Below are 1,021,569 nucleotides of genomic sequence, written 5' to 3' on the forward strand. Positions count from 1 at the left end.
AACAAGGCAATACCTCCTAATAGTGCCACTCCCTTTGGGATGATGGGGGCCAATTGCATTCAAACTACCACAAAGGCTAAGACCAGAGGATTTCTAGGATAGCCTTGGCTATAGAATGAGACTGTCTCAAAATAACACATAACAAACAAAAAGGACACATAACTGGGCTATACTTGACTTAGGAAAGCAAGGATTTTCTGTGAGTGTCAGCACCTTCAGTGTGTCTGCGAAAGCCGAAATTTTCCATGTTTTTATTGCTTCCAACTTATACTAAAACAACTTCTCAATACTGCAACATTGCTCACAAAAATACCTTCAACTTAATAGCTGTCGTCCATTTAAAGTACTTTCTGCTTCCGCTCATTTTTCCTCTGTATATCATGTCAATTTTTGTGCTAAACCTAACTGTAATTATTTTTTCATGTCTTCTTCTTTTCTTCAGTCTGGTCTGTTACCTGCATGAAAATAGTAACTGCATTATTGAAGTTTCAATAAGCTTATTAACACTCCGCTTTCAGAAGGATTTCTATATAATCTGATCACCCATGAAAATTAAAGCACAGTATTTTCTTTGGGTGGAAGAGTTCTTCAAGACAGGGCTTTTCTGTGTAGACCAGGCTGTCCTGGAACTCTATGTAGACCAGGCTGGCCTTGAACTCAAGAGATCTGCCCACCTCTGCTGGCATTAAAGCCATCCCACTACACCCAGCAAATCACAGTAATTTAAACACTGTTGTATATTTTACTACTGAGAGTATCTTGTAGTAAGACATGCTTTTAATTCCAACATTAGGAAAGTATTTGGAAGGCAGAGGTAGGCAGATTTTTGTGAGGTCAAGAGCTAACCTGGTTTACATAGTGAGGGGTTGATGGCCAGCCAAGGCTACATACAATGAAAGCCTGTCTCAAAAAAAAAAAAAAAAATTGTAAGAAAAAAAAGAAACTAGATAGTGAGGCTACAGAGATGGGTCATCTGGTAACGTTCCTACTGCCAAGCCTGACGACTTGAGCTTGACTCCCAGAACGCACATGGCTGAACATAGTGAAAGGAGAGAAAAATTAACTCCCTTGAGTTTACCTCTCATCTTTACACATCTGCCATAACGTGTGCTTGAACAGATAGATAGATAAGATAGATGGAAGGCAAGAAGGAAGGAAGGAAAGAAGGAAGGAAGGATGATAGGTAGAGATAAATTTTTTTAATAATCAAGAGTAGGAATAAAACAAACTTCTGTGCCTTCTAGGTAAACAAATCAGAACCCGAAGCATCGTAGAACAATCTATCAATTTCAGTATTGAGCTGAGCGGAGAACTGGTACAAACAGTTCCAAAGTCATTGAATCCAAATTCCCGAATAAAGCTTAGTAAAATAATCCTGTTTCTTGAGTACAGTGGCGAAGAGTCTATCGAGGCCTCCAGAAAGCCCACCAGCTGGCAAGTCACAACATCCTACTGTTGAATTCACTTCCCACTCCCAAACAGGGGCAGCTTCACAGCAGTTGCCTGGACCTAGTGGTACAAACTAGCCACTTTTTATGACTGAGCGCAAAGTGCCTAGCACAATAAACAGCCAGTGGAAGATCTAGACAATGCCAACGAGGAACTGCCACATTGGCTACCAAAAAGAGAAAGTAACAGTCCCCAGCCCCCAAACCCATGAACACAGGCAGGTTTGGTAGCACATGCCATTTTTCCCAGTCCTTGTAAGGCTGAGGCAGAAGTGCTGCAAGTTCAAATCCAGCCTGAGCTACACAACAAGGCCCTGTCTTAAAGAAGATATGGAATAAACACTATTTTCCCAGCAAAGTAAAGTGACGCCATTAGTAATCTGGAATACAAACACAGAGCACTGCTTTAGAGTCCATGCAGATCAGATGCATCCAAGTCAGGACCTTCATCACACCACTACACACAAAATGATTTCAGATCAGTCACAAGCAGAAGTCATTTAATTCCTCACCCCACAAACATTTGCCAAGTAGCTACTTGGTGACAGTAAGTTAGGTACTGGGATATAAAGGTAAACAAAACTGGGTGTTGTGACACTCATCTGTAATCCCAGCACTAAGGAAACTAAGGTAAGAAAATCACAAATTCCCTACAAGTTGTCCACTGACCTCCACATGTCAACTGACCTACACACACACACACACACACACACACACACACACACACACACACACAGTAAGTAAGTAAGTAAGTAAACAAATAGATATTTTTAAAAGAGAAAAGGGGGGGGGGGCCGGTGGTGGCCCACACCTTTAATCCCAGCACTCGGGAGGCAGAGGCAGAAGGATCTCTATGAGTTCTAGGCCAGCCTGGTCTACAGAGTGAGTTCCAGGACAGGTACCAAAGCTACACAGAGAAACCCTGTCTTGAAAAACCAAAAAAAAAAAAAAAAGAAAGAAAGAAAAAGAAAAAGAAAAAAAAATCAAAAGAGAGAGAAAAGGGCGGTGGTGGCGCACGACTTTAGTCTCAGCACTCAGGAGGCAGGGCCAGGCAAATCTCTGTGAGTTCGAGGCCAGCCTGTAGTTCTCAGCTACAGAGTGAGATCCAGGACAGGTACCAAAGCTACACAGAGAAACCCTGTCTCGAAAAACAAAAACAAACAAACAAACAAAAAAAAAAAAGTATAATTAATTTTGGGTTGGAAAAATGGCTCAGAGGTTAAGAGCACTGGCTGCTCTTCCAGAGGTCCTGAGTTCAATTCCCAGCAACCACAGGGTTGCTCACAACCATCTGTAATGAGATCTGGTGCCCTCTTTTGGCCTTCAGGCAGAACACTACATAGATAAAAAGAAGAAGAAAAGAGAGAGAAAAGGGAAATAAAATTTAAAAATCTTGTCCTTGGGCTAAAGAGATGCTTCAGTGGTTAATATCACCTGCTACTCCTGAAGAGGACCCAAGTTTGGTTCCCAGCACTCACATCAGGTGGCTCACAACCACCTGTTAATTCCAGTTCCTGTTAATTCCATCTTCTGGCCTCTGAGGGCACCAGGCATATATGCAGTATGCACACACATACATAATTTTTTGTTGTTGTTTTTTGAGACAGAGTTTCACTGTGTAGCTCTGGCTATCCTGGAACTCGCTTTGTAGACCAGGCTCGCCTCGAACACTTAGAGGTCTATCTGCCTGCCTCTGCCTCGAGTGCTAGATTAAAGGTGTGTGCCACCACTGCCCAGCCATATACATAAATTTTAAAAACATATTAAATCTCTTTTTTAAGTCCTATCCTTGAGTAGTTTGAAATCTAGTAATGGAAAACATTCAAAAACACCAAAACTGAATAATTCAGTATGAAAGTTAGAGAAGTACCCCAAACTGCAATGCCTCTAAAGGACAGCCAGCCATCCAAGGGAAATTTGCATTAGGTGCAGGTGGTAGAAAAATAAGTAACATGTGAAAACAACGGGGCTGGGGATGAAGCTCAGTAAAACGTCCTAACATGCATAGAGCCTGAGCTCAATCTCTCAGGATGTTGAGGGAATATGGAGAAGAGATGTCTGAATTATTGGCTCAAGCCTTTAAGTTGGCCACACACTATTCAGCATTTGTACAATATTAGCCCAAGAAGAGAACAGGTATGAACAGCTTTATAATCACTGACTTCAAATTCCCCAATAAAGTTTGGTCAAATAGTCTTCTCTCCTGAATATGGTGACAATGAGTTCAGTCAGGTCTCTAAAAAGTCAGAATCAAATCCTTTTACAACATGATAACTTGGCCTCAAGTATCATTATGTTAGATGAGAAACTAAAAGATAAGAAGGGGCAGGTTGAAAAATCTTTATAAAAGGTTCAATCAGAGACATGTGAGATGCTCATATTTCCAAGCTAGTAAAACATTATTTAATCTTAACTGGAATTTGAAGACTTCTCTAAAATGAACAGTAGATTTCACTAATGTAAGACTGCAGAGGTAATGGTTGCTTATTTCAGATCATTCTGGTCACACCTTAATTTTCCCCTTGATTATTAGTGGAATTTTGTTTTTCACTAGGGAAGCAGAGATATGCAGATCTGTGAGTTTTGAGGCCAGTCTACAGAGTGAGTTCCAGGACAGCTAGGGCTACATAGAAAAACCTTATCAAAAACCAAAGATAAATAAGTAAATTGACTGAATAATTCTCTAACAAAGCTGCAACCTTTGGTCCATCAAAAACATATCTGAGGGCTGGGAAGAGACTAGGTGGATAAGAGCACATACTAAGCACCCACATAAGGCCGCTTACAGTTGCCTGTAACTCCTGTGCCAAGTGATCTGATTTGATACCCCTCTGTCCTTCTACACACACACACACACACACACACACACACACACACACACACTGACTAAAATTAACAAACACAATGTCTGAACAGAGTGCTAGATTCTATCAAAGTAGCCCCAATTAGATGACAGATCTCTCCAACATCTGGAGCCCTCCACACAGAAAGACCAAAGACAGGTTCCCAGAAGCCAACAGAAGAAAGCCAGAGATGTGTTCTGTCACTGGGACTATTCACTGTTCCCGAACAAGGACATGCCCCAGAAACTGCCAGAGAAAAGCTACAGGTGCTGGTCTTTATATGTGCACTCCTACTTACCATACTAGAAAAGGACGTCTCAACAGTTCCTCCCACCTGAGCACCAGCAGGTGCACACTGGATAGCTCTCATCTTCCACATCAGACCAGGTAACAGTCCCTCACTTCTACAAAGCACCAGCTACATTTTACTACTGTTACTTAGACTAGCAGCTCCTGAGTCCAGGTGCAGTGGCTGACACCTGCAACTGAACATTCAAGAAGATGAAGCAAGTGAACTGCTCCAAGTTCAAAGCCAGTCTAGGTTGTCGTAGGAACCTGCCGCAAAAAGGAAAAAGCCAAGGAAGCAGAAAAGGAAGAAGAGGTGGAGGTGGTATGGCAGCAGCCCTGATACAGTAATACTACCTTTTATTAACAGCCAACGCTGATCATCTGATATGCCCATATCTCCATTCCTCCTACAATCTATAAAGGTTAGAGAGGTTAAGAGTAAAGTGATTGATGTGCAAACATGAAAGCATGAGTTTTATCACCAGAACCCACATATAAAGCCTAGGTATGGTATCATGTGATTGTAATCCCAGAATTGAGAGGCAGAAAGAAGAGGATCCCCAGGACTTGCTAGCCATCAACTTACCCTACTTAAGGAAGTTCAAGACCAGTGAGAGACCCTAAAAACAAGGTGGACAGAACCTAAAAAAAATACCCAAGGTTGACCTCTGACCTCCACACCCATATATACACACATGAACATGTACATATGCATATGTACACACAACTTGCCCAGGGTCAAAGGCAAGAAACAGTTTGGTGGTGCATACAAGTAATGCCAGCATTTAAAAAGCTAAAGCAGGAGAATGGCAAGTTTGAGGCCAGTCAGGGTTATACAGTAAGACCTGTTTCAAGAACAAATGAGCAAAAAAGCAAGCAAGAAGCAAAAGTAAAGGCTGGAATGCAACCTGGTTGGTAAAGTGCTATATACAATGCTCTGGGTTTGATCCCCAGCACAATATAAACCAGCATATGGTGCACACTTGAAATACTAGCACTCAGGAGGTGAAGGGAGGAGGATCAGAAGTTTAAGGTCATCCTAACTACATAAGGTCAGTGTGGGTTACATGAGACCCCGGCCAGCCTGGGCTATAAGATACCCTATCTCAAAATAACAAAAGCAGCAAAGGAGAATGACTCCAAAGACCGTTCTTCCCATTGTACTAGGTCCTCTAAAGAAACTGAAAAGTCTAGCCAGATGTGGCACAGGCCTGATATCCCAGCACTGGTGGGTGGAGACAGAAGCATCCAGAGTTACAGGCAGTCTTGGGTTACATCTGGACCCTGTCTCGAAAGCAACAAAAAAGAAGGAAATCTCTCTAAAACTGAAGTGAAGCTGAGTCACTCAAGGAGTCAAATATACTTATTAAGTAATCAGCTTGTCTTCAAAGCAATGTATGAACCACTTTTACTTTCTTTGACCAAGAATTCCCAGATGAAATAAAAATCTCAGTGCTATTTAAAATAATTTATGATCTAAGTATATTGATTTTAAATTTATTTTTCATCAGGACACATAAAAAGAAGAGAGCAGAGGAAGAATTTTTACTAGAATGAAGGTTAACTAAGGAAAAACTTGGGTTAGTCTATATTTTATGCATGAAAAGTTAAGAAATGGGGCCTTAGTTGGGCATGGTGGTGCACGCCTTTAATCCCAACACTCAAGGCAGAGGCAGGTGGATCTCTGTGAGTTTGAGGCCAGCCTGGTCTACAGAGCAAGATCTAGGACAGGTTCCAAAGCTACAGAGAAACCCTGTCTCAAAAATCCAAAAACCAAAAACCAAAAAAACTTAAGCTGGGCGGTGGTGGTGCGCATCTTCAATCCCAGCACTTGGGGAGGCAGAGGCAGGTGGATTTCTGAGTTTGAGGCCAGTCTGGTTTACAGAGTGAGTTCAGGACAGCCAGGGATACACAGAGAAACCCTGTCTTTAAAAAAGAAAAAAAAAGAAAAATTTCTGTTAAAAAGCACTCCTGCGCTCGCTCGCGCTCTCTCTTTTTTTAAAGATTTATTTATTTATTATGTATACAATGTTCTGCCTGCATATATGGCTGCATGCCAGAAGAGGGCACCAGATCTCATTACAGAGGGTTGTAAGCCAACATGTGGTTGCTGGGAATTGAACTCAGGACCTTTGGAAGGGTAGTCAGTACTCTTAACCACTGAGCCATCTCTTCTCTCTTTTCTTCTTCTTCTTCTTCTTCTTCTTCTTCTTCTTCTTCTTCTTCTTCTTCTTCTCCTCTCTCTCTCTCTCTCTCTTGAGAGACAGGGTTTCTCTGTCTTCCTGGTTGTTCTGTAACTCACTCTATAGATCAGGCTGGCCTTGAACTCAGAGATCTGCCTGCCTCTAAAAGTTTTCTCTTTTAAAAAAAAAAAAAAAAAAAAAAAAAAAAAGATTTGAGGCTGGAGAGATGGCTCAGCGGTTAAGAGCACTGGCTGTTCTTCCAGAAGTCCTGAGTTCAATTCCCAGCAACCACATGGTGGCTCACAACCACCTGTAATGAGATCTGGTGCCCTCTTCTGGCCTGCAAGCATGCATGTAGGCAGAACACTGTGTACATAATAAATTAAAATAAAAAAAAAAAAAAGATTTGTTACTATTATTATATTTTTGTGTATATGTGGGTATGTGAGGGTGTCTGTGGAGGCTAAGAGGTGTTACTCTTCTAGGAGCTAGAGTTACAGGCAATGTGAGTTTTGATGTGGGTGCCAATAATCAAACTGCTGAGCCATCTATCCAGCCAGGAGTTCTTTTTTGTTGTTTTTGCTTTGTTTTTTGGGGGACAAGGATTCTCTGTGTAGCCCTGGCTGTCCTGTACTCACTCTGTAGACCAGACTAGCCTCTGCCTTCCCAAGTGCTGGGGTGCCACCACCCGACAACAGAAATTATTCTTAAATTTAAAGAAAGAAAAAAAAAATCCCTAGAATCAGAGAACTATCAGTGTAGGCACACAAGTACTTCACTTCTCCCTTCACAATACTAGCCTGCAAATAGGCAACACATCCTATACACCCTAGATAAATCAGATGGTGCATTGATCCTGATACGGCTTTGTTCATATAGCTTTCCCTTTAATACATATAGACAACACACCAACTTTTGCCTGAATAGTGTATCCAAAGCTCTGATGCCCAGCTGTAAGACTCACAGCTGGAGTTTACACACTGCCTCTCAATGCCATAGGCTGTAATATGGAAACCCAACATACAGATCAAAAGCACTAAAGACAGATAGCACTAAAAGTTAGGAGAGCGTCCTGTGAGAGTTAGCAAGGATGCTGAAATGACGACAAAGATTTAACAGAGTGGATGGAATTACTTCACAGCAGTAAAAGATAATGAAATTTCATGGATTTAGGGATCTAAAGAGCTTTGAACAGCAGAAACGGTACGTTTTCCTCCACATTCTCTATAGTTATATATATTAGAATAACAGAAGACAAATTAATGAAGTCTTTTAAATTAGCTTGGATTTGTAAGAATTTTACTGAGAGCTCCAAGGATTGCATTATTATTGGGTCTAAGTTTGTCTGTCGTTCCAAACAATAGCCACCATACTAAAAACAAAGTATGAGTCACAGTTCAATGAAGAGGGGAAAAGGGATAAAAGGAACAGAGAAAAGCTTCGGAGTCAAATACCACTAAGAAATTCCTTACTTAAATGACTGCAGGCGACAGCCACCACTTTGACTTTGGAGTAGGAAGGAAAGGTCCACACTGTCCTCTCCTCTGGAACAAATTCATTAACCGCTCCCCGCCCCCCAAATACCCACTCCAGCCTCAAAGTCCAGGCACCAACACAGTCAGCCACATCCGCCTGCGAGAGCAGCAATCTCACAGATCTGAGTCACCCACTCCCCCGCAGTAAGAGGTCATTCTCTATCAGGAAGCCCACTCTGCAAAGTACTCTTGTTCTACTACCGGACCGCCACTATGACCCACATAAAGCCAATTCTTCGACCCCAGCAGCTGCCGGCCATCTTCTTCCCTTCCAGCTCACAACTCACATCGGCCTCATCCTAACCCAAGGCAGCCAACACTACTCCTGCGACAAGTTTCCTACCTGAGAACCACTCTTAACTCGAATACATCTGAGTCTCGAAGGATCCATCTAGCTCTTTGCTCAACTCTTTTGTGCCCAACTAAGCTCCTGCCTTTCCAGGAACTAGTCACCAATTACCTAAGAGAAGCTAAACTCTCCATGCCTCTTCCCAAGCCTGAGCCCAGTCTAATAAATTCCCAGACCTCCCGAGGGGGTACGGAGGAGACGCGCCCCTGTGTGCTTTAGGGACCAAGCCACAGAGGCCCCTAAAATTCGAATTACAACCACTCTCGCTCAAACCACGCCACGATATGGTCAGCTTCTAGGGCGCCGGTATCAAGCATCAAGAGCGCACAGCCACTGTAGTTAAGTCTCGGTAATTACGACTCCCTTCCTTGACTACGAAATCCCCAAATATCAAGCCACTGAATCCCCGGGTGGATGCCAAGACCCCCGCTAAGCCTCCAGCCACTGGAGTTTCCCAGGTCGGACTCGGCTCCCCCAAGGCCCAAGCCGTCAGGAGTAGCTGGCTACCCCAGGCTGCTGCACGCCGGGGACCCTGGCCGCGTCCCCATTGTTGCCGGTCCCAGCGGCCCCGGCAGGGAGTAAGGGGACCACAGGGGCTCTCACCTCCCGTGCCACGGATCCGGGCCGCACCGGACCGGGCTGGGCCGAAGGACCTCGCGTTCCGCCGCACCCGCCTGGACGGTGTCTGCGGCGGCGGGAGCCGGAGCAGCGGCTGAGGCGGGGAGCAGCCAGCCAGGCCCGGGCGCCGCGGGCTGGCTCTGGCCGAGGGTCGGTCTTCTCCGGCGGCGGCGCTCTCAGCCTCCGCTCGTGGTCCGCACCAGAAAGCTTCCCTCTCCCGTCCCGCTCACCCGGCCACCCGGACGGGAACACGAGCCACCCGCAGCAAAGTTCCGCTGTTAGCCCTGTTGTTCTTTCCCTGCGACGGATACTAAACAGTGATTCTTGCCTATTGAATAAGGTGCATTTGCTACAGAGGACCTGTTCAGGAATAAGTGGGATTTAAAAAAAAAAAAAAAAAAAAAAAAAAAATTCCCAGGCCAGAACCTACCTGGAAGTGGTGGGTCCATGTGAATGGATTTGCATTCATTAGCCACCAAATACACACACTAATCTGTACAATAGAGTCTGAGCTATTTTCAGTTTGGGGATAACATCAAAACTTACCGGGAATGTTATGGTGCGGATATAAAAGACTACATTGGCGTAAGCTCGTTGCTGCCGATAGTCAATGCTACCACGGCTGTCGCCTCCAAAAGAAGTTATTCTCTCTTGAATTGATTCTGGCCATGTAATTCTTGTTCTTTCGCCCGTCATCCCTACCCGCCTAACGCTTTCTGTTGTTCGAAGCTGTCTTCAGAATTATCTACAAGAGTAGCAGAGTCTCGGGGGAGTGGAGCTGAGGATGAGGGCTTTCTTTTCTTTTTTTAATTTCTGACACTCTGGTGCAGGTTAAGGTTACAGGATTTTCTCCCTGGAGTTGGAGGTTGTTGTTAGCAAGTACTCTCTCCACTTTCTATGAGCTGTATTGTTGTTATTCTTCACTACATTCCCTTGGCTCTTTCATCTCCCCCCAAGAAGTGAATATGGGTGAAAGATGAAAATATTAAGTAAATAAGTCTATTTTTTAAAAAGTTTTATTTTGCCGGGCGGTGGTGGCGCACGCCTTTAGTCCCAGCACTCGGGAGGCAGAGCCAGGCAGATCTCTGTGAGTTCGAGGCCAGCCTGGTCTACAGAGCTAGTCCAGGACAGCCTCCAAAGCTACAGAGAAACCCTGTCTCGAAAAACTAATAATAATAATAATAATAATAATAATAATAATAATGTTTTATTTTATTTTCCTCGTGAAATTAATAGTTTAAAAATTCTCTTCTGAACTCGATCTCTCTTCTGGGCTTTCACACCTCCATATATCAGATATAGCTACTTTCAGAACAAATTAGGTTATCAACATTCAGGTGTGCTTTCCCAAACTATCTATTTGGGAATTGATATGACGCAGAAAATCCCAAAAAAGATAACACAAATTTGACATATTCTCAATTTTCCATTCTTACTCACCAGCTTGACTTCTGAGACTCTTCCATACTATTCACCTTGTTCCAATCAACTCTTCTGAAGAGCTCTGAGTACCAGTCACTTGCATCTGAAGTTTTTATCACTGTGTAACAATTCCATTTGGATTATCTTTCTGGGATTTACAAATGTGTTCTGATGTCTAAAGGCAGTCTAGCACCATCTTGAAAAGAAGGACTGGGAGATAGAAAGCATCATGCTCACCATTTCTGGAAATTCTTTGCTGCTGTAAGAACAAGTTAATCCTAGGCTGTAAATAGACAAAGCATGCCTCAAACCTGGTTTTACTTCCCTTTGCTTAGATTTAGAAATGGAAACGTGAAGGTTTTGCTACCTACAGCCAGGCGGTGGTGGCACATGCCTGTAATCCCAGCACTCGAGAGGCAGAGGCAGGTGAATCTCTGGTCTACAAAGTGAGTTCCAGGACAGCCTCCAAAGCTACAAAGAAACCCTATCTTGAAAAAAAGAAAGAAAGAAAACCTACCCCACATTCTAATAAACTGTCTTCAATAACTCTCAAAAAAAGAAAGAAAGAAAGAAAAGGAAAGGAAAGGCCTAAAAACCGAGCATAATGCATGCCTGAATGAGCTAGGAAGATTGTCACAAGTTTGAGGCCAACCTAGGCTACATAGTAAATACCAGGCCAGCCAGGTAACATAGTAGGACCATCTCTCTTTTCGTTTTCTTTTTTATGGGGTATGGGTGGGGATTTCAAGTCAGGGTTTCTCTGTGTAGCCCTGACTGTCTGGGAATTCACTCTGTAGATAGTCCAGGCTGGCCTCAAATTCAGAGATCCCTCCCTCTGCCTCTGCCTCCTAGGTGCTGGGATTAAAGGTGTGGGCCACCAGTCCAACTATTAGGACCATCTCTCAAAATTATAAAGCAAGTTTAAATATATTCAGATAATAGTCCTAAAGATGACCAGAGGGACCTAAAGAGCCAAGGAAGGCTGACCGGAGACTTAAGAATGGAGCTTTATTTACATCTCCCCAAAAATGAAGATGCAAAGCCCAATTATCAAAACAGCTGTATTTACCCATCTCTCCCACAACTGAGTTTGGAGTAACAGGGGCCAAAATTGGCTCCTCTGGTGATGAAAGTTCCTTCTATTCCTTCCTCTTAGGAAGCCATTGTTCTGCGACATCACTGCTGCTTTGCCCTTCAGGAACTTCCTGACTTGTTTTGTTTTGTTTTGTTTTGTTTTGTTTTTCAAGACAGGGTTTCTCTGTGTAGTTTGGTGCCTTTCCTGGAACTTACTCTATAGACCAGGCTGGCCTCAAACTCACAGAGATCCACCTGGCTCTGCCTCCCGAGTGCTGGGATTAAAGGCTTGTGTCACCACTGCCTGACTCTTTCCTGACTACTTAATGATGTTATATCCTCAGCACAATTTTTGGGGTTCATAATATCCTCAAGTTCATCATTACGAAATTAATTAGAGCCTGGCAGTTGTGGTGAACGCCTTTAGTCCCAGCACTTGGGAGGTAGAGGCAAGCGGATCTCTGTGAATTCGATACTACACAGAGAAACCCTGTCTCAAAAAAAAAAAAAAAAAAAAAAAAAAAAAAAAAGACAACCCCCATAAGACTATATACTTCCAGTCAGGGGCAAGCAGACATCCTGATGTTCCTGCCTATGTTGCTACCCTATGTGTGCTCAAACATATCCTGTGCAGTTGGGGCAAAAAACCTTGTGTGTAGAGGTGAAATCATGTAGCTTGTTAATTTTTTGTTTTGTTTTGTTTTGTTTGTTTTTCAAGACAGGGTTTCTCTGTAACAGCTCTGACTGTCCTGAAACTGGCTTTGTAGCCCAGGCTGGCCTCAAACTCACAGAGATCTGCCTGCCTCTGCCTGTAGAGTGCTGGGATCAAAGGAGTGTGTCACCACCATCAGGCCATGCTTATCATCTTACATGAACAGTCCCCAGCATTCCCAGGAAGTTATCTGTCCTTGGACAAGTGAGATTAGAGGCATTTTTGTTTTTATAGTTATCTTATGCACAATAATTTAAACTTAAAAGATAACTTTAGCCCTCACAGCAGGAGAATCCTAAATTCAATGTCATCTTAAGATACATCACAAGTTGGAGGCCAGCCAGAGGTACTGTAATACCCTGTTTCAAACAAACAAACAAACAAAGAAACAAAACATCAACAAAATGAGGCATGGTGGCGTACACCTGATACCTGTAGTCTCAGCATTTATGAGGCTCAGGCAGAAGGATGCTAAGATTTTGAGGCCAGCCTGGTCCACATAATTAATGAGTTCAAGAGTTAGACTAGACTAGAATATAGAGACCCATTGTCAAAAAAACAATAAATTAAATCAAAAGAAAGCCTTCCTTGAGCTCAAAGCTGGAATTTGAACTAATGTATTGTTATAAGCAAAATTAACCTTTTGAATACTTTTTTGTTAGTACTTTCAAGTATCTCATTCCATATATAAAAGGACATGAAATCTATCAATTGTAGGTTTATGGAATCTAATATTAAATTAAAAGAGCACTAAATGTGAAGTTTGGATTGCTAAATGTACATAGAGGTCTATTTAGTTCACATGAAATGTAGCCAACCTCTACACTCTTAAGGCAATTGCACAATCTGTGTAAGGCTGGCTGGACTTCCCCAGACTCAGCTGCACATTTGCAATTATCTTGGTTTCAACATCTCATTCTTAGTAGAATTTTCTCTGCTCCAGGTGGGCTCAGCTGGGTCAGACTCCATACCCTGAAAGTCTGGTACAATATTGGGTCCAATCAGCATGTATTGCAGGGAATCTTTAGGCTTCCCAACCTACCCATATGCCTAAGGGGATTCCATTTCAGTCAACAGACTCTGGGGATTTGTTATACAAAGACAAAGCCCCACAGCCCATGAGACTCCTGGGTGAGACAAGCACATGAGTGTAATTATAACAAAACTGTAACTACTGTGAGCACAGAACTATCAGGAGGAACTCAAGGGAGGAAACACTTCACTCATATTAAGTCTGGGTATGGAGGCAGACACCTAGAATCCTAGCACTCAGGATGCTGAGGCAGGGGGATTGAAATTTCAAGGAAGGCCCTAGCTACATATTGTAAGAAATATCAAACAGATGTCTTTTCTATTTTTTCAAACAGATGTCTTTTCTATCAAATACTATAAAACTCTGTTTAGGACAAGGAAGTATGATCTTTTTTATCTCCCCCCACCTTGTAAAACTTTTATGCAAATGTTTTAATCTTCTTCGCCTTTGTTTATACAAAGGCCCACTGTTCCATTCCAGATATTTGATGGTCTGGAGCAGTGACCTTTTCTCCTGGAAACAGTAATCCCCATCCTCCATTTGGTATAGTGGGCCAACTCTTTTCAGACAATCATATAGGATTGTGAAGTTGGGTTCTAGCCAATGGGGAAAAGACACAGCCACCACCTGAGTTAGAATAAAAACAATGCACTTCCTGTGTTGGTGTGTTTGCTCTTCTCTTTTTTTGTCTGTTTGATACAGGGTCTTATTATATAGTCCAGGCTAGCCTAGAATGCCTCATGATAACCCTGCCTAAGGCTCCAGACTTCTGAAATTACAGTTTTAGAAGTTTTAGACCACTGTGTCTGGCTCCATCCTCCTCTGTATAAAACAACTCACCCATTCAGGAGTAAGGCAGCGAGAGCATGATAGAACAATGTCTTTAGTTCAATCACTGATTAACTAAGGACAAGTTCAGGAGACTATGGGGTTATCTCATATTCAAGCCATAACACTGTTTATAGGATGGCATCAATAGGGTAGGTACCCAATGCCTTTCAGATGTCTGAGCTGAGTATAGAACCCTGATCCTGACAGAGATCAGTGGTTGTTCCCAGAAGCCAGGCTTCCAACATCACCAGTTAAGCCCTGTAGCTGAGCTAGTGACAAAGCCTCTGATGCTTCAGCATACTGAGATAAAGGCCTGATTCTCTGAACTTCCCTCCCATGGGTAGCAGTTGAGAGGAAACATGGGTCAGAGAGGGCAATGAAACAAAAGCCAGCAAGGCACAATGGTGCGTACCAGTAATCCTAGCTACTTGGCAGGCTGAGACAGGTTTGCTTGAGCCTAAGGTTCTAGGCCAGCCTGGGCAGCAAAATGACTGTGTGTCTGTCTGTCTGTCTGTCTGTCTATCTTTGTCTCTCTCCTTTGAAAAGGCCTTATTATTTAGTCCCAGCTGGCATCAAGCTCACCATCCTCCTGGGTGTCTCAGCTTCCTGAGGGTTGAAATTACAGATGTGTACCACAGTGTCTGGTGCTAGCCTATTTCATGTTTTTGTTTGTTTGTTTGAGACACTGTCCTGGAACTCACTCTGTGGACCAGGCCCACCTCAGACTCACAGAGCTCCACTCACCTCTGCCTCTCCAGTGTTGAGATTAAAGGTGCTCACCACCACTCCCTCTTGTTTTTGTTTTTTTGAGACAAGGTCTCGGGTATCTCAGCCTGACATCAAATTGACAAATAGTTGAGGGTGACCTTGAGTTTCTGATCCTCCTGGTTTCTACCTTCTAGATGCAAGGACTACAAACATATACCACCACACACAGTTTATGCAGTGCTGGGGATCAGACCCAGGACCTTGTACATAATACCAACACCTGCATCCAAGCTCAGGTATCCTTCCTCTTAAAAGAAAACTCATCTGGGCTAAATTAAGCCCTTTTATCTGTTATTTCATATGACCTGTGAAAATCCATGGGTTGAGGTTTTGTCTTTGTATTCATATAAATAGCTGTTTTAAGTTCACAGCAGAATTTATCAGAGTGTATAATTCCTTGCTCCCACACATGTGATGCCTCTGTGGAGGGCCCCAAAACAGCTTGACCACACAGCAGCCATGACAGACTTAGGGGCCTAGACATAGCTTCTGTGACAGCCTTACTGGCAGGCAACACCCAGATCCAGGAAAAGCCTTAAACTGATACCACCCAGGGGTGAGGAAGTACCTGACATCCCAAACATTCCAACCATTAGATAAGGTGGCCAGATGTCCTTGAGTCTAACACACACCTAGTTTTATTTTATAGATCCCTAGACAATTATCAGCCAATCAGGGTCCTGGACCCTGGAAATCCCCTCACCCTAGCCTCTGCTATGATAAAAACTCTACCCCACCTAAGCTCAGGGCTCTCTGCTCTCACCAGTGTGTCAGACAGACAGAGGGACCAAGCTCTGGAGCTTGAAATAAAGGCTCTTTGCTTTTACATGCGGGGATTGAGTCTCCGTGGTGGTCTTTTGGGGGTCCTTGTGATCTGGGCATAACAGCTTCTCCCATTTTTAGCATCCTGTATCATAGTAGCACATTTGTATCAATTTATTTTGATTTACAAAGTACTAGGATCAAATCTAGGAAATCAAGCATGCTAAACAAGCATATTCTACCACTGAACTCCTAGCCTTTGTATTATTCGGAATAATTTAATTATATTACTCATGTTTTTAAATTTTGTATGTGTGCTTCTACACACATGCATGAGAGCCGAAGTTACATTTTAAGTTTTAATTACTATGCCATAGAGACCCATAAAACAACTAAAAACAACAACAACAACAACAACGCCTCTGATAGTTCCTGAAATGCTGGAGGCTATTGTGTTTGTGAGATAATAAGCCACACATTTTTCATTCCCCTAAACAAGTTATTTTTTTGTTTTGTTTTATTTTGTTTTTCGAGACAGGGTTTCTCTGTGTAGTTTTGAAGCCTGTCCTGGATCTCGCTCTATAGCCCAGGCTGGCCTTGAACTCACAGAGATCCGCCTGGCTCTGCCTCCTGAGTGCTGGCCCTAAACAAGTTTGTTTGACCCATCTGCACCAGATGTACTTGATCACATGTGGGTGGGAGGTTCACAGACAGGAAATATGTCAGGATGTATGGTTGTTCCTGATTGAACCTGATGGGAAATGCAATGAATTTATGGACTTTCTTTTTTTGTTGTTTGTTTTTTCAAGACAGAGTTTCTCTGTGTAGCTTTGGAGCCTGTCCTGGGACACACTCTGTAGACCAGGCTGGCCTCGAGCTCACAGAGATCCACCTGCCTCTGCCTCCCGAATGCTGGGATTAAAGGTGTGTGCTGGCTGGGTTTTCCTCCTTAAGCTGCTGCAAACTGTGACTTGGGGCCACTTCCTGGGAACCTGTGTATGGACCTAGCCAGAGGCCATCCACCTGGCCAGTCTTTAATTAAAGCTTGCTTCAAATTTAGCTTTAAACTGTATTAGTGATCTTATTCTCGATTGGTGGGATTAACATTTTCTGGACGCCCTAGCAAGATTCAGACCACCCATCCAAATTCTAAAGCTGGATCTTCTCTCAGGAACTCCTGGCCGGAGGGGCCACTTCAGGAGGCACGAACCTCAAGACATTCCATGGCTCTGAGGCTGTCTTCAGTTCTCAGACTATGGGAGTGAACTTCCAAGACGAGAAATGTAGCAAGACTCTACAGAGGCTTCCTGGTGAGTCATAGTCTGGTTCTGTTTTGGGGTTCCCTATCTGGGATATAGAGGGGGTTGGAAAGGACCCCAATATTCTCCTGTCTAAGGCATATGGCGAGGCATTCTCCCACCCATCCGATTCTGGTACTGGTTCTGGTTAGAAAGTTTTGTTTCCCAGGGAATGTTTTGTTTGTCTTGTTGGAAAGTTTCTTCTATTTCTCAAGAAAGTTGTGTATGCTTGTTTTGTTGAAAAGTTTTGTCTGTCTGTTTCTCAAGAGGGTTGTAGGGTTGTGTCTCCCTGTTTTTGTCTTGATTTTGGTTTTGTTTTTTTTTGAGACAGGGTTTCTCTGTGTAGCTTTGGAGCCTGTCCTGGACTCACTCTGTAGACCAGGCTGGTCTTGAACTCAGAGATCCGCCTGGCTCTGCCTCCCTAGTGCTGGGATTAAAGGTGTGCGCCACCACTGCCTGGCTCGTGTCTCCTGATTTTGTTGGAAATTTTTGTCTGTGTTTTCTGTTGTGCCCATAAATTTTATTGCAAGCATGGAGCTGAGACAAAAATGGGTTGGATATTTTTGCTGTCTCTGCTGCCGACAGCAGCCAGTCACCACCATTGCCATGGCTGCATTTATGGCCAGGGCTCAGAATTTTTCTCTGAGCAATTTGGTCATTGGATTTGGCTTAGTAGGTAGGCTTTCAGATGTCTTTGGGTGTGGATAGCACTAAAGTTGTTTTATGCTGTTCTTTATTGGAAAGCTGGCTCTAGAGGTGGGTTATGGCTCTTCCTCCAATAGACCCATGCATGTTTAAACGTTTCTTCTGTCACTGTGTCATTTGAACTGCTTGGCACAGTGACAGGCAAAAAAAGCATAGCAGAGCAGCCAAAAAAATGAGACTTCCTTTATGCGAACATTCTGCACCTTGAGATTTATTAGTTTATTTTGTTGGATATGGATAAAATCTATAAAATATAAAAAAGTTAAAACTAGTAATACCAGGAGTTGATAATTAAAAATTTATGCATAAGTACATTTTTGATTGCCACAATCTTTAGGCAGCCCCATGGCTGGTTGCTATCTTTGCTAGAGTTGGAAAAGGTGGATGTCATGTGACTTTGCCGTTTTTGTTTACCTATGTGTTTGGCATCCATCTTTGCTAGGATTGGAGAGGATGCATGTCATATGGCTTCACCATCTTTGGGTAGCTACATAGCTGGCAGCCATCTTTGCTAGGATTAGAGAAGACAAATGTCTTGTAATTTCACAACCATCTTTTTTTTTTTTTTTTTTTTCCTGGAGACAGGGTTTCTCTGTGTAGCTTTGCGCCTTTTCTGGAACTCACTTGGTAGCCTAGCCTAGGCTGGCCTCGAACTCACAGAGATCCACCTGGCTCTGCTGGAATTAAAGGCATGCGCCACCGCCCCGCCTCACCACCGCCCCGCCTCACCACCGCCCCGCCTCACCACCGCCCCGCCTCACCACCGCCCCGCCTCACCACCGCCCCGCCTCACCACCGCCCCGCCTCACCACCGCCCCGCCTCACCACCGCCCCGCCTCACCACCGCCCCGCCTCACCACCGCCCCGCCTCACCACCGCCCCGCCTCACCAACATCTTTTTTTGTTTGTTTGTTTGTTTTTGTCGGAACTGAGGACCGAACCCAGGGCCTTGTGCTTGCTAGGCAAGCGCTCTACCCCTGAGCTAAATCCCCAACCCCTCACCACCATCTCGATTAAAAGTGACCATGTGGAGTGGGCCTACCAAGGACGCAACAGAAGGGCTCCAAGATATTTTGAATTACGATGGATTTTTTGTATGACAATTCCTATTCTGTCTTAAAAACAAGATTTATGAAAGATAGGATTCAAAAATAATGTTTGTTTAATAAGGTATTTAAGGTGAACCTCCATGCATTTATATGCAAGAATGTACCTTGCTCTGGCAGCTAAACCTGAAATGTAAGAGTCCACCAGGTGGAATTGGTTTTAAGGGGTAATGGGGAACAGCTGAGCCTTGCCAATGTGTCACAGGGCTAGAGCTTCTAAAGACAACCCAGTTGCAATGGTGGACCTTAGCAGTTTTGGAAATGCCATGTGATAGTCACCAGAAGCACCAGCCACAAAGAAATGGAGCAGGCTGAGATCCAGAAGGCAGGCTGTATGTAATACTGCCGAGGGTGGGGCCTAAGAGGGGATCCAAGCCTCTTGAGAAAACCCAAAGGATTGCAAATGAATCCCATTCTTGGCACTGTTGGAGCTTGGCTTGACCTTAGGCAGATTGCAGTTATGCCCTGTTTTCTCCCTCTTGAAGTAAAAAAAAGGGTACTTTATTTTTGATAGGGCAGGAACACATAATTGAGAGATTTTAAACTTTTTTAAGTGGAAATTTTAGAGTTTTACAGAAAATTTTAAAAAACTCGATATTTTTGAGGAACAGCTTCATTTTAAGTTTATAAAATGTTTTATATTAATATGTGAACTTAAAGATAAATAAAAAGCTAAAAATTAAGGCCAGAGCTATGAGCACCAAATGCTAAACACCAGAAATTGGGATGTTCCTATCTTAGGATGCAGGAAGACAAAGACCAAAGCAGTCTGGCAAAGGTTTGGAGCAGCTTCTCAACTTATGGGTCATGAATATTTGGGAGCTGGAAGACCTTTCTGCAGGGGTAGGACCACTTGCCTGTTGGATGCTGGCATTGAGATTCATAACAGTGGTAAAGCTGTAGTTGTGAAATAGCAGTGAGAATGATTTTTGTGGTTGAGGGGTCACCACAACATGGGAACTGTATTGAAGGGATTGGGAAAGTTAAGAACCACTGACTTAGAGAATGTCTCTCCTTACCTAAGATGTATTCATGCTTGAGAATGTATGTCTAGCCTACTTGTCTTTGCTAACTTTGTTAAGCTTAAGCTATATTGATAAACTAAGTCATTTAAGAAACTGTTATATTCTATAATGGTGTACTATAAAAAGATCAGGAAACTTCCCAGTCTCTGTGGACTGTGTTTATAACTTAAAAGTTTTATTTTGATACTAAAGAAGCTTCAATTCATAAAGTGTTGGTTTTTTGCTGGGCGGTGGTGGCGCACACCTTTAATCCCAGCACTCAGGAAGCAGAGCCAGGCAGATCTCTGTGAGTTCGAGGCCAGCCTGGTCCAGCCAAAGTGAGTTCCAGGACAGGCTCCAAAGTTACACAGAGAAATCCTGTCCTGAAAAACCGAAAAAAGAAAGTGTTGGTTTTTTTAAGACTGAAACTTAACCGATAAAGCTATAAAGTCATTTTCCCAAGGTCAGGTATTAGACAAAAGCCTTCAATTCTACAGGAGCTTGAAGAAACTTGATTAAAAATAGAATCATTCTTATGTCTGGCAGAAGGAACTTGTGGCCCTTCCATTGACATACGGCTGTGGTGCCTATTAACTTGTGGAGGGCAATGCTAGTCTCTAGGCTCCCCCAGTCCCTGCTCCAAAGCCCTACCCCAGCAAGTCCTTAGTCTCATGAAAGCTAATAAGTTATTGTAAACTGTTAAGGATAATTAATACAAATCAAACTGTATTTGGCATCCAATGCATGGCATGACTACATATGAGACAGAGAAGTCACACCAGTCAGCAGCACCACAGTCGCCACCTGGGCCTCTCCAAAAGTACTCACAACAGTCGGCTGCTGCTCATTGGGACTCCATAAAGTGGACTCAACAATTTCCCAGAGCTGGGGCAGTAAATGTGACTCCTGCCTATACCAGCCAGCATGAGGCTAGCCTAGAACCTAGTCGGGCAGAGCCAGCCACCAATGCTGCATGGCAGAGGGCCCAGCTGCTGCCTAACGGTTTAGGTTTTGGCTCACATGGTCAGACTTAGGGGAAAAAGCCAGATTCAGGCCGAGAAAACCTCTGAACATGTTATAATGTGCTTGAAAATGTAAAAAAAAAGAAAGAAAAAAAGAGAAAAAAAGGATGAAAAAAAAAGGGGTTGGGGATTTAGCTCAGTGGTAGAGCACTTGCCTAGCAAGGACAAGGCCCTGGGTTTGATCCTCAGCTCTTTAAAAAAAAAAGGATGAAAATGTGCTTAGGTGCTAAAGAAAGAAAAAAATCAATATAAATAGTCATAAAAATAAATAAATAAACAAATAGCTTAAAATAATAAAGTCTTTAAAGAAAGAGTAAAATAATATTTTTTAAAAAAGCCATGTAAGGATGTGAAATACACTGGGCATCTGGATTCTGTATGTTGCTTTGTTGATTTTGAATTTTTTAAGTGCTGATGAGTGAACGGCAACTGCTGAGAGACATTGGATTGTGGAAGGAACTGCTGAATTAAACCAGCCTAAATGCTTTTAGAGATGTCTTGGCTTCAGAATGGAAGTCAGGAAATGTGTTGCCTTTGGAGAGAGGTTGTGCTTTTGTTTCCACAAAACAAAATACTATGGATTTCTTAAATTAATAAAGACCAGATTTTTTTTTAGATTTTATTTATTTATCATGTATACAGTGCTCTGTCTGCATGCCAGAAGAAGGTGCCAGTTCTTGTTATAGATGGTTGTGAGCCACCATGTAAGTGCTCTTAACTTCTGAGCCATCTCTCCAGCACTAAAGACCAGATTTGAAGGGGGGAGACGTCCTGAGAATCTTGCAGATGTGAGGAAAGGCTACAGGACATGGGACATATATGCTGATCCCTTTACATGGGAACAGCTCTGAGACTGGATGAGACATGACAAATATTGTTGACAGAGTCCTCATAACAGTTTGGTTATGTAGTCCAAATAGACTTACAAAGTTGAAAGATGTCTTTTGTTTGTTTGTTTGTTTGTTTGTTTCAAGACAGGGTTTCTCTGCAGTTTTGGTGCCTGTCCTGGATCTCGTTCTGTAGACCAGGCAGGCTGGCCTTGAACTCACAGAGATCTACCTGCCTCTGCCTCCCAAGTGCTGGGATTACAGGCATGTGCCACCACTGCCCGGCGACAGATGTCTTTTTTAAAAGACTTATTTATTTATTATGTATACAGTGTTCTGTCATAATGTATGCTTGCAGGCCAGAAGAGGGCACCAGATCTCATTACAGATAGTTGTGAGCCACCATGTGGTTGCTGGGAATTGAACTCAGGACCTCTGGAAGAACAGCCAGTGCTCTTAACCACTGAGCCATCTCTCCAGCCCAAATTTTTGTTTTTGTTTTTGTTTTTGAGACAGGGTTTCTCTGTGTAGCTTTGTGCCTTTCCTGGAACTCACTTGGTAGCCCAGGCTGGCCTCAAAATCCCAGAGATCCACCTGCCTCTGCCTCCCAAGTGCTGGGATTACAGGCATGCGCCACCACCACCCAACAGATGTCTTTTTTTTTTTAAAGGTTTATTTATTTATTATGTATACAGTATTCTGTCTGCACGTATCTCTGCAGGCCAGAAGATGGCACCAGATCTCATTACAGATGGTTGTGAGCCACCATGTGTTTTCGGGGAATTGAACTCAGGACCTTTGGAAGAGCAAACAGTGCACTTAACCTCTGAGCCACCTCTCCAGTCCAGCTGACAAATGTCTTTTACCTGCTCAAACATAAAACAAATCGGGGTTGGGAATTTAGCTCAGTGGTAGAGCACTTGCCTAGCAAACGCAAGGCCCTGGGTTCAGTCCTCAGCCCTGGAAAAAAAACAAAACAAAAACAGCTAGGTGGTGGCACACACCTGTAATCCCAACACTCAGGAGGCAGAGGCAGGTGGATCTCTGTGAGTTTGAGGCCAGCTTGGTCTACAGAGCTAGTCCAGGACAGGCTCCAAAGCTACAAAGAAACCCTGTCTCACCCCCCCCCCCAAAACAAAACAAAACAAAACAAAAACAAAAACAAATCATCTTTAGCTGGATTTGTGCACACTGTACATTCCATTCTTGTGTTAATATGGATAGATATGTATATTACATTTAAAAGTTTGTATGTTTTCACAACAAAAGGACCAGGCATGAATAAAGATAAGACAAATAGCCTGAATAATCCATCCTCTCAGAATGCTTCAGTAAGAGTTTCTTCAAAAATCTACATCTAGAACAACTTCAAAGCTGCTATCTGAGATCGCTCTGCTTTACGGACTACTCCAGCCAAGACTTCAGATAAGCTCTATACTTTCCCATCACACAGAGAGTAAACAAAAAAATAATGCAGCTAGTTCTCCAGGGCTTGAGCATTTTCCCCATTTTCTAAGGATCCCTTAGAGATGCCACCCCCACTCCACCCTCACCCCTGACAATAGGAAGCAGTCTAGAGAACCTGATGCCCACATTTCCAAGAGATGAGGTGGTTGGTTTCTGGTCATTCAGTGGGTGTTTGTTATTGTTGAGGGGGATTGGTCATGGTCAGAGAGGAAAGTAAACAAAGGGGATTTGGTTCAGTGATTTTTTTTAAAGGGGGGGTGGGATATAGAAAAGGGTAGATTATTGAATCTACTTTTAAAATAGGAATGATATGATAAAAGGGTAGATTACTGAATCTACTTTGAAACTAAAAACTACTAGTCTCAAATATTTCACATTGGTATGGATTTTTGTATAATGATGAAAATTTAAGGTTATTTTTGTTATACTGTATATATGTCTCTTCTCTTGTTTAAGGTATTATACCTATTCAGCTCATTTAAAAATATAATGTATAATTAAGAAATAACAGATCAGTAATTAGTCATCTATAATAATCATACTTATAGTCATGTTAGGTATGTTTTCAAGGCTAAGCCTAGGTTTAGCTCAGTTATACTTAATAAATAATAGTGATGAATATGGCATTTAAAATGTTTAATGGAAAAACCTGACTATGATAGACAGAGACTCCCAGCTCCTAGCAGTTACCCTAAGGTCTTCAAAGATCACAGGGCTTCACACTGCCTCCACCTGGATTGTGGTAATGCTGACTACTGGGCAAGACTGCCCCAATGCAACACTTGTCTGCAGGACCTGGACCAAACTGTGTACAAGCAGGACACTGAAGATTTGATTGCCCCACTTTGCCTAGACAAAGTAAAGTCAGTCTCTCCCACATTCCTCCTCCACAGGAAAGCCTCTTACCTTCTGGACCTGGCAGCCGAAGACAGGTGCTGACCTGGTAACTCTGCCCCATGGAGAGCATATGTACCTAGGATGACTGTTTAGGTAATGGACTAGTCTCTGTCATTTTAGTTGATACATTGGCCATATACTTCATGCTATAATTTATCCTTCTCAGATCTCTGATGGTATTGATAGCTAGGCTAACTATAGCTTTGCCAGCTTAGCAGCAGCCAGCAACCAAATCTCCCCCAAGGCTGCAGCCAACTTGTTAGCTCATTTCATATGTAAAAATTAGGCCTTGCTTTTTCTAGAGCTACTAGGTATCCTGTTGAGAAGGTAGACAGATTTGCCTTGCTCTAGAAAAAGCAAAGCCTAAATTTTATATGTGAAATGAGCTAACAAGTTGGCTGCAGCTGTTCTCAGTAATAACTGGTTATGTTTCTGTTAAATGATTAAATGGAAATAAAAAATGTTAATGTCTATGTAAATTCTGAGGGTCTAAGTTATATGAAGTTTTGTGAATGTGAAAGCTTAAGTAAGTTTTGAGGGTCTCAGAAAATAATTTAAGATGTAAATGCAAGTTGGAAATGTATAAATAAGTGATTTAAGGTATGTGAAAATGAAAACTGTTTCTAATTCTTTCCCCTTCTATGCTATTGTTACACTAAGATTTCAAAAGTTCAGACTTTTGGGGTTGGGGATTTAGTTCAGTGGTAGAGTGCTTGCCTAGCAAGCACAAGGTCCTGGGTTCGATCCTCTGCTCAAAAAAAAAAAGTTCAGACTTTTAACATTGATCTATAGAGTTCTGATGAGCTGCTAGACCACTGACTACTTACTGTTCAGTCACCAGCTCAATATTTTAGATTTCTTTTGGTTGTCTTCTAAATATAAACTTAAAGGTGCTTCTCACTGGGCTAAAGACATTTCATTCTAGTCCATATCTGGCTCTCTGAACAGAGAAAACATGTTCATGCTTTTAAAACCAAATCTATAGCTTTTGCTAGAACTCAAAGGTCTGAGTCTACTCCAGCTGTTTTACAGACACTTGTTTTCTACAATGTGGATTTCAGTACAGACTGGTAATGCTAATATATCTAAAAACTTTTATGTCTTTCTGTAAAAAATTATGTAAGCTTCAGAGAATCAAAAGAGTCATAAGACTTGGATCCACTTCTCATAGATCAAAAGGACTCCAAATGAGTACAGCCTATGCTTCCCCACCTGTCTATTCCTGAGGATGGTATTGGAGTTCCTTCTCTCCCCCAACTACTAGGATTAATGGGCCTGAAAGTTCCAAATGTAAGATCTTCCTTTAAGTTCCTAATATTAACTCCTGTCCCTCTCTAGTCTATATCTGTCTCAGCAGATTTCCCGTTGACTGACAGACACAACTAGGCATCAGCTTCTGACTACAACCTACTGTAAACAAGGATGAGCCCTGGATTTGCTGAAAGCAGATGTGGACCAGTCCAGCCATTGTGAATGCCCCTTGGCTCTTCAGCTGGGTCAGTGAACCAGATGCTTCTGATGAATGTCCCATTGCCTGAACTCCCTCCTTGCCTTTGACTACCATTCTAGCCTTCCTGGATCCTGACTACAATGTCCTAGTTTTAGCAGGAAGTATTTACAGAAGAGAGTAAGTTGCCCCCTGTCCCCCAATAGGCTGAAATGTTAGAACAAAAGGAAACTCTCTGGCATAGGGGACAAAATAGCTACTTATAGTACCTATTGGCATACCAGGAATTTACCTGTTAAAACCAAATAGATTTATATCTATCAACAGGTAGATTCATTAGCTGAAATAGTTCTATAGTATGATAGGGCATACAATCTGCTCTATTAAAATAGAGATGTTGCCAGGTGGTGGTGGTGCACACCTGTAATCCCAGAACTCGGGAGGCAGAGGCAGGCGGATCTGTGAGTTCGAGGCCAGCCTGGTCTACAAAGCGAGTTCCAGGACAGCCTCCAAAGCTATAGAGAAACCCTGCCTCAAAAAACCAAAAAACAAAACAAAACAAAACAAAAAACAAAAAACAAAAAAAACCCCAAAAAACCCCAAACACCAAAAAATCCAGAGATGTTATTGTTTAGCTTTGAGAGAAAATCGTTTCTATACAAACTACTCAGGAATCATTCGAAATAACCTGGATGTATTAAAAAAAAAACTCATAGCAAAAAAGGGGACCTGAGATGAAGTAAGTAACTAGTCCCCATTCTCATTTCCAGGTCCCTTCTAGATTGTAACTCTGTCAGCCATCATAGGACCTTTGGCCATTCTGCTCTTGCTGACTGCTGTTGGCTCTTGCATCACTGATTCCTTAACAAAATGATAATTCCTGTCTTGGTACCATTAAGCTGATGTTTATTAGAGCCCAATATAAATAAGTACCCATCATAGAGTCATGGATTTGACTCAGGATGCAACTCAAAGGGGAAATGTGGTGGTATTGTGTTCCCCACAATATTGTGCACCCTAATACATTTATCTAGGTTCAGAGAACTAGAACAAAGCCAAAAATGGTGGCTAAAAAATGGGTCAGAGCAAGCCATAGCAGAAGTTGGGCAGTGGTGGTGCATGCCTTTAATCCCAGCACTTGGGAGGCAGAGCTAGGTGGATCTCTGTGTGTTCAAGGCCACATTGGATACAGCCAAGCATGGTGACACACACCTTTAATCCCTGAAAGTGAGCCTTTAATCCCAGGAAGTGGGGGCAGAAAGAGAAAGATTATATAAGGTGTGAAGACCAGAAACTAGAAGCATTTTGGCTGGTTAAGCTTTTAGGCTTTGGAGCAGCACAGTTCAGCTGAGAGCCACTGGGATGAGGACACAGAAGCTTCCAGTCTGAGGAAATAAGACCAGCTGAGGAACTGGCAAGGTGAGGTAGCTGTGGCTTGTTCTGTGTCTCTGATTTTCCAGCATTCACCCCAATAAGTGGCCTCAGGTTTGATTTTATTAATAAGACCTGTAAGATTCAAGCTACAGGGAAATATGAGACCAAAGTTACATTTTAAGTTTTAATTACTATGCCATAGAGACCAATGAAACAAAAATGCCTCTGATCTGCAAGCTCCTTGTCTAAGGACAGATAGTTCCTGAAATGCTGGAGGCTATTGTTTATGGGAGATAACAAGCCACATGTTTTTCACTCCCCTAAACAAGTTTGTTTGACCCATCTGCATATTTTCACAGGATGTTAGGATATAAGATTGCCCATGATGGGATATAGGCTGGAGGTACGTCAGGATGTATGCTTGCTCCTGATTGGACCTGATGGGAAATGCAATGAATTATGGGTTTTCCTTTTTTAAAACATTTTATGTGTATTGGTATTTTGCCTGCATGTATGTTTGTGTGAGGTTGTCAGATCTTGGAGTTACAGGCAATTGTGAACTGCCATGTGGGTGCTGTGAAATGAACCCAGGTCCTCTGGAAGAGCAGCCAGTGCTCTTAACCACTAAGCCATTTCTCCAGCCTCCAAGGGTTTTCTTCTTAAGCTGCTGCAAACTGTGACTAGGGCCCATTTCCTGAGAACCTGGGTATAGACCTGGCCAGAGCCTATTCACCTAGCCAGTAATTAAAGCTTGCTTCAAATTTGTTCTTAAACCTTGGTAGTGGTCTTATTCTCCATAGGTGGGATTAACATATGCCACAGCAAACTGGTGAAGATTAAGAGGACAGATTATAGGCTGGGCAGTGGTGGTGGCACATGCCTTTAATCTCAATCCTCTGGAGGCAGAGGCAGGCAGATCGCTGAGTTTGAGACCAGCACAGTCTACAAAGTGCGAGAGCTGTTACACAGAGAAAACCTATCTAAAAATACAAACAATTCCCCCCAAACAAAGAAACAAAGGACAAATTGTGGAAATTGTTTCTGTCCTACAAACATTTGGGTGCCAGGGATCAAATTAAGGTCACTGGGCTTAGCCAAAGATACTGTTTGGTCGGATCCTCTGGCTTGCCCCTGTATGATCCTGTTCCTCCTCCTCCTTCTCCTCCTCCTCCCCACTCTCTCTGTCTCTGTCTCTGTCTGTCTTTCCCTCTCTCCCCAAACCCCACCTACCCAGAGAGTCTCTAAATGAAGAAAAGGCACCAGAAGCCCCTTCTGCTCTCCTGGCGGCTACTGCAACTTCCTCCCCTGAAGTTGTCCGCAGCCCAAGTCCCCACCCAAGTGCTAAGCTTGTGACTGTACCTGGGGCACAAACTCAGCTTGTGGCAGACACATCGTCACCCCTCACATGCAGTCTATACAACTTTCCTTCCCTGGCTTGGGTATGCAGCTTCTCCAGCCCTGATCTCTGGACCAGAGAACTTTCGGGAGTTGCTTTGCTCAAGATATGTTATACTTTTCCACTTCTGCTTGATGTGGCTTACTGAGTCAATAGGAAAACTTCTTAGGTACCTTTACCTGCTGAGCTATTTTACTTGCCTTCAATGAATTTATTGGACCATGCTGTGGATCAAATTCTCAATTCTAGAAAAATACGACTAAGTACTCCGTCATGATATAATTATTAAAATTGATGAAACAGGAATGTAGCTCAGTTGGTGAAGTGCTTGCTAAACTGTACCAAATCCTGGGATTAAACCCCAAGATCACACAGCCAGACATGGTGGCATCTCCTATAATCCCAGCACTAGGGAGGCAGAAGTAGGAGGATCAAGTTCAAGGTCTTCCTTAATTATGCTAAGTCTCAAACCCTGGGACAAATGGCAGCATCCCTTAGTCCCTACCTGTTAGAGGATATGGGTAGTGTACCCTGCCCCCAGAGGCCCTTCTTTTGTTACCTGTCCTTTTTCACCTTTTGCCCTTCTGGCTGCTGCCCCTGGTTCCCTCTCTTACATCTCCCTTCCCCTCCCCCTCTCCTCGCATGGCCCAGTGTCATGTCCACTCTGGACTCTCCCAGATGTCTCTGCCTCTGATATGCTGTCCTTTTTATCTACAATAAACCTTCTCCTCCACCATACCCAGGATTGGTCATGGCCTTTCCCCTTTGATTTCCTTTTCTCATCCAGGTCGCATAATATGTTTTAAGTCAGCTTGGATACATGAGACCTTATCTCAGATTTTTTCTTTAAAAATTGAAGTTACATAAAGTAGTACTATTATCTAAAATTGTAGTTCACTCTTCCTATTATACTCAGTAAGAGTTTTGATCATGTTATGGACATTTTGTTGTTTGCTGAAGCAGTGTATTATGTAGTTCAAGCTACCCTCAGACTATATGTAGCCTAGGCTGGTCTTGAACTCCTGATCTTCTTGGCTCCACCTTCTAAGTATCTGGATTATAGGCATGCATCTATTCGATTGGCCTGTGGGCATATCTGTGGTTTATTTTCTTGATTAATAATTGATTCAAGGGAGGAGCTTTGGGAAGTACCTCCCCCGGACAGGAGGCCTTGGGTTGTATAATAAAGCAAGTTATATAAGCTATTGATAGCAACCAGTAAGCAACAATCTTCTACAAGCATGAGGCAGAGAGAGACTGACTGAAAATAGTGTGGGGATTTGAAACTCCCCACCTGCAGTGGCTCACCTCCTCCAGTAAGACCACACCTCCTAATCATTTCCAAACAGTTCTACCAACTGGGGACCCAATATTCAAATATATGAGCCTATGGGACCATTCTCATTCAAAGATTCAAAGAACCACACAGTCCTATTCTGGTCCTTGTCTGGCCCTGGGGAATTTCTGTACTTCTTTCTCCTACCTTTGCAGCCAAAAGGGCAAACTAGTAATTGCCCTCTGCTACCATGCAGCTCTCATTCCCGTAATAAGTAAGGTCCATTCCACTGTGGGTCTGCTCTCCTGACTTGTTGCTCTCTTAGAATGAACTAAGGCTATTGGCTTCTCATTTATTCTTTGGAACAAAAGCTTCTGGAATCTAGACCTGTGTAACTTGTGGAGTAGGGAGCCCCCCTTGACTGCTTCCCTTCTGATTTGTAACTAGGGGTAATGAAAACAAATAGGGTTTGTTCTTAATGCAGGCCTCTTAAGACACCCTTTGAAATCAAGTATGTTCCCTACATCTAAAAAAGGACAAGCACTGCTGGGGGTATAGCTCAGTTGGTTAAGCATCTGCCTGACATGTAAGGCCCTGGGTTCATCTCTAGCAGAATGTGTGTGTGTGTGTGTGTGTGTGTGTGTGTGTGTGTGTGTGTGTGGTGGGGCACAACAATGACAATTCAAGTGTTTATAGGGATCACAGTGCAGAGTCAGGTATCTAGAAAAAGACTGACTGCTATCCTTTGTCTGCTGGACAGAGAGGTAGCTTATGCCCATGAATGTGCCTACCATATGAGGCTGCAGATACAGCCCAGTTTGCCTAACATGTGTAAGGTCCTGGGTTTTATCCTAACTATTGTGAGCTTTGGGCCACAATAAATCAGATGCTGATTTCAGAACCCATGAGAGGTAAAGCTGGGAGTGAAAAGGCAGGTGAAGGCGGCTTGACAATATGTGCCAGTTGGAAATTAACTGATCTGAAACTACTAATAGTAGCAGTGAAGGAGATATTCTGAGCAGGACTGAAGTGGCCTCTGAATGTGGTGGCACTTTTTTGCCTTGTTCCCATCCTTCATAAAAGACATGCTTTGTTGTCACAGATGCAAGAGGATAAGCCTGGAAGGTCCTGGAAGGTACATGGTACATATTTTTCAGACTGAGTTCCTGGGAACCCTAGGGATTTCTCAGAACTGGAAGGACTCTGTCCTGTCATGTCTCTCAAACCACAACATATCTCTTTTTAATCTACTTATGCACAAAATTTTACTGGAAAAAATTCTGTGCAAAAGTAGTATCAATACAATTTAAAGGTCATAGATGAAGCAAAAACATAATTATGGAAAATAGATGAGGGAACTTCCCAGGGTCAGAGTATTCTATTCCTTGAAGCCAGATCCAGAAGCCCTCCATGAAGACATGGCTTAAAGGCCAAGAGGACTCTTTGGTCATATAGGAGACTAATAGGTTTTTCTGCCTCTGATAATTTTCTCTGCCTACACAGTGAACCAGATCAAGCTGAGTTGAAAAAGTGTAACAGCAGTTATAGGGAGCAAAGCAACTCCTGGGCAGGATTACTGGTCTCAGAGAACGAAGCCAAAGAAGTCATGCACCTGAGCTAAGGCAGGGAGATTTAATAGGTTGTAGATGAGGGGTCATGACGTGTCCACCATGAGCTGCGTTTGTGTCCAAGTATGGTCAAAAGCTGATTTGTTATGCAGAACTTGGGTGGCTGGTGGCAGGGGTGGGGGGGGGCATTTCAATAGTTGCCAAGAACGTGTAACTGGGCCTTTTGGTGCCTTCCTTTGTTCAGAGACTCTCTGAGTGGGTAGTATTTGGAGAGAGAGAGAGAGAGAGAGAGAGAGAGAGAGACAGGAAAGGGGTTTCCCAGACTTTGCAGGGGCAAGCTGGGGGATCCAACCAACCAGAGGCACACAATGTGAACCTACTCTTAGTAAAACGAATGACTGACTCCTAGTCCAAGCCTGCAGACGCAGAGAGGAGGAGGAAGCTTGCTCCTCTGCTGCAGTCCTCAGTCTTCTGAGTTCCCCTCTCATTTGGGAAGGGGTCAGGGTACAGTCTCCTCTTCGTTTTTTTCTTTTGCTTTTGTTTTTTGAGGCAGGGTTCCTCTGTGTAGCTTTGGAGCCTTTCTTGGAACTCTGTCACCCAGGCTGGTCTTGAACTTACGGAGATCCACCTGCCTCTGTCTCCCGAGTGCTGGGATTAAAGACATGTGCCTCCACTGCCCTGATCTCCTCTTCTTTTTTTCCTTCACTGATGCTGGGGGTGGAACACATTGACATCCTGGTCCAGTGATCTAACACTGAGCTACACTCCAGTATAACGTTTACCTAAATTGTTCTAATACTAAATATCAGGAGTCAGAAATTGAGATAAAAACCTGATAAATCCAAGGAACAGTGCTGGAGCAATCGGCTGACCCTATTCTCCATGTTTTTCCCATCCAAAAGTCCCAGAAAATCTCCTCCCAGTCCCTTCTCTTTTCCTGTTCCTCTCTCCAATTTCCCCAGTCTTCCAACAACTCTATGGCTAATCCCAGTCAGCCTTGCTGACTAAGTCCTTGAGTCAAGGTGGCTTTATTGGCACAGTGGGGTTGCAGTGCAAATAATTCTCTCACAGCACTCCAGCCCTAGTAGTCATTTTTTGGGGGAAGTGGGGTTTGAGACCAGGGTTTCTCTGTGTAGTTTTGCACCTTTTCTGGAACTCACTCTGTAGCCCAGGCTGGCCTTGAACTCACAGAGATCCACCCGGCTCTGCCTCCCGAGTGCTGGGATTAAAGGCGTGTGCCACCACCACCCGGCTTGTTTTGTTTTTAAACTATATTGAATGCGTTACAAATTTGTGTGTCATCCTTGGGCAGGTACTATGCTAATCTCTGCACCATTCCAATTCTAGTATATGTGCTGCCAAAGTAAGCACCAATAGCCCTCTTCCCCCCTCCCCTTTATTTTGAGAGAGGGTCTCATCATGTAGCTCTGGCTGACCTGGAACTCACTATGTAGACCTGGCTGGCTTTGAACTCACAAGAGATCCACCTGCCTCTGCCTCTGCCTCACAAGTACTGGGATTAAAGACGTGCAGCACTATACCTGGCTAGCCCTCTTTTTAAAAGATAGGATGACTTCTCAGTTCCTGGACTGTGGGCCCTTGAAACGAGGCCAGTAGACTACACAATGTGCTACATCCTTCCTACCTCAAGGTATGCAGGGTGTGTACTGAGCCTAAGAATCATAAGAGAAAGACCTAGTTTCACAGTTTTTGAGCCAAATTTGAAACAAGCTTTAATTAAATACTGGCCAGGGTGATGGACTCTGGCCAGGACCATTCCAGGGTTCCCAGGAAAGGTGATTAGTTACATTTTGTTGAGGCTTATGAAGGCATAGTATAATTTATATTTCCCATCTGGTCCAATCACGGGGCAAGCTTACATCCTAACATACTTCCTACCATGTACCTCCTACCCACATGGCATTAAGCACACCCAAGACAGATGGTCCCAGTTGGATGGGTCAAACAAACATAAATAGAAACTTGTTCTTTTTTTTTTTTTTTTTTTGAGACAGGATTTCTCTGTGTAGTGTTGGTGCCTGTCCTGGATCTCAATCTGTAGACCTGGAACTCACAGAGATCTGCCTGGCTCTGCCTCCCGGGTGCTGGGATTAAAGGCGTGTACCAGGCGTTGGAAATTTAGCTCAGTGGTAGAGTGCTTGACTAGCAAGTGCAAGGCCCTAGGTTTGGTCCTCAGCTCCGAAAATAAATAAACAAATAATAAAGGCATGCACCACCACAGTCCAGCAGGAACTTGCTAACTGTCTTAATTGCAAACAGATCCCTTAACCTGCAAGGTAAATTTTTCCTATTTTGGTCTCCCGTTAACTTGTAAGGTTTATTGTTTTTGTTTCTGTTTTGTTCTGACATATAGAGCTAGGTACAGAGCAGTGGCTCATGAATCCTACGTTGAAACATGATTTTATTTATCTTTATGTATGTGCATCAGTCACATGTCTATAAGTACTGATGGATGCCAGAAGACGGCACTGGGTCCCCTGGAGTTGTTGTTGCAGGTTGTGAACTGCCTTATGGGGGTGCCAGAAACTGAACTCAGGTCCTCTGGAAGAGCAGCAAGCACTCCACTACTTGAGCTATCTCTGCAGCCTTTATAAAAAAATTTTTTTTTCAAGACTTGGTTTCTGATGCTGGGCGGTGGTGGCGCACGCCTTTAATCCCAGCACTCGGGAGGCAGAGCCAGGTGGATCTCTGTGAGTTCGAGGCCAGCCTGGGCTACCAAGTGAGTTCCAGGAAAGGCACAAAGCCACACAGAGAAACCCTGTCTCGAAAAAACCAAAAAAAAAAAAAAAAAAAAAAAGAGGACTTGGTTTCTGTGTAGCCCTGGCTGTCTTGGAACTCACTCTGTAGATCAGGCTGACCTTGAACTCAGAGATCTGCCTGCCTCTGCCTCCCAAGTGCTAGCATTAAAGGTGTGTGCCATTATCACCAGGCTTGTTGCTTTTTAAAACATGGTTTCTATCAGTGGCTCTTATTGTAAAAACTGTGGCCTCCACAGCAGCGACTGCCTTTCCACACTTTATAAATTGAGTGTTCTCTTTCATCCTATGTTCTCCTCTGGTTGGCTCTTCAGGAGTTGAGTCTCTACATTTAGGAAATGAGACCATGGGCACTGGGCACTCATTTCTTCTGCTGCCTTTGTTTTTCCTTTGAGTAGTCTAATTTCTTTATTTTTTCCTTCTTTCATCCCCACCCCATCTTCTTTGACAGGATCTCCTTTAGTTCAGACAAGCCTGAGGCTTTAGGAGTAGTCCAGTCCTCCCTTTTATTTTTATTTTTTTCACTCTAGGTTGACCTTGAACTCCTAATTCTCCTGCCTCCATCTTCCAAGTGCTGGGATTTTAGGCATATGCTATCATCTCCAGCAGGGCTGCTTTTCAATGTAGCAAAATATGGTTGCCCATTCTTGCTCAGGAAGCAAACAAAACAAACTGATGGTCCTAGATGGATTTCATTAAAGGGATAAAGTGGTTCTGGGTCCAAGGTTTAAACTTCCCTTCCCCATGGAATAAATGCCAGCAATCAGGATTCTTATATGTATTCAGTTTAGGGAAGGTCCCCCAAAGGAGTCTCAAGAGTCAGGCACACAGCTAAGGACCAAAATCCCAAGCTCCCATCAGGTAGTGATGAAACCTGAGAAACTGTCCTCAGCCCCAGGTCTCTGACAGATCCCCTCACCCACTTCAAACTGAGGCTGGTCTAGTGAGCTCTTTCAGGCTCCACATTCCTCTCTTTGGTCCAAAGGCTGTTTTCTGAACTCCCTTTCATTAAGTCATATCCAATTAGTCCCTGGTTGTCCTGGTCCTTGGCCCTGTATAGAGAGAGTCAGCTTTGTGACTTCACAAAAATCTCTTGTGACAAGTCTGAACCCAGTGATCAGGAGTTGGGCAGAAGGGGCTCCCTTCAGGAACATCATGTGACTTTTCACAGAGCTACACTCCCACCTATTAGGGAATGAAGAAGAGCTGTCCCTTCGGTAAGAGCCCAGGATGACCTCTGCACCTAGCAATGTCTCTCCTCGATGGCTTTGGCTTCCAGGCCCAAGTGGGTACTCCAGGCTGTGTTTGGCAATGTCTTAGGCCCAGGTTCATCATCCAGACTTGTGGAGAGATAGGGTGACAGCAGTGATGGGGCAGGGGAAGAAGGGGAGATCAGGTCAGACCAGGCTCGTCTCATTAGACATGGCTGTTCTTTTGAAATGAAAGAACTGATGGTGTGAATTTTCCATAGGCTCTGCCCAACCACTCCCTAGAGCATTTCCAGTGAGTCAGACCAGAGAGTCTCTGCATTCTGTAGAAATCTTATAGCTATAAACTAATAGGTTTCTCCCCCCCCCCCCCATAATGTTTATCTGCCAACACAGTAAGCCAGATCAAGGTGAATTGAAAAAGTATAACAAGAGGTATATTTGAGCAGAGCAACTCCTCAACTGGTTCTCTGGTCCCAGAGACTGAGGACAGACAAATCACACCCTCAAACTAAAGCAGGGAGACTTTATAGGTTATATATAGGTGAGGAGTGATGACGTATCTGCCACAAGTTGAGTTTGTGCCCATGTATGTATGGTCAAAAACTGATCGGTTAGGCAAAAAAGAACAACAACAACAACAACAACAACAAAAAGAACAACAAAAAACCAAAAACCTGCACCCCATCTTCCAAGCCTGCTGGAGCATGACATCTGGGATGGGCAAAATTCCAGCAGTCAAAAGTGTTAAATTCACTGGGCAGGGGGGTGGATCAAATGAGATGGAATGGGGTGGGGGGAGGACCTGGAGGACATTTGGCCCCCTTCATGTTTAAGTTCCTGCCTTGTGTGGAGCAAGTACACTGTGAGGAATAGTGCATGGTATATTATCTCTGGCCATCCTCTTTGCCCTCTACTGATTATAACATCTGTTCTGCCAGCAAAGCCCAGGGAAAGAGGTAAGTGTGCTTTGAACAAGGATTTGAAACATAGACAGCAGCTCAACAGAAAGTCAGTTTGAATGGATTGGTTTGTGGAAAGAGTGAACATGTCTTGTTTTACATCCAAGAGACTCCTTGTCCTTTACTGTCCTTCAACATTGATTAGATGTATGGCTTTCAATGGTGAGAAAGTTCTCTGCTAGGAGAAAGAATGGAGAAACAGATCATGAAGTGGCTATTCTACCTTGCTAGGTGTGGTCCTATAGTCCCAAAACTCTTCGGATAGAGGCAAGAAGATCAGGAGTTCAAGGTCATCCTTGGCTATCTAGAACAAGTTCGAGCCCAGTCTGGGTGGCTATGTGAAATCCTGTTTCAAACTCCTCTTTCTCTTCAAAAGAAAGAGGCTATTCTATTTTTTCAGGGCAGCTGAAAATATGCTCCAGGATTATTCTGATTTAAAGCTCATTTTTCATATGTGGAAAGCCTGCACTCCTCTGTCATCATCAAAGCTCAAGAAAAATGAAGTAGCCTAAAGCCCCAGAGCCAGTACAAAGGAGCAACAGTGTTTTAGCTTTTCTACTGTGAGAAAAAGTAACAGGGAGGAAAGGGTTTATTTCATTTCACCTTACAGCTTATAGGTCTAGCACTGAGGGATGCCAGGGTAAGAAATCGGGTAGGAACCTGGAAACAAGAACACTAGCAAAGGCCATGGAGAAACACTGCTGGCTTGCTCTCTCACGACTTGGTTATAGCAACCAGGACCACCAGCCCAGGGGCAGCACCACCCACAATGGGCTAGGCCCTCCAGTATCAATCAGTAATTAAGAAAATGCACCACAGATTTGTCTACAGGCCAATTGTGTGTGTGTGTGTGTGTGTGTGTGTGTGTGTGTGAGTGTTTTCGAGTGTTCTCTGTGTAGCTTTGGTGCTGTTTTGGATCTTGCTTTGTAGAGCAGGCTGGGCTTGAACTCACAGAGACCCACCTGGCTCTGCCTCCCAAGTGCTGGGATTAAAAGTGTGCGCCACCACTGCCTGGCCTTGACCAATCTTATTATAGTCATTTTCTCAGTTGAGAGTCCCTCTTTCCAAATGACCAGTTGTGTCAGGCTGACATAAAACTAGCCAGCACAAGCAGTATTAGGCTTAGTCTGTTTGCCTCCAAAGCTGAACTGAACCATCCACTTCTTCAAATTCTACTAGAATAAAATAAACTGTTTCCTTATCCCTAACCATCAGTGACACAGAAGGAGTCACAGACAGGGTTTGAGCCTGGTTATTAATCAAGTTTTAGATAAGAGAGCCCAGACTCCTTGGTTTGTATAATCTGTTTTGTGACTGATTCTTGCTATATAGTCTACCCAGGCTGCTGTTATGAAACTTCTCTATGCAGTCCACTGTAATCAGACGTTTCCTGTCCTGGCCACCTGGTCTCAAATAACAGGCTCAGAGGCTGAATATGAATTATAAATGCTTGGCCAATAGCTCAGACTTATTACTGACTAGCTCTTTCAACTTAACCCATTTCTATTAATCCATGTATTGCCCTGAGGCTCATGGCCTTTACTTTTATACCATTTTGTCTGTCCAACTCAATCTCCCTCTGGCTGATGACTCCTGACTCTGCCCTCCTTCTTCCAACCATTCTCAGTTTTGCTTTCCCACCTAACTTCCTGCCCATCAACCAGCCTGTCAGTTTTTTATTAATCAATGAAAGTAATACACATCTGTAGTATAGAAAAGGATTATTCCACAGCAGTCCAGGATGAATTTGAACATTTGATCCAAATTTTCTTGTTTTGTTTTGTTATTTGAGACAGGGTTTCTCTGTGTAGCCTGTTTGTCCTGGAAGTAGCTGTGTAGACCAGGCTGCCCTAGAAGCACAGAGATTAGCCTGCCTCTGCCTCCTGAGTGCTGGGATTAAAGAGAGCACCACCAAACCTGTCTTATCTTTACTAATAATATTGATTGGAAAACCATTGTTTTTATTTATTTATTGTTATTGTTTAAATTTATTTATATTTTATGTATGAGAGCTCTTCATATATACCTGCATGCCAGAAGAGGGCATCAGATCCTATCATAGATGGTTGTGAGCCACCATGTGGTTTCTGGGAATTGAACTCAGGATCTCTAAAAGAGAGCTGCCAATGCTCTTAATCTCTGAGTCATCTCTCTAGGCCCCTATTGTTTTTATTTTCTTCTTCTTCTTCTTCTTCTTCTTCTTCTTCTTCTTCTTCTTCTTCTTCTCCTTCTTCTTCTTCTTTTTGTCTTACTATAGAACCAATGCTTGCCTGTTTTTTTGCCCCAGTATTTTTTTTAAAGATTTATTTTCTTTCATGTGTATGTGTAGGCAGAGTTTCTCTGTGTCCCAGCAACTACTCCCAAATAACCCACTCAGAGACTTATTATTAATTATAAATACTTGGCCATTAGCTCTGGCTTGTTACCAACTAACTCTTACATTTTAAATTAATCCGTATCTATTAATCTATGTGCTACCCTGAGGCTCATTTACCTCATGTATGTACTTCCCATCCTGCTTGCTCTCTGTCTCCTCTGACTCTGCCCTTTTCCCCAGCATTCTCTCTGTCCTGAAAATCCTGTCTAGCTATTGGCCAATCAGCTTTTTATTAACAATGAGAGCAACACATCCTCACAGTGTACAAAAGGATTATTCCACAGCATGTATGAGTCTTTGCTTGCATGTTATGTGTGCCACATGTGTGTGTCTGATGCCCAGGGAAGTCATAAGAGGGTTCTGGTTACCCTAGAACTGGAGTTATGGATGGTTGTGAACCATCATGTGGGTACTGGGAATGGAATCTGGATCCTCTGCAAGAGGAAAAAGTGATCTTAACCTCTGAGCCATTTCTCCAGCCCAACCAAAGCTTGTCTTTGACTCTTTAAATATTTAATTACATTTTATAGGGGATAGGACAGCTTTGGCTCATTTCCTTCCATGTGGGTCCCAGGAATTGTGCTCAGCCATCAGGCTAATCATCCAGAGCCTTTACCCACTGAACCATTTCAACTCTGCTTTGAATTCTTGATCCTCTTGCCTTAACCCCAGTGCTCAGCTTGGCAAGTGCTACCATGCTAGCTCTAACTTGTTTCTCACCAGTTTTCAGAAAAAGTGAAGTTCCAAAAAAAAAAAAAAAAAAAAAAAAGCAGAAATGGGAGACCTGGGAAGTCTGTGTTTGAGTAGTGGTTCTGACACAGGGCTGTCAGATAAAATATTGGATGGTCAGCTCAACTTGAATTTCAGGAAAACTAATCATTTGCTATTATTATTGTGCTCAATAATTATGTAGGGCTCTTCTCTATGTCTGAGGCCTAGGGAGGTAGGAGCTCGGTAGAGATGCAGGTCACTGCTTTATTTTCTTCTGTCCTCTATGAAGTTTATTATTTTTTTTAAGCTGAAGATTGAACCCAGGGCCTTGCGCTTGCTACCCCTGAGCTAAATCCCCAACCCATGAAGTTGTTTTTAACTCATCAGATAAGGTAGAGGGTTAAACTATTATCTGTAGATCCTCAGGTTATTTCTCCGTAAAGTGCTGTACATGGATATAATTAGGCAGGGGTGGCCTCTGCATACATTTTTGGTGAACAGAGTAGTGTTCCTCCTCTTATTTTCTGGAGAACTGTTGGAGCTTGCTGGGTAGGTCAGTGAATGACTGAGTTTTCCTTTTTGCCTAGGTGGAGATCTCCAGAGCCTGATAGCACTAGTATTTTCAGTAACACTTTTGTGACACTGGTAGTTTAGTGTCGTCCAGTTAACAGGAGAGCATAAGGGGATGCTCATTTTCTCACCCAAGTGAGTTCTGGAAGAAATCAGGAGGTACTGGGTGGCACCAGGGGAGAAACACCTGGGTCGGGGGAACCTAGAGTGGAGGCACTTGGAGAAAAGTAATTATAGAAGGAGCTGGAGCTTGAGCCCCAGAGGACTTGCTACTGTGGATTTTCCTATAAATAATGAGTATGCTTGGGACAGGGAGAGGTAGATTATGTAACCCTTGATGCTGGGGACAGAACTGGGGCTCCTCTTGTCCTTTCTGATTCTGGGGAGCTCCATGATTCCTCCCTCTTTCACCTGGGGGTCATCTTTTTTGTTGTTGTTTTTTGAGACAGTGTTTCTCTAGAACTTTCTCTGTAGTCTACTAGGCTAGCCTCAAACTTACAGAGATGTGCCTGCCTTTGCTCCTGAGTGCTAGGATTAAAGGTTTGCACCACCACCACCAGGCTGGGGGTTTCTTTCTTAGCTGTACCACAAAGTAGGGAGAAATGTGTAGAGCAGGGTGGGACAAAGGTCTCAGATATTCTACCAAAGAGGCAAAACATAAACAGACAAATCAGAACAATCCTTTCCAAGGATTCAGAATAAATGTACCAGAACCAAGCTAGGTGTGCAGGCCTGGATTATCTGTGGTTTTATGTTTATATGTGCTTAGGTGTGAAAGTATTGGCTGTAAAGACTAGTGCCTAATACACATACATGCTTTTGCATCCAGGTAATGCCCCTCCTGTGAACTAGGCAATGATCACACTAGGGATACGTAGCTAAGGAAGCCTGGGTGCCGCCCCATTGCTCCTCCCAGAATGGGAGTCTGGAGTGTCTGTAGGCATGTGACTGTGAGTTTACGTGGTGTTCACAGTGTGGGAAGGAGGGTTGTAGAAGTACTGGGTTGATATTTAGTATTTTCTTGGAGGCAAGGTCTCATGTTTAGGTTTGCCTCAGACATGCTAGGTAGCCAAGGATGATCCTGAACTTCTGATCCCTATCTCTCCACACAAAGTACTGGGATTGTAAGCATGTACTGCCATCACCTGCTTACATGGGAGATTCTTGGGTGAGTTGCTCCTAGACAGGCCCTGTACTTCCTCTGCTTCTCCAAATGTCCCAGACCTCTCCTTGACACCCCTTAGAGCCACCACCAACTGGGCACCCCACCCCCACTGGGTTCCTAAGTGGAGTAGTGCCATCTGGTGACAGAGTGACTCCCGCTTTGATAAATGGGACTTTCCCCAAGAGCTCTTGTAGAGCTAACCACAGGCAGAGGTAAGGTATCCAAGGAATTAGGGAGGATACCTAGAGGATCCATCCCGCTACATGTTGGGTTCACAGCCCAGGGGGTTATATGGCAGGAAAGCTGCCTGAAGTAGTATTGGAAGTATTATGCAGTCTATGTCGTAGCTGGGAATAGTGGCACAAGCCTTTAATCCCAGCACTTGGAAGGCAGAATTGGATCTCTGTGATTTTGAAGTTAGAGCTGGTTGCCTTTAATCCCAGCTGGACTACATAAGGAGGTATAATTCAGCCACAACTGCATAGTGAGAACCTGTTTTGAAAGATAAAAAAAAAATACAAAGGGAAAAAAAGGAATTTAAAGATTTATGTGTATGAGTGTTTTGTTTGCATGTATGTTGGGTGCACCACAAGCATGCATGATGTGTAGAGGCCTGAAAAGGGTATCTGATCCTCTGGAACTGTGAGCTGCCATGTGCTTTCAATCCAATCCTGGTCTTTTGGAAGAGGATGTAATGGTCTTAATTGCTGATCCATCTCTCCAGCCTCCAAATCCATACCTTTTTTTTTGTTTTGTTATTGAAGACAGAGTCTCTTTATTATGTAGCTCTGGCTGTCCTGGAACCTGCTCTGTGGACCAGGCTAGCCTTGAACTCACATGTGCCTTGAACTCACATATACCACCACTGCCGGTGGATATTGGCTTAACAGCCATAGAATCTGTGCATAATAATAGGCCCACAGTTTTTATAATCTCCATTTGAAAGTATCAACTATGGGAACTCTATGGAAACGCACAGAACACACTGAGAATTCCAAGAGCAATAATGATAATAATTCCAAGAGCATCAGGCCTGACGTCGGGGTATAGGTCTTGTCAAGATTCCGCTCAATTGTGGAATTTATCTTCCATGGTCTCACATAGGATCTGTGGGACAAAGTCAGATAGATCCTCCTGATGCTTCTTCACTTTGCCTGGTGATATTAGGCAAGTCATTTATTCCGAGTTACACTTTCCTCAGCTCTAAAATTAAGAAATCGAGTTAGATGACCTCTGGTCAGTCCAGTGTTCGCTGAAAGGCTTTTAAAAAAATTACCTCACATATAATACAATGCTTTTTTGATTCTTGCCGAATTTATTTTGAACAGAAATCCAAAGGAAAACTAGCGAGTTTCTTCTTAACGAGTACTGTAATTTCTGATACATTTGTGCGAAATGCATTCTTTCACTCTGGCATTTTCTAGGGTTTATGTGTCAAGCATAGTACTACCGAGCTTTTTCGATGACACAGGGTAGAATTAAGTATTAACAAAGTTATCAGGCAGCTGTAGCCAGTGGTGGTTTGGAAAGATCAATTCTTCCCTTCACTTTCCGCTCCAGATTTGGAAGCAGCCAATAAACACACAGGAATTCACGTTGATTACAGAAAACTACGGATCCCAGAAGTCAATGCGCTGGGGCGGGGCTTACTGGTATTTCTAGCCCCCACCCTCCCCGCCCTTAAACGCAGAACTTCATTTCCCAGGAGCGCTTTGATGTTCCTCCGCTCGCGCCGACGTTCTCCCCCCGCCCCTCTGCCTGCTCGGGAGCCTCGCGCCAAGTTTGCGCGCGCGCGCGTACAGTACGTAGCATGCGAGTGACGCATAATATGTGGGCCGCTCAGGAGTCGTGGTCGCGCTGTGTGTGTGAGTGAGGGAGAGTGAGTGCGGGACCAGAGGCGGTGTGTGTGAACTGTGGCTGCTGGAGGGGTCGGGGGGAGAAGCGGCCGAGCCGCTCGCGAAGGTAAGCGGGGAGAGGAAGGAGCCGGCTCTCCGGGAGGGGCACGAGGAGACCGAGCGCGCGGCCGGCAGGGCGGGAGAGTGGGCGCCTCGCTGGGGGAGGGGCGGCACCTGCTTCGGCTGCCGGCGGCGAGGGGGCGGGCAGGACCACCCGGGAGGCTGGGCCCGGGGCCTGACAGGACTTTCCTGTTTTTGAACCCTGGCTCGGGGGCGGGGCCTCCAGGTGGTTCCTTCAGTCTTCTAAAGAAGCTTCCTTAGAGTAACTCTTCCGCCCGGAGTGGGGGGGCAGGGATGTGCTGGCCTCAGCTGAAGGAGGTGCTCGTTCAGTCCCTCTGGCCACCTCCCCGTCTGTTCCTCCCTGCCGCACGATGGACCCCCTCGCGGACTGTGTCTCCGCCTCCAGGCTCAGTCACCTGGGCGGGCTTTCCCCTCCTTCGGCCTCGTGCCACCTCCCACCGCCCTGCTCCCGGCCCGGGCTAGGGGGCGGAGCTCTCCGGGAACCCCTCCCACTTGTACAATGCGGTGCAGCGTGGTCGCGGAGCGAGGTGTGCGGGTGCCTGCCAGGCTTTTCGAGAGCTTGTTCCGAGGGCTTGGAGTTGTTTTCTGTTGGGCTTTCAGGGGCGTTCGCCTCACCCCTGTTTCTAGAAGGTGTCGGTCTGTTTCCTCTTACTGCATTGATAGCTCGCTAGTTTTTCCATTTGTTGAGGAATTAACTCTTAAGAGTGTGTGGAGTAGTGAATGACTTTTATTTTTTGTTTGTTTGTTTTTTGAGAAAGGGTTTCTCTGTGTAGCTTTGCGCCTTTCCTGGAACTCGCTTTGGAGACCAGGCTGGCCTCGAACTCTCAGAGATCCGCCTGCCTCTGCCTCCCAAGTGCTGGGATTAAAGGCAGCGTGCGCCACCACTGCCCGGCGGTAAATTACTTTTGAGTAAATGACTACGACTCGTTTAGTCTACCTCGAGTTGCCTTTTTTTTTTCCTTCTTGGAACTCTCTCTGTAGATCAGGGTGGCCTCAAACTCAAGAGATCCGCCTGCCTCTGCATCCCAAGTGCTGGGATTAAGGGCGTGCTCCCTTAATGCCTGGCATTCTTGTTTTTCATAACTCTTTCCAGGGAAGCCTTTTAACTTGACTGCATGTTTTCATTATTAATTTATTATAGCACTATCTTCCTGTTGCAAGCCCTTTGTTAATGTGGAGCGTGAGAGGTTCATTGGTAGCGTCACCTGAAGGCTTTTTCCCCTTGGATTTCCTGGCATTTACCTTTAAGGCTTTTTTATAAGCGTGTGTATTTTGACTTCAGCAGTCGTAGTATATTTCTTCCAGATGTCAAGATTTGTGTTTGTATGTAGCAGTATTTCGTTAACCATTTTCTAGTGGGAATATATTTTTTGTGTGTTAAGGTAATTTGAGGAATTTTTCACATTTCTTGAGCATAATATTTTACTGTTACATTGTCGTTGTTCAGTTGTTAAATTTAATAAAATGTAATAAAACGAACTCCGTGTTAAATTGAAGTCATTGGAGTTGGTTTATTACCACTGTATTGTTTTTGTAAAGCAGATAGTCATGGACAGTAATAAAGTTATATATGATCACGTGGCAGAGTGTTGAGTTTTTGCTTAAAGTTGTAAATTAGAAATTTCCCCCTTTCCCCTTCTAGTGGGGATTGACCCAGGACCTCTCTTCCCCCTCCCTTAAGTCTTTTGAAATAGAATCTGTGTAACCCAGGCTGGCCTCCCACTATACCTCACTCAGCTTTTTAGGTGTTGTGATACAGATGTGTACCATAGGCTCCAGGTGGCAGGCCTGCCTCCCTGCTTTCCTTCCTTTTTCCCCCCTCTCTCTCCCTCCCTCCCTTCCTGCCTATCTTCCTCCCTCCCTCCTTCCCTTCCTCTCTCCCTTCCTTTCTTACTTCGTGCTAGGAATTGAATTTAGGGCCTCAGGGACAGGCTCTACCATTTAGCTACACCTCTCAGCTCCTTTTAAGTAAGGGTTGCAACTCTCCTAAAGGAATACTGTTTCCCACCTTTTCTCTTTGCCTCAGGATTTATTTTAACATGGACTTATCTTAGATATGGGGCAGTTTTTGCTGAAATAGCCATTAAGTATAGTGTAGGAAGAGGACCTATTTTGTGGTTCAATTTAAAAGTTGCAAAATGGTGGGGAAATGGTAGAATGGAGAAAGTGTAATAAAAACATCCTACACACAGTTACTTGCCATAATAACTCATCTATATCTTGGGCATTCTTTTCATTTTAGAGGTTTATGTATACACATTTAAATACACAGGTGGCAATTCTGCACTAAGTTTTCACTTTGATTTTTGTATCTAATTATTTGAGCTGGGTGGTGGTAGCACACACCTTTAAGTCCAACTCTCTGGGAGTCAGAGGCAGTCAGATCTCAGAGTTCAAGAGGTCAAGACCAGAAACTAACAGAGATCCTCCTGTCTCTGTATCCTGAATTTGTGTTTTGAAACAGAATCTTACAAAACAACAAATCAAAAACCCTTCTAGTAGAAAAGCTAAATTAAGTGAATACCTTTAATTTAAACAGTTAACTGCTTTCCTGTACATTTTTTTTCTCCCTGTGTTTATTTTGTGGAATTAGGTTTCTCTCTGTAGCCCTGGCTGTCCTGTAACTCACTCCATAGACCAGACTGGCCTCAAACTCAGATCTGCCTGTCTGATGGGATTAAAGACATGCACACCACCAGACTGGCTTGCTTGCTTATTTATTGATTGATTGAGGCAGAGTTTCTCTGTGTAACTTCGGAGCCTGTCCTGGATCTTGCTTTGTAAACTAGGCTGGCCTCGAACTCACAGAGCTCCACCTGGCTCTGCTTCCCGAGTGCTGGGATTAAAGGCCTGTGCCACCACAGCCCAGCCAGACTGGCTTTTTAAATATATGCTAAAGTTCAGACCCAGGGTTTTGTAATAACATGCAAATGTTCTACCACTGTCCTCGAATTGCAACCCTTGTGTGTTTCTAACTTGAATTATAAAATCTTACTATTTTAATGTCCTTGAGTTTCCCCTTCATTACAATTTTTTTTTTTGAGATAGAATTTCTCTTGTAGACCAGGCTGGCCTTGAACTCACAGATCCGTCTGCCTCTGCCTTTCAAGTGCTGGGATTAAAGGTATGTGCCTGCAAGTGCCCAGCTATTTTCTTGTTCTTTAAAAATTATTTTTCTTCAAAATATTTTTTCTTGCCGGGCGGTGGTGGCGAACGCCTTTAATCCCAGCACTCGGGAAGCAGAGGCAGGCAGATCTCTGTAAGTTCGAGGCCAGCCAGGGCTACAGAGTGAATTCCAGGAAAGGCTCCAAAGCTACAGAGAAACCCTGTCTCAAAAAATTTTCTGTAAATTGTGCTTATAGGTGGAGGAACCTTGAAAATGGTATGTTAATGCAGTAGGTATGGTGGTGCACACTTGTAATCCCAGCACTCAGGTGGCTGAAGCTGAACAATCATGAATTTGAGCTCAAGCCCAACTTACATAGTGACACACTGTCTCAAAGCAAAAATACAAAACAATAAAAACCAACAAACCACAGGCTACATGAGTGTCTTAGCGTTTCTATTGCTGTCAAGAGATCCCATGACCTTGACAACTCTGTATTATAAAGGAAAACATTTAATTGGGTAGCTTACAGTTTTGGAGGTTTAGTCCAGTATCATCATGGTGCAGGCAGGCATAGTGCTGGAGAAGGACCTGAGAGTTCTGTATCTTGATCTGCAGGCAGCAGGAGCCTGTGTCCACTTGAACATAGGAGATCTCTACAGTGATACATTTGCTTCAAAAAAGCCACACCTCTTAATAGTGCCACTCCCTATGTGGGCCAGTTACATTCAAACTACCACAATGGGCCTAGTGTGACAGGCCTAAAGGCCCAGGACTCAAAGCTGATCCAGGAATATCCAAGGCTCAGTCAAGGTCTACATTGGTGACAGAGTAAGTTTAAGGACAGCTTGGGAAACTAGACCCCTCAAAAAAACAAAACAAAACAACAACAAAAACAAGCCAGGTGATAGTGGTAGCAAAAGTCTTTAATCCTAGCACTGGGAGGCAGAGGCAGGAAGATCTCTGTGAGTTTGAGGCCAGCCTGGTCTACGGAGCTAGTTCCAGGATAGCTAAGGCTATTGAAAAAGAAACTCTGTCAGAGAAACAAAAAGATCAAAACCCAAACCAAAATATTAACAACCAAAACTAAATAACCGTAAACAAACACTGGGGAGGTAGCTCAGTGTTAGAGTGATTTCTTAATATATTTGAGACTCTAGAATTCCCAGTACTAAACAATAAAATGAATAAACCGAGGGCTAGGGATGTAACTCAGTAGTAGAGTTCTTAACACGAGAAGGCCCTGTGTTAATCCCTGTCTCTGTCAAAGAACAAAACAAAAATGCCAAACAAAAGTAAGTGAAAGCAGCGTAAAACTGTACCGCTATGTTTATTCTAGAAGACTGATTGCTTAAGGGCATTCCTTAATAGCTTTTTTTTTTTGGTTTATCAAAGCCCTGGCTGTTTTTGAACTCATTTTGTAGACTAGGCTGAACTCAGATTTAGAGATCTACTTGCCTCTGCCTCCCAAGTGTTGGAACTAAAGATGTGCATTCCCATGCCTAGCTTTTTCTTTTTGAGACAGTCCTGACTATCCTGCAACTCACAGATATATTCTTGCCTTTTGCCTCCCAAGTGCTACGTTTAAAGGCATGATGAGTTTTTTTTTCCTTAATTTTAACCTCCATTAAAAATATGGCAAAAAAAATAAGAAGGGGCTAGACTGTTCTTATGTAGTACAGCGCTTGTCTAGCATGCATTAAGCTCAGTTCAATCCTCAGCACTACACAAACCTCTGTAATGGTTATATATCTCTAATCCTACTTCTTGGGAGGTAGAAGCAGGAGGATCAGAAAATAAAAGTCATTCTTGGGTATAAAATGAGTTCAAAACAAGCCTAGACATACATATTCTGCCTTTAAAAAAAAAATTGTAAGCCTGGTGTGGTGGCTACATAGTGAGTTTTAAGTCAGCTGGAGCTACTAGTGAGAGCCTGTCTTCCCCATCCCCAAAGATTGGAAATTTACAACCCAGTGGTATTTAGTAGATTCACAATTGATGGCAACTATCACCTCTTTAGTTTCAGGCTCTCCCTTGCTCCCCAATTTGAAGGCAGGGTCTCTGTGTGGCCCTAGCTGGAGTAAAATATATAAACCAGGCTGGCCTCAGAGTCTGACTTATCCTTTACCTGCTACCTTCACACTTTTCTTTTTGTAGGAACTATGTTGGATATGTTTGTTTTGTTCATGTCTTACTGTTTTGACTTCTTTAGGCCAAGCCATGACTACAGTAGTGGTACATGTGGACTCCAAAGCTGAGCTCACTACCCTGCTGGAGCAGTGGGAAAAGGACCATGGCAGTGGGCAGGATATGGTACCTATCCTTACCAGGTAAGAGTAGTTTTTTCCCACACAACCTTATTTTACTTTTTATAGACACAAAATAATAATAAAAAAATGGATGTATTGGTGATAGCAAGATGGCTGAGCAGTTAAGAACGTTTGTTTCTCAACACCCATGTTGAGCTTCTTATAACTGCCTGTAATTCTAGCTCTAAGGGACCTGACGCCTCTTCTCATCTCTGTGGTACCCTAATGCATGTGCTCACGTACACAAACACACACACACACACACACACACACACACACACACAATGGTGTTGGAAGGAAATACAAGAATATTTTGACAGAATCTCTCTCTCTCTCTCTCTCTCTCTTTTTTTTTGCTTATCCTCCCCCCCCCCCCCCACACACACACACACTTGCGCCTCCCCGGAAGAATTTCTTTGTGTAGTGTTAGAGCCTGTCCTGGAACTTGCTGGCCTTGAACTCTCACAGAGATCTACCTGCCTCTGCCTCCTCATGAGTGTGGGATTAAAGGAGTGTTCCGTCACCACCACCCTGGCTCTTTTTGCTTTTTAATTTTTCTTTCTTTCTTTCTTTCTTTCTTATTTATTTTCTTTTTCTTTTCCAAGACAAGGTTTGTCTGTTTAGCCCTATTTGCCTTGGAACTCACTCTGTAGACCAGGCTGGCCTTGAACGCCAAGATTTGCCTGCCTCTGCCTCCCGAGTGATGGGATTAAAGATGTGCACCACCACCGTCCAGCACATTTTATTTTCTTACGTTTTATTTTAGGCCATTTCTCCTAATCTTCATATTTTTTTTTTAAATTAAATTTATTGTGTGAGCATGTGCCAGCTATATGTGTGGAGGTCAGAGAACTTGGAGGAATCTTTACCTGCTCCCCATCCTCACTTCACAGGCCTATAGAATGCTCCAGGCTTGCCTGCCTATCACATAAAACACTGTCTTAGAAACAGGACCAAAAAAAATCCACATCCACCTTTCTACATAGTGAGCTCCAGGACAACCAGGGTTGGTACATAGTTTGTCTTTTAAAAAAACCCAAAAAGTTAAAAAGCAGGGCTGGCTAAATGGCTTAGTGGGCAAAAGTGAATTTGTCCTCTGACTTAATGCACATACTAATAATAAAGTCTGAAGAATAAATACTGAAACTATTTTAAAAAAGATATTTGGAATTTAGCCAAAATGAATTACGAGAATGTAAATATTGGGAGAAGAGAGGTAGTTGAGTTGCTAAAGGGCCTGCAGTGTAAACATGAGGACCTGAGTTCAGATCTTTAGTATCTATGCAAACAAACCAACCCACAAAATCAACAAGGTATGAGTCTGTTTATAATCCTAATGCAGGCTGATGGAGACAAGTGAATTTCTGGAGCTCATTGGCCAGCAAGTATAGCCAGTTGGCAAAGTTCTGAGTTCAGTAAGAGATGGACACTGTGTCAGAAGATGAGATAGAGAGTTATAAAGGAATAATTTTGGGATTTGGGCTGCAAAGCTTTAGATAATATTTAAGAAAGGAAAAGTTGCTGATGTGGTGGCGTGTGCCTTTTATCCTAACACTTAGGAAGCAGAGGCAGGAGGATCTTTGAGTTTGAGGGCAGCCTGGCCTACATAGTGAGTTTCAGGACAGCCAGGGCTATGTAGCAAAAAAAGTAAAATAAATTAAAAATAAAAAATAGGAAAAGGAAAATTCAGGACTGGAGAGATGGCTGAGTGGTTAAAAGTACTGACTAGACCTGGGGTTCAATCCCCAGCAACTACATGGCTGTTCACAACTCTCTGTAATTCTAGTTAAAGGGATCTGAATCCAGCCGGTTAGTGGTGGCGCACCCCTGTAATCCCAGCACTCGGGAGGCAGAGCCAGGCGGATCTCTGTGAATTCGATGCCAGCCTGGGCTACTGAGTGAGTTCTAGGAAAGGCGCAAAAAGTTTAAAACTAAAAGAAAGGGAAATTTATGGGGCTGGAGAAATGGCCCAGTGGTTACAAGTTCATATTGCTCTTTAAGAGGACCCAAATTTGGTTCCCAACACCCATATTGGGCGGCTCACAACCACCAATAATTCCAGCTCCTGGAGATTAAACTGCTTTTCTGGCCCCATGTGCACATACCCCTACACAGGCACATACTTTTTGAAAAGTGGGAAATTAAGCTGGACTTGTTGACACATGCCTTAGGTAGAGCTCTATGAATTGAGGTTAGCCTGCTGTAGATAGTTTCAGGACATCCAAGAGACGCACATGGTGGAAGGAGAGAATTAACTCTTGGAGGTTGTTCTTTGACCTACACATATGCTGTCATGATGGGCTTGCACATACATGCATGCATACATATACAAAAAGAAAAATATAATAAAAAGTGAGGAATTTAGTTTTGTATAGCTAAATCATGTAGGTAGGTTTGACTTGGGAGGTAGATAGCATCCAGTTAGAGAGTTGTTATTATAAAAGATTAAAGGATTAAACTAAGCTTACAATCTATATATAAAATGTCTCTTAAAAAAGACCAAAATATCAGACTTGTTTAGGCTACTCAAGTAATTTTCTTGTTTTCATCAAGTGTGTAGGAATAGAACTAGGCATAGTGACACACACTTTTAATGCCATTGTTTGGCAAGCAGAGATTAGTATCATGAGTGTGAGGTCATTCTCAACTTCATAAGGAGTTAAAGCCTATCCTGGACTACATCAGATTTTGCCACAAAAGAATAAAATGGGGGGGGGGGTTGCTGAGGGAGATAGCTTAAAGTACTTGTCTTTCAAGTGTTGAGTATGATTCCCAAAACCAAGTGTTTAAAACAAGCAAACAAACAAAAAGTCAGGCCTGGTGATGTATACTTGTAATCCCAGTGCTGGGAAGGATTATAAAGAGGATCTTGCTGATCTACTTACTGATCCTGTTGGTGAGTTCCAGTCCAGTGAGAGACCCTGCCTCAAAGAAAAACCATGTGGACTACATTCCTGAGGAATACTACTTGGGATTGTCTTTTAGCCTCCACACGTATGTACACATGTACACCCATATACACAAGAATCAAAAAAAGAAGTTCATGAATAAAAAGGAATTTGATATCACAGCATGGATGTTTTTCCAGAAGGAACTTGGCATGATAAGTTTATATGATTCTATTTATGTAAAATTCTAGAACAGGCAAAACCATATCTCTAGTAAGCAAAAGCAGAAGAATGGTTACTTGGGGCCATGGTGGAGGCCTAGATGGTGGAAGGAACATAGGCTAAGAGAGAAAACGGAATGGCCCTTAAAGTAGGAATGAACTTGGGTTCATTGAATAGCAGAGGGTTATGTGTTTGAAGTTTAATAAAAGAGAATAGAAGAAGCATTCACAAACTGGTAGAAGCTAGATAATTTCAGGCTGTATAATAATACTTGGACTTAATTCAAGGAATATCGTTAGTTTCTGGAAGCTGGAGACAGAAATGTGTTAAGTAAAGCAGAGAAGTAGAACGCAGGAACTGCAAAATGGGTATTAGAAGTAGTTCAGATAGTTAAATGGTAGTGGTCTGTTTAAGGATAGCAGTGGTCAAGATTTAGAGATGATTGGAATCAGGAGATGTCTGGTAGGTAGAATTACAGGAATTGCTGAGGTAGATGAGAATGAATTTTTTTTTTTTTTTAAAGCCCAGATGCCTTGAACTTGATGTGTAGATCACAGTGGCTTCAACCTTGAAATTTAGCTTTCTGATTGCTGTGATAACAGGCTTGTGCTACCATGCCTATTTGAAAATGAAGATTTTAATGAAGACTTGTTGACTTTAAGTTTCTGAGGTGGTAGTAGTAGTGTTTTGTGATGCAAGGAAGTTTAGAAAAGAATAAGATTGAGAGTGGAAATTACGTTATGAGGTGATTATTTAGATTTTGTTATTCAGGAAAATCATGTTTTTCTGTTTTACACCATGACTATTGGTTGATTGGTGTCTATAGTACATTTTTTTGAATTTTACTTTTTTTTTTTCTAACATGGTTTCATATGGCCCACTGTGTAGCCCAAGTTGCCCTTGAATTTAAAAGCAGGCCTCCTGCCTCAACCTCCTGAGTGTTGGGATTTTGGGTGTGCACTACAATGCCTGGCATTTTTGTATGCTTGTTTAGAGCTGACTCTTTTCTTTTTGTGCTAGGATGTCAGAATTAATTGAAAAAGAAACTGAAGAATATCGTAAAGGAGATCCAGACCCATTTGATGATCGACATCCTGGTAAGATGTTATACTCTTATGTCTGAGACTTTTTAATTTTCTATTTCTTTTGAAAGAGGGTCTGCTATATTGCTCAGACAGGCCTAAAACTCTTGATTTTCCACCATACAGGCATGGACTACTGTGCCCATGTATTCCTTTTTTCTTACAAAAGAAAATCGTTGGGCTTTGCCTCTACCTCCCCAGTGCTGGGATTAAAGGCGTGCACCACCACTGCCTGGCTTAATAATCTACTCTTTTATCCTTTCATTTCTGTACCCTATCCCCCTTTTTTCCTTTAGAAAGAGATCTTTGAATTTAACTCTGTTTAGCTTTTTTCTTGACTAGGACCAATAACAATTTGTAACCAACCCCCCTTTAATGATAATAAACATCCATTAACCCCCCCTCCCCTTTTTTTTTTTTTTTTTGTGAATGTGGGCATAGTTCTTTAGACTACTTCCTGTTTAGGGGTCCTGTTAATCTTTGGACTGTGAGAAAATTTAGGATAATGGTTAAGTCTCTGCTGCAGTATTCTGGGAGGCTGGATCATCCCAGTAAGTATCCTTGAAAGCTGTTCTAGGTGCTGGACTATTTGGACCATCTGTTTTTACTTGTGTCTGGTCCCCTTGCTGTGAAAATACATAAACTTTTAAAGGTAACATACATATCTGTATTTTTTGTTTGTTTGTTTTTTTTTTAAAGATTTTTTTTTTTTTTTAATTACGTATACATCATATGTTACTGCAGGCCAGAAGAGGGCACCAGATCTCATTACAGATGGTTGTGAGCCACCATGTGGTTGCTGGGAATTGAACTCAGGACCTCTGGAGGAGCAGTCATTGCTCTTAACCTCTGAGCCATCTCTTCAGCCCTGTTTTTGTTTTCTTTGAGACAGGGTTTCTCTGTGTAGTTTTGGTTCCTGTCCTGGATCTCACTCTGTAGACCAGGCCAGAGATCTGCCTGGCTCTGCCTTCCATTGCTGGGATTAAAGGCGTGTGCACCACCACTACCACCTGGCTGTATATCTGTATTAATACAAGTATAGGCTGTGTATTTTACACAAGTCAGCCAAAGATGATATTTTTGTTATATGTTTAAGCAAGTAAAATATACATCTTGTGTCTTGTAGTTCTTCTAGGTGCTCTCCCTTGGTTCCCTGAGAGCCTAGTCTCATGGCAGAGGTATGTTTACCACCAGATCTGGGAGCCATGTTTACTGCCCCAACTCAGGGAAGTTTTTGGGTCTGTGCTGGCTGTTACCCAGCAGTGTGTCGCCAGCTGCTTATAAACACCATTTAGTTTTTGGCAACAGGGCCTTAAAAAAAAAGCCACCCTTTATTGCTGCTAGCATTGAGCCAGGAAATCTGTCATGTCTCTGCTCATTGTCAGCAAACAGAGCTCATTGGAGAAAAGGCAATTACCAAGAAGCTGCGTTTGATTTCATCTGTCGGCAACTCTATCACTCTGCCTTTCTTCATTCCAGCATCCTCAGTTTGATTTTCCTGGCTAACTTTGTCCTGCCTTGCTATAGGCCAGTCAGCTTCTTTATTAACCTGTGAGAGTAATACATATTCACAGGGTACAGAAGGATTATTCCACAGCGTGTATTTTCATGTACATGTTAGTATGTGAGTGCACTTTTTTGTTGGTTTGTGTGCAGTAGAGGCCAGAGGTCACCTTAAGATATTGTCCCTTAGGAGCTATCCATCTAGTTCTTAGGGGTCTCTTGCTGGGACTTAGGGCTCTCAGTTTGGTCTAGTGGGATTTCAAGTGTGCACCACCATGCCTGGCTTTTTACGTGGGTTTCAGGGATCAACTCAGGTCCTCATGTTTGTGTGGTAAGTACTTTAGTGACTAATCAATCTATCCACCCAGCCCCTAGAGAATGATTTTTCTATTGTTGCTACTTTTTTTTTTTTGAGGCAAGATCTCACTATGTAACTCTAGATGGGTGTGTAAAGTTTGCCTCATAGAGCTATTCCTGCCTCTGCCTCCCAAGTGCTGGGATTAAAGATGTGTGCCTCTATGTCTAGTCCTAAAAATGTTTCTTACTAAATTTACTCAAAAGGATCTTGTCTTTGTTTCTGTTTATTTTTGCTGACACTTTATTAGTTATATTTATAAGAACCCAGATGTTAATTCTATAGGTCTGATTTGTTTGACAGGATTACCTATTCCTTTGTGCCTCCCTCTTCTTTTGGTAGGTCGAGCTGATCCAGAGTGTATGCTGGGCCACTTGCTGAGAATACTCTTCAAGAATGATGATTTCATGAATGCAGTAGGTTTGCTTTTTCTTTCGTGTAATTATCAGAAGATAATCATACATTTGATTATTTGTTTTCTGTCACCTAAAATTTTGATAAAGTTGAGAATAGAATGGTTAGATTTTTTTTTCAATTTGGTTATTGAAAAAGTAATCAAGCTGCTTTTTTGACAAAGTTCTGGGTGTGATGAAATTATTTTCTGTTTGGAGGTAGAAAATGATGGGAACCAGTGTGATAGTTTATGTATGTAAGCAATTTTAGCACTTGGCAGGCTGAGGGAGGAGATGTAGTGCAGATTCAGCTATGTAAGAATCTATTTCAAAATACACCTCCTCCCCCCAAGATGGCTCAGCGATTAAGAGCACTGGCTGCTTTCCCAGAGGACTCAGGTTCAATTCCCAGCACCCACATGGCAGCTCACAACTGTCTCTAACTCCAATTCCAGGGGATCTGGCCTTTGTACCAACGCACATAAAATAAAGTTAAATTATTAAAAAAAAAAAGCCATGGTGTCAGTGCAATCAATTTAAGGATGTTGTTAACTTATTTTAATAATAAAGTAAGTTTATAAAATAGGTTTAATAATTAATTTTGATTGGATTGAATTCCAGAACAAATAGTACTCCTTTATATATTTATTAAAAATTGCAAGTATTAACACTTATTTATACGAGTTGATTAGATTCCTTTTAACATTTCTCTCTCCCTATGTATATGTATGGTACATTGATCATGGCTAACCACTTTTCTTTAACCCCCCCCCTTTGTTTTCCTTTCCAGCTGGTGAATGCGTATGTGATGACAAGTAGAGAGCCCCCTTTAAATACTGCAGCTTGCAGACTGCTACTGGACATCATGCCAGGTCTAGAAACTGCAGTTGTCTTTCAAGAAAAGGTACTTGATAGAAGAAAAGTCATTGTGTTTTTAAATCGAGTGGATTGAATTTTTGGATTTGTTTGTTACTATAGTGAATATTATTTTTATCTTACTCAGTTAATAATGTGTGCTCTAGTTAGAAGACAAATTCAAAAACTAGTTATTTGAATTAGGTGGTATGCAGCTGTTATCTCAGCCTAGGGATGGTTGAAGTAGGATCAAGAGCTCAAAGTCATCTTTTGCTAATTTAGAGTTCAAGGCCACCCTGGTCTACATAAGATCCTATCTCCGCCAGGTGGTGGTGGCGCACACCTTTAATCCCAGTACTTGGGAGGCAGAGCCAGCTGGATCTCTGTGAGTTCGATGCCAGCCTGGTCTATAGAGCGAGATCTAGGACAGGCAGCAAAAACTACATGGAGAAATCCTGTCTCCAAAAAAAAAAAAAAAAAAGATCCTATCTCCAAATGCAACAAAAGTATGTTATTTGGATAGCTACCTGCTGTATGGGTGAAATAATATTTTTTGGAATCTTAAGATCAGGTTTTAAAAAGTGTATTATGATTTCATTTAAGTTTTTGCTCCTTTTCTTCCTTTGTGGTAATGGAGATTAAACTTAGTTACTCTTTTTTTTTTTAAAAGATTTATTTATTTATTATGTATACAGTGTTCTGCCTGCATGCCAGAAGAGGGCACCAGATCTCATTACAGATGGTTGTGAGCCACCATGTGGTTGCTGGGAATTGAACTCAGGACCTCTGAAAGAGTAGTCAGTGCTCTTAACCTCTGAGCCATCTCTCCAGCCCCAAACTTATTTACTCTTATGAACAACACTGGAATACAGTTTTTAAATGTGTGTGCGTATACATGTGCACATGTGTAGGCATGGGCTTGTACATGCACTTCAAGGCCGAAAGAGGCTATCAGTGGCCTGCAATTCACTGTCCACCTATTCTTTGAGGCAGTCTTCATTGAACCATTTTCTCTCCTGGGCTAGAAGCCCGGTGGCCAACAGTCCTCTTTTTCTTTACTCCCCTGAAGTTGTTAGGGTATGTGTGGGATCCTAGCTTGTTATGTGGGTGCTGGGATCTGAACTTTGGTCCTGTTGCTTTGCTTGTGCAGCAAGCTCTCTTTAACAACTGAACCATCGTTCACTTAAATAGACATTAACTTTTTTGTCATGAGATAGAAATGTTGGCTTATAATTTTAGTTATGAAAATGGCCTTTTCTGAATTGTGCTATTTCTTGTCCTTTACTATAGGAAGGAATTGTTGAAAATCTTTTCAAATGGGCCCGAGAGGCTGATCAGCCACTGAGGACATATTCTACTGGACTGTTAGGAGGTGCTATGGAAAATCAAGATATTGCTGCCAACTACAGAGATGAAAATTCACAGTTGGTAAGGACCATCTAAGCATGAATTGTTGCCCACTTGCTACCTGAATATCAAAAACTTGTACTATAACATAGTTATATCAGCACTTTAGGATTTATTTCCATAGTGAAGAGTTTTGATTTTACTTTTCTTTCTTTTTTTTTTTTAAGATTTATTTATTATATATTCAGTGTTCTGCCTGTATGTATGCCTGCAGACCAGAAGAGGGCATCAGATCTTATTACAGATGGTTGTGAGCCACCATGTGGTTGCTGGGAATTGAACTCTCAGAACCTTTGGAAGAGCAGTCAGTGCTCTTAACCTCTGAGCCATCTCTCCAGCCCTGATTGTACTTTTCTTTTTTTACATTAAAACTTTTTTTATCTTGTCAGGATCATGACCTATAAACCTATGTCCTGTTCTCATTTCTCTCCATAATCTTTGTGTTTTGAAGATTTTGAAATATGTAGCAAAGGTGAAAGAATTTTAGTTAATATTTGAATCTGTACCAGTTGAATGAATTATTAGCCTTTTTTTTTTTTTTTTTTTGGTTTTTCGAGACAGAGTTTCTCTAGAACTCACAGAGATCCGCCTGGCTTTGCCTCCTGAGTGCTGGGATTAAAGGCGTGTGCCACCAACACCCAGCCAGTTGTTAACATTTTATCAGACTCAGTTTACTCATCTCCCTTTCATTTATCCACTTTAACTTTTAAAAGAAATGCAATTCATACTGAAATCCAGATACAAACCCTTTCTTTAACGTAGTATCACTTTTATTTCTTTGCTATTCTTTTTTTTTAATTTTTAAAAATTTTTTTCTTTTAGTTTGTGTGTTTTCTTTTTTTTAAGAAAGACACCTTTTTTTTTTGTTGTTGTTGTTGTTGTTTGTTTTTTGTATGCCTAGGTTGGTCTTGAACTCACTCTGTAGCTCTGGCTGGCTTCAGACTTGCAACAGTCCTTCTGCTTCAGTTTCCCAAGTGCTGAAGTTATAGGCATGCACCATCGCACTCAAGTAAACACAGAACCAGTTTTTAATATTGGCCCCAGAAATAAGTTCTAAAAACTGTAAAAGACAAACCTGGAAATTAGGTTATATAGTTGCTAGTGACACAATGTATAGTCAGTAAGTTTTTGAAATCTTTAAGTTTGACTTTTTTTTTTTGAGCTGAGGATCGAACCCAGGGCCTTGCACTTGCTAGGCAAGCGCTCTACCACTGAGCTAAATCCCCAACCTTAGTTTTGATTTTTAAAGCCAATTAAAAAAATCTAGTTTTTGGTTTTTTTTTTAGGTGTGATGCATAGCCCAGTCTATCTTGGCCCAAACTGACCACTTTGTAAATGGTGTGTTTTATGTGCAAATCTTCTGGTTTTGTGTTTCTAGGGAAAAACACACATTATATATATTTAAACTTAGACTTGTTTTTGGGTTTTTTTGACACAGGGTTTCTCTGTAACAGCTCTGGCTGTCCTGTAACTTGCTCTGTAGATCAGGCTGGCCTTGAACCTTGAACTCACAGAGATGCATCTGCCTCCTGAGTGCTGGGATTAAAGGTGTGAGCTATCATGCCTGGCTTAAAATACACTTTTAGCCTTAGCTTATTTCATCAAAATATAGGAATTGAATCAACTAATTTATCAGATCTTTACTATTCCCAGACATTGAGCTAACTGTGTGAGTATTGAGTTCTCTTTAATAGGGAAGTAATATATAATGAGCTGTTTGTGGTGGCATGTGCCTACAGATCTTAGCATTTGAGAGGTAAAGGAAGAGTGAGACTCTGCCTCATAAAACAAACCAAAAGAAAAGAATTATTTAGTTAGAATCATGTAAATAAAAATTTCAGAATAAGTAGCTCCTTTACTCAAATATCTGTTGCTAGGTGGCAATAGTGCTTCGCAGACTGAGAGAGCTACAACTTCAGGAAGTGGCTTTGCGCCAGGAAAATAAGCGGCCTAGTCCTCGGAAGCTTTCATCGGAGCCGCTTTTGCCTCTGGATGAGGAAGCTGTGGATATGGACTATGGTGACATGGCAGTAGATGTTGTGGATGGAGAGCAAGAAGCTTCTAGAGATATGGACATCTCCTTTCGTCTGGACTCAAGTCACAAGACCAGTAGTAGAGTGAACTCAGCAACTAAGCCCGAGGAAGCTTCAGGATTCAAGAAGAACAAGTCTACAAAGCATGGTGACAGAGAGAACTTTAGGAAGGCCAAGCAGAAGTTGGGTTTCTCATCTTCTGACCCAGATCGCGTGTTTGTTGAGCTATCTAATAGCAGCTGGTCAGAAATGTCCCCCTGGGTGATTGGCACCAATTATACCCTCTATCCTATGACTCCCGCTATTGAACAGCGACTTATTCTCCAGTATCTGACCCCTCTAGGAGAGTATCAGGAGGTAAGTTTTTGCGATAAGGTACTGTGTACATTTTGGGTCTATTATGTTTATCTCTAGGGCATTTTATGGTTATATCTTAGCCACTGACATACTCTTAACTCCATTCCAGAAAGGTCTATATTTCAAATAAATAAGGTTTTATGCAGGACACTCCTGATAAAGGTTAGTTTGATCAAAATGTATTCATATAAACATGGTATATGAACATAGGTCTTAGGGTTTCTAATGCTGTGAAGAGAAACCATGACCACGGCGACTCCTATAAAGGAAAACATTTAATTGGGGCAGGTTTATAGTTTCAGAGGTTTAGTTCATTATCATCATGACAAGAAACATGGTGGCATGTAGGCAGACATGGTGCTGGAGAAGGAGCCCAGAGTTCTGCATCTGGATTGACAGGCGGCATGAAGTGAACTGGTTTGAGCTTCTGAGACCTCACAGCCCACTCCCTTCTAGTCCACTTCCTATGAACCAAGTAGTCAAACACATGAGTCTGTGGAAGAACATTCCTATTCAAACTACCATAACATATGAACATATTCTTCAGGTGGGGCTGGGGGGGGTGGTTCAATTTTTTAAAATATTCTTTTAACTTTCTTTTTATTCTTTGTGGTTTCATTTCTTTAATATTTTCCTTCATAAAATACACATAAAATAAATTTCACAGGGAATGTGAAAAAGCCACAATTTAAGACTTTTTTTCTGGTTCTCATTTCAGTTACTTCCAATATTCATGCAACTTGGATCACGAGAATTGATGATGTTTTATATTGATCTGAAACAGACTAATGATGTCCTGCTTACTTTTGAGGCACTCAAGGTAAAGTTTTGGTTTTTTTTTTTTTTTTTTTTTTTTTTGGAGACAGGGTTTCTCCATGAGTTTTGGTGCCTGTCCTGGATCTTTCTCTGTAGACCAGACTGGCCTCGAACTCATAGACATCCACATGGCTCTGCCTCTCGAGTGCTGGGATTAAAGGCGTGTGTCATCTGCCGCCTGGGAAGGTAAAGTTCTTAAAAAAAATATTAGGTCACTGAGCATTTTGTTACTACTTGATGTTTATGAAACTTATGTTAAATGCAGTTAGTACAGCCGTACTGGCCAACCATACATGATTTTTCAGTACTTCAAAATATAGTGTCTCTGAAGAACTGAAGTTCATTTATTTACTTGTGAGACAGGGTCTCAGTCTGTGGCACAGGTTAACCTGGAGCTCATTAGACCAGGTTGGCCTCAAGCTTGCAGCAGTCCTCTTGCCTCAGCCTCTTTCATTTTGAGATTACATTTGTGAATTACTACAGGCCTGGCTTTAAATTTTAGTTAATTTTGATTAAGTTAATCTCATGACACCAGTGTCTACTGCATCAAACAGTAGTACAGTTATAAAGTATGTTGAAGTGGAATTCAAAATGGGTAAGTTTGTCTTTCAGTCCCTAGACATTTTAAGTTTAAGTGAGATCAGACAGAATTGGAGTAATCTGTGGGTGTGGGCTGTATCTTTCTGTCTGTGTCTGTTTAAAGAGTACCCTAGGGTTGGGGATTTAGCTCAGTGGTAGAGCGCTTGCTAGGCCCTGGGTTTGATCCTCAGCTCAAAAAAAAAAGTGTACTCTAGTTATGTCTTGAATAGTGAAATGGCACTGGAGGTTGGAGCTGTGTCCAGTGGCCCAGAAATACTGCATTCAGTTACAACATTGATTTTTGAACAAGGTGCAATTTGATAGTGGCTTTGGGTGTTTGCTCACTCTCCTTGGAATTGCAATTGCTATTATCATTCTTCTGTTCCTTTAGAAAGTTATGAAAGGGACAAAAGATAATGAAATTTGTATGAACAAGGAAAAAAATCCTTAGGGGAAAATGGAGCTGATCAGCTGTTAAAATACCTAGTTTTGTTTCCAGAACCTGTATTTGGCAGCTCATAACTGCTTATAACTCCAGCTCCAGGTTATCTGATGTTCTCCTTGGGCACCCACATGCTATCTTGTGTACATATTCATTTCTCTCTCTCTCTCTTGGTATATCATTTTGTTCAAAAGGAATTTTCAAGCTGTGTAAGAGAAGGGAACAGAAAGGAATGGTCAAATAGAAACAAAATAGTTTTAAAAGAAAATTGAGGCTTGGTATGGTGCTGTACCATACCAGTACTCAGGAGGCAGAGGCAGGCAGATTTCTGAGTTTGAGGCTAGCCTGGTCTACAGAGCAAGTTCCAGGCCCAGATTGTCAGAAAAGAAAGAAAACAGACAGGATCTGCTCACAGTGTGAGGTCAAGTGGGTTTGTACGTGATAAGGACCCGAAGAAAACTAGGTTTCTTGCTTATTCTATTTCTCCACCTTTTGTGATGGTGAATTGTCATGGTGGTATGGTAGTGACATTATGAAAAAACCATTCATGTGGCACAACTTACTTAGGATACAGGAGGGGGAGCTGTGGTTCTCCTGAGGCCCTGTCTGGAGGCTCTTGGGTTCAGAAATATGAAGAACACCCCACTTTTCTTGGACTCCCTGACCTTAAAATGAAATTAACAAAACTTAAACGTTAAAAATTTGACTGGGTGTTGTGGTGCATGTTTGTAATCCTGGCTATGGGGAGGCAGTGGGTTCAAGGCCAGTTGATACCGTACCTAGGGCCAGTGAGATGGTTCTGTGGGTTAGGTCACTTGTTGCCACACCTGATGACTGGAGTTTGATCTCTGGAAACCCCATGGTGGAAGGAGAAAACCTTGCTAGTTGTCCTGTGACCTGCACATGTAACACCATAGCCACCCATATAAATAAATACAATAAAGTATCTAAATTTTTTGCTTGTTTTTTGTCTTTTTGAGACAGGGTTTCTCTGTGTAGCCCCAGCTGTTCTAGAACTTACTCTGTTAGGAGATCTGCCTGCCTCTGCCTCCTGAGTGCTAGATTAAAGGCATTTGCCACCACTGCTTGGCCGAAGATTTACTTTCTTAAAAATGCATTCTTGTACCACTTTTGATTCTTTGCTTAAGGTTCTTCTTTGGGAGTCTGTAATTCCAGCATTTGAGAGGTGGAGTCCAGCTTGGGACACATAGTAAAACTTTGTCTCAAAAAGTTTTTTTTATTGTTTGGGGCTATACTGAAAATAAATGTAAAAGAAAATTTTCTGGACTTCATAAAGTCAGTGACTAAATTTGGATTAGAACACTGAGCTGATTATGGAGGAAGAATTAAATTGGCAAGGTTAGCAAAAGCCTGCTCAGGAAACAAAATAAAGATTGTAAAATTGTGCCATTGCTTATAGCAGGTTTATCATTATCACCCTTTCTGTGGGTACTAGGGATTAACCTAGGGCCTTGAGGATGCTATGCAAGCATTCTACTAGGAATCGGCATCTTTAACTAATCGGCTCTTTAACTTTTCAATTTTGAGACATAGTCATATTAGTTTTCTTAGGTTAGACTTCAAGTTGTTCTCCTGTCTTAGCCTACTAAGGTGCTAAGATTATAGGCATGTCTTGCTGCACAGAGATTACTTTTGTTTGTTTGACTTTTATTTTTTAATTTTTTAAATGGAAGGCGGGTTTACAGTTTAAAGGGATAAAATATAGTCCATCATGTAGGGAAGGCAAGGCAGCTCCATGGTAAAAGGAATATATAGCTGGGACTTTTTATCTCCTCACATCTTGGCAAAAGAAAAGGTAGAGTTTTTTGTTTCTTTGTTTTGTTTTGTTTTTTAAAAGAAAAAAACAGGTTTTATTGGTTTATTTCATACCCTTACAAGGAATGACAGTAACAGAATATTGCAGACAACCCTGTCTTGTTTGTAACCTACAACAAAATATTTGGTGTGTTGAAGGTGTAGCTCACTGGTTTATCTCATGTTAGCAGGTCCCTGGGTTCTATTCCTACTCTGCCTCTCTACCCCATAGGTCCTTGGAAGATGAACACCATTTGTGTTCGGAAGGAAAGGAGGGACTTTTTAAGACTTTGTTTTTCTTTTCCTTCTGTTTCTCTCTCTGTCTCTGTCTCTCTTTTTGGGTTTCTGAGACAGTGTTTCTCTGTGTAGCTTTGGTTGTCCTAGAACTTGCTCTGTAGACCAGGCTGGCCTCGAACTCAAAGAGATCAGCCTTTCTCTGCCTATAGAGTGCTGGAATTAAAGGCGTGCACTACCACTGCCTGGCTCGGCCCTTTTTCTTTTTTCTTTCTCCCGTCTTTCTTTTTCCCCTTTTCCTTTCCCTCTACTCTAGCTTTTCTTTTGTGAGAGGGTGGTTCTATACATAGATGACTCTATAGAAGCTGATGTTACGTTAAGAGATTTGTGATGTTTTTGATTATTCCACTGTAACTTGTGTCCTTACATTTTAGCACCTAGCATCTCTCCTGCTCCATAACAAATTTGCTACAGAATTTGTTGCTCATGGTGGAGTTCAGAAATTACTGGAAATTCCTCGTCCTTCTATGGCTGCAACTGGTGTATCCATGTGCTTGTATTACCTGTCCTACAACCAGGATGCTATGGAGAGAGTAAGTCTAGTCCATTCTTGTGATGAGAATGGGATTTGATGGGGACTATCTTTAAAATAGCACATTCCCAGATCAGCTTTTGGATAAGAAGAAATGAACAATTGAAAGATGAAATTCTTAGGAAAGATATGAGGGAATGTGAATGTTTATCTTCATAAAGCATCCTAAAATGTAAAATTGTTTAGAAAAATTTGACCCTGCTGAGAAAGTGTAGGATAGATGTTCCATAAACTTTATTTGCTTTCTTTGATTTCTGTAGCATTATTAGTAGAGCTGTATTTTCATATATGTATACACACACACACACACACACACACACACACACACACACGCACACGCACATATATTTTGCTGTATTATATTTTAAAGTCAGCTTATTGTAAAAACAGGTGATGCTTTATATATGTTAAATAATTTGTGATGGAGATAGTAAACTAATTTCAGATGTTCTCATTCTTAGTTTGAGTCTTTTGTTTTTCCATTAAGTCTTTTATGTTAGTGATCATTTTTTAAAAAAAGTGAGTGGGTTTTACATTTGAAAAGTGATGGTTCGGGCTGGAGAGATGGCTCAGAGGTTAAGAGCACTGACTGCTCTTCCAGAGGTCCTGAGTTCAATTCCCAGCAACCACATGGTGGCTCACAACCATCTACAATGAGATTTGGTGCCCTCTTCTGACCTGCTGTCATACAGGCTGTATACATAATAAATAAATAAATAAATCAATCTTAAATGAAAAGAAAAGTGATATTTCCCTTGGGTATCTCTAGGAGCTCGAGTGTTTACTTTGTCTTTGCTCATTTATTAAGATAACTGTAATAATTAAAATTTTACTTTTTGTGAATATTAAACTATTTATATGCACAAAGTTAATTATGGCTAAGATGTAGATGTAGCAAAACTAGGAAATGTTTTACAGTTTAATTTATAGGTGGCATACACATGTAGGAATCAGTGGAGCAGCAGATAGTACAGTTGTAGACTTAGTGTTACAGTAGACTCTGCCACTTTTAAGAGTGTCCTTGCTGGGCATGGTGGCACATGCTTTTAATCCTTGTTCTTGGGAGACAGAGGCAGGTGGATCTCTGTGAATTTGAGACCAGCCTGGTGTATATAGTGAATTCCAGGCCAGATAGGGCCATAAAGTGAGACTGTCTCAAAAAACAAAACAAAAAAGTCCTCAACTTCTCTGAGCCTCTTATAATTATTAAGCAAGATGTTAATACTTAATGCACTGAGCATTTTAGAAGCATTAAATGATGTGTTTTGTGGCTCTCAGTAAGTATAGGCTGTACTTAATTAAATTTAGGTAGTTTTCATGTTTGAAATTGATTATGTTCTAGACCTGACTTAGAATGATCACTGTATTCTATAAAATTTTCTATCTACACTGGTGAATTTTTCATCCCTTTTAAAGAAACCTTTGCCCCAACTGTTAAGATACATCTATATTTATTTATTTATTTATTTACTTTTTTGCAGGTTTGCATGCATCCTCACAATGTTCTCTCTGATGTGGTGCACTATACCCTGTGGTTAATGGAATGTTCTCATGCTTCAGGATGCTGCCATGCTACAATGTTTTTCTCAATCTGCTTCTCATTCCGGGCTGTCTTGGAGCTCTTTGACCGTTACGATGGTCTTCGTCGCCTAGTGAACTTGGTGAGGTTCTCCACTGGCTCTTCAGTTAGCGGTAGCCTTCCTGTTTGTTTTGGTTATCCTGAAAGACATGTAGAAGAGAAGAAATTTCTTTTTTGGCTGTTTGAGTCAAGGTTTCATGTAGCCCAGTCTGGCCCTAACTTGTTATATAACCAAGAATGACCTTGAACTACTTGCTACCTCTCCTGTCTCTACTTGCCAGTGCAGGGATCATAGATACATATCACTGCACCCAGCTGGGTACATTTCTGATTGGCATTTTGGGCTTTGGTTGTATATGTATTTTTTCTTCTTTTATTTATGAGTTTTTTCTTACTTTCTTATGTTTAGTTTTTTGTTGCTAAGGATTGAACCCAGGGTGTCCGCATATTTACTATACTGCTGAAGGCTGCACCTAGCCCTGTTCTCTGTGCCATTGTAGACATGCATATCTGTCTGTCTGTCTATTTTTGACATAGTAATTGTGTAGGAGGGTTGTTGTGATAACCATAATTTTTTTTAATTTTTTTTTTTTTTTTTTTCCTTTTGTGAGAAAAGATCTCACTACATAGCTTTGTTTGGAACTCCCTTTGTAGACCAGGATAACATTGAACTTGTATCAATTTTTCTGTCTCTGCTTCCCAAGTGCTGGGAGCTAGATTACAACTGTGGGCTACCACACACTGCAACTGGTTAATTGTGATCTTTTCAAATGGCAACAACTTTAGGCTGTTGTATCTTTGTTTTCCTTTTCTTGTTGATATTTTAAATATTTTATTTTACGTGCATTCATGTTTTGTCTACATATATGTCTGTGTGAGGGTGTTGGATCCCCTGGAATTGGAGGTACAGACAGTTGTGAGCTGCCATATGGTACTCGGAATTGAACCTGGGTCCTCTAGAAGATCATCCAGTGCTCTTAACCGCTGAGCCATCACTCCAACCCCTCTTTTTTGATTTTTAAGACAATTTCTCTGTAGTTCAAGTTAGCCTTGAATTTGCTATGTAGATTGGCTGGCCTGGAACTTAGTATTTTCATGTCTCAGCCTCTCAAATGTTGGAGTACAAGAATACACCACTATACTTCACCTTCTGTATATATTTTAATATGATTAGAAGCTGTCATTTTTTGTTTCATATGACTGACTGTCAGCATGTTGTATATATGGTATACTTGTCAGTACTGTTGAACATAAACATTTACCAAAATCTTTTTTGTTACCTTTTTACTTCTCTCTTCTGTGTGTTCTTTCCCTGTCTCCTTTTCAATCTCATACCTGTCACTAATAGATCAGTACTTTGGAGATTTTAAATTTGGAAGACCAGGGTGCACTTTTGAGTGATGATGAAATATTTGCTAGCCGCCAAACTGGCAAACATACCTGCATGGCTCTGCGAAAGTATTTTGAGGCTCACTTGGCCATTAAATTGGAACAAGTCAAGCAATCACTTCAGAGGACTGAGGGTGGTATTCTTGTGCACCCTCAACCTCCATACAAGGTAAGAGAATAGTCATTTATTTATTTGTTTAATTTTATTTTTGAGACAGGGTGTCTTAGCGTTATCCCTGCTATGATGAAACACTTTGACCAAAGCAACTTGGGGAGGAAAGGGTTTATTTGGCTTATGTTTCCATATCATTGTTCATCATCAAAAACAAGTCAGGGCAGGAACTCAAATGTCAGGAACCTAAAGGCAGGAGCTGATGCAAAGGCCATGGAAGAATGCTGCTTACTGGCTTACATCTGGAAATTGGTTCATAGGTGAAGATCTCTTGCTACAATCCAATTGTATTCTTTCTCTGTTTGAGAAACTTTCTGCTTCTGTAAATCAAACGTTGTAAGCTTCTTTTCTGTTTTATTCCTGAAAACACCATGACTGATTAGCCAGTACCACAGGTCCATATGAATCATTCAACCATAAAAATCTATTTGCCTTTGCTGCCCATTATAGGTCAGGCCATTATGGACATTATTTTTTATTTGCTGCCCATTACGATAACTACATTCACCTTGCTTTTGGCAATTCAGTGCTGCCACCTGGCCCCTGCTACTTTGAGGCTCAGTTTAACCCATTGCGTTTAATTCCTCCAGTTGAGCAGCAGCATCTCCAATCCTAAGGTCTGAACAAGGAAAAAGGTGACAACAGAGCTCTACAAGTGTGCTGGTGCCCCATCGCCATTTTGCATCGTATAGGATTAGTGAAGGGCATGTCTTCTGGACCTTCCCATTGTGAGGGATTAGGTTTTGCTTACCCACTCTAGCATTGCAATTTCCTTGAGCCTTAAAATGCCGTCATCAACACTAAGCCAAGGGATATCAGGCATTGCCAGCTCCTTTTCAATAGGCCATTTTTTGACAGACGCTTCAACCAACCATTGAAACAAACTTTTGATGTCCTTTGTTTGTTTGTTTTGTTTTTGTTATTTTGTCTTTTTTTTTTTTTTTTTCCCTTCAGAGCTGAGGACCAAACAAACCCAGGGCTTTGTGCTTGCTAGGCAAGCGTTCTACCACTGAGCTAAATCCCCAACTCCTTGTTTTTGTTTTTGGAGACAGGATTTCTTTGTGTGGCTGTGGCTGTCCTGGAACTAGCTCTGTAGATCAGGCTGGCTTCGAACTCACAGAGATCCACCTGCCTCTGCCTCCCTGATGCTGAGGATCAAAGGCAAGTGCCACTGCCACCTGGCATTTTGACACTTTTTTAACTGCACATTCTCCATATTAAACCTAGAATAGCCACCCAGTGGACCCATACAAATAAATTCAGCCCAATCTAGTTTAATGTTTCTTCCACCATTATCCCACAACCTTAAAATCCATTCCCACATATGTTCCCCAGACTTCTGTTTGAATGAATTAGCAAACTCACTAAGCTCTTCAGTAGTATAGTGTGCTTCCTCTTGGACTACATTTTCTGTCTTCCCTCCAAGGAGCCTGCTTAACTTGCCTGGCATCTTCAGGGAAAGTCATTGCTGGTTTAGCAGACAATGAGGGGTTATTTCCTCAGATAAAGGAGGAAAAGGTAATTATTTCAGGGTATGGGGGAATACATCTGTTGAAGATGGAGAGACTACTCCTTCAGGTGAGATAAACTTGAGAATCATGAGGGTTCAAAGTTTTCAGCTTTAATAGGGTCTTCTACACATCTCCATCCCAAGTTACAGGACCCCATTCTTTACCTATCAGTGCCCTTACTTTAACCCTCAGAGGCTGGGAATTAATTTTCTTTGTAATTCAGCCAGTTTAATAATGAGTGCTTTTGTTTGATTTTGTTTTTTTCTTTTCTTTTTTTTAAAAGATTTATTTATTATGTATACAGTGTTCTGCCTGCATGCCAGAAGAGGGCACCAGATCTCATTACAGATGGTTGTGAGCCACCATGTGGTTGCTGGGAATTGAACTCAGGACCTCTGGAAAAGCAGCCAATGCTCTTAACCTCTGAGCCATCTCTCCAGCCCTTGTTTGATTTTCTAAACTTAAGGATTCTTCATCTTTGTGTGCGTGTGCGCGTGCGCGTGCGCGCGCGCGCGCGCGCGTGTGTGTGTGTGTGTGTGTGTGTGTGTGTGTGTGTGTGTGTCTTTTTTTTTTCTTTTTCTGGAGCTGAGGACCGAACCCAGGGCCTTGTGCTTGCTAGGCAAGCGCTTCACCACTGAGCTAAATCCCCAACCCCTCACCTTCTGTATATATTTTAATATGATTAGAAGCTGTCATTTTTTGTTTCATATGACTGACTGTCAGCATGTTGTATGTATGGTATACTTGTCAGTACTGTTGAACATAAACATTTACCAAAATCTTTTTTGTTACCTTTTTACTTCTCTCTTCTGTGTGTTCTTTCCCTGTCTCCTTTTCAATCTCATACCTGTCACTAATAGATCAGTACTTTGGAGATTTTAAATTTGGAAGACCAGGGTGCACTTTTGAGTGATGATGAAATATTTGCTAGCCGCCAAACTGGCAAACATACCTGCATGGCTCTGCGAAAGTATTTGAGACTCACTTGGCAGCTCTGTGGCACATTAGAAACTTTTAGACTGTTTGCATCTGTAGCTGGTCAGTTTATCACATTGTTGTCCTTCACTATATTCTCTCATGGTAGAAGTGAGTTACTTTTATCACAGAGCTTATTCCTATCCTTTATCAGTTTATCCAGAGATGCTAGGAACAACCAACTAGCATCATCATTTTCCTTATTTTTCCGCAAACTGTCAAGGTTTTTTTTTTTTTGGTCTCTGTGTAGCCCTGGCTGTCCTGGAACTTGCTGTATGGAACAGGCTGCCCCGAACTCACAGAGATCCACCTGCTTCTGCTTCCTTTAGTGTTGGGACTAAAGGCATTTGCTACCACTGCCCAATATCAAAAGATTTATATAGAGTCACCAAAGCCATTGCCTCTCAGAATTGGTGAATAAGCAAATGCATTTGCTTCCTTAAGTTTGTAAAATGGTTCACACTATGGCCTTTCATGCTCTCCAAGCTTCTAGGATAGGCTTCAGTAACTGGAGGGACTACAATAATATTGGCAAATTAGAAAGCCTGTTCCAAAACTACACAGAGAAACCCTGTCTCCAAAAACAAAAACAAACAAACAAAAATAATAATAATACAGCAGCAGCTCCAGGTCTGAAATCACATCTGAGACCAATGTCTTGTTTGTAGGACACACACTCACATATTTTTACCTGCCCTATTTGAAAGCAGAAGAATTAAAAAGTGGAGGTAATAGATGAACTTCAAGGACCTTTTTTGTACCCACTTGTGAGTCACTACTAATGTGGTAGACTAGAACTAAGGGGACTGACGGGTGAGTCAAACTGCTTGCAGAAGTTCTCTTTGGAAAGGATGTGTCCATTACTCTAGCTCTCTATCATTTTGGAACTTATTTGATAGGTTTGGGATCAAGATTAATGTCTGCATGTTTCAAAAATCTCAAGTTGATACCTGTTTGTATGGTGCTATTTTTTCAACCTTTATAAATATTCCTGAATCAACTTTTTGTTATTATTTTTTAAATTATGTGTGCCATTACAATTAAAGGACTAAGCATTATGGGGCATTGTTTTACATATAGACCGATGACTGAAGAACTATGGAAATTGAAAGCTATTATTAAAATCTTTTGGCAAGCATTGATAAGTAGCAGATGATGCAATTATGTATTATAATAATACATACCTCTCCTTATAGGCATGCTCATACACTCATGAGCAGATTGTGGAAATGATGGAGTTTTTGATAGAATATGGCCCAGCTCAGCTGTATTGGGAACCTGCTGAAGTCTTCCTCAAGCTTTCCTGTGTACAGCTCTTACTGCAGCTTATTTCCATCGCCTGCAATTGGAAGACCTATTATGCAAGGTGGGACTAGAAGTTTCACATAAAGTTCAGTTTCACATAATATATGCTTAACAAGCTTTTGTTGAGTTGAAGTTTTATACTTGATTCTGTGAAGGAAGTAGATTAAGTATGAAAGTGTGATTTTTGTTGTTGTTGTTGTTGTTGGGTAGTGGTGGCACATGCCTTTGGTTCCATCACTTGGGAGGCAAAGGCAGGTAGATCGCTGAGTTCCAGATAAGCCTAGAGTACAGAATGAGTTCCAGGACAACTAGGGCTACACAGAGTATCCCAGTCTCAAAACAACAACAACAAAAGGGAACAAACAAAAAAAAAGAAAGCAAAAGAAAGTGATTCTTACTTTATTATTTAATTTTTATCCTCCCCTTTATGTGTCTGTGTCTGGCTGTGAGCTTATGTGTCCTTATGTGAGCTCAGGATCTTGAGCAGAAGAGGACATCGACTCTGGAGCCAGACAGTTGAGAGATGCATGTGGGTGCCAAAACGGAACCCATGTTCTCTGGAAGAAACAACCAGTGCTCTTATCCTATTTACCTTCTATCTTCTGGCCTCCTTATTTTATTATTTTATACTTTGAGTCAGCATCTCACTATGTAGCCCTGATTGGCCTGGCACTCAATGAGATCTACCTGCCTCTGCTTCCTGAGTGTTGGGAATAAAGGTGTGCTATAATGACCACCTATAATGTGATTTTTCAAAAAATATTTTTTACTTATTTATGGAGAGAGCGAGCGAGAGTGTGTGTGTGTGTGTGTGTGTGTGTGTGTGTGTGTGTGTGTGTCAGTCAGAGACAGCATACAGGTGTTGCTGGTTCTCTCCTTTCACCATGTGAGTCCCAGGGATCATAACTGAGTCAGGCTTGGTAGCAAGTGACTATCTGCTAGTCTGTCTCTATGGCCTCAAAGGTGTGATTTTGGCTTTTAAAGTATTTATTTACTTCCTTACTTGTGTGGGGGTACATATTTGGAAGTTAGAGAGCAACTTGTGGGAGTTTGTTCTCTCCTTCTTTCCTCTAATTCCCTCCACCCCTTCTTCATTTTCTTTTCTTTCTCTCTTTTAAAAGAATTAGGTCCAGGCTCTTTTTTCTTTTTCTTTTCTTTCTTTCTTTTTTTTTTTTTAAAGACTTATTTATTTACTATGTATACAGTGTTCTGCTTACATGTATGCCTGCAGGCCAGAAGAGGGCACCAGATCTCATTACATATGGTTGTGAGCCACCATGTGGTTGCTGGGAATTGAACTCAGGACCTTTGGAAGAGCAGTGATCTTAACCTCTGAGCCATCTCTCCAGCCCCTAGGCTCTTTTTCAACTAACTGCTTCAGCCTTACTTACCTGCTCCCAATTCTGGGAATCATAGGCATGTGTCTCCCAACTGGTTCTGACACTTGTTTTTTCCTTTTTACATTTAAGTCTTTTGGTGTCTCTTGAGGCTGTGGTGTGTAGAACCCAGGATACATTGTATCTTCATCATTTTTACCTTTAGTAGATGTTGCCAGATTATTTGGAAAGTGATCTTGATAGTTTCCCACCTTCTTATAAATATTTGGTACTTTCAGATTTTAGATTTTGTATCCTACATTTTCTCTTTCACATAATTGTATTTTGAGCCCTTTCCTATAGAATAATTTTGTTTTAAGTGGTTGTCACTGGTTATAGGGTAGTTGGCTATAGTTGATTTGTGGGCATTTTAGATTTAAAATTTTTAGATTAGTAATTCTCAAGTGATAGATTCTGTCTAAGTACTCTAAAATTGCACAAGCACTGTCATTCTGAAGTGGTTTTGGTCCAGAGTATTTTGGATAATGAATTCTTGGCCTATATAAACACTTGTTTGTTCCTCTTCTGTTCTGAGATAGGGTCTCTACATAGCCCTGGCTGTCCTGGAACTCATCATATAGACCAGGCTGCCCTTGAACTAACAAATGCTTCTGCTTCTCTTCCTACCTCCGCCTCCTCGGTGCACCACCATTCCTGGCTTGCTTTGCATTCCTTTGCTCCTGTCAGAATCTACTTCTTGGGTTTTTTTTTTTTTTTTTCTTCGAGACAGGGTTTCTCTGTAGCTTTGCGCCTTTCCTAGAGCTTGCTTTGTATACCAGGCTGGCCTTGAACTCACAGAGATCCTCCTGCCTCTGCCTCCCAAGTGCTGGGATTAAAGGCTTGTGTCAACACTGCCCGGCCCAGAATCTACTTCTTGGTGGGTTTTTTTTTTTTTTTTTTTTGGTTTGTTTTTTTTTCTGGTATGAGTGCTCTATTTGCATGTATGACTGCACACCAGAAGAGGGCATTCAGATCCCATTATAGATGGCTGTGAGCCACCATCCATGTATATGGGTGCTGGGAATTGAACTCAGGACCTCTGGAAGAGCTATCAGTGTTCCTAAACCTTGAGCCATCTCTCCGGCCCCAGAATCTACTTCTTAAGGATTCTTAAGGACATAGACTGATACCAGCAGGTCTCTGGAGATTCCCCAGGGCTCCAACACCAGATTGGGAATGCAGAGACATCCAGTCTTTTTTTTTTTTTTTTGTGGAGCTGAGGAGCGAACCCAGGGCCTTGTGCTTGCTAGGCAAGCACTCTACCACTGAGCTAAATCCCCAGCCCCCAGTCTTTTATTTTTTTATCTCTCTCTCTCTCTCTTTCTTTCAAGACGGGTTTCTTTGTGTAGCCCTAGCTGTCCTGGAACTCACTCTGTAGACCAGGCTGGCCTTGAATTCAGAGATCTGCCTGCATCTGCCTCCTGAGTGCTAGGATTAAAGGCGTGCGCCACCACTGCCTGCTATAAATAAATCTTTAAAAAAACCAACCAACCAACCAACCAACCAACCAACCAACCTGTTTTGGGCAAGTGAGATGGCTCAGTGGGAAAAGAAATTGCCTCCAAGCCTTGTGACCTGTGTTGGATCTCTGGGACCAACATGATGGAAGGAGACAACCAATTCCTACAAGTTGTCTTCTGACTGCACACTGTGACACACCTGTGCATAAGTAAATGTAATTAAAATTGTATCTCATATTTTCAGATTATTTTTTAGAGTGTCCAGTATATTCTCAGTGTTAAATATTTTAAAAAATAAGTATTTTAGAACCTTTCAAATAGTGGTCCCAATCTGTTATATCTCTTCATTTTTTTAAAATTGTGTTTTGTAGTTGTATTGTAGTCCCCTTTGACTAATTCTTCTTCCTGTCTAGGAATGACACTGTGCGCTTTGCTTTGGATGTCCTGGCTATTCTCACTGTGGTGCCAAAAATCCAGCTCCAATTGGCAGAGTCAGTGGATGTCCTGGACGAGGCTGGCTCTACTATATCCACTGTAGGTAGGTTGCACCTTGTTTCTGTGCTAGTTTTTGTGAATGTATTCAAGTGCATGTGTGTGCGTGAAGGCCAGAGGACAGCATCAAGTGTCATTCTTCAGGGATTAACCGTATTTCTTTTTGATGTCTGGAAGTCATCAAATAGGCTAGGCTAGTTAGCCATTGAGCCTTGGGAATGGATTTTCTTCTTTTTTCCCAGTACTAGGATACAAGCATATGCTACTCTTCCTGACTCTTACAGACGAAGCTCTCTCTCAAGCCTGCACGTTGCCATTTTTGTTGTTGTGTGATAATTTGCCTTTGCTTTTCTGGTCATGTTTGTAACCTTATTTCAGGATGTTAGAATATAACTAATTTTCAGTGTGTGGGTCTCGATCCCTTTGGGGTTAAATGACTTTCATATGGGTCACATATCAGATATCCTGCATATCAGATATTACAGTTTTTTTTATTTTTTTGTTTTTTCGAGACAGGGTTTCTCTGTGTAGCTTTGTGCCTTTCCTGGAACTCACTTGGTAGAACAGGCTGGCCTCAGACTCACAAAGATCCGCCTGCCTCTGCCTCCTGAGTGCTGGGATTAAAGGCGTGCGCCACCACTGCCTGGCATTATTACATCTTAAATTAACCCATTTCTATAAATCTGTGTATCACCACGTGTCTCATGGCTTTACCTGTATTCTGTTATATCTTGCTCCCCCAGCAGCTTGCAGCATCTCTCTTGACTTTGCCTCTCTTGACTCCCCCTTTGTTTTCCCTGTATCTTTGCTTAGATTTCCCACCTGGCTATATCCTGTCTTAGCACAGGCCAGAGCAACACATTAATTAACCAATGGTAGCAACACATATTCACAGCATACGGAAAGACCATCCCACAGCAAGTTATGGAGTAGCAACAAAAATAATTTTATGGTTGGGGGTCATCACAACATGAAGAACTGTATTTAATTAAGGGTAGTAGCATTAGGAAGGTTGAGAACCACTGGAATAGAAGAAGGTTGTGGAGGAGGGTTCCTTGTCTATTCCTTGTATTTGACACCATGCAGTTCATACAGAGAGTCATGCTAAGAAACTTAGGATTTCCAAATGGGTCAGATATTTGTCTAGGATGTGTGCACTTCCCAGAACTTTACCTTTATGATAATTAATCAGTTGGGATATACACGAGTTTGGTAACTTGAGTACTAAGAAACATAGGAAAGGAGAAAGCTTGTGTTTGAAAAAAACAATGTTGCTGGGTGGTGGTGGTGGTGGTGACGGTTGTCGAGCACGCCTTTGATCCCTGCCGTAGAGGCAGAGACAGTCGGATCTCTGAGTTTGAGTCCAGCCTGGTCTACATAATGAGTTCCAGGACCAGAAGGGCTACATAGAGCAACTGTGTCTCAAAAAACAACAGAAAACAAACAATATTAAGAGCAGGCTGCTGAGGTGAATGATGATAGACTGTGAGTCCTCAGGTGTAAGACTCAGGGAAAGGAAAGTGCCTAAGGCTCAGACAGACAGACAGACAGACAGACACACACACACACACACACACACACACACACACACACCCATATGCTGTTTTTGCTTTTTTGAGACAGGGTTTCTCTGTGTAGGCTGTCCTGGAACTCACTCTGTAGACCAGGCTTGCCTAGATCTCAGAGATCTGCCTGCCCCAGCCTCCCGAGGACTGGGATTAAAGGCATGTGTTACTATAACCCAATTTAATAGATAGTGAATAAGTTTTCTACCGTCGGGTATCTGCTAAGCTGAGGGCCTTTTGCTTTCCTGCAGAAGGTTTTAATTTCCACTATTTTTGTCCCTTTTATCTAGGAAATAATGTACACAAACTTTGATAGCTTTCATATTTTGTATAACCGCTCTAATAACTATACATGACATATTATACCATTGAGGTATAGAACATGTAGCAGAACAATTATTTGTACTTTTTTGTTGTTTTGGAGGGTGTGTGTCTCAACAGGGTTTCATGTATCCCAGGCTCATCTCTTAATAAGTAGCTGAGGATGACCCTGAATCCTAATCTTCCTACCTCCACCTGACGAGTGCTTTCAAAGAAGTGGGGAGGCTCTTTTCCCTCCCTCATTCCTTCCATCCTTCCTTCTTCCCTTTCTTACGTGGAAAAAAATGAATAGAACTTCAAATTATGAAGCTGTGGCAACACTGAAGGTAGCCATTAGCTTTCAATTAAAAACATTTGAAAATGTGTGTGTGTACACCTGTAGATGAAGCACATGTAGAGACCAGAAGGCAGCTATTGGGTGTTAACTCTCTCCTTTCATCCTGTTGAGACATGACCTATCTTGTTGCTTGGGGCTTAGCTTCCAACCAGTCTTTTCTCCTATCTCTGTCTTGTAGAAGTGCTGGGGTTACAGAATAATACAGCATTCAGCTTTTTTTAATTTGGGTTCTGGGGATCAAACTCAGGTCATCAGGCTTATACAGTAAGCTTTCTTACCCTCTTAGCTGTCTCCTTGGCCCTTAAAGCCCCTATAGAATGGGTTTCTTTCTTTCTTTCTTTCTTTTTTTTTTTTTTTTTTTGGTTTTGTTTTTCAAGACAGGGTTTCTCTGTGTATTTTTGGAGCCTGTCCTAGATCTTATTCTGTAGACCAAACTGGCCTCGAACTCAGATATCTGCCTGGCTCTGCCTCCCGAGTGCTGGAATCAAAGGCATGCGCCACCACTGCCCAGCTAGAATGGGTTTCTTTATGGTATTTTATACCTTATTTTATAGTCCCTTGCTCATATATGCCTTCCACTTTCCTCCTTCCGATATTCCTGTTCCCTTTCTACTTTCATGTCATAATTACACATAGTTTAGATTTTCCATATGGGACAAAACATTTGTTTGATTTTCTTCCCCCCATCACCCTCATCTGTTGCCTTTTTCAAGACCTCTTCCTTTTCTGGGCATGGTGTTGTACACCTTCAGTGCTAACACTTGGGAGTTAGAAACAGGTATACATAGTGAATTCCAGAACAGCTTGGGCTAAGAAGAGAGAGTCTGTCTAAAAAAACAAACAAACTAAAAAGTTAACCAGTAAAACAAACAAAAAGCCAGTCACTTTTTCCTCTTTCTTAGGCCCCATTCTAGTCCCATGCCTTTTTTTGGTGGTGGTTTGTTTTTTGAGACAGATTCTCACTCTGTAGCTCAGCCTGGCCTGGGATTTACTATGTAGCCAAGGCTTACCCTGAATTTGTTGGTATCTTCCTGCCTCAGCCTTCTGAATACTGGCATCCTTGTAGGTGGAAATTTCTGTCCGGCCAGCAACTCACAAATACCCAGGCAGCTGCTTCCCAAATATTTGACTCAGAGGCTTAATATTATTTCTAAGTGCTTGGCCAGTCAGTACCTCATGCTTATTACTAACTAGTTTTTACACTTAATTTAACCCATAATTCTTATCTATGTTTAGCCGCGTCACTTGGTACCTTTTCTCAATACGCATTCTTATCTTCTTCTTCTTCTCTATCTGGCTGGTGACTCCTGATTCTGCCTTTCTCCTTCCCAGATTTCTCCTAGTCTGCCCTCTTCCTATACTTCCTGCCTGGCTACTGGCCAATTAGCCTTTTATTAAACCAATTTTAGTGACAAATGTTTACAGTGTACAAAAAGCATTATCCCACAGCATGTCATGTCCTAGCATGTGTGGGTTTTTCCGTTTCATTTTAATTCTAGATCCTGCATATGAGCTAGTTTATTTAAAATGATTTTAAGATCCATCAATTTTTTTTCTATTTACATTTTATTGTTTGTTTTGTGTATGTTCTTGCACACCATGGTGCACATGTGGAGGTTAGAGGGCAACTTGCTGGAATAAATTCTCTCCTACAAATGTGGGTTCTGAGGGTCAAACTCAGGTCAACAGGCTTGATGCCAAGAGCTATTACCCAATAAACCATCTTGCCATGCCCATCTGTTTGACTGATCCCATAACTTGGCTGCTGTTAATAGTGCACAATAATGATGGACGTGTAAAGTGTCCCTGTGATGTGTCATCTTAGGTCCTCCTAGCTTTCAGTTTTATGAAGAATAATACATATATATATATATATTTTTTAATGTTGCAGGTATCAGCATTATTTTGGGAGTGGCTGAGGGTGAGTTCTTTATCCATGATGCTGAAATTCAGAAGTCAGCACTTCAAATTATCATCAATTGTGTATGTGGTCCAGATAACCGAATATCCAGTATTGGTAAATTTATTTCTGGAACGCCTCGGAGAAAGCTGTCTCAGACCCCCAAGAGCAGTGAGCATACCCTGGCCAAGATGTGGAATGTGGTCCAGTCCAACAATGGCATCAAGGTGCTTCTGTCCCTATTGTCCATCAAGATGCCCATCACAGATGCAGACCAGATCCGGGCCCTGGCCTGCAAGGCCCTAGTGGGCTTGTCTCGAAGTAGCACTGTTCGACAGATTATCAGCAAATTGCCACTTTTTAGTAGCTGCCAGATTCAACAGCTGATGAAGGAGCCAGTGCTGCAGGACAAGCGTAGCGACCATGTCAAGTTCTGTAAATACGCCGCAGAGCTCATTGAGCGAGTATCAGGAAAGCCTCTTCTCATTGGCACTGATGTGTCGCTGGCACGGCTACAGAAAGCAGATGTTGTTGCCCAGTCAAGGATCTCCTTCCCTGAGAAAGAACTGCTCCTGTTGATACGAAACCATCTCATTTCTAAAGGGCTTGGAGAGACAGCGACTGTGCTGACCAGAGAGGCTGACTTGCCCATGACTGCTGCCTCACATTCTTCTGCCTTCACCCCAGTCACTGCTGCTGCTTCTCCTGTCTCTCTTCCCCGGACCCCTCGGATTGCCAACGGCATTGCAAGTCGACTGGGCAGCCATGCTGCTGTGGGTGCTTCTGCCCCTTCTGCCCCCCCTGCCCATCCTCCACCACGCCCCCCCCAGGGTTCATTGGCTTTGCCTGGCCCATCATATGCAGGCAACTCCCCTTTGATTGGTAGGATCAGTTTTATCAGGGAGAGGCCATCACCGTGCAATGGCAGGAAAATTCGAGTGTTACGGCAGAAGTCGGACCACGGCGCATACAGCCAGAGCCCTGCCATAAAAAAACAATTGGATAGACATCTTCCTTCCCCACCTACGCTGGACAGTATCATCACAGAGTATCTTAGAGAGCAACATGCTCGCTGCAAGAACCCTGTTGCCACCTGTCCACCTTTTTCTCTCTTTACTCCTCACCAGTGTCCTGAGCCAAAACAGAGGCGGCAAGCGCCAATAAACTTTACCTCAAGGCTAAACCGCAGGGCATCATTTCCAAAATATGGAGGGGTAGATGGCGGATGCTTTGATAGGCACCTTATTTTTAGCAGGTAAGGAGAGGTTTCCCATGCTTCTTGGAATGATTGTTTTTTTAAATCAGTATTTGGTCAGTATCATCACAGAGTGATGTTAAAGTCATTTGTTGGCCTGAAGTATCACTGAACATCATTTTTGTGTGTTTTGTGAATTAATTTAAGTCAATTATTGATGTGTTTTAGGTTCTTGGCAGTATTTTGATCCCTTTGCTATCATCATAACCTATATGTTTGTTAGAACTTAAACAACTCACGGTTTCTAGCCAGTTCTCAAATTTGCCTTTTGTGTTGTCCATTTTGTGTTCTGTCTGGTTCTTTACAAATCTTACACATAGATCATGGGACCACACACTTTTTCATTGAAAATTTAAACTACTGAAGGTCACTGTAATGTTTTAGAATTCAATGACTTCACATTTTGAAATATAATACTCTTCTCTCATACTCTCCAGCAAAGTTGGTGTTTTCCCGAGTTCCTGGATATTCTTTGTTCTGATCCATGCACTTTTTGTTCTCGCTTAGATTCCGTCCTATTTCAGTGTTCCGGGAAGCTAATGAGGATGAGAGTGGCTTTACGTGCTGTGCATTCTCAGCCCGGGAGCGGTTCCTGATGCTTGGGACTTGTACAGGGCAGCTGAAGCTCTACAATGTATTCAGTGGACAGGAAGAGGCCAGTTATAACTGTCACAACTCAGCCATCACACACCTTGAACCTTCCAGGGTGAGGGTTCCTTCCCCATTTTGCTCCCAATTTGGTATGGATTGGGGAGCCAGAGTTAAAGGAGTCTTACCTTTTATTGGATTGTAGGTGAGCCATTAGCTAGAAAGTCTAGTTGATATTGACTCCCATGTAAAAGTAGAAGGAGAAAGCAACTCTACAAAGTTGTCTTCTGACTTCTACATGCATGACACATGTGCTACCATACCTACGTATCATACATACATGCACAGTAAGTAAACTATACAAAAAGAACCATCTTTAGGCCCCTGGGGATATATTTTTTTTCTAGTCCATTGTAGGCACAGGTAACTAAGATTCTAGTGTTTTCTAACTCCTTCCTCTTTTAGGATGGGTCCTTACTTCTGACATCTGCCACTTGGAGCCAGCCTTTGTCTGCACTTTGGGGGATGAAGTCAGTATTTGATATGAAGTATGTATTTATTTGCTTTTACAGCATAGTATTTTGTGGCTTATTTACCCACTTTGTTTCCCTTTATCCGATTTTAAATTACAAGCCTTTGGGGAAAGAGGAATAATGTCAACTGTTGATGATTTCTTCCTTTCTCATTTGAGATTCACATCTAAGAAGAATTTGTCTTAGTTTATAAATAATGTTATGATGTCTTTATATTCCTATTATACAATGGTCTGTTCACTAACCCCAAATGGACATTTATGTATTATGTTCACATGACAGTTGTATTGATTTCTGGGATATTTCAAAAGCCCATGTCATGTATTAGCCATTTCTTTAGCCAACAAACTCCCATTATTCGGTATCTGTTCACTGGACTGATAGAGGGACTTTTCTTTTTAATCTATGTATACAATTGTTTTTTCTTTGGAAACTAAGGAAAATCAGGTAAGTTTGATTTGCAAGAGGTTGAAAATTACCTGTATTTTCAGGTGACCGAAGAGTATGTCCTGACAGTCTGTTACCTCGGTAATTTTGTTGTTTGTAGGCATTCCTTCACAGAAGATCATTATGTTGAGTTCAGTAAGCATTCTCAGGATCGGGTCATAGGCACAAAAGGAGACATTGCCCATGTAAGTATTTAAGAATCTACTTCTATCAAGCTGAGTTTACTCATTGGTTCACACTGAACTCCTCTGGAGGTAATGTTGGAATTTGTGTTCTGTTGGCAGTTGGAAATTACTCAGTGATGTGGGTATGGTAGTCCATGTCTGAAATCCCAGTTATTCTATAGACCAAGATGGAGATTGCAGATTCAGAGCGGGCCTAAGCAATTAGTGAGCCTCTTCAAAATGAAATTTAAAGGGCTGGGAGCTGAGTTGGAAATGTACTGAGAAATCCTGCCTAACATGATGCAAAATCAATCTATAATATGTCAAACAACAAAATACCAAAGAACCAAAGCACCAAAGCAAACTCTGTAGTTAGAATACAGAAGTAAGGAAAGTAGTTGTAAATTATATGAAGAGCCAGACGTGATCTGTGATTTCCCAGGTAAGAGGAGCAAGAGTTCAAGCCCAAGTACAAGCAGTGGTGTCACACACCTTTAATCCTAGCACTCGGGAGGCAGAGTCAGGGGGATCTCTGAATTCTCAGCTGGTCTGGTCTGTAGATAGACTGAGAAACCCTGTCTTGGGGGGAAGAAAGGAGTTCTAGGCCAATACCACTAGTGAGACTGTCATCAAGACAGACTGAGCTACATGGGGAAAATGTGAAAGGGTCAAGCATGAATCTGGCAGCTTGAAAAGGCTTTGAGTGCAGCAGTCTGTCCGTTTTTCCCAGTTTCTTCATTTTTCAATTCAGCATTTCTTTGTGTAGTCTCTCCTAGTCTTAAATTTAGGATCCTTTTGCCTCAGCCTACTAACTTGTAGGATTATAGGTGTGGGCCAACCACACCCAGCTAAGAACAGATGTTTATTGATTTCTTACCATATTTAAGATGAAATATAGCCTCTGCCTTTAGAGAGCCTTATTAGAGAAACAATAAAAAAAGAAATATATTAGGACGTAAGTGTTCCCGAGTGAGACAGGGTAGTGTTTAAGTAGAACCCTAAAGGGAGTATGACTATCATGCAGTGAACCAGAGAAGTAGGGTAAGAGATTGGGGAAGATGTAAGGCAGTAAATCAAGAGGACTTCCCCCTTTGGAAACATAAAAATATATAGAAAATTATAAAAAAAGAAAAAAAATTACATATGCTCATTACCTAGATTCGTCATTTTAATATTTTGCAGTATTTTTTTTTGTAAATTCCTTTTAAAAAATCATTTGAAAGGGGGTTATAAACATCATCATGGTATTTTTATCTTTATATTTATCTTCTAATGATAAAGATACTTTATAATAAATTCCCAGATAATTCCCCATATCTGCTATCCAGTCCACACTTAGTTTTCTTAATTGTTCTCTTGAACTTGGTTTCAAAGGGCTTTTGTTCTTTTCTTCTCTCCCCTCCCCTCCCCTCCCCTCCCCTCCCTCCCTCCTTCCTTCCTTTCTTTCTTTCTATAGCTACCTATTTATATTTTACTTTTGAAGTAAGCTTTTTTAAAATTAATTTTTTCACTTATTTGACATACCACCTACAGTTTTCCCTTCCTCCTCTCTTCCCATTCCTGCTCTTTACCTCATCCACTCTCCCATTCAGGAAGGGGCAGGCCACCCATGGGGGTCAAAGTATCTCACATCACAATGAGGCAGGAACCAAGGCCCGCCCCTCCCCCCATCAAGGCTGGGTGAGGCATTCCTACATGGGGAGCAGGTTCCAAAAAGCCAGCTCTTGTGCCAGGGACAGGTTCTGATCCGACTGCTTAGGGCCCCACAAACAGACCAAGCTACACAAAACTGTCATCCACATGCAGAGGGCCTAGGTTAGTCCCGTGCAGGCTCCACAATTGTCCGTCCAGAGTCCATGAGCCCCCTTGAGTTCAGGTCAGATGTCTTTGTGGGATTCCCCATCATGATATTGACCCCCCCTGGCTCTTAACAATCCTTCCTCCCTCTTGTCAACTGGACTCTCAGAGCTCGGCCCAGTGCTTGGCTGTGGATCTCTGTATCAGCTTCCATTAGATACTGGATGAAGGCTCTCTGTTGACAGAGTAGTCACCAATCTAATTACAGGAGAAGGCCAGTTCAGGCACCCTCTCCACGACGGCTAGGCTAGTCTTAGCTAGTCATCCTTGTGGATTCCTAGGAGTTTACCTGGCAACAGGTTTCTCCCTATCCTCAAGATGTCCCCCTCTATTAAGATAGCTTGTTCATTACTTCCCTACTCCCCCCAGTTTACTCAGGAGATCTCATCTATTTCCCCTTCCCAGGGAAATTCATGCGTCCCTCTTAGGGTCCTCTTTGTTGTTACCTGCTTCTCTGGCGCTATGGATTGTAGCCTGGTTATCCTTTGCTTTTCATGGGTTTTTGTTTTTAAAACCAGGATCTAGTTAGGATTCATGTAATGCATTTGGGTTATATGTTACAAATGTTTTAAAGTCAAGAATCTTTCCTCCAGTTTTCCTGATTTTAAAAATTGAAGAGACCAGAATGGTTGTCTTGTCCATGATCTGGGCTTTTTTGTTTCTTTATGGAGTTTCCTTATTTATATCAGAGGAGGATCTTTTTTTTTTTTTTTTTTTTTTTTTTTTTTTTTTTTTTTTTTTTTTTTGAGCTGAGGATCGAACCCAGGGCCTTGTGCTTGCTAGGCAATCACTCTACCACTGAACTAAATCCCAACCCAAGGAGGATCTTTTTTAAACTGGAAATACTACTATTTCATAGTTGATGGGAAAGATCTGGTCTATGCTCCAGTTGTAAATTGTAGACTTTAGAACTTTTTAGTATGATGGAGCTAAAATACACTCTCGAATTTTAAGGAAAAAACAAAACAAAACAAGTATTTCACCAATAGCTTTTATTTTATGGTTAATCATTGATCTTTGATGACAATTCCTTTGTTTTAAACTTGGAATCATTTTCTGTTTCTTCAAAAGAGAAGAAAAGGTTTGTTATCTTAAATCCTTAATTTGGTTGACTTCTCATTTTACTCTGGGATTTTTCAAAGCTCACATGGTACTGGTGCACTTTACCTGTGCTCAGAGGGTGTGCTTTTGGTGTTTCAGTTGAACAGTGTCAGGGCTTTTGTGATTGGGGTTTGGGAACATGAGAGGCATTTCACAGTCTCTCTTTAAACCTGTCACTGCGTAGATTGGTCTGATTTTTCTCTTCCCGCCCCTTCTTCTCTAAAGATTTATGATATTCAGACTGGCAACAAGCTGTTGACTCTGTTTAACCCAGATCTTGCCAACAACTACAAGAGGAACTGTGCCACCTTTAATCCTACAGATGATCTTGTCTTAAATGATGGCGTCCTCTGGGATGTCCGCTCTGCACAGGCCATCCACAAGTTTGACAAGTTCAACATGAATATCAGTGGTGTTTTCCATCCCAATGGGCTGGAGGTCATCATCAATACAGAGATTGTATCCTTACAAGAGATTGTATGTCTTACTTTCCATTTGTTGTTACCTATTTCGGATTACTTTGCTTTTGCTCTGTGGAAACCAGTTATTGCTAGACCCAAGAAGAGGAGAATGAACTGCTACTTTTATGTAGTGTTTATGTATATGGGATTATTTGCAGGAATATCAGTCAGTAATATGTGTTGTCATTTAAAGTATTGGTACTTTAAATTTAGTAGGAAGAAGAAGAAATGATGCTTCAGAGATGATACTTCAGAGAAAAGCCTTTGTGGATTAGGATGTAGCTTAGTTGGCAGAGTGCGTGTGAAGCATGATTCGGCCCTATCTTTGTAAAATCAGCTCTCTCAACTTTTGTATAAAATAGTTTCCCTTAATCACACCCTCCTAGTGGGACCTTCGAACTTTCCATCTTTTACACACAGTTCCTGCTCTGGATCAATGTCGTGTGGTGTTTAACCACACTGGGACAGTGATGTATGGAGGTAATAAGCCTTTTACTTTATCCTCTTTTTTCCTGTTCTACACACTCCAATAATTGGGTACTTCATGTTTAGAAATACTTTTCACTTGTGAAAAGCAATTGAAAATTAAAAGTTAAAAAAAAAAAAGGAACAAATGGTGACAAAAGAGAAGAAGAAAAATTTTGTTGATCAGGATAAAAGGCAACTAATTTTGAAGATAGTAAATTTGTGTAGAAAGAAATATGTGAGCAAGGTGTGGTGGCTCACACCTTTAATCTCGGGAGGCAGAGGCAGGCAGATCTCTCTGAATTCTAGGCCAGCCTGGTCTACAGAGTGAGTTCTAGGACACACAGGGCTGTTACACAGAGAAAACCTGTCTCAAAAAACAAAAACAAAAACAAAAAACAACAACACGAAAAAACAAACAAACAAACAAACAAAACCTTAAAACTGTTGTATTTGTTTTCTTGGGATATTATAAAACTTCAGCCTCACTACTTATTGAGAGATTGAGAATATTGTTTGCTACAATGGGTTGGATTTGTAATGAGGAACCTGGAGAAGAACTAACTAAATGCAGAATAAATGTATTTGCAAGGGTAATCACTAAAATCTTGATTGACCTTTTTAATTTTCCGCACTTGTGGTTCAGTAGTGTTTCTGATTCTTAATAATGTTTCATTACTCTCCCTCCTCTCAATCAGCAATGTTGCAGGCAGATGATGAAGATGACTTACTGGAAGAGAGGATGAAAAGCCCTTTTGGGTCATCCTTCCGAACATTTAATGCAACTGATTATAAACCTATAGGTAAGCAGGAAAGGGCAGGCACTTGGTCATTGTTTCCTTCATGTCTTGGTAGCCTTCCTTAAGATCTTCCATTTTCCAGGAAGACTTTCTACTAACAAGAAGTTATAGAAATACCTATGAATATTGACCTTTAAAAATTAATTTTTGGCTGGGAGTTTGTGGCACACGCCTTTAATCCCAGCACTTGGGAGGCAGAGACAGGTGGAGGCCAGCCTGGTCTCCACAGCGAGTTCCAGGAAAGGCGCAAAGCTACACAGAGAAACCCTGTCTCGTACAACAAAAACAAAAACAATTAATTTTTAATTATATGTGTGTGTCTATGTGTTGGTATGTGCATGTGAGTGCAGGTCCCCACAGTGGCCAGAGGCGTCAGATCCCCTGGAGTTAGTTATAGGTGGTTGTGAACCATCTTACATGTGTGCTGAGAACTGAACTTGTGGATGTACTGTTACCACTGAGCCATCTTTCTGGTTCTAAATATTGAACTTTAATTAATTTCTGTGAGCAAAATAATTTTTTTAGGCAAGAGCAGCAATTTAAGTTTCAGCCACATTCTATTTTTCAGCAACTATTGATGTGAAACGGAACATCTTTGACCTGTGTACAGACACCAAAGATTGCTATCTTGCTGTCATTGAGGTAAGGGAGGTTTACAGAGACTCATTTCTATTGTTCTGGTATTTAAAATAATTTCCAAGTTATATTTAGGCATTTTATGTGACATCAGATACATCCTTAAGTAAGTAATATTCTTGATGATAGATTACTGATAACCTACTCAATTGATAGGGCTTGGGAGATGAGAAACAGTGAGAAAAATCCCTTTATAAGTTCCTAGCTTCTGAACTGTTCTTTCTCAGAGGTGGTCTTTGTGTTTCATCAGAGTAAGATAAGCCTGTTCCAGCGGCAGTAGCTTCTCGTGTGCTTACAGTTACCACTGCCTAAACTTTCCCACTCTGTCTAGTGTATGTTTTCAGTCAGCCAAATAATTGTAGCAGTTGGAAGCTTTGATAGGTACATGATCAAGGAAAAGGGCACCTGTCAGAGCTGAGGTATGGATGTGGACACCCCCCCCCCACCCCGACTCACTGCTTATTTCTGAATGGTTTTTCCGTTCTAGAATCAAGGCAGTATGGATGCCCTGAACATGGACACAGTATGCAGGCTTTATGAAGTGGGCAGGCAGCGTCTGGCAGAGGATGAAGATGAAGAGGAGGACCAGGTCAGTGATCTTGGAAATTTCTGTTAAAGCTTTGAGGAGTACATGCTCTGTATTTTGTTGGAGGGAATTTTAACGTAAGTCTTCTACATGTTGCCATATTTGGAAGACCTTTTAATATGTCTGAAACTTACAGAAAGTGCAATTTTATTATAATAAAACATTTTTTTAAATTTAAATGATTGAATTAAAACACTCCTCTTTACTGAAGAGTTATGAAACGAAAAGGGGATAGGAAACTACTCTGTCATTAGTACAGAGTTTTAAAAAAAACGAAGGGTGGTATTGTCTACCTGCTATCTCAGTACTCAGGCAGAAAGATTTGAGTTTGAGGCCAGCCTGAGCTACTTGGTGAGATCATGTCTCCAAAGCACAAATTCCAAAGCAGAACAGCAGCATAACCTAGTACCTAGAGACCCTGTGTTCCATTTACATTGTGTACAGCCTAGAAATCTCTGATTTTACTTCCATGCTGTTATAGTGTCTGTTTTGGGCTTTAGGAAAAGCAGCTCCCATAGGGCCAGGGAGATGGCTTATTGGTTAAAATTGCCTGTTGCCAAGTCTGATGATCCAAAATCAATTCCCTGGATTCATGTGGTGGAAGAAGAAAACCAATTTTTCTAAGTTATCCTTTGACCTCCACATGTGCACTGAGGTGCACACCCTGTCCCCTTATGTAAATAAGGTAACACAAGAGATAAGCAGCTCTCATATCCTGGTGACAGCGTGATCAGGTAGCACTCCCGTAGTAAGAGTGGAATGAATAGGTAAAGATCATTTTGATGGTTTGGAGAATTTTAAACGTAAATACAGATAGGTCGTATTATATCCCACAGTCTTAGCTTTACCTTTCTCATGAGGTGGGGGATTTATGCTGTAGATGTTTGTGTTGGTTTCAGTTCTGAAGAGCATCTCAAACTTGAGAGCATCAGCAGATTTTCTTGATTTCTGGGCTCACGGCCTTCTTTTTATGAGTACCCTCTAGTCCACCTCCCTTGTCTGATCTTGTAGAGTGTTTACTGCCAAGTTGATGCTGAGCTGAAGTTGAAGTACTAGTATTTGACTTCCTCTCACTACAGATAATGAGGGCCAGTAAAATAACCTTTGTCCAGACCCTGAGTTAATTTCTTCACTTTTAGTCTTGGTCCTCTGTAAGGGACGTTCCGGTCCCCTGGATGAGATGTGCCCCAGGATGAGAAGAACTGCCCTGTCTGTATTGCTAGAGCTCTGGCCCTCTTCACTCTCCTGTGTGGATCATCAGGCTCTGTGGTCAGGGCTACTGAAGTTCCCTTCTTTAGTGTCCATCCCAAATAGCATGTACTCAACATTGTCATTTGCAAGAGTATTTTTTAAGTACAGTTTTTCTTTCTCCTTCACCCCTTTTTGTGCATGCTCTCTCTGTTTCTTTTGTGGTACTAGAGATTGATTCAACATAGGGCCTTTTACATGCTAAGCACATTCCAGACCCTCACCCTTTCTTAAACATTGACATAGGATCTAACAAATTGCCCATACCTTGTTAAGAGAGCAACAAGATCAAATCCCAAAGCAAATTTACAAAACAAATAAAAAAACAAAACCCAGTTGTTTTCTGAGTACAGTGGGCTAAGGACTCACATTTTTCTCTTAACAGACCTTAGTACTCACTAAACAAAGACTTTTCCTTGTGCTGCTTTCAAATTCAGGGATTTATTTCACTGTTGGGCTATATAGTTAGTGTGTCATCTGCTCTCTGAACACTTGGCAAGCACTTTACCTCACTGAGCTGTACCCTAACTTGGAGTATGTTTTTGAATACTGTGTTGTCTGAACTTGAAAGATGATTCAGGACACCTGAGTGAGATACACTGGTTTGAGAAATCGAAAATACACTTCTAGAACCCCATTTGTGCTTTCTTGGTTTCTGCTGGTTTGGGTGGTATATTCCAGCTGGCTGAGCATGCTTAGGTGTAGTCCTCAGATACGAGTTTTTGAATGGAGTAAGAAAAAGGGTGTGTTTGTGCTTCTGTTTCTGGGTAGGGCTGAAATCACTAGGAAAAGTCTTCATTAAGATCTAGCAGCTGCTTGATTAGAGCATTTTCCTTTGTAAGATATTCTCCTATGGTATGCCAAGTGTTCAGTTCTGCCTTCCTTTTCCTATGTCAAACAGGTGAATAATATGTTCTTGAGTGCTATACTCTGATTATATATGTTGCTACTCTTCGTAACATAGCTTGAAAATGATACTAAGTTTTCTGAACTTCATGTGGTTGTCTTGAATGAATTTTTTCTTACTGAAATCCCTCCCCCTTTTTTTCTTTTTGAGGTAGGGTCTTTCTCTGTAGCCTTGGCTAGCTTAGAACTCACTGTATTAACAAGGGTGGCCTTGAACTCAGAGATCCACCTGCCTCTGCCTTGACTGCTGTATTTGAAGGCGTGTACTATACCTGTTTTTGGATTTGTGCTTTCGTTTTTTCTCAATTTTGAGGTAGAGCCTCTGTAACTCGGGCCGGCCTTTAACTTGTGACAGTTTCCTGAATACTGAGGTTATAGGCATAAGCTATCATGTCTTGGTTTGAGTGGGTTTCATTTTGCTTTTTAGCTTTGGGGCAGGGTCTTATGTAGCTCAAGACTGTTGTCAAATTCCATTGTGTAGCCAGAGATGGTCTTTACCTGCTACTCTTGTCTACACCTTCCTTCAGAGTACTAGGATTACAAGCATTCACTACTATGCCCGATAAGTTGCTTTTTCTTTTCCTCCTTCCGTTCTTTCCTAGATGGTGGTCTCATGTAGTTGATGCTGGCCTTGAACTTGTCATATAGCTGGGAATGACAAACTGATCCTCCTGGCTCTACCTCCCTCATATAGGCATGAACTACTATGTCCAGTTCCCTGAGAAGTTCTTAACAGTTATAAAAATCATTATTATGTGTGTGTGTTGAGACAGGTGGGGTATATGTGAGTATATGTGTGCCACAGGGTGCATATGGAAGTCAGAAAACAACTTTGTGGAATGGTTCTTTCCTTAAGGCTTGTGTGGTGGCCAGTGTCTTCAATTACTGAGGTACAAACTTGTAATTTTGGCACTTGGGAGATTGTGGCAGGACAGTCTCGTTTGAGACTGGCTTGGTTGCATATTGAGACCCTGCCTCCAAAAGCAAATGAATCAGTAAATATTTTATTCTTGGTAAGTAAATAGAGAAGGTGCAGTTGTCAAGCCATTTATCTGTACATAGCAATGGTGTAGGTACTCATAGACTCTTATTTCCCCATGGGTTTAGTCATAAATACCATCTATTAGCTCTGTCTCAGGCTTCTTGGCTAGGATATATGTAACTAAATCTGAAGCAAACGTGAGGTATATTTTAAATTCTTTGACTAACATCATTATCCCTGCCCTTCATATTTGTGAAGTTTAAGGCTGTGGCTAGTAGTTTTCTCTGGGGATCATCACCTGGAACTAGTGAGGCCTGGTGTTTTGTCTTTTAAGGTAGAGCTTGAAAGGAAGCTAGGGTTGTCCAAGACACTTTGGGAGGAGGTAAAGGGCTTCATTCTTTAGTACATGGGGTAGTAAGAGAGGCAAAGGCACTAAGGACAGGTTGCTGGCTTTGGAAGCAAGGGACCATCATGAAGTATCAACTTCACCTAAGTATTTTATTCCTCTTCCCCTCTCCCGGGAGCTTGTGTTAGCAGAAAGACCAAGTCTCTTTCTGTGATTCTGCTTAACTTGTGAATATTAAGTGAGAAATATACTGGAATGAAGATAGGTTGTTGGTAAGGGCTTCTGAGTTTCTGATTCTGAAGGAAAAATAGAGGCTATCTCTGCAAGGATGCCAATGTCCAATAGTTAGGTGAACCGTAGCTAGTGCCTTTGGTATGCAGTGTCTAGAAGAGTGCAGAAGCTTTCTATCTTGGAGGGGCTTTTTTGTATGCGTAGGTTGGTGGCATGGGCAAGGTAGTAATAGTTTCAGATTTTTCAGGATTTAGGCGAATTTCAGTGTACACTAATACCCCACTGGTGGTCTACTACCTGCTGTATTGCAAGTTTGATAGACATCCATTTAATGATTACTTTTGATCTAGAGATGTTTGGGATGGGATAATATCAAGTAAGTCTCCTTTGTAATATTGTTGATCCACATTATTTGTAGACTCTTATAGTGATAGTGTGATATATTTACTGTTCCCATCGGATCTCTCCTCACTACCTTTCTTTATGCCACCTTGAATTTTGAAATGTACACTTGGGTATATATGCCTCACCTGATTTTTAGAACTAGACTTTTCATTTTCATATGAGTTATTTGCTATTCAAAATTTTGTCCTGGTCTTGCTACCTACTCTTTGGTCTTCTCAGATGGTTTGGGTGTGTCATGTGGCTTAGAGATGCAAGCACCTGTGACCAACACCTTTGAATTTGCCTTTTCACCTTAGCAAAACAAGCTCAGGATAATGAGTGGTTGGTTGCCATTTGCTAAAATGGTCCACTGTAAAGTATCTATATAAAATAGTAGTTACTGAGAGATGAATGATGACCCCAAAACCATGTGGTGAAAGAAGAGAACAGACAAGATGTCTTCTGTCTCTACTCATATATACACATAATATGTGAATGAAAAAGTTGCCCTTTATCCTTAGGCTTAAATAAGTATGGATATTTAACAGAAAGGGATGAGCTGTTCATCATGTTGATGAATGAAATGTATAGGAAGACTTAACCGTGCATAGTTGGTCCTGAGGCAGTTACTCCACATAGCATCAAGCAGTTCATAAAAGCACCAATGAGCCTGTCACCTGCTGGAGTTCATTATTATTCATTCAAAGTTTGGTGTCTGTGTTTTTAAAACATTTAGTCAAGTCAACTTTGCAGTTGGCTTTTAGGGAAAATTATGAAGCCAAAAATTAATAATTGATCATTGTTCCTAGGTTTTGAAAAGTCAGTAGTTGTCAGTTAATTACTGTTAACCTTAAATTTATGAAGAGCAATCTGAACAAGGGAGTAATGTTTTCTTTTTTCCACTCTTTGAATCTGGGACACACTGTGTGCTGTGCTTCCTGTGTGTGTTCTCCACTGCCCAGAAGCGGATGGTGAGTCCACACCAACTGCACCCCTGGCCAGAGGTGAATGTAGTGACTCCTGAAAGGTTCTTTCTATATTTTTTTCCTTAAAAAGAAAAAAAAATGTACTTGAGTTAAACTCTGCTAGTAAGGAGAGAAAGACCACATTTGACACTGAAAAAACCTGTAGACTTTAATGGTGGTCAGTCCAATAATAGGTGTGAAGTAGGAGTGTGAGATCGGCAAATATGACACATTAAGTATCAGACAATAGGATTGCACCTGAATTAATTACATTTTAAAAACTATCCTTGTTTTTGGATTAACTGTTCTTAGTATGGCCAGAATTTTGGTTTTTCTGACTGGTTATATTTTGGAAGGAAATATAGGCTAAAAGCCATTTCTCTTGTAAAACAGATATTCAAGAAGAATTTTCGAATTATCTGTGAACAAATGCTACACTAAATAAGTTAAGCACACAGGTGAAAATTTTGCGCAAATCCTGGAGAACCAGACAGTTTGGTGTAAAGTGCAGGCTTTGCCTGGATTCACTTCCATGATTCTGTCCTTGGGAAGGTGAGGTGGACAGAAAAGTGGAGCTTGAGAGTTTTGAGTACTTGAGCAGGCATTTTTACGTGGTTCTTAATTAGGGGTTCACATCACAATTCTATTTGTGTAAACTTCATCTAGAAAAATCTACTTCCTGGGTGTGATGATACATGCCTTTAATCCCAGCACTCCTGAGTTCCATCGAGGCCAGCTTTGTCTCCTGTAGTGACTTTCAGCTCAGCCAGGGCTACCTAGTGAGAGCCTGCCTCCAAAACAAAACAGAAGCTTGACTTAGCATTCTGCATCCTTTCTGGGGGTTAGGAAGTATATGTTTTGGGAAAGCATGTCTCAAGTGATTCTGATGGTCACACATGGGAGGTAGGTAGGTAGACCTGATTTAATCTGAACTTTTTTAATAAGAAACTGAGATTCAGAGAAGTTGCATTTGATAGATTTACAGTAAATGACCATTGCTTTTTTGCAGTTCTGTATTGTAGGGTGTGTCACAGATCCTTTGGGATGTCTAGCTTATGAAAGGGAATAGATCATACAGAGCTGGGAGACCAGTGGGCTGGTGGGTAGAAGTGCAGTGCTGCAGTTGAGGGCAGTAATGGGAGGGGGAGGTACTGGGGACCCTGGTTTTTGAGAAACAAGTTAACCATAAGTAGAGCCAAGGAAGCCGGACAATTGAAAGTAAGTTTCAGATTTTGACCTGGTAACTGAGAGAAGAGGGACGACTGCTGTTAGAAGTAGGCAGAGTTTTACATTTGTGTGTGAGATGATATGTGCAGACAGAAAAAATATATGCTTAGGGGAAAAACAAGGATCAGGGTAGCAATACAGTTTAGAAGCCGGGATAGGCTGGAGACATTCACTGCTGGTTCAAATGCTGGCGTTGACTGGTGACATTTACTACAGAGGAGCCTGAGGGTTGTTGCAGGAAGGGTTCTGTGCCTACAAAAAGAACAGCAAACTCACTAAACATTGTATGTATATCAAGCACTTCCCAAGCTTAGATAATACATTCATTATACATACATTAAGCAAAGAAAACAAATACAAGCACATGAAAAACTTCAATTAGACAGGTCTGGAGGTGCATAACTTTAATTCCAGCACTGGGCAGGGAGTGGCGGGCAGATCTTTGTGAGCTTAAGGCCAATGTAGTCTCCATAGTAAGTTCCAAGACAGCCAGCGTACATAGTGAGACCCTGTCTCAAAAAACCAAAACAACAAATAAAATACCACTTAAAAATGAGCCCGCAGTTGTACTTCATGCTAATAGTTAGAGCTTAGTGGAGTCAGCCTTATTCCCGAGCACGGTGTACGCTGTGGAGTGGTGGAGGCAGAAAACAGGGTAAGTAAGCAAGTGGAGTAGTGGGTTTGTTACCTTTTCAACGGTAGATAGGTGGAAAGCTGAGGACTAATGAGAGAGTGTTAGGTTTGGGGAGCTGAGTTTCTTGCCTAAGAAGTGAGCAGCAGTGGAGGAAATGTGAAGGTATTGAGGCAGGGATGTGAAAACCACATCTGTGGGAAAGGCTTTCAAGGTGGTTCAAGGTGGATTCAGGCCCAGAGCAGGAAGCTTGCCAAAGTCACATTTAGGGCCAGAGGAGGGCGTTTTTACCTTTGGTCTTGTAGGAGGCTTTGGGGCTTTAGATAATCATGAACTTGATAGGAGATGAATTCAGAGAGAAAAGAGTTTACCTCATTCTATTCTAAAACTTATTAGTAGCTTTAAAATGTCCTCGTTCTCAGGTTCTCTAAACTGTCTTAAATCCTCAGTGAAGACTTAGAGAATTAGAAGAACAGAAGCCAACACTTTGTTAGAACAGTGAGACCTTTAGATAGTTGAGAGGAGCCCTGCTGTCTCGGGCCTGTGACTCACAGTGACTGCTCTAAATGCTGCTTCCTAGAGCCTCTGGCTTCAGCACAGGCTTAGATTCTGCTGCAACATTTGGGTAGGTCTGAGAGCCTTTGCTCCATGATCCAGTTTCCAGATTAGAATGTTACTCAGCTGAGATGGGCATGCCCACCTGTGACAGACGCAGCATGCACACGCACGCACACACCAGCATTGGCTATTTGGAGTAGAGACCGTGAGGTTACATAATGTGCATAACTTCCTCCTCAGTCTGGGGAATTAATGAGTCTACACCCTAAGCCTGAAAGGTTTGGTTTGTAGATGCTGAAGTTCAGCCCCTGCTTTACCTACTTTCCAGCATCACTCTTGATTTGGAAACTACCAAGCTTTCATTTGCTGGTGAACCAGTGCCTAGTTCAGCAGCTATAACATAGCCACTCAACTGTGGACCTTTAAAAGTAATATTGAGAGCCGGGCGGTGGTGGTGCACGCCTGTAATCCCAGCACTCAGGAGGCAGAGGCAGGTGGATCTCTGTGAGTTTGAGGCCAGCCTGGTCTACAGAGCTAGTCCAGGACAGGCTCCAAAGCTACAGAGAAATCTTGTCTCGGAGAGAAAAAAAAAAAAAAAAAAAAGTAATATCGATGCTGGACAATGGTGGTGCACACCTTTAATCTCAGCACTCAGGAGGCGGAGGCAGACATATCTCTGTGAGTTCCAGGACAGCCAACACTGCAGAGAAATTCTGCCTCGAAAAACCAAACAAAAGTTGTTTTGTTTTTGGCTGGGGGTATACAATGGTAGAGTGCTTGCCTGGTACAAAGCAATCCTGATTTGTATTCCAGCCCCATACATTCTGTCTCCACCTCTCCTCCCCCCCCTTACCTGTCAAAAATTTTTAACATTTTTTTTCCATGACGACCAGAGAGACATATGGTCCTGTATTCTTTCCTCTTTGCTTATTTTTAACAGTGGTTCTTTGTTAATAGATGAGAATTAATTTTGGTCAAGACCATGGAAACGTGCCCGCAAAGGAACTGAAGTTACTATCTGATTAGCACTTTGAGTGTCTCCTGACTTTGACTCCCTCTTATTCACTCACTGCTTCTTCCACACATTTTTAGCTCCTTTCAGGCAGGTGAATGCTTAGTAACTATCAAGTTTGTGTTTCTGGAAGTGATACGTAGCCAAAGATGTAGAATAGTGGTCTCAAGCCATCACACAACAAACACACACAAGTCACATACTTGCACACATTAGGATTACTGGATACCATTAGTTTCTCCCCTGTAGCTGTAATAAATTATTCAGAAGTCTAAATTGCTGCATCAAACAGCTTGTCACGAGTCTCTCTGGGTTGGGGAGATGGCTGAGTGAGTAAAGTACTTGCCAAACAAGCATGAACCTGAGCTTGACTCCCCAGAACCACATAAAGCTGGTTAAATTGCAGTCCCATAACTCCTGTAGTGTTGTGGGAGATGGAGACAGGAGACTCCCCAGAAGCTTGCAGACCAGACTAGAACCTGTGGCTGAAGAACAAGAGTCTGTCTTAAACAAGATGGAAGCTGAGAATCAACGCCAGAGGTTATCCTCTGACCTCCATGTGTGTGCTGTTTTGCACATGGGTGCCCACCTGTAGTAACGTGTGTGCATTTACAAAGTCTTTAATGGTGTTCCAGGGTTCTCAGGCCTAGTAGCAGAGCTGCTTGTTGACAAGTCTGGCTTATACTGTAGCTGTGGTTTGGTTTTTCCTTCTTAGTGCTGCTGGAGTTTGAACCCAAGGCCTTGTCAATAAAGTGTACTTTAAGTGAGTGGCAAGATACTTGGAGTCCAGGATAACTAGAGAAAATGTTTCAGTGTTTTTCTGGCACATTATTTATTGCTTGATTGATTGGTTTGTAACAGGAAAGAGTAGGTATCTATTTGCTCTGGTTTGTTTGCCTGTTTTGTGGAAACATTTATACTGAGTGCTTAGTAGCTCTGCGAGGGATCTGTCCATTATGTAGGAGCTGGCAGCTCAGCCCCTGTGTTCTAGTTGATTTGCTACAACATGGGACTTTAGAATTCAGGGAAAAATTCCAGTGTCTGAGTTTAGTTCCTTCACTTTGGTTGATGGCAGAAGAGTCCCTCTAGTCTTTGAAGGTTATTTGGTGGCTTTAGACACATGAGGCAGGTTTTCTGTTTCTTTGCATAAGGGCTACATGACCAGTATGCCTTGTGGAGGGGCCTGTAATCCAGGGGCTTTTCAAATGTCTTGAACATGTGTGCCTGTCCCAATCATCATGCAAACAGTTTATTCCTCTGCACACACTGCCCACCCCAGGATAGGAATCACAAGATGGCCCATATGGGTTAAGCTTTTGTGTTTGTCCTAAATGACTTCATGCTCTCTCACCAGGAAGAGGAAGAACAGGAGGAAGAGGATGATGATGAAGATGATGACGACACTGATGATTTAGATGAACTTGACACTGACCAGTTGCTGGAGGCAGAACTGGAGGAGGATGACAACAATGAGAACGCAGGGGAGGATGGGGACAATGACTTCTCTCCCTCTGATGAGGAGCTAGCGAACCTTCTAGAGGAGGGAGAGGAGGGGGAAGAGGAAGACTCTGATGCAGATGAGGAAGTGGAGCTGATCCTGGGCGACAGTAAGTATAGGGCAGAGTTTGGGATGAGCCTTGGCACCTGGGCTTCTTGTACCAACCCAGTCCAGAAGACAGCTGTGCGTGGGTTCTGCTCACTCTCTACTCTGGTCCCTTGATGGATCAATCACCCCTGTTCTCCTATCAGACTTTATAAACCATTCTAACTGGCTCCCACCTCTTTCTTACCTTTTAACCAAAGGCTTGTAAACATTTTCTGTTTGAGACAAAGTCAATACTTTTTTGCTTCCTGGGTCATATGATGTCTATTGTAGACACTCAGCTCTGCTGTAATAATGAGAAAGCAGTCACAGGCCAAACATAAATTGATGTTTATGATTGTGTTCTAATAAAACTTACAAATTAGGTATGAGCTTATAGCTTTTTAATTCCTTTTTTAAAGGTTTGGTCTTAGGAAGACCAAAGTCTAGCTGTCACAGCTGTCAGTGAGAAGCAGTTCCTCACAGGCTGCTGAGCCTTTTCGACTGATGCATACAAAGTGAGGGTCTTTTGTGGGAGAGCCAGTCTCCCCAGAGGCTGAGGGACAAATGCATCTGTTTTGTTCATTCCTCCCCCACTTGCTCCAAAGTTTGAACAACAAACCCTAGTTTGTGTAGTAATTTCCCACTAGTGGTTCTGAAGCCATCTTCTGCCTTTGCTAATGAATCCTGAATAAACCAACCAGCAGCTGGGCGAACACCACCACTGCACTCCTCCATGTGTTAGCATTGCTCTGAGAGTGCCGTCGTGGGCAGACCTGCAGACCTGCAGACCTGTGTGCTCCTGGTTCTTTGTATTTCTTAGCTAACATACCCAGCATTCTCACAGGCATGGTAGGTGTGTCTAATAATGACAGCCACTAATCATAGGGGGATGTTCACATTTAATTAAATTAAAAATTAGCTTCTCATTTCCAAATGCTCTGTATCCATATGTTGCTGCTGTGCTGAGCAGCAAGAACATATACATTTATATCATTTAATATCATGACAGAAAGTTGTGTTGTGATGGCCTAGGCCCAGCAAATGCCACGCCTCTTCATCAGAGGGCCTTATGTTTATGATCATGTTTCCTGGTAGAAGAGGCAGGTGACTGATTTCAAAGCACACGGATATAGATTCTCCTGTAATATGTACTGTGCATATACAATACTTCTCTACCTGATGTAAGTCCATTTTCTTAAGGACAAATACCTCTTATGTGCTGGTAGTTCTGAAGACTGACAGTGGATTGCTTAGCAGAGATTTTTAGCAAGTCCTCTTAGGGTATTTGAGGAATCTCTTGGTGGGGGTGGGATTGCTTATATCCACCTATCTGCTGGTTTGTTTTTTTTTTTTAAATAAAGGTTGTGGTGATTCTGTGGGTTAGCTCCTGGCCATGACCTGAGAGCCAGGTAAGAAGGACCCAGAGACATTTTTAACAAAGCATCAATAGTGAGATGTTAGAGACAAATTATACCTCCCTTCAATTAATAACAATAGTTAATAATGCAGGAGGTGGGGTCAGTCAACAGCAGGAAGCTGGGGTCATCCCCACATATAAGAGTGTCACTTCATTTTTTGTTTGTTGTTTTTAAATAAAAAATACTTTAATCAAAACACAAGATTTAAAGAAGTTCCCAGATAAACTAGACAGACTAAATCAAAAGCGCGACTGTACAACAGAGTTACAGTCTTACCAACAAGAGTTGCAATACTATTATCAATACTACTATCGGGTGTCCCACTTTTGTTCAGTCAGGCCTGTTCCTCCAGGGCCTCCTTTATAGCAAGAGGTGGCTAGACTGTATATTCTGAAGAACTGGATCACCACTTTTTTTTTTTTTTTTTGAGCTGAGGATCAAACCCAGGGCCTTGCACTTGCTAGGCAAGCGCTCTACCACTGAGCTAAATCCCCAACCCCCAGGATCACCATTTTTTAACCAGTATATCTCCATATAAAAGGGGGAATATAACCCAAGCAGTGAGAATAAAGCTGCTTCCGATCAAAGATAAAAATAGAGAAACCTTCCCATCCTTGCTCTAACCCTGACAACTGCCTTCATTCACAGGGCTGTGTACTTAATCCATGATGGGGGCAGTGAATGAAAGCAGAGAGCTGCTACCAGTGACCGTGTCCCAACAATCCAGATGACAGTTCCAGCTTCTGCTCATGCTTTACAACAGTAAATGACACATAGATGTGCTAATGTGCATTTAATCCACAGAGGAGTGAAGATATCTGGGCTTTTTTATTCTGTAATGTTTCTAAACCTCTACCCATTAAATGCAAAGAAAAACTGGAAGGAGTCTTGGCAGAGCAGCAGGGATGCCCACACGGTGATAAGATGGGTTTAAGTGTTATTCTTGGCAAGGAGCCTGATGTGTGCTCCAGCTTTTTCTAGCGTGTGGACTTGGCTGTTTGGATAGAACTGTGCACATCCCCAGTGTTGGGGACCACTTGCCTTCCAGATCCCTGAGTACAGTCCTAGCTTGCCTCTATTGGGATGATCCATTTTGGTTATGAAACACACTTTAAGTTCTACATTGGGTCTTATTCTGGTGACATTTAAGTGTTTCTTTGAAAGGGGGGATCCCAGGCAGCAGTAACCACATGGTTAATGCACATTGCCCACACATATTGCACTATGACACCAGATACTGGTTCAGCCAAGGGTGCGTGGTTTTATATGGGGCAGCATGGTCATCTCCTCAGATCCTGATTTTTTATCCTAGTCACCTAACATGGTTTACTGTGTGGCCCAGATTGGCCTCAAGTTCCCCAGTCCTTCTACCTTTATCTGAGTACTGGGGTTATAAGCATGTGCCACCACACCCAGCTTCAGGTGTTCCATTCTTAATTTGAATATAAACCCTCTCAATTTGTGTTTGTGACAGTACACCCTCCTTTTGCTGTTCTGAACATTTCTTCTCTCAAAACCAAGGTAATCTGGAAAACTTGAATTCTGTTAAGTTATAAGAATATTCACTGTAACCTGGGTATAAATAGTGACATGTACTGAAGTGGGGGTATCTCTGCTTGGACTCTGAGGTGGAGACACAGAGGTGGCACCTGTAGGTTGTCCTTTAGATTGATTGCTCTTGCGTTTTATGGGCTGACCCTCATGGGTATCTCTCATGGCTATCTCTCATGGCTGTCTGTGGAGCAGACTGATTATACTGGCCTCCTCATTTATAAGTATTATCATTGCAAGCCTCATTCTGATTGTCTGGAGGACCTCTTACTGAACTTACGGGGCCTTTTTAGGGCATGGTGAAAGCCATAGAAACCGTAGAGACCCATACCTGATACAGCTCCAGATACAGAACCCTAGTCCTTGAGAGAAAGGCATGATTTGGTGTCAGGGTCTTTGTGTGTCTGCTTCTGGGGACCCCTTGCTCCCAAGCCTGGATGTTGTAAGGCAACTTTCCAGAACACTGGAAAGATTATAGTTCCTCTGTCTTTGCTGCATAGACCTTTCAGAATGGGAGGTCCTGACCAGAGGAGGGGGATTTGGTCTCTGCAATATTTGGGGCTGAGAAAAGGTTAGAGCAAGTAGATGAAGGGAGTCTTGTCATCCGATCACTGGCTGCTGTGATCCTACTGAGTAACTTAGATGTGACTTAAGATGGAGTTAAGTCTTGACCCCTTTTTTTTGCAGTAGGGTAGGGAGATTGAACCCCTCGGCTTCCTGGGAAGGTTCTCAGGCAGGTGGGCCTGGCATTTTTGGCCTGCCAATAGTGCAGTCACTAGAGGATTCTGTAGAGGTCTGCAGAGGTGTCCGGCAGGGACAGGCCGTGTGTGTGTGGCTCCGGGGAGTAGAAACTGCTGGGGTGTGGTCTGTTCAGGTTCAAGTATCAGCTTTTCATTCTGTGAAAAACGCCATTGTGTTTCCCTGTCCATGCCATGTTGGGGCCACATTTGTATCCATTTGGATTCTGGGAACAATGATATCCCCCCCCCCCCCAATCTTGCAGAAAATGAAGATTTGGGAACATGAATTTTTCCTTCCTTACCTTGCCCTAGAATTCTTTCAGATACCTTGGAGAGGCTGTTGAAGCCTTGTACTTTTGGGTACCCCTTTCCACATGGACATACAAGAGTCCAGGTGTTTCAGGACTCGGGCTATGTTGCTCATGTTCCTGGGAAACTCATGAAAATATTTACACAGCTTTGTTATTATTAAAAAATTTTAAGGGTCTGGAAGAGATGGTTGAGTGGTTAAGAGCACTTGCTCTTATAGGACCTGGGTTTGATTCCTAGCATATACATGATTGCTCACAACCACATCTGCAACTTCAATTCCAGGGGATCTGATGCCATTACCTACTTGGGCACCAGACACGTGTGTTGCACAGGCAAAAAACACCCATATATACATTTTTTAAAAGTTTAAATTAACATTTAAGGAGAGAGCTTGCTTTCCACAGTAGTGTGTAGAGGTCAGAGGAGGACAGTTTGTGGAGTTGGTTCTCTCCATCCAGAGATAGAACTTGAGTTGACCGGGTTGGTGGCAGGGCCTTTGCCTGCTCAGGCACTTTACTGGCCCCATTCCATAGCTTTTTTTGTTGTTGGTTTTTCGAGACAGGGTTTCTCTGTAGCTTTGGAGCCTGTCCTGGAACTCACTCTGTAGCCCAGGCTGGCCTCGAGCTCACAGAGATCCACCTGCCTCTGCTTCCCCAGTGCTGGGATTACAGGCGTGCACCACCACCGCCTGGCTTCCATAGCTTCTTAAACAAAAACTAGGCCTTAAGAGTTATTTACTAGTTTTGACTTCTGTTAGATAGGCATGATATATATTTGTTTTGAGGATCTCACTGTAGCCAGGCTGACCTCTTCCGAGTGTGGGATTATAAATAATGTCTTTCACGCCTGGCTTTGAGGGGCTCTTTTGCTATCATTTAGTCTCATTCTTCAGTGGATCATTTCAGAAATGTTAATGAATTCATTCCTTGTCTGCACATTAAGTTGGGTGCCCTTTGTCTCCACGCTCCTTCTGGCCTCCTTGTTAGTAGCTGCATTACAAGGATCATTTGCCCTTGTAGGCTTCTGAGAACTGGAGAAAGGGACTCAGCCAGCTTTTAAAAATCAGTTTTGAGTGCCAGGCTGTGGTGGCGCACGCCTTTAATCCCAGCACTTGGGAGGCAGAGACAGGCAGATCTGAGTTTGAGGACAGCCAGGGCTGCACAGAGAAATCCTGTCTTGAAAAAACCGAAACACCCCCCCTCCCCCAAATTAGCATGTACATTTAAGATATCCATCATGAAAGTATGGGATTTATGTAAAAAGGTTACTATAGTGAAAAATGGACATGCCTACCACCTAACCATCACCCACTTCCTATGGCAAGAGCAGTTAAAAAAACAAAAAAAACAAAATCTCATTAGTCTGATCTAGAATATATAGTTTCATTGATACTGTCTTCATGTTGTATGTTAGGACTCTGGACTTTATCCTTTGCATCTGCTACTCTGAACTGTTGACTTGGTTCTTCCTGTCCCCTTCTCCCAGTCCCCTGGTAATGTTTTAAAGACAGGCCTTTACTCTGTGACTCCAGCTGGCCCAGAACTCACTGTAGCCCATGAACCTCCTTTTTTTAGTGCTTCTTTGGGGTCAGGCTTATGATCCTGCCATAAGGACACAATAGGCCAAGGGCTAGGACCTCTGTGTTCCTCAGCCCTGCCCCTTTGCAGCCCAGTGCCCCAGGTGAAGGCTTGAGGACACTTGATCCCTCTGGAGCATCCCAGGCAGGAAGCAGGGCCTCCAGGTTCAGGTCTTTTGAAAGGCAAGAGAATCAGAGGTCCCAGGGGTGTCTATTGTTGCCAGCCACAGGCGTATTCTCTGGAGCCAAGCTCCAAGGAATTAATTGGTTTGTTTTCTACTTTCTGGAAAGTGGTAATTAACCCTGCTCAGGCGTAAGTGTGTTGAATGCAGGGCTTCTACAATCCTAGCACATAATTCTCTCTTCCTTCTCTTACCTTTCAGCAGACAGCTCGGACAACTCTGATTTGGAAGATGACATCATCTTATCTCTGAATGAGTGATGTGCCAGTCCCCACTTGGAAGAGAATCTTGGCAGGCGAGAGAAACTGAGTGAATGAATTCAGAAAACCTGCCTTTTGCTGTCTCCCAGGGCTGTCTGTTAAGGAACTGTATACCCTGCATTCAGAGGACTGTGATTTAGAGTCTCCCTGGAATCTGAGGGCCCTTCTAAAAAACAATAACAACCACAAAAAAAAAAAAAAAGAAAAGAAAAAAAGACTCCAGGGACTAGGCCCCAGTTTGTGTCCTCTCCTCCTAGGACGGACATAGCTTTCCTCACGGGAAAAACAAACATGTCTCTGGGTATTTCACAATATATTTTCTTTGTATAATGTTCTTTACTTAAAGAACAAGAAATAGTTTTTTATAAAACTTTAAAAAGAAAAAAAAAAAGCAACAGGCATTTATAACCGAGGGTCTGAACTTCTACCCACCAGTCTATTCCTGCACTTCATTTTCTTTGGAAGAAAATGACGTCTACAGAACAATATAGAGGCATTTTTACACACGTATTTAAATGAAGAGGAAAATCGTGGTTTCTTAAATTGATAAGGATTAAGAATATTTTATTATAAATATAATATATGATTTTTTAACTTGTTTTGTTGCCTCATACGCTGTCAAGTTAATTTGTTTTCCTTTGTGCCAGAGTGGGAATGGAAGGCATGGCCTGCTCCTGGGAAGATGCCTGACCCCTCCCTTGGTGGCCAGGCAGCAGTTGTGTGGACCTTGGTTTTGTGGAGTTGAGAACTTTAGGGTATAAATTCACTCCCTCTTTCTCTTTGTGATTCAGTTTTTCAGAAGTCTTTTTTTTTTTCCTTCCCTTTCTTTCCCAATGTGGAAATTACAAATCAAAGGTCTTTTTCTTTAATGTAAAGTGTATTTATTTAAAAAAAATACAAAATAAACTACAAGTCTGTCTTGGTTTATGGCCTTTCCTTGTTTTCTTTTACTGAAGTGGGGTGTCCCTCTCCACCTCCTCACAGTTCTGGCCAGGCCAGAGTCCTCCCACAGCACGCCCCCAGGACAGATAGTGGCTTAGCCACTTGAGCCTGGCCTGAAGTTGCTGGAGGCCTTGTGAGGATGACGTGGGGCACAGAGTAGGGCTGCATCTGTTACCATGTGTGGGACCTTTAAGGAGCATTCTGGTCTTTATCAGTCCTAGAAGTTGAGGGGTACTTGAGGCTTGGTAGGTTGGAGATGGAGAAAAACTTCATGGGTCTAAAACTAACAAAGTATCAGGGGCTCATGTTTTGTTCACCCTATCCCTTCCATTCGCACAATAAATATTAAAACATTAATTCCTCTCTCTGATTTTGCCCTAATGGTAGCTGTGGTTTCTGTTACATAGGCATTAATTACACAGCCACAGAGACACCTCTCCCTTTACTAAGAAGGGTGCACCGGGTATAAAGTAAACAAGCAACACATGATGGCGAACTCTCCAGGGGTAGGTAGAGCCTGCTCCACTCAGGAACACAACCTGTCACACTGAAATGGCCTGTACTGCAGAGGTACATCCTGCTCCTTTAAAAGCCGAGGCCTCAGCTCATTTGCTGCATGCCTTGGCATTAAGTGGTTAGCTGACAACAGCCAGTCTGACGGCTGGTACTGAATGCAGCTGAAGAGAAAGCAGGAAAAACTCTACATTGTCACTAATGCAGCTCATCTGCCAGGAGCTCCTGGGAGCAGCTACAGGCCTCCCAAGGTGGAGATGGGCAGTTAATGGGAAAGCACAATTCTGGTTGACTTGACAACACTCCCTTAGGAATGTGCTTCATGAGACTAAAAAAACATCTACCTTCCTTGTTCTACCAGGGTTCAAAACCTGAGTCACTCAGGAAGACACAGGAGATGAAAACATGACCAACTAGGGTTCTGCCTGCTCAGTTTTTTGCTTTCATGAGACATCTCAAGCACTGGGTACTTTTGTTAGCTTTCTCACTGGAGACAATGTCACAATCAAACAAGGCCTTGGCCACCTGACCCACCTTCCTTAGTCCTGACAGGGCTGGCTGAGAGGCCACAGAACCTGTTACTCTTAAGGACTAAAAGTGGTTAAGTGGTCCAAGGTGGAAGGTTACAGCGGGGTGTGGCTCTTCACCAAGAAACGGTAGTTATCAATGGAGCCAAAGGGTGCCCCTTTCTGAACGGTTGATGAAGCTGGGGCTGGGCTGCCTTAATTCGTTCTGCCTGAAAGGGAATACCTGGGTGATGAAACCTGCTTTGTTAAGGAAGATGGGGCACCACACATGCTGCAACATCTGTTCTGTGACACTGTTCAGCATGAGGCCTGCTCTCGTTTCTGTGGTACAACAGAATCCTGAAGTAGTTTGGGACACCAGGCCGACTGGCTTGCTCCAGTCCCTGAAGGCAGCGGCCACAGCTCAAGCAGACACGGGCAGATACATTAACACTCTACTAATGCTTTAGAGCAGTGCTTCTCAACCTTCCTCCGGTGAGAGACCTTTAATACAGCTCCTCATGGTGTGGTGATCCCCAACCATAACATTATTTTCATTGCTTCTTCATAACTGTAATTTTGCTACTGTTATGAATCGTAATGTATTTTCTGGCAATAGAAGTTTGTCAGGGGGTCACAACCCACAGGTTGAGAACCACGGCTTTGGAGACATGCTTGGTTTCTCATGAATACCAGCCAAGGCCTGGTGAGTGGAAAGTCCCTGTTTTGCCCAATCTCCAGAATTTGTAGACCGGCATGATTGCCATACAACCTCCAAGGTCCATCTCAGAGCCCAGGGGTCGCAGGTGTTACCTGAGGGAGTGGACCAGTGCCTCTGACCAGGATTCATTCCCATTCTAGGCCTGAATGGTTAGGACTCCTCAAGCTGTCACTCCGAGCCTGGCTGTGATCTGTGGTGACGACTGTTGCTTGATCTAGCTTCCTACTTGAGACAGCAAAGGCAGGGCCTGGAACTCCTTAGGCTACTTCCCCTCCCAGCCTGAGGATGCCTCAAATCTGTTTCCTCCTTACCACAGCTGATGTGGCGCTGGGCTCTAGCAACTGTTACTAAAAAGTCACAATTTAGCAACTGTGACTTCTTTCCCACCAAAAAATATCTATTTCCTTACCTCATTTCTGTGTGTCAAGAGCACGGAACACTATGCCGCTCATCAGGGACATCTTCCTGGCACTGTACTCCCTTGGGCACTGAGTACTGTAGTTGGGGTTTGTTGTTTGCCATAAAGCTCTAGGTTTGACTGTGGCACAGGCTCACTCCACTGACATAGCCCTGAAAGACCAGAGAAAGCCCCAAATCACAAGCACAATGAGGAGTTAACCAAGTTAGGCTGCTTCTCACCCTGAATGCCAACATTCTGCCTCCAGGAGCCCTGGGAATCAGGCAGCTGCCTCTGATACTGGAGACGCTAAACTACATTAAGACTAAAGACTGATCCAGAGGGGAGCCTGGACAGGCCATGCACAAAGCCCCTTAGCATCAATATTGCACTGTTCCTCTCCCAAATGCAAGACTACAAAACTGAAAGCTACCCTCTGTCCCACAGGCTTTATAACGGGAGGGGGGGGGGCTCTGTCTAACGGCCACAGCTCAAACTGAAGAACACACTTAGGACAAAGGAAAAAACAAAATTAACTACCTGTAGCCGTTGGCACAGGTCTGAGGCTCAGCCCAGGGTGGTGTAACAGCCCACGGCACACAAACCTGCTGCCCATTAGCTAAGACTGACAAGTGTGGTCAGCGTCCTGACAGATGAAGAGCTGCACCACAAATGTAGCACAACTTTTAGAAGCAGTGGTGCCAAAAACACGACATAGGGCATGCACTGAGGGAAGTCTTCCATTCTTTAAGAAAAAAAACCTGATTAAACCAGGACTATGGTCGGATTAAAAATTCATCCCGACAAAGGCTTTACTGACAACTTTCCATACAGTTAGTCAAAAAATAAAAATAAAAAATACAGAATACAGCAGACAGTATCTCATACACAGGAAACATAATAGGAGTTTCTTCTTGTAAAAAACAAAAAGCCCCAGACCCAAGAACTTAGTTTTAGCAGTGGACAGGATGCCACCAAATGAACCAGAACAAACCAGCAAGAATTCAAACCAAGGGAGTAAGGTAGGTTGAGGAGGGAGCAGATTTTTCAAAGAACCGTTTCTGTGACACAAACAGCTGGAGAGCACAGGTGTGGGCTAGGCAGTGTCTCGGACTATAACTACCACCATGTGTTCTTCCTCTAGCTTGCCCAATGTCCTCAGTGCTGACTGGAGGTACTGCTGTGAAAAGTCGCAGGGCGGGAAGGCATAGAGCATGCCCGTGCTGTCTCTGCCCTTAGACCCACCCACCGGCAGGCTAATCACCCCTGCAGCCTGCTTCTGTTTCAAGTAGGAGACCAGGTTCCTGAGAAGCCGCCTCTGTAGGCCTGGCTCCACTGTGGGCATCCCTTCAGTGCCAGGCCCACTGGGGGTCGACTGGATGGCTAGGAGCACTGCGTAGCCGTTGGGGCTGCCCTGCTTGATGCGACGGGTGACCTCATCCAGCTTGGGCTGGTCCAGTCGAAGGCGCTGGGCAATCTTAAGCTGGGTCAGCTTGCTGCCAGAAGTGTGGTCTTTGAGGAGACCGCTGATAACTCCCTGGTCCCCCTCTAGGATGTGCATAGATGTTGGAAAGCAGCTGTTTTTCAAAACTAGAAGCCCATTCCAACCCAGCTGCAGTGTCTGAGCATACTCTGAAAGAGTCTTTAGCTTTTTGGTCTCGTGTTTTGGCTCTTCAAGAGTCTTGGGCTCTGCCTCAGTGGTCCGATGATTGCGTTCACTCTCTCTAGTCTTTTTCCCATGGGAAGAGTCTGGAGCCTCGTGGTGGTGGTGATGGTGGCTCCTCTCCTCTGCGTGTCTGCTGTTGCTGAGGGAGTTGCTGCCTGACTCCTTGGCCCCTTCGCTGGAGTGGTTCTCCTTCCGGCCACGCTCAGGGGTGCGGTCCGGGCCTCGCTCAGACTGCTGCCCCCCACCCTTGGTCCTGCTCCGTTCCTCATAAGGGGAGTGAGTTGTCCTTCCGCGGTCACTGGAAAGGCTCCTCCTCTTGCGTCTCTCTTCCCAGGGCTTGGCTATACTCCGGTCCCCATCTCCTCCCCAGCGTTCACCACTCCGGCTGCGCACTGAGCGGCTATACCCCTCCAGGCTATTTCTGCGGTCCGAACTTTTACTGAGGCTGGTCCAGTCCCCTTCCAAAAAGGTCCGGTCTCGGTCTGAATACAGAAGGTGTGGAGGGGTCCTATCCCGCACCCTAAGGTCAGCGTCCAGGTTTCGATGCCGGGTATATCCATCAGTGAGCAGCTCATAATGCACAGGGAGAGGTGAGGGCTGGTACTGCTGGGGATAGCGAGTCTCTTCTGCTTTGGCAAAATCCACCCTGAGCCTGCGGTCTGGACCACCCAAGGGAAAGCCTCTCATTTTAGCACAGGCGGCCTGGGCTGCGTCCAGGCTCTCGTACTGGATGTAGGCAAAGCTGTCTCCTTTGACGTGATCGATGGTCCGGATGCTCCCAAAGCGATCAAATTCCCTGGCCAGGGCCGCCAGCGAGGTGTTAGGTCCCAGACCACCCACCCAGAGGCGGGTGGTGGGGTTAGCCTTGCCGTAGCCTATCTTTATAGGGTTTCTGCCAATCACCCGGCCGGACATAGCCACTTTGGCCCTGTGTGCCATGTCCAGGTTCTGAAACTTGAGGAAGGCATAGGCACCGCCCTGGCCCCGGGCAGGCCTCTTGATGACCACCTCCTCAATGATGCCGTACTTCTCGAAAGCCCGCCGAAGCTCCACCTCAGATACACTGTGGTCCAGGTTCCCGATGAAGAGGTTTCGAGTGGCTCTCTGGTCATCCTCTGGCATCAGGTCCTCCTCGCACACGGCCGGGTAGCTGTAGGGGCGCCCGCGGTCGTCGTACAGCCCGTAGTAGTCCAAGGCCCGCTCCCGAGACAGTCCCACGGCCGCCGCGGCCGCCGCATCCAGGGCAAAGGCTGCCGCGGCGTGGCGCGCGCGGGGTTCACGCAGGGGCGGGGCGGCCACCGGAGACAGCGAGCGCTGCTTGTACTGGTAGCCCCCGTGCAGCGGCAGGTAGCCCAGCGGATCGGCGGGCGTGGGAGGTCCCGGGGGCGGCGTGGAGGCAGCGGCGCTGCTGCTGCTACTGCGCCGGCTGCTCCCGCCGCCGCCGCCGCCGCCGCCGCGCAGGTAGACCGGCTCTACCTTGAGCGGGCGGTCGTAGAGCAGCAGCTGCCGGGCCAGCGCGTGCTGCCGGGCCTCGCGCGCGTCCTGTGGGTGCCGGAAGTTCACATAGGCCACGCGGCCCAGCTCCGGGGTGTGCGACAGGCGCAGGCTGATCTCACCGAAACGCTTGAACTGGTGGAAGAGCCGGTCCTCCAGGTGCTCGGCCGGCAGCGCGGGGCTCAGGCTGCTGATGAGGAGCGTCTTGTATTCCGGAGCCGCCGTGGAGCCGGGACCCGCAGGTTCCGCCCCGGGGGGCGGCGGAGGCGGTGGGAGTGGAGATGCGCGGGGCGACGCGCCGCCAGCACCGGGGTCCCCCGAGGCCTTGCCGGTGCGTCCTCCGCCTCCGGGCGCGCCCGAGGAGCGCCCGCTGCTCGCTCGGTGATTCGCATCCCCGGCAGCGCGACCGTCGCGATGGCCGCCACTGCCGCCGCCACTGCCGCGGGGCTTGTCACGAGCCCGCGCTGGAACTGGGTGCTTGGTGCCGCCGGAGGCCTTGTGCGCTGCTCGCCGCCCGCCCGCCTCTGCCTCCCGTTCGCGCTCCCGCGGCCGCTTGGCGGACGATGACGAGCCACGCCCGCTCGGGCTGGAGTCTCGCTCGTTCTGCCGCTTCATGGCGCCGGCGCGGCGGGCGGGCGGCCCGCAAGCCCCTCACAGCGGCAGCGGCGGCAGCCCAGGAGGCAGCGCCCCCGGCGCCGCCATCTTGGACAAAAGGACTCGGCGCGGCGGCGGCGGCGGGGCGGGGCGGGAGCGGCGGCCGGGAGCTGCGTTATCAAGGTGCGCCGGCGGCACCACGTGACTCGGGTGGGCGGGGCGAGTCTCGCTCGGCGCCTGTCATTGGGCTCCGTGGACCTGTACCACGTGACATCTCGGCAAGCGGAGGAGCCGGCCTGAGTAGGAGCTCTGGCGCCCCAGCGCGGCTGGCGGGGGCTTAGGCGCGGGGCTGCTGCGGTGTGCGCGGACTCCCTCAGGAGCAAGGCGGGCCCCTGCTGGACTTTGTGCTCTAGGGCTAGCTACACCGGGTCTGCCTACTTTTTCCGGGCTCGGGGCTGTGCCCTTTGCAACAGGAATGCCCACTCAAACCTGCCGCTAGGTTGAAATCTTATCCCCTCCATGGCGTTTTCTAACTGGGACATCCTTGAAGGATCCCTACACCCTGTCCAGGACCCACACCCCAAGCATCTTCTGTATTTAGATTCTTCAGGCACTGTCCTGACAAGACCCTGAAAACAAAGACTATAGATGCAGGTGAGACCTTCCTGGATCCAGGTCAGAAATTAGGAAGACTGCATTTGCAACCTATAGGCTGGCATCTTGGTGTCTCTGTGTTCAACTTTCTGCTGTAGGTTTCTGGGCAGTCAGGAGGCTGGAAAGAGGTCTGTAGAGCAAAGGGTAAAGAGCAGGTACCGCCAGAAGTTATCATTTCTTGCCATGCTGACATCTTGCTGGCTAGTGTTCTGTCTACATCCAGGAGGTGAAGTACAGGCAAGGGTACCCAGATGCCGCTGGGGGGTTATGTTCTCCACAGATGGTTGCTGGATCCATTGAAGTATCTGTAGGACGACGAAGAGTACACCCAGCTCTTCCCTCCTCCCACAGGCAGAAAGCTGTTGGCAGGAGACAGACAGGTGCAGAAGAGAACTTGGAATAAATAGCCGTGAGCTCCATGGCAGGATCTAAGGCCCCTGTGGATGCAAACTGAACTTAGGAACCACACAAGTGAGCTAAGACCAGCTCTTTGGAAATTTTTCCCCCCCCCTTTTCATTTTTCAAGACAGGTTTTCTCCAAGTAGTTTTGGTGCCCGTCCTGATCTCTGGAGACCAGGCTGGCCTCAAACTCTAGAGATCCTCCTGGCTCTGCCTCCAGAGTGCTGGGATTAAAGCTGTGTGCCACCACCACCTGATGGAAAACACAACTTAGCAGTCATTCCTTTCACATGATGTTTGGGGACAGCAGGATCGAAGTGTCCCCAGTGAGGCACTGCTAAGTACCAGTGACAGAGCAACTGAAAACCATACTGCACGTGGCTCCGAGGCCCTCTCCTCCTAGTCCTCACACACTGCTTCTGAGTAAACCGATTCTGGCCAAACTTGCAAAACTGGAAGCATGCAAGGGGACTTGTTCAGTTCACACCAGAACTAGACTTGGACCCCAACCAAAGGATAACTAAATACCGGGTGGAGCGAAGAAATGCCAATTCTGACCACCCGCACTCAGGAGAACATTCTCTGCTTGTTCTGCATATGCTGAACCAAAGTGTAAATATACTTTAGACTTAAGCCCAGTACTAGCCCCACCTTCAGCTCCTCCTACTGGACGTTGGATGGGGGTTTAAAGGCAGGGGATGTCAAGTCTAGCTCTTCACTGGGCTGAAGTACACAATACTCTGAAGCCCAGAACCCACACTTTGGCTGCTACATGCTCCTGAATCCTGTTATGCGAGTGTCTGGCACTGGCAGGCCAGAGGACTTTTACAGCCTGGAAAGGCAAACCAGTATATTATAGGACATAATCCTGTTTGAGTTCAACTCTCCAAAGACAGATTTTTTTTTTTCCCTTTAATAAAAAAATCCCAGACAAACTTTGAAGTCCTAGAGTAAACCAGCAAAAGAAGGAAGGAAATCCCTCCCTCTTAAAGGAGGGGGCACCGCAGGGCCAGCGTCATTAGGAAAGCTCCAGGCTTCACATGTCATTGTCAGGAGCCCACTTCAAAAATAAATTACAAAATAGTTGTTTGGGGAAGAGACAGGAGAAGTGTTTTTCCCCTCGGGTGCAGCAGGGATTAGGCAGACTATAAATCAGTCCGTGCGCTGGCTGCCTTGGGGGCATATTTAGGCATCAGTTCATTTATCTTCCGGATATAGTCAGACTTTTCTGCGCAGCCTTTGCACATCTCCCCCCAGTCATCCAGGATCTTCTTCAGCTCTTTTACCCGGAGCTTCTTCAGGTCCACTGTGCTCAGGTCAATCTGCTTGTCTGCAGGGAGAGCAGGATAGTGAATGGCTGGATAGCAGATGCTGCAGCCCCCAGCTGTGCTGCATGCCAAACCGTTCTTTAGGAGGACCAGCCCTACTTGCGGCAGGGGAGACATATGCACACTGCACCAAGAAGGAACTGGCATTCTTCACCAAGAGGGCCACCTCAGGCTGTCAGTATCCACTACAGGACATGCAGTGCAGAGAACCCACATGGTTCAAAGGAGAAACACAGCTCCAGTTCCCCAAGGACCTTCTACATGTCAGCCCAGAATGATAGTTCCAGTCTGGTGATGACAGAGCAGACACATTCCCATCAAGGAACCAGAGTCAAAGCTTACTCCCTAACCCATATGACCCAGACAGACCTGTATCAGAACCAACCAGGGTACCAAATTAACACAAGCACACACCACAAACACAAGGTTCTTGGACAACACTGGCATGGTCTAAACTGTATGGGAGAGGCCTGGCTCTTCTCAATGAGATGGGCCCTGCCATGGTGATGCCGTGACTCTGATCACTTGGGCTAAAGGTTTTAGGGCCATCAGAAATACAGCCATGACACGTCTGTTAAACTCATTACATCACCTCTCTGCTCAAAAGTTTCTGACGTTCCCAACTTCACTCAGACTAAAAGCCAAATTCCTCACCAAACCCCAAGGCCCTGTCCAACTTGTCCACCTTATGTACTATACTTCTCTCTATATTCTGTGTCTACACTGTGCTATTAGCTGGCCTTTTGGCTAATCCTCCCTCTTTTGAAGTAAGCTAACAACTCACCTTATGACCTCCACCTAGCTTGGATATGGAAGTCTCTGAACTGCAGCAGAGTATCATCCATCACGCTATAAAACCTCACGATGGCTTTTTTGGCTAGAAAGCAAGCCCAGAAGGGTACACAGACACCACAGGAGGTGCACAGCCCCTGGTCACACTCACCATATTTTAGCTCGCAGACCTGGCTGTCCTTCTTCTTCAGCTTCTCACAGATCTTCTCCACAGGGATGTGGTGGGCCAGGGGCTTTGACACCTCATTGATGATCTTGGTGGCTGCATCATCTGTGGCCCCGATGTAGTAGCACTGTAGCAAAAAAAAAAAAAAAAAAAAAAGGAACAAAAGCCTTAAAAGAGAATTTATGTGCACATCTAAGTGACGTGTGCAGGTGTGGAGGAGGCCAGAGGCACTGGATTCCCCGGAGCTGGAGTTAGCAGTGTTGTGGGTGCTGGAAACTCAACTCAGGTCCTCTGCAAGAGCAGCACACTTTCATAACCACCTCTCCAACTCCAGAGAACAACTGTTATTAGGTCACCTTGAAAACTTCTCTCTGCCAGGGCCTCATGTTTTAAGTAATTGCCCAGATCTAGCTGTTGTGAACTCTAGGCACTTGATATGTGCTCACTCCCAGAGTTTCCAGATGAGTTAAAGAACCATCAGAGTCCCAATGAGAGCCGAGGAATTAAAGCTATGGAGGCCAGTGCTTTCCTAGGGCGCTTGCCGTTGACTTGGCCCTGTCCACACTGGGCACCTAGCTAACTACTTCTGATCCCAAACACACCAAACTCTTTCTGGCCTTTGGGCACTCATACTGCCTGGATGCACTCACTCCCCTGATGGATCCCCTTCCTCAGAGATACCTCTGACTACTTTCTCTAATAGCCCTCCCAACCCCAAACTCTCTAGTCTGTTTTCTCCACAGACACACCCTTCCCTGCTGTGCATCTGCCTGTCATTGTTCTCTTCGGGCATTACCAATACTCAGCTCATAGTAGCTGCTTAATAAATACACGCTAAAAGCACTTCAGTCTCACATTAGTTTACAGACATGTCCCATCATGAAGTGGACAGTACCCACGAGCCAGGGAGAGCCTGGATGGGTCACCAGCTACTCACCAACCGATTCTCTTTGCCTCTTGCTTCACGGCAGAACTTTATAAGTTCTTCTTCAATAGCGGCTGGTGAAAATGTGACATCTCTGTCTTTGAGGTCCTGGTAAAATCTTCCCAGATAAGAAATACAAACTGGGAAAGAAGAAAGAGAAATGTTGAGCAACTACTAGTCTCTATTTCACCAGGAAGAAACTCGGTCAGCAGTTTCGTTGGAAGGGATGCGATGATCATTAAAACGTTTTCCATCATTGGTACACAGAATCCTTAGGTTGCTGGGGTCCTAGTACCCAGTGCATGCCGGGAATGAACATTACCCCAGTGACCCCCACACAATCCTCTCGGCTCTTTTCAAGTTTAAGCCGAGAGTGGACACGTGTCCTTGAAAGGGAACTCACTGTGACCTCACAAGGGGCAGATTGGAGGCTGAAGCAAACGATCAAAATGTTCCTTATTCCAAGTACAACACCGAACCTTTAAGTGCAGCTTGGCAACCCCAAGAGGCCGTTGCGGCCCACGGGGTCCCTTCCCGGAATCTTTAAACAGTGAAGAAAAAGGACAAAAACTCCCGCGTTGTGGGATTCCGCCAAGTTTTCAACGCGCTTGAGCCGACGCTTTCCCCTAAACGAGTCAGTTTCTGGGCCCGGGCAATGGTTCCGAGGCCCTTCCTCCAGCGGACCCCGCAGGACGAGCCCCCGCCCCCTCGGTGCCGTTGGGTTCAGCGCCGCCTGGCCGCCCCGTCCCGTACCTTCGCAGTCGCCTGGCCGCAGCGCCCGGCTGTTCGGCAGCACGCTGAGGGCCAGCGCTACCGCCAGCCCGCGCGTAGCCCACATCTCCTCTGCCGCCGCCGCCGCCGCCGCCGCCGCCGCCGCCGCGCGAATGAACCGCACCCGGCGCGGTGCGCCGCCTGCGGGGCTGGGACACAAACCGGAGCTTCCCATTGGCGGGCGGCCCCCGCGCCCACCCATATGCCGCATTCTCATTGGTCCACGTGCCCCGGGCCAGGCCAGCGGCTCCACGCTACCCTTCCTCATTGGCTGTGGCGTCTGGACCCTAGACAGTTGTCGGTTGCTGATTGAGCCTGGGCGGTCCATAGGAAGCTGCTGGGCGGAAGCTGCGCAGCCGCCATATTGGGTAGGGGCAGCTGCTTTGGCTGCTGCTGGGAACCCTCTGAATCTGGTGACTCGTCCCGAGTACCCCTTTCTGGCTCCACACCCAGTCCCCTCCTGGGCCCCGGACTCCTAGCGCAGGGTTTCTGGCGTCACCAGACACCCAGCAGGATAAGCGGCGCGAGTAAGGATCAGAAACGGTTGTTTTGAGCCACCACACGTATTGGCGAGCCCATCTTTTGAGCGTCCACCTTCATCCGCCGGCTGCCCACACCCCTCCTTATCCTGGGTCGGAATGCAGAACCTCCCAGACGAAAGGCTCCAGGCCTGTGAAAGTCGGCTGCTGTCCTGGACCTCTGAGGGCCCTGCCTGCGGCAAGGCGAGCCGAGGCGTTGGGACGGCCTCCCAGTGGAGGCCAGGGGATCCTGGGAGACGCGCAGATGGGAACTGGAGATGTTACCGCCTGGACTGCACTCAACTAAGTGCAAGGGCTTGGCCACTCGCCCTCGAGGGCAGAATACGGAGAAGGGCCGGCTAGGTACAGAAAAGTGTCTGGAGCTAAAAGGGCTTGGAGCCCGGCGACAAGGGTTTGAGAGGGGCGCTTATGCTCCCAGGCAGTGACATCAGTGGATCAATATCAGGTTTTCATCTTTAATTCACATCACAGCAGTCAAGGGAGTGGGGAGTCAATTGGCAGATATTTACATCTAAAATTCACATTACTTGTTGGATTTATAACATGCTACCACAATATATACAGTAAAATACCTCTTGGGACACCGGCACAATTTTCTTTAACTTTTCTGGTACAGGTAAGATCATTTTAAAAATTAGTTTTTCTTTAGACATGAATACACAAAGGAAATGGTTAGAAGTTTTCTTGTTTTAAATAAGCACAGAATGCCAGAGGTTAAAAACACATTTATAGGGCTTATTACCAATTAGACATCACATTCTATACATTTTTTGCTCAAATTCCTGTACAAATACACAGCATTCAAATAGGTATTTACAAATATGCTTGAAAGAATGAAAATCAGTATTCACAATCTTTTCAAAGGATTATGGTCTCTGGCCTCCCATTTCCCTCACACTGGCTGGTTTTTCAATAGAAAGTATTCAGAACAGGTACATTTCATCCAGTTAGGGAAGACAGAGAGGACAACACAAATAGATTTCATCTCAAATAAAGCAAGGCCAAGGAACCCTACACTCCCTTCCTACCTTCTGTGTCACCAAGTGGAGAAGGTAGATGTCTGCATGTGATAATTGGCTGCCTTCCTGGACTGAGGTTCTGTTGTGCCTGGAAACCTAACGCTGCCCTACCTAAGAATCACATTCAAAGCAAGACTTTGACCCTCATACCTGTGAACCCAGACAGTCCAGAGACAAGCTTACCAATAGATAGATCTAGGCTCAGGAGCAGGTGTGTGTGCCCTTGGAGCCAGGCCTACATCCTCAGCAGTCTCTGCTGTACTCTGAATGATCCTGAGGGTATCAGAAAGCCCTACATTATTGTACCTAGACCCCAGCGTACTCTGGAGGAAAATGGGCCTTCTATCTTTTTCCTTAGGTTATTTGCTGGCAGTTCTATTGAACTTATTTATAAGAGAAATACACCCTGGCCATGGAATCTTCTTTTTGGGGAAGAGTTGTGGAGAAAGGATGAGCAGCTAGGCCCAGAACTTGGCCATAGGAGGCCAGAAGGCCGACAAGTTAAAGGGGTAAGGAAGGGAGCAACATGCCTGCTCACCAAGGAGAAGGCAGTCTTATGGCCATCACTGATGTGAATGTAAGCAAATGAAAGAAAACAACTGTCTCAAGACAGGTTATTTTTTAAAGTAACTTAGAAGCACCCTGGTGAAATATTACCATACCCCCACCATAATACCAGAGAGAAACCAGTGCCCTGACATGAAAGAATCTCCTGTGGTCACCACTGTGCCCTGCTTAACAGACTGAGGAGGTTTGAAAAACTGCCCTTCTGCCCGTCCTGAACCCCGAGTGGCGGTCCCTATGGGTGTGGAGTGGAGGGTTCAGTACTTGGCTACTTGGAAGATAACAGTTTTACCTGTGTGGCTCTCTGCTTCCAAAATTAGTTTTCTCCCATTTTTTTTTAAATTAATTAATTTTTTAAAAAATGTTTTAAACCCAGGAGCTTGCTGAACCTGACCACACATCCTCAGGGCCTGGAAGCCAGGCTGGGCAGCCAACCCCAAGGCTCAGAGGTAGTGCTGAAATCCCTGATTCAGGCGCTAAATGGGCAGGTGTTTGGGGCCACTTGCGAAAGCTAAGAGGCTTTCTGGCTCCTGCCACACTCCAACCTCACTCTGACACCAGCTCTTTCTACAAGGGAAGGGGTCTAACTCCCTGCAGGAGCGATAGCCCTAGCTTCATTTAATTCAAGCCCCAGGGCATAAGAGATAACCCTTGCAAGTCCATTTGAGCCAGGGAGGCTTCTGCAGATCATGAGGTGTTTTGAGTGGAAAGGAGCAAAAGGTCCAAACTAAAAGTGATGACTAACGTCCAAAGTGGGATAAGAGACAAAGCTGGCCCATGGAAGCCTGGCAGTGTGCCCTGGGCATGCAGTTAGGCCAGCCATGTGCCTGACCAGCCCCTCAGTTGGACACTCCTAGGTAAGAGTGGGCAGGTGGGCAAGCATTTGTGCAAAAACGGCTTGTGGCCCCTTTGTCCACCTGTGACATGTGGTCCATGTGGTCCTTGCAATCCCTGAATGCAACCATGAGTTTTTCTGTCATACAGCAAAGGAAGAGGCCCCTGTGCAATTTCCATTCTTCGCCATCTCTACCCCGAAAGGAGGGCCTGGGCTCTGCAATGCTGCAAAGCTGCATTCTGTCTGTGCAATATCTCCATATAGCTCCATGTGGTCTGGAACTGCAGGAGGAAGAAAGCAGCTACTGCATAAAGGAAAACCCAGAAAAATGGAAACAAAAAATGAAATAAAAGAGAAGCCACAACCCTTCATGCTGCTGTGGCCTCTGGACATGGCAATACATGAGTTCACGGCAGTAGACCAGAGACTGGTGGTTTTCTCCTGAGTGCCAAGCCTCTAGCTCCCTGGGAGGGACTTGCTTTCCAGACCTGGAGTGCCTGGGCCAGCTGCTCATGGAAGGTGGTGGTGCAGCTGCCTCTGCTCCTCACTGTTCCCCTCGGCCGTGCTCCCAGGCCATGCGGGCCTGCTCCTCCTTGGCGCTCCCAGGAGGCAGTGAGGCCTTTCGGTGCAGGCCTCTTGGCCTCTCAGCCTCCTCCCGCAGTAGCATACCCTCATCGTGCTCTAGAGCTGGCAGGCGGGGGTGGTAGGGCTTGGGTGGCAGCGCAGGTGGGTCCATGGGGTCCTGAGGGATGACACACCCTGGAGCTGAGTGGCTTCTGCATGGCTGGGACTTGATGGAGTCAAGGACGGCAGACTCAGAGAGGCTGTAGTGGACAGGGAGGTAGGGTGGCTCAAGGTCTTCATCGCCATTCCAGGCCTGGCTTGGCATGGAGTCCATGGTGTCTGTTCGAGGTGGGGCCTCTGAGGAGTGCCCAAAGTTACTCTCACTCAGGGAGGACACACCGCTGCTGGCACTGCCAGACAGCGTAGAGTTGCTGCCATCCAGGCCCGATTGGGGGCTTGTAGGGGAGGCTGGGATGGGGTGGAGAGGAGACTGTGCGAAGGAAAGGGTGGGTAAGTTAGAACCCCTCTAGATAGGTGGGCTGGCCTGCCATGTGGAGACCAAGAGTCTGCTTATCAACCAACTTTAAAACCTTAGCAGCTTCACATCTGTTTCTAAGTATCTCCCTGCCCCAAGCACACTAGCGGAGCCCAGAATCACTATTATTTCTGAGGGCCAGTAAATGCCCCTGCCTTGGCTGCCAGGCATGGATGCACCTGGGGCCAAGTCCCAGGTTGGGTATGGTCTGAGTTACTGACGGACAGGAGGGCTGGGTCATCAGGCAGAAGGAACCTGGTGGGCCACAGATCAAATGAATGTTAATCTGTTGCTAAAATCTGTCACCGACTTAGTCTTTTTCCATTTGCAGAAAAATCAAGCTAACAACAGGATTCAAATTTTACCTCTTGAATTTTTCATAAAACTTTAGTGCCTGTTATTTTTCATTTTCAGTTGGCAGTAGTTTTAAAAACTCTATAACCCACCACAGGGACATTTAATTAGCTACTGGACTACAGTGTGTTGAGACCCCCAAGTTTCTCAACACTCCCTACACACATTCTCTTGTTGTCAAGTATTGTCCACAAGACCCTCTGATCTCCCTGTCCTCATTACATTTGTTGCAGGATGCATGGATCGCCTGCTGCTCTAGTGTGGCTCTGGCCACCCCCAGCTTCTGCCAGCTTAGGCTCTCAGGGCAGAGTAGCAGGGGAGGCAGGTTCCTCTTGTAGGCCCCAGGGGTGATCCTACAGCAGATGAGGCGGTGGGACAGTTGCTTCAGTACATTACCTTACGCAGGGTCCGGGCAGGGAGGGCTGGGGGGGCATCACCCAGAGGGTGGTGGAAGGCGTCAAAGTGTAGGGAGTAATGACCTGTAAAGGGAACAGAACCACAGCCTCAGCTGGGGACCCTTGCACAAGATGCACAGCAGCATGACCTTGCTGGGCACTGGGCAGGTGTGGAAAAGTGCCCCAAGAACACATCAGCATTGAAGGCCATGGAAAACCTTCTTTATACTGACAGTCTGTAAAACACAGGTCGCTGGGGTAAAATAATCCCATTTTACATAGAAGGCCAGGAAGGTTGAAACAGGCTTCAGGCAGAAGATGGTCTAGTCCGCTGGCAGGTGGATGACAGACTGGTGAGTGGTGTATCTGGCATGGTTGATTTTTGTCTTCAGCCTCCCTGGCTGGGATGGCTTTACTGAGCTAGCTTGCAGGACTCAAAAACTTTATTGGCCCTAATGTTCGCAGGCTCCTTTCTGTGATGTGGATGTTTTTTCCTTGGCTGAGATGGCTTAGACAGCTGCTGAGCTAGCCCTTGGTCAAAGTCTGAGACCAGAAACTATTTGGGGGACCCGCTTACCATGCAGCAGGCTTCGGGGAGGCACTGGGGGGGCCAGGATGGGCCCCATGAGGGCAGACAGGAAGGGCTGGGCCTCTTGGGCTCCGCTATCCAGGCTCCAGCTGCTGGGGGCTGCTGGCACCGCTGAAGGGTGGAAAGAGATGAAGTGAACGGAGGTGACTTCTTGAGCCTCCCATGTGGAGAAGCCACCCTACAGCCCGAGGCTTCTCTGGGTGAGCTCTGTGTAGCCAGCATACAAGTAACATGTCACCCTACGGCTGAAAACATTGGCCAAGCAAGGCACTGTGGCCTAGAGAGACAGCTGGCCGGTGATTGAAGCTGTCTACCATGACAGGAGCAAGCTGATTTCTGAAGAGTGTTGAGGATAAGGCAAACTGAGAGAAAGTACAAAAGGAATAAACACCTGCAGACTCTTGTATCTGTCAGGAGAAAAACCAGAAGACCACAGGAGAGAACAGGGCAGGCTGAAGAGGTCAAGAACACAGAGGGCACAGGACACAGAGCTCTTCCCAAGTCAAGAATTAGCCAGGGCCCTTGCAGTGCCCATGCCCTGTAAGGAGACAGAGGCAGTGTCCTTTGAGAAGCAGCTCTGCTAGTTCCACAAAGGGCCTGTGGTGGCACTTTGCACAGTGGCCCATCCCTGTTTTTCTCAGGTCCACTGGCTGGTTTAAGAGCAAGACATTTTTCTAGCAAGGAGAGGTATTTAAGGTACCCACTGGAGTAAAGTTACAAAGCCCAGGAGTTTCAGCCTAGACCCAGGGGAACGCACTGCTTCCTGAGAAAGGAGGAGGCAATAAAGTCCATGGATGCAGAACAGAGCAGGCCCCAGACAGAGCAGTCAGGTGCTTCAGTACTGGTTCTTTGGCTACAGCTGGGGTCAAAGTTCTTTGTAAAGGAGAGAAGAGCAATGGCAACACTTCACAATCTGGAGTTTGGCTACTCTGAAGATGCAGAAAAGGAAATGTGAAACATGTTTAATTGATTCTTTTCAAAGAACAAACATGCTAGCAAGAAGAAACATGCCTTTCCTCTGATGGGGGCTTTTGGAAAGGCAGCCTATGCAGAGTATGAATGTCTAGTATGGGCTCTGTTTTAAGGCAGTGGTAGCTAAAGGGAGCTCAATGTATCCAAGGTTTGGGCTATAATGGCCCAGACACTCAATGGAAAATTCCAAGGCCTGATAGGAGCTGGGAGTCTCTAGAAAGAGTTGGAATCTGGCCTTTGAGTAGGATATGGTCCAAAGCGCTGGGCCCAAGGCATTCCATGGATGGAGGGATGACATCATTTTTCATCTCTTTGCTCAGGGACTAGCATGGGCTTACAGGTAAAACTTCAATTACAAGGACTAGTTAATCTCATAATATATTGATGGCTAATAACAGGAAGAAGGGGCATCTGAATCTGATGAGGAGCCACTAAGCTGTTACCTGCAGGAAAGAATTCTGAATCTGGTAACAATCAGATGGCTTCCCCAGAAAGCCTGAGCTCAAGAATAGGTGTATCCTCTCCCAGGTTCTCCAAGATCTAGCAGGGGCTTCTTGTTTCTAAGCACCCAAGCTCTCTTCCCCCAAAGATGACATTTTCAATGAAAGCCACAGGTCTTGGAAGCGGCAGCTTAGAGACGACCCTAAGAAGCTTCTCCAAAAGGACCTGACAACCCAAGACCTCAGACATGTCCTCAACTCCTGAAAGAACCAAATGGGCTGCAAAAGTTTACCTCAAGGGTGGGTCCACTTGAGGTTGGGGACACTCTAGGGAAGAATGCTAGGAAGGCTGTAATGGTGTGCTTAGGATGGTGTCTGGGTGAGTCATTCCATGTCAATCAGAAACCACAAATCTGCAGTGAGGCCAGTGGACCTTTGACATGTGGAGTGGCCAAGAGAATGATTTATTCTAGGAGAAGAGCAATAACCACTGTGTCCTGTCATCTTTCAACATTAAAAGCTCTTTAGCATTGGCCTGAGGTTCCCAGTGCACAGTCCCTGACCTAATGGCAGGCTTGTCTTGTCTGGGAGGGACTGGCAAAGAAAAGAACCTACAGGTGAGAGGTAGGTTTCTAGGGGGACCTGGGAGTTATTCTGGCCTGTGTATTACCAATGGGAAGTTGTCTAATTTGTTGCCATTAAGTGCTGACCTTGTAGTTTGGATATGGTAGCTCTGGGCTCAGCTTTTGTTCTGAGACACCCAAGGAAAGCCTCAGACACCTAGGGTGGGCGTGTCCAGCTCCTTGCTGTAGTGTAGCTTGAAGCCTGAGGCTCTTCTGTGTCCAGCTGATGTAACATCCTGGTCTGACCACCGATACTCATTTGGGCTCTGAGCTGTGTGGACTCTTGGCTAGTTTTGAACCCACTGTGGATTCTGGCCTTCCAGGCAAAAAGGCCCATTGTTTTGGGGTCATAGGTGCAGGAATCCAAGAAGCTACTTTTTCAGGGTGTGCAGCCTTGAGGTTAGGAAGGCATCTTCAGTAGGGCCTTTGTGGCTGAGCATCTGGCATTAATTCCTACTAGGAACCAAGGTTTTGGACCCAGTGTTTGGACTCCTTCAAAACAATCCTCTACAACAATCAAGAGGGGTAACAATGACAGTGGGGACAGCAGACAGCACTTGGTAAGCAGGTGCAATGACAACATGATGAAAGCTTTGAAGGGACATGGTCTGATGGACTAAGGGACGATAGACTATATTGGTGGGAAGTGAATATGCACTAAGCACAACAGATGGAGGAGAGGCGAGGACTATGGGACCAGGTTCTGGTTGACAGACAAGCTCAGCATGGTCCCTATGTAGGTATTGCTGTGCTAAAATTAACTTAGGTGTCTGGGGCTTCAGTCAAGGTTATAGAGGTTGGATGCTGGTCCTTACATCAGCCTATAGAATACAAGGTAACGAGTCACCATCTATATAGCTGCAGCTCTAGGGAGTTTCTCAATGGCAGGGTGTGGTATAGATGGACCCAGCAGTCGCTGGCCAGAGTGGCTAAACAATGACTGGGCTTCACTGAAGCACCCAGAGCTTTCCTGTAGAAACTTACTTTGGGGAAATTCACTGTAGTATATATTTTCTATTCCTTTGGGGCTTTCATTGGCCACAGTCCATTCTGAGCTCCATGGAGAAGTTTCTGAAGCTCCAGAGGGACCACTAGCTTTACCAAATTCTAGAAGTTGTTAGGAAGAACTTAGGAGAGTAGATACCCACAGCAGCCTGAATTATAACAAATTACTCAAGGCAGCTGGCAGCTGGGCCTCTCTGAGGGTGGGCCCTGGAGGGAGGGAGATACAGACGGACAAACAGGATCCAGGCCAGGTGTGGTCTAAAAGATGACCTGAGGATTGGCCAGCAGTATGTCTAGGTAGACAGACCTGGGCACTTGGTTGTGGCTCAGGCCTGGACAGTTGTTAACTCAAGAACAAGAGTCAGACACTCAAGATGGGACAAACATGAGGGAGCTCCTAGAGAAGGGAAAATACCTTTTTCAGCCACAGACAGATTGGGATCACTGCAGGGTTTACAGGCTCCAACTACTTGCTGGAACAGGGCCCGCTGGAAGTCTGGTGGCTGAAGGAAGGAGAAAAATATCAAAGAGTGTAAAAGCAGCCAGATAACATCTGGGAGGCAGTGTTATGGACTACAGGAGCCAGGATGTTCTAAGCTCAGATGAGGGTATCAAAGCAGTAAGATGGCTCATGCTGGAGACGTGCTCTGGGAGGCTGTTACAACAGTCTAGGTGTATTTGGATCTGAGCACTCCCATGGATATTTGAGACACCACCCAGGTTGTCTTGTGCAGGACATAGGTACCTTCCATTATTTAACTTTCCCATCTTTCTATTTGCCAGGGAGACCACTGACAGAAAGGATTTATAGACCCTGTCTGCCCCATGAGCACTGACAGGTCTCAATTCTTGGAAGGCCCTACCCAGATCCAGGTTAGCACTGAGGGGAGAGAAGCAGCACCAAAATCTGGAGTCTGGCAGGCCCCAGTCTTCTGAGCTTCTCCTATCAGGTCTGCTCTCTGCCTGACAGAGGGGTGCCACTGAGAAGTTCCTGGCCCTTGGGCCTACAACAATTACTTGGAAGTGACTTTTATGGGCTTAGATAGAAAGGCAAGGGCCAACTACACAGGGGTAAGTGTTATTTGCTGGTCCAAGCAGGGTAGACACTAGACAGAGAACTAAGTGTGGAGGGCAGCCCTAGCAAGACACATAGACATCCTCCTACCTAGGTTTATTACAGTCTCCTCGGGATGTTGTAAAAATCGACATCTTATGCCAGAGGAATGGGGAGTGAGTAGTTCAGAAAGCTGGCCAGAGATTTAGGAAGCCTCCCAGGCAGGTGCAGCTCCCACCCTGTCGCCAGTCCACTCAGGCCTGCACTCTGTATTTCTGCCTCAGATTCACTGTCCTCCCCAACTAGGAGTCCAACAGCTTCCTTACAACAGAATGAAGGAGGCATGCAAGACTGTGCATGCAAAGATTTAGCAAATGCAATGAGGGAGCCTAAGCCAACACACTTGTAGCAGAGGACAGATAGTCAAGGCTGGGTCTGCTACCTGTCCATTCTCTAGGATGGCTGCTGGATACATGGCACTGCTTGGGCGGTCCCGATGTGTGGGCAACAGCAACATCATTTCCCGGGCATGTCGGTACTTATCTGGCAGAGAGGGAGAGCCTGTAACCAAGTGAGAGCAATCACGAACACATGACAAACCACAGATGGAGGGCTCAGTGGCCAACATCCTTAGGACTGGGAACCAGAGTAGGTGTCCCTTACAGTCAGGGCGAACTCAGCAAACCACAGGAGGAGTAAAGCAGATCTAGGGACTCAGTGGTGAAGACTGTGCCTGGTATCTTGGCTGAGGCACACCTACTGACAGAGGCTACCTCCATACCCAGAAGCAAAGGGTAAGGAGAGTTGAGGCCTGGTGCAGAGTGCTTGGGGTTTTTGAACCTTGTGTTCTCAGGGCAGAGGTGTAGCCTGAACTGGGCTATTCCATAGGACCCAGGTGTGGGCCAAGGCCAGGTTATGATAGAGCCATCACACACAGACAAGAGACACTTGGAAGAACAACCACACAGTTCTGATTTGACATACTAGGTCTACACACACTTACCTTCTCCAAACACCAGTGGTTCTATTTTCAGCTGGCTTCCAACTACCTTTTTGGCATATCCCTTCCAGATGGTAGGTTCCCATTGCCTTGATTCTGCCTACCTGTAGGGCCTATTACAGTTCTAAAGCTAGGCTAGTTGGAAGCCCAGGGCCCTATATACAGGTGGTCTGATACTTGCTGGCCCTTGAGTTCAGGGGTGTGGAACCAAGCCAGAAGGCAAGGGACTTAGACCCAGGCTTTTTTTCCCCCCCGCTTGAGACAGGGTTTCTCTGTGTAGCCCTGGAGATCCTGGAACTTACTCTGTAGACAAGGCTGGCTTTGAACTCAGAGATCTGCCTGCCTCTGCCTCCCAAGTGCTGAGATTTAAGGTATGCACCATTACTGTCCATCTAGACATAAGCTCTTGAGTTGACTCATTTCATGCTATTTTTCTTTTGTTCCTTTTCATGTCATTTTTAATGAAGCCACTGCATTGATTGCTGGCTGAGGTGCTATTAAAGCATTGAGGAACTTCCCATCTGTGGTTCTTAAGGAAACTTCCTATAGAAAAAGTAAGATAATGTCCTGGCTTTCCCGTGGTAGGGTAACATGAATAGTTCTACAAACACACACTATTCATTACATCCGACAACTGACTACCAGTCTCTCTATGGCAAAGTCATCTGGACCGTGATGCTTCTGGCTGACTCAGCTCTGAGGAGCTGGACAGTGGAGACTAGCCCATGGGCTCCAGCTGAGATGTGAGTCTGTACTTCCTAGAGGGCCTCTGAGTCCCTGAAACCCACTGTCTCTGGGGTTCTCCTCTGGGCCAGTGGTGATGGTACTGTTTAAAAAAAAAAATCCAACAAAGCAAAGCAAAGCCAGACCTTCAGTCAGCTCACTGCAGGAGTCCTTGAGAGTCCAGGTGTTCCTTTCAGTCCAAAAATCTGCATAAATACCAACAAGGTAGCTTTCCCACAGCTGTTCTGAGAAAACCTCTGGGCTGGCTTTAGGACTTTTTATCTTTTATAACATCTTCATTGATAAGGGAATGCATAGAGTGTGGCTGTTTTAAAATTTTGAATTGTTTTGTCTTGTGGCTTTACTCATATTTTTGTTCTCTTTTAAAATATGTGCTTTTAGGCAATCTCAAGAAGATGGCTATGTAAAGAAAAGAAATTTTATAAAAAGCTCCAAATCCACTGGTTTGTCTGTACCTTCCCAGTTGAGAGACTATGAATGTCCCTAAGCCCTGTGGGCAACCTCGAGACATGACTCTGCAAAGGACAAAAAGAAACATCACTTGGACATCAACAACTCAGAAAGTCTGGCTGTTTCTGTTCTCTACTAGGCATAGGTTAGAATTGCTTGCCTCAGGCTATGTCCTCTCACCTCAGGAAGCCTGGCTTATGAGACCAACTGTGCATCCATATGTGCTGCCTTGATCCATGCTGGGGCTGGGATGGAGGAACATCATCCTGAAGGCCTAAGGGCTCTGGTCAGGACTTACATGCAAGTCGTGGTGGCCCCTCGTGTGTTATAACAAAGGAGCACTGTGCACTAATTTTCTTCTATCCAGCTGCCCCACTTTCCTATGCCCTAGGTAGCCAATCCCTTGGTGGGACAGGGTGATGTTAACTTTAATACAGTTAAATACCGCAAGGGCTTTTCTGCTTATGGAGCTTTTTGGGTCCTAGTACCACTGGATTACACATCTATTTCCCAGGCCTAATCAGCCTTGTGACCAGCAGGGGGAGCCAGGGACTTTCAACTGTACTTTGCAGCACTAGTCTCTCAGAACCAGTTACAGGAACCATACAGCATAGGGTATCAATGAGTACGTCAAGGAAGGTCAATGGTCTTATGACCAAGGAAGAAGGGGATTCCATTCCAGACCTTATTCAAGGAAGCTTTTCCCTCACTAGTAACAAGGAACATTAATGAATAAACAGACCCCTCACTGCCTTGTTTATCAAGAATGCATCCATTATTACATTGCCACATTTACTTGAAAACATCAGTCTTACCCTATGATTTTGTATAGTTTTTTTTTTTTTAAAGATTTATTTATTATTTATAGTGTTCTGCCTGCATGTTTGCCTACAGGCCAGAAGAGGGCACCAGATCTCATTACGGATGGTTCAGAGCCACCATGTGGTTGCTGGGAATTGAACTCAGGACCTTTGGAAGAGCAGCCAGTGCTCTTAGATGCTGAGCCATCTCTCCAGCCCCTTGTATAGCTCTAAAAAAACTATTTATTTAAAAAAACTATTCCTACACTGTGTGTGAATGATAGCATACACATGCCCTACTGTGTGAGTGGAGGTCAGGGAACAACATCTGGGAGTCAATTCTTTCCTTCCACTATGGGTACTGGGGGTTGAACTCAGGTAATACAGGCCTGTGTGACAAGTGCTTTTACCCACTGAACCATCTCACTGGCCCCACACAGTTTGTCTTCCTCGACAGGTCCCAGCACTGTGCCTGACAGACATCTGGGCATGCAACTCTCTCCAGATGGCTGGTATGTAGACTCTATGAATGCTATAGTCCAAAGTGTAGTCCAAAGCTTCCTTTCTTTCTTACTGCTTCTGCCCTTGCTATTAGTCCCTGCTTTGGGCCAAGTTCTATTTAACAATTTTGTTTATTTATATAATGAATGCCTCAGAGGGTGAAGAGGCTTTTCTCAATTTTCCTCTGTGTAACAGTTTGGAATTCAGCCATTATGAGAGCTTATCTCTAAAAATGGCAATCATCAATGACTTCCTTTCTCAACTACAGGTTCCACTCTTCATGGAACATCCTGTTAATTCAGAATTCTAAGAAATAACTGTTTTTTTGTTTGTTTGTTTGTTTTGTTTTTTGGTTTTTCGAGATAGGGTTTCTCTGTAGCTTTGGGGTCTGTCCTGGACTAGCTCTGTAGACCAGGCTGGCCTTGAACTCACAGAGATCCTCCTGCCTCTGCCTCCCGAGTGCTGGGATTACAGGTGTGTGCCACCACCACCCAGTAGAAATAACTGTTTTAAGATATCTAAGTTTTGAGAACACTTTATATTATGCAGCATCGGATAACAAAGACATTAGAAAGAAAAAGATACTCTGTTTCACTCTGATGTGCTCATTAGAAAAGAGCCATGCAGATTCTCCACTGAGCACTCAATAAAAGCTTATGAGGGACGAAATCAGTTACTAGTTTGCCAGAAGGACAAATGATGGTGTAATATGGCTAATCTTATTGTTACTGGATTTAGGATACCTACAAGTCAGGCTTCTGGGTGCAGAGAGGTCTGAGGAGAGAAGACCCAGGCCATGGGCCAGAGACCTAAACTGAATAAACAGAAAAACAGGAGGAAGCCAGTGAGTGACCAGCTGCCTTAAACCCTCCCTCAAGTTGCTCGTCAGGCATTTAGCCATAGCAGTGAGAAAAGTAACCAATACAAGTGGTGACAGCTAGCCTGGAGTGCCTCCAAGAGTAGCCACAGCACAGAGGAGTACCAAACAGCATAAGGCTAGAAGAGATTGCTCAGTGGTTAAGAACACACTGTTGCTCTCCAGAAAACCTGAGTTTGGTTCCTAGCAACCCCATCAGGCAGCTCACAAAAGTCTATAACTCCAATTCCAGGGAATCTGACAGTATCAGAGTAATAGTGAGTTAAAATATCCATCATTTGATGCCTTGTTTATCAATAATCATGAATCTGCAAGAATAACCAGATAAGGCTGGGAGGTGGTGGAGCGTGTCTTTAATCCCAGCATTTGGGAAGCAGAGGCAGGCAGATCTTGTGAGTTCAAGGCTAGCCAGGACTAAACAGAGAAACCTTCTCTCAAAAAACAAAAACAAACTAACAAAAATCAGAAAAAAAAAGGAATAGCCAGATAAAGTCTTAGATATGGCTGAGCATATCTCAGAGACTTCACATTAAGGAATACAACAACTGCCGGGTGGCAGAGGCAGGCGGATCTCTGTGAGTTCGAGGCTAGCCTGGGATACAGAGTGAGTTCCAGGACAGGCTCCAAAATTACACAGAGAAACCCTGTCTGGAAAAACAAAACAAAACAAAACAAAACAAAAGGAATACAACAACAACTCCTAGACGGTATTATGGAATCTGTATCTGCAGGTCTAATCAGGGCACTTACACAAGACACAGGAAATACCAATGTCTAGACATTCCCAGCTGTTTTGTGGGCTTTTCTTCCTTTCTATTCCCAAAGCCATCTTTGAGTAGACCCTTTTCAGAATACCCAGTCCTGTTTCTGTTTGCAGCCTTCATAGACTGTGTTCCCTAAAGTTGGCTCTCCTGTCTGGGTCCCATAGTTCACATTAAGAAAGCAATATGGGTCGTAGAGTGAGCAGATTGAGGGCTGCTAACTGTAAAGACCTGTACTCCATATTGAGCATTCAACTCCTCATGGCACCTACGGACAGTCCACAGGTGCTTTAAACTGAAGCCTGTGGTTGCTCTACTGTAGCCGCACTCACCCTCCTCCACTTTGCCAATGGTTTCCCTGCCTGACCACTGCATCTTTCCACCAGACCACACTACACTGGTTCTTTCCATCTTGCCTATTGTGGGCCTCACAGACTTGTATACTTTGGAGAGAGTCCTTAATGTTATAAGCCTGGGCTTTGTTCTTTGTACACAAAATAATCAGAACAAAAGAACCTATTCTTCTGAAGCCTGAAATCAACAGCCAGTGAGTGGTTGACAGGCTCAGACCACTGTGTGCCTGGCAAATATTTCAGTGGGAAAGAATTGAGATTTTCCTGGGTCATGTCTTTTAGAGTAGAGATGCAATACTGTCTACCAAGTAGCAGCACAGCAGCAGATCTTGCCAGTGTAGGAGTTTAAGTCAGCTAGAAAGGTGACCCAAACCCTCAAGTATGGGTGCTGAAAAGCAAGCATTCTCTAACACAATGATAGGGGTTGCTAGGCAGGAAGAGAGAGAATGAACAGTCCCTCAGCAGCTATAAACTTTTCAGGCATCATTTAAGGCACATAAATATCAATGTCAGAGTCCTCTCTGACAAATACCATGATCAGTGGTAATTAATATCCTGGGTAGATACAGAATTAAAGACTACTAAAAGGAGACTGATTTTACACACTATATGGAGAATCTCCATGATGCTTATAACATTTCCAAGTGCTGGCCTTCCGTGGGTAAATTAAAAATAAACAATACTGGCCCTTCAGTAAGTGATGAAGATCCACAAACTGGTTGTAACTGAGGTTAGAGCTAAATCAGTGGCAAGGGCTCCAAACTGGCCTCAGCCAAACAGAGCAAAAAGGTAAACTGACAGCGAGGTATGCTGTTGTTTAGTCACTACTGGCCCAAAGCTAAGAAATCTAGAAGGTGAGACAGAAACAGTTAATTCAGGCAGTTATTACTTCTATCTGGGTGTGCCCTAAATCCTGGGCTACTCAGAACCATTTTTAGCTAACCACAAGGATAAGCCAAACTCAAATACCTCCTTTGTAGTGGGCCCAGAAGGTGGAACATGGCTTTCATACTCACCCCTTTAGGAAGGCAATTTTGTACCCATCAAGAAAACTACACAAGCAGGCAAAGCATGGTGGCACTCTTAATTCCAGCTTTTGGGAGGCAGAGGCAGATGGATCTCTGATTTTGAACCAACCTGGTTTACACATTGAGTTCCAGGCTAGTTAGGGCTACATAGTGAGAATCTATCTCAAAACAAAATCCAAAATAAAAAACACTCCCCACACACTCCAAAAAGGCTCTGGACACTCAGTTCTCTCTTGTCCTCACCTTGTTTTCCAATGTATCTTTGTTACTTTTCATTCTATTAAAGATATAACTTTTTTTCTTCTCTTCCCATCTCCCTTTTCTGGACAGCTACTCAATCCTAAACCTACTTCTCTGACATTCTGGGCATGTCCTCTCCCAGTAATCCTGCCCCGATGATCCCCACTCCTCACTACAGCTTCTTGTACATTTACACTGCCGAACCTACCTGCTTTCTTGACTTCTGAGAAAGAGTAACTTTCTCTTTCCCCCTTCCACCTCTCTCCTTCAGGCAGCTGATGGGAACTCCAGTTTGCTTGCCCTGTTATTTCTCTAACTCTAATAAAATTGTCTTTGATTTTTCTTCTAATCTGCTTTTAAGTTCTTTTATCAATCTACAAAAGGATTCAGTGTCCCTTGGTGACAAGGTCACTCTCAAAGACAAGTGGGGTTTATGGAACTTTCCATTCTCCTTCAGCAAGCAGCTTCCTGTCATCCTTACCTCGGGTGCTAGAAGGGGCAGAGGTAATCATCTGGGATGGTGCTGAATGAGTGGAGCTCAGGCTGGAGGAAGAAGGGCTTGCCTGGGATGAGGACAGAACAGAGACGTTGGTGACTGAGCCCTGGTACCTGGGGTTGTGATACGCAAGCTGCAAAGGAAAAACAATCAGCATTCTGAATGATCAGTATTGTAAAGCTGGCACAGAGAGAGCTGGCTTATGCATTCATGTCCTGAATTCCCCAGACCAAGTGACTGATGCTGTATTCTGGATCCTGCTGGAGGCTGGACTAATGGCAAGCACTAAGGACTATCCATAACACCTATAGGAGCGAGACAGTTGTCTTGGCTCGATTGTGCTGCACAAGGAAAAGAATGCAGGACTGAGCCATCAAGATTGCCAAGACCTCTGCATGGCGAGACAGCTGTGTAGCTTGATCTGCCTGGGGGCCCCCTGGCGGTAGGATCAGGATCCATCCGCGATGCAGGAGTGGACTTTTTGGAACCCACTACCTATGATGGGACACCTCGTGCAGCCTTGAGGCAGGGGAGAAGGGCTTGGACTTGCCTCTACTGGATGCGCCTCCCCATGGGAGGCCTTGCCTTCTTGTGGGAGGGAGTGGGGGGTTGGGAGGGGAAGGGTAGGGGGGTGGGAGGAGGGCAGGGGGGATCTTTGATTGGTGTGCAAAATGAATGAAAAAAATTTCTTAATTAAGAAAAAATGACTGCCAAGCAGGAGGCCAATTTGGCAGAAGACCTTTGCCATGTAATCTGCAATAGCAGCTAGGTCTGAAGCTAGGTTTCCTGCTTGTAAAATAAGGCATGGGAACTAAGACTTGGGGTGGTGTGTAGAAAGAAGGCTGCTTTGCTAGCTATTGAAAGGTATGTTCCTGAATCCAGGAACTAGAGAACTTGATAGAGTGTTTCCAGTCACCAGACCAGACTCCAGAAAGGTGAGTCTTTTAGCATGATACCCTGCTCATTCTTTTTTTTTTTTTTTTTTTTTTGAGACAGGGTTTCTCTGTGTAGCTTTGCGCCTTTCCTGGAACTCGCTTTGGAGACCAGGCTGGCCTCGAACTCACAGAGATCCACCTGCCTCTGCCTTCCAAGTGCTGGGATTAAAGGCTTGCACCATCACCTCCCCGGCTTCCCTGCTCATTCTTTTATTTATATGTGCATGCATCCCTGCAGGCCAGAAGAGGGCACCAGATCTCATTACAGATGGTTGTGAGCCACCATGTGGTTGTTGGGAATTGAACTCAGGACCTCTGGAAGAGCAGCCAGTGCTCTAAACCTCTGAGCCATCTCTCTAGCCCCCCCCCCCCCCCAATTCTTGCACAGCTTCAGTACCTGCATGTGGTGGTAGAGGTCTTCAGGAGCTTCACCCATAGAGCCGTCACCCATCATCACCATGTTTCCTGCTTCACTAGATGCATGTGAGGAGAGAGAGGATGATGAATGGCGGCCTGTGCCCATTAAGTTCATGGGGCTGTGAACAAGAGTAGGAAATAGGGAGGAGTCAGGCAACAGCTAAGAAAGCAGGCTAGTCAGTAGGAGCAATGGAGGGGTCTGTGAAACAGTGACACCCTACCTTAGCCAGCACTGGTTTGGATTCTATAGCCAATGTTCACATCTGTCTGAGGCCTAGAGAAATCCTGGGAAGGCTTATGCTAGTACAATCTCTCCTTAGAGTTAAATGGATTATAGCCATTCAGTGTGAAGGCACTGGCAGTATATCAGGAGGAATGAAAGAGATGATAAATTAAGTCAAGAATCCTATATCTTTGTTTCTATGGAATGTTAGTCTGAACAGTGCCTAATCTAGCACACACTGTGTGATCTGCTCTGAGATCAGGAGTCTTACTGGTGTGAAGACACTATCAAAAGAGACAGTTGTAGACTCTGTGGGTTTCTGCCCATATCTGTGGCTACAAGTTTCCCAACAACTTTCCTCTCTCAATATCAGAAGGCCCTTTCTTTGTTCATTTGTTCCTGTTCTCATTTGCTAAGTGGCCACTCTTCTGGGTTGCTGCTTATGCTGGGAAATAAATATAAGTGAGAGGCTCCTTGTACTGGCTTCCTTGTCCTAAAGGCTTTGAGTATTCCCACTTAAGCCTGCTCAGGCCAGAACTCTTGAGTCTTGAGCAGTCATTACTTAAATGCCCATACCACTAACATTAAAAACAATCAATGATCTTCATTCTCTTTGGGGTCATGTCCAAAGACACATTATGAACAAGGCCCATCCCAAGCTGCTCCTGCCCCTTTTCCATGCTAAGGAATCCTGCACCTCTGCCTTTTGCCTCTACTCACAGTACTGGCCAGCCTGCCTTGTTCACATCTACATGTGTAAGTTCTTTTGCCTGGATCTTGTCCCATCACTCTTCTAACCTGGACTCTTTACCGCCTAACAAACTTCTGTCTGTCCTTCAAAACTTATCCCAATGTCCCCTTGTCTGTGTACCCAGAATACCATGTGTATGCTTCTGTTATGTAGGACGGTGGCTGATTAGATGCAGGTCAGATGCCACTGACTGACTAGTGCAGGAGCTGCTTGAGGCAAGGCTTAGTTGGGGCTAGGGGATAAGAAGGGATGTGAGCACACATAAGTACTCTCTGTAGCTCTGTTCCTATCTGATGCTTATCCTCTAGACCTACCTTTCTGGAGGTCCCTAACGTCATACCTGTGCCTGTGGGTCATCTTGATGTTCTCAGGGCTCATGGGACTATGGGATGCCAGAACATTTCCCCGTGGGGTGCTGGTGCCCGAACATGCAGGACTTAGCTTATCCAAACCTGGAAACTCCTGTTGAGAAATGAGTACTTGTTCATAGAGAGCAATGAAGAGGTAAGGGGTAGGAGAGATGAGCTGACAGTTGGGGAAAATGTAAAACAAATGAACGAACAAAAATAGAACCATGATATACTTCTGCTTTCTTCTGGACAATCACATCTTCATTACTAAACACTCCAGCAAGTGTACTGGAGCCTAGACCAGATGCTATGGAGCCCCAGATAAAACTCCACTGAGAGACACATCCGGAATAGGCTAAATTGAATCTGAGTTCACAGGAGAGTGTTAGCAGGCTTCGTCACTTCACAGTAAGTAGAACAGTGACTGGGAAGGAGGAGAGGAAGAACTTGGCAGCTGTCAGTCAGTGCAAACTCTTACATAAGAACTGGTGCTGGGTTTTACTGGATTGCTAAATGGCTCAGTTCTTAGTGACCTGCGTTAAGCTGTCTGTGGCACAGTCTATAGGGAAACAGGAAACAAAGTCCTAATGTAAGTAATTGAAAACAGCACAGTTTTATTTTAGCATAATTCAATTCTTACTAAGTATGTAGACTTCTTGGTAGAAACTTCTAATTTAACTTCCCACTGGGTGACAGAAAGCATTTTGGTCTCTGTCTCCATGACAATGAGATTTTGTTGTTGTTGTTTTTGTGTTTTTGAGACAGGGTTTCTCTGTGTAACAGTCCTGGCTGTCCTAGAACTCACTCTGTAGCCCAGGCTGGCCTCAAACTCAGAGATCCACCTGCCTCGGCCTCCCAAGTGCTGGGATTAAAGGTGTGCGCCACCACCGCCTGGTGACAATGAGGAAATCTTAAAGCATAACTTTACCCAGGTTTCCTCAAGTCCTTCATAATATATGACCGTCAAAAGCTCTTGTCTGCTGGGTTTGTTTCTGAGCTTGATTTAAGGTGACAAAATCTCCAGTTTCTTCTTCCAAAGCAGGCACAGTGCTACAGTGTGCTTCTGCAGTGTGTACAATAGGGACTTTGATGCATGTGGACAAGCATTTTGTGCTTTTGTTGCAGTGATGTGACTACAGAGATGTGGCACGAAATCTCCCCTGGTGCCAGGCTGTACACTGCCTGGGCTGCCAGTTGGGATGGGAAGTCTGCATAGAGCAGAGAACAGCTATGTTGTCAGGAACCAGTGTAATAAGATGGAGAACCCATCAGATTCAGTAATGCTACTCAAGTTCTTTACTAGCCAGCCACCTCAGTTTTAAAGGGGCAACATTTATGTTCTGCATGTTTCACCTTGAAAGACCACCGGAGAACCTCACCAAGAAGAATTTTTGTGAGCTGTGGAAATTTCTCTGCAAAGTGGGCCAGTCTCTCAAACTATGATGAACTTTTTTTCCTATTTTGCTTTTTTTAAAAAAATTTTAAAATTTTTTTATTTTGATGTTCATTGGTGTTTTGCCATGGGAGTCAGGTCCCCTGAAACTAGAGCTACAGACAGTTGTGAGCTGCCATGTGGGTGCTGGGAATTGAACCCAGGTCCTCTGAAGAGCAGCCAGTGCTCTTAACCACTGAGCTATCTCTCCAGCCCTCCCCCCATTTTGCTTTTCATGCTGTCCCCTCTTGCAATTAACTGGCTGAGGCCTGCACTGAGTCTGGAGGACTAAGAGAACTACAACTCAAAGCGTCCAAGAACACAGTCGGCCAGTTCCAAGTGGGGCAGGCTTCGAGTCCTTGGATGAACCTCCAGGCCTTTATGTCATCTCTAAAAAGGGAATTTCTCTATGACAGCATGGTGCAGCATCTGACAGATATATTTCTTTGTTTCCGTAATACTTAAACCTGGTGGCCCTCAGTAAGATGAGAAGAAAGCTTGGCAGGCAGGTTGGCAGGTAATTTGGCTCGTGGCCACTAAGGCTTGGAGCCAGGATATTTAACAGAAAGTCTACTCTAGAAATCATTTAGAGTCAGCCTTGCAGTTAAAACTTGGATAAGGGTATGTGATGTGAACAGAGCCTGGGGATTCAGGGATACCTGAATTTCATCTCCAAGCAGCCATCATTCCATGTTAAGACCATGCCAAGGAAAGCTGATCCTGGAATACAGGTCCTGCCTGTGTGCATTAGTTCTTGGGCCAAACCTACTATGGAGGGTGAAGAGGCAGATCAGACTTAGGTAGACAATCTGGGGGCTGATGTCACCTTAGAACTGCCTAATGCCTTTAAGAGCAGCCAGAATATAAGTATTTGACACCAACAACTGTCTTAGACATGATCCTGGGTCATAAGACATTATGGAGGAAAGTGGGATGGGGAGAAAGGAAGTGAGAGGGAAAGAGAAGGAAGGAAGCAGGGAAGGTGAGTATACAGGGAGAAGGAAAGAGAGAAAGGGAGAAGAAAATGGGTAGGGAGAGAAAAGAACAGAGATGACAAGAGGGCCAGTTCAGGCCATGCCTTTATTCTTTAGGATCTTGGCAATAAAATATCTCCAAAGAAATTCTTGCATATGAGCCCTTTCTGCATGTGGAAAAACTCTACTAGCACAGCGCCCAGAAACGTGTTCTCTGCCCTGAGTCTGATCTCTTCTTTGGAGTGAGTGAACTGATAAGAGAGAGTTCTGTTGGACACAGCACCTTCACCTCCCACCCCGAGGCAGGTTCAGCTTCTCTCCCACTTCACCAGCCCAACTCCTACTTTTCTTTGACTGTGGTCTAGAGGACGTGAAAGTTGATTCTACTGGGCAAGTATGAAACCAGCTTACATGGTACAGACTGGCCCTCATCATCTGGAACTGATCAATCAGCTTCTTATGCAAAGGCCGCATTTCTGGATGCACAAACTTCTCATGGACTGCCAGCCCAACTCCAAGAACATGGACCTATGAGAATTGCCAAATAAGGCCTCTGTTAAGTAGGAAACAGCCTCTGAGTACTAGGCCATTTTGTAGTATGTAACTTTTCTCACTGGTTTTGGACCTTCCAAGTCTTACAAGCCATACCTGTTCCTGCATTAGCTCTTTGAGCTGGGCGATCTTCTCAGCATCTCCTGGGTGCTTGGAGATATAATCTTTATCAAAGAAGGCCTGCAAAGAGAAAGTTCAGGTATTGAAGACTCTTAGGCTTACATGTAGCCCTTAAAAGGTAGCCAGATTGCTTCCTCATAGGTGTCTTGGTATCACCTCTAGCTTGACCTGGCTGAACACCCAACAGTTAAGAATTGCGTGTTTTCTGTGCCTAGGAAAGACTATAGGTGGCCTAATGTCCTGAGGATGGATGCTAGCTCTAGTTTCTCACAAAGCTTGGCTGGTCTGGATATGCTAGGCAGAGCCGTATCCTGAGGAGGTGCACCAGTTTCTTAGGCAGCCGGTCTCATGAAGGACTAGGTTTCTTAAGGACCCCAGAAGGCTACTTAATTTCTATAATCAGATGAGTTATCCATCTGACAGAGACTGGGTGTGGGGAAAAGCCCCATCAGAGACCCATGCTACAGAAATAGAGAGTGACTAAGATCTTACAGCTTTTATCTCAGAACTACCACATCCAGAAGAGGGCTAGCTTGGAAGGTTTTCCAAGGAGGCCATAACTTGGGAAGAGGAGCCTATGAACTGTGTTCTTAGCCAGGCTGCCTGGCTAAGTTTGGTCAAGGTCTCATCTTACCTCCTGGTAGCGTGCAATGCCTCCATTGACAGCTGCATCAATGACACCATTCAGGCACATGCTGAGCAGATTGATGTTGCCATGCACTGGTTTGTGTTGGTACTGGCTGATCAGAGCTCGTAGTTCTTGATTCTTATTCTCAACTACCTGGATGGCATTTTCCAGAGGGCTCACCTCCACCTGTGGGCACACACAGAGTCCTCTCAGGGATGATAACCTCTCATCACATCCTGAGAACAGAGAGTGATAACCTATGATGCTAATCCTCCTTCCTCATTCCTGTGGATGTAAGACTTCCTAGGTGTTCTCTACTTTTCTGACTCAAGGCACTTGCAAGTGCAGAGAATAGTGAGGAGTATTAGTTCTGAAGTCAGGGATTTATGGCTTCTAAAATCTCAAGAGAATTTTTTTTATTTGTAAACTAAAAAATACCTGATGCTTAGGAGTGTCCTGTGGTCTAGATGAGAAGGTACCAAAGCTTCTGGCATAGGATTGGCCTTAGGGAACTGAGGCTAGGTTGTTAGTCCTTAGAGAAAGTTCCCTAGAGATGGGGCTGAGGAGTAGCAAGAAAGTTTAAACCTTCTGAGGCATAACTTACTAGTTCCCTCCTTTCCACTTCAAACCACCGAGAAATGCCAGGCAAGCTGTGGGTCAGTGTCAGTGTGGTGCGTTCAATCCACAGGCTCTGCAGGGAGGGCACAGGCAAGTGTAAGAAGTTAGACAAGTTTCCTATATTTGGCCTAACGGAAGGGTGCAAAAGCGATGAGTTTCCAAGAAGCAGGGCTTGCCCCTAGATTTGCTATGTGCACGGTATTCACTTTCCTGTATTATTTACCTTGAATTCATTCTCTTTGTCTTTGGGGCCTTTGTGGAAAGGTCTATCATACCGAAATTTCCTCACATTGTTGACACGATAAAAGCTCTTGACACGATCAGGTACTCTATCCATTTGTAGAACATCCACATAATCTGGAATAGGTGTCACTGCATAGATCTGTAAATCTGGACATGAAGTGAAGGAGAAATCTAGACTTGGCAAAGGAAATGACTGAAGTGATAGCCTCTTGTCTTCCCCTTGATGAAGTGCACTGTGGCCTTTGCTCCTTACTGGAAGTTGTGGTGGCAGCAGCATCATCCTAAGGTGTAGATCAGACCCCCTTACTGCCCCCTTCCCTCCTGCTACAACAGTGACTGTCAGGAGCACTCACCCAAGGTGAGGTGGAGTGTCCTGTGGTGCCCCTTTAAGAGAGGGATAAATAAGCAGGAGATGGAATATCCACACCATAGGAATAAGTATCTGGGCTTGCCCATAGTAGCTAAATGGATTTTATATAAAGCAGCCTTTTTGTTTCCTTTATTTTTGTTTCTTTTCTTTTCTTTTTTCCCTCCCTCCCTCCCTCCCTCCCTCCCTCCCTTCCTTCCTTTCTTTTTTTTTTTGTGACATTAGGGCTTGAAACCAAGGCTTTGGGATGGGAATGATAAGTAAGTGCTTATCCACTGGGCTATATCTCTAGTTCCTTTTGTATTTTGGCACAGGGTTTCAGGTTAGTGCTGAATTCACCCTGTAGCTTAGACAGGTCTTAAACTTAGTCTCTCCCTGATTTAGCCCCTCAGGTAACTGGGAATACAGGCCTATGCCACAGGCCCAGCCAGAACAACCCTTTAGTTAAAATACTGCCTGAGGTCTTTGTGAAGAGAACATGAATGGGTGTCTACTTGCAGTTTACTCTCTGGAACAAGTTTGCCCATATGGTGAGGAGCTTATAACTTCTAACAAATCTGTCTAAAGTGGGTAGTGAGGGGCAGGCCAGTATTTTCATGAAACTTCCAAATGCTAGCAAATCACAGTCATCCTCTCTCCTCCTCCTCCTCCTCCTCCTCCTCCTCCTCCTCCTCCTCCTCCTCCTCCTCCTCTCTCTCTGGTACTCTGCTACAGGCAATTTAACAAAGAAAAGGACAAAAACCATACAGGAAAGTAGGGCAGGCTGCAGCACAGGTGGTAAACCCATGCCAAGAGCCCTGCTGGAACCACAGTTACCTTATCCAATGCTTGTCCCGGACTGCCTGACCAGGCCCCGTAGAGTCCAGGGTGGAGACTAAACTCATGAGAGTAACTAGCCTGACTATCAGTCCCTGAAGCTCGGCTTATAAGTTATGAGGTCATCCATGGCTAATGGCATGCTACTGCCTCTTAGGAAGCTGAGTGTCTTGCTAAATGTGTGTCCAATGGTAAAGACAGACCCAGATTTGGGACAATAGGTAACCTAAATAAAGGTAGAAGGCCAGCCACATGGTAGAGGAATGGTTGGTGGGAGGGACTTACATCTCAGGACCCGGCCCTTCCCATTCTACCAAGTTTCAAAAGATACACTGAGCATCACATTGTAGGATGGCATCATCAGGATGGTTGGGGTGCTGCATAGCAACGGCCTGTGGGAACTCGCTGAGCATCCTCTGCTGGAAGGCTTCCAGCCTCTCGTAGTCATGACCACGGCACACATATTCTTTGTTCTGCCAAAAACATGAAAGTACATTCTAATGCCTTGCATGTACCCTGCCTCCTTCTCTACATAGAGGCAGTTTTCCATCCATAAACATACCCTAGGAGCCTCCTTTGTACTAGATCTAGGTCCAGGTATAGGGCACAGCACTCAGTTCCTATCCTAAGAGAAATGGCAGTTGAGAAGAGAGAGGGACAGAGGAAGAAATGACTGCTCTATGATGTGGCAGTCCTGGGGAGAATGGACAGGCATCCAGCAATGTGGGGGAAGGATGGACACTTTTCCTGGGGAAGGAAAGCACAGTAGAAGAGGGGCTTTAGAAGAGTCAATGTTTTTAAAAGCCCGAAAGGCCCATTTTGGTTAGCCTGCTATGGAAGAGTAGGAGCAAGCCAGCTGTACGTATGCTAACAACCAACTACGAGAAAGCACAGATGGAAATAATGTGTTTGGAGAACTGAAGAGGGTGGCTGGGGACTAGTAAGTGTGTGCTAGGGAGTGAGTGCCCTGAGTGTTGACAGTACACCTAAACACTGAACATCATCACACCTCATAAATCCTTTTGGTAGCAAACTTCTTTGCAAGCATGTCAGCAGAACAAATCGGTATAATTCTCTCTATAAGTAGAACAAATGTCAATCTTTTTATCTTTCTTTCCCTTCCTCAGGCTCATTATATAGTTCAGATTAGCCTTGAACTAGAGGTGATCCTCCTGCCCCAACTTCCTGAATTCTGGGGTTACAGACATGCACACATTGGTTTGGGTTAGGTCTTAGTTTTTCTCTTTGTGGACTGAAGTCTCTTTGTAAATAAGACACTCTTAATTCCTATTGCTCTGTCTACCTCACAGCTGGCCATGTATGAAAACTAGAAGCCCCACTGATACCTACTATTAGGAGGGCTGGAGAGATGGCTCAATGGCTTAAGAGCTCTTGCTACACAACCATGAGTAAAGAGTTCAGATCCTAGAACCCATGTAACATTTGGGTGTCCTGAGCACACCTGAACCCCAGCTCTGAGGTGAGCAGAGACAGGGAACTACTAGGGTTTTTTGTCTTCCAGCCTAGTGGAAAAAATGTGAGACCCAGGTCAGGAGAGATCCTGCCTCAAGGGACTAGGGAAAAGAGTGATTGAGGAGGACACCTGACACCCGCTTTCTGGCCTCCATGTGTGTACACACATGCCCATACACTTACATAGACACACACACTCACACAAATAAACAAAAATTTAAAAAGCCTACTAGTTATACTTGCCTACCCAGCTGGCTCACCAGGCCCATTTCAGAAAGTCACATCAGACGCTAGAATCTCTTTTTGATATGTCTTAGTGAAAGGGGGAGTTTTATGGGGAAAGAAAGAAGAAAAGAAAGAGAGGCAAAAGAAGGGGCATAGCATCATAAGGGCAGCTAGCTATATACTCTCTGGGGCAGAGATGATCATAGGTTAGGCTTTGGAGGACCTCAAACTATCTATGGGTAAACTCAAATAAGACTGAGCCACATATTTGGGTGAATCAGAATGGAAAACTATTACCAGCAAAGACTCCAAAGACTACAGAGCTCGAGCCTCTTATACAAAGGTATACCTTAATATATAAACATAGCATATTTTCCTGTATACTTCATCTTTAAGGTACTTAAAATACCAGGATGTAAGTTCTATAAAACTGTTGTAATACTGTATTATTTAGGGGATGATGACAAAGAAAAACAAGTCTGTATACATTTGGTACAGGTGACTTCCCCCAAGTATGTTCTGTCCTTGGTTGGTTGAATCTGTAGATGTGTAGCTTTACTTAAGCCATCTCAGACCAATCAGTGTCAGTGGGATGCAGCCTAGGACCAGGCTAACGAGTGGAGCATATGCTTTACACTTGAATAAATCATGGTAAATGTTCTGTAGCCTGACTTCTGTGCCACTTCCCATGGAAGCTTCAATCCCTTATGCAATTCCCTGCTTTGTCTCTTATTCCCAGATTTACCAATGTGAATGCTGATTCACCAGAAAATGACAGTATAAGAATGGGATGGCAGGACTGGAGAGATGGCTCAGTGGTTAAGAGCATTGACTGCTCTTCCAGAGGTCATGAGTTCAATTCCCAGTACTCACATGGCAGCTAACAACTGTCTGTAACTACAAGATCTGACACCCTCACATAGACATGCATACAGGCAGAACACCAATGCTCATAAAATGAAAATAAATAAGTTATATAAAAAGAGTGGGATGGCACTGGACAGATGTCACTATAGAGAAGAGAAAGCTAGGGAAGACAACAGGTGCTGCAAAGGAGACTCTAAGCTGTTTCCTGGTGATGGCATTTCCTCCCTGAAGGAAAACTATAGCAGCCAGGGCACTGAGAATTGCTCTGCTGAAGACATTATCAAAGATATAAACAGCAACAATTTGCAAAGTCTGCTCTAAGCTAAAGAAGTTGCTAGGAAATTGCTTTCTAGGGAAAAAAAAAATCCCCATAGCAACATAACCTAGGCAGGGTTGATTTCAAAATTTGTGTCCTTCTTGGGCAGAACTGATTACTCTGTTTGAATGTGTTTGGGTGCTAGCACTGCTTATGGGAAATCAGAAGAGATGAACACTGTGGTTATCTCTGTTGACATTTTTCCAGGCTCACATTTGTGAGCAGCTACATGGGCTGTAGGAATATTGCAGGTGATGGTTTAGTTCTCTTAGACACAGGTACCAAGTGTGGTTGGTCTACTATTAGTTTTCTGCAGCTCCTGATATAATATATTTCATATGTGGTATTGGTATACTCTTACCTGGACACCTTCAAATGTTTGTCACTTTAAGAATCCTTCACACCCATTAGATGTTGAACAATTTTTTCCCTACTTTTAGTTCATCTCCTGAATCATGAAGATCCAGAAGCAGAAGCATTAGCTTGGATGTTTTCTACATTAGTGATGATCCAAACACAATGAAATGACCATGCAAACAGGAGTTGTGCTTCAATGTGAAGCCTCTAGGATCTGTTGAATTTCCAACTTTAACTCCCATGCTAAAACTATAGAGAACATTGTCACTGGGACAGATGAGCAGACTCAAGTTATGATATATGCAGGAATATCTGCCATACTTCCCAGCTTGCTAACCCTAAACTAATAATCAGAAGGAAGTAACAGGGACAATGTCGAGCACCAGAGGTGGCTGTCAGGACCGGGACAAAACTTTTACCTTATGGATTAGTCTCATTTTTCATTGTTATTCTCCTTAGGGCAGAGTTTAAGATACAAAAGGAAACTGTATAGGCTGTGACCATATGAGTGGTGGAAGGGTTGCACAGATTGTACACTTCATTTACTGGGCACAACAGACACACTGAGGAATTTTTTAACTGTGAAAGAGTCTCAAAACATACTAGTTATTCTGAACCATTCCAATTATCTTTCAGCCTATAGAGACACTTGGTATAGTGATTAAAGAATATGCGGAGACTTTGACAAAATTGAGGGTCTACAAAGCCTTAAAAATAAGTTTATGAACAAAACATTATCAAGCTTAATTGAGAAATATTTCTTTAGTAGAATAAGATCAAGAGCTGGGGATATAGCTCAATTGATAGAGCACTTGCCTAGCCTGAACAAAGCCTTGGGTTTGATTTGCAACACTGCATAATAGCAGGCTTTCAGCACTCAGGAGGCAGAAGAAGAATGACTAGGAATTCAAAGTCAGTGTCAGCTACATAACTAGTTCAAGGCCAGCTTGGACAACATGAGACCCTGTCTCAAAAACCAAAACCAAACAATACGAGGATCAAAAATGTGTCAGAAACTACTTCTGAATGCTTTATTTCTAAATTCAGGATGGGACTATTGGGACCTTAATTTTAAATATTACAGCTGAGGCATTAAGTTTGTTGTATTATATACGATGTTTAGCATAAGTTTTTCTTACTGTTTCTTTAACACAATCTTTTTTAGACAAGGTCTGTGTGGTTCAGTCTGGCCTGAAACTCACAATCTTCCTGCCTCCAGCTCCAACATGCTGGGTTTACAGGTGTGTGTCATGGTGCCTGCTTTAGCAATTCTTTTATAATGTGGTCGTTACTATAGCATTATTACAAAAGTTAAAGTATACTATATGAAGCCTGTCTTCTGAATGGGTTTCTTGTTTCTATACATACTTTCCTATCTTACATTGACCTATAATGATGAAATTCCACCCTTTACTTCACAACTGTCATCAGATGTTTGCGCAAATTATCCCTCTGCACTGTGTGTGTAGATTCCAGATCAGTTGCTTGGACATTCTTTCTCCCATTGAGAGAGAGAAGTTGCTGTTGTTGTTATCTTGTGTCATGGAAATGGCTTTTTTAGTTTTTCACAGCTGAACTTAGATCTCACAGGGACCTGGGAACTAAGTGTACTGTCATCTAGGTTCTTTTAAGCCCACAACTCTCCATCCTGCCTATATGGGTTATAGAGCATTCAGAAGGAAAAAAAAAAAGCTGGGCGGTGGTGGCGCACGCCTGTAATCCCAGCACTCGGGAGGCAGAGGCAGGTGGATCTCTGTGAGTTTGAGGCCAGCCTGGTCTACAAAGTGAGCTCCAGGACAGCCTCCAAAGCTACAGAGATACCCTGTCTCGAAAAAAAACAAAAAAATAGAAGGAAAAAAAAACCCCACCATTTTTTGACAAACACCCAAGATATATGCCTACTGTTGAGGTCAGGGCTATACTAATGTGCTGTGGGATATTGTTCTGTATGCTGTGAATATGTGTTGCTCTGATTGGTTGATAAATAAAACACTGATTGGCCAGTAGTCTGGCAGGAAGTATAGGTGGGGCAAGTAGACAAAGAGAATTCTGAGAAGAGGAAGGGCTGAGTCAGGAGTCACCAGCCAGGCAGAGGAAGCAAGACATCAAGGCAGAACTGAGAAAAGGTACCAAGCCATGTGGCTAAACACAGGTAAGAATTATGGGTTAAATTAAGTGTAAGAGCTAGTCAGTAATAAGCCTGAGCTAATGGCCAAACAGTTATAATTAAAATAAGCTTCTGAGTGATTATTTCATCAGCGGGCTGGCAGGACTGGAGAAACCTGGCTACAATAAATTCTATTGGCTAAGATGAGCTACAATGAAGGTTCCAGGCACTAGAGGCAGACGTTGGAAGATACCTATATAAGAGATTTTTAGGCATTAGTCACTTCCCAACACATTCCTTGTAAACACAGAATAATATTGCAAATTAAAATAGAATTGAAGGTGACAGCTAGTATTGTTAAATAAAGCCAAATGTCTTTGGTTAACTGATAAGTCATTTGGAAAGTAGTCAGTAGAATACAGGAAATTGAAAGAGAGTGTGCAGGTGTTAAGTGAATTATGTGTATAATGTAAAATGTTCTTGTGGGCTGGGGAGATGGTTTAGTTGGAACCTGTGGTGCAAGAATGAGGACCTAAGCTTGGATCCCCAGAAACTATGTAAAAAGCTGGTCATGGAGGTGTGCACATCTAATCTTAGCACTGGTAATGTGAAGGTTGATAGATTCATGAAACTCACTGGCCACATGGCCTAATAGAATTGATGAGCCTCAGGTTCAGTGAGAGATTCTTTCTTAAAAATAAGGTAGAGAAGGTGAAGAAATGGCTTAGCAGTTAAGAGCACCGACTGCTCTTGCAGAGGATCTGAGTTAATTTTCTAGCATACTTATCAGGCAGCTCACTATCTGTAACTCCAGTCCTATGGGGATTTAATGCCTTCTTCTAGGCTCTACAGGTATGTGCACGCCTACATACTCTTCTCTCTCTCTCCCGCTTCTTAAAAATGATACATATAAAACTTGAAAAATAAAGTGGAAAGTGATCAAGGAAATACCTGACATCTATCTCTGACCTTTGCATGCATGTGTAAGCATGTGTATATACCTACATAGAATACACTACCTACCCACCACTACCACTACCCCCATCACACACACTTAAACAATTATTGTGACCACTTGAATGGACTTACCCGAAGGAAGAAAGGAAACTTCCTGCCGTAAAAGCCAACCCTGAAGAACTCAGGCTCCAGGCGTTGCTGCTCTATAATGTTGTCATAGTAGCTGGCCTCCATTTTCTGTTAACAATAAAGGTGTGGTTGTTATTCAAAGCATGTTCTCGTAGGCTCAACTTGACACTGTCTTCTAGAGAGGGATCATGGCAATTCAATCTAGGTAACAAGGAAGCAAACCCCTAGACACTACCCGCCGCTCTCTAGGGAATTGCATTAATGAAGAGGAAAGCCCTTGGTTCTTCTTCACTGCCATCTGATGACAGGATAAAGACAAGCCTGCTTACTATATCCCTGTGAGGTTGCTCTCAATATTCTCCCTGGGCATGGACCCAGATCCATGGAGATCTGAGGCCTGAATTTGAGAGGTAAATATTTAACATGGATTTGATTGATACTCACTATACCATCTGATCTACTCTTATTCATCTGTCACTTGACTTAAGACACTATTAACAACAGGGAGGAAGCCTCAGTTGCCAGTATCACTGATATTGGTTCCAATTTAGGAGATTTTAAATTTGAAAAGATAACTAATAATTATCATGTCTAACATTACAAAGTCAGCAGTTTTTCAGCATGGCTGTTCTGGCTTCACATTTAAGCATCTTTAGGCAGTAGCCCTCAAACATTAGCCAAAATACTACTTTAGAGAATCATACCCAAATCCCAATCTAGACCAGAGATTTCTGGTCTTTGCTCAAATGTTTTAGCCATAAACAAGGGTGTAGTGGATGATGCTCTGAAATCACTAGTCCTCCTCTGCTGATGAAATAAGAACATATTATTAAAGAGGCCTAACTTAACATTAGTACAGCCATGACAGGCTCCAGACTAACAATCCTGGGACTAGGCCTCACCATTACAATAACTAGGAAAAGTCACATGTAGTCAGAGTTTCTCCAGTCCCACCAGGCCCCCGCAGTCCTCTCCATGGCCCGCTGATGAAATAATCACTCAGAAGCTTATTTTAATTATAACTGCTTGGCCATTAGCTCAGGCTTATTACTGACTAGCTCTTACACTTAATTTAACCCATAATTCTTATCTATGTTTAGCCACATGGCTTGGTACTTTTTCTCAGTTCTGCCTTGACGTCTTGCTTCCTCTGCCTGGCTGGTGACTCCTGACTCAGCCTTCCTCTTCCCAGAATTCTCTTTGTCTACTTGCCCCACCTATACTTCCTGCCAGACTACTGGCCAATCAGTGTTTTATTTATCAACCAATCAGAGCAACACATTCACAGCATACAGAACAATATCTCACAGCAGCCACAAACTGTACCCTGTGGGGAACCAATCAGAACTGAAATAAACAAGTACTAAATGCTCTAAAATATAAAGGATATCTTACATAATCTATATATAGATTGCCAGTTTTCTTGCAGCAACATCTGTACCAATCACTGTTTGACAAAACTTCTGTTACCTCACTCCTGCCCAATCAGGAGTTCAACCTCCATCTAAATCTGGAATTCCCCTACAACCCCATCCTTTATTCTTTAAAAACTCTGCCATAACTGAGTTCAGTACTTTCCTGATCCAAATGCTATATGGGAGCAGACAGAGAGCCCAAGCTTGAGCTTGCAATAAAGGTTCTTTGCTTTTGCAAATGAACTCAGACTCTTGATGGTCTCTGGGAGCGGGGATGGGGGGGGGGGGGGGGGGGGAGGTCATGATGTGGGAATAGCATACAAACTTGAAATCCTGATGGTCTCTGGGAGCTCACAATGCAGGCATAGCATACAAACTTGGACTCCTGATGGTCTCTGGGGGGCTCATGATGTGGGTATAACATTTGGAGGCTCATCTGGGATCCCCCAGACCTACCAGTACCCCAACCCATGGAGTCTTTGATCAGCTGATGAATGTCATTCTGCTCGTCTCATTTGTCTTGTTTGGTTCCACTTTGTCTCTGTCTTGCATTGTACTTTGAGCCCATTTCCAAGCTGCGTGCAAAAGGTCTGGGCAGATGTTTGAAAGACTGTAGGTCGGGGGAACTGGGAGATGTCCCAAGACCTTTCTGTACGGGATTGGATCTTGGATCCCCCTAGTTCTTTAACTAGATGAGGTGGAGTTGTGCCCTGCCAATTGGCAACAAGACATCTCTTGGTTTAAGTTTTCATCTGGGTTTCAGTTTTCCTCTGGTTGACCAGGAGGAATCTGCAACTGGCCCATGTAGGAAATGGAGCAGGTCAATGCCTCATCTGCCTCCTAGGTCAGGTTGATAGAGCAGTAGGATGTCTGGGTCCCCCTGGTAGAACATCTGGTTCTCTTCCCATCTCCCTGTCACTCTACTGATTGTCCTTGGAGCAACGATCTGTTGATGTCTCAGTTTGTCTATAATTTTGTTTAATTGCTCTATGTTTCATATAAAAAAAACCAAAAAACAAAACAATGGCTCCTTGACAAAAACTGCTGTGGGAGCACTGCACCTGCAGCTCCTTTAAGCCGAGTGCTGCTGCTGCTGCCCAGAGCCATAACCTGAAATAATTCCATGATAGCGTATAGTTGTAGAATATAACACTTGGGCTTAAGGACAGCTTTCTCTGATGCCCATGAGAATTGAAGCCAACAGGTAACAAGGCACCCTTCCTTAAAATTATAGCTAACAAAATAAAAAAACATTATCTATTTTAAAATATTTGAATACATAAATATGGTCATGTTTATGTCTGACTGGTCTTAAATATATGAATTTACTAAATTCTATATTTCTTGGTTACAACTCAGCTGTTACTGTTGCAGCCAGCCACCCAGGCTCAGAATTTATCTCTGGGTGTTCTGGCCATTAGAACTATACCCTATATAAAAATTATTTTATACTGTTCTGTTTTATTAAAAAGTTGGCGCTGAAATTGTTTTATGGCCCACCATTTTTCAGACTCAGACTTACTTTTAAAGTTTCTAAGTCTGAGGTAAAAAATTGGCAGCCAGAATAAGAGCAGAGCAACCAAAAATTATTGGTTTATAAATTTATTGGACATAATTAAAAATCTATAATATTCATAACAAAAAGATTAACTCAAAACTTTAACACAGGGTTAATAATCAGAAGGCTACAAAGGCAGCCTTAAACCAAAGATCTAATCCATCAATGTCTCTAATTCAAATTTGCTAACCTTGCTTTTTAACCTTTAAGTTCTGCTTCTGTTTTTGTCAAGTGAAATATGTCAACCCCCAAACAAGTTTTTTTAAAAATATAATTTATTTTTATTTTATTTGCATTGGTGTTTTGTCTCCAGATATGTCTATGTGAGGGTGTCAGATCTTGGAGTTATAGACAGTTGTTAGCTGCTATGTGGATGCTAGGAATTGAACCCAGGTCCTCTGGAAGAGCAGTCAGTGCTCTTAACCACTGAGCCATCTCTCCAGCACAATTCTTTTATATTTAAAGGCTCACCCTGAGGAAGGCTCAATACTACACTAGAATCCCAAACACCCACTGTAACCACTGGCCAACTAAAGTTAGCACCACAACTGCTAAGCACCAAAAACTGGGATATTTCTATCTTATGATGCAATAAGACAATGAATGACCTTAAATAATCTGGCAAAGAACTTAGAACAGTTTTTTAACCTCAAGACTCTGGGGGTCAAAAGACCTTTTTACAGGAATAGCCTAGGGTCACCTGCATGTCAAACACTGGCATTACAATGACCCACAAAAAGTTAAAAAACAATGGCTTAAAGAATGTCTCTCTTAAGACTTATTCAAATTTACAAAAACTGGTTTAAAGATATGTCTAACCTCTTTGTTTTTGCTAGCATTGTTAAGCTATGGCTATTTTGGTAAACTGAATCATACAAGAAACTGTTGTTTCTATAATGATACACTATATAAGTAAGGATCAGAAAAATTCCCAGTCTGTTTATAAACTTTATTTATAAATTAAAAATCTTACCTTGATACTAAAGAGCTTCAATTCAAAAATTGTTTTATTATAAAACTATTCAAAATTATTATGCCTTAAGATGTTCAAAACTATACTTGTAAGTCATACTAAGTACTAATATAATCAAATACAGGAAATAGTTATCTAGCCTCTTATATATTTTCAAGATATAGCCTAAACCAAGTAACTAAAAACAAACAGGAGTTGTTTGGCTAAAGTCCTCAAACTGTCAGAGATTTGCTGTAAATGGCATTTAATATATGACAGACAGAGATTCTCAGACCTTAGCAATGACTCTCAAGGTCTCCAAGAAGACAATGGGCACAGCAATGGACAACTCTACCTGTACTATGTTAATACTAACCAGTTGACCATTGGATGAGACTGCCCTATTGCCTTGCCTTCTGCCAAGGCTCAGCCCAAATTATGGACAAGTAGGATACTGGAGAATTGATGTCCCACTTTGCCTAGACAAGGTGAGGCCAATCTCCCCATATTCCTCCTCCACAGAAAAGCCTCTCATCCTCTGGGCCTGGCAGCCAAGATTGTTGTCCTGATAACTATGCCCTCATCACCACAGAACCCATAGGAGCCTGGGATATCTGTCTAGATAAAGACTATACACTAGCCTCTGTCATTTTGATAATTCTTCTCATATCTTTGACACTGATGGCTAAGCTAACTGTAGCTTTGTCAGATAGATAACAGCAGGTAATCAGTTTCTTCCCTCAAGGCTGCAGCTATCTTGTTTGTTCATTAGTCAGTTCACTAATTAATTAAAGATAATAGGTCTCTTATTGAAAAAAGGCAAATAGGTTTGCCTTACAAACTTCATATTAAAAAAATACATAGGTTTCTCAGATTAGTGACTACCCTAACTGTCATCATAGAACTCTCATCCAGTAACTGATGAAAGCAGATGCAGAGATAGATCTACAGCTAAGCCCCAGGCTAAGCTCCAGGAGTCCAGTCAAAGAGAGAGAAGAGGGATTCTATGAGCAAGGGGCATCAAGATCACGATGGGGAAACATACAGAGACAACCAAACCAAACCAAACTAGTGGGAACTCAAGAACTGTGGACCAATAGCTGTGGAGCCTCCATGGGACTGGACTAGGTCCTCTGCATAGATGAGACAGTTACGTGGCTTGATTTGCTTAAGGGGCCCCCTGGCAGTGGGATCAGGATCCATCCCTAGGACATGAAAAAGCTTTTTGGATCCCACTGCCTATGGTGGGACAACTTACAAGGCCTTGGTGCAGGCAGAGAAGCTTGGACCTGCCTCAACTGAGTGTGTCAGGCTCTGCTGACTCCCCATGAGGAGGCCTTGCCTTGGAGGAGGTGGGAATAAGGGTTGGGATGGGGAGGAAGGCTGGAGGGTGGGAGGAGGGAGGGGATCTATGGTTGGTATGTAAAATGAATAGAAAATTTCTTAAAAAACAAATAAAAATTTAACACTTTCTCTTGAAAAACACACACACACACACACACACACACACACACACACACACACACACAGGTTTCAAATGTAACTTTTCAATAAAAGGACATCCCTTAAAAAAAAAAAAACATAAAATTGACTTGATCTAGCTACGTTGAGAGACATGTATTATAGGTTTTTCTGGTTATGTTTCTCTATATATTCCCTTAATAATAAACTGGAAGCAGAGAGTACATTGTCCCTGTCCCCTTTACAGGCTGAAAATGCTAAGTCAAAGGCAAAATTCCCTTTGGGAGAAACCTGTTGTTTACATGTCAATCATTTTGAGATAGTTCAACAAAAATAAAACCTTGACCACTGAATGAAACTCATTATGCTGTCCCATCTAGATGATGGGCCTGCGACACTAGCTTGACTGCATGATTTTATGATATGGTCCTAAATACAGGAAAGGAGTGCCATGATGGTCCAGCTCTTCCACATAAATTAAAAATTAAAGACAAAGAACAGGGGATCCAGGAACAGTCTGGATGATATGAGGGTCTTTTTTTTTTTTTTTTCCCTGAGACAGGGTTTCTCTGTAGCTTTGGAGCCTGTCCTGGACTAGCTCTGTAGCCCAGGCTGGCCTCGAACTCACAGAGATCCGCCTGCCTCTGCCTCCCAAGTGCTGGGATTACAGGTGTGCACCGCCGCCCGGCAATGAGGGTCTTTTTAATTGGTCCCCTTGGCTAACCACCCTACTCTCAACACTAGCCGGATTACTTTTTTTTTTTTCCAGAGCTGAGGACCGAACCCAGGGCCTTGGGCTTGCTGGGCAAGTGCTCTACCACTGAGCTAGATCCCCAACCTGCCAGATTACTTTTAATCCTTATCCTCTTACTGACCTTGTGACCCTGCTTGACTAACAGGTAACAGCTTTTGTGTGGGAAAGAGTCAATACAGTCCAGCTCATGGTCCTCTGGTCTCAATATTATCCCCTAAAACCCCAGACACACAGGACTCATGATTATGTCCTCTCTAGTTACTTGTAGAGAGGGGAATGAAGAGGCCTAACTTAATATTAGCGCAGCCATAATAGGCTGCAGACTAATAATCCTGGGACTAGGCCTCACCATTACAATAACCAGGAAAAGCCAGAAACTGTATCCTGTGGGAGTGGGAGACCAGTCAGAATTGAGACAAACAAGTACTAGATGTTCTTACATAATCTATATATAGATTGCCAGTTTTCTTGCAGCAACACCAGTACCAATCACTGACAAAATATCTGTTACCTCACTCCTGCCCAATCAGGAGTTCAATCCCCATCTAAATCTGGAATTTCCCTATCCCCACATCCTTTACTCTTTAAAAACTCTGCCATAACTGAGCTCAATGCACTCCCTCATCCAACCACTATAGAGGAGCAGACAGAGAGCCCAAGCTTGAGCTTGCAATAAAGGCTCTTTGCTTTTACATACAAATTCAGACTCCTGATGGTCTCTGGGGGGCTCATGACAGGGGGTATAACATTATGATTTAGAAGATAGCACTGGCAATAAGTAAAGACTTTACAAAGACCTTTGAAATTCATGGGACATTTGATATAATTTTTGAATATTTTGCTCCAAAGAAGGGAGCAAGGACAAAGTGATTTAGTAACTACAAGATTCAGTGGGGAAAGCTCTTATAATAAAAATTTTAGGTGCTGGTGAACTATAAAAACATTTACTGGCAGCATAAGTCTGGTGATTTGCGTTTACATGCAGAATCCATGGAAGGAAAGATGGAAGGAAAGGATGAACCTTACAAAGTAGTCTTCTCACTCTACACATGTACCTCATCATGCATGCCTACCTTATATCATGCACACCCACAAATAATAAATTTAAAAATTTATGTATCACTGAACAAAGCCATTTCATGAAAAACTTCTTCATGAAGCTAGGTTTTACGTGTGAGTACACACACACACACACACACACACACACACACACACACACATCACTATCCTATCATGCCTTCTTCTTCCCTTGAGTACAAGTGGCTTTTAGGGTTCAGATCATAAAGTCACTTGTCAGGTATGTGCTTTTGTTCTCTAGTAAGACTCTAAGTATCTCAAGGCTAGAAATCTAGCCTCTGTTCACGGCAATAAGCTAAGGGACTTAGGCATCACTTAGAAACCGATGCCAGGAAGTCCAGGAGTCTTTGGTCAGGGATATAGTGGAACAGACAAAGCTTACCCGAATCCAGCTGAGGCTCTGATAATCATAGAGGCTCTCATACTGACATGCCAGCTCTCTACATAGAGGGATTCCAAACTCCCAGCTCTGTATAAAAGACAGGAACAGGGTTTCAGCACCTCAAGCATCTTAATAATGGTTAAGTTCACACTGAACATATAAAAGACTAAAACAAAAGGTACCTCCAACTTATATATTAAAGGGAACATAGTCTTCAAAACAAGTTTATATAGAGGAACACACAGCATTGTTGTTTTCTAACTCACACAGAGCTTTCTGGTTTTTGCTCAAATGTGTTATGCCTCTCTTGACTATCTTTACAAGAAGAGGTTCTTCTTAGTATGTTTTGGTCTTTTATTTTTATGTTATCTCTTAAAAATATATTTATGCCAGGTGGTGGTGGTGCACGCCTTTAATCCCAGCACTTGGGAAGCAGAGGCAGGCCTGATCTCCAAAGCGAGTTCCAGGAAAGGCACAAAGCTACACAGAGAAACGCTGTCTTGAAAAACCAATGTATATAATATAAATATATAAATATAAATATATATATATATATATATATATATATATATATATATATATTTATGACAGGCATGGTGGTGCACACCTTTTATCCTAGCACTCAGGAGGCAGAGGAAGGTGGATTTCTATAAGTCTGAGGCCAGCCTGGCCTACAAAGTAAGTTCCAGGACACCCAGGGCTGTTACACAGAGAAACCCTGTCTCAAAAAACCAAATTACTCAAAATTACATATTATATATATTTACTTTTTTTGTTGAATTAGTCTATATTAGATTATAAACTGCATAAGGGAAAAAGTTATGCTTATGTACTTTATTTTCAGATCCTAAAACAATAGCATGCATGGCAGCTACTCCGTATTTCTTTAATAAGCTAATAAAGGGACCATGACTAAGGATGAATTACATTAGGGAAAATGATGGCGATCAAGCAGAAGGGCTGTCAAAGACCTGCTGTCAGCCCCGTAGTACTTCTCTAGTTGGAGAACAGACTGTTTCTGTGATACAGTTTCTGTTCCAGCAATAGGCCCATCTAACAGGTTCCTGAAGAAGGCTGCAGTGAACTTCATTCTAATGAACTGTTCATTTCCTTCATATTATTTTCTTTTTGTGGTATTGAGGACTGAACTCAGGGCCCTGTGAAAGCTAGCTATGTTCTTTACCACTGAACTACACTTTTATCTTCCTCTTATTATTATAGTATTTTCTTTCTCTTGGGTACTTAGAAACATTAGTTTATATGATACTTAATTCAATTTATTCTTCCCAACTTCCAAATACTAATTCAAACTTACACATGATGAACTTAGTTACCTATCATCAACCTCAACTATTCTTTGTTTCTAACAAAGATGTCATACACTAGAGCTGAAGTTGAAGGGCTGAAAGTCTTGTTTTCTGACACCTACCTTGCCTTTGTTGAAGTAGTGGATGATCTTCCTACACAGTCCCTCTTTCCGCTGCCACTCAGTCTGGGATGGGTAGTGTAGGAACTCCCGTAATGGCCGGTCTTCCCACTGCAGCAGCTCACAGTAAAGAAGCAGGGTGAATGCAGCCTCTGTAGGGACAGACAGCATAGAGGCTCAGGGCTTCCTCTGGGGGCCCAGGAGCAGCTAAGCAAGAATATCAGAGCAAGGCATGGGTAGCACAAATCGGGAATACTAGATACCAAAGACAGTAGGATTGTCTAAGATAATAATCCTTGTTCACAGAATGAAGGAGCCATAAATGCTCCTAGTATTTGGTCACCTGTTTTGAGTCTCAGATAAAGAATAAAGAAAGGTTCACATATGGAAACTTACTAATTTATAAGCTTCTTAAAGTATATACATATATGAAAGGAATTTAAATGGAGTCATTATATAATGGGGGAGATGATGCCCCCACTAGACATCTTATGCCACCAAGTAAACCCTCCAGTGCCAGGAATGAGCTATATCTTGTTGAGTATCTGGCCAAAGGGGTCCCATAGAACCTTTAAACAACACAGACTATTCTTAAGGCCATTGGTCATTCTTCACCATGGTCCTGATGGTAAGAATCTGTTGCTGACAAAACCACTTACTTATGTCATCAAACTCGGAGAAATGGAGCTGGAGCCCAGCTCGAAGTTTCACCTCCTACTGACTATTGTTCATGTTGCTGGAAGGTACTCCACATTACTGGAGGTGAAGGCAATCAACAATACCACCCAGCTACAAACCCTATGACCAACAACAGCAACCTGCCTGTAAGATATACTGGTACAATAGTGGCAAGAATGTTAGGGAAGTAACCAACTACTTTTTGATTGGATTTAAGGCCCATTCCATGAGATAGAATCCATACCCGATACTACTCAAGTAGCCAAGAATTTGAGACTAGATCTGGGAGAAAATCTACCATTATTTTTCTGCTAAAGAAACAGCAATCGAATGACTCTTAATGATATATTGCTACACCCACAAATCAGTACATTGCTCAACCCTCATTAGAGAAGCATTTTCTTTCCGTTGATGGTAATTAATAGAGAGATCCACAACTTAACAATATGCAGACAGTGAGAGACTTTGGAGCACTCAGTCATAAATGGGATGTCTTCATCAAGTCCCTCCCCTAAAGGCTCAGGGATCCATGTGGAAGGAGAGGTGGGAAGATTATAAAAACAGAAGTGATGAATGACTCCAAGGATGCAGCATCTTCTAGACACAACAGAAATGATGCACATATGAACTCAGAGACTGTGACAGCAGGCACAGGATCTCAATAGGTTCAAACCCTAGCTCTGAGAAGGGGAAGTAGACATCAAAGCCCCACACCTAACCAAGAAGCTATTTGTAATTGATACCTACTGGGAAAAGGGGAATGAATTTTCTAAAATGGTATCTCACTAGGTATATCAACTACACTCCAGCATAGGCCTCATGCCTAGAAGTAGTTGCCAATGCAAAATAGACTCCATGTTTGGTTTTTTTGAGCAGGGGATTTTTATTTCATTTTGTTTTGCTATTTTTTGTCTTATTAATTTTTTGTTTGTGTTTTCATTGTTTTTGAGAGAGGGAGATGGAGAGGGAGAAGGGAGGGGATGGAGAGGGAAGTGAGAGGGACAAGGGGGAGAGGGAGAGAGTGTGAGTGCATGAAGTTGGGTGGGTAAGAAGGTGGGAAGGATCTGAGAGGAATTGGGAGGGGAAAGAATATGATCAAAATATATCTATGGAAATTTTTTAAATAAAAAAAGAATGGTCCAGCTACTTTAAGGCTATGTATAAGTTGCCTTGCTTTGGGTGACACATATACTTGAGAGCTTTTAAGTTCATTTCTGTTCACTTTACTCCAGTCTTTCTAACCTTCTTACAATTGGTTCTATTTGGTGAGCACCAATTCATCAAGGCTTCTGCTAGCACTTAATCTGCTCTTGCCTACTGCTCCAGGAAGTGTTCTTTCCTCTAATTGTTACTGTTTGTAAAAGAATAAAAGCTAAGGAATGTGAGTGGTATTAACCATGTGATGAGTCTGGAGCCAGAGACTGTTTCTGGAGGAATCTGTTGATACTGGACTCAGACTGTAGGCTTAGTAATATTTTATATGCAGAACAGTTAGTGATAGTTACAGAAAAACACAGTATCCTTAGATGCTTAGTGTAAATTACAAGAGATAAATCACACTGAATTGCAACCATGGTCCAGAGCCCTATTAAAGAATTATTTTTCTTCTTCTGTTTGGTTTTTTTTTTTTTTTTGGTTTTGGTTTTGGTTTTGGTTTTTCGAGACAGGGTTTCTTTGTAGCTTTGGAGTCTGTCCTGGACTAGCTCTGTAGACCAGGATGACCTCGAACTCACAGAGCTCCACCTACCTCTGCCTCCCGAGTGCTGGGATTACAGGCATGCGACACCGCCTGGCCTGTTTGGTAATTTTTAATGGCCTTTCCCCACTAGCAAGGTAACAGTTCTAGCTTTTGCCAGGATTTCTAGGCCATACTAAAAAGTGTTCATATGATTATAAAGAATGTTATTCTAATCATTTTGTGATCCATTTCCAGTTTTCATTGGTCCACTCTCTGAGCTTCTCATTCTTCTCTATTTGTGCCCTGACACTGATATCTCTTACCAGACCCTCTTATGAAAGTTGGAGAACCATGTGACATCTTTGTTACCATTGTTGTGATGGCTAGTCTTATGTCAACTTGACATACAAACTAGAGTCATCTGAGGGGGTGGGACCTAAATTGAGAAAATGCCTCCATAAAATCTGGCTTTAAGGCATATTCTTAATTAGCGATTGATGGGGGAGGGCCCAGCCTATTGTGGGTGGTTCCATCCCTGGGCTGGTGGTGCTGGATTCTACAAGAGACCAGGCAAGAAAATAAGCAGCACCCATCCATGGCCTCCACATCAGTTCCTGCCTCCAGGTTCCTGCCCTTTTTTAGCTCCTTTCCTGACTTTCATCAATGATGAATAGAAATATGGAAGTGTAAGCCAAATAATCACTTTCCTCCCCAACTTGCATTCCTCCCCAATTTGGTCATGGTGTTTTGTGGCAGTGACAGAAATCCTAAGACACTTGTCTATATTATTTTTACATGTAACACTTAGAGCTACAAAATACAAAGTATAGCACTTCTCTGTTAACATCTATAACTCAACCAATAGCATAGTCCTTGAGTTTAGCAAAGGTCTATATAATACATGGAATTAATTTTTTATATTTTAATTCTTTATTTATTTTTATGTGTATAGATTTTTTAAACTTTCTTTTTTATTTATTCTTTGTGTTGTGTTTTTCACATCATGAATCTCCATCCCATTCATTTCTCTGTCCCTTTGTATCCATCCTCTGCTCTTGCAACTTCTCCCTCCAAAATAAAGTAAAATAAAATTTTTTTGGTTTTTCAAGACAGGGTTTCTCTGTGTAGTTTTGGTGCCTGTCCTGGATCTTGCTCTGTAGACCAGGCTGACCTTGAACTTACAGAGATATGCCTGGCTCTGCCTCCTGAGTGCTGATATTAAAGGCTTATGCCACCACTGCCCAGCTGTAAAATAAAATTTCAGAGGAAAAAAAAAAGAATAATCAATCTCATTACGGAAGCTGTAGTGTGACACGGTGAGTCACACAGTGAGTCCTTTTACCCATTTATCTTTACTTGCAAGTGTTCACTACAGAGCCATTGGTCTGGTTCGAGGCCTCTGGTTTCTCCTACACTATGGATGCTGGGCCCTCACTGAACTCCTCTTGGTTATCCTGCTGTTGCCTTGTGTTGTGGAGATCCTGCAGCTTTGGGTCTGTAGGACCAGTCCCTTCATGTGCTCCAGTAGATCACAGATGGGGTGATGTTGGGGTGGGCCAACTCATAACCCTGGGCCTGGGCCTGGGTAGTTGCAGGGTTGGTCAGCCCACCAGCTTTCCCTTGTTCCCACCACCAGGGGGAGCTCTCCTGCATTGCCCTGGCTAGTTTACCCCTCGCATCAATGAGTAAGGGGCGGGGCCAGTTCTCCTGCTTTCATGTCCTCAGGGTAGGTTCTCCTGAACCTACACCTTCAGGGCCAGCTCTATACTATGTTCTCCAGGAATGGTGGAGTGCTGAAGCTGATAAGTGGCAGGGCCAGCTCTCCCACTCTTATGACCCCAGGGCCAGCATGTATAGATGCTTAGTCTGCATGTATGTTTGTGGACCACATGTATGTAGTGCCTGCAGAAGCCAAAGAGGGTGTTAGAGCCCCTGGGGCTGGAGTTACAGATGGTGTAAGCTATCATGTGAGTGATGGGAATCAAACTTGGGTCTTCTGGAAGAGCAGGCAGTGCTCTTAACCACTGAGACATCTCTCCAGCTCAATACAGGGAATTTATAATATTCTTTCCCTTCACCATCCTTTCAGAGTTGTTGAGAGCATGATTAGTAGGTATAAAGAATGGTAAATTTAGTCATGTTATGCAGTGTCATATAATCTCTCTTAAAAATATTTATGTATTTATTTAATGTGTATGGTGTCTTGCCTGTATGTATGTATGTCTGTGCACCGTGTGCATCCCTAGTGCCCTCAGAGAGTAGAGAAGAATGTTGGATCCCCTTGCACTAGAGTTACAGTCAGTTGTGAGCTGCCACACTGGCGCGGCAAGTTGACCCCAGTGCTCTGGAAGAGGAGTGAGCTTGCTTAATCGCTGAGACGCCTCTCCAGGCCCTCTTTTCATTTTTTTTTTTAATTTTAAAACTAAAAATTAAATTTTTATTACTAAGAAAAAAAAAAAAAAGGCCGGGCATGGTGGCACACTCCTTTGAACCCACACTCAGTAAGTAGAGGCAGGTAGATCTCTGAGTTTGAGGCTAGCCTGGTTTGCAGATCTAGTTTCAGAACAGGCAGGGCCACACAGGGAAATCCTGTCTCAAGAAATCAAAATAATATTGATAATAATAACAACAACAACAACAACAACAACAACAACAACAACAAAGAATCTGCAGAGTATGATGTCTAAAAAGCCTCTAGCCACACATAAAAGAACAATAGCTCCAGAGTCCCTTACTACCTAGGCAAGTGCCTGCACAAATGTGATACACCTGACTAACCCACTGGTGCTCCCAGAAAAGGCTGAGAGAGAGCTCCTCTGCTGAGGGCAAAGTACCAGAGGAGGCCAGAGGGAGTATTCTGCTTCCAGAAGGTGGTTGGCTGGCACAGGTGAAGGCTCCACACACCTCCTATGTGGAAAGGCACACACATTAACTGTGTCCTTGCAGCATCTAGTCATGCTTGGTGGTTGTGAAACCACCGGTCGACTCTTCTGACCAAAGCATTCAGCACACGCAGGAGACAAAAGGGCAGCCATCTCGGCAACAGATGTAGAGAAAGGGACCAACTGTCAGGAACCCCTTTCTTCCTTCCTTCTGCTGATGCTAGCTAGCCAAGCACCTACCTATGCTACCTGCCAATCCTGGCGAAGATGTTCTGACTCCTGTTACGTCCAAGCAGTGTCCATGCCTCTATGGCTTACAAAGCTGAATCAACAGTGTAAGCAAAAAGCAAGCAGAAAATACCACAAACATTTCGGAAAGATGTGCTTTTCCCACCCAAGGAACCCTTTATGCATTCGCTGATAACTCAGCTACACTAAAACCGTTTTTAAAGATTTCTTTCTAATCAGACTATACGTACAAGTCAAAGTTACTCTTGTCCCACGGGACGAGTGATCAGTTCAGGGAATGCCTAGCAGCTCACACTAGAGCAGAAAGAATTTAGGCTAAAGGTAAAAGAACCTGGTATTTTAGACCGCACAGTTTCTAGGCCAGGAAGTACTTGCATCCTTGGAGTTGCTCAAAAATATGGGAGTCAGCTCATACTTTCCAGGTTGTAGAGTCAAGACCAGCAGTAAAGTGAGCGACCACCCGGCTTCTTGGAAGGAAAGGGCCTGATCCGTTTCTGGGTCACAATAATCTCACGGGCCTGCTGTCCAGGCAAGGGGCGATAATTCCCATTTCTCTTTGCATTTGTTCTCGCACAACCACACAGACTGGGGCTGAATTTCAACATCGTGTACAGCTATGATGGGTCATGAGCCGCGTTCGAGCCACAGGCACCTTCCACCGAGGCTCTGGAGGAACAGACTGGAGTTCCCACCGCACCGTGCCCGAGCCCAAGCGCCGAAGCTCACGTGGCTTTGAGTGGAGAAAACGCCATAGGGCAGGTTTTGGATGGGGAAGTCGGAGTCCTCGGCCACCCGAATAAAAGACATGCCGGGCACTAAGCAGGAAAGCCCTCCGCGGCAGGGGTTGGCTAGCGGGGCTGTGCTTAGGACGAGGATCAGTCTAGCGGAGCTGTGCTTAGGACGAGGATCAGTCTAGCGGAGCACTCTTAGACGCAGAGACCGCCCCGACGTGGGACTGCTCCTCCCCCGAGGCCAGTACCCCCATACCGCCTGGCAACACCCTACCCGCCCCCTCGGGACCGCCTCCCCACCACAGGCACCCTTTTAGCACCCGCCCGGGGACCATCCAACACCCTCCCCTCTTTTCATTTTTGAAGACAGTCTCACCACACAGCCTAGGCCTACCTCAGACTCATGATCCTCATGTATTAGCTTCCTGAGTATAGACAGACCAGTCATACCAAGAACAAGCCTGCCCCGTTCTTCTTGCCAAGTTGTGCTAACAGAAAAAGTAGCATATACACAATGTTCTAACATCTAGATACAAGGGTAAGGAAGCAGGGTTTTCTGTTTTTACTAATTCATAAACTCCTAGTTAAGGTCTGCAAATAAGAATAGCTCACATTTCCACATTTAGATGACAAATTTAAGTCCTTTAGTCTGAGGGATAAGAATAGGGTCTGGTCACAGTGGAAAAGATGGTTCTTCGGGGAACTATGGTACAAGGGAATCGAACAGAACATCCATGCATGCATTCTCCTTCATTCAGAGCTGCTCTCAGTAAACAGATCATGACGGGTGCTTTGCATAGACTGTAGACATAATGAAGAGGCTCTCATCTGGCCTGTACTGGAAGCTCAGTGTGGGAGCTGGTGTGCAGTTGCAGAGGAAGAGCGGGATCTACCAATGAGTTCTAGAAGTGTCAAGATTAAGGAGACACTCCTTTGCTATGGTCTAGTTACTTTCAGTGTTGCAAGACCTAAGAAAAGTTGTATTTCTGAGGAGTAACAGAACTTCAAATGTTCTAAACCGGGTGCACCAGAATTTGGAAGTCACTCTTGAGTCCTCAGAGACATGGATAGGAGCAAAGGTGAACGGAACAGCCCCAGATAGTAGAGGACATGCATGAAGAACAAAAATTTCACCTGGTTTTCCAACACTACAAAGGGGCAGAAGGACAGGAGTGAGGTGAAGGAATACCTTGGGATCCAACATTGCTGAGATCTGGAAGTATCCTCCTGGGGCCTTTCTCTGTATAGCCCCCTAAGTCTGTCCTAATGAAAATACAGCTCTTCTCTTTCCCTGACTCACCTGTGTAGTTTTCAGCCTGTAAGTGCATGTCACAAAGCTTATGGATGTATCGGATATACATTTCCTCTTTGTTAATCTCAGATTTGTAAAAGTTCTGTAAGAGAATGAAATCTATGTAAGCTGCAAGAGTCTGCCCCCTTTGAAGGTCATTTCTAAGCCCCAGCCAGCCAGCAAAAAGCCTGCTGTGCCATCAGGAGGAAAGGAGGAAGAGCCTGTGTCCTCTCACCATTAGGTTAACAGTGCAGCCAATCTTCTTGTTCTCTGCTTCTTCTCCTTTCATGCAGTCCCTGAAAGAGAGACATAGACATAGACCATGATGTGAAGTGATATCTCCTGGGACAATACATAAAACAGCAGTATTACTGGAATATCAGTATGGTCAATTCTAAAGGTAGTATGCCTTCTAACAGGAAGTACTTCAACAGAAGAGGACTGTATTGTGAAACCCCCTACCCAGCTTTGCAGCCAATCCTGGGTTCAAAGATCTCTGTTGAGCTCCTTGTTCTGGTATAGAGCCCAGATGCACCATCAGGGCAGTAAGTGGCACTTACCAATTTCCTTAGTACAGAAGGATATATTCTATAAGGCAGAAGGCCAAATTCCCAAGTTCCCCAGGGAGGTAGAGAGTTATTCTTAAAGGGCAAGTTTCATTTTATTAGAAAATGTGAAATATAAGCTATAAATCTATTCTAGAATTCACATAAAGTTATAGACATTACTGTCAAAGCTGAGGAGGTACTTCTTAGAAGACTTAGTTTGGCAAGTCTAAAAATAAGATTCACACCAAAGGTTCAAGTCATGTTGGACCACAACTTGTAGAAGAACATTAAGATTTTATATATAACTTATGTCTAAATGCCATGTATGTGTAGTTTTTATTATACACACATATACTGTCAATAACAGTTTAAGTTCTTGGGTAAAGGAAAAAATTCTCTTGATTTTGGCACAGACTTTCCTGCAAGCTCATTTGATTCATCATTATTTATTGTGTACCTGTCAGGATCCTGCCTTCAAGGAGTTGACTCTTTTCTGTCAAACTGAGTCAGAGAGATGGCAAATGAGGTATACTCAAGGCATGCACAGCAAGCCTGGTAAGCTCCTGGCTTGGGAAAGCCTCTCTGATGCTTTGGACTGGGGAGCTACTCTAAGAAAATGACACAGCAAAAAACCCAAAACAAGCAAAAAACAAAAAAACAAACCCTGAAGGGAAGAGATCATTGGAGAAGCAAATGGATGGGGATCTAGAGCACAGCCTTCGAATCAGCTAGAACTTGCATCAGCTTTGGCAACAGAACTTCTCACATGTACTTCATTGACAACTACAAGAGTAGCCTTCATGAATGCAAATGAGATTAGAGGCACTGCATGTACAATTAACATATTAGTTTTTTTTTTAAAGTAAATAGAACCACCACAAAAATCATGGTCTTTTTCTCCATGTTCACAAGGAACAATACTTGGGGGCTGGAATGTGGAATGTAAGCATTGGGAACTGTAAGGACACAGGGCACAGACCAGTTCATGGTTGAAGACAAGTGAAAGGCTGTGTACTTGTTTTATAGATACCACACTGACACAAGAAATGGAGAATGAAGTTGGTTCTGGCCATAAGTTTCATTTGTTTATAGAAGACTGAAAGAAAACCAGCTAATTAAAAGAAGGCCTTTAAGTCTAAGACACTGTATGGAGGTATTGTGTTCCCCAAAATATTGTGCACCCTAATAAACTTATCTGGGGTCAGAGACAGAACAGCCACAATATTAAACATGAGGATAGGCAGGGGTGGCACATGCCTTTAATCCTAGTATTCCAGAGACAGAGATCCATCTGTTCAAGGATACAGACAAGCATGGTGACACACTCCTTTAATCCCAGAAAGCGAGCCTTTAATCCCAGGGAGTGGTGGTAGAAAACAGAAAGGTATATAAGGTGTGAGGACCAGAAACTAAAAGCATTTGGCTGGTTAAGCTTTTAGGCTTTGGAGCAGCAATTCAGCTGAGATTCATTTGGATAAGAGTCAGAGGTTTCCAGTCTGAGGAAACAGGATCAGCTGAGGAACTGGCGAGTTGAGGTAGCTGTGACCTGTTCTGTCTCTCTGATCTTCCAACATTCACCCCAATACCTGGCTCAGGTTTGATTTTATTAATAAGACCATCTAACAATTCATGCTACAACAGTGATTTTGGGTCTTTCAGGTAGACGGTAGTGAATATGAATAACCTTCAGTAAATAATGCAGTAAGAGAAAGATGTAGAGCTTTAGTCCACTTTTCTGTCTGATGGCAGGTACAGGAGAGGCCTGGGACCTGACATGTAAAAAGGAAGCCTTTTGTTTTAAAAAGGGCTGACCAAGGCCAGCTTTGACCTTTTAAGGCCCAAGAAAAATGGGCAGAAGTCTGCACAAACACAACTGTGCTACAGAAAGAAGGGGTGTTTGGGGTGTGAACCCCACAGTCAGGTCAGTGCACTGACACCTGAGTCTTCTCAACAGCAGTGCTTTCTTCTTCAGAAGGAACTGCTGGAGGAAGTCTGAGCATCCTCATTTATTGATCCAGAGGTCTGTACATCTTGTAGCATTGTGGTTTGGGATTGGTTTTGTTCCTTTATCATCCTCTCTCCTCATTTTTTCTACTTCTGAAAACACGCTTAGCGACTATTTGAGGCCTACTGAGAGCATAATTAGGCTGCAGTGGCTCTTCTGCTATTATTCTTAGACCAATTTAGCAGTCCTGGCAGGACTGGAAGGCAGGCTTTCACAGGTCCACAGGAATTCTCAGGCTGGACATGACAGAGATCCCTGAATTCATAAAAAACAGCTCCTCTAATCTGTTCCCATGGCTAGGGTTAGAGTACAGGAACAGGTTTTAACAAGAGAATATAGGTTTAAGAAAAAGGGTGTCCCCAGTCCCTGGAGAAGCAAATAAAAATTGTTCTTGGTCATATTTTGGTACCAGGTGACATTTCCTCATTTACCTCCCATATGGCTGAGGAAGGTCTTCAATAAGGAACTACAGTTGTTCCTGAACTTGCTTTGGAGACAGTTTTTCTCTCCTTTTTGCTATGTCTATCTATACCTATGAGCTCTGACTTTTCTAGATGGAGGGCCATATGGCTGCATGTTTCTGGGATGCCTTTTGAGTACATTCAATCTTAGGGGGATCCCAAGAAGCTCTAACTTATACCTGAGGAAAGGTATTCTGTTACTGGTCAGATGATCCCTAACGACAGCCAACAGAACCAGAACAGTCCTTCCTATGTTAAGACACAGTGGTTTTTGGTTTTTTAAACATGATCTTGCTATACAGGCCAGGATGGCTTCAAATTCATGATCTTTCTGCCTTTGCCTCCCTAGTGATGTGATTACAGCTGTGCATCACCATGCATAGTTCTCACGTTTGTTTGTTTGTTTATTTATTTATTTATTTATTTTTGGCTTTTTGAGACAGGGTTTCTCTGTGTAGTTTTGGTGCCTGTCCTGGATCTCACTCTGTAGACCAGGCTGGCCTCAAACTCAGAGATCCGCCTGCCTCTGCCTCTCGAGTGCTGGGATTAAAGGCATGCACCACCACCACCTGGCCTGTTTATTTCTAAAGACAACATCTTACTATATAGGCCTGCCTAGACTGAAATTCCAATGTAGACCAGACTGGCCTGAAATTCACGGAGATTCGCCTGTTTCTGTGTTGGGGCTAAAGGTATGTGTGCCACCATGCCTGGCAGTTTTCTTTGCTTTTTGTTTTATTTATTTATTTATTTTTTTGAGACAGGGTTTCTCTGTATAACAGCCTTGGCTGTCCTGGAACTCACTCTGTAGAACAGGCTGGCCTCGAGCTCATAGAGATCCACCTACCTTTGTCCCTTGGGTGCTGGGATTAAAGGGGTGTACCAGTATCACCTGGCTGGCAGTTGTTGTTTTAATGTTCACTTATTTTTATTTTATGTGTTGGAGTGTTTTGCCTGCCTGCATGTACATGTATCAGGTGTGTGCCTGGTATTTACAGAAGACAGAAAGGGGCATTGGATATCCTGGACCTGGAGTTACAGCCAGTCATGAGTTGCCATGTAGGTGCTGAGAACTGAAAGCAGGTCTTCTGCAAGAGCAGTCAGTACTCTTAACTCCTGAGCCATCTCTCCAGTCCCCAGTATGGTCTTAAGTTTTAAAGTCAAGTGAATGCCCTTTCAGAAGAGAATATTCTACTAGGGAGAGGCTACAAAGGTTTCAAACTAAGAAAATACCTGTAGTCAAGAAGGCGTTCCATGAGGCGGGTGACTGAGGTAACAAAGGAAATGCCAGTCTCACGCCATGTTTCTTGTTCGACCTTCTCCAGAAGGCTGTTGGCAGAAGAAGCAAACATAATTCATGAGCCTTTCCTGGTGACAAGAGTGAGGTCCAAGAACCTGTGGAGGCTGTGATACATCTGGAGACAGGAGACTTGCCACACTGTAGTCTTACCTGGGGTAGGGCCCAAACAGCTGGGTTCTACTCCATGCAGCAGAAAACAAAGACAAGGATATTACTGAATGGGCAGCAACAAAAGAACCTATCTCCCACTTCAGAGTGCATGTTCCTAAGGATACCGTTGAGGTGGAGGTGAGAGAGGTATATAAGGTCTATCTAAGGAACAAATGAGTTAAGAGCCCATGGTGGAATAAGTCTGGCTTTGCCAATTGGTTAACTACTTCTATTGTCCAGAGCCATTTTCAGTAAATGTACAAAACTACCTCTTCTCATACATCAAAGATTCTCACAAGTCTCAGGAGCCCAGTATGAGGGACAGAGAACAAATTCAGGAGGTATACTCTGTCATCACCTTAGTCAAGGGAAACTTCCAAAACATATGTGACAAAGATAGAAGCTTAATGCACAGGTCATTAAAAAAATTTGATAGTCACTCTGAGGCAGCTTTTAGCTTGTCAAAAAAACCTGGCTTTAGGATATGCTGACATCCCATATGCTTCTTCCAGGAGGTGATGACATGCATTATTTCTTCTTGCTCTAGTAATGAGCTTAGGTCTAGATCTCATTCCATACAACTCTATTTATGATTCCTTATGAGCATGTTTCTTGCTTTCTAAGTTTCTAAGAGTCATCTTGAGTTGGCTGGCCCAGGACTGGGAACAAGCACTGGGGACTCACACTCACAGCTTGATTGCTATTATGCTTTTCGTTATGATCACTGCCTCCCTGAACAGAACATACACCTGGGCCAAAGGTTCAGGGAAAGTGAGGGTTTCTGTGATCATGCTGCTAAAGAGAGAGAAGACCATAGGTTCTAGCCTCTAACTTGTGTGGACTAGAACACTATACTATTTCCAACTGTTCTATGGAGCTTTACTGTCCTGGACATTGAGAAGAGGTGTTCTATGAGCACACAAGCATGGAAAATGCTGATTACTACCTCATTCCTTTAACTGAATCTTTTCTGAATTAATCTGTATACATTTACCCCCCAAAACCTACAAACATCACCCCCAAATTAAAACTATGAAATGTTGCTCCATGGTAGCAGCTCTCAGGTCTCAAACTGACTTTAAAGGGGTTTACAAACACAGTTTGGATAGGTAACTATTAAGAGCTATTTTTATACTTTTTCCTTTGTAATAAAGTCATTTGTTAGTAGCCAACAAAGAGAATTCAATGTCTTTCTTCCACAACTGGAAACATTTTTTGTTAAAAGAGATATATTGTAAGATGAATATATTTCATCATAAAATTCAAATAAAATTCTTATGACTCATGAAAGAACAAAGCAGCCATAGCATACTAGGAAGAAGGGTTCTCCCTTCAGAGGTGCCTTTTACTGGCCAGCTAACTGATGACATGCCAGCACTTCCTTGAGCCCAGTCTCAGCACTTCTAAGAAAGGGAGTATAATCCCCACGCTGTAGCCCTTACAAGTCTGTTGTCAGCATCAAGACTAGAAGTCAACTTGCACAATTTTTGGAGTTTAAAATTTTTTAAATTACTGGTAGACAACAGCTATAAATTTTGTTAAATTTGACATTTTGATATTAGATTAATAAAGTACACAGGAATTATGTTATGAAACCAATTATATTTCAATTAAAAGTACTATTTTCTATGATTAAGTCTATATTATAGGTCTGACACAGCCAATGGTACTTTTGTAATAAGTGCTAATGTAAATAGAATAACTCAGAATCTTAACAAATAAAAATATCAATACATTTTATACACTGCAATAATATCTAAGTAAGACAGACTAAGTAATGTCTCATGAGGCCTGAGGGCCTTTATCAACTTAAAAAAAGAAGCTATTAAAATAATAGGTCTGGGGAAACTTTGGCATCATTCAGTACAGCCAGATCATTTCATAAACAGGATAATGGCCTAGAGAGGCTGTGTGGTTTATTCAAGAACTTGGGCAGTGTTTATCAAGCTACAATATTTCCTAGAAAAGAGTTCATACTTTACCTCTCAGAAATGCCAGAACTGAACCCTAAATTGAATAAATCCCTATGGGCTATTTTTCCAACAGGATGTAGGGAGTATATATAATGACTTCTTATAGCAAACTTAGGAGCTGAATTATTATTTATGTATTCATTCATCTTCAGTTAACCATGATGATCCCTAAAAGTGCTTGCTTGCTTGCTTGCTTCCTCCCTCCCTCCCCCCTCCCTCCTTCCCTTCCCCCCTCCCTCCTTCCCTTCCCCCCTCCCTCCTTCCCTTCCTCCCTCCCTCCCCCCCTCTCCTTCCCTCCCTCCCTCTCTCCCTCTCACATGCGCGCGCACACACACACACACACACACACACATGCTTCAAAACAAGATTTCTGTGTGTAGCCCTGGCTGTCCTGGAACTTGGTCTGTAGATCAGGGTGGCCTCAAGCTCACAGGGATCTTTGCCTTTCAAGTGCTGGGATTAAAGCCACCACTACTAGACTAAGGAACCGCACCCCCTACCCTCCAGGAGCTGAGGACTGAACCCAGTACCACTAAGCTAAATCCCCAACCCCACTTGTTTTCATGTTGATAGAAAGTGACTACTGCTACCAGAATCAATGGGGTCTTTCCTGGTACCCAACCTCTACCCTTCACCACCCTTCACTGGCTCACGTCACGCCCTCTCCCAACACGGGCTTCTGAGGAGGAGCAGCTTACAGCAGGCCGAAGAGTTCCCTGTAGCCCTCATCACCTTTCCCCTCTGACACCATGCTGTCCAGCTTGTCAATCAGCTCAGCCTCCACCTACAAGGAAGCAGAGACTTCATAAGCTCAAATGAACTCAGAGAAAGAACTCCAGTCTCATGACTACTCAAGGATCATGGAAAACTATTTTTTATATATATTTTATCATAGTTGCAAGTAAATTTCACCAAAGACAGGATCTCATCTATTGCATTAAAAAAATCCTTGTCTTCTAAACCAGACTAGATAGCCCAGAGACCTAGAGACCTAGAGTAAAACCAAACCCTGATGTTCTAACAAACAAACAAAATAATGCAGTGATAAAATGACTCCTAATGTCACTCTGTTATACGCATAGCTCAGTGCTTTGCTAACTCATCAGAGAAGCTTCCTCCTGCAGTGTGGGAGCCCACAGAAGCTTCCTAGTGAGAAATTACTCAGGGTCAGAGAATCTTGAGCTTGCTTTACCCAGCAGGGCTGCATAAGGAGATGATTTGGTCCTGGGCGTGGTTACCAGGTGTTTGGAAGGGTCTACAATTGGCTGTACAGTGTGCTTTGGTCTTGCAAGGTGGGGCTCTTTTGCTCCTCCCCTTGGCATGTTAGAAAATGCCCTTTTCAATAAAGGGCGAGGCTGTCGGGTATTGATCCAGGGCCCTCCTGAAGCTATCCTGTGTTTCTGTCTTCTTGTAGGCTAAGTCTCTCTATCTGATATTTCCTCATTCCTCTCTCCTCCACCTAAGAACCTTTCAAAAGATGGGAGCTGGGCTCCCACACTGCAGCAGATAGGAATAAATACAGAGATCTACAGCCAGACATTATACAGAGAGTGAAGGATCTTTGAACACTCAACCATAAATGGGATGTCTATTAAATCCCTCCCTTCAGATATCAGGGAACTTTTCGAAGAGATGTAAAGAGTGTAAGAGTCTATCACTGCCTGGAGGGCCAGCCTCCAGAAGCTCAGGGCATGCAAAACAAAACAAAACAAAACAAAACAACAAAACCACGAAGGTGGCAAGAGCTAGACTTTTTCTATATGAGGGGAATAAAAATGAAAAATAGGCTTTCTGATGGTAACTTTCTCTTTAATTCATCTTGAAAAAAAATCTCTCCCCAACAGAAAACTCTAGACAATATATGAATTACATATTCAGGATCACATAGCATTTCTTGAGTAAACAATAAGAAACAGAGCCAGGGGGCTGGAGAGATGGCTCAGAGGTTAAGAGCACTGGTTGTTCTTCCAGAGGTTCTGAGTACAATTTCCAGCAACCACATGGTGGCTCACAACCATCTGTAATGAGATCTGGTGCCCTCTTCTGGCCATGCAGACACAGCACTGTATACATAATAAATAAATAAATCTTAAAAAAATAAATAAATAAAGAGCCAGCTCATGCACTAAGGACAGGTCCAGGTCCCACTGCCTGGGTGCCTCCCAAACAGTTCAAGCTATTCAATTGTCTCATTTATCCAGAGGGCCTGATCCAGCTGGGGGCTCCACAGCCTTTCATTCATAATTCATGTGCTTCCATTCATTTGGCTATTTGTCCCTGTGCTTTTCCAATCTTGGTCTCAACAATTCACACTCTTATAGTCCCTCCTCTTTCTCGACAATTGGACTCCTGGAGCTCCACCTGGGGCCTGGCCGAGGATCTCTGCATCCACTTCCATCAGTTATTGGATGAGAGTTCCAGCACCACCTTTAGGGTATTTGGTCATCTGATCACCAGATGAGCTGGCTGTTTGGAACCTTGTGCTTACACAGGGACACTTTGCTCAGCCTGGAAGTAGGGGACTGGACCTGCCTGTACTGAATCCACCAGGTTTAAATGAATCCCCAGGGGAGTCTTGGCCCTGGAGGAGATGGGAATGGAGGGGAGGAGCTGGGCGGAAGGTGGGGGCTGGGGTGGGAGGGGGTTTGACAGGGGAACCTATGGCTGATGTGTAAAATTAAAACATAAATATAATAAATAAAAAAAGGAAAAAAAAGAAAAAATAATAAAGAAAAAAGGAAAAGAAACAGCCAATCTGGCAACACACAGCCTCTCTCAGGCTAGAAATATCACTCTGACCAGGCATGGTGAACAACCATGGCAACACTTGGCTGTGGAGGCGGAAGGCACATAGCCTGAGAGACATCACAGAAAATGACATTGAAATTCAGGACCTAAGCAATAAACAGTTAGTTGGCTTAACCTTGAGCCTTGTATATTAAAAGGTGAGGTCAGGAGTATGTGCAGAAAGTCAGTTGCTGAGAGGATTTGTACAGGGAGTTGTATCTTTAATGTTATCAGCCAGGCTTTTGCAAGCAAAAAACTGGCACTAAAGTTGTTTCATGCCTGACCTTGGTTTCACCACAGACATCTGGGAAATTGTTCTTGACCAATTCATCTCCAGGAGCAACTAGTCTATTTTGGATTTGCTCTGAGGTCTGTACTTGTCTTGAAGCCATGGGATAAAAGCCTGGCTAAGAAACTGTATTTTATTCACCAAAATTACAGTGTTAAGAAGTCACCCTTCTGTCAATTCACAGATATAATTGTGCCCCAAAAGTGTAAAACACACTAACAAAGGCGTGTGGAAAGAACCCAACAGCTGTTATTTTTAGGGAAGAATTGTGGCGGCTCATGAGAAAATTACAGACAGAAACAACCAGTTTCCATAGCCAGTAACCCCACAGGTCTTTGCCTAGTGGAGCTTCTCATCAGAGAGCTATTCATCTGATGGGTCAACCTGTTGAATATTAGATGTCATCTGCTGTATATTCTCAGTGGCCCTCAGTAAGAGCCAGAGGGGGATGGAGGACATCAAGAAAACAAGGTCCTCTAAATCAACAGGATAAATGCATATATGAACTCATAGAGACTGAGGCAGCATGCACAGGGCCTGCACTACTGGTCTGTACCATGTTCTCTGCATATACATTATGGCTTCCAGTTTAGTGTTTTCATGGGATTTCTGAGTGTTTAAACAAGTGGGTCACTGATTCTTCTGCCTTCTCTTGGGCTTTTTCCTTCTGCTTGTTTGTCTTGTACAACCCTAATGTATTAGTTGTTGTTTTACCTTATTATATTTCATCATATTTTATTTGTATCCCTTAGAAGAATGTTATTTTCTGAGACAGAAATGGTGTGGATATGGATGGGAGGGGAAACTTTAATCAGGATATAGTATGTGAGAAAAAAAAAGTCTATTAGCAATAAAAGGAAAAACAAATAAACAAACCTGTCTCCCTTGCTTAGGAAGGCTTTTCATTCTGGTTTAAGTGTGCAAATTTCAGATAACCATTTCCGATCTAAGAGCTAAGGACTCCTTCAGGGAAATGTGTTTTGGATCTAAAAGAGAGGCCTTTGTCAAATGTTCTTTTTTTTTAAATATAGTATTTTTTATTAATTCTCATATTCACATACAATTTATTTTGATCATATTCACCACCCCACTCTGCCCTCTAAGAGCTTCTGGGTCCATCCCTTAGGTGCCCCCTTAGATAACCCATTGAATCCAATTTGTGGTAATCATACATGTATGGGTGTGGGATCCTCCTCTGGTGACCTACCAGACTACATTTATTATTTTTTTGGAGACAGGGCTTCTCTGTGTAGCCTTGACTGTCCTAGAAGTCACTCTGTAGATCAGGTGACCTTGAATTCACAGAGACCTGCCTGCTTCTGCCTCTGCGTGCTAGAATTAGAGGCATGTGGCCCCCAACCCCACCAGAGCCCCAGAGTACACTTTTAAAGTAAACAGACTCTCCCTCTCCTAGCAGGCATCAGCCATCAATAGTTCCTCAGCAGGGAGTGAGAGACTCATAAGGCCCTCCTGCTTCTATGCTGGAGAACTGACAGGTTTGATCCTGTGTAGGTCTTGTGCAGACAACCATTGATGCTGTGAGTTCATGAGTGTTATCAGTCCTGTCATGCCCAGAAGACACTGTTTCTCTTTTTTTTTCCTCCTGTACTAAGAAGGAAATGTATTTATTTTACATATCAACTACTTTCTCCTCCCTCCTCTCCTGTTCCCTCCCTCCACCTCCTTTCTACCCTCCCACCCACCCACTCCTCAGGAAGGCTAAGGCCTCCCATCAGAGTCAATAACTAATGGTATATCAAGTTGAGGACTAAGCTCCTCCCCACCCTATCAAGGCTGAGCGAGGCATCCCACCATAGGGAATAGGTTCCAAAAAGCCAGCTCATGCACCAGGGACTGATTCTGGTCCCTGCTAGGGGCCCCACAAACAGACACCAAGTTATACAACTGACTCTTGCTTGAAGAGGGCCTAGGTCGGTCCCATGTAGGTTACCTAGCTGTCTGTCTAGAGTCCATAAGCTCCCTTGAGCTCAGGTTGGCTGTCTCTGTGGGTTTCCCCATTATGATTTTTGACGCCCCTTGCTCCTACAATCCTTCCTCCCTCTCTTCAACAGGACTCCTGGAGCTCAGCTCAATGTTTGGCTGCAGATCTCTGCATCTGCTTTCATCAATTACTGAATGAAGGTTCTAGGATGACAATTATGGTAGTTATCAATCTGATTACAGGAGAAGGCCAGTTCTGGCACCCTCTCCATTATTGCTAGGAGTCTTATCTGGGGTCTTCCTTGTGGATTCCTGAGATTTTCCCTGGTACTAGGTTTCTCTCTAACCCCATAAGGCCACCCTCTATCAAGATATCTCTTTCGTTGCCCACCTCTTCACCCCTCCCCCAACTCTACCATCCCGATCCCTCATGTTTCCATTCCCCACCCACTCCTCTACTCTTCCCCCTCTGCCCCTAGTTTACCCAGGTGGTCTCATATTTCCCCTTCTCAGGGCAATCCATGGGTCCCTCTTAGAGTCCCCAGAGGACACTGTTCATCCCAGTGTCCATCTTACAATTTTTCCAACACCTCTTCTGCAATGCTCCTAAATATTTCTTTCTTTCCTTTTTTTAAAGACAGCATTTCTCTGTACAGCAGCCCTGGCTGTCCTAGATCTACTCTGTGGACCAGGCTGGTCTCAAACTCACAGAGATCCACCTGCCTCTGCCTCCCGAGTGCTGGGATTACAGGTGTGCACCATCAGCCTGGCACAGCTGTTTCTTTCTTTAAAAAAACAAACAAACAAACCTGTTTTTTGTAGTTATTATTTTGTACATGTGCTGGGAGGTTACATGTGGAGGTCAGAGAACCTGCAAAAAGCCAGTTCTCTCTTTCTACTGGAGATCAAACTCAAGTCACTGGGCTTGGTGAAGAGTGCCTTTACTCTGTGAGCCATTCTACTGGCCTCAAATATTTCTTTGTTTAAAATATCCATTCAAGAACACGTTTAGTCCTAGCACCTGGGAGGCAGAGGCAGGCAGATCTCTGTGAGAGTTCCAGTCCAGCCTGGTCTACACAGCAAGTTCTAGGACAGCCAGGGCTACATAGAGAAACCCTCTCATGAAAAGCAGACAAATAAACAAACAAACAAAAAATCCATTCAAAGGAATTTATGTACATAGACTATATCTCCAGACCTGTAGAATAGGAACAATGTAGTACTGTTCCTCACAGTTGAGGAATCCAGTCACAGGGCACTGACAAAGCAGCAGCTTCAAGAACTTTAGGTTTTATAGGTACAAAAAGTGAAGCCTGTTATACTGAAAGTTTCTGAGGGAAATATAGCTCATTCAAACTCAACTAATGTCAACCTCAGTAGAACAAGGACAAATCATGCAACAAAGCTTCTTTTCTTGACTGGAAGACTACAGGATTGAATTATAACTAAACATAGTCTGGTGGGTCTAGAAGCCAAAATATCTCAGTCCTAGTCCAGAGCATGATTAACGCTAACTCAATGAGGTGACTAAAACTCCCTAAGAAAATGGACTGGTACTAACAATGGATTTCTTTTCATAGACAGAGGTAGCTAGTGTGGGCTAGAGCAGAGCAAAGGTGAGCAGTGGGCCTGCAGGAGCAGAGAGTGCACACAGTGCACATACGCTTCAGTAGCCCATCGGCTCCAAATGTTTACAGATGGGTCCTTGGGTCAGGAGCCTTAGTTTCACCACAGATCTTGTTAAAAATCCAGTATTTAGGCCTTACTAAATCTGATGAACTAGAAACTTAGGGTGGTGGTGAAAGTCCACAGACTGTTATAAAAAGCCTTAGATGCATATTCAACTGTTAAAACTTCTGTATCAGGCAAAAAACTAATGATGGAAGGATGTGGGGACATTATTATCTCTTCAGAACTGATAAGGACGCCTTGCTATCCATTCGACATTTATCCTGTGATATAACTAGCTATAGAGTTCTGGATATACACCTTTCTAAATTTAAATCTCCTTATCTGTGAAACAGTTGTCATGGTAACATTCCTTTATAGTGTCACTATGCCCTGGCTTTTGGAAAATGCTCAATAATATTAGTTTTGATTGTTATCCTCACAACCCACTATGTGCCAAGTACTACAGTGAGCTCTGAGAAATAAAATGTACAATCATTCTGGTTCCTGGGGACCCCTCCTCATTTAGTAAGGGAGCCAGAGGCAACAGTGACCAGAGTTCAGCATGGTAAGTGTTCAAATGCAGCTCGCACAGAAAGAGTAATCTGAGATTTGAGATCTTAACACATAGCCAAGTTTTAAGAAATAGTGCTATAAAAACTTAATTGTTTTTACTTTGTGCTGGTTAGATTTCTGTCAATTTGACATGAGCTAGAATTATCTGGGAAGGGAACCTCAACTGAGAATAACTCTATCAGACCGGCCTATAGGCAAATCTTTGGGGGCATTTTCTTGATTAGGATTGATGTGGGAAAGCTCACTATAGGTAGTGCCATCTCTGAGTAGGCAGTCCTAGGCATGTAAGGAAGAAAACTGAGCAAGACCTGGAGAGAAAGTCAGTAAGCAGCACTCCTCCATGATCTCCGACTCTGTTCCTGACTCAGGTTCTCACCTTGCTTCACTGAGTTCCTACCATCCTCCAGTGGCGGACTATGATCAGAATGTGTAAACCAAAACCACTCTTTCCAGGACGGCCCTGGTCGACAATCTTTAGTGCAGCATAGGCTGGGAGCCCTACCTAAGAGATCAACGGAGGGGTGAGGTGGTAAAGCGCCTGCTGTGCAAGCAGGATGTCCTGAGACCACCCAGGACTACAGAAAGAAGCTGGTGTGGGGACAACCGCACTCACTGGGACTCGATCGCTGGCCAGCTTAGACTATGCAGGGAGCTCCTGACCAATGAGATTTCCTGCTCTAACCAACCAACCAACCAACCAACCAGCCAAGGCATATGGCTCCTGAGGTATCACATTTGAAGTTGACCTCTGGCTTCCACATGTATGTGCACCCACATGACATGCATTCACTGATACTCACACAAAGGAAAATAGGAATGGATGGTTTTTGACAATTTTAACAATAAAAATTAGTAATGAACCTAAGTTCTTAAGAACTTGACTAAATACACTATAGTGAAAGGACTCTAAAGGTATAGTGTAGAAGAACAGAGACAAGTCACCAAAATTTGAAATTACAAAACAATATAGTCAACCATTCCCTTTTTAAAAGTAGAAGTCTACATGTAGGGTGTAATCACATTAGATAAGGTTACAAATCTGAAAAATCTATAACACTGTGGTTGATATTTAAAAATCTGTACTTAGGTAATCTTGAAGGAACCATATGGTTTGATGTTCATTTTGAAATAAACCAACCAAAGAGGAAACAACTCCTGCAAGCTATGAAACCCAAACCAGATGATTCCTCCATTATTTCCTATCACACTATCAGACCTCCCCTTATCAGCCTCAACCAGCAGCAGTCCCTTCTCTTTCTTTCTAGCCTCTCTGGTTCCCCTTTCTTCTCAGTGACAGGCTGCCCACCCATTCAGGGCTGAGTATGTGGCATTAAAGCAGTATTCAACTATCATGTATAAGGCCTTGCTCTATGTTACCCAATTGAGTAACTAATACATTACCCAATTCTATCACTTTACTTTCCATGATGTTTTGGAGAATATTATTTTAAGGTGTGTTACTTTTGTTTATGTTGAATTGTTTAACTCTGTGAAGCTGTGTTATTGTGCCTGTCTAAAACATGTGATGGTCTAATAAAGAGCTGATGGCCAATAGCAAGGCAGGAGAAAGGATGAATAGGGCTGGCAGGCAGAGAGAATTAACAGAAAGAGAAATCTGGGAGGAGAGATCTAGGAGTGAGAGAAGGAGGAGGACATCAAGGGCCAGCCGCCCAGCTACACAACCAGCAATGGAGTAAAAAAGAAAGGTATACAGAAATAGAGAAAGGTAAAAGCCCAGAGGCAAAAGACCGATGGGTTAATTTACAGTTAAGAAAAGCTGGCTAGAAATGAGCCAAGCTAAGGCTGGGCATTCATAATTAAGAATAAGCCTCTGTGTATGATTTATTTGGGAGCTGGGTGGCAGGCCCCCCCAAAAGAGCAAAAACAAACAACAACAATGATGTTTATATGATTCTTGCTAACAATGTTCTCCCAGAGGAGTGTAGGCTAGTCTGGGATCAGGCTAGGTAGGGCCCATGCAGGTGAAATCCACCAAATTGATGACACCCACTCAGTTGGGGCTAGGGCAGTCCCCAATCAGGACCCTGAATGGATTTACAATACTCCAGGGGATATCTTAGCTAGGAATAGGTTTTTAACTTGCTTCATGACTGGTCTCCATAAGGCTACCCTTAAGGCAGCAAATTATAAAAAAATTCAAGAGATCATATAGGACAAACACAAAAACCCACTTCAATTTCTAGACTTCCTTACAAAGGCCCTCTTACAATACACCAGTCTGGATCCTGAGACTCCAGATGGGAAGCAACTCCTTATGACTTACTTTTCCCAAAGTTCCCCTGATATTAGGGACAAGCTTAAACATCTAGAGAGGTCCCTTGATTCCACAGGCCAAAGTCTTAACTGTGCCTTTTAAGGTGTACCATGGGAGAGATAAAAAACACCAAACCAAAATACTTGGAGCTAGTGAAGGCCTTTTGACCAGCCATAGCGACTGCTGAGGCTCTCTGGCCTTCCAAATCCTGAGAACCTCCACATCCCTGTTTCAAATGCAGTCAGGAGGGTCACTGAACCGAGGCCTGTCTGAACCTTTATACCACCTGAAACCATGTCTAAGATGTTATCAAGAAGAGCACTGGGGTGTTGACTGCCCCCATGGGCCTCATGGCATGAGGACATCAAGTTCAGATTGCCCTTCAACCTACCTCCTTGATCTGGCCATGAATGACTCTGGGGGTCCAGGCTCTCTTGGCCTGACCACCACCATCTCTGACAAGCAGCCTCGGGTAGTTATCACAGTATCAGGGTGATCCATCTCCTTCCTTCTGGACACCAGACCCACTTCTTTGGTCCTGACAAAGTTCTGGGGTCCTACCTCTCCTTGTTCCTCTCTTGTTGGATTAGGGAGGACAGCCTTACCAGGCTCTCCAAACCCCACCTCTTCTTAGCTGTATCTTGAAGGGTGTCCTCCTTAGCCATTCCTTCCTAATGGTGCCACCCTGTCCCATCCCCTTGATGGAAAGGACCTCCTGGCCAAAGTGGGAGCCTCTATTTCTTTTGCTCCCCTCATCTGCTTGACCCCATGCTCACCAGCCATTCCCCTCCCCCTTTTCCTCTAAACCACATGATCTGACATACCCTTCTCCTTACCAGCCTCTCAAGTAGATCCCCGGGTATGGGACACTAAACCCTTTATAGCCAAACATCACTCTCTTATCATTCAACTACAAAACCCCACCAAATTTAGAGCCCAGACTCAGTACCCACTCTCTCTCCAAAGCCTCAGAGGACTTAAGCCTCGCATCTCTGATCTCTGAATAAAGAATCTTCTGCTCCCCACTTCTCCCTTTAATACTTCTATACTTGCAGTTAAACAAACAACAAACAATGGAACCTACTGCTTGGTTCAGGATCTCTGACTTATCAACTCAGCAGTGATGCCCCTTCCCCCTGTAGTACCCATGAAATGTCTTAACATTTCAAAATGACTTAAGTTGCTGATTTGACCCTTTTTTTTTAAGATGAGTCTTTTTATAACCATTTTTTGTAAAGATTTATTTATTATGTATACAGTGTTCTGCCTGCATGTGTCCCTGCAGGCCAGAAGAGGGCACCAGATCTCATGATAGATAGCTGTGATGGGAATTGAACTCAGGACCTTTGGAAGAACATCCAGTGCTCTTAACCTCTGAGCCGTCTCTCCAGCCCTTTTAAAGTTATTTTCTTTTTAAGATTTATTTACTTATTATGTATACAGAAGAGGGCACCAGATCTTATTACAGATGGTTGTGAGCCACCATGTCTTTTAGAAGAAAGAAGGCTAAGGAATCTGAAGAACACTGGACAAATGAGACAACTGAAGAAAAAGGACAAATCATCTATCCCAAGAAAAAGAGTAAAATGGCCTATTGGTATACCATCTATAAAATTTCATAAGTCTTCCTAAATGTTTGTTTCGCTCTTCTCTAAAAACATTTAACACTATTGGTCTTCTTGTAGTCCCAGTTCAATTAAAATTTGAAGCTGACTCTGGAGTTGGAGAACGGCTCACTCCTTCTCTAAACCCAAGCACATTATTAAAAGAAAAGGTTAAGAGATTCTTGTGTCTCATATCAGAAGAGCCCTCTGATGTGGGACAGAGAAGTACCAATATTTGTATAAAAGCAATCTCTTTCTAAAAAAGGGATAGTTTAGATATGACAGGATGAAAGGATGGATTAATGAACCTACTTTTAAAGATTAACAACTTGTTTAAAATGTTTTACATTGCTATGGATTTTAGTTTATTGATACAAGTTTAAACTTTTGTTATACTGTATATATATTTCTATTCTTGTTTGAGGTATTATGTCTATGTAACTCATTTAAATTGTAATGGATAATTAGGAAATACAGATTAATAATTAGTCTTCTATGATAGTCAAACTTGTAGCCATGTTAGTTAAGTTTTCTAGGTATACATAGATATATTTCAGATAGATAGGTAATCTTCAAACACTTCAAAGACCTACAGGATATGGCATTTAAAATGTTTTAAAAATTTAGACTTTCTGGACAATGAGAGGAGGATGGGCACCGAAGACACTCCATATGGAGTTTGTCTTCACCTTGGCAAAAATAGCCATTTGGGCAAGAAACTGTTCTTGCCTGGACTCCTTGATCGGCTGGACATGCAGGATCCATAGGAAGATGACCACTGAACTTTGCTTGGCAAAATGGTCCTTTAGGTTCCTGCTTCACAGAGGAAACTGCCAGACATTCTACAAGACACTGAGAGAAGTGACCGAGAGACTCTAGACCTGTGGGCTAAAGACAGGTGCCCCAACTTTATAGAGGAACTTTGGATGACTGTCTAGGCTGTCAGCTGTCTCTGTCTATTCTTGCAAGACTCTTGAAAGTTGCTTGCATCCTTTTCCTGTTTTTTCAGGTAATATTATATCATTCTGAGGTCTTTGATGTAGTTGAAGACTCATTAGTTATAATTTCCTTAGTTATGATAAAAGATAAGTTAGATATGAAACCTTAGACTCACAAATATAAGATTAGATAGGATATCTTCTTTAATTCTGCCAAATACAAATAGACTAGTTATTATAATTAGACTAGATATTGTAACTGTAATTCTTGCTTGGAAATTGTTATTATATGTAATTTTACTATGTGAAATTTAAACCTTCCTTTTTGAAAAAAAAAAAAAAAGAAAAGGGGAAGTGCTGTGGATATCACTCTGTATAAATAAAATCCTGATTGGCCAGTAGCCAGGCAGGAAGTATAGGCGGGACAAGCAGAGAAGAGAATTCTGGGAAGTGGAAGGCTGAGGCAGAGAGATGCTGCCAGCCACCACCATAACAATCGAGATGTAAGGTACCCGTAAGCCATGAGCCATATGGCAACTTATAGACTAATAGATATGGGTTAATTTGAGATAGAAGAAGTAGATAACAAGAAACCTGCCCCAGCCATACAGTTTGTAAGCAATACAAGTCTCTGTGTGTTTACTTGGTTGGGTGTGAGCGGCTGTGGGACTGGCGGGTGAGAGAGATTTGTCCTGACAGTGGGCCAGGCAGGACCAGAAAAACTCTAGCTACAGACTCCATTTTATTAAAGCTTGCTCTGGCCTCAGCACAGTTCAAATGGCCAAAATTGGCACGCTCAATTTACAATGATAACTTCTGCTACTGCACAAATAAATGATCCAAAAATCTTTCATAAACTTGCTTTCTCCTCCATTTCTTCTTACCTACACCTGTCTGGGGTAACTTGTACATATATATGGGTGTTTATTGTTCAAGAGACCCCCACCTCTAACCAACAGCCCTCTCTAATAGGGTCAGGAAATTGGTCTCTATTAGGCTGTCAAAGGCTGATCCAGTTCCCTTTAACTCCTTTTCCATTTCTCCTTCTTTGGTGCTTACCACCTATGCCGGTTTTCTCTATTTTTGTATGATAATTCCTGTCCTGAAAGCAAAAATCATAAAAAAAGGGTTTATGACAGAATTTAAAAAACAGTATTTGTTTAATAAGGTCCTAAAGCTGTACTTCCATGTACTCATACAGAAACGTACCCTGTGCTGGTAGCTAAACTTTTAACACTTCAATCAAACCATTCTCTTGATGAGATAGCTCACCCACCAGCAGGTTGCCAAAAGGAGATACTTATCCATGTAATATCTAATCAAGTCCTAAAACAACTGTCCCATATGCTTGCTTTCTCTGTGATCAAACTAGAGATTACTGTCTATGCTGGCCAGAAACTTATGGAGGCTGTGAAGAGTTGTCTGGTCTGGCTCCAGCCTTAGAAATTTCTGGGCTATACTGTAGAGGACGGACAGCATGCTCCTAGGACCCTCTTCTTGCCAAAACTAGGAGTGTTCAGTCTCTGTTATTCTTTTCTTCATCAGAAAGCTCATCCCTTTCCTCTAATTCTTTTGTTTGCTTATTTATTTGTCTTTGAAACAAGGTATTGCTATGTGGTCCAGGCTTTATTTGCTCTGTAGCTTAGGCTGCCCTCAAACTCATGGCAATTCTCCTGCCTCAGTTTCCTGACTGCTAGGATCTGGTCTCTAACTTGATGAAGGAAATTTGCATATTAATTTTGCCTAGCAAGTCATACACAAACTCTAAAGCAGGATTTAAGATAGTTAACTTCTCTATTAGAACCATGCTAACCAATCTAGACTACCTGTCTGATGCAAATAGGTTCATTTTAGAGGAGAGCACACCAAACAGTAAAGTTATAATTTTACCTGCTTGAAGTTGCCATTTTTCCTCTGTTCCCAGTCCATCATGTCATGAAAGATAGGAATCATGATATTCCGCACTTCTGGCTGTGGGACCAGTGTCACACCCAGAAAAGGACCAATCATTCCCGGAATAAAGTGGATCTTATGTTCACCTGAACAATAAAACCCAACAAGTATTAGTTTATTCCTGATTTGTTCCTTACATGGAAGATTCACAAGTGAGGCCAGGAACATGTTACAATTTAGAGTGAGGCTGGGAATCTAGGTTCAGTGGTGGTACAGTGTTTGCCTAGCATGTATGAGGTCCTGTGATAGATCTGAATTTCTCAGCATTGAGAAAGACAAACCAACACACTCTACCTTCAACTGCTTATTTATACTAGAAACTTCCAAGGCTAAAAGATGATTTCTTCTATGGTTTTTGAGATACTCCCTATGCTTTTTATATTTATATTTTTATTATTAAAAAAATTCTTTAAAAATTTATCATTTTATTTTATGCATATGAGTGTTTTGCCTGAATGTATGTCTGTGCACCATGTGGGTGCATGGTACCAGATGGTACCACCTGGTATCAGGTGCCAGAAAAGGGCATCTGATCCCCTGGAAGTGGAGTTATAGATGATTGTGAACCACCATGTTGGTGCTTGGAGTCAAACTTGGGTCCTTTGGAAGAACATCAGTGCTGATCCATCCCTTCAGCTCACTCCCTCATCTTTTTAGAGTTTTCAACTGACTGGCTTAATCAATTTGAAACACATGTTCAAAGGGCACAAAATTTCTTTTAAAAAATTTCCTGTAAGTTCTAACTACCTGAAAACCCTCAGAGTAAGGAAATAGCTCACTTTCTACAGATGAGTAATGTGCTAAGAGTTTCAGACATCTATCTATAGCTTCTGTTATATAAGGAAAATCTGTATGTTTCTGCTTAGACACAATGGACCTCCCTGACAATTCTACTTCTAGAAGGCATTTCAATGATCAGAAAGTCCAGTCCAAGGCTTAAGCTACCAAATGCCTGAAGTCCATGGACCCTTTAAATGCCACACTCATGTATGCTAAACAAAACAAAACAAAAAACCCTCTACCTGAGTGAGCTAAGAGCTTACTGCATAGCTTCACTCCAACAGGCTTGCTTGAAGACCTATACTCTTTTTGTTTGTTTTTGTTTTTCAAGACAGGGTTTCTCTGTGTAGTTTTGCACCTTTCCTGGAACTCGCTTTGGAGACCAAGTTGGCCTCGAACTCACAGTGATCCTCTTGGCTCTGCCTCCCGAGTGCTGGGATTAAAGGCGTGCACCACCCGGCCTAGACTCTTTTTTGTACCCTCCCACCCCTGTTCTTCACATTGTATTCTTATGGTAGGAATACATCCACTCTGATCAGATCCACTCACTCTCCAACTTCCTTTATAAGGCCTTCCTATGGTAAGTGAAGTGAGTGATATAGCTTTTCCTCTGGTTGGTCTGTTCTCTAGGGAGTATTCCTAGAAATCAGGGCCAGTCCTGAGGACTTTTCTTTGCAATGGTGTAACAGGAAGAACCAACTTCAGATCTGTTTTCAGTACTCCAGACACTACAGAGAGGAACTCTTTGCTTGTGCAGTAACTGCTACAGTCAAGTAACTAGCCCCTCTGCTAGTTTGGGGAGCATCAGACAGAGAATGTTACTTCCTTCAAAAGCAATGGATGGCTTTACAAGACAAATCTATATCCCTCCAAATTTGGCAGTACTGGGGATTGAATCTCTTTTGTTTTTTTCATTTTGGAAACCTGTCTAAGAAGCAAATGTTAGCTCCAAGGCTCACTCTGCATATTCTGATCTTGGTGCCTGGTATAGTTGTCAGTCTCTTGTGTTCCTAGGAATTTTAAAGACAAAATCAATGTTGAAAAATATATGCAAATTCTGTTTTGGGAAGGTAGTAAGAGTGATAAAGCTAAAAGGCCTGTTTGGAAACACATGCCTACTGAGGGATGAAGAGTCCTATTGCTGTCTTAAATATATTATTTTATATGCATGAGTGCTTTGCCTACTGTATGTTAAGTGTACCTTGTACATGCTTAGAGCTGCAGAGACCAGAAGAGGGCATCAGATCCCCTGGAAATGAAGTTACAGATGATTGTGAGGGTGCTGGGAATTGAACCCAGGTCCTCTAGAAGAGTAGCCAGTACTTTTAACTGCTGAGTCATCTCACCAGTGCCCCCTGACACCTTACTTTTCATCTCTACATCAGGGTGAGGAAGGTTCATAGGTGACTTTAAGATTCTATGATCATTGTTCCTATGACTTAAGAGGCACAAGCTTAGCTTAAGTCACATTTCACTGGAAATATAACTAATTTTTAAAAATATTCATTTATTATATATATAGTATACAGTGTTCCACCTGCATGACAGAAGAGGGCACCATGTGGTTGCTAGGAATTGAACTCAGGACCTACTGGAAGAGCAGACAATGCTCTTAACCGCTGAGCCATCTCTCCAGCCCCCATATAACTAATGTTTTAAAATCTTCCTGACAGAAGATTCACATCCCTCCAGAGTTCTGGGTGGCCCAGCTACTCATCTAGGCAACTGCAAGATTCTACCAGAAACACTGATCTGACAATTTTAGATTCAAAATAGTATCTATTAGAGGTGTTCAAAGAAAAAGCCAAAGTCAATCTCATCCAAAGGCTCCAACTTTCATCTTTCATGATCTTTCATGGTATCAGATACATGATCTAGACACATAAGTACCCATGATCCAAAATTTATTTTGATCTTTATTAAAATCAATACCTATCCTTTTTTCATGCTGTCTCCATGATCTACACTTCTAAGCCTGTAACATGTAGAAAGGGACATGAGTAGTATAGAGGCTCTTACAGCATGGATTCCCAAACTGGAAAAAACGGAGTCTTCCTTTTATTCTTTTAACTTCTGTTCCCAAAATGGAATGCATATGTCACAGTAGGATCTCTTAGCCAAACTCTCCCTGCCAAGGAGGGCTTTATATACATATGCTACACTACATTATTCATCTGAGGTGCTATGTTAAAGATATGTAAGGATCTTTGGGGTCTGAACTGATATTCAGAAAGCTTTGGGGAGTTATTATTGTACTTTTTATTTACCTATGCAGTATATGAAAGGAAGAATCAGTAGAAAAGACTTACCCAGATTCTGCCACATGCTGAACAGTTCATATGCCATCATCACACGCATGTCCCCGTACCTGAAAACAGTAACACAGAAGCCAACTGTTAGTGGAGGGAGGCAGACCTGAAAACTGAATGAAGTCAGAACATCAGCACTGTTACTTCTAATGCTCCCAAAATTCTAAGCCATTTGGTTAATGACTGAACTTTCATACTTGGCTCCTTGAGAAACCACCCATGTGAGAAACTTCTGGACTTCTGAAAGAGTCTGTCATAGAAAAATAGTTCCATCTGGACAAGTAGCAGAGAGATGAACAGAAGACATCTGTCTTACTTATCTAGAATCTTCTTCCTCTTGGCTGAAGTAATGATTTCTAGCTGAAGGCTTGGCTGATTTATGAACAGAACTGCCAGGCTAAAATAAGAATTCCACACCTAGAGAGACAGGAAAAGAATCACTTGGTTGCCTAAGTCCTTAACCTTGCAGGGAAAGTAATTACATACATGTGTAGCACAGAGTCCATTTGACAATTTTAAATTATTTTCTTAAGAAAAATTTTCCTTTTAACTATCTTTAGAAATAGGTCTTTCCCCATTTTTGCTCCCTTGATTCTTTCTGAAGCCAACAACAGGCATCTTCATAGATGCCTGCTTCCCAATATTTCTACCAGGGAGGCTCTCACCTCATATACAATAACCATCAGCCTAGGAATCTATGGTACTATGAATATATTAATAAAGCAAAAAGGGGGGAGCATAGACTTTAGCTTTCTAGGGTTACTGTGACAGTGATGAGTTTTAGGAGCTCCTACCTTGAAGTCAAAGTCTGTGTCTGTGAAATTCTTGTGCAGTGCAGAGGACAGGTACTGGACAGTAGTAACTATAATACTGCAGTGAGGAAACAAGGCATTGCAGAATTAAAAGACTAACAGTGGCATAGCCTAGCATTGGCTGTCTGCCTGTAGGCAAACTTCTTGAAGACAACTTGCTCTTAGGTAAGATGGGGCTTTAAAGGAAAGAGAAAATGGAGCAAACTCCACAGAAAACCAGTTTCAGAGAAATGTCTCCTAGAAGGTGAGACAGCAAAGATGTGGGTCATTGATAATTCTTTCTTAAGACTTATTGTTCTTTAAGATTTGTTTTTCTAGCACAAAAAGTAATTTTAGTATTCTGGGCATCTTTGGATAACAACACAGATTATGATCACTTTGTAGGATTTAGATCATAATTTTATTATTTTACCAGATAATAGGAGTTTATAGTGTTAAATATTTCCTTCTGTCATGTACTATTTTCATCTGGCTTCAGCCTTTGAACTAGAATATCACTCTTAATCTTGGCCTGGAACATACAAGGGTAATAATAGGGCGATATTCCCATGAGAATCAAGAACATGAGTTGAAGTATAAAGGAAGGGAAATGTGATATTAAGGGAAGGGAAGTTAAAGGTTTTATTACAGAGGGCCTTGACTATGTGACAAATAAACTATGCTTAAGAGTGGCCATCTGACCTACCAGGTGAGTATAGGTGAAAAGAGTGTAAGAACAAGAGGGTACAGAGGACACCATGAAAACAAGGCCTCTAAATCCACATGATCAAAGCACATATATGAACTCACAGAGACTGAGCAGCATGCACAGGGCCTACATGGGTCTGTACCAGGTCCTGCGCATATATATTATGGCTCCCAGTTTAGTGTTTTTAATGGGATTCCTGAGTGTGTGCATGAGTGGGTCTTTGATTCCTGTGTCTTCTGGGCTCTTTTCCTTTAGTTGGTTTTCCTTTTGTTTATCCTATTTGTCCAGTTCTAATGTGGTAGTTTTGTTTATCTTATTATATTTTATTATTATCTCTTAGAAGCCTGTTCTTTTCTAACGAGAGACAGAAAGGGAGTGAATCTGGATGGGAGGGGAATTGGGGAGGAACTGTGAGGAGTAGAGGGAGGAGAAACCATAATCTTGATATATTATGTGAAAAAATTATCTATTTTCAATAAAAAGAAAAAGGAGTGGCCATATGGGTCTTTATACAGAAGAGGAAAAAAAATAGTATATAAAAGAGACTAGTCTTCCAGCAGAGCAGGTGGCAAGGGTAAGGGTGAAGATAATGAGGCTACTTCTGCAGGACAGGCTACAAAACCTAAAATTTTCTAAGTGTAACTAGGAGATAGAAATAAGAACGATCTAGATAGAAAACCATGATTTGAGGAAATATTTGTGCAACTTCCTATCATTCTTTTGTTTTGGACAAAACATTTGCAGGTTTTAAGGAAAAAAAGGGCCCTATAAAGAGCTCAACATGAAAAAAATTCACATTGCTTTGCTAATATACCTAATAAATAATTTGACTGCATTCTATACAATGCCAACATAAAAGGCAGACCAGTGAGAGGAAGCAGTAGGCTAAATAGTGAAGACCAAGTAATCGATAGTAGACAGACCAAATGAACAAACTTCTTACTACATGTATCACTTCTCTAGCTTGCAAGAGGAAGCACAGATTAGAAATATGAACTGGGCAGACATATGGAGACAGTCTTAGTATTTCATCTCTATAGTCAAAAGTGCTCAGAGCTTTGCAGCCAGGGCTTAGGTGGACAGTAAGCACTAGAAGGTAAGTACTGTCTGGCAGACAATACAACTCAATCAAGGGGGCAGCTTGGAACACTGCCTAAAGCTGCAGAGCAACAGAGGTTCTTTCCTAGTATTATAGTTCCCTCTTTAACGTAACTTTTTCTATCTTCACTACTGCAGATTCTGCTTTTTGAATTATCGTTGATTCTTCTCTTTCATGGTCTTTATGGCCAGTGGGCAAACCCTGTGGGTTGAATCTCCAAACAAATCTCATGTCTGTCAACCCCTCTCTCCCCAGTCTCGGTCTCACTCTTCCCCTCACCCCATATACAGTTGCCCCGCGAGGGCTCTACGGGTGCCGACACAGGGCCTTTGCTTACTTGCTTGTCAATAGTCTCATCACCATCCAGTCTCGAGGGAAGACACTCATCTTCATCAGGTTTCTGAATACACAGAAAATCTTCAGCAGAAATTCCTGACCACAGAAGAAAAGCAATGTGAGACAAGTTACTACTGCTGTCCCGTTTCCTCAGCTGGCCCTTTCTGAACTTTCTGCAAGGAGATGTGGTACAAGTGGGTTAGCTTTGGTTCCCTCTGAGTTGTTGCACGACAATGAGTTCAGGACATTCTTCTAGGCCAGATGCAGGCAGAGCCAAATTTGGCAGACTTGAGACAGCTTTACATCAACTCTAGATCCACACCTAAAACCTAATGCCCAGGGCACACTATCATTCTCTAAGCAAGAGTCCCAATAAAGCATCTGATAGTAAGAACATGCTTTTTTTGAATATTAGGAGCACTTTGATTGTTGAGAAAAGCACTTAGGAATGGGAATGTAAAAATCCAAAACTTCCTGGGGCTGAAGTCAATGGTAGAAGGTATTCTTAGTATACTCAATAGCCCAAGTTTAATTCCCAATACCACCCTCAAACAAAACCCCAAACAAAACAAAGCAAAAACCACAAACCCTCTAATAAATCTGTGTCCATGAAAATAATGAGGTAGCTAAGACTGATTAAAAGATTCAGTATTATATAATTTGAGGAGAATGTGCTGTTTAGTTTTGTCAACTTGACAGAGTCAGCCGGGAAGAAAGATCCTTAACTAAAGAATTGCTTCCATCAGGTTGGCCTGTGGGGCATTTTTTAAAATTAATATTTGATGTGGGAGGGGCTTATCCAATTGTGGGTTGTGCCACCTCTGGGCTGGTGGTCTTGGGTTGCTTAAGAAAGCAAACTGAGCAAGGCTTGCAAATAAGCCATTAAGCAGCACTTTTCCATGGTCTGTACTTTTAGTTCCTGCCTCCAGATTCCTGTCTCTAGTTCCTGCCTTGGTTTCCCAATGATGGGCTGTAACTTGTAAGCTAAATAAACTCTCTCCTCTCCCAAATTGGTTTTGGTCAGAATTTTATCACAGACAACAAAAACAAACAAGGACAAAAAGTTTAGTAAGGAAAAATAGATGAATCTCAAGAAACATTGAATTTTGTTACATTTCACTTTTCCCAATTCCTATCTTCTCTGTTGACTTTAACATTCAACTATAGAACTACAGCAGACACAAAAACCAAGAGTCTAGCAGCCAAACAATTGGAATAAAATAGTTTTAGAGCCCCTATGAAGTCCATTCTCTAGAGAACTGTTATTGTTTGACCTGTTTGGCAGCTCTTTGGATAAGCCTACTGTCAGGGCTTGTCTTTATATTTTATTTAACTCAGAGCTTATCTAGCTATCCCCAGGACATTTGTTAAAAAAAAAAAAAAAAAGGTCACATAATTTAACATTCTAAATTACATAACACATTCTCATTAGTTGGAACAAAAAGAGGTCTACCAAGAAGCTTCAAGGAAAACCTGATGAATGATATACGTATAGAGACCTGTGAAAAGATATGATATATTCCTTTGATTCTAGACAGTCACACATGTGCTGGGCCGCTCATATTGCCAGAAAGACTCAAGCTCAAATCTCTCATCTCTGACTTAACACGAGGTTCTGTACAAACAGAACTCTAAAAAGGTAGAGGTGTATCATGCTGGAGTACTAAAGGTGAGCCCCAGAATATACATAGAGCCCCTTAGCAGAGAGATTTATTGATTTTGAGCATCTAAGAACAAAGCTGTCTAATTGTTACATGATCACCAATTTAACTGATTGGAAACATCTATGGATATAAACAATCTAAAATACAGACATGAAAGAATTAGTTCAGGAAAGATCAGTCAATAAAGAAACATTTGGGTATGGTGGCACATGCCTATAATCCCAGCACTGGAGAGGCAGAGGCAGGAGAATCTGAGGGTGGCCTTGTCTACACAGAGAGTTCCAGGACAGCCAAGGCTACATGAGAAACCCTGTTTCAAAAAACAAACAAACGAACAACAACAACAAAAAACCCCCCCAAAACAAACAACCCCCAAACTCTACCAACCAATCAAGCAAAAACTCAACCCCCCAAATAATTAACAAACAAACAAAACAACAATAAACACCAAAAAATTTAAAAACATCGTTACAACAAAACAAAAATCCACAACAAACCCTGAGGTGGAATAATCTGATTTTTAGAGTTTCCACATTAGATAAATGTCTAGCTTTCTCTAAGATATGTGGGATAGTATGAAGAGGAATAAATCTAAGGTCACAAACATAGAAAAAGTGCAAGATTTCATTCCAAAGGCATAGAAAACATTTTCAACGTAATAGCAGAAAAAATTTGCAGATTTTAGTGAAAGAGATGCTAGTCCAGATATAGGAAAGACATTTAGAATACCGAACAGACAAGATCAGAAAAGAATGCTCCATTGTCATATCATAATTAAATTATGAAATATATAGAACAAAGAAAATACACTGAAAGCAGAAAAGAAAGAAACATTAAACCATGTATAAAGGAGCACAGTTTTGTTTTGTATGCAGATATCAAATCATTTCAGCATATTTGCTGAGGACCCTTCTTCCTTCATTAAATTGTCTTGGCATCACCATTAGAAATTAATAGTGTAAATACAAAGATTTATTCCTGAACTATTCAGCTCAGTTTTGTTGATTTATGTGTCTATATTTTTGCATGTATCAATTATTTTTAAAGACAGGGTCTTACAGTGTGGTCCTGACTGGATCAGCCTTGAACTCAGAGATCAGCCTGCCTCTGCCTCAAGTGCTGGGATTAAAGGCATGCTCCACCATGCCCCAGCTTGTCAGTGTCAATCTTGATTATTTGTTACTTTGTAGTAAGTTCTAAAGTGGGTAAGTTTTATTCTTCCAATATTATACTTTTTTAGCAATGCCCCTTTTCAATTCAATAAAAACCACATCAGTCTGTACAAAAGTGGAGGTGGAATTTTGATAGGTTTTGCATCAAAACTAAAGATCAATTTAGAAAAGTATCCCTATCTTAACAACATAACATTCTTCTAATCCAAGAAGACATAAATATCTTTCCATCTATTTGAGTTTTAATTTCTTTTCCTAATTATCTTATTAATCTTGATATAATACATGTGTATTTTTATTTAGTTATATTTATATGTGTGGTATGAATATATGCACACCTGGCCTACTTTTTAGGATGTGGTCTTTGATTGATTTAGTGAGATTGGCTGGGCAGTGGCTCTGGGGATCCTTCTGTCTCCACCTTCTTAGCACCTGGACTACTGGCATACACTTACACCTATGTGGGTGCTGGGAATCCAAATTTAGGTCTTCATACTGTACAACAAAGATTTTGACTGAGCCATCTTCTCAGCCCAGAATTATTTTTCCCTACTTCAATTTTATTTTACCACTCTTCCTAAAATAAAACTAATGAAATATATAACATGAACTCTTGTACTTGACACTCATGACAAGCTACCAATTGTTGTGGAATAAAATATTTGTTTAATTATGTAAAAATGTGTTGTTTTATCTTGTTTGCCTAAGGTAACTGATTTATCTAATAAAAAAGCTGAATGGCCAACAGCTAGGCAGAGGAGGGATAGGTGGGGCTGGCAGGCACAGAGGAAAGGGGGTGCCAGCCAGGGCCCAGCCAGCTGGGGGCCAGACAGACAGACAAGGAGGGAGCAGGAAAGCAGGATGGACAGTATGTAGATGAGGAAAATGAGCCTCAGGGCAGCACATAGATGAATAGAAATGGGTTAATTTAAGTTTAAAAAGGGATAGCTAGAAACAAGCCTAAACTAAGGCTGAGCATTCCTAATTAATTATTATTAACTAATATCTGTATCATGATTTAGGGGCTGGCAGTCCAAGAAAGCCTGCTACAACCATTTATCTGCACCTGATCTTTATACTGTCTTCCCTGGGCACTGTCAAAGCAAAACTGTTGGCTGTTTCAATGCTGTCCACATGAGGCACTAAATTGAAAAGGGCTTCTGACACATCGGGGCTGGTGTTAGTAAGAATCCCTGCTGAACTTATTCTATTTTATATGAAGCAGAGTTGGGGCTTATTTTATTTATTTATTTATTTATTAATTATTATTATTATTATTTTATTATTATTTTTGAGACAGGGTTTCTCTATGCAGCCCTGGCTGTCCTGGAACTTGTTTTGTAGACCATGCTGGCCTTGAACTCCGAGATCCCCATGCCTCTACCTGCCAAGTTCTAGGATTAAAGGTGTGTGCAGCTATACCTAGTTGGGGCTTATTGCAGGTATTTTAAGATAGATTTTAAGCATGAAGGTTAATAGACAGGTGCACTACAGAAGAAAGCACAATGAGGGTTTCTCTAAGGTCATTTGTTTACTTTTGTTAGGCTTTGTTGTCCCTGGATGACCTTAGAGTTCACAGTATGTCAAGTGGTGCTGTCTGTAGGTAAAGACAGTTTTAGTTCCTTTCTAATTCATATAGCTTTTACTGTTTTCCTCAAGCCTAGTTACTTCAGGCAAGTTCTTTTTTATTTTTATTTTTTAATTATTGTATTTGTGTTTTAATTTTACACATCAGCAATGGATTCCCCATCCTCCCCCCTCCCACCCCCACTCCCACCTTCCCCCCATCCCCTCCCCTCCATTTCCATCTCCTCCAGGGCCAAGACTCCCCTGGGGATTCATTTAAACCTGGTGGATTCAGCACAGGCAGGTCCAGTCCCCTCCTTCCAGGCTGAGCAAAGTGTCCCTGTGTAAGCCCAAGGTTCCAAACAGCCAGCTCATGCACCAAGGACAGGTTCCGGTCCCACTGCCTGGATGCCTCCCAAACAGTTCAAGCCATTCAATTGTCTCACTTATCCAGAGGGCCTGATCCAGCTGGGGGCTCCACAGCCGTTGGTCCATAATTCATGGGCTTCCATTCGTTTGGCTATTTGTCCTTGTGCTTGCATTAATAACGGTTATCAGTGAATAGAGCAGTCAACCTTTTGTTATTAATAACAGTTATCAGTGAATAGAGCAGTCAACCTTTTGTTATTAAGTGTGACACTGTCTATGGATTTTCACAGGTGCTCTTCACCAGGCCAAAGATGTCCCTTAGTTTCTTGATTGATTTTATTACAAAAGAAAATTGTGGGTTTATTTTACAATTTTTTTCTGCCATTAATGGGAAAATCATGTTTTGTTTTTGTTGTTCTTTATACATCCTTGGATAATAGGATGTTTTATTTTTTGACTTCTATGTGTTATGCCAATCTGGCATTTTGGGGGATAAATTCAATTTGATCAATGTATTTTATTCTTGTAGTATGTTGCTGGATTCTGTGTGTATGTGTGTGTGTGTGTGTGTGTGTGTGTGTGTGCCCGTGCGCACATATGCAGGTCTGGTGGTATATGGTTTATGGTATTGAAGACTGAAGCCAGGGCCTCTCTACCACTGAACTGGATCCCTACCTCTGCCAGCATTTAGGTGAAGAATTTTTTGCTTATATTCACAATGGGAAACTTCTGACTTTTAACAATAATTTCATAAAATGTGTCGTGTGGTGGTATTGTGTTCCCCAAAATATTGTGTGACCCTAATAAACTTATCTGGGGTCAGAGACAGAACAACCACAATATTAAACATAGAGGATAGGCAGTGGTAGCACACGCCTTTAATCCCAGCATTCCAAAGGCAGAAATCCAACTGTTCAAGGATACAGCCAAGCATGGTGACTCATGCCTTTAATCCCAGGGAGTGATGGTAGAAAACAGAAAGGTATATAAGGCGTGAAGACCAGAAACTAGAAGCATTTGGCTGGTTAAGCTTTTAGGCTTTGAGCAGCACAGTTCAGCTGAGACCCATTTGGATGAGGACTCAGAGGCTTCCAGCCTGAGGAAACAGGATCAGCTGAGGAACTGGCAAGGTGAAGTAGCTGTGGCCTGTTTTGCTTGATCTTCCAGCATTCACCCCAATAAGTGGCCTCAGGTTTGATTTTATTAATAAGACTCTTTAAGATTCATGCTACAGTGTTGCTGGTTGTTTTTACTTTTTTCTCTTTTGTGGAGCCAGTCACCCAGCCCCCAATAAGTCACATTTGGAGGTTTATTCTTTATTATATAAATGCCCAGCCTTAGCTTGGCTCATTTCTAGCCAGCTCTTCTTAACTGTAAATTAACCCATCGGTCTTTTGCCTCTGGGCTTTTACCTTTCTCTATTTCTGTATACCTTTCTTTTTCACTCCATTGCTGGTTGTGTAGCTGGGTGGCTGGGCCCTGATGTCCTCCTCCTTCTCTCACTCCTAGATCTCTCCTCCCAGATTTCTCTTTCTGTTAATTCTCTCTGCCTGCCAGCCCTATTCATCCTTTCTCCTGCCTTGCTATTGGCCATCAGCTCTTTATTAGACCATCACATGTTTTAGACAGGCACAATAACACAGCTTCACAGAGTTAAACAATTCAACATAAACAAAAGTAACACACCTTAAAATAATATTCCTCAACAAAAATGACCCAGAAAAATGTTTGCTTTTTGTGAAAGATTCTGGCAGTCATTCTTAAATTTTTTGATAAAATTATCAAATTATTTAACATTTTTTGAAATGAACACTTCTTTAATGTTTTCTTATGCATTTTCTTCATTTATTGACACCTGTCCAAAATATTACTTGTTCTTACTTCATTCAAATAGCATCACTTATTAATACTCATAAAATAATGCCTAGTATACAAAATCTATGCTTTGGGACCTTATGTAATCTTAGAAATCTTGACTACTAGCAAATAAACTATGATGGCTCTTATACTGTATCCAACTCTGCCATCAAAGTCAATGAAAGGATGTTTATGTAAAGATAAGGAAGTAACAATAGAATTCAAGTTATGAGCCAATCACTATACTAAATGTATACACATAAAACTCTATTGTATAGAGTCTTCATTTTACAGACACAGAAGGTAAAACCAAACAAACTCTAACAGATCTGCTTTTTAAAAATATTTCTTTGTCCAGTCCCCTCCTTCCAGGCTGAGCAAAGTGTCCCTGTGTAAGCCCAAGGTTCCAAATAGCCAGCTAATGCACTAAGGACAGGTCTGCCTGTACTGAATCCACCAGGTTTAAATGAATCCCCAGGGGAGTCTTGGCCCTGGAGGAGATGGGAATGGAGGGGAGGGGCTGGGAGAAAGGTGGGGGTGGGGGCAGGAGGGGGGGAGGACAGGGGAATCCATGGCTGAAGTATAAAATATTTAAAACACATAATAATAAAGAAAAAAAAAGATAGTATTAGACACAATAAAGTAATGTGATAAATTTTGATAAGAAAAAAAAAGGAGAAAAAACTATTTCTTTGTATATGGAGGAGTGTATGTGCACAGCATGCATGTGAGGGGCAGAGGACAACTGCCCATGACTCAGTTCTCTCTTACTCTGCACTGAGGCAGGGTCTCTCATTTTTGCTGCTTTGTTACGTATACAGATTTCTGACTGATTTTCCATCTCCATCTCACCATGGGAACGCTGAGAGTGCAGGCCAGTGTTGCTGTATCTGGCTTTTCATATGGGTTCTAGAGGTAGAGCTAAAGCCATCACATTTGTTCAGCAGTTGGGTTTTTTTCTCTCCTGAGACATTTCCATAGCCATACATACATAATGTCAAACGTGTGTGTGTGTGTGTGTGTGTGTGTGTGTGTGTGTGTGTGTGTTTCCAGCATTCTTATATTAAAATTAAGATGGCAAGACAGGAGGATCCCTGGAAGGTCATGGGTCAGATACCATAGTGCAAACAATGAAGATCACACATCAAGAAACACTGTTTCAAGGCAAGGACGACACTGAAGTCCTATGGTCCACAGGCATGCCATGATACATGCATGTTTCCTCCACACATGAATACATACACATGTACACATCTCTTACCCACTTACACGCAAAGATAAAAGGTATATAAATGATATCTAAATAATGCTGTCCTAAAGAGCACATGAACAGATTCCATATTTAATGTGGCAGACTGAACATGTTCTCTTACTTCTGCATCTCTTCAAATCTTTAAAAATGACAGTCAAGAAAGTGAAATATAGGGATTCACAGAGACAAAAGAGGAGAGAATACAATAATTAAATGGACTCAGCAAATATAGAAAGCTTCCAAGGGAGAAGTCAGGGCTGGAGAGACGGCTCTGTGATTAAGAGCGCTTACTACTCCTCCACACGATCCACGTAGAGCAGCGCACAGCAACCTTCATGCCAGCTCCAGGATCCAGTGCTCTAGTCTCTGAGGGCACCTGAAGACATATGCAAACACTCCCCCCAGCACATAATTTAAAAATAAAAAAAAATTTAAAAGAAGAAAGTGTAGAGACTAACTTAACAGACTTGAGAAACCCTATTCCCTGCAGCAATGGGGCTTTTGGGGTGAGAACACTAGGAAACAAGAGGACACAGGCAGGCAGACTCTCAGAAAGGCACACAACTGGAGGTACCCAGACACTTCTGTGGGCCTGGGGTGGAGGATAAACAACAGGAAAATTAGTTTCAATCTCTGGCTCCCTCTGCTATCTCACTCATGCCACCAGGAGTTAGCCTTTTCCTGTACCATCAGGAAACTGAGCAATGTTTTCTGGAGTTGGGTGATCACTCAGTATTTGTTTTCAATACAGTAAAAGCTGAAATCTGAGATGCCAAAATGAAAACAGGAATCAAAAGAAAGTTTATATGTGTTAAACTGGAACACTTGTGGATTCTATTTTTCCATATTAATGTTTTTTAGTTACCATACAAAATAATGGGTTTCATTATGACATTTTTAAAGATATAGATCACTGAACTTATCCTCTACCCCATTATCCCATTTTCCACCCTCCTCAATCATTTCCTTCAGACTTTGTCCCCATTCAGACTTTCATATACATATTCCCCCCACCTTTTTTGGGGGGGTTTTTCAAGACAGGGTTTCTCTGTGTAGTTTTGGTGCCTATCCTGGATCTCACTCTATAGACCAGGCTGGCCTTGAACTCACAGAGATCCACCTGGCTCTGCCTCCCAAGTGCTGGGATTAAAGGCGTGTGCCACCACCACCCAGCTCACATATCTATATCTGTATCTATCTATCTATCTATCTATCTATCTATCTATCTATCTATATCTTAACATTTATTTTATTATTTATTTGTGAGAAACACAAATTTTTCAAGTCCAAGAGAACTAATCTACATATTTACAACTAACACAAGCCCTGTTCACAACTAAGATTTCAAAACAGCAGCAACAGACTTTACTTTTAGATACACACTGACAGCAAGGAGTCTTCTCTATATAGGAAGAAAATCTTTAATACAAAAGACAGAGAGGGTTGGGGATTTAGCTCAGTGGTAGAGTGCTTGCTAGCAAGCACCAAGGCTCTGAGTTCGGTCCTCAGCTCGGGGGGGGGGGGGGGGGGGGAGACAGAGAATGGGCTGGGCATGGTGGTAGAATTCCTTTCAAGAAGTAGAGATATGAAGATTGTTAGTTTGAGACTAGCCTGGGATATATAGTGAGTTCAAGGCCAGCCTGAGCCACACATCAAGATCCCATTCTCTGCAAAAATGGGGCCAGAATATAACGCATTGGTAAGGGCATGCCAAGGCCTGAGGACCATGAAACAAAACAAGCCAGACTGAAACAAACAAATAAAGATAAGGATGTCTCTAAGGAGAAAGAATGACCTTACAGTATCCAACAGCTCAAACAATGAGTCAGGCAGAGAAGAGAGGTATACTAAGTGACAGCTAGAGTGCAGAAGCCAGATGTGAAAACAAAACAAAATATAAACACATTAGAAATGAGGCAATCAATTTCTGGACAAGCAACACACACAAGAAAGGAAACAGAATCATAGCGCAGCTCTTAGTTCACTACCAATTTAAATAAAAATGCATAAAGTCCACAGTGGAAGAATAGTAGGAAAGGTGGGCATGTGAGAGAGGAATAATTGAAGAGAACTCTCTTCATTTTCCTTGGGAAGAAGAAAATAGATAACTAACAATATCTAAACATTTTCAGTAGAAGCTTCATGAAGAACAGCAAATTAAAAAGAGCTGCTTTGGAGGAGTAGGGACCAGCTATTTGCCAAGCTAACCAAGGAACCACTGTTGAACATATTATAAATTTTGTGGACAGTTTTAGCTTTTATAATCATATAAATATTTCTGTAATAAAAATAAACAATTAAAAGCAAATGATATCAGCTTGGTTGAGACTCAATATCACACATAGGATGAAAACAACCTACAATAGGCAAGTCTGTACTTTCTAGCTCTATACCTCAGCTTGGGTGTTGCTTGACCTGTATTTAGGTTCTGGTTGTCTTTTGATTCACTTTACAGGTTATATACAATACCAACCTGGAGAGATCTGTCTGTGGAAAGGAGGCAGAATTAGATACCAAAGGTGATAATTGATATTAAGTGACACAATAGAGTTAATAAAAATAATATAAGTGAAAAAATAGTGGGATGTATTGCTGTATAGTACAAGTGACTTTGTTCTGAATAAAAGCAAATCACAGACCTAAAACCTACAATAGTCCTTAGCCCAGGGAGGAAGTAGCATGCTCTGATGTAGACACAAACCCCAGCAGTGTGTGAATAGCTGATGCTATGCTCAGCAAGGGCAATGATCTCCTGTTGTCTGGACTTCAGGCTCATTGCTTTGTACCATCTGCCCCTCAGTACTTCAAATTCAAAGTCTGGCAGCTCAAGGTAGGAAGGGTATGTCCTGGGTCTCTACAGGTATTTTCCAGAACTACATTCAAATAAAGAAATGTCAGCATCATCATTATATATCAGTATTATTTTTATCAAAGCAGTGAAGCCTGGTTTGTACATAATAAAACATAAGAAAGGGAGCATCCTGGCTTTTTGACCAGTGTGTTTTAGGTTATTCTCTAATAGAAGCATATGTTCACAAAGCTGCTATCAGCTAGATAAAAATTTTTAAGTGTCAACCTGGGGTTCAGGTAGACATGTAGAGGACACTGTCAGATTTCAGCTTCTGGAGGTCACGTACTCAGCTCTAAACTGGGGCTGCATGCCGGATGGTGGTGGCGCATGCCTTTAATCCCAGCACTTGGGAGGCAGAGCCAGGCGGATCTCTGTGAGTTAGAGGCCAGTCTGGGCTACAGAGTGAGTTCCAGGAAAAGTGCAAAGCTACACAGAGAAACCCTGTCTCAAAAAACAAAAACAAAAACAAAAACAAAAACAAAAAACCAATCAATCAATCAATCAAAATAAAAAATAAACTGGGGCTGCTGAATCCTTGCCCTAGGCAGTCATGGTTATTCAAACACAACCCCTGACAAAGGAGAATCCTATTGGCAGTTGTGGATGCCTACTGCCTTTCCTGGGTTAAAAGTCAGTGTTCTGTTGCCTACCTTGAGTTCATCTTTGCTCTGGAAGTTGTCTAAAAGGTGTTGGTAATGGGTGTCACACATCTGACGGAGCAATGAGAGGAGGCAGGACACATATTCGCCCTAGGAACCAATCCAAAACAAAAACAAAACCAGAAACACTTAGCACAGCCAGTCACAGGGGCTTCGTTCTTCAAATCACAGAGGGTAAGAAGAGAAGGGAGGGTTTGAGATGGCCCCAAATGTTCATGGAGAAAGGTGACAACCGTGTTCCTGAAAATGAACTTGTTTCTAGGAGTATTTTGGAGTTTTAATAAAGCTTCTGCAGCACAGGGATATTAAAAACTTTCACGTATAACATCGAGTATTGCAAAGTGAAGTATTACTGTTTTCTCTACAGCAAGGTTTTGGCTAAATAGTCTTCTATTGTAAGAGTACAATACTGAAGTCTACAGAGTCTACTTGGAAAGGGAGCCTCTCCTCTGGGCAAAGTTTGGATCATCTGCTGGGAGAGGGCAGCAGCCCTTCAACAAGGACATTCTGGGTAAGGGCAGCTCAGCTGGGGAATGGGACATAGGTGATCAAAAGAAAGGCAAAGCAATCAAATTCATCTTTGGGAGGGAACAAGCTATGAACTTCAAGGCGTATTTAAGTATAATTATGAGTCTTTTAAGCCAATGAGGGTACATTAAAAAAACAAAACAAAACAAAACAAAACCAATGCTTTAAGGATTCCAAAGACCATGCTATGGCAGTTATTGGCATGGTTCTTAAAGGCTGTCTCCTCAGAAAAGAAAAAGTATTTTACTTAGATGATTTTCAAGTGTTTCTAAATTCACAGGAATTTGACAGTAACCTTTAAACTTATCAAATCCTTTCTAGAGCCCTGAAACTACACAAAATCTACACATGTATATGAACTTCAGTTTTATCTGGAAATGGGAATAAGAAGTCATAATTAATTTGCTGTAAAGGTCAGATGTGTGTGTGTGTGTGTGTGTGTGTGTGTGTGTGTGTGTGTGTGTGTGTATGTGTGTGTCTGCCCCTAGCAAGGGCTGTGTAAGTGTTGATTAGAAGGCCAGGCTACCAGGACATGTCAGGGTACATAGTTACTTTACTACAATGAGCATGCTCTCAACAGGGGCTTTCTAACAAAAAACCTCATTCAACTTCCCTTATGGGATTTTACATGCTGTGATTTTTTTTTTTTAAGCTGACAATCGAATCCAGGGCCTTGAGCTAAATCCCCAAGCCTCATGCTGTGATTCTTTCACTGCTCATTAAGGCCATTTCTGTTCTAAGCTGAAGTTCTAGATCCATTTTAATAGAATTGCTTAATATAGTTAATTATCTTATCAGCCCAGAAGTCTCTTACTCAAGCTTTCTCATCTCTACTTGAATTATGGACATATTGATGAAAGATGAAAAGTTCTTCATCAGAAATCTTTGACATCTAATTTGTTGAAGTTTACTTTAGAATCTGTTCTAGAACAGATGGACTGTCTGATTTGCAATCTGGACATCCTACTTCTTTCAATACAAATGAGTTCCTGTTTATGTCTATTCCTAGGCTGTCACAGTGAGGAGGAACACCACAGACCTGTGCAATAGACAATGCCTATAGTAACAAAATTACTAAGTCTTGTTTTTCAACAGGGGCTCTTAATGAAGGAGACACTTTCTCCATGTCCAGAACACATGCTCACCCTAACATGCTAGAGTTTGGCTTGTTCCCAGAGATGACTTGTTCAGAGAGAGTTCTATCATCTCTCATCTTCCAACTGAAAGAGTTCACAGAAACCGTTTATCATGTTACCACACAAGGGCTGGAAAATTCACTCTGGATATGCCAAGGGTTCTGTCTCTACCCATTTAAGATGCTTTTTTAGTATGTTTCTCTCCTAATTATGTCATATAAATTCATTACTTAGCAACACCTCTGATATTCTACCACACTATATTTTTCTTGATGTTATAAATTTAGATACATATACTATGGACTAAACCAACTAATTTGTAGACCCAAGAAAATTATTCTGTCTTATATATCATTTAGGAGAGCTTTAAGTGAGGTTTCCTACAGGGGATGGCCTGCCTATCTTTTATCTTTAGCCTTTTCCTACAGCTTTATTATATCACTGCTTCAATCAACATTTATAGAAAGTGACTTGGCTTAAAGGCAAAGACCAACTGAAAGTATGGTAGGGAAACCACACAAGAAACATTCCTTGAATCCTCCTTAAACTAGGACCCTGGGAGTATGAAACTAGAGCTTTCAGAGAGGTGAAGGGGGTAAGACTCAAGAAAGAAGAGGGTGGCATGCTGACAACCATGCAGGGAGGAGGCAGAGATGAAAATGGTAGGGTGGTGAGATAGGAGTGATGTGAGGAGCCCCAGGTTAGAAAAGAAAGCAAGAACACCTCAGTGTTAGTTACTAACAGTGATCTCTGCTGTGCACTGCGGGCACCGCTGCCCTCTTACCGCCTCCTGAGCATGTGATTTACTCATGATGGTGAGTAGAGTCTGTAAGAGCACATCCAGGAGGCTTTCCACCATCATCTCTACCTCCTCCATGACATCTGCCTCCTGGAGTGAGCAGTGAAAGAGCACACCATTAGCATTAGGCCAAGCAGAGTTCAGCGAGTAGTCCTTACTAAGCCATATCAGGAGTGAGCTTTGTGACTAGATCCCTGATCTCTCAGACTCACCAAGATGAAGTGTGTAAGGAACCCAGGACAATGGTTTTGGGAGGAGGCAAAGCATGCCTGCCTCTGCTGTCTAGGCATGGTAGCTGAGGCCTTGCCTTTCCTAATGCCACACACAAATTTCAATCTCAGGCAGACACATTAATTTTGACATACAGGACAGAGATGAATGCCCTGAGTTAAATTTGATTTCCCTAGTACAGTGAAAAGAAAGCATTTCTTTACTGACACTGAGAAGTGGTGAAGTTGCACCCCAGTGTGTGGCAGGAGCTTTTTCACTAGTGCAGGCGTCTTTTTTTTTTTTCCACTACTCTCAATTTTTGCAAACCTCCTCTGTGGCCATTTCTAGTTCTTCAGTCTGTTGCTGTTCCCAGCTCATCTGAAAGATTCTATTCTCAATCCATCTTTCTCTTGACAGCTTTATGAAAACAGAACATGCCTTCTCATTATAGGCTACTTCCCAGTTATTAGAATTTTAGAAGAGTTTGTATTACCCTTTCATAGACATCACATATTCATTTCAGACTTTTTAGGGTGGCTTTAATTATCTCTCAAAGAGATTCCCATTGTCCCTTCTCCAAAATATATTTTAAACTTTTATTTTGGGTGCCTGTGTGGTTTATGTGTAGTACACATGTATGCAAGTGCACACAGCTGTGTGAGCACATACGGAGGTTGACACCAGATGGCTTCTATTTTCTTTTCACTACAACCATCATCATTGTCTGAGACCAAGTCTTCAACTGATTCTAGAGTTTGCCATGTCATACAGAATGGCTGGCCAGCAAGCCTCCTGGGTCTTCCTGTTCCTCCATTCATTCTCTCCCCACAGTGCTGGGGTTATAGACACATGTACCATCATACCAGTTTTTACATGGGTGCTAAGAGAACCAAATTCATGCCTTTGTGCCTGCAAAGCAAGCACTTTAAACACTGAGCCATCTCCCCAGACTTTCAAAATATTTGTACCACTACTGATCATAATGCTCATCCTCTATCCAACCATCATCATTAAACATTTACTATGTGCCATTCACTGTTTGAGAACCTGACTATACTGAGATTAGTGAACTAGACAGAGACTATCTCTGATCTCACAGAGCTTAAATTTATCCATTCACCAAATATAATTATTTTCTTTCTGCCCCATTTCACATAAGGAATTAGCTCTTGGGGCTAGAGTAATCTTTCCCATCTATCAAAGTGATTATAACACTCTTTTCTTGTGATACAGGTTTGAGCAGTTATAGTCAACTCAGATCTCTATTCTTCCAAATACAACAAAACTACATCTTTCAGGATTTTCACTGGTATCCATTTTTTTTCCTTTTAAAAAATTCTTCAATTTCTCCCTTCCCCCCCTTTTTTAGTAATAAGCTATCTCATATATGACCTGTACTTCTGTAGATATTATGTGTTTGGCATGGCTTCTATGAGGTCTGGTGGGAAGGAGAGTTGCCAGGTCTTGCCTGGAACAAAAAGCAAACAACAGGGTCACTACAACCACTATAGTCACCTTTTGATAGGCTGGGCCTCTGTCATTAATGGCACTTTTGTTCAGGATAGCAGAGCTCCCTTTTTGGGTTTCAGTCTTTTGCTCAAATGAGGCATGCCTTTGTTTTAGGTGCCTCTTTTGCTCCACCTATGTAGTCTAACTTTGTATGTTATCACCTGGACTATGCTCTTTATTTTAAATACACTTCAAATTTTATTCTAGGAGGATTAACTTTAAAAAATTATGTAATAAAACCTATGCTTATTCTCATTCTCTTTATAGCTTTCCTAAATCTCCCAATTTTTTTTGTAATACACATTTCTTCTATTATAAATATAAAAAACAGGGGTTGGGGATTTAGCTTAGCAGTAGAGCACTTGCCTAGCAAGCATAAGGCCCTGGGTTTGGTCCTCAGCTCTGGCTAAAAAATAAACAAACAAACAAACAAATAAATATAAAATAAATAGTATGAAAATAAATTCTTTTCTTTTTCTTTTTTTTTTTTTTTTCCGTTTTTTTGAGACAAGGTTTCTCTGTGTAGCTTTGCGCCTTTCCTGGAACTCGCTTTGTAGACCAGGCTGGCCTCGAACTCACAGAGATCTGCCTGCCCCTGCCTCTGGAGTGCTGGGATTAAAGGCGTGGGCCACCACCGCCTGGCCGAAAATAAATTCTAAAAAAAGAAAAAGAAAATCAATTCTATTCTCACTTTACTCTTCTCCTACCTCAATCTCCCTCCTATTACCACATACTTCCTCAAAATAAAATAAAATAAAATAAAATAAAGAAAAAAAAAGAAAAAAAGAGAAAAGAAGATAAAACATTTAGTAGAAACCTGACCTCTAAAGAATGAATTCTATACCCACAGAGCACTCTATGGGTAGCAAACAGCTATTGCATATCCTGACCTCATCTACCAAGATGTAAAGATGCCATAGGTAGAGTCAAGCTATCTGAAAGCTGAAAGAAAAGTCTGAATAAGCAAGCTTCTTCTGCCCCCTAGACTCGGTCTGCTTCCTGGTATTTGTATTTATAATCCTAAGAAAACTCCCAAGAATCTAGAATTAATACCTTTTGATAGCAACAGAAGATGGAACAAAACTGGGCTTTCTGATCCGAGGGAAATTATATATCTGCGTACATTTATAGTAGTGTAACAATTAAAGTAGTATAACAATTAATATACCAAGAATGTATTGTATTGAGAAACCCGTGGGCACACACAGATTTCCACTCATTTTGGCACTTTTTTTTCACCAATAAAAGCATCTCTGACTGAGAAGTGAACAAAGTGATCACTGTTGGTCTGCTCCTGAGTATAATAACATAAGATCAGGGCAGAGATTAAGTGGGGACAGGTGTGGGGTCACTACCAGAGAGCTGGTCTTGACGATGGAGAAGATACTGCCCAGAATCCCTGAGCAGATTAGCAGCTCTTTCTGCTGCCTCAGGTGAAGATGAATGTGATGAAGAACCACAGGAAGCAGGATGCGGCGGGATTCTAGGAAAGAAAACAGAGATGAGGTTGTCCATGAGGACAGCTAACTATTGCTAGAAGACAGTGGTACTGTGGGACTTAAAGGAGGTAAAGAATAGAGTCACAGTAGAAGTTACCCACTTTGAAAATTCTAAAAATCCTGAGCCTAGAAACTGTAAGCCATTTCATGGTTCTCTTTTTTTCTTCATTATTATTTTAGATCCCTATACTATAATGACATTTGATAGCTTTTGACTTTGCTTAATTGAAAAGTTATAATGCATGGGTGGGGCTGGGGGTGGAGAGAGAGGAAACTATGTGAAGAGATTTTATAAACCATTTTCTTTTCTAGGGTAAAAGCCTAGGACCAAAGCCTGTAGTTTTTGCTAGAGATTACAAAACAGTTTCAGATTCGAAAACATGGACAGTAGCTTGTGTATGTTCTGGAACTCTGTCCTCTGAGCATGACAGCTATCACCATTCCTTAATTAGAGCAGCTGTAATTAGCCACAAGAGAGCCTCAAGATTTGACCTGGTGGCATGCATTCCTTATGGCATGGGGGAGGGTCATCAGGGCATCACTGGAGGCTCCAGCCACTCCCTCCTGTGCCTCCTAGATGCATCTACTTCAGCTCTGGCTGTACGTGGCTCAGGGAAGAACCAGAGTATATAGGTGAAAGGTTCACTGAAGATTGCACCTATGTGGCTCTAGGGAAGTTGTTAATCCAAGTTGGGGTGAAACTTTTCAGTGATGAAGCTGTTCTGGAGTCACCCATGTGAGTAACCTCTCACCCACACTCCTGTATGCCCAGTAAATTTGTTGGTTCAAAAAAAAGATGTAAATAGAAGCCTGCTTCCAAAGGATATCTTTTCAACGATTAAGCTCCAAATTAAAAGTAGTTAGTTTTATCTGGGCTGTGGTAGTGCACACCTTTAATCCCAGTACTTGGGAGGCAGAGGCAGGATGATCTCTTTGATGTCAGCTTTGTTTAAAAAGCAAGTTCCAGGATAGCCAGAGCTGTTACACAGAGAAACCTTGTCTCAAACAACAACACAAAACAAAACAAACAAACAAAAAAGTAGTTGTTTACAGTGAAAAATCCATGTGAATGTCATACTTAAGAACTATGATTTGTACGCTTATTAGGGATTTCTAATTGCCCCTCATCATGCCATGGCTAAATAGTCTGTCACTCCTATTCTGGTATGCATTTACCTTGTCAAACCATCTGGCCTATCTCTTTTCTGTCACAGCTTGGTAGACTGCTACTGGTAATGTTCATAACAACAAACAGAACAGGAGTATAACCTTAGCCTGTCATAGCCTTTGCTAACTAGTGAGCTCTGACTCCAATCCTACTGCACACACTTAAATATCTTTCTTTTCTTCTTCATGTTGCCAGAATAGCATGTCATGAAAAAGAAACCATGTTTGGAAGCCCTAATTCAGACAGGCCGAATGATATTCAAGCTCCCTTACTAATAAGAGTTCTTTGACAGGGTTTCTCTGTGTAGCTTTGCGCCTTTCCTGGAACTCACTTTGGAGACCAGGCTGACCTCAAACTCACAGAGATCCGCCTGCCCCTGCCTCCCAAGTCCTGGAATTAAAGGCGTGCACCACCACTGCCTGGCTAATAGGACTTCTTAAGCAGACTGACTCCTCCTACAAGCTTGATTTTCTCCTGTGTAGAATGGGGTGTTAAAGGCCTTTTTCTACTAAATACAATGCAAGTGTGAACATGTTTCTGGCACCCTAAACTCTTGTGTGGTAGTGACTGTGCATCCTTGCAGATACTGTCCCCTACCTGTCCATAATGATTAAGTTGGATTATCAATAACACAAGTCATGGAAATTATAATTTACTGTTTACATTTGATCATAGTTAAGAGTTCCACATGAACTTTAGAAATAATTTCTTTCATTTTTATTTTATGCATATAGTTTTTTTTTTTTCTCATTCCAAATGTATACAAGTGCCCACAGAGGTCAGAAGAGGGGACTGGATTAATTGGAACTGGAATTGCAGATGGTTGATGCTGGAAATTGAACCTAGGTCATCTGGAAAAGCAGTCAGTGCTCTTAACCACAAAACCATCTCTCCAGTCCCCAGAAATAGAAAAAAAATTAAGTGAAAGGTAAATTATATGACATATAAGAGATTGACTGTTTTGTCAAATATTTATAATATGTTCAAAAAGAACAGATATTATTCTATATTTAAAAAGATGTCTGGATTTTAAAAACTATTATATTTTAGATCAAAACATAAACACAGTAGGATTAATAGCAAGCAATAGCTGCTTTCAGATAAAATAACAGTTTATGGTTAGAACATGCCAGAGAAGACACCAGATTGGTATGTTCAGAGAATTTAAGAACTAGTTATACGACATCACTGACAAAGAGCATCTATAACTTGAACAATGAATTAGAGTAAAATGCAAATGAAAATTTGGTGGTGGATTATCATAAAATCTAATTATATAGTCCAACATTACACGAGTTTTAAGAAAAAATTTTCTGAAGTGATCATGTAAAGCAGCTGAACACATACAAACATAACAGAAATAAAGGACGTGAGAGCAGTTAGCTGCTTCATTTTCTGTATTTTTTAAAAGTGACTTTTTTAAAACAGCAAATAAAGGAAGAGTTGTAAGCAGTGGGTTTAGTGACTGTGTCCAAATCAATGACAACAGTTTTCAACCTGAGGCAGAAGAAAGACAACAAGATGGGCTGACTTCTTCAATGGCAGTGTCACCTTTACTGCTCTGCACTGGTAGAGCTGAGTTAATGAAAAGATCTCCTTAGTATTCCAAGTGTATACAGCATTGAACTAGTAAGTTTTTTTTATTTATTTTTTTTCATTTTACATTAACAACCCCTGTTCCCCTCCCTTCCTTTCTCCCATTCCTCCCACCCCAACTCTATCCCCTCCTCATAGCGGGTAGGCCTCCCTTGGGCAGTCAACACAGGCTGACATATACCAAGTTGGGGCAGGACCAAGCCCCTCCCTACTGCATCACAGCTGAGTAAGGCATCAGCACCACAGGGAAAGGGTTCTAAAAAGCCAGTTTGTGTACCTGGTCCCATTGCCAGGGGATCCACAAACACATCAAGCCACACAATGGTCACCAACATTCAGAGGGCCTAGTACGTTCCCATGCAGGCTCCCCAGCTGTCAGTCCAGAGTCCATGAGCTCCCACCAGCTTGGGTCAGCTGTCTCTGTTTTTTCTCACCATGATCCTGCCCCCCCTTGCTCCTATAATCCCTCCTCCCTCTCTTCAGAGAGGAAGAGCAACGAAAGAAGTATCTTGACAGTGAACCATTAAGGGGTTAGGGAGAAATCTGGAGCTAGGGAAATTCTCAGGAACTCACAAGGAGGTCCCCAGCTAAGATTTATAGCAATGGTGGAGAGGGTGCTTGAACTAGCCTTCCCCTGTACTCAGATTGGTGTCTACCCTAATTGTCATCATAGAACCTATATCCAGTGACTGATGGAAGCAGATGCAGAGACCCACAACCAACCACTTGGCCAAGCTCCTGGAATAAGTTGTTCTTATACTTGGAAGTAAAACTTTAAAAATTAACACGTAAAATTCTAATTATGAAAGTTCAGATAGCTGTTTTGCTGATGCTTCAGATTTATTCTTGCACTTGGAGGCTTATTCTAGAACAGGATCCTACTTAAATAATCAGGCTCATATTTGATGCAGCTGAAAGGTTGAACTGGATCACAAGCAATATAGTTTCATGGATAAATCCAAAGGTTCTTTCTGAAGGTATCCTAGATTCTTGATTTATAGTTAGGCTGTGCTGACCTCCCAGGGAATATGAAAGGCTTTCTGTCCACTTCTATCGAGAGAGAGAGGAGGGGGGAAGGAATCTATCTGACTGGTGAGCAAAAAAAAAAAAAGCAAGCACAGGGTTTCCCAGGTCCCTTTTCAGGGCCTTTTAAAGCTCCTTGGCTTGTCCTCATCTTCTTGGACTGGACCCGCTTGCTTCTTTTGTTCTCTCTCCTTCCCCTTGGTACTTTCATCTGAATGCTGTTGTGACATGATCCCATAGCCAGGATATGGCTGTACCTGTGGCCTGGAGACAAAAGGCCTCCTACTACACACTGAGTGTTTATGTCCCTATCAAATCATACATCAAAACCTAATCTCCATGTGACAGTATTTAAAGTGGGAAACTTGTATTCCTGATTGCTCCAAGACATTATCATGAAGGGGTATTGGATTTTGTCAAATGCCTTTTCTGCATCTAGTGAGATGATCATGTGGTTTTTTTCTTTGAGCTTCTTTATATGGTGTATCACATTGACAGACTATTGTATGTTGAACCATCCTTGCATCCCTGGGATGAAGCCTACTTGATCATGGTGGATAATTGTTTTGATGTGTTCTTGGAGTCTGTTTGCCAGAATTTTATTGAGTATTTTTGCATCAATGTTCATGAGGGAGATTGGTCTGTAGTTCTCTTTCTTTGTTGCATCTTTGTTTGCTTTAGGAATCAGGGCAATTGTAGCCTCATAGAAGGAATTTGGTAATATTCCTTCTGCTTCTATTGTGTGGAACAATTTAAAGAGTATTGGTATTAAGTCTTCTTTGAAGATCTGGTAGAATTCTGCACTGAGACCATCTGGTCCTGGGCTTTTTTTTTTTTTTTTTTTTGGTTGGGAGACTTTTAATGACTGATTCTATTTCCTTAGGGGTTATTGGACTATTTAAATGGTTTATCTGGTCTTGATTTAACTTAGGTATGTGGTACCTATCCAGAAAATTATCCATTTCTTTTAGATTTTCCAGTTTTGTGGAGTAGAGGTTTTTGAAGTATGACCTAATGATTCTCTGGATTTCCTCATTGTCTGTTGTTATGTCCCCCTTTTCATTTCTGATTTTGTTAATTTGGATGCTCTCTCTCTGTCTTGGTTAGTTTGGATAAGGGCTTGTCTATCTTGTTGATCTTCTCAAAGAACCAACTCTTTGTTTCATTAATTTTTTTGTATTGTTCTCTTTCTTTCTATTTTATATTTTTATATTTTTATAAAATATTTTATATTTTTCCAACTTCTTTATGTGGACATTAAGTGCTATGAATTTCCCTCTTAGCACTGCTTTCATAGTGTCCCATAAGTTTGGGTATGTGGTGTATTCATTTTCATTGATCTCTAGGAAGTCTTTAATTTCTTTCTTTATTTCTTCCTTAACCCATTGGTGATTCAGTTGAACATTATTCCGTTTCCATGAGATTGTCAGCTTTCTGTAGTTTTGTTGTTGTTGAAATCTAACTTTAAACCATGGTGGTCTGATAGAACACAGGAGGTTATTCCAATTGTTTTGTATCTGTTGAGATTTGCTTTGTGGCCAAGTATGTGGTCGATTTTAGAGAAGGTTCCATGAGGTGCTGAGAAGAAGGTATATTCTTTTATGTTTGGATGGGATGTTCTGTAGATATCAATTAAGTCCATTTGAGTCATAACATCAGTTAAATCCTTTATTTATCTGTTAAGTTTCAATTTGGCAGATCTGTCCAATGGTGAAAGTGTGGTGTTGAAGTCTCCCACTATTAATGTGTGGGGTTTTATATGTGATTTAAGCTTTAGTAATGTTTCTTTACATATGTGGGTACCCTTGTGTTTGGGGCATAAATGTTCATAATCGAGACTTCATCTTGGTGGATCTTTCCTGTGATGAGTATGTAATGTCCTTCATGATCTCTTTTGATTGATTTTGGTTTGAAGTCTACTGTGTTTCCCAGGCATGGCGTAGGGGCCACTCTCAGCTGATGAGGGACAGGGCCAGCTCTCCCACTTGCTCCAGGAGTTGATGGGCAGTGTGTGTGTGTGTGTGTGTGTGTGTGTGTGTGTGTGTGTGTGTATGTGCATGTGCATGCATCTTCCTCTCCCCATGCTGCTACATGACAGATGAGTAATGGGACAGCTCTCCCATGCTCACAACTTCAGCCAGGAACTTTACTTTTCATGTGCTGAGTTACAGGCATGTGTCCTCATGTCCCCCTTTTTTACACACACACACACACACACACACACACACACACACACAGTCTTACTATTTAGCTCAGGCTGGTTTCAAACTCAAAGATCTACCTGTCATCATACCCAGCACTATTGTTTGTAAGCCACCCCGTTTACGCCCTATGAGTATGCCCTAAAGTACGGGTTCCTAAGAGTAAATTGTGAAAGAGGCAGCGGGTGTAGGTCTTAGCTGAATTTCTCATATAGTTTGCTAAAATCTCTACACTTTAAGGCTCACTAATTTCTTGCATCATGGCTGTTAAACTGATATTTTGATCAGTTTAAACTTAGCTACCATCCTGGAGGGGAAGAAATAAACTCTCTCAATTTAATTTACCTGAAAAAGAAAATAGGCGACTATCCACTGTCCTGGCGATGGACTGCAGCTTCACCACATCCATTGACTGTCCGATGTGCACAGTGCTAGGCATGCTTCCCAGTGTGCCTCTCACAAACTCTGCTACCTCTTGCACAGTAAACATCTGCAGGAGCTCGTCAAAGATGGTAGGGAAAGAATTAAGTAGGGCAGCCTGTGGGAGCAAGTAAAGCTGTGGTTAGCTCAAAGTTAGGTTTGTGCTTATCTTGTATGTTCAAAGATATGAGGTTGAAAGAGTTTCAGAAGGCATTATAGCACCCCTGCCTTGAGAGAGTTCTTCCCGGGCCCTGGCTGTACTTAGTCCTACAGCACTCTTGGAGCGCAGGGAAAGGGAGTCCAAAACTGAAACCCGGGTTTTTGCCAGGGCTCAGGCCATTTGGAGCTCTACCAACCTGCCAAGCATTTGCAGAGGAGAGAAGGGAGTATAAAGAGAAATCTGCACAATATAGCTTAAGACAAACAGCTATTTTTCCTCAAAAAAAGACTTAAACATTTTGTCTTTATGATTAAGCTCTTGACTTTTCAATTTTGGTTTCCAACACAAGCCAGAAACCTCTAAGAAAGGGAAAAGTAATCGAAAGCTGAGTGCCTTCAAGCAGTACTAGCTGGACTCCATTAATAGCAGTAACCCAGCTTTAAGAACTGGACCACTTTCCAGGGATAGTGATATTTGTATATGATCATGTAATCTGAAGAATACATACATTATTTTCTAATATGTGATCTCTGGCAGTCTCAAGTATAATTCAAAAGTATGGGAAACATGGATTCATTCAGTTATAAACTCTTGAGGACTACTGATAATGCTGACTTAGAATCAGTGACTCAGATGACCCAAACAAAAAGAGGAGTAGAGAGGGAGAGGGAGAGAGAAAACACACGTGCATGTGGGCTTCTAGGATCTGAGCTCTGTAAGCAAGATGGGGTCTCTTGAGAAAAATGTAACAATTTATTTTAACGAGGTGGGGAAAGCATGATGGCATTAGTAGTTTTATTTGTTCATTCATTTGAATCACATTTATTTATTTATTTAGTGGGGAGCACATGCTCATGTGGAAGTCAGAGGACAACTTATGTAGTTGGTTCTCTCACTTCATCACGTGGGACCTGGAGATCAAACTCAGGTCATCAGGGTTGGCATCATGAGCCTTTACCTGCTGAGCCATCTTGCTGCCCCAATCTGATAATACTGATCCATAATTTTTGAGAGGCAGAACACTATAGGAGAAAAATAATAGATTTTTAAATTAGACACATGAGTTCAAATTCCAGCTTTAAGCCAGGTGTAGTGTTTCATGTCTGTAATTTTAACTATTCAGGAAGTTGAGACAGGAGGTTACAAGTTTAAGACCAGCCTGGATAACACAACAAGACTCAATACAAGTAGACAAATGCCCAGTTTTATCATTTGCCTGCTGTATGTTTGACAAATTGCCCTAATCTTTGGTTTTCTCATCTATAAAATGGGGATAATGCTGTTACTGGCATACGGAAAATTTAGGTGCATTGTTTTCGGCAGAGTGCCTAGAACACAACAAGTCTTCAATAATGCTATATGCTATGTTAACTGTCAATTTTCAAAGTCTAGGATCACCTGGGAGAGGGGTCCCTGGGCATGCCCTTGAGAGGTTATCTTGATTATGTTAACTGGTGTGGGAAAAGCCATCTTTATTGTAGGCAGGACTGTTCCCTGGGCAGGGGATCCTGAACTGCATAAACAAAAAGGACTGAGCAGCAACATGCATTCACTGCTCTCTGTTTCCTGAGTGGGGATGTAAAGATGAACTGTTTCGAATTCCTGCTGTATGTTGAACTGTGAGCAGAACAAACGCCTTCCTCCTCAAGTTGTGTTTGTGACAGTGTTTTACCACAGCAACAAGAAAAGAAGCAAAGATGGATGAGCTGGCTCTTATTTTCTTCTTGGATTTGTTGAAAGCACCATGAAGGAAGCTTTTTGTACTTCTTAGTCTTCTTATACCACGAATCCCAACAAGATTTACAAAGGGAAACAGAAGTGGCACCTTAAGAACTAAAGGTAACAGCCCACTTTTAACAAGTGAGCTAGGTTAGGGAGGATGTTCTTCTTAAAGGATCCACCAGGCAGTCAATAATGGCATAGAGTGAAAATTTATGCCACAGGAAAACCTGTACTACTGTCCTTTATGTTAAGGCCAGACTAAAGCATGAAATTCATACAAATTCTGTCTTCAGATTAATAACTCTATGAAATATCAGGAATTTTATTTTACGGCAGTTAAAACTAGTATACAAGCATGTAAGCAATTCAGATACAAAAGACAAAAAGAGGGTTAAGTATGTCATACTCAGTATATGAAGAAATTTCCTACAATTATGCATCAGAACAGAAAGATATACTCTGACAACTTCTGATAGTCATGATCAATGATAGAAAGTCTAATTGAATTGTAAATTTTCTAAGAGTTCTGAAACTCGTGAAACATAAGCTTGGTAGCAAAGAATCAGATTTGAACCCTAAACATATCTAAACTGATACGAGGTCTACCAGGTCTAAGCTATCTATTCTGATGTGTCTCCCAATGACCCAAGGAGGCAGCAGATGAAATGCCCAGTGGTCAACCAGGAACAAAAGCTGGTTCTGCAAGAACATTTTGACAAGTGTATGTACTGAGCTAGAAGCACCACTGTTTATACAAAGCATTGACAAACACCCAGAAAGCTTGTCTACCCTGCTCTGTTAGCTACCTTCAATCTGTCTGTAACTCTTTTTGGGGAGAGAAGCAGCAGGTATCCTTGGCCCCTATTAGAAGGAACAGACAGACTGGGGAAAGTCAGGGAGAAGAAAATGAGTCTCTTGTACTTTTAAAGTGAGCTCATAGGCGTTTTCTTAGAGGGGCTCTCAAAACCCTGAGAATTCCTTTGTAGCACGGAGCTCCCAGATGACACTTGTTTTTTGGCCAAGGAACCTACAGATAATTCATGGGTATAAAGGGACAATAAAGAGGCAAGTGGAAGACAAAAAAATAATTGACTATTCTAAACTAAGTAATACAGGGCTTAAACATACAGTTTGACTAATCACTTGTGCAGTCATGGAATGGAGAGACACAAAGAAACTTTGTTGACAGCTTTTGGCATAATTGGCTTCAAGGAGCTGAAGAACTACAACTCACTAGATAAAAGGCTACTACTTTGATAAGAGAAAATAACCCCAACCCCTACATGGATGAAGTAATGTATATTTGATTTATTATAGCACAAGTCTGCTTGGTAAAGGTAATAGGCTAGCTGGTTAGGAAATTTTGGTATGAGGAAGAAAACTTCTAACACTGGTATTTCTAATAGAATCCAGCTCTAATGCTTCTTAGTCAGTCCATTCAGTTATTCCTATTAGGTTTCAATTTATCCCATTCTTAACAGTTGTAATGGGTAAGTTTTCATAAAAACTACCTAGGAAATAAAATCCCTACATATTTTAAATATCCCCTATAAATACAATGTTACTAACAACTATAGAATGGTAACTAGCAAATTTGGTCTAAGGAGAATTTATAATAATAAAGTTCTGCTGCTTTTCAAGTATAAAGCCAGTAAGCCTTTTCATACCTCACAGCTGAGGCAAAGTTGGTTTTCAAGTAAAGAGCAGCATTTTGTTCTACCAAATATGTATTTGTAAATCACTTCTTTCCCAACACACAGAACCTTACCACAATTTCTTCAATTCTAGAAATCAGACAAAGAAAGTGCCTGCTAAGACAGAGTCTTAGCAGTGACATCTCCCCACAAAGTAGCTATAGATGTCCATCCCAGAATGGGGCTGTCGACAGTAATGCATGGATAGAAGAGGGTCTTGGGGGTTTTCCCCTCACTACTAAACTACTTGTTACTAGTAGTGCAGAGAAGAGGGGGTCACCGACTTCAGTTGTGTATCCACTGGATACTCCACCAGGCTCTGATGGAGTTCCAATCCAATGGTTTACACAGATGGCCATAATTACACTAAATGGGCCACAGAACCATGCCAAGAGTCAGGTACCTCAGAAAGGGACTGGTAGGGAAGAACGAAGTTGTTAAGGAGGGAAAGGAGATAAAAAAAAAAAAAAAGGGTCGGGGAAAGAATACTCAGAAGTTATCATAAATGAAGTTGTCAAAGAAGTAACTTAATCTAGGAAATCCCCATACAACACAACAACAGCAGCATCGAGAAACCTCACACTGTCCCCCAGTTCACAGACCTGCGTGAAGAGGAGCGTTTCTGAGTTTCTACTGTCCAGACTCAGCACAAACCGGATGGACTGGAAAAGCTCCTGAATACTAGACCGGAACTGTTCCTCTTCCATCCCACATGTTGCTCTTGAATACAGGATTCGTGACTGCACAATGAACTTGAAAAGGTACTCCAGAGCCTAGAAATGTAGGAGGAAAAGTAACAGAGAGACACTGAAGACAGCTAGGAACTCACATAACAAGAATGTAAGGGCAAAGAAACAGAAAAAAAAAATTCAGGTGACATGTGATTGATTCCAACTATAGATGGGCACTTTATTTTTAACAATCTTTCCTCAAAGATCCAAACTGTCACTAAGCAGAAGCTGTCTGCTTACTGACAAAATGATCAAATGATTTTATAATCATTCTCTAGGTTCTGGAATTAAGAAGTCATAATTATTCAAAGGGTTAAATTAAAGAACATTCAGAATTCAAAGAAAATTCAGATTCTTTGTATTTTTTTTTTAAAAGGCAGAAAATGGAAAACCCCAAAGGCAAGGATATAGCTTAGCTACTTTTTTTTTAAGGCAGGGTCTTGCTGTGTGGCCAAGGTTGACCCACAAACTCACTATCTACCTGCACGTCCTGTGAAGTGCTGGAATTATAGCATATGGCACCACACCTGGTATAAGTACTTTTGAGTTTACTCTAAGAAAAAAAGGCTTTTAAGGAGTCTCCTGCAACTTTACATTACAGGTGGGGTCTGGACTAGGGACTTCTGCCTCCTTATAGAAGGTCAAAGAAGTCTGGAAAACTAGTCCTAGGTTGTATAGCAGCTTGTGTACCTGAATCCGCATTCCAGTTCCTTCCAGCCATGATATCTGCCGTTAACAGTATAGGAGCAACATAGAAGATAATGTCCTCAAAAAATGGCTTAAGAGCAGAATGTAATTCTGATGGATACTTGCAATTTGGCTGATACTTATCAACAGAGTAATTCTCCTTTAAGAGCCCCAAGACTGTTTACCAATTAAAGAAATGCTATATTATCTCAGATAGAAAGGCAAAAACACCAGACTAAAACAAGCAAAACCAAGTACTTGAAATACATAGAAAAAAACAATTATTAGCTTCTTTTTAGCATCTGCCTGTTAGGTTTGGCTTAGGAAATTCAGTTCATAGGGTGATGATTAGTTTAGGAAAATGTGTGTGGTAAGTTGTTCTGAGTTCCACATGCACATTCCATATCCACAGACAAACAGACAAGCAAACAAATGTCGTTTAGATTTTTAAAGGGCAGGAAAGGAGATAGCCAGATAAGGACTTGTATTCTCCTTTGTTTACTGCTCTGTGCCACAGACCAAGCCATTCCTGATGTCATGTCTTGCCTGCCATGATGAAGAGCATTCCTCTGAACTGTTAGTTGTTTTTTACTGGGTATTTGATCACAACAATGAAAAAAAGTAACGAATACAGTGGCCTCATACAGTGTTAGAGCCCTGTGCTTAGAAGCCTTTTAACATCTAGTGAATAGGAAACGTCTGTTACTTTATAAATCCAGACAGATACTTGCAAGCTATGTGCTGTGACTGTTCCACTGTCTGTATTTTAGTGATTCCTCATGCCTGTGCAGCAGAAAATATAAAATACCAAGGCCCAGTCTCATTTATAGGTTATGCCAGTCACTCAAGTAGGAGTTATTCCCTCTACATGACATGGATATTCTCAGTCACAGAGGAATTTCTCAAAAATTTCACAGGTTTAGGCTAAAATGTGAGCCTGTTAAAATGTCTTATTGTCAGAGGAGGCAAAGGATCAGTGATTATGTGGAATATGGGAAACAGAAATAGTTTTTTTAATATGAAAGCCTAGGATATCTATTATATCTAGTTATATACTACACACATCTTGAATTTTAAAAAGAAAATATTTTCTTCTCAGCATTGCCCAATTGTAGCTGTTTGCTTTTCAGTCAGAAATGACTACTACAAGAGATATTCTAAATAGCAATGTTGTTCACATTTTCCATACATGATGGCTTAGTTCTTTTACTAGGTTCTATGATATAAAATAGTGTGCAAAGGAGCACAGGATTGTTTTAAAGTCCTGTGCAACCTGGACAAAGGAGAAGAAAACAAGCCCACTTTAAATTTTCCATTACTACCCGATTTCCCCTTTCTCACTCCTGATAACTAGCTCGCAACCTTTGAGACCCCAAGACGAGTGGGGTAGAAGGTGAAGGGTACATCCTAGGGTATTTGTTCAAGATTCAAGGGGTTGCTCCCAACCCTGTTTGGAGAAAGTGAAGCATTAACTGAGGCTAAAGCAGCTACGCCATCCTTTTCTACTCAGTAAATCTGAAAGGAGAGGAGACTGTGAACATTTTTACAGCTTTCTCTCTTCTTTGTGTTATGGGAGGAGGTGTGTGTGTGTGTGTGTGTGTGTGTGTGTGTGTGTGTGTGTGTGTTGTATATATCTGTATGTATACACACTTGTAGAGGCTAGAGGGAGACTTCAGGTGTCTGAATTATTCTTTTGAGACAGACAAGGTCTCTCACAGAATCTGGAGCTGGACCGGCAGCAGCCAAGCCCCAATGCTCTTCATTTCTGCCTCCCGGAGAGTTGGGGTTACAGGCATGCTTGTGGCCATGCCAGACGCCTTGGGTGCCAGGATTCAAAGTCAGGTCCTCATACTTTCACAGAAGGTGCTTTTGTCCACTGAGTAATCTCTCCATCCCCTATTTAACTTTTATATCACCAAGAAGATCCATTATACCCCTTTGCTAGCTGCTAAGGGAGTGATGCAGCTCAGCAGTGAAAAGCATGCTCTGTTTGTGGAACACTTTGTCAGAAGCCATCATCACATCCTATTCTATAGATACTTGCTCAGCCAAGTTTACTGCCACTTCTATTCACAATAACTAGAGAATGAAAGCAAGTTAAAGGTCATTCAACTGCTGACTGGATAATGAAAATGTGGTACATATATACAATGGAATTCTATTCAGCTGTAAAAAAATGAAATAATGAAATTTGCAGGCACATGGATGGAACTAAAAAATATATTGAGTGAGGTAACCCACACTCAGAAAGACAAACACCATGTATTATCTCTCATCTGTGGTTCCTAATTCTGAATCGTTAGATGCTATTATATAACTTGGGAGTAACCACAGAAACCAGGACAATACAAAGGGACCATGAGTGGGATGCTCAAGAAAAGGAAAGGGTGGTAGGTCACTGATGCTATGAAGCAGGAAATGGGAAAAATGGGGGGGGGGACTTTTTCTGGGGAGGAGCAGGGAGGAAAGAGAAATACACTAAAGGTATTTGAGAAAGCCAAAATAAAACACATTATTTTGTATTGGCTTAAATATACACATACATATTCATGAGAGAGAGAGAGAGAGCGAGAGAGAGAGAGAGAGAGAGAGAGAGAGAGATAGTTAGTTAGTTAGTTAGTTTAATGGAGTTATGCCATGTGGTGATTTGAATAAGAATGGCATTCATATGCGCTCATAGATTTGAATGCTTAGTCACCAGAGAGGAGCACTATTTGAAAGGATTAGAAGGATTAGGAGGTCTGGCCTTGTTAGAGGAAGTGTGTCACTGGGAGTGGGCACTGAGGTTTCAAAACCCCATGCCAATCTCAGTGTCTGTCTGTCTGTCTGTCTGTCTGTCTTTCTGCTTGTAGATCAGGATGTAGCTCTCAACTGCTTCTCCAGCACCATGCCTGCCATGCCTGCTGCCACCCTTCTCCCCATGATGACAGCAGACTGTGAGCCAGCCCCCAGTTAAATGTTTTCTCTTCTAAGAGTTGCCTTGGTCATGGCATCTTTTCACAGCAATAGAAGAGTGACTCAGACATGCCACACAGGGTAATAATGCTCTTCCCAACAGCTATAGACTAGCTAATAAAACCCCTGGTGTCAAGCATGGGAAATTCCTTCAAGATGTTGATAAGGGAGACTCCCCAAATAATATAAGCTATTGCCACTGACTTTGGCTGCCTCCCAGAATTTGAAGGTAAAACTATTGCTGAAGACACCATGCACCTCAGACAACAGACTTGAAGGAACAAGCTGGAACTGGCCTGGAAGCCACCTCCCTGGGGAGTAACTTTCATATGTTCTACGCAAGCTATCAAAGGAGAAAAGCAATGAATATTCCCTCCCAGCTTTAACATCTATCAACCACAACAATTACCAGTCCAGCAAGATATTCTCATTGGTGCAATAGTAGCACTTCTATCTGGGATGTGATCAACAGCTGTCTAATTAGATTTAGGCCCACTCAATAGGAGGGAATTCATGATTGGTACTGTAAACCTAGCCAACTACTCACAGACCCTAGAGGAGAACCTACATCTGACACTTTCCTAAACTAGCATAATTTCTGTCTGTAGTGTAAATACTTACTCTTATTCTACAGGTAAGTGTAGCTCTCACCCTTCATAAAAGTAGCTTCTTTTTGCAACAGACAGGGACTATTACAGAAATCCTCAACTGATAAAAATGTAAACAACAACTGACTGGGGTGCCCAACCCCAACTGATATATCTGCAATAAGCCTAGAGAGCAGCACCTAGCCCTAATCCATCTTTTGTTTAGCAGATACCTTTTGTTTCTCTTGTTGCCCTCTATGTGTCTCTTGTCTGAGAGTCTATCAAGGATACAAAGGCCTATGCAAAACCTTGTTCAGGAAACCCAAAAACCTGTGGTACCTGATGAATTGAGGGATTTGCACTTGGCATTGCATTTTTGGGAGCTTCTTTCAGGTTGTTTTGAGCATATAGAAATCAGCTGGCTAAACTGTAAATATAGAGAAAAATAAAAAAAGTCCTGACAAAGGGAAAGTTTTCAGTACTGAGAGACTGGATCCCCATGCAGCCACAAAAGGCTAGATTCATTCTTATGGTGCTTCTGAGTCTTCTTTCCATGGATTCACATGAACCCTCACACCTGTGATGCAACACTTCATGACATGGCTTTATAAACAAGACCTGCACAATGACATGCTAATGTGGATGGGGAAATCTTCCAAATTTTCTATAGTACCCTTAATTATTAATTAATGGGCTCACACAGAATCTTTTGTATTTAATTTTTAGGAGATGGGCTGGTCTTAAGTATACTTCTTAGCACTCAGAACAGACAGTAACCATTTAGTGAACATCTGTATGAAGGAGGAAAAAAATCTTATAGCCTCAGGTATTTAAAGTATGTTCAGAAAGCCAAGGAAAAGTAAAAAGAGATCTGTGGCTTAATTCTACCCATGCTATCTGATACACTGTACTATGTAAGCAAGAAGAACAATACACAATACAAGGCTTACTATACTTAGTATAGATGATGTGATACTAAAAGAAGACAGAAAAAAGAACAACTTTGATACCATTCTCCTTTTAATTACTATATAGAATAATTAAAAAGCAACTTTAAGGGAAGATAACTCAAGTACAAGATAAAACAGGGACAGATACAAAAAGTATGAACTTGCTTTAAGGGGGTTTCTAGAAGACATGAAAGCTTGGGTCTGTGATTGGTATGTAAAATGAATAAAAAATTTCTTAATTAAAAAAGATGGAAAAAACATTTGGAAAAAGAGAGAATTTAATTGCTCTCTATTGTATAGAGGAACTATGAGAAGAAGTTAATAGGCTGAAGTTAACTCAGTGAGAGGAACCTCTTATCATCTGGAGCTACCCAGCAATGAAAAGCAAGCTCCATTGTCAGGGAACCTATTCAAGCCAACATGTTGACGACCAGCCCACAGAAGACTCCAGATTCTCCTTAAGGCCAAGATTTTAAGGTTATCTTCTTCAAACATCTTCATATGGTACATCTATCCACTTTTCTCTTTTTAATTAACAAAGTTTCAAAAAACAATATTTAGTATCTGTTATTTATTTGCAATGCTATTTACTGGGCAATAGAGAACATGAGGTACAACGAAACCCTCTACAAGAGTTTTTTACTAGAGGAGGAAAAGAGGGACGTGCAATAGGTCTACTGGAAACAAACAGTGCCAAAGAGAGTGGGGAACAGGTGGAATCTGCTTTTATAGGTCTCTTCCCCACTTCCCCCATGCATGTGCATATGGGTTTATGTAGTTACGCCATGCATGTGCATAGATTACATGATCACCATGCAGATTACCTAGGAGGTAAGGCCCTAAGGTGACTAAGCATTTTGACTGCTGGGACAGTGCATGAAGATTATAACAGTATCCACTAAAGAAGGAAATTGTATTCAGTCTTAATTCTAATCAATGTTCCTACCAGAATTAGTTTAGAAATAGTATCAATACTTGAGCCAGTGGGAGGGCAAACTGATATTATGGTAAAAATAAGGCAGAGGAGGATGGCCAGGATCCATGTTCTTCTTGCTTCAAGGTACAATGATGAGGTAAAGTTCTCATGGAGCACCACTGAGGGGAAGAAAGAAGATTGCATGGATCGGGGGCATTCTCTCCTGAAAGTAGGTCAGCATACCACAGTTGGTCTTGAGCACCATACCAATGATGACATTACACACACAAAAGCTGAAGGAGTGGCCCCCTTCCTTATGGCAAGCTTGGGACATTACCCGCATGGCTTCCTGAATGTGGTCCTGCCGAATCAGCTCTGCTGAGCAGTCCATGTACCACTTCAAACAGCGAATGAGCTCCCTGGAAAGAGAACATTTATAGAAATTCCATTTTCACCAAAAGGCAGTGAGTTTCAAATCTGTATTTAGTCAAATAGAAAAACAGCAATGAACTGTCAAATAGGAAATAATATTCTGCTGATGAGCTAGAGTGATGGATCTATCACAGCTGCAGAATTTTCACATTGTCTGAGAAAGACAGACATTCTCTGTCCATAAGGAGCTACAGAATTTATATCAGCAATCACAAGCACTCTTTCCTACTCTCGTTTCCTCCCAAACTTAGACTATATTATGTTATTGATTTTATTATATTATTATATATTATATTATTGATTTGTCTTAAGTTGCAGTATCTCCAGAACATATAACACTAACTAGTACACTGGAAAAAAGTATATAATTCTAAATGCCACTCCATTCCATACCTCATTTCCCAAGGACCAAGCCACCTAATAGCAGTGAGTCTACAGTGTTAGAAGTATTACAATTTAAAAGAGAAGAATCAGCAGGTTTGTGTGAAGGAACTGAAACAAACTACCCTTCAAAATAAGCTTTAGTAGGAGAGAGAATGCCACAACTAGCGGGGCCATGATCAAGCCGTAAAGTGGGAAAGCATTAGAAGAGACAAATGCCCTGTATAGTATGAGGAGGTCTCGAAGGAAAGAGCCTTCAAATTTAAGGAGCAAACAGGTCTTCTGAGTCTTTTTTCTTTCTTCCTCTTTCTTTCTTTTTTTTCCTCATTTTTCTTTATTAAGAAGTTTTCTACTCACTCTACATACCATCCACATATTCCCCCTCCTCCCTCCTCCCACTCCCCAGCCCTCCTTCCCAAGCCACCCCACATCTCCACATCTCCCAAACTGAGGTCTCTCATGGGGAGTCAGCAGAGCCCGGCACACTGAGCCTAGGCAGGTCCAAGCCCCTTCCCACTGCACCAAGGCTGTGCAAGGTGTCACACCACAGGCACTGGATTCCCAGAAGCCTGCCCAAGCACCAGGGACAGATCCCGATCCCCCTGCCTGGGTGCCCCCCAAACAGTTAGAGCCAAACAACCATCTTCCGTATCCAGAGGGCCTAGTCCAGTCCCACGGGGGCTCCCAGCCACCAGACCACAGTTCATGGGCTTCCACTAGTATGGCCGGTCATCTCTACACGTCTTCCCATCATGATCTCAACATTCCTCGCCTGCAATATCTCTCCTCTCTCTCATCAATTGGATTCCACGAGCTCAGCCTGGTGCCTGGCTGTGGATCTCTGCATTTGCCTCCATCAGTCACTGGACAAAGGCTCTATAATGATGGCTAGGTTATTTGCTAGGCTGGTCACCAGGGTAGACTGTTCCAGGCACTCTCTGGGCACTGCCTGCAGACAGCTTCTGAGTCTTATAGGTTTCCAGAGTAAGTGGAGAAGCTTCATACTTCTTGGCCTAGCCTATGCTACTTCTGACATGGAGGTAGGCACTAGGTGAGACCATAGTTTAAAGATGTCTTGTCCTCAGTAGCAGAGGGAAACTAGGCTTCCTCTAACAGTCACAGAAAGTGCCTGTTGGTTCTCCTTGTTTTTAGGGATAAGTTACAGAAGATATGTGGCTTGACTGCCCCTGGCATATCTAATATCTCTTAATCTCTCTCTCTCTTTTGGTTTTTGAGACAAAATTTCTCTGTGTATCCCTGACTGTCCTGGAACTTGCTCTGTAGATCAGGCTGGCCTCAAACTCAGATACTGGCTTGTCTCTGCCTCCTGGGAGTGTTGGAATTAAAGGCATGCACCACTACTGCCTGGCCACATCTAATCTCTTTCTTTTCTTTTTTTTCCGTTTTCTGAGACAGGGTTTCTCTGTGTAGCTTTGCGCCTTTCCTGGAACTCACTTGGTAGTGAAGGCTGGCCTCAAAACTCACAGAGATCTGCCTGACTCTGCCTCCCAAGTGCTGGGAATAAAGGCTTGCGCCACCACCGCCTGGCCCACATCTAATCTCTTAAGGTACCGTATTTTAAAGTGGCAGGCTGATGATCTAACAAGAAGGTATACACATTTACATGACAGGAGATTGACAGATGTAAAAGGTATAAGCTATGGGGCCTACTTGTATGCAGTTTTGTGTTCTTAGGTACATTATTTAATCCCATTGTGCCTCATACTAGTCATTGGACATATACAGGAAATAACAATATATCTCAAAGTTGCTGAAAACTAAGAAGATGACACATAAAGCACATAGTGTCTACTCTTCAAAGTTCCATCAAAGTCTAAGAATTCTGCAGTTTTGCCACTGTTAAGCTTTGTTTATGGCAGTAAAAATTATACTAATTTCATAAAAATGGCAACATCAGCCAGGCAGTGGTGGCCCATGACTTTCATCCCAGAACTCAGGAGGCAGAGGCAGGTGGATCTTTGTGAGTTGGAGGCCAGCCTGGTCTACAGAGCCAGATCCAGGAAAAGCGCAAAGCTACACAGGGAAACCCTGTCTAAAAAAAAAAAAAAAAAAACAAAAACCAAAAAAAACCAAAAAACAAAAAGAGATACTTCATGTGAAACAAATTAGCTAAGACCGTTGGATAAATAAGATATGGCCTTTTTCTTTTCTTCTTGAACTCTGCCTCCTGAGTGCTGGGATTAAACGCAAGCGCCACCACTGCCTGGCTTCTTTTTGTTTTATTTGATCTTTATTTGGGGTACTATGATGTTGGCTTCTCATGTTTCTCATGAAAACAAGCCTGAATTTCAGTAGCTTTACCACCAGTTCTTTCTTTTTCTTTCTTTCTTTTTTTTTTTTTTTTTGAGCTGAGGATCGAACCCAAGGCCTTGTGCTTGCTAGGCACTCCCTAAATCTGCCACTGAGCTAAATCCCCAACCCACCACCAGTTCTTAAAAGAAAAGGTACAGTAACTATGTAATAAACTATATCTTAAACTCCCAACAGAAAGCCTGCAGCTCACATCGTATTTGCTGTGACTGACAGCTATTCTAAGATGAGGAAAAAGGAAAGGACACTTGTTTTTAACCACTTATTATTTATATTAATGTATTTTATGAGAAGTTCTACCTAGAGCAATAAGGTAAGAAAAAGAATTTAAAGGCATCCAAATATGAATTGAAGAAGCAAAAGTACCTCTGTTTACATCTCATGTATATTCATTTCTTATTGTTCTACTATTTATCATGATTGAGAGAGTGTGTGTGGAGGGTCACTGAAGGTCTCAGAAGAAAACTCTTAGAATGAGGGGGGATAGCTGGAAAGAGGCCTGAAGGGGAGCAGATAGTAGAACACATGGGAAATGTGAGCAGGGAGGAGGAACACTGGGTTGGTGTGATTAATATATTGTGCACCCCAATAAACTCATTTGGGGGTCAGGGAACAGAACAGCCATTATATTAAACATAGAGGTTAGGCAGTGGTAGCACATGCCTTTAATCCTAGTATTCTGGAGGCAGAGATCCATCCGATCTCTGTGAGTTCAAGGCCACACTGGAAACAGAGCCAGGCATAGTGGCACACACCTTTAACCCTAAGACTTGAGATCTCATGTCTTGCTTGGGAAAGACACATGCCTTTAATACCAGGAAGTGATGGCAGGAAGCAGAAAGGTATATAAGGCATGAGGACCAGGAACTAGAGGCTTTTTAAGCTTGTAGGCTTTTAGCAGCAGTTCAACTGAGATCCATTTGGATGAGAACTCAGAGGCTTATGGTTTGAAGAAACAGGATTGGCTAAGGAGTTGGCAAGGTGAGGTTAGCTGTGGCTTGTTCTGCTTCTCTGATCTTCCAGCATTTACCCCAATATCTGGCTCCAGGTTTGTTTTTATTAATAAGACCTTTTAAGATTTGTGTTACAGACATGAGAGCAGGAGAACTGACCCCACTCCTTGCTGTTTATTTCACAGGGTGAGCTGGCTGGGGCAGTGCTGGAGAGCTCACCCTGGTATTGAGGATGAGGTAGAGCTTGGGGGCCAATCAACCCAGCAAATACCAGGGCTATAAGTTGGCCCACCCCAGCATCCACCCCACCCGCAATCTGCTGGAGCACCTGAAGGGGCTGGTCCTGCAGACCCAAAGTTTCAGGATCTTCATGGTACAAGGCAGCAACAGGATATTCAAGAGGAGTCCCAATGAGGACCTAGTGTCAATGGTGTAGCAAAAACCAGAGGCCTTGAACCAGACCAATGACTCACTGCAATGAACACTTGCAAGTAAAGACACATGGACTAAAGGTACACTGTGTGACTCACTGTGTCACACTGCAGCTTCCACATGAGATTTTTCTTTTCTTTCATTTTTTAAAATCTCTTCTCTTTTATATTTCATTTTGTTTTTTCCTGGAGGTTGGGAGGAGTTACAAGAGTAGAGGGTGGATGGGAAGGGATGGGGAGATGAGTGGGATCAAGATGAATGATGTGAAATGCACAAAGAATCAATAAAGAGTTAAATTGAAAAAAAATTATATAGAAACCTATTACTCTATAAGTAATTTAAAAATATATTTAAAAAAAATGAATTTGAGCCTGGCAGCAGTGGTGCATGTCTTTAATCCCAGCTCTCCGGGAGGCAGAGCCAGGTGAATCTCTGTGAGTTTGAAGCCAGCCTGGTCTACAGAGCTAGATCCAGGACAGGCTTCAAAGCTACACAGAGAAACCCTGTTGTGTGTGTGTGGGGGGGAGCTTTTGAATGGAAGTAACCTATACAAGTGGATGTCAATCCTAGAAGCCACAGGCAATCAAACAAATATCTCAGTGCCAGGTGTAACATACCTCCCTGTAAGAGTTGTTGGTTGGGAAGAGACCCCAAAACAACATAGGCTATGGCCATTGCTCTGTAGTTGGTAAGACCTTACTTCTGAAGACACCATACACCTCGGTTGCAGGACATAGAGAAAACAATCTGGAACTGAATTGGAAACTTCCTTGCTGCTGGCTGTCATACACAGTACCAGACAATGCTATGCAGATTGCGGGGTTGGGGGTTGGGAAGGAACTACACCCCATCAACTGTTTTACCCAGCAGTGGAACTTAAGTGTTATAATGCTAATGTGCCAAAGAAGATGTAGGCCCACCAGTGTAATAGTGTTTTGGGGTTAACCAACTACTCCCTAACTGGAGTTGAGGCCTGCTCCACAATAAGTAATTCAATGGTTACTACTGTAAACCTGATTAAAACAAAACGAAAACATGGGTGGAGGGGGTATTATTATGGTTGTTTTGCTAAATGGACATGGTATCAAATTGCCTTCTAAGTATTTATGTTTATACCCATACACAAGTGCTACTGTCAATCTTGACCATACAAGCTTCTTTTTGTAGTGAATTGGCACTGAATGCAAAAAGTCATGGCTACTCAAAGTATTGAGAATAATTGACTGTTGAGTGCTCAGCCCTAAACAAGACATCTATATCACACTCTCTAAGGATCAAGGAACATAAAGGAAGAAAGGGGAAAAAGAATATAAGAGCCAGATGGCAGCAAGAAGGGCTGTAAAACGTTATCCTGGGCAGGCCCTGACCATTGCAATAGTGAACTAACAGCACCTGCAGTTGCCAGCACTGGGCATGCACAAGACTGGGGCTGCCAACAGTCAGTCAGAGATAGGGAAGGGGCTCATGGGGCCCTAGCCCTCCTGGGAAATTACTAGCTATTGATGGATGCTGGGGAAAAGGAAGCCATGTGGGTGCTTCAAAGTTAGTCTTAGTCCTCTGGAAGAGCAGCCAGTGCTCTTAACCAATGAGTCACTGCTGTGGGATGTCTTTCTGTATGCTGTGAATATATATTGTTCCCATTGGCTAATAAATAAGCTGCTTTGGCCTATTGCAAGGCAGCTTAGAGGCAGGTGGGAAATCCAAGGAGAGAGACAGGAAAGAGAAAGGTGAAGTCTAGAGAGACACCAGCCATTGCTGAAAGAGCAGCAAGATGCCAGCAGACCAGTAAAGCCATGAAACACATAACAAAACATAGATTAATAGAAATGGGTTAAGTTCTAAGAGCTAACTAGTAAGAAGCCTGCCATAGGCCATGCAATTGGTAATTAATATTAAACCTCTGAATGATTATTTTATATGTGGCTGAGAGACAGCAGGGTTAGAAGGGACCAGAGAAAACTTCGGACTACATTCGGCACAAACTGTTGGCCATTGATCCACATAGACCTAAGAAAGCTTAAAGACTCTGAATGCACAGAAACGGAGCCACACTAGGCTTCCTAGTCTCACAGTCTCATGCCAGTAGCAGTGTAGAGACTCATCTTCTGACAGCTGCCTGTGAGATGGAGTTGGCCACCAGCTGCTATAACCTAAGCAGCATGGCGGACTCCTGTTGCAGTACACAGTGGCTTCTCCCAAGTAGCACAGTGCATTGCATGGTGGATTTAGCTTTTGCTAGTACCAAAAAAAAAAAAAAAAAAAAAAAGGTTTCTGGGCTACATGATGGAGACATGGACCCACTATCTCCCAGAGTCAGCAGAGAGCATGGCTCCCTGAGCTGGAGGTGAATTACTTCCGCCATGTTAGGAAGCTGAGGTGGGCGGAGTCAGCAGCCAAGGCTTAGGCTTTGGTCCTAGCCACACAGTTTAGCAATTTAAAATTTCTCCTTGTCAGAGAAGAATTATAGATTCACAATGAGACAGATTAAGAATGGAATAAAACTCTAAATGGTTCACAATTTATGTAGGCTTGGAAAAGAGAGGAAAAGGAGTATATATAGTTATATAAGAAATAGTTTTAAAAAATAAAGTCTTTAAAGAAACAGTAAAAGTAATATAAAAAATAAGCCACGTAAAGATGGAAATTACAGAGAATCTGGATTATATTGTCTATGGGATTTTTAAATGCAGAAAGACATGATTATAAAGGCTACTGAGTTAAACTAATATATATATTTTAAAGGTATCTTGACTCCAATATTTGTGTCTAAGGATATGTTGCTTTGGAAAGAGGTTCTGTTTTTGTTTCCACAGAAGATGAGAACCTATGGACTGTGTTCAAGCTAATATGGTTTGATCAAGGAAGACCCCGAGAGGTCTCCAGATGTTCCAACATCCAGAACAGCCTCAAGGCAACTGGCTCAGACAACTCACAGACTACTCCAGTCAGGACTTGACCATAATTCTTAATTTTCTCAGGATCCCGATAAGATTGCCAATGGCCCTAACCAGCAGGGTTGTATCAACTGGACACACAGGACCCATGGAAAAATGACCACTAAATTTTGCCAAAACAAGATAAGATGGTCCTTCAGGTTCCTGTTTCACAGAGGAGATTGCCAGACATTCTGCAGGATACAGGGAGAAGCAACTGAGATACTCTAGACCTATAGGCTGAAGATGGATGCCCCAACACTGCAGAGGAACTTTGGAAGACTGTCCAGGCAGCCTGCTGTCTCTGTCATTCTAGATTTTTAGAAGTTGCTTACAATGCTCTTCTTGTTTACTTAATATTATATCCTCCTGAGGTCTTTGATGTAGTTGAAGACTAAATAGTTATAATTATAATTTTCTTTGGTTATTATAAAAGATAAATTAGATATGAAACAGACTCACAAATATAGGACGGATAGAATATTTTCTTTAATTTTGCCAAACACAACTAGCTATTATAACTGTAATTCCTGCTTGATAACTGTTCTATTATATATAATTTTACTGTGCTAAAAAGTTAAAACCTTCCTTTTTGATTAGACAGAAAAGGGGAAGTGCTGTAGGATGTCTTTTTGTATGCTGTTAATATGTGTTGCTCTGATTGCTTGATAAATAAAGCTGCATTGGCCTATGGCAAGGCAGCTTAGAGGCAGATGGGATATCTAAGCAGATATATGGAGAGAAGAAAGTAGAGGAGGGAGGGATGCCAGCTGCCACCAAAGGAACAACAAAATGCCAGCAGACTGGTAAAGCCACGAAACACATGTTAAAATTTAGATTAATAGAAATGGGTTAGGTTCTAAGAGCTAGCTAGGAAGAAGCCTGCCATAGGCCATGCTATTGGTAATTAATATTAAGCCTCTGAATGATTATTTTATAAGCAGTTGAGGGACCGCGAGGCTGGGTGGGACCAGAGAAAACTTCTGACTGTAAGTCATTTCTCCAGCTTTCTATTGTTCATTCTTAAAAAGAAAATGCTGATATATGCTACAATATGGATGAACTTTGATGACATAGTAAGTGAACAAGCTACTCATAAAAGGACAAATACTTTGACTCTTATATGAGGTACTGAAGAGTGGTCAAAACTCAAAGACAAAAAGTACAATGTTGTTGAATGTTACTTAGAGTTTTGGCTCGTGGGATAAAATGAACTTTGGAGATGGATGGAGTTCTAGTGACGGCTCTATATCAATGAGTAAATTATTTAATTACATGGAACCATAAACTTGAAGATGGTTATGATAGTAAATTTTACATTACATTTTTTACCACAATTACAAAAGTAAAGTTTAAAAAGTCAGCTAAATGAATGCCAGCTACAACTGAACTTCTTAAATTTCTGATTTTCTATTCAAATATAAGTTTGTAATGATACCAAGTACAACTTACTTATATGCCAGGGCTCCAGCAAAGTGCTTTTGGATATATGTGTCCATCACAGGTCGGAAGTGGAAATATTTTATGTCTCGAAGCAAGTTGATGATGAAAACCTGAGAAGATAGAAAGAAGGCCACCATGGTTTAATTAGAGGCCTCAGAAAAGTCCCTAGGAGGGAACAGACTCTTCAAAGAGCAAACTGTTAGCGTCCCCTATGGAAACCAAACATAAGATTTCCATTGTTTGTATTTATGTCTTGCTTTTTTTTTCCCATTGACTTTCCAGTCCACAGCTATACCTTATCAATTTGTGCCTATATTACCTGGAGCCTCTTCATTCACAAAAACGATGAGTGGTACAATACGAATTAGGGACTGCTGTGGATATCACTCTGTGTAAATAAAATGCTGATTGGCTAGTAGCCAGACAGGAAATATAGGCGGGACAAGCAGAGAAGAGAATTGGGGAACAGGAAGGCGGAGGAAGAGAGCTGCCAGCCACCGCCATGACAAGTGAGATGTAAGGTACAGGTAAGCCACGAGCCACATGGCAACTTATAGATTAATAAAAATGGGTTAATTTAAGATAAAAGAAGTAGATAACAAAAAGCCTGCCACAGCCATACAGTTTATAAGTAATATAAGTGTCTGAGTGATTATTTTATACGTGGGTTGTGGGACCGTGGGGGCTTGGTGGCACCTGGAGAGAAGCTTTCCAGCTACAAGGGACAGATAATACAATATCTGTGTAAGTGGCATAAACACTCAGGAGTCCTCCAAAACTTGGAAAAGGGGGTAATTTAAGCCTGCGGAAGGCTGTGCTCTTCCAAAAAGGGTCTCATGACCAGGAAGCAAGTAAGAAAAAAAGCCAGAGGACCATTCTAGCTTTAGCTTCAGTTCTCTGTCCTTTAGATTGGAGTGCCAATTCATCTTGAATATACAACTCTCCTGTGGTACTTCATATATTAAACAAAGTATGCCAACACTGATATAGCTCTCAGCTGAGATCAAACTCAGTTGAACTTGGGTCCTTTGTAAGACTAGTATGTGCTCTCAACTGCTGAGCCTTTTCTCTAGTCCTCAAATCCAGTTATCCAAACTTGACCTTGGAGGAATCTGATGGGGAGGTTGGCTGGTTAGTCTTCCTTGAGTAACAATCATAAGACCCTTTTCTACTGAAAACAGATCTTCTCTTAACTCAGTAAGTTTTTTAGGTTGTTTTGAAGCATATGATGGTAATAATAGGAGCACATGCCTGACACTGCCTGGATGACCAGAAACCGGAGGAGGCTGGACAGCCCAGTGCCTCGGGTAGAACCAAACACGACTGGCAAAATAAATACATAAATCAATGAAACGATTCCTAATGATGCTCTGCTATATTCATAGATCAGGGTCTAGTCCAATCAGCATCAGAGCAGCTGCCACTGGCAGCTGATGGAAGTAGATGTAGAGACCCATAGCCAAACACAAGGTGGAGAGAGCACCCAAGTCAGAGGTCTCTAACATGTCCCTCCCCCAGTGCTCAGGGAACACCACAGCAGAAGGGGAACTGTTGGGGCTAGATGGATTGAGGACACTGGGAGAGCACACCTGCAGAATCAACTAAGCAGGGCTCATGGGGCTCACAGAGAATAAAGTGATAGTCATGGAGCCTGCATGGGTCTGCACTAGGTCCTCTGCCTATGTTATGGTTATTGGCCTGGTGTTTTGGGGGAATTCCTGACACCAGGAGTGGGGGTGTCTCTGACTCTTTTGTCTGACCTTGGGACTCTTTTCCTATTGGGTTGCCTTGCCCAGTCTTGAGAGGGTTTGTGCTTGGTCTTCTTGTATCTTATTGTGCCATATTTGGTGGATATCCCTGGGGGACCTGCTTGTTTCTGGGGGGAAAGTGGAGTAGGTCTGGGAGATGTTAGAGGTAGGGGGAACTGGGAGGAGTGGAGGGAGAAGAAGCTGCAGTTAGGATGTACTGTATGGGAAAAGAATAAAAATTTAAAAAAAAATCAAAATTCAGGAAAAGACTTACCAGAGACTGAAAAACCAAAAGGCCATATTTCTCTGTATTATCATCCAAAATCACAAAGAGTGTATCTAATATATCCTGCAGAAACTGAAACAACACAAGAAACAAAGGGTTCCCATCTTAGGACTGTGGATGCATGGCCAAATTTTCATATAACAATGATTTTTAGCTCTCAGTAAACAACAACAAAAATCTCCAAGAATCTTAAAAGCAAAACAAAAAATATCTAGTACCTGCCGCTACCTAGATAAAAGATAACTAGGTAGACTCTTGGGGCTATATATAGCTTAAGGATCGTGCAGAAGATCTATCTAAAGTGGCTCTTCCCATTGGGCAAATGCTAAACTTCTAAGGAAAGAGTAATTACCAAAGTATCTCAGGAGAAAGGAAAATGCAGCCAATGAGAACTCTCATCATGGAGCAAATCTGGCAGTGTTATTTGTTGCTAGTGTTTGTTTTGTTAAGTATATTTTTTTTTTTGTTTTTTGTTTTTTTTGTTTTTTTTGAGACAGGGTTTCTCTGTAGCTTTGGAGGCTGTCCTGGAACTTGCTTTGTAGACCAGGCTGGCCTCGAACTCACAGAGATCCGCCTGCCTCTGCCTCCCGAGTGCTGGGATTACAGGCGTGCGCTACCACAGCCTGGCTGCCTTTTTTTTTTTTTTTTTGAAGCTGCAAAACTAAGGAAGATAATAGTAAATAACAATGGGTGCTTGGAGTCTTGAAAACTAAAATCTATTATCTTGTCAATCAAAGCATGTAAATGGTACATTTATAATGTATTTCAAAATAATATGAGGTAACTTAGGGTTCTTCCTCCACTCTCTTCAGCAGAGATTGGTCTACTGTGTAGTATTTCCTTCTGGGCTTGGGCTTCCAGAAGTGCCGGATATAATCTCAAGCTAAAACCAACTAGGCAAAATGCTGCCCAGAGAATTCCTAAAAATACAACTAGGAAAGACAGTTTCATTAGATAGGAAACATCACAAAGATACATAGAGAAAATATCCACGCTAGATAGTAAGAAAGATTTAATGGACAGTATTCAGAGTATTTATAATCAAGAGCCCTATAAAGTAAGGAAAATGAGAAAGGCCTAAAGAAAGAAGAAAACAAAGCCATTCAGACAGCACAACCACTAGGATTGGCTCTGAGCAGGTTATTTTTTACCACTATCCTTTAATATTTTTTCCTGTGGGAAGTAAGACAACCCATTAAATAGACTTTAAAGTTTAAATGTAATTTCTAAGGGGTAATAAACATTTTCTTGAAGAAAAATAAAGTAGTTAGCAAAGAAACTGGAGAAAATAAAAACAAAACAAAACAAAAAAACCTTCCCAAACTATTCCCTTTCATCTGTTATGTATTTGGAGAAATGGTCTTAGAGTCTTACTGGCAGAAATCATAGGGAAGGTCTTCTGCCCATATTTTTCTTCAGACAAGTGTGCTTAGCCTGAGGGAGAGACATACCTTAACAATTTCTTCCCCACTGACATGCCGCAACCGCCCTAGGATGTCCATAATTCGGTCTGGGAAGGCTTTCCATTTCAGCAGAGCGAGGAGATCCACTGGAAAGCAAACCCAGAAGATAGCAAACCTTAGAAAGTTAAGCAAGGCTCAGGCTCTTTCAAGACAAATGGAATATAGGGTAATAGAACTACTTGTGACTATAACAGATTCTTTTAAATGCTGAAAAAAAGATAAAGATATATCTGTTGCACTGTGGATGTGAACCCTAGGAACTACAAGAGCCACAGACAACTTTGTGGGCTATATTGTTGAACAATTCCTTCAATTTCAAATGGAAAAGAAAAAGGTCTCTACTTTGTCATGAAGAAGGAGTATTGATCTCAACACACACAAGCAATGTGGAACAAACAATTGAAAACAAAGGAGAAAACCACCTTGCAGGCATCATTACCTACCATTCTGTGTGAGTTTGGTAGAAGAAAGTTGTGTAGAAATAAAGAAAGACTCTTTGGTGCTACGCTGGAAGATGAGGCTGGAGGGAATATTAGGGCAGCCATTGTAGTCTTCTTTGCAGCAGGGCAGGCCCAGGTACAGGGCATGGTTGTTGAATGTGCTGTTCTCATCACACTGTAGGCAAACACAGAGAACAGAGGATATTTCCTGAGCCACTTAACATGCAAAAAACCAGGTCCCAGGGAACTTCTGAGTTAATACTTATAACTATCTTTCTAAGGTTGGACCTTGGGTTGCAGATTCTCTTACAGGCATGCTTTCTGTTTGTGAATTTCCTAGAACATGATAGGATCTGTGGCCTCTACCTGATATGGAAGCAACCTTGGTTAGCAGCTCTGCTGTGGCAACTGGCAACACCATGATCTGAAATAGCAGGACTTGGGACATATTAGTCAATATGATAATGGCATAGAAGAGTTGGTAATGGATTTCTCTCTACTGAAGTGAGAGGTGGAAAACAAAGGGCCTGCTGGTATTAGTTGTGGGAGAAGGCCACTTAGAAATGCACTTAGAAAATTAAAGCCTGACCACAGTTCTCCTACTGTCATACACCAGTGTACTCCCTAGAATCCTATGGCCTGACCAATGAAAACCACTCAAGAGAACTGTACTTGAGAATGGCCATAGTGGGTAAGGAATGGAGATGAAAGAGAGCCAGGTCCGTACCTTATACACATAAAGCTCATGAACATCATCTGAGAGTGTGGTGCCATCATCACGCATCAGGGGAGAGAACGCAAAGCCAAAGAGTTTCTTTTCCCCTTTGTCCTTTGCTGCAAGCAGAGCCAATTATTAGAAACCCCCCTGTATTTGTCACCCACACGCTTTTGAACTTACTTCATTAACTAGGTAGCAACCTGACTGCAGGATGATGAGAAATATGCCGGTCAGAATTTCCTTTTAATATCCCAAGGTATGCAAGGCTACCATGACCATAGGAGGAACTAACTTTCTGGTCTTGATAAAACAGGGAAGGGGGTTCTTTAAAAGTAGTTCACTAAGTACAAAAGAAAACATTCCAAATAATATTGGGCATTTCAGATAGTAAGAAAAGCCAATATCAGATCTCAAGGATTTTTTAAAAATTATTTTCATTTGTGTGTATGTGTGTGTATATATGTACACGTGCATATGTGCACATGTGTACATGAGGCTAGAAGAGGGCGTCAGATCCCCTGGAGCTGGAGTTACAGATGGTTTGAGTCATCTGATATCAGTGCTGGGAAGCGAATTTAGGTCCTCTGGAAGAGCAGCCAGTACTCTTAATGGCTGAGCCATCTCTCCAGCCCCAAATTCCATGGTTTTGAACCACTTTTACAGTCCAAGATACAGCTCTGATGACATTCTATTTCTGTTTATTTCTAGTTCCTAATAACAAGAATCTTCATAATTTTACTTCAAGAGTAGAGTTATATTTTTATCCTCAAGGGAATATGAAGAGAAGTCTCACTCACTGGAACAATGTCTGAACTCAAAGCGTAGATGGGAACCCCGGAATCTGTCAATGGGAATAGGTAATTTGATAATTTCTCCCCAACGAGGACTATTACTGTGGTAGAGAACAAAGGAGTGATAGGAACTCCTATTTGGTTCTCCAGAACCCAAGCTGATACAGTCCTGGAAAAGAGAAGCAAAATAAGATGTTATTTTCATGGAAGAAGAACCTCAGTTTCTCTTTGTCATTAGAATGCTTTATTTTATTCTATGTGAAGATCTTAATTTTGCACCTGACCAGATGATAATGTATTTGACTTAAATTCACTATTTTTGGAGTAATTATACCGACAGTATAATTATTCCAGGAATGCCCAATCTCAGGTCAATGGACCGCATGCATCCTAGGATGGCTATGAGTGTTGCCCAAAACATTTGTAGATAACAACATGCCAAAATGTCAGAAGGCTGAGCATTCCTGGCAGTAGTCATAATGTTTTTTATCTTCCCCTGGTCAGAAGTAACTACACAAACTGTGACAAGCTGAAAGAAGCTAGTTGGTGCACCTGCACCACCAAGGTAAGGTTTTTCATTCTGAGAAAGGGAGATAAGAAGTTCCATAAGAGAAGCCAATTACACCTAATATTTTATCAGACCAAGAAGAAATTCTAAATTATAGGATAAACACTGTTTTCTAATTTTCCTTAATGCTATGTTGAGCTATTTTAGGTTACCTTTATTAACTTTTCATAAACAAGATATATCAGATTTAATCTGGCTTCAGCTTTAAAACATTACTGCAAAGACACAAACTTAGTGCTGTTCTGCCCCTCACCCTGGAAGATGGAATTTTGGGCAACAAAATTAAGGACAGTTTCCTTTCTACACACATATGAATGGCTGACAGCTCCGCTTCTCCGGTGCTTTCCTGTATAAGCAATGAACACGGCTATCTAGGGTCCTTGAGTTGAGTTTGTTGATTTCATATTTTACAGTGACACAAACCACTGTTTTATCCCTGTTTAAGCATTCTCCTCTATTTCTGTATGCTTTGGGAGACTATTTTAACTAACTTTGTCTTTTTTCTCTGTACAGATGAGCTAATAATTCCTGTTCTGACTTCCTCATGGGCTTGCAGTCAGTACACTAAAATGAGGCTTGTAAAGGCTGATCTGCCAAGTGCACTGGAAATGGAGCTTAACTGTTGTTCATCAGGGTCTTTACAATTACAGGACTGAGGAAAAAAGCAGACAAACTTTAGAAAAAAAAATCAGCTCTCTAGGTCTTCATTTTCAACGAAGAATGACAAAGAATCCTTGTACTACATTGCTGGAAATAATTTCCTAGGCTGGATCTGTTCTTCTGTGTTCCAAAACTTGGTGCCAGAAAGAGGGTGTCTAAATTCTATCCCATCTCAAAGAGCAAAAAGATGAAGGGACCTAGTAATCACTACAAAAAACAGGTAGCTCTGTGCTTGGTGGAATGGAAAACAGGTAACATGCAGGGCAGAACTAAAGGAATAGGTCTAAATTGGAGTAAAAGGCATGCAGGTCAGACACTAGGAGGAATTAATGCAAGGGCTATATGACATTAGGAATCCTTTTCAAACTGCACTGTAGAGTTTCCTGGGTGAAAAAAGAAGGCAGGAAAAACAAAAAACAAAAACAATGCATATGGGGCCTTTTGAATTGGATCCCACCTAAAGGGAATGAGCTTCTGGACAAAGACGGTTCATGGAAACACATTAGCTTTCATTCTAAATTATAACAAACCTTACCTTCAAGATCTCTCCATCTGCGTAAAGCACATACATGGTCACTTCAATATTCTTTTGTACACTCTTTCCCCCTCTTTCAAAATCCCCCTTCTCCAGAGTTAGGTACAAATCATTGCGAATATCACCTGTTGAGAGGGGAAAATGCAATGTGTTTGTGACCACAGACACCACAATGCTCTGTTTGCATGGAAGATAAGGCTAGCATTTGGATCCTCGGGGCATTCCAAGCTTGGTTAATAACAATGGACTTTCTGCCAACACCAGTGCCGCAGCATCAGAAGGTTAGTTACATATTCCCTAAGAGTATTCTAAAGGTGTTCACTATAGCTTACTTAGAGAATCTCATCTTGGGTTATTGGTGTTCAGACTGCTCAGTCTCTCGCCCCTCCAAGATGGCTGCAGTATAAGCCTCTCAAAGGAGGAAGATTTTAGAAATTATTTTAATCATGTCTGTCTTACCACTAGTCTCCTCTTTTTCCCCTAAGAGATTTTTCTTTTCTTTCAGTTTTCTTTTCACAACTCTCAACTTTGGAATCTGAATAGAGGACACTACTCTTTCTGGAGGCTTATCAAATGTGTTTATTACCTAAAGTCACAGCTAGAAAACAACATTTGGCTTTGTTTAGCAAGTAAGCTTCCTGGTTTGGTCAGCTATATGCAGCATTGCTATCTTTCTTGTACCAATGGTCTCTGCTCTCTAACTCAGAAAGTGTCTTAGGCATCAGCTCGGAATAGGTCTGGCCTATATGCAATGCTTTCTTTTGAGGTCTTCCTGACTCTTTTCTTTAGGTCACCACCGTCCTAATCTAGGAGTGTAACCTAACAATCACAATCATGGATACACAAAGTTTTTTAAAATGACCTGGTCAAGTAGAAAAAACAGTCCACAGCAGTATTTTTTTCAGGAGCCTGGAGAACTTTCTCTAATACTGAAAGCCATATTGTTTCCTTAAGCTCTCATGAAGGGAAAAAGAAAATGTGTTCTAAAGATCATACATGAATATTCCTATTGCATATGTGGGCAGGTTTGAAGGTGTCCATTTCTGTGGTCTTCTCAAACTTTTCTCTTTGGTTGGCTAATCCCTGCTTTAAAGTCGGTAAATTCAGAACCTTCATCTGCTTCCTTCGTTTTGGCCTTCCTCGCATACATTAACAGTACTGACATTTACAGGTGTGGTGGGGAAGGCCAACAGAAAAAGGAAACTCAAATTCACCAGTTTGTCACTGTCTGATAACAGGCTGAATAACATTAGTCCTGAATGTATTGAAAGCCCCTAAAGTCTAAAATTCAAACTTAACCAGGAAATTTACTATTGACTGTTTGTCATTATAATGGGATGAATCAGAACTGATGACATGTGGTACCTTTAACAACTGAAACTGCTTCTTCTAATAAAAGCCTTTTAGTTGCACATTGGCTTTCCTGTGAAATTTAAGTAATTATTCACTTTCTACAGTGATTTTTAGCATTAAATGAATAAATGAACTAAGGTAATTTTAATGCCCATTTATTTCATATGTATGGTATTTTGTCTGTATATCACATGTGTACCAGCCAAAAGAGGGTGTCAAAACCCGTGGAACTGGAGCTTCAGATGGTTGTGAACCATCATGTGAGTGCTGGGAATTTAAACTGGATCCTCTGCAAGAACAGTACGTGCTCTGAACCCCTGAGCTGTCTCTCCAGTCCAATTTTGATGTCTAATCTAAAGACTAGGCACTTGGTTTACCCTAGTTTTCAGTTTCTGGGAGTCATTTTAGAGATTTTCCATGTGGATTTTAAAAGTGAGTATCTGCTGGCTACTTGAGATATTAGTCTAACACATACAAACTTTTCATTTCTATGGCTTTATGTATAGGTCAACAATAAACATACCATTGAAATGAAATGTTTCCAAACTTTTCTTAGCAGTAACAATACAGAATATTAACACAAAACTGGGTCTTTATCTTGCAGACTGCTAATGACAAAATTTGATCTGTGTTGCTTTATTAATGAGCTCATAGTTTCTGAGCAGGCTATTTTAAGTGAAAATTCCAATTTTAAAATAAGCTAGATATTCCTTCAGTTTTTACTCTTTTTTGAAACATAGTGCCTTAGTGATACCCTCCAGAAGTTTTAATATGTACTCTGAGGTACAGCCTGAAGCAGCTTGATTTCACCATGTCCCTGGCTGCTCTTTATTTAGAGAATAGATCTGCCTAGACCAGAGATAATCTCAGAACACATATTAGACTGCTTATGGGTTGTAATTTTGAAAATCATGTTTCATTTAAAAATATAATACTTTTTGAAGGTTAATGGTACTTTAGTTGATGCCAGGCTTCTTGTCAAAAGGTCCTGGTGGTATCACTAAAATCACAATCTTCACTAATTGTCCTGGAATTAGGAGAAAACCTAAAAAGCAAGGATGAACAGCCCAAGTTCACCTTATAGGTAGTCTCCCAGGGTTCTCCCACTCTTCAGTTGTTCCCAATGTACATTATATGTTCCCCAAACCCATCAATGGAATCATGCCTCAAAGTTAAGGCATGAGTCTCCAGGGAAAAAATTAACACTCATTGCCATGAACTACTTTCTAATGAGGGCATATAACACACTTTGTAATGAAGATGGATAAGAGAGGACTTAAGTACTAGTTGTGAACGTTTGTATGTTAGTGCCTGGCTGATACATGACCCAGAAAGCATGTTACAAATGGATTTCTAGCATCCACCCATTCGGATTATTGTGTGTCTTGTATACATATATTCACAAAAATACCACTAGGTGATTCTGACCATCTTCCTAGTTTCTATCATGGGGTTTTCCCTTGAGTAAAAGCCTGGTCAGCCCTTAGGCAGTCAGTCTGGAGAAGAAGGTGAGGTTTTTATGCAGGGTGTGGCATTGCAGAGAGTTGTCCTGCTAATGGGCTGTCATCATTTTGGAAAGGAGTTGGGCATCCCTGCCTCTCTTTGTTGGGAACTCTCAGTTTTCTAATGATGGCAGAGGACTTTATATTTTATATCTCCAAGTGTTTAGTGCTTGGGAGACATGCAACAATGTCTCTTTCCTGGAGATGAATTAATTGGGTTCATTCTTGTAAAAATGCCTCAGAATAAATTGTCTTCTCCTCTTTCGCAGCTCTTATAATAACCAGTATCAGCTGTTGGTATTGCAGCAGGTCAGGGGACTAGATACTTAACAGAAGGCAGAGGTAGAAAAGCTTCCTATACAGATAGAACAGTATTTTAGGTTCTGTGGGTCAGTTGCATATTACATTTTCACAATCCTTTATTAGGTTAAAAATTCTGGGGTAGAAGGAACTACCCTAGAAGTTCAAGAAGTAGAAGTTCAAGACCTACCTATATTATACAGAGAGATACTGTCTCATAAGACAAAAACAATTTTGGCTGGCAACTAGTACAAAAACAGACTTCTGGCTGGATTTGGCTCAGATGAGAATGTTTATATACCTTCACACACATATAAACATATATATATATATATATATAAACTTCACATGCATATATGTGAATATATATATATGAATATTTTAAAAATATAAAACTTCTACTATGCATTAAAAAAAATCCAGATTCCTGTGAGCCTACAGAAACAACCACTGGAATCAAAGCTTTGAACCTCAGGCCACATTATCATGATAGGAATTGGCCTGAAATACTTCTTTAGGGTCCTCACAAAAGAAGAGCTCTGAGGTGACAGTGCTGTTCAGCAATCAGAAACCTTAGCAGGTTGGGGAGCACTCTGACAGTCCGGCTTTCCAAAGTGTGCATTCTAGTAACTGAAGAAACACTGCACATGACACAATGATTTCTTCTAAGAGTAGTCTCCCTATAGATATCTGAACCTCTGAGGTCTAACTCAGATACCAGAACATTCTGCTAGCAAGATTATCTCTTGTTAGATATTCTAGCCTTGCTTGGGAGTTTTGGGTTATACGTACCTGTGGTAGTATGAATGTGACTGACCCCCATAATCTCCTAGGGAGTGGCACTACTAAGAAGTGTAGCTTTGTTGGAGTGGGTGTGGCCTTTTTGAAGGAAGTGTGCAACTGTAGGGGGAGAAGGGCTTTGAGGTTTCCTATGCTCAGGATACTGCCCAGTGTGTTAGTTGACTTCCGGTTGCCTGCCTATCAAGATGTAAGAACTCTCAGCTCCAGCACCATGTTGCCATGCTCCTTGTCATGATGATAACTGACTGAACCTCTGAAACTGTAAGCCACCCTTAATTAAGTGTTTCCTTTATAAGAGTATCTGTGGTCATGGTGTCTCTTCACAGCAACAGAAACCCTAACTAAGACAGTATTATATCGTTCTGGCCTACATGGAATTCCATCCCGGTAGAAATGGTCCACACAGATTTGGGTATATAGTCTGGCTTTGTCTTATATTAACATCCATTCCAAATAGATTATTCATATCACAAAGTATGGGTCTTTGAGTTTAAGTAAAATGGTATTTAATACTGTGTCAGTTATACTTTGTTCTAGACAGGGCTAGCAAGGGCGTCTGTGGAAATACTTTCTTTCCCTTGAAACTGGAAAACACAAACTGACTTTCTCAGACGCCCTTGCTAGTAGTTCTTACTTTATTAAGGTAAAGAAGGAAGCCTCTTGGACAGGCTACACTAGATTACCCAAGATCTTTATTATCTTCACACTGTCTTCAGCCATACACTTCTGGCTTCTATCATTACAAAGTCATAAATACCCTCTGTTCTAAGGATGATAGTATGGGAGAAAAGTGATATGTCTGTATATATAATGAATCCTTTCTTGAGCCAGGAATGTGACAACTTTCCAACTAAAAAAAATTTATTATTCCTTTCAGAATTTTATACAATGTGTTTTGACCATATCCACCCCCTTCCCCACCCACCCAACTTTGTGTCTTCTTTTTTTCCCTAACACCTATCAAGTCCAATGTGTGCCACCCATAAATTCTTGGATGTGTGGCCTTCCACTGGAACATGACTGACAAAGCAGGGACTACATTCTTTAAAGAAAACTGACTTGTATCCCATACTTTAGAGATATGGCCAAAGCCTCATTTCCCTCCTTAAAGCCCATAAAGTCAAGCATGCCTTGGTCAAGGACTCATTTGATAAAGATTGACCATGGGAACACATTTGTAATAAATTATTCTGTCATTGGCCTTGAGGAGAGTTTTTCCCAAAAAAAGTCATGTTTCTATGTTTGTCCTTCTTATGGGCTATGTCCTAACATAACTAAAGAGAGCAATCTTTGCCTTTCTGATTCTGTGGTTTAGAATAATAACTACTCATTTTTGTTTGTTTGTTTGTTTTGTTTTCTGAGACAGGGTTTCTCTGTGTAGCAATGGCTGTTCTGGAACTCACTCTGTAGACCAGGTTACCCTCAAACTCATGGAGATCCACCTGCCTCTGCTTCGCAAGTGCTGGGATTAAAGGCATGCACCACTACCACCTGGCCATTTAAAAAAAATAAATAACTGGAGTAATACATAATGTCTTATTAAAGTCCTTTCCTCTATCTACACTTCAGATTTGTTAAGATATTTTTAAAACATTGCAGTATGTCTCAGATCTTAATGAACACCCAAAGAAATATGTGGTGTTTTAGATTAGGCTAGTAGCTTCTCTTTTAGTTCTTGTCAATTACCCAGGAAGGTGAGACTGATGAAGGATTAATAATGTACATGACACCCCACCCCAGGATTGAAACATTCCATGAAACAAATGGTGATGAGAACACAGCAGGCAATAAGCAGTCAGGACACACAAAATCAAGAACTTACACCCAACTATCTTCATCTCTGCATCAGAAAGAAAGGGGCGAGAATGGGGGACACAGCACAGAGAAAAACAAGAACAATTAAGACAAACAGGAAAAGAGAAAGAAACGTCACTTGTTGGTCAGTGATGAAACATGCACTTTTTTTAAAAAAAAGATTAAGGATCAAAGAAAATGACAAGAGTGTATTTATAAGTCCAAAGGCAAAAAATCAGAGGCTCCATAAGAGGGGTGGCATGTCTGCACAGCTATCTTTTAATGTGCAAATCCAGAGCAACCCAGGGACAAATGCGGTTTACCTTAGATCTGACTCAGCAGGGACAAACCACCCATACACAAAGCAGAGTACTTTCTAAGTCATGGCTTGCTCACTCTCTCTTTTTTAGTCTGAATTTAAATTTTACTTATTGTGAGTGTGTATGCATGTATGATGTGTGTACGTGAATGTGGGTTTATGGGAGGCCTGATGTTATGTGTAGAGGTCAGAGGACAACTTTCAGGAGCCAGCTCCATCGTGGGTTCTGGGGATCAAGTCCAGACTTATACAGCAAGTATTTTACTAAGCCATTTTACCAATCCTAAGATGTGGTTCTTTCATGTGTGTGTGTGTGTGTGTGTGTGTGTGTGTGCATATGCACTCATGTACTTGTGTCTACGAAGCCCAGGTGAGAGAGTCAGATCCCCTGAAGCTGGAGTTACAAGTAGTGAGCCATACAATATGGATGTTGGGAACTGAACCTGGGCTTTCTGCAAGAGCAGCACATTCTCTTAACCACTGAGCCATCTCTTGCCCTAAGACATGGTTCTTAAAGGGGTTCCCAAACTAGCACTGTCATCATCACCTGAGAGCTGGTGAGAAAGCCAAATTGTTGGGCCCCAACTCAACAAATCAGAAACTCTTGAAGTAGGCACAATAATCTGTTTTTCTAAGCCTTGCAAGTAATTCTGATTCCTATTCACATTAGAGAATCACTGCTTTAGGGGAAGACTTATTCTAGTTAGAACAATAGACTAAGTCATAGGTGGACTTCTAAGATAGAAGACCATTTAACTAATTTGAAACTTGGCCCAGATCCACTAGAGACAATAAATACCCTTAGAAATTCAAGATGTTGAAAACAGATTAAAACACTGTACTTGTCAGAGAACACAAAAGAACTATCTGTATTTCCGTTAACCCCAGAACACAGGCTTTCCAGGAAAGACAAGAAATAAAATAAGAAGATACAGGTTTGGCACATTGCTGCTGGCTTAAGTATAGTGTCTAGAAACACCAACAGATGTTTTAAGTAGGTTACAATCTACTGGCTGCCAGCATTCTTTGAGGTATTATTGTGGCTAATGCTGACCTATGAGTCACAGGGAATGATATTAACATCTACTTGCCTCCCTGGAACAGCTGTCCCAACCCAGTCTTTCCTACCCATCATCTTTTAAAAATATAGGAAAGAACTAAGGGTGTGCTATAGGTACAGAGTTATTAGCTTTTGTACTGAATAAAAATAATCTTGAAGGAGAAAGTAGAGAAATACTGTGATTAACCAATGAAAAGTTTTATGTGCTCAGTTTAAAAAACGAAGAGATGGCTTAATCGGTAAAGCGCTTGTTGCACAAGCGTGAGGACCTGAGTTCAGATCCCTAGCACCATGTGAAACCAAATACAGTACTGTAGGTCTGTAACTCCAGCATTTGGGAGCATGGAGATACACGTTGCCAGCTAATCTGGCCAATTGGTGAGTTCCAGGTTTAATGAAAAGCCTTGTCTCAAAAGAAGAAAGAAAAAAATACAGTGACAGAAGACAACTTTGGCTTCTACATATACACACATACACAAACATATGAATATAAACACACACACACATACACACATATAAACGCCACATACTTACACAAGACAAAGAACAACTATGAGCTAGGCGTGGTGGGGCCAACCTGTAATGGCAGCATTTGGGAGGTAGAGGCAAAAGGATCAAGAGTTCAAGGCCAGACTCACTTATACTCACTTATGTAAGGAGTTCAAAGCCATCCTGTCTCAATTAATCAAGGCTTAAATTCCTGTATGTATTTGCTCTTTTATAACATGGCATTTTCTGTTAGACATGTCTTTTTATGGGGCTTTAAGGGCAATGGCTTTCAGAATTCCTGCAGTATCACTGTTGACTTTGCTCATTACTAAGGGCCATGAGTAGAGCTGGATGGCTTAATTAGGGACTCAGCTATGGCACACAGGTGGTTGTCTTTTGCTTACAGCATCTACCTGGCAAATATATAAACTCTCACAGAAAACAATGAAAAGAAGCCAGAAAGACTTTTTTTTAGAAATGACATGTTAGATACCTGTGCCTAGAGTCTGGCTTAACTCTTCTATGCAGCTCTAGCAACATGTTTGGACAGGAATCTATCTGGGCCAGCCTGACAAAAATAGACCTCTCCATATGAGTATCTGGTAGTTTCTGCCAAATACTGGATACTTTTAAAATAAGGATCACAGCTTACAAGTAATTCTAATTTTCCATTTACTATAATTTCTCAGACTTTAGCGTGATATGCTCACAGTTACTGACACAGTTTCTTTTCTTGTTCTTGCTCCATGTGTCCATGTGTCGAGAAGATGAAATTGCAGCTTTTTGTAAGTTGGCCAGCACTTTGAAGCTGAGGAATGTTATAACCCAGGTGCAATATTCCCTCAGAAGACCCAGCTTCAGGAGGGATGGCTAGGACTTACAAGACTTTCCAAGGCTTTTCTTCCTACAGTCATTGTTCCCAAGACTGACCACAATATAACACACATGCACACACACACTAATGGTCACACACACACACACACACACACACACACACACACATACACACACACCTGCTTTAGCAGAACCTGTAGGTGCAGCACTTCACCCTGTCTAAAGATGGTGAAACCCATTCTGAAAATATACTGGAGCACAATATAAGGGGATAATAGTTGTAATTTCAGGGGTGGCCATTTGTGTAAGGGGGAGAAAGGATAGAGTATGGAACAGAATATGTACAAAATCCTGCTTACTTTTGGCTATAACACTCAGTACTGCAAAGGTAGACAACCCAGAAGTAGCACATATATGCCCCAGCCCCAGGTCTCCAGGAAATGCCCCATGTCTTGCCTTGTAGAGAAAATCATCTGACGATGCTTTAGTTTCTCAGGAAACAGAATATTTCCTCAACCATAGCTTGTCTCGCTAATGCCTGACATCATACACTTTCAGTCATTTTTAGTGTCAATGATACAAAGTGAGGGAAAGAACTTGAGCAGGTCTTTTTCCATAGGAAAAATTTTGTTTTTTTAAAAATGTATCTTGCTAATATAATTTGTATAAATATATGCATGTGTGGAGATCAAAGGAAAGTCAGAAGCTGTTCACCTTTGGTCTTTTTTGAGACAGGGTTTTTCACTGGCATGGAGCTTTGCTAAGCTTGCTAGGCTGGTTGGTCAGCAAGCCTCAGGAATCTGCTTGTCTTTGCCTCCTGATCGAGTGCTGAGATTATACCATACATCACCATATCCAGCTTTTTAAATGGGTTCTAATGATTAAGTTCAGGTCCTCATGCTTGCAAGAGAAGCACTCTACTGACTGAGCTGTTTCCCAGCCATTATGTACAATTTTGACTGAAGTTTATTTCTTTCTAGATTCTATTTAGTTAGTTTTAATTCTATGAGCTATTAGGAAGATAATGTCCAGATATTCTACAAAAATATTAAGAAAAAAAAGGACTCAAAGAACACCTATTATTCCACTATAGTTAGCACCTAGACATCTAATTTTGAAAGGGTCATTAAATCAATTTCAGTTAGCCTCTATTCTCTTTTCAAAGCCACACTGCTGCAAAACTGAGACTTGTTTGGGCTTTTCTTTCCCTGATTGTAGGGTTCAGACAGGGCTGAAGAATGGAATCAGGAAAGTACAAGAGCAACTTTCAATGAACACTCACCTGTATGATAGCCAGATGGAGGCCCTTCATAAGCATGAAGTCTCTTAGCACTTAGCAATAAATGTGATTGATCTAGTTGGCCTAAATTTGCCATCCAAAGAGCCTCCTGTGTTCATGAGTAGAAAGTAAAAGCAATGCACAGCACCTTGCCTGCACACACAGTATCCACGGGGAGAAGGAAGGCGATAGAAAATAGATCTGGGCAAACAGAGCAGCTGGAAGGCAGCTGGACCATTGTATGGGCTTCTTTATGTTCTAGTCACATTCCCCTTTGGGGGTGTTATTGGCAAATGTTTCCAACAAGAGGGTTTAGTCAAGAGCCAGGAAGAACTAATAGATGATTTATAAAGTAGTCACAATTTAGTCCACCCTAGCCTGGCCTTCTTAACAAAACAAGGTTTGTACAGGGAATTAAAACTCAACTGAGAGGATGGGTCTAACTCTCCTAGAATCTATCCAGACAACCAGGTATTGGCCTGTTCTGAGTTCCCTATCCTTCACATCTTCTTGGTTATCAAACTAGCTGCCATCAATCTCTACCCGGCCCTTTCACTTTTAACAGCTCTTTCAGCTCTAAAGAGCATATTTGGATCTACTTTTCCAGCTCTACCTTAGTCCACCTAGTAGAAAGCACGAGCCTATTATCTGCCTAGTAAAACCATACTGGAGAGGAAATGAATCTGTACTTTCTGCCCTGGATCTCCATTGAGACAACTGCTGAGAAAATGGTCAGGCAGTAATATTTTGAATGCCCAAAGCTGTAACGTTTGTATGATCTATTTTCTGTTACATTAAAATGTGCCAGTAATTCCTATTCAAATGGGAATCTCTGATAGTGTAGACACATATTTTGATAAATTCTTCTCCTTAAGCAGGAAATTCTCATGAAGAATCCTCAACTAGGGAATGTGAAGGAAGAGAAGGTTACGAAAACGTCTCTATGAAGCAATTTCATGTTGGTTCTCTTATTACCAGAACTCCACAGTGCCCATCTGCTGACCTGCCATGTTACACTGAGGAACATGATGCAGGGGCTTCTGGTAAGGAACCCAAAGGGCTGCTGCTGAAGACTATAGTCAGCTGCTTGACTCTGATGGCTGTGTAGCTCTCCTGACTAGCTCACCACCTGCTCAAGCAAGGAGCACTAAACTCCATTCTGCTAGTCCATTCCCTCCCCACCCCCAAGCAGTTCTTCCTACCTGGCATGATGACATCAGGAAATCCCAATTTTCTTGTAATTGCTAATCCTCTATTAAATATCATGGGATATTCTCGCCGGATCTGTTCCATGTCACCACGAAAAAGCTGTAGGGAAATAATAAGACCTACAAAAACAAAACATTTTTTTTTATTCAGAACCACACATCTACCCTGTGCATAGTAATAGGAAAGACATCAAGTTTGATCTCTTTTCCATTTCTCCTGCCACAGTACTAGGTATAGAACCAGGGTTACATGTTGGGCAAATGTTTTATCACTAACTTACACCATTGCCATGATATTTTTTTAGAAAAATAATCATTAGTGTCAGGATTTCTTCAAGACGCTGACATTCAATAGGAGTAGAAAGAGAACTGATACTAGTATTTGTCTTTTTGTTCCAGAAAACAGATTTCACAATGTAACAAAACTTGAAACATTTTGCTCACTTTACTGAGAGTTCAAGTTACATTGCAAAGTGTATAGATTTCATTATTAAAAAGGTAAAAATGTATTTTAGTCAGCAGATACAAAAAGGTCTTAAATGATTAAATAAAGAAAAGAAGGAAACAAATGGAAATTAAACTTTACACAGCAGTCAATCAACACCAACTACTGAATTAGCATATACAAATGCAACACAAAATTTCCTAGCCAAAGAAATACATCACCATGGCTGGCACTGGGGGCAGAGTACTTGGTACTTGACTTTCGGATGATGTTCTCATGAATCTGGGTCCACTCACTCTCATTGTTACATCTGTAACAGAAGGACAGGTTTTATGGCTCACCAGAATTTAAAACATCCAGTCTAGTGGCTCAATGTATAGCAGTAAGTTTGAAGAGAAAAGGACTTTTCACTCTCCTGCAGAAATGAGTATATGCTTTACAATTAGATAAGGTTCTTTTACTGTTAACAGAGAAGATTGACACTTGGAGAAAGAGTAGATATTAAAATTAACCCTTACATATATGCATATAAAAAGTGTGCATATTAATGTAATACACACATATATAATTTTGAAATTTTAAAATTAAAATGAATCCTTCCTAGTATGCACACACTTGAACACACACACATACACACACATGTCTATAAGTTTTGGGGGATGCTAAGGATTGAACCTAAGGCCTCATACCAAGCTTATTTTCTGTTACTAAGCTACATTATCAAGTATATATATTTTTCAAGTGGGAAAATATCTTCATCTCTGAAGTAGAATGAGTTCTTTCTTTTCTAGCTCTACACACAAACACACACACACGGTGGGAGGGATAATTCCTGATAGAGAAAGGTTTCTTTCAACAAATACTACTGTTTAGAAACAGCCATGACATTAGCTTTTTCTTTACCATATGAATCTTTAATGAGATATATTTAGCAACTGAGGTGACAATTTGCATAGGTATTCAATAAATGAACATTTTCAAACATGACTGATTAACACTTCAGCTTATTTTCTGCCATAAATGGTTTGTCTGTTTAGTGTTACATTCTTTTTTTTTTTTTAAATAATTTATGTTACATTCCGACCGTAGATTCCCCTCTCCCTTCTCCCCCCAAGGCCCTCTCCCCATTCCCCTCCTGTTTCTATTCAGAAAAGGGCAGACACCCAGGGATAGCAACAAAACATGGCATACAAGTTGCAGTAAGACTAAGCACCTTCCCTCATATTAAGGCTGGGTGAGGCAACCCAGTGTGAGGAGGAGAGTCCCAAAAGCCAGTAAAGGAGTCAGAGACAGTTCCTGTTCCCACTGTTAGGAGTCCCACAAGAAGACCAAGCTATAGAACTGTCACATATATACAGAGGACCTAGGTCAATCCCAGTCTCTGTGAGCCCAGGTTAGTTGATTCCGTGTTTTTTTTTTTTTTTTTTTTAAATGGTGTCCTGAACCCCTCTGGTTTTTACAGTCCTTCCTCCCCATCTTCAGCAGGATTCCCCAAGCTTGGCCTAATGTTTGACTGAGTCTCTGCATCTGTTTCTACCAGTTGCTGTCAATGTTATATTCTGATGGCACTTTATTATCAGATGGCCTAGATGTCATTGCTTCCTGAAACGTTAAAAAAAGACTAATAGGTATCACTTCCCAGTTTATGTTTAAGCTGCAAACATGTCCACTTAAGAAAAAAGGGACCAATGATGTTCTAGTGATTAACATGGAGCTTAGGAGCTTACATATGGAGCCAAACAGGTTAGGGGAGCCTCTTGTCAAGTCAGCAGCAGCAGGTCCAAGGAACTCAGTAAAATTAACAGAAGAGCAAAACAATGTAATGTTTTACTTTTAGTAAATTGAGAATTTAAATAATTTTTAGTTTTTATTTAAAGGTCAGTCCCACTCCCATCCTTTTCCCTGTAAAGAGTTTCCTATTAGTCATAGCAAGAGTAAAAACATCCAGACTTCAGTTATTTAGAAAAATGAGATGCTATTGTGCAACCCATCTGCCAGTTTTGAACAATTATCTTCTCTGTTCTGTGTGGCTTTCCCTACCCCCTCAACATTTCTTATTCTTTTGGAGTAAAAAACTTTAAGAATTTGTTGTCATCCAACTGTTGTTATACTAGCCCTAGAGGAAAGCCCTACTAAACTTAGGCAATGTGGACGAGAATATGAAAAGCTTCTAAGAACAGTAACTGAAGTACTCTGTGGTCTAGGTGATGGAAAGCTTAACAGACATGGCTGGATTCCTGAACATGTAAGAACTAAATGTTCCTTCTAAGGGATTTAAGGATTGAGACAAAAGTAACAATAGAGGAAGAGCATAATTCTGTTACAGTCTGATGTTTAGTGACTCTGTAAATGGTTAATTCAAAGAGAACTACTACAAATAAACTCCTGAACCTAATGGACATTCCAATGAAACACAGACATTTGGGTCATCTCCTGAAATTTCTATTTGACACTCTAGATTCCTACCCTCAGCCCTTGTTCAGTTCTACCAAGTGTAGAAAACAGGATCTGTGAACAAAGAAAAATCCACAGGATCTCAGAATCTTTAACTGATAACTCAGAAGTGCCCACTCCCAGAAGAAAACACCAATGTAAGGGTTATAGAGCAACATTCCATCTAGAAGTATGATGTACCACAAATTTGTAAATGAATAGGATTGTTTAGAAGCCACTCACACAAAGGAGCCAAGTAGCTAAATTGATTTTGTTAGTGAATCAGTAGCTCTTCAGACTTCTTAGACAAATCAGTAAGCTTCATGTACTCCCAACTGTTCTGATGGATGGTTAAACAGAGCTCCAGAGCTCTGGGGATAGCTTCCTGCTTATGAGAACTCCTTGTAAACAAAGTGGAAGGAGAACGCTTTAAGACAATGTTTGTGATGTATAACTCAGCTGGCAGTAAAGAGTGAGAAGCTGGCAGGAGCGAGCACAGGCCTTCCTGTCTGACTTGCACACTGTCCCATCGTGTTCAAGTAGTCGAGACAGTTAAGAAGTGTCCAGCAGCTGAGGACTCCAAAGACTTGTCTTGCTAACATTTTTTTCTTGACATCTTTCTAGATTTAGAAATTGGTAGTTACTTTTAGTTGAAATGTACTATAGTTTTTCATAAATTACATCCTTCTTTCTTTACAAAAAGAAAGCTCTGAAAATGTACCACGCTATCAACCTCACCATCTCTGGATTTCTCTACAAAGCATGTATTGATCCCTCGGAAGACTACTGAAGCCAGTGTTTTGTCTATCGCAATGACAGTGTATATCATTTTACCCATATGTACCTTCTACCAAACACATACAATTCAGATGCCAAACTAATGATTTGTCCCCACAATTCCTCTATGTATATATAATTTATTGATGACCTTCACTCACATTTAGTCCATTTCCCTTTTATAGCACTTTACAAACACAGCTGGGCATCTTAACCACTTCCATAGTTTCAAATATCACCCAGTGTGGCTAATCTCCACTTAGTTGTATTATAAAATTATAGCCCATTGCTCCACAGAGTCGTGTCTAGAGTACAGTTTTTCTCCCCAGCCTGTTTGCACTCACAGCTGCCTTCCTACTGAGTGGGGCCCACTAGTTTGCTTAGCCAGAATCCTGCAGTAGTCAGTATGTTCTATTTTCTGTATCAAAATCTGTCACATCTGGACTCTTCTACTTATTGCCTTAGTTTGGTTGTTATAATCTCTCTTCTGGACATTATAATCATTTTCTAACTAGTCTTAAAAATATATTTCCTTTCCAGAATACCCATCTAGTCACTTAGCCACCCTTTTCAAGGTCTTCATAGGATCTACCTATCCCACTCCAACTTCACTGTGCACAATGCTAAAGTTTTGACTTTTTAGAAGATTAGTTAAACAATCTGAAGAAGAGTCTTCTTTCACATCTCCAGGTCTCTCTTTTCCCTTGAAAAAGTCCAGTAGCCTTATATCTTTACTCATTTAGACCTCTGCTGTGGGATGTCTTTCTGTACACTGTGAATATGTGTTGCTCTCATTGGTTGATAAATAAAACTGTTCAGTCAATGGTGATGCAGAATAAGGTTAGATGGTACTATCAAACTGAAGATGGAGCTGAAGAAGGGCGGAGTCACAGCAGAAGCTGCAAGCAGCCTAAGAAGCAAGATGCGAAAGAACCAGTAAACCAGCCATGTGGTGGTGGCACATGCCTTTAATCCCAGCACTCGTGAGGCAGAGGCAGGTGAATCTCTGAGAGTTCAAGGCCAGCCTGGTCTATAAAGTGAGTTCCAGGACAGGCTCTAAAGCTACACAGAGAAACCCTGTCTCAAAACAAACAAACAAACAAACAAACAAACAAACAAACAAACAGAACCAGTAAGCCACGGGACATGTGGCAATACATAGATTAATAGAAATGAGTTAATTTAAATGTAAGAGCTAGTTAGTAATATGTCTGAGCCATTGGACAAGCATTTACAGTTAATATAAGCCTCTGAGCGATTATTTAAAAGTGGCTGCGGGATGGGGTGGGACAGAGAAAAGCCTTTGGTTACATACTTCTTACCCCTAATATCTGCAAAGCAACTATCAGTTTTAAGTAATTTACATTGTTATGGATTCTTGTATATTGATACAAATTTAAGGTTAATTTTGTTATTCTGTATATATGTTTCTACTTCAGTTTTTGTATATTGATACAAATTTAAGGTTATTTTTGTCATGCTGTATATATGTTTCTACTTGTTTAATATTTTTGTATATTTATACAAATTTATTTTGTTATACTGTGTATGTTTCTACTTGCATTTAAGATTTTTTTGTATATTGTTACAAATTTGAGGTTATTGTCCTTATACTGTACATCTGTTTCTATTTTTGTTTACGGTGTTACCAAAATAGCTTGATTATGCAATATAAAGTTTTAGTCCTTAAAAGCTATATGGAGGGGTTGGAGAGATGGCTCAGGGGTTAAGAGCACTGACTGATCTTCCAGAGCACCTAGGTTCAATTCCCTGCAAACACATGGCAGCTCACAACTGTCTGTTACACCAGTTCCAGGAACCCAACACCTTCACACAAACATACATGCAGGCAAAACACCAATGCACATAAAATATGAATAAATTTTTTAAAAGCTATATAGGATAATAGAGAAATATAGGCATTAACCCATATTTATCAAACTTATAGTCATACTAGGTTTTCTAGGTATGCAGAGATATGTTTCAAATAGATGGGTAATCTTCAAACACTTGAAAGACCTAAAGAATATGGCATTTAAAAATGTTTTAATAACTTACTTCTCTTGACATAAGATGTGTCTGTTCCTGGCAGCACTGATCTACTTCTAAAGAGGATGATGGGCACTTTAGACACTCCATATGGAATTTGCTTTCTTTGTGGCACAAGCTGGCCTTTAGGGCAAGAAACTGCCCTTGCCTCAACTGCCGATAGTATACTCTCAAAAGTGGGCAAATAAGGGCACAAAGAAAGGCAATTGCTGAACTTGGCCAAGATAGGCTAGGACAGTCCTTCATATTTCTTGCTTCTGAAAAAGGTCTGTGAGATATTCTAGGCCTGTAGGCCAAAGATTGATGCCCCAATATTGGAGAGGAACCTTGGGTAACTGTCCAGGCAACTAGCGGTTTCTGTCATTTCTTGGAAGTTGCTTGCTTGTACCTCCTCCTTACTTGGGTAATATTATCTTTCTCAGGTTTTTGATGGGGTTGAAGACTAGATGGTTACAGTTCTCCTGAATCTTGGCAAAAGACATATTAGGTACAAAACTTTGGACTCTTCAGGAGAGGACAGCTTTTGAAGTAATCTCTATAAATTTGCCAGTTACTTATGGACTGGACATTTAGAATGTATTTCTTACTTAATAATTGTTCTTGTTGTATCTAGTTTCATTTTTGTTAAGGTTATTACTTTTCTTTTCTTCTAGACAATACTTGATAATAATTCTTATTGTATACAGTTTTATTATGTTAGGGTTAGAACCTTTCCTTCCTTTTTGGTTTTTGTTTTTTTTTCAAGACAGGGTTTCTCTGTGTAGCTTTGCACCTTTCCTGGAACTCACTTGGTAGTCCAGGCTGGCCTCGAACTCACAGAGATCCATCTGCCTCTGCCTCCTGAGTGCTGGGATTAAAGGTATGCGCCACCACCACCCAGCGAACCTTTCCTTCTTAATTAGACAAAGAGGGGGAAATGTTACAGGAATTCTGTTACTGGACTGCTAGCCAATTGAAAGGAGTGTTTTGGTCCAAGAGGTGGGGTTTTCATTGAGAATGGATGTGACTGAAAGAAAAGGCAGGGCTAAGGAATGCGAGGCACTTTGGAACGAGGAACAAGTAGTGGCAGTGGCAGAGGCTAGTGACTTGGTTCAGATGTTCCATTTTGTCTTGTAATATTTGTTCATGGATTTTACTGATAACAAACAGTAATCATTTAATATCCCTTATAATCTGCCTATACAGATATTTATAAATGTCTACATGCAATCATTTGCCTCTGTATTGAGATAGGTGAGTTCATATTGCTGTCTCCAACCACATTTCCATAACTACATGCTGTAGCCTATACTTCTTCTGTTGTTATGATTCCGTTTTTTTTTTGTTTGGTTGTTTTTTTTTGTTTTTTTGGTTTTTTTTTGAGATAGGGTATTACCACGTAGCCCAGGCTAACATACAGCTCAAGATCTTCCTTCCTTATGCTCTTGAGGGATTACAGGCATGTACTACCATATCAAGCTCAATGAGTTTTGAAAAGAAATGATTTTAAAATAAAAAGGAAGGAAATAAGCACCAAGAATATATGAGAACAGATATAAGGAGTAAGTAAGTACTAGGCAGAAGAAAATAAGGCATTGAAAATGAGAGAGCAACAAATTAGGCAGAAAGAAAGAACAAAGAACTCAGGAACAGACTAACACACTGTGATTAAGTATCAAAGATACCGGTCTAGAGAAAAGTGAAACAAAAATTACCAGATTTTTAAAAAAAGTAAAACTCATTTCTATAGTTAGTAACAATGGCTCTCGATGGGGGGGTAATCTTGCCCTAAGGAATTGGTAATATTTGGAGACCTATTTCATTGCTATGACTTAGGAGCAAAGGCTAACTTCATGAGGATATATTACACAGCAAACGACTAAGGATAAGAATATGAGTGACATTAAGTACAGGCTAAAGAAAAAGAGAAGCCACTCAAATCATTTTATTTGGGTGGATGTAGCTTCATCAGCATATTTTATCCAATCACTAGCATATTTTGTAGGAAAAATTTAAATTTGAGCATTTATTAATCAAATGGTTCATGATTATAATAAAACATGATTATGTTGTACCCAATAAAATTCATATGCAGAGTATAACTAATGATGTCAATAGTTTGTCTCCACTTACAAGATGCATGAAGGATGTCATCATCTGCGTGACTCACCATTTTACCTATTACAGGGACAACAAGCATGGACAACTGGGTAGGTCTTAGGCCACTGCATGTTCAGGATTAAATCAGAGGGATGGAAAACTTTTGTTTTCCACAGGAATTCTCCAAGCATTCAGAAGCACCAGAGTAGGTATGCAGGTTCAACAGAGCCCATAACCTTCTTCTCACTCACTGCAGCATGTTTCATTATTTATTTCTTCCCTACCATATTATTATCCTCTTGATTTCTATGTTTCTGATAAATATTCACTCATATTTCCCTGGTTAGGTGGCATAAAAACCATCATTTAAAATATTTTAGAGGGCTGTTAAGATCTGTAAGTTTGCATTTTAAAAAGAGTGCCTAGGAAAAGTTAATAACTGCTGTGTTAATTTCTAAAATTAATATGGTAGTTATTACCATGGCCGTTTTTTTTTTTTCAGATAGAGAATAAGATAGAACATGAGCCCAAACATAGGTGTGGCTAGTCCCACAGGCAGACTAGGGAGAGAGCAGGGTAAACTTGTAGGAGCCCCACTCTCACAGTAGGCTTCAAACTAAGTGTCTGCCCAGTATCAGTCAGTATTCTTATTTTGTCTGCCTATTTTTAACTGTAACTATTAAATTTTGGTCAAGGCTTTGGCCTAATTGCTTTTAACACTGCCTAAAATGTTATGTATTTATCTCTGGGGTCTATTTAATTTAGTTGAAGGTCTTATGTTAGAAAATAGGCAATACCTACATATTTAGGAACATTATCAACACTGATCATTAGCTCATGATGACTTTACCTTTAGTGCAAAAGGAGAAATAAGAGTTTAGAAGGATGAATACAAAACAAACAAAACTATGCATTCCTACAAAAATGACCTGACTAATCAGATACAAATTGACCAATCTAATTGATTTTAGATGAGTTTTCATGAGACATATCTGTCCTCTATTGTCCAGATGGGAACTGTTTAGACCATGAACACATTTCTATGTCTCAACTAAAAATATATGTTTGAAAATCTCATAAGGAAGAAACTGTTTTTGCTGTTATGTCAGAAGCTCCCTTTCTCACATATCAATGCCATGCTTCATGAGACATGTGGTGGTTCCAGTTGGAGAGGTTTCCAAGAAGTGCATGATCAAACCAAACCCTTCCTGTTAAGATTGAAAAGCTATCATTAGCAGAGCATGCCTTTTGTGCCAGGCAAGGAACTAAGAACTTAGAGGATCACCAAGTGTATGTGAAGATTAAGTAGGTTAATAACATGCCAAATGTTTACTAGAGTGCCTGAATGTACAAAACAGCCAAATGTCACCTGTGGTTGTTATTTTATGGCATATCTTAGAAGATTTACTCATTAGTTAGGTACCATGATCGCCACCTTACAGGGAAAGAATTGAGGCTCACAGAGACATATGGTGGGCTCAAAGTCACACAGCTGTTTCCCAAGTCTGTATCACTGAACTTCTAAATCTAGGCTCCTGCCAATATCACACATGTATACTTGAAATGTGGAACAGGAAAATGTGCTGAAAGAATGGAGCAAGAAGAGTGAGGTTGAAATCCTAGCTCCATGAACTTCTGCTCTATGACTCAGGAAACCAACTAACATCAATTTACTTATTTATAAAAATAGCAATAATAATATGGACTTCCCATGATTACTTTAATCAAGTTACAATATTTTCAAACATCTATCAGAGCTATGCAAATAGTAGTCAATCAAAACATCAAAGCTAAGCTGAAGAGATAGTTCAATCAGTGATGTACCAACTAAATGAGGTTCCAAGTTCAATCCCCTGGACCAAAATAAAAAGCCAGGTGTGTTGAAGATGCTTTCTTTTTTCCATTGTACATTTTTGGCTTCTTTGTCAAAAATTATATGTTCATAGGTGTGCGGGTTAATGTCAGGGTCTTTAATTCAATTCCATTGGTCCACATGTCAGTTTTTATGTCAGTACCAAGCTGCTTTTATTATGGTAGCTCTATAGTAGAGCTTGAGGTCAGGGATCGGGCTGTTTGGAACCTTGGGCTTACACAGGGACACTTTGCTCAGCCTGGAAGGAGGGGACTGGACCTGCCTGTACTGAATCCACCAGGTTTAAATGAATCCCCAGGGGAGACTTGGCCCTGGAGGAGATGGGAATGGAGGGGAGGGGCTGGGGGAAAGGTGGGGGTGGGGGCAGGAGGGGGCAGGACCGGGGAACCCATGGCTGATGTGTAAAATTAAAACACAAATATAATAAATAACAGGAAAAAGCCAGGTGTGGTGAGAATACTTACACTTGTAATCTTAGTGCTGGGGAGGCAAAGAAAGGGGGCCCACCAGCTACTCAGTTTAGCCTATCAGTGAGCTCCAAGTTTCAGTGAGAAACCCTATTTCAAAAAACAAGGTAAAGGGCTCCTGAGAAATAACATAAAGGTCAAACTCTGGTCTCCACACCCACATGCACACACACAAACAAACAAACAAACAACCGAATTCTGAAGCATCTGGATTGTGTTTTCAAATACAGGTCCCATGAGTATGTTTCTCTTTGAAAAAGAGTCTGCTCCCAAAACCACTTATACTAATCATTGTTTCAGGAAATTAAAATTATGAAAGCTCAATTATGTGAGCATAGGCATCATCTTAAGCAACATGAATATACTGAACTATGGAGAGATACATAATTGTATGAGGCAGGCAAGCATTAGTTCTATTTTAAAAGTCATAAATAAAGGCTCAGAGAACTTAAGTAATTAAGTCAAGATCATAAAGGTTAAAACAGTATCAATAATCTGCTCTATGAAATAATACTGGTAATATATTTTTAAATGAATAGATAGTCTCGGCATTAAAAGCATACAATAGTTTGTAGAATACCAGCTTGAACTTTTCTTTTGGAAGCACATATGTCACATGTGGAAACTACACATGAACATAATTACTGCAATTCCTATCCTTGAGTTGTACTGTGTCATTAGTGTACAGGGAGATAAATGGAACCATAAATAAGAGGAAAAAACAAAATATATATACAAGATAGAAATAAATCAGTATAAATCCTTGTACTTCTAGGATAAAAAGGGACATGCAAGAACATGGAGAAAGGCTGGGAGTAGAAGTACAAAGATTACAGAAGACATCTAGGCTTAGGTCTGGCAGATATGAGGCTTGGTGCATGAATTTATCAGTTTATGAGCTGGAATTGGTACAAAAAGTCTATGCTGGGAAGAAATAGCAACATGGTGCTTACTGGCCAAATTCTCATCAAAGACATATCAGAACCATTAGAAGAATTACAAATAAAGCATAATTCATAGAGCTGGAACAATTCTGGTTCCATCTATAGAAGTTTACTTTCGAACTGTCAGGCTGGATCAATCAAATAACTGGTTCTATAAAACTTTTAGAGAGTATCTGTTCACAGAAGAAACAGCAATTTTCATTATGGATCAACATCCAGGCCTGTAAACATCAAAATAACTCACTGTACCATTTAGAGGAAGCTCCATTTCTCAGTTTTATTTTAAAGTCAGATATATTATAATCATCAAGATAGAAAGAGCTGGAAAATAGAATGAATTGTTACATGAATCCTAAATGGTCTTGTAATAAAAACCTGGAGCCAGATACTACGGTAATTGCTGAAAGATCAGAGAGACAAAGGTACAAACCCATCATCACTTCTTACCTCACCAACTCCACAAATCCTCTGACTGAATGCCTTGGAGTCCTCAGCCAAAAAGGTTCTCTAGTTCCTGTTTCCTCAGGCCTTTCTCTGCCTACCCATTGCACTTCCTATCTCAACCTTCCTAGTGCTGGGATTAATGGCGTGTGTGCTTACCAAATACTGGAGTTAAAGGTGTGTGCCATCACTGCCTGGCTGTTTCTCTCCTAGACTGGATCAATCTCATGTAGCCCAGTGTGGCCTTGAACTCACAGAGATCCAGACAGATCTCTGCCACCACTGCCTGCCTGATCTCTATGTTTAATCTAGTAGCTGGCTCTGTCCTCTGATCAGGCAAATTTTATTAGAGTACAACAAAATATCACCACAGTGAATGGCTGTGAAATGCATTTTCTAGATTTATTACATCCACTGCTGTCAGCAAGTCACACCTATAGCTATTGCACTGGGCCAACCCTATCAACAACCAATCAAATAATGGAGAGGGCCTCAGAGGTCCTACCTTATGGCTCTGAACTACTGGCTATTAGTATATTCAGAGATAACCTTTATGCTGAAGGTTTTTTTGTAGCTTTAATTTTGATTTTTGGTGATGTTAGGACTGTGCATATTAGGTAAAACTCTGTTAAACTACATCCCCAGTCTCCTTATTTTCTTTAGTTACTTCCTCATGTTTTTAAATCTACAGTCAATATTCACTTGTATGGTATTCAGGGGACATTAATTTCTAAATGAGGTCCTTAAGAGTAGCTGACAGAAGATACATGGAAAATTATCTTCCCCCTTATTTTGTCGAGCTGGGCGTTAAACCCAGGCCCTTATGCATGAAAGACAAGCACTCTACCAACTAAGCTACATCCCTATCCTTGAAATTACCTTTTTATTTATGAAAATTCTAAACCATTTTACATATTACTCAGGTTTTTATAGTTTTTTTACAGTTCCTTCTATTCCCTTTCTGTAAAAGAGATAACAAAGGCATGTGTCTGATGATGCTACTATTACCTGTTATTCAATCTTATTCATATTTTGCATTATTTTAGTAGTCTTTCTGTTTCTAGTAAGTTGGCTTTAGGTAAATATAAATATTATGTGCATATAGGTCAATACAGTAAGATCTTCATTTTGTATTCCACTATGTACTGTATGAAATCCAGACTCATTACAATCACTTCTATCATTAACTCATTCCTATAGCTAATGTAGGCTTCCCTGTGGAGAAAACAAAGATGAGTTTTTCTGTAACAGTGGAGAAGCAGAGGCAGAGATGCTACCTAGTACACTGTCTCTGCCTTTTCCTCCGGTAACAAGGAAGAAATGCTAAGGCTGAATTTGATCAGTGTTCCTGTAAGTGAACTACAGAGATTTTGGGAAATTCCCCCAGAATGGCATGTGACCTCTGAATTTAAAAGGCAGAAAATAGTTTTATTTCTCAGAGATCAGCCAACCAAGTGGGGGTCCTAGAGCTAACAAGGAGCACTATCAGGTGCTGTCTCTGGGCCCACCCTGAGAGGCTGTTTCACTTCCCATAGAAACAATGTGTTCTTAGAGAATAATATTGGAAAACTTAACCCCTAAATAGGGCCAGTGTCTTTCTGCATCAATCCCCGATATACTAACATCCATTTTGTACATTATGCCTTATATTTTATTATCAGTGTGTAGAATTTTTCTACTCTGTTGTTATCTGACTATACACAAAGCATATTTTTATTATTACATTTAATGTATTTATTTTATTTTTATGTATATGAATGTTTTGCCTGCATGTATGCGCATGTACCACATATGTGTAGTACACACAGAAGTCAAAAGAGAGCACTGAATCTCCCGAAACAAGTCAGAGATGGTTGTGAACTACCATGTGAGTGCTGGGAACAGAATCCAGGTGTTCTACAAGAGCACCAAATGCTCTTAACTCCTGAGCCATCTATCTAGCCCCTATCCTATTTACTTTAAATTTGTATGTTTTGTAATAATTTTATTATCTTCCTGAATTTTTATTAATATATAGGATTTGTATTTGACTCTGTAGAGGATTATCTTGTAGTATTTTTTCACCTCATTTACACTTGTTATTACAACTATAGTGATACACTGTGCACCCTAATACAATTTGTCTGAAGATCAGAGAACAGAACAAGCCACTAGATTAAATACAGATGACAGGCAGTGGTGGCACACACCTCTAATCCCAGTACTTGGGAATCACATGTCTTTAATCCCTGCACTAGGAAGGGTACTATGGCTGGGCAGAGAAAGGTATGTAAGGCACGAGAAGACTAAAGCCTTTCAGCAGAAGCACTTTTCGGCTGAGGACTCAGAGACATTTAATCAGAGGATTCATGGAGTTGGTGAGTTGAGACATGGCAGTAGCTTGTTCCTTTGTCTCTCTGATCTTTCAGTATTTCAGCATTCACCCCAATATCTGACTCTGTATTTTTTTTAATTAAAAAGATCATTTAGGATTCAGGCGAGAACAACAGATACATGCTAGATTTCTTCTGTCTTGTTTTACTGGTTGCCTTTAGAAGTATCTAAGTTTTTAACTAAAATATTAACACAAGTCTTTTAATATAATCTGTGCATGAATTATTATTATTAGGTAAGTGTAGCATGAATCTTAGAAGTTCTTATCAAACCTGAGGCCAGGTATTGGGGTGAATGCTGGAAGATCAGAGAAGCAGAACAAGCCACAGCTACTTTACCTCACCAGTTCCTCAGCTGATCCTGTTTCCTCAGACTGGAAGCCTCTCAGTCCTCATCCAGAATGAGTCTCAGCTGAACTGCTGCTCAAAAGCCTGAATGCTTAACCAGCCAAAAGCTTCTAGTTTCTGGTCTTCACACCTTATATATCTTTCTGCCTTCTACCATCACTCCCTGGGATTAAAGGCTCACTTTCTGGGATTAAAGGCATGAGTCACCCTACTTGGCTGTATCCTTGAACAGATGGATTTCTGCCTCTGGAATGCTAGGATTAAAGGCGTGTTCTACCACTGCCTATCCTCTATGTTTAATATTGTGGCTGTTTTTGTCTCTGACCCCTGACAAATTTATTAGGGTGCACAATATTTCGGGGAACACAATCCCACCTTTCCCCCTTTTTGTCTAAAATTAAAAAAGCTTGTAACTAATACAAGAAAAACTATCCAATAAGTATATACAATATATACAGTCAAGAGTTACATTAACGCTGTCTAGTCCATTAACATTTGACAGGTTCAGACGAAAAACTTCATTATATATACTAACAATGTCCAGTCCAGTAACATTTGATAAACTCGACAAAAATTTTCATTACTTATCCTATTTAAAACAAGTAATTCCTTTTTTTAAGTATTTTTTTCTTTTCATAATAGATTAAGAAATCTACCTTTTGTCATTTTTATATCTTCCCCCTTTTTCTTTTTAGAGTAGCTTCAATTTATCTTATTATTTCTTTATCTTTTTTCTCAGAGTAGACTCAATGATCTACCTCATATCTATATTCTCTTTTTCATTTTTCTTTTTCTTTTTTTAAACAAAACCTCTGAATATAATTACCTTGTTTGGCTTTTTTCCTGACAATTAACAATTAACAACTTGTAACCAACCATCATAAACAATGACAATTATCCATAACTTATTGAACAACCAAAAACCTCCCATCCCACCTCTTAGGAATGTGGGCATCTTTTTCTTAAAATTACTTCCTGATTTCTGGGGGTGAAGACATCTTTAGGGTATTCTGAAAAGAAAATTTTTGGGTTAATTGTCAAGTCCTGTATCATTTGTCCAGTTGCTGCATAATGAGAAAGTTCAGGGCTTGTCACAAGTCCTTGTTCGAGTAGTCTGTCAGGCTGGATCATCTCAGCTAGCCATCCCAAAATTGTCCTGAGCAGTTTGTAGTCCAAAGCCCATCTTTCCTTGGTGTTAATCATCTTAATGGCTTTATCACAGTCCATGTGGAATCATCGTTGTGGGATCCTGTCATCTTTTAGAAGATTTCAAAGTTGCTGTTAGGCGTGGTCATGGTTCCCTTTAGAATTTTAATTTTTTTATTTTTATTTTTATTATTTATTTATTTATTTATTTATTTATTTATTTTGCCTCCTCTGTCGCTTGGAGTAATCACAGTCTTGTAAATGTCTATCTCTCGGAACCATGAATATTCTTTCCTAGAACAGAAAATCTTCACAGCAATTTCTCCCCACCATTTGTCTTGCCAAACTTTTCCAAACTGGCCATTATCAATGCTTTCTTGTAACACAATGGTCCTGGCAATTCTCTGAACAAGCAGCATCACTGCAATCACCAACACAATGAGAAGCAGCCTGCAACTCGGAGCAGCAGTCACTGCCTCCATGGTTCCACTGTCACCGTCTGTAGCTAGTCCCCAGCCGGCCTCAAACTCAGGATCCTCCTGCCTCTGCCTTCTTCAGTAAATCCTACCAGTGTGTGCCACCACAACTGGCCAAGTGTAGCTTGGGCCTGAGCTGGGGCTCACAAGGTCACACAGGCAAGAGCTTTTTTGTGAATTCGTACCACAAACGTTGGGCGCCAGAGGTATCCTGAATCTTAGAAGTTCTTATTAGTAAAAATCAAACCTGAGGCCAGTTATTGGGGTAAATGCTGGAAGATCAGAGAAGCAGAACAAGCTACAGCTACCTCACCTCTCCAGTTCCTCAGCTGATCCTGTTTCCTCAGACTGGAAGCTTTTGAGTCCTCATTCAGAATTAATCTCAGCTGAACTGTGCTGCTCGAAAGCCTGAATGCTTCTAGTTTCTGGTCCTCACGCCTTATATAACTTTCTTTCTGCTGTCACGACCTGAGATTACAGGCTCGCTTTCTGGGATTAAAGGCATGAGTTCCCTTGCTTGGCTGTATCCTTGAATAGATAGATTTCTGCCTCTGGAATGCTAGGATTAAAGGTGTATGCTACCACTGCCTATCCTCTATGTTTAATATTGTGGCTGTTCTGTCTCTGACCCCTAATAAGTTTATTAGGATGCACAATATTTTGGGGAACACAATATCACCACAGGTAAGAAATAGACTTCAACATCAATAAGAACAAAATGTGATTATAAAGAATGATACTTTGAAAACAGCATATTTTATAAAGTTTATGATATAGTTATAGTTATTACCCTTAGCATTTTGTTATTGCATTTTAAGGATCATTTTAGGTTAAACAAAATACTTTTTTTTTTTTGGTTTTTTGAGACAGGGTTTCTCTGTGTAGCTTTGCACCTTTCCTGGAACTCACTCTGTAGCCCAGGTTGGCCTCGAACTCATAGAGATCCACCTGCCACCTGCCTTTGCCTCATGAGTGCTGGGATTAAAGGTGTGCACCTCTACTGCCTGGCCAAAATAGTATTTTTTTAAAAAAATTAAATTGCTGTGGTAGTTTGAAAGAAAATGGCCCCCAAAAGGAGTGGCATTAATAAGCGGTATGGCTTGGCTTGAGTAGGTGTGGTCTTGTTGGAGGAAGTGTGTCACTGTAGAGGCAGGCTTTGACCTCTCATATATACTCAAGATACTGCCCAGTATCTCAGTTCACTTCCTACTGCCTTTGGATCAAGATGGAAGAACTCTAGCACCAGCACCACATCTGTCTGCGTGCTGCCTTGCTTCCTGCCATGATGACAGTGGACTAAACCTCTGAACTGTAAGCAAGGCCACTCCAATTAAATATTTTCCTTTAGAAGAGTTGCCCTGGTCATGGTGTCTCTTCACAGCAGTACAAACTCTAACTAAAACATTGTCTTTACATAAAATATGTAAGATACATGAAACATAGAAATTACATCTATTAGTGGGGTGTTATGACATATTTCCATTCATGTACACATTGGGCAATGACTAATAAGGTTAAATATCTACCTACCCAAACTTTACTTTTTGGGGGCAGTGGTGGTACTGGAATGAAACCCAGGGCCTCACAATGCTACCATTGAGCTACATTTTCAGCCACATTCAACGTGTGTGTGTGTGTGTGTGTGTGTGTGTGTGTGTGTGTGTGTGTGGTTTTTTTGAGACAGGGTTTCTCTGTGTAGCTTTGTTCCTTTCCTGGAACTCACTTGGTAGCCCAGGCTGACCTCGAACTCACAGAGTTCCACCTGTCTCTGCCTCCTGAGTGCTGGGATTAAAGGTGTGCACCACCACCTCCCGGCTAAGAATTTCTTTATAGTGAAACTCAGAATCCTTGTTTTCAAGTTATTTGAAATGTACGTTATTGTTTTACTACTAGACTATGGCATACCAGAACTTCTAGTTCTCATCTAACTGTAACAGTAGCTATTAATAAATTAAATTGTCCCCATTACTTCATCTTCCCAACTCCTCAGCTTCTAGTAACCATCATTCTCATTTCTGTAAGATTCACTTGTAAGATTCCATATGTGAGTGATATCATGTTACCATGCATTTCTATGTCTAGCTTATTTTATTTAACATGATGATTTCTAGTTCCCTCATTGTTGTCATAGAGGATAAAGTAGTCTACTATGTATATGTACATTTTTTTCATCCAATCCTTACTGGAAGACAGTTAGATTCTCTCCATTTTTCATTTACTGTGAATAATGCTGCAATAAACCTAAGAGTTTAAATGTCTCCTGACATAAATATTTCATTTCTTTTAGATACATGCCTAATAACTGGACTGCTGGAACAAATGGTAGCTCTGTTTTAATTCTTGGAGGGTAAAAATACTAATTTTATAATCAAAATATGACCACTATCATTCTCTTGTTCTTTTAAGAAAGGAGGTTAACTATAGAGTATGAAGGAATTCTAGTAGGCCTGAGCATGGCAAACATGGCTCTGGCAGCCCTTCTTCTTCCCCTAGTCCTTCTTCCTCGCTAAAAACAAAATAATAATAAATAAATAAATAAACAAACCAAAAAAAAAAAACAAAACCAACAACACCTGTTAGGTTGCACTCCTGCAGCCACCAAGGTCTATTCCCTTATTTGGCCACATCTATCCCCTGAGGCTGACTGCCAAGGTCCAGCTATCAAAATATTAGAGTCTAGCAATCAAAAATCCCCTTTGGGATAACCTAATTAACCCTGTCCAATCAAAATCAAACACCTCATGCTGACACAGTGTTTCCATTTTACCGTTATAAACTGCCATTCACCTAGGAGCCACGTCTGTCTCCTCTCTATCAAGAGACAGTCCTTAGGATACCCTACCCCCTCTCTCTTGTTCCTTTCCCCTTCTCCCTAGTCCTCTGTTTCCTGCCTTTGTCTCCTATCCCTTGCCCTCTGTCCCTTTGGAAAGCAAACACATCATTGTGGTGAGAACTTGGTTTTGGGGTGTCTTATGCTGATACCAATCCTTTCAGTGTGACCATATTCTCATGTGTAAGATGGTGAAGCTCATTTCGATGTTTTATGTGATCATCACAGAGTACTTTAGGTATTAGGGATTATGTGAGGTGGGTGTGCACACACTCATTCACACACACACACACACACACACACACACGACATAAATGAATCACAAGGACTCTTTGGTGAAGGGAAAGAGACCAGAGGGAGAGGGAAAGAAAGACAAAGGGGTATAATGAAGGAATAATATGAAGAAGAGAAAATAATATGTATGTATGAGGATGTCATATGAAGTCCATTATTTTGTATGCTAATTAAAAAATTAATAATAGGGGCTTGAGAAATGACTCATCAGTTAAGAGTAGTTGTTGCTTTTCCAGAGGACCCGAGTTTGATTCTCAGAATCAAACTGTCTCACAATCAACTGGATTCTATGCCCTCTTCTGACCTTCAGAGCACCAGAATAGTACTCTTGCAAAGGACCTGGGTTTGATTCTCAGCAACCACACGGTGGCTTACAACCATCCATAACTCCAATTCCAGGGGTCCAAAGCCCTCTTCTGACCTCTGCAAACACCAGGCATACTATGGTATACTTACATACATGCAGGCAAAACATTCATACACATAAAATAAGATAAATAATAATAATTATCAGAGATACACTAGTTATTAAAAACTCATTAAAGCTGGGCATGGTCATTTATAACTGCAATCCCAGAATGCAGGAAGCTGAAACAGGAGGATCATCATGAGCTAGAGGCCAGCATGGGATGCACAGTGAATTCTAGACCAGCTGGAACTACTGAATGTCTCAAAACCATCCTTATTATTAAAAAAGCAAAAACTCACTAAATTCACCACTAATCATTTTTAAGGTAAGTATTTATTTATGGATTCCCCATAAGAAAAGATAGACTATACACCCATGTTCTATGTTTTGTTTTTTTTTATCAGTTCCTTTTCTCTTTCCTACTGTTGAACAAGGACCATGAAGAGATGAAATGGATCTATAAGGCAGATCCCTTGGTTGAAGAATATTAAAAATGGTTCCATGCCATGCCAGATGTGGCATAAGAAATCTGTGGTAGAAGAAAAGAATAAAATCTTGGATCCTCAAAACTTTTGGCTTTTCTTCAAATACATCATAATCTGACTCATAATTCTTTTAAGTAAACTGAATTCTTGGCTAGCTCAGCAGCAGTACTGTTGGACAAGTACTAAATACAGAATTTTGTATTTAAGATACATGAAAAATTACATTATTAGCTTTTCTGAAAATATATAATAAAGTTGGATTATTCTACAGAGGAAATGATTATTATAGTGTGAACAAGAAATGTATACTATCAGATTTTTACTTTAGGATAGAAGGTCCTAAATTCAGATGTTTTAGTACCTAGGAATTTAATAGAAATAAAAATGCCTAAGCCTTTAAAGACCTTAGATCAAAGTGTTTGCATTTCCACTAACTTCCCTATGCTGCATTATGATCAGTCTATGTTCATAAGGCTTGAGAACTGCTGCTCTTGGAGCATGCTACAAATCATCATTATTCCTGATAGGCATTATTACTCACGTGTAAACTTTAAGAACAAAATCCTTTTCTTCTTTTAATTCTGTAAGTGACTGCAGAACATCCAAAATGCTTAAAACTGCACAGCCATATGGTCGCCTGTAATGCAGGTGAGCAGGACCCTTTTTGGAGTCATTCAGGAGCATCCGGCCTTGGGAACAGCAGAAAACACCAATTAGACAAAGAACTCCAATGTGCCTCTTCTAGCACCTTCTATTATCTTCTATCACTAGTAACACCAAAACTACAGGTACCTTAAAAATCCTCTAAGAACAATAAAGAGCTAACGAGAGTCATCTAAGGATATCTGTGTAGGAGAACACCAAATTAGCCTCTGGACAAAGCCCTTTTCCTGTGTCACATTTGGTCAATTAACCCCAACAGTACATTTATTAATTAAATGAAAATATGGATGACTTGATGAATTTCTTAAACAAAAATCAGCATGCTGATAAGATTTAAACTTGATGGCCATACTAATGATAAAAGTTCAGTATTTTTAGCTGCACTCATAAACCATATATTCACAGGTAAAGAGGACATTGTGTTCTTCCTCTAACCAAATTCTAATGGCAAAGGTGCTGATGAGCCACTGTAGGAGTGAGAGAAATCTTAGTTATGGATGGCTGCTTATTTCTCCAAGTGAGCAAGGCTGTGCCAATAGTGATAAAAGCACTTGTAAAAGAGGCAATTTCAACAAATGCTATATGAAGTAAGGCAAAATAATTGTTATATTGTCAAAGGATTAAACATATTTTTAACAAAATTATACACCACATTCTAGAATTTAAACTATAAAGGAAAACTTGATTAATTATATCACCCAAACCTAAAATATGTATGGACAGTCCAACAATGGAACAGTAGTGAAAAGTCACTTTCTTTCATCTCAGTTTGAGTAGAACTGAGAGGTTACTCATCTTCTGCAGTGGTGACATTAACTCTAATTTTGTGGGAAATGGCACAAGTGCATAATTTTGGACAGAAACTATAGCAAAGGGCATGTGCTACCTGTTCACTTGGCATTCTAACAACTCTATGAGTACTCTGGAGGAAAAAGACATATACAGATGCAGGCAATGTAACAGGAAGAACATAAAAAAAGCAGATCACTTAAAATACAAAGTTTGGAGCCGGGCAGTGGTGACGCACACCTTTAATTTCAGCACTCAGGAGGCAGAGCCAGGTGGATCTCTGTGAGTTCGAGGCCAGCCTGGTCTACCAAGTGAGTTCCAGGAAAAGGCACGAAGCTATACAGAGAAACCCTGTCTCAAAAAACAAAGAATCATAAATAAATAAATAAATAAATAAACCAACAAAGTTTGGGTTAAAAAGCAAAGAGGGAACAGAAGATTTGAATCCAGCTACTGCAGCAGCTGAGATTAAAGGTAAAGCAACAAAACAAAACAAATGAAAAGGCTAGAGTCTAATCCTGAGACCTGAAATAGCAGGATGTATACTCTTCCTAAGTATGACCAGTTGTAATCATGATAAGATGGACAATACCTATTCGGATCACATGGGCAACTATGTATAAATCTCTCTTCATGTCTTTGCTGCTCAGATCCTAAGGAAAGAAAAAAAAATAAATGTAGGCAAATAATGCACAGAAAATGATGATAAATTTTTTTTCATTCAAATTTCATTTGAACTTCATAATAGTTTGCTTTTAGTATATATTACAGGTGAGAGAAGGGATTTATAGAATACAATATTTAATGAATACAATATTTATACAGAGGAGAGGCCCTATTATTGAAAATACTACTTATGTCACCAAACAATGAAAAATTGAGCTAGCACTCAACTAGAAGTTTAACTCCTACTGACTAGCATTAATGATGCTGGAAGGTACTCTACATACTACATAATCACCAGTAAAAACCAGGTATAAAACCTGTGACCTAAAACAGCAACCTGCCTGCAAGACATCCTGGTACAATAGTGGCACAAATATTAGGAGTAACCAACTACTTTCTGATTGGATTTAAGGTTCTCTCCTTGAGTAGATTTCACACCACACCATTTGAGCAGTGGCTCAAATGACCAGGAACCTGAGACTAGGTAAGTCATGAGCCCTAGAGGAAAACCTACTACTATTATTCTGCTAAAGGGACACAGCAATACAATTATTCATAATGACATATTGCTATATTCATAGATCAGTGCCTTGCTCAACCCTCATCAGAGATGCTTCTTCTTGCAGTAGATGGGAACTGACAGAGACCCACAACTGAACAGTGTGCAAAGAATGAGATACTTTGGAGGACTCATTGTAAATGGGATGCCTTTATCAAGCCCTTCTCATCAAGGCTCAGTGATCTATTCCAAAGAGAAGGAGGAAAGATTCTAAAAGCCAGATGTGATAGATGACTCCAAGGAAACAGTAACTTCCAAACATAACAGAACTGATGCACATACAAACTCACTCACAGAGACTGTGACAGCACCTATAAAATCTGCACAGGTTCAAACTATACAAAACCCCAGAAGGGGAAGTGGACACAAAGTTCCACTTCTAACTAAGAAGCTACTTAAACCTGAAACCTGCTAGGGAAGAGAAAAATCAGTATTCTTCAATGGAGTATCACTGGGTATACAAAAACACTCCAGAGCAGGTCCCATGCCCAGGAGTAGCTGGCCAGCACAAAACAGACTTCATGTTTGTGTGTGTGTAGGGGGGATTTTTGTTTTATTATTTTTGTCTTACTGTTTTTTTATTTTAATTTCCTTTTTCTTTCTTTTTATTGAGAGAGAAAGAACATGAGTTGGGTGGGTAGGAAGGTTGAAAGAATCTTGGGACTATCTGGGGAAGAGAAATATAATCAAAATTGCATGAAAATAAAAACTGTTAAGATATATATATATATATATATATATATATATATATATATATATATAAAACTTGAATAACATGTTACTTTAAAATTTTATTTTATTGATAGTATTCTTCTAGCTCTCAATTAGATCACCTAATAAATCAAGTATCTACAAAAGTTTCACAATGAAAATCATATTGTCTTCATCCATGGTTATTCTGTCATCATGCAAAGACATTTTGTAATGTAAGAAATAAATGTTCAGTGCAATTAAATGCATCAAAATATTAAAATCTCATTAATGACTAATATGATAAAAATTTATTCTGTACTAACTTTACATTCATCCCACTGTCCACAAGTCATTATTACACACTGGCCATATTTCCTGCAAATGAGATTAATTTGATCTTTGCAAAACCTTGATAGAAGATTTGGATCTAAATTTAGATATTTATTGTTATTATCTGTACCAAATTATAAGCCTGAAAATACTTTGTCTCTGTTTTCCAGTTATTTATGGAAGGGAGCATGTGTGCCATGGCATGCATATGAAGGTCAGAAGACAACTTCCACAAATCAGTTTTCTCCACCATGTGCGAGCTAGAATTCAAACTCAGGTCATCAGGCTTGACAGCATCTATCTACTGAGCCATCTTATTAGCCCTGAAAATAATTTTATTGGAAACTTGAAAGAGCTTCTTTTAAATAAACAAACCTAATCCCCAATCAGAAACTTTCCAACTAAAAAATTACAAAAATCTGTCTTAAAATCCATTTTAAAGTAACACATTTGCTATTTTTTTATTTAGAACATTTTACCAGTAATAGTAAAACTTCCACATATATTTCATATATCCTCCCTCCCTCCCTTCCTCTCTCCCTTATCTATCTATCTATCTATCTATCTATCTATCTATCTATCTATCTATCTATCTACCTACCTACCTACCTACCTACCTACCTACCTATCATCTATTTGGTTTCAGCTTTTTTTTTTGTTTTGGTTTCAGATTTTTCATCAGGCTATCATCCATTTGCAGGTTGCTTCCAGCCATTACTGTGATTTAGTGATGCCTGATGGCATGACCTTTGTCTTTCATGAGACAAGTTTTCCTTTCTAGGAAAGAGCCCCTCAGCTCCATTTCCTGTCCATCTTTCTTGTTTTGCTTGGTTTCACATGCTTGTCTCTTTTAATAAGGAAGGAAAAAAAGAGTGGCTTTGACTTTGGGTTAGCTTATAATGCAGAGTCACCATGTCTTGATTTATAGCCTTTTATTAGACTAGAATTAAGGTGAAACAAGCAAGTAACTTAAGGTACAAAATGTAAAGAGGCTCTCACTCTTGGGATCCTGTGTGTTGCTTATCTTACTCTGTCCTGCTGAATAACTCTGAACAGAACCAGGGAGACATTAAAAGGTAATATAGAAAGGTGAAATTGTAGTTTTGGATTCTAAATGGTTACAATTTATTGCCAAGTTCTTAAAAAAATAGTAACAATGAAATAAGTCAACAAGTTTATTATGTAACATAATTGGTATTTCTGGTATCACAAAGATAAACTTTTACATGAAAGTTATCTTTTAATATTGTATTTGACTCCATTTTGCAATTTCTCTAATTTAAAAATGGAATTTTAGGGGCTAGAGATGGCTCAGTGGTTAAGAGAACTCTGCTGTTCTTGCAGAGTTCAGTTCCCAGCACCTACAGGGCTGCTTACAAACATATGGAACTCCAGTTCCAGGGGATCTAAAGTCTTCTTCTTATCTCCACAGGTACCAGGCTTGCACATGGTGCATATATGTATGTGTGCAAAATGCTCACACATATAAAATAAATCTAAAAAAAATATAATAAAAATAAAATGAAGTTTTAAATGATATTTTCAAGGTAACATTATAATAAGATATACAATAGCTGGGTGGTAGTGGCATATGCCTTTAATTCCAGTACTTGGGAGGCAAAGGCAGGCAGATCTCTGTGAGTTTTAGGCCAGCCTGGTCTACAGAGTGAGTTTCAAGATAGCCAGAGCTGTTACACAGAGAAACCTTGTCTTGGAAAGCTAAGAAAAAAAATATACAATAAAAAACAGAAATTAGAAACAAAATATTTTCATGTTTTATATTCATTCTTAGGTTAAAATTTACATATTCCTGAAATATACAGGCGGTTTGGCACATTTTCAAATGATACAGTTCCATCTACATAGCCTAAATTAGTGTTAAGCCATAGTTCACAATGTCTAGCATCATTATCACCAGTGCTCCAGTGGGTAGCCACATATCCAGGAGTATATTAGGTAGCACAAATTGAACTCTATTTTTTTCTTAATGAGGACACAAAGTTGGGAGAGAATGGAATAGGTACAAATATGGAGGAGATCAGGGAAGGGGATGAATATGATAAAAACTAGCATGTATGGAATTCTTAGGAATTAATAAAAATATTATTTAAAACTTTGTAAATACTCCTCCAATAATACTGGGGAACTTTAAAAAACCCAGGGCTGACTACAAAGGAAACTGTACAGTAGTATATTTAACAGCTTTGTGCCTTCACACTATGGTAAAAGAGGAGCATATCATGAGTATTATGCACACTTTTTTTACTTGTACAGGTGATGCTACAGCTTTGGCCTTTGGGCTTGTATAAATAATTAAAGCGCTAAATAAAAATTTTGACTTACTGTAATTACATTCAAACATCTTCATAATTAAACTAATTTTTCAAGAGACAAAGAGCAGGCATTTATATCTAAGAATTCAACAGCAGCCGGGCGGTGGTGGCGCACGCCTGTAATCCCAGCACTCAGGAGGCAGAGGCAGGTGGAACTCTGTGAGTTCGAGATCAGCCTGGTCTACAGAGCTAGTCCAGGACAGGCTCCAAAGCTACAGAGAAACCCTGTCTCAAAAAACCAAAAAAAAAAAAAAAAAGAATTCAACAGCAGCAGCTTACTTATACATTTAGCTCTTGCAAATCTAGATAACAATCATCAACAATTTCTCTTGTTTTGCCAGAAAATACAAGGGAATCAAGATCTAGAAAAGCCTCTTTTTAACTGAGACATTCTCTTTCTGTTTTAGAAATGAAGTCTCAAAGAGACCTCAGTTGGGTACTCTCACTTCAAAAGTTCTTAGCTAACATAATCCCATTCCCTATAATCTAGATTCTTTCCTCTGTTGGATGCTGAATAGAGTGTATTGTTCTTTCCAGATTAGCCATTTTTATTTAATTCCCTCAATAATTGTCATGGGTTTGCTCTCTCTGTTCTTTCTTCTTACATTATCTCCTGAGGTTTCAATGATGAACTGAGACATGGACAAAACATTATTTGAGCTAGATTTGAAAATCGTCCTGTACAGCTGGTGCATTTTTTTCCTATATGGAACATTTTCAGTGAAGCTATTCCTGGGAAAGCAGTTTCTTATTCTGTAGCACCATCACTTGACATTTTGAAAGATTAAGTTGTAGTAAATGATCTGAAATCAGGTGAAGAAATATATAGTTAGCTTTCTAATAAAGTCACATATTAGATCTTCAGATAAATACCATTTGCATCAAGTCAGTTTTAAGATATCTCTCCACCTACTAGTCATAGGCTACATGTATTACACCTTCCTAAACTAATGAGGATTTTTGCTTTGTTCTGTTTTGGTTTTCCTAGCATCTTGCTAATCCTCTAGCCTCTACTTCCTAACTAGCTAGTTGTAACAGACATAAGCAAACTATGTCTAGCCAATGAATTCAATATATCTTAACTATCACTGAAATAGGACAAAGAATCTACAAGGGTTAAAGTGCTCTAAATTGTGACATACTCTTTTCTTCTTCTATAAATTAATGCAAATAAATAAAGGTGGATAATTTTTACTTAGTAAAAATAAATAAAGTTGATTTGGAAAACACAAAGACAGTGTAGTATTATGCGATTTAGTTTTCAATAAGCAGATTTGCCAAGCCTTCTGAAATGATGGCTTCATGGGTGGAAACCATGAGCCATAACATGGTTATTTGGAAAAATGTAAAGTATAGGTGAGACTAGAAAAAATCCCTCCATTTGGTATTTGAAAGAGGACTGGTTAGTTTAGATAAACTTACTGAAATGGTCCTCAACTGTAGATCTGGTAGATGATTTGGACATCAGAGATTTCATATGAAATAGCTTATAAAATCTATATTAGTAAGATTTTTTAAAATAAAAATTAATTTCAATTAAAAATCATTGTTAATTGAAGGTCCCTAAAAATATTTAATTAAAACTTGATGGAAACGTAAGTCAATCCCTATTCTCACAAGTGGAGGTGGGAGATAAGAATAGATGTTTGTTTCCAGAGTGACAATATCTACAAGCAGGCCCTTCGTTAGAGTCAACACATAAAGAGAAAGAGAATTCACACATACTGTAAAAAGGGCACACATTCGTTCTATCTTCTCAGGGTTCCTTGGCCCACCATTCTTGTTCAGTCTCACCAGAAACCGTTCACTGAAAGAAAAGAAAGGGAAGAATGTAAAGAACTATATATTCTATAACAAATTAAAAAGGCATGTACAGAAAAATCCCTAAATGCTTATCAAGTAGCTTATTGTAATAGGCAAGGATAAAACCATGTGCATTAGCACAAACACTTCATTATTATTTGTTATGCCAAGGAATTTGCAATGGATATTCTAAAACTTCTCACATATGTTGTTTATTTATTGGTTGTGGTTGTGTATCTAGTCTCTCTCAAGTTGTGAGCTCTTTGAGAGTATCAATGAACTTATACTCCTCCGTAAGTTCTCCTTAAAGAAGCTTGAGTCCGACTCTACACCTATCATAGCAGATATATTCCTTGATGTGAGCAGATCATTGTAAAAGTATGTATTGTACTACAGCTAAATGAAGCTAGATTATCCAGTTATATATCTTCCTATATTTAACTCTGGAGAATTATTTTAGGGCTTTCACTATTATATACTGTTTTTTAAACTTTACCTAAGTCTTTATAAGTATTTTTCTTCTTGCTGCAATGAGAACTTAAGAGACAGTAAATATTTTATTCTCAATTCACATAGACTATTTCTGTAGAAAATTATGGAATAAAACACATCAGAAACAGTATTTGCAACATTTGGAAAAATATTCCCTTGCTCTCTAATCTTCTCATCGCAGCTCAAAATCTCCTTCCTTCCCTTCCCCCCAAGGTTTCTTACCAACTGTAGCAGCAACACTAAGCCATGATTTAAAAAACAAAAACAAAAACTATGTGATTATAAAGTAAATGTACTTTCTTTATGTGCCCAGTTATACTCATTAAATGTATGTGATACTAGCAAAAGAATGGAATGAAAGTATTACACTTAGAATAATAAGATAATCCTACCAAATTTGATTAGCTTTTCATATATCTGTTTGTTCACCAAGTAAATAGTTATAAATTTCTGTGATGTTCTATGCTAAACATGGGATACAAATGTGAACAAGACGTATACAAGATACTTTTCTTTCACTAAGGTTTTATTCCTGGTAGATAATGAAATGTACATAACCAAATCTCAAAAGATTCAGGTCAGATATAAAGTTGAAATTCTTCATCTGAAAGAGTAAATGAGAATAAGAAAGGAATTCATAAGAATGAGAAGAGGCTTTGGTCAGAATCCTAAAAATACTGAGATGTAAGAAATAGGTAAAAGAAAAACTAACAACATAGATACATAGGGACAAACATCAACACAGAAGAAAAATAAGGACAAGAGGATGCTATTTCAGTCAAAGCCGTAGAGAATCACTTTAGCTAAGGACCAATGTTAGAAAAGTGTGATGACAGCCAAGCACTGGGTTAAGCTCCAGGAGTCAAGTTGAAGAGAGGGAGGAAGGATTATATGAGCAAAGGGGGTCAAGATTGTGGTGGTATTGTGTTCCCCCAAATATTGTGCACCCTAATAAACTTATCTGGGGTCAGAGACAGAACACTCACAATATTAAACACAGAGGATAGGCAGTGATAGCACACGCCTTTAATCCTAGCATTCCAGAGGTAGAGATCCCACTGGATCTCTGTGAGTTCAGGGCTACATTGGAAACAGACAAGCATGGTGACACATGTCTTTAATCCCAAGAAGTGAGCCTTTAATCCCAGGGAGTGATGGCAGAAAGCAGAAAGGTATATAAGCCATGAGGACCAGAAACTAGAAGCATTTGGCTGGTTAAGCTTTTAGGCTTTGAGCAGCACAGTTCAGCTAAGATTCATTTGAATAAGGACTCAGAGGCTTCCAGTCTGAGGAAACCGGATCAGCTGAGGAACTGGTGAAGTGAGGTAGCTGTGGCTTGTTCTGCTTCTCTGATCTTCCAGCACTCACCCCAATACCTGGCTCCAGGTTTGTTCTTATGCATAAGACCATTTAAGATTCATGCTACACAAGATCATGATGGGGAAACCCACACAAACAGTTAATCTGAGCTCATGGGAGCTCAGGAACTCTAGACCAACATCTGAGGAGCCTGCATGGGACCAACCTAGGCCCTCTGCATGTGGGTGATAGCTGTGTAGCTTGGTCTGTTTGTGGCCCCTAGCAGTGGGACCAGGATCTGTCCCTGGTGCATAAGCTGGCATTTTGGAACCTATTCCGTACGTTGGGATACCTCACTCAGCCTTGATGCAAGGGGGAGGAGCTTGGTCCTGCCTTAACTTGGTGTGCCAAGCTTTGCTGACTCCCATGGGAGGCCTTACCCTTTCTGAGGAGTGGATGGGGTGGGTATTGACGGGGGAGGGATCGGAACGAGAGGAGGAGGGGAAACTGTGGTTGGTATGCAAAATAAACTTTAAAAATTTAATAAAAAAGAATTGTGTGATGGTTCTGGGAGAGCTCCTTTGGAGACGGTGGAGAAGGATGGCTGTGTGAAGAGGAGGAATGGAGAGGGTCAAAGAGCACACCTGTACCTCTCTGAAAACATGGCTGCGGAACAGAAGTGACGCACTTTTAGTTAACAGTCCCATGGAGTAAGGAAGGTCTTCGTTAAATGAGAAGATAATGCACATGGATAAAGTCAAATAAATTTCAATAGTTATCAAGGTAGTTCAAAGAAATAAGCCTGGGGCTGGACAAATATCTCAGGGGTTAAGGTAAGGGCACTTGCTACTCTTCTAGAAGACACGAATTTGGTTCCCGCCCTAATGCTGAGTGGCTCACAATTGCCTATAACTCTAGTTTCAGATGATTTAACACCCTCTCCCTTTGCCAAGGGTACACATGGCCCACAGAGAGAGAAGACATTAGTTTAACAAATACTGAAGAATCCATATTAAAACAAACCTTGATCCTTATCTACAGCAATTAACTTGATTGGATCACATACTTAAATAGGTCAAATTACCAAATAACAAGAAAATAAAAGCGAAATACAGGATAAAAATAAGAGTCTTTTATCTTGTTGAAATCTGTGTTTTTATATTCAACATACAACTGAAAATGCTTTGTGGCCTGGGATTATTAAGAAGATATCCTAGGTCACAGGAATGATAAAGTAATCTTTATCCAGTGGGAACTATCTCCTTTTTGAAAAAGGACGCTAAGAAAATGAATGGATGGGGTCCTGACTGGGAGAAAATGTTTAAGAAATATTTATCTATAAAAGAGCTGCATTGAGACTATATAAAAATGCAACTCAATAATATGAAAAAATATGTTTAAAATGGAAAAGGGAGCTGAGGCGGGTCAGTGGTTTAAAGTGCTTGCCACATGCAAGTAAGAAGACCAACTTTAGATCTCAGAACCCACAGAAACGTGCCTCTTCTATTAACTCCAGCCCCGGAAGGCAAAAGAGAGGAGCAGGGAATCCCTGGAGCAACATGGCTAACTAGACTCTGCAAGGCTCTAAATTAATTGAGAGAGAGTCTGCCTCAAAAGAGAATAAAAGTAGAAAGCAACTGAGTAAGTTTCCCAACTGACATCAACCTCAGGCCTCCACATGTACATATGTGCATCCCTACATACAACCATGTCGACATACATGCAAGCGTACATAGATATTACATCCATAAACACATGAAAAAGACAAAGAACATCGAAAAAAGACTTGCATAGATCCTTTACCAAAGAATGCACAGGGATGGAAAGTGGGGAAATCATTAAATCTAGTTGCCAGCAACTGCTTACATTCTACTGAGTTTTAAAGGTGATTAGTCAAAACAGTCAAATTTATTCATGAGATTTAAAAAAAAAATTTTAAGAGCATCTCATTATATATCCCTGGCTGAATTGGAACTTGCTATGTAGACTAGGATGGTTGAATTCACAGAAATTCACTTGCCTCTGCCTCCAGAGTGTTAGAATTAAAAGACATGTACTATGCATGGCCCTACATATAGATTTTTATCAACATATTTACATAACAGCAACAGGTCATTCTTTCTCTTAAACAACAGGTGAAAACTCACTAATTTACTATTTGATGTCTTTCAAGAGAAAAGAGATAACTAGTATTTTTTCCTTTTTTTTGTTTTGTTGAGATAGGATCTTGTTAGCCTTACTGGATGGGTTGTAACTTGCTATGTAAATTGTGTTGATGTCCTCCTGCCTCTTACAGGTGCACACCACTATGTCCCTCCCCAGTTTTTCCTCTTTAGTGAACTATATTACAAGAAAACTCTACATGTAGTTGTCTTCATAATGATGAACTATGGAAGACACTATTTGAAATTACTTTAATTTCATATTATAAGATCAGTCTTACAAATTAATTCCATAATTTGAATCTGCGATGAGTCTAATGTATCTTAATTTTCTTTCTTTCTTTTTTTTCTTTTTTTTTTCCCCCAAGACAGGGTTTCTCTGTGTAGCTTTGCACCTTTCCTGGATCTTGATCTGTAGACCAGGCTGGCCTTGAACTCACAGAGATCCGCCTGCCTCTTGCCTCCCGAGTGCTGGGATTAAAGGCCTAATGTATCTTAATTTTAAGATCACTTGCTTTTATGAACATTATTAATTTCTGGGTGACCCTGCATTTCATATACTTCATTGCTGGCAATTCAAGCATCCTTACAGCGAACGCTTGTGCACAGAAGCAGAGCAAAATCTCTCATCCTAAAGGGCAATCTTTCTTAAAGACTAAGTTTTAGAAACAAGTGCAGATTCCTCATATAAAATCAGTTGAATTCTCCCAACTCTTTCAATTTAGGTTTTATGCTTCTCATCTGGTCCTCCCTGGAGATGGATGCCTGCCACTTAGCTATCTCTCTCACGATAACTGGCCAGGTGCTTGAAAACTGGCAAGTAGCCCCAAGGATATACTACATTGTATATCCTAACAGATTAGGAACTCTCTAACACTCCCTCATAGATTCATTTTCTAATTTAGATCACTTAGCTTTATTTTTCAAGTTCCTTAAGTTTTCCTGCTTTATGTTAAAGTAGAGAAAGCAAACATGCCCAAGGGGTTTGTTTCATAAAAGCTAATCAGAGTCCAGTGCCACAGTTCCCAGATATATTTTTATTTTCTGCTTTCCTCTCCTCTTCAACAAATCTTACTGCTCACCAACACAGGAAAAATTAAAGAACAGACTCACTTTGGTGGGATTGGAACATTTTTTGTAACTACAAACACAAAGGTCTTTCTACAGTTTTCCCTGCCCCTGCCTTTTTAATTTTTTTCAACAAATCTTCATTGACTTTTATCATGTTTTTAAAGTGTGGGATCCAGCATATCTTTTTCCAGAGTCTATCTGTTTGAATCTGCCTGATCCTCTCCTAAACTGGCCAGGCCTAGCCTGGGGTCAACACCCAGTGTGCTGGCTTTGCAGGTCATTGCTGCCTGCAGAGGAGCTTAACCTCTAGGAGACCAGCAGGACCCACCCTACCTGTCACTGACCCACAGGTCCCTGCTTCACTACACCAATCTCTCAATCCACCCAGATCTCCTACTTCCTTCTCCAAGGTCTAGTCTACTGAGTCTGTCTGACCCTCCCCTGTACACAACCTTCATAACCAGCCAGATCTAGTCTGAGCACCCCCCCCTTCTCCCATGTCCAATACCTAGGCCTAGTCTTTCCATTTCTACCTGCACAATAACCAATTTCTAGGCTTCCTCTGGGATCCAACCCTACCTACCTCCCAACCCACAGGTCATGCCAACTCCACAATCTCCCACGCCACACCCACCCGCTTTGCCTAGCTAGATCTATCCCCACATTCCAGGGTTAGACCAGAAGGCACATCCCATAATACCACACTTCAGTTCCTTCTGTCCATCGGACTTCTTCACCCCACCCAAGTTATTTCCTACCTCTAGGCCCAGCCTGCCTGTACACCTTCTTTTCTGCCCCAAACTACCCTTTATACATCATACAAAGGAAGTCCACATACTCAGATCTCATTGCAAATATTTGAACAATATGAAAGATCAAACCACTATCTTCTCTCCAAAACCTATTAGTACTGTAGAAATTTTTGCCAGCTCATTCCAAAATTCCTTCTATGAAGCCAGTATCACTAATCCCCAAACCAGGTAAAGACATAGCAACAAAAAAAGAAAACTATAGATCAGTATCTCTGATGAACTTGCAATACTTGCAAACAGAACACAGACATATAAAAAAGATTATCCATCATGGTCAAGTTTATTTATCTCTGAAATACAGGGATGGCTCACTAGATACAAGTCAATAAATATAATAAACCACATAATCAGACTTAAAGACAAAATCATATGATCATCTCAATGGAGGCAGAAAAGCCTTTGACAAAATCCAATATGCCTTCACGATAAAAATCCTAGAGAATACAGTTCTAAAAGAAACATATTTCAACATAATAAATGTTATATACCCACAGCCAACTTCAGAAACAGGAAAAACTATCTCAAAATTTATATGGAACTACAAAAGACCCCAGAAAGCCAAAACAATCGTGAAGTTAAAAAAAATAAACAAAACAATGCTAGAGGGATGTCCATTCCTGATCTTAAGACACATTATAAAACCATAGTAATAAAAAACAAACAGTTCTGGCCTAAAAACAGACAAGTAGATCAATGCAACAAAATTCAAGATCTGAACTAAACAAGAGTACACATAACTTCAGCTGTTAAATGTTTGACAAAGATGCCCTATGCCTCTGCTCAAAAAAATGTATCTTTAACAGATGGTGCTGGAAAAATTGGTTATCTATATTCAGAAGAATAAATCAGATCTATATCTATCACTCGGCATGAAAATTAACTCCAAATGCATCAAAGACCTAAATGTGAAACCCAAAACACTGAAATTACTAGAAGAAAACAAGCAATATCCTGCATGATGCAAGTGTAGTAAAGAACTTTCTGAGCATGATTCAATTCAGCAGGTGCCTTAATTCAGCTGTTAAAGACAGAGTCTTAACCTTTATTACACATTGGAATCATATAAGTTCTCTTGATTTAATTGCCCAGGGGTGAGGGGCTGGAGAGATGGCTCTTCCAGAGGACCCTGGTTCAATTCTCAGCACCCACATGGCAGCTCATAACTGTTTGTAACTCCAGTTCCATGGCAAAACACTAACGCACATAAAAAAAAAATTAAAAAAAAATTAATGATCCTGGGGAATGGCAGGGTATTGGGAAATGAAATTAATGCACAGAAAAGGTCAAGGTTACTGGTATAAAAGGTCAAGGTTACTGGTATAAGCTCTGTAATCCTAGCATTTGAAAGATAGAGGCAGGAAGAGGGCTAGTTAGAGGTAAGTCTGAACTATTGTCTTAGTTAGGGTTTCTATTGCTGTCAAGAGTCACCATGACCACAGCAACTCTTACAAAGGAAACATTTAATTGGAGCTGACTTACAGTTCAGAGGTTTAGTCCATTATCACCATGGCAGAAACATGGTGGCATGCAGGCAAACGTGGGGCTGGAGAAAGAGCTGAGAGTTCTACATGTTGATCTGCAAGCAACTGGAAGTGAACTAAACTAACTGTCTCACACAGGGCATAGCTTGAGCATATAAGACACACTTCCTCTAACAAGGCCACACCCACTCCAACAAGGCCATACCTTCTAATAGTGCTACTCTCCATGTACATTCAAACCCATGAGTCTATGGGGCTATACCTATTCAAACCACTATCGATATGTAGTGAGAACTTGTTGTAACAACAGTAAAAGAGAAACAAAAACCATTTATCTAAAACCTGTTCATTTAAACCTGTCTTCTCCTTTTGTATTATCCTTATAAGTAATAGATTCAGCAGTCACCCAATGGTCATTCTTGCTACTCCTCATACTTTTAATGAAATGCCTTTTGGACATGTATCTTTATGGCCATTTCTTATATTTTTGGTTGTGAGCCTAGCTTTTAACATATGAGCCATCTCTCTAGCCCTTTATGGACATTTCTAATGCCTATCTTTTTTTTTTTTTTTGCCAGAGCTGAGGATCGAACCCAGGGCCTTGTGCTTGCTAGGCAAGCGCTCTACCACTGAGCTAAATCCCCAACTCCTCTAATGCCTATCTTATAAGCTATTAGTATGCATTTGTCTTTCTAAACATGTTGTCATGTAATTTACTTACAGTAATACATACAATTTTAAGGATGTGACTGTTAAGTTTTCCTTATGGAATTACCATGCAAACCATGATACAGAATGCTACTGGCACTCTAACACTTCCTCTCTCACCTCCACCCCTGTGATATTCCTAGTAAATACCCAGGCATTTAGAAATGGGATACAGACCAGTTTTCGTTAGGCTTACCTACTCTTAAACCTGATATAAATGAGATCATTTGTATGTGTCATTTGAGATCTGGCATGTTTTATAACATAACGCTTTCAAGATTCATCCTTGTTATAGGCATCAATACTTTATTCTTTTTTATTGTTGGTGAGTATTACATTATGAGAATATACTCCAATTATTTACTCATTCTCCTACTTATATTTTTGGGTATTATAAGCTTTCATTAGACATTCTTGTTTAAATATTTTTATGAATCTATATCTTATTTTCCTTGGGTTTACCTGGGAAGGAAATGTAGTCAGGCATACTTAACTCTACTAAGAACTTGTCCAAGGAAGGTGAGCACTGAGGCAAACAGTGGTAGGGCACAAGGAGTGGCATTGTGGGAGGGCAGTGGACATTGGTCACAGCACCCACCAAGGCTGTTGGTGCTTGTGGCCAGCAAACAGCATGCAGCACCTGTAGGCAGGGCCTCTAGTGTGGTGCAGGGCTCTAAAGCATGGAGGGGTTTCAGTACAGGTGGACCAACTCTCCCACAGGTTGGCAGCCTTGCTGGTTTATTCTAGACAGTAGAATCTTTTCCTACTAACATTCACAGGATGATGTCTTCAAAGGAAGTATAAAGATGGAAATTTGTGATATTAAAGCCCATTCAACAGACAATACAAGAATAAAACTAATCATTCCAGGAAAGCAGCATTTCTACATGCCCCTAAGAAACAAGGTGGCTGGTTGCCCATGGGAGCTCCAAAGCATGTTTGTCTGACAACAGGACTAAAAAGGAAAAAGAAATGTGAAACTAGTATATCTTTGAAAACCAAAATGTCTGAACTTCGCCTATACTGTGACGTCCTAATAGAGTAGGTTCATCCAGGAAATTGTTCACCATGCTAAGTCTCATTTATGAGTGATGCCTCTTCCCTGCTTAGTGCCACCTTTAACACATTCATCACAACAACCAAGGACTGTATGAAGGCAGCAAATGCCAAGTTTAAACCTGACCCGTTTAATGGCCTCATCTGGATCCCTTGGTTTCACTGATTTCTCCTTCTGTACAGATGAAGCGTTATCAGCCACTCCAGTTCTTGCAGTTCAAAGAGTAGCAGCTACTCTATCAACAGACCAGCGTCTGCCCTTCCCCGACTTTCTCAGTAACACCAAAAACCTACTTGGACAGAATATTGTGATGATATTCCCTTTGAAGACCAAGATAGACCTCTTCCCTGTTCAGAAAACATACTTGATTGTGATTCAGCATCAGCAACCATTCCTGAAGAAAGCAAACTTGATGGCCAAGACACAATCAGAACCTCTTTTACCCTCTTCATATGTCTAGCTTCCTTTCAATATTGCTATGCAAAAGCTTCTGCGATTAAACTAATTATAGAAGGTAGTTTTTCACTTTCCTTAGGATTTCTCTGCACTTTATAGAATATTGTTAAAAAATAAAGCCTAAATACTTTTGAAGTGTATTTTATCTCTCTACAGTTTGTTCACAAGAGTATTTTCCTAGTAACTTCAAAGTATGAATGTACATTTTTTTAAAACAAATGATGGTATAACATTTTGATATTTTTCTACAAAACTATAAGGGACTGACAGCTTTGTCAGTGTACATTGCAGCTTATTAAAATAAAATCTTGCTGGGCAGTGGTCACACCTTTAATCTCAGCACTTGGGAGGCAGAGCCAGACAAATCTCTGTGAGTTCGAGGCCAGTCTGGTCTACAGAGTGAGATCCAGGACAGGCACCAAAACTGCACAGAGAAACCCTGTCTTGAACTACCCCCGCTTCAAAAGGTTTGTTTGACAGAATTGTGATATACGGAACTTGTGCATGGACCAAGGTCACTTCATCCCAGCTTAAAATGAGTCATGATAGCAGTTTGATGGTGATTATATCATATTCTTTTAATCTAAATATCTTTGGTCCAAATACTATGACATATTGAGCATTTTCTAAAAAAGTATACCCTCTGTCCTTCATATGAGAAGTTGACATTACTGATTTGTCAATACCAACTGTCAGGTTACAATATTTAATTCTTATTTATTTACTTAAAACCCCTTTAAGACCCACCAAATTTAAGATGTATATGCATTGTTGCTATTTATTTTGTTCTACAAGAGACAAGTATCACAGTGATCTTGTTAACTTATAACAGAGACATACATGGCTTAAAAATAATTGTCCAGGGCTAGAGAGATGGCTCAGTGGTTAAGAGCATTGGCTGTTCTTCCAGAGGATCCGGGTTCAATTCCCAGCACCCACATGGCAGCTCACAACTGTCTATAACTCCGGTTCTAGGGGATCTGGCATCTTCACACAGACATACATGCTGGCAAAATACCAATACACATAAAATAAAAATAAATAAGTTATAAAAAATTGTCCAACCTCAGCCTCTAGACATCATATAAGCACCCTTTAGATCCACACTACATAAGGGACCCATATGACATGTAACAATGACTGTGCCAGGTTCTTTCTTAAATCTCAATCATACATTCTCTATCATCTCAACTTCAATATCCATGACCTGTTACAGTGACCTGTGCTGTGGAATATTCCTTTACACTGTGTGAATATATGTTGCCGTAATTGGTTTAGTAAAGAAGCTGACTGGCCAATAGCTGAACAGAATAAGGTTAGGCAGGAGAGCCAGACTAGGAGAATGCTGGGAGGAGGTGGGGTGGAGTCACCAGCCAGGTGCAGAGGGAGCAGGTGATTTCCATGTCATGCTAGTAAAGGTGCCATCATGTGGCAGAGTATAAATAAGAAGTATGGGTTAACTTAAAATGTAAGAGTTAGAAATAAGCCTGAGATATTGGCTGAGCATTTGTAATTAATACAAGCCTCAATGTGTTTATTTGAGAGCATCTAAGGGACAGGTAAACTCTGCCTATGGACCTGTCTGCAAGACACACTGGTACAATAGTGGCACAAATGTTATGTTAACCAATTACTTTGTAGATTTAAGACCACTCCATCAGATGTATCCCACACTTGACACTGCTAAAGGGGCCCAAAACCTTAGACTAGATAGGTCATGAGCTTAAACAGTGGCTCTTAACTTTTCTAATGCTGTGATCCTTTAAAACAATTCCTCCTGTTGTGGTGACCCCCAACCATAAAATTATTTTTTGTTGCTACTTAATTACTGTAATTTTGCTACTGCTATGAGCTGCAATGTAAATAATCTGTATTTTCTGATGGTCTTAGGCAACCCCTATGAAAGGATCATATGAAAAGGTCATATGAAAGGGTCACAACCCACAAGTTGGGAACCACTTGTCTAGAGGAAAACCTACTACTGTTATTCTGATAAAGAAACATAGCAATAAAATGACTCCTCATGACATACTGCTATATCCATAGATCAGTGCATCACTCAACCCTCATCAGAGAGCTTCTTGCAGTAGGTGGGAATTAACACAAAGACTCACACCTGGACAATGTGCAGAGCGTGAGATACTTTGGAGAACTCAGTCCTAAATGGGATGTCTTTATCAAAGCCTTCCCCTCAAGGGTCAAGGATTTATGTGGAAGTGGAGGCAGAAAATTTGTAAGAGCCAGAGGTGATGGCTAACTCCAAGGAAACAGTGTCTTCCAGATACAAAAGGACTATGCACATATGAACTTACAGAGACTATGGCAGCACATCCATGAATGGCACAGGTTCAACCAAATGGGGTCCGAGCATTTCGTGGGGAAAAGGGACATATGCTTCCACCTCTAACCAAGAAGCTCTCTGCAACTGATACCTGCTGCTGGCAAAGAAAAACACAGTTTTCTCCAGTAGAATCATACTGGGTATATTAATCACTCAGGGCAGGCCCCATGAGTAGTTGACAAACATAAAATAAACTCAATGGTATTTCTGCAGACCTTTTGTCTCCTTTTGCATTGGACATTTTTTTGTCTTAATGGTCTTTTGCTTGTTTATTTATTTTCATTTTTGTGGGGTTTTCCTATGAATGTGTTTCTTATTTGTTTGGTTTGGTTTATTTGAGATAGGCTCTGTCTGTGTAACAGCCCTGGCTGTCCTGGAACTTGCTTTGTAGACAGAGATCCTTCTGCCTCTGTCTCCTGTGTGCTGGGATTAAAGGCGTGTGCTACCACACCTGGATGCTCTTGTTTGTTGTTATGCTATGTTATAAATGTACCTGCAGTGGGAAAGAAGTTCAGTCACAGACAGAAGACTCAATTGGAACTCCAGCTGACAACCTCAACTTCCCTAGTTGCTTTTTGCTGGATATTGTTAAACAATTGATTTAATATATCTCTATCTGCTACTATTTGTACTTATACTTGAAAACCTCACTGTAGAGGACACTTGACTCTGCCTAGAATTCTCTCTACTGGGAATCCAGTTGGTTATTGCTAGATGTTTTAAGCCCCCAATTTAATGATATTACCTTTCTGCTTGTGGTAGTTTGAAAGAAAAAGGCCCTCATAGGGAGTGGCACTATTAGGAGGTGTGGTCTTGTTGAAGGAAGTGTGTTACTATGGTGTGAGCTTTGAGGTCTCCTATGTTGAAGCTATGCCCAATGACATAGTTCACCTCCTGATGCCTGCAGATCAAGATGTAGAACTCTGGGCTGGAGAGACAGAGGTTAAGAGCATTAGCTGTTCTTCCAGAAGTTCTGAGTTCAATTCCCAGCAACCACACGGTGGCTCACAACCATCTACAATGAGAGATCTGGTGCCCTCTTCTGGCCTGCAGGCTGAACACTGACAGTATACATACTAAATAAATAAATCTTAGAACACATACACCAAAAAAAAAAAAAAAAAAAAAAAAGATGAAGAACTCTGAGCTCTGTCTCCAGCACCATGTCTGTCCGCATGCCATTATGTCCTGCTACAATGACAATGAACTAAACCTCTGAAAGCCACCCAACTAAATGTTTTCCTTTGTAAGAGATGCCATAGTCATGGTGTCTCTTCATAGGAATAGAAACCCTAAGACACTGCTGTTACTTTTTCTTTCACTAGGGGGTCTTCCATGATGGGCCTCTGCTCTCCCTGGGACTCTATTAGGAAGTCCAACTGGCTCCCTTAACCTTGGCTGATTTCCTCTATGTTTTGAGTGCCTAATTTGATAATGTTTTGCTATTTAGTTACAGTGAGTTAATATTCATTTTTTACTTTGGCTATGAAAATATAGCTATAATAGATCACTCTCCAAACCATATATAAATTAGGGTCTTTGCAATTGCTGTAATTTCCTGTGCTTGGAAAACTCTAACACTTTATCTGCTTGTTATCTTTTTCTCAGAAAACAGGTTCATTAGTATACTACAAAGACAACAATGGAGCTTCTATGAGACAGTTGTATAATACCTAAGTATTTTGATAGAATCTCATCATTTTGGAGGGACAAAATGTAATTCAGAATTAAATATGATAAAGGAAGATTTAAAAAAGGTAGTATTTTTCAATAAATAAAACATGACTCAGACTATTATTAAATTTTCTTAGGGAATTTACAAATGACCCTCATTTTTGCTTTTCCAAATGCTGGAACTGATCTGCTTTGTTTCTTGTGCGTATCTCCCTTTCTTCTCTCTATAGTTCCCTCCAGCCCAAACTCTTAGGCCTACACCATAATCACTTTAGTGAATCTGCTGTATATCTCTCCATCCTATTCCTTGAGGTGCTGAAATATTTTTATTTCTATTAAAAGATCTTGGATACCTTTTTATGTATTTAAGTAGAAAACTTAAACAGCAATCAAAGTATTTAGTAGAATGTTTTACAAATTTGATTTAAAGAATCATTATGAAACTAATTACTTTCCTATGGGGTGGGCCCATTTTAGTAATAATGAACCAAACTGAAGGCAAATAATCAATAGACTCTAATTTCAAGTGAATTTCTATTCCCAGGGAAAGCTATCTAGAACATTCCCTATCACAAAACAGCAGTCAGTCATAGCTGCAGTTGCCATTAAAACAAAATATTTACTTAAAAATGTTTAAATATTCTCATGTTTCCACCTAAAATTGAGTTTTTAAGTCATAATTATATATATTTTATATTTAAAATGATATTTCCATTTCCCCCTCATACCTTTTTGCTTTGGGCAACAAACAATAATTGTGGGCTCCTGGTTCCTGTTTATTGCTGAAGACATAGCTAGTCCAAAGATTCCTATCACTTGTGCTATTTCCCATTACTTTACCTATTTTGCAGTTATCATAACATCTGTAATCTCTTGCTCTCTGGCAATAGGCTTGTGATGCTCTGTTCTGACATTCTCATCAGTTTCTACATGCTGGAGGCATAGGGAAGAGTGAGGTGTTGATAGTTCACACATGCTAAGCATGTGCTCTACTGCTGAGTTACATGCCACCCTTCCAGTACCCTGTTTTTGCTTCCTCCCTACCTCCTGGGGCTCATGATCTAAGCCTTGGCGGGTTTTTTTTTTTTTTTTTTAAGATTTATTTACCATGTGTACAGTGTTTTGTCTGCACATATGCCTGCAGGCCAGAAGAGGTCTTATTATAGATGGCTGTGAGCCACCACGAGGTTGCTGGAAATTGACCTCAGAACCTCTGGAAGAGCAGCCAGTGCTCTTAACCTCTGAGCCATCTCTCCAGTCCTGTTTTTGCTTTTTTAAACATTATTGAGTACATTCTTCAAAATGAGTCTTACTGCACTGATTGATCAGAGAGAATTGAGTTTCTAGAGTGCTTACATTTCCATGTGAGGATTCAAATATCTACTTTTCAAACTCTTAATCTATTCTGAGATCCATCCTCCCTCCCTGCCTCCCTCCCTCCTTTCCTTCCCCTCTTTCTTCTTTCAGAAAACAGTCTCACTGTGTCACCCAGGCTTGCCACAAACTCATGTTTTTCCTGCCTTTGGATCTTTCTTTCTTTCTTTCTTTCTTTCTTTCTTTCTTTCTTTCTTTCTTTCTTTCTTTCTTTCTTTCTTCCTTTCTCTCTCTCTCTCTCTCTCTCTCTCTCTCTCTTTTCTTTTCTTTTCTTTTCTTTTCTTTTCTTTTCTTTTGTTGTTGTTGTTGCTGTTTGGTTGGCATTTGGTTTTTCCAAGACAGGGTCTCACTGTGTAACCCTGGCTGTCCTGGAACTCACTATGTAGAACAGACTCACAGAGATCAAACTGCCTCTGCTTCCTGAGTTGAGGATTAAAGGTGTGGCACCATTACCGCCAGTGAACATAAACCTTTTTAAAGTATCTGAGTTTAAATTGTCTTTATCCCTATCTGTAGAATGACAAATTGACTGCCTTTTAAAGTAACAGACATTGTCCAACTTGAGCAGTGGACTCAAAGCATAGATGACAAACACAGGACAGTAACATCTGATCATATTCATGGATGAAAAAGGCAAAGGTTTAACCACAGGCCAAAGAACAAATCTGAAGTCAAAGTTTCACTCTGCTTCTGGCCTTCTCAGAAGACTTTGACTTAAATGTTTCTAATAAGATTTGATATGCTAATAAACACATAAGCATGTCAAGATAGCCTGGCACTTGGTAGGAAATATATTGAGCTTCTAAAGCCAATTTGCATTCATGTGTCCTAACGTTCTTATTGGGATTTTCTGAGAACTGCAGTAATGGAACAATCAAGGCAATAGGATCACACACAATTTCATTTAACACACACGTTTCAGATCCCTAGGTCATGTCAGCAAGGGGAGTGGGTGGAGTAAAGAAAAGGGGTGATTCTCATAGATACCAAAGGCAGGAAAACTCCAGTCTTACTCCTGCTGGGACTCATAGGAAATCTTCCTGGGGTGTTGAGCAATGAGCTAGAGTCCATGTCTCAGAACAGTTGAGACAGCTAGAGTGTGCCATGACTTAGTTGGTGGTCTATAGTTATCTGCCTGAGCTCCTGCAGATAAGCTCTACTTGCATTATTAGACATAGTCTCTTTTGCAGAAGGAAAAACTGTTAACTTTAGTAAACAGACTGCTCACCTATAATTTTAAATGAATATTTCTCTTCAGGGACTCTTGGGATCTCAGACCCAAATTATCTCATTTAAGTAGAATGCTTAATTCTCAGACAAAATCCTCTACTTCAATTATAGAATAAGCTGATTTCCAAGAAAAAGTATTCTGTGCAAGGGTATTTTGAATGCTGAGTAAATAAATACCAGAGAAATAAGAGGATGTTACAGCTTACCTTGTACAGCATCCATATGAAGATGGCTAGCTTAAGGGTTTATATCGGACAACCAATACAGATAAGTTTCTGAGAACAAGGTCATACTCTCAAGAGCTAACTAAAAAGAAGAGACTATAGGGAATGTCAGGTGAATGATGAAATCCAACACTGGTACTCTAGGACTTCTGAAGACTGTTAAATTTGTAGAGATCCAGTAAAAAGACAAGGGTAGTATAACAATACACACACACGCACGCACGCACGCACGCAGAGAAAATAACCAAACAATGATATTCTTTTGTGAATAAGGAAATTCACATACTAGAAAAGACCAGTGTCTGTTTGACAAGCTGTAGGGGGTGCTGGTGTCACCCTACTGGGCACAGAAAGCAGAGTGTGGAAACAAGAATTATGCTTAACTTTAAGATTTCATGAAGTTCGTCTTTTGGGGGCTTATGTGGGATCTATCACATATCCTTTACTATTTTTCCCTTTTGGAATGAGAATGCCTACCCCACCATTGTACTTTGGAAGTATATAACTTTTTCATAAGTTCACAGCTGGAGAGGAATTTTGCCACAGGATAAATTCTTTCTCAGGTTTCACCATATTCTAGTTTAGATATTTAGATGAGATTTTGGATTTTAGAGTTGATGCTGGAACAAAGTAGGATTCTGTTGGGACAAAGTGGGTACATTTTATGTTAGAAAGATATTCATTTGGGGGTGACAGGGACAGAAGGTTATGAACCACATGTTTGTGTCACTCTCAAATTACTATAGAAATTCTAAACACCAATACATTGGGAGTTGAGGCCTTTAAGAGGTAGTTATGTCACAAGGGTAGAATCCTCAAGAGGAATGGAGAGATGGATGAGTGGTTAAGAGCACAGAGGACCTGAGTTCACTTTGCAATATGGGGTAGCTCACAACTGCCCATACCCAAGAAAACATATATATATAATTAAAATAAATATTTAAAAAAGAAGAAATGACAGTGGTGGGGAAGGGGATAGATTTCTCTTCCAGTCATTTGAAAATATAAAAAGGAGACAGGCATCTGTATACTTGAAAGAATGCTACCATCAAGTGCTGGGTCAGCTGGCACCTTCATCTTGAAATTTCTAGCTTTTAGAATTATGAGAAATATAAGCATCCCAGATTATGACTTTCTGCCATAGAAGCCTGAATTAAGATAGAACACCCATACAAATAGAAAAAATAAATAAAGTGCCTGTCTTAGCAACTACTCACATGCCTTGATCAGTAGTGTATTAATCTATTTATAGCTAAAGGTAAGCAGTGTCTTAATTTATTTTTTGTCAAAATCAGAGCACTGTGGAGCATGGAAATTAACTTTTTCTTTCTTTTTATTTTGTTGTGTTTGTTGTCTTTTCAAGACAGGGTTTCTCTGTGTAACAGCTCTGGCTGTCCTGGAACTCACCTTATAGACCAGGATGGCCTTGAAATCAGAGATCCACCTGCCTCTGCCTCTTGAGTGCTAGGATTAAAGGCATGTTCCACCACAGCCTGGCCAAATCAACTTTTACTTTCACATTATTTTAATTTTATTTCATTAAAATTTTTTCTTAAGTGTAAATTTAAAAGGACAAAAAAAGCTCCATTAAAGCATTCCAATGACAAGAAAATTCCCAAGTAATAATATAAAGTACCCCAAGATATTTTTCTCTTGGCTCCACTTAGGAAATGACCACAGAGAAACGTCTGGACTCTCTAAAATAGCATCTTGGCTACAAATGTCACAACATACTACCAGATCTTTGTGCCTATTAGACCAAAGGAAGCTTAGAGTCTCCTTAATTTTTCCCTATCCACAAAGAGAAAGCAGTACTGTAGTTATTTATGCTTAAGGATCCAACACTCTGACAATATGGTCTACTGCGTGACAAGCCAGTTTGATGCCTTTTTTCCAAACCAAAGCAAAAACGAATGGCAATGCCAGACCTCCTTTCTGCTCAGAAGACACACTCCCTCTCACAGGGCTACAAATATAACACAACATATTTTTTTCTGAGGTAGGGATAGCCAAAACTTAATTTTGAGCTTCCATATGGAATTAGGTATATTAGAAAAAGAGGCTAAATCATGGTTAGGTGTTTTCTGGAATGTTTCCAAAGATCCATGTTGAAAGTTTTATTCCCATCTGGTGATATGACTGTGAGGTGGTGGGAAACTACAGGAGGCCAGACTTAGCTGGAGGAAGTAAGTGAATGGATCATGCCACTTAAGAGTACATTGAGACTCTAGACCTTCCTGTTTCTTTCTGCTTCCTAGTTGCCTTGCAGAGAGCAGTTTTACTCCATCACATATCCCCATTGTGCTGTTCTGCCTTACAAGAAGCCTAAAAACAACAGCCAGCCATGGACTGAAACCCTTGAGTCAGTGACTGAAATAAATCTTTATTCTTAGTAAGCTGCCTACTGAAGATATGTTGTCATAGTGATGGAAAGTTAGCACAACATGGGATGCTTTGGATGACTTCAAGGGATACTGGAAACTGGAGCCAAAGTCCCAGCTAAAGACAAAGCTATTTTATCTTGTCTTATCACCTTGATACATTTACTCTGAAGGCAAGAGCTGACTCCGACCCATCCCATTCTAAGAAATATAAATATAAGTATAAACCTCACCAGAATATCCCAGGACTCTTACCTAATCTGCTTGCCTTCTCTCATGTCATATAGAGAAAAGAAGACATCAGTATCTTCCCCAATAGTATTATAGGTGAAACTCTTCAGGCTGAAGAAAAAATGATGTGGTACTGGCATCCGACAGCTTTCCCCATGGCGTGGGCGCATTGTATCTACCTAGTGAGGAAAGTAAAATGTTGTGATTTATATTTTAGTTACTCATTATATTTATCATTAAGAAACAAAAATAAATTAAGTCTCATTATACTGACAAATGGGACTGTTAAGTAGGTAAGACTGAGTTTTTTTCCTCTGGTAATTTATGGACTACTACAGCAGACTTAGACTGAGCTGGACAAGCATCTGACATACTTAATTTAAAATGTTAGGTGGTAAGAGTAACCACTGCAGATATCATTTTAGTTCCTCAGTCTACTTTATTTTAATTGTGCTTACATAAATTGTCACTGAAGAATGGAGACTGGTTAAACTGCTTGGAGGCCAAAGCCCTTAGAATGAAGGTATAACACAATCAAGGTTTTAGGGAGGCAAATATGAACTGAGTATAATAATACACATGATATGAAAATATCTTAAAGAAGTCCATTTATTTATATATGTCCTAAAAATTTTAATCACACAGTAGGCCCCCAAAAGTAAATGGTGCCTGTCATTTCTTAGTGTTTTCACATTTATGATCTTGTAAAAGAAAGAGCTGATAGAAAAAACGTGGAGGTTTGAGACAGTCACTTACTTGGGATGTACTCTGCTGTACACTCTGTCGGCTGGATAAATGCTATGGAAAGAAAGAAATAGAGAAAGATTTACTCTATGGTGGAGGAAACTAACTTTTATTAAGCACCTCTCTAAATTAGGCAGTCTACTATGCCTATTATAGTCATGATCTCACTTAAATCACTATTATTCACATTTCATAGAGACAACTAAAGCTCAAAGTAAAGGACTGGTTTGCTGAGGGTCACACAAGAAGGTGGTAAAGTCTGTCTGTAAAACTCAAGCCTCTCTACTCCTAAGCAATAGCCAAACCACACATGGATGAGGGCTTATTACCAGATTTCTGATTTGGCAATTATCTTCCCCACTGTATAATTTTCCATGCTACTAGATAAAGTTTCTTTAGGCTTTCTACAATACAGTCCTTTAACAGAATCTCCCAAACATCTTTGTATGTTGTTCCTTTATCACTGGCTAAAGATGTAGACTACAATTTGAGCTCTATCATGTAAGGCTGTGAAGTTTTTTTGAGAAACTAATTTTAAGTACTTTGAAATAATAAATATTAACAATCCCCATAGTAACTGCTAGACAGTGAAATCAGAATTACTTATTGGAGCAGCTATCCAAAGCTTTATTTTTCTTTCAACAATAAGTGGTAGGAATTCCAAAGGACAGGTGAACAACTACTAATTAAAAGCTGTGCTTGCTAATCCAGCACCATATTTCCTGTCTGGAAACCTCTGAATAGCTGGAAGGAAGATATGGAAGTGGAAAGGTTGCTGGAAACCAAAGGGGTGACTTGTAAGTCCTGGCCCCACATTGGCTCTGAAGCAACACACAGGGTTTGAGACTGAAGAGGAACACTAAAGCTTTGGGATAAGGCTGTAAAGGAAGCAGGCCTCCCCAGTGGTGGAACCAGTGGATCAAAATGCAGTACTGGGGTAGGCATCTGGAACTAGGGGGTTTCTTCTTGGCTTCCAAGTTTGTTTGTTTGTTTGTTTGTTTTTTAATCTTAGTATCTTCAAGTATTTAGCCTGGCTTGACATGTATGTCACAGTTCTGAGCGAAACATTCCCACCACTTTGCTCAAATTAAATTCAAGTAGAAACTAGAATATGATGGAAGTCAGTGAGGAGGGTCAGAGTGTGTGAAGGACCCTTCTTCAGCTTCTTCACTGCTTGAGGCCTCTTCCCTACACGTAGGCTATGAAATTTAAAAAATATCAATCTTTCCAATAGAGAGTTTCCTCAAATATAAAAGATAAGAACTTGTCTCATCTTTCCAGAATGTTGGTTCAGGTGTGCATACATGTGCATGTACATGTGTAAGACAGAGGTCAATACTGAGTATTTTGTTCAGTTGCTCTCCACTTTAAGTTTTAAGGGACCTGAAATTCATCAACTGGCAAGGCTTGCTGGCTAGTGAACTCCAGGGATCCCCTAGGAAGTTCTTTTGAGTCTCAAATTACATAATGGGAATCAGTATTCTATTGTAAATCAGGAACTTAATTACAGAAATTGGCTCTGGTTTTGAATCTTGACTCATGTTTGCTAGCTGGGTATTTTCTCATCTGTAAATTGAGTTTAAAATTTTGTGCTTAAATCAACTTCATAGAAGTTTATGTGGATTAACTCAATATAATACCTATCAAATTGTAAATGGTTAATTGTAATTACAACTAGTATTCTTAATATTCCTTTAATTGGTATTATTCTTACAGATATATTACAGAGGAAAAGTCATTTACGTTGAAGAATAAATCCTGTCCAAGAACATCATAACATCAAAACATTTAGTGCCTGACGCTAGTAACTCTTAATCATTGTTTCTACCCCAAAGGGTGTGTAACAGAACTCATTTGGTGCTTCGCATAGCATGGATGAGAATTATTATTTCAATAGAATTACTTCATTTCATTCACAAATACATTTAACTACAATAACTAGGTAAAATTAAATAATAATTTAAATGTCACATATAATTATCTATGTACATTATTAGCAATATTAGCTAATTACTATTGATTATTAATGTCTACTCTTGGAACTTAATTTTCCCATGATACATATTAAAGTAACAAAATCAAGTCTCTAATAGGTGGTAAATTATTCATAGAATGTATATTCACAAAAGAAAACTTCACATATAAAACTGATTTAAAACACTTTAAGGTTTCAAGGTATAGCTCAATGATACAGCACTTATCTAGCATGCACAAAGCTCTCGGCTTGATCTCAGACAATGAAAAAAATAAACTTTACAAAACAAACAGGTTTCAAAAATCCTACCTCTTAACACCAATCATCACTAGTATCAAGACTTTAATTCATTAATGTTTCCACGTTTACTATCTAACTTTAGACTATGATCTTCCAGGAAGCAAAATATTGTTCTATTTATTTTTTTTATTCTAATAGTAGAGCAATATAAATAAAACTTAGAAATTAAGAAATACATAGACTACATTACTCCTCCTGGCAATTTTCCTCCAGTTGAGATGTTTCCAGACCTTTACAATCTCTAGTCCATTTAGTCTATCAAATTTACCCATATGAAAACAAACCTATGTATACATCTTTGGACACAGTATTAAACTGAATAATGTAACTAAATGCTTGATGTATACACTGGGGACTGTGTTAAAAATTGTGAGTTGTGGGGCAGGAAAGATGACACAGCAGCTAAGAGCACTGGCTGCTCTTCCAGAGGACCCAGGTTCAAGTCTCAATATCCACATGGCTGCTCACAACTACCTATAACTCCAGTTTCAGGTGATGTGACATCCTCAACAATGACATACATGCAGGCAAAACAAACAATGCACATAAAATAAAAATTACATATATTTATATATAAGAATTTTGAGTCTTACAAGAAAATATAAGGTATATTATCAGGATTATCAATGACACTTTAATTTTGATAAATAATATAGTCAAGTGATTGGCTTCAGAAATGGGAGAACATTTATACATTAAAATATCAATTACATTTTAAAAATAAAGGCATTATTTTGAAATATATTAATTAGTACTAAAAAATAGGATAACAGAATTTCAAACTAATACAACACTGCATGAAAGGGTAAGAATGAAGTAAGGGTTACAACGTATTGAGCAACATGCCAGAGCATGGCACAATTTGCACACTCTCTTTGTAATTTCCACCTGTATCCAGTTCATAAACATTAATACAAACATTTTGGTGTTGCTTTTAAAAAAATGCTTTAGTATCTTCTGCAGAACTGACTTTCTGCTGTTGACAAATGGGTTTAAACTTGTTGGGGAAGATGGAAAAGGAAGAAACATAAGAGCTTTCCTCAAACAATGAAAATGTAAACCGCATTTAAAGAAATTTAATTAACAATTAATACCTAACACTTGCAATTGGGGCTTTCTTTTCTAATGAAAAAGACAATGCACTAAATGCAACATAAATTATATTTATAAAGGTGTTTTTTAAAGAAAATTCTTGACAAAGAGTACTAAAGTTAGAAAGTTTCAGGCTTAGATTTATAATTTCTAATTTTATCTAAATTTTAATATAAAAGGAATTTTTTGAACCTCATTGATAACTTTTTTTCTTTTCTGGAACTCACTTGGTAGACCAGGCTGTCCTCGAATTCACAGAGATCTGCCTGGCTCTGCCTCCTGAGTGCTGGGATTAAAGGCGTGTGCCACCACCGCCTGGCATAACTTTTAAGATTTAGCAAAAATGTGTGATTTATCATCCATTTCCTTTTTATAAAAAATTGGTTTTTAATTTTTATTTTTCTATTTATTATTTATGTGTATAGGTACTTTGCCTGTATGTATGTGTGTACAATGTGTGTGCCTGGTGCCTGTAGTGACCAGAAAATGGTGTTGATCCCTTGGGACTAGTGTTACAGATAGTTGTTAGTTGCCATGTGGGTACTGGGAATCAAACCCAGGAAGAAGATCCAATGCTCTGAACTACTTAGTCATTTCTCCAGCCTCATAAAAGATTTATTTCTTGAGAGAGAGAGAGAGAGAGAGAGAGAGAGAGAGAGAGAGAGAGAGATAAATATATATCTATATATATATATAGAGAGAGAGAGAGAGAAACAGAGAGACAGAGAGAATGTGTGTCTACGTGCTTATGAATCCAGTGCTCATGTAGGCCAGAAATTATCAGATCCTCTGTAACTAGAGTTACAGGCATTTGTATGCTGCTGGAAAAGGGTGCTGAGAACAGAATTTGGAACTTCAGTAAGAGCAGTAGTATGTCCTCTACAAACACCAGGCCCACATTATTTATACGTCTGTCTATATATGAGCTAACATAAATCCCTAAGTGGTGAGTTTGTAAACTTTCAGTCAGTTTTTCTTCATTTTAGCCAATTCTTTTTTGTTGGTTTATTTGTTTGTGTTTTCAAGACAGGGTCTCACTATGTATCCTCTGGCTGTCCTGGAACTCTCTATGTAGACCAAGCTAGCCTAGACTCACAGAGAACTGCCTGCCTCTACTTTGGAGTGCTAGGATTAAGGGAATGCACCACTATGCCCAGTTTATTATACAGCTGATTCTTTCAATGTAAAAACAAATGCACAACACAAAAGAAAATAAAAATCTTGCATTTAAGCTTTTATGATAAAACAGTATTTTGACAAAAAAGCAATAAAAGTAAAGCGTGTATTTTAAAAGGTAAATATCTTTAAAGGCTTACAATAAAAATTACTAGTCTTTTGCCCATCTGTTCTGCTTCATGGAGAGAAACAGGTTTAACTCCTTACTGTGTTTTTCTCCAGAATTTATCAAATACTTCTCAATGTTATATTTATAATGTTCTCTCTTATTCCAATTTTAAAATGATCTAATCGCTTTTTATTATAGCAGTTAACTCTTGCTTACATCTTCTGTTCATCTCTCTTCCTTTCAAAACTTTTGGTTAAAACTATTCATAATATTATAACCTAAATATTGTTCACAGTTAAATAAGTCAATATACTTCAATTTTAGTCCTTTTGTTTCATATTTTTATCATGGATACAATTATTTTTCTTTAAATTATGATCATTCTTTGTTATCAGTCAGAAATTTGTTCTAGACCTCCTCACAGATACCAAAACCTCCAGGATGGATACAGCCTACACACATTCTGCTCTTTAACTCATCTCTCAACTACTTAAAATATCAACTACAATGTAAATGTTATATAATGAGTGGCTATACCATCCTGTTTAGAAGTAACTTCTTGTTTTGTTTTGTTTTAACTTGACACAAACGAACTGTCTGAAAAGAGGGAACCACAATTAAGAAAATGCCTCCATAAGACTGGCCTGTAGCAAGCCTGTGAGACATTCTCTTAAATAGTGATTGATGTGAGAAGGCCCATCCCATTGTGGGTGGTGCCACCCCTGGACAGATGGTCCTGGGGTGTCTGAGAAGGCAGGTTGAGCCAGCCTTAGGGAACAGGCCAGTAAGAAGCATTCCTCTATGGCCTTTGCTTCAGTTCCTGCCTTGAGTTCTTGCTGTGACTTCCTTTGATGATGGACTGTGATGTAGAAGGGGAAATCAAAATAAACCCTTTTGTCCCCAAACTGCTTTTGGTCATGGTGTTTTATCACAGCAGTAGAAACCTTAAGTAAGACACATGATTTAGAATAATGACATGTATAAAACAGACATAATGGGCTGGAGCGATGGCTCAGAGGTTAGGAGCACTGCTTGCTTTTCCAAAGGTCCTGAGTTCAATTCCCAGCAACCACATGGTGCCTCACAACCATCTGTAATGAGATCTGGTGCCCTCTTCTGGCCTGCAGTCATACATGTATACATAATAAATAAAAAAAATAATAAAACAACAACAACAAAAAAAAAACAGACATAACTTTTTCCTGAATATTTTATATTAGAAGTTGGTAAAAATCCTCAGATATGGAACCTACAGATAGGAAATACCAATTGTAAAGGGTCTTTTCCTATGTCCTCCAATAGCTCTATAAAATATCTTTCAATTACATGCTCTAGAAAAATTAAGGTTATCAGATAATTTAGTTTTTCTTCTACAGATAATCTTCCTGGTTACTTTCTTATCATCTAATGTGGACCAGTTCAATAGTTTTTCTCTTAAATACTTGTATAAATGATACCTTGGGAATTCCTTATCCTGACTGCATCACAATTCTTTGCCCATTTCATTTGGGGCAGGTTCCATTTGGATGGCACATAGTACCTTTGGTCTCCTCCCATCCTCCCATCCCCCACCCCTTGTCTACTCCTTCATTTTGAAGGAGTAGTTTATTCTTCAGTACTATCTTGAAAAGAGTATCCTCCCTGCCCCTCTCTGCGCCTTTGTGTCTGTTTTTCCTTTTGAAAGTCCATTAATCCCATTATACTGAGATTAAACCTCTCATCTTTGTGGCTTCTCTCTTCTACTTTTATTCTCTTAAGATTTCTTTTTCATTATTTTACAACATGTGTAGGCACATGTGTCTGCATGAAGGAATGTGAATGTGAGTGCAGGTACCTGTGGAGACCAGAGGCGTCAAATCTCTGGGAGCTGGAGTTACTCTAGAAGGTGCCAGAATAACTAAGTGCTCTCAACCACTGAGCCATCTACCTTATCCTTTTTCATCTTATTATGATGTCTGCAAATTCATGTCCTCTTCTACTATAATTACTATTGTTTTGTGTATGTAAACATATTCATATCCTATTGAGTCTACTTATCGTTGCCCATATGTACATGGGAACAGAAATGACCACTTGGGCATGGGCAATCTAGATTGTTAGGGGGCCTGACTCTCATTTCCTCAGTGGCTATCAATTGCCTGTAGCTCCTAAACTAGGGGTAGAAGTTCATGAGTTCTTTACTCAACCATTCTGGTATGTTGACTTGTATGGTCTCGTGTGGGTCTTGTACAGGTAAATACAGCTGTTGAGAGTCCATGGAGCAACACCCTCCTCAGCTGTCAAAGCACTCCCCTGCTCTCTGACTTTCTCTTCACACCCTCTTTCGCAATCACCCCCTGAGCCTTGGGACAGGAGTTGTCTTATATTGGTGTCCCAGTTGGGGATAAGTCAGGAAAATTTTCTCTTCCTTCTGCATCATATTTATTCTAATGATCTTGATGCAAGTTTGTTTTTTTTTTTTTTTTTTAGTTTTTCAATACAGAGTTTCTTTGTGTAGGTCTGGATGTCCTGGAACTCACTCTATGAGGCTAGCTCCAAACTCAGAGATCCATCTGCCTCTGTCTGCCAAGTTATTGGATTAAAGGCATGTGTTATCACCATGCAGCTGGTTTAAATTTTTAAAAGCTGTGTGGATTATTGTACTCTTTCTGTATTTGTTTTTTCCTTTTTCTTTGTAGGCAACAATCACTGTTTTCTCCTACTTAGCTCTTCCATAACATTACTTGCTCTGTTCTCTAATTTTTATGTAGGGATTTTTGTTCATTCATGTATGGCTAGCTAAAAGTTCTATATGGGATCTGTTATCATTGGGTTTCACTGTAGAAATCTTTGGAAAAGAAAGTAATCCTCTTGCTGAGCTTCAAATACAGGCTGTTTTCCTGATGATGCTAAAATTACTATAGCTAAACTTTACTCCTGAACCACAGACTTTAAATACACTTTTTTGAAGTTTAGAAGATACAATAAACTTGAAAACAAAATATACAATATTCTTGGTTCCCCATTACCCCCAAAGCTGATTCTTCTGTATAGTTCCCCACTGTAATTTTATCATCTGGGCAGATCAAACACAGGAGTCACTGTTCTTTGATCTATCTCTTTCCTGTACATGTGCATACCAGTTCAATCTATCAATAACTGGCTCTAATGCCAAAGTATATTCAATATTCGACACCTTCTTACCATTTCTACTGTCCTGGCTCCAGCCTAAACTACTGAAATTAAGATCTCTTACTTAAATGACTTCTCTGTGGTTTCATTTTATGATCTGAAAAACTTACCATGTCATTATCATGTACTATCAGACCTCTGGAAAGAATTTAATTTGGGGCCTACAAAGCTCTTCACAATTTGGCTCCTGACTCTTTCTTAGCCAAAATTATTTCACATTTCCTGGAACTGCCATTTCTTTATGTTGTGTGCCATTTTTGGAAGTTCCTTCCTTACTTTTTCTGGTCTCCAGAACACCAATCATTAATTCTTATAACATCATCATACACCTTATTTATGCTGTGCAGTAAAGCAAGGGTAATTATTTATGATCTATCCACTAAGAGCTTCTAACATAGGTACATGATAGCACTAATCAGTACTATGCTAAATAAAAGTATTTCATTTTCTTAAGTTTCTAAAACTTTCAGTTTTCATCATATATTCTGAATCACTACAAACTCTTAAAAGTGAATTCTGAACTTCTCACCTTAAGTTTCTACTGTATTTTACATCATAATGTTGTGGGGTTTTTTTTACTTATTATTCAGTGTGTAAAATATAATTGTGGTTATCAGTCAAGCCTATATATTTTTTCATTACAATGGTTACTTAGATCTATTGATCTTTTATTTTATGCCCCAAATGTTATACATACTTAGTTATACACAATGTCATATAATTATTATATGACTTAGGTATTATACAGCAATACATAATCTATTGTTAGAAGTGGTTAAATAACTATGTCACACAACTACTAAATAATATGACAGGGGTTTAAGGCTCATCATTTTTATTGAGTATCATTTAGTCTGAGTTTATAATTCAATATCATAACTAGAAAAATTTACATTAAATGGAGGCCAATTTTATTTGTTCAGTATATTTTTATAATAAACAATATACATCTAAGGATCTGTCAGATATTTATAGGCTTAGTTATCCACAATATTCATCCCAAGAATGGTACCCCCTGTATGTTGAGAGAACTTGAGTTCCCTCCATTTTCTAAGTGTTTATAGACCACATTTACAAACTATGAGGATGGTGATTGACAGCAGGACCCTGAATGTGCTTCTTAACAACATCATGTCTCTAGAAAGATTAGCATGTTATTTTCAGGTTCAATCACTTTTTTTCAACCATTGTTCTAACTAACAACTGGTTCTTTACTACGTTAGTCATCTTTTCATTATAAAAGCAAGACAGGGGTAGATAATGTTATCAACTACCACAAGTGGTAGAAAAACCAACAGAGCAAAATTAACACAGAAGTAACCCCTAAAAAGTATAGTGAGCTCAACATCTCTGCTTTGTATTCACACTTGGAAAGTGTGACTTCACAGTAAAATTAGTTGTTTCTTTCTTTCTTTTTTTTTTTAATTTATTGATTGTTGGTTTGCCAGACTTTGTTGACTACCATGGGAGGCCTTACCCAAATGAGGAGAGGATGGGGGTAGAGTGGGAGGGAGGTGAGGAGGTGAGAGAAGGGGAGGGAGGGGGAACTGGGGTTGGTATGTAAAATGAAAAAAATTTTAATAAATATATTAAATAAAAAAAAGGAAAGAAACACTCTCCAACCCCCACATTAAAAAAAAAAAAACATTTATTGATTGTGTATATACAGTGTTCTGTCTGCATGTACACCTGCAGGCCAGAAGAGGGAGCCAGATCTCATTACAGATGGTTGTGAGCTACCATGTGGGTGCTGGGAATTGAACTCAAGACCTCTGGAAGAACAGTCAGTGTTCTTAACCTCTGAGCCATCTCTCCGGCCCGTTGTTTCTTAAATATGGAGACAGGAGCAAAAGGACAGTTTTTAAAATGTTGCTTTAAAAAACATACAATTTACAACATTATCAGGGAAAATAAAGGAGAAAAATGAGCTGTAAAGGAGCAATTCATTCCTTGTTAAGATTTCTTACCATTTTATAGAGATCCGAGACACTAATCTGGTCTGAATCCACTACTTCAAAGTCCTTCCGAGGCACCAAGTCCAGGCCCAAATGCCTAATAAAGAGAAAGACCACACTCAGTTGTAAGTGCTCAGGTTACTCATCTCTTTCTATGGAACTAGAAACTTATACCTGTCTTGATTTTGTAGACAGAGCTTCAAGCACTGCCCTAGAAGTGATATGCCTTTATCTAGCAACATCAAATTGTGTTCACTTTGGGGCAAATAAGTGAAGCTAGGGATTTTAAGACACAATTCTAGTTACTAAGCTGTTCCACTTCATAATTATAAGAAGTTTTCATTTAGTATGTTAATAACAGTACTTTAAGAATATGTTTTATTAGACAAATAATAAGCCATTTTTATTTCTCTGTTTTTCCCACCATACTAGTATGTTCAAGGTTCAATTATGAATTATTTTCATCCCAATGAAAAAAATTAACACATAAAAATAATGTCCTAGCACCATGCATGGTAGTGCACACCTTTAATCCCAGCACTCAAAGGCAGAAGCAGGCAGAGTTCTGTGAGTTCAAAGCCAATACAGGCTACAAAGCAAGTTCCAACAAAACAAAACAAAAATCATGTCCCAGAAATTTGTTTTAGCTTGGCTGTATACTGTTTCCAATTTAATACTAACACTGGTAAGTCCTGAACATAATATATAAGCTGTAATTCTTTAACATTAGACAGAGGTTTAAGGACTACTACTACTCAAGCAACAAAATTTATAAGATACAGTATAATTCTGGACAGGAAAAAAAGAAGTGATGATAATTTTCAGTTGATTATGTGGTAGCATTAAGCAGTGGAAAGAACTCTCTAGAAACAGTATTTTTGGGTTCACATATCTAACATAATTTATAGTCAATAGCTTGTAGTCCCCTTCTCACAGTCTAAGATACTGGTTCTAAACATGAAGATCAGTGAAGTTAGAGGGTTGTGAACCTATGAAATGGATTGTGACACTAGATTGGGGGAGATCATATATGAATTTTTATTTGTTTGTTTGTTTGTTTGTTTTTTCTGAGACAGGGTTCCTCTGTAGCTTTGGAGTCTGTCCTGGACTAGCTCTGTAGACCAGGCTGGCCTCAAACTCACAGAGATCTACCTGGCTCTGCCTCCCGAGTGCTGGGATTACAGGTGTGTGCCACCACCACCTGGCGAATTTTTTTTTTTTTTTCTAAAGAGGAGAGCTTACTTATCATGGTTTCAGAGATAGTTCTAGATCACCTAACTTCAAATAAGGTTATGAATTACTATGGCTGGCAAAAGTATTCCATAGGACTTTTTAAGAGAAATAACAATTACCCTACTTTAACTAAGCTATAAATCTTTTCATAATATGCTAGCAAAATTAATTCTGTAAGCATTTTTAGTACACAGACCCCTACTCATTTAAAATAAAGTCAGTTGTGCATTTAAAATATAGGTTTATTTTACTTATAACTTAGAATTTACTTGTACTAGCTTTTTTGTGTGTTTGTTTGTGTCAACTTGACACAAGCTAGAGTCACTTGGGAAGAGGAACCTCAATTGAGAGAAAATGCCTCCATCAGATTGGCCTGTGAGCTAGTCTGTTGGGTATTTCCTCAATTAAAACCTTTGTGGGAGTCTACCCACTGTGGGCAGTATTATCTCTGGGCAGGTGGTCCTCGGTTTTATAGGAGAGCAGGCTGGGCAGGCCATGAAGAGCAAACAGTGTTTTCCCATGACCTCTGCTTTACTTCTCACCTGGAGTTCCTATCTTTACTCCCCTTCAGGATGAATTATAATCTGTAAGAGGAAATAAACACTTTTCTCCCCAAGCTGCTTTTGATCTTGTAGTGTTTATCATGACATCAAAAAACAAACTAGGCAAGCTTGTTCATAGCAAAATATCTGATATGAAAGTATCAAATTATAAGATGATGATGATAAAATAAAAATAGAAAATCAAAACTATAAGGAAGATAGATCCAAGCATATTAACAGTATATTAAAAGCAAGCATTAACAGCAAAATGATTACTATAATTAAGAATGAAAGGAGCATGCAAGTATTTATGTTAGAAAACTAGAGTTATAAAATTATCTTTAAAAATATTTTCCAAAGTCTTTATAAGCCATGTCATTTAAATTTTTCTTAAAAAAAAAAGACATATACAAAAACAGATTGGTAAGTGTCTCTAACTCCCAGTACTCACTGAGGCAAGAAGATAATGAGTTGTAGGCCAGCCTAGGCTACATAATAAGATCTATGTCCATGAGGGAGGAGAAAAAAACATTTCATATATATTCTTCAACTGCTTCAAGTTCAGAGCTATAGAAATGTCTCTTGAGATCCAAGACAGATTAGAATGAAAAGCACTCAAGAACACCCAAATCCAAGGATGTTCAAGCCTATTCCATAAAACAGCTACAATTTGCACACAATACATATACATATTCAATATAATTGCATATATAATACACAATCTTTCTGTATACTTTGTCATCTCTACATTATTTGTAATATGTACAATGTAGATGCCATATAAATAGTTGTTGAATTGCATTGTTTTGGAAATAATAAGAAAAACATGTAATTCAAGAAAAACATTTTCCATTTTATGGTCAATTTAATCTATGTATGTGGATATGGAACTTGAAATATAGAGGGCCAAATGCATAAAAAATAGCCTAAGTATAACAATTAAGTAACAAAAAAAGAAACTAAGCAAACAACCCAATGAAAAACAGATGCTTTAGGTACAAGAGCTAAAGAAAACTCTCATTGGTATCTAAATAAGTGGGACAGGAATTGAATGTATATGTTCTAGCCACTGTGGAACACTTGTAATGATAGGCCTTAGCCTGCTTGTCCACTCAGCCACACAACCATGCACTATTCCACCCAATCTATACATAAATTTTCTGAAGTTCTTTTTTATCGTATCATACTAACAGTATTAGATATAGGGAATATACCAGTTTTGAGTCAAGCAAATGTTATTTATCATGCTTTCTCCTTTGAGAACAGTGCTTTTCTGTTCCTAGAAATAGCCAGAATGAAGTGCCCTTTCAGTTCATTCATTTCATTATCTTGGGAAATAAGAGAATAATTAAGGAATGATGTAGTAACAACTGAAAACTGAATTATATGTATTATGATCATTTTTTAAAATAAAAGATTTATTTCACTTTTAATCATGTGTATGCATGTGTTATCTGTGCATGTTAGGGGAGTTGCCTGAAGAGGCCAAAAGAAGGCACCAGCTCTGATGGAGCGGAGTTACAGGTAGTTGTCAGCTATCTGACATAGTGCTGGGAACCAAACGCAGGTCTTCTGCAAAATCAACATGCACTCTTGACTGTTGATCCATCTTTCCACCCCTCCTATGATCATTTTCAATTCAGGAAGAAAAGTTTGCAAAAGTTACACTAGTAACTAGTCTCATTTGAAGAAAGTAGAGCAACTGCATAACGAGATGTAATCTATACATGTTCCCTACATATCTAATCTAATCTAATCTAATATCCTGAAAAAGAGGCTTCTGGCCACTTTTTCCTATAAATTACTTCAAAGGCTGTGAACTGAAATGCAAGAAACAGTCAACATGATTTCTTTCTATCTTTATTCAAAGGGAAGCAACAGTAGTACAGCAGAATAATAAAAAGGGCTCCAATGTCTGATTGAAGGCTTTTTATTTTAATTTTTTCCCACCAATCCACATTGACTGATGCAGTCTCATTAGCTGTTTTAAGGATTGATGCATGTAAACACTCACCAGTGCCTGGCATTGTAGACAGCTACTGTGATTATAATTATCCCTATGAATAACATCATTAACCCTTTCCAACCCTTCCCTTTGCTGTTCCCCACCCCCTTTCCCTGCCTTTCTGTCATTCTAAGAATTGAACTAAGGGCTTTGTGTATGCTAGGTAAGTATTCTACCACTGAGCTACCATCTGACTCCCTTCTTCTTACTTTTTGAGTAGTTATTTGAGCTGACCTTGACCTATCCCTATAGTGTAGGTGGCCTTAATATTTGATCTTCATGCTTCAATCTCCCTAGTAGTTAAGAGTATAGGCCTGTACCATGACATCAAGCTAGACGCATTTTTTTTTAAAGGAAGGGAAATGAAGCTTTAGGATAGATTAAAAGTGGCCTCTTGGGGAGAGCTGAGTTTTTCTTATTTGGTCTACCTTTCACTGAACTGATAGTATTTCAATTATATCCACTATCTTTCTGTTAATAACTAAGTACTAACGGCTACAACTGACTGTATTTATAATAGTTTAGTTATAATAGTTTGAGGAATAATTCTCAATACTTCAATCTAGAAAAAAAGAAATACCAATTCATTAATAAGTAACCACCAGGTATGGTAAGAGTTTATTTTAATACAAAAATACATTTATATACTAACTACCAAGGGGGGGATTGTACTTACTACAAAATATAATGATAGGAAGAGAGGAAAGGGGAGAGAGAAGAGTAAGAGGGTGGAGAGGGTCTGGGAGAAAATGAAAGAAAGGTGGAGAGGGAAAAGGGAGAGAAGGAGAAAGAGACAAACTGGCCTGAAAATAAAACTTGAAGGATTTTTTTCTGACTATACACAGTCAAAATTATAAACAGAATAAGAATGGCTGCTGACACTTTGCTCAGTCTGGAAGGAGGTGACAGGACCTGCCTGTACTGAATCCACCAGGTTTAAATGAATCCCCAGGGGTGCCTTGATCCTGGAGGAGATGGGAATGAAGGGGAGGGACTGGGGGGAAGGTGGGGGTGGGGGTGGGAGGGGGGAGGACAGGGGAACCCATGGCTGATGTATAAAATTTAAAACACATAATAATAAAGAAAAAATTTAAAAAAAATTCAAACATATGTATGGAAAAAAATAAATATATTTTAACAAATGGAAAAAAAAAAGAATGGCTGCTGAGGACACTACCTCAACCACTAGAAGAACCTGAGAAGTGACTGGTATTTCTGCTGGTTCCTTATGTTCTACAAGGGAAAAAATGACCATATCTTTAATCATGAATCCTAGTTTAAAATCTACTGAGAGGAAATTCATTGAGTGACACATTTTATATATTACAAACCAAACTACTGCTTGTGATAATTACTTTAATCTAGATAAAGGACATAAACTAAATTGGGGAGAAAAACATGAAGGAGCTGTTACAGGTAAAAATCTGATAGTGGAGGTAAAAAGAGAAGGAGGAGAAAAGTTATAAAGAGAAAGTGAGATGAAGAAAGAACAAAAGGCTAAGCAGATGGCAGGTACATACAACCCTAACCCTCAGGATACTGAGGCAGAAGAATTATAAATTCAAAGCTAGGCTACAGTGAGACTATATCTGCAACAAAACAAAAATAAAATAATTAGAATTATAAATTTATAAATGATTCATTTAAAAAATTTTGACTTTGCAATAAAAATACCAATTTCATTTTATAATATAATGTACAAAAACATTTTTTGTTTGTTTTTTTAAGATAGGGTTTCACTGTGTAACAGTCTTGGTTGTTTTGGAATTCACTCTGTAGTCCAGGCTGGCCTAAAACTCACAGAAATCCACCTGCCTCTGCTGGGATTAAAGGTGTGCCACCACCCGACAGAAACATAATTTTAACTCAACAAAAGTTTATAAAATACTTGCATATTATTCAAACCTGAACTTTTCCCCTAAAAATGCAACACATAAAATTCTATAATTTTAAAAGAGTATACGTAACTACAGCACACTTAAGAGTTACCATGCGAATTATTCTGGTTGTTCATGGGCATCATAGCTGAGTAGGATGGCTGGGCGCTTCCCTCCTTTGGAAGCTTTCACGACACCTTCTGGCATCATGAGAGCAAGTAAACTTCTCTTTTCAAAGGATAGAGACCATTACAGAAAATCGCAACCAATCAAAATGCAGAGTTCTGGAACCCAGACCCAATGGATACATCTTAAAAACAAAATAACAAAACAAAACAAAACAAAACTTCCCACACTTAAGGCTCGGGGAACACTGCAGAAGAGGAGAAGGGTTCTAAGAGCCAGAGGATCAGGACATTTGCTGTGAGACTGTGTCTTCTAGTAATGTCAGAAGCTACACCCATAAAGTATCACCAACATGACTGCCAAACTATGAACTGCACAAGGTAACAACAATAGAAATGCTACAGTAGATAGGAGAAAGATCACAAGACTTAGCTCTACACAGAGGAATATGCAACTAAAAATACTGCAAATGGGAGGAACAGTCTTCTCCAGGGAAGAGCACACCAATGGGTTAGGCAATACTAAGTGGCTAGCCCTGAAAACATAAACATCATACAAACTGATCAGGTTGTATTTAGGAATATATATGTATGTTTACACACACACACACACACACACACACACACACACACACACACACATTCCATGCAATGACAATGAAAAAAGGCTATGATCTTGAAAGAGAGCAAGCAGAGATATATGGGAGGGTTTGGGGTAAGAACAGAAAAGCAAGAAATGATATGATATATTATAATCTCACAAAATAAAAGAAGCAATTAAAATCTTTTTAAAATAAAAATATTTCTCCCTTTGAGTATTTTTCTAAGGGAAAAAAATCAGCTTACCTGTGTCAATTCTAGATTGCTATAATTTTAATTTACCTACTTTATATTTTCTATAGTGATGAAATTAAAGACTTGCAGAAAAGTCTTTATGAAAGGTATTGAAAAATAAATAAATTGAAAATTAATTACTAGATACATTATTTTTTAACTCTGCACTGAATATAATTATTGGACTTATTCTTTACATAGGATACTTTAGAAGAGAGAATGAACAGTTCACTTGAAAAGAACTTTGTATTACACCCTTCCTGTATCACAGTTCCTAAAAATATAAGAACACAATACTGTTGGGCATGGTGGCACACGCCTTTAATCACAACACTCAGGAGCCAGAAGCAGGTGATCTCAAAGCCTGCATAGTGAGCTCTAGGCCTACATAGTGAGATCCTGTCTTAAAAAAAATAAATAAGTTTTATGTTTATTTTAAAATCTAAGACAAGAACATGGAATGAGAGAGGGGAGAAGAACAGGAAGGAAAGGAGGAGAATCAATACTAGGAGAAAAGTAAAATAAAACCCAAATAACATCTAAACTACAAACACTGGTGACATGTAACTGAGTTTTAAGATGCACACAAACAGGTACGGTCCTCTGCAAGTATGGGTTTTAAGATTCACCCTAGGTACAAATGCCAGTTCCAGCACTCACTACATGAGAGTGCTTCTTGGTCATAGTTCTCTCAGTAGGTAAGACAAAGCTTTTGACTTGGAAGGTCATAGGAGGAGTATTTCATTATAGTAAGTACTACCAATGGGTCCCTGCACTTGCCACAGTGCTATACTTACATACACTATTAATAGCTATTATTAATACTTTATGAAATTGATTCTGAAAAAGCAAACTATAATATGTCACAGCTTATAGGTAAGGAATAAAAGTTTAGCATATGACTAACAATTACGTGAAATAAAACATTAAAATGTGTTCATCAAATACTGACAGTGTGTCTACTGCATGCCACCAATACATGCTATGTGCCAATGTTTTATGGCACTTATATAAGAATAGTAGAATACAAAGTGTAGAAGTATTCTGGTATACACAAGAATGATGGATATGGTTTTCCGACTCAACTTTGGTGTGAAATAGTCTCTTTTACATAACTTAAAGGCAGGAAGCATTGTAACAGTAAATTATCTCTTCTTTTGAAATATTAAGGAAAAATTAAAGTTCAAGCAAGAACTAGAAGTTATATAATTTCTGAGCAAACTCTTTTTGATTTGTCTATTTGCTTGTTTGTTTAAATAGAGATAAAAAGTCAATGAAATGATTACTAATGATATTCTCCTATACTCATAGATCAATGCCTAGCCCAATCATCATCAGTGAGGCTTCATCCAGCAACTGATGGGAAGCAAATGCAGAGATCCACAGCCAAACATTAAGCAGAGCTCAGAGAACCCAGCAGAAGAGGGGAAGGAAGGATTGTAGCAGCCAGACAGATCCAGGACACCAGAAGAAAATAGCCCACAGAATCAAGTAAGCAGAGCTCATACACTGAAGCAGCAATCATGGAGCCTACATGCGTCTGTGCTAGATCCTCTGCATATCTGTTGTAATTGTTCAGCTTGGGGATTTTGTGAATTACTAACAGTGTCAAAGGCATTTTCTTTGTTCCACCAGCTAGCTACCAAATAAAGACATGGAGACTTCTTATTAATTATGAATGCTCAGCCATATCTTATGCCTGTCTCACTAGCTCTTTTAACTTAATTTAACCTGTTTCTATTCATCTACATTTTGCCTCAGAGCTTTTTACCTTTCTCTCATTCTGTATGACCTATTTCCTGATTCCTCCATGTCTGTCTATCTTGCCCCTGACACCTCCCTGGAATCCCCTTTTCTTTCTTCCCTGAACATAAATTCCTCCTCCTCCTTACTCTTCCTGCCTGGAAGTCCTGCCTATACCTCTGCCTTTGCTATTGGCCATTCAGCTTTTTATTAGACCAATCAGGCGCCTTAGGCAGGCAGGGTAAAACAGCTACACATCTTTACATAATTAAACAAATTCAACCCATCTTTACATAGTTAAACAAATATTCCACAATGCAACAGTTAGAATGGTGGTATCTCTTACTCTTTTGCCTGCTCTTGGGACTCTTTTCCTCACACTGGATTTCCTTGTCCAGCCCTGATATGAGAGTTTGTACCTAGTCTCATTGCATTTTGTTATGCTGTATTCGGCTGATATCCTGAGAGGTCTGCGCTTTTCTGAAGGGAAATGGAGGAGCAGTGGTTCTGGGGAAGGGGGAGGTGCTGGGAGGAGTGGAGGGAGTAGAGACTGTGGTCAGCATGTATTGCATGAAAGAAAAATAAAAAAAACAAGGACAAACTAGAGACAGACCTACACATTTTTTGTTTAGGTTTCAACTTTATTTTCTGTTGGGAAGAAGAAAACTGGAGGAAAGAAGTGGTGTATAAAGAAGGAAGATGGAGAAGAGGGAAAGGACAGAAAGAAATGGAATTGTGTTTCTTTTTTTAATTTAAAATTGACATATTACCCCCCAATATACACATACTTCATTGAGGAAAAATTATAAAATGGAATAGTTCTGCAGCTACTGAAAGATATTTTCAGTGTACTCAGTTTTCTTAAAAAATAATTTCTGCTTGTTTCTAAAATATCACCTTAAAATTACCCTCATTAAGACTGTAAAATATGTTTGTTTTTTAAACTATGCAGCAAAAAGATGACTGATATTTGAAAAATATTATTTACTTTATTTACTGGTTTTATGGATGCAATTAAATTGCAACATAATGAATTATGTAACTATTAGTGGCATCAATTCAAGTTCATTTACTAGTATTGATTTTTTTGACACAAGGTCTCTCTCTTTTGTCCTGGATGTCCTGGAACTGACTATGATACCAGGCAGACCTCAAACTCAAAGAGATGCTTCTACCTTTGCCTCCAGTGTACTGAGATTGAAGTTGTGCATCACTACTGGTTACTACTATTGACTCTTAAAGAACATGCAATGATATAATAAGTAGTGTTTGGGGCTGAGGAGGCAAAATCACTAGTTATACTGTAATTTAACATATTTTACTGAGCTTTTTAATTGTTTCAAGTCATTAATTTAGAGAACACTATTGATCAGTGTACTTGAATTCGTGTATACTATAGTACATAAGTAGTTTAGTATATAACAAAGATTACAGTGTACAGTTACAAATCTAGCCAGGATAGGATCCTGTACCTTCAGAAAAACTATAACCAACTAATTTAAATTGTGTTTCTCTTATTTCTCTTATTATTAGTAATAACAATTATCACTCTCAGTTAGATACACTCAGATTTATTAGAGTTCTTATTTCCTTACTTACTCTTTTTTGTTTGTTTGTTGGTTGGTTGGTTGGTTTTTGAGACAGGGTTTCTCTGTGTAGCCATGACTATCCTGTAACTCACTCTGTAGACCAGGCTGGCCTTGAACTCACAGAGATCCACCTGCCTCTGCTTCCTAAGTGCTGGGATAATTAAAGGTGTGCACCTCCACTACCTGGGAGTCCTGATTTACTCATATACTTTGCAGTTTCTTTCCTCAAGTTTCACCCATAGAAAGGAAACGAGAGAGAGCTATTATATCTAAAAATGGCTTTATTTGATCTTGACACTATCAGTTAGTGTGACTACTTACAAACTCTGGCTAGTTTATCATTTCCCCTATGGAATTCTAAAGCAACTACTTTATTATCTTCCAGTATTTGCTATTAATGATAAAATCTTTGAGGCCAGTGTAGTTACTTTCTTTTCTAAGAGGAGCTATTTTTCTATCTAAGGACCTTTATGCTTTTCTCTTCACCCCTAGAATAAACAAATATGTATCTTAATATGGACTTTAAAATAAAACTCCATTCATTCCTTTAAATGTATAGTGAGCCCTTTCTACCTGGAGGCTGCTTATTTTGGGCTCTGGGAATTTTTGTTTCTTTATAAATACTACTTTGTTGTCTTTCTTCTTTTTCTGGGAATTACATCTGATCTGGAACCTCCTCAGTAATTATTCTGTAACAGTAAATGTATTCACTCAATTGTTTTCCATCTTTTTTGTTTTATTTTCAAGGTGATTACACAAAATTTATCTGAGTGTTTTATTTTAGAAATCATTTACTTCATTTTTTTTCATTGACTCTAATTCTACATAATGAGCCTTCTTGATTCTCTTTGTAGATACAGAGGGAATTTGTTTTGTTCTTAAAGTTTGTAAATGAATTTCTATTTCTCTCAAAGGAGAAGTCATTTCCCCTAGGACCCGGTAATTTTCTTTTTTAATTCTGGTGTCCCTCTTCCTTGAGAGATTAATTTATATAAACATTGGTGAAATTTGATTGTTCATTTGTATGTAAGACACACTGGTAGAAATATAGAAAGATTTTGTGCATGAATAGATAACTGACAGGCTTTCCTTTCGGGTAAGAATGGGAGACCTGGTCATTACACTATGAAATCTTTAAATGCCACAAAACACGAAGTCCCAATTCTCCCCAGTTGCCCAGTTCTCTGCGGCTGCTGGTTTCTTATTTGCTCACATAAAGGGAAACAAGTAGCTATTAACTGTTTTCAAGGTATGATTATTCTTCATACAGACTTTCAAACCATTAGTATGACCTTTGCATGTCCCTCTCATATCCCCTGATTCTAGGAGCTTCAGAGCAGACTGTCTCCAACATAGCTAAAGTTCTCTCGGCCTATATTTGCTCCTTCTGTCAAGTAGCCTACTTCCTACCTTTCAGAAATAGGTTCACATATCTCATTCCTTTTCTTTTCTATCATTTCAATAATGCCTTGGTTGGGAGAAGAACATAAATATTAAATAGATTTAAATATACATATGTCTGAAGTAGGAAACAACCTAGTTGCTTCAATGTCCAATGGACATGAATAAGTTTTAAATTTAGGAAGAAATAACTTTAATGTATCTTAATTTACAATGACAAAGTCTCAGATTTTTATTTTTAAAAAAATTATTTTATTTTGTGCATATGTGTGTTTTGCCTACAGGTGTATATGTGCACCATGTACATGTATGGTGCCAAAGAAGCTATTAAGTGAGCAGCAGATCCCCTAGAACTGGAGTTGCAGACAGTTGTGAGTCACCATGTTGGTGCTGGCTATAGAACCCAGGTCCTCTGAAAGAGCAGCCTGTGTTCTTTACCACAGATCCATGTCTCCTGCCCCTAAATTTATTTAACAGAACATCATCACATCCGCTGCATAAATGCAGGAATCTTTCTGAATGACAAATGAGTTAAGAATATTCAGAAGTATAAATCCTCATTTATAGATTATGCTTATTCAGATTTATTGTATGGCTGGAAAATATATAAAAAACACTAATCTCTCTCTCTCTCCTCTCTCTCTTCTCTCTCTCTCCTCCCTCTCTCTCTCTCTCTGTCTCTCTCTCTCTTCTCCTCCTCCTCTTTCTCTCTTTCATCCACACACACAGTATTCATTTATTTGTTTTGTGTATATGCATGGAGATGCCATGCAGAATCAGAACTTTGAGGAGTCAGTTTCTCTTGTGAGACTCCACCATGTGGTGTCTGGGAATCAAGCTCAGATAGAGAGGTTCAGTGGCAAGTACCTTTATCTGCTGAGCCATCTTTCCTGACGCCCCTCCTTTTCCCCTAAAGTACTATAGAATATTTTTTAAAGTATACTCTAATTAGTGAGGTTTAAAATAAAGTAACTTGATCTCTTAGAAGACAGCTCAGAGGATAACCCAGTCCAATTTTTTAATTCTTTCCAGAAATAAAACACAGGCTAAGAAGTGAATGCCCTTTGATAATGAGAAGAAACAATGATACCTAGCAAACCTGTACAGAAGATATATTATCTTTAAATCATTAAAGAGAAGCCTAGATCAAGTTTAAATTCTCTGAGGACTGAGTTACAATGAAACTAAGAGATGCCCAAGTAACAGTCATACTTACTCATTACCCCAGTCCAGGCGCACGGTGATGTGCCGTTTAACCTCCCGCGCCTGATCCTGTGTCAGGTGACCAGACAGTAGCTGCCTTCGCAGGTCAATAAGTTCATTCATCACATGGCGTAGTTTGTAGAAAAGATCTACTTTGTGTTTCTGAAAGGTATTTTGGTGTGGGTGAAATATAAAAGGGATATGGAAAGGGAATGAAAAGAGAAAGAAAAATAGTTAAACTATGAAAAGTGCTCATTTCCCTGAACTATAAAGGCAATGTAAGAAGGAGCTTACTTAGAAACAAAGTTTTGACTTCCTACTTTCTAAAAATTTGTGCACACAGTGCTATCTAACAAGGCAGTGTAACTAATCTGGATCATGGAAAAAGCACCCCCTCTATCCCTTTCTGGACTACTCATCTCAAGAAAATCAAAGTTATTAAGCTTAATCAGAAAAGTAACTTACACAGGAGCCCAAAGCTGATTTCACAACGGAAGTAATAATGCACTGAACAGCAAAGACTTCTACCATCTGGCAACACCTCTAGTTTCATCAGGAGGGATAGTCAAGTTGAAAGGAGGAGGGAGAGAATTAACTGCCCTATTTTGAAGCAACTAAGGTTTCATATAAAGCCAGTCTCAGGAGTGAGATTCCTTTCTTGGTTTCTAGGCCTCATCTAGCTTTCTAATTAGCTTCTTTTAAACAGTGTGGGTCCCTGGAGTAATTGATTTCTACTCTCTACTCCTTTCAGCTTAATAAAGATCCTTACGTTTATAAAAGTTAAGTAGAAACATCATAATGAACTTAATTAAGGGCATTATAGTGTTTATTACCTTGCAAGTAAAAAAATAAAACCAAAACTAAGCACTCAGAGTTGATGCTTCAAAAATGTTAAGATTAAAAATTTAAGAACTGAAAGTCTTATTTCATAGAAGCAAAATCTTGACTTTTGAATACTTAGGATTCTGTTTTTTCAAAGACAAAAATGATTTTATATGATTACTGAACAATTTGGAATAAAACAAGTCTATAAAGAATGTTTTTAATGATCAATCAACAAATGCCAAATGCAATTTTTTCAAATATTTATGTTCCATAATCACATGAATCTACAGGTAGAAAGGGGTAACCATATTATCACAGAAAGAAAAAGCCTCTAATATGGGTAATGACACAGAAAGCTGGAAATTTAATGAAATGACTGAAGTTTTTTCCTTTGATTACTTCATTCTCAAAGAAATAAAGGGCAAGATCATCCCTGAGAGTGATGTAAAAGGATGCTGAGGCTCTAGGAAACATCAAACAGTCTCTCAGGGAACGGTAACTTCAATTAGAGGGGAATTCAGTTGCTATGTAGCTCTGAGATTTATGTACTATTTAAAAGTGGAGGTCTTTTTCTTTTTTAGGCCAAGTATAAGGAAGTGTACTGACATCAGTGTATCACATGTATACATATGAGTTATGATTTATTATTTTTAAAGATTAATTTTTTATTTTAAGTGCATCGGTTTTTTGTCTAAATGTGTGTCTGTGCATCACATGCAAGTCTGGTGCCCACAGAGGACTAAAGAAGGCACTGGATACCCCTGGAACTGGAGTTACAGACAGTTGTAATTTGCCATGTTGGTGGTGTAAATCGAACATAGGTCTGGAAAAGCAGCCAGTGCTATTAATTGCTAAGCCATCTCTGCAGCCCATGTGCCACAATGTAAATGTTTGTGTCACACCAAAATTCACATATCAAAATTCTAACTCCTAAGGCAATGGTACTAGAAGGCAGTACCTTTGGGGAGATGATTAAAGTCAAGAGGGCAGAGCCCAAATACCATTGGTGCCCTTATAAAATAGCTCAATGGAGTTTGTTCATCTCCTATACAATGTAGGATGTAGTGAAAAGGTGCCAGCTATGTGGAAATGGGCTGTCCCATGACAGTAACTCTGTGAGTACCTTTATCTTAGACTTCCCAGAATCTAGAACTATGATGAATAAATTTCTCTTCTTTACAATTTATAAAATTTTGATATAAAAGCTTTAATAAAGTAAGAGTATATGTGTAGTATATATGTATATAATTATGTAAATGGGTGTATACATATATAAGCAGATACCATACATGTAATATCTACACACATGCATATACATACATAGTATTTATGCAAGAATATATTGGTATAGGAATTATAAACAATTTTGTTTTTAATAAGTAATTTTCATATTTAAATGTCCAGAAATAATAATATCTACCATGCCCTGTTCTTTTGTAACAATGTGACATGGACAGTCCTTCAGGGAAAGACAGAGTGTGTTTCTCCATGAATCTGGGCAGGTCCCGAGACTGTTCTGAGCAACAGAACATGACAGCAGTGAACTAAGTCAGTTGCTAGCCCTTAATTAGTTCTCTTCTTGCTGTCTCTTAGCATGCATGAATAAATGAATGAGTAAAGTAATCATGCTTTTAAAAGCACAAGCTACATGTTAAAGTCACAAGTAGGCACTCTAATAACTAGTTCCGAATATGTGGGCTATACTGCATAGCCTTGTCAAATCTTCAGGGGCTTACTGCCCACCCTACAACTATATGATGCAACAGAATGAGAAACCAAAAGAGAAAACTGCCCAGCTGAGTAACTAAAACATTTAGCAGCTGTTTGAAGCTACTAAGCTGTTCATGTTTTGTTACATAGATAACTGGAATAAAACTGCCATACTTTTTATCTAGTAGAAAATCCATTCTCATTTCACTATGCAAAGGTGGAAAAACCTGTCCTAACCTTTTGTGTAAAGATAGAGTATGAATGAAATGGATCATATAATTAGAAAGCAGCATTATTATTGCAATCATATGGTGTCATGTATTTTCCAATCCTCTACACTCAATTCAGTGGTTCCTCTCTCAGGGGCCTTCCGCTGCTGCACAGGCACTCTGCTAGCTTAGTTTCCCTTAAGCTTTCGCCTACAGTAATGTCCTTCCTAAAATCTTACCCTATCTGTAGTCAGTAAAATTCTGTGAATTCTCAAGGTAAGAACTAAAGCCACTAACTCAGTAGAAGTTCTGTGTAACCAGAGCTCTTCCAGCACTTTAACTCCTGAATTAAGGTAGCCCACAACTACATGTGCAAAAAGGAAAGAAAATGAGCTCTCATGCTGGAATAACTGGATGTGTAGTCAGCATAACCAACAATAAAACAAAACGAAACAAACCAAAAAACGGATTCAATGATGGACTTTGTTGTGAATTTCACAAAATTGAGGACAAAGAGACAATCCACAAACTTTCAGGGAAACAAATTGTAAATAGAGGAACTAGAACACTGGCATAGCATGACAGAAACAACAGCACTGGAAGACGGAAAATGATGAAGACCTGTTTTCAAAGTTCTGAAGGGTCTGCTTTTGTTATTGTTTTGTCTGTATGAAACAGTCTCACTGGATATTTGAGTCTAGATGAAGTCAAACTCTTGATCTTCCTGCCTCAACCTTCTGAGTGCTGGCTAGGATAAGTGTGTATACCCAAACCAAGCTAAAATTCCGTATCTTATTTATAAAATTTTTATATTCATCAAAACTATCAATCAAAGGTAAGGGTAGGCTAAATATATTTTAAAATGCAAAATGATTATTTTTATTTTACATGATTTTTTTTTCAGAAAGCTATTAGTAAAGCGTTTTTGCCAAATGAACAAATAAGCCAAAATCAAGGCAAAAGTGGTTTAGCCTCAGAAACAAAGACACTTTTCAGTACATATTAATGTAAAAGGTGGCAGGGTTACACATAGGATATAACTGGGAAAAAGTTATGTTGACTAAATACCTAATTCATTTGAATATACTCAACAGAGATTGTTATTTCTGCTAAAAGGTTAGATTTTAGAAAACAGAGTAAAAAAAAACCAAGCAGTCACTAACTACGAAAACAAGTTATACAAGAAAGGAAGCACAACCTGAATTCCTTATTTATGAGGAACAATTATAGAGACATCATAACAACTTAATACTGACTTAAAAAGGGATGGTACCGTATTTATGAAAATAGTTAAGAGACATTGTAACTACTGAATATTGACTCAAAATAGTGATATTGAATTTTGGACATAAGGCAGGAGTGGAATAGTACATGTGTAGGTGAATGAGCATTCAGTTTAATTATTGTCTTTTACAGTAAGAAAATCATTAAATAATACCTCAAGTTTAGAAATGACATCCACTAAGGGAATATTTCTAAACATGTAAAACATTAAGGAAAAAGCTAAAAGGGCTAGAAAAAATAAGTATGAATTAGAAGTGCTCGAAGAGATAGCACTAGAACTCAAATTGAATTAAATAACTAGCAGTATAAATTTATTTAAAACCCAGATTTACATACATCTTTGACTGTTTTAAAAGACAACACTGAATATCCCCAACTATAAAAGGCCTTCTTCCATCTCTCACCCCAAGTAAGTTATCATAGGACACAAAGTACAGTCTGAACACAGCTTTCATTGCTTTTTACCAACTTAAATACTGATAAATGGAACTAGAAAAATCTGTCTAAGTACAATGACTCCCTGTAAAATCAACACAAAAGCTAGACTCCTTATGTGTCTCATTCCTGTAACATATGAGAAATGAAAAGCATTCCACAGCAGAAGGCAGCCCTGGAGAAAGTTTTAAGCATGTGTCTTAACTACAGCATGTCATTTGTCCACTGACAGCTTTCATAGTCTGGTGACATTACATACAGAGCAGCAATGATTGCAGCTACCCTGCCAACTAAGCCCCTTTAGGTTCTAAGTCATCCTGTAGCAGTAAAGAAAAAGAAAAGAGGCAGAAGGTACATATTTACATCTGGTAGTCTACAGCAACAGTCATTTCATACCAGGACCTAATTCCAAGGAAACCTAGGAGTTCCTTATTAAAGGCTTAGTGTTATACTAAATCCTAAGTCTGATTTGTTTTCTCTTAAAAGTCTGTCTTTCCTCTTAGGGGAAAAAACCTCAATCCTTTAAATTAAATGTTAAACAATTCACCCCTGCACTTCCAAAGTGAATTCTCAAGTTCATCATTAGCAGTAATATGAGAGCATTCCTGTCTTCCTACTACTAGACTTTAATAATGCCTTAACAATATACCATAGTGGGTAAGGGATACTAGATACAGGGTCAAGAATGCTTGATGCTCTATCTTAACTGCCAATCATAGTGATCTGGCTGAAATTTACTAACTTCTGTGGTGTGCCTTGGTCTTTTCATTGGGGGAGGTAGGACAGAGGTGAAAGAGGGAGAGATGAGAATGAATCTAGCTGCATCTGTAGTTATTATCACACCTCTGTTTTGTTCTTTCTCCAGTAGACACTGCTCTGGACCTGGTCTCAAAATTTCACCTAGTTTGCGAGATGAGCTTCTAAACAATGACCACCAACCCTTACCCTTGTGTCTTACTTACAATATAAGCACCCCTACCTAACAATAATGCTTTTTAACACCCAAATGGTAATCACAATCTTGTTGTATCACATATTCCCTTTATGTTTTAACTACTTATATACATAATTCCTTTTTAAAGTTTGGCTCATTTTTATCTGTTTTTAAGAATTGTCATATGCAGAAATTCTTTATCTCCCTGATGAAATAAACCTTTACTTCTGAAGAGCATGCTTCTCTGAAGAAGGTAAACAAGTCAGTTGTAGTTGTTTTTCTTTTAAAGTGAGATAGTTACTGATGAAGTCTTAGACCTGAACTCAAAAAGCTATCAACAGTCAGAGGAACTACAAAGTACAAATGTAACATAAATCTTCGATGGTCTTTTTCTTTTTTTGGTTTTCTGAGACAGGGTTTCTATGTGTAGCTTTGGAGCCTGTCCTGGAACTCCCTCTGTAGACCAGGCTGGCCTCGAACTCATAAAGATCCACCTGCTCTGCCTCCCGAGTGCTGAGATTAAAGGTGTGCACCACTACTGCCCAGTCCTTCAGTGGGTCTTTTAATAATAATAATAATAATAATAATAATAATAATAATAATAACAACAACAACCCAGAGGCAGATATTGGGATGAATGCTGAAAGATCAGGGAAGCAGAACAAGCCACAGCCAACCTCACCTTGCCAACTCCTCAGCTGATCTTGTTTCCTCAGACTGAAAACCTCTGAGTCCTCACCCGAATGGATCTCAGCTGAACTGCTTAAAAGCCTCTAGTTCTTGGTCCTCACGCCTTATATACCTTTCTGCTTCCTGCCATCACTTCCTGGGATTAAAGGCATGTGTCCTTCCGAAGCAAAGACAGGAGATCTCAAGTGCTGGGATTAAAGGTGTGTCCCACCACGCCTGGCTCTGTTCCCAGTGTGGCCTTGAACTCACAGACCTCTGACTCTCAAGAGTGATAGGATTAAAGGTGTATGCGCCACCACTGTCTGGCCTCTATGTCTAATCTAGTGGCTGTTTTGTTCTCTGATCCCCAGGAAAGCTTTATTAGGGTGCACAATATATAAAAACTATAAATTAATAAGAATAAGGCATTTTCAGATATAAAAAAGTACATATGGTTATACATAACTATATGCTGATGTAAAAACACAGCTATCATTTCTAAATAAGCATGAGCTCATTTATTCTGGAGCCAAATATGAATGACCTTGGCACAGGATTTTTCTACATTTTAGTTGTACCTTAATTTCCTTCAGCAATGCTTTAGCTTTTAGTATACAACTTTTCCACTTTCCTGGCTAACTTTATTCACAAGTATTTTATTATTTTTGATGTTATTATCAATGGGATTGATTTCCTAATTTCCTTTTCAGATAATCTATTAGTTTTATAGAAATGTAAATGACTTTGGTATGTTCTTTCTATCCTATAACTTTAGTGAATTTGTTGGTTAATTCTAATGAGGTGTATGTATACACACAGTCACCAGAGATTTCTACGTACACTTCTCTAAAAACAGATATTTTGCTTTTTTTTCCTATTTGAGTACCTTTAATTTTTCTCTTCCTTCATTATTCAGTCTTGGGAGGTTATACGTTTCTGGAGATTGATCTACTTCAATTTTGCTAATTTACTAGAACAATTGCAGAGACTGTATGGGTCTGAGCTAGGTCCTCTACATATGTGTTATGGTTGTGTAGCGTGGTGTTCTGAAGGAACTCCTAAAAGTGCCCCACTCCCACTTGACTGTCTCTGACTCTTTTGCGTGCTCTTAAGACTCTTTTCATCCTACCAGGTTGCCTTCTCCAGCCTTGGTATGAGGGTTTGTGCCTAGTCTTATTGTAACTTGTTATACTGTGTTGATATCCCTGGGAGGCCTGGTCTCTTCTGAAGGGAAAAATGCAGGAGTGGATCTGGGGAAGAGGGTAGGTATGAAGGAGGATTGGGAGTAGAGGAAGGAGGGAAATTGTAGTCAAATATAATGTATGAGAGAAGAATAAATTTAAAATAGAAAACATACACAAGCTATACATACCATTTTTGCCTTTTACCACTTTGTATGAGTGATCAAATTACTTCATATTCTTGACAAAAATTGGTATTGTTATATTTTTATAGTTGTGTGGTATTGTAATTTTAGCTTTTTTTCTATGAAATGCTAATAGTATTGAATAGTTTTAGCGTGCTTATTTGCCACTTCTGTATTCTCTTCAATGAAATGTCTTTTCAGGTCATCTGATCATTTTTGTAATAAATTTTTTTTTACAAATGTCTTACAATTTTTGAAAAAATAAACAAGCAGATAAAGTAAAAAAAATCATAACTTGTTAGCAATCAATTTGCTAGGGTTTTAAAAGATGTAAAACCTTTCTTTCATATTAAAGAAGCATCTCAGAAACCTCTGACTTAGATTCACTCTCTTCTAAATGACATCCCTCTACTTTACCTGCTTAAAAACTCCCTCATTATAAACTTCAGGCTTGCAAAGAAAAGCCCGAAGTTGCTCTGCCTTTACACACATAGTTGATGCAAACTGTCAATTCTTCTCTCATGTGACATGGAAAACTGTCCCCTGAAACCAGCATACATGCCTCATTATTTCAACTGCAATCATTTTACTTTTTCCATTATCTTTAACTCCAAACATCATGTTGCTTTTGTTTAACTATAAAGTTAACATTACTACTATCTGTTCAAGAAAATGCTTAATTTCTTTTCCTGCCTTCATTTCTCTGAGTTAGTTACAGTGAGAAATCTGGAAATGAATGTAGAAATAAAGACAATTGCTTTTTAAATCAAGACATTCTAGATGACTGTGAGCGGGCCCTAAGCTTAATACATCAATAGTACTGGCACCTATCACATGTTATGTGGTGTAATTTAAGTATATCTGCTCACCTGACATAGTGAAACAATGTTGCAATTGTCTACAGGGAAATCAACAAGTCTAAATTAACTTCTGAAACTATAAATTTTCCAAATACTCATCAATTAGAAATATTTTTAAACACTTATATGCTTAGTAAAATATTCTAGAATAAAATAGTCTAAAACATGAGCATTTTTAAAAAGCCACAAGATCTGAGTTTTCCTAATCTAAAGGTAAGACTTAAAATATTTTGAAACTGAACAAACTTAGTAATATGTAAATATAAATGTCTATATTTTTAACATATATATTCAAGAAACTATGTAAAAGAATAACTTGGACTTCTTTATCATATAGGTGTTGCATAAATTCTAAATTGTCTTATAATAAAAAACCCAGAACCAGATATTGGGGTAAATGCTGAAAGATTAGAGAGACAAAGGAACAAGCCACAGTTACTTCTCACCTCACCAACTCCATGAATCCTCTGACTGAATGTCTCCAGGACCCACATAGTAGAAATAAAGAACTGACTCCTGCTGGGCAGTGGTGGCGCACGCCTTTAATCTCAGCACTTGGGAGGCAGAGGCAGGCAGATTTCTGTGAGTTTGAGGCCAGCCAGAAAAGGTGCAAAGCTACACAGAGAAACCCTGTCTCAAAAAAAACAAAAAACCAAAAAACAAAAGAACTGACTCATATATCCACTGATAGATAAGACAGGCACACATACACATGTACACAAGCATAAACACACACACACAACAAATAAATAAAATGTAATTTTAAAAGATTTTAAAGAACTTAGGTCCAATTAATCTAGAATTAGCTGTTATCCAAAGCAAAACTCTAGGTATTTAATTAGAATACAAAATTCATTCTGCAAATTCAGACAAGCTGTCTTCTTCATGTTATTAAGGTCATAAATTCAACATTCTAATTCCTCCTCTGCAAGTGACCATGGGCACAAAATTAAACTTCTCTGTAAAAAGCTAATGCCAACTCCCTTGTTGTTAGGATAGAAGATGGTCACTTTGCTTAGGGGTAGCAAAAAGATTGATGAGTTAATTTCTAGTAAAGTGAGCTTCTTTGCAGAATGTACAAGAGATACAAATGATTGTAAAGAGCATTTATATTATGCTCTTTTTTATACATGTTATTTTATTAGCCCTTCATATATGATAGTGACATGATTTGCGAAGCAACTTGAAACAAGACTACCCTATTTCTCCTTTCAAATCAATACGTTATGGGCAATCTGCAAAGAAATAAAGCAATTGAAACAAATTAGCACCCAAAAACAAATCTGAAGACTCAGCAAATACTCTGTATTTCAAAAATACATTTCAGACCCAGCATGGGGGCACATGCCTTTAATCCCAACAACTGGGAGGGAAAAGTAGATCCTAGTGAGTTCAAGACCAACCTGGTCTGCATAGTCAGCTCCAGAACAGCCAGGTCTACAAAATGATAACACAATAACCAAAAAATTATTTAAAACATCTTCCTATAGTTTACATAAACTTCCTCTTTCATTTAAAACACAAACATCCAATGGTCAGGAGATACACAAAAACTTTAGCATATTTCATGAAGACCAAAAGTATTTGGCTACTATAACTATAGTTATCCTACTACAGAATAGTAATATGGAGGTTCCTCACAAAACTAAAAGTAGCACTATATGACCCAGCCATACCACAACTAGGTATTTACTCAAAACATTCTAAAGCAGCATACAACAGGATATCTGCATATTTATGTTTACCATGGTCTATTCATAATAGCCAAGTTATAGAATCAACAACCTAGATACCTACCAATAGACGGATGAAGAAAATGTGGTGTATAAATACACATATACATACATACTCAATGACATTCTAGTAAACCATCAGCAAGAATGAAATTATAGCATTTTCAGAAAACTGGGTGGAACTGCAGGTTGCATTATAGAAAATAAAAAGACTGCATGCTTCCTCTTATGTGGAATCCTATATATATTAATTTAATTTTACATATCAGCTATGGATTCCCCTGTCCTCCCTCCTCCCAGCCCCCCCTACCCCTCCAGCCCCCAATTCCCATCTCCTCCACGGCAAGGACTCACCTAAGAAAGACACAGGGATCACCCAAAGACAGAGCAATGGATGAGATCTACATGAGAAAACTGGACATGAGGCAGGGGTAATGAAGGGCAAAGGTTGGGGGAAAGAGAGCTTAGGAGAGTGAGAGATCCTAGATGAATCAAGAACAGAGAGGGAGAACAAGGAAAGAGAGACCATGATAAATGACCCCATGGGAATAGGAAGAAGCAAAGTGCTACAAAGGTCCCCAGAATATTTTTGAGACACAAACGTGAAAGATGATGTGTCCCAGCCTTCTGCTAAAATATCTGAGAAATACACTGGAGACAGTTGGAGAACAACCAACCTATGAGGTGGGGAACAGCAGAAAAATACTAGTTTTGGTAACAAAGAAAGAAAAGAAACTTCAGAAAACAGGACAGAAGCATCCCAGCTCATTACAGAAACCTTGACTCTGATCAGAAAGTGTTTTCCAACCAGGGCTAAGGCAAGTTCACTGCTTGTGAGAAAGTTGGAGACTCAGAAAATCTGCACTGTCTTAGTGATATATAACATCATATAATATATATAATTTATTAGTGATATATAATTCAAAGAAGGGGGAAGAAGGAAAGTAGGGGAGAGGTGACCCAAAAGCTTCTAGATGACCCAAAAGCTTCCAGAGGCATGGCAGAAGGAGAGGAGAATGATGGGAAAATCCTCTCAGCATTCAACTAGAAGTGGAAAGAAGCCATTATTTTCTGGTTTTTTATTCATCTCACATACCAATCATAAACCCCTCTCTTTCTCCTCCCTCCTCCCACCCCTCCTGCCTTCTCCCCTCAACACACGCCCCATTCCTTCCTCCAACAAGGCAAGGCCTCCCATGGGAAGTACATTCAGTAGGTCCAAGCCCCTTCCCCTACATCAAGGCTGTGCAAGGTGTCCCATCATACGTAGTAGGCTCCAAAAAGCCAGGTCATTCACCAGGGATGGATCCTAATCCTATTGCCAGGGGGACACTTAAGCAGGTCAAGCTACATAACTGTCTTGCTTATGCAGAGAGCCTAGTCCAGTCCCATGGAGGCTCCATAGCTGTTGGTCTAAAGTTCATAAGTTCCCACTTGTTTGGTTTGGTTGTCTCTGTACATTTCCCCATCATGACCTTGATGCCCCTTGCTCATAGAATTCCTCTTCTCTCTCTTTGACTGAACTTTTGGAGCTCAGCCTGGTATTTGGCTATAGATCTCTGCGATCTGCTTCCATCAGTTACTGGATGAAGGCTCTATGATGATAGTTAGGGTACTCACTGCTCTGATAACTGATCAGTTCAGGTACCCTTTCCACTGTTACTAGTAGTCTAAGCTGGAGTCATCCTTGTGGATTCCTGGGAACTTCCCCAGCACCCGGCCTCTCCCCATCCGTATGACATCTCCATCATGGTATTTCCCTCACTGACCCCCTACTCTGTCCCTGCTCCAGCTCAACTATCCCATTCCCTCATGTTCTCATCCCCCATCTCCCACCCTCCATTGCCCCCCATCACCAGTTTACTCATGTAGATCTCCTCTATTTCCCCAACCCAGGGCAATCCATGAATTCTTCTTAGGGTTCTCCTTATTAGCTAGCTTCTCTGGCGCTGTGGGTTGTAGTTTGGTTATCCTTTGCTTTACATCTAGTATTCACTTATGAGTGAGCACATAACAGGTTTGTCTTTCTGAGTATGGGTTACCTCACTCAGGATGATATTTTCTAGATCTATCCATTTGCCTGCAAATTTCATGATGTCATTGTTTTTTTACTGCTGAGTAACACTCCATTGTGTATATGTACCATTTTCTTTTTTTTAAATAATCTTCTATTCATTTTACATATCAACCACAGATTCCCCTGTGGTCCCTCCTCCTGCCACCTCCTACCGCCCTTTCCCATCTTCTCCAAGTCAAGGTCTCCCATGGGGAGTCAGCAGAGCCTGGCACATTCAATTGAGACAGGTCCAAGCCCCTACTCCCTGCACCAAGGCTGTGCAAAGTGTCTCACCATAGGCACTAGGTTCAAAAAAGCCGGCTTATGCACTAGGGACAGGTCCCGATCCCACTGCTTGGGAGCCCCCTATACAGTTCAAGCTCAACAACTGTCTTGCTTATCCAGAGGGCCTAGTCCACTATCATGAGGGCTTCTCAGATATTGCCACAATTCATGTGTTTCCACTAGTTTGGCTAGTTGTCTTTGTACTTTTTCCAGTCATGGTCTCAATATCTCTTGCTCATAGAATCCCTCCTCTCTCTCATCAATTGGATTCCTGGAGCTCCACCTGGGATGCAGCCATGGATCTCTCCATTTGCTTCCATCATACCACATTTTCTTTATCCATTCTTCGGTTGAGGGGCATCTATGTTATTTCCAGGTTCTGGCTACTATGAATAATGCGGATATGAACACAGCTGAGCATGTGTCCTTCTATGATTGAACATTCCTTGGGTATATGCCCAAGAGTGGTATAGCTGGGTCTTGTAGAAAGCAGGAAGAAGTCTTGAACTCATTGGCACAGGAGACTACTTCCTAAATATAATACCAGTAGCACAGACACTGAGAGTGACAATTAATAAGTGGGACCTCCTGAAACTGAGAAGCTTCTGTAAGGCAAAGGACATGGTAAATAAGACAAAACAACAGCCTAAGGAATGGGAAAAGATCTTCACCAAGCCCACATTTGACAGAGGGCTGATCTCCAAAATATATAAGAAATTCAAGAAACCAGACATCAAAATACCAAACAATCCAATCAAAAATGGGCTACAGAGCTAAACAGAGAATCCTCAACAAAAGAAGCCATTTTAAAAAGACTCTTCCCTGTTGAGTCAGCAACTAGGTAGCTCTAGAGACAAAAAATTTATCTTCAGAGATAACTCTGGAAACTCAGAACAGGTGTCATGGGACAGAACAAATGAGAGCTGACCTACAGAATATCTCTACTTTAAAAAGGAATCAGAATCAAGAGGTCCCACTGATTGATTGATCCTCTCAGTGTCTGTGCTACTGGTGTGGAAGTGATCTCCTATGCCAATGGGTTCAAGACTACTTCCTACTTTCTCTTCTATCAGGTTCAGAGTAACTGGATTTATGTTGAGGTCTTTGATCCACTTGGACTTAAGTTTTGTGCACCCTGACAGATATGAATCTATTTGCAGCCTTCTACACGATGACATCCAGTTATGCCAGCACCATTTGTTGAAGATGCTTTCTTTATTCCATTGTACGGTTTTGGTTTCTTTGTCAAAAATTATATGTTCATAGGTGTGCAGGTTAATGTCAGGGTCTTCAATTCGATTCCATTGGTCCACATGTTGGTTTTTATGCCAGTACCAAGCTGTTTTATTACTGCAACTCTATAGTAGAGCTTAAGGTCAGGGATCATGATGCCTCCAGAGGTTGTTTTATTGTACAGGATTCTTTTGGCTATCCTGGGTTTTTTGTTTTTCCATATGAAGTTGAGTATTATTCTTTCCAGTCTGAGAAGAATTGTGTTGGTATTTTGATGGGGATTGCATTGAATCTGTAGATTGCTTTTGGTAAGATCACCATTTTTACTATGTTAATCCTGCCTATCCATGAGTATGGGAGATCTTTCCATTTTCTGACATCTTCTTCAATTTCTTTTTTCAGGGACTTAAAGTTCTTGTCATATAGGTCCTTCACTTGCTTAGTTAGAGTAACCCCAAGGTATTTTATATCATTTGTGGCTATTGTAAAGGGTGATGTATCTCTGATTTCCTTCTCAGCCTGTTTGTCTATTGTATATATGAGGGCTACTGATTTTTTTTAGTTGATCTTATATCCTGCTATGTTGCTGAAGGTGTTTATGAGCTGTATCAGTTCCTTGGTTGAATTTTGGGGGTCATTCATGTATACTATCATGTCATCTGCAAATAGGGAAAGCTTGACTTCTTCCTTTCCAATTTGTATCCCCTTAATCTCCTTATGTTGTCTTATTGCTCTAGTGAGAACTTCAAGTACTATATTAAATAAGTATGGGGAGAGGGGACAGCCTTGACTTGTTCCTGATTTTAGTGGTATTGCTTTGAGTTTCTCTCCATTTAATTTGATGTTGGCTGTTGGCTTGCTATAAATTGCCTTTATTATGTTTAGGTATGTTCCCTGTATTCCTGATCGCTCCAAGACCTTTATCATGAAGGGGTGTTGAATTTTGTCAAATGCCTTTTCTGCATCTAGTGAGATGATCGTGTGTTTTTTTTTTTCTTTGAGTTTGTTTATATGGTGTATTACATTGACAGACTATCGTATGTTGAACCATCCCTGGGATGAAGCCTACTTGATCATGGTGGATAATTGTTTTGATGTGTTCTTGGAGTCTGTTTGCCAGTATTTTATTGAGTATTTTTGCATCAATGTTCATGAGGGAGATCGGTCTGTAGTTCTCTTTCTTTGTTGCATCTTTGTTTGGTTTAGGAATCAGGGCAATTGTAGCCTCATAGAAGGAATTTGGTAATATTCCTTCTGCTTCTATTGTGTGGAACAATTTAAAGAGTATTAGTATGCTATGGATATCGCTCTGTATAAATAAAATGTTGTTTGGCTTGTGGCCAGACAGGAAGAGAATTCTGGGAAGTGGAAGGCTGGATAGAGAGAAACTGCCAGCCGCCGCCATGACAAGCAACATGTAAAGACACCGGTAAGCCACAAACCATGTGGCAAAGTATAGATTAAATAGAAACGGGTTAATTTAAGATAGAAAAAGTAGGTAACAAGAAGCCTGCCACAGCCATACAGTTTGTAAACAATGTAAGTTTCTGTGTGTTTACTTGGTTGGTTCTGAGCATCTATGGGCCTGGCGGGTGAGAGAGATTTGTCCTGACTGTGAGCCAGATCTTCTTTGAAGATCTGGTAGAATTCTGCACTGAAACCATTTACATGGGTACTAGATATCTGAACTCCACTTTTTACTTTGGTGTGTCATGGAATTTTTTCACTGAGCATCTTCCTAGTTGTTTTTTTTTAAATAGACATTTTATTTTGCTGTTATTTCATTTTGATGCACAATTAAATTAAATATTAAGAAATTAAAAAAAAAGAGGAATCAGAAACTTATATAGTGTATTCTACAAGGTGGAAATCTAGCCTAGGCCCTAAATTTAGAGTAGGATATATAGATAAAGATATTACACCTACAAACCACTCAGCTGAGGGCCTATACAGAGACAGGACTAGCACTTGAAACCTGCTCACACACTGGACTGGACAAAGGCAGAAGAACAGCACATATACCTCACCTCAGAGAAGAACTACACAAAACCACAACCAGAGATCGCACAAAAACAAGCCTAGTCCCTGTGCATAGGTCAGAGACTCTATATTCCTAAAACTATCTTCTTCACCTCTATACTTCCCTTATTTAATGTGTAATTTTAATTTACTGAATAAATTTAGTCCTGCCCTGTTCTCCTGTCTCTTCATTTGTGCCATTTTCTAAAGTACACGGATTATCCTGTATTGGAGGTCTCCCTGCCTCAGCCTCCTGAGCTCTGGGCTGATCTTAGGTTGTTTGCATTTCTTTCCCTTTTTATTCTTTCATTCTACTTTAGTTGGAACTGCCTTATTTCCTCCATTTGTCTTCACTGTCCATCACTTCATTGCCCTCCACCTTCTTTTTCGCGCTGTTCTGATTCTGACCACTAGTCTTACCCTCTCTGCTTCCTTTCCATTTCTAGGCTTCGAGACGAACGTGTTGTGCAAACCACACCATCCATGCAACTTCACTCCTTTCCCTCTTTAAATTGGTTATTCTTTCTATTTTACTGGTGGACCTATTCACAGGTTGTCATTGGTTCTGGAGATAATATATGACCGGGCACAGTGGTACACACCTTTATTCCTAGTACTCAGGAGGCAGAGGTAGAGAAATACGAGGACTACCAGTACTACACAAAGAGACTTTATTCCAAAAAGTAAATAAAAAATAAATTTCCCACATATGATAAAGAGTCCAAATCATTGTGGAGATCTAGATAGGAGTCCTAAGTATGTGACCTGGTAGATTAGCTACACGTCCAGTCAAACAGATTGGTCATGCAAATAATCAGCATGTCATCATATGGAAATAGTATGACACCAAGCTTGGACAGATCCATACATAAAGAGGTTAAAGAAACAAGTGATTCAGACTCTTCGATGCCAAAACCTGTTTTCCCTTCTTCCTCTCCTTTAATCTAGGCCTATTGGCCTCCTAGGATGTTCCCTGTGGCCAGTTAACTAAGAAAGAAAAATACTGAAGCCTGTCATAGAAACAAAGAGATAGATTTACACAAGTATATTTGTACCATTCCAAAATGGGAATGTTGAAGCATATTATAGTTCACTGATGGAGCAGTCTACCAGAGAATGATGAAAAATACCCTCCTGGTGAACAGAAGTTTGAGTGGTATGTTTGGGTCATTTGTTGTATCTGATGTGAGTTTCAGAAATAAACATGGACACTGATTCATGAGAAGTTTTAAAAGTTTTTTTTGGTTTTTGTTTGTTTGTTTGTTTTGTTTTTTGGTTTTTCGAGACAGGGTTTCTCTGTAGCTTTGAGCCTGTCCTAGACTAGCTCTGTAGACCAGGCTGGCCTCGAACTCACAGAGATCCACCTGCCTCTGCCTCCCAAGTGCTGGGATTACAGGCATGTGCCACCACTGCCCGGTGAAAAGTTTTAAAAGTTTTGATGGGTGGTAAGGAGACTGGAAAGAAGATGAATGAAGACCAGTAAAGGAAATATAGGGTAAAAGGAATATGCATGGTCCTCTCTGTAAAGTAGCATTAACTTGAAGTTATTCAAAGTACTACTCACTACAATAATGAAGGAAAATAACACATCTCATGAGTATGAATAATCTTTTTCTCCTTAGCTAGCCTAGTGTTTCCTCAATAAGACCATAGCAAGGTGGCCAGGGAGGCAGGAACATAATCCACCCACAACCTCAGCAATATTGATTTCTCCTTAATGAAGATGGTATGGCTAATGCTTCTGATGAGTGTTGAATCTAACAACAAAAGCCAGTCCTCAGTCCTTGGTAAGACATTATTTCTCTTGGGAATCTAGTGAAAAGTAGATTAAATTCGATTTTTTATGATAAGGAAATACAGATTCAACTTTACTGAATAGGCATATTCTACATATACAGTTGTCTTCTTCAGTAATTATGCTTCCAGTATTATTTACTATTATCCATGGACTCACATAATACCTTATCCCCACACTCATGGAATACGTGGATGTTTACAACTGATGAAGGAACTGCAACAATGAGATTATGCCTGTAGAATTGATTGGTCATTAACTAATCATGAAACTATATTCCACAGTCAAAACACAAGTGTTGGAAAATCAAGGCGTCAAGCAGGAATAGATCTACTCAACATCATTCTAATTGCTCATTTATAGATTTTAAAAATTCTCACCTTAAAAACTTTGAACTTCGTTAGTTATAGATATTAGTATTTATGAGCAGTTCATGTTTAAAACAAGAGTCACAAGAATTACTATGATATGCCAGCACTTATGAGGCTAAGACAGGAGGATCAGAAGTTCAGAACCAAGCAGTGCTACTTAGTAAGTTCCAGGACAGCCTGGGCTAGATAGCAAAACCCTAACTAAAAAATAACACACATACACACACACATACATACACACACACACACACACACACACACACACACACACACACACCCCAAGGATCAAATCTTGTGAGTCAGAAAAATCCATATAAAATGTATAAACATGATATAACTGTACATTTATTAAATTCTTTTAAATTTTGTACTGTAAATTTCACTTAATTGATTTAACAATAGCCAGAAATACTTCAGTTTCTTAGCATATCTTGCATAGAAATGGTAATAGGCATAGTTTTAAAGCCTAGCATGGACTATGGTAACTCTTTAAAATTAAGAATAAAAGTAATTTGGGGAAATAAATGCCTTGTCTAGCAATAATGATGACCAGCAATGACTAGATTGTTTTAGGAAAAAAAGGAAAAAAATAACTTTTGGATGGCTTCAAGTGAGCTTATAGTTTTTTGTTTTTTGTTTGTTTGTTTTTTTTCAAGTCAAGGTTTCACTATGTAGCTCTGGCTGTCCTAGAGCTCACCATGTAGACCAAGATGTCCTCACACTCACAGAGATAATGGCTGCCTCTGCCTCTAGAGTGTTGGAATTAAAGGTGTGTGCTCTCACACCTAGCTGTTTGTTTTGTTTTGTTTTTTGTTTTTTGTTTTTTGTTTTCCAAGACAGGGTTTCTCTAGCTTTGGAGGCTGTCCTGGAACTCGCTTTGTAGACCAGGCTGGTCTCGAACTCACAGAGATCCGCCTGCCTCTGCCTCCCGAGTGCTGGGATTAAAGGCGTGCGCCACCAACGCCCGGCTGACAATTTTGTTTTGACAGAAAAACATAATTAGGTATTTTCTACAAATGGAAGCTCTCTGATAATCTTTATGTAAAAATAAGACTAATGAACAGGGAAGTTGTGGTATGATGTCTCAGAGAGATGAGGTTTTCCTATTTCAATTCATGTATGTATATATATGTATGCATCATACAATCCAAATAACCTCCTTATACAAATGAAACCCATTTTATTATGTCCATTTATTTCTATATACAGAATACCTTCTCAAGTGATAGGACTTCTTTGCCACTAAATATCATATGCACTAGTAAATACAGACTTCTATAAACATAATTTTACCCATTAAGTGTACCTTGTATTGCCACTGTACATTGTCATAATCAGAAAAAGGATATTGTTACAATATGGTTACAGAAATATCTCTCACCATAGTCAGCTCATTAAGCACTTCCTTAAACCTTAACAGTCACATTTCAACCTCAATCAACCTACTTCAATCACTGGATTTCCTCACTTTGAGGATGTTATATAAGCAGAATCACAGTATATTCAACTCGATGAATTGTATGAATTTTATGCAATATGATGTCCTTGAGATCAATTTAGATTGCTGAAAAGTACCATTAATTTTTAAATTTCTGTTAGTTTTCTATTGTATAAATCAAAATAAATAAATGGAAAACTATAAAATCATTTGAAATCAAACATAAAGTTATCTTTTTTCCTCTTTCAAAAACAACCTAATTTTGACTGATCATTAATATTTCTAGACAAGGCATTTATTTCCCACTGTAAAATATTTGATGTTTTAGCAGTTTTGTCCTTTAAAAAAGGTTTTATGAACATTCATGAATTAGTTTTTAAGTAAATTAAGTTTTCATTTCTCTAGGGTAAATACACAAAGCTGGGTCATTTATTAAAACCATGTTTGATGTTTTAAGAAAATTAAAAAAAAATTCCAAATAGCTGTATCATTTTTCATTTTCATCAGCAATACAGAGGAGAACATGAGCCGCGTCTCTGCCATGACTTGGCATTAGCAGTGTTTTATTTCATTTACTCAGGTAGGTATACGTTTTACTGCAGCCTTGCTTTGCATGAGTCCAATGGTTAATGACAAGGAGAGTGTTCATGTGATTACTGAGTATCTACATACACTCCTTAATGAAGTCTCCTTTCTATATTTTTTGGAAATCATACAATTGAATAATTTCATTATTTTCAGCTTAGAGAATGTTTTATATATTTTAAATACGTCTCTTTTTACAGATGTGTGATTTGAGGTTTTTTCTAGTCTATAGTTTTATCTTTTCCATTTACCACAGTGGTTTACAAAGCAAAGCTTTTTAGGTTTTATTGTGTACTCTGTCAAGCTGTTTTTTGTGAGTTATGCTTTTGATAACCCTAGCAAGTCCCTTCCCGTCTTTACCCTATCTCTGAAGTCTTCTGGTATATGATTTATTTGTTCTGCCCAGGAGTCTCTGTTGCAATGCTACTCTCAGCAAATAACAACAACAAAAATACTTGCAAGGATATAGAGAAAAGGTAAACTATAAACATAGTTGGTAGGCATAAAAATCAGCACAGCCAAAACAGTGCTAAAGACAAATGTGTTTATTCTACCTTTCCTAGAATTCAAACCTAAAAACGAGTTGTGTTTGGCTCATTTTGTTCAGAATTCAAATTCTGCTACTTATTTCTAGTGTATAACTATGGACATCTTATCATTCTCTACTCTGTGTCTAAATGGGCTTATGGTTTTTTCTTTGTTACTTTTGTTTGTTAGTTTTTCGAGACAGGGTTTCTCTGTGTAGCTTTAACGCCTTTCCTGGAACTCACTCTGTAGCACAGGCTGGTCTTGAACTCACAGAGATCCACCTACCTCTGCCTCCCGAGTGCTGGGATTGAAGGCATGTGCCATCACCTGGCTTCTTTATTTCTTTATTTTGGATTTTATTATCCCTAAAGGCAACGGTACTGAAAGCCTGGTTCCTCTCACTGAGAGGATCCACTCACCGAGAGTTAAGAGGATCATGACAAGCTCTGACCCACTTAATAGATTATCCACTGACGGATCATGAAGTTAGAGAAACGGGCCTAACTGAAGAAGTCAGTCATCAGAAAAGTGCCTTTGCATTTTTTCTTTTTTATGTTTTTGGCTCTCGATGCTTTACTCTTATTTTCTTTTGCATTAAAAATTGATTTCATACCAAAAAAAGAAAAAAAGAAAAGAAAAGAAAAGAAGTGCCTTTGAATAGTATATCCTCATTTTGGCACCTTCCAATCCATTTCTTTTTGCCTACAATCTGCCATTTTCTTTCATTATATTCTTTCTGCCAGGATCCATTATTATGCTCAGGCCCAGATGCAAAGGAGTTAAGGGGACCATGAACTAAAAATGCTAAAAGTATGACCTAAATCTCCCTTTTTCGAAAATATTTCCCTTTCTTTCTTTTAAGTTGTCTTGTCACAGAGATGACAAGTAACTAACATAGATTTCTAATAAATTTTTAATTAATTGCTGACTAACAAAGTGTTACATATGATACATTCATTTAGTGCAAGAAACCATTAATACAATTTCTTGGCCTAAATCACTATTAGGATGATAAACAATAAAAATTAGGAAATTTCCAAGCGTTTTTAATCATTCAGTAAACACTTGTTTATAAAAGCATATATGAACATGCAACTTAGAAGATAGATAAGATTCATGGTTATGGAACTTAAATTCTAATGATCAAATTAGGGCAAAGGTGCTGTATGTCTAAAATATGAAAACTGTGCTCTGTTTAGGTTCAAAAAATTTAGTTTGTTACATTCCAACTGATAATCAGAACATATACTTAGAAACTGGAAATAATTTAAAATTTCAAACAGAAGAATTATCACCAAGGCAGACTTTCTTTTCACTTGGTACAACAGAACTTTATGGCTCATGAAATGACTATGAACTACTTACCACATAGAGTTGTTTCCACAGACTGGCCCATTCCTGTAGAGTTGTTGTAACTTCTGTCACGATAGAATCTTCAAGTGGAACTACGGTTTCGTACTGCCTAGAAACAAAAATCACCACAGCCACATTATTTTTGATAAAATCTTAGATGCCATCTGCTACATTTTTCAGTGTTCTAAACCCAAATTTTAAAATCATGAAAACATAAAGAGAAACACAGCTAACTATTCAGACACCTTTATATAGTAATAGCATACAATGGTGTAACTGGGCTAAATTAATGTAAATATTTGTTTTTTTTACATAACTTCCAATTGCTTTTAGAAAAGTTGCCTAGAAAACATTGAGATTTTTGTTTGTTTGTTTTGGTTTTTTAGCATCATCTTTTTTTCTTTTTTTGGTTTTTTGAGACAGGGTTTCTCTGTGTAGCTTTGCACCTTCCCTGGATCTCGCTTGGTAGCCCAGGCTGGCCTCGAACTCACAGAGATCCACCTGGCTCTGCCTCCCGAGTGCTGGGATTCAAGGCGTGCGCCACCACCACCCGGCTTAGCATCATCTTAAAACATTAAAGGTTTTTCCTTCTAGAAAAACTGTAACACTACAAAATTCTTGCTTAGTGTAGTAGTTTGAAAGTAATTAACCTCCATAACCTCATAGAGAGGACCATTATTAGGAAATGTGGCTTTGTTGGAGTAGGTGTGGCCTTGTTGGAAGTATGTCACTGTGGGGGCAGGCTTTGAGTTTTCCTATGCTCAGGATACCACCCATGTTGTAGCTGACTTCCTGATGACTGCAAGATGTAGGACTCACAGCTATTTCTCCAGTACCACATCTGCCTGCATGCTGCCTTATTTCCCGCCATGATGATGATGGAATGAATCTCTGAAATTGTGAGCCGCCACCTCAATTAAATGTTTTCCTTATAAGAGTTGCCATGGTCATGGTGTCTCTTCACAGCAATAGAAACCTATTAATACACTTAGGTAAATTTTTTAAAAACATTTTCTGTAATGCAAAATAGCTCATATCCTAGGCTAAAAGATCTAAAAGGATTCAAAGTCCCTAGCACAATGCTTAGTGATGATATTCTTCTCCTTAAACCAGGCAGGTAAGACTGGGGAAGGTGACTTTACATTCAAAACAGAAACGGGAAAACAGAAATGGAAAGCTTCAAGGAACACGCACACACACAAAAAAAATTAAAATGACACAACTGAAGTAATAAAATAATATGCTAATAATCAATACCAAATAAATGAAGATTTATGAATTTCAGAAAAATATTTCAAAATGATTATGCTAAGAAATTTAAATTAACTAAAATAGAAAACAAGGGTTGGCTGCCAGGGCTTGGCATTTGTGAGGGTGATCAGGTTAATAGCATCAAAGATGGAGTGAAAGGGGAGGCCCATTCATATAAGAGTAACATGCCATCAGATTTACACCCTGCTGGATGGAGGGCATTTTCTTACTAGACAAAGTAGCTTCCCATTATATTAAAGCTTAAGGACCACAGAGATTATATGACCCCAATTCAAGGTTGTCGCAGGCTATGGTATTAATGAATTAAGCTCAAAACTATAGGATGTGTTTAGCTGCCATTTGAACAAATGATCTTAGGACAGATTAAGTCCCAAAAGGTCTTCTGCAAGGAATGTAACTTAACAGTACTGTGTTCATTCAGGACCTGCAAGGTAAGCCTAAGTAAGGCAAATATCAAATGTGCCTGTTAATTCTATTATAGATATATTTAGACAATAAGGAAATAGTCTGTTTTGTTTTCAACTTTAATAAAAACCCTGACCTAGAATAAAATAAGAAAAGAAAACAAGCAAGTCAATGAAATAAGGGAGAAGGTGTACAAACAAATGAGAAACTTGGGGATTAGGAGTGGGACTCGGTGGGAGAGTGCTTGTTTAGCACATCAGTGGTCCTGAGTTTCATCTTCAACAGTTTAAAAAACATTTAAAATAAGCTTTACAAGATAGACAAAAGAAATGAAGAGAAAGAAAAGAGTACTATTAGTTCTTAAGTTGAAGAAGTCCTACAGTTAGAACTAATAAGTTAATTTGGTAAAGTTGCAGGAGACAAAACTAGCATACCCGTACTATTTTTATAATTAGCATTTAGCTATGTAAAAATAAATTTTGAAAATATCTTACAGTGGTTGAGAATGTAACCTGATAAAAGCATTTTCATAAAGTATGTGAGATCTAATGCCTAATACCACAAAATTTATATTTATAGCAGCATCAAAAAAAACTTAATAAATATGAACACATTTCTAATAAAAATACATGAGACAGACACAGATGCATTAAAATATCCAAATTCAATAATCATACAAAAAATTCATTCAAAACCACAATGAGATATTACTTCACACCTTTTAGGAAGCTATATCAAACAGCCAAAAGATAAGAAGTAATGAGAAAAACATAGAAAAAAAATAGAGCCCTTCTATACTTGCTGTTAGAAATGTAAATAGTTATAGCAATTATGGAAAACAATAGAGAGGTTCTTCAAAAAATAAAAATGAGCCGGGTGGTGGTGGCACACACCTGTAATCCCAGCACTCGGGAGGCAGAGGCAGGTGGATCTCTGTGAGTTTGAGGCCAGCCTGGTCTACAGAGCTAGTCCAGGACAGGCTCCAAAGCTAGAGGAACCCTGTCTCGAGAAACCAAAAAAAGAATCACCAGATGACTTAACAATTTCACTTCTGAATACATATCCAAAGGAAATTAAATCACTATCTCAAAGAAATATTTACTCTCCTCAGTTTACTGACACATATTTCATAACAGGCAAGATATAAAAAAATATTAAAAAGTTTGTCAATGGCTAATAAGATAGCTCAGTAAGTAAAATGCTTGCCACACAGCATGAAACTCACAGAACTCAAACAGCTAGATATGGAGGCATGTGCTTCCAATTCCAGCACTGGGGAAGCAGACACAGGTGGATCCCAGAGCTTGCTGTGTTACCAGCCTTGTGTAATTGGTGAATCCCTTGTCTCAATGAGAGACCTTGTCTCAAAAAATAAGGTAGTCTGCTGCACTGGAATATTTAGATCTTGCTGTTATAGGATACCTGGGATGATTCCTAATGATAATTCTGTTATACTCATAGATTGATGCCTAACCCAACAGTCATTAGGGAGGCTTCATTCACAACTGATGGGAAGTAGATGCAGAGATCCACAGCCAAACATTAAGCAGAGCTCAGAGAACTCAGCAGAAGAGGGGGAGGAAGGACTGTAGGAGCCAATGGAATCAAGGACACCACAAGGAAATCCACAGAATCAACTAACCTGGGCTCATAGAGACCGACCACCAGGGAGGCTGCACAGGACTGACCTAGGCCCTCAGCATATATGTTACAGTTGTGTAAAACTTGGGTATTCTTGTGGGACTCCTAACCACGGGGGCAGGGACTGTCTCTGACTCTGTTGCCTGCTATTGGGACTCTTTCCTCCTACCAGGTTGCCTCATGCAGCCTTAATATGAGATGAGGTGTCTAGGCTCACTGCAATATGATATACCATGGCTGGCAGATATCCATGGGGGCCTGCACTTTTCTACAGAGAAAAGGAGGAGGAGGAGTGGATGGAGTGGGGAAAGAGAGGAAGTGGGAGGAAAGAACTGGGAGGAAAGGGGCAAGGGGAAACTGCAGTTGGGATGTAAAGACAAAATAAATAAACAGACAAAACAAACAAACAAACAAACAAACAAAAAAAACCACACCAAAAAAGGTTACCAGCTCCTAAGGAGCAATACCAGAGGTTGATCTCTGGCCCCACACATGCACTTGTATACACACAGCTCAAACACACACAGAGGTCAAGAGATGAATAAAGAAAATGTAGTGTATACATATTAACAGAATTTTACTCAGCCTTAAAAAGAATAATATCCTAACATTTGTGATAACATGCAGGACCTGAAAAATATTACACTAAATGAAATAATACTTTAAATTTTATTTATATACTTATAAACTTTAACTTTGCTGAAAGATTTTTTTATTTTCAAAGATTTTGTTATTTTTTATTTTTATTTATTTAACCTTTAAAAAGTTTTTTTTTTTTTCATTTTACATACCTTTCTCAGTTCTCCCTCCCTCCACTTCCCCAGGCCTCCCACCTCACTCCATTCCACCCACCATCCACTCCTCAGAGAGGGTAAGGCCTCCCTTGGGGAATCAACAAAGTCTGGCATACTAAGTTGAAGCAGGACCAAGCTCCTCCCCCTGTGTCAAGGCTGAGCAAGGTATCCCACCCTAGGGAATGTGTTTCAAAAAGCCACTGCTGAAAATTTTTTTAAATATTCTTTTTTTCTAGCCAGCCACACACAAATAACTTAACGATATGAGGTGAAAGATATATTATCTTGGTTCTGATAATCATTTCACAATGTATACTTTAAATATACACGGTTACACATTAATAAAACCTTAAGAAAATGTCATAGATTTCATACTAAAGAATTATTTAAAGGAGAAAAAACAATAAAATATAAATCTACTTTTCCTGTCAGCACCAACCTACCAAATCCCAGATAGCAATCAATTGAACTACAACTATAAAAGTTCTGAAATTAGAATGTTTTAACTGGTTTTTTTTTTAATTAGCAAGGCATAGTGATTTCAGATAAGAAAATCAAGGATACATGTCACACTCAATAAAACTACTGAATGAGGACATCTTTACTTTTTCTCAAGCTAGACTAACTTGATGAAAATGAGTAACTGAAAGCAAATGACAATTTTAGAGGTTAATTCTATAGACAGTCTTAAGAATGTTGCAGAGATGTGTATGACAGTTGTGTAGCTTGGTCTGTTTGTGGGGCTCCCCAGCAGTGGGTTCAGGACCTGTCCCTGGCACTTGAGTTGGCTTTTGGAAATGTATCCCGCATCCTGGGTTGCCTTGCCCAGCTTTGAGGAAGAAGAGCTTGGTCCTACCTCAACTTAGTGTGTTATGCTTTGTTGATGCCCATGGGAGGCCAGTCCCTTTCTGAATGGAGACAGAGAAGTGGATGAGGGGGTGGAAAGGATGGAGAGGGGGGAGGAGAAGAGGAGGAAGAGGAAACTGTGGTTGATGTGTAAAGTAAATGAAAAAATTTAATAAAAAAAGAATGTTGCACCGGGCGGTGGTGGCGCACGCCTTTAATCCCAGCACTCGGGAGGCAGAGCCAAGCAAATCTCTGTGAGTTCAAAGCCAGTCTGGGCTACAGAGTGAGTTCTGGGAAAGGCACAAAGCTACACAGAGAAACCCTGTCTCGAAAAAGAAAAAAAAAAAAAGAATGTTGTAGAAATAAATAGGGGATTTAAAGAAACAATCAAGGAGATGTTATTAATAATGAAACAAATACACAATATAAACTATCAGGTTCTAGAATTGTTTTACATAAATAAAGTTTCTACACATTCTTACTATCAGACAAATATCAGTGAAAGAACTCAAGATCCTAAAAGAGGGTTATGTTTGAAAGGCAAACAGGTATGAAGAAGGGCTCTGCACACTACGCTACGCTATAAAAAGAAACATGAAAACAATGAGAAAGGTATGTTAGAAAAGATTTCTACAAGGGACATAAAGGTAATAATACATCTGATATTATAGACTGTATTATCAATGGAAGGATAAGAGGTTTAACCTTGACACTATAGGAAGAGGAAGCCACATTAGCAAAATTAATACAGAAATGACATACAAGATAAACAGCAGAATGTCATTTCTTTGGAACCCCCTCTTTTTTTGTTTTCAGCTACTTTAATCATTGGTATTTGTGAGAGGCTTACATTTTTTCTATTTTAAAGTTCCAAAATTTCTAACATACTGAAATCTATACCTTCCTTTCTTTCTTCTCCTTCCTTCCTTCCTTCCTTCCTTCCTTCCTTCCTTCCTTCCTTCCTTCCTGTTGTTGTTTTCAAGATAGGATTTCTCTGTGTAGCCCTGGCTGTCCTAGAAGTCACTCTGTAGACCAGGCTGGCCTCAAACTCAGAGATTCATTTGCCTCTGCCTCCCGAGTGCTGGGATTAAAGGTGTGTGCCACTGAGGCCTGGCCTGAAATCTATACTAATTCAACCTAAATTAATATTTATTTCTTTTAAGCTATAATATATAACCAACGTATTTATGATTCAGAAATAGTATAACATATACATTATTACATAAACCAAATAGAATGTATTTATACTACAAAAAATACACCAAATTACTAATTTGAATCCAAAGGAACCTCAAGTTCAACAGATTTTGAGTTCATGAGAAATGAAAAAATACAACACTTTGATTACATGGCTATAATACAACAGAGGTAAGCCATCAGTTGCTTGGTAGAAGGAGAGGTGGCCTTCAGAGAAAATGACCAGAGCATCAAGGAAAACATACCTACGCTTTACTTACTATCTTAAAAAAAAGAGAGATAAAGGGGGGGGGGATGAAAAGATTTATTTTGGTTTTGAGACAGGTCTCACACTATATTCCAGGCTGGGCTGGAAATTGTTATGTAACCTAAGCTGGCCTCAAAGAACTGTTATGACCTCCTTACTTTAGTCTCCAAAGCGCTGAGATTATAGACATGAACCACTTCCTGCCATCCACGATGCCCCTGATTTTTCTTTGGTATTCTGGGGCTTGGGGGCCTTCTTGTTTTGCTAATAAATAGCACAGTCAGAAGCATACCAAAAAGGAATACAGTAAAGCAAATCTTAGGGTGGGCACAGATGAGAAAATTGAAGGCCCAAAATGTTTATGTAGTTTTATGATGTCTCTCTGTGCCACTCATGGGAACCACCATGCTAAGTACAAGAATAACCTGAGTGTGACAGGGTTTACTAGCTATAGTGAAGGCAGCAAACAAATCAGTTCCAGAAAACTGAGGGCAGTTGGTTATCCATTGCACTGCCCCTATTGGATATACTGAAGGATCTCTGACAAAGACATAGATGCCCACTTACAGATTCACAGACTACAGGAAGAATTACAACTAGAAAGGAATTGACACCAGCATGGATACGCTGACAAGAAAACCTGATTTAGCCAATGAGAACCTTCTGGGTATGCAGGTCATGCCGTATCACTATGCTTTCTACGAGGGCACAGGGGAACTAATGTGGGGGTCTGGACTAACATCTCTAGTGGAAGTTGGGATCCCCAGACAAAATGAGGCATGAGAATAGAGCAGATAATGAATTTTAAAGAGCCTTGGGCTTAGGCTGTCAAATTAGTATAAGAACAAAGCAAAGAAGAAATCTGGAAACCTCATAGAGGATAACTAAATCCAACTATCAGCACAATTGTGCAGAAGCATTCCACAGTAGCTGAAGGCAACTTTATGACACATTATAATACTAAAACACACACCCCTGGTTGGAGATTTAAAATAAAATAGAAAATGCATGGGGTTGTAAGTAGAACTACATGAAACAGAACATGTGAAAGAAAGGCTGTTTTATGCAAATGACCTAGAAAGACAGTATTACTTGACATTTTAAAAAAAAAATGCCATCCATTCTGCATCAGGGCTCTCTTTGCTGTGGCACATTTTCTCCAGTGAAAATGTTTTTTTTTTTTTCAGCCACAACTGCTGCAAGGGTTTGTTTCTGCTCAATTTTTTGTTCCAGATGAAAGAATCTATAATCACTCTAGACTGAATATTCGACACTGATATCAACTGATGACACAATCAGGAAGAAATATTTACGTCACTGATCTCTTAAACTTTGTACTCATTCTGGAGGTAACTGAGAGGGGCCACTCCAAATTGTAGGCATGGTTGAACAATTAAGCACCTAAGAGAACACCTCCTGCTTGAAGATTCCTGTGACAGAATAATCTGGTCAGTAGCTGAGATTAGAACTATTCCTTGCCAGATGGAAGCACATGTTCATGCATCAAGGTACACTGTAAGGTCATGACTGCAAACATCCTGTGGGGGCTCACTGACAAAAACATAACATAATTACTTCCAAGAAGCTGAGAATGTTTTCATTTTCTTCCCTTTCTCATCCTCTAACAAATAGTGTCTTCCTTCAGTCACTTCTTTCTACCCTACTTTCATCCCCTCCTATCACTTTTTCTGAAGATCATAGGGATGGTAGTTATGGGGCAAGGAACAGGCTGTCTAAGTGCTTATTGTTGCTTGTACACTAGGAGTTCAGTGCCCTGCCCAAAGGAGTGCAGTGCCAGGAGACCCAGGCATGTAAGCATCATGCTGGATGTTTCTTGGGGGTGGTATGAGCAGTGTGCCCCTGGGATAAAATATATCTTATTACTCCACTCCACTAAGAACTGTTGCCTCCCCAGGCTCCCTTACATTACAGGAAGTTTGCCCACCTATCCCCACTTGTCCTTTTCAGCACTTTTTGCTAATTTTGCTTTAAAGCTTCCTACCACCATTTTGGGTTACTAAGTTTATTTACTTTTTGTTTGTTGGGATACTTTCTGCTCTTATATAATAGAAAAAAGCCCATCTCTGAGAGATTTACTCTCCAGGTAGTAAGACTGACTCACTGACACACACTCTCTCTCTCTCTCTCCTCTTTCTCTCTCTCTTTCTCTCTCTCTCTCTCTCTCTCTCTCTCTCTCTCTCTCTCTCTCCTCTCCTCTCCTCTCCTCTCCTCTCCTCTCCTCTCTCTCTCACTGTTTTCTCTTTCATCTTTAAAATTTTTGTATTTTCTTTTTTTTTTTAAATTTAAGATATTTTCTATTCATTTTACATACCAACCACAGATTTCCCTGTGCTCCCTCCTCCCGCCCCCCAGCCTTCCCTCTCAACCCACTCCCCATTCCCATCTCCTCCAAGTCAAGGTCTCCCATGGGTGGGAGTCAGCAGAGCCTGGCACATTCAGTTGAGACAGGTCCAAGCCCCTACTCCCTGCACCAAGGCTGTGCAAAGTGTCTCACCATAGGCACTAGGTTTCAAAAAGCCGGCTCATGCACTAGGGACGTGTCCCGATCTCACTACCTGGGGACCCCTTATACAGTTCAAGCTCAACAACTGTCTCGCTTATCCAGAGGGCCTAGTCTAGTATCATGGGGGATCCTTAGCTACTGGTCCACAGTTTGGCTAGTTGTCTCTGTACTTTTTCCAGTCATGTTCTCAATATCCTTGCTCACAGAATCCCTCCTCTCTCTCATCAATTGGACTCCTGGAGCTTTGATGTAGCCGTGGATCTCTTCATGTGCTTCCATCAGTCACCGGATGAGGGCTCTATGATGACAGTTAGGGTATTCAGCCATCCGATCACCAGAGTACGTCAGCTCAGGCACCTTCTTGACTACTGCCAGTAGTCTATGGTGGAGTCATCCTTCTGGATTTCTGGGAACCTCCCTAGCATTCTGCTTCTTCCTATTCCCATGGTGTCTTCATTTATCATGGTATCTCTTTCCTTGCTCTCCCACTATGTCCCTGATACAGCAAGGACCTCCCATTCCCCTATGTTCTCAATCCCCAACACTTACCCTCCATTACGCCCCCCCCCCGTAACCCCCAGTTTTGCTCATGTAGATCTCATCCATTTCTCCATCACTGGGCAATCCATGTGCCCTTCCTAGCCAGCCTCCCTGAAGCTGTGGGTTGCAGTCTGATTATCCTTTGCTTTATATCTAGTATCCACTTATGAGTGAGTACATACCATGTTTGTCCTTCTGAGTCTGGATTACCTCACTCAGGATGATATTTTCTAGATCCATCCATTTGCCTGCAAACCTCATGATGTCATTGTTTTTCTCTGTTGAGAAGTACTCCATTGTGTATATGTACCACATTTTCTTTATCCATTTTTCGGCTGAGGGTCATCTAGGTTGTTTCCAGGATCTTGTTATTACAAATAATGCTGCTAAGAACATAGTTAACCATGTGTCCTTGTGATATGATTGAGCATTCCTTGGGTATATGCCCAAGAGTGGTGGTATAGCTGGGTCTTGAGGTAGATTAATTCCCAATTTTCTGAGACACTGCTGTACTGATTTCCAGAGTGGCTGTACAAGTTTGCACTCCCACCAACAGTGGAGGAGTGTTCCTCTTGCTCCACATCCTCATCCATATAAGCTGTCTTCAGTGTTTTTGATTTTAGCCATTCTGACAATTGTAAGATGGTATCTCAGAGTTGTTTTGATTTTCATTTCCCTGATGACTAAGGATGTTGAGCAATTCCTTAAATGTAAGACACTCTCTTCAACATGAGATCCAGGAAATAGACTGGTCATTTTTGTACTTTGGCATTGGGGGTGGAGAAAGGCTAGAGCTGTTCATACAAGCAAACCTCTGTCGAGTGAATCTAGTAAACTGAGCCGCTTAAAGGAGAGGTTTATGTCGCAATACAGTCCTTCAGGATGTACGCCTCTCTTTGGAAATCTTAATGAACGTTTCTATATTAATATCTTTGAGAAAATCTAAAACAAATTAACTAATTTTAACTTAAATATAATATTTTAAAATTATTTTAGGATGGAGCTGAATACTTCTGATCTTAACATAATTTTTCAGCATATTGCTTTTTCTTTTCATGCTCCAACATTGAGTATTATTTAATTTGACATGTGTTTTTAACAGATAAACATCAATACTGTCTTCACCTTTTATGGATTTCAAGTAATAGGCTTGAGGAGAAAAAGCCTTAGGATATTGCTTCACTTTATAAACAACTACAACTAAATAATTTTTCATTAAATTTATTCATTCTTTGAATAGTTTATGCCAGTTTAAAAAGGATTATTTCTTAAAGTTAAGAAGTTAATTATTGATTTTGTCATTAATTTTGTGTCTTACAATACTATTAAATAAGTTTGTTAATTCCAGAAAAATACAATTGCTTCTAAAAAAATATACAAATTGCTTCTAGTTCCCCACTATACTGGAATAAGTCTAATCCCAAAGAAAAAAAGAGTCTAATACTTTACTATAACATTTTCTGGTCCCAATAAAAGATGTGTGATGGGGAAGTTTGGCTAAAAGTTGGAAATACCTATACTTGATCAGATTTCTTACATCTCTGAGATAAATCAGAGAATCTGGGAGAAAGCAAGGAGACATGGAGACAAACTATTTGCTCAAAATCCCATAATGACCACCTCCATAGAACACATTCTTTCCAGATCAGGACCCCAGTGCTTGGAATTATAAAACCTTAATGGACACAGGTTGAGCACCTCCCCTCAAGAAAACCATGTTAAGAAATTTGTCAGCTCTAGTAAGATAGAGAGGTTATTTACAAAAGGGGAAATCCTGCCCTTTTTTCCCACCAGCTAGCTGAGGCTTTGAGAAAAGTTAAAGTTACTTCAGCTGGTCCTTTGTAGCTTTTTACTCACTGTACAGAAAAAGTAAGCATACATAGTAAGCTTCATCTCTTTATTGTTTTTGCTTTCACCAATGAGGCCTTTCTGACATCTCAAAGATAATATAGGTATAACCTTCCTACTTTGTTTTTACTAGACTTTTTTTGTTTTCACTAATAATATGCTCTGACTAAGGTAAATGTGTCATGGAAGGTAACTGTTTTGTGTGTCATTCTATATCTAAAACAGCACAGAACAAAAAACTCAATCTGCCACTAGAATTCTTGAAATCAACTGAGTAACAAAACCTATGTGACTATATTTTACATTTTTAATTTATTGTAAGCTAAAATTACCATTCTTGGCATGTCTAATTAAAAATGTGTGTATGTATATAAATACAAAAACTTCAGTATAATTTTTAAACTTTCAATTATGGGATAAAGGTACAGGAGTTTATCTGAGTACATTCCCTTCTTTTGAAAAACAGGTTTTCCAAAGTTCTTATCTTATCCAATTTGGGACTACAGAAAAAAAAAAAACTGTCATTTTAAACCAAGCTGTTGCTGCCTGCTCAGCCTAGTTGCCTAGTCACAGGTTTATTAAGGGCAGTAACTTATTTCCATGCTTTAACATGCCTATGTACAGAGTTAAGCAGATAACCCAAAGGAAAGTAGACAAATGCAAAGTAAAGGCAGAGCTGTGATATACTCTTATCCTGCCTTTGGTGAAAGAAAACACAAAATATAAAGGGCAGTAAAGGTGTTTTGTCTGTATTTTACCTACAACTTCCTGTATTTTCATTAGAATATGTTTATTTTATTAATAAATGTTTTCTAAAGGACAGAAAGAAACCATCAAATGCAAAAAGGTACAGAAGGGCTATGAAATGGCTCAAATATTAATGTGCTTGCTGTTCTTGGAGAGGACCAGAGTTCACTGCCCAGCATCCACACTGGACAGTTCACAACAACTCCAGGGGATTTGTTGTGAACTCCCTCTTCTGGCCACCACATAAACACAATTTAAAACGTTTAGATGTAAAAATATATACATAGATATGCATATATATATATATATATACATATATATGGGATGTATTTTTTATAAACAAGGTTAAAGAACAAAGGAAATACGTTTAGAAGAGAAAGGACTTCAGGTAATTACATCCTAAGTAAAGGATTGTTTCAAAAAGACAAAGCCAGAAAGCTTAAGCACATTCCAGAAAGTCTAAGTAAATCACAGTAAGATATATGAACACAAGACTTAAAGAAAAATGGTGTATAAATATGAGTTATTTTTTCCTAAGGCCAGGTATTACTACAAAGTTAGTTCATACACTCTTCTCCAGACATTAGGAAGAAACCTCAAAAGGAAGCAGAGGAACCCCAGACACTCCAAACATTTATTGTGCATACATATGTGTAGTCTAAGTGCACAGTATATTACCACATGTATGTGGGCGTTGTCCAAGAGGGGGTGGAGGCTGAAGGACGATGTGAAGAGTCCTGCTTTCACTCTCTACCTTATTCCTTTGAAATGGGGCCTCGCATTGAACCTGTAGCCAGCAAGCCCAAACAATCCTCCTACCTTTGTCTGCTACTGCACTGGGATATAGACTCACAACACCACACCAGATTTTTACTGGATTCCGGGGATTTGACCTCAGGCCTACAATCTGTTTAGCAAGCACTCTTACTCTGAGTCAAACATTGCAAATAAACTTGTAAATTAAGCTTTTGGTGATTTTAACAACAGAAATAAAGCAGATATAGTCCAAAAGGCCCATGGTAAATAACTACAAGCTTAATGGAGAGCCTTCAGTGGACTACTGTGTTGCCCCAGGGAATTTGCATAGCTCAAAATATGCTATGGGATACTGGCATTCAATCAAGTATCATGGACCAAACTACCAACTATTCAAATGTCTCATTACATTAATGATATGCAAACCTTTCTCCTCCAAATATAAATCTGGTTTGGAAAGCTTTCCAGCTTACCTGAGGAAGGATGGTCTATGAATCTAAAGGAACTCCAAAGGAACTGGCTTTTTGGGAAATTTGGGGGGTTTTGCCTGGTTGAGTAGGATCCAAGTATTGCCACCAGAAGTAATAGACAAAGTACAACTTTTCCTTCTTCTTCACATGATCATATGGAAAATAATTGAATGACGTAAGACAATGCAAGACATGAGAAATTCAAGAAAGACAATGGGATCTCAAAAAGGAAACAGAAATCTTAAAAATGAGAAGTTCGAAAGAATGAAAACACTCATATATATATGTGTGTGTGTGTGTGTGTGTCCCTTTTGTGTATATACAATATACGTCTGCTTCTGTATGTGCATTCATACCTATGAATGCAAGCATGTGTGTACTTTGGTGCACATGTGGAAATAAGAAGACAACCAGGGGTGCCAGTTGCTACCATCCATGTTTGATATAAGGTCTCTTATGTTTTCTGGACATGTAATGGCTAATCTTGGTTGCTAACTAAATTACATCTTTAATCAACTAAAACTCAAGTAGTTGGGCATGCATGTGAAAGATTTCCTTGATTGGATCATTTCAGAAGGGAAAATCAACCCTAAATCAGGGCCATATTATGTGGCAACCCATGTAAAAGGACATGAAAGGGTGCCGGGTGGTAGTGGCACACACCTTTAATCCCAGCACTTGGGAGGCAGAGGCAGGCAGAGCTCTGTGAGTTCAAGGCCAGCCTGGGCTATAGAGTGAGTTCCAGGAAAGGCACAAAGCTACACAGAGAAACCCTGTCTCAAAAAAACAAAAAACAAGGAAGGAGGGACGCTTTTGATTTTTACCTGTTTGCCCTCACTCTTGCTCCCACGTTCACGTATCTTACTGCTTTGGCACTTGTTTGCTTGTATCAGAATCTACTTCTTCAGGATTCCAACACAGAATGAGGACTCACAGGTCACCACTACTTAGGAAGACATCCAGTCTTCAGTACTGAACAACTACTACTGTTTGCCTTCCCCACAGCAAAGAGCCATTATTGGAATACCACAGACTGCAAGGACTCTACTAAAGCAAGTATATTTTTTCATTGTATCAATTCTGTTCCTTTAGAAAAACCTTAACACATGTCATGTATTAGTCATGTGGCTAGCTGACCCACAAACTTCCAGTGATTCTCCTGTCTCCACCTCTCATCTCCCTAGACAGGCAATGGAATTATAGATGCTGATGCTGTATTTGGAGATTTTACATGAATTGTGGGTATTTTGAACTCAGGTCCTCGTGTTTGTATAACAAGTGTTTTTACCCACTACACCATCTCCTGAGCCTAGATATATTTCTATTCTGATAAATATTGCATTCATATAATTCCACAATTTATATAAAATATGAAGTTATAATACTGAGTAGTTTTGATATACAATGATTGCTTTTAAAGACCCCCCAAAATACTCAACCTTTTAGTGAAAAATAAGTTGTTTGAGGAAGAAAAAAATGTTGCTTAGAATTAGTTCCTTGTTAGCACCTACTGCATTTAAAAGCCCCTCTCTAGCAAAGCAACATAATCCATTAAAGGGATATTAATACCAAAACAGTACATTTGTGCCATAGGAACATGAAGATTGTTTAGAGATGAAGACATCTGAGAATCAGCCAGTGCGGAAAGAAGTTTTCTCTTAACTATGTAAAATTAGATCTTTAAAAAAAAAAATCACAAATTTCCTCTTACTAGGAACTTCAACCAAAAAATGATGTATCAAAAGAGACCAGGCAAAACTGATACAATACACAGGATAAACATTTTTGCAAACTGTCAGGTCTCCCAACTATTCTTCTCAAAGCCTATTTACCTTTTAGATGTCATTTGTGCTTCTATACATGTCTTCCTCCCCATTCCCACAATGCTCCTGAAAAAGCCAATTATTCTTCCAAGAGTACCTCTCTGCCCCTTCTTTTCCTCTATTAAAATACTATAATGAGCTCTCAAATCTCATTGCTACTTTGGGTATTCATTTCTTCCTTGATGCTCTTTTTTTTCCTCATTTTTTTATTATTATTATATTTGTGTTTTAATTTTACACATCAGACATGGGTTCCCCTGTCCTCCCTGCTCCCGCGCCGACCCCCCCCCCCAATCCCCCCATCCCCTCCCCTCCAGGGCCAAGACTCCCCTGGGGATTTATTTAAACCTGGTGGATTCTGTACAGGCAGGTCCAGTCCCCTCCTTCCAGGCTGAGCAAAGTGTCCCTGTATGGCCCCAGGTTCCAAACAGCCAGCTCATGCACTAAGAATAGGTCGTGGTCCTTATGCCTGGATGCCTCCCAAACAGTTGAAACTATTCAATTGTCTCACTTATCCAGAGGGCCTGATCCAGCTGGGGGCTCCACAGCCGTTGGTTCATAATTCATGTGCTTCCATTCGTTTGGCTATTTGTCCCTGTGCTTTTTCCAATCTTGGTCTCAATAATTCACGTTCCCACAGTCCCTCCTCCTTCTCGACAACTAGACACACGGAGCTCTACCTGGGGCCTGGCTGAGGATCTCTGCATCCACTTCCATCAGTCACTGGATGAGAGTTCCAGCCCAACCGTCAGGGTGTTTGGCCATCTGATCACCAGACTAGGTCAGATCAGGCTTTCTCTCGACCACTGCCAGCAGTCTACAGAGGATGCATCACTGTGGACCTCAGGGGACCTCTCCAGCACTCTGCCCACTCCTGTTCTCATGTGCTCCTCATCCATCATGGTCTACCATTCCTTGTTCTCCCTTTCTGTTCCTGATCCAGCTGGGATCTCCTGCTCCCCAAGCCTCCCTTCCCTCAAACCTTACCCTTCATTTCTCCCACTCTCGTCCAGGTTGTTCATGTAGATCTCATCCATTTCTCTGTCATTGGGTGATCCCTGTGTCTTTCCTGTTTTCTAGGTAGCCTCCCTGGAGTTGTGTAGCAGTCTGGTCATCTTTGTTTTACATATAGTATCCTCCTATGGGTGAGTACATACCATGTTTGTCCTTCTGAGTCTGGGTTACCTCACTCAGGATGATTTTTTCTAGTTCCATCCATTTGCCTGCAAACCTCATGATGTCATTGTTTATCTCTGCTGAGTAGTACTCCATTGTGTATATGTACCATATTTTCTTTATCCATTCTTCAGTTGAAGGGCATCTAGGTTGTTTCCAGGTTCTGGCTATTACAAACAATGCTGCTATGAACATAGCTGAGCAAATGCCCTTGTGGTATGATTGAGCATTCCTTGGGTATATGCCCAAGAGTGCTACAGCTGGGTCTTGGGGGAGATGGATTCCCAATTTTCTAAGGAAGCGCCATATTGATTTCCAAAGTGGCTGTACAAGCTTGCATTCCCACCAGCAGTGGAGGAGAGTTCCCCTTGCTCCACATCCTCTCCAGCATAAGCTGTCTTCTGTGTTTTTGATCTTAGCCACTCTGACAGGTGTAAGGTGGTATCTCAGAGTCATTTTGATTTGCATTTCCCAGATAATTAGGGATGTTGAGCAATTCCTTAAATGTCTTTCAGCCATTTGAACTTCCTCTGTTGAGAATTCTCTGTTTAGTTCTATATCCCATTTCTTAATTGGACTGTCACAAACCCAGCCCCCTACAGAAAGCACTAGAAGGAAAATTCTAACCTAAGGAAGGCAGATACACCCATGAAAACACAGGCAATAGATAACACCACAGCAGTAAACCCCAAAGAAGAGAAGTACACACACACTACCACCAAAAAATAAAAATAACAACAGGAATGAACAATCACTGGTCATTAATATCCCTTAATATCAATGGACTTAATTCACCTATAAAAAGACACAGACTAACAGAATGGGTACAAAAAACAGGACCCATCTTTCTACTGCATACAAGAAACACACCTCAAATTCAAAGACAGACACCTCCTAAGAGTAAAAGGCTGTGAAAAGACTTTCCAATCAAATGGTCTTAAGAAGCAAGCTGGTGTAGCCATCCTAATAGCCAGCAAAATAGACTTCAAACTAAAATGAAGCAAAAGAGATGATGAAGGACATTACATACTCATCACAGGAAAGATCCACCAAGATGAAGTCTCAAATCTGAACATTCACGCACCAAACACAAGGGCACCCACATATGTAAAAGAAATATTACTAAAGCTTAAATCACATATAAAACCCCATGCATTAATAGTGGGAGACTTCAACACATCACTTTCACCTCTGGACAGATCAGCCAAATTGAAACTTACCAGAGACATAATGGTCTTAACTAATGTTATGGCTCAAATGGACTTAATCGATATCTACAGAACATTCCACCCGAACAAAAAATAATATACCTTCTTCTCAGCACCCAATGGAACCTTCTCTAAAATCGACCACATACTTGATGCTCTTGTGCACAGAAAATTAAAAATACACCTCTATGCTTTTTCTTCTGTTAAAAAAAAAACATAACTCAGTTGAAATCTTCAAACAAATTAAGAAGAAAAAGAATGTCAGGTCTTATGGTTGATGAATTATAACATCCAAACAGTGCTGCAATTTCTATGTACAAATGTCTCCCCAAGCTCGTGTGTTTGTATACTTGGTCCTCAGCTAGTGGCTGTTTTCAAAGGTTGGAGAATCTTTAGAAGATAAAGTCTCACTGGAGGAAGTCAGACACTGGAGGTAGGACTTGGAAGTTTTACAGTCCAGCAACAGAACATGTTCCTGTCTCCATTTCCTGACTGTTGAAAAAATGTAACCAACCACCTCATATTCTTGCAACTAAAAATTCATCACCACGAGGACCTTATCTCTTCTTAAACTATACATCAAAATCAATACTTCATTCCTTAAGTTACTTATTGTCAAGTATTGGTCATAGCAACAAAAGTAACTGATGCAAAGAAAAAAATAAATTATAGACAGAACATATGTTTGAACACTAATAACAGACCAAACTTAAGATTAGTAGGCACAGAAAACACATTTAGTAGAATAAACAGAAAATTCTCTGATCTTGGGAAAGGTAAGGACCTAGTGGTGCAGAAGGGTTTTAAAACTTAAAAATGTATATGCCATTAAAGAAAGACTCCATGTGTACTCCTCTAATCCCAGCACTTGGGAGACAGAGGCAGGCGGATCTCTGTGAGTTCAAGACCACCCTGGACTACACAGTTCCAGGACACCCAGGACTACACAAAGAAACCCTGTCTCAAAAAACTAACAACAACAACAACAATAATTAATTAATTAATTAATAAGTAAAAATATAGACTCCATTTCACAAAATACTTAAATTTCCTAGAGTACAACACAAAGACTATTGAGAGCCACAAAAGAAGAACCAAATTGCATATAGACAAGCCCATCAGAAAAACAGCCAACTTCTCAACAGAAATATTAAAGGCTAAGATGGCATGGAATTTTTTCAAGTCCTACAAGCAAATAACTGCCAATCTAGATGACGTCATCTAGCTAACTAGTAAAGATGGAACAAAACTATAGGGATCAGGAGAACTAAGTCAATACTGTGGGAAATACTTAAAAGATCCCACACACAGAAAAGACACAGATATGTAACTACAGGAACACAGGTTTTAAAAAAAAAAACTCATAGGGATATTTAGAAAAGCAATGTAATGAGGAAAGCATCAAACATTAATAACTCAATAAATTATCCAAATTATAAGAGGAATATGGGAGAAAAAAGCATATGGAATATTTAAAACAATTGGAAGAAAATAAACTAACAAGAATCAATACATACCTTTCAACAATAACCCTGAATGGAAATGGTGTTAATTCTCCAATTAAAAGACACACATTTATCAATTAGATTAAAACACAAAAACCAATTGTGTCTGTCAAGATACTGACTTTACCTGCAAAGCCAGGATGAAAGGATAGAAAATTACATTCCAAGGAAATGGAATTTGAAAGCAAGCAGTAATTTATCCTTGTATCCACTGAAGCATATTTCAAGAAAAATTTAGATAAATGAGAAAAAGGTCACTACATATTGATCAAAGAAACAATTCATCAAGATAATATAAAGATTCTAAATACATGTGCATGAAACATCACTATACCTAGCTTCATAAAATTAAAAAAAAAAAAAAACCTACTGGACATAAAGAAACAGTTGGGCCTCTTAGAGACAACAGCCAGAGGAGTGGAGGGAAGGGAAAGTGTGGTTGGGATGTACCGTATGAGATAAGAATAAAAAAATTAAAATTAAATACATAACTTTTTTAAAGAACACAATTAAACAAACATTAAAAAAAGAGAACAAAACAGATGAGCATCAATATAAAAAAAGATTCAGTATCCAATCTTATTAATAAGTGATCCAAGAAATTTTTTCTAAAAATCAGAATTAATCTATTCTATAGACCAAATAGACTTAATGAACATCAACAAACTATCCTGTGCAACCCTGCAGACACCAGAAACTTGAAACTTCTAAAACAAATGTCACAAGCCATAAACCAAGTCTTAAACTCAAAAACACTAAAATAATTCTGTGTATCTTATCAGACCCTAACATATATAAACTAGAAATCAACAAGAAAAAATACAGCAAATATATAAGTATACAGTAATTTAAAAATAACTCTGAGCTGGACAGTGGTGGCACACGCCTTTGAGTCTGAGGCCAGCCTGGTCTGCAAAGCAAGATCCAGGACAGGCACCAAAGCTACACAGAGAAACTGTGTCTCAAAAAAAACAAAATAAATTTAAGGTTTCCGAGAATTCAATGAACATACCCAAACTTATGGGACACCATGAAAGCAGTGCTAAGAGGAAAATTCATAGCTCTAAATGCCCACATAAAGAAATTGGAGAAATCTTACACTAGTGGCTTAACAGCACAACTGAAAGCTCTAGAACAAGAAGAAGCAAACTCACCCAGGAGAAACAGACACCAGGAAATAATAAAATTGAGGGCTGAAATCAATAAAATAGAAATAAAGAGAATAATACAAATAATCAATGAAACAAAGAGTTGGTTCTTTGAGAAAATCAACAAGATAGACAAGCCCTTATCCAAACTAACCAAAAAGCAGAGAGAGAGCATCCAATTAACAAAATCAGAAATGAAAAGGCGGACATAACAACAGACAATGAGAAAATCCAGAGAATCATCAGGTCATACTTCAAAAACCTCTACTCCACAAAACTGGAAAATCTGAAAGAAATGGACAATTGTCTGAATAGGTACCACATACCAAAGTTAAATCAAGACCAGATAAACTATTTGAATAGACCAATAACCCCTAAAGAAATAGAAACAGTCATTAAAAGTCTCCCAACCAAAAAGAGCCCAGGACCAGATGGTTTCAGCACAAATTCTACCAGATTTTCAAAGCAGAGCTAATACCAATACTCTTCAAATTGTTCCACACAATAGAAACAGAAGGAATATTACCAAATTCATTTTATGAGGTTACAGTTACCCTGATACCTAAAGCACACAAAGATGTAACAAAGAAAGAAAATTACAGACCAATCTCCCTCATGAACATTGATGCAAAAATACTCAATAAAATACTGGCTAACTGAATCCAGAGACACATGAAAAAAATTATCCACTATTACCAAGTAGGCTTCATCACAGGGATGCAAGGATGGCTCAACATACAAAAATCTGTCAATGTAATACACCATATAAACAAACTGAAAGAAAAAAAAACCACATTATCATCTCACTGGATACTGAAAAAGTCTTTGACAAAATCCAACACCCCTTCATAATAAAGGTTCTACAAAAATCAGGAATACAAGGAACATATCTAAACATAATAAAGGCAATTTACAGTAAGCCAACTAAATGAAGAGAAACTCAAAGCGATTCCACTAAAATCAGGAACAAGACAAGGTCCTGTGGGATGTTCTGTATGTCAAATGTGTTGCTCTAATTGGTTAATAAATAAAACACTGATTGGCCAGTAGCCAGGCAGGAAGTATAGGTGGGACAAGCCAGAGAAGAGAATTCTGGGAAGTGGAAGGCTGAGGCAGAAAGACACTGCCAGTTGCCACCATGACAAGTGAGATATAAGGTACTGGTAAGCCAAGAGCCAAGTGGCAACTTATAGATTAACAGAAATTGGTTAATTTAAGATAGAAGAACTAGATAACAAGAAGCCTGCCATAGCCATACAGTTTGTAAGCAATGTAAGTCCCTGTGTATTTACTTGGTTGGGTCTGAGCAGCTGTGGGACTGGCAGGTAAGAGAGATTTGTCCTGACCCTGGGCCAGGCAGGAAAATTCTAGCTATAACAAGGCTGTCCACTCTCTCCATACTTATTCAACATAGTACTTAAAGTTCTAGCTAGAGCAATAAGACAAAAAAAGCAGATCAAGGGGATACAAATTGGAAAGGAAGAAGTCAAACAATCATTATTTGCAGACAATATGATAGTATACATAAGTGATCCACAAAAATTCTATCAGGGAACTCCAAGAGCTGATAAACTCCTTCAGTAAGGTGGCAGGATACAAGAAAATCAGTAGCCCTCCTATATACAAATAATAAATGGGCTGAAGAAGAAATCAGAGAAACATCACCCTTTACAATAGCCACAAATAATATAAAATACCTTGGGGTAACTCTAACTAAGCAAGTGAAAGACCTGTATGAAAAGAACTTTAAGTCTCTGAAAAAATAAATCGAAGAAGATATCAGAAAATGGAAAGATTTCCCATGTTCATGGAGAAGTAGAATCAACATAGTGAAAATGGCAATCTTACCAAAAGCAATCTAGAGATTCAATGCAATCCCCATCAAAATCCCAGCACAATTTTTTACAGACTTGGAAAGAACAATACTTAACTTTATATGGAAAAACAAAAAACCTAGGATAGCTAAAAGAATCCTGTATAATAAATCAACCTCTAGAGGCATCACCATCCCTGACCTCAAGCTCTACTATAGAACTATAGTAATAAAAACAACTTGGTACTGGGATAAAAACCGACATGTGGACCAATGGAATTGAATTGAAGACCTTGACATTAATCCACACACCTATGAACATCTGATTTTTGAAAAAGAAGCCAAAACTGTACCATGGAAAAAAGAAAAGTATCTGGGATTGGGGATTTAGCTCAGTGGTAGAGCGCTTGCCTAGCAAGCGCAAGGCCCTGGGTTTGGTCCTCAGCTCTGACAAAAAAAAAAAAGAAGAAAGAAAGAAAGAAAGAGAGAGAGAGAGAGAGAGAAAGAGGGAAGGAAGGAGGGAGGGAGGGAGGGAGGGAGGGAGGGAGGGAGGAAGGAAGGAAGGAAGGAAGGAAGGAAGAAAGAAAGAAAGAAAGAAAGCAAGCAAGCATCTTCAACAAATGGTGCTTGCATAACTGGATGTCAGCATGTAGAAGATTGCAAATAGATCCATATCTATCACCATGCATGAAACTCAAATCCAAGTGGATCAAAGACCTCAACATAAATCCAGTTACACTGAACTTGATAGAAGAGAAAGTAGGACGTAGTCTGGAACACATTGGCACAGGAGACCACTTCCTAAATATAACATCAGTAGCATAGACACTGAGAGTGACAATTAATAAGACCAAACAAGAGCCTATAGAATGGGAAAAGATCTTCACAAACCCCACATCTGACAGAGGGCTGATCTCCAAAATATACAAGGAACTCAAAAAGCTAGACTTCAAAATACTGAACAATCCAATTAAAAAATGGAGATATACTTTCTATCAAGCACACTCTGACTTAGGTTGGAAGCTAGCAAGAAGAAAGTTGCCCATCTTTGACTACCAGCCTCTGGCAAGAGGGTTTACAGAAACTAACTCAGCTCTGATTCAGGTCCCTACTAAGAGCTTGCAATTAGTTGGAACATCCACAACAATCCCTGGGCTGCCACATCCCACAGTAAAGGAGTAGAGAATAATAAAGATGGAATGTTCTTTTTGAACTGCTCTAAGATGTCTATAACAGCTTTAGCTGTGCCAAACTCTTTGCTAAATCAAAACTCTCAGTGCAAACATATCAACTAAACTGCATCAAACTTACAAGATTCCTTTAGCTTCACCAAATCATGCTTCATTAATAAATTAACATAATTCTAGTATGAACATGACTATCCATATTTACACTTTTTTAAAAGCACACTCTATAGGACTACTTTACAAACTTTAGCAAACATCTAAAAAAGATCTCTTTACAGAACTATTTACATTTTCTTCCAACAAGACAGAAAATATGCAAATCATGAGTTACTACAGTTAAAAGTGTAGGAGAGCTGGGTGGCGGTGGCACACACCTTTAATCCCAGCCCTCGAAAGGCAGAGCAAGGCAAATCTCTGTTAGTTCAAGGCCAGCCTGGTATACAGAGAGAGAGATCCTGGAAAGGCACCAAAACGACAAAGAAAAATACTGCTTCAAAAAACCAGGAAAAAAAATTGTTAAGTGAGCTCAAAATTGCTTCATTCCTGTAGTTCAAAATTCATAGTCAGCTTTGATATCATCCTGAAAGTTTTCCTAACAGTTTGAAGTCAGAGCCTAATTTGTCAATGGCTCTAGAGTCTTTGTATCCAGCTCCCTAGACCCCAGAATTCAGTGAGAGTCATTGCTAGGGGGCTGTAACACTTAGGACCACACCACTGCCCTAAAGCCACCTTTCTTGCCAGGCCCTCTCAGCCATTCTGGAACTGGCAGAAGTGAGCCCAGTGGCAGATTGTCACCAGCCAGGGGGTTGTCCCTTTACTTATTGTAGCTCCTCTGAGTACCACAATTCAAATAACTGTTGCTGAAACTTCACTCAGTTATAGCAGCACTTTCAATTAGCTTTCCTGGTGAAGCCTTGCCTCAGAGTGAGAATGGTTGCCATAGTAACTGAGCCACTTTTCTGTTTAGCTGCTAAGACTTACACTGTTTCTTAAAGGGGCCACACATTAATTTGCTGCTAGTAAACAAAAGTGATGTGGCTCCGGGTTCTGTCTGATTACTAAATGGAGACAAAACCTTTGTCCCAAACTCCTCAGCAGTCTGGGGACCCCCTTACTGTCCTACTTTCCCCAGACTGCAGGATGGAATCTCAATATCAGGGATGTTGGTTCTGCTGCTCTCACTCCAGCTCCTCTGGAGAAGTGTCATTGGAGCTGACTTCCTCTGTTCCACACAGTGCACCAAATGCTCAGGCAGCCATCAAGCTTCGTTTGATGTCTGACTGAGGTTACAATTTCTCCCTTAATTTTTTGAAGGTGCATCTTAAGACTGCCATGACTTCTTTGAATGATGCCTTGTCTTTGATAGATTTCTCTTAGCCTAATGTTTCCCTCTTGCATCTCAAGCACAACCCAGCACTCGAAAGGCAGAGCAAGGCAGATCTCTGTGAGTTCGAGGCCAGCCTGGTAGAGAGAGAGAGAGAGAGAGAGAGAGAGAGAGAGAGAGAGAGAGAGAGAGATCCAGGACAGGCATCTTATTCTTCCTTAAGCTTTTTCCACACCCAAAGCAACTTCTCAGTGTTCAGTCCTTTGCTTTCTAAAGTATCTCAAAGTGGTCTGAGAAGTGACATTAGCATTTTAATTGCCTCCTGACAGGCAAGCTTTGTTCACCTGTTTCCCATACCTGGGAGGTAAGCTAAGCTTTCTAACAGCACTTGGGGAAAAGCAGCATTTTAGACTGTACCTGTACCAGGAGCAAGCTATTTTTAACTCCTTAAGAGTTTAAAAGAAATTGGAATATGTAGTTAGAGTTTTCCTGCCTGGCCCACAGTCAGGACAAATCTCTCTCACCCGCCAGTTCCACAGTCGCTCAGACCCAACCAAGACCCACAGAGACCTACATTGTTTACAAACTGTATGGCCGTGGCAGGCTTCTTGTTATCTACTTTTTCTATCTTAAATTAACCCATTTCTATTAATCAATACTTTGCCACATGGCTCGTGGCTTACCATTACCTTACATCTACCTTACATCTTGTCATGGCAGCGGCTGACAGTGTCTTTTTCCACCCAGCCTTCCACCTTCCAGAATTTTCTCTCATGTCCCGCCTATACTTCCTGCCTGGCCACTGGCCAATCAGAACTTTATTTACACAGAGCGATATCCACAGCACTTCCCCTTTTCTTTTTTTTTAAAGGAAGGTTTTAACTTTTACATATTACAATTACATATAACAAAACAATTATCAAGCAAGAATTACAGTTACAATATTAAAGAAGATAACCTAACTATCTTATATTTGTGAGTCTAAGGTTTTATATCTAACTTATGTTTTATCATAACTAAGGAAATTATAACTATCTAGTCTTCAACCACATCAAAGACCTCAGAAGGATATAATATTACCTGAGAACCGGGAGAAGGATGTAAGCATTTTTCAGGAGTCTTGTAAGAGTAGACAGAGACAGCTGGCAGCCTGGACAGTCACCTAATGTTCCTTTGTATAGTTGGGGCATTTGTCTTCAGCCCACAGGGCTAGAGTCTCTCGGTCACTTCTCTCAGTGTCCTGTAGAATGTCTGGCAGTTTCCTCTGTGAAGCAGGAACCTGAAGGACCATTTTGTCAAGCAAAGTTCAGTGGCCACCTTTCTATGGGTCCTGCATGTCCAGTCGATCAAGCAGTCCAGGCAAGAACAGTTTCTTGCCCAAATGGCTATTTTTGCCAAGGTGAAGATAAACTCAATATGAAGTATCTTCAATGCCCATCCTCCTCTCTGAAGTAAATCAGTGCTGCCAGGAGCAGACATGTCTCACTGTCCAGAAAGTCTAAATTTTAAAAATGTTTTAAATGCCATATTCTGTAGACCTTTGAAGTGTTTGAAGATTACCTATCTGAAATATATCTATGTATACCTAGAAAATTTAACTAACATGGCTACAAGTATGATTATCATAGATGACTAATTATTAATCTATTTTTAATTATCCATTACAATTTTAAATGAGCTGTACAAACATAATACCTTAAACAAGAGTAGAAATATACACACAGTATAACAAAATTAACTTTGTTTGTATCAATAGACTAAAATCTATACCAAGGTAAAACATTTTAAACAAGTTGTTGCTCTTTAGAAGTAAGTTCCTTAAACTACCCTTTTATCCTATTATATCTATAACATATCCCCTTTTCTTCCTTAAAAAGAGATCACATTTATAATCAACCTGTTTTAAATAAAAATATTGGGTTTTTTTTCTGTCCCACACCAGAGGGATCTTCTGATTTGGGACACAAAAATCTCTTAACCTTTTCTTTTAGCAATATGTCTGGGTTTAGAGAAGGAGTGAGCCAATTCCATCTCCAAAGCCAGCTTGATAATTTCGGGAAATTGGGCGTAGTTTCTCTTACTACTTCCTGCTGGAGGGGGGCGCTGTATCTTATGGGGACATAAAGAAAATTTTAGGATTATGGAGTAGTCCATGAGGGTAAACCTCTGAGCCAGTTGCCTTGAAACCATTCTGGATGTTGGATCATCTGGGCCACGGTGTCATCGAAGACCTTTCAGGTGGTCTTGGCTGATCAAACCTGATGTATCTTAATCTGGAACAAATCCACAGCCTCTGGCTTTCTGTGGAAACAAAAGCAGAGACTCTTTTCCAAAGCAACATGTCCTTATATCCAAATTTTGAAGTCAAGGTACCTTTAAATTTTACATATTTGTTTAATTTAACAGCTTTTACGATCAAATCTTTTTCTGCAGTTAAAAATCCCAAAGACAAGACAAACCAGATTCTCTGTGTAAAATCCATCTTTGTAAGACTGAAACACTGCTGTGGCTGCTGGCTCCGCCCACCTCAGCTTCCCAACATGGCGGTGGTACAGTTTGCCACCAGCTCTGGGTCTGGAGCCATGTGTACCATCAACTATCAGAAGCAGTTCTATCAAAGTAGTGCATAGCCCAGAAACCTTTTCTTTTTTCTTTTTTTTTTAACTAGCAAAGGCTAAATCCACCATGCAGCAGAGTAAAGTGCCGCTTGTAGACTCCTCATTCCCGCCACACTGCAGGTCAGATGCACATGCCAGGAACCCGCCATAGTAGCTCAAACCGGCAGGCTGCCACTAACTTGAGAGAGAACTAGGAAGCTGTTTTTAGCTCTGTCTTAGAATCTTTTTTCTCAGGTTTTAGGTGGAAACTCTTGCCAACATGTTGGGCGCCATTTGTAGTTGGAGTTTTCCTGCCTGGCCCACAGTCAGGACAAATCTCTCTCAGGAATATGCATTTACATGATATTTCCCTGGGCATCTTGCTGTGGATATCGCTCTGTGTAAATTGACTGGCCAGTGGCCAGGCAAGAAGTATAGGCGGGACAAGAGAGAAGAGAATTCTGGGAGGTGAAAGGCTGGGGCAGGGATTCTGCCAGCTGAGACCATGACAAGGAAGATGTAAGGTACTGGTAAGCACAAGCCACGTGGCAAAGTATAGACTAACAGAAATGGGTTAATTTAAGATAGAAGAAGTAGATAACAAGAAGCCTGCCATGGCCATACAGTTTGTAAACAATGTAGGTCTCTGTGTGTTTACTTGGTTGGGTCTGAGCGACTGTGGGCCAGGCAGGACAACTCTAACAATGGCATCTTGCTGCTCTAGTAAGCAGAACATTTGAAAGCCTTGTCTGGACTCACCCTGGTCTAAAAGGGCTCTGTATTTGTACTGAAATCAAGATCAAAATTTTGCTCTTTTGCCATAGGAGGGTTTTTTTTTTTATCTTCCCTGAGCTCACATTAGGACACCTGTGTTACCATTTGACAGGTGTATCTCCTTAATCAAACTCTCCACCTGGTATTGTCCCCAGAGTGGGTCATGCCTGCCCACCCACCTATACACATGGACTGGCACATGGTGCCAGAAGTAAAAACCCCTCAGGGCTCACTGTCCCACTTCACTGGGTCAGTGAAAAACTAATGAGAGTACTTGAAACAGAGCCCCTTCAGAGAGATTTCCTCCCAATAGATCCCCTTTGTCCCTGCTTGTCTACCCTCTCCCCAGATGCAGAGTCCCTAACACACTGGTTGCAGCTCAGCCCTCTGCTAACTGCTTTCTGTTCTGGAGGTAGGGGCTTTGTATGACAAAATGCAGCCTCAGCTTTTCTCATGCTGCCATTGCAGCTACTGCTAGGGACTTAAACCTCCCTCTTCTTCTTCCTGCTAGCCACCTCCTGAATGCTGGCTTGAAGAGGAGACAGCACTAACAGTGAGGGTCTGCAATGCTCCAGGGGATTTTTGTGCTGGGACAATTACAGGTGACTCTCTCATGCTGATAGATGTTCCCTCCAGGTGAATATAATTCTGCCCTTACAGAAAGAAAAAGAGACCTGAAGAGCTTCCAGTTTTTTGAGTAAGAGAAATTACTAAGTTTTCCCCAAGACTGCTGTTCCCTAAACTCAGCTTCATGGCCTAGAAGAAAGTGACCCTGATTTACAATGTTATCAACAAGCATTTTTATCCACCAGCATTGGAACAGAGAGTTTTGTCTCTCCTTGTCTGTCTCAGGGAAAATTTTCCTCCTGCCGCTCAGGACTCAGATCTAAGCTGTACACAGGCCAAAAGCTTCCACAGGAAGCTTTTCTGGCCTGTTTTCTTCATAGTATTTTTGCATTTCTGCTCCGATTCTCCTCCAGGAGTCTGTGTTGAGATTCCCATAGTCAGAGAACCAAGGACACAGTTCCTCTATGAACTCTAAAAATCTCTGTACTTGTTATGGTTCCACCTTAACCCCTCCAGTTTTTAAGCTTTCTACAAGTGAATCTTTGAAGATCTGCTTACTATTTCCCTACCACATTTTAGCACTAGGGAAATTCTATTCTTATCCTAAGTTTCCTCTTACCCAATATTCCTACACCTAACCTTATATTTTTACTTAATTTCATAGATAGAAATTAAAAGAGAGAAAGAAAAAAATCTAGACAGAGAGAGAAAGACTCACTGCAGCCTAACTTCTTGTTTCAGCTTTTCTTTCCGCCACTTTGCTTTATCTGTATACGATTTTACTCCTGAAAATAGAATACTATTGCCTTTACTTTTAATGCATTACCAGGCATGCCCCCATGCTCTCATGATGTCCCCTACTCTCCTTTTGCCAAGTCCCTAGTTATGTCCCTAGTTCTGGTGCCATCTGTGGGAGGCCAGCTCCCACTTCTTCCCAGGGTACTCTTGAGGAGAGACGAATAAGAAATATTTACATAGAAAGATAGTGTGGAGAAGACAGACAGAAACACAGGATAGCTTTGGGAGGACCTGGATCAATTATCCCCTTTTGTCTCTTCAAAAGGGCTTTTTATAGGAATATTAAGGGGCATGGCAAAAGACCTCCCCCTAGCACAGCCAAGTGCAGACTCTTCTAAACATCTGGTAACCATGTATATGGTCAAGCCATCTCCTAATGCAGCCCTGCTGGGTAAAGCAAGCTCAGTTCTCACTAGGAAACGTCTATAGGCCTCCTGTAATCACACTAGGATCATTACTCAGTCTACATTTAGTTTTCTAGGCTTTATTCTACAAAAACCTATGCAAATTTCAATACATTTCAATACAAAACACTAGAATTCTCATTTATTTTCTTTTTTTTTCATTTTTCTTTATTAAGAAATTTTCTACTCACTCCACATATCATCCACAGATCCCCACTCCTCCCTCCTCCCACACCTCAGCTCTCTTTCCCAAGCCAACCTGCATTCCCACATCCCCCAAATCAAGGTCTCCCATGAGGAGTCAGCAGAGCCCAGCACACTGAGCCTAGGCAGGTCCAAGCTCCTTCCCACTGCACCAAAGCTGTGCAAGGCGTTACACCACAGGCAAGGGATTCCCAGAAGCCTGCCCAAGCACCAGGGACAGATCCCGATCCCCCTGACTGGGTGCCTCCCAAACAGTTAGAGCAGAACAACCATCTTCCATATCCAGAGGGCCTAGTCCAGTCCCATGGGGGCTCCACAGCCACCAGTCCAGAGTTCTTAATTTAGAATCGAGGTCAGCCTGGTGTACAAAGTTAGCTCCAGGACAGCCAAGAATACTACACAAAGAAACCTGGTCTTAAAAAACAAAAAACAAACAAACAAAAAAACCAAAACAACAACAAAAAATCCAGCTATAGTTGCTATTTTTTAAAACAATTTCACTAAGAAACTAACACTTTGTAGGAAGTTTCAGAACTTCAGGGTGACTAAGAAAAAAGTTCATGGACACAAAAGAACAGAATACAGAGTTTGATTAAGTAGCACATTACCAGGTTGCAGAGGAAGTCCTACTGGATAAAGGCAGAATTAGGGAAGCTCCTCAGGAGAGGAGGCCAAAAACGACTTCTGTGTCTAGATAACATTACTTAGCTACAAAATGAGGAAGATTGGGTTGGACAGTTTTAAAGGGCCAGGATCAGTATGAGGTAATTTTTTGTTGTTGTTGCTTTTTTAAAATATTTTTTAATTCTTTAAGAATTTCATAAAATATATCTTGATCATATCCCTAGTGTTTTTATATCAGGACCAGGATTTTTATTTTGTCATAGCAGATATTAGCTTATAGCAATGGATTCCCAATTAAAGAGCATATAAGATATAAATATAAATATATATATTTCCCCCTTAACTCCCAGATTTACCCTTACCTCCCCTAACCCCTAATTTTGTGTATTCCTTTAAAAAATTCAATAGCCCATTGACTTCAACTGTATTATTCATATTGTTCTGAGTATGGGGCTATCTACTCGAGTGTGGTCAACCTACCATGAGCACAACACCCTTAAAGAAAACTGATTCTCCCTCCTCAGAAGCCATCAATTTTTATGTCTCTATCTCTTAACTATAGGTAGAAGATGTTAAAGGCAGATTTATAAAATATGGAAAGCAGGCAGATTCTATGGCAATTATATGTATCAAAATTTGAATTTGGCTGTCCCAATTAATACATCTACAACTCAATTCCCATACTCAGAGATCATCATAAATGAAGGGACAGAATAAGAACCAGATGACTAGGAAGTCTGATATGAGACTGTGTCTCCTGGAAATGACAGGGAAGCTACACTCATGATACTTCAACAATATGCCTACCTAAAAAGACCCAAACAATGACAACACTAATAGACATGGTAACATGGAAGGGAAAAAATATTAAAGAGGTACCACCCTTTGACAAAGAACTACAGGCAACTAACAACTCTGGAAAAGGAAGGATTAAGTCTTTCCCAGGGATGGGCCTCCTAATTGGTTATCCAGGACCAAGTGGTCAGTCCTGAAATCATATGCATACAAGCAACACTAAATGGACTTATTAACAAGTTATATTTATATACTTATATGTTTGATATATGTATGTGTGAGGACGATATTTGAGAGGGATTAAGGGGCTGGACATGGGAGTGGCTAGAAGGAGGAAAGGGAAGGGGAGAATTGCTGTAATTATCTTTTAACTAAAAATTTAAAATTATTAAGAACTGAAAAAGGTATGGTCATTACACTCTACTGTACTTACTCTGTTCTTGTTCTCAGTCAAGCCTCCTTCACTAAGCTACTTTCTAACTTTTATCTCTTTTAAAATATGAACACTTCACAAATTTGTGTGTCATCCTTGCACAGTGGCCATGCTAATCTTTGTATCGTTACAATTTTACTGTATGTGCTACCAAAGCAAGCACTTATTACACCATCTTGCTTATACAAAAAAAAAACTGTCATTGTCTTCCTGGGCTCTGTTCCACCACAGATGACAAACTGAAACTTTCTGGAAAAAAAAAGCCAAAATAAACATGAATTATTCCTGTGTACATCTGTTCCTTCATGGACCGTCACCTTTAAAGATCCTTAACAAAAGAAAACAAAGCCAGCCAGGGCTAGAGAAATCCCCATCTCAAAAATAATAATAATAATAATAATAATAATAATAATAATAATAATAATAATAAATTTTTTTAAAAGGCAAAAGAACCTTTAAAGATCCTATCTATGTGAGTTGTTTCCAGTACCTGCAGGTAGGGTTTTTTTTTCCAATACTTTATCTGGGTTTTATAACTTCCATTCTGTATAATGACCCTGCTAGACATCTAGATAAAACAGTTAATTCTAGGTAGCTTTCTACGATTATACAAAGACCTTTGCGCTATGCTCCCAGAGAAAGAGTACATCCAATAAATATGACTATTCTGAGTAATTCTCTGCATAGCTATAGCCCTTCTGATTTCTTGAAGCAAACAGAATTCAGGTGTGTATTCTTCTGCTACCAAATTGTCTCACAAGGCTTCACAGTTGTTAAAAATGAGACACATGGTTCCTGAGCTCAAGATGAGTCACTTATTATGGGGAAGCATTGTCTTGCTAGTATTTTCTGAGACACTCTATTTCTGTATCACTACATATTCTAAGTCCTTCTTTACCTCACTCCCATGATGCTTCTGCACCGTTTCAGCTCTGTTATAGATCATAGTGCTATAGATCAAGAACATCATTTTTATGTTTTGCTACAGGCCATTTCAAATCAGAAATATATTTTTGTAACTTCTAAGATCTATACTTTCCCATTGTGAGTCTAGATACACCCTTTTCCTCATACAACTTCTACATAGTGTTAATACTTTGACAGTCCTTACTTAAAAATTTGAAGTGGCAGGTTATGTCTTGCAAAGATTCTATAATGTAGGATTTTCAAGTTTACACACATACATAAAAAGGAAAGAGAGACAAATAAGAAATATGTCAGGGACTCTGGATGTGGGTCAATGGTAGAGTATTTATCACACACAGAACTCTAGGTTTACTTCCCAACACACAAAGAAAAAGGGAGAGATAAAGAATTATTTTAATAGTATTGTTATTTCATAATATTGTAATTCTTATAATTTCCAAAAGCAAATTTTACCTTGGAAATCAGACTAGTGATTTACTAATAATTACCACTTCCAAACCTAACTTTCTGAGCATAATCTTAAGGCTGAGCACATGAACTTTGTTACACAACCCCCTTTGTCAAAGCTGCAGACACTAGGAAGATATCAAGGAAAAAATGTGTTTCTTACTGTTCCTATAGACAATTCTCTACTGATGAAAATTGGCTTGAGCATCCAGTTGTCTTTGGCACTGACAGAGTTTGCCCTTAATGCCACATTACTCATACACACTACCAGCAGCCCTGTTATTTTCCGTTCTCATTGAGCTCCAATGTCTCAAGACCCACTTCCTCCAGTCGCTAGGATATGGTATCCCATCTTATTGTACTTGTATCCTAGCCACTTGAGTGGACTGGTATCTGTTGTTATCATTATTTGGTTGGTATCATTATTTCCTCTTTTCTTTTTCATCCTGCAAATTTTTCCTCATCCCCTTAATGGTACACTCTGTCAAGATATCTCTTTCATTGTTCTTCCTCCCCATCTCTCCCCCATGTTTCCTCCTCCATCCCCTCCTCTCTATTCCCTCCTCCCAGTTTACTCAGGAGATCTTAACCCTTTCCTCTTCCTGGGGCGATCCATGTGTGTCCCTCTTAGTGTCCTCCTCTTTACCTAGCTTCTCTGGGGTTGTGGATTGTAGCCTGGTTATCCTTTGCTTTGTGTCTAATATTCACTTATGAGTGAGTACATACCATGCCAAACTGGTACATTCTTAAGGGAATCTAAATATTAGTGAGAGTCTTAAAACTGTTTCTGTAACTCAAAGCTGGATAACTGTAAGTTATTGATAAGATGATGAAGTGGGTTTTGAACACAAATGATCTATATACAGTACTATAGCTTGTGAGTCATTTCATAGATTATTTCTACTTTGTAATATTTAACATTTGTGTTTTTCATGAGCACAAATAATTTCCTACATTAAATTCCACATCACATTTTTACTAATGTAGTTTATGTCTTCATGACTGAACTTTAAATGACTATGGATTCTGATTACTCACTCTCCAGTCAAAAGTTTTCTTAGTTGAAAAGTAAACACTACTTAAATTTTACATTTTAAAATGAATTTTTAAAACTTAAATAACTTTATAAAATATGACATAACAACAACAATTACCTTAAAAAGGACTCTCAAGATGTAAAACAATCAGTGTTAGCATTTAGTATATTTATTTCTCATCTCTTTTCTGTGAAAATTTTTTCTTTTGTTGTTGATGTATAAATGTCTTTTTAAAGATTTTATTTAAGTTTTTTTGTTTTATTGAAAATAGATTTTTTTTTCTCACATAATATATCCTGATTACAGTTTTCCCTCCCTGTACTCTTCCCAATTTCTCCCCACCTCCCTCCCATCCAGATTCATAGCCTTTCATTAAAAAACGAACAGGCTTTTAATGGATAATAATGAAATAAAATATAGTAAGATAAAACAAAACACATCGAGACTGGACAAAACAAACTGAAGAAAAAGAGCCCAAGAAACAGCACAAGAATCAGAGACCCACTCATTCATACATTCAGGAATTCCATAAAAACACTAAACTGTGGTGGCACATGCCTTTAATTCCAGCACTCTGGAGGCAAAAACAGGCAGGTCTCTGTAAGTTGAGACCACCCTGGTTTACATAGCAAGTGCCAGGCCAGTGAAGGCTAATAGTGAGACCCTGTCTCAAAAACAAACAAAACAAAAAGAAAAACTGATTTTTTTCAAATGTGTGCATAATATATTCATTTTGCATATTAAGTTTTCTATTCATAAGGTATACCTTTAAATTTTTTGAACCTCTACTTACAAAGATTTTATAAGTTTCCTTCACTTTGACATGGAACAGTGAAATGACAAATTTATCTCTAATACCTAGTCTATAAATGATAATTCTCAAAGTCATACCTAATATACTTATAGAAGATACTATATATGTTACTGCTTTGACAAAATTTACAGCTAAGGGTATTTATCCAAACTACAATTTAAAAAATTAGAGCTTAAGATTCTATACAACAATAAATGCATATTTTTAAAAATCCTGTCAATATTTTATATAAACTATGAACCAAGTCAGACTTCCTCTGCAACCTCTAATAATTATAAATTAATTTAGGCTAATTACTTACCCTCTATTACTGACAATTGCCTTTTTCAAATGAATGTAATTTGCAGGAAAGATTCCCTGTAAAACAAACAAAATTTCCAGTTAACAAAATATAAATTGTGATTAATATCTCATATATATATAAACATATACATATTTAAAGAGAATGGAAATGTAGTAAATATTCTACTAAAACAACCACTTTGCACATCAAGAATACAGAGCTGAAGGAAGATCATTAGGTTGGGATTTTATGACCATGTATAACTAGATTGTTTCCTCAGGAGAAAACTACAGCCTTAAATACTTCATAAATAAAATGTTAAATAATTACAAAGTAGAAATAATCTATAAAATGACTCACAAGCTATAGTACTGTATATAGATCATTTGTGTTCAAAACCCACATCATCATCTTATCAATAACTTACAGTTATCCAGCTTTGAGTTACAGAAACAGTTTTAAGACTCTCACTAATATTTAGATTCCCTTAAGAATGTACCAGTTTGGCATGGTATGTACTCACTCATAAGTGAATATTAGACACAAAGCAAAGGATAACCAGGCTACAATCCACAACCCCAGAGAAGCTAGGTAAAGAGGAGGACACTAAGAGGGACACACATGGATCGCCCCAGGAAGAGGAAAGGGTTAAGATCTCCTGAGTAAACTGGGAGGAGGGAATAGAGAGGAGGGGATGGAGGAGGAAACATGGGGGAGAGATGGGGAGGAAGAACAATGAAAGAGATATCTTGACAGAGTGTACCATTAAGGGGATGAGGAAAAATTTGCAGCTAGAGAAAACCCCAAGAACTCACAAGATTGTCCCTAGCTAAGACTCATAGCAATGGTGGAGAGGGTGTTTGAACTAGCCTTCCCCTGCACTCAAATTGGTGTCTACCCTAATTGTCATCATAGAACCTACATCCAGATGGAAGAAGATGCAGAGACCCACAGCCAAGCACTTGGCCAAGATCCTGGAGTTCAGTTGAAGAAAAAGAGGAAAGATTATAAGAGCAAGGGGGGTCAGAATCATGAGGGAAAAAAAAACACAGAAATAACTGACCCAAGCTAGTGGGAGCTCATGGACTCTGGACTGATAGCTGGGGAGCCTACATGGGACCAAACTAGGCCCTCTGAATGTGGGTGAAAGTTCTGTGGTTTGATGTGTTTGTGGGTCCCCTAGCAATGGGACCAGGACTTACTTATTCTGGGTACACGAACTGACTTTTTAGAGCCCATTCCCTATAGTGTGATGCCTTACTCAGCCTTGACGCAGGGTATGACAGCTTGTGTTGACTACCCAAGGGAGGCCTTACCCTCTATGAAGAGTGGATAGGGGGGGAAAGGGTAGGTGGGGGTGGGGGGAGGGAGGGAATGAGAGAAGAGGAAGGAGGGAGCACAGGGGTTGATATGTAAAAGGAAAGAAAATTCTTTATTAAATACTTTGTGCAGCATTGGTGCATAGAGGAGGGGCTTGGACCTGCCTCAACTGAATGTACCAGGCTCTGCTGACTCCCCATGGGAGACATTGCCTTGGAGAAGGTGGGAATGGGGGGTGGGTTGGGGGAAAAGGCTGGGGGGTGGGAGGAAGGAGGATAGAGGAATCTGTGGTTGATATGTAAAATGAATAGAAAATTTTAAAAAGGAGAAAAAATTGGGGTGGGTAGGAAACTTAAGGAAGGGGAAGAATATAAACAAAATACATTTAAATTTAAAAATTGTTTTAAATAATAAAAATAAAAAATTAGAAAACTATTTTCATTTAGTAAAAAATAAGTGTGTGTGTGTGCGCACGCGCACAGCATTTATGGAGGTCAGAGGACAATTTGTGGGAGTCCCTTGTCTCCTACTATGTGAGTGCTGAGACTTGAACTCAGGTGGTCAGGTTTGGTGACAGGTATCCTTACCAACACAGAAATACATTCTTTTTAAAAAGCCATTTCAGTTTTCCAATCATTTCAATTTCTGCTAATAAAATTCCTCCAAATAAAACATGAAAAACCTAGATACTATTATTCTTTAACCTAGAGTATAATAAATTGTAACACCAACCAATAATATATAAGGCTATCAGCAACTTATCTATAGTAATTCATTGTATATAACGGCTCATAACAAAAGATAACCTGTACATTGACAAGCAATATTAAATATGAGAAAATATAAAGACTTAGACTGTACAACTGCATACAGAAACAATAAAATGAAGCTCTCATATATGATAAAATAACTTCCAAGAAAATCTAGATAGAAGAAGTAAAGAAGGAAACTACATATTAATATTAATAAAGGGAACAATTCATCAGGATGTTATAATGATTGTTAAAAAAATTTCCAATAAATGTAAGGGTTTCCCAGTAGCATAAAACAAACACTAAAACACATTAAATGTCAGATAAATCTTGATATAATAATAGGAGGCTTCACTGTCTCACTAAGAGCCTCAGGTAGGTCCTTGAATCTCAAACCAGTAAAGAGATGTCAGCCTTAAATAATCATACAATAGACTCATTGGATTCAGCACATCTAACATAAAAAAAATATACATTCTTCTAAGAGGCCTAGGAAACCTTCTCTGATATTTATTTTTATCTAGATACCAAAACCAGATAATATAGCTCAGTTTCCCTAATGAACATAGATTTAAAAATTCTCTTTTAAACAGCAAATTTAAGATCATATTAATATCTTACATTATGGCTTCATCTCTGAAATGCAAGATTGGGTCAACATATGCAAAGTAATAAATGTATTACACTATACAAAAAGATGTAAGGACAGAAATAACACAATCACCTCAATAGATACAGAAAAGCCTTTTGATAAAAATCCAACATTATTTCATAATAAAATGCTCAAAAATTAGGGTTAGAAGGGACATAACTCAAAATAATAATGGCTGCATGTTTCTCCATCATGATTCTGATGCACTTGCTCATAGAATCCCTCTTCTTTCTCTTTGACTGGACTCCTGGAGCTCTGTCTGGTGATTGGGTGTGGATCTCTACATCTGCTTCCATTAGTCACTGGAGAAAAGCTCTGTGATGACAGGGTATTCAGCGGTCTGATCTCTGGGACAATACATGGAAATGGACTAGGCTCTCGCATGGCGAGACAGTTGTGTAGCTTGATATGCTTGGGGGACCCTGGTGGTCAGACCAGAATCCATCTCTGGTGCATGAGCGGACTTTTTAGAGTCCATTACATATGACAGGACACCTCGTACAGTCTTGAGGCAGGGGAAAAGGCTTGAATTTGCCTGTATTGGATGTGCCTCCCCACTGGAGGCCTTGCCTTCTTGTGGATGGGAGAGGGAGGCGGGGGGAGGAAGGAGAGAAGAGGGGGATCTTTGACTGGTGTATAAAATGAATGAAAAAAATCTTAATTAAAAAAGGGGGAAACGTAGAAAAAATAATAATGGCTACATGACAAGTCTATAAGCTAACATTATACTAAATAGAGAAACTGAGGGCACTTCCTCCAAAATATGAAATGACAAAAAGGGGCCCACTCTTAATATAGTGCTCAGAACTTCAGCTAGACCCATAAAAGAGAAAAAAAAGGGATACAAATAGGACAGGAAGATGGTAAATCATTCTATTTGCAGATGACATGATTTTATACTTAAAGGATGCTATGAATGTCACCAGAAAACACTTAGGTCTGATACTTTCAGCATGCAGCAGAATACTAAAAGCAACATTAAAAAAAAAACAGTAGCTTTTCTATATATCAATAATAAAGTGGTGAAGAAAGAAATTAGGAAAAATAATTCATTTTCAATAGCTTTTTTAAAAAATAGGGGGATGGTGAAAATACTCCATAGTTACGGGTGCTCCTGCAGAGGAGTCTGGTTGTCTTCATGTCAGGAGGCTCATAATCTCCTCTAACTCAAGTTCCAGGGACTCTGATGCCCTCTTCTAGGTTCTACGAGCACTGGCACCCATGTATGCATACACACACAGGCACACAAATAAACATGAATAACAAGATAAATCTTTCTTTAAAGCTAGGAATATAAACCTTATTGGGGAGATTTAAAAAAAAAAACTCTACAATGAAAACTCTAAATCATTTAATAGTAATACTGATACAGTCACTAGAAAATAAAAACATTTCATGCTTATAGACTAACTCAATTTAATACTGTGAATAAAATTACTAGAAGTATTCTAAAGATTCAATGCAATTCCCATCAAAATATAAATGAAATTCCTCATTGAACTATAAAGAACCCTCAACTCATAGAAAACTACAATAACCTCAGAAAGACACAACATTCCTGAAAAAAAATTAGAAATTGAGAACAATATCTGACCTTAAGTTAACTAAAGTGACAAAGACAGCATTATACTGGCACACAGACATATGAACTAATGAAAAAAAAGAAAGAAAATACAGAAATAAACTCACACAGCTACAGCAACCTAAGTTTTAACAAAGGTGTTAAAAATCATACATTGAAGTTGGAGGGGGATGATAGTTTCTTCAACAAATGGGTATTGGAAAAACCAGGTATCAGGGTTGGGGATTTAGCTCAGTGGTAGAGCGCTTGCCTAGCAAGTGCAAGGCCCTGGGTTAGATCCTCAGCTCCAGCAAAAAACAAGAACAAAAACAAAAACAAAAACAACAAAAAACCAGGTATCTATATACAGAAGAGTGAAATTAAACCTGAACTATATATACTGTGTGTATATATAATATATATTCAAAATTTTTAAAAATGCTTTATTATAAAACCTGAAATGCTAAAACTGCTGGAAGAAAATCTAGGGAAAGAACTTCAAGGTATTTTGGCCTTTTTGGTTGTTTTGCTTTGTTTTGTTTTGTTTTGTTTTGTTTTAGTTCTGGAAAACACAATAATGGGAAATAAATGAATTGACAAATGGGATCACATGAAATCCAAAGGCTTCTTCACAGCAACTAAAGCAATCTAGACTGAAGGGACTGGCTACAGAACAAGAGAAAATCGTTGCCTGCTATATCTCAGATAAGGAACTAATATAATACCTAGATATGTATTTTCAAAAAAAACTACAAAAATCAAACACCAAAAACTAAGTCTTCTGATAAATAAATGGACTAATGAACCAAAAAGACAGTTACCAAAGAAGGAAAACATGTGGCCAATGAATATTTGAAAAGTGTTTAACAGCTTTATGTATTAGAGAAATACAAATTGAAACTTTGGGGTGGGGTTCGAGACAGGGTTTCTCTGTGTAGCTTTGGAGCCTGTCCTAGAACTCACTCTGTAGCCCAGGCTGGCCTCGAACTCACAGAGATCCGCCGACCTCTGCCTCCCAAGTGCTGGGATTAAAGGTGTGCGCCTCCACCACCCAGCCAAATTGAAACTTTTTAAGACTGCATTTTACCCTGGCCAAAATAACTATCAAGAAAACAACAGTCAAAAAATGATATTGAGGACAAAGGAAAATAGGAACCCATATTTACTGCTGTCAAAAATGCAAACTTGTGCAACCACTATGAAAATCAGTATGTAAATCTCTCCAAAAACTAAAAATGGAACTAACATATGGTCAAACTATACTTCTCCTAGGAATATGCACAAAGGATTATTAAGTCCTACTACAGATATACTTACACGTCTATGTTTACTGATGCACCAGTCACTTTAACAAGAGAACCAACCTACATGTCTCTTAGTTAGGGGTTCTATTGCTGTGAAAAAACACCATGATCACAGCAACTCTTATAAAGGAAAACATTTAATTGGGTGTCTTACAGTTCAGAGGTTTAGTTCATTATCATCATGGTGGGACATGGTGGTATGCAAGCAGACAAGGTGCTGGAGACAGAGCTGTGAATTCTACGTCTTTGATCCATAGGCAACAGGAAGTGAACTGAGACACTGAGTGTGGCTTGAGCACATATAAAAACTCAAAGCCCACTCCCCACAGTGACACATTTCCTCCAACAAGAACACACCTACTCAAACAAAGCCACACCTCCCAATAATGCCACCCTCCATGAGCATATGGTGGCCAATTACAGTCAAACTACCACAATCTACTCCCTGGCCCCCATAAGGTTGTTGGAATAACATAATGCAATATTCATTTAACCCAACTTCAAAAGTCCCCATAGAAGCTATCGCAGTCTCAAAAAATGTTTTAAAGTCCAAAGGTCAGTCTCTTCTGAGATTCATACAATCTCTTAAATGTCATCTTCAATAAAGTAAAAAAAAAAAAATCACATACTTCCAACATATAATGGCACAAGATATTCATTAACACCCTAAAATGCAGGGAAGGGAGCATAGTGACAAAATACTGGACCAAAGCAAGACCAAAAACCATCTGAGCAAACTCCAAACTCTGCATCTTCATGTCCGATGTCAAGATGTTCTTCAGATCTCCAACTCCATTCACCTTTGTTGACTAGAACACTCTTCTTTCTCTTGAGTTGGTCCCACTCCCTGTTAGTTTTCCTCGGCAGATATCCCACAGCACTAGCATCTCCAACATCTTAGGGTCTCTGAGACAATCCAGGCTTCAACTTCATAGCTTCACAAAATAATCTGTCTAGGCCTTCAAGGACACCAATGACACATGCCTGGCCTCAGTGGCTTTCCTTAGTCACAGAGGCAAATTCCATAACCCTTTCTTCTCTCCTTAACTCTAAAGCCAGAACCATGTGATTGAAGCCACAAAGTTTTGTTGCTTGTTGGGATTAAAACATGCTCCACTCTTTAATTACATCTTCACCAACTTTGTTTTTGATGGTTACCTTCACTGCCTAAGCTTGGCTGTCCTTGAACTTGCTCTGTAGACCAGGATGGCCTCAAAATGAGAGATCTGCCAGCCTCTGCCTTCCAAATGCTGGGATCAAAGGTGTGTGTCACCACATCTGCCTCTAGGTTTTTCTTTAATTCTTTTTCACAAGTTAGAAAGTTAGGGGGTTAGGGATTTAGCTCAGTGGTAGAGCGCTTGCGTAGCAAACACAAGGCCCTGGGTTTGGTCCTCAGTGCCCAAGAGGGGAAAAAAAAGAATTTAGCTGGGTGGGATCTTGCCCTGAGGTCATCACTCCCTTTAGTCCATTTCTTAATCTGTTTATCTCTGAACACAGAATTTACCTCCATTCCCCTTCCATTCCCTAGCTCCTTTTCTCCTCACCTTTTTCCTTTTAATTACATATCTTCATCAGAGTTAACACTAATAACCACATGACAGAGTCTATACTAGGCTGTGTTGAGATTTCCTCTGCCAGCAGAATTAATCCAAAACTTCACATTGGCCTCAGGCAACTCTTCAGATAAGGGCAAAAAGCAGCCACTTTCTTCACCAGATTATCACCAGAATGATCTCTAGGCAACATACTAAAATTATTCTCCTCTGAAACCTCTTAAGCCAGCCCCCCACAGTTCAAATCATTCTCAGCACCACTGTCTTCCATATATTAGTATGGCTGATTAAACAGTGCTTAAAACATTCTACTGCTTTCCCAACCCAAAGTACCAAAGTCCAAATTACTCCAAACAAAAACATGGTCAGGTCTATCACAGCAATACCCCAGTCACTGCTACCAACTTCTGTCTCAGAGTTTCTATTGCTGTGAAGAGACATGATAACCACAGCAACTCTTTTAAAGGAAAACATTTAATTGGGTGTCTTTTAGTTCAGAGGTTCATTATCATCATGGTGGGATATGGTGGTCTGCAGGCAGACATGGTGCTAGAGATGGAGCTGAGAATTCTACATTTTTGATCCAAAGGCAACCAGAAGTGAACTGAGGCTCTGGGCATGCCTTGAGCCTATATGAGACCTCAAAGCCCACCCCCACCGTGACATAATTCCTCTAACAAGGCCATACCTACTCCAACAAAGCCATATCTCCTAATAGTGGCACTTCCTATGAGCTTATGGAAGCCAATTACATTCAAACTACCACAATGTCCATAAAAGATGACTGAATAATGAAAATGTAAATAAATTTTATTGTGCCATAAAGGAAAATAAAATCATGATATGCACAGAAAAATGAATAGACCTGGAAATTATATCTTAGTGAAATATCCTAGAAAAATAAATATCTTGGCTTTTTTCTCTCATATGCACAAGACTTGTACAAGATCAAGCCAATCAACATTCAAACATGAGTAGGGGAAGAACTCATGAGGCCTCACTGTTAGCCAAAGAGCTATTGGCCATGGCTACTGGGAGGGAGGGTCATATTTCTTTGGGGGTGTGGCTCTGGTAGGTTGCCCATATTCTGGTGAGTGGTTTCATATTTTTCGAATGCAAGCAGCAATAACTGGCTCAATGGGTTATTGAGGAGAGGAGGAGGAAGAGGAGATGAAGATGGGAAGGTCCAAGAGAAGGGGAAGGGCCAGTTAAGTTGATACTATCAAGATACATAATATACAGGTAAGAAATTGTCAAAGGATAGATAAAATATTTTTTTAAATATGTATGAATATCCTATGGTGAAGTACCATTATTTTGTATATTAATCTTTAAAAACTAATAAAAAATAGCTGGGTGGTGGTGGCGCACGCCATTAATCCCAGAACTTGGGAGGCAGAGCCAGGCAGATCTCTGTGAGTTCAAAGCCAACCTGGGCTACCAAGTGAGTTCCAAGAAAAGGCGCAAAGCTACACAGGGAAACCCTGTCTCGAAAAACCAAAAAAAAAATAAAAATCAATAATAATAATAACAACAACAATAAATAGCCAGGTGTTGTGGAACACATCCTTAATTCCAGCACTTGGGAGGCAGAGGCAGGTGGATCTCTGAGTTTGAGGCCAGTCTGGTCTACGTAGTGAGTTCCAAAACAGCCAGGACAAGACCCTGTCTTAAAGAAAAAGAAAGTAAGAAAAACATAATAAATAAATAAAGTTAAAAGCCTCTATTCAGCAAAGGAAACAGTTACCAGTGAAGAAAGAGTCCACATAATGGAGAAAATCTTTGCCAGATATTCATGTCATATGAGATTAATACCAAGAATATATTAAGATAGATAGATCCCCAAAAAAATGAAATACACACACAAAAAAATCACCCCAATCAATTTAATCAATAAACAGGTAAGTGAATTGAGTAAACAGCTCTCAAAAGAAGAGAAAAAGTACCGGGCGGTGATGGCATACACCTTTAATCCAAGTACTCTGGAGACAGAAAGGCAAGCAGATCTCTGTGAGTTCAAAGACAGCCTGGTCTACAGAGCAAGTTCCATGACAGCCAAGGCTGTTACACAGAGAAATCCTGTCTCAAAAAAACAAACAAACAAACAAACAAAAAAGGAGCAAGAGAAGGAGAAGGGGAAGAACATGGGCCTGGAGAGACAACTCAACAATCAAGAGTACTTGCTGCTCTTCTAGAGAACCTGGATTCAGCTCCTAACACCCACATGGCAGTTCACAGCCATCTGTAACTCCAGTTCAAGGAGCTCTGATACTTTCTGGCCTCCATGGACACCAGTCATGTACATGGTACACATAAATACATGCAAGCACTCATATATAAACATGAAATAAAAATAAATAAATCTTTCTGTAAAAAAGAAAAACCGATGGCCAATAAAAATGTGGAAAAAAGTTTAATATCCTTAGCTATTATTGTAGCTGGGTTTAATGTCAATTTGCCACAAATTAGAATCACTTGAGTAGGGAGTCTCAGCTGAAGAACTGTCCTGATTATTGTGGGAAGACTCAACCCAATTGTGAGTAGCACTTTCTGGTAGGAGCATGAAAAAGGGTACTTTAGAGGAAGTCCATTCTCTCTCTTGCCACTGGGTTGATCTACCCTGTTGTTGTTGTTGTTGCTGCTGCTGCTGCTTCCTTTGCTGACAGTAGAACCAGCATTTCCAAGCTTTCATAATGTAATATAGTTCAGCAGCTTTCTAGGAACTTAACAAAGTCCCAGCACCACCCCACCTTGTGGACTGAGTGACTACTAGTTGTCTCTATCTCCTCTCTCTCTCTCTCTCTCTCTCTCTCTCTCTCTCTCTCTCTCTCTCTCTCTCACACACACACACACACACACACACACACACACACACACACACACACACACACACACTGAAAGAGTTATTCTGGGATTACTCCAACTACTGTGGCACACAGCTTCAAGGACCCAATTCCAGGATCTCAGCATCTCAGGTGTGATTTGGCTGTTGTTACTATTTTAAAGCTTGTTTAATAGATTCCCCATGGGGAAATGCAAATCAAACTTTGGAGCCTCCCTGACTAATAACTTGTGAGGTGGTATCACACACCTGGCACAGAAATTTTCATTTAATATCCCATGTCTTCTGAGGGAAGGGGGATGGCACATACACAGCATTAGGGATCAAGAGCTTTCCTTGCCTCATTTTAATAGAGAAAGCTGGGATGAATCACAAGGAAGCAACATCAGCAGAGATGGTGGAAAAGCAGCAGTGGAGCTGCTAGATGCTTTAATAGCCACATAAGAGGTTGAACCACAAGAGATGAAGGCAACAAAAGCTGAATCTCAATATCTAGATTTATTAAATACCTACATTAGCCAGGGCAAAGGAACTTTCAACTTCCCAGAACTCTGTAAGATATGTAACCTTTGTAAGCTATGCCTGAACAAGAGTTGTAATACTTATTGCCATATAGTTAAGGGTCCTAGTACCTTTATCTTCAAGAAGAGCTATAAAACTAGAGGGAACACCTTCTTGTCACCACTGTCAAATGCCAAGGGGTATAAAAGCTGCCAGAGGCCAGAAAAAGAACTCCCCACTGTAGTTAGAGAGTTTTCTCTCTGGGTCCTGTAGTGGATAGCCATCCCAGCATTGGCCTGGAAGTTCCAACCTCCATTGAGGCTTCAGTAATGATCATGCCCACAAGGCGGGGCAGAGGAGGGAGCGGAAGACCGAGGAGCAGGAGGAGGTGGCTCTCTTGGTTCCGGGACGCTGGACGCTGGAGGTGGACCGAGCAGAGTTCTCCAGAGAACACCGCCGGACTACCCTATACCTTTGCCAGACCCTGCAACCTACCCCTTTATTTGTAAGTTACCCCATAAAATAAACCTCCCTTTTAACTACGTGGAGTGGCCTTAATAATTTCACCAATATCTGGCGCTCACGTGGGGCAAATTCCAAAGACCCAGGCGGCTCCCTCCCTCAGCCTCCTCCCGGCTGGCGGCTGGCGGGCACAGCCTTTGCACTGTTATGAATTCTTATATGTTGATACAAATATAAACTTTTTATATTCCTATTTAAGATAATTTGTATATTGATACAAATACAGAACTATGTTTGTTATAGTGTACACATATTTTTACTCTTATTTGAAATATTTGTATATTGATACATATGTGAATTTATGTCTGTCATACTGTATGTATGTTCTACTTCTGTTTAAGATATTTTGTATACTGATATATATTTAGGATTATTATCATATTGCATATTACACTATACATTCCTTCCTCTGCTAAAGATATTTTATGTATTGTCACAATTTGAAGTCATTGTCCTTTTACTGTACAATTGCTTACAGACTCTTTGCCTTATTTATAGGAAGCCTTAGTCCTTAGGTTGTTTAGGTAGATGAGACTTACAGAGTTATTGTCACCTATGCTTGTCACCTCTATAATTATGTTAGTTAGGTTATCCAGATTTATAAATACATAGGTCAGATGGACAGGTAATCTTCAAACACTTCATGGACCTAGAGAATATGGCATTTAAATAATTTAGCATTCTGTTGACGTGAGACACAATTGCTCCTGGCAGCACCAATTTGATCCCGAGAGAATGTTGGGCTTCTAAGACATTTCCATTTGTAAGTTTGTCTTCTTGACACAAAATAGCCTACTGGGCAAAGAACTGCCCTTGCCTCAACTGCTGACAGTACAAATGCTGTCCTTTCTGGACAAGCGGGATACAATGAAAGTGACCACCATACTTTGCCAAGACAGGGTAAGATGATCTTTCAGAATTCCTGCTTCTGAAATGGTCTGTCAGATACTCTAGGCCTGTAGCCAATTTAAATGCACCAACGATACTGAGAAACGTTAGGTGACTGTCCAGGCTGCTAGCTGTCTCTGTCTACTCTTGCAAGACTCCCGAAAGTTGCTTGCGTCCTTCTCCCATTTCTCAGGTATTATTACATTCCTTCTCAGGTCTTTGATGAGGTTAGAGATTAGCAGTTATAGTTACAACTTAGTATATATACATATATAATATCTTAGATAAAATATATTATGTATTAGACTCAGGTTCTTTCGGATAGGATACCTTTTGAAATGATCTTTGTAACATGCCACCTACCCACGCTCTAGACTTCCCTGGATTTTACTATGTGTTTTTTGCTTGACATTGTTTGTACTTATTGTAATTCCAACTTATCTAGGTCATTATCCCTCATTACTCCTGGACAATATTTGATAACCATCTCTTTGTGTATAGTCTTGTATTAGGTTAGAACGTTCTTATTTAGACAAAAGGGGGAGATGTAGTGGATAGCCATCCCAGCATTGGCTTGGAAGTTCCAACCTCCATTGAGGCTTCAGTAATGATCACGCCCACAAGGCGGGGCAGAGGAGGGAGCGGAAGACCGAGGAGCAGGAGGAGGTGGCTCTCTTGGTTCCGGGACGCTGGACGCTGGAGGTGGACTGAGCAGAGTTCTCCAGAGAACACCGCCGGACTACCCTATACCTTTGCCAGACCCTGCAACCTACCCCTTCATTTGTAAGTTACCCCACAAAATAAACCTCCCTTTTAACTACGTGGAGTGGCCTTAATAATTTCACCAATAGGGTCCCACCAAGCCCCAGAAGTCTGACCGCCCACTTATAAAATAAACACACAGATGCTTATATTATTTAAACTGTTGGCCTAATGGCTCAGGCTTCTCACTATCTACTTCTTCTATCTTAAATTAACCCATTTCTATTAATCAATACTTTGCCATGTAGCTTGTGGCTTACTTGTACCTTACATCTCACTTGTCATGGTGGCGGCTGGCAGTGTCTCTCTGCCTCAGCCTTCCACTTCCCAGAATTCTCCTCTCTGCTTGTCCCACCTATAATTCCTGCCTGGCTACTGGCCAATCAGTGTTTTATTTATTAAACAATCTGAGCAACACATTTAACATACAGAATATCCCACAGTACTTCCTCTTTTCTCTTTTTTAAAAAAGAAGGTTTTAACTTTTACATAGTAAAATTACAGATAACAAAACAATTATCAAGCAAGAATTATAGTTACAATATTAAAGAAGATATCCTATCTATCTTATATTTGTGAGTCTAAGGTTTTATATCTAACCCATCTTTTATCATAACTATCTAGTCTTCAAACACATCAAAGACCCCAGAAGGATATACCCGAGAAATGGGAGAAGGATGCAAGCAACTTCCGGGAGACTTGCAGGGTAGACAGAGATAGTTGGCAGCCTGGACAGTCACCTAATGTTCCTTTGTAAAGTTGGGGCATCTGTCTTTAGCCCACAGTCTATAGAGTCTTTCAGTCATTTCTTTCTGTGTCCTGTAGAATGTCTGGCAGTTTCCTCTGTGAAGCAGGAACCTGAAGGACCATTTCGCCAAGCCAAGTTCAGTGGTCACCTTCTTATAGGTCCCGCATGTCCAGTCGATACATTTTTTTAAGCAGTCCAGGCAAGAACAGTTTCTTGCCCAAATGGCTATTTTTGCCAAGAAGAAGATAAACTCCATATAGAGTGTCTTTGATGCCCATCCTCCTCTCTTAAGTAAATTGGTACTGCCAGGAGCAGACATGTCTCATTGTCTAGAAAGTCTAAATTTTTAAAACATTTTAAATGCCATATTCTGTAGGCCTTTGAAGTGTTTGAAGATTACCTACCTAATTGAATTATATCTATGTATACCTAGAAAACAACATGACTATAAGTTTGACTATCATAGAAGACTAAATATTAATCTGTATTTCATAATTATCCATTACAATCTAAATGAGTTACATAAACATAATACCTCAAACAAGAGTAGAAATATCTATACAGTATAACAAAATTAAGTTTAAACTTGTATCAATAAACTAAAATCCACAGCAATGTAAAACATTTTAAACAAGTTTTTCATTAAAAGTAGATTCAATAATCTACCCTTTCATCCTATCATATTTATATCATATCCCCTTTTCTTCTTTAGAAAGAGATTGCATTTATAATCAACCTGATTTAAATAAAATATTGGTTTTTTTTCTCTATCCCACACCAGAGGGCTCTTCTGATAAGGAACAAAAGAATTTCTTAACCTTTTTTTTTTTTAGCAATATGTTTGGGTTTAAAGAAGGAGTGAGCCAATTCCATCTCCAAAGCCAACTTGGTATATTTGAGAATTTGGGCGTAGCTTCTCTTACTACTTCCTGCTGGAGGGGGATGCTGTATCTTATGGGGACATGAAAAAAAATTTAGGATTATGGAGTTGTCTGTGAGGTTGTATCGTCTAAACCAGTTGCCTTGAAATCATTCTGGATGTTGGATCATCTGGGCCCTGGTGTCATCAGAGACCTTTCAGGGGGTCTTGGCTAGTCAAACCTAATGTATCTTAATCTGGAACAAATCCATAGCCTCTTGCTTTCTGTGGAAACAAAAGCAGAGCCTCCTTTCCAAAGCAACATAGCCTTACATCCAAATTTTGAAGTCAAGGTACCTTTAAATATACATATTGGTTTAACTCAACAGCTTTTACGATCAAATGTTTTTCTGTAGTTAAAAATCCCAAAGATAACACAATCCAGATTCTCTGTGTAATATCCATCTTTACATGGCTTATTTTTTATACTACATTTACTGTCTCTTTAAAGATTTTATTTTTAAAAACCATCTATTTCTTTATATAACTATATATTCCTTTTTCTCTCTCTTCCAAGCCTACGCACATTTTCACACACATTGTAAAGCATTTAAAGTCTTGTTCCATCTGAATCTGTCTTATTGTGAAACTATTGCTTTAAACTGCAGCATTTGTAAGACCAAAATGGCTGCTGTGGCTGGTGGCTCCACCCACCTCAGCTTCCCAACATGGTGGTGGTACATTTATCACCAGCTCTGGGAGCCATCAACTCTTAGAAACAGTGGGTCTATGCTTTCATCAAAGCAGTGTGTGGCCCAGAAACCTTTTTTTTTTTTTTTTTTGTACTAGCAAAGGCTAAATCCACCACACAGCGTAATGTGCCATTTGCAGACACCTCATTCCCAACATACTGCTGGTCAAATGTGCACACCAGGAACCCGCTAACTTGAGAGAGACAACTAGGAAGCTGTTTTTAGCTCCATTTTGAATTGCTTATTAAATATTCTCAGGTTTAAGGTGGAAACTCAAGCCACTGGGTGCCATTTGTAGCTAGAAAGTTTTCTCCCCACTTATAAAATAAACATACAGATGCTTATATTATCTGAACTGTTTGACCTAATGGCTCAGGCTTCTCACTATCTACTTCTTCTATCTCAAATTAACCCATTTCTATTAATCTATACTTTGCCACGTGGCTCATGGCTTACCTGTACCTGACATCTTGCTTGTCATGGCGGCAGCTGGCAGTGTCTCTCTGCCTCAGCCTTCCACTTCCCAGAATTCTCTTCTTTTTTTTTGTTTTTGTTTTTGTTTTTGTTTTTGTTTTTTCAGTCAGAAGCTGGGCGGTGGTGGTGCACACCTTTAATCCCAGCACTTGGGAGGCAGAGCTAGGCGGATCTCTGTGTGTTCAATGATACAGCCAGCATGGAGACACACGCCTTTAATCTCAATACCAACCTTAGAAGACCCTGAGGTCTGTATAGACAGGCAGTGATGAAGAGGTCATATGGTTGGGTTTACAACCAATGAGAAGGCAGAACAGAAAGTTAATAAAAGGACAGACACACAAGAAGTAGGCCTCTTTGCTGAGGGGAAGGACAGCAGTGGCAGTGAGGGTAAGAAAGGGTTTTTAGCTCTTAGCTATTGCTCTGACCTCTTGGGCTTTTAACTCTGCAATTGGCTCTGTGTTTCTTATTTATAAGACTGTTCATTTACACCCCACCTACACAAAATTTATACTCAGAGAAAAAGGACCCCATCAAAATGATACATAGAAAGCACACAAAAAAGGTGCTTACAATAAAGGCTTAAGGAAATCTCAACAATAAACTACCAATTCCAATAATGTTTAACTGTACTTGTGCAGGGATTCTAAATTTTGAGTTCAGCCTGGATTACATACTGAATTTGAGGCTAGCTTGAGCTAAATAAATAGAATGACCTTGTCTCAGAAAATGAAACAACGCATTTCCCACCCAGTACTTTACACTAGTTAACAATGCTAAACTGTACCTCACAACCTTGAATCATCATTCCCCAGTTATACTCACTACAGTACTGTAGAGTACACTTCAAAAAGCATCTATAAAGTCATCAATATGTATCTTTAATAACAGTTTCTCTTGTAAGACTTATAATGTGTACTATGGCTTTTGTCCCCTAAAGATCTTATGTTGAAGGTCCTCAGGGTGGCACTACTGGGGGGGGCAACCAGTTCTTCAGAAAGTAAAGCCCCTGGGAGGTCATTGAGGGTAAGAACCCATGGGAGATTTTGGTGTTCTGACTTCCCTGCTTTGCTTCCTGGCTCATATTATGTATAAAGTGCTTGGCCATATGCTCCCTGGCCATTGCCATTTGGCACAACCATCTGAATGGCTTAATGAAACAGGCTGCCTGATCATGGACTTGAAGATCTAAAACTATGTGCCAAAATAAACCTCTTTATTAAGCTAATTATCTTGTGTACGTCATTGTAGTGACAGAAAGTTAAACGACTGTGTGACAACAGCACACATGCAGCTCTGCTGAGTCATGGAGTCCCTGTTAGCAGTGAGAAAGACTAGAGATCTTACCATTCTCCATCCTCGTTGGCATGTAATACACTAAATACGAATGTGACTTGCTTTTCCTGTACTCTAGTTGGCTTGTATTATTTGTTGTTTCTTGAATATGCCTTGTAAATTTTTCTACCATACAAAATATTCTATAAGGCCCCCTTCCTAACTCATGTAATTCTAGGCATCTGTTGATAATTAGTGTATCAAGGATCCTTGTTAAAATCACAAAATGGAAGTAAATATCAACTCTTGGAACTGTTAGTTTTTCCCTCTTTTTTTTTGTTTTTTTGTTTTGTTTTGTTTTGTTTTGTTTTGTTTTGTTTTTCGAGACAGGGTTTCTCTGTGTAGTTTTGTGCTTTTCCTGGAACTCACTTTGTAGACCAGGCTGGCCTGGAACTCACAGAGATCCGGCTGGCTCTGCCTCCCAAGTGCTAGGATTAAAGGCGTATGCCACCACCACCTGGCTTTCCAAACTGCCTTTTTTTGTTGTTTAGTTTTTTCCTCTTAAGTATATGCTTTATAGAAAGCAAAAACTGTAATTAGTTTTTCTTATTTTGTTCTTTGATTCTTTAATACTTTGGGTATGTTCTTTAAAACTATAGTTTTTTATTTAATATTTTGATAACCCTGATTGACAGGCCCTTTCCTTAAACATAGTAGCCTTAAGAGAGCAACTGTCACCCAGGGCCATGATAACATCCAGGCTTAAGCTGCAAGGGCCATGTCTGGGTCCATGGCCTTACTCGAACTAGGGTCTTGTGTTGATGTCTGTGGCTCCTGCTGCCACCAAAGGTCATGTGGATGCTCAGTGTCTGGGCTGATACCTGAGGCCATGTTAGTATCCAAGGGCCATATTGTCTTAGTGGCCTGCACTACCAACTGGGGCCATGGTAATGTCTAGGCCCAAGCTGCTGCTGCTAGCTATATCTGAGTCTGTGGTCCTGCTGCAATCAGGGTCTATGTTGATGTCCACTGCTGTGTTACTACAGGGGCCCATGTGAACCATGTGTGTTGAAGACCAAGGTCCATGCCAAGCTGGTTCCATCCCTCACTGGCCATGAGAAAGCTGGTCCCAACCCTCATAGCATTGGAGAGCAGCCCCCACACTTGGGAAAGCTAGGTCCAACCCTCACCTGAGGAGAGTGATCCCAGTGGCCTAGAATGACCAACTCAGTTACCATCCAGGCACACAACCAGGGCTTTGAGTTTGCATACCCCAACATTTACTCCATCTTGGAACTGTTAGTTTTTCCCTCTTAAGTATATGCTTTGACACGCTGGAGCTCATGAAGGGACTGGTCCTGCAGAACCACAGCCACAGGATCGCTATGACTTGGGACCACTGCAGGATATCTGAGAGGAGTTTCGGTGAGGGTAGAGTACAGGTGTACCAGAAGCCAGAGGCCTTGAACCTAACCAACAACTCATTATACAACAAACATTTGCAAGTAAGGCTTTTTGGACAAAAGGGTCTACTGTGGGACATACCACAGTTCCCACTGTCACAAAGACAAATGAAGAGGTGACCAAGAGTTAGGAAAAATAGAAGAGCAAAGTGTTTTTGGTTTGTTTGTTGTTTTCTTTTTTGTTTTTTATGGGTTTGTTTTTTGATTAATATTTTACTTGTATTTTTCTTAATTTTTATAAGGATGAAGGGTGTATACAGACACTGGGAAGTAGGTGGAACCAGGGTACATGGTGTAAAATTTTCAAAGAATCAACAAAAAAATTATGTTATAAATAAATGAGATCAACTGTCAGCCAAGAAATCCTTTACTGTCAACTTGCCAAACTGTCCCCTTAGTGGCTATTTGAGACACAATCACTGTTGGCTATTCATACCGACTTGGGTGGCAGAAGTGGCTTTCCCTCCCCTAAGGAGCTCCAATAGCCAGGTCCCACCCCTGAGGTGGTCCAAGGGCCAGGCCCTGCCCACAGATTTCTCTAATGGCTGTAGCAGCCATTCCCAGCACCCAGAGGTGAGACAGTGGTCACACCATGCCCTACAGAAAGAAAAATCCCAACCATCTCTGAGCTTGCCCCAAGATCAGGTCACATAATCCCTCCATTCTCAAGCCACTCTGGAAAGCTCCACTCACAAGAAATGCCATATAACAGTGTCTTCTGTTCAGTTCTCTGCTGCCTCTCACCTGGATAGAGGCAACCACCCTCCTGGGTTTTTCCCTCTCAATAAACCTCTTGTGTGAGTGTGAGATTTGTTGTATGATATGACTTTGTAGTATTCCTTGGCTCCCAACTGCCAGGATACCTTTCCCATCTGAGCAGTAATACAGCCACTCTGAGGACACTCCAACAGATGTAGAGGGCCATTACAACCATAACATGGCTGAAGAATAACCATTCCAGATACCTTGCTTAGAAAGCAGCATTCCAGAAGACTACAGTCGTTTTCATCATACTATACCAGAGGGAGCATTTCCCTCAGTGGTCCTGTTAAAGGATTCTGATTAGCGTAACTACAATCCTTCATTTGCATGAATGGTTACTCTCTCCTGACTATACAAACACTATCTGAAAGACACCCGTATTGGCCCTGGTGTTGCAAAATTAGGCATAATAAATGGCTTCTTCCTTATGGGAATTGGATTTTTATCATAAAATAAAGAAGGCTGAGCTGGTAAAAACCAAAGAAGAAAAATGGGTAGTAGTAATGGCAAGTGGCAATAACAGCAACAGCCATAGTAGTAGTAACAGAAATAGAATACAGGCAAGAAAGTAGCTTAAAAGTTCCAGAGAAAGGTCAGTGGCAGAAATGGTGGGAAAGAGATATCCAAAAGGACAAAAATGGTAGAAGTACAGAATTGGCTATGCAGAGCCAAAGGCAAGAGATCTGGGGCAATGATTGCTGGAAGAGTTCCAAGGAATTGCCAAACTCTAGGATCTTGACACCCAAAGCCCAAGATATACATACTAACTGCTGTTAGAAGCCATGGGTCTATCAACCAAGGCTTTGGAAACGATGACAGTAGTTGATACTGAGGGCTGCTACCACTATCTACTGCTAAAAGCTGAAGACAGGACAGATGGCTCAGTAGGTAAAGGCACTTGACACCAAGTCTGACAGATAATCTGAGTTCTCTCTAGGACCCACATGCTGAAAGGAGAGAACTGACTCCCATACGCTGTCTTCTGATGTCCACATGTGTGCCACTGAGAAAACACACAGAAATACTTTTTTAAGATGAGGATTATAGTAGCTAAAAATTAAAGATCTCTTGCAATCAAAACCTAGAAATATAAATTTGCAACCTGAGCAAAAGACACTGGCCTATAATCTAGCACTACAAGATACTAGTCCTCAGAATATGGAGCTATAAGCATGTCAACTAAGTCCATAAGCCTTTGGCACCCAAAGATTCAGTTCTGTTATACTAGAAGAGCCTCACCTATTAGTGATTGTGATCTCTCTCTGTCTCTCTCTCTCTCTTAGGTGGGCTACCTCTTAGTCCTGGTTGTGGGCCAGGGTGGTAGATGGGTTGGTCAGCTTGCCAGCTTTCCCTAAACATCACCACCCAGGTAAGCTCTCCAGCAGTGCCCCCGTAGTACCCAATGTAGCAGTGTACCCAATGTAGCAGAGAGCAAGGAGCAGGGCCAGTTGTCCTGCTCTCACACACTCAGGTCCAGCTCACCCACACTCACACCACAGGGCCAGCTCTACTGTTTTGCCCAGGTGAGATGCAGGGCCAGAGATTCCATTCTCATGCCAGAGGTTGGTTCTCCTGCCTGTCACAGGTGGCAGGGGGTGAAGGGACACAAATTTCCTTGCCATCCTATGGCATAAGAGGGAGAGGGGACAGCTCTCCAGCTCTCTCACATACAGGCTCAACTCACTTGAGCCCCCACCAACAGGGTCAGCTCTAGAGAGAGATAGCCATCTGCCAAGACAGCCAAGTGGGTCCCCAGACAACTAGAGCTATAGGTAATCTTACAAGTATTAAAATAATAGTGAGCTCACCCCATCAAATCATAGTATCATGACAGATAAAATGGTTAATCATTTAGTCCATGATAATTTGAAGTACTTTATTATCGATGAACAAATAAGCAAAATAATTATGTTTAGGGTTGGGGAGAAAACTCAATACGTTTAAAGTGCTTGACTTGCAAATACAAGGACCTAAGTTTGATCCTCAGAACATACATAAAAACAGCTGGGTACAGTGGCACACTTGTAATATCAGAGCTGAAGAGGCTGAGCAAGTATATTCTTGGGATTCTCTTGCAAGCCATCCTCACACCTACTTGGAATACCACGCTAGTGAAAGACACTGTCTCAAAAAAATAAAATAAAATAAAAGGTAGACAGCACCTAAGGAACGAACCCAAGGTGGTCCTCTAGCTTCTATATATATGCACACAGGGGAAAAAAAACGATATTTGACATTTTAAAGGTGTCATTATTCACAGTTTACACAGCAATCATCAATTAGTAGTACTGGAAGCAAGGCAAAGGGGTTGCAAAGTCCACAATAAGTACAAATAAAAAGCATATAACATCACTAATTACTGCTTCCCATTAATATTTCAGATTTCATATCCAAAACAAATAGAGAAAATATTCTCATATAAGCATTCTTAGAGAAAAATAAAACCTGTAATATACAAGTTTAGAAATATATGGAGAAATTTACCTTTGAGAAATGGTTCTCAATTAAAGACAATTTTGGCCACATAACATTGGTAATGGCTTACATTCATTTTCAGTTTTTCAATATAAGGGGAAACAGACGGGTGGAGGTGATAAGGCTTCTTGTGGACAGAGACCATATGTGATGCTAAATATCTCATATCACACATGATGGTTTTTTCATTATTATTATTATTATTATTATTATTATTATTATTATTATTATTATATTACATTTGTGTTTTAATTTTACACATCAGCCATGGGTTCCCCTGTCCTCCCTCCACGCCCACCCTCACCTTTCCCCCATCCCCTTCCCTCCATTCCCATCTCCTCCAGGGCCAAGACTCCCCTGGGGATTCATTTGAACCTGGTGGATTCACTCCAGGTAGATGCAGTCCCCTCCTTCCAGGCTGAGCAAAGTGTCGCTGTGTAAGCCCAAGGTTCCAAACAGCCAGCTCATGCACCAAGGACAGGTCACAGTCCCAAAGCCTGGATGCCTCCCAAACAGATCAATCTATTCAACTGTCCCACCTATCCAGAGGGCCTGATCCAGTTGGGGGCTCCACAGCCTTGGGTTCATAATTCATGTGCTTCCATTCGTTTGGCTATTTGTCCCTGTGATTTTCCAATCTTGGGCTCAACAATTCACGCTCTTACAGTCCCTCCTCTTTCTCGACAATTGGACACCTGGAGCTCCACCTGGGGCCTGGCTGAGGATCTCTGCATCCACTTCCATCAGTTATTGGACGAGAGTTCCAGCATATGACAGTTAGGGTGTTCAGCCATCTGATCACTGGACTAGGTCAGATCAGGCTTTCTCTCGACCATTGCCAGCAGTCTACAGAGGATGTATCATTGTGGATTTTTGGGGACCTCTCCAGCACTCTTCCTATTCCTGTTCTCATGTGGTCTTCATTTATCATGGTCTGTTATTCCTTGTTCTCCCTTTCTGTTCTTGATCCAGGTGGGATCTCCTGCTCCCCTAAGCTTTTTTCCCTCAAACCTTACCTTTCATTACTCCCACTGTGGTCCAGGTTGTTCATGTAGATCTCATTCATTTCTATGTCATTGGGTGATCCTTGGGTCTTTCCAAGGGTCCCAATTTCTAGGTAGCCTCCCTGGAGTTGTGTAGCAGTCTAGTCATCTTTGTTTTGCATCTAGTATCCTCCTATGAGTGAGTATATACCATGTTTGTCCTTCTGAGTCTGGGTTACCTCACTCAGGATGATTTTTTCTAGTTCCATCCATTTGCCTGCAAACCTCATGATGTCTTTGTTTTTCTTTGCTGAGTAGTACTCCATCGTGTATATGTACCATATTTTCTTTATCCATTCTTCAGTTGAAGGGCATCTAGGTTGTTTCCAGGTTCTGGCTATGACAAACAATGCTGCTATGAACATAGCTGAGCAAATGCCCTTGTGGTATGATTGAGCATTCCTTAGGTATATGCCCAAGAGTGCTACAGCTGGGTCTTGGGGGAGATGGATTCCCAATTTTCTAAGGCAGTGCCATATTGATTTCCAAAGTGGCTGTACAAGCTTGCATTCCCACCAGCAGTGGAGGAGAGTTCCCCTTGCTCCACATCCTATCCAGCATAAGCTGTGTTCTGTGCTTTTGATCTTAGCCATTCTGACAGGTGTAAGGTGGTATCTCAGAGTCGTTTTGATTTGCATTTCCCGGATAATTAGGGATGTTGAGCGATTCCTTAAATGTCTTTCAGCCATTTGAACTTCCTCTGTGGAGAATTCTGTTTAGTTCTATAGGCCATTTCTTAATTGGACTGTTGGGCATTTTGATGTCTAATTTCTTGAGTTCTTTATATATTCTGGATATCAGCCCTCTATCAGATGTGGGGTTGGTGAAGACCTTTTCCCATTCTGTAGGATGACGCTTTGTCTTGTTGACCGTGTCCTTTGCTCTACAAAAGCTTCTCAGTTTCAACAGGTCCCATTGATTGATTGTTTCTCTCAGTGTCTGTGCTACTGGTGTTATATTTAGAAAGTGATCTCCAGTAACAATGCGTTCAAGAGTACTTCCTACTTTCTCTACTATCAGGTTCAGAATAAATGGATTTATGTTGAGGTCTTTGATCCACGTGGACTTAAATTTTGTGCATGGTGACAGATAAGGATCTATTTGCAGCCTTCTACACATTGACATCCAGTTATGCCAGCACCATTTGTTGAAGATGCTTTCTTTTTTCCATTGTACAGTTGTGGCTTCTTTGTCAAAAAGTATATGTTCATTGGTGTGCGGGTTAATGTCAGGGTCTTCAAATTGATTGCATTGGTCCACATGTCAGATTTTATGCCAGTACCAAGCTGCTGTTATTACTGCAACTCTATAGTAGATCTTGAGGTCGGGGATTGTGATGCCTCCAGAGGTTGTTTTATTGTACAGGATTCTTTTGGCTATCCTGGGTTTTTTGTTTTTCCATATGAAGTTGAGTATTATTCTTTCCAGATCTGTGAAGAATTGTGTTGGTAATTTGATGGGGATTGTGTTGAATCTGTAGATTGCGTTTGGTAAGATTACCATTTTTACTATGTTAATCCTGCCTATCCATGAGCATGGGAGATCTTTCCATTTTCTGACATCTTCTTCAATTTCTTTTTTCAGGGACTTAAAGTTCTTGTCATATAGGTCCTTCACATGCTTAGTTAGAGTAACCCCAAGGTATCTTATATCATTTGTGGCTATTGTACAGGGTGATGTGTCTCTGATTTCCTTCTCAGCCTGTTTGTCTATTGTATATATGAGGGCTACTGATATTTTTGAGTTGATCTTGTATCCTGCTATGTTGCTGAAGGTTTTTATTAGCTGTATCAGTTCCTTGGTTGAATTTTTGGAGTCACTCATGTATACATACTATCATGTCATCTGCAAATAGGGAAAGCTTGACTTCTTCCTTTCCAATTTGTATCCCTTTAATCTCCTTATGTTGTCTTAAAGCTCTGGCTAGAACTTCAAGTACTATATTGAATAAGTATGGGTAGAAGGGACAGCCTTGACTTGTTCCTGATTTTAGTGGTATTCCTTTGAGTTTCTCTCCATTTAATTTGATGTTGGCTGTTGGCTTGCTGTAAACTGCCTTTATTATGTTTAGGTATGTTCCATGTATTCCTGATCGCTCTAAGACCTTTATCATGAAGCGGTGTTGGATTTTGTCAAATGCCTTTCCTGCATCTAGTGAGATGATCATGTGTTTTTTTCTTTGAGTTTGTTTATATGGTGTATTACATTGACAGACTTTCGTATGTTGAACCCCCCTTGCATCCCTGGGATGAAGCCTACTTGATCATGGTGGATAATTGTTTTGATGTGTTCTTGGAGTCTGTTTGCCAGAATTTTATTGAGTATTTTTGCATCAATGTTCATGAGGGAGATTGGTCTGTAGTTCTCTTTCTTTGTTGCATCTTTGTTTGGTTTAGGAATCAGGGCAATTGTAGCCTCATAGAAGGAGTTTGGTAATATACCTTCTGCTTGTATTGTGTGGAACAATTTAAAGAGTATTGGTATTAAGTCTTCTTTGAAGATCTGGTAGAATTCTGCAGTGAAACCATCAGGTCCAGGGCTTTTTTTGGTTGGGAGACTTTTAATGACTGATTCTATTTCCTTAGGGGTTATTGGACTATTTAAATGGTTTATCTGGTCTTGATTTAACTTAGGTATGTGGTACCTATCCAGAAAATTATCCATTTCTTTTAGATTTTCCAGTTTTGTGGAGTAGAGGTTTTTGAAGTATGACCTGATGATTCTCTGGATTTCCTCATTGTCTGTTGTTATGTCCCCCTTTTCATTTCTGATTTTGTTAATTTGGATGCTCTCTCTCTGTCTTGGTTAGTTTGGATAAGGGCTTGTCTATCTTGTTGATCTTCTCAAAGAACCAACTCTTTGTTTCATTAATCCTTTGTATTGTTCTCTTTATTTCTATTTTATTGATTTCAGCTCTCAATTTGATAATTTCCTGGCGTCTGTTCCTCCTGGGAGACTTTGCTTCTTCCTGTTCAAGGGCTTTCAGGTGTGCTGTCAAGTCACTAGCGTGAGATTTCTCCAGCTTCTTTATGTGGGCATTCAGTGCTATGAATTTCCCTCTTAGCACTGCTTTCATAGTGTCCCATAAGTTTGGGTATGTGGTGTATTCATTTTCATTGATCTCTAGGAAGTCTTTAATTTCTTTCTTTATTTCTTCCCTAACTCATTGGTGATTCAGTTGAGCATTATTCAGTTTCCATGAGATTGTAGGATTTCTGTATTTTTTTTGTTGTTGAAATCTAACTTTAAACCATGGTGGTCTGATAGAACACAGGAGGTTATTCCATTTGTTTTGTATCTGTTGAGATTTGCTTTGTGGCCACGTACATGGTTGATTTTAGAGAAGGTTCCATGAGGTGCTGAGAAGAAGGTATATTCTTTTTTGATCGGGTGGAATGTTCTGTAGATATCGATTAAGTCCATTTGAGCCAAAATATCAGTTAAGACTATTATGTCTCTGTTAAGTTTCAATTTGGATGATCTGTCCAGAGGTGAAAGTGGGGTGCTGAAGTCTCCCACTATTAATGTGTGGGGTTTTATATGTGATTTAAGCTTTAGTAATGTTTCTTTTACATATGTGGGTGCCCTTGTGTTTGGGGCATAAATGTTCAGAATTGAGACTTCATCTTGGTGGATCTTTCCTGCGATGAGTATGTAATGTCCTTCATCATCTCTTTTGATTGATTTTAGTTTGAAGTCTATTTTGCTGGCTATTAGGATGGCTACACCAGCTTGCTTCTTAAGACCATTTGATTGGAAAGTCTTTTCACAGCCTTTTATTCTTAGGAGGTGTCTGTCTTTGAATTTGAGGTGTGTTTCTTGTATGCAGCAGAAAGATGGGTCCTGTTTTCGTATCCATTCTGTTAGTCTGTGTCTTTTTATAGGTGAATTAAGTCCATTGATATTAAGGGATATTAATGACCAGTGATTGTTCATTCCTGTTGTTATTTTTATTTTTTGGTGGTAGTGTGTGTGTACTTCTCTTCTTTGGGGTTTACTGCTGTGGTATTAGCTATTGCCTGTGTTTTCATGGGTGTATCTGCCTTCCTTAGGTTGGAATTTTCCTTCTAGTGCTCTCTGTAGGGCTGGGTTTGTGGATAAGTATTGTTTAAATCTGGTTTTGTCTTGGAAGGTCTTGTTCACTCCATCTATTCTGATTGAGAGTTTTGCTGGGTATATTAGTCTAGGCTGGCCTCCATGGTCTCTTAGTGGCTGCATTATATCTGTCCAGGTCCTTCTGGCTTTCAATGTCTCCACTGAGAATTCGGGTGTTATTCTGATGGGTTTGCCTTTATAAGTCACTTGGCCTTTTTCCTGTGCTGCCCTTAACATTCTTTCTTTATTCTGTACATTTGGTTGTTTAATTATTATGTGGCTAAGGGAATTTTGGGGGGGGTCTAGTCTCTTTGGTGTTCTATAGGCTTCTTGTATCTTCATAGGCATTTCGTTCTTTAAGTTGGGAAAGTTTTCTTCTATGATCTTGTTAAATATATTTTCTGTGCCTTTGAGTTGGTATTCTTCTCCTTCCTCTATCCCTATTATTCATAGGTTTGGTCTTTTCATGGTGTCCCAAATTTCTTGGACATTTTGAGTCATGACTTTGTTGGTTTTAGTGTTTTCTTTGACTGATGAATCTATTTCTTCTAACGTATCTTCAACACCAGAGATCCTCTCTTCCATCTCTTGTATTCTGTTGGTTATACTTGTCTCTGAAGTTCCTGTTTGTTTACTCAGATTTTCTATTTCCAGCATTCGTTCTGCTAGTGTCTTCTTCATTTTTTCTATTTCTCTCTTCAGGTCTGGGACTGTTTCCCTTGCTTTTTCATGATTTTCTTTCGGGGACTTATTGTTTTCTTCTGCTTTAATTGTCCTTTCCTCTAGTTTTTTATAGCATTCTTCCCATTTTTTGTTTGTCTGTTCCTCCAATTTATTTTTTATTTCTTCTATATAAGGCTCTAGCCTCTTCATGATGTTACTTATAAGGTTGTTTTCTTCTTCCTCCACTCGGTGATGTTCAGATCTAGCTGTTGGAGAAGGGCTAGGTTCTGGTGATGCTGTATTGCTCTTTATTTTGTTGTATGTACTTCTGCCTTGGTGTCTGCCCATCTCCTTGTGGGTTCGTTCTTGGTCTTATCAGTTTACTTGGTCCAGACAGAACCGACAGATTTAGGGAGCCTCTGTCTGGTCCAAATGGAAGCTCTGGGCCAGATGGGAGCTCTGGTCCAGATGAGAGTGCTGGCCGGATAGGAGCTGGGGGGCTGGACTCTGAGTCTCAGGAAGTCCCTGGGATCTCCTTATCTTGTCCAGATGGGAGCTCCTCTTGTCCAGATGGGAATTCTGGGACAGGATGGAAGCTCTGGTCCAGATGGGAGTTCCGGGGCAAATGGTAGCTGGGGGCTCTCTGGTCCAGATGGGAGTTCCAGGGCAGGATGGCAGCTGGAGGCTGGTTTCTAAATCTCAGGAAGTGGCTGGGGTCTCTGGCAGATGGGTGTGGGGGTAGGGCGTAGAGGTTGTAGGGTTCACCAAAGGGTCTTGGAGAGGGGCAACCTTCCCGGTGGGGAAGGTGGCTCCTGCCCTATGTCCAGAACCTGGGGCCCAGTTGGGCAGGTCTTCCCCGGAGTGGCTGGTACCCTGGGCTGTGACCTAGGTCACTCACCTCTGATCCAGGTGGGAGTTCCAGGGCAGTATGGAAGCTGGGGGCTGGTCTCTGATTCTCAGGAAGTGGCTGGGGTCTCGGGCAAATGGGTGTGGGGGCAGGGTGTGGAGACTGCAAGATCCGCCTGCAATCTCTCCAGGTAGCTGTTTTATGGTTACAGGATAAATTAAGGTTGAATATGTGAAAACAGGCTTTCTTTCTGTAACCTTATAATCGAATCCAATTCTGCATAGAACAGTAGAAATCCAGGGAATTTCAACACAGCTACCCTTCACTGCTGCTGTTTTCTTTCCTCTCTGCCTACAAGATGGTTTCTTATAGCAAATAACTGCCCAGACCAAAATGTCATGCCAACAATGAAAAGGCCTAGTAGTGCTGAATAAAAATTTGAAGGTGCTGTTTTTTTTTTCTTCTAGTAATTGCCTTAAAACACAATAAAATGAATGATTCCACTAACAAACTAATACCTAAAACACTCAATAAATTTCTAATGAAAATAATATAATAATGCTCTTTTTAACATAAGAGAAGGCACTTCCTAGTCTGGTGATCAGATGGCCAAATACCCCAACTGTCATGCTAGAACTCTCATCCAATGACTGATGGAAGCAGATGCAGGGATCCTTGGCCAGGCCCCAGGTGGAGCTCCAGGAGTCCAATTGGTGAGAAAGAGGAGGGAGTGTATGATTGAGAAATGTTGAGACCATGATTGGAAAAAGCACAGGGACAAATAGCTAAATGGTCTTCTTAAATAAAAAACACAGAGCCATTCTCTAATCCATTGCCAGTAGTCTGTTGTGGAGGTATCTTTATGGATTACACATGAACTATGAACCAATAGCTGAGGTGCCCCCAACAGGATTAGGCCCTCTGGATAAGTGAGACAGTTGATTAGCTTGAACTGTTTGGGAGGCACCCAGGCAGTGGGACCGGAACCTGTCCTTAGTGCATGAGCCGGCTGTTTGGAACCTGTGCCCTATGCAGGGACACTTTGCTCAGCCTGGGAGGAGGGGACTGGACCTACCTGAACTGAATCTACCAGGTTGAGCTGCATCCCTAAGGGAGTCCTTGTCTTGGAGGACATGGGAATGGGGGGTGGGCTGGGGAAAGGGTGAGGAAAGGAGGAGGAGAGAGGACAGGGGAATCCGTGGCTGATATGTAAAATGAAATTAAATTATAAAGTTAAAAAATACAATAAAAGAAGACCATTTAGAAATTCATCTACAGATACAAGAATCTTGCAATTTTTTATGTCCATTACACCATGTTATATGCATAGGATTTTCCATTGCTAAATTGGTGAACATAAGAAGAATCTAACTTGTGATAAGCTTCTGTATGCTAAATGTCAAATAGGTGTTTTCATCACAAAAAAAAAAAAAGAGAGAACAGGGATAAATAAATATGTGGGACATTACTAGTGAGAGTGATACACAACTACTAAAGTTGACTTCTTGGTCAGAAAATAATCTTGACTCTGAACATATGTTACTTTTCAATAATGCAAAACAATGTTTATAGTCAATGGAAGCATAATTTTAAGCATTGGTGGTACTGTCAAGTATTAACAGCATGTGTACTTGTGATGAGCTCTCTAACAGGCCCAAGCATGACAGTACAGCTAACCCCCAAGTTCTATTCCTTTATTTGGCAATTTTCTTATTTCTAACCCATTCTTGAGACAAACCACCAAAGTCCAGCAATCAAAACTCATTATTTTGGTACATTGATTATCATGTCCAATCAGGACTTACCAATTCATCCTAACACAGACTTCACCTTTTCTCTCTTAAAAACATACTTTCGGGCCAGGTAACAGTGGCCAGGCACCAAAACTACACAGAGAAACCCTGTCTCAAAAAAAAAAAAAAAAAAAAAAAGGAAGGAAGGAAGAAAGAAAAACAAATAAACAAAAAAAATGCACTTCTGCAGAGACACCTACAACTGTCTTTGTCTAATCAATCCCTCCAGGTTAATAAATCTCCTTTGTGATGAGGAAAAAAAAAGAAAAGGCACTTCCAATATTTGACTACCGAAAGGTAAAAATTGTGAACAATATTAATTATGAAAGAGTAAGCAGGGATAGGGATATAGCTCAGTTGGGCACTTGTCTAGCATGTACAATAAATACCCTGACATTCAAATCCCAGTACCATATCCCAGCCCACACTTCTGGCGAAAGTCTCCTACCCCATAAGAGACCAGTCCAACTCCCTGAAAACCAGGTAATCCACTACTCTATCCCAACCCTGCCCTTCCTACACCAGCAAAGCATAACACCAACCATCCTTCTTCTCACCATATCTACACCTCTGATGAAAGCCTCCTACCCCACGAGAGGCTAGGCCATCATCCTGAACCCCAGTGAACCCTCAGCCAGATCAGAGGCTATGCACATTTCCAGAACTCCAGATCCCAACTTGTGCAGCAAACCCCTGCTGGACCAGAGGCCATCCAGGCCATCAAAAGACCTAAGGTGGGCAGAGACCCTCTCTATTCAACTACTGGCCACTCTAGTCAAAATACCAGAGAGGAAACAGAAACCAAGAAAAAAAACACCCATCCAGCAAAGACAAACCCAGAAATAAGCACCTAGACCTATAATCACTCCAAATCCAGATGTCTAAAGGTCAGTGTAAGAATACAATCAACAATAGCCAGGGCAATATGTCACCACTAGAGCCCAGCCATCCCACCACAGCAAACTCTAAATATTCCAACACAGCTAAATCACAAGAAAAGAACCTTAAAACCAACTTTAGAAGATGATAGAGGTTTTTGAAGAGGAAATGAATTAATTCCTTAGAGTAACCAAGGAAAAGACAATCCAAAAATTGGAGGAAATAATAAATCCCTTAGAGAATGTCAAGAAAGCCAAGAAAAAATGAACAAACAATTGAAGGAAACAAATAAAACTGTTCAAGACCTGAAAATGGAAATAAAAGCAATCAAGAAAACACAAACTGAAGGAATTATAAATATGGAAAATCTAGGTAAGAGAACAGGAACTACAGATCAAGCATCACCAGCAAAATACAAGAGTAGGAATAGAGACTCTCAGGTATTGAAGACACAATAGAAGAAATAGATACACTGGTCAAAAAAAAAAATGTTAAATCTAAAAGATACCTGACACAAAAATCTGGGACACTATGAAAAGACCAAATCTAAGAATACTAGAAACAGAAGGAGAAGATTCCCAGTTCAAAGGCTCAGAAAATATTTTTTAACAAAATCATAGAAGAAATTTTTCCTAATCTAAAGGAGATGCCTATAAATGTGCAAGAAACTTACTGAACACCAGAAAATAAAGTTCCCTCACCACATTATAATCAAAATAATAAACACAGAAAACAAAAAAAAAAGAATATTAAAAGCTGCAAGGGGAAAAGAGCAAGTAACATTCAAAGGCAAATCTACTGGAATTACACTCAACTTCTCAATGCAGACTCTAAAAGCCAGAAGGGCCTGGACAGATGTCCTGCAGACTCTAAGAGACCATAGATGGCAGCCCAGACTACTATATCCAACAAAATTTTCAATCATCAGAGATGGAGAAAACAAGATAGACCATGATAAAGTCAAATTTAGATAATATCTATCCACAAATCCAGCCCTACAGAAGGTAACAGAAGGGAAACTCCAACCCAAAGAGTTAACAACACCCATGAAAACAAAGGCAATAAATAATCTTACAGCAGCATAACCCAAAGAAGGACCCACCACCACCACCACCACCACCACCACCACCACCACCACCACCTCCTCCTATAACAAAGGAACAGGAAGTAACAATCATTGGACCTTGAATCTCTAAATATCAATGGATTAAATTCCCCAATTTAAAAAAAAATACAGACTAACAGAACAGATGCAAAAACAAGACCCATCCTTCTGCTGCATACAAGAAACACACTTCCACATCAAGGATAGACATTACCTTAGAGTAAAAGGTTAGAAAAGGATTTTCTAAGCATATGCCCCAAGAAGTAAGCTAGTGTAGCTACTATAATATCTAACAAAATAGACTTCAAACAAAAATTAATTAAATGAGATAGGGAAGGACACTTCATATTCATCAAAGGAAAGATCTACTAAGATGACATTTCAATTCTCAGCATGTATGCCCCCAACTGCAAGGGCATTCAAATTTGTAAAAGAACATTACTAAAGCTTAAATCACACATCTATCCTCACACACTCAATAGTGGGAGACTTCAATATCCCACACTCACCATTAGACAAATCATCCAGACAAAAACTAAACAGAGAAATAACAGAGCTAACAGATGTTCTGAATCAGATGGACCTAACAGATATCTATACAACATTTCACCCAAATACAAAAGAATATACCTTCTTGTCAGCACATCATTGAACATTCTCCAAAATTGACCACATACTCAGTCACAAAGCAAGTGTCAACAGATACAAAGAAATTGAAATAACCCTCTGCATCCTATTAGACCACCACAGATTAAAGCTGGATTTCAACAATGACAGAAATAACAGGAAGGCTACAAACTCATGGAAACTAAACAACTCTATGCTGATAACTACTGGGTCAAAGCAGAATAAAGAAGGAAATTAAGTACTTCCTAGAATTCAATGAAAACAAATTCAGCATTGAAAACTCCAAATGGAGTTTGTTTTCTTTATGGTCAAAGCTAGTCATGTGGGCAAAGAAACTGCCCTTGTCTCAATTGCTGAAAATATACTATCCAAACTTGACCAACAGGATGCAAGAAAGGGAACTGACAAACTTTTCCAAGATAAGGCAGGACAGTCCTTCAGAATTCCTGCTTCATAGGAAAGTCTGTCAGACAATGCTAAGCCTGTGGACCAAAGATGAATGCCCCAACATTACAGAGGAACTTGGGGTAACTATCCAGGTAGTCAGATGTCCCTGTCATTAGGTAACATTCCACCCTTCTGAGGTATTTGATGGAGCTGAAAACTAGATAGTTATAATTTTCCCTAGTTATGATAACAGGTAAATTAGGCACAGAAATTTGGACTCACAAAGATAGATAATAAGAGTAGTTTCCTTAATTTTGCCAAATACAAATAGACTAGACGTTGTAACTAGAATTCTTACTTAATAACTGTTTTGTTGTATGCATTTTACTATGTTAAAGTTTAAAACTTCATTTTTAATTAAACAAAAAGAGGAAAATGTGGTGGAGCACTCCCTCTGTACACTGTAAAGATTTGTCATTTGAATTGGTTTAATAAAACACTGACCGCCTGGTAGTCAGGCAAAAAGTATAGGCAGGACAGCCAACTGAGAATGCTAGAAGGAAGAAGGGGGGAATCAAAGGAGTTGCCAGGAGCCTCAGAGGGAGCACGACATGCAGGAGGACAGGTAAAGCCACGAGCCACATGGCAGAATGTAGATTAATACAAATGGGTTAATTTAAGTTGTAAGAGCTAGTTAGTAATAAGCCTGAGCTATCGACTGAGCATTTATAATTTTAAAAGAGAGAGAAAGAAAGAAAGAAAATGAATGCACAACATACCCAAACTTATAAAACATGATGAAAGCTGTCCTAAGAGGAAAGTTCATAGCACTAAGTGCCTTCATAAATAATTTGGAGAGATCTCATACTAGCAATTAACAGCACACCTGAAAGGTCTAAGAACAAACAGAAGCAAAAACACTCAAGGGAGTAGATGTCAGGAGATAATCAAACAAGAGGGCTGAAATCAATAAAATAGAAACAAAAAGAACAATAAAAAGTATCAATGAAACAAAGAGTTGGTTCTTTGAGAAAAATCAACAAGCTAGGCAAACTCTTATCCAAATTAACTAAAAGACACGGAGAGAATATTCAAATTAACAAAGTCAGAAACAAAAGGGGAGATAGAAGAACAGACACTGAGGAAATGCAAAGAATAATCAAGTCACTTAAAAAACCTGTACTCCACAAAATTGGAAAATCTAAAAGGAATGGACAAATTTATGGTAGATACCACTTACCAAAGTTAAATACAGAGATCAAATAAACAATGTAAATAGATCTATAACCCCTAAGGAAATAAAAGCAGTCATTAAAACTCTCCCAACCAGCCAGGGCCTCCTATATACAAATGACAAGTGGGTGGAGAAAGACTACCCTTCAGAATAGCCACAAATAATATAAAATATCTTGGTGTGACTCTAACCAAAAAAGTGAAAGAACTGTATGACAAGAACTTAAACAGACTCGCCAGCTCCAATTGGACCAAGAGGTGAGTCTTTGTTCTCCAAGCCGATCACCCCAGCCTCTAGGCTTTAGCCTAGGGGCACAATCTGCACCCCCATACTCCCATCCATTGCAGCCCCAGTTGCAGGCCAGCAGGCAGGACTCCTGAAAGCAGGCCTAACTACCACCATCCCCGACTGGACCCTGTATCCTACAAGCCCTACTCCAACCCCCAAACGCACCCATCCTCCAACTGCAGCAGACTCCACTAGCTCCAATCAGACCTACAGCTCCGATCAGACCAAGAGCTCCCATTGGACCAAGAGTGCCAATTGGACCAAAAGAGTCTCCCTCAGACACAGACACCTGTAGATGTATCCTGCTTGTTAAATAAGAAACACAGAGCCAGTTGCAGAGTTAAACCACGAGGTCAGAGCCAAAGCGGAAAACCTTACCCTTCACTGCTTCTGCGGTTCCTCCTCTCCGCAAGAGACCTACTTCTGTGCGTCCTATTTAAAGACTTTCTGTTCTCCTCCCTCATTGGTTGTAACTCAGCCACATGACCTCCTCGTCACTGCCTGTTTGTACAGACCTCCAGGTCTTCTATGGTTGGTATTGAAATTAAAGGCATGTGTCTGCTATGCTGGCTATGTCCTTGAACACACAGAGATCTGCCTAGCTCTGCCTCCCAAGTGCTGGGATTAAAGGCGTGCCCCACTACTGCTCGGCTTCTGCTCTGGCTTGCTCTGACCTCAAGGCAACTTTATTGACATACAAATAAAATCACATTTCAATACAAGTAAAATATCACTATATTTCCCCTTTTCTATTTTAATAAAAAGAAAAAAAAGGAAAAAGTTATAACTAATATAAGAAAAACTATATACAAAAGTACAATAACTATATATACCATATATACAAACAATAAATACCTAAACAATGTCTAGTCCATTTGTAATTGACAAATTCAGAGAAAATAATTCCATTATCTATCCTATTTTGGTAAGTCCAGAATGTACCTGATTCACTTTTTATCCTAACTTATATAACTAACAGAACTGTCTTATAACGTCTTTCAAATTTATACACTTAACAGCTCTTAGTGAGTTTTTCTGAAATCCTTAACAAAGATAATTATAACTATAACTAACTGATCTTCAACTCCCTCAGAGACCCAAGAAGGAAATAATACTACCTAATAAAAAATAAAAACAAGAAGTGCATGCAAGCAGTTTCAAAAAAAAAAAAAAAAATGTGAGTTGACAGAAACAGCCAGCTGCCTGGACAGTCACCTGAGGTTTCTCCACAGTGTTGGGGCATCATCTTCAGCCTACAGGCTTAGCGTATCTGACAGACTCTTTTGTGAACTAAGATGTATACAAGGTCAACAGTTTGACCTCACATTTGGTGAGAGCAGTCCATGTACCAGAAACACCTGAATTCCATTAGTGTCATGTCATGATTCAGGATTTTAAATTCTGGAAATTATTGATGTCTTTTCAATTCAGCTGTCCATTTTTCTTGGCTGTGTATATGTGGCTTCATCTTGGCATCCTGTTCTTCTCCACATCTCTCTATTAAACGCCAGTCTACTATTGAGAGAGGTGAGCTTAGTTATTCCTCAAGAATAACTGTTTCATCTGCTGTTCCATTGCATATCAGAAGCCATTGGCCCACTCCCTGTTCAGCTGCCTTTGAAGAAAAGGGCACGGTACCTTTTACAGATTGCAAAGGTCACTCACTTCAGGGATGGTGCCATATTGTCCTGGCTTCAGAAGATGCCTTTTGTTAAAGCCACAACCACACTTGTTTTGGCAAGAATTGGTAGTCCTTGGTTTCATGTCCTGTCTGTCCTGTTTGTCAGCAGTTGATTCAAGGATACTTTGTTGTCCAGTGGCTGACTTTTGCAACAATGAAAGTTAGTTCCACATGCAGTTTCTTCAATGCCCATATTTTCTCTGAAGTAGATTGGTACTGGCAATATAGTGATATTTTACTTGTATTGAAATGTGATTTTATTTGTATGTCAATAAAGTTGCCTTGAGGTCAGAGCAAGCCAGAGCAGAAGCCGAGCAGTAGTGGGGCACGCCCTTAATCCCAGCACTTGGGAGGCAGAGCTAGGCGGATCTCTGTGTGTTCAAGGACATAGCCAGCATGGCAGACACACGCCTTTAATTTCAATACCAACCATAGAAGACCTGGAGGTCTGTACAAACAGGCAGTGATGAGGAGGTCATGTGGCTGGGTTACAACCAATGAGGGAGGAGAACAGAAAGTCTTTAAATAGGACGCACAGAAGTAGGTCTCTTGCGGAGAGGAGGAACAGCAGAAGCAGTGAAGGGTAAGGTTTTCCGCTTTGGCTCTGACCTCGTGGTTTTTAACTCTGCAACTGGCTCTGTGTTTCTTATTTAACAAGCAGGATACATCTACAATTGGCGCCCAACGTGTTTGCAAGAGTTTCCACCTAAAACCTGAGAAAAAAGATTCTAAAACAGAGCTAAAAACAGCTTCCTAATTGTTTCTCTCAAGTTAGCGGCAGCCTGCCGGTTTGAGCTACTATGGCGGGTTCCTGGCGTGTGCGTCTGACCTGCAGTGCGGCGGGAATGAAGAGTCTACAAGCAGCACTTTACTCTGCTGCATGGTGGATTTAGCCTTTGCTAGTTAAAAAAAAAAAAAGTTTCTGGGCTATGTACTGCTTTGATAGAACTGCTTCCAGACCCAGAGCTGGTGGTAAACTGTACCGCCGCCATGTTGGGAAGCTGAGGAGGGCGGAGCCAGCAGCCACAGCAGCGTTTCAGTCTTACAAAGATGGATATTACACAGAGAATCTGGTTTGTGTTGTCTTTGGGATTTTTAACTGCAGAAAAAAAGCTGTTGAGTTAAACAAATATGTAAATTTTAAAGGTACCTTGACTTTGAAATTTGGATATAAGGATATGTTGCTTTGGAAAAGAGTCTCTGCTTTTGTTTCCACAGAAAGCCAGAGGCTATGGATTTGTTCCAGAATAAGATATATCAGGTTTGATCAGCCAAGACCACCTGAAAGGTCTCCGATGACACAGTGGCCCAGATGATCCAACATCGAGAATGGTTTCAAGGCAATTGGCCCAGAGGTTCACCCTAATGGACTACTCCATAATCCTAAATTTTCTTTGTGTCCCCATAAGATACAGCGCCCCCCTCCAGCAGGAAGTAGTAAGAAAAACTACGCCCAAAATTATCAAGCTGGCTTTGGAGATGGAATTGGCTCACTCCTTCTCTAAACCCAGACATATTGCTAAAAGAAAAGGTTAAGAGATTCTTGTGTCCCAAATCAGAAGAGCCCTCTGGTGTGGGACAGAGAAAAACCAATATTTTTCTTTAAAGTAGATTGATTATAAACGCAATCTCTTTCTAAAGAAGAAAAGGGGATATGATACAGATATAATAGGATAAAAGGGTAGTTTAAGGAACTTACTTCTAAAGAGCAACAACTTGTTTAAAATGTTTTACATTGGTTTAGATTTTAGTCTATTGATACAAACTTAAAGTTAATTTTGTTATACTGTGTGCATATTTCTACTCTTGTTTAAGGTATTATGTTTGTATAGCTCATTTAAATTGTAATGGATAATTAAAAATAGATTAATAATTAGTCATCTATGATAATCATACTTGTAGCCATGTTAGTTAAGTCTTCTAGGTATACACAGAGATATTTCAGATAGATAGGTAATCTTCAAATACTTCAAAGACCTACAGAATATGGCATTTAAAATACTTTTAAAATTTAGACTTTCTGGACAGTGAGACATGTCTGCTCCTGGCAGTACCGATTTACTTCAGAGAGGAGGATGGGCATTGAAGACACTTCATATGGAGTTTATCTTCACCTTGGCAAAAATAGCCATTTGGGCAAGAAACTGTTCTTGCCTGGACTGCTTGATCAACTGGACATGCAGGACCCATAGAAAGGTGACCACTGAACTTTGCTTTCAAAATGGTCCTTCAGGTTCCTGCTTTGCAGAGGAAACTGCCAGACATTCTACAGGATACTGAGAGAAGTGACCAAGAGACTCTAGGCCTGTAGGCTGAAGACAAATGCCCCAACTTTACAAAAGAACATTAGGTGACTGTTCAGGCTGCCAGCTGTCTCTGTCTACCCTGCAAGACTCCCAAAAGTTGCTTGCATCCTTCTCCTGGTTCTCAGGTAATATTATATCCTTCTGAGGTCTTTGATGTGGTTGAAGACTAGATAGTTATAATTTCCTCAGTTATGATAAAAGATAAGTTAGATATAAAACCTTAGACTCACAAATATAAGATAGATAGTATATCTTCTTTAATATTGTAACTGTAATTCTTGCTTGATAATTGTTTTGTTATACGTAATTGTACTATGTAAAAGTTAAAACCTTCCTAAAAAAAAAAGAAAAGGGGAAGTGCTGTGGATATCGCTCTGTGTAAATAAAGTTCTGATTGGCCAGTGGCCAGGCAGGAAGTATAGGCGGGACAAGAGAGAGGAGAATTCTGGGAAGTAGAAGGCTGGGGAGAGAGACGGCCAGCCGCCGCCATAAGAAGCAACATGTAAAGACACCGGTAAGCCACAAGCCATGTGGCAAAGTATAGATAAGCAGAAATGGGTTAATTTAAGATAGAAGAAGTAGATAACAAGAAGCCTGCCACGGCCATACAGTTTGTAAGCAATATAAGTTTCTGTGTGCTTTCTTGGTTGGGTCTGAGCGACTGTGGGACTGGTGGGTGAGAGAGATTTGTCCTGACTGGGCCAGGCAGGAAAACTCTTAACTACAGACACCATTTGCACCAATTGGAGGAAGAGATGGGTAGACACCAGTGCAAAAATACATTCAACAACATAAAGAGCAATATGGCACCAGATGAACCTAGTATTTCTATAACAGCAAGACCAGAACATCCCAACACAGAAGAAGCAGAAGAAATTGACCTTAAAAATGACTTTAAGAAGATGATAGAGGCCTTTAAAGAGAAAATGAAAATTTCTCTTAATGAAATCAAGGAAAAGACAAACAAAAAACTGGAAGAAATCAATAAATCCTTTAAAGAAAGCCAAAAAAGCCAAGAAAAAGCAATTAAAATGGTGAAAGAAACAGTTCAAGACTTGAAAAACAGAAATAAAGGCAATAAAGAAGACACAAACTGAGGGAACGATAGAAATGGTAAAATCTGAGTAAACAAACAGGAATTACAGATGCAAGCATAACCAACAGAATACAAAAGATCAAAGAGAGGTGTTGAAGATATGATAGAGGAGACAGATTTGTAACTCAAAGAAAACTTTAAAGCCAACAAAGTCATAACACAAAACATCCAGGAAATCTAGGACACCATGAAAAGACCAAAGCTAAGAATAATAGGAATAGAAGAAGGAGAATAATACCAGCTCAAAGGCACAGAGAATATATTCAACAAAATCAAAGAAGAAAACTTTCTCAACCTAAAGAATGAAATGCCTATGAAGATACAGGAAGGTTATAGAACACCAGACTGGACCCCCCAAAAAGTCCCCTCACCACATAATAACCACTAAACATACAGAATAAAAAATATTAAGAGCTTCAAAGGAAAAGGCCAAGTAACATATAAAGGCAGACCCATCCATAATAACACCTGACTTCTCAATGGAGACTCTGAAAGCCAGAAGGTCCTGGGCAGACATTATACAAACACAGAGACCATGGATGCCAACCCATACTATTATACCCAGCAAAACTCTCAATCGCCACAGACAGAGTAAACAAAATATTCCATGATAAAACCAGATTTAAACAATACCTATCCACAAACCCAGCCCTACAAAAAGCACTAGAAAGAAAAAAATCTAACCAAAGGAAGTTAGATACACCCATGCAAACACAGGCAATAGATAATTCCACACCGACAAATACCAAAGAAGGGAAACACACAACACTACCACCAAAAACATAACAGGAATTAACAATCACTGGTCATTAATATCCCTTAACATCAATGGACTCAATTCATCTACAAAAAACATCCTTCTGTTGCATAAAAGAAACACACCTCAACTTCAAAGACAGACACTACATCAGAGTAAAGGGCTGTGAAAAGACTTTCCAATCAAATAAACTTAAGAAGCAAGCTGGCATAGCTATCCTAATATCTAACAAAATAGACCTCAAACTAAAATTAATCAAAAGAAATCAGGAAGGACAGTATATAGTCATCACAGGAAAAATTTACTAAGATGAAGTCTCAATTCTGAACATTTATGCCCCAAATACAAGGGCATTCACATTTGAAAAAGAAACATTACTAAAGTTTAAATAACACATCAAACCCCACACACCAGTAGTGGAAGACTTCAACACTCTTGCTCACCAATGGACAGGTCTGCCAGACAGACACTTAACAGAAAAATAAGGGAACTAACAGATATTATGACTCAAATGGACTTAATAGATATCTACAGAACATTCCACCATAGGACAAAAAATATACCTTCTTCTCAGCACCCTATGGAAACGTCTCTAAAATTGGCAACATACTTGGTCACAAAGCAAATCTCAACAGATAAAAAAAAAAAAAATTGGAATAACCTCCTGTATTTTATTGGACCACCATGGCTTAAAGTTAGATTTCAACAACAAAAATCACAGAAAGCATACAATCTCATGGAAACTGAATAATACTCAAATGAATGACCAATGGGTCAAGAAAGAAATAAAGAAATTAAATATATCCTAGAATACAATGAAAATGAATGTACAACATACCCAAACTTATAGGACACTATGAAAGCACTGCTAAGAGGAAAATTCATAGCACTAAATGCCCATATAAAAAAGATGGAGAAATCTCACACTAGCTACTTAACAGCACACCTGAATGCTCTAGAAAAACAAAAACCAAAACAAAACAAAAAGCAAATTCACCTAGTAGGAATAGACATCCTCTGCCAGGCCACAGGTGGAGCTCCAGGAGTCCAATTGTCAAGAAAGAGGAGGGATTGTAAGAGTGTGAATTGTTGAGACCAAGATTGGCAAAAGCACAAGGACAAATAACCAAACTAATAGAAACACATGAATTATGAACCAAAAGCTGTGGAGCCCCCAACTGGATCAGGCCCTCTGGATAAATGAGACAATTGAATAGCTTGAACTGTTTAGAAGGCACCCAGGTAGTGGGACCCAGACCTGTCCTTAGTGCATGAGCTGGCTGTTTGGAACCTGGGGCTTATGTGGGGACACTTTGCTCAGTCTGGAAGGAGGGGACTGGACCTGCCTGGAGTGAATCCACCAGGTTCAAATGAATCCCCAGGGGAGTCTTGGCCCTGGAGGAGATAAGAATGGGCAGAAGGGGCTGGGGGGAAGGCGGAGGCGGGAGGGGGGAGGACAGGGGAACCCATGGCTGATATGTAAAATTAAAACACAAATATCCAAGTGAAAAAAACAAAATAAATATATTTTTTAAAAAGAAATAATCAAATAGAGGGCTGAAATCAATAAAATAGAAACAAAGAGAACAATAGAAAGAATCAATGAAACAAAGAGTTGGTTCTTTAAGAAAATCAACAAAATAAACAAGTCCTCATCCAAACCTAACCAAAAGGCAGAGACAGAGCACTCAAATTAACAAAATCAGAAATGAAAAGGGAGACATAACAACAGACAACAAGAAAATCCAGAGAATCGTAAGTTCATACTTCAAAAACCTGTACTCCATAAAATTGGAAAATCTAAAAGAAATGGACAATTTCTGGAAAGGTACCACATACCAAAGTTAAATCAAGACCAGATAACTATTAAATAGACCAATAACCTCTAAGGAAATAGAAACAGTCATTAAAAAGTCTCCCCCTGCTCCCCCCCTAAAAAAAGCCCAGTACCAGATGGTTTCAGCACAAATTCTACCAGATTTTCAAAACAGAGCTAATACCAATACTCTTCAAATTGTTCCACACAATAGAAACAGAAGGAATATTACCAAATTCTTCTTATGAGGCTACAGTTACCCTGATACCCAAAGCACACAAAGATGAACAAAGAAAGAAAATTACAGACCAATTGCCCTCATGAACATGATGCAAAAATATTCAATAAAATATTGGCAAACCGAATCCACAAACACATAAAAAAAATTATCCGCCATGACCAAGTAGACTTCATCCCAGAGATGCAAAGATGATGGTTCAACATACAAAAATCTGTCAATATAATATACCATATAAACAAACTGAAAGAAAAAAATCACATGATCATCTCACTAGATGCTGGAAAAGCCTCTGACAAAACCCAACACCCCTTCATGATGAAGATCTAGGAGAGATCAGGAATACAAGGAACATACCTAAACATAATAAAGGCAATTTATAGCAAGCCAACAACCAACATCAAATTAAATGGAGAGAAACTCAAAGCAATTCCATCAAAATCAGGAACAAGACAAGGCTGTCCACTCTCCCCATATTTATTAAAATATAGTTCTTGAAGTCCTAGCTAGAGCAATAAGTCAACAAAAAGAGCCGGGCGGTGGTGACACACACCTTTAATCCCAGTACTTGGGAGGCAGAGTCAGGCGGACCTTTGTGAGTTAGAGGCCAGCCTAGTCTACAGAGAAAGATCCAGGAAAGGCATAAAGCTACACAGAGAAACCTTGTCTCAAAAAATCAAAATAAAAAGAGAGAGAGAGAGAGAGACAGACAGACAGACAGACAGACAAAGGGGATACAAATTAGAAAAGAAGAAGTCAAACTTTCACTATTTGCAGATAATAGTATACATAAGTGACCACAAAAAATCTAACAGGGAACTCCTACAGCTGATAAACACCCTTAGTAATACGGCAGGATACAAGATTAACTCAAAAAAAAAAAAAAAAAAAAAAAAAAAGCACACAGTACCCCTCCTATATACAAATGATAAATGAGCTGAGAAAGAAATCAGAGAAATATCACCCTTTACAATAGCCACAAGTAATATAAAAATACCTTGGGGTAACTCTAAGCAAATGAAAGACCTGTATAAAAAGAACTTTAAATCTCTGAAGAAAGAAATATGAAGAAGATAACAGAAAATGAAAAGATCTCCCATGCTCATGGATAGGTAGATTAACATAGTAAAAATGGCAATCTTACCAAAAGCAATCTACAGATTCAATGCAATCTCCATCAAAATCCCAACACAATTCTTCACAGATCTAGAAAGAATAATACTCAACTTCATTTAGAAAAACAAAAACCCAGGATAACTAAAACAATCCTATACAATAAAGCAACCTCTGGAGGCATCACCATCACTGACCTCAAGCTCTACTATAAAGCTATAGTAATAAAAACTTGGTATTTTCATAAAAACCGACATGTGGACCAATGGAATCAAATTGAAGACCCTGACATTAATCCATACACCTATGAACATCTGATTTTTGAAAAAGAAGCCAAAAATGTAAAATTGAAAAAAAGAAAGCATCTTCAACAAATGGTGCTGGCGTAACTAGACGTCAACATGTAGAAGGTTGCAAATAGATCCGTATCTATTGCCATGCATAAAACTCAAGTCCAAGTGGATCAAAGACCTCAATATAAATCCAGTTACACTGAACTTGATAGAAGAGAAAGTAGGAAGTGGTCTTGAAGGCATTTGCATAGAAGACCACTTCCTAAATATAACACCAGTAGCACAGACATTGAGAACAACAATTAATAAATGGTATCTCCTGAAATTGAGAAGCTTCTGTAAGGCAAAAGACAAGGTCAATGAGACAAAATGACAACCTACAAAATGGACAAATATCTGTCAGAGGACTGATCTCCAAAATCTATAAAGAATTCAAGAAACTAGACATAAAAATACTGAACAATCCTATTAAAAAATGGGCTAAAGAGCTAAACAAAGAATTCTCAACACAAGATTCTCAAATGGCTGAAAGACATTTAAGAAAATGCTCAACATTCTTAGTCATCAGGGAAATGCAAATCAAAACAACTCTGAGATATCATCTTACACCTGTCAGAATGGCTAAGATCAAAAGCACAGGAGCCAGCTTATGTTGGAGAGGATGTGGAGCTAGGGGAACACTCCTCCCCTGTTGGTGAGAGTGCAAACTTGTACAGCCACTTTGAATATCATACAGCAGTGTCTCAGAGAATTAGGAAACAATCTATCTCAAGACCCAGCTATACCACTCTTGGGCATATACCCAAAGAATGCTCAATCATACCACAAGGACATATGCTCAACTACATTCATAGCAGCATTATTCATAATAGTCATAACCTGGAAACAACATAGTTGCACCTCAACCAAAGAATGGATAAAGAAAATGTTGTACATATACACAACAGAGTAATACTCAGGAGAAAAAAACAATGACATCATGAAATTTGCAGGCAAATGGATGGAACTAGAAAATATCATACTGAGTGAGGTAACCCAGACTCAGAAGGACAAACATGGTATGTACTCACTCATAAGTGGATGCTAGATGTAAAGCAAAGGATAACCAAACTACAACCCACAGCTCCAGAGAAGCTAGCTAACAAGGAGAACCCTAAGAGGAACACATGAATTGCCCTGGTAAGAGGAAATAGAGGAGATCTTCTTGAGTAAACTGGGAGCGAGAGGGAGCAATGGAGAGTAGGGGATGAGGGATGAGAACATAAGGGAATGGGATGGTAGAGCTGGAGCAGGGACGGAGTGAAGAACAAGAAAAGAGATTCCATAATAGAGACATGATGGGGATAGGGAGAAACCTAGTGCTAGGGAAGTTCCCAGGAATCCACAAGGGTGACCTCAGCTTAAACTAGGAGCAATAGTGGAGAGGTTGCCCAAACTGGCCTACTCCAGTAATCAGATTGGTGAATGCCCTGGCATCATAGAGCCTTCATCCAGTAACTGAAGCAGATGCAGGGATCCACAGCCAAGCACCAGGCCGAGTTCCAGGAGTCCAGTCGAAGAGAAAGAAGAGGGATCTATGAGCAAGAAGCATCAAAATCATGATGGAGAAACCTACCGAGACAACCAAACCAAACTAGTGGGAACTCATGAAATTTAGACCAACACCTGTGGAACCTCCATGGGACTGGACTAGGCCCTCTGCATAGGTGAGACAGTTGTGTAGCTTGACCTGCTTAAGGGGTCCCCTGGCAGTAGGATCAGGATCCATCCCTGGTGCATGAGCAGGCTTTTTGGAGCCCAGTGCCTATAGTGAGACACTTTGCACAGCCTTGCTGCAGGGGGAGGGGCTTGGACCTGTCTCAACTGAATGTACCAGGCTCTGATGACTCCCCTTAGGAGACCTTGCCATGGAGGAGGTAGGAATGGGAAGTGGGTTGGGAGGGAAAGTTGGGAATATGGGAGGAGGGAGGAGAGGGGAATCCATGGTTCATGTGTAAAATGAATAGAAAATTTCTTAATAATAAAAGAAAGAACTTCAGATCTTTGAAGAAAGAAGCTAAAGAAGATATCAGAAGATGGAAAGATATCCCATACTCATAGATCAGTAGGATTAACAGAGTAAAAATGGCGATCCTACCAAAAGCAATCTACAGATCCAACACAATCGCCATCAAAATCCCAACACAATTCTTTACGGATTTTGAAAGAACAATTGTTGATTTTTTTTTTCTCTTTACTCTTCTGGGGGACCCACCAACCAGCTCCCAAATAAATGACACATGGATACTTATTATTATTTATGAATGCTCAGCCTCAGCTTGGCTTGTTTCTTGCCACTTTCCTTAACTTTAAATCATCCCATCTACCTTTTGCCTCTGGGCTTTTTCCTCTTCTTACTGCTGTATATCTTACTTTCACTCTTACTCTGTGGCTGGTTGTGTGGCGAGGTGGCTGGCCCCTAACATCCTCCTCTCCTCCTTTTCTTATTCTTTCTTCTTTTCCTCCCAGATTTCTCCTTCCATTTATTCTCTCTGCCTGCCAGCACCGCATATCCTTTCTCCTGACTCGATATTGGCCATTCAGCTCTTTTTGACCATCAGGTGTTTTAGTCAGGCACAGTAATACAGCTTCACAGAGTTAAACAATGCAACATAAAAGAATGCAATATATCTTTGCATCATTAAAGCAAACGTTCCATAGCACAAACAAATGTAACACATCTTAAAATAATATTCTACAGCAAACAATACTCAACTTCATATGGAAAAACAAAAAAACAAGATAACAAAAACAATCCTGTTCAATAAATGAACTTCTAGAGGTATCACCATCCCTGATTCCAAGCTATACTTAAGAGCTATAGTAACAAAAACCACATGGTGCTGGCATAAAAACAAACAGGTCAATCAATGGAATCAAATCAAAGACTCAGATGAAAATCCACACACCTATGGACACCTGATTTGTGGCAGAGAAGCCAAAATTATACAATGGAAGAAAGAAAGCATCTTCAACAAATCATCCTGATCTAACTGAATGTCAGCATGTAAAAGAATGCAAATAGACCCATATTTATCACCCTGCACAAAACTCAAGTCCCAGTGAATCAAAGACCTCAATATAAATCCAGATACACTGAATTTGATAGAAGAGAAAGTGGGACTATCCTCAACAGAACACTTAGATCAACAATTGGCAAATGGGACCTCATGAAACAGAAAAGCTTCTGTAAGGCAAAGGATACTGTCCATAGGACAAAATAGTAACCTACAGAATGGGAAAAGATCTTCATCTACTCCATATCCAACAGAAAGCTAATTTCCAGTATATATAAAGAACTCAAGAAACTAGATAACAAAAAAAAACCCAATAATCCAATTAAAAAGTGGGGTACAGATCTAAACAGAGAATTTTCAACAGAGGAATCTCAAATCTCAAAGTGTTTAAGTCAAGAAACACTTACAGAAATGTTCAACAGCCTTAGCCATCAGGGAAATGCAAATTAAAACAACTTTGAATTCCATCTTGTACCTGTCAGAATGGTTAAGATCAAAAACGTAAGTGATAGTTCATGATGGAGAGGATGTCAAGCAAGGAGAATACTCCACCATCACTGGTGTGAGTGCAAACTTTGGAAATCAATGACAGTTTCTCAGAAAATTGGGAATCAATATACCTCAAGACCCAGCTATCACACTCCTGGGCATATACCCAAAGGACACTCCATCCTATCACAAAGACACTTGCTCAACTATGTTCTCAGTAGCTTTATTCATAATAGTCTCAAACTGGAAACAACCTAGATGTTCCTCAACATCTAGAATAAAGAAAATGTGGTACATTTACACAATAGAATATTACTCAGCTGTTAAAATGACATGAAATTTGCAGGCAAATGGATGGAACTTGGGGGAAAAAAAGCATCCTGAATAAGGCAACCTGGACCCAAAAAGACAAATATGGTATGTACTCACTTATAAGTAGATATTGGCTGCAAAGCAAAGGATAACCATACTACAATCCACAGATCCAGAGAGGCTAGGTAACCAGAAGTGCTTAAGGGGGACACTTGGATCTCCCTGGGAAGGGGAAATAGAATATATTTTGCTGGTAGACTGGGAAAAGGTAGAAATGGTAACAGAAGGGACCAAGTGGGGATAGGAGGGATAGAGAGGGAAGAATCCTAGAAGAGGCAACTATAAAAGGAGGGCATTTCAGGATCAGGTAGAAACCTAGGTACAATGTAAACTCCCAGGAATCTACAAGGGTGACCCTAGCTAAAACTCCAAGCAATAGGGGATACATAGCCTGAACTGGTGATCTATAACCAGGAAAGAACTTCTAGTGGAGGGATTGAGATACCAATCTAGTCACATAACCTTCAACCCACAATTTGTCCTGCTTACAAGATGTGCTGAGGTATACATGGCACAGAAATTGTGGGAATGGCCAACCAATGACCAGTCCAGCCTGAGACTCATGCCATGAACGGGAGCCTACCCCTGACACTGCCTGGGTACTAGGACCCAATGGATGGATGGTCCAGAGACCTAGGATAGAATCAAACATGAATTTCAAAGAAAATCAATGTAATGATGCCTAATGATATCCAACTATACACATAGACTGGAGCCTAGACCAATTGTCATCAGAGAGGCTTCATCCAGCAAATGATAGAAACAGGTGATTCAGAGACCCACAGCTAAACATTAAGCATAGATTGGGCAATCCTTCAGAAGAGGAACAGGAAGAATTGTAGGAGCACAAAGGGGTCAAGGATATCACACGAAAATCCATACAATCAACTAACCTGGACTCATAGGGGCTGATAAGGACTGAACCAACAACCAGAGAGCCTGCATGGGACTGACCTAGGCCCTCTGCATATATGTTACAGTTATGTATCTTGGTTTTCTTGTGGGACTCAACAGTGGGAGCAGGGCCTCTCTCTGACTCTTTTATAGGTTTTTGGGACCTTGCTCCTGTTACTGGGTTTACCTTGCCCTACTGAGAGCCACAGAAATAAGAAGTAGGAATTCAGCTGACTATGACAAAGCTAATACCTAGAAGAAGCCAAGCGCCCTTCCAGAGGATAAAGCTAAGACTTAAGGAGTCTTGGTGATATTGGCTTTTGAATATTAGCCATTTCCTACAATTTCTTGTGTGCTAATGTAGCTTTTCCATTTAATTCTCTTTCTAAGAATAGTGTGTTTGATCATTCATTGGGCACAGTTTTTCCCTACACAATTAAGGTATTTGGATAACTTCCCCCAACTGTGTTGACAACAGTCACACAGGCAAGACTCCTCTTTTCCAGGCTTTTGTTTCCACTTTTTAGCATTTGAATCAGATATCTGCCTTCTATAATTATCTCCTTAACAACTATCTAGGGCCAGGGCCATCTCCGGACAAAAGCATTTTATCTGAGATACTTTTCAAACATCCAGGGACAGACTGCAGCTAGGTAAACCTAGACCATCTGCTAGTCTCCTAAAAATAATGTAAATATCCATATGGACACAACCATCAAGGCCAGGCAGATATTAGATATAAAGCCTTGTTTCTTATGCAAATTAAACTCTCCTTTCTCCCATAGTCCAAGTGGTATCTCTAGACTTCCCCTTTAACAATTACTCAGAACAAAAGGGTTTTTACACTCCAGGTACATCAAGCTGTGACACAGGCTGCCTAGCACTCTACCAGAAAATAGCACAGCCAAGATAGGTTGAGACAGATACAGGTCCAAAGGAAAGAAGGGAAAAAGGCAGTTTTATTTTACCCATGACTTAGTGACATAAAAGTCCCAACTTTTACCTAACCGCTTCTAAGAATATAGTTTGAGCACATAAATTTCCCTTTTTGATCTATTAACCAATTTTAGCCCTTAGTTGACCCCATCTCCTTTAATCACTCCCCTTTTGGGTTGCAAATGAAGCTGACAAACACTGCTCTTTGTGTAGATCTTATGACCCAAAATATCTCACATTGCATTGTCAAAGTATTACTGTTTGTAAGTATATATATATTGGTACCCCCACAGCACTGGGAGATTTTGACTTAGAAGAATGAAGTGAATGGACTAAAGAACTCTGTGTACTTAGATTCTTTCAACAATCCTCAGATTAATTTTTGCCACTGATAGCATCTCTTCTGGAACCCTGGGGACTATAAGGGGCTGTACCCCAATAGTCTTTGTTATTGCCCATCCTTCATACAAGGGGAGGTGCATAGTGTTACTGCAACTTTATATGCCATGTTTGGTTAATATCCCTGGGAAGCCTGCCCTTTTCTGAATAAAAACATAGGAGGAGTGGATGGAAAGAGTGGTACAGAGGGAAAGCAGGTAGGAGGGCCTGGGAGAAGAGAAGGGAGGGGAAACTATAGTAAGCATATAAAAATAATACATAATAATATAATAATAATGAAACATTAGAAATGTTTCTAGATATAATTGCTAATTAAAATATATCTTATTTTATTAAGTTAATAGTAATAATGGACTGAACACATAAAATTTAATATATAACATCAGTATTCAATGTAATCTTATTTAAGTTCACATTTTAATAAAATTTTTAATATCAACAAAGAAATGCCCAGTTAAGCATATATTTCATTTTCCCCACTTTGCATCTTAGCAATAAATTCATCTAAATAGATGTGGTTCCACATCACTAAAACTATAAATAAGTCAATTTAGTTTTTGTCAAATCTTGAAGAAAAAGTACTTAAAGGTATGACTAGGCTTCTTCAAGATAAGTATATAACTATAACCACATTTGCATTTTCTATGATATTTGAAAAATCATTTTAATACTGCCTGAGTCTTACAAGACTCTTACACAATTCTGCCAAAAAGATGACTGCAGCTACTATAAAGGATTAAAGATGAACTAAAAAACAGCTGTTTTTAATATATGAGGCAAATCCTACACATTGAGGAACACAATGATAAACTCTCCATTACCTTCACATTAGGCTTCTTTGTTGAAACTCCTCTGTACCAACCTAAAAAGATATTAAAATAGTGTTACTGTCATTCTGTAAGAGACATAATAGTTATTTTAGAAAAAGCAAATGAATGTGATACTTTCCTTACTATACTTGGCTTCACTAGGATCTACACTGAAGTGCTGGTAGTTTACTCCTGAAGGAGTAGGTTTTTATCTTTATTCAGTTTTGGGTTTTATGGCAGATAGGAAATACAGTCCAGACTATTTCCTGATTCATTCTCTCCCATGCAGCATACTATGCTCTTCACTTATTTGTTGGTTGTTATTGTTTCTGTTCAGTTGCTAAAGTCAGTATCCCTACTATTACAGAGAAATCAATCTTTTTCTCTTTCAGCATTTATATACAGCAATACTAACAAGAGGCTCAATTACCCAACAGAAGTATAAATTTCAAGCAAAGAAAATTTTATTGCCAACTTTTCTCAGTTCTAATCTATTATTTTCAGAGTTTTGCCATATAGTTCACTAGTGTTTGAGAGGAAACAGCATGTACAAGTATAAACCAAGAAAAGTACATACAAAAGGAAAATGAAAGTGAAGAGTATAAATAACAGCTAATATTAACTGAGAACTTCTGTTATTAATTTTGCATATTGGAATTGAGGGCATTTTCCATGCACTAATCTTCAAATCTCTATGACAGTGCTATGAAAGAGGGAAAATCTAAATTCCTCACATGAAAACAATAGACTACAAAAGAACAGCAATTCTGCTTCTTTTAGTAACAACAACTAGGACAATAAATTTCAGTAATTAGTTTCACAAACTGAGTCTCAATTTCTTCATTTTAGATAATCTTCAGCACTTGAGAAACAAAGGCAGACAGTCTCTGTGGGGTTGAGGCCAGCCTGGTCTACACAGCTAGTTCCAAGATATTCAAGTCTACACAAAGAAACCTTGTTTTTTTTAAAAAACAAAAACAAAAACAAAAACAAAAAACAACATAATCTTACTATACCTAACATAAATGTATTGAGATATCACATGGCAGAATGAGTCTCTCTAAAAACCTTGAGAATGAATGAATGAATGACTACATAAATAAATAAAGCCATGAATGCTCTAAAGCTACAGTGTTCAAAGCTGTGGGGTCCTGGGGAACAAATAGGCAAACGACCTACCAAACAAAAGATAAAATCCATAAACAGACTCACACAGACTTCAACTGACCCTTGACCAAGGAGTGACGGCAACACAAGAGGAAAAGGTGGTTTAGCAAATGGTGCAAGAGCAACTGGGATCAATTTGGGAAAATAAATAAACTACATACATATCACTCAGCCCAGCCCCCAACTCGGGCAGAGACCCATGCTCCACCAGAGGCCAAGCCTGCCACTAAAGGGCCAGAAGGCCACTGACCAGCAGACCTCCCCACTCTTTCATTGCCCCTCCCCACCCTATCCCAATCCCCCTCCCTCCTTGTCACCAAGTCCCAGGCCCCAACTCAGGCAGAGACCCCACTACTCAACCAGAGGCCACACTGGCCACCAGAAGCCCAGGTAAGCCACCTGCCTGTGGGCACCCTACTCTCTTGGTATCCCCCATCCTATCCTCTATCCCACCATCCCTCCTTGTTTCTGTGTCCCAGATTACAACTTGGGCAGAAACCCCCTGCTCAATCAGAGGCCACACCAGCCCAAAGACCAAAGAGGATACAGAAACCAAGGAACAAAACACTAATCCAACAAAGATAAACTCAGAAATCAGCACCTAGACCTATAATCACTCTAAACCCAGATGCCTAGAGGCCAGCTAAGAACACAATCAACAATAGCCAAGGCAATAGTCACCACCAGTGCCCAGCCATCCTACCACAGCAAGCCCTGAATACTCCAACACAGCTAAGTTTAAGAAAACAACCTTAAAACCAACTTTATGAAGATGACAGAGGTCTTTAAAGAGGAAATTAGTAATTCCCTTAAAGAAATTGAGGAAAAGACAATCAAAAAATTAGAAGAAATCAATAAATCCCTTAAAGAAAGCCAAGAATAAACAAGTAGTTGAAGGAAACAAATAAAACTGTTCAAGATCTGAAAAGAGAAATAGAATAAAGAAAACGCAAACTGAAGGAATTCTGGAAATGAAAACTCTAGGTAAGAGAACAGGAACTACAGATCAAGCATCACCAACAGAATACGAGAGATGGAAGAGAGAATCTCAGGCATCAAAGACACAATAGAAGAAATAGATACATTGGTCAAAGAAAATGTTAAATCTAAGATTCCTGGCACAAAACATCCAGAAAATCTGGAACACTATAAAAAGACCAAATCTAAGACTAATAGGAAAAGGGCTAGAGAGATGGCTCAGAGGTTAAGAGCACTGGCTGCTCTTCCAGAGGTCCTGAGTTCAATTCCCAGCAACCACATGGTGACTCACAACCATCTGTAATGAGATCTGAAGCCCTCTTCTGGCATGCAGACATACATGCAGACAGAACACCGTATACATAATAAATAAACAAATCTTTAAAAGAAGAAGAATAGAAATAGAAGGAGGAGAAGTATCCCACCACAAGGGCCCAGAGAATATTTTTAACAAGATCACAGAAGAAAATTTTACTAACCTAAAGAAGGAGATGCCTATAAAGGTACAAGCAGCTTACTGAACACCAAATAGTTTGGATCAGAAAAGAAAGTCCCCTTGTGACATAATAATCAAAACATTTAACATAAAGAACAAAGAATATTAAAAGCTGCAAGGGAGCCGGGCAGTGGTGTGGCGCACGCCTTTAATCCCAGCACTCGGGAGGCAGAGCCAGGTGGATCTCTGTGAATTCAAGGCCAGCCTGGTCTACAAAGTGAGATCCAGGAAAGGCGCAAAGCTACAGAGAAACCCTGTCTTGAAAAAAAGCTGCAAGGGAAAAAGAGCAAGTAACATATAAAGGCAGACCTATTAGACCTACACTCAACTTCTCAATGTAGACTCTAAAAGCCAGAAGGATCTGAACAGATGTCCTGCAGGCTCTGAGAGATCACAGATGCAAAACAAGATATTCCATGATAAAGTCAAATTTAAACACTACCTATCTATAAATTCAGCCCTAGGGAAAATACTAGAAGGTAAACTCAAACCCAAAGAAGTTAACTATACCCATGAAAACACAGGAAATAAATAATCTTACACCAACAAAACTAAAAAAAGGGAAGTATAGTGCACACACATGTGTACACACACACACACACACATGTGTACACACACACACACACACACACACAAACACTGCCAACACCACAACCAACAAAATAACGGAGTAACAATAATTGCTCATTGATAAGTCTCACTGTCCATTGAAGGGGCTCTAACAGGTCCAAGCATGGTAAACATGGCTCTGGTGGGCCTTGTCCTCCTCCCATACCCTCCTACCTTGCTAAAAAAAACATTAGTTACATTCCTAAAGCTAGCCACCCAAGTCTATTCCATTATTTGGTCACTTCCACACCTGAGGCTAACTACCAAGGTCCAACTACCAAACTATGAAAATCCAGCAATAAAAACCCCCTTTTGGACACCCTAATTAACCTGTCTAATCAAAATTAAACACCCCATCCTGATAAAGGCTTTCCCTTTTTATCTTTATAAACTTACTAGTATCCATCAGAAATAATTGGAACCATGTTCCCAAAGAGACATTGGTATCCCAAGCTTCTTGACATCACTACTGACAGTAGCTAAGATGAAGAAACAACTCAAATGTCTATCCAAATGACTGTATGCAAAAAAGTGTGGTAAACACATAATTACTTATCCTTTAAAGAAAGAAAACCCTTAACTGTGCAGCAATATGGATTAATTTTAAGGTTAATACACTACGCAAAATAAGCCAGTCACAGAATGACACGTGTGCCCCACGGTTCTGTTTACATGAGATTCAAAACAGACAAACTCATAAAAGTTAGAAGGGTGAATGCAAAGACAGGGTGGAAAAGGAAGTTGAAGAATTGCTAATTAACAAGTGTGGTGGTTTAAACAAGAATGTCCCCATAGGCTAGCATATTTGAACACCTAGTCCCCATTTCGTAGTGGTATTTGGGGAGGTGGTACAGTTTTAATGAAGGAAATATATCACTGTCTTCTCTCTATCCAGAGGCACTCATTTGTTACTTGAGGGCAAATATCCCTTCCCCCTCCCCATTCCCTTCCCCTTCTCTCTTTTCCTCTATCTCCTGTCTCTGTCTCTTATTCCCTGCCCTCTGTCCCTCTGGGGCAAATCAATCTCTTCTGTGGTGAGAACTTGGTCATGGGGTGTCTTGTGCCTATACCAGTCCTTTCATTGATGCCATGACTTATATTTGATCTACAGGATTCCCCCCAGCCCAGTTCTCACACATTGATTGAGACCTTCAGCACCAGTTTTCTCTATCCAACAGTGGCTAATTGGTGAGTTTTCCCCTAAATTACCTATATTCCTACACTCCCAATAAGTACATTCGATTCAGTTTGACATGGTTAGCAAGCTTTCACTTTTGGTGGCTGTATTGCTGGAATCCAAAGCATTCCCCTCCGAAAAGCCTGTCAACACATCCTGCATTTCTCCTCGGACAACTGTCCTTTCTCTTGGTAACAAGTCTGGATGACGACCCCTCCTTCCCAAAGATACTCTTTATTGGCCTCTGGATCATGGGGATGCCCTGTCTCCTGACCTAGGCTCACCGGCCTCCACTGACGATGGGAAAATGCATAGCCAATATTAATGGTAGACTTTAGCACCCAATGATGCCTCTGGCACCTAAATGTGTCTCTGCTTTCTCTTTTGTCCACTCCAAGCCCTCTATATAACTCTTACACTCTCAGAACTTTTCTATAGCCATTGTTAGCTTTCTGTCATTTCATGTCCTATTTAAACCTCCAGACACTGCAGAAATATTGACTGCCCAGCATTCTATGCCTACAGCTGTTGCACCTGCATCTTTGGTGCAGCTCAGAATCACAATAGCAAAATATGGAGAAACTAGAAACAACCTAGATGTCCCTCAACTGAAGAATGGATAAAGAAAATGTAGTAACATTTACACAATGGAGTATTATTCAGTAATTAAAGAAAATGACATCATAAAATTTACAGGCAAACGGATGCAACTAGAAAAAAATCATCCTGAGTAAGGTAACCTAGACCCAGAAAGACAAACATAATATGTACTCACTAAATGATAATCATGCTACAATCCACAGACCTAGAGAGGATAAGTAACAAGGCAGGCTCTAGGAAGGATACATGAATCTCCCTGGGAAGGGGGAATGGAATAGATTTTGTGGGTAAACTGGTGGAGGGTGGAGACTGAATAGGAGGGATCAGATGTGAGGGATGGATGGAGGGACAGAGTACAAGGAGAGAGGACAGGAACTGGAGGATGTTTGGAGGGCAATGTGGAAATCTAGTGCAATGGAAACTCCCTGGAATCTACAAAAGTGACCCTAGGGAGAACTCCTAGTAATGGAAGATACAGAGCCTGAACCATCCATCTTCTATAACCAGGCAAGGCTACCAGTAGAGGGACTGGTACACCAATCCATTCACTAAAACTTCAACCTACAATCTGTCCTGCCTACAAGATGTGGTAGGGCAATGGTGGCACAGAACTTGTAGGAGTGGCCAACCAATGACTGGTCTAATTTGAGGGCCATGACACAAGAGGGAGCCTATAGCCAGCAATGCCTGCATGACCAGGAACTGGAGGCTGGATAGCCCAGAAACCTAGGGTAGAACTAAGCATGACAGGCAATCAATCAATAAATAAATAAATAAATATGTTTTAAAAGTAAATAAAATCAAATAAATGATTCCTAACCATGTCCTGCTATACTCATAGATAAGTACCTAGTCCATACATCAGAGAGGCTACTTCCAGCAGCTAATGGGAGCAGATGCAGAGACCCACAGCCAAACTCTAGGCAGAAAGAGAGCCCATGTTGGAGGTCTCCATCAGATCCCTCCCCTCAGAACAATGGACAGCCCACAGATTCAAATAAGCAGGGCTCATGAGGGCTCAGAGACTGAAGCGGCAATTGCAGAATCTTCATGGGTCTATGCTAGGTCCTCTGCATATATATTATGGTTGCTAGCTTGGTGTTTGGGGGGAACTCCTGACAGTGAGAGTGGGAGGGTCTCTGGTTCTTTTGCCTGCTCTTGGATCCTTTTCTTCCTACAAGGTTGCCTTTCCCAGCCTTCATGTAAGGGTTTATGTCTGGTCTTACTGTATCATGGTTGGTTGATATCCCTGGGAGGCCTTTCTGGAGGGGGAGACAGGGATAGGGTGGGTCTGGGGGAGGCTGGAAGTGGGGAATGGACTGGAAGAAGTGGAGGGAGGGGAAGCTGCAATCAGGATGTATTGTATGAGAGAATAAATTGTACATGTGGATATAAACGTGTGTGTGTGTGTGTGTGTGTGTGTGTGTGTGTGTGTGTGTGTGTGTATGTGTGTGTGTGTGAAAGGGGGGAGAGGGAAGGGGGAAGAGAGAGAGAGAGAGAGAGAGAGAGAGAGAGAGAGAGAGAGAGAGAGAGAGAATGAGAATGTGAGCTTCTACCCCTCACAAAAATTAACTCAGCTGGATCATACACCTAAAGGTAAAGTGCTAATTATAAACACTCAGAAGACAATACAGGAGAAAACTCCAGTAATATCAGGTATGGTGATGACTTTTTAGATGTAAAACCAAAGCATGGTTCATTAATAACTGATAAGCTGGACTACATAAAAATGTAAAGTTTCAGCCCTATGAAAAACAAAGAGAGTAAGATAGGCTATTGAGAAGAAAATTTTTACAATGAACATATCTGATAAAATACCATTACCTCAAATATATATGTAAATACCATTACCTTAAATATATATAAAGAATGCACACAACTCAAAATGAAGAAAATAAACAGCCAACCAAGTGTGGGAAAAGAAAGAGGAGGGAAAGAGGGGGGGAAAGGAAGAAGAAATGATGGGAGTAAAATGAAGGGGAAGAGAGGAAATCAAATTTAAAAATAGATGAAAGATAAAGCTAGACATCTCAGCAAATAAGATATACAGATGATGAATGATAGATCAAAAGACAGTCGTCATCAACTGATTAAGGAGTTGCAAATTAAAATAGGCTACAACTGCACACAGGACCACCTAAATCTGGAATATTGGTAACACAAAATGCTAGGTAGAACCTTAAATGTATAGTGTTCATTCTTTATTAACACTACATAAGCAAAATGTAAAATACCATGTTCCCCTGCAGTCAACTTTTTCCCAAACCTTCTCTCCCCACAGCCCTGGCAAACACTGATCTAAATAGCTTCAAAAAAGTATTATCAGCTGTGGAGGGGGCGGAGTGGACGTGGACACACGCCTTGGGAGGAGGAGGCAGGTGAATCTCTGGGTTCAAGGCCAGCCTGGTCTACACAGAGAAACCTTGTCTTGAAAAGCGAAAAAAGGGGGGGGGGAGGTATTATCATCTCAGATGCGATCACTCTGAGGATCATGCACTGCACTCACTGAACTTCAGTTATCACATTTTCTTCTTATTTATTAGCATGAATTAACTGTAATACTACTGAGGTAGAGTGTACTATTTCCATACATGCATATGATGTGCAGTGATAAAATCTAACTTTTTTCCCCCAACTTTTACCCCAATATATACATCCCAGTCCCTGGCAATAACTTCAATTTTTCAGGTTAACTTTTTTAACTTCTAAATATGAGAAATAATGGGCAGTAAATGTCTGTGTCTAGATTACTTCATATAACATGATGTTCTCTAGCTCTATTCTCTGTAACAACAATAACAGGACTTTGATCCAATCACTGTAATAATAGTCTATCATGAATACAAAACACATTTCTTTATCCATTCATTTGTTGGTAGGCATCTAGGTAGAATCCTTATTTTAGCTATTGTGAATAGTGCAGCAATAAACATGTGCATACATGAACCTCTCTGTTACACTAACTTCATCTCCTTTGGATAGCAACCAAATACAGGAATAACTGAATCATATGGTAATTCTAATTTTATAGCTTTCTGAGGAATCTCCAAACTGTTCTCCATAATAGCTGTACTAATTTACATTCCTACCAACAGTACATGAGTTGCTTTTTTCTCCACAACAGTGCCATTTTTGTCTGTTTATAAAATCTTCTAATTGTTTTATTACTGTAGCTCTATAGTAGAGCTTGAAGTCAGGGATTGTGATGCCTCCAGAGGTTGTTTTATTGTACAGGATTCTTTTGGCTATCCTGGGTTTTTTGTTTTTCCATATGAAGTTGTGTATTGTTCTTTCCAGGTCTGTGAAGAATTCTGTTGGGATTTTGATGGGGATTGCATTGAATCTGTAGATTGCTTTTGGTAAGATCGCCATTTTTACTGTTAATCCTACCTATCCATGAGCAAGGGAGATCCTTCCATTTTCTGACATCTTCTTCTATTTCTGTTTTCAGGGACTTAAAGTTCTTGTCATACAGGTCCTTCACTTGCTTAGTTAGAGTTACCCCAAGGTATTTTATATCATTTGTGGCTATTGTAAAGGGTGATGTATCTCTGATTTCCTTCTCAGCATGTTTGTCAATTGTATATAGGAGGGCTACTGATTTTTTTTTAGTTAATCTTGTGTCCTCCTACATAAGCTGTATGAGTTCCTTGATCAAAAGGGCACATGCTCAGCTACGTTCATAGCAGCATTGTTTGTAATAGCCAGAACCTGGAAACAACCTAGATGCCCTTCAACTGAAGAATGGATAAAGAAAATGTGGTACATATACACAATGGAGTACTACTCAGCAGAGAAAAACAATGACATTATGAGGTTTTCAGGCAAATGAATGGATCTAGAAAAAATCATCTTGAGTGAGGTAACCCAAACACAGAAGGACAAACATGGTATGTACTCACTCACAGGTGGATACTAGATGTAAAGCAAAGGATGACTAGATTGCTACTCACAACTCCAGGGAAGCTACCTAGTAAAGAGGACTCTAAGAAAGACACAGGGATCACCCAATGAGATCTACATGAGCAAACTGGATGTGAAGAGGGGGGGTGGGTAATGAAGAGCAAGGGTTGGAGGAAAGAGAGCTTAGGGAAGCAGGAGATGCCAGCTGGATCAAGAACAGAGAGGGAGAACAAGGAAAGAGATACCATGATAAATGAAGACCCCATGGGAATAGGAAGAAGCAAAGTGCTACAGAGGTCCCCAGAAATCCACAAAGATACCTCCACAAAAGACTACTGACAATGGTTGAGAGAAAGCCCAAACTAACCTACTCTTGGTGATCGGATGGCCAAACACCCTAACTGTTGTGATAAAACTCTCATCCAGTGGCTGATGGAAGGAGATGCAGAGATCCACGGCCAAGCCCCGGGTGGAGCTCCAGGAGTCCAATCAGCGAGAGAGAGGAGGGGTTATATGAACAAGAGATATTGAGACCATGGTTGGAAAAAGCACAGGGACAAATAGCCAAACTAGTGGAAACACATGAACTTTGAACCAATAGCTGAGAAACCACCATGGAACTGGATCAGGCACTCTGGATAAGTGAGACAGTCAATTAGCTTGAACTATTTAGGAGGCCCCCAGGCAGTAGGACCAGGACCTGTCCTTAGTGCATGGGCTAGCTTTCTGGAACCTAGGGCCTATGCTGGGACACTTTGCTCAGCCTAGGTGAAGAGAGGAGAAGGCTGGACCTGCCTCAACTGAGTCTACCAGGCTGAGCTGAATCCCCAGGGGAGTCCTTGCCTTGGAGGAGGTGGATTGGGGGGAGGGCGGGAGTGGGTGGGAGGAGGAAGGACAGGAAAATCCGTGGCTGATATGTAAAATTAAATTAATTATAAAATTTTTTTTAAAAATTTTCTAATTGGAATAACATGGCACCGCACTGTAGACTTGATCTGCATTTATCTAACAATAATGATATGAGCATTTTTCAAATACTTGAGAGCCAATTTTATTTATTCTTTACATCTGCCACCACAAGCACAACTCACATCAAAATCACAACCTAAGATGCGCCCCAGAACTCCCATCTGGACCAGAGGTGAGAGCCTGGGGTTATAGTCAGAGAGGCAACTGCTCCTGGGTCCCAACCCTGGGCACCATCCTGGAAGGACCTACCCACCTTGGCCCCAGTTTCTGGCCAATCGGCGAGCCCTGTGGGAAGGGTCCCCTTTTCCAAGACTGCAGGCAGACGCTGCAGTCTCCACACCCTGCACCCACACCCATTTGCCCAACACCCCGCAGCCACTTCCTGACACTCAGAGACCAGCCCCGAGCTCCCATCCGCCCTGGAACTCCCATCTGGACCAGAGACCTGAGAAACCCTCCAGTGGACACTACAACCTCAACGCCTTGCTCCCACACCCATCTGCTGGAGACCACAGCCACTTCCTGAGACTTAGAGACCAGTGTCCAGTATTCCATCCTGTCTCGGATCTCCCATCTGGACCACAGAGCCCCCAGCTACCATCTGCCCCAGAACTCCCATCTGGACCAGAGCTTCCATCCTGTCCCAGAACTCGCATCTGGACAAGAGGAGCTCCCATCTGGACAAGATAAGGAGATCCCAGGGACTTCCTGAGACTCAGAGTCCAGCCCCCCCAGCTCCTATCTGGCCAGCACTCTCATCTGGACCAGAGCTCCCATCCGGCCCAGAGCTTCCATCTGGTCCAGAGAGAGGCTCCCTAAATCTGTCAGCTCTGTCTGGACCAAGTACACTGATAAGACCAAGACGAACCCAAAAGGAGATGGGCAGACTCCAAGGCAGAAGTACATACAACAAAATAAAGAGCAATACAACATCGCCAGAACCTAGCCCTTCTCCAACAGCTAGATCTGAACATCAGAGAATAGAAGAAGAAGATGAAGAAGAAGATGAAGAAGAAGAAGAAGAAGAAGAAGAAGAAGAAGAAGAAGAAGAAGAAGAAGAAAACAACCTTATAAGTAACATCATGAAGAGGCTAGAGCCTTATATAGAAGAAATAAAAAATAAATTGGAGGAACAGACAAACAAAAAATGGGAAGAACGCTATAAAAAACTAGAGGAAAGGACAATTAAAGCAGAAGAAAACAATAAGTCCCCGAAAGAAAATCATGAAAAAGCAAGGGAAACAGTCCCAGACCTGAAGAGGGAAATAGAAAAAATGAAGAAGACACTAGCAGAACGAATGCTGGAAATAGAAAATCTGAGTAAACAAACAGGAACTTCAGATACAAGTATAACCAACAGAATACAAGAGACGGAAGAGAGGATCTCTGGTGTTGAAGATACGTTAGAAGAAATAGATACATCAGTCAAAGAAAACACTAAAACCAACAAAGTCATGACCCAAAATGTCCAAGAAATTTGGGACACCATGAAAAGACCAAACCTATGAATAATAGGGATAGAGGAAGGAGAAGAATACCAACTCAAAGGCACAGAAAATATACTTAACAAGATCATAGAAGAAAACTTTCCCAACTTAAAGAACGAAATGCCTATGAAGATACAAGAAGCCTATAGAACACCAAAGAGACTAGACCCCAAAAGAAAGTCCCCTAGCCACATAATAATTAAACAACTAAACGTACAGAATAAAGAAAGAATATTAAGGGTAGCAAAGGAAAAAGGCCAAGTGACTTATAAAGGCAAACCCATCAGAATAACACCCGAATTCTCAGTGGAGACATTGAAAGCCAGAAGGACCTGGACAGATATAATGCAGCCACTAAGAGACCATGGAGGCCAGCCTAGACTAATATACCCAGCAAAACTCTCAATCAGAATAGATGGAGTGAACAAGACCTTCCAAGACAAAACCAGATTTAAACAATACTTATCCACAAACCCAGCCCTACAGAGAGCACTAGAAGGAAAATTCCAACCTAAGGAAAGCAGATACACCCATGAAAACACAGGCAATAGCTAATACCACAGCAGTAAACCCCAAAGAAGAGAAGTACACACACACTACCACCAAAAAATAAAAATAACAACAGGAATGAACAATCACTGGTCATTAATATCCCTTAATATCAATTGACTTAATTCACCTATAAAAAGACACAGACTAACAGAATGGATACGAAAACAGGACCCATCTTTCTGCTGCATACAAGAAACACACCTCAAATTCAAAGACAGACACCTCCTAAGAATAAAAGGCTGTGAAAAGACTTTCCAATCAAATGGTCTTAAGAAGCAAGCTGGTGTAGCCATCCTAATAGCCAGCAAAATAGACTTCAAACTAAAATCAATCAAAAGAGATGATGAAGGACATTACATACTCATCGCAGGAAAGATCCACCAAGATGAAGTCTCAATTCTGAACATTTATGCCCCAAAACACAAGGGCACCCACATATGTAAAAGAAACATTACTAAAGCTTAAATCACATATAAAACCCCACACATTAATAGTCGGAGACTTCAACACCCCACTTTCACCTCAGAACAGATCATCCAAATTGAAACTTAACAGAGACATAATGGACTTAACTGATGTTATGGCTCAAATGGACTTAATTGATATCTACAGAACATTCCACCCAAACAAAAAAGAATATACCTTCTTCTCAGCACCTCATGGAACCTTCTCTAAAATCAACCACATACTTGGCCACAAAGCACATCTCAACAGACACAAAACAAATGGAATAACGCGCCTGTGTTCTATCAGACCACCATGGTTTAAAGTTAGATTTCAACAACAGAAAAAAACTACAGAAATCCTACAATCTCATGGAAACTGAATAATGCTCAACTGAATCACCAATGGGTTAAGGAAGAAATAAAGAAAGAAATTAAAGACTTCCTAGAGATCAATGAAAATGAATACACCACATACCCAAACTTATGGGACACTATGAAAGCAGTGCTAAGAGGGAAATTCATAGCACTGAATGCCCACATAAAGAAGCTGGAGAAATCTCACGCTAGTGACTTGACAGCACACCTGAAAGCCCTTGAACAGGAAGAAGCAAAGTCTCCCAGGAGGAACAGACGCCAGGAAATTATCAAATTGAGAGCTGAAATCAATAAAATAGAAATAAAGAGAACAATACAAAGGATTAATGAAACAAAGAGTTGGTTCTTTGAGAAGATCAACAAGATAGACAAGCCCTTATCCAAACTAACCAAGACAGAGAGAGAGCATCCAAATTAACAAAATCAGAAATGAAAAGGGGGACATAACAACAGACAATGAGGAAATCCAGAGAATCATCAGGTCATACTTCAAAAACCTCTACTCCACAAAACTGGAAAATCTAAAAGAAATGGATAATTTTCTGGATAGGTACCACATACCTAAGTTAAATCAAGACCAGATAAACCATTTAAATAGTCCAATAACCCCTAAGGAAATAGAATCAGTCATTAAAAGTCTCCCAACCAAAAAAAGCCCTGGACCTGATGGTTTCACTGCAGAATTCTACCAGATCTTCAAAGAAGACTTAATACCAATACTCTTTAAATTGTTCCACACAATACAAGCAGAAGGTATATTACCAAACTCCTTCTATGAGGCTACAATTGCCCTGATTCCTAAACCAAACAAAGATGCAACAAAGAAAGAGAACTACAGACCAATCTCCCTCATGAACATTGATGCAAAAATACTCAATAAAATTCTGGCAAACAGACTCCAAGAACACATCAAAACAATTATCCACCATGATCAAGTAGGCTTCATCCCAGGGATGCAAGGGGGGTTCAACATACGAAAGTCTGTCAATGTAATACACCATATAAACAAACTCAAAGAAAAAAACACATGATCATCTCACTAGATGCAGAAAAGGCATTTGACAAAATCCAACACCCCTTCATGATAAAGGTCTTGGAGCGATCAGGAATACAGGGAACATACCTAAACATAATAAAGGCAATTTACAGCAAGCTAACAGCCAACATCAAATTAAATGAAGAGAAACTCAAAGCAATACCACTAAAATCAGGAACAAGTCAAGGCTGTCCCCTCTCCCCATACTTATTCAATATAGTACTTGAAGTTCTAGCCAGAGCTATAAGACAACATAAGGAGATTAAAGGGATACAAATTGGAAAGGAAGAAGTCAAGCTTTCCCTATTTGCAGATGACATGATAGTATACATGAGTGACTCCAAAAATTCAACCAAGGAACTGATACAGCTAATAAAAACCTTCAGCAACATAGCAGGATATAAGATCAACTCAAAAATATCAGTAGCCCTCATATATACAATAGACAAACAGGCTGAGAAGGAAATCAGAGACACATCACCCTGTACAATAGCCACAAATGATATAAGATACCTTGGGGTTACTCTAACTAAGCATGTGAAGGACCTATATGACAAGAACTTTAAGTCCCTGAAAAAAGAAATTGAAGAAGATGTCAGAAAATGGAAAGATCTCCCATGCTCATGGATAGGCAGGATTAACATAGTAAAAATGGCGATCTTACCAAAAGCAATCTACAGATTCAACACAATTCCCATCAAATTACCAACACAATTCTTCACAGATCTGGAAAGAATAATACTCAACTTCATATGGAAAAACAAAAAACCCAGATAGCCAAAAGAATCCTGTACAATAAAACAACCTCTGGAGGCATCACAATCCCCGACCTCAAGATCTACTATAGAGTTGCAGTAATAACAGCAGCTTGGTACTGGCATAAAAACCGACATGTGGACCAATGGAATCGAACTGAAGACCCTGACATTAACCCGCACACCAATGAACATATAATTTTTGACAAAGAAGCCAACAATGTACAGTGGAAAAAAGAAAGCATCTTCAACAAATGGTGCTGGCATAACTGGATGTCAATGTGTAGAAGGCTGCAAATAGATCCTTATCTGTCACCATGCACAAAACTTAAATCCAAGTGGATCAAAGACCTCAACATAAATCCAGCTACTCTGAACCTGATAGTAGAGAAAGTAGGAAGTACTCTTGAGCACATTGGCACCGGAGATCACTTTCTAAATATAACATCAGTAGCACAGACACTGAGAGAAACAATCAATCAATGGGACCTGTTGAAACTGAGAAGCTTTTGTAGAGCAAAGGACACGGTCAACAAGACAAAGCGACAGCCTACAGAATGGGAAAAGGTCTTCACCAATCCCACATCTGACAGAGGGCTGATATCCAGAATATATAAAGAACTCAAGAAATTAGACATCAAAATGTCCAACAGTCCAGTTAAGAAATGGGCTATAGAACTAAGCAGAGAATTCTCCACAGAGGAAGTTCAAATGGCTGAAAGACATTTAAGGAATTGCTCAACATCCCTAATTATCCAGGAAATGCAAATCAAAACGACTCTGAGATACCACCTTACACCTGTCAGAGTGGCTAAGATCAAAAACACAGAAGACAGTTTATGCTGGAGAGGATGTGGAGCAAGGGGAACTCTCCTCCACTGCTGGTGGGAATGCAAGCTTGTACAGCACTTGGAAATCAATATGGCACTTCCTTAGAAAATTGGGAATCCATCTCCCCCAAGACCCAGCTATAGCACTCTTGGGCATTTACCCAAGGAATGCTCAATCATACCACAAGGGCATTTGCTTGTAGCCAGAACCTGGAAACAACCTAGATGCCCTTCAACTGAAGAATGGATAAAGAAAATATGGTACATATACACAATGGAGTACTACTCAGCAGAGATAAACAATGACATCATGAGGTTTTCAGGCAAATGGATGGATCTAGAAAAAATCATCCTGAGTGAGGTAACCCAGACTCAGAAGGACAAACACAGTATGTACTCACTCATAGGAGGATACTAGATGTAAAACAAAGATGACTAGACTGCTACACAACTCCAGGGAGGCTACCTAGAAAATGGGACCCTTGGAAAGACCCAAGGATCACCCAATGACAGAGAAATGGATGAGATCTACATGAACAACCTGGACGACAGTGGGAGTAATGAAGGGCAAGATTTGAGGGAAAGAAAGCTTAGGGGAGCAGGAGATCCCAGCTGGATCGAGAACAGAAAGGGAGAACGAGAAATAACAGTCCATGATAAATGAAGACCACATGAGAACAGGAATAGGAAGAGTGCTGGGGAGGTCCCCAAAAATCCACAATGATACATCCTCTATAGACTGCTGGCAATGGTCGAGAGAAAGCCTGATCTGACCTAGTCCGGTGATCAGATGGCTAAACACCCTAACTGTCATATGCTGGAACTCTCGTCCAATAACTGATGGAAGTGGATGCAGAGATCCTCAGCCAGGCCCCAGGTGGAGCTCCAGGTGTCCAACTGTCGAGAAAGAGGAGGGTCTGCGAGAGCGTGAATTATTGAATCCAAGATTGCAAAAAGCACAGGGACAAATAGCCAAGCTAATGGAAGCACATGAATTATGAACCAAAGGCTGTGGAGCCCCCAGCTGGATCAGGCCCTCTGGATAAGTGAGACAATTGAATAGCTTGATCTGCTTGGGAGGCACCCAGTCTGTGGGACCAGGATCTGTCCTTAGTGCATGAGCTGGCTGTTTGAAACCTTGGGCTTACACAGGGACACTTTGCTCAGTCTGGAAGGAGGTGACAGGACCTGCCTGTACTGAATCCACCAGGTTTAAATGAATCCCCAGGGGTGCCTTGATCCTGGAGGACATGGGAATGGAGGGGAGGTGGTGGGGGGAAGTTGGGGGTGGGTGCGGGAGGGGGGAGGGCAGGGGAACCCATGGCTGATGTATAAAATTTAAAACACATAATAATAAAGAAAAAAACTAATTAGACAATATTCCTTCTGTTTCTATTTTGTGGAATAGTTTGAGGAGCAGTGATATTGACTCTTCTTTGAAAGTCTGGTAGAATTCTGACTAAGACCATCTGACCCTGAGCTCTTTTTTTTGGAAGGGAAATTGGTAAAATCTTAATTACTGCTTCTATTTACAAATCTGTCTAAACTGCCTATCTGGTCTTGATTTAACTTTGGTAGATGATACATATCAAGAAAACTATTCATTTCTTTTAGATTTTCCAATTTGATGAAGTAAAGGTTTGTAAAGTGTGTCCATAAGAGTCTCTAGATTTCCCTAGATATCTGTTATGTCCCCATTTTCATCTCTAATTTTGTTCATTTGGATCTGTTCTCTCCATCTTTTACATAAACTGGCTAAGGGTTTGACAATTTTACTCATTATCTCAAAGAACCAACTCTTTTTTTTTTCATTGATTCGGGTGTGTGTGTGTGTGTGTGTGTGTGTGTGTGTGTGTGTGTGTGTGTGTGTGTTTCTATTTTATTGATTTCAACTCTGAGTTTGATTATTTCTTGCCATCTATTTCTTTTGGGTGTGATTTCTTCTTTTTGTTCCAGAGCTTTCAAGTGTACTGTTAAGTTACTAGTATAAACTCTCTCCCATTTTTAATGTAGGCACTTACTGCTATGAACTTTCCTCTCAGAACAGCTTTCATTGAGTCTAATAAGGTTGGAAACATGTGTATTCATTTTCATTCAAGTCTAGAAAGTAATTTCTCAATTTCTGTCTTGACACATTTTTCATTCAGTAGTAAGTTGCTCAGTTTCCATGAATTTGCAAGATTTCCGTTGTTCTATTGTTGTTGATATCCTGCTTTAATTCATGGTGGTCAGATAGGATACAGGGTATTATTTCAATTTTCTTATATCCATTGAGACTTACTTTGTGTCCAAGAACATGGTCAATTTTGGAGAAAGCTGCTTAGAACAAGGTATATTCTTTTGTGTTTAGGTGAAATGTTCTGTAAATATCTATTAGGTCCATTGGATTTATAACATCAGTTAGCTCTCCAACATTTTAAGTTTTGTCTGGATGACTTGTCTATAGGTAAGAGTGGGGTACTGAAGTCACCCACTATCACTGTGTAAAGGTCAATATGTGATTTAAGCTGTAATAGTGTTTCTTTTACGAACTTGGGTGCCCTTGTGTTTTGTGCACAGATATTAAGAACTGCAATATCCTCTTGGTGGATTTTTCCTTGATGAGTATGTAGTCTCCTCTATTTCTTTTGAGGAGGTTTGGGTTGAAGTCTATTTTGTCAGATATTAAAATGGCTATACTGACTTGTTTCTTGGGTCCATTTTCTTGAAATATCTTTTTCCATCCTTTTACCCTGAGGTGATATCTATGTTAAGGTGTGCTTCTTGGATGTAGCAGAAGAATGAATCCTGAGTTTCGAATCCATTCTGTTAGTTTATGTCTTTTCATTAGGAAATTGAGGCCACTGATATTCAAAGTTATCAATGAACAGTGTTTGTTGATTCCTATTATTTTGTGGTGGTGGTGTGGGGGTTTTTCCCCTCCTTTTGGGGAAAATATAAAACTATATGCAAGTCATAACTTTCCCTCTCTTTCTCTATATTGAGCCACTAAATGTTATTTTATCTATTCCATTCTTCCTTATTCTTGTTGAAAATTAAGACTGTGTTTTATTCTTTTCTAGCTGAGGCCAGTAGATGAGTGGCTGACCTGCATCAGGCACTCAAATATATGGTAGATGGAAACACTGAATGAATCTATAAAATATGGGGTGATAAAATCCATATGACATATGACAAGTCTGTTGGTCAGTGTTTTAGAATTTCTATTGCTGTGACCAAACACCTTGACCAAAAAGTAAGTTGAGGAGGAAAGGGTTTATTTGGCTTAGACTTCAGCATTGCTGTTCATCATGAAGGAAGTCAGGACAGGAACTCAAACAGGGAAGGATCCTGAAAGGAGAAACTGATGCAGATGCCATTGAGGGGTGCTACTTACTAGCTTGCTGCCCATGGTTTGCTCGACCCACTTTCTTATAGAACCCAGGACCAACAGCCCAGGGATGGTACCACCCAACATGGGCTGGGCCCTCCCCTACTGATCACTAAATGAGAAAATGCCTTATAGCTAGATCTCATTGAGTCATTTCCTCAACTGAGGCTCCTTCCTCTCATGACTCTAGCTTGTGTCTAGTTGACACAAAAAAACCATCCAGTACAATCAGTTTAAACTAACACACATATATAACATCTTTACATAGTCTCTTACACACGGTAACTCAGTAAATAAGAGTAGAGGCAGTTGACAGGAACAAGAAACACTAATGTTCTATGTTTGCCTTTTAATGATACAAATTTTTCCAGGAAAGACTAAGCTTATAAAATAAGTCTGAAGTTGCTTAATATAGTGTAAATTCTAGGAGACCAAAAACACACTTGTCCAAAGATCTATGTAAAGTCCCTTTTGAAAAAGTTAGGATATACATTTAAAAAAATCAAGTGCAAATCCATACATGAATTAACAGCTATGCTTCTATTCTCACCAACAAGATGTTGATTAAAAAAATACTATTAAGGAGATATATCATTGCAACAAAATGACAATCACTAAACCTAAAACCAGAGATGAGTACAAAGAGCTTCAATACCTACAGAAAGCAAATGACTCTTCCAATATTAAGCAGGAAAGATTTCTTCTCTATAAAACCTGTCCACATTTATCAATAAAGCCTACACTATTCATATTAATATAATTTTATCTATAACCCCCATATTTAGGTATATTGTCTGTGTGTATGCACATGTGCACCTGTGAATGTGGATGACAGAAGTGGATACTAGGTGTCTTCTTCAATCACTTTCTACTTCATTTTTCTGAGACAGGGTCTCTGAACCTCGGCTCACCTACTCATCTAAACTGGTTGGCTAGTGAGCTCCATTATAGGATTACAGGCATGTAGTCCTGCACCCAGATTTATTTGTGGGTGCTGGGGAACCAATGCTTGCACAGCAAGTACTTTATTGACTAAGCCATCTCTGCAACCTGATAGTCCCCTTATCACCACTGAAATCTCTCATAATTTTAACTACAGCTCTGTTACAGCTAACTTTTACTTATAACTCAACTTCACGTAAAATCCTATCTAAAGCTACCCATCTGTTGGTTGTCTTTTTTACCAAGACTTAAAAAGAAACTTCAGCCAAAATCAAGATACAAAAAGTAAATTAGAGATGTGAGAGACTAAAATAAACTGAAATGTCTCTTTTGATTTGCTGTCCCAAGCACACAATGGGCTAGTAGAAAGAAAAATGTTCTTAGTCTACACTGCTATTATTGAGGTTAAAATGTTTCATGAAAAGACAAACTGGGTGTCCTCAAAATCAGGTTTACAAAAAATTCTTACAACTCCCTCACTGACACAAGAAATACATAAAACATTTTATGCTGAAAAGAGCCAATCAAAGAGCTGCTACAAAGTAAGTGGGGAAAAAAGCAAAACAACAAAACAAAGAAAAAAAAACCCTAGAGCTGAAATTCCACTTAGAAGGTGTAATATCAATGATAACCAGAATGCCCCTTAAAAATGATTTTAAAGCCTCTAAAATAAAATAAATACGAAGTAACAAAATAAAGAAAAAAGTAGAAAAGTAACAGTAAAGCCAAGAGCTCTAAAGTATTAACTGGACCTGTTTTGACTCTTCTAACATTAGCCTACTTTGGAACCGAAATGGCCCTATGCTATATAAATTTGTTCACTCAAACACTGTAATTCTAGTGAGGATGACTGGAGAAAATGAAGCATGTTTTTAAATGAGCAGAAATTTTTACTTATTCATTTCTTGTGTTTGAAGTACTCTTCAATGACATCCTTGGCTAGAGATTCTTTGCCATAGTCCTTAACCACTGCCCAACTGCAACCAACCACTTCTGTGGCTTCCCTTTCCTATCAGTTTTACAGGGGTCTACCCATTCCCCTAGCTTCTTGTTGTCATCAACTTCAATTAGGTTGATCTGGTGCTCAACACAAGTGCCTCCACCAACTTGACATCCATAGGCTCATCACAACTGGTTGCAAGCACAAAGATGGGCTTGGCACTTGTCTAAGGCATTGTCAGCTTCGAAGATGCCATGAGCTAGGCATCATGGTGGGGATGGTCGTCAGCACCTCTTGTAGAGCAATATTGATGTTCACTACACCTCCTGCAGCAATGCCTTCTGCTGCCATGGTGGTGGATTACATGTGAGGCCAAATCTTGAAGGCATTGAGCCTCCACTCCACCTCCATGCAATTCAGTGGCAGCAGGGGGAGAGCAAAGTGAAGCATTCCTATTTCACTGCAAACATGACTAATTACATTCACTAAAAATAATAAAATTAAATACATTTAATAAATATATAAAATTCAGTGATGTATACTCAAAATCTACATTAAAATACTTAAAACATAAGCTCTTTAAAAAAATAAAAATAAAAAATAACCTCCACTGCTGCTGGGAATGCAAGCTTGTACAGCCACTTTGGAAATCAATATGGCACTTCCTTAGAAAATTGGGAATCCATCTCCCCCAAGACCCAGCTATAGCACTCTTGGGCATTTACCCAAGGAATGCTCAATCATACCACAAGGGCATTTGCTCAGCTATGTTCATATCAGCTTTGTTTGTAATAGCCAGAACCTGGAAACAACCTAGATGCCCTTCAACTGAAGAATGGATAAAGAAAATATGGTACATATACACAATGGAGTACTACTCAGCAAAGATAAACAATGACATCATGAAGTTTGCCGGCAAATGGATGGATCTAGAAAAAATCACCCTGAGTGAGGTAACCCAGACTCAGAAGGACAAACACGGTGTGTACTCACTCACAGGAGGATACTAGATGTAAAACAAAGATGACTAGACTGCTACACAACTCCAGGGAGGCTACCTAGAAAATGGGACCCTTGGAAAGACCCAAGGATCACCCAATGACAGAGAAATGGATGAGATCTACATGAACAACCTGGACGACAGTGGGAGTAATGAAGGGCAAGATTTGAGGGAAAGAAAGCTTAGGGGAGCAGGAGATCCTAGCTGGATCGAGAACAGAAAGGGAGAATAAGGAATAACAGTCCATGATAAATGAAGACCACATGAGAACAGGAATAGGAAGAGTGCTGGGGAGGTCCCCAAAAATCCACAATGATACATCCTCTATAGACTGCTGGCAATGGTCGAGAGAAAGCCTGATCTGACCTAGTCCGGTGATCAGATGGCTAAACACCCTAACTGTCATATGCTGGAACTCTCGTCCAATAACTGATGGAAGTGGATGCAGAGATCCTCAGCCAGGCCCCAGGTGGAGCTCCAGGTGTCCAACTGTCGAGAAAGAGGAGGGTCTGCGAGAGCGTGAATTATTGAATCCAAGATTGCAAAAAGCACAGGGACAAATAGCCAAACTAATGGAAACACATGAATTATGAACCAAAGGCTGTGGAGCCCCCAGCTGGATCAGGCCCTCTGGATAAGTGAGACAATTGAATAGCTTGATCTGCTTGGGAGGCACCCAGTCTGTGGGACCAGGATCTGTCCTTAGTGCATGAGCTGGCTGTTTGAAACCTTGGGCTTACACAGGGACACTTTGCTCAGTCTGGAAGGAGGTGACAGGACCTGCCTGTACTGAATCCACCAGGTTTAAATGAATCCCCAGGGGTGCCTTGATCCTGGAGGACATGGGAATGGAGGGGAGGTGGTGGGGGGAAGTTGGGGGTGGGTGCGGGAGGGGGGAGGGCAGGGGAACCCATGGCTGATGTATAAAATTTAAAACACATAATAATAAAGAAAAAAAAATAATGGTGGGGATTTAGCTCAGTGGTAGAGTGCTTGCCTAGCAAGTGCTAAGGCCCTGGGTTCGATCCTCAGCTCAAAAAAAAAACAAAAAAAGAAAGGAAAAAATAATAATAAACCTTCAGGATGGCTCAGTGGGTAGAAGGGCTTGTTACACGAGCACAGCAACCAGAATTTGATCACTACATAAAAGTGGAAGGAAGAAATTAACTCCACAAAGTTGTCCTCTAAACTCTATACATGCACTGTGGCATGTGTGCCCCATACCCAAATACCACACTATGTATGAGCACATGCATGGATGTATACACACAATAATAATTTAAGTGTTATGTGTAACCAAATAAAATCAAACTAAATTTCTGACGCATAGATATTATTTCTTCTTTTATACTAGGGCTTTTTAATGTAAGAGTGTAATGGTTACTTTTACTGCACTCTGACAGAATACCTGACAAAGCAGCTCTAGGGAGGATTTATTTTGGCTCAAGGTTTGAAAAGACATAGTCCACTGTAGCAGGCACAGGACAGCTGGTCATACTACCTCCAAAAGAAGGTAACAAAGAATGGATGCATGCCAGCACTCAGCTAACTTCCTCCTTTTCCCCTTTTTACTTCCATACCCCAACCATTTAGAGTGAATTTTCTCTCCTCAGCTAAATTACATCTCTGTAAATACCTTCAAACACATACCTAGAGATCTCCTAAGTAATAAGATTAACCAGCACAAAAAGTTATTTACAGCACAATTAAGTAATTGGGTCACAAAGAAAATGAGAATATTATGTGAAGCCATTTTAAATAAAAATAACTATATTAGGCTAAAGAGCAAGAAGCAAACCACAGGTTTAAGAAGACCTGAGTTGACAATACTTTCAAAGATAATAAGTTCATAAAAAGAGTCTAAACTATTTAAAGGTCACTAAAGTACAAAAGAAGAAGAAACTGAGAACACTTGGCAATCACCGTACAAGAAGGAAGCACAACAGAGTGCAACTGTGATAGCATTAGTTAAGTGCTCAGTGATCACTAAATGTGAGAAGAGGTGAGAGTTGTGTGGTTTACATTTGTCCTCTTAACTGTGGATTGTATTTTACTTCATTAGTCACACCAAACACTTCATATATAAATTAAAAGTAACTTCAAATCAACTTGAAAAAATAAATATGGCTCGTTTTGTTTGTTTCATTCTGTTATATTAAACAAGCAAATAAATAAGAGAAATACAAATAAAGAAAGTCTATTGGAAAAAATATTCTTAGTCTTGGTGTAAATATGAGATTAATTTGTGTGAAAGGCATAATTTTTAAACACTTGCATAAAAATTGGTAATGACTTAGTCTTGTGCCACATTGTGCACTACAAGTTTTACCATCTATAATCTCAAACACTGATGAATACCACTTTGATAAATATACATTATTGTTTAGATTATAAAATGAACTTGCTAGTCACCCAATGCAAGTGAAACCATACTATCCCATAGAGGCAAAAAGTACCACTACAACTGCTATTTACAGAGAGGCTGCAGAACAATGTGAGCAGTGTTAACTCAAAGAATGAAGCCTCTCTACAGACCAGGCCATGAGACAATTAGCAGCCAAACCAGGTGCAAACCAAGCAAATTGGATCAAAAGTACCAAATGTAGCTCAAGGATAGTACCCCCTTCGACAAAAAGTTTCAAGCCTTTTATTTCAATGGTGTAATATATTTTTCATTGACAAAAGTAAAACAACCCAAACTTACTGACCCTTAACTACAGTAACAAATGCCCATGGAGACAGAGATCACAGTAAAGCACAAGATACTTAAAAAACAAACACAATCTCTTCTCTATCCCATAATCTAAAAGTCTGATTTAAATTTTTTGAGAAACCATCAGGCCTGATAAGAGGGCTCAGCAGGTGAAAACATTTGCTGCACAAGCCTGGCAACCTGAGTTCAATCCTCAGCGCTATGTAAAGACAGAAGGAAAGAACTAGTTCCACAACACTGTCTTCTAATCTCCACCTAGGCACCATGGCACACATGCCTGCACATACAGTAATAATAAAAAGGATTTTAAGGGTTGGGGATTTAGCTCAGTGGTAGAGCAAGGCCCTGGGTTCAATCCTTAGCTCAAAAAAAAAAAGGATTTTAGTTGTTGTGAAGGATAGACTAGACTGACTGCACATTCTAAAAACCATTTAAGAAACCAACCGTGGATTTAAGGTCAAAAATAAAACCTACAACCTTTAAAAAATATTTCCTTACTTTGGTACATCAATAAAAATATGCATAGTCTTCAAATTCTTGGTCTCTTCTCCAATCATATAAACTAATAATAAGCAAGAAAGAAAGTGCCAATCAATTAAAAACCTAAGAAACTTCTAGCAGAATTCAGCCCTGAAAAGTGGGAACATAATTATTCAGAAGGCTGACTTTCAAAATTATCTTTCCATTATTTCCACTGAAAAACCTAAAGAATAATCTTGTATATTTATTCACATAATTTTATGTTATTTTAAGTCTTCATTTATGACCTATTACTATAAAAGATGATAATCAGCAAAAACTAAATATGTATTCAAAAACTGAGATTTTCTTTCAAATGAGTCATTTTCTCTTGGAACTATTCTGGAGAGCCCTAAACAAATTTGAACAATGCTGCCACTGATCAAGAAGATACTTGTAAAATTCTACAATGAAAATGTCTTTTAAAATGCATTTATTAGAGCTGGGTATGTGGCTCAGTGGGTAAAGCATTTATATTTACAATGCAATCATGAAGAACTGTGTTCAGATCCTCAGCACTTAGTAAAACGCCAGGCGCAGCAGCATTCATGTGTAATATAAGCACTGGGGAGGCAGAGACAAGAGGAGCCTTGGGCCAGCTAGCTTTGTCAAAATCAGTGGGTTCCAAGATCAGTAAGAGACTCTATCTCAAAACCAAAGTGGAAGAACAACTGAGGAAGATGTCTACCTCTGACCTCCACATGTACACACAAACACAAATAGACCTGTGAAATTTCTGGTTCCTTCTCCAGTAACCTACTTCAGGAAAATATAAAACTTAACAAAGTACATGAAAAAAAGATGAAAGAACACAAGCACAAATACCACAGATAGGACTTGATGCACTATAATCCCTAAGAAAAGAACTGTGTGAGAGTGAGTTCCTCCATTCACCTGGTATTTTCTCTGAGAATATCCCATTAGAAAATGTCCTAAGACAATGAGGTTGAAATTGAAGTCTACCAAAATAACTGTGTCTTCAAGAATAAAAGCCTGTAAGAAAGTGAATTACAGTCAATCCAAATTTTTGTAGATAATCTCTACTCCTACAACTACCAGTTTTGTAAACTGGTAGCCATGTAAGGGCTCCAGGAAAGTAGCAGCCCTGAGGCTTAAAGGGTAGGTAGACCCACTCTAAGAGAAAACAACACAGTGACTTTTCAACAGAAATTATGCAAATCAAGTATTAATTAAGTGAAATGTATTGTTTTTATTATTGTGTGTATGGATATGATGTGTAGGGAGATGTGTGCCACTGCATGTGTATGGAGATCAGAAAACAATTTTGTGTGGTTGAGGTCCTTAGGCTTGCACAAGAAGCACTTTTATCCATCCTGCCAGCCCAATTAAGTAAAATCTCTAAATGTTAAAATATCCATCAAACTAAAATTACCCACCTGGGGAAAACAATGACAAATTGAAAGGAGATTCACATAAGTAGAGGCTAAAAAAGAATGTAGCCAACCTGCTCTAAGAGAAAATTTTAAGATGGAAAGAAAATTATTCTGACAGAACTTTGCAAATGAAAAAATAGAGGAAAAGCACTGAAAAGGGTTAATGAATGTGAAAGAAAATAAATACAAACAGAAGTAAAACAGATGATCAGAGGACTGAGAAGATGGCTCAATCCGTACAGCACTTGCCTCACAAGTATAAGGACCTAAGTTCAGATGCCCAGAACACACACAAAATGTCATATGTGATGGTTTACATCTGCAACCCCAGCAAATGTAGGGTAAAAAGGGTCAGTGGAAGAAAACCTTGGCCCTGAGACCAGAGCCGAAGAAACATACCCTGCCTCTAACCAATTCGGGAATAGAAGTCCAACCAATCCCTGAGCACTAAATCCAACCCATCTCAGAGCTTGTCCCAAGCTCAGGAAGTGAGAAGCTACCAACCCTGCAAATCTCCACCTTGGAAAGTTTCAGCCCTAAGAAATCCTATATAAGGCCTGTACCTGTTCAGTTTGGGGTTGCCCTTTTTCCACCCTGGCAGAGGCAGCCACTCTCTTGGAATCCTCCCTCCCAATAGATCTGTGAGTGAGGTTTCTGGTAACAACTTCCTTTCACTGGAGGCGAGCAGTGAAGAGTGAACCTTCGCAGGAGCAGAGCAAAGCTATAACCGCTCTCTCCAGAGTGGAACAGTGAAGTAGCAGGGCAGAACTTTAACACTTTGGCTGGGAAACTTCCCCTTGCTAGAGCAAAGTATTACACTCCAGGGAAGCTGAGCAGAGCTGTAACATTTCTCCCAAGCAGAGGAGAGCAGAGAAGAACAGAGCTGTGACAACCTCTCTGGGGAAATCCTCCCCTGCTGGAGCAGAGTTGTTATGCTTGCATTAGGGAAACCTTTCCCAGAGCAAGGACTATAAGACTTTGCTGGGGAAATTGTACCCAACCAGAACAGAGCTATAACATTTGGGATACCTTTCCTTTCAGAGCTGTAGGTAATCCTTGGCTCCCAACTGCCATGGTACCTTTCCCTTCCAAGCTGTAGGTATTCCTTGGCTTCTGACTACCAGGATACATTTCCCTTCAGAGCTGTAACACTTGCAGGTAATCCTTGGCTTCTGATTGTCAGGTTACCTTTCCCTTCGGAGTTACAGGTAATCTTTGGCCTCCAACTACCAGGATAGCTTTCCCTTTAGAACTATAATACTTACAGCAATGGCAAGATGTGCGGCAGAGAAAAGTGGGTCCCTGAAAGCTTAAGTACTGATTATATAACAGAGCTCTAGGTACCAAAGAACCAATACCAGAGGTTATCCTCTGATCCCCATATGTATGTCATACACAGGTAAGTAAGTAAGCAAATAATTAATTAAGAGCAACATAAAACATAAGGGGAATATAATTTAATCACTATGATTGTTATATATTGTTGACAGTATAAAAGCATAAAACTAATGTAGACTCTTAAACCAAAATGCATGTTTTACACTTTTTTTTTTTTTTTTTTTCCGAGTCAGGGTTTCCCTGTGTAGTTTTGCACCTTTCCTGGAACTTGCTTTGGAGACCAGGCTGGCCTTGAACTCACTGAGATCCACCTGCCTCTGCCTCCCGAATGCTGAGATTAAAGGCGTGTGCCACCACTGCCCAGCATGTTTTACACTCTTAAGGCAGATGTATCCAACCTTTTGACAGTGTAACATAGAGTTATTATCTACAAATGTGTTGGGCCATATTCATTAGACATCCTGAGTGACAAGTACAGGATACAGACAGGCTGCAGGTTGGACACACTTGTTCTAGAGTAATAACCAAGGGAAAAATAAAGCACAAAAGAAGAATGTAAGAACCAAAGGATAGAGAGCTATTCCACAAAAACACATCGTCTGGACATAACATGGCCACTGCACTCATTATGTACTGCAGCTGTGGTTACATGCATGAGATTGGGCCTGTCACTATTTCATCATGGATAGGGGAGGAGCTCACTGGGCCCTACCCTTCCTTTGAAGTAACTACTGGCAGTCAATGGTTACTGAAGGACGGATGTCACTTTCTTCAGTAGTGTAACTACCCACTGGTAAGCTGCTCCAGTAAATAACCCCCCATTCAGGTTTGTGCAAGATAGGCAACTCAGTAGATCGATATCGCCCCCCCCTCTCTCTCACACACACACACACATACACAGATGGACAGACTAACAGACAGGAATGAAAGTAGGAGGGGTCTTGTTGGGAAGAAGAGTTTCATCAAAAGGAGAGGAGATAAAAGAGGAAAATAATTGAAAGTGACTAAAATTCATTATATAAATGTATAAAACTGCCGAAGAATAAAAAATAAAAGAAAGAAATCTCAAAACTTCTACCACAGCAAAAGAAAGACAACCACCAAATGAGATACATTTCATTCTCAATCCCAGTACTCATGTCCACAATCTCCTATACCTTTTGAGAATATGCTACATAGATGAAATTAGTACTCAGCTATTTCTATTAGCACCTAGGGTCTCAGCTATCTCAACTTTGGTGATTCCACTCTTTCTATCCCTTCCCAACTTTCCATATCCTGTGGATATATTTTTAATACCTGTATTTCATTTTTGTAATGCTTTCAAAAGATAAAAGTAGATGTAGTTACTCAATACGCCACTATAAGCCAGGTGTGCTGGTGGATGCCTTTAGTCCCAGCACTCAGGAGGCAGAGGCAGGCAGATCTCTGAATTGGAGACCAGCCTGATCTACAAATTGAGTTCCAGGACAGCCAGGACTATACAGAGAAAGCCTATTTCGAAAAATAAAAACAAAAACCTCCACTATAATCCAAAAGTTTCCAAACATTCTTTTTAACACATTTGCTAATGTGTATCCTTATGAAGGAAGTTTTTACTTGCTCAGAGAATTCCAAATACTTTTTGATAAAATATCAATGAATAATATGATATACCATGGTTCCTAATAACATGACAATATTCATCTAGGTGATATAAACTAAAATCTGTTTTTACATTGCCTGTTAACTTATGGCCACAAATTGCAAAATGAGTTAAAGATCTGATGTAAAATCCATACGTTCTTTTCTGAGTTTTGATAGTAATATTCATGGAACTATAACAGAACTTTTTCTTAGAAATGCCAACTATGGCATACCTGAATATAAACTGAGATTTTTCAAATAATAGCAAAAGGATATTAGTTTATTTAGTCACCTAAAATTTCCATGAAAATAAATAACATTCATTTCTTTTCTTCTTGCTGTGACAAAAACGTGACAAAAGCAATTGAAGGAAAGAATGGTTTATTAGGATCACAATTTTAAAAGGAATGCAGTCTATCACAGTGGGAAAGACATGATAAAAGGAGCATGAAGAACGCTGGCTGGTCATAAAGAAAAAAGAATGCTGCTATTTAGCTCACTTCCTCTTTTTTATTCAGTGGGAATCCTAGCCCACAGAACGGTGCACTCACATTCAGGATGAGTCTTCCTTCCTAACTGCTCTCAAAGCAGCCTCACAAACATGCCCAGAATCATTTCAAGTACCTATTTTAATTATCTTACACAAGGAAAACTTGAAGACTAGCAAGATTATGCTCATGGCCCTAAAATCATCCACAATAAAGCTATATACAGAACTCTGGTTTCTCAAGATCCACTTCACTATCATCTCCACAAAGTCAAAGGTGTACACAAATGAAAATACAAGACAAAAGAACTTCTAAACACAAAAGATATCTATCAGGTTGAGTGGCCAGGAGCCATTCATTAACTCCCATGAAAGACATGAGAGATTATCAATGTCACTTTGAAGCTCTAATAAATTTGATTTTAAATATACACATAAAACTATAACACAAATTAAAACCCTCCTCTGCCCACCAGAGCCTATTCTCAAACTTCAGGAAAAAGTAAACATGAGCCTATATAAAATTTCAAACCCAGGGGCTTCTTTTTATAATAGTCCATACTCTATTACTAACTTAAACTTACATCAATATTTATAATGCTTAATCTCTCTGGATAAAAGAACTCTTTAACACTGGCTTACTTAAGGAATCATTTGTTCAATACTACTTTAGAAAAGACTATTAAATTTGTGTGGAATTTTATCTATGATATAGTTCAGAAAAGAAAGATTTATTCTCTCCAGCTTGACAGTAGAAACATTCTTACAGAACAGCCAGTGTCAATTTTAAGACTATAGGCAAGAAAAGAACACACAACTAAGTCCGAAAATACTAAGAGAAGTAGAAGGCAAAAGTGTTAAGTAGAAACTGGAATCAAATGAAAAATCTATAGCAGAAGTACATGAAAGAACCAAAGTCAAAATAGGTTATAAATCATGAATCAGTCTAAAAAGACAGCAGGCCTGGGATCTATGTACTATTCCAGATTGTGGGGGGAAATCCCTCTCTTCCCAGAATATCTTATAGTGTAGATCACAGGGAGACATCTTTTAAACATACACTCATTCATTCATTCATATTCTCTCTCTCTCTCTCTCTCTCTCTCTCTCTCTCTCTCTCTCTCTCTCTCTCTCTCCCTCCCTCCCTCCCTCCCTCCCTCTTCTCTCTCCCCTCTCTCCTCTCTCCCTCCCCTGCCTCTCTCTCACACACACACACCCCATATACAAAGAGTGAGTGTGTGAGTAAATGAGAGAGAGTGTGTGTTTGTGAGTTTTCCCACAAGTGCTATATCACATATGAGGAGGTCCTTCTCATTTACCTTTTTTAATTTTTACTAGTTTTTAACCTGTGAAAACTGGATCTCTCCTTCCACTATATGGGTTCTAGGAATCAAACTGAGGTCATCAGGCCTGATGGCAAGTGCCATGTCACTGGCCCCGGGGAGTCATCTTGAGAAGGTCTTGTATGAGACTTTTAGTCAGGGGTCAGAGGTCTCTGTATATTCCTATCTCTAGAACCTATAGCAAATATCAATTTACTGTATAAGTGAACAGGTGTCTTGCCTTGCAAGCTAGTTTGCCTATAGGAAAAATTCTGAAGAAATATTTTTTAAAAAGACACTGCAAAGGTTGCTTTCATTTTCAGACTATGAACTAGGGAAACCATCTGTGGGAGCTGGGCAGTAAGGCAAGAAGTGATCAAATGTGACTGAATGTAGGAGCTAAATCTATAAACACTAGAGTCTGCAAAGTAGTAGCGTGCAAACAAGTTGCCATTATACTTCCCTCCCCATTTCACTGTGCAAAGTGGTTACCGTACAGCATCACCCTATCTGTCTCCAGCAGGCATCACAAAAGATGTCAGAAACAGATAGGCTTGCAGCATCAGACTATGATCTGAGTGTGAAGAAAAACAATACTAGGGTAAATTGCTGCGGGGGAAGGGGTAGTGCCCCTCCTCCTATTTGTAAAATAACTGAGAAATGTCATAAATTGCTCTAGTAACAAATCATTACAATGTGATCATTAATATTCACTGTCAGTCAATTTTACTGAATTTACAATCACCATGGTATGTCTATGAAAATATCTCCAAAAAGAGGTAAAGAATGAAGACACCCTCTAAATGTTGGTAGCGCCATTCCACATAATGGGGTCTTGGACTGAATAAAAAGAAGAAAGCCATTAGATCATATATCTCTGTGTTTCCTGGCTGCAAATGCAATTTGAGCAGGTACTTCACAGCCCTAGGGTCATGATTTCCCTCCACAATGGACTGTACCCTTAAACTGTGAGCCAAAATAAACCCTTCCTCCTTATATTAGTTTATCAAGTATTTTATCACAGCAACAAGAAAAGTAACTAATGCACAAGTTTCAGTGCTGAGCGCTGAGGAAAGGAAGCCACCATAGCCTAAGTTCTCACAAAGGACACACAGCCTGGGAGAAAACCCATTCTTTCCTATATAACTAACCTCCTTGGCACACAAAAGACATTTACTTTATTTCATATAATTTTATTTTTACTAAGTTTTGTTATACCTATTTAGCTTGAATACATATACACATAGATGTACATTTTTCCTGTTTTTCTTTTCTCCTTTAAAATTTTTTACTGTTTTCTTTTTCCCTTATTCTTCAAACAGATCCTTCTCTTGCCATCTTCCTTCTCATTTACCTTTTTACTTTTTGCTAGTATTTACAATATTTCATCTTTATTACTATTTAGTTCATTGTTGATTTTGCCCTTTCCTTGCTATTCTTATTGGTATTGTAAAGGTTCTTATTTTAAATTATTACTCTATTTTCAGATCTTGTTTATTCTTATAATGTAGTTGTCACTGTTTATTTTCTTCTGAATAGTGCTAGGGATGAAACCCAAATGCCTTGAATGTGTTTGGGACATTACCACTACATCACACTCTGAGTCCAACTGAGAAAATTCATCTAAATCCAGGCAAGTTTCATCTTGCATAGATCTTATCACATACTTTCATACAGAGACACAAAGAGAAAGAAATTTAACTTGGATCTCCTACAAGAGTAGTAAGTGCTCTTAACTACAGACCCATCTCTCTTCAGCCCCCTGTTATTATTATTTGTGTGTGTGTGTGTGTGTGTGTGTGTGTGTGTGTGTGTGTGTGTGCGCGCGCGCGCGCGCGCGCTTATTCTGGGTTCTTGGTTTGGTTTTTTTGTTTATTTGTTTGTCTGTTGGGTTTTGGGGGGTTTTTTGGGGGGGGGTTCAAAGCAGGGTTTCTCTGTGTAGTTTCATGCCTTTCCTGGATCTCGCTCAGTAGACCAGGCTGGCCTTGAAATCAAAAAGATCGCCTGCCTCTACCTCCTCAATGCTGGGATTAAAGGCGTGCACCACCACCGCCCAGCAGGTTCTTGTTTTTGTAAGACCTTAAGAACGCATTTAGTTAATGTCTTGTTTTTTGTTAATGTGGCCACTTTAATAACTATAAAGTTCCCTTTTAGAACTTTCTCTACTGTATTCCATACATCTTGGTGTGTTCCATTTAATTTACTTCTATAATTTTTCTTTTTTAATTATTTTTTTCAAAAACTATATTTTGATCAGAAAATTAAATAACTAAGTATGACAGAAAAAAAGAAAATTATCTTCTATTTTTCTTTTGTTGTTTTTATCAAGAAGGAATGTTGACTTACACTTCTAAGAAAATTTAAAATAAGTACTGCACTGGAGATAATTTTCCAACAAAGTATACTACTAAACTTGTATGTTTCCAGGGACTAGAGAAATGGCTCTGTAATAAAAGGCTGTTGTAGAAGGTCTGGTTTAGTTTCCAGTACCTACATGGTGGTCCACAATTATCTACAACTCCAGTTTCAGGAGATTCAATGCCTTCTTCTGACCTCTGAGGATACCAGGGGCACAGGCAGGCAAGACATTTATATATATACACTTTTTAAAAATCTAATTTAAGCCTGGTGGTAGTGGCAGCACATACCTCTAATCCCAGCAATTGAGAGGCAGAGGCAGGCAGATCTTTGTGAGTTCAAGGCCAGCCTGGTCTACAGAGTGAGTTCCAGGACAGCCAGGACTACATAGAGAAACCCTGTCTCAAAAAAACAAAAAACAAACAAACAAAAAAATCTAATTAAAAATGTTTTCTTAGTAAACTTGTGTGTTTCCAAAGTCATGTTACATTTACAAACCCTCATAATAACAGCCCAACTGGATCAGAGTGTCACTTCCACATAACCACAGCACAACATGTGTATGATACATGTGTGTTCATTCATGTGTGTGTGCAAATCTTCATGCAGGTGCACTGGTTCAAATGGTTGTATGCACTGTATGAGTATGCATATGGAGGCCAAAGCTAATATAGGGTGTTGATTCAATCACTCACCATTTTTTCTTCATATGTGTGTGTGTGTGTGTGTGTGTGTGTGTGTGTGTGTGTGTGTGTGTGTATACGCATGTGAATGCAGATGCCCATAGGCCAGAGGTGTTGGATCCCCCTGAAGCTGGAGTTACAGGTGGTTGTGAGCCTAATGTAGGTGCTAGAACTAGAACTTGAGTCCTCTGTAACTTCAGTGCATGTTCTTAACCACTGAGCCATATCTCCAGCCCCTACTACCTTATTTTTTGAGACAGGGTCCCTCATTAAGCCTGGAGCTCAGATATTCAGCTAGACTGGCTGGCCATTGAGTGATCTGTTTGTCTGTGCCCCCAATGCTAGGGTTACAGACATGGTGCTGTACCCAGCTTTACATGCTGGGGATCCAAACTCATATCTTCATGTGTGGGCAGTAGGTACTTTAACATCTGAACTATCTTCCTGGTACCCTTTTTATTTTTCATTTTTTTTTTTTACTAATGCTTTGATTCTGTATAATTTCTAGTTTGATTTTATTTCAGGGTTTTAGAATGTATTTTCAGAACATATAAATGTCATAGTAAAAATGACCACATACATAAGAGAAAAGGGCAGTAGTTGAATCAAACTTCACTGGAGCATTGTAGTGGCTTGAATGTAATTGGTCCCCATAATCTCATAGAGAGTGGCACTATTAGAAGGTTTGGCTTTGTTGGAGTAGGTATGGCCTTGTTAGAGGAAGCATGTCACTATGGGATAGGCTTTGAGGTTTCCTATGCTCAGGATACCGCCCACTGTGTCAGTTACTTCCTGTTGCCTGTAAGATGTAGGACTCTCAGCTACTCCTACAGTACCAGGTCTGCCTGCATGCCACTGTGCTCCCCACCATGATGATAATGAACTGAACCTCTGAAACTATTAAGCAAGCCCCCTCAATTAAATGTTTTCCTTTTAAGAGTTACCGTGGTCATGGTGTCTCTTCACAGCAACAGAAACCCTAACTAACATAAACATATATGTGGTCTTATTACAGCTGAAAATATCTAGTATATATGACAGAAAAACAAAAAAGAACCAATTACAATTCACTCGAATGCAGATAAGTACAAGTAGATTTTTAAGACATTAAAAATAACCATTTGAATTAAAACCATTAAAATTAGTATTCTGATGGCCAAAAATGTCTGTTACTACATTAAAGCCAAAAACTTACACTTTTAGGGAAGATTTTATAATGGTATTTAATATGGTTAATAATGGCATCACAAAGATTGCTAAAAAATATATTAGCATAAACAATACTTCCATAACTAATCACTATTTATGTGTTTCATAGGTTCACACTTACCTTCACATTTTTCAAGAATTTGAACTGTTTCTCCTATTTCTAAGACCAGTCCTTGAGGGACAGATCCTCGAAAGCTGCATATCACTAGAAAGGCAAAGATAAACATATCAGTTAGTATCTTTAACATACTTATGGTCAGAGTCACTGAATTAAGCAACTTAATGTTCAATATAGACTCTCCATTATTCAACAATTCCTGTTTTAGTGTGTAACAGTCAATATTGTAAAAGGTATATCATTAAGTCAGAAAGTTACATACATTGTGGCAAAATTATTCCTGAGTGGTGGCATGTGCTCCTATATAAAAACATTTCATGTAAAGAAACTCTTCCTGTCCCCTAGCATGATCTAGGTTCACAATACCCATTCTGAGCAAGTGTTAGTAATCCTGGTTAACAGACTGGCCAACTTGCAGACCAAGAACTCAGGCCTAGTAACAGAACAGACTCTATGGATAAAACTCAAGATCAACTATGACAGGTTAGCTGCTGAACACTATTATAGACTACAAGTTGGCCCAACTTCCATACCAGCCCTCATGACCCTTTTTATGCTAGGCTAGCCTCCAAAGACCTAAGAGGTGATCCCAGCACTAAGCCAGCCTCCAAGAAATATGGCTGAAGACCAGTTTCAGGCTCCAAGCCCACAACGGAGAACTAAGGCATCAGACCAACCCTTAAAAAAAGAATCCACAACCCACATGTTAACCAAAGCCCAAGACCAGGTCATCCAACAACTCCATCATCAGGGCTTAGTTCTACATTTTCTTGGTATATGAAACCTATTGAAAAAATGGTATTGCAATAGACTGCTATTTTACATATTTAAAACTGCAATGCTTTGTCTTCTCCCTTCTGTTATGATTCTGTGCTTATAGAGTTAGATGAGCTATATGTAAACTCTTTCTAAAAACAAACTAATATTGTTTAATGATAAAACACTTCTAAAATTAATATTTATTTATCTTCATTAACCTGTGTCCTTTAATTTTAAAATCTACAGTTTTAACTTAAATTCATCTGTTATCCATTTAAACAGAACCATGGACATTTCTCAGAAACAGCTGAAGTCTACCCCTTCCTCTTTTGCCTAATCTATTTTATAGAAATGTCCGAATGACTAGAATTGAATGCACTCTCCAGTTCAAGTTTATACAGCTAGGTAAGACTACCCTAAGACTCAACAACATTTTAGTATTTTGACTCGTTATTTGGTTTGGAAATGTTGCTGTACTTGTGTATCTTGAATTATCATCTCAGTGTAGGTATGATTTAGGAGATTTCAGTAGAAATTACAAGGTGACAATTCAACCAATTTGCAAGTTTGCATTTTGTCAAACTACTTAAAAAATATCACTCAATTACAAACTTCATCTAGTTATTGTTACAGAAAAAAAACATAGTAACTTTTTAACATTGTGATATTTGTAAAAGTCTTTAAAATAATCATGAGTTTAAAAATTAGACGTAATTCAAGCTTTCAAGATTGAAAATGTAAGTAACAGATGTGCAAAATACATTTAAAAATTCAGTTTTCCTGAGAGTCTCCCCAGCACCCTGCCTCTTCCTATTCCTATGATGTCCTCATCTATCATGGTATCTGCCTCCCTTCCCTCCCACTCTGTCCCTGTTCCAGCTTGACCCTCCCATTTCCCTATGTTCTCATCCCCCACTCCCCGACCTCTGCCACCACTCCCACCCCCCATCCCACCACCCCCCATACACTCATATAGATCTCATCTACTTCTCCTTCATAGGATCATCCATGTGTCCCTCCTAAGGTCTTTTCCTGTTAGCTAGCCTCTCTGGAGTTGAGGGTTGCAGTCTGGCCATCCCTTCCCTCCCATTTAGTATCCACTTATGAGTGAGTACACACTATGTTTGTCCTTCTGAATCTGGGTTACCTCACTCAAGATGATATTTTCTAGATCCATTCATTTGCCTGCAAATTTCATGATATCATTGTTTTTTACTGCTGAGTAGTACTCCATTGTATATATGTCCCATATTTTCTTTATCCATTCTTCAGTTGAGGGGCATCTAGGTTGTTTCCAGGTTCTGGCTATTACGAATAATGCTGATATGAACATAGTGGGGCATGTGTCCTTGAGGTGAGATTGAGCATTCCTTGGTCTACTGGCAGTGGTCCAGAGGGTGCCTGGACAGGTCTACTCTGGTGACCAGCCTAGCAAATAACCTCGCTGTCATCATAGAGCCTTTGTCCAGTGACTGATGGAGGCAGATACAGAGATCCATGGCCAGGCACCAGGCTGAGCACCAGGAATCCAATTGATGAGAGAGGAGAGATACTGCAGGTGAGGGACGTCAAGATCATGATGGGAAAACGTGCAGAGATGACCGGCCACACTAGTGGAAGCCCATGAACTGTGGTCTGGTGGCTGTGGAGCCCCCATGGGACTGGACTAGGCCCTCTGGATATGGAAGACAGTTGTTTGGCTCGAACCGTTTGGGGGGCATCCAGGCAGGAGGATTGGGATCTGTCCCTGGTCTATGGACAGGCTTCTGGAATCCAGTGCCTGTGGTGTGACACCTTGCACAGCCTTGGTGCAATAGGAAGGAGCTTGGACCTGCCTAGGCTCAGTGTGCTGGGCTCTGCTGACTCCCCATGGCAGACCTCGATTTGGGGCATGTGGGGATGTGGGGTGGCTTGGGAAAGAGGGCTGGGGGGTGGGAAGAGGGAGGGGGGGTCTGTGGATAACATTGGAGTGAGTAGAAAACTTCTTAATAAAGAAAAATGAAAAAAAAGAAAAAGTAAAAAAGAAAAGAAAAGAAAAAATTCAGTTTTCTTTTCTAGTCATCCACTAACGATGTTATCAACAGTTGAGAATCCTAAGGATGTTGAGAAAGTTGACTGTTCGGTTTCTTGGCTCTGAAAATAGATGGTTATTTTAAAACTGTCTGTTAGAAACCTGAGAAAAATATAAGGCAGTCTGTGTACCTAAATAGTTACATGCCATCTTATGACATTTTAAAACTTAAGTATGAATACTGTTCTGCTAATAAGTATATGTTTAACTTAAAAGACAAGATTTTGTTGAGTTTTTTTGTTTGTTTTTTTATTTTTTTATGCTTCAGACTTGGGCTACTTACAAAATTACCTTAGCAAAGCTGAAATCCATTTAAGTATTTGTTTTTGTTAAAGTCCTTAAAGCTTATAAGCAACTATCTTAAAATGATACCCTGTGCATCTATATGACTTTCAGAAGCATATTAGCTACTTACCTGAATTTTATATATTATTTTAAAAGTTTACAAAATCAAAGACATATAAAGTTAATGCACTCAAAGTAACTGCTATTGCTTAGCCCAGGGCCTTCTATGGCTGACAATATCAGCAGCTGCAACCAGAGCCAGTCTGAGCAAGGGGCACAGCAGGCCAGAGCATAGCCTTGCTTTCCCTTGGCCCTGGGTCAGGCTAAATACCTTGAGTGAACCCCACCTGGGCACACAGAAATGCAAGGCAGTCCTTTGTCAGTACTCTGGATGAGAACAAGGGACAACTCATGGAGACTGTGAATTATGGAAAGCTAACAAGGAAATTTCTCCACCCATGCAATTGTACCTAACTCAGCTCCTTTAAAAGAATAAATGGACAGATAGCGGTGCCACACGCCTTTAATCCCAGCACTCAGGAGGTAGAGGAAGGTGAATCTCTGTGAGTTCAAGGCCAGCCTGATCTACAGAGTGAGATCCAGGACAAGCACCAAAAATACATGGAGAAACTCTGTCTCAAAAAAATAAAAAAATAACTGATATTTGATACAAATGATGGGATCTTTTCATGCTATACTGGACTAGCTAATATTTTGATTTAGTTCCTTTAGATACTAACCAACTGTAACCTGCTTAAAATGGATAATGATGAGCCTTTAGAGATCCTACCTATTTAATGTAAAAAGGTTTCATTATGGGGGCTAGAGAGATGGCTCAGTGGTTAAGAGTACTGGCTGCTCTTCTAAAAGACCCAGGTATGAGTCTCAGCACAACATGGTGACTCACAACCATCTGTAACTCCATTTCCATGGGATCTAACACCCTCTTCTGGTCTTCAAGGGCACTGCATTCATGTGGTACATGGACATACATGCAGGCCAAACATCCATATACATAAAATAGTTTTTTAACTTTTTAAAAGTTTCATTACATATGGTATAATGTTGACTTCTTTTTTTACTTTTGATATTTTTTATTATTAAATATGTTTATTTATTAATTTTTTTTCATTTTACATATCAACCTCAGTTCCCCCTCCCTCCCTTTCTCCTGCCTCCTCTCTTCCCTCCCACTCTATCCCCATCCACTCCTCAGAGTGGGTAAGGCCTCCCATGGTAGTCAACAAAGTCTGGCATACCAAGTTGAAGGAGAGCCTAGCCCCTCTCCATTGTATCAAGGCTGAGCAAGGTATCCCACCACAGGGAATGGGCTCCAAAAAGCCAGTTCATGAACCTGGGATAAGTCCTGGTCCTGCTGCCAGGGACCCCACAAACAGATTGAGCCACACAGCTGTCATCCACATTCAGCAGGCCTAGTTCGGTCCCATGTAGGTTCCTGAGCTGTCAGTCTAGATTCAGTGAGCTCCAACTAGCACCAGTCAGCTGTCTCTGTGGGTTTCCCCATCATGTTCTTGACCCCCTCTTCTTTTTTTTTTTTTTTTTTTTGAATGTCGAATGCCATTTATTGAAGGAGGAAGGAGATCTAATTTTGACTTTTTAATGTCTTACAGACAAAGGCATCTGGGGGGAAAATCTGTCATCTGAACAATGATGCTATCTGAAACCCATATGTGTGTGTATGTATATGTATGTACGTACATATATATGTATATATATTTGCCCTGGCAAAATAATAAAATCTTGTACATACGTGTACATAACCTGCCTGTAATAACTAACATTATCCCATAAATTTTTGTAAGAGTAATAAAAACATCTTTGTAATTTTTCTATGTATAAGAATGTAATGCTCAATATGTAATACACAATACACACACACATGCAGTACCCCTTCCCCTCTCACAGATATCAACAGGCACCTTACTAAGACACTGTGAATTTCTAGCTAACAGATTTCCAGGTACCAGGGTATCTCACCTGGGAGCGGGAGTTTACATCAAAGTGGGTACCAGTGGCCACAAGTCCAGCTCCTCATCCCCTTTCCTACCTCTTGCCTGACAATCAGGGAGCATGGCTACAGGCTTGTGCAATGAAACAATCCCCATCCTCAGAAAGGTGTAAGAAGGGACTCCCACTTCTGCCGCATTGCCCCGGATTTCCTTTCTTCAGAACTGCTGCCATGATTCCTCTCTCTATTGTTGGGACCTAAATTTTCCTCAAAGCCCCTGCCAAACTGTTACCTACCTGTTTGACCAGAGCATTCATAACTTTTCTAATAAATTCCTTACCCCAACAATCAGTCTCAATGTCCCTCTTGAACTCAATGGTGTTGTCACTGGCTATTTCACATGTATATTACATACCCCTTCTGTGATATAAAACTTAAGGAAACACTTTACAGAGATGGTAACTTCTGATCTCCCCCAGGATTTATGTCTGTGCATTCCTAATTATATCGTGACTATTCTCTTAAGCAAAGGCAATTAGACAGGCCTTAAGACTGGAAACTCCAAGCAGTGCCTTTTGATAATTAAAAGGTATTGAACACAGATAAATCTATAACCAAGTGCTTAATTTTAAAATCAGGTTTATTCTTGTTGGTCGTGTTATCATAAAGCTTTACAACTACTAAATGCTAATTCTGAAAAAGTACTTGATCTTGATAGTTGTGTTTTGTAAAGTTTTAGACTGTTAACATGCTGCAGAAGTACTGCTTCTGACAAAGAAACTGAACACTATTTTTGAGATACCACTGCATTCATTATCCATAAGACAAACAGAATGGACTTAAGGTTTGCCTGACATAGAACCCTTTCTTCTACACTTGCTTTTAATTGTCTGTAAAGGGTTCACTAGCACTAACTCCTTAAAATCTGTCACTCACTTCCTCCAATGTGGGATCAAATCACACCAACCTTGACAAACTTTGTTCTATCCACATGAGACAGAAGAGAACAAACTACCGAGTAGTTCAGAGATAAGGCAGGGAGTTATCAGAACTGAAGTGAAGTCACACTGGGCCTAGTAATCCTTTCCTTTAATCCCAGCACTTGGGAAGTCAAGACCCTGAAAGAGATTTACAACTTGTCAGCCACCTCACAGAAGAGAAACTTCTGGGTCAAAGGTGGGTGGGACCACTCCATGTGAGGACTCAGGAGATGGGTCACTGGACTTTCTGTCCCTCTTTTTTCAGCTTTTCATCATTAATTGGGCTATTCTAATGGGTATACTGAAAACAGAGGGCTGAACCTGGCTTGTTGGGGCAAACTGTGACCCTAACTCTGATAACAGAGGCAGAAAGATAGTTGAGTTCAAGGTAGTCTGGGGAACAGAGCAAAACCTTATCTCTCTCTCTCTCCCACACACACACACACACACACACACACACACACACACACACGAAAGAAAGAAAGAAAGAAAGAAAGAAAGAAAGAAAGAAAGAAAGAAAGAAAAATCAAAAGAAACTGAGATCTACAAACGGCCTTATTGATCCAAAATAATCATTACAGGTTCATACCTTTAATTCCAGCATGAGGAAGATGAAACACTATGAAGTAAGACTATCGAACTCCCATCTGGACCAGAGCTACACGGGAACATCACAGGATGGAAGAAGAAGAAGAAGAAAACAACCTTATAAGTAACATCATGAAGAGGCTAGAGCCTTATATAGAAGAAATCAAAAATAAAGTGGAGGAACAGACAAACAAAAAATGGGAAGAACGCTATAAAAAAACTAGAGGAAAGGACGATTGAAGCAGAAGAAAACAATAAATCCTTGAATGAAAATCATGAAAAAGCAAGGGAGACAATCCAAGACCTGAAGGGGGAAATAGGAAAAATGAAGAAGACACTAGCAGAAGGAATGTTGGAAATAGAAAATCTGAGTAAACAAACAGGAACTACAGAGGCAAGTATAACCAACAGAATGCAAGAGATGGAAGAGAGGATCTCTGGTATTGAAGATACGGTAGAAGATATAGATTAATCAGTCAAAGAAAACACTAAAACCAACAAAGTCATGACCCAAAATGTCCAAGAAATTTGGGACACCATGAAAAGACCAAACCTATGAATAATAGGGATAGAGGAAGGAGAAGAATACCAACTTAAAGGCACAGAAAATATACTTAACAAGATCATAGAAGAAAACTTCCCCAACTTAAAGAATGAAATGTCTATGAAGATACAAGAAGCCTATAGAACGACCCCCAAAAAAAGTACCCTAGCCACATAATAATTAAACAACTAAATGTACAGAATAAAGAAAGAATGTTAAGGGCAGCAAGGAAAAAGGCCAAGTGACTTATAAAGGCAAACCCATCAGAATAACACACGAATTCTCAATGGAGACTTTGAAAGCCAGAAGGACCTGGACAGATATAATGCAGCCACTAAGAGACCATGGAGGCCAGCCTAGACTAATATACCCAGCAAAACTCTCAATCAGAATAGATGGAGTGAACAAGACCTTCCAAGACAAAACCAGATTTAAACAATACTTATCCACAAACCCAGCCCTACAGAGAGCACTAGAAGGAAAATTCCAACCTAAGGAAGGCAGATACACCCATGAAAACACAGGCAATAGCTAATACCACAGCAGTAAACCCCAAAGAAGAGAAGTACACACACACTACCACCAAAAAATAAAAATAACAACAGGAATGAACAATCACTGGTCATTAATATCCCTTAATATCAATTGACTTAATTCACCTATAAAAAGACACAGACTAACAGAATGGATACGAAAACAGGACCCATCTTTCTGCTGCATACAAGAAACACACCTCAAATTCAAAGACAGACACCTCCTAAGAATAAAAGGCTGTGAAAAGACTTTCCAATCAAATGGTCTTAAGAAGCAAGCTGGTGTAACCATCCTAATAGCCAGCAAAATAGACTTCAAACTAAAATCAATCAAAAGAGATGATGAAGGACATTACATACTCATCGCAGGAAAGATCCACCAAGATGAAGTCTCAATTCTGAACATTTATGCCCCAAAACACAAGGGCACCCACATATGTAAAAGAAACATTACTAAAGCTTAAATCACATATAAAACCCCACACATTAATAGTCGGAGACTTCAACACCCCACTTTCACCTCAGAACAGATCATCCAAATTGAAACTTAACAGAGACATAATGGACTTAACTGATGTTATGGCTCAAATGGACTTAATTGATATCTACAGAACATTCCACCCAAACAAAAAAGAATATACCTTCTTCTCAGCACCTCATGGAACCTTCTCTAAAATCAACCACATACGTGGCCACAAAGCACATCTCAACAGATACAAAACAATTGGAATAACCTCCTGTGTTCTATCGGACCACCATGGTTTAAAGTTAGATTTCAACAACAAAAAATACTACAGAAATCCTACAATCTCATGGAAACTGAATAATGCTCAACTGAATCACCAATGGGTTAGGGAAGAAATAAGAAAGAAATTAAAGACTTCCTAGAGATCAATGAAAATGAATACACCACATACCCAAACTTATGGAATACTAAGAAAGCAGTACTAAGAGGGAAATTCATAGCACTGTATGCCCACATAAAGAAGCTGGAGAAATCTCACGCTAGTGACTTGACAGCACACCTGAAAGCCCTTGAACAGGAAGAAGCAAAGTCTCCCAGGAGGAACAGATGCCAGGAAATTATCAAATTGAGAGCTGAAATCAATAAAATAGAAATAAAGAGAACAATACAAAGGATTAATGAAACAAAGAGTTGGTTCTTTGAGAAGATCAACAAGATAGACAAGCCCTTATCCAAACTAACCAAGACAGAGAGAGAGCATCCAAATTAACAAAATCAGAAATGAAAAGGGGGACATAACAACAGACAATGAGGAAATCCAGAGAATCATCAGGTCATACTTCAAAAACCTCTACTCCACAAAACTGGAAAATCTAAAAGAAATGGATAATTTTCTGGATAGGTACCACATACCTAAGTTAAATCAAGACCAGATAAACCATTTAAATAGTCCAATAACCCCTAAGGAAATAGAATCAGTCATTAAAAGTCTCCCAACCAAAAAAAGCCCTGGACCTGATGGTTTCACTGCAGAATTCTACCAGATCTTCAAAGAAGACTTAATACCAATACTCTTTAAATTGTTCCACACAATACAAGCAGAAGGTATATTACCAAACTCCTTCTATGAGGCTACAATTGCCCTGATTCCTAAACCAAACAAAGATGCAACAAAGAAAGAGAACTACAGACCAATCTCCCTCATGAACATTGATGCAAAAATACTCAATAAAATTCTGGCAAACAGACTCCAAGAACACATCAAAACAATTATCCACCATGATCAAGTAGGCTTTATTCCAGGGATGCAAGGGGGGTTCAACATACGAAAGTCTGTCAATGTAATACACCATATAAACAAACTCAAAGAAAAAAAACACACGATCATCTCACTAGATGCAAAAAAGGCATTTGACAAAATCCAACACCCCTTCATGATAAAGGTCTTGGAGCGATCAGGAATACAGGGAACATACCTAAACATAATAAAGGCAATTTACAGCAAGCCAACAGCCAACATCAAATTAAATGGAGAGAAACTCAAAGCAATACCACTAAAATCAGGAACAAGTCAAGGCTGTCCCCTCTCCCCATACTTATTCAATATAGTACTTGAAGTTCTAGCCAGAGCTATAAGACAACATAAGGAGATTAAGGGGATACAAATTGGAAAGGAAGAAGTCAAGCTTTCCCTATTTGCAGATGACATGATAGTATACATGAGTGACTCCAAAAATTCAACCAAGGAACTGATACAGCTAATAAAAACCTTCAGCAACATAGCAGGATACAAGATCAACTCAAAAATATCAGTAGCCCTCATATATACAATAGACAAACAGGCTGAGAAGGAAATCAGAGATACATCACCCTTTACAATAGCCACAAATGATATAAGATACCTTGGGGTTACTCTAACTAAGCATGTGAAGGACCTATATGACAAGAACTTTAAGTCCCTGAAAAAAGAAATTGAAGAAGATGTCAGAAAATGGAAAGATCTCCCATGCTCATGGATAGGCAGGATTAACATAGTAAAAATGGTGATCTTACCAAACGCAATCTACAGATTCAACACAATTCCCATCAAATTACCAACACAATTCTTCACAGATCTGGAAAGAATAATACTCAACTTCATATGGAAAAACAAAAAACCCAGATAGCCAAAAGAATCCTGTACAATAAAACAACCTCTGGAGGCATCACAATCCCCGACCTCAAGATCTACTATAGAGTTGCAGTAATAACAGCAGCTTGGTACTGGCATAAAAACCGACATGTGGACCAATGGAATCGAACTGAAGACCCTGACATTAACCCGCACACCAATGAACATATAATTTTTGACAAAAAAGCCAACAATGTACAGTGGAAAAAAGAAAGCATCTTCAACAAATGGTGCTGGCATAACTGGATGTCAATGTGTAGAAGGCTGCAAATAGATCCATATCTGTCACCATGCACAAAACTTAAATCCAAGTGGATCAAAGACCTCAACATAAATCCAGCTACTCTGAACCTGATAGTAGAGAAAGTAGGAAGTACTCTTAAACACATTGGCACCGGATATGACTTTCTAAATATAACAGCAGTAGCACAGACACTGAGAGAAACAATCAATCAATGGAACCTGTTGAAACTGAGAAGCTTTTGTAGAGCAAAGGACACGGTCAACAAGACAAAGAGACACCCTACAGAATGGGAAAAGGTCTTCACCAATCCCACATCTGACAGAGGGCTGATATCCAGAATATATAAAGAACTCAAGAAATTAGACATCAAAATGTCCAACAGTCCAGTTAAGAAATGGGCTATAGAACTAAGCAGAGAATTCTCCACAGAGGAAGTTCAAATGGCTGAAAGACATTTAAGGAATTGCTCAACATCCCTAATTATCCAGGAAATGCAAATCAAAACGACTCTGAGATACCACCTTACACCTGTCAGAGTGGCTAAGATCAAAAACACAGAAGACAGTTTATGCTGGAGAGGATGTGGAGCAAGGGGAACTCTCCTCCACTGCTGGTGGGAATGCAAGCTTGTACAGCACTTGGAAATCAATATGGCACTTCCTTAGAAAATTGGGAATCCATCTCCCCCAAGACCCAGCTATAGCACTCTTGGGCATATACCCAAGAAATGCTCAATCATACCACAAGGGCATTTGTTCAGCTATGTTCATATCAGCTTTGTTTGTAATAGCCAGAACCTGGAAACAACCTAGATGCCCTTCAACTGAAGAATGGATAAAGAAAATATGGTACATATACACAATGGAGTACTACTCAGCAGAGATAAACAATGACATCATGAGATTTACAGGCAAATGGATGGATCTAGAAAAAATCATCCTGAGTGAGGTAACCCAGACTCAGAAGGACAAACACGGTATGTACTCACTCATAGGAGGATACTAGATGTAAAACAAAGATGACCAGACTGCTACACAACTCCAGGGAGGCTACCTAGAAAACGGGACCCTAGGAAAGATCCAAGGATCACCCAATGACATAGAAATGGATGAGATCTACATGAACAACCTGGACGACAGTGGGAGTAATGAAGGGCAAGATTTGAGGGAAAGAAAGCTTAGGGGAGCAGGAGATCCCAGCTGGATCAAGAACAGAAAGGGAGAATGAGGAATAATAGACCATGATAAATGAAGACCACATGAGAACAGGAATAGGCAGAGTGCTTGAGAGGTCCCCAGAATCCACAATGATATATCCTCTGTAGTCTGCTGGCAATGGTCGAGAGATCTGGTGATCAGATGGCTAAACACCCTAACTGTCGTGCTGGAACTCTCATCTAATAACTGATGGAAGTGGACGCAGAGATCCTCAGCCAGGCCCCAGGAGGGTCTGCGAGAGCGTGAATTATTGAATCCAAGATTGCAAAAAGCACAGGGACAAATAGCCAAACTAATAGAAACACATGAATTATGAACCAAAGGCTGTGGAGCCCCCAGCTGGATCAGGCCCTCTGGATAAGTGAGACAATTGAATAGCTTGAATTGTTTGGGAGGCACCCAGTCTGTGGGACCAGGATCTGTCCTTAGTGCATGAGCTGGCTGTTTGAAACCTTGGGCTTACACAGGGACACTTTGCTCAGTCTGGAAGGAGGTGACAGGACCTGCCTGTACTGAATCCACCAGGTTTAAATGAATCCCCAGGGGTGCCTTGATCCTGGAGGACATGGGAATGGAGGGGAGGGACTGGGGGTAAGGTGGGGGTGGGTGCGGGAGGGGGGAGGGCAGGGGAACCCATGGCTGATGTATAAAATTTAAAACACATAATAATAAAGAAAAAAAAATTTAAAAAAAAAACAAAAAAAAAGAATTAAGACTATCATAGGCTACAGAGTTATGTCCTGTCTCAAACAAACAAAAAACTTTTTTTTGTTTTTTTTTTGTTTGTTTATTTTTTGTTTTTTTGTGAGACACCATGTAGCCCTGGCTTTCACTATACAAACCAGGCACTCTGGCCTCAAACTCATAGCAATCTACCTGCCTCTGCTTGGATAGGCACCTTCTTCCTACAGCAGATGGAAAAAATACGGATACTCACACACAGCTGCACAATATACAGAGAACGAGAGACTTTGTAACACACTAGCCCTAAATCGGATGTCTCCATTGTGGTGGGTATTGTGTTCCCTGAAATATTGTGTGTTCCCCTGAAATAATTATATCTGGGGTCAGAGAACAGACAGCCACTAGAACAAAGCCAAAAATGGAGGCTAGAAAATGGGAAGAGTAAGCCATAACAGAAGCTGGGTGGTGGTGGTGCACACCTTTAATCCCAGCACTTGGGAGGCAGAGCTAGCTGGATCTCTGAGTTCAAGGCCACTTTAGAAACAGCTAAGCATGGTGACCCACGCCTATAATCCCAGAAACCCAACCTTTAATCCCAGGGAGTGGGGGCAGAAAGAGAAAGGTATATAAGGCCTGAGGACCAGGAACTAGTAAGTAAAGCATGTAGTCAGTTAAGCATTTGGTTGAGCGTTTTGGCTGGATAAGCATTTAGGTTTTGGAGCAGCACAGTTCAGCTGAGATTCATGTGGAGGAGGACTCAGAAGCTCCCAGCCTGAGGAAACAGGATCACCTGAGGAGCAAGGTGAGATCGCCGTGGCTGGTTCTGCTTCTCTAATCTTCCAGCATTCCCCCCAATACCTGGCCTCGGGTTTGTTCTTCTTAACACTTAAGATTCACACTACACTCTATCAAATCCCTCCCCTCGGGGTTCAAAGAACCCTGCAGAAGAGACAGAAAGAGTGTAAAAGTCAGAGGAGATGGAGGACACCAAGAGAACAAGGCCTCTAAATCAGTAAGACCCATGCGCATATGAATCCACAAGTCTCTGTGAGCCAGCATGCACAGAGCCTGCACAGGTCTGCACCAGATGGGGTCCTAGAGCCGAAAAAACGAGAGCACATGCCCCCATCCCTAACCCAGAAGCTATCTCCAATTGAGAATCATTTGCAAATTCTCCAAGGGAGTCTTACTGGGTAAACAAACTATTCTTGGGGTGGGCTACATGCCCAGCAGTAGATAGATGGTCAACAGAAAGCGAATTTAACTGCATCTTTGGGGGTTCCTTGTCTCATAATGTCATCTCTGGGCTTTTTCTTTCTTTTTTGATTTTCTTTTACTTTTATTTTTTGGGTTTTTTTTTTCTTTACTCATCTCTCATACAATACACCCCAAATGCAGCCTCCCCTTCCTCCCCTCTTCCCAATCTCCCCGCCTCCCTCCCCTCTCCCCCATATGCACTGATCCTCTGTTTCTCTTCAGAAAAGTGCAGGCCTCCCAGTAATATCAACCAAACATGGCATAACAAGATGTGATATGACTAGGCATAATGGGCATACACCTGTAATCCCCGCACTGGGGAGGTAAAGCCAGGCATATCTTGTGAGTTCGAGGCCAGCCTGGTCTACAGAGTGAGATCCAGGACAGGCACCAAAACTACAGAGAAACCCTGTCTCAGAAAAACAAAAACAAAAAGGACTAGGCATAAACCCATTAACCCTCATACCAAGACTGGATGAGGTAACCGAGTAGGAAGAATTATTTCTATTTTTTTTCCTCTCCTTTTACCCCCTACAGGTTCTTTGTGTACATATGACTTCCAGTTTAGTGTTTCTATGGGATTCCTGAGTATTCATACAAGTGGGTTTCTGTGTCTTTATCTGTTTCTTGTGCCTTTGGGAGGCTCTTTTACTTCTGCTTGCATTGTTCTATTCCAATGTGTTAGTTTTTGTTTTATCATAACATATAGTATCATATCATATCATATACTATTATATATTAATTACCCCTTAGAAGCCTGTTTGTTTTCTAATGAGAGACAGAAAGGGGGTGGATTCAGATGGGAGGGGAGGTGGGGAGAAACTGAGAGGAGTAGAGGGAAAGAAAACCATAATCAGGATATATTATGTGAGGAAAAAAGCTATTTTCAATAAAAGGGGAAAATAAATCTTAATAAATTAACTTGAAGATTTTATTTAAAAATATAAATAAATAAATAAATAAATAAATAAATAAAGAAAGAAAGAAAGAAAGAAAGAAAGAAAGAAAGAAAGAAAGGCACCACCCTGCCTGGCCACAAAAAAAGCATCTTAAAGAAGCAAGTAAGCTGAGGACACAGACAACTAAATGACATCAGGAAAGGAGTTAAGTGGACAAGAGGAACAATTCAACAAATATAAACCACTAAGAAAAATAATCTCTCTGAAGAAAACAATGAGTAAGCTGAAAAACTTCACAAATTCAACCCTATATTCCTCTAAGGAAAAAAAAGTAAACCAATATGTATCTTTGTAAAATTTTCAAAAGGGGGTGCTTTGTTAAAGAATGAATGTAAACTGGGTGTGATATGGTTTGTTCTTAAAATTTTAGCACTTGAAAGGTAAAGACAGGAGGTAAAGTTGATCAAAGTCAACTTGAGATAGACAGCAAGCTCTAGCAACCCTTGGGTACATGGTAAGATCCTATCTAAAAAAAAAAAAAAAAAAAATGAAGACTTACACTGACAACTGACAGAGTTGGAGTTAGTGGAATGCTTTCCCTGCATGCTCAAGGTCCTGGGTTTGATCACAGTAACAAACAAGCCATGAAACACCATTAACTAAAAAGTAAACAGCTCTTAACTAAGACACTTTGTAATCAAATTTTAAAATGTCAAACACAGAATTCTGAAAGCACCAAAAGCAATTTATCACATTTCAGAGTTCTTCCATAAGACCATGAGTGGATTTTTCAGGAAAAACATTCCAAGGAGACAGTGCAATGGTACATTCAAACTAATGAATGAAAAGAAAAAACTGCTACAAAGAACAGATTACTCAGCAAAGCTGTCTTTCAGAAATATGAAAGATAAAAGTTTCTCTTCCCAAACAAAACTGCTGAGACATTTCATTACCACTGGACTTACCTCATAAGGAATATTAAAAGGAGATCTTCAAAGTGAAAAACACTCACTCTAAATGTGAGAGGATATGGTCAAATTGAGAATAATAAAATGTATCATTCTAGTATAAAAATTAAAAGACAACAGAGTTAAAATTAACTCATATAAAAAGATAAAAATTATTAAATAAAATATAAACAGAGAGAAGAGATATGTGGGAGAGTTCCATTATTTAAATTTATATCTAATTGAAAAAGTGGGCATCTTGGCTGGGCAGCGATGGTGTACACCTTTAATCCCAGCACAGGAGGCAGAGGCAGGTGGATCTCTGTGAGTTTGATGCCAGTCTGATCTACAAAGCAACTTCCAGGACAGCCAGGCTACACAGAGAAACCCTATCTTGAAAAACCTAACAGGAAATAAAAGTGTGCATCTCTATTATGTATAAAATGCTATTTTAAATTTTGTATTAACTCACATACTTATACTTTGTGTAACACTTAAAAGCTCAGCAATTTTCAAGAACAAAGTACTATTAACTATAATTACCATATTGTTAAGTGTAGAATTTTTTTACATATTACCACAGACAATTGCTATCAGTTGTAAATAGACTTATATAAAATGTCTTAAGTAAGCCTAGTGGTACTATCAAAGCAAAAATCTGTAGTACATAAAAAATAAACAGGAGTGCAGGCAGTTTGCTGTGAGATTGTGTCTCCTAGAAATGTCAGAGAAGGTACACTATGGTGATGTTTCATTTGTACTGAAATGTGATTTTATTTGTATGTTAATAAAGTTGCCTGGGGGTTAATAGCAAGCCATAGCAGAAGCCAGGCGGTGGTGACGCACACCTTTAATCCCAATTACATGACAGGCAGATCTCTGTGTGTTCAAGGATACAGCCAGCATGAAGACACACGCCTTTAATCTCAATACCAACCATAGAAGACCTATATAGACAGGCAGTGACGAGGAGGTCATGTGGTTGGGTTTACAACAGATGAGAAGGCAGAACAGAAAGTCAATAAAAAGACAGATACACAGGAAGTAGGTCTCTTTCTGAGGGGAAGGACGGCAGCAGCAACGAGGGGTAAGAAAGGTTTTTTAGTATCAGCTCTTAGCTACTGCTCTGACCTCTTGGGCTTTTAACTCTGCATTTGGCTCTGTGCTTTTTATTTAATAAGGCTGTTAAATCTACAGTACACCTTTAAAGTCTCACCAACATAACTGCCTAAACATGACCTGAACAACGACAAAATGAATAAACAGGCAAGTGTGGAAGGGGAGATCTCACAAGGCCTCAACTCAAGACAAAGAACTACAGGCAACTAAGGAATGCTGAGCAGGAGAAACAGTCTTCCCCGGGGAAGAGCACACAAACTGGTTATCCAACACCAAATGGTCAGCCCTGAAAACACACATGTATACAGGTAACTGAGCAGTTTGTATCTTTATGTTTAGGAACACACACACACACACACACACACACACACACACACACACCACCACCAACAACAACAACAAGAAAAAGAAGCCATGAATTTGAGAAAGAACAAGGAATGGTAACACAGGAGTATTTATTGGGAGGAAAGAGAAAGGGAAGTTTATGTAATGATATTATAACCTCAAAAAAATTATTTTTTAAAAACATTTTCAATTAAAATATTTGTATTTTACAAACCAAAATGAATATAAAAGTTGTTAAAAAAAAAAAAAAGATATTCCATTCAAATGGAAACTAAAAGGAAACAGAGGTAGTAAAACTTCTATCCAGTAAAACAGATTTTAATCAAAATCTACCACAAGAGACAGAATGCATGAGACAGGGTTAGTTCTGAAAGCAGCTTTAACATTAGCAAATATATATGCATCCAACAACACCATAAAACTTAGAGCAAACACTAACGAATCTAAAGAGAAATTAAATAGAAGGTAATACAGTCATGTTAAAGGACCTAAACACTAAACATCCACTTTCAACAATGGCTACAATATCCAAATATAAAATTAATAGAGTAAAATTGGACTTGAACAATTCAAGAGACCAAAAACAGACAAATACAGAACAGGCCACCTCCCACCAAAATATAGAACAAATATTCTTCTCAAGCACTCAGGACATTCTCTAATATTAGGACACAAAATAAGTCTTAATAAATTCAAGACTAAAATTATAATCATTGTCCTTTTTAATCACAGTTGTATGAAACTAGAAATCAGTAATAGAAAATTGGAAAATTCACAAACACATGGAATTTAAAGTACATATTCTGAACAAGCAATGGGTCCAAGTGTAAATCAAAATTTTTAAGTAAATAAGTAAAAGAAAAATCAAAAGGTTTTTTGAGGACTAGTTCCCAACTGCTTGGCAGATAAAGGCCCTTGCCACCAAACCTGACGACTTGACTTGGATACCTGGTACCCATATGGTAAGAGAACCAACCCTTGCACATACACTAACTGCCCTCTTTCTCCCACATGTGGGTCTTGGTACAGGTATACAAACACACACACACACACACACACACACACACACACACACACACACAAATTTAATTTCTGTGGTGATATTTTGTTTGTGCTCTAACAAAGTTTGCCTGGAGATCAGAGTTCGGAGCTAGCCACTAGCTAACCAGAGAAGCCAGGCAGTGGTGGCACACACGCCTTTAAACCCAGCTCTAGGGAGGTGGAAACAGGAAGTGATATGGCTTGTCAGAGAGGAATAGAGGGCGGGAGGAGACGGAGGCTCAGTTCTTTCAGCTGAGGAGTTGGCATGTTAAGAGGTGGCTGTGGCTTGTTCCTTTGTCTCTCTGATCTTTCAGCATTTATCCCAGTATCTGGCTCTGGGTTTTTATTATTAAGACTAATTAGAATTCGTGCTACAAATTTCTTGAGACAAAATCGGAAACACAATATACAAAAATGGGATAAAGCAAATAATTTTAAGTAGGAAATTTATAATAGATGCCTACATAAAGATAAAACCTTTAAAAATTGGGGGCTAGAGAGTTGGTTCAGTGGTTAAAAGCACTTGTTGGTATGAAGGATGCAGGTTCAATTCCCAGCACCCACATGGGTTCACCACCTTCTCAGGCACCAAGTATGTATGTGGAGCACAGACATACATGCAGGTGAAACAGTCATACACATAAAAAAACAGTAAAAACAATAAGTCTAAAAATAAAAAAACTTAAAAAGTTGGAAAAGCAAGTACAAACTAAACTCAAAATCAGCAGAAAAGAAAATAAAGAGCAAAAATAAAACAGAGACTAGGAAATAGAAAAGAATCAAATGAAAATAACATTTGACTTTTTGAAAAGAAAAACAAATAGACCAAGAAGAAAGCATATACTTCATATAATTTTCATATGATAATTAAATATGAAATATGAGACATCATAACCAGAACCACAGAAATGTAAAAAGTCCATGAGAAACTATTAGAAAATTTACAGACCAACACATTTTATAACTCAGAAGAAGTAAGAAAATGGTCCTAAAAACTGTGACCTACCAAATCTGAATCATAAAGAAATACAGATTTCTGGGTAAGAAGAAGAAAGAAGGAAAAAAAACAGACTTTTCCACAATAAGAATTTTAAATAATTTACAAAGGTAGTGATAGGATCCCTGAACCATGCAGAGAAAACAGTGAATGACACATTGATCTAACACCCTCTTCTGACCTCTGCAGGCACCAGGCACACAAGTGGTGCACATTCATACATGCAGGTAAAACACTCACACACATAAAATAATCTAAAAAAAATTTAATGGTAAATGACCTCAAATAGGATGTTACAAGTAAGCAGATAAATTCAATACAACACATAGAAAACAACAGAGGAGAGTTAGCAAAATGGAGGAGAAAATCAACAATATAAATGAAAAAGTCAGCAACATGGAAGAAAACAAATTGAGATTTAAAAAATAGAAATATTCTTGTCATCATATATTCTTCTAATTCTGCTTATAAATTTTTTACTATTGAGAAATCTTTTTTCCATTACCATTTTACTTTCCTTTTTCCTCTCATACCCTGTGTTCATTTTTTTTTTCAATTATACTGTGAATAGCATTTTGGCTTTATCTTATTGGTTCTATATAAACAAAATAAAAACACTGTCTTTAATTTTCATTCTCCTAAATACAATTTACTTAATTTTGTTCTTGAACTTTATCATTCTTGGGAAATCTCAAGGCATGGAACATCTATTTAATAAAATTAGAGCAAATTCCCAAATCTAGGAAAAGAATGGTCACCCAAATACAAGAGGGAATTAGAACCCCAAAGACATGATCAGAGAACTTCTCCATAACATATTATAGTCAAATTGTCAGAAACAGAAAATAAACAACATTAAAATATGTAAAGAAAAACACCAACTCAGGTAAGAATATCAGACCATTCATTGGTAACCTAAAGTTACAAAAAGCAGCAATGTATATCAATCCCTAATAGTAAGTAACTGCCATCCAAGATTACTATAACCAGAAAAGCCACTATTTAAAATTGATGAAAAAGCCTGGGAGTAGTGGAACTTGCCTTTAATCCCAGCACTGGAAAGGCAGAGGAAAGCAGATCTCTGAGTTTGAGGTCAGCCTGGTCTACAGAGCAAATTCTAGGACAATCAGGGCTACACAGAGAAACCCCGTCTCAAAAAACCAAAATAATTAATTTTAAAATTTGATGGAGTAAAGTGGTGATATTTTGTGTATGATCTAACAAATAAAGCTAGCCTGAAGATCAGGGGGCAAAGCCAGCCACTAGTTAGCCATAGAGGCCAGGCAATGATAGCACACACCTTTAATCCTAGCACTTGGGATCTCATGCCTTTGCCCCCAGTACTTGGGAGGCACACATGCCTTTAATCCCAGCACTAGGGAGATTGAGACAGGAAGTGATGTGGCTGGGTGGAGAAAAGAATATAGGGCAGGAGGAGAAAGGAGCTCAGTCTTTTTGGCTGAGGAGCTGGAGAGGTAAGAGGTAGCCATGGTTTGTTCCTTTGTGATCTTTCAGCATTTACACCAATATCTAGATCTGGGTTTTTATTAAGACCAATTAGGATTCATGCTACAGAGAAATAAAGTACATCTAACAACCAGCACTAAGGCAGTTCATAAATAACAAATCGGCACTGCAAGATTCTTACAGGAAAACTATGCACAGAGAAGTAAGAACAGTGTCAATCACAAGCATGAGGAAAAGAATCAATCTGATGAGAGATGAACAAAAAGGAAGGAATCCATTATGTCCAACACAGTCTACCAGCAAACTCCTAGCACTACTAAGCGGAGAAAGAAAACAACCAAAAAACAAGCCATCAAAATTATAAAAAATCAGTAAGTATCTCTCAATAATAACCCCCAAATGGAAACGGCCTCAATTTACCCATATAGATTGAGTGACTGCACTTAAAACAAGATCCAAGTGTCTGTTATCATCAAGAAACATGCTTCACTGGCATGGCAGTTTGAATGAGAATGGCCCCTACAGGCTCCTATGCTTGGATGCCTGGTCCCCAGTTGACAGAACTGTTTGGGAAGGATTAGAGGTGTGTCCTTGTTGAAGAAAGTGTGTCACCAGGAGTGAGCTTTGTGGTTTCAAAAGCCCATACTAGGACCATTGTGTGTGTGTGTGTGTGTGTGTGTGTGTGTGTGTGTGTGTGTGTGTGTGTGTGTTTGAGAGAGAGAGTTCCTGTGTCCCTCTCTCTCTGCCTGCTGCCTGGCAGATTATGATGTAAAGCTTTCAGATACTCCTTTAGTGCAATGCCTGTCTGCTTCCTGCCATGAGGATCAATGACAACACTCTGAAATTGTAAGCAGGCCACCAATTAAATGCTTTCTTTTATAAGAGTTGTCTTGGCAATGGTGTCTCTTAAAAGCAATAGAAAAGTAACTGGTTTAAAAAAAAAACACCCACTGTGTGCAAAATACACATCTCAGAAGCCTGTAGTATCTTCTTTAAAATAGACTTTATTCTAGCCAATAAAGCTGGCCTTTAACTCAGAGATCTGTCTGCCTCTCCCTTTGGAGTGCTGGATTAATCTTACCAGGCATGCACCACCTGGCAAATAAATGAATGAATGAATGAATGAATGAATGAATGAATAAAATTTATATTTATTTTATGTATTGAGTGTTTTGTCTACATGTTTTTATGTGAACTACATATATGCAGTGCCCAGAGACCAGAAAAAGGCAACAGATCCCCTGGTACTGGAGTTGTAGATGATTATGAACCACCATGTGGATGCTGGGAACCAAACCCAGGTCCTCTGTAAGAACAACAAGTGATCTTAACCATGGAACCACTCTGCACTCCTTTAAAGCACTTCTTACAAATAGAAAATGTTCAAAATAATTTATGTTTAATCAGATAATTGAAGAAAACTAGAAACAATAATAAGAGAAATTACAGAAAGTAAACAAATATTTGGAGATTAAATAATATACTCTTGATGGCCAGAAGAAACAATGAAGAATATAAAAAAAAAAAGTCCTGGAATTGGGGACTAGAGAGATGATTTAGTAGTTAAGAGCATATACTATTCTTTTTTTTTTTAATTTGTCAAATTTTTTTTTAATTTTTTAAATTATATTTGTGGGGTTTTTTTCCTTTTTTATTTATTATATTTGTGTTTTAATTTTACACATCAGCCATGGGTTCCCCCATCCTCCCCCCTCCCGCCCCCGACCCCACCCTCCTCCTAGTCCCTCCCCTCCATTCCCATCTCCTCCAGGGCTAAGACTCTCCTGGGGATTCAATTCAACCTGATGGATTCAGTACAGGCAGGTCCAGTCCCCTCCTTCCAGGCTGAGCAAAGTGTCCCTGTGTAAGCCCCAGGTTCCAAACAGCCAGCTCATGCACCAAGGACAGGTCCGGGTCCCACTGCCTGGGTGCCCCCCAAACAGTTCAAGCCACTCAATTGTCTCACTCATCCAGAGGGCTTGATCCAGCTGGGGGCTCCACAGCCCTTGGTTCATAATTCATACTATTCTTACAGTGGACCCAAGTTTGGTTCCCAGCACTCCACTTCAGGCAGTTCACAATTACTCTAGCTCCAGCAGGATCCAATGCTTCTGGCATTTGTGGGCATTACACACACACACACACACACACACACACACACACTTAGTTTAAAAATAAAACAAAGCTTTTTTTTTTTTTTTTTAATTCCTAGATGAAATCAGACACCTCAGTAGGAGCAGGTGCTTGTCATCAAGCCTGACAATCTAAGTTTGATCCCTGGAATGCTCATGGTGTAAAGGGAGAACCAATTCCTTTAAGTAGTCTTCTGACTTCCACAAGCACACAATGGCAAATGCATGCCCACAAACATATGCATATAAAAGTAAATAAATAAAATGTAAAATACTTGCCAGGTAGTAGTGGTGCACGCCTTTAATCCCAGCACTTGAGAGGCACAGGCAGGTAGATCTCTGTGAGTTCGAGGCCAGCATAGAATGGTCTACAGAGCGAGTTCTAGGACAGACTCCAAAGCTACACAAAGAAACCCTGCCTTGAGAAACCTAAAAAATTAAAAGTAAAATACTTATGATTTACTTATAATTTTAAAAGCCAAAAAGCTTCTATACAAATACAAGACATGAGAGTGGATTTCAATAAAGAGAAATACTAGAAAAATCTTATTGATATATTTAAAAAGTTAAAAAGGCAAAAGACTCAGTGAAAGCCTTCCAAGAGAATGAATCAAGTAAGAAACAGTACCAAGTATCAGGGCTTGAAGACAAGTAGAAGAATTAGAACAATCAGGGGCTGGAGAGATGGCTCAGAGGTTAAGAGCACTGACTGATCTTCTAGAGGTCCTGAGTTCAATTCCCAGCAACCACATGGTAACTCACAACCTTCTGTAATGAGATCTGGTGCCCTCTTCTATATATATAATAAATAAATAAATCTTTAAAAAAAAAGAATTAGACATTCAAACATAAGAAAATATTAAAATTAATAACAAAGTATGAACCAAATGTGTGAGATCTATAGGACACTATTAAAAGGTCAAATGTTTCATAGGCATTGAAGGAGAATGCACAGAAACATACTGAATAAATCATTTGCAGAAAACTTTCCAAACTTAGGAAAAGAGACAAGACATCCAGACCAATGAGGCATTTAGAACACCAAATAAGACTAGAAAATAATTTCCCCATGCTATATTGCTGCTAAAACAGTTTTCTAATTACTGTGACAAAATACCTCACAAAACCAACTATGGCTAACTTTGTCAACCTGACACAACGTAGAATCACCTGGTAAGAAATTCTCACTAAGAGGCTGTCAACATTGGATTGACTGTAGGTATGTCTGTAGTAGACTGTCTTAATTAATTTAATGTGGGAAGATCCAGCCCACTATGGGTGGCATCATTCCCTAGATAGGAGGTCCTGAACTGTGTAAGAATGGAGAAACTGAGCCAAGCATAAGCAAGCAGGCAGCATGCATGCAGTCATTTCTCTGTTCTCGACTAGAGCTATGATGTGAATTTCTGCCACTTTGACTTCTCTAAAATAATGGACTATAATCCAAACTTGTAAGATAAAATAAACCCTTTCTACCTTAAATTGATTGTCAAAGCATTTTAGTATAACAACAGAAATAAAACTAGAACACTAACTTAAGGAAGAGCTACTCTAGTTTAGTTTGAGAGTACAATCCATCAGTTCAGGGAAGCCATGATCATGAGGTAGCTGGCACATTGCATCTGCAGTCAGGAAGCAGAAACACATCAAAGCCATTGCTCACCTCACTTTCCTCTTTTTATTTGGTCTAAGAAGCCAGCCCATGAAATGGCACTACAAAAAAATAAGAACTTTCTACCTCAAGTCAACCCAATCTAGAAGCTCCCTCAGCCCAGAATTTTGTCTCCAAGGTAATTCTGGATACTGTCAAAATGATAATATTAACCATCAAAACAAAATATACAAAACAAATAAGGTTTATTGAATGAAAACTGCAAAGAAAAGCGCCAATTCAGATATAAAAGTGAACCATCAAAGTAACAGCACATTCCTCAACAGGAACCTAAAAGCCAAGAGGGCTTAGGATGGTACATTTCAACCTCTGAATGACTGACAATAACTATCAACCCAGACTACTACATCTAGTGAAGCTATTCTTTATCACTGAAAGAGAAAAGCAAAACTTTTCCATAATAATTACAAACTAAAGAAATTTATGACAACTAAGCTAGCACTACAGAAGATAAACACATCCACAAGCCTATAAGGAGTGGAGGGATGCACTGGAATCATAAATAAGCCAAGGAAGACGAGGAAGCAGTAAACAGTACTAAAACAAAAGGGCAGGGATGAATTTCACCTTCCAATAAAAGCTCTGAGTGTTAATGTTCCTAATTCTTTAATCAAAAGGCACTCACTAACAGAATGGGTTTAAAAAACAGGTTCCACTGCGCACGGTGGCACACACCTTTAATCCCAGCATTTGGGAGGGAAAGGGGTATAGGTCTCTTAATTTCAAGGCCAGCCTGGTCTACATAAAAGACACAAATACATAAACAAACAAACTGAAATCCATCTAAGTGTTGTTTGCAAGAGATATCTCACTGGCAAAGCCAAATACAATCTTGAGGTAAAGAATGAATAAAAAATATTCTAAACTACAAAGTAAGCATGTATAGCAATTCTAATAATCTGACAAAATGGAATTCAAATTAAAATTATTTTATTTAAACTTAAAATAATTTCAAATTAAAATTAATTTTTTTCAAGAAAAAAAACTAGAAAATTCGGGATTTTTCAGAGGTCCCTTTATACTGATTCAGAGAATGATCAATCAAGAGGACATCACAATTTTAAACATATACACACTGAATATTGATGCACCCAATTTCATAAAACAAGCACTACTAGATGTAAACTCACAGATTAATCCCAACACACTAATAATGGGTGATGTTAATAAGTCATTCTAACAAATAGACAGGTCAACCTCATAAAAATAAATATCTGAGTTAAGTGATATTGTAGGTCAAAGAGACCTAACAGACATCTTTACAAAACATTCCATCAAAACACTGCAGAATACACATTCATCTCATAAGCTTTCTATCATCCCATAGAACTTTCTCTAAAATAGATTATTATGACACAAAGCAAAATCTTAACAAATTAAAAAAATTATTGTAATTTATCTGACCACAATGGAATGAAACTAGAATAACAGCAAGAGAAATAGAAATTCACAAACTCATGGAGATTAAATGACATAATATTAAATGAGGAATGGGTAATTAAGTAAGTCAAGAAGAAAACTAGAGGCTAGGGAAATTACTAACTTGGTAAAGTGCCTGCCATTCAAGCACAAGGACCTGAGTTAAATACTCAGAATACATGTAAAAAGCTGGGCATGAAGGTATATGTAATCCCAGCTTTGGGGGACAGGATACAGAAATAGGCAGAACCTAAAACTCACTAGCTAGTCAGACTACCTGAACTGATAAATTTCAGGTTCAGCAAATCCTTTCTCAAAGGAGAAACTGATTAAGGAAGAGATCGTGATGGGAGGGGAGACTAACTCACTAACTCCACAAGTGGTCCTTTGACTTCAAATTGTGTGTGTGTGTGTGTGTGTGTGTGTGTGTGTGTGTGTGTGTGTGTGTTTGTGTGTGTGTGTGTGTAACAATACTGTTCTAAAGTTATTTTAAATGCCTATTTATATGTATATACATAATAAAGACTAAAGATATGTCAATACATTAGCAAGAGTTATATCTGTGTAAAAAAAAGTTTGTGTGTGTGTTTTTCCATATCTTCTGATATTTCCATAATGAATGTGTACATTATAATCACAAAATAAATACAGATAAATAAACATCAAATGACTTCAACATATTGAATTCACATTATAGACAAGACTGTAATACATTACATTTTGGAGAAACTTCAACTAACAGACAAAAAATCTTTCTGTTGCTTTTAAAGGTGGAAAAGCCACTCATCCAAAACACAGAATTCCCTAAAGATGCTGAACAAAAGGTAATGGGGAAAAGTCAAATTATATTATAATTATCTGATGTAAGATTTCTGAATCATACTGTTGTGGTAACTGCAATTCAAGGTGAGATAAATTGCTACTGGAATCCTCAGGCTCCCACCCAAAATCAGTCACTTGAACTAAGCCATAAGCAGTAAATCACTAACAGGCTCAGGATAGAAAACATTCAAGCACAAATATATATTCATGTCACATGCCTAACAAAAATGTATTATTATTCACAGCCTGCCTTTTAAAACAGCCTCAAGATTAACAAAAAATAAACTCTTTACTAGCTCAGACTTTCAATGGAGTATATATTAGATACTGATGATACAAACATGAAGACAGTTTCTTGTCCAAAAGTCTTCTGGGGCAAAGAAACTCAATTATGCATATTACAAAGGAGTAAGGGAAATATCAGAAGCAGCACTTCTTTACATCAGGCAGAGCTGTGGAAAGGCATCAAAAAGAAGACATTTTAGCTTTTTGAACTGGCATTCCCTAAGCAGAAAAACACTGTCATAGAATCTTGGTAGTAATATAACCCAAATAAAGCAAAAAAGTGGGGAAATTATGATCTTTCTGTATAGGGGAGTATCGAGAACTTAAGTATACCATAGTCAACAAATATCTGAGATAAACTAACCTCTACGCAGAAAAGGTTTACTTTAGCACACAATTTTGGAGCTTTAGTCCATGACTGGGTAGATGAACTAGGACTCTCGGGAAGGAGGAGCACATAGCACAGCAAATTTACCTCAAATCCAGGAAACAAATAATGAAAAGGAAGCAGCAGCTAGGTCCTCATTAGTCTTTCCAAGGATACATCCCCATTAACCAGAGGACTACTCAGAAAACCTTGTGCTGTGGGATGTCTTTCTGTACCCTGTGAATATGTGTTGCTATGATTGGTTTATAAAGAAGCTTCTCTGGCCTACGGTGAGTCAGGTTATAGACAAGCAGGATATCCAAGAGAGAAGCAGGATGAAGAAAGACACAGAAGAGGAGATGCCAGCCTGTCATCCAAGGAACAACATGCCCCCGACCGGTAAGGCCATGGCCACATGACAATACATAGATTAACAGAAATGGGTTAGCTGAAGATGAAAGAGCTGGCTAGCCAGAATTCTCAGCCATGGGCCCTACAGTTTGTAATTAATATTATGCTTCTGAGGGATTGTTTTATAAGCGGCTGAGGGACTGTGGGTGAGAGAGATTTGTCCCAACTGCAGGGAGGCTGGGCAGGAAACAGAAAATCTTTGACTACAGACTTTCATCTACCATTTCCCAATGGCCCAATCTAAGGGCCATCTTTTTTGGGAATAGGAACATTCCAAGTCTAAACTATAGCAATGTGGAATTTGGAAAGAAAATAAGAAATAAAAGTCAAGAGTATTTTAGCACTACATTTCCTCCTATGTATGAAGATGAAAATGGAACTAACCTCTTTTCAATACTAACATTTCTTTGACATGCTCCATAACTAAAAGTAGGTTCACACACTCCTCTCAACCACATCTTCTTCCTCGCTAAAATACCTTGGTCACAGATCATAATCTGGAACCTGCCATAATCTCAAGCACTATCAGATTCACAAAGGTTGTGTAGCTGGCACTGTCATGAAATGTTCATCCAGATAATTTGCACTCAAAATATAAGACAGCAAAAATAAAATTTAATATACTAAATACCTCCCTCTAGTGTTTATTGAAAATTAAATATTGTCTTTTTAATATTTTTATTAGCTATCAGCAAAAAGACAAGCCACTTGGATAACAAAATCTAATTAATTGTATAGATAAATGATCAAAGAAAGATGAGTAAAATCACAACTTAACCTTCAAAAATATTTGAGAAGTTGTACTGATAAGCCAAGTATGGCAATTTAAATATGATGGAAATAAAAATAAAACATTTTAAAAGAACATTTAGGGCCAGGCAGTGGTGGCACATGCCTTGAATTTCAGCACTCAGGAGGCAGAGGCAGGCAGATCTCTGAGTTCAAAGCCAGCCTGGTCTATACAGTGAGTTTGAGGACAGCTAGGGCTACACAGAGAAACACAGTCTTGAAAAAAAAAAAAAAAGAAAGAAAAAAAGAAAATTTAACATCTTTTGTTTGATATTATGTATAATCTCAGAATACATAGTTTGATTTTGGTTCAAATGAAGTAAGTTCTAGAGTTGAGTTGGTTATAAGTTCAATATGAAACATTAATTTAAGTATGGAATAACATCTCAAAAGTCACCAAAAATCAAACGTAATGCTACACTAACAAAAGCGTTCAATTTAATTCATAAGCACATGTATGAAGCCCTCTATATGCCTGGCACTGAGCTCTGTCTTTCAAGAACACTGAAACTATTCAATATAGTACTTGAAGTTCTAGCTAGACAACTAAACAAGATCAAGTGGATACACACTGGAAAAGAAGAAATCAAGTATCAATGCAGACAACATGATATTATACATAAGTGATCCCAAAAATTCTACCAGGGAATTCCTACAGCTGATCAACACCTTCAGCGAAGTGGTTGGATACAAGATTAACTCAAAAAAAAAAAAAAAAAAATCAGTAGCCCTTCTATATACAAACAACAAATGGATGGAGAAAGAAATCAGAGAAACAACACCCTTCACAATAGCCACTAATAAAATATCTTATGATAATTCTAACCAAACAAATGAAAGATCTGTATGATAAAAATTTCAAAAAGAATTTAAAAAAATTTCAAGTCTTTGAAGAAGGAAACTGAAGAAGATAAGTAGATGAAAAGATCTCCCATGCTCATGGATCAAATCCTACCAAAAGCAATCTATAGATTCAATGCAATCTTCATCAAAATCCCAACACAATTCTTCATAGAACTTGAAAAAAGTACTCAAATTCATATGAAAAAAAAACAGGATAGCTAAAACAATCCTGTACAATAAAAGAACTTCCAGAGGTATCAACCATCCCTGATTTCAAACCGTATTACAGAACTATAATAATAAAAACTGTATGGTACTGGCATAAATTCAAACAGGTTGATCAATAGAATCTAATCAAAGACCCAGATGTAAATCCACACACCTATGGACACCTGATTTGTGACTGAGAATTATACAATGAAAGAAAAAAAGCATCTTCAACAAACAAAAAAGCACCTGATCTAACCAGACGTCAGTATGTAGAAGAATGCAAATAGATCCATATTTATCATCCTATACAAAACTCAAGTCCATGTGGATCAAAGACCTCACTATAAATCCAGACACACTGAACTTGATGGAAGAGAAAGTGGGAACAGCCTTGAACACATTGGCACAGCAGACCACTTCTACAAGAGAACACGAATAGTTAATAAATGGGACCTCAGGAAACTGAAAGGCTTCTGTAAGGCTAAGAACACTGTCCATAAGGCAAAAAGGCAGCTTGCAGAATGGTAAAAGATCTTCACCCACTCCACATCTGACAGAGGGCTAATAGCCAAAATTATATATTTGGATCATGAAACTTCTAGACATCAACAAACTAAACAATCCAATTAAAAAGTGGGGTAGGGATCTAAATAGAGAATTCTCAACAGAGGAAACTCAAATGACCAAGAAACACTTAACTTTCAATCTCCTTAGCCATCAGGAAAATGCAAATCAAAACAACTTTGAGATTCTATCTTGTACCTGTCAGAATGGCTAAGATCAAAACCACAAGCTCATGCTGGCAAGGATATAAAGTAAGGGGAACACTCCTCAATCACTGGTGGGAGTGCAAACTTGTATAATCACTATGGAAATCAATATGGTGGTGTCTCAGAAAATTGGGAATCAATATACCTCAAGACCCAGCTATCACACTCCTGGGCATATACCTGAAGGACACTCCATCCTATCACAAGGACACTTGTTCAACTATGTTCACAGCAGCTTTATTCATAATAGTCAGAAACTAAAAACAACCTAGATGTCCCTCAACCAAATAATGGATAAAGAAAATTAGGTACATTTACACAAGGGAGTGTTACTCAGCTGTTAAAAACAATGACAGGGGTTGGGGATTTAGCTCAGTGGTAGAGCGCTTGCCTAGCAAGTGCAGGTCCTGGGTTCAATCCTCAGCTCTGAAAAAAAAAATGACATCATGAAATCTGCAGATAAATGGGTGGAACTTGGAAAAACTCATTCTGAGTGAGGTAACCCAGACCCAAAAAGACCAAAATGCTATGTACTTACTTATAAGTGAATATTAGCTATAAAGTAAAAGATAATTGTGCTACAATCCACAGACCCAGAGAAGCTAAGCAACAAGGAGGGCTTAAGGGAGGAAAGCAAGGATTTCTTAAGAATGGGGAAACAAAATAAATTTTGAGGGTGGACTAGGGACGAGTGGGGGTGGGAATAATAGGAATCAATTAGGGGGGAAATACTGGGAGAAACAACTGGAATTGGGGAGAATTTCAGGAACAAGGTGAAAACCTAGTACAATGGAAACTCCATGGAATTTATGAGAGCAACCCTAGCAAAGACCCCTAGTTAAAAAAAAGAAAAGAAAAAAACTCCTAGTAATGGGGGATATGGAGCCTTAACTGGCCTTCTTCTGTAACCAGGCAAGGCCTCAATTGGAAGGATTAGGACACCAATACAGCCACAAAAACTTTGACCTACAGTTTGCCTGCCTGCAGTGTCCTGGACCAGAGCCTAGCAGAATCCTCGTCAAAGAGATTAGAGAGATTTCATCCAGCAACCAAATGTAGCAGATGCAGAGTCCCACAGCCAAACATTAGGTGAAGCTCAGGGAGTCCAGTGGAGGAGGGGAGGAAGGATTGGAGGAACCAGAGGAGTCAGGACACCCTAAGAATATGGCCCACAGAATCAACTGAACAAGACTCATGGGGGCTTGAAGAAATAGGAAGCCTATGGGGGTCTGACTTAGGTTCTCTGTATATACATTATGACTAAGTTAGCTTGGTGTTCTTATGGGATTCCTAACAGTGGGAGCAGGGATGGTTGCTGACTCTTTTGCCCACTTATGGGACCTTTTTCCTCCTAGTGAGTTGCCTTATCCAGCCTTGATGTGATAATATGTATCTGGTCTTATTGTAGTATATTATGTCATGTTTGGTTGATGTCCCTGGGAGGCCTGCTATTTTCTCAGGGCAGATGGAGAGGGCATGGATCTGGGAAAGAGGGGAGGTGGAGGGGGGGATACTGAGGGAGAGGAGGGAGATGAAATTATGGTCAGGATGTAATATATAAGAATAAAAAAATAGTTTTTTAAGATTTAATTTTTATTTCATGTGTATGGGTATTTTGCCTCCATGTATGTCTGTATACTTGGCACATATACATCACCTGCGGAAGTCAGCATCTCTGGAACTGAGTTATATATGGCAGTTGGTCACCATGTGGTGCTAGGAATTGAACCTGGGTCCTCTAGAAGAGCAACCAGTACTCTTAAGCCACTGAACCATCTCTCTAGCCCACAAAGAAATAACATTATTTTTTAACTATGGGTTACAAAAACCAATAAATTGCCACCAATACTTTTTAAAATTTGTATTTCATTCTTATTTATTCTGTGCACATGTGTGTCTGTGTATGAGCACAGGTGTGGCATGGAATGTGTGTGAAAGTCAGAGGACAACTTGCAGAAGTTGGTCCTTTCCTTCTACCATGGGGGTCCTTCCTAGGGATCAAACTACAGAACCTTAAGCTGTATTTTTCTCTAAGATCTCTTAAAAGCCAAAAATTGAACTAGTGGGGCTGGAGAGATAGCTTGGTGGTTAAGAGCACTGGCTGCCCTCACATGTCAGCTCATACCCATCTGTAACTCCAGTCCCAAGGGATCCAACACTCTCTTGTGGCCTCCCTGGATAACAGGCATATACATGGTACACAGACAAATGCAGTCAAAACACCCATACACATATTTTTAAATTTTAAATTGAACTAGTGAAGGGTATGATCCAAGCAATTTATATAGAGGCAAAGAACAAAAATTTATAAGAATGTACATGATGTCAGCAATACTATTCAGCAGTAAGAATACTCTAGTAATTTCTGTCTACTAATAAAATGGGCTCCATTTGAAGAGTAGTGAAGGTCAAATACACACCTATTGGAGATGCAGTGCTAAATCTTTACTCAGTTCTATGTTTATCATGCTTTAATTCTTCCACAAATGTTGGTTCTTACTCATTAGCAAGAGCACGTAAATGAGTTTTGAAAGAGGGGAAATACATGAAAGTAGGAGGTTGAGTTTTTATGCCATTGTAGATAAACAGGAAAATGGAAAGCTTCTAAAAAGACACTTCCCAATAAAGTCATTATCTTAACTAAAGTATCCTACTATGCAATATAGCAAGTACCTGGACCACCACTAAAATAGGTGGTGATACATTTATGAATTTTTTAAAAATTAAAAAGGTCTTCAGAGATTACGTGCAAAAGCTTTATAAAATCTTGCTTCTCTATACAAAATTTGTCTGGGGGCAGTTATGCAAGAGACTTGAGATCACAATCCTAAACAGGTTTATTTACTATAGTAAAACCCAACATTGGAAATAAATCCCTAATATAGCAGGCCAACTGCTGTTTACATGGTAGGAATAATTTTTTAAACATTCCTATTATCAAAAATAAAGATACAAAATTCAAAAGCTATTAAAAGTTGAAATTCAGCACCAAGTATCAATATAAGGCATTTCCAACCTCAAGGACCATTCTTTTCAGACTGTAATGTTTTAGGATGTGTCTAAAAATGCTACACATTGAGATGGAGAGATGGCTCAGGAGTTAAGTGCATGTGCTATTCTTCCAGAGAACCCAAGTTCAGATTTCCAAATCCATATCCAGCAGCTCACAACTGCCTGGAACTCTAGCTCTAGGGAAGCACCCTCTTCTGGCTTCTGTCAACACTGGAACACACTTGGCAGACACAAAAACACATACACATAAATAAACATTTTAAATGTTACCCTCAAAATAATGCCATATTTACTAATACTTCTAAAGTATATTCTAATGTTGCATGATAAAATAATCTGAAGTCTACTGGATGTTGTTATATATTAAATCTATTAAAAAGTTAAGCTGACTATGATAGTTCATGCACACCTGTTGCCCAGTTACAGGGGATATTAAGGTGGGAGCCCAGAAATTAGAGACTAACCCAGACAACACAACAAGATACCCATCTCTGTAAAGGGGTGTGGGTGGGGGACTCAATCAACGAAATGTTCGTTCCACAGCCTGGGAACATAAGTTCAGATCTTTAGCATCCATGTAAAAGCCAGATACATCTGTAACATCACTGCTGGGGTGGGGAATGGAGACAAAGTGATCTCTGGAAACTCTCTGGTCAGTTAGCCAATCTAGCTAAATCCTTGAGTTCCAACTTCATCCACAGATCCTGTCTCAAAAAATGAGGAGAGCAATTGAGAGAGATACCTCAGGGTCAATCTCCACTTACACATATGCACATACCTCACATACACCACACACAAACACAAACTTTTAATTGCTAATTCCCTGTAGATTGTTTCCTTTTTGCTTTAGAGAACAGAGGTCAAGACAACTCCTTTTGGTTTAAAAAGTCACTCAGCAGAAGCTTTTGCAGGGCAAAAGATATGGCCAATAAGACAAAAAGACAGCCTACAGAATGGGAAAAGATCTTCACCAACCCCACATCTGACAGAGGATTGATCTCCACAGTATATAAAGAACTCAAAGAAATTAGACATCAAAATACTGAACAATCCAATTACAAAATGGGCTAAAGAGCTAAACAGAGAATTCACAAAACAAGAAACACAAATGGCTGAAAGACATTTAAAGAAATGCTCAACATCCTTAATCATCAGAGAAATGCAAATCAAAATGACTCTGAGATACCACATTATACCTGTCAGAATGGCTATGTTCAAAAACACTGAGGACAGTTTATGTTGGAGAGGATGCGGAGCAAAGGGAACACTACTCCACTGTTGGTGGGAATGAAAACTTGTACAACCACTGTGGAAGTCAGTATGGTGGTTTCTCAGAAAATTGGGAATCGAACTACCTCAAGACCCAGCCATACCACTCTTGGGCATATACCCAAGGAATGCTCAACCATACCACAAAGATACATGCTCAACTATGTTCATAGCAGCATTATTTGTAATAGCCAGAACCTGGAAACAACCTAGATGCCCATCAACTGAAGACTGGATAAAGAAAATGTGGTACATGTACACAATGGAGTACTACGCAGCAGAGAAAAACAATGACAGCATGAAATTCTCAGGCAAATGGATGGAACTAGAAAAAATCATCCTGAGTGAGGTAACCCAGACTCAGAAGGACAAACATGGTATGTACTCACTCAGAAGTGGATTCTAGATAGAAAGCAAAGAACAATCAGACTGCAACCCACAGAACCATAAGGCTATATATATGACATGGAGGACCTTAGGATGACTGTTGCTTATAATAAGATCTGGTTTTACTCAATTACTGAGCAACCCTCAATGAAACATTACACTATTAAGGTAAGAATTTATACTGTATCAAGCTGATAATAGAAAAATAAATTAATTAATCTAAAAAAGAAAAAAGAAAAGAAAAATTTGAACTATTAAAAACAAACAAACAGACAAATATATTTTGCTACAGCAAAAAGGGGAAACTAGGGGCTCATCATTCCTCTCCACATTCTATTCTTTCCCTTGTATTATATACTCTAAATTTCTTATCAGTGGATTCTGCTGGAATATCCACTACAGATAAGCACTGGAGGGCTCCTGTTGCAAATCACCCTCTGGAGCGATGGAAGGATCTTTCTACTGACACTTGGAGGGGATCTATTCTGGTGTTGGTGTGGGCCCAGGGTTCTGCTTATATCTTTCCTCAGGACAATAAAATTCCTCATTGGGTTTCTGAGCACTGAGGGCGCCCTGTGGCTGCAGCTGAAGCCCAACATGGCAGAGACCTATTGGGCCTTCGTAAAAACTCTCCCCTTTCGATGTCAATGGGGATTGAAAACCCAATATGGCCAGCTTTGGCAGGCATTAACGTAAGCCTAGGAACTGCAGCCATGCGGTTGGATTCTCCAGAAGGTAATGTATGGTAACTGCTTTTTCAAGTATGTTTAAGAATGTGTCACCCAGACACCTAGGAGATTAAGGATAACACTGATGATCACTGACCTCCATTTATTAACAGTAGCATGCCAGCTAAGCATTTTCATTCTCACAACCCTATTCAAGCTGGAGTAGTACCTATTTCTCAGGAGTGGCTCTGTGCACTAAATGAAATTCATTTAGCCCCCTTTGAAGATGCCTTAAAATTTGTGAGTCTGAATATAGTCATTATGAGACCATTAGTTCTGTTCTTGTGAGCTGCCTGTTTTTTCTTTATGGTTCTTAGTTGTTCTTTTGCAGAGCTGCCAGCTTGGGTGGTGCTGGGATCAAGAATAATGGGCCTCGGTGGTTCGTGTTCCTGGAGTTGTGTCCATGCCAATGGATACCCACATGCTCCAGAAGAGAATTTGACATCGCTGCTGCCGTTGTTGCTGTTATAACAGTGGCGACCCCCACTACTACTACTGTTTGGGGATTACCATTTCATAACTGGTTACTACAGCTAGCATAGTGGAGACCCTGGCAGCAAAAGTAGCTACCACAGTTAATTAATCTTTCATTCTATTGGGCATGACAAATTTAAATCAATAGTTATATACATTTCAATTGGCTTTGAAAGTTACAAATTTACAAACTCAAGTTCCATTTACTCTTGGGATACCATCTTACAAGGACTCCAATTTGCAATAAGGCTCATTAAGGAAGGGAATGGCTCAGCTGCCTTTAGCCTACCAGCTATGAGTAGGTTAAGACTTCTGTTGGTCTTTTCTGTGTCCAACACACAGATTGCAAGCCCAGCACCACTTAGAGATCTTTGGCAACAGTTAACTCTACAGCTCTCACACGATTGAGCCTGTAGGATAATGAGCATCAGAGACGGGTAATGCCTCGGGGGCCGCTCACCAACCTAAGAAAGAACACCTGTGTGGCCTGGACAGGTGTCTCCATGACAGGTAAGGTGACCTGCTGACGTCCCATGCAACCTAAGTCAGAAGCTCATTTTTTAGTAATGAGGGGGGACCTGTAGGTCCCTAGCCCCCATTTTGGGTAACTGTTGCATTGCTTGCTGACCTTGACCTTGATATCCTCCCTATGCTAATTCCCTGTGAGATTTCACCCTCCTGAATGCTTAAGGGAAGCTCCTTGTCTGTGTTTCCAGCATATTGAGCATTAACTGCTTGGATGCAAGATTGTAAAACATCAGGAGCGGGGGTGGGGATTTAGCTCAATGGTAGAGCGCTTGCCTAGCAAGCGCAAGGCCCGGGGTTCTATCCTCAGCTCAAAAAAAAAATCAGAAGCGAACTTCTGCCATCTGGGGTTCTCTCATTGTGCTGTAAGCCTGTATTTAAGAACTCCTCCCTCCTTCAATAAATGGCATTCGACATTCAAAAAGAAGAAGAGGAGGAGGAGGAGGAGGAGGAGGAGGAGGAGGAGGAGGTCAAGATCATGATGGGGAAACCCACAGAGACAGTTGACCAGTGCTAGTTGGAGCTCACTGATTCTGGACTGACAGCTCAGGAACCTGCACGGGAATGAACTAGGCCCGCTGAATGTGGGTGACAGCTATGTGACTCGATCTGTTTGTGGGGTCCCTGGCAGCAGGACCAGGACTTATCCCAGGTACATGAACTGGCTTTTTGGAACCCATTCCCTGTGGTGGGATACCCTGCCCAGCCTTGATAGGGGCTAGGCTCTCCTTCAACTTGGTATGCCAGACTTTGTTGACTACCATGGGAGGCCTTACCCACTCTGAGGAGTGGATGGGGGTAGAGCGGGAGGGAGGTGAGGAGGCGGGAGAAGGGGAGGGAGGGGGAAGGGAACTGGGGTTGGTTTGTAAAATGGAAAAAATAAATATATTTAATTTAAAAAATCCAAAAAAAAAGTCACTCAGTAAATGTTTGCTAAATTCAATTTCTTTCCTCTGACCTAGGTGTCATTCTAAAAAAGAACAATATGCTGGACATGGTCAGTCTGGACTATATAGTGAGCTCCAGGCCAGTTAAGGAGTGAGACCCTGTCTTATTATTAATAATAATAATAATAATAATAATAATAATAATAATACCTAATACAGTCCTTAAGGCATTTTTGTTGTTGTTTTCGAGACAGGATTTCTTTGTGTAGTTTTGTGCTTGTCCTGGATCTCACTCTGTAGACCAGGCTGGCCTCGAACTCACAGAGATCCGCCTGCCTCTGCCTCCGAAGTGCTGGGATTAAAGGCCTGCGCCACCACCACCCAGCCCCTAGGCATTATTAAAAACTTGCTTTCTGAACTCATACCCTGTATTTATACTCACTATCAAAATAAATCATTATATTCAGAAATGGAACAATAATATTATGTAGCCTTATATAATGTCCAAGGTGGAAAAAATTCCTTAAATATATTTACTTAGTTAAGAATGAAAAGACTCTAGAGCAGTGGTTCTCAAAATATGGGTCTCAGCCCCTTTAGGGGTCAAACAACCCTTTCACAGGGTTCTTCTAAAACCATTGGAAAACACAGATATTTACATTATGATTCAAAACAGTGGCAAAATTACAACTATGAAGTAGCAACAAAAATAACTTTATGGTTGGGGGTCATCACAACATAAGGAACTGAATGGGGTCGCATTAGGAAGGTTGAGAACCACTGTTCTAGACTATGTCTCAACTTTCAAGTTAGACATACAGTACTGACAAATTCCATTCAAGGGCAAAGGGTGTAAGAAAAGAACCTGTAGAGCAGGCAAGATGACTTAGCTGGTAAAACAGTCTTGCTGCCCTAGCCTAACAACTTGAGCTGGGTCCCTGGAACCCATGGTGGAATAAGGAAACCAGCTCCCAAAAGTTGTCTCCTACCACAATGGGACCTCACATGTCAACACTCAAGACATAATACATAAAACAGACACACACACACACACACACACACACACACACACACACACACATACAAATAATAAAATAAAATTTTTGTAAAAGAGGAAAATCTGTGGCCTAGAATTCTGAAATCTTGGCTTCAAACTTCAATTCAGCACTCATTAGCCTAGTACCTTAGATCTGTCACTTTACTCCCAACATGATGCTCAAGTAACTTAAATGTCAACATTCCCTGTAAACACTAAATCTATTATTATAAATGCAGATTATATCCTTGTTTTTCAGAACAAAATAAAGTTTGAAGATGTGACATCTCTTCCCCTAGTGGGAATCTTTACAGTGGGAATCTTTACCTCAAAAAAAGGTGTTGGTTCTCTTTCAGAGGTTTCAAAAACTGGGCTTCCTTCCTGGGACTAATGGGCCATAAAATAACTAAAGCTGCCATGTCTTCAGGCCATTCCTGTAACCAGTGGATTTACTCAGATGCTGTGGACAGTGGTTCTTTTCCATATGGTTCCTGCTCCACTTCAGACTCCTCTGTACTGCAGATCTTTTTTTTTCCTTCCTTTTCATCCCTTCTCTCTCTGCCTTCCCTCCTCCCCCTACCTCCCTTTCTCCCTCCTCAAACTTCTAATCCTCTAGTCTGTTGAATTCAAGGAAATATAAACCACACCAGGCTCTACCAAAGACCTTTAGAAGTTAAATTTCCATGAAACTTAGTGATTTATTTAAATACAAATAAAAGACTTACACACATACCCTGGTCTTAGGAATCAGAAAAAAATGAATATGGTATTGCAAAACTATTGTTAAATATGTTAAATATTCTGGAGGGTAATGAGAGAAATTTTTCATGGTATAAGAATTGAAAAATAGGGGCTGGAGAGATGGCTCAGAGGTTAAGAGCACTGACTGCTCCCAAAGGTCCTGAGTTCAATTCCCAGCAACCACATGGTGGCTCACAACCATCTGTAATGAGATCTGGTGCCCCCTTCTGTATACATAATAAATAAATAAATCTTTTAAAAAAAAAACAGAAAAGAATTGAAAAATAGCAAATAATAAGAATCATTGTTCTGGATTATTAAAGTTTACCATGGGGCTGGGGATATAGCAGCTCAGTGGCAGAATGACTGCCTACATACACATGTGATTTTGTTTGTTTGTTTGTTAACCTAAAGACAGCAGTGTAATAAACAAGATGGCTTTTTGAGAAAGTTTCCACATTTTCTTCGTTACATTTCCTATTGCTATGATAAATAGACCATGACCAGAAGCAACTTAGGAAGGGAAGGGTTTAATTTGGTTTATAGCTTATAGTCCCTCATCAGAGGAAGCTGAAGCAGAAATGGTAGCAGAGGCTACAGAGAAATGCTGCTTACAGGCTTGATCCCCGTGGCTACTCAGCCTGTTTTCTTATACAACCTGGGACCACCTGACCAAAGGTGGCACTACCAACAGTAAGCTAGGTCCTCCTATATCAATCATTAATCAAGAAAAATATCCCTTACTATAGGCCAGTCTGATGAAGGTGATTCCCCAGTTGAGATTCCCTCTTCCCAGAGGTTTTTGTCAAGTTGACAAAAACTAACCAACATACACATAAATCTAGACATCAAGACACATTCATACCTTTGCTGTTCATCTATTGAATGAATTTAATTACATTTTTATTCCCTGTGGGTATTTCCTGTTCTTGTTAGTAGAAAGTAAGAAGAGTGTGGTTTTAGTTTTGGTTTCCCTGTTCAGTAGTACAATCAGTAAAAAGAAGGCTGGGCAGTGGTGGCACACACCTTTAATCCCAGCTCTTGGGGAGGCAGAGCCAGGTGGAACTCTGAGTTTGAGGCCAGCCTAGTCTACAGAGTGAGTTCAAGGACAGGCACAAAAACTACACAAAGAAACCCTGTCAAAGGAAAAAAAAAAAAAAAGGAAGGTCAACTGTTTTTCCTATTTAATACACTCTAATGCAGGAAGTTCCTTCGAAAGACAACCTAAGAAATAAAACATACAGAATTTTCCAAGGAATTATGTTTTGAGCCTGAGTATAGTTCAGCCTGAACTATAGTGTAAAACCCTGCTGCAAAAACACAGGGGGAAGAAATGGAGAGGAAAATCCCCTAACAATATTAGAGGAGAAGAGCAAAAACAGTCAAGTATGTCATAAAATACCTCCCAGTGCCAAAAAAAAAAAAAAAAAAAAAAAAAAAAAAAAAAAAAAAAATTAAAGGGACTCTATAACTGTTGAATGACCAAGGAAGGAAAGAAAAGCAACCTCTGAGATCCTTTTCTTCATTTATATAATAGAGATCCTATGAAAATTATTCTGGGAATCTACATATGGCAACACAATTGGGTATCTCCAGCAAACTGATTAGCACATCATTTATCTTCACAAAAGGGCAGTGCCCTCTTCACCCTCTCAAGCCAATCACAGAATATAACAAAAAGGGAGCTCGGGTACCACATAGTCTTAAGAGAAAAATAATAAAAGAAATGTTGCTGCCTGTACAGAGGTCCTCTATTGTAAAAATAAAGATAAAAAAGTAAGACGTTAAATTATGGGCCAGGCTTGGTGACACATGCCTTTAATCCCAGTACTCAGGAGGCTGAAGCAGGTGGATCTCTCTATAAGTACTAGAGAAACCAAGGTACTACATAGTAAGAAACTGTCTTGAAAGAAAATTGTGAATTACTACTAGATTTCAAAAGCCTTACAAATGTGAAAACACATTGGAACAACTAAGACAGGGTGGTGGAGGGGACTTTGCAACAGGAACTCATCCCTCACCGACATCGGGAGCTCTTTCTCATGGTTCTCCAGACTGGATGGAAAGTACACTTTCTTACTTGTTGGAGGATTACAAGTTGCCAAACAGAAACAGATATCTGTGCTCTGACTTAGTCACAAAATTCAAAGCTGGGGCTGGTGAGATGGCTCAGTGGGCTAAGGCACCTGTCACTAAGCCAGATGGCCTGAGTTCAACACCCTAAGCCCCAGGGTAGAGGAAAACAACAGACTCCCCAAGGTGTTCTAGGACCTCCATGTGCATGTCACAGCATGGGCACACCCATCCCCCACACAAATAAGTAAAAATAAATGTTTAATTTGAAAAAGGAGCAAAGCTGAACTCAAAATACTTTCTTATAGAAACAATGGTTATAGTTAAACTTTCAAGCTAGTCCTTAAAGCAATTAAACACTGGAACAAATGGAAAATCATTTGAACTGACATTTTTTCTCATTATTAAACACAATACTGAAGATATCTTACAGATTAAATTATATTTTAAGAAAATGCCTAGAAGTGCAGCCCTTAACATGTTTGGGGGTGGGGAGTGGGGGGAGATGTCCTGAGTTTTAAACAATTTTAACAAAAACTTTTAGACCATAACTGAGGAAGAGACAGTTGAAAAAAAAAAAAAAACTGTGAGAGAAATATCAAGTAGTTGCCTTTTTTTTTAAAGAAGAAAAAGCACCAAAATTATACCAGACCACAGCTGCAAAGAAACTGTCTTCAGAATGACAAGCATTAAGACCTACCCTATGCCCAATGCTGTCCTCCTCTACAGGGAATAGCAATTTTTCTAAAGCTAAGCACACAGTCTGAAGAATTCAAGAATCTCCTTCCATCTTTCGTCTTGGTAAATCATACACCAAATCCTAGTATTTAGGATTCACATACACTGTCCTGCTTGGCTTGAACCGCCAGTCTTAGAACTAACACACCTAGTATTTATTGTCAAAGTGTTACCACTCTCAAAGTACTAAGGGAGGGATTAACGTTTACTAACTACTTAGTGTGTACTTGTTTGGTTTTCACAACCCTATAAGATATGTAAACATGAACCCTCATTGACACATTAAGAAGATGATTTGAGTAACTTGCCCAAAGCACCAGTAAATGGAAGCCAGCACTCTGATCTCCACTATCTGCACTACTTGGGGGTTCCTCCCCAGAAGAAAAGAATCAAGTACCACTGGACAGCGGACCACTTTCACACTGATTGCTTGTTATTCTAATTAAGTAGTTCTGAGAGCAAGTTATGAAGAAAAACCATCAACGCCTCATTTCACAGTATCAACTTAGTATTCAAGGAATGCTTTAAATAGAAAAGGTAAAAGAGTCCCTCCGGGTGAATGCCAGCCTGTGCATCATTTCCCAATTCTATTTCAACAGGCTCGGGAGTCTTTTTCACCAGTTCCATTGTAGCAAAGCTAATTACAAACTTTGGAATGTTACTTTTCAGAACAAGAGAGAAGGCTTCTCTTATATAAATCCTGTTTTGACATACCTTGCCTGATGGTATTCCAAAACAACTGTTACCACTGCAATTTACAAAGTTACTTTGTAATGAATTATAAACGAAATACTGATAGAATTGTTGCAATAGTGGAAATAATAATTTGCCTCTCAGCAGTATATTTCCTGCAAGTTTTCTAAAATTTTCCATTACAGGCTAAGGAAAAAAGAAAAACACTGCACACTCCATATTTTAAATATTTCTAAGTAAATCCAAATTGTAAGTCCAATTTACAATAATGTTTAAGTGGCTGAACAAAATAATGTAAAGTGTCGTGTAATGACCACGAAATACTAACATTGTAAAAGTAAAACACTCGGTCCCTTAAATAATTGTGTTCTTTAAAAAAAAAAAAATGGAATGTTAAAAGAAATCCTTAGCCCCTGGAGTTTCGCATAACACTTAAAAAGAAAACTAAGGAATAACGTTCTCATTTTAAAATAGTTTTTTGTTTGTTTGTTTGTTTTTTTAACAAAACCATGTCAACAAAATACACTAAACTTTAACAATGATGTATGTCAAAACACCTCCCACGGCAGCAGGGCAACTATTTCTAATATTTAAAGCAAAACAAATATCTGCAGCATTTTGAACTGAGAAAATGATGTCAACGATTTTCATCCTTTTTTTGTAAGATCCCAATCGGAAAATAAACCGCCACCGGGCTCATTAACTTTTGTGCAGAAACTCATTAAAATCGGGGGTTATGACTGCTGGAAAAAGCAGATTCTCAGAATGTTATCTATCTTCTCGGGTAAACTGTCCTGCGCCCTACACCACAAACCTTCCGCAACTGCCCCCGGCCTGGCGGCCCCTCCCGCGGGCCGCACCTGCGGAGGCCGCCCCGCCAGCGCCCCCTGCCGCCCTCCCGCACCCAGAGCCCCGGGCCCATCCCCGCCGCCTGGAGCGCACCCGCCCGCGCCGAGGCCGCACAGTCTGCGGGCCGGCCGGGGCGGAGGAGCCAGGGCAGCCAGCGAGGCGGGGCCCGGAACTCGGGCACGTGCCCCGGAGTCCCCCGCCGCCGCTGTCAGGCCCGAGCCTCACCTACCTACGCCGTATTTCTCCTCCTCCGTGGGGGTCCACATGGCCGGGCCGGGCGCAGCCCCGCAGGCGCGGCGGCTGGGTGACAGCGCGGAGGGGACGACCGCAGGGGCGGCCGCGGGCCCGGCTGTGGCGCACCGCGAGGCAAGGCGGGGGCGGTCAGGCGGCGCGGGGCAGTAGGCGGCGCATCCCTCACAGGCCGTCCGGGATGCCACCGCCACCGCCGGATGCCACGTCCTGACAGCGAGACTCCGCGGGCGGCCGAACAGCCCCGGGCGACGCGGGCGAGGGCTCGCCACCTGTCCGTCGCCACCGTCCCTGCGCCGCCGCCGCCGCCGCCGCCGGGCTCCTCACGGCTCGGTCGCTGGCTTCTCGGCGCCGCCGCGGCTCGGCTGGCCTCAGCGGGCTCGCAGGACGCCCGCGCATGCGCCGCTCCCTGGCGCGCGGGGGCTCGCAATCCCCGGGCTCGCGCCGCCCGAGCCCGCGCGCGAATCCACGAGATGCCGCGGCGGGCCAGCGGAGGGAAATCTGCGAGAGGCTATTGGACAGCCCGGCCTAGGAAACCAGGTCCCTCCGCCCAGCCAGAGCCTTCGGCCGCAGCGAGCACCCGAGGGGGTCGCGGTCCTGCGTGTGGAAGGCCACAGCGCCTCCGGCCAGCCCTACCGAGATGGGCGCTCGCCCTCCGGTCAGAAAGAGGAGAACCCGTAAAAAGAAATAATAAACAATAATAATAATAAAGGGGGGTGGCATCGTCAATAAACTCGTCTCGTTGTCATAGTGCTGTCACAGCCACATCCTCGGAAAGGTCCTCTTCTGCAGGGGGGGGGGCGGGGAGACGGAGGACGGGGGCGCGTTGCTGGCAGAGTGGGATCACCTTAAAGGAACCAAGTGAAGTGCACGGGCTCCTGGGCTCCTAGGGTGCTGTATCTAGGCCAAGGCCTCTAACATCTCCTGGGTTCTTTTGTTGAGTTGGCTGATGTGGTGAGTGTGGGGGGCCTGATGCAGCTTAGCGGCCTTTTCTCTCACAACTCTGTTTAGCTGTGTACACCAGACCTATGCCGCAGCCTCTCTGGGGTGTAGGTCTCCGCCTCCAGCCATCCTGAGTTCCAGCTCCCTCCTAGAACTTTCTTCTTCCTAAGAATTCATTCATTCGGGTGGCTACCAGCATTACCTTACGACCCCCTACTGTCAACTGCTGAGCAAAGACCAGGAACTTCGGGACCCTGCATTTGGACCCAGCACATAGCCAAATTGTCACCAGCACTGTAAGTTCAAAACCTTGGAGTCACGCCTCACATGGCTCTTGGGGATGCCAAAGTCTTCAAAACCCATCTCGGTAACTCTCTTCCAGGAGACCTCCTCTGGAAGAGCAGGTCCATAATGCCAAAGCCATTTCTCCAGCCTCTTCCTTACATCTTTTGTCTGGGATTTCGGGTATTCATTTTTATCTAAAACCCTAGCCTTTCTCCCATAGGACTGTCAGCTTATTGGCTTGTAGGCAAGCTTTAGGCTAAAATCATCTTTCTGGCCTCTCAGCCCCCACCCAACTCAACAATTTAGTGCATGGCCATTAATTGAGAAGCAGGACTAGAATAAGCATATTCTGATGCCACTGGCATGGTGGCACTCCTCTGTAAGTATAGCAGTCTGAAAGGTGAGGCAGAAGAATCCTGTTTGAGGCCAGCCTAGGCTACACAGAGACCTTGCTTTTAATTTTTTTTTTTTTTTTAGTTTAGTTTTAAAGTAAGTATCTTAGTAATTGCCAGATCTTGCTGATTACTTCTTCAAAGTGCCCTGGCTGTCCTCATTGTCACCATGACTATTGCCACTGCCTCCTGATCTATGAACTCTTCCTTCTACCAGTGAAGCTGCCTGCCACTCCTGCCCAGAAAATGTCTGTTCTGTGAACAATTGAATTTCTCAATAGCCAGATACACTTTGAGAGTAGAAGGTTGATCAGGAACCAAAGCAAAACAACGGAGGTGCCCTTACTTATTCAGCTAGCTCTGGAGGGCATACCACAGAACGAAGCCACATTCCCACAAAGAAAGACCAAATAATGGGTACAAGCAACCCAGGTCCTCTGAACACCCAGGGAGCTCTTATTTCATCCTCTATTTCCATCCCCTTGGCTGGTGTACATAATGACAGTTGCAGAGCCTAAGGTCCAGTTTCCCCAACGTTTACTTCCATTTCCAAAGAAAATCCACCCTACTAGTGCACAGCTCAGCTCTGAGGTCAGAGATCATTAATTCCACCTGGTGAAAGGGAAAGAAAAGGGCCAAGGAGGAGAAAAAGGACATTTGGTTAAGTTCTGGACTCCTTTACTCTTGCTGTTTGCACTAAATTTAGATTGTTTTCTTGAAACAAAGCAAAAGGACACAGCATACATTGTGGAGAATCAGGCCTCAGCAGGACCATGCACCTGCTCTTCTGTCCCCATAGCATCTGGTCCGAGTCTCCTTTCCTCAGGCTCTCCGTCCACTCCCTACACACAACCCTCCCGGCCCTAAGCTGGTTTCCAGCTTGCATCTGAAATTCAGAATCCTCACTGACCTCCCGCTCCTCTTTACCCAGTTTTCTTGTGTTCCTGCCAGAATCCAGCCTCTTGCTCTTCCTTTGGAAGCCTCTGTCTCCCATTTTCACCCTGTCTTGCTCCACAGGCTCCTACCCCGGGAAGACCAGCTTGTCTGTAGCCTCACCGCTCCTCAACCATTCCTTCTTCCTCCTGTCTCCACTTCAGAAGAGAACTGTTTATTCCATGTCCTTTCATGTCGGTATAATTTATTTGATTCTCAGCCCCTCAAGATCTGATTTCTAAGATTACACTTAAAAAACGCTTCTCCCAGAATTCTCCAGAGCTATCCTACTTCCAAACACTGGCATCTGCCATTTCTTGATCTGATGGTACTTTTGTGAACAATATCCCCTAGCCCACAACCTCTTTCACTTGAAACTTATGGGTCATCCTCATCCTCCAAAGATAGCCTCGGGGGACCACTTTCTCCAAGAAGACTCCAGCTGCCCACCATGACAGGAAGTTTTTCTCTATCATCAGAGCCTTCTTCCTTGTAGCACTTAATCCCCCACTCTAAGAGATGGAGTGTTTCTGTTTAGCACATTAATAACCATCCACTTTATTCTTCAGTGGCAAGGATTTCATTTATTTTAGCCCCACACAGAGGCTAACAGAGTATCGGACACCTAACAAGAATTTCACGTCTACTCTTTTGTGAATGCTCTACCTATATGTCTATTGACACCACAATAAAATTGGGCTGAAAAAGAGAAATGGGATACTTTACCAAATCACAGATCTCCTGATCAGAAGCTTGAATTAATCAGAATAAATTTCCCCATTATAAGAACATCAGTTTTAATTAAGAAACATCTTGCTGAACAGCTATATAAAAGATAAACATGATAGAACAATTTAAGAAGCCAAGAAATCTGCAAACAGTCTGGCTTATTGTGGCACTGTTACTTTTGGTTTTACCTCATTACCTTAAATGATAAATTGCAACTTGATGACTGAGGAAGGAATCAAATTTTCATCAGGAAATCCCCTAATACTCGTGGCTATTAAAAGTAGCTATAATGAAACAGATTTCCTAAATAATGTATAAGAAATGCAGAAAAGCGTCATATTTCCTCTCAAATGAAATGAAAGTTGATCAATAATCCTTTTATCGTAAGCAAACTCCATAATGGCAAATCCCTCATCACCTTTGGCGGATGAGACTGACCCTCTATAAAGTTCTGTCAGGTTGCACTTCAAGCCTCCTTGTTTTCTTCTGCCTGAAAATTCAGACAGCAGCATTTAAGGAGCCAACCAGGCTGATGACTCAGCTCATAAAACAATGTGTGGCCACAAAGATGATGTTTATCCAGGAGCATTCTGGAGGCTCTCGCTACTGAAGGCTGCAAGCTGTGGGTATGTGGCACACGATGCTCCTTCCCCCAAGAGTTAGTTTCCGGTGGCAGTGACAAGGCAGCACTCCCTTTTCTCGCCCAGCAGTTGATCTCAAGCGGTGCTGTCTACACAGAATGGTAAGAAAACTTCAGAGAAATGCATTTGGCAAAGAAGCACATCCAAATAGAATGCCGGGGGCAGAAATGGCCCTGCCTTCCCCTGACCAGGAGGCACCAGGAGTCAGAACTTCAACCTCCACAAAGCAGGGGAGTAAACGGATGAGACTTACACAATTAACCTCTGCTCTGCTGGCACCCTCAGTGTGTGAGCCCCCGCTGGCTGGTAAAATACCTGCAGAGCTAGTTTTCCTTATGGAAAGAAATACCCAAGGTAGGGTCACTTCCCCACTTCTTAAATGTCCCTAACTGACACCATGTAGGAAGCTTCTTCTGAGGCAGCCCAGGAACAAAGGGCTAACCCAGCCACACAGAGATAGCTACCAAGTTAGGGTCCTTTTAGGTAAGGAGACCTAACAAGACTAAAAAAAAAGCATTATTAGCATTTTGCCTTAAGATTTTTTTGCAATGAATATCTATGCAGTGGGGAGGGAATAGGGAAGAGTGTGAAAGAGAAACAGATTAAGCAGTGCAATATTTCATTATTTTTCCTAAAATGACAAACTTTAACCATCTGTTCCTATTTAATCAACCCATTCAAAATATTATTAAAATGCAGGTTTTTTGCAGTTAGCCAATGTCTTCAACTTAGGAAAAAAACAAGGTTCTTCTGATTTCAACCCCTAAAGATTGATAGGGGAATTCCAGATGGGATGTAGTTATCTAGTCCCATCATGATGAGTACCACAAGATGTGTCCAAATGTGCCTGAGAATCTACAGCACGTCTTGCCTCACTCAACACTGAGCTACTTGGAGACAGTATAACATGATGTCCTTATTTTTTTCACCTTTGGTGCCTGACACAGGATGTCACACATAGTAGACATTCAGTAAATATTCTTTGAGTGAATACATTAGTAAAAGAGGGTTTTTTTTTTTTCATCTCAGAAGTGTGTATCTTTGTTTCAATAAAGCTTTGATTTGCGTATTGTTTCTTGGCTAAGGAAATGAGCAAAAACAGAATACAAAGTGAGACACCCCCAGAAGGAAGGGCAAACAGATAGAAACTTGGCATTGCTTACTTCTCCTTCCTCTTGGAGGAAATAATTTTGCCCTTGGATTTCTGCACTAAGTCACAGGAGGGATTGAAATTAAAAACCTTGGAGAGTAATTAGCAACAAAAACGTTCTAATGTCAAGAAGTGAATTTTATGGGACCATATTTGTAATATTAATTGAGCCTCTGTGTAGCCAAATGGTGAAATTATTGCTCTAATACAAATAGGCCCAAAAGAGAAAAACAGCCCAAAATAGCACAGATATTGCAAATCAGGACAGAGGTAATTTCTCTGTACATAAAAAGCAACCAATTGCAATGCATTCACCAACTCACTGAAGTACAAAACAAAGCCTGTTTTCTTGAGACAGCCCTATCTTCCCAGTATTTGGATTGCTGTGGGACTGGGACTAAGAAGGGAACTGAGGGTTTGTTCCTTTGTTCCTTTGCTGCTTTTCACATTGAATGTGAAAATTTGGCAGCATTCCTTCACCAAAAGTGTATTGAGAACCTGTTATGGGCTAAGGTCGCGCCAGATGTTCATGGTCTTTTTCATTATAGGGTTTATGATCTAATCATGGGAAAGAGAAACTGAACCAGTTACCACATCAGCAAATCTCTAGTCAGAGACACAAGAGTACTGTCCAAAGGGAGCATCAGTCAGGTAGCCTGACCTAGTTTGCAGGTCAGGGAAGACTTCCTGGAGGAAATGATACTTAGGTTGGAGCCTAATGAGGCAGATGAAGCAGCCAAATAAAGGAGAAACTATTCTAGGCAGAAGGAGCATTGGGGAAGGAGATCAAATAGAAAAATTGCTTAACATACCTAGATGTGATCTGGAAGTAGGCAAGCGGAGAGTGGGAAGAGAGATGGGTGGAGTAAGAGGTGGAGCCAGGTCTTGGAGACCCTAGTAGGTCTTGTGACATTGGGTGTTAGCCATTATGAGTAAGATAGAGCCCTAGAACAAAGCTTTTAGAAGAAATCCTGAGTATATTTAAGGAGAGTCTAGAAAAAGGCCCACCCACTTGAGTATTGGGATCAGAACTTACCTTTGCACATTTTCCAGTGTTCTGAGCACCCAATAAATACTAACTATATAAAATCATCTAGGCTGCTTCTCACCCAGGATCCCACCAGGCTTCTCTCTTTTTCCTGAGCCAATCTTCCTTTAGTTGAGAGATAGACTACCTGTACTCGAACTGTTGCCCTCATTTCCTGGGCTCAGAAGGAAAAAGGAGCATCCCTCCCTGAACAGCCTAATCTCCAGAGCTGCAGAGGAGTTCTGGGCCCCAGTGCTTCAGGTGCACGCAGACTTAACAATTGGCTTGTTTTCCTACAACTCTGCACATGCTAAGGGTCTGAGGAAAGACTAGCACCAAGCATGCTGGAAAACAACTGGACCTGAGTCTGATCAAAGACCATTGCTAATTTTTTTCCTTGAGAAGCATTCTGTAGAGAGTGAAAAACAAAAGAAAACTCAAAAGACTCTTTTATGAGAACAGATCTTGAATATGTGCTTAGAAAATGTAAGGTCCTGACCCAGAGAGCAACAGAAACAGTGTTCACCCTGTTTCCACTGAGGAAGAGAAACTTGAAGAAATAGAGGCTATTCTTCAATTAACACTGAGGGCAATGGATTATAATTTTTATGCACAGTCATGAATAATAAAACAATCAGAAAAGTAATATTGGTCTACCAACCTGCCGTGCCAGGATCCTCTGAAAATTTTTATGAGAACTCATCATTGAACGGCCTTGCTAGAACCACTTCTGCGCTCAGCCTCTCACCTCTGATCCCAGTCACTCTAGCCCCTCCTAGCCTTGCTTCAAGTTTCAAGTAACATTGCAATAAAGAACAGAGCTTAAGGCCCCAGAATCAGGACTGGGTTCATATTCAGTCCTGGACACATTCACGCTGGGTGACCCTACGCAAGTAATTGAACCTCTCTGAACTCAGTTTCCTCTAGCAAGTGAAAATTACAGTGCCTTCCATACCAGAAATATCTATGAGAATAATACCTATAAGATTCTCAACATAGACATGGTACAGGCTAAAAGTTCATTCAACATTAGAATCTTGCTCCTCTCTCCATGATATACACAGAAACACTGGGTCTCCTCAAATTTGTAGGACCTGCCTTTCTTCCAAGCCAGGCTGAGACTGGTTTGGTCACACATGCCCAGCTGGGCTGTCCACATCTACCTTTTATCAGCCCCCACTTAGCTGAGCATCAGCCTTCCCTCTCTATTTAACATCAAAAGTATTGATTTCTCCATTCTATTTTCATGATACAACACCCGAGAGATCTATAAATGTCATTCGTTCCCCTCCATGACCATCAAATCCCCTGCTCATAGTCACTCTACCTACAGCCACAGGGTCTTCAGCTGCTGAGGCATAGATATGTTTCATTTTGCACTTGCTTAAAGGTCAAACATGAATTTCTCCCCATTGTTGTACTGTGTCTTGTCACACAGACTCTCTGTTTCATGGATTAGTCACAGTCTTGCTATCAAATTAAATATTCCTCGGTGGTTATTTTTAGAGAGATCTTTTTCTAACTCTACATGGTGCAATGATGTGTGCGCACCCACAGCTCTGGAATCCAGGCATTAGCAGGTGGGCTCCCAACTCTGTGAGGGCTCAAATTCTTCTAGAAAGCAGCAGCCAACGGAGCAGTGGAATCTGTAACCTATCTCTGTCCATGAATTCCTGATAAGTGAAAAAGATGTCACTCCCCTGTGCCTTGGGTGGGTGTTCATTCAGCACTAAGTCCAATAAAGTAAGTCCAATAAAGGCTCAGGGAAGCTTTTGACACAATTGCGAGTTAGGCTACCATTTGGGTGTCCCCCCTATTCTAGCGCAAGAACAAGAGTGTCCTCATTCCTGCACCATCAAGGAAACTTCCTAACTTATTCCCTTGAGTTCTGCTTGCATAACTAGGCCGTCATCAATAGAGAAATGAGGCCCTCAAAACAGAACAGAATCTCTGATTTGGCTGGAGTGGGTGTGCTTGCTAAGTGAGTCTTTTCCACCTGCCTAAAAGCATAATGTAGATAAGAAGTTCTACATACTTTGGGCCTTAAGGGGGTCAATGCACAGCTGAGACAATAAAATCCACAAAGTGACAAAATTATAATTGCAGACAGCATTTAGCACTTGCTCTTAGGAATCCCTCTGTGAGGAGGGCAGCAAATACCTCATTGCTGGCTTCCCCTTCCATGCATGTGCCCCCATCGACTATGGCATATAACCCCCCTGCAAAACACTTGAGACTTGGGGAGAGATAGGAAAAATAATTCTGGGGTCAGTTTGTGGTTCTATTTGTCTTCGAACTAAGCTGCTTCCTCCACAAAGTCTGTATCACCAAAAGAAAGAGAGTGATGCTTGGACCTCTCCCTGGACTACCTTTCTCCACTTATTCGAAGTTGAATGGGAGGAGGGAAGGACTACTTCTTGGAGTATTGAAAGCTTTCTTAGAGATCCCCTACATGCTGCAAATGCTTCAGACACTCGGAGGCAAGCTGGAGTCTGAGTAGACTGGAAGAAAATCCAGGAAATTTGGCTGAGGAGGCTATGTCTCAGAGAACATTTGACTTGACATAGCCAAAGAGTAAACAGAGGCACTCTAGGAAGAGGGTCTCCCAAACCAAGATACAGAGGGAGGAAGAAATAGAGGTTTATAGAAGGAAACAAAACAAGTCAGACCAAAGCCCAGGATTTCCTTTGGAGAAGTAGCAAGTAGGTGGAGATAGACCAAAGAATTCCAAGCAAGTCAGTAGAAACTAGACTAATACATTAGTCAAGAAGTGTTTCTTAAAGTTTCTCTGAGGTCCATTGAAAATTGCTAAAGAGAAAGCCAATGATGATTTAGAGGAGAGTCCATAAAAGGCTGCTGTGGATCCTTCAACATGAAGACTATAACTGTGGAGAGCAGCTGGATGTAGAGAGACATGCAGAAGGGTACAAGCATTTGGCTTGGTTTACTTCAGTGGGTGAGAACAGGCCCTGCAGGCCTCGGGGAGCCATTCAGAGACCTCGCTGAGAAAGATACCAATGTGAATCACTCTTTGGGAGCTGCTTGCTCCCAGGGAGAGAAATAGAATCAGTAAATGAACAGATGGGAAAATGAGCATCTTATTTAACCACCAAAGAAACAAATTGAAGCTATGATGAGACCCCTTTTTGGTGCATCATTTTTTTTAATTAAATGACACATATGCAGGCAGTTGGGAGTGTTAGACTGTGTATGCCAAGTGGGGTGGGTCCACTTGACCTCCCACCAACAATATGGCTAGAAAAATTTAAAAAAAACCATACAATTATTGACTATGTAGAAATGCATCAAGAGTAAATTCTATTTCTATAGATACTCAGTGTAATACTGTTTATAAATATTAGATATGACCCAAATGGCCATCCATAGGGGAAGAATTGCTTGAACAAGAGGAATTATACCAAGCAACTTTACTATGAAAGCCATATATCAACATGGAAAATATGTATTATACAGCATTCAATGAAAAATAATAAATCTTATGCAAGAACAAATGCATGTAGATACAAACTAGAGTAAAATATGTCAAGAGATAATCCTTCACTTTTCTGTAATTTCCCAATGAGTATATCTAGTTTCCATCTTAAACTCAACTGTATAAAGCATTGTAACTTTCTCAGGATAGCACACATAGGAAGAACGTGGTGTTGAATGACATTGGAGCCCACCCTTCCACTTTCCTTGGAGCTCACCTCTGCTGGAAATGAGCAGGACTGTGTGTCCCAACGCAGATCTTGTGATAGAGAATCATCCTTCCTAGTCTAGTTGATCCATACTGCCTGCCAGCCCCAAGCCCTGTCTCACAGGATACTGGGTCTATCTACTTTTTTCTTTGTGGCCAGTGAGGGCTTTGGTCACCAAAAGCTCCTCAAAGCTTCTTGAGGAGGTAATGGAGAAAGGTTCCACCACCCCACCACCCCTGTGCTGTGCTGCATACATCTACCTCCACATCAGTAGCTCTCACTTAGCTGAACAGGCCCCTAGCTCTATTGCTCTACAGAATGCCCTCCTTGACTCTTCCGAGGATGTCTGTAATGCCAGCTCTCATGATTGCTTCTCTGTCCTTGTCCTACTTTTCCAGCTCAGCAGCATCTAACACATTAACCAGCCCTTTCTGGGAACACTTGCATTTTAGAGTCTTATAATAAACTATATAGTCAGATCTGTGGATTTCCACATCAGTGATTTAAACCAACATTGGAAAATAAATTTTTTAAAATTACATTCGTACTGAACACAAAACTTTTCCTCATCATTATTCCCTAAACAAAACAGTATAGCAGCTATTAGCACAGCAGTTACATTGTGTAAGTATTATAACTGAGCTAGAGATGATTTAAAGCACTCATGAGAATATGCATAGGTTATATGCAAATAGTATGTCATATTATGTAAGAGACTGTAGCATCTACAGATTTTGGTCTATGTGGAGATCTTGGAATCAATCCTCCATTGATATAAAGGAACGTTCTTGGGTTTTCTCCTACCTGTCTGCTCACTTTCCTGGTACTGTCTCATCTCCTGTGATGGTTAATTTGAGTGTCAACTTGAGTGGATTAAGAGCCAAATCTAGGACATTAGTAAAACACACCTTTTGTTGTGTTTCTGAGTGTGCCAGCTAAGCAAGTGTTCCCTCTTCTTTGCTTCCTGATCCTACACAATGTGAAAGAACAGCCTCCTGCTGTTGGTGGCCATGTCCCCTGAACTGTGAGCCACAGTAACTTTTCCTCTCTTAAGTTGCTTTTTTTGTTGGTGGTCATGAAAAGGCAGCTAATGTATTTTCCTTCAATTCCTATCTCAGAACTGAGGCTCTACCTTACTTACTTTTCTGTCACTGTGATAAGACATCATGACCAAGGCAATTTATAGGAGAAAGAGTTTCCTGGGGACTTACAGTTTCAGAAGGTAAGAGTCAATGACCATCATGGTGGGAAGCATGGCAGCAGGCAAGTAGGCATGGCACTGGAACAGGAGCTGAGATCCTACATCTTGACCCACAAGCACAAAGCAAAGAAAAAGCTAACTGGGAAAGGCATGGGCTTTTGAAACACCTAGTCCAACAAGGCCACACCACACCTCCTAGTCCTTCCCAACTGGGGACCAAGCATTCAAATATATGAGCCCATGTGGGCCATTCTCATTCATACCACCACAGGCTCCTTTTCTCTTTCTCCTCTTCTCAACTCTCTTCTCTTCTCTTCTCTCCTCTCCTGCCTGCTTTTATAGCTTTGAACTGCATCTAAGTCATACTGTCTACCAGCATCTTAAACTGGATTATTAGAGCTGCCTTCCGAAGATCAAGAGCCTCTAATAGTCTCCTGAAAGGGGTAGAAAGCTACCATCCCAGCCTGAAATAATGACTTCTTGAGAACTTAAGTCCAAACCAATACTTTGTGTTGAACGGAAGTCACCACCAACGCAACAAGGCAAGGAAAACAGAGCCATACAGACTGGAACGGAAGCTCCAGGAATGGTGGTACATACTGCCAGCACACAGGAGGTGGAGGTAAGAAGATTGTGAATTCAAAGCCAGCCTGGGCTGTGAGGCCCTACTGCATAAAACAGAGAAAGAATAGAGAGGGAAAACAAAATTGTAAAGGAGGAAGTAAAGCTGTCTTTATTCACAGATAGCATAATTATAGAAGAGCAAATAAATAATTACAGTAATATCACAGAATACAAGATCAATGTGAGAAAAACAATAATACTTCCATAATCCAGCAATAAACTACCAGGGAATTAAAACATTCTTAAATTTCACTTACAAAACCTAAGGATACTAGGAACAATAAGAGAAAAAAGACTTCTAATACAGCATGGGTAAATCTCCAAGAGAAGTCAATACAAAGAGCTACGCACTTGCATACTGTAAAATTCCCTTTATATGAACTTTTAGACTAGGCGAATCTTGTCTGTGATAATAGAAATCAGATTCTGTTTTCTGGGTTTGGGAAAAGAAGTGACTAGGAACTGAGATGAAGGAGATGGTCCATATCCTGGTTGGTAAACTGGTTACATAGTCATAAGTTAGGTCAAAATTATCTATGTTTCCACTTCAGATTTCACTCTATGTCAATGTTATCTCAAAAATGAATTTCAGAAACTGCTGGCTTTAGCAAAACAGACCCAAACAATGTAATGCCCTCAAGAGAACCAGGACATGAACATCCAATAGCTCCTTCTTGGATGTGGTCTGGAGGGACAAGACAAATCAGGCCTGGAAACAGACAACACACATTTGATCTGTGCTTGTTGAGATGAGCCAGGGCTGCCAGAGCCTGAGGAGACAGGCAGCTGAAGGCCTTGGGTTCGCAACTCTTGGAGCTTGTCTTTTGTTTGAAAGGCTTTGTCACCCTGTCAACCAGACCATCTTGTGGGCAGGGATGAGAGTCTGACCCTGATACGCAAGACTTGAAGGCGATTCAAGTTCATGAGCACAGGTGTGGCCTTTGAAAAATAAAACTCAGTCTTCTGATCCATCTACCTACTCTCCCGGTAGCCTCACTCCAGTGTGTACCCACAGATCCCTTGAGTGTCTTTACAGTAGAGACTTCTGCAGAACTTAGGAGCCTTAGACTCTTAAATGCCCTGGTCCTCCTGTCATATCAGCTGTTACTTTGTATCTAACTTCTTTTCCCTTCCGCACCCTTCAGAACTGTCTCCTAACTCCCCACATCCTGGAGTAGCCTCCATTATCAGACTTCCGATTCAAATCAAAACTATGGGTTTTTTTCTCCTATGTTTTCATATTGAATTCTCCCAAGAACCCTGGGAGCATCATGATGGCCATTTACAGGCAATGAAATAGATAATCCAAAGAAAGGAAGAGGTTTGTCTAAGAGTACATATAACAGCTGGTCAAAGTAGCTCCAGCATTTCCTGGCAGGGGCCAGTTTTCAAAGAGTTGAACTTGGGAATTCTGCAGAACCTAGAGTGGGAAGTGCCGGCTCCAGGACTGTGACACTCAGCTGTGGAACATACTTTGGGAAGAGAAAAGTGGGAGAGGTTTTCTCTTCCCCCTACCAGTGCAGGACACAGCCTATATTCGTGAATTCATGTCTAGATGCAGAGAATCCCAAGGGCTTCGTGAATGGTGAGGAAAGCAGAGATGGCTTCTGTCATTGGCGGTCACTGGCCACACAGACCACGAGGTTCGCACAGACCCAACTGTGGAATTGCTTCACCCATGGCATTTTCGCTTTTCTTGTTGCTGTGACAAAATTCCCTGACGAAGACAACTGAAGGGTGGAAGCTTTATTTCGTCTTACAGTGGGAGGCTGCAGTCTGTCATGGCTGGAAGGCATGATGGCAGGAACATCCACAACCATGAAGCAGGAGCGATTAGTGCTGGTGGTCAGCTCACTTTCTCCTTTTTATTCAGGACAGCAACACTTCCCACCCCAATTAACTTAATCTGGAAACTCCAAACAGGCATGCCCATGTTTCCATGGTGATACTAAATCCCACAGAGATGATAATTGAGACAAACTATCACACCCATACGGCCTCCTAAACTCTTGAATTCACGGTGTCCTTACCTCCTCCAGGCTACTTCAGATGGGGAGGATTTACTCCTTGAAGCTGCTCTCTAAGGTAAACAACCTGACCTTGAGAGCAACAAAGACAAAAACCTTCTAATGAAGCTCTGAAAGGCAGGTGTAAGGGAAGCAGCTGTCATGTGGGAACATTTTGATGTCCCTTGACAGGACAGTAAGTACTCCCATCCTCTTAAGGCCATAACTCTTTTTTTTTTTTTTTTTTTTTGACAGAGTTTCTCTGTGTAACAGCCCTGACTGTCCTGGAGCTCACCTTGTAGACCAGGCTGGCCTTGAACTCACAGAGATCTTCCTGCCTCTGCCTCCCCAGTGCTGAGATTAAAGGCCTGTGCCACCACCGCTCAGCTAGGCCACACCTCTTACAGCAAGGTTCAGCAAGTCCCTTCCCAGAGCAAAGCTGCAACCTTTCCCAAACCCCCTCTTTCTTCTAAACCAATCTCAAGCCCCAAGATCAAGCAAAGTTGCCATTCTCTTCCCAGGATCCCACAGCTCTGGCTCTAGGAACACGTCCTGGGACTGCCTGTAGGAGCAGAGAAAAGGGTCCACTATAGACAGGCTGTGGCTTTCAACATCTCTACAGCTTCAGGTACAATCAGGAGGTCCTGATCACACGCTGGGGGAAGGAGGCACTTGACTCTTGCCAGTTGAGATCATGATGTATGACTGAGAACCTCTGCTTACTCCGTCCTCAGCATCTCCCTACCAAGCATCCAAAAACTCCAGTAAAATGGAATGCCAATTCTGAGAGCTCACCAAGAGGAATCTGCCCCTTCAATTTCTGGCCTAGTAGATAGAGCACACTCTATCTTTATAGCCCATCTCCAGGGTATGTACAATGTTTTCTGGGCAAGTATGAGGACCCAAATTTGATCCCTCACACCTATGTAAAAGCTAGGCATGGTTGTACACATCTATAATCCCAGGTTGGGGAGGCAGGCCGGAGGATTCCTGAGGCTTGTTGGCCAGCCAGACTAACTGAATTGTCAAGCTTGAGTTTAGTGAGAGATTTTGTCTCAAAAAAATAACTTGGAGAAGCAACTGAGGAGTGATACCCAATATTGACCTCCACACATGTACACAAACCTGCACACACGTGCCCATAAACACACACACTCAAATCTACAGTCAGATGTGAATGACATCTTTTTTAAGATTTATTTTTATTATTTTTAATCTTTTATATATATACTGTATGTTGAGTGCAGATGACCTCAGAGTCCAGAGGCATCAGATCCCACTGTAGCTGGAGTTACAGGCTATTGTGAGCCACCCAACTTGGGAGCTGGGAACCAAATTCAGGTCCTCTGGAAGAGCAGTACACGCTCTTAACTGCTAAGCCATCTCTCCCTCCAGCCCTATGAATTATATGTAAAAAGACATAGCCATTGATTTGCTGATACTAACAGCCCCAGAAGACTATGTATCTACAGGTTAGCAGGTTCAATTTATTACCAACAACAGCATGGTAAAACCATCTCAGAAGCCAACGGTTTTTCTGTAGAGTCAAAGCTAGAAGAGGGCTGATATACATTCAGCCACGCTACCCTAAGCCCTGGGTCTGGCCTGCTTGCTCTATGTAATCATTGCGCCTTTAATCCCAGCACTTGGAAGGCAGAAGCAGGTACAGCTCTGCGAATTCATGGCCAACTTGGTCTAACATAGCAAGTTCAGGCCAGCCGAAATTACATGAGGAAACCCAGTCTCAACCCCACCCCTATTCCCAAAAAAGAAAAAAGCTGTTTTCTGAAGCCCCGTAGGCAGCCCACATGTTCACTTCTGTTTAGGAGAGGCTGGTGGGAAATAGCCTTCTCCAGGAGCAACATACACACTTTCCCCCTCTGCTACCCAGAGAGTCTTTGAGTCTTTGCACTTGCTCTCCTTTCTGTCTGGGATGTCCTTCTTATAGCCCACGTTTTTGTCATTTGTCCCTAACTAGACACCCCTTACTCAGTCTTCTATGACCCTTCTGTCCATATCTGTGACCGACTCCTCAGCTGTGGGCTCCAACTCTGGACATGGAGTCCTAGCTACTTAGCTTGCTCCAGCCAGCACACAGGAAACCTGCCCATTAGAGGCCCTCAGAGCCAGTCCATTCCATTACCCATCTGACACAGGGTGCAAGCCTGCACCCCCACAGCTTCTTGCTCCCTTTACAGTCCTATAGGAGAGGGTCTCTGGACTTGCCTAGCATAGACTCCTCTACCTTTCTTGTCTCCTTAACAGCCTTGGCAGCCTCATCACTCAGCCTACTAGGCCTGGCAAGGGACCTTCACAAAGAGGCCCAAAAGATGTGGGCAGCGCCATCAGACAGGAGTTCCTTCCAGGAAGACTGCCTCCTTCCAGAGGCTCCAACCCATGACTCAACACTTTTCAGAAGGCCACCATGCCCACAAACAGAGGCCTGTGTGAGGTGAAATTTTTCAGGACCTGTGACAAGCTGGGAGTTCTCCAGAAGGTCATGTTTCATCTCTTCTAGTCTCCTAGTACAAGAAACAGGCATTGTTACCCAAATATCCTAATGAGAAATGGACTCAGAGGGACTAAATGGATTATTTAAATTTCAAAGCAGAGTCAAAAAGAACCCCAGGTTGTATGACTAGGTTACCCATTTGCAGATAAATACCTTGACTTTAAACATTCACCCATGCCCAGAGTCAGGAGCCAGAGCCACAACAGATCACCTCAAGAGTCCTTTTTCTGATGACCAGGAGTAACAAAAATCAGGGGAAGGGAAGGACAGAAGCGTGACATCTCAACTAAACAGGTCTGGGAAGGGATCAGAGCATCGGCCTCTTTGGTTACAGACAAACTTCTTAGCGAGGGAACTATGGAGATCTGTGCCACTGGCCATGACATAGCTGCTCATGCTCCAGGGACGCGGATTGCAATATGGGTATAACTTCTGCTTCGGAAGCTATTGGAAGAACAGGAACATAAGGGAGGCCACGTGAGATGTAGCTGGTACACGTGAGGTACTCGATACTTGAGCTGAAAACTGTGTTTGCAATGGGCCCAATAGATTGGCCTTCTTTAGTGACCTTTACCCAAGCTCCTATAATAGCTATGTTGTGGGGAAGAGCCTGTAAACCCAAGTCCTACCACACACCTGGACTGGAGTGTGCACACACACTGGGATGAAAGGCTGCTTTGTAGCGAGCTGACAAGCATGCCTCATTCTTGCACAAAGGATCTCTGCCAGATGTGAGAGGCATCTGCCCCTGGTCTGATGTGGACACTTCACATAGTCCCCGAAGCAGAGGGCACCTTTGCAGACGAAAGCAGACTCCCCAACATGGTCCCTGCAATCTCCTAGTGTCCGTTACCCCTCTTCACCCCAACCATCTCTTCCCAGAGTGAAACACACCCAATGGCAGCACAAGATGACAATGGTCACCTAGCCATCTCTGCCCCCTTTGGTAGAGTGCAGGCAGATGATCTCTTCTTGTCCCTGAAGAATGTGGACTGAGGGCAGGCACGGTAGGAGAAAGGATAGCCTGGAGGTCATTGTGCCATATCTGAGCTCTGCCTCCCATCCTCTCTAGCTTTGGACCTTAGCCAGCCACTGAACTACTCTGAGACTTGTTTTTTCCATATGCAAACTGGGGATCGTAGCACTTGCCTTGCAGGATTCAAGATGTATTTTGATAATGTCTAGTTCAGTGGTCCATAAACTTTTTTTAGAGCACATAAATTCATGCTCAATTTAAATCTCAAGAGAAATCCCAGTATATAAAATAACTCTGTTGGCAGCAGAGGTGTGAGGCAAGGAGCTAGGACTCCTCCACCAAATGCTGGGAGTTCAGCGAGTCCAACATAGACGAGACCTGGTTCCAGTTCTGACAGCCAGCTCAGGAGTGAACTGGAAATGCCACAGCAGCAAGAGGAGGTGGATGGATTGTTTGACAAACTGGCATCAAAGGTGGGTGTATCTCTAGGAGAGCCAGAGGTAAGGGGTAGGGGTGGGAAATGTGGGACCCACGAGAGTGCCCTAGGAGCACGTACAGGGAGAAGCTGCCTCTGTATCCACTATCGCACACTGAGGACACCTCTCTAACTTCCTACAGGCAGATGAAGAAATGAGATTCCTTGCCACAGTGGACTTTCAGCTGTTCAACAGGCATATTCTCTGTTCTTCCCATACAAAGCCCTGCCTCATCCCACATCTGCTGGCCAAAGTGCCCTTTCCCTAATTTCTCTACCTAAATCTGGCTTACCCTTTGAGTTCACGTTGTTACTACATCTCAGAGGCCTTCTGTGATCGTCTCCAGCCAAAACCAAGAGTAGCATTTCCTTCCTCTAGCCTTCTGTAGGATGGAGGTGGGGGGAGTATACAGAGCCTAAGAGCATGGGACTCAGTTTCTCCCTCTATTAGGTAGATAGGAATGTGAGAACTAAATTAAGTGACCCAGGTAAAGCCCGGTACCACAACAGGTTCTCAGCAAACAGAAACTTCATCATGACGTGGTTGCATCCTCTTCCAAGTTCTGGTACATAGTAGGTATCAACAAATGCTTACCTGGGTGACCAGTAGATGGCCTCATATCTCCAATAAACATGTCTTACTGTCTACTGTCCACTAACTCCCTGAGTCCCCCCAAAACTGGCTCCCTTGAGTTAGCAGCTATATTTTGGGGGCAAAAGAAATAGAGGAATAATTAGCAATGCCAGCAAGCTGGACTCACCTAGCAACAGATGCTGGTGATGAAGGCCTCTGGGGGTTCATCTACCCACTGTCCTCCTCCAGCCTTGTAAGGACTTTCTCCCATTTAATGGGTAAGAAAACTAAGACCTAGAAAAGCTCATGGCCTGCTTGAGACCATAGAACAGTCTTCCCAGTCTATCAACTGATATCAATATATATGTCTGCCAAGCTGCTGAAATAATCTGGTCCTTATTTGATAGGGAACCTCAAAAATGAGTACAATCTTGACCAAGGCCTCAGGCAAACTGAAGTTTAGTTCTGGTCCTAACCTCATCCTACACATAGGATGTGAGGTGGGCTTCCTGCCTGCTGATCTTTATTCCAAAGGGTAAGCAGGCTGGCTGCTCAATGGGACAAAAGGAGGAATTTTACCCTTCTATGCTTGAAGGCAGCTGTGAGAATCCATGAGAGCTACAGAGGCTCAACCTAAGGCAACCAGGTCTGGAGACAGCTACACAGTTCCCACTGCACCCTCGTGCCTTCCAGGGGGAGTTTAAGAGGCCAGAGAACATTGAGACCCTTGCAAAGGCTATATAGCAAGCTTCATTTGGAGCCCAACTCTGATCCTGCAGTGGAGGGGCTGAATGGAGGGTGAGGACGGAGAGGGCTCGTATAGAATAGCAATGAGCCAGACTGCTGGAAGGCAGCCAGCCTCAGGTTCTGAGGACTGAGTCAGGGCCCCCCTCACCCATTCGAGTGCGCATGCATGTGCGCGCGCACACACACACACACACACACACACACACACACCTCACACACACACATATCTATCTCTCTCTCTCTCACACACACACACACACACAAACACGCCCCTCTCTCACACACACAGACACACATCTCTCACACACACACATACACACACACACCTCTCACACACATATGCACATTCTCTCTCTCACACATTCATATCTCTCTCTCTCACACACACACATGCATCTCTCTCACACACACACCCCTCATACACATCTGTTTCACACACACACACCTCTCTTTCTCACACACATATACACCTCTATCACACACACACATATACCTCTCTCACACACACATCTCTCTCTCATACACACACATGCATCTCTCTCACACATACACATGTATCTCACACACACACATGCATCTCTCTCTCTCTCTCACACACACACACACACACAAACACACACATGCATCTTTCTCACACACAAATGCATATCTCTCTCTGTCTGTCTCTCTCTGTCTCTGTCTCTCTCTCTCTCTCTCTCACACACACACACACACACACACACACACACACACACACACACTCATGAAATTCTTCACTAAAAGCTTCTGAAGAAGCTACCACAGTAACTATGTATAATCAATGCCTTTGTTTAGATTAGCTCATGTGAATGTGTGGCCAGATGGCTTCTTAACTCATCTAATACTATCACCTGATTGTCGTTTCACAGGTAGCCACACTGAGACCCAACCTCCCAGTCCTGGTTTGTGGGAAGTGCATCTAATGCCAAGATCAGGGGGCAGAGCCCTGGGCTGGGCTTGTCACTGAGTCAGATTTTCTCATGGAATAAAGCAAGTGGCCAAGGAGACACGGGAGCTAAGAGAATAAGCCTTCTGCCCTCTTCTTAACTTCCCCTACAACACCTCTTCCCTAAGGGCCAGCTCCTCCCTGGCATTAGTGATGGGCCAAGTGTGTCTAATAACAATTCTTCCTTGGGGCTGGAGGAAGACACTGAGTCTGATAAGAGCCTCTTCCAAGACTTCTGCAGCTGTGATCTTACCTGTGAAGAAGGTACGTACAGCAGAGACTCAAGGCCAGCCCCAGGGAGACACACTAGAAGGGCTGCAGTGCAGACAGAAACCTAGGGCAGTCTGTCTGTCCCTGAGTGTCTAGTCCAAGCTAGAACCCTGGACCTATCAGGTACCTTACTGTCCTCTAGGTCACATCAGCTCTCTCTGGATAAAACTGCCCATGAAGTTTCCTCCTAGACCACATGAAGACCGTGATTCAATAATCCACATCTGTGTGGTATTTAAACTACACAGTGCATGTCCAGTCCCTATTAGCCACCTGGTATCCTCTGCCTCTCCCTCAACAACGTAAACTCCTTGAGGTGACCCTGCCAGAAGCTTTTACTGCTGCCTGCCCTGTACTCACAAGTCTCAGGCATAGTGGGGACTGGGCAACCAAGTGCAAGAATCCATCTATACCTCATGTACTCTATGTACTTTCCTACATGGCCAGCATTTCACCAGCCTTAGCACATGAGCAACGTTGACCTGAACCACAGTCTCTAGGAGGAACCTTGAAGTCATCTAATCACCCTCCTTTGAAGTCCAGAGCTGCAGTAAAGGCCCCAAAAGCCCACATGTTGCTATCGTGAAGAGCAAGTCCTTGGAAGTGAAACCTCATGAGTCTGGAAGATCTAATTTTCTGGATGCAGAGTCCCAAAGGCAGAAGGGGGCCTGGACTGAGCTTCCCTCTTCCTCAGACCATTCTAAGTTCTCTCCTTCCTTGCAACCCATACCAGGCACCCTCTTAAAAGTATTGTACAAGTGGCATCTACCCCAATCCCCTAGCTGATAGTATGAGATGGGCACCTCATCTGCAGTACTCAGTTGAGGACCTAGAAGTCAGGGAAGCTGAGAGACTTGTCCAAGGTCACCAGGCTAGGAAGCAGTAGACTATCACTGGAGTGGCTTGCCTTCTAACATCTCTGCACCCTCCCCCATACCCTGAGAGAAGAGGGGCAGCTGAGGAGGAGCGAGCCCTGCCTGAACCAGATGAGCCCTAGAGAAAATGGGAGGTTTCAAGATTGAAGCTGGGGGTTGAAATGCCACAGTGAGGGCCCCTTGAGGCTGCCCTCAAGGGCTCCCAAGGGGTGAGGGTGCTCTCTTGCTGGAATAGTGAAAAGACAGTCTTCCAGCATACCACCCCTCCCCTCCCTGATATTCTCTCTGCCAAATGAAACCTGGCAGCTTCTGAAAATAGCTCCGTGCTGCAGCAGGCACTCTGCCCGCCCTTCAGCAGGCTGGCACGCAGCTGGGGGTGGCCACTGTGGGCAGACGCTGGCACACACAGGGCCGGGGTGGGTGTCACACATACAGTGCACAGGGGCGGCACAGAGCTGGAGGCATGTGGCAGCTGCCAGGCCTCAGTCTTTCTGACCTTTCTACAATGAATGAGGCAGAGGTGCTGAAGTCAGCCCGGTGTGTTTACCAGGCCGGAGGCGCCCTCTCCAGCCAGAATAAAAACATTAGTAGGGGTGTGGAGCTGTCTTTTGACCACTTCTATCCACCTAGGTACACAAAAAGAAACCCAGGAATCACTGGAAAATGTTAAAAAGATGTTTATTAATATCTGGATATAAAATCCAGCAGTACCGTTCTAACTGATATAATCTAAGGTTTCCCGGCCAGTGAAAAAGGCCAGGATCTAGGAACAAGGCTGGGTGCCAGGCACTTGTCAGGTCGTCTATCAAACACTCAGCACCTGGAGGCTACCCTGAGCATGGCAGGGCAGAGCTGACTAAGTCTGGGGTTAGCCAAGAAGGACCCTCTCTGCTCCAATTCACGCTAAAACCAGGACCGGACCTCATAAGCATGGCAGCCCATGACCACCTCAGGTCTGATCTAGAGTAGAAAAAGAGGTCCTGGAAAACAGGGAGTCAAGCACTCCCTTTCACGAAAGTGTCCCCAGAGTAGCCCTTGCTTTCAGCAGAGAGGGGCTTTCCTACCTGAGATCTGGTGTGCAGGAAGAGGCTTTTGTCACAGTGATGTTTTCCACAATGGAAAAAGGTTAAGGATATCCACCCCCCAGCACGCAAACCCACACCTTCAGTTGAGATGATAAGTTATCTTTTGGATAGGGGATAGTGACAGGATGCTGGGCCCCAGGGACTCTAGCGGACTGAGTGCTGTGTGGGCAGGCGCTACAGTAGGGCAAGGCTGGACCACCCAGGGAAGTGAGCAAGTTGGACTATACAGCCTCCAGCAGACCAAAGAGAAGTGAGGCTGGGGAGGAGCAGCCAGTGTGAGAGACAAACCTCCCCAAGAAGGTAGGCCCGGCCCCTGATTACCTCTCCTTCCTCTTTTGTTCAGTATTCATAGACAGCAACATGGTCTCTGGTCACCATAGCAACCAGTAGCCAGCTACCTTTCTCAAGGCCAGACCCATCTGCCCACACAGCAGGGTATGTCTCTGTAGAAAAAGGGTATGTCTGCCACAACTCCCAGTGGCCTAGAGGTAAGGCCAAGTCCTAAAGCAGAACAGAGCTGTGGCCTCACTCAAGCCACAGTGGCCAAAGTTGCTTTTGCTGTAGCCGAGGGCTCACCATCCCCGGGGCCCAGCAGCTTTCTAGGGCCTGACCTTAGGCTGGGCCTCTTGGGCCAAGCTCTTCATCCTCAAGTTCAATGTGACACATTAAGACAACAACATTATCCTTTTCTTATATAAAAAAAAAAAAAAAAAACGACTCCGGCCCTTCCTGGCCAGAGCCTCGGGACATGGCAGTCTGTCACTCTGGCTCCCCCATGAGCTACTGGTTGTTGCATCCTTGTGAGGCTGAGGAGCTGCCGGCTTGCTTTTTCCTCCGCTTGTTGAGGAGCCGGTTGTTAGAGGTCTTCAGGTCCTTGATCTTGACCTGGTCGTAGTCCACCCGCATGGTGGCCAGGGCACTGGTCATCTCCTCCTGTGTACCATTAGCATGGGAGAAAGAAGAGATCAGGATAACTAACATCAGAAGCCATCACTGTCATGCCTGGGAAGCCCCTCAGTAACATCACTGACAGGAGTAACAGAGGCGCTGCTCCAGTGCTCACAGAGTGCTTGGCCTTGGACACACAATCCTCCCCCCAATTTTTTTTTTTTTTTTTTTTTTTTTTGTGATGGACACTGAGCTTGTTCACAAAGGCAAAAGAACAGATGACTCCCTGGGACCACACCAAGGCTACTTGGACAGAGAACTGAGCCAATGACATCTGCACAGAACCACAAGACCTACAGACAATGACATTTCCCTAGGTCCCCAAAGGTCTGAAGCTTTGAGACTGTACCCTGGATACCCCAGCACTCTACGATGCTATCTCATGGGGACAACCCTGACCCTTACTACGTCTAAAATAAGGCCGGTTTCTGTCACAAATGCCAGGTCCTAAGAAAGTTTCTGGCCAATGCTTGGGCCCCAAATCCTTTCATGGAGTCCCAAGCCTAAAGTCCCCTCACTAAGAGTGCCCCATGAGCACCACCCTAAATGGGAAAGTGTAGCAGCCCAGTGCTCAGTGGCAGGCCCAGGCTGGATCATTGGGCAGTCACTGACATCCTCTAGACACAGGGAAAGAACCAAACTCCAGATTCTAAGGGGATACCATCCAGTATTGTATAGAGACTGAGAAAGAATCTACCCACCTTGACTTCATCCCAGTGGTCTTTGTCTTCTTGTAGCACTCGGGCTGTGTGGAGTGGGGTCTGTGGGACCACCATTGATTGCTAGAAGGAATCCCAAGCCCATGGGTTAGAGCCTGGAACTGTGTGGTACAGCCTAGGCTACCACCACCACATATCTTCTCCCATTCTCAGGTAGGGAAATGGAGGCTCAGAGAAGTGAAGGAGCCTGCCTGGGACAGCAGCCAAGCCAGGCTACGGTGGGGTGTTACCATACATCACTGTGCAAGGTTCCAGTCCAGCCCTGCACCCACACCTCCAGGGCTACCACCTTCCAGCCTGCCAGCCCTACTCCAGGCCAAGACCATGCTCACATTGATCCAAGGATGGTTCATAAACTGCATGATGGTCAGCCTCTCTGTGGGGTCTGTCTTCAGGAGCAGGCGGATTAGCTGCTTGGCTAGGGGACCCAGAAAAGAGGGGAGCAGTGAATTGCAGTCCCTCAATCCTCTGCATAAATCACAAGCTCTGTCAGACAGGCTTCTAAGTACTCCCACATTCTTCATGATCAGAAATGGTGAGCTAACAGCTGTGTTGTTTGAGGTCACTAAGTGCTCAGGATAATTTGTTAGGCAACAATGGACAACTAATACAAGGCAGATTTGTTTGTGCTACCAAGGAAAGAAAGTGTGAACAAGGACTATAAGGAAGAAGAGGTCCTTGGGAGACAATGTTTTTTTCTTGAAATGGGGTCTATCTCTATAGTCCTGGCTGTTCTGGAACTCTATGCGAATTTGTAGAGATCTACCTGCCTCTGCTTTCCAAATGGTAAATTAAAGGTGTGAGCCCACTTGACCGATAAAGAAACTGAGACTTGAAAAGTTCTGATGAGTTGTCTAGGTTCACATAGCTAGGATTTAAACACAGGTCAGTTTGACAGCCAAAAGGATGTCTCCCAAAACGAAGGCTGAAGGGACCAGGTTGGGCAGAGAAGTTCACTCACCATCCTCAGAGACCTCTGACCACTCAGGTTTAGGGAAGCCATACTGGCCCAATCGAATCCTTCTCTTCATTCCTGGAGAGATGGCCTGGCCGGTGTTGGAGTAGAAGGGCGGGAACCCACACAAACTGGGAAAGAGAAGGAGTTATTTGGTACAAGGGTTGGGCACACAAGGGTCAGGCAGACCAATCTTCTCCTTTCACTGGGAGACAGGCAGCCAAACACCACAGCAATAACACCAGCCCCTGCAGACTCTTGAACATACCCCAGGAATGCCATTAGCCTTGACATGACCAAGCCCTCAGGCAGTCTCAAGGAATGTGTCTCACAACACAAGAAACAAAAGACAACCTGGCCCAAAGGATGGCATGTCCCTAAGGACACAAGGGGTAAGGAACTGAATGATACTAAAGGTACATGGAAAAGTAGAGGCAGAAGGTTGAGGCAGGGTGGGGTGGGTTGGTGGAGGAGCAGTACTCACAGGATGTACATGATGACACCCAGGGACCACATATCACATGACTTGTCATACTTCTCTGGACCCAGGACCTCAGGAGCTGCCAGAGCAGAGAGCATAGATCTTTCAGCTCCAAGGGTCTTGGGAACTAGAAAGGAGTCTTAAGACTGGGTAAGGTGAGAAACAGGTATCCAGGCTGGGAGGTAGGGCAAAGCAGACTGGCGTCTGGCACCTTCTGGGAAGGCAGTATGTGTGTGAAGTAGGGGGAGGAGAGACAGCGCCCAGAAAAAAATAAATTTCTTTCAGACAGCCCCCTATCTACTTAGAGCCCCTCTGCCAGTCTCAACTTGGTAAGAAAGGAGGAAAGAAGACCAGCCCCAAGTTTGGTGAGGCCCTGCCACTGACAGGAGGGTCTGCCAGCTGCATTGTGTTGTGTCTCTCATCTTCCTGAATGCACAGCCTGGATCACAGACTTCTGTATTCCTGTCAGCTTGGATACCCTGCATCAACCTTGGTCTTCCAATCAGCGCAATGGTCAGCAGGCCAGACTTAACATTAAAGTCTTGCAGAATTCACCCTGGTGACCAAGTTGCCATTTCTGGAGTTCCCTACCCCTTAGCTGCCCTCTCCAAAGGGAAAAAGCTTCAGTTATTGCCCTACCCTCAGGGAAGGGCACTTGTCACAGGAGCCTTTGGCAATCGTGGAGGCTGCCTGGAGCTTTCCCAGGAATCAGAAGTATAGGACCCGCCCCCCAAGTCCCACCTAATTCCTGCCTCAAGGGACCCTTTCCCACAGGCAGGTGACTAGTACCCTGTATCCCTCTAGGAGAAAAGGCCTGCCCACTTTCTGAATATGAAGAAGAAAACCGGAGAAAAACAACCGCCGTTGGGCTCCGTCCCGAGCTGATGGCAGCCTTTTATCACGTATATATTTAGAGCTGCTGTGATGTCATTCAGCTCACAGGCCACAGCCAGAATTTTCCTGGATCTATTTTCAAAAGCAGAAGCTGAAGTTTGGAAGAATATTTTTGCAGCCTCCGGCCCCCCACGTCACCCGCCTCCATGCAGACAAGAGTGCTCCCTCCTCCCTCCTCCCTCCTCCTCAGGCTTTAACTCCTTGGTCCCCACAACCCACTGGCTACCCCATTCTACAGCAGTATACCGCAAGGGGGATATAAGCCACATGCATTAAGACTCACCCACGTAATAGGGAGTGTAACAGGGTGTCTGCAAGGCATTTTGGGTGGTTTCCTTGGCAAAGCCAAAATCGGTGAGCTTAAGCACAGCATCTCTCTCCTTGGATGTATAGAGCAGGTTTTCAGGCTGCATCCGGAAGAGAACAAAAACATTGGTAAAGAGGAAGGTACCAGGAGGAGACAGAGCCCCAAAGTAATCTCTAACCCCTGCCTCCATCCCATTACATGATGAGCCAGCTCTGTTTTACGAAAAGATCTGGACCTTGGCCACCAACATGGATTGGAGGTGACGCCTTCATTCAGAGAGAAAAGTGAGGCAGGTGTTCAGCCAAGACCACGAATGACCAGGTGCCATAGAAAGCCCCTAGACAGAAACTTCTGTTCCTAAGTTGGTGTGAACACCATGAAATGCCAGAAAGATGCTGGAGTAGAATAGAAAGCAGACAGCTCATAAGCCAGTATTGCCAAGCACATGTCCCACATCCAACCCAGAAGGAAGCCCACAAAGCCAGCAGACTAGGCCCATTTGAGATAGCTCAAGGGAGCAGGTGCCCCCCAACACAGACCTCAGGAGCTACACAGAAGAAATCTTCCTAGGTACAAAGCACAGATGGGTCTGGCAGATGGGGACAGCCAGCAGGGCTCCATGGAGGAGGCAGCCCTGAAAGCTGGCTTGTAGTGAACAGGTAGGATCTAGGCCTATGCCAAAGAACAGGAGGGATGATGCCCAAGCAAAACTGGGATGGAAAAATAGCGCTCCAGTTTGGATCCAGTGGGAGCCGTTTCTTAGTTCCGTTTGAGCTCATCTGACCTTGGATCAGAATAAACAGAGAAGCGGTTTAGCATATTCTGCTCTGCAGGCTTTTCTTCCCTTAAGAAAAAGGGAACTCAGGGGCTAACATAAAGCAAGGATTTAGAAGGTGGATCTGCTTTGGCTGCGTGTGTATCCTGAATCAAAAGGTAACTGTACGGGCTGGCAACCCTCGACCAGAGAGGCATGTCAGCTAGCCTCTCTGCAATCCTAGGTCCAGGCTTAAGAAATAAGCCAAGCAGAGGCGAAGAGGAACTGACTCTGTGCTAACAGTGGCTCACACACAAATGTTTATGTGTGTGCATGCAGATAGCTATGTGTATATAGGGCTGCCCGGGAGACCTCAGTTTTCCCAAAAAATAACATTTGGAGCACCGTGCTTCCTATCTTTCAAGCCCATTCACTGGGAGGGCAAGCAGACCCAGGCCTGGGACCACCTCGATTCCTTCCTCAAATAGCCAGCAAATGGCTTCTTTCTATTTAAATGCTGTTGATTGGGAGCCTAATCCGTTTACACTCTATCTGTGACTTCACAGAAGACCTACACTATAAGGCAGCCCCTCTCAAATGTCTGGCACATTGATGGTCATAAAACTTCTTGCTGAGCAAATGAGCAAATGAATCCCCAGCAGCAACTTCACAGCCTAAAGCAAGACAGTTAATTTCTCAAAGAGCCTCAGTTTGCTTGTCTCTGAAATGGGTAAATGGCCCCATCCCACAGAGCCAGGTGAGAAGAGATGCTTGTCCCGGCCCACTGGCTGGAAGAAGGCAGTTATTCTCCTTACTATTGGGATTACCCAGTGTTTGAAGAAAACAAGGAGGTCCATCTGGCAAGAGCAGAATGCGTGTGCTGTACCATGGGAGGAAAGAAGAGCAGTCTGAGCAGGGAAGCTGAGGCAAGGCATTTAGGCTCGATTCAGTGAGTGCTGGGAGCCATGAGTGAGTAACTCCTTCGCTGTCCCCCAGGCTGAATTCTGGCAGCTCACCTTGACATCTCGGTGGGCAATGTTCTGGCTGTGCAAGAACTGGATGGCAGTGCCAATGTCCCGCATTATCTCTGCAGCCTCTGCAGGCACAGATAGAGGAAGGGGAACACAATGGCAGTTAAAAGTCATGTGACCTGAGGGACACCCACCCTATAATCTCTCTTGAGCACTAGATGGCAGTCCTGCAACCTAAGTAGGTCTTCCATCCTAGATACCCACCCAGACATTTCATTTCCTCCAAGGATGTTCTGAGATCACCCAGACCTCTTTCCTCAGGCCTACACTACCTCATATCAGTTCTACCATGGGTCAGCGCCAAGTTTTCCACCTCAAGACCACAGCTAGTCTGTCTATAATGTTACAGATTCAAAGAACCAACCCCTTGAGGGGATGGGACAGTCTTCCTCATCCTCTTTAGTTGTTTTTTGTTTGTTTGTTTGTTTGTTTGTTTGTTTGTTGAGACAGGGTATCTCTGTGTAGCTTTGTGCCTTTCCTGGAACTCGCTTTGGAGACCAGGCTGGCCTTGAACTCACAGAGATCCGCTGCCTCTGCCTCCTGAGTGCTGGGATTAAAGGCATCTCTTTAGTTCTTATGTGAATCCTGAGGTTCAGTGAAGGGCAGGCCTTGCCCAGTATCTCATAGCAACTCCAATGTAGCCTTCCCACACTAACTCCTCACTGGCCCCAGGGCCCACACAAACCTCTCTCAGTGAAAGCCTGGTCACCACGCTCCTGAATCCTGCTGAACAACTCACCACCTTCCATGCTGCAAGACAGGCAGAAAGGAGAAGAACTGAGTGTCACCAATTCGCTCTGCCCTGGATCAGAGGCCTGGGCCCATGTGCCTGGCAGACGGTGGGCCATCAGCTTGGGTGGATTGATCTGAACTTTCGGAACTAAGAAAAGATGGTAAGCCCTGATCCTTGCCAGGAAACTCCCATGCTCCCTGTGTTGCTGGCGCTGCCTGGCTGTGAGACCTTGGACACTGCCAACCCTATCCAAGGGTACTCCTCCAGATGCATAACGAGACGTCTATTGTCATCACCATGGTCCATTGCTCCCCATGTGATTGGGGTGTGCTATGTATGCCCTGAGTTCCACCCTTCATGCACACTGCTACGGAACCCTGGTCTGGTTCTTTCCCTCAGCTACCTCTTTTGTTAAAGGGGAATAATAACACCAACCTCCAGGAGTCATGAAGATTGACTGGGTGATATACAGGGAGAGCTTGGAACAGAGTCAAGCTCAGGGTGAACACCTCATTACGATCTTCCTCCACATTTAACATTTGAGTTACAGAGATTCAGGAAGATTAGCAGGTGCCCACAATCCCACAGCTAGTGGGTGGCAGAGCCAGGATCTGAACCCCAAATCTGAACAGTTAGCTAAATTATGGAGGGAGGAGACGCTTGATAGGCAGACAAAAAGAACCCAGCAGGGGGCATAGGGTCTGAGGAAGGCTAAGGTTGTGCCCCAGTACTGATGGCACAAACCCAGGGCGGAGGCAGCCAATGGCTCCTGTCCCCAGGCCTCAATACCCAGCATCCAATAGGACAAGTCCCATAGAAAGGAGAAAGCCAAGGAGCCGTGTGTATCCTGCTGTGTCCCAAAGCTCCCTGCCCACACTGTCAGGGCCTGGTGGCCTTTTCTGACAGCTCCTTGCAGAGGGGAAGTCCTGTCCAGAAAGGCAACAGAAAGCTATGGGAGTATTTTTCCTGTCCTTGTGGAGATGCCCTAGTGACCAGCTCTACAAATCTAAGGCCTGTGACTGTCCACTGCACCTCTCCTCAAGAGCTGGAGTGGTACTCACAGCTTCTATCTGAAGAAGAAAGTCCTTGGATAGCAGTGACCCTGGGGGCACAAGGACACCAGAGGGGTTAAAGGCAGGGTACCTGCCTACCATTCCATGACGATGAGGAGGCAGCGCTTGCCGTGATGCATGTTCTCATACACGTCCAGGATGCGCACGATGTGGGGGCCACCTGAGGCCTGCCAATGGTGGTCCACTTCCTGCCGGGCCTTGGGGCTATCATACAGGAGCTGTGAGAGGCAGGCACCAAGGGTATCAGGCTCATGCTCACTACCCCACCCCTCCCCGCTTGCTCAAAGAGACCTGCGACCTGCCCAAGCATCAGGAATTTATCTGTGAAGGGCAAGATGAAAATTCAAATCCAGTTTTCCCTGCTTTATGGTCCAGCGAGCCTCTGAACTTGAGGGGTCGGCCCTGGGCACAAGCAGCTTGGCCAACAGGTCTAGAGGGTCCTGGGCAGTTAGACCCTGACAGGCTAGAGTTCAGAGATCAGGAAAGTCCCTTCTTCTCTTTGCAGGGGAAGCAAATGAATTAGAGATTGAGCAAGGTTTGTGGTGGATCATATGAGTCACAGGGCAGCAGACTAGGGACCACGTATCTTTAGAGCCTCATTTTTACAACCGATGACAGGGTTGCCCAGTTATCCAGGCTGATTGGGATCTGCAGGCCCTTGGTGACACCTTGTGTCCATCATCCAGAATCTCTATAAGAATATGGGGGTACTAGAGAAAGGCAAAAGGTAAAGATCAGAACACAGAGACGTTGGAACTATATAAACAGAGGCTGTCTGAAGAGGCAGGGAGGCCTGTGTCCGTCAGTCTATCCCTCTGGGACCTGACCCTGAGTGGAGGGAGACACAGCTGCATTCCTGCAAGAGCAAAGGTAATTAAGACATCACATTCTCCAGGAGTGGGTGCAGGACAAAACCGTCACTACCAAGAAAAGTGCTTCTAAAATGAGCTGCTTGGAGCTGCTGAGAAGGTTCAGTGGGTAAAAGTGCCTGTAAGCAAGCCTGGTGACCCATGTTTGATCCCTGGGACCCACACAGAGGAAGGAAAGAACAAATTCCTGCAAGTTGTCCTCTAAATACACACACACACACACACACACACACACACACACACACACACACACACCAAAATTAAATAAGATAAAATTAGCTGTTTGGTCATGACCTCTGTCTTTCAACGTAACTGTAGCCTCCCTGAGATCTTCTGCGCAGAGCAAAGGGATGATGCTAGAGATGGAGTCAACCTCAAGGTGACCCCACCCTCATCCCATGCCTATATAGACCCCAGGTTATAACACAAGAGGTATAGACCCAGGACAGGGAGGACTCTAACTGAGAGAAATGACAGCTGAGTGGAGCTGGATGTAGTTTGGAGATTGAATTCCTCCAGGACTTACTCTGACCTTAAGTAAGTATGCACAGCTCCAAGCCACAGCCCACAACCCTGTAAAATGCAGTAATAACAGAGTCGTCCCCACAAGACTCATCTCAGTAAAGCGGGCATGAAGTAGGCAAGTGTCAGGAATCTCGCCCAGGTTAACAGCCTTGGGCTATGGCTGCCTTCCATAAGGCTGATCATCGGAAATGAGCAAACCCTGGGAGTGAGAGCCTGGAGGAGCTGTGAAAGAAGCCAGCATACAGAATGGGACAATAGTGACAGGCCGCCCCCAGCAGGCTTACTCATCCAAGGACCAGCTATATTTTACTTTTTAATTTGAGGAAGACTGAGGATCCGCACTCCAATCATCTCTGCCCTGCTCAGCACCTAGAGGAACCTAGGACACACCGGCCTATGTTTCCCCGATACAAGACAGGCACAATTAAGATAGCTATAGAACCAAGCTCTCCAGATAAAGAGAGGGCAGTGTCCCGGGGAAGGGAGAGGAAAGCAGTAGCTTCTGGAATCTTCTGCCCTTGGGCTGTTCCTCCAGCACTGGGGTTGATTCTCTCATTTTCAGCCTGGGAATACAGGCAGTACAAGAAATACAGGGAGCCAAGAGTTACTAAGCCCCTCTGTCAGTTCTGAGTTCCCTACTCTGCTACCCTGTCCAGGGTAGGTATGTTTGGAACACTGTGGGTCAAACACCCTCAGCCCCAGCATCCAGACTTGTCTTCTTCACCCACATCATGATCTGCTTGCTACCTCTGGGCCCTAAACTGTTTGTCCAGACCAGCAGGACAAACAGCTCCTCCTTCTGTTTCAGCAGTCGGGTTGGGAGCAGGTGCATAGCAAAAGCAAGGCAGGTGAACTGGGGTCCCTGGCTGGTCCTTAGAGCAAACACTGCTGGCCTGAGCAAATGAAGGAGGGGGAGGGGCGAGGGAAGAAAGAGGGCGGCCACAGAGGAGCCACAGGAACGCAGAGCTGGGCCTGTGGAGCAGCTGAGGGGCAGGTGGAGCAGCTGAGATGGACCTTGTGAAAGCCAGAGCACCACAATGGGTGTCTTCTCTTTCCTTTCTTTCTTTTTTTTCTTTTCTTTTTCTTTTCTTTTTTGAGACAGGGTTTCTTTCCACAGTTTTGGCTATCCTAGACCTAGCTCTGTAGATGAAGCTGGTCTCAAACCCAGAGATCCACCTGCCTCTGCCTTCCAAGTGCTGGGATTAAAGGTGTGTGCCACCACCACCCGGCAACATCACACTTCCTCTCCACTTTTTAAAAAAATTATTTTTATTGTATATGTATGAGTGTTTGCTTGCATCCGTGTATGTGTACCACATGTGTGCTTGGTACCCAAGGAAGCCAGAAGAGGGTGTAACTCAGATCCCCTGGAACTTTAGTTATAGACAATTGAGATTTACCATGTGGGCACTCTTAACCCTGAGCCATCTTTCCAGCCCTATCACCTATTTCTATTTGGAAACAGAATCTCTCACTGAACCTGGTGTTCCATTTCAGCTATATTGGCTGTCCAGTTAGTCCCTAGGGTCTGCCATCTTAGCCTCACCCAGCACTGCAGTGACAGACATGCTCTGCCACACCCACCTTTTACATGAGTGCTGGGGATTGCCAGCTTGTGCAGGAAGTGATTTATACCCACTGAGCCATCTCTCTGACCACATCCATCTGGTTTTGGTTTTGTTTCTGTTTTTTTGTTTTCTGAGAGACAGGGTTTCTCTGTGTAGCCCTGGCTGCCCTGGAACTCACTCTGTAGACCAGGGTGGCCTCGAACTTGCCTTTGCCTCCTGAGTGCTGGGATTTAAAATATGTGCCACCACTGCCAGGCTTTTGTTTGTTTCTTTTGAAACAAGGTCTAATAGAGCCCAGGCTGGTTTTGAACTCACTATATAGCCAAGAATGACCTTGATCTGCTGATCCTCGTGCCTCTACCTCTTGAGAATTGGGATTATAGGCATGTGCCACCACACCTGGTTTATGAAGTGTTGGGGATCGAGTGCTCTACCAACTGAGCTACATTGTCAGCCTCCAAATCTTGTAAAAGCTAAACTTCCTTGTCTTCTTTCTCCACAGTTAGAAGCTCCTTCTCTTCCTCCTCCTCCTTCCAGAAGCCCTCCTGACCGTCTTTCCTGAAAAGGACTCCAACAGGCTCCTTCCACCCTGTATTTCTCTCCTCTGTCTATATAGTTTCTGTTTGTTTGTTTATTGAGTATAATTTACAGTCAGTAAAATGTACAGGTCTCACAGGTCTGGTTCAATGAGTTTAGACAATCCCACACACCCTGGGAACCACACGCCCATGGAGATGGCAAACATTCCCAGCTCCCCAGAAAGCTCCCACGTCATAGCCCTTTTTACCTCCCATGCCACAATGCTCACAGCCTACAATTAGCTTGTTCCTTTGATCACTCCTTAAACAAATATACACAGACACTGTACTTTCAATGTGCCTGGTTTTGTTCAGAACATGTCACAAATATTAGGAGGCAAGTACATCATTATCATTATTTTTTAGATAAGAAACTGAAGCACAAAGAGAGGAAATAACTAGTCCCTGATCACATGACTGTTCTCAAAATCTCTCCCAAGGCCAACATCCCGCTGCCTCCCTCATCAAACTGTGAGCCCACAGAGCAAGGTCTGTCTGCTTGGTCACCTCTGGTTCCCAGTCCTGGGGAACAGGACCTGGCACAGAGCCCAGCTTTGTCTCTGATATTACTTGTAAATTAGGTGACTACATCCATGAAGGAGGGAGGAAAGGAGGAAACACTTACAATGCATTATGGGAACAAGATAAGAACAAGAGGCAGGCTCCACAAAGGACAGGCATGACATCCTGGCCAAACTTTCTGTACATACCTCCTCTGTTCTCCCCAGTGAACTAGACTTTCCTCCCTCTTCCAGGGACCCATGAGAACTTCCTCTAATCCCCACGGCAAGTTGACTTCATTCATGCAGGTACATGACTCTACATGATCCTTCTTAAACAGTGTCCCCAAGCATGAGAATGAACACAGGCTCAGGGATAGGAGGCCCAGACTATTCTTAGTACGCCTTAAGCCAATACCTTTGTCTCTCTGGGCCTCTGTTTTCCCAGTGTAAAACTGTAAGCCTAGTAACAAAGGGAACCTTTGGACAGGACCTACTTGCGAAGTCCCTATTGTAACCACTGCTACAGCACCACCCATGGAGAGACCCCATAGCCACACTGGAGTCCACTCATCTCTACTCAGAATGGGCAACAGTTTGCCCAGTCACAGTTGTGGAAGGGACAAAAAGATTAGGGAAGGAGCTTATGGCAAACCATAGATGTCCCCACCCTTGCTTCACTGCTCTGTCTCCTGGGCTCCTCAGGGTCTATCAAAACTGAAGGTTAGCAATGACATCTGGGCAGCTCCATGACTGTAGCTAGTACCCAACAGACACAAACAGCTACACACATACACTATAAGGCTTCCTTCTGAAGAGTCAGGGTTCCTGGCTAGAGCTGAAGTCTGGACCCCACTGAAGCCCAGCAGAGTATTGAATTTGAGGTGGCATGTCCTTGAACACTTCTCTAGCCTAAGCCTTTCAAGCAGTGGTTTCCACCTTGCCTTCTCCCCTCACTCTCCTTTGCCAAATTCTCTCTCCTGCACTCAGACTGACAGCCAGATGGCCAGACCCTAGCAAGCCAGTGACTTGCTGGTGCCCTTCTGGCAGCCCTAAGTGGAACTGGGCCTCAGGAAAGGTAGCCCCCCTCCCCTCCTCCCCCCTAATTCTGCCCATTTCCACACAAATACAGGGTGTAGTGACAGTAGCTTAATTCTTGAGTTCCAGGACTAAGAACATAACAGTAGCATTTGTTTGTTTGGAAAACAATTTGCAATTTACAAAACACTCTGCTGTCCTTTATCTCCTGGGAATGCTTGGTGCCACCCTGTGAGGCAAGCAGGGTGGGAACCATTAGCCTCAATTTGCAGATGAAGGAAACAGAGGCTCAGGAAGATGAAGTCATTGCCCTGGGGCCTCCAGTCTCACTGCATCAGCTGGGAGAGGAAGAGAACTGAGTTTTGAGAGAGCATCTGAGGGGAGAAGAGAGGAAGGGGGTGGCCACAAGTTGGAAAACCATAGCTTACACAAGACTCGGGGAAACTAAACTCTAAATCAATGTAAGAATAGGTGTATAAGCACATGGAGGTATATGTGTGTGCACATGACAAAGTGCATGTGTAGGGGTATATGCATGGTGTGCAGAAAGTATGGAGTATAGTGGGGATTGGGCACTTGGGTATGCGTGCATCTCCAGTCTCTATGAGGTTGACTTGAACTCTCAGAGAATGGGATTCATCTATCTGTCCACTAACTCTCCCAACAGCTTCAGTTTCACCACAGTGACAAGCAGAGAACTGGTCACAAGGAGGGTCTCAAGAAAGAACGATGGTCTTGCTGCCACAGCCCAACCTATGACTGCCTTGCCCAAGTCAGAGCCTGGAAACTTCTATTAGGCATCTTCCATTTAGACTACTGAGGTCCCAGCTCCATGGGAGGATAACACAGGACATGAGGAGGCTCCACAGAGGAGCCACAGAAACTCCAAACCCCATTACCATGGACCCCAAGATTTCAGGCATTATATAATTCCAAAGCACAAGAGGAGCCGGGTGAAACAAAAGCCTTTGGTTGTCTCTAGAATGAAAAGACAAAATTACCAGAAACCCATTTAAGTTTATAAGTATAAACGAAGACAAATTTTAATTCTGAGCTTCCTGGATGTCTTGGCAAAGAAACAAACCAGGTAAGAACTACGGCTTTTCCAAAAGACCAAACTCCAAAAGTGATTCAGTATCAACCCTTACATGAGAGGCAACAGGCAAAGCGTTCTAGATACAGGAAGACACAAAGGGACACATTTAATATGGATTCCCCCATAAAGACTGAATTTAGCACCAGGATAAGGGACCCTTTACTTGGTTGGGATTCTGGCTTTGTTCTTTGCCAGAGGACAGAGAGGAGACAGGGGCCAAGGACTGGTGTATCCCCTCAACACCTCACTCACCTAAGAGGTTTCATCCTGGCCTCGGGCCAGGGCAGGCAGGAAGTGAAACACTGCATTCCCAGCCGTTGATGAACTAGGGTTGCACATGCCCAGTGTCAAACACTGGGCAGAAGAACCAAACACAGTGTTACAGGAAAACACAGCTTTCAGCTCCTACTGTTTTCTCTGTAGGAAGCCCATATTCTCACACAGGAGGCCATGAGCCGGGCTGCGGCACCGCCTTTAATCCCAGCACTCAGGAGGCAGAGCCAGGCAGATAGATCTCTGTGAGTTCGAGGCCAGCCTGGTCTACAGAGCGAGCTCCAGGACAGGCACAAAAACTACATGGAAAAAACCTGTCTCGAAAACAACAACAACAACAACAGAAACAAAGGAGGCCATGAATAAGCAAAAACACTAAAACTAGAAGTGGACCAAGGCACAGGTGTTTTGCGGGAGAGGAGGTCTCTGAGGGTAACAGAACACATGTGATGTGGAAGCAGAAAGGAGGCTGGATGTAGAAGGGGAAAGATAGGGAAAGAGGGAGAAAGAGGAGCAACAAGAACAAATTATGTCTGAACATGCCACAATGATGCCGATCGGTGTTGGTACATGCCTCTAATCCTAGCAATCTCTGAGTTCAAGGCCAGCCTTTTCTACAGAGTGAGTTCTAAAACAGCCAGGGCTACACAGAGAAACTTTGTCTTGAAAAACCGGAAGGAGGGAAGGAAGAAGGGAGGGAGGGAAGGAGAGAGGGAGGAAGGGAGGGAGGGAGGGAGGGAGAGAGAGAGGGAAGGAAGGAAGAAAGAGCGAGCGAGAGAGCCAAGATGAGCCAGGTCTAGTGGCACACACCTTCAATCTCAGGAGGCAGAGGCAGGCGGATCTCTGAGTTCAAAACCAGTCTTATCTACAAAGCAAGTCCCAGGGCAGCCAAGGCTGTTAAACAGAGAAACCCTGTCTCAGAAAAACCAAAAACCAAACAGAAAGAAAGAAAGGAGGAAAGGAGGGAGGGAGGAAGGGAGGGAAGGAGGGAAAGAAAATAAATAAGAAAATGTCATAATGAATCTAATACTCTGTATGTTGCTTTAACAAAAGAAAAGACAACAAAAGAAGCCCTGCCATACTTCCTCCTTGACAAGAGTTGTTAACTCAGCCACCTCCAAGATCCCTTATGGCTTCTAGTTCTACAATGACGGGGACTGTGACCCCCACAGGGGCTATCTCTCTAGTGCTATTAAAGACACCACTGGAATAGTAGGATCCATTTTTTCAGCCTTTTTGTTTGTTTATAGGATCTCATTATGAAGCCCAGGCTAGCCTCAGACTCATGATCCTCTGTTTCAGCTTCCCGAGTGCTGACATTACAGGTGTGCACCACCACATCTGGTTCTGACCTATGTATGAGACCGCCCCTGCCTTGTACTCTGTGAGGGTTGTGAACACACTTGCCCCTGGCCTCCACCTGCCAGTGTGCCCTTCTGGCTGTGTTTGTCTGCTGAGAGCATGAGGCACAGCCTCCGCCTCTGATCTAGGTGCAAACATCATCCAGGTCGGTTCAGGGTACAGAGATGAGAGTGTCTTCCTTTTTAGTAGCTTTTTGTTTGTTTGTTTGTTTGTTTGTTTTTCAAGACTGGGTTTCTCTATGTAGTTTTGGTGTCTGTCCTGGATCTGCAGACCAGGCTGGCCTCAAACTCGCGGAGATCTGCCTGGCTCTGCCTCCCGAGTGCTGGGATTAAAGGCGTGTGCCACCACCGCCCAGCATCCTTTTTAGTATTCTTAACACTTATTTACTTTTATCTTGTGTGCCTGTGTGTGCTTGCGGGATTGTGTGTGCCATAGGAGGTGTATGGAAGAAGACAGAGGACACCTTGCTGGAGTTAATTCTCTCCTTCCATCATGTAGGCACCAGGGATGAAAAAGTGCTTGGTGACAAGTACTTTTACCTGCTGAGCCATCTGGCTAGCTTGACAAGAGTTTCTTCAAGTATGGACCTTATAAAACCAAAGTCATCACAACTCGGCTCTTCCCCCCAACACTCCCTGTGGCCGTATCCTCAAGAGTACCAGTGCTATTTAGGGAGCTGGTAGTGATGTCAAATCTAACTTCTTAGCCACAGTTTCAAATTAGAGCCTCAGACATGTGCCATTATTCTCTCACACTCATTTTCCCAGCTTTTGTAGCTCATTAAGAGAGCTAATGGAACCAATTTTGTAGCTATGGATTAGTTGGCCTCACGCCAGATCAGACTGTACTTCATTAAGCTCCGACCACAGCTTGTCCTCTGTGGCACCCTGGTCATTTACCTTCTCCTCCTCAGACGCAAAATTTCAGAGAGGTCAGCTCATATGATACCAATGACCCCCGAATGCCCAGGCCCAAACTGGATGCCTAGCTTCGGGTCAGTGTGAGCACCCCCTTTCAAAGCAATTGTTCTTCCCTGGTGCAAAGTCCATGTTTGTGCTGGCACATCTCACACTTTGCTCACTGTATCCAGAGAAGAACTAGCAACACCCTTTACCTGTGGGGAAACTGTCTTTCTGTGAGGTTGAGTGAGCTATCCAAAGTCACACAGTCAGATAATGAGGCAACACCTGAACCCAGAGTTGTTGGCTTCTAAGTAGACAGAGAGAGACAGAGAGAGAGAGACAGAGAGACAGACAGACAGAGAGAGAGAGAGACAGACAGAGAGAGAGACAGAGAGACAGACAGAAAGACAGAGAGAGAGAGAGGTTTTATGTTCTTTCCATAGCTGTGAGGTTGAGTGGGCAATACTCCCACAGCATCAACTAAGGAAAAATAAACCAGAGGGACAGCCGGGCGGTGGTGGCGCACGCCTGTAATTCCTGCACTTGGGAGGCAGAAACAGGTGGATCTCTGTGAGTTCGAGGCCAGCCTGGTCTACAAAGCGAGTTCCAGAAAAGGCGCAAAGCTACACAAAGAAACCCTGTCTCAAAAGACCTAAACAAACAAACAAACAAACAAACTGGAGGGGGCTAGCCAGTCCTTCCTAGACTTGGGCCCCATACTCCCAAATCCAGACCAGGCTTGGCAGAGGTGTCAAAAGTGGCAGGCATTTGCAGATTCCATGCCCTGACCTAGTCACATAATACCCATCAGCTCCTGCCCTTCAACAGCTGCACTGTTACCCAACATTTTCAGCTGAGCAGACTGTAGCTCAGAGGTTTCATGGCTTCCCTAGGTCATGTGATTTGCATCAGACCATCTCCAAGTCTGAGAAGTCCTTGGGATCCAGATTCTGCTCTCTTTCCTAGCAAGGCCTGTCCATTCCCATATCTCACATTTACTGGCCCTATCTTGGCACCAGGCCCAAAACTTGGCAGGGAATGCTGTCACAGACACTCTGTCCTCAAGGATTTGGGGGCTCTATGCATGAGTCATGACAATGTTTGATGAAGAGGTCAGCTCTGGGAAACTGGCCTTGGGTCCCTCTCTTCTGCCTCCTTTCAGGGACAATACCCTTGCAAAGCAGAACCCAGGAGCACAGATGGCTCCCAAATGACTGATCCCCTCCCAGCTCAAGGCTAGGATCCCTGGCAGGCTAGAACCTCCCTGACCACTACTCACCAGAGTTCTGGGGGGAGGAGAGCAGCTGCGGCACCAAACCCCAGCCTCCCCAAGATGCCCAGCTGACAGCAGAGCCAAGGCACATTTTGATGTCAGCAAGTCTCAGAACACAGACTCCTCCAATTTATTAAATTTTGATGGCCTCAGTTTGTCTGCTCCCTGCCAGCTCCAGTCAACCTAGAAATAAAGGCAGAAGGGCCAGATCTGGTGCGGCTGGGAACGGGAGAGAGATGTTGCCAGAAAAAGAGAATTAAAACTGGTCTCGTAGGCAAGGAGAGTGGGCACATGAGTGCTGGCTGGGGTAAACCAGGGTCCCAGTGCCTCAAGCCTTGCATGGCAAGACCAGCTCTGGCCAGTTTCATACCTGAACACTGGAGGCTAATTCATTCTCCTGATCACCCAGGGGTAGGACATTTTATACCTCAGAATCGCTGGCCCCATCTGAAAAGTGGGGACCGTGACCGTATGCATTCCCCCAGGCAGTCTCAAGGAGAGACTGAGAACACACACGAGTTCAGATCAGCAAAACAAGCACACGTTGAATGCACTGGGGGACTACGGTTTCATGGGTGGAAATGGCTTTCCAAGTTTGCTTGGAGATTTCTGGCCTCATCTAGGCCTTGCCCTGAGATAAACTTACACTCTTCTCCTTATTTCCCAGAACTCAAAGACAGCTAGGTGCAGCCTCCAGGAGCAATCCCACGGGTCAGGAAATAGCCTCAGTTCTTCAAAGGGGCAAGTAAGACTGTGTGAATCCTACAGTGCATACTCAAAGAGCAGCCTGCTCTCTACCTCTAACTTCTCAGAGAAAAACACATGTCAAATCAACTACATTGGAGCTGGAGAGATGGCTTAGCAGTCAAGAGCACTAGCTGCTCTTCCAGAGGACTAGGGGCTGATTCCAGACCCACATGGTGGGTCACAAGTGTCTACATCCAGTTCCGAGTGATAACGCCATCTTCTGGGCCTCAGTGGATACCAGGCACACAGGTGGTGCACAGACATACATGCAGACAAAACATTCATACACATAAAATTAAATGAAAAATAAAAAATGAACGTTTTCATAATTTCATGATAAAAGATAATTTTTTCTTATTAAAAATTTTTTATTCATTTTACATACCAATCACAGATCCCCCTCTTCCCTCCTCCTGCCCTTCCAGCCTTCCCCCACAACCCACCTCACCATTCCCTCCGACAAGAAGGTAGGGACTCCCATGGGGAGTTAGCAGAGCCTGGTACATTCAGTTGAGGCAGGTCCAAGTCCCTCCCCCTGCCTCAAGGCTGTGCAAGGTCTCTCACCATAGGCACTGGGCTCCAAAAAGCCAGTTCATGCACCAAGGATGGCTCCTGATCCTACTTCCAGGGACCCCTTAAGCAGATCAAGCTACACAACTGTCTTGCCTATGCAGAGGACCTAGTCCAGTCCCATGGAGGCTCCACAGGTGTTGGTCTAAATTCATAAGTTTCCATTAGTTTAGGCTGGTTGTCTCTGTAGGTTTCCCCATTATGATCTTGATGATCACGAGAATCCATCCCTATTCTCCCTTTTTGACTGGAGCTCAGCCTGGTGTTTGGCTATGGATCTCTGTATCTGCTTCCATCAGTTACTGGATGAAGGCTCTGTGATGACAGGGTACTCACTGATCTGATTACTGGGGTAAGCCAGTTCAGGCACCCTCTCCACTATTGCTAGGAATCTATGCTGGGGTCATCCTTGTGGATTCCTAGGAACCTCCCTAGCATCAGGTTTCTCCCTATCCCCATGATGTCTTCCTCTATTATGGTTTCTTTTTCATTGCTCTCCCACTTCATCCCTGTTCCAGTTCGACCCTTCTGTTCCCTTATGTTCTCATCCCCTATCCCCTGCCCTCCATTGTCCACCCTCGCCCCCCAGTTTACTCATGGAGATCTCCTCTATTTCCCCTTCCCAGGGCAATTCATGCATCCTTCATTGGGTTCTCCTTGTTAGCTAGCTTCTCTGGAGCTGTGGGTTGTAGTCTGGTTATCCTTTGCTTTACATCTAGTATCCACTTATGAGTGAGTACATACCATGTTTGTCCTTCTGAGTCTGGATTATCTCACTCAGGATGATATATTATCTAGTTCTATCCATTTGCCTGAAATTTTCTTTTTTTTTTTTTTTTTTTTCCAGAGCTGAGGACCAAACCCAGGGCTTTGCGCTTGCTCTACCACTGAGCTAAATCCCTAACCCAGCCTGCAAGTTTCATTATGTCATTGTTTTTTACTGCTCAATAGTACTCCATTGTGTATATGTACCACATTTTCTTTATCCATGCTTCAGTTGAGGGACATCTAGGTTGTTTCCAGGCTCTGGTTATTACGAATAATGATGCTATGAACATAGTTGAGCATGTGTCCTTGTGGTACAATTGAGCATTCCTTGGGTATATGCCCAAGAGTGGTATAGCTGGGTCTTGAGGAAGATTGATTCCCAATTTTCTGAGAAGTCACCATACTGATTTCCAAAGTGGCTGTACAAGTTTGCACTCCCACCAACAGTGTAGGAGTGTTCCCCTTGCTCCACATCCTCTCCAACATAAACTGTCCTCAGTGTTTTTGATCTTAGCCATTCTGACGGGTGTAAGATGGTATCCCAGAGTCGTTTTGATTTGCATTTCCCTGTTGACTAAGGATGTTGAGCAATTCCTTAAATGTCTTTCAGCCATTTGAGTCTTCTATTGAGAATTCTCTGTTTAGACCTATAGCCCATTTTTAAATTGGATTGTTTGGTATTTTGATGTCTAGTTTCCAAATAAACTTAAAAAATTATCGGCAGGGAGAAATGTCATAGGGTCCCACTCTCAGAACTATAGGCAACTAATGTCTTTTGAGGGAAGACTTACTCTCTCCCAGAGATGAACATCCTTATTGGTTGTCCAATGCAGAGCAGTCAGCCCTGAAAGCACACACACACAAACAACAAAAATGGACTCCACAGTGGTATTTATATGTATTTGTGCATACATAGAAAGAGGGGAGGGGAAGTGATGTGATTCTGCTTCAATTACAGGCGGATCTCAGAGTTCGAGGCCAGCCTGGTTTACAGAGCAAGTTTCAGGACAGCCAGGACTACACAGAGAAACCCTGTCTCTAAAAAACCAAACAAAAACAAACCAACATAGAGATATAATTTTAAAACTATACCAAAAACTCTACATAATTTGTGAAACATTACACCAGCACTATGTCTTCCATAATAGTGTAAAAAAGAGGACGTTTTCACCGTACACAGAGACTTTAGTAAATACCATGTTTTGTTTTGATCTCAGAAATAATGTCCCTTTGGTGGTCTGTCTTCATCAGAGGATCTGAGCCTGGCCACAAATATGTGCCTCAACTGGTCAGCTGTGCTACAGTGATATCCACATAGTTGGTACAGGGCCACAGGGGACAGTGGCTGCCCTGTCTAAGCATGGGTGACCAGGACAGGAGAAGCCATAACCAGATGACCCCTGCTGAGGCACTCAACTCGCAGCCAGTTCTAGAGAGGAGACCCAGTACATCTGTAACTCCCAGCAGAATGGCAGATAGCAGCTCTCACCCTGGTTGTCATGGAAAGAAGTGGGGGTGAGGAGGCTGGAGAGATGGCTCAGTGTTTGCAAGCACTGGCTGCTTTTCCAGAGGACCTGGGTTCAGTTCCCATCATCTATATCAAGCATGTCTGTAACTAGACTCCCAGGGCTTGTGAGGGCACCAGGCATGTATGTGATGCACACATATACAAGCAGATGAAACACCCATACACATAAATAAATAACAAATTTTAAAAACAAAGTGATTGCAGGGAAGATGGCCTAGACCCCATACCAGGCGTGGCAAGAGACCCAGGGAACCTTCTGATGCCGCCCCCTGGCCCTGCGGTTCCCAAAGCCTGTATCTGCTCACCTCAGCATCTTCTCCTCTTCCCTTAGCTTCGTCCACGTCTCTCCAGCTCCCCACACAGGTCTGCATGAGTATAGGCAGACACCACTGTAGGGGTGGTTGTCTGTGTTTTACCCCTGAAGTACCGTCGCTAGTAGACAGCAGGTAACTGCTACGTACCTGCCCCCTCTGGGAGTGTGGCTGAGGGGGGACCCCTTAAGACCTGAAATGCATATATGCTTGCTCTCTTGGCCATCTCATGGTCTTGGATACTAGATGCTGGTGCTGTGGATCATGGCAGAGTTCTCCAGAAAACTGCCTTGGACCACACCCCACCCCTCCTGGATCCTGGGACCAACTCCCTTATGCTCATTGTGAGTTAACCCAGAATAAATTTCTTTTACTACTAGACAGACTCCATGGAATTGCATCATTACATCGCTCCACTCAGATTTCTCCAGAAGCACCAGTGATGTGTCCAGGCTTCCAGTTTTCCTTGGCCACCCCCACCCCAGGCCCTCTCTACTCCTGTTCCTGTCCATCCAGAGTATGACCAAGTCCCCAATACCTATGCCGCTTCTAGAAAAAATTTCCTGTGTCTAAAAGCCATGCCACAGAGCCATGGACTTGAGCAGGAGAAGGGGAGAGATCTTGCCCTCTTGGGGCCAGGAAGATGGCCTGGTACTGCCAAGGGACACCCCTGTAAAGGTGATGGGCTACAATGACTCATTCTGCTCTCTTGGGGTTTCTGAGAATGTTCCCTGGCACTGGGTTAGCCTGACTCAAACATTTAACTGAGCCATGGAGGAGAATGGAGAGGAATCTCCAAATCTGAGTCATAACCCCAGTGTCCTGTCCTTAGTTGACTACAGACCCTGCTCGAGGCATCAGGCAGCTGACACTTTCCCTGGCCACACCACTCACTGAGTGGCTAGGGGACAGGCACCCTGGGGCATCCTCTGGCTAGTCTCCATCCTGCAGCTCAACCACTTGCGAGATCAGCCCAAACAGCGAGTAGGACTCCTTCCTGCCCACTTCCCTGGCACTATTCAGGATCACTGCCCACCCAAGTGTCCCAGTCAGCAGGGAGACCCTTTGCCAAGGAAAGTCCCCAGCCCCTCACTTTACAGTTTGGGCTGACTGTGGCACACGGGGAAGGATGGCAGAGGGCCAGGAATTAGTTGCCTGCCAAGCCTGGCACCCAGCCCAGCATGGACACAACCCTGCTCTGTGAACACGGGTGAGTTACTCGGCCTTTTTGAACCTCAGTGGCTGCAGCCATGATGGGGGGGGGGGGTAGTGGGGGTAGCGACCAGTTCTCAGACTCTGCTGTAAGGACACTCAGCAAGTAGGGCCCTCTTCTCTACCCTTCAGCTCCTGGCTAGCTGCCTACCAGAGATCATGGAGAATACCTGCTAGGCACCCTGCCACATCCTGAGAAAAGGGCTGTTCATGTTCAGAAAATCTGTAGGACAAGTTCTGGGTCTGCCGTGGAGGCTGAACCCCTCAGGAGTGGAGGAATGAAGTAATGGGTGTGGCTGATCAGGCCCTGGCCACTCAGACTCTGAAAATAGCCTCTGAGATTACCGGAGTGACAGAGTTAAGTACAGTCTAGAAAGCCTTGGGGATCGTCCCAGAGAGTGCAGGGGCAGCCCACATTCTGCCCCACCCTACAGAAACAGAATCAGGTTGCACCTCACATCTAAGTCCTCCCAGTCTCTCCCAGTCTCTCCCAGTCTCTCCCAGTCTCCTCTGCTAGCCTTGAGGCTCTGCTAAGACCTTGGTCCCTTCCTTCCCTGACTCTGGCCAGGTAACCTGAGGAGTCATAATGCACCTAGTCGTACTGTGGTCCGAACAATAGTCTCAGACCATTGGGCCATAAAGAGACCCAAGAAGGAGCTCCCACTCTCCACAGGGACGCCTCAAGTTACAGCTCAGTCCAAGTGTGCCTGACTCCACTATTCTGCCAGCACCTGGTCAAAGCTGACAGCAGGAGGGGACATCGGGAGTGGCCTGGGTGCAGGCAGGCGCTCTTTGCTCTTGTCCCACCCCAGCCTGCCCCTGAGTATGGGGGAGTGGTAGGCTGACTAGAATAAGTCCCCAGCACCTGCCCTGCCCTGCCCTGCCCTGCCCTGGGTCTGTCCTCAGCTTGTGGGCTGCCACAGAGGGCCCATCCCAGCTGGGAACATTTGAAACAAGCAGTAGCAAGGCCTGAGAGAGGAGCATGGGTCACAGCAGGAGAAATGGGTGGGACAAAGAGGTAAAGAGACAGTGCCATTGCAGAGCAGCGGCAAAGATAAAGGCCTAATCTAAGGAAAAAGGCAACATTGACACCAAACCTGCACGGGAAGCAAAATCAATATTCTCAGCACTTCTGTTAGTCCTGTGCTGAAAGGGTTTCCAGGGAGTCCTGGTTCCCAAAGCAGGTGACTTATATTCCTGCTCAAGGCCAAGCCTCTGTAGTTCCCACACAGCAGGGTTTCAAGCACAAATGAAACCCACAATCTAATCCACTTAGTTCCAAAAGGGCAAGAGGCGGGGGGTGGGGGGGGTGGAGGATGGGGGGTGGGGGGGTGGGGGGGGTGGCCACAGCTACCCGGCTTCCTCCAGAGCATTCTTTCCACCCCATGAGGGCTGCCTCCTCCAGATGCAGAGGGAGATCAGGAGAGCCCTTCTAAAAGCCAATAATGTACCATAAAAAACTGTCCCTGAGCTGCCCAAAGGAGAGCCCCACCCTCTGAGAATGTGTTAGCTTGTGCTGTCTCCTCATGAATGCAAAGATGGTTGCAGCCACCAAGACTGAATCCTGCTCCCTGACATAGACACAAATCCAGGTTCAACCACAAAGAGTTTTGACAAAAAGATTCCCAAACTGCCTTTTGTCCAAGGTTACTCAGGAAGAGCAGGAAAGATTGCTAAATTTGGAACTCCTATTTTCTCTGTGCCCTATACAACCTCTCATTTCAGGCCACACAAAAACTCCAGTAGAGGGAGAGCAGCAGAGCCCAGTGTTCTTCGAAAACACTGGTGCTCCTAGAAGCTGCTGTGGATATTTAACTAGGCAAAGATGTGTTACATTTGTTTATGCTGGAGAATATTACTTTAACTGTGTAAAGGTGTGTTACATTTGTTTATGCTGCATTTGTTTAATGATGTAAAGATGTGTTGCTGTTTCACAAGGCACCTGACTGGTGTAATAAAGAGCTGAATGACCAATAGCTAGGCAGAAGAGGAATAGGCGGGGTTGGTGGGCAGAGAGAATAAGTAGGAGAAAAAAATCTAAGCAAAAGAAGAGAGGAGGAGAAGAGAATGGGGAGAAAGACACACCCAGGTCTAGAAGTAAGTCAGGCAACTGACAGTCAGACGTGAGAAGCAATGAAAGTAAGAGAAAGAAAGAAAGAAAGAAAGAAAGAAAGAAAGAAAGAAAGAAAGAAAGAAGGAAGGAAGAAAGAAGGAAAGAAAGAAAGAAGGAAGGAAGAAAGAAGGAAAGAAAGAAAGAAGGAAAGAAGGAAAGAAAGAAAGAAGGAAAGAAAGAAAGAAAGAAAGAAAGAAGGAAAGAAAGAAGGAAAGAAGGAAAGAAGGAAAGAAGGAAAGAAGGAAAGAAGGAAAGAAGGAAAGAAGGAAAGAAGGAAAAGGAAGGAAGGAAGGAAGGAAGGAAAGTAAAAAGCTCTGAAGCAAAACACAGATGAAGAGATACAGGTTAAGTTATAAGAGTGGCAAGAAACAGCCTAAGATAAGGCCAAGCATTTATAACTAATAAGTCTCTGTGTCATGATTTGGGGGCTGGTTGGTGCCCTCCCAAATAAAAGCCTGTTACAAGGAGCCCTGGTCTCCAGAAGAGTACAGCCAGGCCTCCAGGAAGTGTTCCGTACTCTGTAAAAGTTCTGTTATATGCTTGAAATTACTCTTCATATAGAGATGACTACTGTCCTCAGCTCTTGCATAATGGCCTCCACACTTGGACATCTGCTGCCAGCCACAAGGTTGGGACCACGGGAGGCAGAAGAGCAACAAAGCCAAGAAAACTACTATCCCAAATCTGAAGCTCCGGAGAGATAGACATCTGTTGTCATGGAGACCAGACCCTGAACAAAGCCCAAGTGACCTAGACCTCTCTACTGTAATCCCAACAATGGTGCTTTTCCAGTAACCCTCCTCCCCAAAGCTCTTAAGTTCCTCCACTGTTTCCCAAGCCTGTGGCATTGACCCCACTGAAATCAGCCACATCCTGCCAGGACCTGATCTGCAAGTGAGGAAGTGGTACCACACCACAGGTGCTAAGGAGCTAAACCAAACATAACGTCACCCACACCAGACTATTCTTCTCAGACCAGAGGTCTGGACTAAAGAGGGGAACACCTTCCAGAAAGGTCCCCCCTCCTGCTGTAGCCCAGTCCAGATAGTTCTTGCACACTCAGCAGCCAAACTTCCTGTCTGTGGTGGGCTCTGGCATACTGAGCTCACTCAGTGTCATGAGGCCTGAGACAAGCTATGCAGCCCAAGGAGCCCCACATCCATCATAACCTTTGCATACTGACCTCATGGAATCACACCTGAGAATTCAGATATGAACTTCCACTCAGTGAGTGAACTGGGTAAATGTAGGCAAACACCAGCAGTATCACACAGGGCTAAGCTGGGACTGCAAGATTCCCAATAAAATTATAGAGGGCAATGCCAGCACCTTTCTAGAGGTCAGGCTCAAAGACTTTCCCTTGTCTTCAAGAACTTGCATGAGGTAGGGGTGACGTGGATGCTAAGACTGGCATCACTTTCCTGGGCTTTACCTGCCCATCTACCAGATGTGTGTACCTTGGGCAAGTCTACGACCTCTCTGGACCTCAGTGTTCTCATCCATAAAAGGAGAATGATGAGAATTCATTAAAACAATGCATGTTATATATTAGAGACAGGCCTGCCAGATAGACTTCTCTAGAAAACTGTCAGCTGTTTATGGGCATGTTAGAATCTACAGAACCAGCGGCTGGAGGGATGGCTCAATGGTTGAGAAAGCTCATTGCTTTTCCAAAGGACCAGAGTTTACTTCCCAGCACCAATGTCAGGTAGCTCACAGCTGCCTGTAACTTCAGCCCCAGGGGATCTGACACCCTCTTCTGGTCTCTGCTGGTACCTGCATTCACATGCACATACCCATATATAGATATACATATATACACATAATTTTTTTTGGTTTTTCGAGACAGGGTTTCTCTGTGTAGCTTTGTGCCTTTCCTGGAACTCACTTGGCAGCCCAGGCTGGCCTCGAACTCACAGAGATCCGCCTGGCTCTGCCTCCCAAGTGCTGGGATTAAAGGCGTGCACCACCACCACCCAGCACATAATTTTTAAGTAAAATAAATCTAATAAAAAATTTATAGAACCAGGGCTGGCAAGATGGCTTAGCAGGTAAAGACTACTGTCAACAAGCTGACAACCTGACTTCAATCCCAACCCCACGAGGTAGAAGGAGAGAACTGGCTCCTGCAGTTCTCCTGACCTCTGACCTCCACATGCAGGCCATGGCATGAATACACCCAAGTGCGTAAATATACACACAAATAAATAAATGGCAAAAAAAAATTTAAGTTTACAATACCAAGGAATGTTTAACTATATAAAGATGTGTTACATTTGTTTCACCTGCCTAAGACACCTGATTGGTCTAATAAAAAGCTGAATAGCCAATAATTAGGCAGTAGAGGGAGAGGCGGGGCTGGCGGGCAGAGAGAAGAAGTAGGAGGAATCTAGGCTGGAGAAGTGAGAGAGGAGAGAAGGCGGGGGGGGGGGGGGGGGGGGGGGGGGGGGGAGTGGAGAGGGAGGCGCCCAGAGCCAGCCAGGCAGCCGCCGGCCAGACACAGAGTAGGGCACACAGAAGGAAGGAAAGGTGAAAAGCCCCAGGCAAAACATCGATGACGAGAAACAGGTTAAATTAGTTATAAGAGCTAGTGGGACAAAGAAAGACAAGGCCAAGCATTCCTAACTATTAAGAAGTCTCCATGTCACAATTTGGGAGCTGGTTGGTGGCCCAAAAGAAAGCCTACTACAAAGGAATGCTGGCATTAGCTTCTAGATGGGCTGGGGGCAGTGGAGAGAGGACCCTGGAAGAGGATTCTCAAAGTAGATTGGCAGCACACTTTTCAACCAGGCATGGCATGAAGTACAGCTCTTAACCAGGGGTCGAGACCCTGTATGGGGCTGCCTAACTGAATGTGGGAGTTGTCAAAATTTGGGTTTCTGAATATACAATGGCCAAAAACTTAAAAACCAAACACATAATGAATCCAAAGTGTTTGCTGCAGTGCTGATCTTGTGCCTGCTCTGCAGCCTTGGTAGTCAACACACATGTACTTTGCACTGTGCATGCCATCAGGACATGAAACATGGAAGCTGCCTGCCTAAACCACCTCAACTGAGAATTAATACAACTATATATTAAGGCAGTGGCTTTTTTAAAAACCCATGTTTGCGAAGTTGTCGGCTCTTACAGAAACACAATGGTTTAATTACAGAAAACAAGACCTTTAATATTTTTTCCTACCATCATTCCTCAGCATGTTTTACACTAATATATCTTTGAATTACATTGTTAGAATATTTGACTTTCAAAATTGCTGTTTGAAGCCGGGCGGTAACGACACAAGCCTTTAATCCCAGCACTTTGGAGGCAGAGGCAGGTGGATCTCTGTGAGTTCAAGGTCAGCCTGGTCTACAGTTAGTTCCAGGACAGCCAGGGTTACACAGAGAAACCCTGTCTTGAAAAACCTAAATAAATAAGTAAATAAACAAACAAGTGCATTCATCTCATTAATATGAAATTTTGCTTTCATTTTTAATAGTCACATTGTACCTATAACAAAGAATTATTTAAAGATAAATGTCTTGATGATCTACTGTCAGTAAATGTATGTTTTATATACTTATTTTATATATCTATACACTTAGAGTCACGTAAAACTTTTCTCTAGCCAAGTGGGAAATTTTGGGGAAGCCCTGGCATAATAATCTCAGAACACTCACGCCTGGATCTAGACCTCACTTTTGCTGTGTATGTTTAACGCTCTCCTGAAACCTGCTCAACCAAATTGATCGCCCCTGGCAGTTCAGAAACCTCCAGGCTCCTTGGATATTTTTTTCCTTCTAAGTGAGTCTCCACGTCACAATTTGGGAGCTAGTTGGTGGCCCAAAAGAAAGCCTACTACAAAGGAATGCTGGCATTAGCTCCTAGATGGGCTGGGGGCAGTGAAGAGAGGACCCTGGAAGAGGATTCTCAAAGTAGGTTGGCAGCACACTTTTCAACCAGGCATGGCATGAAGTACAGCTCTTATACAATGGGTTGAGACTGGTGGGAATCTTGGGCCAGTGAAACCCTTTCTTTTCCAGGGACTCTGTTGTACAGGGCCACTGGTCCATCTGTGTGCCTCTGACCTGCTGAGTAAGATGAGCTGAGGCTCATCTGACTGGTCTGGAGATGGCAGGTGAGGGGGTGGTGGCTGCCAAATGAGAAAAAGCCTGCCCTGCATGGCAGCCCCACCTCGCCTCAAATCCAGCTCTACCACACCAGCCCCAACAGGCCATCCCCGCCCATGGAGCAACAGGGTGGAGCAAATGGAGCCAACTAGAGTCTCTCTCTCTCTCTGCCTCTCGTTCAGGCTTCTTCCTCCTTCCTGCCGTTCTGGGTGGAGAAAGCCCCTCTGCTCACAAGTGTGGCCCAATGGCAGATAAGTGGCAGAAGGACCTCACCAAAGGCTACCTCCTTCCTCCCCAGGCCTCCCCAGTGGCCTCCATCTGGGAAAGTGAAGCTGCTGCATTCCTTTGTTCAGGCCTTTAGACTGGGAAACAGCACTTTCTTGTGGTTCATCTCTGAGAGTCCGTAGGAAAGATTAGAAAAAGTTCTGGTCCTTGTGCTTGGTTACTTCAATAAGCATTTATGAGCCACTACTGTATGCCAGGCCCTGGGCCCAGGTGCTACAGGGAGCTTTGATTTATAGCTTTAGGGGCAAAGAAGATTCCATTGCTCCAAAAATCAAAGACTCAGGACAGCTCCCTGGAAGGGGTGTCAGTGGGCCTGGCCTCCACAGGTAGGAATGGCTCCATTACAGAAGAAAGTCAGTCACCTACGGAAGCAAAGACCAGAAGACTGAACTGCAAAAGCCTTGTATGCCATACTCAGAGGCTCAAAGTATGTAGTGTCAGGGTGACACCAAGACCCTGGTGACACCAAGCAAGATTTCCTGGTCTCGAGGGTGTTATTTCCAATCAATTGAGGGGAAAATATCCTCTGAGGCATTGTGCTACAGGACATCACTGTGGTCCTACACAGCACACATCCAGGGCGGCCTAGCTCATCTCAGCCATCAACACCAATGGAAAAAGAACTATTCTGGGTGAAGCAGCCAGTCACTTCCTGATCTTGAGCCTGGGAGGAGGATGTAGAGACCCCATCTGGAAGACTCCACAGGAGATACCCCACCCCACCATTCCGTTCTCTTTAATGAAGAGAAGAGGAGGCACTGGAGGCCCAGAGGAGACTCCAACAGGCTGTGTTGATCAGAAGGGAAGGGTCCCCAGTCCTGCTGCACTCCCCCTGTCTCCCCTGGACCTTCTTTGTTTTTACTTGAAGGTACTAAATGCCCAGATCACATCTGCTTTTAATCAGTTAGGCCTGGGAAGGAGCACAGGACGCCAGCAGAAGGAGTATGAAGACTGTATCCCCCCATACATCCCTTGAGGCATTTCACCCTCTGGTTCCAACAGCACAGCATAAGTGCTTGGGGGTGCCACAGAAAGTTCTGCTGGTCACAGAAGTTAGCCTGGGGAAAGAGGCCTTGCTGTGCATGAAGCCAAGCCAGAATAAGCCAGTGGTCAGAGGGGAAGAGAAAGGGAAAGAGGAGAAGGGCCTGCTCCTCTGGAGCCCCACCAAATGGTTGTAGCTACAGGGCCAATGACCACAATCTTCCTGTTTCACAAGTGCCTCCTGCCTTTAGGCTTCCTGCTAGGTCCTTTCTGACATCTCATGCAACAAAGCCTTAAGATGGGCATAAAAAAGGGATGGCCTGACCAAGTTCAGGCTACAGGGTCAGGATAGGACAGCCTAAGAAACTAAGGCACAGTTCCAGGAAGGCACAAGGGCACAGAGCCCATGACCTTCTCCTAGATTGAGCTGGGAGAGGGTTAGGACCCATTCAAGGGCTGGCTGAGGTCCCTAGACCCAGGTCTGCCACTATGTTGAGGCCCCAAATATGTCCTCGCTCTTCTGGACAGAGGACAGAAATTATGAGTGAGAAGATGCCATTGCCCCCTCCCAAGGCCAAGCCATTAAAATAATACATACACAGTCACTGAGCCAGAGGTTGTACTAGCTCCTTCTTGAGTAAGGAGTCAAGATCAGAAAGAATTAGGGTGAGGGTCACATCTAATCTGTGTCCTTGAGGGTCAATTTAGGGCCAGATCCTAGGGTCCTTGAGCGAGTAGCTCCAGCCACGCTCACATACAGTCTTAAGGGGTACAGAGGTAAAACTACTTCAGAACAGCCACAGTTTCCAGTCTAGGACAGGGAGGGCACTGGGGCCCTAAAATGATGGCACTAGAGTGAAAGCCATGGCAGCCAAGTTCCTCCAGTCTCTGGTCAGATACACCGTCTCTAGGGGAGGTGTAGGCCCAGCCCTGCTCAAACCTGGAATTGCCTCGGACCTCGCACCCGTACCTGCCGTGCTCACAGTATCTGAACCCCAGAGGGACTGGTCAGAGCTCTCAGTCACCTCTCAGGGTCAAAGTCTTGGACCTGAGAAGAGGGTCTCAATCAACCACTCACCCTCTCCCAGGCTGCCTCCTAGTCATACAAAAGGATAGCTAATGACAAAGGAGAAGATAAGGACTCACTTTTCATCTCCTTATACCAATCTGCCGTGAGGAAAGCCACCTTCTCCCCTGCTGGGACCTCAAAGCTCTAGTCAGCTGTAGGGTTAGTGGGTAACAAAGCTATATACCTGGGGCCCAGCCCCCAGGTCAACCCTTTCCTGCCCTTGAGGACACCTTCATGATCCCCTCCAGAGTCCTTCTTGGGGAAGGACCTCCTCCTCTATCAGCCTTGATACACCAGAGAAAGACAAAGGACGGGCCGAGCATCACTCAAATTCTTGCAGATCCTGTGCCTTGAGTAAGTCCTGAAGCCTCTCTCGGCTGATTCCAGGCCTATTCAAGTTCACTCATCTCATTTCAAGTTCACACCAAGCCCCGTTCTTTCTCCCTGAACAGAATCAGAGACTTAACTACAATCCTCCAAGGTGTTGCCCAAGGTTACAGAGTTGGCACACACCAAGGCTGAGGTTACAGCCACATCTTCAGGACTCTGCACTCTGGCTCCTGCTGGCAAAAAAGGTTGTCAAACAGACCTTTACTAAACTGACTTCAAGGGGTCACTCTCCACCATACTGTACCATCCTGGTGCCAATGGCACCACCTCCAACTGGGACAGGTTCCCAATGACAAACAATTCAAGGGATCCTGAAGGGGAGGGAAAGAAGGGGGCTCAGGAACTGGGTGCCTGGGGCCAGATGCAGAGATCAGCTACTCCAGGCCACGCCCTCAGTCCCCCCACTCCCCCGCCATCAATGTGCCAGGCTTCTAGGGAACCTTGAGTATGATAGGACTAAATGGCTGCCCATCATTTGTCCAGGGTGGGTCAGCCTAGGAGCAGAGCTGGCCCCTTTCCACAAGGGGGAAACAATTCATCAAGAACCCAGTAGTCAAAGAGCATCCTAAGGTGTGCCGAGCATCAGCCTTTGCCCGCGCCCCCCAACCTGTTCAAAGAGGCTCCTAGCACAGCCTTGGGGGCTCAGCCTCAGGTAGAGGGAAACTTAGACCTATCTCCATAGCAGAAGCTACTTGTCGGGGGGATAGCCAAGCCTTAAGAGCCCCACTTGGGCCTGAGCCCAAGCTAGAGCCAGAGTGTACAGCCACTCCCTCCCACCTTCCGGGTTCAACAGCCCTACTCACATTGACTCCTCCCCTTGCTCTTTGGGACACACCCGGAGCTTGGGTAGGTCGAGCCTGTTTCCCCATGTGTGAGGCTGGGAGGACCCTGAGTCTGATCTTAGAGGAAGAGTATGAAAGTAAAACATGATGCTAAGTGTAGATGCTTAATAGAGGCCCTGGACATACACCCACAGGTATCGGCTGTTGGATCCTCCAGGTCACCCCAGCCCTCAGAAAGACGGGTCACTAACCTTCAAGGCACACTTCTGCCCAGTGCGCCGATGGTGACACTCCAGCACCTTGCCGTTCACACCCAGGCCCAGCACCCGCTTGGATAACTGGTAGTCATCAGTCACCGCGTACTTCTTGGGCTCCCGTCGCACACCTGGGGCCTGAGCACCGCCCAAGGTGGGCCCACCGAGAGCACCTGGCGGGGGCGCAAGACTCCCCTTCTCCCCTGCTGTCTCGCCATCCATGGCCCCCACGGGGCGCTCGGAGGTAGCCCCAGCCTGACGCGCGTCCCGAGGCACCTGAGGGAAAGGGAAAGAGTCACTCCCCACACGGACTTTTTGGACACACCCCAGCCTTGATTTCTCCAGAACTAGACTGACTGGGCTGCTGGCCCAAGACAAGCTGGAAACTGCCTGAGAGTACCTACGTGCAGCAAGGGGGAGGTGATCCCTCTGTCGGGGCACATGTCGAGTGGGGAAGGAGTCCAGCGCTGTGTAGCCGCCAGATCCTGAGAGCTGGCCACACAGGGACCCCGGGAAAGCGTACCTGGCGAAGGCGCACTTGGTGGCAATGCACTAGACGGAAGCCATGCAGCAGGCGAGAGGGGCAAGGGATAGTGATCCCGGGAGCCCGTAGCCGAGGGGCGCCCTGGGCCCGAGTCTCGCCGCCCGCGGCCCACGTGACCTTCCACCCCCCTTTCCCCGCACGTCATCGGGACTTGGGGCCCCGCTAGGTCAGCCTTAAAGGGCCAGGCGGGTCCGGGCTGGGCTGGCCAGGGCACAGCCCCTGGCAGGCTCCGCCCCGAGCCCCACCCCCCCCCACCCCGCCCCGGACAAGAAGGGGGAGCGGCCTCCAGAAGTGGCTGTAACTTTCCCGGCGCCTTGGGACACCGGTAGAAACTCCTCCAAGTGCCTTATCAGTCTCGGGTTTTTAGCCGCGACCTAGAAAAGTGACAGCGTTAAGATTTTGTGTTTCTCTAAGGCTCTTGAGGGCGGTGTTCTTTTTGCATGCTGCCAGGGGACTTTGCTAGACTCCCGACTTTCCACGTGGCTAAGCGCGCTAGAATTCAACTTAATTTTTGCCAACTTGCCCTGGGAACTGGTATGTTGTTTGATTCAGTCCCTGGTGGGTTAGGGTACCTCTCCAGCACTAGCCAGCTTTTCTTTCTGTGCACTTCCTGACCAACCTTCTTTTGACTTTGCGATTTACTTGTCAGCTAATGTATTGGGCCACATTCATGCTGTCCTGCAACGCATGCGGTCTGCAGCCGCAGGCTGAACACACCTGGGGCGTTCCTGAATCAGAAATCTTGGTTTTCCACTTGGTCAGGTACATCAACTTTTCACCTTATTATGGTTTGGACTTCGGATTCTGTTTCAAGCCCTTGGCCCCGGTGGTGAACACCCTTAATTCCTGCACAAAAAAAGGCGTAGGCAGTTAGATTTTGAGTTTGGGGTTAACCTAGGCTACAGCGTGAGGCTGTGTTTAAAAAAAATAAAGTTAGCCGGGCGTAGTGGCCCACGCCTTTGATCCCAGCACTGGGAAGGCAGAGGAAGGAGGATCTCTGAGTTGGAGGCCAGACTGATCTACAAAGCAAGTTCCAGGACAACTAGGGCTGTTACACTGAAATTCTGTCTCAATAAACCAAGCAAATAAATAGAGATTAACTTAACATTAAACTCCCTTTCTCCCACCCCAGAGACACACTATTAGCTTTGAAATATCCCTTTCTGCGTTTAGACATCAATTTCATTCTTAGTCCATCTTAGCCTGTCATAGATACCTTGAGCCAGCTTTCCCAGAAGTCTCTTTTTTTACAGAAAGATCAGGGGCACCCATGGAGAAAAGAAAACTCAATGAGAACCACAGATAGTGAGACTGTGTCTCTTGTGGCAAATCTTTCAACCATATCCACAACCCACAAGTTGAAGTAGCCAAGCCAAGTGATTCCTTGAAACTTTTGCAAAGTGGGTGGTGCCACAGGCAGGCCCTTTGATCAGGTCTCTGCTGCCATCTACAGGCTGTATTCAGACCTGCAGCCACCAGGACCTTTGTCCCACCCAAAGGCGTCCACCTCCAAAATGTATCCATTTCCTGGCCTAGGAATTGGTGACCTTGAAGACCTCCTCTATAACCTCAACACAAACAAAGCTACATGGGCTGCACGTCCACAATTGTCAGAGAATTAGTTCCTAGCTAGCAGGAATTTGGTGCCCTTCTATCCATACAACTGCATCCCCTTGCTGACAACTACTTTGTGAAGGGTACTGCAACTATTTGTGGTACTCTCTGTGCGCAGCAGACAGCTCAGTCTGTCTCCTCCAGGACTGGCGACTCTGTCTTCTCCAGGCAACCTTTAAGCTAGCAACAGTCTATGAAGCAGAGGTCCCTAGATAAGAGCCTCTGCTAATCATAAGAACACTTCCTACAGACCAGGAAATGCTCTACCTGAACCCCATGGTCTCACTGAGACAGGGGAAGGAAGACATGATCATCCCTTTAGACACACATTGAAAATACACAAGAGAATCAAGCTCCGAGAGGGCAAGTGACCTGCTTGAAGTCAACAACTAGCAAGAGAGGCTCTCCCCCGCCCCCCACCCCTCATTTCAACCCTTTGCAAAGCACAACCTCAAAGTTGGGCTCTCTCAGATAATGACCACCTCTCGTGATGTTTCCTTCGTTGCTCTACTCATTCACATGTGCAAGTATACTCTGACACATGCACTCACACTGTTATGGAACATTACTTTAACTAGGCAAAGATGTGTTACATTTTTTCAGCCACAGAATATTACTTTAACTGTGTAAAGGAGTGTTACATTTGTTTATGCTGCATTTGTCTAATTATGTAAAGATGTGTTACATTTGTTTCACTGTGTTACATTTGTTTCACTTTGCCTGCCTGAGGCACCTGATTGGTCTAATAAAGAGCTGACCAACCAATAGCTGGTAGACCTAATAAATAGGAGGAGGAGGAGGAGGAGGAGGAGGAGGAGGAGGAGGAGGAGGAGAGGAAAGAGAGAGGAAGGAGGGGAGAAGAGGGGAGACACCAGACAGACAGACAGACAGACAGACAGACAGACATAGAGAAGCAGTGGAAGTAAGATAGAAGAAAGGTAATGAGCCCCGAGGCAAAGGGTAGATAAACAGGTTAATTTAAAGGAGCTAGCCAGGAATGTGCTTAAGCTAGGCTGAGCACTCAAAACTAAGGATAAGTCTCTACATCATGATTTGGGAGCTGGTTGGTGGTCTAAAAGAAAAAGCCTGATACACACACGCTGCATACAAGAGACACACACAGATATTCGGATACATAAATGTGTATGACATACACATGCACAGATACATATAGCCATGTGCAGGCACACACCCACACACATTTGCCTAGCTGCACCTAGGATCATGTGGAATCATAGTCCCACTTAATAATCAGACCCCAAATCTAAGAGCTTGAAGGAAGCCATGCAATCCGGAAGTTTTTGCTGCTCGGAGGCTGAGGCAGGCACTGCTTTCTGTAGGCAACCAGTTTGAAGCTAGTGAACCCAAGGCTCAGCAAGGTCTCGTTCTCTACGAGCAGGATTCCACAAGGCAGGTAACTAAGGGTAGAAACTGGGGCTGGGCATCTCAGTGTGGGCCCTGTAAAAAATGTCTCCTTCTTAAAACAAAACCAAAAACGCGGTTCAGCTGTTAAGAGCACATTTGTTCTTTGAGAGCACCCAAGTTACATTCTCCATACCCAGGTGGGTCACAACCACCTGTAACTTTGGTTCCAGGGGATCCTGTACCTCTACCTCCTTGGGCATCCACACTCATGTACGTCTGCACATGAACACATACACATAAAATTAATATTTTTTAAACAGGGGTAAGCTGGGTGGTGGTGACACACACCTTTAATCCCAGCACATTGGAGGCAGAGGTAGGTGGATCTCTAAGTTTGAGGCTAGCATGGTCTACAGAGCGAGTTCCAGGACAGCCAGGGCTACACAGAGAAACCCTGTCTTGAAAAACCAAACCAAACCAAAACAGCTAGATTTTAAGTACCCTAAAAATTTTAAATTGTGTTTTTAAGTTTGCTTGTTTATTTGTTTGTTTGTTTGTTTGTTTTTCAGCTTTTAGGAACCTTATTTCCCATCCACCTTTTTCCCCTTTGCTCAGGTGTCTGCAGAGGAGCTCAGGACCACTCAGTGGTGACTCCAACCACTCAGTGGCCTGTGCTGTGGGAGCTGCTGACCAGTCCTCAGTGGCTGGCTGGGTACTCCAGCCTTCAGCAGGAACTGCTGGATGGGCACAGGGGGCACCTGCACACCCTCAGACCAGTCTGCCACCTCTGGGTAACAACAACAATTGGGACTGAACTCAATCTCCTCTGGTCTCTGTAGAAGTAAAGACCGGACATAACCTCCCATGGGTGCTCACAGGAGACAGTGCCATGCATGCCGAGTACTTCCGGGGCCAGCATCCACATCGGACCCACTGAGTGAGCTCCCTTGTTGTTGGGATGGCAATGTTCACGTAGCACAGAGGAGAGACTGTGTTACACATAGCATTGGTGGGCAGGTTGACACAGAGGGCTCTGTGAGGGGCTGGTGGTCAGCCTTGGGACCAGTCACCACTAGAAGCCACAGCTCCCTGAAGGCTTGCATTTGAAGGTGCCAGGCATGAAGGGGCAGCAATTGGAGTGCTCCAGTGGCAGCAGCCAACTTCAGCAGGGCTCCCTGGCTGGTGTTCCCAGAGAAGATGCTGCGGGCGCCAGCAGGGTTCTCAAGGGCAACAATAGCCCGAGCTGCAGGCAACAGCTTCTCTGCTCCTCTTCAGATTTATGATGTAGATACCATCGCTTTTCCTTTTGTAGGTGTGCTACTCCATCTGAAAGTGAAGGTTGGTGCTACCCAAGTGGGTCCCTGCCTCAAGGAATTTGAGGACATCGAGGGCTCCTGATATTGTGTAAGTTTCCCTTTAATGATGGGAATAAAGGACAACACCGTTTAAACACATCCCTGGGCATTTCAGAAAGCATTTCGTTTCTCCTTTTTTTTTTTTTTTTGTTTGTTTGTTTGTTTGTTTGTTTTTTGTTTGTTTGTTTGTTTGTTTTTCAAGACAGGGTTTCTCTATGTAGCTTTGCACCTTTCCTGGATCTCACTTGGTAGACCAGGCTGGCCTGGAACTCACAAAGATCCACCTGCCTGTGCCTCCCCAGTGCTGGGATTAAAGGCGTGTGCCACCACCACCACCCAGCTTTGTTTCTTTTTGACCTCAAACTCACTGAATAGACAAGGATGACCTTCAACTCCTCACCTTCCTGTCTCAACCTCTCAAGTGTTAGAATTACAGATGGGAGCCACCATACACTGCATTTTGTTAAAATTTATATTCATAGAAGTCAAACTTGCTTGCTGCCATTGTTCAGACCACACTGAAGTATAAATGTAAGTAGCCCCATAAAGAATGCCCTTCCTGGGCTGGTGAGGTAGCTCAGTGGGGTAAGTGTGCACTGCCTACATAAGCCTAGAGACCTAGGTTCAATCCCTAGGATCTATACAAAGGTGGAAAGAGGGGCTGGAGAGATGGCTCAGAGGTTAAGAGCACCAACTGCTCTTCCAGAGGTCCTGAGTTCAATTCCCAGCACCCACCCACATGGTGGCTCACAACCATCGGTAATGAGACCTGGTGCCCTCTTCTGTATACATAATAAATAAATAAATCTTTAAAAGGTAGAGAGAACAGACTACACAAAGTTGCCTTCTAATCTCTACATTCACAGTGTGTCATGCGCACGAGCACGCGCATACACACATTTAAATGTAAATGCCTATGATTATATAGACACATGTATTTCCCATATCAATCATAAACAGAGGTTTTCCAGCTGTTCACTTAGCCCAGGGAAATCAGAACGTGTAGCTTCTTCTCAATGCCTATGCTGCAGCAACCACCTGGAATCATGTCCCCTTTCACACTATTGGAAAGATTTGAAACATAGGATGCTGGGCCTGGGCAGGCTGGGTTCATGGCAGCAGACTCTGCCACTTAGCCCTTGGTAATAGTTGTGTTCAAGGGAACAGAGACTGAGGCCACTGAAGTAAGTTACAGTGACCAAACAGACCATCCAGTAAGTGGCTGCTGGAGGGCAGCCCCTGCTCCTCCCCACAATCGCCTTTTGATGAAAGGGAACCTATTCATGGCGAAAGGATAGAAACCAAATATTGAGTGAATGTTGCTGTGTATTCTTGTGATTTTTCTGGGAGGATGAAGGCAAAGGTGTCCTGCAGCAACAGGAATCCACACAGTGCCTGCAACAGAATACACTAGGAAGAAATATCTCTGGATATTTGGCTAGTGAGGTCTTAAGAAGGAGCGCCACAGTCGGGCGGTGGTGGCACACGCCTTTAATCCCAGCACTGGGAGGCAGAGCCAGGTGGATCTCTGTGAGTTCGAGGCCAGCCTGGTCTACAGAGCGAGTTCCGGGAAAGGTGCAAAGCTACACAGGGAAACTCTGTCTTGAGAGAAAAAAAAAGGAGCACCACTAGGTGGCAGTGTGGACCCACCAGTCAAGGACGGGGGCCATTCAACAGGGATTGGAGAGGTAATAAGGGAATGGCCAGAGTTATTCACAAAGCTTGAATGAAGCAAGTAGGTGGGCAGTTTGGGCAGAACAGGGGCACACAACAGTTCCCAGCACACAGGTGAGATGCATAACACTGTTAAATCCACAAAAGACTAGTGGAGAGCCAAACCCCTTGGGGAGATTGGTTTGCACAGAACTTCTGAATCCCTGACCTCTGTAGGAGATTCTTTCAAGGGAATACCCAGGTGCTCTGATACAGACTAGAGTAAGGACAGATAAGGATGCTGAGGAGTTTGAAGGATACCTTCAAAGTTACCTTGACCTAGAGGCGAAGTATTTGGAAGGTAATAAGGCTTTGGTTGCACCCCACTACTTGCTAGCTGTAAGATCTAAGGTACAGCATAATCTGTGTCTTAGTTTCCACACATAACAGACGGCATTATCTATGCTTGTTGTGACTGCTAAATAAAACTGGAATTTGCTGAGTGTCTAGCACATGGTGAGTATTCATTAGTCACAGTAAACTGGAAGGGACATAGTCTTGGGGTAGAGTGCTTGAAATGTGGCATCAGAAGTTCAAAATCACAGCTCCAGGCTGGAGAGATGGCTCAGTGGTTAAGAGCACTGGCTGCTCTTCCAAAGGTCCTGAGTTCAATCCCCAGCAACCTCATGGTGACTCACAATCATTTGTAATGAGATCTGGTGCCCTCTTCTGGCCTGCAGCCACACATGCTGTATACATAATAAATAAATAAATAAATATTTGGGGTTGGGGATTTAGCTCAGTGGCAGAGCGCTCGCCTAGCAAAAAAAAAAAAAAGTCAAAATCACAGCTCTGGGGGCCAGAGAAATAGATCAGCAAATCAAGGTGCTTGCCACCAAGCCTAACAACCTTTGTTGAGCCCTGGGACTCACACGGTTATCCTCTGACTCCACACGAGTGCCATGGCACCTGCAAACACATGAGCGCGGGGGGGGGGGGGGGGGGGGGGGCGCGCACACACACACACACACACACACACACACACACACTTTTAAAATAAGAAAATGACGCCTGTGAAATCCCCTTATCTTCTTAGCAATGTGGCAATAGTTCCTACAGAAGAGTTAGCAGCCATACAGGGATCCCATGCTTTCTAGATACCCCAGCTCTACCTCACCCATATTCCAAGAAACTGGCTTCTTGCTCTATTCTGGGAGCTCTGATTGGGTCACACTGAAGCTTAGCTTCCCCTTCAGAGCGGCTACAGAGAATTGGGACCTTTGGAGTCATTTCTGATCTTCATTAAGTACTCTTTCCTTTTCGGTCTTATCTTCAGCTCTCTATCTTGGGTGGGGCTTCCAGAGCCTTATCTGTGCTGGGGAAAACCCAGATGCTATTATTCAAGGTCCTGTACACTGCCAGAAACCTGGCATCCCTGCCAAAGATCTTGTAGCCACCCTTTTCTGAGGAACCTGGGTGGAGTGACATGTGTCAAGGGAAGAGACACATACTGGACAGTGATGGGTGTGGAAGTAGTGGATGCTACTGGCTCTCTAGATTCCATCTCCCCAAATCCTGGACCAAAGCTTTGGAGGATGTTCTCTATAGACTCTATCTATAGTCCTTCAATATGCTCCCTGGTAAACTGGACACGGTGGTTTAGCCTGTAATCCCACACCTGTACTTGGAAGTTTGGGGCTAGCCTGGTCTACAGGTCTACATACATTCCAGACCACTCTGGATCCTTTTTTAATTCTCCCTGGTGAGTTACTGGGAATAAAACATAGCAAGTTCTCTGTTTTACAGGAGAGCAGTGTCGCAGTTCTGTCCCCTACCTCTATAATCCTATCCCCAAACTATCTCCCTTTGTTTGAACTCAGTTTTCTCACAGCATTTGGTTGTACTTCACCAAGCCATAGACTGAGCTATCTGGGAGCTGCCTGTCTCTGTTCACCTACTGGGGAGTGGGTAATTTCCAAGACTGGAGGTCCACTCCGAGATCAGGCACAGATAGGATGGACTCATTTCATACAAAAGATTAGATGTAGCTGTGGTGACCACAGTAGACCTATGTATATATTTCCTCTCCCTAAGTCTATCTCTAAACCTCACACCACAACACCTACCTCCTGGCAACTCCACACACAGTGTCCCGCTGTAAGCGAGACCCAATAGGGAGCCCTAATGCAATGTCCGATAGGAGCGGCTAGCTAGGAGGACCGGCCCAGACCGTGCCCTCGCGCTGGGGAGATAAGTGCACCCATCCCCAAAGAAGCAGAGGAAAGGAAGACAATCTGGCCTGAGTCGCACACTTCTTTCTCCTTAACTCGCCCCTAAACTCAGTCTTCTCCCTACCAATCTCTAGGCCCCGCCTCACTCGGTCACGTCAGTCCAGGATTCACGCACTTCAATTGGCCCGTCCAGCTGCTCGGCTCCACCTTCAGCGCTGCGATTGGTCAACTCGAGGAGCTCCCGCCCAGTTTTCCTGGAAAGTTCTTGGAAATCTGTCAAAGGTGTTTCCTTTCGCAGTCCGAAGCCCCAGACGCCAGCGCCCCTGTTCCCCTCCCGGCCCACCGTCGCAACGCCTGCGGTTCTAGGAAGATGCGGCTTCCGGGAAGGGCTGGGACGCAGCGGACAAAAGATTAGGAGGCGGCTGGCCCCGCCCCGCCCTCCCGGCCCGGCCCCCTCGTCCTTCCAGGCTGCTGGCTCCACAGCCTTTCAGTCCCCGCTCGCCGCCTGTGAGCCCCGGGACCTTGACCCTCGCGCCTTCGACACCCACTGGCTCCCTTCTGCTTCCGTCCCGCCGAGCCCGACTCTCGAGCCGCCGTTGCCTCTAGGACATGGTCCTTTGCGTACAGGGGTAAGCGCAGCTCTCTCCCTGCCCATACTCCACGCGGGAAGCACTGGAGATCACTGGCCTCCAGCTAGTTGCGGGATTTGGGAGGGCTTGACCGGTTGGAGGTGATGGAGTGCGAGAGGACCTTGAGTGGTGTGTCTAGGATACCCCACACACACACACACACGCACATACACACTTAAACGGGGCTTTTGAGCGGTGGGAGGAGCCCCCATTCCTGAGATCTCACTGGCAACAACTTTTAGAGGTCTCCCAGGATGGAGCTCACCAGTCTAGACTTTTTTGAGTCCAGAGCTTACCTCGCCTTGCGGTTTCCTACCTGCCAGTAACCAGCCCCTAGACTCCTCTCTGTTCAGGTGTCCATTCCTCTGTCCCAGGTCAGCGGTTAGGCCATCCCTGAGTTCTTTGACTCTCCTAAGACTGGCACCTGATAACCAGCACCCTTAGGAGCATCCCCACACCTTTTCAAAGCCCAGATTGAGGTCTCAGTGCGACAGAAACGTTAGCCTGTTTTCTCCAAGGTTTTCTGAAGACATGGAAATATGGGACTGTAGGTGGACTGGGGCTTTGATAAGACAAAGTCTTGGCCTCCTCTGAGTGGTTTTGGCACACCTGTTCACTCTGTTTCAGTGTCCCCTTAAGTTATTCATCAGTCAGGAATTCAGGAAATGCTAAGAAGAGCGGAAATATATACACATGGGTATTACAAATCCAGGGAGAGCTGGGTGGTCCGATAGCAGTTGTTATAACTGACATGCATATGGTGCCAAGTGAGGGAGAGTGGAAGGTGGGGCCAGGCTGAAGTGCCCTTGCTCTAAGCAGTCCTGGGTCTCAGGAAAAGGACATGGAGGTGCTGGGAAGACTATTTATTCCTTGGTAGTCCCTACCATGTTCTTTAGTCTTTGAATTTTGGACTCCTCAGCAGACCCACACCCTGCCTTCTTTCTTGGGTGGCCCCCTCCTCCATTCTGGGCTCCCACAGCCTCTTTGACTTTGCCTTAACGGAAGGCCCCTGGGAACCTCAGGGCCAATGTTGGGCATTAGGGACACAAGCTCTTGAACGGATGCACTTGTATCCCACCTTACTGGGCTTGGTTCATCTCACTGGCTTGTATTGTCAGGCAGGATTTAATGGCTGGATTCCAAGACATGCACACACAGGTTCTTGGAACACACCAGCCCTCACCCCCACCACAGTGACACAGTGGTAGACACACCCCTGCCTAGATCTATAATCTCTCCCCAGCAACCTGAGGGGATTAACATAGCCATTCTACACCTAGACACCATACCAGCCCCAGAGGAGCTTACTACACATGCATGTGGGGCCTGTGCAAAGGTCATGCTTACAACAGAGGCTGGAGCCGGGCGGTGGTGGCGCACGCCTTTAATCCCAGCACTTGGGAGACAGAGCCAGGCGATCTCTGTGAGTTCAAGACCAGCCTGGTCTACAGAGTGAGTTCCAGGAAAGGCACAAAGCTACACAGAGAAACCCTGTCTCGAAAAACCAAAAGAAAAAAGAAAGAAAAACAGAGGCTGTGGAATGACTGGCTAGCTGCCCACATCCTCTCAAAAGGTACTTGGAACAGGCTATGAGCCCCAGCAGGCAGGTCACCTCAAAATTCTACTCACTAAGTGGGATTCCAGAACTCTCACGGTTCAGTCAGATTGATTAAGTGTGGAAAAACACTTGGCAGGAAGAGCCAGCCACCCCTTCTCATGAGTGGTCACAGGACCATGACCTTCTAAACACCACTTACACTGTCAGGTCTGGCTTCTGTCCCTGCTGACTGCTACCGGCTCCTAACCACCCCTTGTTGTTTACAAGCAATACCTGATACAGGGTTGCCTTCCCCAGCAAGTGTGGGCAGAGCCTAGGGTTTCATTATCTTGTGGTCCTAAGATCCAACAGGGGCCTAGACACAGAACTGAGGCCCGGAGACATATTTTATGAAAAATGAGAGAGCCCCTGGGCCACCACCTGGGTGGGCTTCCCCTAGGATTCAGCCATCTCGGTTCCCCTAACCCCTGCTCTCTAATATTGCCAAACCCCTCAGGGCAAGTAGGTCCTCATCTGGAAGGAAGGAGAACCCAGAGAGGCAAACTGTACACACTCGACAGGGTGGAGTCTGGAATGTGGGTTGAGTATTCCGTCCTTTGGTGGGAGCTCATATTTATGAGAGATGAGAGTCACCAATGCCTTTAGAGGCCACTGCCTCCCCTCAGCGGAGAGGAGCAGAGCCCAGGATGGGAATCCAGCCGGTTATGGGTAGGAGCTTTTTTTAAGTGTAAAGTCCTAGCCAGTGTGGACTGAGGTACCCCTGACAGAGACCTCCATTGACAGGAAGCTACCATGTAACCCTGTGACTCTACCAGATACAGTGGCATTTGACAGGCTACCTCAATCAGAGAACAACCTGGGAGATAGTTCGTGCATTGACAGGTTCCCCATTCTTGTGGTCAGAATGCTGAAAGTGCTCCTGGGGGATGGCCTGTGATTTTGGTGATACAAGACGAAGGTTAATTTGTATATAGTCAATGCAGGAAAGTAGAAAAGAAGCTTTTGAGAAAGAAAGATCTGTAGATATGAGCTGGGTGCGGTGGTTTACACCTTTAACCCCAGCATTTGGGAGACAGAAGCAGGTGGATCTCTGTGAATGTGAGGCCAGCCTGGTCTACGTAACAAGTTCCAGGCCAGCCAGGGCTACATAGTAAGGCCCTGTTTTGGTTTTGGTTTTGTTTTTTTAAATCGGTGTGTTTGGGGGAAGCAATCAAAGGACTTTTCTGAAAATGAAGATCATATGAGACCTCTGTTGCCTATCTGCCCACTTTAGATCTTGTCCTCTGCTGGCTGTGGAGCACACTGGGCAGCGGCCTCTGTGGGCCCAGTCTCTGGAGCTGCCTGAGCCAACCATGCAGCCCTTGCCCACTGGGGCACTCCCAGAGGAGGTGGCAGAGGAGACCCCTGTCCAGTCAGAGAGTGAGCCCAAGGTGCTGGACCCTGAGGAGGACCTGCTGTGTATAGCCAAGACTTTCTCTTACCTTCGGGAATCTGGTGAGTCTCAGGAGAGATGGACCTTGTCCTGGGAAGTCTGTGGAGGAACTAAGCTCTTTGGATTTTGAATCTGATTTGGGAAGCATGGTCCTGCCCCTAAGTCTGATGGTAGAGATGCATCCCTCTCCAGGGAAATGTGAAGTTGGTGCCCTTAGGTAATGTCCATGCTGATCAGCCCCTTGCCCTCTTCTCCCCTTGTCTAGGATGGTATTGGGGTTCCATCACAGCCAGCGAGGCCCGGCAACACCTACAGAAGATGCCAGAGGGCACATTCCTAGTACGAGATAGTACTCACCCCAGCTACCTGTTCACGCTGTCTGTCAAAACCACCCGGGGCCCCACCAATGTACGCATTGAGTATGCTGATTCTAGCTTCCGACTGGACTCCAACTGCTTGTCCAGACCTCGCATCCTGGCCTTCCCAGATGTGGTCAGCCTTGTGCAGCACTATGTGGCCTCCTGTGCTGCTGACACCCGGAGTGACGGCCCAGATCCTGTTCCCACCCCAGCCCTGCCTGTGCCTAAACACGAGACACCTGGTGACTCAGCCCTGCCTCTCCCCATGGCTACTGCCGTGCATCTGAAACTGGTGCAGCCCTTTGTGCGCAGGAGTAGTGCCCGCAGCTTACAACATCTGTGTCGCCTTGTCATCAACCGTCTGGTGGCTGACGTGGACTGCCTGCCGCTGCCCCGGCGCATGGCCGACTACCTCCGACAGTACCCCTTCCAACTCTGACTGGGCCAGACACCCTGCCCTGCCTCACATAACTATATCCTGAAGCAAACACAGGCCCCAGCTGGAGCTGGCTTCCTGCTGTCCCTCTTCAGTCATCCTGCTACCTGTGTACATACAGAAGTGCCAGCAAGAACAAGGCAGACGGAAGAGGGATTGTCACAGACTCTGAGGTCAATGCCTCCAGGTCCCATATGGCTCTTGGTGGCGAAGCCACATGTCAGAGCAGAGAGAGACAGGCAGGACCTTGTCTCACCCTGGAGGCTGGACCCAGGCCTCCATTCACTGGTGTGTCCTAGCCATCCAAACTCTCTATTTTCTCCCAGCTCTGGTCTCTCAATCTGCTGGGTAGGGCAGGCCCCCTGCCCATCTATAGAGCAGTCAGCCTGTTTCTGGGAGAGTATCAGCCAGAGGTACTGAGGTTGATAGTGCCATCCCCTTGGGAGAAAGCAGGCCAGGCTGGGGGGCTACACAATTATACAGTATTTATTTATTTATTCTCCTTGCGGGGGTTGGGGGTGGGTTAATGGCATGAGCCATCCCATTTTTCTGCCCTAAGGCCTGGGTGGTCCAAAGATCCCCAGCTCTGGTTCTTCCCTGTGGAGACCCCCATCCCCAGATGTATTGTTGGGCCCAAAGTAGTCCTGAATGTCCTGGCCCTTACCACCTGCATATGGATGTGCCCACTCTCTTTTCTCCCTGGCCTCTTTTGGGAGGCTTGGGAACCAGACAGACGGGAGCCAGAAACACAGAGCTCACACTCTCTCCTCACATGGCTTCACAGAGCTGGCTTCTCTGTGGTGTGGTCCCTGCAGGGGGCATGTGCTGGGTCAGGAAGGGGATGCTGGCTCAAGGGCTGCTCTTGCAGCTCCTTTGTGTCTGCTTCCTGCCCAGGAAGTTGCCTGCATGTGAGAGAGCGAGAAATACATACCTAATGAGACTTTATAAAACAATTATTATTATAACACAAAAACCAGCTTGGTAGTTTTTCTTCCACTGATTTTTCTGTAATGATAATAAAATTATGCCTTCCATTTATGAAGCCTTCTGTGGGCATCTGGAGTTGCGGATAGTCTGTCTCCCTCTCATCCTATTGTGATCCAGTTTCACATCTGGAAAAGCCGAAGCTCAGAACCTTATGAGACTGAGCAGTCTCTGCCAGGGGACTGAGGGGTGAAGGAAACAGAGAGCTGCCTTTCTTGTCACCTCCCCCTGTTCCCCTTGGGAAATGAGAGACAGGAGGTGAAGTTCTGTTGACATGCCTCCTAGTGCGCTGTCCATTGCACTGCTGGGTATGTGGGAAGTGGGGAGCAGAAGGCTCCAAGCCCAAGAGGCGCACATAGAGGAAGTAGCCATTCAAAGTGCAAGTGGGCACAGAGGGAAGGCTGTAACTTGAGAGGAAGGGGCCACAGGACTCAGGACAGACCTGGCAGGAGGAAGGACAGTGGAAACAAGCATGTGAGAACGGAAGGGTCCCAGACATAAGGCCTGAGAGGGCTCTTCCCAGGCAATGAGGTAGATCAGTTGAGTCAGATAGTGACCAATGAGCTGGTAGGGTCTGGTCTCGGGGAGGGGTGTCAGAATTCTTGCTTATGCTGACTGGGGCAGAGGACCTTCTTAGTCAAGATCTTGTACACCAGAAATACAATTAAAATGGAAATGCTGTCCAGGGTTGATGGTTGGACTTGGAGATATTTAGACCGCTGGGATCCTGCTATGGCCTGGTGTTTTCTCCACCATGTGCCTCACAGGAAAGCTCTCCAAGCTGGGCTCCTAGCCTCTAAGCCTTATGGGAACAATTCAGGATATGTTCTTAGTCCTGAGACCATCAGAAGTTGCAAATTACAAGAGGCCAGTAATGGTGGATCATGAGCAGGAAGCTACAAGAAGCGGCATCTTGATACAGAAGAGGCTAAAAATAAATAAATAAACAACCAGAATCAGGGAGGCTCAGGACTGAGGACAAGGAGACAGTAATGACAAAGAAGAGGAGTGACATTGTGGGACTGGGAAGATGGCTCAGGGGTCGAGTGTTTGCTATTCTTTCAGAGGACCAGCGTTTCCAGTGGAAGTGATGCCGTCTTCTGGCCTCTGTGCACCTACACACACACACACACACACACACACACACACAGAGAGAGAGAGAGAGAGAGAGAGAGAGAGAGAGAGAGAGAGATCCTTTTTGGTCTGACACCTCGATTGCTGGTGGCAGCTGGTCAAACTTGCTGACAGTGCGCCTCTTCCCAGCGTTACCATGGCCCTGGTAATGCCTTTTCTTCAACTTTGATCTCAGCCTCTGTGGTTCCCAAAATGTGTGAGGTAATCCCTCTTGCCCTCCACCCCCCAGATCTGAGTCATATAGTGGGAAAGTAGTGGGCCCACAGGGCCCAGAGGCAGGCTTTCCACATCTGGTGCCTCAACCTGGACAGTCAGCTGCTGTAAGAAAAGGAAGCAGAGACAACCTCATTCTTCACACGAGGGACTGTCTAAGAATGCCTGCCAGGTGCAAGTCTGCATGAAGACTCTACTCCACAGGAGTGGGTTCAAATACTACCCTATATTCAAATGCCAGGAGCAGGGCTGGCTGAGGCCGCTCAGAAAGTCGGGCACAGAGCAGCACTCATCCATCCTACCTGCGCTGGGCCCCACATGGCTCCGTGAGGTGGGGATGGGCAACTGGACGGCAGATTGGACAGATGTTACTCTCCACCCATCTCCGCCCACTGACAGCACTGGAGTGGTCCTGGCAATGGGCCATCCCCAGCTCCCCTCAAACCAGAGTCTACTCTTTCCTGACATTTCAGTCTGTATATAAGAGGAATACCAATGCCTGCCTAGGGACAGGGACAGGAGAAAACATGTCATTGGACCCCAGACCCAAGTCAGAGACCCAAGGCTAACAGATGGTCCTGGGCTACTAAAAGGACAACCAGGCTGGCACTAGCTGGAGAGGAAGGGTAAGCCATGAGGTGGGCATGCTGGACCCTGCGCAATGCCCAAAGAGTAATTAATGCCACCCTTCACTGATTGAGTCCCTTCATGCGTGCTCTTTGGCCACTATCTCAGACTCCATCAAGGCCCTGGGGCCACAGCAGGGAACGAGACAGACACGGCCTCCATCCTCACGGAGCTTGTGGGTAGTGCCAGAGAGGTGGTAAACAGTGAACAAATGGGCAAGTTCTGAGTGGGTGAAGGCAGAAAAGGCAGGAGGTGGAGACAAAGAATGGCCTTGGTGTGGGTCACCCTGCAGCAAAGAGGGTTCACGGAGGTGCTGAGAGGGTGGCAGTGAGCCAGAGGAAGTGCAGGGGTTGGTCCTGTGGGTGACGTGGGGAAGGGCTGCCCCAAATACTGGGGACAACCAGTACAATGGCGCTAAAGCAGAAACCAGCCTAGAATCCAGGATGGGTGGGGAGGGTAGCTGAACTGATCCTAGCTGGTGGAGCACCCCAGAGTCTAGAGGGCTTATTGAGCTCTGATGCTCATTTCTAAAGTACTCTAGGTGGACGGCTCCATGACAATGTCAAAGCAGGTGGCCCGTGAGAAGACTCACAGGTACGGAACTTAGAGAGGTGGGGTGCCATCGGAAACCAGAGGAGGCAAAGGTGGCAATTTGGGGCATGGCTCCAGCCCTGCACACTAACAGAGGTTGTCTCTGTTTTCAGTTGAAGGGGTATGGCTTAGAGCAGCAGTTATCAACCTGTGAGTCACGACCCTTTCACAGGGGTCCCCTAAGACCATCAGAAAACACAGATATTTACATTGTGATTCATAACAGTAGCAAAATTACAGTTATGACATAGCAACAAAAATAGTTTTATGGTTGGGGGTCACCACAACATGAGGAACTGTATTAAAGGGTCACGCCATAGGAAGGTTGAGAACCACTGGCTTAGAGAGAGGTAATGGCTAGCTCAGGGTCCTAAGTCTTGCCTCCAGACCTTATTCATGTAACCACTACTCTACCCTGTCTCTGAAGACTCACCTGCCAAAGCCTTAGACTCCCAAGGTTCAAAAGCCAGACAGAAGAGTGGAGAGGTTCAGCAGGGCATGGCATGGGGGCGTAGCTGGGGCCTAGAGGATTCTGCCCAGCCACAGGAGGATGAGTTTGGAAAGCAGTCCTATGTGGTGTCGCTCTCTAATTCAGGCCTCTGGAATGGTTGAAGGGCAGGTAGTACAAAGCCACCCAGGTATTTCTTGTCGGCAAGTCTAACTGGCTAGTGTCTTGCTGAGGTGTTTTAGTCAAGATTACTGAGTCACCTAGCATTCCCTTGGTCCCAAGGGCCCCCGAACCTACGTCCAGCATTTAATTTGCTGCCTGAGCAGATTCTGCTAGACCAAGGCTAAATGTGTCTGAATGGAGTTGGAGCCCTGACTGGCTGTGTTAACTCTCAGATGGAAACCCTCCTACAGAGGCTGGCTTCCTTTAGAAAGGGAGCCTGGGCAGGGCCAACCAGCCCTTTTCACACCGACCTGTTAGACCAGTTTTAATCTAGAGCAGGCTTGCACTTGGCCTCCCCACCCCTCTCTGGCTCAGTGGGGCAGCACAGCCAGCCAACTAGGGGGCACCAGTGGTCACTGTAGGGCAGCAGGATCGGGGATCCGTGTCTGGGACACAAGCTAGAGGAGGTCCCTGGAGGGTTAATTCTGGCCAGACTGCAGACCAGAGGGTGAGTAGAGAGTGTCTGGGCCTGGCTTTGGGGGCAAGCCAAGTACATGGAAGCAGATACCCATCTACAAGCGGGAGTCACAGCAGGCTGAGTGCGGAAGGAGGCCATAAGCTGTCTGCTCAGTGGAAAGACAGTGGTTTCCATGACCCAAGCCTGGTCCTCTGAAGGCTGGGAAAGCTTGGGGCTACTACAACTCCTCCAGGCAGCCCTCTGGAACTGTTCCACCCACACAGGAACTTGCTGTCCCCAGAGATATCCCGATGGTGTGGTTGAAGGGGGCATGACATCTAGCGAATTCTTTCCAGGGGCAGAACCCTGCTTTGGGGACTTTCCCCAGCCCTAGAACCAATAAACCAGACCAGATTTTTCCTGTCACCAGATTCGGGCCCCCTTTCTACCAGAGTTCAGTCCCAGCCTGTATTAGGCCAAGGCTATGTCCTAAGTGCCTCTCAGCTCTCAGCCTCCTCCCAAGAAACATTTTACCCTCCTCACTAAGTACATCAATGTGTGCGCGCGCGTGCATGCATGTGGGCTTGCATGCGTGCTGACCTTTCCCCTTGGCCACCATTCCTTTGTTTTCTTCAGCTCCTTCCAGAGGACAGTTTGGAAGGAGGAGTCAAGGAACAGTCCTTGGGCAAATATTTCCTCAAAGCTCAGAGACATGAAGGCCTATCCAGGAGATGTCTCCCGTGGTAGCCTGAAAAGGTGGAGGGGCCACAGGAAGAGACCTCCTGGGAGGGGGTACTGTTACCCCTGGCACTTAGGTGCCTACGCTCCTGGGATCTTGCCATCATCAGTGTGGCTTCCACAGGGTAGGAGCAGCTTTAACAGGCAAAGCTGGGCGACTCTGAGCAGGCTGCTTGTATCTTCCTGAGACACACATTCTCATCACAGGCCAAGATTCTGGGTTTACTGTCTGTGGGATCCATTCGCTCTGTGTCCTATCTGAAAGACACCCAGGCCGGGTCTACATAGCCCTGTACCTTTTCTCTTGGAGTCAGCCAGTCAGTATCAGGTTTGGGAGGTGTGGGTTTGGGGCATACCAGCACCCCCTTTTCAGCAACTTGACCATCCTCAGTTTCTCTCCTGGGTCTCAGCAGTTTACCTGTGGGTGCTTTTGGAGGGCAGAGAAGGCATAGTGTGGGCAGCTCCGCCCCCACCCTGGGTGAGGTGTTTTCGCCAGAACCATAGCAGCTGTGGCTAGAGGCCTCTTCCCAGGAAGAGCAGAGTGCCTCTTCCAAGAACTCTGAGGAGGGCGGGCAGGAGGGTGCGCGGGGGAGTTAATTTTAAACCAAACAGCTTTCCACGCTTCTCAGGAACTGGTTGCTCAATGTGCTCGGGCAGGTCCCAGGCGAGTGGGCAGGCTCGGTGCCAGCTCAGAGGTGGAGTGGGTGGAAGAGACCCAGAGGAGAGGCCCAGCTGACCTTGAGGGAATTTGGACTCTGTCTTTGCCCACCCATCTTGGCCTGTCTCTCCCTGACCCTAGTCACACCCACTGTGTGCTGGGGGACTTGGAGGGGGGATTTACTCAGTTCTAAGCAGGCAAAGCAACATTGTAACAAGATTCATAGTGAAGGTGTCACATTCTTTCAAGGCCCCAGAATTCCTGCTCCCATCCCCTTCACTGTTAAGAACTTACCATATTGTCCCCTGGCCTGTACCTCCGGGCGTTTTCTGAGGATGGTCTCCTCTGACGCCAGGAGAAGGCCTGGGCCAGTTCTCTGTGGCCTAGAACTCTGGGGACCAGGCAGGTGGGATGGGGAGTGGAGTGTGGGAAGCTAGTGGAAATGATGGGCTCAGGGAATAATTTTCCTTTGTGTGAGGGAGAACTCAGAGTCCTGCTCATATGGCTGAACAGGAAGGAGATAGGGCATTTCATTTCATTGACCTCCTATGCCTAACCTTAGTGTGTTTATCCCCACTTGCCTGACAGTCTAGGACCACCTCCCAATGTCTAGTTCATGAAGGACCTTCTCTACAGAGAAGTCATCTCTTTCCGTTCTCCACCTCCAACTCTCTCTGCCTGGAGACTCTAGAAACCTAAGTAGGCTCTAAGAAAGAATGCCAGGCAAATGCTGCCAGAAGCTGTGGTTCTCGGAACCAGCAATGCAGAGACAGGGGACACTTCTTGGAACCTGATGGCCATTCAAGGGAAAGGCTCAGAGGACATCCAGTGACCTGGGGAAGGGACAGAGTGTCAAAGCCTCAGCTTAGGTCCCCTCCTCCAGGAAGCCCTCCTTGACTGAAGTTATTTCATTCAACCCCATCATCACACTAAGGGCTCTCCTAGGGAAGGCCCAGGGTTTTCTAGTGTCCAATCTGGGGCGGAGTGAACAACTAGAAATGGGTGTGGACAGCACAAAAGGGGTGCATATGCACAGGTAAAGGGGGTGTTAGACATGAGTGCCCACCAGGTCAGAGGAAAGAGGGGTGTAAGAGAAAGTGGGAATTCAAAGCGAGGTCAGCAATGCCAGGCCTTGCTGAGAGGACCATCCCTCCCCATCAAAGGCTGGTCCTGGGACTGAAGGCCAGGGCAGTGGCTGGGGCAGCTATGAGGTGGTCTATAAGAAAGAGACCCCGAAACCACTGTAAAAAGGCAGTGCAGGTGACCCAGGACCCAGTTCCTCACTGTGCCCTCACCTTGAAGCCACCGATCATCTGGGGCTCCCACTGCAGCTGACAAGAAGTGGGAATGCAAAGAAACAAAGACTGCAGACACACCTCCCTCCTTCTCCCTGGAGCACAGGCCCTGATGCATGCAGTGCTCTGGGCAAAGAGACAAGCGGAAGCCCTAATGTATGAATCTAAATATTGAAAAACCATAAACTACAAGCTACCAGTAAAATATACGCTAGTCTCTTACTTAACAAACGTGCTTTGATAGCACTAAAGGTGTCTACCAATGGACAGCTTTTATAAGTCTGAAATTCAGGGGATAGCAAGGATTTTTGAACACCATGGCACTTATTCATTCTCTGATGGGTCTGAGGTTTAAGAAAACAGATATACTTAACTCATAATGCATTCTCCATTTATCCTGTAGTGCTGGGTGTTCTTATAAGATTTGCATGTAACTATTGTTTTTGACAGTAATGGTTTACAAGGTTAAAATAACATAATAAACTGGGCAGTGGTGGTGTACACCTTTAATCCCAGCACTCGGAAGGCAGAGGCAGGCAGATCCCTGGAGGCCAGCCTGGTCTACAGAAGGAGTTCCAGGACAGCCAAGGCTACACAGAGAAAACTGTCTTGAAAAACAAAACAACACCCCTCACAAAAAAACAAAAACAAAAAACCAAACAAAATAAAACCATAGTATAACCAAATGGTATAAAAATGTTAGGTTAAATGAAAAATACCAAAATTGAAAGTATTTTAAACATAGGCTCAATATTTATTTGTTTGTTTGTTTATTTATTTATTTATTTAAACTTCTGATTCTCCTGCCTCCATCTCCCACGTGCTGGGATTATAGGCATGTGCCACCACACATGGTTTTATTTTATTATTATTATTGTTTTGCTTTTTTTGTTTTCCGAGACAGGGTTTCTCTGTGTAGCTTTGCGCCTTCCCTGGAACTCACTTGGTAGTCCAGGCTGGCTTCGAACTCACAGAGATCCGCCTGGCTCTGCCTCCCAAGTGCTGGGAATAAAGGCGTGCGCCACCACCGCCCGGCCATGCATGGTTTTATACCGTGCTGAAAACCGAACAGGCAAAGGAGTTATATCCCTAGAACAAAAAAAAATATTTTTAAAAGAATAAGAATCGGGGCTGGGAGATGACTCAGCAGTTGAGAGCACTTGCTGGTCTTCAGAGGACTCAGGTTCAGTTCCCAGTATCCACATGCAGACTCACAGTTAGCTGGAACTCCAGTTCCAGTTCTGGCCTCTGTGGAACACACATGGTACCCACAGACACATGCAGGTGCTCACACACATACGAATGAATAGACTTTTTAAAGGTTATCTACTAGAAGTGAAATAACAGGTTGGGATGGTGACTCGGCAGGGACAGACAGTACCTACAACTGCAGTTCCGTGAACTCAGAACTCACGTAAGTGCCCAGGGGGGTGGAGTGGCCTGCCTGTGAGTCCACTGTTAGGAGGGTAGAGACAGGAGAGCCTCAGAGCCTCAAAGAACAAGGCAGAGAAACTGATGAAGACCACTGATGTCAGCTTCAGTCCCCCCACAGGCACCTACATGCATATGCATGGGCACCTACTCACATGTGAGCCCTCCTAGAAAAACATGCAAAATTAATAACTGATTAATTAAAAGGAAGTAACTTGGGAGGCTGAGGCGAGAGAATTGTCATGAGTAAAGGCTAGCCTGGGCTACAGAGTGAGTTCCAGGAAGGCTGGCATTCAGAATAAGACCCTGTCTCCAAAAACATATTGTTAAACATTAAGATGATTGAAAATTAAAGTTTTACTTTTCTATGTAATTAATTATTTTAGAGATTAAAACCAGGATCTCCTATATGCCAGGCCAGTGCTCTACCAGTGAGGCCTACCCTTAGTCCTGAAGTTTTATTAAGTCCTGTTAAATGTTTTCATAGAAATGATCCTTCTCAGAATGCAGTTCAGATCCTCCATGACAGCTGCCGGGGAGTTTATGTTACCTCAGAGCAGAAGACCTTGCCTGTGTTTCTCTGGGGCTTGAATTGTTATGGGAGTGGGTTATGGGCTTGTCTCACTGCACCAGGCACGGGGTATCAAGCCCCTCGTATTGGTGATAAACTTGCATTCTTTGTAAATATATCAGAAATCGATTTTTTATAGGTTTGGACTGTACTTCAAATGACAGGTTTCAGGCAAGTTACGAGAACGGCAACCCACCAGGTGTAATTTCCAACAAATGACACTAGCATAATTTTGGGGAAAAAAATCCAATGTCTGCCTCACCATAAATTCTTAGACAGATCAAATATTTCCAAATTGAAGTGAAACCATGTTTTAAATGTCCTGTACGAGCCCCTCCTGGGGGCACACAGTGGCTGCTGTGAGACAAAGCCTCCTCTGAGCCGTGACTTCCCTGCACTGCCCAAGAGACACACTGAGAGACAAGGACCCTTAACGAATGTAGCTTTTTTGGAAGCGATGCTAAGGAGCCCCCAGCAGGATGTTGGAAGACTGCTCCACACTTCTTTCCCTCTTTGTACCCTTGCCAGGTCAGCAAGCACTGACAGCCAACCTGTTCCTGATAAAGTGGAGGTAACCTGTCTTTTGATTCTCTACCAAGAGTTTTATTCTTCCTGCTAGCAGCTTTGAAAACGTGGAAGGCTAACTCATTTGCTTACATAGTGGATACAAAACAAAACAAAACAAAAACAAAAAACTCAGCTTTTGGGGGCTGGGGAGATGGCTCTGGTTCCTCTGCTCTTCCGAGGACCTGGGTTCAATTCCCAGCACCCACACGGCAGCTCACAACTCTAACTCCAATTCCAGGGTATCCAACACCCTCATATAGACATACATGCAGGCAAAAAACACCAATGCACATGAAATTTTTTAAAATTTCAGCTTTCATCATGCAGTGTGTGTGTGTGTGTGTGTGTGTGTGTGTGTGTGTGTGTGTGCGCGCGCGCGCGCGCGCGCGCGTGCATGTGGAGATCAGAGGTCAACTTTGGGAGTCGTTCCTCAGGCTTTCTCTTTTGAACCAGCATCCTTCACTGGCCTGGCACTCATCAAGTAGGCTAGACTGGCTGGCCAATGAGTCCAGGGATCCTCCTGTCTTCACTTCCCCAGCCACTGGGATTATAAATAGACATGGCCACATTTGGCTTTTATATGGGTCCAGTCTGCATGCTTGCTTGACAAGCATTTTGCTTACTGAACTATCTACCCCAGCCCAGCACAATTCTTAATATAAAGGACAGGAAAGAGTGATACATGGGCCAATTTTAGCATTGGTGGGTGGACATGAAGGGGACAAAGGCTAGAAGGAAGGAGGCTAGAGTCAGAGGAATATTCCAGAGGATGAGAAAGGCAGGGAGCATTTCAGCAGAACTAGGAGGCTGGTTCACTCGGGATAAGAGAGAATGGATCCCAGGAGGCCAGGACAGTCCTAGCAGGAAATCCTGGAGAAAGGCCACTGAAGCTTAGGAGGACCTGAGGTTGGTTCTCAGCTGGGCTCCAAAAATGTCAGAGACCTGGGTAGTCACCCTCCCAGACCTACCCCCCAAACACTGTGGGACACTAGGCTAGCCAAGAAGAGAGACCTTCAGTTTCAACCTTCTTCATGATGAGGGTGATGTGCTGGGCTTCCACAGGCTGTCATGACTCATAAGTATTGATTGAGCCTCCGAGACAGGGTAATAACACACACACACACACACACACACACACACACACACACACACACACACACACAAAGAGAGAGCTCTGACCCAGTTTCCAGAACCTAGCCCCATGTAGGAGGATCATGTACCTATGATCATGAATACCAGCAGGTGTTCAAGAGCCACACCCATGCACATGCATGTACATGTACATTCTTATGCTGAGGCATATATGCAGATCTCTGATAAGCATTATAATATGGCCAGTTCTCCCTGGAGGGCAAAACTTGTGAGGGTCCCTGTTGCTGACAAGAGAAATCCTAAAGACCCAGAGTCCCTCACTGGGGTACAATCCAGAGTCTATCTCTATCCATGAGCTCTCTAAAGACAAGGAACCTAAGGGATGCCTGAACCACCCTACCTTCCTGGTTCCAGCATGCAGGCAGAGCAGAAGCGTGAGGGGTGAACAGGAGACAAGGGAATGGGGGTGGGGACAGGGCACAAAGCATCTCAGTTCCCCCTTCCCTAGCTTGGGGAGGTGGTCTCAGCCCTCAGCTGCCCCAGAACCACTCACAGAGGATGCTGGCAGGAAAGAGAATTTCTCTCAGATGCTGTCCTCACCTGACCCTGAATCCTGCCCCAGCCAATGGCCCCAGGGAGGCTGAGGTGCCTGGCTCTTGACTGTGACTCAGCGGAAGAAGATAGAAAAGGGGGGTGGCAATGCTGGGGCCCAAAAGTGTTTTGCTTCTCATTTCTCTCTTTCCAAAGCACGGCCAGTTCCCAGAAATGAAGGTACCCAGAACCAGAGAAACCTGAGGCTTTGTGGGGCCCTGGGTTCCCCAGTCTGCCCACCTTAAAGGCAACATCAAGCCTGGGGATGCCCCTAGGCCATGCCTCCTGCTTGGGCCTATGTTTTACTGCTTCAGACCAAGGACTGCGTACCTGGCACATGTACTGTGAAGCCAGGTTGGGGCTGTGGACTCCAAGGAACTTTCAGAAACACGTGGCCCAGATGCCGTTACTGTGACAGATGCTAGGTGGGAGAAGATACCTCCAGGACATGAGAGTTGGGGAGGCTGGAGGCTTCAGGAACAGAACAGTCAACACAGAAAAAAAAAAAAAAAATTGATGCCTCATGTCCGCCCACAAGTTCCTTCCTCCTCCCCCTCTCCCTCCCTTCTAATGTAAAAACTTTTAACATTTATTTGTTTTATATATATATGTGTGTGTGTGTGTGTGTGTGTGTGTGTGTGTGTGTGCCATTGTGCTCACATGAAGGTCATATGCATTTTCCTCTTCCATAGGCAACACAGATCATCAGGCAGCAAACATCTTCACCCCCACCTTGTGACCCTCCTTTAATTTTCTCTCCTTTCTCTTTTCTCTCCCTCTTCCTTTCTCCCTTTTTTTTTTTTCACATTTAAAAATAGTGTAGGGAAAATGGACGGAACAGAGGTCATCACACTAAGTGAAATAAACCAGACTCAGAAAGACAAATGTCCAATGTTCTCCTCATAAGCAGAATACACACACACACACACACACACACACACACACACACACACACACACACGGCACAGCAGCATATAGAAGGGGGACTGTGTAAGGGGAGAGGGTCATGAAGGGCAAGACAAAATATCAAATGTTTTCTTTCATATACAGAATCTATTCCCAACACACACTTATATGATGGGAAAGCAGAAGGGACCACCTGAGAGGAAAAGAACAAGCAAAAGAGGGGGGTTGAAAACAAGATGCAATGTAGCTGGGCATGGTGGCTCATGCCTTAAGTCCCAGCACAGAGGAGGCAGAGGCTGGGTTCCAGGACAGCCAGGGCTGCACAGAGAAATCCTGGGTTCCAGAGAGAGTTCCAGAAAAAATGAAAAAAAATATATATACACACTTATGAAAATCTAACAACGAGAACTCATTACTTTGTACACTAACTAAAACATTAATTAAAAAATAAATAAACAATTTCAGGACCAGTGACATGGCTCAATGGGTAAGACACTCACAACGCAAGCCTACTGCCCCGAGTCCAGTCCCTAGCACCCATGTCAAGGTGGAAGGAGACAACGGGCTCCACAAAATTGTGCTTGGATCTCTCCATGTCCACCGTGGCATATACACACATCCACACAAATAATTAATGATGATGATATCTAAACACCACAGACACAAACAAGTGCAGCCATGACCTGAGCTTGAAATGAGCCCTCTGTTACAGTCGGAGACTGTCAGGTGGACTGAAAGGCACTACTGCTGTGCCTAACCACCCATCTATGAGTTGAGTCCCTCGTTCCTGTGTCACAAAAATCAAACATTGAAAGAAGCTTAAGCCACCATAAGATTCTAATCCCTGGGGCTGGAAAGATGGCTCAGCAGTTAAGAGCACTGGCTGCTCTTCCAGAGGACCCAGGTTTGGTTCCTAGCACCCACCTCAGGCAGTGTAACTCCAGCTCCTGCAGAGGACTGGAGCTTGATTCTAGTACCCATGTCCAACTGTCTGTAACTCCAGATACAGAGGATCTGAAGCCTCCCTTCTGGACTCCACAAGTCCTGCATGCCTGTGGTGCACAGACATACAGACAGGTAAAACACCCATACATATAAAATAAAAATAAATTCATCGTTAAATTTTAAAAAAATTCCCATGCTAAGCCCTGGGGCAGACATTTGTGTTCTTTGCTGTTCACCTCAATGGACTTTAGGCTAAGAAAGAATTTCAACGTTTAAACATTATGTTATTAAAGTGCTGCTTATACCTTTTAAAAATGTATTTGAATGCCACGTGAAACTTGGTTTGAAGGAACAAACTCTGCAGCTGTAAGGGGCTGGGGTGCAATAAAGGAGAGTTTTACCAGGTCTGGTAGCACATGCATTTAGTTCCAGAAATCAAGAATCAGAGGCAGGAGGACCTCTGCTGAATCTAAGGCCAGTCTGGTCTATGGAGCAAGTTCCAAGCCAGTCCTGTCTTAAAAATAAATAAAGTCTTCAGCGGTGGGGTGCCTCCAAAAAGGGTTTTTAGGAACATCCATCCAGTGACTCCTCCTAGAACCTTCCAGGCCTGGGGACCTGAAGTGGTTCTTCCTCACAATATGATGGAGACTCACCTCCTTAACTCACCTGCCAGCCAAGAGCCATAGTGTTGCCTGCCAGCCCCACCTCACATCCAGAGCACAGGGGTCCTGTTTCAGTACCAGTTACACATCCTGCCTCCTCCCCCACACCCTTGTCTAGCTCCTCTGCAGTGGGATGTGAAAGCTAGGCACCCAAGGGCAGCCAAGAGGAAGCTCACCAGAATCTGGTGCTGTTTGGTTTGGCCATTCTCCCCTTTGCCTAGAGGCCTTTGTTGGCTCTGGGCCTCTAACCAGCTGCCAAACCTTCTGTGAGGTAAAGCCCTGGGATGCAGGTAGGTAGCCTCTATGGCCTGCTCACCTTCTCTCCTGTCCAGATGTTAGAGGACTAGGTACAAACCCACCTGGATGGGTCAGGTCTCACTCTTTATCCTGACAGTGGGCCAGGCAGGCATCCCTGACATTGTCTGACTTATAACCAAAGATTTGTGGTGCTCATCACTGCTTATACATGGCAGATGTCTTGTTACCATTGTCACCAGCCCAAAGGCCTGGGAGCATTTTCCCAATTGGATGCTGAGCTCCCATATGGTCACATCTGGATCTCTGGATGCCCACATTGCCTCTGGGGTGTTCTGAGAGTATCCTTTACTCTTAGACTCATTGTCTCCAGATCCCCAGTCTCCAGCTCAGAGCAGCCCCAAGTTCCTCTGATGCCAATCAGAGCCATGGGCTGTACATCAGGGTCCTGACCACTCCATCCCCATCCACATCCAGCTCCTCAGTAATGTTTGTGAGTCAGCTGATCCAGAACGTCTTTTGCCTCCACTGTAGCCCCAGCCACCTCCAGACTGGACAGCTGTGGCTACTTGCCTGAGCCCCGTTTTTCTGTGACCATGAAAGAGCAACTTCAATGCCTAGGTTACAATCCTATGAGTTACAACTTCAATGCCTGAGTTACATTCCCTGTAACTCAGCTCAAAAACCTTGCTTTTAAGCCCCTTGCCCAGGGCTAGAGAGATGGTCCAGTAGTTAAACATACTGGCTGCTCTTCCAGAGGATCCAGGTTCAATTCCTACCATCCACACAGCAGCTCACAACTATCTGTAACTCCAGTCTTAGGGGATCTGATGCCCTCTTCTTGTCTCATGGGTACCAAGCATGCACTGGATACATAAGACATACATGCAGGCAAAATACTCATACAAAAACAAGTAACAAATGAATTAGCCACTGATCCCCAGTTGTGCATTTAGAGCTCCGTCAGGCCATTGTATCCCACTCACTTGGCACCACACATTTCTGCTCATGTCCCTTCCAGCCCCTAGACATTCTCCCAGGCTCCCCCAGTGCCTGCCATATCTTTAGGCTGTGTTCTGCTTTCTTATTTGTAAAATGATGGCCTCACAGCTTCCACCTTACAGGCCAGCATGAAGGCTGATTAAGATAATCCAATGCTCTTTTCCTGGTGTGCACATTCAAGTTCTGTGTTTTATAGCCCTTCTTCATGGGTATGGGCTGTATTTCTGGTGCCTGACTCCTAGGCTGGCTTGGGAGACTGAGGTCCCAGCTCTGAGCTGCACATGCCTCAGGAGAGGAGCTTATCAAGCTGCTACATTTCTGAGAAGTCCTATGGAGACAGCCCCAGCAGCCTCTGCCTCTGCTCTGACAGGTGGACCTTAACATTGAGCTCTGCAGGGTGCATCCCAAGATTTATCTCCACCCACCTCAGGGTCTCTGATGGTCAGATGGGCATCAAGGGCAGCCTCATCCTCTCTCTGTTTGCTGTGCAACCTAACCTGGGGTGTTCTCAGTTTTAAGACCTGTAGGGTTTCCTGAGACTTATAACTAACAGTGCAGATCAGCTGCTCGGGGTCCAGTGCCTAGCTGGACACTAGACACTTTGCTACAAGGTCAACAAATGGGCAGGAGGCTCGGGCAGCACTAGCCTGAGTGCACTCTGCATGCTCACAGACCTCAGCGTCTCGCTGACCTCCAGGAAGTACAGAGGGACTAAACTACCTCTTCTAGCAGGTGACAGTTTCTGGAAAGCAAGGTGCGGTAGGAGCCTTTAGTGGGTGGAGGAAATGATGGCGACTGGGATCCCCGAAAAAAACTGTCCTGCCGAGCCTTAACTTCACCTGCATAGGGACCTCTCTAAGCACACCAAGCCCCAACAATGGCACCTGCTGCTTGGACCCAGAACGGGGACATCTGGCCTGTCTGCCCTTCCAGATGCAGCCCTTGGAGAAGGTTGTAGAGCTGAGAGGACAGAGGCACTTCAGTGGCTGCTCTTCTGAGAAGCAGAAGCCCTAGGGAGACCCAGGCTTGGGAAAGGGGCCACCCTGTCAGGGATGCTCCAAGCTGCCTCAGCTGGGCCTCTCCCAGCAAGACCAAAGTAACCTCCTTTTGTTTGTCTTACTCTTTGAACTATAAAATTGGCCTTTACTGACCACCTACAGGACTGGTAGGCAGTTATCAAGAAGAAATGAGGCCCTTGGAATTTAAAATTGGTCCATTTCATATTCCTGATTGTAAGGACAAAGATACCCAGTGGTCATTTAGATACCTGTGCTGAGTAGTTTTAAGTCAACGACACAAGCCAGAGTCATCTGGGAAGAACCTCAATTGAGAAAATGCCTCCACCAGATTGGCCTGTGGGCAAGCCTGTGATGTATTTTCTTGATCGACAGTGTGAGAGGGTCCATCTCACTGTGGGCAGAGCCTCCCCCGGGCTGGTGGTTGTGGGTGCTGTAAGAATGATGGCTGAGCAAGCTATGTGGAGCAGGCCAGCAAGCAGGGTTCATCTGTGACCTCTGCGTTAGCTCCTGCCTCCAGGTTCCTGCCCCACTAAGTTCCTGCCCTGCCCTTCCCTCGAGGATGGATGATGTGAAACTGTAAGCTGAAATACACCCTTTCCTCCCCAGGTTAATTTTGATTATGGTGTCTTATCACAGCAATAAAAACCCTAACTGAGACAGTACCTCAGGAGACCCAGAGAGCCTGGGTAGGGTGCACAGCCGGTTCCCTCAGAAGTGGTAGCAATCGCTTATTCTACTAAGGAAACTTTACTCTCCTCACACCTGTCAGGGCTTCAGATGGGACCAAGATGTGGGTATCCATATACCCGAGCTTTGTGGCTCATGTTCGTCCATGAACCTAGCCCAGAGGGTTTTGTACATTAGAGTCCCTAGTATAACAGGTTTATCAGTGGTTCTCAACCTTCCTAATTCTGTGACCCTTTAACACAGTTCCTCATGTTGTAGTGACCCCAACCACAAAATTATTTTCATTGTTACTTCACAACTGTAATATTGCTGTTATGAATCATAATGTAAATATCTGTGTTTTCCGATGGCCTCAGGGGACTCCTGTGGTTGATCAAAAGACCAAGGGGTTGTAACCCACAGGTTGAGAACCACTGAGCTATATAGCACCATCTGTTGGCTACAGGACTTTGGAAATAATGAAGGCTGGAAGCCTTGAACTAGGAGTCAGGAGGCAAGTGCTATGTGAACTCAGGTAAAACCCCTGAAGGTGGCAGGCCCTCTGGAGCCTGGCTTGAGAGACTAAGATACAGACACTGTGGCATACGCCAGGATGCAAGCTGCTGTGGTTGTGGGAAGCTCTCTGGGACAGCTCCTGTCACAACAGGTGGATCTTAGCTCTGAGCTCTGCAAGGCATGACTCAAGACCTAGCTGTGGCAATCCCAGTGCCTCTGCTGGTCAGGCGGGCATCTGTGGCAGCTTCATCCTCTTCCAGCCTGCTGTGCAGACTTCTGCTTGGGAAAAGGGAAAATCAGGAATTACATACAAGTCTTGCTACAGCTCACTCTTTAGTACCAAGTTGTAGCTTGGAGGGGAGTGCACACCTTGTCCTGATGGGATAACCACTCCACAGTCCTTCCGCCCCTCATCCAGATTAGAGTCAGCCTCAGGCTGGCCAGTGACAGAGTCCAAAGGTGATAGTTGGCTACTCCAGCTTTGAGAACCAGAATACTAGGCGGGCGGCGGCGGTGGCGCACGCCTTTAATCCCAGCACTCGGGAGGCAGAGCCAGGCGAACTCTGTGAGTTCAAGGCCAGCCTGGGCTACCAAGTGAGTTCCAGGAAAGGCGCAAAGCGACACAAGAGAAACCCTGTCTCGAAAAAACAAAACAAAACAGAGAGAGAGAGAGAGAGAGAGAGAGAGAGAGAGAGAGAGAGAGAGAGAACGAGAATCAGAATACTAAGGTCCTCAGGGACAACCAGATTCAATTCCAGGATAGAATGGTGACACACAGTCCTGAGGATGCCTGGTGACTGGAAAGAGCCCAGCTATCCACTGACATGGAGGGGTCAGGCTTTCTGCTTAGTCACGGCTGATGTGTTCAGTTCACAGGCATAACTAGTGAGTGAGGGCCTTCCTCACTCTCCAGTGCTGCTAGGCCAACCATGTGACTCCATGACAATCCAGGACCAGGAGCTGGGTAGACCTCCCATAATTAAAAATAGTGCAGAGAGGCCAACTTTGCTTGCTCTCTCATTCCAGTCCTGCCTCCCCACTGCTCTTGGTGCCTGGGCCAGCCTCTCTGTCCTGAGAGATGGCCCTCTCTCTCTAAAGACACATCTCAGGCTCGAAGACTGAAGAGGCTCACCATCACCCACCCTGGCCACATCCCCTCTAAGGAGAGGTATTCAAGGCAATGTGTCATGTGTCTCCAATGTCTTCCAGCCTCTGCCCATTTCCACATTCCAATTCCAGAAATACTTCCAGTTTTAAGTGTTTGCCATAGTAGAACCATTACAGTTTGGACATGGGATGTCCTTCAAAGACTGCTGTGTTGAAGCATCAGTCCCCAGCTAGTGGTGTGACTGAGACTCGATAGCAACATTAAGGCGCTAGGCCAAGTTGGAGGCAGTAAGAGACTGGGGCCTATAGAAAAGTGTGTGTTCTCATTGGGTTTCTGTTGTTGTAATAAAACCCTGACCAAAACTCTCCCTTTCCTCTGTGGAGGGGAGGGTCTATTTCAGCTCACAGGTTATATAGTCCATCACTAAGGAAAACCAGGGCAGGGGTCAAGTAAGAACCTAGAGGCAGGAACTGATGCACAGACCAAGGAGGAACACTGCTTGCTGGCTTGCTCCCAGGCTCACATGAGTTCAGCTACCTTTCTAACACAGCCCGGATCCACCTGCCTAGGGATGGTACTTCCCACAGTGAGCAAGCCTGCCAACATAAATTAGCAATTAAGAAAATAGCCTACAGAAGTGAAAACAGGCCAATCTGATGGAGACAATTCTCCACTTGAGGATTCCTCTCCCAGGTGTCAAGTTGACAGCCAAGATTAGCCATAAAAGTATGTACTGTCTGCCTCAGGAACCTTTCTCTCGTTGCTTCCTGGCTGTCATGTGAGGAGATTTCCTCCGCCATCTTTCTGCCTTGTCACATGCCCGACAGAGCCAGCCAACCCTGGGCTGAAGTGACAAGCTGGCCAGGATGACTCTGGGTAAAGGTACTTCAGGCTAAGCCTGAAGAATGGAGTTTAATCCCCAGGTGGAATTACATGGTGGAAACTGATCCTACAAGTTTTCCTGATATCCACTAGCATGCTGTGGTATGGATGAACACAGACACAGACACAGACACAGACACAGACACACACACACACACACACACACACACACACACACAGAGACACACACACACATACACACACACACACACACACACACAATAAGTAAATAAGTGTAATAAAAAAACATTTTAAGGACTGGACAATGGCTCAGAGGTTAAGAGCACTGACTGCTCTTCCAGAGGTCCTGAGTTCAATTCCCAGTAACCACATGGTGGCTCACAACCATCTGTAATGAGATCTGGCGCCCTCTTCTGGCCTGCAGTGCAGGCAAACATGCAGGCCGAACACTGTATATATATATATATATACAATAAATAAATTAGTTAAAAAAATTTAGCCAGGCAGTGGTGGCGCATGCCTTTAATCCCAGCACTTGGGAGGCAGAGGCAGGTGAATTTCTGTAAGTTTTAGGCCAGCCTGGTCTACAAAGCAAGTCCAGGACAGCCAGGATTGTTACACAGAGAAACCCTATCATTCATAAATAAATAAACAAATAAATAAATAAATAAATGAGCGAGTAAGCTAGCAAATAAGTAAATAAGTAAACAAAAAACATTTTAAAAAAGACTACAAAGGTGACTAATTCAAGCTCCACGGAGCATCAAGATCTGTATTAGTTCCCTACAGTTAACTATAAAAGATTACCACAGATTTTGTAACTTAATACACACTACTACCCTGTATAATTTTAGAGGTTAGAAATCCAATTCCATTGTGCTGAAATGAAGGTGTGGGCAGGCTTGCATTCTTTCCTGAGGCTCTAGGGAAGAAGCTGCCTGTATTCCTTGGCTCACGGCTCCTTCCTCCTGCAATCATACCACCCTGACCCAGAGGTCCTCTCACTTAAGACATCCCTGTCTCCTTCCGATAGACACCATGATCACACTGCTTTTACCGCAATGATTCAGGACAACTTTTCCTTCCTGAGATCTTTAGTCACAAGTGTGGGGAGAAGGATTAGTTGGTAAACTACCTGCTGCACAAACTTGAGGGCCTGAGTTCGGATCCCCAGCACCCATGCAAAAGCTAGACATGACTGTACACATCTGTAACCCCAGCATTGGGAAGATGGAGGCAGCAGCCCTGGGGCTTGGGCAAAGGCCCCTGTCTCAAAACATAAGGGGTGACTGAGGCCTTTGCCCCCCCCCCCATGCATGTGCATGTATATACACTCAACATCTGCATGCTCATGTGAACACACGCAGGTACGTACACACACACACACACACACACACACACACACACACACACACACGATCTTCATTCATAGCTGCAAAGTCCTTTGTGCCATATAAAGTAAAAGTCATAGGTTGGGGGACAAGGACATAGGTGTCTTTAATAAGGTGTCTTTGTTTGTCTCACACCCAGGGTCTTGTTCAGGGCAGAGTTCATAAAAAGAGATCAGGCCACCATCCTAGCCACCACCTTGACTGTGGGCTGCTTAAGGCCGAGAGCTCCAGGGAGCCTGGCGCCTGCTCCTGCGGCTGCCAAGGACAGCTTGTTCTCCTGGCATGCTGTGGGGTGGGGATCAGGTGCACTGAAGCCCTCAAAGAGATTATGGCTCAACTTGAACAGCTGCCTGGCTCAGGCAGGAAGCCAGACTTCACAGTTTCCTCTCCCTCTGACTGCAGAATGTGAGAGCTATTGTCAGGTCAGATGTGGACCACTCAGGAAGTTCTAGCCTCAAGTCTAGAAAATGGATATGGGGTCAGTTTATTGGTGGACATTTACTAAACCTGAGTGTGCCCATCTCACAGTGGTTCCCAGAATGGGACTGGAAGGTTTCCAAATTCAGGGGCTAGATATTCGGGTAGGACACTGACGGAGATGTGGGCAGGGGAAGGCTAGAACATGAAGTCAGGGCAGGTGCGTTAGAATTTCGCAGGTATGACATGGACTGGTAGTGATGGGCAAGGGCACTCCAGAAGGACGAACAGCTAGGGCAAAGGGAGGGTGTTAGGGGAGGACACGGCAGGGCAGTAAAGAATGGATAAGGAAAGATGGGGCCGGGCTGATGGAAGGTCTTCCCACTTCAGCCCAGCAGTTCTCAGACCCATCAGTAGTGAAACCCTTTATCCTGACAGCGTTTACTTATGGCCAGAGAGGGCTATCCTAGGGCCGTTCTCAGAGCTGTCCTCCCTACCTCTTCAGACAGCACTCTGCAGGACACAGAGACCATACTTAGATCCTGGGGATCCAGTCAAGCTTTAGAAATAAGATTGGGAACAGATGCCCAGGGTCCATGAAGTGGGCCTGCAGAAAAGGGTATATTTCTTGTAGCTGGGGACACATTTTAATAAGTCAGCTAAATAAGCTGCATTGAATGACCCACTGTGAGGTGAGACCAGTTTCTCTACTTGATGGCAGGGACAGAACTGATCTCCCGAGTTCTGGCCTCAAGACCTCAGAGCTTGGGTGGAGTCTTTCACACCACATCCTTCTGCACCGTCCCCAAGGGAGTCTGTGACTTGTGCTAAGCTTCTGGCACTAGCATCAGGAGAAAGAGGAGGACGGGGCACGTGAGCCTGGCTTTTCCAGAGTGGAGCCACTGGCTGCCATGGCTTGGGCCTTCGGTACTCAGTCCCTGGTGGAGAGAAGCAGTGAAGGGGAGGTGGCTGCTCCTGCTGGCTCCATCTCCAGAGGGGAGAGTCAGCAAGAACCCAGGACTAAAATCCTGCCCTGCCGCCTTTCCTCTGCTGACTGCTGTCTCTGTCTGCCTCGTGTTGGCTGACCCAGCAGGGTACAGGCCTTCTCTGTCTGTCCTCAAGGCAAGAGAAACACCCACAATGTACCAAAAAAAATCTCACAACCATCCTCGCAGTAAAGCACTTTGGCCCTGTTTCTCAAGGTTCGGAGGCCAAAGCTGAAAAAGGCCAAGTCATCTGGCCAAGGTCACAACCTGGTAAGGGGCAGACTCTAGAATCTAAACCTAGGTTGGCACGGCTCCAGTGTGGCAACTCAACGTCTAGCCCAGTTAAGCTAGTAGCTACAGTCCGGAGCCTGCCTTACCACTCTGCTTGGCTGGACTTAAATCCCAGTGGAGGCAGGCCCTACTTTTTTCTGGGAAGGAAGTTGTCCCCAGGGCAGCTCTTGCTCCAGTGGCCCCAGCTGCCCCTCCACTGTCCTTCTCCACCACCACACTCTCCTGGGTGCCATACCCACAGGCTCTCCAAGGCCTTACCTCGGAGACAGGCCCGAGGCCAGGAGGGACAGCTGTCAGAGGGCTCAGCACTGACTGAGTATAACCCCAGCTGTGAGACAAGAGGGCAACACACTGCTGTGAGGTCAGGGCAGTCTGGCATCTGAAGACAGCCACAGGCCAAGGGCAAAGCAAGAGAGAGAAGGCAATTTCACACAGGCTCTGGCCAGCAAAGGTCAAATGGCAGAGGAGTCTCGGGGGTGAGGAGCCTTGCTCTGGCTGCACCCTGTTACCTTCCCAGGTTCTTTCTGGAATAGTCATGAGGGAAAGCCCAGGCTCCCACCTTCAAAGGAAGCAAGACAGCTTGCAGGCCACATATCTAGGGCTGGACATAGGGCAGGTCACCAGGGTCAGATGCTGGGGCGCTGACACATGCAGTATGGTCTCTGCCAACACAAATATACCCTCTAAGCACAGCAGCAGACATCACTTACACAGGATGTAAGTCCAGAAATACAGACTCCCAAAGGCGAGGACCTGACTTCCTTTCTCAACCGAGCCTCCCTGTATTATGGGACTTCAGGCAGGCCTTCCCTTAGTGCCTTGACCCGCCTGCCTGGACTGGGCATTTGGATGCCAGCATGCATGTTCTACTTTGCTGATGATAATAGAATAAAATGAAGCTATCTCCTGCACTGCCCTGAACTCAGAAGAGAAAGGAGATGACTGGGAACCCGCTCCAAGAGGGGCCTGGAACTCAGCTGCTGTGGCTCTGGTGGAGCTGCTACCTATCAGAGCACACTCCCTCTGGCTGTTGCACCTTACGTCAGGCAGCACCTTGCAAATGCTGGGGGTAGAGAAGAGTCAGGTAGAACGAACGTGCTTAGTCTTTGACACGCTTGAAGAACTACCCAGATGCGGTCTTGCATCAACACTCACCACCAAGAAGTTTCCTGTTGCTGTTGACAGTAGGCTAGTCTTTGGGCCTCCTGGTAGCCATGTATCTGCCCAAAGCTGGGGTGAAGGTCACAACTCAGTGCCCAGACTTGGTTGGGTACACCAACCAGGGAAACACACATGGTTATTTGAACTCCAAATTTGAATTTCTACATTTGGAATGGATTGTCAATAAAAACAAACAAAAATCTTGTGGGGTTTTTTTCCCCACCTTACTGTCTCAAACATTCACTTATGAATGTGGGTATGCAACCCCAGGATCACATGTCAAAGACCCTCAACCCCACCGTCACCCTCACATATGGCCCCCATGCTCAGCCTAGGCCCAATCAAGGAAGGGTATGCAGGCATACCTAGGCTGGAGGTAGATGATGTTAACCCAAACAATGAGCTATCCTTGCAGTCCCTATGGTGTTCAAGGCCATGATTAAGCCTCCATACCCCTAGCCCCATCATGTGCTATCCTTACACTGGGCCCCACCTCTACCACACTGTCTACTTGACTTGCTAAAGTAGGAGGAGGCTCTCAGGCCTAATCCTACATGGGGGACAAGGGCCCACAAACACTAATAACAAAATACTGGTTTACCATTTATTGCTCTCTCAATACTTTACTGGCCACATTTCCCAACATCTTCACAGCAATTCCAGCGACAGGAACACCAAGCAGCATGCTTACCGAGGGGAAAGAGCTAGGCTGGACACACAGCTCTTGAATCTGTTCTCTGCTCCCCCAGGAAGAACACTCCACCCTTGTCTCCAAGTCTCCTAGAAGCATCCATCGTGGGGAATCCCAGAATCATGGGCCATGCCTGGGGTTCTGGAAAGCATTAACACCTCCCTCTGAGCAGTATTCCATCAGGACCAGCCAGGCACCCAGCAGGCTAGAATCCTGGCCAGCTGTTCACATAGTATCCACACTATGGTGCAAACTTCTGGACATGCAGGAACCGGAGCCTGAGGAGACAGGATGTGCATCTGGGTACCATCTAAGCTCTAAGGAATGCACAAGTGGTGGAGGCTGCTAGAGAGCATGGAAGTGGTATGGAGATGGGAACTGTTGTCTTACCTCCCACAGAAGTCTTTACGTACAGCCACAAGACTAAGGTGCAGGTCTGGCCGGCTCTGAAGCCAGCTCTTGACAAGCTCTGGGTGCCTTGGGTCCACTTCTAAGAAGATGCTTCTACACGGAGGAGAAAGGGGTCAGCTCAAGTAGGTAGGACCACGACCTGTGCTTCTACATCGTCTGCCCTGCAAGAGGTAGGGCACAATGATTGCCAAGGCGTGCCAATTACACAATGGAAGTGGAGGAGGCTGCTGTCCATACCCAGAGGCACTCAAGAGCCGGGGTGCCAAGGTCAAGATGCGGGAGATGATGTCCATGCCTTCCTCACCACCATCCAGGGCCACCGGGTCCTCATAACTGAATAGGAAAACAGTGACAGCCAAGAGCCTGGGGCACGGGTGTGTGAAAGGGTGGACCAGCCAGGCAGGCTTTCACAAAGGGGCCCCTGGGATAGACTCTGGGTTGAGAAGGAAGCTGAGGATCCATCAGCAAGTGGTCCCTAAGTGGACTATCAGGTTTTACCTTCCTCCTCTCTTGCAGACAGCACCCCCACAGAGCAGGGCTGGATGGACTTGCTGAGTCCCACTGACAGACAGCCCTCCCTCAGGGCATGAGGCTCCCTCAGAACCCAGCTGCTCCTGCTCTTTGATCTGAGGACACTTAAAGCTGATCTTGCCTACTTCTGTGAGCCCAGAAAAGAGGAGCCAGCACCCACCCGTATCATCAGTGTTTTTGTAGGGACATGTAGTTAGTTACACTGCCTTCTCCGACCTTATAAATGCAGCATGGCTCTTCCAGAGCCAGAGACTTCAGTGCTGGCTTTCCCACAAGTCCTCGTGGGACCTGTACCAGGGCACCCTCCCTCTCTAGACCTTGGTCTTGTGTAAAATGACACAACCCTCTGCGAGTGCCTTCCCTTAGGCCTCACTATGGCCAACGCTAAGCCCTTCCATGGTCCTGCAAACACCACTCTCCTTTCAAAGAGGAAATGGAGGCTCAGGGAGCCCAGGGGCCTCCGGGGTCAGAAGTGCAAAGGCAAAAACTGTCCCAGTGAGGCCGCGGGCTCTAGAGTGTACCTCTCACGCCGCTGTCCCACTGAGCCCCGCCTGTCTTCTCCAGATGGAGGTCCTCCAGCCCAGATCAATCCCACTGGAGCTTCTCTGCTGTCCCATCCACCCTGTACCTGCAGATCTCTGGGGCCAGCTGCTCCATGTCCTTGTGGAAGATGTAGGGAGGATTACTGACCACCAAGTCCACAGGGCCCCAGGGCACAAGGTGTGTCCAGCACCCTTCTGTGAGCAAAGCGGATACACAGAATGAATTGGTCCACTGCAAAGTAAAAGTTGGTAGCTCCACAATCTACCTTGCCCCCTAGGTAGCCCCTCTCCCCATGTTATACCGTGTGTCTGTCTCTAGACCTGGCTAGACTTGAAGATTAGCGGGCTGGCCAGGGGTGGACATGCTGACATGCAGCCCTTCACCTAGAAAGTCTGTGTTCTCTGCTCCCTATCAAGGCCTCCTCATTAAGCAGTATTGAATGCTACCTCCCGTAAGCCTGATTACAAAGGCAGAGGAACAGCTTCTCTGCTCTGCGCCTCCTGGCCTTGCCACTTTCTGCTTCATAACCAAGAGTCTGAAAGCCCAGGGAGGGCAGGCCTGCCCTCAGCCAGTCCCTTATGGCCGTTTCTGGGTCCCACTCATACCAGATGCTAAACCAGATTTATCACACTCACACAAAGCTCGGGGGCTCCACGGGTAACAAAAGAATCAGAACAGGAGCTGGAAACCTGAGGATCCTGTAAAACCTGCCATGAGCCAGGCATGGCCTGACCACCTCTTCCAGGCCGGGTGGAGACAGAGAGGCACATGTGTATTTTGGTCCTAAAGTTTTCTTTGTTGCTGTTGTTTGATTTTTTTTTTTTTCCAGAGATGCTTCACTTTGTATCCCATGCTGGTCTAAAAGTCACTATGTTCCTCAGACAGGCCTTGAATTCACAGGAGTGCTCCTGCCTCCCCACTGCTAAGATAACAGGTAGAGGCCACCATACCTGGCTCTGAACTGTTCTCCTTTGAACATCTGTCTGTCTCTAGCCAATAAACAAACCCTAGTTAAACTTATCAATTATAGGAGATCCAGAAGATAAGAAGGACTTTGTGGGCTGGGCTGCACACCTTTATTCACACCGCTCGGAAGGCAGAGGCAGCCAGCCAGCCAGGGCTACAAGACCTTGTGGCTCGTTCCTTGTCCCTTCCTGGGGCAGGACAGCCAAGCAGAAAACAACAGCACCGTGTCTGTCCTCAGCAAGGGCTGGTCTGAGGTGGCCCACTGGTCCACGGATACTGGGAAACTCTTACCCCATTCCTGCCGTGCCTCACCCACCCGCAATTCCTCTATCCAGGATCCCCACCCCAAGAAGATGGGCAGGGGGATGTACCTGAGGTTACATCAAGGGGAATGATCCGAATCCTGTCCTGCAACTGAAGCCTAGAGAGATGGGGAGGTGGTGGTGAGCATAGGATGCAAGCCTTTACCCTTGGTGACAAGGACCAGGAGGGAAAGGGGCCCTTCCTGGGTCAGCAATGTAGCCACTGCTCATAGCCATCCATTCATAAACCGGTGGGACCAACGCCAGGCTACCCTCATGCACCTCTCAACAATGGAAGTCAGATTAGTAGAGACTGGATACTAGAATAAAGGTCAAGTTCAGGTCCCGGAGTCCCTCTCCCCAGTGCTGGCCCTCTGGACCTCCCAGCCCATATACCTCTGAGCATTCTCACGGGTCAGACTGACAGCAGCTTCTTCCTTATCCACAGCAATGACCTGACTCTGCCCAAGAACAAAGGAAGAGAGGTGGAGTCCTGGGAGTTGCCTGTCTAGGAACCCTCTCCTAGCTCCCTAAAAGAAAGAAATATGTAACAAAATGTTCCTGTAGCTGGGCTCTAGCCGGACAGATAGGGATGGAAGTCAGAGGCTATCACCATGCTGAGCTGGGCATACCTTCCTTTCTTGGCCACTTTCCCTCAGTGCTTCTAGCATAGGGATGTGGGGGAGGGCCAATGGAAGAGACAGTGAGTGACCGTCTCCATGTCAGGGAAAGGCAGGGCAGACAGATGCAGAGGGCTTACCTCAGGGAGCTGACTCAGTAGGCTGAGGGCAATGGCTCCTGATCCACAGCCTACCTCCAGAATGAGGGGACCACCTCGGGCTCCCACTGCAGGGGGCCGCTGGGCCACTTCCCCTAAAACCCATTCAACCAGTTCCTGGAAGGCAGAGGGTCTGAATCAGACTGGGTGCCATTCTTGCTCCTCAGGAGCCATAACCAAGAGGTCCAAGCCACTGGCTCCTAGTGAAGGCAGGTGAGGGACAGCCAAGGCCAAACTGATCTTCACATCAGCAAAGACCCTGGGGGGGGTGGGGGTCATTCTGTGCCTGCATGCCTTATTTTACTCATCTGCAAACAGAGCGCTCCCCTCAGGAACATAGAATCATATACCTGGTCCCTCATCTGCTGCATGTGCGCATAATAAACCTCAGCTATGCCCTTTCAGACATCTTCCCATTTTTAAAAATATTTATTTGTTTGTTTGTTTCTTATGTATACTGTGTTCTACCTGCATCCCTGCAGGCCAGAAGAGGGCGCCAGATCTCATTACAGACGGTTGTGAGCCACCATGTGGTTGCTGGGAATTGAACTCAGGACATCTGGAAGAACAGCCAGTGCTCTTAACCTCTGAGCCATCTCTCCAGCCCCATATCTTCCCATATTTGACTGCCAAACCCTCTGTGCCTGGACCTACTTCTAGAGCCTGTACTAATTTGTTGGATCCTCATCACTGGCTCATGAAGAAATACCCAAGGGTCAAGACCGTACGTGGAGCCTGAACTGTGGCCCATAGTGGTCAAGAATCAAAGGCTTGGAGTTGAGGATACAGCTCAAGGAAGAGCACCTGCCCAGCACCACAGGGGAAAATAAATAAATCAGGGGTGGCTGATGTATCCTCAGCTTCCTCACAGAGCTGGGTTTGGGAATTTCCCAGAAGACTCCTAGGCTAAAGGGACAAGCAATTACCTTAATGGGGCAGGGACACAGCTCTACCCAGTCTCATCCTTGCAGGTGGCTATGGCACACACAGAACATGGTACAAGGGCACAGGTGTGGTAATAGCCTGTCTGGATGGTATCCACTACTGCAGCAAAAGTATACTTTCAGACATCATCAGCACAAATCCAAGAGGGTTTGGGGTCTTGCCCCTAACCTGATGCCTACTGGAGCTGTATATGGTAATTGACATAGGGTGAGCCAGGAGTGAAGGGTGAAGGCTGCTGTTGTCCCATAGCTGAAATGTTTCTAAGCAGAGTAGAGTCGGGGCTCCAAGCATGCATCAGGGAAAGAGTAATGTGGTCTCTTCCCCAAGACAACCCCCCTCGGATATGGGAAGAGGCCCCTTCAAGGCTCAGGAAGCTCAGAGGGAAGAAGCCAGTGAGAGCTCTCTGAAGGAAGCCTCCCTTAGCCCCTGTGAAGTATCTCTGGGATCAGCCTCGGGAGGTCACAAACTGTGCCCCAAATCAGACCTGGCCACCCATCCTCAATATGCCAATAAAAAGAGCCAAATTAAAAGTAGAAAGCAGAAAGAAAACAAAGGAAGGAAAGAAGGGAGGGAGGGAGGGAAGGAAGGAAAGAGGGACGGGAGGGAGGGAGGGGAGAGAAAAGAAAGACTTGTCCAATGTGGCCACAGTGGGAGGAGGGACAAAGATCCAGCAAACCCCTCAAGTCCACCTCAGATTCCTGAAGTGAAATCACAATTTAAATAGCGGGCCAAGGATACGCAGCTCTAAGCAGTGCGGGTCAAGGTGTGGTCCTGGGCTTCAGTCTCATCTATACGATGATCTGACAAGTTGTTAGGACGGTGAGATCCCTTTATGGGAGACAAGCTCATCTTCTGACTAGTGCATGAGATTTCGCAGGAAATCCCTACCTCTTTGGGGTCCATTGTTCCCAACAGTCTGATAGACTGAGGGACACAGTCTTTAGAACATTTTCGTTCTGCAGACTAGTTGCATCTCTATAACCCAAAGATCTTCAACTTGACTTGAAGATCTAGGACAAGGCTCGCCTCTCTTGTCATATTAAGTTATGAGAAGACCTGGGGTCTGACCCATCAGCCAGGCCCAATGGAGCAAACAGCACCAGATCATCCAACCCCCCTTTGCTTTTAAGTTTGTCTGCTGAGCCCCAAAAAGCATTTCGTACTTCCTAGGGCCCAAACCTCAGTGGCAATGCTCACTCACACCAAAGGTAACAAGTCCAAAGCAGACAGAAGTTGGAGAGCTGGACCAGCCCTCCCTGTTCCAAGCCCCTTCTGCACTAAAAAAGCGCTACTGTCTATAGGTGAGGGAGCTTGGTTCAGGCTGGGCGGGGCATGAGTGGAGAGCACTGGGGTGTGTGCAGAAGACTGGGCTTACGACCACTGAACAGCTTGCAATCTAAGGCTGTGACTGACAGGTTGTGGTAAAGGCAACAGACTGAACGGCCAGCAAAATAACAGCCTGTGTTAAGGGTGTGAGTTTCTCTGGGTTTCCTGGCCACAAACAGCCCACTCTGGCTGGAGGATGACCCCTCAGCCAGCCCACACTGGCTAGCCACCTCACAGAGGCATCCCTGACCTCAGACACACATACCATCCATGCAAATGGCCACCTGGGGCAGGACTGAGAGACTGGGCCCCCACTGCCACCAGCGGCCTCTTACCTTTCCATCTACCACAGACCATGGCTTATCTTGATCGTAGGACCATCTAGGGACTATGTGGGAACTATCTATGTCGAGACTACATCTAGGAAGTCTAGAAAATTCTTCCCTATGCAGTAAAGACCTTCCCTCTGCCTAAAGCTGTCAGCTTGTTGAGAAGAACCTATCTAGCCAAGCTGGTCACAGACCCAATCATCTGTTCCAAATGAATCCAGGAAGAATTCAAAACATGGAGAGACAGAAAAAGAGACAGGGGCAGGGAAAGGGCATGGGTAGTTCTGCCTAGAGCCACTGCTCCAGATGGGACTGCATAACCCCTATACAGTAGCTCTGAGGTCTCAGAAAGATGTCCCATACACATCCTCTATTGGGATCATATCCTAGTCATGTTACCGTCTCCCTAAAACCATTACAGCACTGAGCCTCTCACAGCCATACCACACCAGGTGGGGATGGGGTGGCTCACACCCCAGCCTTAAAGTTTCCCACTGTATACACTGCCACTCTCTCGCCCCCAGGGAAAACCAAGCTCATCAGGCCACAAGCCACTTGCAACTTTGCATTTCAGACTTTCACACCCACCATCAGAAACCGCCCTTTGATAGATAGAAAATACAGACTCTGTGACCCCTCCCCTGCACCCAATCTCTCCACTCTCTGCCACAGGCCACGTCCTCTTGATTTCTTAGTAAAGCACCCTGCCTGATGTGGCTTCACAGTGGGGCAGACCTGGTGAGTTCTCAGAAATGTCTGTACAGTGAGGCAGACCTGGCCTTCTCACCACAGCATCCTCACTCTTCCCCTCCTCAAGCAGCAAAGCCGCCTTCCTGGCCCAGACACGCCGAGAGTGGGTGGGGCACATGGGCGCTGAAAGCTCACACCCAACACCCAGAATCCAAAGACACATGGCAGATCCCACCATGAGAGCTGCCCTTCTATGTTCTGATCCTTGACATTCTCCAAGGATGGCAAGTGATCTCCTGGCCAGAAGTCACATATTAGACGGAAGCTACAGGGTAATCCCCCCAAAGCCTGAAGATGACAGACCACATCCTGCTTCTGAATGTTTGTACCCCATCCCAGGTTATATCAGCACTAACTAGGACAGAGTCAGAACTTTCAGGTGCAGCCCATGGGTCCCTTCCTTGACAGCTCTTTGAGTTCTCAAAGGCTCAGCCTTCCTAAGTTCTGCCCCGACTTTGGAGAATGAGGTGAAATTCAGTCTCTCAACCACATGATAAGGGGTACACTAGGTGATCAGCGGGGTCTTTTTTTTTTTTTTTATGTGTATAGTATTTTGCTGGTATGTATGCCTAAGTAGTGTGCATGTAGTGCCCACAGAGGCCAGAAGAGGATGTCAGATTCCCTGGGACTATAGTTACAGATGGTTGCAAACCACTGTGTGGGTTCTGGGACTTGAACCTGGGTCCTTTGGAAGAGCAGCTGGTGCTCTTAACCACTGAGCCGTCTCTCCAGAAAGATCAGAGGATTCTTGACCAAGGGACAGAGATTGAAAGGGTGAAGGACAGATAGCCATAGGCCCTGCTAGGAAAGGTGGAAGGGGACTTATCCCAAGAATGTTTATATGCCAAGATATCTTTCCAGAAACCATCCTTTCCAGAGTCTAGCACCCTCTGGTTTTGCTCACCATCTTGTAGGCAGCCCCACTTCACGCCAGAGTCCATTCTCTATCTCCCAGCTCTGCCATCAAAAAAGGGGGATGTGCAAGAAGGTGAGAGACACATCTGTCACAGATCAGGGTGTGTCCCCAAGGGACAGCATGCATGGGCCACACAATCCCCAGTTCTGGTAATCTGAGGGACTAACACAATCCCCTGACCAGACAACAGACCTAAGCCAACCACCGCGTCACAGATACCCTGGCCTGACAGGCTAACACTTATTGTCTGAGCCTAGAGCAGGTAGCAACTACCTATAAACTCACACTGCTCATACCAGACCTCCAGGTATCCAGCCGGAGCCCTATCTACTTCTCCCCTCCTCTCCAAGTTGCTGGGGGTCATTTATTTCCCATGGGTTGAGTCTGCCATGGGCCTACAGGGTAGCTCCTCAGTGACAGCCACAATGAGCTGAGCACTGGGAACATTCTATGGCACTTCCTGTCCTTGGAGCTGGGGCAGAGGCTTGGAATGTGAAGAAAGTCGAAGATACAGGGCAAGAGGAGTCCTCTATCATGGCTCAACCAACCTAGCCAGCAAGACATGTGCGGAAGGTCACTGCCCCTGTGAATGGCAGCCATGGGGACCCAGCACCCCCTGGAGGAAGTCTGGGGCAAGACAAGTACCTCGAACCTTTTCTCAGCTCCACCCTGACGTCTCCGTTATATACTCACTTCCGTCTCTGGCCGTGGAATAAACACTGGGGGTACCATCTTCAGACTGAGCCCCTGAAAGTCCCACTCCCCAAGGATATACTGCACTGGCATCCTGCAAGAGGAGCATCCAGGGAGTCATCAGTACCAGAACCAGGATGAATAAGGCCAGAGCTGAGTTGAGGACGATTGTAGTCAAGGCTATCAGGCTGGGTCCTGCCTGCAATGCCCTAGGATACACAGTCTAGGCCTACCCTCTTTCCCGTCTGTAAATTTACTGCACTAGTCCCTTCTGCACCCCAACAGCTCCCTAGTCCTTAGACACTTTATTCCTCCACCATCGTAATTGGGTGGGAGTAGGGAAGGACGAGTCGCTGTTCCTAACTCAGAGTCTTCAGATCTGTCCATGGCTGCTTACCTCTGTAATCGATGGCTACACAGTTCCTGGATGCACTGCAGTTGTTCAGGGGTCAGTGGCTTGGTCCAAAGTTCTGGTTTCAGGCTCTGAAACTGTCCCCAAGGAGAATGTGAGTGGCTGGTTCCCTTGGTTTAGAGACATACACCCAGGTTTCTCGTGTGGACAACAGACTCAATACTTTGTAGACTACACTAGCCACTGAATCATCCTAGAACCTGTAGTGCCTGGAACACACTATAATAGTTTGTTGGATGAATGAATAAGTATCTACCTGAAGCATTTTTCAGCAAAATCCCACCAGTTTCATCTAAGCACACTGATTGAGGCAAAATAAATAAGTAAAACAAAACAAAAAGTCCTCAACATCTGTTCCCTGGAGCTCTCCCTCCTCCCTTCCTATCCTCCCTAACATGGCACTTAACTGTTTTGGCTCCAAGGACATGAGCCACGATGTACTCACTGGATTCCCGGGCCTCTGGGATACCTCTTTCCTCAAAGACCTGTGTCCACTGGCTGACCACCCCTGTGGCACTCAACAGTCCAGTCAGAGATGAATGAAGCTTCCATGAGTTGAAGGCCCAACCCTGGGAGACTCCCATCCTTCCCCTGGGACCAGATAGAAGGGTCCAAAGTCTTCGCCCCCAAAGCTTCATGTCTTGGAGAAATGTTTGCAAGTTCCTGAGTCTCCCTTGTGATACCAGTCACTGAGAGAGGTGCTGGGAGTGGTCCCTAGGCTGGGCCAGGTGCAGAAGGACCAGCCACGGGCTCTGGTTCTCTAGTATTCTGTTTCTCAGATGTTGTTGTCACCCTAAAGGAGAATATGAAAAGACTCAAAAGCTGCCTGAAAAGAATGTGTGTTTAGTCTGCCACCTCCTGGACTATATTCACACTCTCAACCACCTGATTTCTTCTTGTCTTGGCCAGTAATTTTTTTCAGTTTAAGTAGGTTGACTTGGTAGAGCTTGGTCCCTGCTAATAGTCAAGGTGTGGGCTTAGGAGTAGGGCAGATGTCAGACATATGTGTGTGTGAGCTCAGTCAAATCATTGTTTCTGACTTCAGTCTGATCATAATGTGGGAAAAATAACACCAGCTCTTTGGGGACTGGTGCCTTTACCAATGGATGTCAAGGGTCTGGAAGACAGTACACCACACACCAAGAACTCACTAATGGATGGCTGGAGACTGCCGTGCTTGAGAGCTTGCTTCTGACATTCTGTATGCATCATCACTGTTTGGAAGCTGAATTTTTCCCTTTAATTTAACCCATGACCCCAGACATTAGCATAAATTGAAGGCTGAAAAATTAAGTGTTACACTTAACACAAATAAGTTATCTAAAAACTTAAAATCGGTGGTCCCCTCTACTTTTAAGCAAATTAAGTAAGGTCCAAACTAACATCTGCTGAGCACTTGCTAACTGCCACAGTCTTAAAGACAGGGCTGAAGAAGGAAGCAACTTGTACCAAGTTCCGGAAGGAAACAAAGCTCTAAGTCCCGACACAACCTCTGTCCCAAATCCTCAAGGACATTATCAACGACTCAGGTAAGCGCGCCCTCACTCCAAGCCTGTTTCCCCCGACTGTGGGGGATAAGACTGGCCTGGCCTCAAAAGGCAACATTGTGGTCTATACATTCCCATCCCGGTCTCCACCTCTGGTGCATACCTGATAGAGGAAATGCACGCTAACCCGGGCTACACACCGGCACGAGGAAACCGCCCCGGGGTCGGCCCCCGGATGTGCGTAGCCTGCAGTACACTCCCTTAGCTCCTTGTTTCCGCTTCAGTGCAGTCGAGAAAGTGCTCCGGTGCACCACGTCTCCCTGGTCTAGGGTTCCTACAGCCACCGGGTTCCCCCTTTGAAGACTGCGGGAGGGCGGGGAGGCTGAACTGACCCGCGCCCAACCGCAGCCCCACTAGTGGGAAAGTGCAGGGATGTGTTCTCAAGCACGGCAGTCTCCAGCCATCCATTAGTCTTCCTTAAGGTCGCAGCAGAGATGTGGCTCCAGCCTGCAGTGATTGCTTGAAGCACACGTTTACATATCCCGTTGGGGCGGTGTATGGGCGGAAACAAACCGGGAGGGTGTCACCCGCGAGTGCTGGGTTTGAGAGCCAGGCTAGAGAGGAGAGGAAGGGTGCTATTCTAATAGCTTGCAAGCTAGGTCTAGCAGCGTGTGGGGGTTCCAGTGTTTGGGGGCACTCTCTGTTTTCGGGAAGGGACTAGGTATCTAAAGAGCCTCTCGACCCCCTCTTTTATGCACATAAAATTTGGACCAGATAGAAAAGCGAATACTGGAAAACTAGATTCGAATCCTGACTTTGTTGGCAATTCGTTGCCTAACTTTGTTTAAGTGCTCAGACTTTTCTAGGCTTGAGTTGCGCCTTTTATAAAATTCATAGCAGTTGCAGGACCTGGTTATGTAGGCATGTAATCACAGCTACTAGAGAGGCTGAAGCAGGAGATCCTAAGTTCAAGGCCAGCCTGGGTAATTTAGTAAAAACCTGTCTCAAAATTTAAAAAGTGGGAGAGGACCTTAAAGAGATGGCTCAGCGGTTAGGAGCACATATTGCTCTTGCAGAGGACCAGACTTCAGTACCAAGCACCTTAGTGGACACCTGCATTCACATGTACATACCTACCCAAACACCCATACACATAATTTTAAGAAATAAAATTTTTTAAAAAATAGTTCATTTGGGTAGTTCAGTTGTTGACATGCTCACCTACCTTACATGCACAATACTCTGGGTTTGATTCCCATAAATGGGATATGGTGATACACACTTATAAATCCTAGATCCCAGGAAGTGGAGACGGGAAGCTCAACTTTGAAGGTCAGCCTGGCCTACATGAAACTCTGTTTCAAAGAGTAAAAAATAAAAAAATTGGAATGAAAGGATTGGGGCTGTGTTGTGGAATAGAATATTTGTTTAACTAAGATGTGTTACAAAATAACTGTGTTTGTTGTTGTTGGGTTTTTTTGTTGTTGTTGTTGTTGTTTGGTTGTTTTTTTGTTTGGTTGTTTGTTTGTTTTTTGGGACAGGGTTTCTCTGTGTAGCTTTGCGCCTGTCCTGGAGCTCGCTCTGTAGACCAGGCTGGCCTCGAACTCACAAAGATTTGCCTGCCTCTGCCTCCCGAATGCTGGGATTAAAGGCGTGCTCCACCACTGCCCGGCCAGAATAATTATTTAACTATGTAAAAATGTGTTGCATTTGTTTAACTATGTAAAAGTGTGTTGCTGTTTCACCTTGCCTGCCTAAGGCACCGGATTGATCTAATAAAAAGCTGAGCTGCATGGCAGTGGCACACGCCTTTAACTCCAGCACTTGAGAGGCAGAACCAGGCAGATCTCTGTGAGTTTGAGGCCAGCCTGGTCTACAGAGTGAGCTCCAGGACAGGCACCAAAACTACACAGAGAAACCCTGTCTCTAAAAACAAACAAACAAACAAACAAAAAAGCCAAATGACCAATAGTTAGGCAGTAGAGGGATAGCAGGGCTGGCAGACAGAGAGAATAAGTAGAAGAAGGAAGATTCCAGGCAGCTGCCAGAGAGACAGACACAGAGTAGGACATACAGAAGGAAAGAAGGGTAAAAGTCCCAGGCAAAATGTAGATGAATAGTAACAGGTTAATATAAATTATAAGAGCAAGTTGGACAAGCCTAAACTAAGGCCAAGCATTCATAACTAATAATAAGTCATGATTTGGGGGCTGGACTGGGTGTACTGGTGCACACCTATAAATCTCAATACATGGAGTCTGGGGAAATAGCTCAGTGGTTAAGAACACTGGCTACTTTTCCAGAGGACCTAGGCTCAATTCTCAGCACCCACACAGAGGCTAACAGCATTCTGCAACTCCAGTACCAGAGGATTCAATGCCCTCTTCTAGCTTCCTCAGGCACCAGGAACACACATGATGCACAGATATACATGCAGACAAAACATCCTTACACATAAAAATCCATTAAAATTCAAAATTCCAGCACCCAAAAAGTAGAGTATTGCCTTGGTTCAAGGGCAGCTTGGGCTTTATAGTATCAGGCCATCCTGGACAACAGCGTGATACTTTGTCTGTGGGACAGGATGGGATGGGGGTGGGGGTAGTTTTAAAGGGCTGGGGATATAAGTCTGGAGTAGAGGGAATTAGTGCCTCTGTCCTGACATGAATTTTGCTGTGGATGGAAGCTATTATGAGGGGTATAGGTAGGCTTGCTTGGGTCAGGGCACATCATTATGTCACTCAGATAATTCCATTTTGCTCTCAATATCTCTGAACAGAAGACTCTTCATTTATAGCCCCATAGTTGGAGTCATTTACCAAAAGTTTAGCAAAAAAGCCCTTTCATCAGGGTTCATATCTAAGCGAGAAGCGGAGACAAAGGAAGAGAAGCAGTTTGCTGTTCAAGGACATAAAATCAGTAGAAGATGAAGCAAGCGTTCAATTAGGCTTCAAAGACTCCCCTAGAGCTCTCACCAAATCTCTGTACCTATGCATTTTCGGCTTACAAGCCTGTCCCAGTGCGGGCGGAGCTGGCCAGGACCCGAATTCTGACCCAGGAAGAGTCTGGCCACCTAAGGTCCGCTACCCAACTTCCGGCAGGCCACCAGGGTCAGAGGTAGGCTCTGAGAATCTCTTTTGGCAGTTCAAAAGGGTTTCAGCTCCCAGCTCTCGTTGGGGGCGGAGCTATATCCGAGCGACAGGCGAGTGGACCAATACTGGTCGAGTTTTAGACCTGGCAGCCAATCAGGGCTTGGAGGCACGGAGGGGGCCGGGAGGCAAGGCACACCGGCTCCTGGGGATCCCCCGAGGCTGCTCATCCCAGCCCCACCCCCTCCATGATCCCAGCCCAGCCCACCCCAGCTCAGGCTGTCAGCCGGTGCAAGCTAATACTAGCTGATCCCTGCGTTCAGGGAAGGCGGACCTTGGGTCGGACCTGTCGCCCCCAACGCCCGGGCCTGGGTGATCCCCCCCCGCCCACGCCTCCCGCCCGCCCGTCGCTACCACCCTTAGCTTCTCAGACTGAGCTCCGCGCTCCGGAGAGGATTAAGTAAGTGCCTGAGATGGGCTGCTTCTGAGCAAGAATGGAAGAATAACAGGGAAGTGGAGGCGGGCGTGGGACTGAGGCAGGGAGGACTGAGAGACCTGATGGAGAATGGTATGCAGCTTCTAGGAGGTCGCAGTGCCCACCACTTTCACCCCGGTGTTCTTCCCTTCCCCTTTGGACCCCGAGGCAGGCCAAGAAAATAGTCAGCAGGATGCCTTCTCTCCCTTTAGCTCATAATAAACAGAGACTCAGGCAGTTAAGGGTCTGATCCAAGGTCATGGCTGCGATCAGCGGCAGAGCCCAGAAGTGAACCTGAGACTTCGTGCTGAGCTAAGCTGGAGAGGACAGAAAGAAATAAGTCTACTCCATGCATGACCCTTTGCCAGTTTTGCTCCTTCCTAAGGGACCATGATGTGCACACCTCTCACGCATAATCTTGCACCTGCAAGATCCTATGCACACCTATGAGCCACACAGAGAAACATGTGTGTAGCCATAAGCTAAGGATCCTTTTCTTCTAGGTCCGCCCCTCTGCACCACTGCTAGGACTTCTTCCCACTCTGCTTTACCTAAGACCCACGGAGCTGAGTGATCTCCACTCTCTGCTTCCAAAATAGGAGGGAACCGGGAGAAGGCGTTTCAAAGTGGGCATTTCACTGCTGCCTTTGCAGATGTAACTCCTTGGCTTACTTCTAGAAGTGAAAGGAGGTGGTATATGACCACCCCTGCAGACTACCCTGCCAGAGGATCTAGCTCATTCCATTCCACTGCCTCTCAGTGTCTCCACGCCAGCCCTACCCTAGCCCCAACCACAGCCTGAGACACAGGTCCAGTGACTCCTGTGCCGCCCTCCTCCTGGCTTGGTGGTGGTAGTGATGGGGATTTGGAACATTGACTGGGTGCCTCCTGGAGACAGGCCCTGTGCTCAGCTAAATTCCTCCCACCCCGAGGGACTTGTTCATTCTAACGTGCCACTAACCCTCCAACACCATGGGATTGCTCTGAACATTTTCCACTTTGGAAAAAAACTAATGGAGAAAAGTGGTGACTTGCCTGAGATTATCCAGCAAGTTCAGGATTCAAAAATCAGGTCTGTCTGAATCTTAAGCAAGCGTTTCCCATCAAGCAGGGAAAAGGCTGCCGGGTTTTGTTTTCCATGCGGGATGAGAGACATGTGGGGTGTACGGAACGAGGAGGTAGAACAGGAGAAGTCGAGAATGCAGAGATATTCATGCAAGGGTAGACTTTTCCCTTCAGGCTCTGCATCTTCTCCCATCTTCCACGCATGATCGATATAACCATATTTTCATGCCCCTGTCTCCATATGGGAAGCATAGGCAAAGCCTGTGTTCCTAATACTTCCTGAACTTGACTTAGCTCCACCTTGAAACCTTTACTTCCTCAGTGCCTTCAGATTCTAGAGGGATTTATCCCTGGCTATGCCCCTAGCTGTAACTCTTCCTTTTATTCTCGCCCTTCTAGAACCCAGGGAGACAGGGGTCTCCTGCTAAGGATTTGGCTGTGCCAGTGGTCATCACGGTGGTGGGGGATACAGCCTTGGACACTCCTCACGTCAGAAGTCAGTGGGCAGGTTGACTGAGCACTGGCAGTTTCCTAGCATCAGCATGAATCCCAGGGTCCCAGCTACTCAGAGCTGGTTCAGCAGCCACCCACCCACCACTGAGCCTGACTTGGAACCTGCCACTGAAGGGTCTACCACAGAGACCACCACCCTCAGTCCAGAAACCACAAGCTTCAATGGCACCAGAATCCCTGATGTGGCAGGTGGTGCAGCTGGTGTGGGTACCATGCTTCTGTCTTTTGGGATCATCACAGTGATTGGCCTGGCCGTGGCCATGGTGAGAGCCGGGGCAAGGTGGAGAAGGCCCAGAACACTGTCCTTTGTGGGGAGGGTGATTAGTGCTTAGACTTATAGACAACCTAACTAGAAGACAATTGTCCATTAATGATAACACAATTCCCTCCCACCTACCCCCAAGATTTATTTACTGGGTCCCAAATAAGCAATTCTAATTGGAGGAGCCAGGAACGCGTCTGGATAATACATGGTGTTTTGAGCTGGGGCATATAAGATTGGGATTGGGGAGGGGTCAAGACACAGGGTCTTGACAGGCAGAGTTTTGAGGCAGGTAGGAGGTTCTGTGAGCCCCATGCAGGGCAGTGAAGCAAAGGAGTGTGGGAGTTTCAGTAGCAGTAGAGACCAGAAGAAGGTTGGGCTTATTTATGGGCTACAGAGTCTGGTGAGATGCTTTAGCCATGTCAGGCTGCCAGCAGTTCATTTATGCATTTGTTTGGCAATTATTTACTAAGTATCCTCCTTTACCCTTGGGACACAACAGGGCTGGAAGAGACAAGGTCCTGACTGTGTTTCTTTCTTTCTTTTCTTTTCTTTTTTTGTTTTGTTTTGTTTTGTTTTCTGAGACAGGGATTCTCTGTGTAGCTTTGCACCTTTTTCCTGGAACTCACTTGGTAGCCCAGGCTGGCCTCAAACTCACAAAGATCCTCCTGGCTCTGCCTCCCGAGTGCTGGGATTAAAGGCATGTGCCACCACTGCCTGGCTTTCTTTCTTTTTAAAAAAAGATTTATTTATTTATTATGTATACAGTGTTCTGCCTGTGTGCCAGAAGAGGACACTAGATCTCATTACGGATGGTCGTGAGCCACCATGTGGTTGCTGGGAATTGAACTCAGGACCTCTGGAAGAACAGCTAGTGCTCTTAACCACTGAGCCATCTCTCCAGCCCCTGGCTGTGTTTCTTATGACGAATAGGTTAATAGGCAAAGAGTTTTATGTGGGCTGTGTGGTCAGAGACAGCTGGGAAGAGACACTGGAGCTCTGACCCTAGATAGGAGCCTGACCTCATTGTCACAAGAGGGGACAGGCAGCCATCAGAACAGAGGTGAGCTAGAACATTGTGAGTATCCTTCAACAGTGACAGACACAAAGAATATCACTAAAGAGCCAGTAGGGACTGCACAACTTCAGACTAAGGAAAGTGGGATGCACCTGGAGTCCCCTAGAAGGCCTGGTAATAATGGCATTCTGCCCATTGCCCTTTACAGTCAGTAGATGGCTAGCTAGCTTTAAGCTCATGAGCATGTGGATCTGACAAACAGCTGGACAGGGGCACCAGGGATGTAGATCAGTAGTCAAGTGCATGGACAGCCGGTGCATAATCCTAGCTTCAATCTTCAGCACTGGGCTAAAAACACACAAAACACACACACACACACACACACACACACACACACACACACACACATACACACACACACACACACACACACACACACACACACAAACACACATACACACGCACGCACGATCACACACACAAAAGGCAGGCATAGTCATCCAAGGCCTGGCTAGAGCTAGTGTTAAACTAGGGTTGCCATATGGGCCCTGCAGGCTCCGGATGGATGCCAGGGAACACCTGCTGGCTGGCCAGTAGGGCCAGGATGCATCACACACTGAGGGAGGCCAGGAAGGAGAGCTTTCCTGGGACAGGAATGGGGGTGAATGGTAGTGCCTCCCCTCAGTACCTGTGTGATGGCTAAAACATCCTGAGACACCTTAACCTCAGGGGCAAATGGCTTAGAGTCTGTCTCAATTCTAAGCAAAAGATTTAGACAAGGAATTTGATAAGGCTGCCTTGCTCTTTGTTCCCTAAGGGACATTCGGCCAGAGTGGATGTCCTTCCCACCAGAAGTAGAGGGGCAGAAGGTGTAGGGCAAAGCTAGTGGAGGGCAGGAAGGAGCTCCAAGGCACGTAGGGAAGACTTCTAGAAATGTCCCAAATGCCCCTTCCATCCCCTTTTTGCCAGCCGTGAGCCATGCCATGGCACGTGGAGGAGTTAATGCCAGCCTCATGCCTCACACAGGGCTGTGGTAAGAGGTAGGAGCAGAGCAGGAAGGCTCCCTGGGAGATGTGAGGCTGGACAGTGAAAGGCAGGGAGCTTTGGAAAGGAAGAGGAAGTGTGTCCTGAGCTGGGCCTGCGGGGCCGCAGGGCAAAGACGTGCAAGCTGGATGGAGTTTCTGTCTGGCTTTTCCTGAGATTATCCTGAGTCACAGACCACAGGGGAGGGGAGAGATTTGGAGCAAAAGCCACGAGGCCAAGGAGCAAGAGCAGGGGCACTGTGGCTGGTGCTCGGGGTGGAAGGGGGCTAGGGATGACTCAGAGACCTGAGTGTCTCTTCCATCTACTCCTAGGACAGCAAGGAGTCACTCCCTGGAGCAGGTGGGTGAGCTAGGGACATTGTAGCTTCTTTTCCACTTGAAATCATAGGGGAAAGCTCTTGGCCAGATTGGGAATTAAACAGATTCAAGCTATGAGTTGGCTGCAAAAATTGTGGGAGCCACAGGGGCTTAGGACAAACTCAAGGATATGGTTTTCCCCAAGCAGAAGCTGTCATACTTTTTGTTGTTTTGTTTGTTTGTTTGTTTTTACTTTTAGAGACAAGATCTCACTATGTAGCACTAGCTGTCCTGGAACACACTCTATAGACCAGGCTGGCCTTGAACTCACAGAGATCCACCTGCCTTTGCCTCCCAAGAACTGGGATCAGAGTTACTCATAACTCCACCTGGCTGTCATATTCTTGACATTCAAAAATTGTCGGTTTGGGGAAGAGCAGATGGTGGCAGTAGTCCTTGGAGTTCCTGCCTAGATGTGGTCTCCCAAATATCCCCATCTTCTCCTCTCTCTTTGGTGTTTGGTACCAAGGCTCCCCACTCCTGACTGTGAGTTCTAGATAGCATCTGATTGTCAACCTTTTACTTCTGTGTCTGGACAAAGGAGGGAGAGACCCAGGGACTTTCTTAGGCTCCTCTAGCATCAGAGTTCTGAGGGATAACCGTGCCTGTGGCTCAGATGTGCAGAGCCTTGCCTAGAGCCACTGTTCTGCGGCCTGGCTGTTGCTGACCTAATGTTGATTTTGCCTGTAAGGGCTTCAGTGAGAATTGAGGGGAAGGGACATGCGGAAGTCTTCTCTTTCCCCTTCAGCACTGAGGAGTCCCAGGCAGATGCTGAGTGGGAGGTTAGTCAGGATTCGGAGAGCTGGAAACAGTCAATTCCAGGCAGCCTTAACTAGTTTTCCTATGCCTGGCCCCCATCTCCTAGTCTCCAGTCTGTTGGCATCTGAAGATATCAAAGGATCCAGGTGTGGTTGTGCAGGCCTGCGATTTCTAGCACTCAGAGACTGAAATAGAAGGATGGAGAGTTCAAGACTGGCCTGGGCTACGTAGGGAATTCCAGGCAAGACTGGGCTAATAGGAAGACCTTGTTGAGGCAGGGGGTGGGGTGAATCTTAAGCATACATGTAAGATGTCTGTATGGGATGGGGACCCACATCCTCTTCATCCTCTACAGTTCCCCCACCATGAAGGCATGCTGGGTTGGGGGGGTCTCCGTGTCTCAGCATCTGATGCTGTCCCTTCTCTTGCAGGTTTTATATATCAGGAAGAAGAAGAGGTAATTCCCAGATGGTTCCTGAAGCTTTAGCCCATAGGAAGGGCTGGGCTGGGATCCAGGGAATATGCGTGGGAAAGGAGAAAGAGGCCCAGCACTAAGGCTCCTCTCCCTGGGTATTCGGGGGTGTGGGGGGGTGGGGGTGGAGATCAAGGCCTCTTCCTCCCACTAGTGACTGAGGATGGCCACTTTCACACACAGGCAGGCAGGTATGAAGATTCTGAGAAAACAGCAACCCTGGCACTGGGGTGTGGGGAAAGAAAGGAAGGGCAGGAATCATCACCAGCCAGCCACCCTTGCCCTGATGTCTTAACTTGGCTGCTATTGGCTCCCTTCCTCTGCCTCAGTCCATAGAGGCTGAGATTGCAGGAGAATCTTGGCCCAGGCAGCCCTGTGGCTCCTATAGCCAGAGCCTGGAATGGCTAGTTGATCATTCTAAGGCTACCCACTGAGAGCCAGATTGGTACTGTAGGTTCAAAAGATGCCTATCAGTGAATCCTGAGGAAAGACTTGGGGTACCTTAAACTTGGTGTGTGGCTCTCTTGGTCACCAGGACTGAAGGAGGAAGGCTCTGTCCTACCCACAAACAGCCTCTGTCCTCCCCATAGGCTGGAGAAACTACGCCACCAGCTCATGCCTATGTACAACTTCGACCCCACGGAGGAGCAGGATGAACTGGAGCAGGAACTCCTGGAACATGGGCGAGACGCAGCCTCCATGCAAGCTGCTGCCTCCCTGCAGGCCACACAGGGCAAGGTGGGCACTGGCCGGCTCTCCCACCCAGCCTGGATCTGCCCTGTCTACAGGACTACAACCCACCCTCCATCCCTTCCATGCATTTTACCACCCCTTGCCAGGTGATGAGGTGGCAGCTTTGAGTGTATGGTTCTCTCCAGATTTGTTTAGAAAGTGCTGGAATTGTTCTGTGGCTCTCACAGCCTCACTGTACAAAGCCAGGCTTTGTGGGATCCAGCCTGGCTGGACTCTGACAGCCTGTAGATCTTGGAGGCCCAGTTGGGATCTCCGAGCCTAGTTTTCTCATCTACATATGGAAATCTCAGTTCTCCTGTGAACCCTCATGTACCAGCTGGGAAAGCAGGAAAGCAAGCAGATGAAAACTAAAGGCAAGATTGATAGGATCAAGGACTCCTAGGTTTCTCTAGTCCGTGAGGATCGATGGACCTGAGTGAGTTGTGGGTGGGATCAGGTTCTTCAGCAGAGGCACCTCTGAGTAGGCTGGTGAATCCTAGGCTCTGACAATCTGGGGCAGTGAAGACCCAAGCCAAATACACCTCCTCACCCATTCTTTTATCCAGTCAGAGCCACTGGGCAACCTGAGCACGCTACCACTCTCCCAGATCCTCCAAAGCCAGAGTACCATGAAGGGTCCGGGCCTGTCTTCGATCCATCCTTATGTTTGCCCCTGTCCTGAGGGGAAGAGGGTCAGAGGTGAGATCTTCCTGCTGGCAGAAAGGAATACATGCCTAATTAATTCAATCCTAAACCCATAGTAAGTGCTGCCAAGGTGACAGGGCAAGCTGGGAATGGCTTGGGAGAGGGAGGAGTCATAGGAGCCAAGTCACATTTCTAGGCTGAGCTTGATGGAAGGGCATTCTAGGCAGAAGGCATAGCTGATGCCAAGCAAGAGCAGGCACCAGGAAGTGAGGGTGGAAGAGACTGGATCAGGGACTGGCTTTGGTCACGGTTCTGATGCCCCTGCCTGTTTCCCTGCAGAGCACCCTCCCTTCCCAAGGCCCACTGCAGAGGCCTAGCAGACTGGTGTTTACTGATGTAGCCAATGCCATCCACGCATGAGTGGCCTGGACCTCCGACAAAGACACCCACCACAGTGCCCGCAGCACTCGCTGCCCACTTCCTGACTGTCAAGATCTATCTCAGGACCTGAGCCATCGCCACCACAGGACAGGAAAGGGCTGCAACAGACACCAGCTGTGCTGAGGCCCCACCCACTGACTCAAGCATGAAGAGAGACCTCTGACCAGGCTAGCCATCTGGCCACTGACTTCTCCTGAACCGATAGCCCTGACACAGAAGGTATCCCTCATGCAGGAAGGCGAGGAGCTGGCTTTCTGGTCTCCTGGCCATAACCCTCGCGCCAAGGTCTGCTTCTCTGATGGGAAGGAAGGGCAAGGGAGAAGAGAGGAAGGCTCCCCTCTATCTAGAATTGCTTTTTTCTTTTTTAGGTCTGGAGCCTCCTCTAGTGTAGAGAAAGGCAAACCCCCAGATGATAGGAACAGGGCAGGGCAACACCTTTTAGGAAGGGTTCTTTGTTTGTTTTTAGAGACAGGGTCTTGGCTGGTCTGAAACTTGCTGTGTAGACCAGGCTGGCCTCCAACTCACAGAGATCCACCTGCCTCTGCCTCCTGAATGCTGGGAGGAAAGGCGTGCGCCACCACATCCAGCTAGGGCAGCAGCCTTTATAGGCCCAGGAGGCCCAGGGACAGAGGTAGAAATGCCCAGTAGATGCCAGGAAAAGGGCTACACAAACCCAGGGCTGTGCATAGTTAGAATATTATGGTGAGTGGGTGAGCACAAAGTCTCCCAGCCACATAATCACTGGCAGCCAAGGTAGCTGAGGGAGATGAAAATGGGAGACTGGGTATGGAAAGATGCAATTCCCTCAGGATGTGGAGAAAGGCTTCATGCACGTGCATGAATGGGCTGCACACAGACATGTACCTGTTCCAGCCTAAGAGTAAGACAGAGGCGCTCTGCATCGGCCCCACCTCGCAAGCTGACTCCCACCCTGTGCTGTGTAGTGGAGCATCACCATAGGCTCCTTCCTCTCCTTCAGTGCTCAGGGCTACACGGAAGAGGGAAACAAGGCTGGGTTCCTCTGTCCACTGCGTTTCTTCAGTGGGCTCCAAAAGCTGGCCTGACCTGCTTCTGGAAATAGCTCCCTTCCAATATGGGGTTCTGGGAGAGGCCTTTGGTCTAAGGGCAGTCTAAGGGCAGAAGCTAGTAGGAAAAGTCATGGTGGCCTGGAAAGGATTGTCCTTTGAAGAAAAGGCCTAAGAAGCCAAGTCCGTTAGTTTTTCCCTTCTGACCTAAATGCAGGAAGGGGCATTTGGGTGTTCGTGCAATGTCTCGGCCTTTGGTCTCCCTCTCCGTCTTGGAGGTTCGGGGCTCATACCAGGGGCATCTGGGCAGAGTAGATCACAAGGACAGGGCAGTTTTCTACACTGGGACTCCCACATGGGCATGCACAGAGGCATGTCCCCAGCTTCACCACCATTGCTGTCCTCTGCTGGCTAGAGGGGATGCGGGGGCGGCACATATGCTATTGGGCAGATACCACACATCAAGAGGTGAGGGGCTAGGAGGATCCCATGGGGACGGCTCTGGTTTTATTTCTGCCTCTAGATGCTATAAATATGTTAGCACTTGAGCAACTGGAGGGCCGTGAGTAATTTAGGATGCACAAAGCTGTAATTTAACCCACAGCATCACCATGTGTGAGAGCATTAAAGATGTAATTAAGATGTTTACACAAAGAGAATGGAGTCTTTGACACGTGGGGTGCAAAACCCCAGGAGGGAACACAATGGGTGAGGTGAGGGTCTGTGGGAGGCCTGGGGACAGTCACTTGGATCCCAGCTATGAGATGGCAGACAGCCCAGCTGTTTTGCTTGATCTACCCATGGAAATGCTTTAGCTTGGAGTTCAAGGTTACTCTGGGGCCTTGTGCTTCAACTCAGAGATGGAGTGACAAAGCCTGGAACATCTGGGGGGGGGGGTGGGGAGAGGCCCAGAGGACAGAATCTTGTGAGATCAGGTCAGGAAGAGGGCTTGATCCCCAAAGATTGTGGAGTGGCATATGGTGTCTCAAGATCCACAGGAGCTAGGTCTGAAATACACAAGTAAAATGGTTTCCTAGGGAGCACAAAGTACAAGGTCTATGGCATGGGATGGGGAGTCAATAAGGTTATATGTATGGGCCCCACCTGCTAGGCTCAAAAAGATGTAGAGAATGACACCATGGCGACCAGTTTGCCCAGGAATGTCCCAGTGTTAGAGCTGAAGATTCCATGAGAGAGAGCTAAGGTTCAGACTAACGTGATGGAGTCATGGAGGGGGTTAGCCTCCAAGTTCCCTGATGGAGGGCTGGGGTGAAGGTGGGAGCTGTGGGTTGTGCGATAGGACTTTGGGCAAGGCTGAGAACCATGTACCCCATGGGCCATGCACATGAGTTACAGCTGGACCTGTCAGTGATAGATTTGCTGTTAGGGAAGACTTCCTCTCAGAAATTGGTGGGGGTGAGGAAGTGGGCTGTGTGTTCCCACATCATCAGTCAACCCCTTAGTTCAGGTATATGGGTGCTGCAGACTGCTTAGTATCCTGAAGAAATAGTCCTGGGGAGTAAGGGAGACCCCAGGGACCAAGGGTGATGAAGAAACCCTGTGCCTTTCTTTTCTGCTGCATGATACAGGCCCCTTTCCTGAAGGGTGGGCCTGGCTAAGAGGTGGACACAGGCTGCTCTCTGTGTGTGGCGGGCCACCCACTCATAGACTGTGCCCTCACAGTAAACTGTCCCTTCTACTCACTTGGTTCTGTTTTCTAGATCTTTCTCCTACTGTCAGAGGAAAACCAAATTCCCATGTCTTTCACGGAGTGCAGGGTTGATAAATATCAGGGTGAAAGGTTCTGGTGGATGTATTCTCCTTGAGGAACCAAGTCCTCAGTGGTGACTGGGGCAAGGCAGAATTGCCCACCATTGCTGCTTCTAAAATTGGCAATTGGGTCCCTCTGAGGAAAGCCCTCCCCCTCCCTATAATCAGACAATTCTTTGTCTCTCTCTCTCTCTCTGTCTGTCTCTCTCTGTCTCTCCCTCTGTGCCTTTCTTTCTCTCTCTCTCTCTCTCTCTCTCTCTCTCTCTCTCTCTCTCTCCCCCTGTGTCTCTGTCTCTCTTTCTCTCTGATGCATAAAATCTCTCTTTGGGTTGGCAACAAGGGCTTCAGGTCAGAAGTAGTGGTGACTGGCTATGGGTAATGTCAGGGTGGATGTGGATGAGCGCCTTCAAAGGAGGCTGTCTCTTGTTAATATAGTGAAGTGTCACCTTGGAGCCAAAGTGAATAAAGTAATCCCATTGCTTGGCTGCAGGCAGACAGTGGGGATGCCTTCAGAATGTAAAGGAAAGCTCAGAAACTCCTGCAGTGTTCTGACCTTCCTGTAGGTTCCTAGAAACATCTCCCTCCAGCCCAGTATCCCATCAGAGAGCCAACCCACACTGCACCTCGTTTTACATGGAAGAGAAAGATGCCAAGTCGAAAAAAGATGAGCAAGTGTGTCCTGTGTGTCCATATCTTTATATTTGCAGATAAAGGCAGATGGTGAGGCCAAGGAATGCCTGGGGTGATCCAAGGCTCAGGCAGGCATCCCTATGCACCCTTTGGCAGGCCCCAGTGTGTGTGTCGGGGGTGGGACTTGTCTAAGAATGTCTAAGGGAAATCCCAGGACATCCTGGTCTCTGAGGGTTCAGGCCATGGGGACAGCTGCAGGTGGGACAGCTGTGGTTCCCCAGAGAATGCTCTTGCAAGGCCATACTGAGAAACGAACGAGAAATATGTGAGCATCAGGCACAGGGCGAGGAAGAGGATAGGGAGGCGCATGGGGCCCTTAGGCGTGACCAAGCAGGATTAGAACAAGTGCCATCCCACCTGGGACTAGGTTTGCCCTTGGCATGCACCTCACTTCACCTTCAGAGCTAGTTGGCAGTGGTCACTGCATCTTATTCCTTAGCTTGTGTCCTGCAGAGGCAGATGGGGTAGGGGACAGCATTCCTTAGGGACATCATGGTCACCCCTCTCAAGTCTCCAAGAAAGCTAGGCGAACAAGCAAGCGTGCACAGTAAGGATAAGAATCTCAGAGAAGGACTGGGAGATTGCTCAGTGGTTACAGCATATACTGCTGTTACAGAAGACCTCAGTCTGTTCCCAACATCTATGTCAGATGGATCAACTCCAGCTCCAGAGGGCCCCTCTTCTCGCCTCCATAGGCATCTGCACTCATATGCACAAACCTATGCATACAGATAATTTTACAAATTATGACTAAATCTTTTAAAATTATTTTTAAAAGACTCCCAGAGCAAAGTCCAGTGCTAGAGCCTTCATTCAAGAGAGGGACTGCCAAAGAGGTAGAGGAGTCAAAGGTTCTGAGACGTGAAGGTAGTTTCCTTCCCTACCCAGCACACAGTAGTGTGTGTTAGATTCCCAGAGCACCCCAGTCTGCAGGACACGTCCCAATTCTCACAGTTCATCTAGGAAGGTGACACCCTTGGAACTTGGTCAGATCCATGAGTGACAGGCCTGAGATCTCTATATGATGAACAGGAAGAAGGCTGGGACACCGTGAAGTCCCTCAGAGGTCAGGGTTTCTGTACCTGGTGTTGAAGAGCTGGAACCTGCAGGCAGGGGTGACTGAGAGAGGTAGCCTTTCTCTGAGGCCAGGGATCCTATCTCTGATCAGTGGTCACAGCCTGGACTAGTGTCTTAGGGTTTCTGTTGCTATGATAAGACACCCTGACCATAAACAACTTGGTGAGGAAAGGATTTGATTTCAGTTTACAGTTCCACGTTGTTGTCCATCATTGAGGGAAGTCGGGGCAGGAACCTGAAGGCAGGAGCTGATGCAGAGGCCGTGGAGGGGTGCTGCTTACTGGCTTGCTCCTCATGGCTTGCTCCACCTGCTTTCTTACACACCCCAAGACCACCTGCCCAGGAGTGGTACCACCCAAAGTGAGCTGGGTCCTCCCACATCAATCATTAATCAAGAAAATACACCACAGGCCAATCAGGTGTGTGTGTGTGTGTGTGTGTGTGTGTGTGTGTGTGTGTGTGTGTGTGTGTTGGGGGGCAGGCATTTTAGGTTCTTTCTTCTAAAATGACTTTAGCTTGTGTCAAGTGGACATTAAACTCGCCAGCACAGCACAGTCCTCACAGAAAAGCCCCAGACAGCCTGGAAGCAGAATCAATCACAAGAGGGCCTCCTTCCAAGTGGCCCCCACAGTGTGAGTTTCTAGAATGTGTAGGGGGTAGAAGGGCAGGAGGAGGAGGGCTGGGATACAGCTGAAGTCATAGTGAGTCCAAAGCCCATTAAGCTGCTCCCCGGCCTCTGGAGTCCTGTTCCACTGCACAAGTGAACCTTCTGAGGAATATTTGCTGGTGGGCCTATGTAAGAGCAATATGGATCCTCACAGTGGCCTAAAAGCTGACAGCAGCAAACATGTCCCAAAGTGGTCAGAAACATAATAGGTTAGTTCTATTTGTGGAGGGTTTGGAAAAGGCTGAGAATCTGCCTGGTGAGTCATGGTGAGCCCACTGGCTAGTGGTGAGTTTGGAGAGAGCTGAGACACTCTCTTGCCTCCTGGAACATCCTGCTGAGGAGAATGGGTACCAGGTCTCCTGTGTCTGGGAGCTGGTTTCCTGAGGCTCCCAGACACATTACTACATAGTCTCCATTCTAGACCTCCACATAAGAGCAAGGCAGGAGCGTCCCTGGGCCTCTTCCATTCTGCCTGGTCACTGGTGCCTTGCTCCATCAGGTGACTCTGGCAGGCCTTGAAGATCCTCTGAGAGTCTAGGTTTGACCTCACATCACCCCAGCCATCTCACCACCACCCCACTTGCCTGTCCTAGATGGAATCCAGGCCAGTCCCCAGGGACGGAAGTCTTGGCAGAAGCCAAGATTTGGGCTAGATTCCACTTGGCGAGAGTACCCAGGCTCCTCCCTGCTCCCTTCAGAACAGCTGGGTGCTCCACAAACACCTCTGCAGCCTGGGTGCTCCACAAACACCTCTGCAGCCTGGGTGCTCCACAAACACCTCTGCAGCCTGGATGGAGGGTGTGAGGACTCTCAGACTCGGATGCAAGAGTCTTTCTTCCCTGGGCTTCTCAGACCTCAAGGAGGACCCAGGACTAAGCAAACATTTTGTATGTGAGGGGCTTCTTGCCTTCCAGGACTGACTTTGCTAAATTAGAGAGAGAGTATTGACCAGAGCTGCTTCCCAGGCCCCAAGTTTTAGTTAGGGAAGGCTGCCTGGAGGAGACACGGGGCTGTGCCTAGTCACTTTCTCTTTCTGCTTCCTAGCCAGGATGTGGCTGTGGTTGTGGCTATGACTCATCTATGACTTTCTCCAAGAAATCCTGTGGAAGTTAACTCCTTTTCTCTCTCCCCCGGCAAGCACAGCGGCATCCAGAAGATGCCACACTCTAGGTAGATTTCCTTGTAGTGACCCATCCAAACTTCCCATCTCTAAGCTAGTTGGAAGCCCGGTATGGTAGGTCCCTCATCTACAGCCTGGGGATGAGCTTCTGTACTCATATAAATAAAGCTTTCCCCCAGATCCCGGAGCCCTGTGGGACTGAGGCAGGGGATGACAGTTTGTCCCTCATAAGGTGTCCTAGGGAGGGGACTTTGGGCAAAGTCATCTTAGAGGCCTGGCACCTATGAGCCTAGAAGGGGCAAGATAGTGGGTGTAGAAGGAAACCCGCCTGCTTGGCACCTAGGCACCCATCTGGCTAGATGACAGAAGACAGACTTAAGCCGAGGTCAGGTGAAGGCCTGGAGTCCAGCTGCCTGCGCTGGTGGGGCCGGGACCTGGAGCAGACTCCTGCCATGGACATGATCCTGCTGGATGTGACAACCCACAGGGAGCAGCTGCCTTGTGAGCTGGAGCCACCGTCAGGGAAGACAAGAACAGCACACTCCTGGCTCAGCTTGCACCCATAGGGACCTGCCCCTGGTCATCCCCTACCTGGCTGCTCTTCCTGACCCCTCAATGCACTCACACTTTCTTCCGGACTCACCTGCCTTTTGATCTTTGACCCAGCTAATGGTCTCGTTTGCTTAAAACAAGGCAAAGTGAAGCTGACCCTGGCAATGGGTTTGAGGCCCAGCTGGGCTACATCATAGGAAGAGCCTATCTAAAACAAAGACAGTACAAAAATGAGGAGACGGGGTGTGGGGTGGGGTGTATGCTGGAGAGATGGCTCAGAGGTTAAGAGCACTGGATGTTCTTCCAGAGGTCCTGAGTTCAATTCCTAGCGACCCCATGGTGGCTCATAGTCATCTATAATGAGAATTGGCGCCCTCTTCTGGAGTGGAGGCATACATGAAGGCCGAACACTGTACACATAATAAATAAGTTAATCATTTAAAAAAAAATGGGGAGGGGAAGGAGGAGGAAGAAGGAAGCACCAGACATAGAACCTGAGAGGAACTTCTCACAGTAGCACCCAGCCTCCTGCCTGCTACATCGTATCTGCAGCAAGCCAGGTACTTCCTCCCATCCCCCACTCCGACGCCTTTATCAGAGAAAGTACAGGGGTGTTCAGAGAGCCACGGGGACTAGTCCAGGATCACATGGCTGGAGAGCAGGATGGCAGGGGGAAAGCTTGGGAATATGCCTGGCTCTTAGTAGAGCTGATGATACCCAGGAAGGCTGCTGATTTCTCATCCCCCCCCCCCCCAGGACATTTTCTGTAGACTGACTTACTTGCTTTTGGAGACCCCATCAAAGAGATAGCCTGCTCCCCTTGGTCCAGGTGAGATGAAAAGGTACCGAGCAGCAGGTCTGAATGGAGAGGCAGAACTCAGACCTGGAAAAGTTGGCTCGGAGGAGGCCCCTCACCTATGTTCACTACAGTGGGGGAACCCACAAGTACCCACTGTGCCCCTCAACTCAAGGGCATGGAGTGGGCATTGCAGCGGCTTCAGCTGGTAACTCTGGCCCCAGGGCTCTTGATCCAGGCCCAGGGAAGAAGAGCGTGAGGATCGCAGTCACCCTTGATGTTTGCGATTCTGCATGATTAGCCCCTCCAGGAGGCAGAGGGTCATCTGCATGGCAGAGGAGCTCTAGACCCACAGCCTGGGAATATCAGGCTTTCAGCTGGGCTGGGGCCTTCTACACCTTTGCAGACTGGAGCTCCAGATACGGTCTGGAGCCTGACAGGTCGCCCGCAGGCACTCAGGTCCCAATGGTCCTTACTGATTCTCTCATAGCAACTATGATGCCACCTGCTGGTAACTCCAGGCACTGGCAGCCTCAGCCAAGTACATTGGCTGGCCTAAGAGCTGTCACTCACTCACTCCACTCGTTGAACCCTCTCCTCTCCCCTCTTCTCCCCTCCCCTCCCCTTCCCGTCCCCTGTCCATCTCTTTCCATAAACCCTTGGTCATGTACTCTCCAATGCTGGTACTGCACTCTCACTGACTAGAACACCCCTCCTTGTCTCCGCATCCTGGCTGCCTCTTTCTCTCACCTCACCCTGGCGGCCATGCCACTACCCAGGCTTCTGTTGGTCAGGGTCCAGCAGGGCTCACCCTTCTCTCCTGCCATTAGACTGCAGGACCTAGAGAGCCACAAAATGAGCCAAACCCTCCCTGCCTGGCATTCACTGAAAGACTCATTCACTGAAGGACGCCAAGAACACAAGATTATGAGAGATTTAAGAGATTTACCAGCAGCTCAATAATAAGTCAATAAAATGACACTCTGAAGTCCTGCTGAGTGAGAGTGTGTGAACCTCCTGGGCACTCACAGACAGAACCAGAGCTCTCCAGTCTCCCAGCAACCTAGTGAACATCCTTTGTGTGTCCAGATTACAGATGGAGAGACAAAGGCGCAGGACATTAGGGGAGCCTAGTATATAGAACTTGGCCCCAGGAGGGTTGACCCCAGAGCTCACTGCCAAAATTTCCAGAGAAGGATAGAATATTCTTCCAGAGCTGGAGTTGTGCCTCGGCTGGTGATCTCTTCCCTTCGGCCACTCTCGGTTTGTCCACGTGAGGTCCTCTGCTGGGCTCTGGTGCTGATGGGTGCAGATGGGGCTGGCTTTGGAAGAATCCCATCTGTTGTGAGAGCCAAGGCATCAAGGCTGTGAGCAAAGACAACATCCCTCACCAGAAAGTGAGGAAAGGTAGAGGTGAGGTCACGGGGGAGTGCAGAGGAGGGCCCATCACTCCCGAATGGGGCAAGGGTTTTGTTGTGCTGGGCTTTGCACTGGGTTGAATTAGGTTTGATACGAAGCCGTAGAGGTGTGTTTCCAACTGGGACAAGCTTCTTCAGAGGCAGGCCACTAACAATGGTGATCTCACCACAACCCCGGCAAACATGGAGCATTTCACTATGTGGGAGCCACGCCACATGACATGCTCATTCTGCTTCTTTCTAAATTGCCTTTCCTGGGACTAGTGCTGGTAGATGTCTATTGGACATTGCCCCGAGACCACACCTGTGTCCCTAGCTCCTACCCTCCAAGTGGTAACTTCTCCAAGTCTGGACAACGTATGAGTGCAATTAAGTTCCCTTAGTCAAAGGAGGCAGCGACACTATTTGGAGCATTCCCACTGTGGCCACCAGGTGGCAGTACAGGTCCAGAATATTGGGTCTAAGGGTGATGCGGTGGGTGATGAGTGGGTATGGGGCTGAAACTGGACGTGGAGTTCCCTGACTGAAATTTAGCCTGGAGATCTCCCTCCTCCCTCCCTTCCTCCCTCCCTTCCTCCCTCCCTCCCTCCCTCCCTCCCTCCCTCTATTTTAGGATTCCAGAGGTTCTGGCATTGGGCACACTAAAGATACCTGCATTGGGGGTGGGAGGGCTTGGTCCTGCCTCAGCTGAATGTGCCAGGCTTTGCTGACTCCCCATAGGAGCCCTCACCCTTTTGGAGGAGGGGTTGGGGGGAGGGGGGAGACTGAGGGGAGCGTGAGGAGGGATGGGAGGGGGATCTTTGGTCAGTATGTAAAATGAATAAAACACATTTCTTAAATTAAAAAAAAAAAAAAAAGATGCCTGCGTTGTCTGCCAGGAGCAGGTCTGGAGTGGAGTTGGGTCAGGATGATTGGTTGCTTTGGAAGCTTGAGCCTCCAGAGTGGACCCTGGTGCCCAGTAGGTGCCTAGAGCTACTTCTTGAGTGGAGTATTGGGGAAGTCGTCCTTGCCTCCTAGGAACTAAGTGAGTTTAGGCTATTTCAAGTAAGCTAAGAACCTTCACTTAGTGTGTGCAGCTGCTGTACTTTTATTATGGAGGATGGCTCTTTCTAGTGCAAAGACTGAGCTCCAGAAAGTCCTTGGCTGAGGGGGTCTGGCACCTGTGGTGCCCCATATTTATATGTGTACCTCACTTTCTCCTGAACTGTGAAGTTACTCTGCTATCCTATGTGGAGCCAACTTTCAGTGAAACCCAATGACCTGTCCTGAGTCATGGGGGATCTAGACTCAGTTTTTCTGGACTCCTGTGCAAACTCTAAATGTATGTAGTCTGTCTCTGCACCCTTGGGGGTGGGTCCTGCCTAAGGCTGAGCTCAGAGGTCCCATTCTCCCCTTTCATTTGGCTCCTGCATTCCTACACATGAACACGAAAGACACAGGTATTTGCTGACCTGGCGATGGCTTGAATTAGGTTTCAGATAATTTTTTTTTTTTCATTTACACCAGGACAGACAGCAAGTTATAAGGGATGAGGAACTTCTTCAGAAGCAGGACATTAACAATGGAGATCTCAGCCCAGCAGGAGTGGTGTATGCCTTTGATCCCAGTGCTCAGGAGGCAGAGGCAGGTGGATCTCTGAGTTTGAGGCCAGCCTGATGATGTACAGAGTGAGTTCAGCCAGGGCTATACAAAGAAACCCTGCCTTGAAAAACAAAACATTAAAAAAAAGGAAAAAAAAACTAACAAACAAAACAATAGTAATCTCATCAGTGACCCTTGCCAACATGGAGCACCTCACTGCCAACATGGAGCACCTCACTGCCAACATGGAGCACCTCACTGTGCTGGGCCTGCACCACATGACACCCACTCTGCCTCCCATCCTGAATTCCCCTGTCTGGGACTAGCGCTGGTAGATATGGATCTGTTGGACACTGCTCTGAGACCACACCTGGATCCGTGCTGAGCCATATGCCCAAGGGGGACAGAAACACTGTCACTTCCTCCCTGTACATCACCTCCTGTGAGGCAGCCAGTAACAAGCAGACAGCTCAGTCAAGGTGATGCCACAGCAGCAGGCAGTCGGCAGCCTGTCTCAGAGAAGCTAAGAGGGGCTGAGCTCCTCTCAAGTCTTAAGAATTCACTCAGCTATTCTCCCTGGATGCCAAAGGCAGGTGTCTCAAGGGCCTCTGACTAAGGACCTGTGACAACTACGTTTTCCCGGGGATCCTTTGCTGTATTAACAATCTGGTCTGAATCCCGGCTTACCACCCTGAAATCCCAACCACATGTCTGAACTCTTACCTCAGTTTCTCTATCTGCAAAATGGGTAGGTCCTCCAAGCCTGATGGGCTTAAAAGACGTCATACTTGTAGAGAGCTTGAATGGCACCTGGCATGTAGGAACACTAAATAAATATTTGGTAAATAGATGATATTCTAGGTGTCCAAACAGTGGCCCAGGGGATGCTGGGGCCTTTTTTTAGGCTTTTGCAGGGGTGAGGCCTCTGAGCCACATTCAGGCTCAGTCTTTGGAAAGTCCTGCAGTCCACTGGGCTGCAGATTTCCCTAGTTCGAGGCCACACTCCAGGCTCAGGTTCTGCTGTGACTCTCCCAAGTAGCTCAAGTCCTAAAGTGACTAGGGCAGGCTAGCCTGAGCTACAGAGTGAGACCCTGCCTCAAAAGGAGAGAGGGGGACTGAAGCCACACTTCAGTGCTACAGTGCTTGCCTGCCACATAAAGCCCTGACTTTGACCCCCAGCACTAGAAAAAGGAAAGTGGCCCCTGACCAGAAAACATGGACCAACCCCCCCTCCCCAAGTTCCTCAAGGCCAGGTGAGGAAGTCCCTGCTTCAGACTCAACTAACCTTGTACTTCTTGGATCCAGCCTGGAAATGGTCTAGCCTGGGAACTCTGGGACAGGGCCTGAACTCTGGAGCCAGGGAATCCTCTTACAAGGCTTCAAGCAGCAGCCTTGGAGCCTAAGACCATGGGGGTGTATTTTTTACATGGGCAAGGATGAGGTTCCTAAGAGTTGTGGAAACTGGCAAATGGCAGGGGCTGCTTCCCTGATGGATCTTAATATGACCTACACAGAAGGGCGCTTTGCCCCAGCTGCAAACACCCACTTAGGGCCTAGGACACCCACTCCCTCCCTAGTGTCCAAGTCAGACACCGTGCTTTATCCAGCCCCAAAGGCCAGTCACTCTCTCCCCTCAAGTCTTATAAGCATGTGTGTATGTACCAACTGGTCACCTTCCCTCAGCCTCCCAGTTTCCCCCACCATGCTCCCTCCACACCCCGCTTGGCCTTTCCACGGTCTCCACCTGAGAGACTTCAAGTCAGTTCAGGAAGAACCCCGTCTGGCCGCCGAGGTCCTCCATGTGTTGCCTCTCTTTGTTCCCAAGCCATCTGATCCTTGAGCATCCGGTCTCTGCTTCTGCCCCCTCACCCTCTGCCTGGACTGTGGTCACTTCTCATTCTACCCCTGGCCAGGCCTTCCCCTGGTGGGCAGTGGCCTTCTTCCCTGCCCTCCACCCAGTTCTCTGGCAATTACCTGGGTGATTAATTTGGCAATTAATTTAGTAATTAATCATGCTCCAGCTTCTCAAGATGCTCTTTTTAGCTAGCCTGGCCTGGAATATAGATCTACTTGGCTCTACTTTCCTGGGAAGGGGGAGGGACCAGGTCTATTCTGATTGCTCCTATGCAGCTCCAAGCATGCAGCAGCTCTGGTAAAAACCATTCAGAATGCAATTTAGCAGGGAGAGAAACCCAGTTCCTCCTCCAGAGTCCTTGAGGAAGCTTCAAGCTATAGTTCAGCACTTTCTCAGCCTGTATCCAGGTATGAGGACTTAGAAACAGTTGTCTCACCTGCCCAACCTCCACACAGCCTTCTGGAAACTTCTTTTAGGATCCCAGAAGAGCCGATCACCAGCGGAGAACTGTGAGCCTGGTCCTCAATGAGCCGCCAGCTCTCTGAGGCCTCCTATCTGAGGGATGGTAGAGGTAACATTTCAGGTTGGCTTTGATCAATCCCAGCACTTGGAGGTAACTCAGAAAATGAGTCTTGCTTTGTGGTGAGGTTTGGGAGCTAGATCCAACCTAGGTGGCCCTGACCTTGCTGTGAGCTCCTACCGCGCTAGCCACCAGATGGTGACCTGCACTTATAGCCACCAGATGTACTGCCAAGATGGGGTCCCTATGGAGCCAGCCCTGTGACATTGATTGAAATGCCCCCCTGCCAATTATGATTTTTAAAGAAATGCATAATGATCCTTAATTGGCACCCTCATTAGGTGCCAATTAAACACTTAAGTATTTCTTACAAGTTTAACACATTAATAAGGCAGCTCATTACATGGTAACGAGATTTATTTCTCATATTTAGTACATTGTTTCACCATGGCAGTAGACTCATTTTGAAAAACATGGCATCTTAATGATTATACACATATGCTTTCCCACCTTGCCTCAGCCACTGGATGTTCCTGCCAGACACCAGAGCCTTGATTTCTGGTGGTCCAGGTGCCAGTCCCTGAGTCCCTGGCTTTTTGGGGGGCTGGAATCCCAAGGTGAGTCAAGCAGGGTCACTTTCTTCCCGAGTCTGGAAGGGCCAGAGCTGGCCTCTGCAGCAGGGTACTATCTGGCGGGCCGCAGGGATGAGGAGCCCTCACAACTTCTGTCCATTTAGCCAGCTTTGCACTGCATGGGCACTGGAGTAGTGTAACACGAATCTTAAATGGTCTTATTATTAATAATAATTAAAAAACCTTCAATGCCAGCTATTGGGGTAAATTCTGAAAGATCAGAGAGACAGAACAAGCCACAACTAACTTCACTTCGCCAACTTCTCAGCTGATTCTGTTTCCTCAGACTGGAAGCCTCTGAGTCCTCATCAGAATGGATCTCAGCTGAACTGCTGCTAAAAGCCTAAAAGCTTAAAAGCCTCTAGTTCCTGGTCCTTATATACCTTTCTGCTTCCTGCCATCACTTTCTGGGATTAAAGGCATGTGTCTTTCCCAAGCAAGAAATGAGATCTCAAGTGTTGGGATTAAAGGCGTGTGTCACCATGCCTGGCTGTTTCCAGTGTGGCCTTGAACTCACAGAGATCTGGATGGATCTCTGCCTCCGGAACGCTAGGATTAAAGGTGTGTGCTACCACTGTCTGTCTAACCTCTATGTTTAATATAATGGCTGTTCCGTTCTCTGACCCCCAGATAAGTTTATTGGGGTTAATATATCAACCACAGAGTGGGATGCGTGTTTCCTGCTTTCAATTACCTGGCAGAACCCAGGTTGGAGGCAAACATCAGACTAGTGACTGACATTGTAGGAAAGGGCAGAAGGCAGAGGAGGGTGGAGAGGTCCTTTTAAGCTGCACCCCAGAGTGGGCAGAGGGTTTCAGGAAGCGAGAACTATGTAGAGGCCAGGGGTCTGGGAGAGGTTAGAGACTCCAGACTAGTGTTTCTCAACCTGTGAGTGGTGACCCCTTTGGGGGTCCCACATCAGACATCTTGCAAATCAGATGGTTGAATTACTATTCATAACAGTAGCAAAACTACAGTTAGGAAGTAGCAACAAAATAATTTTACGATTGGGGGGAGGTCACCACAACATGAGGAACTGTATTAAAGGGCTGCAGCATTAGGGAGGCTGAGAATCACTATTATGAAGTGTAGAGGATGAACAGCTGGCTGGAATAGACCCTCTGATGCCTTACAGAGTTCTGACCTCCATCCGAAGGGCACTAGAGAACCAGGAGGTTTTGATCATATTCCCACACAGAAAGGAAAGAGAAACAGACAGATGAGAGAGACACAGAAAGAGATGGAAGGTAACCACATGTCTGGCTTAGAAAACTCAAGTGGAGGAGCCCAGTGTAATAAATACAGCCCCTGTTTAATTCCTGGATACTGGTTACCAGGCTGTAGAGCTAGATAGTTAAATTTTTTAGAACAGGACAATAGGTGTGGAAATAGAGAGGTCTGGAGGACACTGTAAGCTTTGTGCTGTTGTCTTTTATTATTTGTTTATGTGTGTACCTGTCTTATATGCATGTGTATATGTGTGTGCAGTTGTGTGTCTTGCATGCACATGTGTGTGTGCAGATGCATTCACAGGAAGACTAGTACTCCCTTATTCCCCTGAGACAGGTCTCTCACTGAACCTGGAGTTCAACATTTTGCAGCTGGGTTGGTGGCCAGCAAGCTGTACCAGCCTTCCCAGAGGAGGTCACAGATGTGTGTGGAGAAACAACCCAGCTGTTTATGTGAGAGCTGAAGATCGGAACTCAAGTCCCCATTCTTGCACAGCAGGCACACTAACCCACCAGCCATCTCCCCAGGCCCCATGGTCTTCTGAAAAACAAACGAACAAAAGAAAAGAAAAGAAAACAAACAGGTTAGCATCCTGTAGGTTTTGAACACCCTGTGTTTCTGCCGCTGCATGTGGCTCCAGCAGCCTTTGTCCATTTTAGTAGCTGCAGAGTGATAGGCCGCTCCTCTTCTCCCCGCCGCGCTCCCCAGGCTGGCTGTTTCCAATTACTCTTCCAAACACTGCATAGTGAGCATCCTGGGGCATAATTTCACATGTGTGTGAGTTCATCTATAGGATATTTCCTAGAAGTGAGTTGTGGTGGGTCAAGGGGGCTGTGCATTTTAAATTTTGACAGACATTGTGGAATTGCTTTCAGGGAAGTTGAACAATTTCCTCCTAACAAATAGCTTTAATTTCTGCTTCCCTCGCCATGGTAAGCAACTGCTTCCAAGCTTTGCCTGTTTAACTGCCTGTCTTAGAGGAATGCCGTTGTGTCTTCAAGGACATGTCTGTCGTTGGATTTCCTTTGATGTGAACTATTTGTTCATCTCCTTCATCCATTCTTCTCTTCCTTCCTTTCTTCTTCTTTTTTTTGGGGAGGGGTTGTTGTTGTTGTTGTTGTTGTTGTTGTTTTGGTTTTTCAAGACAGGGCTTCTCTGTGTAGCTTTGGCACTTTTTCTGGATCTCACTCTGTAGCCCAGGCTGGCCTCAAACTCACAAAGATCCTCCTGCCTCTGCCTCCCAGAGCTGAGATTAAAGGCGTGAGCCGCCACCACCTGACTCTTTCTTCTTCTTTTTTTTTTTTTCTCTTCGTTTTTTAGACACCATCTCATGCATGTAGCCTAGGCTACCCTCAAACTCACTATGTAGTCCAGGGTGACCATGAGGTGATCTTGCATAGGAAGGTTCCAGAATGGGTTAGAGATAGCAAAAGTAAGGGTCCAGAATTTTCTTGGAGAAACATGGGGTGGAGGGCAGCAGTGTATTATGTGATTGGGGTGTGTGTGTGTGTGTGTGTGTGTGTGTGTGTGTGTGTGTGTGTTATACATTTAGGTGTGTGTTCCTGTACGAAAATGGATGCAAGTGCCCACATGTGTGTGCTTGTGGAAACCGGAGTTGGTCTCTGGTATCATTTTCTACTTTGTTGTTTGAGACCTGTGTAGCTGCCCTGGCTGTCCTGGAACTCGCTCTGTAGACTAAGCTGGCTTCAGAATCACAAAGATTCTCTTGCCTCTGCTTCCCAAGTGCTGGAATTAAAGGTGCATGCCACCAGTGCCCCACCATTTTCTACTTAAAAAATATATATTTATTTATTATTATTAAAACAATTTTTATTCATTTTACATACCAATCACAGATTTCCCTCTTCCCTCCTCCTGCCCTCCATCATCCCTCTGAACCCACCCCTCATTTCCTCTTATAACAAGGTGAGGCTGCCAGGCTGTGGTGGCACACGCCTTTAATCCCAGCACTCAGGAGGCAGAGGCAGGCAGATCTCTGTCAGTTCAAGGCCAGCCTGGGCTACAGAGTGAGTTCCAGGACAGGCTCCAAAGCTACACAGAGAAACCCTGTCTCGGAAAAAACACAAACAAACAAACAAACAAAAGCAGTAGTGGCAGGTCCAACCCCCTCCCCCTGCCTCAAGGATGTATGAGGTGTCCCACCATAGGTAGTGGGCTCCAAAAAGCCTGCTCATGCACCATAAAATATACATTTTTAAAAATAGTTTACTCAACTTTATTTATGTGCATTGATGTAAAGGTATCAGATCTCCTGTGGGTGCTGGGAATTGAACCTGGGTCCTCTGGAAAAGCAGCAGTACTCTTAACTGCTGAGCCATCTCTCCAGCCCTTAAAATATATTTTTATTAATTTTTTCATACAATACATTTTGATCATGTTATCCCTTCCTCCAACTTCTTCCAGATCTACCCCACCTCCCTACCCACCCAACTTCAAGTTCTCTTTCTAAAACAAATAAAAAAAATCAAAAAGAACATGACACATAAAAAACCCACAAAAATGAAAACAAAAACAAAAACCAAAAGACCAAAAGAAAAAAAAAACTCAAAACGAAGCAAAACAAAACAAAAAGTCCACAAAAACACCATTGAGTTCATTTTGTGATGGTCAACTACTTCTGGGCACCAGGCCTACCGTCAGGTGTGGTTGGTATATCCAGTGACACTCATTGGAGAACACTGATTTTATCTTTGCCAATGGATAGCAATTGCAGATAGCTTCTTGATCAGGGATGGGACCTGGTGTCCACATCTCTCTCAGTGCTGAGCACATCGAGCTTGAACCTGAGCAAGTCGGGTGTGTGCTGCCCCAGCCTCCGTGAGCTCATATGTGCATCAGTCCTGTTGTGTCTTGAAGACACTATTTCCTTGGAGTCATCCATCACCTCGGCTCTTACGATCTTTCTTCTTTCTCTTCTGCACAGATGCCTGAGTCTTGAGGGGAAGGGCTTTGATGAAAAGGTCCCATTAGGGACTGAGGGCTCCCAAGTCTCTCACTCTCTGCACACTGTCCAGTTGTGGGTCTCTGTGTCAATTTGCATCCACTGCCAGGAGAAGCTTCTCTGATGAGGGCTGAGTGAGGCATTGATCTGCATCTCAGCTCAGTATGGCCACTGGGGTCCCTGATGGAGTTTTTCTGCCAGTCAGCTGATACAAAGGAATGGAAATGGGCTAAAAGGGAAGGCTGAAAGCATCCTTGAGAAAGATCGTGGGGGATCCTGGATCTGCACCAAAAGATGGAGTCCCTAGGGAATGGAGGCAGGGTGGGAGGAGAGGATCCAGGAGAGGCTGCAGCAGGACTAGAGAGACCAGAATGAAAGAACTGTGTGATGGTTTGAGTAGGAGTGGCCTCCACAGACTCATATACTTGAATGCGTGGTCATTAGGGAGTGGCACTACTTGAGAGGGATTAGGAGGTGTGGTCCTGTTGGAGGAAGTGTATCACTGGGGGTGGGCTTTGAGGTTTTTGAGGGCTCAAGTCAGGCCCAGAGGCTTTCTCTCTTCCTGCTGCCTTTGGATCCAAATGTAGAACTCTGAGCTACTGAAAGGCCATTGTAAGGGAAACAAGCCCCCCCCCCACTAGCTCTGCTAATTGCAGATTCAGTGGGAAATACTGCACTCTGCCCCCACACCCCATATCAGAAAAGTTAGCCCACCATGCTGTGCTAACAGGATGCTTGCCAAATAACCCCTGGGGTTGTGTTTGCAAGATAAATTGCTTAAGAAGAATGCTTGCCAAATAACCCCTTGCTAGATAAGCTTAGAATTCGTTTACCTACCCAGACTCTGAGAAAAGACCATAGAGACATCTGGCGTCTAGATGTCTACACTCTGGGTGACCCCACTCCCCTGCCCTGGTAGAACTGCCTCATAAAAGGCCTGTGAGCCTTAAACTCAGGGTCACCAGCTACTCCTCGTGCTAAAAATAAAAAGCTTCATTTGTGACCCGATATTGGAGTGAAGCTCTCTGTTTTGTACGTCGACCCTAACACTACCATGTCTGCCTGCATGCCGGCTGCCATGTTCCCCACCATGATGATAATGGACTAAACCTCTGAAACTGTAAGCCAGCCCCAACTAAATGCTTTCCTTTTATAAGAGGTATTGTGGTTATGACATATCTTCACAGCAACAGAACACAGACAAAGGCAAGCTCTCTACCTTTTTTTCTGAGATAGGACCTCTCATTAAACATTGAGCTTACTGATTCAGCTAGGCTGGCTGGGCAATGAGTTCCAGGGATCCCTCTATCTCCACATTCCCTGCCTGGGGTTACAGACACCTCACTATGTCTGGCTTTTAATGTGGGTGCTGGGGATCTGAACTCAGGTCCTAGTGCTTGTATGCCAGGTGCTTTACAGACTGAGCCCATCTCCCCAGTTCACGGTGGTTAATCTTGAGTGACAGCTTGTTGAGATTTAGAATCCCATGAGAGGCAAGTGTCTGGAGTGCCTGTGAGGATGATCAACTGAGATAAGAAGGCCTACCTGAAGGCAGGTGACACCATGCCATGGGCTGGAGTCCTGAACTGAATGCAGAGGAGAAAGCAAGCAGGGTGCCAACATCCATCTGCCTCCTGGCTGCAAATATAATGTGACCAGCCACCTCATGCCCCTGACACCACACCTTCCCATCATGATGGACTGTCAAAGAATTCTTCTGAAGTTACCTTTGTCAGGTACCTGCTCACAGCCACAAGAAAATACAATTATGCACAATACAGTCATGATACAAGTGGGTGACAGTCAAGTGTTGAACAGAGTCTGTGGGACTCATGCCAGGTCTTTCGGAGAGAAGACAAGTTGTGAGAAAGATAATAGAGAAAGGGCCTGGCTGGGCTGCACCCACCTCCCAGTGCCTCTTTCTGCCTCTTCTCTTCTTGTTCCCATTTTTCTCTGTCAACAAGACCCATTGAATGTGGTCCTCGGTGGCACTGGAGCTCCACAGAGGTAGGTAGGCAGGACAGGCTGTCTCTGGTCCTAGTCAAGTCACATTTTTTAGCTTTCTGCAAGATTCTGGTGACACCTAGCCCAAGCAAAATGAAGACCCAGACACTGGCCTGGAAGAGGCACCCCACACCCCACCTCCACCCCAGTGTCTTTGCCTCAATTCTATGTTGTTTCTCTCAACCACCTCATTTCCTGGAATTGGAGCTGCACATTTTTTTTTAAACATATATTGTCTCCTTCAACCACCAGGTGGCAGCAGTGAAATCCGTCGGCTGTCTTGCTTGATCCCTGTGGACTGGCCCTCCAAAGAGATCCGAGGTTTCTTTGGTGGCTCTGGACCAGAAAGAGTTGAAGAAAGATGAGATCTACACTCCAAAGCAAAGAGTCCAAAAAGAAGTTGGGCTGGAGGAATTGCAATGGGTTGGGGTGGGTCTCCATGGCCTTGGCTGCATGAGACACCTGCATCTACCAGGCCTGCTGATACCCTCAGTGAACTATAAAGGACCTTTCCTGAAGCTGAGGGAGGGTAGGAGGGTGGAAGGAGAGAGAAGATGGCAGGGTAGATGGGAATAGGAGTCATGAGTAGTGGGTGAAGTTTCTCCACTGCATCCTGCCGGTCCCTACCAGGATCAGCACCAAGGTGATGCTGAGGGCTCTGATGTGGTCCCTCCATGGCTGAGACTGAACTGGGCCCTAGACTTATACCATCATATGCCTTCAGGACTACCCCTCCATCAAGGCCACTGTTCTGAAGGGTTTATGGATCCTCACAGCATCTTGTCATGTCCCCCTTCCCCACGTACCTTACAAAGCCCTGCATCAATCAGGCTGCACCAGCCTTCCCATCATTTATTAAAGATCCAGACTCCTCTCATTTGTCACCATCAAGTTGGGGGCAGAGATTCCCTGACTTTATGTCAACATCCCTTCTAGACTCTGGTCACAGGGTCTAGCCCAGGCAGGGTTCCAAGAACCTACTTTCTGGATGTACAGTAGCCTTATAGTCCTGATGATATAGACAGCCCCTCCTACAGCCTGGACCCCAAAGCCATAAGCCTCTGTAGAGTCCCTCAGAGATGAACAACAACCCTCTCACTCCTGGTCCATGAGTTGAGCCAGACTTGAATGCCCTGGGGACCTAATGGGGAAGGTAGGTAGGACCTCACATTTTAGGGAGGGCTTGATGAGGGGCTTCTCTTGGGGCCTCCTCAATTCCTGGTGGAGACAATTAATAAACTGACGAACTAAAAAAAAAAAAAAGTGTTTTCAGGTTCTGAAAGGAAACAAACAAGACCTGGATGGATGAGGAGAATGAAGGCCACTCCTGCACACGCTGAGACCTGGATGTCAAAAGCTAACCCTAGGGGACATTGCAGAGGAGGGTTCTAGGATTGGTTAGAGATGGCAAAGGCAAAGGTCCAGAAGCGTCTTAGAGAAACAGCCAGGAGGCCAGTGTGGTGGGAGGAACGGGGAGGTAACAGAGCAAGGGGACATGGTGGCCTGGCCTTTCCAATGGAGAACGTACATAGCAGGCAGAAAGGACAGTAGGGCAGACATGAGAATGGATGAGTGGGTGAGTGGCCAGGCTTTTGCAATCGCTTAGATCTCACCCTAAAGCTGTGGGGCAGTGGGTTCCCTCCTGTCGGAGCAGATCTACTACAGAGGTCTCCTTTTCTTCCTGGCCCAGCCCTGACTCATCCATCAGGCCTGATACTGCCTTACCCAGCCCTGACCCCGGCCTGGGACAAGGGCCATTTATCTCCATCAGCTGCTGTCAGGAGCCAGACTCTCAGCCAACAGGTCCTATCTCCACACTTTGGAGCTGGTGCAGGTAATCCTTTCTGATTCTCAACTCATTGGCTGGACTCCCTCAAGGAATACACTACAGCACTTGGACGCCTTGCTCAGTTCTGAGGGACCTAAAGGAGAGACTCCACCCTCTAAGTCTCAGGATCCCCAGCTTCTAATATCTTAGCATAATGCCAGCCATGATGGCATTGGGCAGGCTTAGTGAGCGAGGCCAGGGTGCTACCACATCCACACAGAATTATGTTAACACTGGTCGAGAAGGTTTCCTGGACACCGTCCCCTGAAAAAGGCAGTCTCTGGGAGCCACAGAGCTCAGGGTCCAAGGACTTCCTATCTTGGAGAGTGAGGAAGTATGAGTCTTCAAAATCTAATCCTAAGAATGCCATGAGGCAACACTGGGTTCTCCTTCACCCAGCACCCAGCCCAGCTGGTTGGGGCCCATCTTCACATACTGCAAGAAAGAGCCATAGGCACCAGGCTGAGGAGGAATCAGAGAAGTATGATGAGGCGCCTCGGGATAGCTACACAGGACACAAACATACAAGGGGAGCTAAGCCCCACTGGGGCGGGGACAGCTCCAGTGACTAGCATGGGTTGCCACCTCTGCCAGGGGTCAGGATGGCCACAGTTGCAGCTTGTCTTTGGTTGGGAGATATCCCTGCATTCAGGGAATCTGCCACACTGCCCTACTCCTCTGCCTGGGTTCAGCCACCCGGGCCTGCTTAGAGAGTCCCTGCTTCTGGTCTGCTGGGCTGAAAGGATGGGGCCAGTGGGGTGGGGAGGGGGCTTTCTTATTCATCTCAAGGGCAGAAGGGTCCCCTTAAATAGGGGCTTTCTCTTCTTCCCTCCAGCCTTCCTCTTCCTGGGTTTCCACTCACAAGACAAGCCCTTGGAGCCCCTAATCCCCACGCTCCCATCAGCTGCTGTGTGACTAGGAGTCTTTCTCCTCAACCTTATCTGTCTCCTGCAGCCACGGTTGACTCCCCTGCGGCCCAGGCTCCCCCTCCCGCCAGCCCCTGCAGGTCAGGCAGTGTGTCCTCCCTCCTCTCTCTTCCCCTCCTCCCTTGCCCTCCCCCTCCCCCTCTGCTCCCCTCCCTCCTGTCTTCTTTCCCCGTACCCTTCTCCTTTCTCTCTCCTCACCCCCCATTCCCTCCTCCTTTTTTCTTTGGTCCTTCTCCCCCCCCCCCACCTCTCAGGGAGTAAGGAGAGTTGAGGGACAGTGGCCAGCAGCCACTACACTCACCCCTCCAAGGTCAGTCATACAGCACCAGCTGACAAAGACCCCTGGGCCACTTCCTTAACAAACCCCAATCTAATCTGGCCTAGCTAGGGAAGAGCAGCTAATGACACCCGACAAAGAGAGGGCCTGGGGCTGTTTTTTTATGGAGATAAGAGAGGCAAGGGCGGGGGCACACTTACCCACTGCAAATGTGAGCTGCCTACCCTAGAAAGGCTTGAATCTCACCCCACAGCACGCAATCTTCAGGAAATCTGGCAGGAGCCTTGTCACGCAGTTCCAGAAAGAATAGCATGGAGAGAAAACGTCCTATGATTTCTTTGCCTATTGCAGGGTTGTGGCCCATGTCCCTCTAACAAAGGATGGATTAACAAGAGAAAGCAGGACTTGCTTTAACCAGAATTATATGCCATGGGAGTCTTGGGAAGGGCTAAAAGACTAGGAAAAAGAGAATTTCTATGCTAATTTTTTATTTGTTTGTATGTTTATTTTTTATGCATAGCTGTGGAGAAATACTAATAGAGAGGAAGGGGTGTGGTTTCAGCATAATAAACTGGACAGACTTGGTGCTACATTTCTGTGTCGGTGTGAGGCATACTTTCCTCTCACCCCTTCCAATTCAGAGGCACGGCACCTGTCTTTAAGGGAAAGGGGAATTGATCAGAATAGGCTCCCAAGCTTTATGACTAGCATTGGGAAAACAGGAAATTGGCTTATGACCCTTTCTGGAGGAGAGAGATGGGAGCAGAAGAAAGTATGCCCTAGAAGGTCAGAATGACCTCCAAGGTGCCATATTTGGGGATCTCGTTCTTTTCTGAGCCCTGACAACAGCATGCTTTGAATACCATGCATCCCACACCCAAAGGATTCTATGTGTGACTGTGCTAGAAGCCACCATGCACTTTTTTTTCTTAATCTGTGTGGAGTGGGGTGTCTGTCAGTCCAGCCCAGTTGGTGACTTGCCTCAAGGTCAATTCCTGCCTCCGCTATTTCCAACAAGTCTTTTACAACTCCCAAAGTCTTACTTTCCTAATCTTGGGTGTGCCACTACCACAGAGCAGGCAGTACCTTGGCAGCTGGCTGGCATAGGATGGTCCATAGGAGGCAAGACCACAGAGTATTACAACCGCAAGATGAATCAGTTAGTGGTAACCAAGAAGGACAGTGAGTTCCCCTCTCCAGAAAGATGGCTTCAGATGCACCCCTAACCTGCAGCAACAACCAGAGAACACTGGAGAAGAACCTTCAGGCCTCTGTGAGGAGCAGGAATATCCTTATCTCTAAGGAGGGGACCATGGTGGGTGGGAGAGCAGGTCAGGACAGTTGGAAGTGTTATGGGAAGAGCCAAGGACAAGATGGAGCTCCAGTGAGCAGTAGTCACTCAGGAAAGGGTCACTTTCCTCTGAGTTCTGCCTTCCCCAGACGTGTTCTGTTCTCTGGTGCCTGTGATCTGCTCAGGGTGGGCCAGAATCCAGGTACCATCTAATTCAGGGTGACAGAAAAGGGGTGATGTCATTTGAGTGGGAAGCCTTTTGTTACTTATACCTTCTCGGGTTCAGAGAGAAGATGCTAAAGAGGGAACTCTGGGGTCCCCCCAAAACAGCCAATGTATTTTCCCCCAGCCATACAGACAGACTGACGGGCAGAAGTGGAGAACCTCCTGTCTCCTGTCAGTTCTTCAGCTGCCCAGCTCCTGGCCCCACACCTCCAGCCCCATCCTTAAGCTGTCCCATGTCCCCTGTGTCAAGGAGTCCCTCAAGGAGAGTGTGGCTGGAGTGGTCTGTTGAGATTGGATTATAGAGGCCTCTAATGCCCAACCTAGGACGGTGATGGCTAATAATAGCTGCCAGCTGCAGCTGGAGGCACATCAGCAGGTATGGATGTGGGTGGGACACTGTGGGAGACAGCGTACGTGTGCGTGCCTGTGCATGCATGGCTAACTGTGGGATACGGCAAGTACCATCCATGTGGAAACACGAGTGTGTGTGTGTGTGTGTGTGTGTGTGTGTGTGTGTGCGCGCGCGCGCGTGCAAACTTCTGCCCCCTCTGAGTAACCCACCAGTTCTGCTGCACTCCAGTGTTGAACAGATAAGGACTCACCTAGATACTAAGATACCCCAGCTGCTTTCTGCCCACGGCCTTCCCCACCTCTGCTAACGGGCTGTGTGGGCAATGCACACATGGGTAATGACACAGCAGATTGAGTCAACTTAGGTGCTCGGAGGAAAGCAGCTGTACTTTGTGTACTGTGGAGACTTGTGTGAGGGACCGAGGCCGAAGCAGGGGAGCCCTCAGGGGGTGGGGGGTGGAAAAGGGTGGTTGACCAAGATGCCACCCTACAGAAGCACTCCAGAGAGGAAAGGCACTGTGACCAAGGGACCAAGGTGGGACCGGGCGGGGATGGAACGGGAAGGACAGGATGTAGCCAGCGGGAGGAGGGGCTCCATCTTCTGAGCTTGCTGAGGCCCCTCCTATTGTGTGAGGCAGGGTGAGATGCAGACACAGGATGCAGCTTCCTTCTAGAATGGCTCACTATTGGCTCTATGAGCACGTAAGAGACAGCCCTGTTGGCTCTGTGGGGGAGGGGAGGTCCTCGGGGGTCTTTTTGATTAGTCATGCCCCATGATGCACATGAGAGGACTTGCTGGTCCCATTGCTGCAAAGTCATCACTCACTGCAAGGCCATGCACTGAACATTAGGCTCAGAGCTGTGCACAGTCAGATGACATGTATGAGGCGTCATGCACTGGCTGACCTTGAAAGGGCCACGAGCCACTGGAGAAAAAGATCTCACACAGACAAGTCTTCCACAGCAGGCAGAGGGCAGGGAGCCATGCCAGGTGGAGGGCCCATGGACTACTTCACCACTCCAGCTGGTGATCTCTAAGATAAACCTTGGGGAATAAGGGAATTAGCTAGAGGAGTTTGGAGAAAGAGGCCACTCAGGTATTGGGGACAGCAGAGCCAAAGTACGGGGCTGATGAGAACACCCTGCAGAGATACACCTTGCCTGTGCCAGAGAGAGGCCAAGATCAGGGCATGTGGTTGGTGGATTAGTCAGCATAGCGGAGGGGCCGGGCTGTTGGACTGGCCCCAAGGACACTAGTAAGCCCGGAGTGCTTTTTTGTAGGGGAAGGCTGGGAAGGAGCCCCTGCCCAGTCCAGAGTGTTAAAACCCACTGTCTGTAGGAGCCACAAGGCTGGGAATGTGATGGATTAATGGGAAGGGTGGCAGGCCTGAGGACAGACCCCAAGCTGCTGGGTCATATGCCTGCTGGTTTCCATGTGTTCAGGAACATCCAGGTGAAGTAGCTTGTGGGAAGAATGGAGACAGAGATCAGAGGCTGGAGAAAACAGTGTGTGCATGAAGACCCATGTATGGGAGTGAGGCCACAGGTGAGGGCAGCCAGGAAGTTCATACTCTAGTAAATGTATTAACAAAGAGACTAGCTGGAAGTAGGGGGATATGTCTATAATCTCAGCCTTAGAGAGGCTGGGGCAGGAGGTTCACAAGTTTGAGGATAGCTTGGACTACACAGAAAAACGTATCTCAAACAAAAACAAAGAAACACACAGGACCTACATTGGGCAGCTCACAACTTTATGTAACTCCAGCTGCAGGGCAATCAGAAGAAGCCCATGGTTCCCACAGGCATCTGTGGCCTTCATACAATGCGTGTGTGAGTACACACACACACACACACACACACACACACAAATCTTTAAGAAGAGTAAAAGGTAGAGTGAGTAGGTTTGAGCACCTATATCCAACCTTGCCTGAAATTCATAGATCTGAATTTTTTTTCAGTTACTTGTTTCACTTTTGACTGAAGTAACTTGAGTCAGGGTTTAAGGTGTGAACGTGAACCCCAGGCTTGGTCAGGCTGAGCACAGACAGAGGAAAGGCAAGAGCCCACGGCCTGGCAGAAACCTGAGGTTGCTGAGGAAGAAGCTGCGAGCGAGCAGGGAACTGGAATGCCTAGACCAGGGGAAAGCCGTGAGAGGCCTGCGGAGGGAAGGGATCGAGTTAAACTGAGCAAGGGGCTTGGGGAAAAGGAGGCATGGGCAGGGACCATGAAGGCTTCAGAGGTCCATTAGCATGGCTCCATATGGAGCTGGGGAAGAAATATGTTTGGTCCTGGGGGGCTGGTGGAGCTAACCTCAGGGAAGGGAATAAAAGAGGGGTCCATAAATGGCTGAGTGGTGCCCAATGCTGCACGAGGGACTTTGGAGTCTGGAGGGGTGAACCTGATCCAGCGTGTGGTATCTCCCAAGCATGGTCTCTGGGAGCCCTCGCCTGAGCCATTTCTGGGGTGCAGGGAGGCCAAGGCCAAGCTATAGAGAGAGTAGGGAGCCAAGCACAGGGGAGGCTGTAGACCCCAGGTTGGCAGGAGGTGCTGCGGAGCTCAGTCAGCCCCTTAGACTTAGTCAGGTATTTGGACTGAGGACCATCTGCCATTCCCCTGCCACCCAGTGAAGGAAGCAAGTCCATCAGGAAGTGTTGCCAAGCTCCTCTCTGACTTGTGTGCAAGGCAAGGGAAGGAGACACCGGACCAGGTAGGAGGAGACAGGAAATTAGAAGGGGAAAGTCAAGTGGTTCCGGGACATGTGGCAGTTCAAGATGAGATGGGGCTCAGCCCAGACAGGCAGCAAAGATCTTTCTATAAGTTAGCAAGAGTTGTCAAGGTGAGGGCCAAAGGCTCAGAAGTGGGCTGGAGTGGGACCACGTAAGGGGACTGGCCAGCAGGAGCATGGAGTCAACCTGACGCGGAGGATCCAGAAGACACAGGCATCCGCAGAGCCTGCAACTGCTGCAGACTCTCCGCTGAGGCTCTCCTTCCCCCTTCTATGAAGTGGGGGTACCCTATGGCTACCAGGAGGAGGGTCAGAAAACAGGAGCCCCACCCTAAAGCAACCCCTCCCCACCCCACCGAGTGGCTAAAAATAACAGCAACAATAATTTCCCTAAATGAAGCCTCCACTTAAACACTTAAAAAGCAATAAAAACTCAATTTTCTTTCTCTCAATTATTTTACTTATTCCATTTTCCAAAAGGTTCACCCTGTTATGAAGATGTATTTTTCCCCATCAGTGGCAGCGTCCTCCGCCATTACTCAAACTGACTCAGCCTCCCTCTGCCGTGAGGGTCGCCTGGTCTCCGCGGCAACCAAGTGCGTATGACCGTGCGGCTGTGACACCCCACCACTATCGTGGAGAGGGACACTGAGGGAGGTATGCCTTCCCCACTTTGGCCCTTGCTCAGTTTCCCAGCCTATCTTCTCGGACCCCTAGCACCATCACTGGATCTCTCTGCCTCCAAGCCCCTGCCACCAGCCACCACCCTCTGCCTCGCGGCTTCTTCTCAGCTCAGGTTTCTGTGAGTTGCATGGAGGAGACAGAGTCCTACCACCCTCAGACAAGCACGCAGCTTGTTTCAGAGAAGTAGGCCTGGTACTTCAATCACACAAGCCTGACAGTGTAAAAATTAGGTTTCCCGATGTCATTAGTGCTCTGTGATTGGCTCCATTTGTATCGCACTTGCCCTATTGCCTCATCTCTGCTAATTGTTTTTACCCATTCTTTCCATTTTTAAACTGCTGTCGTGTTGGCTTTTAATTTTTAATTATTGCTACCTCTCTTCCCTTCCTAATTGGTCCAGACCTCTCTCGGGTGAGGCTCCCTGTGCCTGTAGCTATAGACAACTCCCTTTTGATGGCTGGGACCGGCCACCAGCAGCTCGTAGTCCTTACTAGTCACCACATACCTGCCCCCTGGTACCATGAAGGAACTTGATCCTAGTCTGTCCCCCAGACATACACTGGACACCCGGCATTCAGTCCTAGGGATGACCTGGAGCTCCTAAGAGGTCCGCTAAGGGGCTCCGCTGGGTGCAGGGTGCAGTGAGGACAGCTTTTGCTCTCTTGAAGAGAGGCATGGGGGACACAGCCGTATCCATCCGCCTGCCACCTGACCCTGCTTTTCTGGGGGCCTTGGTCCTCTGAGACTTACCGTGATAGGACAGTAGCCTTTTCTTCTGTCTCCAACCCACGCGTTGTTCTCAGGTCTCTCCTCTGGACAATCTGTATCCAGTCTGCTACTTTGATTTTTTTTTAATTACCTTAGTTTGCCCAAACCCTCTGTGCCTCAGTCTTCCCTTGGGCCTCTGGTTTTCCTCTGCCATGAGGCACAACTCTGCAGAGGACTCTTCTGTATTTCATTTGCCTAATTTTATCCTTTCTATTAATGGAGGCTCTGGTGATATATTGTGTACCCTAATAAAATTTGCCTGAAGATCAGAGAACAGAACAAGTTACTAGATTAAACATAGAGGCCGGGCAGTGGTGGCACACACACATCTTTAATCCTAGCACTTGGGAGGCAGAAATCCATCTGGATCTCTGTGAGTTGAAAGCCACCCTGGATTATGTGAGACTGATTCTGTCTAGGAGAGAAACAGAGTCAGGCTGTGGTAGCACACACCTTTAATCCCAGTATTTGGGAAGCACACACGCCTTTAGTCCCAGCACTAGGAAGGAAGTGATGGCTGGGTGGAGAAAGGTGTATAAGGTGTGAGGAGACAGGAACTGAAGCTGTTCAGGCTGAGGAGTCCTAGAGGTGAGATGTGGCTTGTTCCTTTGTCTCTCTGATGGTTCAGCATTTACCCCAATTTCTGGCTCTGAGTTTTTTGTTTTTTGTTTTTTGTTTTTTTTTTTAATTCAAAGACCATTTAAACTTTGTGTTACAGGAGGCTTTACTGGGTGGTCGATGCTGAGTTGCCACATGCCATTTGATCCCTGCACACTCTTATAAAATAGGAACTATCCACTAGCCCCAGAAAGAGATAAGATGTGCTCAAAACTTATTACTAAGAAAGGCAGAGTAGAATTTGAATGCAGGATTGTGGTAACCTTTCTGGGGCTGTTCAGTGGATATTGGTGAGTATGGGTAATCCTGAGGGTAGGGATGGGCAGCCCCAGCATCCGTCAGCAATAATATCAGCATTTTACCAAGACACACTCTGAGGGCCAGAGAATGAATGACTTCTCATCTAATAGGAGTTCATCTGTGTGGCCTCCTTACTGTTGGGAAGATGATCCAGGACATACCAGTGGCCAGCTGAGGAATAGGAATAGGGAATGGTTATGGTCACAGGTGACTTAAGTCAGGCTCACCTTGCTTGGCTGTACCACTACAGAGAGACAGGGAGGAACAGAATGGAAAGACATTTTATTGTTGTTTGGTTGGTTGCTTTTATTTGTTTGCTTTGAGACAGAACCTCATACTGTAGCCCAGGCTGGCCTCAAGCCTCAAGCAATCCTCCTGCCTCAGCTTCCTGAGTACTGGATTTGGAGGAGTAAGCTACCATGTCCAGCTTGGAAAGGAACTTTTGCTGAGCATGGGCAAGCCCACATTGAATCCCTAAAGCCATCCTGTTTCGGAGGAACAGACTCAGGCTCAACTCGAGGCAATGACCAATCCTGCCCATTCCTGGCAATCCCAGACTTCTCTGGCACCTGCCAGGACTATTCCCCTCCCCAACTAAGGACTTCAGTAGGTGCCCAGCCAGAGAATCATATGCACCTCTTTGTAAGAGGTGTAAGAGGCCTGTGGCTGGAGTTCTTGGAGCAGAAACATAGCTTACTGGAGATGCTAGCCCTCCTCCATGCCTAGCCCTCCAGGGGTGGGGTGGGGGTATGGGGGACTCCCAATTTGGAGCAGGTAGTGTGACAATTTACTAACTGCCTCAAGGAAGGAAATGATGCACGTTTGGGCCCAACCTGGCCTCTGCTAAACGCATCCTAGGCGCTCATGCACTCTTCATCCTAAACACGTGGACTTCAAAGGCAGCGCTGGAGGAAGCAAGGCCTCACTTAATGGCATCGCAGGCAGAACTGAAGAATTCAGAGATTACTGGTATGGTTGCCTCCTAGTATACCTGCTACCGGCACCCACAGCAACCCCAGACGACTGGAGGCTCCCGGTCCTAAGGCCCTGTTAACCTAAGGATGTGTGCCCCACAATTCCGGTGTCCCAGACTTTGGCCCCCTGAGGACAGTGGGCAGCAATCTGGAGCTTGCCGCTGCGGAGGGCAGCACCACCTGGACCGACGCACATGCGCGGAGCAGCCGCCCGGCCCTGCCGCAGCAGCCCGTGCCCCCCGCCGCCTGTGCACGGAGCGCGCGAGCAAAGCAAACAAAGACGTATTGGTTTCTGCTCTATTAGAGGCGCAGGAGGGGGGAAATCAATGTTTAGTAAATGGGAAAAGAGAAAATCGTTCAGGAAAGACAGTCTATTTCCAAGCCGGGGAGAGGTTCGTAAACAGCACAGGCCATTGCCGAGGAAGCACGGCGAGCCATAAAACTCCCCCGAGCGGAGGAATGTTCACTTAGCGAAGCTGGACAGGGTGCAAGCGCTACCCCCTACCCCCTACCCCCGTGCCGTGACACTGGGCGCCCGGGACTCCTCCCCTAGGCAGAGATGGAGGAAAGGGCCTGGCTTATTAGTGCATAGCCCCACCTGGGCACCTCCCCTGAATCCCTTTCTCGTCCCACCATTGCGTATTATGTATCCCCCATTAGTGGAGGAGTGACACACTTTCTCTGGCCTCCTTTACCAGCCTCACCTCAAAACTCAAGCCATCCTGACTTCTTGAACTTGGCTGTGCTCGGGAGGGTCAAGATCGCTTTCCAGAAAGGAGAATTTAAGCTGCACCTTAACCCTGTGGCGTTCTCTAAGCTAAGAAGGGAAGGAATGGTGACTTAGGGTCGGGCAATAGCCTATACAAAGGTCAAGGGTCTTTGGAAAGTGACCCAGGCTGTAAGGTATTGACTTTGGGCAGGGATGGGGAAACGTTGCTAGAGAAGAGGAGGGGTGAGAAAGAAGAAGCTCGGATTAGAGAAATGGATAGAAGTGGGAACAGGCATCTTGGTAGTCCAAGGTACCTCCGCCCACCCTTGGCCAGGCTTCAATAACTCCGAAGTGTCCAGAAAAGTATGCAGCACCAGAGAGGGATGATGTGTATCTAAAGGAGGCTGCAGATATGAGGGTGAAGCCAGAGCATGTCCGGTTGGGCCTCTGAGGCTAGAACGGATGTTGACATCCTACAATAGCAAGGACTCTGCTCCTTCCATCCCCACTGGACTTTGTGGCTGGCATTCCCTTGCTCTAGAGAGGGAGGCTCAGCAGCAAGCATGAGACAGGGCCTTTGTCCTCTCCATTCATCAAGAAGCAGCAGGCCGCGCCAAGAAGTATTGAATTTTAGCTTAAGATGGATGGCACGACTGGAGTCTCCTTTACAAATGAATTATATTTTGTTTACCATTTGTGTGTGCGTATTTGTGTGTGCACATCACGTGGGGGTATGCGTTTCTGGTCTATTCTGGTGAGGGGCATGCTCCTACAGGCAGACACAAGTACTTAGGGATAGGAACTCAGAACGGAAGTAGCAGTAAGATCTAGGAGCTTTTGCAAAATAATAATAACAATAATAACAATTGACAAGGAAAAGATCCTCACGGGTGGGGATTGAGGAGGAGGATTTAGAGGAGGACAGCCATTTTGATATAATTGTGGTCACAGGACCCGCTCTGAACTAGGTCCCTTCCAAGTGAGCCTACTCAGGACACTATGTAAGACCACAACTGTTTTGTTGTTGTTGTTGTTTGGTTGTTTTTTTGTTTTGTTTTGTTTTGTTTTGTTTTGTTTTGTTTTTTTTTTTGGTTTTTCGAGACAGGGTTTCTCTGTGTAGCTTTGTGCCTTTCCTGGATCTCGCTTGGTAGCCCAGGCTGACCTCGAACTCACAAAGACCCACCTGCCTCTGCCTCCCGAGTGCTGGGATTAAAGGTGTGCACCACAACTGCCTAGCTTAAGACCACAACTGTTATTATCCCATTTCCTGAGGAAATGGAGACTCAGAGAGGTGAGGTGACTCTTCTGAGGTCACACAGGAGGCTGAAGCCCAGTGGGAGCCAGAAATGATTTTGCCATGTGGAGATGGTAGGAAGAGGGAGAAGAAAAGCAGAGGAAGGAGGTAAGTGGGGAGGGCAGGGAGGGAGGAGACTGAGGGATTAGGGGAGACTGGTACTCCCCAAAACAGACTATTGAGATCTTGTTTGCCCTGGAAAAGAAAAGAGTCTGGGGGCGGGAGTGATGGCACACGCCTTTAATCCCAGCACTCCGGAAACAGACTAGTGGATCTCTGTGAGTCTGTGGTCAGCCTGTTCCAGGACAGCCAGGGCTACAAAGAGAGACCATGAAAAAGAGAGAGAGAGAGACTGGAGAGGGAATGGAACCAGGCAAGTAATCTAAGTAGGAGGTTTTCCTCAAAAGAAGCAGGAGATTCCTGTCTCTCTCTAGGATGGTGCAGCCCATCTCCCACCAAGGCAACTGCTTACATTTCACTCCTGTGGGCCTCTGCTCTTTATCTGCACAGCAATACATCTGCTCTGGGTTACAAAGAAGTGGTAGACTTTTGGGCCTCTCTGGGCTCTGGCCTTCTTTTGGCAATATGGACAGGTTTGTGGGTACATGGAATCTTTGAGGGAGGTCAGTGGGGACCACAAGAGCAAAATATGGGTTCTAAAAACTGAGCCCAAGGGGTACAAAGTGCATACTGGATAAAGTAGGTGATGTATCTCAAGAATCTGCTAGGTTGGCCAAGACCTAGATGATAGAGTGACTGTAGATATGAGCAGTCTATTAGGGTAGGGCCAGACTGTGTCTGTCACCCAACATAATGGAGCATGAATAGAAGAGAGGTCCCTAGGCTTCAGGTCTTAAATTCTCACCCCCTCTCATAGCCCGTGGGAGTGCATCCTGGCCCCTCTACTCAGAGGAGACATAAAGAAAAGGACTTTACTTCAGCTAGTGCAAACAGATGGAGCCCATGATGACAGAGCTTCGGGTGAAGGCCAGCAGCATGGGCCCTGGGCTGCAGAGGGCTCAGAGCAAGAGTGGGTTGTGAGGCACAGGCTGAGCTGAGGGAAACTGAGGAAAGAGGACAAAGATAAAGGTCACCCGTCACCCTGGGGGTCAGACCACAGACAACTCAAGAATACTAGTGACACATGATCTGTCAGAGAGTATCCATACATCTGGAGGGGCTTTCTTGCTCAGTGCCTATGGGGCCCTTGAGGAGCCACCCACCCTAAGAGGTTCCTGGGTTCCCAAATTGTCCTCTCGAATGGATATTCAGGGAAGGTGGGCATGAAGTGCAGGGTCAAGAAAACACAGGTGCTGAGAGGAGGTCAGGATAAAACCGCAGCCAAGTGTAAACGCTTCGTGGAGAGTCAAGGAGGACCAATCACAGAGCAACTGAGCAGGAAGGAAACAGGAACTCCTGGGACCAGAGGGTGCTTCTCTCACCCGTATAGGTACCTTCAGCAGAGGAGGTGCTCCCAGGCAAGGAGACCAGGTCACAGCACTCCTGAACCTGCTTGCTGATGGGTGAGCAGGTGTCGAAGTCTGGGCTACACCAAGGCCCATCCAACCAACCTACTTCAGGGGCTCATCGTGCCAAGGTTTAAGGTAAATCAGGACTGAGCAGTGGACTATGGGATGAGAGCCGTTAGATGAGCGAGGCAAAGAATGCAGGTTAGAAGGAGGGTGATGTTCAGGCAGGTCTCTTGGACCTTGTCATAAGACGGCCTTGCCTCTAGGGACCTTACTTCTTCTCTGACAAGAACCAGCTCAGGCCCTGTCCAGCTACACAGTCATTGCAGTGTCCAGTTCATCTGTCAATCATGGGAAGCTCTTTCAGATACCTCTGTTGTGATCACCTTCAAAATCAGAAGGGAGATACGGTTAGTCTGGGGCCCCTGCTTTCCCCATGACTGTGGCGGCTGAGTGAGGGACCCTGAGTTTCTAGCTCGAGGTAGGATGTCCTTCTAGTGCGTTTTTCTCATAGAAGAAACATGAGTCTCCTGATTTGAGTCTCTGGAACCTCAAGAACAGTGATTCTCAACATGAGGGTCATGACCTCTTTAGCAAACCTCTATCTACAGGAATATTTACATTACCATTCATAACAGTAGCAAAGTTACAGTTACGAAGTAGCAATGAAAATAATGTTATAGTTGGAAGTCACCAAAACACGAGGGACTTAAATTGTTACAACATCAGGGAGGTTGAGAACCACCACACTGGAAAGACAGGTGTAACCTCAAATTTGCCTGGTCCCTCCAAGGGAGCACAGGCTGTATGTGATACTAGGGATGCTTTCTGCCGCTCTGTCTGTTACCAAAACAACCCATTTAGTGACTCTACAAGCCCATTGGAAGTGATGCCCTCATGCTCTCAAGCATAGGTCCAGGTACATGGTTGCTTACTACCTAGCTTTGACCTTAAGGCACTGCATGTCTGAGGACATTATTTCCTAATGGGAAATGCCACCACCAAAGGACATCCTCTATCTGCCCTGCCATCAAAGCTTCAATCTATCAGTTTGTCTCTTCATCCTTTGTGCCTTATTGACACTGTCTGGGCAGGATCCCCATCTTTCTGCAGGAGAAGATATTAAGAGGATGAAGGCCTTTCCGCTCGGCTGTTCTCCTGAGGCAGCCATGGTGCCCAGCCAGAATGGCATGATCCTGAAGCCCCACTTCCACAAGGATTGGCAGCAGCAAGTGGACACTTGGTTCAACCAGCCGGCATGCAAGATCCGCAGACCCAAGACCCGGCAGGCGAAAGCACACCGCATTGCTCCTTGCTCCGGTCCCATCAGGCCCATAATGAGGTGCCCCACAGTAAGGTACCACAGTTCGAGCTGGCAGGGGCTTCAGCCTGGAAGAACTCAGGGTGGCTGGTATCCATAAGAAAGTGGCTTGCACCATCGGCATCTCTGTGGACCCAAGGAGGTGAAATAAATCTACGGAATCACTATAGGCCAATGTGCAGCACCCCCTCCAAGCTCATACTTTTCCCCAGGAAGCCTTCTGCTCCAAAGAAGGGAGATAGTTCTGCTGAAGAACTTAAATTGGCCACCCAGCTAACAGGACCTGTGATGCCCATCCGGAATGTCTACAAAAAGGAGAAAGCCAGAGTCATCACAGAAGAAGAGAAGAACTTCAGGCTTTTGCCAGTCTTTGCATGGCGCTGGCCAATGCCCAGCTCTTTGGCATCTGAGCAAAGAAAAAGTGACATGCTGTTGGAGTATTGCAATAAATTTTCCATAAAGAAAAAAAAAAAGAGGATGAAGAACCCGAAGAGGAATGATTGCAGAGTGTCCCTGGACAAGGGACACTGGTTATGATGGGACCCTCACTCGGGAACACAGACCCAGGCAGAGAAGAAGGGGTAGAGTCTCTCTGGCTGTGAGGTAGGGGTGGAGGGGAAGAAACCAGATGGGTGTCCCAATTGGGCAACGACCGTCAGCACCACGGAGAGCTCCCACAACCCGCCGGCCTGCCAGAACCCAGTGGCACCTTTCTGCTTGAGACTAATACCTACTTCTGCTGGTGAGTTTCCAAAGTGCTGACCCTCCACAAGGCAAGCCCTCACCTTATCTGCATTCTCCTCACTCTGGCCTAGATAGATCAGGATCTCATGGCTCACGTGAGTATTGAATGATGGTCTCCCCAGAATACCTCTACCATGCCCCAGGCTGTACTTAGATCTTAGGGACCATCTTCTTATACTCTATTTCCTCTCCAAATTTTAATTTAACCAAACCGTCCTTTCTTCTCCCCGAAGAATCAATATTTTCTCTGTCTTTTGACACTTATTTTATTTTATTTTTACATGCGGCCTCCCAAAGGCTGTAATTTACAACTAATACCATACAATCAGAGACAATGGCTAGGCGCCCGTGAGCGGGAGCAGGCAGGCTCCCTGCCAGGTGCCCCCACCCCCTCTTAGGGGTACCCATAGTTGTAAGACCTCTGGGTGCTAAGTCCACAGGCAGCCAGGGGGAGACACAAGTCAAGACCTCAACTCTAATCGGGAAGACATAGAGAATAAATGTGAATGGGCAGGGTCCTCGAGAAGCTCGGGGGCATATGGGTTCCTGTGGAGGTCTGATCTTGGTGGAGAGACAGGTGGGGGGCTCGGATCAGGTGGGGTGCTCAGATCCCCTTACTGAGCTGGGTTCAGCTGCAGAGAACTCACCACTCGGGTACCAGGGCAATAACTCTGGCCTGCATCTCCTTAGTCCCCTCCTACCGCTCTCCGCCTCAGCTGTGCTGAGCCCTCGTGGTTCCCGCACTGTAATCTACAGCGCTGTTACTCTGTGTCAGTGATTTCAATCCTCTGATGGAGCTGGTGACAGCTTAAATGGCGCCATCTCCTCCCCATATCCACCAGGCCCTGACAAGGCCCCATGAGGGGAAGGAGAGTTTGCTAAGGTGGGGTTCAGACAGTATTTTCCAAGCTCCAGGGTGGCCAGGCTGCTATTCCTTGCTTCTCTGGAGGAGAGAGAGCCAAGCATGCCCTCTCCTTTCCCTCACCAGTGATCAAGGAGGGAAGATAAAACCCTCCATAAATCCCGAGGAAATAGAGTGTCTGGAACCTGGAATGTGTGCAATTCCACCTGCCGGCAGGTGAGAGGGGAGGGGAGGGGACAGGAGCTTGGCACCCAGGGGTCCATCTTTGCAGCCTGTGGTCTATGACAGCAGGAAACAAGATAGGCTTGGAACTCATCTGAGCTCGGGCCCGGTTCAGTCACTCCAGTCACCCCCAATGCTACCAATGTTTAATCACAACTCCCTTGGGTCCTCTTGCTTCTTCTGGAGTCCTCGCCACCACTCAGATTTTTCATCCCCACCTCATCTTTGCTCCGAAATTGGGGAAAGTGTACATATATTGGGGTACTAAGGTGTACAAAAGCAGGGCATGCTAAGCTTGTCAAGGGACAGACATCTTGACAGTGAGGCTGTCTTCTCTTTCTGGCACTGGGCTAAAGGTAGGGTACAGAGGCAGAAGGTCCAGTTGTCTGGTTCTCTGGTTTTAATGTCCTTAAGCCAGTAGGCTGGACAATATACCTGCAATGCATCCACAGAAAGGCCAGTCTGCCCCATCCAGCAAGGTCTAAGGCTGAGTTGGAGGGGGGGAGTCTTGAATGGAGGGTGAACATAGTCTCTGCACTGCTTGGACGGTATCAGGGGCAAAACTTGTTAGCACCATGAGATGGAAAAAATGCCATCCAGGGCTTGCACAAATATTAAGAGGCCCCTGCTCCAGATATAAGGGAAATCGCTAGAACAGAGCTCTAAAGGAAGGATAGGTAGAATTTTCTAGAAGAAAGACATGTGGAAAGGTAGGTATTTTAGCCAGAGAGAACAGCATAAATGAAGCAGTCCCTTAAAGGAACCAGACTTCAAGAGATGTAGGGAGCAGGCCGTGAAGCATGACAGAACTCCAGCTTAGGAAAGATAAACACTGATCTCATGACTTCTCCTTGTCTTGTGTGAGGAGACAGACAGACACCCTCTTCCTCCAGACATGGAAACCAAGGTTCAGTAGGGTTAACTGACTTGTCCAAGGTCAACAATTCTTGAGTGGCTGAGCTGTGAGATATGCCCAGGTCCTGCAGCCATCCCTCAGCTCTGACCTGAGCCAGGACTCAGGCTAAACTCGGCTTGTAGCTTGCCAGTCTCCTAAACCCTTGAAAATCCCTCCTGGGAGTAGGAAGTGTCAGAGGAGTAATTAAATGATTGAATGAGCAGGGCCAGCGACTGGAACGAGGCACCGGCCACACCAGGTGTCCTTCCAAATAGCCACATGTCCCCACGTGGGGGCTCCAAGAGCTTGTGCTGTAGGAGGCCTGTTTCCTGCCACAGTGGGAGTCAGGCTGAGTCAGCCCTCTGTGCATAACTACAGAACAGTGGGCTCAGGGCTCAGATGGGCAAACTGTTCCCTATGAGTAATCTGTTCCTGCCGCCACACTGCTCCATAGAGTTCATGGCCTGGAGGGTAGACTCAGGATAGACAGGTTTGTGGGGCAGCTGGGCTAGGGACAGGGGGGTGACTTCTCCAGGTCAGTTTTCAACTTGAACAGGTTCCTTGAATTGAGGCAAGCTTAGGGAGAAGACATAGCTGGGTTTTCTTCCCTTATGCAGATCTCTGACTCAGTGTCTTAGGCTAGCTCTCCCGCCACCTACCATCCCAACTGCATTAACGACTTTTTAATAAATTGAAAAATTGTTTCAATACCAGATGCGATCCTGGGACATTGTTCGTGACTGTATTGAGCTTAAGTCAAATGCTTTGCGTCCCCAAATCCAACTGATTAATAATTACGAGGAGCAAGTCTGTCTTTACTGTAATGTGTTTAGGAAAACTGATGGATTTAATTTTTTTATCGGCCAAAGTAAGAAAATGTAATCTTTCTGAAAGTATCTAATACAACAATGCACCATAATTAGTTTCTCTGGAAACAGGCATAATGGAATAGAATAATAAATCACTTCTCTCGTCCCTTCCCTCTGATGGAGAGAGATTTCCCCTCTGTGGGGCTGGGAATACAACAGGGAACAGAGTTGGTAGGGATGAGGTGGCCATGGCCCCAGCTCCTCCTGCCTGACTCAGCTGGTGCTGGGCCTACTTTTTCAGGGCCCCAGGGAACAGCTTCCTCATTTCCAGGCCAGACCCTAAGCATCTTTCAGAAGCCAAGACCCAGGCTGCAGGGTGATGGTGACTCCTGCCTGTCTCTCTAGCTAGACCCATATGAACTGCCTGCAATACCTCCCCTGTCTAGGCAGCCAAGATGAAGTGCCTGGAGAGGGCAGTAGTGAAGCATATTGTTTTGGATGAGGGTTTAGGGATGGATCCTGAGATGAGGGAGCTGAGGTAGGCCGTCAGAGGAGGGTACCTGATTCACAGCTGACATTGCTCATAATATCTAACTAACACTGGCCCTTAGCATAAGCTGTTGCAGAATGAAGAGAGAGGCTAAAAGGAGTGGAGGGGCCAGGGATAGACCCATCCCATCCCACTAAGAGATATATGGGGAACAGCTTACCCCCCCCCCCCCCCCCCCCCGCCCTCTAGCTGTGGTTTACCAGATAAAGTTCAGTCTTCCTGGAACTGACTCCTACTCGGAGGCAGCGCTGCCTGGCAGCTCCAACCTTTAGTCTCCATCCTCTGCATCCCAATCCTGGGTCAACACCCAAAGTGTGGACTGTTCCCATTAGGCTCTCGATTATAGCCTGCTCCCCACCCCCGGCCCTGACTGGCCGCAGGCCTGCAATCAGTAATGACAGGATAATTGTTTGTTTTATTGATCATGGCTAGTCTTCTGTGGCTCAGTGATAGATGATGTGAGAAGAGCCACACCCTCTCGGGAGCAGGCACCCTCACACTAGAAGCACAAGAGATGGTTTTATTTAGACCTATCCTCACCTTCTCACCTGACTTCTCCCTGCTCTACGGGATCGGAGCCCTGAGCCTGAGCCCTGGTCCCCCAGATCTGCTGCCCAATTCCCTTTTCCTCTCCATTCTCTAGCCTCGATTTAGTCCCACAGCTCAATCTGCAGGGGACCCTTACCCAAGCTAGAGGTTTGGAGGAACAGTGTGTGACTCAGGTACTCCAGAAGGTGTGCTACAAGGTGCAGTCTGCAGACTGCAAGGTCCAAAGCTCATCACTAGCCAATAAGCTGGTCCCTCAGTGGCCACCTCGCTTACCCTCCTTTGTCTTGGCCTCTCCTCCGAGGCTGCCTCCCTCGCCTATCCCGTGAACTTCCCTCTTGAATTCTTTACACTCCCGCAGCTGGTTTCTGTCTCAGCCTCTCCCATGGTAATCCACATCACATTCTGACCAGTGCACTCCCTGAGCCAGGTGAAGCTGCTCCCTCCCAGTTCATTTCCAGGAGGCTCCTTGGGAATAGGACAAGTGCTCACATGCTGTTCTCTCACAAGCCCCGCCCCCTAGACCTCTTCTCTAGGAATCCTTGAGCCTCCTTGCCTGTCCACCTGAGTGTCTTTTACATGTGGGAGCCAGCAGAGAGCAAAAAGCCCAGACAGGAAGATTATGGACAGACATCTCATTTCAACCCTTGTGATCCTGCTGGACCAGCGGGCTGGAGAGAATGGGTATACAGGACTGGGAAGTGAAGGAGAGGAGGAAACAGGGGAATTGGATGCCCTTGTCACATTACTCTATCACCTCGCTTCAGACTAAATGTAGGCGTGCACCTTTCTGCCCCCTAGTGGTCAGACGGGGCTGTACCTCTGGTTCTAGCCAATGAGCGTGGTAAGCAAAATCTGTGCTATTTCTAAGGGAGTCAAATAATTCATCAGCTGGTGTGAGTCCTTTAGGGTCCCTGTCTTCATCTGCCATAACAACAGTCAATCTTTGAGGCTTAGCTGTTTGGTCAGCCTGCTGTCCGTGTGAAGACGGCATGGAGCAGAACCTCAGCTGACCCATGAAGGACATGGAGCCAGGAGAAGAAATAAACCTTCATTGTTTTAAGTCACTAAGATTTAGATGACTGTTATTGCAGCCTAACTGAGTCCATCCTGACTGGTGTAAGAGGGAGCATAGGCCTCCTAGATGAATCAGTTCATATTCAGGGAGGCTGGGTCCTCCACTGCTTTAATGAGCATACTTCTCTACTCCTTGGCCTCCCTACCAGCGACCTGTCTGTCTTTGGGGACTGTGAGGAGAATAAAATAAGGGGACAGTGTGAAATCTTTGAGTCATGGAAGAGTGCACACAGTGTAGGTGGGGATGATGGCAGTGAATTAGTGAGTCCTGGTTGGGAGGTGTTGCTGCCACTGTGAAGGTGACAGCAATGTAGTAATGGTCACAGTGACCATGACTATGACAATAACAGCAACACTGAGCTGCTAGTAGTAGCGTTGGTGATGCTATTTGGGCTGGCAAAGGGGACACAGATGGCAATTGAGTCCATTCCTGTTAGCTTCACCAGGCACTGATTTTAATGAGGGCCCAGGCAGAGCAGTGTGCACATAGCCTTGGATGGATGGAAGGCCGGGAACATTGATTAATTACCTCCACTGGACTGGCTAATTGTCCACTGATCTCTGCTGTTCTAACGCTCAGCCTGTCTGGTCGTGGCAAGCCTTCCAGAGCAGGAGTGTATGGTGTCAGGGCAGAGGTTGCCAGATCTGCCAGACCCAAGACCTCTTTATTTGCCTTAGATGAGCCTGTCCCAGTGGGTCCAGGGCAGGCTTTTCCTGGGGAACTGGGTGCTCCCTGACTGGGCAACTGTACAAAGCATCAGATGGTGTTTTCTTAAAAGCTGATGGGTACAATATGGAGTTGCCGTGTGCCAATGGTGTGCTCTGTATGCAGACTGAAGCATTGGGGGTGGGGTGGCTAGGGGATGGCCAACTCTCCGCTGCGTACAGAGCTCAGAAAAACAGCCTTGACTCCTATCAGCCCCTTTGTCCTTTCTATTCAGGACCTCTTACCAGGCTAGGGGGTCGGGGGGGGGGGGGGACGACACCATGGATTCAGGGATGATTGCCCTGGCTTGCTCTTGAAGGGTCTTTGGCTGCTAGAGGAGGAAGTTCTGGACCAGACACATGCAGGGTGATGTGTATAACATGGTTATCTGAGCAACCAGGGCAGAGTAAGTCTCTGGCTATAAGTATTCCCATCATCCAGACTACTTCCCTGATAGTGATGGGCAGACTAAGGTCAAAAATGGGTGGGTCGGGTCCCAGTCACACAGGGAGGAGCTGGGCCAGAGCTGTGTTCCTGCCTCCCACTCAGGACCCCCCTCAGTCCCTTGGGACTCCTCGAATTACACCCGAGTGTTTCCTTCATTCCCAGCTCTATTTTTTGCTGGAAGCTAACAGTTGAAAATGGCAGGGGAGGGAGAGGATACCCAAAAACAAAACAAAAACTTACATTTTTATTTGTGCTGAATTGGCATTTCTGTCATCCCAATTTGAGGGGCTTGGCTTGTCTGCTCTGGGGGCGGTGGGGGAGGGAGGAATGCCTCCATTTAAGAGCAGAACTAAAAGAAAAACATCCACAGGCCCCATTTCACTGCGCCAGACACGATGAGCAAACCATGGTCGTTAACATGATAAAAGTCACTTTGTCTGGGTGTAAAATTCATTTTTCCCCATTTAGCACATGGTGCGTTTGCCTCCTGCTGCAGTTCCTAGGCTGCAATCTCTTGCCAAGGATGTCCCGAAATTGTCCCCATTCCCTGGGCATGGTACCTAAGGTCTAGACCTAGCAAGACAAGGACCCCAACTCCCACTGTATAGTGATTCCTTAGACCATTAGGTAGCTCCCCCACCCCTGTAGCCCTCCAACCCTGCCAGGCCCGGAGGATACCTGGCAGGGTAAATAAGTAGGGCCTCTGAGGACCCCAGGGAGCTCCAATTGGCTGGGTTTGTGGTCGGTTCTGTCATAGAGCATCTGTAGGAGTTTTCCCTGCCCACCATTTGCCCCTCAACCTTTGCCTGCACTTTGTCAGCCCCGGGGTACTGCCCTCACCCCATTCCTGACTCTCAGGACAGAGAGTTAACAATGTCCATCTCGGGCAACTGAGTCAGGGCTCATACCTACCACACCAGGGCTGAGAGTTCACACTCCAACATTGCCTGTGCTGGTACCCAGCAAGGACAAATGTCTGGGTTGAGGCTGACAGCCTGGGTTCTCCTCCTAGCCGGCCTTACAGTATAGTAGAGGTGTTTCTTCACACTTAGACTACATAGTGACATGGACCAGACTTTGAAATCTCTCCCAACTCCATCCATCCCCAAAGTTTGCTCAAACATCTTTCATTCTTGTCTTTTTTTTTTTTTTTCCCTTTCAGAGCTGAGAATCGAACCCAGGGCCTTGCACTTGCTAGGCGAGCGCTCTACCACTGAGCTAAATCCCCAACGGGACATCTTTCACTCCTTAGCCTGGACTTTTAAAGGGACCCAGCACTGTGCAGCCTTTTGGCTATGAGCCAAGGGACAAACAAGCAGGAATGTGGAGTCCTCCCGTCTCTCTGCTCAGAAAGCCAAAGAGGATCTCCGACCTTGCTGAGGCCCTCACCCTGGCTCCTTCTATAGTGACTGTGCTGGGCATTGCTGGGCTGGGCTGTCCTATTGCCCTAAGTGGTCCAGAAAAGCCTGGGAGCTGAGAGTAAGCCTGTGGGTCACATACAGCCCAGAGTTCCTTTGTGTAGCCTTGGCTGTCCTAGAACTAGCTCTGTAGACCAAGCTGGCCTCCAACTCACAGAGATCTGCCTGCCTCTGCCTCCCAAGTGCTGGGATTAAAAGTGTGAGCCACTGCTGCCCAAGGCCAGCACAGAGTTCTTTTAAGACCTGTTAACATAAAGAAGGACAAGTCAGGATCTCCGGCCCCCACACCTCAGCTATGGAGGATCGGACTACCTACTGATAAAGCTTCCTATGGGCAAGGCATCAGCCACAGTGCCCCTTCTGGAGAAAATGAATCAGCAGACCCGTAGGAGAAGATGTGGGTTCCAAAGAGGGTGTGTTTTAGTCCTGAGAAGGACTGGGGATGGAGCCCTTAGGTCACAAATCTCACCTAGTCCTGGGTCAGGCCTGGACACAGGGACCACTGAAAAGGCAAACTGGATCTGCCAGACAGCCAGGCAATGCCCTGTCGCTTTAGTTGGAGCTCTAGGAAAACCTGGACATTGAATAGGAGTCCTGATGTCGATGGAGTGCACCAGCAGGTCACAGGGGCAAAAGGACATGCTGGATGTTCTTCCTTTTGTTATATTTATTTATTTGGTGGTGCTAGGGATGAAAACCAGGGCCTTGCAATGCTAGGCAAGGCCTTTATCACTGACCTACATCTCAGCCCCTGGAGCCCCTTTAAAGAGAGTATTGCAGTCTCCACGTGGACTTTTCTGGAAAGAAAAAAAAACAAAACAAACAAACAAAAAACAAAACCAGGACTCTAGCGAGGCTATGATCCAAACTCAGGGACAACAATAAATTGTTCCCTCCCATCAGTCTGGGACAAGGGAGTCCCTGTTCACCACATACCATGATTCACATGTGGCTACTTCAAATATCCCTGGACTGAGAGTCAGAGCACAGCTCTCAGTGTGAGTGCCTGGGGAGCTACCAGGGCCCCAGCCCTGGTGTCAGGGTGCGGGAGACGAGGCGCAGTGCGCATGGCGGGTGGGGCCAGCAACAGCTGTTCACTTACTGAAGCTATTTTATAATATTGCCGGAGCTTTTAAAATAATCCCATTTCTGCAGAATATTCCCAGCTAATTGGAGCTGTCTCTTTCTTATTAAACAGAAAGGTTATAAAAATGTGTGTTGAGGGTTTAAGAGCAATACCTCTCGGCTGCTCTGATTGTTATGACAAGGATCACGTACCGGAAGCCTGTGCTTGGCAGGCTAGGCCAGGCAGGCTCTGGTAGCTGGGCTGGTGTGGAGCAGGGGCAGAGGCAGGGGCAGGGGCAGGGGCAGGGGCAAGGACAGGGTCTGGCAGACTCTCCCTGTGGCACCTTGCACAGCACAAGCATGAGGAATGGCAGCCCTCCACAGAACAATTGCTCTCTAAACACTTAGGCGCTGTGACAGGGCTGTCCATCACCCAGGCCTCTGACTGGGGGAATTCGAATAATTTACTGAGAGTCAGAGGGAAAAAAGGGGGAAGTGATTCCAATTAGCTGAGCCAGGAAGCAGATGAGCTCGTCAGGACCTCAGCTCTGGGAAGATGAATAAACAGCCTCTGTCTGCTACATGATGGGGTGCAACCCCACCCCAGTTTCGGCAACTAAGAGATAAGCAGGCCCCAGAGAGCCAAGAACCCCACATTCTTCAAATGGGGATGTGCAGCCTGTAGCTACAAAAAGTTTATCCCAAGGTCACCATGGAAGGGTAAAACTGACAGTTCAGATTCCTCAGGCTGAGGCCTGCCCACTACATACCTTTCCTTGTACCCTAGTCTGGTACAAGGGGTTCAGTTTGACTCTGTTCTGGGAACCTTGGGAGCCCTTCACCCTCTCCACCAGAGCAACCCCATTTCCATCTGTCATGTATTGGGGGTCTACATCAATTTTAGTTCTAAAATAACTTTCCTGTTGCTTAAAAACTGGGTCTTTGAAGAGGACAAGCTGACCTCTGGAGATGTCCTTCCCACTCGGCTGTTGCCCTATCTGACCATGTTCTCTGAGAAAATACATCAGTCCCAGGGACTCTCCCAGTCTTCTGTTAGAGCATTCTAGACTGACCTGAACCCCACCTCCTCTTCCTATTCCCATATTCCTCTGTGGGGAACTTCCTGTTCTGGCTCCCTTCCCCTGGGCACCCAGGCAGCGGAGATGGCTCTGCTTACCGTCCTCACCTTTAACAACCAGTTACTCTGTCGTCGACCCTGGGCCTACCTCTGGCTTGGGGCTCAGTTCCACATTGTCTGGCATGTGCCAGGCATGGCTCACCACCTCAGACATTATGTGCAGGAGTGGGGACGGTGTTCATGCCCATCATGAACCTGGAGGGCATCGTGAGTATACACTTTCCATGAGTGCTTCGGAACTCAGCATAGGTCAACCCCCAGTAACCTACCAGTAGCTCCAGGAGGAAGACCAGGGCCTTAGTGAGACCATTTTTCCTCCAAGGAGACTGAGGTGCAATGATGTTAGGCAGCAAGCTCAAGGTTACCTGGGTCCGGTAAGATGCTTCCCTGACCATGAATCAGAGCGAGGCACCAGCTTGACTGTCCTTTCCACCCTGTGCCCATGGGACAGTTCTCCCATGATTTGCAGCCACAGATTGGTGCAGTACTGCCGCCCACCTGCCGCCCGGCTGCCGTGCTTCGGTGGGGTGGGCTCCTTCATCACAGGGAAGCTCCGCTCCTCTCAACAGCGCAGACTTTACATGCTTCGCTGGCTTTCTCTGGGGCAGATCTTACCTCAGTACCTTTTACTAGCTGCCCAAGGTTCTCTTCGCTTGAACCATCCTTTCTTCCACCCCCAGAAAGCCTCTCCATATGCCAGCCACAACAGGAATCCTTATGCTCATGTTCCTCAGAACACAGACATTCAACTCTGCTGTGCTGGGGTCCAAGGAAGGGCACACATCGGGCAGAGGGGTCGGGGGAGTGTTCAAAAGGCTTTTGACTCATCCCTCACCAACCACATGGCATCGAACCCCCAACTTTCTTCTGAGAAGCCCAGCCGACAGGTACCTTAGTAGAGCAGGCAGAGCAGAGAAGCTTAGAAGAAGCAGGGGATGTGGGGAGGGTAGACTGTTGGATCATCTGTAAAACCCAAAGGCTGCACCGCCACCCTGGGAGCAGGCAGGAAATGCTAATTTGCATGCCATGTGCATAGTTTTGCATATTGAGATAAGATGGGCCTATTAAAAAAAAAAAAAAAGATTACAGCATGCTCCTCCTGCATTAATGCAAGAGGAGCTGAATCGAGAGTCTGAGCCTATCTACCACCTCCCAACCAGCCTAAATAAGTCACTGGCAGCTCTGAGCCTCAGTTTACTGATCTGCCCAGTTGGGCTAATGCTATCTACTCAGAGCTCTTTTGGAAATTAGAGATCTGGTTCCATCTTGGTAGGCAGTGAAGATGGAGGGATCGGAGCAGAGGAAAGGAATGGTGGTTAGAATCACTCTTACCTTTAGGAAGGAATATCTAAGATTCAATTTAAAAATATATGCCTGTGTGACAAGGAACCTCCAAAGATGTCACTGACCTTGTTTTGTGTTGCCCATCTACTGCTGGTCATGTGGCCTGCCTTTAAGAGTAGTTTGTTTCCCAGTGAGACTCCTTTGGAGAACACTAAATTTTCCTTTGCGTGTGGTTATCCATTGGAGATAGGGATGGGGCATGTGGCCGTTTCTCCATCCAGCTCTAAGACCATCTGATGCAGACCTGTGCAGGCCCTGTGCAGTTCTCTGTGAGTTCGCGCGTGCATTGGTCCTGATGTGTTTCGAAGGCCTTGTTTCCTTGGTGCCCTCCACGTACTCTGGCTCTCACACTCTTACAACTCAGTGAGGGGAGGTAAAGTCTCAAGACACTGCCAGGAGCAGATCTAGAGGAGGCAGTCACACAGGGTTCTGAGAGCAGGGTCCAACCTCCCTCCTAGGGATCAGATCTATAGGACTGCCAGGCCCAACTAAGCAGTAGCAAGCAAGAGGTGAAATATTATCACAGTTATTTATTCCCTCATCCATACTTGCTAATGCCTAACCCTCTGAGGTGCCTGGGCATGGCTGGCATACCTACTGTCCCTTGGATGGAATCCCAGCTCCTTTCTTGTCTTCTGTCTAAATTACTGCTAGCGAACTCTGTCTAGGTAGGGTCTGCTCTCAGCCACCCCATGGCAACCGGGTTGGGTAAAGACCTCTGTGACTTATTGCAAACTTTTGAGTCCACATCCTGGTCCTTCTTCTCCCTGAGGCCTCTCTTTCAGCGAGTCTCTCTCTTCACCTCTGCCTCCCTAAATCTCCTCTTTAGTGATCAAGCCCCTCAGCAAGATAGTGCTCATCTTCCAGACAGGGCCAGAGGGAACTTCCCAACAAACTAGTGGGAGTCATTAGGTAGAAGCCTCCTTATTCTCCCTGTTCCCATCTTCCTCCTTAGTAAGGCCTCCCAGTCACCCATTCCACCTTCCTGGAGCCTAAAAAAGCCTTCTGATAAGCTTACTGAGCATGAAAACAGCCATCTCTGACCATCTGGTAAAGCCATCTTTGGCCCCACATCAGGATCCACGGCATAGGCTGTGTATTGTCTTATAGATGTCACTGTTTATTGTGTGACTTAAGGCATCACCTAGAGCGTCTCTGGGGCTCATTTGCCCAGTTATGGTAAGGAGTGAGAGTCCGCAGAGGTACTGCTGTTCTTTGAAAGGGATTCTGAGGCTTGGTCATCTCTAGTGACCGAGGTGTTTCCTCTGCCCACATTCCAGACACAAGTAAGGTAGGACCCAGAATTCTTGCAAGCCGTGATTATTCCTGGACTTGTGCTCTGGACAATCTCCTCTTCTGAACATCACACCTTCTGAAGTAGCATGTGCTTCGGATCACACTGTCCTTCTCTTAGCCAGCCTGCCCCAGGGAAAACACTGAGACAAGGCCTTGAACTTTCCCCTTTTTCCTAACTGGGTTTCTCTCATCCCTCCCATTTCCCACCACACACACTGCACGGCATGTTCCATTTGCCAAAATGGGCACTCCTTCCAGCCAGCAGAGAGAGTGGAAGTGTGTTTCCACGCTGACTGGAAGAGCGCCAACCCTGTTGGCTTTGCCCCTTTGTGTAGCCTGAAGAATCAGAACTCTTGGCCCTGTCACCTGCCCCAACAGAGCCCATTTCTCTTGAGTGCTACTCAGACCCCACCGAATCCCCTAGGCAACAGAGTAGCCTCCAGTGTGGCAGACCTTCCCCTGCAGACCCTGTTCAAACAGTCCCTTCCTGGGTCAGCATCACTGAAGAATTCAGAGTTAGCTGGGGATGTAGCTCAATGGTAGGACATCTGCCAAATGTGCACAAGGCTCTTGTTCAGTCCCTGGTACCGAACAGCAATAACAGCGTTTCACAGGAGCTGGAGCTAGAGAATCCTTCCTCCTTAAGAGGGCTTAAGGACGTGTTAAATAACAAGAGTCCTAAGTTCACTTGGAGTGTGTGTCAAGTTGACGGGTTCTGGGACAACAGACTGAGAGGACACTCCAGCCACTCGGGAGGAGTCACATGCCTCCTCCTCCATCTCTGCGTCACCTCACTTTAGCCAGCGCCAGGGACAGGTGTGTGTGGGGTCTGCAAGTGTGACTGTGACTCCAGCAGAGGAGGGCTCCCCTACCAGACCTCACTAGGGCAGCTTGTGTAGTTACAGGCTGAGAATGTCCCTCTTCCTTACCTTGACCAGTGTTCAAAAAGAGCCAGTACCGGGCTGGAGCGATGGCTCAGAGGTTAAGAGCACTGCTTGTTCTTCCAAAGGTCCTGAGTTCAATTCCCAGTTACCACATGGTGGCTCACAACCATCTGTAATGAGATCTGGTGCCCTCTTCTGACCTGCAGGGATATGTGCAGACAGAACACTGTATACATAATAAATAAAATTAAAAAAATAAAATAAAAAGAGCCAATACCACCCAGGAAGTGGGGACCTCACAACACGCGGCAGGGCTGTCTGCAGCCTTTCACAACCCAGTGCTCCTTCTAGTCACGCTGTCCACCTTGCACAGCCTCAACTTCCCCCCAGAATCAAAACGCTCAACAAATGAAATGCTGCCTGCCTCTCTCAGCATCATCCGTGGAATGAAGTAATGATGGAATTGGGGTTGCCCTCCCCTTACCTGGCTACCAGAGGTCAATTCACTAAGGGACTGCTGAGCAAAAGCCAACAGCCACTTCCAGCAGAAGAAGCAGACAGTTTTAGGAATTTCCTCAGGGCACTTCCCCAATCTCTTGCTGGAAATTGCACTTCCTTGGATTCAACCTCAGTCCTTCAGCACTTAAGAGCAGTCACACTGGAGGCTCTCTCCTTCCCCACCTCCCCCCCCCCCCCCCCCCCCCCGCAGGTTCTCATATAGCCCTGGCCAGATTGACTTGGAACTCAACAAAAATCCACCTGCCTCTGCTTGCTGAGTCCTGGAATTAAAGGCGTACCACCATCTTGCCCCACACTCTGGTACCAAGAGAAGGGTGGTTGGTGTGAGGTGTGGTTCTGTCTCAGAGAGGTCCCCTCTAGAAAGTGGCTCTCTCACTCTTGACACGCTGTGCAGAGGTGGCTCATTCAGGTGATGCATCCCTGGCCTGTTGGCTTCACTGACCGATTTGTTCAGGTCCTCTCTGCCTCAATTTCTGTACTTGCAAAATGAGCAAATTAGGAACAAACCATTTCCAAAATTACTGGCTGGGTGCTAGCAGCCTGATCAGGACACAGTCCTGCCCAGAAGGGTCTTTCCTACCCTTGATGGGGACAGTACTTGGCCCCTCAGCCCCTTCTGATGGGCATGGAGAAGCAGCTAGCAGAGGGGACAATTTGCTGTGGCCACTGGGTGAAGGCACTGATGGGGTGTTAGGCTGTGATAAAAGGCTGCCTTTGTCAAAGCCTGACTTAGCCTACCATCGACACCCTTCACTTCCACCTGGAGGCAGAAAAACACATCTTGTGGAGAGTTAGAGCTGCTGTCAGCCCTGGCCAGGGGCTCTGAGGAGACTTTTATTTATTCGAAAACCGTTCAGACACCTAATGCTCTGCTGAGGGGACAATTTCTCTCTTTTATTTGTCCTCATTTTCTCCTGCCAGAGCGGGATGAAGGTCTGAGGAAAGGGAACAAGATCAGCATCTGGGTATTTCCACCACAGCAGTGGGACCCAGCAATGGAGCCAAGGGCCCTTCCCACACTGGGCAGACATTTTGGTCAATGTCCTAAGGACTCAAACCCAAAAGGCCCCAGTAGGAAGCATAGAGGACAGAACCCAAACACAGCCTCTCTGTCTCTCTGTCTCTCTCTCTCTCTGTCTCTGTCTCTGTCTCTCTCTCTCTGTCTCTCTTTCTCTCTCTCTCTCTCAGGTGTGGAGGTTGAACTCAGGGCCTTGTGTATGAAAGGCAAAGAAACACTGTATCACTGAGCCACACCCACATCTAGTCCCGGCCTTAGATCTTTCTGTTTACAGATCTCACCGAGGAACACCTGCTGTAGCCAAGACAGGCGCTCTCTGGCTGTGTAGCCGTTTCTGTCTGTGCAGAACCTGAGCTAGGAGAAACCCAGCTACCAGCAGCTGAAGCGCTGTAGACACTTCTTCCCTACGCTCACATGGTGAGTGACATATTTTTACTTCCCTTCTTTATGGATGAGGCTACCTAGGGTCCTGGAGCCCTTGTACAATGGTAAACAGCCTGCCTTGACATCTTATCATATTCACCCCGTGCTGTCCAGGAGACCACACTGTCTGTCCATCTTCCAGCCTCTGTCAGGCACTCACTCTTGGTTCTACACACATACTTACCCTGGAGAAAGGTCCAGCCCACTACCTCAGCCCTTCCTGCAGCAGCAATACTCTTTTGTGCTCCATCACACAGCCACCCAAGTTCCTTCCTGTCCCTTTGTGCCACTTCCGGGCTCCTCCCCTTTAGGAGGCCTTTCCTGACGGCTGGGGCCTCACAGAACTGAGAAATCAAATGCCCTCTTTGATCATGTGCTTTTTTTTTTTTTTACTCATCATGCATGTTTGAGGTATTTATCATATCTATCCTATGTGTCATGTTCCCCTACTAAGCAAGGAGTTCCCAGGAACCATGGCTCAAGCCTCTTATAGAAACTAGGATCTACCTCATTAACTAGTATCCTCCACTAGAGCAGGTGATCTGAGTCCAGTGACCCCTGTGATAATGGCAATCTAAGTAGGCAGCTGCCATGGCAGTATAAAAAGTTCTTGCTCTCCCATGGGCTCCAGACTGGGACTGTTGTCCCCTCTGCTTCCAGAGGCCAGGATGAGCACATCAAAGTCAGGTCTGAGGTATGACCGGTCCTCTTCTTCCTCATGGGAGACAGATCTGGGATAGTAACGCCATCTCCAGACTTCCCCTCTCTGGACCTCATTTTCCCCTTCTGTCTTAGAAGATACTGTAGGCTCTGATGGTCTGTAGCCCGGGATTTTGCAGATGAAAGGATTACATTCCGCCTCCCACTATCTATTACAGCGAACGTTAGCCATTTCACTGAGGAGACTCAAAGATTGTTTTGCTTTTGGTTTTGATCAAGTTTTGTTTATATTTTGGTTCAGAATCTCACTATGTCGTCCAGGTTAGCCCTGAACTCCTGGGCTCAAGTGATCCTTCAAGTCTCAGATGATCCATCCCAGCTGGAAGGATTCTCTAAGCAGCCAGAGTGGAGCCCTCTTCTGGTTACACATGGAGGTTACAGTTCATCTGCACCGTGCTTAGACTTGGGCATTTGGGGGAGCACATCCCTGCTGGACTTGCAAGGCTGAGCTGGAACCTCTCCTCCTTTTCTAGGAAGCTTCCATGTGCTTTGGTGTAGGGGATGTACGAATCCTGTGTCTTCCTTCGTTAAGCACTTGCTAAATGCTGAGTCTTGCCCTAAGGATATTACATGCTTTGGGTTTTGAAACCAGTGTTGCCAGATGAGAGCTCATGCTTGGCACTAGGTGGATGAAGACACAGGCAGAGTAGATTTGCCTATGTAATCCACAATGCCTGTTGCCGAGGTTGATCCACCTCACTCCTGGGTCAGACAACACTTCCTGAGCATAACTCCAGGCTCCGTAATGTGCCACCTGTTGGGTTCTTTATGCCAAAAGTTCTTTGCTCTCCCAAATGGCCGCAGTCTATACAGGACCTGGAGAGTGTGACAGGAACTGGGGAACTTTAGGTCCCAACTTGACGAGAGTAGAGTATAGGCGTGTTTCAGACCGCCAAGGCAGAAGCCACCATGCATGTGTGACCGAAGAGGAAGCAGGAGAGATGGGGAGGCCTGTCCAGTTGTGGAGGACTGTTCTAGGAGCACTTCCTGGTATAAGCGGTTTGACGGCTCTTGAATATCCTGGGTCCAAATGGGAGAGGTAAGAGAGCATGTCTCCAGGGAGAAGAAACTGCAGGAGCAAAGCCACTAGGCAGGGGTTTTCACTAACAGGTTGCTGTCCAGCCTGTAGGCTTGAGGGGAGGTGCTTGAAGTGAGGTCGTCTGGGGTAGGAATCATGCTGCCTTGGTATGTAAATATTCCTGATAGGCTTCCTCTTCCCTTGGGTGGTATGGCTGAGCCTAGGGTCTCCTTGACACGTAGTAGGTTCTCCATAAAGATCTGTCAGTCCCTCTGGATACTGGCCTGAACCCCCCCTCCCCCCACTCCCCTGTAGGCTTGGATGTGAGATGGCTCCTGCCAGGTCCCTGTCAAGAATTGGTTCCTTTCTGCTGACTGCAATGTTACATGCCCCTGCCGCCCCACACCTGGCAGGACAGTCACCTTGGTCAGGTGGGTGGTGCCAGGCATTTCCTGCCGAACCCATCTGCCTGCTATGGACAACTTATTCTCTGGTAAGTCACGATTTCTCCTCCCCAGATCTTAACCTGTGGCTGGAGCCAGCTGCCAGGAGGCTGAGGATATTGTAGGCCTCCGAAGTTGGAATGTGTAAACTCTTACTACCCATTTACTCTTAATTACCTCCCCTCCTTATTTGTCTTCCTTTAACGGCCTGTCAACCAAAATCTCCCGCCTTTCCCTCGGCGCCAGCGGCCTCAATTAGGTGCACATCTGCGGAGGCTGAGCCTGAAATACCCAACCTCCAGTGCTCACTGCCGAATTGACTGGCCCCAGGTGCTTGACGGCCTGGGTTCTCTCTGAGCATAGCACTGCCATCTTAGTATCAAAGGTCAAGCAGGCTGTCCCTGACATGTGTCAGGACAGTGCAGAGTCTGCCTTGGGAAAATACCCACCCTGTGCAGGAAACCCAAAAGGAGTTGCATCTTTTGGGCTGAACAGTTATTTGTCCAGCAAGTGAGTGTGGGAAGACATCTCAGGCCAGTCAGTCCTCCCTGCACGTGAGGGATACAGATGTCAGAGACAGGTGTCAGCAGGAGGGGGATGCTTAGCCCAGGCTTCCTGACTCCAGTGCAGGACACTCTCTTCATCCAGCTTGGTGGAGGAACTGCCCTGCCCAGAGCTGCGGACAGGGAGCAGTGGGTATTTGACACAGTCACACATCTGGCTCAGTGAGGCCTCTGCTCGTCTCCCTAGAGCTGACCTGATGCAGCCTCCCAGAGTTCACTAGGTCCTTACTGTCCATCAGGTCCCAGGAACTGGGTGGAGCCCAGGACCTCTAGCCCCCTTTGATATCATTGACGGGGCCTCATGATTTTCAGTATATTGTCAACCTGGCCCCTGAAATTTCCCTCAGAAAAGAGGAAGCCACCCTTTTGTCAAGCCCTAACTTATAGAAGCAGGGCAAAGATGGGACGTCCACAGCAGGGTAGAAAATGAAGTAAAAGTGGTCCTGAGTCTCTATCACCTCTGTACCCCTCAGTCCAGGGGCCACTGTTCTCTACGAACAGATGATAGGTGACCTACCCAGGCATGAGACAAGAGTCCCTGGGCATCTCTGAACTGAGCTATACCTAGCAGTTAAGAACCCATTAGCTTCACGTTTGGCAGAATCTGTGCGCAGTTACTGCTAAAGGGGTCCAGCCCTGTGTCAGGCTGTCAGGGAACATTCTCATCAGCGTGGGGCCCCATGTGTGGGGGGGCAACATGGGGCTCAAGAGCCCACTTCCCTGAGCTGCTCTGCCCAACGGTGAGGGCTTCTGCTACCAGGCCATTCACTCCGTTCTCACCACCTCCTGGAAATCACACCGACCTAGAGAGAGTGTTCCTAAGAAAAAGGCAGACTCTGAGAAGGTGACCCACAAGCTGAGGAACTGAATGTTACACAAACCTTGTCCTTGTAACTACAGCAGGAAAGTGTCAGGGATCACTAGGACGGAAGGAAATGAATGGATTGTGCTGGGGTGAGTTCCCTGGCTCTAGACTAGTCTGACCAGAGGCTGTGCGAGTCCAGGGAGCCGAAGTTTGGGCTCCCCTGCACACATCGCCTTGGCGGTAAAGTAGAGCAAAGCAAGAGCAGAGGTATCCGGCCACCCAAACTCCCTTCCAAGGAACTAGAAGAACCAAAATTCTTTTTTTTTCCTCTCTACCAAGGGCTGGAAGTGTAAAGCCCCCTATCCCCCTATTCCCTGCAGAAATCTAGGCAGCTTGAGCTACTGTGGGTGGGACAGCAACTGCCACCCTCCTCTCTAGTCTGCGGAAGCCTGCCATTCCACCATTAAACCTGTGACTCCAGGCCTTAAGCCTGTTGAAGGTCGAGCCCCAGGAGAGTCGCATGTACGACTGCCTAGGACAGTTCCCACTCACAGGGCAGAGGATTGTTAGCTGGTCTGAATTGGGGGGGTGGGGGGTGGGAGACGGGGACGTACACTGGGCGCTCGGACAGCGGCTGGGATGCAGGACTCGCGCGAGCCCGGACTTGGATCGGTTGCACGAGCCAGCAGGGCAGGCTCGGGGGGTGAACGGGGACGAGGGGCGCGCGGGCACAGGCGGGCGCGTGGCCGCGGCGGGGGCGCGCGGAGGCGGGCCGGCCGACGAGAGAGAGGGAGGGAGCGACAGGGGAGGGCGGCGCCGGCAGGTTGGCGGCGGCCGCTATTTGAGCGCAGGTCCCGGGCCAGGCGCTCAAAGCGCTCGGAGCCAGCGCGGCGGGGAGATCGTTGCGCGCAGCCCGCAGAGGCGCTGCGGCCAGTGCAGCCCCGGAGGCCCCGCGCGGAGAAGGAGGAGGAGAAGAGGCCGGCTTGCCTCCTGCAGCCCGCCGCCCGCGCCCCCCCCTCCATCCCGCCGCCGCCGCCGCCGCCGTCCCCCCCCCTCCCCGCGGCGCCGCATCTTGAATGGAAACATGGCGGTGCCGGCTCGGACCTGCGGCGCTTCTTGGCCCGGCCCGGTGCGGAGCGCGCGCCCCTGGCCCGGCCGTGGCCCCCGGCCTTTCCCTGACCCCCGGGGCCCAGCGTCCGGGCCCGCACGCCCGCTCCTGCTATTCCTGCCGCCACTGCTGCTTTTACCGCTGCTCACCGCCCCCGGCGCCTCTGCCTACAGCTTCCCCCAGCAGCACACGTAAGTGGCCTCGGCCAGTCGCGGGACCCCGCGGAGCCCCGCGCTCCTCTGCGCCCCTCAGCCCGCGTCTGGCCCTCGTCGCGCCGGGTGTCAGGGCATGTTGCAACTGAGGGTGGCGGCTACAATCCCCCGTGGGCTGGCAGCCAGGGTCCCGGAGCTTCTGGCTGCGTCGCGAAACTTCCTTGCGGTGCCCCTGCTTCCCATAGACCGCCCCCACCCCCAACGGGACAGAGCAAAAAAAAATCTTCAAGCCCAGGGATGGGGCTAGGAGGTTCGAGTCTGTTAGCTGATACTCCTGCCACTGTCCTGGTCATAGATGATCTTGGGGTTGGTCAGAGAATGGCCAGAGACCCTTCCCCGGTAGTCTTGGAGCCACGCATCTGCCCTGTGTTCTATCCCTGATGGAAACCTGGCGCTTTAGAGTCAGACGTGGGGTCAGACATCCACACCTGCCTTCTTGGGCCTTTTCCTTTGGTGTGTGTGTGGGGGGGGTGCTGGATGCAGAGGTTGCCAGCACCTTCTTGCTGTGGTCCACGTCACCTGTTCCTGGCCACCCACCTGAGAGGGCGTCCCTGGAGAGCTCAATAAGGAGGTGAAGGTGCTGGGGTTGGGTCAGAATGTGAATGATGGGGAGGACCCCTAGCTGGCCCTGATGGCGGACACTGTCACTCCTGCTACTAACAGGGTAATAGCATTTCCAGGTTCTGCCAGCTTCTGCTGGTGCTTATGGTCCATCCGAGCCTCCTCACCTTCCCCAGGAACTGGCAAAGTCGGGCAGATGTGTCTAGATAGGGAGTGGATATTCTGCATGTGGCCTGTAGGACAACATCTGTTTCTTGACACCATGCCCCAGCCATATGCCAGTGTCCAGACACCCCTTTGGAGCATGGCAACACCGTGCTTCTGTATTCTGTCCTCTGCTCTGAGGGGCCACCTGTCCCTGGACTCCTTCACGAGTGTCCTGGCCCAGGTTTGGGCATGAGAGGCAGGGTCTGGCCCCAGAAAGAGAGTGATTAGTCTACGTCATAAGAGCGGTCTGCCCTTGGGTCGGAGCCCCTGGTTCTGCCACTGAACCTGCCTACTTCAGCTGGTAGGTTCTCCTAGATGAAGGAGAACCAAACTCAATGAAGCACCGCTCTCAGTCTGTCTGTCTGTCCTCTTGGCTGTCATCGTTCTCCTCACACAGCCTGGCCGTGCTCAGGCGGGTGATCACTTGGCAAATTACAGGTGCCGCCAGGACGTGTCCTCTGTCAGCTGTCTGGATTTTTCACAGTGGATGGGGGAGTGCAGGGAAGTTCGAGGGTTGGTGGGTTGTGTTATTGTCTTTCATTTACTGCCATGAAACCGGATTGAAGCTAGTGTTTAAAAAGAGCAAAGCATTTTTTTATTGTTCTTTTTTCCCTCAAAGCCAAGCCACAGTTTTTTTGTTGGTTTTTTTTTTTTGTTGTTGTTGTTGTTGTTTTGTTTTTTTTCCCTAGCTGTTTCCCAGCTCCTCAAGTGAAGGTTTAAGTAGTCATTTCTTTCTACCTCTTCTGACCTCTCCCCGCTTCCCTGCAGCGTGCACTGGCTGCTGGGCCTTCCTGAGTCCCCCCTAGGACGATGTAAAACCCTGAGCAGAGTGCACACCTGTCCCTCTGTCCTCAGCCAGAAGATGCTGAGGAGGGTGTGACTACAGCCACACATTTCCAGCTGGACACCCGTCTCTCACTGATGTAGTTAGAGTTAATTCAAGGGTTTGGGACATGGCTTACAGACCATAATAACTAGGGGACGGAAATAGGGGATGGAACAGGGGCTGTGGAGCTTTGGGGTCTGGGAGGAGGTGACGAATGTGTGACATCAAAGCAGATTTGCCATGACAGGCAGCGCCCTTCAGCCGCCCTGGTCCCGTGGATGCAGATAGCTGTTGGTCCTTGGAGGAGGAAGGGGACTCTGTGGACCCTCCCAGTGACTGTGCTGCTTCTGAGTTAGGGCTTTTGTTAAACTGACATAAAAGGCTGAGGCTGCCGCTGGGGCTACCGGGCTCTGTGGGGCTGCTCAGGGCTGGGTGGTATCTCAGAGTGGCCGGCCTCAGAGGACACTGATACAGGTGGATCCTCAAGACGCTAACTAAGTAGGATGCTCAGCCCCATGGCACTGGGGTAACACGGAATGAGCCTTCTGTGGGGAGGGCCCTCAATGATTAAGAATACCCTCCAGGGTATGGAGCTGTGGGAAGGGGCCCAGCTTCTCAAACTGCTTGGCTGTAATCAAACGTGGGCTTAGGATCTGGTGGCGGCTATCGCGCTGGCAGTGTGGCTGTCTGCCATCGGGTGAAATGTACCAAGCCATTAGATTGCAAAGGGCAGAGGAGTTGCCGTGGGAGGGGGGACGGGACTTTGGTTTTAGGAAGAGGGGCCTTGGTCACCCCACCTGGATGTGAATCGGGGTTTCAGATACGTGTGTCATGCCTGGGTGTGTGTATACTCTCGTGTCTTGGAGGGTAGAGCCCTAGAACAGCACACACTCCCTTTTACCTGCCTTCCTTCTGTTCCCACGTATGCCCACCCCGGGGGTCAGGCCAGCCAGTGCCGCTGGTTGAGAGTCAGTCATTGCTACTAACAGCCTTGATGCATTTCTGACCCTCCTTGTTGCCCCCACACTCCAGCTTTGGCTCGCTCTCTCTCTCTCTCGCTCTCTCTCTCTCTCTCTCTCTCTCTCTCTCTCTCTCTCCTTCTCCTCACCTCCTTATTTATCCTGCCATCAGTCTGTGCCCACCCTGGCCTGCCTGCCTTTCTGTCCTCTCTGTTGGGTCCCTGTACCTGTTCTGTGGTATCCCTGGGCTTCACTCTCCCCTGCTCAGTGGAGTGCTGGTTAAGTCCTGTACGGAGTGCCCAGCTGAACCACCTGCCTGGCTGCACCTCGTAACCCAGCTCTGTTCTAGTGATGGGTAGGTTTGGTGCCTTCCTTCTCCAGCATGGGTGAGGAGCAGTGAAGGGCCCTGAGGGGTTTGTACCCCCAAATTAATGTCCGTTAGAGTCCATAAGTGCTTCTCTTCTGAGTGGACAAATGGGGAACAGTGCTCATGGTAGGGCATGCGTCAGTCTAGCTGTGGTTAATGGTGGGTGACGCGTGTCTGTCTGGGCCTCAGAGTGGGTCTCTACCTCCCTGTGGCTCTCCCTATTGGTGGGAGGCAACATTACATGTGCGGGTCCCCTGTCTTTCCAACAACCTGCACCGCTTTCGCAGGAGGGAGGGGTGAGGCTTCCAGGCCTGCTGCCGCTGTCAGTAGAATGCGGCACTGCCAGGTGCCTGCACCTCTCCTGGTGCTGAGGATCTGAGGGAGACCTTGGGATGCTGTGCCCTCTACAACCCCCCCTTTTTTTTTTTGGTGTTTCAAGACAGGGTTTTTCTATAGCTTTGGAGCCTGTCCAAGACTAGCTCTGTAGACTAGGCTGGCCTCGAACTCACAGAGATCCGCCTGGCTCTGCCTCCCAAATGCTGGGATTAAAGGCATTGCGCCACCACCGCCCAGCTTACACCCTACTTTTATTAGACTGTTCCTCCTGGCCAAATATGTCAGGCTCACCTCCTGGGAAGGAAGGAAGCCCACTTTTAAATGGGTACCTTTATAGTTTGAGGGGCTGGTCTTCTTCCAGATTTCCACCACACACATGTCCCCAAGGAGAGACACCAAAATGAAACTGAGCCACAGGTAAATCAAGTGAGCCCTTCACTTCTCTCTCCTGCTGAGCATGGAGAGACACTACCAGCTCTTAGCACCCCAAATGTCTGCAGTGGACACTGCCAGCTTCTTGGAGGACACAGTTTGGAGGCATGCTGGGTGTCAATGTAAGCCTCGCACGCTCCATTTTGGTCTCTAGACCTGATGTTCTCTTTTGAGATGACCTTGCCTTGATTTCTCCTGCTGAAATAAGATAATCTTAAGAGCCTAGTAGGGAAAATCAATGGGAGAAGGGCAGCCACCAGTGGGCAGGAACAGCCCTCCTGGGCATCAGGGCAGTGACTATTCATATCTGCATCAAGTTCACAAGCCATGGCTGTGGGACCTCGGCTGCCTATCATTTCACATTGCCCCCCACACCGGGCTAACTGCTTTCTTTTAAAAAAAAATTATTCATTTATTTTTTTAAATTTATTGAGACAAGGTCTCCTTATGTAGACCAGTGTGGCCTCCGCGCACAGGGGTTAAAGTCATAGGCTACCATACCCAAAGCTATTTCTTCCTTGTCTCTGCTTGCCCCCCACTCCCATCCAACCATCGTTGGTGATTGGTGGTGGAGGATGGGGCAGGGGTGACTGTGGACTCCCCTCACTCAGCCCAAGAGGGCTGTCACCTCTGTTACCAGCTTGTCCTCAGAACTCCTGTCATGGCCTCCCCCTAGACTGGGGTACTGAGACCCAGAGAGATGGCAGGGCCTGCCCGAAGCCCACATTTCCCATAAGGACTGAGAGAGGATGGTTCAGTCAGAAATGTACCCTTCCTGCCAGGGGTCTGGGGACATCTGGACGGGGCTCCAGGAAGTGGGGAGAGGAGCTCAAATCTCAAGCCTGTAGGAAGACAGTGAAAGAAAAGGCTGAACATGCGGGAGGTGGTGACAGCCCCTCCCCCTCCGTGACCTTGCCTGCTTTGTTCCATTTTTCTCTTTTGGGTCTCAAGCCTGAGGGGCCATCCTTGGCCAAGGCTGCCCTGCCAGTCCCCCTCCTGTGTGCACATGCCACCCTCCTTGTGTGCACTGGCCATCATAGAATGTCCCCACAACCCAGATCTGCCCTTGTCCTGGTGCTGTAAGTGTGGCAAAGCCTGCCAGGCAGGGCACTGAGCATCAGTGTGTGTGTGTGTGTGTGTGTGTGTGTGTGTGTGTGTGTGTGTGTGTGTTGGGGGGGGCGGTGCCTCCATTTCCACATTCTATTATGATTCTGGAAAGAAAGGTCAGAGGGTGGGGTAGAGCCTGGGTTGTAATGTGTATATGAAGCTGGAGCCTCTCAGCTATTTTTGCCAGGCCCACAGAATTTCAGAAGACGACTCCGACCTTCCGGGTGCTTGAGACCATGTGGGGTTAGGGCAGAAGGCCCTAGGTTCTTAAGGGCCTGTTGCTATTCAGAGGTTGCCTGCAGGTTTAGGAGTCAAGGCTGGTAGTCCTGGACCCTGCAGGGTAGCATTGTCTATGGGATGGGAATGGTCTCTTTCTGAGAAAGGGCCTTTCTCACTTCTAGCTTCCAACTCATTCCAGAATTGCCTGGGAACCTTTGATCTGTGTCTTCCAGTGATTGGACCCTAGGCCTGGGAGAGGCACTGGTGCCTAAGTCCCCGAGGTGATGGTGAGGAGTTTCCTATCACAGACAAGCCTGCAACTTGCTGAGGAGATTCCCTTCATGTCAGTTTTATTTTTCCTGGTGCCCACTGTCTAAACAAGAAGCTACAGAATCAATAATCGTATTCCCAAAGGGAAGTGTATGTGTGGTTTGTGCTCTTTTTTTTTTTTTCTTTCTTTTTAATTTTTTTTTTTACCTTCCCTTTTTCTCTCATCCTCTGGAACCTAAAGAGCCTTCTGCGTTGGTGTCACTAAGGACCTCAGGGGTGTGGAAAGTGTCAGTACAGATGACCACTGAGCACTGAGACTGAAATGCCTGTAAAGGCTTCTGCAGTCCCCTACAGGTTTCTTGGGACGTCCTTAAGGAATCAAGAGTTCTGTCCTTTGGATGCACACAGATTGAGTGTGACTTTGCGCCGACAGGTCCTGCCCTGCCCCTGTAAGACTCAGGTGGTTCATGTAGTTGTCCTCACCACTGATCCTGTCCCCTATCCTGGTCCTGCTGTTCCCTATGGCCCCACGTACTTCCTTACCTATCTGGTCTTGTTTGATTCTTTGTCCCCTGCTGGTGCTGGTGACTGAGCCTGATTGGAGCCTAGCCTCATGTACTAGGAGACCCTGCTCAGCTGTGTGTGGGGACAGCGGATTCTTTCCTTGGGCTGAGGTGCCTCTGTCAAGAGCAAACCCAGCCCAGCCTTCTCCAGTGACCTTGGACAGAGCTCCTTTCCCAATGGGCCTCAGTTTCCTCTCTTCTGAGATCTTCTACTCTGACATTCCAGCCCTCCAAGAAGACAAGAGTGGGGATCTGCCTTCCAGCTCTTCTCCACACTCCATTCTAGCAGGGATGAGGTGGGACCTACCCCCTGCCTGCCTGCTCTCTGTGTGCATGAGGTTGTCTGGGCCTAGTACCTTGGGTACCTTGAAGCCTCTTGGCTTCTGACTGACCCACTTTGGGCTCTGATTAGCCTAATTGTTTAGCAGAGAAGAAGAAGAGCAAATCTTTCCTATTGGTTGTTAACCATCTCTCCCCATCAAACAAAGGGAATAGGGAAGGAGACCCCACCCCATCATTGTCCCTTCCATTCCCTTAGGTCATAGGCTCCTTGCTTCCACCATGGTACATTCCTTTCTCAATAGATGGTCAGTCCTTTCTGAGCAGTGCCCTCTTAGTGTGCCTCTGAGAGTGTCACACACACACACCCCAGCAGCTTCATGACCTTGGGTACCTACTAGGCTTCTCTGGGTTTGGAAGCCTCTGTGCTACCTCCTAGAGTCCAGACGGCATGGATCATGAGGGATAGACCGACTTCCAGGCCCTACATCTAGAAGGATGCTCAAGTATAGCTGTGCCTGCCCTGAGTGCACCTGTCCCCTTACCTATGGCATCCACTATTCAGTTAGGTCCTATAGGTACCTGGGCCCAGTTATGGCTTCTGGGGCTTTCCTGTTGTACTACTGGGCCCTTACCTTGACCTGAGTGCATATGGGTAGCACCTGTGTGTTCATGTACGGCTTTGCGCATGTATTGGATGTACGTCATACTTGTTTACACATCTACTCATGTGCCTGTGAGTAGGTGTGTGCCTAGGCGTATTTGTGCTAGCATGGTGTTTGTATGCACAAGTGTAGGTGTATATGTGTATACATGTTTGTATGTATGCACAGTGCAGGTATATGTACACAGGCACGTATGAACTCAAATGTGGGCGTGTATTCGTGTGCCTCTATGTCTGTGTGTGTGTGTGTAGTGCAAACACATGACAGTTTATCTCAGCAGCCAGAATGTGCTTGCAGTACCCACCTTCTGTACCTGCCTTTGATGTGAATGCCAGAACTTGGTGGGCGCATGCTGGCAGTGAGAAACAAAGCCTCCTGCTTGTGAAGACCCGTGTTTTGCAAACTCTTATGTCAGGAACAGCCTGAGTTAAGGCTGAGCTAGAAAGTTTGATCAGCTACCAACTGGCAGAATGACAGTCTGCGAAGGAAACCCACAGAGGCTGTGTCCTTGGGATTCGGGTTTCTGTAATGAATGGTTCTAGACTCACTGGAGGACTGGGGACTCTAAGGAGCTCTGTGAGGACTTCGGGAAGCGGAGTGGCCTTGCAAGCAGCTCTGGTGTGGAGAAAGTCTGTGGGGGTCACATGGAGGAGGCCAGGCAAACTGGAAGACTTCTGCTGTATGACCTTGGGCTGGTGGGTTTCCCTCTCTACACACTTCTCATTTGCACAGTGAAGGACAAGGAACATCCTCAGCAGGTCCTGGGGTCCCCGCCCAATGCAAGATGCCCATGCAGTCAGCAGTCACCACAAAACGTCTGACCTGTTAACCCTGTGTGCGCCAGTGAGATTCAGACCATTCGGTGTCTCCAGTGAGATTCAAGGATGATTTTTGGGTGCTGAATCTGTATGAGATTGGCTGTCCTGGTACCCCACATTGCGGCACTGGCCCTTGGGGCTGATGTCTGAGAAAACCATAGGTTTAGCTTTATAGGCATTTTCAAAGTCTGTGTGTTGGGAGGCAGGATGGCCTAAGGTTCTGGGCACTTTGAGAAGTTTAAGGAAGGGCAGAGACGCCTACAACAGGCTCAGGAGCCTGTTGGGCAGGGAGTGTTTTTGAAGGGTCAAGGAACCTGGGCAAAACCAATGGGGCACGGTGGGCCTTGTGTACTTCCTGGACTCCTGAGGGACACCGCCACAGAAGCTCCAGGAGAGCCACATGTCCTGATCTCATATGCAAGGAAACAGAGGCCCCAGGAGAGGAACGTGAGCCTCCAGACACCACATTGATGTTGTGGGCTAGGGCTCAGTGCATGCAGCTTGCAGGGAGATTTCCCATGCGGCCATCTGTGTGCTGGGACATGGAATCATTTGTCTTAAATAGCCATATCTGTGGCCTGGGGTGAGAGAGCAGTTGGGGGGCTGCTTGGGTGAACTTAAAGCAGAGTGCCTTTGTAGTGTGATACTCCACTTCCTGATTGGGGGGTGGGAATGGGGGCAGACCTTGATACCAGTGTCCCCTGTGCTGTTTCAGAGTCACCCAAGTTTTCTGGGTCTCCTTGGGAAGGACATCTTCACCACTAAGCAGGAGGGTGGGTACTGAGGGATGGGTGTGCTCCTCAGACAGGTAGAAGTCCCCCCCACCTTCCGCCTAGAGTTTCCAGCCTGACGTGGCATTTCAGTCTTGATAGCTTCCTTCCGCAACTGCGTTCTCCCGCTGGCGCTGCCTGAAATGCTGCATTTGAAGCCTTAAAGGTCAGGCTTGGTGCTGCCATCAGCTCCAACAAACAAACAACAAAGCGCCCCACTTGGGCCCTGCCCCCAACTTCAGTTATTAGAAATGTGAAGGCAGAACCGCTGCCTTCCATGCAGAGCCTTCACCGAAGGCCCTTTCTCCGTCCTCTCTGTGAGCAAGGGGCTGGATGGGCCCCCCTTCTTCCCTGGGACCCGTCCCTCTCCTCCATGTTGCTTTACGGGGATTAGCTATGACATACACTCCAGCCTGGAATTCAGATCTTTGCCTGGGCTGCCACTGGCCCTGGGAATACTTGTTCTTCAGCCAGGTAGAGCCACAGGCAGGTCTTGTAGACTCCCTGGCCTCCCTGACTCCTGGCTTCACCCAGACTTCTTTACCAGGTTGGTCTTCTGGGCCCCAGTGTAGGGTGAGGAGCCTTCCTGAATGATGTCCTTCTGTTCCTTCCACTTTGTGTGTCTCTCCTTACAATCCTACACCTGGGCCAATGCTGGGCTACTCTATGGGGCCTGTGGAGTAGGAGGGATTGTGCTGACTGTCACCGCCCTGGACACTGAGTCTGTGGGACATGTGTCTATGGAGATGAGGAAACAAGGCTGCTCCTGTGTACACCTTGGCGACCCCAGAATGAGGGAGTCAGAGGTTGAGAAGCATAAACTGTCAGTGAGAACCAAGTCTTCTGCTGTGTTCTGCCAGGCTGGCCTTATTTTGGATATGGCAGACTATTTTGGTCAACTTCCCTACCGACAACAAGATGGCTGCCACAGCTCCAGGCATCACATCAGACGCAGACTTTATGTATAGAACAGGAGATTGTTCCTGTAGGTTTCTCTTAAGAGAGGAACCCTTGCCTAGAAGCCCCTAGCCTACTTCCCCTTCCACTTCATTGGCTAGCACTGGGTCACATGTCCACTCTAAACCAATCGCTGGCAATGGAGAAGGCGCACTGCGATTGGTTCAGGCTAATCAGAATTTACCCTTGAGCTGAGGATGGGGTCACCTTGGGGCTGGAGGTGGAGATTCTGCAGGCTTGGGTTCTGTTAGTAAGAAAGCTGGCTTGATGGACGGGAGCGAGACAGTGGCTGCTTCAGGGTTAGACGAGGGGAGATGGGAGCTAGGAAAGCAGAGAGGAGGGAATGAGAGGAAAGGGGGACATAGTCCTCAAGGCAAGAGAGTAATTATTGACCCACATCATCAGCTTCTCAGAGCTGGGCCCTGGTAGTGTGTTTCGTACATGCTGTCCATGGAGGCCAGTTCACATATACCCTCTTTCACACACAAGAGAAAAGGAGGCTCTCCGTAAGGCCAAGTGATGCTGTTGTCTCACAGACAGCAAGTGGTAGGTCAGGTTCCCATTCTGCACTCAGAACCAAGCACTCAGACACTGACCGTGTAGCTCCAGGAAGCCTCTAGCCCAGGATATTTGAGGTACCACTATAACACCCGTGCTGTCTCATCATACATGGCCATCTGCAAGGACTGACCCTCTCTGATGAAAACCTTGGTAGGTTTGTCATGGGGCCTTTCTCTCTGGACCTGGGGCAGCCCTGGAGATGGAGGCATCTCAGAAATGAGAGGACCCAGTAGAACAGCTCTGCTTCCACCTACAGTAGAGCTGTGGGTCAGTGACATTGGTGTGCTAGCTTGTCCAGTTTAACTCCTGTGGGGTATAGGTGGAGAAACTGAATCCTACTAAGAGATGGCACTTGAGCTTTCTAGCAGTTGAGGCATAGACTAGATCCCCAACTCATCAAGATGATATGCTGTGCAAGGTGATGTTGGCCAGTCATGGCCTGGAGGAGGCTATTCAGACCGCTTCTGTTTCTCTGTCAAGGCAAGGGCAAGCTGTTCTGGGCAGCAGGAGCCAAGCAGCTGGCCTGTCTTAATGGGCTACCATAACTATCCCATGGCCCTGGTCATGGGGAAGACCAAGATTGCACTGGGTACTGTCTGTGAGACTTCCTCCTCATCTTAGAGGAAGGGCAGCTTCAGGAAGGGCTATACTTGTGTCTATAATGGGACTGTATTTGTGCCTGAGCACTGCGAGAAGCCTGGGGTATCCTTGATTGGCTGTCCTGGTGAATGATAAAATCCATACTCTAAAACAGCTGTGTTCCCATGATCTGGTACCTACCTCCCCATTTCTCTCTGGGCTCTTCATTGAACCAGTCCTTGGTCCGAGTTGGGGACCCTGGGCTCTTTCTGGCTCCTGGGTTAGGGTGGTACCCCTCTGGTCATTAATCTCCACCTGTCACGTGAGGGTATGGCCTTCTGGAGCTGCTTGGGGTCTAGAAAGGGAAGGATATGACCTCTCCTGGGCACAGCCAAGAGTCCTTCTGTCCACTACAGGCCTCCCGTGATTCCCCACCTATTTCTGACACCTGCTGGAAGCTGGTGGTATTGTGTCCAGTGTGCATGTGTGGAATAGAGAGGAAGAACAGTTAAGGCTCATTCCTTATTTCCCACGCCCATCTCTACCTTTCTGTGGTCCCTCTGCCCCAGGTGCAGCCAATATCAGGCAGGCAGGGAGACTTGCAGCAAGTGAAGCCGCACATCCAATTGTTTATATTAGTCAGGAAGGCCCAGAAACACCAAGGACTTGGGCATGAGCATCTCAGGAATCCCCTCTGCCCCTTTCTCCAGATACCTCCTGTCCCACTTCAGCCTCAGCCCTGCCCGGCTGACTGTGAGAGTCTGCACAAACCCCCTGTCTTCCCCTCTGAGCCTCAGGGGCCTCATAATACCCAGGCCCTTTCAGAGCAATAACCCTGCATCTGGTGAAACTCCTCCTCTGTCACCCCATCTGTATATCTGTCGTTCATGTCCCGCATCGTAAGCTGGTGTTCACTGGTACCCACTGTCTTCTGGTAGACACGGTGATGGGCTGGGGTAGCAGCGGAGAGGATCTCTGCCCACTAGGGTACCAGATACTGCCTTCCACCTACTATGGAGATGGGGACAGTTGGGAAGAGCTTCAGAGGGTTCAGTCAGCCTCAAGCAAACCCACCTGTTGTCCAGCTACTGTTTGCTTGTTTCTTAGAGCTTGGTGAGGCGTCATTGTCCTCTGAAGCCTCCCATATCTCCCCTCGAGGGTCATGGACATTCTAGGATATTTCAATACCCCCTTCTTCACATATGTGTCCATCAGGACTGTGTGTCCAGGGCCACCATCTACAGCTCCTGGATCGTGCCTCTCAAGTGCTCAGTAAATGTTTGCAGAGCAAGCAGCTCATGATCTGCACAGGTGTTCCCAGGGCCAAATCGGTCATGTCTATGGGAGCTAAAGCTTATCCGTGGTTTGGGATGGGGCCTCCTGGTGGCTGCTTCGGCTGCTGCTGGGGTACAGTTTGTTTCCCTATCTTCCAGCAATGTTGTTGCAGTGGCTTCCCTGAGGGTGGAGAGGGGCCAGAGACCCATAGGACTGCAGCATTTAATGTGGAGGTAGGGCATCAGCATTTTCACTTTTTATTTGTTTATTTAGAGACGAGGTAGCCCAGGCTGGCTTCAGATTTCAGATTCACTGTGTAGCTAAGAATGACCTCCAGATTCTCCTGCTTCCAGATCCAAGTGCTGGGATTACACGCATGTACCATGACACCAGGCTGTTGTGGCGCTGGGGACCAAACCCAGGGCTTCATACATGCTAGACCAACACCCTGCCAACTGAGCCTCATCCCCAGACCAGAACTAGAGCCCTGCAGGTTAGCCGAGGTGGGGAACTGTGGCCTGGGAGAGAGATAGGAAAGTAAATACCCGGTCTGCTTGACAAGGGTGAGGGGGATGGTGGACTGGCTCCAGGGGGTTCCCTGACCACGGTGAGAGGTCCTGCTGTTCCCAAATCCCTACTTACTTCCTAAGGGGTGTCCTGGCCTCTTGAGATGGCTGTCCAGCTCCCTCCACCCTGTTCTACAGTGATGCTTGCCCAACCTGCCCTGTTGAACATCTAGACCCTCCCCCAACTGCCTTCCCCGTTGAAGCCCACTCCCCACACCGTCACTGTGTTGAGCTAACTGGGTCCCTGCCTCAGGAGCTCACAGTGTGTGGGGAGGATGGACAGTGAGGAGGACATGTGAGTGTAGCTGAACAGATGATACCCCTGAATGGCCCGTGCATCATGGAATATCCAGAGAATGTGGACATCCATCATACTCCAAGCCATCGATTGTCTCTGGCCATTCCAGTGGCCCTGAACTCTCCTCAGTTGGGGTCATGGAGGCTCTGGAAGGTCACATGGACCCACCTTCCACTGAAGATAAGCCATTGTTTGGGGGCCAGGCAGCAAACAAGGGTAGAATCTGAGAGACGTGTGCCTTGTATTTGGCTCCAGCCCCAGGTGCTGAACCCCCTTGGCAGGCTTATCTCTTTCTCCTTCCTTGCTCTTAGATACTGTTACCCCCTTAGGCAGTGCTTCTCAGTGCCATGAATGCCTTAGGAAGCCAGACCGTATGACTGGGGCCGCTGGCCTGCTGCCCCACAGCCCCAGTTTCCTAGCACAGAGCTTCTGGGAAGTGGGTGGCAGGGAACAATCCCAGAGGCCATTAAATCGAGTGATTTACATGGTTCCTGAGCTAGTGCTGGGAGAAATATATTTCACAGGTGATTTCCAGACTGGTGGCGTACAGATGAGGCCATTACTCTAAAATGAAGCAAGGTGGAGACTCCATGTGCCCATCTGGAGGGGCCTGCAGCTTTGGTTTTTGTTGTCCTTGATGTGCAGACCTACTGAGTGTTAGAAACTCTACAGGGACAAGGGCTGGGGTGGAGAGGGGCCGAGGGACCAGGGTCCGACTCCTGTCATTTGCTCCTTTAGTGACTGTCTCCTTAAAGGGGACTAGACGTGTTTCTATCGGCCATTTAGTCCTGTTCTCAACAGTTGATGTTTTAATGGCATGGAGCTCCTCTCTGCCTGGCCACCATCCTGGAGGTGCCATGGGAAGTGGGGCCTCTGGATGATCCATGAAGCCCCCCCCCTTTTTTTTTGTTTTTTGAGATAGGGTTTCTCTGTGGATCTTACTCTGTAGACCAGGCTGGCCTTGAACTCACAGAGATCCGCCTGCCTTGTCTCCCAAGTGCTTGGATTAAAGGCATGCTCCACTGCTGCCCAGGATCAAGCCCCTTCTTGATATAGCTGTAGATCCCCAGAAGCCCACAGAGGGGATTTGCCTAGAGCACCAGAGAGTACAAAAAAAATACTGGAAATGATAAAAGCCTTGTGGGCCCTTCTGTCAGTAAGAGGGTCTGATGGTGGGGCAGCAGGGTAAAGGGCGTAGAGGATAAATATGCTTAGCCTTGAGCTGGGAATGTAGCTCAGTTGGTAGAGTGCTTGTCCAGCATGTGCAGGGTTCTGAGTTCAAGTCCCAGTACCACCTAAACTGTGCACAGTGGCACAGGCTTGTAACCCCAGCATTCTGGAGGTAGGGGAGACTCAGAAGTTCATCATCCTCAACTATGTACAAAATCCGAAGCCAGCCACTGCTACTGGGACCCGGCCTCAGTACCTACTACCTCCACCTCGGGAACAAGGACACTAGTTATAATATATATATATATGTTGAAATGCATGAGCCCACCCGGTGATGGTGGTGTACGCCTTTAATCCCAGCACTCGGGAGGCAGAGGCAGGCAGATCTCTGTGAGTTTAAGACCAACTTGGTCTACAGAGTGAGTTCTAGGACAGCCAGAGCTACACAGACAAACCCTGTCTTGAAAAACAAACAAACAAACAAACATAAAAGAGCATGGGCTAACAGGTTCAAAAGCAGGGCCTAGTTGTGTTTGTGTTCTGTGGACTGACTGGCTAGAACAGAGTCCTTAGACATGTAGTCCTTAGCTGCCAGTCTGTTCTCCCTTCTTCCCAACTCAGAGGACCTAGCTTCCCGGTATGCACAGAGTACCGAGCATCTCTGTCTGGAGAGAGGTCCTGGCTAGTCTACTACCTGCCTAGGTTGGATACCAGGAGTTGAGTAGAGTCCTGCTTCATGACTCCTGCTTTACCACTCTTTACTTACCTCTGTTTCCTAATACCTCATTGTTAGGAGCCTGCCACCCTTACCACCCAGCACTTGAGTGCTTTCCATGTACTGAGGGTTGGACTTCTGCAGCTTCTGTGAGGGAGCAGCCTGCTTTGGTGCCATGAATAGTGGGTGGGTGCTCATGGAGCATCACTCTGTGCAGAGCTCACTCTCAGCTTTGCAAGGCTATGCCCTTTGTGTGGACTGCCCTCCAGCTCAGTGGAACTATGCCAGCCTGACCCAGGCTCAGGTCAGACTCCTAACCATGCATTGTCCCTCAGGCTTACGAGGCTCCTCTTCCCTCCACTCATCAGGCCCACCCAATCACGCTCAGATGTCTTCCTGTCTTGCTTGAAGTTCTCAGGGGCGGGCCTGCATTGTTCACCAGAGTCCTTCCCTGTGCCCACAGCAGGGGCTCACTGTCCGGATGGATGGATGGATGGATGGATGGATGGATGGATGGATGGATGGGCAGGTGGGTGGGTGGGTGGGTGGATGGTGAATGAAAATGCTAGCTTGGAGTCTGCAGAAGGATGGAGATACCTGCAGATGATTTTGCCAGGATTGAGTCCTGCTGGTTCACCTTCTTGCCTGTCCTTGAGTCAACCCTGAGGGGACAGTATGGGTTCATCAGGCGAAGTGATTCCTCTCTGCCTGGTCACTCCTTACAGATACCAGAGGAGGGTGACCCGTATGAAGCCCCTACCTCTTTGCAGCTGTGAAGCCTGCAAAGGGAGACTCCCACTGAGCTCCCAAGTCACTAACTGGCTGGCAGGTTGTGTGCTCTTGCTGGTGGCTTGGCTTACTTGCACAAGTCGGTCACTATAAGGAAGCAAATCGCAGAGGAAGTGGGTCTTCTGCTCCCACCTGGCTCAGGCTCCTGGTGTGGGATTTGGAGGGCAAGCGCTACCCTATGGAGACAGCACTCCATAGCCCCACACTTCTGCTGGGATGGGAGGAAATGACTTCTCCATTGCACCCAGCTTTGGTGTGGCTTGAGGAGGCAATGGAATCTCTTCTGCAGGGATGGAAATGGTCATCAAGGAAGGACGGCATTTACTTGCTCCCTTTCCCTAATTTTGGCTGTTGAAATCCACTTTGAAGGTAGGGAGGCCTGTAGTCTCAGGGCTAGGCCACAACTCGGAGGCCAGACTTTACCAGGTTCAAAGTCAGGTTGAACAAACTGCACAGTCTTGGGCAAGTTGCCCCACCTCTGCAAGCCTCAGTGTCTGTCTGTGAAGTGAGCATGAATTGGTTTGCACCTGGCAGTTAATCTTGGTAGCAACCACAAAGTACACCTAACACACAGTGGGTGCTTTACACCCCTATTTCCTGTGTGTTTTCTCGGGTGTTTGCTGAGGGTGAAGCCTCTCTCCCAGCCCCCTACTGCAGCTTTCCTCACACTGCAGAGGGAGGAGGACAGACCAGATTCCAGTTTAGGAAAACTCTGTCCCCAAATCTTCCCTAAAGACTTCTTTGCCTGGCTCTAAGCTATGCTCCACAAAAAGGATGATTATAGACCCAGGCTACAGTCTCAATTTAAGGTGAGACTTTGTGTGTGTGTGTCTGTGTGTGTGTGTGTGTCTGTGTGTGTGTGTGTCTGTGTGTGTGTCTGTGTGTGTGTCTGTGTGTGTGTGTCTGTGTGTGTGTGTCTGTGTGTGTGTCTGTGTGTGTCTGTGTCTGTGTGTGTGTGTCTGTGTGTGTGTGTCTGTGTGTCTGTGTGTGTGTGTGTGTGTGTGTGTCTGTGTGTGTCTGTGTGTGTGTCTGTGTGTGTCTGTGTGTGTGTATGTGTGTGTCTGTGTCTGTGTGTGTGTGTGTGTGTGTGTGTGTGTGTGTGTGTGTAATCCAGGAAGACTTTCTGTCAGAGATGACTGGGCCAGATGGAGGAGGGTCAAAGCCTGAGACCAGAGCTGTCCCTGATAGGTTGGCCTCTGAAGTCTTGGCCTGGGTTCTCCTTGGTGTCTGAAGGTCTTCAGGGGCCCTAGGAACTAAGGAGGAACAAAGGATCTTCAGGGGGTCTCTGTCCTCCTCAAGACACGAACCACTCTGAGGACAAACAGAGGACAGCTATTTGTAGCTCAGTGAGGAATTGACTCATACTGGGGGAGGGGAGGACACACAGGAGGGGAGATGGGACTGGTGAATCACAGCATCTGACCAGAATGGTTGGTGAAATGTGGATGGGGTCTGTCCTGACACTCCCTCAGAGGCTTTAGCTACTGGTTGGGCAGGGATGGGAGGATATCACACATGTGCTGTCCCTAACTTATTTGGTGACTTCTACAGGTGTCACTGACCTGCTCTTACCTTCTGAGACCAGCTAGGCTACTCACTCAGTCACAGCACCTGGCTAGGCACACAGGGTGGTGGCCATAGGGACCTCCTAAGAGCCCATTTGAGGGACCTTAGCTTACCAGTTTGTGAAATGGGTCTGGGTGGAGCCTGACTATAGGGAATGTACCAGAAGAGGGGGCATGCAGTGCCTGGTGCAGGTGACTGAGGGCCTAGGAAGCCTCTGACAGATAACCTACCTCCTGTAACTGTGGCTGAAGCCCTTTGCTCTGCCTGCCCTGAGGCCTCAGGAACTTCATACGTGGGTCTTGCTCACTGTTGAGTCCCAGCTTGGGATTGAGGATGTCACAGACAGTGACACCTGGGACTCATGAGCCTCAGCTCTCAGGGAAGTTGTTGGTGTTTTCCAGGACCTCGGGAAAGGAGTCCAGACCCCACCCTATGCTATGAGCTCTAAATCACACACAGACACACACACACACACACACACACACACGCACACTCACACGCACCCCAGGACTTTCTCAGCATAGTGCAGGGAAACTAAAGTACGGAGCTAAACAAGACGCTGGGCTCTGCACAGAATTCAGCTGGAAAATAAAAGGTCTCCTGCCTGGGCTGTTGAAAACCACTCGTGTGGCCCAAACTTGTCAGATGGGAAACTGAGGCACAGACAGCAGAATATGTGTGCTTGCGTGAAGCCCATATACTTTGGCTTAGGGCACCAGAACTCAAGTGGACATGGCACCATGGGCCAAAGGGTAGGTAAAGAAAGACACTGGGTGGCCTTCACCGGGGACAGGGTGACAGGGTGGAGGACAGTCCTTCCTCATCTGGGCTATTCCTCTGCACTTTCTTCTTGCTTCCTGGAAGAAGTGTCTGTGCCAGCACACCACCCTTCTGAGACAGCCATGAATTATGCAGGGAAGCCACAGGCTTGGGCAGGCCCATCATAAATGAGCCTTAATAATTTATACAGAGAGGAGCCAAGGGAAGGGAGGGCCTCCTGGGCTAGTTCTGGGGCAGCCTTCATTTGTGAGTGCCTAGAGCTGGCCACTCACAGGCTGGAACAGCATTCCTGAGAGGTCAGCTGGTCCCTGGGGAAGTATATTTGCTCAGTCAAGGGCCTGTTCCTCCAGGCCAGAGATCTGGAATGTCTATCCTCGGGGCTCACAGCCCAAGGCAGAAGCATTTACAGAGGAGAAAATGGCTAGTTAAAACAGTGACCCTCCAGGAGGAATGGAGACCACTTGCTGCTAGGGGAGAGATTGCATTTTAAAATGGAGTTAAGGTGGGCTTCACTGAGCTGGTGGTGTGTATGCAGAGGCCTGGAGTAGGACAGAGGACCGTGAGCCACTGGAGAGAGACTCTTCTAGGTTGAGGAAATGGTGTGTTCCGCAGCATGTGCTGTGAGCGCAAGGCTGTGTTCAGCCACACTGAGCAAGGCCACTGAAGGATGTGGCTACTGGTGGGCTTTGGCTTTTCCTCTGGGGCCCATAATGAAGCTTGTTGTAGACAGGGGGGACACTATTCCAAAAGGATACCCCGGCTAGGTGTGATCAAGAAAGTGGGGAGATGAGATACCAAGGCAAAGGCTAGCAACCAGTGAGCTGGCTGCTGCTGGTTGGGGGGGGGGGGGGGGGAGGCTGATGGCCGCCCCGGCCAGACTTGGGGTAGGAGTTGGGAGTGGGGCAGAAAGGTGATTAGTGGGGGTGGGCGGGGCACACTGTGAAGGTGGAGCCAGGAGGATTTGCACTAGTTAGATGTGGGTGTGAGATGGGTGTGAGAGAAAACATGTTCCTAGTCACCCCAAGAACTTTGGCCTAAATAGTGGGGTGACCATTGGCAGAGGTAAGAGGCTGAGGGAGGGGAGTGGCCCCAGAGGGAAGGACAGAATCTTAACTTCATGCCCATTCAGAGACCCGCTAGGCACCCAAGTGGCCATATCACATCAGCAGCTCGTCATTCAGGAGGGATCTAAGCCCTGGTCATTCAAGACCGGTGTCCCCGGGAGGGATCTAAGCCCTGGACACTCAAGACCAGTGTCCTCGGGAGGGATCTAAGCCCTGGACATTCAAGACCGGTGTCCTTGGGAGGGATCTAAGCCATCCCGATTGGTTTCATGAGCCATGCAACCTCAGGGACTTCACTCAGTTGCTCTCTGCCTCAGTTTCCCCCGCTGAGGATTGGCGATAGTGGTCCGGCTGCTGTGGAGGTTAATTTAGATAATGCAGTGTAGTCCCTGGCAGGAGACCGTAGGCAGGAAAGACTTCAGTCCATACCTCTTGAGACATGAATCCTTGCGTGGTCTGGGGGAACTTGGGGCACTCCTGTTTGATTAGGAAAACTAAGATTTGTATGTGGCATATAGAGAATGGCCTGGTACATGGAAAAGGTTGGAAGAAGGATGGCCTCAAGGTCTCTACCCACTAAGGCCATTCCCTGGCCTGCCCTGTCAGGGCCAGGACCCTCGCCAGTGCTGACCACTCTGCCACACCACGTTTTCTTCCTTCTCTGCCCTCCATCCGCCTTCTCCAGGCCCTCTCCCACTGGTGCCAGGATTACTGAGTGGAATTTGCTCCCCTGGATGCTAGAGCAGTCTACTTGAGGGCTTTCTCGGTCTAACTAGGATACTCCATCGAGTCCTGAAGGAGGAAGTCATGCCTGCATATCAAAACCTGAGGAAAGCAGAAATGAGACTCAGACCTTCCCCACTGTCCCTAACTGCCACCAGGAAATCTCTTTCCCAGCCTTTCTGTCCCTGACTGAAGCCTTACCCCTTCACAGTGCTCCCTGCTTGCGTACCAGCTTCCTCGCCGTTGGTGGTGAGATAGGGTGTGTGGTATTTGCTCTGTGACCCTGGATCTCCTCCATGTCTCTCTGGGCCAAGTGGGCCACCTGGACTCCCCTGGCTCTGAGTGACAAGACTTCCTGGCTCCAGCCTTTATTCCTTTGTTCCCTCCCCAACCCCCAGCAGGCTGTTAGGAGTAAATATTGGGTGGACCCAGTGCCCTAATTAAAGCCAAAAGACCATTAGTGTGCGGAGGGGTGGGGGTAGGGCCAAGGCACAAGTTTGCTGCCTCCCAGCCAAGCACCAATTAGAAGGAAAAGTTCTTTTTCAGCAAAGAAAAGGAAGGGACAGCCCCATAATTAATAACCTCATTAAGGAGCAGTATTTGGGCAGGGTCCCAAGACACACGTAGATGAGTAGACGAAGCAGCAGATCTGTACTAATTCAGCATCGGCAGTACTAGCCTCTGCCAACTTCCCAGGGTCTGTGAGTCCCTCGTGACAAATGGGCTGCATGGGATAGGGGAGGAGCTCTAGGAAGCTTGGGATTTCTCACTCTGAAGGTCCCCTTGAGTCACAAATAGGTTGTTGGTGTCTAGTCCCCTTTGAGTCCTGTACCTCAGTTTATCTGCTTGTGAATTTGGAGGGGGGGGTGTCAGATGAGAGGCCTTACACCACCATGAATCAGCCCAGCATGCACAGTCCCACCTTGCTCAGGCCTCCTTCCCACCAGGGCATGACACACTCGCTGTGTGAAGCCAGGGCTGTGTATCTCTGGTCTCACCATCTTTGATGGCCTGGACCACCTCTGGAGAATGAGTCACTTTGACTAGACTGTTGCCCTCTGCCAGCTTTGGCATCCATGATCAAATTGGGGTAGGATCCTCCCCAAGTGCTGAACTTTGAGAAATGCTGGAGCCCAGCAGAAGGAGGGATTCAGTGGACCTGGCAGTCCCTGCTCTTTCCCAAGACTTTCAGAAACAGGATACCGGGAGAGTGTAGCCATCCTGGACGCCCATCAGAGGGAGACTGGATGATGGGAAGACAGCCCTACAGCCAGAAAGACCGGTGTTTATGTGAGAGATAGCTGTCCTTATTAGCCTTCCTTATATGAGGCAAACTTCCACTTGCCTCCTCTTTGGGCCTGGGAGGTGGACAGGATAGTCAGCTTAATCTTCATTTTCCAGATGGGAAAACCCGAGAGCACACATCTGGCTTAAGAGTTTGGAATAGCAAGGGCTGGACCTAGGCATTCAGTTATGACCGATCATCTGTACACATGGTCAGAAAGGATGCCCTTGGGAGGTAGCCCTGCGGATGTCACGATTCTTGAGGATAGCCTTGCACTTTCTGCCACCTGTAGTAGGTTAGAGCTTAGGAGAGGGGAGGTTGCTCACAGCTGCTCTTAGAGAGCTTTGAATACCACTGGGGGAAGCGTACCTCTCCTGGCCATCACGGAGTAGTGGACTGTAAATACCAGCTTATCTCCCCCAGGCCACAACAGCCTGGCTGGGGCTCTTCAGGAATCTTTGGTCTGTCTTTCTGTCTCCTACTCCCCTCTTGCTCTGTCTTTCTTTCTCTCCGAAGCCTGTGAAGGAGACGAGGTGGAGGTGGCAGGCCAATTGAAATATAATCAGAATAATTGAATAGCACTTTATTTGAAATTGTTGCCTCCCCCAAAGCTGGGAGAATAATTGGCCAGCCTGTCACGAGAGAGGCAAGAAACCTGGGGCCTTTACCAGTGCCAAGCTTGGTTCACCATGCCCTTGGCAGCCGGAAGCTTCAGCTGTGCCTGCTCCCTCACACCCTTGCCTGCTCCAGCTGAGCCCTGTCCTAACATCTGCCTTCCTGCTCCACACGCTGTCCCACCCCCAGTGTGCACCCCTTGCTCTTACAAATGATGGCTGCTCTGCTGAGCTCAAGTCCCTGCTGAAGCAGGATGCCTGGCAGGGGCAGTAGGGTTTTGGTGGCAAAACCTGCCTCCAAGTGTGGTAAGAAAGGCCCGCAGAGGCAGACCCCAGGGGTCTCAATCCCTTGCTCCCGGCAGGCTTTGGCCTCTTCTGGGCATGTGTCTACTCCTGTGCAAGTCCCCTCCCTTCCTTTCTGGTCCCTCTGCAGGGTCCAGGCTGCCCACGCTGTCCATGCCCTCTGAGGGTGAACCTGCACCTGTCTATGGTTTTTTGATTTGTTTAATTATAGATGAGTTTTCTGCATAATTTATTCCAAAAGCCTGGATTATACTGTACAATTAAATCACATTCTGATCAACAACTTCACGTATAAAATTAACAACCAACAACAGTTTAATCTATGCTGCTGCATCTGCACACGGGCTCTTTCTCTTTTCCCCTGTCCCTTCCCTGCCCCCTCTCCTCCTCCATGCCCTCCTGCCTCCTCCGCTGTCCTCGGGGTGAGCATTTGCAGCCAGCCTCTAGGCTGGATGGCCCCACCTGAGGTTGGACCTAGGGCCTCCCAGCCTCCTAGAGGGCTTCTGAAGGGCTTCTCAGCACCGGCTCTTCCCCTCACATATGGTTGATTTTGCTCTCTTGCCTGATGGTGACACTCCCCCCCCCCCCCCCCCCCCCGCACTCCTCTTGGGTCTGAAGACTGAGGCCTGACGCCCCACAGCTCCTGGTGGCAGTTTCTTTCCTACTAGGCCGACTCCATGTGCTGCCCCACACTCTCCCATGCCCTCAGTAGGCCCTTAGATCTGGAGGGTAAAGGCCATCCTGTATGACTGTCTAGCCCTTAGGGGACTTCCAGTAAGATTGCTGCTTATCAATTGTCCCTGTGGATATGTTCTAGACTGGCCTTGAACTTTCGACCATCCCACTTCCACCTCCTGAGTTCTGCAGCTGCAAGCGTGCACCACCACACCTGATTGACACAGTGCTAGGCAAGCAAGCACTCTACCAACTGAGTTATATTCCCCAGGCCCCCCATTCCACTATTCAGACAATTATTGTTATCCTCGTTGACAGGTGGGAAAGTTGAGGTTCCAAGGGGACAGAACTCTCCAAGACTCCACAGCTGGCAGTCCCTCCTGAGGCTTCTCGTGAGCTGCTTTGTCCTGGAAGGAGGGGCTGATGGACCTAATGGAGCTGGCTTCTTTCTAAGTGTATGACTCTGTACCTGTCTCGCCAGGTGTCTTGGTTTTATCTGTCAAGCAGGGCTTCAGTGCCTTTACCTTCCCCGGTTCAGGCACACGGGAGGACAAGAGGCCCTCTCCACCCTCTCCCCACACCAGTCATGAAGAGCTGCAGCCCCCGGCTGCACCGCCTCCTCTAGGCCTTCTCCCCCTTCACCATCCCGCTAATTTGGCACTTAGAAGCACTTAGAGATAGCAGTATCGTTTCAGCCAAGAGGCTGGAAAATCCCCAGGATCTGAGGAGATAGCAGCTAGACCTCTTTGTTGGAGTATGACTCGCAGGCAGACTATCTGGCCAGGGGCATTGGCATGGGCTCGTGGGTCCAAGCCCACAGGAACACAGGCAGGATTTGATCCATTTACCTTTGAGTGAGTGAGATTATGGATTCCGGTGCCTCTCGTTCTCCCCAAGCCCCCCCCCCATGCCTTGCTGTGGGATTAAGCTCGGCTCTGCCTCTGTCAGGGTTGAACTTGGCTTGGTATGTGGTTTTTCTAGCCTCAAGGCAGGAATGCTGTAGGCATCCTCACTTCATCAGCTCCTCAGTACTGTTTATCGGGCCCCCCTCCCAGCTAGCACTGGCCACTGGCCAAACCCTAGAACCCACAAAGTCATATCTGTGTGACAATGAGATGGATTATCTGTCAAGTCCTTTTTAGCTCCAGGACACAGATATTGCCTTCCTAATTTGGTTTGGTTTAGGTGAAGAACCAGAGAAACTTGTTTTCCTTAGAGTTGTACTGATAGGCTGCAAGCTGGGGGTCTACAGTTGGCCTCTGAGGCCCAGGATACCAGACTATGCCAGATTAAGGACTAGGGCTACTCCTAAACCCAGAGGGAGGGAGAGATAGAGACAGAGGCATAAAGCCAGAGAGGGGGTGTACATGTATGTCTTTTTTTTGTTTTGTTTTGTTTTGTTTTGTTTTGTTTCGAGACAGAGTTTCTCTGTGTAGTCTCGGCTGTCTCTGTAGACCAGGCTGGCCCCGAACTCACAGAGATCCGCCTGCCTCTGCCTCCCGAGTGCTGGGACTAAAGGCATGTGCCACTACCGCCCGGCCAGTATATGTATGTCTTATGAAAGAATTTGAATTTTTCCAAAGATGTGGTTCTTCTAAAAATGATTTTAGTGTTGAAATAGCCTTTTTACATGAAATGATGGTGATTATATTAATAATGTGTTTTCCGAGCAAAGTAAAAACTTGGCATCCATGCCTGTTTTTCTAATTAATTGTCTTTTACTTCTCGGTGAGATTCCAGAAGCAAGGACCTATATGCATACTAGCAAAGAGTCCATACCCAGGTGGAATCATTGGTGAATTGGTAAATATTGTCAGCTATTAACAATTGACAGCTTCTGGGGGAGGGAGAATTGGTTTTCTTTAAAGGTATGATCCCAGGCATTTTGACCTCCACGCATGAATATATGGGCAGCACATATGGGACTTAGTAGTTATTTAAAAATAAATAAATAAAGGAAAATAAAAGAGGAGCCAGGCATGGTGGCACACAACATTAATTCCAATACTCGGGAATTAATGAAGTAGTAGAAGCAAGTGAGTCAGGGCCAGCCTGGTCTACAGAGAGAGTTGGCTAGAGCTACATAGTAAGATCCTATCTATAAATAAACAAATAAATAAATAGAAGTCATAAAGTCGGGAGGAAAGGATAGATCTGGGAGGAGGTGGAGGGGATAGGTGTGACCAGAATATGTTGTATGAAACTGTGATGGAATTTTAAAATGCTTATCAGTTTGCTGCTGGGTCTGATGGTGGCGCTGTGATTTCTAACATCTGCCCATTTCTGTGGTGTAAGTGTTCTCACTGTGGCTGATGTGCTGAGTTGGAGAGAGAGGCGCATGTCAGTTCCTCGTGATTCTAGCAAATTTCTGCAATTCTGTGTCCACCCTTTCCTGGATGAGTGACCTCAGATAGGTCGCTAAACCCCCTTTTTAAACCCTTGACTTCCTCATCTGTGACTTGGGATTTTGTTTGCCTCTGAAGATCGAAGCCAGAGAGCACATGGCATGCTGGTGCAGTACTTAGTACATAGTGGGTGCCCTTCTGTATATTCACCCAGGAAGGATTGTGATTGGTATTTTGTCCCCTAAACCAGTGACTGGCTGAGGTCAGGTTTAGGGTCAGGGCAGAGGTAATGGATGTCTTTGAAGATCAGGCCCTTGACTCTGCCCATTCTATCCAGATACAGGACTGTGTAAGACTCTATCCATTATTAGCCCCCAAGGCTCTGTAGTCACAGGATCACAAAAGAGCCACCTGCTACATTGTCCATGTGTCATCAGAACCAGAGCATCAGAGCTGGTGGACAGGGGTCAGGCAGAGAGCAGCACCTTTCCCTCTGCAGGCTGGCAGAGGGGGCTTACAGCCTGACCTCTCTGCAAACCCGAGGCTAGGCTGTCCTCTATGGTGGGGAACAGAGTTGGGAGAGTCAGGCTGCAGCTCAGCCCACAACAAGCTGAAGCTAATACCTCTTTCTTTTGATGTTGATTTTTTTTTTTCCATCATGGTCCTGACATTCAGCTTGGCAAATTGCAATTAGTGATCTGCCCGCCTCCTGCTCTGAGTTCCCATGCCAACCGACCCGGGCACACACAATGGCATGAGCCCAACCTCTCAGCACAGGCCTGAGAAGGAATCTGGGACAAGGAGCCAGAAGAGAGTCCTGGCCCTAAGTGCCCCTAGGGGATGTTGTTGGCCCTGGGAAGGGTGTTGGGGACAGTTGCAACTTTCCTGACATCTTCCTCCTCCATTGTGCTCTATGAACCCATAGCTTCTTTACATCTCTGTGGTGGGTCCCTTATGGGTCCTCTTGGAAGAGCCTCGTCTACAGCGTGCTGAATGGATGTAGGGCTGAGAATACAGGATCATATGGATACCTGTTCATCTTGTCCGCTCACAGGGGTTCCTCTACAGCATCCTTGGCTCACCTATTCTTACGTTTTCTTGTGCCATGCCAAGAGATAGCCCCAAATTATCTCCACATCCCAGAAGAGGAAGATAAGAGAGACAGAGATGGTTTTTAATGATCATATGGCAGTACCAGCATATAGGCAGCCTGTTTAAGCTTGCAGTTCAGGGGCTTGCCAGACCCCCAGAAAGGAACTGGGTGATCTGTACTGGAGCCCTGCTTGGGCTTACGGTAAACACCCAGCTTTGGGTCTCTGATGAACATCTCCTACCTTCTTCTCAACTAGGAAGGCAAGGGCCATCTAAGTTGGAAGCTGTCTGTGTCTCCTGCTCAGATGAGGCCCGGGGAAGTGGGTACCTCCGCCTCCTCCTGTTTACATGATGGGTTGGAGGTGACAGCAGTGTCCCCTCCCTTTCCTCAAACTTCATCTGGCTTTCTCATGTCTCCGTCCTCCCCGGTGTCCGGAAGTCCCCAAGTTCAGAACAGCTACATCAAGGACTGGTCTTTCTAGTGAACAATAGTCTCCCTGCAGGCTTCTTCCAAACTGCTGAACTCCTTCAGCGCGTCCACAATGCCAGCTCCTCTCCTCCCTGGCTGCCAGTCAGTGTGAGGAAACCCCTAGGCCACCAGGCCAGAGATCAAAGGGAAAAATCACAGGCTCTCTCGGGCTCCTTGTGCCTGCTCCTTCTCTGGTGAAAATTGAGTTGAGTGAGTAGCTGCCCTGGTTCCCCTGGGTGACCAGGAATGGGTTGTTGCAGCTGCAGCTCCAGCAGGCCCCTCCTGACATCTCTTTCTCCTCTGGATGCAGGATGCAGTACTGGGCCCGGCGCCTGGAGCAGGAGATTGATGGTGTGATGCGGATTTTTGGAGGCGTGCAGCAGCTCCGAGAGGTAAGCTGGTGTACTTGCTTCCCTGCAGGGACCTTCCTCCCAGCAGGAATGAGGAAATGAGGGAGAAAAGAGGGTGTGAGGGGGAGGTGACATTGTTGAAGTCCTGGCATAGTGAACTGATACTAGACCTCAAGCAGTGGCTCCGTGGGGGTCTCAATCTGACCTTCTCTAGGTACCTGTGGGAGTGGTGGCCCATTCTGATGAACCTTGTGCCTGGAAGGGTGTTGGGACTTCTCAGTTTTCAAGGTTGGTGAACTCTGTATCTGAGGCAGTGTCTTGGGTAGGAGCCCAGCCCCTTGACGGGCCATAGCTACAGGGTATGCAGAGGCCCAGAGGTCTCATCAGTGAGTAAATAGGATGGCCAAGCCGAGCACGACCCAGAGAAGAGGGTGGGAGGCCGCTGTTCCAGGCACTATAGTCTGTATGAAGTGGTAAGCCGATGTTAAGTGTCGGAGTGAGGGATCAAGGCACGGGAGGGGTGATTGATTAGGCGCCAGCGACCACATTCATCCTGGGAGATTATGTTAATGTTTGAAATAGTGATGTGAAGAGCTGGCCATCCGTCACCCCCAGAAGGCTGCAAAATGTGCTGCTGTCAGGCTACAGGCTTGAGCTCTTTATGTGGAATGAGGAGGCTCAGAGAGCCAAGCTCTTACGGTAATGGGTGTGCGGCTCTAATAGTAGGGTATCTCTTCGCTGGGGTCTGTCCAGGGAGGTCCTGGCCAGAATCGAGCAGAGGAATAATGGGGCTCTCCTTCCCATAGATGGCCTGGGAACAGCAGAGAAGACAGTCACTATTGGGGGTTGAGTCTAGGTCTAGGGTTCAGTAATTAGTGTTTCTGTCATCCCCCTTGGCCAGTGCCAGGGTCAGGAGATGTCACTACTGGAGTAGGCAGGGACTGTAGGAATCATCCTCAGCCCTTTTTCGGGCCTAGCTAACTCAGAGTGAGTATATTTACATTGCTTATGGATGTAGGACCCTTGGCATAAATGATGTTAAACAGAGGTGGCTAATTAGTGGGTGTCATGGTGAGGAGGGACATCCAGGTCTGAAGGGCTGAGCTACCAGCTTCTCAGCGTTCTTCCTGAGATCGCCTAGGCCCTGTACCTCCCTTTCCTGGTGCTGGGCTTGAACTGCAGTAGCCCCCATCCGACTCTTCCTGTGAACTCTCAATGACTCAGCTGCACTTGGAAGCCGCCACAGCTTCCAGAGAAAGCACTGTAGGAAAAGCTGTTCCGGAACAGGAGTCAATTTCGGCTCAGGAATAGCATTCTGCACTAACCAGGCTATAAGTGGGCACTGCCAAGTGCAACTGTGTAGGCTAATGGAGGAATGGTAAGTCCCTGGAATTTGTAGCGCATGCTTTTCCAAGTTCCCTATGGGACCTTAGTACATCTGTGTATATCTAATGCCAGTTAAGAGCCCTCCAGGACTCCATATTTATGAGCAACTCAGAACATTTGTCTATGAAAAAATAATGTACACTACATGCACGAGATGTGAATCTGTCTGGACTAGTGAGCTTCCTGGATGGTGAGGACCAGACATGCAATCTGACAGCAAACCTATCATATGCACCTTGGGGAGACCAGGATCCCTCCTGATCACCCTTCTTCATTGGGGGGTTTGCCTGGAAGATGAGATAGTGAGATGGCAATGGACAAGCCAATTAGACACCCCCATCCAGAAATCCTTAGAATTTTCTTCGCTGGTAATTTTCTCTCCTAGGACAATTTTCTCTCCCTTTGGATGGAGTGTGGGTAATTCCAGGCCCTTTTACCCGTAAGCATATCTTCCCTGACTTTCACCAGCCGGGCAGTGAACGAGCTGCTGCCACAGCTAGCTTATGGCAGAGCTGGGCTCCTGACTGCTCCAACCCACCTCTGGCTTTTTCTCCTCCTGGGCGCACAGAGGGTGCCGGCAGCTGTGGGAACCTGGACAGGGCTGTGTTCGGCGTGGCAAGTGGGCAGAGTGCTGAAGCAGCGTCCCTTACTCTCGGCGACCCCTCCGCCACCCACGGCTGCCAGCTCTCAGTGGCTCTGCCCTGCTCCAGTTTTTCTTACCTGCTTCCTCAGCCTCTTCCTGCTGACAGCTCTGGGGCTGCTTCTTGGCACAGAATACTTGGCAAAGATGTGTCCATGGGGGAGGGGACGGGTGGACAGCGGAAGAGAGCACCCCTGTGGGAGCTGGAATGACCTAGCCGGTAGACTCCCCACCTGCTCCATGGTCCACATCTGACCCCGACCCTTTCCCTCCTTCCAGTGCAAGGGCTGGCGTGCCCTGCTTGTGTTTGGTTCTGACCGGTCAGGAGGATGGTTGGTGCAGAGCCGTGACCCAGCTCCCTGACACCATCACTGATCCTCTCACTGGTGCTGCCGAGCTAACATCCTAGGCCCGCACTGGGGCTGCCCCTCCTCAGGCTCCTGAGCCAATTCTGAGCTCCCCAAACCCCGGCCACTGCACTGGGGTGATGGGAGCCTCATCCATGGCTCCACTCCTTGCCAGCCCCACTTCTAGAGGCTGCCCCACCCCCAGTGGCTTGGAGCCTCAAGGGCTGGCAGCTGCAAGGGAGCAGGAAACTGCAGACAGTGGCTTTTGGGAGAGTTTTCCTTGCCTTGGCATTTTCCTCCTCCAGGCCTTATCACCACCCCATGGGGAGATGGCTGGGGGCAGACTGTGGCCCATTTATAGGTTAGATACCATGGCATACCACGGGGTGAGGAAGCTGCCTGTGAGGACCCTGTCACAGTCCTTACCTAACCCTAGGCCAGCACCTAGTCTGCTGCTAACCTCTCACGCCTTCTTCCGTAATTTAGCCAGACACCCCTAAGCTACACCTTCTTGGGCACTATAGCCCCACCCTAGCCTTTGCCAATCTGGCCTTGTACAGTCCATGAAAGTATGGCCCCTAAGCGGTCTGTCCCCTCCACAGCCCGGGGGACTGAGAGAGGTCTCCTGAGCCCCTTCTCCACCCTCCCCCATCAACACCATATTGTCCCCATCCTAGGGGGAGAGTAGAGAACATATGCTTGGGCTCCGAGCTCATTTGCATAACGAGGATATCAGGATGAATAATTCATCAGCTGCTTGGGGGTGCAAAGGGAGGATGAGGAGAAGGTCAGGTCTCTCCTCTTTGAAGCCTAAGTCAGGGACATCCCCGCTTCTGAATGGATGACTGGGGTACAAGGAGAACAGCTCCGGGGACCTTGTGAAAAGCAAAGCAGGAAAGACTGTCCTCAGGCCTGGGGCTGTCATCAGGTGTACCAGCCCTGGGAGAGGTTTCTGACCTGGTAAGATAATCGCTTACAGGGAGAAGACCTGCTGCTCAGGCTAAGCTTGAGGGAAAACTTGACAGAGCTGGCTTGGAGGAGGGACCTGAGATGGCCATGTCTGGGAACCACAGCATGTCTTCTGGAAACACACTGCCCTCCATGCATCTCACTTGCTGATCAGGGTAGAAATGCCTATTGCCCTGCCTATATCCCCAATGCCTTCTCCTGTAGTGAGAGGCCTTAATAATTTCACCAGTGTTCTCCAGCATGATGATCTTAGCCGAGCTACTTGTCCTCACAGACCTGTCATGAAGGAGGGAAACCCAAGGTCCTGGTCAGTCACCTCCAGCAGCCAGTACTGGAGCTCAGTCAGGCCAGCCATGCATACTGGAGAGCAAGTATCGGGGCAAAGGAACCAGCACCGTCAGCACCTTCCCAAACTAACCACAACATGAGCAGGACCTCAGGTTTGGAAATCCCCAGTCCCAGTCTCCCACTGGCTCCCTCCAACGGATATCCTCCAGTCAGGCCCATGGTGTCTGTGGCTCCTCGAACCCTTATGAGGACCAAAAATCGTATTTCTAAACCAGTACCAATACCACAGTCCTGTTCCGCCCCTGGCTATTCCTCCTGCTTGCCAGCTCAGCGCTCCCAGGAATGTGTAATTAGTATTTGCAGAGTGCCACATCTGGAGCTGGCTATCAGCATGGGCCAAAGTCTGGAAACATCTAGGGTCCTCTATAGGTGCCTTTGAGAAATGTCTGTCTGCCTGCCCCCCACCTCCTCCCCAACTGGCACCTCCGCAAACGCACACACTGGCTTTAGTATTTGCTGAAGATGTGGTCAGTTCCCGTTTGAGGAGAGTGTGTGCTGGGCACCCAAGACAAGGTTAACAGTGCCCTGAAGTGGCATGGGACCCCAGAAACATAGAGGGGCGGAAGCAAAAGAAGAAGAAAAAAGCTTGGATGAGGGGAGGTGCCAGGGATTTGAAGTCGTCCCAGAAGGGCCAGGCAAAGGACAAGGTTTTGACCCCCTGGCCCACACACTGATTTGTACGTGCCTTTGAAAGACAGGCAGCAAGCAGCTCCTTAGGTATGCAGTGCACCGAGAGTCTGCTGGGGTAATGAGGAGGGAACCCCACCACTTCCCTCCCAGATCCTCACTGGCGGGTACCCCCTCCCCACGTCAGAACCATTTCCTTAGTGGCTCTGCATTTGCTTATCACACAGGCCCCACCCCTTCTCGGAGCCGCCTGCCTCCTGTGGGGCTCGGTGGCACCCTCCTCTCTCCTGGTGCAGATGATGGTGATGTGGGGCGTGTTGTAGTGGGGGGGTGGTAAGGGGCTCGGGTGTGAAATATGCCGCTGGGTAGGGATTGCTGTCGCTTGCCTCCCTAAAAACCCACATATATTATTCTTTAATGGAAAGTTAATTGTCTTATTATTCCCTCCATATGGTCCTCTTGCTCGGCACCCAGCGGGGATGCATGGGGCTGAGGGGGGGCTCCTGGGAGGGCGTCTGAAACGTGATGAGGCCGCTGCTTGAGCATAATTGGTTCCAGAGAGGCGGGTGCATCGGAGCCTGGCCAGACCCTGTCTGGACTCCCTTTTTGTACCCTGTTCTCAGCATAGCCTACTCCCTACCTCTGCCCTTACCTTTCCTATCCTTGTGTGGCAACACCCCCACACACAGACACCATGAAGTCTGGAGCATGCTTTCCTGAGTGGGGATATGCAATGGTGGATGGGACGTGGTTGCTGCTCCTCTGCCCTGCCCTGAGATGCACAGTCTCCAACGAGGCTTAATGGAAAAAATTCCCATCTTTGAGGAGTTTTTCTGAAAACTGTTTAATCTATGGAAGGATCTGCTGCCTGTGGGCCAGCCAGGCTAAGGTCTACCACCCTTTCACAGCACATCAGAGAGGACATGTAGGAAGTAGGGCAGAGGGTGGCTGCCCCAGGACACCTTCCCCAGGTAGGACTTCTGTCTGCCCCTGCCTAGAGCACCAACAGCCTTAGTCCCCTGTCCTGGCAGCTTCTGCTGAGGCTGGATCGGCACTAGAGCCTTTCTCAGCCCCTCCCCCAGCCCCAGCCTCCTCCTGCTATCTGGGAGCATGAGGGTACTGTATCAGAACTCCTGCAGCAGATGACCATACTGTGATAGGAAAACCCAGAAGGGGCCTGGGCACAAACATGCCTGCCCTTCACCCCTGGAGTCTCAGCAGGGAAAAGACTGAGGCAGGGGTCCTTGCTAGATGGCTTCTAAGAATCTGGACATCTCCTCAGGAAGGTACTGCCAAGGTTTCTGGGAAGTCCATAGACAGAGGTGTCTAGAAGACTATCCTTGATGGGACCAGTCAGTGATACAAGCCTAGGGGGAGTGGCCTCTGGCTGCTAGCTTTTGAAAAGACATGAGGTCACTGTGGGGCCCATCCAAAGTCCTCTCCAGGGCATGAGGAACAGCTTTGGAGCGGGAAGGGCAGGTTTGGTGGTCTGTGTCTTCTGAAGACAGAACCTGCCCTGGTTCACACTGAGGCGGAGCTGGGGTTGAGCCTAGAGCTTGTGCCTGGAGTGACAGTGCTGGGCGTCTACTGTGGGACCTGGGGCGCACCCTCCTGCCTGTTTGAATTTCTGCCCCCCATTTGTGAGATGAAGATTCCAGCGGTTCTATCTTCATGGGAGATTTAGGAGCCTGTGGGGAGCAGGAAGCAGGAAAGGTGTTGGTTACAGAGAGGCGTGTGCATCAGGGCCTTTCTGCCAGGAAAAGGAGCCCTGTAAGTGTGAGGTGTCTTCATTCCATATCTCCAGAACAAATTGATTGCAGTTCCAAAGGCTGGTCACAGATTTTTCTAAAAATTCAGATATCAGGGTGTCCTCTCTGCTTAGCTCAACCCAGGATTTTGAAAATTGGTTTTCTCATCCCGGCTGATCATGACATATTTTGGAGACATTTTACTGAGAAAGGCATAAAGGCCACCAAGCTTGAGCAGGGCTGGAATAAATAGCATCTATGATCAAATGAAGGTTTTCTTGGCCAGAAGTCCAGGGAGCCAAAAGCAGAGGCATGATGGGGAGGAGATGGAGGGGTTAAGGGGAAGGCCTTACATCCCGGAGGCGCTGACGCGATTTATCCTATTAGCCGACACGTCACATGCTTGCTTCTCAGTCCCTTTAAGAAGAGTCAAGAGTATGACCGCTTGCCTAGCATAGACTAGGGGACAGAACAAAGCCACCAAACTCTGGGCTTCTCCCAGGTATTGGCCCCAGGAATGGGGGATGGAGTTGGTAGGTCAGGCCACATCTGGGATCAGGGGTTCTTTAGATGGAAGCTTCAGTGATATCAGGGTCTTCCGGCTGGGAGTTCCTCATCTTGAGGAAGAGGCAGAGTTGGAGGCTATGAGCGAAACCTTTTCAGATAGACAGCACTTCCCTGAAGTGAAGCCTCCTCAGTTCCATTGTCTCAGGAATTTTGGAGATGCCTAGCCAATGCCTATCCACAAAGCAAGACACGTCTCAGTGCACATACATGGAAAGAATGTTCTAGTGAGCACACGGGCTCTCCTCTGAGGTCGTCAGAGGAGCTGGCTTTGTGGCAGGGCAACAGAGTTCAGCTTCTGTGAAGGCTCAGCCCTTGCAGCTTCTGGAAGTAGCCTCTGCTCTCCTCCCCAGCTTCCACACCCATCTCTGAAGAGTGATGAGGCTGCTGAGTTAGAGCCAGGGGCTGGACTTGATGATTCAGGGTGGGGGGTGAGGGATGGGCTAGAGAGCCTAGTGGGTTTCCATCTTGGGCCATGGGGGACAGTTGACCCACTCTGTATTCCTCCCCATTCCCATTCTTACCCATTGCTGGATTGGTGGCAGCCATGGGGACTCTTGACTCAGATTCATGGAGCCCCAAGCGCTTGGCAGAGGCAGAGAAGTAATTGGTTTTGACAAACCACAGCCGGCCCCAGGGGCAGCACAGGCAGCGTTTCCCACTACCAGGCCGAAAATGGAGGTATCCTCTCCCCACCCTTCCTGAATACAGCTGTCCTCTCTGTATGTGTAGAGATGCCGTGTTCGGAAAAAGTAACAGAGCCACAGCCCCGGTCTTCCCCTACACCTCTCTCCTATCTCTGGAACCTGGTGGTTCTGAAGGCTAGCTGATCTATTCCACATAGGGGAAGACTGAAGTAGCTGGATCCTGAGTACCACCAAGGCCCTGTCCTTGTCTCTCCTTGGCTGGATGTCCACATGACTGGCACTTAGGCTTCGGTGCCTAGCTTCAGGGTGCACAGCAGGATGAGAAAGGCTGTGCACATACATGGCTGCAGTATATACTATGCATGTAGACACTACATGGCTGTAACAACAGATGATCAGTTAGCGACTCTTCTGTGGATTAGTAACCAAAGGCAGACATCTAAAGTTGAGAAGGAGGCGTTGGGGCTCCAACTGTCCCACAAGGCCTTGGGTACCATCTAGCCCCCACATGGGAGAAGTGAGATCAGTGCTGGCTGCCCTGGGAGAGCTAGGCCTGTATGGGGCTGCCAGAATGCAATTCACGCACGGGATCCCTCATGACTTCTATGAAGAAATAGGGGCTGGGAAGAGGCGCTCTGGAGAAGAACTTGCTGCACAGATATGCTGGCACCTGGCTGAAGCTAGGAAGTATGGGCCATTCTGGAGTGATGCAAAGTCTTAGCTAAGGTGGAAGCTCTGAGTAGAAGTAACAGAAGCTTTACTTAGGCCTTTGGGTCTCCCGTGCCTTGTGCCCCGACCCTCACTGGGCTTTTTCCAAATCCACTTGCTATTCTTCCCCACTCACCTTCTCTGCTGATTGAAACCAAGATCACAGCTCTCTTCTTCCAGAAAGCCCTCTAGATCAATGCCAAGACCCTTGGTATCTAAGACTTCCCACTCTCGTCAGCTTTTGCATGCTTACTGTGCACAGAGGCTGCCAGGAACCTCTAGGGGGCCCAATATTGTGATTTTATCATATGGAGTACAGAAGCCATAGCCCGAGGGCAGGGTTATGTCCAGGCCTTCCAGAATCCACCCGAACAACCAGGAAGGCCGTTAGCCCCAGTGACTCACTGACAGACAGTGCCTTCATGCTGAGACTGGGATGAAGTGGCACCTGGCTGACCACTGTGTGTGGAAGAGAGGATAAAGTATTCATGAATGCTGAGGGGGAGTGCGAGCATGCATGTGTGTTCCTACTGAGACGCCTGTGCCTGAGTGCCACGAGGGAGGCATGAACAAAGGAGAGTTCGTGTGTTCGTGTCTGCATGCATTCCACTTGACAAGTGTGACCAGGCCGGAGGGAGCATGTGGATCAGTGTGTGGTTCTGAGAGCTGCCTGGGGAAGTGTGTGCAGGTACACATAGGGCAGGGTGGGACTGAAGGAGGCAGATGCCAAGAGTTCTGTCACCTAAGCAGGTGAGAACTACTTAAGCGAGTCATTATCCAAGCTGAGAAATCTCAGTTGTGCATGAGGAACACACAGTACGCACAGGCTTCCCCCAAGTCTTTCCAGATACTGTGGGCAGCTTCCCTGCAGTGGGACAGGAGAGCATCCGTCGTTTGCGCTCAGGATGAAATGGCCCCACAGTAGAGATCATGGACGGTGTGCAGGATAGCTCTTGATATCTTTACCCCAGTACAAAGGCTGGGTTCTAAGGCCACCTAGGACCTTGTCCCTCTGGAGCGGGGGTGGGGGTGGAGGGGCTGGTCGGAGGGCACTGATTCTGTGTCTCTGGATGTGTGGAGCACATGCAGGCATTGCCGGGCCCTCCTTCAGGAAGCTCTGGTGCCCATCAAGCTTTCCCTGCGTCACTGCCTATGCTGTACTGTCCCTACAAGACGAGGGCCCTCACGGTTCCCAGTAACCACAGCCGCACACTCCTTCCTATTGGATACATCACTGTGGTTGTAGCTGCCCTGCTCCGCATCTTCCATTTGAGCACGGCTCCCGAGACACTGGTGAGCTCTGTACCAGAGTCCTGCAGTCTGGGCTCAATGCTAACTCCAGCCCTCACTCCTCAGAGACCCCCCAGCCCCACCCCAATACTCCGCTGCATCATTGCGCAGTCAGACTGGGTAGCTGGGTCAAGGGGTAACCACTTGCCTCTTGATCAGGTGTTGACGGAAGAGCTTTCATTATGCTCCATCTACAGGCGTGGAATAAATTGGTGTGCAGTGAATTTATTCTTTTTAAAGAGGGACTTTACCACTGGGGAAAACTTTTAAAAGGAACATTTATATAAAAAGCAATTACCATGCCAGTAATTTTTATGTATTCTCCCTCTTCCATCGTTGCCTTTGTGTTGGAACGTGACCACCTCCTGGGCAGCTGCAGCCTGGCTCCATGGCGGCCTAGCTAAAGCTTCCTGACTGTAAGCAGCGGCCTCTTCCAGGAAGGATCAGCGTGCAGGGCCTGGGCCCAGCAGGGGTGTGGACTCCAGGAGCATGGCTCGGTGGATTTGTGTTCCAAACTTGAACACTTTGGAAATTTCCTCCAGTGTGTAGCTTTGTCCCGAGGTCGCTCCAGTCCCTGTCTCAGGCCGGGTACGTCCTTTCTAGATTCTTCTTGGCAGCCTCTGATCACTTAAAGGCCCTGCTTCCCAGCAGCGTTACAGGCCAGCTCCATGAGGGAGGAGGTAGCAGTGTGGGAGCAGGTATTTCCCCTCGGTAGGAGCCTCTAAGGGAGCCACTAACGGGCACCTTGCTTCCCCAGCCATTATTGGGCTCACGTGCCATGCATTATGTAAATTGTCTCCATTGCTAAGTGGTGGAGGGGAGCCACTCAGGGAGAAGGAGGTGGTGAGGTCTGGAGCCTGCTTGGGGGGTGGACAGGAAACTGGGCCCTGAAAACTCACTGCTTTGCCTCAAGGAGGATCTGGCAGCTTCTATTTCCCATTAGGAATCCCTGGGAACCTGCACAATGTTTACACCTCAGACCACAGCTTTTGGGGGGACAGATTGGGAGTTCCTAGGAAGCTGAATGAACTGCCTCATTAAGTGAGACCTCTCACCTCAGAGTGGCTTCTTGAGTAGGACATATCCCCCCATTCGCAGAGCTGCTGTAGAAACCCATGGCGGAGCCACGGAAGGCTGGGAAGATAGCTCAGTGGGCAGAGACAAGCATGAAGAGCCGAGTTTGAATTCCCGGAGCCCACACAAAGCCTGGTGCGGTAGTGTGGCTGTGTGATCGCAGTGAGATTGACTGCAGAAACAGGAGAATCCTGGGGAGATCACTGGCCAACCAGCCTGGCATTCCCAGCAATAAAGAACAAAGACTATGACTTGAACAAGATGGAGGTGAGGACGGACCCCTGGGATTGCCCTCTTACTTCCACACATGCATCATGGCGTACACGCACTTATATTCTCATACATGAATGAACACACACACACACACACACACACACACACACACACACACACACACACACAATTAATTTTTAAGAGCTCATATCTTGCCAAGACTCAGGGGAGCTCTTATAACCTTGAACCCCCTATGAAGTACCAGTGAACATATGATGTGAAAGTGTTAGTATTTGGGGCAATGCCAACATCCTGGGGCACCAGCAGTTGTGGAGGGTCCTTGGAGGGGCTGGGGGGCTGCCAAAGCATGTGAGGGCATGGAAATCCTTATAACGGCTGGGACAGAGAGGGGCCCTAGAGTAGCCCGAGGTCTGTCATCTTTCCCTTGACAAACATGGTTTGCTGGGAGAACCGAGCCCACCCAGAGGGTTCGGTCCAGCATGTGACTGTCTGAAGAACTCAGTGCTCTGAGTTTTTCCAAATGGTTCATCTGAGCCTGTACTTGACCTGAGGCCTACCAGTACAGACTACATACTGGTCCTCCTGTCCCAGGACCTGGCCTCCACTCTGTCCCCTGAATAAGAGGCTATGGAGCTGGCAGACGGTGAGTTTGTGCACCCCACAAGGGCTGTGAGGGTTAACAGACTGACAGTCTTCTCAGTCCCACTTTCCAGACAGCCACTCACCCTCATCCCCAAGCCCTTCTTCCCAGGCAGGATTGCCTATGAGTCCAGAGGAGATATGACTTTGGCATAAGCTCCAGCAATTGTGAAAGACCCCGCGTGTCTCCAGCCTTCCTTGGCACTGTCCCTCCGACCCCCGGGATGGGTGCCTTTGCTGTCACATCACTCCAGTGGCTGCTATCCCTTTCGGATTATTTCCCACTTTGACTTGGTCTTTTGGTCATCTATATCTGTGGTCAGAGAATTAACACCTCAAGTGGACTTCACTTTCAGGCTAAGTAAAATGGTCGGTTCTCCCGTTCTGCAGCCCCTGTCCTGAGGCCAGAGCCAGGGTCAGAGCGGTCTCCTGCACGATGCTTCCTTCTCCCGCTATTGTCTGTCCTGCTTCCTTCTCCCGCTTCTCTGCCTTCTCTACTCCCCTTACATTTCTAGATGGATTTCAAAATTTAGGGTTTTTAAGTCTGCATTACAAGGAACCTGGTGTAAAGTAATGGTTACACCAGGCAATCTGTGTAAGCACAGCGGCCCCTCTGCATTTTCCAACTCCCCAGAGGCTCCCACTTCTCTTCTCTGAGCTCCGTATCTCAGAAGAATGACATACTTTACGTCCCTTCTGCATGGTTGTTCACAGGCACCCCACTGTGGGAGATGAGAACTTGCCCCACCCCCAGTCCTGGCCCTAGCCCTCCGGTGTCATCCTGTTGTGATATGGTTAGATTCGAACTCACTGCTGACCTTGTCCTGACCTGGCAAGTGCTGCTCAGAACTGTACATCCTAGCACACACAACTGTTTTCTAAAGATGACAACTGTCGGGGTTTTGTTTGTTACTTTATTTGCTTGGTTTTCTGTGAACCTGGACTTATTCTGCTTCCAATTCCCGCCATTTTACCTGACCCTCCTCCCCATTCAAGCTGACACTTCCAGGTTCTATTCACAAGACAAGAAGTTCTTGTCTGAGGCCTTCCAGTGAAGACTGGCTGCTCTCCAAGCTTACAGCTCCCTGGGGCTGTCCTCACCTCTCTAGGACGTGTCCCCTCTTTCCTGGGTCCTGTAGCCTCTTCCTTTATTTCTTGATTTTTTTTTCTTTGTCTAGCACAGAATGTTTTCATTTGCCTTCCTGAGGAAGGTTCGTGGGAACCTGGCTCTCAGCTTGCAGGCCTCAGCCTTTCTGCCCCTGCACATGTCACAGGATCGGATGGGTTGGAGTCCAGCTGGAAACCATTTGCCTCGATATTTTAAGACAGTTCCTTCCAGCCTCCTGACACAGAGTTTCAGAGCATCCGATTCCTGACCCATCCTATATGACCTGTTATGTTTCTTTAGCCAGAAGCATAAGAGTCCCCCTCTGCCCAGTGTGCAAACACCCACACTTCCCTTAATGGTGTTTGCTTTTATTCTGGGCACTCAGTGGGCACTGCAAACTCCATGCTCATGGCCTTCACTTGGGGAAGTTTCTTCAGTGATTTCTTTTTCTGTTTTCTCACATCCTTTTTTTCACATCTGTTTTCTTTATCCTTTTATTACTTTGTCTTTGCAAACTCTTAACTCAGACACCTCTCTCCCCTTTCCCCACCCCACCCCACCTCTCCCTCCTTCCTAGTCCTCCTCTCTGGTTTTCCGTATCTGTACTTTTGTCTGTCCATTTCTCGGTTTTGCGTTCTGAACTTTCTATCAACTTTACATTTTTACCACCGGATTTTAAGTTCCTAGAATGTCTGTTGGCACCTTTTAAAAAATAACATCTTGTTCTTATTTCATTGTTGCTGCTGTGTCTTTTCTAGAAAACCTTTTTACTTTGAAAACACACACACGCATACACACACACACGCGCACACACACACACACACACACACACGCACACACGCATACACACACGCATACACACACGCATACACGCGCATACACACACATGCACACACACGCATACACACGCGCACACGCATACACACGCACACGCATACACCACACGCACACACACGCACACGCATACACACACACACGCACATACACACACACATACACACGCATACACACACGCGCACACACACACATACACACACACACGCACACACGCATACACACACGCACACGCATACACACACACGCACATACACACACACACACACACGCATACACACACGCGCACACACACACATACACACACACACGCACACACGCATACACACGCACACACACGCACATACACACACGCATACACACATACACACGCATACACACGCACACACATACACACACACGCACGCGCACACACACGCATACACACACACACACGCACACACGCACACACTGAAAAGGTAGTACAGAAATGCCCCATCCGTTGCCCAGTTTCCTCTAGCTGCCTTGCAGAACCACAGTACACATGTCAACTATGAAGCCCATGTAGCACAGCTCTCCCAGTGAAGACGCAATGGGAAGTTTCACTAGGTTTTGCACTCATGTCCTCTTCCAGGATTACATTTAAGATAGTCCACTATATCTAGCTGCCATCTTCCTTTAATCTCCTCTAGTCTGTGGCAGATTCTGTATCTTTGCTTGTTCTTATCTTTTTTTTAGTTTATTTTTTATTTCATGTGCTTGGTATTTTGCCTGCATGTATGTCTATGTGAAGGTGTCAGACCCCTAGAACTGGAGTTGCAGACAGTTGCAAGCTGCCATGTAGGTGCTGGGAATTGAACCTGGGTCCTCTTCTACTGAGCCATCTCCCCACCCCATCCTTCCTTAACACTTTTTAAAAAATTATATGCATGGAGGTTTTTGTGCATGTATGTGTGTGCACTATGTGTATTCCTGGTGCCTGTAGAGGTCAGAAGAGGGCATGGGATCCCCTAGAACAGGAGTTATGAATGCTTGTGAGCCACCATATGGGTGCTGGGAACTGAATCCAAGTCCTCTGGAAGTATTTTAACCATTGTGCTAGCTCTCTAGCCCGTGTTTTAACACACTTTTAAAAGTACCACCCAAAGCTAGATGTAGTGACTCACACCTGCAGTCCCAACATTTGGCAGGCTGAGGCAGGAGGATGGAGAGTTGGAGGCCAACTGAGGCTACATAGCAAAACCCATCGTTGGGTTATAACTCAATAATATCATCATCTATAAAACAGAAAGTACACCTTGACTGCTTTGGTTAGTGCCCTCCCCTATTTTCCTCCCTGAAGATTCCTCGTGATTGGACTGAGGGTTTACATTTTTAAAGAACAGAGATGGCTGGGCAGTGGTGGCGCACACCTTTAATCCCAGCACTCAGGAGGCAGAGCCAGGCAGATCTCTGTGAGTTCAAGGCCAGCCTGGTCTACAGAGTGAGATCCAGGACAGGCACTAAAACCCTGTCTCAAAAAAAAAAAAGAACACAGATGTATTTCCTTTTCATTGTGTTGTATTAGGGCCCCATGATGTCAGTATGTTTGGGTATTGGTGATATTGGCCTTGGTAACTTGGCTAAGGAGTATCTGCATGCTTCCTCCATAGTAAACTTGCTGTTTTTCCGTTTATAATTTAAAAACCTTTCTTGGAGGAGATACTTTGAGGCTGTGCAAACATCCCATTTCTCTAAACTTCTGGCTGTCAGCTTTAGCATCCATTGCTGGAGCTTGCCTGCAGCGGTTATTACTGGAGTGTTCAAATGGTGCTTTTCTATTTCTCCCATTCCTTCTGCATGTATTAACTGGAGTTCTTCTGTAAGGAAGAGCTGTCTCTTTTCCTCTGTTTATTTTTTCAATTATTTATTTCAGTGTGGACTCGTGGATGCTCTCTGTAGTCTATAGATATAATCCAGGAGTATCGTTATTAGTTTTATTGTGCAAATTTCACAGCTCTGGACCTCTCTTGGGTTGTCTCCCGTGCTCTTTGGGCATCCTTGCATGAAACTTTATTTTAATTTCTGTCATCACGAGATGCTCAAAGCACATCGTATATTTTTCCTGTCCCACCCTTGGACTCTGAACTACTCCAAGGGATACTAGCTCCATTTATTGGAGAAATTTAGACATTAAGATAATGGGTGCTGCCAGTTGTGGTGGCGCACACCGGTAGGATTTGCTGAAGGAGGCAGAGGCAGGAGGATCCAGATCTGGGTGCTGTGTGTGCTCACTGCTACTTTGTGTTATTACTGCCTCTAGGCCCCCTTGTGATCAGGAGTAAGAAGTGTGTGTGTGTGTGTGTGTGTGTGTCTGTGTGTGTGTGTGTGTCTGTGTGTGTCTGTGTGTGTCTGTGTCTGCCTGTGTGTCTGTCTGTCCGTGTGTGTATGCACTCATCCAGGTAAGCATCCATAAAAACATACATAATTATCTGTTCTCCAATACATTTTCAAATTGTGAACCCGCAGTGGACTAGTTCCAGTACAGCAACCCAGAGGCTCACTAAATTCTTCCTTTCCTTCTAGAGAATTCTTTCTCCAACAGCAGGAACCCAGTTCTCATTGTGTAGAAGACACACTTGTTGGTCCACCCCAGTGTTTACTTTATAGCACATTTCACACAGTCTCCCTGTGCTAGACTGGTCTCTGGTGCTGAGGTGCATATCCCCTGCTCCATGTTGGGGTTCCCTTGCTCTGTACATCTTTAAACAGACCCAGCAGATCATGTGATAGGAGCAGGGCACTCACACGACCCTAGAGAGCTGAAGTCAATGTACTACGTGTGTGTAGGAGTGCTGGGTATGGTAAAGGGACTTGTACATTATGATGTCCATTGTGTGAGATCTGGTCAAATTACCTTCCTGGGCTGCAGGTCCCCTAAGAGAAGAGTCTTTGACTATCCCATTTTGGCCTTAGGGTTCCCCAATATTGGGAGTCCCCGCTGCTGGCAGAAGTGAGGCTTCTGAGAGCAAAGGACAAAGAGAGGACAAAGAGAGGACAAAGAGGCAGAGAGCACTGCTGGCCCCAGAGGGACATTTAGACACCTTGGTTTTCTCCCTGCCTCTGGCCTGGCACCCCTCAGTCTGAGTTTCAGGTCTTCCACTTGCAGAGAAGGCCCTGACAGGCTTGGTTCGCTCATTCAATAGTTTGGGGTGGGGGGCTCTCCTGAAAGAGCATGCTCTATCTTGGATGACAGGGCCTCAGTTTTTCCTTGGGAAGCCCCAGTGCCCAGCGCCTTTGTAACTAATCTAGCAAATAAGACCCCTGGGGCAAGAGGCCATTACCATTTGGGACAGTTCCCAAAGCCTCAGCTGGTTCTGAGTCATCCAGGACATCTCTTTTCAGTGCAGCCCCAAGTCTCTGAGCCCCACCCAGTGCCATGTCCTTATCTGGGAGCCTTCTCGAGTTACCCACTCCATCTATTGAAACTGAGCTCACCTGAAAGCTGAAGAAGTGAGTCTGCGTAGGGTCTTAAGAGAAGTCAGACCAAACGAAACACTCAAACCAGATGACACATCACGCCTCAACTACCTCATCTCTAAAAGGGAGTTTTGTCTCAGCCCTTGGAACCATGCTGAGATGATGGAGGAAGAGGAGTTACTTCAGGTATCAGAACCGAGCACATGTGTGTAGAGGCAGTGACAGAGGGACGTGGTGTTCAGAGGCAAGACCTGAGGATACAGATGAACTGGAGCACCCAGGACCCAAGGGCAGCTGGGAGCAAGGTGGAGAGTTCCAGGAGCTGCTGGGAGGCATTCCTCACTCTTACAGATGGGCTGGGCAGGCTAGGTGGGGCCACAGACTGTTCCTAAACCTCTCCAAGCTACGATAATGGAATGACTTTTTGCAGGCAACTGCTGGTCACAGGGAAAGATGCTCAGGAGGAAAAGAGACTTCACTTCCAATTTCTCTGATGGCATTTCCAGAGGCGAGGCTGGCTGGACCACCTGCCAGAGTCTACTTTATTGCTTTTTGTACTAGCTTCATTCGGTAAAGGATGGAAGAGGGGACAGAAGGCATTTAAGAACTCTAAAGAGGCAGTGCTGGATGGTTTATTTGTTGAGGGTGTGTGTGTGTGTGTGTGTGTGTGTGTGTGTGTGTGTGTGTGTGTGACTAGGGAAGGAGCCCAGAGCCTCATCTGTTCTAGACAAGTACTCTACCACTGATTGATCTTCCCATCCCAACAGTGGTATTCTGGGGGAGGCTATCCTGGGGGCATAGGGCTGGGATGAGAGGCCCAGCTGTACTCTGACCTCTTCAGGATAGATTTGGGTATCTGAACTTTCCCTTCCTGTTTTTGCTTTTTTTTCTCCTGAAAAATTGGGTGGTGATATAGAACCCACTGCCACGCTCTGTGCTCCTGGTCTGGAGTGGTTAGCCATGGAGGAAGGGCAGACAGACAAAGTCAAAATAGGTGGGACTGAATGAGGAGGGGCCCTGATGAGTCCTGAGTGGGCATTGGAGAATTGTCTCGCTAGGGAACTGAGGCCCAGAGGGCTAAGATAGGTTCTCAGTCACACAGCAAGCTGGGGCCAGAACACTAGCTCCAGACTCCATCCCAGGTGTGTGTGTGTTGGGGGGGGGAGGGGTGATGAAGTCCATCTGTTGTGTTGGTTGCAGTAGGTAAAACACATCTGTGTGACGGATACACTCAGCCATGAAGGGAGCTGGCCCATCTCGTGAACTTCTCCCTTCCCCCACCCAATAAGCCCTTGCCTTTTCTTGCCCTTTGTTTTGTGGGAACCAACCATGGAGACTTTGATTCGGTGCTAATTAAAAGCCACCAGCCTCCTTTCTGCTGAGCCTTTGCACGTGGCCCTCTCTGGTGAGTGGTCTCTCCGTGCCTCAGTTTCTTTACCTAGAAAGTAGAGGTTAACACTACATGCCCCCTGATTCTTTCCTGGAGTGTCTCCAAATTTAAGCAACACATAGTATGCCGGGCTAGTGATGAGAAGAAGTACTAGATGGTGGTGATCGACATCCTCCATGGTGGGGGTAGGGAGGAAGGACATTGAAACCCTGCCCTCCTGGAACCTGTCAAAAGTTGACAATGCCTGGCACTGGGGACAGGCTGGGATGGATGGAGCAGAGCATGAAGAGGAGTAGGGCATGCAGTCCCGAGTGTCTGTTTTGCTGATTGCTCCTTTTGCTTTCAAGGAGATTAAACTATTTTTAGTCCATGCCTACTGCTGGTGAGACGCCGGAGGAAGCCTTTCCATCGCCGAGATTTTCTGGAAGCTGCCAAGTGTGGTCTTCAGCTCAATTCTGGGAGCCTCCCAGAGCGGGCGGGGGGAGCGTCTCCATCTGGGGGCTTTGGGGACAGGCTAAGATCTTCCCTGAGGTCCTTGCTGCGCTGGCCTCCTCAAACCACGCTGCCTCGGCTTTCGTAAAGCAGTAATCTGATGCGCCCGATGTTTGTAACGCTATGTTTAAAAAAAAGTAATTTATTTTCTAATTATTCCTTGTCTTGCATAACCGTGCATTGCCAAAGTGTCGCTATTTAAAATATTTATCTCTCCACGCCGCAGGAGCAGCTCTAGAGCGTGGAGGGGAAGAAATAAAAGTCCGCATGGCAGTAGCAGGCATATTACTTTGACTCGTCCTGGCGGCTTTGACGTCTCCCTGTAAATACATTTATTTTTCATTAGGACGGTTCTGAGCCTGTGGCCCCCGGAGAGCGGAGTGATTACACTGCTCATCTGCAGGAGATGCCATAGAGGGTGCTGGCAGAATGAGTTCCGCCGAGAGCATCCTGTGCCTGTCTGTGTTGGAAAGGCTTGGGTGTGGAGCTTGGGGTATGCTGGGGCAGACAATATCCATTTCTAAACTTTATGTGCACTGGATGAACATGTGGCCGGGAACATTGAACTTTGGTTTAATGGGGAAACTGAGGACCAGAGAGGATCTGCTTTGGAGTAGAATCAACCTCATCGGTAAAATGGGCAGCAGGCCACTGGCCTCTCCTAGCCCTGGTACCAAAGCCTGTCTTTCCCGCTGGAAAGGCTTCTGGGTTGGGGTCAGGGAGAGCCTGGATAGCTTCAAAGGGGGCACATGCAGAGCTCAAGCAGGGGCCTGAGGGTACTGCTGGCAGGCTCCCCCACATGCAGGTCTCCCAACTCTTTCCCCATCATCCATCCGTGTCTGCAGATCTGAGACACAGTGCAGAGGCTGGTGCAAGCGTTCCGAAAGCATCCCTCTGCTCGCTGGTGTCCACAGCTAGTGGGAACTGGACCTGGCTCCTCCCTCACTAGCAGGCTCTTTTCCAATTAAAAAAAAAAGACTCTCTCTCTCTCTCTCTCTCTCTCTCTCTCTCTCTCTCTCAGCTCACTGAGTCTAAGACAGAGTTTTATGCTGAATTTTAAAATACCTTATTTTTTTTCCAGTCTCTAAACTGCTAATCTCCCAGGCTAAGGGATTCTGGGACAAAGGCGAGGCCTGGAAGTGGAAATCTGTAAAATTAGCTTCAGCCGTATTAGTGTTTGCCATTGAAGATTGAAAAGTGCTTTCCCGGGGCCTGATTGGAGGCTCCACTCTCCTCAGGGAAGAGGCAGGGACTCTGTACCGACACCAAGGGACAAACCCTGGGCAGCTGCTGTGGGGCCTGTGAGCCAGGCTGCCTGGTGCTGGCCTAGGGAGTGTCTTCTTCCCATGCTGCCCCCAGCAGCTAACAGCTTTTCTAGCTCTCGCTGCACAGCAGGTGCCCAGTTCGCGCTCTGAAGTCCAGCTGGGCCCTTCCTCTTCTCTTTTTGAGACCTCCTGAACACAGTTCCTCCCCCACCCCCAAGTTCTCCAACATATGAGATGGGAGGAGGGCTCCACAGCTAGGCAGAGGGGCCAGCTCTGGTGCCTGTGGGTGCGCCCGTATGGCCCATCAGGCCTCTTGTGTGCTTGATTGCCTCTGATTGGCTGCAGCTGAATTCAGCAAAAGCTATTATTTGCCCTTGATGAGCCAATCAGATGGCCTCATTGGCCATTCAGAGCAGGCACCGGAACCTGGGGGTGGGGGGGGATGGATGTGGGACTCAGTAAAGGGGAGGCTATGAAACAGATGCAGGGCCCAAGCCTGCTTTGTGTCCACCACGACCTTCCCAGGCCACACCTCCCTTCCCATTTCCCCAAACCGAGGCTCCTTACCCACCCCCACCTTCCCTGTTACCTGCCTGTCAGCCTTTGTCCTCACAATTCCCTCTTTCTGCAGCACCTTCCCATGTACCTCTGCCTAGCTAAACCCAAGACTTGCTCCATGAAATCCATTCCCATCTCTTCACCCAAGGTGAGCTAAACTCTTCTATGGTGCCAGAGCCCCTTGCCAGCCCTCTGGCCTGCTCCAGAAATGACAGAAACTGTGGAGATAAGAATCAGAAAGATAGACAGCTAAACTTGGTGGCTTAGGCCTATAATCCTAGTTACCAGGAAGCTGAGACAAGATAATCACAAGTTCAAGACCAGCCTGGGCAACTTAGTGAGACTGAGTCTCATAAAGAAAGGAGCCAAGCGGGGTGGCACGCACCTTTAATCCCAGCACCCAAAAGGCAGAGACAGGCAGATCCCTGAGTTCAAAGCCAGTCTAGTCTACAGATTGAGTTCCAGGAAAGCCAGGACTACACAGAGAAACCTTGTCTGGGGGGGGGGGGGGTAAAAAAGAGATGGGGGGGGGGGGCTAAGGCTATTAACTCAGTGGTAGAATCTTTGTCTAACATGCACAGGGCCATAGGTCAAATCTTCAGTATAGAAGGAAGAGAATTATTGTCATCGTCATCAGAATCAGAGAGACCAAGTTCAATCCTGTGTTCTGAGACCATGGGCAGCAGAGTTACATTCTTAGAGTTGTTTTCCTTGCCTCTGAAAGGGCCTAATAATTGGATCTCTCTGAAGGGAGTGTGGCCTTAGTTTGAGGCTGGGAGGGGTGAAGCACAGGCCTCGGGTAGGGGTGTGGAGGTCCTGCAGCCCCCATGGTGGGCCTTCTTGAGCCTCTGTAGACCGGCCTAGGTTTTGGCAGACAGAACTGGGCAGTCCAGTGGCTCTGCGTGTTCAGATGATTTTTGAATATCAAGATACCAAAGCAGGTAACATGCTATAGACTCGTGTGTGTGTGTGTGTGTGTGTGTGTGTGTGTGTGTGTGTGTGTGTGTCTGTGTGTGTGTCTGTGTCTGTGTGTCTGTGTCTGTGTCTAGAGGCATACACATGTCTATGTCACAGAGGTTAAGAGGATCTGGTGGGCCAGGCAGTGGTGTCGCATGCCTTTAATCCCAGCACTCGGGAGGCAAAAGCAGGTGGATCTTTGTGAGTTCGAGGCCAGCCTACAGAGCAAGATCCAGGAAAGGCGCAAAGCTACACAGAGAAACCCTGTCTCCAAAAACCAAAAACCAAAAACAAACAAACAAACAAAAAACAAAACAAAAACTTACTTTTTGGCCGGGCAGTGGTGGTGCACGCCTTTAATGCCAGCACTCAGAGGCAGAGCCAGGTGGATCTCTGTGAGTTTGAAGCCAGCATGGTCTACAGAGTGAGATCCAGGACAGGCACAAAATTACATGGAGAAACCCTGTCTCAAAAAAAAAAAAAAAAGAGGATCTGGTGGGATAGATAGACTATTGGGGAGATTAGTAAGGGCTCTGGAGGAAGGTAGGGCAGAGAGAAGAGCATTTCCAGTAAAGCATGGACAAAGGCCTGATAGTGAGGATGAGAGGGAGAGCTTGGTGTTGGGTGCAGTGATATGTAGAGGTATCAGAGTGAGGGAGCAGAGTGGGACATATTCCTTGGAAATGAACTCTTAGACATGAACACAGGAGGCCTTTTCAACCAGTTCATCATGGGAAATCTCAGCTTATGGGACCTCAAGGTTCCCAAGTGCAGTGCCCCAGATGTCCCCATCCCATGACTCAGGACTCCAGTCAAGGTCCTGGGTGTTGTGTAGCCAACCTGCTGGAATTATGATGGCAGCCCCGCTCAGGGTCCTTGACTCTTATAATTAAGCCCTGTGCCTGACCCTCAGCTTCTCTGCCTCTGGCTGCAAGAGATGAGAGAGTCTTTTTATATCCAGCCAAAGGGGCTTCTGACTTACACATTTCACCTTAAATTCGTGATTAATCTCACTCAGTCTTTGATTGTCTCTCCAAAGTACCAATAGCCCACAGCAACAGCCATCCCATTCCACAGTCCTTATAATTACACTTCCCTGGGCCTCTCAACTGCCTGAAATATTGCACCCTTTTGTAAGTGTTCCACCTCAGTTCATGATGAGGGAGCATTTGATCAGTTGTACCTGTCACATACCAGAATAGTTAGGACTCTACCTACCTCCACATTGAGATTCTCTTTGACGGTGGGACAGTGCCCACTTCAGAATCTGCTTCCTTGAACCTCTCCTGCTACCAGCTGTGCTGGGCCAGTTCCTGGAGTCAGAACCTGAGATGAGATGGCATGCAGAGCTGAGGACCACATATGTGTGTCAAATAAAGCAGGGTTGATTGGGTAGCCGAAGAAGTTTGGTTGTGACACTCTGGACCAAAGCCTAAGTTGGGTCCACCTAGAATGGACTAGCCCCTCAAAGATGTCCCAAGCTGAGGACAGGGGGACCAAGTCTTTGTCTTCTCCTGTTACTCTGAGCACAATAGGACTGCTCCCTTCTACTTGGGCATGGCCTAGGGAAGGACTCAAAGGCAGGTACTCAGCAGCAATGCCCCTGGCATATGTGGGGGCAAGGACAGGGCTGAGAACTTGACCTGATATGTAACTCCTGCCCAGGTTCTGGATTGTCTCTGACCAGCTCTGAGGCCTCAGGTGAGCCGCAATGGCCCTCTCCACCAGTGTCATATGTTTCAACAGGGCACTGCCAAGCCTCCAGTTGGGACACAGAGGGATCTGAGAGTGGTACTGGAGCATGGTGGGAGCTCCGGGCTGCACACACAAGGGTCAGGGCCAAGCTTCATTGGCTGTCCCGCTGGGAGCCTCACTGTGCAGGCCAACCAAGGCAAGGGCAGCCTGGGTCTGAGGAAATGGGAGACACAGTCAAGTCTGCCAGTAAGGCCCACTGGAGTCATCTGCGCACCTGGCTTGGTGACCCAGGCCTGTGATCACTGAAGATGGAGACAGACAGCGAAAGAATGATGAGTTCCAGACTAGCCTGAGCTACAAAGAAAGACCCTGACTCAAAGAAAAAGAAGTTTGCTGAGAGTTCAGGGAAGGACATAGTGCTGTGTAGGGGCAAGCAGGGGAGTCCGCTCAGCCTGTCTCAATGGGTTAATCAATTAATGACAGATGCAGGCAGGCTGGACCCAGGGGACCGGCACTAGCGACACTTGTTCAACAAAATGACCAGAGTAGAGGGCCATGAGGCGGCCAGAGGACTCAGCATAGAGCCCCTGGTAGAGAGAAGAACAATGATGATGTGGCTGCCTCAGGCAAGTGACTGTCCATGGTAGAGACACTGGGGGCCACCAGGGATTGGCCAAAGAGCCTTGCCAAGGCCATGGATGGGTCCCTTTGTTGGGGCCTTGCGGACAAGGCAGATATGAGCACACTGGGCGCAGTCCTTATTTGGAAGAGCCCTGTGCAGGCCTGAAGGTGGCTCATAGGTAGATTCCACGTCCACGTGTGCCACACTGGCCAAATACTCCTGCGGCGTCAGCCCGTGGCTGGTGTGGAAGGGCGGAAACATAAGGGCTGGTGCCTTGTGGGTGGGACTGTGCTGAGGGGCCTGCAATAGAAAAGGGAGACTCTGAGCCGGGCATGCGCAAGCTGGCATGCCCGTTAAAAACCATCATCAGCCTTAGTGTTCCAACAGCCTCTTTCACTATGTAAAAGCCTTTTCTTTCAAAAAATAAAAGAAAATTGGAGGCAAGTACAATATTTGGCTGTGGCGGCTGTTAATTTGGCACTGGATGTCACCTCCGCCTTTCTCTTCCCGGATGCCAAGTGTGTCTTTCCTAGCTCTGGGTGGGTGGGTGAGGTGATGGGGGTGCAGGGCGGGCTCCCCGAGCCTCTTAAGATTCGAGATTCATTTCCTTAAACACACATTGTCTCTCTCCAATTTCACGTCCGAGCAGTTCTGGTGAGGAATTAGCAGCCCCTGGGAGAGAGCGGGCGGGTTCTGTTTACACGGGGAGGGCAGGCAGGCATGCGGGAGGTGAGGGTGCAGGCAGGGGGCTTGGGGCTGTTTGCACAAGGAGCCCACAGACAGACTGGGTCCTACGATGAGGCTGTCTCCCCTGGCCAGAGGCTCTCAAAAGGACCCCTATAGTCTCCTATCACAGAATGGGTTAACTCCCGCCCCATGTCAGGTACATGGAAGAGGACTCTGATGATTAAGGGACAAATGGAGGACACTGGACCCTCAGCTCAGAAGTGACTGTTCAGCACAACTCTCAATCAGAGACGTCTAGCTGAGACCAGGAAGTCTACTTCTGCTCAATCCCCTTCTGCATGTGGACCTAATGTCTCCTTCCCCTGCATGCAGCCTGTATCTCCAACTACATGGCTCCTCCATGGTCCATGCACTTGAGAGGCTGCAGCCCTGTCATTGTGTAGGAGAAGCAGCTCCAGTGCATGAGCAGACCCACCCAGGACCCAGCATCTGTGTTCATCAATCCCCAAGTCCGGTCACGTAGGAAGTATGGGGGTCGTGACTCAGAAGGGTGTACTCTCTTGCCTGCTTTCCCCTTCGAGGCAGTAAAGGCACAGTGTGTGTAGGAAGCAATCCAAAGGGGGTCTAAGGAGAGCTGTCGTCGTCATCGTCGACGGACATCTGTCCTTGTGTCCCCCCACCCCCCCCCCCCCCACTCCCGCTTAAAGGAGCCTTCCGAACAGTAGGACACAGTCCACAGATAGAGCCTGCCTTCAGTTCTGCAGATCCGTGTCCTGGGCTGGGCTACCCTTTCTGTCTTCCACCTGCCCATAGCCTGTAGTCAGCCTCTGTCCCCAACTCACATCTCTCTCAGCATGGCAGAGCTGGGCACCCCAGAGAAACCAGACAGGGCTGAGCCTAAGGTATGCTGTGGGGGAGGTGGCCCATCCTCCAGCTCTCCTGGCCTGCTGCTCATTCATCACCTTTTAGAGGAGAGACCTGCTAATTTGTTAGTCCATTAGCTGGGCACTAGCAGCATATGGGCCTGATTCCCGCTACCCTCATCCTGCCTGCCTACCTGCCTGTCTGCCTACCTGTCTCAGAGAGCATCATCTGAGTTCATTGCATGGTGGGTGTAAGGTCCAGGCTTGTCATGAGTTGGTGGGGGCTTTATCTTAATCAGAAGCTGAGCTCAATGGTGAGGCATCAAAGTCTTTAAAAGTACACTCTGGGCTTCAACAAGTCTACGTATGGAGTTCAGTCACACCCACAGTTGAGACAGAACCTCAGCTAAGCTGTGGACTAGGGAGGTGTTCAGGAAAAGGTGGTTTTCTCTAGCCCACCACCAGCAAGGACGACAACCATTTCCATGCTGTTTCTAGATACTCTTACTGGAAATGAGGGTGGGTGCTTTGTCTGACAGTTCCTTTGTTGTGTCCCCACCCCTGAATCTCTGTGATAGGGCTCTTTTGCAGCCTGGCATCCCTAGTGGGAGATCCTGAGTTACCTGGGGCTGAACATGTGGCAAATGCGGAGCTCTGGTCTTTAAGACAATGGGCAGAAGGGAAAGAAACCTACAGGGTTTGAGCAGAAAGACTCCTGGGACTTGAGGCTTTATTCATGGAAGGAATGCCTCTCCTCTCATTCATTGGTGTTTTTCCCCAGCATGCACACATAAACCTGGACACAAGCACATCAGGACACATATGTACCTAGAGACGTGCACAATGGGTCTCCCAAGTGCCTGAGGACACACAGTCACTAGGACGTGTGTTTGACATGTGTTGCCCATTGGAACATCATTATTCTTCTAATGTGCACAACAGTATGTACACACTGCTACGTACCACCCACATGGGTGTGCCCTTCAACACGTGTAATAGCCATACTTAGACTTCTGTGTGTGTGCATGCGCACACCACACACACACACACACACACACACACACACACACACACACACACAGGCTCCTCCATTATCTGGGTTTATGGAGGAAATAAATTTGCAGTTTAGCAGCCCTAAACCTGCCAGGATTATAACCATAAAGAGTCGATAGCCCGGGCTCCATTGAGCCTTGCTGAGAATGCACTGTACAGGAAGTTTCCCAGCCTGCTTTGCAGGACAGTCCTCCAGGGGCCTATGCAGGAACTGCCTATGTTACACTGGGAAGAGATAAGGAGTCCAGGCTGTGGTCACTACCTTGGGACGCCAGCTTGGGACATCTCTAGTTCTAGGATGGGAAGTAACGTAACTGTAGCTCAGGGCTGGAAGCAGGACAGTCTATAGGGCCATGCAGAGGACACAGCTGGCCTATTTCTTACCCTGCTTCTAGGGACACTAAATGGGAGGGGCACTGAGAAGAATCCTAGGGAGTGCCCCAGTTGGGGGTGTGGCAGGACCGAAGACAACGACAAGGGCTAGTTCTGGAGGAGCTTGGGGATCTTTGGTGGTGGAGGCAAGAGGGTAGGGTGCAGCCCAGCCCAGAGTAAGGCAGGAAAGCAGAGTGGTTGACTGAGTCTGGCCCATGGGCCTTCCCTAGCAGTTCCGGGAACTCAGAGGAGTGAGGTAAGGGAGAACACAGCTGTCCACTCTGCGAAGGGGGAAATAGGGCCGCCTTACATAATTGGGGCAGTTTGTTCCACTCTTGTCCTCCTGGGGTCATTGTGGTCACCACCTCCTTGCTCAGTGAGTCCTTGACAGAGCCAGAAGCTCGGCCTTCCTCCCTCCACCTGGAGGTTGCTAAACAGAGGATGTGGGAGCCCGAGGCATCGCCACTGCTGAGATCTGCCAGACGGCCGTGAGAAAATGGAGGGGATAAGTCACAGCATGTGTGGAGACTCAGGCCTTTAGCCCCAAGTCTGCCTGATAGCTCATGAGTCCCCGGAGAATTTGCCCTGGCAGACGCTCCCACTCTAGGTCTTATCAAGAGGTAGGAGGCAAAAATGGCCCTCCCAACCCTGGGACCCAAAAGCTCTGATTTGACCTTGTCTAAGACTGTGTTTTCCCCCTCCACAATCCCTCTGGGAAAACAGAACTTCTTCAGTAGTCCCCACCTCCGGGCCTCAGCCTAGAACATATGCAGTATTCCCCTGAGGCCCATGGGAGGAGCCACTGAGCAGACTAAGGCTTCAACTGATGCCCTGAACAGATCTAAATGGACAACCTCAGGCAGATGCACGAGGGCCCCTTCATGTGAGAAGGTTGGCTTCCTGTTGATCATTTAGCAGTCTCGGGGGAACAATTCACCATAGGATGTTCAAAACAGGAAGGACTTGCAAACTCAGGGCACACCTGTCCCGGTGACTTACATAGCCCTGGGACAAAACCTCTGGCTGGCGGGCGGACAGTTGAATGGTTTCCTGAAGACCAGTCCCTGGGGACGTAGGCTGGGTCTGGGCCAGGATCTCTGTTTATACGCACACTTAGCCCTCCTAATCATGGAGGCAATTACTATCTGTGCTTCAGTTGACCCATCTATGGAGCAGGGACAGCAGCAGGACCTTGTGAGGACTTGGTACGGTGAACGACTGGAATGGGGGTTTGTTTCTGCCCTGCCAGTACCCCTCCAACAATCATCACCTCGTCCAGTGGTCCCCAAAGCTAGTAGAGGAGGTAGTCCACATGGAATGGGGACCCGAGCAGAGCATCTGTTCTCCCGAGTACAGCACACTTATTTAGAAGTTCATGACCATTCAGGCTGAGGGCCTGCCAGTGTTTGCCAGCATGCCAGGCTGCTGCCAGTCCTGTTTGCACAGGTGGTTTGCTCAGGCCCACACAAGGTAAATGCTGGCTCCTGTGGTGGCTGGAACGTTTGCATTCACAGAGAGAACCTGGGCTGCAGAAGTCAGGCATTCGCCCTCTGCCGGAGCAGTGAAAAAAGGGGAGACTGAGGTACAGAGAAGGGCCAGAGCCTGCTTGAGAATGCCCATCAGACACCAGGTCTGCGGTTCACGGACCCCACGTCAGGAAATCCTTGAGTGATGACCACCAGAACTTTTCAGATTCCAAGTAGGGAGCTTTCCTGTGGAGGCTTAGGAACGAGTTTGAGTGATGAGAGTCCCGTCTGGGTGTGTGTGTGTGTGTGTGTGTGTGTGTGTGTGTGTGTGTGTGTCCTAAGTGCACACATGCCTCCAGTGTGGACCTGTCCTCAGCATATTTTTTAGTGTGTGCAAAAGGCCCCAGTGTCTGGGCCCTGTTTGTTTATTTATGCTTCAACTTGTTCTGTGGAAGATGTAAAGGCACTTACAAGGATACATAAAACTCAAGAAGAGCTATAAATTGGGAGTAGGAAAGAAAGAAAAATGAAAAATGGGGAGGGGGTAAAATGGAACTGGGAGATACCGACAGAGGAAGTAGACAAGATGGTCGAGGGCTCCGCACACACTCATCGGTACCCTTCACGTGGGCAGCTCCAGCTTGGCATGGTGTCCCTTGCCTTACTGCTGCCTCGGACTCGGGCCCTGGAGTCAACCTGCTTTGAGGACTTGGGAGACAAGCCCAGTGTCTCCTGGGACCCGGCTCAGAGGCCACTGTTGACCATGCCATGTCCATACTCCCACCAGGTCCTCCACATCATTAGGACTCTCTCCAGCAGCGTGCTCCACAGGAGAAGTTAGGGATGTGACCTTCAGGTAGCCCCAGCCCTCTAGAAGCTGCAAAGCTCCACTGCTTAAAACATTACATTAAAACATTAAGGTGGCTTTGGACACCTCTTGAGGTGTGGATGAGAGACCCATAGAGCCTTACTTAGTCCTGGGGCTGCCGTGGCAGGTATCCTCCATGAGTCTAAATGCAAAATATAAGCAGGATCTGTACATTGCTGTCTAGGTGCTGGGTGTGAAGGAGGTAAAGTCAGTGTGTGTGTGACATAGTCTCAAGGTCAGTGCTCACCATCTCTTTTTATTTTTTATTGTTTTATATATGTGAATGTCTGTGTACCCCATGAATGCTTTGTGCCTGTGGAGGCCAGAAGAGGGTAGTGAATCTCCTGAAATTGGAGTTACAAACAGTTTTGAGCTGCCATATGAGTGCTGGGAATTGAACCCAGGTCCTCTGCAAGAGCAGCAAATGCTCTTAACCACTCAGAAATCTCTCCAGCCCCAGAAGGTATGCTTGAAGCTGTCTGTGGAGATAGGTATGAAACAAGCACTCTGGGATGGCCTTACCCCAGAGGGGTCTCTTTTTTTAAAGATTTATTTGTTTATGCATATGAGTACTATATTTGCATCTATGCTTGCATGACAGAAGAGGGCATCAGATCCCGTTATAGATGGTTGTGAGCCACCATGTGGTTGCTGGCAATTGAACTCAGGACCTCTGGAAGAGCAGCCAGTGCTCTTAACCTCTGAGCCATCTCTCCAGCTCCACCAGAGGTGGGGGTCTCTTGACACAGTGTGGGAGGCTGCAGCCACCACTGAATCTTTATATCTCCCACTGCAATCATGTGAAGATCTCATGTTTTCCCAAGGGCTCTGGCAGCTGCTCCCGAGATCAGGGTTGTTACTAATGCTGTCATTATTTGGTGATACTGTTGGCTGCAGACCTTGATAGTGAAGGACAGCCTCTGAGATCAAAAAGTTGGTCCTTGGAGGACAGCCTGTGCAAAGAAGGTACCCAGGGCCTTGGAAGCAACCTTGGAAGGGGACCCCACAAGAGGCCTCCAGCACCCTACATTATGACCATCAGTCTTTGAGGAATGTCTAGAACAACCAGGCTGAGGGGAAAGGGTTGTGTCTCATAAAGAGCAAGGCTGGAATTCAAATTCATGTGTCTAAACATTCTAGGGCATAGGTACGAGAAATGGGCAGTTTCACCTTTGGGCAGGTTCTGACCCCAATGGCACCTCGGTTTCTTCACCTATAAGACGACAAACCATCCAGCCTTGTCAACTAGTTATGATGGAGTATGAAAAGGGAAGCCTGCCTGGGAGACTCTCGGAGCAAGATCTGTTTCTAACCACTCTGGCGTCCCTAAGGGACCTGCCCCAGCCCCTGTACCACTCCCCCCTCTGTGCTGGGTTATAGCAGGAAAGTAGAGGCCATGCAGGCAGGGGAAGCAAGTCCTGTCCTTTGCTCCCTGGCCTCTAGAACCATGCTTCAGGCCAAGCCTCCAACCCATCTCGTGAGAGAGTTTACAGGGGTGAATTTCTGCTTACTTTAGGGGGATGAGACATGGACATCTCTAATGAAGCCGGGGGACTTCTCAGAGCCATCATTTTGGATGAGCTCATGCCTTGGGTCTATGAAATCATTAGAAGCCTTCACAGCCCACAAGGACCACACTGAGCATCTGCTCACCCTGGATCCCAGACCCCTTCCATCCCTCCTAGCCCTCTGCCCCTAAGAGGTCATAGAGAGGCTGAACTCCAGTCCAAGACCCCTCAAGAATGAGGCAGAGAAGAGAAAGGATTAAAGAGACTAGGCGGCAAGGCAGCCATGAGGCCCAGTCTCTCCACCAGGACTGTCAATAGGACAGAGAAGCTAATTGCTTCCTGTGAGGGCAAGGTCCTCACCCTGTTAGGGCAGGGCCACTCAAGGAGATGAATGGGGGTGTATGGAACAGACCAGACTTGTCTGGCAGCCCTGAGAATGGCGATGTACCCAGGCCCTGGCAAGGATGATGCTTCTGAGAACCCCTGTGCCACAGAGGCATCCTTTCATGGTTGCTAGACCATTTCTCTGGCTCCCAGATCCTTGAGTTCTTCAGCAGTAAAAGGGGAATGGTGACCGTGGGAGTGGAGGGGACTCAGGGTTCTACACCAAGCCGTGTCTGGCTGCACCGAGGGCCTTGTCATCACTGTCATTGACCTTCTGTGGCTGATAGAATTCCCGTGGGAAGAAAATATGAGCCAACCGGGTGGGAGTCAGTGGGAGAGAGTGCAGCCAGGGTGGGTGGCAAGGGGCCGCAGATGCCGACACAAACAATCTGTTTCCCATAAACATGGGCACCCACACCAGCCGGCCGCCACCCGCGACTTCTGTGAGTTGGGAAAGTGCGGGTATGTTTACTCACACTCCCCCGTACCAGCTGGTATGCTGGGCACAGCTTCCCTCCCAGCTGCCTCGACAGCCGGCAGCTCCTAGCTCAGGGAGGGGATGTGAGCGGGGGCCCCTGGATCTTGCCTACAGTTTGGTTCACCTCGGGCTTGAATCGCTGATACTTTCCCAAGTCAAATGTGGGAGACAGGGGGTGTTGAGAGTCTCCATGGCAGTTGGTCATGAGGCTGGGCTGGGTGAAAGCTGGTTTTCCTGCTCTTCAAGTTGCATCTCTCCAGGAACCCCTGTCTTGAGTTTAAACAACAGGTGTCCCTCCAGTGGGGTCCAGTCCCTTCCCCCTATACACCAGCTACCTTCTTGGCATCTCAGCACACTCCACACAGAAACACGCACATTGCAAGTAGGTACCGCTGCATGAGCTCTGTTGTTGGGCCCATGTCCTGGGGGTGCTGAAGTGTGTGTGTTTCACGCTCTCTGCTCTGTGGACATGTATGATCTAGGCAGTGGTAGTGGCAGGGAGACACATCTTCCCCTTGAGGTTAAGGCAGATGTCCACAGTGAGAGTATTCCCATGTCACTGAATCACTTACCTCCAGGCCCATTGGAGAAGTCTGAGCCAAAGAATGGTGGGATGTTGGAGGTAAGGGCTCAGGAGTGCTGCTTAGGTTTTCGTTAGCAGGCACTAAGTGGCCCATGCTGGAGCTATAGCTTGTGACCTTGGATGTGGGTCATGAGTGGCTTTGGCCAATTAGAATTTGACATTGAAGTATACTAAAGTATATTCTCTCCCCACTCCTCATGGACTGGGCCATTTGGAGGGGATTTGTAGTAGGGAAAACCATAAAGTTCCTCTCTTAGGGTTGGAGAGACAGTTCAGTGGTTAAGAGCACTTGCTGCTCTTTCAGAGGACCTGGGTTCGATTCCCAGCACCCACATGACAGCTCACAACCATCTACAATTCTAGTTCCAGGGACTCTCTCTCTTCTGGCCTCTGTGGGCATCAGGAACACACATAGTGCACAGATGTACATGCAAGTAAAACACCATACACATAAAATAAAAATATTTTTCAAGTTTCTTTCATCCCTTACCTGTTCCCTGAACATCCCCCTCAGTACTAAGAGAGCCAGAATGTGGGTAAAATGTAGTCATACACTGAGTGTCACACAGGCATAAGGCCATGGGAATACTGTCATCTAATTATGGAAGACTGGAGCCGAGCCACTGTGTTGGGTGACTGTAGGTGATCCCTTAGCTTCCTTGACAGCTGGGCTTGCCATAGTTCCTGTGAGAGAGAACATGTTACTCACCTAAGCAATGCTTCCAAGGTTTGAGAATCCCGGATGTGAGAAAGTTCCTTTAATTTTCCGGAGGTGGGATATGTTCCCCTGTTCACAGTACCCTAGGAACCTTGGAGAAAAGACCTCTCATTTTGGAACTGGGTGGTGGAAGCCAAGACTGTTCTGCACGTGAGATGCAGGCTTCAGTAGACAGTCAAGTTCACCAAGGCTTTAAAGTGAGTGTGGGACAGATGTGGTGAATGTCTGTCATTACAGCTCTTGGGAGGCTAAGGCAAGAAGATCATGAGTTAGAGGGCAGTGTGTGCTACAAAGGAGCAAGGGTCTGTCTCAAAACACAAACTGAATAAATAAAAAGTCCATTCAGAAGTCCACATTTCAGAGGAGCAAGGCAGGGCCACACCCAGGAATGCTCTCTGCTTCCTCTGCTTGTATGCAGGGCAGGACTTACAGGGAGAGGGACCTTCCTAGAACCACCTTGGGGAAGTTGTCTCAGACTTGCCCCATCCTGGTTAGGAAGATTTTTTGGTTTATTGTTTTGTGTTGGGTTTTGTGTCTTTTGAAAAACAAGAGATTGAGCCTTTTTATGACATGGATTTTACAGCGTAACGAGGCAGCGTAATTTCCCATTCTCAGCGGCAAGTGCACTTTTTACACTAATTGCATAATTAAACATAATGTACTAATTGCAGTAATGGATGACAGTCAACTAAACTTTAACTTTAAAAACAGGGAGGCGTTGCTGGGGGCGGCTTGGGGGGGACTTTATCCCCCCTCCCTGAGTTTTGTGAAGGGATGGGGAAGCACGTCTTCTAAAGCTCTTACAACCTTCTTCTTAGGGCCCAAGCCAGGGAGCCACTGGGCCCTTCTCCCTTGCCCAGTCTCAAGCAGCGTGTGTCACAAATGTGGAGTGCCCCCCCCGGGAATGTGGGATGTGTAGGTAGGGCAGAGCCCACAAAGATGATGCTCTCAATGCAGGAGGGCCATGTCCTCACCTACAGAGGAAAGTCCTCTCCTGTACCTTATGCAAGACTGGATTGTACTGGCCTAGCTGCAGCTGTCTGTGATCCCCTCTAGACAGGGTGTTCCCCGGACAATCTCCACTCAATATGAAGGTGAATTATGAACAGTGTGACAAACAGTGTCACGGTATACAAATGCTGATTGTGACAGTATACCATATATAGCTGACGCACCCCAGAATGATGGCAGTTGACAGATGTGAGCAGGTAAGGAAACCTGGAACTGAGTGGTACATGCTGGTACCCAAGCACTGACTGTGTTCTCAGGGCTCCCGTGTCACCTTGCCCTTCTCCTGTGACTTCTGTCCCTTGCAAGTGGAACTGCCTGGGGAGTTGTCTATCCCAAACACAACCTAGTGCAGAGCAGCCTGCATCGGGGTTTTGTGTACCTAGTGTGGACACCCTCTAAGTCCCAGCCTGCACCAGATCCTATCCTGGGTGTTTAATTTTTGTTTCTTTTTACGGTGTATTGCTTGTATGTCTGTCTGTATGAGGGTGTCAGATCCCCTGGAACTGGAGTTACAGACAGTTGTGAGCTGCCATGTGGGTGCTAGGAATTGAACCTGGGTCCTCTGGAAGAGCAGCCAGTGCTCTTAAATGCTGAGCCATCTCCCCAGCCCCATATTGTAAGTGCTTAAATGGGAAAGAACTCCAGTTACCTAGGCCTGCATCACTCTTCCTGTCTTCAAGGATGGCGAGTGGTGTGTCATGACCCTTGGTGTCGGACCCTAAGAGCCTCTTCCCCAGGAAGTCTAGTCTGCCATCCAGTCCACTTGTTCCCTCCCCATTAGGAGCCTGGTAGCATGAAGGACCCAGTAGTTAAGACACCCACCTTGGCTGTTCTTTGTCAGACAAAGGAGCAGACACCAAGAGGTGTGGTAAATGAGGGTTTAGAGAACAGCTGCTTACCCGGGGATACCAGGCTCAGAATGAGGGCCGGGATGCTGGGGCACCTCTCTGGGCCCCACGCTGAGCCTGGGCTTTTGAGGAGGCAAACAGATGCAGGCAAGCCTGCATCAAATCTTTCTTGTTCCATTTTCTTTCTGATTTAATTTTCCAGAGATTAGGGTCCGTTCACCTTCACTGCGGAGAGAAGCCTCGAGAGTGGGCCTGTCTTCACTCCCAGGTTTACGTGGTTGGTTAGAGGATCTAGCTGGTTTTGCCAGTCCTCTGCCCCCTCCCTTCTGGAATTGCTGCCTTCCCACAGGCCCCCAGCTCTTCAGCATCATCGTGTCCGCCCCAAGCTCCTTTCTGGTTGGTCAAACTCCTGGCTCATTCCTTCAAACCCTTATGCCCCTTTCTGAAAAGTCTTTCCTTCAAGTTTAGACAGAGATGCACAGGGCAGAAAATACAAAGTACCCTAAGGCAAGCGCTTTGCATCAGACAGGTCCTGTTCAGATTCAAGCTCTGCTGTGAGACCTCACCTCTCTAGCCCACTGCGTCTTTGCCTGTTAAATAGGGATGACAAGAATGGACTGTCTTCCTGAGCCATCATGGATCAGTGAAGTCAAGTATGAAAAGCACCTGCCCTGAGTAAGCCAATAGGACTATTTCTGGCCTCCTCACCTTTCCTCTCTCTTCCCTCCTCCCTCTCCCGTCTCAACCTTCTCACCCTGGCTCAGGTCTAGGCCCCACTGTTGCTGGCTTTCTGGGACTTTGTAAATTGCCTCTGATGGAGTCTGGCCATGCCACTCGTCCTGAGGTCTTTTTTCTCCTGTGGTAGTTTTTGAATGTTCCTATCATCTGCGGATGAGGCTGGCTCCTTCTGCAAGTGTTCAAATTTCCCATCCAAGGTTGCTGTTCTGCAGACATCCTTCAGGCTCACTGCTTGTCTATGAAAGGCTGTCCCCAGAAAGCAGGAGGCTGGCCAAAGGGTTTGGGGTCCCCAAAGGAACCACAGAGCTAGTATGTGTACCCTAAAAGGGGAAGGGCCCCCATGAGTCACTACTGTAGGTAGAGACTGGGAAAGTAGCTCAGTTGGTAAAAAAGCCTGCCACAGAAGCATGAGGATCTGAGGTTAAACTCTAGCACCTTTATAAACACTGGGACACTGGAGAGGCAGGAGGAGCCCTGGGACTTGCTGGCTAACCAATCTAGCCAGATCAGTGAATTCCAGACTCAGTGAGACCCTGCCCCTCCCAAAATCAGACGGAGAATAATTGAAGATGTCACCTGATGTTGACCTCTGACCTCCACCTGTACACACTTGCATATCATACAAACACATTTTAAAAAATAGTGACTACAAGTCCATGCTATGTAGAATGAGGGACTCCATACAGCCACCTGCAGCCCTCTGCCACGTGCCTACATGGCTCTGTCTACCCCCCATCCCAGCACCTTCCCTCCACTCCTGTGGGATGAAGCCCCTGCCTCTTGCCCCACTGCCATGGATGGCTGAAGAGTTGGCCCCTTTGTTCACCTCAAACCAGCTATGTGGTTAAAGGTGAGGACCGCTGAGGTAGCATTGCTGTGGGAACTGTGGTTTTTCCAAATAACTCTCTGGGCCCAGGAGCCCCGCAGGCGTGTGGTCCTGCTGTGGTTGAGGCCCTGCACCCTGTGTCCTGGCCTTTCTGCCATGTCCCAGTTGGTCCCAAGGATAAGGGTTGGAGTTGGTGGGGGGCTAGCCCTTGGCAGGGTCCAGGCTCTGCACGTTCTCTGGGCTCCCTCCTGGGTCCATGCTGAAAAGCGGCGTCCTGGCCCACATCAAAGTGGAGATGACTTTTCCTTCTGGGGAAGGGCACCTGCTGAACTGGGCCATTTGTATCTCCCTTGGGCTCAGGGCTGAGCTCAGGGCCCTTCCAGGGAACAGAGTAGCTGGAGCAGGTCCAAAGGGATGTTGAAAGTATGAGACACCAGAGGTCTGCCATTCAGGAGCTGCTGCATATCAAGGGTTCATTTGGGATTGGGGACTGGCTGGCCTGACAGCTTGAGTGGCCACTAGGGTTCTGTCTTCAGTACACCAGAAACTCCTTACAATCCATTTCCTCATTCTAGACAGGACTCAGAGCACATGAGAAGGCAGAGTGGCCGGGATAGCATGGGCAAAGTCTGCTAGCAATGGTCCAGAGAGGCCTCAAATGCAGTGGGGGCCAGCAGAAGGACACCATCGCAGGCCCTTCAGTAGTAGAACAGGAAGAAGGCCTGGTAGAGGCATGCAGGGCTCTGGGAGCTCACACAGGCAGAGGTGGAGGGGTGAAACCTAGGTCCCAAAGCTCTTCTCTTAAACACAGAATTGGGCATATGCCTTTGTTCGGTGTCCTCTGCACACAGACGGGTTGCTTGGGGGGACAGCAAAAGAGCTAGCCGTCACTGTGTGCTATCTGTGGCTCCCTGGTGTCTGGACTCCTCTGTTATCACCTCCAGGCCTGAGATTGAGGTGTTAGGGGAAAAGACAGGGCGGCTGAGGGAGGGACTTGAGGGTGTGGGGCTGGACTTGGGCAAAACTCAGAAGGAGGTTGGCTACTCGGGATCGAAAGCTGATGGCTGTTGACAGCTCTCGGCAGGCATATCTAGCAGAAGAGCGGAAGCAGGGAGGGGACTGAGATTACCTCCTCAGCCTTGGTGATCTTAAACAGTAGCCGTGGTGACGACAGTGCAGGGTTCCAAGGTCATGAACCGTGCTGTTCATTGGCTCGTAAGGACTCCCATGTGTGTGTGTGTGTGTGTGTGTGTGTGTGTGTGTGTGTGTGTGTGTGTGTGTGTGTGTAATCGAACACTCATTTCTGGAAGAACCTCAGCCTCCAAGCTGTGTGTCACCTGTTGGGACCGTGAGGTACAGCCCTGACCCTAGATCTCTTCGCTCTGCTGGTCCCAACCCGGTAGCCACAGAGGCTTCAAAGTGTATTGTAAGCCTAGGAAAGGGGTTCCCAGATGTTTCCAGAAGACACGTCAGGAAGCCAGCATGGCGCAGCCTCAGAGCCTGGGAATGACCTTGACAAGCGAATCTAACGTATAGGAACTTCATCCCTTGGCCCTGATGAAGCCAGGCAGCTGCGCCCCCTGCTGGCACAAATAGACTGGGTACTACTTCAACTGCGTGTCTAGCCCAGAGCATGGCTGCTGCACACCCAGACTATGGTCCAAAGCAAGGAGGCGGGGGATGTGTTTTAAGCCTCCAAACCTGAGAAGGATGGGTCAGAAAAGATATGGAGCCTGCCTTGGCCACTCAGTCCTGTGTCCAGAATTGTGCTCTGTTGTCTGACTCGCAGTTTCCCTAATGTAGGGTTCGGCTCCCTGTATTTCTCTGCAACCCTAGGTTCTGCTTCTTCCTTTCCTTTGCCTCCATCATAGAGGACCACCTGAGGACCTTAGTCCAGAGGCTGGGCCTAGATTCAATGGAACAACCTACCCTGGTGTCCACTCAGAGCCTCAGCCCTCTCTGGCTGTACACACAGACTCTGCCGTTCACCCCCTAATTGCCACAGCTCTGTAGGAAGGAGCGACTTCACCACAAATTATTTTGTTCTAAGAGACGGACAAAAAGAAAGAAGCTGAGAGGGATGGGGGCTGGCAGGAAGAGGAGAAGAGTGCCTGAGCCTGCTTTGTGTACTGCTGTAACCCTTGGGCTGCCGGGCACTGGGCAGGCAGCTAAGCAAAGGCTCTCCAGCCCCCACCCCCAGCCCATGGTCCTGTCAGATGTCAGAGTCCATATCTCTACACCTCTTCTGTCATCCTCCGACGTTATCACACCCTGCCTGTCTGTCTCTCATCAGGCACCTCTGTCACCTCCTTATTGCCCCTCACTGCCAGTCCTCTCTGTCTCCACATGCCCCCACTTATGCACAGCCTAGTGGCAAGTCTCTGCCATGGTAGCTGGGCCTCTGACCTCTAGTGGTGAAGGAACCAACTTGGTACAAACTTCCTGGAATCATTTGAATGGATGCACGGTCCAGGTCAGGCTTGGAGACACACACTGGTGTATAACGCATACATATGCATGCACATACCCAAGACCCCAAGCACGAACAAAGACACCTGCAGAAATCTGCCTCTGAGACTCCCATACCAGCTCCCAGGATGAATCTAGAGAACTTAGCCTCACCCACTCCAAAGTCCACATGCTGGCATGTGCACACAGATGGCAGTGTCAAGCCACATCACGTACTAACCATCTATTTACATGCATGTGTACTCAGACTCCACCTTCTAAGGAGGGGAGTGGGCAGATTAACTCTTCCTACCTGGTCTCCTTCAATATTCTGTGTCTTGAATGGCAGAGGAGCCCCAAGGGACTCCTAGAACTCTCGTAGTTTCTGCAAATGGCCTAGGGCAGCACCCGCAAAAGAAGCACATTGCCTGGGGCTATGTGGAGGAGTAGCTATGTACAGGCACCCGTAAGAGATTCATTTGTGGGTATGCACACGTATGTACGTGTGTGGGTGTGAGAATGTATTCATGTTGGGATGTGGTTTATGATATATGCTTTTCAGCTCCATCTCCCTCACCACACACCCTGCCTCCTGCTTCCCATCCAGCCTACCCTTCCCCTCTGCTGCTCATAGCCACTTTGAACTAACAGTGGATACAATTCCTGGCCCCTGCAAGGGGATCCCTGAGGCAAACTTGGTTTGGACCCATCAACCACCAATACCAGCCACCAACTAGCCCCTACTGGACCTTCATCCCAGATGCAAACTATAGAGCCCCAGCCCTGTGTCCTCCTCCCCTGAGATCATGAAGGTTTTGTTGAGGGCCAAAGCTAGGGTCCTATAGGGATAAGGGCTGAACTGAGCTATGCATGCAGTGACAGTATGTGAGACCATGGCATGGGAGTTATGGACCTCTCTGGCCTCACCTTTAACCTCTGCTTCCTTCTAGATCTACAAGGACAATCGGAATCTATTTGAAATCCAAGAGAACGAACCGCAGAAATTGGTGGAGAAGGTGGCGGGGGACATTGAGAGCCTGCTGGACAGGAAGGTGCAGGCCCTGAAGGTAGGCCAGTGTGTCTGGAGCATGAGAACATCAAAGGAAGGCTAGGTAGGGTGACCTTGAAGGAAGGCAGTGTTCCAACCCTCACTGTCACAGAGCTCCTGGATCCCTGAATTTCAGCAGGAGAAATGGCTACAGGGAAGGCTGTGGGCAGTCATGGCAGCTGTAATTGGGTTTGGCTGCGTGTGAGGTGACCCGGCAGACCCAGGCAGTCCTGCCTCTCCCCCGTGCAGGGTCTTGGAGCTTTCTCACTCCTCCCAGCCCCCTGGTCTGCCTGTGGTTGGTGGAGTGAGTACTGGGTCAGAACAGTGACTTGTTGGTAAAGTGTACCCCTAGGTGGGCCGCAGGACCTGGTGGGAAGGGGATCACACAGAGGCAGCCACAGATGGGCAACGCTGGAGTCCCCGCTCTGCCCAGACCTTAAATATTTCTCTACCTGCTCCGGGCCTCAGTCTCCCCATTTATACTCAGAAAGGTTGCAGCTCTCAGGCACTGGGTTTCCATAAGTGGTAAGGCCTGCCAGGCTAGCCTGACAACGCAAACAGGCCCCTGCTCACTCCAAGGACAGCAGGTGGGAAGGGGCTCTCAGGAGCTACAGTCATTCATAAATGGGCAAGGAGCAGCCACTACAGTTGCCCCCAGCCTGTGTAGAAGAGAGCAACATCTGGTTTTTTAAGAAAGGAAGAAATCTTGAAATGCCCTACAACATGAATGAGCTGAAACACATCATGCCAAGTGAAAGAAGCCAGTGACAAAGGCCACATGTGTGATCCTATTTCTATGAAATGTCTGGTAAAGGCACATTCACAGACATGGAAAGCTAGCTTACTGGTTGCCAAGGGCTAGTGGGGAGGAGATGGGGCTGGTGAATACAGCGTTTCTTTTTGGTGGTGATGAAAATATTCTAAATTTAGATTATGGTGGTAGTTGCATGACTCTAATTATACTAAGAACCACTGAAATGCGTGTTTAATGTGACTGAATTTGCTATGTCAATTAAATCTCAATAAAGCCGTTTTTTAAAAATTCGCACATCCATCCACAACTATGGCCAGAGTCAAGTCAAGGCAGCTAGCTTAGATCCTCCATATCTAGACCCCGATAAAGAATGAGTTCCCTTTTCTAGGAGCTGGACCCCTGCTGTCCCTCACAGTGTGACCTAGGTTCGCAGAAGAGGGTGGGGCTGGCCTTCTGATTCCAGGGAAAATGGGCTCTAAGACCTCCCAACAATTAGGGACCCAGCAAACCTAGAGCTGTGCCTAGAGAGCCTGGTCTCACCCGATGTCTGGATCTCCCGGTCACAGATAAGGGATGTCAGCTGGAAGACAGGCTGCCACAGAAGGGCAGAGCCAGTTTTCAGCTGTAGGGATCAAAGGTCTCTCTTCTTGCATTAAACCATGTGCTCACCTACCCAGCTAGCACACCACACCTACCCCACTCCCTCTCCCAAATGTGTCCAAATGTTTTATCTTGTTCCGTCTCCTTGCCCCTCCCCCATTCCAGACCCTGAGTTTGCACTCTGCTTCCTGGTTTTCCTGGCCCCTCCCAGTTTACAGAATGTGGCTGTCTTGATCAAACTTTTTTTTTTAGATAAGGTTTCCGTATGTAGCCCAGGCTGGCCTCATATGCCCGTGCCTCCTGAGCTGGGATTACAAACATATACTACCATATCTGGCTTGCCAGCCCAAATTAGTGTTGACATCAGGGATATGTGGGAAAGTTCATGTTCAAGTCTTTGGAGGTGTTGTTCACAGATTTTAGGATGGGTTACCTTGGTAGAGGCTGGGCTGGGCTGAATGGGGGCAGTGAAAGCTTCCCAGAACCCAGGTCCCGCCATCCTCCTCAGAAACACAGGAACAACCAACCCTAATAACAGGGGAGATTGGGGCCACGGGCTTGGAGTCTTAATTCAACTCTCGTCCTGTACCCCACAAACTCATCCCTGCCTGACAGACGGGACGGATACCTGCCTCCTCTCCACTGAGTTAACAGAACCAGCCTATTCCCCGGTACACAGTCAGTGCCAAATACAAAATGATTTTCAATGGAAGAATGATGGGGAAAGGCACTCATGTGGTCAGTGTTTCACAAGTCATTCTCATAGCACCCCAAAAGGAAGTCTTAGCCCCTTCCTCTTATAGAAGAAGACGCTGAGGCTTGGAGGTGTCAGGCCCGGACATAAGAGAACCAGAGTTTGAACACAGGTCTTCCTGACTCCGATCCTGGCCTGTGGCTCCCCACAGTCCCGAGGCATGCACTAAAGCAAACCCCTTGCTGTCCCAGCACCTCCTTCTGCTGCAGTCCGATTCCAGGCTCACCCTACACCCCAGAGGACAGAAGGACCACCTACCCCTTGGTTCTAATTGTTCAAAGTAAGCTTTGAACTTTATTATGTTTTAAATTTGCTTTTAATCAGTTCTGGTCCTTTTCTTCTTCCCACATTTGTGTGCAGCCTGAGTGCAAATGAGGGGAGGGGCCTGGCGGGGTCTTGACCCCACCCCCCATTCCAATGTTCCTCCCTCCCTGGACCCCACCCAGTAATCCAATTGAAAACCCTCGATGGGGTCTTGAATCTTAATTTGGGGCTTGCAAAGTGGGAGCTGAGCACCGCAGGACACAAGTTCACTGTATTGTCCAATCAGGGTCTGTCAGTTGTTTCTTGACCGGAAGTCCAGTCAGATAGAAGCAGGCCAGCTCAGGGCCTGGCAAACACAAGCAAGCAATGTCCCCGGGTTCAGGAATAATGCCAGTCTCTCCACTATGGACATGCACAGAGGGAACCCTGTCTTGAAACTTCAACTACCGAGGAGATGAGGCCTTTGAGCCAGGGCTTTTTAGTGCCTTGAGCCCCAGAAGGAACAAGAAGGTGCCTGAGTTCCTATGGTACACCATGAGAACTCCGGCAGATTTGAAGCACAGTTGTTAGGTCCGCATCCTCTTGACTGAGGACTTGGCACACAGTCCCTTTTTCGGGACGGTCATTTATTCATTGTTATGTCCCCCTCGGTGTGTCGCCAATAGTCACTTAGGGCCAACCATGTGATAAACCTGAAGATGCAGCAGGAAAGGACAGGCTGTGTTCCTACCTTCATATCCAAGACCGTTCCCTCTCGGTCCCTAACTTCCTTCTCTGTGCCTACAGTGCCAGTTACCCAGGAGGCTAAGGTAAGAGGATTGCTTGAGTTCAAGAGTTCAAAACCAGCTGTCAACATCAAGGGGCCATGCCTCAGAAACGTAAATAAAACTAAAGGCATGAGCAGCCTCCTTGCCCAGTACCTCTAGCTTCACAACTCCAGGAGCCGTCATCCATAAAGGACAGTGTCCTTGAAAGCTGTGCTGCTTGCCACCCATCCTTGGCACCTTTGCTGTGTGGTTTAGAGAAGAAGTCTTGAATAAAGTGGGAGATAAGCCCATAGGCAAGGCTCAGGGCATGATGGCTTGGTGAGCTAATTGCCAGAGAATGGGAGTACCCGGGTCAGGGCACCCAGGACAGGGCACCTAGGCCAAAGCAGATTACTGTGCACATTAGTGTGGAAACTAACAGTCTGCTCCAGGAAGTCCGTTTGCCTTCCAACTCAGACAAGCCAGGGGCAGTGGTAAGGCCTGGCTGGGACTCGAGAACCTAGAAACTCAGGCCGTACAAACTGACAGCACCTCCATATGGACCACCATTATGACCATGTAGCATTAGCTGTCTGGAGAAGAACAGGATGGAGGAAACAGAAGATGAGGCGTTGGCTTCCTCTGACAGGTCCTTGACCTGTGATGACCTAGTGACCTTGGACAAATCTCTCTTCCCTCACTTTCTTTCTTAGACAATGAGTGTCCTTCCCAGGGGCCCCCACAAGGCTCACATGGGTGGGGCAGGGGAAGTACAGCCCCAGCCTTGGATCTGGGGGTTTCAGTGGGCAGCACCCCCACCATCAGTGGCCTCTGCGGAATTAGCGTCATTTAAAGAGTAAAATTAAAATCCCTTCTGAGCACAGCCGCCCTGCTTTTGCCGCTAATGGCCACTTAACCCAATTAGCTGACGCATGATGGCAGTGTGGCCAGGTCTGTTTAGGAATGGAGCTCTGAGCTGGGTGTTCAAAGGGGCGGAAGGTAGAGGCCAGGGGCCTGAGGACAGGTTACTCCCTGTCAGGAGAAGAAGGTTCCTCCCCATTCCGACTCATTTGCTGCTTCCTCTCCAAAGCTTCGTCTCAAGCAGAGCCTCTCACCCTCAGTACCGGAGGCAGGCGCTTTGAACTGGATCTGCCCTTGCAGGGCCTGCTCCAAACACTGGAGTGTGTTTGGTAGCATCCTTGACCTCTACCCACTAGATGCCAGTAGCACGCCACTCTAACAGTTGTGTCTCCAAGTACGGCCTAGTGTTTCCTGGTCAGATGGAACAAGCGATGTGACAATAATGAATAGATGTCCCACAGGCAGTGCAGAGGGAATAGGGCAGCCTCAGAAAGAGAAACATCCCTTCCTTCCAAAGGGGCAATCAGGAAGGCTGCCTGGAAGAGGCAGCAAAGGGAATGATCAGGTACTGAGGCAGCTAGAAGCCAGTTCAGCTGGGTCCAGTGGTGCAGTCATGGATGAGGGTTCAACAAATAAGTTGGTCCTGGGGAATCCAGGCCACAAGTCATGTGCCAAGGCCTGGCCTGCAGTAGGAGCTTTGTTAGACCTGTGGAACAAACGCTGGACTGTGGCTCCGGATCCTGCTGGAGCTCAGCTTCTGGGGTCGGACTCCAGTTCTGGAGAGCTCAAAACAGGCACAGTAATGGCGGGCTGACAGGCAAGGGAGTCTGTAGCGCCCGTTGTCTCCGCCCACCCTTCTCTGAGCAATTAAAAGGTGTTTATGTGGGGCTGGCAGTGGCTTCTGCCTCCCTTCCATTACGAACATTAAGAGATCTTGACCCTTCCACTTTCCCGCTCTTGAAAGGAGCTGCAGACACGTGGAGCCAATTAGGCGCACGCGTAGGCGCCAAGGGCCTGAGCAGCCTTTTCTCCCTGATTGCAGCGTTTAGAGCTGATTATTCTCCCCTCACCCAAACAGTGCTGCTTCCTGGCAAGGTGCCACCCAGAGGAGCCGCCTGGGGGCCCCTGGGGATAAGGAGGCATTGGATTAGTGAATGGGCATCTATGGAACACCTTTCACGTGTGTGGCCAGACAGAAGGAGGGTGGAGCAGGAATGGTGGAGCCTAGGTGGCAGTGGGGTTTCTCCTAAGCCACCATTTAGGGATAGAGGTCAGGGAAGGGTCCTCAGAGGAGGTGGCCTGAATGTGTGTAGAAGTTGATGACCATTCTCTGCACACCCAAGCATCCTTGTCCTTGGAGTCAACCAGTCAGCATGAGGAAGAGAAAGATACGCTGTTCCCAGTTCCCAGTGAACAGGAGTGTGGAGCCCTCCCCTCTTACCTCCATCCTGGTTGGATGGCCAGGAGAGCCTGAGATGCACTGGAGGACTCCAGGCTGTACTGGTGGGGCCAAGAGCTAGTTCCCATCATTAGGGGACCGTGCAGGTACAGTGCGGCCCAGGGGTCCCAGGGTCTCCTCATTCCTTCATCTTTACCTGCCCAGCTGACTCCAACCTACTGGGCCTCCAGAAATACCAGGCTGTCTATTTGGAGCTGGTCTCCCCTAGTCTCAAATTGTCTTTGTGCAGTAGGTTCTTCACCTGAGGTCTCCAGAGAAAAAGGCCCGGAAGAGCCGCTGCCATTCCCCAGCATCTGCTAATCAAAAAGGAAGAGGCTGGTGGTTGGGGTGCCACATCCCTAAGGTCTAGGAGACGAAACACACTCGCCCTGTAGCTGAGTTCTCCCAGGGCTAGAAGGTCAGAGGGAAGGGCTGACGGCTTGGATATATTAGGCCAGGAAGCATTGCCCTGACTCAGGGGCAGGGCGGACAAGATGGAGGAATGGTCCCTGAGCCCAAGGAGAACCGCTGTACTCCACTCCCCAGACAGGGCCTAGACTCAGGGGAGAATCCCCTCTGCTTGTGCCTACTCTTCTGGGATTGGTGGGGGTTGGGAGTCCTAGCTGGCGAATGGAGAGATTCTAGGAGGCAGAGGAAAAGACCCACGGGTGCCACAGGGACAAACCAGACTAATTTAAGATCACAGAAGTGAAAAGTTTAATTGACTTTTAATAGCATGTGGCCCTTTGTTCTGAAATCCTTGTGTGTGAGGGCTGGGGAAGGTAGCAGTGAGCCAGCCAGTGATCTTGACCCTCTGGGCCCCAGATTTCAAGGAGACAGACCATAACCTATGGGCAAATTAGCCACCATGGAACTGAGAAGTCTAAGATGACAGCCTGGAGGAGGTGGCAATTTAAACTGAGTCTTAGAAGACAAGAGGCATTGTCAGAGGAGGGGAGCTCAGCCATGTCTAGTCCAGCACTGGCCTAGTAAGGAGCGTGAGCAGAAGATGCAGCCTGTGCCTCAGTTTCCACTGTAGGGAAGAGGCGAGATGGCAGAGGTGAAGCTAGGGACGGAACTCACTGCCGGATCTCTGGAATAAAGCGCATCCTTAAGCGTGGTCCGCTCTCGAGGCATGCACTAGGAGCAGACTCCCACCTAGTCTCTGCGCTTCGAGCTCTGCAGTAGGCAACACCTTCCCGGGGACGGTGGGTGCCTATGGGAGAAAGTGCCAGGTCAGAAGTTGGTGTCACTGACCTCGGGGTGCTAGACCTGACTCAGGGGTCGTGACTGGCTTATCGAGTCACAGGATTCTGGGTGTTTCAGATGCCCCAGCTTCTGTTAGTGAGTACTAAGTACTTGCCTGTCCTGCGCAGGTGCTGTGCTGTGTCCCCAGGGACAGTGAGTGTTGTGATCCATGGCACAATGTGTGGAACTGGGGGCTAAGTCTCAGGGACCTAGGAAGAGGGGGTCTTAGCCAGGGAAGGGAGAGGAGGATGAACATAGAGGAAACACCAAAGTTTGGGACCGGAAGTGGACCTTCAGCCCCACCCAGTGAGCCCTCCCTCTTACAGGGGGATTTGACAAAGAACCCTATTCCCAACTTGCACACCTCCGTGCCACCCAATGTCCTGGCTCCACAGTGCTTCCTACCTTCCAGCACAGGCCTGAGAACTGTGTTTGGGAGGCTGGTCACGGTGGCCGGCCCTTTGTTACAGCCTCCCTCTGTTTGCCCACTCTATTCCTCAGTGAATGGGAGTCATCCATGTTTGCTCTGTCAACACCAGCTGGAGCCCAGCTATGGAGACAGCTGAAGATAAGAGGCTGCATCCTCCAGCCTCTCAGGAACCCAGGGTTCAGCCCTTACCTGGCAGGCTCAGGGTCAGTGAACTATTGGATATCTCCTCACCCACAACCCATGCCTTGTCCATAGGAATGCCAAGTATGATGAGGCAGACAGCTAGCACCAGAGAAAGCAAGTTCCCCCGTACACAACTCAAGACTTCTAGACAGAGGCAGTCTTCAAGGCTCTGAGGCTAAGGGCAGGGTTCCCTAGCCCTTTGTGCAGGGTCCCTCTGACCTCCTATAACCCCAGGCCCCTCCTCCTGTGTGTCCCCAGTCACCAGGTCCAGCAGCCTAAAAGAGGCCTAAGCATCAGGCAGGTGATCAGAAGAATAGACAGCCAGTAAGGCAGAAGCAAGGCAAGGGACCGAGACACCATGACTTCAGGAGGCCATCGGGGACCAGGGAAGCTGATGTCCATACCGGACAGTCACTGTATGGGAGAAAGTGCTGAGGCTCGCTCTCAAAAGCAGGCGGGAACAGAGGGCCAGAGAGCAGGGAAGGGGTAGATTTTCCAGAAACGTGCCTTAGAGAATGACTCACTGGGAACACAGTCCTCCAGGGCAGGACAAGGCACCTGGATAGAGAGACAGGCGAGGTCATATCCACAACACTGTCATGTCAGCCTTGGGGCATTCTGTTCCTGGGGGGGGGGGGTCATTTCTCTGCTTGGTTGCCCTACCTGTGAGATGGATTCTAAGAGTCCACCTGGTGGGTTTCCTGAGGGATTCCCTCTGAGTGAGACACCACAAACTGGATGTGGAGGCCTCTGGAGGATGGGGCCTGACACGGTGGCTCTCTCCACTTCACTTTGAGGTTCTCGGGAAAGGTGTCCCAGTGGCTTGGAAGCACAGAAAAGTGGCACTGAGGCCAAGGAGGAACTTGCCCCTCTGAGAGCAGGGGAAACATTCTGAAAGAGGGAAGAGCAGGGGCGGAGCTAAGTGCCTGAGCTCTGCAGTGAGTGGTGTGCCTGGTCTCCAACACTGGAAGTGAGGGAAAGCGGAGGCCATCATGGGTGTCAGGAGAGGAGCTCAAGGCCTGCAGCCTTCTGTGCAAGATGGGAGGGCTCTCCGGATCAAACGGGCAGCCGGGGTGGGTTGACTGCAGTGGGATGAAGAGGTGGGAGTCCAGGACATTTCCTGGTGCTGACATGTCTGAGGCGAGAGAAATGGGATGGGAGTGGGCTGCAGAGTGAGGCCAAACCCCAAGAATCCATGGGAATGTCAGGAAGTGGGCAGCACTTGCCTCTCTCCTGCCCACCTTCCTCAGATGGTCGCATGCCTCCTCATTGTCGTTGGGAGGCAAGCCTGAGCTTGTGGAGTGTAGCAGGGATGCTTACGGGCAAGCGGAGGTGAAAGCACGGACTGTCTCAGATCCCAGGGTCTTGGGTAACTTTGCAGTGGACACACACACACTCCTGCCTGCAGGTTAGCAGAGCTGTCTGCTCTCTGGAGCTTACTGCTTGAAGCCCTGGTTCTCAGGGCTGGGGACCTCACGGCCCTGCTTCTAGCCAGCTTTTAGATAGGCTCCAGGGCCCCAGCCACTTAGGAGAGTTGAGGCCAACAGGTGAGCCACTGTCTGGGGATAGTAGTGACAACCCAGATTTGTAACTGTGGTCTAATTCAGGGGACCACTGCCCCCATTCTCCGAGTCTCAGCAGGAGCACCAAGGTCCACAGTCTCCAAAGAACACTGGCCTTTTCCTGCCACTCATGTGCACACCCAGGCTTCCTTTTATCAACTATTCCTCTGCTAATCTCATCTCCCTGTGTGACTACCGTGTAATTAGTTCATTTTGCAAACTATTGCATCTGTCATATTGCCCCTTCACTTTTTTCCTCTCCCAGTAAAGGGTGGAAGGGGTAGAGAGACTTCTGGGTGTAGGGACATCTCATAGGTTAGCTTTGGCCCCATTTCCTCCACACAGGGTCCCACAAGCAGTGACCCCCCTTAATACATCCCAGCCCCAGCCTGGTAAGTAGAAAAAAAATCAGTGGTTTAGCCCTGAGGTGTAGGGCCCTGGCCCCCCGCTACACTGAGGGTGTTAGAACCCTCCCATGTCAGGAGACAGAGACTACACAGACCCTTCCCAAGAGTACCCACCCATTTATTCACACCCAGGCATTGCCCAGTCGCGGGGCTCAGTCTAGTAAGGCACATGGTGGTGGTGCCACCCACAACCCAGTATGTGATTGACAAGTCTGTAGTAAGCAAGTACAACATCAGTAGGCAGAGGTGATGGATAAGTTCTCAGACAAGAGGCTCCTTGGAGCCATCGACTGTGGACAAGATACATGCAGAACTCCACAGTGGGTTGCATGTCCCCAGGCCTCAAGCCTAATCTTCATGAGATCAGAAATGTCTAGGGCTAGACAGAGGGAGCAGTCCCCAACTGAAGCCAATTGCTTGGTTGATTTTGTTTTGATTCTGTTTTAAAACAGGGTCTTACTAGGTAGCCCAGGCTGGCCTCCAATTGATGTTCTTTGTGCGTCGGTCTCCTGAGTGTTAGCCTTATTAATGCGTGTATCATGCCCAGCTTTAAGCTTTTACTCAGAACGGTCCCAGGCTGGTCGGCAGAGCTGAGCCCTGTATCCCCATTCCTCGGTGGAGAACTGAGGCTGTACTGCACAGGGCCCAGCCTGCCGATGCTGTGCAGTGCACGGAGTAACTGGTAGAACTGGGCTTGGAGCCTTAGCTGGTGTGGCCTACTTTTCTGCTCCCCCGCCCCTCGTCTCCCTGCCTTTTCTTGCTGTGATTCCCTCGGGACGTGATTTCTCTTAAACTTTTAATTAAAAACATTCTCCTTTCTCCCTTCAAGGTTTACTTGCCCGTGATTTTCCTCTTAGAAGGCAGGATAGGCGAAGGCAAGGAGTGGAAGTCAGGCCTGTCTGGGTCTGAGTGGTGGATCCTAGGAACCAGGCCCTAGCCCCAAGGAGGATACCCCTCTCTGTGGCTTCCCAGCTCTGCCAGGGGAATCATTTCTAAGGACCTGGATGTCATGTTCAAAATGGAGCTTCTAGAGGCCTTGTGTGTACCACTACATCCTGCATAGTCACTCGGGGACACAGCATGTGCCCATTAAACAGGCCAGGACTTCCCTGAGGGGCCCCCTGCTTCTCTGTGAGGGTGCTGTTAGCTGTGGTGGCCTTAGGGTCATATGTGAGTCTATGGGTTGCAAGCTAAAGAAAAACCTACCAAGCAAGTTACAGCCCAGAGCTGGTATCATGGGACTCAAGGTCACCAATTAGGTCACCGAAGCATCACATGTCAAATGCCAACTCAGAGCTCAGGGGCACATTGTCAGATCTTGGCTCACAAGATCAAGGCCCCAGGGATGCTGGAGATACAGGTCCTTGACATCAGGGAACCAAATCAGAATCTTTAATTTATAGAACTGGAGGGGGCTAGTACAGCTCTTTCTCCCAGGCAAGTGACCTGTTAATCTATGCTAACTCTGGAGAGAGATGCTACCATGTCTCCAGCTCCCTGCTTCACGATTCGAATTGTTCAAAAGTTCTTCAGTGGGTTAAACCGTAATGTGCTTGCTGATTCCTAAGCGGTTCCTGGGCTGTATCTCTAGAGAACTTGGGTATAGATACTCTCTACCAAAAGCTCTCCCTAGCCCAGGAAATAGAATTGAGTCTCCACCACCCATATCCCTAGTACTCCCCCACACCATGTCATAAACTCACAGATTTACCCAGGGATACCTATGTCCAACCCTGAGATGCTCCCAGTGGGTCATATTTCTCCACCCTCAAGGTAGAAGCCGTCCCCATGGAAGCCCCACATGCTTAGAAGTTCAGAATTCAAGCAGGCAGGCCCCAGCCAGGAGAGGAACAGACACATTACCAAAGGATTACATACTAGGCAATCCCTTCCCTGCACCTCCCTCTCCTGCCCCAGCCTGAAGCTGTGGAAATAGACACAGCCAGGAAGCCCAGAGAAGGGGCTATGATAGAGGCTCAGCTAGAATTTCTCTCTCTCTCTCTCTCTCTCTCTCTCTCTCTCTCTCTCTCTCTCTCACATGCACGCACGCACGCACACGGACACATACACACACACATACACACGCACGCACACATACACACATACACACAATACACACACGTACACATACACACACATACACACATACATGCACGCACATACACACACGCACACACACATACACACGCACATACACACGCACACACACATACACACACATACACATGCACACACACAAATACATACGCACGCACACACATATACACGCACATATACATGCACACACACATACACACACATACATACGCACACACACACACACACACACACATACATACGCGCACACACACACACACACATACACACACACACACACACACACACACACACACACGTGCGCGTGCGCCTTCTAGGCTGCCCTGGACATCCCTCCTGAGACACCCTGCATGGCCCCTGCTTATTAGACCCTGAGACCACCCCAGCTAGCCTGAAAGTGAGTGTTAAGGGAGCCATCACCATGGGAATGGGGGTAAAGAAACCTGTGGGCCATCTAGAAAAGGCAGAAACCAAGCATGGCAGCAACGCCTGCAATGCCAGGACTTGAAAGGTAGAAGCGGGACAATTAGAAGTTCAGGGTCATCCTCAGCTATATAGGGAATTTGAGGATAGCCTGAGCTATTTATTTATCAAAAAAAAAAAAAAAATGAACAGGAGCTGGGAAGATAGCTCAGCTGGCCAGATACTTGCTGTGCCAGTGTGGGACCTAAGTTCAGACCACTGGCACACCTGTAATCCCAGCATTAGGAAGGTGGAGACAGAGGGATCACTGGAGCTTGCTAGCTAACCAGTGTAGCCCATTGGTCAGCTTGAGGTTCCATAAGAAAAAAAAAAATAAAGCAGAGAAGGAATTGAGGAAGATAGGCTTGCCCTCACCCCCACAAATATAAACACACAAAAAAGAAAACAAACAAATAAAGAAGGTAGGAAGGGCACACAGAAGGGACTGTGGAGGAAGAGGTAGTGCAGGGAAAAATAACAGAGGGCAATGGAGCCCTGAACCTCAGACTCAGGACTGAGGCCAGGCATCCGAATCCTGGCAACCTCTTGAGGAAGGCAAAGGTCACTCTTGAAGACTTGTTGAGCACCTACTGTGTGCCTGTGCTGGCGGTTCAGCCCTGCTGAGCCCCAGGCAGTACCTGCTTCCTTTACAGGTAGGCTGTGGCTCTAGGGATGGCAGAGTCTAGGAAAGGAGCCTGTGTGTCCGGCCTTGCCTCGTCCAGCACCGCCATCTTCGCGCTCCTCTGTGGGGGCCCATTAATTCCCCAACTGGGGAAGGCTGTGTTCTCCCCCACTGTAGCGTATTCCCTGAACCCCATTACTCCAAGTTCTGCTCATTTGTTAATCCCCAAGCATGCTAGGAAAGTCTGGGGAGCTGGGAGAGATGAGAAAAGGCACAGCTCTGTTCCTTCAAGGTTCCTGCTGCAACCACACGGCATTGTACAAATTTCCAGGTGAACTTGGTTTGGGTACCATATACAGATAAAACCCGTGCCTACAGTCTCCACTTCCGGTAGGCCCCAGACCTCACCATCAGCCCCAGCATTCCTTCTGCCTTCCTGGACATCTTTTCTCTTACGGCACATCCCTTTCACCCCATCTTGTCTTCTTGTCCTCTGCAAGCCCCTCTCTACCTTCTAGATTTGTTTTGATAGCTCATGACATTTCCAGCCAGGAAGCTCTCAAAGGTGGGTCATGCCCTCAACCTCAAGAGGCCCAACCATGGCCCAAGGAAGAACCAAGAGGAACCAGATCCCAGCTGACTTGAGACAATCTGGTCCAAGGCTGGGGCTGTAGCACAGTGGTATAAGGGCATGCCTAGCATGTGTGAGGTTCTGTGTTCAGTTCCCAGCACTGGGGTGGGGGTGGGGGTGGGGGTGTTGGCTCAAAGTGGGCTGTAGCCATACAGTGACAGGGGTGGAAAATGAGGAGGACTAAGCTGAAATGGCCTGGGCAGTGACTGGAATGAGAGGAATAATGAAGGGATGGCCCATGCAGAAGGATAAGGCTATAAAAATGTATCATAATAAACAGACATCCAGTGTCCCCGGCCTCACACATGTCTAGGCAGCCAAGGCCCTTACATTCATCCATTCAATTGTTTATTTAAGAAATAATTACTGGGCTCTGAGACCATTGTGATTGAAAAGAGGGAAAAAAAAATACCCCCACCTCCACAGGAGGCTACTGTGCCTGTTTGAAGTTAAGTCCTGTGAGAGCCTGAAAGAGGGACCTGATGTTAATGTACAGGCACTTCCCAAGTCCTCAGGGGAGGTGTAATGGAGACAGGTAGAGCCCTAAGGAGGGGTCTGGCAAGGTCTGGAGCTTGTTACCAGCAGTATGTCTTTATTTGGTATTTGGTAGCTGGCCTTCAGAGATTCTCATACATGAGAGGGCCCATGACAATCCAATTGTGTATAGCCTTCAGTGTAAAAATGGTCTAACTGCAGCCCTGGGCCTGGAACTCAAGTGCCTGGAGCTCCTGTAACAGGAGTATAACCGGCAAAGCTCTTCCATATCCAAATCCAACCTTGAAGTCCCACAAGGCTCCTGCCTTTCTGCATAGCGCTCCCTACAGCCGGAAGGTTGAATTGCAGGCCTAGGAGGCTCCTTTTGGATTAGAGCCAGCCCTGGCTAGCACCCTCAGAGTGATACCTGTGTCCTTTTCAAACCATCAAGTTCAACTAGGGACCCGGGGCATTTACTGACCCTCAGTGTGCCCCCTTAGAATGGCGATGTGATTCCTAGCTTGTCTGTCTTACTGGGCAGCTGTGAAAATGGAGAGTGCCAGTTCCTGTGTTCCCCAGAAGACCTTTCTGCTAGGGAGACATAGCGCTGCCTACCTTGTGTGGGACCAGTGGCTGGCTTTCCTTTCTCCTCAGTGGCCCTGAAGCCATCCGTCACTTACACATTCTCTTCATTTCTAAATAAAATGATTTGTTAATTTGAGTGAGTGATCGCCGCTCGTCGAAGCCTCTTTGCAGGCCCAAGAACAGCTTGTGGGCTCCCGGAGCCCCACGCCGCCGGCCTGGCGCAGACTTGCCCGGGTTGTTTTCGATTTAAATGTGAATTGAATGAGGAGAAAAATGTTTCTCTTGGCAATTCCATAGGAGCTCGCTCTTCTGACAGATGTTGGAGTTTATTATCCCATCGGGCCTGCGTTTTGTTGAGCAGAATTGCTAATTATTTCTGAGGCCCAGCCACAGCCAAGGAAGCAGAGGCGGTGGCAGGCGAGGCTTTGGGTGGCGTCTCTTGACCGGCAGGTGCTGAGACAAGCGGCCCCTACATGCCCTCCTTGAATCTGCAGACATTTTGGATCAAGGCCTGCCCTGCGCATCCCTTGATATCTGTTCTGTGTAGCAGGTTCTCTGGAGGAGAGAGAGCACAGCCTTTTGGGGCAGCTTTGACTTTATGGCAAAGACTTTAGAAGGTGACATTTGGGATACAAATTGCTTGTGTTTAGTGGGTCTGTGGGTGGCAGGGGGGGGCACAATAGAAAGAACCCAGCACCTTTCTTCCTGTGTGTCACCAAAGTTGTCCTCTGGATGGGCTTAACTCAGCTGAGGTGTGTTTATGGAGCACATGTCTTTGGAACCACAGCTCTGTGCAGACCTGTGGGGGTCCAGTATGCCTGGAGTGGCTTTGTGAATCTGATGTCTGCATTGTTTTGTCTTGTGGTATATTACTTCTACCTCATTTCTGCCCCCTACTGCAAAGGGAAGAAGGCCTTGAAAGATATATGGCCACAGGAGACTAGACCTCTGGAGGAATAGGTCAGTATTGGTCATGGTGCCATTCAGATGCTGGAGAGCACCCCAGACTTGAATGGGCTCTGGTAAATTTAGTTAGGGGGTGGGTTTCAAGGTCGAAGCCCTGACTGCTGGTCCATTCTGCCCTGGACCTGAACCTCTCTGTGAGTGCACACAGGCAGAGTCTGAATCCACTGAATTATCTCTTACACTGGTGGAGTGGGGGTGTGGCAGTTCCCCCCAGTATCTTCTGTGAACATCCCCTTGCTTGCCCCCACCTCCCCATCCAGAGCCTCCAGACAATAGGCTGGCTGTGCTGACTATCCTAACCCTGCCAGCCAGGGATTCCACCCAGTCCCCTCCCGCTCCTTACCCTCTTCCCACCCCCTACCCTGAAGCTGGGGCCAACTAAAGCTCCGCTCCCTGGGTTTACCATAAAGGCCACAGCAGCTGGGCAGGATTTTATAACCCTAATTAACACAGGATTCCCTGGGGTCTCAGCTCTAGAATCCCGGTGCAAACCGAGACCAGCAGGGCACAAAGCAAGGAGGGTCCATTGTGGAGCCAGGTAAGGGGCACAGAAGCCAGCCCCACATCTGGGCCCCTAGTAACCCCCTAATGGGAGACCCTAGGGAATGGAGAGGGGTTCCTAGCCACCCTCAAGCTGAAATCGTGCCCGGCATCTCTGATTGACCGTGTGTCCCTGGGAACACATGGTCTCTCCTCCATATAAAACTTCACCTTGACATCCTTCCATTAAATAGGGCATGTTCAGAAGAGAAAATTGCTACTATTTTCCCCTTTTACTTCACTGTCATCAAAAATTGATCCCATATTGCATCCTTATTTCAAAGAACGAACTAAAAAAAATAAATAAATAAAAATTCCTACTCCTTAGAGCAGCAGCTGCATCCACCCCCACCCCAAAAAAAGAAAGGAAGAAAAGAAAACGTGACCCATTGTGGGGAGGGTGCCTGCTGGTCTGGCTGAGGCTGTAGAGATGCCGGGGCTTTGGATTGCACATGACCTGGCCTTGGGGAGGGCTGGGCACTCGACTGTGTAGGCAGAAGGGGTTTCGATCTGGTGAAATGTGGTAGAGAATGGGGTAATTGGGGGAGGTTAATTTGGATCTAAATGGAGCGATTCGTTATCTCAATAAGAAGCATCTCGTTTTCCAGGGAGACGGCTGCCAGATGCTGGCCTGCCTGTCTAGTCGGGGTGGCGGCTCGGCACAGGGCCCCACAGTCAGTCCAACTTCACCAAGCAGCCTCTCCTGCCTGGCTGGTGGAGGAAAGACAGTTTAATTGGGTTTATTTCTCAGCTCATTTGGCAACATGTAGATTTTTTTTATACAATATGAATAATAAAAACGGGCAAAGGGATTAGGTAAGAAGCTGGGGCCAGGATCAGGCACCAGGCCTAACTGAGTAGACAGGTTGACTCTGGGGCCCCCCAAAAGCTAAGAGAGAACCCAGGGTTTTGTATTTTAACCAGAAGAGATAAGACATTCAGGTCAGTTCTCCTGGGAACGCAGTCTAGCTTGTTCAGGGGTGGTATTTGGGATTCACAGGATGGTGCCCTCAGCTCTACCCACCTTTACTGCGAGCAGGGGTTCGGGGCTGGCACCTTGGCTTCAGTGTGATCCCAGGCTCCACCAGACGCTGCAGGCTGTGTTGTAAATCCTGCCCACCCTGGTGGGCACAGGTATGGAGCTGCAGGCCTGGCCTGGGCAGAGACCCTTCTCCTGCCATCTTGGTTGACTCTGAGCACTTTATCTGGAGCTGCTTTTCTGAGAAATGAACAAATGGCTCTGGCCTTGCCACCCCATGCCTCACCACCTGTGGCTGTGGAGGTCATGTGTGGGGATTCCAGAGGCACCTGGGGTCAGCATACTAGGTTTCTTTGTTGTTGGCTGTACCGCGCATGACTGGGGTGAGGGGTGGCATTAAGATAAGTGGGAGCACCCCACACACACCCTCACCCCCCCTACTGTGAGTTCTGTGAGGTTGGGGCCAGATCCCACTCACCCTTCCTGAGTCTCTGGCACCCAGTCCGCACCATAAATAATGTTAGTCGGTAGAAGAAAGAAGAGCAGCCCTCAGGGTCATCTTTTCATTTATTCCGCATTGTGGTGTTTGCTGTGATGAGATAACAAAATGATCAGAGGCTAGGACGAAGGCCAGGAGAGAAGAAAAGCAGTGGACAGATTGAGGTCACATTGGAGGAGGGGACCTCTGGGTGGGAACCAAGTGGGCCCTAGCCGGGAAAATCCACTTGGCCAGGAAGGCCTCGGTGGCAAGGATTGAGACCCGTGTGTCTAGGAGCCAGGGCTTAGTGACTCCTAGAAGAAAGCCCATCTACCAGCACCTTAGAAACAGTCAAGGACACAAAGGTAGTTGTTTGGCCAAATATTAAGACCCGGATACCATGTGGGTATGTGTACATGTGGGTACATGCTCTCCCGTGCTCACAAGTGTACACATTTCCAAGTCTGTATACATTCACCTATGTTCACATGTCCACACTCCCTCTTTCTCAGCTTGAAGCCCACCACCCCCAGGATGACAAAGGTAATCGTCACAAAAATGAAGCCCCTCACCCACTTCCAGCTAGCCGCAAACCCAGCCTTCCCCTGTGTCCCTTGATGGAGAGCCAAGAGACCATAGTCACAAGGACCCTGCTGTCCTGTGGAGGTGACCTTAAAAGTAGGGTAGCAACATAGGGCCCCAGGGTGCTGGGAAAGACCCTATCCCAGGTAGAGCCCTAGCAGAACAGTGGACTCTGAATGCAGCTGCCTGGAGCCCTCCAATACATTTTAATAACTTGAATGGGCTGAGGATGGGTGAATGTGGGGAGCTCCTATTTATGTGGGTGCAAAGAAATGAAGCAGACCCTGGGAATGACCATGTTCCAAGTAAGCCTTGCAACTCACCCTTTGGGTTTCTCCTTTTCTGAAGTGGGATGAAGGTGCCAACAGCATTCCCTGTAAGCCCTTTACAGATGTTCAGGGATGGCTGGTCAGCCCATAGCTCTACATGTTCCTCTAGTGCGGAGGGGCTGACTTTGAGCCTTAGGCCCTTTCAGGTAGTGGTCTCTATCTAGACAGAGCCACTGGGGGCTGGAGAGATAGTTAAGAGCATTTGTTGCTCTTCTGGAGAACCTGGGTTCAGTTCCCAGTCACATGGCTACTAACAACTGTCTGTAACTCCAGTTTCAGGAAACCCAGAACCCTCTTCTAGCTCTGGTGGGCACTGCACCCATGTGATATACAGACATAGATGCCGACGAAAGAAACATTCAGACATGCAAAACAAAAATTTAAGCTGGACAGTGGTGGCACATGCCTTTAATCCCAGCCTCGAGAGGCAGAGACAGACAAATCTCTGAGTTCGAGGCCAGCCTGGTCCACAGAGTGAGTTTCAGGACAGCAAGGACTAAATAGAGAATCCCTGTCTTGAAAAAACAAACAAACAACTGAAAAAAAACAACAAAATTTTAAAAGACAGAACCACTACAGTTGCTTCCAAATGGTCTGTGATCATCACATCAACATCTAAACTATAGCAGAGCACCCCAGCCCAGGAGGGTCCCAAGCTGTGCCTGTCAGGAGTACCGGAGGCAGAGTGATAGTGGAAAGGTCTCCTGGGATTCAAAGCTCCTGGGTGACCTCGTTCAGAACACAAAGCTTCATATACCTTCTTGAGGGACCCTCTTTTATTAATATATTTTTAGACAAGGTCTCACTCTGTAGCTCTGACTGTTCTAGAACTCTCTTTGTAGACCAGGCTGGCCTTGAATTCAGGGAGATCTGTCTGCCCCTGCCTCCCAAGTGCTGGGATTAAAGGTGTGCGCCACTAACGCTGGGCCTTCAGGGACCCTCCTGCCCCCTCCAGCTTTGGTCTTTGCCCTAGGAACGAGCTTGGGCCCACCAAGATCTTCTCCTGTCCCCTGGGTCTCTTCCCAGATCCATGATGTTTCCCTACACATCTTCATGATCCATAGCCAGCTGAAGATCCCCTTCCTAAGAGGAACTTCAGAGTATCTCTAGAGTTAATCAGTGAGTGGGGGTGTGGACCAGCACATGCCCTGGAACAACCCCTACTCTACCCACAGTGAGCTATCACTGAAAACTGAGTTGATTTTTTTTTAATGTGTAATGGTGTTTTTGCCATGGGTATTGGGTCCCTTGGAACTAGAGTTACAGACAGTTGTGTGAGCTGCCATTTGGGTATCGAACCTGGATCCTCTGGAAGAGCATCCAGTGCTCTTAACCACTGAATAATCTCCTCAGCCCTGAAAACTGGGTACTTCTAAGTCTCAGTTTCATCTGTACAATGGGATGAGGATGGATCTGCTTTATGGGGATTAGGGAGCCTCGCTGGGGCTCAGCATGTGTTCAGAGGTATTACCTGTGCTGGGTCCGAGAAATGTTTTTCCAGATGCAGACTTCCTGATGCAGGTCTAGCTATTTCCTTCCAGGCCCACATATCCCTCACCATGAACTCCAGGTTCTGAGATCATAGGCACGTGACACTTCACCCGGCTTCCTCTGTGTTTTCCTGTCAATGTGATCAAAGATAGATGCTTCTGGTTTCTCATTTTTACAGGAAAGGAAACTGAGGCTCCCAAAGCTGAAATTTCTCAGTTAGGATAGATGTGAGTGCAGTGTGGGTCCTTCACCTGGAGGACCTGTCTCTCACAAAGCCCCACTCAAAGGACTGAGGAGACAGAAGATGAGCCATCTGGGATTTAGGAGTCCTTTCTGGGGCATGACATAGTGGAGAACTGACTCCCAGATCCTCGCTAGTGAGTAGGGTAGCTGAAGCCTGAATGGAGATGGAGATGGCAAAAATGCCTGAAATAGACAGGCATGTGCTGCACAGCTACCGCCCCACCCTCTCCAGCTGGTACCAAGGCTATGTGGCCGTTGCTAGGCATCTGTAAGGCCCAGGTGGGCCCTACCTGTCGTGGAGAGGCCACGCAGCGTGAGGTAGGCACGAGGCCCAGGCAGGAGCAAGGCCGCCTCTGCCTGCCCACCCTCCTCTCACTTGGCAGCAGCACACAGAAGCCATTAGCGCCTGGCAGTCCGTGTCCCACAGCTCTGACAAACGCCTTAAATGTTGTCGCCACGGCTCCAGCTGTCCCGCCGGCCGCCTTTACTCCTCATAATAACCAAGTGTCGAGGCTGATTGCAGCCGCGGGATGCAGCCAGTATTCAGAGTGGCTTTTACGCTGGGCGTTTCCACCTGGCAGCCAGGCTGTGCCCACCCTGCCTTCCACCTCCAGGCCTTTGTCTGCTTGTCACTTTTGCCAAGGCTCCCAGCGTGACCTCTGGGCCAGCTGGTGCCCAGCCTTCTGTCCAGGGTAGTACCCATGCTGCTGCCAACAAGGCTAGTGAGCAGCCTCGGGCATCCACTCATAGCCGTACCCTGGGTGGAAATTCACAGCTTCGATTCCCACTCTGGATGACCTCTGTGGGGAGCCCCAACTTCACCTCGGTGCAGCTTCATCTCTTAGTCTTGCTGCCAGTGAGGCAGGGGGTCAGAGGCCAGCACTGGTGTGGATAAAGGCATATTCTAGTTTGAATTCTGCCAGGCCATCACTGTGTAGTCTTGGGCAAGTGACCTGCCCTCTCTGAATCTCGGGACCCTTATTTATAGAATGAGACTACTGACTGGGGTTCATAGGGCTGAGAGGAAGGATTGGGTGAATTGAGGCATAATCAGTGAGATGAAGAGCTCTGTGGAAGAGGCTTGACCATGCTGGTCAACACCCACCATCCTGGGCACAGGTCCTTGGACGGAGAGAGGCTAGGGGAGAGCAAAGGTCTCGAGAACCTGCCCAACCTCACCTCCCCTGCTCAGAGAAACCCATTCATCCTCCACTGCACACCTTTGTCCCTGCAGAGGCTCCCACTTAGAACCACTTTCCATGTCCCCTCGGTCTGGCCTTGTCTCTCGGGTTGTGCCTGCCGGCCTCCTTTCCAAAGCCAACCTGGCTTAGACTGATCACATCCTCCCCCAGGGAGCCTGCTGGGGGTGCTCAGCATTGCCTCCTTTTACCCTCACCCAGTCTCTCAGCAAACCGATAGAAGCCCCATTTTAGAGGTGAGATGATCCAGACTCAGCAGCATCAGCCATCCATGCCACATGTGCCCAGCCTGCTCAGTTCTCTTCATGGAGTTCAAGGTTCTGCTGGAACCAGGGGTGTAGACTAAGCTCCATTCTCTCCAAGGCCTCTACCTGAGTGGATGAGCACCCGACCCGAGTGCTTCCTTCCTGGGACATCAGCTAGAAGCGTAGTATCCAGGCCGGGTTTGGGCTGAAGATGAGGTCTCTGGTCCCTGGCTCATGTGTTCACAGGCATCCTAGCCCTCTGAATGAAGAACAGGGACAAGTAAAGAGTGAGCATGTTTATCGTACTTTTCTCAGAGTCACGTGAGTGGTAGGAAGCAATAGTGTGGGGTCAGTTGCAGTGGTGGTGCTCACCAGGAGGCTGGACGTGATAGCAGAGGCAGCCGTGGGGTCGCAGTGGTGCCCCGATAAAGACAATGTTGGCAGTAAAGGTGGTAATGGAAACGACGGTGATAGAGTTGATGGGATCTATGGGAATGGTGGCAGACAGGGGTGAAATTAGTGCCCAAGGGGCTTGTGGTGGTGACGGGGATGATACCAGAAATGGTGGTGGAAGAAGGGGAGGTGGCGGTGACAAAGGTAACTGTGAGCATGGTGATGTTGGTGGGGATGGGAAGCAACTGTGCTGGCAGAGGTGGAGGGATGCTGGGGTGTGGCAGTACCACTGTGGAGGTGGCAGGGCTCCCTGTGGCGAGGATCTCTGGGTCAGTCCTGAGCGGCTCGACCCACTGGTGGACTCTGCTCTAGATGAAAGCAGAACACGGTAGGGCTTGCTTGGCTCCATCTTCTTTGAACCTCCAGTGAGCAGAGCCTTGTGGGTAATGAGATGCAAATTGACAGAAAAGACAATGAGCCAGCCTGCGGCCTGTGGGGCAGCTTTTGGAGTCAGACTGATTGCCTTTGTGCCAATTTGCATGGCATTAGCTGTACACATCTCTTCCAGTAGGCTCGTGCATTTTATCAAAGGTCACCTGTCTGGTACAGTCTACAAGAGGCAGTGATCCCAGACCACAGGGTCAGTGCAGGGCCACCCTGACCCTAACCTGAAAACAAGTCCAGTATGTGCTTCCAAAGGACCCGGGGCTGTAGGGAAATGCAGTGAATTGAAGGATTTAATGGTCAGCCAAGGATAGGCACCACAAGGCCAGGCCTAGAGGGTTTGGTTTGGTCAAAACTCTATGTCCATCTGAGCATGCCAGAAAGAAAGGTAGCAGAGGGCAGAGATAAGAGAGAAAACTGGCCCTGGCCTAGTATGCCTCAGTTTGTACCCAGGTCTGTCCCTAAGCGGCATGGTGGCTGGCAGTTCTTCCAGACCTTGGCTCCTCCAATATGCTGCAGAGCCAGTAGGCCCCAACTTCATGGCCTTCACATTAAAAGTGATGATCATCCAACCAGGCCCTCTCTGTGGTGTGCTCAGCAAAAGTGGCCCAGGTCCATATCACATGTTGCAGCTCTCTGAACACTGCCACTGTCACTCAAGGCTCTGCCTGGGACCTGTGTGGATTCCAAACTCAGAAGGACCTAGGTACAGCAGAAGCCAGGCCATTAGCCAAGCCCGACTCTGCCTGTGATCCACCTGCTGAGCTCCTGTCTCTATCCAGAGTTCTGAAAGTTTGGGCCTAACCTGTACTTGCTCTCTGAGCCCTCAGCCCCTCTGACCCAGCATATACCACCTTCACTCTATGCCTCTTCCCCACAACAGGCCGCAATAAGACTGGGGCTCCTCCCCTCTGCCCTCCACCCTCAGCCCAGCCAGTGCCCCCTTAGGCACCTCCCCATGCCTGTCCAGCCCCACCTTCCTCTTCACTGTCCCACTCCCTCTCCTGAGGTTGGGCCTAATCAGAGCTAATCAGAAAATTATGAGCTGCCTGATTACTGATTAGATTTCTAATGTTAATAGAGTTGAGAAGGGCCTGCTCAGGCTATGTTTTAGGGAAAAGTATAAAAATAACACTGTGAGAAGAGAGCTTGGTGTCTGGGTGAGGGCTTAGGCTTTAGTTGGGGTTGGTGGCCCAGGCTCAGCTTCCTGATAGGAATCCTTTCCATAGCAGAGGGTCTTTCTAGCACCCTACATTCCACCAGTGAATTTTCAAACCCAAGCAGTTTTTACTGTGAGCGTCCACTGGCAAGTTCTGTGTTCAGGTCAGCGAGACTGAGTTGCAGTTGGAAGGAGTTAGGTGGGATAGAAGAAAACCTTGCTGATGCTGGGCCACACAACAGAAGAGCCATGCTCACTGGCCTGCACATGCCTAGCACAGGCCAAGCACACAGGAGGTGCTCGGTAAACATTTAAGGGCAAGAAGGACAGAGAGCCACATTAATGCCTTCCCACGGAAGCCACCACCCTTCACCCTCAATCCAGCCAATGAGCCCTCAGGCCCATCCTGATACCGTGAGCCACAGTGAATGTTCGAGACATCTGAGTAGATATGGGGGTTGGGGCATGTCAGGAGAATGTGCTGGTCCTGGACCAGGGCAAGAGTGTCTGCTTCCCAGGGATTTCATACTCCCCCAGGACCCAGCTCCTGAGCTGATGGGGTGTGTGTGAGCACACATGCTCAGTTTCATATTCCAACAGACTCCAGCACCTTTCCTTCCTTTCATCACTGACTTGACAGCGGCAAGATGGGGCTGGCAGGTGGCACCGTTGTGTCAAGAGTGGGGTTGAGATCCTAGAGAGACAGTATCAGTCATCCTCTCTGCATGGTACCAGGTGACACTTGGGCTTAGACTACAACTCACCCTACCGGCATCTCCCCTCCTGTGTCATCTTGGGTCCCTGTACTGTCTTCAGGGAAACCCAGAGCCTCTGAGTCAATAGCCCCCTTAGGGAACCTCCTGACCCACCTCTGACCCCAGTGATCACCACAGAAGCCTGTGCTCACCTAGTCCTTTTGGCTGAGCTGGCCCATGTCCAATGCTGAGATGACATAGATCCGTGAATCAAGTCCCTGCCCAGATGGGTAACATCTAGGATAGAGTCAGACCCAGTTCACAGTGATGGCAGCCCCAAAGGACTCTGGGCCCCTGCTTCTCAGAGAACAGGCTTCCTGAAGGGCATGGGTAAACACCAGTTCCAAAGGACAAGGGGACATCAGGGCAGTTCAGGCACAGGGGACAACACAAACAATGGTGTGGGGCCTGAGTGTGGAAGGGGACAGTGTTCCAAGTCAGTATGGTGGGGGAGCGGTAATATTAAGACAGCCCTATTAAAAATGGCAGCCAGAAGCTGGGTGTAGGTGGTGCACGCCTTTAACCCCAGCACTTGGGAGGCAGAGGCAGGTGGATCTCTGTGAGTTCGAGGCCAGCCTGGGCTACAGACTAAGTTCCAGGACAGCCAGGTCTCCACAGAGAGATCCTGTTTTGGGGGTTGGGGGGAGGAAACATGGTAACAGGGCTGATGTGAGTGTAGTGGCACATACCTGCCTATAACCTCAATACTCTAAAGCAGAGGCAGAAAGATCGCCCAGTTTATATGGTGAGTTTCAGCTAGCCAGGCTACCGAGCAAAACCCTATGGCAGAAACTTTGAATTAATTTAAAGAAAAATGCACCAGGAAGGAAGCATGATCCGAGTACCCAGAAAACATTGGCAGAGACATAGGAACCAACATGGTGACGTAGGCCTATGTTGGGTAGGATGGATGAGTTCATGGCAGACACTGTGGGTACAGAGGTTTGAAGTCGGTGTTGGGGGCTCTGGAAGGGTCTAGTCGGGAAGAAGAAAAGAGTCATCGTTGGGATGACCATTGTAAGGGATGGTACAGCTTGGTAGGCTTGGATGAGGACGCTCTTCTGGGTGCTGGGTCTCTGCTGTGGCAGCACCAGCTTAGAGATCAGGCCAGAATGCTGGGAATAAGTCAGGTCAAGCCGAGGTTAGGAGGTCACATGCACTGAGGAGGGAGAGGAAATGGTCATCGGAGACAAGGGAAAAGGAAATCCAGGACCTGGGGTTGTGTGTCCACAATGAGGCCATGTCTTGCCCCCTGTCCAGAGCCACTCTGTCCATGTCCCCACAGCCCTGAAGGGCCCTGGTCCCATTCTACAGATGAGAAGCTGGAGCCAGGGAAGTGAGAGCGGTGGCCCAAATCTCATGTGAGGACAATCGCTGAGCCTCAGGAGCTCGGGCCTCCAGCTTGCGGGTGTCATAGGGACAGCATTGTCACCCACGAGCACATACACGCAGGCTACATTTGTCTGTCTCACAGATGTAGCCTAATGAGGGGGACAAAGGTCCCAGTGTGCTCCATGGGGAACTCAGATAATGCCCTGCTCCCCTGACGCTGTCTGTGTGGCTTGGTAAAGGCTCAGAGAAACTTTGATGAATATACTAGGTCAGAACTTAAAAGAAGCAAATCTGGTTAAATGATCGAAAGTCCCCCTGGCTCACCAGGGACTAATTCCCTTGCAGAGATATACAAGTTTCATGCTGGGGTTCAGGCAGGGCAGGGAGATACAAAATTAGAGGTTCTCAGTCATTGGCACCCTCAAGGGGTTAGGCAGGGCCAAACAGCACCACAGCCTGAGCCCCTTCAGTCTTGGCGTGCAGGAGACCCAACCCTTACCTCAGTGCGCCTTGGTAGAAAGCACTTAGCTACAGTGAGACTCTGAAGTCTGTGTCCAAATGCCAACCTAAAGCTGTTTATTGGATTTACTGGTTTATTTAGCAAATGTTCAGCGGGCATACCTAGAGGTCATGGAATGACCAGGTAGGTCAGGCACCTGACACCTCTAGAGCCCTGTGTGGCTATCCAAGCCTACACTCGGCCCTCCTAAAAAGCAGCCCATTGCAAGAGTCAATCCCTTCAGAGGGTCCACTTCCCCATGGAAATCAAGCTGACCCCAACAATATATGCCAAGCCACAGAGTTCCCTTTCCTGTCCCTCACTCCATTGACACTAGTGACGCAACCCACTCTTTCTGTATGGACTGGAGTTCCCACTAAAGCTAAAGCAATCAAGCCAGTGAAGCTGATGGCCACCTGTGGATACACTTGCCTTCTTTGTTCCCCGGGAAGAAGTGTCTCCAAGCTAATAATCTCTTCTTAATGTTAAAAATGTCCCCCACCCCCACTCCCTTTTTGGGGGGTGGGGAGTAACATACTAGTTACAGGAAAATGTGTGTCTTCCTTAGGGAAGTGTTTTGCATGTGCGTCTTCCTTAGGGGCCCAGTCCTTAAGGACTCAGCATTTTCTGGGGAATCTTGTGAGGTCTGAAAGTCACACTTTGGGGACACCAGATGGGGCTATGGTCTTGCTGCCCCCATTCCCTGTTCCATCCCAGGCCATGCTTTATATCTTCCTGTTTGTCCTGGGAAATTGAAACATAAAGCATCCTTCCCAGGTGGCATGGACAGGTTCAGGAATCAATAACCAAGCTGGTGTGGCCCCCAGGGCGTTGGGGGCCTGAGGCCCAGAAGTAGAGAAGCGGCTTCCCCCCTGCAGAGAGAGACCTCTGCTCCGATGAGTTTTTCCCTGTTACATGTGTTCTGACCTTTTTATAAGAGAACAAATCCATCTTTTTTTTCATCTGCTCATGTAGTGTGTGTGTGTGGCCTGTGAGGAAAAGGTCAGGAAACCTGTTGCTGTCAACAACCTCAAGGCTCTTTCCTTGCAGCTCTGGTCACCCCAGGGGCTGCTGGCTGCTGGCTGTTTGGTTGCTGGAATTTGGGTGAGGGGTTAGGGTTTGTTTTCCATTGTTCTGGTGGTGATCTTATCGCTATGTTGGAAGCAGAGTTGGATGGATGAAGGAAGGGACCTTACAGGGTGGGCAAGGCTGAGAACCTGCCCCGCTCCCCAAGAAAGCAAGCCACTGATAGGTCCCCACCACATGGCATGTATCCCATAGGTCTGGCTGGCCTGCTCTGCCCAAACTGGCACACGTTCTTTCATCCCTAAGAATTCTAGAAAGTGGGGGATTAGGACCAGGCCTTCCCTCAGAAGGTCATGGTCGATGAGGTCATGTGTACAAAGCTCCGAGTTCCTGTGTGCTGCAGATGGTGTCAGTAAGACATCTGGGCCACTAAGGCACCGACAGTCCATGGATTGGACACTGTCCATTTGTGCATGCACAGTCTCAGACCATAAGATGCACAGAGATGGGTCTGAGCCGGGGTTCTGCTCCCTGAGTGGGGTGCTTGGATGTACACACCATTGCCTATTCAAGGCCAAGGTGGCAGGAGGAGAAATTCACAGGGCCAGGACCCCAACACAGCCTTTACTACTATTCCTATTGTCAGCCCTGGGTCTCCAACTCCCTCTTTACTGAGCTGCATCTTGCTTCGTTATTATGCAGATATTTTAATTATGCAGATATGTTTTTAGACAGTTTTAAATATGTATATTATTTACTCATTAGACCATAACAGCTCTGGAAATTAGAAATCTGTATTTAGTATCTATCAGTGCACAATATGGATCTAATGCGGGGGCCCTCAGGGAAGGAGAGAGGGTGATAATATAACAGGAGAGGGCTGAGCTGGGTGAGGCTGCTGGGTGGGGCTGCTGGGTGGGGCTGCTGGGCATGCTCCTCTCAGGACTGGACCCAGAGACACCAGGCTTAGTTGGTGAGCTCTGGACACTTCTGGGAGACCACTTAACTGATCTCCTCTCTTGAGTAAAGAACGAAGGAACCACAGGGTAGAGCAGCTAAGTCTAGCCAGCCAGGCCCACCTGACCTGATTAGCTCCTGCCCTGAGAGGTTCATTGTCCAGCCCTCCCGGGCTTTGGTGTTAGGTGGACCTGAAGATGTCTCTTCCCCCACTTCCTGACCAGGGGGCTGTGGCACTAATACTCTGTGCCTCACTCCCCTCAGCTACAAAAGGTCCCCTCCACGGCAGGCATCCTGCAGTCCTCCATCCGGCATTGATTACCTGCCTTAGTCCGTGGAGCCTTGGCCTAGGTAGGTGCTGGGCATGTCTAATGCTAGCTAGCCTGGTGTTAACCTTCGGAACAGCCCTCCTGCGGTTCTCAGAGCGGTGCTGCCACTCCGCTCTGGACGCTCTGGACGTACTGGCACTAGCCTCTACCTCACAGCTCCCCACTCCCTCACAGCTCCCACCTGACTCATCCTGCACACACCCCCTCCCCTGCACCCCAGATCTCAACATCCTGCACATTATGAGTCCAGGTCCTTTCACTCTGAGCCTCTCATACCCTCTTGAAAGCAGGAGTGGCTATAACTAATTAAAACCAAAAACTCTTTACAACCTTCCTCTCTGGGCTATGCAGTTGAACAAGTCCTGTTTGATGGGCAGTTGTTTCCAGAGCCTTCTGCCTCCAGTGCTGAGCTAAGGGGTTCCCAGGTGAGAGAAGATAGAGGAGGTAAAAAATGGGGAGCATTTGGCCTGGTATGAGAGAAAGCGGGCTTTTTAAGAGGGCTCTGGCCTCCCCGCTATACTGAAGCCCAGCCCAGCCCAAGATGTAGGGACTCCTGCCCTCCAGGTATTGTCCATGGCCCAGGGCCCTTATCTCACACCATTGTCTGTCTCAGTTCCCCTAAGCTGAAGACATCTAACTTAGTGAAATTTGAAGGTACTGGTGGTCCTACTGCTCTCCAGGAGAGTATTGTCCCCAGCCTAGCACACAGCCAGTCCCTTCTTTCTTGCCTTTTCTTGTAAGAACGGCTCCCAGAGCTGAGGGAAATTGATTGTTAAGTGAAACTCTCTGATAATTGCCTCTGAAATGCCTGCTGTTATCGTGATGGACTTGGCTGTGAACAGCCTTACTCAGAATCCCACTGTGTTCCCTCCAATGCTGGCCATGGCGGGGACATCACAGGCCAGGCAAGACACCATCAGTACCTTCACAGTAACAGCACACCCTGCAGGGTGTGGTAAGGAAAAGAGGTCCCAAGAGGCCAAACCACATAGCTGGGATCACATACCTGGCTGGACAGGGCTAAGCTCAAGCCCCAGACCTCTGTACAGGTCCAGAGACACGCTGACCTTGATTTAACAAATTCACTATACACCCACTGTATGCTAGGATCCAAGTTACCCTAAACTTAATAGCAGCCAGGCACTGCCCCCACTGAGCTCCAAGAACAGGGCAAAAGCAGGCACAGAAGGTTCCCTGGGTGTCATAAGAGAAAACTGGTGCCTGGCAGGAGCCCGGGATTTGTCAAGGGCGAGGGAGTGACTCAGTTAGAGAATCCAGTGAGAAGTGCATAGGGAAGAACAGCGTGTTCAGGGGCCTGGGAGTCGGAGGCCCAGACGAGGGCTGACTCCAAGAACATGTTCTGAGAAGGGAGTCCATCCCAGGGGACAGTCACTCAGAGTCCAGGCTAAGGACAGAATGTCTCTGCCATACACAGCAGACACCCTGAGGACGGGACCAAAATGTGGCTCCACCTTGAGCCAGAGTAGCCTGAAGATTCCCCTCAGTCTCCACCTGTTTATTTCCCCCATTCACCTTCCTGCCTGCCCCGGCCCACCACAAGGGCACTGAAGAGCTGGAAGAAAAAAAAAAGTGCTGGGAATGTAAATCTTGGGGGAGGGGGAGGACCCCTTGGCCACTCCAAAGCAGGTCTGACTGCTGTGAGCTTTGTAAAGACAGAAACCCAAGGCTCTAAGTACCCACCCAGCCTGGGCCCGGGCAGATGGTGCTCAGCTTAGAGCCCCCAGATACACACAAGGATGTGCCTTGCCTGGTAGAGACCAAAGGAAACCCACGGGCTGGGCAAGGGTGAAAAGAAACTTCCAGAGAAGGTGGGTAACCAGGCAGAAGAGCAGATAAGAGAGGAGGGCCCTCAGGTGGGTAAAAGCCTGCAAGAGAAACCCCGATGCACAGGCGACCCATGAGAGCTGCTAGGGTTGGAGAAGGAAGACTTCCAAGAGCCTACCCACACTCTGTGTGGGTCAGTTACTACCTCCAGTTCACCGAAGGATCTGGAGGGCCGGAGAGGTGAAACCACTGTTTGAGGAGACCGTGTTGAATGCAGGCCAGGGCTTCAGGTGGTCTCTCCACCGCTCACGCCCCCCACTCTCGGTCTGATGGGACCTTGAACAGCAGTGCCTGCCCACTTCACCCCATCCCACTGACCGGCCCTTGCTTCCCACACCACTAGAAGTGCCTATTTAGCAGTTTCCACACGTCCAGTGCCCGGGAATGGACTGATTGATCTGTAACACCGAAAAAATAATAATGGCTTGATCGTTACTGAGGATTAAAAGTAATCCTTTTGCTGTGGCTGTTGCAACTCCGTTATTCACGAGTCAGCGGGCTGACCCAGGCCTTTGAGCCCATGGGACTCTGCGAGCTTAAGGAGACCAAGGACTGGGCTCTCCCTCTCGGGTGTTCCCTTGCTTTGTCTGCTAGGTTATGGAGCCTGAGGATCCCCATATTCTTAGGGCCCATGAATCCCATGGCCAAAGCTGTGTGCTGAGAGGGTGAAGGGATGCGCGCGCGCACACACACACACACACATATACACACACACACACACACACACACACACACACACATACACACACACACACACACACACACACACACACACACACACACACTCTGGCCAGTGGTTGAAAGTAGACACATGAGGGAACAGATTCCCTAGCCATGGTCCAGTTTGATGTCTGCAGCCCATCTCCTCTCTCCATCTTCTGTATGCGAAGAGGTCTTAGTCTGGCTCCTACATTGCCTTAGACACGACACTTCTAAAAGGCAATGGCCTCTGCAGAGCCCCCATGTAGCCTCAAGTCCCCCTCTGAAGTGTATCTGGGATCCCAGGGAAGATAGGGGTCCACTAGATAAGAGGAGGGGAGATGTACTGATTGCCAAGGCTCCTGATTTGAGGTGTGCCTTCAGGGCTGCTTTCCTGGATTTGCTGGATCTTTTAGCCCAAGTACCTTTGCACCCGGTGTAGAGTGGTGCCTGCTTAAAATGCCACGCATACCTCCACAGAAAGGTCCTACAGGGCTATAAATTTGGGATCTCATTCACCCTAGGGGTTTAGGCCAAGGGAGGACCCAGGATTTTAAAAAAGGGACAGGAGTTTGGCAGAGCCTGAAGAAAGCTTTTACATGAGAGCATCTGGAGCTCCTGGTGGGCTTGGGGGCTAGTGACATTCACATGATCAGATCTGTGCTCTGAGATAAGGCTCCCTGTCTTGAATGTAGAGTGGATGCAGAAAGGTGTGATTTGGAGGGCAGGGCCACCTGAGTAGGACAGTGAATGTAGGTAGTTTGAGTGATGACATTTTGGAAGGCAGGAGACAGGTTTCGAGAGAAAAGGGGGTTAGCCAGGCAATGGTGGCACATGCCTTTAATCCCAGCACTGGAAAGGCAGAGGCAAGTGGATCTCTGAGTTCAAGACTTTGCCTGATCTACAGAGCAAATTCCAGGACAGCCAGGGCTACACAGAGAAACCCTGTCTCGGAAAACATCAAACAAAAGGGGGGTGGGTGTTATACCAGGGCTGTGGAGATGGCTCAGTGGGTAAATACTTGCCACACAAGCTTAAGAAACAGAATTCAGATCCCCAGAACCCACATAAAAGATGGGTGGGTGTGGTAGCCTGCATGTAATCCCAGCACTCATGAAGTGAAGACAGGATCCCTGGGCAAGCTAACAAGGCTGGTCAAATCGGCGAGCCCTGTTGAGCAAGAAACCCTGCCTCATTAAATAAAAAAGACATTTGACAATCTCTGGCCTCTACATACACACACACAAACACACATGCATGCACACCGACACCCCATATACATGTCTCCAGGAGGACCTGTAGGTTGTCATCACTTCAACTTTCGTAGGTTGAAGATCATCCCAGGGAAGTGTCCAGGAGTTCCAAAGGCCTCTGCTAGGCTTCGTTCGACCCTCTTCTTGGGGCCTACATGCCTGATGGATGGGGATACGGTGTCCTGAATACCAAGAGACTGGGGTCTTCTGATTCAAGTTGGAAACCTAGAGTCAGGACATGGAATGGGTGGGGCCAAAATGAGGAACACTAAGTATGGAGAGCCTAAGGAGGAGTGGGTCTTTGGACCTCATAGACCTAAGCAAGGTGAATGCAACTGTAGGGCTGCAGATTGACCCAGACTCACTGTGCATCTTGGACAAGTGGCTTACTGATCCAAGCCTGGGACCTCCTCACCTGAGAATTCACAATGTTACCACACATAGTGAGCAGTAATGGGTGCACATATGGCACTGGTCAGGGGAGGGCTTGGCATGCAGTGCCCTCCCCACATGCTGGACACCAGTTCCTGGTAGTGGGTATCCCTAGAGGGTCCTAAAGACATCGCTGAATTCTGTTCTTCAAGAAGGTCTAGAGGAAGCCAGGCAGTGGTGGTGCACGCCTGTAATCCCAGCACTCGGAAGGCAGAGGCAGGTGGATCTCTGTGAGTTCAAGGCCAGCCTGGTCTACAGAGTGAGATCCAGGACAGGCTCCAAAGCTACAGAGAAACCCTGTCTCAAACCCCCCCCCCCAAAAAAAAAGAAGGTCTAGAGGACCGTACTCAGTTTCATCCTTGGCCCCTCCTGAAGGATGGAATTCATGGGAGTCCTGGGTTCACCATAAACCTTTGTGATGTGTCTGGTACCTGTAGTACTGAGCCTCGGCTACTCCTGCCCTGGTGATTATACCTGGTTGTACACTACTTTGCCCTTCTCCACCATGAGAAGCAGGGCTGGCTGAGTCTCTCACATCTCCACATCTCAGAGGAGTGTAGCGCTAAGCAAGCTTAGTGTGACAAGTAGGCTATAGACAAGGGCAAAGCCATGCTTTCAGGGGCACTCTGCCCTCAGGACCGGGCTTCACTGCCAAAAGGCCACCAAAGCTGGAAGTCGGGAAAGGCTCGTGTGGGTGGGGGCATGGGAGCCCTGTGGGGTGGGCCTCAGGAAGCCTGGGAGAGGACAGTGAGTCTGAGTGAGTGGAAATGGGCTGTAGGCGTGTCCTGCTGAGCCTGGCTGAGGCAAAGTTGCATGGTGAGACACTCAATAACTTGTGGGGTTTCACACTCCTTGGGGAGGAGGACACTAGCTTATAGAGGGTTGACAGGGCACAGAAGCTTTGCCAGGAGGAAGCCCTGCAGGGCCCAGAGCACAGTCCTTGGAAGAGTCGCATAGACTGCCTGTGCAGGCAGGCCTCCTGTGTCCTGTGGGATCCAGCTGTGTTCCGTAAGGTGTCCTTTCCTACGAGCTGGCCACTATCTGGGCTAAGGGATTTCTGAGGATCGATTGGCAGAGAGAGGCCCTGAGTCAGTGTGGTCCTTGGGAGTACTGGGTGTGGAGAGAGCTTTAGGGTGGACATGGAGCAGACAGCCTGCCTCAGCCTCTGACTTCCCTGTACTCTGTTCCTCAGAGACTGGCTGACGCTGCAGAGAATTTCCAGAAAGCCCACCGCTGGCAGGACAACATCAAGGTAAGAGCCACAGCAAATGTCGGACCAGTGGATAAAGGTGCTTGCCTCTAGCCTGGCAACTTCAATCCCCAGGACCCACTTAGTGGAAGGAGAGAAGCTACATGTGGCCTTCTGACCTCCATACAGGAACCGTGGCATGTGTGCATGCAGACACACACACTAAACAAAAAATAAATGTAATTAAAAAAAAAAACCCACATACCACCCTCCAGCACCCAGGATATGAACTTGAGCTAGGGTGGCATGCAGAGGGGGAGTGTGTGCTGCACAGACCCTCTGGAAGGGCATTGTTGGAGTACAAAATCCTTTGTCCAGCCCTCAGTGTTGGGGAATACAATGTGGATTTGTTAAAATGGCCCTTCCCAAAGAAGATACTGTGAGTCTAAGAGAGTCCCAGGGCCATAGGTGCTTCTCGACCCCAGGACTCATCTGAGATTTTAGTGTCATGACCCAGAAGAGGCCCTGAGAAAGAGCATTGTCTGTGTCCTCCTGATTGTGAACAGCAGTCTGTCCTTCTAGGAGATCCTCGGGCTGGGTCCCAGGGACTGGCCTGCCAAAGTCACAGAAGCCTTTCTTTCCTTTCACCATGAAAACACAGAAGGTTCAAACACCTTGGAGCCAAGTACAGGGCACAGGGTGTAAAGGACCCAGAGGCTCGGAGAAGACAGAGCAGCTGTACCAGCCGATTCCTGGCTGGCGCTGTACACTCCTGAGCCCTCTGGTCAGGCTAGTATGTGACTAGGGCAAGGCCATTCCCAGTCCCAGGGAAGCCCTGGGACCAGGAGCCATGGCACCCTCAGTAACCAGACATTTAACAGGGCTCCGTGGGTCTGGGCCACGGTTCCTAGTAGTCTCCTTGCTAAACATAGGGAGAGGCAGAGAGAGGCACCAAGAGCTGCCCCCAGGATCTAGGGACTAATAAATATATAGGATGAGAGTGGGTCATACATTGCTTCCTTCTAGCTCTGAACCAAGCTGATCTAGACCCATGTGCCCCAAAAGCCGTGGGGTTTTTACCACTACTTGTCAAGGTCACCTGTTGGTAGTAGAAATTTATAGCTGCTTCCAGTTCCCGAGAATTCGGGTCTGTGGCCCAGACCCCAAACCTGCTCCTCATGCTCTGTCTCCTCAGGCTGCCCTCCCTTGCCCTCATGGTAGCTTCTTTCACTACTTGGTGGATGTTGGGTACAAGGAGGTCACATGGTACCTGGAGTTGGGGACAACGGCTGATTTCTTTCTTTCTTCCTCTATCTGATTCTATCTCTTTCACGGGAGCCAGGATCTTGAGCATGTTGGACACTCTGTCAATGAACTATACCTAGCCAAGATGATATTTTCAATGAACAAATAAGCAGGGTGGTGGCGCACGCCTTTAATCCCAGCACTTGGGAGGCAGAGGCAGGTGGATCTCTGTGAGTTCGAGGCCAGCCTGGGCTACAGAGTGAGATCCAGGAAAGGCACAAAGCTACATAGAGAAACCCTGTCTCGAAAAACCAAAACCAAAAACAAAAAAAATCAATGAACAAATAAGTTAGTGACTCTCACCCCCTAAGTTAACTAGGCCCCCTAGAACCTAGGAGAAACCCTTCTCTTACCCACTCTATCACAGCCCTATCCCTTCTCAGCCAGGCATGATTGTGCTTGCCCACAGCACTCAAGAAATGGAAGCAGGAGGATAAGGAGCCAGCTTCAGCTACATAGCAAGTTCAAGGCTAGACCCTTGTCTCAAAAATGGGAATGGGGCTGGAGAGACGGCTCAGAGGTTAAGAGCACTGACTGCTCTTCCAGAGGTCCTGAGTTCAATTCCCAGCAACCACACGGCGGCTCACAACCGCCAGTATGCCAGTTTCAGGCGACCCAACACCCATGGCAAAACACCAATGCACACTAAAATCAATAAATAAAAATAAAAGTAAGAGTAAATAAAAACTTACTTTAAAAAATGGGGATGGGTGGGTAGAGAGATGCCTCCATGGGTAAAGACACGTGCCGTGCAAACCTGGAGAGCTCAGTTTGATACCAAGAACCCACGTTAAAGTGGGAGAACTGACTCCACAGTTGGTCTCTGCACCTGCACCATAGCACGTGAATGCTACACACACACACACACACACACACACACAAGTACACACCACATGCGTGTTCTTCCCCACCCCAATAGAGCACTGGCTACTCTTCCAGAGGACCCAGGTTCAATTCTCAGAACCAACACGGCAGCTAACTACTGTCTGTAACTCCCCTTGCAGGAGATCCAGTGCCCTCTTCTGGCCTCTCCGGGCATCAGGCATGCATATGGTACACAGACATACTTGCAACCCAAACACTCATACATATGAAATTTAAAAGTAAGGAGAGACAGACAGACAGACAGACAGACAGACAGACAGACAGACAGTGGCTCTTAATTGACAGATCCTGCTGCCACATCCAGATAACCCCTGCTTCACAGTTCCACCTGCCCCGCCCAGCCCTGAGCCTGCGCTCAGGCCAGTTGTCTGTCTGCTCCTGCATCCTTCGATGGCCTTGTTTCGCAGCTCCTCCTTTCTACCACACTGTGTAGTACCTCTGGGGGCCCCTTCCTGTCCCTGGGCCTTTGTTTCTGCTGCTCTCCGCCTGGAATCCCCTTCATTCCTCCTAGAATGCTCCTCTTAAGCTATTATCTCTCCTCAGCACATTATTCCCTCTGTCCTCTGAGTATCCAGGAGGCCTCCACTTCGCCTCTTCCTCTGACTATAGGGTTTTCTCCCATGAGCAGGCATGTTGAGCAGGGCAGGAGTGGAGATATAAAGGCACAAGAAGCCCACCCTCTCTTGGTTTTCTTTCCCTCCCAGTCCAAGCCCCAGAGAGGGAGACACAGAGGCCACCACAGTTCCAAACCTGTTCCTCCTCCAGGTTCCTCAAAACAAACGATCAACCTATGTCTCCCTCAGTGCCATCCTGCCAGGCCCCTGGTCCATGGATCTCAGCAATCCCACTTAATTCTGGGCCAGGGTGGGCACTAAGGATGCCTGGGAGAATGTGGGATGCCCAAAAGCCCCGAGAAATGCTGCTCAAAAACCCACTTCTAGCCAAATGGTGGTGGTACAAGCCCATAATCCCAGCACTCCAGAGGCAGAGGCAGGCAGATCTCTGAGTTCAAGGCCAGCCTGGTCTACAGATCAAGGCTCAGATCCAGGACAGCCAGGGCTGCACAGAGAAACCACATCTTGAAAACAAACAAACAAAAAACCACTCCTATATCACTGGACCACAGTTTCTGTGAGACACAAGCCATGGCTTTGTTTCACCAGTTGGCTAGCTGATGTTGGTGCTGCCTATCAGCTCAGCATGGCCTCCGAGGGGTGAAGATGTTCACCGGGCTGCATGGATGCTAAGCCAGTGATATATGGAGCATCTTTGTCTGTACCTGCCTTGCCTGCAACTGCCCTGGGCTGAAGCAGAAGTGGGCTCTGGCTAACTACTCTGCTGCTTGACCTGAGCTGCTGCAAATGTGGTTATGGCCACAGACAGCACTGGCCACAGAGCAAACAGGACCTAGCCTTGTGTGCCCAGTGCCCCCTTCCCTGTGTCACCCAGCCCACCAGTGTACCTGCCTGAGATCTTCAGGTGCACAGGCTGTAGTCACCTGTCTCCAAGCTGCAAGGTCACTGCTGTCCCCATGAAGATCTGTCGCTGCTGCAATGGCCTGGCTGAGAGGCATTAGTTCTAATGGTGGCCCATTAGCCCACCTGCCAGCCAGCACTGCTAGGGAGAGCTGGCAGGGACCGTCCATGACAGGGCTTACAGCGACTGTGGCTGGGGAAAGGGTGGAGTTTGTCCCTTGCAAACATGAAACCCACCCTGAAACCTTGAGAAGGTGACTGACAGGCAGTCATATTCCTCCTCTATGCTCAGGACAGACAAAGACCCATGTCACAATCCCAGCCTCAAGCTCAGGTCCCTTCCCAGGCTGGTCTCCCAGGAGCATTCTCTCCCCTAATTCACAGGGCAAAGCCCAGGATCCCTTTCCAGCCCCAACCTTAGGGTTGTTTGCCCACTGCTCACAGCACCTCCTTTTGTACCTCTATATCACAGACAGTACCCAGGCAAGTGTCCCATCTGTCTGCCTCAGTTGTGACTCCTTCAGATCAGGGACAAACAGACAGACCTGTGCCAGCGCCATCTCCCACCGATTCTTGTGCCCAGCCCAATGCTCTGGGGGCAAAGTGACCAGGAATGCTCTTCTTACTTCTGAGTGGGAACATGGTGGCATCCAGAAGTTGTGTGCACAGAAAGGTTACTGGGCTTATGGAGCTAGACTGGAATTCACTGCACAATTAGTAGGGTATATGTCGATGTAACCATCTTGTTAAATAAGAAACACAGAGCCAACTGCAGAGTTAAAAGCCAAGAGGTCAGAGCAATAGTTAAGAGCTATAAACCTTACCAGCATTCACCCCAATACCTGGCTCCGGGTTTGATTTTATTAATAAGACTCTTTAAGATTCATGCTACAGGTATGGGTCTTACAGTGTGGACAGCACAGAGCAGGGAACAGACAATTGTGGCTTCTTGTGTATACACACACACACACACACACACACACACACACACACATACATACATACCCCATGACACCAGGCAGGGACTTAAGGGATTCTCGAGTCCACAGGACCAGAGCTGAGATACAATCAAGGGGCCAATGAATGGAGGGAAAAACAAAAAACATCTAATTCCAGGCCATGACCCTACACATTTGATCCTGGCAGGGTCAAGGAACCAGTAACCATCACCCAGACTTGGGAATACTAGAGAGACCATGGCCCTGACTTGCAGCCAGTACCTCCCATGGCTCCACACAGACAGGCAGCAGGTGGTCTGATACCCATAACACTTAACGGTAGATGAAGATGGGCCACCTGCTAGACTGTGCCTGGTGCCAACATCACACTGTGCCAACATTGTTTGCCACCTAAGCCACCACCAGGGTGGATCTAGGCCAGGGCAGGGGTCGGGAGAGGCGAGAGAGGACAAGCCTTTGGTCTCGACATACAATAGGTGATAAAACATACCCTGGGAGTCTGGTGGAGGCAACGGCCCTGCCTGACTGATGGGGGAGGTCACTCTACCTAGGGAATCTTTATAAAGAGAGACCTGTGAAGTCAGGACTAAGGCCTGAAGAGCCAGCTGGACCAGACAGGTGGCCCCCCTGGCCTGAGGGTCCCACCCCGCCATAGTGCTCTGCCAAGCCAGCAACAGACAGCTCTCAGACAAAAAGCCCTTTTTGGTCAAGCTGAGCTGGCAGTAGGTCATGGAAGGAAGGCCGCCTGACCTCACTGGTAAAGCTGGGTGACTGCCTGGGCTCTGCACAGGGGGCTGGTGAGCAGGTGACAGTCATGTCTGGGCAGCCTTGGCAGGTTCCTTACAAAACACCAAATCTGCCTGACAACCTTCTATCCCGCTTATCCCGAACTGTCTTCCTCACCCTGCTCCACAGCTGAGAGAGCCCTTTGTGTCCTCTCAGGCTTGGCTCCTACTTAAGGAGCAAACATGCCATGCATGCACATACACACTGAGTCCCGCCCCTCACCGATGGATATAGGTTCCTGGTGTGGGGTCATGTGTGTGAGTCGGGGAAGCGATTTCCACACCCTTTGCCAAGCTTGAGCAAAGCAAGCCCTGAAAGGAGGGAAGAGAGGCAAGTCTTCCGGAAACCCTCAAGACGGATAATACCTACCTCACATCACCCAAGGGTCCTTTCTACACTCAGCCCCTCATGTGGGCTGTGGGTTGACCTCCTGGAGAGGCCTCTGATATTCTGTCCTCTTCAAGATTCTGGATTTTATGGTGGGAGGTAGACACCTGGATGCAAAGCTCACTGAGACTGCATGGTCTTACATTACATCCTTGCCTTATTAACAACACGGGGATGGATCCTGAAAATCATCATGGGCCTCCTGAGGCAAATCTGACCAGCTGGTACCTTTGGTTTTGTGTTTTGTGGTGTTTTGTCTTGTTTTGAGACAAGGTCTCATTATGTAGCTCTGGCTGTCCTGGAACTCACTATGTAGACCAGGCTAGCTTCAAACTCACAGGGATCCTTGGGCCTCTGCCTCCCAAGTGCTGAGATTAAAGGCATGTGCCAGCACACCCAGCTTACTTAGCCTGTATTTACTTACTGATGAGAGCTTACCAATATCCTGGTCAAAGTCTGACCCACAGACCCTTCTCCAAGGCCCCTGCACTCACTTACTGTCTGCCTCCATGTTTAACCGAGGACATGAGTCACTAAAGCCAACATTCTGGTACCGCTCTGGTAAAAGCAGCTGCAAGCCTTCCCAAGGACCTGCTCCCGCACACTGCGATGGCTCTCCTGCCACACTCTGCTCCGTATTGTATCACAAATAGCAATCACAGCTGTGTTTACCATGTCTTTTCGCACGTGACCTTGCCAAGGCTACCAGCCAAGGCAAGGGGCAGCAAGACTATAGATACCTGGGCCCCACCCGTAGGCTACAAGAGCGTGACAATCCTGAATGCCATTTTTCCTTTACCTCTGATGCTACCAACATTATATCTTCCACTGAGACCGTGAAACAGAAGGACAAAAAACAGAGACATGGAAACTACTGAAGAGATGGCCCACGTGAGGGCCAGGGCATCCCAAGGATGACTAGGGCACAGACAGACCCCCTTCCACAGCCTGACAGTGGCCGGCCCCCACCCATGCCCTTTCCTGTCCTTGCAGGAGGTTTGCCTAAAAAGTTGGCACATGAAGCCCCAGGTTGTAATCTGCAGTCCTCCCACTGCGCCCGCCTGTTTTCATTACGGAGGGAAAGAGCATCAGAACCGTGTTTATAACCCCCTTTTAGATAACAAATCACATTTTCTTTTCGCCTGCGAGTGTGTTGAATTGATATTTTTTTCCTCTCAGTTTAATGGGTTTGTGTGTTCAGGAATGATCTTCATCAACCGAAACTCCTTATTGTGTTTGATGTAATGTCAGCTTTCATTACGTGCTTCTGTGTGAGCCAGGCACAGGGAAAGGCCGAGCCCCCTGGAGCCTGGGCCCTGCCCCAGCCCCCACCCAGGCCTGTCTTCCAGCATGGGTAGGTGGGTAGTTAGTTTGGATGACGCTGGAGATGAGTCGGGAGGCCAGGTTGAAGCCTGGGTATAAAGTCTTCTCTGTCCCTGTCCTGTTGTGCCTGTATGTGCCATACATAGTAGACACCTCTTGAGTTACCTTTGGCCTAATGTTCATGTTCAAGCATTGTGCCCGACATTCAGTCACTGATCGAGAATGCTTGACTTATGTCACTGTGTCCAACCAATAGCCTGTATGTAACCCCAGAACCCCTGAAGAAGACAGCCTGAGACTATTGCCTTAAACATGTTCAAATACAGACCATCTGCAACTATTAGCCACAGACCCAGCATCTGGCCAAACTCTTCCCTGGAGATTCAGAGAGAGAGTGGCCCAACCCTAAGGTCACACAGTATGCCCTAACCAGGCCCTGGTTGGGCAGGGTGGCCTATGTAACTTCTACCCCTCATGGAGTGAGAGCTGGCTCTATGCATGCTGCTTTGCAGGCAGGTCCTTGGAAACAGATCAGGCCACAAAGAAACAGCCCCAGATGTGTAAGGAACCCCTGGTACAATACTAAAGGATTTTGTTGCATAAAGCCACCAAGGAGCACCTGGAGGGAGTGACTTGGACAGTGGCCCTGGCCCTAGAGCCCATGGGGCAAAGTGGGCTGGCCCCTTCTGTACGAGTGGCACTTGCTGACACCAGGCTCACCTTCTGGCGGCCTCTGTCAGCTGCACTCGGTTCTGATTAAAGATCATTAAACATGAAATTAGCCCGTTTGTGTTACGGGTCCCCGGGGCGGCGGGTGATTATGACGTGCAGATGGCCAAGAACCCAGGCGGCAGACAGGCAGGCACGGGCCAGGATGGGCAGGCAGGCACATGTGAGTGAGGGCCACAGGCAGGCATACGGGCCCAGCTTTGTTTATTCCTGCTCCTGTTGTGTAAACCCCTTTGCATTTCACAACAAATCACAGATAATTAATAAGTACATGCTCGTAATGAGCAGGCTTTTTAATAGAAGAAATTGGAAGATGCAGTGGGAAGTCATTATTTTGCTGGTGCCCAGGCTCTGCCCTGATTCTCTCTCTTCCTCACTCCCTGGTCCTGCCTCAGCCAGCCTTTCAGAAGCCAAGCTGGCTCTGACCCTGCTCCCACCCAGCCTGCAGGCCAAGGCCCTGGTAACCTGTGTCAGGGGGACCTGGGGTACAGCATCCTTCTGGAGAGTGTGAAGAACCTGAGAATAAGCCTTGGGGTTGGGGGGGGCAGGGCACCAGCAGCACTGACTCATCCCGCTTTTCCTGGGGTGGCTTTGGGTGGAGGAGGGGACTGTATCAGTCCTAGAGGAATCCAAAGAGCCATTCTAGGCCTTGGACCTAAGGGCCCAGGCAGCATCTTGGGAGGCCCTGAGCTATGAACACTGAGGCTTCTCTCTCATCACCAGGAGGAAGACATCATGTACTATGACGCCAAGGCTGATGCTGAACTGGTAAGTATCCCAGCTTTGCTGTAGAGGACAGGAAGCTGCCAGAGCCATGCTCCCTCTTCTGGGTCACAGTGGTCTCAGCTGTAAAATGGGCATTAAGACTCAGCACTCAATGTTCTGAACTCAACCATTCTGTGTTGTGGTGGGTCAGTCTCTCACCTTCCACAACTCCCTAGAGGTCCTGGACCCTCCAGGGCTGTGGCTTCATCACGACTGTGGGCTAAGCTTCCCAGCACGGCACGACATGGAACAGGCTGGGCAGGGTGGTGGAACAGGCTGGGCAGGGTGGTAAGATGTTGGACATCAGGACAGTTCAGTCCTGACATGAGAGGCTCTCTGAGCACCATGGGAGTATAGGGGAGGGGGAGCAGTCCGGAGGGCCTTCCTGGAGGAAGGGGTATGGGAGTGAGACAGTGACATCTAAGCCCCTCCCCAGGACAGTGGAGGCTCCCTTCCCTGTGATTCAGGGAACCTAGGATCAGGCTGTGTAGAAGACCCATGGCCTGGCCTCACCCTCAGTGTTTAACCCTGCATCTCTTGGTGACCTAGGACGCAGATGCAGCGGAGCGCCCGCTTTTGTTTTCAGATGAGGCTCAACTATGATAACCTCCCAGGAGTGGTGGCGCTGGGCCTGCGCCACTCTGTCTCCATATCCCAGGAGCTTAGGTCTGTTTGGGCTGGCTTATAAGGTAGTGAGGTCCCCGTCGTGAAAGGGCTCAGCAAGGATGACCATGGGGTGAGAAAAGGCTACAGAGAAAAACAAGAGTGGGTTCAAGCACTTGGGAGTAGATAGTGTTCAGAGAACTTATCAATGTTTGACTCCAAAGCATAGAGGCTGAACGCAACTGTAAACCCGGGTGGCACAGTAATATAGTGTCTAGCACTGACCTGTGCTTGCTGATTCTGGAGGCCTGAGCAGAGGTAGCCCATGGCACCAGGAGGTGGGAGGGCTAGAAAGGATACCTGTGCAGGAGGCCACAGTGCCAGGTTGGCCTAGGAAACCTTAGGGAGGGCAGGGGCCGAGAGGGAGGGGGTGGGCTCAAGCAGGTGCGCTTCCCCTTGGCTGAGCTCCGCGGCTCCCGGAGAAGTTGCTAAAATTAAAGCTGGAATCTGAAATTCAAATGAAGAGCGAACCTTTAATTAGACCCTGAATCTAATTCCTTACCCCCCTCGGCAGCGGGCTGTAATTTTAGCAATCAGTACATTAAATATAAAGCAGGAGACGGCAGTTGCCCACTGCACTGAGCTTGGGGACTCGGGTAGCACTGAGAGGCTCCCTGGACAGCTTTGTACCCAGATCCGGACCAGGACACTGTTCCCTGCTCCCAGCAGCCCCCAGCTCTATCCAGGACCCCCAACCCTGGCTCCAAATGCCTGACTTTGCTCCCCAATCCTTGCAGGGGGATTGGAACTAGCCAGTAAGGAAGCGCTGCTCTAGGCGGGCCTGGGCCAGGGTCAGTGAGGCCAGAAGCCCCCAGGCCCGGCCTAAATAACAGCATAGACTCACCAAGTCCCAAGCTTGTTGTGTTGTTTTGTTTTTTAATCTTTGCCAGAGGTACAGTTAGAGATCTTTCTAGACCATTTACTTTTAAATTACCAGCCAGAAGGTGGGGGTAAGGGAAGAGAAGGAAGGAAAAGTTCGCCAGCTGAAAGCTTATCAGAATGGAATCCAAATGTCACATTAGTTGGGAAAGTTGGAAGATTAAATTTTCCAGCGCCCTTCATCTGCCGCTGACATTTGGGGGGCTTTCTTCTCCCACGCCTCTCCCTCGAAGTGGAGCGTACGTGGCTTATGCCTCCCAGACCGCTGGCTCCCTACTCCATCCTGTGTGCTCAGCTGCTGCCGCCTCTGGCTTCCCGGAGCCACATTTCAGGGGCTTCCCAACGTGAGCGGGAGGTGGGTGTGAGGGGCATGAAGGACAATAGCCCGAATTTTGTTGGAAAGAAGGAAAAGGGATAGCCCCAGGGCACTTGAGAGCTGTGCCTAGGATATGGCCTGGTGAAAGGAAACAGCCTGGACAGTAACCTGGAGGTTGGAACACAGAAAGAAGGGTATGTCTGGGCCCCGAGGAGCAGCGGAGGAGCAGCTCTGGAGACCCATTGCGAAGATGAACGGAGCCTGAGCCGAGCACAGTCAAAGGGTCTTGGGTGGGAAGAGGGTGTGGGATGTATGGAGCATTCCACGCGTCTCCTTTGCCTTCCTGTCTGGCTTTTGCCTCTTTCCCCCTGTCCTCTCTCCACCACCTTCCTTCCATGCTTGCACACGTGCACGGGAGCCTGCTCCCCCATGGGCTGCAGCACCCACTCTGTAGCCGCAGCCCCACCCCTGCCAGCCTGTGGTAGTAGGCGGTGGGGGGTGTTGCACAGCGCATGCCCAGCCTGCTTGGCCGAGAGATACCATAATTGGCACCTGTCAGGCGGCTGCAGCTCATTTTAGAAAATCAACGGGGGCCTTTACAGTCCTGCTGCTAGCAGGCATGGTGGACCCTCCCTTTGGAGGTCACCTGGTCTCTGTGCTAGCCTCCACTCAGCTCTAGAGCTACCCTGCTACAGGGGGTGGTGCCCCAGATGGGGCTAGGGCTGGCTTGTGTGCTCTCTCTCTCTCTCTCTCTCTCTCTCTCTCTCTCTCTCTCTCTCTCGCTCACTCTCGCTCTCTCTGGTACCAAGGAGCCTGCGTGCAAGGAATGGTAGGACTTGGTGGGGAGTATGGGGGTGCAGAGCTGCTAAGGCCTCACTATAATTGCACAAGGCGTGTCCTTGGAAGTACAAGTCGGCAGCCCACTTCTAACTGGTTCCTACCGTTTTGCCTCCTCCACTGACAGTGGCTTTTCAATGATGTGGAGAAGGGGTCATTTTGGCTTTGGTTTTAGTTGGGGTTTGGCAAATGAATGGTGGATGCGCTAGGCAAGGGCAGGTAACTCCACAAGCCTCTGGGTGAGGGGTCCTTATGCTCTGCCCCTGTTTCCCCATGTCTCTCCATCTGTCTCTTGTCTCTGCAACAAGCTCTGTCCTTAAGATGACTCTTTCTCCTGGACTCTGCCCTTCCCGTCCTCACCTGCAAACCTAACAACCTGCTCCCCATTTTCCAGCCCTGACATGGGGGGTGCTTTCTGCAGGATGACCCTGAGGGTGAAGACGTGGAGAGGGGATCCAAGACCAGCACGTTAAGGCTGGACTTCATGGAGGACCCAAACTTCAAGAACAAAGTCAACTATTCATACACGGCTGTGCAGATCCCCACAGACATCTACAAAGGCTGTGAGTGTAAGGGGGTGGGGACAGCCCTTCCCCCTACATGGGGGCAAGCCCACTTCCTAAGCATTCCCAGCTCCCTGAGATGGAAGGCTAGTGCCACCTGTCTCTGGCCAGCCCCCTGTACTCAAGGTCATACATGTTCATTTCTCTGACTGACCCACATGTAGGCCTTCAGCACTCTTAGCTTGAAACACAGCCTCTTAGCTTTGCTGGTTTGGTCTCAAGCCTGTGTGTACACCAGTCCCACACATCCATGCGCATATATCTTGCTTCTCACTGCCGGGCTAAATTCCCTCTCTCAAAGCAGCTTCCTTGCTATCCTTGCCCTTCTCTGACTCTGTTAGGAGGGGCTGGGAGACCCTAGCATAAAATAGACACAGAGATTAAAAACAGCAAGCCACAGCCATAAACAAAAGACCCAGACCTGATTAACCCACTCTGCTCTGTGATACAGTTTCTAGCCTGGAGCAGCCAGGGGGTGTGGTGAAGCGGGACCAGGAAAATGTAGTTGAGATTCCAAGCCCCAGGGACAGGGCAGCTTTGCACAGTGGGGTGACAAGGTCACATTAGCGTCAGTTGCTATATGAGTCTCATCTGGTGTTTGGCTCTTGGCGTCTTCTCTCTACACGGCTCCAAATCCTCAGGAATTCCCTGAAGCAGTGGATTGAAGGCCCAGGTTCTGACTCAACTATTTCAGCACCTGCCTGTAGGTCAGGCTCAGAATCCACCAGGCTGGGAGGCTGGGACGCTGGGGAGCTGAGGGCAGAGGTGGCAGAGCTGCTGTAGAGGTTCAGAAAGCAGGGACTCCTAGGGTGTCCCAGAAAGCTCCCCCGCCGCCCACAACGTCAGCCAAGTCTTCTGGGTGACCTCAGGTGGGGTGGGAGGAATGCTTCCTCACCAGCAGGCTGCCTAGAGACCACCTGCTTGAGCCGGTCGAGGGGCACTATCACAAGCAGGCACGCTAATTAAAATAGGAGCCACACCACCCTCCCCAGTCACCCCTCGCTACCCACACAAATTACATTTTATATGTTTTTTATTTACTGTGTCACTTTTAATTAAATCTGTAATCGCCTGCCTGAGGGGGCATGGTCCCCATTTCCCAACTCAGTGTGATCTAGGAGTGTGTGCACATGGGTGTGGTATAGGGGTGTGTGCATGTGGGGGTATTTGCATCGGTGTGTCCTGCCGATATGTCTATGTGGTCACAGATGTCTGTAGGGACAGCCCACCTGGAGGAGGGGTCACCCCTCCGCTGGCAGCCTGAGGGTCTTCCAAGTTTCTCAGACAGAAAGACTGAGGCCCAGTGATAGACAGGCATCCCTGGCAGACTCACAAGACAAAGGTATTATGTGAAACATTTGAGGGCCTCACTTCATTTTTTTTTCCTTAAAAAGAAAAACAGAAAGTGTTCAACTCGCTAGGCTCCTAAATCAGAAACAGGACCATAACACAGTGTTCAATAGGCAGAGCCAATGATAGAAATAGGTTTTGTGTTCATAGTGTGGTCAGTTAAGGGGAACCACAGAGTCCAAGAGGGAATAAAAGCCAAGGAGAAGGCGCTAGATGGCAGAGGCGCACGGCAGAGCCCACGCACATAAAGAGAGGCCAGAGGGGTGGGTGAGGTGAGGGGTGGGTGAGGTGAGGGGTAGGAGACTGTCAAGCACAGCTCATCTGTTCTGAGGGAATCAAACCTTGAGAGAGCCTTCTCTGGCTGTCACTTGAGATCTCTGTTGGGGATCATGGAGGGTATAGTGGCAGGCAGGGCTCTCCCTGGGAAGACAGAAAGAAACTAGGAATAAATACTGAAGTCAGAGGCCTGCCTGAAGCAGGTCACTCATTCCTGGGTTGTTTTTTTTGTTTTTATTTTTGTTTTCTGTTCAAGGACTGGTACGTGGCATACATAAAAACATGTGCCCCCCACACACACACTTCAGGTAGACTTAAGGACACCCCGAGTTATGGGACAGGAATGTCACCCAGGTTATTCAACAGGGTAGAGAGCAGTCTTAACTCTGTGAGGATGTGGAGGGGTGGGTTGGCAGGAGGGAGGGTCACTCATGTGCACCTGCAGGGGTTAGGGAATGGAAGGTATGGGTAACTAACTGGTGGTCACCTATAAGAGCGCCTGTGTGCCCTTACCCATGGTACAATTGTGTTGCTTGGGTAGGTTGGTTTGGGAGTAAGGGGAGAGGGTTCCTACATTTGGCTGGAAACAGGGATTAGAGGCAGGCATGTCTGCCGAGGGTGCAGGCTGTATGTCCACATGCATGTGTGTGCAAGTGCACGTGCCCGTGTTGGAATAGGATCCTGGCCCCACCCCTGCCCCTCCACAGCCCCCACCTCTGCCCCTGCCTGCTCCTGGCCCCAGTTGATTAATCATGGAGCTGAGTGGCTTCCAGCTTATCAGGTACCTTAATAGCTGAATAATTCCAGCCCCATCAGCAGGCCCTTAATTGCTTTCTTGTGACTGCAGCCTGGAGTGCATGCTGAGTGGGTGAGCTCCCTGGGGACCAGCCTCAGGCTCCAGGCAGCATGCTGGATGGGGGCCCAGCTCACAGCTCCCTGCCACCCAAGCGGCCTTTCTCCACGGGCCACAAGCCACATCAGCCCTGCTTGCTCACTGAGGCCTGGTTGAGGGGTAGGCTGAGAGGTTCCTTTGATGACTTGGAGGAGGAAGGGCAAGAAAATCTTCCTTGGGGAGCTGTATGGCCCTAAGTGAGATCCTGAAAAATGAAAGTCTGAGCAGGCAGAAAGTGAAGGAGGCCATTGAGATGGGAGGCTTGGGCATGGGTGTCATGGAGGTGGGTTTAGCAGGGGGCAGCCTAGAGCTCCCCACCCCAGCCTTCTGCCCTGCCCCCCCCAGCTACTGTCATCCTCAATGAGCTTAACTGGACAGAGGCCCTGGAGAATGTCTTCATCGAGAACCGTAGGCAAGACCCTACACTGTTGTGGCAGGTCTTCGGCAGTGCCACGGGAGTCACCCGCTATTATCCAGGTAGGCACCAGCCTGTCTCCTTGGCCCATCCGGCATCCATCTTACTCCGTCCATCCGGAGGTGCACGAAGTAAATCAAGTCATCCTCGTAATACCCATCTGCTCCAGTCAGGCCCATCCATTGGGCTCCTTCACCCTCTCTTTCCACAGCCACACCATGGCGAGCCCCCAAGAAGATTGACCTGTACGACGTCCGAAGACGACCCTGGTGAGTGAGCAAAGAGGGGCTGAAGAGAGATACCCCCCTCAGCTCCCCGTCTCTTGCCTGCTCCCCTCCCTCTCAATATATCCAGACCTCCAAGCAGGGCGCAGCCAGCTCTATCCAATTTTCATTTCACACATCGCTGCCACTGGAAAATGGATCCCATCACCCAGGCAGGCCGCCCAGCTGCCTCTGCCCCCACTCATACCATCCACTGCCCGGTCCTCCCCACCCACTCAGGACTGAGAGATCAGACCAGTGAAGATGCTCCCAAAGGTAGATACAGCCTCTGCCAGGTTAGCCAGCCCTACCCTACTCCTTTGATCCCTAGATACCCCTGTCCTCTGCTCTACACTCCTCCCCCAACAACACGACCATCCCTTATTCCCCCATTCATACACAACCAGACTCTGTGGAGCCTCTACCGGGGCAGAGGACACAAGCCACTGAAGCATTCTGCCCCTCTGTGGATTACCTGCCCCCCCCACCTCTTGTTTACTTAATAAGGGACCAAATCAGAGTATGGTCTCCCCAGTGCCCAGACCCATTCCATGTAGCACTTGGTCAATAGAAATACATGAATCAGCCGGGTGGTGGTGGCGGTGGCGCATGCCTTTAATCCCAGCACTCAGGAGGCAGAGGCAGGCGGATCTCTGTGAGTTCGAGGCCAACCTGGGCTACCAAGTGAGATCCAGGAAAGGCACAAAGCTACACAGGGAAACCCTGTCTCGAAAAACAAAAAAGAAAAAAGAAAAAGAGAGAGAGAGAGAGAAAGAAAGAAAAAAGAAATACATGAATCAATAAGTAGGTAGGAGGAGGAAGAACCACAGGTCCTGGGGTGCTGTTCCTAACAGAGTCTTCTCATCCACAGGTATATACAGGGGGCCTCATCACCCAAGGACATGGTCATCATTGTGGATGTGTGAGTGAGCATTGTAGGCTGGTGGATCTGGGATGGGCCAGGCTTAGATTCTGCTGTCTGGGAACAGTATGAGGGAAGGGCAGGAGACACGTGAGAGCCCACACGTACACAGCCCCTGCCTGGTTTCCAGGAGTGGCAGCGTGAGTGGCCTGACTCTGAAGCTGATGAAGACATCCGTCTGTGAGATGCTGGACACACTCTCTGATGATGACTATGTGAACGTGGCCTCAGTGAGTGCCAAAGTGGCAGGCAGGCTGGGAACTACTCACCCCCATCCAACTTGCTCCCATGACAACCATCAGCCTTGCGCAACAGCTGTCCACTGTGGCCAGCCTGAAGCCACTCACCACCCACTATCCCCACAGTTCAACGAGAAGGCGCAGCCTGTGTCTTGCTTCACACACCTGGTGCAGGCCAATGTGCGTAACAAGAAGGTGTTCAAGGAAGCCGTGCAGGGCATGGTGGCCAAGGGCACCACAGGCTACAAGGCCGGCTTTGAGTATGCCTTTGACCAGCTACAGAATGTGAGCCCCTCGGGGGGTGAGGGGGGGGGCAAATGGGTAGCCGGGGGTGGGCAAGGGACCAGGATTAGTGACATGGGAAGATAAAGATGGATGGCCTTAACACTGAACAGGCAGCTTAGACAGATAGCCCGCCTACTGTGAGGGAGGAGGGCCAGAGGGCCAAGCTTACCTGCCAGAGGAGGGAGGCCCTACCCTGGACCTGTGAGAGACCGAGGACTGCCTGACTCTGTGTTCACCCTTGACTAGTCCAACATCACTCGGGCTAACTGCAATAAGATGATCATGATGTTCACGGATGGGGGCGAAGATCGTGTGCAGGATGTCTTTGAGAAGTATAATTGGCCCAACCGGACGGTGAGGCTCAACCCTGGTGGGTGGCTGGGCCTGAACTGGGCCCAGGACAGGAGAGGGCTGTCCTCAAGTGGCCACAGCAATAACCTCTTTGCTCCGACAGGTGCGTGTGTTCACATTCTCTGTAGGCCAGCATAACTATGACGTCACACCCCTGCAGTGGATGGCCTGCACTAACAAAGGTGCCTCATTGGATTTTATTACCAGGGCATCTGCCTATGTGTTCTGCTGCCAGCTGTCCATCCATATGTCCAGCTGTGTGTTCACTCACTGTCTGTCTGTCCTTCCATACAGATGGCTGTCCATTGCTTTGTCTGTTTGGTGGGCTATCTTACTTGTCTTCTAACAAAGCATGTTTCTGCCCATCTGGCTATATATCTATCCACTGTCCGTCTGTCCACCTTTCTTGCTCCTACATCTGTTTACTGACCAGTCCATCTCTCTGTGCATTGGGGTAAACTCTGAATGTTACCGATGTCTTAGGATGAGACTCCTTCCTCCACCCCACCTCTGCTGCTTCCTTAGACCTCTACAATCTCTCCTCTCCGCAGCACTGGTCACAGTACCGGGGTGGTAGCAGAGAGCACGAAGGAGTTCGGGGGGGGGGGGGGGGTAACAATATACAGAGGGCTGCAGACATACCCTAGGGGCAGTACCCCCACACACACACACACACACACACACACACGCGCGCGCTGTGGGTCTTGCTCTACCAGACAAGCCCACCTCTCCTCCCTTTACAGGTTACTATTTTGAGATCCCTTCCATTGGAGCCATCCGTATCAACACACAGGTGAGGTTGTGGGGGAGGCCGCCCCTCCCAGTCTTTAGCTTCCCTCTGGTTGCGGCTGAGAGCCTTCCACTGCTGTGGGTCGAAAGCGACCCCTGGTGGCTGCTGTGCCACATGACAGCAGATGGAAGTGCGTGGGGAAGGACATTTGTACCTTTCCTCTTACCCAGGAGTACCTAGATGTGCTGGGCAGGCCCATGGTCCTGGCGGGCAAGGAAGCCAAGCAGGTGCAGTGGACAAACGTGTATGAAGATGCGCTGGTAAGGCCTGTGGGTAAAGAGGGGACTGGAGGCCTTCCCTTGGGGACACGCCCACAGGGGCAGGACCCTGGAGGGCCCCCTTATTACTGCTGACCAAGTAAAGGAAAATGATAGGTGGCCTATGCCTGACCCCCTTCTCTGAACACTCGGAGTGGGGACAGAAATGGCCACAGGAGACCCCATCCCCCTCCTCTCCCTTCAGGGGCTGGGTTTGGTGGTAACAGGGACTCTCCCTGTTTTCAACCTGACACAGGATGGCCCTGGGGAAAAGAAGGTGAGGTGCCCAGTGGGTTATCTAGGGGAGGGATTGGCATGCCTTTATCAGGTCTGAGGATGGAGGAGGGATAGGACACCCTACAAACTGGCCAGACCAACTATCTGTGTCAGCACGTTGAGGCTTCAGTATGAGGCCTGGGCCAGGGGGTCCCACCGTTGACTTGGCTCATTATAGTGTGCCGTCCCATTCCTTTGTGCCCAGAACCAGCTAATCCTGGGTGTGATGGGCATCGATGTGGCCCTGAATGACATCAAAAGGCTGACTCCCAACTACACTGTAAGTGTCCACCTGCCCCACTCCCCTGCTCTGCTTCCCACGGTGATACAAGCCAGGCTCAGCAGAGGAGATACAGGGGCGAAGGGCCTTCGCAGGGGCCTCTGAATTCAGAGAATCAAGAAAGACTTCCCAAGGGGGTTGATCCAACGCTGGGGCCAGCAAGCTTCATGTGAAGAACTAGGCTGGGACTGTTTCAAGCAGGTCTTGCTGACCTAAACATCCATTTCCCGGGTTACATTGTATTGTGAAAGTACCGGCAGACGAATCACAAACACACGGGCATAGCTATGGCCCATGGAGTTTCACTTCATTTTTGTTGGTTGGCTTTTTGAGACAGGGTCTCTCTATACGGTCCTGACTACCCTGGAGCTCACTCTGTAGACCAGGCTGGCCTCAACCTCACAGAGATCTGCCTACCTCTGCCTTCCAAGTGCTAGGATTAAAGGCATGCACCACCATGCCTAGTGGCCCATTAAGTTTTATTTGTAGACACTGGGATTTGAATTTCATATTATTTTCATATCATAAAAGAGAACAATTATTTTGATTTTTAAAAAATTTAGTGTGTATGGATATTTTGCCTGCATATATGTCTATGCACCATGTGTATGCATGGTACCTGTAGAGTCCAGAAGAGAACATTGGCTCCCCTGGAACTAGAGTTATAGATGGTTGTGAGCTGTCATGTGGGTGCTGGGAATCGAACCCAGATCCCTAGAAGAACAATTGGTGGTCTTAACTGCTGAGCCATCTCTCCAGTCCCTTCTTTTGTTTTTTTGTTTTTTGTTTTTTTTCTTTAATTTAAAAACATAAAACCCAGCTAGGTGGTGGTGGTGCACACTTTTAATCCCAGCACTTGAGAAGCAGAGGCTGTCTGGTACCTCTGTGGGGAATGAAGTGTGCCTTCCTACAGGGCTAGTCCATCTTGATGGGGGCTGGTGTATGAGGGGTGCCCAGCCCGGCTTCAGAGGCAGACTTAGGGCCATATGGCAGGAGGGGGACCTTTGGCCAAAGGCAAGCAGCATGGGAAACAGAATAGAGAGCAGCTCACAATCTAAGAGATCCCTGCACAGCCCTCTGAGCCCCTGATCTGTACCTTACAGCTTGGCGCTAATGGCTACGTGTTCGCTATTGACCTGAATGGCTACGTGTTGCTCCATCCTAATCTCAAGCCCCAGGTAAGCCAGGTGAGTGACCTTGGGTGGCAGGTAAACCCTCCAAGAGGAAGACTCCTGATTTCCTATTTGGCTTCCTGCAGACTACTAACTTCCGGGAGCCTGTGACCCTGGACTTCCTGGATGCAGAGCTGGAAGATGAGAACAAGGAGGAGGTGAGGTGAAGGCAGGGAGGAGGGAGGAGGTGGCTGACACAGGAGCAGGGGGTTCACATCTTTGGCCCTTGCAGATCCGTCGCAGCATGATTGATGGTAACAAAGGCCACAAGCAGATCAGAACGCTGGTCAAGTCCCTGGATGAGGTATGAAGGCACAGGACGGGGAACAAGGGCATCAGGATGGGCACCCATCCCCTCCCACCCACCCAAGCCTGCTCACCCAAGAACCTGACGCAGCCTCCTCTCCCAGAGGTACATAGATGAGGTGATTCGGAACTACACCTGGGTGCCTATAAGGAGCACTAACTATAGGTAAGTGAGCCAGAGCTGGGCAGAGAGAGAAGGGCGAGTGACCCCAAAGTCTGAACCCAGCTGCTTCTCCCTCTTGCGCCCCTGTCCTTACTATTTATTTACCCTGAGATGTTTGGTCCCCCAGGACCTCCCCGGCCCCCCTGGAGCAAGCGGCAGGTCCTGGAAGAACAGGACTGAGGACAGGGGACAGTGTGCCTGATATCCCCCAACCCTAGGGTCTCCTGGGTACCACACCCTAGGGATCATCTCAACACTCATGACTGCTCACAATCAGCATCGCAGCCTGAGCCAGTCTCCACCCTGCAGGCCAAGCTCTATAGGCGTAGGCTGTCTTCATATGCCCCACCCAGCTGCTCCGTGGTCCGTTCTGAAATGCCAGGAGCGCTGGCACACGCCAGAACCAGCCCATACTGCCTCCGGGCTCTCACGGGGTTCATGTCTGTCTCTCAAAAAGCTTCCTGTTGGTCGGGAAATTGTGGGGCAGGTGGGTGCTAAGGTGGGCAGTGGGGTGGGGACTCATGTGGGGGCTAGTAGTTTTGAGGCCTCCACGATGATTTGGGAAGGAGAGGGCTCAGGCCTCCAAGGTGCTAACTCCTAGGATATGCAGTTGTGCGGGGGGAGTTGTGGCAGCCGCAGCTTGGACCTCCCTGGCTCCGAGGCCCTAGAGAGGAAGTGCTAGTGTGGCCCATCTCTCCTCATCAGTGACCTGTGCTCTCCCCTCCCCTCCTCCCCAGCCTGGGGCTGGTGCTCCCACCCTACAGCACCTTCTACCTCCAAGCCAACCTCAGCGACCAGATCCTGCAGGTCAAGTGTAAGTGGCCTGGCCCCTGCCTGCGCCCTGCACCCCTGCCTCTGCCCCTGCACCCTTGGCCGGCCCCAGGCAGCATAGCCAGCCGCGCTTGCCGGCAAGGCAGCCCCTCCTGCCAAGTCTGCCCAGCCTCAGGCGTGCCCACAGGCTGGGGAACCAGCCTTCAGAAGTCTGTGGAAATCTGCATGCTTGCCTTTTCTCAGATTTGGTTCTAGACCGTTCTCTCATGGTTTCCGTTGAGGATTGTTTTTTTGGTTTTTCCTATCCTGTGTCTTCCCTTCTTAGCCTGCCTGCCCTGAACACTCCTGGGGCGACATCCCTGGAAGGCACCCTGCCCTCCCTTCTCTTCTGCTCTCCTGCCCCTGTGCCTCCTGTGGTGCTATGTCCCAAGGCCCCTTGTCCTCTCTTCCCCTCCTCCTTCAGTCACATTCTCCCACCGTCTCTTCCTCTCATTCCCCACCTCTCGTCCTCCTAATCTCTCGCCTCTCCTCCTGCTCAGTCCCTCCATCTCTCCCTCCCACTTTTCCTCCATCCCTTCCTCTTCCTGACCCAGAACCGCTGCCGCCCTCTCTCCCTAAGTCTGTCTTCTTCCCTCTCTCTTCCTTCTCTTCCTCTTTCCTCCCTCACTCCCGGTTTACACCCTTCTCCCGCCCCTCCCCTCCCTCTTTCACCCCTGCACACCATCTCTCTCTCTCTCTCTCTCTCTCTCTCTCTCTCTCTCTCTCTCTCCTTCCTTCTCCCTCCTCGGCCCCCCCACCCCTCTGCCTGTGGCCCCCATGCATGCCTGCTCACCATGGGCCTCTCTGGAGAGGCCTGGATCTCAGGCCTGGCCCTGCCTGCCCAATGCCAGAGGTCACTGGGAGGGAGGCTGGGGCTCCGGCCCCACCGGGCGCCCCCCACCTGCCTGGCCGACTGGGGCCCATCTCCATTGAGTTTCTCGCTCGCTCTCTCTCTTTCTCTCTCATGTCGTTTTTTTGCAAGAAGTTTCCTTTCGGTATGATGATGAGACACAATATTTTCATTCAAACAGCCATTGAATAAAATATTGTTTGTGCCCTCCCCCTCCCCTCCCCTTTTCGTTTGTTTTTGTGTTTGTGTTTGTTTTCCTCGCTTTCTCTCTTGGTGGACTGTCCCAGTGCCAATCAGCAAACTGAAGGGCAAGTATATTCAGAACCAGTGCACCCTCCTCCCCTCACCCCACCCGCCCTCACGCCCTTGCTTGCCCCCCTTCCTGCCCAGGACCAGCCACACCCCTGCCCTCTGGGGCTCCCTCCCAGCATCCCTTGGCTCCTCAGTTCTTGCCTTTCCTCTGATCCTGACACCCCTCTTAGAGCCAGTAGCCCACTTCTGGGGCTGTCTGCAGAGAGTTCTCCAGCGTGTCCTGTGGGCCCAGATCTTCCTCCTCTTCCCCAGTTTTTGTGGGACCTCGTGGGAAGCCCTCTGCCTCCCCGGTTTCTCTGCCCCTCCAAGACAACTCAACAGTGCGGACAGAGCTGGATGCTTCTCCACCACCACCCACCCAGCAGGGCAGGAGGCTTGAGATGGAGCTGTTAAGTCCGCCCTCGGGAGCTCCTGTAAGGCTGTGGGAGAAGGAAGTCCCAGCAGGCGCCCCCTAATGGCACTTAGGCCTCTGGGTTCTGCTTGGACCCAGAGCTCACTGCCCTCCTAGAGGAGAGGTGGCAAGGCTCAGAAGCCTTAGTGGGGGTCACCCAGGCAACCAGGCCACAGGAGGACAAGGCTAACCAACCACCCTGGGTAACATCTGTGTCCTGCTGCTCCCACTGCCTTGCTAAGGACCCTTGGGCTATCCCTGCTCTTGGGTGCCTGCTGTTCCTAGGAAGGGTCCATTGGTGTGGGAAAGCGATTCCCCTGGGGAAATAAAGGCAGATTCAGGAGCTGTAGGCTTTGCCAGGCATGGGGTGGGATCCTCTGGATCCCAAGAGCCAACCAAACAGTCCAGTGGAAACCAGGCTAGTGACAAAAAAAGTTCCCAAGTCAGTTCCCAGAACAGTAGATGGTGAACCACCAGGCCTTGTCAAAGGGCAATGGGAGTTAGAGGGGGTGGCACATGAAGATGTCTGCCATTGGTACCCAGAGAGCTGCCTTCCCAGGGAACCACATGGGGCTGTCCCCCAACCTGAAGCAGAGGACTCCCCAAGAAACCTAGAGGACTTGTCTAGCCTAGTCCAACAAAGGGAATAAGCTGTCCTTGCTGGCCTGGGTCAGGTGGGTTGCATACCCCAGTCCCACTGGGTCAGGGTGGGTTGCATACCCCAGTCCCACTGGGTCACGTGGGTTGCATACCCCAGTCCCACTGGGTCAGGTGGGTTACATACCCCAGTCCCACTGGCTTGAGTTGTCTTATTTTCCATCTCTCACACCCACATACTGACCCAGAACTTCAAGGCCCTGGTACCATGACATAGCATAGTCTCCCTCCTGGTCCCTCCTTTTTCTTCCTCCTCCTCCCCCTCCCCCCTCCCAACCCATACTCCTCCCCTTTGGCTTGTGTCCAAACCCTGCCTCACAGTCCTATCAGAAAGGAACAGTCCAACCAGTGACTGCCCAGCCCCTCAAAGCACCCCAAGTTTCCTATATCTAGAACTTTGAAGTGCATCGTGGGAGTATTTGGGAACAGTGGAAATCCCTCTTGTGGGATAACTAAAGCCCTGGGGTAGAAGAGAGTCTGGGATGCAGGTGAGGATAGGGTAGGGAAAGCCAAGTGTGCTGGCACGTTCAAGAGCTCAGGCAGGAGAATTGCCATGAATTGGAGGCTAGTGAAGACAACAGAGACCATCTTTTGAAAAAAACATAGGGAGCTACGTAGACTGCCAGAACTGCACTAGCCAAGGCCCCCACAAAGGCATGTAACGGGGCTGAGGATAGAGTTTAGTTGCAACAGTGCCTATTACCCGGCATTTACCAAGTCCTGGGTTCAGTCCCCACCATCACTACACCAGATGTGATGGTGCATGCCCATATCCCAACACTCTGAAGGGAATGCATGAGAATCAAGTTCAGAATCATCCTCAGCTACATAAGGGAGTTCTGGGCCAACCTGGACTGCAGGAGACCCTGTCTCAAAAAAATAAAATATGCACACAGCAGAGTAACCCAGTCCAGCTGGGCAGAAAGAGAGACTATGGTGGAGCCCTACAGCCAGATTCTCAGGTCTGTGAGTACATGCCCACATAAAGACAAGCATGTGCACACACTCCTGCATCCATGCCACACACATGCACAGCTCATAAGCCTGAGGCACAGGCACACTGTTGGACCACCCATGCAGGCACTCAGCATTTTCCCCCAGCTGCTCCTAGGAGGAGAGGAGAGCAGACCTTCCCCACGTGCCCTGTACCCCCGGCTGGGAAAGCAGGTGTGCAGAGTCCAAGAGCATCCCTGTCTCACCACACACTGTGGAACAGTCCCTGCCCCGTGGTTTCCCTTCACCCAGCATCCAGTTCCAGGCACCCCACCCTCAGACCTCCACGATGCACTGCAGTGCCGCCACCGGCTGTTCACACCCGTCTCTGGTTGGACTGTCTGTGCCCGTGAGAAACCCTTTCGGTTTGGCCATGTTGATGCCTGACACAGAACAAAACAAGACCTACCAAAATGCAAACAGCTGCGGCAAAGAGAGATAAAAATCCGCAGCCAAAAGCCAATTCCCTTCCTCAAAGTCTCTTTGGAGGCAAAGGAAGCTCGGCATGCGGTTTTTCCATTATGGATGTTATAAGAACAAGACCGGCGCCTCCCCCAGACCATGCATATATATAGCAGTGTGTGTATATATATGTGTGTGTGTGTGTGTCCGTGTATATGTGCTATACAGCAGTATGGAAGCATATACAGCCACGCCAAGGGACTCACTGCCGACAGAGGACCAGGCCCGGGCAACATATTGGCTATAACTGCCCTTCTCCTGCGATGCTGTAGTCTCCACAGGCCCTACACCCTCCTCGCCCTCCCTACTCTCTGGCTCAAACCTGAACGTGGAAGTGGCGGGTTCCCTCTTTGCTGGTGTCTTCCCCTCCCTCACGCCACCTTGCCCCTACCTGCCCCTCCAGCCCCATCAGCTCTGAGCCCCCTGGCCTCCTGCCTCTCCAGCCCCCGCCGGATAACCCCCCGTTTCTGTTGCAGATTTTGAGTTCCTGCTCCCCAGCAGCTTTGAGTCTGAAGGACATGTTTTCATTGCTCCCAGGTAGCTTGCGTGTGGCCTTGCTAAGGCGTCCTCCCCTCCCCTGACCGTCCTGGCCCCACCTCCTGCACTGCTGCCTGGAGCTCTGTGTGTCTGTTCTGTGCGGTGTTGCTCCTAACCCCATAGTAGGATTAAAGGCATGCACCACCATGCCTAGTGGCCCATTAAGTTTTATTTGTAGACACTGGGATTTGAAATTTCATATTATTTTCATATCATAAAAGAGAACAATTATTTTGATTTTTAAAAATTTAGTGTGTATGGATATTTTGCCTGCATATATGTCTATGCACCATGTGTATGCATGGTACCTGTAGAGTCCAGAAGAGAACATTGGCTCCCCTGGAACTAGAGTTATAGATGGTTGTGAGCTGTCATGTGGGTGCTGGGAATCGAACCCAGATCCCTAGAAGAACAATTGGTGGTCTTAACTGCTGAGCCATCTCTCCAGTCCCTTCTTTTGTTTTTTTGTTTTTGTTTTTTTTCTTTAATTTAAAAACATAAAACCCAGCTAGGTGTGGTGGTGCACACTTTTAATCCCAGCACTTGAGAAGCAGAGGCTGTCTGGTACCTCTGTGGGGAATGAAGTGTGCCTTCCTACAGGGCTAGTCCATCTTGATGGGGCTGGTGTATGAGGGTGCCAGCCCGGCTTCAGAGGCAGACTAGGGCCATATGGCAGGAGGGGGACCTTTGGCCAAAGAAGCAGCAGATGGGAAACAGAATAGAGAGCAGCTCACAATCTAAGAGATCCCTGCACAGCCCTCTGAGCCCCTGATCTGTACCTTACAGCTTGGCGCTAATGGCTACGTGTTCGCTATTGACCTGAATGGCTACGTGTTGCTCCATCCTAATCTCAAGCCCCAGGTAAGCCAGGTGAGTGACCTTGGGTGGCAGGTAAACCCTCCAAGAGGAAGACTCCTGATTTCCTATTTGGCTTCCTGCAGACTACTAACTTCCGGGAGCCTGTGACCCTGGACTTCCTGGATGCAGAGCTGGAAGATGAGAACAAGGGAGGTGAGGTGAAGGCAGGGAGGAGGGAGGAGGTGGCTGACACAGGAGCAGGGGTTCACATCTTTTGCCCTTGCAGATCCGTCGCAGCATGATTGATGGTAACAAAGGCACAAGCAGATCAGAACGCTGGTCAAGTCCCTGGATGAGGTATGAAGGCACAGGACGGGGAACAAGGGCATCAGGATGGCACCCATCCCCTCCCACCCACCCAAGCCTGCTCACCCAAGAACCTGACGCAGCCTCCTCTCCCAGAGGTACATAGATGAGGTGATTCGGAACTACACCTGGTGCCTATAAGGAGCACTAACTATAGGTAAGTGAGCCAGAGCTGGGCAGAGAGAGAGAAGGGCGAGTGACCCCAAAGTCTGAACCCAGCTGCTCTCCCTCTTGCGCCCCTGTCCTTACTATTTATTTACCCTGAGATGTTTGGTCCCCCAGGACCTCCCCGGCCCCCCTGGAGCAAGCGGCAGGTCCTGGAAGAACAGGACTGAGGACAGGGGACAGTGTGCCTGATATCCCCCAACCCTAGGGTCTCCTGGGTACCACACCCTAGGATGCATCTCAACACTCATGACTGCTCACAATCAGCATCGCAGCCTGAGCCAGTCTCCACCCTGCAGGCCAAGCTCTATAGGCGTAGGCTGTCTTCATATGCCCCACCCAGCTGCTCCGTGGTCCGTTCTGAAATGCCAGGAGCGCTGGCACACGCCAGAACCAGCCCATACTGCCTCCGGGCTCTCACGGGGTTCATGTCTGTCTCTCAAAAAGCTTCCTGGTTGGTCGGAAATTGTGGGGCAGGTGGGTGCTAAGGTGGGCAGTGGGGTGGGGACTCATGTGGGGCTAGTAGTTTTGAGGCCTCCACGATGATTTGGGAAGGAGAGGGCTCAGGCCTCCAAGGTGCAACTCCTAGGATATGCAGTTGTCGGGGGAGTTGTGGCAGCCGCAGCTTGGACCTCCCTGGCTCCGAGGCCCTAGAGAGGAAGTGCTAGTGGGCCCATCTCTCCTCATCAGTGACCTGTGCTCTCCCCTCCCCTCCTCCCCAGCCTGGGGCTGGTGCTCCCACCCTACAGCACCTTCTACCTCCAAGCCAACCTCAGCGACCAGATCCTGCAGGTCAAGTGTAAGTGCCTGGCCCCTGCCTGCGCCCTGCACCCCTGCCTCTGCCCCTGCACCCTTGGCCGGCCCCAGGCAGCATAGCCAGCCGCGCTTGCCGGCAAGGCAGCCCCTCCTGCCAAGTCTGCCCAGCCTCAGGCGTGCCCACAGGCTGGGGAACCAGCCTTCAGAAGTCTGTGGAAATCTGCATGCTTGCCTTTTCTCAGATTGGTTCTAGACCGTTCTCTCATGGTTTCCGTTGAGGATTGTTTTTTTGGTTTTTCCTATCCTGTGTCTTCCCTTCTTAGCCTGCCTGCCCTGAACACTCCTGGGGCGACATCCCTGGAAGGCCACCTGCCCTCCCTTCTCTTCTGCTCTCCTGCCCCTGTGCCCTCTGTGGTGCTATGTCCCAAGGCCCCTTGTCCTCTCTTCCCCTCCTCCTTCAGTCACATTCTCCCACCGTCTCTTCCTCTCATTCCCCACCTCTCGTCCTCCTAATCTCTCGCCTCTCCTCCTGCTCAGTCCCTCCATCTCTCCCTCCCACTTTTCCTCCATCCCTTCCTCTTCCTGACCCAGAACCGCTGCCGCCCTCTCTCCCTAAGTCTGTCTTCTTCCCTCTCTCTTCCTTCTCTTCCTCTTTCCTCCCTCACTCCCGGTTTACACCCTTCTCCCGCCCCTCCCCTCCCTCTTTCACCCCTGCACACCATCTCTCTCTCTCTCTCTCTCTCTCTCTCTCTCTCTCTCTCTCCTCCTTCCTTCTCCCTCCTCGGCCCCCCACCCCTCTGCCTGTGGCCCCCATGCATGCCTGCTCACCATGGGCCTCTCTGGAGAGGCCTGGATCTCAGGCCTGGCCCTGCCTGCCCAATGCCAGAGGTCACTGGGAGGAGGGCTGGGGCTCCGGCCCCACCGGGCGCCCCCCACCTGCCTGGCCGACTGGGGCCCATCTCCATTGAGTTCTTCGCTCGCTCTCTCTCTTTCTCTCTCATGTCGTTTTTTTGCAAGAAGTTTCCTTTCGGTATGATGATGAGACACAATATTTTCATTCAAACAGCCATTGAATAAATATTGTTTGTGCCCTCCCCCCCTCCCCTTTTCGTTTGTTTTGTTTGTGTTTTGTTTCCTCGCTTTCTCTCTTGGTGGACTGTCCCAGTGCCAATCAGCAAACTGAAGGGCAGTATATTCAGAACCAGTGCACCCTCCTCCCCTCACCCCACCCGCCCTCACGCCCTTGCTTGCCCCCCTTCCTGCCCAGGACCAGCACACCCCTGCCCTCTGGGGCTCCCTCCCAGCATCCCTTGGCTCCTCAGTTCTTGCCTTTCCTCTGACCTGACACCCCTCTTAGAGCCAGTAGCCCACTTCTGGGCTGTCTGCAGAGAGTTCTCCAGCGTGTCCTGTGGGCCCAGATCTTCCTCCTCTTCCCAGTTTTTGTGGGACCTCGTGGGAAGCCCTCTGCCTCCCCGGTTTCTCTGCCCCTCCAAGACAACTCAACAGTGCGGACAGAGCTGGATGCTTCTCCACCACCACCCACCAGCAGGGCAGGAGGCTTGAGATGGAGCTGTTAAGTCCGCCCTCGGGAGCTCCTGTAAGGCTGTGGGAGAAGGAAGTCCAGCAGGCGCCCCCTAATGGCACTTAGGCCTCTGGGTTCTGCTTGGACCCAGAGCTCACTGCCCTCCTAGAGGAGAGGTGGCAAGGCTCAGAAGCCTTAGTGGGGTCACCCAGGCAACCAGGCCACAGGAGGACAAGGCTAACCAACCACCCTGGGTAACATCTGTGTCCTGCTGCTCCCACTGCCTTGCTAAGGACCCTGGGCTATCCCTGCTCTTGGGTGCCGCTCTGTAGACCAGGCTGGCCTCGAACCCACAGAGATCCACCTGCCTCTGCCTCCCAAGTGCTGGGATTAAAGGCACGGACCACCACCACCCAAGGACTCTGTATTTTGATTTGCTGTATATAGCATATAGTAGGAACCCTGAGCCTAGACAAAAATAAAAGGTAGAAGGCAGTTTTGAACACACAGGCAGTTGTGCTGAAACCAATAGTTAAACAAGGTTCTGCATTTTATAATAAAGTTTCTCATCATATAATTAATCACACTTTTAAAAACATGCACTTTTTAAAAAAGCAGCAATATACAACAGCAAAAAATCTCAGGACTGGAGAGATAGCTTGGTGGTTAAAAGTACTTGCTGTTTGCCCGGCGGTGGTGGCACACGCCTTTAATCCCAGCACTTGGGAGGCAGAGCCAGGAGGATCTCTGTGAGTTCGAGGCCAGCCTCGTCTACAGAGCAAGATCCAGGACAGACACCAAAACTACACAGAGAAACCCTGTCTCAGAAAAAAAAAAAAAAAGTACTTGCTGTTCTTATAGAAGACCTGAGTTCCACCCTCAGCACCCACATCTGGTGGCTCACAACCTAACTACAGATCCAGGGATCCAGCATCCTCTTGTGGCCTCTGTGACCTGCACACATACATGACAGAGACACACATACATGTAAATAAAAATAATTTTTAAATAAATCTCAAGAAACACCCTACCGGGTATAGCATGAATCTTAGATGGTCTTTCTAATAAAATCAAACCTGAGGCCAGTTATTGGGGTGAATGCTGGAAGATCAGAGAAGCAGAACAAACCACAGCTACCTCACCTTGCCAGTTCCTCAGCTGATCCTGTTTCCTCAGACTGGAAGCCTCTCAGTCCTCAACCAGAATGAATCTCAGCTCAACTGCTGCTCGAAAGCCTAAAAGCTTAACCAGCCAAATGCTGCTAATTTCTGATCTCCACACCTTATATATCTTTCTGCTTTCTGCCATCACTTCTTGGGATTAAAGGCGTGTGTCACCCTGCCTGGCTGTTTCCAGCGTGGCCTTGAATTCACAGAGATCCAGAGGGATTTCTGTCTCTGGAATGCTAGGATTACAGGTGTGAGTGCCACCATTTTCTAGCCTTTGTATCTAGTGGCTGTTCTGTCTCTGACCCCAGATAAGTTTGTTAGGGTGCACAATATTTTGGGGAACACAATACCACCACAACCGGGGGCTATTATAGCATGAAGTTGAGCCTAGACCAGTCTGGCTGGTACTTATAGGGAGAACACTCTCAATTCCAGTGGAACCAAGTCTCTGGTGGGAGGAGTCACTGAAGTAACACAGTCTTGTCCCTTGTCCCCCCTCAGGTGGAAAGCCTCGGTTCATGAGGCAGGAACAAGGGCAATGTGAACACCCAAAATGGCCTGACATTTACATTGCTGTCGTCTTTGATCCTTAATCCCAGCACTCAGGAGGCAGAGACAGGCAGATCTCCGTGAGTTCGAGGCCATCCTGGGCTACAGAGTGAGCTCCAGGACAGCCAGGGCTACCCAGAGAAAGAAACTGTCTGGTGGGGGCAGGGAGGGCGGTGAGAAAAGCCTGCCATTATCAGCCTTTTTAAGGTTTGTGAAATTGCACTTCAAAAATGTTCGGGAACTTGGTCAATATCACAGTGACTCCAAAAGACGGAACAAGGGATCTAGCCTGCCCTAGGCTCTATTTGCCAGACCACGGAGTTTCTCGTTAGTTCACACACGTTGGTACAACACACCAGAACCGTTCAACATCCTTAAGTACCAGCTTACAAAAACACTGCTGTACCTGTACAAATTACAAATAGAGTCACCGTCCTCCAGAGAATTCAGCAAGTCCATCACTTCCCTAACCACCAACACCCGCCCCAAGAACTAGAGGCGTCCTCCCTGAGAACTACAACTCCCAAGCACCCCCGCCTTACACTCCACGGGGACCGGTCGGGCGCACGGCTTCTGGGACTTGTGGTTCTATGCGGAAACCGGACGGCTGGGTCCCAAGGACTCCGTATCCCAGCATGCCGAGGAGCCGGAAGGCAAGCGCTCAGAGGGCGCACCGCCGCGGCGGCCTCCGGGGGCGCGCAAGCGCGGCGCCCCTGTTTGTCGGCCCCGGAGAAGGGAGGAGGTACCGTCAAGTCAAAACCCTAGCGCAGAAGGAGCTAAACGGTCTTGACTTGGGCCGGAGCAAGGCACCAGTGCCCCGCGGAGTTTCAGAGTGGATGGAGGAAGCCCAGCCTTGAGATCAACGCTAGTGCGGCCAGCCTGGCCGCTGGGCCTCCGGAACCGGCAGGCAGGCGTGTCCAAGCCACCCAGGGCCTAAGCTCAGGTCCTCGGCCAGGAGCACAGGCTCTGGCCTGGCAGCAAGGCTTTCTCTTCCCCTTGGAACTACAGCCGGACCAAACCGGAAGCAGAACCTTCACAGAGACCAGTGAGTAGCCGGGCCCGGGCCTCCAGTCGGGGCCGGACTGGGACGAGGCCCCGGGGAGGCCCCTCGGCCACCTTCCTCACCTTGCCTCAAGCCGACGGCCGTCGGGAAGATGCAACGCGCCCTACCCGGTGCCCGCCAGCACCTGGGGGCCGTCCTGGCCAGCGCCAGCGTGGTGGTGAAGGTGCTGTGCGCCCTGGTCCTCTTCCTCTATCTGCTTTCCTTCGCCGTGGACACGGACTGCCTGGCGGTCACCCCAGGCTACCTTTTTCCACCCAACTTCTGGATCTGGACCCTGGCCACGCATGGGCTGATGGAACAGCACGTGTGGGACGTGGCCATCAGTCTGGCCACAGTAGTGGTGGCCGGGCGATTACTGGAGCCCCTCTGGGGAGCTCTGGAGCTGCTCACCTTCTTCTCGGTGGTGAATGTGTCCGTGGGGCTTTTGGGGGCCTTCGCCTATCTCCTCACCTACATGGCTTCCTTCAACTTGGTCTATCTGTTCACTGTTCGTATCCATGGCGCCCTGGGTTTCCTAGGTGGTGTTCTGGTCGCGCTCAAGCAAACTATGGGAGACTGTGTGGTTCTGCGCGTGCCCCAGGTCCGCGTCAGCGTAGTTCCCATGCTATTGCTGGCCTTGCTGTTACTGCTCCGCTTGGCCACGCTGCTCCAGAGCCCGGCACTGGCTTCCTACGGCTTTGGACTGCTCTCCAGTTGGGTGTATCTTCGCTTCTATCAGCGCCATAGCCGGGGCCGAGGGGACATGGCTGACCATTTTGCTTTTGCCACCTTCTTCCCGGAGATCCTGCAGCCCGTGGTGGGGCTGCTAGCGAACTTGGTGCATGGCCTCCTGGTGAAAGTTAAGATTTGCCAGAAGACAGTGAAGCGCTATGATGTGGGAGCGCCATCTTCCATCACTATCAGCCTCCCAGGGACAGACCCTCAAGATGCGGAGCGGAGAAGGTACTGTGAACACTTGGAGAACCTTGGCTAGCTAGACTCTTGATGGAGTCACGTACCATCCATTGAGGAGCTTGCTCTACATGGGCTGGAGAACTTTAGGCAAGAGTTGGGGGCAGCTTCAGAAAGGACTCAGGATTGGGCCTTGAGGAGCAAACTCAGTATGTAGGTTTCTGGGCTCTAGTGTGTTTTTCTCACCTCTTGGGCCACTTAAGCGGCCTACCTGCCCAGTCGCCTTTGGTCTTGCCTCAGAGTTTCCAAATTGTAGAGACTGGCCCTGTAGGAGACGGAAGCTTTTGGTCCGTTTCTCCTGCGATGGGAATGGGGAAGGATGTCTGTGTAAGTGTTTTCCTCCCTCTTAATGTCGGATGGTTGGGGTATTACTAAATTTGCTCCTCTTTCAGGCATGTCACCAAACATAGGGCGACAGGCTGAATGACCCACTGCAGGAACCCGCTGACCACACCAGGCAGGTCTGAGACCTTTGCATTCCTTATAACCCAGAGTGTCTGCAGCATCAGTAATTTCACTGCATTATTCACTGGACACTTTGGCCAAGGCAGAAGAAAGCTTTTTAAATTTAGCTCTTACTACCTCAGACCTATGGACAGTTTACAGTCCCAGCTCCGTGTCCAATGTTATTCTTGAGACTTTTCGAGCAGTCTCTCAAAAGCCTCGGCATTTGTCAAAAGTTTCTGCCTTTGCTCACCTGTGAAACAGGTTCCTGACATCAGTGGAAGAATTTTCCCCGGAATAATCCACTGATGCTGTGTAGTTGAGTGTAGAACATGCCTTCCTTGAAGGGTTACCAGCTGGTAGGTGTGAGAACACACCCGGGCATGCTGCAGGCCTAATTCCGGGCCCTACAGTTTGAGGGTTTTGGGGGTATCCTAAAGACAATTCCATCTTGATCTTATTTAGTAGAAGAAATGGGCTGGGAGGGCTGAGCTTTGGAGCTGTTCAGATGGGGCTGGGCCAGAGGTTGCCCTTGCCCTAGTGAGGTCTCGAATTGCTATGGTTGACTGGTCATTCAGAAAACCACTATCCAAGATCAAGAAAATGGACAGAAAAGGAAGAGTCGGGATTGGGGCAAGAGGCGGGTTCCTGGCGTAGTGCGATGGTTCTTGGCTAACATGAAGTGGGTATTACTCTGTCGTCTGACTGTGCCATCCCAAAAGGTCTCTGACCCACAAAGTGACTGCTGACAAGGACATCTCCAAGAGTAGTCTGGGGAGGAGTGTGGTGGGATTCTAACGCCCGTGTCCCTGTGGCTTTTCCTTAGCATGCTAGAAAGTTTGATCTTGGAAAGCCATAGATGACCGCCTTTAGTGGCAAATAGACTGAGCCATCAAGATCCGCAGTGACCAGCTAGAGTGGCCACTTCCCCTTCTGTGGGCCAGAGTGCTGAACACTTGGACCCTGTTCTCCACTGAGGCTGTGTAGCTCAGTGTAGGGCATGCCTTCCTTGAAGGAGTAGCCAGCTGGTGTCCAGGGTGAATGCACCCAAGGCATGCTGCAGCCTAATTCTGAGCCCCTATGGCTTGCATCTTTTTGGGTGTTATTTTCTCACCTTTTCTCCAAATGGTGAGTGCAGAAGTCTACCCCATGAAAACAATAGGCTCTGCTCTATGTCACGCCCACACGGGCTGGTTCTTTTCTACAAGGGCTCTGCTAAGAACTCGAACTTGGAGGCTTTGGAAAACTTCTAGGAAGAGTAGTATCTTAGTTAGGAAGGGTGAAACATCCAAACTGGCGCTGCTTCATTAACCCTTCCTTAGCTGAGCCTGGTGAAACAGGTCTATATTCTCCACTGCTCAGGAGGCTGAAACAGGAGGTTCATGAGTTCAAGGTCTGCCTGGGCTACAAGAGCTAGCTTAAAGCCAGCATGGACAATTTCATTAGTAAGACTTGCCTCATCAAAAATAAAAATAAAAAATAAAAAAGTGGGCCTAGCAGTGGTGCTGCACACCTGTAATCCCAGCACTTGGGAGGCAGAGCCAGGCAGATCTCTGTGAGTTAGAGGCCAGCCTGGACCACAGCACAAGATCCAGGACAGGCACCAAAACTACACAGAGAAACCCTGTTGGGGGGGGGGGGAGTATTTCGTTTGTTTGTTTAAAGGGCTGGGAACATAGCTCTGAGGTAGAGTGTGTGCCCTAGGTTTAATCCCTAGTACTACAAAAATAAATGACGCTGTCCTTGGATGTTACACCAGTGCACACTCATCTCCAGGGACTAAGACATTCCACTTGTCTGCCCTGGAGCACTAGATCTGTCTTCAGCTAACAAACTCAGAAGCATCCCTGGTGCTGGCCTAGGAGGTGGGCTGCAGCCTTCTCAGCCTGGAGAGGTGGTGGCCATGGGGCCCCTCGTTCTAATTGGCAAAGCAGGTCCTGACCGGTCTCCTGGACCCTGCATGAGGAAGGGAGACCATGGGATTGGGGGGGGGGGGGAGGTGTCTCTGTGGTGGGGGAAGCTGGCTTTGGAGGAAGGCTGCAGAGTGGGTGCCTCTCCCAAGCCCGGCGTGACATCTTCTCTTTTCTGGCTGTAGGCAGCTGGCCCTAAAGGCTCTGAACGAACGGCTGAAGAGAGTGGAGGATCAGTCTGTCTGGCCCAGCATGGATGATGATGAAGAGGAGGCTGGGGCCAAAAAGGACAGTCCTCTGCCCTCAGAAAACGCTTCCACACCCCCAGGGAAGGGGACTGCCCCAGAATCCAGTCTCATTACCTTCGAGGCAGCCCCCCCAAACTGTAACCCCAGACCACTTTGAGTATAGCTCCTTTCCTCCCATGCCCTCCCTGACACGCCTCAGCTACTCCAGGGCACTGACTGCTCTGCGGAGGGGGAAGAGGGCCTTCTGCTGTTTCTCAACAACACTACATGGGACCCTTGCTACCTGGTTCCAACTCCAGACAGCCACAATGCCAGGTATGGGGCCTCTGAGCGTCAGCCAGTCCAGCCCCCCATTTGTGGTAAGATTGTACCTCAGCAGGTACAGTCCCTCACCAAGGAAGTGGCTGCAGGGACACTGTGTCACAGCTCCGGGGCCAGCCCTCACATCTGAAACTGGTTGCCAACAGCCCTGAGCCAAGGCAAGGATTTGTATTTGCCAAAACTGTTCTGGGGGCCCATCCAGTGTGGGTCTGCACATCTCTGCCCACCCCCAGACTGCATTCTTGTCAGGGTTCTTGTGCCCTTCTCCTGTGGCAGTGACTGTCTAGCCAGAGCCGCCACAACTCCCAGGTATTTTCTACAGGACCACCTGAGCGGGCAGCCAAGCCCAGCCTCAGTGTCAATAAAGCGGTTCTTTGAGGTACGGCTCTTGGGCTCCGTCAGGCCACCTTGTGCAGCCCTCTTGTGCTTACCAAATGCAAAATTCAGTGTGTTTTCTGGGTCCTAGGGCTCAGTTCCATGGCAACTCCACCTGGCTAAGAACCCATTGCCCCACCTCTTCTCAGCTACTCTATGCTGCTGCTAAGCAATCTTGTCAGAGCTGGCACCTCGGTCCCTCTCCTCTTGTCTCTCCTCTCCGTTAGAAAGGCTCTGTGCGAGGACCTGACCGTTAAAGGCCTTCCCACCATGGGAGTTGTCTTAGGCAGGGCATGGTGGCACATGCCTATAATCCCTGTCTCAGACAAACAAAAACCTGAGGCCGAAGGTGGAGCTCGGTTGGTAGAGCGCTTGCTTAGCATTTAAAAGCTTAGGTTTGAGTCCCAGCATGGCATAAACGGAGCATGGTGTGTGTGTATATATACATATATGTATGTATGTATATATGTATGTATGTATATGTATACACACATACACACGGTATACATGTACCTATACGTACCTATAATCCCAGGACTCTGATGTGGAAGCAGGAGGATCTGAGGTTAAACCATCAATCATCCTTGGCCACATAGCAAGTTCAAAGCCCACATGAGAAACATGAAACCTTGTCTCAAAATCAAAAGGAAGGTTTTTCTTGTTCATGATTCAACTTTCTTTTTCGAGTCAGGGTCTTACCATTGTAGCTTTGGCTGGCCTGACCTGGAACTCACTTTGTTGACCAGGCTGGTCTTGAGTTCACAGAGATCCACCTGCCACCATAACCGACTATGGTTCAACTTCTAAGTTGTGCACCGTGCGTGGCGCCTGTGGAAACGGTCCATCTCCATCTCTCCTATCACTGATCCAACCATAGTCTCCAGACTCTAGCACAGTTAACTGGAAACAGCTGCACTGTCCACCTGTCACCTACTAATACCCTGGGTGTCATAGGAAGCTTAGCAGAAGGCTTCTGAGGGCCTCCCACTTCTGGAGAATGCCCACCATGTCGAGGGGCCACCCCTCACAGCTGCCCACAGTCTCATGGTAGTGGCATGAGTGAGACCCATTCCCAGCTCGGCACTACTGCTCCCTGCAGTCTTTCCAGTTTTGGGGGTTGTTTTGAGTTTCAGTTTTTTGTTTATTTTTCTTCATGATTTCTGGACATACCAGTACAAATATAAGCTGTATGGCTGGGGAGACAGTGTTGCAACCCCAACATCATCCAGACACATGATCCATGCTACCCTGGGTTGATAGCAAGAAAAGAAAAGGGAGACACTCTAGCATGAGGAGCAGAAATGTTAAGGTCTACCCCTGAGTGCCCTAGCACCTGAAGTGTTCCCTGACCCCATCAGCTAAGAGCATCAGGCAGGTTCCCAGCCCCAGGTCCTATGCAAATCCCCAAATCCCGGCTTCCTGGTAGCTGGGAAGTGCTCACGGTTGGATCCTCTTGCGGTATAGGTAGGCATTGCTCACTTGGTTCATGATCACCAAACTGGTGAGGATGGGGCACAGCACAGCCAGGTACCAGGCAACGCCAGTGACAGCAGCAGTGAACCAGAGTGAGCACATGCCCAACAGGAGGCTGGCACTGCCCATCAGGTAGCCCACCAACCCAGAAGTGGCATGGTAGAGTTTCAGCTTTGCCAGGGGCCATCGAGGCAGCAACTTGGGGTAGAGCAGCCCCATACCACCTGAACACTGCAGACCTGCCCACAACACCGCTATCAGCCCTGCCTGCCCGTGGCCAGTGGCCAGGTGTGCTTTGCCAAGCTGCTCTTTGTGGAGGATGACAAGACCTAGACCCAGCAGAGCACAGAGTAGGGCTAGTAGCTGAAGCACCCAGTGGCAGCGTGCTCGGACCTTCCGTGAGAGGGAACGCAGCAGTGAGCTCTCCGGAGAAAACATGAGGAGTGCCTCAGTCATCAGGAAGGAGAACTAAGGAGACAGAGAGACTCAAGTTAGGACGTTATAAGCACTTCAGATAACCCTCCAAGCAGGTGCACTTGGCCCCATCCTCCTTCATTCCCTTCCCCAAGGACAAAATGCTGCATTTGGTGAGACAGTGGAAGGCCCTGTGTGGGGCAAAATGTCTGCCCTGAGTAGTTAGGGACAGCTGCCTCTCTAGACTTCTTCCTAGGTACTTTTCTGAAATGTCACCTCTGCTACATTACCCAGCAAACAAGGTTTGAGACGTGGCAGTTATAAATGATTCACAGCTTTGTTTGCCTCCCATGAGGCTGGATACAATTTCTTGGCAAGAACTGTCCACATGGGTGCACTGTTTCAGGGGAAATTAGATGCATCACCATAAATTAAGGTCTTCAAGGACAGAGCAATCTCCAAATGCAATCTCTCAGCTTCCTGACTGGAGGTAAGAGAAGCCTCATTTTGTGCTTGGGTGAGCTTCATCCATCTGTCCTGAGTCTTCCATTTTTCAAGCCTTGGATATATGTCAGAGGCTGGAACATGAAACTTCACTAAATGGGTTTTTTGTTTGTTTGTTTGTTTGGTTTGGTTTGGTTTGGTGGTTTGTTTTTTGTTTTGTTTTGTTTTGTTTTTTTGTTTTTTTGTTTTTTTTTTTTTTTTGGTTTTTCGAGACAGGGTTTCTCTGTGTAGCTTTTTGTGACTTTCCTGGAACTCACTTGGTAGCCCAGGCTGGCCTTGAACTCACAGAGATCCTCCTGTCTGTCTCCCAAGTGCTGGGATTAAAGGCGTGCGCCACCACCGCCTGGCTAAACTGGTCTTTTAATAATAAATGCTTCCAAGAATTCTGAGGGTCACCACCTATGCCCACACTCTACCCCTAAAAGCTACCCAGATCCACTACTTACAGCCAGAGACATAAGAACAGGGTGCCAGGAGAACAGACCTGGAATGAGAAGAGGAAGCCTCTTGTAGCTGAGGGAAAAGGAACCAGCATATCCATCCCTACAGGCTGAATGTGGACAGCCCATCCATCACCTAAAGAGGCGCCAAAATGTGAGTCCCCTCTTGTAACAAGCTCATCTTACCCACCCCCTATTCTCTTCCTGGGACAGAGAGCATGCTCTACCATTCCTCTGATAGCTCCTTCCTCCAGCGTCTCCATGAGTCAGGAATGAAATGCCAAGTCAAAGAAAGAGAAACCATGTACTCTCTGAAGCTTGGCCAGGCTGGCAGAGCCCCCACACTGATCTGCTCTCCCCAGGAGTTAAATACTGCCAGTACAGGACATTCTTCAGCCAGCCAAGCCTGTTCCCACGAGTTAAGCCCATCACTTCCTACTGCCCCTATTCCCCTAAGAAAAGTGGCTTTTTACTTCCCATAGTCAACTATGAATTCTACTTACTGGAGCCAGGTCTGGCAAGTACAGCCACAAAGATGGTAAAGCCCAAGGCCACAAGGTGGGCTGCAGCCCCAGAGGCAGTGCGCAGAGCTCGGTAGATGTGCGACTCCGTCTCCACAGAAAGGGCCATGGTCAGCCCAGCTGATAGCTGTACAGCCTAAAAGCATCGTAGGCGTTGGCAAGGGTGCCCACTGTCCACGCCTCTCCCTGAGGACAGTAATTCAGGGCAGGAATGCCACCTTTTTTCGGAGGAGTTATGACAGAAGCAGAACAAAGCCGACACCAAGAATAGTCCCAACTTAACAGAGTCTACCTGTCAAACACCTGTATTTGAAGTGGTACTGATCGCACCGGCCAGGTGGGATGCGTAAGGACACGTAAGACTACAAATCCCAGAATGCAGCACGTCATCACTAGCGGGAACGGAAGGCGTGGAGCCCTACGGGAATTGTAGTTCCCAGCTGCTTTCCTACCTAGGCGTGGATCTCTTTGCACATTGCCTCCCCACGTGCACCTAGCACGCTGTACCTCCACAATAGGAATTTGCCTTCCTCACCTGCTTCTCAGGTTCGACGCAGTGACTTCCTCCAAAATAAACTGGACCCCCGGGCCCGCCTGCCGCGCCACCGCTCCGTTAAGGAGGCGCTTCACTTCCGGGTGCGTTGTCCACCCACCCAAGACTTCCTGGGACAAGCCCCCTCCCATCCCATCCAGCGCCAGCCACGCCTCTGAGTCGCGCCGGTCGCGCAGGCGCTGTTGAGTTGACGGCTCTTCTGGTTTACGCTCACAAACCTCTCTATCCTAGCTAGCCCAAGCAAGCCTCTTTCTCTTTTTGACAGGTGTTCCCAGGAGTGGAGGCGATCACCGCACGAAAGACAAGGGACTACAGACTTGGAACGGTCAGCGCCATGGGCAGCAGTTGCCGCATCGAATGCATATTCTTCAGCGAATTCCACCCAACGCTGGGACCCAAAATTACCTATCAGGTGCCTTCCACAATCCCGGGACTGGACGAGGAGAGGGATGCTCTCCGGAGCTCAGCTGGCTGCCTGGAGGGGTTGTGGGTGCCTGTGCTGCATCCAGGCATGTCATTCCATTCATAGATAACCTTGAATGGAGAGGATACACAGAGCCAGGTCTCTGGTTCCTAGGAGGGGAAGGAGATTTTCCACACAAGCAGCTTTTGTGGCAAATTAGGCTGTAGGATTCAGGGAGGTGGCGGGTCTTGTAGAGGTTTAGATCATCCAAGAGAATCACTGGATTGAGACACAAATGATGCATAAAACTTAGGTGAGAGCCGGGCGGCTGTGGCGCAGGCCTTTAATCCCAGCACTCGGGAGGCAGAGGCAGGCGGATCTCTGTGAGTTCAAGGCCAGCCTGGTCTACAGAGTGAGATCCAGGACAGGCACCAAAACTACGCAGAGAAACCCTGTCTCGAAAACAAACAAAAGAAACAAAAAAGTTAGGTGAGCGCAGAAAGAGTATGACAGGCAGTGGGAATAGTGAATGCCAAAGCTGGGAAGCTTTCCCAAACATACCACCGTGTGTTTGGAAACACAGAGGAGTCGTATACTGGGTGGGTGAGGGGAAGAAAACAGTAGGGGACTTGTGCCTGGGGTGGGATGTATAACCACCCAACCCCAGGGTCCACTGGGACTCTCGTCACTGCCCTCCCCAGGTCCCTGAGGATTTCATCTCCCGGGAGCTGTTTGACACGGTCCAGGTGTACATCATCACCAAGCCCGAGCTGCAGAACAAGCTCATCACTGTGTGAGGTCTTAGTTGGGTGGGAGCAAAGGGGTCCCCGGCTGGCTTGGGAGCGGGCTGACTCTGCTCTACCCATCCAGCACAGCCATGGAGAAGAAGCTGATCGGCTGCCCCGTGTGCATTGAACACAAGAAGTACAGCCGCAATGCCCTCCTCTTCAACTTGGGCTTCGTGTGTGATGCTCAGGCCAAGACTTGTGCCCTGGAACCCATTGTTAAAAAGCTGGCTGGCTACTTGACCACGCTGGAGGTATGCAACACGGTGGGCATGGGTGCACGACAGACACAGTTGAGGAAACTGTGCCTATGTCTCCAGTCCCCAGCCTCCACCAACCATCTCAGAATGCCCACAGCTGGGAGCTCTGAGGTATACTCAACCATGTTGTTCATGTTTTGTCCAGCTTGAAAGCAGCTTTGTGTCCACAGAGGAGAGCAAGCAGAAGTTGGTGCCCATCATGACCATCTTACTGGAAGAACTAAATGCCTCCGGCCGGTGCACTCTGCCTATTGGTATGGCAGCCTCTACTGGGACAGTATATGATAGGGGAAGGAGGGAGGGTACAGAAATGAATACAGCCACTGCAGGAGAACAAGATTCTTGGACAGATCAGTGGGCAAGAAATAGCCACGGTTGAAGCAATGCTGTCTGAGGGTTCACTATATAATGGGGGTGAAGGAGCAGCCAGAATCCCTCAGCACTACTTCTTGGCTACATTCTCACACCTCTCTGGGCCTTGGTTTCTTGCTCCATAAAACAAAGAATGATACTCCCAGGATCCACCTGCCTGCCTCAGTTAATCTAGGAGAGTTAGGAAGTACTGAGGGCCCCTTGGGAAAGATGACACTGAGGATATGGGTCGGGTCCCCGCAGATGAATCCAACACCATCCACCTGAAGGTGATTGAGCAGCGGCCTGACCCTCCCGTGGCTCAGGAGTATGATGTGCCTGTCTTTACCAAGGACAAAGAGGATTTCTTCAACTCACAGTGGGACCTTACCACACAGCAGGTACACTAGGCCTCTCATAAGTATTATCACCTTGGGCTGCCCACAGCCTTAGCTCCATCTCACCCTTGCTGACCCTGCCTTGCTCTTTACAGATCCTGCCCTACATCGATGGATTCCGCCATGTCCAGAAGATCTCTGCTGAGGCAGACGTGGAGCTCAACCTGGTGCGCATCGCCATTCAGAACCTGCTGTGAGTGAAGACCAGTTATGCCATTTATAGGGCCAGCAGTCAGGGGGGAGCTGAAGGACTCCGAGTATGGTGGTGGGAATACGTGGTGTTTGGACACTTAGCAATTCTCTTTCCCCAGGTACTATGGTGTCGTGACACTGGTATCCATCCTCCAGGTAGGTGAGTCTGGGATACAGTTAACTGTATGGCTGGGCCAGATCAAGCCAGACTCCCAAGCATATCGTTCAGGCCCTGCACCCTTGCTGTGTTCTAGTACTCCAATGTGTACTGCCCAACACCAAAAGTCCAGGACCTGGTAGATGACAAGTCCCTACAGGAGGCATGTCTATCCTACGTCACCAAGCAAGGTAGTGGCAAACCCTGTGGGAGACCGATCTGGGGAGGACAAAGCCACCTAGGAAGCTGACCCTGGCACCCACAGGACACAAAAGGGCAAGTCTCCGAGATGTATTCCAGCTGTACTGCAGCCTAAGCCCTGGCACCACTGTGCGAGACCTCATTGGCCGCCACCCCCAGCAGTTACAACACGTGGATGAAAGGTCAGAGGGTCATTCTCAGGCATGCATGGTGGACTGAAGTGTCTTGAGTCTCCCCGGAGGAGCCTCGAGCCAAATAGGAAGCAGGAGATTCCCAATGAGTATAGTGTGTGGCCTGCCAGAACAGGCAGGTTTCTTGGAGATGGTGCGCGTGGAGGTCACTCTAGCCCGTAAGGCACTGAAGGAGAGGGCTGGCTAGGCTGGGGTATCAACTCTCCTCCCCAACCATCACTTCAGGAAGCTGATCCAGTTTGGGCTCATGAAGAACCTCATCCGGAGACTACAGAAGTATCCAGTTCGAGTGGTTCGGGAGGAGCGGAGCCACCCTGCCCGGCTTTACACAGGCTGCCACAGTTATGACGAGATTTGCTGCAAGACAGGTGGAGGCAGGCAGGGCCGGCTGGGGAGGTGAGGGCTGACTGGCCACGCCAGGGCTGCTGACCTTGCCTCGCTCACCCCACCAGGCATGAGCTACCATGAACTGGATGAGCGACTAGAAAATGACCCCAACATCATCATTTGCTGGAAGTGAGGCTGGCTGGAGCCTAGCACTGTGGCTACTTGCCCCTGCTAAGCCCTCATTGGTCCAAGACAAGTAGGCTAGTACATACAGCCTGGGAGGTGATCCTCGGTTTTGTAAATAAAGTCGTCCATGTCATCCTGTGGAATGAATATTGAGTACTGCCTCAGCCAACCACAGAAGAACTGTGAATGTGCTGGCCGTGCCAACTAGCCTGGCCTGGCTGGAGTGCCACCTAGTGGACAGAAATGACAACGGACAAGTAAACAAGGGTTTGGTTTGGTTTGGTCTGGTCTGGTTTTTGTTTTATTGGCAGAGGGAGGGCGGGGGTGGGTAGGTGAGGGGGGATAGGAGTTGGGGAGAGGTAGGGGGGACTGTTGAGACAGGATCTCACAATGTAGCTTTGGCTGTCCTGGGATTCACTATGTAGTCCAGGCTGGCCTTCAACTCTGCCTGCCTCTTTTACTAAATGCTGGGATTAGCATGCACCACTATGCCTGGTCACACCTAGGATTTTAATGTGTGTGTGTGTGTGTGTGTGTGTGTGTGTGTGTGTGTGTGTGTGTGTGTTTATAAGGGGTGAGGGTGTTTTTTGAGACAGGATCTTATGCAGCACAGACTGGCCTGGAACCTGCTGTGTAGCAGATGACCTTGAACTTCTGATTCTCCTGCCTCTGTCTCCTGTGTATTAGGAGTGTAGACTTACGCTCCCACAGCCTGTGTATATGGTGCTGGGGATTGAAGCCAAGGCTTTGTGTGTGCTAGGCAGGTACTCTGGGCCTGTGAACTGAAGGCGCTGGAATCAGATGGAGCCAAAGATGCTGTGGGTTAGATTGTCAAGCAAGACCTCACTCGGGAGACTCAAGCTGAGCCTTGCAGGAGCAAGAAGAGTATTCCAGAAGAAATAAGTCCGAGACCCTAAAGCAAGGACTAACTGTGGTAGTGCATTCCTAGAACACCAACGCTCAGGAGGCTAACATTCAAGGACAGCATGGACTATAGAATGTGGTTAAAGCCAGCCTGGGTGTCATAGTGAGACTTGTCTTGAAAAGCCAAAGGCGTCTGTGAGGAATTCAGGGGAAGCCCACGGGGTTGGAACATGGAAATGAGCATAGCGGTGCCCATCCGAAACCCCAACACTTGGGAAGCTGACCAAGGAGGAGGAAGATTTGGACCAGCCTGGATCTCTAGTGAGCTCCAGGTTGGTCTTGGCTATTTGAGGGCCTGTCTCAAAGAAAGAGGAGGGGTGTTGGAGAGATGGCTCAGTGGTCAAGAACACTACTGCTCTTGTAGAAGACTAGCGTTTAGTCGCCAGCACCCACGTGGGGCAGCTCACAATTGTCTATGACTCCAGCTCCAGGGGATTCCATGCCTCTGGTCTCCGTGTGTAAGCATTACAGCTGGGGTGAAAAGGTATCCTGGCAGCCGAGAGCCAAGGACTACTGCAAAGTCACACCGCACAACAAACCTTACACAGGAGATTTATTGGGAGGGGAAACGGGGCCGGCTGCCTCTGCCGGAGCGAGAAAGGGCAGCAAACTGAACAGCACACAGGGCTTACTTAGAGCATCTTGGAAAGGGGGTGGAACTCTTCAGGGTGGAGATCGGTGGGATTTCATGTCCAGAGAGTGGGCATTTACTCTGTAGCGTGGGGGCAGGGTCCGGCAGTCAGAGTATTCTGTGGGACCTGGCAGTAAGAGGTCGGCAGGGGAGGGGCCTGGCCACGCGTGTGGCTCCAGGGGCTCACACCGTGGGCACCTGCACACGCGTGCACACGTGCACAGACAAACACCATTTAGAAAGAAAAGAGGACGATGGGACAAAACTTGAAGCACACAGGTAGGAGAAAGGGTGAGAGAGGGGTCCTTCAGAGCAGCTGGTGAGTGCTGGGGTCCAGTATTCGGGGTGCCAGAGGTGCAGGCACAGGGCCATCCTCAAGAGAAGAATGTTAGGTGTACATCCTTAGGACTGCTGGCTGCTGGGCTGAACGTGGCGACACAAGCCTTTAATTTCAGCACTAAAGAGACAGCAGAGGTCCGAGGGGCTCTATGACTTGGAGGCCAGTTTAATATACATAGGGAGTTCCAGGCCAGCCTGGGTCACAAAGTAAGACCCTGTATCCAAAAAATTAAAGACTCGGCTGGTGGGGCGAGTCCAGAGTGCAGGCACGCCGGTCTGTGAGAGGAGACGACCGCTGCAGTTACCCCATTTGAGGCTAAGACACTGCGGCTGCTGGAGGTGGTGAGGATCCACACACTCCAGGGAGGTGTGGCGAGCTAGTCTCCAGTCTCGGGTTGCTTAGCGGCAGTGAGGTGGGCGTGGCAAGCGGGCCGTCAGAACAACTCGACGCAGGCGCCAAGCTCACTGGTTCCCATGGCGACGAGGACCCACGCGCCTCAACGGCTTAGCAACTGTTCTGCCCCAGACTTTGGTGCGGACACTGGAGTCCGTCAGTTTCCCCATTCCGACCGCTGCCGAAAGCCAAAGGAATCCTGCCCCCACGGCATGGGCGACCTGGAGCTGCTGCTGCCTGGGGAGGCGGATGCGCTGGTGCGGGGCCTGCACAGCTTCCAGCTACGGGAGATGGGATCTGAAGGGTGAGGCGCGGCAACAGGTGGGGTCCCCCGGTCCTCTAGTGGAGAACCTTGGAACTGACATTGGAGAAGGGGCTGCCAAATGTGGAAGGGCCTCCAGGAGGGAGGCAAGGCTCTTTGAGATAGAAGGGGCCTCAGGACTGGATCACATAGGCGTCAGTAGATCCAGCCCCCACCCTCACTCCCGTTTTTTTGTACACCCAATATACACACATCCCTTCGGGGCAGGTGGAATAAGCAGCATGAGAACCTGGAGAAGCTGAACATGCAAGCCATCCTTGATGCCACTGTCAGCCAGGGTGAGCCCATCCAGGAACTGCTGGTCACCCATGGGAAGGTATGTCAAGATTACGGGATCCCTGCCTTCCTACTACTCTCTACCTCTTGGGGACACTGGGCACCCGCTCTTCCTTCTGGCCTGGTATGCCTGTCGTTCCTAAGTGGGAAAGAAGAATGTGTGAGGATTCTTGATCTGTAGTCTAGGCTGCTGTTAGCTCCCAATCTTCCTGTTTCTGACACCACGTATGGGGATTGTAGGCAAACACCACGATGCCTGGCTACATTTCCTGTTGTACCCTAGGTGGATACAAGGGTTAATCAGAGAGACAGTCGTGGGTTCTAGACTAGCATAGGCTGTAGGGGGCGCACACAAGTGCTAACATCACCCTGAATTGACCAAGAGACCAAAGGAGATTCTCACTATAGAGCAAGTGGGGTTTTCAAAATGGGAAGAGTAGCCTTTCTGACAGAAGAGGAGAAACCAGGAAGATGCCTGTGTTGTTGGTTATTTTTGCTGGTTTTTTTTTGTGGGGGGCGCCAACCAACTCCCAAATTAATCACACAGAGGCTTATTTTTACTTATAAATGCCCAGCCATAGCTTTGCTTGTTTCTTGCCAGCTTTTCTTAACCTAAATTAACCTACCTTTTTCCTCTGGGCTTTTCCCATTCTCTTACTCCATGGCTGGCTGTGTAGCTGGGTGACTGGCCCCTGATGTCCTCCTCCTTCTCCTCTGGCTACTTCTCTGACCTTTCCTCCTCCTTTTTTTCTCCTTCTATATATTCTCTCTGCCTGCCAGCCCTGCCTATCTTTTCTCCTGCTTCGTTATTGGCCATTCAGGTCTTTATTAGACCATCGGGTGTTTCACACAGGCACAGTGATAACACAGCTTCACAGAGTTAAACAAATGCAATATAAACAAAAGTAACACACCTCAAAATAATACTCTACTACATGCCTCCCTGGAGGAGGGGCCAAGGGGGGCGCTAGTGTGTGGAAAGGGGTTTCCCCACAAGAAAAAGGCAGAGCTGGGCACTAGGGAGTGGTCTAGTAAAAGGTCTAAGTGTGAGGCCACCTGGGCAGGCCACACGGCACCTGGGCAGGCCAGGTGACAAAGACCAGAGTGAGGACATGAGGAGAAGGGTCGCCTAGGTAGAGAGGATGGCTAAGGGGCAAGAGGAGCAGTAAAGGTCACTCGCAGGAAACGTGGCTGATATCCCTTCAGAGATACGGAAGCAACAGGAAACGGAGGTCTAAGTACAGCAGGGACTTTGCGGGTACTTTGGAACCTGGGGAGTCTAAGGGTCCAAAGAGCTGGAGAGCTAACCTGGGCTAAAGCAGGCACAGGAGAGCTGTGAGGCCAAAGTAGGTCCAGTTCATCTCTATTCTTCCCCTGCCCTTCCCAGATCCCAACGCTGGTGGAAGAGCTGATTGCAGTGGAGATGTGGAAACAGAAGGTGTTCCCGGTGCTATGCAGGCTAGAGGACTTCAAGCCTCAGAATACGTTTCCCATATATATGGTGGTGAGCTGGGCCTTCAGAGGGTCCTGAACCACGAATGATAGCTATCCGCCCCTGTCCCTCCCTCACAGCCCGGCCCTGTCTTCTTTGACAGGTACATCATGAGGCCTCCATCATCAATCTTCTAGAGACAGTGTTCTTCCACAAGGTGAAGCACTCTCCCAGCCAAGAGGCCACCTCTGTGGGCCAGAACCTGGTGGGGTATATCTGTGGGGAAGGGTATCAGATACTGAACTATCCCCTCCCTGAACCTCCAGGAGGTATGTGAGTCAGCAGATGACAAGGTATTGGACCTCGTGGACTATTGCCACCGAAAGCTGATACTGCTGGTGGCCCGGAATGGCTGTGGTGACCCATCTGAGGAAGAACGGCCCCAGGACAGTACCCCTATGCAAGTAAGCTAAGGTTTCCTGGAGGTAACAAACCCTCGAAGTGGGCGCTCTCAGGCCTCCATAGGTGGGGTGAATCGGTGTGCCTGTGTTCCCACCGCCAGGAGCTGCAGAAACAGGCCGAGATGATGGAATTTGAGATCTCACTGAAAGCCCTCTCGGTCCTCCGCTACATCACAGATTGCGTGGATAGGTGGGCCACCCTCCAGGGCCTGGAGCATCTTTTAAAGGGTCGCAAGACTAGGCCTGTAGCTTCTGCTGACCCACTCTTTACTCCTACCCCCAGCCTTTCCCTGAGTACCTTGAACCGCATGCTTAGTACTCACAACTTGCCCTGCCTCCTGGTGGAGCTGCTGGAGCATAGTCCCTGGAGCCGGCGGAAAGGAGGTAAGGCCTTCTCCCACCTGCCTACGATCTAACTGGCTGCTTCCAGAACATCATTCAGGGTTAGTGGAAGTGGACAGCCGGACAGCATGCGCATTGAGGATACTGGGATTCCTCACCCAAAATGGGCCTAGATTTTTGACTCTGAGGCAGGCAAGCCCTGTGGACTCACCTTGTTCCGACAAGTCTGGTGGCCCAGGTTTCTAACCTTGCCAGGCAGTTTCCAGTCCTCCAGTCCACACACTCAAAGAGAACGCAACACCTACATCCAGTGAGATGGTTCTCCTCCCCAGGCAAGCTGCAGCAATTTGAGAATGGCCGCTGGCAGACAGTGGCCCCCTCCGAGCAGCAAAGGCTAACCAAGCTGGATGGGCAAGTGTGGATCTCCTTGTATAATCTGCTGCTCAGCCCTGAGGCCCAAGCCCGGTACTGCCTTACAAGCTTTGTGAAGGGACAGCTGCTTAAGGTGGGGAGCTCAATGACCCCACCCATCCCCACCACCCTGCCCCACCCCCACTGTGTCCCTGCCTGTCCCAGTCCTCTTTCCATAATTGGGCTTCAGGTGACATGAGAACTGGTGAGCCATAAACCCTGCAAGTGCCCGCAGACCAGCTTAGGGACTCCATGTCTCTTGACCCTCTGGCCCGAACCGGTTTCACAATGGCCTTCCCTGGATACCTTGCAGCTTCAGGCTTTCCTCACGGATATACTGCTTGACCAGCTGCCCAACCTTGCGGACCTGAAGGGTTTCCTGGCCCAGCTGGCCCTGGCTGAAACCCAGCCCCCTAAGAAGGACCTAGTGTTGGAACAGGTAGGCACCTAGAAATGTAGTAGCTCGGGACCATGGTCCACTTTGCCAGCTCCTTGCTCTCCTCTCCATTACATTCTCTTAGATCCCAGATTTCTGGGATCGGCTGGAGCGGGAGAACAAAGGCAAATGGCAGGCTATCGCTAAACACCAGCTGCAGCATGTGTTCAACCCCTCAGATCAGGATCTTCGCCTGCAGGCACAGAGGTAAGGTCTGCTGTCTGGCGGAAGACAGAAGCACAGGACTTGGTGGGGGTGCTTCTAGGCGCCGACATTACGGTAAGATCCATTCAGATCTTCTTGGCCCCTCCCTCCCTCCCCCAGGTGGGCTGAAACCTACAGGCTGGACGTCCTAGAGGCAATAGCTCCAGACAGGCCCCGATGTGCTTACTGCAATGCAGAGGCCTCCAAGCGCTGCTCCCGTTGCCAGAGTGTGTGGTATTGCTGCAGGTAAGGGGATCCTAGGACCTTAGTCCCCCTAAGCTCCAACGCTGGGTCCCCCCCACAAGCACTGTCTTCCTCATGCAACCCTCCCCCTGCAGGGAGTGCCAAGTCAAGCACTGGGAGAAGCACGCAAAGACATGTGTTCTAGCAGCCCAAGGTGACAGAGCCAAGTGAAGGCCGCCGCTGCTGAGAGCCGACGGAGGAGCCCACCCAGAATGTGCCTCTGAGCTTCAAGAACTCTGCCTGGTCCCTGTCAGACCTCAATTTCCCTGGTGATGAGCACAGCTGAGTCAAGTAAAGCTGCAAACCACCACCACCCGACATACACACAAGCACAGACTCTTCACTTCCTGCCCCACCCAGCGAATACGCAGAGAACCGAGCTAGGCCGCAGCATCAGCAAACTGGCAGGCAGGGGTGGGGGGCGTAAGCAAGGGCCGGATGTGGAGACCCTCTTCCTTTATCACAGTAAAGCGGACTCATGAAATGCATCAGGGTGGCGCTTTGGAGCCGTCGCTGGGGGCGGGGGAGGGGAGATGGAGCGAAGCCTGGAAGCCTGGGAAGGGGCTCTTTGACAGCGCCCACCCCTGCGCCGTGGCCCGCCCACAAGTCCACCCTGTCGGCTCGCCTCGGTTTCCATTGCGTTCTCCTCCGCTCTTTCCCGCCGCCCTGCCTTGATCCTGGGGGCGGTGCCGAAGTGGCGGCCCGCCCCGCGGCCTCGCCCGCTAGCATCCAGTCCGGTGGAGCCCGGGCCTGACCGGGCCATGTCGGCGGAGCCAGAGCTCATTGAACTACGGGAGCTGGCACCGTCTGGGCGCATCGGCCCTGGCCGTACCCGGCTGGAGCGTGCCAACGCTCTGCGCATCGCGCCGTGCACGGCACGCAATCCGTCCCAGCAGCACGTCCCGGGTCGTGGTCACCGCTTCCAGCCTGCTGGTCCCGCCACACACACGTGGTGCGACCTCTGTGGAGACTTCATCTGGGGTGTCGTGCGCAAGGGCCTCCAGTGCGCGCGTGAGTAGCGGCCCCGCACAGCCAGCCATCACGGAACGGGAGGTCAAAGGCAATGGCTGTGGGTCAAGGCGCAGCGGAGGGGGTCAGCAGTGATGATCCTGCAGAGCAGGTCCCGTTACCTTGCCCCATCAGGGAGCGCGTTTAAGAAAATGGTTTATCACTTGTCACACTTCGTCCGTGGCTGGTGCACAGATGGGCAAAGGCAGTTGCCTGTGAGTAACGAGGTGCTGGTTTCAAGTTCGTCTTTAAAGCGCCTGGGCCCTTGAAAAGCCTTTGCGCCTTCTGTGCCCTGAGCCTACATTCCCAGGCCCGCCTCTTCCCAATGATTGGCTCACTGTGTTCCCTCCAGATTCTTGGGTGACTTCACCCACATATGATAGGGGGCCAGGAAAAGTTAGAGCCTTGGTTGGGCTCCTTGTAAGTAGGAATTTTATTGAATCTTTAGTCAAGGTTCGTTTTGAGTCTGAGATCCAGAGGCTAAAACATGGAACACAATCACACACACAGTGGTCCTTCTGACCCCCTGGGAATTACCAGCCAACAGAAGTTACACTCACCCAGGATACGTTCGTCGTCACCTCCAATCTCCTTGTGTCTAGATCTTCTCTCAGACGAGTTCATTGTTGAAAGTGGACCTTAGGCATTGAGGGTTTGTCGTTTCGTTTTGTTTTTATTTTGTTTTGCCATTGTTGATTTGAGACAGTTCTGGCTGTCCTGTAACTCTCTATTCAGACCAGGCTGTGACAGAGATCGACCTGCCTCTGCTTCCCAAGTTCTGATGTGTAGCTGGAGTTGAGAATCAGTGCTTCGAGCCACATAGGAACTTCAGGTTGGCACTGTAAGTCTGTGCGTGCCTAGAACTCACCTCATTCACTACATGAGTATGTCACAAATTCAACTAGTGAAATACAGCACTTCATGTCGGATACCACATGGGAGCCAGGGCTGTGATACTGCAACGTTCTCTAGGAGAAATAGTTGCTCTGGAGGTGAGAAACAGGACAGCTTGAGTGTTTGACAAGCTGGTGAGGGAATTAAGTGTAAGTGTAGGGTTTTGCTTCAAACAACTGGATGAGCAGTGGTAACTTCTGCTGAGATAGGAACCCGGAGGTGGGTTGAAGTCGAAGAAACGTGCAATTTTGGCCACGTACATTTGAAATCTCTATTAGACATTAACGTGAAGGCACTGCGTGTAGGATTTATCCTAATGAGGCCTATCAGTGCCACCTTGGATCTGGATCGGGTGAGTGTAGGCAGCTGGGACAGTACCCAGGTGAGAAATCTGGACACCAACTAGACCTGGGGGCTGAGACAGAACTGATAAAGAGGCAAGGAGCTGCCGAGAGGTAAGAAGAACACCTAGCTAGTGACTGCTGGCCCTGGGAGTCACAGGGGGCAAGCAACAAACGTTAAGGATGTAACAATCCTAATAATGTGTACCGAAGGCAAAACATTAGATGTGTGCATTGGGCATTGGCACGTGTCTGTAATCCTGGCAGTGGAGCAGTTGGAGGCAGGAGGATCACTGAGTTCAATGTTACCATTTGAGGCTGACCTGAACTACATGAGACCCTTTCTCAAAAAACAAAATAGGCTTGTATAAACAAGTGAAGAGGCAGATGACAAATAGAGGAAGTCGTCAATTAAACGCTTTTGTTTTCAAGTTAGTGGCAAAGTGAAGTGCGGAGCTCTGCGGTAGGCAAACACAAGCGCTGAGCAGGATTAGATCTCTAACCTCCGGAGGCCTACAGCCACTTTCCAGAGGTGCTTCCAGAGGACGCTAGCCTGTGTAGCAGTGGGCGGTCACCGAGCTGGAGAAAAGCCGGTCAAGCCCCAGTGTGTGGGGCAGAGGCTCCCTGTCGGTGGGTCCCTTCGGAGCTCCTCCGCCTCACGGCCAGCCCTTTTGCAGACTGCAAGTTCACCTGCCATTACCGTTGTCGCGCGCTCGTCTGCCTGGACTGCTGCGGGCCCCGAGACCTGGGCTGGGACCCCGCACTGGAAAGGGACACGAACGTGGTGAGCACGGGGTCGGGGGAGTGTGGGCAGAGAGGGGACCCGGGACGCGTCAGCCCTCGGCGGAGGGGTTAGTCCGGGCGCCGCACACCATGCACGGCCCAATTATCGAGCTCCCGGCATCAGAGAGGTTGCTTCTGCCCGTGGCTTTGTCAGGAGCTGACTCCACGCAAAAACCACGGCCCACAAACCATCGGCCGCGAAGGCGCGCCCTGGCACGATCCACGCGCCCTTTTCACACCCACTTCCGGCCCTGAGGCACCGTCGGGGTGCACATGCGCACACGCCCTGACACTTCCCTCTGGGAGGTGGGGCCTGAGAGGCGGGGCCGGGGTGAGATGCCTGGGCGATGAGGTCATTCCTCCTCGCGTTGTGTCCCCGCCCCTCGCCGTCGCCCCGCCCCTCGCCGTCGCCCCGCCCCTCGCTCCCCCAATGACGCCAGCGCTAGCTTCTGGTCGTCTACGTCTCGGTCCTAACGGTCGCCGCGCTCAGACTCACGCACGCGCCCGGGGCGGTGGTTGGAGGCTCCCCACGCAGTGGACTAGGCATCGGGCGGGCACGGCGATGGGCGAGGCTGAGACACCTTCCTTCGAAATGACCTGGAGCAGCACGACCAGCAGTGGCTACTGCAGCCAGGAGGACTCGGACTCGGAGCTCGAGCAGTACTTCACGGCGCGCACCTCGCTGGTCCGCAGGCCGCGCCGGGACCAGGTGGGAGCCGGGGGAGCGGGGCGCCGGCGGGTGAGGGCGGTCGCCGGAACCCCGCCCCTCCGCGAGCCCCCGGCCGGTCCACACGGCCCGGAAATGTGTGTGGGCTCTCTCCTCCGAGTCGCTCGGTTCCGGCGCGCCGGTCCTGAGTACCCAGGCTTCCCGGCGTGCGGTCACGGACTGGTCGAGCCAGGGGAGCAGCTCCGGAGCTGGGGTGGACCAGAGGCCGGCATTATTCATCCGTGACTAAAGCCAGCCTCAGCCCAGACCGGCGTCTCGATTTCGCATTTGGGCACTCCTACTCACTCCCTGGGGGAAATAAGGAAGTGGAGGAGGAGTCCGCCGGGAAGGGAGAAGTTTGTTTGGGGGGTGCCTCTGTCCCTTCCATTTGCAGCCTTGGATCAGCCGGAAAAGTCCCCAGCCATTGCTGGGCCAACTCTGATACCGGCTGCTGGAAAGTAGACCATTTTCCGGTCTTCCTTCCAGGGTGGAACATTGGAGGGCTTTGGGGAATGTGGTAAGAGGGCCTCGCTTTGGACTTCAAGCATTAGGAACACTTTACCCATAGGGAGCAGGAAGACTGTAAAATGCCCGGAGAAGGATGTCAACTTGAAGACAAGTGTGGTGGTACCAGGGCAGCTGAATCTCTAGTCTCCTAGATGTGCCATATTATCAGACTTTTCAGGGAATATCGGGGTTGGGACCACCAAGCTCAGATAAGTTGTTCTTGAGCCAGAATACCTCAGAAGAGCATAGGGGCCAGGGCATCAGGAAAGTGAGGTGGGGACTGAAGGTTAGGAACCTTAGCAGCAGCAAAGTAGAGTTCCTTATTTGAGCCAAAAAAAATTGTTGTCTGTGGTGTTGGAGGAAAGATTTGATACAAATTTCTTACGTATGGGCTGCCACTTGACACCCCTAAAACCTTAATTCAGACTGTACATTCAGTGTGGACCCCTGGGACTGTCTCCATGCCACTCAGCCTGAGTCGTCTTCTATTATGGAAAGGTGGAAAAAAACACAAGATACTAGCCAGCTGAAAGTATATACAGAAAAGAATTGTTAAGAAGCAGCTGAAGTTTGTAGCAAGCTTAGTTGGAGAGTACGTAGCTGGCTTGCATGAAAGCCCAGCTTCCATCCGCAGCACCATTAATGAACAAATAAATAAATGGAAGCTGAGAAGTCCCAAATGGTAAATAAAGTAGAATCATGAGTGCTTGCCCAGCATGTGTGAGGCTGTGGGTTCAATCCCTAGCTGAGACCTTGGGAGACCTTCTCCTGGGACAAGGCATTGGTCAGTGTCGATTCCAGCTGTGTTTGTTCCAACCAGGACCTTTCTGATGTCAACAGGAAGTAAGACTGAGGCAGTGAGGCCAAGTGAGTTTAGTAGAGGAAAACCAGTTCCGAGTCCTGCCTGCTCTGACCCACAGCAAAACCCCAGTCCCTGAAGCTAAGTCTTCAGGCTAACTTTCCAGACAGCAAAGGGAAGAGCAGCCTGCTTGGTACTTGGTCACCCCCTGTGCCAGAAAGTTGCCCGTACACCTCTGGCAGATTGGAACCTGGCTAGAAGCTGCTTTTTGTGCAGCTTGAATCGAGGGTAAATGGTATGTCACAGTGACTTCCTCCCCATATGAGATGTGGTGGGGCTTGGCCCCAAGGAACCCACTAAGGCATGCTACCATGGAGACCACCTTTCCCCTCTTGCCCACGGTAGTTCGACTGCTGATGTGTGTCAGCTCCCATGCTTCCGACCCTGCAGTGGTCGTGTTCTGCGCTGATACAAAGTGGGAGAGTGGGCTGCCTTCTCCAGAACAAACTCTGACCCAGCTAGTGTTGGGGATCAGTTATGCAGTTGAGATGTGGTTTTAATTGTATTGGGGGGTACGTACTGGGGATTGAAGGGCCTTTCACATCCTAGGCAAGTACTCTGTCACTTCTATCCCCAAGAAGTGGTTTTACTTTAAACAGCATTCCTAAAGTCCTTCAGGGTTTCCTGGCTCCTTGCCATGCACCTTTGTCTTTATTTCTCTAATGTTGTTAGGAGCCACAACTGTTGCTGAGGTCTCTGCTCTCTTCTCTCTTCTCTTCTCTCTCTCTCTCTCTCTCTCTCTCTCTCCCCCCCCCCCCCCCTCTCTCTCTCTCTCTCTCTCTCACACACACACACACACACACACACACACCCCACAGCAGATGAAGCAGAAAGCCTTTCTCTGCCATCTCCTAGGAACAGTGATGGGTGCAAGGTGTATAGGTTTGGTGACAGCCAAAATCAAGACCCAAGGGGTGTTCTGGCTTTTCCTTGCCCTTTTTAAGGGCCCTGTATCCATGTTGGTCTGTCTTTTAGGATGAGCCTGTACAGCGGGAGACACCCGATCTTTCTCAGGCTGAGACTGAGCAGAAGATCAAGGATTACAATGGCCAGATCAACAGCAACCTCTTCATGAGCCTGGTGAGTTGACTGCTTAAGTGAGGAGTGTGGGGAGGAGCAGAACCCACTTTGTGCCACATGGCCAGAGTCGTAGCCAAATATTCTTGGTTGGCCAAGCAGTGATCTCTGCATACCTGGCCCAGCCCCAGGTGGGCTCAACCCTACCCTCTTCCATCTGCAGTAGAACTTCCTGTCATAGTGTGGTTTTTCTTTCTCTTTTTTAGAACAAGGATGGCTCCTACACAGGCTTCATCAAGGTTCAGCTGAAACTGGTACGTCCTGTCTCGGTGCCTTCCAGCAAGAAACCACCTTCTTTACAGGACGCCCGGCGGGGCACAGGGCGAAGCACAGCTGTGAGGCGCCGCACCTCCTTTTACTTGCCTAAGGATGCTATTAAGCACTTGCATGTTCTGTCACGAACACGGGCACGTGAGGTCATTGAGGCCTTGCTTCGCAAATTCATGGTAGTCGATGATCCTCGAAAGTTTGCACTCTTTGAACGAACTGAACGTCATGGCCAAGGTAGGTTTCCTATCCCAGCTCTCCCTGTGTAAGCGGTACATATCGCATACCTGTGCACTCGGGCTGGGGCATCTCAGCCTGTTGCTAATTCTTTATCCTTTTCCCTCTGCCTGACCTCCAGTGTACTTCCGGAAACTGTCAGATGATGAACAGCCCTTGAAGCTCCGGCTTCTTGCAGGGCCTAGTGAGAAGGCCCTGAGCTTTGTCCTGAAAGAGAATGACTCTGGGGAGGTGAATGTGAGTACACAGTCTTTATTTTCTTACCACTAGACAAAGCTGGTAGGATGTAGCTACAGTGAGGTTTCAGGAGAAACTGGGCTAGAGAACAAGCCCTGTACAACCTCTCCATATGTAGGTCCTGGAATGAAAGTGGAGGCTTCCAGGACACTCCAGCCAAGGTCGAGAGCCTATTCCAAGAAACTGGAAGGAAGCTGAATCTAGTGGTTCATGCTTTCAATCAAGGTACTTGGGAGCTGAGACAGGAGGATTGCTAGGAGTTCCGGGTCAGTTTGGACCACAAAAACAACCAGAAAGATTTGTCCTAGTGCTCTGTTGTTTCCTGGTATGGAAAGTCCTCCAAAGATTGAGGGATTGACTCATGGTGAGGCAAGACAAGTTCAGAGTACACAGGTATGGCCTTAGAGATGGTTCAGCAGTTAAGAGCACTTGCTCCTTTTCCAAAGGACTCAAGTTCTGTTTGAAGCACCCATGTTAGACGGCCCACTTTTAACTACAACTCCAGATCCAAAGGATTTGACTTCCTCTTCTGGCTTCAGAGGTTTCCTGTACTTATGTGCAGATAACCCCACACAGACACAAACATACACAAAACGATGGGCTAGAAAGATGGTTCAGTGGTTAAAAGCACTTATTGCTTGTGCAGAGGACCCAGATTAGGTTCTTCAGCATCCACATAGAGGATTACAGCTATCCACAATTCTAGACCATGTATACAGTGCACATATATGCCTACAGGCAAAACACTCATACACATAAAACAATTTTTTGTGTATGAATTTTTGCCTGCATGTATATATGTGTGTGTACTCATGCCCATAGACGTCAGAAGAAAGTATTAGCTCCACTGGGACTAGAGTTACAGATGATTGGAAGCCACCATGTGAGTGCTGGGAATTGAACTCTGGTCGTCTGCAAGAGCAGCCAGTGCTCTTAACCACTGAACCGTCTCTCTATCCCTTAAAAGTAAATCTTAAGCCGGGCAGTGGTGGCACATGCCTGTAATCCCAGCACTCAGGAGGCAGAGGCAGGTGGAACTCTGTGAGTTTGAGGCCAGCCTGGTCTACTAACTAACCAGAGTTAGTTCCAGAACAGCCAGGGCTGTTACATAGAGAAACCCTGTCTTGGGGGAAAAACAAAACCAAAAACCACTCTTTCTAACCTAGTGACATGGGCCTATAATCCCAAATACTTGGGATGCTGAAGCAGAAGGATCACAAGTTCAAAGCCTTCCTGGGTTACAGAGTGACTAAAGGCCAGTCCGGGTTGACTTAGTGAGATACTATCTCAAAAAGTAAAAAGACTTGGGGCCATAGTCAATGGTAAAGTGCTTAGCATGTCAGATGCCCTTGGTTCATGTCTGAGAGTCTCTATTGCTGTGATGAAATACCGTGACCGAAAGCAAGTTGGGGAGGAAAGGGTTTATTTGGCTTACACTTCCACATCATAGTCCATCATTGAAGGAAGTCGGGACAGGAACTCAAACAGAGCAGGATCCTGGAGGCAGGAGCTGATGGCAGACGCCATGGAGGGGTGCTGCTTACTGGCTTGCTCCTCATGGCTTGCTGAGCCTGCTTTCTTACAGAATCCAGGACACCAGCCCAGGAGTGGTACCACCCACAATGGGCTGAGTCCTTCCCCATCGATCACTAATTAAGAAATTGTCCTTCAGCTAGAGCTAATGGAGGCATTTTCTCAAGGTTTCCTCCTTTCAGGTAACTCTCATGTGTGTCAAGCTGACCTAATTCAGTTCCCACTAATGCAAAAGAAAAGACTTGGTAGTATGTGGCCCAGTGGAAAGAATATATGCTTGATATGCATAAAGCCCAGCAGCAAAAGAAAAAAGTCAGGGGTGGATAAAACGGGCTGCCTGGGAATGTAGCTTTGGAATAAAGAAAAATGTAGCTTGCTTCATTTATGAGATCCTGGGTTTGATTCATAGCCCATTGTATTGGGGGGATGGGGCACACAACAGTAGATATTTGAGAACATCCTGATTTTTTTTTTTTTGTCCCACTATGAGGTAACTATTTTGTAGGGTCTGTCTTCTATGCAGACTGCTCATGAGGATCCTAGAACAGACTATTTAGTCAAGAACCTAACATCAGCCTAGCACAGTGATACATACTTGTAGTCATAGCATTCAGGAAGCAGAGAAGGAAAATCACAGGTTTGAGACTAATCTGGGCTATATAGCAAGTTCAGGGCCAGCCTTTGATATGTGGCAAGACTGACTCAAAAAACAAAAAGGGGCTAAAGAGTTGGCTTAGTGGTTAAGAGCATGTATAGAGTACCTGAGTTTGGTTCCTGCACCCAGATGGCATCTCACGACCATCTGTTTGTAACTCCAGCCCTGAGGGATCCGATGCCCTCTTCTGACCTCTTCCATGTGGCACCAGACATACACATACACATTGTGTGTGTGTGTCTGTAAATTCCCATACACATAAAATAATTAAAAACAATAACAAAACCAAAATAGGTAAGGTTGGAGAAGGAAAAAGAAGGTAATTTCAGAAAGCCCAATCCTAAATTGTGTGACCATGAGGCTCTAGTCTAAGGAGGGTCTGTCAACTTAGCCATTTCTTGCTGTAGCCCATGTATCTCTCTGCCCCTTTGCAGTGGGATGCCTTTAGCATGCCTGAACTGCACAATTTCCTCCGCATCCTGCAGCGGGAAGAAGAGGAACACCTCCGCCAGATCCTGCAGAAGTATTCTCGTTGCCGCCAGAAGATCCAGGAAGCCTTGCATGCCTGCCCTTTGGGGTGACCTTCGTGTCCCTGGGTGGCAGGAGGGAAATAGGCAATGCAAAGAGCGTGCCGTGTGAGTGTGACAGGGCCCGTGGGGCCTGAGGAATGAGTGTGCGTGGAGGTCCTCCTCTGCTAAAGGGAATGAGCCCAGAGAAAAGGGAAGGAGCTGGCCCTCTACCAGAGGATACCGTGGGGCGTGGCTTTGCAGCCCTCTGCCCCTCGTATACTGGGTCATACTCTGGGCAGCCTCAGCTGTGAGAATCTTAGAGACTCTACAAACAGAACAAGGTTATGTTTGCAGGGCTGAGGGCCCTTATCTGTGGAGAAAGATTGTTCTGGGTCGTGAATAAGTCTCAGGGTAGCCAGTCAGAGCCAGGGGTAACTGCTCAGAATAATAGAGGCATTAAGGTAGAGTCTGTGTTTCCCTCTTACAGTGCCTTATGACTTATACACAGACCCTGAGGTCAGGGAGGGCTGGCAAGTATAGCTACAATGCCTCAGTGCCTCCTGTAAGGAAGATGTTGTTGAACCAGACCCACTTCTATTTGCCAAAGCCAGAGTCTCCCTCAGATAGTTTTGATGGAAGTGTATGAATGTATGCAATGCTTTGTGGCCTCAACTGAATGCCTCCTGTGGGGAAAGGGATGGGGGTGTGACAGTCATCATCAGGGCCTGAGACCTGAGAGAATTGGCTGAATAAAGATTTAAGAATTTTTCTGGTTTTGGACTCTGTAGATGTGGGCCCACAGCCAGGGCAGCACCTAATGAGAATGAATACCAACAACAATTGACACACAGAGTGCATCCTTTCCATGGTCACAGTGGGACCAGTGTTTAGGAGACATATGCCTATGGATTCAGGTGTCTCAACACTCTGGGGCCTAGGTCATGGTGGAGACAAGAATAAGCACATGGAAACTATTTCTCTCACACAGCGCCTCAGAGAAACCATAGCAATAACCCCTTCACCAAATAACTGCTCGTGAATACAAAACATTTCACATGCTACAGGGTACAGCTGCTAGCAATTCTTGTTTTCCTGAAGTATGTCACCTGGTACTTTTACAACACTTAATTTAACCTCAAATATAGTCATAAGAAATTTGACCAAAAGGTTTTAGAAGATATTTTGGCCCCCTGCATTTAGGAGGCAGAAGCAGGTGGACATGAGTTTGAGGCCAGCTCATTATACATAGCAAGTTCCGGGCCAGCTAAGGCTACATAGTGAGACCTTGTCTCAAGAAAACGAAAGACATTTAGCAAGTTCCTTAATTTCTTTATGTACAAAGGTAACTGCAAAAACACAGTTATGAAAACAAGTTAAATGTATCCTAGCCTGAGGCAGGCCTAAGGTCCCTTTAGGGATGGAAGGGTGACCTTATTGCCACTGGACCCAAGTGTTGGCGTCAGGACTTTGGGACAGTCACACCCGGCCCCGACCCTAAAGTCCATAACACATTACCTCCGCTTTTCGGGAGGGAGCTGTCCCAGCCGACCCTTGGGACCCAAAGCCTTCTGGGACCTGGAGGCAGCGCATCCTGGGGTGTTCATCCTCTGAGGGTGGCCATTGGTTCGACTTTACAGACTGACGAGCTCTTTAGCCACTCAGAGGAAGCGGCGTGCAGGGCGTGCGGAAGCGGAAGTGAGGTTTCCGTGGAGACAGCAGAGCCTGCGGAAGGCGGCGGCGGCGGCGGCACCTGTGAGTGGAGGCTGGGGCAGGGCATGGTCGCGCCCGGCGCACTGTGAGAGCGGAGCGGCCGCTGGGTCCGCCATGCGCCCGCGGCGCTGACATGGGCGCCAGCGGCTCCAAAGCTCGGGGCCTCTGGCCCTTTGCCTCCACCACGGGGGGCGGCGGCCCTGAAGCGGCAGGCGCTGAGCAGTCTCTGGTGCGGTCTCGAACCCGAGCGGTGCCCCCCTTCGTATTCACGCGCCGCGGGTAAGGGCATGGGTATCTGCCTTGGGGAGGACATCCGGGAGCGAGGAACGCCCCCCCCCCCCCGTTTCATTCAGGACGACTGTCATTTTGGATCCCCATCAGCAAAGGGAGGGGAAAAGTGGCATGCCGCTCCTGACAGCCCAGAAGGTCTTTTTAGAGAAGAGTTGGCTGAGGCTTGTCCCTTGCGTAGTCTCGCAGAGTCTTAAGATCTTCGTTTCATCCAACCCAGCCTGCAAATTAAAGGCATTTAGCTCCCTCTTAGTCTTCTAAGCCTTACTCCAAGGGGAAATGACCCTCTGTTTAGGTGTCTTGCCCTCCCCACAGTGAAGTTGGACCTGAGAGCAGTGTCTGTTAAAGCAGAGCCAGGCTTCAGTGCTGAAGGGGAGGCCACCAAACAAAAGGCCTTCGCCCAGCTGGGTTCTCTAGACCTGGAGCACTAACTCTCTTTCCCCAGGGGCTCGCACAGAATGGCCTGGACCTACTAACACTCCCTGTAATGGGAATTTGACAGTAGACACCAGAAAGACCCAACCAACAGTGTGGGTTAGGCTGTACCAAGCAGCTGGGAATGAACAGGAGTGCCGCCTTCCTGGCTCAAACATCCACGACCTTGGTCTTCGGCCCTGAACTAGAAGTCTTTAGAAGTGAGACCAGTATGCCCAGGCCACTACCTCCCCACTTTATAAGTTCTAGCTGAAGGGCCTGCTATTGAATAATTGCCCGTGTGGGACAAGTCAGCGGTAAGAATTGGCTTTGGTTGCCTGAACAGTTTGCTCTGATGAGCCCTCCTGTGAGCATGACAGTAGCGGTGACATTGTTGACCTTTCCACTTTTCAATGGCTCCAAGCAAAGAGCCCTTCGGGCATACTAACTGTTCTTCCCCCAAGATTAAGATTGCGCCTCTTCATTTGCGGCTCAGCACACTTCCCTGGGGTCTGTGGCATTTGCCGTGACCAGGTGTGAGGCTCCAGCCCAGCCTGTTTCCCTCTCTGCACAGCTCCATGTTCTACGATGAAGATGGAGATCTGGCTCATGAGTTCTATGAAGAGACAATCGTCACCAAGAATGGGCAGAAGCGAGCCAAGCTGAGGCGGGTACATAAGAATCTGATTCCTCAGGTGAGGGGCTGGGCAGTGGCCATAACCTCCGTCAGTGTGCCAACATGGATATAGATGGGGCTTCCTGGGGGAGGAGCTGGGAAGGCTCCTAGCATAGAGGCCTGAGCTGATCTTCACTAGCCTCTGTTTCCATGGCAGGGCATCGTGAAGCTGGATCCCCCCCGAATCCACGTGGATTTCCCTGTGATCCTCTATGAAGTGTGAGCCTGTGGCATGGCAGACACAGCACCCACTGCCCCAGCAAGAAACCCCCAGGCTCAAGGTGTAGCTTCCATTCAGGAGTCCAGGCTGGTGCCACAACCCTGAATAAACTAAACTCCGTTGGCCCAGAACCTTCAGTTGTAAAAGGGACAGTCCCTCAGTGTTAACTGGTGTTGGTTTATGTCTGAACAGCAAGTGGTTGGTGGCTGGTGAGGGCTAATGGCGGAATTGCCAGCCCATTTCCCAGCCACCTGTGCAAGAAGCATGGCAGGGCCTATGCTGGTCAGGAAGGCCTGGTTCCTAGTTCCTTGCCTGACCTGCTTTCTTCCAAGCTTGCCTAGGCCAGCTCTCCTAGAAGCTACAGCACTTTACAAGCAGAGTCTGCCTTCTTGCAGCCCCTGGGCTCTAGGGGCTGTACCAAGTGGGAACTTCCTTACCCTCACTTCCAGAACCCCTAGTCAGAGCATTTCAGCCGTTTGCTACCTCGATTCCTCCCGTGTTGGACAGAGACTGGGGGTAGTACCAGCCTCAGTCTTCCTGCCTACCTGCCATTTGTTCCCACTCTAAGATGGACAGTTTGCTGGCCGTTAAATAAGAATGGGGACCAGTGTGGGAGGCTTCTCCTATCACCCAGAGCTGGACTGATCTCTTAATTTCAACCAGTTACCCTCCCCAGGTCGAGAGGGTGCAGGCCGGGGTCAGGACAGGCCGTGGATGCCTGTGCCTGTGGGGACTTGCCCCAAACCACATATTCTGTCTAATTCCCTCGTCTTTGCACCAGTCCCACCCATCCCCCGCTGTGGGGGAGGGGCTGTCCACCACCCAGTGGTAAGAAGCCACACACACCCCGGGGCTGGTGCCAGTAGCTATGAGGGCTCCATCGACCCCTCTACGGTATCGTCACCTCCCCAGGTCAGTTAAGGGAAAGTACTGCAGCTCCTTGGTAAGGATCAGAAGAAGGGAAAAATACAGAAAAGGGGTAATCAAAATGTGAAGGTTTGTAAATAGTCTAGACTATGATGATGTTGGGGCAGAGTCTGATTTCTATATAGAGATGGCTTTAAAAAAAAAAAAAAATCCTTGTTTGTGGAAGCTCCGGGCTTCTAGATTGTGGGAAATGGCTTGGGGAGTGTGGTCCCCAGCATAGGAAGACTGTTGTGTTATTTGTTCAATTTCAATAAAATTATTTGTAGACCCTGCACATGGGAGTGGCTTCCAGTGAAGCTTTAACACCCAATTTCTAGACTACCACTTGAGCTGATCAGGTAGGCCTCTGGCCCTGGACTCTGCCAGCCTGGCAAGCCCCCTCCCTCTAGGAGCCAATGGTAAGTCTGAACATTTGCCTGTAGCAATACCAGCCATGGCCAACAGGTGGCTGTGTTCACACACCATCTCCAGCCCTCTCAAGATCCTGGGAGCCGCTCACCTGTCTTGTTGGACTCTGGAATCAGGTCTTGAAACCCTTGTGGAGATTTGCTCAGCTGCCTTGCCTAAGGGGTGAGTGTGACCATACGTAGTTGTGGGATAGTTCTAGTCCAACAGTACCATATTATCTCAAGTGAGGTTACAGCTTAAGACCCATGGACCGCAAAGTGCCAACTGTAGTTGAACAGCAACCAGACACTTCCCACCATGCCCTTGGCCTCCTACCAGGCTCTGGAGTCCGCACTCACCTGACTTTTCCCAGTTAGCCATCCGACAGATGAGCTCAGGCTTCTGCTGTATCTTCGACCCAGTACTTCCTCGGCTCTCTGCTGCAATGGACATTGTGCCTACATTTCCCAGGGTGTGCTGTGAGCAGGTTCTCTGCCTGGCCTGGCCTTTGGCCATAAGCTCAAGAACTTCCAATTAGGAAGGACTCATGAACCCAGGGTCAGGGCAGTTGGCCTTCGAGTTGCTGCAGGGCTGGAACATGTCAGGTTTCCAGTCAGATCACCCTGTGTAGCCTAGACTCCCAGTTCCGTAGACTGGTTTCCATCCCCTGTAATAAGCCAGGCTTAAGGCCCCTTGTTCAGGGCCTCCTCCTGTTCAGGGGCCAAGGCTCCCGTATCAGACAGTATCCTATCTCCCACAACACCATCCTGCCTGGGGGAACTCCCTGTTCTGGACCCTGCTTAGCTGACCCCAAAGCTATAAACAATAGAGGCGTCAGGGCAGTGTTTCCCCACTCCATCCCATCCGGCTGGGCTGTGCTCACTTCCTTCCTGCTGGCTGCCTAAGGAAGTGCCCCTGCCCTGGACAGGCCGGCCTGGCCTTTGTTTTCCCGGGGGTCCCCACCCTTGGTGCTTCCTAGACTTTTGTCCCTCACGAGGCCAGCACAGTGGTTCAGGGGTGCTCCTGGGGAGCACAGCCTAGGCTGTACACCCAGCTGCCATACCGCTTTTTATTAGTAGAGGGGCTCCCTAGCACTGGGGAGGTGAGCCACTTGGGTTCGGAGGGGTGGTTGGTTCAGGGTGGTTTGAGAGTTTGCGTGGACCTCCAGGGAGGTCGGGTGGGACCCTGCTAGTCTTCAGGGGTTCCTATTCTGAGCTCCCTCTCCACAGGACACACTTAAGTGTAAGCAGCCTCTTACCCCAAAGAGCCTCCTAGGCCCTGCCCCCCCCCCCCCCACTCCCATATCACACAGGCACAGGCCTCATCCACACATTGTCACATTGTCTCCTTTGTCATACTTCAGATACTTCCGCTCTCAATGGAAAATACTGACTCAGTTTCTGGAAGACCCCACCCCACCCCACCCAGGTTTCCCCCTCACACAAGATGGTTTCCTTCTTTGGCACCTGCCCTAGGGGACCATTAGCTAAACAACCCAGCAAACAGTGTGACTCCCATGAATAGACACTTGGGGCCCCCTCACTACTGGATTGACAATGATTGACACTTAAGAAGATGAGCGCCTGGCCCTAGGCCCATATCCTTCCGTCACCTGCCACATCATCTGGGTCCAGATCCTACTCAGTGGAAGGGTGCAGACGGTAGCCAGCCAGCAAGGGAAACAGGGTCAAGGGGTTCTCCTCCCCGCCCCTGTTCCTGTCCCTTTCCGCCCAGAGGGGCAGCAGGAAGTGAGGCGAAAGGGCAGGGATGGGAGGCGGGAGTGGGTGGGAAGGAATGGGGTTTATCAAATCCCCAGCAGGCTGCCCATAGGGCAGCAGCTGGTGCAAGTACCTGGCTGGAGAAACCCACCTCAGGAAGAAGGGAGGCCGCCGACCTACTGGGCCGATGGACTCCCACCACAGGTGAGCCCAGAGAAGACCACGTAAAGCTGGTCTTAGCGCTGCCATAGATGCCTGCGCTAGGCGGTCCCTAGCTTTCGGGCATGCGGGCGGGAAAGGGGCTGGCGGCTAGATGCGGGCTTTCAGGGACTTGAGTCGTGCCGTGGAGAGCACGAGACAAGGGAAGAGCTCTAAGCCTACTCCCTATCAGAAGGGGATTGCAAGGCAGAGGGTTCAGAATAGGGGAGCCACTGCACCCTGCTTTCCACAAAGTCCCGCCTGAAACTTGTGCAAACTGCACTTTATTTGGAGTTGAATGGGAGCCCCCTATGGACAACCATCCCACCTCCACCTGGTCGAAGAGACTGGAGAGAACCCAGCGGATTGGCCTGCCCTGATGTGGATCCGGAGAAAGCGGGTAGACCACTCTCCTCTTAGGCCATGCTGAATTTCAGCCCCTCTGGCGACTCAGCAACCTACCCCTGGTTACCAGGACAACGGCCGCGTCGGCTTTGCCAGGGGAGGGCTCAGAGGCCTTACTAGGCCCCCTCCTCTAGACAGGCAAGGGGCGGGGCTTCCCTCTGACCACAAACTAGCGTGGGGAATCTGGGATCCGCGAAGGCGGATCATTAATGTCCCAAGAGGCTCCAGATCCGCTCAGGTCAAAATCTCTTACACTACACAAAGGGCCCATACTACTAGAGTCCAAATCCAGGCATGTGGGACTGACTTCGCAGCTACCCCTAGTTAAGGCCTCGGCCATAAGCATTTATTCCACATGCCACCACCACCCCCTCCGCGCGCGCCCGCCCCATCTAGCTTTCTGTCCCTTTAAGAGGCCGGCTGCACAGAGTGGATTGGTCCACCGGAGACAGACTGCGGGGGTACGATCTCAGGCTGGTTTGCTCTCGCGACTGAGACTCTAGCGGGAATCCCGATCCCAAGAGGTAGTAGACCTCAGAGAGGTGACTATGTTCCTCTACAGAAGATCTGAGGGTCCTCCAACTCGAAACGCAACACTGGGAGAAAGGAAGGCGATGGCACCCTCCCCACGAAGCCGCAAATCCTGCCATCGGCCCACCTCCGAGGCTAGATTCTTAAAGGGCCCGCGGGCCTCGGGGCGGAGCCAGCAGAGGCTCGAGCTGGGGCCGTGCTTGGGCGAAGGGCCGGAGCGGGCTTGGCTGGTACCAGGATGGCGGAGGCCCTGGCGTGGGTTCTGGTGGCGCCTGGTGCGAGGTGAGGGCGGGCGTTGCAAGCCTGGTGACTCTCTCCCTGTTTGCTGGGCTCTGAGTCTCCGGGGGAGCCTTCATAAATGACCCAGGAGCCCCACCCCCACTCGGATGAACTCTGGCCCCACGTGCGGGGCGGGGGCGGGGTCCCGCACAAAGACCAGGAGGAATACCCTCCACTCGGGACCCCCCGTGCTGGGAAGTGAAGACAGAGGCCGGTCGCGAGGGCTCGCACAGGTTCTCGGTGGCTGTGGCGGGCACCGCGGAGTGAAGTCCGCCGCCCCTTTGTCCCCCGGGCGCCTACTCCAAGCCAAGGACAGTGTCGGTGCCCGAGACTAAGTCTTAACAGCCTCACTCTTGTGCTTGGAACATGGTTGCACGGATACCAGTTCCTCTGCAATGTTGATAAAAGCGTCTCAGCTTCTGTGGGTATTGTGCCCAAATGCTGTCCCTTCTCAGGGTAGAGGTGGGGGCCTGCAGGGTGGAGCTTGGGTTCACGGTGTTCTAAAACAATGTACTGTGTAGTATATAGGCCTGTAAGTGACTCTGGCTGTGAGTCTGTGGCCTAATTCGTCCCGTTTTCAGAAGGGACACAGACCTAAAGGAGACTCTGGCCCAGCCACAGGAAGCTCTGATTTTGGTAGAGGCCCTAGGACCTCTTGCCTACCCTCCAGCGTCCTGCTAGCTCTCAAGTTACAGGCTTGGCAGTCTGAGCAGGAGCGCGGTGTGTGTTTGGGGAGTGTGGATGGGACTGTGGAGTTCTCTAGACTAATTGGCTCTCTACCTTCCTTCAGTTCCTGAGCTGCTACCAGGCAGGTGACCCTCGCCGTAGCCCCCAGCATGCGGGCAGGACTGGGTCCCATCGTCACACTGGCCCTAGTGCTGGAGGTAACATGGGCCGTGGAGCTTAAGGCCACGGCGCCACCCATCTTCACTGGCCGACCCTTTGTGGTAGCGTGGAATGTGCCCACACAAGAATGTGCCCCACGCCACAAAGTGCCGCTGGACCTTAGGGCCTTCGATGTGGAGGCCTCACCTAATGAGGGTTTTGTCAACCAGAATATCACCACCTTCTACTACGACCGTCTAGGCCTGTATCCACGTTTTGATGCAGCTGGGATGTCTGTGCATGGCGGTGTGCCTCAGAACGGTAGCCTCTGTGCACACCTGCCCATGCTGAAGGAGTCTGTGGAGCGCTACATTCACACCCAGGAACCTGGGGGGCTGGCGGTCATTGACTGGGAGGAATGGAGGCCTGTGTGGGTGCGAAACTGGCAGGAAAAGGACGTGTACCGACAGTCTTCGCGCCAGCTGGTGGCCAGTCGACACCCTGACTGGCCATCAGACCGAATAGTGAAACAGGCACAGTATGAGTTTGAGTTCGCTGCTCGGCAGTTCATGTTGAATACACTACGCTATGTCAAGGCAGTCCGACCTCAGCACCTCTGGGGCTTCTACCTCTTCCCCGACTGCTACAATCATGACTATGTACAGAACCGGGAGAGCTACACAGGCCGCTGTCCTGACGTGGAAGTAGCACGCAATGACCAGCTGGCCTGGCTCTGGGCTGAGAGCACAGCTCTCTTTCCCTCTGTGTACCTGGATGAGTCACTGGCTTCCTCCGTACACAGCCGCAACTTCGTCAGTTTCCGAGTTCAGGAGGCCCTGCGTGTGGCTCACACCCACCATGCACACCACGCTCTGCCCGTGTACGTCTTCACCCGCCCCACGTACACCCGAGGACTCAAAGGACTGAGTCAGGTATGTGTGTGTTCCAGGGCACGGCCTCTGCCTTCCTCCGGGGGCCACTGCGCGCTTGGGCTATCAGGGTGCACATAACTCGAGTTTACTGCCTGTTGCACATCTCTGAATCCTGTGGAAGGGTGATGTCATCCCCGTTCTGTAGATAAGACTGAGGTCCAGAGAATTAGCCCAGAGCCTCTAGAAAGTTCAATTCACTCATCCTGACTTTGGAGTCAGAGTGTGTGCCCTTGCCGTTGTGGGCTGATAGGTGCTCTTGATTTGGAGCTGAAGGTTCAACACGAGGGTGGAGATGGGCGTAAACAAAGCAGCCCCTGCCTGCAGGCATACAGGGGCAGGCCACACTATGGTCAGCAGCTTAGGTCAGCTCTGTCCCTCTTCTGTCTGGGGTCAGTCTCCCTCAGTAATCATCCCTTCCCACACAGATGGACCTCATCTCTACCATCGGTGAGAGCGCAGCCCTGGGCTCAGCTGGTGTCATTTTCTGGGGCGACTCAGTGTATGCTTCAAGTATGGTAAGGGAGACCTCCCCAGCCTGCCAAACTGGTGGGAAATTTATACTCTGACTTCCACGCTCACCGGGGTATACAGACTGAGTCCAGCTTGTCGGTCGCCTAAGCCTGGAGGCTTTGCCCCTGTACCCAGCAGAGAAGAAGGGAACCCCCCACCCTGTTCCCGGGAAGAGGAAATGCTGTCCTGAACAGCTGGAGTTCCACCCTTCCTCATCTGCACAGCTGGGTTCCAGTCTGTCTCCACCCCACTTCTCACTAGGGACAGGGGACTGTAAGTGTGTATGTGATGTGTGCATATATATACAGATAAGTGTGCCAAGGATGAGGTTCAGTAAGAGCACTTGCCTAATCTAGGAGTCCAACTCCACTACTGCCAAAAGAGGTGCTATCACCACAGTATAGACAGTTTCTATCAGGGCTTTGGGCTGAGGCAGCTAACATCAGATGCTCACCTGTTAACCTTGGCCTCTTCCTCCAGGAGACCTGCCAGTACCTCAAGAATTACCTAACACAGCTGCTGGTCCCTTACGTCGTCAATGTGTCCTGGGCCACCCAATACTGCAGTTGGACCCAGTGCCATGGCCATGGGCGCTGTGTGCGCCGCAACCCCAGCGCCAATACCTTCCTGCACCTCAGTGCCAGCAGCTTCCGCCTAGTGCCTGGCCGGACGCCTAATGAACCCCAGCTTCGACCTGAGGGGGAGCTCAGCGATGCCGACCTCAGCTACCTGAAGACGCACTTTCGCTGCCAGTGCTATTTAGGCTGGGGTGGCGAGGAATGCCAATGGGACCATAAGCAGGCAGCTAGAAGTGCCAGCAGAGCCTGGGCTGGGGCCCACATCACCAGTCTGCTGGCTTTGGTAGCCACGGTCTTTACCTGGACCTCATAAGAGGGTCTCCCCCCATCCCCCCGGGGATATCAGTCCAGCTGGCCTCTGGCACAAGGATCTGGGCATGAGAAGCCTGTTAGAGGGTAGACAAATGAATCTGGTGTGGGCAGAGCCCCCGGGTGCCTAGCAGGCATCCATCCCAGCTGTCACCCCCTGTTCTAAGGGGGAGAGAAGAATCCTCTCATCTTGCCAGAGAAGAAGGAGGATACAGCTAGGCCAGGAAAGGCCTGACTCTATTCCCCTGCTCCTGGATAGTTTATAATTTTGGGGTCTTTTTTGTAAATTAAATATAAAACAACTTCTGTGCTTGGTTTTTCTCCTTCTGGGCTAGTGTGTGTGTGCGAGAGAGCCCAAGGTTGTCCATGAGGTTGAGCTCAGCTCCTCGGATCCCTCAGCTGTGTGTTCGCTCGGGCCTAAGGATGCAGGGCTGCCTCCTCAACTCTGCTGAGGCGGGACCCACTTGAGGAGGATTGACACCCTAACACCAATTTCACTTTATCTTGATTGGAATGGAGTTGGGCCCACCGTGGTGTGGCTGATAAAGCCAGCTGTGAATCTGCCTCTCCCAAAAACCCCAGGCTGGGCCAACACCAGCCTTCTTACCTCAGCCACCCACGGAGAAAGGGGAAGTGTTGCTCAATCTTCCCGGATGTTCCTACAGACAAGGGCATTTCTGTCTCCAAGGGCAGTGGACTCTTGTCACGTGCCCCTCTTGCCATCTGCGCCACAGTCTTCCCTTGGGTCTGAGAGGTCAATCTTTAGCGTCAGTTCCTGTCACCATGTGGATGCATGATGGAGCTGTTGGGAACTCTTCTGCTCTGGGGAGCAGGGTCATCCCCAAAGGTCAGCTTTGGAGCCAGGACATGAAAATATGTAAGTTCCGTGGTAGAGCACTTACTTGCCTAGTGTGTATGAAAGCCCTGGGATTGAGCACTAGCACCATATATATATGAATGAATGAATGAAATGCACCCAATACTGCATTTCATATGAATGAAAAAACACTCCCACCCATGGGCCAAACTGACTAATGGGTGTTCCAGAGAGAAATAGCAGCCAGGGTAGTTGCAGCAACTGAGTTGCGTCATTAGGCCGCCTCTGACAGGTGTTAACTCTGTCATTCTTCCCTCAGACCCATTAGAGTCAGTGATGACTCGGCCCCGCCCTCAAACTGTGACTCTACAAGTGTTCCCACAGTTAGCTTGCACTAGGACCTGAGTTCACTCACCAGTGCTCCCACAGTTAGCTTGCACTAGGACCTGAGTTCACTCACCAGTGCTCCCACAGTTAGCTTGCACTAGGACCTGAGTTCACTCACCAGTGCTCCCACAGTTAGCTTGCACTAGGACCTGAGTTCACTCACCAGTGCTCCCACAGTTAGCTTGCACTAGGACCTGAGTTCACTCACCAGTGCTCCCACAGTTAGCTTGCACTAGGACCTGAGTTCACTCACCAGAACCAGAAAGTGAGCGAGAACAGCCAACAACCATGTTGAGATTTGAAAGGGATGTGGAGGAACCAGGTGATACCCTATATCTATTGTAATCCCTGTAATTTGGGAGGTAAAGGCAGGAAGATCAGGAGCTCAAGCCCAGCCTTGGCTAGGAGGCCAGCTTGAGCTATATGGGTATAGCACATATAGCTCAGGTATCTATCTTAAAAGAGGAGCCTGCCGGTGGTGGTGCACGCTTTTAATCCCAGCACTTGGGAGGCACAGGCAGGTGAATCACTGTGAGTTTGAGGCCAGCCTGGGCTACAAAGTGAGTTCCAGGACAGCCAGGGCTACATAGAGGAACCCTGTCTTGAAAAAAGAAAGAGAAAGAAAGAAAGAGAGAGAGGGAGGGAGGGAGGGAGGGAGGGAGGGAGGGAGGGAGGGAGGAAGGAAGGAAGGAAGGAAGAAAGAGAAAGAAAAAGAAAGAAAGAAAGCCAAGAAAAGGCCCTCGCTGTCAAGCCTGATGACCTGAGTTTGATCCCTGGTACAAAACTGACTCCCTAGAATTGTTCTCTGATCTCCATACACACCTTGTGGCACCCATGAGCACACATACATAAATAAATAAATTGAACTTTAAAAAAAATTGTGAGACAAGAGTCTCTCCATGCAGCCCTGGCTAGCTTAGCACTCACTATGTACATGAGGCTGGTCTTGAACTCACAGAGATCTACCTGCCTCTACTTCCCACGCACTGGGATTACATGTATGTGCCACCACACCAGACTTACTAATTTTAAAATCTGACGGAAGAAGAAAGACCAAAACTAATGGAGTTCAACAAAGGAGGGTAAAGACTAGGGAAACTCCCATCTCCTCCACACCTGTGATTTCTAACACACGGGGACGGGTGCTAAGAACTGAACTCCAGACCTCTGGAAGAGCAGCAAGTGTTCTTAACCATGGACCCATTCTCCAGATCAATACATATGACAGGCAGTGTACCCCTTTAATCCCAGCACTTGGGAGGCAAGAAGCAGGCAGGTCTTTATGAGTTCAAGGCCAGCCTGGTCTACAGAGGGAGTTCCAGGACACCCAAGGCTACAGAGAGAAACCCTGTCTCAAAAAAACCAAAGGAAAAACAATACATATATATATATTAGAAAGTTACAAGATTCATGAGCCCCCTCTCTAAAACTAAAAAGCAGTAAATCATTGCTGGAGAGAGGAGCTAAGTACAAGTTGGCAAGCCTTTCCAAGGAAGCAGCTTTTGTATTGTTCCCTGTGCCAGGGTGGACCTGTGGTGATACAGCTGTCTTTGAGTCACACGTCCATGCTGTCTCTCTAAGTAGCACCTTGTGTTCCTCCTGTAATGTAACTACAAGACTCATGGACTCACACACCAGACTTGGAGAGAATTGTCTCTTCAGTCTGCTGTCAGTACCCCATCTGGGTTGAATAGAAGTTTGTTCACACTTACTTACAAAAAGTCATGCCACACCAAAGATAACCAGAACTGCCCTGAGGGGTAGGAAGATGGGGTTGTGCAATGCCCCTAGCCTTATCGTGAATGCCAAAGTTCAGTGGCCACCAAGAAAGAGGGTCAGTGGTTCAGGACCAGACACAGCTGCAGGCCCAGACAACATTTTACCCTGGGCAGGGCCGTGTCCTCTCCTCTCTTACTTTCCCAATCTTTTCAGGCAAGCCTGGGCCTGAGCACCCAGCAGATCAGAATAACCAGCCTATGACTCAGTGAACTACTAAAATTACAAACGCATGAACACACATTACTTCTGCATGTACTCACTAACAGATCCCTGCCAATTCCCATAGTCATGCAAATACAGGGTCTCATGGTCACAAAACGGCAAGGTCTCTCACACATGATCTCAGGCACGGAGTCCCCGCACTTGTATGCATAAAGCCTTGGGAATTTGGGCAGTAGTAGCCCAGTTACCAACCAGGGCTTCACAAAGACAATCTGACCCAGAATATCCAAAGGGTGATGTCACACTTCAATTTCATGAACACAGAACCTCCCAGAAACAGGGACAGGTTACCCATTAGGGACGGCAGGCAGACAGGGCCTAGAGCCACCACAAAAGTTTTTTTGTTTGGCTTGTGTGTGTGTGTGTGTGTGTGTGTGTGTGTGTGTGTGTGTGTGTGTGTTGTGTGTGTGTGTGTGTGTGTGTGTGTGTGTGTGTGTGTGTTGTGTGTGTGTGTATATGTGTGGTGTAAAGGTCCAAAGTCAGTTTGGAATGTATTTCTCTATTGCTCTCCACTGGTTGTTTTTTTTGTTTTGTTTTGTTTTGTTTTGTTTTGTTTGTGGTTTTTTGAGACAGGGTTTCTCTGTGTAGCTTTGCATCTTTCCTGGATCTCGCTCTGTAGACCAGGCTGGCCTCGAACTCACAAAGATCCGCCTGCCTCTGCCTCCCGAGTGCTGGGATTACAGGCGTGCACCACCATCGCCCGGCATGCTCTCCACTGTTTTAAACTAGCATTTTACATTTATTTGTACTTACATGTGGGCATGTGCATGCCATGGTATTTGGGTGGCATTCAGAAGACAGCTTGTGGAAGTTAGTTCTACCAAGTGTGTTCCAGGGATTGAACTCAGGTCATCAGGCTTGGCTGCAGGTGCTTTTACTGGCTGAGCTATATCTCACTAGGCATTCTTTTTTTTTGTTTGTTTTTTTGTTGTTTTTTTTTTTTTGCCTTTTTGAAGAGCTAAGGATATAGCTCATCGATGGAACATTTGGCTAGCAAGCATGAAGCCCTGTGTCCTATTCCCAACACTGGAGAGAGAGAGAGAGAGAGAGAGAGAGAGAGAGAGAAGAAGAAGAAGAAGAAGAAGAAGAAGAAGAAGAAGAAGAAGAAGAAGAAGAAGAAGGAAGAGGAGGAGAGGAGAGAGAAAGGAGAGAAGGGGGGAGAGAGGAGGAGAGAGGGAGAGAGAGAAACAAAGCAAAAGTTGTTTAACTTGTTTTAATGAAGAAGGGACCCACAAAGACTAAAGTGCCTGGAGCCTGAAATGTCACAGTGGTGTGGAGAAAGTACTCTATAATCATATAGTCCTCAGGGACCACACTGCAGGACCACACATTTGCTTGACCGGTTATGTCTGCCTCCAGCCCCAAGAAGGACACAAAGCCCTCCCCAAGTGCAGTCTGAGTGGGAGGGGCTGTCACTAGTCCAGCCCCTCCCACCCATGCCAAGGCCAGCCTATAAACTAGGTGGGGTGACTATCTACAAAAACTCAGAATTTCCCCGAAGCAGCAGCTGCAGCAGCTTCTCCAAGTCGCTGCAGCTAGGACCAGTTTGTGGGACGGAATTCAGCCAAGCCATGCTTGCGCTTACACAGCATGGTCAGGAAGTTTGGAGAATGAAGCCCTTCAGTCCTGAGGTCAGCAGGGACAAGTGGGCCGCTGGCGGGTTTCCAGGGCTGGGTTCTTGGTCACTTGAGCATCCCTTTTCCCAAAGGCTGCCAGGATTTCTGGTATTAGAAAAACAGAATGGCCTCCCTCAGTCGGGAGGAACTGGAACTGAGGGCTTGGCTCTCAGCTCCTCTTTCAGAACAAATGGGATGGTTCCTCTGGCCCTTCAGGGAAAAGGTGGGTAAGGTGAGGCCAAGGCAAAGCTTGGGGGAAGCAGATGGCAGGGTCCTGGCCACAGAGGTGACTCACTTGTACCTTTCATGGCCATGTTCCTTGCCAAGCCTCTACTCTGCTCCCTGAGCTCGCTGAGCCCTGCAGATCAATGTTCAACTAAAATCACACCAGGGACAAATTTCTGAGGAAGGGGCTAGGCCCAGCTACTTCAGGGTTCAGAAAGTTTGATACATGCCTTTAACTCTGTCTCCTTTGGCCAGGTCTCCTCGGACCCACCCCGTGCCACTGCAGCCCACCTGCTTTACATCTACACTCTCTTCCTGATCAACTTGATCCAAGGCTCCAGAGGTTCCATGGTACCCAACAAGCCGTTCATCACGATTTGGAATGGGGACACTTTCGACTGCCTGAAGAGTTATGGAGTGGATGTGGATGTCAGTGTGTTTGATGTGATTGCCAACAAGGAGCAGATATTCCAAGGCCCTAACATGACTATTTTCTACAGTTGGCAGCTGGGCACCTACCCCTACTACACATCCACCGGGGAGCCCATATTTGGTGGCCTGCCCCAGAATGCCAGCCTGGTTACCCACCTCACTCGTGCATTCCAGGACTTCAAGGCTGCCATACCAGAACCTGACTTCTCAGGACTGGCAGTCATTGATTGGGAGGCATGGCGCCCACGATGGGCCTTTAACTGGGACAGCAAGGACATTTATCGGCAGCGCTCACTGGCACTGGTCCAGGCAGAGCACCCTGACTGGCCCGGAACTTTAGTGGAGACTGTAGCCCAGGACCAGTTCCAGGAAGCTGCAGAGGCCTGGATGGCAGGCACCCTCCAGCTGGGGCAGGTACTGCGTCCTCATGGCCTCTGGGGTTACTATGGCTTTCCTGACTGCTACAACCATGACTTTCTAAGTCCCAATTACACAGGCCAGTGCTCCATAAAAATCCGTGACGAGAATGACAAGCTAGGGTGGTTATGGAACCAGAGCTCTGCCCTCTATCCCAGTGTCTACTTGCCTGCAGCGCTGATGGGCACAGGGAAGTCACAGCTGTATGTTCGACACCGTGTGCAAGAGGCATTCCGTGTAGCCACAGCTTCCAGAGACCCTAATGTGCCCATACTGCCCTACGTCCAGATCTTCTATGAAATGACAGATCATCTTGTGCCCCTGGTGAGTGCTGTGTGACCTTGTCTACCTTGTCAGCCTTCCTTGTTAGGTAATATGGTAAGAGGTCCAACAGCTGAGTCACATAGCTGCAGGGTACTACTCTCGTTTGGGGGGGGGGGGGGTGGGTCTTGGGAACTCGGGGCCTTGTTCAAATGCTTTCCTACTGCCTTAACTACCCCAGTTCTTTTTCTGTTCATTCCCACATACAGGCAGCATCTACTTTGTGCCAAGTTCTGTGTGAAGCATGGGTGATTCAGAATTTAATAGAAAAATGAGTTCCTATCTATTGACAGGCTAGACAGAGAACAGGCTCGCCCCTGGCCACCAACACTAGAGCAGCCTCAGGTGAAGGTTACAGATTATTTGTCCCATCCAGTGGCGTCCCAGCAGTTCCTACAGGCAGGAAGGACAGTAGGTCCTGTAGAGCTAAGCAGTCTCCTTCTTAGGAGGCGCTGGAGCACAGCCTGGGGGAGAGCGCAGCTCAGGGAGCAGCTGGAGTGGTGGTCTGGGTGAGCTCAGAAGAAACAAAATCCAAGGTAAGTCAGAGTCTGAGAGGCGGGGGAGGGGTGAGGAGAAACTGGCCTGCTCTGTGTATTCCTGGCTAAGCAAAAGTAAGTGCCGTTTGCCCGTAAGAGGTAAGAAAGGACTAAGTGGGCTCATACAAGGCTGTGGTCACTTATGCTCTCCTCCCCGCTCAGGAATCATGCCAGGTCATTAAAGAGTATATGGATTCCACACTTGGGCCCTTCATCGTGAACGTGACCAGTGCAGCTCTTCTCTGCAGTGAAGCTCTGTGTTCCAGCCATGGTCGCTGTGCCCGCCGTCCCAGTTATCCTGAGGCTCTGCTCACCCTCAACCCTGCCAGTTTTTCTATTCAGCTAACACATGATGGCAGGCCCCCAAGCCTCAAGGGTACCCTCTCACTTAAGGATCAGGCCCAGATGGCTGTGAAATTCAAGTGTCGATGCTACCGTGGATGGCATGGAAAATGGTGTGAGAAGCAGGGTATGTAGTGATTCACTGTACCAGACTGCACACGCTGAACCCTAACATACCCTGGGCCTATCTAGGACTTCCTCAAATACAGTCACATGCACACAAGTCACAGTCAAGAGTACACTCAGCCACTGTCATGCTCATATGCACACAGGCACACTCATAGGATAGACATAGAATGAATCAGAATTAAGGGCAGGCACTATCAATTCTGTGCCTATAAGGACCTACTTGGCAGGCAGGATCATAGGCAAGTCCTTCGGAATCTGTGAGTGAGCCGTCACCAAAGCTGACACTTGCCTTATGTCTGCACTGTGCCAAGCTCTGTGCTGACAGCACTAACAGTGGACTAACCCAGTCAGTCTCCACAGCTCAAGACAGGCAGGGAGGGTGAGTACTTTCATTTACTTATTTTCTGCTGTGCTGGAAATTGAACTTAGGACCTCACACATGCTAGGCAAGTAGGTGCTCTACCACTAAGCTATATTCCTAGCCACTGAGGGTGAGCACTCTTTGTCCAGTGTTGCCCAGCAAGAAGAGACAAGCAAGGCCAGGCATGATGATGCACACCTGTAATCCCAGCACTCGGGAGGCAGGGGTAGAGGCAGGAGTCTTTCTGTGAGTTCAAGGACAACCTGGTCTACATATTAAGCTCCAGGACAGCCAGGACACTGTCTCAAAACAAACCAAGAGAGATGCATATTGAAATCTAGGTTATCTGGCTCCAAAGATGGAACCTTGCACACCTACTGTGTGTTGATGGTGCCCTAAGTGAGCTGGGAAAACACAGTAACACCACTCTGCAGGATCCCTGAATCTGCTGAGAGCACTGCTCAACCCAGCAAACAGAGCTATCATATTTTACTTAGCTGTTTAATTAGCTCCTAAAATAGGCAGGTCTCGGAACCCAGAGAGCACTTCGAAGGCTCGATTCTTTCACCCAAGTGCGTGGTCTAAAGACCGCTGCTTCCCATGATCAGGAGGAAGTTCCTCTGATGTACTAGGGCTGGAGACGCTGCCAGAGCAGAGACAAGACGAAATTCCTTTACTTTGAGCCTGGGGCGGGGGAGAGGTGCAGGCGGAGCCAAACCCAGGCAAGCTGCTAGAAGCCAGAGGCTGGGCCTGCAAGGGGCCGGGCCAAGAGGAGGCGGAGCCATCGGGAGGAAGCTTCAGGCCCAGCGGCCGCCGGAAGGGAAGAAGCCCGGGATAATGGGCTTGCACTAGTTCTGTTGTGACGCTCAGAACCTGGGGCGGGGTGTCTAGGTGGTGGCGTTCCGGGCACGGAGGACTTAGGAGGAGGTGCGCCGTCGCCTGCGAAGACTGCTGTGTGTCCTCCGTACTGCCGGGACCAGCGTAGGCCGACCGAGGAATCGGAGCCAGAGACAGCGAGATACCGAACCGTGCGCAGGCTGGACGCGGACCACCCCGGACCTCGGCTTTAACATGTCAGTATCACCCTCACTTCTCATACGTTGCCCATCTATCCTCCCCGCGCCCGTGGTCCCTAAGTGACCATGTTGCCCCTCAAGTCCTACCAGCGTTGGCCCTTCCCTCCTAGAGCGTGCTGAGCCACACCCACCTATAATCGATCAAGCTTTCAAAACCCCCACTCCCGAAAGATCCATAGCCTGTGTGCCACAAAGGGCAGGTGCAGACCCTCTCTGAATACCCGGAACTTCGCTCGACCTATAGTGTTGGGGCCCGCAATGAAGGAGTTAAGCCGGTCTGGGGAACCCTGGGGTTCTGGGCTAGGGGCGGACCCTGAGGTTCCTCCTTTCAGACCTTAGCAGCCTAGGAGCTGGGAGAGGGTGCTGCTTCTCCTGAACTGACTGGATGCAGGTAAGGGGCTTAAAGCCCAGCGTGTGGGATTTGTGTGAGCGGTGACAGCTGCCTATCCTCAGGCTCGGTGAAAGCTGGGAAGGGGAATTCAGGAGACACTTTATGGAGCAAATAAGTAGAGTGGGACTCAGCTGCCCACTCACTACAAGAAACCCCCCAATATAGCTCCTCCTAACAGCAGAACCTAAAATAAGGTGGGTAAACATTGAGGTTTAGGCATGAAGGCCTGGGTCTCCAACCTGGTGGCCGTTGGGCATCTGTAGATTTAGGAAGGAAGCCATGGTCCTTATCAGGGTAACTATGAAACTCAGGCCAGAGGCAAGCAGGCTTGCAAAAGCCACATTCTGTGCCAAGGGCCAGGCTCCGTGCTGATGCTGTTAGGGCACCATATGTCAGGGCAGTTGGGTCTAGGCCCAAGGTGTCCTGAACTGGACAGAATGGGAGAGGAGAGCCATAAGCTCAGTTCTCTAGGGAAGGCAGGCAGTCGAGGGGGTGAAGGGTGAGCCTGTGGGGGTGGGTACGTAGGTCCCAGTATACACTTGATAGCAGGCATGGCTCGGATAGCTGGAAAGGCTAGAGCTAGAGGAGAGCTGACGTGGAGGGAGAACGGGGGCCAGGGCAACTCCCGGGAGTGATCTTTCTTCTGAAAAGAAAACTCCGGTTGGAGCAAATTGGAGGTATGATTTCTGGCTCACCCTCTGCCAAGGCTAGCTAGCTACAGTCATGGACTGCTAAAGATAAGATAGGGTGCTCGGTGTGGCGGCGTGGCGGCGTGGCGGCGTGGCGGCGTGGCGGCGTGGTGGTGTGGTGGTGGCTGACATCTGCTATCCTAGGACTTGGGAGGCTGAGGCGGTCGGCTCACTACTTTGAGGCGAGCGTATTCCACATACCCTAGAGAGAGACAGAGGGGAAGACCCATCCCATACAAAAGCAAAAGATAGTCAACAAGTGGGCTAGGTTGATTAGCCTGGTACAGTGAGCTGTTACAAAGGACAGGCTTATAGCCAGGACTTCTGGGTTCTACGCAGCCTCCGGCACTTACCAGTCTTAGGTAGGACTCCTGGATTCATTTACCCACAGGGATGGGTCTCTTCCGGGACACCTATACTTCCCAGTGCATGTAGGACAAAGTGAAGCACATCATTCCCCAGTTCCCAGATGCATGCCCCCCTTCCATCCATTAGTTCTTCCCTGCCCCGACCCTGTCTTCCTGACACAGCCGAGCATGGCTGTTATTCACAGGAGGTGAGCCCTTGTATGAGGAGATGCCACTGCCTGGAGACCATGGCCTTACCCTCCAGCCTGGCAATGAGCCACCTGAAACCTAACAGGAAGTGACCTTGGCTTCCTACCTGACTCAGCTGAGCCTGGATCCTACCTGTAGGCAAGAGCTGACTCTGAACCCTGGCCCAGCCAAGCTGACCCCTACCTTAGACCCCATGCACCGGATGGAGCTGATCCTGAGTACCAGCCCAGCCAAGCTGACTCTAGATCCTGCGTGCCAGCCAGAACTGACCCTGAGATTCAACCTGACCAAGCTAACCCTGGATCCTGCACGCCAGCCAGAGCTGTCACTGAGTCCCAGGATAACTGAGCTGACCCTGGATTCCACATGCCACCCAGAGATGACCCTCAGTCCTGGCCCAGCTGAGCTTACCCTGGATCCTGAACACCAAGCAGAGGAGACCCCAGCCCTCAACCCGGCTGAGTTGACCCTGGAGCCTGTGCATTGCCGACCTGAGCTCCTGAGTGCCTGTGCAGACCTCATCAATGACCAGTGGCCCCGCAGCCGTGCCTCCAGGCTCCACTCCCTGGGCCAGTCCTCAGATGCCTTCCCCCTCTGCCTGATGCTGCTGAGCCCTCATCCCACACCTGGAGCATCCCCTATTGTGGTGGGCCATGCTCGCTTATCACGGGTACTGGACCATCCCCACAGCCTCTTAGTGGAGACAGTGGTGGTAGCCCGGGCTCTGAGGGGCCGGGGCTTTGGTCGCCGCCTCATGGAAGGCTTGGAGGCTTTTGCCCGAGCCCGGGGCTTTCGCCGGCTGCACCTCACTACTCACGATCAGTTATACTTTTACGCCCATCTAGGCTACCACCTGGGCGAGCCTGTGCAGGGTCTGGTCTTCACCAACCGTCGGCTGCCCACTACGTTCCTACGTGCCTTCTCTAAGACATCCTGCCCCCAGCCACCCTGCAAGGGGCCTATCCTAGCTGCCCAAGCTGTCCCAAGGAGCTCCAAGGGACCTCCATTGCCACCACCTCCTCCCCTACCCCCATCTCTGACCACCTCACCCCCACCTTCACCAGGGCCCCTTCCTCAAAGCCTGCTAGAGGCACGATACCGAGATCTGAAGGGGTGCCCTATATTCTGGATGGAAAAAGACATCTGAAGGCTAGGCACTGTCTTTCTGGGACATTGAATTGCCCAGAACAGTCCCAGCCTCAGTCCACTGGCCATACTTTAGCCCCCTAGCCCTTGGGGGCTACCTTAGCCTGTGTATGTTTCCTGGGTACCAATGGGCCAGGAGGTGGCTTGAGAGCTTCGGCTCAGAGCTGTCAGTGTGGCTAAATAAAGGCTTCCATTAGGTATGGCTGTGACAGTTTATTTGTTAACTCCCTTCCCAAATCCCCTATCCCTGCAGAAGCCCTACTATCCACCGTGGCCCAAGAGTCACTGATGAGGTAACATCTGTCCTTTGTTCCTCCTCTTCCAGGCCCAGGGTAGCTGTTCCTTTACACTTCCACTGACTCATCACCATTCACCAAGCACTTATTATGTGTCAAGTCCTGCACTCGACACAGGCAGTGAGGCATTTGTAGACAAACAGTGGTGGGGGTGGGGTGTGGCAAGCAGGACTCGGGCTGGGAGCCCACGTACCCTCACTTCCCCCAGGATCTGGGAGATATGTGATGATAGAGACCTGAGTGCTGGATACGAAGTAAGCCAGGGAAGCAAGAAGGCAAGCAAGCGATGGGTGTTCTTGAGACAGAGACAAGATGGGCAGGGGAAGCAGGGGACTTGTGACAACCATGAGTTGGGGTGGCCTCAGAGAACATGATGGTGCCTTAACAGAGATGGAGAACACCGGAGGGAAGCAGCCCAGGATGTTTGGGGTATGGCCTCTCTGAGAGACCCACGAAATGCTTGGGAGCCATGTTTAACCCCCAGCCCTAGCCCCTTCCCTGAGAGGAAGAACTTGGAAAGCTTTCCCAGCTTTCCTTGCTATGCAGAAGGCATGGCCTTGGCCATGGACTCTAAGCTCATCCCCCCTCTCTCCTGCAGGTTTCCATCTTTGTGGCACCACCATGCAGCTAGGCCTAACCCTGATGGTAGGGGTAGCCCTGTGCTTTGTGTATGGCCAGTCTTTGCCGCAGGCTCCTGAGCGTCCCTTTTCTGTGCTGTGGAATGTACCCTCAGCAAGATGTACGGTTCACTTTGGTGTGCACCTACCACTCAATGCCCTCAGCATCATAGCCAACCATGGGCAGCATTTTCATGGCCAAAACGTCACCATCTTCTATAAGAACCAGTTTGGTCTTTATCCTTATTTTGGACCTAGAGGCACAGCCCACAATGGGGGTATCCCCCAGGCTGTGTCACTAGACCGCCACTTGGCACAAGCTGCCCACCAGATCCTCCACAGCCTAGGGCCTAGCTTTGCTGGCTTGGCAGTGCTGGACTGGGAAGAGTGGTATCCACTCTGGGCTGGGAACTGGAGCCCCCATCGCCAAGTCTACTGGAAAGCCTCCTGGGCTTGGGCACAGCGGATGTACCCTGACTTGGATCCTCGGGAACAGTTCCACAAAGCCCATACTGGCTTTGAGAAGGCTGCCCGTGCTCTGATGGAATACACACTGCAGCTGGGCCAGGCACTTCGCCCGCATGGGCTCTGGGGCTTTTACCGATACCCAGCCTGTGGCAATGGCTGGCACATTATGGCTTCCAACTATACAGGCCACTGCCATGCAGCCACTGTTAACCGAAACAACCAACTGCGTTGGCTCTGGGCCGCCTCTACTGCTCTCTTTCCTAGCATCTACCTCCCACCCAGACTGCCACCTGCCCACCATCAGGACTTCGTCCGACATCGCCTGCAGGAGGCCTTCCGTGTGGCCCTTGCTGGGCATGCACATCCTTTACCTGTTCTGGCCTATGTTCGCCTCACACACCGGAGCTCTGGGAGATTCTTGTCTCTGGTAAGTAAAAGCTGAGCTTTAGGGGTCTGAGTCCAGAGACACAGCCCTGTTCTAAAAAGGCCTGAAGAGAAGACTTTGCCTAAGGGGCTTGGGAAGGTGGTCATGATCTAGGGGTTTAAAAAAGGATCCTATCCTGCTAGGTGGTGGTGGCACATGCCTTTAATCCCAGCACTCAGCATTTAAAGGAGGCAGATCTCTGAGTTCGAGGCCAGCCTGGTCTACAGAGTGAGTTCCAGGATGACTGGAACCATATATTGAGATCCTGTCTCAAAAACAACAAAACAAACAAAAAAGATCCCATCCTGGAGCAGAGAGGCAGGGCTGTGTGCTGGGAGATCTCAATGGGTTAGAGTCCGGCCTTTGGGTATCTGGAGATCCTGGGAAGTTACTTAGAGGCTCTGTCAAAAGGGTCCTACTCTAGGAGGCTAGGGAGATGATGGTTCAGTGGTTAAGAGCACTCACTGCTCTTCCAAAGTCCTGAGTTCGATTCCCAGCAACCACATGGTGGCTCACAACCATCTATAGTGGGATCTGACACCCTTTTCTGGCATAAAGGCTTATGTGCAGACAGAGCACATTAAATCTTTTTTCAAAACAAAATAAAACAAAAAAGGGCCCTACTCTAGAGGCAGAATCAGTACTAGCAGTAAACCGAACAGTACCATGGTGAAGTTGGGCCCTGATGGGTCTGGCCAGTCCAGCTTTGGCTTAACGGTTCTTTGCCTCCAGGATGACCTGGTGAGGACTGTTGGTGTGAGCGCAGCACTGGGCACAGCAGGAGTGGTGCTTTGGGGAGACCTGAGCTTCTCCAACTCTGAGGTGAGTGTTGCCCCTTCACATGCACATGCTGGAGTTCTGAGTTAAGGGAGAAACCATGCCAAGTCTTAGAGAAGGAGCCATGATATACCTCTTCTCTTCTTAGGAAGAGTGCTGGCATCTTCATGACTACCTAGTGGGCACCTTGGGCCCCTATGTGATCAATGTGACAAAAGCTGCCATGGCCTGCAGTCAACACCGATGCCACGGCCATGGTCGCTGTGCCCGGAGAGACCCAGGACAAATGGACGCATTTCTGCATATGAAGCCAGATGGTAGTCTTGGAACTTGGAAGTCCTTTAGATGCCATTGTTACTTGGGTTGGGCTGGCCCTACCTGCCAGGAGCCTAAACCTGAGTCTAAGGAAGCAACATAAAGTCAGGAGCTCTTGTCCCTGTTGCCACTTTCCCATTTATGCTTTGTTTAGCTAATAAATAGAACTTTGCCAAGTACATAGACCACTTCTACCAACACACCTTCCCTCAGAATTCCTGAGGAATAGATAGGGCCATTTAATAAAAATATAAAACCAGAATCAGAATGCTCTGAGAACATCTGACTTAAGGCAGCCTCAGGGAGTCAGTTCCAGCCATTTTTTTGTTTGTTTTTTTTTTTTGTTTTTCGAGACAGGGTTTTTCTTCGTGTAGTTTTGGTGCCTGTCCTAGATCTTACTCTGTAGACCAGGCTGGCCTTGAACTCACAGAGATCCGCCTGGCTCTGCAGGGATTAAAGGCGTGTGCCACCACCGCTCTCCAGGTCCAGACATTTAAGGTTGCCAGCTAGCCTAGGGCTTTGTTCCTATACCTCAGTGAATCTTCAGAGAAGTCATATCTAGGGGTCAGTGAGACAACCCCTACACTCCTCCCAATGCGCGCGCCACAAAAAAAAAAAAAAAAATCAGCTAAGGTCTGTTAAATGCTAAGCTATTATCAGTACTCTCATTCATAAAGTCTTCTTCTGTTACCTGAGGTTTGTCTGTTCTCACTGTTCTACCAAGTGTCAAACCCTGGCCTCAACGCAGGTGCCTTGTTAAAGGGCCTAGAGATGCTTCCAGCAAGGAGGGAAACTACTGAGTTAACTATGAACCCAGGCGGGACGGGGACTGGGGGGGGGGGGGGGGGGGCGTGGACCGGGACGGGGAGGAGGGGCAAAGAGGGTACGCAGGGCATTGTGGGTACATAGTTTAGCTGGAGCGGCGTCGGCTTGTGTGCCTCCAGAATGGACTACGATTCCCGTCGTGCACTGCGCTCAACTCAGGCCGCCCTAATCTGTGTGCGCAGACGCCTGGGGATAGTAGTTTCGGCCGCGTGGATGTGGATCTGAACCGGGTGGCGGGGAACTCACCTTCCCAGCGACCCGTTTGACAGGGCGGGGCGCCTCACGAAGATGGTGGCGCGCGCGGCGTGTGGCTCCTGTCTTCTCCCCCAGTCTCTACTCAGCGCACCGGCCAGCGTTTCGCTGGTTTGGAGTCCCCGCCCTCCGGGTCCCTGACCCCGCGCCCCCTTTCCGTGTGCCCGACTGCTGGTTCCAGGAATGCCTCGAGCTCGTAAGGGCAATGCGCTCCGCAAGGGCGGTCAGCGCCGTGGAGGAGGTGAGTCCGGGGGCTGCGGTAGAATTGTTCAGTAGTGAGCGGGGGCGTTTCGTGGTTCCCTTTGGATGTCACCAAGGGTCTTGGGTTGGCGAATCTTGCAGGATCAGTGCGGCGCAACCTCCCGGAACTCTGCTAAGGCTCGCACGTGCCCCAGCAGGCATTGGCCACGTGCGCCCAACTTGAGCGCATTGCCAGCTATTTTTCGAAATCCCGCGCCCGCAGCGGTGATTTGGCCAGCATTTAAAGACCTAGGTTTTCCTATCGCCACCGGGGTGGACAACCACACTTAGACGAAAGCTTGAAGCCAGCCCCTTTGCCAAATACTAGTGCATTTGATAGACTGCACAGGGGAGTTAGTAGAGAGGCCTCGTCTGTTCTGTGAAACCGTTAAGTGTGATTGGAAAGGTACAGAATTGAGGCCTTAGCAATTTGGGCTGGAGACTGGGTGGACGTCCAAAAGCCTGAGGCCCGTCTTGAGACTCCTTATCAGCCTCAACCAGAAGCATGTCCTGTTGCGGTAAACAACGTTAACTCTGCTGAGATAGAGTGCCTGCCAAGCACAGTTTTCATCTGGCTGCCGCCCTAATGTGGTTTGGGTCTGGGGGCATCTAGTAGAGTTATGACAGTTCCACAAGGACTAACACCAGTTACTGAATGGTATGAGAGGGACTCATGGGAGCTTTTGGTGAGACCTGAGAAGGTAAAGAGCCCCAGGCTGTGGTGCAAAGGGACCATAGTACAGTACAGCTAAGCAAATGAGGAGGTCTGGGCTGTTTTGACAAGTCGGGTTGTAAGAGTAGAGGTGAAGAGAAGCCAAGGTGGGGGCTGAACTTTTCCGTACAGGCAAGTAATGTTAATAGTCCCTAGGATGTGAGGACTGCCACCAGATCAGAACCTGTCCCCCTCTGCTACAGCAGCTGCTCATCTCAAAGCCAGCCCTTGGCCCTGGAGAGAATTCACACACAGGAATGTGCCTGCCCTACTGACACTTTGAGAATCCCCTCTCTTTGCTTTTTGTTTTGTTTGTTTTCTCTGTGTAGTTTTGGTGCCTGTCCTGGATCTCTCTGTAGACCAGGCTGGCCTTGAACTCACCTGGCTCTGCCTTCCAAGTGCGGGGATTAGGGGCGTGTGCACCGGCTGTTTGCTTCTTTTTCAAATGCTCACGTGGTCAAGAGCTTCTTCTGGTCTTCCAAGGCTAGGAGGAGCCGTTGTGCCTATAAACTTGACAGCCCTGAGTGGGCCCAAGGAAGCTCAGAAGGCTATATTTGAAGCACAAAGCACCCAGCACACCCACTGGGACCTGGGCTTCTGCTCCCAGAGTTGACAGGTGGCTTAGTGAGTGTGGTGGCCTGTAGCAGAGCCATTACAAGTCACTTGTTTCCACCTACTACACCTGAAAGGGGCGCTTTTTCATCCGTGCTTTAAAGGTGGGCAACTGGTCAGATTATACCTATGCTAAGATTGGGGGTGGGGCAGGGGATCCTAAGGAGAGCATGATAAGGAGGGGGTGCCCAATGAGAACACAAGACCTGGGTCAGTTTAAACCCCTGGGTCCGTCTAGTACTATAACCTGAGCCCCAACCTTTACATTGCTCACTTTTGAGCATAATCTAGACTAGGCCCCAGGCCTAGGTGGGACTCATCCAGTCCCTTCTGCCACTATGTGGTTCTTGCTCTCCTTAAAGCAGGCTGTGCCCTCCTGGGGTCCCCACTCAACAAGTCTGCCAGGTTGTCTGCGGGTAGGCCTAGCACCTGTGTTCTCTAGCAGAAAGACCTCCTTCCCATTTTCCGGCTTCAAATTCAAGTCCCATGCGGCAGGTAGCCCCTATGCTGCTTAACCTAGCCTCGGCTTGTACATCTCCAAGATGGGATAGTATTCATGAAGGTAGACAGGTACGTTGAGTCCTCCCTCACCAGTGGGAGCTGGTCACATAGCAATGTCATGTCTCCCAGGTGCCAGGAGCAGTACCCAGGCCGACTCAGGTTCCAGTGAGGATGAAGCAGCCAGTGAGGCCCGGAGTGCCACCAGTGAATGTCCCAGCCTGCTCAGTACCGCTGCTGAGGACTGCCTGGGTGAGAGCAAGTTGGAGTTTGACAGGGACTCAGTGAGGGCGCCACTGGACAAGGGCAGGATTCGGTGATGACCAGCTGGCTTTGCAGGTGGTGAAGCTGTGGATGAGCAGAGCCAGCAGGGAGACCTGGAGGAAAAGCTGAAGGACTCTGTGGACTGCCTCACTGACAAGAGGTACCTCTGGCTGCTGGCCAGCTTCTGCGCATAGGGCCCTGCTCAGCCTATGGCAAATGGAACCGAGGGAACGATCACCCACATGAACCCTTTCTCTACCTCCCAGTGCCAAGACACGGCAAGGAGCTTTGGAGAGCCTGCGCCTGGCCCTGGCCTCCCACCTGCTTCCTGACTTCTTGCTGGAACGCAGCCTCACACTGTCGGATGCCCTGGAAAAGTGCCTTAAGAAAGGTCAAGTCCTGGGCACTTGGGGAACCCTAGCTAGGCAGGTGTTGACGCTTGCTGCATGCGCTAACTGAAAAGCATCCTGTAGGGAAGGGTGAAGAACAGGCCTTGGCTGCTGCAGTGCTAAGCCTGCTCTGTGTGCAGATGGGCCCTGGACCCAAGGGCGAGGAGCTGTTCCATAGCCTGCAGCCCCTGCTAATCTCGGTGCTCAGTGACAGCACGGCAAGCCCCACTGCCCGGCTCCATGTGAGTATTTCCACGCCCCATGGTCCCTCATCCCCAAGCAGGGTGTCGGGTTCTGCTTCAAGAGGGTGAGCTGCATAGGATGGTCCTGATGTTGACCCATGATAGCCTAGCTTTGTCCTCTTCCAACAGTGTGCTTCTGCTCTTGGCTTGGGCTGCTATGTGGCTGCCACCGATGTCCAGGTAAGTGGACTTGGAGACAGGTGGCCCAGTAGCTAGCCTCAGTAGCTCTGTCTGTGAACCATCTGTCTCTTTGTGCTGCTAGGACCTGGTCTCTTGCTTGGCCTGCTTGGAAAGTATTTTCAGCTGGTCCTGTGGTACTGGTGGTTCCTCTGCTGCTCTGGTCCCTGCCAGCCTACAGAGCCTGCTCTGTGCTGCCCTGCAGGCCTGGGCACTGCTGCTCACCATCTGTCCTAGTAGCCACATCAACCACGTCCTTGACAGGTAGGGGCGACTGCCTACTGGGAGTGGGGGGGAGATTGTGACGAGACCCTCAACCCATCCGCGAAGCTTAGCTTGCCATTTCCTTAGGCAGCTGGCCCGGCTGCCGCAGCTCTTGTCCAGTGAGAGTGTGAACCTGCGGATCGCTGCTGGGGAAGCCATCGCACTGCTCTTGGAGCTGGCCCGGGACCTTGAGGTGTGAGGGAAATGCCTGCTGGTACCACTGACCATCCCAGGGTATTTGCAGAGCACCACACACACACACGCACACACACCAACACAGCAGTCTTGGGTCACTTTGTAGGGAAGTGATCCCAACACTTACTCACATGCTAGGTGCTGTAGTGGGGATTCTGAGTGAACTGCTGAGGGGGGGGGGGGTCAAGGAGGGCTTGAGAGAAGAGGAGCCAGGCAGAGGGGAAGAGTGAGGGGAAGAAAACTTGGGCAACACCATGCTCGGTTCTGGAAGAATTCAGGCTTCCACCCAACACCTCTTATTCCCACCCAGGAGGACTTCGTTTATGAGGACATGGAGGCTCTCTGTGGTTCCCTGCGGACTCTAGCCACTGACAGCAATAAGTACCGTGCCAAGATTGACCGTCGACGCCAGCGCTCCATTTTCCGAGCTGTGCTGCACTTTGTTGAGGTGTGTGTGAGAATGTGAATATTCCTTAAAAATGTGTCCCCAAGGCTTGGTGGTCCACACCTGTAATCCACACATATGCATGCATGCACACACCAGTGTGTCCCAGGTGTGTTAGCCAATCCCAATCATGGGCCCTCTACCCTATAGGGTGGTGAATATGAGGAGGAAACGATCCGCTTTGGACTGGAAGTGCTCTGCATAGACAGCTGGGCTCGCCACCGCATCTACACAGCCTTCAAGGATGTGTTAGGCTCTGGCATGCACTATCACCTCCAGGTGAGGGGACATGACATATGGGGGGGAGTGGGGGGAGTCTACCCCGCTGACTCCTTCAGAACACCCTTAGCTAATCAGTTGCCTTGTCGTAGAACAATGGGCTTCTCCGGGACATCTTTGGCCTGGGTCCTGTGCTGGTGCTGGATGCCGCCACCCTGAAGGCCTGCAAGATTTCACGTTTTGAAAAGGTTTGCATCTTGGGCACCTTTATCCTGCCTCCTGTTCTCTGGAGGCCTCGAGCTGTGAGTGGGCTACAGGAGGAGCCCCAACTTTCCCTTCTCAGTTCACCGGGCTCCCTTCTTTGCCTCTTCCTCAGCACCTGTACAATGCTGCAGCCTTCAAAGCCCGGACCAAGGCCCGCAGTCGTGCGAGGGACAAGCGGGCAGATGTCTTGTGAAGCAGACTGCCCAGTGAGAGGGCCACCCGTACCCTTACCATATTTTTAACAGAAGACAGTGCAAGAACTGGTCCCCGCCAGTGACTCTCACTTTATTATTATTTTTTTTAAACAATGAAACCAAAAATAGACAAATGTGGGAGTGCCCGGGATCCGGACACTTAAGACTCTGGCCCTTTGTATCTGCACTCAGCCCTGTGGCTATGGCCTCATCCTGCCCTGTCTCAGGTAAAATCAAATGTGCGCCAGTCCCAGAGCTGGGGGGCAGGTGAGAAAGGACGGCCCCTTTCCTTTTTTAGACCTTGCCCCCTGGGGCCACTTCCTTTGGGGGTCTGGCACCTGTCCACCGGGGCATAAGGTAGGCAGAGCTGCTGAGAATGGATGTGTGTGCTGGTTTTTAAAAAGAAGAGAGAATTAAACAGTCCTTATCCCCGAGGCCTTTGTCCTGAGTCTTTGCTTGCCTTCGCTCTCCTCTGCCACCCTAGGCTTGGCCCTAGCTATATCTCTGGTTCACCTTTGTCCTCCAAGGCAGTTAGTTCCCCAACCCCAACTCAGCATAGCTTGTCTGAGAGCTGAGACTGGACCCCCACTAGGAGGCCTGGCAGAGAGGGTGGCTAAGCAGGGACAGCTATTTCTAGACTTCTGAATCTCCTATCTGGGGGTGGCCAGAGGGTGCTGACAGGCCATAGGAGGAGCCAGGAGGAGGCTGGTGCCCCATCCTCTGACCTTTGGCTATCCAAAGCAGGGCCTTGGCACCAGAAGGCTCGGTCAAGTCTAGCCTGAAGAGTGACAGGCAGCTGCTGCGCTACATCAGGCTGCTGTACAAAAATCTCACCAAGGAAGTAGTGTAGATGTAGCTGTCGGTGGGAGAACAGAGACCTGCCAAAGGTCCCTTTATCACCCCCTCATGTCTCACATACAAATGGCATTTCAGCTGGGTGCCCGAGCTTCACTGGAGTTGAGCCTCCTTAGCTGGCTGAGGCTAGCCAGGCGCAGTTTGAGCAGAGTCTCCTCTTGTGTGCGAAGTGTGTGTGCCAAGACCCTCAGGGATTCGCTCTGCAGCACTGGGGATGGGAAGACATTTGTGGGACCTTGTCAGACTACATGCCACTCCAGACCTCCCGCCCAGCATCAGGGCTTGCCCTCTGACCCATGCCCCACCCTTTATTGCTGCATTTGCAGGTGCCCTGGGGCCCCAGCCCTGCTTGTCCCTACCACTTAGGTAGACAGCCAGGATGGCTAATGCCAGGCAGGTGAATACCAGCAGTACCAAGAGCAGTAGGAACCCCCCACGGCCACACGTGGGGCTGCCACCAGCTTGAGTGCACAGTGATGGGGGGAAAACACCCAGGAGCTCTTCCCATGTCTGTGCCTCTTCAGCCAGATAGGGCTGCAGTGAACCTGGGGGGGGGGGGGGGGATATCATCAGGGAGGTGGTACCCACATCATCCGTCCCCGCTCCCCTCCGCACCATTACCTCCACTGTGTAGGTCACTGATGGACTGCACTCGATGCAAACGCACCTCCTGCATGTGGTTAGGAGCCAGTGTTCCCCTGCTCCTCTGGTTCTGCATTGGCGACACAGTGTCTATAGGGGTAGTGGGGCTGATTTGAGCACACAAGTCACTCCTTACCTTGCAGGTGAGCTCAGGCTGCAGGGACTTGGGATATGTGGGAACTACACCAGGGGCATTTGGTTCCAAATTCACTACAGTTTCAGGAATGAATCTTAGTTTTGAGCCAGGGTTCCAAAGGCCTAGTCTGCAGAGGGAGGGGCTCTTGACATGCTCCCATGTTGGCATTCAGGCATTCCTCTGCCTGCTTATTGCTAGCAAATAGTTCATCAGCTATATCTCAGAAACAGTGAGATTGCTATCAGGCCTGATCTGATGACGTGGTGCCTGCTCCTAGGCAAATGTAGCTGCACTCTAGCAATTCTTCCTGGCCTTGCTCTGCCCTCCTAACAGTGACTCAGCTGCTCCTACTGGAGACCTCCTGTTTTCACTCACCAGCCCAGCGGGTCTGCTCTTTATCAACAGTTGCCTGTGACTCTGAGGACTCCTTCCGGCCTCCCTCTGAGGCTATCTGGGCATTTAGGTTGTTTCCAATTCCCTTTGGAAACTAACCCCCAGGACATCAATCATTAAATATGAAGGTTTTCCCCACTTTCCTGAAAGTTATTGAGGACAATTCTCAGAAGTGGAATCACTGGGTCTGAGAACAGAGACTTCTCTTTAAAGAACTGTCCTCTAAAAGGCCTGTCCAGAGCCCAGCGGGACAGCACCACCATTGGGCATCCCACCGGAAACAAAAGAATGTGTGTGAGTGTGCACATGGAAGCCAGAGGTCTCACTGACCTGGCACAGGAACCCAACAGCTAGGCTAGGCTCACTAACCACAGAGCCCCAGGAACTGATGTCTCCACCTCACCAGACCCAGGATGAGAAGTGTGTCCCCACACGTGACCTGTAGTCCGCCTCCCAGACATAGGGCCTAACAGGTCTGACTTTTGCTAGTGAGCATGTGAGGGGCAGCTTCAAGCACATCATGGGGCCCTGGAGAAATGAAGTCAGGTCTTCATGCTTGCAAGGCAAGCTTTTTACTGAGCTAAACTGATCCTGTATGCACAGACCTTTACATATATTTGCTAATTTGAGAGATGAGAAACAGCTTGATTGTTGCCTAGGGAGCCTGACTAATGTGTGTAATTAGCCATTCACAGGTTCTGCCCATTTAGTCACTGACTTCATGGTTCCCTTATGGTTATATTTCAGATTTGTTTTGTTTTTGAGATAATGTTTCACTGTTGTGCTGATATACTGTGTACCCTAATAAAATTTGCCTGAAGATCAGAGAGACAAAGGACAAGCCACTGCCACATCTTACCTCTGGGACTCCTCAGCCTGAAAAGGCCCTCTAGCCTAAAGGCTTCTAGCCAAAAGGGCTTCCTCAAACAGCCTTAGTTCCTGTCTCCTCACGCCTTATATGCCTTTCTCTGCCCACCATAGCACTTCATTCTTAGTGCTGGGATTAAAGGCATGAGTGCTTCCCAAATACTACTGGTAGCAAAGGCAGGATATCTCAAGTGCTGGGATTAAAGGCGTGTGCCACCACTGCCTGGCTCTGTTTTCTCCCCTAGACTGAGTCAATCTCATGTAGTTCAGGGTGGCTTTGAACTCACTGCCTGGCCTCTATGTTTAATCTAGTGACTTGTTCTGTACTCTGATCTTCTGGTAAATTTTATTAGGGTACACAGTATATCACTAAGAAAAACTATATACAATAAGTATATACAATATATACAGTCAAGAATTATATTAAATCACTGTGGCTATTACAGGCCTGAAACTCACTGAGTAGCCTTAGCTAGGATGGGTTACTCTCAAAATTCTCTTGCCTCAGCCTATCTATTACTGGTATTACAATGTGTGTATCACTATACCCAGCTTTGTTATGTGTTAGTGGTATGTGTGTGTATAGTGTATGCCCACATGTATTTAGATACCTGTGCTTAGTGTAGAGCGCAGAGGAGGACTTTGGGTGTCCTATCTATTACTCTGCCTTACTCCTTTGAGTCAGGGCCTCTTCATGAGGCTGGAAATCTGGTTTTGTTTTTTTGATAAGGTTGACTAGCCACCAGCAAGCCCCAGCGATCCCTCTGCCTCCCAGTATACACAGCACTGGGGTTAGAAAGCATACAAGACCACGCCTAGCTCGTTCTATGGGTAGGTACTGGGATCTGAACTCTCATTTTTGGTTTTGGCTTTGGCTCTTCAAGACAGGGTTTCTCTGTCTCACTCTGTAGACCAGGATGGCCTCGAACTCAGAGATCCTCCTGCCTGCCTCAAAGTGCTGGGACTAAAGGCGTGCGCCTCCACCACAAACTTCAGTCTTCACGATTATGCAGCAGATGCTTTTAATCACTGAACCGTCTTCCCCCCCCCCCCCCCCTTTTTTTTGAGATAGGCTTAGAAAGTTCCCAGACTGATCTTGAGTTCCTGGTCAACTGTAGTAATCTTTCTGCCTCAGCCTTCCAATTACTATCTAAGTATGGTTTCTAGCTGTAACTATCCTTTCTGCTGGTGTTATTTGACTGGATATTTAGTATTTCTTTTTGAAACAAGGTCTCACTCACTATGTAGCCCTGGCTAGCCAAGTCTAGGCTGGCCTTGAACTCACAGAGATCCACCTGCCTCTGCCTCCCGAGTATGCACCAACAACACCTTCCATTAGCTGTTATTTTACTTCTGGCTCCCCAAGAGCTCCAGATGCCTCCAGAGGGCTAGGTAACAGTGTGGTAGGGCACGGGGTAAGGGTGGCTTTGGGCCCGCTAATGTGCGTGAAGCTGCTGCCTTTGGACATGCTCTCGAGCAGTTCAAGCAAAAGCAAATGCTGTCAGTCCTTAAGCTGGATGGTGACTGCAGGTCACATTAAAGCCCCCTTTGCACTTCACTGTGCTTCGCCCATACTTTATATTTGGACATATTTTATTTGCTACAGAAAAAAACACATGGTAGATGTTACAGTTAAGTTGTAACTGCCCCCCCCCCCAAAGGTAAACATCCTCCCTTCATAGAGGGCAGGCCCTTTCTCTGCAGTATAAGTATGGAGGGTCACTGAGATGGCTTAGCAGGTAAAGGCACTTGACTAGCAAAGTGTTAGTCTTGACCAGGCTCAGAGACTCCACTTTGGGATATTTAGGGCCTAAGTTTGGGCAGGCCAGGGGCCTGTCTACTTCCCAGCCCCTGGGCCAGATGTTGAAATGCTCCCTGGAACCACTTTGCACACCAGTCCCAGCTGCTTTGCTGAAGGAAGAGCTGAACTGCTTGGCAGCTCCCCAGATGCCCACACCCACTTGGGTACAGCCTACAGTTGACCCACTCTTAAGTGGAGAGCTATGAATCCCTCCCCATGGCCCACAGCAGGGAAACTGAGGCAGGACCTGAGAAAGGAGTTCTAAGTATGGCAAGTCCATCCTTTCTCCATGCACTGGGATAGGTCCCTAGAAAGGGTATGAAAAGACTGCTCAAGGCAATGAGTCTCTCCATGAGCCACGGCCACAGGACTAGAGCCTGTCCTCCCCCATGGCTACCCTCTCCTACCTTCCTGCGTCTCCTCAGGCATGGCAGTTGATAGGTAGTCAGGGGCCTGATCAAAGTGCCCAGTAGCAGAAGGCAGCGGTGGCTCCTTTGGGATCCTGGGAAAGGCCTGGCTGCCTACCAACCTGGTCTTAAAATAGGCCTGAGCTCACTTCCCTGGGCTATATTTAGAGGGGGTATCTCTGCGCCATGAAAAGGGGCAGAGTGACCCAGATGGGCTGGCCTAGACTACCTACTTGGTGATAGGGCTCAGCCAAGAGCAAGCCTCTGCTAGCACATGGGCCCAGGGAACTTCTCTGAAAACCATACCAACTCTATACACACATAGGCTTTGGGGCCTTCATCCAGAAGGTTGGCAAGTAGCATGTGCCTTGTAGCTATTGACAGAAAAGAAACCCTGCACATCTCTGCTCAGCCATCCATCTCCTTCCAGCAAATATGAGATAAGCATCCACCACTGTGTGACTAGCTAGTGCCAGATATTGGGGGGTCAGGGGAACAGCTGGAGCACAATGCCATAGGGATTTTGCAGCCCCACAAGTGGACACCCATCCTGGCCAGTGGGCAGACTGGGATTAGAAGCTAATATTTCTAGTATTAAACTGTAGCCTTAGGTAAAGAGAACCTTGGGAGTGGCCTCTGTTTTCCCATCTGTAAAACAGGAGCAAGGGTTCCTAGCCAGCTGTACTGAGAATCAAATGTGCAGAGACCTGACTACCGACCTTAGCACAAAGTGGTCTCAGTCCTCCCTCCCACTCCTCTCCACAAGGGCTTAACAGACCACATGGGGGTGCGTGAGGGTGCACAGGGACACTGTCCACTCCTGAAGGGAGCTGGTCCAGTTTCCAGGCCTTAGTGTGTGAACTGTGTTCTGCTTCTTCTCGATGGTGAAGAGCAAGACTGTGGCTGGGGGCGTCTACCTTCCAAAACATCTTGAATCCACCATGTCACACTATCATATTAGCCCCCTGTCGTTGCTCAGACTTGGCGGGCTTGTTCCCCGCTCCGAGGCTGTGCTCTGGCTCTTCCATCCTGGACGCTCCGCCACCAGACACCCTCTGACTGGCTCCTTATCTTTCAGCTCAAGTGTCAACCCTTCCGTGAGTTCTACAGGCATTCTTGCCCACATCAGTACTGTTTGTTTGTTTGACTTAGCCTGGTATTAATAGCTGCAGAATGCACTGCACACGCCAGCACCCCCACAGGCTCCCTGGAGCCAACTTATCATCTAATACCACTTTTGATCTTCACTACAGCAATCTTTTGTTTTTTCCAAGACAGGGTTTCTCTGTGTAGCCCTTGTCTATCCTGGAATTTGCTCTGTAGACCAGGCTGGCCTCGAACTCTCAGAGATCCGCCTGCCTCTGCCTCCCGAGTGCTGGGATTAAAGGTAGGTGCCACCACTGCAGGGCAGAACGGCAATCTTGGATGAGAAAAATTCAGGACTTAAGACTGCTAGGACAATGCCCCAGACTCCCAGCAAGGTCAAGGACTACCTGTTATCTGCTGGGGCCATTCCAATGTCAGCTGATAATGTGTTTATTGCATTGCTTTAGTACAGTTGGCTTGCCTCACCCCAACCCAACAGCCTAATCTGTTCACAGCTTTCTGCTCAGGCACCCAAGACAGTTCTCTGGCCCTGGTCTACTCTGGAGCCCCACTTCGCTGTCCCCTCCCCTCCAGGCTAGATCCTGAATTGAGCCTGGGCCACTCTTTCCGAGGCTACATTCGCGGGTTATCTTGTTAATAAATAAGCTGGCTCTGTTACCCTTTGGCCAGGGCCTATATGTATGAGTTAGGTGTCCTACTGGCCCCAAGGACCTCAGTGTGCCTCAGTCTTCCTGGCGTCTGCCTGCCCCCTCTTCTGAATGTCATGTCCAGCCTGGTCCCCGTTGTGGGGACAGCCCAGTCACCAGTGTGCTGCGCTACGTGGCCCACGCTCCGCACGCAGCTCAGAGGCATGCATTCGCCTGTTGCGACCCTTACGACGTGATTCTTCGGACACGGACTGGGGCCCGGGCTGCGGTCGGCACATCCGCAGGGAGTTTGCCCCTCCACCGCCGCCTGGCTCCACCAGCTGCAGAAAGTCTCGGTACCAGAGTTTAGGGCCTGGTGGTGCAGGGGCTGCTGCCTCCTCAGCCCGTGCCAGCCGTTCGGCCTGGACGGCACTCAGCACGTGCAGCACCAGGCGCCGCAGTGGCTGTGCAAAGCCTTGTTCAACCGCGACGCACACATACACGCCAGAGTCCTGGCGCCGCAGACCACGCAGCAACAGTCCCCGCGCCATATGCTCCACTCGCTCCTCAGCCAGCACCTGCGTGTGAGCACAGCAGCAGGAGCAAAGGGTCACTGGGAGCCAGAGCTGGACAAGGAAAATGGGTGGTGGCAGGTACTCACTTAAGGCTAGGTGCACAGGTAGAGGTAGCCTTCGGATGAAGATTCGATTGGGTGAGGGGTCACTTGAATGGGAGAAGAGGTAGACTAGAAACCTCAGTGAGTGGGTGGGTTGAGCATCCTCTCCCTCCGGATGGTAGAGGATGGGTCAGGAGTCCAGTTGGACACAGTGGGGGCATCACTGGGCTGTGGAGTTCAGCCAAGGACTGAACCAGATGGGACCTGTGGTCAGGAGTCTACTGTGCAGGGCCTCACTGAACTGGACTTGTATGAGACCACAGGCCTCCTTAGGCAGGGCCTGGCTTCTCTTGGATGGGCCTGGTTAGGAAGGGTAGAGGGAGACACACCTGGGTGGGAGCCACCTCCCCTGCACGATGGAAGGTCCACTCCACATGCGCTTGTAGCGAGCGCGGCTCACACTCCAGAAAGGCGCTGCCACTCTCCACACCTAAGACCTTCCGCTCCAACAGCGCAGGGTGAGAGGAGTCTTAAGGCAAGGAGGTAAAATTCAGACAAGGTAGGGCTGGGTGTGGCAATTTCAAGGCCTGAGGGTGTCTGCTGATGGAGTACTCACCCCCAGAGCACAGGGTGCTGGGATCACCATTCCTTATGTCTTGCCTGCGGAACCGCCTGAGGGAGACATTAAAACTGGTGAGTTCTTCTCGGAAGGTGGAGGAACAGCAAGAGCCTCCCTCCCAGTGGCCCGATCCAGACTCCAAGCCAGCCCACCTCTTGGCAGTAGGCTGGAAGCGTGTGCAGGCTGATCCATCCCAAGCGCAGTAAGGATCGCGGGCCAGGCAGCATTCTGCGCAGGCGCGGCCTAAGGCCGTGCAGCGATGCAGGGCAATCTGGGCCACGCCACTTGGTGATGCTACATAGAGCTGATGCTAGAGGGCACAAGAATCTCCAGTCTGAGGGCAGCCCTTACCTGGCTCCCTTCCGTCAGATAGCCTTTTCCCCACTTCACAGATGGGAACACCGAGGTCTCATTGTCTAGCAAAGCAGAAGCTTACACCTGAACTCTGGGCTGTGAAAACCAAGGAGAAGAAAGACAGTGAGGGTCCTGGTGTCACAAGTTCAGTTACTCACCCTTTTAGAGGAGATTTGCATGCTGCTGATGGTGGCAGAGTCCTGAAAGAGAGGCAGGACATGGGGATCAGCGCTTAGTGGATGGGGTGATGTGTCCCAGGGTGACTGGGATGAAGCCTCACCTCGAACACCTGCAGCTCTTCCAGGAGAAGTCCCTCAGAGTGAGGTCGGCTGCCCTTGGGGACCGAGATCACTTTCAGCACTGTGCCCACATCTGTAGAAGTAAGAAGAGGGAGTGGCTTGCTTCTCCCTGACAGCCAAGTGCCCGCCCACCTGTGTGTTGTAGAATATTATTTAACTGGACAAAGATGCATTACATTTGTTTATGCTGGAGAATATTGCTTTAACTGTGTAAAGGTGTGTTACACTTGTTTCTGCTGCCTTTGTTAATGATCTAAAGATGTGCTACATTTGCTTAACTATGTAAAGATGTGTTGCTGTTTTACCTTGCCTGCCTAAGGCACCTGATTGGTCTAATAAAGAGCTAAATGGCCAATAGCTAGGCAAGAGAGGGATAGGCGGAGCTGGTGGGCAGACAATAAATGGAAGACTGAGAGAAGAGGGCGAGAATGAGGGAGACACCAGCCGGGAGACACAGAGTAGGACACACAGAAAGAACGGTAAAAGCCCTGAGGCAAAATGTAGATGAAGAGAAACAGGTTAATTTAAGTTAAAAGAGCTAGCCAGACACCAGAACAGTGGTGGCACATGCTTTTAATCCCAGGACTCAGGAGGCAGAGCCAGGCAGATCTCTGTGAGTTCAAGGCCAGCCTGGGCTACAGAGTGAGATCCAGGTCAGGCACCAAAACTACACGGAGAAACCCTGTCTCAAAACAAAAACAAACAAACAAAGAGCTAGGCCAAGCACTCAAAACTAAGAAGTCTCCATGTCATGATTTGGGAGCTGGTTCTTGGCCTAAAAAAAAGTCTGGCCTGTGCTTACATGCACACAAACAAGCTCTGTCTCCACCTTCATCATGGTCAGGTCATGAAAATTGTAGGTTAGAACAACTAGAGCAGCCTTCATAGAGTGAGACCATAGCCCGGACAAAGGTGTAGCTATTAGACTAACCAGGGACAACTTCTGCCTGCAGGCCAAGGAACCTGGAGGGGCTCTATGTCCTATGGACTATTGTGACGAGACCCTGACCTGTACCAATGAAGAGAACATCGTAGTGTCCATCAGCAGCTGCTACACGGTCTGCAGCGATTTGGGTGAAGGTGTACCCAGCTCCCACTTGGAGGAAGAGAGGGCGCCCCCCCCATGGGCAGGACTGAGTTGTACATGAGAGGGTGATTCCGAGCAAACTGGATAACATCGTCTGGGAAGTCCTTGGTGGAACTGAAGGTGCCAAAGGTCTTGCTGGGGCACTGGAGAAGGCAAGGCATGTCAAGCAGAGATAGACATAGGAATTTTGTGGTCAGCCCCTCCATTCAAAGCCTCCAGGAGCATGAAAGGTGGAAAGGGCCGAGGGCCCTGAGTATTTGAGCCTTTCCCTGGTGAGCCTTAGGCTGAGGGGGCACATGGTCTCACTCTGCAGTTCTGTCTTACAATGGTGAGATTTCCCCACCCATACCAAAAGGAAGAAATCAGACCCCGCAACAAAACCCCCAGGCCCAAGTCAAGTTCTCTACCCTTGAGACTTTGAAGCTGACTGTAGCAAGCAGTCCCTAGCAACGCACCATGCCAGGCCGTGGGTAGGGGACTCGACCCTGGTAGGACACCCACTGATGTGTAGGCCCCTCCTTGTGAGCGAAGGGTCCCAAGAAGGCTCGGCGCACATCATTCATGCTGTACACGCATACAGCAGAGCCCTGGAAGATGCCACTATGGGCAATGAATAGAGCAAAGTGAGGAGCCCCAGCAAGCCAAACTGACGGCCCAAGGGAACCTCTACTTCCTGCCCCTCACCTGGAGGTGGAGAAGACCGCATAGAGAAGTGGCGTTTGGCGGTCCCGGGAAGACAGAAGAAACACGTCCTCTGCAGGGAAAGGAAAGGTTGGCAAGGCAGTACACACACACCCCAGGCTCCTGGATGCTGCACCCCCTTGACTCCTCCCGTGGTGCCATCCCTCGTTCAAGACACTCACGAAGTTGGTCAAAATGGGTGTCACCCTCGACTCCAGGTACTGAGCATACAAGGCGTGCCTTCAGAAATGTGGTCCATTTGTTGACCAAGCTTCGCTGGCCACCCAGGTCATTCTGCTCACAGGATCAGAAGGGATGAGGACCAGACCACAGCGGGCAAAGGGGCAGAGGTGGCCAGGGAGCGAATGGCCCAGTGTCTCCTTACCCTGCAGATCTGGCCAACACGGGACACAGTCACACGCCCCATTGTTGGTGCTGCCTCCACTGCAGACTCACGGAAGAAGAAATAGATTTTATCGTCGTCAGGGTTCTCGCTCTCTGGGATCCAAAAGACCTTGACAAACTTGGGTTCTAGACAAAACAGGAGACACGGTATCAGCGGGTCCTAGTTCTGGCCCCAACTTTAAACCCATCTGCAGACGCCTGCAGCTCCAGGACCTACCCTTATGATCTGCAGCTGCAAGGCAAGAAGCAGCCACGAGGGGGCAGTAGAGACCATAGCTTCAAGCACAAGCAGGCTGGCCCTCTCCCCTTTACAGGGCTTCTGACCATGCCACACTCACTGCCTTTGGCTTGCCAGGGACAGGGAAACGGGGATCTGTTTACACCTTCATTCATAAATCTTCCTCCCTAGCAGACCAGTACTCCCTGTTCCTCCTTCAGTTCCTGCTGTCCCATAGTAAAGGACTCCAGTCCTTGAGAGTCTCGGTTTCCCATCGATACTCATTCTATGAGTCTTTCTTTGCTGACTCTGGCCTTGGGGCCTTTACGCTGGTCATTCTCCTTACCTGGAATGCTCTTCCAATTCTGTTGGCTGCTTTTCTTGGGTTCTGGAAGCTGTTAATAACTCATACCTCCTCCAGCAAGTAGCTCCCCTTCCTCAACCCAAACTCTCTTCCCATCTGGATTCTTTCATTGGCATCATGGCCCCTGGAATTTGTCTCATTGTGTGTTTATTCTAAGATCCATGGACTCAAAGATGCTTGCACAGGGCCTGATTATGGTAGATACTTGGGAAGTCCCCACCCTACCCATTGCTCTCTTCCTCATTGTGTGGCCCTTCCCAGTTGGAGGATGGCAGTTCCCTCCCAGGGGCCCCACCAGCTTCTCACCGTTGAGCCAGCGGGAATCATGGGGTTCTGTTCGGAGACTGGGATTCTGGCCCAGGCTGCGAAAGATGGTAAAGTCTCGGCCCATGAGGTCCGCTGCCACCCCTGAATACAGTTCTTCCCCTACAGACAGCGCAAGGGGGTGCTCAGCCAGCTGTGAACTCTCGGAGTAAACGAGCCTAGGGGAGTTCTGGGGGTGCTCAGGGAGTCAAGACTATAGGGTATCTGAGGGGGTGCCCTCGGGACATGTGAAGTTCTAGAATTTCCAGGGGGTTTTAGGGTTGCGTTGGGTGCTGGCCTTTGGACTCACCCACCAGCACGGAGGCAGCCCGATGCCTCGGGTCATAAGGACTCTTTCCCTTGCCATCTTCAAGCTTCTTCAGGTCCAGTCTGAGCATGGGTTCCTGGGAGGTGGGGGAGCTGTTAATGCCAGGTCCTTCCCCGCGCTCCCTGCTTCCCCATGCTCCCTGCTTCCCTGCTGTCCAGTCCTGGTCTTACCTCCAGGCGGTGGCCCACCTCCACAAATGCACAGGTTGGGTGGAAGGCCCCTGTGCCACAGGCCAGCAAGTGGGTGTGGTTATAGACATGCAGCAGCTTCACGAAGTTCATGCACTCCGTCTGGTAGGCAGGCACGGGTGGGGTGGGGGTGGGAGCAGGCAGTCAGGCTTTCCTGGGGGAGGCAGCCCTAAGGAGCTGCAGTTCACTAGGGGTGTCCCAACCCCTTCCTCTCTTCTGCATTAGCCCAGGGAAGCACTAGCGTGGACCACAGGGACTTGAGTGCCCTTTGTGACAAGTCCTGTCTGTCTTCACAGGGTGGCTACATGAGGAAGTAGAGCTATGCACAGCCCCCCCCATGACTCAGAGGCCCCCAAGAAGAACCACCCTGACTCACCACCTCCAGACCTCATCCGCCTTGACCTCCCTGCCCTTACCCCAGCTAGAACAGGCTAGCCTCTCTCTCAGCCGGGGGATGAGGGCCCCCACCCTCCCCCGCATGCGCCTCGTGGAGTCACCCACACTCACACCGATGTCCTTCCCTGCCCAGTTACACTCTTCTCGAAATTCCACGGGGGCCGGCCAGGCCAGCTAGGGAGGGAGCACAGGTTAGGGACGACTTGCCCACTCAGTTGCCCACCCCTTTGGGTTTCTCTAGAGTTTAGGGTCTAGACAGTCTGGAGTAGGATCCTAAGGCTTTTTCCTGGGGCAGCACCGAAGCCGGGTAAGCTTAGGGGTCCCTGGCACCTTTTTGGCTCGCTTGCTGATGTTATCCAGGCTGAGGGAAGCCACGTGGTTCTCAGCACCCACAAACAGGCGTCCACGCTCCTCATCCACCAGCAAGGCTTCGTAACAGCAGGTCCGCTCCAGCCTGAAAGTTCGGACACCATGCCGGGCCTGTAACTCTGCAGAGAGAGACACCGTTGAGTATGTACCTGTCAGGACAGGAACGTCCTCGAGGCCCTGCCTGGTTGTCTGTCTACAGACCAAGGTTATTTGTGTGACCCAAGCCACACACATGCACACTGACATGCATGTGAGCTTACGTATATGAAGACTGGCCCACCCAGGTGTATGTACAGAGTCACAGGGTAGGTGGTGCAGCCCCCAGAGAGGAGAAAACAGATTTAGGAAAACATGCACGGACAAGCAGACTACCATGCTGGGACTCCAGGTTCTAGGTAAAGGTAGAGCAAGTAGGAACGAACAAGACAGAATCCTATCCCTAAAAAGTCAGGCTGCGTGTCCTTTCCAGTCACCCTACTATCGGCTTGGATTCAGTAGTTAGCCACCAAGTGCCACTGCCCAGGGACCACCCCTCTGTGCAAGGGGTATACTCAGAAAGGGACTCTCATGGCCCCATAACCCTGACTTCCCTACCAAAGAGGCATGGCTTGCCTTGGGATGAGGGATGGGACAGAGACAAGGACTGTTGCCATGGAGACCATAGGGGTCCTCTTTGGGAAAGCATGAGGAGAATGTAGGCAGAGAGGTTGGGGGCTGAGGTTAGGACAGGGTTAACTGGAGATGGCCTAAGAATGCCCCCAACCCAACCAGTGTCTGGTGATGGGCATGCACATACTGGTACCAGCAAGTCTTTCCATACTGGGCCCTTTTCCTGTTCACCGCAATCTGGCCCTCCATCTGCTAGGTGCACCTACCTTGAAAGGAGAGCCGTAGGCGTGGAAGGTTAGGGGCGGCATCCCCAAGTCCGGCTGCCCAGAGAAGGGCCAGGCCTGGGATCATGGCGGCGGCCTCAGCCCGCCCCATGCCGGCAGCTCAGGGCGCTCAGGGTTCAGCAGGCGTGTGTGGAGGAGCCTTCAGCTGCCCTGGACTCTGCCCCAGGATCTGGAAGAGAAGAGTCGGCAGCAAGGCAAAGAGGGTAAGGGCGGGAGGGCATGGGGGAGTCCCAAGGGATCAGATTACAGCCCCTAGGGGAAGAGGCTGGGGGGTCGCATACCGTTTCCTCTCCACCAAGGGTGCCCCGCCTGGCCACAATCAGAGACACACCCACACCGGGCACACCCTCAGGGTCACCCTGCATTGGCAGGCACCCGCCCCACCACGTCACCCTCCTCGGTAACCTCCTCTCCTCTACACATACTCACAAACATTAATTCACAAACACTATGCATCCACTTCATGCCAGCCTGGGGGCAGGGACGAGGACACTGACGACACGGACAAGGTCCCCAGGCAGTAAAGGGCAAAGGGCCAGCAAGGAGTCAGATCCTGTGGTCATTTCAGAGGGCACCAAGTACAATGAGGAAAACAGCTGGATGTCGGGAGGATGACAGGGCACGAGGCCTCTGGAGGTGGCTGTGCACCCACAGACAGGGAGGGAAATGCAGAGCCACTTTCAGGACTGGAGCCAAGGTTGTGAGTGCCTTCGGAATATGAATATGTCTCTGAGGGTCCCTTTGTGAACATGCCTATATGAACAGTGTGTACATGTGTATATGTATAAATGTCTATGAGCAAACACATGTCCCATCTATGTAGATATAAGCGGGGTGTGCAAACGTGCATACACACAGGTAGCACTGTGTGTGTAAATCTATTCAGTGTGTACCAGCATAAAACACGCCTGTTTGGTACATGAGTACATCTGTGCCTGGCCTGATGTGTGTGCATGCAGAGTGGACATGCAGGGAAATACAACAGCAGCATCAATCACTCCCTTGGACTCTAACATACATACAGAACATGTCCTTCCCAGGACCCCCAGCCAGACCCAGGCCAAATTCAGCAGGCCGAGCTCTGAGTCCATTGTTTCCTCTCTGCAGCCTGAGGGGAGAAAGGAGCTAGGCATGCAGAGACTAAGATCAGGCTCGAGACCCAAGAGAGGAATGTGGACAGGGTGAGGTGACCTCCCGGGCTCACCTGAAGCTCCAGGTAGAGCCATGATTTGCCTTCAAAGTCCCTTCCAATTCTGGGTCTTAAGTTTCTCTGTCTTTGAGCTCCTCCACTGAACCAGACCCCTTGCCTGTCACACTCAGGTGGAGCCAGGTTCTGGCTATGACCATCCTTTTACAGGAGCAGGACAGGTTGGGCACAGGGGTCAAGGTCACAGACCCCTCCTCCCTCCATTCTCTACCCCACCCCCAGCTTCTAGACCTTTCCCCAGCCAAGGACCCCTAGCTCTCTCCTTCCATTTGCTAACACTTGCCTCTGCCTCTCCTCAGGTTCTAGAAGTCTTTGAGGCTGACATGGGCTGCCTTCCCACACTCCTCCAAGAACTCTGCAAAGGGGTCTCCCACCTTAACCCCTCTTCCCTGGAGAAGGGGAGCAGTCTAGGGCCCACAGGGCACCTTCTGACGGCTCCTTTAAGTAGAAGCCCCCGCCCCCACCAGGCCAGCCACCGCCCAGAATACCATAAAGTTTGCAGGGCTACAGGGTGGATCGGGTGACCGGCACAGGCAGCTGGGACTGGCTGGAGACGGTGGCCCTGCATGAGTGGAATGGGAGCAAGGGTTGGGCAGGTGGAGGTGGCCCTTTCCTGCTGGATCTCAAAGTGAAGGGTGCCCCAGATGGTTGTCCCAGAAACCTGGCAATCAGTTAAGGCAAAGCAGGTAGAAACAGCAGAGACCCTCCCTGAGCTCTGGCCAGGCACCCCGGTCCTCACCTGCTCCTCCACAGCTGAAGGATTGACTGGATAGCAGCCTCAGTTCCCAGGAGCTGGCTGGGAGAGGTGGGTCAGAGGTCAGGGAAGGCACTCTCCTCCCCTCTTCTGGGCCTCAGCCCCTGACGCTTCCTTACCAACTGGACCTCTTAAAACTTCAGCTGTCTGGCCCACAGTGGCTGCGATGACAGCCAGGCAGGAAAAAAAAGGGGGGGGCATGGGGGGGCAGATGCAGAAAATCTCACTTCTGCCGAGAGTGTGGGCCCATCCTGACAGCCCAGCTAGGCTGGAGCTAGGGCCGACTGCAAGGAGGTGGATAACTCTGGACTCCAGCTTCTCCTCCAAGCTGGGAAGACTGCCCTGCCCATCGAGCCCAGGGCCAGGTACCTGAGGGAGGTTTGGTAGGGTTTCTTTTTGTTTGTTTGATGGCCTGGGCTGGCTTCCAACTCGCTGTGTAGTCAAGGATGGCGTTCAACTCCTGCTTTTCCTGCCTCAGCTTCTCAAGTACTGGGCCAGGTGTAAGGCAGATGGCTTTCAGAAGGACAGGCTCTGGTGCCCAGGTTGGGAGGTACCTGGGCTCTTGTCCTGTAGCCTGTCCTGGAAAGCACCTCTGCTTGCATTCTTAGGAGTTACTTTAAAGGTCTGGGTATCACCTCAGTCTCCCCAAGGCCAGTAGCAAGACCTCAGCAGTCAGAAGGTCTCCAGCCTCGGTGTATGCCAGAGGTTCCAGGGCACGTCAACTGTGCAGTTTTGCTACAAACTGCCTGGGTGTCATCCAGTCAGAGATAAGGGGGCACAGCAGAGATAAGGGGAGACTTATCTTTCCAGAGTCTACTATGAGGCCTTGCCTCAGGACCCAGTGTTCCTGGCCTGCCTGTCTAGCGGCAGTAGGAGAAACTAGAGGTGTTCAGAGGGGAGCCTAGAGGAACTTGAGGCTTCTAGGATGAGGCCTTGCCCTGCTCCTGGGCTGGCTGCCTCTCCCCAAGGACCTGGGCAGCCTCCTCTGGCCTCATGCAAGCAAACAACATTCTTGGCTGTTTACAGTTTTCCACCCAGCAGCCAAGATCAGCAAGTGCCTTTGAGGCCCCTACCCACCCCTGCTATGTCCCCAGTCTGCCCAGACTGACTCCAGCTCTCCAGGCCCAGGGGCCCAATCTCTCAGATTTCCTGCACCAGCCCAGTTATTCATCCTGGGACACAGCCCCAGAGCCCATCAGCTTTCTGCCAACCCGAGCCTCAGTCCCCAGCTCAAGGGGAAGAACTGTCTCTGGTCTACTCAAGTCAGGTCACCCACTCCGGCAGAGATGTCTCCTCCCTTGAAGAGGACGGGATGGGCAGCAGGTTCTTCACAAAATCTCTTTTCTGCTCCCTAGTTCTGGGTTTCGACATGCCAGGCTGGGGGGTGGGGTGTCCCTTAAAGGCAGACTTCAGGTATCCATATCTAGGTGTCACTCAGACTTCTCAAGACTCTGTAATAAGGCAATCTTGGTCTGGGTCTGAAACCCAGAGAGGCAGCTGGGGTCCTGCATGCACCCCTGCCTCGGGCCATCCACGAGTACAGGTCTGCCTGGGTTCTTCCTGCGAACTGCCCGTCATTGGCACAGCGTGCCAAGGCGTTGGCTTTTCCTTTTGGAAATAACTGGATTGTTGCACCAAGTCACAGCGCTTGCCTCCCACCCCCTCACCACTGACCCCTTTGCACCCTGCTTGGACCGCCTGTCCTGTGGCTGATGCAGGACACCTTCTGATGAAGGTGGTGCACATGCCAGTGCCCTGGGCTGGGTGGGATCTCGGGCTCCCCTGTCACACCTGCTTTTGCAATCAAGGCTGGTGGCTCCACGTTACAACTTTCCCCCGTTGGCCACGTGGGCACTAGGTCATGTGGCCATGAGGACTGAAGCTTGGTGCCAGGAGGTGGTAAGGCACAGTCATGGAGAGCCTCCTGAAGCCTAGCTTCCCAGACAGTATAACACCTGCCCCCAGCAGACCTCCTGGGAAAAAGTCGGGGGACTGACAGGACATTTCCCACCCACAAACCCCAAGTCTGGTCTCTATGGTTCAGGAGACCCCTGGCCCACCTTTTGGAAAGATCACTTCCTCCCTCCTTCCTTTCCCTTCAGTGGGCCATGTCAGAGTTGAGGTGGAGGGGGACCAGGGGCCATCAGGAGCTTTGGGCCTTTAGCTGTGGCCCTCCCCCTACTGGCTCCACCCCTGCCTTCCCTCCCTCCCTCGTGCACATTCCTCCCAGGCTGAGGTCAGCCCCTCTGGGATGGGGAGTCCCCCCCCCAACCAGCCACATCACAGTTCCACACTCACTCCTGTTTTCTTCATTGCCCAGCAGAGTGGGGTGGGGAAGCAAGGGGAGAGGGGGTGGAGCCTCGTTCTCCACAGCCTTTGAGGGAGGGGCTGTACCAGACCGCTGCAAAAGTAGCCTGTATGGCACTCTGTGCTTATCATCAGATGTTTGCATAAACGACATTTACATAAATACTTCATTCCCTAAGCTGGCTGTAGAGAACCTTCCTGGAAGCCCTCATTTGGGAAGTGTGCTCTGTATGCTCTGGTAGGAGTTCAAGTTGCTGGGGGAGAATCTCCAGAGCCCGTTTAGGGACCGACGTTTTGTTTCTTTTCTTTTCTTTTTTCTTTTTTTCCCAAGACAGGGTTTCTCTGTGTAACCCTGGCTATCCTGGACCTCCCTCTGTAGACCAGGCTGGCTTCAAACTCAGAGATCGGCCGCCTGCCAATGCCTCCCAAGTGCTGGGATTAAAGGCGTGCGCCACCACTGTGAACTCGTTAGCAGTGCAGGAAGAGACTTGAGTTCAGACTCTGCAGCTCATCAGTTGAGTGTCCCAAGCTGGAGACCGATCCTTATAGCTCACTGCCTCACTGCAGCCACTGGGTGAAGCAGGTTGGGAGCATGCTAGAGGAGCAGCTGGTAAGAGCTATTACCAGAGCAGCAGGTCTGGGCATCTTACGAGGACCTTGAGGGAGACCCTTCCCTGTCATGGCTGCCATCCCAGTCTCAGCTCCTCTTCCAGCATCTTCTGCTTCCCACCTTGCGAAGCCGCTTTCTCCACCCTCAAATTACAATGCCCAGGGCTCTATCAGAGCCTCCCCCCCACCCCTCTCCTGGGGATTCTTCAGAATTCTCAAAGTCCCTAATCCACCCCTAGCGGTACCCAAGACCACCCCTCCTAGGAATCCTCTCATAGGTCTTGCTGAAGATAGGACAAGACTTTACCTGCACTGGCTGGGTCCCCAGGGCCAACCTTCGAAGTACCTTGCTTCTACATCCCGACTTGGTTTGCAGGAGCTTGTAGTAGGGACTGTGACTCCTGGCCTGGGTCCACAGCACATCCCTAGCTCAGCCTTGCCTTTCTTCTAGTGCTCCAGTGGCCCCATTTCTGGAACGCATAGAGCTTCTGTTGCTAAAATGTTACCTGGGCTGTGCCCTGAACCCTTTAGTGTCACCTGCTGGACTCTCCTTCACAATCCACCACCGCCTCAGCTCTCGGTCTTCCTCTGTGGAAGATTCCTGTCATACCATTTCAACCTCAGGACCAGGCCCTGGTTCTCCACTGTGGGGGCAGCGGTAGGGACCATTATCATTGGGACCCTACAACTCTGGAGATGCCCGACAGAGAGATGCAGGAGAGAGCATGCCTGCAGAAAGCCTTTCCACTTTCCTGGGCCTCCTGGGGCACCGTGCGGCTCAGGAATTGATAGAGAAGATGCATCTCAGGTCCCCCATTCACTCTGCTCCAGGCCTCCCAAAACTGGCTTTTCCCCAACCCTAAGGAGATCAGAAAGCAGAGATGGGAGATGATGCCAAAGTATGATTTTTCTCCGAGCCAAGATTACCTGCAAGGCTGCATCTCCATTAAGAGTAAGAAATTAGCACAGAGGTGGTGGTGCACGCCTTTAATCCCAGCACTCAGGAGGCAGAGGCAGGTGAACCTCTGAGTTCGAGGCCAGCCTGTTCTACAGAGCAAGTTGCAGGCCAGCCAGGGATACACAGAGAAACCCTGTCTCAAAAAAACAAAACTCTACAAAAACAAAAAAATGGGAGGAGGGGAACTGGAGAGATGGCTCAGCAGTTAAGAACACTGGCTGCTCTTCCAGAGGAGAGGACCCTGGTTCAATTCCCAGCAACCACATGGTGGCTCACAATTGTCTGTAATCCAGCTCAAAGTGATTTGACACCCTCATACAGACATAAATGCAGATAAAATAAAAAATCATAGAAAAGTGAGAGGTTAAGACAAGAAGTTAGAAGGAACCTTGGTCTCCACCTCTGTCTCCCTTGAACTCTGATACCTGCCACGGTGTAACTGAGGCTGAATGTCTGGCAGGCATGCATACACTTGCTGTAACACAGCTGTACACATGCCCCAACTGGCTGGAGGCCATCACCCTGAGCACATATGGGGGTTGCCCTCTATTCTGATTGCAATGGAGTTGGGGAGACACAGACCCCCACGGCAGTGGTGAAAGTCCTAGGATCCAGTCAGTGTTTGGGGACAGGCTTAAACACAGAACTCAGCCAAGAGACACTGTATTCTTATTGTCACCCCTTTCTATCTCCCAAGGCCACTGGGATCCTGTCTGGCCATGCCACTGAAGTCAGGGCTGTCATGCTTTAGCCTGAAGCTAGCCTGGGGATCCTGGTCTAAGGGTGTGAATGTAATGATTTTTGAGAAACATCAGAAGTTAGGGCTCTGGGGCAGTCGAGATGGCCCAGCAAGTGAAGATGCTTGCCACCAAGCCTGACACTCCAAATTCAATCCCCAAAACAAAAATCGTGAAAGAAGAGAACTGAATCCCACAAGTTGACCTCTGACCTCAAAAGCATGTTGTGCCACGCACATGCATGACACACAGACACACATGAGCAGATATACGTAAATAAAACGTTAACATAAAAAAGTCTTTTATGTCGGGATTGGGGATTTAGCTCAGTGGTAGAGCGCTTGCCTAGCAAGCACAAGGCCCTGGGTTCCGTCCTTAGCTCCAGTTTAAAAAAAAAGTTTTAGGTCTGCTTTGAAACATGGTGAGAGATTCCATCAGGACTAGGAGCTCCTGCACTCACAGAAACCCTGGCTATCATCCCAGGAAGGGCCCCTTTCCCATTCTGCACAGGACATCCCATCTCCACCTGCCTGCTGGGTCTGCCTCCGCACAAAGTCTCCCCTAAGCTCCCTTCTTAGGCCTCTGACTCCTCGGGGTTATTCCTTCCTTCCTCTCTTCCCAGTTGTTCCGCTGCCCTACAAATAGGTTAAAAATACCAAGGCCACCACCAACCACATCAGTAGCTCCAGCAACTATTTCAAGTGAGCCAGATTCTTGGAGGCGGACCAGCCTCGTGGCAATCTTCATAGGCTGGTGACTACCCACCCTACACTGAAAACAGGAGCTTGGGGCCCTCCTTGGCTCTGCACATCCTGCTAAGAGTCTTGGACCTCCTACGGCAGCTGCCCATGGGTGTGGACATTGGGACAGTTCTAGAGAAAGAACTCAGTTTCTCTTGCCTCACTCAGCTGTTTCCCAAGAAAGGAGGAACTGCTGAGGGCCAGCCAAGAACGGCTCCAAGCCGTGGGGGATGCCTACCTCACTGGGTACCTCCAGTTAGGGTTCAGGATACCTGGGCGGTCCTTCTTGCCTCCCCCTAAGCCCCCAAGCATGGCTGGGAATTTCCCACCAGCTAAAGAAAGGCTGAATTGAGAATCCGCCCCCACCAGTCCTGGGACAATGGAGCCTTATGCCCTCCAAATCAGAGCTGGAGTAGAAGGAAGGGCCAAGGGCAGGTGGGGGTCCAACTGTCTGTACCGGGGTAAGCTCTGCTTGCCAGAACCACACCCACACCCAGTACCAAGTGAGATCCCAGGGGATCCAGGCCAGAGCCCTAGATGGCCCACCCAGGCAGGGAGGCACCGGGTGCATCAGACAGACAATGCCAGTCCCTCAATGGCCCTCTGTGCAGGGTTCCCCTCGGGACAGAAGGAAGGAACTATCTCCGGTGCTTGCTTCCTGCTGGGCGGGTACGGAGGCCCTGGAACAGCTCCAGCCCGCCTGCGCACATTGGGGTTCAGGCCTGCGCGTCTGGAGAAAGACAGGGATTTGGGGATGGCGCAGGATCCTGTTCTTGTCAGTCGTACCCCTTGGAGGAGATAGCCGGAATGGCCTGAGGAACTGGGGCGGAGGAGAGGCATAGGGAACAGGCGCTCCTCCCGACCCACCGCCACGGCCTTTCATCTCCTGCCAGCATCAGAAACCCCGGTGCACCGACAGGTGTAAGGAGGCGAAGTCCCGGGTCCCATCCCTCCCTCCCCCGCCTCCGCGGCGCCGACCCTCGCTCGCCCCAGGACCCAGCCGCTTTGTTAGGCCGCGGGCGCGGAGCCTCCAAGGCCACACAAAGCTGCTTTTGTGTCCAGCGTCCTCCACGGGACCCGGTGACGTCAGCGTCCGTGACCAGCTCAGCGGCAGCGAGGACGGGCTGTGGCGCCCCCTGGCGGCCGGCGGCAGAGGCCTCGGGGCCCCGCCCAGTTGGGGCTGGTCTTGCTACTCCCAGGAGCAGGCTCGGCCCGCGGCTGCCCTGCTGTTCCTGCAGAAGCACGGTACTCTGCCCACGCTCATTCCACAGGCGCCCAGCACTTCGTTTTCCACACTCAGCCTTCCAATGTCGCCAATGACAGACCTCTATGAACCCTGCCGTGACAGCCTGTCCCCACTCCTCTGATTTGGCGAGGTGGTATTCTAACCCTTACTTTTTTTTTTTTTTTCCAAAATGCTTATTAGCATGTCAGTTATACATAATAATGGGTTTCATGATGCCGTTTCAACATGTATAACTTGCATTTTTACCCTATCAACCCCCGTGACGCTCTCCTTCCTCTCCCCAACTATTCCCTTTTCCATTTTCAATTTTTTAGAAAGTGACAGGAGTTTCAATAGGGTTGCTTCCAGGAGTATGGATGCCTTACTGGGGGCTAGAACACTGAAGAAAAATGTCTCTCTCTTCCTCATCCACCAGTTAGTGTCTGTAAGAGTCTGGGAGAGTTGGGGCCTGCTGAGCCACCTCCTTCCATGCAGGATGTTCACAGGCCCCATCCAGCCTGGCAGAGTTCTACATTTCACCTTCTTGCAATTCTTACATTCTCTGTCCCACTTTTACAATGTTCCCTGAGCCTTGGAGGTGGTTTGGTTTTTTGAGTCTCAATACATAGCCCAAGCTCGTCTGGAACTCTTGGTCAATCTCCTGCCTCAGCCTCCCGTGTGCTAGAATTACAAGCATGTGCCACCACTCCCAGCCTTTTCTGAGTTTGTTTGTCAAGGCCCACTTATCTGTGACCTCATCCCCTTAAACTGTCTTTGAGCTCCTGTGGCAGTCATTATCTCTTGCATTAAAGGCTGGTTAGACACCCTGGGCTACTCCCAACTTGCAAGAACCCTCCAGAAGAGCTCCCGAGTCTGCAGGACTAAAGGTTGCCCCGGACTGCAGGGCTGGGGAGTGGAGAGGTCCTAACACGTAGGTTGGCCAGTCCAGAGGGTTCACTGAAGCTCAGAGCTCCGCCTAGAATGCTGGACACCCAGGGTCCCATCCCAGGTGAGTCACTGAAGTGTGATCCACCCTCTTCTTGTACCGATCCACACCTGGGAGAAAACCACCACCAGCAGTTCTTGGTGTTTTGTTTCTACCTTTTATTATTTCAAATCATGTGAACAATTCCATAAAACATGTGAAAAAAGCAAGGAAGTGTTCAACGCTGAAGGACCCGGGCCTGGGGCGAGGGCATGAGGGGCCTGAGGGGCTTGGCCCCTCAGCAGGCAGCGGCGGTTCCTAGATTAGCGCTAAGGAGCTACATTTAGGTTAATGGAGCCTGGGCCCAGGGCTTCAGGGCAGGGCCCTCAGTGACATTGGCAGTTGTCTGGAACAGCCCTTGGAATCCAATTCCATGGAGGGCAGGGCAGGGCAGGGGGCCGCCCGAAGAGGGATGGGTGTAAACACGCAGACACACTCAAGGCACGGAATCACTGGAAGGGGCTGGGGGCGGGGAGGTGCTGGTCAGGACCTGACAGCTTTAAATAGGTTTCTCTAAAAAGTTTTCTAGGTTTGTTTGCAGTTTTCCTTTTTTTTCCTTTCCTTTTTCTTTTTCCTTTTTTTTTTTTTTCTTTTTTTCTTTTTTTTAAAGCTACGAGTATGAGCAGGCGGACTGCGTCTCCAGGAATGGTGGTGTCTCTCAGGCTTCTTGTGCTTTTTCCTTTGGGGCCTCCGAGCGGCAGAGGGTAGGGTAGTCAGGAGGCTCCCTGTAAACATTTGGACTTGGGTCAGGGCTGGTGTTGGACAAAGCCAGGGGTCTAGGCTGGAGAAGTGGGTACCCCTCCAGACACAGGCCTTGGGAAACTCTGCATGCGCTCCCCTCTCACCCCGGAACAGACAACGGTCGGAAAACCAGAACAGATGCCCAGGAAGGGTGTACCATGGCCACTCTCGGCACCTCAGACAAGGGTGGGCTTCAAACAGGGAGGCCTGTGGCAAACCCTCCCCCAAGTCTAGAGCCGAGGGAGGGGACAGGGGAGCTGAGAACAGAGAGAAAAGATGGGCGAAGCAGCTGGGGGAACAGGCAGGGAGCATGGTCTTCTTGTCCTCATCTTCCTCAGGGGCAGTAGGGAGCAGAGTCGGCGGTGGCCCTGGAGGTGGAGACAGACACAGCCTGGGTTACATGCGACTCTTCTTGCCTCTCTAGACAATGACCTTCTTTTCCTCCCATCTAACTTGTTACCAGGGACACAGCTGTGCCCAGGGACCAGCTTCTGTTGCTGGGTTATAGGGTGTATGTATCAGTAACACTGGCGGTCACTGGATATACACTAGGGTCAGGAGCGCTGGCCTGGGCCTGGGCCTGGGCTTCTCAGGTCTGAGAGACAGATGGCTAAGAACAAGTGTAAAGCTGGTCAGTGAGCAGTGGGAAGGCCAGGTCTCCTACATCTAGACTAGGCTAATATGACGAGCTGGTGAGGAGGCAATTTCTTCCAAGGAACACTGACTAGGCCTCCATTTCTGTGTATTCTGTGTATCCATTTCTGTGTTTCCCTCTCTTGTCCTCTGGTCCCCGATTGCACTGCCCACTCTTGCTCCTTCAGGCTGACTACCCCCAAAGGACCTCCCATAAGCCCCCAGCCCCATCCCCTCTCTGAACTCAAGGGTCTCACTACGTTGTTTTCCAGCACCCTGCCTTCCCTCCTCCTGACTCACCATCCTGCCAGGCCTGCTGCCCCTCAGAAGAGGCCACAGTCCTTCAGGTTGTTCTTAATGATGACGTCAGTGACGGCATCAAACACAAACTGCACGTTCTTGGTGTCCGTGGCGCACGTGAAGTGCGTGTATATCTCCTTGGTGTCTTTGCGTTTATTCAGGTCCTCGAACTTGCTCTGGATATAGCTGGCTGCCTCATCATACTTGTTGGCCCCTAAGAAAGACAAATAAGACGTTTATATGTTGAAGGCAGGTGGGCTCCTTCCTGTATGCACAGGAAGGATCTGTGCACACGACAGACAAGCATATAATGTTTGCACAGCACATTCGTGTGTAAGTGCATGTGCTGTATGAGAGATGTTTCACATGTGGACATACTCAAAAGTAGAGGCCCACACCAGGCGGTGGTGGCGCACGCCTTTAATCCCAGCACTTAGGGAGGCAGAGCCAGGTGGATCTCTGAGTTCGAGGCCAGCCTGGGCTACAGAGCGAGATCCAGGGCAGGCACCAAAAAACTACACAGAGAAACCCTGTCTCGAAAAACCAAAAAAAAAAAGAAAAGAAAAGAAGACTCCTGTATGTAGACAGTCCACATTCCTGAGTACCACATATCCTGTGTTTTTCCTTCTGTCCAGATGGGGGCATCCACGGGCCACCAGGTGCCCAGAGGTGCCTCCTGGCCAACACCCCGCCTGTGAGATGGCCTTCAGAGAGCCCACCTGTGTACTCTGGGAAGCAGATGGTCAGAGGGCTCTGTGTGATCTTCTCCTCGAACAGGTCCTTCTTGTTGAGGAAGAGGATGATGGAGGTGTCGGTGAACCACTTGTTGTTACAGATGCTGTCGAAGAGCTTCATGCTCTCATGCATGCGGTTCATCTCCTCATCCTCAGCCAGCACCAGGTCATAGGCGCTCAAGGCAACACAGAAGATGATGGCCGTGACGCCCTCAAAGCAGTGGATCCACTTCTTCCGCTCGGATCGCTGGCCACCCACGTCAAACATCCTATGGACATTGGGTCAACTTAGCTCCAAGGAACAGAGCCCCAGGGGAGGCATCCTTGCATTTCACAGGCTAGCAGGCTGAGGACAGAGACCCGGCCAAAGTGGGACGGCTGCCATGATGGATTCATCCACATTCACTCACCACAACCAGGGTTTTGAGTCTGGTCAGAGGCAGGCTGGAGCCACGTGGGACAGGGGCAGGGGAGGCCATCAGCAGGAAGTGGCTACTGATAAACTAGATGGTGAAACTTTGTGCTTTCCCAATATAGGCCTGAGGACCCACAGAGGGACTGGGGAGTTATGCCCAATGGTTACCTCAGTGGTAGCCCTAAGTATTGCCCCTAACCCTGTCCACACACCCACTCACTTGAAGTGTAAGTCCTTGAAGGTGAAGTGTGTTTCCACAATGCCTGTGGTTTTCACACGGGTCCGCAGCACATCCTGTTGTGTAGGGATGTAGTCACTCTGCGCAATGCGCTCCAAGTCATTCAGGTAACTGCAGGGAGGGAGTAGAGGGTCAGGGAGACCAAAAGGATCACCCTGACCCCTCAGACAGACAAAACCCCACTATTTTCTTCTCTTCTCCCGTCCGTCTCCTCCACCCTCTACTCCAGGCAAGGTCTGGTTTACGTAGCCCAGTCTAGTCTCAAACCCACAATCCTCCATGCCTCAGCCACGAGTCCTTGCCTGCTTCACGGTCCTTAATGAAAGGAACAAACATGGGCTCAGTCCCCTTGTTTCCCGCCTACAGAATGGGACTGGGAGAGGGGTTATGGCTCTGTGACCCTAGCAGTCAGGGTCACAGCCAGACCTGCAGCCAGGACTCAGAAGGTTGGAACTAAAAGTGGGAGGGGCAAATTAGTCCCTGGGGAGATTCCAAACGCTAATCAGTGTAATTAAGGTACCCCCTGCGGAGTAACCTGGTGTGGTCCATTCATACGGGACTAAACGTGTTGGGGCCTGCCAGGCCCAATGGGTCCCTTGCTTAACACCCAATAAAATTGGAGCTGAGGTGAGAGCAGACACCTGCTTGGCAAAGGTCCCTGGGGCCCCTCATCACAAGCTCCTTTAATTAGTATCAATGCCTCTTGTGCAGGGTCCTGGGCCAGCTCTCTGTCTGCCTCAATAGCCTAGTTGTGCCTTTGGGCTGGGTCAGGGCCTTGAAGTGGCTGCCCTCTACTGGTCTTTTGTTCTTGGGGCAGGGGTGCTGGGGCCAGCAGCCAGGCAAACCAGGCCAAAGGGAAATGATCTCAGAGAGCAGGGATAGAACAGAATAACAGGAAGGGCCACGGGGGACCATGACGCGCTTGCTGTGACCTGCATACCATGTTCCAGCCCCCGCGGATGGAGGCCCTAGCTTGGAAGCCTCAAGGTGGGCTCCACACTAATTCCTCCCTTCTCAACCGGCGGGTTCACCCTAGGGACCCTCTGCTGTACTGTGGTCCTGTGGTCTTACTGGACTGTGGTGAAGCTTGGTGTACCCATCCCCTGCCATGCTCCATTCCCATACCCCTCCATTAACGATCCTGTCAAGGCAAAAAGCACTGTGGCAGGGCAGAGCCCGTGGTGACTACTGACCCCAGCTCCCACAACAGTGCTGGGCATGCAGCGATATCTGGGGAATAAAGACACAGAAAAACAGAGGAAGGGGGCAGTGGCCTGGAGACGGCTCCTCATCCTACCCTCCTGGAGTATGGGGCACACTGAAGTGGTTCTGATTGTCAACCATTAGGTTACCAGGCTCACCCCTCCCTGCCTCTATAACCCACAAGCTCAGCTGGTGGCTAAGCCCGTGACTTCAGGGCGGGGCAGAGCTGAAGCCTAGAGGACTCTACAGATTTGGCTATGATCCCAAACTACTAGGGGTGGGGGATGGTACGAGGGCAGTTAGGCCATGCAAGGAGGGCAGAGGAGGCCTGTTCATGTGACTGGACCAGGACTTGGGAACCCCGGCCAGGCAGATCTTCTCCTGCCTACCCTTGGGAGGTCTAGCCCTGTTGAGTACCTAGGGATGTCTCCTACCGCCCACCAGGAGGTCTCAGCAGCCTGCCTCAGTCCTGACACACTACTGCACTGCAGGGGAATTCATAACTATGTACTGGCCTAAAGGATCCAAGCCTGTTGGGCCTCTGGGATTCCTGGGACACTGTGATTCCCCAGCTGAGTCCTGGGCTTGGCTTGGATCCAGAAAAGGTTAAAAGCAAGGTCCAGGCATTAGCTTCTATATATGTGTCATCTCAAAGACACCTCTTCTTCCTCTGTGAGCCTTTGGGCAGCAGGCTGAACTCCTGTGTCCTCAGCGACAGTCTGGAGTTTGTACATGCCATGCCCCTGCCTCAAACCCCCTTCCTGTCCTCCCTCTCCCCCGTCTGGCTCACAGTTCTGCTGAGGTAACCCCTCCTCTGGGCTTCCTCCCAATGGTACTGACACCTTCAGCTGTCATTGCTTAAGGACCTGTCTTTTTCCACTCATCGCTGTGTCCCTGACGCTTTGCACAGAGCAGCAAATGTTCTTCAGAACAATTGTGTGTAAAGACAGATAAGCTAAAGTAGTCGGAAAGCCACTGTGGCTGCCATCATCCCTCTAGATACCACACTGTCCCAGCGCTCACACCCAACCCACCAAAGCCTCCGTGGACAATCATCAGCTTTGGTGCTCTGGGACCCCTTACCATACCCAGTCCATTGCAGTACTTACTAAGCCGCTGAGTCATTGAGTTGGTATTCCCGTGAGCGACCAAAGCAGGCTTGCACACCATGATCAGCCCAGAGCCTCCGAATGACACCGGACAGATCTTCAGGAAGCATACCTTGTTCCTCAGCAGCACAGGACAGTGCAAACAGCTGCCTGGCATCGTCCTGGGCACAGGAATGGAGAGCAGGGCAGTCAGCCAGGTAAAGGAACTCCTCCAGAATGGAACCCAGGTTGGGGCACCCTCAGGTCCCCCAGGACCTGGGAGACAGGTAGAGGGGAGGGAGTGGGGGTGTACACATACCGCACGCTGGGGGTCGGCAAAGTCAATCTGCAGGTTGCCCATGGCCTTGACAATGGCCATGATAGACTGAATGGTGTTGCTGTAGACAACTGCACGATACTGCCGACATTCTTCCTCTGAATAGCCATCTTCGTGGATGATCCTGATCAGCAGAGGTCAAGAGTTACTGTCCACAAACCACAAGAAATCACATGGCTTCCAGGGACTACTGGGGACTGCAGGGATCTGCTCTAAAGATGGGGAATGACCCCTGGCTCAGGAAGCCAAATTGATATAAGTAGCTATGAGGCACTCTGAGACAAGTGGACACCATGCAGGGAGACAGCACAGGATCAGAGGAAGATGATGGTCAATGTCTGGGGACTATCGCACACCACTTACTTCATCTGCTTGACGATGGTACTCTTCCCTGATTCCCCCGCACCTGGAATAGAGGATACAGATGTCAGCAGTAGGCCCAGTGGGTTCTGTAAGCAGACAGATAGCCTAGCTGCCACTAGCCCTGAAGATACTTCTTACCTTCTACACATCGGTGGCACAGTGAGACACAGGTGTAGCCAGCAGGGGCCAGAGTTGGCTAAGAAAACCTATACTATCTGCCCTGTGGTGGGCTCCTGCAGGCCTCTGCTTCCCTAAGCTCCACTGCCTGTGAGGACTCATCACCCCTGCCCTGCATGAGTTCAGGGATTTGGCTAAAGTCTTAAGTCTGCAGGCTCTGTTCTCACATATACAGGCTTGCTACCCTGTGCACTTGGGGCAGAGCTGGCTGGAAGGTACCCTGCATATTGCAGAAAGGGCAGGAACCCCTCCTCTCCCCAAACCCTGAGATTGAGCTGCTAAGCAACCTACAAGGGCCAAAAAGTCACATTCCTGTCCTCTGGATATGGCCCAAGGCCCAGCCCTCTGCTTTCTGGACCAGCTCTGTCCTAAACAGATGGAAAATAGCGCTCTCTCTCTCTCTCTCTCTCTCTCTCTCTCTCTCACACACACACACACACACACACACACACACACACACACACACGTTCTGACTCAAGCTTCTCTGTCCTCTGTCCTCATTTCTCCGGGACTGGTCTGAGGTTTGTTAGTCTCTCCCATGTTTACCGCCACAGTAATTCCATTAAACAAGATCTCTTCTGGTCTCATTTTACAGAGGACATTGAAGTCCAAAGGTTACATTCTTGGTGGAGGACCATGCAAACAGCATTCCAGATGGCACCACAATGCCAAGATGAGGCCCCCTCTTCCTTCCCAGCCTCTGCCCAGGTTCACTCTGCTCCTGCCCCTTCCCCAGCTTCATGTGTCCTGCCAGGCACTGCCTGCCTCTTGATTCCCTCAGGCCTCTGCTTTCACCACTCTCTTGACTGGGTAAGCAAGCCTGCCCCATGTTCCGTTCACAGTAGCCCAGGTCTATCTCCAAGCAGTCCACAGGGTTGGCGGCAAGGTCTATGGATAGGTCAAGCTTGGGAACTCTGTCCTTTCTACTAGGATCCTTTAGGGACAGTCAACTTATAACAGGGCTAACACACTAACGATAACATCATCAGTAATAATGATGGCAGAGTTGGGATGAGCACCCACTGTGTGCCAGGGGATGTTTTATACCTATTGGTTTTTTGTTTGTTTGTTTGCTTTTTTTGTTTTTGTTTTTGTTTTGTTTTTTTGAGACAGGGTTTCTCTGAGTAGCTTTGCGCCTTTCCTGGAACTCGCTCTGTAGACCAGGCTGGCCTCGAACTCACAGAGACCCGCCTGCCTCTGCCTCCCCGAGTGCTGGGATTAAAGGCGTGTGCCACCAACACCCGGCTTTGTTTTGTTTTTTGAGACAAGGTTTCATGTAGACCAGGTTGGCTTCAGGCTTACTATGAAGCTAGAGATGACCTCAAATTTCTGATCTTCCTACCTGGAATTACAATTGTGTATCAACACGGTCAATCTGTTGTCTGGTCCCCCTCCCCCCAAAATAAGACAGGGTTTCACTATGTAGCCTTGGATGGCCTAGAACACTGTATGTAGACCAGGCTGGCTTCAAACTCACAAATATTCCTACCTCTCCCTCCCAAGTGCTAGCTCTTCCCAGTTCTTTGTTACAGTTTTTAAAAGATTTTATTTTGGGTGAAAGATAACTCAGCGGTTAAGAACACTCACTGCTCTTCTAGAAGACCTGGGTTTGGTTCTCAGCACCCACATGGTGGCTCACAACTGTCTGTGACATGGTTCCAAGGACTCTGATGCCTTCTTCTGGCCTCTGTGGGCACCCACACACATGGTGCATACAGACATACGGGCAAACACTCATACACACAAAATTTTGAATAGATCTCTTCGTTTATGTGTATGGCTGTTTTGCTTGTATGTATGTCTACGTCACTTGTGTGCCTGGTGCCTGAAGAAACGGACCAGGAAAGCTGCTGGATTTCTTGGAACTACAGTGATGGTTGTGGGCTACCTTGTGGGCACTGGGACTGAACCTGGATCCCCAGGAAGAGCAGCAAGCGCTCTTAACTGCTGAGTCACTACTCCAGCCTCTAATTATTTTATTTTAAATTATGTGTATGAATATGTGGATGTCAGTGTAGGTACCCACAGAGGCTTCCAGATCCTCTAAAGCTAGAGCTAAAAGTGGTTATGAGCAACCCAACATGGGTGCTGGGAACCAAATTTGGGGCCTCTAGAAGAACAAATACTCTTAACCTCTGAGCCATCTCTTCAGTCCCCAACATTTGAAAAAAATGTGCGTGCGTGTGCATTCAACTTGCCGCAGTGCGTCCTTTCCTCCCACCACGTGGATCTCAGGGATCAAACTCCAGTTGTCCAGCTTGGTGGCAAGCACCTTCCCTGGCTGAGCCATCTCACCAGCCCCATTGCCCAGTTGTTTTTTTACTTTGAAGCATTCTATTTTTATGTTTTTAGCTATGTGTATATATTTGTGCGTCGGGATGGGTGTGTGCACATGCATGCAGGTACCCACAGAGGCCGAGCGGGCGACAAACCCCTTAGAGCTGGAGTTAAAGGTGACTGTGAACTGTGTTCGCTCAGGCCCAGCATTAGGTGGTCAGCAAGCAGCAGGGGCCAAACAAGTAGTAGCAGGTTAGGTTGTCGGGCCTCATCAAGCCTCATCAAGTCTGTTTCCTGTACCCACGTCTCACTAGGGAAACTGAGGCATAGCTATGGCCCTCACAAGAGGGGGTCTGGGCACACCCCCAATCCAGCAGCCTCTCCGAGGGGAAAGTCTGAATTCTTACAGATGTTGCCAGGTGCCTATAATCACCGAGTATCCCACTGTCCCAAGCCTGCTTGCCCGGGTGGCGTGGGAACTATTATGGCACAAGCCTTCAGGCCCTGGGATAGTGTTCTCTCTGGCTTTTAGCCCTGGGCACTGGGGGTACCAGGTGTGACATACTGTGGGTATGAGCTATGGTCAGTCAGTCCTTCAAACAGGGCTCCTTCACATTCTGCAAGCCTGATGGCTTTTCAGAAGGCCTGCAAAGCCTGCCCACACTACCCATCCAACTGAGTGCCAGGCCCACAGGCCTCCATATCTGCCAAGAGAAGGAAGGGCGCAGTGACCACCTGGTCATCCTTCCCACTCGCTCCTCCACAGCAGAAGGAAGGGGACCCATCTTGGAGCAGAGGTTAAAGTTGTGAAAATGTGGGTCAGATGGAGCATGCTGTCCAGACTCCCGGGATAGATCACTGAATGGACCCCAGGATGGGTGTGAAGGGTAATGGCGGCACATGTCCCGGGCACAGGAGTCTTAAGTGAACTGTCCCCTCTTTCATGACTTTGGAACTGCTGGCTATTTGAGGCACTGGCTTCTCTACTGGCCACTGTGGGTGAAGAAGGCATCTAACCCTTCGACCGCTCTCCCCAGAGGTATTGTGGGTACCCATGACCCTGCTCAGGGCCAGGGATGATGGCGTAAACTTGCTTTGCATTTGATTTCCCTAGCAAAGCTGGCAGACACCAAGAGGCCACACCTGAGCAAGCCAGGCCAGGAGCCAGGTTCATATACTTCTTACTCTTACTTCAACCAGCTGAAGGCCTGCTTCCACACCGCCCTAATGCCTCAGTTTCTCCTTTTCAGACCTCTCAAATTCTGAGTTAGGGCATTCTCTATATCTAGCAGGGATCACTGCAAACACAGCCCCCTTTGACAGGTAGATCAAACAAGGTTATGGAGCTTCCATCCTTGGGACTTAGGGAGGTCCCTTTGTCACCTGCAGGAGCTGTGACTCAGGCAGGAAGCAGCGAGAGGCAGGACAAGGGCGTGGTACTGGCAACCAAGCAGGAAGTAGGGAGACGTCAGGACAGAGGCGGGGAAGGAGTTGGAAGCAGGTCATCCAGTCAAAGGTGTGTGAAGACACAGACTCGGTGCTCCGGGAGCTGTGGGAACACAGCATCCTTCTTACTGCCTCGATGGCCCGCTCTCCTATCCTTGCCTGGAGTCTGCTTGTACTCACTCAGCTTCCCTGCCAGCCCGATGCTACTTCCAGGAGAGCTTCCCTAGCAGACTCTGGATTAATGAATGCAGCAGTGCCCAAGGGAAGCCTGCTAAACAGACAGTGGCCTTTGCCACCCCCACCAGGTGCTCCATCCTCATCCAGATGAGGCCAGAGGGGACCCACAGAGGTTCCCTGGGGTGGCCTGGCATTCTCACTAGGCTACACCTCTTCCCACCAAGGAAAACATCTTGGCAGCTTTTGCCTTGAGTCCAGCTGCTGGGCCCACTGCAGGAGGGCAGTAATCAGAGGCTGCTCTGCATAGAACATCTGCTTCTACATGGAGCACTGAGCTCCTGTGGTGAGAATAGACTGGAGGAAGACAGTACCCCTTCATCTGCCTGGGAGACTCACAAAGCCTCACCACAGACGGACCTGCAAATTCAAACACTTGATGTTCATCTGGGCCCCAGCACCTACGACTCTGCTACACGTCCATCTTGGACCCTCCCCTCCTACATTAGCTTTAGATCTGCTGGGATGCTGGGACCTGCTGTCCTCAGTGTCTTCAAGCAGCTAGCTGGTCTACCTTCCTTTTACCTTTGGATCTTCTCCCACCCCAGGAGCGGGGGGCTGGGGTGGGGTGGGGGGCCCTGAATCTAGACCTACAGCAGCACTGCTGCCCACTCTGACCCTTTCTGAGATCGCCATCAGTTTCAACCCTTTCAGGTCTTTGGTACCTCATCTGTGAAATGGAGCCGTGCATCTTCTCCACCCCCCCACCCCCCACCCCGTTTCTCCCCACTCCTCTGCCTCCCAAGTGCTGGGACTAAAGGTGTGCACCACCACGCCGGGCCATGCATTATCTTCTAACAGGAGAGGGGAAGAACCGAACACAAGGCCACTCTCGACACCTCACCCGAGGTTAGCGTGCAGATAAGTTACTCCTGGGCTGGAGAGACGGCTTAGCGGTTGAGAGCACTGGTTACTTTTCCTCTGACCCTGGTTTGACTCCCAGCACCCACATGGCAGCACCCACATGGCAGCACCCACATGGCAGCTCTGTAACCACAATTCTAGATGTGATGCGATGGCCTCTTCTGAGAGCCTACACAGGTACCAGGCAAGCACGTAGTGCACAGATATACAGACAGGCAAACACACATACACTTAAAAAAATAAATGATTAAAAAATACATTATATGAAATTCTCCAAAAATTAAAAAGTATGTTTTTTTTTAATTCTTGGAAAATTTAATAAGTAAATATATATATATATATATATACAAGTTTTTTGAGACAGAATTCCTCTGTGTAACAGACCTGGATGTTCTGGAACTCACTTTGTAGACGAGACTGGCCTTGAACTCACAGAGATCCACCTGCCTCTGGCTCCAGAGTGCTAGGAACAATATGCACCACCACACCCGGTGATAATAAATATATTATATATTATCAACATATATTTAAATACATATTTGCATAATATACATGTATATTATATATGTATGTATAATATATATAATATATATTTAAATATTAAGTTTGTGTGAAGGTGTCAGATCCTTTGAAACTGGAGTTACAGACAGTTGTGAGCTGCCATCCGTGTGTGTGTATGTGTGTGTGTGTGTGTGTGTGTGTGTGTGTGTGTAAGTGCGCGCGCTGGGAATCGAACCCAGGTCCTCTGGAAAGAGCAGGCTTTGCTCTTCACTGCTGAGCCACCTCTCAAGCCCATAAAAAAATATTACATAAAAAGCTGTTACTAGTGTCCAGGCATGGTGATACATGTCTGTAACCCCAGCACCCAGAAGGAGTGAGGCACGGGATGCTGAGTTCAAAGTAAGCCTTGGCTACACAGTCAGATCCTTACCAGAAGGAAGGAGGTCAGCTGTCCCTATTTTCCCCAAACATCACTTCCTACAGCGCACAATGACGGCGGCTCTGTCCACAGTAACACAGGCACAGAGTGGAGTTATCTCATTGAAGAGAGCTTCTGAAGACTGAGAAAAAGCGCAGGGGTCACCAGGCTAATTCCGAGCAGAGAGGGCGCCTGCTGAGGCAGCCTAGGGCAGGAATGAGAACTCACTCCTGCTGCGGGCGGGCAGCTCTCCCACACACCAGGGACTTTTACACAGTGCCGCCTTCTTGTCCAGAAGCCTGCTAGCTGACTCTGTCCACTGACTCCACACACTCAGAAAGCTGGAAAAAGACCTCCCGGGAGACAGCGCCTGAGCTGGTGGGCTCCCCTGGAATTCATGGGCTAAGGAGAATAGCAGCTGACGTGGCAGCCGGAGGGCAGAACTTCTCCTAAGTAGCGGGGACCACAGGGTAGGCTTGGGCAGCAGCCCAGCTCAAAGCCACAGCTCAGGCACACCCATTCTGCCACAATCCCAGTGGGTCACGGCGGAGAGGGGTCTGGGCCCTGGGACGGTCACCCTAAAGGTAGCCCGGCTACTGGAGAGGTGGGCATCTTGAGTGCTGCGCCGCCTCGGCGGTTCTCGATCCTCTCACCTCCCTGCCCCGCAGCCCAAGGGTCTCGGGCTCAGCTGCCACCAGGGGGAGCCCAGCGGCCAGAGACAAAGCAGAGGAGGTGGGGGCTGGGCAGCGCCGGGAATGTTTTGTTTCAGCGAAGCAGCCTCCCCTGCTAAGGGTGGCTGGGGGAGGTGCCAAGACCCTCAGCTCCAACCCCCTCCCTGGGAAGCCCCCAGCCAGCCTCAGCGTCTGGATACACGGGAACAATGCGAACGGGAGGGAAGACAGGAGGGGGAGGGCGCAGCCAGACAAAGGCTCCAAACCCCAGGCCTCTCTTCCTTCCTCCAGGTGCGCGCCTTTGACCCCCTTGAGCCCTCCGAGGCTCTGCACGGTCTCACACTGGGGGGGGGGGGGGAGCGGGACAGGGAGATGACAAGGAGGTGGGGTTTTGGAAGGATCCAGCAACACCTCCACCCGAGTCTGTGGACCAGCCTTCCACCAGATGCCAACAAGTCAGTCACCCCTATGGGGCCTCAGGCTCTAAGTCTTACCACCTGTAAGAGCCTGGAGGCACTGAACCAGCCCCAGATCATTGGTACAGCTCTTTTCCTAGCTTTTTAAAGGACTCCTTTAGCTGGTCTTCGTGTGCCCGAACAATGGCTGCTTCTTCTGAATTACTGTGGCCGGCCCTAGGTGAGAGGCCTGCCACCAGGGCCTCAGTGTACCGATCTGTGAAATGTACCCCTCATGGGAATGTGGCAAGCCCAAGGCCTACCCTGAGCAGCTTTCCTATATGGTCTTAGTCATTCCAAACTGTCTTAGGGCCCAACTCGAGCCAGCAGCGGTCCATGTGTGCACAAGTCGCTGTACTCAAGAGCCAGCAGTGGTCCATGTGTGCACAAGTCGCTGTACTGAGTACAGCCTGAGATCGTACAATGAGGAATGTGGGGATTGGGTCCCTTTGTCCCCAGGCCTCGGTGATGGGAGGAACATAATCCAAGCATGGTCTTTCTAGCACAGCCCCTGTGGAGGCCCAAATTACTCAGGGGCAGAGAATCAGAGCTTGCTTTACCCAGCAGGGCTGCATCAGAGGTTGATTGGACCACGGGCCTGGGTACCAGCTGTTTGGAAGGGCCTACAATTGGCTGTATCCAGCAAGGGGGAGGCCTTTTGCCTCACCCCATGGCATAGTTATAAAAAGCCCTTTTGAATAAAGTTCTGAGCCACTGGGTACTGACCCAGGTCCTCCAGAAGCTATCCTGTGTTTCCGTCTTTCTTCTCAGCTAGGCCTATCATTCTGCCTAATTTCTAATTCTTCTCTCCTCCTCATAGGAACCCTTTAAAAGGTGGGAGCAGCCTCCCACAAGCCCTAGCCAAGAGGGCCTGTCTGACAGCAGAACCCCTTGGAAACCCCACGGGGAGGGAAACCCCCACCTAGCCACAGACCTGAGACCTGGAGGTCAAGAGAAGCAAGAGCACCTGTAGCCAATGCCACCAGCCCACACAGCAGCCACGTCCAGTCACCACACAGCGCCAGACACACTGAAGCCACCGCTGAGTTAATATGCACGACAGAAGCCTTGTAGGAACATTGTGCCGGTCCACCTGTCTGGCCAAGTCCCACGCTAGGCCACCAGCATCAACCTCGTACCTGCCAGCGTTCCTCTAGTCCAGTCCTTTTCCCTCCGACTGCAGGTTAGGGAAGAGGCACAGTGCTAAGCTTACTAAGAATGACGTGAGTATTATAAGGAACACGGGCCAAGAGCAAAGGCAGCAAGACAGGAGCCACGTGGAGGTGAAGCCATGGCCGCAGACAGATTTCTGTTTGGACAGCAGAAAAGCTCAAAGAATCATAGGTCTCACCTTTCAGGGCAAAACAAAAGAGGGCTTAAGACTCCTTGAGGCGGGATCCCCAAGTACCCACAGACATATGTGCACCTCTAAGAGGAGCAGCCGCTTCGGCTTGTCACCTTAACACCAACCCGTATGTGTGTGTGTGTGTGTGTGTGTATGTGTGTGTGTGTGTGTGTGTGTCACAGACACCAAGGGCTACGGTGGCTGGGCAGGTGCACAACAACTGCTTGGGTCATACCCTAGCATCTCTGCTTGTATGTCCTCAGTTTCTCCACCTGCGAGAAAGATACCGGTGTAATACCTATCCCGGCCTCACAAGATTAAAGAGACCTCGCAGGGTCTAGCATCAAATAATAACCAAGGTTTGATCAGAGGCAGCTGCTGTTAGGAGCAGAAGGGAAACTGAGGCATGATGAATGAAGGGTACCCAGGTTCAGCAAGTAGTGATGGGGGACCTTAGTCTGGGCCGAAGCAGGGGAAACCCGGAGTGAGCTAATATGGGGCCGCTCCGCTTCCAGGCATTCATCTCTGCCTGTGGCTGGCCTTCCTGCTCGGAGGGCAAGGCCGCTCGGGAATCTAAGAGCGGCTTCTGGCCTTCCTGCTGGACCTCCCCCTGGTGTCCCTCTCCAGCCACCACTTCCTGTGGCTAAAGGAGGGGCCTAGAATCCTTCTGGGGAGCAGGGCCGCTGGCGTCTAGGCCCCAGCACTTGCTAGGACAGGATAAGGCCGCCAAGGGCCTAACCTAGTGACTGGGTGTGGGAGGCCCGCAGGAACTCACAGGTGAGCCTGGGCAGGTGTGAACTTCTAGGCCTTCTGGCTGGCAAAGTCCTAGGTGACTCAGGACCCACACTTCTGCACTAGCACCAAGCAGCTCTCTGGCCTCTTCCTCTTTTGGGCTCCTCCCCCCCAGCTGCTTCCTCCTTTTTCTCTGATGGGGACACCATTTCCCTGAGAGGCCCAGCTACATGACTTCTTGTCCCCACTCCTGCTAGGCACAGCAGGTACTGCCATCAACATCCTCAGTCCTCTGAAGCAGTTGGGGTGGGGGCAGCATCCCCCAAGGCTCAAAGACACCTTCTCCCCACCAAGCCTTTGACGACCCCACTTGGACTCAAACTGGCCTGGCACCCTCTCAGAGCCAAGTATGCAAATTCCAAAGGCCTACCCTGAAGGGCAGCCCAGCAGTCATAACTCAGTCCTGGAAGATTATGGTTCCCAAACCACCAAGAGAGGCTTCAGACCCAAGAAGCACCATCAGGGTGAGGGTGGGGCTGGGTTTAGTAAGAACAAGAGCTTTAGGCAAAAGACAGGGTGTGGCTGGACGGGAGGCCCCACCCTGCCTGCACCTGTGGCTGAGGCAGGGGCTTCCTGATTGCTCCAGGTACCAGGGGCAACACTAAAGGGTGCAATCCTTTGCTCATCCCAGGGTACCCCGCAGAACAACCTTAGACACGATCCAAGAGCCGTGGCCTGCAACAACCTGCCGACTCTCTTCTCAGTGAAACCCCAGTTTGAACCCATGGAGCCAACTTCTGCTTCCCTCACAGCACCAGGGTGAGTGGAGGCGGTAGCATTCAGGCTCCAGGTCACACCTCTCATCCTCAGCTGGTGGTAGGGGTGGGGTGCCCTAGTCCCTCAGTGGCTAAAAGCTTCCTGGGTAAACAAAGTTGTTTCCACCATCCTCCAGCCGCCAAGTGAACCAGTGACTTTTAGAAACAATTGGAGAGGGATGCAGTGAAGGGTGCAGACCGAGGGAAGAATATACAGGGCCACAGTGCTTTCCTGTGGTCCAAGCACCAGCCCCGTCCACCAGTGCTAAGGAGGCCTGGAGACATCATCTGGATTGATCACCACAGCTGCGGCCCCACCCCTACCGTCACTTGGTGGACAAATCAATGTTCACCTTACTTCTCAGATCAGCCAACCCTACAAGCTTCATAGACCCAAATGAGCCCTGACTGTGCCCACTCCAGATCTGACAGCTTAGGCTCTGACTTGACCATAGTGGGTGGCTCGATGCCGCCTGAGCAAGCTTCTTGTGTAGAAGCCTGTGTGCCCTCAGCTGGTTGCACTGGACCTCCGGCCACAGCAGCAGCTTATTCCCAGTAATGGCCACCTGTTTGACTATGATCAAAGGACCACCACCACCACCACCACCACCACCACCAGGGATGCCCCTGGCTGAGCTGTCCAGATTCACCAGTTCAGGAATATCCTTTAAAATATCTAGTCTCTGCTGATTCCTCTTTCTGCCCAGGGTATTGAGCAGGGTAATGTTGGCTGTACCAGTACTGGAGGGATGGGCAGGGCAGGGCTAGGCAAGATGCAGACAGATGAGGTTAGAAATGGCTTGGACCCCCCACTCCCTCCCTAGCGTGGGAGCCCATCCAGGCTCGCCTGGGCAGACAAAGCCTTGCCCCGCCTGGGGGAGGGGTGGGAAGAGACTTTGAGGCCCCAGCAGACCAGCCCCCCATTCAAGTGCTAATGAGCTCCAGCAGGGGAGAAGTGGGTTAGGGGAGGGGGCTGCCTGTGTGCCAGCCCACCTGGCTCGAAGAGCTGTACCACACCCCCAAGGCTAGGCCCTCAGAGATTAGGGCTTTAAGTCCCTGGAACAGTCAGTCACTTCATCGACAACAATTCTTTGCAAACCCTGGCCTCCCACTTGCTGTGAACCTCCTGGGGGCAGGAAGGGAGTTCCCCAGGGTCCCCATACTGTACCCAGTCCAGAGATAGCCGAGGATCCCTCATCTGTTGTTTTTTAACCTCCAGGCTCTGGTGCACTAGGCTCACAGCCTGAGTTGGGCAGCTCTCTTGGAAGGCCTTCTTCACCTCAAGCAGTGCAGAAGGTGGAGCCAGGATTCTAACTTTTTAAATTTTATTTTACGTGCATTGATATTTTCCTTGCATGTATATCTGTGTGAGGGTGTTGGATCACCTGGAATTGGAGTTATAGACAGTGAGCTGCCATGTGGGTGCTGGGAATTGAACTCGGGCTCTCTGGAAGAGCAGCCAGTACTTTTAACCCCGGAGCCATCTCTCCAGCCCCAGGATTCTAACTTATATCCACAGGACCCCCAGCCTCAGGCCAGGAACCATCCACCAGAGTCTGGGGAATTTAGGCCACATCTCCTATCTCTGTGCCTTTGTTGAATTGGTTTTCTCTGCCCTGGTGCCTGGCATTGGCCAATGGTGAGCCATCTCATGGGTAAATGGTGTTCATTTTCCAAGCTACCTAAGGACTGCTCCAGAAGGCCTCCCTTCACAGCCCCCACTAGAATGGTCCCATTGCCTAGCTAATCAGGATCCTAGGCCAGCCCTCCCATCTACCTCCTAGATGGCAGCCCCAGGATTATATTTTCATTCTCTCATGCTCGTACAATGTCACTCACCCCCAAGGGCTGTGGCCCGTTCCAGAGTGTGTTCAAGAGCTTCATGGTCACACACACACTTATATGGACCAATACAGTATGCCTGCCTTTTGCTAGACACACCGACAGGCCGCAGGCCACAAAACTCCCTTCCTTTTCCTTTTGCAAACCTACTGAAGCCTGGCTTTGAGCAGTACCAAGCCTGGGACTCCTGCAGCACTGCTCAAGGCTGAGCCCATTCTCTCAGGCAGCGCTGGAGCTACTCAACTGTCCCTGGCTGTATCGCTGCAGCTGTCCCAACACAGGTGACGGTAGAGTCTCTCTCTCACATAAGGTCCCTACTGTGTGTTGTGCCCCAAGACAGGCTGCGGGGTGGGCAGCAGATCTGCAATGGATATGGGGCAGACGATCTCTGAAGCACCTGCATCCCACCACTCTTGGTCACTGGGTCTCCCAGTGAGCACTTGTTACCTGCTCACAGTGCGCCAAGTTGTGACTCGTGACCTCTACCTATCCATCCCCCAAATCAAGTTCACTACATACATCCTTCACTCAACACGCAAAGGAAAGGACACAACCCTGCCTTACTGCCTCAAGGGCCAAGCATGTTCTAGTGGGAAAAGTGGGAACCCAAGGAGCAGAGATGGTGCATCAGCCTTGGTGGGACTCCAGGGAGGATTCTGGGAGATCTATGAATGGAATTATTAAAGAGCAATCGAGTAGGAAAGTTACAAAGTCCTGTGGTGAGACAGAGCGCAGTATCTATACTCTGAGCCTCTGTGGAGCCCACAGTGGACATTGTTTCTCCTGGTGTGTCCAGCTCAGGCTGTCACCAGAGCACCAAAGTCCACCTGGACCTAGCTAGTCAGTCAGATTGAACTAGGGGGGTGGGGGGTGGGAGGTTCCCCTGCAGTAAGACTGGTATCAATTTCTCGACTTGTCCCACTAAGCTGCCAGGGGAAACTATCTTGCTAGTGTGTACCACATCTGCCTCTGCCCTGGTGACAGTGACTGCCCGCCTGCTGGCAGGGATACAGGGTATGGAGGGAGACAGTGTGCGGGTGGGGCAGCAGGCGAGGTTCTGGCTGGGAGGGAAGACTGGCACTTGCCCAGCCTAAGTCCCCGTTGCCTGGACAGAGTCTCTAGCTACGAAGCACTGGTGCCTGGAATTCTGAACCTGCTACAGCTGGGATCACCTTATTCCTTCATCAGGAAGGGAATAACAAAAGCCAGGACCCCTTCTCAGGTAGCAGTGACAGTGGGCATGCAGACCAGGTTGTCCATTTCAGGCAGAGCCCTCAGCCCTTGGCTGCACACCCTTTGCAGGGTCTTCGCCTCCTCTGACACAAGTCAGGGATTCCATTTCGGAGGACGGCAGGGCCGGAGTGACAGGATCCTGGGATGGCTTGTTCCCACGATCAAGTGCTAAGCCAGATCCTGTCCCACTGGCTATTGCCAGTCTAGTGTAGGAAGGGATACCGGCTCCCACCTCGCCTGTCCTGAAAGCTGAGCTGGGCTCTAAGGAGGCAAGGAAGCCCGTCAAGGCTAGAGCAAGCCTTGTGTTACAGGCCGGGAGTCCTGTGCAACCAACCCCCTTTTTCCTCTGGTCCAGGCCCCACATCTCCTTAGCTACCACAACAACTGCAATAAACCTGGGAGGGGCTGGGAAGGGGCTCCAGGCTGGGCACCGGGGGGTGGCGGTCCCGGAAGTGCCCTCCGTAGGCCCAGCAGCAGCGGACATGCCGCCGCCGCCGCCGCCGCGTCGACACCCACTCACTGCTCGCCGCACTCGCAGCAGAGACAGGAAGAGGCAAGCGCCCAACGCAAAGCAGCCCAGGAGGCCGGGCCGCCGCCCCTTCCCGCCCCTTCTCTTCTTCCCCGCGGCAGCCGTGGAGCGGATGCCATTTTGAAACCTCCGGGGCTGTGCCCCCAGGCCGGGTCCGCAGGGACAGTCAACAGATGGACCCATAAAGACATACATGTTGTTTCTCGGCCACAGGCCTGGCCAAGAATGCCAGGCTTCCCATAGCCTGCAGGCCCCGGGGCGGCCCTGGGACTGAGGGGCCACACCCCCCCACAGACTCCCCGGCCGATCGCTGCTGCGCGGCGGCGGCCTTGGTCCCCGCAATCCGCACGACCCCATCTTTCCAAGGGAGGCCGCCACAGGGAACCACTCGCTCTGCCTCCCGGGGACAGACTGGACACAGCCACCAGGCTCACCGCCCTTACCAAAGCCCAGCTTGGATGCTTCGGAGCGCACGGGGCTACCGGTGGCTGACCCCCCCCTTGCAGCTTGCCCACCACTCCCGATCACAGGAGTCCTCGGCGAGCCAACAGGTCCGCTCGGTATCCTAGGCCCCGGGCCAGGCCTTTCGGCCCTGGGTATGCGTGAGAGAGCCCCAGCACCCGCCAGCAGATCTCTTCAGACACACACACACAGGGGCAGCAAGATGTCGTTTGTCTTCACAACTTCCACTTCCCCCCCGCCCAATGCCAGCAGCCACCATCTTCCTTGGCCTTGGAAGTGGCAACAACCCTAACTCCTCCGTGTTCCCTCCTACTGCCCAGACGCCCCTGGCCCCGGCCCAGGCGAGCCTTGGAAACTAGGAGACACATTCCCAGGGAATGGAACTTCCCACCGATGCTTGAGGCCTGGTCCCTCTTCCCCAACGTGACTCAGTCCAGCCTCTTGCGGGTGGGGAGGGGGTGTCTGCCCACCTCAGCCTAGACCCACTCTAGCCCTGGTTCCCCCTCCCATCAAGGCCCACCTGGTCCAGGAGGGGCCCAATCCAGGGAATGCCAGGGTGTGAGAGGAGACTTCAGAGGGGCAGATGACTCGGGGGTTGATGCCTGCAGAGAGAGACCTGGTGACCTGGCAGAGGCGCTACAGGGGCTCGGGCTAGAGGGGACTTAACAGTCAGTTTCCCCTTGGGCGCGTCTTGAGGGGTCAGGGTGCACAGGCAGAGGCTAAGGACTTACTCGGTGTAAGGCTAGGGAAGAGAGCGAGTGGGTTGGGGCATGACAAGGGTCCCAAGGCATGCTCGCTCGTGCCAACAGAAGCAGAACAGGTGGACTGGAAGGTGGGAACCAGCAGGGTTCTGAGGGTTTCAGTAAAGCCTAAGGAAATGCAAATGTAGTGCAGGGGCTGCGTTCCCCGAGACTGGATCGTAAGGAGCAAAAGCAGGGCTTGGTGTCCGGGTTTGGGGGTCTGGGGATCTGGGATGAGGAGTTGAGGGTCTGAACTAGAGTCTGGACGGGGATTAAAAGTCTAGACCAGTCCAGAGTTTCCGATCTTAAAGGGGGGGGTGCTAGGGGTTTCAAGCGCAGGTGTAGATAGTACCCACGCCGCGTAGTTGCGGGTCCTAGTCTGGGGATGAGCGCTGAGAGTCCGGGGTCCCAGAGCGGGGCGCTACCTCACCTAACAGCAGCAACTTCACCTCCCGCGCCGCCTTCTCGCCGTCCTCCCTCAGGTTCTTGTCAATCATCTTGGAGCGCTCGGCTGCCGCCTTGTCCTCGGCGCTCACGGTGCAGCCCATCCTGCCGTCCGCCGGCCCGGCCTGGCCCCCACACGGCCCACGGCCCGGCTCGGCCCCGCCCGACCCACTCCGCTCCCACCGACGGCCCTCTGCGGGAAGCTCTCGGGTCCGCAGTTCCGAGCGACTGCGGGAGGCGCCTTCCCGGCCGCCGCGCACCGACGGCGGGGCGGGCCAGGGGTGGGGCCCGGGCGAACCAAGCCCGAGACTGGGCCGGGGCGGGCCTGAAGGTGGGGCCAAAGGAAATTTGGGGATGGTGATTGGCCGGAGGGCGGAGCAAAGGGAGAAGTTAGGCGCAGTCCAAGCCTGGGCGCAGGCTGAAAGCGGGCGGCAACCAGGGAAGGCTTTAAGGGTAGAGCTCACGCAGGCTCAGGCCTCTGGGCGGGCTGCAAGGCGGAGCTCGGCTCCGATTGGGTGCTGAGAGCCGAGGGCTCTGTTTCAAGACCCGTTGATCTGGTAGCCCAAGGGTCGCGACTGGCTGCCCTCTCTACAGGCGGAAAAGAAACCAGGACTCGGAGCTTTTGTGAATTAAAAGAGTGAGATGGAGGAGGTGTGTCTTCACTTGCTAGAAGTGAACCCATAAACTTGTTTGGGGGAATCTGCTAAAGTCGGCCCTGCGGACGGCAAATGATATCTTTCGGGATCTCGGTTTTCTTTAAGGCGGTTTTTTTGTCTAAGATGCACCACGCCAAAAAAGCAAAGACAGTTGATTGCTGTCTTTACACCTTTGGACTATCTTCTCTCATCTAAACCTTAGTCCTTTTGCCTAAGGAGCTGGAAAAAGTCTGCAGGCAGTAATCCGGGGCTTCAGCCAGGGACCAGTCAAACTGGCCTGTAACAGGACAGCTAGAAGGAAGAGAGCGTTGCCGTTGGACTTAAGGAAACAGCCGTTGCCATGATCTTACCATTTGTCCCTTTCATTCTTTGTCAGCCTCTAGAGGTTTCCTCAATCCCGGGTCTTTTCTGGGTAGTGGCTGCAACCCTATGGCTGAGCAGAGGTGGAAGTGGAGATGTTTCAAATCTTTCTGATCTGCTTTTTCAAGGAGTCTGTGACCCCCAACTTTGATTGGATATTTGAAGCGTTTTCCAAACATTATGCAATAAGGTGTTCTGTATGGGCCCAGACCAAAGCCTGCTCTCTCTGTCTGGTCCAGTCATCTGAATGTCTTTCCTGTAGAGGGAAGCGGTTCCCTCAGAGATCGTTGTGCCTGAGGCCAAAGCTCAAGCGGGCCCGCCCCAGGCATGTATTCGTAAAATAGGATGAAAACACACCATGCTACCTATGGGCAGAGATATGCTCTATACATCCACCTGTAGGACCTACCTCCAACGCGACAGATCCACAGAACACATCATGAATATGGGCACACACACAGCCCATCACGCTCTACTACACACGGAGGACAGACAAATCCCTCTCCAAGCCAGCCCCTTCCCCCGCTGCCTGCCCCGCCCTATGCTTCAGAGCTTTGCTCCTCTGGCCTCCCTAGCTTGCTCCTAGCAACAGCCAACAGCTCTCTCAGTTGCCAGGCAACAAACGAACCTGTCAGCCCCTTGGAGGCCCCACTGTAGGGAGGTGGGCAGCACACAGACCTCAGTCTATGGAGGTGGAACAAGAAGACATTGCCTTCTCCAGGCCTGCGCCAGACCTCACAGCCCTTGCACCCTTCCCAGCAGCTAGCCATTCCTTTGTAGACCCATATTCTTCCTCGGGAGTCTGGCAACTGCTACTTCCAAGGCTTTGGCTGCTCTTCCCTCATTCCGCGTGAGTCCCCAGAGTGGTGGCCAGGTCTCTGCTTGCCACTCCAGTCACTTTGCTCCCTCTCCATGAGTTCAGAGCTCACATGGTTATCTGATTTCTTCCTGATTGTCAGCCCCTGTCGGAGCCTCTGCCAGATACCTCCGACTCCCACAAACCCATTCTGCCCAGAACTGGGTATGTCCCACCCTACTTGTACCATCCCTGGACGGTCACTTCATGGTCACTCCCACTAGTCAAAGCCAGGAACCTTCACTCCCACCAGATACACACTGTTAACCTCTCCTTAATTCCTCCTTAAAACTTGTGTGTTCTCTGTCCCGTTGTCTCCCATTCCAGGGAGACATCATCCTCCCATCTCTGTGGCTTCTCCAGGGCATCTTCCACGGGGTGGCCAGCAGGACACCTGAAGGGAATCATCTCACTCCCTTTTTACAAACCTTCTCTAGCTCCCTAGTACCCTGAGGATAAAGCAGTGGTTTAAACTTTGCTAGGAGTCTGGAGTAGTGTCTGGTGGAGGCCTTTGATCTCAGCACTCAGGAGGCAGAGGCAGAGTGAATCTTTGTGAGTTCAAGGCCAGCCTGATCTAGGAAAAGAGTTCCAGGACAGGCAGGGCTACAAGAGAGACTCTGTCTCAAACAAACAAATAAACTTTGCTAGAGGTAGAACAGTTATTGCCTGAAAGAACTCTGGGAAAGTAAGTTGCTGGCTGTGTCTTACTTTGGACAAGCATCAGTCAGATGCTTTCTACATCTTGATTTTCTTACCAGTAAAGTGGGTCTCTTTATACCCAATGCTAGGACTGAGGGAGGAAACAGGTAAAATTCAGACTGCATATGGTGCACAGAATGCTTCAGTGTGGGTAAATTGATAAAATAGTGATTTTTAGAGACCCTAAAGAGATTGTCCCCACTCAGAGGATGACTTCACTCTATACAGATCAGGTTAACCTGAAGCTTGTGGCAATCCTCCTGCTTCCAGAGAGCTGGGATTATAGGAATGGGCTACCATAACACCACTCTATGGTGCTTTGCTATACCATGTCATCCTCTATCCCATTAGTCACTGCATCCCCAACCATTTTTCTTTGTAATCTCCTGGCTGTGGAATGGGTCTCTCCTCTCTGGCACCCACTGTCCTATCTCCAGCTATATCCCACGGGAGCAGTGGTTCTCAACCTGTGGGTTGAGACCCCCTTTGGGGGTCAAACAACCCTTTCACATAGGTCGCATATCAGATCTTTACATTATAATTCATAACAGTAGCAGAGAAGAGAACTTTATGGGTGGGGTCATCACACCATGAGGAACTGTATTAAAGGGTCACAGCATTGGAAAGGTTGAGAACCACCTCACTGAAGGAAGTCTGATGGTGGTCTCCCTGACCCAGGCTCCTGTTTCTAGGTCTTCTATGAGGCAGCAGGTAAATATTTGTCAAATTACATTAACAAATTACCCCAAATCTACTCTGCCCTACCTGGGATCTCCTCATCTTAGAGATGAATGTAGACTAGCTGTGACCCTGACATTGCAGAGGTGGAGGCTGGAAGATCCCAAGTTTACGATCATCTTCAGCTCTGTAACAAATCTGAGACCAGGCTGGCCTATAGAGTGGGTACCCTGTCTCAGACCTTCCCCCAACAATAAGTAAGAAAAAACCTGCCTTAACAGTACATGCAGAGAAGGGGGAACTGATGTTGCCTGGGAAGTCCAGGGAACTTTCTGTGCTTAGGGAGAAGAGCAGTGAGAACACTGGAGAAAGAGGCCTGGTGAACAGCACAGGCGGCTCAGCTCTTAGGAACACTGCTACTCTTCCAGGGGACCTGGGTTTGGTTCTCAGCACCCACACAGTGGCTCACAACCATCCTTAGCTCCAGTTACAGGGGATCTGACATCCTCTTTTGACCTCCTCAGGCACTGCACATAAGTCGTGTCCAAACATACATTCAGGCAAAACACTCATAGCCATAAAATAAAATAAATAAACTTGGTGGTGGTGGCACACGCCGTTCTTTAATCCAGCACTCAGAAGGCAGAGACAGGTGGATCTCTGAGTTCAAGGCCAGTCTGGTCTACAGAGAGAGTTCCAGGAAGGCCAGGGCTACACAGAGAAACCCTGTCTCAAAATGTCAAAATAAATAAATCTTAAAAAAGTAAATTAAAAAATGTTTAGAGGAGGAGGGAGGAGCTACATGTGTAAACGAGAAAGGTAGGACTGGAAAGTGGGGCTTGGGGGTGGGAGTTAAGGGAGATTCAGTTAGAGAAACCCCTTGTTTATAACTGAATCAGCTGGGACCAGGATGAGCTTGTCTTCTGTCCAGCTGCCATGAGAGGCAGCAAAGGTTCCAGGTTCCTCCACACTCAGGAGGAACCCAGGAGCGATGGAGGCGGCGTGTTGGGGGCAGAGGGTAGTTTAGCAACAGCCTGAGCGCCAGAGGAAACCTGAATTGTTGCTCAGCCCCACCTAGACTGGACTGTAAAACAAGGGAGATGATATCCAGCAGAGAGTGTTAGCTCAGCTGGAGTGCTGGGGGGAACTGCTGTCTCACCCCCCAGAGCCAGAACAGCCCTGTGGCTCACCACAGGCCACAGAGCGTGTCCAGCTTGTCCTGAGTTCCTGTCAAGCCACAGTCCTGAGCAGGGTGAGGAACAGAGACCCCTTCAGTGGGCTGTGACACCCTAGCCTATAGGCGCCTGGGAGAGGAAGCTGCCAGCACTTCCCCAAAGGCAGTTTCAGAGTGGGTGTGTCTGCTGCCCTGGCCCAGAGCCCAGGAATGGTCGGGACCCCAGGGAGGTCCAAGATCCTAGGTACCTCACCTCCATGGCGATTAGGTGTGTGTGTGGGGGAGGGGGTGTCTCCAGACAAAGACCCATGACCACCAAATCACTACCTTGGAGACATGGCATTGGCAACTTCTGCTTGAGGTTTTCAGTGGCCAGAGCTCCTGTCCTGGCTACACCCCCCCCACCCGCCCCGCCCCCGCAGCCCTGAACCAAGCTCCACCTCCTGGTCTGTCCTCTGAACTTCCCCCTTGGTGCTTCTCGGCCCAGCAGTGATTCTGAAATTAGAGTGGGCGATCTTCCCCTCTCTTCCCAGTCCCTGCCCGGGTGCTTTTTTTTTTTTTTTCCCAAAAGGAATAGACCAAGCCTGGGGCCTAGACCCTACGCCTCCCCTTCCTGACCATCTCTTCACAAATAATTGACTTCAGCTTAGAGAACTGAAGACCCTGAACTCTTTGCCCAGAAGTTTCTGGAACAGACAGGATCCCCCCGACACACACACACACAAAACCCACCCTACCTCTGTGTCTGGGAAACTTCACCTGCTCATCCGCTCAAGCACTGGAAACTTCTAGGTGCCAAGGCTGAGAACAGAACGCTAGGGCAGGGAAGGCAGGTGGACTCCCCTCAGGAGCATAAGCTGAACAAGTAAACAGGGAAATGAATTCCAGTTTCAGAGGAAATCAACAGGAGACATGTGCAGGGATGCGAGCTCGGGGAGGAAGACCTCTGTCTCATGGAAAGGGACCCATATGGTGACAAGCACAGAGGAGGGCATGCTCAGCCAACAGCAAACTCAGGGCAGGCAGGCAGGCAGGCGGCAGCTAGCTGCTCCTGGACCAGAAGAGAGCCTAGCCAGTAACGTGAGATCTGAGTAAGGACAGTAAGGTGAGAGATGTCCCGGAGGAGGAAGGACACCAAGCATCTCCAGATGAGGGACCCAGATCTATCCTTGTCACCTCCTTGTGCTGGCAGTTAGCGGCACTTCTGTTATAAATGGCAGGCATGGCCCTGGAACCTTGTAATAGAGCAAGAGGACCGCAGGGCTTTAGGGCCAAGAACTGAGCGGCCCTTCTCTTAGTGCTTGCAGAGTTCACGGCCAGTCTTTCACTGGGCCTCAGAAGGCTACCCACGGGGGAAGCTCAGGGTCCTAGGAGGGTAGGAAACGATAATCAGCCATATCCCAGGAGCCACTGCTCTGCTCAGGTCCTTGCCTAGCCCTCCTTCCCAGCCTGTCCAAAGGCTGGGGCTGGTGGCCTCTCCGGTGACTCGTTAGTGCTGTCATTAACACTGCTTCCTGGAATTTAATTTAATGAAGAGGCAAAAACAGCTCTAATGAAGGTGATGTAACAGCAGCCACCAAGCAGGGTGCACCTTGCCATGTGGGGATGAGAGCTTTCTGTAGACGGTGATCCACAATAGGGAGGGAAGAAAGTCAAAGTCAGGGAGCGTCTTCTGGGGGGACAGCTGGTCCCTGGGTCAGGGAAGCCCATTGCTGTATGAAGCTGCCCAAAGCGAAGCAGACAGTTAGAGAGGAGCCTGGTGAGGGGCAGCACAGTCTGCTGGAGAACCAGCCTCCAGGAAGCCATCGGCCAAGAAAAAGGCCCTAAGATGAGGGCCAGCATGTGTCTCCAGCAGGCTAGAGTGTAAACCGGCACCAGAAAGGAGGAGGTCAAATCATAAAGGCCATGGGCAAGAAAGAGTAGTGTGATTCTTACAGATGTGGGGAGGGGAGAGTCAAACTGTATTCTAAGCATGATCAGATCATTTGAGGGCTTTAATCCCTCCCCTTTTCCAGGCAGGGTGACAAGATCTGACATTGACATTTCTTTTTCTTTCTTTCTTTTTTTTTTGTTGTTGTTGTTTTGTTTTGTTTTTTTCGAGACAGGGTTTCTCTGTGTAGCTTTGCACCTTTCCTGGATCTCACTCTGTAGCCCAGGCTGGCCTCGAACTCACAAAGATCTGCCTGCCTCTTCTTCCCAGTGTTAGGATTAAAGGCGTCCACCACCACCCGACGACATTTCACAGTGTCACTAATTTACAGTGTCTCACTATGTGGCCCTGGCTGGTCTGGAACTCACTATGTAGACCAGGCTGGCCTTGAACTCACAGAGATCCATCAGTCTCTGCCTCCCAAACAGTATTAAAGGCATGTCCCACCACACTAAGTCACTTTTTATTTTTGTCTTATTATCTATGTTTTGACTGCATGTATGTAAGTATGTACATCATGTGTGTGCCTGGTGTCTATGAAGGCCGAAGAGGATGGCACATCCCCTGGGATTAGAATTATGGTTGTGAGTTGCCACGTGGATGCTGGGAACTGAACCTGGGTCCTCTGTAAGAGCAACAAGTGCTCTCAGCCAATGAGCCATCTCTCCAGCCCCAGTTTTAATTTTTTTAATTAATTTAGTTTTTCAAGGCAGGATCTCTCTGTGGAACAGCTCTGGTTGTCCTGGAACCTACTTTTTATTGACCAGGCTGGCCTTGAACTCACAGAGATCTATCTGTCTCTGCCTCCCAAGTGCTGGGATTAAAAGCATATGCCACCACCATCCTGCCCTAGGTTTAATTTTTTTGTTTTGGTTTGGTTTTTTGCTCTTTTGAGACAGGGTTTCTCTATGTAGCTTTGGAGGCTGTCCTAGATCTCGCTCTGTAGACTAGGCTGGCCTCGAACTCACAGAGATATGCCTGGCTCTGCCTCCCTCCCAAGTGCTGGGATTACAGGTGTGTGCCATCACCGCCCAGCTAATTTTTTTTAAAAAAGATTTATTTATTTATTATATATACAGTGTTCTGTCTGCATGTATCCCTGCAGGCCAGAAGAGGGAGCCAGATCTCATTACAGATGGTTGTGAGCCATCATATGGGTGCTGGGAATTAAACTCAGGACCTCTGGAAGAACAGCCAGTGTTCTTAACCTCTGAGCCATCTCTCCAGCCCTACACACACACACACACACACACAAAAAAAAAAAAAAAAAAGGAACGCTTCATGAATTTGCGTGTCATCCTTGCGCAGAGGCCATGTTAATCTTCTCTGTATCGTTCCAATTTTAGTATATGTGCTGCCAAAATGAGCACTTAATTAAAAAAAAAAAAAAGATTTAAGTCAGGCATGGTGGCACAAGCCTTTAATGCCAGCATGTGGGAAGCAGAGGCAGATAGATCTGAGTTTGAGGCCACCCTGGTCTACATAGTAAGTTCCAGGACATCCAGAGCTACATAGTGAGACCCTCCCTCAAAATAAGAAAAAGAGGAATTTATTTACATGACTGTTTGTCTACATGCATATATTTGAAGGTTTCACAAGAGGGTGTAAGATCCCCTGTAATTCAAGCTCAGACAGTGTGAGCTACCATGTGTGCTGGCACCCAAATGCTTGTTTTCTGGAAGAGCATTCAGTGCTCTTAACTGCTGGGCCATCTCCTGCCCCCACCTTCTTCCATTTTTAAATTATGAGTGTGTGTATATGTATCTGTGTGTGAGTACATGCATGTGAATTCAGGTGACATTGGAGGTGAGAAGAAGGTGTCAGGTCCCCAGGAGCTGAAGTTACATGCATTTGAGTTGCCCAACATGGGTGCTAGGAACTCAATTCTGTTCTCTGCAAGAGCAGCAAGTGCTCTGTAGTGCTGAGCCGTCTCTTCAGCTCCAAAATCTGGTATTTTAACGATCCCTCATGGCTTTTTATGAGAAATATAGCCTAAGGACAAGAGGGAAGGCTGGGAGGCAGGGAGTAGCCATCATGTGAGGGTGGAGTGAAGCCTGTCCCACAGGATTGTCCTGTGTCTCCTTGGAGAGCTCTTAGGTGTGTGTGTATACAAATACATTAAGGGACTGGTTTTTGCTCCCTCCAGCAGGCCTGGGACTGGTTGGTCTCCTTTTAGCCTTCCCTGAAGGCATAGCCTCTTCTCCAAATAGAGATGGCTCATTATGTATCAGAAACCTTTTAAGGCTGAGTGTGGTGGTTCTTGCTTTTAGCACCAGCATTCAGGAGGCAGAGGCAGGCACACCTCAGTGAGGTCTGCATAAGGGATACATGGTGAGATCTGGTCTTAAATAATTATTGTTGGCGCGCGCGCGTGCGCGTGTCTGTGTGTGTAGGGGGGGTAGTGCACACGTTGAGGAACAAAAGACAACTTTGGGGAGTCGGTTCTGTCCCTCTGCTTTTTAAGTAGGCTTCAGGCATTTAACGCGCACTGTCAGGTGTCACCCTTTAAGCCATGAGCCATCTTGCTGGCCCAAGAGCACTCCTGAAGTCCCCTTGATGGTTTCTTCACCTTTCTGCACCTCTCCACCTACAGGAAGCCGTCCTGGCCCTGCCCAGGGTCTTAGTGACACTCAGGGTCCACAGGACTATTTCACAAGGTAAAAATCAGGGGGCTGCTCAGGCGTGAATCTTAGAGCTGTGCAGGGGGCACCCTTGTGGGTACCTTGTCTCTGACGCTGCACCACAGTCCTCCAGTACCCTTCAGTTCTCTCATTGCCTCCCCGCAAAAACCTGTCTCCCCGGAGTTGAAGACGGAAGTGGTCTCCCGGAGAGCTGCCCCGCCTCTTCCGGGATCTCTAGGCCAGAGCGCGCGATTTCAGCGGCCTCCTCCACGGAGGAGCAGCGCCCCCTGGCGGGCAAAGAGCGCATGCGGCTCGGGAACCGTGGCGGAGCAGGCTCCTCATCTTCCTCTCTCTAGTCCTCGCTTGGCCTCTCGGGCCACCACTTGTGGCCACTACCGCCTTCCAGGTCTTCTTGTCTCCTGCCTCGGGCTCTGGTCTCGCCTTCGCCGAAGCGTCAGTCCATGGCCACCGAGGCCTAGTTCCACGAAGCAGCCACTGCTTAGCATCTTCTTGCTTGCTCCGTGCTCTCTGCGGTACCTACCCGGTTGCTCTTTTCTTGCACTAGAATCCATCCATCTAAGCCCTCTTCCCTCGTAGCCGTTATCAGCTGGTTCTTACGCCTCCAGTGACAACTATCTTCCCTGGTGCTCCATGCTCTCTCTTCCGGACTCTCCCTCCCTCTCTGCTTCCACTTCACAGCTGACATTGGAGACAAGGTGATTTGTGTAGTTCTACGGGGACATCTTACCTGCTTCCTGAAAGCTTAGGCTCAGTGTTGGTCACTGTGCCCAGCCCGACACATGCATTGTGGGAGCTGGAATGCACTGTGGAGTTTGACCCTAAAGTCAAGGGTAGGATAAGGAGAGAATGCCTGAAGGGGTTCTGAGAACCCTGAGTGCAGTAAATGGGACAGGAGAACAGAGCTCAGCGGCATACCATCTGCCTGCCATGTGCACAGCCCTGGGTTCCATCCACGGCAGGTGAGAGAGGGGCTCTGGGTATGGGTTGGGGATATAGCTGAATTTCTCAGTTGGTAGGGTGCTCTCTAGCATGCGTGAAGCCCTGGTTCCATCCCTGAAACTACCTAAACTGTACATGATGATGCGTGTATATGATCCTAGCATCTGCGAGATGGAGGCAGGGAAAAAGGGTCCATACTGGGGTCTCTCCAAGGTCCGGTGGCAAGTGGGCCCAGACGGGATCCCCGTGGTATTCACCTGCCCACAATACACCCTGGGAGATCCAAGCCTTCTAAGATCATCTCTCCCTCTCTGCTCGTTTCTGCCTCCTCCGTATAATCTGGGTCCCCCGCACAACTCGGACCACCAGAGGGCAGCAGAGGACGCGTGATGTAGACGCGAGGGTTTAGCGCTCATGGCTGGGGCTGGCTGTGTGTGCTCCAGCTCCCAGGTTTAAGGCTTAGATTTTGATGATGTTGTTTGTTTATTTGGGGTTGTTGCTTTGTTTTGTTTTCTTGGGACAGAACCTCCCTTCATAGTCTTGGTTTGTCTAGAACTCCCTATGTAGACTAAATTAGCCTTGAACTTGGAGCCATCCTCCTGCCTCCTTTTGGGACCATAAGTTTGTCCCTGCCTCACCTAGACCTTGTGAAAACTTGAAAGCAGGTTTCTTTTTCTTTCTTTTCTTTTTTCTTTATGTCTTTTTTTTTTCCAAGACAGAGTTTCTCTGTGTAGCGCCAGCTGTTCTGGAACTTGCTCTGTAGACCAAGCTGACCTTGAATTTACAGAGATCCACCTGCCTCTGCCTCCTGAGTACTGGGATTAAAGGCATGTGCCACCACTGCATGGCTTCTCTCTCTCTCTCTCTCTCTCTCTCTCTCTCTCTCTCTCTCTCTCTCTCTCTTCCTTCTTTCCTTTCCTTCTTTCTTTCTTTTTTTTTTTTTTCCAGTTTTTCGAGACAGAGTTTCTCCATGTAGTTTTGGTGCCTGTCCTGGATCTCACTCTATAGATCAGGCTGGCCTCGAACTAGAGACCTGCCTGGCTCTGCCTCCCAAGTGCTGGGATCAAAGGTGTGCACCACCACCGCCTGCCTCTTTCTCTCTTTTAAAAAAGAGATTTATTTTATATGTATAAGTGCACATGTGTGTGGGTTCTTATGGAGGTCAGAAGAAAGAGTCAGATGCCTGGAATCAGAATTTCAAGTAGCTGTGAGTCAGCAAATGTGGGTGCTGGGAATTGAACCCGGGTCCTCTGGAAAAGCAGCCAGTGCTCCTAACTGCTGAGCCTTCTCTAGTCCCTGAAAGCAGTTTTGTTCTTTCAGGCTTTCTCCCAGGGCTGTTCATTCTAAGTCCCTCGCTTGTAATCAAGTGTCACTGCTACACGTCGTTTGAAAGAAAGTCATTTGCTTAGAACTCACACTGGGGTCAAGGCAGACACTCGGACATGTGCCCAGGGTCTTCCCACATGCTCCTTCGTGTAATGGCTCATCTGGGACTCAGTGGACACTAGCGGCTGTACCTGGCCACTCTCTGATTTCCAGCTGTCTACCTCTCCATTACTGTCTTCCAGCTCAGCTTCTCCAGCATCCTTTCTCCAGCTCCGGCTCAGCAAAGCACTTACTTCCCTCTCTGTTCTTTTCAGCAATAATTCCCAGTCTCTGTCTTCATTTTTCTATCTGTTTTCATTGCATTTCATTTTTAAACCTAAAAAATACATAATGAACACATAAATGCAAGCACCCAAGAAGGGCAGAGGCTTTGGACTCCCTGGAGCTGGAGTTACAGGCAATGTGGGAGCTCTCTGATCTGGATGCTGGGAACCAAACTTGGGTCTTCTAGAATAGCAGTACAGACTCTAAACCTTTGAGCCGTCTCTCAACTCAGCAACTGGAGCAGTCTATATACCACTTAGACTTACCCAGCCTCTAGCACTGGATAAGCAGAGGCAGGTGGACATCTGTGAGTGGAAGGCCAACCCGGTCTACACTGGGAGTCCCAGTGAAATCAAGGCTACATATTGAGATCTTGTCACAGGGTGGGGTGGAGGAGAGGCTGTAGAGATGGCTCAGTGGTTAAGAGCACTGGCTTCTCTTGTAGAGGACCTGGATTGATTCCCAGCTCTCATGTGGCAGCTCACAGCCATCTCTTAACTCTAGTTCCAGGTGATCTGATGCCCTCTTCTGACCCCCTCAGGCACCAGACATGCATGTGGTACATATTTTCACATGCTCACAAAACACTTATGCACATTAAAAGTAAATAGATAAGTAAGAAGTATTGTCTGCTTTAAAAAACAACCAACCAGCTAAGTGTGGTGGCACACATCTTTGATCCCAGCACTCAAAGGCAGGCAGCCTGGTATGTAGAGCGAGTTTCAGGACAGCCAGGGCTATGCAGAGAAACCCCGTCTCAAAAAACCAAAACAAACAAACAAAAAATTCAACACAAAGCAAAAAAACCCAAAAAGCAAAGCAAAACAAGGAAAACCAAAACCCCTTAGAGTCACCGCTGAATCGGATCTTACTCCGGGGCCTGGCATTGTTCTCACGCCGCAAACTAGTCCAAACATCCTGCGGTGGCTGACAGGACCCCAGAGTACTTCCTCCTCTTCAGTGCCCACTAGACACTTCTTTCCTTTGTCCCACCAGGCCCAGCCTCAGTGACCTCCTGGCTGCTCCTCATGTGTCAGGGCGTCTGAGGATCTCAGGGCTTTCCTTTGGCTGGTCCTGCTGACTGGAGCAATCTCCTGAGTGCCCCCCACCCCGACATGTTTCTCTGAAGGAAAGTCCATCCTCAGTGAGGGCCACCCTTACCCACCTCATGACCCCCCTCTCTCTCCATCACCTACCTTGTGATGTTTTTGCCCTCTCCAGTACTGAGCAGCTTCTTCTTCTTCTTCCTCTTCTTCTTCTTCTTCTTCTTCTTCTTCTTCTTCTTCTTCTTCTTCTTCTTCTTCTTGGTTTTCTCCTCCTCCTCCTCTTCCTCCTTCTTTTAATTTACTTGACATTTCAAGACAGGGTTTCTCTGTGTAGCTCTGGCTGTCCTGGAACTCACTCTGTAGACCAGGCTGGCCTCAAACGCATGGAGGTCCCCCTGCCTCTGCCTCCTGAGTGCTGGAATTAAAGGCATGCGCCACTATCGCTGTCACATCTTTCATTATTATTATTATTATTATTATTATTATTATTATTATCATCATTATTATTTAATGTGCACTGGTGTTTTGCCATAGGTGTCGGGTCCCCTCAAACTGGAGTTACAGATAGTTATGAGCTGCCATGTGGGTGCTGGGAATTGAACCTGGGTCCTCTGGAAGAGCAGTCAGTGCTCTCAACCACTGAGCCATCTCTCCAGCCCCATCTTCTTTATTTTTATTAATTAATTTTCTTTCAAGACAGGTTCTCAGATGCAGCCTAGCTGTCCTGGAACACACTCTGTAGCCCAGGCTGGCCTCACACTCAGAGATCTGCCTACCTCTGCCTTCTGAGTGCTAGGATTAAATGCATGTGCCACCACTGCCTGGCAAACCCAAGGCCTTTTGAATGCTTAAGTGTGTTACCATTGAGCTACATCCACAACCATGCTGGTCTATAGAGTGGGTTCATGGACAGCCAGAATACATAGTGAGACTCTGTCTTGAAACAAACAAACAAACAACAAACAAACTCAGAGATCCACCTGCCTCTGCCTCCTGAATGCTGGGATTAAAAGTGTGAGCCATTATGCCCGGCTAGTACGAATTATCTTCTAGTGAGTGAGATAACTTAGTGGCCATGTTTAATGCCTGTGTTCTAAAGGTGCCTTCCCTCTTGTTCACAGTCATTTAAGAGTGTTTGGGGGCTGAAGAGATGGTTCAGAGGTTAAGAACACTAGCTGCTCTTCCAGAGGTCCTAAGTTCAATTCCCAGCACCCACAGGGTGGCTTACAACCATCTATAATGAGATCTGGTACCCTCTTCTGGCGTGTAGGCATACATGCAGGCAGAACTCTGCATACATAAGAAATAAATATATATATGTTTTTTTAAAAGGGTGGGGGAGTGTTTGGCAGCCGAGTGGTGGTGGCGCATGCCTTTAATCCTAGTACTTGAGAGGCAAAGCTAGGTAGATCTCTGTGAGTTTGAGGCTAGCCTGGTCTATAAAGTGAGTTCTAGGACAGCCAGGCTATGCAGAGGGACTCTGTCTCAAAAAAAGGGGGGGAAAAAGAGTGTTTGTCAAAGTCTCCATAAATAAAACACTTTTGGGATGACTTTGATACAGCTTGATAGAAGACCCTGTGCCTACTATTTGTGAGTCCCTGGGTTTGATCCCCACCACCCTCCCCTGAAACAGGACTGCAGATACATGGAACTATTGTGGAACACTTGCCTAGTATATGTGGGACCCTGGATTCAATATCCAACACCACAATAACAAAACAAAACAAAACCTTGGAGAATGAATGGGTAACTCATTTTTCAGATGACAGAAGACTGTACACACAGGTGTGATGTGGGCAAGGCTGGGCTTGTGGCCGAGATGTGGGCTGCTGGGCAGCGAGAGGCCAATATATTTTCCTGGTCTGTATTTTTTTTTTTTTTTTTTTTGGTCTTTCTCTGTCTCTGTCTATCACTCTTTTAAATATTTATTATGGACACAGTGTTCTGCCTGCATGTATGCCTGCAGGCCAGAAGAAAGCACCAGGTCTCATGTGGTTGCTGGGAATTGAACTCAGGACCTCTGGAAGAACAGCCAGTGCTCTTAACCTCTGAGCCATCTCTCCAGTCCCTTTTTGGTCTCACCATGTAGCCCAGGCTGGTCTCAGACTTGTAATCTTTCTACCCTAGCAAGTGCTAAGTATATTATCTTATTTTTCTATGCCAAGCAGTCATTAGAAAACAATGAAAATCAATGAAAGTTGTGTATGGTGGCACACTCCTGTGATCCCACCTCTGATGAGGAAGTTTGAATCTGGAGCTGCATGGTGAGATTTTTTTTTTTTTTTTTTTTTTTTCTGAGGCAGGGTTTTTCTGTAGCTTTGGAGCCTGTCCTGGACTAGCTCTGTAGACCAGGCTGGCCTCGAACTCACAGAGATCTACCTGCCTCTGCCTCCTGAGTGCTGGGATTAAAGGTGTTCGCCACCACCGCCCGGCCACATGGTGAGAGCTTATTTCCATCCCTCATCAGGAAAAGAGAGACTGAAGGAGAGATAAATGATACATGTGCTAGACTTTTGGGGTGCTCTAAAGCAGTATTTCAAATAGAAGCTTTTTTTGTTTTTGTTTTTTTTCCCAGAGCCCCTGAGTATGTGTGCATGTGTGTGCACTGCTATAAGATGAACTCAGGGCCTTACACATGCTAGACAAGTACTCTGCCCTGAGCTTCCATGCAGAGAACATTGGTTTTTTTTCCCCCCTCAAAAGCATAAAGGAAAAAACTATGCACTCATGCTTATGGAGGCTGAATCGTCATGTCCCTGGACTTGGCAGCCAGTGTTGGGAATGCTCACTTCAGTCACGTGGGTACGTGGCTCTTGAATCTCGTACAGTGCCTGCCATCACTAGCCCCGTTCCTACTGGAGCCTGCCACCCATGATCAGGCTGAACATACAGAGAAGCGCTCTGGGCTGAGGGTCCCCCTCCACACCCTGGCTCTGTATGGGAGCTACTGTTATCACATCTGGACAGAGAAGCCTGAAGCCTTGGCTGGTGTCCCATTGCAGCGTTGTCCTGCATCCTTCTTTGAACAGAGGATGTGAAAAAAGGCTCTAAAATCTGCCCCCAGGATAGACTCTGCCCTTGCTTATCCCTCAGCCCCCATGAGCCCGGCATTCAGGCAAGACTGTGTGTCCCATCTAATGGAGAAGAGACTGGTGACCCTCAGGGGACAGTCCCTCCTGACAGTGTCCCTTAGGTTGCATCTACCACTAGGCCCGTGTCCAGATGTTTCTTGTGGCCACAGGGCTCCTGGTTGAAGTCAGGTACCTAGGGCCCATGGGACTCAGGAAGCCCCCCTCTGCTGGCTGGCACGCCTGTGGGCCAAGCAGTCACCAGCTTGAAGAAATTCTTTCTTCAGGGCTTTCCCAAGCCTTTCAAGTTCAAACTGGATTTTTCTTGCTGTCGTTTTGCTGGTGGCCTAGCCCGGTGCAGGGTCTTTCCTAATGAGGGTTTGGTGCCAAGGCCTGGGCACTTTCATGCCTCTGGGCTGCAGCTGATTCAGGCCTGCGAGTTGCAATGGGCAGCTTCCCAGTCCCACTTGGGCCAGGATACCTGGGGCTGCCCTGCCTCCTTGGAGTCCCTGCCTTGCCTTGAATTTCACTCTCCCTTAGCCCCTCAGGACTACCCCGACTCCCTGAGCCTGAATCTACCTTTATTATAGAGGTGTTTGTTATCCATAAGAGGAACAGCCCTGCACAGAAAAGAATCCTTACATTTTTTGTCTCCAGCTTCAAGGCATTGACACAGGGTTGACCAGCAGTCTAGGAGCTAGTGGATTGCAGGGGCCCTTTCCTGAGGCTTCTGCAAGGCTCAGCTGCCCCCAGCTCAGACCCCCTCTGGAGCTGCTGGGGATGCACCTCACGTTGCCTCCTTCCGCAGGCTTCTCTCTGTCCCATTTCCTGGGGCCTCATTAATTCCTCCCCACCTCACCCCGTGAGAAAGCAGGTCTGTGCTGAACTTGGCCCCAGCCCAGAGCTGGGTCTGAGCATGCCACTGGTTGGTCTGAGAGGCAGGAGGTGGGGTGGGGGTGGGGGGTCTTGCTCAGTCCCCACTCTCAGGCAAGCAAGCAGACGGGAGAACCCCAGTGCCATCCATACCCTTATTGACCCCTACCCTGTTTTGCAGAATCCCGAGGACTATGTAGACCAAAAATATAAAACACGATCAGTCGTATGTATAATATTTATAAAAGGCCAGCCTCCCCACCTCTGTGTCAGTCTGGCTCCTGGGATCTTTGATTCCCAAGGGCAGGATACTCTGGGCCCAGCCTCTCTTCTCCCAGTAACGGAATGTAAGTCATAGCTCAGGTTTGAGGTGTGGGAGTCCCAGCCTCCCCAGGACTGGTAAAGGTCCACAGCAGGGATCTCTTGGGGTGCATACCATCCTCAGCAGAACCTGCAGACCCCAGATATAAGGGCTCCTTCCGTGAAGGAGATGTGAGAAGACAAGAGTATCCTAGATTTGGGGCCCAAGTGTTGGAAAGGGGGCTGGGAGATCAGCAGGCTGGGGGAGACGAGCCCTCTGGGTGCAGACTGTGGCTTCCCAGCAGGCCTGGGGGATGTCTTCAGGCCTGGGTTCTGGCTCTGTGTGCCCCTACAGACTGTGTGACCTCAGGAGGTGGCTGCTGGGCCTCAGTGTACACAGCTGTGGGAGGAGGATGGAGATTTTCGGTGGGATCTGAGGCAACGGCCCCACCCTGTTCCTAGCTCAGGAAGCCCCTGCAGTTTTGGAGCCCAGCAGGGGGGTGGTCCAAGGGCCTTGGTCCTGGCTCTTCAACAAAAACCTCCCAACAGAGAGGATATGGGTGGAGCCAGATGCCATGGTATTTACAGTGTCTCTCCCTGTCTTTCTCCCCTTGAAAGCCCCTGGGCTGGAGAGTGAGGGCGGGGTGCTAAGGATGAATACACAGAACAAGAGTCTTCCTAATGGTTTCCTCCGTGCTGGTTGGTCCCAGAGACCCAGTCAGTGATGATGAAACTCAAGCTCATGGTCATCAGCAAGAAGCCAACCACAGCAAAACAAAGGGCCTGTTAAGGGTAAGAAATGAGAGAGATAAGGACAGTTCCCTCATCCCTGCCCCAGCCCACCGGCTTCCAGGCCCCTCGTACCAGGATTTTAGGGGTGGATCTTGCAGGCTCCTTCTCATTGGGCATGATTCGGAAGTAGAAGATGGCGGGGAAGATGAAGATGAGGCACGGAGCAGATGTGGCACCTGCAAAGAGCAGAGCAGAGCCAAGGCTGGCTCCCATTCTGTTGGCCAAGGTCTGAGGTGGACTCAGTGAGATCAAGCATTCTTTACTGGGGACTTGCACTCTGTGTTGGGAGAGCTCTGCCTGATTCCGGGGAGCCCACCAGCCTTTCCCCCATGTTCTCTATCCTCCAGGCTGCAAGGCTGAAGGTGCTGGTGGTGAGGGAAACATAAGTGAGTGAAGCCAACAATGAAGGAAAGAAACTTATTCCAGGATAAAGCCTTAAGGGGCCTGGGTTCCTAACAGCTTGTTAGAATTTGGATCTTGAATGCTCTCAGAAGGCCCGAGTGTGTGGTGGTGTGCTCTCTAGGAGGTTCAAGTTGGGGCTCTCCGGTTTGGAAGGACAAAACCTTTAGGAGGAGGAGCCTTGAGGGAGGTCCTGAGGTGTTGGTATTAACCCTTTAAGGCTTTGCTCTGCTCCTCTTTCCCTTTAGGTCTTGGCCATGGGGTAAGCTGTTGTGTGCTGCCACACACCCCTGTCACGGTGGATTATCCCACTACAAGGCTATCCCAGGAGAGCCTCAAACTATACAACCAAGAATGACCTTGGGCTGGGCGGTGGCGGCGCACGCCTGCAATCCCAGCACTCGGGAGGCAGAGGCAGGTGGATCTCTGTGAATTCGAGGCCAGCCTGGTCTACAAAGCGAGTTCCAGGACAGGCACCAAAGCTACAAAGAGACCCTGTCTCAAAAAACCAAAAAAAGAAAAGAATGACCTTGGACTCCTGGATTTCCTGCCTCCACCTTCTCAATGCTGGGAATATAGGCATGTGCCACAATACCTTGTTTATGCACTCTGGACTCTAACCCTGGGCATCATGCACGCATAGCCAGGGAAACACTGCTAACTAAGCTGTGTCCCGGCCCCTGAACCTTTGCTCTCTTGATTTAACTTTAATTTTTACATCTATTGTGTGTATGTGTAGGCATGTAGGTACACGTGTGTCAACCTGAAGGAGTCAGTTTTCTTCCGGCATGTTCCATGGGGATCACATTCAAGCTGTGCATGCTTGGTGGCAGGCACGCTTTCTCACTGAGTCATCTCACCAGCCTGTGTGCTCTCTTCCTAGGTTAATTGCTGCGGGTGTTCTGTTACGAAGAGCTAACTGGGCTAACACAGAGTTCCCCAATCCATCACTTTTCCATCACTTCAATGCATTTCTGTCTGCTGACTTCCGGTGGACGCAGATTTGGAACATATGGAAGGAAGCAAGAGTCTTTTCAAGCTATTCACAATTCTCGGCACCCAGATCAGTGAGGTGGACAGAGCTGGGTCAAGGAGTGAAGCTTGGCTCATCCCAAAGAGGTTTCAGAATTGCCTAATTTTCCAGCTGGGGCGGGACAGTGGACATCAAGCTTGGAGTGTGAGAGCCCACCAGCTGCGGCTCTTTCGTTCCTTTAACCTCACTGGGGGTAGGACATTACGAGATCTTCCGGTTTTGTCGGCAGCACTTGCTATGCCTCCTGGGCTGGTCTTGAACACCTGGACTCAGTGATTCTCCTGTCTCATCCTCTCAAGCTAAGATGACAGGCACACACTACCATGCCCTCCAAGGAGGTCCTTTGTGAAGACTCTGGCCCTAGGGCCGTCCCATTATCTATGTAAGAGGGACTGACTCAGGGGTTTTGAGTCTTCAGGTTGGAGGCTAAACCATGTGCACGGGACACAACTGTCACTTAAATGTAGTGCTGAGGGGTCTACCAGGATGTGCAGAAGTGAAATTCTCTGGGATGCTACCCCACTCATAGAGCAGGGCCAGACTCTCACCAATGATTCCAAAGATGCCCAGGATGTTGGGGGCGAAGATAACCAGCAGGTTGATACAAGTAAGCAGGCCAGTGGCAATGAGCACGTGCCGCAACCAGCTGAACTCCTGGTTCTGGAACAACATCTGCTGGATGGCGCGTCGTACCTGGGCAGGTGGGAAGAGGCATCAGTCCGGCGGGCCCCCATTAGACCCTCCCGTCTGCTGGCCCAGTCACCTGTCTGATGACTCACCGGGAACAGAACGATTGGAACTGTAAGTGTGACGGCTATCAGCACGGCCACGCGCACACACAAGATCAGCACATCAAACGCGTCCACCTTGTTGTAGGTGTGCAGCAGCTCTGACTCCACCCCGTCTGTGGCAGGCAGGGAGGGTGGTCAGCAGGCCAGGGGGCGGTGGACCCTGACGCTGTGGGGAGTGGCACTCAGACTCACCTCCACAGCTGCAGGACACAGTCAGGCATCACACATCTAGTGAGTGCCTAAGGTATTGAGGGCGCTCCGGCCACTGACCAGCCCTTGCCTCCCAGCCTGGCCTCCGACCCCACCCATGCTGACCCAGCCATACCATAGAAGGTGAGGTAGCCGAAGAGGGCAGCCAGGAAGTACATGACATACATGACAGCAATGGACAGGTTGGAGATGTGCTGCATCTTTTTCTTCGAGGGGCTGCAGACAGTCAGAGAAGGGTTTTGGTGACAAGCTGAGCCACCCTGTGATAACTGTATACATCCAAGGCTCTCTCTGGCACCACATTCCTCTATTCAGCAGTAAGAAAGTCTCCTTCTTGCCCCTAATTCCTACTCTTTTTTTGTTTTGTTTTGTTTGTTTTTTTGAGACAAGATTTCTTTGAGTAACAGCTCTGGCTGTCCTGGAACTCACATTGTAGACCAGGCTGCCCTTGAACTGAGATCCACCTGCCTCTGCCTCTTGAGTGTTGGGATTAAAGGTGTGCACCAACACTGCCTGGCTCCTAATTCCTACTCTTCCTGACCATAGAAATCTGCGGTCTGGTGACCTGGGTCTTATCCCCTCTCCCTCCAGACATGTATCCAAGACTATATCTATTCTCTCCAGACCATCAAGGCAGACACCACCCCTCTCCCAGCCACAGACACCTACTCCTTGAGCTCTGTATAGATAGGCAGCACCTCGGGGTGGCAGACGAAGGCGAAGGCCATGATGGGGATGGTGTATGCTGTCTGGAGACACATAGAAGCACTATGTCAAGGCAACCCTCCCACCCAAGACCCTCTCCCCATTTCCCTGGCCTGGCCCAGCCTGTCGGAACCTGTGAGTTTAGTGTGAAGTAGCTTGGGGTACAGAAGTCCGCAGCCTCAGGCTCGTCCTGCAGCTGCGTCTTCTCCTCCAACACCACCGTGTGGCTGAAGTTGCTTGTGGCATTGACCAAGTTGTGCAGTGGGCAGGGAACTTGGAACTTCTTGTAGATGACCTTGGTGGGGAAGGGTAAGAGCGACAGTGTCAGGCTGCGCTGCCTGCAGAGTCCTTATGAAGCCTTAGTCAAGATTAGAAGGGCTTCCTTCTCACTCTGGCTTCCTGAGAGAGGTCGTCCCCCCCCCCCCCCACCCTCCCCCCCACAGAGGACTCCCTTGGGCTCTTTCCTGACCAACATGGAGGGTAGCTCACTGCGATCAAGAAGAACACCATGCAGCTGAGGGAGAAGCCACTGGAATAGCCTAGGTAGCCTGCCAAGGAGGGAACTGTGAGACTCAGGCCTCCTGTGTGTCCCTTCCCAACCCGCCACCAGCTGACCCCGTTGACTCACCGAGCTGCCGCATCAGAGCTAGGGGCAGGATGATAGTGACAGACACCAGGATCACAAGGTAGTTGCCATCCATGTACCACACCCTGAAGGAATAAGAGTGGGGAACACAGTCAGAGCTCCTCAGTTTGGGGTGGGGTCACCTGCTTCTCCCTGTAGGGGGCACCAGTGATGCCGCATTGTGTCCCTGACCAACATTTAACCATAACTCCAAGTCTTCCTGAGCTTTATCTGACAGTGGGGACGGGTGCTCACTGTCACACTCCTGAGGATGTGAGCTGGCCTGGGACACGGCTCGTGGGGGTCCGCTTATGACTGCGGGTCTGGGCCCCGCCTCCTAAGGGAGGATGAAAGGCCCTGGCTCAGGAAGGGTCTGTGTTTTCCTTGGGGGTCTCAGGGACTTGCCAATAACTTGTGGCCCCTGTGGTCTTTCTTGGCACCTACATCTTGTATTATTCTGGCCCTCCTCTCTCCTGGAAATGAACCATAGATAAGGGCAGGAGGACCAGGTACAGAATCCTAATTCTTTCTCCTTCTCAGCACTGTTCTCGATCACGCAGCCCCTTTGCTTGTGGGCACTGGGTGGTCAGGAGCAGGGTTAGCCTCTCCTCCCTCCCCTCAAACACAAAGCAAGGCTGATGCCCAGCCGGTGCTGGCTAAGTAGTAGGCACCCCCACACATGCCCTAGACTTAATCTCTTGGTAGTGGCGGCGGGGGGTGGGGTGGGGTGGTGACCCGTGGTCAGGAATAGCAGGTGCTTAGAGCTAAGCCTGAGGCCCTTCTGCTCATATGCAGGGTCCTGGGTCACATGGACCCTAGCTTTCTGGTTCTAAAAGTCCCCTCTGGGGGTTTTCCTGGATGTTGCATGCACACACACACACAGGAACCGAATGTAGCTCCTTGGCAGTTCTCTGCTCTCTACCAGCCACACTTCTGCCTTGTCTATCAGGCTAGCTGGGCACCCATTGCTCCCCACCCACATTCCCCAGGCTCACGGGGTTGGCTTCTCCAGATTCAGGAAGGTCTGTATGACAAGAGGCAACTCAGACTTGATGATGTATAGGTAACTGGACATGGCTGGGGGAGAAGGCAGGGGAACAGCTGCTGAGGTCAGCTGACCCAGCCAGCCCATCCTGCATCCCGCTGCCCCAACCACCAGCCTCACCCCCAATGTTCTGCAGTGTGATGGCCAGGGCCGCTGCCAGCTTCCCTGGGGTCCCGAAGGCACGGTAGCCCAGCTGCTCGTAGGCGCGGATGCCTGTAGAGAGCGGATGTCAGGATAGCCAGGGGAGCTTCCCCCAGCTCACCTCAGCCCTGCCCCTCTGCAGGCCTGCGAGAGGCTCACCCACGATCCCTGAGGACTTGAGAAGCAGGTGAATGGAGTAGCTAGACAGCAGGGCAACAGCCGTCAGCAGGAACCTGGAGAACATGGAGGAAAAGAGGCCATTGGAGGTTGATTGGCAGGGAGTGATGAGCTCCAAGAGGCTGGGGGCGGCGGCAGGGGGGGGGGGGGAGGAGTCTGTGAGGTAAATAATCTGAGGAGCGGGTGCAAGTCAGGAGACTCCAGAGATATGAACAACTACTCTCTTTACCCAGGGTGCAACATGACCCAGGCGGGGGCCCTCTGGGTCGAGAGTGCCCTGTGCCTGTGCTCTGAGCACCTTCTTTTCTTGAGTCTTTGGGACAAACATGTTTTCCATTCAGGCTTCGGGGCAGAGCCACCAAATCAAGGACACATGTGGCCACACAAGGCCTGGCCACAAGGGTTCAGCCATCATGTGTAAACGCAGTAGAACAGACTCAGGCCTGTAGGGCTAGCCTTGTGGGTTTGAAGAACAGTGAGGTATATTTGTCTGGCTGTGGATGTTTTCGTAGCGGTGGTCTGGGTGCAGAGTAAGAAGTGCCCACCCACTGGATAGCGAACTGGAAGGTCCTGGGAGGTCATGGCTGGCAGCTGTTTAGGGCTGTTTGCAGAGGCACTCACAGGAAAAGGATGATGCCAGTATTGGCCATGGCATAGGCGAGCCCCAGGATGCCGCTGCCCATGATGGCATTGCTGAGGTTGAACACGGACATGCCAAATGATGTCTTCCCCTCGAACTGCAGGTACCAAAGTGGGATGGGGGAAATGTGGCGAATCAACAACCACAACAACAAACCGGGGTTCTGTGGCATTCCCCTCTCTGTCCCTCAGCCTCCCACTGCTGTAGCAGAGTGCCTCATCACTGTGTCCAAGTTCCCCACAGCCCCCAAACCCCACAGGTTGCCCAGCTCACATCGGTGAAGTGTGGCTCCTTGCTGGAGCTTTTCTGAAGGAAGCCCTTGCCCTCTGCACAGTTCTGGGGGTCTTCAGCTCTGCAGGAGGAGGACAGCACATGGGCCTCGGCTCCATCCCTACATCCTGTGCCTCTCCCCAGTGCTTCCCTGAGCTGCTGCCAGGCCCCTCTTCTACTTACCTCTGTGTGTCTGTTGTGGACATGCCCGCTGGTAGCAGCGCCTCCAGGTGTTTGCCGTTTGGTACCAGCTCCACCATCTCCGTCTGTCGAGGTATCTCCATGGCTCCGAGGACCACCCAGGGGCTCTGCTGTCACACCAACACAGTCAGACGTCTGCGGAGCAATCAGTCCCTCTGGTTATCTTTAGGATCATGGTCTAGTTTCCCACAGGAAGTCAGTGGCCATAGTACATCTCACTTAGGACAGACAGGCACATGAAGGCTCCCTGGGGCCTGTCTCTTCCTTGGGATCCGCCTTTGGGTGTGGAGCAGAGCTTGGACACCTGAGCTCCTAAGACACTCTGATGGGACGACTCATAAAGTACAAGTCCCCTATATAGACCAGCCCAAGCAAGCTGTTAGGGCCTCAGTTTCTCTTCCTGAGAAGTGAGGGTCATTGGTTGATCTCAGTCCATAGCCGAGTGGCACCAGAAGCCTTGAATGCTAAGTCCTAGGTCCTGACCCCTCTCTGCATGTGCATCTTGGAGTAAATCCCCTTCCTCACAGTAGTCCTGGGACACAATTTCCTGAGTTGGTCCTGTGTGCCAGGGGCCTCCTGGCCAACCTAGAATGGCTCTGCCCGATGGCTGGAGGCCTTGGGAGAGGGTGAGGGCTGTGGGCCCTGTTCCCAGATGCCCGGCGGGCTCTGTTGGCAGTTGGAACAAAGGGCCCTCTGTGGGCTGAGAGCTGGCGCTGTGGACAGCAGGCGCAGAGGATGCCCCCTCCAGAGCCAGGAGGCCTGAGGCGGTGCTGGGGCTGGACACCTGGGCCTATCCAGCCTGGTCGTGGTGAAAGGCCCTCAGGGGCCCTTCCAGGAAATGGATGTCCTAGGGCACAGTTCTCTGGGCCACTTGGTCTCCCTGCTCTTCACAGCCCTGGCCTCAGGACCAAGCTTTCCTTCTAACATTCCCGCTCTTGCCAGGGAGCCCCTCATCCCCAGAGCCTGCCGTTCAAGCCATCCTCTAAACAGAGCCCTCATTTCCCTGGGCCAGGAGCTCAGGGCTTGGCTGGCTGAAGAGGAGCCCAGGTCATTGCTGGGTGCTCCTTCTCTGGGCTTGGCTCCACTGGACTGCCAAAGGTCCAGCTTCCTCACTCCCCACTGAGCACTGCCCAGACAACTCACTGGCCCCTCTCCCATCACTGGGGCCAGGGGTTACCTATCATGCCCAGATGTCTGGGCAAAGTGAACCCAGGCTCTGTCAGGACATCTTAAGGGCCAGAGTGGCCAGCAGGGGGGCTGAGCCAGAGTGGAGACCAGAAAGTGGTGTCTGTGCCAGGCAGGATAGATAGCCAGAGCCTGGGCCTGAGGTATAGCAAGGTACCCCAAATCCAGCACTGAGTCCTCCCTACTCCATCTCCTAACAGTTTCAGGTCGGCTTTCAAGTGGGAAGCTACAAGAAGCTCACACAAGCACTCAGGACTGATCTTGATCCTACAGGGAGCCAGGCTCGGGCCCTAGGCCCCCGCACCCTGTAGACATCCGTCGCATTTCACCTACCAGAGTACCTCACCCATTGCTCTGGCCCAGAGCTTGGACCTCGACTACCTCAGCACTGGGGACTCCACACCTGGCACCATTACCTACCTCTGTTTTCCTGGTTGTGGATTTTGAGTCCCTTATCCTCCATCCCACCTACTCAGGACCCTGACACTGTGGACCTCTCTTCTTGGACTCTTCCCCACACCACCCAACCCTCCCAGCTGTCCTCATGCTGCCCCTCTGCTGAGCTCTGCCATCAACACCTCTCCCAGGGTCTCACCTAGGTTGAAGGTACCACGGCCAGGTCTCCAAAATCCCTCCAGAGTACCCCCGGCACTCAGTAGGTTGTCCTTGTTCGGTCCCCACCCTGGGCAAGCTGGGACAAGCCCTGGGAGTGTGCTGTGTCAGCATCTAGGCCAAGCAACCGTTTCTGCCATAATGACAGAGGCCCCCAGGGCTTGCCTGGGCTGGTGTGTGCAGGGCTTCATTCTATTCTGGCATCAGGGTACCAGGCAGCCTGGCACTGGCTCCAGGGAGACTAAGTCCGTGGAATGGCTATGGGAGGTGTCTAAGGTGCTGGCTCAAGGCTCTGCCTCCTTTCAGGATGTGGGGTTAAAGTCTGTGGGGCCTGGTGGCTAATATTCATAACCAGTTATTGCTGGGTTTCGGGCTGCCCTGAGATCCCGGGAAGGATGCAGAATATTTTGTCCTTAAGTGATCTCCAATCTGGTAGAGGTGATATTCTTCATGTTCCATTATCCCCTCCCCCATCACCACTCTAAATCTCCTGCTACAACTGGATGTGAAACACCTTCTTCTGGGACTTTAAAAAGGAGGGGAGGGGGATTGGGGATTTAGCTAAGTGGTAGAGTCTTTCCTTGGCATGCGTAAAGGTCAGGTGCCATCCATTAAACGCCAATGCAAAAAAAAAAAAAAAAAGTTAGGGTAAGGGAGTTATCAAGGAAGGCTTCCTGGAGGAGGTGGTGTAGCTAGGCCTAAATTCCCAGCAGAAGCTCCATGGTATGAAGCGAGGAAGAGAGCCTTAGGCAGAAGGCAAAGCATGGACACAGGCTCTGCGGTATGGTGTCAGCATAGTAAGAGTAGAAGGAAGATTCTGTGGCTACAGACAAGCCTTCCAGAGCCTTAAAGGCTAAGTCAGGGTCTGTGGAGGCTTCAGGACTAGAGCTCCAGGTGGAGACTAGCTTTGACTCTCTCAGGGAGGGAGACCTCCGACACTTTCTACGGCCTCAACCCTCCTTTGCTGTGTCAGGGAGTCAGGGTAAACTCAGCAGAGAAGCCTGATTAAGGAAAGCTGACAGCAGAGCCAGTCCCATGGAGGGAAAAGCCCAGACCGTCCCTACCCTGGATCAGCCTCACAGTGCAGTATGGACAGAACACCCTCACCTAGGACCTCATTGTCCCCCGATATCTAGGGGTCCTGTGAGGCTAGACCAAAGCTGAGGCCAGAATGAGGCAGCTCTATGAGGCTTCACCTTTGAGAGCAGGCCATGGGTGTCGGAAGAATGGTCAAGCCTTAGGGTAGAGAGAGCACTGAGCCCTTGGGCAGGTCATCAGATGGCATTAGTATGAGTCTGGGAAATGAACTGGTAGCTGACCCAGGCCACCACTCGGAGGCTTGTTTGTGCTGTGGGGAGATGGGAGGGGGCAATACCAGCAGGATGGTGCAGCAAGTAACGCCTGCCCACGCGGGCATCACAGAGCGAGGATTCATCAGGCACACCTCAGCAGGTGTTGACTTTGGCTAATTAAAGACTCCTAGGCCCAGGAATCCAGGCCAGGATGGGCTGGCTGCTTGCATCAGCCACTATGGGAACCACAGCTTTCTATCCTACATCACAATCCCTTGGGCCTGCTTTTCCCCTCAGTTCTCAGGGACCCAAGTGAGTTTGCAGGGGTGAGCTGGCTGCAAGGTGGACTGTGCTTCTCCCAGTCCGGCAGCCATAGGTTCCGGTGGGGGTGGGGGTGTCATATGAAGTTCCTTTTTATAGCCCAGGCTTTCTGGGCCTGGGAAGCCTTGACTTCAGCCCAAGGAAGACCAGGTGAGAAGCAGGTTGCTTGGAGTAAAGGGTCACGGTGCCTATCACTGAGGGCTCCCAGGTGGGGAAGCCTTCCCTGGGTTAGATATTATGACCTAAACTCTGCTGTCCTGCTTCTCCTAATTTTAAAGGGAAGACTCCATCCTGGGACAAAGTGTACATTACTGGGGAATCAGTATACATGTTTGAATTTTAAGTCCCTAACACACAGCCGCGGTGACTGCTGGGAGACGCCGCAGCTGTAGGAGATCGAGGTGCAGGGCAAGTCAGAGGCTGTTGGAACAGTCAGTCACCCCTCGTCCTTCTCCTAGGCTACAACTTCCCATTTTGGTGGTAGAAGACCCCAGTCCCAAGCCCACTGCCTCATCATCACCACATAATAAACAGGAGAGTGCAACATGTGGCCAGCGTGTGGCTGGCACAGATGGCATGACAAGGTACGTGTGCAAGAGCAGGCAAAGCCAGGGGAAAGGACGGCCTGGAGCATTGATACACTAGCCACCTCAATGCCTCAGCCTCTGCTCCTTGGCCCAGGGATCTGTAGCCTGCCTGTGTCTTGGTGTTCTGGCTATCCGGAAGTACCTAGGAGGATCTGAGAAGCCCAGCTGGGGCCGGAAGGTAGACTTTCCTGTGACAGGGTACATTTCCTAGACAACCAGCAGATGCTTACAAGCCACCTTGGCCTCATCTCCCACCTCCACTTGGGCCCTCCTTTGCTCAGGCTGGTTCTAAGAGAATGTGGCCAGAACCTCCTGGCCCAAGCTGGCCAGAGCCAGCAGCAGCCCCTCCTCCAACTCCATTGCCAACTTGTTCAGAGGGACGTGCAGCCAGAGGTCCTGCTGAGGCAGAGGACAGGACATCACGTGACTGTGCCCCCCAGAGGCAGGGGAGACCCTGCGCCAGCCAGCCTATCTTCCTCCCTGCCGACCCGGAATCCCCTGGAGGTGGCCAAATATTTGGACAGCCGGACTCCTGGCCCCAAGGAAAACTGGAACACAGGCCTGGGGCAATTTGGGACTCATTGTAGACCCTGATGGGGGGGGCTAAAGCAAGGTCAGCTTGGAGGAGGGGAGACATTTGGTCAGGAGGATTGAGGCAAAGGGAGAGAGAGGAGAGATCTAAGGGGAGACAGTACAAGAGAAAACATACACATTTCACATATGCGCCCATGCGTACTGATCTAGACAGACAAGCAGACAGACAGACAGGGGCCCAGGGAGCTAGAGAAACATGGGTGGATATACAGGGTCACAGACAAAAGAAAACAGAGAGAAACAAAAACCATACATAAGTAGACGGCTTGGTATTCAGGCATGAGAAAGAGTCACTGAGGGAGGTAAGAAACAGAAATGACCGTCGGAAGGCAGAGATGGAGAGAGACAGTGGTAAGAGACAGCCAGTGAAAGACAGAGGCCCCTCCCTACACGTGGTGGCACAGACCTTAAGTCCCAGCTCATGGGAGGCAGAGACAGGAGGATCTCTAGGAGTCAAAGGTCAGCCTGGTCTATATAGCAAGTTCGAGACCAGCCACAGCTACGTAGTAAAGCTGTCTTTAAAAACATAAAGACAAAGAGCCCTCGGAGAAGCCAAAAAAAAAAAAAAAAAAACGGGAGAGGAGCCAAAATGGCCATGTGTAAAGGAGGGGGCAGATGTGCGCCAGGCACAGCAGGTACCATAGGATGCCCAGGTAGAGCTCCGTTGGATCTCCATGAGGCCACTACCACCTCTTCAGCTCTCCATAAATTCAGATTATGGCCCACCAGCCAGACGCAATGTTATCCAGGGGAGCCAAACCCAGGCGGGTCATGAGGCCAGGTTGTACTAGAAAATTCAGAGACCTCAAGGCTGGTGCCTGGGCTTATTTACTTGGATAATGGAAAAGACAAGCAGAAGTGATGGCCAGCCGGAGTGACCCTATTGTCAGTGGCCACACACAGGTGCAGACGTGCTGGCTGAGAGGCTGTGTACAGGACGTGGCCCGCAGAGCGGAAATCCAAAGCCAAGCAACTCTAGGCCACTGGCAGGAAAGCCCCTCCTTCCCTTTGACCACCAGGCGTGCTGCCTGGCCCTTGAGAGCCCCCCCTCCCCTCCTCTGTCTGTCTTCCCATCCAAAGTCAAAAGCCCATCTTTTCAGTGTTCTTCCACCTACTGCGCTGTGAGCGAGACACATAGTAGGTGCTCAGTCAACATTATTGAATGAATGGAACAGGTTCAAAGCCCTCTGTAAGTTCTCAGTCCAATTTACCCGCTCTGTGGTGCTTGGTTCCTGGCGATGGCTACAATAAAACTCTTCCCTCAGGGCCTCTTCCTGCCACAGCATAGACTATACATCACACCCTAATTTTTTTGTTTGTTTGCTTGTTTTGTTTTTTTGTTTTTTGTTTTTGTTTTCCAAGACAGGGTTTCTCTGTGTAGCTTTTAGCCTTTCCTGGATCTCGCTCTCTTTCCTGGCCTCGAATTCACAGAGATCCGCCTGCCTCTGCCTCCCCGAATGCTGGGATTAAAGATGTGCGCCACCACTGCCTGACACACCCCAGCTTCCTGTGCACACAAATGCCTAAACTACATCTCCCTAGCAGGCACTTCCTTGCAAACACGCTTTGCCCTCAACCCACACCCAGCCCAGACTTCCAGGCGATGCTTCATTCAGCTTCCTATCTTTTCCGGGTCCAGTCTAGAGTTCATGATCTACCTGCCTTCACTGCGCCTGTTTCTCCCCTTGTGTGGGGCTCTAAGGCCACTTTCTGGCCAGTGACACAAGTACAGGAATAACCAATTCTTTCCAGCTGGCTATCTGGAGCCTGTGGCATACAGCAAGCTGGAGACAAGAATTGGCACTCAACCGGACGGCTTGAGAGGGCAGTGAGGAGAGAGGTTCCATGGACTCAGGCAGAATAAAACTCTGAAATACATGGTCTCATCCTTCCTAGAGATGTAGTCCCATACTCAAACCCAAGAAGTAAGAAATTGCCGCCGGGCGGTGGTGGCGCACACCTGTAATCCCAGCACTCGGGAGGCAGAGGCAGGTGGATCTCTGTGAGTTCAAGGCCAGGAAAGGCGCAAAGCTACACAGAGAAACCCTGTCTCAAAAAACCAAAAAAAAAAAAAAAAAAGAAGAAGAAGAAGTAAGAAATTGTCACTCCTGCCTCTCCAAAATGTGCCAGACATGGCCTCATCCACTCCAGATCCCTTCTATGGTGGGGCTTTCTAGGAAAGGTTTCCACAGTTGTACAGAAGTTCCCTACTTCCAAACAGAACTATCCTTGGGTTTATCTAGCTTTCTACCCCCACCCCCTGACACTCAGTGAGTACTCCACGGGACTGGCTTCCCTTCTGAAATAAGCCGCATCACAGACTATGTACCAGGGGTCTCTCCTAGGACAATATAATGGCGGAAAGTGGATAAAGTGCTAGAGGTCAGAACCGAACTGGTGGGCTAAAGGAAGAATGCACATGGAGATGTCCTCCATGGGACTCCTCAGGGCGCAAGGGCCTTTGATGTAGACCTCCTTAGCATTGTGGGGAAGGCAGACCTGGATTCAGGTCTCAGGTCACAGGGGTGTGTGTGTGTGTGTGTGTGTGTGTGTGTGTGTGTGTATGTGTGTGTGTGTGTGTGCGCGCGCGCGCGCAGATTCTCACATGCCCCACCCTTGTACCCCTTCTCTAGTGTAAACAGATGGCACACATTCGCTTTAGCCAATGAAAGGGGCCAATCCAGCAGGGGCGGGCTCCTGAAAACTGAGTCTTGGGCCCCCAGCTAGTTCTCACATTCGGGCTAGCCTGGTCCACAGGTAGGGAGGAGCGCCCATTGCGCCCTGCCCTCAGGCCAAAGAGCCAAAGGAACCCAGAGCAGGCGGTGCCCGTCGGTCGCACTGCAAATGACATTGGTTCTGGGGCCAGCATGTATCCCGCGGCCCCTCAGGCGTCCCGGCCCGATCTGCCCTCAAACTCTGCCCAGTGAGGCCGGGATAAATATACCCGATTGCCGGCGTGCCAGCCGGCGGATCTGCCTCTTAGGCGCCCGTCGGGGCAGCGCTCCAGCGTCTTCTCCCGGCCACTCTCTAGCTGGTGCCCCTGGGTCCTGACTTGAGAAGTCGGTCCACCTGTCTTCTGAGCCTCAAACTAGGTGCCCTGTGGACCTAACTTCGGGTCTACTGTCCCCTAGCTATCTAGCTTGGCCCTGCCAAGAAACGGAGTCGACGAGGTGCCCCTCCCAGCACGCTGGCACAAGCTTGGAGCTGGGTGCCTACCGGCAGGCTCGCAGACCTGTGCCCTGGAGCGCACGGGGCTCTGCTCTCGGAAAGCTGGAACTCCTGCCCGGGTCTCGGGGTGCGAGGAAAGCTGCCCAAAGCCCACTAGGGACTGGAGAAGGTACAGTGGGCTCGACCCGCACAGAGCCCCTGGGCTGGTGGCTCTATAACCCCGGCAGTACCTGGCCTCGTGGTGGGCACGTTCGGCGTTCCGGCCCGGAGAGTAAGATCCGCTCTGCTCCAGGCTGAGAGCTGGGTTGCAGCCGCAACAGCAGCCGCAGGGGATGGAGGGTGCCGGGCCCCGCCCCTGGCCCGCCCCCGGCCCGCCAATCCCTGGCTGCCCGAGGGAGGAGGGGCTGGCCCGGGGAGGAGCGGGGGCCTGGCCGGCTTGTCTCAAAGGGGCAGTCTGTGCCCTCGGTGCCCTCGGAACCTATGGGTGGGAGAGCCTGGGTGGGGAGGGGTCGCTTGAGCCTTGAAGGATCGGGCCGATGGTTCAGGTCAAACCAGAGATTTTTGTGAGGACTGTAGCTGCCTTGACCCCCTGAAACACTTTGCCTACATCTGTCTAAACCCCATGGGATCTTCAACCCAAAAGGAACACCTCAAGGCTTGGCTTCGGTGAGGGGCTTTAAATGGACGACTTTCAGATTTGCCGCCTTTCTACCTTGCCTAGTCAGTCACCTTTGCTTGTTAGTGGTGGACAGAGCTGGGAGAGGACCTGTCTGGATTGGTTTTTTCTTCACCCCAGAGTCAGTATCCTTGAGGCTGAAGCAGACATGGGCTTGGGACAGCGAGGACATGAGGGCAGCAAGCAGGGACTGCTTTGCCTCTTTTCTGGCATTGCCTGCCTATGGCCTCCATTCTGTTTCTAAGATTTGAGTGACAGCTGTCAGCCTGCCCTTCAGAAGCGGGGGGGGGGGGGGGGGGGGGGGGACACGACACGCGCAGGATTTTGAGGAAGGGACTTCAGGGAGGACTCCTTCTTGACTGGCAGTCAGTGCCACCTCTTTCTGCTTCCCACCTAGAGCTCTGGTGCTCAGGGGTGGTGTGGTAGGGAGCTGGGGGCAGGGTGGGGGGGTGCGGTGTTGACTTTCAGGATAAAGGGGGGTGGACGGAACAGCTGTGCCCCTTGCTTCTCAGCCACTGGCTCTGATCCGATTAATTCCATGGCCTCTGCTGTTCCTTTCCAAGCTGGACTTCTCTGTCATATCTACCTCCTGATGTCATATCTCCTTCCGGATGCTGTGGAGACCTGCAGAGACCAGGTCTCACCCCTTTTCTGCCCCAGGCTGGGAGTCAGGACTCCTCAAATCTAGAAGTCCTGGATTCCCTTCTTGCTGACTCATAGCACCATCACAGCCAAGCCCAAGCGTGCCTCAGTTTCCCTCTGTCTCCTAAGGAAATGGCTGTCTTTGCCTCTGACCAGAGAGAAGTAAGTGAAGAGAACGCTATAAGCCATGGATTTAGGACTAGGTGCTGGCTAGAAGGGCCAGCGAGCTGGGAGACTAAGCAAAACAGTGTGAGATGGTGACACCCCCAGAAAGTCAAGCCTACACTTCTGGTAGCCAGATGGCAGAAAGCTTCTCATCCTTAGCTGAGGTTGACATAACTGCCAGACCAGAGCTTATCATGTCATGAAGAGACATTAGATGTCCCCTACTCTCCAAAACATCATGGGCAGCTAGGTAGGGTCGTAGGTACATACCTGCAATCCCAGCCCTCCAGGGTGGGGGCAGGGGGATAAAATGGCATGAGACGGAACCTCCTTGGATACTCACAGGAGATATTTGTGAAGGGATAGTGACACCAACTGATAGTTCCTGAGGGTCCAGGCCAGGCTCAAGGTTCTCAGCATGTGAATAGTGGGGTCCTCGGTCCAAACTGAACAGGAGCAGAAGAAACTGGCTGAGCGGCTGTGGGAGGATTGGAGGCTAGTGTGATGAGGGGTTCCTGGGTAAGGCCAATCATGGCTAAGCTGGGGGAGGGTGACTGTTTGTTGTTGCTGGGCCTGGACCCCTGCCAGGGTAAACAGAGCTCTGAGGCCTGCCTTTCTCACCACCTGCGGAATCTCCCAGCCCAGGCTGCCTTAGCTGCACAGCCAGCATAGGACATGCTGATGGCTGCCAAGCACCTTTTCCCAGAGGTCTGAGGAAATACCCAGCCATGTAACCACCATGTTGGTGGTAACTTCCAAGAGAGGGAGAGATTTATCTGTGGTATCAGGCCAGATCTTGCCTCCATTCCCTCAGCTCCACATTTCAAACACAGGCCTAAAAGACTGCCAGACATGTGGGATGGATCTTGGGGTCCTAGGATCATACAGACTCTCCTTTCAAGGTCACATTAACCCTTAGCTCTTCTCAGCCTTTGCCCCTCCAGCCTCCAGTGAGGCAACCTCTTCTCACCATATCGCACTGGACATGATTCCTCGAGACTCTTTTCCAACAGTCATGCCCTCTAACCTAGCCCTGGGATCTGTCTTCACCTCTAACCTAGTTCTTGGATCCACAGGTTGCATGGATACCTGCAGGCTCCTCCCTTACACCGCCCCCAGGACTTACTCCTGGTCAGTCATTCCTCCCCACATAGCCTGGCTGACCACACACGGCCCTAAGGTTCCTAGAACATGCCAGATTTCATGCTTCTGTGCCTCTGCCCTGGTGTTTCCCGGAGCTTGAGATCCTCACAAGTCTTATCTCTTTGGCAACTTCTGATTTGTCCTTTAGCACCCAAAGGTGATCACCCGTAGGAGCACTGCCCAGATTGACAAAGAACCAGCTATTCCCAAGCTTGCAGTGACCACTCAGTCAACACCCCCTCTCCCAGTCCCAGCCTCAGCAGCTTCACATGCTCCCCATAGGGCATCTAGTGAGAAGTGCCTTCCAGAATGAGTGCACAAATGAGTGAGAGCCCAGCAGAGGAGCAGCCTGTGGGCCAGACTCAGCCCAGGGGAGGGGAGGGACGTGCCAGGGCTGGAAGAAAAAGAGAACTCCAGGGAGAGATTGGTATATAACAGGATCAGCACTCATAGATTCCCAGGCTGTGTGTAGGAGTGAGATACTCGTTAAGGAGACAGATTGGGGACTCAAAGGTTCACGGGAGAGGGGGATCTTGTTTTACACTCCAGGGTGGAATACCCAGACCCATGCTCCTGATTACATGGCTCATGGTTTGGTGTCCAGGAAGCTGCTCTTTGGGCAAACAGAGTTGAATGTCACACTATAGAACACAGAAATATGGAAGTGACCCATAGGCAATCCTCTCCTACCTACCCTTCCTCAGCTTGGGCCCTTAGAGCTGGTGGCCTCCCAGCCAAGGCCTGATCCTGCAGGTCTGGCATGCCTGCCCTCTCTCCCCTGAGAGCTGGCCCCTAGCTTCTCTGGTCACTGAAGCTGCTTAATGAGCCCAGGTCACATGGACTGTGCTGCTGCCCATGGGAGGGCCCAGACTCCCAGTGGTCATCCAGCCAGGCCTTGACGTCAGTGGCATTAACCATCCACTTGTCTAATCTCTGGTCAGTGGCCGGGCCAGGCTAGACCTGTCAGAGCCAGAGCTGGAGATCATGAGGGCCTTCAGGGACACTTTGAGGTTGTAGGGCAGGCAGGAAGGCTGGAGCTCACACAGCAAATGCCCCCTACACAACAGATGTCAGATGTGACTGGTGCTATCTCCGATCCTCTGTCCTGGACTGTGACTCAGGCATCAGGCACTCACTGAGCTTTTTTCTTAGGGTGCATTTACACTGGTATGGAAAGTGGAGCTCAGCATTTCCGCCTAGGAGACACCCCTCACACACAGGGCAGTGTCCCCATCACACAGGACTCAGGATATTATCATATCCCAGAGCTCGTGCTCAGGACTGTCTTTAGAGAGTGGAGTCCAGATCACGTGTAGAGTTGAGGTTCTTCTCTACCCCTTACTCAAGAAGGCTTTCCCCAGCCAGGCAGTGATGCATGCACATGCCTTTAATTCCAGCACCGGGGAGGCAGAGGCAGGCAGATACCCGTGAGTTTGAGTCCAGCCTGGTCTACAGAGTGAGTTCCAGGAGAGCCAAGGCTACACAGAGAAACCCTGTCTTGAAAAACAAAAACAAAAAAAGGCTTTCCCCAAGCAGGGCTGCTATGAAAAAGATGTCATTAGTTCGCCTTTCTCATTAATACACCCTCCTCCCAACATCTCAATTCCTCAACCTTCCTGACCTCTGACTTCTGCCAGCTAAATCCTTGTCACTACCCGCTACCCCACCTTATCTTAATAAACAGCTCAGGGAGAGGGCCTCAGGAGAGGTAAACAGCTTCACCTCAGTCAGCCCTAGACCACCCAGCAGATCACTCTTCCCTTCTCTCGGCTGTCCTCCCCTCAGGCTCCTGGATAGAACCCTCACAGCTGGCCAGATGTGCTCTGAGCTCCCTAAGCCATGTAGCATCCTATGCACAGGCCCTAGTCCCCTCCCTCTGTCTCTGCAGTCCCCCACAGGCTCACAGTTATTATGCCCAGATCTCGGGTACCCCCAAAAGACCACCATGGAGACCGAATCCCGCATGCAAAAGCAGAGAGCCCTTATTTCAATCTCCAGAGCTTGGTCCCTCTGTCTGTCCGACATAGCGGTGAGAGCAGAGAGCCCTGAGCTCAGGTGGGGCAGAGTTTTTATCATAGCAGAGGTTGGGGTGAGGGGATTTCCAGGGTCCAGGACCCTGATTGGATGACAATTGTCTAGGGGTATCTGTAAAACAAAAATAGGTGTGTGCTAGACTCAGGGACATCTGACCATCTTATCTAATGGTTGAAATGTTTGGGATGTCAGGTACTTCCTCACCCCTGGGTAGATCCCTGGGTGGTATCAGCTTAAGGCTTTGCCTGGATCTGGGTGTTGCCTGCCAGCAAGCCTGTCACAGAAGCTGGTCTAGACCCCTAAGCCTGTCATGGCTGCTGTGTGGTCAAGCTTTTTTGGGGCCCCTTCACAACAGTCCCCCTTTCTTTATCTTCTCTAGACTCTGCCTCCTGCCTAGTCACAAAGGCCAGCTGCCTCCTAGATTCCTTCCTCAAGTGACCACAGATATAGATCCATTACCTGTTTGTGGTTGAGCTATGTACTTTGCCAACTCTGTATAGATCCAGACCCTGCCACTGAGCACCTTGCCTCATAGGTGAGACTCTGTTGGATACTGAGGATATACCTCTTTCTCCTGGGTCTCTCAGCTCCTCCTATTCCCCCATGCTCAGGGAAATATGTGTGCCCATATGTATATTTTTTCTTTTCTTGTCTTGTCTTTCTTTGTTTTTCGAGACAAGGTTTCTCTGTGTAGCTCTGGCTCTCCTAGAACTCATTTTGTAGACCAGGCTGGCCTCGAACTCACAGAGATCCATCTGCCTCTGCCTCCTGAGTGCTGAGGTTAAAGGTGTTGCACCATCATACCTGGCTTTCCCTGTTTCTTTCAACAGAGCTTCATGTCATCTAGGCTAGACTTAAACTTACTTGGAAGCCCAGGCTGCCTTCAAAACGGTCACGACTTTGCTCTCCTTGTTTGGATCTTTTTTTGTGACAGTCTCCCCTACTTTGGGCTGACTTCAAACTCCCCGTGGATCTGAGGTGGTCCTGACTTCCTTTTCTTCCCAAATACTGAATATCCAGGCATGTACTGCCATACCCTGCTAAAATATGTTTGTTTTTTAAGTGTGTGTGTGTGTGTGTGTGTGTGTGTGTGTGTGTGTGTGTGTGTATACATGCGCATATTTCCTAGGGATTTAATTCAGGACCTTGCATAAACATGCTGGGCATTACCTACATGTGTGACCACATTCAGCATTTAAAATGTCAATGATTTTTTTCTGTAGTATAGTTCACAAATATCATTGCTTTTTGCCACTAAAACAGGGCTTATGATAATAAATTATGTTTTGTGAAGAAATAAAATATTTAAGATTCAAGTAGTTGTGGGGGTCTGTAGCCCAGTAATGGAGCACTTGCTTAGCATATGTGTGCCAGTAAGACCAAAACAAAAAGAAGGAAATGAAGCAATGATATTTGGGCTTTGGCTGCACCTCAGTGGGCACATGATCTAATAGTGGGGTACTAGGTTCAATTCCAGGTCCTGACAGAAATGACTAATATAATACTACTTTTGAGTTTCATTTATTTTATTTTTTATTTTTTTGGTTTTTCGAGAAATCTGTAGCTTTGGAGGCTGTCCTAGAACTTGCTTTGTAGACCAGGCTGGCCTCGAACTCACAGAGATCCACCTGCCTCTGCCTCCCAAGTACTGGGATTACAGGCGTGCGCCACCGCCCAGTGAGTTTCATTTATTTATTCAATTGATTTTGTTTTTGTTTTTGTTTTTTAGATAATTTCTCACTCTGTAGTCCAAGCTAGCGTGGAACTAACTATGTAGAGCAGTCTGGTCCCTGGCTCTGCTTTTTAAGTCATGGGGTTATACAGATGAGTCTTCACTCCTGACATCAGCTTTCATTGCTTTTGTTTTGTTCTGATTTGGTTTGGTTTTTCCAAGACAGGGTTCCCTATGTACCTCTGATCATCCTGCAACTCACTCTATAGACCAGGCTGGCCTCAAACTCACAGAGATCCACCTGCCTCTGCCTCCCCTGAGTGCTGGGATTAAAGGCCTGGCTCTGACATCAGCTTTAAAAACAAATTTAAAAGCTATTTTAATGTTCTGAGACAAATATAGATACAGATCTCAAAAAACAGTGGTGACTAAGAATTCTTTAGCATGGACAAGACCCCAGGTCCAATGCCCAGACCAAGAGAAAAATGGGATGTTACACAAGATCCAGGCATGGTAGTATGTGCATTCCCAGCACTTAATAGGCTCATTCCCAGCACTTAGTAGCTGGAGGCACAATTGCTAGTTCCAAGTCAACCTGGGCTACATAGTACATCCTGTTTCAAAAACAAAAGAAAAGCCTGTTGGTGGTGGCACACGTCTTTAATCCCAGCACTCGGGAGGCAGAGGCAGGAGGATCTCTGTGAGTTTGAGGCCAACCTGGTCTAGACAGTGAGTTCCTAGACAGCCAAGACTATGCAAAGAAACCCTGTCTCAAAAACAAACAAATAAACAAACAAAAAAATTTTAATCTTAAAAAAATAACAACCAAACAAAATTCTGGCCAGGCAGTGGTGGCACATGTCTTTAATCTCAGCACTCAGGAAGCAGAGGCAGGCTGATTTCTGAGTTTGAGGCCAGCCTGGTCTATAGAGTGAGTTCCAGGACAGCCAAGACTACACAGAGAAACTCTGTCTCAAAGAACAAAAACAACAGCAATAAGAACAAAAACCAAACCAAACAAAAAATTCAGGAACCAGGGCTGGAGAGATGGCTCAGCGGTTAAGAGCACTGGCTGTTCTTCCAGAGGTCCTGAGTTCAATTCCCAGCAACCACATGGTGGCTCACAACCATCTATAATGAGATCTGGAGCCCTCTTCTGTATACATAATAAATAAATAAATTTAAAAAAAATTCAGGAACCAAGCATGTTGGCACATGACTTTAATCTCAGCAGGCTGATTTCTGTGGGTTTGAAGACACTCTGGTCTACATGGTAAGTTCCAGGCCAACTGTCCAGACCCTATCTCCCAAATATTTTTACAAGTCACAATCCAGTGTGGTGGCACACACCTTTAAAATCACACCAAGATGGCTCAGTGAGCAAACCACTTGCTGAGCAAGCTTGAGTTCCATCCGCAGAACCCACATGAAGATGGAAGGAGAGAACTGATTTCACAAAGCTGCTCTCTGACCTTCACATCTGCACTGTAGTGCACACATGTGTGTACACGCGCGCGCGCGCGCGTGCGCGCGCACACACACACACACACACACACCATATATATATACACACACAATAATAAATAAATAAAACTTTAAAAAGTCAAAATTAATGCAAAAACTCACTGTGAACAAAATTATAAAAATTAGAGAAAGACATGCCAAGCTTTATTGGAGCCTGAAACGTATCTGTTCATATATATATATATATGTGTGTGTGTGTGTGTGTGTGTGTGTGTGTGTGTGTTCCTTTTTTTTTTTTTTTTTTTTTTTTTTTTTTTTTTGAGACAGGGTTTCTCTGTAACAGCCTCTGTAACAGCTCTGGCTATCCTGTCCTGGAATTTGCTTTGTAGATCAGGCTGTACTCGAACTCACAGAGATCCACCTGCCTCTCCTTCTTGAGTGCTGGAATTAAAGGCATATGCCATTACTGCCTGGCAGTTTTGCTCATTTTTGGTGGTGGTAGTGAAATACATATACCATAAAATTTACAATCTTAACCATTAACATTTTTATTGGTTATTAATGTGTGTGTGTGAGAGAGAGAAAGTGTGAGAAAGAGACAGAGAGAATTGTGGGTGTTGATGCATGCACACCATGGCCTGTATGGAGGGTTAGAGGACAATTTGGGGGATTTAGTTTTGTCTTCCCACCTTGTATTTTAGGCAGTCTCTCATCTTTCCATGCCGAGTACTCCATAAGCTTCCAGGTAACCCTCCTGTCTCCTTTCTTGATGCAGAAGTACTGAGATTACAGATGTGAGCTTCTGCTTCCAGCTTTTCCCAGGGCTTCCAGCTCATCAGGCCTATGTCGCAAGTGTTCTTACCCACTGAGCTACCTCTCTAGCTTCATCTTAGCGATTTTGTTTGTTTGTTTATTTGTTTGTTTTGTTTTGTTTTTGTTTTTTGTTTTTTGTTTTTCAAGACAGGGTTTCTCTGTGTAGTTTTGCGCCTTTCCTGGATCGCACTCTGTAGACCAGGCTGGCCTTGAACTCACAAATAACTGTGGTTAAAGGCATGCGCTACCACTGGCTGGCTTTGTTTTGTGTTTTTGAGACAGGGTTTCTCTCCATGTAGCCCTGCCTGTCCTGTTCAGAGACGTGTCTGGGATTAAAGATGTGCTAGCAGCCAGTGCTCTTAAGTGCTGAGCCATCTCTCTCCAGTCCTCTGATTTTTTTTAAAGACTTATTTTGTTATTTAGTGTGTGTGTGTATGTATGTGTGTGTGTGTGTATCTGTGTGGGGATAAGTGGATGTGAGTACCAGCTGCCTCCCAAAGCCAGAAACAGCATCAGCTCCTCTGGAGCTGGAGTTACAGGTGGTTGTGAGCAGCCTGCTGTGGAATTGAACTCAGGTCCTCTGTTAGAGCAGCCCGTGCTCTTAACCGCTGAGTCACTTCTCCAGCCCCCTAATTCTGATTTAAAAAGAGGGGGGTGTCTCATTATGTAGCCCTGATTGACCTAGAACTTGTTATATAGACCAAGATAGTCTCACACAGAGACCCACCTGCCTCTGCTTCCTGAGTGCTGGGATTAAAAACATGTGCCACCATACCCAGACCTTGGCTGCCACTTTTGCTCTGGAGAGCCTCACTGGCCTCAATCACTGCCAGCTTTGAGAGCCTCTGTAAGCCCTCATTACCTCCACCTGTGGCCCTCTCCACTGTCTCCCCACCCATCTCTCCTTCCCTGCTCCTGCTTCCCTGAGCTCCTGTGCTCACAAGTCCAAGTGCTCAGCCAGGTCTTATGCACCCTCCTGCCTCTGTCAGGTGAACTTCCGCCTCAAATCCCCTTGTCACTAGGCATCAAGAGGTGCCTACAATCCTAGCGTTCAGAGTCTGAGGCAGGAGGATGGTGAGTTCATAACCAGCCTAGGCTACCCAGTAAGACCTTGTCTCATAAAACAAGTAAACAAAAAACTCCCTGCTGATCTGAGACTCTTCCAGTAACATTTCTCATATCCCTCAGCTTCTGCCACGGGTCATGAGTTGGACCCATTATCCCCCTCCAAAATCCCCTGAGACCAAGTCACGCCAGGCACTTTACTTTGGAAGGGTCATCTTCCTACATCACCTGTGTCTAGTACTGGGGACTTAATAAATGTCCAGGATTCATGGTAACTAAGCTTCCCCCACTGACTCAAGAAAGGACAGCAAATCTGGTGCAAAGGTTTATTGCTGAGTTGACGCACATAGCTAAGGGAAGTAGAGATCATGGCCTAGCCTTGCTGGACAGAAGCACTGTGTCTCTAACAGGAGCACTGACTCTGGTCCACAGGCTTAAGCAAAGACTTGCCCTTGATGAAGAAAGGAGAAGAGGCTGGGGGATGTGGGACGTTGTCTCTAATGGTTCAGGCTAGGTTTTCAGTTCTCTCTCGAAAGGAATGGATCCTGAGTCCGGAGGGACAACAGAGTCACATGGACTTGCCTGTAAACCTCACATGGAATTAGTCTTTGCCTGTGGCTGATCAATAGGAGTTGGACTCTGCCCTCAGCCACCCCTCAACATAGCTTGATTATTGGTCATAGCTGATGTCAATAGTACCCTCCTTCAATATACCATACCTTGACCAGCCAGCTCTGAGTATTATGTGTGGGTGGATGAGGTGGGGGTGTGGAAGTGTTCAAGGACAGAGGGGCAAGACCCAGAGGGAAAGGAACTGGGAGATACTCTGAGCCTAGTATTTGGGCATGGGTTTGTCTTGTGTCTCTCCCTGGCACCCATCTCAAAGTCACTAATTTATGTGAGGCTACACAGACCAGAGCTTGGACTTTGGGTCCCTTGGGCTGCTGGGAGGGACAGTTACTGACCACTGCGTGGACAGATGTTGGACTTGTCATATGCAGGTAGCAGGCTGGAATGACCTGCTGGCAAGCTGCAGGCCTGCTTGAGGGAGGGATACTTCCAGCTGAAGGCTGGGGAGCGGGGGAGGGCTGTTTGCTGAATCGAAATCCACCAGGTGAGCTGCTGATGGTGGGGGTGGCAGAGGGCTTCTGGGGACGGGTCACTCGGGCACTGCTGAGTCACTGTGAGCTCCAGCTGTCCCAAGTCTTGCCTTTGTCCTTGCTGAGGCTGGCTACCGTGGGTCCAAGAGGCCAGTGCAGCCAGGCGGTGAAGGGCAGGGCGGGGTTGGGGACTTGGGGGAGGGTCTGCACTTCAAGCCTCAGAGCTTTGGATGTGTGACTAGTGGAGCAACAGGCTGAGGCAGGGGAATTATCGGAGGGCACTACAGGGCAGCTGGTTTACGTACAGAGTCTCAGAGCGAGGGACACACACGAATTCAGGCATCTGTGAAGAGAAAAGGGATCGGAACCTCAGCATTCTTGAGCAGCAAAATAAATGAGGTTAGGCATTGTCGGGGCAGCCCTGGAACCTGCACACCTGGAGGTTGGGGAGGGATGAAAAAATGTTGAGCTCAAGCGTAGGGGGAGGGGCCTCTGGTAGTGGGTGGAGCCTGAAAGCCGTGGGGGGGGGGTTTAGGGGTGGGCAGCAGGGAATGGAGTAGTCTGGAGCAGTGATCACCGTGGGGAACTAGGGGCAGGGTTCGGGTCCCGAGATTATGGAGCAGAATGAAGGAAGGTCTGGCTAGCTAGGACCCCCACCTCAGAAGAGCCCGCAGTCTTTGAGGTTCTCTTTGATGATAATGTCGGTGACGGCGTCAAAGACAAACTTGACGTTCTGTGTGTCGGTGGCGCACGTCATGTGGGAGTAGATCTCCTTCACGTCACGTCGCATGTTCAGCTCGAGGAACTGCACTTTGATGTAGTTGCCGGCATCCTCGTAAGTGTTAGGTCCTGCGGCAGAGGGCAGCACTCACTCTGCGCGGGAAGACCTTCCACGGGAAGGAGCGCGCGGCGGGAATCGTTGGACTGGGGCACCGCCTGGCGGCCGGGACGAGGGAATCTCACCATCGTAATCCGGAAAGCAGATGCTGAGGTGTGCCTTTTTGATCTTCTCGGAGAAAACGTCCTTCTTGTTGAGGAAGAGCACGATGGAGGTAGTTGCGAAGTAGCGATGGTTGCAGATGCTGTTGAACAGGTGCAGGCTCTCGTGCATTCGGTTCTGGGGAAGGCAGAGGCTGTTGGGCACCGGGCTACGCAGGCAGCTGCCCCTTCGTCTCTGGGCTCCCGGGACTTAGGCGCCTCCTCACTTCAACCGCTTCCAGACAGCCTCTGCTTCGTGAGTCCCTGTGGCTCCCCCGGCTCCACCTCCCTTCTCAAACACTTAGGACCAACTTGGCACTCACCACTTCGTCGTCCTCCACCAGCACCATGTCGTAAGCACTCAGTGCGGCGATGAAAATGATACAGGTCACACCCTCGAAGCAATGGATCCACTTTTTGCGCTCGGAACGCTGCCCGCCCACATCGAACATTCTGCAGAGCGGTGTCCGGATTTAGACCCGGGTATCAAGTCACCTGGATATGCCCACTGGCACCCCTGGTCTTCTTAAGCTGGCTGGGGAGCCCTCATATGGATTGGCATCTGAGGTGACCAGCCTTTCTCCTGGCAAGGGTGGGACCTTAACTCAGGACAGTGAAGTTCCTGTCAGGTCAGGCCAGCTGAACAAGCGTGCAGGGGTCTTACCTGAAGTTGAGGTCCTTGAAGGAGAACTGTGTCTCGATGATGCCGGTGGTTTTGACACGAGAGCGCAACACGTCCTGCTCAGTGGGCACATAGCCTGGAGTCACCAGACGCTCTAGATCTGAAAGATAGCTGAGGAAGACCCCTGGACGTGAGTGGGTAAGTGGTGTGGGAGATCACCCCAGCTGGGGCCTGCCCATCCACCTCCTCCCTGCATCCATTTGTTCACTCACTAGCCAGCGGAGTCATTGAGCTGGTACTCCGAGGCACGGTCAAAGCAAGCTTGGATACCCGAGTCTTTCCACAAGCGCTGAATGATGTCGGACATCTCCTTGGGCATCGTGCCTTCCTCAATGGTATCCGCCATGTGCATGAGCTTCCGGGCATCATCCTGGTGGCAGGGCAAGGTAGTGGCTGTGAACCTGAGCCTACCCAGGTGCCTTGAGCCCCCAGGGATTGATAACAGCTTGCCTCACCTGTCTCGCTGAATCTCCATACTGAATGTTGAGCGTGGTCATAGCCCGAACAATGGCCAGGATGGACTGCAGAGTGTTGCCATAGATGATGGCAATGAACTCCAGGCATTCTTCCAGTGAATAACCATCCTGGTGGATAATCCTACAGCCAAGACCGGCAGAGTCAGAGTTCCTGGGCCAGTAGGGAGGGCTATTGCTAAGGGCTTTAGGATGGACAGGGAACACTCACTTCATCTGCTTGACAATGGTGCTCTTCCCGGATTCACCAGCACCTGAAAAGGAAAGTGTGCCTCAGCGTGCACTGATCAGCATTGACCACTTCCTTTGCTCAGGGCCCTGGGGTGCCAGCTAGAACTCTAGATATACTTGCCCTCATTTTATTCAAAGTCTTGAAGACTCCTGGGGGAAATGGTTGTAAATGACAAAAGGGTCCTACATCAGTTAAGCGACCTTAACTGTGCTCCGGGTGTGTGTGTAGGGGAGATACCCCAAGATCCTGGTATATAGAGCCTTTATTATGCTACAAGATCAAAATAAGGAAACCCTCTAGGGCCACCTTGTGGGCATTTCCAGTATTGCATGCACAGGATTATCTGAACAGGACCAACCTCTGCTTTTCACCTAGAGATGTCTCTGAGAGGCTCAAAGGGAATTAGCACCCTTAGATGGGGGGAGAGGACAGAGCTGACATCCTTTCTAAGCCTGCCCTCCTCAAGGGTGTTGGATACAATTAATGGGATTTCCGGCTTAGTTTCTTGGCCTTTCTCCTGGGGGCCCTGGCTTAGCACCCCTGCCTGCCCCCTAAACCTGCAACTTTCCCTTGAGGGTAAGCAATGGCAGTACACTCATCTCTCCTCACTACCCATGGGATCATGGGCTTGGCTTTAATTATCCCTGTAGGCATCAATTTCTTTCCACTTTCTCCCCTCCCTAGCCCCCAGTTTCTCTGTGTAGCCCTGGCTATTCTAGAACTTGCTCTGTAGACCAGGCTGGCCTCAAACTCAGAGACCTGTCTGCCTCTGCCTCCCGAGTGCTGGGATTAAGGGCGTGTGCCACCATTGCCTGGCATCTTTCCTCTTTCTTTAGCTGTTTCACAGTCTACCTGAAGTTCTGGCATCCAGTGCCTTTGTAGACGTGGTGACCCTAGAAGCTTCTTATTCCCAAGGAAGAAAGAGTGGCCAAGAGGACCTGAGTCTTGTTGAGCAGGCCCTGGAAAACCAAAGGCTGTACCTTGAGGGTAAAAGTGTGCCTGAGTGCACACATTTATACCAAGGAGTGTTTGGCACACAGCTCTGCAAGGAGAAGAGCGTCCCCAGGAAACTGCCATAGGATGCCCAACCTTGGAGGACCGAGACATCACCACCTGTCAGACCTTGCCAAGCAATGGCTCCCACTCTGTGCCCTGCCCACACATTGTCACATTGTTATCTGCACCCACCCACCCCAATCCTTGCTTCATAGAAAGGCTCTTGCCTAGCCCCAGGCCACTGACGCTGACCTGCAGCGGTCCCCGCCCCAACACTGGCCGGCACTCCTACCCAGCAGCAGCAGCTTCACGGTTCGAGCATCTTTCTCAGCATCCTCTTTCAGCTTCTTTTCTAGCTCCCTGGAATGCTTCTCCTCAGCACTGGCCCCAGCCCCCATGGTCCCAGCAGCAGGCAGAGGGACAGGGTAGGCAGCCTCCGGTCTCCTCAGACAACCTTTTGGCCCCAAAGCTGGCAATCAACTGGCTCTCCACAGACCTGTGCAGGCCCTGGCGGGATTGCTTAGTGGGATTTGGGAGCTAGGAATGCCCGAGGGCCAATCAGAGACAAGGACAGGTGAGGCTCAGTCTCCTAGCCTTTTAATCAGGCTGGCAAGGCCCCAATCCTTCAACTGCTGACTGTGCACTCCTCTGCCCCCTCCAATTCTCCAAGAGACCCTAGAGAGTCCTTCCCCTGTCCTATAGGGGTTCGCTTGGTATAGTTGAGGGAAAAGACCCTTCAGCCCCAGAAGCAGGAGAACTGAGGTTGGGGATTGGCAGGAGAATGCTGAAGGAGAAGCAGGCACAGAGGACCTACTGCTTACCCAGCTGCATGATGACCGCTCTTTTGTAAGCTTACATGGAACTTGGGGGGAGGTGGTGCCCAAACCACAGCTCCACTTTACTGACTAGGAGAGGCACAGGGTCACATGATCAGCAGTGGTCCACAAGGGTGGGGTATCTCTGGATCAGAGGGTTATGTCTGCTGCAAGGCACAAGGGAATAAGTGACTTTATATTTGTCTCACACTCAGGGCTAAACGTGACCCCGAGCATGGTCTCTACACGCCTTCTGCAGGGTCCGTCTGCTATACTTGCCTGGGTGTATCTTTCTGTTCCTTACTAAGACGAAGTAATGACTTGAGCCTGCATACCTGCATGTATGTGTATCTGTTAGTAGCCTTCTAAGTGCATGTGCCCTACACACCTGTTTGAGACTATGCATGCAATGTGTGTATGTGCATTGGTGCTGTGTGTGTATATGCTGGGGATCAAATCTAGGGATCCCTGCATTCTTGAGCTGCACTTCCAGCATCCTATGCATGCCTGTATAGGTACAGGTGTACGTATCTTTATTTTGCAACGCTTTGTGTGGGTTCATAGCTGTTTGTTTGTGTATGCCTGAATGTGCTAGTGTAGGTAACTGTGATACACTCTCAGCCCACTATGTATTTAAGCACACCTGTGTCCCTGTGTGTGTGCATAGGGCTTGTCTGTGCCAGTCTGTACACATACATTTGTCTACATACACATTTACTTAGGTGCAACAAAATCATTATAAAGGTGGCTAAACCCTGAGTGAGTCTTTGGCCTGCCTATTATCAGATATGGATGCTGAGGTTTGCTGTTCCTGAGAGTATGGGAGAGTGGGGGCTCACCTGCCCTGATTCTATCTGGTTCACTCATGTGGGACCTGCACAGGGTACCACTAAACCCTGACAGCATCCTCTCGGGTCTGGAGACCTGCTCAGGTGTAGCTGTTGGTGGAGTTTGGCTGGCACCTGCTGAGCTGATCTCCTAGGTTCTAGAGATCTCCTGTCCACATACAGTTGGAAACCCCACATCTTGGGCTCTCAAGCTGGCTGCACTAGTTTGGAGCCACCTCACTGGACTCCTGAAACCAGACTCAACTCTGCAATAGACTACTTGGAAGGTCCCAGGCACTGAGCATGCTCTCCCTAGTCAGGGCATGTAGGAAGTAGATACCCGAAATGGGCATTCTGGACATTCATCCTACTGAGTGAGGAGGGCTCCGCTCAGGAGTAAGACCACTTCATCCATGCCACTTACAGCCTTTGGGCTCCACCCACCTTCAATTCCACGTCGTAAACGGGCCACTGGGGTCTTCTAAGGCAGTACAGGAGCCCTGGCTAATTAAGTCTAGCCTGATGTCTACATAGGAATTCTCCTTTTAAAAATTACCTTTATTGCTGTTTTGCGGGCAAATATATCTGTGAGGGTGTTGGATCCCCTGAAACTGGAGTTACAGACAGTTGTGAGCTGCCATGTGGGTCCTCAGAAGATAAGCCAGTGCTTTTAACTGCTAAGCCATCTCTCCAGTCCCAAAATGAACTAAATGACAACATAGGGGAGTTGGAGTCTTTTTGTTGCTGTTGTTCTTTAGACAGGGTTTCTGGGTACCTCTGACTGTCCTGGAACTCGCTCTGTAGACCAGGCTGGCATCAAAGGCAGAAATCCACCTGCCTCTCTAGTGCTGAGATTCTAAGTGTGGGCCTACCCCACCTCCATTCCCATTCCAACCAAGGAGAGAAAGCAAAGTCTAGTCCCAGAGCCAGTGTTTATTAGCAAGATGGAACCCAAGAGCTGCTATGGCCTGGGAAGCAGAGGGCTGCAGGAGCCCCCACCCATCTACCCAACTGCCCCCAGAGCTATTGACACCCATCACCTGAAGCGGTGGGCAGAAGGGAACCTTGGGGGATGCCCTGCGGGCCCTGGGCCTCACCATGGCCCATCTACCCTCAGGGCTGGGGACTCTCTTGAGCCACACCTGTACTCAGCCCGCTGCTTCTCTCCCCATGGGTCAAGGCAGCATAGGAAAAGCTAAGGAGGTAGAGTGGGGTGGACCTGCCAGGACAGGCAAGGAAGGGAGAAGAGAAGGTCCTGCCCCACCCAGGCAGACTTCTCCTCTGTCCCCAATAAATAGAGAATAAATACCTGGGAAAGGCTGGCCTTGACTGAGCACCCCTGACCCAGGCAGGGGCCTGTATCCTGTGATGGCCCCTTCCTCCCTCCTCTGAGTGCCCTGAGGGCCCACCCCCAGACTCCACAGCAGTCCTGGTGTCCATGTCTACTCCACAGCACAGCTGACAACATTCATCAGCAAAGGTGTATGGTCCATGCCCCGGCAAATAGGGCTTGCTCCCTCCCTGTGTTCTGGAGATCTTGATGGCTGTTGAGCAAGGAGATTTCCGCAGAGTCTGGGGACTGTGTGGTCTTGGCCTGACCCTGGCAACTTCCTGGGCCAGGATGGGCATGCTCAGTCATGTGCCGTTGCTGACCAACATGGGTATAAGTTCTTGATAATGCTGCCACTGAGGCAGGCTATATACAACCCACCAATAAATACTGTCTTTGCAGGGGTAGGGTATGTATAGAATATAGATATTTTATATATATATATATATCTTTTATATTAAAAGGGATGAGGGGCTAGGCTGGTCCTATGCAGGCCTCCCACAGCTGGCCTCATGTGTCCGGAGGGTGGTGGCGACGGTTCCGGGGCTTTTTCTGGTCCTGGGGTTCAGGAGGCCTAAGTGCTCCTGGAGCCTCCCTGGGGTTGGGGGGCACATGGCGCCAGTAACCCTGGCAGTACTGATGGATGAGGCCCACCTCCGGCTGGGCTAGGAGCTGGGCCAGCTCCTGATAAGGAGGTGTGGGGAGGCCCGCGCCAGGAGGTGGAGGGATGCTCACATCCAGTGGGGGGAAGAGGGCAGCATGAACGGCGTCCCGGCCCAGCACATGCAGCTGCACCCGAGTGACGATGTGCTTGAAGTTGTTCTCAGTGGCCGTGCAGGAGTAGAGGCCGCGGTCACCAAGCTGCAGGGCGCGAAGCAACAGCCCCTGCTCTGTGCGCAGGAAGCGGTCCTCTGCACGAATCTGCAGGGGTAGGGGTGGGGGCTCAGGGGCTGGGTCACCACTCCACGGCCCTAGCCAGCTTCCAGATGGGGCCTCCTTTGTGGCCATTCCAGTAGAGATACCCACATGGTATTTCCACCAACCAAGAGTAAAGCCCACGTACTCTTTGCACATGAGAGGGATCTGAATAAGGAATCCACACATATTCCCACTTCAGGAGGGATGATGACCCTGTGGGGGGTTCTGAACAATGAATGAGAAAATTTTGGAGCACACACAGAATTTTCATTTAATGAGAATACCCAATTGTGGCACCCACATACCATTTCCATGTAAAGAGGGACACCGGTAAGGCTTTTCCAGAAAATATCCACAGAATTTTCATATACTGGAGCTCACCCACATGATTTCCATACAAGGAGATATACCCCAACAGAGTACAGATATGGAATGTTTTGTTCTTTTGTTTTTTTCAAGCAGGGTTTCTCTGTGTAGCCCTGGCTGTCCTGGAACTTGCTCTGTAGACCAGGCTGGCTTCGAACTCAGAGATCCGCCTGCCTCTGCCTCTTGAGTGCTGAGATTAAAAGCGTGCCCCACCACCGCCCGGCTCAGATATGGAGTTTTTATTAAATGAAGCCAGCCTAGAAATGGTTTCCATATCCTAAAGCCTACCCCACAGGGTTTCTGTGTAACTCCCTATCACTCAAATGATTTCGGTGTAAGGATGGGAGCTTAGAATGGGCTCCACAGAACGAGGGCTGTCCCAGGCTGGCTGCCATACTCTATTTCTCTCACATGGGCTCACCATTGCCCCTTGGGGGACACAGGAACTCACCTCACGGCGCCGGTCACTGGGATCTCGCTGGAACAGCCACTTAACAGTGGCTTGTGGTGAGCGGGGCTGGCACTCAAGGAAAGTCGCGCTGCCGGCCACTCCATACTGCACAGACTCTACAGCATTCTTGTTTGCTGTGGATCAAGAGGGCCTTGAGTGGAAGCAGCATTGCTCCTAGGCAGTCAGTCTGTTCAGTAGGGAGAGGCAGGCATCAAGGGGCACCCACACACAAGACAGGACATCACTGGGTATCTACCCATTGAGAGAGTGACACAGGACATCCTAATCCCAGACCCAAGGTTCCCACCACCCAGGGAATCATTTTCAAGTCTCTAGGGGTGGGAGGATCCACGGGCATGGGTGAGAAGCACCCTAAAGGATGTGCAGCATGCTGACTCACCATTGGAATTGAACCCACGGCACTGCCTGATGGGGTTCCCATGGCGGACATCTTGCCGGCGACTCCGCCTGGAGGAGGTAAACCCTTGAAGGAGTGCTCTTGGGAGGCTTGCTCCCAGGTTCCTGCACCCCTAAGACTCTAGAACAGGGCCCTATACCCCAGGGCAGTTATGTCTTATCCATGTTCCACTCCTGCCCCCACCCTGACATTGTGGATAAAATCCCAAGGTTCTGGCAGTCTATACCTCTTAGAGGATGCGGTGTAGCGGGAGCAGGTCTGGCCATCCCAGGCACAGTAGGGATCACGGGCCAGGCAGCAGTCGGCACATGCGGCTCCATAGGCCTGGCAGCGGTGCAGACTCAGGTGTGTGACGCCCACAGCTGAGGCCACATACAGTTGTTGCTGGGGGCAGAAGCAGGGAATGTCAGCTCTCTTCTCACAGACAGCCCTATCAGTAGCCAGTTGGGCTGGATTCCTTCTCTTCCTTGTTTCATGTCCCCTATCCTTACGCCAAGGGCATGACCCCTGTGGGACACAGGCTCCATCAGCACTCCCAGCCCACACTGCCAAAAACTCACCCTCTTGGAAGAGATGGTCATAGTCTTAACGGCTGCTGGTTCCTGGAAGAAAACAGGGGTCAGCTTGGGACCCTGAGGACCCCTCCCTGCCCTGGCTTAGGTCTAAGTTCAGAGGCTGGGGAACCAGAGAAGGGCATGGTGGTGTGGACAGGACTGGGTGGTATTTCACCTACCTTGAAGACCTCCACCTCCTCCAGCATGAGCTCCTCCACCTCCTGGTCATCCTTGGGCAGCACAATGACCTTCTGCACTGTCCCGCGGTCTGGAACGGGCCGGGCAGGACCTCAGTGGGGCTGGGGATGCTGGGGAAGGGGCAAAGCCTCAGCCCCTTCCCCACCAAAGCCCCATCTCCTTTAGGGCAGTGGAGTAGGGCTTCCATGCTGAGGCTCAGGGGCTTCCCTCGGATGAAGGGGATAGTTGGGAGGGGGAGGCTAGAACAGGACAAAGGGGGTCATTCCAGGGTCTGCCCCCGCACCCAGACTCTCATTTTGGGCCCTCCTGAAATGGGCAACTGAACTGGGTGCTATACATACGTGTGTGTGTGTGTGTGTGTGTGTGTGTGTGTGTGTGTGTGTGTGTGTGTGTGTGCGTGTGCCCACGCGCGCAAACAGTTAGATCCCTTGTATCCTAAGTTCTTTTCAAGTCATACTAGGCCCCTAGGTGCCTGGTATCCCTAACTTTCCTGCCTCTGGAAATGGGAATAGATGGAGTTTTCCCACTCTAGTCCTGGCTGTTCTGGCCAAGGAGAGAAGACTCCCATAGATGAATCTGAAGCAACCCCTAGCTGGACAAAATCTGGTCCCAGGATCAGTTCCTCCCATCCAGTGGGCCCAGTGTGGGAGGGCCTGAGAGCAGCAGTGGGTACCTGTGCCCAGGAAAAGCACCTCATAGCGCCCATCAGCTGCATCCACCTGGTCCACAGCGACAGTGGTGAGGCGGTAGGGTGCACCTGTACGGACCACCAGGGGTCGCCGCTGCAGCGGGTAAACAGCCTGGTACATGAGTGGATGGCTACGCATGAAGTTGATCACTTCATCAGGATAATCTTTAGTAGACTTCATTGATGGTGTAAAGGTTCCACCAGGGCACTGTAGGCAGATAATGAGCGTCGGTCCTAGGCGGTCCAGGCGGGGCACGTGGATGCGTGAGCTCAGGAGAGCCTTCCACACTGTCCCTACATCCACCTGATTCTCTTTTCTCTCTCCAAACCCTTTCCTGAGTTCTGCCTTCCACCAGATCTGTCCTGCGTCATGACCTTGTGGTAGCATCTGGCTGAACTAACCACTCCCTTCCCATGTCCTCATCCCCACCCAGCTGCCTCCTTCCTCTCTGGTTGTCCTGGTTCCATTGCTCTTTCCTGTGCAGCTGGGCTGTTGGCCTCGAGATCTTGACACACACACACACACACACACACACACACACACACACACACACACACACGTCATTGCCTTCTCTACCCCAATGCTGTTCCTTCTGCCTTGGGCTCAGCCTGTCACCTTTCCGACTCCAACTTCATTCTGGAATGAAGCCTTCCCAGACCCCTCAAAGACCAGCTTCCCCACACCTGTACTGACCCCACAGTCACATCTGCCACTGCGGCAGGTCAGATCACGCCTAAGCTCTCACACTCAGTCTCCTGTGGCAGGCCTACCCAGGTCAGACCCAGACAAAGTGAGATAGTTCCCAATGATGCAGAGCAGCTGTGGCTTGATCCTGCCCATTCCTCATTACCTTTCCTGTTGTTAGCCAGCCAGACTGACTTCAGCTTACCTCCAGCTTTGCCTCAAAGATTCTTCCCTCTAAACTTCACCTCCCAAAAGGCTTTCTAGAGTACCCTCCATGGGGCAGCCCACCACACCAGGACCCTATCTGCCTCAGAACCCTGGGAGGCCACTTTCTTTACTGCCTGATGTGTAAATAGTAGTTTCCTTTCTTTCTTTCTTTTGTTTTTTTTTAGACAGGGTCTCTCTACATAGCCTGGGTATTCTAGAACTCACTATGTAGACCAAATTGGCCTTGACCTCACAGAGATCCACCTGCCTCTGCCTCCCAAGTGCTGGGATCAATGTGTGCCACCATGCCCGGCTGTGAATAGTTGTTCTCGTAGTGTGTTGTGTTCCACTGTCCTTGTTGACTGGGACCGTCACTACAGTGGAGCCCAGGTAGAGGGCCCGAGTAGGCCTCTTCAAACAAAGTCATCTGAGCCATCCTCCTAGCCTCTCTGAGCACTGGCTGCTCTTCCATAAGAAGTGTGGGTTAATTCCTAGCACCCACACTGAGGCTTACAACCATCTGTAATTCCAGGGGATCTGATGCCCTCTTCAGGGCTCTGTAAGAACCAGGCATGCATGTGGTGCACAGACATACATGCAAGCCAAGCACCCATACACATTAAAAAAAAACAAAAACAAAAAACAAAAAACAAAAAAAACAACCCAGAGGACACACCTTCAATCCCAGCACTCAGACGGCAGAGGCAGGTGGGTCTCTGAGTTCTGATTCCAGGCCAGCCTGGTCCACAAAAAGAAGAGAAACACATGGGGCTACTTACTGTGCCGGGCCGGGGATAGGGCATCTTTCCTGAGAATGGCATCCACTGGTAGTTGGGGCCTTCCTTGTGAGCAAAGGGCCCATTGAAGACCATGCGGATGTCAGCCATGGAGTAGACACACACAGCAGAGCCTCGGAACACGGAGCTGTGTGCAAGCAGGTTACTGCTATGCCTGGGACAGACCCTGGACCCATGGCCCTCCTCAGCCCACGTCCACCCCACAGCTTGCAGCCATACCCTCCACCAATCCCGCCACTGCTTGCCCTGACTCCAGCCTCACCCTGAGGAGGTAAAAACAGCATAAATGACTGGGTTCCTGACATCCTGGGTCTGCTGGACAAACACATCCTCTGTAAAAAAGGGAGGAGGTATTGGGGACACTGCCTGAGAGAGGAGTCCCATGGACCCTGCCCACTCCTGCCCATAGGAGGCTCCTAAAGCCACCCTGACCCCTGATCCAGCCTCCATCCCTCCTACTATAGGGCCTTGCTTGCTTGCTTGCTTGGTGAGCACTCACGGAGTTCATCGAAGTGGGTCTCAATACCGTCCTCGCCCGGCACAGAGCAGACGAGCCGCGCCTTCAGGAATGTGCTCCACTTGTTGACGAGGCAACAGTGGCCACCGTCATCGTTCTGGGGGTGGGGGCAGGTGGCCAGATTAGATCAGCTCACTCACCCCAAGACTGGCTGGAGTGGGTCTGGGGAGTGGCAGCAGTTTTATAGGCACTTACGAGGCAGATGCGCCCGATGCGGGCATAAACAGCAGGGTTCTGAGGAGCCTCGGCAGAGCGCTCCCGGAAGAAGAAGTAGAGTTTGTCATCATTACGCTCCGCACTGTCAGGGATGAGCTCAGCGCGTATGAAGGAAGGGTCTGCGGGTAGGTAGGTGGGCAGGGCTCAGCAGCATGGTCCAACAGAACCCCCAACAGGAAACCAGCCCTGCCCCAAGCTGGTCAGTCCGTCTCAAAACTCCCCCCAAGGCATGCTTCTGTAGACTTCCTTGCGCATCCCAGCCACACTTCCCACTAAGGTCTTGGTGTAGCTCACCATTGAGCCAACGGGAGTTGTACTGATCTGTGCGCATGGCCGTCTGCTTTCCAAGCGTGCGGAAGATGGCTGCGTCAGTGCCCATAAAATCGATGTACACTCCTGCGTAGAGCTCCTCATCTGTAGGAGGGTCAATGGGTCAGTCAGGGTACTGCTCGGACTCAGGGACCCCGAGGCAGAGTCCTGCCTGCCCCCTCAGCCACCCAGGGCATGATCATACAAATCTTCTGTTAAGTGTTTACAATCGGTTCTGGGAGGAGACCTGTCGTCAGTGGCAACAGCCACTTCCTGTGGCCTTCCTAGCTCATCTCAAGCTGCTAACCTGAGCTCACTTCAAACAGAGTGGGCAAGGCATGCCAGTGCATCCTATATGATTTCTACCACACAATCACAACAGTAAAACAATTAAGGAGTAATACATTTTGAGCACTTACTATATTTTGTTGCCATTACTTCTGTTTTAATACTACTGATTTGGTTGTGAGCCTTTATAATTTAATTTTCTTTCTTTCTTTCTTTCTTTTCTTTTCTTTCTTTCTTTCTTTCTTTATTTATTTATTTATTTTTTGGTTTTTCGAGACAGGGTTTCTCTGTAGCTTTGGAGGCTGTCCTGGACTAGCTCTGTAGACCAGGCTGTCCTTGAACTCACAGAGATCTACCTGCCTCTGCCTCCCGAGTGCTGGGATTATAGGCGTGCGCCACCACCGCCCGGCGATTATAATTTAATTTTCAACAACAGCTGTGTTTAACAACTGGATCACAAAAATTCCTGAAAATTTAGCTGCTGAGTAATGTCTTCCCTCTGAGACTCTCCAGGGTAAACCCTACCTTCCTCTAATTGCATCCCCTGGTCTGGAGCAGGGGCTCCCCAAGCTGCAAGCAGGTGCAGCAGCTGCTCTTAACAGGACACTTCCTAGGGAAGAGCACCCCCCCACTCTCCAAGACACCTGCATAGTCCAGAAACACATCCTCCCCAGCTGGTCGGGGTACTTGGTTGGGGTACTGTGTGTGGTGCTTCTGAGTGAGCCTCTTCCAGTCTCCTCGACATATAACGGAGCTATGGGACCCCTCACTCCACTCTCAGTACAAAGTCAGCTTATCTCTCTTCTAGGCAACCCATGGCTCCAAAGGTTCTAGGCTTTGTGAAGACCCCACTTGGTATCTCAGGGGGAGACCTGGTTCCTTAGTGTCCATCCAGAAGGCTGGGTGGAGGTTTATCAAAACTTGTAAGCTCTTCTGCCTCTCAGCCCATCGGGGTCTGTGCCGTACGTACCTCCAACCCCTCCAGGTATGCCCCCACTGGGGGCCAACGGAACATGGTCGTGATGTCTGACATGGTCAGCTCTGTAGTGTTAGTAATCCTCCTCATTCTAGTGGCAAAGGCTACATGCTACATGCTGACGCCATAGAACCAGGATGGAGTAAAGGAACTCACTGATAAGGGCTGAGGCTGTGTCCAGCTTAGGGTCGTATGGACATTTACCCTTCCCTGACTCCAGTCTCTCAGGCTCCAGGTAGAAGATGTAATCCTGCAGGGTAGAGAGGGGCTCAGCACATCCAGGCAAGTCCCACAGACAAGAAGACTAAATTTCATAAGGTTCCTAGGGCTAGAATGAGCCTGAAGGGACACCCTGAGCCCACCCCCTCCACACGCCCCCAAGGTCCCCAGGGAATTCCAGTCAGCCAGGTCTCCTGGGGTAGGTCCATGGTATTTCCAAGGGAAATAATTTCTGATCTTATGCCTCAGGCAAGCACTAAGAGTCAAATCCAGGTCTTAGGGACCACAGGGTGGGCTTATACGGCCCCTCCGTGCCAACTAGCTCAGGAAGATGCCTGCTACACCCCCTTGGGCTCCAGAGGCCACAACACTTTGAGCTACAGCTGCCTACCCTGAGCCAATGAGGGGCTGCAGACCTGGAAGGACAAGGGGCACAGTTCAAGGGCTAGGGTCCTGTTCTCCTAGCATCAGGTGCAAACAAGGAGCCCTAAGGTATGTCTCCAGACTTTCCGCTCTACCTGTGGACCTCAGGATGGACCAAAAGGTCACAGGTTTTCTGCTCCACCACATCTCCCCAGAGAGCCAAGATGGGGGGGGGGGGGGCAGGGAGACAGATGAGACAGTGGAATTCACAAAACTAACAGCCATCTACCCCCACACCACCCACTTCACCCCAGGAGATGCTAGGAGGAAGGCCTGTGAAGTCTCTGGGACCAGGGTGAGCTCACAGGCCTGGCGGGGCGGGAAAGGGAAGGAGAGGGAAGAGGAGAGACGCACAGAGGAAGTGGCGGCAGGCAGCAGGATGGTGATGGGAAGGCGCACACAGGGGCTGCGCACAGATCGGCAGACAACACAACCAGCTCACAGAACCCACTGCTCATCCTCAGTGCACACACACAGAGTCTAGAGAGCCTTCGACTTTCAGCACTCCCCACCAGGAAGACACGCGCGCGCGCACACACACACACAGAGTCATGCACAAACATGTAACCTCATACACACTCACATGCTGTCACTCACCGGCAGCCTCTGTCCCCCTGCCCGCCCCTGCCCAGCCCCAACTTGCCTTACCCAGCCCAGACCCCCCAGTCTTGACTAACAGACAGACACACTACCTCAAAGGAGAGCCCCCATATGTGAATGTGCAGGACACTTGTATTTACTACATGACCCACAGGAGGCACGGGAACAGACACATAGGAGTCACGTGCCAGATCCACTATGGATAATAAGAACTGTGCCCAAGCATGTGCCAGCACGTGCTCGTGTGTGTCTCCACACGTGTTCTCAGGACTGAGACGTGACTGTCCTCTCTTCCCCACCTGGCGGCGTCAGGATTCCTTGCCTGCAGGGGTCCCACTGAGGCTGACAAGGGTCCACTGGAACTGCTTTCAGAACCTGAGGGCACTGCAGGGGAAGGGATGGGAATGGGGTAGGGGCATGAGGGAGAAGGGAGACGCTGGGGAGGCTGGCCCTGGGGCCGGGCCCGGGTAAACTGAGCCCAGAGGTCATGTGGCTTGGCAAAAGACTAGAAGGATGAGGCCCACCTGGCGTGGGGCTGTGGGCGTCGGGCGGGTGGCACCATCTGTGGCCCTGCTGCCTCGGCCTCTGGCCACCTGCGTCTGGGTCCATGGCGGGGCCTGAGAAGATGAGGGATAATAGAGAGGTTAGGGCTGGGGGTGGCAGGGGCTGGGGGAGCGGGCTTGGGCTGCCAGCCTCTCATACCACACAGGCCAGGATCACACATGAACACATGGGCCCCCAGAGAACGTATATGCATGTGTACTCACACACACACACACACACACACACACACACACACAGGCTTGGCACACGCCTGCACATGCATGTGCCCCCTATGTCCAGTCACTCTCGTACAAGCCCTACAAGGTTGCATCAACTCACATACATGCCCACATGGAAATGGAAAAGGGCAGAAGCAGGCAGGGTGGAGCACAGCTGGGCAAGGGGCAGCTCCCCCAGCCCGTGGAGCAAGGGGAGGAGGGCAGTTCTCCCCCAGGCCACACGGTGGAAGCTGACCCAGGCTTCCAGCCTTCGGAGACCAGAGACCCCACCAGGCTCTGACTTGGCAGCTGGGTGAAGAGCCACAGACATAGCCAAGAGAATTATTGCCCCGCGTGGGGCAGATGCTTACAATGCACCAGACACAGTGCTAGCTGGAGAGCGCTAACTCACTGCCTCTTCCTCACACCAACCTGTTAGAAAGGATCTGTGAGCCCCATTTCCAGGTGAGGAGACCGAGGCTCGGAGAATGAACAACCTACTCACCCCAGGTCATAGGGCTTGGAAGAGGTAAGGATGGGGCTCAAGTCCATCCTCCCATCAGGACCTTGGAATGAAGCCACCAGAGGGGACAGCCCAGAGGCAGGAAGGGCCTTACCTGTGCACGGCGGCCACGGTTCACATAGGTGCACATGGGATTGTAAGCACCTGTCCCGCACACGTACAGATGTGTTCGGTTCCAGGGCTGGATGAGCCTGACGAAGTTCCCACACTCTCCCTGCGGCCAGATGGAAAGCTGTGTGGATGCCCAGTACCCGCCCGTTTGTTTCTACCCCTTCTCCGAGGTGGCTGCCTTCCCCTCGGTGGACCTCATCACACTCACATTGCCATCCTTGCCTGACAGTATACACTCCTCAATGCGCTGTGGGGAGGCTGCCCAATGGATCTGCCAAAGATGGAGGTTAGAGGGTGCAGCCTGCTGGCCAGACCCTGCCCCTGGGCTCCATGCCCTTCACCCTGCCTGCCCCTCTTCCAGGCCAGCCCTTACAATGAGGGGCTCTCGGTTGATGTCATGCAGGTCCAGGGACAGCACGTAGTCCTTGCTGCCCACGTACATTCGGTCATGGTCCTCGTCCTTGAGCAGGATCCTGTAGTCTGTAGTGTTGAGCAGAAAGTTGAAGAAGTGGGCGGTACCCGTGGCCTTAAGTTCTGTGGATGAAGGGCAGGACACCAGTTAGGGCCTTCAAGAGACCTCCTTGCTCTGACAGAGAGGCACTGAGGCCACAGTTGTCCTAAACTTGCACTTCCTCTCCTGGGGCCTACTTAGCTTCCTCTCCAGTTGCTGACAGCCATGGAGGAGAAAGTGGGACATGTGGGCAGGCCAGAGAAGGGGCCACACCCAAGGCTAAACCCTTGATTCACAGGCAGCCCAAGCTAATCCCAATGAAAGGGCCATGGGTACAAGCCAGGGTGTGTGATGGCATCAAAGAGTCTGCTCAGGTAGGGTAGATACTTCTACTCAGGGTGGGGCCAACTTCCCATAGGGGCCGGAAAGGGTTAATGAGCAGGTGGAAGTGGTGGTGGGAAAGGTCACATACAGACACAGACGCTGGCACACAGCCTGGATACCCTGCCCTCACCCGAGCTGACCACCAGGCAGAAGACACAGCTGGTACACCACAAGGTCCCCACTTGACCTGAAATAAGCTAGCCAGACACCCAAAAGCCCCGAAGGAGCCATAACAGCCTACAGTCCATCGGACCCTGTAAGGCTGCTAACGGTGGGACTCTCGGTCTACACAGAACTAGCCGGGAGGTATCACCGTGGAAAAGGAGGCTCCCCCAGCAATGCTATATATAGGAGCCCCATGCCAGGGGCTGAGGGCAGGTACAGCCAGGCCTTCTGTTTTCCCTTCTGCGTGTTTGCAGCAGCCTCGGCTCCCATCCTCAGGACACTAAGGTAAAGCTTTTCCTGGGACGAACGGTAGGAAGCTTAGCCAACAACAGGCCAACGACATGCACAGGACTCCTGGAAGCTTGTGAACCTGTCTTTGGGGGAGCTGAAAGGTCCACTTGGCAGGCCTGTCCCCTGCCTAACCCCAGCTATTTTTAGCTCAGGAGAAAGAAAATTATGATTGAGGGTCGTGAATATTCACTAGCAAGGGGGGAGCTTAGGTGGCAACATACAGGACACATACGTGCACACACATGTAGCAGGTATGCAAATGTGTCCCGCAACAGATGAGGTACTACTAGAGCATATATACCCACTCCCTGACTCTACAGCTGGCACCCAACTTCACAGGTGGGGCAACTGAGGGGGAGACCCCCATAAGGCACCTGGAGAGAGAACAGCTGAGATCTGAGGCCAGGGACACAGCCTGAAGGAGGCACCAGCAGGTGGCTGTCCCTGATTGGCCTGGCTCTGATTCCAACTGTGTGGAGACCCTAGGGGAAGCTAGGGGGACTCTGAGCTGAGCAAGCTGGTCAGGGCATGTAAAGGGGCTGGGCTGGGCTGTGGAGGCAGGACACCTGACAGTCACCCAAGGACCCGTGTGTGGTTCAGGACTTTACTATTTAGAACTGCAGGGCAAAGAGAAGCCTTGCCCTGCTCAGACCTGACAAGGGAATATAGGTGATGACCTTGGCCAGCCGCTGGGACACAGGGACGCAGGGATGCCGAAAGATCAAAGGGCCGATCCCTGCCTGGCTATGGCCTCGCCCGCCTGTCCGGCGGCGCCTCTGAAGTCCTGGGCAGGGCAGCCTGGGCACCTGTCCTGCACCTGTTGCTGGGTCACTTGGAGTCTCCTCCTTGGCCACCCAGTCATAGTGACAACAGGAAAGTAAACACTCCCCCACCCCCAGGGCTGGGAAGTGGCCAGAGAGGAAGTGGGGCTGCCAGTGGAGCCCCCCCAGGCTGGGACAGTCTGCCAGAGGTTATTTATACCCTGGCTGGGGGCATGGCCTTGGTTGTGCCCTTATTCACCGTGCTATACTGGGGGGTCACTTCAGGGGCAACGGAAGAGAGAGGGACACTTTCTAATGTCGCACCTTGGTCGGTAGGGGGAGACTCAGAGAGACTCCCCCAGGCACCCAAGCCACCATAACCCCAAAGCCTTGTGCTTACACATCCTTGCTCACTCTTGGCCTCATAATCTAGACCCTGTCCTATGCTGTGCCATGATTGCCAGGGGCCAAGATCCAAGTCCAAACCAGCAATCTGTTCTCAGTGCCCCGCCTCCCTGTGAGAAAGACAAGAGAGACATCACTGGGCAGGTGAGGAAAGAAAGTTCTAGAAAGGAGACAGAAGGCTCTCTTTGATCCAATATACACTACCTCCGTATCTCCCCCAGGCTGCCCCTAGGTGGAGGGTTCCTCTCAGTCAGGCACCTACTCTCCTTGGAGCTCTGTGCTTACATCCAGCTTATAGGTGAGGACATCAGGGTATAGAAAAGGAAAGTGGGGGCTGGAGAGATGGCTCAGAGGTTAAGAGCACCGAGTGCTCCTCCAGAGGTCCTGAGTTCAATTCCCAGCAACCACATGGTGGCTCACAACCATCTGTAATGAGATCTGGTGCCCTCTTCTGTATACATAATAAATAAATCTTAAAAAAAAAAAAAAAGAAAGAAAGAAAAAGAAAAAAGAAAAGGAAAGTGACCAGCAAACTGCATGAAAACTGACGTCTGAAGGTTAGGGGCCATGGAAACCAGTCCCGGGGATAGAGACTGCCTGCCAGGATGGAGAGCCGGAAGGTGACTCGTCTTCCATCAACAAGACAAATGATTCAGGACCCTGGGGACTCCTCTCAATGGCCTCAGGACATGGCGTCAATGGCTCTGGTATTATGGGACACTGGTGTCACAGGACATGATGCTTTAGTCACTGTGGAAATGGTGAGGAGGCGGAGAGCCCCCGGGAGGCAATGCAGGTTGGAGAAGAGGGATGGAAGGTCCGAGATCCTTGGCTATGGCTCCATTTCCACGCTGGGCCTTATGGACCCCCCCTGTTGAAATACCCTCGGCTCTCTGACCTTCATTTTACAGTCTAGAACATTTCAGGGGCCTCCTAAATCTGACATTCAAGGTGGCCCGGATGGATCCTGAGAGCTGTTATTCCTCTGGCCTCCCCAACACATCCCTGAAGGGCATATATCTCGAGGGGAACCAGAGAATGAATGGGCTGCGGTTCCCAGGTCTTTTCCTGAGGAAGCAGGCTTCCTTCCAGATGTCACCATTACCTGAAGGACATCCACCTCCCACTCACACCCTACCACCCCACTTCCTAGTGCTGGGGAGACGGGCAAAGAGGGCCACAGGGACGGAAGAGGCTTCCTGTTGACTCAGCCCCAGCCTCTGTGTCACCAGCACGTCCCCCTAGCCCCATCCAGAGAAGCACAGCTAAATCTCAATTCAGCCCACAAAAACGGAAAGGCAGAGATGGGTAGAATTAGCTTCTGACCTATCCTAACCTGGGTACCACAGGGCAAATGCTCTGGGACTTTTATCTTCCGCCTGAGAAGCCTTGTTCAGAGCCAGAAGGGACGCTCAGGCAGGTACCCTTAGTTGATGCCTGCAGATCCTGCCAGGTCCAGTAGTCTTAATGGGACTTGGGCCAAAAGGTCCCAGGGGCCTGAGTGCCATCAGTGCATGTGGTGCTGAGGCAGACCCAGCCTGGTCATGTCTTCAGACCAGTCTTGACCTCTGCTCAGTATGTCAATATGTGATATAAGTTTTGAGCTTGTCAGTGGAGGGTGGCGGCCTGGGTGCTGTTTCCTGGGAAGAGCCCCAGCCCCTGCTCTCACCCAAGCTGGGCACAGGTTGGGCGGGGTGGCATCCGGGAAGGATTTTCCCGTCATGGGAAGGAAGAGCCTTCTCTGGCATCAGACACCTCGTTTCCGCAGCCGTTCCCAGCTTCCAGATCTCTCCCTGTGGCTGTTAAGACACTGGCGTGGCCCAGAATGGCCTGGCCCAGGTCCAGAGGCAGGAACAATCTTAGTGCCTTCAGGCTCGATCCTGGGGTCTCTGCTTCCTTATCCCTGGGAAGCAATGGTTGATGCCTTACTTTAAAGAAGCCAGTAGGCGTGTCCACAGCCCTCACCAGAGACCCCAAGTGGGCGGGCCTCGCACCCTGCTGTGTGTCTCTAGGACACCAGACCTGCTACCAGCCAGGCAGGCACTACTGCAAAAAGAAGAGTCTTGGAGCAGAGGTGGGTGCCCGCCCCCTTGGTTACAGCTCCACAAAGCACTAGGCTCTGACTGACAGCGTGACCTCCCCCAAAAGGGCTGGGGATGAGAGAATGATAGACAGGTCCCTGTAGCCCAGCTCTGACCTTTGACCTCCTGTGGGCTAGTAGCAACCCTAATCCTGGAGCTGAAGAAAATGGGATTGGGTGTGAAGGGGCTGCCAGTCTAGATCCTTTGTTAGTGCATCATTCACCAGGAAGCCAGGCCTCATGACCGGAGGAGGGAAACTGAGGCAGACAAGAAGATAGATGGATGGATGGTTGGATGGATGGATGGATGGATGGATAGATAGATTAGGTAGGTAGGTAGACAGGTAGACTGACAGACAGACAGACAGACAGACATCTACATTACATATATATAAAGCAGTAACAGTGATGTAAGGGCAGAGCCCAGGAAATCCCCACTCAGCATTCCCAGGGGCTCTAGGATCACCCTTAGCATCTTCCACTCCTCCAAAGCTATGAGGGGCCCCAGAGGAAGGCCCGCCCGGGGGCTGGCCTGGCCCCCTGGCTCCCAGCCTAATCCTCTTTTAATGAGCGGCCAGCCGGAAGGCCTCAGCCCCTGGCCACAGCTCTTCAACCCTGGGAGCCCCAGCCAGGCTGAGTTGGGGGCAGGGCATCCCAGAAGCCTTAGTGTGTTCCATCTCCTAGCTCAGCATACTTACCCGACTCATACCCAAAGCCAAGACTTCAGCCACGGACCAGGTCAACTCTGGACCCATCAACAGCAGTGGTACCTGCTGATGCTGCCTCCCTTGGGCACTAATATATATCAGTATGTAATATATAACAGTCAAATTCAAGTTCTACTTGGGGCTGGGCAAGGGAGGCTGTCACTGCTTTTCTCTAGAGGTCAGAAGAAGGCTTGGCCTTGGTGATAAGCTGCACCTCCTTGGGGAGTAGACCATCCTAAACCACTACCTGTCTCCATCCCCTTCCTGACCAGGCATTCTAAGAGCCAGAAGCCTTCCCAGGATTCACAGCACCGCCCCCCCCACCAGGCAGGTGAGCCAGGTCGGTGCCAACAAGACCAATTACAGTCGCTCTCACCCAATTAGCAACTAATTATGGCCTCATAGTCCGTTCAACATAATTAACATGTAAATGACTCCGTGTGTTTATATTCAATAACCACTCTGATTGAATTTAATTTAAATGTCTGAACTGGGAACCCAGTTACGTATTTCAGTTGCCACTTCCAGGAAACCTGCTCCAGGGAGAGGGGAGAGGAGTGAGCACTCCTGCTACAGGTCCCTAGCTTCCCCGTACTTCTATCCCAGAGGAGCAGGGAGGCAGAAAGGTAGCAAGAGGCCCCCCCCCCTGGTGGGACCCTCACTCCTTCCTCCACCACGACCTCCTCCTCTTAAGGGCTACTGTAAACATCCCAGCTGTTCAGTAAACACCGAGCTCCAGGAAGAGCCACCCAGATGGACTAAGGCTCCTCCACTCTTCCTTCCCATTTCAGGGGGTTGGGGGCTGGGCCAGCGGGCCCAGGCATGCTATTCCCACGGTCGTTCTGCCCCACTGCCCACCTGCTCCGCCCAGGAGAGGGCAGACAAGGGACTAGGAGCCAGCTCATCCTGAAGCCAGGAAGAGCCAAAGGGAAGGAGCAGCAAGGTCAGGACACGCCACTCTCACATACACAAGCCCAGAAACAGAGGGTCCACACCTTGTACTAAGGACGTCCAGTCACTTCTGACCCTCTGCCTCAGCAGAGGAGGACTCTACAGACTAGATGCCTTCTCTCACCTCTGCCTATGCCATGGCCCCATCATATTCTGATGGTTTTAGATCTAGGATGTGGACAGAGGCCAGGAGGCCTACAAGTACCCTTACTATGCACAGCTGCCATTTGAAAACACACGTGGGCATCTGCCAGGTATGCAGAAGCCAGAGCCCTGACTCCGCTTAAGAATGCAGCATAATTCAGAGACTCCCTGTGTAGGGGTGGGAGGAGGTGGCCAATGCAGGGTAACTAAGGCCAGGCAACCACAGCTTCCAAGAATGTGCTCCAGAATGTGAAATGAAGGGGTAACAAAAGGAGCCAGTCTGGGGAAATGCTGATCCATTTCTCAGGTAGAAAGAGTGAACCAATCTTCAGAGGTCTCCAGTTCCAAAGGCCCTGGGTCTCACCCCTCCTCCTACATTCCAGACCTGGCCGGAAACCCCTCACTCCTTCCTCCACCACGACCTCCTCCTCCACCCCATGACTGCAAAAGACAACAGACTCTCCATGGCTCATTTACTGCTATAAATCACCCAGTCAGATAGGCCAGGATGGGAAGACAGGCTTGTGGGTGTCAAGACCCTCCCCCTGCCCTAGGACCAGCCCTCATCTCTGCTGTCCTCCTCAGACTCCGGAAGCTGACCTTTCTTCCCACCACCGTTACAGGATACCCCCCTCCCCGTCTTAGCCTCCACACCTTCACATTCTTATGGGGAAACTGAGGCAGAGATGCTCTGAGTCAGTTTGGGAAGTTGCAGTGGTGCTATGTCAGGAAAGGTTTAAAATCACGGCAGCTCTGTTGTGGCCCCCTGGAATGCCACCCACCTAGTCTCTGAGGCTGCAGAAGCCCACGAATCCCCCAAATTCTAACAGCTACTCTGCCTGTTGTCTATGGATCCCTAGGACTTGGCCCACAGAGGAAAATGAGGGTACCACCACCAGGTCCCCAGTGGAAAGAAATAAGGCTCTTGGCCAGCTATGGAGACTTCAGAGGAAAGATCAGGTCAGAGTAGGAAGGCAAGGCAAGGCAGCCTTTAGGGAAAGGGGAAGGTGGGGGAAGAAGGGGGCTGCTGGAGCTAAGGTCTCCAGACTCCCAGCATCCCTGGTCCCTGGACAGGGTTGATGCTTTGTGTCTGTCCATGCTGTGCAGAGCCAGCCCTAGACAGCTGGTGCCTGCAAGCAATGAGCACGCTAGTGGGCCTAGCGGAGCCCACGCCCAGACCAGTAGCCACTGCCCAGGCTGTTCTTTGCTAGGTCAAGATCATAGGTCAGGGTCTGGAGCCCAGAAAGCCCTCTCCTTGGAGCTTGAGCAGCCTGGGTGGGAACTGCAGGCCTGCCAAACTCAGGCACCCACGTGAGCGGGGCTTTGGAGTCAGGCGGCATGTAGCCTTCTGGCATGCAAGGCTCTGGCAAAGGCCCTCTTGCTATTTCTAAGAAAAATGCAGCAGGAATCCTCTCTGCTTCTCCATGGGCTCCCTTGAGGCAGGGCTCAGATTCCCAAGATAGCTCTGGGCCAGGCCAACAAACCTCCTCTTTGCCCCAGTGAGCAGCCTGAGGCAGGCCACCCTAAGACAAGCTGCAAAAGTCCGAACAGCATCCATAGTGGGGGTCACTGCAGATGCCCAGGTGCTCAAGGCAGGCTCTGGGAGACAATTTCAGTGGGAGGCAAGTGCTTCAGGATACCTGCTTCCCACCAATGTATTTCTACCAGTGAAATTTCCCACCACCTATATTTAGGACTCTGGCACAAGGAGCTAAAGGCCACAGGGTGCTGGGTGGTTTGAACCCTACCTCTGCCCCCCCCCCTCCTTTCCTCTGTTCGAGAGGCTGCCTCACCCATGGCATGAAACCTGCCTGTCTTTACCCGCCAAGGTAGGATTCTCCCCCTCTTGCCCTTCTTCCCCAGCAGTCTTTTCCAAGCCCCAGCTCCCAACCCGGGGGACAGAATTCTGGAAGGGATTTGTGAGGAGACCATGAGGCATTCCTCCATCAACCCTAGCCTGTCAGCCACCATCCCGGTCATTAAGATTTTCTTCTCTGCTGAGCACAGTGACAGTATCCACATAATCAATCCTCCCAACACCACAATGAAGTCAGAACTATCTCTGGCCCCATTTTCCAGAAGGCAGTGGGAACAGAGGCAAGTTCTCTGTATAGGGTCTATTGATGATGATATAAGCGAGGCAGCCCTCAGGACACGCCTTCCAGGATGGGCCTAGAAGTACAGGCTGATAATCCCAGCCACCCCAGAGGCTGAGACAGGAGGATTTCAAATTCCAAACCTGCCAGGCCTGCACTGGACACTCTTTTCCGGGTTACCACCATTCTCGCTTTGCAAAGGGAGAAACCAGGGCTCAGTGAGCCACCGAGGGTAGAACTGGAGGTTGATGATACCCGAGTGGTACTCTAACTGAAGGAGGCATTGGGGGCCCCTAGTAGTCAGGGGCCAGGAAGTCAGGGCCCTGATACCACCTTCCAACCTATCACTACTAGAGAAGGAGAAGGGAGGCGCATACACACACAGGTGTGCAGGCAGCCAAGAACCTTCTTTGGGGTTTGCTGCCTCCCAAGCCACAGGGTAGAAGATGCCTTTAGGGGCCCCGGGTGAGATCTGTATCTTGGCAGTTTCTCTTTAAATTCTTTACGATTACGAAGCCGTGAGGGCTGCCAGGGAACATGATTTACTCCTGGAGCATGCACCAGCTCCCCACTCAGTGCCAAGGGAAGCTGGAGCCAGCAGGGCGGGGTGGGCTACATGCCAGGGCCTGAGACAAGGCCTGGGCTTCGGAAGGCCCAGCCAGTGCACCCCATCCAAAGCTTGGATGAGTCTGGGTTAAAAGCTGAGGCTCCTGACCTGAGTGCCTGCCTCAAGTTGGGCCTCCTGCAATCACAGGGAGCCGGCCTCCCTTTCCTCCAAAGCCAACTGTCATCCTGGCTCATCCTGGCATGCCTGCCCCTCCCTAGTCAGAGAGCTCCAAACCCACTGTGGCTGTCAAAGCCACCTGCCCCTGCCTGGCTTCCTGGTCCCACCACAGGCCTCAGCTCCTGCACCCTTCCTCCTCCTTACTTCTCAGCAATTAGAAGTTCCTCATAGAGTTTGGGGACTCAGGGAACCCCTAGAGGCGAGTGATACTCCAGTTCTCCAGCCCCACCCTTACCCCTCAGTTAAGCCTGGGCCAAGGCTCTGTCAAGGCTTGCTTCAAGCCCTTACACCTCAACCCATATTCACCACCCCGAAGGGTGAATTGAAGTCAATGACTTGTGAATACTCCTTTGCTCCATTTCCAACAAGATACAGCAACCTGGTCCACTTATGCCACATGCAAATGATGTGAGTGGGCACTGACAGGTGGCAGGCAGGGATCAGCCCACAGAGCATTCTTCCTCACGGAGGAGCCAGAGGCACCCCGGCTCTCACCTCAGCAGAGATGTCCACTTTCCTTCCCATGGTTTGTCTCTTTTCTGTCTCTCACACAGGGACCATTTGCTGCCTCTTCCCATCCCTCCACCTCAGTTTTCCTAGTACCCAGCTGCCTCATGTCACCGCGAGATCCCTCTCTCCCACCAAGCATTTCTCAGGCCCAAATCCTGGCCAAAGCCAGCCCAGACAGCAGTGGCATGTCGGGGTGGGGGGTTGGCTTCCTGGGGAAAAGTAAACATTCCCCACACAGAACAAAGGACCTGGCAGGGCCTGGCACCTCCCTGCTGCTGTTAGGGAGGCGGTGTCCAGGGTTAGGGTGGCCCAGGGTAGGGGAAGGAAGCTTTTCCACCCAACCTTGGCTTGTGATTCTGGGCAAAGGGGACTCCAGGCCCCATTAGAAGGAGGGGGAAGGGCTTACTGTCTAGGATCCCCAGCAAGCAACCAGAAGCAGAAAGAAAAGACACATCTGGTGCCCCTGGAAGGTGGTCCTACTTGGCTCCTTGTTTGTGCCTGGCATTCTCTGGGCGGCTAATGGAAGCCCAGGGGATAGACCATGGAAACCTCTCAGTCTAAATGAACTTGGCCCTTGGCTCTAGACCCGGGGTGCCTGGGCGGATGGGTGGGCTGAAGCTGGAAGCTGGTCCAATTCCTGCCTTTGTTCTTTTATCTTCTCTGGGCAGTGTGGCCCCTCACACCAGCACCTCTGCCTGGACCCAGTGGAAGTGGTTAAGTTCTGCTGTAACACCCAAAGCTCATTAAGACAGGCATTTTCTCCCAAACTTGGCTCCCAGCTGTTTATCCCCCCAAAGAGGAAGGAGAAACAGACCAATGAGCCCACGTTACCAGCAGTGCTTCTGAGAGCCACTCTCTATGAACCCCTTATGTGCACACTGGAAGGGAAGACCCCGCCCCAGTCCTTTCCAGTCCTAAGCTAGCTGTGAGACCCCAATCTCCAGAAGTCAGTCTCCACTCCCTCGCCACTTCTTGTGGACCCGAGCATTGAGCAGGAAAGATCACACAGGGCCTGGGTTCTTCAGTGGGGCCACCTAATAAGTGTTCTTCAGCTGGTCTCCTTATGTGCATTTCATCTTGTTTACTGCAGAGTTCCCAGGACTCGGCAAAGGAGAGCACACAGTAGGTGCTCAAGTGCCTGCTAGACTGAGCTCCCATCCAAGCACAATACTAGGACATAAGGTCAGGTGAGAACAGGGAGGTCATTTTGGCTGAAGAGCCTGCCTGGGCAAAGGCACAAAGTCCCAAGATGGGGTGGCCCCAAGCATCCTCCGGCCCTACCCCAGGCCGGCACAGGCACAGCAAACACCACCGTAGGCTGGCTGCCAGGAAGCCGGGCTTTTAGTCACTGTGGGTGTCGGCTTCAGAGCTAATTGAGAGGGAATCGACCCAACTCGATGTGGGCGCCAGCAAGCCCAGGACACCAGGGTTCTATTTCTGGCCTTGTCTCTGCCTCCTGCCTGCCCTTGGCCCTGCCCTTGCCTGAGCCTCAGTTTCTCTCCCTGGAAAACAGGAACAAAGCCTTTGCCCCTTTGCCCCTGAGGTCTGACAAGGTTTAAAAGGAGCACACAGGAGGCAGTCTTCTGCCTTCTTGCTTTCTGGCGTGAATGTTAATAAAAATAATACCTTGCCAGGCAGTGGTGCACGCCTTTGATCCCAGCACTTGGGAGGCAGAGCCAGGTGGGTCTCTGTGAGCTCAAGGCCAGCCTGGTCTACAGAGAGAGATCCAGAACAGGCACCAAAACTACATGGAGAAATCCTGTCTTGAAAAAACCGGAAGAAAAAAAAAAAAAAAGAAAAAAATAACAGGGTTGGGGATTTAGCTCAGTGGTAGAGCGCTTGCCTAGCAAGCACAAGGCCCTGGGTTCGATCCTCAGCTCAAAAAAAAAAACCTAATGGGTCCTGAGGTGTGGTGGAGTTTAAGCCCCCTCCCTCTTCTTGCTGGGGGAGGAGACACTCGAATAGCCCCAGGCAGGGGGGGGGAGACTAGCCCCTTCAAGATTTATTAATCTGCTTTGAGGAATTCCACCAGGGAAATATCAGGCGAGTAACTATCTCACCTTCCCAAGCCTGGGAAAGGAGGCCCTTTAGGAACCAGAACCCATTAACTCTTGACTGCCCACCCATCAGGGCGAGAAAAGTTAACCAGCTCATTCCCCACTCCCTCATCCCTCCTCCAGGTGTGGATAGGATGAGGCCAGGGGCCCTGGGAAGGGCCCATATGGGGTGATGAGCTAGAGGCTGGGTTTCAGCCAAGCCGGAGGAAGGAAAGGTCAGTTCAGCCTTTCACCCAATATGGCTGCTGGGAAATCTGGCCAGCCTGAGTTGAACTGGCCCCACCCAGGGCAGGAGGCTGGCCAGAGGATGGCCAAGACAGAACTCAGCAGTAACCCTAGGTCCCCCAACGTCAACACAGCCTCTGTTCTTCCCCTACGTGGTGCACTCTACAGACACAGACAGACACACACACACACAGACAGACACACAGACAGACACACACACACACAGTCCCTTGAGGAAGTGTCTAGCAGTCTAGTCAACAAATCACATATCCTGGATTGTCACTGCATGTTCATCTGCCAGGTGGGCTGGGTGCAAAGGTGATGAAGTAGGTGCAGACTGCAGACCCCAGCCCGCCATTAAAATCTTCTAGTGATTTCCCAGAGTATTCACTGGGGATCTGGGGTACTAATGCCTTTCACAACAGTAGATGCCTTCCCTAAGCTCACCAAGTGCTCCATTCTCCCACAATCCTCCCCATGCAACACAGCCAACAGTCCCTTCCCTCAGGGACCCCAGAACACCCACAGCCTCAAGTTCACAGAAACACTTACCCAGGTACCCACACTCCCAGAAGAACTGTTCCGCCCCCCAGCTGGCTGAGGCTCCGGTCTACCTCACTGTCTGACCCTCAACCCTAGGAGCTGCCTCGGGGCACAGACAGGCTTGACATCAACATCTCCCCACTGATCAGCCAGAGCTCAAAGAATCCAGTAACGGCTCCATCCTCTGGATCCACGTGACTATACCGTTTCTCTTGTGCCCTGGCTCTATTCTTTCCTCAGAGGTGAAGCGAGTGCTGTGAGAAAGGGTGAGAGAGGAACAAACAAGTCTCTGACCTTTGAATGACAGTCGGACTCGAGGTGTGGCCGGAAGCTGGTCCTGGATGGGGGCAGCTGGCCAGGCCCCAGTCAGCAGGGAAGCCCACAGGATGAGACCAGTGACAAGCATCGTGGAGGGGCCTAGGGCCCAGGAAGCAGGCTCCAGTTCTCTGGACTCCTGGGAAGAGATCAAAATTAGAAGAATGTATGAGCCATTTCCCTGGTACCTTTTTCTTTTCTTTTTCTTTTCTCTTTCTTTTTTCTTCCTTTCCTTCTTTCTCTTTCTTTCTTTCTTTCTTTCTTTTTTTTTTGGAGACAGGGAACTTACACCCTCCTGCCTTCACCTCCTGAGTGTTGGGATTACAAGAGAGCAGCACCCTGCCTACCTTCCCTTGTTCAACCTCTGACCAAAGTACCTCAGTTTCCCTCCTCAACAAGGAGTGAGAATTTCCATGCTCAAAACCTTCAACTCAGGAGAAACCTCCTATTTTCTTCTGCCTTCTTTTGTCTGGGGACATGTCACCAACGAGGCTGGAGTCCAGGCTGTAGCGGGCCACCAGAACTGATGGCTGGAGGCACAAGCCTTAGCCTTCTGTCCCCCCAGTTTCATGCTGGAGCACATGCAGATAATGGGAACCCTCTGTGGCTCACAGCAGGTTTCCACACTGTGCCCACAACCCACAGAGTGGCCCCTCTCTTCCATCTCTAGGTCTGCTTAAGCCAATGCTCTCTTCCCAGGGCAGGAAAATCTGGACCTAATAATAGTGGAGGGAAATCATGGGAGAATGGAGAGCAAGAATGAGACACACTGACAGCCCAAAGCAGGGGGGATGACAAAAAAGAAAAGTCAGAGAATAACAAGACTCACATTTACTAAAAAGCAGGAAGCACCCAGGTTAGATGGGCAGAAGGACTTCCTCCATGAAAAAGTACCAGCTCAGGGATCAGAAAGCGTGCTAGAATGGCCAGCGGACCAGTGATAAGCTGTGCACCAGCTACATTGCTCCCTTCAAAGTCACCCACATCCCTGGCAGGTCCAAATTTTAATACTCTGTTTTTCAAATATTGTCTCCCCAGGCAGGCTGGCTGTTGGGTAAACGCAGCTCAGCACCAGTTGTTGAAACATATTGCTCCCTCCCGATACAAATCTTTGCCAACTCCCACCCCCCACCCGAAGCACTAGGGGTGGGGGCACTAAGAATAACAGCCTCATCCCCCAGATCTGCCCCATTGATCCCCTTTCCCTTGGGAGGCAATATGACAGGCCCATTTTCAGGACACCAGGGTCTGTGTGTGTTGGGATGGGGCTAGGGTACTGTGGCCTGTTACTCCCCCAGCCAGGGCCGTGCGGGGCTGAGACCAGGCCCAGCCTCCACTGTGGACTTCTAGACTCCAATGCCCTCCTCAGACCCAGCCCCCAGCCCTGAACCCGCTTCTCCTGCCAAGGCAAACCACTTGGAGGTTCCTCCAACAGGAAGTGCAGCTTCAGCTGACTCCTCCAGCAGGGTTCTCTGAGTGCCTGGCACACCTCTCATTCCTCAAGATCTCCCCATCCCAGACGCTCTCTCCCCGGGGAGACTGGCTGACTGGGGGAGGGGAGCATCAGTCCCAGCCCCCTCCCCCAGTCTGCTGGGGGCACAAAGCTAGTGCTGACAGAATCCAAGGCAGGCTCTGGCAGGGAGGCAGGGGGACGAGGGCTGTAGGCCTCCATCACCCTAAGGGTGCATTGGGAGGCCCCCGTGAACAGTCCTGCACATACACACATCCACACCTGCATGCCCACGCACGTCTTTACAAGCATGAGTTTGCTCAAGAACTTGACCTGCTAGTGGGGTGGGGCTCAAGGAAGCTAGGAGGGCAAGATGCTGTCTGAGTCCCTGAAAGCTTTGATCAGGGGGTTCATGTCAACACCCCCCCCCCATGACCTCATTTTTCCAGGATCCATTTTCACAGTGACAAGGTCAGGGTCACCAAAGCTAGTGTTGGACTCACTCAAGGTGCCCAGGAAAGTAGGGGACCTTTCCATGAGGCTCCTACAGGGACCTCCTATAATTTTCTGGCCCTTGAAAGAGGTAAATGGGGGGTGATGAAGTCTGCTGGGGCCTCAAGACTACTTCAAGGGTCCCTCTTTGGCAGCCTAGGGGTGGAGACAGAGGAGAGAGAAGGATGAAGAATGGGGAGGGGGGAGGGGGCTCCTACAGCCAGCCCCTGGATACCGTCCATTTAGTCCTAGCCCCCTCAAAACCCCCAAGTCAGAATAAGCTCAGGTAGGTGGACAGGGGAGGAACAGTCACCGCCACCTGGGAGCCCACCAGGAAGAAAATCCAAAAGGAGGAGAAGAAAGCTGGCGGAGAGGGAACGGAGGGAGGCAGCAGGCGGGAGGGAGGAGAGAGGGAGGAGAGAGGGAGGGACGGAGGAGAGACGCCTGAACAAAGAAACGAGGAGCTGGGGCTGGCAAGGGGTGCAGGGAAGGGGCGGACAGAGGAAGGGGGCCAGAGGCACCTGGGGGCGGGACAGGGGGCCAGGTGGTCAAATTGTCCAGCCTGATCCAGACCTCCCAAGCTCACAGTGTGTGTGTGTGTGTGTGTGTGTGTGTGTGTGTGTGTGTGTGTGTATGTGTGGGGGGGGGCCTGTCTTAGCAAAGGGAGGTTGGCTCCTCTAGCTGAGAACTGCCTCGATCGGGAGGCGAGAACAGGACTGTGGGGGAACGCAGGGAGGAAATTACTAACAGCACCTCACCAGCTCCTCAGTTATCCCCACACACCCCAAGACTCCTTCCTGGATCCTCAGCTTCCCCCTCCCCCAACACCTCATGGACCAGGAAGCAGATCTGCTGGGCCTGAAACCCCCTTTTGTGGCCAGGGTTTCCCAGTCAAGGTCACCTGGGCCAGGCTCCATCCCCACCCCCGCAAGGTATGCAGAGTAGTGGGGGCTGTGGCTGGGCTTCTGGCCTTCTCTCTACCCCCCACCTTCCTACTTCCGGGCCTGGCTCTTTTGGAACTAAGGGGGAACAGTGGGGGTGGATATGCCTGCATCCTTGCCTTACCCAGACCAGACAGCCCACCGCGTCTATCTAGGCACACCCCCTGGGCAGCTGGAGAAGCCCCTACTCCATCCCACCCCTGGGTACAGTTTTCCATATCTGTAACTAGAGTAGCGGACACTGGAGAAACAGAGGAATTCAGGGGACCAAGAGTCCTTCCACCTGGCCCAACTCCAGGGTGGACAGGAGGGAGGTTTCAGTTTGTCCTCTTCCCAGATGTTAATGGACTGGTGGCAAAACGCACCTATTTCAAGAATGAGGACTTAGCGGTCCAGCTGGGCCCCCAGTCCCAGTTTCAAAGGACTCTTCATCTTGACACTTTCCTCGCCTCACCTGCTCTAGGCAACCCCCCACACTCCCTTGTCCCTTGCCCACTTCACCACTAGGGTCCGTGGTTCAAACTGCGGCTTGACTGCAGGCTCTCCCAACTTACCAACACCTCACATAAAGGGAGACCCCTAAATCCAAGCAGGACCAAGATGCAGTTGGGGGCCGGGAGGTCGGCAAAGGGCTGGAAGAAAAAGCCACTTGGAGGCAGATCCTCACGCCCTGCTGTTCCGGGTGACCCTCCACGTGGGGGCTTCCAGTTTAAACCTTCCCTTGAGGCTGACCTGGTCTTCAGACCAGGGCCACTGAGGCAGTGCATGCGCACCGATTGGGAAAGAGTGCTTCTGCAGGCGTCAGCAGAAGGACTAAAACAGAAGGATCCAAACTCCTACTCTGCGAGGGTGAAGGGTACCCACCCAAAACCTTGCAGGGGTGGAAAAAGTTAATTCTTCACACACCGGTGACCCGGCAGGCCACATCACTCAGTCGCACATCTTTACACCGCCGGAAGCTGCGGGGTTCCTGGACGCCGGGACAGGTATGAAGCACATCCTAGTCCTGGCGCCTGGTGCCCGCGGACAGTGCGCCACGGTTCGCCAGACCCTGCGCATTGTACACTTCTAAGGAGTTGCAGTACCGCCGGTCCCAGTGGGGTCGGGGGGTCGCGTTCCCTCTGTACTCACCTCGTCCACGGCGGCGGGGCCTGGGCGCCCGGGCAGTGGTGCCCGCCGCCGCAGCAGCGGAGAGGTTCGCGTCGGGCCGGTCCGCTCTAGCGGCCCCCCGGGGCCACGGCCCTGTCCGCGCCCTCTTGCCTCTGAGCCTGAGCCGGGATCCGCACCGCAGCCGCGGCTTCACTGGTTCCACTGGCTTCGTGCACGTCAGCAGCCGAGGCCCCGGGCCCTAGCCCGGGCCATGGAAAGGCTCAGGGGCGCTCGGGGCCGCCTCCCCCGGGGCGGGCTACGGGCGCCCCCTGGCCTGCCCGCCGAGGGCGCATTCCCCGGTGCGGGGCGCGGGCGGCGGCGAGCGCTAGGCTACGGAGCCCTGCGCTGGGCTCGGCCGGATGGCGCTGCGCTCGCCTGGCTGCCTGACTGGGGCCCGGAGACCGCGCGGGGCTGCACGGGTCCTCGAGACGTGCCTGGTTCTACGCTGCGCTCCGGGCTCCCTGGACCGCGGCGGTTTGTTCCCTAGCTGCTCCGGTCTCGAGGCCGCTGGCGGGACGGGACGCTCGGAGCCGCGCGCGGAGAGCAGGCAATTGGCCGCCGGTGGGCGACATTTGCATAGCACGGCCCCGCCCCGCCCGGCCCGCCCGGCCCCACCCCCGGGGCGGGACCCTCCCGGCCGCCGCCCCGCCCCCGCTCCACCTGTCCGCGGGCTGGGCTCAGGGTTCCCAGGCGGTGGGCGACCCGCGCCAGGGGAGGCTGCTCTGCGCCCTGCACCCCCCGCCCTGGCATTGCGGGCGGCGCCCCCGCCCCGCCCTGGCTTTGTCTCTCCGTGGATACACCGCGCACATCGCGCCTGGTGTTTACCCGGGCACGCAACTCCCTAGTGAGAAGGGCTGGAGCTCAGGGGAAACAACCAGACTGCACTCACCTGCGCGCCCCCTTCCGCGTCCCTCCTTCCTACTTGCAGCAGGGCCCAGGGCCCCCGCAGCGAAGGACCTGGGACGGCCCAGGCCTCTCAGCAGGTGGCGGTACAGCCCCTGGGACGGTTGGCACTTCTGGACCTTCCGACAGATGGCTGCCTCCAGAGTAGGTCAAGACTGTGCAGCCCAGCCACTAGCTCTGTCCAGCTACCCAAATGCTCCAAGTGATCACCTCAACCACTAGTAAGTCCTATCTCAGGCCATGGGCTCCCACAGACTTTCCCTTTGCAGTGCCACATTCCAGAGAAACCAGATGATGAGTCAAGGCCTCTTGCCCTAAAAGGGGCACTTGCTTTCAAATAGCCTCAACAATTGAGCAAGAGCTTCCCTTGACCCCAGAAAGGGTCCCTCTGAGCAGCCCATCCCCCAAGGTCATGGCCCCATCAGCCAGAACCACTTCTCAGCCCTTCTGCACACACTCTGCTGTGGTCCCCAGAGGTTTTGGCTCTTTGTCCTCTGCTTCCTCCCGGTCCTCCAACGCCTTCCTCTTCCTGCCTCCTATCCCCCCATCCTCTCCTCCCTCCTCTCTCCCTGTTCCTTTCTTCTCCCCTTCTCTTCTGTGTGCCCCCTTCCTTCCCTCTCATTCCCTTTCTCCCCTGCCTTCTCTTCTTCCCATGCCTGAGCCCATTTGTCCCGTTTCCCTGCCCGTCTTCCTCTTCCTGCTCTCTCCTTTCTTTTTTCTCTTACTCTTCTTCCTCTGTCCACTTCTCTTCCTGGCTAAGCCTCCCTCCGGGGAGAGCCACACTTCCTCGGACCCATTGACTGGATGACTGTAAGTATTAGATAGAAAGGGGTATCTGGATACTGCTGAGGGTCACCTGATGCAGAAGTGGGGTGCCACCCGTGTGCTTCCACGAGGAAGAGGTTATTTGAGGTGAGGAAACATTGGCCTGCTGTTGATGGTGACTGTAGTGAGTGACAGCACCGGATCTCCCCTGTGTCAGGCATGCTTCATTCAAAACACTAACCGGAGGATAGGTGTGGTGGCTGGTGGCTTATGCCTTTGGCCTTTGATCTCAACAATTCTTCGAGTTCCAGGCCAGTTTGGTATACATGGTAAATTCCAGACCAGCCCGTGCTATATAGTCAAGCCTTGTCTCAAAAAACAGATAAATGAACAAAAGTCACACACACTCACAGGGCTATGCTCAATGATAGAGCATAGGCTTAGCATGTGCAAGGCTCTGAGTTCAATCTGCAGTGCCAGAAGTTAGTAAATCACTGTGATAATCAGCCCACCTCATCCTCACTGGTCCGTCGGAGGCCACCTTTGTAGTTACCACCTATGAACCACCATCACCATGGCAGCTTGGGCTACCATGGCTACTCACTCACTGTGTTTAAGTGGCTATCACCAGGGGCTGGAGAGATGGCTCAGTGGCTAAGAGCAGTGGCTGCTCTTCCACAGGTGATGGGTCCAATTCCCAGTAACCACATGGTGGCTCACAACCATCTGTGATGGGATCCGATGCCCTCTTTTGTCTGATGCCCTCTTCCGTCATGCAGGCATACATGCAAATAGAGCACTCATATACATAAATACACAAATTGATTTTTTTTTTTAAAGTGGCTTTTCTAGCCAGGTGTAGTGGTATGCGCCTTTAATCCCAGCACTCAGGGCATTGCAGAGGCCATAGTATCTGTGAGTTCAAGGCCAGCCTGCTCTACAGAGTGAGATCCAGGACAGCCAGAGCTACACAGAGAAACCCTGTATTGAAAAAACAAAACAAAACAACAACAACAAAAAGTGCCTATTGCCATTGCTCTGGCTTCTAGGACCATCTCTTCCATCATCTCCCCCTGTTGCCTCACAACCCTTCTCTCACAAGGCAGAACTGTAAGGGGAAGGGGGTGGAGCTCCAAGTTCAGGGTTGGAAAGGACAGCTCTCAACTGATCTGTTCATGTGAAGAACCAACCACTCAGACACACAGAACAGCCTGTTGCACAAAGGCCTCAGGTGATGGGGAACACAAGAAGGGGGCCAGAGAAGAGGAGGAACAAGAATTGAACCTTACTATGCAGAGTGGAAGGCCAAGTCCCCCCTAAACTGTTCAAGAGGGCTGAATAAATTATTTAATATTTTAAAAATTGAGTATCTGAGTATTGATAAGGAGGCACACATTTGCAGTCCCAGCAGTTGGGAGGTGGAGGCAGGACAATCAGGAATTTGTAGCCATCCTCAGCTACAAATGGAGGCTAGCCTGAGCTACATGAGACCCTATTTCAAAAACCCTGAATGAAAAGGAGGAAGAGGAGGAGGGAAAAACAAAATAAATACCCAAGTATTAAGCTGGTCCCAGAAGCACATGCCTAGAATCCCAACACTTCAGAGGCTGAGACAGACGACTTGAGAGAAAGAAGCTAGCTGGGGCTGCATAGGGAGGTACTGTCTACAGAAAAATACTAGCCAGGAGTGGTGGTGGCACAGGTCTTTAATCCCAGCTCTCAGGAAGCTGAGGCTGGCAGATCTCTGTGAGGTAGAGTCTCATGTATCTCAGGCTAGCCTCAAACTTGCTAGAAGCCTAGGATGACTTCAAGTGACCTTTTCCCTACCTCCACCTCCACAGTGCAGGGATTACATGTATCACCATGCTGGGTGCATGTGGTACTGAGACCTAGGGCTTTGTGCATGAGATTGTTAATTCTGTCAACTAAACTACATTCCCCACCCTGTAATGTGTTATTATTATATAGTACTATTTGAAGAAATAGTATGTCATTTCCTGCAATTTTGCCCTCAATTTTAGGGATTCAAAGAACCTTTAAAACCAGCCCTGGTTTAATTCCAGCATTTAGGAAGGCAGGCAGATTTATGTGAGTTTGAAGCCAGCCTGGTCTACACTGTAAGGTCCAGGCCAGGCGGGGCTACATAGAGAAGCAGGACCCATTGTCCCTACCATAGAACGGAGGAAAAGACTGAGAGAAGTGGGCAAGGCGTATGCCCACCAGGCTGCGGTACCTGAAGAGAGGTTCCGTTGAGAGACAGCCTACGAGCAGAAGGCCAGGCTCTGGTGCCCACAGTAACCACAGGCAGGTGCTCTGGGCTTGGTGGGGTGCTAGAACTCCAAGCCTCACTTACAGAACTCTACATATCTGTACTGAATGACTGGAGAGCAAGCCTGTATAGCACCAGGTCTAAAGATAACATGAGCCAAGAAGCCCAGAGGTGAGAGAGCTAACATCCTACCTGGCTCAATGGACCTCTTCTCCCTACTACTCCCGGACACCAGACACCAGACACCAGACACCAGAGTTCTCTGGTCCCCTCCCCCTCCCACCCAGTCGCTGTTCCTTGAGAGGATGCCTTAGGGGTAAAGGAATCACCAGCCAGGCCTCTGTCCCTCCTCTGTAAGACCCCCAGCTCCAGGCATGCCATGCATCTTCTGTAGCTCCCACTCTGGTCACGTGATAGGGTCAGGGGAGGCCATTCAGACAGCCAGTTAGTCTGTCCTGACTCTTGCTCACTTGTGCCTTGGCTTTTTGCACCTTCTGGGATTTCCAGGTGGGCAGGAACTGGCTTAGTCCCCACACTGGGTGATGGTGCTCCCTAAAAGCTAGAGGAAAGCTCCTCCTCTGGGGTCCTCCAGCCCTTCAACCTGGCCCAAACTGGTTTTTGGCAGATTTTGTGCCTGTTCCTCTTCTTCCAGCTCTTCCAGGCTGTGCTATAACTGCACTGCAGCCTCTTGACCCCCTGCTGCCTGTACAGCCTCTATCTGGCTGCCAGACCTACCACCGGGCTCGAGAGAGAAGCCTGTAGAGGCATTGCCCCAGCTAACCTGAGAGAGACCCTACACCTCAGCTCTCTGCATCTGAAGGCTGCACTTGGAAGACCTCAGAGACCTGCCACGCCCCTTGAACGAAGGTGGTGTCTACACTCCCTCCCCTGCACCAGTCTCCAGGGAACCTGTTTCCCGGGCCTAGCAGGCAGAGCAGGCCCTGGCCCGCCCAGCATTGCTGGCTCAGATTTCCCTACTTTCTGGTTTTCTCATCTCCCCTGCCCCAGGCGTCACTGCCTGCTCTCTCGCCCAGCCCCCACCCCCGGAACTGGAACCAGAGAGGGGGAGAATTGGGAAGGGGCCTAAGAGGGGGTGTGGGGCAGCCGGTTGGGCAGCACCATGGGGGGGGCAGTGAGGAGTCACCCCTGGCCCAGGGCCAGGATGAGGTTTGGTTCAACCTCCTGCCCAGCCTGCCCCAGGGGCTGGCTAGGAGCCCATCAAACGCTAGAATGACCCACCTCCCTGGCTGCTTACCAGCCTTTCTGCTGCTCCTGCACTTCCTCCAGGACTGGGCCTTTGGTCCTCTCTTTCACCCATAGACACTGCCCCTTGCTGTCCAAGGGACTCGGCTCCCCTACCCCCCTCAGGCATCCCTGGCCTCTTCTAGAACCTCGGCACTCTCATTTCGGAGGCTTCCCACGTGTGGATCCCTTGTATCTAGAATGCCTTGCCAGTTTCTTTCTAGATCTTTAGGGCTCCTGGGCTTATCACCCACGAAGCCAGGCGTGATGATGGATGAATCAGAGCTCCCCGGGGTCCTAAAGGTCTCACACCCATCCAGTCACTAGGAGATCCTGAACTCTATCAGCAACTGCTGCCCAAGTGAGTTCCGTTTGAATAATAGAGACAGACATAAGATCTTTGTTTGCTACCCTTTCATTCTGTGTGTGCATGAGAGAGAGAGAGAGTTAGTGAGGAAGGTGGAGCTGAGAGGACCTAAGCTCACTGTTGCTGTGACCCATGACTGAGGGCCATCCTGAGCACATCCTGTTTAGACAGAGGCCATAGATAAAGCCCTCCTGCAACCCATCAGGCCTGACTAGCCTGCACAGGGGGCTAAGAACCAGGCCTAGACCTCCATCTTTATCTAGCTCTGCATGCAGAGCCACATCTCCAGTAAGAGTTGGGTTCCTCTGCTGCCTTGGCATAGACCTCTCCTCTGAGAACCTGGTCAATGATGATTAGGCAGACAGGCAATGGACCTGGCTGAGGACACCTACCATACCAGTAGGCTTTGCCTGGCTCTGTGGGCAATTCTTCCTCCCAGCCATTCAGGCCCCAAAGCCTAAGTTAGTCCGGATTCTTACATTAGTAAATATTTCCAGCTTCACCTTTACAGTGTGCAAAATGCCAGGTGACCACAAGTTACCACCAGTTTGCTTAGCAGCCACCGCTACCACCTCCAAGGCCAACTTTGCCTCTTATCTGACACTATGAAAGCCGCCTCCTTGTTCTCCCAACCCACAATCTTTCCTCCCACAACTTAGGCAAGATTCGGAGTGACTCTGTTAAAATGGATGCAAGGTCCTATTTCCGTGCTTACCCAAAGCTCTCCACGGCTCGCTCCTACTTCGTTGAAAGTCAAATCCAAATTGGGTATAATAGCACACACCTGTAATCTTAGCACTCTGGAGGCTGAGGGAGAAGGATAGTGAGTTCAAAGCCAACCCGGGCCACTTAGTGAGACCCTCTCTCAAAAAGGAAAAAGAAGAAAGGAAGGAAAGAAGGAAGGAAGGAAGGAAGGAAGGAAGGAAGGAAGAAAGGGGAGGCAGGGTAAAGGGAACCCGAATTCTGAGTTTGAGCCCCAAGTCCCACGTGATGGAAGCAGAGAACTGGCTCCCTCCTGTTGTCCTCTGACTTCACCCACACTGAACAAGACTAAAAGGGGAAATGAGGAGGAGGAGGTGGACCGCTGTCTTTGGATGGGTTGTCTCCCATCCCTCTGACTCCTGCCCTCCTGACTGCAGCCTCAGGGCCTCTGTGCTGATGCCGCAGACGCTGCCTGCACTTTCAGTTCTCACACTGACTCCATGCTTGGGCTGGGCTGCTGCCTCCTTTCTGGGTCCATTCTGACCACTGACGCTCCCAGCAGCCTTCATTCCCCTTTTCCTCTCTTCTCTTCTCCTCCCAGCATGCCACAGAAGAGACCTATTTCCATATTCAATGGCTAGTCTGCCCTGAGAGGGCAGGCGGGTCTTCTCCTGACAGTGAAAGACCCAGGAAGGGGTTGAAGGTGCTGCATTTCTGACCTTTTCCCCTGAAGTGGGGCCTCTGCTCGCACTGGATGGGATGGGGCCTGGGACGGAGGGATGCTTGTTTGACGCTTCTCTCTTAAGAACCGGCCTCGTGAGAGCCACTGTTGAGAGCGGCAGGCTGCGGGAGCATGAACTCAAGGTAGACTCTGCTCTAACCTCAAAGGCAGAGAAGCTTGGACTGTGAGCTTTCTAGGGGCAGACTCAGTCCCTTGGGCAGAGGTGGACCTCCAGGCTAGGAGACGTTGGAGAGATCCCGGCAGCTCACCGACAAAGCGGACCATGGCAGCTCTGGTCTTGTGAGGTTTCTGGCTACCTCCCAGGACGGCATCTGCTGTGCACACTCCCTCCATGTGTCTGTGTGGCCCCGTCCTGGGGGAGGGGGGCCCAAAGAGGGTTCTGCAGCCAGGCTTGCAAGTGGGGATCTGGACTTACTTAGTTCCAAATGACTGGGGAATGTCCCTTCCGTGACAGTGGTGGTGGTGGTGTGCCCCGCCCCAGACCCTCCCTCCCAGCAGGGGAGTGAGGCCCAGATGAAGGCAGCCCCCCCCCCCCCGTAGGAGGGGGAAGGGCTAGTGCACAGACACTGGGCACCCTGCCATCAGGCCTTCCTCTCAAGGCCTGGCTACAGGTCATCCTAGAAGAGGAGTTGCAATTTAAGGTCACTGTCCCGTCCCTCCCTCCAGAGAGCAGAGGCCAGAGCATCCCAATTAAATCCCTAGCCTCCTTGATCCAGGAACCTGAGAGTTTTCACCAGCAAGGCCTCTGAGGCATAGCAACACTGGGATGGGCCAACTAGGAATGCTCCTTCTAGAAACATCTCCCCTTTACAAAGTGTAGCTTTAGTGCTTTGGGAGATGGCAAGGCAGCAGGGCTGATGCCAGGCATGAGTGCAAGAAGCCAACTCAACCTCAGGCTCAGTCCACCTGTCCAAGAAGCAGCTCTTCAAGCTCTGGGTAGTTGCCAAGCCAAGGGGATACCTTTCTGTCTTAGTAGGGCTTGATTTTCAAGCACAATTGGGTGTAGTAGGACCATTGCCATATGTGGTCTCAACTCTTCATCCAAGGATGGGTAAGGGCCTCCACTGTGTTACTAAAGATCTGTGGATTCTAGGGTTGGGCCTTGCACTCACTTTGGCTATATATTATCACATCCATTGAACAGAGACCTGGAGGGGTAAGAGCCTACCTGATTTTGTCTATGGATTCCAGACCGACCAGGACCCCTTGAATGTTGGGGTGCAACCTCTGAAATGATTAGGTCTGCCTTGAGGGTGATGGGGTATGACATGTTCTGATTTCAATTTAATTAAATGTATTTATTTGATACAGCATCACAGGTTGGCCTCCAACTCTATGCAGATGAGGATGACCTTGAATTTCTGACCTTCCCATCTCCTACCTTCACCTCCCAAATGCTGGGATTGCAGGTATGAGCTACTCTACCAGGTCTGATTTTATGTGGTACTGGATCAAATCCAGGACTCCATACATGGTAGGCAAGTAATCTATCAACTGAGCTGTACCCCAGATAGAAAGTTGTGGATATCCATGGGGAGAGGTCCCAAATTTGGCTGCAGCACTGGGATGTTGCTAGACCTCTTCAGAGGTAACCAGGACTCCTCAGCTTTCTTTTGAATTCCCACTCACTGGGTATGACCTGGATTTTGGACTGGAGATCCAGGCTGCCTCCCTGGCTCTCCTACCCTTAGACACACAGCCAGCATGGCAAGACTCCCTCCCCTCCTCTCCTGCAAGACTGATTTAAACCTTAATCTGAGGACAAGTTTGCACAGAGCTCTAGCTTGCTGTCAGAGGAGCAGGGACCAACCTAGATGGAGGGATAAGAATGGGGGGGGGGGGCGCGGGGAGGCATGGTTTATCTGAGGCAGCAGAACAGATCTCCCACTCTACACTCCTGGCTTGAGAACCCTCAGAATAACTTGTGGACCTTGTTCCTGCCAGCCAGTAGAATATTCATGCATCCACAACCTGCCTACTGTGTGCCACCCCTGTTGTCTACCACCTGTACTGGTCATAGCTCACTGCAAGGAGGCTCTCAGAGCCTCAAGAAGCACATCTAGCCAGCAATCAAAATATTCCACAACAATCGTGTATGCATATAATGCACATACATGTGGGTAAAGCACTCATATGCATAGAATAATATTTTAAAAGAAACACACACGTGTAGGCAAACATGTGTGCATGTGTGTGAGGTGGCTGAAGCCCGATGACAAGGAAATCTTCCTCTATCACTCTTTTATTTTTTCCCCAGAGCTGAGGACCTTGCCAAACCCAGGGCCTTGCGCGTTTGCTAGGCAAGCACTCTACCACTGAGCTAAATCCCCAACCCTGTGTTTGTTTTTTGACTGACAGGGTTTCTCTGTGTATCCCTGGCTGTCCTGGAACTCATTCTGTAGACCAGGCTGACCTCAAACTCACAGAGATCCACCTGCCTCTGCTTCCCAAGTGTTGGGATTAGAGGCATGAGGCGGTGGCGTCATTACCGCCACCGCCACCGCCACCGCCACCGCCACCGCCACCACCTGGCTCCTCTATCACTCTTATACTTCATCCTTTGAGGCAGGGTCTCTCAGTTAAAACCAGAGCTTGCAGATATAGTAGTTTTACAGAGATTCTAAAACTACAGGTGAGCCACCACACTTCCCCAGGATCTGGGGATCTGAACTCGGGTCCTTTTGCTTGTTCAGTAAGCACTTTGACCACTGAACCATTTCCCAAACTCACGTTGTCTTCTTTCTTAAGGAAGGAGGTTGATATGAGGTCTTTCTTTTTTCAAATTTTTATTTTACGTGTGTGTGTGTGTATTCATGTATATATATGCACAAATGCATGTGAGTGTCCTCGGAAGGCAAAAGAGGGTGAGCCTCTCTGGGAGCTGGAGTTACAGGTGGTTGTGAGCTGCCTGGTGTGGGTGCTGGGAGAGGTCAGCAAGTGCTCTTGACCACTGAGCCATCTCTGCAGCCCCTGCTACAGGGTTTCGATGTATATAGATCAGGCGAGCGAGAACAAAAGACCATCCTGCACCATCCTTGGTCAGGACAAGTCAGCACCACACCCAGCTTTCTCTTAGAGAGCAACGTTTTCCTTTGCTGTCTTCTAATCCATGTTGGCTCAGTCCTCCAGTACCTGCCTCAACCTTCCTCTCCCCAGGCACCTAGCTCCTGCCTGAGTGAGGAAATGCACAGGACAGCCCTGTGGCTAGAACCAGGGAATCCCAGTCCTTCTCTGCTAGCTCTCACCAGTCTTGGGACAACTAACTATCTGCCACTTCAAACCTGGTGATCTGAAGATAATCTCAAGAGTTTATCCCCAATGCCTCAGTTTCCCTCCCTGGGAATGAACTGTCCTCAGCATTACCTGTCCATGCTCAAGCTCACCCACCAAACTTCCAGTGTTTCCAGAACTGAGGGATTCCAGCTGAAGATGAACCTTTATTTATTTATGTATTTATTTAAATTGGGGCTGGAGAAATATCTCAGTAGTTAAGCACACTTGCTTGTCTTGCAGAGAACCTGGATTCAATTCCCAGCACCCATATGGTGGCTCATAACTATCTGTAACTCCCAGGTACTCACATGGCACACATTCATATACATGATATAAACCTAAAAATATGTTTTGTGTTTTGTATTAGGGAGACAGGGTTTCTCTATATAGCCCTGGCTGTCCTAGAACTCACTATGTAGTCCAGGTTGGCCTCAAACTCATAGAGATCACCTGACTCTGCCTTCCAAGTGCTGAGATTAAAGAAAGGCATGTGCTATTATGCCCAGACTAAAAACATTTTTTTTGATTTGTTGCTAAATTGAGACCGGGTCTTATGTAGCCCAGACTTCATGAACTTGTTATGTAGCTGAGATTGGTCTTGAATTCTTCATCACCCAGCCTCTACCTCCCAAGTGCTGAAACCCAGGGCTTCAAACATGCTAGACAACACTCTACCAACTGAGCTACATCCCCAGCCCCTCCAAGGTCTTAATCTCATTTAGAAGGGACTGAGGGTGGGCTCCCTGTTGGCATAGAAGTTCAGGGAATGAATGGCATTTCCCATCATAGACTGGGTTAGTCTGGGGTAGAATTCTCCAAAGACTTGGTTGAGCATAGCTGGCCCCAGAGAGGCCAGTCCTGGGTTATAATCTTGTTCAGGGTCTGGGGCCTTAGAGATACAATGTAGCCCGCTCAGCCAGGGCCCTCATCATCCTGGGACTTTCAGGTGGGAAGGTAAGGACTAGGCAGGGCTGGGAGCACAAGGTGTGAGCAATACCTTTCCCTGTCTCCTAAGAGGTCCCCTGGCCTGGTTCAAATACTCTCCCTACAAGCTACCTTTAGCTTGCCCAGACAGCCTTTGTCTTGGCTCTAAGGCAGTGGTTCTCAACCTGTGGATCATGGCCCTTTGGGGATCAAGCAACCCTTTCACAGGGGTTGCCTAAGACCACCGTAGGAAAGCACAGATGTTTACATTACAGTTTATTACAGTTTATAACAGTAGCAAAATTACAGTCATGAAGTAGCAACGAAAATATTTTATGGTTGGGGGTCACCACATGAAGAACTGTATTAAAGTGTTGCAGCTTTAGGAAGGTTGAGAACCCCTGGTCTAAGAGGATCCTGAACTGCACCCTGTATCTCCATCAAACATCCTTCATCCATTCTGCAAAAGGCAGAATGTGTGTTACCCTCTATGCCCTAGGTACACAGGCTGACTTCTCCATTCTAGTTTGGTCCACTGTTTCAATGAAACCATCTCTAAGCGGTTGGTCAGGCTGTGAGCGGAAGGGCTAAGGGCTGGAACCCCCCACGGGGATTCCTTAAAGGCTCAGAACCATCAGCTCTAACTGTAGCTGGAGTTCCCTGAGGGTAGGAGAAGAGTCCAGACAAGAGGGAACCTGGTGTTTAGAGAAGCCAGAGCCCAGAAGGTAAGAGGCTAGCCAGCACAGCTCTGATGTTCTCACAGAGCTTTCCGTGGTGGAGGTGGCATCGGGGACAGATACAGGAAAGGCCACCTAGATGGCTAGGCAGCCCTGGAGCTGTTGACCTTACTGTTCTTCACTCCTGCACAAGTTGGGACCAGCGTGTCTGTACGTAGCTGTGGAGAAAGCCTGCCTGCCGGCAGGACCAGACCACAGGAGGTTTCATTTCTTCCTAGTGTTCTCATCTTAAAGTGGGAGCACATCGTTCCTCACCAGGTTGTGGGAGATTCAAATGAACCTCTGTGAACAGACTTCTGAGAGCAACCATTAGTATGTATAGTGCATTCTCCCCAAGTTGTTATAACTTATTGGCCCTCCCCACCACTGACAGGGAGAGCAAAATGCCAGTTCCTGGGACACAGGGGCCTGTCTGGAATTGCTCTGCTGGAGCCCCAGAAAAGAAGGAGCAGGTGTCTGCCTTCCCATCTGACACAGGGATGCACTAAGGTTGGGGTGGCTCATAGCTGCTCTGCTCTGACCCCATCTCTTGCCACTGCTTCTGCTTGTCTGCCTTCAGGCCCTGCAGCAGCGTATATGATACCCGCACTCACACCCACTGGAGTGTCCTGAGGGAAGGCAGCCTCATTGTTCCCTTGGGAGATGAGCTGTTTGCAGGCTGTCATGGGAACACAACGTTAGAAAAGCAGGCTGCCTGGAACTCCTGGGACCCACACCACCCCTCCTTAAACAGGCCATGGCCTGCCTCAACCCTTGATGTCCAGCCTATAGTTCCTGCAAACCGTGATAGACTTGGAACTATAAGAGCCAGCATGGTGAGGGTCTGGGGATCAGCAGGGAGACCTTCCGACCTAGGAACAGGCATAGGAAGAATGAAGTGAAAGCCAGAGCCAGTGTCGGGTGAGGGGGAGCTGGTCAGAGGGGAAGCAGAGCTGCAAAGCTCTCCACAGGGGGCTGGATACTCATGGAGACCCCCAGCCTGTGGGACCTTGGCTGCCTCTGTTTGTTGACTGGCAACTCTCTCCAGGGGAACAGGACAGAGCCTCTTTAGGACATGTTACTTTCACAAATGATGACAAGCTTGGAACCTCAAGGTTTCTGGGAGGGCACACAAGGCCATAGTATCCCTGTTACCTTCTCTGCCTACTTCCTAGACCTCCTCAAACCTGGGTGCCATTCAAGCACACCCATGGGCGATCCCTGGGCTGAGGCAGGTCCCCTGCTTCCAAAGGCTCCTTTCTGGTTAAATGTTTATGACCCTTGATCATAAATGGGGACTTTAAGGCTCAGAGAGAGGGTCTTATCCAAAGTGCTCTGGCAGAGAACTAAACCACTTACATCAGCATCCTCTTAGGTCCATTCACAGCAGGAAGAGTGGAGCTCTGGCTGCAGGCTGGATGTCTGGCGTTTCTGGCAGCCTTGGTGTCCTGCCTCTCGGAGCCCTGCTCTACCCACTCCCCAGCAGCACAGATAGACCTTCCCGCGTGCATGACCCTGCTCCCATGCTGCTTTTTCTTGTCTTGGAACCTTCCATTCTGCCCCTCATTAGCCTCTCCTGGACTGGGGGACCCTTGGGTTAGCTTCTTCCTGGGGCCATGGCTCCTTTAAGTGTTTCTGAGGAGTCAGATTGGGGAGACCACCTGGGGTAGAGCTAGGGATGACGGGGTGGGGGTGGGGGCTAAGTACAGATCCAGGACAGGGAGCACAGGAGGACAGTCAGCCTCAGTCTCCCTCCCCCCCAGGGGCTGTCTGTGTTCCAGGTGTCAAGCAGGCTCTAGGCTACCCCACCCCCACCAGGTGTGAGGCTTCCGGCACCTCAGAGGCCCCTTTGTCCCTTATCTTCTCTGCCTCTTTGGTGGCAGAATACAGATAAGCATCCCTTTCTGGGCTGAAATTCCAACCTGGCAGCTACTCCACCCCCTGGGGGTCTGGGGCCTGCCAGCTGCACACTCTCTGGGGACCCACCCAACACGTATATTCCACCCACAGTCGTCCCGCTGTAGCTGCACGTTTTTCGATAAATCCTCCTCTCCTCTGTGTTTGAGCCAGGCCCCCACTACTACCTTGACCATGTATACCATGTCCCTATCGCTGACCCTCCACATTTTGTCGACACAGTCCCCCCTCTTTTGACCTTCATAGCTGGGCATGGACAGCATCGCAGGTGGGGTCCCTGACCTACCAGTGGGAGCCTGAAGCCCAAGAGCTGACCTTTGTGTGATCTCAAAGATCCCCCGCTCCAGGGCAATCCCAGACACACCCCCTAGGCTTCCTGGACCACTCTTCTCATGGACTCTCCGTCTCCATCTCTCAGCCCCGTCTCAGCCTCTCTTCTTCCCTGTCTCCCCCCCTCCCCCCTCATTAAGCCTCCTAAACCCGCCAGCTCCCTGAAGCAGGAAATTGCATTCTGCCAAGATTAAATGGACTTGAACGCCCTGCCTCTGCCCGCAAGGGAGGGAGCCGAAAAGAGCCAAGTTTGTTGGGGGTGGGGGTCAGGTTCTTGAACCTCAGCTAGGGAAAGAGGACCTAGCAGGGTGGGGGCTTCCTGAAGGACAGAGGGAAGAAGACAACAGGCCTGAAGTAAGGCAGGGTCAGAGAATCATGTCCCCTTCTCGCTGGAGTAGGATGGAGAAGCAGTGAGAGGAAGCCACTCAGTGGGGGCAGGGCAGGTTCTGATTAGGTGGGGGTGGGGTAAGAGGCAGGAGGAAGTGGTGATTGGGAGGTGAGAGAGGATGCCTGTCTACAGGAGACCCAATCAACAGGAAATGGGAAGTGAACTTTCTCGGGTGTAGCCACGGCCTTTTGGAGTACCCAGTGGGAGGAGCTGGCACATCTTACTCTTGCTGGTGGTTCAAGGTCTCACAGCAAGGACACAGTTGGAGCGTCCGGTGTGACCTTGGGTCCTCTGGAACCCTTTACACAGTCCTGAAAGCATGCAGGACCCTATAGCCACAGCCAAACATTGTCTAAAAGTGCCAGGACACAAAAAGCCAGGGCTGGTAGCTCAGGCCTATGCTTATTGTTACATGGGATGTTAGCTAATGCAAGATACAAGCGCAAAGTCTGCTCTAAATACAGAGACACAGAGAGCTCTCTGAAGGGACCAAGGGAAAAGATGTGCTAAGGCTAACCCGTCCCTCCAGAGGCTCAGACCCTACGGTTCTGACCAGCACCATATCTCATCAATGAGGACAGTCATCCCTTTTCCCAGATGAGTGGTCTGAGGCCAGACCAGCTGCCTCCCTTTTTGGGTCATAGGGTTCCCCCAAGGCTAATTCTACAAGTGAGGAGAGTAGGAGACATGTCAGACCACTTTCAGCTGGGCCTCTATGGCACCCATGGGTCTAGTCCCATGTCTAAGGCAAGTCATAGCTTTGAAGAAACAGGGAAGAGTCTGGTCTGTTAAGACTGGTCACATGTCACCTTGGAGTTGTGACCAGAGACTACAAAGCCTAGCTAGTACTATCTATGCCAGCCTGTCTTTGGCATTTGGGCAGTGATGGGCTCTGGGACACTGGGAAGGACAGCTTGGTTCCTTCAATAGGATTTCAAGAAATGACCAGTTGAAGCTGGAGAGTGGTGTTGGCACACCCTTAATCCCAGCGCTCAGGAGGCAGAGGCGGGCAGCTCTCCGAGTTGGAGACTAACCTGGTCTACAGAGTGAGTTCCAGGACAGCCAGAACTACACAGAGAAACCCTGTCTCAAAACAGACAAACAGTCGGGCGGTGGTGGCACATGCCTTTAATACCAGCACTCAGGAGGCAGAGCCAGGAGGATCTCTGTGAGTTCGAGGCCAGCCTGGTCTACCAAGTGAGTTCCAGGAAAGGCGCAAAGCTACACAGAGAAACCCTGTCTTGAAAAACAAAAACAAAACCCAAAAAAACAAAAACAAAAAACAGACAAACAAACAATAGGGAAAAAGAGACAGACAAACAAGCAATAGGAAAAAAAAGACAGACAGACAGACGATGGTTAGGCACAGGCTGTGGGCTGGAGGTTCATGAACAGCTGTGGGAGTTCTGTGAGCTCCAGAGCAGGGCTGGAGGGCTGTCCCACTGCCACCTCCTTGACAACACACTCTGTTGAGGGCCCCAGCCCCACCCAACACCCAGGCTTTGTCTGTTCACACGCTGGTGCCCATTTCAGGCAATATGAGCTGGGCAGTCACTTTCCCAGAGAGGAGGCTGGCTCCATCCTGGCGGCTGCTGAAAAATGGGCTTCACCTGTCCAGATGTGGGAGAACTGACCCTTACATCCTGGGGGGGCTGATAGGCTGTAAAGCAGGTATATACCTGCCTCATGCATCTGAGTTTACCCGGCAGACCCTGGGAAAGGGCACAGCTGAGTCCCGATATGACTGGGGTTGAAAGGGACCCTCCTGAGGCTCTAAGAATGTTTCGGGCATGGATGCTTCTTAATGACTTCCTGGTTGATTTCAATCTCCAGGTGGATCACTGGAACAGCTGCTGAAAGATCTGAGCTGGCTTGTACTTAAGGTCATGGATGGGAAATGACCTAAGCCCTGCCCTGCCTTGTTCTGGCATAACACCCCCAGGCTATCAGTTATGAACAAAGAGGTGTCCCTTTCCCCAGCACCTCTGACCCCTCTTGCCCTCAAGTCATGAGAGCGGTTTTATGTTGGAGACCCCTAGTCCTTGCTTCTCCTCAGGGGAGTCCTCTCATCCATCCTCCTCAGTAGTTCACATCTCCTGCGGTCCCTATCACAGGGCAAATGGCTTCATCTGTCCTCTGTCCTTCTCTGACCTCTGATAGGATGGAGCCCACACCTGCCTTGGTCACCTTGGTCCAGGGCTAAAAGGGAAGAGCACAGCAGGTTCAGATTGGTCAGATGTCGCCCTTGGGGACACTGAGTAACAGTTCTGCCATCCAAACAATAGATCCTAAGATACAAGGTCCTTTCAAAGGTTTAACTAGTTTAATTAACTAATTAATTAATTTTTTATTTTTATTTTTCCAGGCAGGGTTTCTCTGTGTAGCCCTGGCTATTTTGGGACTTGCTTTGTAGACTAGGCTGGCCTCAAACTCACAGAGATCCACCTGCCTCTGCTTTCCAAGTACTGAGATTAAAAGTGTGCAACACCACCGCCTGGTGTAATTAGTGAATTTCTTCCTTGCTTTGCATGTGTACAGTCTGTGTGTCCTCCTCTTTCCCAGACCTTAGAAAGGGCAGGTGGTGGGTAACAGGGGCAGGTGGTGGGTAACAGGGACAGGTGGTGGGTAACAGGGCAGGTGGTGGGTAACAGGGGCAGGTGGTGGGTAACAGGGACAGGTGGTGGGTAACAGGGGCAGGTGGTGGGCAACAGGTACAGGTGGTGGGTAACAGGGCAGGTGGTGGTAACAGGGGCAGGTTGTAGTAACAGGGGCAGGTGGTGGGTAACAGGGGCAGGTGGTGGGTAACAGGGGCAGGTTGTGGTAACAGGGGCAGGTGGTGGGTAACAGGGGCAGGTGGTGGGTAACAGGGGCAGGTGGGGTGGGTTGTAGACATGTGGTTTCTACCTTCAGGAAGCCTAGAATCTTCCCGGAAGACAGAACTAGGATTGAGGAAAGAGGTGCCACCTGGAAAAGGTCAGGGAGAGGTGGGCCAGGAGATGAGGGTGGGCCGTTGAGGCCAGTTGCACATAATGGTGTAGGATTCAGCTAAGGCACCTGCTCACCTGCCTCTGAATCTTGGTGGTCTCACAGACTGGAACCTGGACACATCATGTTCTGGGCTTGAGCTGGTACATCCCTTAGGCTACAACTACTTGTTGGCATATTCTCAGCTTTTCTCTTAATTTTTTTCCCAACACACACACACACACACACACACACACACACACACACACACACACACACGCAGATGGGGGGGGGGTGTTTCTGGGCTCTGATATCAGATCCTGGAGCCCCAGGAACCTCTCTCTTCTGAGGCAGAGCAATCTTTGCCTTTGCCTTTCAGAGTCTAAAGAAATCTCTCGCTCCCTGCACAGGCACACATAGGGAAGGGCACGGTGCTGGCTCCGACATTAGAGAAGAAGAGAATGTACCAGGAGTCTAGGCAGTGCCCAGTGCTGAATGAATTCTTTACACTGCTATCCAGCTGAGTCTTGTCCTGCCCCAGCAGAGAACCTCAGAGCAGCCTGGACAGGTCCTGACAGCCTCTCAAGCACAGCCGTCATTTAACTCGGAATCGGGGTGCTCATAAGCTCTCCAAGACCAGAGGTCTTTTTTAAACCCGAAGGCATGCTTGAGTTAGACACACTGCCAAACCTCTGCAGTGTGTCCCCAGGACTTTAGTCATGGAGTCTCGAGTGTGGAGGCCTCAACAGAACTGCAGTGTGGCTTAAAATCGGCTTTCTGATTTCAGGGAGCTCTTTGGTGAATCTAGGAACCCCGAGTTGTTGAGGAGAGAGAGCGAGCATCTAGCTGCTCCTGGCTTGCACAACTCTGGGAGGCTGCCACTGACTAGAGAAAGGTGAGTGCCTGGGACGCGGGCTTCTGGACGTTCTCAGGAGTCTCCCAGCTGAGTGGTTCCTAAGGAACAGGCATAGGGACATCTTCCAGACCTGGGTTCCTCCTCCCCAGCCTAGCCTGGGGCTTCGCTAGTCTAGGAGTCTGGGAAAGGCAGGTAGCACTCCCCATCCAAGCTCATCCTCCGGACCCTTCCCTTTGCCCTACACCTCTTTGTCTGAGGTCCTCCTCTACCCTCCTCCACCCATCACAGCAGCTGGTAGGACGACAGAAGAATTAATGATGCCTGCCATTGAAAACTGTGTGGCTTTGTCTGGGCCAGTGGAGCCTACAAGGCTGGTGGGGATAATAACTCACAAAAAGTGTCAAACACAGACTTTATTGTTCGGCCCGTGGAGGACAACAGACCCAGGTGTTCAGGCTCTTGTGGACCTTATATGGGCCTTGTGGGGTTGGTGGAAAGGACAGTAGGGACTCCCTACCCCAGCTGGAACAGAATCTGTGACTGGAGCTACTACTTACTGGAGCCCAGAGAGGCAATGCTTACCCCTAAACACTCTGGCCTCTGGGGCTTCTCTGCTAGGGGAAGGAGAGTGATGGACAGGATGCTCAAGTTACCTGTAGCATCCCAAAGTTGGTGCACCCCTCTGGGCGCTCAGGACTGCAATGCTCAAGGGACAGGGGAGCTGGAAGTGGCTTCCCCTTGTCTCTGATACCCATCTGATGACATCACAGTCCCTGGCTTTGGGAAAGCAGGCCTGGGGCTGGAGTTACAGTGATAATCCATTTGCAATCTGAGGAGAAAGGCCCCCTAGCCCAAGTGATGGAAGGGATGGGGACAGGCACAGAGCAGAGCTGGGAGCGGGGGCGACACAGGCCTGCTGCAAGACCATCAGGGACTTCCCTCCTCCTCCTCCTCTTCCTCCTCTTCCTCCTCCTCCTCCTCCTCCTCCTCCTCCTCCTCCTTCTTTTTTTTTGGTTTTTTGAGACAAGGTTTCTCTGTGTAGCTTTGCACCTTTCCTGAAACTCACTTGGTAGCCCAGGCTGGCCTGAAACTCACAGAGATCCGCTTGGCTCTGCCTCCCGAGTGCTGGGATTAAAGGCGTGTGCCACCGCTGCCGCCGCCACTGCCCAGCTAGAACTTCCCCTTCTTAAAACCTCTTCTGTCTGCCTGCCCCTAAGACAGGCCAAGGTGTGAAGGTTACCTGCAGCCGAGGCAGTCTCAGCGAGTATGTGGAGTGTGTGCTGCTTGTGACCCCATTGTCTCCCAGACTTAGACCACTCTGCTTGGATGGAGTCAAGCATATCTGTCTGTCTGTGCTGGGCTATCAGTCTCTTCTTCAGCTGAGAAAGAGGGAGGGTATATTGACCCTTATGAATTTGCAATGAGTACACTTAATGAATCGGGTGCCTAGGGACAGAGGGGAGACAGGAAGTTGCTGGACAATCTCTTCGGCCCCTCCCTTTGGTCCTCCCTCCTCAGATGCCCTTTGCCCAAATCCGGTCAGCCTAGGGTTCTGCTGTGCTAAGCTCCTTAGCATCAGGACACAGCACAAACAACATCTGTCTCTTGGCCCAGGGTCTGAGCCCTGGTATCTTGAGATCCTAGGATGAGCCCTGGGGAAGCCTGTCACGGGTCCCTGTGGACTCTGCATGCTCCTGTGTCCCTCTATAGCCACATGGTCTGCACCCTTACCCAGGCTCCAGGTATGCTAGTCTCTGCCTGTCAAGCCAAGTGAAACTAATCTTACCCTGATCTGGGCCTGGGGAGGAGTAGGGAGACAGTCACCTTTCTCCAGGATCCCCTCAGGGAAGCACTGGACCAGTCTTCAATCCTTCATCCTTCCACCTCTAGCTGGTGGCTGTGGGCACCCCTGCAACATTCTAATAGTCAGAGAAGAAAAGAGAAGAAGCAAGGTGTCTGAGGATGAGGATTGAGGGGTGGAAATTACCTCAACTGAATTTTAAAAAACCCTGGCTGGTTGCCATAGTAACAGAAAGGTGCATCCCATCACCATGGCAACAGGCAAACACCGAGGTCTGCTGCTGGGATTGGGGATTTGGGATATGGCCGGAGGGGGGTGGGCAGAGGAGGCGGGTTTGGGCTAGAGCAGTTGGGGGTGGGGACTAGAGGGCCCAGAATTATTCACCCCTGTCTTTCCAGGGGACCAGGAGGCCAAGCTAAATATTTTCTTCCTGGCAGTGGGGTCACAAGAGAATGTTGAGGACTAATCCCCTGGATCACACCACCCTCATCTCATATCATCTCCAGCCTGGGGAACTGAAGTGGGATGCTGGGCTCCTAAGCTAGGCAGAACCCAGAACTTAGAAACTATCTGGCCTGGCTCCTGACTTCAGAAAGGCACAACCTTGGGAGTCATGATCTCTGCTCTCAGGTCTTGAGAAAGTAGTTCCTGGCAGGGACCAGGCCCTGGATGCTTAGAAGAGAGCTTTGCGGTATGCTGAAGAGGTGACACACACCTGGAGGGCTGACGCATACCTGGACGATGACAATGACTGCAACACACCTGGAGGATAACACTACAGAAGGCAGACATCTTACCCACAAACCTGGTCTTCAGAGTCACCAGATTCTGACTTAGTGATGGTCCAGAGAGAGGCCGAAAGGGTCCTCTTTTGTTATCTCTGAAGATTTCAGGACTATCTCTCAGAGATTTCAGGACAAACCTGGCAGCTAGAGCCACAAATGACTTGAGAAGTCCTGGTGCAGGCCCAGTCCTGGTCCTGACTATACATTCATCAAGGTATCTGTGACCTTTCACACACACAGGCCCTGTGCTAAGGACTGGACACTTAGGCCCGCTGGTCCCATGGCCTGACAGTCTACCAACAGAGTGAATCCCTTGGGTTACCCAATGACACTGTAAGATGCTTCTTAGACACACCTGGGAGCATCCTGGCTCCTGGAGTCTCTGGCTTTTCCATTAACACATCAGTAAAGCTGAGCTTCAGGGCTTATATGGTCTGCCTGTGGCCTTGGATACCTGGCTCTGGGGATGGAAGAAGTGGAGTGGGAGGCTCATGAGCAAAACAGCAAAGGAGGTGGTGGCTTGGGGTACTGACCTTCAGACTGCTCACCGGGCCAGTTTTAAGTGAGCTTGTTCCAGTCCAGATTCCTGGGTTTGTGCCCAGAGTTCCCACAATTTGAGGGCATGGCATGGTCACCAGGATTCTGAGGAGATGCAGGAGCACCTGGCAGGCTGCTGAGCCTGGGCTACCCAGGTATGCTGTGTAAACCTGCATTGGTCAGAGGAGCAAGTCACGGAGGTTTAGAAAAGACAGAAGCAGCAGCCCCTGGCTGATGCTCCAGGAGGCTGGGTCCTGCAGAGGAAAAGGGAGGCAAAGGCTTTTCTTTCTTTCCCCAAGTCCAAGGACTAGTCAGTGTCTCAGCTCTAGCCCCAGTGCCTTTGTAAGGAGACTGGAATGGGGTGGGGTGGGGCCAGGGGACCCTTTAGGATCCTACTTTTTAGTCAAGTCAACATCAACCTAGATAAGCCACTTTGTTGTGGTTGCTGTTTTGTTTTTCTTGTCTTTTTTTTTTTTTTTTTTTTTTTCCCTAGAGCTGAGGACCAAACCCAGGGCCTTGTGCTTGCTAGGCAAGTACTCTACCACTGAGCTCAATCCCCACCCCTGTTGTTTTGTTTTTCAAGACAGGGTTTCTCTGTGTAGCTTTGCACCTTTCCTGAATCTCACTCTGTACCCAGGCAGGCCTCAAACTCACAGAGATCCGCCTGCCTCTGCCTCCCGAGTGCTGGGATTAAAGGTGTGCGCCACCACTGCCTGGCTGGTTGCTGGTTTTTGTACCATTTTTATTACATGTGTGTGTGTATGTGTATTTGTGTGTTCGTGCATGTGTGGAGATCAGAGGACAACTTGCAGGAGTTGGTTCTTTCTTATCATGTGGATCTTGAGGACTGAACTTACCATCAGGCTTGGCACTGAGGTCCTTTACCCACTGAGCCATCTTACCAGCCCCCAGCAGCTCTACTGTTGAGCACAGAGACCGCCCTGCATGGATCTGTGTGCCCTGTCCTCACCAGCCAGCCCCCCGAGGAGGCAGAGACCAATAAGGTAAGGTAGAGTCTTCACCATCTGGAGCCTGGGCATGAAACCACTGGGGCAGGGAGGAGTCACTGACCTTGACCCCGACAGGGTTGGGCATAAGGGAACACAAACCTTGTACCAGGCTTTCTCTTGGGCCACCAACCAGCTCCCAAATCGTGACATGGAGACTTACTACTTATGAATGCTCGGCCTTAGCTTAGGCTCGTTTCTTGCCAGCTTCCCCCTTCCCCCACCAGAGCTGAGGACTGAACCCAGGGCCTTGCGCTTGCTAGGCAAGCACTCTACCACTGAGCTAAATCCCCAGCCCTCTTGCCAGCTCTTATAACAACCTATTTCTCTTCATCTACATTTTGCCTCGGGGCTTTTTACCTTTCTTTCCTTCTGTATGTCCTACTTTCACTGATTCTCATGTCTGGCTGGCTGCTGCCTGGCTTCCTGCCCTGGGTGTGTCCCTTTCTTTCTCCCTTGTTCTCCTCCTTCTCTCTCTTATTTTCTTTGCCCATCAGTCCCGCCTATCCTTTCTCCTACCTAGCTATATTGGCTGTTGAGCTTTTTATTAGACCAATCAAGTGCCTTGGGCAGGCAAGGTGAAACAAATGTAACACATCTTTACATAAACAAATGCAGCATAAACAAATGTAACACACCTTTACACAGTTAAAGTAATATTCTGCAGCATAAACAAATGTAACACACCTTTACACAGTTAAAGTAATATTCTGCAGCATAAACAAATGTAACACATTCTTACATAGTCAAAATAATATTCCACAACAATACCTTTCCCACATGGGCACACACAGGGGACGCATGCACATATTTGTCCTAAGATGGCTGAGACCCTTCTCCAGACAGACACTTTCAAACTATCCTTGGCTGACAAGTCCCATCTCCATCCCTACTTAGCCTGGGCTGGGTTGTGCCTTGGGGGGACATAGCACTGTAGTTTAAGTGAGTAACTGGTATTCCTTTCTGTTCTGGTCTGTACTCTACATGTATGACCACATGGGATATTAAGCCCCAAAGGAGGAAGACTCTAGCTCCTGGCTGGGTCCATCTCCACCTCCAGCCTGCACAGGTACACCTGGTCCTTCTGCTGGATAGTTCCTAAGTTTCCATGAGCAAGAGGAAAAGGGTCTGGGACCCGATGGGCAGGAGCCAGAGAGTAGAAGGGTCTTGGTGGTGGTGGGCTTCTCTGTAGGCTTACTTGGGTTGCCCCCCTCCTCTCCAGATCCAGGAACCTAGCTTGGGCAGGGCTGGCCTAGAAGCCTTATAGGAAGTGTACCTTGAGAGAAGGTGGGGAAGCCGTGGATAAGCCCACAGGTCACTTGGGTCTCAGGCCATGTGACAGACATGGCTGCTTTCCATGGGACATTTCCACTATTAATGATCTAAATTCAGGGCTGCTTTAGCTATTATTGTTTTGTTTTCAAGACTAAGTCTCACACTGTAGCCTAACTTATGATGTTGCTCAGGCTAGCCTCAAACTCCTGCCTCAGCCTCAGGGTGCTGGGATTATAGGCATGAGCGACCAGGTCCAACTAAGTAAGGACTGCTTTGAATTCCTAAGCTAAGGACTGTCCCCGAGTTGTCCACACAGGAGATAACATTCCCCGCCCTCCCTCAGCCCTAACTCCCCATGAGGTCTGACTTACCACATCCAACACACTCCCATCCTGTGCATGTAACATTCTGTTCCAGGTACCATATGTACGCCCACAAACAAAAGACAGTATTTATGTCTGGAAATCACCAATATTTACCCATGTTTTATGACCTCCACCCCTGCTCCTGCCTGGGAGAAGTGTGATTCTCTTCCCAAATGCAGTATTTGCTCATGAACTCAGAACAGTGTTTACCCGACTCTGGTTGTTTTGTTTCCTAGCAGCATGGGTATGACTGTCCCTGAGCACGAGCCTAGCTGCACTCTGAGAAGATATGTTCTTGCAGCCCGGACAGTATTCACCAGTTAGCATGCAGAGTGTAGTTGTTTATTATTATTATTGTTGTTGTTGTTATTATTGTTATTAATATTTTTGGTTTTTCGAGACAGGGTTTCTCTGTGTAGCTTTGTGCCTGTCCTGGAACTCACTCTGTAGCCCAGGCTGACTTCGAACTCACAGAGATCTGCCTGCTTCTGCCTCCCGAGTACTGGGATTAAAGGCGTGCGCCACCACCGCTGGGCGTAGTTTATTATTTTTGAGATAGGGTCTCCTATGTAGCCCTGGCTGACCTGGAACTAGATATGTAGACCAGGCTGACCTCAAACTCAGAGATCTGCCTGCCTCTGCCTTCCAAGTGCTGGATGAAAGGTGTGTGAAACCACCCCTGGCCTCTACCTTCCTTCTTGAACAACCTTTGGCCTTTCTGCTGTTGGTTCTGGCATTCCCATGGGGAGGCTTTTATGGAGGTAGGAAAGAGAGGACCAGCCCAGAAGAGCATGTCCCGGGTTGGGGGCAGAACTTTGAGGTCCTATAACCTATGATAGGATGCTGGGCTGCTTCCCCTAGATTAGTTTCTCAGAAGTTACTCCTTCCAGCCTCCGACTGGGCTTAAAGGGTCCCTTAAGTCATCAGCCAGAGTGACAGGTAGCCTTTGGCAGATGGATGGTGAAGAGCAAGTATGGGGGTGCTGTCTTCCTTTCGGCAAACAGCCTGGCAGTGGGGACAAACTGTGTAGCGGAGGGGTGCAGGGGTGATGGGCACTGGCTAGCGTGATATCTTAGAAGTGGCTCCCTCACCACCTTCTGCTCCTGAGCCTTGTCCTATGCCAGTAGGCTTTCTCTGGGTCTGACCCACCCCTGTCCAGTAAGAAGCCCTAAAGACTGCTCTGAGAACCAGGCTGCTGCCCCCAGAAGCTAAAGACTTGTGGTTCTGAGGTCGCCTCTCTCTCTGCTTTCAGGACAAAGGTTTGGGCCGGGACCTGGCAGATTCTGCTTATCTCTGCATAAATATTTATCAGGCTCCAGGGGCTAGAGCCTGCAGCTGGCTAGGAAAGGGGCAGGGAGCAGGGCGGACAGATGATGTGGAAAGATCTCAAAGGCCTTTCCTAATGAGGGTGCTGGGAGGGGAGAGTGCCGCCCTGGGACCTCTGGAGGGAGAAGACAGATGGACAGCGGGACAGTGAGGGAGAGCTTGGGTATAATCCAGCAACCAGACCTTGTGCACCCCAGGAAAACGCGGAGGAGGCCAAAGAGGCAAGGCTACTGGAGACATTGTAGCCTTCTTAGACCGTCTTTCCGCAGGAGTGTTTGAGAGCTATGCTCCACACACAGTTAGACCTCCTTCCCCACAGAGTCCGAGAACTGCATTGCCCAAATGTCCTGCGAATGGTACTCCACGCTCCCAGCCACAGTGCTCCTCCACAGCAATGATTTTCCAGATCCATGTGTCTGTGAGCTTACTGCCCTTGCTGTGGAAGGGACTGTGCCTGGTGCCTGTGCCCGCCATCTCTCCTGCCCCACACCCTCCTTCCAGAACTGCTCCAGCCCCTCTGCCCCTCCTGGAGCACTCTGCTCCCATCTCCCATCCTTCTCCGTCAGTCCTCCAGATCTGTGACCCCGCAGGAGTCAGGGTTCCTTTCCCCCACCATGAGCCCCTTTTCTCTCTAACCACAGACACTGCAAACCTAGGTGAGCCAAGCAGGCTGGCCACCTGGGGGAGAGGGGGGGGGGGGCCTTGTCAGATCCTCAGCTCTCCTCTGCCATCGGCACCCTGCCGCTGTCTCTCCTCATTGGCATGCTGGTGAGACCCACAGGTGGAATCAAAGCTCTCCGCAGCACAGAGCTGAGCGGCACAGCAGGGCTCGGGGAGACAAAGGCTCCCCAGTCTGGGGAAGAAGGGGAGAAGGGGCAGAGAGGGCATATTTTGGGGCCCAGTGTTTCCTTCTCAAACACTGCTAAAGATAAGGAGGACAGCCAGAGCCAATGAACACCCCAGCAGATAATGAGGGGACACAGAGGGGGAAGGGACAGCCTGAGGCACAGCCTGGGGGGAAGGCTCCCTCCCAAAGCCCAGAGCGCTCATTAGTAGAAGTCCACGGGGAGAGGCAGCTAAGTGGGTCAGTCTCCTCCCCCAGCTGCCTGACAGGTGTGGGTGGGGAGGAGGCTTCTCAGCCTATTGTCCCTCTTGGAAGTCATTCTGTTCTGAGCCCCTGTCCTTCGACCCCCCTTCCTTAGCCCCTGCCCACCAACCTCCCACCAGCCCCCAGCCTCTGTTCACCAGCTCCCCGCTCGGTTTTTCCATCCTCATCTTTTAGCTCCTGTCTCCCACCTCCCTTTAAGCCTCCAGCCCCTCCAGTCCCACCCCCAGATACTGTCCTTCAAAGGGCTACTTCCTCCTCCCGTGGAGTCCCTCTGAGCTCCCTCCTCCCCCCTTCCTGCTCCCATTCCCCGGGGCTTCTCGGGTACGCTACACACCAACCCTGTAGGTGTGGGGGGCGGGGGTGGGGCGGCTCAGCCAGCCTCCCTAAGGCATCCTCCAGACTGAGCCACACCTGGGAGAAATTGAAATCTTAGACTCTTCCCCTACCCCCGCCAACGAAGCAGACATCCCTGTCCGGGCCACGAAAGGCAGTAAAACACAGCTCCACTGGGGCCAGGCTGTGGGCTGTGCCAGAACAAGCATTCAGATTTGGGGAAGGAAGCCAATCAGGGCATACTGCAGGCTCCATGCCAAAGCTTTTCTGCCCTGATCCCTTTATGCCAACTAGCCTTGTGCATCCAATCTGGGGTCCCAAACTCCCTCTCTTCACTGCCCCTGTCCTAGTCACACTGATGGCCCCTGAAGATGTATGTAGTTGAGGAGAGAGGGAGGGAATTTCAAAGGCGGGTCTTCTTTGTGCAGGATGTCTGGACCCCACCCCCAAATGTGGGTACATAGTTGAGAGAGGGCAACAACCTGTTAGGTAGTGGCCCCTTCTTCCAGGTCCCAGCCAAGTTTTGGGCTCTCTTGATCAAGGACTCCCCCTTTCTGTTCAGACCACCTTCTTCCTGTAAGAAACACCCGACCGGTCCCAGGACAAGGGATAGAATGGAGACAAGCCCTGCCACTTGCCTTCAAGGCCACAATTCTGGGAAGGGCTGAATAACTTTTCTGGTCTCCGCCGAGTTCCATGGCAGCTCCAGGGTCACTGCAATCTGGTTAGACTGAGTCTGGTCGCACAAGAGTTAATCTCAGCCCCCACCCCCCGCCCCCTGCCCCATGTGTGCACAAATTCCAGGAACGCTTTCCATTAAGGACGCTAGCTCGGAGCAGATTTCATTTACATTAATAAGAACCAGAAAAATCCGTGTGTGGGGAGGGGTGGGGTGTGTGTGACGTGCAGGGTGTGTGGTTACCACTCACAATTTGTATTTGAGGCTGGTAGAGGGCGGCATTGAGAGACTCAGAATGGGGCGGTGTGCCAGTGTTTAGGTGCTAGGGAGAGGTAGAGTACACTCAACCTAAGAGATTCCTGTTGGGGAAAGAGCCCATCTGACTGGGGACTCTTTCCTGAGATAGGGGAGAAGGGAGAGATGGCTGGTCTTAAGGTTCAGCATGAAGGGATGGCAGAGCCCAGTCTCAAAGAAGATTAGACACCAACCTCTGGAGAGGAGAGCCAGGGGACCCCTTATTTACATGAGCTGTTAGGGAGCTGTGCATGCTGAAACCAGTCTGTTGCCTCTCCCCCTTTTCCTGGGGTGGTATTGCTGCTGTATTCTGAGACCTAAGGACATTAATTAAGCAGATCCCTCAGTCTTCCTGCAGCTTTGACTTAGCCCTGAAGCTGAGCAGTGGCTGGCCCTTTTGGGAGCTCAGGAAATGCCTCAGATCCACTGCTGCTCTTGTAGAGGAGCCAGGTTCAATTCTCAGCACTAACATGGCAGTTAACAACCATCTGTACCTTCAGTCCCAGGGAATCTGCTGCCCTCTTTTGGCCTCCAAGGGCACTAGGCATACACTTGGTGCACAGATATATGTATGCAAAACACCCATACACATTAAAAAATAAATCTTACTAGGTGTGGTGGCACATGCCTTTAATTTGGGAAACAGAGCCAGGCAGATCTCTGTGAGTTGAGGTCAGCCTGGTCTACAGGGAAAGTTCCAAGATAGCCAACATCAACATCCACCCCCCACCCCACTCGTATAGTATTGGTGCCTGTCCTGGATCTCTCGTTCTGTAGACCAGGCTGGCCTCGAACTCAGAGATCTGCCTAGCCCTGCCTCCCAAGTGCTAGGATTAAGGTGTGTGCCACCACTATCCAGAAAAAAAAAAAAAAAAAAAGAAGGGCTGGAGAGATGGTTCAGTGGTTAAGAGCACTGACTGCTCCTCCAGAGGTCCTGAGTTCAATTCCCAGCACCCACATGGTGGCTCACTGGCGCCCTCTTCTGGCATGCAGGCAAACATGCAGACAGAACACTGTATACATAGTAAATAAATAAATCTTTAAAAAAACAAAAAGCAAACAACAAAAACCCATCATACCAGGAGTTGCAGAGTGAGCATGTGCACAGGAGTACTGGGCAGTGGTTTGCACTGCTGTCATGTCACGCTAACCCTGAGAATTCCCCTTTTCATCTTAGTTCACAGCTGGCTGCCAGAGTGGGTGTTCTTCCTTCAGGAGTGAGCACATCTGATTCCCTCCAGGCTGTTCTTGGCACACAGTGGGAAGCTTTGATGACTCCCTGCCCTCAGTGCCAGTGGCCAGGATAGAGGTATACATGACATACTGCAGCCATTTGATGCAATGGCCCCTGTACACTTCCAGGCTTCTGGGAAAATATGCATACTGCCTTCTGCAACTGGGTGACTATCTGGGTCTGTGTACATACCACCTGAGTGCAGAGGGTGGCCCCTCAACCTAGCTAGAGAAGTGGAAGGGAAGGAACCCCCAGTTGTGGTACCCTTCAGAATATGAACTCAACTTTGCCATATTCCAGGCCTGATAGACAGGTATCATCTGTAGGGCATGCTCTGGTGGGTTTTCACGAATTGCCTCTGGGATCAAGTCAACAATAAGTGGAGGCTTAATTGCTCCCAGGAATCATTCTCAAATAGCTTCTCTGTCCAGCCTGGCCTTGGATGGTGATGTCTACCTGGGACTTGGGAGTCTGGGAACCTCACCTGGTCTCCAGGGGCTGGTTTCCTGGCTTCTGAAAAGAGAAGCCCTAGTTCCTTTCTCCCATTCCTGTGGTCTCACCAGCATGCAAAATTCACCCATCGCACACTCATCCTATCTCAGCAGCCTCACGGGCAGAGCAGAATGGAAGACTCCCCCAGACCCTCTGGCTGGCTGCTCCTCCCTTCTTATCTTACCCCCTCAGCCTCCCGCCCCCTTGCAGCAGCTGCAGATCTCTCCAGCTCCTCTTCCCAGCATCCTCTAGGTCTTGCTCTTTGTCTCTTGTCTTTCTCTCCCCGGGGCATTGGGGATACATCTGAAGGGCCAATCACTCCTGAGCTGGAGAGTATGGGTGCTGGAGCCTGACCTTGTTTCGACAGGCTGGAGGGTGTGAGTCAGTTCCTCAAAGGGTCTGGAGATTCCAGCTTTCAGCTTGTTCTTCAGCCAAGCCTGTCATCATCCTACCCAGCAGGCACTACAGTGCGCACCCTGAACCTGAATTGATAGCTCCAGATCTTGAGGTTTGACAAGGTACCCAGGTTGGAATCCAGCTTTGGCATTCACCAACAGTACCCTCCAGCTGTTTGAGCATCAGTATTCTCTAAACTGGATGAAAATGGAGCTTGGACTGAGCCAGATGAGGCCTCTGTTCCCTGCTGGAGACTGCTTTCTGTGTAGGTGTGGCCCCCTTCTCTGTAGTCTGTTCTGACCTTAGCAGATGCTTACACACCTGTCCCTCCAGCCACATTTTGGAAGACCAGGGCATCCCCAGCTTCTGTCTGAGAGCTCTGGGCAAGAATGTGTGCAACTCCCCATGGGCTGTGGAGATGCAAGCTTCAGGTCTGATGTGAACTATGCCAAGATTCTTCTGAGTCAATAATTATGTAGATGGATGAAGAGAGCCTGAGAGGCAGAAATGCATTTTATCGACCGAAGGAATTATTTACCTGGGTAGGAGGATTGCTAGGGGACTGAAGCACTGACTGTGCACAGGGCCAGCCTGGTTCTTGCCTCACAGCTAGAGGAGATGGAACTTCCTTTTTCTTCTGGTTTTGAAAGACAGGGTCTCATTGTGTAGCCTTGGCTGTCCTGGAGCTCACTATCTAGACCAGGCTGGTCTGGAATTTACAGAAAGTTAAGTTGTCTAACTCTACCTTCCAAATGCTAGGATTAAAGGTGTGTGCCACGCTATCAGATGACAACTTCTGTAATTTTATAAAAACTTGGTTTTTAAATTTTTTTCTGACAGGGTTTCTCTGTGTAGTCTTGGCTATCCTGGAGCTTGCTCAGAGATTCACCTGCCTCTGCCTTCTGAGTGCTGGGATCAAAGGCGTGCACTGCCACTATCCAGCAGATAATTAAGAAATTTTCCATTCATCCCACATATCAGTCACAGACTCCCCTGTCCTCCCTCCGCTCACCCCTCAAAGAGATCTTTAAGTGTGTGTGAGTGTGAGTCTGTGTAGGTGAGTGCAGGTGCCCATGGAGTCGAGAGGGTCAGACCCCCTGGAGTTTGAGTTACAAGCAGTTCTCACCAGCCCAAAGCAGTGCTCAACAAGGCCAGCGCACACTCACACCCCCAATTACCTGCTGAGCCATCTTTCCAGCATCCTCTCCCTTTTTTGGCAAGGCCTCACTATGTAGCTCAGGCTGACCTTGAACTTATACCAATCCTTCAGTGTCTGGCTCCAAGTGCTAGGATTATATACTCTACTTGAAAACTTACTGTTTTACCCAGTGGAGCTTCTGGAGAGAGAAAGACCCCTGAGGAACTTACAGCCTTGACAACCAAGTACGAGTTTAGCAATGTTTAGGAAGAGCCTTGTGAACATCCAGTGCCTCAGGTCTTGGGACAGTCTCCTGCTTACTGCTGCTCAAACTGGCCTGGCCAGATAAATGACCGAGTGCTGCCACCTCCTGGCCACATAAAGCACAGTGTTCTCAGGCATTGGGTCTCCTGAGCAATCGCCCCCTTATCCTCCACCTGTCCCAGGGCATTCACCCCTCCAGAATAGGGGTAGCTGGGCTCCAGGCACCCTTGAGACCCCTCCCCCGCAGCCAGACTGTGCATGCTTGGAGAGCTTAGCTCAGGCCTGGCTACTCATCTGGGCTTTGAAACTTGTTTGATGCATGGCCATGACAGCTGCTCCTGGATGGTCCTCAAAGCCCTGCACATTGTAGCAGCTGTCCCAGCCGAGGGCGGGCTTCCTCCAGGTCAGCCTAAGCTGATGGGGAAATTAACACTGCCTCAGCAGTACTCACCTCCTAAATCCTATCAAACCTGGTTAGGAGGAATGTTCCTCCCTGGTACCGGGGTTGAATTCAACCCTGATGATCAGTGGGAGGGTGTCCGTGCCCTTACGGCTTCAGCCCTAGCTAACAGAGGTGAGAGCTCTCTAGAGCCTTGACCTTCCAAACATGGTCTTGCAACCTGAGTTTGTAAAACTTCAAACAGCTGAGCTCAGATTCGTGCTAACAGGCATGGCTGAAGAACACAAAGTTGGAGTGTCTTCCTTCTGACAAGCAGTGTACAAAGATTCAGGTGCTTCTGTTGGTGTGGGGCAATCAGTTTAATGGTTGAGGACTGGCTTCTGTAGAGCAGACACCACCACCCAAGCTTTGGTGATTTGGGTACACTTAATTAGGAGCTTCCCAGAGCCCATCCCACCTATGCTCACCTGAAGAGCCGTCCATGCTGCCCATCAGATGCAGTTAATTAGGCTGCTATGACTGCTGCTCAGGTGGTAAAAGTACTAGCCTCTTTCTAGAGGCTTCTGGAGGAAGGGCCGACGCATCCATCCCTAGAGCAGACTTTGTCCAGGTGATAAGTTCAGTGCCCAAGCATTGGGAATGTGTGGCCTCATCTATGAAAAGTTGCCATGTATGACCACACTTGGGAGTTTTGCCTAGCAAAGAGGCAACACGCCTCTCCAGGGCACTGTTCAGCTGGCTGGGACTGGCCCATTCCAAGTTCTTCCTATTGTCCACCCCAACTGTGTAAGGCCCATGCCCACCTAAACACAACACTTTATATAGGGATTTCCAGGACAGCAAGGGCTACATACACTACCTCAACAAACAAACAATGGGGGCTAGAGAGACACCTCAGCAACTAATCACTGGCTGCTCTTGCATTGGACCTGGATTTGATTCCCAACACCCACATCTTAGATTCCCTAGGGGATCTGACATCACTTCTGGCCTCTACAGGCTCCAGGCATACTGTGGTGCAGATAAACATATAGGCAGAATACCTATACATGTAGAATATGTAATAAAAAAAAGAAAGAAAAAAAAAATCTAAGAACAGACTGGGCCATAATGGTGCATGCCTTTAATCCCAACGCTTGGGAGGTAGAGGCAAGTGGGTCTGTGAGTTCAAGGCCAACCAGGTCTGCAGAGCTAGTTCCAGGAAAACCAGGACTACAGAGAAACCCTGTCTGAACAAAACAGTAAATAACAAAACCCCCAAAAAACCAAAACACAAAAACGAAACAAAAAACAACAGTCTTTTTGACCAAAATGTTTCTTGCCCTAGTGATAAGGATGGAATTTTATCATTCATAATGTGCCCAACACTTTCCTCAGCATGTGGGGAGACAGGAAGTGAGGAGTGCCGTGGGGGTGGATATTGATACCTTCATTCCAGCAAAGGAGGAAGATGTTTTATCTGAATCACAGCCAAGGCAGGACCTGCTCCAGCCTAAGGCTAGCGGGGGTCACACCGTAAGTCAGTGAAGAGCTAGGGCAGGACACA

At 46.3% G+C, this 1,021,569-nt stretch overlaps 26 protein-coding genes, 1 long non-coding RNA gene, 3 other non-coding genes and 3 pseudogenes across 57 annotated transcripts; 17 read left to right on the forward strand and 16 right to left on the reverse strand.

Annotated features, from left to right (window-relative positions):
- Positions 1–32,520: 32,520 nt before the first annotated feature.
- LOC118588103 lies at positions 32,521–32,624 on the reverse strand. The gene has a single exon (XR_004945507.1). It is a non-coding gene; the product is annotated as a U6 spliceosomal RNA (small nuclear RNA).
- A 10,227-nt stretch (positions 32,625–42,851) lies between these two features.
- Positions 42,852–104,306, forward strand: Dcaf1 (DDB1 and CUL4 associated factor 1). Of its 2 annotated transcripts, none has more exons than XM_036192240.1 (24): positions 42,852–42,985; positions 48,318–48,435; positions 52,545–52,621; positions 54,807–54,880; positions 55,647–55,760; positions 57,002–57,139; positions 58,996–59,508; positions 60,227–60,328; positions 63,829–63,987; positions 65,468–65,647; positions 66,914–67,123; positions 70,809–70,978; positions 74,167–74,291; positions 78,360–79,623; positions 80,131–80,329; positions 80,677–80,759; positions 81,292–81,376; positions 84,539–84,772; positions 85,161–85,254; positions 85,938–86,042; positions 86,608–86,681; positions 87,163–87,264; positions 97,106–97,358; positions 103,317–104,306. In XM_036192240.1, the coding sequence occupies exons 2-24, from the start codon at positions 48,326–48,328 to the stop codon at positions 103,373–103,375; spliced, it is 4,524 nt and encodes a 1,507-aa protein (XP_036048133.1). In that variant the 5' UTR covers positions 42,852–42,985; positions 48,318–48,325; the 3' UTR covers positions 103,376–104,306. The 2 variants fall into 2 exon arrangements, with proteins under 2 accessions (XP_036048133.1, XP_036048134.1); XM_036192241.1 differs by having other exon boundaries at positions 103,320–104,306.
- Positions 104,307–107,231: 2,925 nt separating this feature from the next.
- Positions 107,232–111,293, reverse strand: Rbm15b (RNA binding motif protein 15B). The gene has a single exon (XM_036193719.1). It carries the CDS (start codon positions 110,227–110,229, stop codon positions 107,551–107,553), a length of 2,679 nt encoding a protein of 892 aa, XP_036049612.1. The 5' UTR covers positions 110,230–111,293; the 3' UTR covers positions 107,232–107,550.
- An 851-nt stretch (positions 111,294–112,144) lies between these two features.
- On the reverse strand, positions 112,145–115,372 carry Manf (mesencephalic astrocyte derived neurotrophic factor). Its single transcript, XM_036191730.1, has 4 exons — positions 115,226–115,372; positions 114,485–114,612; positions 113,533–113,674; positions 112,145–112,591 (listed from the first exon to the last, which is right to left on the reverse strand). The coding sequence occupies exons 1-4, from the start codon at positions 115,308–115,310 to the stop codon at positions 112,407–112,409; spliced, it is 540 nt and encodes a 179-aa protein (XP_036047623.1). The 5' UTR covers positions 115,311–115,372; the 3' UTR covers positions 112,145–112,406.
- An 851-nt stretch (positions 115,373–116,223) lies between these two features.
- Positions 116,224–507,901, reverse strand: Dock3 (dedicator of cytokinesis 3). 7 transcript variants are annotated; one of them, XM_036193574.1, is made up of 54 exons: positions 507,456–507,553; positions 463,516–463,599; positions 428,126–428,166; positions 377,451–377,506; positions 342,270–342,366; positions 320,583–320,731; positions 308,030–308,114; positions 298,252–298,293; positions 297,520–297,674; positions 278,425–278,506; positions 272,711–272,771; positions 271,208–271,355; positions 251,465–251,553; positions 250,793–250,918; positions 239,860–239,984; positions 238,103–238,265; positions 237,315–237,421; positions 236,591–236,762; positions 236,136–236,233; positions 234,673–234,756; positions 232,660–232,760; positions 224,083–224,164; positions 217,522–217,692; positions 213,269–213,461; positions 206,792–206,919; positions 203,703–203,807; positions 201,246–201,344; positions 189,866–189,960; positions 187,724–187,799; positions 187,246–187,346; positions 186,930–186,988; positions 183,778–183,926; positions 170,508–170,593; positions 167,837–167,863; positions 167,620–167,715; positions 163,608–163,668; positions 163,382–163,475; positions 155,867–156,015; positions 154,438–154,524; positions 146,842–146,946; positions 140,739–140,880; positions 139,205–139,371; positions 138,968–139,054; positions 138,370–138,549; positions 137,712–137,795; positions 137,475–137,591; positions 134,648–134,769; positions 133,314–133,452; positions 131,967–132,114; positions 125,174–125,292; positions 124,093–124,180; positions 120,626–120,748; positions 120,050–120,132; positions 116,224–119,254 (listed from the first exon to the last, which is right to left on the reverse strand). In XM_036193574.1, exons 1-54 carry the CDS (start codon positions 507,490–507,492, stop codon positions 118,745–118,747), a joined length of 6,174 nt encoding a protein of 2,057 aa, XP_036049467.1. In that variant the 5' UTR covers positions 507,493–507,553; the 3' UTR covers positions 116,224–118,744. The 7 variants fall into 7 exon arrangements, with proteins under 7 accessions (XP_036049467.1, XP_036049468.1, XP_036049464.1 ...); XM_036193575.1 differs by having other exon boundaries at positions 131,967–132,048; positions 203,661–203,807; XM_036193571.1 differs by having other exon boundaries at positions 125,174–125,274; positions 203,661–203,807.
- Positions 287,208–288,044, forward strand: LOC118586900 (annotated as a pseudogene).
- Positions 373,984–374,087, reverse strand: LOC118588094. Its single transcript, XR_004945501.1, has one exon. It is a non-coding gene; the product is annotated as a U6 spliceosomal RNA (small nuclear RNA).
- Positions 448,704–449,096, reverse strand: LOC118587537 (annotated as a pseudogene).
- A 21,259-nt stretch (positions 507,902–529,160) lies between the features above and the next one.
- Positions 529,161–563,333, reverse strand: Mapkapk3 (MAPK activated protein kinase 3). Of its 3 annotated transcripts, none has more exons than XM_036191608.1 (11): positions 563,109–563,333; positions 562,583–562,861; positions 537,558–537,697; positions 536,359–536,423; positions 535,659–535,738; positions 533,865–533,988; positions 532,691–532,766; positions 532,213–532,337; positions 531,584–531,669; positions 531,234–531,314; positions 529,161–530,517 (listed from the first exon to the last, which is right to left on the reverse strand). In XM_036191608.1, the coding sequence occupies exons 2-11, from the start codon at positions 562,805–562,807 to the stop codon at positions 530,365–530,367; spliced, it is 1,155 nt and encodes a 384-aa protein (XP_036047501.1). In that variant the 5' UTR covers positions 562,808–562,861; positions 563,109–563,333; the 3' UTR covers positions 529,161–530,364. The 3 variants fall into 3 exon arrangements, with proteins under 3 accessions (XP_036047501.1, XP_036047500.1, XP_036047502.1); XM_036191607.1 differs by lacking the exon at positions 563,109–563,333 and adding an exon at positions 562,990–563,099; XM_036191609.1 differs by lacking the exons at positions 531,584–531,669; positions 563,109–563,333 and adding an exon at positions 562,990–563,099 and having other exon boundaries at positions 530,457–530,517.
- An 8,340-nt stretch (positions 563,334–571,673) lies between these two features.
- On the forward strand, positions 571,674–576,784 carry Cish (cytokine inducible SH2 containing protein). The gene is made up of 3 exons (XM_036192936.1): positions 571,674–571,976; positions 574,808–575,028; positions 575,232–576,784. Exons 1-3 carry the CDS (start codon positions 571,957–571,959, stop codon positions 575,762–575,764), a joined length of 774 nt encoding a protein of 257 aa, XP_036048829.1. The 5' UTR covers positions 571,674–571,956; the 3' UTR covers positions 575,765–576,784.
- Positions 576,785–600,078: 23,294 nt separating this feature from the next.
- On the reverse strand, positions 600,079–610,883 carry Hemk1 (HemK methyltransferase family member 1). 5 transcript variants are annotated; one of them, XM_036192930.1, is made up of 11 exons: positions 610,732–610,877; positions 609,489–609,874; positions 609,067–609,158; positions 608,670–608,763; positions 603,693–603,827; positions 603,329–603,462; positions 603,002–603,051; positions 601,750–601,858; positions 600,828–600,923; positions 600,570–600,683; positions 600,079–600,457 (listed from the first exon to the last, which is right to left on the reverse strand). In XM_036192930.1, exons 2-11 carry the CDS (start codon positions 609,717–609,719, stop codon positions 600,421–600,423), a joined length of 1,092 nt encoding a protein of 363 aa, XP_036048823.1. In that variant the 5' UTR covers positions 609,720–609,874; positions 610,732–610,877; the 3' UTR covers positions 600,079–600,420. The 5 variants fall into 5 exon arrangements, 4 of the variants coding, with proteins under 4 accessions (XP_036048823.1, XP_036048824.1, XP_036048828.1 ...); XM_036192931.1 differs by having other exon boundaries at positions 603,329–603,393; positions 610,732–610,874; XM_036192935.1 differs by lacking the exon at positions 610,732–610,877 and having other exon boundaries at positions 609,527–609,587.
- Positions 610,884–613,910: 3,027 nt separating this feature from the next.
- On the forward strand, positions 613,911–621,934 carry C7H3orf18 (chromosome 7 C3orf18 homolog). 2 transcript variants are annotated; one of them, XM_036191710.1, is made up of 6 exons: positions 613,911–614,117; positions 615,597–615,973; positions 619,581–619,606; positions 620,212–620,359; positions 620,920–621,052; positions 621,338–621,934. In XM_036191710.1, exons 2-6 carry the CDS (start codon positions 615,740–615,742, stop codon positions 621,373–621,375), a joined length of 579 nt encoding a protein of 192 aa, XP_036047603.1. In that variant the 5' UTR covers positions 613,911–614,117; positions 615,597–615,739; the 3' UTR covers positions 621,376–621,934. The 2 variants fall into 2 exon arrangements, with proteins under 2 accessions (XP_036047603.1, XP_036047604.1); XM_036191711.1 differs by lacking the exon at positions 620,920–621,052.
- Positions 621,935–656,945: 35,011 nt separating this feature from the next.
- Positions 656,946–657,523, forward strand: LOC118587655 (annotated as a pseudogene).
- Positions 657,524–677,384: 19,861 nt separating this feature from the next.
- Positions 677,385–802,682, forward strand: Cacna2d2 (calcium voltage-gated channel auxiliary subunit alpha2delta 2). Of its 2 annotated transcripts, XM_036193230.1 has the most exons (24): positions 677,385–677,909; positions 704,446–704,527; positions 743,867–743,983; positions 777,450–777,509; positions 786,019–786,063; positions 789,177–789,318; positions 792,182–792,313; positions 792,463–792,520; positions 793,386–793,436; positions 793,567–793,666; positions 793,802–793,960; positions 794,207–794,314; positions 794,415–794,493; positions 795,055–795,104; positions 795,272–795,361; positions 795,564–795,635; positions 795,840–795,914; positions 797,018–797,092; positions 797,173–797,244; positions 797,319–797,390; positions 797,497–797,558; positions 798,293–798,369; positions 799,503–799,523; positions 802,507–802,682. In XM_036193230.1, the coding sequence occupies exons 1-24, from the start codon at positions 677,695–677,697 to the stop codon at positions 802,569–802,571; spliced, it is 2,079 nt and encodes a 692-aa protein (XP_036049123.1). In that variant the 5' UTR covers positions 677,385–677,694; the 3' UTR covers positions 802,572–802,682. The 2 variants fall into 2 exon arrangements, with proteins under 2 accessions (XP_036049123.1, XP_036049124.1); XM_036193231.1 differs by lacking the exon at positions 799,503–799,523.
- A 1,179-nt stretch (positions 802,683–803,861) lies between these two features.
- Positions 803,862–805,838, forward strand: LOC118588024. Its single transcript, XR_004945492.1, has 3 exons — positions 803,862–803,888; positions 804,619–804,695; positions 805,818–805,838. It is a non-coding gene; the product is annotated as an uncharacterized LOC118588024 (long non-coding RNA).
- Positions 805,839–808,501: 2,663 nt separating this feature from the next.
- On the forward strand, positions 808,502–813,215 carry Tmem115 (transmembrane protein 115). The gene is made up of 2 exons (XM_036192894.1): positions 808,502–809,897; positions 812,446–813,215. The coding sequence occupies exons 1-2, from the start codon at positions 809,047–809,049 to the stop codon at positions 812,663–812,665; spliced, it is 1,071 nt and encodes a 356-aa protein (XP_036048787.1). The 5' UTR covers positions 808,502–809,046; the 3' UTR covers positions 812,666–813,215.
- A 1,109-nt stretch (positions 813,216–814,324) lies between these two features.
- LOC118587160 (cytochrome b561 domain-containing protein 2) lies at positions 814,325–817,294 on the reverse strand. 3 transcript variants are annotated; one of them, XM_036192898.1, is made up of 4 exons: positions 817,092–817,294; positions 816,539–816,692; positions 816,042–816,079; positions 814,325–815,145 (listed from the first exon to the last, which is right to left on the reverse strand). In XM_036192898.1, exons 2-4 carry the CDS (start codon positions 816,663–816,665, stop codon positions 814,642–814,644), a joined length of 669 nt encoding a protein of 222 aa, XP_036048791.1. In that variant the 5' UTR covers positions 816,666–816,692; positions 817,092–817,294; the 3' UTR covers positions 814,325–814,641. The 3 variants fall into 3 exon arrangements, with proteins under 3 accessions (XP_036048791.1, XP_036048792.1, XP_036048790.1); XM_036192899.1 differs by having other exon boundaries at positions 816,539–816,742; XM_036192897.1 differs by lacking the exon at positions 817,092–817,294 and having other exon boundaries at positions 816,539–816,970.
- Nprl2 (NPR2 like, GATOR1 complex subunit) lies at positions 817,263–820,840 on the forward strand. The gene is made up of 11 exons (XM_036192895.1): positions 817,263–817,521; positions 818,214–818,305; positions 818,383–818,551; positions 818,703–818,811; positions 819,173–819,309; positions 819,402–819,499; positions 819,618–819,654; positions 819,753–819,846; positions 819,921–820,038; positions 820,273–820,415; positions 820,500–820,840. The coding sequence occupies exons 1-11, from the start codon at positions 817,444–817,446 to the stop codon at positions 820,565–820,567; spliced, it is 1,143 nt and encodes a 380-aa protein (XP_036048788.1). The 5' UTR covers positions 817,263–817,443; the 3' UTR covers positions 820,568–820,840.
- A 2,049-nt stretch (positions 820,841–822,889) lies between these two features.
- Positions 822,890–827,452, forward strand: Zmynd10 (zinc finger MYND-type containing 10). Of its 2 annotated transcripts, XM_036191976.1 has the most exons (12): positions 822,890–823,152; positions 823,378–823,486; positions 824,834–824,950; positions 825,042–825,095; positions 825,205–825,342; positions 825,441–825,529; positions 825,623–825,723; positions 826,014–826,186; positions 826,406–826,531; positions 826,614–826,735; positions 826,853–826,978; positions 827,071–827,452. In XM_036191976.1, exons 1-12 carry the CDS (start codon positions 822,929–822,931, stop codon positions 827,144–827,146), a joined length of 1,455 nt encoding a protein of 484 aa, XP_036047869.1. In that variant the 5' UTR covers positions 822,890–822,928; the 3' UTR covers positions 827,147–827,452. The 2 variants fall into 2 exon arrangements, with proteins under 2 accessions (XP_036047869.1, XP_036047870.1); XM_036191977.1 differs by lacking the exon at positions 825,623–825,723 and having other exon boundaries at positions 825,937–826,186.
- A 126-nt stretch (positions 827,453–827,578) lies between these two features.
- On the forward strand, positions 827,579–837,356 carry Rassf1 (Ras association domain family member 1). 2 transcript variants are annotated; one of them, XM_036191974.1, is made up of 6 exons: positions 827,579–827,986; positions 829,896–830,002; positions 833,049–833,153; positions 833,357–833,654; positions 833,776–833,891; positions 836,514–837,356. In XM_036191974.1, exons 1-6 carry the CDS (start codon positions 827,737–827,739, stop codon positions 836,658–836,660), a joined length of 1,023 nt encoding a protein of 340 aa, XP_036047867.1. In that variant the 5' UTR covers positions 827,579–827,736; the 3' UTR covers positions 836,661–837,356. The 2 variants fall into 2 exon arrangements, with proteins under 2 accessions (XP_036047867.1, XP_036047868.1); XM_036191975.1 differs by lacking the exons at positions 827,579–827,986; positions 829,896–830,002 and adding an exon at positions 830,375–830,710.
- A 933-nt stretch (positions 837,357–838,289) lies between these two features.
- On the forward strand, positions 838,290–841,097 carry Tusc2 (tumor suppressor 2, mitochondrial calcium regulator). The gene is made up of 3 exons (XM_036192878.1): positions 838,290–838,577; positions 839,575–839,695; positions 839,834–841,097. Exons 1-3 carry the CDS (start codon positions 838,432–838,434, stop codon positions 839,897–839,899), a joined length of 333 nt encoding a protein of 110 aa, XP_036048771.1. The 5' UTR covers positions 838,290–838,431; the 3' UTR covers positions 839,900–841,097.
- Positions 841,098–843,021: 1,924 nt separating this feature from the next.
- Hyal2 (hyaluronidase 2) lies at positions 843,022–847,805 on the forward strand. 3 transcript variants are annotated; one of them, XM_036192892.1, is made up of 4 exons: positions 843,022–843,132; positions 845,132–846,098; positions 846,524–846,613; positions 847,089–847,801. In XM_036192892.1, the coding sequence occupies exons 2-4, from the start codon at positions 845,178–845,180 to the stop codon at positions 847,497–847,499; spliced, it is 1,422 nt and encodes a 473-aa protein (XP_036048785.1). In that variant the 5' UTR covers positions 843,022–843,132; positions 845,132–845,177; the 3' UTR covers positions 847,500–847,801. The 3 variants fall into 3 exon arrangements, with proteins under 3 accessions (XP_036048785.1, XP_036048784.1, XP_036048786.1); XM_036192891.1 differs by lacking the exon at positions 843,022–843,132 and adding an exon at positions 843,943–844,344 and having other exon boundaries at positions 847,089–847,805; XM_036192893.1 differs by lacking the exon at positions 843,022–843,132 and adding an exon at positions 844,374–844,762.
- Positions 847,806–852,183: 4,378 nt separating this feature from the next.
- On the forward strand, positions 852,184–860,647 carry Hyal1 (hyaluronidase 1). 4 transcript variants are annotated; one of them, XM_036193445.1, is made up of 6 exons: positions 852,184–852,331; positions 852,797–853,714; positions 854,158–854,247; positions 854,410–854,716; positions 855,971–856,152; positions 860,584–860,647. In XM_036193445.1, exons 1-5 carry the CDS (start codon positions 852,272–852,274, stop codon positions 856,147–856,149), a joined length of 1,554 nt encoding a protein of 517 aa, XP_036049338.1. In that variant the 5' UTR covers positions 852,184–852,271; the 3' UTR covers positions 856,150–856,152; positions 860,584–860,647. The 4 variants fall into 4 exon arrangements, with proteins under 4 accessions (XP_036049338.1, XP_036049337.1, XP_036049336.1 ...); XM_036193444.1 differs by lacking the exon at positions 860,584–860,647 and adding an exon at positions 859,833–859,888; XM_036193443.1 differs by lacking the exon at positions 860,584–860,647 and adding an exon at positions 857,766–857,979.
- Positions 856,096–859,138, forward strand: Naa80 (N-alpha-acetyltransferase 80, NatH catalytic subunit). The gene is made up of 2 exons (XM_036193447.1): positions 856,096–856,152; positions 857,931–859,138. Coding segments are annotated over exons 1-2 (1,011 nt in total). The 5' UTR covers positions 856,096–856,150; the 3' UTR covers positions 858,940–859,138.
- On the forward strand, positions 859,839–862,187 carry Hyal3 (hyaluronidase 3). Its single transcript, XM_036193446.1, has 3 exons — positions 859,839–860,746; positions 861,476–861,565; positions 861,669–862,187. The coding sequence occupies exons 1-3, from the start codon at positions 859,856–859,858 to the stop codon at positions 861,936–861,938; spliced, it is 1,251 nt and encodes a 416-aa protein (XP_036049339.1). The 5' UTR covers positions 859,839–859,855; the 3' UTR covers positions 861,939–862,187.
- A 540-nt stretch (positions 862,188–862,727) lies between these two features.
- On the forward strand, positions 862,728–868,061 carry Ifrd2 (interferon related developmental regulator 2). Its single transcript, XM_036194009.1, has 12 exons — positions 862,728–863,153; positions 865,107–865,226; positions 865,314–865,398; positions 865,505–865,629; positions 865,712–865,869; positions 865,999–866,049; positions 866,132–866,310; positions 866,398–866,503; positions 866,816–866,953; positions 867,101–867,229; positions 867,322–867,417; positions 867,546–868,061. Exons 1-12 carry the CDS (start codon positions 863,096–863,098, stop codon positions 867,624–867,626), a joined length of 1,326 nt encoding a protein of 441 aa, XP_036049902.1. The 5' UTR covers positions 862,728–863,095; the 3' UTR covers positions 867,627–868,061.
- Positions 867,753–874,031, reverse strand: Lsmem2 (leucine rich single-pass membrane protein 2). Its single transcript, XM_036194011.1, has 4 exons — positions 872,729–874,031; positions 869,104–869,214; positions 868,842–869,027; positions 867,753–868,690 (listed from the first exon to the last, which is right to left on the reverse strand). Exons 1-4 carry the CDS (start codon positions 872,748–872,750, stop codon positions 868,557–868,559), a joined length of 453 nt encoding a protein of 150 aa, XP_036049904.1. The 5' UTR covers positions 872,751–874,031; the 3' UTR covers positions 867,753–868,556.
- Positions 874,032–874,068: 37 nt separating this feature from the next.
- Positions 874,069–882,357, reverse strand: Sema3b (semaphorin 3B). Its single transcript, XM_036191625.1, is given in 19 exon segments — positions 874,069–875,039; positions 875,467–875,606; positions 875,694–875,749; positions 875,849–876,006; positions 876,209–876,250; positions 876,331–876,422; positions 877,359–877,470; positions 877,472–877,579; positions 877,892–878,036; positions 878,121–878,190; positions 878,300–878,411; positions 878,503–878,648; positions 879,410–879,529; positions 879,717–879,810; positions 879,905–880,024; positions 880,430–880,492; positions 880,649–880,806; positions 881,563–881,749; positions 882,010–882,357. Coding segments are annotated over 18 exon segments (2,250 nt in total). The 5' UTR covers positions 881,672–881,749; positions 882,010–882,357; the 3' UTR covers positions 874,069–874,634.
- Positions 882,358–891,197: 8,840 nt separating this feature from the next.
- On the reverse strand, positions 891,198–912,628 carry Gnai2 (G protein subunit alpha i2). The gene is made up of 8 exons (XM_036192750.1): positions 912,326–912,628; positions 897,155–897,197; positions 896,774–896,915; positions 896,476–896,636; positions 894,146–894,274; positions 893,496–893,779; positions 892,777–892,990; positions 891,198–892,211 (listed from the first exon to the last, which is right to left on the reverse strand). The coding sequence occupies exons 1-7, from the start codon at positions 912,441–912,443 to the stop codon at positions 892,800–892,802; spliced, it is 1,068 nt and encodes a 355-aa protein (XP_036048643.1). The 5' UTR covers positions 912,444–912,628; the 3' UTR covers positions 891,198–892,211; positions 892,777–892,799.
- A 7,327-nt stretch (positions 912,629–919,955) lies between these two features.
- Positions 919,956–920,062, reverse strand: LOC118588183. Its single transcript, XR_004945572.1, has one exon. It is a non-coding gene; the product is annotated as a U6 spliceosomal RNA (small nuclear RNA).
- Positions 920,063–929,130: 9,068 nt separating this feature from the next.
- Positions 929,131–945,894, reverse strand: Slc38a3 (solute carrier family 38 member 3). Of its 3 annotated transcripts, none has more exons than XM_036193566.1 (16): positions 945,825–945,894; positions 936,222–936,374; positions 936,042–936,120; positions 935,750–935,865; positions 935,111–935,184; positions 934,931–935,023; positions 934,761–934,842; positions 933,769–933,851; positions 933,630–933,688; positions 933,274–933,435; positions 933,105–933,184; positions 932,551–932,651; positions 932,214–932,338; positions 931,983–932,127; positions 930,075–930,178; positions 929,131–929,993 (listed from the first exon to the last, which is right to left on the reverse strand). In XM_036193566.1, the coding sequence occupies exons 2-16, from the start codon at positions 936,320–936,322 to the stop codon at positions 929,889–929,891; spliced, it is 1,509 nt and encodes a 502-aa protein (XP_036049459.1). In that variant the 5' UTR covers positions 936,323–936,374; positions 945,825–945,894; the 3' UTR covers positions 929,131–929,888. The 3 variants fall into 3 exon arrangements, with proteins under 3 accessions (XP_036049459.1, XP_036049460.1, XP_036049458.1); XM_036193567.1 differs by lacking the exon at positions 945,825–945,894 and adding an exon at positions 944,229–944,344 and having other exon boundaries at positions 936,222–936,346; XM_036193565.1 differs by lacking the exon at positions 945,825–945,894 and adding an exon at positions 944,229–944,344.
- An 8,056-nt stretch (positions 945,895–953,950) lies between these two features.
- On the reverse strand, positions 953,951–958,749 carry Gnat1 (G protein subunit alpha transducin 1). The gene is made up of 9 exons (XM_036191780.1): positions 958,426–958,749; positions 957,117–957,159; positions 956,888–957,029; positions 956,645–956,802; positions 956,415–956,543; positions 956,074–956,203; positions 955,736–955,889; positions 955,430–955,621; positions 953,951–955,115 (listed from the first exon to the last, which is right to left on the reverse strand). The coding sequence occupies exons 1-8, from the start codon at positions 958,529–958,531 to the stop codon at positions 955,431–955,433; spliced, it is 1,053 nt and encodes a 350-aa protein (XP_036047673.1). The 5' UTR covers positions 958,532–958,749; the 3' UTR covers positions 953,951–955,115; position 955,430.
- Positions 958,750–960,688: 1,939 nt separating this feature from the next.
- Positions 960,689–988,810, reverse strand: Sema3f (semaphorin 3F). 2 transcript variants are annotated; one of them, XM_036193391.1, is made up of 19 exons: positions 988,214–988,810; positions 984,179–984,338; positions 971,704–971,864; positions 971,539–971,601; positions 971,314–971,433; positions 970,460–970,552; positions 968,850–968,943; positions 967,415–967,534; positions 967,100–967,239; positions 966,887–967,001; positions 966,650–966,719; positions 966,370–966,514; positions 964,684–964,906; positions 963,992–964,080; positions 963,819–963,860; positions 963,485–963,642; positions 963,241–963,308; positions 962,841–962,974; positions 960,689–962,026 (listed from the first exon to the last, which is right to left on the reverse strand). In XM_036193391.1, exons 2-19 carry the CDS (start codon positions 984,288–984,290, stop codon positions 961,616–961,618), a joined length of 2,358 nt encoding a protein of 785 aa, XP_036049284.1. In that variant the 5' UTR covers positions 984,291–984,338; positions 988,214–988,810; the 3' UTR covers positions 960,689–961,615. The 2 variants fall into 2 exon arrangements, with proteins under 2 accessions (XP_036049284.1, XP_036049285.1); XM_036193392.1 differs by lacking the exon at positions 970,460–970,552.
- Positions 988,811–1,021,569: the final 32,759 nt, after the last annotated feature.

The sequence above is a fragment of the Onychomys torridus genome, chromosome 7 (assembly GCF_903995425.1).
Source record: "Onychomys torridus chromosome 7, mOncTor1.1, whole genome shotgun sequence".
Taxonomy (NCBI): Eukaryota; Metazoa; Chordata; class Mammalia; order Rodentia; family Cricetidae; genus Onychomys; species Onychomys torridus.

What these genes read in the sequence shown, in the direction of transcription:
- LOC118587160 (XM_036192898.1), bottom strand. Translation starts at nt 816,665, where the DNA reads ATGGCCCTTTCTGTGGAGACGGAGTCGCACATCTACCGAGCTCTGCGC. An exon ending in ACTTGCCAGACCTGGCTCCA is followed by an intron (nt 816,080 to 816,538) that starts GTAAGTAGAATT and finishes TTCTCATTCCAG; the next exon opens with GTCTGTTCTCCTGGCACCCT. An exon ending in CTGTTCTTATGTCTCTGGCT is followed by an intron (nt 815,146 to 816,041) that starts GTAAGTAGTGGA and finishes CTGTCTCCTTAG; the next exon opens with TTCTCCTTCCTGATGACTGA.
- C7H3orf18 (XM_036191710.1), top strand. Translation starts at nt 615,740, where the DNA reads ATGAATCCCAGGGTCCCAGCTACTCAGAGCTGGTTCAGCAGCCACCCA. An exon ending in TTGGCCTGGCCGTGGCCATG is followed by an intron (nt 615,974 to 619,580) that starts GTGAGAGCCGGG and finishes CTTCTCTTGCAG; the next exon opens with GTTTTATATATCAGGAAGAA. An exon ending in TGCAGGCCACACAGGGCAAG is followed by an intron (nt 620,360 to 620,919) that starts GTGGGCACTGGC and finishes TCTTTTATCCAG; the next exon opens with TCAGAGCCACTGGGCAACCT.
- Dcaf1 (XM_036192240.1), top strand. Translation starts at nt 48,326, where the DNA reads ATGACTACAGTAGTGGTACATGTGGACTCCAAAGCTGAGCTCACTACC. An exon ending in ATGGTACCTATCCTTACCAG is followed by an intron (nt 48,436 to 52,544) that starts GTAAGAGTAGTT and finishes TTTTTGTGCTAG; the next exon opens with GATGTCAGAATTAATTGAAA. An exon ending in ATGATGATTTCATGAATGCA is followed by an intron (nt 54,881 to 55,646) that starts GTAGGTTTGCTT and finishes TTTCCTTTCCAG; the next exon opens with CTGGTGAATGCGTATGTGAT.
- Cacna2d2 (XM_036193230.1), top strand. Translation starts at nt 677,695, where the DNA reads ATGGCGGTGCCGGCTCGGACCTGCGGCGCTTCTTGGCCCGGCCCGGTG. An exon ending in ACTATGTGAACGTGGCCTCA is followed by an intron (nt 793,667 to 793,801) that starts GTGAGTGCCAAA and finishes CTATCCCCACAG; the next exon opens with TTCAACGAGAAGGCGCAGCC. An exon ending in TGGTCAAGTCCCTGGATGAG is followed by an intron (nt 797,391 to 797,496) that starts GTATGAAGGCAC and finishes CTCCTCTCCCAG; the next exon opens with AGGTACATAGATGAGGTGAT.
- Nprl2 (XM_036192895.1), top strand. Translation starts at nt 817,444, where the DNA reads ATGGGCAGCAGTTGCCGCATCGAATGCATATTCTTCAGCGAATTCCAC. An exon ending in CAGAACAAGCTCATCACTGT is followed by an intron (nt 818,306 to 818,382) that starts GTGAGGTCTTAG and finishes CTACCCATCCAG; the next exon opens with CACAGCCATGGAGAAGAAGC. An exon ending in GGGACCTTACCACACAGCAG is followed by an intron (nt 819,310 to 819,401) that starts GTACACTAGGCC and finishes TGCTCTTTACAG; the next exon opens with ATCCTGCCCTACATCGATGG.
- Gnai2 (XM_036192750.1), bottom strand. Translation starts at nt 912,443, where the DNA reads ATGGGCTGCACCGTGAGCGCCGAGGACAAGGCGGCAGCCGAGCGCTCC. An exon ending in GGTGAAGTTGCTGCTGTTAG is followed by an intron (nt 897,198 to 912,325) that starts GTGAGGTAGCGC and finishes CCTCTATTCCAG; the next exon opens with GTGCGGGGGAATCAGGGAAG. An exon ending in TTGCCGACCCCCAGCGTGCG is followed by an intron (nt 896,637 to 896,773) that starts GTATGTGTACAC and finishes TCCTGTGCCCAG; the next exon opens with GACGATGCCAGGCAGCTGTT.
- Slc38a3 (XM_036193566.1), bottom strand. Translation starts at nt 936,322, where the DNA reads ATGGAGATACCTCGACAGACGGAGATGGTGGAGCTGGTACCAAACGGC. An exon ending in AGGAGCCACACTTCACCGAT is followed by an intron (nt 935,866 to 936,041) that starts GTGAGCTGGGCA and finishes TGGTACCTGCAG; the next exon opens with TTCGAGGGGAAGACATCATT. An exon ending in ATCTATACAGAGCTCAAGGA is followed by an intron (nt 932,652 to 933,104) that starts GTAGGTGTCTGT and finishes GACTGTCTGCAG; the next exon opens with CCCCTCGAAGAAAAAGATGC.
- Gnat1 (XM_036191780.1), bottom strand. Translation starts at nt 958,531, where the DNA reads ATGGGGGCTGGGGCCAGTGCTGAGGAGAAGCATTCCAGGGAGCTAGAA. An exon ending in ACCATTGTCAAGCAGATGAA is followed by an intron (nt 957,030 to 957,116) that starts GTGAGTGTTCCC and finishes TCTTGGCTGTAG; the next exon opens with GATTATCCACCAGGATGGTT. An exon ending in TTCAAGGACCTCAACTTCAG is followed by an intron (nt 956,204 to 956,414) that starts GTAAGACCCCTG and finishes ACCGCTCTGCAG; the next exon opens with AATGTTCGATGTGGGCGGGC.
- Zmynd10 (XM_036191976.1), top strand. Translation starts at nt 822,929, where the DNA reads ATGGCGACGAGGACCCACGCGCCTCAACGGCTTAGCAACTGTTCTGCC. An exon ending in ATCACAGATTGCGTGGATAG is followed by an intron (nt 825,530 to 825,622) that starts GTGGGCCACCCT and finishes TCCTACCCCCAG; the next exon opens with CCTTTCCCTGAGTACCTTGA. An exon ending in CTTCGCCTGCAGGCACAGAG is followed by an intron (nt 826,736 to 826,852) that starts GTAAGGTCTGCT and finishes TCCCTCCCCCAG; the next exon opens with GTGGGCTGAAACCTACAGGC.
- Mapkapk3 (XM_036191607.1), bottom strand. Translation starts at nt 563,028, where the DNA reads ATGTGCCCCGACAGAGGGATCACCTCCCCCTTGCTGCAC. An exon ending in CTCCTCATCGTCATGGAATG is followed by an intron (nt 536,424 to 537,557) that starts GTAGGCAGGTAC and finishes CCTGTCTTGCAG; the next exon opens with CATGGAAGGTGGTGAGTTGT. An exon ending in TTGCCCACCGAGATGTCAAG is followed by an intron (nt 533,989 to 535,658) that starts GTGAGCTGCCAG and finishes TTCCGGATGCAG; the next exon opens with CCTGAAAACCTGCTCTATAC.
- Manf (XM_036191730.1), bottom strand. Translation starts at nt 115,310, where the DNA reads ATGTGGGCTACGCGCGGGCTGGCGGTAGCGCTGGCCCTCAGCGTGCTG. An exon ending in GCGGCCAGGCGACTGCGAAG is followed by an intron (nt 114,613 to 115,225) that starts GTACGGGACGGG and finishes CTTCTTTCCCAG; the next exon opens with TTTGTATTTCTTATCTGGGA. An exon ending in GGTCTGCGAGCTAAAATATG is followed by an intron (nt 112,592 to 113,532) that starts GTGAGTGTGACC and finishes CTCTCCCTGCAG; the next exon opens with ACAAGCAGATTGACCTGAGC.
- Dock3 (XM_036193570.1), bottom strand. Translation starts at nt 507,492, where the DNA reads ATGTGGACCCCCACGGAGGAGGAGAAATACGGCGTAG. An exon ending in TCTCGGATCTCTATAAAATG is followed by an intron (nt 298,294 to 308,029) that starts GTAAGAAATCTT and finishes TTCTTTCCATAG; the next exon opens with CATTTATCCAGCCGACAGAG. An exon ending in ATGAGCTTTATGTGTATAAG is followed by an intron (nt 236,763 to 237,314) that starts GTACGGACCTGG and finishes GTTTGCCTACAG; the next exon opens with TGTGATGAGAACAGCACATT.
- Hyal3 (XM_036193446.1), top strand. Translation starts at nt 859,856, where the DNA reads ATGCAGCTAGGCCTAACCCTGATGGTAGGGGTAGCCCTGTGCTTTGTG. An exon ending in CTGGGAGATTCTTGTCTCTG is followed by an intron (nt 860,747 to 861,475) that starts GTAAGTAAAAGC and finishes CTTTGCCTCCAG; the next exon opens with GATGACCTGGTGAGGACTGT. An exon ending in TGAGCTTCTCCAACTCTGAG is followed by an intron (nt 861,566 to 861,668) that starts GTGAGTGTTGCC and finishes TTCTCTTCTTAG; the next exon opens with GAAGAGTGCTGGCATCTTCA.
- Tmem115 (XM_036192894.1), top strand. Translation starts at nt 809,047, where the DNA reads ATGCAACGCGCCCTACCCGGTGCCCGCCAGCACCTGGGGGCCGTCCTG. An exon ending in CAAGATGCGGAGCGGAGAAG is followed by an intron (nt 809,898 to 812,445) that starts GTACTGTGAACA and finishes TTCTGGCTGTAG; the next exon opens with GCAGCTGGCCCTAAAGGCTC.
- Rbm15b (XM_036193719.1), bottom strand. Translation starts at nt 110,229, where the DNA reads ATGAAGCGGCAGAACGAGCGAGACTCCAGCCCGAGCGGGCGTGGCTCG.
- Hyal2 (XM_036192892.1), top strand. Translation starts at nt 845,178, where the DNA reads ATGCGGGCAGGACTGGGTCCCATCGTCACACTGGCCCTAGTGCTGGAG. An exon ending in GACTCAAAGGACTGAGTCAG is followed by an intron (nt 846,099 to 846,523) that starts GTATGTGTGTGT and finishes CTTCCCACACAG; the next exon opens with ATGGACCTCATCTCTACCAT. An exon ending in CAGTGTATGCTTCAAGTATG is followed by an intron (nt 846,614 to 847,088) that starts GTAAGGGAGACC and finishes CTCTTCCTCCAG; the next exon opens with GAGACCTGCCAGTACCTCAA.
- Ifrd2 (XM_036194009.1), top strand. Translation starts at nt 863,096, where the DNA reads ATGCCTCGAGCTCGTAAGGGCAATGCGCTCCGCAAGGGCGGTCAGCGC. An exon ending in TGGCTGCCACCGATGTCCAG is followed by an intron (nt 866,050 to 866,131) that starts GTAAGTGGACTT and finishes TTGTGCTGCTAG; the next exon opens with GACCTGGTCTCTTGCTTGGC. An exon ending in CTGTGCTGCACTTTGTTGAG is followed by an intron (nt 866,954 to 867,100) that starts GTGTGTGTGAGA and finishes TCTACCCTATAG; the next exon opens with GGTGGTGAATATGAGGAGGA.
- Sema3f (XM_036193391.1), bottom strand. Translation starts at nt 984,290, where the DNA reads ATGCTTGTCACTGGTCTCATCCTGTGGGCTTCCCTGCTGACTGGGGCC. An exon ending in AGGAGGTGGAGGTCTTCAAG is followed by an intron (nt 963,861 to 963,991) that starts GTAGGTGAAATA and finishes GTTTTCTTCCAG; the next exon opens with GAACCAGCAGCCGTTAAGAC. An exon ending in TGACCATCTCTTCCAAGAGG is followed by an intron (nt 963,643 to 963,818) that starts GTGAGTTTTTGG and finishes TTCTGCCCCCAG; the next exon opens with CAACAACTGTATGTGGCCTC.
- Tusc2 (XM_036192878.1), top strand. Translation starts at nt 838,432, where the DNA reads ATGGGCGCCAGCGGCTCCAAAGCTCGGGGCCTCTGGCCCTTTGCCTCC. An exon ending in TTCGTATTCACGCGCCGCGG is followed by an intron (nt 838,578 to 839,574) that starts GTAAGGGCATGG and finishes CTCTCTGCACAG; the next exon opens with CTCCATGTTCTACGATGAAG. An exon ending in ATAAGAATCTGATTCCTCAG is followed by an intron (nt 839,696 to 839,833) that starts GTGAGGGGCTGG and finishes TTTCCATGGCAG; the next exon opens with GGCATCGTGAAGCTGGATCC.
- Lsmem2 (XM_036194011.1), bottom strand. Translation starts at nt 872,750, where the DNA reads ATGCCTGAGGAGACGCAGGAAG. An exon ending in CAGTGACCTACACAGTGGAG is followed by an intron (nt 869,028 to 869,103) that starts GTAATGGTGCGG and finishes CCCCCCCCCCAG; the next exon opens with GTTCACTGCAGCCCTATCTG. An exon ending in CCTGGCTGTCTACCTAAGTG is followed by an intron (nt 868,691 to 868,841) that starts GTAGGGACAAGC and finishes TCCCATCCCCAG; the next exon opens with TGCTGCAGAGCGAATCCCTG.
- Rassf1 (XM_036191974.1), top strand. Translation starts at nt 827,737, where the DNA reads ATGTCGGCGGAGCCAGAGCTCATTGAACTACGGGAGCTGGCACCGTCT. An exon ending in GCAACCTCTTCATGAGCCTG is followed by an intron (nt 833,154 to 833,356) that starts GTGAGTTGACTG and finishes TCTCTTTTTTAG; the next exon opens with AACAAGGATGGCTCCTACAC. An exon ending in AACTGAACGTCATGGCCAAG is followed by an intron (nt 833,655 to 833,775) that starts GTAGGTTTCCTA and finishes CCTGACCTCCAG; the next exon opens with TGTACTTCCGGAAACTGTCA.
- Cish (XM_036192936.1), top strand. Translation starts at nt 571,957, where the DNA reads ATGGTCCTTTGCGTACAGGG. An exon ending in ATGGTCCTTTGCGTACAGGG is followed by an intron (nt 571,977 to 574,807) that starts GTAAGCGCAGCT and finishes TGCCCACTTTAG; the next exon opens with ATCTTGTCCTCTGCTGGCTG. An exon ending in CTCTTACCTTCGGGAATCTG is followed by an intron (nt 575,029 to 575,231) that starts GTGAGTCTCAGG and finishes CCCCTTGTCTAG; the next exon opens with GATGGTATTGGGGTTCCATC.
- Hemk1 (XM_036192930.1), bottom strand. Translation starts at nt 609,719, where the DNA reads ATGAAGCTTTGGGGGCGAAGACTTTGGACCCTTCTATCTGGTCCCAGG. An exon ending in ACCCGTGAGAATGCTCAGAG is followed by an intron (nt 603,052 to 603,328) that starts GTATATGGGCTG and finishes CCATCTCTCTAG; the next exon opens with GCTTCAGTTGCAGGACAGGA. An exon ending in TCCCCTTGATGTAACCTCAG is followed by an intron (nt 601,859 to 603,001) that starts GTACATCCCCCT and finishes CTTTGCTCACAG; the next exon opens with AAGGGTGCTGGACACACCTT.
- Hyal1 (XM_036193445.1), top strand. Translation starts at nt 852,272, where the DNA reads ATGCTTGCGCTTACACAGCATGGTCAGGAAGTTTGGAGAATGAAGCCC. An exon ending in TGAAGCCCTTCAGTCCTGAG is followed by an intron (nt 852,332 to 852,796) that starts GTCAGCAGGGAC and finishes TCCTTTGGCCAG; the next exon opens with GTCTCCTCGGACCCACCCCG. An exon ending in CAGATCATCTTGTGCCCCTG is followed by an intron (nt 853,715 to 854,157) that starts GTGAGTGCTGTG and finishes TCTCCTTCTTAG; the next exon opens with GAGGCGCTGGAGCACAGCCT.